The sequence below is a fragment of the Capricornis sumatraensis genome, chromosome 3 (assembly GCF_032405125.1).
Source record: "Capricornis sumatraensis isolate serow.1 chromosome 3, serow.2, whole genome shotgun sequence".
In the NCBI taxonomy this organism is placed as follows: domain Eukaryota; kingdom Metazoa; phylum Chordata; class Mammalia; order Artiodactyla; family Bovidae; genus Capricornis; species Capricornis sumatraensis.
This window is the reverse complement of record NC_091071.1, coordinates 143,715,279-144,868,711: the sequence shown is the minus strand read 5'-3', so window position 1 is coordinate 144,868,711 and position 1,153,433 is coordinate 143,715,279. Positions and strand designations below refer to the sequence as shown.

The window sequence follows — 1,153,433 nt, the reverse complement described above, 5'->3', positions numbered from 1 at the left end:
TAACCATCCAGCCACTGAGCTGGTCATCACTGGCTCTCATATAAAACCATTTTACAACACACGTCGCAGTCCAATTGAGAAATAGTTCTTTTTTGTTGCATACAATAAGAAAAGATGACACTTCAAGATAGTGTCAACAACAGTTCAAGACAATTTTTTTGATTATCAGTCGGTGCATGAGGCATCCACTTATCAAGCTTTTTCACCCTTTCAAATTGTTTCACATGTTGCACAACCATAATATGGTAGACACTAAATTCTTCAGCAACTTCTCATGTAGTTATAAGAGGATCAGTTTTGATAATCCTCTCAATTAGTCTTTGTCAACTTTTGATGGCTGGCCACTGTACACCGCATCTTTTTTTTTTAATTTTTATTTTTACTTTATTTTACTTTACAATACTGTATTGGTTTTGCCATACATTGACATGAATCCACCACAGGTGTATGTACACCTCATCTTTAAGGCTCTTGTCTCCTTTGCAGAACTTCTTGAACCAGTACTGCACTGTTCATTCCTTAGCAGTTCCTGGGCCAAATGTGTTGTTGATGTTGTGAGTTGCCTTTGCTCCTTTAAACCCATTTTGAATTGAAATTTAAAAAAATGCTCAGATTTGCTTTTTGTCTAATGTCATTTCTATAGTCTAAAATAAATATAAAATGAACAAGTAATAAATCAGTAGCCAAAAAAAAGCAGGAACTATGCATTAAAATGATGTATATTATTTAAGTATGTATTACAGTATCAAATGGCAAAGTTGAACAATGCAAAACTGCAATTACTTTTGCACCAAAATAATAACTATGATTTGGGAGAATATGTAACTGCTAGTAGTACATCAGTCAGTCAGGCAGTTCAGTAAGTTCAATCACTCACTCGTGTCTGACTCTTTGCGACCCCATGAACCACAGAACGTCAGGCCTCCCTATCCATCACCAACTACCGGAGTCTACCCAAACCCATGTCCTTGAGTCAGTGATGCCATCCAACCATCTCATCCTCTGTTATCCCCTTCTCCTCCTGCCCTCAGTCTTTCTCAGCATCAGGGTCTTTTCAAATAAATCAGCTCTTCGCATCAAGTAGCCAAAGTGTTAGAGTTTCATCTTCAACATCAGTCCTTCCAATGAACACCCAGGACTGCTGTCCTTTAGGATGGACTGGTTGGATCTCCTTGCAGTCCAAGGGACTCTCAAGAGTCTTCTCCAACACCACAGTTCAAAAGCATCAATTCTTCGGCACTCAGCTTTCTTCACAGTCCAACTCTCACATCCATACATAATCACTGGAAAAACCATAGCTGCCTTGATCTGACGGACCTTTGTTGACAAAGTAGTGTCTCTGCTTTTTAATATGCTCTCTAGGTTGGTCATAACTTTCCTTCCAAGGAGCAAGAGTCTTTCAATTTCATGGCTGCAATCATCATCTGCAGTGATTTTGGAGCTCAGAAAAATAAAGTCAGCCACTGTTTCCACTGTTTCCACTGTTTCCCCTCTTTCCCCATCTATTTCCCATGAAGTGATGGGACTAGATGCCATGATCTTAGTTTTCTGAATGTTGAGCTTTAAGCCAACTTTTGCAGTCTCCTCTTTCACTTTCATCAAGAGACTCTTCAGTTCCTCTTCACTTTCTGCCATAAGGATGGTGTCATCTGCATGTCTGAGGTTATTGATATTTCTCCTGGCAATCTTGATCCCAGCTTGTGCTTATTCCAGCCCAGCATTTCTCATGATGTACTCTGTGTGTAAGTTAAATAAGGAGGGTGACAATATACAGCCTTGACGTATTCCTTTACCTGTTTGGAACCAGTCTGTTGTCCCATGTCCAGTTCTAACTCTTGCTTCCTGACCTGCATATCAGTTTCTAAAGAGGCAGGTCAGGTGGTCTGGTATCCCCATCTCTTTCAGAATTTTCCACAGTTTTTTGTGATCCACACAGTCAAAGACTCTGGCATAGTCAATAAAGCAGAAATAGATGTTTTTCTGGAACTTTCTTGCTTTTTTGATGATCCAGCAGATGTTAGCAATTTGATCTCTGGTTCCTCTGCCTTCTCTTTAACAGCTTAAACATCTGGAAGTTCACGGTTCATGTATTGCTGAAGCCTGGCTTGGAGAATTTTGAGCATTACTTTACTAGTGTATGAGATGAGTGCAATTGTGCGGTAGTTTGAGCATTCTTTCGCATTGGCATTCTTTGGGATTGGAATGAAAACTGACCTTTTCCAGTCCTGTGGCCACTGCTGAGTTTTCCAAATTTGCTGACATATTGAGTGCAGCACTTTCACAGCATCATCTTTCAGGATTTGAAATAGCTCAACTGTAATTCCATCACCTCCACTAGCTTTGTTTATCGTGATGCTTTCTAAGGCCCACTTGACTTCACATTCCAGGATGTCTGGCTCTAGGTGAGTGATCACACCATCGTGATTATCTGGGTCATGAAGATCTTTTTTGTACAGTTCTTCTGTGTATTCTTGCCACCTCTTCTTAATATCTTCTGCTTTGTCATGTCCATACCATTTCTGTCCTTTATTGTGCCCATCTTTACATGAAATGTTCCCTTGGTCTCTCTAATTTTCTTGAAGCGATCTCTAGTCTTTCCCATTCTATTGTTTTCCTCTGTTTCTTTGCATTGATCACTGAGGAAGACTTTCTTATCTCTCCTTGCTATTCTTTGGAACTCTGCATTCAAATGGGTATTTCTTTTTTTTTTAAATATAAATTTGGGATGGTACAGGGAGGGAGGTGGGAGGAGGGTTTAGGATGGGGAACACGTGTACACCCATGGCAGATTCATGTTGATGTATGGCAAAAGCAATACAATATTGTAAAGTAATTAACCTCCAATTGAAATAAACAAATTTATATCAAATGGGTATTTCTTTCCTTTTCTCCCTTGCTTTTTACTTCTCTTCTTTTCACAGCTATTTGTAAGGCGTCCTCAGACAGCCATTTTGCTTTTTTGCGTTTCTTTTTCTTGGGTATGGTCTTGATCCTGTTATACTAAATTTCACTTTTATTTTTTGGCTTATATATGTACCACTTTTATTATTAAAAAAAAAAAGGCAGAATTCTTACCTTACATTACTCTTAGCCTTGGGGCTTCCCAGATGGCTGAGATGGTAAACGATCTGCCTGCAATGTAGGAGATCCAGTTTTGATTCCTGGGTTGGGAATATCTGCTGGAGAAGGAATGGCTGCCTACTCTAGTATTTTTGCCTGGAGAATTCCATGGACAGAGAGGCTGGGCAGGCTACAGTCCATGAGGTTTCAAAGAGTCAGACACCACTGAGTGACTAACACACATGCTCACGCGGATTCTTAGACTTAGGTGAAAAAAAAAATGAGAGGATGATATTATTTATGAGACCACACATGCAATTTGTGTTGTAGATAGATCTTTACATAGTTTAAAACAAAGATTAAATGCATTTCAGGATTTTCCAGCATAAAACAAATGAGAAAATAAAAATAGAATTTTCTGAGAAGAAATCCATATGTGGATTCCATATTTTCTTAATTTAAGTTTACCTTCTCAATGATAGTTTCTTAAAAAAATAAAACTTTTCCCCCATTTGCAATATTTCTCAAACACTATGAAATTTCATGTATATTGTGCACTAGAGTGTATTTATTATTATCCTTGAATTTCTAACCGTGACCCCCACTTTAACCAATGAATCAATAAATATATTACAGTTTTCACAGTTGCAGTGATTCTTATCATATATTTCTTAATAAAAATCATTTGTAATGTAATCTTTTAGTAATTGTATTATATGGCTGTGTAAAATGTCTTGCTTCTTTTATAATAATTATACAAACCTATTCAAGAGTCGCAAAGAGTCAGACATGACTTAGTGACTTTCACTGCACTTCATTCAATAGTTGAGGCTTCCCTGTTGGCTCAGACGGTAAAGACTCTGCCTGCAATGTGGGAGACCTGGGTTTGAAACCCTGGGTTGGGCAGATCCCCTGGAGGAGGACATGGCAACCCACTCCAGTATTCTTGCTGGAGAATCCCCAGGGACAAAGGAGCCTGACAGGCTACAGTCCATGGGGTCACAAAGTGTCAGTCATGACTGAGTGACTAAGCACAGCGCAGTACAGCATTTAATGGTTGAAAATCCAGAAAATCAAATAGAACACGGTCATTTCTTTCAGATTTTATAATTCGCTAGTCCAGGAGGTTTCTTTAGTATCTAACAAACTATTTCATATTTGTTGTTTTGTGTAGATGAATACAGGATTTATTTCAGTGTTTATGTCAATAACTAGAACACATGAATTTAGACTTCAGAGTGCTCCGATGCTGAGTCTGAATAATCATTCCACTATGGAATTTGTGTCTGGCATGATGTCTTGTGAGAGCACAGACTTAGCTGTACATTTGTTACTGAGCCATAATGATCAACATTTTTGTTGTATCATTCAGTGATTTATCATCATGTTGGAGACTGATGAATGTGCCTCATGGTGTCAGCGCAGTGGATCCAGCAACTTGTTCCACAAATTTAATAGCAAAAATACATAATGAATTCTCCACATGAGTGTGTGATAAGCAAAACTCTTTGGTCATCATACTTTCCAGACTAGTCATCACTGTTTTACCTTGGATGTATTTTTACATTGTACCTGAAGTAGAGAGCTGCCAGTTCTTACACTAACACAATCAATTTCTGAAATAGACATACTTATTTAAATACACAATTATACCTAAATGTAAAATTTCATTAGGATAGGCTAAATTATACCACGGTAAGAAATAACCAGCAAATCTTGAGGACTTTGACACATCAGATTTATTTCTCATATTAAAAGTACAGTGAGAAATAACCGGGTACTCTGCTTCATGTTATCATTGTCCTTACCTGTGACCTAGGCAGATAGAGCAGTCACTGTCTAGAGCTTTGTCAGTTGTTATGCCAGAAGGAAAAGAGCACATGTTGAAGTTCTGCTGGGTCTTGAAACTTCTGCTTTAGGAGAGGCACATGATACTGACAGATTTTTCGTCAAAAGTGATTCTATTGTGCATAAAATTTGAAATCATGAGAAAATACTGAATTACAGAAAACTTTTCAGAATATAATATACTATTATTGAAAAAATTAGGTTAATATATGTATAAGCATATATTTTTGTTCTTCTAAATAAAACACATATTCAGATAATTGTCATAAGCAAATTATTTTGCAAACCTTATATTGTAGACCTTATGCATAAATTTTAAATTTTGCCAAGTTTTATGGTAGTGATATAATTGTCATTCATCATGATGATAAATATATCTTAACACACAGCTTAATACATAAAATCTATAATATATTGATGGAAAAGAAGACAAATTCTAGGATATCAGATGGCCTTTTATAAAAACTTCTAATTCACTGATGTAACTTAGTTTTGCTGTTTAGAGTTTATTATTAAAAGTCAGTAGTGTTTTATGTATACGCATGAGTAAATATATGTAGTATATATTGAGAAATATGCCTATTTATTAATTTACTTGAAAACATATACACATATTCAAGAAGTATCTATAGGTTAGTTGTGAAGAGCATGAACTTTGAAATCAGAGTGCTTGGGTTCAAATCCTGTCTTTGTCACTTAGGTTTGTAATTTTTGACAAGTTATATAAATTCAACTGTGCCCTCAGTTTCCTGACCATAGAAGAATACTTTACAATTATTAAACATTCAATACTTGGTAGTTTCTGTTATTTTTGTTTGATATTCACATACTCAACTCAGGATTTTTGTTTTTTTTTTTAAAACATGAATAAGACACTTTCCTCGGAAGTTTTAGTCCAGTGCTTTTTCGTAATGCAATGTGATAAGCTCAGCAGTAATAGAATTTAGAAGAGGAAGAAGTGCTATTAATAATTCAGGAGGCATGTTCCTTGGGATTCAGGAAGGCTTCCAAATGAAGATGACTATTTTAGAGGAATTTGCACTGGTAGGAGGTAAAGGAGAGCAAGTTGTGCAAAAAAAAGGAATACATTGTAAAGAAAGTAGAGTAGGTGTTGAAAGCATGGCATGTTTGGGAAACTGCAGAGAACTGTGAATGGGAGGGTCTGGAATGTGTGGAGAGGGAGAGAAGACCCAGACCACAAAGACCTTTATGTCTCATTCTAAGGAGTTTGGACTTTTTCTTGGTGGTAATGGAGAATCACCGAAGGACTCATAATGCTAGTATTGGTATCTTTAGAACCAATAATCAATGCACTCAGAAGTACATTATCCAAAATGACAAACCAGAGTTAGTTCTTAGTCTATGATGAGTCTCTGAAAGGTTTTTAACAGTGAGCAACAAAAAGTAAATTTTTCATTAATGTATCTGTCCTGTACTCTTTATTCAGTTTAGCTTTCCTGTAATCTTAAATCATTTAGTCCTTATAATGAAAACTAGATAAGTATAATACATGTAATTGTCTTTTATCTGCAATTTGTAACAGCACATAAGTAGTAGTAATTTTGTCCCTAATATGGCCTCAGCCATATATGCTATTCTCATTTTGCACCAAGAAATTGGCCATTTCATCCTCCCAGACTGAGTCAGTCATGCTAGTTCGGTGTCTGCTGTTCTATTTTAAGTCCAAAGTGAAACCTGATTTTGTATAGGTTCCTTTTGACTCTCAGGGAGTTCTTTTTTTTTACAGTGATTTACTAAGACATGAAGTATTATGCTGACAGGTGTTTGATGGCAAAAACAACTTAAACTTAGTCTGTCGCTGCAGGTATAAGTTATCTAGCTCTATGTGAAACTGCTCAAACTCCTATCAGTGATATGTTAATCATACTGTGGGATACTTAAATAAGCTTAAGACGTGGAACAAGATCAGAAGTAGGATAGATAGAAACTGATCAAGCGTATTCACTTAGGGCTTCATCCTTTTTGTGTTGTGAAGATATAGATTTAGAGGATTCATCAGTTCATACTGTGAGTGGCCTGTGACTTGTCCCACAACTTTCTTAGGATTTAGATTTCTTCATCTGACCTCTGAATTGGAAATATTATACCCCTATGATGTAACATTTGGAAAATCATACCCCTGTTAAATTCAATAGTTTAACAAGGAGAGTGTAGGAAGTTTTAGGTATGCTGCCGATTTAAGTCAGCATTATATTCAACCTCAATAATATTCTGAAATAAAGAACCAAGTGTAGTTGAAAGACAACTGATCTTTATGATACCTGAGATTTTTCTTTCTGTGGATGCTTGCTAAGTTCTTTCTACATAGAAATTCCTGTTCTAGATGCTGGCATACTAAAATGATTAAGTACAGTCCTTAACCCTGAAGATCTTAGCCTATAGAGGGAAATAAATTTGTGCAATTAATTTTGAGAACATATCCTCACCTCCTTCAGATCTTTAGTTAAATATTATTCTTCCTACTGAGGCCTTTCCAGACTGTCCTATATAAAACTGCACACACCATCTTCAAATGCATACTTTCTATCTCCCTTCGCTTCCAATTTTCTTCTACTTTTATTTACCTAACATACTGTAAGTAACATATCATACTTAAACTATTTTTTCTTTTTTGCTTGCTTTCTGTTTTTGTTCTATTTTTTATTCTTTATTTTTGTTAGTTTAGTCCTTACTGATTGTTTTTATTTTTGACTTTTTTTTTTTTTAACTTTTCTTTCTGCTTGATTGTTTCTGTTTGGCCTTATTTTTATCATTTGTCGTGGATTTAGTTTGTCTTATTTCTTACATTTTTTTTTAGGTGTATTGTTGCTATTTGTCTCTTTTTGTTTTACTAGTTGTCTTATATTTTGTCTGTTCCCCGGCCCCCAACCCCACTTTTTTTCTTTTTCTCTGGCCATGCTGTGTGACTTGTGAGCTCTTCATTCCCCAGCCAGGAGTCAGGGTAGGGCCTCTGGGGTTGGAGTACTGAGTCCAGGATGCTGGACCAGCAGATAATAACTTGGCCCAAGGAATATTAATCTGAGGTTGTTCTTCTGGAGGTATCCACCTTAAAACCCAGCTCTACACAACTGCCTGAAGGCTCCAGTGCCAGACACCTCATGTGACCCTGCGCATCAGGTCCACCTACGAGAGCACAGGCAGGTGTATCTCCCACAAGAAAGCCTATTTAAGCCCCTGGACCAACCTCACTCACCAGGGGGCAGACAACAGAATCGAGAGGAACTATGACCCGCAGCTTGCAGAAAGGAGACCATAACCTTAGTAAGTCAGACAAAATGAGATAATAGAGAAATATGTTGCAGATAAAGAAGCAAGGTAAAAACACAAAAGACCAAATAAATGAAGAGGAAATAGGCAATCTACCTGAAACAGAGTTCAGAGTTGTGCTAGTAAAGATGATCCAAGATTTTGGAAACAGAATGGAGGCATGGACTGAAAAATAAGAAATGTTTAACAAAGACCTAGAGGAACTGAAGAACAAACTATCAATGATGAACAACACAATAACTGAAATGAAAAATACACTGGAAGGAATCAATAGCAGGAAAGCTGCAGTAGAAGAACAGATAAGTGAGCTGGAAACTGGAATGACTGGAATAACTGCCATGGAGCAGAGTAAAGATAAAAAAATGAAAATAATTGAGAACCATCTGAGACATAAATGCTAATAGCCATAAAAGGGGAAATCACAGTAACACAATAATAGTGAGGGACTTTAACACTCCTATTATGAATAGTTCATTCCAGACAGAAAATTAATAAGGAAATACAAGCCTTAAATTATACATTAGACCATGTAGACTCAATTGATAGTATAGGACATTCCATCTGAAAACAGCAGAATACACTTTCTTCTCAAGTGCACAGAAACCATTCTCCAGGATAAATCACATCTTGGGTCACAGTAAAGCCTCAGTAAATTTAAGAAAATTGACATCATATCAAGCATCTTTTTTGACCACAAAGCTACGAAATTGGAACTCAGGAAAATAAAAGAAAATTGTGAAAGGCAACTCAATATAAAAAAACAACCTAATTGAAAAAATAGGGGGAAGACATAATTAGACATTTCTGCAAAGAAGACATACAGATGGCCAGCAAACACATGAAAAGATGCTCAACTAATTATTAGAGTGTCACAGATCAAAACTACAATGAGGTATCACCTCACACTAGGTAGAATCAGTTTAGTTCAGTTGCTCAGGCTTGCCTGACTCTTTACAACCCCATGGACTATAGCACACCAAGCCTCCCTGTCCATCACCAACTCCCAGGGGTTTACTCAAACTCATGTCCATTGAGTTAGTGATGCCATCCAGCCATCTCATCCTCTATCGTCCCCTTTTCTTCCTGCCCTCAATCTTTCCCAGCATCGGGGTCTTTTCAAATGAGTCAGCTCTTCGCATCAGGTGGCCAAAGTATTGGAGTTTCAGCTTCAACATCAGTCATTCCAATGAATATCCAGGACTGATGTCCTTTAGGATGGACTGGTTGGATCTCCTTGCAGTCCAAGGGGCTCTCAAGAGTCTTCTCCAACACCACAGTTCAAAAGCATTAATTCTTTAGTGCTCAGCTTTCTTTATAGTCCAACTCTCACATCCATACGTGACTGCTGGAAAAACCATAGCTTTGACTAGATGGACCTTTGTTGGCAAAGTAATGTCCCTGCTTTTGAATATGCTCTCTAGGTTGGTCATAACTTTTCTTCCAAAGAGCAAGCATCTTTTAATTTCATGGCTGCAGTCACCATCTGCAGTGATTTTGGAGCCCCAGAATAATCTGTCACTGTTTCCACTGTTTCCCCATCTATTTGCCATGAAGTGATGGGACCAGTTAGAATGATCACCACCAAAAAAATCCGTGAGCAATAAATGCTGAAGTGGGTGTGGAGAAAAGGGAGCCCTGTTCACTGTTGATGGGAATGTAAATTAACATGGCCACAATGGAAGTTCCTTTAAAACTAAACAGGATGAAAGTTCCTTAAAAAACTAAAAATAGAGCTTCCATATAACTGAACAGTCCTGCTCCTGGGCATATACCCAGGGAAAACTATAATTCAAAAAGATACATGCACCCCTCATTGCAGCACTATTTATAATGGCCAGGACATGGAAGCAACCTAAGCATCCATCAACAGAGGAGTAGATAAAGCAGATGTGGTATGTATATACAGTGAAACAGGATTCAGCTGTGAAAGGAACAAAACTGGGTCACTTGAGGAGATGTGGTGGATTTATAGACTATCATACAGAGTGATGTAAGTCAGAAAAAAAAATATATATTAATGGTTATGTGTGGAATCTGGAAAAAATGGTATAAATGATCTTATTTGCAAGAAAAAATAGAGACACAGATGTAGAGAATGAATATATGGATACCAAAGGAGAAAGTCCTGGGAGTGATGGGATGAATTGGGAGATTGGGATTGACATATATACATTTGATACTGTCTATAAAATAGATAACTAATGAGAAACTACTGTATTAACCTAGGGAACTGTACTTTGTGTTCTGTGGTGAACTCAACGAGAAGGAAATCCAAAAAAAGAGCTGGTATATTTACAGCTGATTCACATATACTGTCTTGATTGATCCTCACAATGACTCTCTGAGGAAAACTTGATATTTTATAAATAAAGAACTTTATGACTAAATTACTGGTTAGTCTTGTCTAAGATTGCACAGCTAATAATGATAGAGTTGTGACTGGGATCCATGTCTAATCCTGAGGTGCTCTGTCTACTGAGAGCAAAAATGAGTCCAAAGACAATGGGTAAAGAATGATATTCATGATTAATTTTTAAGATAAATGCTTAACAGATGGACGCTCTTATAACTAGTTTCAATAACGCTGAAGAAGCTGAATGGTTGTATGAAGACCTACAAGACCTTTTAGAACTAACACCCCCAAAAGATATTATTTTCATTATAGGGGACTGGAATGCAAAAGTAGGAAGTCAAGAAACACCTGGAGTAGCAGGCAAATTTGGCCTTGGAATAGGGAATGAAGCAGGGCAAAGGCTAATAGAGTTTTGCCAAGAGAAAGCACTGGTAACAGCAAACATCCTCTTCCAACAACACAAGAGAAGACTCTACACATGGACATGGTCGACACCAAAATCAGATTGATTAAATTCTTGGCAGCCAAAGATGGAGAAGCTCTATACAGTCAGCAAAAACAAGTCCGGGAGCTGACTGTGGCTCAGATCATGAACTCCTTATTGCCGAATTCAGACTTAAATTGATGAAAGTGGGGAAAACCATTAAACCATTCAGGTATGACCTAAATCAAATCCCTTATGACTATACAGTGGAAGTGAGAAAGAGATTTAAGGGACTAGATCTGATAGGTAGAGTGCCTGATGAACTATGGACAAAGGTCTGTGACATTGTACAGGAGACAGGGATCAAGACCATCCCCAAGAAAAAGAAATGCAAAAAAGCAAAATGGCTGTCTAAGGAGGCCTTACAAGCAGCTGTGAAAAGAATAGAAGTGAAAAGCAAAGGAGAAAAGGAAAGATATACCCATTTGAATGCAGAGTTCCAAAGAATAGCAAGGAGAGATAAAGCCTTCCTCAGTGATCAGTGCAAAAAAAAAAAAAAAAGAGGAAAACATTAGAATGGGAAAGACTAGAGATCTCTACAAGAAAATTAGACAGACCAAGGGAACATTTCATGCAAAGGTGGGCTCAGTAAAGGACAGAAATGGTATGAATATGACAGAAGCAGAAGATACTAAGAAGAGGTGGCAAGAATACACAGAATGTACAAAAAAGATCTTCATGACCCAGTTAATCAGGCTGGTGTGATCACTCACCTAGAGCCAGACATCCTGGAATGTGAAGTCAAGTGGGCCTTAGGAAGCATCACGATAAACAAAGCTAGTGGAGGTGATGGAATCCCCGTTGAGCTATTTCATATCCTAAAAGATGATGCTGTGAAAGTGCTGCACTCAATATGTCAGCAAATTTGGAAAACTCAGCAGTGGCCACAGGACTGGAAAAGGTCAGTTTTCATTCCAATCCCAAAGAAAGGCAATGCCAAAGAATGCTCAAACTACCGCACAATTGCACTCATCTCACACGCTAGTAAAGTAATGCTCAAAATTCTCCAAACCAGGCTTCAGTAATATGTGGACTGTGAACTTCCAGATGTTCAAGCTGGTTTCAGAAAAGGCAGAGGAACCAGAGATCAGATTGCCAACATCTGCTGGATCATCAAAAAAGCAAGAGAGTTCCAGGAAGACATCTATTTCTGCTTTATTGACTATGCCAGAGTCTTTGACTGTGTGGATCACAATAAACTGTGGAAAATTCTGAAACAGATGAGAATACCAGGCCACCTGACCTGCCTTTTGAGAAACCTGTATGCAGGTCAGGAAGCAAGAGTTAGAACTGGACATGGAACAACAGACTGGTTCCAAATAGGAAAAGGAGTAAGTCAAGGCTGTATATTGTCACCCTGCTTATCTAACTTATATGCAGAGTATGTCACGAGAAACGCTGGACTGGAAGAAGCACAAGCTGGAATCAAGATTGCCAGGAGAAATATCAATAATCTCAGATACACAGATGACACCAACCTTATGGCAGAAAGTGAAGAAGAACTAAAGTACCTCTGATGAAAATGAAAGAGGGGAGTGCAAAAGTTGGCTTAAAGCTCAACATTCAGAAAACTAAGATCATGGCATCTGGTCCCATCACTTCATGGCAAATAGATGGGGAAACAGTGGCTGACTTTATTTTTCTGGGCTCCAAAATCACTGTAGATGGTGATTGCAGCCATGAAATTAAAAGATGCTTACTCCTTGGACAGAAAGTTATGACCAGCCTAGACAGCATATTCAAAAGCAGACATTACTTTGCCAAAAAAGGTCCATCTAGTCAAGGCCAGGGTTTTTCCAGTAGTCATATATGCATATGAGAGTTGGACTATAAAGAAATTGAGTGCCAAAGTATTGATGCTTTTAACTGTGGTGTTGGAGAAGCCTCTTGAGAGTCCCTTGGACTGCAAGGAGATCCAACCAGTCCATCCTGAAGGAGATCAGACCTGGGTGTTCATTGGAAGGACTGATGTTGAAACTGATAGTCCAGTACTTTGCCACCTGATGCAAAGAGCTGACTCATTTGAAAAGACCCTGATATTGGGAAAGATTGAGGACAGGAGGAGAAGCGGACAACAGAGGATGAGATAGTTGGATGGCATCACTGACTCAATGGATATGAGTTTGGGAAGGTTCCGTGAGTTGGTGATGGACAGCGAGGCCTGTCATGCTGTAGTTCATGGGGTTGCAAAGAGTCGGACACAACTGAGCAACTGAACTGAACTGAACTGATCTCTAGAATCAAAAACATAATTTTCTCTAGTTACTCAGTGACTTAAAATTCAGTTAACTTTTTGAACTTTTAGGTTGTAGTGTGTATGTGCATAGTGCTAAATCACTTCAGTCAAGTCCAACTCTTTGCGACTCTATGGACTGTGGCCTTCCAGGCTCCCCTCTCCGTGGGATTCTCCAGGCAGGAACAGGAATGGGGTGCCATTTCCTTTCTAGAGGATCCTTTTCCAGGGATTGAACCTGTGTTTCTTCTATCTCATGCACTGTCAGGTGGGTTCTTTCCCACTAATGCCACTTGGCATATCCAAGTGTTAATTCATTTTGCAAAGATTCTGCTAATAATTCTAACAAAAAAATGTTACCTCTACACATAAGTTGGTTAATAGCCAGTTTATCTTTTAAAAGTTGTTTCTTTTTGTGAAAGCTTGAAGATTAAGGAGTGGATTAATAATTATTGTTCAAATAAAATGTAAGGTAAAAATATTTTGACACAATCAGGTAAAAATTGGTTCATAAAATTTCATTTTTATTTGTCAGTGTTTTTGCTGTTTAGCTTGAGCTCCAGCAATGCAGTCCACTATTTTTTTAATAACATAATTTGAACTTAGGTATAGCCTTTAAAAATTAAATTTTATTTTTAAAATTAACATATCTAAGGAAAGGGAACAATACACCATGCCTTAATTTAAGGTACCTTTCCCGTTATATAACCTATTACTGGATGAAACATATACTGAAATACTTAATAAGAAAAATCTGTTCAGTGATTTAAACTGTTTTTCCTTACTAAAAAGACATAAAAAATTTAGTCAAGAGAATACTTTTAAGGAATTAGGTTATCTTTAGTGACCACCAATTTGAAGTATCTATAATTTAAAGATTTGGGGCCCCAAATCTGCAGTCTGTTATTCTTGAATTTTCTTTGGATTTTATTCTCACATTCAGTCAATCACCAAATTCCACTGATATTTCTTTCTAAATGTCTCTCAAGTTCAGCCTCTTATCTGAGTACTTTCCCATCACGCAGTCTAGAACACCATGAACCTGCCTTAGTCTCCTGGCCAATTCTCATCCACATGCTCTGAGCGCCAGAGTGATTTGAAATGTAATCATGTCTCCTCCCCACTTAAAACCTTTACAGTTTCATATTGCTCTTAGGAGAAAGATGAAACCCACGCACAGACTAAAAGGGTTTTGCCCTCTTTCTAACAGCACATAACCTCAGCCATAAATGACTTTTTCATGGTCTTCCCATGGACCCTTAACCCTGCCTGGTCGCAGTCCTTAGAGCCATTTACTTATTTGAAAGTGCTTCTTGCCTGCTAGACTGTAGGCTTTTAAAGCACCTTGAACTCCTTTTTATCAAAATGTACACCACATTTTCTGCAAAGTTATGCTGTGTTAACTTCAGTTTCTGTGCCTGCCTCACTGTCTTGCAAGGTCCTCTGGCAGGCACCAGCTCTGTTTAGGGTTGTAGTTGTTGCTTCTGGCATAATGACTAAAGTGTTATCATTTCCCGGTAAATATCTATTAAATTAGTAAATGAAGAAATAACAATGACATAGCTTTTTATATTTTTCTATTGTAAATCAGAAAAGACATGACTTAGCAGCCCTTAGATTGGAGGTGAGTACATTGACAAAATTCCCACTGACAAAATTGTATAAGATCATATTCCATTGTAAACAAGTATTAAAATATGTAGTGTAACCTCTTAATACTCCCATGTCTATATGAGCTTGACTGCAGGACAGTTATAATTAAGCAATTGAATATTCATCTCATATCTTTTCATAGTTAATATTCATAAATAAAACCAGTCCTCATATAGAAAATTTGAAATATAAAGATGAATAATCTCAGATGTAGCTTGAAATAGAAGATGCTTTCAGGAAAGGTTTATATTTATATACTAATATCTTAACGTTTAATCTATTTTGGTCCTGTAAACCTTGACAAGTTTTGAATTAGAATCAATGAATCAGTGTAACTACTTTATTTTTCATGAGTTTCCTCATTAAATGCTTCACTTACGGCATTGTCATACTGTGACCAAATTGTGGAGACATGTAAAATTATTCCACTTTTAATGCACTATCTTTTAAAAGTACTATTTTTTAATGACAAAAACATGTAAGTGCGATTATAGTAATTAGCTCTGTCTATAAGCAAATCTTGCAATAAAACTTTCGCTCCACATTAAATCAAATCTTGCTCTGCAGTCTTGCCATTGTTATTGTCATAATAAAATTTAATTAACATCACAGTGATCATGTTGTCATTTTGGATGAGTATGTTTTTTTAGGATGAAGTGTTTATCTTGTATAGATGTAAAGCTGTATTACATTTACAGCGAGGTACATCCTGAAGTGGCATCAATTTTTCTTATATTGGATGTTTGGCTTGATTGGTCACTGATAAAGATTGGCTTTACTAATAGGTTTATAAAAATTTTTTTTAAAACCACATGTTTGTTCCAGAGAGGAGAATAAAGAGAATGACAAAAATCATTCATAACTCCTTCACCAAGAGATAATAGGAGGCAATATTTTTGTATATATCCTTACCATCTTAAATCTACTTTCTGTTTTTCAGCTTTGAGGTCATAATATGTATTTAATTTTATTTTTTGATTATTCATTTCACATATTATTAATGTGAATGATTTTCATGTCATGTTGCATTCTTTAGGAGTGTTTTGGATGTAATGGCTGTATTAAGTAACATTATAATGATTTTTCATATTCCTGATTTCAGTAGGTGTGACTACTTTACCTCATTTTACTATGAATACAATTGATAACAATAAAATAAAAAGAATTGGTTGGAAAAATGAACTGAAACATTTGACCAGTGGCTAATATCCCTAACCAATTAAAAACTGTCCACAATTAATATGGAAAATAGATGCCCTGATAGAGAAATGAGGAAAATATGGATATACTATTGATATATAACAACTGGGAATATGAAAAACATGTTCAGTCATATATATCCAAATGGGGGCAGCACTTTGCTACAATCTTTGGTAGAATAAGATTGCCAGAATTTAAAAAGACTTTCTGTGTTGTCAGGGTATAGGAAAGAGGACAGTCCCTAGCCTAGCAAAATTCAAACCATTCAGAAAATAATTTAGAAATTTTAAAAAATTAAGGCATTCCAGTTTTTAGAACTTTATTCCTGGAAAATATTCTGATATCTGTTTATAAAAATGGGCAATTATCTTGTCTTGTTTTCAAATAATAGAACAAAACTTGAGAGTAAATAAATTTTTAATATAAATTATGGCATTTGTGAGTTAAGTAATACTGTAATAACATAATTGATTAATACGCAGTCAATAAAGTAGAATAATATACACTTATCTATTTAAAATTTATTACAAGAGTATAATTTTTACTTTTGTTTTTCATTTTTTTATATAAACACATTTTTAGTTGAAATTTACAAGGAGGTTATTATGATAAGAACTTAGAACATACAGCTTTCTCTCTGGATTGAGTCAGTCAAAAATAAGGCATGGTTAAAAAAACTTCTTTTAAGAAGTCATTTTCTTTAAAAAAATTGATGTCCTTAAGCAAAAAATAGAATACTTATTGAAGTCATTTGTTTAAGTCATAGCTTAAGTAGATATTGTGAACCTGGTACATCTAAATATCTGCCACATTGAAAAAAAAATTGAAGCTGCCTTTTCTGGAAGCTCTTCATAGGCCTTGAAGCTTCTATAAAGGTCATTAAGTTGTGTTAGTCACTCAGTCATGTCCAGCTGTTTGTCCCAATGGACTGTGCTCCTCTGCCCATGGAATTCTCTGGGTAAGGATACTGGAGGGCATTGCCATTCCCTTCTCTAGGACCCAGGGATCAAACCAGGGTCTCCCACACTACAGAGATTCTTTACTATCTAAGCCACCAGGGAAGCCCTATAAAGATCATATCTAACATTTAATGATTCTTATGTGTGAGGTGTTGATCCTATTTTAAGAATTTTATGTATTTTAACTTTTAACAATATCCCTATAAAATAGATATCTTGATTATCCACATTTTGTAGAGGAAGAAACGATGCTGACAGAGTGTTGGTGGATGCTTGCTAAGTTGCTTTAGTCGTGTCTGACTCTTTGCGACCCTGTGGACTGTAGCCTCCCAGGCTCCTCTGTCCATGGGATTCTCCAGGCAAGAATAATGGAGTGGGTAGCCATTTCCTTCTCTATAGAGTGTTGGTATCTTGCTCCAATCAGGCTTACTGAGTGGTTGACCTTAGATTTGAATACAGGCAGTCAGCTTTTGGGTCACTGAATTATACTGCTTCTTAAATTAGGAATTAAAAACTTGGAGAAGTTTTAAGTAGCGCTACAGGCTCTTCTCTGGATTCTTTCTGAATTTTAGATTGAGATGAGCTTTATATACTCTCCAGCAAAATTCAAATTTGCCCCAGATCTTTTAGGACCCTTTGGAGTTCATCACAACATTTTAAAGGACTATACTGCTAAATGATTCCATTCTTTCCAGTATCCTTTAGAAAATATATTTCCCCATTCTTTCTCTTTAAGGACCCTTTTAAATAGTAGAAATTTTACACCATATTTTAAAGGTAGCAAAAGATCCCCAAATACATGAAACGAGTCAGCTAAAATTAATGCAGTCACCACTACTGTGTAAAACTATCTGCAAACACCTATCAAAGCTTCACTGATAACCCACGGGGTTGGCCTTCATACTGGGGAGAAGAGGATAACTGTCTGCTAGTATTCTACCTTGGGACTCTCATGGAACACTCCTAAACCAGAGGAACCCTGGGAAAAGTATTTACCTTTTCTTTGTCATTATATGTATATGGCATAGAGATAAAAACATTCACACATATACTCTCACATGGATGACTGTGAATGGAAGGAAATAATGCATATAAAGGGCCAAGTACAGTAGGCCTGACTGATTGTGTGTAGTCCAAAATGCTAAATTTTGATATCATTGTTAAGTAATGATGTATTGTATACATACATCATAATAAGTACATTAGCCTTTTCATTCACCTGGCACCTCTCCTCTTAGTATCTACTCATGCAAGAAGATTTGCCTTATGAACTGAAGCATAGCCTTTAGAAAATCTCCCTTTAAGAAAGTGAATGTGGGAAAGCTCCTAAAGGTGATTTCCTACTCTCAGTTGAAAAGGGCATTAAAATACTGGTTTGAAGCTGGGAAACTTGGAAAACAGAGCCTTCAGAAAATGGAATCCAAAGGTACATTTGTTTGTAGGTGATAAAAGTCTGCCATGGAAATAGTATGAGAAGGTCCAAGAAGATTCTGGTTTGGAAAGAGTGGAGAGGCATATATAACAGTGGAAAAGAAGGATTAAAAAGGATTTGAGCCATATCAATTTTGCCCAGGACTTACCCTAGTGGCTAGTACAGCTTCTTATATTATCTTAATGTTTTTTTTTTTTTTTTGTCAGTCCCGGCAAACTTTAAAACCTGGGGCTGGAAAATGAGGGTGATTGCTGTGGAGAAAGAGTGCCACAAAATGGCAAAGATAAGGGAGCAGCCACCTAATAGAAAAATGCCATCCTAAATCATGATTTATTGTATAAGCTGATGATTTGGAAGAGTTATATTTCTGAAAACTAACAAAATGAATATATTTTTCTAATTCACTACAGTTAGAATAAAGTAAATGAGGCTACTTAAGCTAGGGATGATTAAAAATGTCTGTGAACAGTGAAAAAATTTACTAACAGTCTTATGTATTATTGTTCAAAGATAGTAGGAAATAATGGTTTATTCTCTTACTCTCTTGGGAAACAGACTTTTTGGAAGTACCAAGTGAAGGTTGCTCAGTTGTGTCCAACTCTTTGTGATCCCATGGACTATACAGTCCATGGAATTCTCCAGGCCAGAATACTGGAGTGGGTGGCCTTTCCCTTCTCCAGGGGATCTTCCCAACCCAGGAATCCAACCCAGGTCTCCCGCATTGCAGGGGGATTCTTTATCAGCTGAGCCACAAGTGACGCCTGAAAGTACCAAAGTCATTCACAAAAAGTAAAGGATGCAATATGCAGTGAAAGGACAGTATACGTTTTCATGTTACTACTTGTCAAGTATTTTATCTGATGGGAAATAGATGGGGAAACAGTGTCAGACTTTATTTTGGGGGGCTCCAAAATCACTGCAGATGGTGATTGCAGCCATGAAATTAAAAGATGCTTACTCCTTGGAAGAAAAGTTATGAGCAACCTAGATAGCATATTCAAAAGCAGAGATATTACTTTGCCAACAAAGGTCCATCTAGTCAAGACTACGGTTTTTCCTGTGGTCATGTATGGATGTGAGTGTTGGACTGTGAAGAAAGCTCAGTGCCAAAGAATTGATGCTTTTGAACTGTGGTGTTGGAGAAGACTCCTGAGAGTCCCTTGGACTGCAAGGAGATCCAACCAGTCCATCCTAAAGGAGATCAGTCCTGGGTGTTCTTTGGAAGGAATGATGCTAAAGCTGAAACTCCAGTACTTCGGCCACCTCATGCGAAGAGTTGACTCATTGGAAAAGACTCTGATGCTGGGAGGGATTGGGGGCAGGAGGAGAAGGGGACGACAGAGGATGAGATGGCTGGATGGCATCACCAATTCAATGGACGTGAGTTTGAGGGAGCTCTGGGAGTTGGTGATGGACAGGGAGGCCTGGCGTGCTGCAGTTCATGGGGTCGCAAAGAGTTGGACACGACTGAGCGACTGAACTGAACTGAATTGATGGTATATTGCCACTGTAGCTAGTCTGCTATGATAAGTATAGAGTTTATATGCTGTCTGCTTTTATTTCATTGACTGTTCTACTCTTAACTCTGGATCCTTTTAAAATGAGACTCACAATGTTACAGATTTCTCAGTGGAACTTAGTAAGTTGTTCAAAGATTTTGAGTCCATTAGAGAACCTAGACAGAGGAAAGAACCAGTCATAAATTTTTAAGATTCCTTTTGTTGAGTTTTGTTTATATTAAAAGTAAAGTAGAACTTAAGTCACCAAATGTTAAATTCTTCAAAATCCATGATGCAGGGCTAGTTAGATTTACTTTTTTATTTTTTGGAGAGAATATGAAAAGTTCATTTATTATGGTTGAGTTCTAGCATTTGATTTGATTGTGCACAATATTCTTTGAAGAAGATGTAGGTTCTTGCCTAAAGTCAGCTTGAGTTTGAACATTAGTAAATGATATCAAACTTCCCAGTGGACTTAGAAGCAGTATAATTAATTAAAAGGCAATAGGTTAGAAAATATATCACTAAATTGGGTTAATATAGTGTGACACATAAAAGATGTTAGTACAGAAAGGAAGCAAAGTTATTTCAGAAAAATTTCCAACAGAAAAGTAGAATTTCCTATAAAGATTCAAAAAATGAGAGAATTAAACTTTTGGATGGAAACTTTATCATTAATTGTTCTATTTTGATCATTTTGCTACTTAATTCTTGCATTCTCATAGGAGAAACAAAAATTTTTCATCAAAACATAGTCCTGTTTGAAAAACAATTGGACCATCCTTACATGTATTAATTTAAAAATTGAAAACATTATGTAAATAAATAGGTGTTTATTATGCATGTATGGATATTAGTGGCCTTCCCCGGTGGCTCAGTGGTAAAGAATCTGCCTGCCAATGCAGGAGCCTCAGGAGACATGGATTCAGTCCCTGGGTTGGAAAGATTCACTGGAGGAGGGCATGGCAACCCACTCCTGTATTCTTGCCTGGGAAGTCCCATGGACAGATGAGCCTGATGGCCTAGAGTTCACAGGGTCACAAAGAGTCAGCCACAACTGAGCACACAAACATACACATGAATATTAGTCTCAGACAATTAAATAACACATACCCCTCAATTTTTTATATATTTATCATCATACCTTTTAATTGTAATTGTAAGTCTGCTCTCTCTCTCTTTTTTTTTTTTTTTTTGTTCCACTAGGAAGAATCTAAATGCCTTAAATATGAGGAGTTGTTTCCCACTCTAGGGGTTATTTTTTGCAGAAGTCAATTCTAGAAATTAAGAACTTGGTTTTAGAAATGAATTAAGCTACTGCCTGATTCTATAATTGAATGCAGAAATCCCTTCAACATCCAAGTTTAATCTGAACAATTTTAGTAATTAAGCTTACTTCTTTATATAGTAGCCCATTATTAGATATCTTGATAATAATTATGAGAAGACTCTTACCTGATTTGAGTTACAGACCAAATTTTGGCCTTATGATCCTCTTAAGCTATAATTTTCCTTCCTTTAACAATACTTTGTAAACATGTGAAGACAACAGATTCTTTCTCTATAAGCTGCTTTTGGATTAGCTACTCATAGTTTTTTCCTGCCTTTTTTTTTTTTCCTTAAAATTATGTCCTAAAAAACTTACATTTCCTGTCTAGATTATATCTCAATATGGTGATGAATGTCCTTGCATAAACTTGTTTGTAATATCATATACCAAATATTCTGTAGTGTCTAATTACCTGATTAGGTTTAACAACTGATATATTTATGTGAAGTAAGATTGTTGTAACATTCTGAAAATCAGTACAGTGATTCATACTGGGAGGACATAAAACTATCAATTACTGCTTACTGAGTGAAAAGAAATGTAGTGTCTATTCTCAGGTATGAATTCAAGATTTGCTTTCACTTGACAACTCCTTCTTAGACTTTTCTAGTTTCAGCACTCCTGATTCTCCAACTTATGTCTTTCTCCAACTTATGTCTTTGTAACTAACATAAAGGAGATTGTTCCCTCTGCCAACATCTAACACTTTTCATTTGGGCCTTTTGAAGTATCTGGTTCACCAATGTTTCTTTTCTCCCTTTCTGATAGACTACATCTCTTATACAATTTGTGACCCAAATGTCATTCAAAGAGAAACTGTTTGCAAGTCAGACCAAACAAAACATATACACTTCCATATTCTAGATTATCTACCTTCAGGATTTTTGCATTAACTGATAAGTTACTCATACTTCTCTTTTTTTTTCTTCTTTGATGATGGGATTCATCCTCCAAATCCCATCAACACAAAGCTAAGCTTACCTCTCAGTCAAGTCTTTACCTATAAAGAAAAAGAGTAAGTAGCCCTCTTATGAAGAATTTTTAACAATAAACAATAATTGATCATGTTGCCAAACTTGTAAGGATCTAGGGAAATAAAGGTAATACAATTTCTACTATCAAGAATCTCACAGTCTATTTACATAATTATGTTGACCAGTATTGCAATATGAATCAGTTCAGTTCAGTTCAGTCGCTCAGTCATGTCCGACTCTTTGCGACCCCATGAATCGCAGTACACCAGCCCTCCCTGTCCATCACCAACTCCTGGAGTTCACTCAAACTCACATCCATCAAGTCGGTGATGCCATCCAGCCATCTCATCCTCTGTCGTCCCCTTTTCCTCCTGCCCCCAATCCCTCCCAGCATCAGAGTCTTTTCCAATGAGTCAACTCTTCGCATGAGGGATAAAAACATAAATAGAGGTGATATGTGACTGTTGCTCAAAAAAATTGACAAAAAGGAAGGAGTGTCTTATAAAGAAAATATTTGAGCGGGCGTTAAAGAGTAACCGAGAACTCATTCTCTGTGCTGCTTTAGACTTGGTTCATATTATATAGTATTTTTATGTGTTTGTTCACATTAGGTATCTCTTTTGCCCTGATAATACATCTATCTCTGTGCCATGACTTCTATGTTTTTGGTATTTAATGGGATTTATTATCTAACAAGTGCAAGCACAGAATTCAATAATGTTTGAGGAGTGAGTTAAGACGAAAAATTTCTAATCTACTTCAAAAGTTATCTCTTCCTTTCTTCTAAGCTTTGTCCTTCCTTAAATTTTAAGTTCAGGGATCAGCTTACACTCTTTTAAATACTGTATTACCTCTTGCTACTTTCCAGAATCATTTTTATTTTTACTATTTAATTTCATTTTATGGAAACCAAAACAAATAATTTTCAGATTTCTGTTCATATCAATGAGATATGACTCAGTAATTGAAATAGATGAGACATCTATGAAAGAACTAAAGACGTTTGTCTGGGTAACGAAAAACTCCAATAGTCTTATGAATCAACAGGACAGGGAGACCTCTTATCTTACTGTGCTTATTTATTTTATATGCAATTAAAAAACCCTTATTTTTATTTTTTTCTGATGGTTATGTGCCTGTAGAAACCAATAAAATATGCCAATAAAACCTGTAAGTTTGGTGAATGTTTCTACTCAGTCATTAACTAATGTAACTTACATTGTATAACTACTGTGATACTTTTCATTTAAAACTAATTTCCTTACTTTTTAAATTTGGTTGATTGTTAAGTTCTCTCTTCTTTATGAAATGGAACAAAGGTAATCAATTAAAATGCTTTGTATTTATATGTTTTATATAAATTTGCATACTATCCTGTGAGTGTTAGTTGCCCAGTCATGTTTGATTCTTTGCAACTGCATGGACAGTAGTCTGCCAGGCTCCTCTGTCCACGGAATTCTCCAAGTAAGAATTCTGAAGTTGGTAGTCATTGCCTTCTCCAGGGAATTCCCCATCCAGGGATGGAACTCTGGTCTCCTGCATTACGGGCGGATTATTTCCTATCTGAGCTACCACAGAAGCTCCATAATATCGTATATAAAACTATATATCAGCAACATATTTTAGTAGCAAAATTCTAAGGGAAAATTAGATGAATCCATAATTTTGCAGACAGTGCTGTTGGTGACATATATATGAGGACATACAATGCAGAAATTATAAATAAGTTGGGGGTTAAAATGCAATCTTGGAACTGATGATGTTTTTTTTTCAATAATTATTAAAAAATTATTTTAATTAAAATTATTTTAATTAAGATTTACCCATCCAGCAAACACTTACTATATACAGCTGTGATTAAAGTGTTCTACCAAGCATTGCCAATACAAAGATGACCAAAATAGGCCATGCTCTCAAAGACACTGTTAACTACTGATAACTATCACTTTACTATTGATGTAGTTTATGTTTCTGTTAATCATCTAGCCAGTCAGTAAATTTCATAATTTTTTTTACTGATGCAAATGTTGTACATTAAGTTTTGCTGGAGTTATAAGTATATAGCCAGAAAAATAATTATATAGATGCATTTTAGGACATCTGTTTTTTTAGTGAACCATATGACCTTCATGACTTTGAAACTGGATGATGATCATTCATTAAGATGTAAAGATAGGAATAAAGGAGAATTTATAAGTTACATATGATATCTTAGTTTCACATATTTTAAGAATCTTTGCAGAGATCTAAATGTGCATTTGAATCAAACATTTTTTTGTTATAAACTATTAAAATAACATTTTAAGTAACTGATTCTATGCAGAATACTCATATCACAACTGTCTTACCTATAATTTAAGAACTGCAGACCAAAAAAAAGCAATTAAGGTACTCTTTCTCTTGAGCCTGAGCCTTCCTTGTATCCAAAAGTTATTAAGTTTAATGACAAAGGAGAAAAAGAAGGGAGACTTGTGGAAAATATCTAGTACCAGTAAAGAAATTAAGGAAATGTAATGTCTTTTGAGTAGTGTCCTAGAGAAAGTGCTCATAAATCCATTTGAAGAAAAATGCATATGTATTAGATATTATAATCTCCCATTTCAGTGAATTACATCCTGTAATCCTTCATTATATTTTGAAGGACATAGCATAGCTTTTCTTTCTGGCATTAGGTGAGCAGTGGTATTTGAGCAATATAAATGTAGCAAAAGAAAAAAGTAGATTTCCTAGACATATTATTTTAGCAGAGTTCTCAGTTTAGAAATACTTTATACATTAATTTATTTTTTTCTCATTCTGTATACAAATTCTCTGAGATATGACAGGTGAGGAATTATTTCTATTTTTTAAACAACAATAAAAACAAAAATAAAAGTTGATATTTAGAAAACTTCTTAAAGTGCTTAAATTGATTTATACAATCTTGCGTAATACTTAAAATATTAATAGTTGAACTCTTTGCCCTGAACAACTATAATATAAGAATCCTTAAGAAACTCAATGACAGTGAGAAATTCTTTTGCAATGTGACTACATTTTAAATATTTAAATGAAAATTCTTGAGGTATTATGTTATAATTTAAAGATAGATTAGAAATTTAAGATTTTGCATTAACAACTTTTCCTGATTTAAAGTCAGTTCAGTTCAGTTGCTCAGTCGTGTCTGACTCTTTGCGACCCCATGAATCGCAGCATGCCAAGCCTCCCTGTCCATCACCATCTCCCGGAGTTCACCTAGACTCACATCCATCGAGTCCGTGATGCCATCCAGCCATCTCATCCTTTGTCGTCCCCTTCTCCTCCTGTCCCAATCCCTCCCAGCATCAGAGTTTTATCCAATGAGTCAACTCTTCTCATGAGGTGGCCAAAGTACTGGAGCTTCAGCTTTAGCATCATTCCTTCCAAAGAAATCCCAGGGCTGATCTCCTTCAGAATGGACTGATTGGATCTCCTTGTAGTCCAAGGGACTCTCAAGAGTCTTCTCCAACACCACAGTTCAAAAGCATCAATTCTTCGGTGCTCAGCCTTCTTCACAGCCCAATTCTCACATCCATACATGACCACAGGAAAAACCATAGCCTTGACTAGACAAACCTTAGTTGGCAAAGTAATGTTTCTGCTTTTGAATATACTATCTAGGTTGGTCATAACTTTTCTTCCAAGGAGTAAGCGTCTTTTAATTCCATAGCTGCAGTCACCATCTGCAGTGATTTTGGAGCCCCCCAAAATAAAGTCTGACACTGTTTCCACTGTTTCCCCATCTATTTCCCAAGAAGTGATGGGACCGGATGCCATGATCTTCGTTTTCTGAATGTTGATCTTTAGGCCAACTTTTTTACTCTCCTCTTTCACGTTCATCAAGAGGCTTTTTAGCTCCTGTTCACTTTCTGCCATGAGGGTGATGTCATCTGCATATCTGAGGTTATTGATATTTCTCCCGGCAATCTTGATTCCAGCTTGTGTTTCTTCCAGTCCAGCATTTCTCATGATGTAGTCTGCATAGAAGTTAAATAAGCAGGGTGATAACATACAGCCTTGACGCACTCCTTTTCCTATTTGGAACCAGTCTGTTGTTCCATGTCCAGTTCTAACTGTTGCTTCCTGACCTGCATACAGATTTCTCAAGAGGCAGGTCAGGTGTTCTGGTTTTCCATCTCTTTCAGAATATTCCACAGTTTATTGTGATCCACACAGTCAAAGGCTTTGGCATAGTCAATAAAGCAGAAATAGATGTTTTTCTGGAACTCCTCTGCTTTTTCCATGATCCAGCGGATGTTGGCAATATGATCTCTGGTTCCTCTGCCTTTTCTAAAACCAGCTTGAACATCAGGAAGTTCAGGGTTCACGTATTGCTGAAGTGTGGCTTGGAGAATTTTGAGCATTTCTTTACTAGCATGTGAGATTAGTGCAATTGTGTGGTAGTTTGAGCATTCTTTGGCATTTCCTTTCTTTGGAACTGGAATGAAAACTGACCTTTTCCAGTCCTGTGGCCACTGCTGAGTTTTCCAAATTTGCTGGCATATTGAGTGCAGCACTTTCATAGCATCATCTTTCAGGATTTGAAACAGCTCAATTGGAATTCCATCACCTCCACTAGCTTTGTTCGTAGGGATGCTTTCTAAAGCCCACTTGACTTCGCATTGCAAGATGTCTGGTTCTAGATTAGTGATCACATCATCATGATTATCTGGGTCGTGAAGATCTTTTTTGTACAGTTCTTCCGTGTATTCTTGCCACCTCTTCTTAATATCTTCTGCTTCTGTTAGGTCCATACCATTTCTGTCCTTTACTGAGCCCATCTTTCCATGAAATGTTCCCTTGCTATCTCTAATTTTCCTGAAGAGATCTCTAGTCTTTCCCAATCTGTTGTTTTCCTCTATTTCTTTGCATTGATTGCTGAAGAAGGCTTTCTTATCTCTTCTTGCTATTCTTTGGAACTCTGCATTCAGATGCTTATATCTTTCCTTTTCTCCTTTGCTTTTCGCCTCTCTTCTTTTCACAGCTATTTGTAAGGCCTCCCCAGACAGCCATTTTGCTTTTTTGCATTTCTTTTCCATGGGGATGGTCTTGATCCCTGTCTCCTGTACCATGTCACGAACCTCATTCCAGAGTTCATCAGGCACTCTATCTATCAGATCTAGGCCCTTAAATCTAGTTCTCACTTCCACTATATAATCATAAGGGATTTGATTTAGGTCATACCTGAATGATCTAGCGGTTTTCCCTACTTTCTTCAATTTGAGTCTGAATTTGGTAATAAGGAGTTCATGATCTGGGCCACAGTCAGCTCCTGGTGGTGTTTTTGTTGACTTTGTAGAGCTTCTCCATCTTTGGCTGCACAGAATATAATCAATCTGATTTCGGTGTTGACCATCTGGTGATGTCCATGTGTAGAGTCTTCTCTTGTGCTGTTGGCAGAGGGTGTTTGCTATGACCAGTGCATTTTCTTGGCAAAACTCTCTTAGTCTTTGCCCTGCTTCATTCCGCATTCCTAGGCCAAATTTGCCTGTTACTCCAGGTGTTTCTTGACTTCCTACTTTTGCATTCCGGTCCCCTATAATGAAAAGGACATCTTTTTTGGGTGTTAGTTCTACAAGGTCTTGTAGGTCTTCATAAAACTGTTCAACTTCAGCTTCTTCAGCATTACTGGTTGGGGCATAGACTTGGATAACTGTGATACTGAATGGTTTGCCTTGGAAACCAACAGAGATCATTCTGTCGTTTTTGAGATTGCATCCAAGTACTGCATTTCGGACTCTTTTGTTGACCATGGATGCTACTCCATTTCTTCTGAGGCGTTCCTGCCCGCAGTAGTAGATATAATGGTCATCTGAGTTAAATTCAGCAATTCCAGTCCATTTTAGTTCGGTGATTCCTAGAATGTCGACTTTCACCTTGCCATCTCTTGTTTGACCACTTCCAATTTGCCTTGATTCATGGAACTGACATTCCAGGTTCCTATGCAATATTGCTCTTTACAGCATCGGATCTTGCTTCTATCACCAGTCACATCCAGAACTGGGTATTGTTTTTGCTTTGGCTCCATCCCTTCGTTCTTTCTGTAGTTATTTCTGCTCTGATCTCCAGTAGCATATTGGGCACCTAATGACCTGGGGAGTTCCTCTTTTGGTATCCTATCATATTAAAAGTAACGCATTTCTTTTTCCAGATTCTTCTACTTGGATGTTTCATTACTAAGGAGGAAAATCGCTTAATCTCTCTGTACCTCTTTATTCTAATTGATATATTATATTATTTCTTTTCCTCTAGATATAGATAGCATAGCAGAGTCAAGACCATGGTTTTTAGGGTTAGATAGACCTGGGTTTGACTCACGGCTCTGTGCATGAGTTATTGGATCATTTTAACTATGTTTTCCTAATATCAGGTTTTTTTTGTTGTTGTCATTGTTGTTTTGTTTTTAATCTGTAGACTTAACATTTTTTTTTGAGGTATAGTTCGTTAGCAATGTTGCATTAGTTTCATGTATACCGCAAAGTGAACAGTTATATATATACCACATTTTTTCGATTCTTTTCATATATAGGCCATTACATAGTATTGAGTAGAGCTCCCTGTGGTATACAGTAGGTTCTTATTAGTAATCTATGTTATAAATAGTAGTTCAGTTCAGTTCAGTTCAGTCGCTCAATTGTGTCTGACTCTTTGCGACCCTATGAATCGCAGCACGCCAGGCCTCCCTGTCCATCACCAGCTCCTGGAGTTGACTCAGCCTTGCGTCCATCGAGTCAGTGATGCTACCCAGCCATCTCATCCTTTGTCGTCCCCTTCTTCTCCTGCCCCCAATCCCTCCCAGCATCAAAGCCTTTTCCAATGAGTCAACTCTTCGCATGAGGTGGCCAAAGTACTGGAGTTTCAGCTTTAGCATCATTCCTTCCAAAGAAATCCCAGGGCTGATCTCCTTCAGAATGGACTGATTGGATCTCCTTGCAGTCCAAGGGACTCTCAAGAGTCTTCTCCAACACCACAGTTCAAAAGCATCAATTCTTCGGTGCTCAGCCTTCTCCACAGCCCAATTCTCACATCCATACATGACCACAGGAAAAACCATAGCCTTGACTAGACGGACCTTAGTCTGCAAAGTAATGTCTCTGCTTTTGAATATGCTATCTAGGTTGGCCATAACTTTTCTTCCAAGGAGTAAGCGTCTTTTAATTTCATGGCTGCAGTCACCATCTGCAGTGATTTTGGAGTCCCCAAAAATAAAGTCTGACACTGTTTCCACTTTTCCCCATCTGTTTCCCACGAAGTGATGGGAATGGATGCCATGATCTTCGTTTTCTGAATGTTGAACTTTAAGCCAACTTTTTCACTCTCCTCTTTCACATTCATCAAGAGGCTTTTAGTTCCACTTGACTTTCTGCCATAAGGGTGGTGTCATCTGCATTTCTGAGGCTATTGATATTTCTCCTGGCAATCTTGATTCCAGCTTGTGTTTCTTCCAGTCCAGCGTTTCTCATGATGTAGTCTGCATAGAAGTTAAATAAGCAGGGTGACAATATACAGCCTTGACGTACTCCTTTTCCTATTTGGAACCAGTCTGTTGTTCCATGTCCAGTTCTAACTGTTGCTTCCTGACTTGCATACAGATTTCTCAAGAGGCAGGTCAGGTGGTCAGGTATTCCCATCTCTTTCAGAATATTCCAGAGTTTATTGTGATCCACACAGTCAAAGGCTTTGGCATAGTCAATAAAGCAGAAATAGATGTTTTTCTGGAACTCCTCTGCTTTTTCCATGATCCAGCGGATGTTGGCATTGTGTTCTCTGGTTCCTCTGCCTTTTCTAAAACCAGCTTGAACATCAGGAAGTTCACGGTTTACGTACTGCTGAAGCCTGGCTTGAAGAATTTTGAGCATTACTTTACTAGCATGTGAGATGAGTGCAATTGTGCGGTAGTTTGAGCGTTCTTTGGCATTGGCATTCTTTGGGATTGGAATGAAAACTGACCTTTTCCAGTCCTGTGTCCACTGCTGAGTTTTCCAAATTTGCTTGCATATTGAGTGCAGCACTTTCACAGTATCATCTTTCAGGATTTGAAACAGCTCAACTGGCATTTCATCACCTCCACTAGCTTTGTTCGTAGGGATGCTTTCTAAGGCTCACTTGACTTCACATTGTAGGATGTGTGGCTCTAGGTGAATGATACCACCATCGTGATTATCTGGGTTGTGAGGATCTGTTTTGTACAGTTTTTCTGTGTATTCTTGCCACCGCTTATTAATATCTTCTGCTTCTGTTAGGTCCATACCATTTCTGTCCTTTATCGAGCTCATCTTTGCATGAAATGTTCCCTTGGTATCTCTAATTTTCTTGAAGAGGTCTCTAGTCTTTCCCATTCTGTTGTTTTCCTCTATTTCTTTGCATTGATCGCTGAAGAAGGCTTTCTTATCTCTTCTTGCTATTCTTTGGAACTCTGCATTCAGATGCTTATATCTTTCCTTTTCTCCTTTGCTTTTCGCCTCTCTTCTTTTCACAGCTATTTGTAAGGCCTCCCCAGACAGCCATTTTGCTTTTTTGCATTTCTTTTCCATGGGGATGGTCTTAGTCCCTGTGTCCTGTACAATGTCACAAACCTCATTCCATAGTTCATCAGGCACTCTATCTATCAGATCTAGGCCCTTAAATCTATTTCTCACTTCCACTGTACAATCATAAGGGATTTGATTTAGGTCATACCTGAATGGTCTTGCGGTTTCCCCTGCTTTCTTCAATTTCAGTCTGAATTTGGTAATAAGGTGTTCATGATGTGAGCCACAGTCAGCTCCTGGTGGTGTTTTTGTTGACTTTATAGAGCTTCTCCATCTTTGGCTGCACAGAATATAATCAATCTGATTTCGGTGTTGACCATCTGGTGATGTCCATGTGTAGAGTCTTCTCTTGTGTTGTTGGCAGAGGGTGTTTGCTATGACCAGTGCATTTTCTTGGCAAAACTCTATTAGCTTTTGCCCTCCTTCATTCCGTATTCCAAGGCCAAATTTGCCTGTTGCCCCAGGTGTTTCTTGACTTCCTACTTTTGCATTCCAGTCCCCTATAATGAAAAGGACATCTTTTTTGGGTGTTAGTTCTAAAAGATCTTGTAGGTCTTCATAAAACTGTTCAACTTCAGCTTCTTCAGCATTACTGGTTGGGGCATAGACTTGGATAACTGTGATACTGAATGGTTTGCCTTGGAAACCAACAGAGATCATTCTGTCGTTTTTGAGATTGTATCCAAGTACTGCATTTCAGACTCTTTTGTTGACCATGATGGCTACTCCATTTCTTCTGAGGGATTCCTAAATATAAATTTGTTTTCTATATCTGAGACTCTGTTTCTGTTTTGTATTATAGAAAAGTTCATTTGTATCCTCCTTTAAGATTCCGCACATTAACTATATCGTATTTGGCTTTCTCTGATGGAGTTACTTGACACATTGTGACAGTTTCTAGGTCCATTCAGGTTGCTGCAGATGGCATTATTTTGTTCTTTTTATGGCTAAGTAATATTCCATTGTATATATACCAGTTGTTTATCCATTCTTTTGTTGATGGATGTTTAAGTTGTATGTTTTTAAAGTTAGCTTTCCCAGGTGGCTCAGTGGTAAAGTATCTGCCTGCCAATCAGGTGACTCATATTTGATCCTTAGGTTGGGATGATCCCCTGGAGAAGAAAATGCTACCCATTCCAGTATCCTTGCCTAGGAAATCCATGTACAAAGGAGCCTGATGGACTTATAGTCCACTGGTCCCAAAAGAGTCTGACATGACTTAGGGACTAAACAACATAAAAAATTTCATGAAGATCTGAATAGTGTTTAGAAGTATACACAAAGGAGGTAAATTTTGATACAATTCTGGGAACATAATAAATGTTCAATAAATAGGTACTATCATGATAATAACTATTATTATTATCAGTGCACGAGAACATAAGATCTATAGAGGATTGCCTGTTTGTTCACTGTTAGTCCCAAGTCCCTAGGAGTGTGCTTAGCCAATAAAAAATATTCTATATATTTGCTGAAAGATGAATAAATGAATGAGTGAATTATTTTTACTTCCTAAAGTGATGAGTGATCAGAGGGCTGAATTTTTGAGAAATGCTTATGATTGCCTTTTATATACCTAGGAAATAGGGAAAATTTTGTATGTAGTTTTGCTTTTGAAATTGAATCTCAAGCTTTAGAAGTACATCATTTGAACTGTAATTAAAATCTATAACCTTTGAACACATAAAAATAGGAAGCAATTTATGCCATATATATATATATATATATAGCATATATGTTTTATAGGTAGTATAATATTTGAGTAAATATGGATAATGCATATATTTATATTCTTTATCATGCTATATTATCTCTTTTATTTTATTGGGTAATGAGTTTATAACTTCATCACAGTACCAAAATGTAATAAATATTCATTAACATTATGCTTGGGCATCAGACAGGTCCTTGCTTGTGGCACTAACACCCAGAACTTTGACAATTTGACCCATGGTGGTCTGAACAACTTGCTTGACCTATGGTTCAGTTAACACTCATCCTGGACAGAATGGGGCTTCCCTGGTAGCCCAGCTGGTAAAGAATCCACCTCCAATGCAGGAGAGCCTGATTGGATTCCTGGGTTAGGAAGATCTGCTGAAGAAGGGATAGGCTACCCACTGCAGTATTCTCGGGCTTCATTGGTGGCTCAGCTGGTAAAGAATCTGCCTACACTTTGGGAGACTTGGGTTCTGTCCCTAGGTTAAGAAGATCCCCTGGAGACGGGAAAGGCCACCACCTTCAGAATTCTGGCCTGGAGAATTTCATGGACCATATTGTCCATGGGGTTGCAAAGAGTTGAACATGACTGAACAATTTTCACTCACTGGGCAGAATGAACAGAGGATATAAAGACAAAAAATCTTACTGTTTCATGAGGTCCTAGACATGAAACCAAAACTTCAACACTGTTAATTATATATATATCCTTGCTTTCTGCTTCTTCTGGCAACAATTAAAGAAAAAAAATATGTTGAGTATTAGGTCAATAATCTAGCAAAAGGCTAGGGGTTCATTTATTATTGGTTTTGTTTTCAGAAAATATAGATATTACCTTGTTCCATACACCAAACCAAGAAGATACATTTAATGATTTGTTCAAAATCTATTAAGACCCTGCAATAGCCAGGCACTATGCAAGATTGTTGCTGTTGTTCACTCACTAAGTTGTGTCTGACTCTTTGTGGCCCCATGGACTGAAGCATGAACATCTCCTCCGTTGTCCACTATCTCCCGGAATTTGCTCAAATTCTTGTCTATTGAGTTAGTGATGCTATCTAACCATTTCATCTTCTGCTGCTCCTTTCTTCTTTTGCCTTCAATCTTTCCCAGTATCAGGATCTTTTCCAGTGAGTCAGATGTTGCATCAGGTAGCTAAAGAATTGGAGCTTCAGCCTCAGTAACAGATGTTCCAATGAATATTCAGGGTTGATTTCATTTAGTATTGATTGGTTTGATCTCCTTGCAGTCCAAGGGATTCTCGAGAGCCTTCTTCAGCACTGCAATTCAAAAGCATCAGTTCTTTGGCACTCAGCCTACTTCATGCTCTGACTCTCACATCCACTCATGATTACTGGAAAAAGCATGGCTTTGACTATATGGACCTTTGTTGGCAAAGTGATGTCTCTGCTTCTTAATATGCTATCTAGGTTGGTCATAGCTTTTCTTCCAAGGAGCAAGTGTCTTTTATAATTTCATGGCTGTAGTCACTGTCCAAGGTGATTTTGGAGCCCAAGAAAACAAAATTTTTCACTGCTTGTATTTTTCCCTCTTCTGTTTAGTACGAAGTGATGGGACCAGATGCCATGATCTTAGTTTTTTTTAATGTTTAGTGTAAAGCCAAATTTTTCACACTCCTCTTTCACTCTCAACAAGAAGCTCTTTAGTTCCTCTTCACTTTGTGCCGTTGAAGTGGTATCATCTACATATCTGAGGTTGCTGATATTTCTACCACCAATCTTGATTCCATGCAATACTAAGGATACTGCTAAGTCACTTCAGTCATGTCCGACTCTGTGTGACCCCATAGATGGCAGCCACCAGGCTCCCCCATCCCTGGGATTCTCCAGGCAAGAACACTGGAGTGGGTTGCCATTTCCTTCTCCAATGCATGAAAGTAAAAGTGAAAGTGAAGTCGCTCAGTTGTGTCCGACTCTTAGCAACCCCATGGACTGCAGCCCACCAGGCTCCTCTATCCATGGGATTTTCCAGGCAAAGTACTGGAGTGGGGTGCCATTGCCTTCTCTGAAGGATTCTAAGGATAAACAAATAAACAAGACAAATATCACTGCTGTAAAGTAGTAGGGAGATAATCGGAGAAACACAGTCTGAAGACAATAACTCCTGTGTGCGCACACAACCACTCAGTCCGATCTGACTCTTTGCAACCCTGCCAGGCTCCTTTGTCCTTGAAATTTTCCAGGCAAAAATACTGGAGCAGGTTGCCAATACCTACTCCAGGGGATCTTCTTGACTCACGGGGATCAAACATGTATCTCCTGAATCTCCTGCATTGTCAGGCAGATTCTTTTTTATTGAATGAATGAATGAATGAAGTCGCTCAGTCGTGTCTGACTCTTTGCGACCCCAAGGACTGTAGCCTATCAGGCTCCTCCATCCATGGGATTTTCCAGGCAAGAGTGCTGGAGTGGATTGCCATTTCCTTCTCCAGTTTTTTTTTTTTTTTTCACCTGGGAAATGATTACTCCTATAGTCAAATATATTGTTAGTATTGTAGGAACAAACTAATAAAACATTTGATGAAAGGTGATCACTTCTAAAAGAACAAGGAGTGTAGTTATATATGTAATAACAATGAAAGTCAGAGTAAATGGTAGAAAACAAAGTATGGCTGGAGCCTGCTGCTGCTGCTGCTGCTGCGTCGCTTCAGTTTTGTCTGACTCTGTGCGACCCCATAGATGGAAGCCCACCAGGCTCCGCTGTCCCTGGGATTCTCCAGGCAAGAACACTGGAGTGGGTTGCCATTTCCTTCTCCAGTGCGTGAAAATGAAAGGTGAAAGTGAAGTCGCTCAGTCATGTCCGACTCTTCGCGACCCCATGGACTGCAGCCTACCAGGCTCCTCTGTCCGTGGGATTTTCCAGGCAAGAGTACTGGAGTGGGTTTCCATTGTCCTCAGAAATTTTCCTTCAGGGGAAAATGATAAAACTTTTTAATAAAATTTCAGATAGGAAAGTATATCTGATTTTATGAACGAGAATGCTCTTGGTAGTATGGGGAATGAGCAGAAGGCTTTCTGATTGCTATATAAGGAAAGAGGAATGAGTTCAGGGTTTATTTGGCAGAATTATTTGACAGGGCATGGTTACACACAGTGTCGGTACTAAGAAAATGGGTAGATAATTCTGCCATATCCCACCTCAAACCTGGAGATAGAAGGGAGTTAAGATTCTAGGATGTGCTCGACAAGTTAGTAGTTGATGTACCAATGAGACACCAAGGAGAGCCAGAATACAAATATTGGGTTGGCCAAAATCTTCGTTTGGGTTTTTCCATAACATATTTTCCATAAAACCCAAATGAACATTTTGGCCAACCCAATATATAATGGCACCTGAATGCTAAGAAAGAGATATGAACCAAATATAGAAGTTAGGAAATAAGTATTTACGTAAAACGGGAATCCACTGGAGTTGATGAAAACATTTAAGTAGAAGATACCAAGTGAGAAGAGACGAAACAGACAAAGAAACCTGAGGATTAGGGTGGGAGGCTATAGGGAGAGGAAGATACATGGAGAAAGTCGCCTCTCTTAACGTTTCAGCAAATACAGAAAATAAAGGCATTAAACAAACATTATTTTTTCGTGAAAAGAAATATAGATAACCTAGAGATTTTTTTTTTTTTAATGTGGAGAAGACAATTAAATAAGATTGTCAAATCTTGAATGTGGGATAATTTAAAAATCAGAGTTTTCAGTATATAAATTTTGTTTGGAAATTTCATATTTTTAATTGTATTTTCCTTGAATGTAGGTTGCTGAGATTTTCCTCCAGGTATTTTATACTTGAACTTATACTAATATTGTGAACTATTGGGGAAAAAAATTACAATTACCCTTTCTCTCATGACAGAGGGATTTACAACTTTTCTATGTATAGAAACTAGAAAGATTAAACTACCAACTAGAAATAATAGCAAGAATTCCAGTCCTTGAAGTTTTTCATAGGTACAATAATAGAAAGTAGGCTTCCTTATTTTATATCAAGAAGAGAGTTGCCTAATTTATACAGATAATTTTGATCATGCAGGGACGTGTTTTAAAGTTTGGATTTAGTGTTAACTCTTGTAGACAGAAAAGTAGGATTTCCGTAGTTTATTTAAAAAGGAAAACTTGGTTTGTCTATGAGTGAGACATGCACTTAGCATCTTCACCCACCTGTATTCTCCTGTGTATCCTTTGATCAAACCACTGTGCACTATACATTTGAATTTTTCTACAAACTCCCCACCCTAATTAGAATTGATTTTAAATATAGAATTAAGCCTAAGAGGTATGATGCATTTATTCAATATGCTGAAGTATATTTTACAAAAAAGCTTTTAAACTGTTATTTTATGTGTTTTTAAAATTTTAATTTGTCAGCCCTAGATCAATCACAGCTGAATTAGTTCATCTAAGTTGTTTATTTGCATAAAAGTGTAATCTTCCAGTTATTCTACAAACGCTGCTGAATTTTTCTGTCATAAACATGAAGATTGCAGCTACATAAACAATTCCCTCTCTTTTAAATATAATAACAACAACATATTATGGAACATCAAGTTTACTATATGTTTTTTTTTCTTCCTCCACAAACATGGTATTTAAGAACAAAAATTCTATTATTTCTTTACATTTACAATGTTTTCTTGACCTGAAATTCACTCCTGAAACTCAACTGCCAGATGTTTTCTTTGGAAAATCCATATTGGTTTCCATTACTTTTAGAAAACTGGCACTAGGTAGAAATGAAGAGTGAAAATGAATGCTGCAATGTGTCATTATGCCAGCAGGAATTACTGCTATATTTATGTTTAAATACATTTAATTTGTTCTTAAATATATAATGCTGTATTGAAATAGTTATAAAATTAAAATATACCTATTAAATGGTTTTGAACTGATAGAAGAAAAATCAAATGAACCTTTGAATCTGACCTTCCCATCAGTTTCTCTGCTAATGTAATGTCATAGTCATTTCAAGACTCTTGTCACTTTGGAAGCAGAAGAGTAGAGACAATATTATAGCTCTTTGCTTCCCAGTCCTAGACCATTAGGACCCTTTCCCTTATATGGTCACCCTCAGCCATAAGAAGGAGTGAGGGAAATGACTGAGGTTCACTGAAAAGAGTGCTCTAGGTAAGTTGCTGAAATGATCCCAGCAGTTATAGGCCAGTCACTTGTCTTAGTTCAGTTGCTCAGTCATGTCCGAGTCTTTGTGACCCCATGAATTGCAGCACAACAGCCCTCCCTGTCCATCACCAACTCCCGGAGTCCACTCAAACCCATGTCCACTGTGTCGGTGATGCTGTCCAACCATTTCATCCTCTGTCGTCCCCTTCTCCTCCTGCCCCCAATCCCTCCCAGCATCAGAGTCTTTTCCAGTGAGACAGCTCTTCGCAAAAGTTTGCCAAAGTATTGGAGTTTCATCTTCAACATCAGTCCTTCCAATGAACACCCAGGACTGATCTCCTTTAGGATGGACTGTTTGGATCTCCTTCCAGTCCAGGGGTCTCTCAAGAGTCTTCTCCAACACCACAGTTCAAAAGCATCAGTTCTTCTGTGCTCAGCCTTCTTTATAGTCCAACTCTCACATCCATACATGACCACTGGAAAAACCATAGCCTTGACTAGATGGACCTTTGTTGGCAATGTCTCTGCTTTTTAATATGCTGTCTAGGTTGGTCATAACTTTCCTTCTAGGGAGTAAGCGTCTTTTAATTTCATGGCTGCAATCACCATCTTCAGTGATTTTGGAGCCCAGAAAGATAAAGTCAGCCATTGTTTCCACTGTTTCCCCATCTATTTGCCATGAAGTGATGGGACCGGATGCCATGATCTTAGTTTTCTGAATGTTGAGCTTTAAGCGCTCTTTTCACTCTCCTCTTTTGCTTTCATCAAGAGGCTCTTTAGTTCTTCTTCACTTTCTGCCATAAGGGTGGTGTCATCTGCATATCTGAGGCTACCGATATTTCTCCTGGCAATCTTGATTCCAGCTTGTGCTTCATCCAGCCCAGAGTTTCTCATGATGTACTCTGCATATTAAATAAGCAGGGTAACAATATACAGTCTTGATGTACTCCTTTTCCTATTTGGAAACAGTCTGTTGTTCCATGTCCACTTCTAACTCTTGCTTCCTGACCTGCATATAGGTTTCTCAAGAGGCAGGTCAGGTGGTCTGGTATTCCCATCTCTTTCAGAATTTTCCACAGTTGATTGTGATCCACACAGTCAAAGGCATTGGCATAGTCAATAAAGCAGTAGATTTTTTCTGGAACTCTTGCTTTTTCAATAATACAGGGGATGTTGGCAATTTGATCTCTGCTTCCTCTGCCTTTTCTGTAACCTGCTTGAACATCAGGAAGTTTACGGTTTACATATTGCTGAAGCCTAGCTTGGAGAATTTTAAGCATTACTTTACTGGCGTGTGAGATGAGTGCAATTGTGTGGTAGTTGGAACATTCTTTGGCATTGCCTTTCTTTGGGATTGGAATGAACACTGACCTTTCCAGTCTTGTGGCCACTGCTGAGTTTTCCAAATTTGCTGGCATATTGAGTGACTTAAGTCACTGCTAAAAATCTGGACAAGAATTTTGATGGTTTACAGTTCAGTTCATTCACTCTCATATCCAACTCTTTGTGACCCCTGCAGCACGCTAGGCCTCCCTGTCCATCGCCAACTCCCAAAGTTTACTCAAACTCATGTCCATTGAGTTACTGATGCCATCCAACCATCTCATCCTCTGTTGTCCCCTTCTCCTTTTGCCTTCAATCTTTCCCAGCATCAGGGTCTTTTCCAATGAATCAGGTTTTTTGCATCAGGTGGCCAAAGTATTGGAGTTTCAGCTTCAGCATCAGTCTTTCCAATGGATATTGAGGACTGATCTCCTTTAGGGTGGACTGGTTGGATCTCCTTGCAGTCCAAAGGACTCTCGAGTCTTCTCCAACACCACAGTTTAAAAGTATCAATTCTTCTGCACTCAGCTTTCTTTATAGTCCAACTCTCACATCTGTACATGACTACTAGAAAAACCATAGCTTTGACTAGACGGACCTTAACACCGTAACTTGATCTGTCCACAAATCAGTCTCATAAACTTCCACAGATAGGGCCACAATTGCTATTACTTACTTTTATGATGTTTCTCTTGAGGGAAGAAAAAGTAACTTCCATATTCATTAAGAGTTATTAGACACTGGGGCTGGAAGATAGTGCCTTTATTCTAAAATACAATTTAAAGATACTGGTATAATGAAGAGAAGTCAAGATTAGGAAATATTTAAGAAAACTTGCACATAAAAATGAAAAGCAATTTGTCAAACCAGTTATCCATTAAGCAATGATAATAGACAAAGTAAGTAACTGTGCTCAGAGCTCTGTTAGGACATTGAAGATATGTAACTATGGTTCTTAATGGGCTTCCCTAGTGACTCAAAGGTTAAAGCGTCTGCCTGTAATGTGGGAGACCTGGGTTCGATCCCTGGGTCGGGAAGGTCCCCTGGAGAAGGAAATGGCAACCCATTCCGGTATTCTTGCCTGGAGAATCCTATGGATGGAGGAGCCTGGTGGGCTGCAGTCCATGGGGTCGCAAAAAGTCAGACACGACTGAGCATCAACCTGTGGTTAGTTGGAAAGCCATAATATGTACTTAAGTGATTATAGTAAAAGTAGAAAGAATTGTCATAGATAACACAGATAACTAAACAGGTGTTTTGTACTAGTTACTTCCACCTGGAATGAACTTCCCATTTACTATTAAACTCCAGTCTCAGTGCTGACATAAAGCTTCCTTCTGTTTTTCTTCCCAACACTCTTCTTTCTTTTCTTGAATCTCAGAAAGCTAGCAGAATTAACACCTAAAAGTTCTGTACGTTTTGTCTCCAGAGTTGAATTGTATCCACCATAATTCCCAGTAAAGTGGTGACCATATAATAACTGTTGAAAAAGATTTGATTGTTAATAGAATGTACTGAAAAACTAAGTTTATATATTTTACAAATTAGTGAAGAGTTCTACAACCAAATTTTCTTCCTTTTTTCCTTCCTGCCTCCTTCCTTCCTTTCTTTCACACAGAAACTTTGAATTAGTAGACGACCATTTGCCAGGAATATGGAGAAGAAAAAAATGTATTATCTGTATTCTTAGAGTTACTATCTATGCTTTAATAGTTATGAGCCTTTCGTCATAACATAGTTGTAGTGGTCAAACCAGTAAATGTTTAATTCGTAAGACAAAAAAAATGCTAAATTTAAACTCAAGGTGGTTGATTTGGTGTCATTTGAAGACATGCTGCAATTACTTGCAAGTTAAGTAACCCTCTTAGATTGAGAGAGGAAACATGGAAAATCAATGTCTTTCTCACATCACACATATACACGTGATAGTTTTACTTTGCTTATGGTTTACCAAGGAACACAGTACAGTTAACCACACAGGACTGTCTGGAAACTCATACAGTGAGAAGGATAGCGTTGACATTACGTTTTGTGCACTTCTCCAAGGAAGAGTGAAAATAACTCCCCAGAAGTGGTTCCTTAATTATTTAAGGCACAGCTACTTGTGAACTAAACTCTTTTGGCCTTTATCTAACCTTCTGAACTGACTCACCTTTTTTTTTTTTTTTTTTTTTAAATAAAACTCTGACTTGGTATTTTCATTATGTTTAGTAATTTGAGTTGCTTTTCCTGTGAAAGATAGATAATGCTTTAAGCTTGTCAGTATTTTAAACAGCATATAAATGCACAGTAATTAGTCTGAACTTTTCATTTGATATAGAAGTACATTTAACAGTTTTTCAGTTGGAATACTACTGAGATTGCTTTTAAGTCATGAAAAAGCAATCATTTTAAACAAAACAATGAGTGCAAAAAGGAAACCCTCTATCTCATACCCATAGTCTTTGCTTAGGAAAATCATATTGATTGAATTCTGACCAGTCAATATACGATTAAAATTTTTTTTTAAATTTGGGGATTATTGCTTTACAATATTGCGTTGGTTTCTTCCATACAACACACATAAATCAGCTGTAAGTATACACATATGCCTCCCCCTTGAATCTCCTTCCCACCTCTCTAGGTTGTCACAGAGCACCAGGTTGAACTCCCAGTGTTGTACGGCAACTTCCCCACTATCTGTTTTACTTATGGTAACGTGTATATTTAAGTGCTAATTTCTCAATTCAGTCTCACTCTCTACTTCCCCTACTATGTCTGAAGTCTGTCCTTTATCGCAATGTCTGAAGACTGTTCTGTGTGTCCCAGTCTCTATTCCTGCCCTGCAAATGGGTTCATCAGTATGTGTTAATACATGGTATATCCTGCCCTACAAATAGGCTCATCAGCGTGCATTTGTATATAATATTCGTTTTTCTCTTTCTGACTTACTTTACTCTCTAGTGTAAAGAATCCTCCTGCAAAGCAGGAGACCTCGATTCCATTCCTGGGTCAGGAAGACCTGCAGGAGAAGAGACAGACTACGCACTCCAGTTTTCTTGGGCTTCCCTTGTGACTCAGCGGATAAAGAATCCGCCTGCAATGCGGGAGACCTGGGTTCTATCCCTGGGTTGGGAAGATCCCTGGGGAAGGGAAAGGCTACCCACTCTAGTATTCTGGCCTAGAGAATTCCATGGACTGTATAGTCCATGGGGTCTCAAGGAGTCAGACACCACTGAGCGACTTTCACTTCCTCCTTCACTTTTTTCTGTACAACAGGTTCTAGGTTCATCCACCTCACTATGGCAAGTGAACATTTTCTTAACTTTGATAGTATTATATGTGTAGAATTTAAATAAATAAAAAGAAGCAAAGTATATTTAATTCAATCTCTAGTGTAACCAAGTGTCATCAATTGCTATAATATTCCAAATGTAATTTTGACAATTATTAAAAAAAAGGATGCCGTATAATAATTATAAAGGGTAAAGATTTCCAAAGTGCCTGAAATTCCTGAAAGAAAATTATTTAATAGTTTAATATATTTAAATAAAATATGTTTAGTATAAATACAATGTATTTAATAAAAATAATATTTAAGTATATATATATAATATATATAGTATATAAGTAAGTAGCCCACCAGGCTCCTCAGTCCATGGGATTCTCCAGGCAGGAATACTGGAGTGGGTTGCCATTTCCTTCTCCAGGGGATCTTCCTGACCCAGGGATCGAACCCAGGTCTCCTTCATTGCAGGCAGATGCTTTAACCTCTGAGCCACCAGGGAAGCCCATAATATAAGTGTATATATATATATACACATACATATATATATATAATATAATATATAAGTATAGTTTAAATATATACTTTCAAAATAGATTTTTGTTGAGTATACTATCTTAAAATAAGTGAGTTACATTTCTGATGTTCATTTCTTAAAACAACACATCAATCATGAGTCTGTTCCTACCACATAACATATGTGTATATATGTTTGTGTATGTCATATTTCCATAATCATGCAGCAGTGCAACAGAAACATGAGATTTAAGTCTTATTTAGATAGGAGTTCTAAAGTATGTGACTTCCCTGGTGGCTCAGATGGTAAAGAGTCCGCCTGCAATGCAGGAGACCCAGGTTCGATCCCTGGGTTGGGAAGATCCTCTGGAGAAGGAAATGGCAACCCACTCCAGTACTCTTGCCTGGAAAATCCAATGGATGGAGGAGTATGGTAGGCTACAGTCCATGGGGTCGCAAAGAGTCAGACACGACTGGGTGACTTCCCTTTCTAATGAGATTTTCTGTTCTTAGCATTACTACAAAAGTCATTCCTTTGTATTTTTTGCATCTATAACTGAATCAAATACCCAGTAGATACGACTTGGCAGTATATTCATTTTGTGTTTTATTTTAAATATTCAAAAATATATATAATTTTTTATCATATAGCTTTCAATGTCTCCCAATACAGTGTGGAAACATACATGTGCGTATACATCCACACACTCACTAAAGAGTTATATGAAAGAAAAATGTGATTGGAAAGTTGAATTTTATGTTTGAAAATATCAGGGATGAAGGATTAATTTAGATTCTTTCTTGTGTCATTTTTATCTTGTTATATCTTGTCCATTTGATGCTTTTTCATTTTCCTTTCTCCCTTTGCCAAAAATAGGTTATTAAAGATAAAGAGCTGTGGAAATGGCCTTCTTGGCAATAACATTGACACAGAGTTTTTAAAAAGATCTTTCTGGCTCAAGCTAATTCTATATTATCATTCCTGATCAGATGTTAATAAATGTGATCTATATAAACATTGAGTATTTTTTACATTGTTTCTTTGCAACGATAACTTTTCATCATAGTACATTTAGAATAGTACATAACACTCATTCCTTAATCCTTGGATGTTTGAATAAAGAAACGGTTTCGGAACTTCATATATCTGTCAGTTCAGTTCAGTTCAGTTGCTCAGTCGAGTCCGACTGTTTGTGACCCCATGAATCGCAGCACGCCAGGCCTCCCTGTCCATCACCATCTCCCGGAGTTCACCTAGACTCACGTCCATCGAGTCTGTGATGCCATCCAGCCATCTCATCCTCTGTCGTCCCCTTCTCCTCCTGCCCCCAATCCCTCCCAGCATCAGAGTCTTTTCCAATGAGTCAACTCTTCGCATGAGGTGCCCAGAGTACTGGAGCTTCAGCTTTAGCATCATTCCTTCCAAAGAAATCCCAGGGCTGATCTCCTTCAGAATGGACTGGTTGGATCTACTTGCAGTCTAAGGGACCCTCAAGAGTCTTCTCCAACACCACAGTTCAAAAGCATCAATTCTTTGGCGCTCAGCCTTCTTTACAACCAAATCTCACATCCATACATGACCACAGGAAAAACCATAGCCTTGACTAGACGGACCTTAGTCTGCAAAGTAATGTCTCTGGTTTTGAATATACTATCTAGGTTGGTCATAACTTTTCTTCCAAGGAGTAAGCGTCTTTTAATTTCATGGCTGCAGTCACCATCTGCAGTGATTTTGGAGCCCCAAAAAATAAAGTCTAACACTGTTTCCACTGTTTCTCCATCTATTTCCCATGAAGTGATGGGACCGGATGCCATGATCTTCGTTTTCTGAATGTTGAGCTTTAAGACAACTTTTTCGCTCTCCTCTTTCACTTTCATCAAGAGGCTTTTTAGCTCCTCTTCACTTTCTGCCATAAGGGTAGTGTCATCTGCATATCTGAGGTTATTAATATTTCTCCCGGCAATCTTGATTCCAGCTTGTGTTTCTTCCAGTCCAGCATTTCTCATGATGTACTCTGCATATAAGTTAAATAAGCAGGGTGACAATATACAGCCTTGACGTACTCCTTTTCCTGTTTGGAACCAGTCTGTTTTCCATGTCCACTTCTAACTCTTGCTTCCTGACCTGCATACAGATTTCTCAAGAGGCAGGTTAGGTAGTCTGGTATTCCCATCTCTTTCAGAATTTTCCACAGGTTATTGTGATCCACACAGTCAAAGGCTTTGGCATAGTCAATAAAGCAGAAATAGATGTTTTTCTGGAGCTCTCTTGCTTTTTCCATGATCCAGCAGATGTTGGCAATTTGATCTCTGGTTCCTGTGCCTTTTCTTAAACCAGCTTGAACATCAGGGAGTTCATGGTTCACGTATTGCTGAAGCCTGGCTTGAAGAATTTTGAGCATTACTTTACTAGCATGTGAGATGAGTGCAATTGTGCGGTAGTTTGAGCGTTCTTTGGCATTGCCTTTCTTTGGAACTGGCATGAAAACTGACCTTTTCCAGTCCTGTGTCCACTGCTGAGTTTTCCAAATTTGCTGGCATATTGAGTGCAGTACTTGCACAGCATCATCTTTCAGGATTTAAAACAGCTCAACTGGAATTCCATCACCTCCACTAGCTTTGTTCATCGTGATGCTTCCTAAGGCCCACTTGACTTCATATTTTAGGATGTCTGGCTCTAGATTAGTGATGACATCATCATGATTATCTGGGTCATGAAGATCTTTTTTGTACAGTTCTTCTGTGTATTCTTGCCACCTCTTCTTAATATCTTCTGCTTCTGTTAGGTCCATACCATTTCTGTCCTTTATTGAGCCCATCTTTGCATGAAATGTTCCCTTGGCATCTCTAATTTTCTTGAAGAGATCTCTATTCTTTCCCATTCTGTTCTTTTCCTCTATTTCTTTGCATTGATCGCTGAAGAAGGCTTTCTTATCTCTTCTTGCTATTCTTTAGAACTCTGCATTCAGATGCTTATATCTTTCCTTTTTTCCTTTGCTTTTTGCTTCTCTTCTTTTCACAGCTATTTGTAAGGCCTCCCCAGACAGCCATTTTGCTTTTTTGCATTTTTTTTCCATGGGATGGTCTTGGTCCCTGTGTCCTGTACAATGTCATGAACCTCATTCCATAGTTCATCAGGCACTCTATCTATCAGATCTAGGCCCTTAAATCTAGTTCTCCACTGTATAATCATATGGTCTTGTGGTCTTCCCTGCTTTCTTCAATTTCAGTCTGAATTTGGTAATAAGGAGTTCATGATCTGAGCCACATAAGCTCCTGGTCTTGTGTTTGTTGACTGTATAGAGCTTCTCCATCTTTGGCTGCACAGAATATAATCAATCTGATTTCGGTGTTGACCATCTGGTGATGTCCATGTGTAGAGTCTTCTCTTGTGTTGTTGGCAGAGGGTGTTTGCTATGACCTGTGCATTTTTTGGCAAAACTCTATTAGCTTTTGCCCTGCTTCATTCCGTATTCCAAGGCCAAATTTGCGTGTTACTCCAGGTGTTTCTTGACTTCCTACTTTTGCATTCCAGTCCCCTATAATGAAAAGGACATCTTTTTTTGGTGTTAGTTCTAGAAGGTCTTGTAGGTCTTCATAAAACCATTCAACTTCAGCTTCTTCAGCATTACTGGTTGGGGCATAGACTTGGTTAACTGTGATATTGAATGGTTTGCCTTGCAGATGAACAGAGATCATTCTGTCGTTTTTGAGATTGTATCCAAGTACTGCATTTTGGTCTCTTTTGTTGACCATGATGGCTACTCCATTTCTTCTGAGGGATTCCTGCCGGCAGTAGTAGATATAATGGTCATCTGAGGGGAGGAGCCACCCCGCCGTCCAGGTCAGTGGCGGCGGGGAGGAGACACCTCGTGCCTGATGCCAGGGGCAGTTACCCTGAGGAGCCATCCGAGCCCGAGGCCAGGGTCAGTTGCCAGGAGAAGCAAGCCGAGGAGTGGTGGCTGAGGAGGCACAGCAGGGCCTAGAGGAGCTATGCCACTTTGAAGGTCAGGAAAGGCGGAGGTAAGGGGATACCCCTCCTCCAAGTTAAGGAGCAGCGGCTGTGCTTTGCTGGAGCAGCCGTGAAGAGATACCCCACGCCAAGGTAAGAGAAACCCAAGTAAGATGCCAGGTGTTGCAAGAGGGCATCAGAGGGCAGACACACTGAAATCATACTCACAGAAAACTAGTCAATCTAATCACAGTAGGACCACAGCCTTGTCTAACTCAATGAAACCAAGCCATGCCTGCGGGGCAACCCAAAATGGATGAGTCTTGGTGGAGAGGTCTGACAGAATGCGATCCACTGGAGAAGGGAATGACAAGCCACTTCAGTATTCTTGCCTTGAGAACCCCATGAACAGTATGAAACGGGAAAATGATAGGATACCAAAAAAGGAACTCCCCAGGTCATTAGGTGCCCAATATGCTACTGGAGATCAGTGGAGAAATAACTCCAGAAAGAATGAAGGGATGGAGCCAAAGCAAAAACAATACCCAGTTGTGGATGTGACTGATGATAGAAGTAAGATCTGATGCTGTAAAGAGCAATATTGCATAGGAACCTGGAATGTCAGGTCCATGAATCAAGGCAAATTGGAAGTGGTCAAACAAGAGATGGCAAGGGTGAACGTCGACATTCTAGGAATCATACAGCTGTATTTCTTATCATTATGTGGTTACTGGCATATTGACAGCTACTTTGTTGTGTGGAAACAGAAAATATTTTTAAAACATGAACAAATGAGCATGGTGGTGTTGATTTAGTTGCTAAGTCATGTCCAACTCTTGTGACCCAGTGGTCGGTAGCCTGCCAGGCTCCTCTGTCTGCAATTCCCATCTCTAGGGCATCTTCCTGACCCAGGAATCAAACCCATGTCTACTGCATTAAGGCAGTCTCTTGCATTGCATATGGGTTCTTTACCACTGAACTACTAGGGAAGCCCAAACAAATGATCACCTGATAACTTAATAATGACTTTTAAGATAACTATTCAATGAAACTCTCTTATTTTTGCTAGTGCTTTATTTAGTATTTGTCCCAGTTCTTTTGATAATTAAATGAAATATTTTGCTCGAAAGTATCAACTATGGATTGAAGGGTTTAACTGTGAATTCACAAAATTGAAACTTTCACTACTGATGCTGAGTGGTAAATGAATGTGGACTTTGATTTTACTCACTATAAATGCAGGGACAGTATAAAATTCTCAGGATTGTAAAAGAAAAAAACAATCAGGGGTTGTAATAATTAATATGTTATAGTATTTAAGAACATCTAGTTTCTTTTTTAAGTGAAATTAAAATCTTTATTCTAAATACTTTAGTGTCAAAATTATTTCATAAAAGGAAATAGATATTACTGCATTTCTGTGTAGAACTTTACAATAGCTAATATACTGGTGGTGCATAGTATATAATATAATGATAATATAATGTTAGGATATAATATAATATAGACAATGTATTAGTCTATAAGTGTGCAGGGCAGCTTTGTAGTATTTTCAGTTAATATTGTCAGACTTTGATGAAGTACTAAACATGGAGCCACAGAGACAATCAAAGATATAAATAAGACTAAGAAAAAATGTTCAAAGTTGAGAAAATGTGACCAAGGAAATAAGAAAAAATAACTGTTTGAATGACAATATTCAAATGGATGAAGACAACTCTATCAAGACTGATTTCAGAGAGCCTGTCAAACATGAAGTATCTCTTGCACTTAATATATTGCTAAATATCTTAATGTTTTTTGATAATACCTCCATCTTTGAATTAAGATTCACAGTAATTTTAATGCTCAGTGTAGATCTTTTTCCTTATTTATTTGAACAATGAAAATTGATTTTACTGAAACTTTTGAAGTTCTGTGTTTTGATAGTATCCTTTTCAATATTTTTAATTGCCAGAGACACTTAAGTGCTTCCTAAACTTTAGTCATTCCAGTACCACCTTTATATTTTCACACAAGGCTTTTATATTTTATTGATATATAAAATAAAATGCATTATGTATATAAATAAAATTTTCATTCTCTTGAAGCCATATGCAGTAGTAATAGTAATTCCATCATTTCATGGCAAATAGATGGGGAAACAATGGAAACAGTGAGAGACTTTATTTTTTTAGCCTCCAAAATCACTGCAGATGGTGACTTGCAGCCATGAAATTAAAAGATGCTTGCTCCTTGGAAGAAATGCTATGACCAACCTAGACAGCATGTTAAAAAGCAGAGACAGTACTTAACCAACAAAAGTCCATCTATTCAAAGCTGTGGTTTTTCCAGTAGTCACATATGGATGTGAGAATTGGAGTATAAAGAAAGCTGAGCACCGAAGAATTGATGCTTTGAACTGTGGCGTTGGAGAAGACCATTGAGAGTCCCTTGAACTGCAAGGAGATCTAATCAGTCCATCCTAAAGGAGATCAGTCCTGGGTGTTCATTGGAAGGACTGATGCTGGAGCTGAAACTCCAATAGTTTGGCCACCTGATGTGAAGAACTGACTCATTGGAAAAGACCTAGGATTCTGGGAAAGATTGAAGGTGGAAGGAGAATGGGACAATGGAGGATGAGATGGTTAGATAGCATCACCGACTTGATGGACATGAATTTAAGTAAGCTCCTGGACTTGGTGATGTACAGGGAAGCCTAGTGTGCTGGAGTCTATGGGCTCACAAAGAGCCAGACATGACTGAGCTGAATTGAATTCTAAAGTCATAGATTTGATATTCTCATTTAAATTATCTTTCTATTGTGCATAAAATCTATACAAAGCTATTAAAATAAAAAAAATCATCTATATGCATTGTGCAATGCTGGTAACAAAGGGGAAACCAAATGAGAGCAAAGCCTAAGTCTAGGAAAATGAAATTTAAAGTACAAATATGTAACAGAACTATTTATATAAGATTAAAATAAAAAAATAAAAACATTTTCCTAGGCACTTATTATCTAACACTTTTAATATCTATTCATAGAGCTCCTATACACATTAAATATTATTCTTGCATTATTTAAATACTTGGAAAATAATGTTATCATTTGTACCTTCAAATTATTGTCTTAGGACGGACTTAAGCCATACATCAAAGACAGTGTCAACAAAATGGTATCCACAGAAGATGAGGCAGGGGAGAGAATTTAGTTCAGGTTCTTCCATATCTCCTCCAACTATGCTCTACCTCAGTCCATAAGCTAGGTAACAGTTAGATGGAAAGATGTTGGGTTCTTCTCCTAACAGTTTATGTGCCTCTTGTATATTCTTTGAACATATAAAAGACCAAAAAAAAAAAAAAAAAAAAGTGAGCTGCTTTGCTGTAGGAACATTACTATCAAGAATCCAGCTATAATCCATATTTGTTCTCTCAGAGACAGAGTTGCCCAGCAATTTGCTATTGACAAAACTGCAAACACAAACGCTATATACAGTGAATGAATTTAGTGAGAAAAAGTTGTACAAGTGGTAGAATTTTTATGTTAGTTCTATTTGTTGTTGAAAGTTCATACAAGATTCAGTGTCGAATGGTTCTTTACCAGATAAACTTCACATTTATTTAGTTGTACATTTAACTTTTTAAGCTTGGGCCAATTGTTTATAATATCGTTATTCAGTCGCTAAATCATGTCTGACTCTTTGTGACCCCATGGATTGCTGCATGTCAGGCTCTTCTGTCCTCTATTAACCTGAGTTTATTCAAATTTATGTCCATTGCATTGGTGATGCTATCCAACCATCTCCTCTTCTGCTGCCCCCTCTCCTTTTGCCGTCAGTCTTTCCCTGGCAATCTTGATTCCAGCTTGTGATACATCCAGCCCAGCATTTTGCATGATGTACTCTGCATATAAGTTAAATAAGCAGGGTGAACTAGTTTCCCAGTTTTGAACCAGTCAGTTGTTCCATGTCCAGTTCTAACTGTTGCTTGACCTGCATACGGGTTTTTCAGAAGACAGGTAAGGTGGTCTGGTACTCCCATCTCTTTAAGAATTATTGTGATTCACACAGTCAGAGGCTTTAGTGTAGTCAATGTAACAGAAATAGACGTTTTTCTGGAATTCCCTTGCTTCCCATTGAATGTTGGCCATTTGATCTCTGGTTTCTCTGCCTTTATACATCTGAAAGTTCTCAGTTCATATACTGCTGAAGCCTAGCTTGAAAGATTTTGAGCGTAACCTTGCTAACGTGAAATGAGCACAAGTGTACAGCAGTCTGAATATTCTTTGGCATTGCCCTTCTTTGGGACTGAGGTGAAAGCTGACCTTTTCCCATCCTGTGACCACTACTGAGTTTTCCAAGTTTGCTGACACATGGAATGCAGCACTTTAACAGTGTCATCTTTTAGGATTTTAAATAACTCAGCTGGAATTCCATTACCTCTGCTAGCTTTGTTCATAGTAATGCTTCCTAAGGCCCACAATTATTTTTAATAAAACAGCTTAATATTCATTGCCACAATAGCCAATAAATATTATTACTGTAATGCTACATTGGCTAACTTTTGGGGAGATTATTTTCCAAACTCAAAGTGATAATTTTTGTAAGTTTTGTCATAAACCCTCTATTCATCTGGCTTGAATATAAGATATGTGCTTTATTGAAATAAGTTAATAATTTTTCCATAAAAGGATATCTTACCTCTACTTAGTTTTATGTTACACATCAATGTGCTTTTCTAACTAGATATATTAAATAATCTTTACCAAATATCTCTTATTTGTATATTAATTAGGTCTGAGAGAACTTCCCTTTCTCTCATATTTATCTCTAAAGATCTCAGTAAATATCTAAATTAACAGTCTTTCACACTTTCCTCTGTGAATTATGGTACTCTCTGCTATGGTTACGTCACAAAGTCCTCAGTTACCAAAGAAAATTACGTGGCCGATACCATATACAATTTATTTTATTTGTTGGTTTCTAAAAGCTGAGTACGTGATGAATTAATGGGTATCTTCTTGGAAGTCAACAACAGAATGTACCTCATCCTTGTCATTTAATCTCGTTTATCTTCTAATGTACCAGTTCTTCCTCTTTTCAAATATGTGACTGTGTTTTTATATTCACAGCCCTTCAGTTAGTTACTTATGAATTAAGACTTTTAAAACCTTGGATGAGATATGAATAATGATAACTTTGAAAGACTTGAATGGTAAACACACACAGACAACACCATTTACATTTATGCAAGTTCAAACCTGTAAGGACTTCACCAAGGCATAACAGGAAGTGATGCATACACACGCTTTATTGTCGGTTTTTTTGTGTTATTTTGTTTTGTTGCACCATGTTGGATGTACCCTTAATCTTTTGTTGTTGATCATTTCTATATTTTGTTTAGAGATTATTATCACTATCATTAACTTCCTCCACAGGCAGTTGAGGGTCTGTTAAGATTTTAGAAATGTTTTAGCCAAAGATGTTATGTAATTACAGCATTATCTTTTGGTTTCTGAAAATTCATCTCTAAAATAGTATATCTACTTCATTTTTGCATAAATATGTTTGTAGTAATTGCATATATTTAAATCAGATCATAGTTATTTTATATACCACATCCATTGATTTTATCTGCTTTCAATCATCTCATATTAAAAAAAGAACAATGTCAGTTCCTCTTATTTTGTAACCTTTTAGCATTTAAAATTATTTAAACTGATGCAGAATTATTCTTAGTACTTTCATTCTTGACTACTTTGCTTAATTAGCTGTAATAGAAGTTGTAAAAATCCTGGAATCATCATGAAGTAAATAAAACAGCATATAATACTGATTAAAATCTATTATTATTATTGTAAATTTATTCCCAGTTTCATTGACTGCAAAAAAATTAAGATGTTTCCTAAGAAAAGTCAATAGTGTAATTTGATTAATAATTTAACTAAAGACATTATAGAAGTATGTTATTTTGAATGATGCTCTTTTCATACTATAGAATCAAATCAGTTTAACTGAATTCAGATCGGACTCTATTACATTATCTAGTTGTATAATGTTTGACAAGTTCCTTACACTTGCTACTCTTGTTCCCCATTCTCTATATGGATAATATTATATCTATCTCACTGGGTTCATATTTGGTATTAATAATGCATGTAAGGCTTTCAGTAAGGAGCCTTGGATATACTGACCACTTAATAAATTTTATTTAGTAATTTGATCAGTTATCATGAATATCATTGATATCATTTTAATTCTCAAGTGTGTAAAGTATTGTGTCAATAGAATTAACTTTGGGGATTTCTTCTGCTCCTTTTTTTTTTTTTTTGGCTGTGCTGGGTCTTCATTATAGTACCCAGGTTTTCGCTAGTTGCAGCATGTGGCCTTAGTTGCCTGGCAGCATGGGGGATCTTAGTTCCACAACAAGGGATGGAACCCAGGTCCCCTGCATTGGAAGGTGAGGTCTCAACCACTGGAGCACCAGGGAGGTCTCTCTTCTGCTAGTTTAAATATTAGTTACTGCTTTTTGTTTTTATTTTACTGTCTAGTACAATGTTAAACTCACCTTGAGAGATGATTGGGTGAAAAGTCTATTCTGGTCAAGGGGTGAGTATGTACAATAGCCTGGGGGTAGAAAATAAGATGCAGTGTACTGAGAATTGCAGGTAGCTGTGCATAGCTATAGTGATGGTCAGAGATGTAATCAGTCATTTTATCATGTCAGACCTTACAAGCTAGGCAAAGAAACTGATCAGTATAACATTCCAACTCAACATGGAATTCTTTGTTCAGTGTCAATAGAGGTCCTACACCTTGAATCAAATCAGTTGGGCTGTAGATTCATATTTTTCTTTATGAAGAATTCAAGCAATTTAATGGAAATCTGCCTATAAATTTAAATTTGTGTCCATGAGCCTGCAAGGGCCATAAGTAGCTATTGACAGAAAAGAGAGGACTTAACTATTCTTTATTTCAGGTTTGCCTGCTTTCAACCATCGGATAATACATATATTATACATTAGGTAAGGAAAAAGTGAATATGAGAGGCAGAACTGGTTGATGGAGGACTTGGTTATACTTGGTCCGCTGCCATCTGGGTTACGTGTTTCAGGTTCTCCAGCACTGTAAATGAAAGCCTAGGTCTTCTAGTCTATGCCAGCATTGCATTCTTTAAGATTTAAAGTGAAAAAATTCAATATAATTTAAAATATTTTATATACTATTCCCATCTTATTTTTCAAGTAGATAAACATTCATAATAGAACAACCTTGCTCCTAAACTTCAATTTTCCTGTTGTTCACACAAACCATTTTTTTTGGGAGGGTGGCTACCTAATGCTTTATCTCTTTAAATAATTTTTTTTTCTTTGAGTGGAGTGAAAAAAATGAGCATCTTAGCTCAAAGTAAGACTTTTCATGATGGAGAAGTCTCACTTGTATGGCCTGAGCAACCTGAAGTTCCATCCTGGAACATTTAACTTAGTAATCAACTGAATGTAATTGATGACCTTTTAAATGTTCAGCACAGTGTTGAGTACGAGAGGGATACAAAAAGTACATAATGTTCTTTGTCCTCCTACCACTTGGTATCTAATTAGGGACACTAAATAATAGTGACTCACAGAAATCAGTATAGATCTAATCCTAATTCCTATAGTTTAGACTAAGCTTTATGAGGGCTTTGAGCCTCAAGTTCATTATTTGTGGAACAGAAAGTATAAAATCCACAGAGGAGTTGAGAAGAAAACAGAAAGGATGTATGTAAATTGCCTAATGGGCCATGTGACAATAGTAAACACTTCAAAAAGGATAGCTATTGAGATTATCTGTAATGATGATTACAAATGAGTGAGTGCTAGTGTATTCAGGAAAAACTAACTGAATACAGTGGAATTTGTATTGGATACTAAAAGATGATACACAGTGGGTGATAAATTTATACTTGTTTAATTAAAAGTGATGTAGTTAGAAGGAAGCAGAATGTAGGCAATGGAAAATGAGTAAGAAAGGAAAACAGTTGTGAGCGTTTGTAAGTATTTGGGATAATAAAGAAACTGGGTTGCATAGAGCAGAGAATATATTTAGATAGCTAGGAAGAGTATAGTTGGATTTTTGAAGGCCTTAAAAGCTCCCAAATGAATTTAAATTCAGTTTATGATAAAGTAGTAAGGGGACTGTTCCCGATGCTTAAACATGAAAATGTTACCTAGTGAAATGCATTTATATGGTCTGAAAATGATAGATGAGAAGATTAGAAGAGGAAGGACCAAAAAATGGGAGAAAACCATCCGCACCTTTCTCACTGTGGTTGGACAGTGAAAATCTAGAGGGTGGCACACATAGGAAGCAGCCTTCCATTCAGTAACTCCTGGCACTTGTATAAGATGTTTTACTGCTCCCCTAGGTCCAATTTCTATTGTTTGTCACCATGTGATCTTTAAAATTATGGTGCTTGTTATATCAACAGTCAGCTAAGAAAAAAATTTGTTATGTGGGGAATATAAAATTAGGTATTAGATATATTTAGTTTGAAGGTGATTTTTCTTAGGTAGAAAGTTTTGGTATTTGATAAAAGGTATTTCAAATCCTAAAAGATGATGCTGTTAAAGTGCTGCACTCAATATGCCAGCAAATTTGAAAAATTCAGTAGTGGCCAAAGGAATATTTTAATGCAAATCCCCAGAAAAGGCAATGCCACAGAATATTCAAACTCCCACACAATTGTACTCATTTCACATGAAAGTAAGGTCATACTCAAAATCCTCCAAACTAGACTTCAACAGTATATGAACCAAGAACTTCCAGATGTACAAGCTGGATTTAGAAAAGGCTGAGGAACAAGAGACAAAATCGCCAGTATCTGTTGGATCATAGAATGAGCAAGAGAATTCCTGAAAAAACATGTGCTTCATTGACTACGCTAAAGACTTTGACTTTGTGGACCACAGTAAACTGCAGAAAATTATGAAAGACATGGGGGTATCAGAGCACCTTAACTGCCTCCTGAGAAATCTGTATTCAGGTCAAGAAGCAACAATTACAACTGGACATGGAACACCAGACTGGTTCCAAGTTGGGAAAGGAGTAGGCCAAGGCTGTATATTGTCATCCTGCTTATTTAACTTATATGCAGAGTACATCATGCAAAATGTGGGCCTTGATGAAGGTTAGAGGGAATCAAGATTACTGGGGAAATATCAGTAATCTCAGATACACAGATGACACCACCCTTATGGCAGAAAGTGAAGAGGAACTAAAGATCTTCTTGATGAAGGTGAAAGAGGAGAGTGAAAAAAGCTGGCTTAAAACTCAAAATTCAAAAAAAGGAGATCATGGCATCTGGTCCCATCACTTCATGGCAAATAGTTGGGGAAATAATGGAAACAGTGAAACAGTGTCAGATTTTATATTCTTGGTCTCCAAAATCACTGCAGATGGTGACTACAGCCATGAAATTAAAAGATACTTGCTCCTTAGAATAAAAGCTATGACCAACCTAAACTGTGTGTTAAAAAGCAGAAACATTTCTTTGCCGACAAAGATCCCTATAGTCAAAGGTATGGTTTTTCCAGTAGTCATGTATGGTTGTGAGAGTTGGACCATAAAGAAGGCTGAGTGTGGAAGAATTGATGCGTTTGAACTTTGGTGTTGGAGAAGACTCTTGAAAGTTTCTTGAACTGCAAGGGGATCAAACCAGTCAATCCTAAAGGAAATCAGTCCTGAATATTCACTGGACGGTTGATGCAGAAGCTCCAATACTTTGGCCATCTGATGCGAAGAACTGACTCATTTGAAAAGACCCTGATGCTGGGAAAGTTTGAAGGCAGGAGAAGGGGATGACAGAGGACGAGATGGCTGATGGCATCACTGACTCAATGCATATGAATTTGAGCAAGCTCCAGGAGTTGGTGATGGACAGGGAAGCCTGGCATGCTGCAGTCCATGGGGTCGCAAAGATTTGGAGACAACTGAACGACTGAACGGAACTGAGGACTTAGTAACAACAGAAACAATGAAAGAGTCAGAACTTGAATGAGTAGAACTAAATATTGATGACTTGTTGCTATCGACATTATGGTTGAATCTATGTGAATGCATTTCGGTATTTAAGGCAATTAGTGCCCAAGGGTTATGTTTTTAACAAAAATATAAATGGCTTCATAACTCTGAACATTAAAATATGAATAAGGCTTGGAGTTTGAGAGGGTGAAGGTAAAATTCCTAAAGTGGTAAGAAGTAAAAATTAAAATAGTATCACCAGTATGTTAAACATATTCTTAATTTCCATTAATTCCAATGAAATCAGGATCCTTGAAAGTTCAAGGCCCAAGGTACTTTACGTAGCTGAGAATATATCAATTTTCATAACTTCCACAAACTATCTTTGAGGCTATATGTCTTATGATTAATTCTCTTATAATTCCAAGTAGTTACCAAAGGCACTTAATATAACTAGATTTAGGAAAAGGAGTACGTCAAGGCTGTATATTGTCACCCTGCTTATTTAACTTACATGCAGAGTACATCATGAGAAACGCTGGGCTGGAAGAAGCACAAGCTGGAATCACGTTTGCCAGGAGAAATATCAATAACCTCAGATATGCAGATGACACCACCCTTATGGCAGAAAGTGAAGAGGAACTAAAAAGCCTCTTGATGAAAGTGAAAGAGGAGAGTGAAAAAGTGGGCTTAAAGCTCAGCATTCAGAAAATGAAGATAATGGCATCTGGTCCCATCACTTCATGGCAAATAGACGGGGAAACAGTGGAAACAGTGTCAGACTTTATTTTTGGGGGCTCCAAAATCAGTGCAGATGGTGACTACAGCCATGAAATTAAAAGACGCTTACTCCTTGGAAGAAAAGTTGTGACCAACCTAGATAGCATATTCAAAAGCAGAGACATAACTTTGCCAACTAAGTTCCGTCTAGTCAAGGCTATGGTTTTTCCAGTGGTCATGTATGGATGTGAGAGTTGGACTGTGAAGAAGGCTAGGTGCCGAAGAATTGATGCTTTTGAACTGTGGTGTTGGAGAAGACTCTTGAGAGTCCCTTGGACTGCAAGGAGATCCAACCAGTCCATTCTGAAGGAGATCAGCCCTGGGATTTGTTTGGAAGGAATGATGCTAAAGCTGAAACTCTAGTACTTTGGCCACCTCATGTGAAGAGTTGACTCATTGGAAAAGACTCTGATGCTGGGAGGGATTGGGGGCAGGAGGAGAAGGGGACGACAGAGGATGAGGTGGCTGGATGGCATCACAGACTCAATGGATGCGAATCTGAGTGAACTCTGGGAGTTGGTGATGGACAGGGAGGCCTGGCATGCTGCAATTCATGGAGTCGCAAAGAGTCGGACACGACTGAGCGACTGAATTGAACTGAACTGAACTGAGGCTAGTGCCTCATCTGAATTTAGTTTTTAGTCAGCTAATCATTATTTTATTAATTTGTTATTTGATGTGTTTACCAGGAGTAGTTTGTCTACTGTTGGTAAGGAAACAAAAACTGGTGGCATGCATGTCTTATATTTACTAATCCTTAGTTAGCCTAGGCTTATTTTATAAATGAAGAAACTGAAGTTAAGAAGAATTAAATGAGTTCCTCAACTTTGTATTTCTAAGTAGTTAAAGAGAAAAACTAGTGTTTATGGAGACTGAATTAGTCTGTGAGGGCTGCCATAAGAAAATATCATAGGCTTGGTGGCTGGGAGGACATAAATTTATCCCCTTGCATTTCTGCAGGCTAAAAAGCCAAAATCAAGTGCCAGCAAAGTGTTATTTGGAGGCTTCTCTCCTAAGCTTGTAAATGCTTGCCTTCCCACTGTGTCCACATGTGGCCATTTCCTTATGCGTGACATTCAGAGATCCCTTGTGTCTTTTCCTCTTCTTATAAGGACACAGGTCTTACTGGATTAGGGCCCACCCTATGAGCTCATTTGAATTTAATGACTTCCTTAAGGGCCCTGTCTCCAAATACAGTCACCTTGGGTATTAGGGATTGAACATAGGGATTTTTAGGGAACATGGTCCACTCTGTTACAGAGACCATTTACTGATATCTCATTAATTTATATAACTGTAATTAATCTTTGTTAATGAAAATAGTATACTACTGAATGGTTTTTTTAATAGATAAAATTATTCAGAGGGAATGGGTGAATTTATTTTAAATGAATATATACCCTTTTTAAAATTTCATTTATTTTTAATTGAAGTATAATTGCTCTACAATATTGTGTTGGTTTCTGCCAGACATCAATATGAGTCAATCATAGATATACATATGTTCCCCTCATGTGCCCTTTTTGCCCTTTTTTTTTTTTCATCTGATTTAATCTATAAAGCTTTGTTCACAGCAGGGAGAGTTTTAAAAGCAGTATTTGATAATGTACAACAAAAAGATACCAAGTGTTCTGAGTTATGTATACAGACATTTTACCAGTGATATTCTTTTGAGAAAGATATATATCATTAATGAGAAAATCACTTGGAAATGTTAACAGAAATCTGTTCTCATTCACTTTTTTTTTTGTAACAATTTCCATGAGCTCAACAGTGTGGCATGTGGTGGCTACAGACCTGTCTGATTGAATCCATCTACCACATGATCCCAAGTTCCCCTTTAAAGAAACTTTGTATCCTTAACATTGAAAGAGGTCATTTGTACCATAGAGCGGATCAAGGTCAATATTCTTTTTTCCCCCCATATTTCTGTATCCTCTTTGTTGTATAAGCAGTCCAATGAAGCTGGGGTAATAACCTAATTGTGGTTTTAATTCATTATTGTATTTTGGAGGAAACAATATTTGTAATCTTACCTTACCACAAAGTGAAAACTGTCAAGATTTTTAATATGGTCATAGTTTATATCTGATAAACCACCATGAGCATCAGAAAGAATATTCTAATACTGGTTTCAACTTTATTCTTATTCTGTGAATAGAACATAAATAATCTCAAAGCAGATTTTGCCAATCAAATATATCTCTTAGGAGGCTGGTACCCTGAGATACTCATCTTCTTTGCCTCACTGCCGCTGAAGGACATGAGATACATACTTAGGGCATTTCATTGGGTTAGAGGAGGCTTTGTCTGTCATGTGTTTAATTGCGTTGTTACTTTGGCTGATGTGATTGGGAATGTTTCTGCCCTCTAGACACACTTCCTGAAACTGAGTAAAGTAATTTTTGTCAATAGGAAGCTAGTATCCTCAAAATTTATGAATTTTTATAAATTTGAACATATTTTTGTTCTCTGTGTACTAGTTAGCTTGAAAACATTTTGATTTGTAGATGAAAAAATATAAAACATGTAGAAAATGAACCAAGGATATCATTAAATATGATAAATATGGAACAAACAAATTGTACTAATATATCCAAACTGTCTCCTATATGAGCTTGGTTTAATTTTTAACATCATAACATTTTTGTAGTATAGGAATTATTATTTTTTAATTAAGTTTAATTAAGTTTTAATTAAAATGTGAAGTTTTTTTCTTGTAGTTAATTTAGTTTGAGTCATAATGCTGGATTTGCAATAGATTGTCAATATTTCTAATGACATTTAGTTCATGGTCCTTAATATTGTTTCCTTTTCTATAATTTCATTTTAGAATTGTTATGATTTTCTTGGAATTATTACAATTTATTTGCTTCATGTTTTTCCCCTAACTCTTATGATTTATATATTTTTATTTCTGTTCTAAATTGGAATACATTTTCCAAAACAGCTTTTAAGAAACCTTATCAGCACAAAAAGAAGATTCATTTAATCAAGAAAATCAGAGTTCACAAGATAATTTGGACATTTTATTCTTATATAAACTTATATGGCTTTGAAAAGTTTGCTTTGGGTGATTTAATTATATGTCTTTGCAAACCTTATTTTGTGATCCTCAAAGAATGATGTTAGTTATATATCCTTGATGACAGAAAGGCAAATTCCTGGTTCAGAAATTAAAACAAGCACAAAATTTTTCTTTTTTTCTTCACTTGAAAAGATTTTGACTATTTAAAAAAGTATGTGATTTATTTAAATTTGAAGGAGAGACTGTAATCATTCATAGTTAACAGTCTGTTACACACACACACACACACACAAAACTAATCTGTTACAGCTTCCTAATTCAGAAGACTGCCCTCCCTGTCTCCCACTGAAATAAGTGATCCTGAATGGATAGTGTACTGGCATGCATAGAATGCAAGTCAGTCTTAATAGCCAGAATAGTGTATTTTGGGGATGGGGGAGAATGGAATTTATTTAGAGTCTGCTCACAGCTTAATCTGCCACAAATGTCAGTGGCCTTGGCTCTTATTCCCAGCTTCTTTTGATGAGCCACAAAACTTTTTTGCCCTCCCCTGAATAGCAAAGGTATAATTTGCCATAATAATCAAAACTTTGCATCATTATGGTCACAGTTGATTCAGCTTTTTTTATGCTACATTTTAAAGGGGGAGGAAATAACTATGAACCCATTGGGAGAGCTTACATTGTTTGTCAGCCTTTTTATTCCCTCTCTTTGGTGTTTTGTTTTGCTTGTAAAGGCTGCCCAGTTCCATTATCCCTGGCTTTCCTACTTTGCAAATTGCTGACTGAGAATTCTTTATTAGCAGGAGTAGGAGTCAAGGGGCTTTAGACAGAAATTCATTTTTTTTTGAAAGAAAAAAAATCAGATTCTAATTGGGCACAGGACAACTTGGAAAAGCATAGCATGCACAGTGTAAAATGTTTGGCAATACATGCTCTGAATCACTTCCCTGGTATTCTCCCATCTCCCTTTCCTCCCATCTCCCTAAACAATCAACTGGCTGTATGCTAAGTTGATTCAAAGGAATCGCTAATTGCAAAAGATATTAGAACTACTCAACAAAGCCAGAGTAGAAAGTTTATAGCTCAATATTGAGATAGGCAGTATTCTATGTTTGAAGGGAATTTTTTTCAGTATAGATTCTTCCGTAAACTGTCCACTCTAGTAAAGATGTGTGGAATTGTGCCATTCTACAGTGCCAACTAGATGGTTTTCATGGTTCCTCCTCTAACACTGAACAAATACTTCTCCCCTTGATTCTTGTACCATTACCTGTTTGTTATCTGTGAATCATTAAGTTCAAAGCTATAATGGAAATTATGGGCAAAAATGAATTGGTAGTTTTTGAAAGTTTCATAAATTTATATGTAAACCTGTATAGAGGCTTGTTTAGTTGTGATAATACTTCACAGTAGGTTGAAAAAATAAAATCTAACTATCAAGAACTGTGTTTTGTAACATCCTATGATTGAGGAATTAAATATTTATTTTTTAAAGTTTTGATAGTTGCACCTTTGTTTACTTGGTGCCAACATAACTGTTTAAACATGAAAGTATCAATTATTCTGCACAGCCAAATGGGATATATTATTCCACTAATATACTGATTTAGTCAAATAGACAAGCTTACATTTTTATACCCTTGCATTGTAAAATTGCAACAAAAGTATATTCTAGTATAAATTCATATATAAATTGAATTATCTAACATATTTTAAGTTATTGCTTTTCCAATAAATATGTAAGGTTATATGTTTTAAGAAAGCAACAAATGCAGTTGCCTTAGATGTATTTACTGTCAAATGTAAATTATCTTTTTCTTTTACATAGGTAGCTGGCTTTAATATTCTTATCTAAGTGTATTGTTGGATTTGGAATTGTTTCTGGGTAGATGTGAGTGTTACATTTTGAGATATTAACAGTTCAATAAAGTAATGCTCATTTTAGCATATTAATTTATTTTAGTATCATGTATATTTAACTATGTTTTGTCATCAATGATAATGATAATGAAGTGGAATAAATATCAATCAAGAGTCTTCTTATTTTCATATTCTAACTTTAGTGCTATAGAAATGATCTTTTCCTTACTGTCTTAATGAGATGAAGAAAATAAATCAAGTTTATAGTATACTTTTGAAAAAAGTCAGCATGTACTGTTTAATCACAGGATTATAAATGTGCGCTTTTAAAAACTATATTTTCACCAATATTTAAATTAAAAAATGTATAATATTACCTCATGTAAATATAATATTATACAGTGACTAAGCACAACATAGCACATGTATAAATACACACACACACACACACATATGTATGTGTATGTGTGCTCAGTTGTATCCAACTCTTTGTGACCCTATGTACAGTAGCCTGCCTGGCTTCTCTCTCCATGGGCGTCTCCAGGCAAGAATACTGGAGGGGGTTCCCATGCCCTCCTCCAGGGTATCTTCCCAACCCAAGGATTGAACCTGCATCTCCTTTGTCTCCTGAATTGGCCAGCAGGTTCTTTTACTGCTAGTGCCACCTGGGAAGCCCATGTGAAAATGTGCTGCTGCTGCTGCTAAGTCGCTTCAGTCGTGTCCGACTCTGTGCGACCCCATAGACGGCAGCCCATTAGGCTCCCCCGTCCTTGGGATTCTCCAGGCAAGAACACTGGAGTGGGTTGCCATTTCCTTCTCCAGTGCATGAAAGTGAAAAGTGAAAGTGAAGTTGCTCAGTTGTGTCCAACTCTTAGCGACCCCATGGACTGTAGCCTACCAGGCTCCTCTGTCCATGGGATTTTCCAGGCAAGAGTAGTGGAGTGGGGTGCCATTGCCTACTCCGATATAAAAGTATACATGGCTGCTATTTTAATAATGATAAAATCTATAACAAAATGTTAAATTTAATACCTGCTGTTGTCTTTTAGCCAGTATATATAGTATGCAGTCAGTGAGCAGAGAGATATTTTCATGTTTTAAAGGCATATAAATTACATCATGGCCTAAATGGAGGGAAAAGATATAGTGGATAAAAATTATATTTGGCAATTATACACTGTATTTAAATTTCCATTATTTTAGAAATAGACCTGTTACATTTTAACTGAGAATTTAAGTTGAATTATGACTGTTTTTAAAAACATGGCTTTGTTCATGATAGGAAAATTTAGGTGTACAGTTGTGTTTGTGTTTTAAGTTTTATTCTTGTTACTCTGAGATCAATATTGCAAATTTTATTCAACATTCCCTTTGAATTCTTTTCTTATTCATAAAGATTGTGTTGGCAAGGACTACATCTCTATTTTGGTAAAATAAAGTTTTCTATTTATGTAATTCATCAAAATCTGTGAGCATTTGACATCAATGTCAGGGTGAAAAAATACACATCAAATAAGAATAAGTGACAGTTGTATTTTTTTCTCTTTACTAATTAATCAGAGATTTTGTTAATCTTCTAACAACTCGAGTAAATTTTTAACATATCAAAGTAGACTTGTGATTGCTAAGGGAAAGTATATATCAGTATATGTCTAAATTTTCTTTTAAAAATGAATGATAGTTGACCTAAAAGCATATACTATAAGCCCTATTAGTTTTTTTTCTTAAATTTGCAGCTGATTTGGTTGCTTCTTTATCTTATTTCTACTTTAAGTTATTAAGCCTTTATTTTAGCATATTGTTAAAAGTTAAATATTTCAGTTAAATATTTCTAAGTCATGAATTCATCAAATTTTACTGGTACAGAAAACGCAAATGTATAGCTATTGAATTATAAAAGTTATTGTAAGAGTGTAGAAAAATATCCATAGATTGAAAGAAGACATTTATTGTAACTCTTTGAAATACTCAAAATAATTCTCAAATATCTTTATAGCCTAGAAATAAGACTTCCTACAGGAAACTATTTTAAAATATTATATATATCTAAATTATATGCTTATAAATATATGCTTATAGGGCTTCCCTAGTAGCTCAGATGGTAAAACATCTGCCTGCAATGCAGGAGACCCAGGTTCAATCCCTGGGTCGGAAAGATCCCCTGGAGAAGGAAATGGCAACCCACTCCAGTATTCTTGGCTGGAGACTCCCCATGGACAGAGGATCCTAGCTGGCTATATAGTCCATGGTGTCGCAAAGAGTTGGACACAACTAAGCGACTAATACACACACACACATATACAATTTATTGTACATACTTTATCAATCAAAATGTTTTTTGTTAAATGTTATATATCAAGCATTTAAAAATAGTTCATATTAAATGTAGTTTAATTAGTTTAAATTATATATAAACTATTATATAAATAGTTTATATAACACACATGGGGGTGTCAGAATATTAAAATACACAGAATATTGCTATACATAGATAATCAATTTGATGATCCAAAGGTATTACATAAATAAATAAATCTCACTAATACTATTGATGCCAACTTAATTTTGCATATTTTTTATTAGTATATCTAGAAAAAGAATGAAGTCCATGTCATTTTGCTGTGATCAATCCCTAGAGCAATATAATGTAAATGAGTTTGTCTCTTTGCTTCAGTATCTAGTGTTAGAAAGACTGGTAATCTTTTTCTACTCTTCTTTTCAAATGTATGGACAATCTCTCATACCTTGCTCTTTCATGTTAATCAAATGATAATGTAGTGACCGTATGCCAGACTGCCAGAAAGATATTATTATTTCTTTATTGTGGTTGAACAGATTGAGAATTGCCTTAGGCAATATAGGTAGCAGTGGCCAGAAATGGATTTCTGCAAAATTAGTTGCTCTCAAGCTGCAGAGTCTTTGCTCTAACCATTATTCCACACTGCCAAGGAAACACTTTTTTCTAACCATGCATTTTCATGTACTGTGGGATTTATTTTCTACTATAGAGAGCCTGGCCTAAATTGCTGATTACTTAATATGAGTGCCAACAAGAGAGTGAATTAATAATAACATTCTGCAGTGCAGTGTACTTTCAAAGGTCAAAATTGCAGTTATAATATCACTTGCTTTATATAGAATTCATATTGAAAACATTCCCTCATTTAGAATCCATGTCAAATTGGCCATAACTGAAGAGTACTAAAAGTTTCCTTTGAGAAACATCTGTTGATAAAATGAGACTGTATCAGATGTGACAATAGCCACATCTGAGCTTATAAATACCAAAATGAGACGTCTATGACTAATTCACAAGTCATTAGTTAAGTAAGCCTCAGTTTATTTAACACCAAATCTTTCATCAAAAATTATAAGTGGAGGATTCAGATGGTTTTAGACACATACCAAAAGGCTACCCTTACAGGTTAATAATCTTAGGTAGATTAATAAGATGTAAAGCCTTTAGTCTGATGCCTGCTGCATAGTAAGTACTCTACAAAAGTTAGTTCATTTTTTCTAAGAAACCTAGAAATATTGAAAGTGATTACACTTTCTATGGTAAAAAAGGATTGTCTTACCATCCTTAAAATCCCATGAAATAGAGACTTTCCTGGCAGTTCAGTGGTTAAATCTCTGTGCTTCCAATGCAAGGGCACAGATTTGATCCCTGGGTGAGGAACTGGGATCCCAAATGCTGTGCATTGTGGCCAAATAAATACACAGAAGGATCTTAACTGTCTGATTTACCACTGTATATATATATAATCCTATGAAATAACCACACAACAGTGCTTAATAAAAATATTTTCAACTAAGTTCATTTATTGAGAAACACTAATTATGACTCAGAAAGTGCCAAATATTAGAACAAACATCTTTATGATATGAAAGCTGCTAAAGAAATTCTGAGGAGAAAAGAGATGACTTCCAATTGCATGAGAGAAATAAGAACAGAGAGGTCATATGAAGGAATTCAGATATGAGACTTGGAGTTTCTAGGAAAAGTGAACCTGTAGAGATGGCAACTGGAGGACAGTCATCTGATCTGAAGAAATCCTGTGTGTTAGGGCCAGAGTGTGGGAAAGGCTGAGGAGGGTGAGACACTGCAAAGTTGCATTTTCCTTGCACTCAGTGGTAGAAGGCCTGAGAGAAAGCAAAAGTTAATTCTGGATATTTTAAAGGCTTTGAAACCTCTAAGATTCTCTGATTGCAGGACTGTGAGAGGTCTATTAAATTTAAAGAATAGGAAGTCATTGTAGATGCCTTCATTTTGAAAGGGTAGAAAGGGTTTTGTCAGGGACAGTGAGGTGTCAGTTTTCCACAAATAGATCCTGAGACAAACACTGTACTGATATGGAAGAACATTGGTTTACTTCAAGTGTTGTGATAAAAGAAGGTTATGTGATATTCTGTTTCTGATCAATGCATTTAGATACAAAGGTGAAAATTCTTCTTGAATCTTTGACTTCAGTGAAAATTTTCTATATCCCTGAAGGCATGTATAAAACACACACGCACACACACACAGACACAGACACAGACACGAATGCCATTCTCTCTTGAAAACAGAAAAAATAAATGAAAAGTAGAAGATGCTTTTTTTCTGCAGCAAATGTAGCTTTAATTTTTTTTTGTTATTGTTGTTAGCATTAGTTTTCTTACCTTTAAGAAAACAGAAAATATTCACAATAGAATATTGAGTTCTGTTCCTTTTGATGTAGTAATGCATATACAATATTGCACTAATGATTAACTGTCGTGCCCCTGAAGTTTCCCCAGACAAAACCGCCTTTCAGCAGATTCCTTATCTGCTATCAGGGGAGTGTTTACAGCAGCTAAAACTCTTAAGCGCCTTGTCTCTGAGACTGATGGGGATAATTAAGCCAGTGTTTGCTAGTCCTCTGCTCTTCTTTGTGAGATTGGAAACTAGGAAAAACAGGATGCATTAGCCAAAAACAAAACCTGGGAAATTCATGTTCAGCAATTTGGTATAGATTTTATTGGTTGACTCTCTTCTAAATCTTCCACTTTGTTGCTGGTACACACATACCCGAACCTTCAAGCAGAATAGGACACTGCTCTCTTAATATAGATCATCAAATCTTCCATGAAAGGGACAGGTGTGTGTGTGTGTGTGTGTGTGTGTGTATACACACACACATATATATATACACAATCTCTATTTTGTGCAAGTTTTCTTTTTTCCCATATATTGTAAACATCTTTCAATCCCAAGGATTCATAATTGAAGTTAGATTTTGAATCCAAAATCCAATGTTTACTGCTGGTGAGTTGTTGCTAAGACATTGTTAAAATATGAATATTTCTTTATTCCTGTACTTTAATCCCTTCTTAATAAGTTGATGATAATGGCAACATTTATCTTCAGTCCCTTTAAAGACTATGCAATGTACCATTTTTGGTAGCAAATTAATTATTTCATAGTTGAGGCAAAGTAGCTGTATGTGTATAGATAATTCTAGTAATGAAAAATATCTTAATGATCAAAAGATTCAAATTGAAAACCTAGATTATGGTTAGCTAAGATCTGCATAAATGATATAATGAAGGAATAAGAATTTTTTCTCTATTATGCTTTTTGAACAACACATTTTTCAAATAAATTGCTATTGTGCTATAAAAGTGTACTTGTCCATATTTTAGGAGATAAAGAAGAATATTGTCAAACAGGATCAAGCTAAGGAGTGACTGTATTAGTTAACAACAAATACTGTTTGCTAATGATCAGATGGAGAATATGTACGGAAATAAATAATATGACAAAGTACTTGAGCATATGAAGTAGTTAAAAATAACAAGATAACATGAATAGCACAGGTCACATAAAATTTTATAAATGCCTTTGTTGGAAAGATTAAAATAGTTCTTTGTTTTTTTTTTTAATATATTCATATGTGGGAAGATAGGACTCCACTCTTTGAGAAATGGAGATATAAATATGTTTGAATATGTTTTGTTATGTTTGTCAAGCATATTTGTTGCAGAAACTTGAAAATATCTGTAGGAAGCCATTTATAAATACTCTCAAAAGCAAGATTTGGCCTAGAAAATGTACTTTGACAAAAGGAATGGAATGAGTACACTTTCTTCAAGAGTAATCTAATGGGGATTCTGGATGAGGCCAGTGGAAATCAAATGAATCCATCACCATGAAATCCATCATTGTTCCTCCATTATCTAGACCCTCACAGCTCAGAAAGGATACTTTGTCATGCCCCCGGCTGTGTGTACCTACTATATTCTTGCAGTGTAATGTAGGAACCAAGGACCCTAGGTCTGAACAATTTCAAGTCTCCCACGTGGTGCAGGGCAGCACACTGTACTTTTGATAGAAAGCTAAATTTCTGCACTATTTAGTGTTAAGCAATTGTAAGGAGGCTGGTAAAAGGAGAATGTTGAAGGTGTTTATGAGGCCATTTTCAGTTTCTGGGCTTTACTGTAGGCAAGTGTACATTTCCATGAAATGAAAATAAGATAAAGAAAGGTGGAGTAGTTACAAGATTTTAGCTTGATGAAAAAAAAGCTCTAAAAGATTAACTGTAAATTTCTGTTAATATATCTTGTGTCTTATTTCCCACAGTTTATCTGTAATATGTTGTAGGTATATACTATAGCTAATATACTTTAATAACTTTTTGAATCTGCTTATACATGGTCTCTAATTATTTTTAACACCATATTCTCATAGCATTTCTGCTTCATGGACGGATAGTGGATATGCAGACTCCTTTGTTTGATAAATTGGTCTTACTAATTTATCTTAATAGTAGGAGGACACTATCAAGAGAAACTTTTATGATTTCTTACTAAAAAGAGGTAATCATATAATATTTAAAGGAAGTGAGTCCTTTTTTGTTTTAAAATCCTTTGTTTTGAATGAAATAATATTAGCAAGGATCTGTGTTGTAAACAAAGGGAAAATGGGAAGAAAAGCAAAAGAGATGAATTATCTTCTGGAATATCAAATTTCTCCACATAATTTTAGAAGGGTTAGACACTAATATAGTCCATTATGTATCAAATTTATGTAATATTTTATTTCCATATGTTAAAATTTAAATTCTCATGTTTAATTTTTCTTAGGCCACCAAAGTTTTTAAAAATTATCGAATTTAGAACAAGATATATTCATGTTTGACTTATAAGACTGAGAATGTAACATTTTACCTTAATCAATAAGGTGTTTCTACAAATAGAGTGGAGCTCCCCAGGTGACTCAGTGATAAAGAATCCTCCTGCCAATGCAAGATAAGCAAGAGACACAGGTTTGATCCTTGGGTCAGGAGGATCCCCTGGAGAAGCAAATGGAAACCCACTCCAGTGTTCTTGTCTCGGAAACCCTATGGACAGAGGAGCTTGGAAGGGATCACAAAGGGTTGGATACGACTGAGCTGCTGAGCACGCCCATGTGAACACAGTACAAAGACAAGATCAATTCATTTTCATATAGAAAATATTATGGAAGGTATTCAATGAGCTCTCATACTACTAAGATATAAGCTGGTAAGATCAGTTTATCAAAGGATGGTCCATACAGGGGTCTATATGTTCATCTGCAAAACAAAAGTGCTATGAGATTCTGGTTTGAAAATAGAAAACATATATAGGCAGTTGTAAAAAGAGGTTGTTAAAATGTACTAACATAGAGACAAGCATTGAAAATGGCGAAAGTAACACTTTTCTTTCAGAAACTTAAATATTATGTGATAAATTGTTAAGGGCATGTTTTTTAAATTCTGTTTTTGATGATTACTTTAAAAATAATTTTGCTATTAGGAGGGGAAGAAGTGGCTGCAGGAAATAAATTGTACCATCAGTTGCTGCTGCTAGGTCGCTTCAGTCGTGTCCAACTCTGTGACCCCATAAACGGCAGCCCACCAGGTTCCCCTGTCCATGGGATTCTCCAGGCAAGAACACTGGAGTGAGTGGGTTGCCATTTCCTTCTCCAATTGGTACAGCCTTAAGATTTTACAATACTTTATTCTCTGTAAACTAAATTGAATAAAAACAGAGTTTAGGGTGGGACATCTGGGATAGACCAACTGGCACTGCTCATGACTGATGTGTATAAATTGATTAATGAGGTCTTGCTTCTTTGTGAAATTATATGTGTATTTGTGTAGTTCTGTGAGGATCAAACAGCAGAATGGTTACAACGCCCCTTCCAATAAGCAGTTCTGAGTTACAAATATTATTTAAAGATATTAGACTTGTTAACAGAATCAGCTTTTTATAGAAAAGATCAAGTAGCTTCATGTTCAAAATTGGATATAGTTGTAAGGATAAACAGTAACTCTTTCACCTCTGGGAGTTTATTTGAAACATATTACTATAGACAAAGGGGAATTCATTTAATTTTATTTGGTACTTTTTCCTTAACCCCATTGGGACTGAACTGTACATCACAAACTTCCTTTTTATGGTTGACATGGTTAACTTTCTTACAAAAGGTGGGAACAGATGACATGTAAGTTGACAGTGTTTTCATCTGTTTATTAATATGAAATTGTGATTTCTTGCACTATTTCTAACCTTATAATAGTTAATGTAACATATACCCTTTAAAAGCTAGGATTTATTTAAATCCCATAATAAACTCCATCCTGACAAGGTGACTAGCTGGTTATGAGCATAGTCCAATGATAGACAAAATTTTTAAATGTCTTTTATTGAGAAGCTGCGAAAAATGGGCTCAGTTATGAGAATAATCAGCAGCATTGCTATGCCTTAAATCTGTAGTGTGGTGATTTCTTATCTTTCTTGGATTTTTCCATTGCGGTTAAGCTAAAGCTGAGCAAATGCTACTCAATATTCAATGACTATTTAAGGACTTCAACTGGTTTATAGATCAGAATGCCTTTTTTGTTTCCAGAGGGAGCAAACTTCATATTTTAGTACAGGCCATTTTTGTACTAGCCATGGAGAAGACCACTTTAAAGTTTATTTAATGTTGATAGCTTGCTTGTGATCCTATAATAAAGAATCTTAGGACACATAAAATAAGCTGTTATCCTTCAGAATTTTATTGAAGATACAGTCTTGTCCATAAAATTTGTAACAAGAACACCTGAGTGGACGTATAATAAAACGATACAGAGTCAAGTGCAATGTAATTTATGAAGTAAGGATACCACAAATCAGGAGTCCCAGCCTCCAGGATCTAATGCCTGATGATCTGAGATGGAGCCCATGCAGTAATAATAGAAATAAGAAAGTGAAAGTGAAGTCACTTAGTCGTGTCCAACTCTTTGCCACCCCATGGACTGTAACCTACCAGGTTCCTCTGTCCATGGGATTTTCCAGGAAGGAATACTGCAGTGGGTTGTCATTTCCTAATAAAGTACACAATAAATGTAATGCACTGAATCATCTTGAAACCATTCCTCCATACCTTGGTTCATGGAAAAACTGTCTTCCAGAAACTGGTTCCTCGTGCCAAAAAGTTTGGGGACTGCTGCATAAATGATTAGACTTGAAAATATAGCTTGAATTATTTAAATACTGACTGGTCCGAAATAATTTTAATAGAAATTGATCTTAAGATACAATTTAAATATATTCACAATCTTATTTTCCATCTTTGTTCGCTGAGAACAGGGATTTCTGCCTTATTTGACATTAGGACACTCTTAAGCCTATCACAAGTCATTGTATTCAGTATATGGTAAATAAGGACTTCCTGAAAACAAAATACAAAAGAAAATCAATAAATATACTTCTGTTCTCAAGCCCAGCTGCAGTTGTAAAAGCCACTTGGAAATATTAAGTGACTTAAACCTACTTCTTTTTTTCAGTTACCTTCCCGTGCTTCCTTTCTACAAATGAAAGTTTCTATGAAAGAGTTTCTTGACCCAAGAAACACCACCATAATAGTAGTGCTAGTTTTCAGGAACAATTGCCTATCTCACTAGTTATCTGTAAACAGATTTAGAAGGCAGATTTAAAGATAGAAAGTGTACTTTTGTGAAAATGCTGGTGTTAAAATGAAACTCCTAGGAATGCCCACATTGTTTACCAGTGTGAATATATATATATATATATATATATATATATGTTTTAATATTTGTGTGCGTATGTGTGTGTGTGTTATAGTGGCTTTTTGTGTACCTCTTTGTGTTGCATGTAAATATATTTCTGTACTAATTGGTGGAACACCTTGAATCTGATTTGGAAACTTCCATGTACTATATTCTTCTCTTCTGTGGCCTCGATATTCTCAGGCTCTGGTCTTCTTTGTGATGTGCTTAGTTGCTCAGTTGTGTCCAACTCTTTGCAACCCCATGGACTGTAGCCTGCCAAGCTCTTTTGTCCGTGGGGATTCTCCAGGCAAGAGTACTGGAGTGGGTAGTCATGCCCTCCTCCAGGGGATCTTCCCAACCAAGGAATCGAACCCAGGTCTCCCACACTGCAGGCAGATTCTTTACCGTCTGAGCCACCAGGGAAGCTCCTTTACTGAGGACTTATTCAAATTGCAAAGCACCTCCAGGAATCTCTTGGCTCTTCAACTACTCAACAATGTCACATGACCCAGATTTAAAATTGCGCTTAAATGTAGACACTTAACCTGTGTGAAACTGCTTACAGATATCTGCTTTAAAAGTCATTTATACAATAACTTTGTTTAGTCAACTGCATGTGAAATAAAGACTAATCACAAATATCTCTGTAGAATAAAAATAAATAAATAATGGGCCTTCATTGGTTAGATAAACCAGAAGTAGATGAATCCTGTAGTGATAGATACAAGAAAAACTTAACAAAGTGCAGGCTTATTTCTCTCTCATAGAAAGAGTCAGTATAGGTTGGTTATTCCTCCCTAAACTATGGCTACTATATCCCTGAAGGCCTCCCAAATTACCATTTAAGGAAAGAGAATAATGGTGGAGGTACTGTGTTATACACTGGTTCCGAATTGCAATGGCCCAGAAATTACAACACATATTTCAATTCATAGTAAGTTGGTCAGACTTGGTTACATGGTCCTGATATAATGGGGATTTACCTATCCCAGAGGCCTCATGATTTTTCTCTTACTTAACTCTTCAGCCTGATATTTCAAGTTTTCTGCCCCTCACCCTCATACATTTTATACACTGCTCTACTAAATATATTTAAGTGTGGATCTCTTTCCATCTTATAAAAATATCTATTCAAATTAGGTTTTAATAAGCATTTTCAAAGACACTACATGGATTTTTAGAGTAGAAATTTGTTAACGGTACAGAGGGAAATAATAACAAAATTTCTGGTATAGGTTGTATCTGTCTGGGAAATAATCTTTAATAATCTGTATCAATACTTTATTATTGTTTCTTTTTAGAGGCCACTGGGTCTAAAGTTTAGAGTCATGCATTCATTGGTAGAGAATTCAAAGCTGACAAAAACAGTCTTCTGCCAAGAATTTTGCATTTGGCACAGAACAGCACTAAATTAGATTTGGAAAGTAGAAATATAGGAGTTTCCAGTGTGTCAAGCAACTCACCACAGTGAAAGGATTTTTTTGAGAAGCATTTATCCTGCCAACTGCGCATCTCTTTGGATATTCCCTGGTGACACGGATGGCTCTGAGACTCAGCGTACAATGTAGAATCAGCCTACAATGAAGGAGACCCAGGTTCAATCCCTGGGTCAGGAAGCTCGAGAAGGTAATGGCAACCCCCTCCAGCATTCTTGCCTGGAGAATTCCATGAACAGAAGAACTCTGGTAGGCTACAGTTCATGGGATCCCAAAGCACTGGACATGACTGAGCGACTAACACTTTGACTTTCATCAATGAAGTATATCTTTGCTTACATTTTATGATTTAGACTTAGTGACTATAAACTACTATGATTTAGAGTGATTTTATTTGCTGCACAAAAACATATTGCTCTTCTACAAGTAAATTTCAATTTATTTTATTAAATTCGTTTTACTTTTAAGGTATTGCATATATATCTTTACATATTTAATTTTATGCATCAAATGAGTAATACATTTTTATTTAATAAGACATTTTTAACTTGGTATTTCAACCAACAATCTATCTTGATAAATATCTTATGATAAACTACTAGTCTTCTTTTTTCCCACAAAGAAAAATCTCTAGTCTATAGCTCAAGATTTTTACCTTGACTTCTGTTTTTGTACTTACTACACTCATTATTGTTATTTTGTAAAGTACCATGGTATATCTATACCTTGTAAAGATATACCATGCTAATTCATTTATGTGAGGGTCATTTGCAAGTATATGACTTGAGCAACATGATTATCTCTGTTAGTATAATCCATAGTAGCCAAGATGTTCATACGTGCTCTGATTGTTTGCTTAGCTATTGAACTTGAACATTTCCTTATGATAGCTGTTGTGGTTAGCATGGTTGAAGAACCAAATCTTAAATTTTATTTAATTTTAATTATGCTAAACTTAAAGACCCACATGTGGCTAGTGGCTAAATTTTAGTCAGCACAGCTGCAAAAATTTCCAGGAATTATTAACCAAAGTTTTGTATTATATAATTGAAAAAATAAAGCCCTCTCCCCTCTAACCACCGAAGTAGAACACATTATTTGAAATATCTGAGAAATTCACTCTATTTTCACTCATTCTCAGTGTATTACTTTGCTACGGCTGCCATAACAAAATATTACAGATTGAGTGGTTTAAACAACAAGACACTTTGCACATCTGTTCTGGAGGCTAGAAGTCCAGGATCAAGATGTGAGCATTGTGGTTTCCTCTGAGGCCTCTCTCCTTGGTTTGGGGATGACCACCTTCTCTTTTGTTCTTACATGGTCTTTTCCTCTGTGCACATGCATCCCTGGTGTCCCTTCATGTGATGACATTTCCTCTTCCCTTAAGAATACCAGTCTCTAGTAGATTATAACGCCACCCTAATGGCCTAGCTTGAACTTAATCACTTCATTAAAGACCTGTCTCCAAGTACAATTACCTCTGAGGTACTGGTAGATAAGGCTTCAATGGAGGAATTTTTTAAGGGACACAATTCAACCCACTAACTAATAATTCCTTCTCTTCCATTTAACATCTACTACCTCCCTAGAAATAAATATCCAAGGTATTTTCTATTTTTGATTTCATTGCTTTTATTTCAAATTAGAATAATATTTGCATTAATTAGGATATAATACATGCAGATTTTAAAATTCAGCCTTATTGCTAGTGGTGGAAACTGTCTTTTGGTAACTATTTATTATGAATTGTCTTTACATTTGTGGTTTGCTTAATATGCTTCATTATAATGTGCTTTGTCTTAAAAACTCTGTCTCAAAAAAACAAAACAAAACAAAACAAAACTCTGTCTCCCTGAGGATAGTCTAAAATGTTATAAAATCATGAAATAGATATTATTTGTGTTTTACTGAGAATAGAACTCACGTGACATATTTGAACCGTTTACTGAAAGCTGCTTCAAATTTTTCTAATATTACCATGGAAAATACATGATTTAAAGTGAATAGAGTTTTACTTTTATTTATTTTAGTGCTTTGTGAAATATTCAGTATCTCTTTTGACACATGTTTTTAAAATAAGTTTTCATGCAGAACACTACAATATCTATTGGTAATGCGTTTCCTCTTTAGGCTAAAAAGCAAGCTAGTTTCCTATTTACTTACAATTATCTCATGCAATACTTATTCCTTAGTAAATGTTGAGACTCTTAGCTTTATCTGTTTGAACAAAACTAATTTTGGCAAAAGTCTTAGCCCAAATGCTTAAAGAAATGGTCATGTTGACAGGTAGGGAAATTCATTTCTATATTAAATAGTACTATGTGAGGAATATATCACAAAAGGTTAACCACAAAAAATAAGAGCATATTCGAAGTACTAATCTCCTTTGATTAAATTTCAGCACTTTTGTTAAAATACATATACTAATAACTTTAAATATAACTTTAACTTTTCTGTATGGATTTAAAAAACTTCAAATAACTTTTTGTATGGATTTAAAAACTACTTCCTCACATGGCCATGGCAAAAAAAAAAAAAAAAATGAGGTTAACTTTTCAGTATTGGTTTTCCCTCTTTAAAACTTTCTTCTTCTCGTGCTCCATCTCTTCAGTCATGTCTGACTCCTTACGACCCCATGGACAGTAGCCTGCCAGGCTCCTCTTCCATGGGATTCTCTTGGCAAGAATACTGGAGTGGGTTGCCATGCCCTTCTCCAGGGGATCTTCCTGACCCAGCGATCAAACTTGTATCTCTTAGGCTCATGCATTGGGAGGTGGGTTCTTTATCACTAATGCCACTCATTTTTTCCTCTTCTGATTTGTTCTTAGGAATAGACCTTAAGAAATTCTACAATAAGCACTATAATAATCTTTTAAAATTTATTTCCCCCATTATTTTTCCTTGCTAATAGAACCCTGATTTTTCCAGGATTGTTCTCCCATCTGCTTGGAAAGAGTTCCTATCGTAGTAAAGGTGGCCATATGGCATAAATTTTGCCAAGGAGATATAAATGGAAGTCTCCAAGGGACTTCTAGGAAAGTGTTTGCCTGACTAAAGAATAGGTATAGGCTCTACTCCCATTTCTACACTTCTTACAATTTTGAATGTGGATGGATGTTGGATCTGCAGCAGCCATTTTGCATTCATGAGGTAAAAAAAGTGGGAAAAACAACCTACAAAGCCTATAAGGGTAGTGGAAGAGAAATACAGAAAGAGTCTGCTTTCTTTTTGTCGTCATTTCACACCCAAACTATGTTCACAAGTACCTACTGCTGCATTTTTTTCTATTGCAGAAAAACAAACTCCAGTTTTAATCTTTGTCAGTCAAGTTTTCTGTTGCTATTCACCATAGCGTTCCTGTTACAGGTTGCATACACTCTAGCTCTCTTTCAGCCATGTGGAAATGTTCCATATCTGGACTGTTTGATATGGTAACCTTAACTTATATGGGGCTATTAAACTACTAAAATGTGGCAAATATGATTGGGAAACTGAATTTTTAAATTTATTTCATTTTAGTGAGCACATTCAAATGTAAACAGTTACAGGTGATTATTGGCTATTAGATAGCACAGTGCGAAGACTTATGGGGAAATAATTAACCTAATTTTTCTATTATAAAAATTTAAATTAGTGTCCTCATCCTCTGAATACAGCTCATGATGTACACCTTATGATACTTATATCACTACCACTGAAACTCACTATGTCGTCTTTTAATAAATTCTGGGCAATTGTACATTGTTTGTGAAAGCATAAAGTTACACACAAATAGGACCGTCATACAACTGGCTTATGTATACTCTCTCCTGTTCTTCTAATGTGAATTTAGTGTGTTTTGGTTAAAAACTTTTTAAAATATTCAAGTTACGCTAACTCTTTGCCCGAATCATGAATTACCATTATGGATGCTTCATTGCCACCATTAGGGTTAGTATGAGCAGATTTTGAATCAGTTTTTGAAAGCAGACTTTGCTGTGGGGAGGCAAGAACTTAATATTGTGTGACCAACCTGGGAGACTGAGCCCTGAATAAAAACAGACTCGTACTATTCCCATGGGTGCATGCGGTGTAGGGCCCCAGGCTTTGAGCTACTGATATTTCCAAACAAACCTATCCACTGAGTTTTGGGTTGACTTTCTTCTGTTTTCACTTTTAGGGGCAATTTATGCACCTTCTGTGACAGATACCTTGTTAGATTGTGAGGATGTGTTAAAAATTTGTATTTTAAGCAATAATTGATCTTCTCTGGATACTCAGATGCAGTCTTTCTCATGGCTTAGAAGCTGACCCCTTTCTTTGTAGTCTTCTGTAAGTCAGTGTGTGTTTTTTTTACTTTATTCTTATTTTTCTGTGATGACTTAGAAGAACCCTTTTAACTCATGAAAAGTGGTAAGATTTGAAGTACTGTGGCCACACTTTCCAGCAGTGATATATAGACTATCTGGTTCTCTGTTCAGGTGCCTTACCAAAATAGGAGATTTTTTTTGAGCTTGTTTCTCAGTATCATTAAGATATAAATTTGGTGGTGAAACACCCAGGTGTTTGTCTTCAAGGTATGAGCTCAGTTTCAGTGCTAGGGGTTCACCATTTCTTTCTTTTCCTGTGACCTTTTCGAATGAGAGTTTTCTGATTGTGAAATCATTATTTCATTTCATTTGTCAGTTCTAAACTGTAACTTGGTGCTACATGTTGTACATTAATTGGTTTATAAGGGAACTGACAAAATTGCTTTCCTATCCAAAATATGTAGTAGGGAATTTTGAATGGGGGTTAGATACCATGATACCTAAAGCTAGATGAATGCATTGAAAGGCTCTTTATACTGCATTTTAAAATTATATTAGAAAATCTTGGTTATTCTAAAAATTTTTCCTCCAAATAATTTCTAAAACATTTGTTTTGTATTATGAATTACTTAATTTCAAAATTAATCAATTAACAGATCTTTATTCTGTTTATGAGTTCTTCAACTCTTAAAGGAGAGAGACAAAAAAAGAAAGATAATAATCATGTAAGAGAACACTGTGTCCATTTGTGAAGCTCTCTGATATTTGTCATTCCCTCAGAATTCATTTTGGGTGTACTGCTGTTTCCTGATGTCCAATTTTTTCAAGTCACAAAATTAGAAATACTTTGAAAGCATCAACTAAAGCCGTATTTATTTACCGGAAACAAAGAATCAGAGGACAACAATGGATGTCTTTGAAGACACTGACCCTTGAATAATTATCACTTATGTAGGTCATAATACTATATATATTAGTATTTTTTTATGAATTCAGTGCAAAGCACTAAGTACATTTTTTCCTTTGATATTTGTATATCACTTATATATCAGACTTGCAAAAAATGAAGTTTGTTATATTTCCATAAAGAGAGGCAGGAGTTTGGAGAGCTTGCCAAAGCATGTTTCCCAGTGTTGTGACTTAGTGTTAGCACTCAGACTTATCTGATATGACTCTTTTAGATAAGCCTGTGCCAGACAAGTTCATGTTCTGTCAACTCCAAAGCCAAGCTAATTCATGTATCAGAAACCACTTGATTATATTTTCATTAATGAGAAGTACATATCAAAATGAAGAATTGAGTTGTCACAAAGGTGCCTGGGAAAAGATTTGCTTTAATGTAAAGAAAAAATGAGTTTGGTAAACCTAAAACTAATAATTATGTTGTGGTCCATTATTTCTTTCCTTCTTCACTTGACTCTTCATTCGTTCCTAAATTTCTTGGCCTTGAGAATTTCAATTGATAGTGTCCTTCCTATGCTTTGAAGTTTAACATATACTGTGTGATAGATCCAGAAACCAATGTCACAGCTTAATGGCTCTGTAACAGAGGTACATACAAAGTGATAAGAAGTGAACTTCCAAAGAACATAACTTGATGAATTGTTTTCCATTTGATGTTTATTGGTGTTTTGTACTATCTTTTTCAGGAGGAATGTATGTAAATGTTCATTTCAGTGTATGTTTTAGTGCTTGTTGGGAAGCAAGATAGCAACATTTATTGTAAATTGAATTGGAAGTTTAATTATTTAGATTTTATTTTAAAAACACATAATCTGAAAATTATGTATTTGGTTTAAAAAAATATTTTTACTCCACATCCTATGTCACTTTGTGACTTTTTATAGGGAGAGTCATTGAGGAAATATAAAAATAGACATCAGATAATTAGGAAACGTTGATGCAGTAGGTCTGTTAAATGTTCTGCTGGTACAGGGTGACAACATAAATGTTGATAAGCACCTGACAAAAATAGTGCTCTGGTATTCTTGGCTGTGAGCTTATTTTATCTGCGGTGACAAAGAACTGACTATCTCTACCTCTGAGAGTGTGTTTCTAAAATGGAAGTTAAATTGTCTAGACAGCTAATGTTAGAGAAAAGTTCACTTATCAGTTTAAATAAACTACTACATGAACTTCTGAAAGAGCACATATTTTAAATGCAGTCTTTATTTTCTCATGGGTTAAACAGTGGACAGTATACACTGATATCTTTCAAGAAGAGTTAAAGTAAAATTTCTTTCCTTCTGCTTTAGAGTTATATTGCCCTCAGGACTGAGCAATTGTTTTTCTTAAATCCAAATTTACTAAGTTGATTGAGATACATTATCATCATCCAAATAATTACCTTAAGATTTACCTTTAAATTTACATATTAAAATGTATATCCCTTTAAAAAAATCAGGTTTTAACATGAAAACGCTTATTTTACCTAATTTCTTAATTCTCTTTATGCGATTGTTTTAGTTTATAGCTTCAGATTTAGCTGGTGGTATAGAATACTAAGTGAAATGCAATTATTTACTCAGAAATATATATTTATCCTGGAGTAAGAAATGGCAACTCACTCCAGTATTCTTACCTGGGAAGTCCCATGGACAGAGGAGCCTGGGGGGCTGCAGTTCATGGGGTGGCAGATTCTGGCATGACTGAGCAAATGAGCATGCACACACATACATATTTTATCTCATGCCATCTAGGAACTATCAAAAACTTATTTTCTAAGGGAAATGATAGTTATAACATATTAGGTAAAGTCTAGGCAGCTTATCTTATTTCTCTATGCTTTGCCCAAATTAAGCCACAATATCGGAGAGCTATGTATCTGAGCTATATTTTGTCAGCAACCCATAGCTTAGCTGTTCACTAAGTCCACTCTACTTAGTACATATTAAAATAAAATCTATGAAATATATCAATACGTCATTATGGATTATTGAAGATATAATTACATAAGTATTATTTTTACCTGGACTCTATTGGAACACATCTTTTGGATATTAGTATCAAAATTCATTATGTTTAATTCCGAGTAATTTTTGCTGAATACAATGTTTCCTAAACTATATTCTATAAATTACAAATATGTTAGAATATATCTGTGAAAAGATCTGAAAGATATATGCTTTGACCACAAATATATTTGGGAAAATGAGCTTAGCTACTTGCCTCTTGATCATTTACAGTGTTAATATAAATGATCAAGAGGCAATGTAAGGCATTTACAGAGCGTTAGCATGTTTAAATGCCCTGGGCAGTTCTTCAGTGGATTGACCTCTTTAGTTAAGAGAACATTTTGCAAATACAGCTGACTCCTGAACAACCAGGTACACTTACATGAAGATTTTTTCAATAGTAAATTTTATAATTCTATGCCATCTGAACTTAGTTGAATCTCCTGATTCCAAACCACAAATTCAGAGGAGTGGCATAGATGGAGCTGCTGCTGCTGCTAAGTCGCTTCAGTCGTGTCTGACTCTGTGCATCTCCATAGATGGCAGCCCACCAGGCTCCCCCGTCCCTGGGATTCTCCAGGCAAGAACATTGGAGTGGGTTGCCATTTCGTTCTCCAATGTATGAAAGTGAAAAGTGAAAGTAAAGTTGCTCAGTCATGTCCAACTCTTCGCTACCCCATGGACTGCAGCCTACTAGGCTCCTCTGTCCATGGGATTTTCCAGGCAAGATGTACTGGAGTGGGTTGCCATTGCCTTCTCCAGGCATAGTTGGAGGGCCAACTCTAAATTATGCTCAGATTTTCCGCTGAGGGGAGGGTGTGTGCTTCTAACTTCCTGCGTTGTTTGAGATGCAAATATACATTTTTCTATATTACTCTTTCTCCTAAAACATCTATTAATATTTTGAGGAGTCTCTTTTTTTTTTCAAGTAATAGTTTGGAGAATGCTGCTTCAAATAATTCTATGATTTATATAACTGATGGACTTTTTCCCCCATTGCAGTAGCTGTTAGAAAAACAGTTTGATGAAAATAAATATGCCACGACCAAATAATCTAGCTATTTCATTCTTATAAATAAGGGAAACTTTCACATAGTTCTTATCAGGAGCTATGTGTGATAATGTTAATTGAAGCATTATCTCTGGTAATGAGAGCTGGGGCAGCCAAGGTGAACATCACAGTAGCTTATATCACTCAGTTCAGTTCAGTCGCTCAATCATGTCCGACTCTTTGCCACCTCATGAATCTCAGCACGCCAGGCCTCCCTGTCTATCACCAACTCCAGGAGTTCACTCAGACTTGTGTCCATCGAGTTGGTGATGCCATCCAGCCATCTCATCCTCTGTTGTCCCCTTCTTCTCCTGCCCCTAATACCTCCCAGCATCAGAGTCTCTTCCAATGAGTCAACTCTTCACATGAGGTGGCCAAAGTACTGGAGCTTCAGCTTCAGCATCAGTCCTTCCAAGGAACACCCAGGCCTGATCTCTTTTAGGATGGACTGGTTGAGTCTTCTCCAACATCACAGTTTAAAAGCATCAATTCTTCGGTGCTCAGCTTTGTTCACAGTCCAACTCTCACATCCATACATGACCACAGGAAAAACCATAGCCTTGACTAGATGGACCTTTTTTGGCAAAGTAATGTCTTTGCTTTTGAATATGCTATCTAGGTTGGTAAGAACTTTCCTTCCAAGGAGTAAGCCTCTTTTAATTTCATGGCTTCAATCACCATCTGCAGTGATTTTGGAGCCCCAAAAATAAAGTCTGACACTGTTTCCACTGTTTCCCCATTTATTTCCCATGAAGTGATGGGACCAGATGCCATGATCTTAGTTTTCTGAATGTTGAGCTTTAAGCCAACTTTTTCACTCTCCTCTTTCACTTTCATCAAGAGGCTCTTTAGTTCTTCTTTACTTTCTGCCATAAGGGTGGTGTCATCTGCATATCTGAGGTTATTGATATTTCTCCCCACAATCTTGATTCCAGCTTGTGCTTCTTCTAGTCCAGCATTTCTCATGATATACTCTGCATATAAGTTAAATAAGCAGGGCCTTGACGTACTCCTTTTCCTATTTGAAACCAGTCTGTTGTTCCATGTCCAGTTCTAACTATTGCTTCCTGACCTGCATATAGGTTTCTCAAGAGGCAGGTCAGGTGGTCTGGTATTCCTATCTCTTTCAGAATTTTCCAGAGTTTATTGTGATCCCCACAGTCAAAAGCTTTGGCATAGTCAATAAAGCAGAAATATATGTTTTTCTGGAACTCTGTTGCTTTTTCGGTGATCCAGCGGATGTTGGCAATATGATCTCTGGTTCCTCTGCCTTTTCCAAAACCACCTTGAACATCTGGAAGTTCACAGTTCATGTATTGCTAAAGCCTGGCTTGGAGAATTTTGAGCATTACTTTACTAGCGTGTGAGATGAGTGCAATTGCACAGTAAGTTGAGCATTCTTTGGCATTGCCTTTCTTTGGAATTGAAATGAAAAGTGACCTTTTCCAGTCCTGTGGCCACTGCTGAGTTTCCCAAAGTTACTGGCATGTTGAGTGCATCACTTTCACAGCATCATCTTTCAGGATTTGAAATAGCTCAACTGGAATGCCATCACCTCCACTAGCTTTGTATGTAGTGATGCTTTCTAAGGCCACTTGACTTCACGCTGTTATGTGATATATGCACGATAGTTCTAAGTGGCACTTGTGGTAAAGAACCTGCCTGTCAGTGCAGAAGATGTAGGAGATGCGAGTTCGATCCCTGGGTTGGGAAGATCCCGTGGAGGAGGTCATGACAACCCACTTCAGTATTCTTGCCTAGACAATCCCATGGACAGAAGTGCCTGACCTAGAGCCCATGGGGGTCACAAAGAGTCAAATACAACTGAAGAAATTTAGCACAGCGTAGCAGTGTATCATGCAACAGTCAGGTGTAATAAGGGGGAGTTGCATAAAGCAAAATAAGCAGATCTTAAAAACATAATCAGAATGAGAGTGTACCATGAACTCTCCAAGAGTTCACGTAGAGTGTGTGCTACCCTAGCAAATAATGAAGACTTCTTCATTTGCAGGATAATATTAATACTATCCTCGTTCTTTCTGTCTCTTTACATCTACTTAGTTTGTTTTCCAACTGCATAAAATTGTGCTCCTACTTTAATGGCTTACTTTCTTAGTATAATTTATCAAGGTTTGTAGGCTTCCTTGATAAAGCTTAGATAGGAGTAAGCAAAATAATCTTTATTCTCAATTACTATTTGCTGTTAAGTACTGGTGACATTCAATTCTTTCCTTGTTCCTCTGTCCTTTTACCTGAGGGCAAGGGAGAGGGGAAGTAGGATATTTACATGTGTATGTGACAATTCTGAGCTTTGACAGCAGTCTTCTTGCCAAGATAATCTAGTTTTATTAGTATCTTTATGTGTTTCATCTGTTTATTCAGTATGGATGAGAATATAAGCAGAAAGAATTGAATTTTAAAAAAAGAACTATTTATTCTCTGGAAACTCTTCTTGTGAGGAGGACATTGATCATTAGATAGGTAGTGCTGTGCTTAGTCGTGTTGACTCTTGTGACCCCATGGATTGTAGCCTACCAGGCTTCTCTGTTCATGGAATTTTGCAGGCCAGAATACTGGAGTGGGTTGCCGTTTCCTACTCCAGGAAATCTTCCCAACCCAGGGATCAACCCCTAGTCTCTTGGATCTCCTGCATTAGCAGGCAGATAGTTTTTTGGCAGCGCCAGGGAAGCCCTGCATTGTTCATTATTTTGTAACAATAAAAATCAGGAATGTAACATTTGAGATCAGGGATAAAGATAGTATATAAAATCAACAATGGTTATAAACAGCTTTGAAAATTATATTCAGTGTTACAGGTCAACCTAAAATATAGCTGTCGTAATAGTTTTAAATCATACTTTAGTAACTTGGTTCCAGTCTCAAGCAAAATGTTTACTACTTGTCTACCATGCAGGTAGGACAGGTAAGAACTGTTAAACACAGGATTAGCTACCAAAAGTGAAGTGGAGGCAATGGCAAGGAGTCCTAAGCCTGGAAAGTCCTGCTGATTGTACAATACTACAGTTTATTTCCTTTTCTGCCAATGCACTGGGCAGTAGACAACCCCCCCACCCTTTGTTTGCAGTCTTTTAAAAAGCCCTACATTCATGCTATATAATAAGGCAGTTAAAGTTGGTGGCATCACTTAATTTACTGTTCCATGATCAGTTAGGAGCAGTAGAGTGGCTAGGAGCACTGGCTCTGGTATTAGAGAAATCTGGGAAAGAATCTGATCTTGAAATAACTGTGGGATTTGGCACATGTATTTAAGCTCTAAGACTACTTCTCATGTGTAGAATGGGATAACGGTAGAATCTCATAAAGGTGTCATAAGAATGAAATTAAAGAATACTTATGAAAGTAGTCAGTAGGCTGACTAGCATATAGTAAGGAATCATATTTAACTATGTGATGATTATTTCTATCCCTTAATGAGTTATATGTTGCTATATTATCTTTATCTCGTGTTTCTCAGCTGAGAGCTGTTATGCCCCTAGGGGTTATTTGACAAGGTTTGGAGACATTTTTGGTTGTCACTAGTTCGAGCATGTGAAGGGGAGTTGGGGAGGAGTGGGGAGGTGCTGCTGGCATCTCGTGGATAGAAGCCAGAAATGGTGCTAAATACTCTGTAGTGCACAGGACAGCTCCACTGACAAAGAATAAGCCAGCTCCAGCATGTCAGCAGTACAGAGGCTGAGAAAGTATTTATTTTAAGCCAGAGATACTAATTCCTTTGTATTTCTTTAGTATCTACTGGTATGTATTGCTTTCTTCTGCTACAATAAAATTGGTAGTCCATCTGTATAATCACAATTTCTTTCTAAAGTTTTTCCCAATATTGATACATTCTTTGTAAAGATTTTAAGAAGATTCTTCTTTTTTATTCCCTGTAAAGCAAAATGTGAAGGCTTTGGTTTTAGAATAAAGCTGTTATATAAATATGAAAAATAATTTTGATTAGAATGATTTTATTCCATATATGTTATTTATTATAAGAAATGAGTTGTCAAGGATGGCTATGCATGACATAACAGTAGTATAAATATTTGGTGAATATTTTGTAAACATAGGTAGAAACATAAAAGATGGTTTAGGCATGAAAAATTAATACATAAAATTAAATTTAAATAACCTAGTCTGACTTGTGAAATGTATGCATCTCTTTGCGGAATCAAGAATGGTACTTTTACAGTATTTATGTGACAAGAAATAGATCTAATTTATTAAAACTTTTAAAATAACTATGCATAATGCTAATGTTATAGGTTGTTTTTGCAATGAATTTTGTTGAACTGATGTGCTTAGAATGAGATGACAGGGATTGCTTTCTCTAGTCCTTTACTTTCAAAATCAGAAGTATATGCTTTCTTGGCCTTCTTCCATATTCAGTAAAACCCCATTATAAATTTCTGTTCTATTCAATGCATTTAGAATTTTATATGCTAGTACATAGTGATTTATAGCATTCGTCTACTATAACAAGGAAATCATGTGTTATTCCTATTACATTAGGATCAAAATGAACAAAGATAACAGTTTAATTTCATCTGGATACTCTGGACTGTGACAGGATGACAAGTATAGACAAAGCAATAGATAGTTTTTACTTCTTTAAGCATTGACTTTATTTCCGCATGACATATTCTTATGGGAAGTGTGTGGTAGAAATCATTTGAGACTTAGATTCACATGTAGAAACGTATAAAGTCCCAAGAGTACTATTAGTGGTTCAGTGTCAGCCTTGGTTTTAGCTGTAGGTCGAGGGAATTTTGAATGACTTTCCAAAGGCATATGAAATTATTAAAAATGTTTATGGGTGACCTAGCTGATGAAATAAAAAATATATAATCTATAAACTTATTAAGGTCATAATTTTATGTTGGTACTGTGGGGCTTATTGTTGATAATTTGAATTGAGAGTTGCTTGACAAGCAGAAAAAAATAGAAATTCATGGGTTAAAGATTAATGGAATAATTCCACTAGTTATAAATAAAAGAGAGCTCATAAATAGAAGATGTAAAAGCTTGGGCCTTCTTTATTCGGAGATTAGAAGCTAAATATGAATAGAAAGAGCAGTATTTTTAAAATATGTTTATAAAACTCCAGTGTTATATAATGGGGAATCATTCTTTAGGAACTACAATATAATCTATTCATAACTCATAAAAGAGATGGGAAGTTTAATGATCTTAAAAAAAATGGAGCATCCTGCTCATTACAATAATGTCTAGGACCATCAGGCAGGAGTCAGTACTGTTGGGGCATTAATTTCCTCTTCATAATTGAAAACCCAGAGATATGGCTTTGTTTTCATGAATGTGAGACTACAAATTCAAGACTTTCAGCATCTTTGTCTTGTTTTTTATTAAGTTAATATCACTCATGACTCATTACTAAAATGAGTAGTCAATTAAAAACATTTTCTAATAACTCTCATAGAATAATCAGGACAAAACCAATAGTTTTCAAATATTTGTTAGACACTGAGTCCTTTCTTGCGATTACTCCTGGATATTCAAAACACAAAACAGATAGAAAGGAAGCCACTGTGGTTGAAGAATGACAGGTGGCTTTCCCAAACTTCAGGCATCTCTTCAATTTGAAAATCTGTGCATTTTAAATACTCAAAATTTGTATTCTTTCTAATATTCAGAAAAGCATCCTGTTCTGGAAAGTAAACTGCCAACTGTTTGAATATTCCACAGATTGATAAGATGAAATGTTCATTTATATTATGCTATATGCAAATTGAATCATTATACACAGAGTTTAAAGAAGAAAACTTTCCAATTAAAAAATAATTAAAATGATCATATCAGCTAATGCTTGTTAATTTCCTAGTGCAATGCCTATGTCGCGGCCATGAAAATTTCCTTCTCTGGTCTCAAACCCTGGTCACTCCTAAATGCTAAAATGTTGAAGCTACACTTTCTATGACAGCCCCAGCAAGTGACTAAGCATGGCATGGCTGCTAATACAACAATCACTGAGAGATGTGAGACTCCTGTTTCATGCATCTTTGGCTTGAAAACATTGGCCTTGTGAGATTTTCTTAGAACTACACAGCAGAAGAGGAACTAAAAAGCCTCTTGATGAAAGTGAAAGAGGAGAGTGTAAACACTGGCTTGCTGCTGCTGCTGCTAAGTCGCTTCAGTTGTGTCCAACTCTGTGCGACACCATAGACGGCAGCCCACTAGGCTCCCCTGTTCCTGGGATTCTGCATGCAAGAATGCTGGAGTGGGTTGTCATTGCCTTCTCCAATGCATGAAAGTGAAAAGTGAAAGCAAAGTCACTCAGTCGTGTCTGACCCTCAGGCTTAAAGCTCAACATTCAGAAAACAAAGATCATGGCATCTGGTCCCATCCCTTCATGGAAAATAGGTGGGGAAACAGTGGAAACAGTGTCAGACTTTATTTTTTGGGGCTCCAAAATCACTGCAGATGGTGATTGAAGCCATGAAATTAAAAGACGCTTACTCCTTGGAAGGAAAGTTATGACCAACCTAGACAACATATTCAAAAGCAGAGACATTACTTTGCCAACAAAGGTCCATCTAGTCAAGGCTATGGTTTTTCCAGTGGTCATGTATGGATGTGAGAGTTGGACTGTGAAGAAAGCTGAGCACCGAAGAATTGATGTTTTTGAACTGTGGTGTTGAAGAAGGCTCTTGAGAGTCCCTTGGACTGCAAGGAGATCCAACCAGTCCATCCTAAAGGAGATCAGTCCTGGGTATTCATTGGAAGGACTTATGCTGAAGCTGAAGCTCTAATACTTGCAAAGAGTTGACTTATTGGAAAAGGGATTATGCTGGAAGGGATTGGGGGCAGGAGGAGAAGGGAACGACAGAGGATGAGATGGCTGAATGGTATCACCAACCCGATGAACATGAGTTTGGGTAAACTCCGGGAGTTGGTGACGGAAAGGGAGGCCTGGCGTGCTGCAATTCATGGGGTCGCAAAGAGTTGGACATGATTGAGTGACTGAACTGATCTGAACTGAACACAGCAGTCTAAGACTTACACACAATCAGCCTTCCTTCCTTTTCCTTAATAATTTTAGACCTGCAAAGTAACCCAACAAAACAGGTATTCCTATTATCTCAATTTTACATGAAAATGTATCTGTACTGATTTTTGCAGATCATCTTTCCACATGGAGCAAGTTTTACATCTGTGGAGCCACTTTTTAGTCATATCCTTTCTATGCTACTTTGATGTAGAACCTTTTCTTTTTCTTTCAGTTTTAGTCTGTAAATTTCAGAAAATTATGAATCTCTTTCTAATTTTCCAAAATTAATATTTCAAAGTTTGTATTATAATTTTATTTGTGTAGCTCTGGTTATCCTGGCTTTAATTTTAAGCAAATACATATCAATGCTGAATCATAAATATATCTGTTCTACTTTAATGTACCTTCTAAAACATGCCTGCAGCTGCTGCCAAGTTACCCAAGGAGTGGACTTTTTTGTGCACAGGTTCTGAGTTTTTGCAGTTGTCGTTCAGACAGTAAAGAATCTCCCTACAATGCGGGAGACCTGGCTTCAGTCCCTGGGGTGGGAAGATCCCCTGGAGAAGGGAATGGCAACCCACTCCAGTATTCTTGCCTGGAGAATTCCATGGACAGAGGAGCTTGGCGAGCTACAGTCCTTGGGGTTGTAAAGAGTTGGACACTACTGAGTGACTAGCATGTGCACACACGTGCGTGCACACACACACACACAAACACATGTTGGTGCTGTGTGGGACAGGAATGCATTATAGGCATCACTCTCAAATTTGACAAAAAGGAAAGAATTTCAGCTTAAACTCTGTATAGTCTCTGACAGAGTAGAAGTCATTTACCTTGTCAGATATTAATCTGCCCATTCCTGATTTCACAGTCTCTTCATAGTCTCCCGATATCTATATAGCAATCCCTCTGGGCAATAGAATTCTCTGGTTTTACTGATTAACTATCTCAGGACTGTTCAGTCAAGCTTCTTTAGTTTTCTGTGTATTCAGTGTATTATCTCTAAAATGTAAAGTCTTGATTATCATACTGTAATTCTGCAATTGCTTTTCATAGAAGATTCATAGCACTTTCTAGATTATCCATTTCCTACTAGTTTCCTTGCCAGCTAGTTCCCTGCTGGTTCTTTGAAACTCAAGGTCAAGTCACAGACCGAATTATTGAGAATGAGGATAGCCTTTGACAAGTTTGATTTCTGTATTTATTCATGCTCCACTGCAGTATAATTCAAGGTAACTAAAGACTAACTATGGTTTATTTTTGCTAAATTTATAGACCATATATTGGGTCTTCCTGGTATTACAAAAATATACTTCATAACACTTGTTAAAGACCGTGAAGAATACTTTATTCCAGAGGGAAGTACTACTGCAATGGGGGCTTTGCAGTAGGAGATAGAAACCAGTCTCAGTTTGAATACAACAAGGACAAATGGAGATTTATAAACAAAGAATAGAGTTGGGGGTCAGTGAATGGAAAATTACTAAGAGAAAGCATCAGGGCTGGGAGAATTCTCACTAGATATACTAAACAGGATTCTTGCTGAAGAAGTCCAGAGTGTTAAGATTTTGAAGTGGGAGTTGAAGAATTTGATCAGATATCCAGGGTATCACATACTGAGAGTGAGGGAATATTTGCTAAATTGAATCAATAGGATTCTTGATGAAACTTTAATAAGCTGGCCGAGGACAAATTGACCCTGCACCCCCCACCACCAAAGAAGGGGGTTCTGAGGAGCCTGACTCAAGTGAGGCCAAAAACGTTTCTTTGTCATTTAATCAAATCGAGGTAGTGTGTATCTATGTGGTATGAAGTACAACCAATAGCTGGGCTTCCTAGGTAGCTCAGTAGTAAAGAATCCATCTGCCAATGCAGGAGCAGCAGGAGATGCAGGTTCCAACCCTGGGTCAGAATTGTTGGTTTCTAACAACTTTAGATGGCTAAAAGAGCCTTGTTTAAAGGTAGTTTCACTTCTAAAGCAATACTTAGTATCAGGGACCAGTACTGATCTGTGCCCTGTAAGGAACCTGGCGGCACAGTAGAAGGTGAGAGAAAGGTAGGCAAGGGAGAACAAGACTTCATCTGTATTTATAGCCGCTCCCCATTGCTCACGTTACAGTCTGAGCTCCACCTCCTATCAGATCAGTGGTGGCATTAGATTCTCATAGGAGCCAGAACCATACTGCAGTTGAATCATCCCGAAACCATCCCTCCCTCTTCTCCTCAGTCCTTGGGAAAATTTCTTCCAGGAAACCGGTCCCTTGTGCCAAAAAAGGTTGGGGACCATTGCTTAGTATAGTCCCCTAGGACAACAAAGAAATGCCTGCTATAGTAATTTTCTATTTTTATATAATATTAAGTATTTTTGCATTCTCATTTCAAAGTTTCTTGGCAAATATCAGCTTTTACTTTATTTAAAATAAAGACCCCTAATGTTTCCGCTTTGTATTTCTCATGAATAGTTTGTTGTTCATGGGAAAAACAACTTTTAAAGATTCAAAATGAAATTAAATACTGTGTTAAGTAACACATCTGAAAACATAATAGTGAGGGGAGTGATTTGCCCCTAAATGAAGCAAAGAGATTTCTCTACATTTTTAAGATCTTGATAAATCCTAAGTTAAATCAACTGCAATTATCTAAGCATCTTAACTGAAATAGAATATATAAAATAAGTGTTCACATAGGAAAACTCTAGTAGCATCTAAGAGACCAAAAATATATACATATTACTGTAATTGGATTTTACTATAGAAGAAATAAACGACTGAACATATCTTGAGGTCAGAAGATATTAGAATACAAATTTGAGTGAGAAATGGAAAAGTGTTGATGCATCTTGATGATCTAAAAGCACCTTACTTGTCTCATTTCTCGTAGGACTTCATTTACCATATTTTGTATATTTGAGCACCATTTAAACTTTAAAAAAATTCATATCACCACTAAATTATGAAAATTATAGCTAATTTGGCATTAAAAATTTTCTCTTTTTCTGAGAATTGCAGAATGAGACTTTTTAGATTAGAATTATAGTACAGTATATGGCTTCTCAAAATCTAAAACAAGCAGATTTTAGTATGATTTCTTATTTTAAACAAACAGAAAAAGAATAAGCACAAAGCCTCTGAGTTTTTTGGAAGTTTGCAATTTCCTCAAATAAAAATAAATTAGAAAATCTTTCCCACAGTTTAGCTGCATTAAAAAAACCCGAATTCCTTCAGTGAAAGCAATAGAAGGAAAATCATCTGACCTTGCCAGGTACACAATTATTTTGCAAATGAAGTGGAGCAGTGTGTGACTTTTTTAATGAGATAAAATTTGCATCAAGTTTTAATCTGACTGCTGGTGTACACCACTTGAACCTGACCCTAAGGTTAAACCAGTTCTAGTTAATTTATAAAAACAACACATACCTGTAAGGTTAGCCTGGAGTATATGATTTACTAATACTATATTACATTTTAAAACTTTCAACTTAGTTTACTGCTTTCTTTTACCCTAATGCACTAGAACGGAGGGGCCAATGGCCTCCCACGCCAGTACTCTTGCCTGGAGAATCCCATGGACCGAGGAGCCTGGTGGGCTGCAGTCCATGGGGTCGCGAAGAGTCAGACACTACCGAGCGACTTCCCTTTCACTTTCCACTTTCATGCATTGGAGAAGGAAATGGCAACCCACTCCAGTGTTCTTGCCTGGAGAATCCCAGGGACGGGGGAGTCTGGTGGGCTGCCGTCTCTGGGGTCTCACAGAGTCGGACACGACTGAAGCGACTTAGCAGCAGCAGCAGCAGCAGCAATGCACTAGAAACATTTCTTGAAGATGATATTTCCATTTTAATTATCTTCCAAAATTCCACCTCAATATAATAGGCAGGAAGAAGAAGTCAGCTTTAGAATGTATGTCTGTTTTCTTTAATGCTTTATATCATTAATCACATATTATATTGTATGAGTTGTCCTCAGTTTCTCTGTATGAACAAAACATCTGTTTAAATGTACTTTGATCCTTTTAAAATTGAAAATAATTATTTTTCTGAATGTCCTTTTATGATTGACTTGATAAATCAATTCTTATAGGAGAGGGACATGAGTCAGTGTTGATATAGTAACTGAACAAAAGGCCAGTACTTGTCAAAGAGTTGTAAGTGTGTTGTGTATTTTATATTCAACCAATGCAACTTCACAGAATTGTAGATGGCACCCTGGTGGCTCAGTAGGTAAAGAACCCTCCTGTCAATGCAGGTGACACAAGAGACCGGAGTTCAGTCTCCGGGTCGGGGAGATCCCCTGGAGAAGGAAATGGCAACCCATTCCAGTATTCTTGCCTGGAAAATTCTATGGTAGAAAAGTATTACATATCCTAGTTCATCTCTCCTTCCTTTGACTTACATCAGTTATTTCACATTTGGTAACATTAAGAGAAAAATGGCAAAATACGTAAAGATTTTGTAGATTATTGTTAATATTTATTATTTTTCATCATAAGGCATTAAAGATGTCAATCTTTCAAGTATGGATGATAAATTAAAATAACCACCTTGATTGAAAACATATGTATGTAAATATAATCCTTCATGTCCCACTTAACTGCAGCCAATATGAAGATTTGGGAATAAACTTGCTGTCACAGTGGGGTTATGTCTAAGGAGACAGACTCATTCCTAGACACTATGAAAGTATCTCATCTGAAGGGTGTGACAGTGAAAGCTTTAAAGCAAAGTAGTGACTGCTAGAGGTCTATCAGGAAGTCAAACGAGTTTCCCATCAGAGAATAGTACTGGGATGGAGAATTCAGAGGTAGGTAATGATCTGCCATCAGTGTGAAGTGTGGTTAAAAAGTTCCCCATGTTGGGATTCAAGATCAATGTGATATAAAACCTGCTCTGGATGATTCCAGTTTATGCCAATTATCCCACCATAATTATCAGTTGTTCTCTCTATTTCTTTTGAAACTGTCTGGTTTGGAAGATAAACTATGGTCCCTAGAGAAGACATAGGAGTTGAGGTCCTTAGGTCCAAAAAGGAGTGGCGAAACCAAGTAGATAATCAAAACTGTGACAAAGGGAACAATTTTGTTGATCGAAAGTATATTTGAAAATACCATTTTAGGTATAGGGTAAAAGTTTCAGTGATGAACAATATCAGGTCTTGATGTTAGAACTTTGATCAACGTTCCTCCTAGGGCAGTATTCCTCAAACTTTTCAATTACACTAGAAATGCAAGTTCAATTCAATTCAGTTGCTTAGTCATGTCTTTGTGACCCCATGGACTACAGCATGCCAGGCTTCCCTGTCCATCACCAAATCCCAAAATGCAAAAGGTATTTGCTAAAATGTGGATTCTTAGGCCTCATTTCAGACCTTTAGAATGAGACTTTCCTGGGTTAGACATCAGATTAGTTAAGTTCAGTCGCTCAGTTGTTTCCAACTCTTTGTGATGCCATGGACTGCAGCACACCAGGCTTCCCTGTCTGGAATTAGGTGGCTCAGAGGTTAAAGCGTCTGCCTCCAATGCGGAGACCCGGGTTCGATCCCTGGGTTGGGAAGATCCCCTGGAGAAGGAAATGGCAATCCACTCCAGTGTTCTTGCCTGGAGAATCCCATGGATGGAGAAGCCTAGTAGGTTACAGTCCATGGGGTTGCAAAGAGTCGGACACAAGTGAGCGACTTCACCTTCACCTTCACATCACCTTCCTGGTGACTCCTAGTGGTGGTGGTTTAGTCTCTAAGTCTGTCTAACTCTTGCAACCCCGTGGTCTGTAGCCTGCCAAGCTCCTCTGACCATAGAATTTTCCAGGCAAGAATACTGGGATGGCTTGCCATTTCCTTCTCCAGGGGATCTACCCGACCCAGAGCTCGAACTCTGGTCTCGTGTCTCCTGCATTGACAGGAAGGTTCTTTGCCAACTGAGCCATCAGGGTGCCATCTACAGTACTGCAAAGTTGGATTGGTTGAATATAAAATACACAACACACTTACAAGAATCTGAAAGCTGTCCTCTTTACTCCTGGGTGCTTTAAACAACATTTGCATTTTATTTTATAAAATGGGTCATCATGTCCTGAGTATCATAGAAATGTTATAATAGATTAAGAGCAGCATTTACTAGTTTGCCATATCCTATTGTATAAGAGTTTTCCTTTGTAAATGATATAAAAGTAAGAGTGCCTTGGGGGAAAGTGGCAATCCAGCTGGAAAAATGAGTAACCTAAGCTATTTGTAGTTCTTCTAAGAGCATTGGACCAGGCCTGAGTCTTAAAATAGAAATCTTTATATAAATATATTTGGAGAAAAGATAATGAATAGTCTCACAATGTTTCAGTTATTACATGTCATATGTTAGGCAGTACATTTCACAGAAACTGGAGGAATTTGTTTCCAAGTCAACAGTGACACTTTATGGCTTTAAACTTGCTACTCAAAAGGTGGTCCACAGCCGGCAGTTTTGACTTATCAGAAACACAAAATAACAAACCCCACCTCAACCAACTTAATCAGAATCTATATTTTAATAAGATCCTCAATTCACTTATAGGTGTCTTAAAGTTTGAGAAGCACTGCTTTCCAAGCAGAAATACCTGGCTGGAAGAAATGGGGCTTCCCTAGTAGCTAAGTTGGTAAAGAATCTGCAGGCAGTTCAGGAGACCTGGGTTCGATCCCTGGGTCAGGAAGATACCCTGGAGAAGGGAGTGGCAACCCACTCCAGTATTCTTGCCAGGAGAATCCTATGGACAGAGGAGCCTGGCAGGCTACAGTCTGTGAAATCACAAAGAGTCGGCTACAGTCCATGGAATCCTGAAGAGTTGGACAGGATTTTGTGACTTTCACTTTCACTTTTCCAAGCAGAAATGTCTGACCTGAAGAAAATTTTGCTTATACTTGACAAGCCTAATCTCAGTGGAACATAGAGAGTTACTATACTTACTAAAATGTTATTATTCAAATAATAGTGTTTGATTACAGTCGTGCTATGATTCAGAAAACTGGCAAGGACATTTTTAACAAAATCAAAAACATCTCACTGGCAGTTAAGGTAGTTCAGAGCAACATAGTGCTCTCACAATAGCCTGAAATTTTGTCTGTGATTTTGGGCTATCAAAGTAAAGAAGAAATATATGTCTCTGTCATAAATGACTTTTTAAGGTAGTAAACAAAATTTCATCATTGCTATCAAGTGTCTAAAAACCAATATTGGTTGGCAGTACATTTTGTATCTATGAGTTCTCAAGAGATCATTGGCAGAATTTTGTTCTGGAATAAAAATACAAAACGCACAGAAGAAAAGGTGAAATAAAAAATCAAGGAGATAGATTCCCTTAACTCTGAAGGGAAATGGTGTATCATCTTCCATCTGTAATAGACACTTCATATCTTAATGAAAAGGCAGAAAGATTACATAAATATTGTAACTTAGAAATCTAGTCAAGTTCTCAATTAAAGGAAAACTGTTTGAAAAGAGGTCACAGATATGCCAAAATCACACTGAATGCTAAACAAAACATCAAAACATGGATTTCCTGTACACCTATTTTTTTTTTTTTTTCAAAATTATGTTCATTATTTCAGCAGTTTAGAACAGCATTTCCTGAAGAGTATACTATGGAACATAAGTGCCGTTTTTTGCTTTCACCAGCTTCCGAAATACCTGGCTATGAAGGGACTTTTCCAAGTATTGTGTTTGAAAAACACTGCATATGTCACTCACTGTTCATGGGATAAATGTTTATGGAATAAGTTAGAATTTTTTGTATGTTAGGCATTGCATGTTAAAAGCTATGAATAGACTTGAGTAAGGAGCTTCATTTTTTTCCCCATTGTATAGTTGCTTTAAAATGAAGTGTTAGTTTCTGCTGTACAGCAAAGTGTATCAACTATACATATGCATGCATTCCCCTCTTTGGATTTCCTTTCCATTTAGGTCACAACACAGCATTGAGTGGAGTTCCCTGTGCTATGTACTCAATTCTCATTAGTTATCTATTTTATACATAGTAGTATATATATGCCAATGCCAATCTCACAATCTATCCCACCTATCTACCCCTCTTGCTATCTGTACATTTATTCTCTCTAGAAAAATGAAATAGATGAACTTACTTGCACAACAGAAATATATATATATATAAATTTATATATATATATAAATATATATTTATATATTGGAGAAGGCAATGGCACCCCACTCCAGTACTCTTGCCTGGAAAATCCCATGGACGGAGGAGCCTGGTAGGCTGAAGTCTGTGGGGTCGCTCTGATTCGGACATGACTGAACGATTTCACTTTCACTTTTCACCTTCATACGATGGGAGAAGGAAATGGCAACCCACTCCAGTGTTCTTGCCTGGAGAATCCCAGGGACAGCAGAGCCTGGTGGGCTGCTGTCTATGGGGTCCCACAGAGTCGGACAAAACTGAAGTGACTTAGCAGCAGCAGCAGCAGCAGCATGTATATATATATATATATATATATATATATATATATATATATATATGTTTAATTTTGCTCAGTCTGGGAGTTTTCAAAACATTTGCTTTTCTTACCACCATTGGATCTCATGTTATTACCATTCTTCAGGTTGCAGTTCTCTAGGCCATAATACTGGAGTGGGTAGCCTTTCCATTTTCAGGGAATCTTCCCAACCCAGGGATCGAACCAGGTCTCCAGCATTGTAGGCAGATTCTTTACCAGCTGAGCCACAAGGGAAGCCCATAGTACCTAAAAATTACTAATAAATCCAAACAATAGGCATCTTTGAGTATGGATGTTTTTGTTGATTTGTAACAATTTTACTTTTTCTTTGTGTTGTTATAAATTATTTTTACACTGATGAATTAGAAAACTTCAAATCCATAACATATCAAGATGACTATTATGGATTAGGAAAGTATGTTTCACTGATGTACTTATGTCTCTATTTGTGCTTAACCCACAAACTATTTGCATATGTGAAATTAATAATTGTCATCAGTTCCAAAATGTACTACATTGACTCTTGAACAATGAGGGGGATGGGGTACCAGCGTCAAAAATCAGAGCATAGTTTACAGTTGGCCCTCCTTATTCACACTTCCTTTGTATCCAGGGTTCCACATTCACAGATTCAACCACTGTAGACGGTGCAGTACTGTAGCATTTACTATTAAAAAGAAATCTGTGTATAGATGGTCCGTTCAGTTCAAACCCGTGTTGTTTAGGGGTCAACTGTGTTTATAAAAATATATCAATTTTATATTATGAAAACAATCATATTTTGAGATTTAAATTATCCCATGTCTTATTTTAAATCCCTTCAAGTACATACTTTCTCTTTATCCAATTTTAGAACTTTTACAGTTTAGTCACAACCTGCTACCCCACTGATAGTAATTGATACTTTAAAAAGGATACAGAGGCAAAGCTATCACTACAGGCAATATTTAGATGTTATGTCTTACTGAATGACTCTCTTTCAGGATTCAGACATGTAATGGTAAAAATGGGAAGCAATAATTTAAATTGAAACAAAGTATATTCTTTAAGATAGTATTGCATAGAAAGTTTATCCAAATATAAACCTTGATAATCTATTTAGGACCTGTTGCTTGATTATGAAATATGAGCACTGAAATGAATGATGTTCCCCAGATTTATTTATGTTACCTCCTTGGCATTTATGTTTTCCCAGCCAATAGAGAATGTTGCCACGAACTGAAATAGGCACTTAAATTCCTGAGTCTAAATCATGCCTAAATAATGTAAATGTTTTGATATCATATTTGTAATAAATTAAATATGAATCTTGAGAAGTAACTTGTTCTGTTTATCCATTTATTCAAGTAACAGTCTTTGAATGTTTACTATATGATGTTTTGAGTGAGACTGAGACTTACATGAGGCATAGCTTGTGTCAGTCATAGAATCAAATGATTATAATGCAAAATGACAGGTACTAAAATACATGTATTTACTACTGGCCATTGTTAAATGGCTGTCAATAGAAACAGAAATGATGAGATTTATTTATTTATTGTTCATTCATTTATTTATTCACTTACTCAACAAACAGTTATTGAGCAACTACTTTGTGCCAGGCTCTGTCCTTGCTCTGAGATTATGTCAGTGAAAGAAATTGCAAATATGTCTTCTGCTCTGGGGATTACATTGTAGGGGTATGAAGAAAAATTTCTGGTAAGTAACTTGGGTATTGAAGTAGTCATTCAGTAGGCAGAGCAAAATATGAGTAAGAGAAAGAGAGAATCACGAATTGTAGATAATAAATAGTATTGGAATCTAGCTAACTCCATCATCAGTTTATTGAGAGAATTTGGAAAAGTTAAATCACCATGAATCTTCATACAATTCTGTAGCTATCCATATTTTGAAGTTTTTAAAACTTATGGATGTGTACACCCATGGCTGATTCATGTCAATGTATGGCAAAAACCACTACATTTTTGTAAAGTAATTAGCCTCCAATTAAAATAAATAAATTAATTTAAAAAACCTATGGATGGAAGAGGCTATCATTTTAAGTGACTATAATAGTAAGCTATTTAAGGAGAATAAACCAGTGCTTACCAGAGGGAAGGCGAGTAGGGGATGGGCAAAATAGGGGAAGAAAATTAAGAAGTACAAACTTCTAGTTATAAAACAAGTCATGGGAATGTAATATACATCATAGGAATGCAGTAAATAATACTGTACCTTTATAACTGTGTATGGTGACAGATGGTAACTAGACTTATTGTAGTGGTCATTTCTCAATGTATGGAAATATTGGATTAATATGTTGTATATCTGAAAATAATTTGATATGGTAAGTCAATTATAATTCAATAAATATACAAATAATTAAAAAAATAAAAAGGAAGCATCTCCTCTGAAATAAGCTTCCAATCTAGTATGCTTGTAATTTTAATAGGCATTTTAGTGCCACTATCTGAATAGGAATAGTTCCATTGGAGTAGTAGATGTAATGGGTTTATATAATATGTTCCTTAACTGAATTAATCTGGACTTCCCTTGTGGCTCAGATGGTTAAGCGTCTGTCTACAGTGTGGGAGACCCGGGTTTGATCCCTGGGTTGGGAAGATCCCCTGGACAAGGAAATGGCAATCCACTCCAGTACTATTGCCTGGAAAATCCCATGGACAGAGGAGCCTGGTAGGCTACAGCCCATGGGGTCGCAAAGAGTTGGACACGACTGAGCAACTTTACCTTTACCTAACTGAATTAATCAGGGTGGTTTTTTGTTAGGAATAAAGATCAATGGTTTCAAAAATCTGGTCCACAAACAAACTTCATTATAATGACTAAAGGGGTTAAAGGCAACAACAGCAAAAGCAGCTACTGATTCCCAATCCCATAAAACTGAGATTCTAATTCACTAGATGTATGGGTGGTTCTCCCTGGTGGCTCAGCAGTAAGAATCTGCCTGCAGTGCAGGAGACCTGGACTCGGTCCCTGGGTCGGGAAAATCCCCTGGAGAAGGGTATGACAATCCATTCCAGTATTCTTGCCTGGAGAATGGCTTGGACAGAGGAGCCTGGGAGGCTTCAGTCCATGAAGTCACCAAGAGTCGGACAAGACTCAGCAACTAACACTTTCACTTTCACTTTCATGGGTGGATCTCAGAAGCAATATGTTTTTCAAAGTTACTCAAACTGTGTTATTGTGTGGACAAATTTTGGAACAAAATTACTAAAGTTATGACTAACTAGATTCAGGAATTTCAGACTGAATAAGAAATGAATAGGATCATTTCAGTTCAGTTCAGTTCATTTCAGTTGCTCAGTCGTGTCTGACTCTTTGCGACCCCATAAATCGCAGCATGCCAGGCCTCCCTGTCCATCACCATATCCTGGAGTTCACCCAGCTCACGTCAATTGAGTCTGTGATGCCATCCAGCCATCTCATTCTCGGTCGTCCCCTTCTCCTCCTGCCCCCAATCCCTCCCAGCATCAGAGTCTTTTCCAATGAGTCAACTCTTCTCATGAGGTGTCCAAAGTACTGGAGCTTCAGCTTTAGCATCATTCCTTCCAAAGAAATCCCAGGGTTGATCTCCTTCAGAATGGACTGGTTGGAGCTCCTTGCAGTCCAAGGGACTCTCAAGAGTGTTTTCCTACACCACAGTTCAAAAGCATCAATTGTTTGGTGCTCAGCCTTCTTCACAGTCCAACTCTCACATCCATACATCACCACTGGAAAAGACTTGACTAGACGGACCTTAGTCTGCAAAGTAATGTCTCTGCTTTTGAATATACTATCTAGGTTGGTCACAACTTTTCTTCCAAGGAGTAAGTGTCTTTTAATTTCATGGCTGCAGTCACCATCTGCAGTGATTTTGGAGACCAGAAAAATAAAGTCTGACACTGTTTCCACTGTTTCCCCATCTATTTGCCATGAAGTGATAGGACCAGATGCCATGATCTTTGTTTTCTGAATGTTGAGCTTTAAGCCAACTTTTTCGCTCTCCTCTTTCACTTTCATCAAGAGGCTTTTTAGTTCCTCTTCACTTTCTGCCATAAGGGTGGTGTCATCTGCATATCTGAGGTTATTGATATTTCTCCTGGCAATCTTGATTCCAGCTTGTGTTTCTTCCAGCCCAGCATTTCTCATGATGTACTCTGCATATAAGTTAAATAAGCAGGGTGACAGTATATAGCCTTGACATACTCCTTTTCCTGTTTGGAACCAGTCTGTTGTTCCATGTCCAGTTCTAACTGTTGCTTCCTGACCTGCATACAGATTTCTCAAGAGGCAGGTTAGGTGTTCTGGTATTCCCATCTCTTTCAGAATTTTCCACAGTTTCTTATGATCCACACAGTCAAAGGCTTTGGCATAGTCACTAAAGCAGAAATAGATGCTTTTCTGGAACTCTCTTGCTTTTTCCATGATCCAGCGGATGTTGGCAATTTGATCTCTGGTTCCTCTGCCTTTTCTAAAACCAGCTTGAACATCACCTCCCTGTCCATCACCAACTCCCGGAGTTCACTCAGACTCGCGTCCTTTGAGTCAGTGATGCCATCCAGCCATCTCATCCTCTGTCGTCCCCTTCTCCTCCTGCCCCCAATCCCTCCCAGCATCAGAGTCTTTTCCAGTGAGTCAACTCTTCGCATGAGGTGGCCAAAGTGCTGGAGTTTCAGCTTTAGCATCATTCCTTCCAAAGAAATCCCAAGGCTGATCTCCTTCAGAATGGACTGGTTGGATGTCCTTGCAGTCCATGGGACTCTCAAGAGTCTTCTCCAACACCACAGTTCAAAAGCATCAATTCTTCAGCGCTCAGCCTTCTTCATTTACTGGTACTCTAAGATCTATCAATTAGAACACATTTTAATTGGAATTTTTCCTGGGTATAGCCTGGTATGAGGCTTCCCAGATGGCACTAGTGGTAAAGCATCTGCCTACCAGTGCCAGTCCGCCTCAGGAGACACAGGAGACATGGGTTCAGCCCTAGTCGGGAAGATCCCCTGGAGCAGGAAATGTCATCCTCTGCAGTATGCTTGCCTGGTAAATTCCATCCATAAAGGAGACTGGAGGATTGCAGTTTGTGGGGCTGCAAAGAGTCAGACACAACTGAGTGACGGACCACATAGCCTGGAAAATGTGTGTGTGTGTGCTCAGTCACTCAGTTGTGACCTCATGGACCCACCAGATTCCTCTGTCTGTGGGATTTTTTCAGGCAAAAAACTGGACCAGGTTGCCATTTTCTAATTCTACTTCAGGGGGTCTTTCAGACCCTGGGATTGAATCCACCTCTCCTGAGGCTCCTGTATTGGCAGGCATTAGCACCACCTGAGAAACCCTGATATATGCCAGGCACTGAATTATTTGTTGAATGAATGAGTTAACTCTGGGTATACTTTACTGTGATATACTAAATTTAACTGTATGTGTATGTATGCACATGTGCAGTTTGTATTTTAACCACTTACCAGGAATCATCCCTGGAGATTGTTAGCATTTCTTTATTTAGGGAAACTAGAGTCATGATCTCATGCTGATCAATATCCTATTCTATATCCATTTCTTTCTAGAATTTTGTTCTCCTCTTCTTTAGTTGTAGAATCCCTGAGAAGGAGGAAATAAATCAACACATGCCTTCTCGGGGTTTCCATACCTCCAGAGATTTCTGGCAGGGAGAATTCACATTTCCTTTGGACCTTACCACAAAGAAACCCAAATACACATTATTTTTCTTCACCCATTTTTTTTAACCTTTATATTATTCTCCAAAGTGTCAAGATCAAAAAAATACTGCTCCCCCGCCTCCCCCCCCCAGCCCCAGTCTTTGAAACTGAAGAGACCATTTGGATTCTGACCCAGAGAAAAACTGAACTATTTTCATCTTTTTCTGTGTGGATCATAGAAATGATGCTAGAAATCTAAGAAAGGGTCTATCTAAGAATAGTAAAATAATAATGAAGACATAATGATATTAACTAATTATAGGCTTAAAAATAGGAAAGATAAGATAAATTTAGAATAAGCTTTATTTGGTTTTGGAAAAGGAAAGGCAGAGTGGTGGCATGATTTTTGCCTTCAGGGTTACAGAGGCATATTTTCAGAACAATTTAAATAGTCTCTTCTAGAGAGACAAATTATGCTTACATTTATTAGTTAATTTGTCTTGACAATGCCACAGGTAGTTTAAAACTAATTTATATACAGGTGACCTGAGGCAATAGGATGCATGATTGGGTGGGATTTCTGGAACTGTTCTTTAACAGAATATAGAATCATTTGTGCTTAAATATTGCATTGATTTCCATCATTACTTTTAAGATTGTTATTAGTCAAATAAGACCTTCTTTAACATGACTTCCCACTTATAGACATGGAAAACCTACTTATATAATAAGAAATGTTTTCTTATTATGGGAAAAACATATACTTTGGAAAATATAAAAAAAAATCAAAAACACATGAAACATGAATTCCTGTCCTCAACAACTTTATAAGTAATAAAAGGGAAGCTGTATTTAAAATCTGTATTTCTCAGGAGGGTTAAGCGCTTACCAGTCATATTAAGTTTAATAACATTATCTCTAAATTAACCACAGTATACAATGGAAGGAAGCTCTAGATTGGAATCTGTTATTTACAAGATTATATATTTTTTCCGTCTCTCTGGGTGCTACTTTTGTAATCTAAAAGATAAAAGAGTAGAAATAGGTTTTCTTTAAGTTGCTTTTATACTTTAAAAGTTTCTGCTATAGCATGTTCATATTTGTATGTATATGGTCTTGGTTTATAAAATTTCCTTAACTGGAGGATGTCAGCACTGAGAAATTCTAGGTTAGGCCCACATATGAACCAGTTGTGTGACTGTGATTGAATCAGTGAAAAGTTGAACCAGGTGATATATAAGGTCATTTCCAGCTTTGAATAGTCTCATAAGTTAAAGACATGGGAAGTCTAGATTATCAAGAAGATACACATATAAGATCCTGAAATACTAAGAGTACAAAGATTCTTACCCTCTCTCTACTGGGTAGAGAAGAATACACACACCTCCATACACATTTCTGTGTGTATGTCTACCATATATAAGGTCATTTCCAGCTTTGAATAGTCTCATAAATTAAAGACATGGGAAGTCTAGATTATCAAAAAGAAGACACACATATGAGATCCTGAGATACTAAGAGTACAAAGATTCTTACCCTCTCTCTACTGGGTAGAGAAAAATACACACATCTCCACACACATTTCTGTGTGTATGTCTACCATAAGTTATGGCTATAGATAGCTCATGACCAAAGGCACTTTAAGTGATTAGGTATAAGTATGTACATTATTTCCTTCATGTATATTTTGTAATTATAGGTGTTTTCATCAAGTCAGGAGGAAAAAAGGAAGAGAGAGAGGGGCAAGATGGAAGCCTTAGGCCTAACTGCGTTTCTACTCGTCCTTTCTCCAGACACTCTCCACTCCATCGTTTCCAAAGCCCCAAACCACTTGTTCCTTAGAGCAACCTTTCACAGAGATGGGAAACCTACTGATATAATGGGAGGTACTTGAGTATTATGGAGAAAAAAGGAAAGCAAATACTTTGGCTTAAGCTCATTCTGCATTCAGATATTGTGTCTACCTCTTTCTAGCTGTTTATCCCATTCAAGTTGCTAAACCTTCCCAAGCTTATCCTTATGTGAAAAGAAGGAAATGAGTAATTATGTCTAAGACTACTGTGAGGTGGTAGGTAACTTTAATAGTTCATTAGGAAGTCTCTCAGTTGATAGCAGTTGTTTTTAATATATGTATAAAATTGCATATTCACATGGAAAATCATATTTATGAATATACATGTATATCCATGGTACTACCCATTAAGGTAATCCCATTTGTTACATAACAATTTACCCGTAGGTACTTTTCTAGTTTCTGAGAGTATCTGTTCTTCAAAGAGGACCCTATAGAGACCATCTAATCTAGTGGCTTTCAAATTTTTGGTTTTAGAGCTAAGATTCCATGATAATTATTATTATTTTTAAAATGTAGCTGGTATGGGGTGAAGGACAAAGGAACTAGGGGTTGGGGGGGAGTTGAGTGGGTGAATCTCCAAACGACCCCACCCATTTTCAACCAGAATAACTCCAGTCATGAGTGTTTAGTTTAATGTATTTTTTGGAATTGTTATTATTACTTAAGTCACATCTCCATCACCACCACCGTCACCACCACAAAAACAACAAAACATAGATTCAGTCGAGCCTCTCACTTGGCATGTGAAGACTGAACCCAACAAGTCTGGGGAAGGTCACACAATGGTTGTTAGGGGCCAAACTGAAAGTGTGAAAGTCGCTCAGTCTTGTCTGCCTCTTTGTGACCCCATGGACTATACAGTCCATGGAATTCTCCATGTAAGAATACTGGAATGGGTAGGCTTTCTCTTCTCTAGGCGATCTTCCCAACCCAGGGATCAAACCCAGTTCTCCTGCATTGCAGGCGGTTTCTTTACCAGCTGAGCTACAAGGAAGCCTGTTAGGGGCCAAACCAGTGATTAAAACCACCTTTTCTGTCTCTTATTTAATTATGTGATTTTAGTTTATTTTTCTCCTTCTTTTCTCTTAATTTCCTTCACCTAACACACTTTTCTGAAAAGTTTCTGGGTTGGAACTTCAGAAGGTGTTTAAAATTAAACCAGTTTTTAGTATGTTTCTGTCTTGCTCTAAAATGTTTACTAAAATAGGATAAAGGCAATGCATTTGTGACTGTAAATTAAAAATTGGTTATTTTGGGCAAAAGTCATCACATGTCATATTCAGACTAGGAAATGTATGAACAAAAATGACCATAATCAGCATTAAATATTTTATAAGGAGATAGTTTTTCAGCTGTATTCAGTGGCTATACTAGAATCTCAAACTAAAAAGAAATTAAACTAATTTTTCATGTAAATGAAATGTTTTGTAAAAGGAAGCAGAAGGGACATTATGTTTTATAAAAGGAAGCAAAAGGGACATTAAGTGTAAAACCATGCCTGAAATATAAGATTTTTCCAGGAAGCAAGTTTCTTGCATGAATTTCTTGCTAAGTTGCTTCAGCCTTGTCCAGCTCTTTGCAGCCCCATGGACTGTAGCCCTCCAGGCTTCTCTGTCCGTGGGATTCTCCAGGCTAGAATACTGGAGTGGGTTGCCATTTCCTTCTCCAGGGGATCTTTCTGACCCAAGGGTCAAACCCAGATCTCCTGCATTGAGGCAGATTCTTTACCATCTGAGAGCTACCAAGGACTCCCTTAAGGTACTTGAAATTATCTCCATGAAACCTCCCAATTTTTTTCGATTTTACCCATCATGTGTGTGATATCGTCAAAGTTTCAGACGTATGAAGTTTTGAAAATTAATAAACTCTTCTGAAACTTCAATTATAAGTGATTATTGTTGTAAACTATTATGGCGATGGATTATATTTTTAAGTGATGACCACAACAATATCCCCAGTCTTATATGTTATTCTATAATGTGACATTATTTGCCAGCAAGAAGTGAAGTCTAATTTCCTCCTTTTGAATCTAAGAGGGCTTTGCCTAATATACTTAATACAAGTAATAATATGACTTCCCAGTCTGGGTCGTATAACTGATGCAGCTTCCGCCATATGTACCAAGAGCTCTGAGCCACCATTTTAAAAGTTTGGCTACTTTGAAGCCATTATCTTGTGACAATGCTAAGCTGCATGGACAGGCTCTGACTTGGGGGCCTTATTTTTTGACACATCCAATCCTAGGTTCCAGCCATGTGTTTGAAACCATCTTTGACCCACCAGACCTTTCCATCTGCCAGAAAAGTTACCATTGAGTTTTTTCAATGACTAGAGAAGCAAAGGAAGTTCCCTAGTTGAGCCCTGCTCACATTTCTCACCTACGGAACTGTGAAATTAATAAAACCAAAAAAAGTTGTTTAAGCCAGTAGGTTTTAGGGTTATATGTTACACAGCAGTGAAAAATGATTATAGATTTAGTTAACAAATATCAATTCATTAGGGCCAACTTGGAGATTCAGGATTGACTAGAATGGAAACATAATATCTATGTTTTTGTTGGTTTGTTTATTTATTTAATTTTTGATAATAGCTCTCTTTAGGTATTACGTTTTGGGTTGGCCTAAAAGTTAATTCAAGTTTTACTGTAAGAGTGTGTGGAAAAACCCAAAGAAAAATTTTGTCCAACACAATATATACCATAAAATCCACCATTTTAAGTGTATTGTACAATGATTTTTATTAAATTTACTGAGTTGGATCGAATTAACATCATCTAAAGTTAACCTAATTTTAGAACATTCTCCCTCTCCCCGTGTAAAAAAAAGCCTTACAGGGAAATTTTAGGATACATTCCTGAACAGACTCTCCCTCTTCCTACCCCGAAAGCCACTTAAGTTTATCTTTTTTTCTTTTTTTCTGCCTTCTGTAGAACTGATGATGTGTCTTTGATCCAGTTTTGGACTCCCAGGGAGTTCATGTCCAGAAGGTTAAGCAAAATGTGTGAATCTGGAGCTTCCTTGAATGCTGGGTCTGAGTTATTCTCTTGTTACGCTCAGACTCTCAGTTGTTCTCAAGAGTCTCTGTAGTTTCTGAGTCCATAACTTAGTTTCTAAGTGCACGAACCTTGAATTCTCTCAGTTCAGATTCCGTTCTCAATACGTATTAGTTGTGTGTCATTGGACAAGTTACTTAAGTTTTTTAATTCATAATTTACTCATCTTTAAAAGGGGGATGCTATTATCTATCACATGAGGCTATTGTGAAGATCAAATTAAATAACATGCGTAAAGTACTTAGAATAGTGCCCAACATGGTAATAACGATAATAGTGACCGTTATTTAGTGAGTGCTTACCAGTTTAGCTGGCACTATACTTTACATGTATCAGTGTAAAACTCAGTTAATTTTTCTCCCCAACTCCATGAATCAGGCGGTGTTACTGTTCATAAATGAGAAACTGTGTATCCTTGGGCAAATTTCTTAATCTCTACTTTTCTACTAAAAAGTACCAAAGCTATTAATGCCTCAATGAATAGTTGTTTTATTTAGCATGGGACTTGGTGGTTTAGTTGATAAGTCAAGTCCAACTCTTGTGACTCCATGAACTGTAGCCTGCCAGGCTCCTCTGGCCACAGAATTTTCCAGGCAAGAATACTGGAGTGGGTTGTCACTTCCTTCTCCAAGGGATCTTCCCAAACCAGGGATGGAATCCTGGTGTCCTGCATTGCAGGCAGATTCTTTACTAACTGAGCTAGGAACTTAACTTGAGTTATAGATATTAGAATTCTCTGATTTCTCTCTTTAGGAGTTTTAAAACCTGTGAAATCTGTCTTCTCAACCAAACATATCCTAACACTGCATACACACACACACACACACACACACACACACACATGCACGTACACACAAATACACAAACACATACTACTTCTTTGGGATTGGAAATGCCAATTTTAAACATATTTGCTTTTTAATAAGCATTAACTAAAACAATGGATGAAAGAACAGATTCTTCTTTGTCTTGAGGAATTCTGCAGCCAACTTTGGGAGGGGGTGAAAATCAAAGATCAGATGGCCATAGAGGCTCTGAAGTGGGGTCTGAATGTTTTTGGTCAAGTAAGATATTATTCCTCCAGAAATCCCCAAATACAAAAGTCTTTGTAATATCAGACATTCTGTCTCCTTTAGTGATGGAAGGATTTTTAAGGAGTTTTTGTAACAGCCTATGGAAGTATTTTTTTTTAAGCTAAGGAGCCTAGTCACTTAATCATTATAAGCAATTCACCAAATATTTGACCAGGAGAAAGAAAAACTTATTTAAATTACTATATCCAATGATCATATTTTTGATGGGTATTATAAAACTTGTGTATGTTTGAAGACAAAGGACTTTAGAACCCACCTTTAACTTTAATGTGTTATATTTCAGAATGATTTGTCAAACAGTGATCTTAATGCCAAAGATAGATGATAAATATGATTTAACAGTAAGAATCATAGTAATATGTAAACTTTTGCTTTTTGACCAGGAAATTCTTATGGACTTTTTTTTTCATCAATATTTGTCATAAAATGCAACTTCTTTGGATACTGAGAGCATCCTAATTTGGAGTTCAAAGCCTCTGGATTATATTAACATTTAAAGATGCTTGAGCTTTCAGTTCTGTTCTCTTCAAAAGTCTATCGGAGACCCTTATTTATCACCTTAAGTAACATATACAGGCAGAACTGTAATCTAGTGTGTCATTATTACTAAATAATTAGGTTCATGAGATCTTGGACAGACAACTTTATTTGGAAAACAGTAGGCAAATATTTCTTATAAATGCTTGTCAGTAGCTATCTCCTACAGAAATGTGTGCTCTTAGTGATATTTTGTTTTACACCTTTATTTCTGTGCTACATTTTAACTCAGTTTTGATAACATGGCTTTTGCTTACAGCCTCTCCTAAGCAGCTAGTCATAAAACTTTAATACTCGGGAATGATAAATTATAAAAACACATTTGCTGCTAACTCTCTGATAAACTTAACAACAAAGAAGCAGCTGGTACATTATTGCCTACAACTTCCTGCATATTTCCCCAAAGTTCCAGCTAAACAAGAATACATTTATGTTTTATTTTATTCTAATTAAGTTGAGAAAAACAGAGTCAGGGACTGATGGGTTTCAGATTTAAAGCATTTCTGTTATAATTGTCAAACAATCAATTAACCAATTTCTGAAGATTGAATCTCTTTTTATTGTTATGCTTCTCATTTCCTTCAGTTTTATCATTCTAAATGGAAAGTTTTTTATTTTTTTATTTTTCTACTTTTCAGAGAGAGAATTCATCAACTATAGGAATGAGCAAGACAAATAGATCAGTGGCCAGTTTTAAATATAGTTCATATGAGATTGTTTTTCAAGTTTAAAATTAAAATGCATAAAATTTTTTAACATGGAATAACTGCTGCTGCTGCTGCTAAGTCGCTTCAGTCGTGTCCAGCTCTGTGCGACCCCATAGATGGCAGCCCACTAGGCTCCTCTGTCCCTGCGATTGTCCAGGCAAGAACACTGGAGGGGGTTGCCATGAACTATGCATAGATTATTCATTATTTACCTTCAGTAATTTTGGAACTACACTGATCTAAGGGCTACAAATGTTATTACTACATTATTCTAAAGGTTGGGGCCTAAGATGGGTTTGAGGGTACTAGTACAATTTTGCTTTGTAGGTTGGTAGTGGTCTGTTTGAGCCATCAGCAAAGCCTCTGGGAGTGGCCAGTCTGTGTTTATTCATTAAGCTGTGAAATTATTACTTGCATACTTTTCTGGATGAATGTTATACCAGAAGTCCACAGAGAAAAAGAATTTCTGAGCCATGACTGAATGTTAAATACTGGACACCTCTTTGATTTGTCAAAGGTCATCTACCAGAATTTTGTAAAAATGAATGCAGTATTCCTTATCCCTTCACATACACATAACCAATATTACTTCAGAAAACCTGATAGAAATGTTTTTGCTATTGTTCTTCTATGAGGAATTCTGTACTAACCTTCTTATAGGAAGGAAGTACAGTTAGTACCAAAATTCTAACCATAGGATTCAGAAAAATATAAGCTGGATCCACCTAATTTTTTTATCGATATTTAAAAAATTGTATTCTGGTGTTCATTAATTCAGCAAAAAAACCGTATAATTCCTGTTATGTGGCAGACACTGTTCTGTAAATGTGGTACTATAATGAATCAAAGAAATTGAAAAAAAAAAATACTCTGCCCTTAAGCTGTTCAAGATTTTGTTACAATACTGATGTTAATCACTATGATTGATTTAAATGATAAAACTATTTAAAGAGTGAGAGCCTGATGGGCTACTCCTGCTTGGTTTAGTCTGAGACATCATCACCAAGCACATAATTTCTGAACTGAGGATGTGTAAAGATGTGTCCAAAGATATGTAAAGAAAATTTATTATTTGATAGAACAGGAGGTTTAGATTACTGCAGGTTATTTTTCCCACAGGCCTAACAGTATTATCTGCCATTCACAGTGTTGGCTTCATCTTAGGTCTGGTTGTCCTTGTCCTCATGAGAGAGCTACCAAAATCAGCTATAGCAGCATACTTATTTTCTAGCGAGAGAGGAACGAATTACAACTCATAAATTTGTTAAGGGGTGTCATACACTTTTTGACTTGAGTCATTTTAGAGATACATATGGATTGATGGGTACTTGACCGTTTCAGGCTTTTGTGTTGAAGGTAGAAGTAACGTGTGGAGTATGTTAGCAGTTGGCTTCTGACTAGTTTCCTGAAATATATATATTGAAAGTTGCTCAGTTGTGTCCAGTCATGTCTGACTCTTTGAGACACCATGGACTGTATAGTCCATGGAATTCTCTAGGCCAGAATATTGGAGGGGTAGCCTTTCCCTTCTCCAGGGGATCTTCCCAACCCAGGAATCAAGCTAGGGTCTCCTGCATTGCAGGTGGATTCTTTACCAACTGAGTTATGAAGGAAGTCCTCATAGCTCAGTTGAAATATTTGTTAACATTTAAAAAATCTGTGCCTATATTCATTTTTCTGGGGAAAGGGAGAAAATTTTTCAGTATATATTTTCTGTGTGGTACATGACTATGAAAATAATCAATGTTCCAAAAAATTATGCTCAGAATAATCATGATAATCTCTTGCAGCACCTTTACCTTATAAATACTGCTTTATTTTGTGTTGATGATGTTTTTGGTAGGCTAGCATTACATTGTCATTATCATCATCATCATCACCATCATCTTCATCATGCTATAATTAGTACACTTTGAGGGGTGACATGACTTCTCTAAGTCCACACAATTGATGACTGCTGGGTTATTAGGAATTATCACTCATTATTGAATGATTTTTCTTTACTGCTTACCTTGGTGGAGAACAGAGAAATAACAAGAAACATAACAATCTCAGCCCATTTCCTGCACTGCGTTTCCTAGTTTGGGTGCTTTTTAAAAGACACGATAACAAAATTCTTAAAACAGTCTTTGCTTGAACTCTTAGCTACAAATCAGAATTAGAAAAATAATTTTAGTAAAAGCAAGGATGATACCTAATTTGGAGAAAATAAAAGTATGATTAAAATTATTAAATGAGTTAAATCACGGCACATGGATCTATACATAATCATTTAGTCAAAAGAGCCTTTTGATGGTGGAATGATTAAAATGCAATAATGAAAGTTTTTAAGTAGTGTTATAATATGGAAATATGTTGAAAGCAATTCCTACTTTGTGTTCATTGGATAAGTATTTTTAGGCTATAAAGATTACTCTATCTCAAGTAGAAAAATTAGAATTGTTTATTTTAAATGTGAGTTAACAATCCAATTTTTATTCAATCAAGCAATCAGCTCCCTATGTTTTTTTTAAAGAACTGATTTCAAGGTTGATATTATTTCTTTTTTCAGCTAGGCAGAACAACATTTAACAGCGATGTTAGCCAGCAGCTCATTCTGTTTACCATATGTGTATAAAGTGGCCCCCTATTCTAGTGCAGCATGTCCAAGTATTTGTACTGAATGCTTCCATAATGTCAATAATGATCCACTATTCAAAATTAGATGTAGCCCCAATTTCTCAAATGCTTGAGTGATCATTTTCTTTAGTAATTGAGTTTCTCATAGAATTCCACTGCTTGATTACTCACTCAGTAATCAAAGCATATTAATTTGAAAAGCTCCATAAGCGTGTGGCCAGGATAATGGCAGTGAAGTAATTGCAAGGAAATCTTTTACAACAGACTTATTTTCATCTAATAAACTCTTCCCTGATGGTTAACTGGCATGCAATGAATGTGATATGAGTTCTAAAATGTATGTGCATTAAAATATCTGTTGAGATAGTTGAAGATTAGATATTCTAGAAGGCACTCTTAAAAGACGTTTTTAAAATAGTATCTGTGTGTGTGTGTGTGTGTTTTGGTTTATTAGGTGATCTGGATTTTAAGAGGAAGATAAGGTCACTGAAATTATGCTAGATTACTTATATTGTTGCAGGTAATCTTCATATTAACACCATATAAGAATCTGTTATCCTCTGTTATGCATATAAAGAAAATGAAGCTAAGATTGCTGAGGCTATTTGCCCAAAATCACAAGTTTAGACCCCAAGTCAATTCTGCCTGATTCTAAACCAGTCCATTCTTCAGTTCTTGTCTCTTCACAAAAGGTTAGCTATAATTTTAGAGCTGCATTGTAGCACTTTACAATAAGTGTAAGGAAGTTTCAAAGTCCTGAGTTATATTAGATGATGCTTCCTAAATGGAAAGTAGGACCATAAATGTTAAATCTACTTTGTGGCAAATATAGATAAGCATTGTACAAAAATAGCATATTATAATGTTTATTTGTCTGTTGTATTTTTTAGATACCCTATATAAATGATATCATACAATACTTGTCTAACTCTGTCTGACTCATTTCAGTTAACATAATGCCCTCCTGTAGGGAGAAGGAAAAGGGGAAGGGTAATATAGGGGGAGGGATGCACACTATTGGGCTTCCCTGATAGCTCAGTTGGTAAAGAATCAACCTGCAATGCAGGAGACCCTGGTTCGATTCCTGGGTCAGGAAGATTCACTGAGAAGGGATAGGCTACCCACTCCAGCATTCTTGGTCTTCCCTTGTGGCTCAGCTGGTAAAGAATCTTCCTGCAATGTGGAAGACCTGAGTTCGATCCCTGGGTTGGGAAGTTCCCCTGGAGAATGGAAAGGCTACCCACTCCAATATTCTGGCCTGGAGATGGAGAATTTCATGGACTATATAGTCCATGGGGTCCCAAAGAGTTGGATATGACTGAGCGACCTTCACTTTTACTTTCATGCACACTATTAAGTATAAAAAGTATTGAGGTACACACTATTAGGTATAAAATCAGCTACAAGGATATATTGTACAACACAGGGAATATAGTCAATGTTTTATAGTAACAATAAAAAATTAAAAAATTGTGAATCACTATATCCTACATCTCCTGTAACTTATATAATATGGTACATCAACTATACTTCAATAAAAGTTTCCATTATTCTTTGTTAGTTCTTGTCAACCACAAGAAGATAGAATTCCATATTTATATCTATTTTTACAGCAAATACAAAGTCAACTGTCTATTAGAACTTGGAGAATTTATTAAGAATGGATTTCTTGGTTGGTATTCTATGAATGATTCCACCAAGAAATCTAATTCACTATGAATAATTCCAAAGGCCTGTCTAATGCCTTATTATGCTTGAAAGATTCTGAAATTTAAGCCAAGCTGTTAGCAAGAACACAGGTTTTGTTTTTAATTCTAAATTCTGTCCTATGAGCAGTTCAGTACCTGAAATTTCATTAGATTCTGATTAAGTGAAGTCTTTGTCAACTTCTGTAGAAACATTTATTTGGTAGGCATTTGCTTGACTTTATTACTTTAGTTAATCTGTAGTTCACCAGTTAATCTGTTAATTAACTTAGTTACTGTTTAACTACTTCAAACATAAGGCCTTAATATGTCAAATTAGACAATGGTAAAACAGAAAGCATTGTGATAAAACAGCACATGCATAGTATCAGTAAAAGAGCACACATTTGTAGTAGCCCACAGACTTCAGGAAACATGGATTACCATATCAATCTATATTATATTCTAATTAACTCATATTAAACTTCTATAATGGGAATTTTTAATACAATGTCTGACAACAGGGCCTATTGCTGCTTTTCATATCTGGGTTTTAAAAATACAAATACAAAAAGATAAGAACAAAATGAGATTTTCAATTTGTTTTGTCACTGAGCAAGATTTCAGAGATAATCATAATGATAGTAATGATTATTACAATAATGTATTGGCAATGCACTGTACAATTTTCACATCACTTTTTGGTAATAATTTTATTTGTTTCCCACAATAGCACAGGGATATTATATAGGGCAGATCACCAAGCTGCGATTAAAAAGAATAAAAAGAAACCTCTCCTCTCCCCACCGCCCCCCCACCGGGGCTCGCAAAAGATTGAAGAGAAAAAAAGAGTAAGTCTTAAGAAGAAGGATGACTTATTTCCTTGTTTGTAATCCTGGTTTTCTGTATCCCAGTAATTGTCTCCTTGGTAGAATTCTTAAATCTTTTCTCTTCTTCTCACTCCTACCCGCAAAGACTTGTACCCTTTTTTTCCCTTAAGATTGTGGGACTCAAGATAGAGTAGCCTAAATCTTTTCTCTGCCACGTAGATAATTTCTCCTTTACTCCTTCCATGTAAAAATCCTACTGTTAACAATTATTTTACTTTTCCTTTGCCTGTGCAACTTTAAGAACAAATATGGTGAGGGACTTAAGGATGGGGGTGCATTTTCTCTAACTGCTCTATTTCTTATTTGTTCGCTAATACCAAAGGTGGGAAAGACATTCTCAACTTCAAGTTGCATTTTATTCCCCTGAGACAGTAGGTAAGGAATTTGGTATAGGCTAATTCCTGACAACCACAGGAATAAAAAAGAAAGAAAGAAAAGAGAAGGAAAGTCATATGTAACTGGGAAATCCACCAGGCAGGTTTCCCCAGTCAGGCGATAATGGTCTTTCTTCATCCCACACAGCTGAATCCTACTCCCTAACTGCCTCCTTCACCTCAGTATACAGTGAAAGTGGCTCAGTCGTGTCTGTCTCTTTGCGACCCCATGTACTAATACTGCAGTGGGTAGCCTTTCCCTTCTCCAGGGTATCTTCCTAACCCAGGATCAAACCCAGGTCTCCCACATTTCAGGCAGATTCTTTACCAGTTGAGCCACAAGGGAAGCCCAAGAATACTGGAGTGGATATCATATCCCTTTTCCAGTGGATCGTTCTGACCCAGGAATCAGACCTGGGTCTCCTGCATTGCAGGTGGATTCTTTACCAACTGAGCTATGAGGAAAGCCCTCATAGTATATAATCCCATCACTTTTACTTGCTCAGACCAGCTCCTTCAGCTGATTTCTTAATATGCAGAAACAGTGGTTTTGTGGCTTCATCGGAGGAGAATTCCAGTGCACCCATCTAAAGGGGAAATTGAGGATGTTGGGATTACTAAACAAACCTTGAGAAGGTGAGCGTATTTGGTGTTCCTGGCCCCTAACTTTGCAATCCCAAATGAGTTCATCCTGGTCATTTAGTGCTTTATGGTCTTACAGACAAGGGTGTGTTAAATATTGTGGCCTGAGAAAAGGACTGCCATTGTTTACATAAAGAGACAAATTCGAACTTGCTGTTTATTGACTTGGAAATCAATCTTTGGAAGAAAACAGGAGGTGTATTACTTGAGCAATAACTTACAGGCATTTGAGCTTCATTCTTCTCAATAATAAACTGAAAGTATTGAATAAAATGTACTTATGTGCTTCACATTTAAAATTCACAGCTTCTTGTGACAAGTAATATACCACTTATGCTAAGTTGTTTCACCATTGGCCACATTACATTCAGTTATAGCTAGATTCAATATTTACATGGATTTAAGTGTTTGGCATTGTTACAGAGACATCATTGAGTAAGGCTGCATTTTAAACTTGCTTGGAAATTTTGAGAAAGCTGGGAAAGTACTTCGTTTAAAAGAAAGAAGCTGAACCATACAGGAAGAAGAACATAAAAATGACAATGACAATAACAAAAATCAAGCAAACCAGAACAAATGAAACCAAAGTATGGTGAATTGAAGGGCCTGTGAATGTTTAATGTGGAAGCATCTGAAGAGAAGGAAGACTCTTGCTTTGTTATTATTAATCACTTGAAGGCTTTGATGGATGCTAAATGAAATAGACTTATTGTGTTTGGCTAATTAGCAAAAGTGAAACTAACAGATAGAAATTATTATAATTAGCTATATTTTTTACCCTAAAAAAAGAGACTTTTCTAGCAATTAGGCTTGTCCCACAAAATACACTTCCTGGAGTGGTAATGAGTTTTAACACCTGAGGTGCTGCAGGTAACAGAGATCACAAGTGATGTTATAGTCAGAATCATGGCATTTGGACCAGTCTGTAATGTCTGTAATCCCATGAGCCTGATGGAAAGAGAACATGGAAGCATTACAGGGATTAATTTCCTTGGCATTGGTTAGCCTTGGCATGTGGCAAAATGTCATCAAAACTGGGAGGGTCTTTTATTTCAGCTTTCTCCTTCCCCATTCTGTATCATTGTCAATAAGAGGCCCAGAAGTTTCAGCTTCCAGAGGGAAATATTCTGACAAGACTTACATGGTAAAAAAAAAAAAAAAAAAGAAAGAAAGAAAGAAAAAGAAGTCTTGTAAGCAGAATCTTAGAAAACATGTTTCTGTTCAGTAAATGTACTTATTATAATATAATTAGCAGCCTATTTGGGTTTAAGGCAGCTCTTTTCAACTCCAGCTAAGTCAGTCAGTTTCAGTTTTCCCACAAACAAACAAACAAAAAACAACTATTCCCAGGTCTTATTCCCACCTGTCAAAATGTTCTAGGTAAAATCAAATTTACTAAAGAGATATCTTGTTACATATCTCATTTTTTAAAATTTTTGGTCTTTTTTCTATCTTTTTTTATAGAGACTAACTCAATTTATTTCTTACAACATTTATTTTGAGGAGAGATATAACTAATTCAAAATAAACCCATTGAGGAGCAAAAAAAAAATAATTACATTCATAAACAATAGACTGTGAAGTTCTTCCCTCATCACGCTATTTTGTGTTCCTAATTTTGCAAAACAAGCAAATGGAAGAAATGCCTGATTACAACAGAAATTATATCAGAGAAATTGAAATATCCTCAATTTTAAAATGTAGCCTAAACTGAGCAGATTGTTGATAGACTGTTGAATACTTTAAGCATAAAGACTTTTTTTTTTTCATATAAACTTGTATTTTAGTGCTGTCTGTACCATTTACTAGCTGTATGATTCTGGACAACTTATGTATTTCTTCTGAGCTCACTTTACTGAATTTTTAAACTGGGCATAATAAAAATACCTACTTCATAGGACTTTATGATAATGCATATAAAACACTTAACCTAGGGATACCTGGATGAAGTTTAAGTATTCAGTGAAAGTTGGTCATTATTTTAACTAACTTGAGGTCGGATAAAGCTCACAGTTTACTGATATCTCTTTTTTGAATAGCTCCTTGTAGGTGGACTTTGATAGACAGGAAGTGAACATTATTCTAAAATGATATTGTGGCAAGCTTTTTTTTTTTCCTGAGTTACCTAAGCACAGAACAGCACAGCACACCCTATTCAAGTATTTGTTGTTTTCCTTGTAGAGAAACAGAAGGAGACTAAAGACAAAAAAAATTGAAAAGGATGCTGGAGAAGACTATCAGCCTTTTAAATATTTTTGATTCCTGTTTTCTGGAGATTTTAAAGGAAAATAGAGCAGAGTATGGAAATGAATATAATCATCAGTAAATGGTAATGTTCAGTATAGAGTAAATAATTGGATTTTTGGAGTTAATAGAAGACTGAACCATCTGAGGAACAATATACATTTAAGAAAAAGTATGTTTTATTTAAAGTTATGATTCAGTCATGAATTCAATTCAAATTTTTTAAATCTTTTTTTAAGTAGGTTTGATGATGATCTGAAGATACAGAATTCCATGTAGCATATTCCTGTACTAGCAAAAATAGTGAATATACTAGAATTCTTTTTTAACACTAATCACTTTTTAAAAATATTGTTTAAGTTTAGACATAAGGAAAGAGAACATTGGTTCCAAGGTCAAGAATTGAGTAGAAATAAGAAAGAGTAAGTTCTAATCCTAGTCTTGCCACTTTATATTTGCATGCTTTGAGACATGACATTCACATTTTAGACCTTAGTTCCCTCATCTGTAAAACATGAGCCTGGACTGGATACTCTCTTAAAATTCTTTTCATTTAGAAATGTCTGCCATTCTAAGAATTCTTTAATTTTATTTTTAAGGCTGGATACATATTTTGGCTATATACTATGATACAAAAATGGCATTTCTCAAAATGTATTATAAGGACCACTTGAATTAAAATTACCCTGAGCTTATTGTTCAGTTCAGTTCAGTTCATTCACTCAGTTGTGTCGACCTTTGGCAACCCTATAGACTGCAGCACACCAGACTTCCCTATCCATCTCCAACTTCAGGAGCTTGCTCAAACTCATGTCCATTGGTGATGCCATCCAACCATCTCATCCTCTGTCATCCCATTCTCCTCCTGCCTTCAGTGATTCCCAGCAATTGGGTCTTTTCCAATGAATAAGTTTTTTGTATCAGGTGGCCAGTATTTGAGCTTCAGCTTCAGCATCAGTCCTTCCAATCAGTAGTCAGGACTGATTTCCTTTAGAATTGATTAGTTTCATCTCCTCGCAGTCCAAGGGACTCTTAAGAATCTCCTCCAACACCACAATTCAAAAGCATCAATTCTTCGGCACTCAGATTTCTTTATAGTCCAACTCTCTCATCCACACATGACTATTGGAAAAACCATACCTTTGACTAGACAGACCTTTGTTGGTAAAGTAATGCCTCTGCCTTTTAATATGCTGTCTCGGCTGGTCCTAGCTTTTCTTCCAAGCAGCAAGCACCTTTTAATTCCACGGCTGTAGTTACAACCTGCAGTGATTTTGGAGCCCAAGAAAATAAAGTCTGTCACTCTTTCCACTGGTTCTCCATCTAGTTGCCATGAAGTGATGTGACCGATGCCATGATCTTAATTTTTTGAATGTTGAGTTTTAAGCCAGCTTTTTCACTCTCGTCTCTCACTTTCATCAAGAAGCTCTTCAGTTCCTCTTTGCTTTCTGCCATAAAGGTGGTATCATCTGTATATCTGAGGTTATTGATATTTCTCCTGGCCATCTTGATTCCAGCTTGTGCTTCATCCAGTCTGGCATTTCACCTGATGTACTCTGCTTAGAAGTTAAATAAGCAGGGTGATGATATACAGCTTTGATATACTCCTTTCCTGATTTGGAACCAGTCTGTTGTTACATGTCCAGTTAAAACTGTTGCTTTTTGACCTGCATTCAGATTTCTCAGGAGGCAGGTAAGGTGGTCTGGTATTCCCATCTCTTGAAGAATTTTCCACAGTTTCTTGTGATCCACACAGTCAAAGGCTTTGGTGTAGTCAATAAAGCAGACGCCATGTTTTCCTGGAACTCATTTGCTTTTTCTGTGATCCAACAGATGCTGGCAATTTGATTTCTGGTTCCTCTGTCTTTTCTAAATCTAGCTTGAACATCTGAAAGTTCTTGGTTCACATACTGTTGAAGCCTGGCATGGATAATTTTCAGCATTACTTTGCTAGTGTGTAAGATGAGTGCAATTGTGCAGTAGTTTGAATAGTCTTTGGCATTGCCTCTCTTTTGGATTGGAATGAAAAGTAGCCTTTTCCAGTTATGTGGCCACTGCTGAGTTTTCCAATTTTCTGGTTTATTGAGTGCAGCACTTTAACAGCATCATCTTTCAGAACTTGAAATGGCTCAGCCTGAATTCAGTCACCTCCACTAGGCTTGCTTGTAGTGAGTATTCCTAAACCCCACTGAATTTGGACTCTGGGATGTCTGGCTCTAGGTGAGTGATCACACCATCGTGGTTATCTGGGTCATTAAGATTTTTTTGTATATAGTCTTCTGTGTATTCTTGCCACTTTGTCTTGATACCTTCTGCTTTTGTTAGGTCCATGCCATTTCTGTTCTTTATTGTGCCCATCTTTGCATGAAAATTTCCCTTGGTTTCTCTAATATTCTTAAAGAGATCTCTAGTCTTTCCTAGTCTATTGTTTTCCTCATTTTCTTTGCACTGATCACTATCTTATCTCTCCTTGCTATCTTTGGAACTCTGCATTCAAATGGGTATATATTTCCTTTTCCCTCTTTGCCTTAGCTCTCTTCTTTTCTCAGCTATTTGTAAGGCTCCTCAGACAACAATTTTGCTTTTTTGCATTTTTTTTTCTTGAGGATGGTCTTGATCCCTGCCTCCTGTACAATGTCATGAACCTCCATCCACAGTTCTTCAGGCACTCTATCAGATCTAATCCCTTGAATCTGTTTATCACTTCCACTGTATAATGATAAGGGATTTGATTTAGGTCATACCTGAATGGTCTAGTGGTTTTCCTTTCTTTCTTTAAGTCTGAATTTGACAATAAGGAGTTCATGATCTGAGCCACAGTCAGCTCCCGGTCTTGTTTTTGCTGACTGTATAGAGCTTCTCCATCTTTGGCTATAAAGAATATAATCAATATAATTTTGGTATTGACCATCTGGTGATGTCCATGTGTATAGTCGTCTCTTGTGCTGTTGGAAGAGACTTGTGTTGTTGGAAGAGATGATTGTTAGGCATGCTAATTTGGAAGTACTAGCCTCAGTCCCAAAGCATTATTCTTTACCATGGGGTCTACAACCTGTGTTTTTTTTTTTTATAAACAAACCATGTTTAATCATGCAACCCATGTTCCAGATGGCTGTTAAAATTTGAGAACAATTAGTTTAGAATTAAAGATCAAATATGGTTTTTGATCAGTATCATATCTTTAGGTAAGAGTTTTTAATTGATCACAAAGCTGTTTTACTTTGCTATTTGAAATGACGATTCTGAAAAGAAAATAATGAGAATAGGAAATTGCTCATAGTCATCTTAACCTATGTTTTTGACTGTGTTATCTATCAGAGGAAATTACTTAATGAAACAAATGTAAGTAAATGACTGAAATATTAATTATTCAAGTGCATTAAAACACATAAAAATGTGAATTGAAACATAGAAAAGCTTTCTCAGGCACTTAATAATTACTTTAAAAGCAGAAAATGCATTAACTCTATAATTTTGAAAGTACTGAATAAAAAGCATATAACAAATGGGTAAGGGAACACGAACAACAACAACAAACACCTCTGGGTTTTAATCTAATTGTTTTCAATATAGTTGCTCCCAAATAACTTCCTCAAACTTGTTGCTGAGCCAAATAGATCAATGATAAAAAATTAACTACTAAAATAAGCAAGTGATTTTTTAACATAGAAAAAATAGCTTTAATGAGATATAAATTCATAGCATGAATGCATCCACTGAAAGAAAGTGTTTTTTAACTACTTTAAAGTCTGTCTATTTTTAGAAATATGCTTGTTCAGCTACTAGTGTATCATCTGACACCATACATTCCAAACAAGCAGTTTTGTTGAGCATTTTATTGACAATCCACTTTTATCAGAATGCCAGGGGCTATCTGGATGCAATTCTGTCAAAGAGTGATTTTGAACTTAAACTAGATCGTTCGGGATTCCAGAGTAAATTCACCTGAAAACATATTTAGTGTGAATGAGAGTTGCCATGCGCTTGATAAATGCTTAATTTAAGATTGAGGATACTAAAGTGGGGGGTGGACTTCAGATGGACTTGCTGTCAGGGCATACTCATCAGATTTGATTAAGGACTAATTTGGGAGTTACATTTTCTTTGCTGCTAGATTATCAAGTGGTTCCTGCCTCTCCAAAAGGAAGTGTAAGTTTCCATAGAGTCCAAACAATCATGCTTATAATGTATGTGTGTGTTTCAGTATGAGATTCTTCCAGTGCATCTTCCTACACTAGGTAACAGAAAAAAGGTCAATACAGTTTCTCTTATTTATGAGGAAAGTTGATAAAAATAATAAAATATTCAAAGTAAAAAGATGATTTGTGATAGTTTCCTCAAAGAATAATTGCCATTTAAAAGCTACAGATTTGTTATAACATTGTTCTGGTCAGTAGCTCACATAATTTCTTGGAAATTGTTTTAAAATTTTGTACTAGTAGGAATCAATATTTGGCTTCTTACTTCCTCATCTAATTTATATTTGGAGATACATTTATTAAAATAAGATAGATTTCATGATGCAACTGCTCTGCTAAGTCTTTCTGAGTGACGGTAAGTTTATCTTTAGCTCTATATTGTCCATGTGTCTTATGTGAATTCAATTATTGCTTTTAGAAAGTAATTAGCTCATTGTAGTGTCAGGAAATTTGTTGTATAATATGTCTCCCTCCTTTGGCATCAAAGTTCAAAACTAAGAATCCATGAATGAACAAAATATCTGAAATCTGATCATTATATTTATACTGTACATTTGTACATTTATACTAAGGAAATCTTAAGTATCACCGTGTGTGAGATGGCAAAGTGGCACAGACCATTTGGAACCGCAGAACAACTGTGGTTTCTATGCAGACATAGGAAGATATTTGCATAACTCTGATAAAAGTTTCAGACACCGTATTATTAAAAGTACACCAGACTTTTTATAATTCTTACTGAGTTATTTCGTTAATTATTTTGTCAATGTAGAATCTACAACAAATCAAAGCTATGTGTTGCAATATGGCTGTTTTTAAAGTAATTTTAATAAAGTTAATAGAAGTGAGAAGCAATAATCGTATGATGTTTGTGGTCTGTGTGTGTGTGTGTGTGTGTGTGCACACCTGTGTGTACCTGTCCTAGAAACTTCCTTTGGGGCAGGCTGTCAGGTTCCTATTCTTGAATTGCTAATCTTTCTGAGATAAATCTAATTTAGAGAAACCAAATTTCTAACCCAGACACTCAGAATGATGTAAGACTTTCTCATTGTTATTTCTTGAGTTATTTTATCATCAAATGAATGTGCTAATTGAGAAGATCAGAGAGGTATAATGATATTTTCTTTTTTATTCTTGCAGTCTTATGTGCAATAACAGTAAAGTAGGACCAAATATTAAAAAGAACCAAAGGCTTGTAATTAATGAACATTTTCTGCAATCTTTGCCTACAATTCTAAGCATTTATTTATTTAGGTGTATAATATATAAATTGTACTGTGAAATGCTCTAAGTTCCTGTTTCTTCATGACTTGAATAATCTCATAGTACTAAGGTACCTCAAGTCATGGCCAGCCTTTTTTTTTTTTTTTTGAAGACAAAATAAATTAGCTTAAATTTTCCCACAAACTTGAGATTGTTAATTAATTCAGCCTCACTCCATTATACAATTAGAATTTAAACTCTTGCTCTCTACATCTGTTAACAATGGAAAGTAATGAAAGAAATAATGTTGATGATGATTTATAATGACTTGCCCATAGTAAAATAGTAAATGGAAGGGAAAGAATCTTTCTGGGTTAAAAGACCTGGAAGGAGATCACAATTAAGCAATTGGCTCAAGTATTTTTCTTTCTTAATTGAGACATTCTTTTAATTTCCTTCTTAATGACGTAAGTAGTGAATGAATCCACATGCGAGTTAGCTGTTTATACTAAATATCTTTCAGAAGTTTCAGAAATTGATCCTTCATGAAAGGAGGTCACCAAAATATTATTTTAATATTCTTTTTTTCATTCTACACTATAGGAATGTTATTGATACAAGGTAATTCACTGCATTTTCAAATGATTTAATTGAACTGTTTAAATTTTAAAAAAATATAATATCTCGAATGTCGATCTCAACCTCTTAGCATCCACATTGCAATGCTGAAATTCACCAAAAATGTTTGAAGATAGAGTCCTTGAAAATATACTCGGGGAAAAAAGTGTACTGGAAAAAATTTTTTTTAAATGAAATAAGAATAAACAAAGACAGCTTCAAAAATTTTTTATTCATGTGAACCTGAGTGCAATATTTGCAGGTCAGTACTTTCCCAAGCATTCTTGACAAAACTGAGCTCGGTTAATTTTGAAAATAATTTGATAACTCATTGTTTTAATAAATTCAGCATTTTAAGAAAAGATCCAATTTAGCCAACTGATCTTACAGTGTGAGTTTACTTTTATTTTTATTTTTACTTTATTTTACTTTGCAATACTGTATTGGTTTTGCCATACATTGACATGAATCCACCACGGGTGTACATGAGTTCCCAAATATGAACCCCCCTCCCACTTCCCACCCCATATCATCTCACTGGATCATCCCCGTGCACCAGCCCCAAGCATCCTGTATCCTGCATCGAACATAGACTGGTGACTCGTTTCTTACATGATAGTATACATATTTCAATGCCATTCTCCCAAATCATCCCACCTTCTCCCTCTCCCTCAGAGTCCAAAAGTCCACTCTACACATCTGGAGCCGATTATACAGAGTGAAGTAAGCCAGAAAGAAAAACACCAATACAGTATACTAACACATATATATGGAATTTAGAAAGATGGTAATGATGACCCTGTATGCGAGACAGCAAAAGAGACACAGATGTGTAGAGTGAGTTTACTTTTTAAAGAGAAAAGATTTCCTTGTCTTACAGCTGCTATAGCTCTATTCACTATTAAGCTAGTTATCTAGAAGTGGATTTGGAAGTCAAAGATAGTTTAACTTGGAGTGGGGGAGGTAATCACAAATGGAAAATGATTCAGGCTGAAAAAGTACCTCAAGAACTTTAAGACTGAATCCCATTTACCACTATGTGATTTAGTAGAAGAGAATAAACAGTAGTAGTTAATGCAATTTGCAAGTGGGTCCAAACTGATAGATGGTACCCAAGTTTATTGGGAAATCCCATGGACAGAGGAGCCTGGCAGGCTACCGTCCACAGGGTTGCAAAGAGTCAGACGTGACTGAAGCGACTGAGCATGTACCCGAGTTTATTAAGAGTGAAACAATTTTAAAAAATGCGAAATTAAGAAAGAGACTTAGAAAATCTTTTAGAGCGAAATGAAACTAAATTGTGATGTGTAAGAATGGTGGTAATTGTTGTTTAGTCTCTCAGTCGTGTCCAACTCTTTTACCACCCCATGGACCGCAGCCTGCCAGGCTCCTCTGTCAATGAGATTTCCCAGGCAAGAATAGTGGAGTGCACTGCCATTTCCTTCATTACGGGGTCCTCCCAATGCGGGGATCAAATCCACGTATCCTGCACTGGCAGGTGGATTTTTTTTTTACCACTGAACCACCAGGGGTGCCCGGAAATGGTGGTAAATATGCCACCATACAAGAATTCATGACATTCATAAAATGATAAATTAATTATATTTCTACAAAGAGGGGGGAGAAGAACATGACCTTGAACCAGATTCTGATTTATTATTTTAAACTGGGATATTTTAATACTAAATTATAAATGTTACATATCAGTTAACAATGAAAAAAAAGACAATGGGATTCAGTTCACTTCAGTTAAGTTGCTCAGTCATGTCTGACTCTGTGACCCCATGAATCACACCACATCAGGCCTCTCTGTCCATCACCAACTCATGGAGTTCACCCAAACTCATGTGCATCAAGTCGGTGATGCCATCTAGCCATCTCATCCTCTGTCATCCCCTTCTCCTCCTGCCCCAATCCCTCCCAGCATTAGGGACTTTTCCAGTGAGTCAACTCTTCACATGAGGTGGCCAAAGTATTGGTTCAGCCTCAGCATCAGTCCTTCCAATGAACACCCAGGACTGATCTCCTTTAGGATGGACTGATTGGATCTCCTTGCAGTCCAAGGGACTCTCAAGAGTCTTCTCCAACACCACAGTTCAAAAGCATCAATTCTTTAGTGCTCAGCCTTCTTCAAGGTCCAACACTCACATCCACACATGACCACTGGAAAAACCATACCACTGACTAGATGGACCTTTGTTGGAAAAGTAATGTCCCTGCTTTTGAATATGCTATCTAGGTTGGTCATAACTTTCCTTCCATGGAGTAAGCATCTTTGAATTTCATGGCTACAATCACCATCTGCAGTGATTTTGGAGACCAGAAAAATAAAGTCTGACACTGTTTCCACTATTTGCCCATCTATTTCCCATGAAGTGATGGGACCAGATGCTATGATCTTTGTTTTCTGAATGTTGAGCTTTAAGCCAACTTTTTCGCTCTCCTCTTTCACTTTCATCAAGAGGCTTTTTAATTCCTCTTCACTTTCTGCCATAAGGGTGGTGTCATCTGCATATCTGAGGTTATTGATATTTCTCCCAGCAATCTTGATTCCAGCTTGTGTTTCTTCCAGTCCAGCATTTTTCATGATGTACTCTGCATAGAAGTTAAATAAGCAGGGTGACAACATACAGCCTTGACTTACTCCTTTTCCTATTTAGAACCAGTCTGTTGTTCCATGTCCAGTTCTAACTGTTGCATCCTGACCTGCATATAGGTTTCTCAAGAAGCAAGTCAGGTGGTCTGGTATTCCCATCTCTCTCAGAATTTTCCCCAGTTTATTGTGATCCACACAGTCAAAGGCTTTGGCCTAGTCAATAAAGAAGAAATAGATGTTTTTTCTGGAACTCTTTTGCTTTTTCGATGATCCAGTGGATGTTGGTAATTTTATCTCTGGTTCCTCTGCCCTTTCTAAAACCAGCTTTTATCTCTGTTTCCTCTGCCCTTTCTAAAACCAGCTTGAATATCTGGAACTTCACGGTTCACATATTGCTGAAGCCTGGCTTGGAGAATTTTGAGCATTACTTTACTAGCATATGAGATGAGTGAAACTGTGCATTAGTTTGAGCAATCTTTGGCATTGCCTTTCTTTGGGATTGGAATGAAAACCGACTTTTTCCAGTCCTGTGGTCACTGCTGAGTTTTCCAAATTTGCTGGCATATTGAGTGCAGCACTTTCACAGCATCATCTTTCAGGATTTGAAATAATTCAACTATAATTCCATCACCTCCAATAGCTTTGTTCATAAGGCCCACTTGACTGCACATAAAAGGATGTCTGGCTCTAGGTGAGTGATCATGCCATCGTGATTATCTCAGTCATGAAGATCTTTTTTGTACAGTTCTTCTGTGTATTCTTGCCACCTCTTCTTAATATCTTCTGCTTCTGTTAGGTCCATACCATTTCTGTCCTTTATCGAGACCATCTTTGCATGAAATGTTCCCTTGGTATCTCTAATTTTCTTGAAGAGATCTCTAGTCATTCTCATTCTGTTGTTTTCTTCTATTTCTTTGACTGATCACTGAAGAAGGCTTTCTTATCTCTCCTTGCTTTATCTTTCCTTTTCTCCTTTGTTTTTCACTTCTGTTTTCACAGCTATTTGTAAGGCCCCCTCAGACAGCCATTTTGCTTTTTTGCATTTCTTTTTCATGGGGATGGTCTTGATCCCTGTCTCCTGTACAATGTCACGAACCTCAGTCCATAGTTCATCAGGCACTCTGTCTATCAGATCTAGTCCTTTAAATCTATTTCTCACTTCCACTGTATCAGCATAAGGGATTTGATTTAGGTCATACCTGAATGGTCTAGTGGTTTTCCCTACTTTCTTCAATTTAAGTCTAAATTTGGCAATATGGAGTTCATGATCTGAGCCACAGTCAGCTCCCAGTCTTGTTTTTGCTGACTGTATAGAGCTTCTCCATCTTTGGCTGTAAAGAATAGAATCAGTGTGATTTTGTGTTGGCCATCTGGTGATGACCATGTGTAGAGTCTTTTCTTGTGTTGTTGGAAGAGGGTTTTTACTATGACCAGTGCGTTCTCTTGGCAAAACTATATTAGCTTTGCCCTGCTTCATTCCGTACTCATAGGCCAAATTTGCCTGTTACTCCAGGTATTTCTTGACTTCCTACTTTCGCATTCCAGTCCCCTATAATGAAAAGGACATCTCTTTTAGGTGTGTGTTCTAAAAAATCTTGTAGGTCTTCATAGAACCATTCAACTTCAGCTTCTTCAGCATTACTGTTTGGGGCATTGGCTTGGATCACTGTGATATTGAATGTTTGCCTTGGAAACAAACAGATCAATCTGTTGTTTTTGAGATTGCATCCAAGTACTGCATTTCGGACTCTTTTGTTGACCATGATGGCTACTCCATTTCTTCTAAGGGATTCCTGCCCACAGTAGTAGATATAATGGTCATCTAAATTATTTTTTTTATTTTTTTATTTTTTTTAATTTTGTTCTTTTTTTTTAATTTTATTTTTTTAATTTTTTTTAAATTTTAAAATCTTTAATTCTTACATGTGTTCCCAAACATGAACCCCCCTCCCACCTCCCTCCCCATAACATCTCAGTGGGTCATCCCCATGCACCAACCCCAAGCATGCTGTATCCTGCGTCAGACATAGACTGGCGATTCAATTCTTACATGATAGTATACATGATAGAATGCCATTCTCCCAAATCATCCCACCCTCTCCCTCTCCCTCTGAGTCCAAAAGTCCGTTATACACCGCTGTGTCTTTTTTCCTGTCTTGCATACAGGGTCATCATTGCCATCTTTCTAAATTCCATATATATGTGTTAGTATACTGTATTGGTGTTTTTCTTTCTGGCTTACTTGACTCTGTATAATCGGCTCCCGTTTGATCCATCTCATCAGAACTGATTCAAATGAATTCTTTTTAATGGCTGAGTAATACTCCATTGTGGTCATCTAAATTAAATTCACCTATTCCAGTCCATTTTAATTCGCTAATTCCTAGAATGTCGACATTCACTCTTGCCATCTCTTGTTTGACCACTTCCAATTTGCCTTGATTCATGGACCTGACATTTCAGGTTCCTGTGCAATATTGCTCTTTACAGCATCGGATCTTGCTTCTATCACTAGTCACATCCACAGCTGGGTATTGTTTTTGCTTTGGCTCCAACACTTCATTCTTTCTGGAGTTATTTCTCCACTGATCTCCAGTAGCATATTGGGCACCTACTTACCTGGTGAGTTCCTTTCAGTATCCTATCATTTTGCTTTTCATGCTGTTCATGGGATTCTCAAGGCAAGAATACTGAAGTGGTTTGCCATTCCCTTCTCCAGTGGACCACATTCTGTCAGACCTCTCCACCATGACCCATCCGTCTTGGGTGGCCCCACACGGCACGGCTTAGTTTCATTGAGTTAGACAAGGCTGTGGTCTGTGTGATCAGACTGGCTAGTTTTCTGTGATTATGGTTCCAGTATGTCTTCCCTCTGATGCCCTCTTGCAACACCTACTGTCTTACTTGGGTTTCTCTTACCTTGGATGTGGGTATCTCTTCATGGCTACTTCAGCAAAGCACAGCTGCTGCTCCTTACCTTGGACGAGGTCACCCCTCCTGACCTTGAACGTGGAGTAGCTCCTCTCGGCCCTCTTGTGCCAGCACAGGATAATGGCATTAGAGTATATTTATTCACACAAATGGAACAGTTAGAGTATTCTGAGGTTTATAAAATATGATGACATACACATGGAAAAAACTGTCACAAAATAAATCCACAGGGGTAGAATAAATTTATTGATTTCTTAAAAGTTGTAACATTTCTAGTTGATATCATTTACTTGCCATATTTGATAGTGAAGAGATTACATTGCTATCATCTGAAATGTATATCAGTTCTTTTTAGTTTCTAAATTTATTTAAGCGTAAACTCAAAAAAAAGTATCATAAACTGTAAATTGAACACTTTGTTATATAAAATTGATCAATATAAATTGGTGTCCAATGGGGATATGCTTCCGTAACGTATTTTCATTAATTTCTTAATTGTCTGCCTTGTCCTTTATCTCTCCCATATGAAGAGACTTACCACATTTTTCTAGAATTCTTCACTGCACTTGGAATGTTGAATAACTTACAGATTTTTCATTGATGAATGCTTTCGTAATTTTTAGACACACTACTAGCCCATGATAACTTTTAGAACATATTCCTTGATCTTATAAACTTTCACAGTTGGGATGATTTTAGTAATTTTTTTTCCTTAAACACTTCATATTGCTCATTTTCTTATAAACTTAAATTGCTTCTTTGGCTTCCATTGTGTTACATTTCTTTTGATTATGGTGTGGGTTGAAAATGTGAAAGAAGTAGTGCATTTAATTTGTTTGTTGGAAAGGTCTATATCTATGCAGTTGTTAGAAAGATCTTTGCTTCTGCACTGAGGTTGGGATACCTAATAAGATATTAGTGTTATCATCTTCCTTGGAAACAACTTTTTGCCTAAGATTTAATTTAAAACGCAAATAGAAGTAAGAGGAAGAAAGTGGAAAGGAAGGAGGAAGAGGAAATGAATACCAAAGAAGGGAAATGGAAAGAGGGGAGAAGGAAATAGGAAGAGATGAAGAAAGCAGTTTGAGGTCCTTCACTTTATAGTGAATACAGTGAAGTCACTCAGTCGTGTCCGACTCTTTGCGACCCCGTGGACTGTAGCCTACCAGGCTCCTCTGTGCATGGGATTTTCCAGGTGGGGATCTTCCCAACCCAAGGGTCGAACCCGGGTCTCCCACATTGTAGACAGATGCCTTACTGTCTGCGCCACCTAGAGCTGTTCAATTTGACATAGTCACATATACTTCTGCTGTTTGCCATCTTAATCAAGCACATCAATAAAAAGAGATGAGAGTTACTTGTGTGTATATCTGAGTTATATCTTACTTTAAAAAAAGACTACATATAATACATACTTCAAATAATTTAGAATGAGCTTACTCTTTTAATGTTTTCCATTAGTTTTATATACTTTTGAAACAGTACCTGAGAAAATATCAGTGATTTTTTTCCAACAAATATTTATTGAGTACTGATCTAATGAATTTGTGGGTACCAGGCATTCTTATGTTCATAGAGTTTGAAATCCAGTTGGGAGACAGCTGTTAGATTGACAAAAACATATATAATTCTTAAATCAATGAGTTTTGGAAAATTTACCACCAGACTCCCTCTATATAAAATAATAATGTTATATGACAGAAAACAAGAGTTGCTTCACCTCATAATGGTTTATCGAGAAGACAGGGAAATTATGACACTGTCCCCCACCCCCCGGCCCCAGTTTCACAAAAGAAGCAGGGTCCTTTCCTGTCTAGGTTCCTGGAATGGTCCAAATAGTTCCTCATCTACTTGCTATCTCTATTTTCCCCCTCTCTACCAACCCAAAACAGAGCCTATGATGTGAAATATAAGACTCCGAGAAAGACTTAAAAACTCTATGCCTGTCAAAGGAGGATCTTCACTTTCTTTGGGGTTCAACTAGGTGGTGTTACCTCAAGGCAAAAGCTAATAAATGAACTGAAGACTTGAACTGTTTCCTGCATTGGTCTAACAGTCTCTAAATAGTGCTCAATAGCATGGAAAATTCTGAAAGAGATGGGAATACCAGAACACCTGACCTGCCTCTTGAGAAATCTGTATGCAGATCAGAAAGCAACAGTTAGAACTGAAAGTGGAACAGACTGGTTCCAGATAGGAAAAGGAGTATGTCAAGGCTGTATTGTCACCCTGCTTATTTAACTTCTATGCAGAGTACATCATGAGAACTGCTGGGCTGGAAGAAGCACAAGCTGGAATCAAGATTGCTGGGAGAAATACCAGCAAATAACTTCAGATATGCAGATGACACCACCTGCGAGGTGATATAACTAGCTTTTCTCCACCCTTTGGGATTTCTAAAGCAAGAGAGCGGCTCGCACCTGCTAGCTTTTAGCCTATTTACACTGGAATGTCACCTCCCAGAAAGTGTCACTTACAGCAGAAAGTGAAGAAGACCTAAAGAGCCTCTTGATGAAAGTGAAAAAGGAGAGTAAAAAAGTTGGGTTAAAACTCAACATTCAGAAAACTAAGATCATAGCATCCAGCCCCATCACTTCATGGCAAATGGATGCGGAAACAGTGGCTGAGTTTATTTGGGCTCCAAAATCACTGCAGATGGTGATTGCAGCCATGAAATTAAAAGATGCTTACTCCTTGGAAGGAAAGTTATGATCAACCTAGGCAACATATTTAAAAGCAGAGACATGACTTTGTCCACAAAGGTTCCTCTAGGCTATGGTTTTTCCAGTAGTCCTGTATGGATGTGAGAGTTGGACTGTGAAGAAGGCTGAGTGCCGAAGAATTGATGCTTTTGAACTGTGGTGTTGGAGAAGACTCTTGAGAGTCCCTTGGACTGCTAGGAGATCCACCCAGTTCACCTTAAGGAGATCAGTCCTGAGTGTTCATTGGAAGGACTGATGTTGAAGCTGAAACTGCAATACTTTGGCTACCTGATGTGAAGAACTGACTTATTTGAAAAGACCGTGATGCTGGGAAAGATAGAGGCAGGAGGAGAAGGGGACGACAGAAGATGAGATGGTTGGATGGCATCACCGGCTCAATGGACATGAGTTTGGGTAATCTCCAAGAGTTGATGATGGGCAGGGAGGCCTGGTGTGCTATGGTCCATGGGATCACAAAGAATCTGACACGACTGAGCAACTGAACTAAACAGAACTGTCCCAGGGAGTGCTTCGCCTTTCTCTACTTGTTTACCAGCGCTTTTCTGAGTCTGTAGATTGTGGTGTATCTGATGGGCTTCCCCAATTGCTCATCAAGTGAAAAATCTGCCTGCAATGCGGGAGACACAGGAGATGCTGGTTCCATCACTAGCTCGGGAAGAACCCTGGAGAAGGAAATGGCAACCCATTCCTGCCTGAAGAATCCCACAGACAGAGGAGTCTGATGGTTACAGTCTAAAGGGTGACAAAGAATTGGATACAGCTGAGAGACTTAAGCGCAGATTACGGTGTGGATGTTACTTTCTCTGCATTTGTCAGTGTGTCTCGTCGAATCTCCCCCCACTAAGGGATTCCTTACTACTTGTTTAACTGGTTGGATCCTTTTATTTGTCAAATTTGTTTTTTTTTTTTTTTTTTTTTTTTTATTAAATTTTAAAATCTTTAATTCTTACATGTGTTCCCAAACATGAAACCCCCTCCCACCTCCCTCCCCATAACATCTCTGTGGGTGATCCCCATGTACCAGCCCCAATCATGCTGTATCCTGCGTCAGACATAGACTGGCGATTCAATTCTTACATGATAGTATACATGATAGAATGATCAAATTTGTTATGAATACATTCTTTTTTTTTAATTGTTTCTTTTTTTTAATTTTTATTTTTACTTTATTTTACTTTACAATACTGTATTGGTTTTGCCATACATTGACATGAATCCACCACGGGTGTACATGCGTTCCCAAACATGAACCCCCCTCCCGCCTCCCTCCCCATAACATCTCTCTGGGTCATCACCGTGCACCAGCCCCAAGCATGCTGTATCCTGCATCGGACGTAGACTGGCGATTTGATTCTTACATGATAGTATACATGTTTCAATGGCATTCTCCCAAATCATCCCACCCTCTCCCTCTCCCTCTGAGTCCAAAAGTCCATTATACACATCTGTGTCTCTTTTGCTGTCTTGCATACAGGGTCGTCATTGCCATCTTTCTAAATTCCATATATATGTGTTAGTATACTATATTGGTGTTTTTCTTTCTGGCTTACTTCTCTCTGTATAATTGGCTCCAGTTTCATCCATCTCATCAGAACTGATTCAAATGTATTCTTTTAAAAACGGTCCTATATGTGGAGTTTAAAAGGTTTAGACTTCAAGGAAAGGTGGATGCATATGATCAATTCACTTAAATGATACAGTGTGGACCTTCTCCCCTTCTTTTTTATTAATTTTTATTGGAATATGGTTGCTTTACAGTATTGTGCTAGTTTCTACTGTATAGCAAAGTGAATCAAACATTCATATACATAGAACCCGTCCTTTGTGGACTTTCTTCCTATTCAGGTCACCACAGTATGTTAAGTAGAGTTCTGTGTGTGCTCTACAGTATCTTCTCATTAGTTACCTATTTCGTACATGGTATCAATAGTGTATATGTGTTAATCCCAGTCTCCCAACTCCTCCTCCCTCCCCTTTTCCCCCTGGAACCATCCATTTGTATTTGTAACTGTGCTTGCTACATTTAATTTTGGTGACTATAGTTTTCCTTAATTTGTTGTGAGGGAGATATTGCACTGCTCGTGTGAAGCAGATGAATTTAAACCACTCAGACTCTGAAATTGGTAATATGGATAAGACTGTAGTCCAGACATTGCTGGTTAAAGAAACAAATTCATTGTCTTTACAAGTAAAAATGACCAGTAGTAAATACAGTGAGATATTAAGATTTATAGTTGTAATGGACATTCAGTTATATGCTCTAAAATGTTAACAGTGTTAAAATAATTATTTAAGAATTGAAGTGCCATAAATAGTTGGTGGCATTTTGCTTTACCCTTCTACAACTACTTTTTTTTTTAATCTATCCTGTTCTATACCTTCTTTGTTTTGCTGTCTTTCTCTTTTATTACCTCATTTTTTACCCTGTTTTTTAATCTTCCCATGTATTTATTCTTTATTCTGCCAGTACTATCAAGATACATATTTTTAAGCCCATCTGATTGGAACCTAAGGAAAAAAAAATTGATGACTCCAACTCTAATCTAAATTATTACTTCGAAAAAATCGTTTAACAAATATTTTTGAATTTCTACTATATGTCCAGTAGTATCCTAGGCCCTACAGATAGAAAGGTACATGGAACTACTCTCAGGAAACCTACATTCTCTACATCTGTCCTGATACCATGGCTACTAGCCACATTCAGCTATCCGGCACTTGAAATGTGGCCAAAATGGATATGCTTTAAGTATAAAATGCATGAAAAATTTAAAGATAGTGCAAAGAAAAGAATATAAATCATCTCTTTATACTATTGTATAGTTTTCTATGATATTTTTTATATATTAGATATATTATTTAGATGACTTTTACCTGTTGCTTTTTACATATTAATTGTGGCTGCTAGAACATTTAAATTACATGTATGACTCACATTATATTTTTATTGGTCATTGAAGCTCTATAAATTGAAAAGCCAATGGATATTTTCTGATTTTCATGAAGAAAAGTGAACTATTTCATTTCTTTGTTGAAAATACATTTTTCATTTAATCTTTCTCTCAAATTTTGGTTTGATTTGCAAGAAACTTTAGACTGTATATTTGTTTATGAAGCTCAAATGCAGAGGCTTTAGATGATTTGTCTAAGATAACTTAAGGAATCGATGCAAGAAACAGTAAATAAATTGAAGTCTCATGGCTTTTTAACACATGTTAGGTGTAATAAGTTACAGGCAGTAATGAATATTATCTATATGAAAAACCAAAACAGATAGTCACTGAAGTGTTCAGAGAAATATCTTGGGTTAATTAGGTGAATGTCTTAGCCTCCCTCCCCTAACCCTTCCACTAAAGCAGGCTGAATATTACTTATGTCATTCTCTCTGCTGATGCCACCAGTAACTGGCATAAATGTGATGTCCTGAACAATAGAGTGTAATTAACAGTGTTCAACATGATGATATTTAAATAAATGAAAATGCAAATTAAAAGATATTAAAATTGTGTCAGTATTAATAATTGTGGTTGTAACAAGGAGAATGGTGAATTTTAATTTTGGATGTGATGAAATAATTAAAAATAAATATAGTATGAGACTTTAAGACAATAAGCTGACATTTAACAGAGAAGTTTATTATAGAACCAGTTTGCTGACACAGAAAAATGTATCTACCTCTGTGGAATCAGTTACATTATCCCTTAACATTTGGAAAGTTAGATCCTTAAGGTTTTACTTCACATATTGAACTCTAACTTTTAAAATACTGCTCAACATGTTGAGGTGCAATTTCAGTATTTTTGTTTTCTTCTTTTTATTATATAGGATGCTAAAATATTCTGAGATTAAATATGTCATACAAGTTCTTAAATTTCTCACTTTTATCATTCGTAACAATACAACTATCATATTTTTGGCTGTGCCATGCAGCATGTGGGATCTTAGTTACTTGACCAGGGATCAAACTATACCCCTTGCATTGAAAGTATGGAGTCTTAACTACTGGACTGTCAGGGAAGTCCCATGACTGTCATAATTTTACTCTGAAAAACAAAATATTAAAGGTCTCTGATTTCTTTAAAAAAATACTTGCAAGCTTATATGACATTGAAAGTTATGACACAAATTGCTACTTAATGAAAAAGATGAGTTGCAAATATACAAAGTAATTATCTGAAGTGCCTTTCATTGCTCTTTGTTTATTTTATTAATTAACTTATCTTAAAATTACTATTTAAGGAGTACTCATTTAGTTCCTGTATCAGTGAATGGTAACAAATATTTATTGCTATGCCCAATCACTGTACTAGATACCTTTTGTTATATAAACATCTCTTTCTAGTCTTCTAGTCTCATGATAATCTCACATTGTCATTGCCTTCATTTTAAAGTCAAAAAACAATAAAAACTGAAACTTTGATTTGTCTTTGCTAAAATTCATAACAAAATTTTATAAGTATTCAAGAAATATTTTTTGAATAAATATGCTTAGTACAGTGTACATCTCTTAAGGATTATATTTTCAATGTACTTACAGTCTTAAATGATTGGGAAATATGAACAGACGAAAATCACTTGATTGGTTATATCTTTCCTTGGATTGTATAAATAATAAAATTCTTATATCAGAGAGCATTAAGTTAGGTATCAGGAATTAAATTTTAAATGGTCATAGGCTTCCTTCTTTATATACTATTGCTATTTTTTCAAATTTGAGGCTTTATATTGATAGTTAAGTAAGCTTTCTGACCATTAAATTTTTGTGATGCTCATCTTAAATCTGTGGACCAGATTATTCTCCTTCAGACTGAATGATTTTTACCATTTTGTATATTTTAAACCAAAGAGAACCTCAGATGTATTACTTTTTTGTTTTATCTGCTGGGGTGATTTATACCCAATATGAGGTTATAGGCCCAAATCCTACAAAAATATTTCCTCTAAGTAACTCTTCTAATGTAGTTCCCCCAGCATGCCTATAAATTGCAATTTACTTCTACTACCAAAGTGATGGTCCTTTAAGTTAGGCCAAATTATAGAGCTAACATTTCACTGAATATTGCTTCAACACATTTAATCAACCTGGCCATCAAGGAAATACATGCCTGAGTTTCATGACTCAGTATCCTATATGGAGAACTGTCAGGAATTTGGCTCACAACTTTATTTCTACTCATCATTGCAACCTTTATTATCTTGAATTGAGGTGGGGAAAAGTTAAAGCTAAGATACTTTATCAATATATATTGATCACCCTTTGATGCCTTAGATACAAGATATCTAGGGGTCAAACTATAAAACTTCAAAATACCTTCTGGTCTTTTCATGCTCCTTCAGAGTCTTTTATAGAAATACCATGTGGAGAATGAATGTAGGTGGGGATGACATGTTTGGCAGAGAAAATGCCAACTCTAGATGTTATAAACAAAACTGTCTCCTGAGACTCATTATTTATAACTAGTGCCTAAAGGATGGTATGGTTTTAGATTTTCAGAATTCTTGCTGTTTTCTACAATAAATAGATGAATGAATGAAGGAAGGAAGGAAGGAGAAAAGAAATTTTTTCTGATATTCTTTGTAACTATTTCATTTATGAGAAAAAAATCTGGATATACTGTAATTTGACAAGTAACATTCACAACTAGGAGTTCCATATAAATTCAGATTCAGTTAACATTCAATGGCTATTATTGATATTTGCCAGAGATTTATGCTTATGCTTTCTCAATCATTGTCTTTTATGTCAGAATCAGCAACCAAGTATTCTTATTTAAGTAAATCTCATCTGAACCCATTCAGCTGCATATCAGTTATTCTATTGAAGTTGTAGGTGATTTTCTTCAGAGTGGTGGGTTGGATAAAGATATGAAAAACAGCAAATGCTTTCTCAAAAATTCTGAGCAAAGTTATCTCTTGATTATGTTTCATGGTTTGGGGACTTCAATCTATTATTTCTTTGAACATTTGAGAACAAATAAAGCAATTGTTCAAAAATCTTAACCAACCTTTGATTACTCTTTGAGAATACTGTAAGTCAGATTGTAGTTTGGGGCCTGTTTTGGAGCCAGGAGATGAATTAAGTCTTTTTATTTTCAAAGAAAATAATAACTTTGTCTCAAATCACCTGCTGTTTAAAGCTACTATGTGAGATTCCTCTATTTTAGACACTAGCTTGTAACTTAAATCATATACTTTGTGATATCAAAATATCCCAAAGAAATGCTATTTGTAAGAATAAGTCCCAGAAACTTACTAAGCACTTGTTTCCTTCAATTCTCAATGCTCTTCATTTAGATAAATTATCAGAAAGCTACAAACCTGGGCTATATTCCTTAAAATTCTTGATGAAAAGCCTTTTAGAATAGCAGCTTAACACTGTCTTGTTAGTGGACTTAAATACTACAAGATAACTATTCCTGCATATTTTAATAATTTGTATTGGGTAGACTTTATTATATAATTCAAATAATATTGTAATATATTTGCAAAGATGTAGCTTTTAAAATGTTTGTGTCTGCCAGTAATTAGCATTATTTGTTTTTCAGTGAAGTGTTTAACTTTTGCTGGAGGTTCTAGGATCTGATGTTTGTACTGGAGAGCTACTCTGCTCTCAGTTGAACTATATACTAGGCTCATCTTTTCTTCCTTTATCATTAGCATAACAGAAATTTTAGAACTAATGTGGACCTATGGGCCGTCTAATCTAATGCCTTGGTTAGTGAAAGGGAAAACTAAGGCTTTGAAAGATTAAGTGATCATGCCACAAACGTAGGTTATAAATGATATAGCTCAGATTGGAATGTAGGCCTTCTTGCTTTAAGTTTTATATGCATTTTATATGCATTTTATTGTCAAGTCCGTTCTCTTTTATGATTCAGTGATACTTAAATTTTTCATCTTAAAACATATCAAGTGGATTTGGAAGTATATCACAGATTAATAAGTTGTAGAAACCAAAATACATTTTGGTCAGTTGAAAATACCACCTTGAAATAAGTACAATTAAACCTTATAGTCACAAATGATGTAAAAAAAATTAATTGACTTTTGCTTCATTTAAATCACCCTCTTTCCCCCAAGTATCAAATCATAATTATTCAGTAAGTAAATTTGTAGGGAAATATAATAAATTCCCTCAAAGCAATATGAACAAATACATCTAAATTTTAACCATTATATTAGAAAATTATCAGAAAAAATAAAAGCTACTGAACTGACTACTAGAATATACATTAATTCAGAAACTGGACTGCTTTTACCAGCCAGGCAAGTTAAGACATGGAGTGTCCTAATAATAAATATTGAATAAAATAAGGAAAGAATGTGAATTTGATGAAGTTTGCTGGCAATTAGAGCAATTTATTTCACTATTAACATGACAAGTTCTAAATGGAAATCAGCTATGGATGAAAATGCAATTTTATTGCCTGGTATTCCCAGTGCCATGAAGTTAAATAAATAAATGGGGTGGAGGGCTCATGGCTGACTATTCTGGCAAAGCAACCATCCGTCATGGACGAACTTAATGCCATCACAGTGCTGAGATGGGGAGATGGAGTATGTTTGTGAATTTGTGTATACCAAGGGAGGCTTTTATTTATAAAGTTCTTTTTTCTGTTTGAAATATTGTATTTCAAATGGAAAACAATAGTCTTGTTGGATTAAAAATATGAAAAATTAAATTGTGCACTTTTTTGGGGGGAGGAAGCAGATATGAAAGCATTTTACTTATTTATATGAAAATAAAGAACACAGATATATTATAAATTATTATCTTTTTAAAGCATTGTATTGGGGGTATGTTGTATCTCCATGTGTGTACATGTGTGTGTGTGTGAATAAATAAATATATGCTCACAACTTAAGTAGCTGTTTATTTATAAGCAGCCAAGGTAAATATGGAAAAAGCAAGAGAGTTCCAGAAAAACATCTATTTCTGCTTTATTTACTATGCCAAAGCCTTTGACTGTGTGGATCACAAGAAACTGTGGAAAATTCTGAGAGGGATGGGAATACCAGACCACCTGACCTGCCTCTTGAGAAATCTGTATGCAAGTCAAGAAGCAACAGTTAGAACTGGACATGGAACAACAGACTGGTTCCAAATAGGAAAAGGAGTACGTCAAGGCTGTATTTTGTCACCCTGCTTATTTAACTTATATGCAGAGTACATCATGAGAAAACGCTGGACTGGAAGAAACACAAGCTGGAATGAAGATTGCCGGGAGAAATATCAGTAACCTAAGATATGCAGATGACACCACCCTTATGGCAGAAAGTGAAGAAGAACTAAAGAGCCTCCTGATGAAAGTGAAAGAGGAGAGTGCAAAAGTTGGCTTAAAGCTCAACATTCAGAAAACGAAGATCATGGCATCTGGTCCCATCACTTCATGGCAAATAGATGGGCAAACAGTGGAAACAGTGTCAGACTTTATTTTTTTGGGCTCCAAAATCACTGCAGATGGTGACTGCAGCCATGAAATTAAAAGACGCTTACTCCTTGGAAGGAAAGTTATGATTAACCTAGATAGCATATTCAAAAGCAGAGGCATTACTTTGCCGACTAAGGTCCATCTAGTCAAGGCTATGGTTTTTCTAGTAGTCATACATGGATGTGAGAGTTGGACTGTGAAGAAGGCTGAGTGCTGAAGAATTGATGCTTTTGAACTGTGGTGTTGGAAGACTTTTGAGAGTCCCTTGGACTGCAAGGAGATCCAACCAGTCCATTCTGAAGGAGATCAGCCCTGGGATTTGTTTGGAAGGAATGATGCTAAAGCTGAAGCTCCAGTACTTTGGCCACCTCATGCAAAGAGTTGACTCATTGGAAAAGACTCTGATGCTGGGAGGGATTGAGGGCAGGAGGAGAAGGGGATGACAGAGGATGAGATGGTTAGATGGCATCACTGACTCAATGGACATGAATTTGAGTAAACTCCAGAGGTTTGTGATGGATAGGGAAGCCTGGAGTACTGCAGTCCATGGGATTGCAAAGAGTCAGACGCAACAGTGACTGAACTGAACTGAAGTAAAATAATAACAGACTGTTAAATATATATATTTTAGAAAACCATTTTGATTTTTGAAAATCTCTTTCATATTCATTAAGTGTATGTCCTAGGTTAACAGATATATTTTTCTTGATGTTCAGAGATATAATTAGGAACATAATATATAATTATGTAAACACTTTAAGTTGTTTATATTTTGTTTATATTTAGATTCAAAATTTATTTTTGTCAGGTGTTGTTATATAATGTTGGTATATTTTAATGAATAAAAGCAAATTAAGTCATAATATTTTATATGTCAGCTTATCGTATTGTAAAACATATTGAAAATGTCTTCAGAATATTAAAAGGTCATTGTTTTCTGACTTAAGTTTGCCTCATTATAGCTTCCTTTGACAGGGAAGATGCGTAGTTATATTGTGAATGTGAAGAGTAATGGCAGTCATATGTTAGGTGATATAAAGGGAATGAAAAAACTCTGGAGTTTATTTATCTGTATAACTTTGGCCAATTAAATCTCATTGAGTGCTAGAAGAATATTGGTACAAAGTAGGTAAAAAGCATGAAAAGTATTAAATAAGATGATTTATAGAAAATATTTGACAATATATATTGCTCAGAGTAAGCATTCTCTAAATAACTTATGTCAATAGGGATTCTAGGAGACTAATTAGTTTTTCTTTATTATTTTTGGTAAAGGCTCTCCAAAGCCAGTAATACATTAGGAAGTAGTGTTTGTTCTACCAAGTGTATCAAAATGAAAAAGCCTTAGTTGACAGTTTATCTAATTTCAAAATAAATAAAGAATGGAGTAGCCATGATAAAATAATTAAACATGTTAATTTGACATTCATAAATTTGATTATGTATTTTAATTTTATATGAAGAAAATATTTTAAGTGCCTTATTAATGTTTTAATGTTAAATTTGTATTCTATTTATTTCCTCTCTATTTATCTATCTATACTTTATACATATATGCTTACATGCATACATTATATGCTTACATGCATATAGTATATGCTGACATATACACAACATAAAATAAAGTAATGTAATTTGAAACTTTTATAGATTATATTTCTCTGATTACATAAAACTCAGTGTTCATCATATTGCTTTTCACTGTAAGCTTTGATGATCTTAACATACAAACTATTGTGATTTCTTCTGTTCTAAAGATGTTCTGAAGAGCCTTAACTTCTTCAGTTGTTAGAAGAGCTCAGATTCTTAAGGAGTAAATCTGGAAATCTTATAATGTGTAAAATGTCCTTGTGAATTTTGCTTCACCCCTCTACTCCTGTGGCATCATTAGTTCAAGGGATGATTCTTTTCACTGTAAGCTTTAATGATCTTAGGCTGTGTTGGTTCTTAGATGTGGTGTGTGGGATCTTTCTTTGGAGTGTATGGGCTATCTGGTTAAAGCATTTGAGCTCTCTTCTTGAGGTGCATGGGCTCTCTAGTTGAGAATTGCGTAGGCTTAGTTGCCCCACTGCATGTGGGATTTAAGTTTCCTGTCCAGGGATCAAACCCAGGTCCCTAGCATTGGAAGGCAGATTCTTAACCACTGCACCACCAGGAAAGTTCTTAAAATGAGACCTGAAATGTCCATAAATTTAATGCAGGAAGAGCTTTTCCAGTATTAACAGTCCAGGTTATGAATGTTTGAAATACATGGCCATTTTGAGGAGATGAAAATAGTTTATTAATGCTGAGGAATGCAGGACACTGGACTTTGGCCTAGTTTCTAAAGAAAAATGAGGCCGACAATGAACCTTAGGGAGGAATATGCCCAATTCTTTAGCTACAGGCTGAGTGGATGAAGGTGCCATTTATGGAGTTAAGAAATACAGGAGGAGAAACAGGCTTGAGGAGAAAAAACAGTGATTCAATTTTGGACATTTAGTTCCAGTTATCTTTGGAACAAATGGTGAAGATACCGTATAATCATGTCTAGAGATTAGAGGAAGTGTTGAGGCTAAAAATACAGATTTTAGTATCATCACCTCATGGATTGATGGAACTCTGGGAATCAGCCAGAATATACTGGAAGAATGGAAAATAATTTCAAGGACAGAATTCTGAGACCAGGGTAGGCAGATTGTAAAATTGTCTGGAAGAAGGCCAAGAAAGAACAATTGGGGTTATAGGATTTTATAAAAAAATATTCAAGAGAGAGAGAGTGATTGTGAAGGAAAAGACTGAAGAATGCACATAATTGACTTTGGAGGCAGTTGATGTCCTTTGCAAGGTAAACTTCAGTGATGAGAGAGGGCGGGGGAGGGACAGCAGAGAGCACGGATATATTTTTCTATTAAGATTGCCTGTGGAAGAAGGAAATGGAAACTGAGTGTCCCCTTGACAGGGGTCCAGTATTGATCACTGATTGAGTATTGGTTTTGTTTTTGTTGTTTCTATTGAGGAAATATGGATATAAAGATGTAGAATGTATAACTAGAGAAGTTTTGAAAACTTTGGAGATAAGAGGATAAACTTACTGTGAAAGATATTTTTAATCCTGAAAGGGATGGAAGGGAATGGGTTAAAAACATGTCAGAGAAAGAATTGACTTTGAACTGGAAAAAAAGGTCCCTTTTCATTGTGACTTGGGAAAGAAAGGTGAGTACAGACGCTCAAAGTTAATGGAGTTATAACCTAGTGGCCTGTTCCTTCATTGAAGGAGACTGTCAAGGACGTATGTGAGAGAAAAGAATGACAGTGTTAAGGAAGTTTGTGGAACGAGAAGAAATGTAGAGACAGCTTTATGGAGATTGGGAAAGATGGCCTAGCAGACTGCCTATACTGTAAAAACCCCACTGAGCTAAATATTGCTGAGAAATAGAGCTGTGTGTGTCTAAATGGAAAGTTGCTGGTATGTATGTCACCGAAGGATGGTTTAGGGTTTAACAGAATAGATTTAGGGTTGGTTGTCTAGCATTTAAGTTGAGGATTGAAATTCTTAAAGATTAAAGTGAAAGTATTAGTTGCTCAGTCGTGTCTACTCTTTGTGACCCCATGGACTGTAGCCCACCATCCTCTTCTGTCCATGAAATTTTTCAGACAAGAATAATGGAGTGGGTTGCCATTCACTACTCCAGGAGATCTTCCCCACGCAGGAACTGAACCTGGGTCTCCTGCACTGTAGGCAGATTCTTTACCATCTGAGTCAGCAGGATGATGCTTTTATTTGTTAGCCATTCTCTCCTTCCTCAATCACAGACAATAATTTTAATAACTATCCTGTGGAAGTTCTCTTAAAGTGTAGTCTTCATGTTCTCTTGTCATTCCTCTCTCAAGACATTAACACCATATTGCATCAATGTCTACAGGTTTTAGGCACTACTTGGCCAGATTCTTTCATAAAGGAATTTCTATATGGTGCCTAAATGTGTATTTCCCATTTGCATGTTCTTGTTTTTATTCTATGATTTTAGTTAATGCCACATATGCAGATTCTACTAGCTATGTTAAATGAGTGTTACCTGCTATTAATGTTTAATTTACACAGACTTTTCATTCATTCTCTTTTGTTTTTTGAGAGCTTGTTTGGAGGTTTTTGCAGGGAAGCAGAGCTACTTGCTTACTCTTGACCAAAGACCGGTCCTCCTTTATCCGGGATGGTTGTCCTCTTCCATCAAGTGCACTGCTTCGAGAGGGACACACATGGAGTGGTGAGGGATGAAGGGAACACTTGCCTATACAGCCAGATCAGCCAAATCAACCCTGGAGATCTGGGGGGTGACAAGTGTCACAACCAGATTGCCTTCACATCTCTTTTATTCTTTGAACAAATTCTTTAAGGTTACCTGTTTCTGATGAGATTTTTATATTCTCAGGAATCTTTCATTCTTTTGCCATCTTCAAATTAGTTCTCTCTACTTGTACTTTCTGACACATTTTTCTGTTACTGAATATTTTCATAATGTTCATGAGAATCAAGCTGGAATCAAGATTGCTGGGAAAATATCAATAACCTCAGATATGAGATGAAACCACCCTTATGGCAGAAAGCAAAGACCTAAAAAGCCTCTTGTTGAAAGTGAAAGAGGAGAGTGAAAAAGTTGGCTTGAAACTCAACATTCAGAAAACTAAGATTATGGCATCCAGTCCCATCACTTCAGGACAGATAGATAGGGAAAGAATGGAAAAATGAGAGATTTTATTTTGGGGGCTCCAAAATTACTGCAGATGGTAACTTTAGCCATGAAATTAAAAGACGCTTGCTCCTTGGAAGAAAAGTTATGACCAACATGCTGATGCTGCTGGTAAGTCGCTTCAGTCATGTCCGACTCTGTGCGACCCCATAGATGGCAGCCCAGCAGGCTCCTCTATCCATGGGATTCTCCAGGCAAGCATACTGGAGTGGGTGCCATTTCTTTCTCCACTGCTTGAAAGTGAAAAGTGTAAGTGAAGTCACTCAGTTGTGTCTGACTCGTAGCGACCTCATGAACTGCAGCCCACCACGCTCCTCCATCCATGGGATTCTCCAGGCAAGAGTACTGGAGTAGGGTGCCATTGCCTTCTCCAACATAGACAGTATATTAAAAAGCAGAGACATTACTTTGCCAACAAAGGTCCATCTAGTCAAAGCTATGGCTTTTCCAGTAGTCATATATGGATGTGAGAGCTGGACTCTAAAGAAAGCTGAGTGCCAAAGAATTGATGCTTTTAAACTGTTGTGTTGGAGAAGACTCTTGAGAGTTCCTTGGACGGCAAGAAGATCCAACCTGTCAATCCTAAAAGAAATCAGTCCTGAATATTCATCGGAAGGACTGATGCTGAAGTTGAAACTTCAATACTTTGGTCACCTGAGGCAAAGAACTGACTCATTGGAAAAGACCCTGATGCCAAGCAAGATTGAAGGCAGGAGGAGAAGGGGATGGCAGAAGATGTGATGGTTGGATGGCATCACTGATTCAATGGCCATGAGTTTGAGGAAGCTTCAGGAGTTGGTGATGAACAGGAAAGCCTGGCATCCTGCAGTCCATGGGGTTGCAAAGAGTGGACACTACTGAGAAACTGAACTGAATATTTTGAGTTCTTACTAAATAGATGCTTCTTGAATTTCTTCCTTGAATTTTGATTCTGTTGGAAGTATCTTTAGCCAAATCATGTTCAGCAATACTGCTGGTACCTGTATGGTTTGAAATCTCCATTTCTGGCATTGCTTATCAACTTTCCAAAGAGACCAAAGTATAACTGTAAAAAGAGGAGAGGCTAACATAGTTGCTTTTATTTATGTTGGGAAATTAGGAAAGTTACCTATTTTAGAATCATTTTGTGTACTTGATTTCCTTCTATTTCAACAAATGTTTCTTCTTTTCTGCTCTTCTGTTTTAAATTAAGTATTTGTTAGGCTAGCTGTCTCAAGGAAAACATGGCTTCCTGAAACAAGAACATGGTTAGTAACAAAGACTGTCTCTGATTTTAAGCATTCAACCTTATATTAAAGCTAGTCAGTTTAATTTTCAGTTACTGATCATTAATAATGGCTTTGAATTCATTAAAACTAATGATACGTTGGGAAATGTTGTTGCAGATTAAAAATGGTGGGCAAACTATAAGGTCTACACAAATTTAAAGTGAAATTCTTAGATATATTAAAAATTCAGGGAAATCTCCACGAGACATTTCCTTTACAACCTCCAGGACTTAATTAATATTAAATATGTGCTAGGTAAATAGAACCTGTCCTCAGGATTTACAAAAATCAAGTCTCAGTTGGACAGAGTTTCTCCCAATTTGTGAACTGAAGCCTGGTTAGAAGGGGAAAAAACGATGTCTTTATAGCTGCAGATAAAGAAATACTACTATATTTACATGATCAAGCAGAGGGTACAATCAAACATAAATAAGTGGAGTGTTTTATCAAAGAGGAGAAATAGGGAGAAAATCTGCCCATGTCTCCTGTCTGAAGCCTAAATGTATACAATTGCTTTTGTACATGAATGGAGGTAATAGCTTCACAATGAAGGAAAGATGATTCATTTACATGGAAATAAAATAGCATTCACATACTTATGTCTGTTTTCTTAACAATAATAATAAGTGCCATCTTTTTAAAAATTCCACTAATTACCTTGGCAAAACTAAAATATTTATCCATGTCTTATAGGGGATCATAATGTTTTATCCCTTTGGAAATTCACAAGAGCCATTCATCTCTTTCTTCAGTTACACAAATTCTTTGACTTTTGAGATACAACTTATCTAATAAAAATAGAGATGATTGCTTAGAAAATCCAGAAACTCATATTTTGTAATCCTTTATTGAACTGCAATTATATAGGGTAATAAAGTAGAATCTAATTCACCTTTTTTTTTTTTTTGGCTCATAAATTCAAACACTTGGTAGTTATGGAATAAAAACTGTTGTGTTGCAAATTTGATTTGTTTGTACTGAACAGAGCTGAAATAAGGATTCTGAAATGGGAAGATTTTGTATCAATAGTTTACATCTACTTAAAGACTAATACATTATTAAATATTTCTGTTAAATATATTATCCTCTTGTCAGTATATATCTAGTCACTCCAGGGAAAGTTAAAAAGAGCTGTTAGCTCTTTAATTTCCTCTATGGCAGGTAATTTATATATTATATTTTTTGTAGTAAGTGGTGGTAAGTTTCTCCTATTACAAATGGGGAAATTGAGGTTCACAACATATGTGATTTTCCACAAGTCACATGTCTACCAGATGATGGAATCACCCTGTCCAAATTCAGGTGCTTCTTCAACTAATGGTGATAATGAGAGAATTATCAAAAACTACAAGGTACAGTTATGCCATGATGTGTCCATTTCCCTCTCTTATCCCTGGTGGCAGATGATAAAGAAATAGTATTCTTGCTGAGAATATTACATTTTCTTTAAGACATATTTTATTTTAAAGTTTAGTTGTGGATTTTTAATTTCATGTGTTTATATAAAACAAATAGGATATAATTTATTTGCCAAATTTCAAAATTATATTTGCCCTATATTTCAAATATCACCTGGCCCATGGTATCCATATTTGAGAAGCAAAGAATTAGGATGACTTGTAGTATTAGGGGTTTTGAGGGAAGTTATGCAGGGAGATTCATTAATATTATTGTCTGTGGAATTGGTAATGCTTGGAGTTGTGGGCACATAACCTCTGAATCCATATTTATCATCTATGAGTATGTAAGAATTTTTTTTAATAAACGTTACTAGCAGGAGTCCTAAATTTGTCATGATTACCAACGTATGTCCAATACCTAGCATGATGTCTGGTCAATATGAATGTTTTTTAATGTTAGTGTTATGAATGAACCGTTTCTGAAACACATAATATAGTACAGACTAAGAAGTTTGTGAGATATATTATATATTACATTTCTCACAAATTTCTGTAGAATAAGTTTTGAAATATTTCTGTATCATGTTTCTTTAGATGTTGTATATTGGTCTTTGGTCTTTAATCAGTTCATTTAATTCCATTTCAAGCTTTCAGATTATACATCATCGGGGATTGGGATGGCCTCTAATGATGTGTAACATTTAAGCTTACCTTTATTTAACATGGTAAAAAAAATCTAAGCACAAGAAAAACAAATAGGGATGGTAGTATAATATGTGAGGATTTTCAGATATCAGAGTATGATTGTGATAGAGGAAGCTATAGGAAGAACAGGGCAAGATATGGAATCAGGAAAGTAAAAGTTTACAGTACTTTTAAAATATTATAAAAGCTTATTGAAATATACCATCTGGTAGTGAGGATCCAGCCAGAGATTCTAAATCTTTTAGTATGATTGATGGAAATCATTTTTAATGGAATAATATTCCTAACTAAATAAAGAAAATCGGAGAGGAAATTCTTTTGTTTCTCCAGCCATCTTCTTACATCAAAGCAATTATGTTAGAAATTAAGAATCTTTGCTTTATAGATATCTGCATTAAGCACATGCAGAAGTGTTACTACATTTTTTCTAAAATTTATCTTTTTAATGCCTGAATAAAACAGACGGAAATAATGATACTTGCACATTGGAGAGATATATTTGTCTATGAGTCAAAAGCATTGCTAAGATTAGAAACCAGATTCTCCGAGTCGATTTATAATGTTTCATCTGAAAAAATATCAGTAATTGTATTTTCCTTATATTTTGTGAATCTCTAAAAATAACATAGTATGTATATTGTTTGACTCTGGCACCTAGTTTGGAATTATTTGAGTGGCTCCCTTCACACTCTGCCAACTCCTCTGTTCTTGTCTCAGTTTATATCTTAGCTTTTAGTCACTATTAAATATGGTTTTCTAGAGCAATGCTTCTGCATCTTTTTTGTGTGTGTATGTGGACTGAGATACTTTATAAATTTGAACAAAGCTATGGGCATTCTTGCAAGACAAATGCAGATGTATTTGTATCATTTTCAGCCAGTTTCATGAAGCTCCTGGTTAAAAAACAAAACAAAACAATATATAGCTGACGCTATATAACAACATAAATATTTTATGTAAGTGTCCTATGTATATTTATATTAGACTGCTTATATTGCTTTTATGTAATTAGTAAGTGAAATTGAGAGTATTTAAAGATGTTTAAACCCAGAGCATGTGAATATGGGTCACACACAAAAATTGAAACAAAGCGTAATATGCAAGTAGATATTCTCAGACCTGTTCAGCAGAAGGGCAGATTGTTAGATGTAATATGCTTATTGACAATCTCTTACAATTGTGCAATGAACCAGCAAACACCACAAAAGTAATGAATCCTTTCCTTTTTAAGTAATTATATTTGAACAGTTCAAATTAACCTGTGGTTTGAGGCTACTTCTTGGGTGAACTAATTTGCTGATGTAATGACTATTCCCATTTTTGCTCCAATGATCTAGGTAAGAAAGGAAGAAAAATGAGCATATAAGACTATAAGTTTATACCTTAGTGAAAAAAAAATGCTGTTTTCTCCAAGTCACATTTGGAGACTATTTCTGACTGATCTAATGTTGGACACGGTAGTTAAAATGTCAAACTAAAAACAAATGAAATTTCTGCCATGCTATGTGGCAGTAACTGTGAATAAAACAAACAGAATTGAAAGAGAAAGATAGTTTGTGAAAACTATTATAAAGATTCACCAATCTTTTCAAACAACAGACCACTGTTCTGTTGGCTATCACTGCTCATTAGTGCTTGAAATCTGAGTTTTCAGGACCCTGCTGCTTTTCCTGATGCCTAAGACGGTGATACCATGCTGACATTATTGAGCTATTATTTTTAAATAATGCTATATCATTACCTCTGTGTCCCTGCCATTATTATACATAGATGTTCAGTAATGAGACTCAAAGTAAAATCTCAGGGGAGGTTAGGCAAGATTTAATAGTACCTAGGACAATTCCTTGCACATGGTTAGGACTCAGTAAATATTAGTAGAGAGAATATGTGACTTAAGAATAGATAAAGTAGGTCTGCCGAATCTGCAGGTTTTGCATCTTCAGATTCAACTCTGATTAGCACTAGGTTGAATCTTTGGACTTGAAAACACAGATATGGGAAAAGTGACTGCTTTCACTGGACTAAACAATTTTATGTAAGGGAATTGAGCTTCTGCAGATGTTAGTATGCATCAGGGAGCTCCTGGAACCAATCAGTCCTCAGCGGATATCAATGGAAAACTGTCGTTATTATGTGTTTACTAAAACAATGAAGAATATATTGGGCACTATATTTTTATATTATATTTGTGTAAACAACTTAGACTTTTCTCATAAATTATGTATGCTAACTTTGAGAAGATATGCATTGTATTCTTCAAATACTGTCTAGCATTAATGTCAATCATTGTTTTTGTTCAATGGCTAAGTTATGTCCTACTCTTTGCGACCCTATGGAATGCAACATGCCAGACTTCCCTGTCTTTAACTATCTCCCTGAGTTTGTTCCAACTACTGTCCATTGATTCAGTGATGCTATCCAACCATCTCATCCTCTGTCGTCCCCTTCTCCTCCTGCCTACGATCTTTCCCAGCATCAGGGTCTTTTCCAGTGAATTGGCTCTTTGCATTTAGATGGCGAAAGGACTAGAGCTTCAGTTTCAACATAAGTCATTCCAGTGAATCAGTCAGTCAGTTCAGTCACTCAGTGGTATCCGACTCTTTGCGACCCCATGAATCGCAGCAGACCAGGCCTCCCTGTCCATCACCAACTCCCGGAGTTCACTCAGACTCACGTCCATCGAGTCGGTGATGCCATCCAGCCATCTCATCCTCGGTCGTCCCCTTCTCCTCCTGCCCCCAATCCCTCCCAGCATCAGAATCTTTTCCAATGAGTCAACTCTTCGCATGAGGTGGCCAAAGTACTGGAGTTTCAGCTTTAGCATCATTCCTTCCAAAGAAATCCCAGGGTTAATCTCCTTCAGAATGGACTGGTTGGATCTCCTTGCAGTCCAAGGGACTTTCAAGAGTCTTCTCCAACACCACAGTTCAAAATCATCAATTCTTTGGCACTCAGCCTTCTTCATAGTCCAACTCTCACATCCATACATGACTACTGGAAAAACCACAGCCTTGACTAGATGGACCTTAATCGGCAAAGTAATGTCTCTGCTTTTGAATATACTATCTAGCTTGGTCATAAGTTTTCTTCCAAGGAGTAAGCGTCTTTTAATTTCATGGTTGCAATCACCATCTACAGTGATTTTGGAGCCCAGAAAAATAAAGTCTGACACTGTTTTCACTGTTTGCCCATCTATTTCCCATGAGGTGATGGGACCGGATGCCATAATCTTTATTTTCTGAATGTTGAGCTTTAAGCCAACTTTTTCACTTTCCTCTTTCACTTTCATCAAGAGGCTTTTTAGTTCCTCTTCACTTTCTGCCATAAGGATGGTGTCATCTGCATATCTGAGGTGATTGATATTTCTCCCGGCAATCTTGATTCCAGCTTGTGTTTCTTCCAGTCCAGAGTTTTCTCATGATGTACTCTGCATAGAAGTTAAATAAGCAGGGTGACAATATACAGCCTTGACGTAATCCTTTTCCTATTTGGAACCAGTCTGTTGTTCCATGTCCAGTTCTAACTGTTGCTTCCTGACCTGCATACAGATTTCTCAAGAGGCAGGTCAGGTGGTCTGGTATTCCCATCTCTCTCAGAATTTTCCACAGTTTCTTGTGATCCACACAGTCAAAGGCTTTAGCATAGTCAATAAAGCAGAAATATAGTCAGGGTCAATTTCCTTTAGGATAGATAGGTTTAATCTCTTTACTGTCCAAGGGACTCTCAAGTGTTTTCTACAGCACCGCAATTCAAAAGCATCAATTCTTCGGTTCTCACCCTTCTTTATAGTGCAACTCTCACATCTGTACATGACTACTGAAAAAACCATAGCTGTGACTATATTTGCTTATTATTGGGTATGTATGACCTCAGAAGTGTTAATTTTGTGTTGCTTCCTAGATTTGTAAACTGGGGTCAATAATTGTAATAGCTACCTCACAGATTGTTATGACGATTAACTGATTTAATCTCTGTAAGCCTTTAACCCTGTGGTTTGCACTTGGAAAACTGAGCTCACAATAAATGTTACCTGTTGTTGAGATAATTATTATTATCATGTAGAGAGAAGCATTTCACGTTGAAAGAGGAAGTTGCTACAGAATGAATAAAGACCAATATATGTAATTTCTAGAATGAATAAATGGCATATACTCTTTAAAAGCAATGATTTAGGACCTGGCATTCCAGTTTCTGAGACTTCGATAAGCATTGGTTGATCTGACATTTCCTATATCCGTTAGATGCTCTTCATTCACCTAATTTCCATCTCAACAGAAACATCATTTTGCTATGTGTTTGACTTTGCTGTATGTTGTGTAGGCAACTGTGCAAAAGAGCATATTCTTTGATTCTTTTATTGAAGGTTTTAGTAACTTTCATATTGAAAGTTTTTGGTAAGAATCATAAGCAAGATTAAGGATGGTAGAGTCCTAGATACAGGAGGGAGCAAGTTCCCCAGTGTAAACAGGAAAGAAGAACTCTTATTTTACCTATACGGAGTTCTTTAAAGGACCTCTTAGACTTGGCAGGGGCTGAAGTACTAGATATGATGGTTTCTTAAAAGAAATGTACTCTCCAGTAAGGAAAACTACTCAAGTTTCTCTTCCCACACACACACACAAAAAAAACCAACTATTTTATCACAGATAATATAAAATTTGGGTTTCTAATTTCTGACAGGAAAGGTGAAGTATAGCAAATTTTTAATTTTTATCTTCTAAATTAGATACACAGAAAAATATGTGAAGTTGTGATTGTATGTATCCATGAAGTGAGAACTATGTAAGGTATTTTGCTCTATATAGAAACTGATCTCTCTTACCATGTAATGTGGAATATGATTGATTTTGAAGTGCAAAAGGAGTGAACATCAATAGAATTGACAGAGTCTTGACTAGAGAGGCCAAAAATTCCAAACTATATCTGGATTCAGGGAGCCGGACCAAATTGTCTTTTAATTACAGTCTTTATAAAATATTCAATTCCCAAAAGATACTCCTTTTAGAAATCTGTTAGTGAGAATGAATTGCAGTAAAATAATGATATATTTCCCCCAATCATTTACATTTCAAGTGAACATCTAATTAAAACCCCAGATTTCAGCACTGTTTCTGTCTTCATATAAGGATATATTTTTATTTACTTGCTATTTTGTTTTTGTGTGTGTGTATGAATGGTCTGAAACTATTTCAAAATCAAATATTTTCGCATTTAATTTACATTGCTATGTTTTTATATAGTATTTTAAGGATGTTTGGTCACAAATATCTTTAAAATAAACAATCATTGCTAATGACCATTATATGTAAATATATATTCTTATATATATTTACATTTAGTTTAAAATTATGCTTGAGTGCATATTATATATACCTTTTTATCATCATCTTTCAAGTTTTTTGGGAAACATTCCTCAGTTTATTTGAGATATTACAGTATTGAACACATTTATCAAAAAGCTGTGTAAGTAAATGGTTATTTATAAATACCTGGTGATAAATTGTCTCTTAATTGTTATATATTTCAAATCTATTTTACATCTATTGTATTCAGTTTTGCCTTTTACAAAATGAAGTTATCTGCTTTATATATGTCATTACTTAATAAAAGCATTTTAATTTTATAACATTTGTGACAAAATGAATTATAAATTTTTAGCTTCTAAGAAACAAGCAAAATAGTATCACACTTCAATAGAATTGATTTGTTTTGATCACAAAGGTTTCATTAATGTTTAAAAATGTCATTTAAGGTAGGGATGAAGAAGTGAGAAATCACATTCAACAACAGATTGATTTTTGTTTCAATAAAATGATTTTTGATCTCATATATATCATATAGATGTTAATTTTAAATGAAACCAAATACATTTATTCAGTAATGAAAAGTGGATTATATACTGCTGCCAATTAATTTTAAGGCCACTTCTTCTATATAAATAGTGACCTTAAAAATATTAGTTTATTCAAGAAATGATAGTAGTCCCAAGTTGTGAATACTCAAATGTGCATAACAACATACTTGTAGGCTAACTTTAAACTCTGAAATGACATTTTATCAGAGCCACTGCAGGAAAGAGAGTTTAACAACAGGTGTGAGCCAGCGAGAATACAATAAGGGATGACGAGATAAAGATTAGCAACATTAGAGTTATTATCACCTTTATGCTGACCAGTGCTGTGGGAGTCCAATGAGAGTTGGAATCACCACGAGACTGTATTTTGAGGGAGTTATACTTGTTGAGGGAGGCAGACTTGGTACAAAAATGGCATGACTAAATGTGGCTAGTACCTGAGAGTGAGTTCCTTCTTCAGTTACACACTTTGGGCTGCTTGCTTACCTCACCCTGGTCCCAGTCCTAGTGAATAGTGGGAAGTCTCTGTCCTCTTGCTCTTCAAACTCCTGAAGGTTTTCTCAGGTTGTTCACATACAGATGGAAGCCAGTTGGCAAATGAGATGCAGTCTCAGCCTTCTGAGGTACAGAGTAGGGTAGAAAATGGGTTGAAGGTAGATGGTGAGGGTATAGGCCACCTAGGACAGCAGAGAGAATAGAGGCTGAAGAAGATATACTAATTTAATTTCATTTCTTTGAATGCATTTATTTTGACATTTCTCTAAGTTCTACTATCTGATTTTAAATATTTATGCACATTACTGAAAAACTGTTATATATAGCATTTCAGGTTCAATAGAGCAATGCCTTTTTCTGAATTAGAAGCAGATGGGATTCTCTTATTGGAAAGCATCAGTTCTTTGTTTTACACTTGACTAGACTTTTTTGTTTCATTCTATAATTATCCTATTTTGTCTCAGGAATATATATTGATGAGTAGAAATTGATAGAAAGCTGAAAAGCTGGTCATATTTGTCCAGCCATCTCTGATCCTTCAACCTTGATCAAATATAACCATAGTTTCAGTTCTGATCATCAGGGTGATCCCTGTAGTTGCTAATATATCATTATAGATTAGCTCCTGGTGGCTCAGCTGGTAAAGAATCTGCCTGCAATGCGAGAGGCCTCGGTTCAATCCCTGGGTTGGGAAGATTCCCCTGGAGAACTGCATGGACTATATAGTCCATGGAGTCGCAAAGAGTTGGACACAACTGAACAACTTTCGCTCACTCACATTCACTCAAAGTACCTAATATAGAGCTGTTCACATATTGTTTGAGTTGTCTTGTCTGGTGATTATCCCAGAAGTTTTTATAGACTGGCAACAGAGCTTGATCAATCCTAGGGTCATCTGATTGAGACAACCTCAAAAAATAAAATAATAAAACCTTTAAGGAGAAGAGGGTGGCAGAGGATGAGATGGTTAGATAGCATCACCGCATCAGTGAACACGAACTTGAGTAAATGCCAGGAGTGGAGGACAGGGAAGCCTGGTGTGCAGCAGTCCATGGGGTTGCAAAGTGTTGGGCATGACTTAGCGACTGAACCACAACAAAATTGAGTTGACTGCGAGGAGTTTAGTGATGAATTTGTTGAATGCCTGGCAAAAATTTCAGGGCTAATTTTGAATTTTATGTTCTCTGTTTTTTTGACTATAATTCATACATTTACTCTGATTAAAAAGTAACAAAAATATTTAAATAGAGACTGTGCAAATGTATCCTTTCCCTACATCACATAATGCAGTTGTCATTTATTGGACAGCTACTATATCCTAGTTACTTTATATTATTGTTAACCCTTCCCATATCACTGCAGCCTCTCTATGATTCACAGACACTTTGCACAAAACTATGATCTTTTCACTAATTCATAAAGTTGTGTCAAACAGTAATTTGTGTATGTGTGTGTGTGTATGAATAAATGGGTGCTAATATAATGATTTTCTTCTCTTTTGAGACAGAGAAATGCATAAAGATAATACAGTCAGTGAAAATTATCGCAATTTAAGCTTTAAATTTAAAGTTAAAATATTATCATCTGGATACTCAGGAATGCTGCCACAGCTGTGATCAACGGATTTATCTTCTTGTTTTTATTTTTCTCTAAGTCACATTTCTTAATGTGCTGATTTGTTTCTTATGGGTGCTTTGAGTAATTTGTATTAGGTAAAGATTGATATTTAAAGGGATTTTATTATGTAAATAGTGATATTTAAAAAGCAAGAAGTCACCCATGCATTGAGGACATCAATATATCAGACTTTTAATTGACAACTTGCAAGACCTGCTTATGATTTATAGCTCGATTACAAACTCACTCTTTCCCCTCTGCCAATGGAATTGGCAATATTTTTTCAGCCCAGATGGTGCATTAGCCTTGGCCAGCTGGTTCTCCCCACGCTGCCTCATCACAAGACCATACAGCAAATATCGCCACGTATGACCCAGTCCAGTAGGAAACATGCGAAGGCTTCATGCCTGGCTTTGCCCTCGGGGTATATGGATATGAACCTGAATGAGATTTATGCATCCAAATGTTTACACTCTATCAAGCTCCCTACAGTCATTCATTTTCCTGACCTGACTTTTGAAGCTGTTTAGAGTAGGTAAATAGAACTGTATTATAGTTCTATTTATATACGGTTTAAAAATGTGGTTTATTCTACTATATTTAATTCTTACATTTCAACATTTTGCTAACTTGAAGACAGTTCTAAGGCTTCTAGACAATATGAGCTATTTTTGAATTTAAAGACATATATTTTTAAGAATTTAAAAAATATTATAAGTACAGTTTCAATATAACCCACATGTATAATTATAAAAGTAGATGTTTCTGAGAAATTTAAAAGTTACAGTTTTTGAGAAAGAGACTGGGTATAATACCAACAGATAACATGTATTATATGTTACAGGTTGAAAGAAATTTATACATATATATGTATATATGTATTTTTAGGTAATTAATAGCTATAATGGTAAGGCTTAACATTATGAATGATATGAGAGACTGATGGAGAGAATAAAACAGTTTACTGCTAAAAACATAATCCTCTGAATGTATTTTAGACTGGAGAAAAATGAGATATATTTTATACCCTTTAGTGTACTTTTAGTTTTCTGCCTAAAAATTGTGATCTCTTGTTAATATTAGCCCACAGACTAGATGCAAAGTATTATTCTCTGCCACTTTCCCTTTACTACAGTTGTTCTGAAGGAACCTGATAAAATATTTTTGAAAAGTAGTTAAATACCCTGAAAGTTTTTTTTTGATGTTATGAGGAGAATGCTTATTAGAAACTGGCTATACAGTCTGTAAAACCTGATTTCTCTATTTGACTAAGTATTTGATGTAAGTTATAGTTAAATATATTTTAAGTTAAAATATTCAGATTTGTTAATTCAGTCAGTTCAGTCGCTCAGTCATGTCTGAATCTTTGTGACCCCATGGACTGCAGCACACCAGGCTCCTCATCCATCACCAACTCCCAGAGTTTACCCAAACTCAGGTCCATTGAGTCGGTGGTGCCATCCATCTCAGGCTGTCCCCTACTCCTGCCTTCAGTCTTTCCCAGCATCAGGGTCTTTTCCATGAGTCAGCTCTTTGCATAAGGTGGCTGAAGTATTGGAGTTTCAGCTTCAGCATCAGTCCTTCCAATCAATATTCAGGACTAATTTCCTTTAGAATGTACTGGTTGAATCTCCTTGCAGTGCAAGGGACTCTCAAGAGTCTTCTTCAACATCGCATTCAAAAGCATCAGTTCTTCGATGCTCAGATTTCTTTATGGTCCAAATCTCACATCCATACATGACTACTGGAAAAACCATAGCTTTGACTAGACGGACCTTTGTTGGCAAAGTAATGTCTCTGCTTTTTAATAGGCTGTCTAGGTTGGTCATAGCTTTTCTTAAGGAGCAAGCATCTTTTAATTTCATGGCTGCAATCATCATCTGCAGTGATTTTGGAGCCCCCAAAATAAAATCTCTCACTGTTTCCACTGTTTCCCCATCTATTTGCCATGAAGTGATGGAACTAGATGCCATGATCTTAGTTTTCTGACTTTGTAACCCAGAGCAAAAACACACATATGTAATGTTGATCAAATGGTGATTTTTGACCATTTGCTTTGTGTCTGGGCATCAGTTAAGTTCAGTCACTCAGTTTTGTCTGACTTTTTGTGACCCCATGAACTGCAGCAAGCCAGGCCTCCCTGTCCATCACCAACTCCCGGAGTCTACCCAAACCCATGTCCATTGAGTTGGTGATGCCATCCAACCATCTCATCCTCTGTCATCCCCCTCTCCTCCTGCCCTCAATCTTTCCCAGCATCAGGGTCTTTTCAAATGAGTCAGCTCTTCACATCAGGTGGCTCTATTTCAGCTTCAGCATCAGTCCTTCCAATGAACAACCAGTACTAATCTCCTTTAGGATGGTTGGATCTCCTTGCAGTCCAAGGGACTCTGAAGAGTCAGAGTCTTCTCCAACACCACAGTTCAAAAGCATTAATTCTTTGGCACTCTGCTTTCTTTATAGTCCAACTCTCACATCCATACATGACTACTGGAAAAACCATAGCCTGGACTAGATGGACCTTTGTTGGCAAAGTAATGTCTCTGCTTTTTAATCTGTTGTCTAGGTTGGTCATAACTTTCCTTCCAAGGAGTAGGTGTCTTTTAATTTCATGGCTGCAGTCACCATCTGCAGTGATTTGGGAGCCTGGAAAAATAAAGTCAGCCACTGTTTCCCCATCTATTTGCCATGAAGTGATGGGACCAGATGCCATGACCTTCGTTTTCTGAATGCTTCTTATTATATCTAACTAATTATTTGAACACCACATAAAAGAATATAAGATATAGGTGTATGTATGTATGTGTTTATATGTATATACTTTTGTATACATATAGATGGTTGTGTTCAGTCGCTCAGTCATATCTCACCTTGCAATGCTATGGACTGCAGCACCAGGATTCCTTGTCTATCACCATCTCCTGGAGCTTGCTCAAACTCATGTCCATTGAATCGATAAATGCCATCCAACCATCTCATCCTCTGTCATCCCCTTATACTCCTGCCTTCAACATTTACCAGCATCAGGGTCTTTTCAAATGAGTCAGTTCTTCACATCAAGTGGCCAAAGTATTGGAGTTTCAGCTTCAGCCTCCGTCCTTCCAATGAAAATTCAGGACTGATTTCCTTTAGGATTGACTGATTGGATCTCCTTGCAGTTCAAGGGACTCTCAAGAGTTTTCTCCAACACCATAGTTCGAAAGCATCAATTCTTTGGAACTCAGATTTCTTTATGGTACAAATCTCACATCCATACATGGTTACTGGAAAAACCATAGCTTTGACTAGATGGACCTTTGTTGGTAAAGTAATGTCTCTGTTTTTAATACACTGTCTAGATTTGTCATAGCTTTTCTTCCAAGGAGCAAGCATCTTTTAATATTATGGCTACAATCACCACCTGCAATAATTTTGGAGCCCAAGAAAATAGTCTGTCACTGTTTCCATTGTTTCTACATCTATTTGCCATAAAGTAATGGAACCAGATATCATGATCTTTATTTTTTTGAATGTTCAGTTTTAAGTCAGCTTTCACTTTCATCAAGAAGCTCTTTAGTTCCTCTATGCTTTCAGCCATAAGAGTGGTGTCACCTGCATATCTGAGGTTATTGATATTTCTCCTGGCAGTCTTGATTCCAGCTTGTGCTTCATCCAGCCTAGCATTTTGCATGATGTACTCTGCATATAATTTAAATAAGCAGGGTGAGAAAGTCTGTTGTTCTATGTCCAGTTCTAATTGTTTCCTGACCTACATACAGATTTCTCAGGAGGCAGGTAAGGTGATCTGTTTTTCTCATCTCTTTAAGAATTTTTCATAGTTTGTTGTGATCTATGCAGTCAGAGTCTTTAGCATAGTCAATGAAGCAGAAGTAGATGTTTTTCTGGAATTCGCTTGTTTTTCTTTGATTCAGCGGAAGTTGGCAATTGGATCTCTGGTTCCTCTGCCTTTTCTAAGTCCTTGAACATCTGGGAGTTCTCAGTTCATGTATTGTTGAAGCCTGGCTTGGAGACTTTTGAGCTTACTTTGAAAGTGTGAAATGAGTGCAAGTGTGTGGTAGTTTAAACATTCTTTGGCATTGCCTTCCTTTGGGACTGGGATGAAAACTGACCTTTTAGGATCAGTTACCTAAAACTGACCTTTTAAGATCAGTTACCTATATACATATATATATATATATATATATATATATATATATGTATATATATATATATATATCCTGAGTTAATGTTTGAAAGAATAAGCTAAATGGCACCTGTGATTCAGTCACACATTTAAAGCACATTTTATCCTTTCATAAAAGGACCTGATTTACCACTATCGATGAAATTAACTTAATTTTAACACAGTTGTTCCCACTTTCCGTGAAAATAAAAATCAGTGTAAAGCCTTTTAAAAACACATGATAAGATTACACTAGAACTGATTAAAATATATACAGGACTATGAATTGTACTCAGAAATGTTCCTTAGAATCATCTGTACCTCTATGTTCTCTTTAATTAATTGTTACCATCTACAGGACATGTTGCCATGGGCTGTGTAAAAGTCATTTTAATCTTAAACATGCTTGGGCTGATAAGAGTATTGTGACTGCTACTCACATCTAAATGGCTGAAGCAGAGATTGCTTTCCCATAATAAATTTCCTGCTTTATTAGACAGTTCAAGTTGGTAGATGTAATATTTGGAAGAAGTAGTCATAGAGAACATCCAAAGGTGTGGAAACAGTTGCTTTTTCTCTGGGGTTTCTTATAACTTTCAACTTGAATAATCATTTTTACAAACTCAAACAAACACATTCATTTTGGTTGTGTTTTTTAGTCTTGTTCATATTTGTGCTTTATGTTTATACTATCTAGCATAATGCCTACTATGTGGTACATGTTGAATATTTGTCATACCAAAAGAATGTTACTGATACTTTCTCTTTGTCAGCTTTGTTAGCACATTAATAAGCTTCCATTCCTCATAAATAACATAAATACAGACATATAATACACACACACACAGAGAAAGACAGCACAGCACATGATATGTGATTGTTGACAACTGGCAACTTGTCATGAAGAAAGCATCTCATTGGAAGTAAGAAATCTTGCCTCATTGAAAGTCCTCTACTAATTAGTCATGTGTCCCAAGGAATCTCTCTTATATGGAGCACAAAATCCAGCAGTTCGGTTCCTTCACTAAGTCATGTCCATTTCTTTGTGAGCCATGAACTACAGTATGCCAGGCTTCACTGTCCTCACCAACTCCCGAAGCTTGCTCAGACTCAGTGTCCATTGAATCGGTGATGCCATCCAACCATCTCATCCTCTGTCGTCCCCTTATCCTCCTGCCTTCAATCTTTCCCAGCATCAGGGTCTTTTCCAATGACTCAGTTCCTCGTATCAGGTGGCCAAAGTATTGGAGTTTCAGCTTCAGCATCAGTCCTTAAAACGAATATTCAGGGCTGATTTTCTTTAGGATGGACTGGTTGGATCTCCTTGCAGTCCAAGGGACTCTCAAGGGTTTTCTACAACACCACAGTTCAAAAGAATCAATTTTTCAATGCTCAGCTTTCTCTATAGTCCAATTCTCGCTGGACTGGATGAAGCACAAGCTGGAATCAAGATTGCCGGGAGAAATATCAATAACCTCAGATATGCAGATGACACCACCCTTATGGCAGATAGTGAAGAAGAACTAAAGAGCCTCTTGATGATAGTGAAAGAGGAGACTGCAAAAGTTTGCTTAAAGCTCAACATTCAGAAAACGAAGATTATGGCATCCAGTCCCAACACTTCATGGCAAACAGATGGGGAAACAGTGGAAACAGTGGCTGACTTTATCTGTCTGAGCTCCAAAATCACTGCAGATGGTGATTGCAGCCCCATGAAATTAAAAGACACCTACTCCTTGGAAGGAAAGTTATGACCAACCTAGACAGCATATTAAAAAGAAGAGACATTACTTTGCCAACAAAGGTCCATCTAGTCCAGGCTATGGTTTTTCCAGCAGTCATGTATGGATGTGAGAGTTGGGCTATAAAGAAAGCTGAGCACTGAAGAATTGATGCTTTTGAACTGTGGTGTTTGAAGAAGACTCTTGAGAGTCCCTTGGACTGCAAGGAGATCCAACCAGTCCATCCTAAAGGAGATCAGTCCTGGGTGTTCACTGGAAGGACTGATGTTGAAGCTGAAACTCCAATATTTTGGCCACCTGATGCAAAGAGCTTACTCATTTGAAAAGACCCTGATATTGGGAAAGATTGAAGGCAGGAGGAAAAGGGGATGACAGAGGATGAGATGGTTAGATGGCATCACCAACTCAATAAATATGAGTTTGGGTAAACTCCAGGAGTTGGTGATAGACAGGGAGGCCTGGCATGCTGCAGTTCATGGGGTCCCAAAGAATCTGACACAACTGAGTGACTGAACTGAACTGAACTGAACTGAACTGAACTGAACTCTCACATCCATATGTAACTACTGGAAAAAACACAGCTTTGACTAGAAAGACCTTTGTTGGCAAAGTCATGTCTCTGCTTTTTAATATGCTGTGTAGGTTGGTCATAGCTTTTCTTCCAAGGAGCAAATGTGTTTTAATTTCATGGCTGCACTCACCATCTGCAGTAATTTTGGAGTCCCCAAAAATAAACTCTCTCACTGTTTCCATTGTTTCCATCTATTTGCCATAAAGTTATGAGACCAATGCCATGATCTTCGTTTTCTGAATGTTGTGTTTCAAGCCAACTTTTTCACTCTCCTCTTTCACTTCCATCAAGAGGCTCTTTAGTTCCTCTTTACTATCTGCCATAAGGGTGGTGTCATCTGCATATCTGAGGTTATTGACATTTCTTCTGGCAATCTTGATTCCAGCTTGTGCTTCATCCAGCCTGGCATTTTGCATAATATACTCTGCATATAAGTTAACTAAGCAAGGTGACAACATACAGCCTTGACAAACTCCTTTCCCAATTTGGAACCAGTCTTTTGTTCCATGTCTAGTTCTAATTGTTGCTTCTTAACCTGCATACAGATTTCTTAGGAGGTAGGTAAGGTGTTCTGGTATTCTCATCTCTTTAAGAATTTTCCACATTTTGTTGTGATCTACATAGTCAAAGGCTTTGGGGTAGTCTGTAAAGCAGAATTAGATGTTTTTGTGGCACTCTCTTGCTTTTTCTATGATCCAATGCATGGTGGTAATTTAATCTCTGGTTTCTCTCCCTTTTCTAAATCCAGATTGAACTTATGGAAGTTTTCAGTTCATGTACTGTTGAAGCCTAGCTTGGAGAATTTTGAGCATTACTGTGCAAGCATGTGAGATGAGTGCAATTGTGCGATCATTTGAGAATTCTTTGTCATTGCCTTTCTTTGGGATTGGAATAAAAACTGACCTTTTCCAGTCCTGTGGCCATTTTTGAGCTTTCTGAATTTGTTGGCCTATTGAGTGCATGGCTATTAGACAATAGAGGTGATTTCTATGATCTGTTCCCATTGAAGTATATGAATTAAAACATGTTTCACACTTAAAAATTTTTCATGATAAAGACTACCACACTCATATCAAACAGCACTTGTGTTATTATATACATGTGTATATACATGTATATATAAGGGTAGCATGGAAGGTACTAGTCAGACTTAGAGTGGTGACTTGAGGATGTTGGGGATGAAAGGGGAAGGGAACATGATTATGTGTGGCTGTCAGAATGAACTTTCTTTTTCCTCTGCCTCTAGAAAAATAATATATGTACAAACTTGTATTTATATAAGAATGCATATACATACATATGACTTGTGTCTTTAAAAATGCAAATAGAGTGATTAAAAATCTGAAACAGATGCCATTACCATGCAGTAAGAATAGGTGGCTGTCATTTTTTTCTAATCTAAAAATGACTGCTACTTTGTTTATCTGAATTATTTTCTTTTGAAGATATAGCTGACATTTAAATTAATTATTTTCATATGGGATTTTTATAGTTAAGGATTTGGATATATGCCAGATAGGGAGATATTTATCTCATATTTTTATACTGATTTTTGTTAAGGCTGACAGGTTAAATATTCTCCATTAACTCTTCTATAGAATCTGTTTGACAGAGAATCTGAGTGTTATTCAAGACTCAGTGATTGAAATTCTAAATTCAAGATGCCATAATTTAGAGTTAGTCTGTCCAATTCAGTCTTTTTGTTTTTTGCTTTATCAAAATAACTCTACTTAGGGAAAGTGAGAGAACAAGAAAGCCCCTATTATATTGTCACTTAGTTTCTTCTTTAAAACTTTGCTGTAGTAGTTAAATCCCTAGCTAGTAACTGCCCTTCCAGTAGACTAAATTCTGCCCTCACATACTCAGAACTCCCATTGGGCCCAATTCTGCTGCCCTCCTTCAGGCAAAAACTCCCTTTGATTTAAACAATCTCACTCAGGTACTATATTAATAGTCACCATAGATTCACAAGGAAAGACAGTAAGGGAAAGTCTGCTTGTGTAAGCATGGCTGAGTCAGGATCTTGAGATATGGCAATAAATAAACTGTAAAGAATATTGGTAATTATACATTCTCTCTCTGAAATCTACTAACTCAGAGCATTTCTCCTGAAACCTTTCTATTTTGCTGAGTGTAGCTTCTGTTAGTCAAAGTAACTTTCAGTCATCCAAAGATACTCCAATTATCAGATTTTAGGAATTCAAGAGTACTTAGAAAGAATACCATGTCTTTTAACTACACTGTCTTTTAACTACTTACTTAAAACAATCAGAATAAACAAGTGAAGGCAGATTTCAAAATTGCTATATTTATCCTTTTCAAAAACCAAGTCTTTCAAATTAATACCTGTGGAAAGCACTATTTCAAATCACCTAATTTCACTTAAAGGATATGATGAATTATGTAGCCAGGGCTAGCCTTAGGCAAAACTGGGGAATCCTAGTTTCAGTCTTAAGTTTCTTTCCTTTCCAGTGTTCTTATCAGGTATGTCATGAAACTCCTTTTTGCTACTCTATTCTTGGATTTCCTAAGGTCCTCAGCCTAGTGGCTTACCAAGGCTTCCCACTTATCTGCTTTCCCAAATCTAAGTATTTCTCTCTGCTACCTTTCTGTTTATATAACACCTGCATTTAGAAAAAAAAAAAAATCCTTCTATTTGATAGCCCAGTAGACTAAATAAAACACAGGTTTCAAATGAAAAGATAGTCTGGCAGAAGCCACTATCTTGATAGGGGTCTCATTCTTAGGGCCTCTAATCAAGACCTAGAAGCTATAAAAGTTATAGTTATGGTGACAGTAATAGTATTATTATGTTCATAGTTCCACAAATACACTGACATATTTTTTTATCTCATAGAGAATCTTCATGATATTTTCTCTGCTTGAAGCACTATGTTATCCTCATTTTACTCTGCCATTGTCCTCTGTACCTATAATTATAGCCTGTTTGGTTGTAGATGATTGAAACCTAATCTGAAGCTAGCTTAAACTAAGGGACTATGTTTGCTCACAAAAATGGGAAGTCCAGGAATGTTCAAGGTGTTAAACATACATAGATCTGGGGGGGGTGAGACCATGCCATTAGGACACCTTCTCACTGTCTTAGTATCTCAACTCTATTTTTCTCTTTCGGCTTCATTCTTAGCCAGACTTTCCCCTAATTTTGACAAAGTGTCCCAAAGCAATTCTGTTCTCATATTATCATCACGGCTGTGTTCTTAGTGCAATGAACATGCCTCATCTCAGATAGATTCCCATCACTGTGAACAAGGAACAAGGCCATCTCATTGACTAGGGATGGATTTTGTGATTGTTTACTTGTGCCATAGATAGGCAGAGGGATCAATTTATAATAATTCCTTGGGACAGATTGACTTTAAAAATACAAAATTCCATAAATAGAAGGGTGAAAGGAAACACATGTTGAAGATGCAAAGCTGTAGCCATCGGTGTCCAGGATAGAGCTTATCAAAAGTTGTAATTGTGTGGTTTTTGACCTTCTTCAGTATAGCTCTGTGATAAATAAGATTGTTCACTACTGTATACCTAGTATCTGTTATAGCTTGTTATTTGTATTAAGAAGTTTGCACATATTTGTTTATGGAATAGTCCTATTTAAATCTTAAAAATTTAGATTTTTTTCTACTTTTTAAAGAGGAACTGTGACTCAGAGATTTTGTAATCCATCAATAGTCATACAGATTATATGTTATGACTGGTATAATATACAGGTATTTATTTTTAAAAGTTACTAAAATTATTTTTATAAATGTTATAGTTAATACAGAGACCTATGTGGATCTAGAAAGCTTCCTGGGTTTGTTGTTGTTCAGTCGCTCAGTCGTGTCCGACTCTGCAATCCCATGGACTGCAGCACGCCAGGCTTATCTGTCCATCGCCACCTCCTAGAGCTTGCTCAAACTCATGTGCATTGAGTCACTTGATACCAGGCATCCATCTTGTTCTCTGTCATCCTCTTCTCCTCCTTCCTTCAGTCTTTCCCAGCATCAGGGTCTTTTCCAATCAGTTGGCTGTTCGCATCAGTTCAGTTCAGTCACTCAGTCGTGTCGGACTCTTTAGGACCACATGGACTGCAGCATGCGACTTCCCTGTCCATCATCAACTCACTTTGCATCAGGTGGCTGAAGTATTGGAGCTTCAGCTTCAGCATCTGTCCTTCCAATGAATACTCAGGACTGATTTCCTTTAGGATGGACTGGTTTGAACTCCTTGCAGTCCAAGGGATGTGCAGAGTCTTCTCCAACACCACAGTTCAAATGCATCAGTTCTTTGGCATTCTACCTTCTTTATGGTCCAACACTCACACGACTACTGGAAAAATCATAGCTTTGACTAGATTGACCTTTGTCGGCAAAATAATGTCTCTGCTTTTTAATATGCTGTCTAGGTTGGTCATAGCTTTTCTTCCAAGGAGCAAGTGTCTTTTAATTTCATGGCTGCAGTCACCATCTGCAATGATTTTGGAGCCCAATCTCTCACTGTTTCCATTGTTCCCCATCTATTTGCCATGAAGCGATGGGACCAAATGCCATAATCTTAGTTATCTGAACGTTGAGTTTTAAGCTAACTTTTCCACTCTCCTCTTTCACTTTGATCAACAGGCTCTTTAGTTCCTCTTCACTATCTGCCATAAGGGTGGTGTCATCTGCATATCTGAGGTTATTGATATTTCTCCCGGCAATCTTGATTTCAGCTTGTGCTTCATCCAGCCCAACATTTCTCATGATGTACACTGCATATAAGTTAAATAAGCAGGGTGAGAATATACAGATTTGATGTACTCCTTTTCCAATTTGTAACCAATCCATTGTTCCATGTCCGGTTCTAACTGTTGCTTCTTGACCTGATACGGATTTCTCAAGAGGCAAGTAAGGTGGTCTGGTATTCCCATCTCTTGAAGAATTTTCCAGTTTGTTGTCATCCATGTAAGTCAAAGACTTGACTGTAATCAATGAAGCAGAAATTTTTCTGGAATTCTCTTGATTTTTCTATGGTTAGTTCATATATTGTTGAAGCTTAGCTTGGAGAATTTTGAGCATTACTTTTCTAGCATGTGAAATGAGTACAATCGTGTGGTAGTTTGAACATTCTTTGGCATTGTCCTTCTTTGGGACTGGAATGAAAACTGACCTTTTCCAGTCCTGCGGCTACTACTGAGTTTTCCAAATTTGCTGTCATGTTGAGTGCAACACTTTCACAACATCATATTTTTTAAATCATGGGTTTAGTGACTTGCAACTTCCATTAATATACTTATTATATAATTCTTGATTTGTTTCTAGGCACAGCACTAAAAATTTCCTTTAGTAGTTGGTCATATTTTACAATATAATGTTAATATGTCAGAAAAAAAATAACTTTAGTGAACCACAAGAAGGAAATTAGTAGGTCAAGTGACTATTTTGGGAATAAGTAACACTAAACTAATGCATGCCTCTCCCTTGGAAATCCTAGCCTCAGTGAAGTTTGATGTGATCATAAGGGAACAACCAAGGGGACCAGAATGAAACTCATGGTAGCCATTATGCTTTATCTGATTCTATCAAATGTTGTAGTAATGCTGTCCTTAAAACTATGTAATGGATATAAAGAGAAGCAACCATGTCAGATTCATACACATAATATCTAATCAAGTCTTAACCCAAATGAAACATATGTAGAGAGATATAAGGAACCTATTATCTAAGAAAATTGCTTCTATAGTTTACTTCTTGGTATTTCTGGGCCTGAATATTCAAGAATTTAGATTTATATATTATTTACTGGAGAAGCTGTGTATTGTAAATATGAATGAGTATTGATGCAACTCTTACATTACAGATCCATTTCTGATTCTCAGTTGTTTTATAATTTTAGGCTCTTTTTAAGTTGATTTATAATATTATATTACTTTCATATGTGGAGCATAATGATTCAATATTTTTAAAGATTATACTCCATTTAAAGTTATTAGAAAGCAATGCCTGCATTCACCTGTGTTGTACAATGTATCCTTGTGGCTTATCTATGTTATACATAGTAGTGTGTATTTTGCCCATATCCCTTCCATTTATGCTCTTAAAACAACATAAACCATCCACTTTGCTTCACTAATCTTTTATGTTTCTTACAACAAGCTGAATGTCTGTTAATAATTATTCACTTTACAGTCCATATATTTGTCAAAACTGTATCCGTGTTTATATTCTTAATATAGGTTGACTCCATAACTAGCATTTGATACCATACATATTTTTATTTCTATACAGATAGCTGTGGCTGACCGCCTCACACATTGCTTATTCAGTCTTCTTGTAGATTTTGTCATCATGGCAAAAGAGCTGTGTGAAGTTATTAGCAATTTTGGCTGTAGTCTCTTTTGAAATGTTTGTTTTCCTTAGAGACTCACAGCAGTCAAAAAAAAAAAATCACATTCCCCTTCAGCAACCTGTGCTTCCCTGTAATATTGGCTTTGACAAGCCTGCAGGGGTGAGAAATAATTTTGTGCATGAGGGTTTGCACTTCATGGGTGTCTTTCTGAGTTTATTACCAGAAGGAAATGGGAAAAAAAGCCATTCTCACCCTTACTTGAAACCACGCAATGATGTGACCATAGAGCTGAATGATTCACTCAGCTTTGGGGAAAGTCTACACTGAGCCCTCACTTAGATAGAAACCAGTAGCTGACACTAATCTGCTTGTATATATTGGTATAAATATCACTAACTCTGATAATTGGCTACTGTCTCCTTCCAGAACTTTTAATGATCTCTGAACTCATCTTTCTCTTTTTTGGTGCTATCAAATTGCATTCTAATTAGGAGACGGAGCTGTCTCTGATGCCAGCATCTTCTTGCCTCTGGATGAGCTGCATCTTAAAATGCTATGTCTTACCCCTCTTCAGAAAACTTATCAGAAAACACTTTTTCTGCACAGTTGTTTAATATTTAAGAAGAGCCCTTTCCAGAGGCATCTGCAAGCCATCCTGATATTTGTAAACACCGTTGTATAGTGTTTTGAAAATAATATAGGTGTATTACCATGGGGAAAAATAAAATAACTAAAAGGGGAAGGATACATCTTTAACATATGTTTAGGTATAAGTAAATATATGTATTTTTCTAAAGCCAACAAGCAAGTGATGTTTATTATGTCATGCCATGGAATATAGGGTTTGAAAGATACTCAAATACTCTGTCAGATACTTTGAAAAACTGAGCTGCCTAAGCTTAAAACAGACAGAATATTTGAAGTCAACCACAAATTGAAATGTCCCAGAAATCTTTTATCAATTGGGCCTTATGTTCAGTCTTGTAATAAAGAGGCTTTTGGAGTTTATATGCCACAGTCTAATAGGTGACTGTTTAATGGGATTTACATTCACTCAAACAAAATTAGGCTGGTAAAAGACAATGCAACATGCTGTAATGTAAATGGGACTGACGGCAGAATTAAATGTTTGTGGAAACAGGGCAGCAGATCTATCAAGAGCTAATTAGACAGAGAGTTCAGAGGCAGGCTTGGAAGTAAACAGTATCAACAAAGAAGGAAGGAGAGCAAGAATGGAGGGGAAAGAAAGACCTTTTGTGCAGGGAAGAAAAAGAACTATACAAAAGTGATTTAATTAGAAACTCAGATGGAGTCTCTCTCTGAGAAAAACTTATGTGTTTCCTGAACCTGTTGATAATATTAAGTTGAATAATAACTGATAAATTATTGTGTGCCTAAGTAGTTCTTTGTTGTAATTGGTATTTGAATATTTGGCTTTCATAGTGTTCTCCTCACATGGTAACTTTCCTAGCTGTGCTCACTTTATCCAGAAAAAACAAATTTTTTTTGAAGTTTATCTTTGAAATTTTTCTAACAGAAAAAATATTACTGAGACAATGTTAGAAATTTGGGATCTCAGTAAGGAAGAATAAAGGATAAAATTGCTAGTGAATAAAAGCTCGAAAAATAACAACTTTGTTTTTGAATTTTAATTAACTTATAGAAAATATTTTAAAAAATTCAAATTATCATAAGCAAAATCTTTACTGTAGTGTTTCACTATAGTCACTATTCTTTAGGTGAGCCATTGAGTTGGGGAAAGGATTTAGCCTTCGGTAGAGGTAAGAAATGGAGAAGGCGATGGCACCCCACTCCAATACTCTTGCCTGGAAAATCCCATGGACGAAGGAGTCTGGTAGGCTGCAGTCCATGGGGTTGCGAAGAGTCGGACATGACTGAGAGACTTCACTTTCACTTTTCACTGTCATGCATTGGAGAAGGAAATGGCAACCTATTCCAATGTTCTTGCCTGGAGAATCCCAGGGACAGAGGAGCCTGGTGGGCTGCCTTCTATGGGGTTGCACAGAGTTGGACACGACTGAAGCAGTTGAAGCAACAGAGCTAAGAAACTGTTCTGATGAAATAAATCAGGATCCATATGCTTGACATTTAATGCAGTACAGCCTGATTACTTGATTCACTTTCTTTTTTAAACTCAAATTCAGCAGCTAAATCTGCATTGCATAAATTATTTTCCATTTAAGAAAAAGTATTTAATGAATATTTTAGAGTTGGAAATTGTTTTTCACAGAGTCTAAGTGGTGATGTATATCTTGTTTTTCATGAAACCAAAAGTAAATCAGAAACACCTCAGGGTATTTGCATTCTGCAAAGAATACATTTTAATTATAATAATCCTTTTGATTTGTTGAGAATTCCTATCCACTTCACAGCTTTATTGTAAAGATAAAGCATGCTAATATATGTGAAAGTGCTTTGAAAGCTGTTGAGTACTATTCATATTATGTGATATCATAACAGAATCTCTAAGCATCTATGAGAGACTGTTGCTATGCTGATGGGTGCACAAATTCTTAAATAACAAATATTAATTAAACTCTTTCAAATCAGACTTACTACATTTTTGCCTCCTGTTCTACACAAACGAAGAGTTGTTCTACAGACGTGTTCTAGAATGTTTCTGCTTTGGTTAATCCATGAAATCCATGGTCTGTGTTACTGTCAGCAGTTAATGCCCTGAGATTGCTTTATTCTTTAATGAAAAGATCAGTAAGATTAGAATTGTTTTGTCCCCGCCATGGAAATAGACCAAGTACGAATGCCCAGTTTCTCTTGGTGGAGTTCCAATCTGTCTCTGACCCAGAAATATAGGTGGTATTTGGCAGTCTGTCTACTCACTTGTGACAAAGACATCTATCATGCCTGTTTGTAAAGAGAGAAACCGGATTGGGTCAGCTTTGCAATGGGTGCATTTTGCTTTTCAACATCCTAAACTTCGAAGACAGTATCCTCTTAACTTTTAGTTGTACTACTACAGTCTCCAAAACTTGGCTAATCACCCAAATCACCTGGGGAGACACTTCAAATTAACAAATTCCCAGGCAGCTTCCCTGAAGATTATGATTCAATGGGTCTGAGGTGGAGCCAGAAAAATCTCAAGTGACTCTAATGGTTCCAGAAGTTAGATTGGGCAAAACAATGTTGAGTGGTGTAAAATAGATTCCATTGCTTTTGCCCATGTGAATAACAAACATATCATTTACTCTTACTTGCCTTGAAATGTTTCTGAGATAAATGTGATGGACAGTCTGGTTATGTACGTGACTTCAGAGTCTGTTTCCTTCTGTAATAAATTAGGGTGATGATACCATATCAGAGGATGTTATGATGGTAAAGACAGATACAGGGAGAACAAGTGATTTCAAGAGTTCAATGAGCTACTTTAGCTCGATCATTATTAACAACTGTGACTGGTATTTGGGAAAAAGGATAACCATGCATTTCTTAAAATTTTTGTTTGTATTAGTCAGGCTTACCCATTTCAATTTTATCACTTGCCCAAGCTCTCTGTGTTCAGCCGTCTGGGTAACTCTGGTTTCTTTCAATTCTTTGCCATCTTGTTCTCGCCTTACAAGGCAGTGCATTGTTTCTGGAAAATTTCTGCATTAAAAGCCCTAGAGTCTCTATGGCACATTATGTGGTTCATTAAATACCACAAAGCTTAAATTAGTATATCATTTTTCCATCATTTCCCAAACAGCATTGTTCTGTTCATTTGAATTCTGTGCCTATCTGTGTGACATAGTAGAATTTTTTGTTTATTTACCTTTCAAAATAGTAACCAGGGCAATTTGTGCAACTCTGCTTCAGTGTGTTGTAAAGCACTATATTAAAATCAGTTGTCTAAGTAAATAAATACATTGTCTAATCCAGGCTGCAAAATCTATGCCATTCATCACAGGACAAATTTATAAAATTGAAAGATATCTATCTGTCTATATATCTTGTGTGCCAGGATGTAAAACTATATTTTAAAATTATTTGATGTCATACCTAACATTGCACTAAATAATTTGATCATGTAGAAGTTATGTTTTAGAAAATGCCCCAGTTCTTAGATTATCAGAACGTTCTCTGATGTTCATTACGTAATCCTGAAATAAACTATTCTGCTATTTAGACAATGTCACACAATGTAACACTACCCATATAAAAAAGTAACCTGGCAGGAGTTCAGGGATAACTTTTTTCCAACTTCCTCATTTTATAAGTAAGGGAAATGAAGCCCAGACATCTAAAGTGATTATAAACTTGGTCATAAAGTGACTCAAGGAGAGCTGAGACTAAAACCTGTGGTAAGCCTGACTAATACAAATAACATTTTAAAGAGATTCATAGTTACAAAGGAAGTGGATGGTTTCCATTTCCCGAATATCTGTATTTGACTAGCTATGGCATTAATTCAGAAGAAAGTCTTTAGTTTGATAAGAGATTATGATTTCAGAGAACACTTTTCACCCACTGCAGGCCTTTTAAATGATACACTAATTCCTACAACATCTAACTATACTATTTTACAAATATAGTAGTTTGTGTCCTGTTTTGAATATTAGGGAAGGAAAAGGCAAATGTCATCCAGATCGTTTAAAGAAAACCAGCTAAATTATATTGATGAACCTAGTAAACTAATTAGAGTAAGAAGAAGAGAAATGTAGATCTGTGACTCTTTCAACTGACTTTTAAAATTTTAATTGTGCTGTTTAGAACAAGAAAAATAAGGACTATTGATACTACTGAAGGAGGTGGGAAGAACAATTTCAGTATGTAATACCTATAGAAATGTGATTTTTCTCGCCATTTTTTATCACCATTGTGTGTTGTGTTAGTTGCTCAGTTGTGCACGACTCTTTGCATGGATGGAACCCCACCAGGCTTCTCTCTGTCCATGAAATTCTTCAGGCAAAAATACTGCAGTGGGTAGCCATTCCCTCTTCAGGCAATCTTCTCGACCCAGGGACCAAACCTGGGTCTACTGCATTGCAGGAAGATGCTTTACCATCTAAGTCACCAGGGAAGCCCATTTAATTACAATTTCACCCCCTCAAATTTTTTTTTTTTTTTTTGGTCAAAAATGAAGACTGAAAGAGTATAGAACTAAGTGAGTCAAATAATCCACTGACCCAGTTCTGACTGTTTGGTCGTGTGTAAGTCATCTACCCTCTCTGACCCTCAGTTTCTGGTGTCTGCAATGGAAGATTTGAGTGAGTAGATTTTCAGGGCTCCATCTGGTCTCATAGTCTGTTTCCAAGTCTTCAGACCTTCTTTAAGTTTAATTCCATTTCTTATTCTTTCATTACAAATTCTACAGGTTTTTTTTTTTTTTTTTCTCCTTTCACTATGGCTTACTTCTTTCTAATAGCTAATTCTATTGCTCTAGAATCAACTTTGGGGTGAATAAGGTTATCTGACTGCAAAATGCCAAGTAAAAATTACTGTTCACTTCAGAAAAAAAAGTATGAAAGACATTTAAGACATGTCTGCGAGCAGCTATTTTTTATCAAGAAGTTTAAAAAGTGATTGATCAAACTTTAGCCTGATTTGTTATTAAAAAGTTAAAATATTGAATATTGATTTTTTCACACTTGTCATTGGGGAAACTATTAATCACTTCATTCTTCTTTAACCTTCTAGCATGTATTAAAGATTTTTTATTTCTTTCAAGTATTAAAAATGAATTAACCATTCTGACTCCAGGTGTCCTGATGTACCTGAGTTTGACAAAAAATTATTTTCATGTCACCTTAAAAATATGTTGGTTGCTATAGGAACAAGTTAATGAGCATGTGCTACTAGTAAAAAAATGCCTATATGCCTAACTATTGCTACATTTGTGAGATGGCTAGTGTTCACACTGGTAATGAACTGCTGCCCTCATTGTTGATTCATTGTGTGTTGGCATCACATGGTGATTTAGGATCTTGTTTTATTTTCAAGCAATCTATTTGACATCAGTTCTTTTTAACAAAATTGTTTTTTCCATTGTAATTCAGTTATAGAGACCAAAAATTATTCTATAGGTTGTTTGAGCTTTGTTCAAAATGAGTAAGCTGAAAATGAATGGATGAAGGGAGTCATAAGGTAAACCAACCAATCAGAATTTGATAAATGAATGAATATGCTGTCTAAACTGCTATCTGAATCATCTCATTAAAAAAATAAAAGAATACAGGAGTAACTTTTGTCACTCAAATATCATTGGGAAATATTACTTGGTGTTTTTTAACATAAAAATAAATAAATAATGAAACTGTCCAGTTGAGTGTTAGTGAGAAATGATTAAAATTTTGCATAAAGGTCTAGAAAGATTTTGCACTCAGATTGCCTTTATAAATGTCTTTATTCACATTGGGGCTTCCCTGGTGACTCAGACAGTAAAGAATCTCTGTGCAATGTGGGAAACCCAGGTTTGATCTAGACTGGGAGGCTACCCTGGAGAAGGGAATGGCTACCCACCCCAGTATTCTTACCTGCAAATTCCACGGGCAGAGAATCCTCGCAGGGTACAGTCCATGGAGTCGCAAAGAGTTGGACCCAGCAGAGTGACTAACACTCACTTTTTCCACTTTAAAGAAAAATCGCAAATCATAGATGATGTATCACGGATATGATTTAGTCAAGAAAGTGCAGATTTTGGCTTCTTATCATTTATACATCCATTCATTCAATAATGAATGTAGGGTCAATGTCTGTTGTTATGTGCCAGGCACTTTTCTGGGAAGTTGTAGAAATGAACAAAACTGACAAAATTGTGGATTCTCATGGTACATATTTAAGTGGGGTGATAGGGCAGACAGACAATTAAAAAAAAGGGTTCACAGTTCTGTTAGGAGAAATAATTGTCTTCTAAAACTTTAGAGTATAATCACATTTATATTTTACAATTAAGCATTTTTAGCCTATTTATGTGAGAACTTTCCTAGATTAAAGTACTGTCCTTAATTTAAGTACCCTCTCTAGAAACTAATGACCTGTGCATTCTTGAGATTCCAATTTAATTTTAAAGGGAAAAGTATGTATTCCAACACAAATAATGAAAATGATTAAATTTCACCAACTTTTGAAAGAATTGGCATATTTTTAAAGGAGGATGATCCCACTGGTCCTTTGACTAATTAGAAAAGCAAAAGTTATCTCATTAAATTAATATGAAGACAGAGAGAAGAATTGATAGGATTAGAAGGAACAGAAATAAGATATGATGGTCTATGAATTAGCCTTTGAATCATTATGAACACTTATTGCTTTGATGATAATAAGTATGCAGCTGATTTTCTTTAATAAAATAAGATCGTTAAATTACAAAATTATGAAATATAGACCATATCACCCCTTTCACCCTCTTTCAACATTCCCATTGCAAATAGAACTCTGCAACATTCTATGATTTGCAAGATGTTTAAATATTTTCCTTGTGGAATTTTAGTAATGCTAAGAAGTAGATTTAAATAAAGACTCGACATACTTGGAAAAGTTTAGCAACAAACGTTAAATATGATATTTTATAGATAGATCATTATATTATTGTCTGCAAAAATCCTAGAGAGCAAAAGAAATTTATTTCAAATGGAGACATTCAGTAGGTAATTCACTTACTCTCTTCCACTCTCACAACTTATTATTCTTTATACTTATTTAATAATTGATATTTTGCATTAAAATGCACAAATTCACATTAAATGGACAATGTTTAGTGACTCTGATATAATGAATTTTGAAATAATTTCTTACAAGTGAAAATTTAATAATCTGCATATGTACATGCAAAGAAAATAATCCAAACCTTTTATGATCCTTGAGGTATCCTTATAGCCTGTGCCACTGACATAGATCCAGAATGGAGCTCCAGAGTCCAAACAAACACTTTAAGTGATTAATTTTTTGTATGTGTATGCATGTTAATTGGATTTTTAAAGTGACTAACTATACTAGGAGCTGAGGCAAGTCAAGTTTTCTTGCAAGTATTGTTATGTTTGCTTAAATAATCTGGGGATTTTTTTAAAGATTGCTTTTCTAACTTTCATCATAAAATAACAGCTGTCAAATGTACCTAACTTTTAAAACTGTAGTTTTAAAGTATAGTAAAAATCTAGAAAGGTTGTTTTGTGTGATTTGCTGATTTTAGCTAGTTTGTGCTTTTGCATAGAAGAATTACCAAATAAGAAATGACAGAGAAGCAGAATTTAAGTGTGCAAAGAAAGCCATATTGGTACTGGAGTTGCCCCAAATCAATCAGATCTGCTTGACCCACTGTGGTTTTCTTATGTGAAACACTAAAGCTGTGCTGTTGTACCCATCATTGAAAAGACCATAAGGCTTTCATTGTATAAATACAGAATTTTATCCATCCATCTCTGTTTTATTAGAGTATAAACTCAATTATATTTGACACAGCTAAAAAGAAATCTTCAAATTGCCCATTACACAAAGTGAGGGACCCTTGTGCTGACTAATTGGCCCATGAACAGAAATAAAATGTCATATACATTATGGCAGTTTCTACAGATTACAGCTACCATGATTTTATGTGATACATTTTATATGGACATAGAATAAACAAAATTCCAACAGCAACAAAAGCACTTTGTGTCCTTCCATATTTCTTGTTGAAATATTTGAAGTATATACCTGGTTGTGGCTTAAGAAGGCTTGTCATATTTTGGCAACAGTAGTGTCCACTGTTGAAAAGGTCTGAGATTTTTAAAAATAAGTCAGAGTAGATTAATTTGATAATGACATTTATGACAATGAAGTTTTTAGTGAAGTGTAGCCATTATCAGGTATCGTCAATGTGTTCATACTGATAACACAATGATTTAAAATAAAAGTATATACCTACCAAAACACATTTTAAAGAATAATCATTATTTTTCCATTTTAAAATTCTACTATTTATTTAATAAGAAAACATTTCATTCATTTGACATATATTTATGAAGCAGTAACTATGTCCTTTTCTGGGCTTCCATAGCTCAGTTGGTAAAGAATCCACCTGCAGTGCAGGAGACCCGGGTTCAGTTCCTGGGTTGGGAACATCTGCTGGAGCAGGGACAGGCTACCCACTCCAGTATTCTCGGGCTTCCCTTGTGGCTCAGCTGGCAAAGAATCTGCCCACAGTGCGGGAGGCCTTGGTTTGATCCCTGGATTAGGAAGATGCCCTGGAGAAAGGAAAGGCTGGAGAATATACTGGGGAATACTCCACAGTTCTGGTCTAGGGAATTCCATGGACTCTATAGTCCATGGGGTTGCAAAGCCCTTTTCTAGATGTTAGATCGTATGTCCTTTTCTAGATTTTGGATCTATATTGGCACAAATGTAAATAGCAAAGAGAGGGGACCTTGAGTCCAAAGAGGAAAAGAAAGTAATAAATATATAGGTGACACCAAAGTTATTTCCATATAGTGGTAGGTTTTTGATGGGGTGATCTGGAAAGACCTTTCTGTAGAGGTGATATGTAAACTGAGACTTGAAGAACAGGTAGCAGCCAGCTATAGAAAGATCTGGTGGTTTGTTGGGATCCAAATATTTCAGGCTCTATAGTAGACAGTGGAAATACAATAATCGATAAAAGAACTCACAATCAGTATATTTTGCTTATTTATTTGGATGTGAACTCATTTGGAATCCATTGTGGTCACAAAGTCTCATGAGTTCGGTATAGAAATACTTAAAATTAAGTGAATGAACTGGCATGAGTTTAAAACTTGGGGTTTACTCTAACCTCTTCTCATATATATTGCTTATTAACATGATGTATGGTTTTAGGCTTTTCTTATCAAGGATGCTTAAAGTTCATAGTACTGGAAATACTTCTCTTGATCTTTTCTGTCAAAGTGTCTTGCAGCCCACTGCTCTTAAATCTCTCTGCCAACTTATTTCTAATATACCTCATTCTCCCTAGCTTGCTGACTATTCTCTCATGTGATAAATAACTCTGCCTTATCAAGGTCAGTTGGAAAGGCCCCTTTTACATATCTCATAAATTTTAGCCAGGTGCCAGTGATGTGAGATTAATGTAATGGCACCATGGCAAGCACTCAGGCTTGTCTTAATTATGCTAAGGTTGCCGGTTCACCGTTTCTCTTCATCTGTCTCCTGCTTTAGGGAACACTAAACACTATGTCATTAGATTGTCTGTTACACAACATTGGCTCTTTGCATTTACAAAGTCATCAGATGGCTTATGACATAGCTTTTCTAAGAAATTAAATTAAACAAATAATGAAAACAGAAATTAGGGGTAAAGTGGCTGAAAAAGAAAAAAGGTTGAAATTGTAATCAAAGAAGAAAAAAAAAAATCCTCCATGTTTCATGGTGATGTTCCTCTGACCAACAGGCTACTTAACCAATCACTGGGGACATTCTGGCCCTGCGTGATCTCAGGTATGGATAATTATGAGTTTTTTTAACTTTAAAGAACAAAGACCCTTCAGGTATACTGTTGGCCATGACCCACAGTCACATTCTCAGAAACCTTTCTTCCTAGCCTCCTTTCCCTTTGCGAATGACTCGTTTCCAAGGGCAGGCTATCTCTGAGCCATATGTCCCACACTGGTATTTAATTACCTCATCTATTTTTGCTTAAATTTCTCATCTCCTCTCCAAAAGGCATGCCAGCTTAGTATCTTGTTGAATTTGGGAACAAAACAGATCACTTCCCTGGGTTTTCAAATTTGTGAAGATTTTGCTTTGATTCTGCTCCCTAGATATGAATATGCTTTCTCATGAGGGAATAGATATCTAAAGTGGCATCTTCCCTTAATGTCTTAATTCAAGTCAAAATATTTTTTGAATGACTGCTGTGTACCAGGGCCTCTGCTCAACTGTGGAGACACATGTAAATAAAACACAGTCAAACTCATGGCCTGTGGGATAAAGACAACATTTTGTCTGTGATGAAATGATTTGAGAGAATAATGCTTTGATTAGGTATTAATATATGAACCCTGGAACCACATTTCTTACGTTTAAATTCTACCTCTACCACTTAGTTGTTTTGTGACCTCTGACAAGTTAGTTAACTTTTTTGTACTTTTTTTTCTCATCTTCCAAGTATGAGTAATACTGACCTGCTAGAGTTACTTTAACGACACAGGAAGAATATAAAAGTGTATGGATCCAAGAATATTAAAGTGTAAGTACTATAGGGTGTTGGCGTTACTATATGGATTCTTCTTAAAACCACTATTTCACAATGTACTTCTATGTGTTTACTTTCCAAGCATTTTGAATGTTATTCATTAGTCAGAATTTTTAAAAAAATCAATGCATTAAATAGGTATTGTTACAGATTTCCTAGTTATTTTATGAAAGAATGAGACCTAACTGTAAAAGATAAGGTGGGATTATGAGCACAACTACAAAATAAATATAGAATTTTAATATTTCAAGTGACAGCCTTGCAACTAAGTGAAAAACTAATGTTGGCCATTGGACAATGTGTCTGTATTGGCAAAATCATTTTTTTTCCTTTATCTTTCTAGAAATGGTGAGTGGATACTGTGAAAGAATACTGAGATGGCCAGGAAATCTACATCTTTATTTATTTATTTTTTTAATTTTAATTTTAATTTTATTTTACTTTACAATACTGTATTGGTTTTGCCATACATTGACATGAATCCACCACGGGTGTACATGCGTTCCCAAACATGAACCACCCTCCCACCTCCCTCCCCATAACATCTCTCTGGGTCATCACCGTGCACCAGCCCCAAGCATGCTGTATCCTGTGGAAAATCTACATCTTTAAAGTTGTAATAATGATCCTCACTATTCAGTGAACATATGTACATATATCAGTGAACAACATGCACGTTTATATAAATATTTTGTTCTTAACTTGACAAATAAGTCAAAGGTATAACTTTTATGATTGGGCCTTTATTTAATAATTTTAGAAGACTATATTTGGGGCCTTCCCTGGTAGTCAAACAAGTAAGACTTCGCCTTCCAATGCAAGGGGTGCATGTTCGATCCCTGGTCAGGAAGCTAAGATCCCACATACCTCATGGCCAAAAAGACCAAAACATAAAGCAGAATCAGTATTGTAACTAATTCAGTAACAACTTTAAAAATGGTCCAGTCAAAAATAAAAGACTATATCTTACAGCTGAGTTGTAAGTAAAATATTATTTTCAGTTCAGTTCAGTCACTCAGTCATGTCCAACTCTTTAGGACCCCAAGAACCTCAGCACCCAGTCCTCCCTGTCCATCACCAACTCTCGAAGTCCATCCAAACCCAAGTCCATTGAGTCGGTGATGCCATCCAACCATCTCATCCTCTGTCATCCCCTTCTCCTCCTGCCCTCAATCTTTCCCAGCATCAGGGTCTTTTCAGATGAGTCAGCTCTTTGCATGAGATGGCCAAAGTATTGGAGTTTCAGCTTCAACATCAGTCTTCCCAGTGAACACACAGGACTGATCTCCTTTAGGATGGACTGGTTGGATCTCCTTGCAGTCCAAGGGACTCTCAAGAGTCTTCTTCAAACACCACAGTTCAAAAGCATCAATTCTTCTGTGCTCAGCTTTCTTTATAGTCCAACTCTTATATCCATATGTGACTACTGGAAAAACCATAGCCTTGACTAGATGGACCTTTGCTGACTAAGTAATGTCTCTGCTTTTTAATATGCTGTCTAGGTTTGTCATAACTTTCCTTCCAAGGAGTAAGCGTCTTTTAATTTCATGGCTGCAGTCACCATCTGCAGTGATTTTGGAGCCCAGAAAAATAAAGTCTGACACTGTTTCCACTGTTTCCCCATCTATTTCCCATGAAGTGATGGGACCAGATGCCATGATCTTCGTTTTCTGAATGTTGAGCTCTAAGCCAACTTTTGCAGTCTCCTCTTTCTCTTTTATCCAGTGACTCTTTAGTTCCTCTTCACTTTCTCCCATAAGGGTGGTGTCATCTGCATATCTGAGGTTATGGATATTTCTCCTGGCAATCTTGATTCCAGCTTATGCTTCTTCCAGGCCAGCGTTTCTCATGATGTACTCTACATATAAGTTAAATAAGCAGGGTGACAATATACAGCCTTGACGTACTCCTTTACCTGTTTGGAACCAGTCTGTTGTTCCATGTCCAGTTCTAACTGTTGCTTCCTGACCTACATACAGATTTCTCAGGAGGTAGGTCAGGTGGTCTAGTATTCCCATCTCCTTTAGGATTTTCCACAGTTTCTTGTGATCTATGCAGTCAAAGGCTTTGGCATAGTCAATAGAGCAGAAACAGATGTTTTTCTGGAACTCTCTTGCTTTTTCGATGATCTAGCAGATGTTGGCAATTTGATCTCTGGTTCCTCTGCCTTTTCTAAAACCAGCTTGAACATCAGGAAGTTCATGGTTCACGTATTGCTGAAGCCTGGCTTGGAGAATTTTGAGCATTAGTTTACTAATACTCTTATTTAATATTATTTAAAAAATCATGAATTCTAAGTACAATGGATTTTTTTCTTAGCTTCATGTAGAGTAGTGAAACATTGTAATATATAGCTGTAAAAACTTAGAATCATTTCTACCCAGTATAAAAAGCATTTGATCTCATGTTATAGATTATAGAATCAAATATTGCAACTTAAATTACCAGTATTATTCTTGGTAATTACCACAAGCTGACATATCAGCAATTTATTATGATCCAAATATGTTAGCTCTATGTCAGAATTAAATGCATTAACATTTTGGCAAAATTTGTGTATGTTTTTATGTGGGGGTGTGTATATACACAGATATTATGTGTGTAAGTGAGTGTTTACTTGCAGAAAAATAATATACTTTTAGCCTATGATACCAATTGATATATTTATTTTTATATTCTATTGCAGTTCAATTAAATTAACAAAATTATAGCATAGATTTAAAGCCTCAACAAATTTTGCTCTATGTTTTACTAGAAATGAAAATTATTCAGTAAATTTAACTTTGATTATCTATATAACTTTACCATTATCAGCTTTCTCAAATACAATCTTTCTTGAAGAATCCTTTCTTGGATACCCCTTCTCACTTGTATTTGAAAAGTTTCCCAGAAAAGGTGGAGATGCTATTGTATTCATATCACTTAAACAAACAAACAAAGAAAGCTTCAGGGTCTCTTATTGTGTATATCTAGCTTCCCAGGTGGTTCAAAGGTAAAGAATCCATCTGCCGGTGCAGGAGACAAGAGATGTGGGTTTCATCCCTGGGTTGCAGGTTTGATTCCTGCTCCCTTCCCTTGCAGTAGAAAATGGCAACCCACTTCAGTATTCTTGCCTGGGAAACATCGTGGACAGAGGAGCCTGACAGGTTATAGTCCATGGGGTCGCAGTGAGTCGGACATGACTTTAGAGACTAAGCAGCAACGACAGATGGCATATCTCATTAATGCATACCACCTCGCTTAGTTCTATTTCTTACTCTTTTCATTTTCCCTCATTTCCTTTACTTTCTAGAAGAATATATTTGAATGAGGAGATATATTCCTCATGCGGAAGCCCATGTCTCATTATTTTAGATCCTTTTTGGGTGATTTAAACAAGCCTTATAGTCTATTAGAGAAAAAAATAAAAAAAACTGATAATAAGCCAATCCATTGTCTGGAGAAACATAACATGTGGCCAAACCACATGTTATGAGAAATCTTATCAAAGATTTGAATGAGAAATCTTATCAAATCCATCCACTTCATGCCAGCATCTTACTGAGTGTCTCTTACTGGATATTAGGTAATGTGTAGTGTGAAGCAGGAATGTAAAGAAAAAAGAAAGACCCTTTGCTTAAGGCACTTATACTCTTATGTGTGTGCTCAGTTGCGTTTGACTCTTTGTGACCCCACAGACTGTAGCCCCTCTGTCCGTGGAATTTTTCAAGCAAGAATACTGGAGTAGGTTGCCATGTCCTACTCTAGGGGACTTTCTCGACCCCGGGATTGAACCAAGTCTCTCATATCTCCTGCATTGGCAGGCAGGTTCTTTACCACTACCTCCACATGGGAAGCCCTAAGGCATTTATGATTTCATTACAAAACAGTGTACTTTCCAATTAACTATAATAAAGGCAGAGTCTTGATGAATATGACAGTAGAATAGATGAGATATAGCCTGAAGTTCTGAGAAGGAACAGAATACCTCTCATTGAGGTGATGAGACAAAGCTTCTTGGGAAAGGAAACAGATGGATGTCCATTGATAGGTGTTATTTAACATATGTAATATTTCTAAATGAATATCAGGATTAATGTCTGAAGGCATATAAGTATTTCACACATTTAAGAACTGTCACATATATACGTCATGCTTTTTGAATAATGGGTTATAGCAGCATGGTGATAGAAGATATGTGCCAGAATGTTTGATTGAGGAAAATCATGGAAACATTTCCTGAATGTCAAGGCAAGTTTTATAAATGGTACACTTTTAGAAATGGGTCACTGCTGTTTTCTTTTTTACCATAATCTCAGACTTCTTTTATGAACAGGTAGATAAATCAAGGATAACTGAGGTTGAATAGGATAAAATCTGTGTGAAGCTCTGCTTTTCACATTCCAAAGGTTTTTTGTACCCCAAGCATATCCAGTTCAGTACTGTTCAGTTGGTCAATCATGTCCCATTATTTGCAATCCCATGGACTGCAGCATGCCAGGTTTCCCTGTGCATCATCAGCACATAGAGATGGCTCAAACTCTTGTCCATTGAGTCTGTGATACCATCCAACCATCTCATCCTCTGTCATTCCCTTCTCCTCCTGCCTTCAATCTTTCCCAGCATCACGGTCTTTTCTGATGATCAGGTGACCAAAGTATTGGAGCTTCAACTTCAGCATCTGTCCTTCCAATGAATATTCAGGACTGATTTCCTTTAGGATTGACTTGTTTGATCTCCTTGCAGTCCAAGGGATTCTCAAGAGTCTTGTTCAACACCACAGTTCAAAAGCATCAATTCTTAGGTGCTCAGCTTTCTTTATGATCCAGCTCTCATATCCATACATAACTATGGAAAAATCATAGCTTTGATTGTATGGACCTTTACTGGCAAAGTAATGTCTCTGCTTTTTAATATGCTGTCTATGCTGGTCATAGCTTTTCATCCTAGGAGCAAGCATCTTTTAATTTTATGGCTGCAGTCACCGTCTGCAGTGATTTTGGAGCCCAAGAAAATAAAATCTATCACTGTTTCCATTGTTGAAGCGATGAAGAGATGGGACCACATGTCATGATCTTCTCTTTTTGAATATTGAGTTATAAGCCAACTTTTTCACTCTCCTCTTTCACCTTCACCAAGACATTATTTAGCTTCTGTTCGCTTTCTGTCATAAGGGTCGTGTTATCTCCATATCTGAGGTTATTGCTATTTCTCCTAACAGTCTTGATTCCAGTTTGTGCTTCATCCAGCCCAGTATTTATTATGATGTACTCTGCATAGAAGTTAAATAAGCAGGGTGACAATATACAGCCTTGATGTACTCCTTTCCCAATTTTGAACCAGTCCCTTGTTCTATATCTGGTTCTACCTATCGCTTCTTCACCTGCATACAGGTTTCTCAGGAGACAGGTAAGGCATTTTGGTATTCCTGTCCTTTTAAGAGTTTTCCACAGTTTGCTGTGATCCACAGTGTCAAAGGCTTTAGCGTAGTCAATGAAGCAGAAACAGATTTTTTCCCCCTGGAATTCTCTTTGCTTTTTCTGTGATCCAGTGGATATTGGCAATTTGATCTCTGGTTCTTCTGCATTTTCTAAATCCAGCTTGAACATCTGGAAGTTCTCAGGTCACATACTTTTGCAACCTAGCTTGGAGAATTTTGAGCATTACTTTGCTAGCATGTGAAATGAGTGCAGTTCTGTGGTAGTTTAAACTTTCTTTGGCATTGCCTTTCTTTGGGACTAGAATGAAAACTGACCTTTCCCAGTCCTGTGATCACTGCTGAGTTTTCCAAATTTTCTGATATTGGCTGATATTTCCTAATTTGCTCAGTTGTTTCCAGAGCACTGGTATCTGTTTATAGCAAATCCACATGCTGTTACTGGAGGTGGATCCTGCAAATCAGCAGCTTTTCCAACTTTTGAATAAATGTGAACACGCATGGCTAGACATATATCACAATTTTCTATGTCTTGAGGGTGTGAATTGAGCATAACTATCACAAAGTATGCTCATTGTTTTATTCTCCTGTCTCAACTTCTGATTTCTGCCTGACATTGTTTTCTGGAGATGTGGGTAAATGACATTAAGAAGAGTAAGGAGTAGGTGAAATTTCCAACTGTATGGCTGACTATAATAATATTAAAAGGGCAATAATCTTCTCTGAGCTGCAGAAATTCATGTGGTGAAAAGGTGACAGATCTCTATAGTTTTCTGGGCATTTGTTCTGTCCCTTTGAGTACTTCATTTGTGTTGACTTTCCAGTATTAATCATGTACCTTGTGGAACAGAAATGATTTTTCAAACACATTTTTTTTTTGCCCACACTTTAAATAATTTTATTATTACAAAAACAAAAGTGCTAACGGCTCTTTGAATGCATGTTTCAACTTTTGAATAAGACCTTCAAAAAACAGAAAGGTCAATATAAGTTAGATAAACTGAACTGATTTCTTCTTTGAATGAAAGATTAAGACAAAAAAATAGGCTTTCTAGAATTCATTCAGTTGACTGCTATTGTTTCATTCTAATATGATATTTCAATAAAAAGGGGTCAAAATGTGACAATTTGTATAATTTCTAGGGCTTTATAGAAAATTTTTTTCTACTCAATAATACTTCTAGCTATTGAAATAGAATAGGGATTGGCATGCTATGGCCCAAGGATTAAACCTACCTATCACATGGTTTTGTAAATAAAGATTTTTTAAATTGTCATTTACCTTTAAAAATTAATTTATTGACATATAATTGATATATAACATTATTAGTTTTAGGTGAACACATATTGCACCTAAAATTGCAAAAAGATAGCCACCATAAGTCTCGTTAACATCTGTCACTATACACAGTTACAGATTGTTTTTTTTCTTGTAATGAGAACTTTTAAGATTCATTCTCTTCAGTTCAGTTCAGTCACTCAGTCGTGTCCAACTCTTTGTGACCCCATGGATTGCAGCACACCAGGCCTACCTGTCCATCACCAACTCCCGGAGTTCACCCAGACTCATGTCCATTGAGTCAGTAATGCCATCCAGCCATCTCATCCTCTGTTGTCCCCTTTTCCTCCTGCCCCCAATCCCTCCCTGGTGGCTCAGTGGGTAAAGTGTTTGCCTACAATGCGGGAGACCCAGGTTCGATCCCTGGGTCGGGAAGATCCCCTGGAGAAGGAAATGGCAACCCACTCCAGTACTCTTGCCTGGAAAATCCCATGGACTGAGAAGCCTGATTGGCTACAGTCCATGGGGTCGCAAAGAGTCGGACACGACTGAGCGACTTTCCTTTTCTTTCCAATCCCTCCCAGCATCAGAGTCTTTTCCAATGAGTCAACTCTTCGCATGAGGTGGCCAAAGTACTGGAGTTTCAGCTTTAGCATCATTCCCTCCAAAGAAATCCCAGGGCTGATCTCCTTCAGAATGGACTGGTTGGATCTCCTTGCAGTCCAAAGGACTCTCAAGAGTCGTCTCCAACACCACAGTTCAAAAGCATCAATTCTTTGGCTCTCAGCTTTCTTCACAGTCCAACTCTCACATCCATGCATCACCACTGGAAAAACCATAGCCTTGACTAGACGGACCTTTGTTGGCAAAGTAATGTCTCTGCTTTTCAACATGCTATCTAGGTTGGTAATAACTTTTCTTCCAAGGAGTAAGCGTCTTTTAATTTCATGGCTGCACTCACCATCTGCAGTGATTTTGGAGCCCCCAAAAATAAAGTCTGACACTGTTTCCACTGTTTCCCCATCTATTTCCCATGAAGTGATGGGACCGGATGCCATGATCTTTGTTTTCTGAATGTTGAGCTTTAAGCCAACTTTTTTACTCTCCTCTTTCACTTTTATCAAGTGGCTCTTTAGTTCCTCTTCACTTTCTGCCATAAGGGTGGTGTCATCTGCATATCTTAGAAAGGTTTGAATATTTAACACAGCATCATTAACTGTGGTAATCACACAGTATGTTACATCACTTAGACTTATTTGTTTTATGACTGAAAGTTTGTGACTCTTGATTCACTTTGCCCATTTTGCTCACCCCCAACCTCCTGCTTCTTGTATCCACCAATCTGTTCTCTGTGTCTATGAACTGTTTGTTTTGTTAGGTTTGGTTTTGGTTTAGAGCCTATCTTATAAATGAGATGATACAGTATTTGTTTTCCTCTGTCTTATTTTACTTAGCATAATTCCCTTAAGATACAGCCATGTTGCAAGAAATGGCAAGATTTCATTCTGTTTATGGCTGAAAACTATTCCATTATGCATATACACCACATCTTCTTTATCCATTCATTTGTCCCTGGATGCTTAGGCTATTTCAGTATCTTGGCTTTTAAAAATAATACTTCAGTGAACATTTTCTCTGGCTAGTTACTCAACAGTGGAATTGCTAGTTCATGAGGTAGTTCTATTTTTATTTTTATATGTTTTTGTGGATTTTTTTAACTTGTTTTCCATAGTCACTGCTCTGATTTACATTTTTACCAATAATTCACAAAGGTTCCTTTTTCTCCACATCCCTACCAACACTTGTTATTTCTTGACTTTTTGATAATAGCCATTCTGACAAGTCTGAGGTGATATCTCATTGTGGTTTTGATTTGCATTTCCCTGATAATTAGTGATTTTGAGCATCTTTTCATGTTTCTGTTGGTCATCCATATGTCTTCTTTAGAAAATGTGTATTCAGATCCTCTGCCCATTTTGGATTTAAATTGTTTTTACTGTTGAGTTGTGGAAATTCCTTATATATTTTGGATATAACCCCTTACTGCATATATGATTTACAATTTTTTAAAGAAATGACTAGTTTACGGGCTAAAGCAGTACCCCTAAAACTTCAGTGAGCATCAGAATCACCTGGGGAGTTTGTTAATACCCTGTTTTCTGGTCCCCATTTGCAAATTCAGGTCTGACTTTATAGGTCTCAGGTTCAAATAATTTTTTTTCCCAGTAAATAGATTGCTTTTTCATTTTATCGATGATTTACTTCATTGTGCAGAAAAGTTATAGCTTGAAGTAGCCCAGCTTGTTAATTTTTGCTTTTGTTGCCTTTGCTTTTTGTATCAAATCCCCCAAAATATCATTGCTAAAACTTATATCAAGGAGCTTATGGCCTATTTTTTTTTCTAGGAGTTTTATAGTTTCATGTCTTACATTAAAGTCTTTAATTTATTTTGAGCTAATTTTTGTACATGGTATAAGTAGGGGTCCAGTTTCATTCTTTTTCATGTGGCTGTGCAGCTTTCCCAGCACCACCTGTTGAAGACACTGTCATCTATCCTTGATTCTTTTGTGATGAGTTAATTGACTATATATGTGTGGGTTTGTTTCTGGTCTCTGTTATGTTCCATTGACCTATTTGTCTTTTTTAATGTCAATACCATACTGTTTTGACTACTATAGCTTTGTAGTATAGTTCAGAATCAGGACATGTGATGCCTCCAGCTTTGGTCTTTCTGAAGATTGATCTCTGGTGATTCTATAAATACTTTTAAAAGTTTATTATATTTCTGTAAAAAATTTCATAGCAATTTTGATAGGGATTATATTGACTCTGTAGATCACTTCAGGTAGTATGGACATTTAAAAATATTACTTATTCCAGTTCATGAACATGAAATATCTTTATATTTATTTGTATCTCCTTACATTTCTTTCATCAATGTCCTGTAATTCTCAGAGTGCAGGTATTTCACCTCCTTGGTTAAATTCATTTCTAGGTATTTTAATTATTTTTGATGTCATCATAAAATGGTTTTCTTAATTCTTTCTGATTTTATTAGTTCTATCAAGAGTGTATGTGTGTGTGTGTGTGTGTGTGTGTGTGTGTGTGTGTGTGATCTTTAGGATTTTCTCTAATATCATGTCATCTGCAAACAGTAACAAATTTACTCCTTCCTTTCAGTTTGAATTCCTTTTCTTTCTTTTTCTTGTTTGATTGTTCTGGCTATAAAGAACTACAGGAGATACAAAGAGTTTGTCACTACTTTGTTCCCAAGGAGATCTTGATTTTTGTGATCTTAAATTGTATGCCAGTGTTTGGAAAATATGTCTTATATGTCTTATTAAATCAGAGGATATAAGTTGAAAGTATAATCAAAACAATTTATTTTCTTGAAAATTTTGGAGTCTTATACCAAGAATTACAGTGAAATTCCTTGGCTAGATGGGAGTCTTAGTTAAGCTTTTCTTCCCACCACCTAACTAGTTTTTGTGAGGTAACATTTTTGGTTATTATTTTCTAGATCTTGCTAACTAGCAATTGCATTGAACAGTTGATATGGTGGTGATGTTTAAGCCTTCTGTGTTGGAAAGATTTATGTTGGACATGACACCCTGTTGACATTCAAACAATTGTAAATAATAATTATTATGTATTGACATGATTATCCCAAAATACAGTCCTGAGATAGTAACAGTTTTCTAAGACGACAATTAAATTGCTATTGGGCTTTATAATTATTCCCTTGTGCCAGATATAATGGTGCCAGTAATAGAAATGAGACTTTTTTGGTATTTTGGGGAAAGAGTGGTACATTTTGTTGAAGTGTCTCAATGAAACATCTTTAAATCATGAGTTTCTTTACTAAAGCAGTTGCCTGACATGCATACATTGAAATAAGCTAAGAAAAACTGGCAGCCTAGACCTACTCAAATATGAGTTACTGGGATTTTTTTTTTTAACATATGTGCTTGGCTCTATTATCATGTATCAGTATGCAGCAATATTCCCTAAATTTGTACTTGAAATATGGTAAATGGGTAATTTTCATAGGGAATTGTTTTCTTTTTATTGATATCCTCTTTTCCCATGTTCTCATTTCACAAACATTATGGTTTATTGAAATGCATGTTCACAAAGCAGCTCTTCAGTTTAGCTTTTTCCATTTGATTAAAGCTTGTTGAGCAAGAGGCAACTGAATTTGGTTGTGTGTAATATTTTGTCATTTGTGTACTCTGTGTGTGCATAGTTGTAATTTAGCATAGCTCTGACTTGCATTTAATCATCTACACTGAATATTCAGGCATTTGTTTATACACTAAATCTAGATTTCAAAGCCCCCAAACTTTACATACGTATACTAGGTACAAAAATATATTTAGTTCTTTTTCTTAAGTTTGATAGAAATACATTAAAATTAAAAACATTATGGAAATAATATCTGATGCTATGTGAACAAAACTGAACATAATGACTTTTTTGGTTTGTTTTTGTGTGTGTTTAGTTGCTCAGTCATGTCTGACTCTTTGTGGCCCCATGGACTGTAGCCCATCAGGCTCCTCTACCTGTAGAATTTTTCTAGGCAGGAATACTGGAGTGGGTTGCCATGCCCTTCTCCAGGGGATCTTCCTAACCCAGAGATTGAAACCAGGTCACCTACATTGCAGGTGGATTCTTTACCATCAGATTCATCAGGGAAGCCCATTGGCAGGCAAATTCTTTACTACTAGTGCCACCTGGGAAGCCCTTTAAAAAAAAAAAACTAAAAGTATAATTTCTACATAGGTCTACTTTGGTTTTAAAGTGTGGTTATAATTTCAAGCTTAGGTGTCATGTATTCTGTTTATTTTTAAATATTTTATTAGCTCAAAGAAATATCCTGAGAATATTATACTCATGATAATACTGTCACCGATTTTACTCTTCAGTTGAAATCAGAGGCTTTTTCATTTCAGCACTTCATTCATCTGTAGGGTGATCTCCTGGTGAGGGAGGCCATGCAGTTCTGTTTGGAAACATTTTTCTCAGCAGCAGTAGTCAAAGATTAGTAGTTTCAGTAGGTTACTTCCTTAACATCTCACTTTAAAGAAATCAAAAGTCTCTTTAGAACCAAGTAAGACAGGCCCAAGAAAGAGCCAGAAAGTTACCCTGAAACTGCCGCCAGAGTTCTCTTTTGTAACAGTTTTTGTTTGATTTTCGATGAAGACTTTCCTTATAGAAAAGGGAAAGCTCTTCTGCCTCAGGACAGAAATCTGTGATGGAAAGTCATTCCCTTTGGATGATTATATCTTATTCTTATGGAAAAGGTAATTGAGAAAGAAATATTTTTTAATGTCTCATATAACAATATTCCTCCTCCTTGTATTAATTTTCAGAAAAGAATGAAAAGAATTTGATTTCTAGGCAAAAAGTTAAGAGCAAAGAAAGGGGGGAGGAGAGAGTGTGGGGTGGTGCGTGCAGTGGAAACAGAGCTTCTAAGTCACTTTAGCTATGATATGATTATTTTTGAAGCACTGGCATTCTATTAAAGGGTGTTGAAGTTCAAAATGAAAAGTGATTTTGTAGCAGAGTGCACCATCAGGTCTGTGGGGACGGATTAGCAGAGTGGCTCTCTTTGTCCTGTATACTATAAGCCGCTTCAGTGGTTACAGTAACACATAGGACATGGAGAAGTGAAAACTTTGATTCATAATAGAACCCCATGTGACTCTCTGCTGGCTTTGTATTTAAAATGTGTTCCATCATTTACCACCTACTTTTAAACTGATTCATAAAGACAAAGTAATTGATGGATTAGATACGGTCTGTTGGTTTGCACTTTCAGCAGAGGGGGGTTTCTTGCACCATGGAGAATATTTTGCAAATTCAGTTTCCAATTTCCCTTTCCTATCTTTTAAGTTATACTAATAAATTTGGGGATCTATTCATTGCAATTCTATTGCTGAATAGGACTCAGAGAATGGTGTTATCTTTCAGCAGTGAAAAGAGTAACTGAATAATATAATTACATTTTAAAGAACAATGCCCTGGACTGTAGCCCATCAGACTCCTCTGTCCTTGGGAGTAGGTTGCTATTTCCTTCACTAGGGGATCTTCCCCACGCAGGAATCAAACCTGCATCTCATGCGCTGGCAGGTGGATTCTTTACCACTGAGACACTAGGGAAGCCCCAAAGAAACATTTAACACCCTAAAGTCAATGAAATAGACCTTATTTCTCTCTTACTCTACCTGGAAAATAAGCTGCTTGGAATAGGACCCAGAAATGTAATTCTTAAGATGTGGATTCTCTATTTTACAATTATTAAATTAAAACTAGAAAAATTTGATAATTGACATCCTGATAGTTACTCAGATTACTTTCTTTAGAATGCCTAAGAGTTTTATTGACTAATTTATTCATGTATCATCTGTACTAGTCTTCCTAGTAAAGTGACTACTACTTAGGTTTGTATTCATGATTGATATGTAAAGGATTTTAAAGAGAAAAATTAACAAATGGATTGCTAAGTTGAAATAAAAGATAAAGCAAAATATATCGTAGTCATTTTTTAAAAATACAAAGCCAGAATGAGGTGAAATGATTCAATTGGCTAACTCTTGTGATGAGATCCTCTGCTTAGAATAACATCAAAGACATTTTCATTATATCAGAACATTGGATTGAGCTTTCAAATCATAGCTCTTTTGTTTAATACAGGTAGTGAGAAATCCAGTGCATAACTATCCAGGCTAGCTGAAGAGACGATAATGTTTGAATCCCTAGTCCAGTTTCTTCCCTAAATATGAACATATTACAATCACTCTTTATGTCTTGTTATATCCTGGTGGTTAATGGCAGAGCAAGGGAAAGCCATGTGTCTCTATATATATGTACCTTGAAATATAATGAGTTCAAAACTATACCTGCCAAAGTACACATGAATGTGTTACACTGTTCTATCACAGCATTATTCTAGTGGAATTTCCTTAAAAGGGATGTTACCAACAGGTTTGTGCCTGCTAATTTGCATATCATTATTGTAGAAAGGAACATTAAAAATATGAATTAGACATATATGAGACATCTGTATATATATACTAATTCATCTTCTTGATTACTGTTTCCTTGACTTTCAGACAGCAAGAATGACTGCCTGTTTCATTTGCTGATCTCTAGCATGCTCCCCTAGTGCCATGTGTATGCATGTATCATGGCGCTGGACCCCATAGAAAATATGTATATTGGATACTAGGTATTAACCCCTAGATTGTGAACTTCTCAAGGGCAGGGGGCCTAGTTCTATTGATCTTTGTTTTCCTGACCTAAATGTATTGCCCTGAGCACTAATTATGTGTTGACAGAATGAACAAGTGGTGGCATACATTAAGCTTCGTGCCTCTTCTGCAGTGTGTTAGAATCAACCTGAATGGGCCCCTCCCAGTAGCTGGTGCTCAGGAGAGGCACTGAGCTGCTGGGAATCAGCCAACAATAGGCCAGCTCTACTCCCGTCTCTAGGTGGAAGCATGATGAAAGGAACATTAGCCATTAGGAGCCACCCACAATTTGTTTATTTGAGACAAAGAGTTTATAATGAGCCTGTGGACACTTTCTTATTGTTCACTCACACAGCCATTTACTGAAGCTGTTTCCTAATGCCTATATATTTTTATTTAATCAGCTAAGATTTGAGTGTGAAAAGTTTCTATTAATATTCTGAGGTCTTTTCTTTCATTTCAGATGCCTATATAGAGTGTAACATGAGAGAACATTTTTATTTTATAGTATTTAAAGGTTTGATAATTTAAAGTTTTCTTTTGTTGAAATAACACTGTAAATATACTTATGATATTTAAAGCAGGATGAAAATGCTTAGTGGTAAACCAGTCTTGGTCATTTTGACCAGGGCCTCTGAAAATTGTCCATGGGAGAGTTGCTAAGGTACACCCACTCCTTGTCAATAGAGCACTCTATGTGATTCTCTTTCCAGAAATATACAGTGCATGCGCTTGGGACAGTTCCACTTGGCCCAATCCCATTTTCCAGGCCAGTGAGCATAATGGCAGGGTAGAAATGAGATGTGTCTGTGTGCCTTTGGTAATTACTGAGTATATGTTAATGAAATGCTTTTTCTTGGCCTTCCACCAGCGCAGTTAAATATGACCAACTAGAGCTTTTCCTTGATGAGAAGAAAGCCACCAGCACAACTAAAGAACCCTATATAAACAGATTGCATTTGGACTTAATTCTGATCTAATATGAATGCAAATATTCTCAAATGAATTGCTCTGTGGATCCTTACAGTTAAAGGGATTCTAAAACAGTGCCTTTCTGTGGAGATATCAACATTACTACTAGTGTAAAAAAAAAAAAATACCTCAAGTGAATAGCCAGCTGCCTTATAACTAAGAAATATTCAGATTTATGCCAGGCATTGTGACTACTACATTCTAGGACCTTGAGCATTTAGTGGGATCCTTTTTAGCCAATTAAAAAAGTCTAACAGGTACCGTGACAACTCCAAAGTGACTGTCAGGATACTGTTAAAAGTCTTGAAATGTGAAGTAAAAACAGAATATAAGAGACTTTAATTATTGGGGGGAAAAAGATGGAGAGGTGATTCTGGTAGCCAAATAGTATTTTTATTGGTTTCTCTCATCAAGAGTCAATTAATATGGTCCTTGGAACTTATTTGTTACATGCCATTAAAAATTTTGAAAATTAGAGAATAATTTCAAGTCAAGCATAACATTCTGTTGTAATGTTTTTATATTATTGCTCACGGAAAGGGAACTTGCTTCATAGAATTTTTATCTTTTCCCAGAAATAGTACATTAGTTATTTACCTTTAGATACTGAGTTGCTTAAGCATTTAATACACTCTTAGTTAGGGGAACTGTGGGAACACAATTTAGGGCATGACTGTGGTTGGTAAAAATGTTTTAGCTGTGTCCTGAGAGGAACCTCTTTATTCCATGGATCTTTAGCTGTGCATATAAACAACAGTTCCCAAATATACTGTCACTTTGGAGATATCCCTATGTAGAGATAATATGTTAGTTTCCCAGTGCTGCCATAACAATTTACCACAAATTAGGTGGCTTAAAGTGGGGCTTTCTTAGGTGGCTCAATGGTAAAGAATCTTCCTGCCAATGCAGGAGATACAGGAGAGCAGTTTCGATCCCTGGGTCAGGAAGATCTCCTGGAGAACGAAATGGCAACCTGCTCTAACATTATTGCCTGGAAAATCCCATGGACAGACGATCCTGGAGGGTATAGTCCATGGGGTGGCAAAGAGTCAGAGACTGAGCATGCATCCATGCGTGTGTGGCTTAAAACAACAGGAACTTATTTTCTTGGTTTTGGACCTGAAATCTAAAATCAAAGGTCAGCAGTGTTGGATCCTTTGGAAACTCCAGGGTAGATATTACCCTGTGTTTCTCTTCTAGGGTCTGATAGTTGCTGGTTGTTCTTGGTAATACTTGATACCAAGATGGAGGCACTCTAATATCTGTCTCTGTCTTCATACCACTTTTTTATTTATGTCTTTGTTTTCATTTTTCTTTTGGATAAGGGTATTCTCACTGGATTTAGGACCTAACCCAATCCATTATGGTCTTATCTTTACCATACTAAAAGCTGCCAAACCCCTTATTCCAATTAAGATCACATGAATTTAGAAAGAGCTCTGTTCAATCCACTATAGATCAGTTCAGTTCAGTACTCAGCTTTGTCTGACTCCTGGCAACCCCTTGGCTACAGCATGCCAGGTTTCCCTGCTCTTTACCAACACTCAGAACTTGCTCAAATTCATGTCCGTCAAGTCAGTGATGCCGTCCAACCATCTCATCCTCTATTGTCCCCTTCTCCACGTATTCAATATTTCCCAGCATCAGGGTCTTTTCCAATGAGTCAGTTTTTTACCTGAGTCACATCAGGTAGCTAAAGTATTGGAGCTTTAACTTCAGTATCACTCTATCAAATCAATATTCAGGACTGATTTCTTTTAGGATACACTGGTTTGATCACCTTGCTGTCCAAGAGTCTCTCAAGCGTCTTCTCCGACACCACAGTTCAAAAGCATCAGTTCTTCAGTGTTCAGCTTTCTTAATGGTCCAACTCTCACATCCATACATGACTACTGAAAAAACCATAGCTTTGGCTAGATGTACCTTTGTCAGCAAAGTAATGTCTCTGCTTTTTAATATGTTGTCTAGGTAGGTCATAACTTTTCTTCCAAGGAGCAAATGCCTTCTGATTCCATGGCTGCAGTCACCATCTGAAGTGCTTTTGTAGCCTAAGAAAATAAAATCTGTCACTGTTTTCATTGTTTCTCCATCTATTTGCCATGAAGTGATGGGACCAGATGCCATGATCTTAGTTTTCCGAATGTTGAGTTATAAGCCAACTTTTACACTCTCCTCTTTCACTTTCATCAAGAGGCTCTTTAGTTCTTCACTTTCTGCCATAAGGTAGTGTCACCTGCATATTGAGGTTATTGATGTTTCTCCTGGCAGTCTTGATTCCAGTTTGTGCTTCATCCAGCCGGGCATTTCTCATAATGTACTCTGCATAGAAGTTAAATAAGCAAGGTGACAATGTATAGCCTTGATGTACTCGATTCCCAATTTGGAACCAGTCCGTTGTTCTATGTCCTTTTCTAACTGTTGCTTCTTGATCTGTGCACCGATTTCTCAGGAGGCAGGTAAGGTGGTCTGCTATTCCCATTTCTTTAAGAATTTTCCACAGTTTGTTGTGATCTACACAGTCAAAGGCTGTAGTGTAGTCAATAAAGCAGAAGTAGATGTTTTTCTGGAACTCTCTTGCCTTTTCGATGATCCAGCAGATGTTGGCAATTTGATCTCTGCTTCCTCTGCCTTTTCTAAATCCAGCTTGAACATCTGGAAGTTCTCGACTCGTGTATTGTTGAAGCCTAGCTTGGAGAATTTTGAGCATTATTTTACCAGCATGTGAGATGAGTGCAATTGTGTGGTAGTTTGAACATTCTTTTGCATTGGCTTTCTTTGGGATTGGAATAAAAACTGACCTTTTTCAGTCCTGTGGCCACCGCTGAGTTTTCCCAATTTGCTGGCATATTGAGTGCAGGACTTTCACAGCATTTTCTTTTAGGATTTGAAGTAGCTCAGGTGAAATTTAATCACCTCCACTATCTTTGCTCATAGTGATGCTTCCTAAGGCCCACTTGACTTTACATCCAGGATGTCTGGCTCTACGTGAGTGATCACACCATTGTGGTTATCTGGGTCATTAATATCATTTTTTGTATAGTTCTTCTGTGTATTCTTGTCACCTCTTCTTAATATCTTCTGCTTCTGTTACCATACCATTTCTGTCCTTTATTGTGCCTGTCTTTGCATGAAATGTTCCCTTGGTATCTCTAATTTTCTTGAAGAGATCTTTAGTTTATCCCATTCGTTGTGTTATTCTATTTCTTTGCACTGATCACTGAGGAAGGCTTTCTTATCTCTCCTTGCTCTTCTTTGGACTGCATTCACATGTATATATCTTTCCTTTTCTTGTTTGCCTTTCACTTATCTTATTTTCTTAGCTATTTGTAAAGGCCTCCTCAGACAACCACTTTGTCTTTTGACATTTCTTCTTCTTGGGGGTGGTTTAGCTTACCGCCTGCTGTACAGTGTTAACAAACCTCTGTCCATAGTTCTTCAGGCACTCTATCAGAGCTAATCTCTTGAATGTATTTGTCACTTACACTGTATAATCATGGGAATTTGATTTAGGATTGATAGTAAGTGTTAGATGGCTGGATGGCATCACTGACTCGATAGACATGAGTTTGAGTAAGCTCTGAGAGTTGGTGATGGACAGGGAAGCCTGGCATGTTACAGTCCATGGGGTCTCAAAGAGTTGGACATGACTGAGCAACTGAACTGAACTGAACTGAGATAGTAAATGGAAATTACTTAACCAGGAGATTCCTGGAATATTAATTTATTTTTTATTTGCTGAGAATATACAGTTTCAGATATACTTTTATATAGATGTAATGATTAACAGATACACCTTTATGTTATCTGTGTTCCCTAAAGTTGCAGAGAGAAAATAGAATGTCAGTATATGGTCCTATAGATCAAATTCACACTGTACTTCACATTTACCCTCACATGGCTCTGAAATGTTCTTTACTCTTTGTATTCCTTGTGCTGCTCCACAATTAGTTAATACTGCTTTCAGTTTCCATTCTGATTTTTCCTCCTTAAAATTTGCCTTTATAATATAGAATTGTGGGGCCCAAATTGATAAGTGATTATTTGTATTATTGATGGTCCTGGCTATCTATGTATGTGGATTATGGAGAAAAACAAGTCTTGAAATGTGTGGAGTCAGAAGCCAGCCAGAATCATATAGCTCATAAAGAAAAGCCTTGATGGATATTTTCCCGAGTTTGCCAACAATTCTAAAATTTAACGTGGTCTTACCACTACTAGCAGGTTGTGAAGCTGAAGGAGACTTGTAAAAGTTATCTATATGAGAAAGGAAAATTTGAATTATCTGTGTATTTTTTGTCGAAAATGACTGTGCTAAGTCTCTGTATATAAAGTGGTTATCAGTGTACTTGGCATATTATATATATTAGGAGAAAGTTGTATCAGTCAGTAATAAAAGAAGTTATACTATTTTGTGGAATATGTTTGTGTTATTTGTCAGATTTATAAAAAATACATTATTTGTTATGATTTACACTCTCATTAAAAATAAGTGTTTACATTGGTACATCACTTTGTCAACTTATTTTCTTTTTCTTAAAGTCCCCCCCCCGCTTTTATAAGCTTCAAATCTCGCAATAACAGAGTCCATTTCTGCTTTTATTTTTTATTCTGTTATAGAACTAAACACATACACACACAAAATCCCACTAACAAGAACCAGATTTTTTTTTTTTTTTAACTTTGGCTCTTACAAAGTAAGATCACAACACAGAGTTCTTATGAAGCTGTCATTTTAAAACTACCCTTCTCAACTTCTCTAAGTTGTTAAAACATCTGAACAGTTTTTTTGTTTGTTTTTATCTCTGCAAATTCAGTCATCATATGTGAATTGTCTTTGCCTCTATCTTATTTCTCCTTTTCCTTGGATAGTCTTTAATGATATTATTGGATAGTAGTTTAGCTTTTTTTAGGGAAAGATCAGATCAGATCAGATCAGTTGCTCAGTCATGTCCGACTCTTTGCGACCCCATGAATCTCAGCACGCCATGCCTCCCTGTCCATCACCAACTCCCGGAGTTCACTCAGACTTACATCTCTCGAGTCGGTGATGCATCCAGCCATCTCATCCTCTGTCATCCCCTCTCCTTCTGCCCCCAATCCCTCCCAGCATCAGAGTATTTTCCAATGAGTTAACTCTTCGCATGAGGTGGCCAAAGTACTGGAGTTTCAGCTTTAGCATCATTCCTTCCAAAGAAATCCCAGGGCTGATCTCCTTCAGAATGGACTGGTTGGATCTCCTTGCAGTCCAAGGAACTCTCAAGGGTCTTCTGCAACACCACAGTTCAAAAGCATCAGTTCTTCGGTGCTCAGTTTCTTCACAGTCCAAGTCTCATATCCATACATGACCACAGGAAAAACCATAGCCTTGAATAGACGGACCTTTGTTGGCAAAGTGATGTCTCTGCTTTTTAATATGTTATCTAGGTTGGTCATAACTTTCCTTCCAAGGAGTAAGCGTCTTTTAATTTCATGGTTGCAGTCACCATCTACAATGATTTTGGAGCCCCAAAAAATGAAATTATGGAAAACATCAACATTAATTTGAATTCTATTTGGGGATTTCTGTTTATTAAAGTCAGTACCTACTTACTGCCTGCTGCTGCTGCTGTGTCACTTCAGTCATGTGTGACTCTGTGCGACCCCATGGATGGCAGCCCACCAGGCTCCTCTGTCCACGGGATTCTCTAGGCAAAAATACTGGAGTGGGTTGCCATTTTCTTCTTCAACTTACTGCTTGGATCATCATTTTTATAGATTGATTTTTTTAGATCACGTAGATGACACAGATGTTAACATTTTTTGCTCCTTTCTGTTTAAAGTTCCTTTACTCAATCCTACCTATGAGTAATCTTCATAAATTGTTTATTATCAGACAATGTCAAAATCAGAAGTCAACTTTTCTCATTCTGAATCCAAATTGAGTCTGCTTTAATTTTCATTACCTATACTTAGAGACTGGGCTTCCCTGGCAGTTCAGATGGTAAAGAATCTGCCTGCTGATTCAGGAGATGCAGGTTTTATCCCTGGGTTGGGAAGATCCCATAGATAAGCAAATGGCAACCCACTTCAGTATCCTTGCTTGGGAAATCGTGTGGACAGAGGAGCCTGAAAGTTATAGTCCATGGGGCCACAACAGAGTTGGACAGGACTTAGTGACTAAACAACAATACTTGGAGGTAATTTTAGATTTAGGCCTTACTTTATAACTTGCATTTCTTCCAAAATAATTTTCCATTTTCTCTATCATCCATCTCTTCAAATAACTACTCAAAACCATTATATAAACATTCAGAGATAAAAATGTACTTTCTTACTCTGCATCACTCTTAGCAAACAAACTGTTGATAGCATTATGAACGTGTTAAAGTAAGCTAGCATGACAGACTGAATTTTTATCCTCTATGAATTTTTAGAGAACTTTTATTTAAAATTTTATCAGAATTTTCCCAATTTTAATACTATAGAGTTCTTCAGATTAAAAAAACAAAACAAAACTCACTAATTTCAAATAGCAGGACCACACTAAGCCTAGCTTTTATTCTTTCTAATTCTCCGTTTCTTTTGTTTCTCTTTTCCTGCTCTTCAAATATCCTTTTGGTCTTCTAATTTTCTATTTTTTCCTCCAGCATACCATATTCTCAAACTCCACTTGTTAGATTCATTTAAAAATTAGTAAAATGTTTTTCTCTCATTTTTTTAACATGAACATTCTATAAGTTGCAGTTTTTTTCATATATCTGAGTAAGAAGTGGATTTCTTACTGTATTATTCTTCTCATTGATTTAAATCATAGTAAGGTGAAGTCGCTCAGTCGTGTCTGACTCTTTGTGACCCCATGGAGGCTCCTCCATCCATGGGATTCTCCAGGCAAGAATACTGGGAGTGGGTTGCCGTTTCGTTCTCCAGGGGATCTTTCCGACCCAGGGATCGAACCCAGGTCTCTCACATTAGAGGCAGACGCTTTAACCTCTGAGCCACCAGGGAAGCCCACTAAATCGTAGTACTTAACACTAAATACAACAGAGGAAAGTGATAGTTGCTCAGTGGTGTCTGACTCTTTGTGACGCCATGGACTATGATCCAACAGGCTTCTTTGTCCAAGGAATTCTCCAGAAAAGAATATTGGAGTGGGTAGCCATTCCGTTCTCCAGAGGATCTTCCAGACTCAGAGACAGAACCCATGTCTCCTGCATTGCAGGCAAGTTCTTTACTGTCTGAGCCTCTAGGGCTGCCTAACAACAGAGCAATAGTAGTATTAATTTTGTATGATTGAACAAAAGATACTTAAATTAAAAATCCTGGAATAGTGTCTTTCTGATTTTTTAAAATAATTTCTATAAGTTGGAGCTCAATATTTACAGTGATCAATACTTGTTAATCAATGAAAGTGTTTTAAATTAATTTTTGTTCAGTTATGGTATATATATATATTTATATATAGTTTGTATCCTTATTTATTCTTTCCAATAAATATATTCACATGCTTGATTCATTTTCAGCAGTAGGAACACAAGTCATTGTTTAAACAAGTGCTGCTTTCTAAGATACGGGTCAAAGCATTTAATATGCTGTATCTGGAATTTCTCAACCTCAAGTGTGTGTGTGTGTATGTCTGTGTGTCTGTGTGTGTGTCTGTGTATGTGTCTCTGTGTGTAGGATGCCCAGTGTCCCAATTTAGATTTTGAGTATAATTAATGAGGTAGAAAGAGAAAATGTTTGTTAATAGGCTTTTAAATCTTTTTTTTTTTTAACATATCTCATGTTCAAAGAAAGTGAAAACCACTAAAGGTATAGTATCTTAATTCCTATATGGCATAAAGTTTAATAACATGACAAATAGCATTAATTAGGTTCTATTTTCCAACATTTTGTTAAAATTCTCAAATACACAAGTTGAAAGATTTATAGTAAATATTCATATAGCCGCATCCTAAATTCCATAAGTGGCATTTCACTATCCACCTATAAGTTAATCTTTCTTTACTTTTTCAATGCATTTCATGACTGCTATTAGTAGATTTTGAGTCTTATTTTTGTTTCTTGAATTTTTGGAGACTTTTATGAGTTTCTTCTTGGATATTCATTGTTTGAAAATAGATAAGACATGTAATAAACGGAAGATATAAAAGCCGTTAGTATTCATTAAAATTATATATGCCAATTTATGAGTTTTAGATGCATTGAAAGAGAAATAGTCTAGAAATGCAAATTGTAACATTATTTGTGTGCCATCTACAGAATTTTCAGAAACACATTTCATCGCCTGATTTAGATTCTACTAGATATTCAGTTGGGCTTCCCTTGTAGCTCAGTCGGTAAAGAATTTGCCTGCAGTGCAGGAGACTTGGTTAGATCCCTGGGTTGGGAAGATCCCCTGGAGAAGGAAATGGCAACCCACTCCAGTATCCTTGCCTGGAAAATCTCATGGACAGAGGAACCTGGTGGATTGCAGTCCATGGGGTTGCAAAGAGTCAGGCACAAATGAGCGACTAACACACACAGAGATATTCAGTTGGGCTTCCCTGATAGCTCAGTTGGTAAAGAATGTGCCTGCAATGCGGGAGACCTGGGTTCAATCCCTGGATTGGGAAGATCCCCTGGAGAAGAGAAAGGTTACCCACTCCATATTCTGGCCCTGACAATTCCATGGACTGTATAGTCCATGGGCTCACGTAAGAGTCGGACACGACTAAGCAACTTCCACTTTCAGGTATTCAGAATGTGCTGTGCTAAGTTGCTTCAGTCGTCTCTGGCTCTTGGCAACCCTATGGATCATAGCCCACCAGGCTCCCCTGTCCATGTGATTCTCCAGGCAAGAATACTGGAGTGGGGTGCCATTTCCTACTCCAGGGGATCTTCCTGAGCCAGGGATGGAACCTGTGTCTCTATCTCCTGCATTGGCCAACAGGTTTTTGTTTTTTTTTTAAACCCCTGGCACCACCTGGGAAGCCCAGATATTCAGTATAGACAGTTTAAATTAGATAGATCCAATGTTCTATATTGAAATCTAATTTTGTTTGTAAGGAAAATGGCTTGTTGTAATGAATTTTTAAAGTTTATCTCTTATTATATAAATCTATCCATTTCATCATTTTGGGAAAAAGTGGTATGATTCAAGGGAAGAGGGAAAAAAATGAAAGATATTTAGGAAGTTGAGGACTATACTTTTTCAGTTATCAAATAATCTAGAGACACGTATAATATGAAGATCTTTAGAAATTATATCTCAGATGATAAATTAAGATTTATTTTTTACCTGTTTTAAATTTCAGCTATTTATCATTTGCCATCCCATTCTTTCTGAAATAGTGGACGTCAATTTTGTTATTGCTGTTGTTAAACCTATATGATACTGCTTTATTTAAGTAAACAACTTTTGAATTTTTAACAGATATTTATAGATTCAAATGGAGGCTTCCCTCTGTGACTGCGTGGAAAATTATCCGCAATGCAGGAGTCGCAGGAAACTTGGGTTTGATACCTGGGTTGGGAAGATCCCCAGAAGGAAGGCATGGGAATCCACTCCAGTATTCTTGCCTGGAGAATCCCATGTATCCATAGGAGCCTGGCGGGCTATGGTCCATAGCGTCACAAAATGCCAGATATGACTGAAGCAACTGAGCATGCAGCACAGAGATTCAAATTCTTTTCCTTGGCTTTTGCTAATGTATCTGAGGAGGAGTCTTTAATAACAAGGTTTAGAAAGGAGTGAAATAGAAAAATATTATTTTGCAAATAGTCTCTTGTTATCTAAGAATTATTATATTCAAAACCTTTAAAGTTTAAAATAAATCTGTTGTTTTTTTTTGCTAGGAATGGGGGAAAGAATCATAATTGTACACATAATGTTAATTGTGTTGATACTAACATCCCTGTGAACAATTTTGTATGCAACCAATAATTCATACACGAGAGGTTTGGAATATTTTCAAAAACATCCTAAATATCAGAATTCTTTGTTAAATATCTTAATAGGATGAATTGAGGGATTGTAAAATAGTGAGGATATTTTCCCATGGACAAATTCTTGAGTTAACGACACTTCAAAGACTATTTTTATTGCCTGAGAATCTTAGTCCCTTAACCAACAGACCATGCTTTCTTCACATTTCTTCCACACATTCATGCATTTAAAGAGATTCCATTTATTTCTCCTTAGAGTACCAGAGTGGGTAATATATACATTTTACAAAGAGCAAAGAAGTTTGTTTATTTGATTCATTAAGAGAGTTGAATTTTATGTTTGAAGCATGACATTACATTTAGTGTGAATTCCTAACAATATCTTGATTGTTTATGCAACTTTGAGGAAGGTGGTTAAACTTTCTTGGTCTTAGTGCTTATGGTACTAAAGTTTTAGTAAGTTTTATTTCTTGGATAAAAGCTCATTTTAGAAATATGAAAATATATTCTTTTCAGAACCTAAAAATGGGAGTTGAAATTTGGTTTCTGAAATTATAGAAACTAAGTACTAAATAGAAGTGCCATATAATAGAGGATCTGAGTGACTAATTGATGTTTGTTCATTAGAATTCTATCAACTGTGGGTAAATCTTCACCTCAACTGGAAAAAAGTGAACCCTAATTACTTCAGAACTATGAAACATTGTAAGCAAGGTGATCATGGAGTCCAAACTTATCTAAGATATATATAAAATTCACATTATTTAAGATATCATATAAAGGATAATGAAAATCAATCAGATCTTTAACTGGAAACAAAATTCTTCAGTTTTAGTCTTTGTGGAATCTACAAATTTTGGATTTATGTAGTTAGAATACTAGTTACTACAGATTCTCTTCACTCTACATATAAATATTATAATTTTTTTGGATTTATTTAGACTATGACAAGGCTTTATGTGGGAAATTTGCTAACTTTATTGGATCATTCATTTCATCATCATGTTGTGGAAAATGCTTAAGTTTTGAATGTGGATCAGGTTGTAGTCCTGGTTCTACCACTCACTAGCCCAGGATATGCTAGGCTGCTGATATACCCTCTTCAGGGAAGGAGCAAATTAGCCAAGATGACATGGTCAGGCTCTCTTGCACCGCAGCTTCTGGCTCTTGCCCTCGTTTTGGAAATAATGATCATGTAACAGCTGAGATCACAAAGCACCAGATGTGCACATCACACGGTACTTGCTTGATCCTGGACTACTGTGGGCAGCACACCTGCGTGAACGTCATCAGGGAAGACCTGGCTGCTGCTGCACCGGGGCTGCCCTGGAGCGCCACCGTGATTATGTCGTATGAGGTTATGTTATGACTCTGCTATGGCTGCGTTATGGTTATGTCGTGGCTGCTGCTGTGGCTGGTGCAACAGCCTGTACAGAGACTGTGTTATGGCTGCCGTGCCAACCAGAAGAGAAGAAACATATCTGCAGTTCTGACGGCTCGTCACATCTTCTTCCAGCCTCTTAGTCCGTGCCTTGCCTACCATGGGTTCAGCGAATAGTGCGCACAGTGAGATACAGCAAGACAGTTGGCGCTGTGATCAGGATCAGCAATATACCTTCTCTGTGTCTGTTTTCACCTACAATGTGAGGATACCAGTAGCTACCTTGGGGCATGATTAGGTAATTTGAGCAAAGCCTATAGTGTAGAGCTTAATATATATATAGGTTCTCAATAAATGTTTAATAATACCTTACTTCCCTTCCAACTCTGGAAGAGATTTCTAAAGGAATGCACGTACTTTTTCTCTCTTTCTTATTTCCATGTTGACACCCTCACATATAGCCCTTTGTTTCTGGCCAACTAACATATTTTCTCTTGACCTAACTCACCGCCATCCAATAAGAAGCAATTGATATCTTTCCTTACATAATAAAAATGATGTTGTTGATAAGGATGATGATGATTAGGAAAATTATTTGACTATGCAGAACAAAACCAATAATGCTTTATATAATAGAAATTGTTAGCTAATAAACCACACTTTTATTTATTATTTTATGGCGGTTGTGGGAATCAAATGAGATAGTATGTGGAAAAATACATTCTCACATTAAAAAGTAAAACTATATTAAATGGCATAAATATTCTCTATGTCCATATTCAATGATTTGAAAGTATTATTATGTTCTTAAGTACTTCTTGCACCAAGAACTGAAAGTATATCTTGGCTTAATAGGTTTATATATTTGCCCTAGGATTCTTATATATATATCATAGAAATAATTGTCAGATTAAGTAAACTGTGTCCTTTGTAGCATAGGATTATGGGGAAAAATTAGTATTAGGTAGAAAGTGAAAATTTGATGAATTAGCCACTTTTTGGTCCTTGTGCAAGATTTATTTCAGTTCATCTTAATGGTAATATTAGTGATACAATTATTTTCATGAGTTCACTATAATGTAAAACAATGAGAAGGATGTCATTGATATAAACTATTGTTATAAAATGTTGAACTCTATTTTACCTCATTTAATATGATAGAGAAATATACATATATGTATATATACAAATTATTGAATAAATGTGGGTTTATCTCTGTGTCTTTCTGTTAAGGTAGATTAAGATGCAGCCCTATAACCATTACATGATCTAAGGTAGAATGTATTACTCTTTGCTGAGCTCTTAAATAGCGCATGAATGTCCAAATAAAATCAGACCTTCTTCAGAGAGTAACTCACCTACTAATAAAACATAACAGCGTATTTACTGTACAATCTGTAATTTAAGTCTTAAACTGGGAGGATAATGGTTTACAGGAAGTAGCCCTTCAGAATGACAATTCTGAAATTTAGTATTTTCTGCATTCTTATAATCATTTAAGACAACACATAAACACTGTGAGCCCTGGATTTTTGCAGTATTTCAGAGAGAGCTCATTGCTTTATGAAAGCAGGGTGGAAACTTTTCTCATCAGTCACATTATATTTTTCCTATGTTGTGCTTTTAATATACATAAACAAAATTATAGTTCATGGGGAATTGTGTCAGGAGCTTTTCTGAGACAGCGATAGAGCCTGGATATTGCTGCCCTGAGGGGGTTTGTTCAGATGTTTGTGATCCCTCAGCAGACCAGACTGAGCCAGTCTAGCCTGGCAAATGGGAGCAGGTGTGGGAAAAACAGCACAGCGGAGTCATAGCAAAACGCTTATTGCCACTTACAGGATTGCATTTTAAATAATGCTATTTGTTTTGTTTGTTCTTTTTGCAGTGTGATCAGTGTGTCAGATTCAACATAGTTGTTTCCATTTTAACTTAACCTCTGTTCCTTTGATCTTATTATTTAATAAATGAGTGGATTGATGTGCAATTAGGCTTTGTGCTGTAGACAGTAATCTGGTAAATAAAATAAGGAGTAAATCATCTTGCATTGAGGAATTGTTATGAATTTTGTCTTAATGAGAGGTTTTAACATTTTAAGGAGCTTTAAAACTATATATATGTATATATATATATGGGGGCTTCCCTGTATGTATATATATATATATATATATATATATATATATATATATATATATATATTATATAGCTTCCCCATGGTTCAGTGGTACAGAAAGAATTTGCCTGCAGTGCAGGAGCCGTAGGAGATGCAGGTTCAATCCCTGGGTTGGGAAGATGCCCTGGAGAAAGGCATGGCAACCCACTCAAGTATTCTTGCCTGGAGAATCTCCATGGACAGAGGAGCGTCTAGGAGCCTCAACCATGGGGTTGTGAAGATTCAGACATGACTCAGCAACTAAGTACAGCACAACACACAGTAGGAGATATGGGTGTGATCCCTGGATCAAAAAGATCTCATGGAGGAGGGCATGACAACCCACTCCTGTATTCAGTCCCATGGACAGAGGAGCCTAGTGGGCTAGAGTCCATAAAGTTTCAAAGCTGGACACAACTGAGCAACTTAGCATGCACGAACATATATATATATATATATGTGTGTGTGTGCGTGTGTGTGCTGTTCTAGGGATATACATACTACATACTTATAATCTACTACAGTATTTTAAAATTCTACTTACGTCTGTTTTTTTAAAGAAACCCCAAATAATTAGGCATGAATAACTAACTTATTATCTCAACTTCTTTGCAAGTGCTAAAAGACACTTGTGGTTAGGACTTGCTCTGCCAATCACCACCATGGGGTATAACTTGGGACCTTGTTAAAAATGTGGAATTCTAAACATCACTTCAGACCCACTAAATCATAATCTGCATTTGCACAAGATGTCAGGTGATTCCTATCTGTGTACATGAATTTTTGGTTTTGATGGAGAAGAGCAGCAATGATGCTTATTCTAGATTTTTTAATGTATATAAATGAAAAAACTGATGAGATGAATGCCTAGAATTCACAGTTTTATCACAAACACTACCTGAGCCTAATTTGCAGATGATCATTCAATTTTTATTTATTTCAGCATTGCTCAATATTTAATTTTTCTTTGATGTTACAGCTCCTATCTTGTCTCACTTTGTTGTTGTTTTCTTGGATGTGGAACAAAAAAAAAGAAGATAGATTAGTAGAAAGTTTATGCCCAGTTTTAATTTAACATATTCCTAATGGGCCTTGGAACTGTTAGAGACTATGTAGTATCACTTTGGCAACTCCAATCACAAGGTGTTTATTCACATCAAATAGAGTAAATCTGTAGACATTTGGATTTTAAGAAAAGTAAGCTAATGAAGCATGTAATATATAACTGAAGACTTTTTCCAGTAAAAGGATAGGATGTAGATGTCAAACTGTCATGGTATTAGAAGAAATGCAAATGATATTATGCAAATTGTCTCACAAGACACTCACTCATATTAATGCACTTTTTGATTACATGTCTGAGTGATAATATTTAGAGGATGCCCTGAGGCAATGTGGCACTTCGCAGTTCTTCAGTTTTTGCAGTGCATATACCTGTATCAGAATATAAGATCTGACTGTCCCACCTACACAGTGTCACCTGTGCTTCTACGTGCTGTCTTCTAGTCCCTTATTGGTGAACTCTCTATGCTTTTGATTTAGGTCTACCCCTTTAAGAGTCTAATGCAACGTACTCACACTGTCTCAGACATTGTCCTAACCATTCTCTCTCTTCATTGTATCATCAGCACACAAGGATAGTTATTCCTTCTATCTTTAAAAAAAAACATAAGACCATCTTTCTTCAGATTCCACTTTTCCCTTCGATTATCACCCTGGTTTCTTTTTATGAGCAAAAAGAAAACAACATTTTTTAGGTATGACTAAATTTTAGATTTAAATGTTCTCCTTCATCTTTTCACAGAAACCACTCCAATTAGACATTTGACCTTGCTGTCTTATGAAAACAGCTCTTATTGGGGTCAAAAATTGGCTTCTATGTTGCATGCTCAAATGTTAGTTTCATCTTAATTTATCAGCAACATTTTACATACAGTCATTCTCTTCTTGAAATGCCTTGACTTGGCTTTCATGACACCACAGTTCTTCCTATTTTTCTACCTTCTCAATCTGTTTATTCTTCTGTCTTCCTGCCCTCTACCTCTAAATGTTAGAGTACCCCATAGGGCTGAGTTTAGGACACTTTTTTTCTACGAGCGTATCCATCCTCATGATTTAGTCACTGCTATACATTTGAAGTCAGGGCTTCCCTGGTGGCTCAGTGGTAAAGAATCCTTTTGCCCTTTCAGCAGATGGAGGTTCGATCCCTGTTTCAGGAAGATCCCCTAGAGATGGCAATGGCTACTTACGCCAGTAATCTTGCCTGGGAAATCCCACAGACAGAGCAGCCTGGTTGGCTACAGTCCATGGGGTCACAAAGAGATGGACATGACTTAGTGACTCAACAACAACAGTGTGTTGAAATCACCCACATTTATACCTTATCTCAGTGAATAGACACTAGATTCTCCCAGTTGCTCAAGCTAATATCTGGGTGTTATCCTTGACATCTTTCTGTCACAGCTCACATCCAAATTTCAAAATTTCTGAGATTCTGTCTTCAAAATGTGTGTAACCTAACCATGTGTTATCACCTCCACTCTTAATAAGACACTCCTCTTGTTAGAGATATTTTTCTCTCTCCTTTGGATTATGCAATGATCTTTTATCTGAAAGAGGGAAGTGTCTCCTTTATTCTACCCTTGCCTCACATTATTCTATTCTCAATACAAAAATCAGTCTTAAAATAAATCAGATCATGATACTCCTCTCCTCAAAACTTTGATGACTGCCTATATATCTTACACTGAAAGCCAAAACTGGGCCTACACAGAGCTACATGGGCTGATTTCCACCACTCTTCTACTCTAATCTTCGATCATTTCCTACTTGCTTGCTTCTATCCTGCAATGCTGACCTGAACGTACCGGGCGTGCTCCTCCCCCAGGACCTCTGTATTTGCTGTTACTTCCTCCTGCATAGATTGTTACCATGTGGCTCCTGCTCTCAATTTCTTCCTGTAGTTTCTGGAATACACTCCAAACAAGTCCTGATTTTGACTATCCAGTCAAAAACTGTAATCTCTCCTCTTTGCATTTTATTTTCCCCCTATTCCTTAGTATTAATACTGTCAAACATATTATATGCTTTACATACTTACTTTGTCTGTTTTTTCTTTCCACTAGGATATAAGATATTTGAGGGTTGGGATTTTTTTTTTTTTCTGTTTCCATTTCTTTTAAGTGTCTAGAATGCTGCCTAGTATACACAGTATATATTTATCAAATGAATAACTGAGTGAACAAAAGAATAGATAAATACTGAATGCTTTTATTAACAGCTTCATAGCCTATTACTAATCGCTTCATAGGCTAGTATGCTAGTCTTCAATAAACTACTGAAAACACTTTTAAAAATGAAAGAGCAAACTGTAAATATTAATATAATTCTTCCTTGAAAGAAACTGAGTTCCTTATTAGAATTCAAAAGGTAAAGAAATTGAAAATTGAGTTATACATATCCTCTACAGGATACTTAGAAAATTTGGTAGAATTTTCTACCTGCCAATTTGAAGCTGAGCTCTTGTTAGTCATAGACTGTATTTAATAATAATAATAATAAGTTCATGTTTGTAGGTCAGCATTTTAAAATTTCTTCACAGTCTTTAAAAGGTGTATTAATAATACTTAATTTTCAGATAAGAAAATAAGAAATCAAGGGGACATGGCTTTTCCTCTTTTACTTTATATCTTTATGAACTGACAGATTTTTTTTAACATCATAATCTTATTTCTATTTTGAATAAAAACTGACAAAAACAACAGGATTGCTTGTGTTTGCTTTGGCTGGAACATGAAGAGAAAAATATTGATTTCATTCATTCAGATATTGCTTGTCTAATAATGAAGAATAAATGAATGCATAAATTTAGACTCAATGTTATTTGAAAGTTACCATTTCAGATTGTATCATTTTACATTTGTTTAATATTTCCTGAAACTAATCATGGTGTCCCACATTCAATATATAATTTTACTACTCAATGGGCTAGTATTTAAATATCTGGCAATTTCATCCACCTAGAAGATAAGGAAATGGCTACCTATTCCAATATTCTTTCCTAGAGAATCCTGTGGACAGAGGAGCCTGGTGGGCTGCTGTCCATAGGGTCACACAGAGTCAGACACGACTGAAGCGACTTGGCATGCATGCATGCTTTGGAGAAGGAAATGGAAACCCACTCAAGTATGCTTACCTGGAGAATCCCAGGGAGGGAGGAGCCTGGTGGGCTGAGGTCGCACAGAGTCAGACACGACTGAAGCGACTTAGCAGCAGCAGGACTAGTAGATAATATAAATAAGTAAGCAGCTAAAGAGGTTTCTGAGTGGCTAAAATTGATATCAGAAAGTCACTGAGGAAACTTTCCAACATTATATAGTTCTAATAGTTCCCTTAGAGCTAATTTACACATTTTTTCACAACTATGTAAGGTTTAATACTCTATACACAGTTGAAAGTAAAAATTAGTAGTCATGTATAAAGATTATTTTTTGTAGGGAAGAAACACTGATAGCTGAGAAAAATTTCAACTGGCAACAAATGGTGGAACAGAATACCTATAACAAATATACTTGTAAGAACTGAAGAAAGCTATTTTAGACTTTGTGTTGGGTAAATGACTCCATATCCTCAGATGCTCAAAGGACATTATTGAATTACTATGAGATGTAATTATTTCTGGTCTTTATGATTGGCTGCAGTTATCAAGAAGTTAGGTTGTGTTTGGGCTTCCCTGATAGCCTAGCTGGTAAAGAATCTGCCTGCAATGCAGGAGATCCTAGTTCGATTCCTGGGTTGGGAAGAGTCAAATCTTTAGGGGCTTCCCTGTGGCTCAGATGGTAAAGGACCTGCCTGCAACGCTAGAGACCTGGGTTCGATCCCTGGGTCAGGAAGATCCCCTGGAGAATGGAATACCAACCCACTCCAGTATTCTTGCCTGGAAAATTCCATGGACAGAGGAGCCTGGCAGGTACAGTCCATGGGGTCACAAAGAGTCAGACATGACTGAGCAATTAACACTTCTTTAGGTTGCGTTCAATTCATCATGTTCAAGAAGGCAGTAATATGATGTACATGCTCAGTTGTGTCTGATTTTTTGAGGCCCTGTGAACTATGAACCACAAGGCTCCTCTGTCCATGGAATTTTCCAGGCAAGAATACTAGTATGGGTTGCCATGCCCCTCTCCAGGGATATTCCTGACCCAGGGGTCGAACTCACGTCTCTTGTGTCTCCTGCATTGGCAGGCAAATTCTTTACCACTGTGCCACTAGGAAGGCCTAAGAAGGCAGAAAGCAACTCAAATATTTTTTCTGAAGGAAAAAAAAAAATTATATGGTATTGAAAGAATTAAATCCCCTACCAACTAAATAGATTATTGTATATAATTATTGAAACAAAGTTAGATGCAGTGACTGAAAAGTACCCATATATATCTTAAACTAAATATATACCATATTAGATGAATATGTATAACATAGACCTTCAGGTTATGCAACTGATTTTGATTGCCTGTTAATTGCATGTAAATTCTTTGAAATTGTCAGATTTATGCATATATATTTGTATAAGTCAGAATTCAGTTTACTGTAAATTGAAAATATATCTTCAGCTTCTCTGGTGGCTCAAGATGGTAAAGAATCTGCCTACAATGCAAGGGACCCAGGAAATTGATTGATCCCTGCAAATTGATTTACTTTCATATGTAGTGGCCCTATACCTGATGACAAACACAATGAAACACTATCTTTAGTTTGCTGGTTAGCCCATAAATGGGTCCTGAGATTCTTGAGTTTTACAAATATGGAAAATGCTGTCAGTGGTGAAATTCTCATTTTTTGGTGCCCAGGTGGAGGTAGCAACTTTCAGTACCTCAATAACTTTTGATTAAAACATTCTTTTGCACCTAACCTTCTGTTGTGCTTTTAGTCAGGTTTTCTCCTTAACAAGGTCAACAGTTTTGTTTGTTGCCTTCCTGTTCTCAACTAAAAACAATAGGAAACTTTAAAAAAAGAAACAAAAGCTGCCCACTTTCCCTCTCTGGCTAAGTATTTGTAACAGCCTTTCTTCTCTGTCATGAATATTTCCCTTTTGATGGTCATAATATCTTCCAAAATATAAAAATTCAAATTTAAGGAGTTTTCCTAGTGCTTAAGTTCTTTCCAGCTTCCATGATTATATAAATACATACTGGGGAGGCCTTACAAATAGCTGTGAAAAGAAGAGAAGCAAAAAGAAAAGGAGAAAAGGAAAGATATAAGCGTCTGAATGCAGAGTTCCAAAGAATAGCGAGAAGCAATAAGAAAGCCTTCTTCAGCGATCAATGCAAAGAAATAGAGGAAAAGAACAGAATGGGAAAGACTAGAGATCTCTTCAAGAAAATTAGAGATACCAAGGAAACATTTCATGCAAAGATGGGCTCAATAAAGGACAGAAATGGGATGGACCTAACAGAAACAGAAGATATTAAGAAGAGGTGGCAAGAATACACAGAAGAACTGTACAAAAAAGATCTTCACGACCCGGATAATCATGATGGTGTGATCACTCACTTAGAGCCAGACATCCTGGAATGTGAAGGCAAGTGGGCCTTAGAAAGCATCACTATGAACAAAGCTAGTGGAGCTGATGGAATTCCAGTGGAGCTATTTCAGATCCTGAAAGATGATGCTGTGAAAGTGCTACACTCAATATGCCAGCAAATTTGGAAAACTCAGCAGTGGCCACAAGACTGGAAAAGGTCAGTTTTCATTCCAATCCCAAAGAAAGGCAATGCCAAAGAATGCTCAAACTACCTCACAATTGCACTCATCTCACATGCTAGTAAAGTAATGCTCAAAATTCTCCAAGCCAGGCTTCAGCAATATGTGAACTGTGAACTTCCTGATGTTCAAGCTGGTTTTAGAAAAAGCAGAGGAACCAGAGATCAAATTGCCAACATCCACTGGATCATCGAAAAAGCAAGAGGTCTCCAGAAAAACATCTATTTCTGCTTTATTGACTATGCCAAAGCCTTTGACTGTGTGGATCACAATAAACTGTGGAAAATTCTGAAAAAGATGGGAATACCAGACCACCTGACCTGCCTCTTGAGAAATCTGTATGCAGGTCAGGAAGCAACAGTTAGAACTGGACATGGAACAACAGACTGGTTCCAAATAGGAAAAAGAGTACATCAAGGCTGTATATTGTCACCCTGCTTATTTAACTTTTATGCACAGTACATCATGAGACACGCTGGACTGGAAGAAACACAAGCTGGAATCAAGATTGCCGGAAGAAATATCAATAATCTCAGATATGCAGATGACACCACCCTTATGGCAGAAAGTGAAGAGGAACTAAAAAGCCTCTTGATAAAAGTGAAAGTGGAGAGTAAAAAATTTGGCTTAATGCTCAACATTCAGAAAACAAAGATCATGGCATCCGGTCCCATCACTTCATGTTAAATAGATGGGGAAACAGTGGAAACAGTGTCAGACTTTATTTTTCTGGTCTCCAAAATCACTGCAGATGGTGACTGCAGCCATGAAATTAACAGACGCTTCCTCCTTGGAAGAAAAGTTATGATTAACCTAGATAGCATATTCAAAAGCAGAGGCATTACTTTGCTGACTAAGGTGTGTCTAGTCAAGGCTATGGTTTTCCCAGTAGTCATGTATGGATGTGAGAGTTGGACTGTGAAGAAGGCTGAGCGCCGAAGAATTGATGCTTTTGAACTGTGGTGTTGCAGAAGACTCTTGAGAGTCCCTTGGACTGCAAGGAGATCCAACCAGTCCATTCTGAAGGAGATCAGCCCTGGGATTTCTTTGGAAGGAATGATGCTAAAGCTGAAACTCCAATACTTTGGCCACCTCAAGTGAAGAGTTGACTCATTGGAAAAGACTCTGATGCTAGGAGGGACTGGGGCAGGAGGAGAAGGGGATAACAAAGGATGAGATGGCTGGATGGCATCACAGACTCGTTGGGCATGAGTCTGAGTGAACTCCAGGAATTGGTGATGGACAGGGAGGCCTGGCGTGCTGCGATTCATGGGGTTGCAAAGAGTCGGACACGACTGAGCGACTGAACTGAACTCAGGCATATATGTATATATAATTTTACATAATTATCATATTAATATGTGATAGATTCGTATTTCGGAGAAGGCAATGGCACCCCACTCCATACTCTTGCCTGGAAAATCCCATGGGCAGAGGAGCCTGGTAAGCTGCAGTCCATGGGGTCGCGAAGAGTTGGACATGACTGAGCGACTTCAGTTTCACCTTTCACTTTCATGCATTGGAGAAGGAAATGGCAACCCACTCCAGTGTTCTTGCCTGGAGAATCCCAGGGATGGGGGAGCCTGCTGGCCTGCCGTCTTTGGGGTCACACGGAATTGGACAAGACGGAAGCGATTTAGCAGCAGCAGCAGCAGATTCGTATTTAACTTTTCTAGGAATGAGATCAGAGTACACTGATATTCTTATAGTTATCAGGAAGGCAGTAAATTTACATAATTACTATTTTTGTTGTCGTGTTGCTAAATTGTATCCAACTCTTTTGCAACCCCATGGACAATATAGCCTGCCAGGCTTCTCAGTCCATGGGATATTCCAGGCAGGAATACTGGAGTGGGTTGCCACTTCCTTCTACAGGAATTTTCCAGACTCAGGGATCAAACTTGTGTCTCCTGAATTGACAAGAAGATTCTTTACCACTGAGCCACCTGGGAAGCCTCTTTAATAACTATGCTTCATTGTAAACAATAAATTATATCAATGAGTATTAACAGAGTGAATGAAGGTTATTTCTCTGCTTCAGTCTCTGTAAAAATAGCACTTCATGAAATTATTGTATAATCACACTGTAGAAATCAAATGTTAGACTGTGAAATAAAATGCCCAACCTCAAATTATATGTATAGTCCATGTAACTTCTAACAAAAAGATAATTATATGTAAAGGATTCTGGAGAAAATATAAAAGTAATTAATAGGTGGCAGCAGAGATCACAGCTCCTACAGATTGACTAGAAAGAACTCAGTTACCTAATGATGCTTTCTAAGGAGAAGTCAGAGTATCAAAACCTGGAATAGCTGATATTTTGAGAATTGTTAGTACCATTCCAACTAAGTTTAATAGCTGTGCTGAGTACCTCCACTCTTTCTATATCTTAAGTCAACAATTGAGTTTGCAGTTACCTGGGTAAATGGTAAAAAAAAAAATTAGACATTTGTAATGTAACCCCAATAGTAGTCTGCTGCTGCTGCTGCTGCTGCTGCTAAGTCGCTTCAGTCATGTCTGACTCTGTGCATCCCCATAGACGGCAGCCCACCAGGCTCCCCCGTCCCTGGGATTCTCCAGGCAAGAACACTGGAGTGGGCTGCCATTTCCTTCTCAAACGCATGAAAGTGAAAAGTGAAACTGAAGTCGCTCAGTCGTGTCCGACTCTCCGTGACCTCATGAACTGCAGCCTGCCAGGCTCCTCCGCCCATGGGATTTTCCAGGCAAGAGTACTGGAGTGGGGTGCCATTGCCTTCTAGACTTGGAGAAAGCTTCTAATGTTGAGGCAAAAGCAGAAAAGTTGTCTTTAATTGTATCACAGTCAGGGATTAGCTACCTTATAACCACTATAACAGTGTCTTGGATCAAATTTTATATTTGACAATATAAAATCTCTCTATTATAGCCTTGTTACAAACAAATTACGTACTCTTTGTAGAGGATGGAAATAGTTATGCTTGGTAAATTAACAAGTTCTATGGATGCTTATAAAGCTTTATTACAAGGGGCTTTCAGATGCTACATTATTCAAAAACTGGGCATTGATTCAAAGTTTATCCAGTGAACTCCTTAAATTTATCATAAAGTAGAAACTAAAATATTTTTACTGAATTCTTGGTTTACACTTTAAAGTGTTTTAATTAATTATTTTTAATCACAAAAATGAAAACAAAATTCAAGCCACACAAAAGGATAAAAATTTAAAAATTAGTGTCTTTAATATTAAAGTCTCAAACTCTAGTGATAACCACTGTAAAGAATTTTCTTTAATATACTCTTAATTTATAAAGTGCTATTATTAAATGTTAAATGAGATAACAAACTAATACATATGGCTTATTTTTAATTGCTTTCTGGACAAAGAGATCTTGAACATATATTCAAGGCCCCTGCAAGTAGGCACATCCAAAATTTTTGACCAATTCTAATAGTATAAAATAAATGAAATTACATTTGGCAAGTTTTCTATTTAAAGTCCTTACATTATATTTTCTTTAAGTGGAGAGCCCTATGTTATTTATAGCTTTCTTGAGTTACACTTTACATGTGATGAAATATATGCCTTAAAGTATACAGTAAATAAAATAGATTTTAGTTAACTTGTAGAGTTGCATGACCATCATCATAAATTTTTCTTGGAACATTTTGATCACTCTAAAATTTTGTTTATTCTCTATTGTAATCAGTCTACCCTACACTGAACCCCGGGAAACCACTGGTCTGCCTTCTGTCTCTATAAATTTATCCTTTCTGGAAATTTCACATAAATGGATTAATACAATAACCATGTTTGTTTTTTGGGTCTGGCTTTTCTTCTTCTTCTTTTTTTTTTACGTTTAGGATATTGCTTCTGACGTTTTTCCACGTAATGGTTTGCATATTACTAGATTGTTTTTTATTGCTGACCAGTTGGTGGATATTTGGATAATAAGGCTATTATAATTAAAACTACAAACATTCTTCCCAAATCTGGTCATTCCTGAGTTGTTCGCATCTCAGCAAATGTTACCACTCTTCACTTGGTACTCTGGATGAGAAAACTTAGGTTCTGATTTCATCTATCCTGCTGCTGCTAAGTCGCTTCAGTCGTGTCTGACTCTGTGCGACCTCACAGACGGCAGCCCACCAGACTCCCCTGTCCCTGGAATTCTCCAGGCAAGAACACTGGAGTGGGTTGCAATTTCATTCTCCAATGCATGAAAGTGAAAAGTGAAAGAGAAGTTGCTCAGACATGTGCGACTCTTAGCGACTCCATGGACTGTAGCCCACCAGGCTCCTCCATCCATGGGATTTTCCAGGCAAGAGTACTGGAGTGGGGTGCCATTGCCTTCTCCATATTTCATCTGTATCGGACTACTAATACTAGCTATACTCTCTGTCTGGGACACTTTTACTCCTGATCTTCCGAAGGCTGATCTTTGTTATTCTTTAGGTTTCAGCTTCAATGTCACTTCCTCAGTAGAAATTAATGCCCATTTGTCATTATCTGATATTGTTTTTCAATGCTATCTGTATTTGTTATGGGCTTTCAAGGTGGCACTAGTGGTAAAGAGCCTGCCTGCCAGCATGGGAGATGTAAGAGATGTGGGTCCGATCTCTCGATTGGGAAGATCCCCTTCATAGTAGGTGATCAGCAGTATGTCAGCTAATGAAACACTAATATTGTTCTTGGAGTTATATCTAGGGCTTTAAAAGATATTACATCTGTTAACTGACTTCATTTCTTGCAAATAAACACCATTAATATAGTTTTCTGTATATCTGCTTTCACTGTTTGCTTCATGGCATTTTTGAAACTCAGTTTGAGCTTCATCGATTTAAGGAAAATAAAAGGATATAATTTTACCACCTTAATTTCTATTTCTTTAAATAAAAGTGGAAACAATGCCCAGTTGTGGGTGTGTCTAGTGGTGAAAGTAAAGTCTGATGCTGTAAAGAACAGTATGGCATAGGAACCAGGAATGTTCTGTCCAGGAATCAGAGTAAATTGGAAGTGGTCAAACAGGAAATTACAATAGTGAACATTGACATTTTAGGAATCAGTGAACTAAAATGGACCAGAATGGGAAAATATAATTCAGATGACCATTATATTTACTAATAGGGCAAGAATCCCTTAGAAGAAATGGAGTAGCCCCCCTAGTCAACAAAAGATTCTGAAATGCAGTACTTGGGTGCAATCTCAAGAATGACAGAAGATGTCCTTTTTATCATAGAGGACTGGAATGCAAACGTAGGAAGTCAAGAGATACCTGGAGTAACAGGCAAGTTTGGCATTGGAGTACAAAATGAAGCAGGACAAAGGCTAACAGTTTTGCCATGAGAATGCACTGGTCAGAGCAAACACCCTCTTTCAGCAACACAAGAGACAACTCTACACAGGGACATCACCAGATGGTTAATACCTAAATCAGGTTGATTATATTCTTTGCAGCTGAAGATGGAAAAGCTCTATACGGTCAGCAAAAACAAGACTGGGAGCTGACTATGGCCCAGATCATGAACTCCTTATTGCAAAATTCAGACTTAAATTAAAGAAAGTAGATAAAACCACTAAGCCTTTAAGGTATGACCTAAGTCAGATCCCTTACAGTTATACAGTTGAAGTGACAAATAGATTCAAAAGATTAGATAGGATAGAGTAGTGGAAGAACTGGACAGAGGTTTGTGACATTATACAGGATGTGGTGATCAAAATCATCTCTAAGAAAAAGAAATGCAAAAAGGCAAAATGGCTGTCTGAGGAGGCCTTACAAACAATTGAGAAAAGAAGAGAAAGAAAAGGCAAAAGAGAAAAGGAAATATATACCCATCTGAATACAGTGATCCAAAGAATAACAAAGAGACATAAGAAAGCCTTTCTAAATGAACAATGCAAAGGAATAGAGGAAAGCAATAGACCAGGAAAGAATAGAGACCTCTTCAAGAAAATTAGAGATACCAAGGGAACGTTTCATGCAAAGATAGAACAGTGAAGGACAGAAAAGGTAAGGACCTAACAGAAGTGGAAGATATAAAGAAGAGGTGGTGAGAATACACAGAATTATACAAAAAAGATCTTCATGATCCAGATAACCAAGATGGTGTGGTCACTCACCTAGAGCCAGACATCTTGGAGTGCAAAGTCAAGTGGACCTTAGGAAGAATCACTACAAACAAAATTAGTAGAGGTGATGGAATTCTAGCTAAGCTATTTCAAATCCTAAAGATGATGCTCTTAATGTGCTGTACTCTATATGCCCGCAAATATGGAAAACTCAGTAGTGGCCACAGGACTGGAAAAGATTAGTTTTCATTCCAATCCCAAAGAAAGGCAATGCCAAGAAATGTTCAAACTACCCCACGTATGCACTTGATCGACATCTAGCACAGTAATGATGTTCAAAATTCTTCAAGCCAGGCTGCAACAGTCCGTGAACTGAGAAATTTCAGATGTTCAGGCTGAATTTAGAAAAGGTAGAGGAACCAGAGCTCAAATTGCCAATATCCATTGGATCATAGAAAAAGCACGAGAGTTCCAGAAAAACATCTGCTTCTACTTCATTGACTACACTAAAGCCTTTGACTGTGTGGATCACGAGAAACTGTGGAAAATTCTTAAAGATATGGGAATATCAGACCACCTTACCAGCCTCCTGCAAAACCTGTGAGCAGGTCAAGAAACAACGTTTAGAACCGGACATGGAACAGAGGACTGCCTCCAGATTGGGAAAGGAGTATGTCAAGGCCATATATTGTCACCTTGCATATTTGACTTATATACAGAGTACAAAGTGCAAAATGCTAGGCTGGATGAATCACAAGCTGGAATCAAGATTACCAGAAGTATCAGTAACCTCAGATACACAGATGACACCACACTTATGGCAGAAAGTGAAGAGGAACTAAAGAATATCTTGATGAAAGTGAAATAAGAGAGTGAAAAAGCTTGCTTAAACTCAGTATTCAGAAAATGAAGATCATGGCATCTGATCCTATCACTTCATGGCAAATAGAGGGAAACAATGGAAACAGTGACATACTTTATTTTCTTGGGCTCCAAAATCACTGCAGGTGGTGGCTGCAGCCATGAAATTAAAAGACACTAGCTCTTTGTAAATAAAGCTATGACCAACCTCGACAGCATATTAAAAAGCAGAGACATTACTTTACCTACAGAGTTCCATATAGTCAAAGCTGTGTTTTTCTAGTAGTCATGTACAGATGTGAGATTTGGACCATAAAGAAAACTGAATGCTGAAGAATTGATGCTTTTGAACTGTGGCTCTGGAGAAGACTCTTGAGTCCCTTGGACTGCAAGGAGATCAAACCAGTCAATCCTAAAGGAAATCAATCCTGAATATTCATTAGAAGGACTGATGCTGAAACTGAAGCTCCAGTACTCTGGCCATGTGATACCAAGAGGCAACTAACTCATCAGTAACAACCCTGATGCTGGGAAAGATTGCAGGGAGGAGTAGAAGGGGACGAGAGAGGATGAGATGATTGGATGATATCACTGACTCAATAGACATGAGTTTGAACAAATTCCAGGAAGTTGTTAAGACAGGAAAGCCTGGCCTGCTGCAGTCCAAGAGATCACAAAGATTTGGACACAACTGTATGATTGAACAGCAACAATGATTTCTATTTCTTTAAATAAAAGACAATATTCTAGAAAGATGACAACACTGGTTAGAAATCTTCAGCCATAAACCCCAGGATGGGAGAAAAACGCTAACTTTTTTTTTTTAGATGTTAACAGTTTGTTCATAACACAAATTTTTTTTTGGCAGAGGAAGCACAAAAAATATCCCATTAGAGTTAGCAACTATGGCATACAGGTGCACTTCCAAAGGCGTTGTAGCTCTTCATAATTTAAATGAACAGTAGTAGAACAAGAATTATCTCTTTCTTTTGTCTTTTCACATACTGTGCATCATTTAATTTCTAGGACTCTATTGATACCTAAAGTTATTTAAATAAGTAATTGCTAGCCAAGTTAAAGTGATTTAAAAGTCAATTTATATTGGGGTATGGTTGATTAATGATGTCCTGTTAGTTTCAGGTGTACGGCATTGTTATTCAGTTATAAATATACATGTAGTTATTGTTTTTCAAATTCTTTCCCCATTTAGGTTATTACAAAACATTGAGCAGAGTTCCTTGTGCTATACAATAGGTCCTTGTTGATTTGTTATTGTTGATTATAGATTTAAATACAGTAGTGTGTATATGTCATTCCCAAACTTCCAGTTTATCCATGCCCTCCCCACCTTGAGTTTTAAATGACAGATTTTCAAAGTTTTGAGCCAGAAGAAACTTTATAAATCACTTAATCCTATAGATTTCTTTTGGTTGAGGAAACTGAGGCTTAAGGAGTTTAGGTGGTAAATCTTGCAACAGTTTACTGAGCAACTACAGAAATCTAGTCCCATAGAAAGCAAAGAAACTGTGCTGCTTTGTAAGTTTATATTAAAGATTTCCTTGCCTTTCTTAATATTTTCTCTTCTTGAATTCTTTTCTTTCATCTTCACATTTCTAATTCCATTCAAGATCCTAGCTGAAGTATCACTTTCTTCAAAAGACCCTTTCTTATTCCAGAACTGTCAATTATTTCTCATCTTTTACACACCTATAACTTTCTAGCTACTTCCCTTATGACACCTCTATCTTATGAGAATATCTATATTCTCACATTAACTTGAAGCTACTTGAAGACAGTAATTCTATCATATCTCATTCATCTTTTCATCTCCTGTAAACTCAACTGTGTCTTTCATTTAATTGTGTTCAATACATATTTGTTGAATAAGTGAATGGAATGCAATGTTGATTCCTGTTACTAAAATATAGATAACATCCTCACTATTTCTTTCCTAAGGAGAAAGAGTACATTCAATGAATATTACTTCACCTCATACACATTTATTAGTCATCTAGTTACATGCAAGCTGCTTAAAATGAAATATTAATCCAATTAATTTGTGCTTTTAAAACAAAGCATTTCACACTTCTCTTCTTTGCTGATGATCTTATTAGCATAAATTAGTCCTCTTATGTTAAACTTCTTTGAGTGCTGTATTACAGATACATGTCAACTGTCATTTCCATATTCAGAGCATGGGATTCTGAGAAGGACCCAGAGAGGTCAGGTAATCTGCATTTATAGAGCTCTCAGAGAGAGTGTATATTCAAACCAGCTCAATGGATGGTCTTCTATCTCATTTTAAAGGTTCTCTTGAGATTTGCAAAGGAACACTGACAGATGCAAAACTGTTGACTCAGGATTCCTATTAGCCTATGAAAGTCACAGCCGAACAACATTTTGTTCAGCCATGGAAAACATTTAATATATTATTTGCCTTTGAATTTTTCTTATACTTCCATTTTGTAAATAGTCAGGAAGGAGGAAAAGTGTTTCAGACAATGCAAGAAGAGAAGGCTTTCTGAGCTGTTTCTTTTTTCTTGACCAGCTGGTATTATAAGGTTCAGATGAGGATAAGAGGTAAGGGCCTGACTATAAGATTCACATCCCCATACAGATTTATCTTTCCAGAGTAGCGGTTGTTTCCTTAAGTTCTTGGAAGCAGCAAGGCTTCATGGCTTCATGCTGTCCTAAGGATGTTTCTGCATAATAAGGACCTTTCTTGTGTTTTTACAATGTAATTTTTCCTTTTACAGTGGAATTAAATATAATGTAAAAATCACAAGTGAAGAACTGGAAATAATACTACCAGGTATGGTTACCTGGAAGAGATTTTTAAGGCTCAGGAATGATTTTTTTTAAATTGTTGCTGTTATCATATATAGTAAATTATAAGAAAATATGCCAGATATGGATTTATTATTATTGATATTGTCAGTGAACTATTCCAAAGCTTATTTCAGTAATACTGGGATTAAACTGTGGAGAAAAAAGACATGATTTGATTGTTTGCTTTTTATTATGATTGGATTATTACAATATTTTAATTTTTAAAATTAATATTTTTAACTATCACTAAAATTATTAAATGTTATAAAAGTATAAAATATTTTAATAATTATTAAATAGCATTAATTAATTAAATGTTTTATTATTAAATTGACTATTAAGATATTTTTCAGAACTACTGAAAAGCATAAAGGAAATATTAATGTTATGATAAGAGAAAATACAAGATACCAATTTATATTGTCAATGCAATCAACATTTTAAAGTTTTTGGCACATACATATTCACACAGAAACACACCCAAAAAATAATATACTGGTATAGTACTAGTGCAAGGGTTTATAAATTACATTTACTTTTAAAATCTTTTTCCAGACTTTTTCAAATTTTCTGCAATAAGCATATATCTGTTTAATAATAAGAAAATGTTCTTCTAAAACATGGTAAGGTAACTCTTTTTAAAACCACACTTTTACTGAAATAACATAGATTTCAGATGTTTTGCATATGTTGTGTGGCGGTGCTCAATGAGCACTGTAATGAGCATTCAATGAGCATTAAAAGCCATTATAATGCCTTTAATAATAGCACACACAGCTATGCATATACAGAATGCTTAATAATGTATATACTTTTTTTTAAAGTTTTATCTTCACATGACTCATCAGTCAGCAAGAAAGGGAAGTAAAATAAGAAGAAACTGAGTTTCAGAGAAATTAAGTCACTTTGACAAATTCTATAGCAACAGTAAATGATAGAAGCAACACAATTCAGTCTAATTACTGTCTTTACTGCACAGCAATGCTGTTTCTTGTACCAGGTTGCAAAACCTGAACTTAGTAGTTGCATAAGAATTTTACTTGACTCCTCAAAATCTAATGAATACTTTAAAATTCCTGATTACACCTAGTTTTAGATAATACTTTGATGTTTTCAAGAATTTATTCATTTTCTTTCAATTTCCTTTTGGCCCTTCTGTTTGGAGCTTAAGTATAGTGACTATTTGACTGAGGCTGTAAGTGCTGCTTTTAGCCACTCTAATAATTTCCATCTTTTTTTCCCTGTGTAAACTTTAGATTTATCAGTCTTATCACTTGTATCAGGTTTTCTATTTTGACAAAACAGGAAATGTGCTACTGTACTCAGTCATGTCCGGCTCCTTGCAGCCCCATGGTCTGTGTGGCCCGCCAGGCTTCTCTGCCCATGGAAATTTTCCAGGCAAGAATACTGGAGTGGGGTGCCATTTCCTGCTTCAGGGGCTCTTCCCAATCCAGGGGTCGAACGTGCGTCTCTTGTGCCTCCCGCATGGGCAGGCAGATTCTTTGCTACTCGTGCTATCTTGGAAGCCTAGAATAGGAAATGATAATCTTCAAATGATTGAATCATTACTATTGACGTCTAGAAAAATATTTCTTAACTCCCCAGACAGAATGGTGTACAGGCAGGCAGCAACTTCATATGAGAGTTCCCAAATGTTCATTTGCCAGCTAACCAAAGGAAGTATAATTTTGGAGTATTAACGTGGTAAGGGGTGTTTCCTGTCACAGGTACAAATGTACAAGTTGTATGAAAGTTGAGCATAATGAAGTCAAGAATTTCCTTTGTGCCACGTTATGAACATTCCCTAATAAAGAACAATGGAGTTTAAACCCTTTAATTATCAACTCTATGTGTCTGATAGAAAGAGAAAGCTATTCCAGTTTAAAAAACTCTAGTTTCTTGACAAAGATTTGGAACTGAATCCCAGAGAACATAACTGAGCTCCTAGATTGTACTGTTTAGGCCATGTTAAACATGCAAAAGATAGTATTTTTGGTGGGATTTTTTTTTGCAGTATAGTATGGAATTCATGATAGTTCTGGAGTCAAATGACTTGAGTTCAATTCCTGACTCTAGTGTTCAATACAAACATTGGGAAAGTCCTTTAATATCTATAAAAGTGGCATAATAAGTTGTTGCAAGGATTAAATGAGAAAAAAGTATGTAAACCACTTGTAAAAGTGAGTATATGATGTATATTTAGTAATTAATGTTAGGCCATATTAATTATGGTATTATAAGAAGAGAGAGCACAGATATTTGAAGTACTTGTGTAAGAAGGCAAGCTGGCAAATGATTAAGCATTACCAATAAACAGTGATATAGGCGTAGGAGACCAACTGGAGAGAGGTCATTGAGATCCTCAGAGAGGGTTTTTGGAATGGTTAAAATTTGAACCACATTGTAAAAGATAAAATTTGAAAAGATATTATCTGTGACTTTGACTCAAGGTGAGAAGAGTACTAAAGCCTGAAGGAAATGATACAATTTGAAAAAGGGAAATTACCAGGGTTAAATAAAAGAAATTAAGGTGAAATATAAGATTGTCAGGGGAACACCTTTTCTCCTAGTCTCTCCTTTTTCAGCACTTGGAAAAGAAAACAGGTTAGGATGACTGTGGTAACTGTGAGGCAGAAATTATGCAGAAATTATTTTCTCAAGGCCCTCTTCCCTACTTTTTATCTTTTAGTAAATTTTGATCTCAAATTCTGCCTTGTGGAGTTTTCAAAGGCAAGATCAGAGTTGTATGTCTTGTCAGAATGCTTCAGACTTGACCTCTGGATTTCATTCTGTGTCAGATTCTGGAGTAAAATCCACAGTCTTTTGTTGGAAACTTCTCTGTGTTGCCTTTGGAATTTGGTGACAAAAAATTGAAAAAAGTGTGGATTTGTGATGACAAAAAACAGGTATTTTGTGATTTAATTCTTTTCTTCCACATACCTCAGACTTCTAATGTATAATGCAATATTATCGATGTGCTGATTATTAATGAATTATATTCTACCATTCTCCTTTTCCCCACATACATTTCTTTTACGATTTTGTCTGAACCATACGTTTTTACATTGTTAGAGCTTCTTCTGAAGATTGAATACATAATCAAAATTAAGTAGATAGTACAAAATACTGACTTTAGAGTACTTACATTAAATTAACTTGAATTATGTGTTCCATTCTAGTGTTTTCAAAGTATACCTTTCATTATACATAGTTGGCTTTTGCTAACTGTAATGAGGTTGATAAAGAAGCTACTTGAAAGAAGCGGAAATCATTAAGCCCATTTTTATAATTGCTTATTGAATTCCAATTACTAATGAGTAGTCTGGGCCTTTTTTTCTTTTTCTTCTTCTTTTCCTTGCTTATATCTGGGGTGTCTAGTTCTCTAGCTATTATTTTATTCCATATGTAGTGGCATAATTTGATATCTGTAAGACTGTTGCCTTAGTTTCAGAGCCCAGGTAAATGATTTTAGTTTGGTTACTACTAACTCACCAGAACTAAAACTCATAGATTGACTGTTACAATAATCTCAGATTGCCTGAAAACTAAAATACTCTATAACAGAAAAGCAATAATATTAGAAATATGATAATTGTAGTGAGACTTCAAGAGACCTGAATACCTCTGCTTCATCCTGTGAATTGATTCTGGTGCATACAATTTAATCTATCTCAGACTTCAACTGGCAGTTAGACATCACTTAATGTTTCTTTTCATTTTTAAAAATAAAATTTGAAACATTGTACTTATTTATGAGTCTATGAGTATTTGTTACCAGTATCAAGATTTGTTACTTTACCATGCAAATCCTGTTTTGCAGCATATTCTCTTGAAAATAATTTCCTAGTTATAAAGTGTAACTGTAGTCAATTTGGTTCCTTTCATACATCTTTTTTTATAGATGTTGATGCCACTAAAATTAATATAAAGCTAAATATTCATATGATTTTTTTTCTTCCTTGCAGGCCATTAAAATAGACAAGAGTTTGCTATGACAAGAAATAAATACATTTTGTCTTATCTCATAGAATTATCCACAATTTTCTGCTAGAAATCATAATATCCATACATAGTTCTTAATCATAATCTTTTTTTTTTTTTAAATAAACACTTTCACCTTTACCTCAGTTGAATGCCTCCTAAGTGACCACAGTCTGCCAGCTATATGACTTGCCAATCTGGTCACTGCTCTTTAAAATTTCTTTTTGAATATTAAAAAATAAAAATAAAAAAAACTACATTAGCTTCTAAGGAAGAGCCCGTTCTGTGCCATTGATTAATTGGCATTGATAAATAAGCCACATTAGTATAACAAGAAAATGGCATAACAGATTGATGTCAACTGGAGCTCTCTAGGAATAAAGCTGAAGACAACTCAGCACACCATCTGGAAGAGACAATGAGAGGTGGCAAATTTTATGCAACAGGGGAAAGGGGAGGGTGCTTTTCAGATGCTACATATCTGAACTGACACTTTGATGTGCTCAAGTGCAATCTCCTCTGTCAAAATATTTCTTTCTTTAGCTGTACTCAGTCTAATGCAATCAGACCACAGTGTGGAAGACTGCCATATCCTCTTAGGTGAGATTTGTCTTGGAGTAACAAGCTGCAAAGCTTCCAGATTATAGTGCCACAATTTAAGTGATAAAAAGAAAAACAAAAACATGCAATACCAGCTTCTGTTAAAATGTACAACTTGCTATGCCACCTTTAATAAGAATTTGAAAGTTCAAGTATAAAACACTCACTTTAAAAAGAAACTATACTAACACTGTATAACTGACTTGGAAATTATCTATTATTTTAAATTTATAAAACTTTCAGGTAAATATATGTTTGTTTATTTTACACTACTTAAATGAATTTATCTTTCCCACTGGAAATTCCTACTAATTAATGAACATATTTATGGGGTAATTGTCTTGATTGCTTTATGGAGAAGCTATATTCTTAAGACAAATGAGAGATCATGTATTACTATTATTAGCATCTTTCTGGTGCCTCCAATGTTTCTTTTATAGGCAGTAAATGATTTTGTATTTATTTTAATAAATGATAGTATCCTTATTTTCATGTGCATATACTAAATAATAATTTATAAAAAGTTACTAAAATATGGATTTAAAATAACAAATGGAACCCATACTATTTGGTCAGATCAATAAAATATTATAGATGCCATATTTACTAATACTTTCTGTTCTTTAGCAAGACAAATGTTTTATTTAATACAGTTGGAAAAAATAGTCTACTTTAAACCTTATCCAAATAATATTTTTACAATTTTAATTTGGGGGCCAAAACATTAGTTATTCAACCAATTAATTGATCTTATCATTAAATTTGGATCATAGTTTGTTCACTTTAGATAGTTAAAGTTGATATAATGATAATTTAATTTTAATCTATACATATACAATTTATGGGCATGAAACTGCTTGTAGCTTGATAGTTATATTCAAACAACTTTTCTATCCATTCACAGAATTATGATTTCTGTTTCTAGTAGACTGATTTGTATTGATCAGATTTTTACTCTTTATTGCTTGCATGATATCTTTAATTATCTTCTTTTTACTAGTATGTTTAGTCTGTTCTCGCAAAGCACATGCAAACACATAAACATATTAAATTAAAACATGATAAAATGAATTTACCCCAGGGCCTATAATCATTTTCTTCTCTGGGTTTATAGGAAATAGAAATAATAGGTAGATTCACCAATGCAATGCAATTGCTTTACTGAACTATTTTACACAATATCTCTAAAACCTTAAAGGTATGGTTATAAATATAGAAAATACCCTAGTGAGAAAATTAACAAGGGGAAACATCCCATACCAAAGCAAATGGTGGGAAAACAATTGAATTTTCACTGAATTTGCCATATTTTTCTGTGAATAGAAAGTTTCTAAGATATCAGTTTCTAAGATAATAACTAATAAATAACCAGATAAAATTTGATAATGTGGCTATTACTTCTGTTAAGTGTTTCTAAACAAAGTGTAAATAAGTTAGTAAGATCTCAGAACTATTACTATACGATTTAAGATCATTTTTATGATGTTACTATCTGTTTAAATATTATTGAGTGAAAAGATACAGACAGGTATGAAACCTGCCTTATATTTGGTGGGCATACACAATGAAAGGCTGATATTTTACAAAGGTGTACTATGATGAAATTTTACCAGTGTGCTATAAAGATTTGAAAAATTTAGTTTTTCAAAAAGAGATCATTCAAGTCTGCTCTGGGTTGGTTAACACATTTTAAAAAATCACTTCATCAGTGTTTTGATATGATTGATGTACAAAAAAGATGTACATGTTTAATATATACAATTTGATGAGCTTTGAGATAAGCATGCACTTTTAGAGGTGACAGATATGCTTGTGGCATAGATTTTAATGATTTACATATCCATCATCCCCAAAATGTTCCTCAGTATTTGCTATTTTTCCTTTTATTATTTTGTTATAGAAACATTATACATTAAGATCTGTCCTCATCACATTTTTAAGTGTGAAATACAGTGTTGTTAACTAGGAGGCTATGCTGTACTGTAGATCTCTAGGATATTTTTATCTTGTATAACTGAAATTTTGTACCTTCTGCATAGTAACTTCTTGTGTTTCCCTCCCACTAGACTCTCTGCTTCTTGACTTTGAATATTTTAGATTCCTCATGTAAGTGATACTATGTAGTATCTGTCCTTCTGTGTCTGGCTTATTTCACTTAGAAAATTGTCCTCTGCATTCATCCATGTTGTCTAAATTAGCAAGATTGCCTTCTTCTTTAAAGCTGAATAATATTTTATGTATATGTAGCGTTTTCTTTATTCATTCATACACCAAGAGTGACTTAGCTTGCCTCCATGTCTGCAGTGAACATGGGGGTACAGATATCTCTGTGAGATCCTGATTTCAATGCCTTGGGTATATACCCAGAGTAGATCGTAATAGTAATTTTATTTTTATTTTACTGAGGCACCACCATACCCTTTTCCATAGTGCCTATACCAATTTGTATTTCTCCAGCAGTGTACAAGGGTTCCCTTTTCTTCACATTTTTGTGGAGAATGCTTTTTATGTTTTATTTTGATAACAGCGATTCTGGCAAGTGGGAGTGATATTTTATTGTGGATTTAGATTTGCATTTCCCTGATAATTAGTGATATTGAGTGTCTTTTCATACACCCGTTGATCATGTCTATTGTCCTATGTCTTTGTGGAAATGTCTGCTCAGCTCCTAGGCTCATTTTAAAATTATCTTTTGTTTTCTTTTGTTGTTGGCATTGTTGTTACGTTGTGCAAATTCCCTATAATTTTGGATATTAACCCATATCAGATATATGGTTTACAAATATTTTCTCTCACTTTGTATGTTGCCCTTGGTTTTTTCTTCGCTGTGAAGAATAGTTTAGTTTGATGTAGTCGAGGTTGTTGATTTTTGTCTTTGTTGAGTATCCTTTTCTTGTCATATCTAAGAAATCTCATTGCCAAGGCCAAAATTAAGATTTTTCTTTGATTTCTTCTAGGGATTTTACAGTTTTAGATCTTTTGTTCTTTTTTTAAAATATAAATTTATTTATTTTAATTGGAGGCTAATTACTTTACAATATTGTATTGATTTTGCCATACATCAACATGAATCTGCCACAGGTGTACATGTGTTCCCCATCCTGAACCCCCCTCCCACATCCCTCCCCGTACCATCCCTCTGAGTCATCCCAGTGCACCAGCCCCAAGCATCCTGTATCCTGCATTGGACCTGGACTGGTGATTAGTTTCACATATGGTATTATACATGTTTCAATGCCATTCTCCCAAATCATCCCACCCTCACCCTCTCCCACAGAGTCCAAAAGACTGTTCTATACATCTGTGTCTCTTTTGCTGTCTTGCTTACAGGGTTATTGTTACCATCTTTCTAAATTCCATATATATGCGTTACTATACTGTATTGGTGTTTTTCTTTCTGGCTTACTTCACTCTGTATAATAGGCTCCACTTTCATCCACCTCATTAGAACTGATTCAAATGTATTCTTTTTAATGGCTGAGTAATACTCTATTGTGTCTGTGTACCACAGCTTTCTTATCCATTCATCTGCTGATGGGCATCTAGGTTGCTTCCATGTCCTGGCTATTATAAACAGTGCTGCAATGAACACTGGGATACACGTGTCTCTTTCAATTCTGGTTTCCTCGGTGTGTATGCCCAGCAGTGGAATTGCTGGGTCATAAGGCAGTTCTATTTCCAGTGTTTTAAGGAATCTCCACACTGTTCTCCATAGTGGCTGTACTAGTTTGCATTCCCACCAATAGTGTAGGAGGGTTCCCTTTTCTCCACACCCTATCCAGCATTTATTGCTTGTAGACTTTTGGATCACAGCCATTCTGACTGGCGTGAAATGGTACGTCATTGAGATTTTGATTTGCATTTCTCTGATAATGAGTGATGTTGAGCATCTTTTCATGTGTTTGTTAGCAATCCGTATGTCTTCTTTGGAGAAATGTCTATTTAGTTCTTCGGCTCATTTTTTGATTGGGTCATTTATTTTTCTGGGATTGAGCTGCATGAGTTGCTTGTATATTTTTGAGATTAGTTGTTTGTCAGTTGCTTCATTTACTATTATTTTCTCCCATTCTGAAGGCTGTATTTCACCTTGCTTATAGTTTCCTTTGTGGTGCAGAAGCTTTTAAGTTTAATTAGGTCCCATTTGTTTATCTTTGCTTTCATTTCCAATATTCTGGAAGGTGGGTCATAGAGGATCCTGCTGTGATGTATGTCAGAGAGTGTTTTGCCTATGTTCTCCTCTAAGAGTTTTATAGTTTCTGGTCTTACATTTAGATCTTTAATCCATTTTGAGTTTATTTTTGTATATGGTGTTAGAAAGTGTTCTAGTTTCATTCTTTCACAAATGGTTGACCAGTTTTCCCAGCACCACTTGTTAAAGAGATTGTCTTTAATCCATTGTGTATTCTTGCCTCCTTTGTCAAAGATAAGGTGTCCACAGGTGTGTGGATTTATCTCTGGGCTTTCTATTTTGTTCCATTGATCTATATGTCTGTCTTTGTGCCAGGACCATACTGTCTTGATGACTGTGGCTTTGTAGTAGAGCCTGAAGTCAGGCAAGTTGATTCCTCCAGTTCCATTCTTCTTTCTCAAGATTGCTTTGGCTATTCGAGGTTTTTTTTTGTATTTCCATACCAGTTGTAAAATTATTTGTTCTAGCTCTGTGAAAAATACTGTGGGTTGCTTGATAGGGATTGCATTGACTCTATAAATTGCTTTGGGTAGTATACTCATTTTCACTATATTGATTCTTCTGATCCATGAACATGGTATATTTCTCCATCTATTAGTGTCCTCTTTGATTTCTTTCACCAGTGTTTTATAGTTTTATATATAGTTTAATACATATATACAGTTTTTGGAGAAACAGTGGAAACAGTGTCAGACTTTATTTTTGGGGGCTCCAAAATCACTGCAGATGGTGATTGCAGCCATGAAATTAAAAGACACTCCTTGGAAGAAAAGTTATGACCAACCTAGATAGCATATTCAAAAGCAGAGACATTACTTTGCTGACTAAGGTCCGTCTAGTCAAAGCTATGGTTTTTCCAGTAGTCATGTATGGATGTGAGAGTTGGACTGTGAAGAAGGCTGAGCACCAAAGTATTGATGCTTTTGACCTGTGGTGTTGGAGAAGACTCTTGAGAGTCCCTTGGACTGCAAGGAGATCCAACCAGTCCATTCTAAAGGAGATCAGCCCTGGGTGTTCTTTGGAGGGAATGATGCTAAAGCTGAAACTCCAGTACTTTGGCCACCTCATGCGAAGAGTTGACTCATTGGAAAAGACTTTGATGCTGGGAGGGATTGGGTGCAGGAGAAGAAGGGGACGACAGAGGATGAGATGGCTGGATGGCATCACTGACTCGATGGATGTGAGTATGAGTGAACTCCGGGAGTTGGTGATGGACAGGGAGGCTTGACGTGCTGCGATTCATGGGGTCGCAAAGAGTCGGACACAACTGAGTGACTGAACTGAACTGAACTGATATAGTTTTATATGTATATTTTAGGTAGATATATTCCTAAGTATTTTATTGTTTTCGTTGCAATGGTGAATGGAATTGTTTCCTTAATTTCTCTATTTTCTCATTATTAGTGTATAGGAATGCAAGGAGATTTCTGTGTATAGATCTTTTGTTCTTGACAATGTTCTAAAGAACTCTGGCTACTGTTTTCTAAGAGACATTTTGACACCTGTGTCAAAATTTGTTCAGGGAGAGTGTCTGAGATGGTTCAGGCTCCTATTATCAAGTCAAAAGAAGGATAATTTGTAAAAAGTGATATATTTGTCTTGTGAGAAAAAAGTTCAGGAAGAAGAAGATACCTTCAAATATATAAAGACTGTCATATGCAAGAGGGGAGGGAAAGTTCTTTAAAGATTTAAGCGACAGCCAGGTGGGAAGTTGCAAAGGAAAAAAAAAAAAGATTTTTGCTGGTAATAAGGACTTAATATTAATGACAGTTGACTGGAAACAATTTGGCCTCTCTTGGGTCTTTCCTGGCATTCTAGTGGTTGGGATTTCACTTTCCAGTACAGGAGTAGTGGGCTTGCTTCCTGGTCAGTGAGCTAAGATCCCATATGCCTTGTGTCCAAAAAACGAAAACATAAAGAAGAAACAATATTGTAATGAATTCAATAAAGACTTTAAAGAATGGTCCACATTAAAAAACAAAACAAATAAAGCTCCTAAAAAAAGAAAAGATGGCCTCCCTTGAGAAGTGGTAAATTCCTTGTCATTGAAGATGACTGTGCAAAGATGATCTCTTGTAAGGCAACTTGTAGGTTAGTTAGGTGATTTCCCCTGCGGAACCCAGAATCTTCTTTTCCAGAAATGTTATAGCAATCTGTGTATCTGTCAGAAACAGTGAAATGCAGATACACTTTTAGATTTTCTTCAAATACATTCTACTGGTTTGATAGCATTACAAAAATCTCAAAAATTTCTGTCCCCTAGTGTTTGAGTAAGTATATTAATTTTCTAGAAGTAAATTTAATTGCTAATAATTCTCTGAAATAAAATTACATTTGTATATATGATTTCAGGAAAGCATCCAAATCCCCTTTGTTAATTTTCTTAATGGTTAGTTTATAGTTTAAAGCAAACATTTGTGGCCTGTTCTTGTATATTCTTACCTCACCTTCATAGAAGATCAAATTAGACTTGTTTAATTTGCCAAAAGCATCAATTCATGATTTCATAAGTGACTTACAAATAGTGAAGTATCTGACAATGGCCAAAAAGCTAATGAGAGGGACATTTTAATTTAATACTTGGATTTTCGAACCTCTAGTTAAATGATCTTGCTGCTTCCCCATTTCACTTCTTTTTTATTCCTTTGCCTCTCAATGTTTAACAATATTTTCCTCCTCTGAAAAGCTTATTATTCAATCTCTTTAGGATTAGAGTTCTGGCAGATAAAAGCATTCCATCTTTCACTTGTTTTCTGTATTTATATATTAGCATAATTTTCAATCCCATACCTCTAAGTTTGAAGGAATGTGCCACATTATCATCATAAAAAGCTCCTGATAAAGTTGAATTCTGTTTGTAGGTGAAGAGAAAAACCTGAGGTTATGAATAAAAACAAGCTTGCCCAGTGAGGAAATACTTTAATGGAGTTTAAAATGCTCTGACAGATAACCTGAAAATAGTCAGTAGTAGAGGGACAGGGAGAAGCAGTTACGCTTTTTCTCGAGTTAAAGAGTTGGACATGACTTAGTGACTGATCAACAACAACAAAACAAAGTTGAAGATTATGAAAACCGCCTTCAGAAGTAGCCTCAGGACGCTGATTGAAATAACACTGCAATATTGATAACATTCTGGATGGTGATTTGTTTCATACAAAGCACTTTGATATATATTGTAGCATGTAGCTATCATATAACTTTGTCAGAAATGTAGGGCATTTGTGTAGTAACTCAATTTACATGTGAAGTAATGAAATTTCAACATGCAAATTAATTAAAAAGTTCTTGAACTGAAATCCAGACCCCAAATTTAGTCTTCTTTCCATTACTCTTCTTTTGGAACTTTTTAGGAGTGATTGTAGTTAGTACTCTTCACAAGACTGAAATATTATAGTTTGGTTCTTTAAGCCATTACATTTCACAGGGATTATGGGATAAAGGCTAGAAAACCAAATCAAATAACTACTCCCAAAGTAACAATCTTGGTCATAGATGTATGATTTACCAGTAAAATTCTTAAAGTTAGTCACTCAGTCATGTCCGATTCTTTGTGACTTCATGGACTGTAGTCCACCAGGCTCCTCTGTCCATGGAATTGTCCAGGCAAGAATTCTGGAGTGGGTTGCCATCCCCTTCTCTAGGGGATCTTTCTGACTCAGAGATCCAGCCCAGATCTCCCGAGTTGCAGGCAGATTCTTTGTCATTTGATCCCTGCTTAAAATTCTCTGAAAAAGGAAACTGAAGAATGAGCTAAATTTTTAAAGAAAATAAATAGAAAAAGAAAAGTTATTTTTTATCCTATTTAAATACAAGAATGTGTCCAAATAAATAAATAACAACATTACATTGTACTGGATTGTATCTGCATATTTTTTATCATGTTTCTGTGTGAACTGATATGTATGAAGTGTAAAGATATGTAAAGAAAATATACACACTGTGGAACATTTCCCATCTCTAGAATAAACCTTGGCAAGCCATATTATCCATGTAATTGCTGTTTCCTAATGAAAGCAGAGTTTCTTCGAAGGCATTTAACAAGAGCCAGATTTTTAATGCTGTTTCTGGCACTTATGTATGGTATCTAGGCACTTTGCCATTTCAATCTGAAATAATGAAAGATGGACAGAGAAGATCCTCCTCTTTTTAAATGCCTGGACTTTCAAGGTATAAGTGCATCAGGAGCCCAGACATATAATTTAAAATTGGTTAAAGAGCAAAGAGAAAATATTTTAAAACTTACTTTTTTTTTTCTTGTGGGATACCCTAAGATTTTGTCTGTTTTGAATGTCTGAATTTTTTTCTTGATTCTTATTGTTATTTTAATATTCAAGATGGAAGGAAAAAAGCAATGTTCTGGCACATCCTACTTTATTATTTCAAGAAAGGTAAAATGAAACTGAAATTCAAAGAGATTTGTACAGTGTATCGAGAAGGTGCTGTGACTGATCAAACATGTCAAAAAAGTGGTTTTTGAAGATTTGAGCAGGTAATTTCTCACTGGACAATGCTCCGCATTCAGGCAGACCCGTTGAAATTGGTAGCAGTCAAATCGAGGCATTCATTGAGAACAACTAACATTACACCGCGTGGAAGATACCTGACATACTCAAAATATCCAAATCAAGTGTTGAAAATCATTTGCACCATTTGGCTAAATTAATTGCTTTTATGTTTGGGCTCCACGTAAGTGAAAAAACCCTTCTTGAGTGTATTTCCACATGTGATTCTCTGCTGAAACATAACAAAAACATTGCATTTTTAAAACAAACTGTGGCGGGTGATGAAAAGTGGGTACTGTACAATAATGTGGAATGAAAAAAATCGTGGGGCAAGTGTAATGAACCACCACCAACCACTGCAAAGGCCGGTCTTCATCTAAAGAAGGTTATGGTATGTATATAGTGGGATTGGAAGGGAGTCCTCTATTATGAACTCTTTCTGAAACAACAAACGATTAATTCCAGTAAGTACTGCTCCCAGTTAGACCAACTGAAAGCAGCACTTGAAAAGCATACAGAATTAGTCAGCGGAAAACACATAATCTTCCATGAGGATACCATAAGATCACATGTTTTTCTGATGACCATGCAAAACCTGTTTCAGCTTAGCTGGGAAGTTCTGATGCATCTGCCATATTCACCAGACATTGTACCTTCAGACTTCCATTTATTTTAGTCTTTACAAAATTCTCTTAATGGAAAAAAAAATTTTAATTCCCTGGAAGACTGTACAAGGAACCTGGAACTGTTCTTTGCTCAAAAGGATAAAAGGTTTTGGGGAGATGGAATTATGAAGTCCCCTGAAAAATGGCAGAAGGTAGTGGAACAAAATGGTGCATATGTTTGTCAATAATGTTCCTGAAAATGAAAAATATGTCTCTTATTTTTACTTAAAAAATAAAGAAATTTTTGGCCAACCTAATGTCTCACATAGGTGATAGACTCTGGAAAATGAGGATTCTGTTTTCTGTTTCTTTCTCCCTCCAATGTTAAAATTCTGGTCAGCATCATGAATACAATAGCCCCATAAAAATGTTCTTGCTGAATGAATGCGTGAAATAAAGTATCCATTGAAGATCTTAAAGGCTCATTAGTCTATCGGAAATATGTGATTTTAATTATAAATTATCTGCTCACCCCTATTATATTGCACTCTAGCATTCATCATAACTAAATGTGCATATACAGATGAGTTTTCTAAGAAGGCCTCACCACTTTATAATGCTCAAATCATCTAAGTGCAGGCTTAGTGTTTGGAAATCCTCGGATTTCCAAATGTACACTATTTTGTTGTTCTCTTCCAAAATTGTAAGTTTTTAGATGATTGTCTATGCTTCCTCAGTTTTAAACAGTAAGTTTATCAGTGATTTCATCAGATAGAATAGGTTAAAATTAGTAAATTTTTCTAAAACTCTGCACTTACTTATTATTATAATTTTTTTTTTTGGCTAGAGAACAAAATTTCCTACAACTTGGGTAAAGTACTGGGACTGTTAGTTTTCTATTGCTGGATAACAAATTACCACCAACTTAATGGCTTGAAGCAGCATACATGTATTATGTAAGTTCCTGTGGGTTAGAGGCACAGGTACACACGGCTGGACTCTGCTCAGAGCCTCACTAGGGTGAAATCATGATATCGGCCAGTGCTGACTTCTTACTTAGAGATAGAAGTCCTTTTCCAAGTAAGGTTGTTGGAAAAATTTCAGGTCCTTGAAGCTTCAGAAAAAGGGCCCTCATTCACTTATAGCTGTCAGCTCAGGTATGTTCTCAGAACCTACAGGCCTTTGCCATGTGACACTCAGGTCTTTGCTGTGCAGCTTCTTCCATCTGTAGTTCACAGCATGTTCATTTGCTTTGTTCTGGGCCAGCAGAAGAGCATATTTGTTGCTCTAAATTACTCTGACTTTAAAGGGCTTGCCTAATTAGCTCTGTCCCTCCAAGAATAATCTCCTTTTCTGTGAACTCAAATTCAACTGACTACAAGAAGCAAAATAATATAACATAGTTATGAGAGAGAAAAAATATCATATTCAAGTGACTCATGCATTTCAAAGGATTACACCATGAAGCAGATTTCTTGGGAGCCATCTTAGATTCTGCGTACAATAGGACCACATAACTATGGGAATATTAGTTTGAGGATAAAAAGAAACATTAGAAGGCATTGAGAAACAGGAATAGAGAGAAAGTATCCTTTAAGCTGAATATAAAGTTCCCATTACTGAGAATTGGGTGCAAATTAATTAATAATTCAATATAGTCGCTCAGTTGTGTCCGACTCTGTGACCCCATGGACTGCAACACACCAGGCTTCCCTTGTCCATGATCAACTACCGGAGCTTACTCAAACTCATGTGCACTGAGTCTGCGATGCCATCCAACCATCTCATCCTCTGTCGTCCGTTTCTCCTCCTGCCTTCAATCTTTGTCAGCATCAGGGTCTTTTCCAGCGACTTGGCTCGTCACATCAGGTGGCCAAAATATTAGAGTTTCAGCTTCAGCATCAGTCCTTCCAGTGAATGTTGGGACTGATTTCCTTTAGGATGGACTGATTGGATCTCCTTGCAATCCAAGGGACTCTCAAGAGTCTTCTCCAACACCACAGTTCAAAAGCATCAATACTTTGGTGCTCAGTTTCTTTATAGTCCAACTTTCACATCCATGCATGACTACCAGAAAAAACATAGATTTGACTAGATGGACCTTTGTTGACAAAGTAATGTCTCTGTTTTTTAATAGGCTGTCTAGCATATTAAACTTTTCTTCCAAGGAGCGAGTGTCTTTTAATTTTTTGGCTGCAGTCACCATCTGCAGTGATTTTGGAGCCCCAAAAGATAAAGTTTATCACTGTTTCCACTGTTTCCCCATCTATTTGCCATGAAGTGCTGGGAATGGATGCCATGATCTTAGTTTTCTGAATGTTGCTTTTTAAGCCAACTTTTTCACTCTCCTTTTCACTTTCATCAAGAGGCTCTTTAGTTCTTCTTCACTTTCTGCCACAAGGGTGGTGTCATCTGCATATCGAGGTTATTGATATTTCCTTTGGCAATCTTGATTCCAGCTTTTGCTTCATCCAGCTCAGTGTTTCTCATGATGTATTCTACATTTAAGTTAAATAACCAGGGTAACAATATACAGTCTTGACGTACTTCTTTCCCTATTGGAATCAGTCTGTTGTTCCATGCCCAGTTCTAACTGTTGCTTCCTGACCTGCATACAGATTTCTCAAAAGGCAGGTCAGGTCCTCTGAATACCTGAGTTTATTGATATTTCTCCTGGAAATCTTGAACCAGCTTGTGCTTCATCCAGCTTGGCATTTCACATGATGTACTCTGCATATAAGTTAAATAAGCATGGTGACAGTATACAGCCTTGACTTCTTTCCCAATTTGGAACAAGTCTGTTGTTTCATGTCCAGTTCTAACTGTTGCTTCTTGACCTGCATACAGATTTCTCAGGAGGCAGGTCAGGTGGTCTGGTATTTCCATCTCTTTAAGAATTTTCCACAGTTTGTTATGATCCACACAGTCAAAGGCTTTGCAATAGTCAGTAAGGCAGAAGTAGATGTTTTTCTGGAACTCTCTCGCTGTTTCAATGATCTGACAGATGTTGGCAATTTGATCTCGGATTCCTCTTCCTTTTCTAAATCCAGCTTGAACATCTGAAAGTTTCTGGTTCATGTACTGTTGAAGCCTGGCTTCGAGAATTTTGAGCATTACATTTCTAGTGTGTGAGAGGTGTGCAATTGTGTGTTAATTTGAACATTCTTTGGCATTGCCTTCCTTTGGGATTGGAATGAAAACTGACCTTTTCTAGTCCTGTGGCCACTGCTGAGTTTTCCAAATTTGCTGGCATATTGAGTGCAGCACTTTTACAGCATCATCTTTTAGGAATTGAAATAGCTCAATGGAAATTCCATTACCTCCACTAGCTTTGTTCATATTGATGCTTCCTATGGCCCACTTGACTTTGCATTCCACTATATCTGGTTCTAGGTGCGTGATCATACCATCGTAGTTACCTGGGTCATGAAGATCTTTCTTGTATAGTTCTGTGTATTCTTGCTAACTCAATTAATTAATGCCTTACATAGAAATAAAAAAGCTTTACCAGAGCTATATATAAATACATTGTTTTATGTAAGTCCAGTTAATTGTATAAGAAGGTTTTTTCCATGCCATGTGATAAAATATTACTGTGACTTCTTGTCACAATGAGATTATTCAAACATACTTTTGGCTGACAATGCAATATCCCATATTTCATCAGATTGTGCATAGAGGTGATAGAATGAATCTTTTCAGGTTCTACCCAAATGATCTATTTTAATCTCATGTAAATATTAGAATGAGGAAACTACCTCTCCAAATGGTGATAGAGTATTTTTTTATTTTTTAAATTTATCATATACCTAGTTTTATAGATTCAAAGAGTTAAATTATCTAGTAGCAAAAATTATTTCTGTTATTTAAATTTGTCACTTGATATGTTAGTTGAAATTAGTATTTGAGCTTCCCAGGTGTCTCAGTGGTAAAGAATCTGCCTGCCAGTATAGGAGACATGAGTTTGATTCCTGGGTCAGGAAGATCCCCTGGAGAAGGAAATGGCAACCCACGCCAGTACTTTTGCCTGGGAAATCCCATGAACAGAGGAGCCTGGTACACTACAGTCTATGGGGTCGCAGAAGAGCTGGACACAACTTAGCAACTAAACAATAATACAATGCAACTATTACAATTTGTTCAAATATAAAAGCTGTACAAATTGGTTGAAGATGAAAGTATTTCCATAGTAAAATATGTTAAAATGCTATAAGGAGAAAGGGGACACAAAAAGTTTCGCATGACTTCTTAAAGAAACCTAAAATTTAAATGGAGTGGCATATAATAAATTTAGAATTTAATTTTATAAAAATGATTCAGAAAATTTTTGAATTTTGATTGACATTCAGTGGTGTGCTAGTTTAAATTCTTTTCAACATTACAAAGAAAAAGGCACAATAACTGAAATGCTAAAATTTAAAATGCAAATTCAACACATCATTTCAAGTATTGAAAGGCTCTTCCAGTAAACTTTCAGTTACATCATTTTTATTTTTTGCATCTTATTCAGATTTTCATTAAATTTGTATAGTAACCGTATACCATTACTGTTTCCTTTATACCTTTGTAAGCTACAAGTCTGCCTCCTGGGGGATGGGGAGGGTTAACTGTTTACTTAGAACTGCTGTAGGCTATTGATAGGACAGATATTTAATAGCCCCCAACATTTTTTCGTAGTAAATGGGTAAAGTGGCACAGTGGTAAATAATTCTCTTAACAACACAGGAGATGCAGGAGGTGCAGGTTTGATCCCTGGGTTGGGAAGATCCCCTGGAGGGGGCATGACAAACCGCTCCAGTATTCTTGCCTGGGAAATCCCATGGACAGAGGAGCTTGGTGTCTATAGTCTCTGGGGTCTCAAGAGTCAGATATGACTGAGTACACAAGCTAGCAGAAGAATAACATGTCTGTCCTTTTCTTTTCACATTTTTGCTGAGCTGGCAGCTGAGATTAATTAGGTTTCATATTTATTTATATAGCAAAGTTGTTTTTAGTATCTTCACCTCCCACTTGAATATCCTAGTTATGGTGATTCCACCCAAGTTACTTCTAGGTGTCAAACTCATGATCCACATGAAAATCCTGACTCTTTGGAACCCAGTGGACTGTAGCCTACCAGGCTCCTTCATCCATAAGATTTTCCAGGCAAGAATATTGGAGTGGGTTGTCATTTCCTTCTCCATATCTGATAAGTACAGGATAGCAAATATGAAATAGTATATAGTGATTTACTTGACTTGAAGCATCTAACTTCAGCTTTACACATCTTTAAACAATGTTTCATTGTTTATATATAACAGAGAAAATATCAAACAGACCCAAACTTGAGGTGATGATGGCATTACAAACAGAATTATCAGTTCAGTTTAGTTACTCAGGCATGTCTAGCTCTTTGCACACCAGGCTTCCCTGTTCATCACCAACTCCCAGAGCTTGCTCACACTATGTCCATTGAGTCAGTGATGCCATCCAACCATCTCATCCTCTTGTCGTCCCCTTCTCCTCCTGCCTTCAATCTTTCCCAGTATCAGGACTCTCAAGTGTCTTCTCCAACACCACAGTTCAAAAGCACCAATTCTTTAGTGCTCAGCTTTTTTATAGTCCAACTCTCACATCCATACATGATTACTGGAAAAACTATAGGGATATACTGGCTTCCAAGTTGTATTTTGGGTCATGTCTTCAATATCTTATGGAACTGATCACTGAAAAATACATGGCTAATTAGAGCCTATATATACTTTGAATCTGTGAATGGTTGAACAAAGTGGGGAGCAATAGATGTGTGGTTTAGCAGGACAAGAAGTGAGTATCTTTAAGGAATATGTATCTCGTTAGAAAGACAAATGCATATTAGGTAAATTTAATGTAAGGATATTGTTAAGGTAAAAGCTCATGAAGGGTGATTCTAGTGCTGTGAAATGGCACTTATTAAGAGCAAAAGCAATATCAAAATATTAACAAAAATATTATAGAAACTCAGACTGTTTAGTAACAGAGCAAACTTTCAGTATTTTTTTTCAAATATCATGCAGCTTACTAATAAATGGAATCAATTACATAGTTTTCAGACTTACCAAAGTATGTCTAGTTTAAATTTAGTTTTCAGATAAATAATATATGTATACATGTGTGTGTGTGTATATATATATATATATATATATATATATATTCAGGGTGTGTGTATATGTGCGTTTAGCATAACTGTGTCCTAATAATTACAGTCCCTGCTCTTTAAGAGTTATCTAAACTGAGGGACAAGTTTTAATCACTGGGAGCCGGAGGTGATAAGAAACATATCAGAGGACTATATAGCATCAAGAGTGCACCCTAAGGTAGAGTCTGTACTTTGGGTGATGATAATGTGTCAGTGTAGGTTCATCAGTTGTAACATGTACCACTGTGGTGGGGGATGGTGATAGTGGAGGAAGTTGTGCATGAACAGGAGTAGGAGGTGAATGGGGAATCCCTGTACTGTCTGCTCAGTTTTGCTGTGAACCTAACATTGTCTTTAAAAAAAAAAAAATGCCCTCCTAAAACACAGACATATTATCTCCTTTGATGAAGATTATAGTCTAGTGGGAGTGGGTTCAGTTCAGTTCAGTTCAGTCCTGTCCAACTCTTTGCGACCCCATGAACTGCAGCACGCCATGCCTCCCTGTCTGTCACCAACACTCAGAGTTCACCCAAACTCATGTGCATCGAGTCTGTGATGACATCCAGCATCTCATCCTCTGTCATCCCTTTCTCCTCCCGCCCCCAACCCCTCCCAGCATCAAAGTCTTTTCCAATGAGTCAAATCTTTGCATGGGGTGGCCAGAGTATTGGAGTTTCAGTTTTAGCATCAGTCCTCCAAAGAACACCCAGGACCGATCTCCTTTAGAATGGACCGGTTGGATCTCCTTGCAGTCCAAGGAACTCTCAGAGTCTTCTCCAACACCATGTTCAAAAACATCAATTCTTCGGCACTCAGCTTTCTTCACAGTCCAAATCTCACATCCATACATGACCACTGGAAAAACCATAGCCTTGACTAGACAGACCTTTGTTGGCAAAGTAATGTCTCTGCTTTTTAATATGCTGTCTAGGTTGGTCATAACTTTCCTTCCAAGGAGCAAGCATCTTTTAATTTCATGGCTGCAGTCACCATCTTAGAGGACATCAAACAAAACACTCAAGAAAATATGCTCTGTTAAAAAATATTAGTAATGATTTACTCAAAGGAAAAATGCAAATGAGATTAGGAGCATCAAGCAAGACAGAAAAGACATTTAACCTGCCACCTGAAGTGGGAAAAGTGGAAATATGAGAATAAGAAGAAATCCAAGAGAATATTTGGTGTCATGAAAGCCAGGAGACTATGAAGTATCAAGAAGTAGAGTGTTTTTGATAAATTCTGCTAAAAAATGTTAGGTATGATAAGTGTGGAAAAGTATCCACTAGATTCACAATAAGAAAATCATCGATGACTTGAGAAAGAGGAGTGGCACTGAAACCAGACAGAAATGAGTTGATTTTCTTTTTAAAATATATTTCATGTTAAGTAACTGATTTTAATTGATATATGCATACTGTGTATGTTTTTAAAATGTGAGTGAGAAATTTATAGAAATGGAATATATAGACAGTTTTATTAAGAAATGTGGAAAGTGTTACCTGGTGTTTTTGACCACTAACTCATACCTCCCATTCTTCATTTTAAATGTCTCTGAATATAAAGAACTAATGTTAGTAGCAACAAAATGTCATAGTACAGTCATTCATAACTACTGGAATATAAAAATAGTGAAACCACTGCACACAGGATAATCCCATAAAAAATCCACTTAAGCACTAAACATACATTTCCTTTATGTAGGAATTGCTTCTTTAAAATATAAACATATTTTAGAGGAATTAGAGGAAACACATCAAGCATGTGCATGTGTGTTGAACATTTCAGTCCTGCCTGACTCTTTGTGACCCCATCAACTCTAACCCACCAGTCTCCTCTGTCCATGGGATTCTCCAGGGCAGAATACTGGAGTGCATTTCCATGCCCTCCTGCAGGGGATCTTCTGGACCCAGGGATCAAACCTGCATCTCATGTGGGTCCTGCACTGCAGGCAGTTTCTTTACCGCTGAGCCCCTGGGAACACATCGAGCTTAGATGGGGTATAATAAAATGGTGATGCTGGAAGAGGGTCATGGATGTCAAACAATAGTAGCAGAAGTCTTATCTTGCACAAGAAGAAAACTAAGAAAGCAATGAATTTTATGATAAAACTAATAATAAGATTTTTCAAGTTAATTATTATTTTTACAGGAATATTTTAACAGGTTCTTTGTGTTCTGACAGCTAATAGATTGTTTTTCCCTCTTTGTTTAACAAATATTCATGAAAGGTGGGAAGGCGCCTTTAAATATGGATGTTAAATGATACTGTATCTGCGTCTGTGTATATGGCATAAATGAAGCTTTTGGAGGAAAATATTTGCATTTTTCTGAAGCTCATTGAGATATCTGTAACCAGAAAAATGACTGTGGCCACATTAAGTGACTAATTTCCTCTCTCTCTCTTTTTCTCAGTAAATTTTAACCAAAAATATACTTGCTACAAAAGGAATGCCTTGCATATCAACTGAAGTTATATGTTCTTTTAATGTTTAGTGATTACCTGAATCTCAGGAACTTATGTGCTTTTATATTGATTTCAGCACCTGACACATATGAATTGCTGTTAAAGGTCTATGACCCCTGACCTTATCATATCTAAGCAGTTTTATGCTCAACTGTGTATATTTGCAAACTAGAGACTGCCACTCAAATATGGCTCCTTTTTTATGATTCATGGTTCAGTCAGACTATGAAGTATGATTACTCCTTTAGCAGAGTCATAGTGTTGAAATATACTACAAACTGGTTCAGGTATGAGAAAGTCTGGAATTGAATCCTTCATATTTTTCAAAAGAATATATGAAATACTTTCTAGTATCAATCCTTTGCTAGAAACCAGAGACATGGAATTGGCAAAAATAAGTATGATTTTTATTTCCATGCAGTTTACAGCATAGTTGTTGTCGTTCAGTTGCTAAGTCATGTCTGACTCTTTGTGACCCCATGGACTGCAGCATGCCAGGCTTCCCTGTCCCTCACTGTCTCCCAGAGTTTGCCCAAGTTCATGTCCATTGAGTTGGTGATGGTATCTAACCATCCCATCCGCTACTGTCCGCTTCTGCTTTTACCTTCAACCTTTCCCAGCATCAGAGTCTTTCCTAATGAGTCAGCTCTTTGCATCAGGTGGCCAAAGTATTGGAGGTTCAACTTCAACATCAGTCCTTCTGGTGAATATTCAGGGTTGATTTCCTTTAGGATGGACTGGTTGGATCTCCTTGCAGTCCAAGGGACTCTCAAGAGTCTTCTCCAGCACCATAGTTTGAAAGCACCAATTCTTCAGCACCCAGTCTTCTTTCTGGTCCAACTCTCACATCTGTACATGACTACTAGAAAAACCATAGTCTTGACTATACAGACCTTTTAAGGCAGCGTCATTGGGGAATTGATCATAGCAATTGATCAAAAACATGATAGGATAAGTATGTAAGTACTTACAGTATTTTACTGGGGGATCTAATCTGATAAAGGGGGTCAGGAATGCTTCGCCCCAGAAGTTACTATTTGACTGAAAGCTAAAGAATAAGAAAATATTAGATTTAAAGAGGAAGGATGCACCTGTTAGTCAAAGGGAAAAATACATGCAAAGACCTATTAGCAAAAGGACTTGATGTCAACACATTCTTTATTGTCATCAACAAGACAGGAGGTAGAGATATCCTAGGAAACTCAGATGCCACTTAGTATGTATTATTTTAGAAACAAGGAGTCTAGGAAAGAATATATCCCTATTCGTTATCTTCTGTTAAAATATCTCTAAACTTTCAGGGCAATAGTGGAGACACAGACATAGAGAACAAACTTGTGGACACAGTGGGTGAAGGACAGGGTGGGATGAATTGAGAGAGCAGCATTGAAACATATACATTACCATATGTAAAACAGATAGCCAGGGGGAATTTGCTATATGACACAGGGAGCTCAAAACTGGTGCGCTGTGACAATCTAGAAGGGTAGATTGGGTAGGAAGTGGGAGGGAGGCTCAAGAGGGAGAGGGCATGTGTATATTTATGTTTGGTTCATATTGACATATGGCAGAAACTAACACAATATTGTAAAGCAGATACCCTCAAATTAAAAATAAATACAATTAAAAAAAATCTTTAACTCAGGCTAGGAAACAAAGGTAAATCTCTGGTTTTATAGGCAAATTAATGCTGTTATTCAGAATGGTGAATAGAAAGGTTTTTTCCTGTATGTATGTTTGTATCTACGAGATAGTTGTGTTTATGTGTTTAGATTTAATTTAGGTTTTTCAGTCTCCCATGACACTGAAAAACTTGTAGCAAATATGAAAAAGAGAAGGTGAAAGGGACTTGATATACATACATACATATATATGTGTATATATATATACTCAAGAATATTGATCCAGTTATAAAATGAGAAAAATATTTTACTGCAGTGCTCATTGCCTAAGGACTTTACATTTTGATGACTACGTTGTTTTGATAGGCAAGTTTCTTGATCTCAGAAATGCTGCAAAAGTGATTTATTGCTCCAAATTAAAACTATTTTCTTCATCCTTAAGGTACTGTGATAGTTGAAATAGATTTTCTGCTTCTTTCATCATGGAAGGTTCCTTTACCTCTGGCAATGATGATGAAAAATTATCATTTTGTCTTTTTGCAAGTAGATAAAAATATATATTTTTATTCCTGAATTAAATAGATTATAAAATGAAAAACCATTTTTGAAGTTAAAAATCTATCACTTTATAATAAAAAGGCTGTTTTTATTGACAAAACAGAAGGTTTTTTACAGACTTGTATTTTGTTCCTAAGAGTATGTCATATGGTTAGTTTGGCTACACATCACTCTTTAGAAGGTGAAAGAATGAAAAATGAATAATTTCATGGATGAACAATCAGAACAAAGGTGATATATTATGTGGTTCCATATTTGGTCTTTATAGCTTCTAGGGAGGGTCAGTAAGTGTTGGAAGAATGCTGCAGGCAAGGCTAGTGTTAATAATGCAATTCTTACTCTTTCCTTCAAGCAAAGCTATTCTGAATCAAAGTAACACAAATGGGGGAAAAAAAAAAACAAGTAATAAAAAAGTGGACTCTGGAATTGCAGAATATCTTGTCAATCTCAAACTGAGGGAACTGCTAAACATATAATCTTTAATTTACTGTAGCATATCTATTGAGGAATTATTAAGAATGTCTGAATTTAGATCTTTTTGACATGTTTCTGTTCTAAAGTGTTATATATGTTTGTTTGTATATTAGAATTATGATATAAAGGTGATTGTGTCACCATTTTACTCATTGCTATGGAAAGACTTCATGAAAGCCCTATCCTCCCATTTGTAGTTTATATGTTTATACTTTTTGAAAGTATAATGATGTGAGAGGACAAAATAAGAGTTGGTCTTAGCTGCACCATGGACTAATTGTTTAAAGTCATGAACTCTTTGGCGTAGTCAATAGGGCAGAAGTATATGTTTTTTGGGAACTCTCTTGCTTTTTTGATGATCCAATGGATGTTGGCAATTTGATCTCTGGTTCCTCTGCCTTTTCTAAATCCAGCTTGAACATCTGGAAGTTCTCAGTTCATGTACTGTTGAAGCCTGGCTTGGAGAATTTTGAGCATTTCTTTGCCAATGTATGAGATGAATACAATTGTGCGGTAGTTTGAGCATACTTTGGCATTGCCTTTCTTTGAAATTGGAATGAAAACTGACCTTTTCCAGTCCTGTGGCCACTGCTGAGTTTTCCAAATTTGCTGGCATATTGAGTGCAGCACTTTCACAGCATCATCTTTTAGGATTTGAAATTGATCAACTGGGATTCCATCGCCTCCACTAGCTTTGTTCATAGAAAAACATCTATTTTATTTTGACTTTATTGACTATGCCAAAGCCTTTGACTGTGTGGATCACAACAAACTGTGGAAAACTCTTAAAGAGATGGAGATAACAGCCCACCTTACTTGCTTCCTGAGAAATGTGTATGCAGGTCAAGAAGCAACAGTTAGAATAGGATATGGAACAACAGACTAGTTCCAAACTGGGAAAGGAGTAAGCAAGGCTGTATATGGTCATCCTGCTTATTTAACGTCTATGCAGAGTGAAAGTGAAAGTCACTCAGTCGTGTCCGACTCTTTGCATCCTCATGGACTATAGTCTATGGAATTCTACAGGCCAGAATACCAGAGGGCTATCCTTTCCCTTCTCCAGGGGATCATCCCAACCCATTGATCAAACCCAAGTCCTCCGCATTACAGGTGGATTCTTTACCAGCTGAGCCACAGGGAAAACCAAAAATATAGGAGTAGGTTGCCTATCCCTTCTCAAGCAGATCTTCCCATCCCAGGAATCGAACCTGGGTCTCCTGAATTGCAGGCAGATTCTTTGCCAACTGAACTATGAGGGAAGCCCTCTCATGCAAAATGCCAGGTTAGATGAAGCACAATTGGAATCAAGATTGCCAGGAGAAATATCAATAATCTCAGATACACAATGACACCACCCTTATGGCAGAAAGCAAAGAAGAACTAAAGAGCCTTTTGATGAAAGTGAAAGAGGAGAGTGCAAAAGCTGGCTTAAAACTCAGCATTCAAAAAACTAAGATCATGGCATCAAGTCCCATCACTTCATGACGAATATATGTGGAATCAATGGAAAATGAGACAGAGTTTATTATTTTGGACTCCAAAATCACTACAGATGGTGATTACAGCCATGAAATTAAAATATGCTTGCTCCTTGAAAGGAAAGCTATGAGAGATTAGCAGAGACATTACTTTGCCAAAAAGGTCTGTCTTGTCAAAGCTATGATTTTTCCAGTAGTCATGTATGGATGTGAGAATTGAACTATAAAGAAAGCTGAGTGCTGCAGAATTGATGCTTTTGCATTGTGGTGTTGGAGGAGACTCTTGAGAGTCCCCTGGACTGCAAGGCGTTCCAACCAGCCCATCCTAAAGAAAATCAGTCCTGAATATTCATTGGAAGGACTAATGCTGAAGCTGAAACTCCAATTCTTTGGCAATCTGATGGGAAGAACGGGCTCATTGGAAAAGACCCTGATGCTGGGAAAGACTGAAGGCAAGAGGAGAAAGGGATGACAGAGGATGGGATGGGTGGATGGCATCACTGACTCAGTGGACATAGTTTGAGTAAGCTTTGGGAGTTGGTGATAGACAGGGAAGCCTGGTGTGCTGTAGTCCATGGGGTTGCCAACAGCCAGACATGTCTGAGTCACTGAACTGAACTGATAAATTCTTTGAGTCTCATTTTGTTTGTTTTTAACATTAAGGGGTTGAGCTGAATAACCTCTAAACACTGACGCTTCATGATTTTGTGATTCTAAAAGTATCCCTTCTTTAACAACAAAAAATAATACTATTTTGTAATACTTTCTATATCACAAAGAGGAATAGATTCTAGTAAAAGTGGCACTGTGTGTTTCCTGCACTCCACGAGGAGTATATGAGTGTCTGTTTATTTTAGAAGATTACATTTGAGTGTTTAAAAAACTGGCATACAATATTGAAGAATGAAAATTCTAGGAAATATGATGAGCTTAAAAAAGTTTTGAGATTTGAAAATAGTGAACATTTCAGAAATTTGAACATCTCATTCTACACATTAAGTGTAAATTTGTGTAGATCTTTCATCTCTTTTAGGCACATGAGCCTAAATTATATAGGCATTTATGGCACAATATCAACATATGCCAACATGAGCCATTGGCAACAGTGGAAGAAGGCATTCAACCTTTAGTGAGTTATGGGTAGTACTATAGCAGCTCTCTTGCCAATGTGAAATTCCATATTTAACTGAAATAGAATGGCAGTATCTGGATTAATGATGAACACTGTTGAAGGCAATTAGCTGGTTGACTAGCTCCAGGTTCACACATTATTAATTCTAGATGTTCTTGTACAGGCTTAAATCTTATGAGAACATGGTCTGACTTTGCCCTCTATTTTCTTATTGGCTTACTATCTTGGTGTCCTTAAAAATGAACAGGCAAACAAACAGATAGACAAAGGGATGAATGCTATAGCCAGGATAACACTTTACTGTTTAAAGAATAAAGTTACGGTTTTGGGAAATAAGAAAAAAGGTTATCTTTATCATATACTATGGAAGGTATATCATATACTGGAGAAGGAAATGGCAACCCACTCCAGTATTCTTGCCTGGAGAATCCCAGGGATGGGGGAGCCTGGTGGGCTGCCATCTATGGGGTCGCACAGAGTCGGACACGACTCAAGTGACTCAGCAGCAGCAGTAGCAGTAGCATGGAAGGTTTAAATTACCTGTGATTTTCTGGATAAGCCTCCCCATGGCGGAGGGGAAATAATTTGTACTTCAAATGTTATTACTTAAAGCCACACAGAACTGAAATTCTTACCAAATGAAGCTCAAAGTAGGTCTTGTATTTATGTGCATTAAAAAAAAAAAAGTTTTATGCTGGTATTTCTAAAGAAGGTCTCCTCAGCAATACATTTCTTTGAGATTGCAGCAAACAACTATTTCATTCCTCATATTATTTTTTAAATAATCATGCTACATGATGTCATAGAGGAAAACTGACAGGCATTCAGTAAGTAGTTTAAAACAATTTTTTTAGTTCATTTACAAACAGACATCAGTCTTTTTTTTTTTTTGCTGAACACTGATTCAACATTCTGTTTTTGGGTGCAAGTGTATTAGATGAAATCTGTGCTTTATTGACCATTTATTATGTCCTGGAACCTAGATGCTTTGTATATATATTATTTTATTCCATCTTTACAAAAACCCTAGTAGTGTCATTTTGTAGATTGTTATGGAAGCTTAAGTATATTAAGACAAGTATCCTACCTCAGAAACTTGGCAAGTGCCTTCAGTTGAATCTGAACCTAGTTCTTTGTGATCTGGAAGCTTACATTAATGGTTCTGTTAAACTACCTGTAGAAGTCTGTGATGTGTTCTGGTGACACATGGCTGTTACTGTGGGAAATGGGATAGCTCCCTTTTTTTTCCTCTGGAAATTCATAGTCAGACATCTGTTGCCTGCTTAACCTTACCTTGACCACCCTCTATAGACATGTTTTACTGTGCTAACAAATTATTCCCATATCTGCTTCACTTTAGATTGTCTGTGCTTTTATTTTATTTTTAAAATTTTTATTTTTACTTTATTTTACTTTACAATACTGTATTGGTTTTGCCATACATTGACATGAATCCACCACGGGTGTACATGCATTCCCAAACATGAACCCCCCTCCCACCTCCCTTCCCATAACATCTCTCTGGGTCATCCCCGTGCACCAGCCCCAAGCATGCTGTATCCTGCGTCAGACATAGACTGGCGATTCGATTCTTACATGATAGTATACATGATAGAATGCCATTCTCCCAAATCATCCCACCCTCTCTCTCTCCCTCTGAGTCCAAAAGTCCATTATACACAGCTGTGTCTTTTTTCCTGTCTTGCATACAGGGTCGTCATTGCCATCTTTCTAAATTCCATATATATGTGTTAGTATACTGTATTGGTGTTTTTCTTTCTGGCTTACTTCACTCTGTATAATCGGCTCCAGTTTCATCCATCTCATCAGAACTGATTCAAATGTATTCCTTTTAAGGGCTGAGTAATACTCCATTGTGTATATGTACCACAGCTTTCTTATCCATTCATCTGCTGATGGACATCTAGGTTGTTTCCATGTCCTGGCTATTATAAACAGTGCTGCGATGAACATTGGGGTACATGTGTCTCTTTTAATTCTGGTTTCCTCGGTGTGTATGCCCAGCAGTGGGATTGCTGGGTCATAAGGTAGTTCTATTTGCAATTCTTTAAGGAATTTCCACACTGTTCTCCAAAGTGGCTGTACTAGTTTGCATTCCCACCAAGTGTAGGAGGGTTCCCTTTTCTCCACACCCTCTCCAGCATTTATTGCTTGCAGACTTTTGGATCGCAGCCATTCTGACTGGTGTGAAGTGGTACCTCATTGTGGTTTTGATTTGCATTTCTCTAATAATGAGTGATGTTGAGCATCTTTTCATGTGTTTGTTAGCCATCTGTGTGTCTTCTTTGGAGAAATGTCTATTTAGTTCTTTGGCCCGTTTTTTGATTGGGTCATTTATTTTTCTGGAATTGAGCTGCATGAGTTGCTTGTATATTTTTGAGATTAGTTGTTTGTCAGTTGCTTCATTTACTATTATTTTCTCCCATTCAGAAGGCTGTCTTTTCACCTTGCTTATATTTTCCTTTGTGGTGCAGAAGCTTTTAATTTTAATTAGATCCCATTTGTTTATTTTTGCTTTTATTTCCAGAATTCTGGGAGGTGGATCATAGAGGATCCTGCTGTGATTTATGTCGGAGAGTGTTTAGCCTATATTCTCCTCTAGGAGTTTTATAGTTTCTGGTCTTACATTTAGATCTTTAATCCATTTTGAGTTTATTTTTGTGTATGGTGTTAGAAAGTGATCTAGTTTCATTCTTTTACAAGTGGTTGACCAGTTTTCCCAGCACCACTTGTTAAAGAAATTGTCTTTACTCCATTGCATATTCTTGCCTCCTTTGTCAAAGATAAGGTGTCTATATGTGTGTGGATTTATCTCTGGGCTTTCTATTTTGTTCCATTGAACTATATTTCTGTCTTTGTGCCAGTACCATACTGTCTTGATGACTGTGGCTTTGTAGTAGAGCCTGAAGTCAGGCAAGTTGATTCCTCCAGTTCCATTCTTCTTTCTCAAGATTGCTTTGGCTATTTGAGGTTTTTTGTATTTCCATACAAATCTTGAAATTATTTGTTCTAGTTCTGTGAAAAATATGGCTGGTAGCTTGATAGGGATTGCATTGAATCTATAAATTGCTTTGGGTAGTATGCTCATTTTCACTATATTGATTCTTCCGATCCATGAACATGGTATATTTCTCCATTAGTGTCCTCTTTGATTTCTTTCATCAGTGTTTTATAGTTTTCTATATATAGGTCTTTAGTTTCTTTAGGTAGATATATTCCTAAGTATTTTATTCTTTTCATTGCAATGGTGAATGGAATTGTTTCCTTAATTTCTTTTTCTACTTTCTCATTATTAGTGTATAGGAATGCAAGGGATTTCTGTGTGTTGATTTTATATCCTGCAACTTTACTATATTCATTGATTAGCTCTAGTAATTTTCTGGTGGAGTCTTTAGAGTTTTCTATGTAGAGGATCATGTCATCTGCAAACAGTGAAAGTTTTACTTCTTTTCCAATTTGGATTCCTTTTATTTCTTTTTCTGCTCTGATTGCTGTGGCCAAAACTTCCAGAACTATGTTGAATAGTAGCGGTGAAAGTGGGCACCCTTGTCTTGTTCCTGACTTTAGGGGAAATGCTTTCAATTTTTCACCATTGAGGATAATGTTTGCTGTGGGTTTGTAACTGAAGGAGTTTTGTGTCTTATTTTTCCTTTATTTTCCTAATACCAGATGCCTAGCTCAATACATATTTATTGAATGAATGATTACATTTAAACTGACTTTTAAAGTTAAATAACATTTGAATTTGCAAAGATGTCAGGGGCTTTGATGTGTGGCGACAGAAAGATGTTGAAGATGTATATGTCTTCTGGATCTTGGTTCTGGTCAACTCCATAGAGGACTCCTTTATCTCTGCTGCTACTACTGCTAAGTTGCTTCAGTCGTGGCCGACTCTGTGCGACCCCATAGACGGCAGCCCACCAGGCTCCCCCGTCCCTGGGATTCTCCAGGCGAGAACACTGGAGTGGGTTGCCATTTCCTTCTCCAATGCATGGAAGTGAAAAGTAAAAGTGAAGTCGCCCATTCGTGTCCAACTCCTAGTGACCCCCATGGACTGCAGCCTACGAGGCTCTTCCATCCATGGAATTTTCCAGGCAAAAATACTGGAATGGGGCTTCATTGCCTCCTTTATCTCTAGATACATTAAAATATAGAGATTATCTTTTTTAGGCTGCTAGAGAATAGAGCAAGTAGTTATTGGAATCAAAATTCAATGAAATTTATATTCTATCGTTCAAGCTAATAACATTATCCTTTAATTTTCTTTAAGCCATTGATTACTAATTGTCTGATGCTACTTTTTCCTTTAGCATATGCTCAGTGTGTTATGGGCCATCTTCTTTGATCTACAGTCTTACCACATACATGTGAAAAATATTATATGACATGTTAAACCTAAAGCAGAAAAACTTGTTAACAATTTACTTTTTAAAATATAGAGTGGATATAAGTTGGTAATAGTGTGAACTTTTCTTCTCCTGAATTCTGATTGGTTTCCTTGTGCAAAAAGCTAAAGGTGAAGGATTACTAGTTGATAATGAGAATTTTATAAATGCTGTGGACCATAACTGAATGAACCCAGGGAATCAAATGGCATATGTAATTTGTTATGTGGAACTGGGGAAAAATGAGAACCATGATGTTAGATATAGTTTACAAGAAGAATGACAATAAAGAAGTTTAACATCCTTATTTCAGTTCATATACTATCATTTTTTTAACCTTTTTGCATACAACTAATTACTTAATTCTGGATGAAGATACTAATTCTCTGATGGAATATACCTTTCATAGAGTCTGTGATTCAAAATGTTAAAAGTTGATTGGATTAACTGATTTTTGAAACTAGTTTGGTGAGTGAATGATAAGATAAAAAAACAGTCCACTGTCTATATGGGACTGGCAATCCTATGTAAAGAAATAACATATGGCATTCTGTAGGAAAGTAGCACATTATTAGTAAAAAATACTTAAACTAGTCTCATGATAAAATGAATCTTTTAAACAGATTCACGATTTTTACACTTGATAAATGTTGATTTTTTACATCTTTCACACACACACCCACATCCTTACAAATATACACAAATCAAAGGCAATAGGAAATAAATGTTCACTTGTGTAATCATTAGATCTATGATAAGGATGAACTGAAAGATTTACATCAACAAAAGTATAAGGAAAATATATGACATATAAAGATTATCGTAAAATAATCTCCTCATTGCTATATCTAGTCAAAATCTATATATGATACAACTCTACTGGTTTTCCACAAATGAAGTGGGAACTTACAACACAAGCATTTTGCCCATAACACTAGAGCAAATCTTTTTTTATTAACTGAGTTGAACTTTAAAATTATGTTATGACCAAAAATCAATAAAGAGAAACTGATTTAAGTTCATCCAAGTGTGAAGGGGTTTATTACTAGTGCTACATCACTCTAATGATATTCTCTTAAAAATTTGTTTTTGTGATATATTGCATCTATTATTGCTAAAAGGATAAAACTGCAAAGCAACCTTGGGCATTAATAAATCAATTTAAGAAAAGTAGGCATATAGCCAAAAGAAAAGTAAAAATTAGTATAGAGGTTATAAATATTAGGTAATTATAATATATGCAAACTCTACCCATATCAAATTGCTAATGAGAATTTCTGTCAGAGGATTTTTTTTTTAACTGACAAAAATTTGTCCTTGTTCGTGACTTCACAGCATGAAGATAAGTAATATTTCAAAGGCTTATTTTCCCTTTCAACCTTCAAGGTATAATATGACTATAAAAACACAAAAACTTACACCTCATGAACTGAATTTCTAAAATTATTACTATTCATGTTATTGTTTCTAGTCCATACTAGTATATATCATACTTGTGTTAGAAATATTCAGTTCAGTTCAGTCGCTCAGTCATGTCCGACTCTTTGCAACCCCATGAATCACAGCACACCAGGCCTCCCTGTCCATCACCAACTCCTGGAGTTCACTCAAACTCATGTCCATCGAGTCAGTGATGCCATCCAGCCATCTCATCCTCTGTTGTCCCCTTTTCCTCCTGCCCCCAATCCCTCCTAGCATCAGTCTTTTCCAATGAGTCAACTCTTCACATGAGGTGGCCAAAGTACTGGAGTTTCAGCTTTAGCATCATTCCTTCCAAAGAACACCCGGGGCTGATCTCCTTCAGAATGGACTGGTTGGATCTCCTTGCAGTCCAAGGGACTCTCAAGAGTCTTCTCCAACACCACAGTTCAAAAGCATCAATTCTTCCATGCTCAGCCTTCTTCACAGTCCAACTCTCACATCCATACATGACCACAGGAAAAACCATAGCCTTGACTGGATGGACCTTAGTTGGCAAACTAATGTCTCTGCTTTTCCATATGCTCTCTAGGTTGGTCATAACTTTTCTTCCAAGGAGTAAGCATCTTTTAATTAGAAAAAGTTTAGATCTCAAATAACTGAGATACAGTTATGTGTTAAATAATAGAATTTTAAGGTAAATCATTATTTTCTGTCACATACAGAAATTGTTCAAATGTTAAGCATATATCTCTATGAATTTCCTTAATGAGGTGCACAATTTAACCATCTCCAAAATCAGATAACAAGACATGCAAACACTCCAAAAAGTCTCTCAGGCACTACTCCTTTCCTCCCTGGATTATTCCAACATGTCTAGTGTTTAAGACATCTTTTTAAAAATTGTGGTTATTAAGGTTTAATTTACATATAAAAGCATAAAACAAAGTGTAAATCTTGTGATTTGATGTTTATATATATTATAAAAAGATTTCTCCCATCTAGTTAACACATCCGTCACTTCACATATTTATTGTTCATGTATCTGTGTGTGTGTATAAGAACATTAAAGTTCTACTCTGTTGATATTTAGCAACTCTGTTACACATGCCATATCAACTGCACTCACTATCTTTTACATAAAGTGGTCCTCAGAATGTATTATATAAGGTGGCCCTCATAACTTATCCACCTCCCTATGGAAAGTTTGGACCCTTTTACCAACCTATTTCTCCTAACCCAACTCCCAATCCATGGACAATTACTCTTCTATTCTTTATTTCTAAGATTTTGACTTTAAAAAATTCCACACATAGCTGATAACATATTGTATTTGATTTTCTCTCTTTGCCTGATTTCACTGAAAAAGATGGGGATACCAGATCACTTGACCTGCTTCTTGAGAAATCTCTATGAAAGTCAGGAAACAACGGTTAGAACTGGACATGGAACAACAGACTGGTTCCAAATAGGAAAAGGAGTACATCAAGGCTGTATATTGTCACCCTGCTTATTTAACTTATATGCAGAGTATATCATGAGAAACGCTGGGCTGAATGAAGCACAAACTGACAGAGAAATATCCATAACCTCAGATATGCAAATGACACTACCCTTATGGCAGAAAGTGAAGAAGAACTAAAAAGAGCCTCTCGATGAAAGTGAAAGAGAGTGAAAAAGTTGGCTTAACGCTCAATGTTCAGAAAACAAAGATCATGGCATCTGATCCCATCACTTCATGGCAAATAGATGGAGAAACAGTGGAAACAGTGGCAGACTTTATTTTTGGTAGGGCTTCAAAATCGCTGTAGATGGTGACTGCAGGCATGAAATTAAAAGATGCTTACTCCTTGGTAGAAAAGTTATGACAAACCTAGACAGCATATTAAAAAGCAGAGACATCAATTTGCCAACAAAGATCTGTCTAGTCAAGGCTATGGTTTTTCCAGTAGTCCTGTATGGATGTGAGAGTTGGAATGTGAAGAAAGCTGAGTGCTGAAGAATTGATGCTTTTGAATCTTGGTGTTGAAGGCTCTTGAGAGTCCCTTGGACTGCAAGGAGATTCAACCAGTCTGTACTGAAGGAAATCAGTCCTGAAAGTTCACTGGAGGGACTGATATTGAAGCTGAAACTCCAATACTTTGGCCACCTGATGTGAAGAGCTGACTCATTTGAAAAGACCCTGATGCTGGGAAAGATTGAAGGCAAGAGGAGAAGGGGATGGCAGAGGATGAAATGATTTGATTGCGTCACTGACTCAATGGACATGAGTTTGAGTAAACTCTGGGAGTTGGTGATGTACAGGGAGGCCTGGCGTGCGACAGTCATAGGGTAGCAACAAGTCGGACACTGAGCGACTGAACTGAACTGAACTGAACTGAACTGTATATGATTTTCTCTGTCTGCCTGATTTCACTTAGCATTTTATCTTCCAGGTCCATATGTATGTATACATGTGTATGTCTATATGTATGTCGTATCCTCTTGATCCATTCAGCCATTGATGGACACATAGGTTGTTTTTGTAATTTGGGTATGGTGAATAATACTGTGGTGAACATCTAAGTGTGGATCATTTGTTTTCATTTTCTTTGGATATATAGCCAGAAGTGGCATTGCTGAATCATATGATAAATCTGTTTTTACTATTTTCAGGTATCTCGCTATTGTTTTACGGACAGGTCGAGCTAATTTACATTCTAACTTGCACTGCACAGAGATTCCCTTTTCTCACCTTCACCAACACTTATTACATGTTTCAGTGAGGTGATACTTTGTTGTGGTTTTAATCTGAATTCTCCTGGTGCTTAGTGATGTTGAGCACCTTTTCATGGAGCTGTTGGCCATTCATAAGTCTTTCTTGGAAAAATGCCTATTCAGATCACTTGCGTATTTTAAAACTGAAATGTATGTTTCTGTTTTTGTTTTGAATTGTGTCAGTTCTTTATATATTTTGGATATTAACCCCTTTATCAGACATATGATTTGCAAATATTCGATAGGCTGTTTTCAGTTTGTTGGTAGTTTTTTGTTTTTGTTATTTGCTATGCAGAAACTTTTAATATGATGTAGTTCAACTTGTTTTTGTTTTTGTTGTCTTTGCTTTTGAGGTCAAATCAAAACCTTATTGCTAAACTGATGTTAAGGCGCTTATACCCTGTTTCCTTCTAGGAATTTTATGGATTGAGGTCTTATATTCACATCTTTAATCCATTTTGAATTGATATTTGTGTATGGTGTTAAGATAAAAGTCTAGTTTCATTTTGCATGTGGCTATTTAGTTTTCTATACATATATTATATGTCATCTATAAATAGTTTTACATCTTTCTTTCTAATTTGAGTTTCTTCTGTTTCTTTTTCTTGCCTAATTGCTCTTAATCAGAATTCCAATACTATGTTGAATGAAAGTGATGGAAATATACATCTTTTTTTTTTTTCCACTTACCTTAGAGGAAAGACTTTCAGCTTTTCATCATTGAAGTTGATGTTAATTTCAGGATTATCATATAGCCTTTAGTATGTTGAAGTATTCCCTTTATTTCCAGTTTGCTATAGAGAGGTATTGGGCTTCCCTGGTGGTGCAGAGGTTAAAGCGTCTGCCTGCAATGTGGGAGACCTGGGTTCGATCCCTGGGTCAGGAAGTTCCCCTGGAGAAGGAAATGGCAACCCACTCCAGTATTCTTGCCTGGAGAATCCCATGGACGGAGGAGCTTGGTGGGCTACAGTCCACGGGTTGCAAAGAGTCGGACAGGAGTGAGTGACTTCACTTTATAGAGAGGTATGTTCTGTACTTTGCTGACAGTGTATAAATGTTTAAACAGAGTATAAAGTTCTCAGAACCAAGACTCAGAACTGACCCTTTGCTGCAATTCAAATTCAGAAGTTTCTATAAATCAACAGTTTGTGAATGAGGTTAGGCAGTTATGTGCTTCTCCTTGGTCAGCCAGGTCTGAAATAACCTCTTGTCTTCTTTTCTCACACAAAGTTGTCACTGCTACCTTGCTTTGTAGAGGCTAGATAAGTAGGGGGTGTCCTCAGCAGTCAAACCCATGTCAGAGACAAGCAAAACAATGCAAGTGTGCTCTCTATAAGCACAGACAGATGACTTATAATGTCACAGTGGTATACACCCCTGAAGGATTCTTAGTATTAGACCATGAGGGCGGTCTGACCTTCAAGGTAATAGTTGCCTGTGAATGAGAGTTCTGGCCATCTAGAAATTGCCAGTTATTCTTCATTAAACATGAGGCTTTTTACTTTCTTTCTTTTCATGCATTTGGTTCAGACCATGCCAAATCAGCTCTCTAGAATGGAGGCTGAGTCAGATGGTGTGCCTTAGTCCCTAGGTCCCTGTCTGTTTTTGTAAAGCAGCTTCTTCACCCACATACAGGGGAGCCACCGAGCAGAAGATGGAGTTTTACCACCTTCTAACGAGGGAGATCTCCAGGTTCAGCTTGTCCAAGAGAACTGCATTACGTCATCATACTTCCCATGGAGTTTTAGGAGAGCCCCGTCATCCTTCAGGGTCCACTGAAAATTCACAATATAGAGCATCAACCTCCAGCTAGGAGGCTTAGTCATGCACCAAAGGCAAGGATATATTTTTAGAATCTTTAAGCTGGAACCTAAACGCAGGATTATGTCTGCCTTGCTGCAGTTTTGGTGTCACCTCCCAGATTGCAGGCTGCCTCAATGCCTCCTTCTTCCCAAAATGAACAGTTTTGTTGCAAAGCTGGGTATCACACTAGTGGCATATCTGATGGAGGGCAGTGCCAAACAGGGTATATAGGAAATATACCTCAGAATAACATAAGAAGACATTTACTTCTTGACCATAATGTAGAAACTTTACATTAGTTTCTATCCACATCAATCCTTATTATTTTCACATTCTTATGGAAACAAAAGAGGAGGGGACATTTCCAAACTTAACATTTCCCTGATACCAGAATCAGACAAGGACATCACATGAAAATTACAGGCTAATATCCATGGTGAGTAGAGGCCAAAATCCTCAACAAAATATGACTAAACTAAATTCAACAATATGTTAAACTGATCATTCACCATGACCAAGTATAATTTATTCCAGGGATAAATGGTTCAACATCTATAAATCAATCAATACAATATGCCTCATTAATACAATAAAGGATAAAAAGTGTATGATCTTAATAGATGCAGGAAAAGCATTTGAAAGAATTAAACATTCAAAAACTCTCAAAAAACTGAATTCCTTGTTGATAGGTCACTTCCATGACCTTTGGCCTCAAGATCTTTTTTGAAGTTCAGAGGAATACAGATAATACTAAAATGGAAAGCAACTTATTAGCATATAGGTTTTACTAAATGTGGTTATGGAGATATAATTACAAACAAGTTGGAGCCTAGCAATTATCCTTATCATCCTGCTTTAGGAAGTCTTGCCATTTGGTCAGCCAAATTTTATTTACTTGAGAAATTGAATGGATGCATTTATATTTGTATTTTTCACACAATTACTTTAGGCTTTTCCTCATATCAGTTACTAGAAAAATATAAGCATTTTCAAATTATATAGGTCTTATGTCAGTGATTTGGGATAATAGCCACTATTTTAGTGTGTTTTAGCTGCTTCTGTTTTAAAACTGCTCTCAATTATAAGCAAACAACTAAGACAATACCTGTTGAACCTTTGCTCATTTCTGAGGCAACAGTTCACCACTAAGCCCTCTTGCATAGAAGACAGAACTGCTACCATTTGTACCCCTCCATTCTCCTCAAGTATGTTTTGTTAATTCATTTAATAAGTAAATCATGAATACTGTATTATAAGTATCAGTTATTTGCCTGGTTCTTAGCTCATCACTGAGGACAGAGTGACTGGGATGATATAGTCATGGTCTTTCAGAGAAGTCTGATGTTAATTTCAACTGCAAATGTTAAGTATTCTGCAACACAAAGTGCTAGGTAAGCAATTGTCAGGAGCATCTACCTTTGAATATGCACATGTATGTTATGTGTATTTGTGAGTGTGTGTGTGTGTGCGCGCACGCGCGTGCTATCATCTACAGGGAAATATTTTGCTGGAAATAGAACTTAAATGGATATTTGAGGGATGAATGGAAGTTAGGTAAATGTGGGAGAAAGAGATATTTGTGGAAGCTGTAGCAGTACAAGCAGTAGCTGATGGTGGCCTATTAACATAATGAAGGTGGAATAAAAGTGAATGAGGATTCACTTTTTCAAAGAGTGTCAGTTATGTCCTTATAAGTTATGTCCTTATTGAATTTTCTGAGCAAATTACTTTTCCATGGTTACCTTCCTTTCTGTTCTATCTCTGTACTCACAATCTGATGCTGGAGAACAGTTTGGGTCATTCAGGCAAGAGTCATGGCAAACAGACTGATTGGTTTGATCGGGAAGAAATGTCTACTCTTCCCTCAGGAGTACTGGATGAGAAATAATAAACGTATTGCCCCATCAAACTCCCTTACTGTCCTGTAGTATCACTGAAAAAATTACTGCACATAGTAGGGTAAACTATTATTATTTAAAAAATTATGTTGAAAACCAATTTAAAAAAATATTTATTTACTTTAATTGGAGGACAAGCACTTTCACAACATTGTGGTGGCCCCTGCCACACATCAACATAATAAGGGCTATATTGATTTTATTTAGAATTATATTCAATATATCATTATCCACTACAAAAGAAGATGTCCAATGCAGAATGGTAAATATATTGAGAATTGGCAATTATTTAAATTTTCATGATTCTGTAACTGCATTTAGTATTGGTGAAATTTATCACCTCTTATGATTATCATATACAAAATATAAAGTTATATTTTATATAAGGATTTTATGTGCATATATAAATAATATATATGCTTTGTTTTGGGCATACCTAAAATACTTTGGTAATGAACTTTACATGAGTAACAACTTTCAATATGTATTTTACATGTATATTTATAACATAATTGTAAACAAAATAATATTCATTGGGAATAATATGCTGTGCCAGATCTTGTAAATGTATTATTCCAAATAAACATCATAGTGACAAACAATATGTATGAACTAGTTGTGAAAACAGAAGTATAGGAATGTTACAGCAACTTGTTGAAAATTGTGCCACTTGGATTAGTCTACTTAGAGTGTCATAACAAAATAACACAGGCTTGGTGGCTTAAATAAGAGACATTTATTTTTGCATGGTTCTGGAAGCTAGAGGTCCAAGATCATTAGGAAGTATGGTTGTTTTCTGGTAAGAGTTATCTTCCTGGCCTCTTGCAGTCTTTTTCATTGTTAAGCCCTTAACATCTCAGGGCTTAACATCTCCTGCCAATGCAGGAGATGCAGATTCAATCTGTGGGTCAGGGAGATCCCCTGGAGAAGGAAACAGCACCTGCAACCCACTCCAGCATCTTGTCTGGGAAATCCCATGGGCAGAGGAGCGTGGTGGGCTGCAGTCCATGGGGTCTCAAAGAGTTTTGGAAACTACAGAGCATGCACATGTGCACAATAGTGGGGGGCCCCATCTCTGGGGTTACTTTTTATAAAAGTGCTATCTTAATTTAATTCTAAGGGATCAGGGCCCCACCCTAATGACCTCATTTAATTTGTTTCTTCCTTATACTCCTTAGGTCTGTCTCCAAATGCAATCGCATTGGGGGTTAGGGCTTCAACATCTGATTATTGGTGAGGAGGATACCCAATTTGGTCCGTAGCACCACTAATAAGTAAGAAAGTCAGAGTTTTAACTAGTGCTTGTAATACCAATTTGTACTCTCTAAACCACTAATTTATATTGCATCCCTCAAAGTAACTGCACAAAAACTATCTACTATAGAATGTTGGGGAAATATCTAAATTATTGTTTTCTCTAAGGTAGCAGAACAAATAAAAGTTGTAATAAATTTGGGGAAAGTATTTAGATTAGGCACTTTCTTAATGATTTTGTAACAGTTTCTTTTGATATCAAAGAAATAACATATACACACTGAGATTAAAAAATACTATACATTAAAATGATTATGATTAAAATCACAACATGTAATCTGTATTATTATTAAATAAGGGGAATTTTCATATGCTGAAAATAGAGAATTCATCTAAGTTTTACATTTACAGTGTCTGTGACAACAGTTTTATTTTCATAGAAAGGATTATGAATCTTTATACAAATAAATTATGGGGTCAGAAATTCTCTAATATAACACAGATACTATTAAGGTTGAGAAAATAGAAATATCTAGAATATTTATTGTATGTTCTGATACACATGTGGATTTAAATTTAACCCCCAAAATACACAGCTGTTGCATCAGTGGAATATTTTACTGAGTTAAAAATTATTTTGAAACTCTATTTCTATAGTTTCCTTAAAATATAAATGAAGTAAAGTGAATAAAGTTTCTCAAGATATATATTTAGTTGCTCTTGTTTCATATAATTGAGAAATTATGATAAAGAAAAATATATATCTATATACCCATGAAAGTGAAAGTGTCAATCTCTCTGTCATGTCAGACTCTTTGTAACCCCATGGACTGTAGCTCTCCAGACACCTTTGTCCATGGAGTTCTCCAAAAGTACTGGAGTACGTAGCTATTCCCTTACCCAGGGGTTCTTCCTGATCAAGGGAATACACCTAGGTCTCACACATTGCAGGCAGATTCTTCACCATCTGAGTCACCTCAGTATCTGGGAGTTTCTGTGTGGTGCTGGTGGTTAAGAATTCACCTGCAGTGCAGATGTGGAGACAACGGGTTCCATCCCTGCGTTGGAACCATCCCCTGGAGTAGGCCATGGCAACCCACTCCAGTATTCTTGCCTGAAAAATCCCATGGACAGAGGAGTCTTGTGGTCTAAAGTTCATGGGTCACAAATAGTCAGACTGACTGAGTGTACACACACACATCTGTATTGATTTTTCCCTTTCGGTAAGTAGTTAACTTAAAACTAAAAGTATTACAGTGTTCTTTCCAAGTGATGCAATTGTTACTGCATGTTTTGGCAGTTTCTCTTTTAAGATGTCTGTCTCCTTCCCTGATAAATTCAATAAGCAGTAAAGCTTATCTTAGCGTTTTGAATTCTCTTTTGCCTCCAACCACACAGTAACACTCTCAAGAGTTCCATAATAAACCCATGTTCCTCATGCTGCATTTCAGTACTAGTGAAGTTTCTTCCTCATCATTATTCTTCTCCTCTTGCTCTAAATCTCAATTGTATCCTATTATAGTATAAGTTCCTGTATTTAAAATCTTGTCTCTGCTTTTCCAGGTCTCTTTTCTTCTATGAAATCTCCCTCCAAGATAATTAAGCACATTATATGATATGTTACAGTAGAATGTACCAGGGGGAAAGATAAACAATGAGAAAGGTTATGGGTTGAAATTTTGAATAAAGTGATATGTGGAAAGCTTTACTGAAGAAGTGACTTTTGAGTAAAATTGTAAAGAAGGAAAAGGAATTAGTCTTAGAGGTGTGAGAGGGAAGCACAATCTAGGCAGAGGGAACAGCAGACAGGGATGCTAAGTCAGAAATATGCCTGGTTGTGTACAAGAGTCTGATCTTTAATCAGTTCTTTTTTTCATTTTCAAGCTTCGTAAATATTCTTTAAATAAGGAGGATATAGACAGTAAGAGAAGAAATCACATAGCATGAAAACAGCAAATATTTAAATCTTTGACCAAGTAGCTACTGTTGATACAATATTGTTTGCGGTAATATTTATTAACCTTGGAAACTCCATTGACAGTGTGTGATTTTAAATAGTACGATCTGATTTAATCTTTAACTTAATTGTTTAAATATCATAAAAAATAAAACTATTCATTTAGTCACAGACCTGTTAGAAAAGAATGACAGGATGAAAGAAAAGAACTTACTCTTCCTTATATGACACAAAGTTCAGTACAGTTCAGTTGCTCAGTTGTGTTTGTCTCTTCGCTACCCCCTGGACTCCAACACGCCAGGCCTCCCTGTCATCACCAACTCCTGGAGTTTACTCAGACTCGTGTCTATCGAGTTGGTGATGCCATCCAGCCATTTCATCCTCTTTTATCCCCTTCTGTTCCTGCCTTCAGTCTTTCCCACCATCAGGGTCTTTTCCAAGTTCTTTGCATCAGGTGGCCGAAGTATTGGAATTTCAGCTTCAGCATCAGTCATTACAATGAATATTCAGGACTGACTTACTTTAAGATGGGCTGGTTGGATCTCCTTGCAGTCCAAGGGGCTCTCAAGAACCTTCTCCAATGCCACAGTTCAAAAGCATCAATTCTTTGGCGCTCAGCTTTCTTTATAGTCCTACTCTCACATCCATACGTGACTACTGGAAGACAGAACTTTCTAGTAATGTTTCTGCTTTTAAATATGCTGTCTAGGTTGGTCATAACTTTTCTTCCAAGGGGCAAGCGTCTTTTAATTACTTGGCTGCAATCACCACCTGCAGTGATTTTGGAGTCCCCCCAAATAAAGTCTCTCACTGTTTGCAGTGTTTCCCCATCTATTTGCCATGAAGTGATGGGACCAGATGCCATGATCTTCGTTTTCTGAATGTTGAGTTTTAAGCTAACATTTTCACTTTCACCAAGAGGTTCATTAGTTCTCCACTTTCTGCCATAAAAGGGTGGTGTCATCTGCATATCTGAGGTTATTGATGTTTCTCCTGGCAATCTTGATCCCAGCTTGTGCTACTTCCAGCCCAGCGTTTCTCATGATGTAGTTTGCATATAAGTTAAATAAACAGGGTGACAATATACAGTCTTGACATATTCCTTTCTCTATTTGGAACCAGTCTGTTGTTCCAAGTCCAGTTCTAACTGTTGCTTCCTGACCTTCATAGAGATTTCTCAAGAGGCAGGTCAGGTGGTCTGGTATTCCCGTCTCTTTCAGAATTTTCCACAGTTTGTTGTGGTCCACACAGTAAAAGGCTTTGGCTTAGTCAATAAAGCAGAAGTAGATGTTTTTCTAGAACTCTCTTGCTTTTTTGATGCTCCAGTGAATGTTGGCAGTTTGATCTCTGGTTCCTCTCCCTTTTCTAAATCCAGCTTGAACATCTGGAAGTTCATGGTTCACGTATTGCTGAAGCCTGGCTTGGAGAATTTTGAGCATTACTTTGGTAGCCTATGAGATGAGTGTAATTGTACAGTAGTTTGAACATTCTTTGGCATTGCCTTTCTTTGGGATTGGGATGAAAACTGACTTTTTCCAGTCCTGTGGCTACTGCTGAGTTTTCTAAATTTGCTGGCATATTGAGTGCAGCATTTTCACAGCATCATCTTTTAGACACAAAGTTAGGTAGATTATCTCCTCTGTTAGATAAAATCCTGATACCTTTAAGCAGGTAAAATTCCAAGATCAGAAAAATAAGAACTTGAAATAATCAGTATGCCATATTACAAAGTATATGATTTTCATAACTATGTAATCTATTCATGACATTATATGTAAGCAATCTTATAATTATATGTAAGCAGTCCAAAGAATCCCTAAAAAATATTTCATGTCTTAGACTTGTTATGTTATATTTCATATAGCATTGAGTAATACTGACAAACTTAGATTTGATTTTACTCTAGTTGAAATAATGTTTCATGATCCTTTGAGTTCACAATTTGTTTTATAGTACATGGTTCAAGACAAATTCATTTCCCTTCTTTCATATATTATAATGGTATATCATAGGAATATTTACCAGAAAACAAACATAATTCCATTAACTGAATAAATATTTTAATGTAAATCATTATTTAGTATCATTGTTTAAATTGACTCCACTTTCTTTTATCTCTTTAATGTGACTGAACTGGCAACATTTATCTTATTCTAGCTCTTATCACAAGGAATTTTTCATGGCATTTCTTTTAGTCTTGACAAAATTTTTATTATACCATCACTGATTGGTTTAATGGGAACACAATGAAATAATTTGAGAGCTGACTTTTGCTAGCATATTTTTATACTTAATACCATTTTAGAAACTCCTGCTAAATAGGATTTATAAATATCACTGTACTTTTACTTATGTAAAGCTTATTACAGTTTTTTTTTTCAATACTTGTCAGGCAAAAAACAAAAACATGGTGAACTGCAAACCATAGTGTTCATGATGATGCTACTTATGCTTCCTTAAAACTATAATAAAATAATTTTTAAGAACAGGACAGTTCATAATGTATTAGGACCAAAATGTGTGTCATTGAACATAAGCCATCCTCAGCTATTTGTTTCCTTTTAAAAATTTAATGTATAACATTAAAAAGTCACTGCTACACTCATGTATTGCCTCATTTAATCCCATGTAATAATTACAAACACTAAACATTTATAAGTGTATCCAAGTAATGTGCTTAAGGTCACAATTTTAGAAGGTCAATCCTAGGACTCTAGAGATATCCCTCTCTTAAACGTTATTTGATTTCAGAAAGGTATTTCCTCTAAGTATCCCTCGCCTTGACTTGAGTCAGCCCCTCTGCTAGGTGCTGAGGTTGCACTTGTATTTAGGATAGCTGTGAGTAGCAGCTTGTTAGGTGCCTCCCTGGTGTCTCAGGTGGTAAAGAATCTTCCTGCAATGCATGCAACCTGGTTTTGATCCCTGGGTTGGGAAGATCCCCTGGAGAAGAAAATGGGCCTGTTATTGTTAAATATAGCTACAAGACCAGGGCTACATGGAAACTGAATGAATTTACAAATCATTGTTAGTTCAGTGCTGTAACCAACATTACAAGAAGTCAGAACCACTGATTTTAAAAGTATGAATAAATTTATCTTGGGTATAATAAGGATTCACAATGGAAAATTCTCTCCCATATACTAGGAGTCTTAAGGAAATGAGAGCAGTCTTTCCTCTTCAGCTTTAGGAGTAGTATTTATGAAACTCTTTAACAATGATATTCAACATCAGATTGAAATATTAAATAACCAAATCAGTTTCAGAAAAAATTCAAACCATATATTTTGATTTTAAAAATTGGTTATTGATGCCTCATGAATAAATGGATATTCCTTTTTTTTTTTTTTGCCTCATCAGAGGGCATGCAGGATCTTTAGTTCCCTGACCAGAGATCCAACTCGTGCCCCCTATATGGAAGCAGAGTCTTAACCACTGGCTCACCAGGGAAGTCCCTGACTATTCCTATTTTAACTTTCTGAATTCATGTTGCTGTCAAATTAGTTCTTTCAATAAGACCCTACCACATAGAGAAAACAGTGCCATTTGTTATAACTGATATGTAACATGACTTATGACAAAAAATATGGTATTTGGTAATTGAACGGAGTTAGTTTGCAAATGAAGTTAGTTTGCAGACATTGGTTTAAATGTCAAATTTGATACTTTTTTTTAACACAGAAGGTAATTGGCACAATTTTCACTATCAAGATAAAAATTATAATTTAAATTATAACTTGCTTAAAATAATTTATATTTGCATTAGAAAGCGATTTTCTGTTGTTGGCTGAAAAAGATAAAAATTTCAAAACCTATAGTTTTCTTCTCCTTTGGCTAGAAATAAAGATAGGAATATAAATATGGAGACTGTGAAACCTGATATATGTAAAATTCTACAAATGAATGATATACTAGGAAAGTCAGAAAGGTTTAGAATTGTGTTCCCATTGGTTGTTGATGTTATCTCTAGAAGTCATCATAGATACTCATATCGAGGGAGTTTTTGGTTCACATTTTTTTTTCCAAGCACAGACAAGCACAATGGGAGAATTATATTTGGTTTAGAAACAAAACAACACTTGGCCAAAAAAAAAAGAAAAGAAAGAAAAAATGATAAGAGTCTTTTGCTTCATTAAGAGGACAGTTTCTAATAATGTGAAAGATAATTTACTTTAGCAGTATTAGGATCCTTAGTAATTCAAGGGCAAAATACTCCAACAATGAGATATTGTTTATGTAATTGATTGCCATCTTATTTTGTAAAAATAGAGAAAAGATCTGAATAGATTTTATAGTTTGCTTACTTGATGAAATATTAAAAATGCTTTGATGTTTTATATTGATAATCATTATCATTTTAAAGATTTATGTTTGACTAACCTTTGATAAATTAGATAATGTTTAAATATCCCAAAGGATGAATAAAAGCAAATAATCTTCCAGTAATGTGACTTGCCTTGTAAATGTCACTGGTCATTTATTTAGAAAGAATTTCTTACTTTCTGCAAACTCACTTTGCCTTTTCCTGATAGTAGGCAGGATTGGAGATGAAGATAGTGATATCCTTCTGTGACCTCAGTGACATGTAAAGTTCAGATATACCCAGCTGTTTGACTGGTGATTTATTACCTTCTTCCAAACAGATATGAAGTGGACAGAGATTCGATTGACTTAATAAGATGTGTTTAGGTTCTGAGATTTCAGAAAGGGTTTTAATTACTAGTGTATTATTTTCATGGATGCCAAAGTGGTCTGTGATACCAAATACACAGTGTTTTCATATTTTCCAAAGTAACAGAGTGGTTCGTTAAAAATTGTTCAGATCATGTTATTGCTCTTTTCAACACTTTACCAGTGCTTTCCATTTCATACACAAAGTCAAATTCTTTGCAAAGGTCTCCAAGTTCCTATGACACCCAGTCACCATTATGTCTGAGTTCATCTCTTATTACCTCTCCTCTTCCTTCACTCAGCTCCATCTGTGACAGCCTCATCACTGGCTTTTGAATGAGCCAGCCTTGTTTCTGCCTGAAGGTCTTTGCTTGCTCTTCCTTTGGTGTGGATTGTGCTTCTGTCTCACACCACTAAGGTTAATTTGCCTCTTGCTTTAGATTTTTACACAAAAGCTACTTTCCCAGTGAGGTCTTTCGTATACCACCCTATTTAAAATTTCAACCCCATATTCCTCTTCTCTAATTTTTTTCTCCTTAATATATTAAACATATTATACTATACATCACTATCAGAGAAGGGAATGGCACCCCACTCCAGTACTCTTGCCTGGAAAATCCCATGGACGGAGGAGCCTGGTAGGGTGCAGTCCATGGGTTGCTAAGAGTTGGGCACGACTGAGCGACTTCACTCTCCCTTTTCACTTTGATGCATTGGAGAAGGCATGTTTTATAAATAATATTTTATGCCTTTTCCATTTATGCTGATAAGTCACTTCAGTCGTGTCCGACTCTGTGTGACCCCATAAACGGCAGCCCACCAGGCTCCTCTGTCCCTGGGATTCTCCAGTCAAGAACACTGGTGTGGGTTGCCATTTCCTTCTCCAAAGCATGAAAGTGAAAAGGAAAGTGAAGTCGCTCAGTCGTGCCCGACTCTTCGCGACCCCATGGACTACAGCCTACCAGGCTCCTCCGTCCATGGGATTTCCCAGGCAAGAGTACTGGAGTGGGTTGCCATTGCCTTCTCCTATATCATACTATATAATGTGTGTATATATATATCTCTATTTTTGTCTGTCTCCCAGAGGTAAGCTTCTTCTGGCAAGAACAGGGGACTTATTTGTTCACTTTTGTATATTCTCTGCCTGGCACATTGTAGAGATGCTCAGTTAATAACTTATATGAAATTATTTAGATAACTAATTTATACAGTGAAATAAAATAACTTTCTGTGAAATAATTTATATTCAATTGTAGTGTCATTAGTCTTCTGTTGTTATTAATATAATATCATTACTATGATTAGCTGATACATTAACAAAAAAGTTTACCAAGAATTCGTCTGTATAAAACCAATAATTTTAACTGATACTTAACTTGTTATCTTGTTTTAAAAAACGCTCATTTTTTGTTTCAGAATCAGATTTCTGATATAGATCTAGCCTACAGTGATATCAGCCTTATTAATATTATCTTATTACAGTTATTTGTATGATAGTGTTAAGATGAATTTAATACATTTATTTAAATATTTCAGTATAAAAACATATCCTCAGTGCACAGTATGTGTGTGGTATGTAGAAAGTCCTCTTTGTATTTATTGAATGAATGAATGAATATAGAAATAAGAAATTATTTTTGATAAACCAAAGAAAATTAATATCACTGATAAAAGCACTACCATTTTTTCAGTAAAATTAAATGCTCATTTAAATGAAGAGGGGTAGAGTTAAGTATTTATTTAGGTGAGTTTATCAAATTTCAAATTCAATTTATAGTACAATTCTAGCTTTGTGGCCAAATTAGTATTCATTTGACAAACATTTCTTGAATGCTTTTATCATGTCTAGAAAGTAGAATGAATAAGGTTGTCTTTCCCTTATGATCTTTCTCTTCTCAGTCTTCCACTTGCTTTTTCTCTGATTCACACACAGAAAGACACATATGCAAACATACTGACACATAAGTGCCAAGAAAACAAAAAGATGATAAGGATGCATGATCTTTCACATATGGTACATATGACAGTTTCACAAGAGAGCCAAACCCTCAGACCATTCCTTTCTGGACAACAAGCCAAAATATCAGGAGATCATGTAGGCTGGTCTGGCATAGTATTAGAGAGGATAAAGTGATTAATGTGTAATAAAAATCATTCCCTTTAGATGAATTTTAAAATAATAGAATGTACTTTGGACACTCTGATTTACATTTTTTATGAAGGAAATACTTTGGCATGGTTATCTTCTGAATGAAGCAATATTGCTGTAAAAATATTAGAAATAAAAAATCTAGTTTTAGCCAATTAAAAGTCCTACATGTTTTCTCATCATTCTGAAAATATTTATCAAGTAAATCAATAGTCAAAAAAATCCAACTTGGATACACCTTCTTATAATCCAGAATGCTTTGCAGAGAAGCACAGGCTCCACTTAACAGGTTCATTCACCCCAAGCTGTGTTAGAATTGGGGCTAAATAAACACTTCCCAAATATGTTAAAATATTCTAATATATTTAGAGCAGACTTCATGTGAAGAGGAAAACAGCATGCTCCACTGATTTTTTATGTGTTTTTAAAGGTAATTTAACATAGTTATGGTTGCATACTAATATGTTCATAGGAAAGAAGGAAAATAATCAACAAATATGGGGTAATTAAACATCAGGGGAAGCTATAAAAGAAGGAAAACTTGGATAATTAAATTTTAAATGAACTTCCTCAATATCCAATTGATGAATTCTGAGAAAAGAGAAATGAAATATGTTTGCATCTGAAATTTTGTTAGTTTTCCTTTTGGCTTGATTTCAAAGGAGTTGACATTTTTGCAAATTCTTCCTGGAAACTTTGACAAGTGCTACTTTCCAACTAAAAACAGATACTACCCTCTTGACCGATTGATTCCTTGGGCTATGTTTATAAAATCACTCTGGAACAGACCATATTTAACACTTTCTAATTATAGGTTTGTTGAATGCTAATTAATTAGTCGTTTGATACTAGTAGTTAGCACCCCTCAATTGCTCAAGTGAAAATATTTCTTTTTGGATCTTTCTACAGAGGAAATGCACTACTCCCTTTTTGGAAGAGCATTCCAAAATTAATTTTTAAAATTAATCAGTAATTCAAAATTAATTTTGAATACGAGTTGCTTCTAACTTCAACAAACTCCTTTTGACTGACAAGTATTGCAGAGTTGCTAGTCAGTGGTCTGATTAGCACTGTTATTATATATATTAGACAAAACACATTTAAACCAGACAGTGTTCCAAACTCTTAGGTCTAAACCTCACAGTAATTTTACAATGTATGTACTGCTACAAATTTTAATGCAACTTTCATATTAAGTAGCACTGAAACATTCATACTCTAAACAAAAATAACCAACAGTTTTAATAGTTTTTCCATTTAACTTTCTGAAAAAAATTTCACAGAAACTTTCATCTAAAAACTTTCAGATGGATAAGATTAAACATTTTTCTAAAGATATATTTAGAATAAAATACTAGGGGAGATTTTAGCAGTTTAAATATATGACTTTTCCTATTTTTCAACATATTCCTTTTCCCTTATGTCCATTAATGTGATTTATTAATCTGCCACTGAGTGTATATGTACAGGTGAATCTACCCAGTAAAATTAAATAGATCTTTTTGATTTTATGTAAAGTGGAAGCCTTTCTTCCACTTTGTTAAACTGAGACCATCACCAGTTCTGAGGTGAAATTAATGTTTTATCATCATTAGCTGCCATGGTCTTTTGAAGAATTTTAAAAAAGGAAAGTCCAGATAATTTAGGATATCCAGTAAATTCATTTTTTTGTTAAAAATTCTTTAGTTTCAGCCATCTACTATTTTAACATGATTGCACATAGTTTAACTACATGAATTTCTGTTTGAGTCTGTCCTAATGTCAATAATATCTTATTTCACAAAATGTGATATATCGATACAATGTACTATTATTCAGTCTTGAAAAGGAATCACATTCTGACATATGCTTCAAACAGATGAATCTTGAAGACATTATGCTAGGTGAAATAAGCCAGTCACAAAATGACAAATATTGTGTGATTCACTTATATGAGATACCTGGAAACAGTCAAATTCATAGAGACAGAAATATTGAATTGGCCAAAAAAAATGTTTGTTCGAGATTTTCCATATCTGATGGAAAACCCAAGTGAACTTTTTGGCTAACCCAATAGTATGGTAATTGCCAGAGACTGAGGCAGGGAACATGGAGAGTTGTTGTTTAATATACTGTATATATTGGTATATACAGTATATATGGTATATACTGTCAGTTTGGGGCTTCCCTGGTGGCTCAGATGGTAAAGAATCTGCCTGCAATACAGGAGATTCAGGTTCAATCTGTGGGTCAGGAAGATTCCCTGGAGAAAGGAATGACTACTCACTACAATGTTCTTGCCTGGAGAATTCCATGGACAGAAGAGCCTGGCAGGCTACAGTCCATGGATTTGGAGAGAGTCGGACAGGACTGAGCAACTAACAGGCAATGTCAGCTTAGGAAGGTGAAAATCTGGAGATGGATGGTGGTGATGATTTCAGAACAATGAAGATGTGCTTAATTCCCCTGAACTGTACACCAAAAAAAAAAAAAAGTTAAAATGATCAATTGTATGTTTTCCCATAGTAAAATATCTTAACTATTAAAAGAAGCAGACCATTTTCCAAAAGGTAATAGTTAACTACCTTCAATCAAGCTCAGTACTATAATGAGAATTTTTCCATTTAGTAAGGAATTTTTTCAATGAATTAAGCATTCTTATATGATCATTCCTTCTATAGATTATAATATATTACTATGATCTGGATCTATTTGCTCAACTATTCACAAGACTCCACTTATCAAATATCTTAACCATTAAGCAACTTTATACTTTGAATCCAGAAGGCACCTGTTGTAAATAGGTGAAAATAAAAATTAAATATCTTATCCATCAAATTTCTATTTTCTCACTTTTAAAATATGGTTTTTATGAGGGAGATATGGATAATGTTAAGTATGCATTTGTTTTTTTATTTTTATTTTATAAATAAATTTTCATGAAAATAATTAGGAGCTTATGGATTATACTTATATCATATAAAAACTATGCTTTAAAGAATTTCTGTTATCTACTATAACTGCTTCTGTTTTTTTGCTAAATTAGGAAGCCCAAAATTATTTGCATATTTAATGAGAACCACAAGTATCTCTTGAAAGCTCTGTGTGTTAATATTTAATTAATTTAATATTGATAATATCCTTAGTTAAATATTTGTAAAAAAAAAAAAGTAGAACTTTTTGACTATCTGACTTATTATATGGTTAAATATTAATGGGCTTCCCTGATAGCTCAGATGGTAAAGATTCTGACTGCAGTGCAGGAGACCTGGGTTCAATCCCTGGATCAGAATGATCCCTTGGAGAAGAGAGTGGCTACCAACTCCAGTATTCTTGCCTGGAGAATTCCATAGACAGAGGGTCCTGGTGGGCTATAGTCCATGGGATCTCAAAGAGTCAGATACAACTGTGTGACTAACACTATTAATATCAGGATAATAAGTAATATTTTTCAAGTCATTTTTTTCTGAATCTGAAGATATTTCTTTATTTGGTTTTCTTAGAATGTGACACCTTTGGAATTGTCAGCTGTCCAAGACAACTTACAAATGATAACTCTTGCTATTCAAAAATACTTTAAAACACTGGCAAGCTGATATTTTAAGGGAAGGTAAAAAACAAAGTTATACTACCAAATTTGTCATTTATTCTGGCAAGTGACCACTCTAGTAATACCTACAATGAAATAATATTTGTTATAGTTGATGGTGAATTTTATGCCATAATTTTTATATACTATATAAAGGCTTAAAATTTTTATTCAAATTTTACTGCAATGTAACATGCTGCATTATTTCAGCTTTGCAAAATAGTGTGTGGACAAATTCTCGATTTCCTATACTAAATTTTTAATACACTTTCATTTAGTACATCACAATAAATATGGTCCCTGTAGGTGAAATGCAAACAGTTTTTTAAATATTAATAATTGAGTCTTTATCCCCTGAAACCCTAAACATTTTCTTTTCCATATAGCTAAACAAATGAAAGTATACCATTTTGATATTCTTTTTGAGAAGCGTCACTTTTAAAATCTGACTATGAAGACTTAAAAGCCTTCAGATATGCCAGCAAGAATATAATTCAGATTATTGTTCTTTAATTATTATATTAATTTTGAAAAGAGCTGTCTCAGAAGATCATCATTTTAATTTCCCAGTTGCATGTAACAATTAGATCTGTACAATTATGACTTAAACAATGAACATTCTGAATAGGTTAATGTATTATTAAGCAACAGCTAACAGGTTGTATGATCCTAATGATCAAGCCTGGTTGTATTGTCAGCACATATTTAACACAAATGGTATAGTGTTACATTAGGGGAACAGTGATGTGTGACACAGTATTGTCTCTGGAACAGAGTAGCCTAGTTTAATGTCATTTAAAGGACAGAAAATGTTTTTTTTTTTTCTTTTATATTCATTAAAGATAAATCCTGTGATGCCTGTGGGCCAAAATAAAGCTGAATCTGTTTGAAAGGAAACAAAATGTGTATATATAAGTTATTTCTCTTCACCTCTCTCCTAAAATTATTTCTCCTTCCTAACACCTATGTTTCTCATTTTAACTTTGTTCTTTTCTGTTCATCTTGTAGATTTGTGTTGACAAATCTTCAACAATTTTTTTAGTTTTTGTTAATTTTCATGACTATAAAATGTTAATAACAGATTTATATTTTATTAGCATTTATGCTGCAAATGCAGAAGACATTTAAATTCTAATTTAATGCACCTTTAAAGTCCTTTTTATTAGCCTGTTAATTCCCAACCACACTGCTTTATTGAATTGTGCATTAGTGCCGTAGTCAAAACAATGGTATGAATCTTGAATTATAAGGAATAAACTATCTCTAGTAGTTGGATAAACTACACACTCAACACTCATGAAAGTCTACTATAAACATTATGGGTTCCTTAAAGTTTTAACAGTAATTGCATAGCTTTTATTTGGTATTATAGATCAAGAATTACTCATACATGTATACCTAGGTAAGATAGATAGTTAAAAGTAAGGCAGTTATTATTAATTAAAATTATTAAACTCTGTTTTAAATATGGATTTTATTTTATAGTTTCAGAAATATACCTGCCTAGAAATCTAGATTTATATTATGTAATAACACTACTTCCTTAAGAACTACAGTTGTGTTCTAAGAGTTCTGATATATTTCACATGAATGATAACTTTTGTATTTAGTCTAATGTAATAAGGAAATGTGTGTTTATTATACTCAAAGGACAACCTAATTTTAGTATTTCTCCAAAACAGAGCACATGAATCATTTTCTGCCTTTTTATTAGTATCCAGTGTATGAACTAGCAGATGTCAAGTTAGAGAAGATTGGGGAACCAGTCCACCTCTAATTAAATACTGAACGTCTCCCCCACCATTTTTATTTGCATTTCCCCAAATGGGAAAGCAGATGGCATTACTTGAGTCTATATAGTGACAACCACCTTTTAAAATTTCTGCTGAGATGGAAAAATGGGGACAATGCCAATTCAGTCATTACAGCTCATTCTCATAATGGACAAGATGGCAAATTAGTTGGGGGGGAGTTAAAGCACCCTGGAGGTATGAATATAAGCTGTCTTCATTGCCACTGCACCAGTCCAGCCATATCCAAACCCTGGGAGAAAAACATGTGGGTCTTGCTTTATTTTGTACATAGCAGGAGCTGGCAGTAAAGTTACACGTAAAATAGATTTCCAACATTTTCCCTGTCGTTAATTGTAATTTTCCAAGGTTTCCTCTGTGACAGAGTTTACAAAAGGGAGCTTTAGTAAAACTATCATTAGTTTCATGGATCAATATGATTTAGGGAATATAAAACAACTTTAGTTGTTTAAAAATAGAAAGTATCAGAGGGTGTCCCCCTGCTCCCCATGGATATCAAATAATGGTATTGATCGGTCTACAGTGTAACTGTGAAAAATGTTCAGATTCAGGTGGACTAGCTGGGAATACAAATAAAGCCACTCTACCAAGAATGGTACTGTATGGTTCCTGAGAGACCTCCTCAGCATCCCACTGTGAATCCTTCTCTAAAAGATGTGGCCTCTGTCTATCATAAGACGATGAAAGATAAGAAAAGGCTTAAAACCAGAGGTATTATTGTTCTGTTTTCCTATTTATTCTCTTTTCCTATATTTCTCACCATTTGTCCAATGACCTTTTTTTTAGGTAAGTCTGAAGAAAGGTAGTGTTAAAATGCAAAAATGTTATGTGGAAACCCATGTAAAATAAATACAGACTGAAATATAATCTCCACATAAATGTGATGATAGTGTGATTACAATATTTAGAGGAAACAGAATTGAAAAACTAAATAGTTGTGAAATCAAGGAATTTTTGCCCTCAATGCACAAATTGATACAAAGGATTAACAAAGTTCTGTGGCAATTCAGAATAATGCCTCACACAGCTAGACTATCTTGATTTGAAAGACTGAATATTAGACTTAGAATTATGATAAGAGGGAAATAAAAAAAGAATACAAATGCCTATAAAAAAGGTTGTAAAATTTTCTATTTCTTCGTGTGCTTTATATATATATATATATATATATATATATGTATTTTAAATAATATTTACAGAAACTCATTTGCAATGCAGAAGAATAAGATGATTCCTTAACCAGTGGATAAGCATCATCTAGGGAAATAGTTGAAAATACAAGTTATTGAGCTGACCTACAGAATCAGAAAATGGGGGATAAGATACAGCAATCTGTATTGTAATGTTTTCTACCTGATTTTTATGTATTCTAAAGTTTGAGAATCACTTCATTAGCCCTTTTTCCCCCCACTGAAGCTATATTCACAAGTGAAATTGTATACTTACTAGTAAATTGTTAGTTTTACAGGGATATATTTTAATTAAATTTTTAAAAAAATGTTCTTAGTCCTGTATGGATTGGTATTCTGATTCTTAAGGAAGGGCAGTGTAATTTAATGAAACTTGCGAAATAAACCTAATTCAGATGTGTTTCGATATTTTATACATTACTGAGCCTACATAAAATTTTTAATGTAATTCTGAAAATGTGTGTAGAATGAATGAAACCAGGTTTGGTTTCTTAATTTCTAAAACTTTGTTTTACTGTGAAATAAATTATATTTGATAAAAATATGATACACTTTAATTATCCAAAATATTTTTTATTGAAGATACAAGTTTGTACTGTTAGCATATGAAATTGGTTAAGTGAGTTTCTTTTCACAGCTTTCTGTGTCTAAGTTTTACTTGGTTAACATTGACGTTATGGGCTCCAATGTACACTGCAAAGGAACAGATGGTTGTATAAATAATCTTCAAAATCTAACTTGACTTAAACACCCTTAACCACAGGCTCCAGTTTTAAAAGATATGACCTATCCAAGTAAGTTACAACATTTAAATGAATATCCAGTGAAATTTGTGGGTCTGGATAATAATCACATATTTGAAATTTAAAAATCTTTCTAGTTCAATAAATAAGACTTTTTAGAATACATAGTTATCAATGGCTGAAAAAGAATAGCATACAAGAATTTCCACTTAGAAAGTAGTTATTCCTCCAAATATTTTGTTAGGTTGTTTTTGTATAGACTACCACCAAAAAAAGAATGCTTTCAAAGCTATATTCCAATATGATGACTATTATATCTAAAATAGTTTTACTAGCAATAAAAATGATCTGACAATATAGCTGGTTTACATCTTTTGGTTTTTATCAAGATGTTTTTAACTTGTCAATGTCAAATTTTAAAGTGTTAGCAGGTATAGTATGAGGGTTAAGAACTGCATTTGATTTAATCCTTTAAGGATACAATAAACAAATTGATTTTAACATTTGCATTTTAATAGAAAATACTTGCATATTCAGGGTAAAAGACTTAACAATGAGAGAAGAAACTTGTTTCTTCAAACTAAATTACAGTAGGAACACTTATTTTTTCTTAATATTTTGTAGTGTATATCATGTGCCTATAGTGTATTTAGTGTACTGTGCTAGGGACTTAATGGGATATAAACTTGTTTATAAATTGGGATATTGAAGATTCTTATTACTGAGTCTGATATGCCACTCTTGATAAATAAACTTGCAAGTATATATCAAGAATGGACAAAAATAATGATAATAACTTGAAATATGCAGGGGGTTTGGAGACTTTTACAGTTTTTATTTGCAATAATAAAAAAAGAGATTGACAGGGCTCTTGAAATAAAATGAGACTAGGGATAGTTAAGGGTGGGAAGAATAAGCAGAAGGCATGACGGGAGTAGAGATCTGGATATTGGGGAATAAAAGAGAACAATCATTTACGCAACTGATTCTAGGAATGGTGAATTTCGAAGTCACTAATAATTTCAAATAATAAAATAATCATATTAAAGGGGGGAGGGAAAATAAAATAATTAGAATAGCCCCACAGTATCATGAATTATATAACATATATGGAAAATAATCTGTTTATGTACCTTCAGCTCTCACTTAATACTTGACACGCATTTAATAGGCACCAACCCATATGCCAAGAATAGTGATAGGTGTTGAAACTCCTCATCTAGCTTATGTTTTAACAGCAAAGACAATGGATACTTTGCAAATATGAAAGTATGGAAAACTATAACAAATAACATTCACCTAGTTAGAGCAGCCAGGAAGGATGATTATCCAGAAGAACCATATTTGAGCTGAGATCTGAAGGATCTAAGAAAAACAAAACAGAACAAAACAAAACCCTTGTTCTAGGTGAAAAGAAACAGCTAGATATTTCATCTAGATGTAAACCTTTTCAACAAGGGAAAAAGTGGCATTAAACTAAAGAGGCGGGCACAAAGCAAATTGTCTTTGTAATAAAGGTCATGTTCACTAAACAATGAGAGGTATTTGGAGAAGTGTATGTAGGAGAGTGACAGCACTGGCTTTTCAAGTTACAGAAAGCATTTTGGCTGCAGAGAGATCAAACTGGAGGAAAAATGGTGTAGGGTGAAACATTCATGTAGATCATTTAGGAGTCCCTATAGTGCAAGCTAATGCAGTAGTTTACAGTTGAAATAGTGATGAGGAGGGGAGGAGAGGGAGAAAGAGAGACAGAGAGACAGAGACAGAGACAAAGAGAACACAGAGGTATTTGCAAGCAAGAATTGCCAGGATTGCGATTTGACATGGTGCATGGCTGTTCATCTCTGACCTGATAAACTGTGTTGCCTGTGGCTCTGTTCACTGAGATAGGAATTTCTAGTGCTGTGTGTGTGTGTGTGTGTGTGTGTGTGTGTGTGTGTGTGTGTGTGTGTATGTGTGTGGTGGGGGGTGCTGGGGGATCGTCAATTCAGACTTGAAGGTTTTTCTTTCTAGCATCTGTGAGATATCGCAAGGGTATATCACTAAAGAATATTATAAGATTGAAATTAGATGTCTTATTTCGCAAAGCTGTTGACTGTCAATATGCTAAAATTAGACTTTAATGAGTGGGAACATATTGCCATGTATCAGAAAATTAGGAGCTCTCAGTCACATTATTTGTATTTCATAATGTCACTTCTAATATTTCACCATGAAGATCACTCATGCCTCTGAGAATAATTTGTATCTGCCTTTGCATTATTATTTGTTCTACAATACTGGCTACAGCCCTGAAAGAAACTTACGATATTATCACAAGTTGGACTCACTTAAAAGCCTCTTCTCTGGAATTGCATGCTATTAATTCAACAAAACAGTAACAGATTGAGAATTACAATTGCAGATTGAGAACACAATTTTAAAATTGTGTGTGTGTTTTTTTTTTTAAATTAACAGCTTAAGACATATTCAGGTATTCAGATTTATTTTGGTATATTTGAACATGAGGTACTTCAATGATTCCATATTGTGGGATTATTTGTTAACAATACAAAAAAATAATATTTTTTTCTGGTTAAAATCTTTAATTTGAGAAACTGCCGTCCCCCTGCTGGTAATTGTATTTCATTAGTTTAAATAATGGTTTCTATATGATCAATAATGATCAAATGTTTTATACAGTTTTAAGGCTTAAGAATAGTCATGATTCTGCAATTTGGAGTTTGGGAATGCCTGGTCTAGATGGTGTAATTTTAAACGATGTTCCTCTGTTTCCCTTGTAAACATTTGGGTCAAGTGCACTCCAAGTATTTTATGATCTTAAGGGCTCAAGCTCTGAGTAATATCTAAAATTTGATCTTAGAAAGAATAATTCATCTGAAAATTACATGTTTAAAATTTTAAGGGAGAAATGTTATTTTTAAAAAGATAGACAAATCTAAAACTCTTTTTCATTGTTTTCACAAGATATGAAAAGGAACAAAGGCAAAGACAAGTCTGGAAAATTCTTATTTCTTAAAAGAACCACTAACATGTAAAGAAGTAGCAAACATTTTGACATGTGTTCTTTAGTTGCATATCGCTATCATTCAGTATTGTTCTTTTGAATATGTTGATTTAGAAAAAAATGCACCAAATGGCTCCTTGGATTTACTCCTACATTTTGTTGGCTTATTATTCTTTGACTTTTCAGTTTACTTTGCTGAAAGAAAGATCAGAGGAAAAGGAGACTTACTGAAGACCATTAGGGAAAGGAATATAGTTAGTCTCTTGCTTCAGGGTGAGAAGGTTGAGTAAAATTTGATTAAAATCAGGTCAGGAACTATTTAGTGAGCTTAAGGAAGAACCTGATTTATAGGCTGTCTCTTCATACCTGCACTTGTTTAAGTGTTTTAATTGTCTTTACCAGTGAAATAAATAAAAATAAATGAGCTAAGTCAGATAAATACATATGCAGTTTGACTGAAGGATATCTTACTGAGTTAGATGAAGTAGCTAACACCATTGACTAACTAAATCAGGCAGAATGGTTAAACCAGTTTGTAGGCATACACATCATTAATGAGAACAGCCAAGAACTAGGATTGCTTAACAAAGATGGCACAAGATAGTTAGCCATATGTTTGAAATGATAGAAGTGAAGATTGCCAGAAGCAGAAATGGACTAAATGACCTCTGGAGGCACTTTTCCAGTCCTATTTTTCTCATTTAATCTAATTTTAATTTTTAAATCTATATGAAGGATACGAACATATTTTATTTCAAAATGCCTTGGGTTTTGTTTAGGTGACAGACAATTAAAAGGAAAGAATTTCTTGCAAGCAAACACTTGAATTCAGTGCTAACATAGTTGTTTTGATCAACACCAATTACTTTAAGTTGTAGGGTAATTAAATTTACTGTTTAAAATATTCATTAGACAACTGCCTAAGAAAGTTTTATGTATTTATTTGCATTTTTAGAACAATGAAACATATTTATAAAATATTGAAATATGTACTTTATATGCACAAAGAGAAATAAAACTCTCCCAAAATATGCTTATAATTTGTAAGCTAAACTTCTTTCTTCTCCTCTCTGTCCTCAGTACCTACTCTCAGGCTGAGAAAAAAAGTTTACCTGATTTTCATTTTCACTTATATCCCCCTTTTAGCCAAATTTCTCTTTGGTTCTGTTACTGCTTGTTTTTCCTCCATCCACTCAGAAGTAAGATTAGTCCTGTTTCCCCAGAAATTTAAGCAGAATCCTATTTAAGGTCCCCCAAAGATTCCACCTTTATGACCATGACCGTTGTGAGTTGTTCTGAGCTGGTTGTTGCTTTGGGAGAGATCTGAAGTACTTATGTTTTAAAAGATTTAAAAAAATATCTTTGGAAGGTATTTATATTTTAAAGAAATGTAATTTCCAAATAGCCAAAAAATTGAAAACCTCAGTTAAAACTGTAGGCTTCAAGTGGGTGAGGCTCTTTTTTGTCTGAGTCCTGTGGAACACTTTCTCAGAGAACAAGTAGCTGAGATCTGATGCATGTGGGTATTCACATATGCACATGTATGTGTGTGAACAAAGACTGTACCATGGGTGAAGGTTGTACTGGATTGGTCCTTGTAAATCCTCACATGTGAATCCAGGAGACTAAATGGTAAAAAAAAATTTTGCTGTGAAATTAATCTAAGAAAGGCGAATGAAATTGATTAGGGAGCCTAATAGTGAGTGAAGCAGAATTAATTTGGAGACATTTACGAAAATGTTCTGGATTTTCAATATCACTTTTAAAATTACAATTCTACTTTCAAAACTATCTGAAATTGTAAGGTAAAATTCATTGCATGGGAAATTCCTAGAAGGACCAGTGGTTAGGGCTCATTAGTTTCACTGTGGGGGCCCTGGTTCATTCCCTGGTTGGGAACTAAGATCCCGCAAGCCATGTGGGATGGCCAGGGGAAAAAAAAAAAAAAGCTGCAGTGGGATTGGGTGATTGCTAAAACAGATAAAAACAAACAAACAAAAGCACCTGATTCATTTGTACTCGGTCTATTAAGCTGTTAGTGAGCATTTGCCAGGTGCTCCAAATTGTGATAGGATAGACATTGTTTGTGCTTGACAGTGACAGGGAGGTGTTCAGGAATAATGAATATAAAAAGATATATAAGGCATAACCCTTGCCTACTGGAATTCACACTTTGTTAGTGAAATGATACTAATATAACTAAACAAAATCTCATGAATTCAAAACCTAATATACATAACTATTATAATGTGTGATATAGTTCTGAGTGTCTGGAGTTAGAGATGCAAAAGTGGTAATTAATGATGGTTGAAATAGTCAAGAAAATAAGATCTTCAACTGGGCCTTTGAAAGTGGTGAAGTTAAAATATGATAGGGAAAAGAGGATCAGGTCATTTCAGGAAAGGATCAGAGTTAAACAAAGTTCTGGAAATGAGAGTTAGCCCCAGGCAATAGCAGAGTACACCAAGAACCATGTTCCGTGATTCAGTCCATTTCTTACTCCGTGACGCATAAAATGTTTTATTTCATTTTGAAACGTTCAGTCCACTAATGACCTAAGGCAGGAGAAAAGCAGTTATCAAAATTGCTAGTGATGTGTATGGTCACTTCATAAATATGATTTAATGATTTTGAAAACAGACAGAATAGAAACAGCATACTGAAAGCAATAATAAGGCACTTTTCAAACGTGTCAGGTTCTTAAATCATAAATCCAAAATGACATAGAGTGGACTTTTCTCTGATGGTTAATCTGTAAAAATATCTTTGGAAAAATACAGGAGTAGCTTATTTTCTGATTGTTCTTGACCAGTAATAGTAAAATTACACAGAAGTGAATTTTATGGTCACTTGGCTTTGGAGATTCTCCTGCTGAAATAATTTCAATTTCTTTGTCCTGAAAGAATGCTCTTTTATTCTTATATAATGAAAATTTAATATCTTGTGTAGTCTACTTTTATAAACTAACTAAAAATCTAGCAAAACTTGTTCTCCATTTTATAGTATTTCAATGTATTTGCATAGAAATTTAAGGGTATATTAAACATGATAGCAATCAAATTCCTTAAAAAACTCAAGATAATCTTGTAAAGTGAAGTTCAAATCCGGTATGTTTTCTGTTACCTAATTTAGTTATATCTCATCTTAAATTTGATAACCAAACTAGTTTTTGCTATATATATATATATATATATATATATATATATATGCACACATACATCTTCAATAATATTGTTGAGCCAATAACTGTGGTATTACCTACTAATTTAAAGTTACATAGCAAGTTATCCAGACTGTTAGTAATTCAGTCCACTCTTTCTAATATGCAATATTTGCATGAAGTCATAATCCTACTGCAGTTTAAAGTATATGACAATGAAATTATAACCCTTTACCTTTCATATCTTGCATATGTTATGTACTTACAGGAAGAAATAAAACAACAATGTTAAAAACCAAATATTTTGCTTATTTTTTTCTTATTACAACCTGAGGTGTCTATGCTATTGCAGAACTTTAGGGTTTCTTTACCATCTCCTATACTATCAGTCAGTTCAGTCACTCAGTCAAGCCTGACTCTTTGTGACCTCATGCAATGAAGCATGCCAGGATTCCCTGTCCATCACCAACTCCCAGAGCCTACTTGAACTCATCTCCATCACATCACATCAGATAGATGCCATCCAAGTATCTAATCCTCTGTCATCCCCTTCTCCTCTCTCCTTCAGTCTTGCCCAGCATCAGGGTCTTTTTCAGTGAGTCAGTTCTTCGCATCAAGTGGCTAAAGTATTGGAGTTTCAGCTTCGGTGTTAGTTGTTCCAACGAATATCAGGACTGATTTCCTTTTGGATGGATTGGTTGGATCTCCTTTCAGTCCAAGGGACTCTCAAGAGTCTTCTTCGATACCACAGTTCAGATGCATCAGTATTTCAGTGCTCAGCTTTCTTTATAGTCCAACTCTCACATCCATAATGACTACTGGAAAAAACGTACCTTTAACTAGACAGATCTTTGTTGGCAAAGTAATGTGTGTTTTTTAATACGCTGTCTAGATTGATCATAGCTTTTCTACTAAGGAGCAAGCGTATTTTAATTTCATAGCTGCAGTCATCATCTGTAGTGATTTTGGAGCCCAGAAAAATAGTCTCTCAGTTTCCATTGTTTCCCCAACTATTTGCCATGAAGTGATTGAGCTGGATGCCATGATCTTAATTTTCTGAATGTTGAGTTTGAAGCCAACTTTTTCACTTTACTCTTTCACGTCATCAAGAGGCTCTTCAGTTCTTTGCTTTCTGCCATAAGGGTAGTGTCATCTGCAGATCCGAGGTTATTGATATTTCTCCTGGCAATCTTGCTTCCAGCTTGTGCTTCATCCTGCGTGATGTACTCTGTATATAAGTTAAATAAGCACAGTGACCATATACAGCCTTGACGTATTCCTTTCCTGACTTGGAACCAGTCTGTTGTTCCGTGTCCTGTTCTAACTGTTGCTTCTTGACCGGCATACAGATTTCTCAGGAGGCAGGTCAGGTTGTCAGTATTCCCATCTCTTTAAGAATTTTCCACAGTTTGTTATGATCCACACAGTCAAAGGGATTGACTATACTATATTGTATCCTATACTATACTATATAACCTATACTATAGCATTTCTGAAAGGCATATATGTGCACAGGCTTTTATTATAAAACTTTAAATTTTTGTTATAAAACTTTAAAAAAACTTTAAATCAAACCTAAAATATCATCTTAACATATGTCTGATAAATTATTTGAACTCTAAGGGATGACAGAGGATGAAATGGTTGGATGGCATCACCAACTCGATGGTTATGAGTTTGAGTAATCTCTGGGAGTTGGTGCTGGACAGGGAAGCCTGGTGTACTGCAGTGCTCCAGTGAACTGAAGAAATTCAAATTGAAATTGTTTTTCACTTTGGATTTTGTCTATATCATTTTGAACAAATGTCTAAGTTGTGCGGTCAAGGTTTCAAATAATGATCACCAGTGTTAACAAAAGTTTTCCCCTCTTAATAATTTACTCGGTAGGAACATTTATTTTCAAAGTCAATAAGAAATAAGCAAACACAGCAGAACTTTTCTCTCAACAAAGATTATGTATAGTCTATTCAAAATAAGAACAAAAATGGCCATTTTACACTGAGGTATACACAGGGGTGGGCTTATAAGAGGTTCTCCAAAATCAAACCAAAGCCAACAAACCTGATTTCTATCACATACTGCTTTCCAACGTGTAAACACTTTTATCCAAGATCCATTTTAAGCTACCACTTTAATGTCATTTAAGGTGGAGTTAGGAAGAGAAACTCAAAAGCTGTGCAAATGGATTCTTGAGCATAAGAAATATGCTCAACCTCTCTAATACAAAATACAAATTAAAACAGCAGTAGAAAGAAGCATTTTTCACCTATAATCCTGATAAAGATGAGTGTACATGCTCTTTGTTGCAGCATTTAAAACTCTATGAGTTTTATCCAAAGGAAATAATAGGACAAATTCAAAAAGTGTGAACACTAGCATGCTCATTATAGCATTATTCATAATAGTGCAGAATTGGATATAAATTTTTATCAATTGCTGTTGTTGTGCAGTCGCTATGTCGTGTTTGACTCTTGGCAATCCCATGAACTGTAGCACACCAGATCCCTCTCTCCTCCATTATCTCCCAGAGTTTGCTCAAATTCATGTACATTGAGTCAATGATATTATCTAACCATCTCATCCTCTGCTGCCCCTTCTCTTTTTGCCTTCAATCTTTCCCAGCATCATTTTCCAATGAGTTAACTCTTTGCATCAGGTTGCCAAAATATGGGAGCTTTAGTTTCAGCTTTGACAACAATCCTTCCCAGTGAGTATTCAGGGTTGATTTCCTTTAAGATTGACTGGTTTGGTCTCCTTTAGATCAAGCCTTTATAAATAGAATGAATGAAAAAGCAGTCTATAAAAATGGTCAGAGATGAATGCTTTGGAGTGACATCACTTGTGTTTACAGCCCCAGTAATTAGTGTATGACTTTGTTCAAGTTATTTGACTTTTCTGTGCTTCCTTCCTCAGAATTAATATGGGAACAATTCTAGTGCTGATTTCATGGTGCTGTGGTATGAATTGAATGAGATAATAGGTGTTATGGATTTAAAATATTCCTATCATGTCATGAGTATTTGGGGATGTTAACCATTATTAATATTATGGTATATCCATTTAAGGTTTGTTTTCTTTGGCATAAGTCTCTAATTATAAGCCAGACATTAAAATATGGTGAGGATACAACATGAATAATTGCTGATCTTGTTCTGCTAGTGTTTTTCACAACATATTAGTTATCTCACAAAAATATTTCTAGCCTGTGTAGAGGGAACAGATGCATTAACCGTGATATTCTTTGAAAGTAAATTCCCTTTACAGAAAGAGGGAAATGTGAAGAACTGAATAGATCTCTCCTTACCCCTGAGGGGCCTGAAGCCTCATGAATGTTGATTCTAACTGGATATTGAGTCTCTTTCTTTTATAGGTCTTTTCATAAAACTTTCTCCTAGTTCATTAAATCATTAAATGAATCTACCAGGTATTAGTTTTGATTTTTATTAATTGTGACTTGTTTTTCATTATGAGATAATTGTCAGTCATGAAACATAAATGCTTCACACTGGAACAAAAGCATATTTCTGCTGAGTGAAGGTAGAACTGTGTAGTGTAAGTTGAAATTCTGGGTGATAACCTTATATATATTATTAGTAATAACAATATGTTATTTTTCAGAGTCAATATGATTTTAGTAAAATTATTTACAGGTTTTCAAGAGTAACTAATAAACAGGTTTGCATTTTGCATAATGCTATATGCTATTTAATTTTGTGTTTCATGTATTAACCTTTCAAAAATACATACATATGTTTATATGTATATATGGTATATGTCATATTTAATAACTATCACCAACCTGATGGAAAAGAATACATTTCTGGTAGCTATTTGATGTGGACAGAGCTGAACGTTTGAAAAGCAGAAAGGCAAGTCATAGAAAACCAAGTTTTAAGCTTTATCATAAATCATGTCATGTCATATGGGAGCAGTCTAGATATGTGGTCAAAAACACAGATGGTCTAGAGAAAGATTCCCTGTATTCCAGTTCTGACTCTGGTACCTACGTAACTTCAGGCAAGTTTGTTAACCACTCTAGTTCTCAATGTAATCATCTGTAAAATTGAGATAACTGTGCCTCTTTCATAGGGTTACTGTGAGAATTAAATTATTTATTTCATGTGAATCATCAGAGACAATCTATTATCATAAAATTAACACAAACAACTAAGCCTGGTGTGCTGCAGTCCATGGGGTCACAAAGAGCTGGACAAGACTGAGCAACTGACTGAACCAAATACATATTAGTAGTTTTTATAATGAAGTTGGGGCTTCCCACGTGGCATTAGTGGTACTAAATCTGCCTGCCAGTGCAGGAGACCTAAGAGGCTCAGGGTTCTATCTCTGGGTTGGGAAGATCCCCTGGAGGAGGGCATGGCAACCCTCTCCAGCTTTCTTGCCTGGAGAATCCCATGGACAGAGGAGCATGGCAGGCTACCTTCCATAGAGTTGCAAAGCGTTGGACATGACTGAAAGGATTTAGCATGCATGCATGATGAAGTTATTAGAAGGAGCTGAACAATAAAAAGGTGTGATTATTCTGATGATTATTAGAAAGCTCCTCAGCAAACATACAGTAAATGTTCCTAGGAGTATGTACAAAACATCTTGAAATGAAGCAGAAAATGTTGTAATTAAAAACATACATGTGCAAATAATAAATCTGCAGTGTGCCAACTGTGAGATAAAGAATTGGTGACATTAAAAATACGTTCTAGAGGATAGCTCATCCTGTGTTTTAAGAATTTCCCACTGGAAATATAAATGGCATAATATTTTGTTACTGGCTAATAAGGCTTTAGCAGAGAGTGGGAAATTTGTGATGGGATGATCTATGAATATAAAACTGTCATGCGGAATACAATGGTTTTATAAGCAAATGAGATGGGAGATTACATCTGGGCAGGAAAGGAGGGGAAACTATTGCCGATGCAAAGTCTTGAGAAGAATGTTCACAGTCTAAGTGGACTTGTTTCTGATATCACGTATCCACTATGGTTATAATTTTAAAGCCCTGAGATGATCCAGGTGTTTCACTCACCAGCCATCTGTCCAAGAAAAAATATGCTTATCTCGAATTGACAGGATATCACATGTATTTAGTGAAGTTTATCTTCATAGTTGGTCAAGAATAAATAAAACAGCAGTGTAGCCCCTGTGAGAATATATTGTGTGCCTCAATTATTGGTCCATTGTATCACAGGCAGATGTTACATTTTGGTACCTAACAGGAAACTTTTTGATCAGCAAAATCAATTCCTTCAGGGTGCACTGTCATCACCTCCATTCCCTCTCAAAGGGAGCTACATGGCTTTATGCTTCCATTTTACAGATATAAAATTTTATATTAATATACATATTAATTTAAAATGGGCTTCCCTGGTAGCTCAGTGATAAAGACTCTGCCAGCAGTGCAGGAGATGCGGGAGATTTGGCTTTGACCCCTGGGTTGGGAAGATCCCCTGGAGAAGGGCATGGAAACCCACTCTAGTATTCTTGCCTGGAAAATCCCATGGACAGAGGAACCTGGCAGGCTACAGTCCATAGGGTCGCAAAGAGTCAGACATGACTGAAGTGACTGAGCACAGATATACATAAAATAATTTTATCTCAGTGGTCTACTTTCCTAGGTGCCATTCACAAGATTTCTTATTACTTGTATTACATTTATATGTCACATTTATAACATTAGCATCAATCTGGAGAGTTTTCTCAGTCTTAAGAAAAATAAAATTTTGAGAAATATGTGTGGGTAATGGACACTATTCTCTGTAATGCAACTGGATCAACATAATGAAATATTTCATCAGAATGTTTGTTTATAATTTGTCCTTTTTCCATGGAGAGGAGCTTTCTAGCTCAAATATCTATCATCTTTGATTTATGGAAACTTGACTTGAAATAATTCACACTTACATCCATATTAGCACTTGTAAATGGCAACTCACAGATTAACGTAAGTCATCATTCACTTTTGAGGAAATGAATCTAGGCACAAATGAAGCCCCAGGGCCATCGACTTGACCTCTAATTCCCAATGCCATCAGTTCAGTTCAGTTCAGTTCAGTTCAGTCACTCAGTCATGTCCAAATCTTTGCGGCCCCATGAATCGCAGCATGCCAGGCCTCCCTGTCCATCACCAAATCCCGGAGTTCACCCAGACTCATATGCATGGAGTCGGTGATGCCATCCAGCCATCTCATCCTCTGTCGTCCCCTTCTCTTCCTGCCCCCAATCCTTCCCAACATCACAGTTTTTTCCAATGAGCCAACTCTTCGCATGAGGTGGCCAAAGTATTGGAGTTTCATCCTCAGCATCAGTCCTTCCAATGAACACCCAGGACTGGTCTCCTTCAGAATAGACTGGTTGGATTTCCTTGCAGTCCAAGGGACTCTCAAGAGTCTTCTCCAACACCACAGTTCAAAAGCATCAATTATTTGGTGCTCAGCTTTCTTCACAGTCCAACTCTCACATCCATACATGACCAGTGGAAAAACCATAGCCTTAACTAGATGGCCCTTTGTTGGCAAAGTAATGTCTCTGCTTTTGAATATGCTATCTCGGTTGGTCATAACTTTCCTTCCAAGGAGTAAGCGTCTTTTAATTTCAGCCCATGGTAAATCTTTTCCACTTTTATGTTATTTTTTTAATTAATTTTTTTTATTTAATTTTAAAATCTTTAATTCTTACATGTGTTCCCAAACATGAACCCCCCTCCCACCTCCCTCCCCATAACATCTCTGTGGGTCATCCCCATGCACCAGCCCCAAGCATGCTGTATCCTGCGTCAGACATAGACTGGCGATTCAATTCTTACATGATAGTATACATGATAGAATGCCATTCTCCCAAATCATCCCGCCCTCTCCCTCTCCCTCTGAGTCCAAAAGTCCGTTATACACCGCTGTGTCTTTTTTCCTGTCTTGCATACAGGGTCGTCATTGCTATCTTTCTAAATTCCATATATATGTGTTAGTATACTGTATTGGTGTTTTTCTTTCTGGCTTACTTCACTCTGTATAATCGGCTCCACTTATTATACCTCTTTGTTACACCTTTCTCCTAGAATTTGTCTACCCTGTCTTTTTAGACTGCTCTTAATGTGTTTGTTTATTTGTTTGTTTTTACATCTTTTTCTCTCTTACTAACTTTAGACTTCCCAGGTGGCTCAGGGGTAAAGAATCTGCTGGCCAAATGCAGGAGACATGGGTTTGATCACTAGTTGGGAAGATGCCCTCTGGAGGAGGAAATAGTAACTCCAGTATTCTTGCCTGGGAAATCCCATGGACAGAGGAGCCTGTTGGGCTACAGTCCATGGGGTCTCAGAGTCGGCCATGCTGGAGCACACGCAAACAAAATTTTTCAATATAATGTTCTTAAACGTAAGAACTATGCTGCTAAGTCACTTCAGTCGTGTCCGACTCTGTGCGACCCCATAGACGGCAGCCCACCAGGCTCTCCCGTCCCTGGGATTCTCCAGTCAAGAACACTGGAGTGGGTTGCCATTTCCTTCTCTAATGCATAAAAATGAAAGTGAAGTCAGGCCTACTGTTTATTCTTTTGCTTTGTTTTTTCGACCACCTTCAGTGCTTAGTTTTTCTTATGACACAAACATTCTTAGTGTGATCAATATATATCCATTCTTCTAGATTTTAAGTCTGAGATTATTTGATCTGCTTAGCACTCTCTATGCCTAGTACCTAGTGCAGTGCCTGGCACATTTGTGAATGGATGAAAGAGTGAATAAACAAGTGGCTGGTGTATTGTGAAGTCCAAATAATTGGTAAACCTCATAAACAGTTTTTAAAACTCAGAGTGAAAGTCTGACATCAGCTTATGTTAAGGGAAATGGGAGTAGAGAATGGCTGATATTTGTTAATATGATGCATTACCCAAATTTGACATTCAAATAGCATTGGGTAAATAAAAAGGAACCTGCCCTACACTATGAAAGCTCAGATTATTTCAAAATCATTATCATTGTATTAAATCTGCTGAGTGAATCTTGATTCAGCATTTTAAGTTTTGATTTAATTATTATAGTTTGACTCATAGTTCTTACTTAGCAGGGTTATGGTATAATATGCAGAAGACTGAGAAATTTTGAAGAAAGTTGGGAAAAAAGATTTCTTGAGAATAATGTAATTAATATTTTATCAGAGTTTCCTATTAAAAATTTTTAATTTTACCAAAAAAGCCTGTAGTTCTTACATGGTGGTTGCAAGTAGACTGAGAATACAAATATGAAAACGAGCATGTTATTATTTTTACAAAGAAAATATGTCGTATTAACCATAATACTTTTGACTATCTTCATTAAATTTGCAGTGTTGCATCTCACCAGTGGAATAAAATGAGCTTCATTCATTTGACATTTATTGCCTGTCTATTATCTGCCAGTCACTATCCTATCTGCTGGTGATAAGTTAACATAAACGTGAAAGAACATTGTTTTTAGGACTGAAAGTGAGAAAGTGAATAATTCTGTCTGTGACATTAGAGTAAGCTTCTATGCATGATATGGTGACATTTACACTAGATCTTGAAGAAATAGTAAGAATCATCCGGAGAAAAAGGGACTAGCATTCCTGGCAGACAAACAGCAAATGCAAAGCCATACAGGTAAAGAAAAAACAAAAAAAAAGAGAGAATTTGTTTTTTTAGAAGTTTTAGGTAAGTATGATTTAACTGCAATTTTGAATATTTGAATGGGATTTCAAGAGATGAACCTAGAGAAAGATATATTTGTGCCAAATTGTGAAGGGCTTTGCATTCTGTGCTAAGGATTCTATAATTTATCCTTAGTCAGCAGGAGCAATGTAAATATTTTTAAATAAGACAGGGTGAACATTTGGAGGTCCTGTTTATTCATTTTTCCCACCTGAATTTGGAACCCACTGAAATATGTACTCAGGATAAAGATAAAAATTATTACCAGGTTTAATGTGTGGACAAAATGACTTCCTAACACTTTACCCCAGAATTAGTCGTATTCCTCCACAAAAAATGATCAGGCCTCTTCTTTCAGAAAGAAATTTCAAATACTGCATGGAGAAATCCCCAATACTGAAGAAAGGCCCATTTGTGAAAGACAGAAGAAAAAGCTGAACTGAGTTTTCTGACTTTATTCCTTCCAAACTCCTCATCAATAAATTATTCCACCCTTGCTGGGAAGGGGACACTTTAACTTTTGCTGGGAGGTGTTCATGTGGAAACATAAGGCCAGAGAATTAGATGCCCTCTCCTAACAAATACAGGATGGATAATGGCGAAACCAATGCAATACATTAAAAAAAAAAAAAAAATCCTGAAGCAGCAAGCTGTCAGGACAGAGAGGAAGAGGGCATATAAAAGAACTTGGTGTAGTAGGATGAAAGTGCTTAGTGGCAGGTTGGAAGGCCGAGGGGAGAAATGTGAAAAGTGCATATTAATGTGGAAGAAGATAAAGATGATCCCTCAGTGTGTACATTGGCCCTCCAAAGAGATGTGTAGTTTGTTGACAAAGCTATAAAATATAGGCGAAAGAGCAGACTGAAGCAGAGAGGACAGAAAAATTGGGTTTCGGATAAGAACATATTCTTGAACTTAGACTTGAGGCCCAGGGCTGCAAATTTGAGAATCACTGGAATGCAGATTTTGACCTGGAATTTGATAAGTTCACGGATGGGGAGGAAAAGAAAAGATAATTTAGGACAAATCTGAAGAATAGTGACATTTAAGGGACAAGGGAAATCATTCAGGAAACAAGTTTGAGAGAGAGAAAAAAATAGAGAAGTATAATACAAATCAGGAGAGCATATTTCCTGTGGGAAAAAGTATATTTTCAGGGAGAAATTGGTGATCAACATTATTTTGTCACAAAAAGTGAAAAGAGACTGAATTCTGTAAAACATCTGGGATGTCAGTTAAGCTTATCCATGAGAATAACTTAAGTATTAAAGAAAAACAAAATGTACACACAGGTATTGATTTCTATCCAGGAAGATAAATAGGTAGATGATGATATAAGTTTATTGAGATAGCTTTTGCAGGTATCAAACAGTATGTTCCTATTCATAGGCTGAACTTCTTAGGACAGCAAAAATCTGTATTTGAAAAAAAAAAAATGGTATTTACCTAAAAGTGAGATGAAAAAGTTTATTCAAGTCATCCTTTTTTTTTTTTAAAGTGATTTTACTGTTATATTTTTGTCAATTTAGAATTAAAAGAAAATTATTGTAATCCTCTTGAAATAAGTTTTTTAACATATGCATATATTTGAGTTATATGAGCACATGTATTTTACATTATCGTATATAAATTTATATGTTCTTGAAAGAGAAAGAAAATGTTCTTTGTGGAAGAACTGTAGGTATATGAATGCTAAAAAGGTAAAGTATAAAATTAAAAAAATGATCTTACCAAGTAACTTTGATTTAAAGCTATTGAATAAGTAGCAACATTTAATTAAGCAGAAATTATATGTTTATAAATATTCTTACTCGTATGACACACAGAATCTTTCCCCTTTTTCTCCTGGGAATGTGATGCATAATCCCTGAGCAGTTCACACTTCCCAACTGTTGCTGCTGTGACCAAAAGTATATTCAGGAGAGTGTTTGGAAAGGACTGGGTGAAACTGTGGACTTCCCAGGTAGCTCACTGGGTAAAAAATCCACCTGCAATTCAAGAGACACAGGAGTTAGTTATGGGTTTGATCCCTGGATTGGTAAGATCCCCTAGAGGAGGAAATGGCAACCCACTCCAGTATTCTTGCCGGGAAATCCCATGGACAGAGAAGCCTGATGGGTACAGTCCATGGGGTTGCAGAGTCAGACATAACTGAAGCGACTGAGAACGCAGGCATGCATGCCCAAGGGAAACATGGCTTTAGGAGATAAAACAGTCCCTCTGCAAAGATCAACTAGCAGAAATGTGCCGCTGTTCAAACAGTAATGTGCCCACACATGTGGTCTTTGGATCCTGCATTCGTCGAGTAGAATGGCCAGCATAGATCTTCTAAGAGGAATCACATATAACAGATAAGAATTTGCTAAGTATCATGTTTATTACGCTTTCCAAAGTGTCATGCTTTTGTTTTTGTGACTGAAAGTAAATGCAAGTGAATGTTTATTGAGTGATGTTGTTTCATATACAGTTGGACCTTGGAAATTTGACCCTTTTTAAAAATAGTTCTATCTGTTGGTCTATCTATCTAAACTTGTATATATCAGTCCTCATGACTATTGTTTCTAAGAGCAATTTGAAGAAAGTTCTTAAAACACTGATCAGATATAAAAACTAGAGACTTTCCACAACAACAAACATCTTTCATAACTGACTACAGCCATGGCCACCACATTAAATAGCAAAATATTGGGTAGACATGAAAACCCCAAAATATCAAATTTTAAAGTAGTCAAGTCATAGAACGCCTCTTCCTCCTTTCCTCTGAAAAATTTCTCAAGAATGTTCTTAATATATATGTCTCCTTCAAATTTTTATCTGCACCTGCCGTTTTGTGTTAGTTAAGCTACAGCAGGAATCTGTCTAATGGTAGACCTTTAACTGAGACAGACAGTTAATGGGAACAGTAGCAGCCCTGAGGTGTGTTTACACAGTCAGACTCACTGCCTTTACTCCTGTGATATATGAACTACTTCGAGGAAGTTTCCCAGCTGTTTCAGTGGATAAATCATGGCAGTAGGAGCTCATATTTAACCTTCACTGTACTGGCTTGATACTTTGGAGTCCTTTTTTAAAAATCTCTGTGACTATCTGGAAGAGATTTCAGATAGGCATTATTTTCTCCCTCGACCCCCTTCCACTTCCTTTCTGCCAGATAGGAAAACTCTGAGACCCTTCTTATGATTTGCCTTCATGTCTGTCAGAAAAAAAAACAATCAACACTACTAGAGTTCAAGTGGTTTATAAGTTCATTCCGTGACTTTAAAGCAAGATAGTTTTGTGTAGGTGCATTCAATGGAAGTCTCTGTTACATAGTAGCCATTGTTACATAGCTGATATTTTCTATAGCTTTAGGCAATGGCAACCCACTCCAGTACTCTTGCCTGGAAAATCCCATGGACAGAGGAGCCTGGTAGGCTACAGTCCATGGGGTCGTGAAGAGTTGGACATGACCGAAAGATTTCACTTTCACTTTTCACCTTCTTGCATTGGAGAAGGAAATGACAACCCTATCCAGTGTTCTTGCCTGGAGAATCCTGGGGACGGTGGAGCCTGGTGGGCTGCCGTCTATGGCGTCGCACAGAGTCGGACACGACTGAAGTGACTTAGCAGCAGCAGCAGCAGCATATATTTTTGTAAACTATGGTCTGTGCTTCTCTACCATCTATACTTTGATTTACAGTCCCTTCATATTGACCTTCTCTTTATTCTTGGGTAGTGACTCAGAGACCTTGCCGCTGCTAACTGCTCAGTATGGGGGTCGTCGACCCAAAGATACTCTCATAGCTCCTGGTTTACTTCATTCTAGTCTCTGTTACATGTTACTTTTTCAGAATAACCCATCTGTATACCACACTTAAGATAGTACTCACTTTCTTCCTCTCTCAGTTTCTGTCATCATGACTGATACGAAATTGTGATTATCTGATTTATTTGCTTTCTTGTCTATAACAGAAATTGCACGAATGCAAGGATTGGTCTGTTTTGTTTCTGTAGTTTCTCTAGCATACAGGACCATGTCTGGCATATAATAAGAGCTTACATATTTTTTAAGGAAATGAATATATATACATGCATATATATACATGTATATACTTATATATTTAAGGATGAATTTTTTTTTTTTACAGTTTAGACAACTGGATCCATACTACACATAAAATTTGACAACTGGCCTTTTCTGTATAATAATATACTTTGACCTTGTGTATTACTAATTATAGAGCTATCTTTAAACTCTGTTTTGTGGATGTACCATAATTTATTAGTTGAATTCATTAGTTGATTTATCTGTTGATGAGTAGGCAAGATTTCCCTTCTTTTTGCTAAACACATCTTTATCAAAGTAAATAGTTTTGTGTATAACTTTATATACCCATGCCAGTATTTGTATGGAATAAATCCCCAAAATTTGAAATGCTGAGTAAAAGAATATATGTTTTAAAAAATCTTATAGATACTGATTAACTTCCCTTCAAAATAGGGGCAGTGAGTCACATATTCTCCAAGCATTAATAAGTAAGTCTGTTATCTCACATCTTTACCATCACTGAGTATTACAAAGTTGTATTACATATTGTATAATAGATGCAATTATAGATACAATTATACACACACACACACACACACACACAAACATGACTGAAATTGAGGTCTAAAACCTTTAGTTACTTCCATTTGACTAAAATACAAAATCTAGTTTGACATTTGGGTTTGTTTTTTATAGTTTTTGTTTTGTCGCTTGCATTTGAGTCACTTTACAATAATTCTAGCTTCAACTCTACCATTTTTACAAAGATTCTCTACCTTGCCTGTAGGCTTCATTAAAAGTACAGGTTCTTACTATCATTTTTTATGCTTTGCAATTTTCTTTTACTGGAAGGTAATATCTTTATTTTCTGTTTCTTGAAATTCTAGCCATCCTTTCAAACCTATTTCACATGTTTGTAGCACAAGCCATCTCTGACAAGCCCAGTAGAAGTTAGGTTTTCTGCTTCACTTCTGGTATTGAATTTATTGTCTCTCCATACAGTACATGCATCCTAATTTGCCCACACAGCTAATTTTTCCTACCATATTTTAAGACCATAAAGAATCTGAAATTATGAAATGCATTTCTGTCCCACAGTTCTTAGCATGGTGCCTTCTAATAGAAACTGTGTTTGAAAAATGCATGCATGCATGCATGCATGTCTAAACCTGCCCAGTTCATAGGTAAGAATCATCAAGGAAAAAGAGATGCAGAGCCAGTGCCACAATTCTAATTAAAACAAATTGATGTGCATTTCATGTAACATATTGAATATTAAACAGATGTAAATCTATTAAAAGGAAGAATGTTTTTCTTTTATTCTTGAAAGAGTAAAGCCTACGATGATTCCAGGGCATTCCTCAGGACTTTGAGAATGCAGAATTGAAGGATTTCATTTATAGAAAAGAAAACAGACTAAATGTCTCCTGCTTAGGGAGAAGTAATCTTAAAGATTTGTATTTTACCAAGTTGTCCCAACAGTGGATATTTCAAAGAAAAAAGACAATCTTTGTAGAAGTGTTTTACAAATGTGAAGTACCAAACAAATAGAAGATTATTGTATTCTTTTTACTAGCAGTCAACCAGCTACATTTCCAAATACATTAGTTTGATACACTCTCATATAGTTCTGTAGTGACAAGAAGAAGGTCCTTGAGAATTTCCAAAATGCTTAAATAAAATTCCTTATAACATAGCTTTGAGCTTAATGTCAAGGAGTGACTGATCTGATTTGATCTGTGAAGATGTTAGCCAGCAGTGACTGAGATGATATTCTTTAACATGGTTAATTTAGTGTCTAACAGGGTGGCTCAGTCAATATTTGTTGAACTGAATTAAACTGTGAGCTGGACTGAACAGAATTTGAAGCTAAGAAGGTAAGGTGATCCTATCAGAGAGAACTTCCCAAGATTTAAATAAGAACTATGTAGACAAGAACAGAAATAAAAGATTTATGTTAGAAAAAGCATATGGTTGTAAAATAATTCTGATTTTGCAAGCACAATTTACATTTAAAGTAGAGATGAAAGTGCTATCAAAAAAATTGGGTCAAAAAGATTAAGAATTTAGTTCACAATGGGTGTTAGTTGGAATTCAATTTAAGTTTCAGAAAACCTAGATACAGAGATTTAAACCAAGAGATGTTTATGATTTCACTAACAAGCAGTTTAAGTACAGGGTTGGTACTCATAGATAACTTGCTCATAGAAGTTGCTCATAGATAACTTTCAGAAATTTCCTTATGATATTTCTGTTCTTTTAAAAAAAGAAGGAATAAGATTTATTGGATTTAACTGGATTTCCTCCAAGAGAAGAAAAATTCTTATTTTCTAACAGGTAGGAAACAAGTCTCAAAATTACATATAAAATATTGATAAATGTGAATCAAGGTCAAGATTTTTGGTGCTTCAGGGAATCAAATTTCATTACATCTTCTTTCCCATTCTTCTTTTCTTCCTTGTATAGTATTTATTATTTCTTATTTTTATTTTTTTAATTTTTATCTTTATTTTACTTTATAATACTGTATTGGTTTTGCCATACACTGACATGAATCTGCCATGGGTGTACATGAGTTCCCAATCCTGAACCCCCCTCCCACCTCCCACCCCATATCATCTCTCTGGATCATCCCCGTGCACACCAGACCCAAGCATCCTGTATCCTGTATCAAAAATCAAGAAATTGTCCTGTCATGTTTAATCATAAAATTTCTGCCAAGTACACTTTCATGAGAAATGTTACAGTTACAAATAATTTAAAATTTTATAGTAACCATATTAAAAAAGATATAATGCAAAGGTGAAAATAATAATATTTATTTAATTGGGCTTCTCTTGTGGCTCAGCTAGTAAAGATTCTGCCTGCAATGCAGGAGACCTGGGTTGGGAAGATCCCAACCATCTCTTCCCTGGAGAAGGGAAAGGGTACTCACTCCAGTATTCTGGCCTGGAGAATTCCATGGACTGTAAAGTCCATGAAGTTGCAGAGTCAGACATGAATGAGTGACTTTCACTTATTTATTTAATTAAGTATTTCATTAAATAATATATTTTATTTAATCATATAGTATCACTTCAATATGGGTGTCCAAGGTGACTCAATGGTAAAGAATCCACCAGCAATTCAGGTGACACGGGTTCAAACCTTGGGTCAGGAAGATCCCCTGGAGAAGAAAATGGCAGCCCATTCCAGCATTCCTGGGACATCTTATGGACCAAGGAGGCTGGTGGGCTACAGTCCATGTGATTCCAAAAGAGGCAGACACAAATTAGCGGCTATACAAAAACAACAAATCACTTCAACATAAGATCAAAAAGTTTACATATTACGGCTTCAAAGTTCTGTGTATATATTATAATAAGCAACACATATCAATTCAGACAAGCCATGTGCTAAATACTAAGTAGTTACATGTGACTAGTGGCTACTCTGGAGAAAGCGATGGCACCCCACTCCAGTACTCTTGCCTGGAAAACCCCATGGATTGAGGAACCTCGTAGGCTCCTCACTCCATGGGGGTGTGAAGAGTCAGACATGACTGAGCGACTTCACTTTCACTTTTCACTTTTATGCACTGGAGAAGGAAATGGCAACCCACTCCAGTGTTCTTGCCTGGAGAATCCCAGGGACAGAGGAGCCTGGTGGGCTGCCATCTATGGGTCGCACAGAGTCGAACACGACTGAAGCAACTTAGCAGTAGCAGCAGCAGCAGCAGCAGCAGCAACATATACTGCTCTAATAGACTGTGCAGGTCTATGTGCATCCAGCTTTTACCCTTGGTGAATACCTAATGTTAATCTTTTTTGTATAAAAAGTGTTCAGTTTATCATACACAAAATTATAAAATTCAGCATTAATACTGAGCTGGAGAGCCATATGTTATATAAAAGCACCATTTACTTTTAATGACTGGCTTTTAATGGTAGAAATCCAGTGAAAAAATAGCCAAGATGTTGAATTTCTGAAGATTTTTTCTATAAACTATCTCAAATTATATTAGATTGTAATTCATATGAATCTCATAGAAAGATGGTAACGATAACCCTGTATGCAAGAGAGCAAAAGAGACACAGATGTATAGAACAGTCTTTTGGACTCTGTGGGAGAGGTCGAGGGTGGGATGATTTGGGAGAATGGCACTGAGACATGTATAATATCATATATGAAATGAGTCACCAGCACAGGTTCAATGCATGATGCTGGATGCTTGGGGCTGGTGCGCTGGGACGACCCAGAGGGATGGTACGGGGAGGGAGGAGGGAGGGGGGTCCAGGACAGGGAACACGTGTATACTTGTGGTGGATACATGTTGATGTATGGCAAAACCAATACAATATTATAAAGTAAATAACCTCCAATAAAAATAAATAAATTTATATTAAAAAAACCTGAATCATAGCCTATTTTGTAAATTGTTTACAGAAGAATGCTGATGTCAGTAAAAAGGTTTGCCATAACTGCCCTAAAATTTTATGGGAAAGAGAAACAGTTTGAGGAAACCAAGGGAGCTTCCATGGTGGCTCAGTTCAGTTCAGTTCAGTTCAGTCGCTCAGTCGTGTCCGACTCTTTGCGACCCCATGAGTCGCAGCACGCCAGGCCTCCCTGTCCATCACCAACTCCTGGAGTTCACTCAGACTCGCATCCATCGAGTCCGTGATGCCATCCAGCCATCTCATCCTCTGTCGTCCCCTTCTCCTCCTGCCCCCAATCCCTCCCAGCATCAGAGTCTTTTCCAATGAGTCAACTCTTCACTTGAGGTGGCCAAAGTACTGGAGCTTCAGCTTCAGCATCATTCCTTCCAAAGAAATCCCAGGGCTTATCTCCTTCAGAATGGACTGGTTGGATGTCCTTGCAGTCCAAGGGACTCTCAAGAGTCTTCTGCAACACCACAGTTCAAAAGCATCAATTCTTCGGTGCTCAGCCTTCTTCACAGTCCAACTCTCACATCCATACACGACCACAGGAAAAACCATAGCCTTGACTAGATGGACCTTAGTTGGCAAAGTAATGTCTCTGCTTTTGAATATACTATCTAGGTTGGTCATAACTTTTCTTCCAAGGAGTAAGCGTCTTTTAATTTAATGGCTGCAGTCACCATCTTCAGTGATTTTGGAGCCCCCCAAAATAAAGTCTGACGCTGTTTCCACTGTTTCTCCATCTATTTCCTGTGGAGTGATGTGACCGGATGCCATGATCTTAGTTTTCTGAATGTTGAGCTTTAAGCCAACTTTTTTACTCTCCTCTTTCACTTTCATCATGAGGCTTTTTAGTTCCTCTTCACTTTCTGCCATAAGGGTGGTGTCATCTGCGTATCTGAGGTTATTGATATTTCTGCCAGCATTCTTGATTCCAGCTTGTGTTTCTTCCAGTCCAGCGTTTCTCATGATGTACTCTGCATAAAAGTTAAATAAGCAGGGTGACAATATACAGCCTTGACATATTCCTTTTCCTATTTGCAACCAGTCTGTTGTTCCATGTCCAGTTCTAACTGTTGCTTCCTGGCCTGCATACAGATTTCTCAAGAGGCAGGTTAGGTAGTCTGGTATTCCCATCTCTTTCAGAATTTTCCACAGTTTATTGTGGCTCAGCGGTATAGAATCTGCCTATAATGCAGGAGTGTCACGTTTCATCTCTGGGTTGGGACAATCTCTGGAGAAGGGAATGGCTACCCACTCCTGTATTCTTGCCTGAGAAATCCCATGGACAGAGGCAATCCCACATGGACAGAGGAGCCTGGGAAATCCCATGGGTAGAGGAGCCTGAGAGGCTGGCTACACAGTCCATGGGGTCACAAAGAGTTGGACGTGACTCAGCGACTGAATAACAAAATACCTGCCCTCAAATGCTATGGAAAAGAAAAACATATTTTGAGAAAACCAAAGAAACTAGAAAAGAGAGTTATTGTATTATTCTCACCTTAAAAATGTTTTACCTGAAGTTTTAAAAAAGTATCAGTTTCTTAATGTGTTATATGATTAAAAGATAAATGGCACTTCAATTTCTTCTAACATTTTATTGTGAAAATTATCAAACAGAACAGCTTTCAAGTAATATGGCCACAACCTAGATTTTAGCATTAACATTTTAGTATGCTTCTGTTATCATTTTTATGTCCCTTGTATTGCATAATGATATGCAGAAATCAGTAACCCTCTATCTAAATACATTAGAATGTATACTTTAAGTAGAATTCAGTATTTATTTACCTTATTTTTAATTTTTATATAACATATGCAATGAGTTGTACAAATCTCAAGTATACATTTACTGGTTTATCAAATGCATGCATTTGTGAAATGCAAAATCCTTTCAAGATATGTACATTGCCATCACTTTAAAATGTTTCCTCATAGTTCTTTCCAGTGTATCCTACCCCCTATCTCCAAAGATAAACACTGTCCCTATTTCTTATCACTACAGATCAATTTTGTCTCTTCTAGAATTTTATTTGAAATCAAATAATACACTATATTGACTATAACACTATAAGGGTTATGTTCAGGAAAACGTTCGTTTTTAATAATTCATGTCACTGCATATATGAGTAAATTGATCTTTTTGTTGAGTAGTAAAAGACCCTGATGCTCGGAAGGATTGAGGGCAGGAGGAGAAGGGGACGACAGAGGACAAGATGGTTGGATGGCATCACTGACACAATGGACATGGGTTTGGGCGGACTCTGGGAGTTGGTGATGGACAGGGAGGCCTGGCGTGCTGTGGTTCATAGGGTCGCAAAGAGTCAGACACGACTGAGCGACTGAACTGAACTGATTGTGTGAATATACTGTATATCTCATTTATCAGTCTTTCCCTCTGAATATCTGTGTTATTATAAATAAACTGCTATAAATATACTTTGCAGTATTTTTAAAACATAGATTTTATTTTCTTGGTAAATGCCTCTGATTAGAATTGCTGAGTCATAGAGTAGATAAAATATTTGCATTTTATATGAAATTATTAGAGTTTTATTTTCTGAACTGATTATACCATATCACATTCCCAGAAACAAAACTGGAGCTCTGTATTTTTAGCAACAGCATTTAGTATTGTTATTTATGCAATGATGGAAAATAGAAGCATAAACTAATGAGAAAATAGTAAGTCATATATTAGTGGGCTTCCCCGATGTCTGAGAAGTAAAGAATCCATCTGTAATGCAGGAATCGCAGGAGATGCAGGTTTGATTTAAAAAAAAAAAAATGGGTGAATGAAATTCTAAAGATATATTTCAGTGTGATCTTGATTATATAGCAGATGATATTAAAAATGTTTTGAGTTATTTCTATTATGAATCAGGAAGATCTCATGGAGGAGGGCATGGCAACCCACTCCAGAATTCTTGCCTGGAGAATCCCATAGACAGAGGAGCCTGGTTGGCTATAGTCCATAGGGTCGCAAAGAGTTGGACACAACTGAAGTGACTTAACGTGCGTGCACACATATTATGTAAAATGAACTAGGTCTAATTCATAACAGAATACAGTTATCACTAAATGGCACTGCTTATTCATTGTTAAGTATTGGTAATGACTTTTTTCACCTATTTTGTATTTCTAAATAATCTATGGTCTGAAATTTTTGCACCTTGTTTTATGTTCTTGGATATGTTCCAGTGTCTCCTAGTTTACAGTCTATGGGAACTTAAACAGAATTTGTATCCTGCCATTGTATGAAAATTGTATAAATCTTAATTATGCTGAATTGATTCACAGTGCTTTTCAGGTCTACTATATCTTCTACTTCTCTGTATATTCATTTTATTAATTTTTAACTGTTTGATATTAAAATTCCACCTAAAAATCTTAGTTTATCTACGTAAATAATAATTGTCGTATATAGTGAAACTATTGGTAACTAAAAATCTTAGTTTTTAGTTATCTACTTAAATAATAATTGTAATATATAATGAAACTATATGTAACCTTGTTCTGTATTTTCCAAGTCTGCTGTAAGTCAATTATCATGCTTTCATAATTTAAAAAATATTCGTTCAGTTCAGTCCAGTGGCTCAGTCGTGTCCGACTCTTTGCGACCCCATGAATCACAGCACGCCAGGCCTCCCTGTCCATCACCAACTCCCGGAGTTCGCTCAGACTCACATCCATCGAGTCCGTGATGCCATCCAGCCATCTCATCCTCTGTTGTCCCCTTTTCCTCCTGCCCCCAATCCCTCCCAGCACCAGAGTCTTTTCCAATGAGTCAACTCTTCGCATGAGGTGGCCAAAGTACTGGAGCTTCAGCTTTAGCATCATTCCTTCCAAAGAAATCCCAGGGCTGATCTCCTTCAGAATGGACTGGTTGGATGTCCTTGCAGTCCAAGGGACTCTCAAGAGTCTTCTGCAACACCACAGTTCAAAAGCATCAATTCTTCGGTGCTCAGTTTCTTCACAGTCCAACTCTCACATCCATACATGACCACAGGAAAAACCATAGCCTTGACTAGACGGACCTTAGTCGGCAAAGTAATGTCTCTGCTTTTGAATATACTATCTAGGTTGGTCATAACTTTTCTTCCAAGGAGTAAGCGTCTTTTAATTTAATGGCTGCAGTCACCATCTGCAGTGATTTTGGAGCCCCCCAAAATAAAGTCTGACACTGTTTCCACTTTTTCCCCATCCATTTGCCATGAAGTGAAGGGGCCGGATGCCATGATCTTCGTTTTCTGAATGTTGAGCTTTAAGCCAAATTTTTCACTCTCTTCTTTCACTTTTATCAAGAGGCTTTTTAGTTCCTCTTCACTTTCTGCCATAAGGGTGGTGTCATCTGGGTATCTGAGGTTATTGATATTTCTCCCAGCAATCTTGATTCCAGCTGTGTTACTTCCAGCCCAGCGTTTCTCATGATGTACTCTGCATAGAAGTTAAATAAGCAGGGTGACAATATACAGCCTTGACGTACTCCTTTTCCTATTTGCAACCAGTCTGTTGTTCCATGTCCAGTTCTAACTGTTGCTTCCTGGCCTGCATACAAATTTCTCAAGAGGCAGGTCAGGTGGTCTGGTATTCCCATCTCTTTCAGAATTTTCCACAGTTTCTTGTGATCCACACAGTCAAAGGCTTTGGCATAGTCAATAAAGCAGAAATAGATATTTTTCTGGAAGTCTCTTGCTTTTTCCATGATCCAGCAGATGTTGGCAACTTGATCTCTGGTTCCTCTGCCTTTTCTAAAACCAGCTTGAACATCAGGGAGTTCACGGTTCACATATTGCTGAAGCCTGAATTTTGAGCATTTCTTTACTAGCATGTGAGATGAGTGCAATTGTGCAGTAGTTTGAGCATTCTTTGGCATTGCCTTTCTTTGGGATTGGAATGAAAACTGAACTTTACCAGTCCTGTGGCCACTGCTGAGTTTTCCAAATTTGCTGGCATATTGAGTGCAGCAATTTCACAGCATCATCTTTCAGGATTTGAAACAGCTCAACTGGAATTCCATCACCTCCACTAGCTTTGTTTGTAGTCCTGCTATGGTTATATAATTAAAAGGACTAGACTATGACTGGATTGAAAATAAACACTTACTTTGTCCTATCATTCAAAGTTTACTTTAAATATAGAAGATTTTTCTTCTTATTTAAAGATGTTCATCCCTTTATCAGTTGATAAAACAAAAAGACTAGGAAGGTGATCCTCTTTGAACTGTAGATTTTTACTAACATGATGCCAAACAAGTAGACATTTTCAATTATAGACCCAACTCCTTGTTAAAAAAGAGTTTAGAATTTGGCAGAACATTTTCCTAGTTTTAATTTATTATCATTATTTTTTTGTAACAAGCTCTAGGATTAAAGGATGCATTATGGATACAGAGGACTTATCTTGATAGTATTTCACAAAGTGGCTACTTCTGTGCAGAAGCAAAGATAATTTAAAATTCAGGCAGATGAATGTGGTGGTAGCTTCTAGTAAAGTTAGTTATTTTTATTTGAAGATTTTTTTTTTGAGAAATATTAACAAAATATCATCTAATAAATAAAGTTATTCTTTTATACTCACTGAATTATTTATTATCAATACAAAAAAATAAGTGAGTGAATGAAATTTTAAAGATGTATTTCAGTGTGATCTTAATTATATAGCAGACAATATTAAAAATGTTTTGAGTTTTTTCTATTATCTTAGTTCCTGTTTTAAGAAGTTTCCAGTCTTTTAATTCTAAAACTCTGTTGTTTCAGTCTTCTTGATGTGATATATATGTGAATGATTTTAGGATATTAAATCACTTTTTCTAATGCCTATTTTTCCTTTCTAATTCAATTGTACTCTTGACTTTGTAAGCATTTGCAATGTTTTTTTGGAACTTTGCTACCTGTCTTTTGAGTTTGTATTTTCAAATATACCATAGTAGTAATTGCTTTTGAAATCTCATGTTTCCCCCTCACCAACCTAATCCTAATTAGAGCTAAGTTTATGTTGATGTCTCATAAAGGTCAAGGTATCAATTAATAAGAGGTCATCAGTCTGTCAGAAAGTCTTAGGCCTCAGTAGGAAATAGCTGACTAACTCTTGATTAAGAAAATCATAAAAAGTCTCTCATTTTTCTCTGAAGAAAGAAAATTCCTTAAGGCTAGACCCATGAATTTCCAGTGGAATTTGGAATTTGGTGCTCATCTTTTTTCCCTTAGGGGAAAATATAAGATGCCAAAATATAACCACACCATGATTATAATGTAACAAAACTTTGGACTGTAAAAGGGCACAAAAAATTATTTTATCTGTCAGTTTTTTTGTTCACATTCATATAAGACTTTGTGTGTGTGATAAATATAGGTTTAAAAAATATTTCATTTGACTATAGGGGACTCATGTGGATGAAAAGTCTCACTTCTTTACTAGGGAATAAAGAGAGTGGGAAAGGGGCACAATTATGAGCCACTTGATTACAAATCAAATTTTTTATGATTAATTTTGAATAAAAGTTGGCCACCCCCATCATCCCCAGTGCTCTTTTCCCTCCTCCCTCTCCCCTCCCCTTGCCTCCACCCCCTACCCCACTCCCATCCCCCAGCTCTGGGCCTTGAAAGCATGGAGTGAGCCTGGAACTGGAGCTCCTAGCTCAGTGCTCATTATGCTTGGCATGACACTAACTGGTCCTTGTCTCATATGAACTGGTCTTTGTCTCATAGTATATAATCTAGAGTAGAGGTTCAGTTAGATAAAAGGATGATTAATGAAAAGAGGAGAAATGGAGAAGACAATGCATGTGGACCTACCATGGATTTGTTATTGGGAAGCCTGTGTGAAAGCAAAGAGTCTGAGTTAAAGCTATGGACATAGAGTAACCCTGAGATAGTGTCTTTCTTTTAATATTATTTTGTAAATTTTCAGTTTGCCAGTATGAGAAAATAATTAGGGAAATTATATTAGCTAAGCACTGCATTTTTAAAGATAAGTTTGGAAGGTGGCTCTGAGGATATTCCATATTGAATATGGATATTCTCAGCATTTCAGAGTAGTTTCAGCAATTACTGGATTGGAAAATAGTGCTGCTAGAATGATTTTAATTCCATCTACTTGTTTAAAATGGTTTGCCTTGCTTTCCGCAAACAGTATGATCTTGTCTTTAATCATATGGCCTTTCATTAATGCACTGGTGAAAATGATGGAAAACAATCCACTGATGTAATTGCAACTAGCCTGTCATACACAAATTGAGAAAGCAGCAAAACAGCATGGAGTCTCTGTTATGCACCTTGACTGGCATTCATATGAGTTCCTTTTCATTGAAAATATATTAACTAAGTTGGCTTCAAACTCAACATTCAGAAAACGAAGATCATGGCATCCGGTCCCATCACTTTTGGGGAAATAGATGGGGAAACAGTGTCAGACTTTATTTTGGAGGGTTCCAAAATCATTGCAGATGGTGACTGCAGCCATGAAATTAAAAGACGCTTACTCCTTGGAAGAAAAGTTATGACCAACCTAGATAGCATATTCAAAAGCAGAGACATTACTTTGCCGACTAAGGTCCGTCTAGTCAAGGCTATGGTTTTTCCTGTGGTCATGTATGGATGTGAGTTGGACTGTGAAGAAACTGAGCACCAAAGAATTGATGTTTTTGAACTGTGGTGTTGGAGACGACTCTTGAGAGTCCCTTGGACTGCAAGGAGATCCAACCAGTCCATTCTAAAGGAGATCAGCCCTGGGATTTCTTTGGAAGGAATGATGCTGAAGCTGAAACTCCAATACTCTGGCCACCTCATGCGAAGAGTTGACTCATTGGAAAAGACTCTGATGCTGGGAGGGATTGGGGGCAGGAGGAAAAGGGGACGACAGAGGATGAGATGGCTGATTGGCATCACGGACTCGATGGACGTGAGTCTGAGTGAACTCCGGGAGTTGGTGATGGACAGGGAGGCCTGGCGTGCTGTGATTCATGGGGTCGCAAAGAGTCGGACACGACTGAGCGACTGAACTGCACTGAACTAAATCCTTTTAAGAGTGTAATACATGTGTAAATCTACATTGTGCAACTGTAAATCTGTTTTCTAAACTCAGTAATTTTTGTTAAAAAGTAAATCTATAGTAGCAATTAGTTTGCTGTTTTAGACGTTGAAAAGAGTGTAGGGATCAAGAATAAGGAAGTACTTCAAAGATAATGATGTCATAGAATTACTTGATATATTGGATTCTGATCTGTGTTAGTTATCTGTTTCTGTGTAAAAAATTACCCCAAGATTTAGCACCTTAAGAAAGCAAACATGTATTATCTCACAGATTGAGAGTCAGATTAGGAGAGTGGCTTAACAGTCAGTCTAATAGTAGCTCTGTGGAGATGGCTGTCAAGCTCTTGGCTGAGGCTGTGGTCAATCAACTCCAAGCTTGACTCTGGCTGGGGAATTTACTTCCATGCTCAATCAGTAATTCACAGGAATCAGTTTCTTGTTGGCTGGAGACCTATTTTTCTCTCTATTTGGTCATCTCTATAGACTACCTGAGAAAAAAGAAAGAAACAGAGAGGGCGAGAGAACTCAAAATGGGGGCCTCGTGCCTCAAGCTTTTTGCATTGTAATCACAGCAGTAACATATTATCATGTCTACGATATTCTCTTCATTTGAAATGAGTCACTCAGTCCAGCCCACACGTACATGGAAGGGAATTGTGCTATCCCTTTTGAAGACAGAGTGTCAAATCATTTATGGACAGATTGTCAAACTACTACATAGACTTGGGATTTTAAAGGTAGGTATAAATTTTCTCCATGTGTTTTACCTATGAGAAACTCAAGGCCCAGTGAAAAGTGACTTGTACAAAGACACATAATTTGAGATAGAGCCAATGTCCCATGCCTACCTGATCTTTGAAAATATATATATCTCTATGTGCACAATGCTCTCATCAAGTATTCTCATCAGAGAATATTTAATTTTCTAGGTAACTGATGTTTCTTTAAATGACAAAATTGAGTCTAATCATATAAGACAGGTGTATTCTTCTTTCCTGCCTGTTCAAAAATATAATATCAATCACAATTCATCAAGATTCACTCATTATGTAACATCATCATTAGGAACATTGTTTATATCATATGAGTAAACAATGATATAGTCCTGGTGTGTTGTTTTCTCCTGTGTTGATGTTTCAAGAGTGTCAGTGAGGAGTATGAAGGCAAAAAATGTAGCCTGGGACCTGATAAATCATAAGAATTATGACATGTTCCCTGGGGTTAGTAGAATTTCATGGCTGTGTGTTTTTGCAGGGAAGTGACATCAAGAGTGTAGTTTAAAATTATTATTTTGATGAACATATAAAGTAAACTTTGGCAACAATAAGGGTTTGAGCCAAGGAGACCAGTTACAAGTCTGTTCTTGTATTGTAATTAAAATAATGATATTATTTCTGAACTAACCTAACTAGCAATGGGTCTAACAGAAGTGGATTATTTTTAGAGACAGTAGTGAGAAACAATTAACAGGACTTAGTGATCCATTTAGTTAAAGAGGGAAAGGATTTCTTCAGGTTCCTATCTTGAACAATTGATTGAAAGGAGGTATTATTCATTAAGCTAAGGAATTAGAAGAGAAGCATATTTTTAGATGAAAATATCCTACTACTGAAAAGTGATAAAATACAAAATACTTACTTGCTTACTTTACCAATGAGACAATGAAAAATAAACAAATGCTGTTTTCACAGTTAGATGAGCTGCACAATCAACATTGGTGTTTTCTTTGGTCTTATGTTGAAAATAATATTCTGTGGTTTGAAATATTTGAATACTGAATACAATTACAGGCTTGGTTGGATATGTGTGCATTCCCCCTCCTCGGGCTGGCAGTTTTTGATGTCTGTGCTGACTGAGACAATTTAGAGGGATGGACTGAATTATTTTCCTATCCACCACTTCTATTTATACAGAAATTACACTTGACTGTAGTGACACTAATCATGGCAGAACTGATCAAATTCAGCTCCCCTGCTGACGAAGTCAACCAGTAAGCCATTCATGACTGACAAGTGTTCGTGCTTTCCTTTGCTCCCCTCACCCCCCGCATTCTTAAACACATTGGAATTTTATGAGCCACCTTCCTTTATGCTCCCACATCTGTGTCCGTTCAGAGGAAATGCCGGGGAGAGTTTGTTTGAGCCAGAGAAACAGCTTACATTTAGCTCTTGCCACACTTTCCTTGTCCCTCTGCATAAATACAAGGCCCAGGAGAGCTAGGACCTGGGTTCTTAACTCTGTGTGTATTGTAGACACTTGAGCTAGTCTCATGAAGCCTTGGATCTCTGTTCAGAATATTAATTCTAAATACATCAAAGAAAATATGTAGGGTTACAAAGCAAACCAGTTATATTGAAACAGTTATCAAAATAAATTTTAAATATTCCTGATAATTTTATATATACAAACACACACACATATATATGTATATATACTTATTTCATATTTCATTAAGTTAAGAGCTGTAGCAGTGAGTCTCATAATTGATATAATTTGAGTAGCAATTAATGGCAGTGGTGCTTTGAGATATCTATAACAACTGTAATATACTAGGGCAATATCTCTAATTTTAATTGATGACAACTCACAGACACTTTAAGCCACTGTGATTTGTTGATTGCATTAGTAATTGAAGGGAATATTACAGTTCAATGAAAATTAAGGAGCATTTTTTTCTACCACAAGTTCATAGACCCCTGAATTCTGTGGCTACCAGTTTAAAATCTCTGGGGTAGGACAGTGCTTCTCAAGTTTTAATGTGTGTGACAGTTTTCTGGAGAACTTGTTAAAACACAGATTGAGGGCCCCTTCCCAGGAGATATTGACTTAGAATGTCTGGGGTGGGGACCAAGCATATATATTTTAAACATGTATTCAATGTGATTTTCATGTATCAGTTTCCAGAATTATCTTTTGAGAAATAAAAGCTAAAGATAAAATTTACAAAGGCATTGGGATGAGATATAACTATTGGTAGGTCATTATCCTGTGTCAACATTCCAGCTTTTGTATCTTTTCTATAATAATAATTATTATTTTCTATTATTATACAATTGTTATATAGATAAATTATATAAATGTTTAGGATATGTATAGAATATACATAAATTATTATATAGAAATAATTATAATTTGTTGCATCACAATTATCCCCTCAACCTTATGATTTTTTACAAGATGATCCTTAGGATATCTAACAAAATATCACTAAAGCATAGCGAGAGGTAATAATCATAAATGCAATGCAGTGTAGTCCTGTGACATTGAAATGATTTCAGTAATTTTACAGTACATTTGAATTGCAGCACCATTCATCCGCTGAGTTTCCATTAACTTTGCTTAAAATCTCTCTGTCCACAAAGAAGCACAAGTGTAAAGTTTCTCCTTCATGCTCAGAGAACTGGCTTGAATTACAATGCTGCAGAAGATAATTGTTATTAATTAAAACATTCCTATCAAGCTGTGTTTTGTTTTAATGCATATTGAACATGTTCATAACCTCTGTAGCCTCCATTATTGGAAAAGAAAAATAAGAGAGTATGTTCTTTGACTCTCTTCATCTCTCCTGGGGTTTCCCTAGTGTCATTGAACAGCCTTTTTGATTGGCTAATACCTTTAAAAAAAAGTAGGGGCACAATATTATAACACATTGCAGAACCAGGCTCATTATTGTCAAATTAGATTCACTGACCTTCACTGCCATTTACCAGGAAGAGACAGGCAGCATATCAAGGATAGTTTGCAGTGAGTAAATCTGCAATAAGTGCCACTCAACTGTAACTAGTACCCTTTTGCTATTTTTAACTTGTAGGCTTTTTAACTTATAGATTATTAATGCACAGGCTTACCTTAGAAGTATATACAAAAGTCTATGCATGTACATTTTTATATTTGAAGAAAATTTTATTTTAAGAGATATCTCTCCAACACTCCACCCACCAACCCAACTCCTGAACACACATACACAATCAATACTTCTAAGTTAAATTTACAGCTGCTTTAATTTGTATAAGAAATCAATGACTTCCATATACATTCAAAAAGGGCTGGCATTGTCAAAGATTGTGGTTCAGTTAAAGCAAAATCCTTTAAGCCTTGCAAATAAGTTTCCTCCCATTCTATTTTGAAGTTATTTCCTTTTAAGTCAGTTGTTATTACAGAAGATAATACCCCTGTTAGATTTGCCTTTATTGAAGGAATTTCTTCATTCATTCATTCACTTGTTGGATATTTTTCTGGAACTAATAAATATCAGACACTATTCTAGACATATGTTCTAGTAAGGTTCCTTTCTAGATATTGCATAGGGGAGAGGACAAATACTAGATATTATGCTAAACATTTAAAGGAACAGGTCATTAATGATTCTTGAATATTAAATTAGTGTCTTTACAAATGAATCATTCTCTATGTATGCTTAACTTCTTGAATTAAAGTTAATAGTTAACAGTTTTGTAATCTGCCTAATTTTGCCAAGACAACATAATTTATTCCACTTTTGCTTTCCTCTATTATATAATCTCTTTATTATGTCAACTTGGGGAAGAGATAATCTGTTACTCTCTTCTAGGCCATGAAGTATCTATTTTTTTTCTTTTCTCAGTTATTTTATGTTTATGGTGATTCTACAAGTTTTACTTTATGGCAGTATTTTTGTTACCCCAATGGTTCCATCCAGGAGAAGACTAAAGAAAGGTGTAGAAGCTTAGCCTCCTATATTTATTTTCTGTTATTATCCATCAGAGGGCAGACAGAATGAAAACCACAATCACAGAAAACTAACCAAACTGATCACATGTATCACAGCCTTGTCTAACTCAATGAAACTATAAGGCATGCCATGTATGGCCGCCCAAGACAGATGGGTCATGGTGGAGAATTCTGACAAAACATGGTCCACTGGAGAAGGGAATGGCAAACCACTTCAGTTTTCTTGCCTTGAGAACCTCATGAACTGGATAAAAAGACAAAAAGATATGACACTGAAAGATGAACTGCCCAGGTTGGTAGATGCCCAATATGCTACTGGAGAAGAGTAGAGAAATAGCTCCAGAAGGAATGAAGAGACTAAGCCAAAGCAAAAACAACGCCCACATTGTGGATGTGACTGGTGATGAAAATAAAGTCCAACGCTGTAAAGAAAGTATTACATAGGACCCCAGAATGTTAGGTCTATGAATCAAGGTAAATTGGAAGTAGTCAAATAGGAGATGGCAAGAGTGAACATCTTCATTTTAGGAATCAGTGAACTAAAATGGACCAGAATGGGTGAATTTAGTTAAAATGAACATTATATATACTACTGTGTGCAAAAATCCCTTAGAAGAAATGAAGTAGTGAACAAAAGAGTCAAAAATGCAGTACTTTGGTGTAATCTCAAAAATGACACAATGATCTCTGTTCATTTCCAAGGCAAACCATTCAGTGTCACAGTAATCCAGCTCTACGTCCCAACCACATATGCCCAAGAAACTGAAGCTGAATGGTTCTATGATTATCTACCAGACATTCTAGTACTAACACCAAAAAGAGATGTCCTTTTCATGTCCATTCCATCATTTGGAATGCCAAAGTAGGAAGTCAAGAGATACCTGGAGTAACAGGCAAATTTGGCCTTGGAGTACAAAATGAAGCAGAGCAAAGTCTAATAGAGTTCTGCCAAGAGAACACACTGGTCATAGCAAACACCCTCTTCCAAAAACACGAGACACAACTCTACACATGGACATTACCAGATGGTCAGTACCACACAGACTGATTATATTTTTTGCACCTGAAGATGGAGAAGCTCTATAAAGTGAACAAAAACAAGACCAGGAGCTGACTGTGGCTCAGATCACAAGCTCCTTATTGCAAAACTCAGACTTAAGTTGAAGAAAGTAGGGAAAACCATAAGATCATTCAGGTATGACATAAAGCCAGTCCCTTGTGATTATACAGTGGAAGTGACAAATAGATTCAAGGGATTATATCTGATAGAGTGCCTGAAGAACTATGGATGGAAGTTTGTGACATTGTACAGGAAATAGCGATCAAAACCATCCCTAAGAAAAAGAAACACAAAAAGGCAAAATGGTTGTCTGAGGAGGGCTTACAAATAGCTGCGAAAAGAAGAGAAGCAAAAGGCAAAAGCGAAAAGGAAAGACATACCCAACTGTATACAGAGTTTGAAAGAACAGCAAGGAGAAGTAAGAAAGCCTTCCTCAGTGATCAATGCAAAGAAATAGAGGAAAACAACAGAATGGGAAAGATAGAGATCTCTTCAAGAAAATTAGAGATACCAAGGGAATATTTCATACAAAGATGGGCACAAAAAGGCAGAAATGGTATGGACCTAAAAGAAGCAGAAAATGTTAAGAAGAGGTGGCAAGAATACATAGAAGAACTGTACGAAAAAGATCCTATGACCCAGATACCCATTATGGTATGATCACTCACCTAGAACCAGACATCCTGGAATGCGAAGTCAAGTGGGCCTTAGGAAGTATCACTATGAACAAAGCTAGTGGAGGTGATAGAATTCCAGTTAAGCTATTTCAGATCCTAAAAGTTGATGCTGTGAAAGTGCTACATTCAATATGCCAAGCAAATTTGGAAAACTCAGCAGTAGCCGTAGGACTGGAAAAGGTCAGTTTTCATTCCAATCCCAAAGAAAGGCAATGCCAACGAATGTTCAAACTACCGCACAATTGTACTTATACTAGCAAGGTAATGCTCAAAATTCTCAAAGCAAGATTTCAACAGTATGTGCTCCAGGAATTTCTAGATGCTCAATTTGGATTTCAAAAGGCTAAGGAACCAGAAATCTGCCAACATCTGTTGGATCATTAAAAAAGCAAGAGAGTTCAGAAAAACATCTACTTCTACTTAATTGACTATGCTAAAGCCTCTGACTATGTAGATGACAGCAAACTGTGGAAAATTCTTTAAGAGACAGGAATACCAGACCATCTGACTTGCTTTCTGAGAAATCTGTATGCAGATCAAGAAGCAACAGTTAGAAGCAGACATGAAACATCAGACTGGTTATAGATTGGGAAAGGAGTACATCAAGGCTGTGTATTGTCACCTTGCTTATTTAAATTATATGCAGAATACATCATGCAAAATGCTGGAGTGAATGAAGCACAAGCTGGAATCAAGATTGCTGGGAGAAATATCAATAACCTCAGATATGCAGATGATACCACCCTTATGGCAGAAAGTGAAGAACTCTTGATAAAAGTGAAAGAGAAGAGTCAAAAACCTAGCTTAAAACTCAACACTCAAAAAAAAAAAAAAAAAGATCATAGCATCTGGTTCCATTCAGTTCAGTTCAGTTCAGTTCAGTCACTCAGTCATGTCTGACTCTTTGCGACCCCATGAATTGCAGCATGCCAGGCCTCCCTGTCCATCACCAACTCCCGGAGTTCACTCAGACTCACGTCCATCGAGTCAGTGATGCCATCCAGCCATCTCATCCTCTGTCGTCCCCTTCTCCTCCTGCCCCCAATCCCTCCCAGCATCAGAACTTCATGGCAAATAGATGGGGCAACAATGGAAATTGTCAGACTATTTTTGAGCTCCAAAATCACTTCAGATGGTGACTGCAGCCATGAAATTAAAAGATGCTTGCTCCTTGAAAGAAAAGCTGTGACCAACCTAGACAGAATATTAAAAAGGAGACACATTACTTTGCTAACAAAGATTCATATAGTCAAAACTATAGTTTCTCCAGTATTAATGTATAAATGTGAATGCTGTACCATAAAGAAGACTGAGCCCCAAGGAATTGATGCTTTTGAACTATAGTGTTGGGGAAGACTCTTGAGAGTCCCTTGGACTGCAGGGAGGTCAAACCAGTCCATCCTAAAGGAAATCAGTCCTGAATATTCATTGGAAGGACTGATGCTGACGCTGAAACTCCAATTCTTTGGTCAACGGATGTGAAGAACTCACTCGTTGGGAAAGACCCTGATGCTGGGAATGATTGAAGGCAGGAGGAGAAGGGGATGACAGAGGATGAGATAGTTGGATGACATCACCGACTAGATGGACATGAGTTTGTACAAGCTCCAGGAGTTGGTGATATACCGAAGCCTGGTGTATTGCAGTCTCTGGGGTCACAAAGAGTCAGACAGGCCTGAGTGACTGAACTGATGTGATCCTGAAAGAACCCTCAAATCAAAACTTCCCAGTTTTAGAGATTTCTTTGATCAACTCTCTATACCTCTGTGTTGTGTAACTAGTATAATATTTCTCATATTCTTTTTTACATAATTTAAATAATGGGTTTATGAAAAAATATTAGATTGGCTTTATTTTTCTTAATTCTCAGCTCTATCAGGGATGTACATCTGAGAGTTACCGTGGTCTCAATTGACTGTCCATCCAAATGACTTAGAGGCTGCTAAACACATGAATCCCTCCATTTTTTTAAGATCTAGTGAATCACTGTCTTTTCAATACCCATTCTAAGTGACACTAGGGTACTGGTTTTGAGAACCACTTTGGAGGTTACACAAAATCCTCAATCTCCTTTACTTGTAGTACAATTTGTTTATAACGAGTTTGGCCTTCATATCTCACTACTTGTTATACTGTCAGGATATATTATTTATTGCATAAATGCATGTGAATTTATGAATGACACAAAATCTGCTTACAACACTCAGCAGTAATGTGATCTATACAAGTTATTTGAGCCCGTTACCACACCTGAAAAATGGGAATAATAATATTATGTGTCTACTTTGAGTTGTGTGATTAAGTGGAACATTTTCTGTAAAGTTCTCAGCAATAAGTTGGACAACTATAAGAATTCAATAGATATTACTTACTGTTATTACTTAAAAAGTCATTTTGACTTATTTTCTTTATCGGTAAAATGCATAGATTAATATCTATATATCTTACCTTGTAGGAAAATCGCGAAGTGAAATGAATCACAAAAAGTATGGTATTAGTAAAAAGGAGATGCAAACTCTATGTGATATAATTTATACACATATTCATGTGCATAAACTATAATATTTGAATTTAAAAGGAATAAAGAATGTGTTGTTGGCTCTAGCACATTGCATTTACCTTTTCACAGGATTTATGGTACTCTGAATCAGAAATTGTTTGTGTCCTACTTCTTCACAGATTCTGTGCCTTTCAAACAGCATGGCTTTTATTGAAGTTCAGTAAGTAGCCACTGAGGGATGTTTCTAGGAGTTCTGTTTGGCAAGCTTGTAGGAGGCCTTTGTCCTTCTGGGAGTGTCTGTGTCTGTTCTCTCTCATCTTTGGAAGCAGGCACCCTCAGTTTTGGAAAATGGAGTTGTGACACTGGGAATCTAATATGGCCTTCATGTACAAGGAACCCAAGAAAGTGGGGGTGGGGAATGGATATTGGACTTTTGCCAAGATTTATTTTTAAAAAAGAAACAAATAAGTTTTAAGAGTTTCAGTAGACCACTCAATTAGTTAAAGTTTTCTGCAGTAATGCTGCATAACAAACAATTTCAAACTTAATGGCTTGAAGTAAAGCTTTCATTCTCAATCATATGCCCCTGGATTAACTGATCTAGTCAGAGCTTCGTTTCAAGTTGCGGGTTTCCCACAAGTGTTATCCACACTGAGAGCTGTTCTTCCCATAAGGATGATAGAAGCAAAATATGAGGACCATGGAACATGCAGTGCCTCTCTCTTTTATATAATCTATTTTTTAATTGGAAGAAAATTGCTTTACAGTGTTGAGTTGGCTTCTACTGTACAACAACAAAAGTTAGACTCTTAATGCTTGGGCTTAGAATTCGCATATTCTTTTACTGTCGATGTGGTGTTTTTTCTCTTGGTCAGGTTCTGTCTGAGGCCAAACCCAGTCTCACTTGTGCCAAAAAGTGCACTCTACCTGTAGTGAGTTGTTATTGGTTAGTCACTAAGTCCTGTCCAACTCTTTTGTGACCCCATGGACTGTAGCTGCCAGGTTCCTTTGTCCTTGGGATTTCCCAGGCAAGAATATTAGAGTCAGTTGCCATTTCTTTCTCCAGGGGATCTTCCCAGCTAGGGAGTGAGTCCGGGTCTCCTGGACTGGCAGGCAGGTTTTTTTTTTACCACTGAACCACCAGGGAAGTCCCACCTATAGTGAGAGGCAGTGCAGTCACTTAACAAAGGGCGTGAGTCACTCTACCACCCACCTGAGGAAGGGGCAAGAGACAGCTGGTGGTCAGGAGGGAGGAATTGGGAACAAAAATGCAGTCCTCAATAGCCTAATTACCAGGACAAGAAGAGTCAGGAATTTGGGAGTGGGAAGTGTGGAATGAAGTTGTTTGAGCTGTGCTTTCTTCACTCTCCTCAAGAGCAGACACAGTGTGTGGCTTTAAAACCTGCGGAATTACCTGCAGGAAGGTTAGAGACTACAAATACTACATTTGTTTTAAGATTTGGGGAGGACCAAAAGCCTAAAGAAAAGAAGATGAGGTTCCTAACATTCCCGTTAGAATGTTAAAATCTCCCTTTTAAGGTTTGCTTTTTGCCAAGTGGACAGTCACATGAATTAAAAGAAAAATACACTTGGTAATAATATATATATTTATTATGACTAGTAGGAAATGATGGAGAAGGCAATGGCAACCCACCCCAGTACTATTGCCTGGAAAATCCCATGGACAGAGGAGACTGGTAGGCTACAGTCCGTGGGGTCGCAAAGAGTCGGACATGACTGAGCAACTTCACTTTCACTTTTCACTTTCATGCATTGGAGAAGGAAATGGCAACCCACTCCACTATTCTTACCAGAAGAATCTCAGGGACAAAGGAGCCTGGTGGGCTGCCATCTATGGGGTTGCACAGAGTCGGACATGACTGATGTGACTTAGCAGCAGCAGTAGGAAATGAAGTTGTCAAATACAGCACATTTATATAGTTAAGATATTCAGGGGTGAAAAAAAATAAAATTAGTCATGGTTTGGGATAAATGATAATTAAGAAGCTACCAGATGTGAGATGAAAACTTAACTTAATAAGTACATCTCCCTAACAAAATACTTACCTTTTGAAAAGATAGCTATTTTCTCTAGTTCTTACTTTTATGGAGACTAAAAAAAAGTTCATCGGCTGATGTCTATTTTCACAAAGTGGTGGAATGTATTGAAACATGTCATTGTGTATTTCCTTTCAAATCAATCTGTGCTTTTTTTTCACATAGTGTACTTTATTCTATAAACTCTAACTTGCCAGGTAACTCTGACTTTGCACATATATTTATATACACACATACACTTACATATATATTACCTGTGTAAGGTGGACAGTTCAGTTCAGTTACTCAGTCATGTCCAACTCTTTGCGACCCCATGGATTGCAGTATGCCAGGCTCCCTGTTCATCATCAGATCTCAGAACTCACTCAAACTCATGTCTATTGAATCAGTGATGCCATCCAACCATCTCATCCTCTATCATCCACTAGATAGTTTTTCTGGAACTATCTTGCTTTTTCAGTGATACAGCGGATGTTGGCAATTTGATCTCTGGTTGCTCTGCCTTTTCTAAATCCAGCTTGACATCTGGAATTTCACAGTTGACATACTGTTGAAGCCTAGCTTGGAGAATTTTGATCATTACTTTGCTAGTATGTGAGATGTGTACAATTGTGCGGTAGTTTGAGCATTCTTTGGCATTGCCCCTCTTTGGGACTGGAATGAAAACTGACCTTTTCCAGTCCTGTGGCCACTGCTGAGTTTTCCAAATTTGCTGGCATATTGAGCATAGCACTTTCACAGCATCATCTTTTAGGATTTGAAATAGCTCAACTGGAATTCCATCACCTCCACTAGCTTTGTTCATAGTGATGCTTTCTAAGGCCCACTTGACTTCACATTCCAGAATGTCTGGCTCTAGTTGAGTGATCATACAGTAGTGGCTATCTGAAAGTGAGAAATAGATTCAAGGGATTAGATCTGATAGACAGAGTGCCTGAAGAATTATGGACAGAGGTTTGTGCCATTGTATACGAGGCAGTGATCAAGACCATCCCCAAGAAAAATAAATGCAAAAAGGCAAAATGGTTGTCTGAGGAGGCCTTATAATTAGCTGAGAAAAGAAGAAAGGAAAAGGAGAAGCCGAAAAGGAAAATTATACCCATCTGAAAGCAGAGTTCCGAAGAAAAGCAGGTAGAGATAAGAAAGCTTCCCTCAGTGATCAATGCAAAGAAATAGAGGAAAACAATAGAATGGGAAAGACTGGAGATCTCTTCAAGAAAATTAAAGTTACCAACGGAACGTTTCTTTCAAAGATGGGCACAATAAAGGACAGAAATGGTATGGAGGAAGGTGGACAGTGGAGCTCATTTATTCCATTGAGTTTAAAATATATCAGTGTTCTTAAAACACATTTTTCAGTGCAACTAATCATAATGTGGCATTTAATGTGCTCAGTGGAAGTCAAGAACTGTAACAATGGATTTTACTTTTTAAAAATAATTTGACCATTATCTGAGACTTGAAGATTGGGTTAAAAGTTCGTTTAGTTAAGACAGGGTAGAAATAAAAGTGCCCCTGCAGTGGAGTGCCCACCTAATTAAGCTCGAGATAATTAAATGAGGTGGTATGCATGGAGTGTATTCCAAGCTTTTGTGCACCTGTTAGATGTTGAGTCCATTGACATTACTGATTCCATAGCACACTGCCATATTATGGACTTTAAAAATGCATAAAAGCATCTCAAGGAAATATTTGGAAGCAGAACATAGAGCAGTTACATATTGTCATATGCCAACAATACTTTAAAAAATTTTCAGAAAATTTAATCAAGACATTAGAATAAAATATATATGTTAAATAAATATGCTTTCTCCTCTGAACCCATGTATCTTGTCATTCTGGAAACAGATGCAAATTAGAAAGCTTAAAAATGTTGAATAAAATATTTCATTTTCTTTCATACTTGAGAGATGAAATATTGATATTATTTAATGTGGACTTGATTGTAGTAACCTTCCACAATGTGGGTACCAACTTATGGCCCCAATATTTATTTCAGGTGGAGAAGGTTAGGGTTATGGTCAATATTACTGTCATTACTTTTTAAGTGGCTGAGACAACCAGTCTTCTTGAACAACCTGCTATGAAGGCCAAGCATGCATGAATAAAGTTGAATGCCATAATCAAATAAAACTTACACTGAAGGTTATCTCACATGAATTTAATGATATGCATAATTATAATTCTACTGCATGATGATTAGGCATGAATGTAAGCAGCTCGTGTAAATGATGGTAATTTGTATGAGTTTAGCAGAGCCAAACCCAGCACAAGCAGAATGAGTCTAACAAAATAGAGAGTACTCTTGGAGAGGAATGGGGGGAATCTAACCATCAGTAGAGTCTTAAAATGAGCTCCTCTTAGAGGAAGGAAGGTAGACAAAGAAGGATTGAGGAAGAAAAAGTGAAAGTGTGGAAGAGGAGAAAATTGTTGTTACTGGTTGTTATGGGTGGAATTGTGCCCTGCTAGTAAGATATATGGAGAAGGCAATGGCACCCCACTCCAGTACTCTTGCCTGGAAAATCCCGTGGACGGAGGAGCCTGGTAGGCTGCAGTCCATGGGGTTACTAAGAGTCGGGCATGACTGAGCGAATTTCCTTTCACTTTTCACTTTCATGCATTGGAGAAGGAAATGGCAACTCACTCCAGTGTTCTTACCTGGAGAATCCCAGGGACGGGGGAGCCTGGTGGGCTGCCATCTATGGGGTCACACAGAGTCGGACACGACTGAAGCAACTTAGCAGCAGCAGCAGCAGCAGCAAGATATATATGTGTGCTCAGTCACTCAGTTGTGTCTGACTCTTTGCGACCCCATGGGCTGTAGCCCACCAGGCTCTTCTGTCCATGGAATTTTCCAAGCAAGGATACTGGAGTGGGTTGCCATTTCCTTCTCCAGGGGATCTTCTTGACCCAGGGTATGAACGTGTTTCTCTTGTATTGCCTGCATTGGCAGGCAATTTTTTTTTACCACTCGTGCCACCTGGGAAACCTATATACATAAGATATATTGAAGTCCTAATTCCTAGTACCTCTGAATGTGACCTTATTTGGAAATAAGCTATTATAAATGTATTTAGTTAAAATAAAGCCATACTGGACAAATTGACTCCTAATCCCACCTCAACAGTGTCCTTATAAGAAGACAATCAAGTAGAGACAGTGACAAGGGAAGAACGCCGTGTGAAGGTAGAGGTGGAAAGTAGAATTATGCTGCCACAGCCAAGGGATGCCTAGGGCAAAAGCGAGACTAGTCAAGGAAGGATCTTTTCATACTTCCTTAGGGTCTGGCCCTGCCAACACCTTGATTTTGAAATTCTAGCTTCCAGAACTGGGAAGATCAGTTTCTGTTTTTCTAAGCCACTCAGTTTGAGGTGCTTGATTACAATAGCACTCAGAAGCTAATTCACTAGTTTGGCAAGTTCCATCTCCAACTCTGATTCAGGGGCAAAGTTGAGTGTTTGATACAGGAACATGTATCAGTTGAGGGTTTTCTGCTAGTCTAGTACTTCTTTAACTAGTGAAGGAAACATTACTGAACAAGATAAACACAGTCTCTTTTCTGAAGGAGCTCACTGTCTATGACTTTGTTCCTGTTTCCATGGTTCTTCATACTGTACTGAAACTGTTGTCAAATTGTATTGGAACAATCTGTTGCCATGTCTGTCTCCCCAACAAAATAGTGAAATATTAAGGACAGGGGCATAATAAGTGATAAAAAATGAATTCTTAGGGAATGAAAAAAAGAGAGAATGAATGAATTTCTTTTGGGGATAAAAGAAAACAGACATTGTTTAAAGATGAAATGGATAATAGATAGGGGTGTGTGTGTGTGTTTTGTTATTTTTAATATAAAAACATGTTTTACTTATTTAAATATAAGAACATCTTGATATCTCTGAATATTAAAAATAGGACTTGTGAAACACCTTCAGAGGCATATACTATTGTGCTGCTGTTTCTGTCTTGCTATAAGTTACCAAAATATTTTCCCCCTTTGGTAATGTTGTAGATTTTGTTGTATTCAAATATTATTGTAATTTATAAGTTTATTTTCATGTAAATTTATAATACCTTTTAACTTTTTATGACCCATTTCATTTTATGATTCCTAAAAAAAAAAAAAAAAAAAAAAACAAATATTTTTAAAAGAAGAATAATTCATGTAATAAGCCTGATAGTTTAAAAGTTCTGTGTGAAGGTATGTAAAGATGATACTTCAGGTAGCTCATAAAGGCTTTACCAACAGGCTTTCCAGGTGGCTCAGCAGTAATGGATTCAATGCAGGAGACACAGGTTCTTCAGTTGAATATGGGTTCAATCCCTTGGTCAGGAAGATCCCCTGGAGGAGGAAATGCAACTCACTCCAGTATTCTTGCCTGGAGAATCCAATGGCAGATGAGCTTGGCAGGCTATTGTCCATAGGGTTGTAAAGAGTCAGACATGACTGAAGTGACTTAGTACAGGGCACACAACTTTTCTCTATCCTTAAGTCAAAAGAACTTTGGGAATTGTGCTGCCCCCTGGTGATGCACAAAGTAATAGAATAGAACCTTTAAATGAGTTTGAAGTGAAGTGAAGTGAAGTGAAGTCACTCAGTCGTGTCCGACTCTTTGCGACCCCATGGACTGTAGCCTACCAGGCTCCTCTGTCCCTGGGATTCTCCAGGCAGGAATAGTGGAGTGGGTTGCCATTTCCTTCTCCAGGAGATCTTCCCAACCCAGGGATCGAACCTGGGTCTCCTGCATTGCAGGCAGACGCTTTACCATCTGAGCCACCAGGGAAGTCTCTTTAAAAGAGTTTAGTACTATATATTTTTCATTAATAGAAGGAAATATCAATACCAAGTCTACAAAAAAAGATGTAACTGAATAAACAAGAAGAAGAAAGACAGACTGAGTAGATTTAAAATGCCATCTTCTAACTATTGCAAATGTGAAGGGACTTTATGCCACTGTACTTTAGGGAGTCAGTTTTTCCGATTTAGGGTTACTGGTGAGCTTCAAATAGATGAAAGCAAAACCAAACTTTACAACATTTTTCAAACTAATATAATTTTTAGTGGATGCAGTTTGTTTCTGAGAAGTTTTATACCCTGAAGGAGATTTTCAATACATAATCCAATATGTATTATTTCAGTCTGCTTGAGAAGATTCTTCTTTTGTTTCTTAGAAGTTAACAAAGAGATTTTTGGAGTTGTGCGCTATCATATTTAGAAACTAGTTTGTAGATTCTTCATTTTTTTAAAAAAAATCTCTCAACTTCATTCTTTGAGTTTTATCCATAGTGCTTTAGGAATAATAATTCTCATTTGATGCCCCATGGTTAAAGGCCTCTTAAAGGTTCCCTGGATGATTTTCAGTATAGAATTTTACAACTGGCAGTGACCTTAAAGATCATCTTATCTAACTTTTAAATGATGCCAGATTATCTAATTTCACATATTATATTATGGAAAAATCCAATTATTTCACAATTATACTAGTGTTTTAAAACTGTGCAAACAACCGCAGGGCATTTTTGTATCAACTAATTTTCTCCCCCAGATATACCCTCCCTTTTTGCTCTTCCCTTATCAGTTTCATTCTATTTTAAGCACTATCTACTGGATTAGAGATCCTTTGGTTTTGCGGAAGAATTGGGTTGGAGAAGGGAATTCCTGCAAGGTTCTGGGGCTGTATTTCTGAATCCGTTTGAGAATGGAAACCTGGGAGAAGAAAACAGACTTCACTGCAGGCACTGAATTGGTGTTTGTGGAATGTTAATTAAAAAACATTAAATAGAGTGAATGCTTGCAGTAGTTAGGGACCTCTCTGCAAAAAGCCCCCTAGCTGTTCAGAGGTAAATAATGCAGGGGATACTTGAGAAGTCGAAGTGTTGTTGGTGTTGCTATGTAATTTCACAGCTTCTGAGCCAACACAGCGCTTTATTCAAGTTAAAGTCCCCGGGCAACTCTTGGCTCTCAAGTGTGCTGACTTTTCAAAAGGAAGAAGTAATAGTACATATTTTCAAATGAAGAATAATTACTTAGCTAAGAATTAGTTTTTTTGTACTTAATACCATATGCTTCTTGAGTTCTCTTGTCAAACATTTTTGGCACTCATGTGTTGCTCTTTATTTAATTTGAGGTTGAAACAGGGTGTAACAGAAGGCAGGGAATCAAATAAAAAACAGCAAAGCATTTTCCAGGCCCTGACTGTTCAGGATAACAGACATGGGAAGTATTAATGTCATTAAGAAGCCCAGTCTAAAAATATAACTGGCATTAGAATGAATAATTATTTGTTTACCTCAGCTGAAATTTTAGGCTGGAAGCTGGAGATATCAACCAGAGCTAAGACAAGCAATAATATCAAGATGCCAGGATGACGTGAAGCAGAATGGAATTGCAGCTTTCCATCAGAATTCCTTTATGAGGACCTGACCCCCTAATGGGGACACAATAGGAAGCACATATGGGCTGTGCCCCTTTCTCCCTTGGGGACCCAGGGGCTATAGACTGAGAGCAAGTTCACTGGGCCTGAGCTAGGGTGGAGTCAGGTTCTTCCAGAGTTTCCAGAGCAGTGTGCAAAAGTGGAGCCAGACCACTACAGGGGGCAATTTCAAAGGATGAGAGAGACAGTAAGGTAATCAGAAGCCTGAGCTCTGAATCAGGCTGGCAAAGTGAAGCAATAAGAAAATATGAATTAGAAAGTACCAGAAAAAGAGTTTCAATGGCTTTTTCTTATTGTATGCTGGCTTCGTGGCTCAAGGCTAGCTGAACAGAGCCGTTTGTACACTGGCTCTTCAGTCTCAGGTCTCAGCTGAATTAGGTAGCAAGTTGAGAAAGAGTCAATTTATTGGGTGAGTCTAAAGTTAACTGGTCTGGAGCAAATTTTTTGTTTCATCACAGAAAGCCTTCATAGAAATGTGTAGAGAAACCTTAATTTACGAACAACAGTCATTTATAAACAAGTCTTTTCCCCTTATCTATAGCCCTTGTAAGAGTAAGGTAATTCTCAAATGGCATGTGAAATACTTTTGATACTGGAAGTAAGTTAATTTTATACTAGACAAACCTGAAATTTAAAACAACTGGTACCAAAATACCATTCATTGAGGAAAAGGATGGTATAATCATGAGGTTAAAAGAGACTTTAATAGTAGATGAATGAATAGTACTTAGGCAGTCATTTGTCTAGCTATGTCTGGAAAATAAAAATACCATTTAAACTTTGTGAGTCAGAGGACAGTGGCCTGAAAAAACCTTCTTGTAAAACTGTCTCTAGTGTCTGGTATTCAAAATAGACATTTTTTTCTTGCTAATATTACAACTTTTAAACTTACATGGATAATAGAAATATATATATGTATATACTCATATTTTTATAGAAGCACTCAAAGTTTTGACATATGCTTACAAAAACAAATATCTTTAAATTTATAGAAGGCTGCTGAATAAGCATGCAATTAAAATAGAGTATTTTTTAATTTCATAAAAGTAGTGTGTGAATGTGACATAGTAACTTAAACAATTCAAGATAAATACTTAGACTCAATCAAAAAATTTAGTATTTTGGATTTAAGACATATTAAGTCCAGTGTCTTTCTCTATATTATTTTGCATTATTATCGGCTCTGCATGGGTCACAATGTTAGTCTAGGTTTAAATCTACAAATCTTTGTAGAGTACTTACTCAATTCTTGTTGTGTGATGTACCCAACTTGTTGTGTGATTGCACTTGTTGTATAATCACAACAAGTGATTGTGTAATCACTTGTTGTGTAATCACAACTTGTGCAATCACACTTGTTGTATGATTACCCAATTTGGTCTCCCTAACTGAAAATAATAGAATATAGAATCTCAAGTCTGTATAAGCCAGCTCATCATCTAGAGAAGAATTAAGGTATACATGTTGGAAAATAAGATTAAAATAACCATATAAATAAAAATAGAATAAATCTTTGAATACAAATTTTAGGGGAATGTAAATTTAATGAATGACTCAGACCTTTTCTGAAAGAAAGACATTTTCTAGTTAAGTGTTGGAAATAGTGATGGATATGAATTTTGTCTGAGTCGGCAGGATCCACGATGAGGTGAAAGGAATGAATTAAAAAAAATAGAATTTAAAAAAAAGCGTGAGTTGAATGATGGATGGCAATCAAGAAACTTTTACCAACTATGGAAAATTATTTTAAAAAATAACTTTGGACTAGGTTGAATAGTTATTGTAATAGGATCTCAATTTGTGGAAAATTTTGAAAACTGAGCAGGTGACTAGCATTTGATTCAACAGGTAATAAAGAATTAGTAACATTTAACATAGCCTCCAAAGAAGAAAGTCACCTTTGTACAAATGGCAGTAAAGTATAATATTTGAAAATATACGTACAAAGTAAAAAACCCACAATTTAAAATTAAAAAAAAAAAATTAAAAAATTAATTGGCATGCATCCAACAAAATGTTCTAAGTGAGATCCTCAAATAAATCATAGTAGCAGTGGTTATCAAATCTGTTTTCTTCCCTTATCTATTTCTCGCTAATGTTTCTACATCTAATTAACTTCTATTTGAACAAAGTGCAGAGAAGAAAACAGGCTTATAAGAGAATCAGCTGAAGACCTTGTTTTTCACTACCAGTTTTTCCATGGGTATAGAAAACTTAATCAATTCGTACTTAACTCATTATCTTCCATTTTTTCTTTGTGAGTCATACATAATACCAAGTTTAATATACCTAGTATTTGGAAAAATTTGTCACTTCATTTATAATTCAAAAAATTTCTGCATGTCCCTCAGAAGTTCCCTTAGTCCAGGATGTTCAATACTTGAATTCCTGGCAATTGTTCTAATAATTATGGCTCTTATAACCATTTCTCAAAGAATTTAGGACTAAGAAAGTTGATATGAATAAAACTGACTTTTAATTTATACAATACTTTGTAAATGTTATTAACTATAATAATGACTTTAATAATAATTTAATATTTTAATTAACTGATATTAAACCATAATATAATTGTTAGATGCAACTGCAGATATACATATATTTAAGCAAACATCTTTGAAATTGGAATTTGCAAAACAGTTGAATTAAGAGATGATTGATTATATCCATTACAAAGATTATTTTTTTATAAAATGATCTTAAATGCTTCCTTTAAAAGATGTTTTAGTAGCACATTAAAATATGAAAAATATGTAATTCAATTAAAACATTTTAAAGATTATCATGTAATATTGGTTAGTTTCTGTAGAGATATGAGTGCTTTAGTTAAACAGATTCTTTTGAAAAAGCAAATTTTAAAAGATTTTCTTTTCAAGAAGCTACATTTAGCTTCATTTACCCAGAAATGGAAAAAAAAATTAAGATACTCCTCAGGATCTACTTTCCAGTTATAAAATCAGCTAGTGCTATTTGGCCCATGTTCTTAAGCACCAATGCCAAGTTTCATGCTTTAGTTTTTCTACTGGCCACAGAATATTAATCTTGGGAATCTTCTCCATAAAGCTGGACAGTTTCATGAAGCCTTCTGTGTAACATGAGACACTGTATCATTTACACATAGCCTGCAAATGGAGAGTCCTATTCCATTTCTGCTCCTGAATAGCTGTTTGATCTTTGTTCAGCACATTAACTTATCTGTCTCTGTTTTCTCATCTATATCTATAAATTGGACTTGACGATATCTAAAGATAACTGTGGTTCTAACATCCTGGTCATCAAAAATAATTTGTAGGCTATCTGTAAGATGGGAATTCTAGACAAATTCTAACACTTCCACAGTCACATATCCATTCGTCCAATCATTAAGTGTTGATTGGGTGCATACCATGGTTCAAATACTTGTAAATGCAATAAGTATAGCAGTGAACAAAATAAGAGTCCTTTCCCTCACAAAACTTACATTCTGAATAAAGATATTGCATGACGGATGATGATCAGTGATAAAAAGTATACTGATTTAGAACAGGGCTAGTCCAAGTGCAGTACACAGACCAATGCCGGTCTGTTGTTACACCACAAGCTAAATTAATAAATTGATAACGAGTATTTAGAATGTTTTATAGGAATGCTCAGAGACAAGTAAGAGAGCCATAATCAGATCTTAGTGGGAAAGTGAAACATTGTGAGAGATGATATCGAAAAAGTAGTAGGGGTTCAAATTGCATCAGAATAAGAACATTTCTTCAGACTGACATGAGGAACTATTGGAGGTATTTGAACACAGGAGACAAATGATCTGATTTAAGGGTTAGACATATAAAAATATTTTATATCTGATATACAATAGATTATGTAACCTAGTCTATTGTCCTTGATCCAAGGAGACAGGCAGGAGCATCACTCGGAAGCTTATTGCAGCGTTCAGATAGAGAACTGTGATGACTTGAAGGTAAAGGCAGTCAGGCCACTAGGATGATAAAATGTCACGTGGAGCCTGCAGACATTCTGCACGTAGAACTGAGAGTGTGTGTGTGTGTGTGTGTGTGTGTGTGTGTGTGTGTGACTTCGTTAGTGGTTTAAGACAAGAAAGAGGTCAGCTGACTAGATTTTTACCCCAGTAACTGGGTGAAAGGTGAACCATTTATTGAGCTAGGAAAACTGGGAGATGAAAGGGGTTGGAAGGTAGAGTTTGTGATGCCTTCTAAAACCCTCTTCTAGTTAAAAGAAAACAAAATATTTAATATTAAAAGTTAAAGTGTAAGATGAGACTTTCTGCATGTACTTACTTAAGGCCCATTTGTAAATCTAAAATCATTATTCTTAGAAATGTAGCTGTGTTTGAATCTATTGTTTTTGTCCAATATCCACTGTGAGATAGAAAAATGAAAAGGAACTGAATAACAAAGGGAGTGAAATTTATTCAGTTATAAAGCTGATTTATACTTGCTAAAATTATACTGCTCTAAAATTCCCTATGGTATAAAACGCTAGTGACTATTACCTATAGTGCCCACCATGGATTCTAATATAAAGTGTAACTGGTATGGAGCTTCTCAGGTCGTTCAATGGTAAGGAATCTACCTGCATGTAGGAGCCTCAGGAGTCACAGGTTTGATTCCTGAGTCAGGAAGATCCCCTGGAGAAGGAAATGGCAACCCACTCCAATATTCTTGCCTGGGGAATTGCATGGACAGAGACGTGGTGGGCAACAGTCCATGGGATAGCAAAGAATGAGACAAGACTGAGCCACTAACCACTAGTAATAATATAACTCTGTAGTTCTAAATTTATAGAAGATAATGTGTTCTCGGCATATAAACTTTTTGGTTTGTTTATGCACATTTTTGCTTGATTATAATATACTAATGCTAAATCCAGATGATTTGAAACAAATATTTGTAGACATCAACTAACTAGTAATGTGCTTTTGAATGATAATTACTTATGGGATTGAAACTGATTTTGATTCCTAGCTTTTCCACTAGTTAATTTTGTGGTTATATTATTTAAATTTCTGGGTTTTAGTTTCCTCTTCTGTGAAAATAGAGATGATGATGCAGTAGTGTTGATGATAATCGGCGCTTGTATGTAGAGTAAATGATAATGTGTATATAGAGCAATTAAAATAATTTCTGATACTTCTAATACGTGGATAGAGCTATTAATTGTAGTAATATAATATCACATTAATAATTTCATAGTAGTATAATTTTAAATAATACTAAAGGAGACAATATATCAAAAGTAATATTATACAATTATGTATAATATTAAATAATAAGAAAGCATATATAGAGATTAGAATATATATGCATATTAATACATATAATGTCTATGAATGCATATGTAGATAGAGCTATGTACACATACATCCATATGCACAATATTACACAGACACATACACAACATATGGTTGGTTTGCCACTGGACTTTATAGATTGCTAGGTAATTTTTATGTTTTACAACTTTTACTGGAGTATAGTTGATTTATAGGGCTTTCCTGATAGCTCAGTTGGTAAAGAATCCAATGTTGTGTTAGTTTCCACTGTATAGCAAAGTGGATCAGTTATACTTTACATATATCCACTCTTTTTTAAGATCTTATTCTCATATAGGTCATTGTAATGAGCAGAGTTCCTTGTGCTATATAATAAGTTCTTTTTATGTATCTATTTTGTATCTAGTAATATGTATATTGGAAAAGGCAATGGCAACCCACCCCAGTACTCTCGTCTGGGAAATCCCATGGACGGGGGAGCCTGGTAGGCTACAGTCCATGGGGTCGTGAAGAGTCAGACACGACTGAGCGACTTCACTTTCACTTTTCATTTTCAGGCACTGGAGAAGGAAATGGCAACCCACTCCAATATTCTTGCCTGGAGAATCCCAGGGACGGGAGCCTGTTGGGCTGCCGTCTGTGGGGTCGCACAGAGTCGGACACGACTGACGTGACTTAGCAGCAATGTGTATATATCAATCCCAATCTCCCAGTTTATTACTCCCCTACTTCCCTCCTTGGTAACCACAAGTTTTCTACATCTGTAACAGTATTTCTGCTTTGTAAATTGGTTCATTTGTACCATTTTTTAGATTCCATATATAAGTAATATCATATAATATTTGTCCTTCTCAGTCTGACTTCACTCAGTATGGCAATCTCTAGGTCCATGCATGTCATTGCAAATGGAATTATTTGTTCTTTATTTTATGGCTGAGTGATATTCCATTGCACATTTGTACCATGTCTTCTTTAGCCATTCCTCCATCAATAGATATTTAGGTTCCTTCCATATCCCAGCTGTTGTGAATGGTTCTGAATGAAAATTGAGGTAATTTATCTTTTTGAATTATGGTTTTCTCCAGATATACTCCTGGGAGTGGGATTGCTGAATCATACTGTAGCTCTACTTTTAGTTTTTAATGTGACTCTTATATTCTGTCTTTAGAATAATATATTTTTATACTTTTCTTTCAGATGATTTTAAAATACAATTTCTCAATAGTTTATACTAAAAACCAAAATGAGTGTAATCTTACAAAACATGCTAATGTTTTATAAGATTCCAAGATTATCAAATGTATTAATAGTAATTGGAATTAATATACACATTCCTATAAAAGAAATGGCAAAGTATAGAGTGAATGTCTTACCTTTTTTAAGATCATATATATTAAAATTATATATATATGTGTATATATATATACATATTCAGAATTCAGAAATTACAGGTAGACCAATAAGGAAAATGAATGTCATCTGGAAATCTTCCAATCAGAAAGAAAACATTTTCATCATATCATTTTATTTCCTTCTTATTGAATATTTTTACATACATAAACATACAGATGCACCCATCATTTCTTAAAAAGTATATTTGAAAAATAATTTTATTAAGAAATTTTGTTCTTTTTTTGAAATCACAATGGTGAAAATTGTACAATTATATGAGGCTTGTCCCTCAAAAATGTAATGTATTTTAAAATAAAATTCTGTAGTTATTATTTGATTTGCATTGTCTTCTTTACAAAGTCTAATCAGGTGGCAAATTAATTTGAGATCTGAATTTGCAAAGAATGTAACAAAGAGTTGATTGTGTTTTATCCTGTCAGAAAGTGTCAGTAGAAATCTGAACTCCATAATAAAAGATACTTGTTGTATAACTTATCCTAAAATACATATTATTTTTGTGTCAGCAACTGGTAATTATGTTCAGAAAAGGCATGCTTCAAATTTTAAAAATTGATCAAATTTGTGCTGTGCTGTTAAAGGATTAAAAATAGTAGTATTGTTCCAGTTCCACCTGTATCTCTAAGTAAACAGTAAGTAATTTAAATTTTTAAAATTTATCTCCTAGATGATATTTTATACGTATTAACTTTGCCAGAAACAAATATAGAAACAAAAGCAAGATATTTGTATCTGGCAAGGTTATTTTAGATACAAATATAAATGCTTTTGTTTTTATAATATGAAGAAATTGTGTTATTTGAAAGTGAAGAGTGAAAGTAAAAGTCTCTCAGTCCTGTCTGACTCTTTGGGACTCCATGACTATACAGTCTATGGAATTCGTTTTTTTTTTTTTTTAATAAATTTATTTATTTTAATTGGAGGTTAATTACTTTACATTATTGTATTGGTTTTGCCATACATCAACATGTATCCACCTCAGGTATACACGTGGAATTCTTTGTGTGTGTGTGTGTGTGTGTGTGTGTGCATTAATTTTTTTTTTAATTTTTATTTTTACTTTATTTTACTTTACAATACTGTATTGGTTTTGCCATACATTGACATGAATCCACCACGGGTGTACATACGTTCCCAAACATGAACCCCCCTCCCATCTCCCTCCCCACAAAATCCCTCTGGGTCATCCCCGTGCACCAGCCCCAAGCATGCTGTATCCTGCATCAGACATAAGACTGGCGATTCGATTCTTACATGATAGTATACATGTTTCAATGCCATTCTCCCAAATCATCCCACCCTCTCCCTCTCCCTCACAGTCCAAAAGTCCGCTATACACATCTGTGTCTTTTTTGCTGTCTTGCATACAAGGTCATCATTGCCATCTTTCTAAATTCCATATATATGTGTTAGTATACTGTATTGGTGTTTTTCTTTCTGGCTTACTTCACTCTGTATAATCGGCTCCAGTTTCATCCATCTCATCAGAACTGAACAGTGTGGAGATTCCTTAAAAAATTGCAAATAGAACTGCCATATGACCCAGCAATCCCACTGCTGGCATACACACCGAGGAAACCAGAATTGAAAGAGACACATGTACCCCAATGTTCATCGCAGCACTGTTTATAATAGCCAAGACATGGAAACAACCTAGATGCCCATCAGCAGATGAATGGATAAGAAAGCTGTGGTACATATACACAATACTCAGCCGTTAAAAAGAACACGTGGAATTCTTATAGGCCAGAATAGAGTGGGTAGCCTTTCCCTTCTCCGGTTTCCCTTGTGGCTCAGATGGTAAAGAGCCTGCCTGCAATGCAGGAGACCCGGGTTTGATCCTTGGGTGGGGAAGATCCCCTGGAGAAGAAAATGGCAACCCATTCCAGTTCTCCTTCCTGGAAAATCAAATGGGTGGAGGAGCTTGGCAGGCTACAGTCCATGGGGTCTCAAAGAGTCGGACACGACTGAGTGACTTTACTTTCACTTTCTCCAGGGGATCTTCCCAAGCCAGGGATGGAATCCAGGTCTCCCACATTGCAGGCAGATTCTTTAACAGCTGAGCCACAAGGGAAGCCCAAGAATACTGGAGTAGGTAGCTTTTCCTTTCTCCAGAAGATCTTCCTGACCTAGAAATCGAACCAGGGTGCCCTGCATTGCAGGTGGATTCTTTACCCATTGAGCTATCAGGAAAGCCCCTATGTTGTATTAATGGGCTCTCAAAGATTCATGCTAATCTAAAATGACAATGCAAGTATCTTATGATTTTAAACCTTTAATTAAAGTCTTTTTTCTTATCACTAGCATCATTTTATATTATCAAAGGAAATCATAGGTTATTCTTCACATTTAAAATTGAACCTGATGCTCTGGAACTCCTATGGTTTACTGTGGAATGTGTTGTTCTTAACACCTTGTATCACCTAATTGTCTTAGGTAAAGTAAACTAAGGAACATATAACACATTTTGGCATTTATCTATTTTTTAATCATTACCTAAACACTTTTGACAAAACCACAGCAAGGAAAAAAGTTTGAATATATATTACCATTATGTAGTGAATGCCATATCCTCATATATATTTTAAAATATTTTTCTTAAATGTAAAAGATATTTCTAAGGTCATGTTCAATAATAATAAAAAAGTTGTTAAGCATCAACTTGGTTTTTAGATGTTATATTGAATGATGCATATTCTATTAAAAAGTTGAACTTTTGCACTCAGTTTCTTATTTTAGGTTTTGTAAGTGCTGCTTTATTATAATAAAGCCTCCAAGTAAGATATCAGATCTTAAAAAATTTTTATTTTCCAACTTTATTGAAATTAGCATGTAATGTTGGATAAGTTTAAGGTGTACAACCTATGAATTTGATATACTTATATAATACAAAATGATTGCCATTATAGTGTTAACTAGCCCCAACATCACATCACATAATAATTTCTTTTTTTGTGGTGAGAACATTGAAGGTCTGCTCTCTTAGGAACTATCAAGTATGTAATATAGTATTGTTAACTATAATCATCATGCTGTACAATAGATCCCCAGAATTTATTTATTTTATAACTGGAGATTTGTGTCATGTTATCAACATCTCCCCATTTCTCTCATCTCTGAGACTGTGGTAACCAAGATTCTACTCTATGTTTCAGAATATAATATGGAAATATCTCAAAAAGTTAAAAATAGAACTACCATATGATCCAACAATCCCACTTTGGGATATATATCCAAAGGAAATGAGAACCGGATCTCAATTTGAATCAGTTCTGATGAGATGGATGAAACTGGAGCCGATTATACAGAGTGAAGTAAGCCAGAAAGAAAAACACCAATACAGTATACTAACACATATATATGGAATTTAGAAAGATGGCAATGACGACCCTGTATGCAAGACAGGAAAAAAGACACAGCTGTGTATAACGGACTTTTGGACTCAGAGAGAGAGGAAGAGGGCGGGATGATTTGGGAGAATGGCATTCTATCATGTATACTATCATGTAAGAATTGAATCGCCAGTCTATGTCTGACGCAGGATACAGCATGCTTGGGGCTGGTGCATGGGGATCACCCACAGAGATGTTATGGGGAGGGAGGTGGGAGGGGGTTTCATGTTTGGGAACACATGTAAGAATTAAAGATTTTAAAATTTAATAAAAAAAAAAATAAATCCAAAGATTAATGAAACTTTCACTTTTTCACATCTATGTAGTATTTGATGCCCTGTTAACTAACTTATGAGACCATGGAATGAGTAGGGAAGTTGCTAGTAATATTAGTAGTGCAATGTTTTGGTAATATCTCAAAACTATGGTAAAGAAAAAATCTGAAATAAATAAAATGAAGGAAAAAACTAAAAACACACATGTTCAGTCACGGGTAAGGACCTAGAGAGAGATAGGCAGAAACCTGCTGACTGAATAAAATATTTATAAGGTATGATGTTTCTTCAGATGTAGATGCTACTGAATATATTAGTAACATCATTTACTACTGTGACCAAGAAAGACTACCAAGAAAATTGAGCTCCCAACAAGTGAGGTCCACCTTTTATAATATATAATGGCAATTTTTTTTTTCTGCTTCATATTTCATTGTGGATAAGATGAATTTGTCTTTGTGAATTTTGATCATTGACATTGAATCAAAGTCAGTTGAAAATAAATAAATAAACTTTTAGCAGCTTGCATTTGCTTGCATTCTAAGAAAAACTATAGAGGATTTTTATTAGAATATATACTATTATAAATTTGAGGCATCAATCTTATTTATCTATTTTTCCTTTCACACTTAGTCTAAAGCCCCATATATTGTGGTTGTCCATTAGCATTTATTGAATAAAGGAAAGAACAAATGAGTGAATGACATATATTTCCCCAGTGATGGATATCTCCCTACCAAACAACTAGCTGTAATTAGCATATTATAAAAATAACACACATTGTTCATCTGAATCTCTTTTAGAAGGATCAAACTACTGCTATAGAATGCCATTTCTAGAATAACAGGCATTAGCTTATGAGAAAACAGTGTAAAATAAATTATGATATACTTTATTATATAGTCTAATCAATGGGAGAAGGCAATGGCGCCCCACTCCAGTACTCTTGCCTGGGGAATCCCATGGATGGAGGAGCCTGGTAGGCTGCAGTCCATGGGGTCGCTAAGAGTCGGACATGACTGAGCGACTTCACTTTCACTTTTCACTTTCATGCATTGGAGAAGGAAATGTCAGCCCACTCCATTGTTCTTGCCTGGAGAATCCCAGGGACAGGGGAGCCTGGTGGGCTGCCGTCTATGGGGTCGCACAGAGTCAGACACGACTGAAGCAACTTAGCAGCAGGAGCAGCAGTCTAATCAATATTGATAGCTTATGGTCAACAATGTCGGATTCATGATCTTCTAAGAAGATTTAGCTTAGAGATCGGGAACCAGGCTTGATCACTCAGAGCTTTTGTGTGGCAGAAGTTTTATTACAGTGAAAAAGGACACAGAAAGTTTGTGACATAGACATCAGAAGGGGGACAAAGAGTACCCCACTTGCTTGTTTTATCAAGGCCTTATATACTTTTACCAGACCCACTCCCACAACATACATCTTAAATCAACAAGATTAGAACTAAAAATAGAAACCTCTTACCAGACCTGCTCTCATAACATAAGCCTTAAGATAACAAAATAAGTCAGAAGCTAGCTTCTTGTTAAGGAGAAACATGTCCTTGAGCAAGATAAGTTGTTCTTAAATAATCATTAGTACAGAGCTTAAAGAAAAACTTACCCTTGAGCAAGATGAGTTGTTTTGTTTTGTAATCATTAGCTCTGGGCTCAAAGAAAGATGGGGCTTCCCTGGTGGCTCAGATGGTAAAAGAGTCCGCCTGCAATGCAGGAGACCTGGGTTTGATCCCTGGGTTGGGAAGATCTCCTGAAGAAGGGCATGGCGACCCTCTCCAGTATTCTTGCCTAGAAAATCCCCATGGACAGAGGAGCCTGGCAGGCTGGCAGCCCCTGGGGTTGCAAAGAGTTGGGCAGGACTGAGCAACTAGCATGTAAAGAAAATTAGTCTTAAAGACTTTTGTCCTAACAACTCAGAGTTTAAGAAAAAGCATCTTATGTGACTAAAACAACGAAATATAGAAAAAATGTTTGTCCCTTTCTCCTCCTTGAGAGCCCAGGACCCCTTTCTCCTACTTGAGGGCCCCGGACTCCTTATCAACCTACGTAAAAATTAACTCTCTCAGTATCAGATGGTGGCTTTTCTGTCATCCAGGAGAGTTACGGTACTAAGAAATGGTTTCCAAAACTTTCCAGCACTTTGTTAGAAGATGATTTCAGATTTGGCTTTGAGTGAAGTTAGTCTGAAGATATCTTAAAGGATCCTTAGCTATCTTCTCTGTCACTTCCTCTCATTCCAGAGCTAACATTGGCACACTTTTCTTTTGATTTGCAGGGATTGTTACTTTTTTAGGCACAATTTAATCTTGAATGAGCAAGTTTGGATGGATGACCAAGGAGAGTGGAGTTGACCAAGACTTCTGTTTACTGTTGTAGTAGGCTCAACCCTGAAAAGAGGCACAGGGAGCAGGGACAGATGGAAATAATAAGCAGCCAATATGCTGGTAGCCAAGCCATGTGCTCTGCCATGGAGTTTCTTCCACCCAGAAAAGGGGCATCTTAGTGCATTTGCCTGAAGTCACTAATTGCCCTAGAACAGCTTTAGGCTGAAGAATGCCTTAAGGGAAGAGTGCCCTTAAAAAGGAGCATGTGGATAACAGGGGTACCATGTTTTACTCTTGCTATTTCTCAGTTTTGCCGTTTCCTGATATTGGTTGACTGAATGTGATTAGAAAATACTTCTTACATGTCATCAGTCAAGTAAACATTTGCTGATGCAAAGAATAATAAAGAATGTTTCACTCTGCAACCTTTACAAATAGAAAGGGCAAAGTCCATTTATTAATGTACGTCTTTATCAGTGCTTAAAATATCAGCCTGATAGGTGACCAAAGCTTCATATTAGGAACATATAGTCTCATTCCTTTTTAAAGATACATCTAAGTGGGAAAAAAAAAAATATTCCACAGACTGCCACTTTAATTACAGTGAATGGCAAAGGTCTGACAGTTATAAGCCATTACGAACAGACTGGTTTTTATTACATACAAAGGGGTAGTTGAAAGCATGATAATCTAGGGAAGAAAGATGGTTGCTAATATTTACATACTTAGCTCCCACTGGCATTTTACCAGGTTGGAGGTTTGCACTGTCCCTCTTAATCTGAGTGAATGTATCTAGATTCACAGCAAGACCTCAAGGAGAACCAGATGAGGGGGCAGATGGCAGATGACTAATTTGGCAAGCCTTGATGAGTGGAAATTGTTTGCTTTAATTGCTTGTCAAGTCCAGTACCTACATTAAAGTTAAGGACTTAGCACTTATACAGAAAATGAAATACTACAAAATAAATAAGAAAGATTCTTTGGGTGGGGGACAGGAATGGGGTGTGAAAAATGAAAACAAGTGCAAGAGGGAATTAATAAGATAGTGGTAAGGGGAACATTATTTCATCTAAGAACAGATGACAGAATGTAATTAGTAAATCTGTAGTCTTTTTATTATGTTTTTAAGCTTTCAACATAGGAATTTTATAAGATATAATTTAAGAAATAAGATAACAAAATATGTAAAGGAAGGAAAACAATTAAGAACAGGAACTAAAATTTATATGCAAGCAGTTACAAGTCAGTTTTTGATGATCTATATAATGCATTTAAAGTAATTTTTAATAATTGTAATCTTACTAAGCTTATCTTTGAAATACTAAATAAAAACTACAATTATATCTTATTATATTGGAAGACTAGTTTGGTGTAGACCACTCACAAAACTTATCATTAATGAACAGGAGATAATCACGTGCAATATTTATATATATATTATTTTTTAGAGTCTTCGTTGATCAGTTTATTTCCCTTTGTAATATAATTTAGCTGTTTAAGCATCTTTGGGGGGCATTTAGAGACTATTGTAAGTAAATAATAGAAGTAAAATACAGATCAATTAAATTTAATTGGAGCAGCACATAGCAGTATATGTAGTCAGTGGACTTGCCTTTCATCAGCCTGTTATATAGAATGCCTATGTCTTCTCTAGTTACAACTCTATTAATGAAGGCCTGTGATGCCAAATTCCCTTTTCATTTGGCTCGAGAATCATTTTTGAAAGTGATTTAGTTAATTTCAGCAGATTTCCTGTTTTGTCACTTTGGAAGTCAATAACAGTGGCTGAAGGTAAAGAATCGACAACCACTATACGGTCCCTTATTTTTTTTTTTAACAGATACTGACTTCTAGATTGATAATATTTAATTTATAGTTTTATGTAATGTAAATTATAAAACAAGCATCCTATTTGATGATACTTTTTAATACTTTTACAATTAATTATATGGAGAACAAATTTTTCTGAAGTATAAACCCACTTCTATTATCACTTCGTGTGTGATGACATCTGGTACAAATATTTTTAAAGCATTGATTGTTTTTGTTGTTTAGCCACTAATTCATGTTTGAGTCTTTTGCGGCCCCATGGACTGTGGCCCACCAGTCTCCTCTGTCCATGGGAATTCTGAGGCAAAAATACTGAAGTGGGTTGCTATATACTTCTCCAGGGGATCTTCCCAACTCAGGGATTGAACCCACATCTTTTGCATTGACAAGCAGATTCTTTACCACTGAGCCACCAGGGATAGGTAATTTTTAATATTAAAATAGTGGTCCAAATTAAAGCAATGAATCTAGAACTGTAATAATGGAATAATGCATGATTCCTAAGAGTGGTTCATCCTGGGAATATAAGAATGGTTCAATATTTGGAACTAATTAATAATTTTTAAATTAATGCAAATGTAATTAACATTAATTAATAGAAAAAATATAGAAACATTCAACATTCAAATCTGAAATGAAAACCTTGTAAAGCCAGATGCTGGAATATGTAATGTAATAAAATATATATGGAACCAAGGAAAGCATTTCTGTAAAGATTAGAACAAAGATAAAAATGACTATTATGCCCATTAATTGAAAATAGATTATTCTTGTAGTTCTAGACAGTACCAACCAAGAAAACAAGATAAAATAACATTGAAGACCAAGTAAGTCAAGAACCTCAGTTAAGAAAACTAGAAATTACAAGGTGTTGCCAATTAGCTAAGTTTTGAGGGGAAAAAAAAAGTCAAAGTCATCAAGAGTTTTAAAAATATGTAGTAATAATAATAATAAACAACTCAAAAACATTACTAAAATTATTCTAAGAGACAAAAGCATAAAATGCCTAAGAACAAATATATTAAGAATGTTTTATAATTTACATAAAGGGGCATATTTAACTCTGTTAAACATAAAAGATAACTTGAGTGTGTGTGTGTGTTTTGTATACATACAATAAAATTGACTTATTTCAGTGTACTTATTGCTCTGCATTTTAGCTTATGTATAGATCTCTGTAATCATCACCATAGTCAGTATGCAGAAGAATTCTGCAACTCTTAAATTCCCTTCATGATCTTTCCATCAAACCCTCACTCTCAGATCCCCATCCTCTGGCAGCCATTGATTTGTTCTCTGTCCTTTGTAGTTTTGTCTTTTCTGAGAAAATTCATAACAATAGAATTGTATAGTATGTAGCCTTTTGAGCCTACATTTTCCAGTGAGCATAATGGCTTTGGAATTTTCCCATGTTAACATATTAATCATCAGTTCATTTTCATTATTGAATAGATATTCATGAAATTAATATACTGTTGTTCAGTCTTTAAGCCATGTCCAACTCTTTGTGACCCTGTATGTATGTATGTATGTGTGTGTATATATATATACCAGAGTTTGTTAGCATTCACCCATCAAAGGGTATTGGTTATTTCCCAATGTTGGCAAATTCAAATTTGAATAGAGTTCCTTTAAACTTTCATAAATAATACACATTTTTATGAGAGCGAATTTTCAATTGTCTAGGAAAGCCCCTAAAAATGGGATTGGTAGGTAATTTGGCAAATGTTAACTATATAATTTTATATGATATTGCCACAGTGTGACCTCCTCAAAGCATTCCATTACTTAGTGTAGAGTAAGTTTTATTTTATTTTTACTAGCAGTTTTTTAAAATTTTTATTTTATATTGGAGTATAGTTGATTAATGATGTTGTGTTAGTCTCAAGTGTAGAGCAAAGTGATTCAGTTATACATATTCATGTACTTATTCCTTTTGAATTCTTTTCCCATTTAGGTTATTAAAGAATATTGAGCTATATTCCCTGTGCTATACAGTATGTTCTTGATGGGTATCTGTTTTAAATACAGCAGTATGTACATGTCAATCTCAAATTCCCAGTCTATCCCTTTCTCCCACCATCACTTCTTGTTGTAGCCATCAGTTCAGTTCAGTTCAGTCCAGGAGCTCAGTCATGTCCAGCTCTTTGCAACCCCATGGACAGCAGCATGCCAGGCCTCCCTGTTCATCACCAACTCCTGGAGTTTACTCAAACTCATGTCCATTGAATCGGTGATGCCGTCCATTGAATCGGTGATGCCATCCAACCATCTTAACTCTGTCATCCTCTTATCATCCTGGCTTCAGTCTTTCCCAGCAACAGGGTATTGGAGTTTCAACTTCAGCATCAGTCCTTCCAATGAATATTCAGGACTGTTTCCCTTAGATGGACTGGTTGGATCTCCTTGCTGTCCAAGGGACTCTCAAGAGTCTTCTCCAACACCACAGTTCAAAAGCATCAATTCTTCGGCATTCAGCCTTCTTCAGAGTCGAACTCACACATCCATACATGATCACTGGAAAAACCATAGCCTTGACTAGACGGACCTTTATTGGCAAAGTAATGTCTCTGCTTTTTAATATGCTGTCTAGGTTGGTCATAACTTTCCTTCCAAGGAGTAAGTGTCTTTTAATTTCATGGCTGCAATCACCATCTGCAGTGATTCTGGAGCCCCCCAAAATAAAGTCTGCCACTGTTTGCCCATCTATTTCACATCAAGTGATGGCACCAGATGCCATGATCTTGGTTTTCTAAATGTTGAGCTTTAAGCCAACTTTTTTACTCTCCTCTTTCACTTTCATCAAGAGGCTCTTTAGTTCTTCACGTTCTGCCATAAGAGTCATGTTATCTGCATATCTGAGGTTACTGATATTTCTCTCAGCAATCTTGATTTCAGCTTGTGCTCCATTGAGCCCAGCGTTTCTCATGATGTTCTCTGCATATAATTTAAATAATCAGGGTGACAATATACAACCTTGATGTACTTCTTTCCCTATTTGGAACCAGTCTGTTGTTCCATGTCCAGTTCTAACTGTTGCTTCCTGACCTGCATACAGATTTCTCAAGAGTCAAGTTAGGTGGTCTGGTATTCCCATCTCTTTCAGGATTTTCCACAGTTTATTGTGATCCAAAAAGTCAAAGGTTTTGGCATAGTCAATAAAGCGAAGTGAAGTGAAGTGAAGTCACTCAGTCGTGTCCGACTCTTTGCGATCCCATGGACTGCAGCCTATCAGGCTTCTTCGTCCATGGGATTTTCCAGGCAAGTGTGCTGGAGTGGATTGCCATTTCCTCCTCAAGATGATTTTCGGGAACTCTCTTGCTTTTTCAATGATCCAGTAGATGTTGGCAATTTGATCTCTGGTTCCTTTGCCTTTTCTAAAACCAGCTTGAACATCTGGAAGTTCACAGTTCACATATTGTTGAAGCCTGTCTTCGAGAATTTTGAGCATTACTTTGCTAGTATGTGAGATGTATACCATTGTGTGGTAATTTGACCATTCTTTGGCATTGCCCCTCTTTGGGATTGGAATGAAAACTGACCTTTTCCAGTCCTGTGGCCACTGCAGAGTTTTCCAAATTTGCTGGCATATTGAGTGCAGCACCTTCACAGCATCATTTTTAAGGATTTGAAATAGCTCAACTGGAATTCTATCACCTCCACTAACTTTGTTCCTAGTGATGCATCCTAAGGCCCACTTGACTTCACATTCCAGGATGTCTGGCTCTAGGAAAGTGATGACACCATCGTGATTATCTTGGTCATGATGGTCTTTTTGTACAGTTTTTCTCTGTATTCTTGCCACCTTTTAATGTCTTCTGAGTCTGTTAAGTCCATACCGTTTCTGTCCTTTATCGAGCCCATCTTTGCATGAAATGTTCCCTTTGTATCTATAGTTTTCTTGAGGAGATCTCTAGTCTTTTCCATTCTATTGTTTTCCTCTATGTCATTGCACTGATCACTGAGGATGACTGTCTTATCTCTCCTTGTTATTCTTTGGAACTCTGCATTCAAATGGGTATATCTTTCCTTTTCTCCTTTGTCACTTCTCTCCTTTCCACATCTTTTTGTAAGGCCTCCTCAGACAGCCATTTTGCTTTTTTGCATTTCTTTTTCTTGGGGATGGTCCTGATCCCTGTCTCCTGTACAATGTCATGAACCTCCGTCCATAGTTCATCAGGCTCTCTGTCTATCAGATCTAGTCTCTTAAATCTATTTCTCACTTCTACTGTTTAATCGTAAGGGATTTGATTTAGGTCAAAGCTGAATGGTCTAGTGGTTTTATTTACCTTCTTCAATTTAAGTCTAAATTTGGCAATAAGGAGTTCATGATCTGAGCCACAGTCAGCTCCTGGTCTTGTTTTTGCTTATTGTATAGAGCTTCCCAATATTTGGATGCTGCTGCTACTAAGTCAGTTCAGTCGTGTCCCACTCTGTGTGACCCCACAGATGGCAGCCCACCAGGCTCCTCCGTCTCTGGGATTCTCCAGGCAAGAACACTGGAGTGGCTTGCCAGTTCATTCTCCAATGCAGGAAAGTGAAAAGTGAAAGTGAAGTTGCTCAGTCGTGTCCGACTCTTCGTGACCCCATGGACTACAGCCTACCAGGCTCCTCCATGAATGGGATTTTCCAGGCAGGAGTACTGGAGTGGGGTGCCATTGCCATCTCCCCATATTTGGCTACAAAGAATATAATCAATGATTTTGGTGTTGACCATCTGGAGATGTCCATGTGTAGAGTCTTTTCTTGTGTTGTTGTAGCCATAGTTTGTTCTTTTAAGTCTGTGAGTCTGTTCCTGTTTTGTAAATAAGTTCACTTGCATCATTTTTTTCTTTTTAGATTCTGCAGATAGGCAGTATCATGTACTTATCTTTCTCTGTCTGACTTACTTCACTTAATATGGTAATTTCCAGGTCCATCCATGTTGCTGCCAATGGCATTATTTCCTTCTTTTTAAATTATAAAGTAATATTCCATTGTATATGGGCTTCCCAGGTAGCACAATGGTTAAAGTATCCACCTGTCAGTGCAGGAGATGCAGGAGTTGTGAGTTCAACCCCTGGGTTGGGAAGATCCCTTCGAGCAGGTAGTGACAACCCATTCCAGTATTGTATATGTAGTTCACATCTTTTTTATCCATTCATCTGTCAATGGACATTTCAGTTGCTTCCATGTGTTGACTCTTGTAAATAGTGCTGCAGTGGGCATTGGGGTTTATCCCCTCCATTGTATACTTTTGGATCATGTTTTTCTCCAGATACATGCCCAGGAGTGGGATTGCAGGACTATGTGGTAGTTTTTTTTTTTTTTTAGTTTCTTAAAGAACCTCCATGCTGTTCTCCATAGTGGCTATACCAATTTACATTCCCACCAACAGTGTAGAACAGGTTTTAAATATGTATTTTAGAAATAAATTCAATCACAAAATTTTTGAACTTGAAGGAAACATAAAGAAAAGAGAAAATTGGAACCAAAAAGAAGGAAATAATTGTCCCATTTTACACAGATAAATAATGTTGGAGGAATGAGGTCCCAAACTTCATTGTCCTTGCCCAGTGATCATTTCTTTATATCAGACTGATTGCACATCACTGCAAGCCTTTTTTAAAATTTGATTTAATATATTCCATAATGTATACATATTATATACATACATTTGATTAAGTAACATTAGCTAATAATTATTACCTCTATCAGTAAGTCAAATATTGTGCAAAGCAAGTTAACGTGTATTCACTCATTTAAATTTATGAGATGGTGGTTGTTACTATGTTCATTTTACAGAGTAAGAAATAGAGTAACAGAGGGGTTAAGTTGCTTGCTCAAGGTTAATTGCAAGCCAGTAATTGAGCCCGACTTTAAAGCTGGACATCTGGCTTTAGGCTCTGTGTTATTCACCTCTGCTGCTGCTGCTGCTAAGTTGCTTCAGTCGTGTCCAACTCTGTGCGACCCCATAGACAGCAGCCCACCAGGCTCCTTATTCACCTCTAAATTGTGTTTATTGTCAGGAACACTCAGCATAGACATGGAGACTCTAAGTGACTAAGTGACTTGCTCAAGACATTCAGCTCTTAAAAGTGGAAGGACCAGCATTTGATCCTGTGCTAATTATTTCTCCAAAGTCCATTTTATTTATTCAATGAATATTGACTGATAGTCTGCTATGTGTCTTTAAGTGTTGAACAGAGAAAGGCCTCTAACAATGGAGCTTGCATTCTAATATAGAGATATTTAATAAGCAAAAAAATTAACAAGCATATAATTTCAGATAGCAGTAAAACAAAAATAAAGAAGGCAAGGAATACAGAGCATGATGAATGGGAATCTTCTATTTTAGATAAGATAGTCAGAAAAGGCTTTTCTGACAGAGTGACATTTGAGTAAAGATCCTCATATACATTCTACAAGTTATAGTATGAAGTTTGGATCTTATATAAGTACGATTAAAAACCAAGGATTGTTTTCAGTGAGAGTGCGTGAATGATATTTTTCAAAAAGATCATTCTGGCATCTAGACAAAGAATTAACTAGGGCAGGTAGGGAATTAAGTCAGTTAGGAGAATACTGTCAAAAGTCTTGGGTAGATATATCCTTGGATATAAATAACTAACTATAACTATATCCTATATAACTATAGGATAACTATATAATAACCATATAATGACTATATCCTTGGATATAAAATAACTTGGATATAAATAACATCCAAGTGTCTTGGATTAAATAACTTTAGTAGAAGTGGCTTTCTCAGTGGCTCAACAGTAAAGAATCTTCCTGCCAAGGCTGGAGACATAAGAGACCAGGATTTGATCCCTGGATTGGAAAGGTTCCCTGCAGAAGGGCATGGGGACTCACTCCAGTATTCTTGCCAGGAGAATACCATGAACAGAGGAGCCTGGCGGGCTACAGTCCAAAGGTTCGTGACACAGTCCTAAGGTTCAGCTGTGTGACACAACTGAAATGACTTAGCATGCACACAAAGAAGTAGTAACCAATTTGGCCCTGTTTCAATATATATTTTGAACATAGAACTGCAGGAATTGTTTGCGTAACTATAATAGTACTCAATAGTCTCTGAAAATGTGTGCTACTTCTGATATTTTCTTTATTTTATATTTTTAATGAAAATTTTAATACCCAAGAAGGTACATCAAGCTAAAGCATGTTTATTATGGTAACCTTTCTGAAAGAGAAAGTACTTAGTGTTAAATCAGATTTGCTTTTAAAAAGGAGAACTTTTGTCAAGTTACCAAATATTTCTTTATGCAGACAGTCCCTGAATGTTACACACACATTATATACATGGCTTATATGTACTGCTTACTGCTTTCCTTACTGTGTGCATGAATGACTTCATGAACCCTTATAACAAACCTTGGGCATTTTAATCAATGTATATTTTTCATGATACTAGGTCAACAGTAGATGCTAAATAAATACTTATTTCTCAATATCTCACATAGGCATTTGATTTGAAAGTCAGGCAAGAATATTGATTCAATTATTTTTTCCCCTCTTTTTGTCATCTTGAGTAAGCAAATGGAGTGCTGGTTTCCACAGTCATAATAAGCCTGGAGGTAATCATTGATTTTTTATTATTAATATGGATATTGTTAATGTTTCTTCTTTGTGCTTTTAATGTATTTGCCCCATGAATAAATGAATACTTTTGTTAACCAACCTTTGTAAATTGCTACAAATCCTAATTATAGTCTTATTTATTATTATTATTATTTTTTTACTGAATGAGAATCATGTAGTTCAGTCACTGTTGGATACAAATCTTAAGAAGTCTGAAAAGCCCATGTTTACAACTATAGCTACATTTGTAATGGAATCAATACTAAATAGAATAATTGGTGATTTTATTAAGGCTTCACATATAGCTTTATTCCTGGAGTTACAGTTGAAATGAAAACTCTAGGGAGCACATGTAACTTCAGGATTTTTGAAGCTTGATTATTGTGAACTTATAGTTTAAGGACTTTATAATAGTGTTGGCAAAGGGGGTTGAATTTTGTTAAACTTGTTTTGGCTGGTGAAAAAGATGTTTCAATTTCTGTTTGATAAACAGCTTTGTGAAATCAATGAAACTTGATGGTTTAAGCATTGTCTTGTATACATTGCCTGATTGTAAAATCGATTGACAAATGGAAGTTGTGAGGCATTCAGTGGAGCCTTCATGAAAAGAAATACAAATGATTTTTTATGCATCTATCCAAACTAGTTCTTTAAAAATCAAGTTTGTCAAGATGAAAGTTAGGAGGAATGTATTACTGAATTTAGATAGCCTGACTAGAAGATAAATATAAAGGAAAGCCTCACTGAAACAAAAATATTTTTTAACTGAAACTGTGTTAACCAGAAACTCCCAAAATCAGAATGTTTGAAAATATTCTGATTATTTAGAATATCTGTTTATCGAATTATATTTTGTGTTAATAAAATATAATTTTAAAAATACTTATTCTAGTTTTCTGTTTTCACATTTACTGCAAAATACAGCTGATCACTTTTGAACATAAGAACTTTTCAGACTTGCAGTTTATCTTCTGAATACAACTTATACTTATTTTATGGCAATTAAATTAATTATTAAATAATTTTCTGCAAAGCATCATGATATGTAGCTCAGCAGATAGACAATAATGATTAATATATTTCAGCTGTCTTCAAACAGCTTACAGCATTTGTGTCTTATATAAAGAGATTTTTGCAATAATAATTAATAATAATTTCATAGTCCATATTCTTTTTGTATATGCAGAATGAGAAAGACGCAAAAATACATAGGCACTACAATTATACTAATAAACTTTCTGCCAAAATTTGTTTAAAGCTTTTACAGGAAAGGTCAGAATGCACTTAATATTTTAGAAACCTTTTCATTTAGATGTTTACATATGATTTTTGTATACATTTTATTTTCAACCAAAGGAAACTTGTATAACATAAGCTACATATAAATTACAATGTGACATTTATACATTTTAGAAATGATGAGTAAGTTTATTAATTAATGCTTAATTACTCTCATCGATAGTTGCATTAACAATAAGCTTGTCCTCTTTGGAATTGAAAGTAATTGAAATCTACATTTCATAAGCCCACATAATAGTACTTTTTTCCAACAGATATTTTACAAGTTATAAAACTTATGGGAGCAGTAAAAATAAAGACTGTGGATTAAGAGTGTTTTTTAGTCTCTAGAATACATTAGGGCCTCCCTGATGGCTCAGCAGTAAGGAATCTGAATGCCAATGCAGGAGACAGGAGGCGTGGGTTTGACTCCTGGGTTGGGAAGAGCCCTTGGAGGAGGAAATGGCAACCCACTCCACTGTTCTTGTGTGGAAAATCCCGTGGGCAGAGGAGCTTGGTGGGCTATAGTCCATGGGGTCACAAAGAGTCAGACACGACTGAAGCAAATTAGCCCACTTATTCTGTTTGTAGTATATGTTTATAAATGTTTCAGTCTAAGATTTTTAATATTTATATTTTAAAAGGTAGCATTTTTGAGGGCTTAAAAGCCAAAGTTTTAATTCAGTAGAAAATTTACTAAGATCAGATTACTTTGCAACACAAAAATCTCATTTATAAATACAATTTTTACTTTTATCATCTTTTGATTTCTATTTATTTATATATATAGAAAGTAGAGTGAATTATAAGTCTGAAAGAAAATCTGATTTGAGTGAAATTAAATAAATATATTGGATTTATATATTTATGGTTTATATACTCACAGCAAATATGGTTATTTATCTCCTTGTTATATGTGGCTGTGAAACGCATGCCTTCTTAGTCTCTGTGGTTAGTATATACAATTTATGAGTGTGAATGCATTATGCCACTTATATGTGGAATCTAAAAAAGCCAAACTTAATAGAAACAGAGAGAAGAATGGTGGCTACCAGGGACTTGGGAATGAGGAAATGGGGAGATTTGGGTCAAAAAGTGCAAACTTCCAGTTTTAAGATGAATAAATTCTGTGGATCTAATGTGTACAATGGTGATTATAGTTAATAATACTGTATTACATTTTGAAAGTTGCTGGAAGAGAAAGTCTGAAATATTCTCATGACTCATAAACATGCATAACTATGATAGTTAAATGACATGATGGTGATGTTAGCTAATGCTATGTAGTAATAATTTTGCAATATATAAGTGTATCAAAACCACACATGTACACACCTTCAGTTCAGTTCAGTCATTCAGTCATGTCTGACTCTATGCGATCCCATGAATCGCAGCACGCCAGGCTTCCCTATCTATCACCAACTCCTGGATTTTACTCAAACTCGTGTCCATCGTGTCTGTGATGCCATCCAGCCATCTCATCCTCTGTCGTCCCCATCTTCTCCTGCCCCCAATCCCTCCCAGCTTCAGAGTCTTTTCCATTTAGTCAACTCTTTGCATGAAGAGGCCAAAGCATTGGAGTTTCAGCTTTAACATCCATCCTTCGAATGAACACCCAGGACTGATCTCCTTTAGAATAGAATGGTTGGATCTCCTTGCAGTCCAAGGGACTCTCAAGAGTCTTCTCCAACACCACAGTTCAAAAGCATCAATTCTTCGGCACTCAGCTTTCTTCACAATCCAACTCTCACATCCATACGTGACCACTGGAAAAACCATAGCCTTGACTAGACGGACCTTTGTTGGCAAAGTAATGTCTCTGATTTTCAATATGCTGTTTAGGTTGGTCATAACTTTCCTTCCAAGGAGCAAGTGTCTTTTAATTTCATGGCTGCAGTCACCATCTGCATTGTTTTTGGAGCCCCCCAAAATAAAGTCTAACACTGTTTCCACTGTTTCCCCATCTATTTCCCATGAAGTGATGGGAACAGGTGCCATGATCTTCGTTTTCTGAATGTTGAGCTTTAAGCCAACTTTTTCACTCTCCTCTTTCACTTTCATTAAGAGTCTTTTTAGTTCCTCTTCACTTTCTGCCATAAGGGTGGTGTCATCTACATATCTGAGGGTATTGATATTTCTCCTGGCAGTCTTGATTCCAGCTTGTGCTTCTTCCAGCCCAGCGTTTCTCATGATGTACTCTGCATATAAGTTAAATAAGCACGGTGACAATATACAGACTTGACTTACTCCTTTTCCTATTTGGAACTAGTCTGTAGTTCCATGTCCAATTCTAACTTTTGCTTCCTGACCTGCATATAAGTTTCCAAGGCAAACCATTCAATAAAACAGTAATTCAAGCCTATGCCCCAGCCAGTAACGCTGAAGAAGCTAAAGTTGAACGGTTCTATGAATACCTACAAGACCTTTTAGAACTAACAACCAAAAAAGATGTCCTTTTCATTATAGGGGACTGGAATGCAAAAGTAGGAAGTCAAAGAACACCTGGGGTAACAAGCAAATTTGGCCTTGAATTATGGAATGAAGCAGGGCAAAGGCTAATAGAGTTTTGCCAAGAGAACGCACTGGTCATAGCAAACACCCTCTTCCAACAACACAAGAGAAGACTCTACACATGGACATCACCAGATGGTCAACATCGAAATCAGATTGATTATATTCTTTGCAGCCAAAGATGCAGAAGCTCTATACAGTCAGCAAAAACAAGACAGGGAGCTGACTATGACTCAGATCATGAACTCATTGTCAAATTCAGACTTAAATTGAAGAAAGTAGGGAAAACTGCTAGGCCATTCAGGTATGACCTAAATCAAATCCCTTATGATTATAGAGTGGAAGTGAGAAATAGATTTAAGTGACTAGATCTGATAGATAGAGTGCCTGATGAACTATGGACGGAGGTTCATGACATTTTACAGGAGACAGGGATCAAGACCATCCCCATGGAAAAGATATGCAAAAAAGCAAAATGACTGGGGAGGACTTACAAGTAGCTGTAAAAAGAAGAGAAGTGAAAAAGCAATGGAGAAAAGGAAAGATATAAGCATCTGAATGAAGAGTCCCAAAGAATAGCAAGAAGCAATAAGAAAGCCTTCTTCAGTGATCAATGCAAAGAAATAGAGGAAAACAACAAAATAGGAAAGACTAGAGATCTCTTCAAGAACATTAGAGAAACCAAGGGAACATTTCATGCAAAGAAAGGCTCAATAAAGGACAGAAATGGGATGGACCTAACAGAAGCAGAAGATATTAAGAAGAGGTGGCAAGATTACACAGAAGAACTATACAAAAAAGATCTTCATGACCCAGATAATAACGATGGCGTGATCACTCACCTAGAGGCAGACATCCTGGAATGTGAAGTCAAGTGGGCCTTAGAAAGCATCACTATGAACAAAGCTAGTGGAGGTGATGGAATTCCAGTGAAGCTATTTCAAATCCTGAAAGATGATGCTGTGAAAGTGCTGCACTCAATATGCCAGCAAATTTGGAAAACTCAGCAGTGGCCACAGGACTGGAAAAGGTCAGTTTTCATTCCAATCCCAAAGAAAGGCAATGCCAAAGAATGCTCAAACTAGCGCACAATTGCACTCATCTCACACACTAGTAAAGAAATGCTCAAAATTCTCCAAGCCAGGCTTCAGCAGTACGTGATCCATGAATTTCCAGATGTTCAAGCTGGTTTTAGAAAAAGCAGAGGAACCTGAGATCAAATTCCCAACATCCACTGGATCATGGAAAAAGCAAGAGATTTCCAAAATAACATCTGCTTTATTTACTATGCCAGAGTCTTTGACTGTGTGAATCACAATAAACTGTACACATCTTAAGGTTATACAATGTTATGTCAATTATGATTCAGTAAAACTGTATAAAATGAAAGTGAACATATTTATCAGTGTGTGATTATGGATCTTAAAAGGATTCAAAATGTTTTAATTCAGGAAATTGGAGTAGATTGTTGTAGAGCAGAGTTGAGGGAAATATTATCATGATTCCTGTCATACAAAGTTTACATAACTTCCCATGTTTCTTCTTGTCTTGACAGTGTGTGCAGGCACAGAGAATAAGCTGAGCTCTCTCTCTGACCTGGAGCAGCAGTACCGGGCCTTGCGCAAATACTATGAGAACTGTGAGGTAGTCATGGGCAACCTGGAGATAACCAGCATCGAGCACAACCGGGACCTCTCCTTTCTGCGGGTAAAGCTGACTCTTTCTCTTCTTTTTGTGAATGGACAGTGGTGTCATAATGCATAAAGACAGACTAGCTTCTTGTATTTGATGGGTGTGCTCTCCTGCTCTGCCCAACAGAGACTATGACTATAGGCATGTAGGAGATAAGAGGTTCCAAGGCATACTCCGGGAAAGCTAGAGTGACATGCCATCATGATTGACACCCTGAATTTAGAACAAATCTTGTTGTCCTAAGACTGATGAAAGATGCTGTCAGAGTGTAGGCCATGACTTGCAGCAGGTGTGTCTTTTTCTGAATGTCAGTCAAGAGGAAAACTTTAGGTTGTGGACTAGGAGAGTCAGAGGACAAGTCAGATAAGAATTTGTAACTTTAGCTAGTAATTTCCTTTTCTGACCCTTTTTGTCACTTTGGAATTTTTAAACTATTTTATATTACCATAATGAGAGTAATACTGTTAATTTTAGAAGAAAAGTGACATGTTTTTGAAAAAAAAATTACTTAGACTATAGAAAGTCACACATAGATATATAAGTTGACATATGCATGCATGTAATTGAAGACACACGTATATGACATCACCCCGTGGTCAACAAGTCCTTTTCCAGACTTGTTTTGATTCTCATTTATCCTTACCTGTTATTCCTTGTATTAGTACTTAATGCCTGTAGTTTGTTAAGTTTTGCTTCAACTGGAAAAGTATAGGAAAATCTGAACTTCAAAGGGACTTTGACAAAGTGAGATGAGGATGTGGCATTTTGTATAACTAATAATTTATTCTTTATATAAGAATTAATAGGATATATTTTTAATAATAGCATTCCTAGAATATACTCAGTCTTATTTTCAATAATATTTACACACTTCTCAGGAGCACTGTCATTTAAATGAAAATATGAATAATGCTTTGAATTACTGATTCAATAAACTATTTAGTAGATGGTAAATTATCTACTATAAAATTAAATTATCTACTATTAATAGTAGATAAAATTATCTACTATTAAAATTACTGTGATAATTTTAATAATTCTATACTTAGACCAGAAGTAAAAAATAATGATTTTGAAATACTTTGAATGCAATAAACGTGTCTAGAAATGGTAACAACCTCAGAAAATTTATCACTTCAAAACTTAAGTAACACTATGAGACTTATGGTATCTGCTTTTAAAATGACTGTCATACTAGTATTGATATAGGGAATTTTTAAAAAATTTTATTTTATTATTTATTTATTTATTTATTTTTTTACTTTACAATATGATATAGGGAATTAAGGTGTTTCTATATTCTGTTGTTTGGTTGCTAGAACTCTAATTCTACAAGTTGTGTAGTTTGTATTAACTATGATATTTAATTACGACATCTTTGCTTATCAAGAGTAGATAGTAAAATATATCTAAATACTTGAGTGAGAAGACCTTAAAATAACAGTTTTTTTTTTTCTGGTTTGCAATATTGTTTCAAGAAATGAACAGGTACACCTATCCTAGAAAAACTTCTTTGAAGGAGTGCATATGAGTATTAGTTATTAAAATATCCTGCAGTGTTCTAATCTGTCTTGATTATTTTCAGATAAGCTGCATTCTTCAAAATCAAAATTAAAACTTGGTAGATATACTATAGATTTGTAGATTTAGTTAGAAATGCCAAGAAACTCAATGATATTATAGAAAAGGAAAACTAAGAGATGAATTCAAACACAGGGAAACTAGGTTAAAGGATCTTTTAGAACAGAATAATATAATAAAATTTTAAAAGGCAATCTGAGGTCTTAGGTTTTCTTCTTATATTTCCCTTGCTTTATATGGAACTAGATTTCACTGGCTTAACAAAAAATAGCATTAGTACTGTAAGTGAGATTCTTTAAATAATATAAAATTGTCTTGATTATTATATATTTTATAATTTTATCATTCTTAGGCTCTTTTAAGATTACAAGATAGAATAATTGAAAATTGACTTAATCTTAGAAATATGAAAGAAGCATATAAATCTTTGAGCATCATGGTCTATACTTCGATATTCTACATTTTTAGGAACTATTTTGAAGTTTAAAAAAAAGTTAGTAAAATGATCAGATTTGATAAAGAACAAAATAAGGAGGACTAAAGGTTTATACTTGGAACAAGAAATAAGTTGTCTGTTTAAAAAAGTAATTATTGGCTCCTAAGGAAGCACCTCTAAAAATTCATGTAAACTTTATACTATAAACTCATGAAAATGTCTTGGTTTTAATCTATTTAATAATAACTGTAATAGGTTTTCTTTTTGTTTTCGGCTTACTAGTGACATTGTCTTTTTTGTTTCACTTATCTTTTGTTCCTTTGGAAAATCATCATTTCTAATTGTGCTGTGTATCATTCGTTCAACAAATAGTCTTAGCCCAAAGATATAAAAGCAAGTTATCTATTGTCCTTGGCTTCAACGATACTGCAGTCTTATAGAGTGTTACAGATGTGTAATATATAGTTATTGTATGTATGAGTGTGTGTGTGTATATACATTTACATGCAAATACAAAATTTTGTAGCTGACAATACTAAAATAAGAAATCAGAGTCATAATGAAGGTTGGTCTTGTATTAATTGTACGTGCGGGTGCTGAACAAAGAAAGGAATGGGTAATTCTAAGGATTCAGGAAAGATTTCAGCTGAGATGTGTTTGAATTGAGTCATGAAAAAATGAATAGGGGCTCACAATGCAGGTGGGTGGGAGGATATTCCAGTCGGTTTGATATATAAGTTAAGGCTTAGAAAGAAGGCCCTAAGTCGGAGTCAAATGTGCACCTACTGTTACTGCTTTAGATTCTAGACATGTGCATTCAAATGAATCAAATAGTGCTCTTCCTCTCTTGGAGCTAACAGGGTAGTGTGGATAAAGATATACTGTGGGATGGAATAAAGTATTAAGTTGGAGAGATTGAGATCTTGGTAGTATAGATAAATACATAGCACCCAAATGACACCCAGCACCCAAATGGCAAACTAGCGTTTAGGGGTTAGATGAAAGCATGAAGGGAGACAGACCTCTATTAGCCCAAGAAGTGGTCCAAGGTCAAAATTCTTAAGATGTCCCATTCTCTGTTTTTTGGTGAGTTCAGTGTAAAATCATAACTGCTTATGTTCATGAGCTCTGAATCTAGGCTTGTCAGCTGAAATCTTCATACTACTGCATTGGATGAGCTATTGCTTCTAACTACACCTTAGAATATGAGAGCTTTCCATTTAACATAAAATGTAATTCATTTGTGTTCATAGTAGCTTGCTTCCTAGAAAATACATAATCTGTTCAATATTGATAACTTGCAAGAAGTAGAGTTCATGTAAAGAGAATCTATTAATAGTTATTTTATATTATGTTATCATTTCTTATAAAATTTGAATTGTATGAGTGAATTGGGAACTTTCATTAACTTATCCTATGGGTTATATAGCCCTCATATATGTTTACATATAACTGTAATGCATTGACCCACTTATAAAGGAATGCAGTTTCCCTTCTTTTAAGAATGGTGCATATCTACAATGCGTTTAGAAAAACATCATAGATAGGGATTTTGAATTCCATTTTGGAATTTATGTTGTCATTAAGAACTTAAGAAATTATCTTTGCTTTAAAAATATTCCCCATCATTATTTTCATCTCTAACTAGCGAGGTTATAGTGTTTTGTTTTTTTCCCTTGTTTTGTTTTGTATGAAACCACTCTAATGTCTGTGATTCATGAGAGCAGGTTAACCATCACTGTTTATCTCTTTTACTATCTGGATATTCAGTGTCTAGAACAGTGTCTCAAGTTTTGTAGCTTTTCAATATTTGTTGAATGGAAAAATCTGTTATCCTAAATACTTTAATAATTCTTAATTATAAATCATTATTTCATATGGAATATATTCTCTAGATGAGTTTGTGGGACTCTCCTCATGTTATTAATATTTCAGTGTGACAGCTCACAGGTCAGATGTTTGGGCATAAGACACAGGCTAGGTCAATCAGAATCAATTCCCAATGAAGATTTGGAATTGTGACAAAGAACATTGTTTTTTATCAGTTAGCTTCTTGACCACTTGGGTACCAGAACTCAGTTTTTGTCTTTGTTTTTTTGTATTTTGGTTTTTGAGTGTAAGAGCTGTGCAAACAACAGAATAGAGCCAACACACTGAATCTGACATAGAGACCAGGGAAAGAGACCACTCAGCCCAAATGAACAATGAGGGCAGCTGCCAGTCTGCTTCTGAAGATGGACTGCATCCCAGCCATTGAACCCATATGATGCCTTGGAACTTGTTAGTTACTTTGAAGTTATTTCCCCTTTTTTTCTTAAACTAGATAGGTTTGTTTTCTTTTACTGTTACTAAAATATCCTCTCTAGTATATCTCCCAAGATCTCAAGAACATCACAAAAGTGGGCCATTTAAATTGGATTGAAGATATGTCTATATATAAAACCCCCCAAAAAATAAAACTCTGTAGTGTTATGTACCTACTTGTTAATCTTTGTTAGATATATGTTATTAAAATACTTTAAAATGCATTCTTTCAAGATTATTTTATTGTATCAAACCCAATGCTTATCCCTAGATGCACCTTTTCACCTAGCTTTGTTGTAACCTTGAGCTTTTATATTTCTTTTTGGGAAAAAAAATGTAGTTGATAGTGTTTAACATTAGACCCTTGAGATACTGCATAGTTGGCTAGAAAAAGGCCCTAAAACTTATTTACTATGTATTTTATCACTGTCACAGGGTTAAGACTTATAATAGAAAACAGCAAGGCATAAAAATCACAGATTTTGCGCTATTGTCTTACACTTTGTGAACTCTCTACAACAAAACCAAGTATAGCAAGTAATGGGAATGAACTATTAGACCTTTTACCCTCATTAAAATTCTTGCCAATATCTCTCTTTTGTCATCCCATTGGTCTTCCTTGCTGCTGCCGGCATTCTGTAACTGAGAGCTTCTAACAAGATGCCTGACCTGCTAGCTTTTGTGCTTTAAATGTATTTTCTCTGTTTCATATATTGACTTTAAACAAATAAGTTTTAAGTGCCAAATAAGTGTAAAGCAATGTGATGAATGATGTAGAGTATATATAAGGACTGTTAATATCTATCTGCAACCATTGTTACAATAGGTGATTGCTTTTAATTTGTGGCTTGAATTCAGTTGTTTGTGAATTGCTTTGGAAAAGGTGTAGGTTTTTTAAATTAATTAATTTACTTTAATTGGAGAAATTACTTTACTATACTGTGGTGGATTTTGCCATACATTGACATGAATCAGCCACGGGTAGACGTGTGTCACCCCCATCCCAAACCCCGCTCCCACCTCCCACCCCATCCTGTCCCTCTGGGTTGTCCCAGTGCACCAGCTTTGAGTGCCCTATTTCATGCATTGAACTTGAACTGGTCATCTATTTCACATCTGGTAATATACATGTTTCAATGCTATTCTCTCAAATCATCCCACCCTCACTTTCTCCCACAGAGTTCAAAAGACTGTTCTTTATATATCTGTGTCTCTTTTTGCTGTCTCACATAAAGGATTGTCATTACCATCTTAACGACCAAATTGGTTTTTACCAATTTATGGTAAATGGCATTTACTATAAATTCCATATATATATATGTATTAATATAGTGTATTGGTGTTTTTCTTTCTGGCTTAATTCACTCTGTATAATAGACTCCAGCTTTATCCATCTCATTAGAACTGACTCAAATTTGTTCTTTTTAATAGCTGAGTAAAATTCCATTTTGTATATGTAATCCAAATTTCTTATCCATTCATCTGCTGATGGACACCTAGGTTGCTTCCATGTCCTGGCTATTGTAAACAGTGCTGCAGTGAACACTGGGGTACACGTGTCTCTTTCAATTCTGGCTTTCTCACTGTGTATGCCTAACAGTGGGATTCCTGGTTCATATGGCTGTTCTATTTCCAGTTTTTTTAAGGAATCTCCACACTGTTCTCCATAGCAGCTGTACTAATTTGCATACCTACCAACAGTGTAAGAGGGTTCCCTTTTCTGCACATCCTCTCCAGCATTTATTGTTTGTAGACTTTTTGATGGCAGCCATTCTGACCGGCATGAAATGGTACCTCATTGTAGTTTTGATTTGCATTTCTCTGATAATTAGTGATGTTGAGCATCTTTTCATGTGTTTGTGAACCATCTGTGTGTCTTCTTTGAAGAAATATCTGTTTAGTTATTTGGTCCATTTTTTAATTGGGTCAGGAAAACGTGTATTTTAAAAAGTGATGAAGAGATCAATTTATATAGCACTTGACCCATTGACCTGGCATATTACAATGTCCATAATTAATTAGACTTCTGTGTGCTGCTTAAATCATTTTTATTACTGAAAATGAAATAAACTAAATTGATAAGGCATCTTTTCAAAGAGCAGCATCAATATATTATTATTGGTAGCAAAAGGCAGTGACTTTGAAAAAAATATAGTTTTTAAAAAAAGATTTTAAAAGTATCTGTTCTCAGATAATGAATAACACATGTTGCAGTTGGAATGCAACAGCTTTTGGAAAAAAATCTTCTTTTATTGTATAGTTGACAGAGCTATAAAGAGTTTTATTTAATATATAAGAAATAGTGCCATCTAAAACTGTCTTTCTAAAATAAAACTCCAGGTTTATTTCTTTATAGAAATCATATAAATCATTTATTTTCCTTTACTAAAGAAAATGTCCTATTCTTAAATCCAAATATCATCTTTGTCTTTTAGTTAATCATTAATATTTTATAATGCTATGGAACTATGCTACTTTTTTATTATACACACACACACACACACACACACACACACACATATATACATTTTTCAGGTATAAGGCTGGACCTACATTACTTCATTCTGTACTTACACAGTTACTCTTCTGACTAAGGACAAATATTTGCAGAAAAGCAGATACATCTGTAGCTAACAGAATGCAAGATGGTGACTACTTCGCTGAAACCTAAGACCTTGGCTTCATTAGCATGGCTTTGATAGAATAAATCAGGGATGATGCTGAGCAATAATGAGTTTCAAGTTGCAACAAGCAATCCCGCTTTCATCTATTTCTTAGCTGTTTCCAGTAAGAGTGAACAACTAGTTGTGCTCAATATAAAATTCTGAAATATTTACATTTCGGCCTACTTCTAGCCTTAGGATGTATCTTTTATTCCCCTCTGGCAGTTCAAAGCAGATGACTAAAATTAAATCCAACTGTGTGTGGAGGGGCTTTATATTTGTTCTGTGTCGTTTCCATTCGTGTTCACTCACACTGAACTCTGCCTGGGCTAAGCTGTCGTCTGTGTAGTATGATTTAGCAAAACCCTACACTGAAAAGCTCATCCTTAAAATAGATAGTTTATAAAATACTTTATTTCTTTGAGTTAGAAAATGATTTGTTGGATAATTTTCTTAAATAGTAACTATTGGGAATTCCCTGGCAGTCCAGTGGTTAGGACTCCATGCTTTCATTGCCAAGAGCATGAGTTTGATCCCTGGGCAGGAAACTAAGATCCAGCAAGACACACATGCACAGTGAGGCTATTAAAATATATATATATATATATGTGTGTGTGTATGGAACTATTACTGCCTAATTGTGTTTGGCTTTAGATCATTAAATACCAGGTAGAATGACTTCTGTGAGATTTTGTTGAGGATATTGATTAGAAACAGAATGAGAAAAGTAGTGATATTCTAAAAGCATTAAAAGTTGGAGAGGAGAACACCATTTAATTAAATATCTGTGGCATAATAAAGGTGAGTCCACATGTATTCACATTTACCTAAAAGATAATATAAGGGTTAAGTAAAGTCGCTCACTCAGTCATGTCCGACTCTGCGACCCCATGGACTGTAGCCCACCAGGCTTCTCTGTCCATGGGATTCTCTGGGCAAGAATACTGGAGTGGGGTGCCATTTCCTTCTCCAGGGGATCTTCCCGACCCAGGGGTCAAGCCCAGGTCTCGCACATTGCAGGCAAACGCTTTAACCTCTGAGCCACCAGGGAAGCCCTAATGTAAGGGTAACAATTTCTAAATCAGCGTATCTATTTCAATTGTACACACATTTTAATTGGATTATATATTAGGGAAAACAAGCCCGAATTTAATTTTCCCTGAATAGTTTTACAAGATAAATGTGTTATATTTGTATCTCCATTAAATGGTGGACAAATAGGTGAGATTCCTATATCAAGTGTTAAAGTGAGATTCCTGTATCAAGTGTTTGTATCCTGTAATTTTTTACTCATTGAACAGAATAGTGTTTTTTTTTTTTTTTTTTCCCCTGTATCACTAGTTGGGACAGAGGGCAAGAAAAGACCATGAAGTACAACATTCAAAATATTTAGAATTAGCCCTCATTAGGTTCAAAGAAATTACACTTTCAAGAAATGCCTGTCATTTCAACAAGTATTAGAATAGGATATGATGTTCTAACTTTTTATTTAATTTCTCTTTTTGTTTGAATTTTGTGTAAAACTACATTTGTGGTAAAATAAAACATATTAGTTGTGTTTAGATGATGAAATTTTAGCTGGGAGAGATAGAGCATACTAAAAATAAAGTCTAGAAAATAGTATTTTAACATGTTTGTTGGGCCAAAGAAGACATTCTGGGTTAAATGGAATTTTTGAAGCTTTGATAGTTTCTGAAAGCTGTTTCTAAGACTGTTAAGCATACTACATATGCAATTTTGTACGTATGTATTTACAGCTGGCTTTTAAATTGAAACTTGATTTTGTACTAAATCTAATCATAGAACTTGTATTGCAATTGAAAAAGCTATATAATTTACACTTGGCCAGGAAATGTATATATATATATATTTTTATATTTCCTCAGAGGATAAATAGTGTTTAATCTGAGAATATACATTGATTCAAAATCCTGATGCTTTTTAGCAGCTCTACATGAAAAATCAAAAGATAAAATGTATTTATATTCTTACTTTGGCAGTTATATGAACATATTTTGGAAACTTTTTTCTTAATTATTTAAGTGAAACATTAAATGATATATATATATATATTCATATGTATTCGATAATTTTCTCTATGTCTTAAAAATATTAGAAATAAAATGCCATAGTATCTATAAAAAAGATATACATATTATAGAAACTGATATTTATATTTGAAGGATTTTTGGAAAATAGAAATATGAACTAGAACAGTATAGTTTATAATTCTGTTATATATGCAATTATATATTATAAATATAAATTAGTGACTATACATATATGCTAACATAAACATAAATGAGCCAGGATTTTCTAGAATAGAGTCAGATTAGTATAATATACTGGAGATGGGGGAGCCTGGTGGGCTGCCGTCTATGGGGTCGCACAGAGTCGGACACTACTAAAGTGACTTAGCAGCAGCAGCAGCAGCAGCAGCAGCATACCCTTACATAGGAGAAGGCAATGGCACCCCACTCCAGGACTCTTGCCTGGAAAATCCCATGGACGGAGGAGCCTGGTGGGCTGTAGTCCATGGGGTCACGAAGAGTCGGGCACGACTGAGCGACTTCACTTTCACTTTTCACTTTTATGCTTTGGAGAAGGAAATGGCACCCCACTCCAGTGTTCTTGCATGGAGAATCCCAGGGATAGGGGAGCCTGGTGGGCTGTCTATGGGGTCGCACAGAGTCGGAGACGACTGAAGCGACTTAGCAGCAGTAGCAGCAGTATAACATACTATCCCTATGTAATGTCTCTAAGATAATATTATTAAAAATAAATCTGTTTAATAGAAGTTTTTTAAGTCCCTAAATTGTAATACATTTTCGAGGAAAAAAATGCCCTTTTCGCAAATATACTTAAATTAAAAATGAATTTATTAAGATACTGAGCAGATGCAAAGTGTTTCTTTATATTTCGGGGGTTAAGGTATTTAAATTTGGCTTAAATGGTGAGTATAAAGAATTTATAAGCTTGTCTTAACCTTAATTAGAAAAAAATGCAAGTAACAAACCCATCTTAATCTATGATACTTAGATACTCTTTGCTCAGAAAAACTGAGTGTATAAAGGTTATTTCTTCACCTTTTTAGCAAAGACCTTGGTTCAAAGAGACAGAGCAAATGGTATTTATGTAAGTTTTAAAAACTAACTAGGGCTTCCCTGGTGGCTCAGACAGTGAAGAATTCACCTGCAATGCAGGAGTCACAGGAGACCTGGGTTTGATCCCTGGATTGAGAAGATTCCCTCGAGAAGGGAATGGCAACCCACTCTAGTATTCTTGCCTGGAGAATGTCATGGACAGAGGAGCCTGGCTGCTACAGTCCATGGGGTCGCAAAGAGTCAGACGCAACACTTCATTTCACTTCAGGGACCTTTGGCAATGGGCTACCTTTCAATTCTAAATTCCAAACAGTAGAATATAATCAAACAAGACTTTTTTAAGAAAATCATAATTATGAACATTTCATTAGCTTTATTTTTTTCTGATCCTTAAAATGTAACACTTTGTTTTCTTTCAAAAAAGACAGGTATAAACTTGAACAAATTTGTATAAGACCAAATCAATTTTAAAGATCTCTCTCTTCAGTCACATATAACAATCTAAAGTTCAAAAGTATAAAAATAAAATGTGAAAATGTTTCCATTTTAAACACTGTAGTTATTTCTTCTGATCCTTAATTTGAACCCATATGACTATATAAAATACTATGTTAAAATATATAATGAAAGTGATAAAAATTTAGGCATTTGTCTTAGTAAATTTAAGCCTCTTTGAAATCACTACTATTAAATTTCTACCTGAAATCAAAATATATAATCAAATGTTGAAGTAAATATTCTTAAACAATTTGGTGCCACATTTATTCCCCAAAAGAAAAGTGTCAATCAGGGTGCTTAGCACCCTTAGTAAGAGGTGGCTTTCGTAACTGTTGGATTTCTTCCTTCCTTCTTTGAGTCTCTGCTGCTGCTGCTACTGCTAAGTCGCTTCAGTCGTGTCCGAATCTGTGCGACCCTAGAGACGGCAGCCCACCAGGCTCCCCTGTCCCTGGGATTCTCCAGGCAAGAACACTGGAGTGGGTTGCCATTTCCTTCTCCAATGCATGAACGTGGAAAGTGAAAGTGAAGTCGCTCAGTTGTGTCCAACCCTTTGAGACCCCATGGACTGCAGCCTACCAGGCTCCTCCATCCATGGGATTTTCCAGGCAAGAGTACTGGAGAGGGGTGCCATCACCTTCTCCATCTTTGAGTCTCTAGGTGGTGACAATTAAGCTGTGCTCTGAAGATTTGACGATATATTTTTACAAAGCTTTTTTAAAGTTTCAGCTTTTGGGTGGTAGTGATTTTGTATTTTCAGAAAGGTGAAATTACAAGTCAAACGCTTTGTTGTTTTTTTAAGAGGAAATCAATAGCTAAAAATGTAAAAAGTCTGTACATAGTGAGTGAAAGTTGTTTCAACAATCAATATGGTATCTCATGGAAGCATTGGGAAGCATTCATTAAAAAAAAATTAATGAGGTATCATTGAAGCACTGGGAGGAGTTCATGAAAGAAATATAATGCGAAGTACAAGCAAATATGGACTATATGCTGAGTGGCTTTACTTTCTTTCTTAAAGCTTCCCCATCCTCTGAAGACAGTGGTAAAAATTATTTTATTCCTATATTTTCTGACCCCTGCCTATAAATCTTGTCTTCTGCTATCACTGATGGGGTAAAAAACCTATGTTCATCTTTTAATTATACCCAACTCCCTTTTTATATTCAAATCTAACACTACTGCCCTTTCATGCTCAGACTTTCTCCCCACCAGTACACATAGAAACATGTCTTTATTCCAGATCTCTTTTTAAAAATGGTTTCTTCAGGGAAGCTTTACTAACTCCCATGTCTTACTGAATTTCTCCCATTATTATATTCATAGCATCCATGCAATTTTGTGGAGAAGGCAATGGCACCCCACTCCAGTACTCTTGCCTGGAAAATCCCATGGATGGAGGAGCCTGGTGGGCTGCAGTCCATGGGGTCGCTAAGAATCAGACACGACTGAACGACTTCCCTTTCACTTTTCACGTTCATGCATTGGAGAAGGAAATGGCAACCTACTCCAGTGTTCTTGCCTGGAGAATCCCAGGGATTTAATTTCCAAGTATTTAATTTCCGTCTGTTCTCCTATATAATAAATAGCTTGAGGACAAGGGCCATATCTAGTTTGCTGAAGAATTTTAAACACTACCCAGTGTCTGTCATAGAGTGGCTGCTTAGCAAATATTTGTAAAATGAAGTGAATTCTTTTGTTCTTGATAACTTCTTTAATTAGGAAAATAAATCACCTTTTCTTTTTCTACATTATTTACTTTTCTAATTGAAGTCTCTTTCCCTAGTTTCTTTGTAGAATCTATAGTGTCTTTCATGTTATGTTCCAGGAAATGATTTGGCTAATAATAAATATACTTCCTATAGTAGAAACAGGAGAAATTTAATTTACATATGCACACTCATACACAAATACCTAATGGACAGGTAAGCAGTCCAGTTTGCTGCCTGTGCTGTGTGAAGAACAAAGCCATAGCCATCACAAGTTTAAGTATCTTCTTTATTGCCTGCCTTCAGTACCTGAGACAGTCTTCATTGACATGATACCTTATATGCAGATGCTCTTTATAAGTAAAGTCTCTATGCTTTTGTGTGCAGTTTCCTTCCTTTCTGGAATGCCTTTCCACCCTTCCCTTTGGGAAAATCACACATCTTCTAAGAATATATTATTCTTTTTTTTTTTTTTTTTTGGCCACATGGCATGAGGGAACCTAGTTCCCTGACCTGGGATCAAACCCCTGGATTGGGAGCGTGGAATCTTAGCCACTGGACCACCAGAGAAGTCCCTATTCTCATTTTGAAATGATAGAATGTAGTGACTTTTTCAGGAACATACAGCTAGCTCAACCAGCATTTTCACCCAGGTCTTTCAATTCAGACTTCAGACACTTGTCTAGCTTCTGTCTACTAGTTACCAAAGCTATTTCTTGGAGAGAAGAGGTTTTTAGAAAAATTGAAACAAAGGGAATAGATATTTATTTAAAAAAAAAAAGTAAAGCATGTTTTAAAATTCAGAACTAGGTTGATTGTGGCAGAAGATGTGCCTTGGAAGAGCCACTGTAGTTTTGACCATGAACGACCCAGGCTCAGTCAGTGCAGGTAGCTGATGAAATGAGGAAAGCCCTATAAAAAACTGTGAAGACAAATTTATCTACTTCATGATTTAGATGTTTTAATTAAAAAAAATAAGCATTCATTCAGCATATCTTTGAAAAATGAAAAGGAAGTGTTAGTCATTCAGTGTCTGACTCTATGTGACCTCATGGACTATAGCCTGCCAGACTCCTCTGTCCATGGAATTCTCCAGACAAGAATACTGGAGTGGGTAGCCATTCCCTTCTCTAGGGTATCTTCCTGACCCAGGAATCAAACCTGGGTCTCCTGCATTGCAGGCAGATTCTTTACCATCTGGGAAGCTGGTAGGGAAGCCCCAGAGCCTCCAGGGAGGCCCCAGCAGGTCTTTATGGACTGCTAATTCCTTGTAAGTTGGTGTGCTGTGTCTTACAAAGAGATATAGAGCTATAAGTTAACAGTCCCTAACCCAAACTTATTAATGCTAAAAGAGTACTTCAGGTAGTAAATGTCATAGACATTCCCAGAATCGTAATCCTGTCAAATCAAGGACTACATTTCATCCTTCTTTGTATTCCCAGTACTTAGCATACTGCTTGGCATATACACACACACCAAAGTATAAGATAAATAATGAATGACTGAATAGTATGTATTGAAATGTGTGTGGGCCAGGTGTCACAAAAATATTCATAGGAATGGTTTCCTGTTCCACATATGAGGAGTTTGGGGTTCACCATTCTGTCCCAACAACAAACAGAAAGCTTGAAGAAACTGAAAAATCAACCACTTTTCAGGGGCACCCAGTCATAGATTAGTCCCCACAATATGGTGGGTTTTACCTCCAGACCTTTAATTGAATTTCCACAGTAAATATGGGAGGGGAGGAGAAAAGGAACTATTTTAAAATGCACACCATTCTTCTTAACAAGGCTTACCCTCAGGGGAAATTAGTTAACCAGAGCCTACCCTGCTAGATGCATGCATGCATTCTAAGTGGCTTCAGCCTTGTCCAACTCTCTGTGACCCTATGGACTACAGCCTGCCAGGCTACTCTGTCCATGGGATTCTCCAGGCAAGAATAGTGAAGTGGGTAGTCATTTCCTTCTCCAGGGGATCTTCTCAATCCAGGGATCCTACTTGGGTCTTTTGTGTCTCCAGCACTGGCCAGCAGGTTCTTTACCACTGGCATCATCTGTGAAGCTAGATATTATCAGAGCCTAACTACCATGGGGAAGAGAAATACCCAACTCCACCTGACTCTAGCCATCCTGGACCTGGATTATCAAAAGGATGAGATACAAAACTGAGAAAATTTGTGAAGTTCGTAGTTCAGACCTCATCATAGGACTGATGAACACTTACTATCTCCTTACCGCATTCTAAAGAACTATTTACACCACCTCCTTTTACCTGTTACATCATGTCTAACAAGAAAAAGTTACTAGGCATACCAAAAGGCAAAAACACATACTGAAGAAGCAGACATGGCAGACATGGCATGGTTGGGCATTTTAAATAGCTATGATTGATATGCTAAGTGTTCTAGTAAATAAAGTAGACAATATACAAGAACAGATGGTCTAAGAAGAGAGATGGAAATCTTAAGAAAGAACCAAAAAGAAATGCTAGAGATAGAAAAAAAAAAAAGAAACGTGTAATGAAACTGAAGAATGTGTTTGATGGGCTTATTAGTGGATTGGACATGGATGAGGAAACAATTTCTGACCTAGAGGATACATCAGCAGAATTCTGAAAAACTGAAAAACAAGGAGAACAAAGACTGAAAAAATAGAACAGAATATGATTTCAACTGTATGACATTTTGGAAAAAGCAAAACTATGGAGACAATAAATAAACCAGTGCTTCTTGGGATGGGGGAGGGGTGCTAGGGAGAGTTAGGGAGAGATAAATAGGCAGATCATGGGGGATTTTTAGGACAGTCTAAACACTCTATATAATATTATAATGATTAGTATACTTTTGTATACTTTTTGTATGCTTTTGTATACTTTCATATACTTTAGTAATTATGTCATTATACTTTTGTCCAAATCCATGGAATATGAAGGAGCAACAGTGAATCCTAAGGTAAATTATTGACTGAGAGATTTTGATGTAATGATGTAGGTTCATCCCTTGGTTTTACAAAAAATTCTGTGAGTGATATTGGTAACAGAGGAAATTATGCATGTGTGGGTACAAGGGATATATGAGAAATCTCTCTTTCCCTCTCACTTTTGTTGTAAGCCTAAACCCCAAACAGAAAACAATAAAGTCTTTTTAAAAAGTTCATAGAGGAAATAAGACTCAAGTTAGCTCCTAAAAAATAATAAGAGTTATAAAATAATAGAGAAAATAGAGAAAGAATTCGAGGTCTACTTCCACTTGGAAAATCTCCTCCAAGTTTAATTCACTGCACAAAGGCAATGTCTAAAATAAACAAAAATAAGAACAAAATAATCGGTGACATAGAGGGAAACCTTGAGAAGTAACAGAAACCTGGAAGTGGTAGTATGTTTAGATACAAAAGGGAGATCAGGGCCCAATTGTAGTGAGCCTTTAAGACAAAGCCTGTTATGAGTGTGACAGTATTATGTGGGGAACTCAATCTTGCAGCCGTGTGGAGTTATTTCAATATCTGAAGTTTTGAGTATTAGGTTGATGAGACCCTGGACTCAATTGATGGCAGTGACAATTGAAAACATGAGCTATATTCAACAATCATTGTGAAAATAGATTTAATAGAACGTAGTGACTAACTGAATGTGGAGGTTGTGCATCAAGTAGACAAAAAGGCTCTTAAGATGTCAGCTCTGGTGCCCTATATGTGACAGATATAGAGGAAGGAGAGCCAGTTGTGGCTAAAGATATCTAGTGACAGATTTCTTGAATCTGTCAGTTTTTCAGAAGGACTTTCTTCCTGAATGGAAATGTGCCTTGCACCCCTCCTAAGGTCCACCGTCAGAACTCAGTCAAATGTCAGCTAGGTGAGTAGCCAGGGAATGGAAGTGTTAGTGAAGCATTTATCAGGATACCTTTAATTTGCAAAGACCAGGTGACTGTTGCATTGATTTCAAACTCTGTAGTTAGGTTCAGCAAATAAGAAGTTAAGCTCACCAAATGATTGGTTGTACTTAAGCCTTTGGGAACAATAACCTATTTGTCTTTCTAAGAGATGTAGCTTAGCTTAACCTTATATTTGCTGAATTTAATTATAATACATTTACAATTAATATGGGGAGCTGCATTTGCATTTCAGGAACTAATTTTCATAAAAGCATTTCTGGTGACAAAATTCACAGGGAACTCTGCTCTGGAAAGTCCCATTTTGGTTTTCCTTCTTGTCAGCTAAAGGACGATCAGATGTCAGTAGAGTGTGACTCAGTTGGGCATTTCTTGTTCTGTTTCAGTGAGGGAGTTGAAACAACATCTGTTTTCTTACTTCCCATGAAGTAGGATGTAAGGAAAGTGTGAGCACTCATGGGGTCAGTAATCCAGTGTCCTTCCTATGGAAGCAGAGGGGACAAGTTAACTAAAGGGTGCTGCAAATAAAGAGGAATATGGTAAAAGGAAAGTTGTGTTGTTTACAAAGAGATGGGCCATGTTCATAACTTGGAAGAAAAGAAGGGCAAGGAATAAATAAAATATTGGGACAAGGGGGATTTTGGTGACCTGAGAGGAAGTCAGAAGTGCAGAAATACACTAATAAGTAAAGTGAAAGTCACTCCGTCATGTTCAACTCTTTAGTCCATGGAATTCTCCAGGCCAGAATATTGGAGTGGGTTCAGTTCAGTTCAGTTCAGTCACTCAGTCGTGTCTGGCTCTTTGCAACCCCATGGACCATAGCACACTAGGCCTCCCTGTCCATCACCAACTCCTGGAGTTTACCCAAACTCATGTCCCTTGAGTTGGTGATGCCATCCAACCCATCTCATCCTCTGTTGTCCCCTTCTCCTCCTGCCTTCAAACTTGCCCAGCATCAAGGTCTTTTCAAATGAATCAGCTGCTGGAGTGGGTAGTCTTTCCCTTCTCCAGAGGATCTTCCTGACCCAGGAATCAAACCTGGGTCTCCTGCATTGCAGGTGGATTCTTTACCAACTGAGCTATCAGGGAAGCAAAGCATGTGTTAAATGGATGTCACTGTGCTTTTCACATTGCTTAGAATTTTAATCTTTTGAGTGGGAGAGCTTCACTTTAAAAAACGCTGACACCTCTGTTCAAGATTTATAAGGCACCTTTTGCCTCTGTATCTTTGTGTTTATGCACAATGTGTCTTTTTAATTGAGTGATTCTCACTGCCCCAGTGAAGTAAAGGGACACTTCTGTTTTACTGATGAGGGCACTGAGTCACAGAAAGGTTAACTGACTTGCTCAGGTCATGCATCAGTAGCTTGCAGAACTTAAGCTCAGAACATTCGAAAGACAAGAACTCATAACAAAGTGTAGCTTTATAGATAATTAAGCCCCATTAATGCCTTCTATATATTTTTTTATTATAGAAGTCATACTATATCTGTAGCTAACTGAAGAGGAAACTTTGAACCAAATTGTCACAAAATGTTCTCCAACAAAAACAGATCTAGTATTAATGATATTTAATTGTTTAACCATGCCATGTGTATAATCATGTCATGTGTATCGGCACCCTCCCTCAGGATGCATGTAAGAAAACAAAACAAACAAAAAACAATAAACATGTATCCTGCTGGCATAAATACTTCTAAAAAGATGGTCTAATGAATTGGTCAGTAAGCTGCTCAGCACTGATTAAACAACGTTTCTTAGACTACATTTGGACTGTTATGTTCAGATAAAGGCCCTAAATTTAAGGATATATTTGATTGGCTTAGACTGTGTCTAAAATAAGCAATTGGGAGAGTATGTTTCCAGAAAGCCATGTCTTAAAAGTAACAAGTGAAAGAAGTGGGTGTGTTGACCCTGGTGAGGAGAGGACTAAATGAAAACATGCTAATTGTTTTCAGATATTTGAAAGGCTCTCATAGAAAAAGGAGTGGCTTAGTTTTGAGTTGTTCCAGAAGACAAAATTAGACAGAAGTTAAAAGGAGAAAGATTTTGGCTAAAAATAAAAATTTTGTTAACAATTAGAACATTCTAACAATATAATGGGGTGCCTTGTTAGATGGGAAAAATAGACAGGAACTCTTAATTGAACACCTTGTATTCTCCAGGCACTGAGCCATTGGTACCACAAAGCAACAAGAAAGAAAAGATTAAAGAGCCTGACTTATTGTAGGCAACCAATGAATTTTAATTCTCTTATCTTCCCTAAATGTTTCTAACTTTATATTCATGATAATCCAATGACGTTGTCATTACTGTCAACATTTTGCAAAGGACATGCTTAGTCACTCGGTCATGTCCAACTCTTAGCAACACTTTGGGCTGTAGCCCACCAGGCTCCTCTGTCAATGGGATTTTTCAAGCAAGAATACTGGAGTGTGTTGCCGTTTCCCTTCTCCAGAGGATCTTCCTGAGCCAGAGATTGAACCCATGTCTTCTGTGTCTCCTGCATTGTAGGTGGATTCTTTACCTGCTGAACCATCAGGGGAGTCAAAGTTAAACAGCAAAAAGGCAGTGCGGGGGGTGGGGGTGAAGCTCAGACAGGAATCCAGATCTGTCTCCAAATCTCACATTCATTCAACTGTACAATGCTGTCTTCATCATAACATTCTGCTCTTTCCCTGGAGAATACTCGGTCAAGATTGATCAGGAAGAGAGGAACAGGATTTTGTGCATTTGGTAGAAAGTTGGTAGAAAAAAAACGCAGTCTTTTTCTTTTTGAATTTACTTGGAGATCAGTGCTGCTTTCCCTTGAAGATATTCTGTGCTGTTCAATTATACTTTGACTTCTCAATCCACAGATATTAACATTTCTAACGTGAATCTGAGTGAACTCTGGGAATAGGTGATGGACAGGGAGGCCTGGCGTGCTGCGATTCATGGGGTCGCAAAGAGTCGGGTACGACTGAGTGACTGAACTGAACTGAAATGAACCTTCCAATGATAGATTTAGCACAAGGTGTTTGGGTGTAGCTGATGTGATTCTGGAATCATAGCCTTATCCAAAATCTTCTTCTGATGTCCCTTTATAACTTTTACTTAGGTTCTATCCAATAGGGATTTGAAGAGTATTGTGGTATAGTGTAGGGAATACTATCATGACCTCTGAGCATACTACTTATCTTTCTTTAAAACTTTATTCCTTTGGTCTTAAATGCTTTTCACTTCTCAGAGTCTTTATTAAAATCCTAAGATGCTTAGGTGGTTTGTCTTGGGAGAGTTAAAACTTACTAACTACCATATCAGCTATTAGGTTTCATTTTGACTGGAGTTAGTTGACATTTCATGGATCTTTCTTGATAACAGAGTTGCTTGATGATTAATGTCTACATCTAGTCCCTAAATTGCTTTTAGGTACCCTCCAAATAAGTCAAATGCCACTCTTGTTGCTGTGCCTTTATTTTTCCCTGGTTAAAACATGTATTTGTGACTCATTTCTGCCGCAGTGCTTATTTCAAACAGTTAATGGAAAAACAGAAAACCTAGATTCTAAACTCTCTAATGGTGGGATCTAGTGCAAATTAAACTCTCTGAATTGCCTATTTCTCTTTTGTAAAATGAGTATTTTACAGCTTTGAAAGTGAAGTTGCTCAGTCGTGTCCGACTCTTTGTGACCCTGTGGACTATAGCCCACCAGGCTCCTCCATCCATGGGATTCTCCAGGCAAGAATACTGGAGTGGGTTGCCATTTCCTTCTCCAGGGGATCTTCCCGACCCAGGGATCGAACCCAGGCCTCCTGCATTGCAGGCAGACTCTTTAACCTCTGAGCCAATGTCTTCATATTTTTTGCCTTATCCACCTGAAATTGTACTCTTATTTTCTTATGAATTTTTATTTAATCTTTTTTCTACATAAATATATTTAAAAATAAAGTTAATATTACTACTGAAAATGAAATTCCATTATCTTCTGAAAAATATAAAATAATAAAACATTAATGCAAAGAAAAAAGAAAAAACACGACTGCCAAAGACTCAGAGCCTGAAGATTTCTTTTTCTCTCCTTTAGGAAAAGACAATAGCCAAGAGTTAGAGATTTGTTAACGATACAGAGATGCCATGCTGGGACTTTTTCATTGATGTGATCAGAGAGAAGAACTTTCACACAGTGTGATTCAGTGTTATTTAGTGTACTCTGTGCACCTGAAATTATCTTGTTTACCACCCTTTGGGAAGCATTGAACGCAAATGTAGATGGTCTCTAAACTTAGAGAGAGCATGATCTGACAAACTAATATGTAATGAGGCTCTAACAGGTGGAAGCTCAGTGGATTTTTTTATATTAGATTTTCCCCATGAACTTTTAAGTTTTAGGAGATTCTATTGACAGAGATATTTTGGGGCCAGTGACATTGCCAGAAGTCATCTAAATCTTATTTCTTAGGGAATTTTCTAATGGAATACTCTAGTCCCAAGTTATTTTGAGAAATGCTATATTTTTAAAAGACAAAGGATTTTGGTGTCTGATAAATTCTACTTTTTTGACCTTGAACAAATCTCTAAACCTTTTTTAGACTCAGTTTCCTCTTTGCGATAAGAATGTCATCATCCACAGAGAGAGACAAATGGGAAGTTAAAGAAGAGATAATCTATCATAGTGCCCTGTCTTTTAACAGAAGTTCAAAAATACAATTCCTTACCCAAATTTGGAGTCAAAATATTCTAGCAAAGTACTTGATTTCTGCTTTTTAAATATCATGCGTGAAAGTGAAAGTCACTCAGTTGTGTCCAACTCTTTGCCACCCCATGGGTACAGTCCGTGGAATTCTCCAAGCCAGGATACTGGGTAGCCTTTCCCTTCTCCAGGGGATCTTCCCAACCCAGGGATCAAACCCACGTCTCCCACATTGCAGGCAGATTCTTTACCAGCTGAGCCACAAGGGAGGCCCTTTTGAATATCATAGAGAATGTCAAACTGCTTTAGTGTGGCATTAGATAAGTGTTATAATGTTGTGGTTAAGTTCATGGACTCCATAGTCAATAGCATGGTTTGAGTCCACATTTATGGGCCTAGTGAACTTGGGCAAAATATTTAACTTCATCTGAAAAATGAAATTTAATAGTACCTACCTTTTGAATTGTAATGAGTTTTAAATGAATTACTACAAGCAAAGTATTAAGTACTTAATTGACCTATGTTGAACACTCCATAACTATTAAATGATTAAGAACTAACGATGTTTTAAGAAGTGAAATAATTTTTAGAGAAAAATTAAAATATCATATTAAAAAGCAAAGCAAAAAAAAAAAAAATCCTAAAGCAAACTCTTTACTGAGAGCATTACATATCAATCTTTGATACACAGGCATAGAATATAAAGAAAGTTAGTGTTCATATGTTTTCAATTGGTATTTTCACTAAGATTTAAAAAAAAAAAAAACATTGATTCACCATTCTCTTAAGCTCTATATAAGATAAGTCAGTTGCTTAATAAAACACATTTATCTTTTGGATTGTAGAAAATAGAATACTGATATGTTGAATATTTTGTTTACTTTTAGTTATATTTTTAACTAAAACTGTTGTTCTCTAAATGAAATTTATATTCAAAATGCCTCATGTATTCCTATTCTCTTTACATATTATATTATAAATGTTTATAAACTTCTAATAAGAAATTGGGTAAATTATTTGACAAATTCTTATTTATTATGCTATTTTGTAAAGAATTCCAGAATATGGATTATTGATGGGTAACTTTCAGCATACCCTAGGTTTATTTAATTTTTTTCTGAAACTTTGAAATCAAAATAGCCAAAAATAATAGTCAAAACTCAGTTTTATTTATAATTCAAGTCTCCAACTTTCCTGTTCAATAAGCACATTAAAAAAAAATTGTCATTAGAGAAAAGATGAAAGCACTGATAGAAAAAGTGAGAGGAGATAAAAGGGGGTGAAAAGGAAGAAGGAGGGGGAACTGAAAGAGAAAAAGAAGGATAAACACGGGACAGGATGTGGACAAGAGAGGCAGGCTGGTCCACAGAGGCCCCTACATGATCTTCAGTGGTGCCTTTTTGCCTAGTTTTTATTTGTACTAGAATGAAGAAGGAAATGGCAACCCACTCCAGTAGTCTTGCCTGGAGAATGGTCAGAGGAGCCTGGGTGGGCTGCAGTCCATTTTTGTCTACTTTATTTGTATTAAAGTTTTCTAAATAAGGTTTCCTTGAAAAGGGAGTCTCTGGAGTTAAAGTTTGCAAGCTTCTAAGGTCTTTATCAGCAATTCACAGTTATTTTCTTTGTTGCCTGAACATCTGGATAGTGGTGGGAAAACTCTTCACTAGCAATTCCCTACAGTATCCACCAGTGTCAAGGGAGATAGGTCTGCACAGGTCTCAGCTGTCCACCTTGGTGGACAATTAGAACTTGGGGACATTGTCAGCTTTGCTGGTCTTCAGCAACAAGTGTTGAAAACATTTGCAAACTCTGTTTCTTTGAAAACACCAATAGTTACAGAACAAATTGCCTACCCTTCGAAGTTACCTTGGGTCTTTTCTTTCTGGAGAACAACCTGATAAGGAGAGAAGAGATGAAAAGAGTAGGTGTCAGCATCTTAATTTTCCTTTAGCAAAGCAGGATTACATAAATATGTGGGTTGATGATCAGACAAACTCTAAGAATCAGTCTGTCCTTTTGATTAACATTAGTAGCTTAATATTTTATACTATTAAAATATGATACTGTGACTGTGTCTTACTTTCTGTTTCCCAGCCTTAACAGTATCACAGAATAACAAGGAATAAAGCATATATTCACTCCTTATTTAAACATATTTAATGAATTAAAATTGCCAAGGCTTGTGGCAGAGCATATGTTTCATCCATTATGATTCTGTCATCTTTTACAGATGAAAATGTAAATCAAAATTTGCATCAGACAAAAGCAATATCAATCAACAAAGTCAAGATTATTCTTTACTGTTTTCTCAGTTTATTAAAAGAAATATAAAATTTTCCTTTTTAACCTCATCTCAAACATAGATCATTATGGATCTACAGTGCTAAATAGTTATTTTCTACATATGTTTCTATCAGTTCAGTTCAGTCATTCAGTTGTGTCCAACTCTTTGTGACCCCGTGGACTGCAGCATACCAGGCCTCCTTGTCCATCACCAACACCCAGAGCTTACTCAAACTCATGTCCATTGAGTTGGTGATGCCATCCAACCATCTCATCCTCTGTCATCCCCTTTTCCTCCCGCCTTCAATCTTTCCCAGCATCAGGGTCTTTCCAAACGAGTCAGTTCTTCACATTAGGTGGCCAAAGTTTTGGAGTTTCAGCTTCAGTGTCAGTCCTTTCAACAAATATTCAAGACTGAATATTTCTAAATATTCCTTTAGGATTGACTGGTTGGATATCCCTGCAGTCCAAGGGACTCTCAAGAGTCTTCTCCAACACCATAGTTCAAAAGCATCAGTTCTTTGGTGCTTAGCTTTCTTTATAGTCCAACTCTCACATCCATACATGACTACTGGAAAAACCATAGCTTTGACTAGATGGACCTTTGTCAGCAAAGTAATGTCTCTGCTTTCTCATATGCTGTCTAGGTTGGCCATAACTTTTCTTTCAAGGAGCAAGTGTCTTTTAATTTCATGGCTGCAGTCACCATCTGCAGTGATCATGGAGCCCCCCAAAATAAAGTCTCTCATTGTTTCCATTGTTTCCCTGTCTATTTGCCATGAAGTGATGGGACCAGATGCCATGATCTTAGTTTTCTGAATGTTGAGTTGTAAGCCAACTTTTTCACTCTCCTCTTTCACTTTCATCAAAAGGCTGTTTAGTTCTTCTTTGCTATATTCATGTATTATATTTTTATAACAGAAATGGGGAAATTCAGGTGAATTGTGATGTACAATCATTTACTACTTGAACATGTATACAGCAGTGCTGGTAAATTGTGTTGCTTATTTTCAAGGTAAGTACAAAACATACCACGTGGACACATACTCCAAATTAGGTTGGCTTTAAATAATACATCTTGTTATGTGTCAGACCTTGTGTTAGGTGCTAGGAAGATCAAGATGAACAGGATAGGTTCTTTGAACTTGAGAACTCACAATACAAGGAAGAAAACAGAAATCAATCAACTTGTGATAATGTGATATGATACTAGCTATATAGAAGTATGAACAGAATACCTGGGAAGCATGAAATAGGGATAGGACAGATCCACAAATCTGAATGTGGTTAATAAAGGATGGTGTAGTCCTTTTATTGCATTTCTAGTTCAAAGGAAATCACATTTTAACTGTTTTTGAATGACTACTTCCTTACCAATTCTTAAGAACCACTCAGTACTACAAAATGAACCATGATTTGCCTTTACATATTATCCAGCTCTTTGTTGTGTTGTACAGAGAAAGCAACATGTACTCTTTCAAAATATAAAATTTATTCACAAATGAGACTGAATCTATAATAGTTCGTAAGTGTTTAGCTTTTGGAAATTTCCCCTTTAAATCATGTGATTATTATTTTCAAATGTAAATATCTTTCTAACTTAAGAAATAGAAGGGGTTCATTGTTAAAAAAAAAAAAGAACATCAGCTTGTGTAACATAGGAAAAGCAGTCTTCCTTCCTCTATGTAACAACCACTCTCTTATACAACTCAGAAATACCTTTCAAATTTGCTGTATATTCACTTAGAATTATTTTTATCTTTTTATTAGAGAAAAGCCTGTTGGTCAGAATCCAGATATAACAGAATTTTAAAATATGCACAGGATTTTGAAGACTTATTAAAAAAGAATATAGAATATATCATTAATAATTTTGTGTAATTTGCATATTTAAAAGACAATTTTGACATATTGTATTAAAAGTATATACATTATTAAAATTTAATTGTACCTATTTCTTTTTACTTATTTAAATGTAGATAGAAAATTTTAAATTACATATGCAGTTTGCAGTTTTGACTTATATTACATACATTGGACAATGTGGGTCTGGAAGGAGAAGAAATTTTTCTCAATATGAGTGCTTTTTCAGCTTATCTAAAAGTGAAGAATAGAGTAATGAACTTCTGAGGCAAAAGTAACAGAATGTGTAAAGCCTGAAGGCAGGAAGAAAGCTTGGCTATTTCAAATAACTAAAAGGAACTGAATTTTCAGTGTGGCTAAGTTTTCTGAAAGAAAAAGAAGACTGGCAAGTTCTATATATCACATTGAAATAAATGGGTGGATGGATGGATGAATAGGGTTGTGGATGGATGAACTGAGAGAGACAGAGGGACAGATATAATATTGCTGTGTGAAGTATAGAAATAGAGAGAAGCAAAAGTTGAAGTGCAGATACTGATTAATTGCAGAAGTCTAAAGAAGAGAAATAGTGGCTTGGATAATAGAAATTATTATCACTTAAAGGAGAGAACAGATTTGAATCATGGTTGGGATATAGAATTAGTAGTATTTGCTATTGAACGTTAATATTAAGGATGAAAAAAAAGAAGTTTTATTGACACTGAGCTGAAATTGATGGCAGAGATAGTTCAATTTAGGAAATGTTATATTATACCAGTGGAGCTTTCAAATTGAGATGTATGAAATTGGCTTTTTGTGGGCTTCCCTCGTGGCTCAGATGGTAAAGCATCTGTCTGCAATGCAGGAGACCTGGGTTCGATCCCTGGTTTGGGAAGATCCCCTGGAGAAGGAAATGGCAGCCCACTCCAGTATTCTTGCCTGGAAAATCCCATGGATGCGGAGCCTGGTGGGCTACTGTCCGTGAGGTCGCAAAGAGTCGGACAAGACTGAACGACTTCACTTTCACTTTCATTATTATTTATGATATTTAAATCTTGTCCATATAATACTTAATGGTATGCCCTTCTGCACATGGTTAGTAAATGTCCAGTTAAGCACATGATATTTTAGAATGAACATATATGACATAAGAGAAAGAAGAAAATCTTTTCCTGTGAAAAATAATCTTTTTTTTGTAGATCGAATAATCCTTGTAAATGAAAATGACCAAAGAAAGTATCAATATTGCTTTTAAGCAATCAACACCTTATAGTTACAGATATAAAATAGATAAAATGGCCAACTGTTAGTTCAGTTTAATGAACTCCAAAATGACTTAATTTTAGAAGCAAATTAATTGGATTATTAATCAGCACAAGTAACAAATTCAAAAATCATTAAAAAAATGAATTATCAGAAAGTAAAGCAGAGATAGATAAAATAAGAAATTAAGAAAATGACCAGTGGTAAAATAAAGGTGTATTTTGAGAGGAAGGTATAATTCATGGCACTAGATAATCTCACTTGATCTTTTTCTATTTTCAGAATCTACTCTGTTTTCTTTAAGAAGTCAAGAAATAAGGTTAAGTTCAGAGTGTGGATTTCTATGTATGTAACTATTTTGAGAAGGAAATTATCATAACCTGAAAAAATTACAGGGGCACTAATACTGTGAGAAAACAGAAATCTGTGACTGAGAAAAGGTATGGGGATGGGAACCATGTAAGTTGTGGAGGGGTAAAGGATACAAGATCACTGGGTAAGCTTCTAGGCGGAGAGGAAGCACTTCATCTGTCTTTTAGTGATTCTTGCAAATATATGTATGAAAACCTATCTAAGAATGATTTTCAAGGGAATGAGTGAGTAGAAAGATTTATGAGAAGTGATCAGTGTTTAAGGGGTCTGTAATGAGCTGATTCAGATTTAAAGAAACTTCATTTCCCAAATATTATTTTCAGTTCCAAATGACAAGAGTATTTTTAACTTTCTATTTTTTAATTTAAATTTGTATAGCTTTGGGATCATTACAGTGTTGTTTCCCTAGTTATAGATTGGTTATATGTTGTGGTATATGTATTTCATTGATTACTTCATACAGCCGAATATGTTGTTCCTCAACAAACTTGGAAATATTGAACCCAAAAACAAAAGAAGTAGAAGAAAAATACTTCATAGTAAAGAATGTTTTGTCTCTTTTATTTTAAAAACAATTTGAATATAAAATTATGGTTTTATCTTGATCCAAAAGCATAACACATTTCAGAATAGCATGTATAAGTTTATTCTTAAATTGACTGATTCAGTAATTGTATTTTGAGTGCCCACTATGTATCACACAGTGGAATGTACTTAAAATAAATATTTTGTACATTGCATACCTGTTTATTAATGTCATTAGTGCAAGCTCATAACTTAGCTTTCCATATTTAAGTTTCATATCTGAAAAATGCTGATTTCCTTTTCAGATTCACTGAACAAGACCTGGTCCCTTGGCTCTACCCAAATCTAGATAAACAAATAGTCATTAAAATTTGACTAATCCATACTTTCCATATATAACAACACTAAACTATCAGCAGTTTTTGAAATAAGATGATTAGCAATGCAAATTTATCTTCTTACCTGTAGCTCACAATAAGCAGAATAAACAGAAACATAAATCTCAGGAGAGTAGCAGGCCTCAGAATTTTGCTTTAATGATCCTAAGGACTCTGGACCTAGTTACTTAAATGCTTTAAGGGTCCTTTGCGTTTGATCAGGATTTTGTGTGTGTGTTTAAAACTTTCCCCATACCCACTCAAGCAGAAGGATCACTTTCTGTTTGCTTTCTCACTGGTCCCAGTATCCACTTTTTTTTTTCCTATTTATCATACTATATTGCATATGTGTATTTACTTGGCCATTCCCTTGAGGTTCAGCATGGTGATCTGTGACTTATATTTGTGTATCCTGCAACCTAAGGATCATTCCTGGTACGTAATGGGTGTTTATGCTTGGTAAAATTGCTTTATTCTAATTCTGTAAAACAAACAAACAAAACACTCCTATAAACACAGCTGTAAGAATGTAAACCATCAGTGAGAATGACAGAATTAAGACTGAATCATCACACCAATTTATAAAACCAATGACAGTAATATTTTGCCATATCAGATACAGTGATAAGGGAGAATAACTTGGCTTCAAAAGTTATAGCAGCATCGTGGGCTCAGTACTAAGGATGAAAAACATTTTAGTTCTTTCCCCTCATCCACTCTTAACTTTACCCTCCACTTTTAGGTGCTGTTTTCTTTTGCAAAAAATGCTGATATAATTGAGGCCAAGATAAGGTCCATTGATGTAACAAGCCATTAGCTAAAAACAGGCATCCTGCCATTGATCTTTTGCAGGCTTTCTTTTTATCCTGGGGCTCAAAAAAAAAAAAAAAGGAAGAAAGAGGAAAAACAGAGAAAGAAAAACAGAAACACCAACCACAGTATTCTAACACTTAATACTTAGTAATGACTGTACGACTATTGATATGATTCCCTTGCCAGCAGTTCACTTTAATATGGAATTGATCATCCATTCTCAACTGAACAGCTGTTTTAAAGCTACAGCATATCTAATATTCACCTTCTCACCTGAATGCCTACATTTGATAGAGGTGGTTATCTGTGTGATCAGTGTTATCTTCAAACTGGAATTAGCAGGCTTCAGATATCTCAATAACTATAGATAGCCCTTCTAATCCTCACTTAGCACCTAAACTGATAACTTTATGACAACACACACACACACGCACACACATGCACACATAAATAGAAGGAGGAGAAGATTTAAAGACTGTAATTACATAAGGTCATCTTGCAGGAAAAGAAATCCTAAATAAAGCTAAATAGAGTTGACTTCTGAAATGAACCAGTAGAACCGAATTAAAGCTCTCAAATAAGGTAGCACTTTAAGGTAAGAAAACAAGGCCAATGTGTTTTTATACCTCTGGAGAAATGATTATTTCCTATTCGTGCCATGTGGAGAAATATTTCTATTTGTTACATGTGGATTAGAGATGTGTAATTGTGTCCTGTTACCAGGGCCATCAAAGTGAAGCTGTAGCAAGGTTGTAGTTCAAAAGGCACATTGATCACTGCATTGTAGCCATTGCAAACAGAGGATAGTTGCTCTTTTACTATTGAAGAGGTCTTGGTGGATACTTTTTCTTTTAAGTGTTTTTTGTTTATTTATTTTATTTTTGTCTGTGTTGGATCCCCATTGCTGCATGGGCTTTTCTCTAATTGTGAAGAGGAAGGGCTGCTCTCTAGATGCAGAGCACAGGCTCTAGAGCGTGGGCTCAGCATCTGGGGCAGAGCACAGCTTTGTTGCTTGTGGGATCTTCATTGCTTGTGTCTCCTGAATTGACAGGAGGATTCTTTACCACTGAACTGTTTAAGAAGCCCGGTAGATACTTTTTTTATTTTTTACAAATTTTCTGTAACTAGAGAACACGTGTCACTATTTAAAGTACACATTGTATTCTTATATCTCAAGAGAAATTTCATGATTTAGAATTTCTTTGAGCAGTAGCCCCTTCACCTACATAGCCAAATGGTTTAAGTACGTGCAAGCAGTTACATAGGCGGTAGGTAGTTAAAAAATGCACATTTGAATCACTTACAGAATACCAGTTTTCTAAGACTGTACTTTATTTAAATTTAAAAACAATTTTTCATATAAAAGTGCTAACATCCAGCCTATTTTACTGAACATCCGTTAAATGTTTCTGCACATCACATTATAAAACAGCATTTTACAATATCCCCAAGAATCTGGAAAGGAAAATGAAATTTTATTTTTTCAAAGCACCCCCAAGGGGCTTTAAAAACCAATGCCCTACTTCCAATTACCTGGGAAAAAGTCCACTCTCATCAGTGTGGAGGTTTCCTTTCATCAATGTCTATCAAAGATTGAACTGCCAAAGTCTAAGCCTGAATTGCATATTTTTATATTCCAGTATATTGACAAACCCCACATAGACACTGAGCTTCCCATTGGTGTTTCTTAAAGAAACTAGAGCATAAATACATGTGTGTGCATGCTAAGTTGCTTAAATTGTGTACGACTCTGTAAGACCCTAAGGATTGTAGTCTGAGAGACTCCTTCGTCCATGGGGTAGTCCAAGCCAGATCCTCCAGGGGATCTTCTTGACCCATGCATCCAATCCTCAGCTCTTCTGTCTCCTACATTGACACGCAGGTTCTCTACCACTAGCTACACCTGGGAAACCTGGCCTCGCTGCCTTTCCCCATACAATTGTCCATATCCAAAGTCTTTCTTCTTTAACAAGCAGAAAAGTCAGTATGATGGATCCGACCTCAGTGATTCAATTTAAGGGTCACGTTCTCATAGAGATAGTGCATGCCTTGTTAAATTTAAGTGGCACTGTTTTCCTGTTCTCCTTGTGTAGCATTCTATGTGTACTCTTAAAACAATAATTAAATTATGACTATGGGTTATTTCTCCTTGTCTTTATATCCCAACCCCAGTCTCTAAATTTTCTTGGGGGGACGTTTGTCTTTCATCATTGTATTCCCCGTGCTTAGCACATGCCTTAATAGTAGGTATTAAATAAACATTCTAAATTATTACTTCAGCAAGCTGTGTCTAAATGGGATACAAAGATCAACCATAATAACTTCTTGTATATTGGTTTATATTTTCCCCTTAAACATTAACTTAATAGATAGAGGAGCAAGTAGATATGAGATATAATATTAATGGAGAATTGAGAATAGGATCAGTGTTGGAGAGAGGTAGGCAAAATGGCAGATTGTTTTGAATAGCAAAATATTCAAGAGTCTAGCTAAATATAATCCTGCAAATAGCCATTGTTTGACTCTCCAATTTACCTAAGCATCTTCATTCTACATTTTCTCATCATTCTTTGGCCTGTTAGTTGCCCTAGTTTTCCAAGGGCTAAGCAGATAATTCAAGCCAGAGATTTATTTTGCGTAATGCTGAAATTATGAGCAGGCAACGAAGCAATAATAAAATATTAAAGTGAAAAGGTCACTGTATTTTAGAGAACAAATGAAATGTGTACTAGGTATGTTTCAACGGCTTACTCATTGAAATAAACTGTAAATAATCTGAAACCTAACGTAATCAACCACTTTTGCTTTTCTTTGAAGAACAAAATAGTCCTTTAAGCTTTGTTTTCATCACTGAAATGAGAACAATAGATCTTCCTAATAAGTAGCAGAGAAAAATAGTTAACATTTTCACCAAATTCTCTGAGGATGTCCTGTAGTTACTAAGACATTTTCTTTCTTTCTTTTTTTTTTTCTTTCCTATTTCAACTTTGAATTTGTAACTTGCATAAAAACTTAGCTTACTAAAGTTTTAAAAGACTTTTCGTATCACCAGTGTTTCAGATTTTGTCTCTTCTATACTAATTTGATAACTGACCTCTTAAACCTCTTTTCTTGAATTTATATCTAAACCTGAGGTTCTCCTTCTGAGACACAATTCTTATTTTCCTTTTTAAATTTTATTTTCCCAAATCACAGCATCATTTGCAGTTGGAGTCATCTCTTTTCTTTCTCCTTGCATATTTCCAATTTTGTCAAAATATTAGAACATGTAGAAAACAGCACTGGGTTCTTGTGAAATTCTGCCCATTGTATGTCAAGCTTACTTCCTTTTGAGAAATTTAGTTATAAATTCTCTGCATTCTGGCACATTCATTCAAATTAAAACTGCATTAATAATTGAGTCACAAGCCTTTTTCTCTTTTCTTTGATTTGTATCACAAGACAATTAATATTCTATTGCTTTTTATATCTCTCTAGCACTTAATTCAAAAACATTTATATAACTTGGATATTTTCTCTAGGGTTTTATGCAAACTTTGGGGATTTTATTAGAATCTGAGAACTTTCTGAAACATACCCATCAAAAGTTTTCACCTCCATTATGAATTCTTTAGAAATGAATCCCAAGAGAAAGTTTGGCATATAGCAAATCAGCCAGGAACAAATTTAATAAAATCAATTTAATAAGTAAGGGAATAACACACAAGAGTTGTTTTGATAACTGCATGCCTCTGGTGCATAGAGTAACACAAAGCCAAATGCCAATTGCTTTCAGTGCCTTACAAAGAAAAAGTCTCAAATTAGAACTCAGGAAATGTCTCACAACTTTTTTTTTTTTCCCCAAGACCAGTTCTTACAATGCAGCATTTAAGGCAACATATGCAATGAGGTGTTTGGAGTCCTTCTGGGCAAAGTTAGTTTTTCTTCCCCAATAACATGACTTTTGATGTTTATGTGCAAAAGAAACAAGATGCTTTTCAGCATTTTAGAAATTCTGCTGGAGAATTTCACATATACCTTTAAGCCCTATTGTATGATTTGTTTAATGAAAGTAAAATACACATAATTCATAACCACTTAAATTTGAATATTAGTTTTATGATATATATGACTATAAACTCACTAATATAGAGAGTTTTATTTACAGACTATGGTGTCTTCTTTTTGAAATATTAATTTATAATTGGACCAGGTTAATCTCACTTTTAAGTAACAGGGCAGTAACTTACATAGTTTCTTTCTCTGGAGATGCATTTTACTACATTTTTTGCTGATTTGTCAGATAATTAAAATAATTAAAATATCTATTTTTTTCTCCAGTGATCAATTATAGCCACGCATTTCTTATATAATGTAATCAAATGGTATTATAATAAGAACCAATACTTACATCTTTTCTAAACCTATGCTAACTGATAAATATATGATACAGTTATATGAACTTTATATATATATTAATTCACATAATCACAACACTACCTGGTGAGAATTAGTACCTCCATTTTAAAGAGCAGAGACTGAAAAGGTTTTGTGACTTTAGTACAATTTCAGTTTATTAACGGAAGAGCCAAGATTCAAACTCAGGCAGAGTGGCTTCATTATATTTACTTTTAAATTTGTTGTTGTTATCCTGTCTAATATAAATACTTTGGGAGTTATGCTTTTCTTACACAACTGGGTTACAGATTCAAGATGCCCATGGATTTGGTTAGGCTATTCTGAGTTCTGTTTCTAGTTTCTTTTCCCCACACACATGATGAACACTTATTCTCTCAGCTTTCTCATATAAAATCAAAGATTAGTAATAATATTCATCTCATAAGGTTTTTGTGAAGTATCAGTGACTTACTATATACAAAAGTACTTAGTACAGTGTTAAGTACTTAATAGTTCAGTTCAGTTCAGTCACTCAGTCTTGCCTGACTCTTTGCGACCCCTTGAACCACAGAACGCCAGGCCTCCCTGGCCGCTGGAGTCTACCCAAACCCATGTCCATTGAGTCAGTGATGGCATCCAACCTTCTTATCCTCTGTTGTCCCCTTCTCCTCCTGCCCTCAATCTTTCCCAACATCAAGGTCTTTTCAAATGAGTGCATCAGATGGCCAAAGTATTGCAGTTTCAGCTTCAACATCAGTCCTTCCAATGAACACCCAGGACTGATCTGCTTTAGGATGGACTGTTTGGATCCCCTTGCAGTCCAAGGGACTCTCAAGAGTCTTCTCCAACACCCCAGTTCAGAAGCATCAATTTGTTGGCACTCAGCCTTCTTTATGGTCCAACATTCACATCTATACATGACAACTGGAAAAACCATAGCCTCGACTAGATGGACCTTTGTTGGCAAAGTAATATCTCTGTTTTTTAATATGCTGTCTAGGCTGGTCATCGGAGAAGACGATGGTACCCCACTCCAGTACTCTTGCCTGGAAAATCCCATGGACGGAGGAGCCTGGTGGGCTGCAGTCCACGGGGTTGCAAAAAGTCGGACACGATTGAGCGACTTCACTTTCACTTTTCACTTTCATGATTTGGGGAAGGAAATGGCAACCCACTCCAGTGTTCTTGCCTGGAGAATCCCAGGGATGGGGGAACCTGGTGGGCTGCCGTCTATGGGGTTGCACAGAGTCGGACACGACTGAAGCGACTTAGCAGCAGCAGCAGCAGCAGCAGCAGCAGGTTGATCATAACTTTCCTCCAAGGAGTAGGCATCTTTTACTTTCATGGCTGCAGTCACCATCTGCAGTGATTTGGGAACACACAAAAAATAAAGTCAGCTACTGTTTCTACATCTATTTGTCATGAAGTGATGGGGCCAGATCCCATGATCTTCATTTTCTGAATGTTGAGCTTTAAGCCAACTTTTTCACTCTCTTCTTTCACTTTCATCAAGAGGCTCTTTAGTTCTTCTTCACTTTCTGCCATAAGAGTGGTGTCATCTGCATATCTGAGGTTATTGCTGTTTCTCCTGGCAATCTTTATTCCAGCTCATTCTTCCTCCAGCCCAGCATTTCTCATAATGTACTCTGTATATAAGTTAAATAAGCAAGGTGACAATATAAAGCTTTTGCATACTCCTTTTTCTATTTGGAAGCAGTCTGTTGTTCCATGTCAAGTTCTAACTGTTTCTTCCTGACCTGTATACAGGTTTCTCAAGTACTTAATAAGTGAAAGCCAAAATGTTATGTCTTTATTTTGTATTACTGGAGACCTTTCTTGAACCTAGTTTTCTATTGGGTTGCACCCTCTTTTGAGAGTATCTGTTCTAAAGTTATGGTGCCTCCTTTCTGGAATGAAATGAGTATGGAGGGATTTTTCATATGAGAGAAGTTAAGAGAAAAACTACTTAACTCCATATTTCCTCAAACTGACCTGAACAAGCATGTTAATTAAGCTAGAATTTGTCTTAATAGAATTTACCTTTGTTTCTCAGATGACTAATTTTATTGTACACTAATATCCTAAAAATCATATCCACTGAAAAGAATACATCATTCAACAAATATAATCTAGTCAATTATTCAGTCAACGTGAATCTGAGTGAACTCTGGGAGATGGTGATGGACAAGGAGGCCTGGCGTGCTGCGATTCATGGGGTCGCAAAGAGTCGGACACGACTGAGCGACTGAACTTAACTGAACTGATGTGTAACTTTTAGTGCTGCTCGTGAAGGGATACAATAGTAAGCAAATCAGATTGGTATTAGCTAAAACTCTATATATTTAAATGTATTTTAAAATTATCTTCCTTTAAAAAATACAGTTTCTCTTAGCCTCACTGCCTCATGAATCATTACTTCCTGATCTATTAAGAGGCACGTAGGTGAGAAAAATTGGAATGGGTCTTACCTCTTCAATCCCTTGCCTCACCTGCTTTTGCTAATGTGAACTTGATTGTTAACACAGCAGTTATAAAAACTCATATAATTCCCGTCTTCAGGGGACAAAGTCTTACCTTTTTAAGTCTTTAAATTTTAATTTCTGAGTACTGAGCAAGAGCAGTTTTAAATTTATCAATGCAATAGCTAACATAAGTAAGACTTTAATTTCATGTGAAATGTCTCTCTGTCCCTATTCTACAACTCAAACAACTATGTAGAATTCTCGAACAGTGTTTAACATTGAAATTTAACATGTTTTTAACAAAATGTGTAAATATTATGTACATACAATGATCATAATCAGACATGTTTAGGGAAAGCAATTTGTTTCCCCTTAAATATCACTAATAGCTCTCTGTTTGTGATCTAGACTTGTAATCATTTTACCAAGGTTACAGAGGTTCCTTAAATGAAAGGAAACTGAAAAGAACATCACATGTGAGACCTTCATATAGTTCACTGGGAAGAATGAGCCTTTGCTTGCCAATGTGTTTTATTAAAAAGAGTAAGACCACTGTCCTGAGTGCTGAGTTAATCAGTTAGTAAGTTTTACTTCACTTCATTGACTCTTAAAAGATGCTTTAATTTTTTTCTTATTATAAAATAAATCATTTATTTTAAAAAATGAACAAAACGATAAAAATCATTTAAAAAACATATAATCTCCCAATATAAAATTAGCTGATGTTAACTTTTTTTCCTTTTTCTATGTATATACAAATAGACATGATAGTATTTTGCAATTTTAAACAATTTTTGGTGCAATATTTTTCTAAACTCCTTGCCCATTTCACCTTTCAGCCAGCCTAATGGTTCTCAAACTGGAAGAGTATCTCATCCTACTAAGGAGTGTGTAAAAATGTGTAGAAGCATTTAGTGGTGGTGATGGAAGGACAGTTATTACAACACTGAAGTAAATTGACTCCATATCAATTTCTGACAATTCCTTCAAGTTCCATAATATGAATCTCTAAGAAAAACTCAGTGAAGTGGGGATGTGAGTAATGGTCTAATCATCTGAGATTTTAGTGTTCTTTCTTATAGAATAAGGGCTCAAAATGAAACTTAACTTTAGGTTAAGATAGCTTCAGTTTGTTGCAAAAAAAAAAAAAAGAAAGAAATTATATGTCTTCCATATATGGATTTGGGAAGGGATTTGTACCTGTCATCAATCAACCTTAATCTCCCTCTCTACATTGTCACCTCTTTCCAGCTCTTCTGCTTCCTCCTCCCTCTCTCTCACCCTAAAAAGAAATGCAATTATACTTTGCATTTTGTTTTTCCTTCTTTCAGACACTCAATATTTTGGACACAAATGTCTTGTGTTAATTTTGGGGAAAGTGTTAGTTATGAACGCATACGGGGAACTGAGAGGCAGCTTTTCTTTTTTCCAGTTACAAACCATTCTTGGTGCCCACTCTTCTGAGCACTGAGCCTAGTGCTCTGTTCCTCTCTGCCCCAGCGTCCTGGGCACAGCAGGTCTGCCACACCTCTGGTGCCAGAAAGTCTGACATCTGCAGGGCAGCTGAGTAACTACTTTTAAAGTAGGCTTAAATAATCATATCAAAAAGGGTAGGTGTGACCAAGACTATATCAGATAGAATATAATTGATTGGGGGTTGTGGTCAGAGGAAAGAAGCATTGCATAGACAGTCATAGTAGTTTATATTAACAGCTGGAGAGAATCATCAAATACTGTGGAGGAAAGGAACAGAGGGAAAAAGCAAAATCTCAAGAGAGTGTGTTACCTTTAAGAAACCATTTTATTTTCAGTGATTTGAGATACTGGCAAAGGCATTGTGCCTTCATGGGAACATCTCTGTAAAACATGTGAGGTAGACAGATACCAAAAGATTTAAATCAGAATCTCTGGGGCAGAATGGCCTGTGCATCAATATTTTATTTTGTGGCTAAGCTCCAAATATGATTACAATGTATATTAAGATTCAGTTCAGTTCAGTTCAGTCGCTCAGTCGTGTCCAACTCTTTGGGACCCCATGAATCACAGCACGCCAGGCTTCCCTGTCCATCACCAACTCCCAGAGTTCACTCAGACTCACGTCCATCGAGTCAATGATGCCATCCAGCTATCTCATCCTCTGTCATCCCCTTCTCCTCCTGCCCTCAATCCCTCCCAGTATCAGTCTTTTCCAATAAGTCAACTCTTTGCATGAGGTGGCCAAAGTACTGGAGTTTCAGCTTTAGCATCATTCCTTCCAAAGAAATCCCAGGGCCGATCTCCTTCAGAATGGACTGGTTGGATCTCCTTGCAGTCCAAGGGACTCTCAACAGTCTTCTCCAGCACCACAGGTCAAAAGCATCAATTCTTTGGCGCTCAGCCTTCTTCACAGTCCAACTCTCACATCCATACATGACCACTGGAAAAACCATAGCTTTGACTAAGTAAGTAAGTAAAGTCACTCAGTCGTGTCCGACTCTTTGCAACTCCGTGGACTGTAGCCCACCAGGCTCCTCCGTCCATGGGATTCTTCATGCAAGAATACTGGAGTGGGTTGCCATTTCCTTCTCCAGGGGATCTTCCTGACCCAGGGATCGAACTCAGGTCTCCTGCATTGCAGGCAGACGCTTTAACCTCTGAGCCACCAGGGAAGCCCATAGACTTGACTAGACGGACCTTAGTCAGCAAAGTAATGTCTCTGCTTTTGAATATGTTATCTAGGTTGGTCATAACTTTTCTTCCGAGGAGTAAGTGTCTTTTAATTTCGTGGCTGCAGTCACCATCTGCAGTGATTTTGGGTACTTCTATATACTAGCCTAACTGAACTCACTGCCAAGAAAGCTCCAGGTTAACTACAGAGGCTGTTTGACATTTTGACATTGGAAACCTAGGAAACATTGGAGTAATGGAAGTTTCTAATTTAGGAGTAAGGAACAAATATATTATTAAAATTGTTGCAAATGAAAGAGATTTCCAGAAATATAGTATAAGTAAATAACTGATGTAATAGTAGGAATTTCAAATAATGGGTTTAATATTTTATGATAATCCTTTTAAATAACATATTATGTAAGTTTTTTAAGGGGTAGTGTCTTTAATACTCTTAGAGATTTCCAGAAATATAGTATAAGTGAATAACTGACATAATAATAGGAATTTCAAATAATAGGCTTAATATTTTATGATTATCCTTTTAAATAACATATTATATAAGTTTTTTAAAGGGTAGTATCTTTAATACTCTTAGAGAAGATTTCATGGTTTATTTTCAGAAGAGTAAATTAAGGTGCCACCACTTCTGGATTGAGCATGTTTTGACCAGCCATGTGTTCTAATAATGTCATTCATCTGATGTGGCTTTCCAAGATATAGACAGGTGCAAATAGAGCTAACACATCTTACCAGGAAAGGCAGCAACTCAGGGATCACACTTGTGTGGGGATAGTTAAAGCTTTATAGAAGTTTTAAACACAGAACTCCCACTGGGTTGCTCCAAGTGACTTGTTCTTCTCAAGGAAACAGATTTCAAAACAGTTAAAATACTCAGTAGACACAAACTACACAAGATTCATCTCTTACATAATGTGGGTGAAACAAACTAACAAAAAGCTAAAGATGATATTCCCCAAACTTTAAAATGTTTAATTCATCCAGGAAGACTAAAATATTTGTTGGAACTTCCCAAAAATGTAAAATGAATTCCCCAGACATATATTTCATTAGTATAGTTCAACTTCATAATTTCAAATTCATATAACTTACATTTTATGAGGTCACTCAGAAAAGTAGGGCTGTATTAATATATAAAATGTGAAATTAGGTTGACATTTCTATACCCCCTTTTTCACCTATGTTGTTGTTCAGTTGCTAAGTTGTGTCTGACTCTTTGTGACCCGATGGACTGCAGCACACCAAGCTTCCCTGTCCTTCACCATCTCCTGGAGTTTGGTCAAACTCATGTCCATTGAATTGGTGATACTCCCTAGTAATCTCATCCTCCACTGCCCCCTGCTCCTTTTGCCTTCAATCTTTTCCAGCATCAGGGTCTTTTCCAGTGAATTGTCTCTTATCATCAGGTAGCCAAAGTATTGCTTTGCTAAGTATTTATTGAGCCAAATTATTTCAGCTTTATTGAGATATGATTGACAAATCATTTGTATATTCTTCTATTAGTTTCTAATTTATTTTTCTATTCATTTTTCTTTTCTGACAGTTGGCAAAATTAATACTCATGTGGACTGGTAGTAGCAAATGGTGACCAGTATTATTATTATTATTTTATGCTTTCCATAAAAATCATTAACTTGGTATTATAAATCCTGTTGGCCTCTTGTTACTTAACATAATAATGAGTTATAGTAATAACTAACTATTTTCTTTCTATTTTAAACCAAGAGATGTACAACATATACAAAATAAATATGGCTTATTCATTTGTCTAAGCACCAGATCTTTATTAAGTTCTTCCCAGGTGTCTCAGCATAAAGTATCTGTCTGCCAATGCAGGAGACACAAGAGACATGGTTTCAATCCCTGGATTGGTAAGGTCCCTGGAGGAGGAAATGGCAACCCACTTCAATGAAAATTCCACGGACAGGAAAGCCTGTTGGGCTACATGCATGGGGTCATAGACAGTCAGACACGACTGAGCGACTGAACACACACACGCACACACACACACTTACTTTATATAAGGTATGAGGTATGCTGTTAGACACTGGGTTACAACAGTGACCACAGATGGGCTAAATCTCCATTCAAAGGAAGCTCAAATTCTAGAATATGGGGAAGGAAATCAGAAAATACAGAAACAGATATCGATATGTAAACAGGAAAAAGCTTATAGCCAGAATTTCTATGCAAATAATTAAAATGTAAGGGATAGGGGTTTAATGTGTCTAGCAAATTATATTGTGGGGTCAGGAAAGGACTCTGGGAGAAGGTGACATTTAAGATTCAACCTAAATAATTAGAAGAAGCCAGCTTTTTGAAGATCAGAAGAAATTTCACCCAGAGGGATGTTAACATAACAGCTCTTATGAAAGCCTTAAACCAGGTGAAGCTTGGCGTAGAGCTATAGAGGTGAACAAGGACAAAATTGATTTGTGTGTAGAATTTATAACACAAATGACAGAAACCTTAGGATATTGTAGCAGGAAAGAAAAATACCTGGAGTTTTGATGAAAAAAGATAATTCTGACTACTATGAGTGGACCAAAGAGGGACAGGATGGGGCCACAAAGACAATTGCAATAGTTGGGAGAGATGGTGGTGACTCAGATGCATGAAATTATAATTATGAAAGAAATCTGTTCAAACGTGTGAAACAACAGAAACACATTTGTAGCATGTTCTATGAAATCCTCCTCTACAAATTGGTTGACACTGACTGTATTTATTATTTTCTATCTTACATATCTAGAGCTTTGGGTCAGATGAACAACTTAATAAATATATATATATAGCCTTGAGAAAGCCTTGAGAAATTTAAGCATGTTTCAAAAAATAATCATTTCACTTTTATCATATGTAAAATGAGGGTCTTACATTATTGGATGACCTCCAAGATTATCTTCTAGTCTATATACTAACAACTGCAATAAAAGCTTAAAACAGGAAAGAGAAACATATATGCAACATGGAGAAATTGGAGAATACTTTCCAAAAGAGTGAGATTATTTGAACTTTGAAATGTAAAGACCAGAAATATTTTTGTTTATGAAATAACATATGGAAAGTAAGTCCTTCCATCCACCCTCCCGGTTACCCCTTTCCAACGAACTCCATCAGGAAATAAAGAAAAGTTCTATATCTTGACCTTCTTATGTGATGAATATTTTTTATTAGATTGCTTGTTAAAGTCATTTAAACTTGAGTTATTTATTTTATCTAGGGAAAGGAGAAGGCAATGGCACTCCACTCCAGTACTCTTGCCTGGAAAATCCCATGGACACAGGAGCCTGGTAGGCTGCAGTCCATGGGGTCACTAAGAGTCGGACACGACTGAGCAACTTTACTTTCACTTTTCACTTGTATGCATTGGAGAAAGAAATGGCAACCCACTCCAGTATTCTTGCTTGGAGAATCCCAGGGATGGCAGAGCCTGGTGGGCTGCCGTCTACGGGGTTGCACAGAGTCGGACATGACTAAAGCGACTTAGCAGCAGCAGCAGCAGCAGCAGAAAAAGGATGCACTTAATCTTAGGAAAATGAAAGCCTCATTTGAAATCAACGTACTGTATAATACAAGATTGCTACAATAGAGAAAAATCTTTTAAAACCAAATCCACATTCTGGTGAGGATGACAGCTAAGGAATCTAGTATTGAAGTGTAGAACTGTTTGCTCATTCAGAAATTTCTTAGAAGGTATTACTCAGCTGCACTAAAAAGTTATTTGGATACCAAACCCCAAATCTGCATCACCCCAAATCCATTAGAGAGCCCACTAAATACCATCTTCTTAAAAGATAATCTACAAAGGTCTAACAGCCAAATAATTTTACATTTGCATCATCAATTGCATTATTTTCAGACTTAGAATTCCAAAAATTCAAAGTTGTTTTTTTTTCTTTAGCACACCATATTTTCTAGGACGTAGACATTTTTGTTGGGTCTGCAATCACCAAACTAATTTCTCATCATTAGTTCTTAATCGATATGCACTAGCAATGACTGCCTTCCTTGCATTACTTTATTCAAAGTATACACTTCAGTGAAGCTTGTACTTTGGAGAAATTGAATATTTTGGTTCTGTACTGTGTTGAACTTAATAGCAAAGACATACCTGTTATTCTTTCAGTAATAAATTTAAACTGGAAATTTCATTTTAGTCTTTGTTCTTATATGGCAAATATCACACAAAATAGACATATTTGAATGATATTTGAAGTATGTAGTACAAATTCACTAATTTCAATGGGAAAATATTTAAAAATTATTTTTAGCAATTTCAAGAACTTTTTGTTTTAAAAATCATGTTTAAATATTCTTAGATAGATGTGTTTCCCTGAAAGGTGACTCCATAAGAAAGATAGGGGCTCTACAACAATTTTAGTTCTTTTCTAGAAGCTGTTCTATGACTATGAGAAATGAAAAGTCAGTATATTTTCAAACAAATATGCTTGGTTAAAAATAAAGGATTACATCAAGAAAGAAGTGATATATATATCACTTGTACATATATATATATATATATATATATGTATGTATACAGAAGATGAGATGGTTGGATGACATCATTGACTCAATAAACATGAGTCTAAGCAAACTCCAGGAGATAGTGAAGGACAGGAAAACCTGGAGTGCTGCAGTCCATGGGATTGCAAAGAGTCAGACATGACTGAGAGATTGAACAGCAATAATAGCATATATAATTATGACTGATTTGCATTATTGTACAGCAGAAACCTACACAATATTGTTAAGCAATCATCCTCCAGTTAAAACAAATTAAAGAACTTGAGAAATTTTATAATCAATCTGCTAATAATTCAGATATTGGAAGATATTTCTGCTAAGTATTTAGGTGATTCCTTTAAACTGTGTGTCTTTCATACTTTAGAAGTCAACGTTCCTGATCATAACCACCGTATGTTTTGCTTCCTTGCTGGCTGTTGTGTTTCCTGAAGTGGAACGGTGCTAGCCAGAGAGAAGCAGGTAATTGTACCCTGAGACTCCTAGCCATCCCTCAGGAAATTGCCAGCTAGAGTTTGCATTTCATTCCTGCCATTCACCTGTTCTGTGACATTTGCAAATTTGCTGCATATTTAAGTCCCAGTTCCTTCATGTGGTGATTTTGTGTGATTTTTGGCTTCCTTGGCAGCTTAGTGATAAAGAATTCACTTGCAATGCTAGAGACACAAGTTTGATCCCTGGATCAGGAAGATCTCTTGGAGAAGGGAATGGCAGCCCACTCCAGTATTCTTACCTGGGAAATACCATGGACAAAGGAACCTAATGGGTTACAGTCCATGGGGTCACAAAAGTATCAGACACGATTTAGCGACTAAACAACAAGAAGTCAGTATTCTTGTGATAGTATCTAGGATGGAATATAGATGAACATGATATATCCTTTGCACAATTTGATGCTCCTTCCATAATAGTTTGTTTGGTACTACTATTTAATCTTTAAAATCCATGCCTTTCTTTGATAAACATAATCACCCCAGACCTTTAATATAATTTAGAATTTAATTGTGTCCTACTGTATAATATGAGGATACCTATAATAGAAAGAATCTGCTTACTAAAGTGTTCAAAAACTGTCCAGTTCAATGACCCTTTGATGTTGTTTCTTTATTTGTCCTTTATACATTAAAGCTGCAAGATTTACTCTCCTTTTGGCCTTTCTCAATAGATTCTAACTGGATGAAAAAATATTCACTTGTTCCTGGCTCAGAGAAGAGAGAGCAGATATGTAGCAAAACAAGAACAAATATAAAGAATATTAGTAAGAACAAGAATCCCAAATAATAATCCCAAATAAATAATCCAAAATAATTTTTGAGCTGTAAGTGCCAAGCATTATACCCAGTGCTTTACATACATTATTTCATCTGACCCTCATAGCAGTTTTGTGAAGCAAGTGTTGTTTACTCCCTACTTAACAGAAGAAGAAACTGAATTTTAGAGGGGTTAAATAAATTGCCCAAGGTCACCAGCAAATGGTACAGCTAGGATTCTAAATCTTTTCTGCGTTAAAAATGCATCTATAGTATCTTCCTTCAAAAATGTAGACCTTTACTAGAATTTAGCTCTTAGAAATATTGAATGCACCTAGCGTGTTTTATAGATGAGGAAAGTTAATGCAAGTGTCTAGACAGATCTAAGACTAGCAACCTTGCCTCCTGGCCTCCTGTTTAGAACTGTTTTCAGTAGAGTGCAAATTTTCACCTTTTAAGCTGTTTGGACTTTGTAGAGTGCTGAGCTGCTGGAAGCAACACAGAAAAACCCAGCAGGGTGAGGATTGTTAATAGATTTTATTAATTTACCAAACATTCGTTAAGCACTTCCTATGTGCCAGGAACCATGATAGTGTGATATGGAAACAAAGACTGATGACAAAATTATAGCTATAAAATGTAGTTTAGAAATTGATGGCTTTAGAAATGTGATTACAAATTGCATTTGTTAGCTTGAGTAAATTTATATATACAGTCTACTCATGGTGGTAAATGTGTTTGTTTTTCTGGGTTTACTTGCTTTCTTTGTAGGGATATTCTTTAGTCTCTAGGCAATATAGGAAAATGTCTTGCAGACATTATTTCATGAAGTATATTTCAGTTGATTACTTTTAGAGGAGGTGTTTGTGTATACATTAAAACTATAAATAACCAGTATTCTTGCTCGTAGATATGTTTCCTGTGTAGAAAACTGTGGTCATAGCAATTGCCAGATGAGCTTTTAAAATACCATTGCTCAGTATCATTGATTGACATTTCCTGGTGAGACACGCCATCCCTGGAGGATATAAATTGATGCTATTAGTTGAGGCAGATATCAAGGTTTAGGGGTAGTGTCTCTGGTAGGTTATATTTGAGACTGTTGAAAGCTTTCCAGTAGCCTTATCTAGAATGTTGAGCAGTTTGTTTGACTCTTGGAGTCCAGGAGTCATATCTGTGGAAAAGTTATTATTCTATCCATGTATCAATACTTTGCCTAGGGTTTAAAAAATCTCTCCTCCTATAATCTCTATGTGTCATCTGGTCATAATATCTCTTCTCAACATTTTTAACTTTGGAAAAGAAGGGCAATTGATTGCTTTGACTTTTGAGCATTGCCCCCTCTTTCTCTGGGGCATCCCAGGTGGTGTAATGTTCAGGAATCCACCTTCCAATTCAGGAGCTGCAGAAAGACATGAGTTTGATCCCTGGGTCAGGAAGATACCCTGAAGTAGGAAATGACAACCCATTCCAATATTCATGCTGGAAAATTCTATGGACAGAGGACCCTGGAGGGCCATAGTCTTTTGGGGTCACAAAGAGTCAGACACGACTGAGGACACATGTACCTCTTTATTTTCCCACCTGTTTGAAGGCAATACAATAATGCTAAAAACATATCAATTGGTATCATATTATAACTCAGACATTATTATAACTATTTTACATGTATAAGCTCTTTTGGTTATCACAAGTTTATAAGGAAGGTACAACTATCATTTTTCACATAATAAGTGCTCAGTAAGTATTAGATAATGATTTTTTAAATTTAAAATCATTTTATTGCTATAGTTATAAAATATGCCTGTGGATATACATGCAAATCATAGATTGTACATATATTTGTCCAACTCTTTACAACCCTATGGACCATAGCCTGCCAGGCTCCTCTGTCCATGGTATTTTCCAGGCATGAATACTTGAGTGAGTTGCCATACCCTCCTCCAGGGGATCTTCCTGACCCAAGAATCGAACCCTGGTCTCTTATGTCTCCTGCATTGCCAGGCCAGTTCATTACCACTAGTGCCACCTGGGAAGCCAGTACATATATCAATATACACTTATTTCAATTATCTACTTATCTATTTGCAGAGAGAGAAAGGAACAAGAGTGGAACAAAAAAAGAACAAATTATTAATAGTGGCTATACGTTTTTTCTTTTTCATTTATTTTTTTCTTTATTTGCTAGATTTTGTGCAATAAATATGTATGATTTTATTACTAGGAAATGAAAAACCCTTGTACTGTTTAAATAGCCTTTTTGAACTATCTTAGTAACCATTGAAATGGCAAGGTACAAACTAAAAGATGTTAAAGATTCTTACACACAAACATATGGCCTTGCTTTATGACATAAGAGCCCTCCATGTGTCTCCACTGGGTTAAGTGCCACCTCCTCATGCTGCTGTAACCCCATAGGCCTCTCTGCCTCACTACACTGATCACATCATGTTGCAAGCACCTCTACATTTAAAAAAAAATATTTTTCTCTCTCACTAGATCAGGGTATTCTGAAGGGTGGGAATTGTGCTTTGGTTATCTTTGCATTTGATGTAATATCTAGAACATAGTATTGTTCAGGAGCTAAGTTGTGTCTGACTCTTTGCCACCTCATGAACTGCAACACTTCAGGCTTCCCTTTCCTTCACTCTCCTGGAGTTTGCTCAGATTCATGCCCATTAAGTCAGTGATGTTCTGCCACCCTCCTCACCTCCTGCCTTCAATCTTTCCCAGCATCAGGGTTTTTTCCAATGAGTTAGCTCTTTGCATCAGGTGGTCAAAATATTAGAGATTCAGCTTCAGCATTGGTCCTTCCAATGAATATTCAGAAATGATTTTCTTTGGGATGGCATGATTTGATCTCCTTGGAGTCCAAGGGACTCCCACGAGTCTTCGCCAACACCACAGTTTGAAGGTATCAGTTCTTCAGTGCTCAGCCTTCTTTATGGTCCAACTGTCACATCCATACAGGATGACTAGAAAAACCATAGCTTTGACTATATGGACTTTTACTGGCAAAGTGATGCCTTTGCTTTTTAATACTCTGTCTAGGTTTTCCATAGCTTTCATTGCAAGGAGCAAGTGTCTCTTAAGTTCACGGCTGCAGTCACCATCCACAGTGACTTGGTGCTGAATAATTGTTTTCAATTCAGAAATGTTCAAGAAATACAGAAGTCCCTCTTTTTCCTTCTGAAATTCCTAGTGGGTGGAAAACTCTTTGAAATTGATCCACTGTCACCCCGAAGAGACTTCCTTCCTTAGCATTCATTCAGTCCTTTCAATAATATGGCTTGCATACTCCTGTGATTGAAAACCACTGCTGTGAGACAGAATCCACTGTATGACTACCTACCTGTATTTATTGGAAACGTTGTCTCTCCAGAGAATTGAAATGTTTTCTAGTTAAGAGACAGAATAGTGAAGAAAAGATTGGGTTTCAGGGGAGGGAGAGAGATGTAGCCTCCTATTATGAAGGAAGAACTTGAGGAAGAAATGGTGAAGGCCTATAGTATTTTTAAAGGACATTAATAAAATAAATTCCCCGAGAAAAAGGACTCATCTCTTAAAGTTCCCACTTGATTTTAATATATTGATATTCTTAATAGTTTTTCCTCTGGGGATGACCTACAGCTGTCAAAAATAAACATGTTAAAAAAGATGACCTAAGCCCAGTTGTCTATTTCTCTGCTCTTCAGTCAGATGTCAGACTCTAGATACTCCTGCCAGCATGAAAGGGTCAGGAGTGAGCAGAAGGAGGTTGAGTAAATGTATGATTGTCATCTATTATCAAAAAGCTTTTATTTTATCACCCATTTATATTCAGTGCTGAATAGAATGAGCTGTATAAATAAAGCCTTTTATCTCTGTGATTTCATGAAACAAAGACAATGCACATGTCAGAATACTTAAGCTAAGAATATACAACCTCTCATTAATGTAATGTCCTGACCTTATGTAATTGCAAATGTATTATCTTATTTAATACTTTTTTTAAACTTCTAGAAGGTAGAAAAGATAACATAGGCAGGATGTACTCCTTACCTGAAATTTAGTTTGGCTGTTGAGAAAATGGTATCATATATGCACCGAGAGGTAGATTTTACTAAATAAAACAAATCAAACAGGTAGAAAAGTTAGATATTATAGGTACAAAAAGATAAAGATGTGGTCAAGGAAGATAAATGTTTATTGGGTATAGCTTACATGTTCATCCCTGTACCTTTTAACCTATGACTTGCACAGCACTTCTAGTTTTAAAAATGAGGAACATGAGACTCCAATTTTAAATAATTACCCAAATAATATCATTTATAGGTGGAGAGGCAATACTCACATTTAAGACTTCATATTGTGCTCTTTCTACCATCTTTCTTCCCAATTAGAGAGGATAATATTTTAAAAAAAACATTTATTCTTGTGATATAGAATATATAAACATTTTTGAATAATTTCAAAACCAAATGTGACTTCATTATTTATTATTTTTACATTTCTGTTCAAGCCTATTTTCTCATTTAACACGTTTGTGGATTGTTAGATGTATTATCTCCATTTCTCAAATGAGGATACTTGACCACATCTATATGTGTTTTGTCAGAGAAGGCAATGGCACCCCACTCCAGTACTCTTGCCTGGAAAATCCCATGGACGGAGGAACCTGGTGGGCTGCAGTACACGGGGGTCACTAAGAGTCGGACTCGACTGAGCGACTTCACTTTCATGCACTGGAGAAGGAAATGGCAACCCACTCCAGTGTTCTTGCCTGGAGAATCCCAGGGACGGGGGAGCCTGGTGGGCTGTTGTCTATGGGGTCACACAGAGTCGGACACGACTGAAGCGACTTAGCAGTAGCAGCATATATATTTTGTAACTAGTAGAGCCAAGATTTAAACCTCAGTATTATATATTTAATTTCAAAATCACAGTGATTTTCACTAACATCTAACTTTTAATATACTTGCTCATGGACAACATGAATTAATTCTTCATTTATGGAGAAGTATTTCTGCAGTAAAAATCTAAATCAAATTTGTTCACATAATATAGGCAATAGTGTTTTTTCTAGATCATAAGTTTCTTTATTTGAGAACCTTAATAAAAGGGAAGTTGCCCTATGTTATAAAAATATTTATTTTCCTCTTGCAGTTTTTCAGCCTTTAGCTAGGTGTTACCCATTGTAGCTTACTGTGGCTCTCAGATATACTCTGTGGGTTAGCTCATTTAATTCATTTGTATAAGTAGAAAACTTTACTGCCCTTATAATTTTTGTTTCAGTGCTCTGAGTCCCCTCTAATTTGTTGAGTTGTCTGATAGAAGGGGATAAAGTGGAGTAAAGTAATAATCTTCTCATGGAAGTCATTTGTCTTCCTATTTATCTTTTCTTATATGTGTGTACAATCGACTCTCAATTATTTGCACGAATGAAGAGGGAGCACCGTGCCATGGATAATCCAAAAGTCATTTACAGAAGATTTACCTTCATGATTATCTTTTGTGTAGGAGATATTCCCTATATACACTCCAACTGCACTCAAGAGGGAAATGAAGATCTATAAGTATGCTCAGGGTCAAAGGATAGTCAAGTTATTGTGATTATTTTCTTTCCTGCGAATGATCCATATAGAGAAAAATAGAGAATTCAATATATCAAGTCACTCTATAAAGATACATGTTATCCTGTTTGGAGTACCATTTTGAAAATCAGAATTTGGGTTAAACTGTAATCTCTTGACTCCTTTTTAAGTAAAGATCTGTCAATACCTGAGACTGAAAATCTGTATGTGCTTGTTTAAAGAAGTTTCTATAATACATTACTTATGGGATTGTGCTGATTTATTTTGTCAGTCTGTATTGCCAGTTTGTCTGGCTTTGTATGCTTGTAATAAATCCGTAATGCCTTTTAGTATGAGCAGTCTATTGTGTAGTCCCTTTTACATTCTAGCTTGTATCTTCTTGACTATTTTACTGTTTCTGTGTTTATGATGCCTTCCATTTTAGTGTCATTTTCAGATTTCATTTGTGTGCAGTTTATTCAGCTTTGCATGTCAGTAATGAAGATACCCAAAACCTAAAGTAATGAAAACTCAAAACCTAAATCAACCTTAGTGGCAGCTCAATCCTCCCCGTGTATCTGTCTGGGGCCATTTATCATGACCCCTTGTTTACAGCTCTTTAAATGGTTTTCAGACCATCTGAGAATAATCATCTCTAAGCCAATTTGAATTAATATTGCAAGTCAGGGCTTATGAAACACTGAATTAAATACTTTTTGAAAACCCAAATATATTACTTGTACTGTGTTCCCTTTACCCATTAATTTTATAATTCTATTAGAAAAAGCAATCAACTTTGTCTGTCATGATTTGTTCTCTATGTATCCAAACTGCTCATTTATTACTCATGGGCCTTCCCTTATCTTTTTCTGTGTATAGATGTTTTATCTTATTGGTTTCCATTAGTGAAAACAAATGATACTAGGTTACTTCTTGTATGATCAATCATGGAATTATTGGACCCATTCATTTGTCAGTAGGTGCTGAGCACATGTATGTTTTCCTAATATAAATCTTGATATGTCAAATGATGCTAAAGCTGATGGACAGATACTTAGTTGGTCAAAAAGAGAGAAGTCTTCTCCATTTTCTACTATCTGACACTACTTATGATGTGTATTTATAACCACATGCAATATGTATAATTTAATTTTATTTTTTCACTCTTCTGCTACATTATTACTTTTCTCTGGGACACTGCTTCATAGTTTCCTGAATCTTTGGAGACACCAGCATTCTTCAGTCTTCCAAAACACATTGTCAAGTTGTCCTTTTCCGGTTTTTAAGACTGAATACAGTATGAATAACTTTATGAAAAATAGTTATTCTCACAGAAAGTCAGAAATACTTTGAAAAACCGCAGCTATTTTCTTTCATGATTTCCTTAAAAAAAAAAAAAAACCTGCTCTAATACCCACATATGCCATTTTACTATGCCAAAATATGCAAGTGCTCTCATAAAGTATAATTTAATAGTCATTTTTATTTCTCAATTTCTTTTCTCAGAATCTATATTTATTACTTTAATTTTAACATCATTTGAACAATATTGCCACATTTAACAAGCAAATAAAAATCTCCTTGAATATTCTCCTTGTTTCTTAAAAATTAAACATGCAAGATATTTTAAGAGAAGTAGATATTTTATACAAATGTGAGAATGTAAATATTTAGCAATTTATAAATAAGTCAATTAACTGCTACATATACGAACTAAGTGTAAAGCCCAAGGTTGTAAACATCTGTTTCCTGTATAAATGTGAATATGGTCTTATCGCATGATAGAATTCTCTCTTTCAGGAGATTGTTAGATTTATGGAGGTTCATCAGTAGAATGTCACTTACTGAAAAATTATTTCATAAATAGAAAAATCACTTTTCTCTTCACCTTCTTTAATATTATAATTGTCCTTTTGAACTTTTGCGATACAGTTATACAGTCAATTCTTGGCTATAGTTTGTCTCATATGTCAATGACAAAATATCTTTTTACTCCTAATGAGGCCTGAAGTTTGCCAGGTGAACTGCTTCTTGATTCTCTGATGGTTGCTGCCTGTAGAAATCAATGTCACATATGGAAACTCAGAACTGACAGCCCCTTAAATACATATAGATATTCTTAATTTTTCACTGGTAATGTTGCATTCAGTGTCAAGTATACAAGGAATGTAAATGTGTATAGATTTCAGCTGCAGTCAATGGTCATTTGAAAAGAGTGATCAAAACTGCACATCCTGTTGCACGTTAGAAGCGCAAGAATCAGGAAAAGTGTGTGGCTTTTGGAAGAGCATCTCCATAAGGAATTGCATTATTTTAATCAGGAAATTTGTTCAGGCATTCACAAGGAGGAGCTCTCATTGACATGTTTACCCTGATGCCAGTTGAAGGTGAAAGGAGTACAGTGATTTTGTTGGACATACTATGATTCGTGCCCTTGAGATAGTGTGATATGTGTTATATGATCAGTCCCATAATTGTCATCCAGAAAAAGCTTTTAAAATTTTTAATTGTTTTTGTTTCATTTTAAAATTAATATCCAGCACTTTATACTCTCTTCTTTTTGTACAGCATGCAGAATGTTTCTAGAATATTCTAGAAAAGCATTACCTTTCAGGATGCTTAGTGGTATTCCATCTCCCATATCCAGCATGTTGAATGCAATTTGGTTGATCATTCAGACAAACAGACTCCACCTTCCTCACAACCCCCCTTTTTTATTTGCTTCAGCAATCAATTTATAGAAGATGTCTCTGCTTAATCAACATAACCTTCTGCAGTTCCGTGAAACCCTTGCTCTATGAGCCATGAATGTCGGAAACATTTTACAGTTTTGTATGAGGGCTTCTGTTCTATTCACAGAGAAAATGAAGTTAGAGTATACATATCATGTGCAAATGCAGGACTGCTGGTTAACGAAGTGAAGTGAAGTCGCTCAGTCGTGTCCGACTCTTTGCGACCCCATGGGCTGTAGCCTACCAGGCTCCTCTGTCCATGGGATTTTCCAGGCAATAGTCCTGGAGTGGATTGCCATTTCCTTCTCCAGGGTATCTTCCCAACCCAGGGATCGAACCCAGGTCTCCTGCATTGTATACAGATGCTTTACCGTCTGAGCCACCGGGGAAGTCCTAGGAAAGATAGACTGCTACTGCTGCTAAGTCACTTCAGTGGTGTCCGACTGTGCGACCCCATAGATGGCGGCCTACGAGGCTCCCCTGTCCCTGGGATTCTCCAGGCAAGAACACTGGAGTGGGTTGCCATTTCCTTCTCCAATGCATGCAAGTGAAAAGTGAAAGTGAAGTCGCTCAGTCGTGTCCGAATAGTAGCGACCCCATGGACTGCAGTCTACCAGGCTCCTCTGTCAATGGGATTTTCCAGGCAAGAGTACTGGAGTGGGGTGCTATTGCCTTCTCCGGGAAAGATAGACTACAAATCATATTTCAAGGACTATTTTTAGGAACACCTTTAGGTGACCTATCAAATGATAAGAGAACATTTAGAAATAATAACCAATTTAAGAAGATGCTTCAAAGCTTGTTGGATGAGATGTTTCCCAAACAGTGTATTTCATCATTTTGTCATTTTAAAGGTAATGTGAGGGAACCAGTGGAAAGGCTATGCATAATTGCACATATTAAATAGAAATGTTAAAATAAATCCTAAGAACTTGCAGTGTAAACCTTCAGATAACTTTTGAATGTCAAGAATGACTTTTTACTATTTACCGTATATCATAAGATGAGGTTAAATTCTACCAAGGACTCATTTGCTAAGTTTTGACATGTGGAGGGTTCCTAGAAGATCTTCAGTTGGGTGAACTCTGAAGCTGTGGTGCTTTTAAGAGGCAAAATATTTAACATAAAAATTATGACCTTCATTAGAAACACATTCATAATGTATGTAACACTTAACACTGAATAACCATCATTTGAAAAACAATTTTAGTATGGACTTTAAAGTATTTATTAAGCCACTTTCTCAAATGTTTTATTCTTCCTTGCCTATTTTCTTTAGAACATCAGCTCTCTGTTAAAGTCCCATTAGTTGAGGCGCTGTTACTCTGTATGATTGATGAGCTGAGTAGGTGATTATAGTTGTATAAGTCTACAACAGCTGAGCGACTTAGCACAGCACAGCACAGTACCCCACTGTATGTGTGTGTGTGTGTTTTTGTGTATCACATTCTTTATCCATTTGTCTGTAGATGGACACTTAGGTTGCTTCCATACCTTGGAAACTGTAGAGAAGGCTGCTATGAACATTGTGTATATTTTCAAATTAAGTGGTTTTTTAAAAAAATATATATCTAGTAGTGTAATTGCTGGTTAATATTGTAGTTCTATTTTTTGGTTTTTGAGAAACCTTTATACTCTTCCGCAGTGGCTGCACCTATTTACATTCCCACCAACCATATACACAATTTTTCTTTTCTCTACATTCTGGCCAATATTTGTTATTTGTATTCTTTTTGATGATAGCCATTCTGACTGGTGTGAGGTGATATCTCACTGTGCCTTTAATTTGCTTTTTCCTGATGATTAGCATTGTTGAACATCATTTCATGTGCCTGTTGACCACAATTTATTTGTCGTTTCTACTGTTGATAAACACTTGAGTTGTTTCCAGATTTTGTCTATTATGACTAAAACTACCATAGCTGTCTTTGTATAAGTCTTCCGATGCATACGTCTTATTAGATATGCATCTGATAGTTGAATTGCTGAGTCACATAGAGTATATGTGTTAAATTTTAGTAGATAATGACAGTTTTTTTCCCCAAACTGATTGTACTAATATGTATTTATCAACATGATCATTCCCAATTGGTCTATGTCTTTGCTAACTTAGTTTTGCAGGTCATTTCAATTTTAGACAGTATAATAGGTGTGTAGTGGTATCTCATTCTGGTTTTAATTTTCATTTCCCTGATTTTAATTAGGTGCACACATCTTCACATATTTAAGGGACATTTTTTATCTTATTTTTTTGACATGTTCATTTAGAGCTCTTTCCATTTTGGGGGGGAGGGGAATGGGTCCTCTTTCCATTATTGAACTGTAAAATTAATTTAAATACTTGGACTATAAGCCCTTCATAGGTTATATGTGGTGCAAGTATATTTTCTTTCTGTGGCTTGTATTTTCACTCTCTTAAAGAGTCTTCTGATAAACAAACATTTTGAAAATGTGCATGTTAGCCTTATTACTTAAAACTGAACAATTTTTGCACAAACCATTCTTTAATGAGCGATTTGACTTCTGTGACCTTTGCACATAGGGGTTTCTTTACCCAAAAGTAGCCTGGCTCTTGACCTCACTGTTCCCTTAAACTCTATCAACTTGTTAATTATCTTTCTAAAATTTTAGTTTTTCCTTCCATTCACTTCATTACTCAATTATATTCCAACCAGATTGCTTATATTCAAATAATTTGTTTATTTTTGTGCCTCACTAACTGAACCACAAAATAACTTGTGGGAAAGAAATAGCTCATTCAGCTTTTGATATCTAGCTTAGTTTAGTTATTAGATATTGCTTAAAAACAGACACTTAATGAACAGAGTTAAATCAAATTAAATAAAATTTATCTCCTTTATCATGTGGTAAATTCAAAGAGGGCAAGGCATGTGTATTACTTGTTTTTAATCTCTATTAAAATCTACCATTTTACATTTTACATGTAAGAGAGTTGTCAAATAATTAATAACTTATCTAAAATTTTGAAATAAAAGTCTGAAACAGAGCAGAATATTTTAAAATAATTAAATTTTTGTTAACTCCAAATGTAAACTATAATTTGAGTTAGATTAATATGGATTAATTAGATAAAACCATCAGAAATAGTTTTAAATGTTTTAGTAGATTATAGATTCATCATTAATAAACATATATATATGTAATTTCCATTCTTTCAGTATTTGTTTTCTTATTTGTTTAGTCATTCTAAATTATGATTTTTCCTAAATATATTAATAGATTAAGTTTAAAAAACTCTGTAGTTAAAATTATGAGTGCATTGACATGTGCCTAGCTACCAAATTCTAACTTGATATTATCATAAATATGACAACAGAAGAAATAAAAATGTCTGAAATTTTGGGGTTTTAGCCATAACAGACTTATTTGTGCTGTTTTCCGTTTTGAAGTAAAGTTTTAATCTGTAATCTCTGAATAATCTTTGTAATCTTTGAATAAACTTCAAAAACAGATAAGATCCCATTAAAAATGTTTTCTTTCTAAGCCCCATGATGGCCTCATTATTATTTTGGCCTTATTCAGTTAATTCTGATGAGCAATATATAAAACCAACCCAAATGGTGTATCTTTCTATATATAGAAACTTATGAATATAAAATTGCTTAAAGAATAGAGAACTCAATATCTTTTGTTATTTTTCTAATACCTAAAATTATGTAAAGATTATGTGTGATTTTTTCTGAATTTATTGTCTCTGAGATATACCATCCAAGTTGAGGTATACTACCTACAGAAATGAAGTCCAATATACAGTTCACTTCCAGTGACCCTGCCAGTTCTGAGAAATGCTTAAGACTATTTAATACAAATGCCTAACATAATTAATTCAGTGTTTGTTTAATTTTATTGTATTTTTCATCCAAGTTATACTGTGCCATTAGAATACACACATTCAATATTATATTCCAATGTCCCAAGATATCTTCTGTATAAAGTCCTTGAAAGTGAAAGTGAAGTCACTCAGTCATGTCCGACTCTTTGCGACCCTGTGGACTGTAGCCCACCAGGCTCCTCTGTCCATGGGATTCTCCAGGCAAGAATACTGGAGTGGGTTGCCATTTCCTTCTCCAGGGGATCTCCCCAACCCAGGGATCGAACCCAGGTCTCCTGCATTGCAGGCAGACGCTTTAACCTCTGAGCTACCAGGGAAGCCCTCATAAAGTCCTTAAGAGCCTATAACAATTAAAAGATTCTTACAAAATAAATATGTCTTGTTTTGTGAGTTAGAATTGGACTAACACAAGTCACTATTTAGTACTCTTTTTAAAAAATCCTTTCAGAGAATTTTCTAAAGCATAGACGTTAATATTTTAAGTGCCTTAATTTTAATCAAAAATCTTAAATTTTAATGTTCTTTTTAGTATACATAAAGAGAGTGATGAAAGTATTATGGTGAAAAGACCCACTTCAATTAAACTGAGGTTTGGATTTGAATCTTAGTTCTGCAGTTTAACCATGTACTTGAATAAGTTAGCATGGTCCTAAAGATGTGATGAGATACCTCTAGAAATTTGCCAGCAAATTAAAAAAAAAGAAGAAGAAGACGGCTTAGAAGTTTATGTAGTGAAAGAAAAGGAAGCTAAAGCATTAGGCAAATGGTCAGGCTAGGTCTAGAATCCCCAAATCTGATGATCCTTGGGAATCACCAATGAGCTGCTTAAAAAATACAAATTCCTCCATAGAACCACTAAATCGGTGTCTGTAAGAGAATATGAACTTGTAAAACAGTATACCAATGGATCCTAAAATATCCCTTCAAAATGCCCTTGGATTCCATGAATATTAAGTACCTTGTAAAATGGAGATTAGTTTTATCTCCACGGGTTGTTGCTATTTTGACAAAGTATCTGGTAGCTCATTAACCGGAGAAGGCAATGGCAACCCACTCCAGTACTCTTGCCTGGAAAATCCCATGGACGGAGGAGCCTGGTAGGCTGCGGTCCATGAGGTCGCTAAGAGTTGGACTTGACTGAGCGACTTCACTTTCTTTTTTCACTTTCATGCATTGGAGAAGGTAATGGCAACCCACTCCAGCGCTCTTGCCTGGAGAATCCCAGGGACGGCAGAGCCTGGTGGGCTGCCCTCTATAAGTTCGCACAGAGTCGGACACGACTGAAGCGACTTAGCAGCTCATTAACTGCTATGTAGGTATAGATATACACTTTTTTTTTTTTAGCACTAAGTCAACTTCTAAATATATACTCACTAACTTACTTATATGATTAAACTCTATATCCCCTAATAAACTCATGTTCCATGAGAATAAGAGCTTTCTTTTTCATCTTTGGACCCTGGAGATCTGGTGCCTAGCCCAAGATTGGAGAAGGCAATGGCAACCCACTCCAGTACTCTTGCCTGGAAAATCCTATGGACGGAGGAGCCAGGTAGGCTGCAGTCCATGGGGTCGCTAAGAGTCGGACAGAACTGAGTGACTTCACTTTCACTTTTCACTGTCATGCACTGGAGAAGGAAATGGCAACCCACTCTAGTGTTCTTGCCTGGAGAGTCCCAGGGACGGGGGACCTGGTGGGGTGCCATCTCTAGGGTCGCACAGAGTCGGACACTACTGAAGTGACTTAGCAGCAGAAGCAACAGCAGCCCAAAATTGGCCCTTAGTAAGCCCTTATTAAATATCTCTTCACTTTAGTGGCTGAATGACTAAATCAGGCAGGGCATCAAAAGCTAGGAATGGGACCTAAGACTAAATAGCAGTAGAAGTTTACGAAAAGCTCTGCAGTTTATTGTAATGACTTTTGACTAGCAGATCTAAAACAATTCTGCAATATTCTAATAATGTGAACTAATTCTTACTGCCAAGCCCTTTTGCTTGCTCTGGCAAGCATACATCCTTCTCTAGGGAACTCATTCCAGAAAAAAACTGTCCCTTCTATGCTCAGAGTTCTACTATTTGCCATAACAGATGGAGCTGTCAGCAAGAGAGTAGTACATTTTAGATTCAGAAATAATAAATTTTGAGAATTTGTAAATTTACACATTTGGATAGGAAGGATTATCATCATTCTAATAAGCAAATTTGGCTTGGTATCATGATATCTAGAGCAGGATGACTTGGACTATTCCAATATTAATGCAAAATTCACCTAAGACATATAGAAATAGCAATATCCTCTTAATCCCAGGTGAAGATGATGTTGTCCATCTAATTTAGGCCTAAGTACAACCATTTAGAAATTACTATGTATATTACTATGTCCATTACTATGGACAGAGCAAAATTTTAAGGCAGAACAAATTTGGGTCTAAATCTTAAATGCAGGTCAAGAAAAAACAGTAGAACTGGACATGAAACAATGAACTGGTTCCAAATTGGGAAAGGAGTACATCAAGGCTGTATATTGTCACCCTGGTTATTTACCATTTATGCAGAGTACAGCATGCAAAATGCCAGATTGGATGAAATAAAAACTGGAGTCAAGATTTCTGGAAGAAATATCAACTACCTCAGATATGCAGATAATATCGCTCTAACGGCAGAAAGTGAAGAGGAACTAAAGAGCTTCTTAATGAAAGTGAAAGAGGAGAGTGAAAAAGCTGGCTTTAAAACTCAACATTCAAGAAACTAAGGTCATGGCATCTGGTCCCATCACTTCATGGCAAATACATAGGGAAAAAGCAGAAACAGTAGATTTTATTTTTTTGGGCTACAAAATTACTGTGGAGGGAGAATGCAGCCTTGAAATTAAAAGGCTCCTTGCTCCTTCGAGGAAAAGCTATGAGAAAACTAGACAGTTTATTAAAAAGCAGAGACATCACTTTGTTGACAAAGATCTGTCTAGTCAAAGCTATGGTTTTTCCAGTAGTCATGTACAGATGTGAGAGTTAGACCATAAAGAAGGCTCAATGCCAACGAATTGATACTTTTGAACTGTGATGCTGGAGAAAATTCTTAAGAATCCCTGGACAGCAAGTAGGTCAACTGAGTCAATCCTAAAGAAAGTCAGTCCTGACTTCTTTGGAAGGACTAATGCTGAAGCTGAAGCTCTAATACTTTGACCTCCTGATGCAAAAAACAGACTCAGTAGAAAAATCCTAATGCTGGGAAATATTGAGGGCAGAAGGACAAGGAGGCGATGGAGGATGAGATCTTTGGATGGCATCATCAACTCAATGGACATGAGTTTGAGCAAACTTTGGGAGATGGTAAAGCACATGGATGCTTTTGAAATGCGGTGTTGGAGAAGACTCTTGAGAGTTCCTTGGACTGCAAGGAGATCCAACCAGTCCATTCTGAAGGAGATCAGCCCTGGGGTTTCTTTGGAGAGAATGATGCTGAAGCTGAAACTTCAGTACTTTAGCCACCTCATGCAAAGAGCTGACTCATTGGAAAAGACTCTGATGCTGGGAGGGATTGGGGGCAGGAGGAGAAGGGGACGACAGAGGATGAGATGACTGGATGGCATCACTGGCTCGATGGACATGAGTCTGAGTGAACTCTGGGAGTTGGTGATGGACAAGGAGGCCTGGCGTGCTGCGATTCATGGGGTCTCAAAGAGTCGGACACGACTGAGTGACTGAACTGAACTGAACTGAACTGAAAGTACATGAAAGCCTGGCATGCTGCAGTTCATGGGGTCACAAAGAGTCGGACAGAACTGAATAACTTATCAACAGTGACAGTATTCTGCTAGCTGTGTGACTAGGCCTGATATTTAATTTCTTTATATCTCAGTTCCATATTCTGTAAAATTGCAGTAACAGTACTGAGTGCATAATGTTTTGGGGAGAATTCGATATATAGTCAACAAAGAACAACTTTCATGGAGGGCACATAGTCAGCATCCAATATGTGCTTATTGTCTTCATCAACACACTTCAAGCAGGTGAAATGACTCACCCAGACTAGGAAAAATGTGACTTTCCATCTCTGAATCTTTTGGCAAATGGATAATTTAGCCAATGTCACAATTACTTCAACTGTTATTTGTTTCATCATAATAACCTTAGAACAACAGCAAATTGCTTTCATGATAAAAACCAAAAAGACAAATGATGTACTTTGTGCATCTATTGTTAAAGTATTCTCTCTTATGAATAAATATTTTGATTGAGCATTATCTAAAACTATACATTTTAATGGAGTAGTTTATAGCTTTTAATGAATTCAACAATGATGGAAGATTATTGTCTTTTGTACTCAAAAACTGCGTTCATGAAGCTGCTACCACCTGATTATGCAATGTTGCTGAAAAACTTGAGATTGCATTACATTGTAAATGTATTATCTTTTTGATTAGTGTCTATAGCCACTTCTTTTAGAATCTGCCTCTGTTTATTGCTCTTTGCATATAGTATCCCAGAAATCAATGAATATTGATTTAAACTGTTTCAGACTTTTTTTTTAATTTTTATTTTTTTGCTCTTCTGTTTGCTTTGATCTGAGCTGTTTCCCCTCCATGCAAAGGTCACTTGTATCTTAGAAACTTAAAGTGAATTTGCTCAGTCATGTCTGACTCTTTGCGACGCCATGGACTGTAGCCTGCCAGGCTCTTCATCCATGGAATTTTCCAGGCAAGAATTCTGGAGTGGGTTGCCATTTCCTTCTCCAGTGGATCATCCCAACTCAGGGATTGAACCTGGGTCTCCCACATTGTAGGCAGACTCTTTACCACCTGGCCACCGGGGAATCCCTAGAAACAAAGGTGTGGATTAATTCATAGAGATTGACATTGAACACGTATTTTCTATATCAAGTGCTTTTATATAGGCCAAAAAGTGATCAATATGATAGACAAAGTTACAGATTCCCAAGGAAACTATGTCTAGTTGGACTCTTGTTTCACATCTTTTCAGTGGTATATAGATAAGTTGAGGTAAGTGACATGCCCAAGATGCACAGTTCATGGATGTCAAAGTTAAATCATCATACTGAATTCTGGTCACTGTTACTTTGTCTATCATTATCAAAACCAGAAATAAATGTAATTTTGTGAGGATATTTAAAAAATAATAATGAAGATAATTTGAATATAGCGTAGTTCATATTAGGGAGAAATGGAAATTTTTAGTTATGCATATGTTATGAAAAATAAGTGTGAAAGAGCGATCTTTTATTTATTTGGGGGTGTTCTGGGTCTTCCTTGCTGCGCTTGGGCTTTATCTAGTTGTGTGCAGTTGCTTCTTATTGTGGTGGTTTCTCATGTTGCAGAGCATAGGCTTTAGGGCATGAGGGCTTCAGTAGTTGCAGCACATGGGCTCAGCAGTTGTGGCCCACAGGCTTTAGTTGCTCCATAGCATATTGGATCTTCCTGGATCAGAGATGGAACCCATGTCACTTGCATTAGCAAGCTGATTCTCATCAACTCTACAACCAGGGAAGTCCTGAAATGAGAATTATACTTCATTACAGAGTAAGAATACCAAATACAAGACAGTTGACATGATTGAATTAAGAAAACAAACGAAATCCTCAAATTCAGTTTAAAAACTAAGGATGTTTAAAGAAAGAAGCCACAGCCAAATCAAAGGTCATGAAGATTTACCCCTATGTTTTTTTTCTAAATGTTTTATAGCTTGAGTTCTTACATTATGTCTTTGATCCATTTTGAGTTACTTTTTCACTGTATATTGTGAGGTAGGGGTCTAGCTTCATTCTTTCAAATGTAGATATACAGTTATCCCTACGCTGTTTGTTAGAAAGACTGTTTTTGGCCCATTGAACTGTCTTGGCACCCTGGTCAAGAGTCAATTAACCATAAATATAATATATGGGTTTATTTTTGGACTCAGCTCTGTTTCATTAATGTATATGTCTATTGGGCTTCCCAGATGGCCCCAGTGGTAAAGAATTTGCCTGCCAAGCAAGAGATGTGGGTTTGTTCCCTGGATCAGGAAGCTTACCTGGAGAAGGAAACAGCAACTCACTGGTGGGCTACAGTCCATGGGGTCCCAAAAGACTCAGACATGACTTAGCAACTAAACAACAACAACATATGTCTATTATTTTATGCCAGTACCACACCTTAGCTTTTATCTCATTGTAAAACCTAGAAGCATGTCTTCCAACTTTGTTCTTTTTTTAAAGATTGCTGTGACTATTCTGGGTCCCTTGAATTTCTATATGAATTTTAACATCACCTTGTCAATTTCTGCAAGAGAGCCATTTGGGATTTTTATAGGGATTGAATAGAGTGTATACATCAATTTGAGAAATATTGTCATCTTAATAGTATAAAGTATTCCAATTCAAGAACACAAGATATTTTATTTACTTACATAGATCTTCAGATTTTTTCAACAATATATTATAGTTTAATTTTCAGTGCAGTTTTAAACTTCCTTTAAAAAAATGTACTCCTAAGTAATTCTTCTTGATGATATTGTAAATGGAATTGTCTTCTTAATTACATTTTTTGATTTTTCATTGCTTGTGAGAGAAATGAAGTTTATTTTGATATATTTTCCTATACTCTTCAATCTTGCTGAACTTTGTATGAGTTTCAGTAGTTTGGGGTGTGTGCACGTGGCATATTGCGTAGAATTCTCTGTATGCAAGATCATGTCATCTGCAAATAGAGATAGTTTTCTTCTTCATTTCCAGTCTGAATGTTTCTTTTAGAAAACCTGATTTGTCTGACTAGAACCTCTTGTGCAGTATTTAATAGAAATGGCAAGGTTGGACATATTTGACTTATTCCTAATTGTAAAGTGAAAACATTCAGGTTTTCATCAATAAGTATGCTGTTTGCTATGAGTTTTGCAGGTTGAGTTAGTTCCATTGTAATCCTAGTTTATTTAACATTTTTATCATAACAGGGTGTTGGATTTTCTCAGATAATTTTATGCATCAATTGAGTTGATCTTATGGTTTTTGTCCTGTTTTCTATTAAAATGATGTATTATATTAATTGGTTTTGGATGTTAAATCAACCTTGCATTTCTGGAATTGATCACACTTGGCTATGATTTATAATCCAATTTATAGATTGCTGGAATTGGCTTGATATTTTGTTAAGTATTTTTGTATCTATATTCAAGGGAGAGTTGGCTGTAGTTTTTTTTGTGTGTGTGATATCTCATTTGGTTAAATTAGCCTCAAAGGATATCTAGGAACTGTTCTCTCTTTGTTCATATTTTGGAAGTGTTTGTTGATAATTGTTATTTATTCTTCTGTAATAGTTGGTAAAATTTACCAATAAAATTATCTCGGTCTGGACATTTCTTTGTGGGAACTTTTTAAATTACTTAATCTTTTGTTACTGGTCTATTCAGACTTTTAGACCTCTTCCTAAGTCAGCTACAGGCAGTTCAGGCAGAGTACTGGAGTTTCAGTTTCAGCAGCATTCCCTTCAAAGAAACCCCAGGGCTGATCTCCTTCAGAATGGACTGGTTGTATCTCCTTGCAGTCCAAGGGACTCTCAAGAGTCTTCTCCAACACCACAGTTTAAAAGCGTCAATTCTTCAGCACTCAGCTTTCTTCACAGTCCAACTCTCACATCCATACATTACCGCTGGAAAAATCATAGCCTTGACTAGACGGACCTTTGTTGGCAAAGTAATGTCTCTGCTTTTCAATATGCTATCTAGATTGGTCATAACTTTTCTTCCAAGAAGTGAGCGTCTTTTAATTTCATGGCTGCAGTCACCATCTGCAGTGATTTTGGAGCCCCAGAAATTAAAGTCTGACACTGTTTCCACTGTTTCCCCATCTATTTCCCATGAAGTGATGGGACTGGATGCCATGATCTTCATTTTCTGAATGTTGAGCTTTAAGCCAACTTTTTCACTCTCCTCTTTCACTTTCATCAGGAGGCTTTTTAATTCTTCTTCACTTTCTGCCATAAGGGTGTTGTCATCTGCATATCTGAGGTTATTGATATTTCTCCCAGCAATGTTGATTCCAGCTTGTGCTTCTTCCAGCCCCGCGTTTCTCATGATGTACTCTGCATATACGTTAAATAAGTAGGGTGACAATATACAGCCTTGACATACTCCTTTTCCTGTTTGGAACCAGTCTGTTGTTCCATGTCCAGTTCTAACTGTTGCTTCCTGACCTGCATATAGGTTTCTCAAGAGGCAGGTCAGGTGGTCTGGTATTCCCATCTCTTTCAGAATCTTCCACGGTTTATTGTGATCCACACAGTCAAAGGCTTGGCATAGTCAATAAAGCAGAAATAGATATTTTTCTGGAACTCTCTTGCTTTTCCGATGACCCAACGGATGTTGGCAATTTGATCTCTGGTTCCTCTGCCTTTTCTAAAACCAGCTTGAACATCTGGAAGTTCACGGTTCACGTATTGTTGAAGTCTGTCTTGGAGAATTTTGAGCATTGCTTTACTAGAGTGTGAAATGAACACAATTGTGCGGTAGTTTGAGCATTCTTTGGCATTGCCTTTCTTTGGAATTGGAATGAAAACTGACCTTTTTGGGTCCCGTGGCCACTGCTGAGTTTTCAAAATTTGCTGGCATATTGAGTGCAGCACTTTCACAGCATCATCTTTCAGGATTTGAAATAGCTCAACTGGAATTCCATCACCTCCACTAGCTCATTTGCAGTAATGAGAGTTTTTCTAGGACTTTGTCATTTCCATCTAAGTTATATAACTGTGAGCATATAGTTAATTGCTGATTGAATTCCCTTATGTTTAGTTTTGTTTCTGTAAGATTGGTAATAATAGCCACTGTTTTCTTCTAAATTTTAATAATTTGAGTTTTCTCTCTGTGTATCTTGGTCAGTCTAGCTAAACATTTGTCAATTTTGTTGATCTTATAAAAGAGCAAGCTTTTGATTTTGTTGATTTTGTCTATTATTTTTATATTCTCTATTTAATTTGTTCCCATTATTTATTGTTTCCTTTCTTCTTCTTGGGGTGTGTTGAATTTGATTTTTCGAGTTTCTTAAGGTGGAAAGTTAGGTCCTTAGTTTGATATCTTTCTTTTTTCTGTCCACAGCTATAAATTTCTCTGAGCACTGCTTCAATTGGACCTCAAGTTTCAGTTTTTAGTGATTTTGTTTTTATTATTTCAACATATTTTCTAATTTTATTTTCAATTCCTTCTTCTCTGACCAACTGGTTATTTAAGTGTGTTGTTAATATATATATATATATATATATATATATATATATATATATACATATACATATACACACACATAGATGTGAATTTCCCAAATTTCCTTTTATTATTGATCTGGAATTTCATTCTACTGTGGTCAGAAAACATCCTTCTTGTGATTTCAACCCTATTAAATTTATTGCGGCTTGTGTGTGGTCTACCCTGTAAAATTGTTTAATTTGCACTTGAAAGGAAGCTGTATTCTGCTATTGTGTGGAATGTTTTGTAGATGTCTAAATTTAGTGGGATTTCCCCCTCCCCAATTTTATTGTTTTCTGTTTCCTTGTTGATCTTCTGCTAGTTGTTTTACCTATCATTGAAACTGGGGTATGAGTGTTTCCAACTATCATTTTTAAATTATATTTCTCTCTCTGACCTTAGGAGGGCTCTTCTTGGCTGTATTTTACCCTCTTTCAGTCTTCTAAACTTCTGGATGTTCTGCTGTTTCGCTTGTATCAGAGCTTCCAGCCTTCTTTTCGTTGCTCCCTACAAAGATTTCCATTGTTTTCAACAGTAGCCTTAGGCATGGAGTAAAGGACAGAGCTACAGAGCTCTTTCTCCTGCAAGGCTGCCTTTTCTCCAGAAGCCATGTGTACTGTACAGGTGCTGGGGGCAGGGATCCTCTTTTCCAGGAACCAACTCTGTCCTTTGAGTGGGCAATGAGGGTAGGCTGCCAGATCCTAGTCTCAACTTGCCCTTCCTAGCATGGAACCTCTGCCCTAGTGGTGAGGGTGGTCTGGACACCAGTACTCATGGCCTCATGCACCTAGGAAGAATTTGTACCCTATCACTGGGGCCTGGGTGGGTCATTTTGGTCATGGCTGCCTAAAGCAGAACCTCTGCAACTTGGGACAACGTAGGGTTGGAGGATGAGAATGCTAGCCCCTCCAAGGATACAAATATAGCCCCAGACTAGGAGGTGGGGAGAGGGACCTGAACATGCTTCCAACAGAATTTCCACAGCAAAGAGCTGGTATACAGGCAGCAAAGTCCTTTAAATTCTGTAGACCTTCTCTATTTTGGTAGAATTTGGGAAGATTTTCTTGAATGAATTTTTATCCATTTCCTCTATGCTCTTAGGACAGTATCCAGATGTTTTAAATATTGTGTTTGTGTATGTGTACGTTTTAATGATTTTCACCAGTTATATTGTTGTTTTGCTGGGGGAATCAGTTTGCAGAGTTTTTTTTCTCCATCATTCTTGAAGTCTCCCCACCCCCAGGGGATTCTAGAATAATTTTTTAGCATTTGTTTTTCACTCAAAAATTGGTTTTGTTTACTAATGCATACACTATTAAATGAAGAACATTTGTCTTAACATATAACTGCAACATAATTTACTAATTTTAGGGAAGAATTATATACTTATTGATAGTTTATAGTGGACAGATATTAAATATTAAGTATCTCAGAACTTTAAATCTTATTGTTAATATCTCAAGATTTGGAAAAGCTAGAAAATAATGTAATTAAGGAAACTTTAACTTTACTGTGATTACTCATCTTTTATTTTTTTTTCCCCACTTCGAATTATCCAGTATGATGCAATGGTGGTGGTTGTTGTTCAGTCACTAAGTTGTGTCCAACTCTTTGAGACCCCATAGACTGCAGCACACCAGGCCTCCCTGTCCCTCACGATGTCATGGAGTTTGCCCAAGTTTATGTCCATTGAATCAGTGATCATTCAACCATCTTATCCTCTGTTGGCGTCTTCTCCTTTTGCTTCCAATCTTTCCCACAATCAGGGTCTTTTCCAGTGAGTCAGCTGTCTATATCAGGTGGCCAAAGTGTTGGAGCTTCAGCTTCAGTCCTTCCAATGAATATTCAGGGTTGATTTCCTTTAAGATTGACTGGTTTGATCTCCTTGCTGTTCATGGGATTCTCAAGAGTTTTCTATAGCACCACAGTTCAGAAGCATCAATTATTTGATGCTCTGCCTTCTTTATGGTCGAACTCGCACATCCGTACATAACTACTAAGAAGACCGTAGTTTTGACTATATGGACCTTTGTGGGCAAAGTGATGTCTCTGCTTTTTAATACACTGTCTAGATTTGTTATAGCTTTCCTTCCAAGAAGCAAGCAATGGAGTAGTAAGAATACATGATTTGAATTAGAGGATATGAGATTGATCCCAGTTCTGCCTCTCATAAGCTTTTGACCTTGGGTCGTTTCTTTTTTTTTTTGCTAAAATTCAGTACCTCAAATAAATGATCCTGAATCTCCTTTGGTTCTGCATTGATTGTAAGAATACAGTTGTACTTTTTTTTTTTTTTTTTTACTTTCTGTATCCTTCAATTCATACAGTTGGACTTCATTCCTAGTTACCTTTTTACTGCTAATTTCTCCAATGTGAATTCACAGTGCAAAAAAGAAAAAAAAGATGGTTTCTTGGGCTTTATATTTCCTTGGCACTTTTGTAGCATGATATTACTGATATATCCTAATTCTTAAAACTGTGTCATAGAAAGTTTCAATGACTGTCTCAGTGATTACAGAAAAAAGTCACAGAAATGAAATTATGACATAAGTTTCTGAATACTAGACTTTTTCTATTGAAACAAAATACCTAAGGCAAATTGACATTGCTGTATTTCACCAGGGTGTCCTCTTGGAAATGAAGCTAAATATAGTGGAATCCAATAATGCCAGAACCTAGATCAAATGTTTCTCAAAAAAAATAAATTTTGATCCTTCTGTGTATTCACTTGTTCAGATTTTTGCTCAGTGTTCACTTAACCACAGAGAGGTTTTGTGATCAGAATCTGAAAATATTAAAGGTACTTTTTCTTCATTGGAATATCTTCCTTCCTGGATGACTCTTAAGGTACTAGTTTCTTCCTAGCTCATGTATTTAAATTGCCAGACTATATGTTAAGGGTATATCACATTCTGGGGCTATGATATTTTTAGCTGGAAACCTGAGGTCCATGTATGTGATATTCCAAATCCATACATTCATGCTTAATCTCCGAGAACATGACACATGGATACTCTTCCCCCTTATACACCAGTTGTTCTACTTATTAAGCCAAAACTGTTTTTGTTTTCCATAGATAAGTCTGTTGAGGCTGAAGTTTGTTGAGTGTCTATGAAAAGCCACTGAGTCACTCTATTTCCTAGAAAATCCTTGTTACCTATACATTCTTTTGGAGAAACTTAGGGCCCAAGTCAGAGTCTACTAAAGGTATTCAAATAAATTCTTTTTGTTCCACATCCAGAGTGAGAGTCTTTTAAAACCTAATCAGATGACTAATAGTGACTACTTTCATCTCAAATATATTTTTTCTGGCTTTTGCTAAAGTAGAGAGAAATCTGTTCAGCAGTCACCAAGTGACTAGTCATTAGAGTTCTTTTTCTGGCATAATGTTTAACTCAAATGGAGGGAAAATTGCCTAACATTCCTTGGAGACCAATTGCTTCCAACCAGACTGGTTATTAAATAATTCCAGTTCAGACCTATGATTGTTACATGTACCTTCATACTCAATTCACTGAGAACAAGCACATTTTTATTTCAACTAAGCATTAAATTGTCTAAATTAATCCTGGTTCTATAGGGTTGAGTAATAGTTTTTAGAAAGTGGCTACACTCTGCTCCCTGACTTTCACTGATGAGCAGTGAATGCTTTCACTCCTTTTGACCTTGACATCCCAGAGGGATCTTAATGATACCTAATGTGTTTAAGTCATTATATTCATTTTCACACAGTTTCCACTTTCTCACATCTTGCCAAATATTTCCAGTTGCCTTTTAAGCACAGATTTGACACTGAGTTACAGAACTATGTAGAAACTAAAACATTAATCTGTCTTTGAAAAGTAAAGTATTCTGGATGTTAATCTAGATGTTTACAAACCTGCTTGATTAATTTATGGAAGTATGCCATAACAAACATAGTAGATCAATATAAATAATACTGATTACACTATAAAGAAATAAAATCATTTTCATTTCTACTAGGTTTAACCAATGGAATTGCTCTTTTTATGGGCAGTTTTATAAGGTTCACTAATATAATCAAAGATTTAGACATACAAACTGAAATTCCTTAGATTACAATGGAAAATGTTGATGAAATTAACCATGAATGCTCAGACACTAGGTATTTAAAATATTAATTCACCAAATTTACATAATTTTCTATCTATTGTAGTCATTAGTGGCAGAGTACTTTTCAGAGAGGGTCTGTCTTAGCACATCTTTAAGTATATTCAGCAAATAAATACTTTTATCTGAAGTCTTGGTAAGGAACTAACTTCTAGTATTATTGTCTAAAAGGAGAGATTAGTAAAACCATCAAGGTGATTGAGTGAACTGTCTTCTCTCCTACCAAATTAAAAAAAAATAGAACAAATTAAAAGAAAATAATAGATAACTATGTAGGTAATCTATAGTTTTTTAAAAAAGACTTGATTAGACATATTAACACAATCAAAATGTTTATGTAACTTATTTGGATCTGGATTAAAACAAACTATTAATAGCAATCATAAAAGCAAAAAAGGATCAGGGAAATTTCAGTACTAACAGGTCATTTGTTATTAAGATGTTTTTTTCTTAAATCTCAACAACTTTGCTTATTCTATTACTTCTTTCTGGCCTTTATCTACCAAATCATCTGTGCCTAAATCCTAGCTATTTGTCAAGGCCTATTTCAAATGACAGCTTCTCTATAGATTGTTCTTTCATTTTCCACACTGTAGAAATACACACACACACACACACACACACACACACTCACACACACACACATTTTCTTACTTTTATACTGTCTTAGACTATAGTTACTTACTATATATGCTGCATTATACAAACAGAAGCTTAATGACATAGGCTGGGATGTAGGCATTATTCCTTTTTGAAACCCACAAAGAACTTAGACTCATGCATTATTTTAATCAACGTTTTAATACTGGTTATGTGGAAGTTTTTTGTTTGTTTGTTTCATTTTATTTAGTTTTGCTTGAAAAGTTGCTGGAGAATCTCATTTTAATTAGGGAGCTAGAAATGCATATATATTGGTACAGTCAATGTATAAAGAATAGAACCTACACAAAGTGCAAAGAGGAAAAGGAGGAGTCTCATTCTGCTCATGTAGAACCCAGGTCAGGTCAAATATTTCAGCAGGATTTTGAAGGAGAGGTAGGATTCTTTTATTAATCTTCCAAGTTATTAATCTTATCCATCCTTCAAGCATCTACCAAATTTCTTTTTTATGACACCAATCTCATGTTAGTCCCTTATTGTACAGTTAGTCCCTTATAGTATAGCTAATCTTCCATCAACGATAGGACAGGAATACAATTATTTAGCATGGCACACACATATTTAGCACATGGCCCATATTTTAAACTTCATTTAACACCACTAATACCCAATATACTTCAGTTATATCTAATGGTTTGTAATGTGCTAGACTTCCTTCTGTGTTGTGCCTTAGAGTATTGTATGTTTTCTGTTGTTTTGTTTACCCTCAAATCCCCTGTCCTTCAGGGGATTTATTATGCATCTTTCTATTTTTTTTTAACTTTTATTTATTTAGCTTCTGTCAAAAATAGCTCAGCACAGATGTGATAACCTCCCCCACCTCCTCAGTATTTAGGGACACTGTCTGCCATGGCCTCCTAATTCAAGATTTCTTTAACCTCTTGTTCTTCAGACATGAAAGTTGTTCTTTTTCTTTTTCTTCTGTTCTTACTGCATCTTGTACATATTTCTATTATAGTTAGTGATTTAACTTTTCCAAGTCTTAGCTATCTTGTCTATAAAATACAGAGAGTAAACCAAAATAGTCCCTAAAGTTACCTCCAGCTTTAATGTTCTTTAATAGCCACTGTTCCTGAGAAAGGCCATTCAAGTGATATTCAAGGAGTGTTACTCAGCAAATGGGATTCGCTGGCAAATCATAATCGAGCCACAATCGACAGTAATCTACGAATTAATCCTTAGCTCCTATGATTATGCAAGGGTAATGTATATAAATTCTCCAAGTTGGTTTCTACCTTTAACCTGTCTATGGTTTTGTTTCTTATTTTGTTGCTTGATCTTACTAGGTTTTGCTTAAATTTCGTTTGTTTTGCTATCTAAGAAATTTTAATTATGATATTCTCAATTCTACAATTTATCCCTCTGTGGTTACTGAGGTTAATATTGTGATTTTGGTGGTGATAAAATCTTAAGACTGTAAAAATATGAATTTTCATCTTTTTCTAGTATTGAAATGCTTTCTTTTTTAATATACTACATTGTAACTTCTGAAATATATTTATGTTCAACTAGTGAAGTAAGAATCATGACTTTTCCCCAAATGGCTAACCAGTTATCCCAAAGTCATTTATCAGATATCACATTTGTTCCTTAAATATTTAAAATAACATATTTTATGGGGCTATTTATTTTTATTGTTAGTAGTAATCCCTTTGAAATTTTACTGTTATTCTAGATCATGTTTTGATTCTGATGGAAAACAACATTCTTACAGTATTTTTTTTTTTCACTTTTTGCAAGTTAAATGGGAATAAATTACTATGCTTGATACCAAGCTTCCTATTTGGATGGAAAAAATAAAGAGAATTCCATTTTTGTCTAGAATTGTGTATCAAGGGCATATTATTCATCTTCTGCTATGGAATAGGTCTCCTGTGGGTGCATGTGGGTACTTCCATTGTATTAGACAATTTGCTAAGCAGTTTGTATACTTTTATCTCATTTAACATTCACAATAGTTCTGCAGGTGTGTACTAAATTTGTTTGTTTTACACACAAGGACACTGACACTTATGATAGTTAATTAATTTGACTATGCAGCTAGTAAACAGTGGAAACCACATCATACATAGGCCAGTTTGGTTCCAAAGCCAATGTCCAACTAAAACATTTCCATTATATCTTTTTTATCAACCTAAGCTCTGATGCTTGCAATTATACTGGACATTTGATTCTAGCTAAAAACATTGAAATTCCTTCCTTGAAGAATCGAAAAGAGCCATGGGAAGGAAGGGAAATCTAAAAGGAGACTATGGTCAGCAGAGTTGACTTCATTTACACTAGTCTCACTTTTGCATTTGTTAACATGTAAATACAGATTTGTAGAAAAGCAGTCATTTTTACATCCTATCCAATGAATTCAATGAATGCATATATAGGCTTTTTAGAGAAGACTTTATGCTTTTACACCATTCATGTAAGAACAGGATCAAAACGTGTAATATGCACACACTTCAAAAGGATTCTGATTATTTCTCATAATGAGCCTATCGAAAATGAAGAATACTAATTCATAACTTTGACAGATGGGTTCCTTTTAACAATACCAAGGGAACTTCATGTTTAGGGCCCATTTTTCAGGTTCACTCAATAGTTTCTACCCATACCTACTCCAGATGCTTATAAAATCACATCCGCAATGACTAATTTTATAAACTATTGTGATGGATATTGAAATGACCGTTGAAGTGTAATGAATATTGAAAAGCACTAATCATGGCCTAAGGATAAACACAATTTTTGTGTCCCACTGTCTGTTGAAAATTTATTTGGCAGCCTTGTCTCTTGGCCCTGGATGGGAACTTGGGCAGAGTGCCCATGACTTTCCTGTTCACTCTGAGATACTGAGCAATTCTACAGTCACCTCTAAGTGACTTTAAGTCTTTAAGACTTTAAGACTTTAAGTCTTACTTAAGAGTATCTATTTCAAGATGTTCATCAAGACTCTGATACTTATGCAAAAGTAAAGCTTCCCCTCCCACTGTTTGGAAGCTACTGTCTTCCAGAATGGGAACGTGGTGGCTTCTTTCTCTTTCTGCCCACTCTTCCTCCATGGCTTGCTTCCTATGGCGTTTGATCCTCCAGGACTGGTGCTTAAGAGGGAGGAAGGGAAGGTGGAAACGTGAAAGTTTCTTCCTTGGGGAAGCCCTGCTAGCAGATGCATCTCTATGCTGTGCTCTTCAATATTCTTAGCACTAGGTTCCCCTCCAGTAGGAACTCTTGATGCCAGCAATGCTTCTTAATTGCTGATCTATCTGGTCCTTCCATCATTTGGGTGGCCCACTCCATCCAGTCTCCTGCTCATGAAAATCCTTCTTCCTTCCAAGTTCTCCTCTGGAACAGGACTTGGAATAGCTTCAGACCTCTTCTTCCTGTCCTCTATGACCAGTGTCTCGTCCAGGGTAAGCATTTCCGTAGAAGCAGAAAGCAGAAAGCCCCTCTACCAGGGGCTGAGAGAGGGAGGAATGTGGAGACGTTAGTCAAGGGTTATAAGTTTCAGTTATGCCAGACAAACCTGTTCTGGAGATGTAATGTCCAACAACCTAACTATAGTTAACAGTGCTGTATTATGCACTTTAAATCATCTAGGAGAGTAGATCTTGAGTATTCTCAGCACAGCCCACCACCTCCCCACCCCCACCCCCACCACACACACACACACACACACACACACACAAGGAAACTGTATGAAGGGATGGATACATTAATTAGCTTGATTGTGGTGATTCCTTCACAAGGTATATTAGATCATCAAGTTGTAAACCTTAAATATATATATACGATTTCTAACTGTCAATTAGACTTCAGCAAAGCTGATAGTAAAAAGTGTGAACGGGATCTGGGATCTCTGTTTTCTTACAGTGGCATGTGAATCTGTATTATCTCAAAGAGAAGAGAAAGTGATAGTGAAAATCATTCAGTCGTTTCTGACTCTTTGCGACCCCCTAAGGAGATCCAACCAGTCCATTCTGAAGGAGATCAGCCCTGGGATTTCTTTGAAGGGAATGATGCTGAAGCTGAAATTCCAGTACTCTGGCCACCTCATGCGAAGACCTGACTCATTGGAAAAGACTCTGATGCTGGGAGGGATTGGGGGCAGGAGGAGAAGGGGACGACAGAGGATGAGATGGCTGGATGGCATCACTGACTCAATGGACCTGAGTCTGAGTGAACTCCGGGAGTTGGTGATGGACAGGGAGGCCTGGCATGCTGCAGTCCATGGGGTCGCAAGGAGTTGGACATGACTGAGTGACTGAACTGAACTGAACTGAACTGAACTGAACTGATATAGTCCATGGAATTTTCCAGGCCAGAATACTGGAGTGGGTAGCTTTTCCCTTCTCCAAGGGATCTTCCCAATCCAGGGATCGAACCCAGGTCTCCTGCATTGCAGGCAGATTCTTTACCACCTGAGCCACAAGGGAAACCCTGTCTCAAAGTAAGAAGTTAAAAAATAACATTGTTGAGTGAATGAGGGAAAGAACAACCTTGCATCCTTTGCTCACGCCAAAGGAAAGGCAGGGTATTCCTGTCACAAAAGTTATTAGCCTGTTTTATCCTCTAAATTTTGTAGGTAGGAGTTATACTATTTTCCCCCTTCCCTATATGCATAGGTTATGTAGTAAACTCTCTACATAGTACAGTGTAAGCCTCTTTTACTGGAGGTGAGAAAAGGAGGAGAGAGAGGTTACTAGCTTTCCCTATATATATCATATTTCAAAAATCCCCATTTTATCCCCCTCTCCTGGTCTCACCCAATTTCTCTCCCAATCACCCTGATTGTGAATGAATCACTTCTTAAAAGTAATTTCAGTAACTTTTGTTGAGAATGCAGAATCATTTAAACTAAAAGGCATTATAGAACTGTGTTTTCAAGAAGTAATATTTGGAAGCTGAATATGATTAAGATTGAGACAGACAGAGAAGAAGCAAGTCTTCCAGGCAGAGGAACAGACCTGAGAGATCATCTGGGAAGTCTGAGGAGCTAACTGTGAGACAAGAAAATGCAAGAAGGAAGGTGAAGGGGGAAGGAGGGTCAGCCCTAATGTGCCTGCAAGCCATTGTAAGGAGCTCTTATCCTATTCCACGAGCAAAGGGAAATCTATGAAATATTTAATGCTGGAAAGTGACATATTAACAAAGATATTTTGTAAGTTATTGTGACTTCAGAGTGGAGGATAAATATGAGAGAATCAAGACTAGAGGCAGTAAGACAAATTCAGAGGGGAGAGCAGTTGTGTGAAATAATTGTGACCTGGACTGGGGATGTGGCATTGGGAATGGGAAAGAGTGAAGCTTTTAAAACGTATCAAGAGTTTCCCTGTTGGCTCAGAGGGTTAAGAGTCTGTTTGCAATGCAGGAGACCTAGATTTGATCCTTCAGTTGGAATAATTCCCTGGAGAAGGGAATAGCAACCCACTCTGATATTCTTGCCTAGAGAATTCCATGGACAGAGGAGCCTGGTGGGCTACAGTCCACGGGGTCACAAAGAGTCAGACATGACTGAGTGACTAGCACTTTTCAACACTTTGAGGAGCAATATCACTAGACTTGGGTAACTGGATGTTTAACTGGGACTGATGAGAGGAATTAATCATGGCTTCTGGATTCTTAGTGGAAAAACTATCTAGATTATGTGGTCCAGATTTTAGGAAAGCTAAGTTTGAAGTAACTCTTAGATTTCACCACAATTCTTAGTTATTATCCTTATTTTACATATAAGAAAACTGAGGCCATAGATTTTGTGTTTAGATCAGCATCTTAACCTAAATCTGACTTTCTTAATAATATGATGTTATATGAAAATTAAAATTTATTATTATTATTATTAAAATAGTCTTAGTACTAAAGCATCATGATATTTGAGTAATTATTAAACATATACTACAAGAAGGGCATCATGATTATAATAATGGATAAAAATATTTAAAACACTAATAACATTTAAATCATTCTTAAACTTAACCTTGCATGTAAAAAAGAAATTGTGAGTGAAAGAAAATAAAAGTCTGTGGGAGAAGGAGTAGAGAAGATGTGGGGTGAGCTGACCACATTGGACTTTAAGAAAAGGTTGTGTTCAAATTTTCTCTGAGTATAATATCTTAAAAAATCCCTCTGCTTCCATGATTACTAAAGGAAAGAATTGTTGTTGCCATTGGAGGTCTCTGGTAGCTTTCTCATTTGAGCTCCTGTAAGAAATGGTATCATGTAGAAAGTAAAAGCAACATCAATCTTAAGTATTTTATAAAAATTGTTCAAAATATTATTTAAATGTACATTTAGGAGCCTTAAAAAATAAAAGCTTTAGTGAATACTATGTTACTTCATGCTGTTTAAATAAAGTCACTAGGTTGATAACAGTTTGCTCACATACCCCACTTTTAATCCTTACATCCAAAGCTATTTTGTACATTGAATACTTAGAACACTCAAAGAAATTCCTTAAAGAGCAATTTAAAGAAATTACCTTAAAATACTTAAAGAATTAATGATTTGTATGTCCATATCAAATCAGAATAAGAACAAAGAAAAAGAGTATTAGGCTCCGACATAACCCAAATATTGCCTTTCAAAGCTTAGAAGACCTCCCTTTTAATTCTATATAGGAGGTATAGGCATTCTTTCTAAACATGTCTGTGAATTTGGGGGCATGTTGGCAGAGAGCAAACACTTAGACTTCTTACAGCAGTGCCTTTGTTCTCTGGGAGACAGGTTGCTATTCCAGTTACACTATTGTTTTGCTATAGAAAGACTGCTTTTTACATTTCCTGGTTTTCTATTATGGAAGCTTTCAGATGTACCTTCTCTTGCTGTTATTAAGGCAAAAATACCCATTATTTGGAGGTGGATTGGTAATGGTAGTAGAGGTTATTTTTGCCTGAATTATTTAAGGTTCTCATGTTTAAAGCAACAGAGAACAATTATGCAGTTCTTAGGTATCAGACTGAAAAAAATAGGCCAAAAGTGAATGAGAAAGACACAGCATCACTAATCACCCTTATCATAATTGCAGCACATTTGTTTTCCATACTAGCTCAGATAATTAAGACAATCATACTTAATTTTATAGTGAAACTCAGTAAAATTAGTTCCCACTCAGTTGTTTACTCCAGAATATCAACAGAGCAATATTAATGCCTTTTTAAATATACTGTCTTTATTTCAAAGTGGCATTATATCAACTGCTGGGCCAAAAAGATCATATAAGTCCTAAAGAGGGGGAAAAAAGTCAAATCAGGAGGACTATTGTGTGTGGGCAGTGCTGTTAAAGCATTCCGTCACTTTTGTCACTGTGTGTGTGCAAACATCAGGGGAATGGTTTCTTTTCTTATTCACAAAGAAAGCTAAAATAATAAAGTGATTATATTAGACATGCATTAAGACATGTACATTAAGATTATATTAGACATATGCATTAAGACTACACATTGCAGATAGTGGTCATATACAGGGGCTTCCCTTCTAGCTCAGTTGGTAAAGAATCTGCCCGCTTATTCAGGAGACCTGGGTTCAATTCCTGGGTTGGGAAGATCCCCTGGAGAAGGAAATGGCAACCCACTCCAGTAATCTTGCCTGGAAAATCTCATGGATAGAGGAGCCTGGCGAACTGCAGACCATGGGGTCACAAAGAGTCGGGCACGACTGAGCGATTAACACTTACTTACTTATATTCAGTTCAGTTCAGTCCCTCAGTTGTGTCCAAATCTTTGTGACCCCATGGACTGCAGCATGCCAGTCCTCTCTGTCCATCACCAACTCTTGGAGCTTACTCAAACTCATGTCCATTGAGTCAGTGATGCCATCCAAGCATCTTATCCTCTGTCATTCCCTTCTCCTCCCACCTTCAATCTTTCCCAGCATTAGGGTCTTTTCAAATGAGTCAGTTTTTCTTTATCAGGTGGCCAAAGTGTTGGAGATTCAGCTACAGCATCAGTCCTTCCAATGAATATTCAGGACTGATTTCCTTTAGGATGGACTGGTTGTATATCCTTGCTGTCCAAGGAACTCTCAAGATTATTCTCCAACACCACAGTTCAAAAGCATCAATTCTTCAGTGCTCAGCTTTCTTTATAGTCCAACTCTCACATCCATACATGACTACTGGAAAAACCCCAAATGCCTTCAATATAAACTTTGTACCAGGAACTTTTGAAATGTGAGAGCTAGAGTTACTCAGATAAAGACACTTTTTATATTTACCTTGGTTCAGAAAGTAAATAGAGCACACGTTACAAAATGGAGGGAAAAGACAGCATATAAAAACACTAGATATACATTTTTAAGATTTCAATACTTGAAATTTGATAATTTACAGTCATCTATTTTCATAGCCTTCCTATTTTTCTCAAAAGGTGAAAAGTGAAAGTTAGTCACTCAGTTGTGTCTAACTCTTTGGGATTCCACTGACTGTAGCCTGCTAGGTTCCTCTGTCCATGGAATTCTGTAGGCAAGAGTGCTGGAGTGGATTGCCATTTCCTCCTCTAAGGGATCTTCCCAAAACAAGAATTGAACCTGGGTCTCTTGCATTGAAGGCAGATTCTTTACCGTTTTAGCCACAAACCCTAGCTTATTTCTCTTCCCTCTTTCCTTCTAGTATTATATTTTTCACTGTCCTTATCTATGTTTTCTAAACCTTTTACCTATGTTACCACCACTGGAAAAATAAAACATATATTCTCTATTAACGAGTCAGTAAGTCATATATCTAGATTCAGAAAGTAGTAGATAACATATCCTGCTGTTCTACTTTGGAAATTGATGGCGTAGTTCTGTATGAAACTCACACATTTCTCTGAGGAATTAGAGACACCTGAGAGCAAAACCATTTGAAAACAGATAATACCTTCCATCTGGCCACTTTGCCTTCTAAAGAGCTTCCAATGAGGATAACAGTTACAATATTTTTTAAGGTTATTTTGATAAGGACTTTTTTTTTTCAAAGTCTTTATTGAATTTGTTGCAACATTGCTTCCTTGTGTTTTGGTTTTTGACCGTGAGACAAGTGGGATCTTAGCTCCCCAACCAGGAATTAAACCCACATCTCCTGTATTGGAAGGCCTAGTCTTAAACACTAGACCTCTAGGAAAGTCCCACAAGTTTTAAAAAAATAAGCAAAAATATCAACAATCAGTTGGTATTTTCATAATATTACCTCATCATGTAAACATATATCATTTTCTTTCTGGTGACTTTAAATATGAAGAGGTAGACTGAAAAAATAATAATTTATTTTAAGTTCAGATGTTGTCATATCCTTGTTTAAAGCTTGGTTATTCTCACTGTAGAAACAATACAAACAAGCAATATCCTCTGGTCTTCCACCTTATGACAGACTACATTGGACTGCCAAAATCAGACATGCATACAAATAGTGACAATAACAACAAATAATAAGGGAAACAAATCTACAAAAAAAATCAATTAAAAAAATCAAAAGTAATTTGGTAGAGGCCCAATTATTTTTGTAGGAGTAAAAAGTTTAGAATACATCAATAGCTCTTAAATGCATTGCATATTGGGTATTTGATATTCCCAAAGTTGAATTTAATAGGGAGGCCACAATTATGGTTTGTAGCTTGTACTTAAGAAAAACTGGCAATGAATAAAAGTTTCTAACCCAAATTCAAAACCAGGGGTATTATTTTTAATTTAAAAAAATGTGGTTTTTAATTGTTCCATAACAAATTACCACAAATATAGCAACTAAAAACACATTTTTTAATCTTCTTCTTATTATTTTGGACATGAGTCTGGGTACAGGTTAGCTTGGTCTTCTGCTCAGGGTCTCAAGGTGTCTGCTTCAATTTCAGTCTCATTAAGCTCTGGGGTATCTTACAACCTCATTGACTATTGACAGAATTTAACTCCTTGTGGTTGTAGGACTGAAGTTCTCATTTTCTTGTATACTATTGCCCATGAACTGTTCTCAGTTCTTAAATGTCACCTGTAGACTCTTGTCATAGAGCCCCCTCCATGGGCAGTTCACAACATGGTCATTTTCTTCTCAAGGAATATAGAACATTTCTCTTTACTTTATATTTCTCTATCTTCCTTAAGGGCTCATCTGATTAGGTTGGGCCCATGCAGCATCGTGGCTGTTTTGATTAATTCAGAATCACCTGATTAGGGTCTTTACTTACATTTGCAAAATTTCTGCTGCTATATGGAGAAACGTAATTATAGAGTGATACCTTTATATTCAAGTCCTATTCATATTCAAGGATAGGAAGTTACACAGAGTGTGTGCAAAAAGAAGTGAAAATCTTGGATTCATCTTAGAATTTTCCTACCATACTAATTTTAGATCTTAAAAGAATAAGTTTCACATAGCAGCATTACTCACAATAACCAAAATGTGGCAACTAACTGTATAACCATTAACAGATGATTGGATGAACAAAATGTATATGAATTTAATGAAATACTGCTTAACCTTAAAAAGGAAGGAAATTCTGACTCATACGGAAGGAAATTCTGACTCATACAACAACATGGATAATCATGAATATATTATGCAAAAAGTATTAGGCAGAAAAAGACAAATATTGTATCATTCCATTTATGATATAACTACAAGAGTCCAATTCACAGAGACAGAAAGTACAGTGATGGTTTTAAGGGGATGAAGAGAAGGAGGGATGAGAAGTTATCATTTAATGAGTATAGAGTTCAAGTTTTATAAAATGATGAGTTTGCAGACTGTATAACAATGTGAAAGTACTTGACACTACTGACATGTATGCTTGCAAATGGTTAAGACGGTAAATTTGGTGTTATGTGTATTTTAGCACAATTGAAAAAAAAAGAAACAACAGCAGCTTCAGTGTCTAGAAAGTTCAGAGAGGCATAGCGGTTCTTTCTTTTTTGTTCTGCATTATCTGCCAAACACACACACATATACACAAAGCAATAAAAGAAGTGTATCATGGGCAATGGCATCAAGGAGGGCATTATAAAGACTGTGGTTCATGACTTAGTTCTTAAAATAGTTTGTGGATACTCAGAGAAAAGAAGAATGAGCACAACAAACTTGCTAAGAAATAGAGTTGTACAAGACAATTAGTTGCGGGCCACAGGAGTTATGCAAACAAAAAGTGGATGTTTTCAAATAAAGTTAAAGTGAGTATGTAAAAGCATTAAATTTAATAATTTTCCAATGCTAAATTGAACAAAATGTATTTTATAGTGTTTTGAAGAAATGTTGAAACTGATATAAGGTATCTTGTACTACTGTTGTCTAGGAGTCACTGCCTTATGCTGTAGGTTATATATTCATGGAGGAATTGGAATGTGACTGCAGAATGTATAGTTAATGAATTCATATTTATCATCTGTTTTCCTTATAAAAGGTTGTTTTACTATCACCTACAGCATGCATAACAATTATTTTTATTCAAGGAATCCATTGCACTAAAGAATCAATGATTGATATTTAAACACTGGTATGATTGAAACTAAAGCAAGGAACAAGTTTAATTTATCTTTGCATCTTTTTCTGTCTTGGCTTAGTGCCTTACACATAGTGATTGCTCAACAAAGTGTTACGCTTTTGAATGTAAATGTCCTCGCTTGAAACTTGTGTCTCTATTTTTTTTTTAATTTTTATTTTTACTTTATTTTACTTTACAATACTGTATTGGTTTTGCCATACATTGACATAAATCCACCACAGGTATACATGCGATCCCAAACATGAACCCCCCTCCCACCTCCCTCCCCACCACATCCCTCTGGGTCATCCCCATGTACCAGCCCCAAGCATGCTGTATCCTGCATCGGACATAGACTGGTGATTTGATTCTTACATGATAGTATACATGTTTCAATGCCATTCTCCCAAATCATCCCACCCTCTCTCTCTCCCTCTAAGTCCAAAAGTCTGCTGTACACATCTGTGTCTTTTTGCTGTCTTGCATACAGGGTCATCATTGCCATTTTTCTAAATTCCATATATATGTGTTAGTATACTGTATTGATGTTTTTCTTTCTGGCTTACTTCACTCTGTATAATCGGCTCCAGTTTCATCCATCTCAACAGAACTGATTCAAATGTATTCTTTTTAATTGCTGAGTAATACTCCATTGTGTATATGTACCACAGCTTTCTTATCCATTCATCTGCTGACGGACATCTAGGTTGTTTCCATGTCCTGGCTATTATAAACAGTGCTGCGATGAACATTGGGGTACATGTGTCTCTTTCAATTCTGGGTTCCTCGGTGTGTATGCCCAGCAGTGCGATTGCTGGGTCATATGGCAGTTCTATTTTGCAATCCCTATTAAGCTACCAGCAATATTTTTCACAGAACTAGAACAAATCATTTCAAGATTTGTATGGAAATATAAAACACCTCGAATAGCCAAAGCAATCTTGAGAAAGAAGAATGGAACTGGAGGAATCAACTTGCCTGACTTCAGGCTCTACTACAAAGCCACAGTCATCAAGACAGTATGGTACTGGCACAAAGACAGACATATAGATCAATGGAACAAAGTAGAAAGCCCAGAGATAAATCCACACACATATGGACACCTTATCTTTGACAAAGGAGGCAAGAATATACAATGGAGTAAAGACAATCTCTTTAACAAGTGGTGCTGGGAAAACTGGTCAACCACTTGTAAAAGAATGAAACTAGATCACTTTCTAACACCATACACAAAAATAAACTCAAAATGAATTAAAGATCTAAATGTAAGACCAGAAACTATAAAACTCCTAGAGGAGAACATAGGCAAAACACTCTCCAACATAAATCACAGCAGGATCCTCTATGATCCACCTCCCAGAATTCTGGAAATAAAAGCAAAAATAAACAAATGGGATCTAATTAAAATTAAAAGCTTCTGCACAACAAAGGAAAATATAAGCAAGGTGAAAAGACAGCCTTCTGAATGGGAGAAAATAATAGCAAATGAAACAACTGACAAACAACTAATCTCAAAAATATACAAGCAACTTATGCAACTCAATTCCAGAAAAATAAACGACCCAATCAAAAAATGGGCCAAAGAACTAAATAGACATTTCTCCAAAGAAGACATACGGATGGCTAACAAACACATGAAAAGTTGCTCAACATCACTCATTATTAGAGAAATGCAAATCAAAACCACAGTGAGGTACCACTTCACACCAGTCAGAATGTCTGTGATCCAAAAATCTGCAAGCAATAAATGCTGAAGAGGGTGTGGAGAAAAGGGAACCCTCCTACACTGTTGGTGGGAATGCAAACTAGTGCAACCACTATGGAAAACAGTGTGGAGATTCCTTAAAAAACTTGTGTCTCTAAACTTTGCATCTTTAATTCAGGTAAACTGCAAAAGATAGTGCTCAATGCCTGCTAGATAGCCAGTGTAACTTCTTACAGTTCTTTCTAAGAAATTCCTGCTGAAGTTCACATTCAATATAGAATACATTTAATGAAATTGAAATTTTATAAAATACAATTTTTATTAAAGGGGCATGCATATTATTTGGGAAAAGAAAACTTAAATCTCCAAGATTTTAGGAAGAATCTCCCAGGCATTTAAAGATACCATGACCCTTTGCACCATTTTTACTCATCTAATAAGAGTTAACTCAATTTTGAGTTGCTCAACAGTTCTCTTTTTAAATGCTATCCAGTAATTTTATGTTTGAGGCTCTAATCCTGGTCATATTTTGCCAGCTGACCTGGAAGTGTGTGCTCTATCTATTGAAACTTTAATACATATTATGTTTTCTAGTCTCTCTCTTGGTACACGTCAATTATATATTATTTCCCTAACACATGCTTATATCTTGAAAAGGTTAAGGCCATCATATAGCTTCATTAACCTAAACTATGACAACTAAGCTTAAATGCAAATATGTCAGTTCTTTCACCACTGGTTTCTAGAGAGAGATCTAGGCTTTGAGAGACTTGATCTTTTTACAATATGAGTGTGTATAGGGGATATTTAATTAATAAGAATATGAAATTATAACATAAAATTAGCCTTAGGGCTTCAACGGGTCTGTGCAAGTGAGGAGCCCTGAGGTTCCTCCTTTATTTTTGCTTTATGCTAAACCCACTTCTGCTTGTTTCTATGGGAAGATAGTGACTCGAAAGTTTGACTGTGGTGGAAGTGTCAGCTCTTTTCCGCTTCAGGATACACCTTGTTCTTGTCTAAATCCTCTTCTCAACTGGATTTTTTCTATTTCTGCCCCACTTACCTAGTGGTGATATTCAGTTTCATATCACACAAAATTGGAATAATTTACTTTCTTATTTGCTTTTGGTCTTCCCAGGTGGCACAGTGGTAAAGAACCTGCCTGCCAAAGCAGGAGACATCGGAGATGCAGGTTAGATCCCTGGACTGGGAAAATTCCCTGAAGGAGGGCATGGCAACCCACTCCATTATTTTTGCCTGGGAAATTCCATGGACAAAGGAGCCTAGCAGGCTACAGTCTGTGGGGTTGCAAAGAATGGGACATGACTGAGCACACATGCATTGCTTTTAATATGACTTTTTGGCAAATACATTGACAAACAAGTTGATTCATATCTGAGTTTTAAATAGGCTAATTGCCAAATAATTATTTTAAATTTGACACAAACTTTTGTATATTGGAATATACTCTATCCACATACATGTACAAAATGAGGAAATATGAGTGATAATCAAAATATCTAATAATTTACTTATTTCTTACATCATCTTTAAAAATCAGGATAAAGATGTCATAAATTCTTAGTCTACTATTTTCCTTATTTTATAAAGAATATACCATATAAACCATTCTGTGTGAGATCAATGAGGTCTTCTAAGGATGAAAATAATTTATATTTAATATAATGACATTTGCAATAAATTTATCCAAGGGTTCACAAGCTTGTCACTGTATACCAAGAAGGTAATATTTTTCTCCAATAATTTAAATTAATTTAATCCATTCCTCTATGAGAAGTTATAGTCTGAAATCTCTTGCTTCCTATGACACTCAACCCTTACCCACATTTTGGAAGCAAGTAAGATAAAAGCTTTTTTTTTTGATATTAAAATAAAAACATGATTATAGGCATGCACTTTTGTTTAAATTTACTTCATTTTTAAATTAATGAGGAAAGCAAGAATAATGTCATTTATTTGTAAATGTGTTGTGGCTAGGGTAGATTATGCCATGGCTGTGGTTTAGTTGCTAAATAGTGCTCAGCATATAGTGAACTGATGAACTCTGCTGAACAGCCATGCTCTGCTGTTCATGGGGTTTCCCAGGCAAGAATACTGGACTGAGTTATCACTTCCTCCTCAAGGGACTCTTCCCAACCCAGGGATCAAATCAGCATCTCCTACATCTCCTGGTTGGCAGGTGTATTCTTTACCACTGAGGTGCCTGGGAATCCCCAGGATAGATGATAGTGTTCCTTGAATATCAGCAAGGCCAACTTGGAGTCAGGGATCTTAGGATGTAGTGAAATTCCTCAAATATAGATTGCTTATAGAAGCTGTCTGTTCAGTAAATTCTGAAAATGATCTACCCAAACAACTCTGTGATAGTATGTTAATGTGTTTGATATGGAGTCTTGGGTCATCTTCATATTTTTCACAGTGGCTATATTCAATGTAAGTACTTTGAGTCATGGAGGCATTTTTCTAATATTTTATTTTCTATGTTTACATATATATATATTTTGCTTCATAAAAGGGCTATTCCCACTGATTGCCTCTACCTTTCATAACTCTGCACTTACTCTTCAACTCTGTAAACTCTAATTTCTACTTTTATCACATCGATAAAATGTCTTTTTTTCTTGTGACCATTTCCTTCCCTGTTGCAAAACTATTGGACACTGCTTTGGGCATTATCTTACTTGACCTCCCCTAATGAAATTCACATTGTTTTTTTGATTTTTGTTTTTAATTTTCTGCTTAGCCTTTTGTTTTTCTCAACATATAGGCTTGTTCAATCAAAATTCTGAAATACACAGAAATCAATAAACTTATAACATGTATTATGCAATTTTAATACCTAGAAAAATTAATTGTAGTTCTGCTTCACACACACACTTGAGTCAAAATATATATTCAAAGCAACTTACTGATATTCCAAATTAAGCTTTATTTTATAAACATTTTCCCACACCATTAAAAATTACTCAAGAAGAACATCTGCAATGGCTATATAATATTCTATTCTAGTCTATGGGTGTAGCCTCATTCAGCATTTTACTTTTTTTAGATTAAGAGTATTTCAAAATTCCACAATTATCAATCATGTTGAGAGAATGTCCTTAGTATGAAATTGTATCCATGCTTAGTATTTCCAAGGAGAGATTTGACAAAGTGTAATTATGAAAGCAAAAGACAGGAATTTTTTTTAAGTTCTTAAGACCTAAAGTTAATTTGTTTTCCAGGATGTTGCTGATATTTCTGCTAGAACTGTGGTAGTGTCTATTTTATTGGTCACTTTTTAATTTTTTTCCAGTATAAAAATCTGATACTGGTTTTATTTTGCATTTGTATAGGGTGTTTATTTGATATGAAATCTCCTTAATTATCTAAGAAATATATTTTAAAAAAATTATTGCCAAAGGATTCTTTTTATTTACTGCTTAGAATGTTCTTTATTTTTAATTAATTTTTATTGGAGTATTGTTGCTTTGCAATGTTTGGATTCTTTATTCCTTAATCGTTCATGATTATTTTTAACTTCTCTGGAATGGTGAAGTTCTCTCCTACATTATGTTAACTCCTGCAGGTCTTATCTTCATAGTCTAACTCCTTTACTCCATTTAATTAGTTAATTTTATCGTATTGTCTCATCATCTCACATGGGGTTTACTTAATCTGTATCTAGCAAAACATGTAGAAATATTCCATTAAAAGTACCAACACGAAAAATTATATATGCAGCACAACAATGGGAGACTGATATGATGTACAGTATGAGGTTTACATTTGTTTTTGCCTGACTTGGGAAAATGCAGGCCTGTTGAGAATCCTGTATTATTATGCTGTTTACATTTTAGAGTTTAGGAAGTTAAGAGGAATTTATCAATATATATTTTAACAAAGTTATCTAAGAGTTATGGTTAATAATATATTTTTCTTAAAACAATTTTAATTTTTCTTATCACACTTGAGTCTTAACAAGTTGAGGAAATAACACATATTTTATCATCAAAAATTTAATTGAATACAATATAACAATGATATAGTCTAACAAAAATATATTTAATTCACTGTAATTGGAAAAGGAAAGTTTTAAACTTTTCCAAATCTTAAAAGGTGAAACAAAATCTTTGGTGCTATAAGTGTTCACATTTAAATAATCAGAATGGAATACCTGACTAATTACTGTTGTTAACAGATTGACTGAAATTCTAGCTGATGGAAAAGCATAATTCTCTAGATAATTACTTTTCTGCTGGACTACGTGAAAGCTCCTCTGAATACACAATAAAAGTCTCTGACCCAACTGTACTAGGTAAACCTACAATGAAAAGACATTTTTTTTCATCCTTTAATACCTAGACAAGGGGTCCAAATAAAATAAAGGGCCTTCATCCCTTTAAGCACGTTGATGCATTTGGTGACACACAGGTGTGCATGGGACTGAATTTAAGTGCTGTTTAGAGAGCTGAATGAGAAATATAATTTTCAAGAAATGGAGAGATGAGGGTTGGGTGGAAAGGATAAACTAGAAAGAGATCGTGGGTATGGAGACAGAGGAACTGGGGAGAAGACTGGAGATTGACTCAGCACCAAGTGGGCAGGGAGAAATAATCCCTGGTGGAGAGGTTGGCAGACTGCCTCAAGGAACATGACAATTTCCTGTGAGTATCAAATGATGTGTCCTTTGTCTATAAGTGTTTTACATATATGTGGGTTTATTTTTCCCAGATTATTTTTATGTGAATACTTCCAATACATTTTTTACAAATATTCATTGAGCCCTTGTTACATGCATAAGTGTGTATATATATATATATATATATATATATATATATATATATAGATGTATTTAATTATGCATAGGATATGTGTATATTGCTTTCTCTATTTTTAACTCTATCATATAAAACATATATTTATAGGGAATTCCCTGGTAATCCAGTGGTTAGGACTCTGGCTTGCACTGTGAGGGCTCAGATTCAATCCCTGGTTGAGAAACTATGATCCTGCAAGCTGCCCAGTGAGACCAAAATCCCAGCCCCCCAAGACAAAAAAATAAAAATAAAAACACAACAGCAATAGCAGATAAAAATAAAAAACATATATTTTCAGCTAAATATGCTTACTAAATAGGGCTTCACAGGTGGCAGTGGCAAAGAGTCTGCCTGCCAGTGCAGGAAATGCAAGAGATACCAGTACGATCCCTGGGTCAGGAATATCCTCTGGAGAAGGAAATGGCAACCCACTCCAGTACTCTTTCCTGGAAAATTCCATGGACAGAGGACCCTGGCAGGCTACAGTCCATGGGGTCACAGAGTCAGACTGGACTGAGCAAATGAGCACATACATATACTGACTAAATAGTTTCAGTCTTCTTTATGGCCCCTTTCTCTTATTTTCTACATGTTGAAGTATTTTCTTGTTGTTCAGTCATTAAGTCATGTCCCACTCTGTGACCACATGGACTGCAGTATACCAGGCTCCTCTGTCCTCCGCTATCTCCTGGAGTTTGCTCAAATTCATGTCCATTGAGTTAGTGATGATATCTAACCATCTCATCCTTTGCCACTTCTTTCTCTTTTTGTCTTCAATCTTTCCCAGCATCAGGGTCTTTTCCAATGATTTGGCTCTCTACATCAGGTGGCCAAAGTATTAGAACTTAAGTTTTAGCATCAGCCCTTTCAATGAATATTCAGGGCTGATTTCCTTTAGGATTGGCTGGTTTGATCTCCTTGCTGTCCAAGAGACTCTTACGAGTCTTCTCCAGCACCACAATTTGAAAGCATCAGCTCTTCAATGCTCATCCTTCTTTATGGTCCAACTCTCATATCTGTACATGTCTACTTGTAAAACCGTAGCTTTGACTACAGGCCCCTTTTGTTGGCAAAGTGATGTCTCTGCTTTTTAAATGTGCTATCTAGGTTTGTCATAGCTTTCCTTCCAAAAAGCAAGCATCTTTCAATTTCATGGCTGCAGTCACCATCTGCAACGATTTTGGAGCCCAAGAAAATAACATCTGTCACTGGTCTCACTTTTTCCCTTATATTTGCCAGGAAGTGATGGGATTTGATGCCATGATCTTCATATCGAACTATTTTAGAGGCATTTTTTCCCCTATCAATACAAAATATCATCCTAAAAACTCTCTTCCAGTCCCAATGTTTTAAATACTATGTATATGTTATGATTCCCAAACACACTTCTGCTCTGTCCCCTGTCTGTAACTTCAGATCTAAACATGCAACTGCTTACGTCACATTTCATTTGGTATAGATTATAAATCTCATAATTTATATAATCAAAACAGAATCCTTAACACCTCTCTTGCCAGTGCCAAATAATTAGTTTTCAGTCTCCTTCACTTCAAATTATGGCACTAATGCCCGCTTAGGTAGTTATCTAAGCCAAATATCAAAGGAGTATCCTTTATTTCTGTCTTTTCCTTACCTGTCGCTCTACAAACTATCAGTCAGCGACACTGATTTTTCTCATGAAATATACCTCTAATTGCATGTGCTCTTATCCAGCTCTCTTATGAGCACCACAGTCCAAACAACAGGAGCTACCATCTTAGCTCCCTTACTGTTTCTAACCGCAGCCTTTACAGTCCTTACTTTATACAACCATCCATATGGTTTAAACAGTTGAAATAAGTTACATGATTCATCACTACATTACTTAATACTCCAATGTTCTCACTGACTTCAAGTAAAATCAGATTTGATACCCTTTGTAAAATAATTAAACCCTAAAGGATTTCATTTTGCTCATCTTTTCTGACACCATCTCTCTCACCGTCCTTAACCATGTTGTTCCAGCTATGTGGCACTCTTTCTATTCCTGCCCTAGGGACTTTGTAATAGCTATATAGTCTTTCTAAAATGTTTCTTCAATTTTACACGCATGGTTTCTCTAGTCAGTTTAGGGCTCACCTTAAGTATCATCTCTCAAAGAATCCTCATGAGCATCCAATCAAATGCAATTCTCTCCACACATCAGTCCCATCATATCACTTAGCTTTGATTCTCTGTAGAGAACCTGTCACAATTTGCTTTTTATTTCTTTATGTTTGTTTACTATCTGATCATTCTAAACTCTGTGAAAACAGGGAGAGTATCTATCTTAGAATCATTACATATCAAGCATTCTATCAATGTTTATTTAAAGAATTACTGTTATGGAAAATCTTTAAGCATGGGCAGATGGCAAGATGAGAAAATTTTTCCATTCTTGAAAAATCCTATTATTTTTATGAAAATATGTCCTGTACTTCAGTCCTGTCTAAATCCACTTTAGATAAGTCACTGTGGCTAAAGCGATAATTTGAAACTTTCCATTTGATTAACCAATTGATACTGATATATTATTCCAAGTAAATACATATTTGAGTTACTGCTGAGTAATTTGGAAAATATAGGTATATTTTGATTAGAGGTAGGGAATTAAAGACTCTTTTAAAATTTTATTTCAGGACATTGCTATAAAATATATAGTTACAATTCAATGTAAATTTTTTCTTAAAATCATGTTTTTTGGAGAAGAATTGCTGTTATATGAATCAGAGGAACAGAAAAAATATTTTGTATGATTTTTTTACACTCCATTTTTTGTGCTTATTTCTATAGTAGGCTTCCAAATTGGAAAGGTAAGTAATTTATAATTGATATATGCTAAATTGTATGAACTTCTGAGAATATACCATATTCTGTAAAGTTAGACAAAGCAACCTTATACATCCTTGGGACATTATTTTACCTTGAACTTTTGTGGGAAAAACGTTATTTTCCCATGAAAACAGGCAAATAGAAATGTTGTTATACATGACTCTTTTAAGATAAAATGTCACTCTTTGAAAATTTCTCCATTAACCTGACTGATTTGTGTTATGATCCACACCTCCCTGACTGTGGAATTCCCCTCCTTTGCAGTAGCAAATAGACAATTTGGTAGAAAAATACAGACATCATTGGCTTGTAATACAAAATTATTTTTATAGTAGAATTTCATATTAATTGAAGGATATGAAGGTAAATGAGAAATAAATTGGTATTATTGCCAGATATTACTAAGTGCATGAAAGGAAATTTATATAGGATTGGGAAGAATCAGATCTAGACCAACTTTCACCTTTTTTTAAACTTTTTTCAAAACTGCACACATTTAAACTATAAATAGCAAAATACTTCTTCACCAGTTTTGTTATGTGGAGGCTTTAGAGTCAGAAACTTAAACTTATAGTGTCCTCCTATTTACTAGGTAGCAAAACTGTACTAGGTAGCAAAACTGGTTAATGGGATTTACATCTCTGGGCCTCAGTTCCCTCATCTGTAAAGGAAAGGATTAGTTTGTATTCCTAAGTCTCCTTCAGAATTGATCTGCTGTGATTCTGTTTCCTTTTCTTTTTCATTATGTCTCGTTAAAAGTAGATCTCTTCATTTTTAGATTTTCTGTATCTCTATTCAAAACCACTCATTTCCGATTCTCTCTATTTCATGTCTGAAAAATGTTAATGTGGATTGATGGTCCTATCTTTATTCATGTATCCTGTCTTCTTCAGAGACAAACACTAGGTGATGAGAATTGTAATTGCTGGAATCAGAGAACCTCAGAATACCACTGAATCCACAATTACTCATTCCGTAGAGTATACTGATGAGCAGAATAGAAGAGCTTGGTATCTGTTTTTGTGGTTAGTAATGTAGCTGTAAACACTCCTCTCTTCCAGAGATACAGTGATCCTCATTTGTAAATGACGTCAGGGAATGTGAAGCTCCTTTTAGAAGCTAAGAACTGATTGTCACTCTTGGTTATTGCAGCAGACAACTTTGATTGTAAAAGCTATCCTTGGACACAGTAGTGGCTCATCTCTAAGAACTAGTGAAAGAAGCCTTTTTGTGTTTATCTGTCAGCACTAATTCTTACTGACCTTTCATGTTGACACTGTTAAGTCACATTTCCAGATACTAGCCATTCTTACATAAATCTGAGGATGATATTTCAGTCATAGCTTGGATCTTCTGAAGATCATTTATGGGGAATGGGATTTGAAACTAGATGAGAGTCATATTAGCATGTTATATTAAAATAAAGTATCAATTTCATTGGTATATATAGTATATTTAACCATCAAATAGAAAGCCAAGTCTCAGGGTTAAACTGAGAAAACATAATTAATTATAAATAATTTTATGTGAGGTTCATATAACAATTAATTAAAGAGACAGATTATAGTAAGAATAAGGCACTTTAGCTTTTGATGACTATTGCATATTTAGTCACTTTGGTCATGTGTGAATCTTTGCAACCCTATGGACTGTAAACTGCCAAGCTTCTCTGTCTGTGGGATTCTCCAGGCAAGAATACTGGAGTGGGTTGCCATGCCCTCCTCCATGGGGTCTTCCCGACCCAGGGGATCAAACCCACATCTCTTATGTCTCCTGCACTGGCAGGCAGGTTCTTTACCAGTAGCATCACCTAGGAAATCCTTTGAAAACTGTTATGTTACTATTATTAAATTATTGGAAGCAATCATTTAAGGAAATGGGGAAGGCTTATTATAAGATATTTGACTCCCATTGCTGCCAGATGCTGATCATTCTGAATTCCTATCTATTTTCGAGTGTCTTGTGAATCTTTGTAGCTTCCCACCAAAAGAACAGGTAACAGCTGGTGTTAAGAAGAAAGGGGAAAAAAAAAAAAGAAAAGTTTTTCCAGTTTCAGTTGGGGTTACCTATTTTTTTTTAATTCCTTTCTATTTTCAGGAGCTGGGGATATGGCTTCCTTTCAACCGCAAGGGTATCAATTAGGGGGTATGTGGGAATAAAATACTCCTAATGACATTAACAAACCACAAATATTACATTCCTTTGAGGTACTGAATACTATCCTCAAAAGTTACATGGTTAGAGGTTCAAAATTTATATAGTTTTCAAGAATATGTGAATGTCCAGAAGCCAGCTGATGTTAAAATTCATTGTGATATAGCAGCACTTCTAGAAGAAATGGAAGAACATTTTTCAGAAGCTATTATGTATAATAATTCATTAAGCAAGAAATATATTAATAGTGATTCTGGCATTATCTGTTTAAAAGAGAGAATGTTAAGTAGAAAAGAAAAAATTGATAATTCAACAGAAAAATCAGCATGAAATTAAGAATTGGATTTTTTTCTACATATTATATATAAAGAATAAAATGAATGTGTTGGTTTTATACCTTGAATAATGCCAAGAGTCAAAATGGACTATGTGTGATTATACAATTTATATTTTATTCTCATGTTGCAATTTGTGTATGTGGTTAAAATTTCATATATTTTAAAAGACTGTAGTCCAATTATGTATATTTTATAGATCTCTTAAATAAAAAAGATATAATGGAAAGACATACTGTTGGGGGTAGGCACTACCATGTAGTGCCAAATGGACTATGATTAAACTTATATCGCTAGAAAACACCTATTACCTAACTATAACAAAAAAAAAATTTAAAATCTTTTCCAAATCAAATATTGTGTGAGAAAATATAGCACCTGGAATATTACTTTTATATGAGATGTTTTCCAAACAGCAGAAAGAAAAATAACCTTTAAGCTGATAATAGGGAATAATGATACTATTTAATATTTATTGAATGATCACATTATGCCAAGCACTGTGCTAAGTGCTTTACATTAAATTCTCCCTTTATCCTTCCAGTAACCTTACAGGATAGGTACTGCTGTTATTTTATAGCTGTAAAATAGGCATAGGAAGATTAAATGAGTTGTTCAAGGGCACGTAGTAGTACGTGTTGGATCAGGGCTTGACTCAGGTTCAGTCACTTTACTCTGTACACCCTTTTGCTTTTAACATACATATTTGGAACCGTATTTACAAGTGCTGAAAATAGCAGACATTTTTACTGTATATAAATAATTAAAATCAATATAAGATTCTTATCTACAATGTATTAATAATTTGGAATGAGAGCCTCAAGTTATTCCAGCTTACATGCTATTTAAAATCCTGACATGTTAATCTTGATTGCATTTTGATACCTTTTGACCTTTAATATCTGTCCGTAGATTAAGTTTTATTTGATAAAAGTGCAGCCTACCTCTGTAATCTACATAGACGTTCTCATTCATTAATGGTTAAAATTATTGTTTTCAGAACTCAATTCAAAAACACATGGCAGTACTAACACAGTTTGCCAGGGCAGAGCGATTATCTTTGACCCAAGACAAAATAAACATTGTACCCCTGTGAAGCCATGCCTCTTTTTTCCATTTAAAAATATCAAACTATAGTTAAGGATTTTGAAAGTCATGGGACTATAGATTAAGGAATATCACTTAAGCAAGGACTTAATCATTTTCCTATCCATCTCAAGTCAGAGTTAACTTATTTGTCATTTCTTTCCAAGTGTATTTTAACTAATGATCCTAAATGGCTTTTGGAAGTTGTTGCTGGTTTGTTCTTTAGCCACTAAGTAGTGTCCAATTCTTTGCGACTCTGTGGACTGTGGCTTGCCAGGCTCCTCTGTCCATGGGATTTACCAGGCAAGAATATTGGAGTGGGTTGTTATTTCATTCTTCAGGGAACCTTCCCTGGAAGTTTTTGTTTGTTCGTGTTCTGGAAGTTGGCGGGGCCCATGGGGCTTTTCTAAAGTAGTGAGTCTCTGCATATGAGACCATCATCCTCAATAGTTTTCCTCTGCCCCACAGCAAAAGAAACTAAGCTGAGACAACAAAAGTCATTTGATTGAAATAGACTTTGTTTGTAAAATGAATTCCACTTTTCTTTCAAAGCTCTTAATGTTACTCCAAGGTAATTATATAAAATTAAGCTCACTTATAAAATATGGACTAAGCCACAGCGAGGCTAGTTTGCCACACAGATGAAGCCAGGGATTGTAGTGATAAACCTTGTGGGCACCTAGTGTTTCAGAGTCTTTAAAATTGTGTTCCAATTAGTTCTAAAGTTTTTTTGGGGTAAACTAAGTCTTTGCCCAAGGAGAGAAATCAATTTTCATACAGGAAACTTCTTAGGACAAGAGACTAAAATCTCAAAGAACAATAATGGTCACTTGAAGGAAAACATATTTTATGCTAGTTGGATAAATCAGAGAGGCCTCCCTGGTGGTTCAGTGATAAAGAATCTGCCTGCTGATGCAGGAGATGCAGGATCCATTCCTGGGTTGGGAAGATCCCCTAAAGAAGGATACACAAACACACACACACACACACATGCCTCCTTGGAGCTCCAGCCAGTAATGCTCATCACTTTGCCCCTGGAGAAGGAAACAGCCAACCCACTCCAGTATTTTACTTAGAGGCTCCAATGGACAGAGGAGCCTGGTGGGCTACAGCTCAAGAGGTCACAAAAGAGTTGGACACGACTTTCAACTAAGCAACAACCACAAATATGGACAAGTCAAAAGAACAGATTGCACACTGTCATAGTTATATAGTCAGTGCCTGGGTTTATTTTATGTTCACAATCCTCAAAGTTCAGAATTTCTGTGAAAGATTAGTTTGAAGTATTTGTAAAATAATGAGGGCTGTATTTCAAATAGAATCTAATGTAGTTTAAATGACTTTATTGTAAATTATGGAAAATTTTAATTTGTGAAACAAAAAAATTGCTAGAAAGAATGATCCTACAATGTTTTATTATGCTGCATAGATTTGCAGTTCTTTATCATAGAAAGAAAATGAAAATCATTTAAAACTTGTCTATAATGCCAATTTATTTCTTTGACCAACACCAACTTGAACACATATCCATTCTAAATTTGAAATCAAAATGCTTTGAATACAGCTTATGAGCCTCTTTGTTTTGAGGGGGAAAGAACCACTAAAGCAAACTGAAGAGAAAGGGGAGATAATAGAGGTTGGAAGTAACCTTTTGGCAAAGAGGAACAAGAGCAGTGGAATAATTTAATTGCTCATCAGCTAATTATACGGTATTATAATGTTAATGTGTCTTCATCATGACAATGTAATAGGTATAGATTGAAGCATATGAAAAAGAAAGTGTTGATGCAGTAATTATAAGTAAGAGTGGAGCTGTTAGAGTAATTATAATGCTTCATCGGGTAATTAACGTATTGTTCAACTTGAAATGAGAAACAGTGAAAAAGTTAAATATTGAAGGACATGCCTTTGACACTCCAGAGATGTCTTTGAGCCTTTGCAGAGAGGAGAGTATTCTATGTTGATACAGTATTTTCCTGATTTTCTTTCCCATGATTTATTATTTTTCAGTTATGTGTGCTGCTAAAGAACATAGTAATTTGAGTGTGAAATGTTACTGATGGTTAATTTTTTAATGTGATATGATTCATGTAGCTGTTATTTCTTTTTAACTTTCATCTCATTTTGTATTCTGCAGGTCATTAAATAAGTAAAAACTTTAAAAATCAAACTAGCTCAAAACAAAATACTGTATGTGAACAATTCTATAAACTAAAGAGGGTGATAATTATTCTTTAACAGACCTGAGCAGTTTCTTCTGAGAAGTTTGGGGATTTTCCTTGTATTTTAATATTAGTAGGTAACCTGAGTTTTTTATTTTATTTTTTTAACTCATCAGTTCAGAAATATCCATTTACTGTAAAGTCCCTTGATTGGATTATAAAGAATAAGAGCAACAAGTAAGCACTGACAACAAGTGTTGGGCAGCTACAATTTTGTGAGACGTCTGCTAATTTTCTTTGAATAAAAGCTCAATATCATCTATATGCAAAACACTGTTCTGAATATTATATATATATGTATTAATGCAATATCTACCTTATTTCTTTTTCATTCATACATTTTACAGAAGTGATAGCTACCAGAGCAGAGGTTAGCGAACTTGACTGAGATCATTTATCTCAGTGGTAGAACTGGGATTTGAATCCAAGTAGCTGGCATTGGGCTGTAGACCCTACACTACTCCCAGTTCTCAATTCAGGGGCTTGTTAGAAGACTCATGAAAAGCTTCTGTGTTCATATTAGAACAAGGGGGTTAGCCAAGATTTAAAGAGCTGAGGGTGAAGGATACATAGAATCTTTATAGGTAAAGGAGAAGGAAGCAATGAAATATGCAGTCGTTGAAGATGGCAAAGAGAAATCAATTTGGTTCCAGTGGAAGGTCATGAAGAGGAACCCTAGAAGAAGCAAACAGACAAACTTTAGACTTAGTTTAGAGCTTAATCATAAACAGCTCGAAGGCCAACCAGAGAAATTCCTTAACTTATCCTACTCAATGTATGTGGATTTCCTAAATGCTTACGATCAACACATTTACGTTACCATGCAAGGTATGGAGGTGGATAGTGGACTATTAGCAGAGAAATTTGAAATAATGATGCACTAATACTTTAAGTTTTCAAATTAATGAAAAAAGAGCTAAATTTCTGGGACCATAATTCCTGCTGAAACTTCATTTTGTTATTTTGAGATCTCAGGCTGCCAAGCCATCACTATTAATACTTTCAAAAATTTTCTATAAAGAGCTGTGATTTTTAATTTTGTTCTTATGAATGTTCACATCAGATTGTGTTAAGGGATAAATATATCACATGACTGAGGAAAATAGACAAGCAATTTCTTTTTAAAATCAGTAGAAGTGAGGAAAAAAAGAAAAAAATGCTGCTATAATGTTTCAATTTACCAAATTATGGTGTATTACTTTTCATCAATAAAAAATTAATGTAAACTATTAAAAATTAATTGGAAATAATGGAAACAGAGACAGACTTTATTTTCTTGGGCTCCAAAATCACTGCAAGTAGTGACTGGAGCCATGAAATTAAAAGACTCTTATTCCTTGGAAGAAAAGCTATGACCAACCTAGATAGCACATTAAAAAGCAGAGACATTACTTTGTCAACAAAGGTCCATCTAGACAAAGCTATGGTTTTTCCAGTAGTCATGCATAGATGTGTGAGTGAGACCAAAGCTGAGCACTGGAGAATTGATGCTTTTGAACTGTGATGTTGGAAAAGACTCTTGAGAGTCCCTTGGACTCAGAGAGATCCAGTCAGTCAATACTAAAGGAAATCTGTCCTGAATATTCATTGTAAGGACTGATACTGAAGCTGGAACTCCAATACTTTGGCACCTGATGTGAAGAACTGACTCATTGGAAAAGACCCTGATGCTGGGAAAGATTGAGGGCAAGAGGAGAAGGGATGACAGAGAATGAAATGGTTGGATGGCATCACCGACTCAATGGACAAGAGTTTGAGCAAGCTCCAGGAGTTGCTGATGGACAGAGAGGCCTGGCCTGCTGCAGTCCATGGGGTCACAAAGAGTTGGACACTACTGAGTGACTGAAGTGATTAAAAATCAATGCACATTTTTAAAATTGGAGTATAATACACATTTTAAAGCAAATAGAATTGGAGCAAAGTACTCATTATCTAGGACAGTTCTAACTTTAAAAAAATGATTTAAACATTGGACTCTCAGATTTAAAAAATGTATTGGGTTAGCCAAAATTTAAAAAAACTTGAAGGAACTTTTCCGCACCTAACATATATTGGAACTTGGGTTTCCCTGGTGGTTCAGTGGTAAAGAATCCACCTGCCAGTTCAGGAGCTGCAGGAGACATAGGTTCAATATCCTGGTCAGGAAGATATCCTGAAAGAGGAAATGGCAGCCCACTCCGGTATTCTTGCCTGGAGAACCCCATGAACAGAGGATCCTGGTTGGTTCAATCCAGGGTCACAAAGAGTAGGACATGATTGATCACACACAGTCAATATTTATATAACTGCATGCATTTTGAAGGTTGTCTGCTTTCTTATTTTAATGGTCTATTTACCTTCTTAAAATTTAGGGAAAAAAAGCTGGACAATGAGACAGATTGGTTCACTTAAATTTGGTATACTGTGTACTAACAGTTTTCACAGCATATCAGGATTGTAAGATTGGTGTAAGTGTAAGATGAGGTATGTTTTGTTGTTCAGCATGTAGCTGAAAACACAATCCCATCTGGAGGCTGTGCTTGGAATGATATGGATTCTTTCTTTTAGGGGTTTTGTGGATTGACACCTCTATAGTAAAAGAAGCACTGGTCTTAAAGTCAGTGATCCCAGGAACTGATTCAATTAGCCTCTCTGAATCTTACTTTCCATATTATGAGAGAGGTAATAATAATTTCTGTCTTGCAGGGTTGTTGAGAAATTAAAAATACATATAAAATGGTTATCACAGAAGCTGGCACATGTTCATTATTCAGTTAAAATTGGCTATGATTATTTCTATTCAGCTTAAGAGAGATACTGAACAATGCTTTGCACTATTTAATAAGAAGTTCTGAAAAGTTTAAAATAAATCCATGAAATTATGTTGTGACTTTCTTTTAAAATATTAATTATGATCGTTCTCAATCTGTAATGCAAGAAATACTAAGCGTTAAAACAGCAAAATGTAGTCATGGAAAGCATCCTCCGTTCCATACCCTTCATGAAGAGTGGAAAATTGCAATTGTCAGAGGTTATTTTAATTAAGAAGGAACTAATGCTAGTTGTAACTCTTTGAAACAGGTTTTATATGTAATAGTTCCAGTACAATGAGTATAAGTTAGCATCCTTCACAGCAAATTTACAGTACACATAAACACAAATATGACTTATAGAACACATTGCGTTGTGGCTACTCATTTATTAGCCCACACACATATACTGTAACACTTACTAATTTCCTATGCTAGGTGTTTCTTTGCTCAACTGTGAATATCATGCAAGCAGACATTATTTCTCTTACTTGGAACATACTAAGTATTTAATGCATATTTACTGAATAAGCAGATACATGAACTTTCACATTTTTGGAGATGAGTCAATGTTAGGAAAGATGTTGATCTTTTAAATTCACACAGTTTGCAAACTACCAGTTTGTCAGAAGCATTGTTTCTTTCTCTAAACAAAATTTATATCACAATGGTAACAATGAACATAGTCAAACACATATTTATATTGTACTTAATTTTGCTTTCCCCCACTTCCTCTGACCATTTCCTGGAAGAAATATACATAACCAGTGAAAGAAGGAAAAAAAAATTGAGAAAAGAACATTCAGTCAATTTTTTTCAAAAATAACTGAGAACACAACATATTTTTCTGTGCCTCTCATTTTTTTTATTTCAGTCTACACTTAGCTGGGCAGTATTATCCACAAATATAACAAAATTGACCTTTTCCTATATAAGTTTAACATTATGGTTTCTTGATAAGATGAAAGTAGCAGGAACCTTAACAATACAATTATTCCCTTATTTACAGAGGAAGAAAAATACCCAGAAGAATATTTCTTCTTTTCCTTATATAACCAAAAGTGGGATCTAGCTGTCACCCAATAAAGAGGCAAGGTTCCTGGAAAGGAAAGTTTATTTTGGATGCCAGACAAGGGTGGGGGGTTGGGGACGGCCCACACAGACTCCATACAGAAACAGTATAGTCAGTTCTGACAGTCGTTTTGAAAGTGGTCATCAGTGGTCTGACCAGCCTCATCTTGATTTGTTCTGTTGTTGTTCAGTCCCTAAGTCATGTCCAACTCTTTATGACCCCATGAACTGCAGCACCCCAGGCCTCCCTGTCTCTCACTGTCTCCTGGAGTTTGCCCAAGTTAATGTCCCTTGAGTCCTTGAAGCCATCCTACCATCTCATCCTCTGCTGCCCTGTTCTCCTTTTGCCTTCAATCTTTCCCGGTATCAAGGTCTTTGCCAATGAGTCGGCTCTTTGCATCTGGCGGTGAAAGTATTGGAACTTCAGGTTCAGCATCAGTCCTTCCAATGAGTATTTATGGTTGACTTCCTTTAGGATTGACCGGTTTGATCTCCTTGCAGTCCAAGGGACTCTCCAATGTCTTCTCCAGCACCATAGTTTGAAAGCATCAATTGTTTGGCACTCAGTCTTCTTTATGGTCCAACTCTTCTTTCCATATATGACTACTGGAAAGACCATAGCTTTAGCTATATGGACTTTTGTCAACAAAATGATGTCTTTGCTTTTTTGTTTTAAGTCTTTCTGTTTTATGTCTTTTCTTGATTAAATACAGTTAATCTTCTGTTCCACAGTCAACTTGTTTCCATTACTTGAGGCCAGTTCAGGAAATTGTGACAGCTTGTGTCACGGCTACAGTCTGGATCATGTAAACTTTTCCCCCTGCTAGGGGTTTTAGTATCTGTAAGACAGTCCACATGATATAGCTCAAAATATTGCCTATAACCCTTGAGAAGGAGCTAAAAGTCCTTGACTGTGCTTAATGTCAAAACTATTATTATTTAGTCTCCTTTGACTGTTTTCCTTTAATTTTGCCTGGTTTCATTTTTCAGCTTAAACTTATACTTTGGCTAAAATTTTTCCACAGACAAAAAGCAGGTAAAGGCTGTTTGGGGCAAAGACCATAGGGCCCTGCTTCGTTTCGCTTCTGGAGGAATTAAAAAAAAATATTGTGGGGGCTACATGAGGGGCTCATAATAGTCTTGAGAACTAGAAAACTCGAATGGGAAGAAAAATAAAAGTCTCTGGTAGAGGTATTTTAGACAGACATCTTTTTGACCCCTTATTCTCTTGGCTTTAGTCATGTTCTTTGCTGATAACTCTGGGGCCTAAACCCTGGGAGCCTGGTAAAGCTAGGGTTAATCTAGACATTTTAGTTGCTATGAAAAGCCTAGGAGAGGCCTAAATGCAGGGTCATATTTTACTAAATTCAAAGAATTGTTATTTTTTATCACTTACTTCAGTTAATCACTGAAAAACTGATCAATAAGATTTACTTGTAATTTTTATCTTATTATTTTATGAGGAACATAATTCCCACCAAACCAATAATTCAGGTGGAATAGATGATATTCTAGGATAATGAAGTGTATGTTTTGTTCATAAAAGGAAATATAAAATTTATCTCAACATTTTCAGAAAGCATCATGAATTTCTACATACATGAAAGAAAAGTTATCCCCCAATAGTATTTTTCATCGCTATTTTGAAAAACATTTATTGAATATGATGAATACTTTAAATATATGTGTGATTAAATAACATTACTTTTCTGTAAAATAATTAAATGCAAAGAAATACAATAGCTGAAGTTTTCCAAAATCTCTAATATTGTAAGAGTCCTCCTGTTGTGGTGACCTTTGAACTAGTATTTTAGAAAACATTTGATCTCATTTCCTGATGGCAATCTAAACTTTGTTGTTTGGGCTACATGTTTTTATCCAGATCGAATTTCAAGTGGTTATATCAGTTCTATGAGAATTATCATGTTCCATGGAAAGGTTTACAATTTCCATAGAATCATATAAGAAGTTTAGGTCAAAATATGAAGATCTTACTGTCATGAAGAGAATGCTGATTTTTATTCAGATATTAAACCTGTGACATTTTTCTGTATTATTTTGTCAAAGAAAAAACCCAATGTGTCCCTTTTAATTCTAGTGGGACATAAAGAGATATACAAACTCTTAATGTAATGAAGAGTGGAATTAGTTCATTGTTATTTTGCATAATTAAGTATCTTTGTATAGTTTGGAATAAATTTATAATAACTTTACATAAGTCATTTAAAAAAAAAAGGTTTTTTTGGTGTTTTTGATAGGCTATAATTACCTTTTCTTGCTAACTCTTATCTATTTGCTGCTCTCTTTAGGCCAGACCTCCTTTCCTATCTAATTTCCCACATAAATTCATTCCCTTCTCTCAGATATGTTCATTCCCTGACATGGTAGGACTCTATGTTGTTCATAGGACTTGGAAACTTGAAGACAGAAAAGGCCAGTTTTGGTGCCAACCTTTGCTTCTGCATTTGGCTAATCTTTCCCCAAATGAAACATAACCTTTTTAAAAAAACAACATAAAACTTTAAAAAGTAACAACAAAAAACAAACACTAAAGACATACAAGAAAAAATCTCAGTATCATTGATACTGATTGATGGCTGATTGACACAATTGTGAGTGAAAACAAAAAGGAAAAGCATGATAGCTGAGTAAATTTCTCTATTGTAGCCCCTCTTCTCTCTGCCTGGAAATAGCTCCCGGAGTTTTCTTGATCATTTCTACTATGTACCTATTAAATAGCTGTATCTCTCTTATCCCTAGTATTTATTCGTTTAATTCATTGTAGTTTAGATACACAATAGGAATTGCTTTCTCCCTTGAGTGTTAAATTGCTTCAGTTGTGTCCAACTCTTTGCGACCCCAGGGACCCACGAGGTACCTCTGTCCATGGGATTTCCCATGCAAGAATACTAGAGAAGGTTGCTATGCCCTCCACCAGGGGATCTCCCCAAACCAGGGATTGGACCTTGTTTCTTATGTCTCCTTCATTGACAGGCAAGTTCTTTCCACTAGTGCCACTGGGAAGTTCTTACCCCTAGACACTTAGAGAATTGTAACCTTCAATCAAGGCTCCAAAGGTGGATAAATAGTAAAGAATCCACCTGCCAAGCAGGAGTCTTGGATTCGATCCCTGGTTAGGAAAGATCCCTTGGAGAAGGAAATGGCAACCAATATCCAGTATCCTTGCCTGGTAAATCCCATGGACCGAGGAGCTTGGTGGGCTACAGTCCATGGGGTTGCAAAGAGTCAGACATGACTCAGTGACTAAAAAATGGAAACTTTCAATCAAGGTGTAATAGCTCATGTTTTTAAAGGGATATAAACATATATGTTACATAAGCATAACATAACAAAATATGTTTTTCCATGGTCTGTCTGTACTATTTCCCTGGTGTCTTATGGGGTCTAGTTTAATGCTGTATATATAAGGTTTGCTAAAATATAGTTACAAAATAAAGTAAAGTTAAAAGAAAAATAAAAGTGAAACCTCTTTCCTCACTAGGTAAAACTATAGCTTTAGAATTGTCAAGGGATTGAACTAGGATTTAGTAGTTTCTTTCCTTTTTTTTAAAAATCAAATTGTGCCTAGAAACATTCTCACAGTTTAGGAGAAGACTTTGAAAAGGAACTATTGGAAGCTGTAGGCTAACTTTCTTTCCAACATGTACTTGAAGTAGGTAGTGATGAGTTTAATATAGGGGACTCATCCTTTTAAAGTTTTGTCTGATTTGTGATTGATATGAAGATTTAGCATTTTAATTTATTGTTGATATAGAGAAATTTTAAGTAATAAATAAGTAATTGGGAATAAATCCATAAATTTTTTATTCATATGTGCCCAGTTAGGGTCCATATGTGCAATCATCAGGAAATCAAAAGCATAATAATCAAACATCATTTTAGATCATTTCCATTTGGCATATAATAAAAGCCTTGGGTCAGGTACTCTCCTAGGAGGGTTTCCCTAGTGTCTCAGCTGGTAAAGAATCCTCCTGCAATGTGGGAGACCTGGGCTTGATCCCTGGGTTGGGAAGATCCCCTGGAGAAGGGAATGGCTACCCACTCTAATATTCTGGCTTGAAGAATTCCATGGACTGTATATAGTCCATTGAGTAGTAAAGAGTCAGGCATGACTGAACAACTTTCACTTTCACTTTCCTAGGAAATAGAGATAAAATGAACTCATTCATTTACTTAGCCATTGAAGCACTTATTCTGTTAACTGAGTACATACTGATATGCTCAGTTCAGTTCAGTTTAGTTGCTTAGTTGTGTCCGACTCTTTGGGACCCCATGAATTGCAGCATGCCAGGCCCTCCCTGTCCATCATCAATGCCCGGAGTTCACTCAGACTCACATCCATTGGGTCGGTGATGCCATCTAGCCATCTCATCCTCTGTCGTCCCCTTCTCCTTTTGCCCCCAATCCCTCCCAGCATCAGAGTCTTTTCCAATGAATCAACTCTTCACATGAGGTGGCCAAAGTATTGGAGTTTTAGCTTTAGCATCAGTCCTTCCAGAGAAATCCCAGGGCTGATCTCCTTTAGAGTGGACTGATTGGATCTCCTTGCAGTCCAAGGGACTCTCAAGAGTCTTCTCCAACACCACAGTTCAAAAACATCAGTTCTTCGGTGCTCAGCTTTCTTCACAGTCCAACTCTCACATCCATACATGACCACTGGAAAAACCATATCCTTGACTAGATGGAACTTTGTTGGCAAAGTAATGTCTCTGCTTTTGAATATACTATCTAGGTTGGTCATAACTTTCCTTCCAAGGAGTAAGTGTCTTTTAATTTCATGACTGCAGTCACCATCTGCAGTGATTATGCTAGCTACTGTTATTTTCTAAAGAGATAGCTGTCAGCAAAACAATGTTTTTGCCCTCAAGTAACTTCCTAAGTGGTTTAGTGGTAAAGAATCCACCTGTCAATGTCGGAGATACGAATGACATGGGTTCAATCTCTGGGTCATGAACCTACACGACGCTAACCTACATTAAGTGAGGGGTTGAGTGTGGACAGTGGAATCAGATAAGAACCTTTACATAGGTAGAATCAACTTGTCCTAAAAGTATTGACTTTATTTTGTAGGAAAGGGAAGTCATTTATGGTTTAAAAGAAAAGATTAACATGGTCAGGTTGGAATTTTAGGAAGTCACCTTTTTAGCAGTGTACCTCTAAGACAAGAATTGATCTAATTTATATCCAATGTTATTAAACTAGTAGCATCTGAATTAACATTTAGATAAAGCCTTTATATAAACTGCCCTGCTGGCTCAGATGGTGTAAAGAATCTGCCTGCAATGCAGGAGACTTGGGTTCCATCCTTGAGTTGCGAAGATGCCCTGGAGAAAGGAATGGCAACCCACTCCAGTATTCTGGCCTAGAGAATCCAGGGACAGAGAAACCTCACAAGCTATAGTCCATGAGACCACAAGACTTGAACATGACTGAACAACTAACACCTTCACTTCCACTTTCTGTAATCTAGATATTTTTCTATTGCTTGTCAGTGGGAAGTTATTAAGTAGGAAAAATATAAAACAGCCTAATTTATAAGGTGTTATTTCCTAAAAAGTTAAGCACAAAACTGAGTTTTGAAAAGGTAGAAATTGACATTGTTCAAGTAAATTTGTTCTTTTGGCTGAGCATTCTTTTTTTCCGTTATTCATATCATTTCTTAGAGTCAAATGAGAGAAAAATCAGTGCCAAGCTATTAATATTCATATAAATTCAGACTTGATGGTGAAACAAGAGGAAAAATTCTCTAACATCTTGACTATGTTGATAAAAATAGTTAGCATTTGATAAACTAAAACATTTTTCTAAAATGTTTTCAATCATAATCTCAATACCTAATTTAACTTTATTTACATATATATACTCAGGTTATACACTTTTCTAAATAAACATTTGCCTACAACTTCTTTCTGAAGTAAGATACAAGTCAATTTCATTGTGCTGATCACTTTGGTCTAATTTCTCCATCAATCATCATCTCCATAAAAACAGCTTTCACTTAGTTAGCTAAGAATCTTAATCATTTACTCATTTCTTATCCCTTGTAGGATAAGAAAATAGAGAAGACTATCAAAATGTCAGTTAATGAAACCATATTTACTTACTAAATATCTTTTTTTTTCTGTAGTCGAAAGACTTCATTGTCTACCTTACTAGTGTGCCATCATCATAAAATAGAAAAAAAAAAGAATAAAAGCAAATATAGATAAAGGTATAGAAAATGCATAATTGATATTTCCTAGAGAAGTTTCTCTGGAGGAGTATATTCAAATGAGGTGAAAGGGAGTTTAGTAGCCTGACACAAATAGCTTCTTTAATATGTGGGTAATTATCTTTATTATGTATATAACCAGTGGGAAGCATACTGTCCTTAGAGTAGGGAAGTAACATGTTTGTTCATAGCAGCTACTGATTTTGAGACAATAAATAAGAGTTGTTTTTTTTTTTTTAACATTTCATTAGATCTAGAGTTGTTTAAAGGGCTTTATTATCTTCTGTGGTTAATGATGGTACGCAGTGATTCACTATTGATTATAAATTAATGAGAATTCTTTGTACAATTTTTGTAGCTTTGAATATTCTTCTAATGTTTTTTTATTATAGAATCTCTCATTTGTTATTATACTCTCATTTGTTATTAATATCCCCATTTTACACATGAGTAAACTCAAGCTCAGAGGTGTTAAATAATTTATCAAAGATCAAATAACTAATAAGTGGCAAAGATGATATTAAACCAAGCTAAAGTATCTATGACCTTAGAAACTTTATTTTTAACTATTACCTAATGTGGCTTTCTTGTCACTATTTTAGATTATTACACTTTTTAATACCCATATTGTAAATGTTATCTCTTTATGTGATCAATTGTTATCTTTTCCTAGACCAAAATTAATGATGCAATTTATAACTATATAAAAATAGTCAATTTATAAATTCTAAGAGCCATATAATGATGATCATATAATGTTCTTGTGTGTTTAAATATAAATCCTAGACAAAGTTTATGCTTTTAATATTTTAACACATAGGCTCTTTGAAAAATGAATAATGAGTTTTGCTTTAATTGTCATCAATTTTAATACTCTAATGTGATATTGTTTTGGTGCCTTGAGCAACATTACTAAATTTAATAAAATATTGTTTAATAATACAAACGATTGGCTACATACCCAGCTTTTCTGTGATCCCGAGGGTCCTCCAGTACCTTCATTACAGAAGTAATCTTGATATCACTAATTTATTTTTTTTTTAATTACCCATCTGAAAATGTACAAAGAAAAAATAAAAGATTTGGGAATAGAAACCAGGCTGCAAACATTATCATACAATTCCAAATGGACTAAAATGGAACATTTTATACTTCTATGAGCACCACTTCTCCCTACCATTTATTTGGAATTTAAACTTATAAATAGAGTCATCAGATGAACAAAATTCATCCATCAGTATCTTTTTCCAGTTTCTTATCATCTCTCAAATGGAAAAAATCATTCACTCTTTATCTGCAGGTTGTTGTTTTTATGTCAACTGTCCTTCCCCCATTTCTTCTTCATTCCCCCTTTATTTTTTTCAGATAAAGAAAATACACACTGAACTTTCCTCCTCTTCTATTATACTTTCTGTCCCATAAACATGTTTCTTCCTGGCATTCTAATTCCAGAAACTACAATCTACCATATTCACCCTTCCTTATTCTTAGAACCATTTTCTAGCACATGTACTTCTTTATCTCTAAAAACATCAAGAATCAGCTCCATATGGAAATCTGTGGGCAGATAGTTACAAAACCCCACCTACATCATATACTATTAAAGTACTTTATTCCCTAACCATTTTTCATTTTAAATGAAAAAATATGACTCTTTCCAAAGACTGTTTTCTGAAAATCATATCTACATCTAAAATATCCCATCTGGTAAAAAACAAACAAACAAACAAAAAAAAAAACAGAAAAAAACCCTGATATTTAAATACATCCTTATAAAAAGTGACAAAGACACTGTAATAAAGTGGTCTTTGTTCATGTTTATTTGAATATAAAGTTTTGAAGCCAAGCATTTTATAGTAACCAAAGCTGTTTTCAAACAAATGTTGGTCTATTTCAATTTTTATTAAACTATTTTTCTAAAATGTTCTCTTAAGTTATTCCTCTACTGAATTTACATAATTTTACTTCCAGTTTTTAAAATTTATCAAAATAAACATTCCCAGTGCTGAAGTTAGGAGAAAGAAAAATCAATGCCTTCCAATTTTCAGTAATGTTTTATTTCAAACTTTCAGTATATGTGGGATAAAATAATTTTTGTACATTAACAAATTGTTCAAAGAGTCTGGATTTCTATAATCATAATCAGCAGAATCCATATATGGCATTTCCATATTGCTTTCTAACATCTTGAGTTTATTAGTGGAAAATTTAATTTGTGCAAATCAGCCTGAGGCAAAAGGAGTATGAAATTAACTTGACACATATATTTGATGTTTTTTAGTATTTCTCAGTTTTGCGCTATAACCACAACATGGCAACCCAGCATAAACGTGGAGATCTATAGTGTCACTTCCAATTACCACATTACTGTAAACAGCTGTAACTTGCTGAAAACTCAGCCAGGATTCGTTATCTTCTGGGTTTTATCTGAGAAGGCATGCATCAACACTACATATGAAATGAAATGTTTGAAAATTCCAAACTTTCATTAATGGTCTGAATGTTGGTTTAGAATCTATTTTCTAAGATGATGTTTAGTAATATTAATATACTTAGCAGTGTTCTTGTTCAGGCTCAGAGGAAGCACTGAAAGACAGCCAAGTCCCTTTCCCTTCAGACTTTCTCTCAATTCCTACTCCACATTCACAACAGGAAGCAGGTTAGTGACTAGGGAAATTCCCATAATAATCTTCTTCACCACTTCTATTTCCTTCTTTGATTCTTCTCTGCCATATGATTTAAAATAAAGTGTCAGAGAATAACCTTTGTGATATGTGCATTCAGCCATTATCTTTGCTAAAGAACAGTGATTTCAAAATATGGTTCATAAATAGAGTGGCCATTTAACATTTTCCCCCAAATTGAGCTACTTCTGAAAGTCAAAGATGTCACTGTTAATAATTATACCATGACGACAGATTTATAATAGCTTTTATCATACCCAGAGATCTGGTCATCTTCCCAGATCTCTGCCCTACAAGAGAATCATTTGATGTGATTGTTCACAGACCTGTCTTCTTGGAGCTCAACAACTGAGTCTGAATTTCTGGGCTTATACCCTGGTACTCTTCATATTTAGGAATCTTTTCAGGTGGTTCTTAGGAACAAAAATAATAGTAGTGGCATATAATAATTACCATGTATCAGACACTTGTCTAATATTTCCCATATGCTGCTCCTTGAATCCTCACAAGCACTACCATAGAATTATAGAATGATGCATGAATCATTCAAGTATAAAAAGGCATATTCCTGAGAAATGTGGCTAATGGACTCATATGGATGATTGCTAAAGATTTACATATTACCTAGACTTTTGGCACCTTGAGAGATACAGCTATAATACAATAATCTGTGATTTTGGAAAGAAATTTAAAATGTGAGAGGAAAGGCTTTAATGGAAAAGCAACATTTTAGCTGGTTCTTAAAACTGGAGAGTGTGGTGGGCAAAGAATAAGCCTAAAAGAATGAGATGGACATGATCATGCCATCATTATATATATATATACACAAACACCTGAGAAAAGTGTGACGGTTCATGTGGCAGGAGCTGGTGTCTGGTTAGAGCACCATTAGTGAAGCAAAGTGGCTTTTGTTATTAAATGTGAAAGAATTCCCTGATGGCTCAGCAGTAAAAAAATCTACCTGCCATGTAGGAGACACAGGAAATGTGGGATCAGTCCCTGAGTCAGGAAGATACCGTGAAGGAGGAAATGGCAACTCATTCCAATATTCTGGCCTGGGAAATCCCATGGACAGACGAAGGAGCCTGACAGGGTACATCCCATAGGATTGCAAAGAGTTTGACGTGAATGAGCATACATGCATGTGAAAGGATTAAAAGATGCTGTTAGACATATGTCTTCCCATTTTTTCTCCCATATCTTCTCAGTACTTCAAAGTTTGTAGCTGCTGGCTAGATCTCACTGCTTCCCCCAGCAAATACAGTTGTGGCACTCAAAAATACAGGAGAACTAACATGGCTTTAGGAATAGTCCCCAACCAATGACCAAATTTGGTGGTAGATTAATATCCCAGTTCCCTTACCTACTGTGCTAAATAACTCATATTCTAAATATAATAATGATAACTCATAGCCCCCACCCTCATCCCAAAAGCCCCAGCAGGATTCAAAAAAGCAACATGATTGATAAATCACCCTTGGTTATTGCTTTCTCACCTCTCTTTTGTTTTCTCATTTCTCTACCCTTCTTTCCTGGAAACATTTACCAAAAATTTGTGCTCGAATCTTTGATTAAGAGTCAGTTTCTGGAAGAACCCAAACTAAAACAACATATTCTCATCGGGGGGTGGGGGGGGCAGGCAATAGAATGGGAAAGACTAGATATCACTTCAAGAAAATTAGAGATACCAAGGGAATGTTTCTTGCAAAGATGGGCTCAATAAAGGACAGAAATGGTAAGGATCTAACAGAAGCAGAAGATATTAAGAAGAGGTGGCAAGAATACACAGAAGAACTGGACAAAAAAGATCTTCACGACCCAGATAATTATGATGATGTGATCACTCACCTAGAGCCAGACATCCTGGAATATGAAGTCAAGTGGGCCTTAGGAAGGATCACTACAAACAAAGCTAGTGGAGGGGATGGAATTCCAGTGGAGCTATTTCAAATTCTAAAAGATGATGCTGTGAAGTGGCTGCACTCAATATGCCAACAAATTTGGAAAACTCAGCAGTGGCCACAGGACTGGAAAAGGTCAGTTTTCATTCCAATTCCAAAGAAAGTCAATGCCAAAGAATGCTCAAACTACCGCACAATAGCACTCATCTCACGCGCTAGTAAAATAATGCTCAAATTTCTGCAAGCCAGGCTTCAGCAATACATGAACCATGAACTTCAAGATGTTCAAGCTGGTTTTAGGAAAGGCAAAAGGACCAGAGATCAAATTGCCAACATCCGCCTGATCATTGAAAAGGCAGAAAGTTCCAGAAAAACACCTATGTCTGCTTTATTGACTACACCAAAGCATTTGTATTGACTACACCAAAGACTTTGACTGTGTGGATCACAGCAAAATGTGGAAAATTCTTAAAGAGTCAGGAATATCAGACCACCTGACCTGCCTCCTGAGAAATCTGTATGCAGGTCTAGAAGCAACAGTAAGAACCAGACATGGAACAACAGACTTGTTCCAAATTGGAAAAGGAGGACATCAAGGCTATATATTGTCACCCTGCTTATTTGACTTATTTGCAGATTACATCATGTGAAATGCTGGGCTGGAAGAAACACAAACTGGAACCAAGATTGCCAGGAGAAATATGAATAACCTCAGATATGCAGATAACACCACCCATATGGCAGAAAGCGAAGAACTAAAGAGCCTCTTGATGAAAGTGAAAGAGGAGAATGAAATGGTTGGCTTAATTAACATTCAGAAAACAAAGATCATGGCATCTGGTCCCATCACTTCATGGCGAATAGATGGTGAAGCAGTGTAAACAGTGAGAGACTTTATTTTTTGTGTTCCAAAATCACTGCAAATGGTGACTACAACCATGAAATTAAAAGACACTTGCTCCTTGGAGGAAAAGCTGTGATGAACCTAGACAGCATATCAAAAAACAGAGGCATTACTTTGCTGACAAAGGTATTTCTAGTCAAAGCTATGGTTTTTCCAGTAGTCATGTATGGATGTCAGAGTTGGACCATAAAGAAAGCTGAGCACCAAAGAATCAATGCTTTTGAACTGTGGTGTTGGAGAAGACTCTTGAGAGTCCCTTGGACTGCAAGGAGATCCAACCAGTCAATACTAAAGTAATCAGTCCTGAATATTCATTGGAAGGACTGATGCTGAAGCTGAAACTCCAATACTTTGGCCACCTGATGTGAAAAACTGATTCTTTGGAAAAGACCCTGATGCTGGGAAAGATTGAAGGCAGGAGGAGACGGGAATGACAGAGGATGAGATGGTTGGATGGCATCACCAACCTGATGGACATGAGTTTGAGCAAGCTCTGGTAGTTGTTGATGGGCTCCTGGAGTTTACTTGAACTCATGCCCATTGAGTCAGTGATGCCACCCAACCATCTCATCCTCTGTCATCCCCTTGTCCTCCCACCTTCAGTCTTTCCCAGCATCAGGGTCTTTTTAAATGAGTCAGCTCTTCACATCAGGTGGCCAAAGTATTGGAGTTTCAGCGTCAATATCAGTCCTTATAGTGAATATTCAGGACTGATTTCCTTTAGGATGGACTGGCTGGATCTCCTTGCAGTTCAAGGGACTCTCAAGAATCTTCTCCAACACCACAATTCAAAAGCATCAATTCTTTGGCATTCAGCTTTTTTTTACAGTCCAACTCTCACATGCATACATGACTACTGGAAAAACCATAGCCTTGACTAGATGGACCTTTGTTGGCAAAGTAATATAAGTAGGCAATATAAAAGGTAAAAGAATGCTTGCTGGAGGGAAAATTGTAGAATTTAATTTAAAATTTTTGTCACATTATTTCATTATCCTGAACATTAAATGCATATGTAAGTTTAAGAAAATGTTTAGACACACTGATGAAACCTCAGAAGTATGTATACAAATAAAATACAAGAGTAGAAGTAATCTTGTAAAAGACTCTATGAGAGATGAATGCATCTGAATCAAACCAGCATTGTTGTCTTTTAAAATCTATAACCTATATATGCAGATTGTAGAAAGAATGATACCATACATATTTAGAATTCTTGTCACTGTACATACTGATTGCCTTAGGAAGGTAAACCTCCAATATAATCTTGAATCATTTTAAAAATGTGATTCATAGAAAATCTTACACAGATACCAAGACCTTTGTAATTTAAGCAGTAAATGTCATGTATGTTTGGGTGTTATTCAAAACTGCTACCAAATGTGAATGTGGAAAGCTGCCAGTAAGATCTTACTCTAGAAAGTCCCTCTTCTACCTACTTAAATTTTGCAATACAAGTTCACATTTGGACATAAATTCCTTTTGGTTATGTGTGCTTGACATCTTATAAAAGTGAATCCTCTTAAAAGCAGTAACTTCCATAAATCAAGTATTGAAAAGAAAGTGTATAGAATTTGAATGTGTAATGATTTTTAAAAGGGGGAAAGGGCGCTAGGTGGGGAGACTGGTAAAATGAAAGGGAATCTGTTTCCCAGTTTTGCTGATGCCATCTCTGCATGCTGCCTTTTAACTTTATGACCCAACAGCTCTTAAAATAGTGTGACCACCCTGAAACCAGCCGAATTATACTGCCTCGACTGGAAAACAAAACAAAAATAGTCTCCATAATTTATTAAAATCAACTGAGTTGGCTTTCTGTCCAATTTCCACTGCATCATTTATGAGAAAGTTTGTTTTTCTGAAATTTAAAAGTCAAGATTCTTTTCACAAAATATAGAAGGATGAAATCATAAGTGTCTTTCTGCTTCTTCACCATTACCAAGCAGGGATATTTTCAAAAAGGTAAAGCTGAGTACGACCATTTCATTTCCATTAATGCAGCAACTTGGTTATGTTGTGGACGTATTTGTGAAGAATTTGGCCTAGCCACTTCCTTAGTTCAAGGGGTTTGGGGAGTTACAGAAATCAGAGGGACCAATTTGCCAGTCCCCTGGCGTGTCACAAGATTGTACTTTTCTTACTGATGAGACAAGACATCCCAGAACCCACAGAACTTGAAGCTGAAAAAGAAATCAGGGAGACTGCTGATTAGTTGAAGGAATTATTGGTATTCACAGACCAATTCGGGAGTTGCCGTCTGCTAGTTGCTAGAGAGCAAGTGGCAATTTCCCTCATTTCCTGTTGCTGAACATTCTGGAGCTCCATTCAATCACAAGTTTTGAAAAAAGGCAGAGCTTTCCTAGATTGTTATGGCTACAGGTTGTACACTGAGTCTCTGTGCCTGCCCTCCAAGTATAGTATTCAGGATGTTCCACAGTCGTGAAAGTTTCTGTTCAAGCCATATGAAACTCAGATGAAAGAAAATTTTAAAATGAAGTGTGTGAGAGAGAGAAAGGAAAAGCGAAAGACAGAGCTACAAAGTGATCTAAGTTCAAAAAGAAATGGAATCATTACAATTCTGAGGACAATTATGCAAATCTGAGATCTTTCTGGTAAAAAAGGGACCAAACTATAACTCCCACCGCAAAAATATGTTCTCTGAAAGGCAACTGTTTAAATGGAAAATGAGCAATCAAGAATGATGGAAACCAAAGCCCAAGAGTTAGAATGTCTATGTCAAACTCACTCCTTGTTCTCAGAATTTTTTCAGATAGCTAAGTATCCATAATCTCATTGATCTGCACAGTTGATCAGTGATGAGCCACGTGTTTATATCTTACCTTTTTCTAGATATATATATATATACATTTATCTGGTTTTTGGGTCTCTCTTTTATATATGAAAGTCTATAATTAATTAGATAAAGGCCACAACTCTCCAACCTCTAGCATATTAAAAGCAAAACGGAAACTGAATATGACTTCTGCATTTTTGAAGTTTTGATCATGTGGCACACCACTAAAAACCATGAAGACCATTATTATATCAGTGGGTATATGCATTAACATATAATAACACTCTTACCAACATTATACTTTCCATGGCTGAGTTTAATAAGTGTTTAAAATATGTGTATAAGCATCCATCTCAAAAGTTATACATAATTAACCCCAACTGACAGAAAAATAAATTGAGGCTTAGAATATTAACAAGTGCAGTATTATTTCCCATTTATTGATGAATACACTAGACATAATACCTGCACAACATACCTACTGTTGGTGTGACTTAAATGAGATATTGCTGTGTGGCACAACAATTTGTGAAAACAGATATTAGGGATTATAGTTAATATTAACTAATTTTGTTGCTATCAATTAAATATTACTAAACATTACTAAATATTACTAACATTACTAAACATATTTTTATGAAATGTAACTTTGTTTCATTTGTGATATATTCATTCAGATATGTTTTATGTTTATTCATTTACTCACATTCATTCATTGTTTAATTCAATAAACATTTATTGAGCATATACTATCTTAATATGCAAGACTCACCAAGAGGCACACTCACCAAGAGGCATAGTTTGACCTATCCCTTTTTTACTCCCCAAAGCAGTTAATGGCAAATAAATTTGATTATGCATATATACATAAAATATGTATTATATAAGTATATTTTAAAGATATCATATATAAATAGATATAGTATGTGGGCTTCCCAAACGGTGCTAGTGGTAAAGAACCTGCCTGCCAATTCAGGAGCCACAGGAGATGAGGGTTTGATTCCTGGATTGGGAAGATCCCCTGGAGGAGGGCATGGAAACCCACTCCAGTATTCTTGCCTGGAAAAACCCACAGACTGGGAAGCTGAACGGGCTACAGTCCACGGGGTCTTAAAGAGGCAGACATGACAGAAGTGACTTAGCAGCAGCTGCATGGCTATTTTTAAAGGCCTATTTTTTTTTTTTTGCATGTCCTTAATTTTTTATCATAACATTTTACCTTAAAACTATTGATTATCCTAGCTTACATATCCATTTAACATTAAGATTAATAATATTTGTATAGCGTTATATAGTTTTCAAAGCCTTTGTATATCCACTATTTATCTGGATTCCAGTTGAATTAGAATTAAGTTTCAGAGAAGTTCAAATATTTGCCTCAATTTACATGGAAAGTGGCAAGTTATTTACTAGGGTGACATTTCATAATAGTATATAGCTGTAATTTTGTTTTGACTAAAAGAAGAGTTTCTATCAGTTTTGGCTCATGGACTTACCTTAGGGATTCTTCTATATCTGACTCATGATCTGTCCTAAAATATATATAGGGAGATTAGTATAGCATTAGTTTTCAACTGGAATATTTTTTCTCATGTAAACTTTGATTGCCAAAATTGAGAATTCTTGATAAGCTAATACATTACATATGATGTAATTAGGATAGCAGAACTGAACTTGAATGATATTTGTATTGGTGATATAATGGACAAGGACATTATCTGCTTGTATCAGGCATGCTCTCTGGAGAAGGAAATGGCAACCCACTCCAGTGTTCTTGCCTGGAGAATCCTAGGGATGGGGGAGCCTGGTGGGCTGCCGTCTATGGGGTTGCACAGAGTCGGACACAACTGAAGTGACTTAGCAGCAGTGGCAGCAGCTCTCAGAGGATCAGCATTTTTAAAAACAGTTTATCTTTGGACAAGACTTTCTACCTCTGTTTTACAGACACACAAAACAGTGTCACTGAAGCATTTTCGGGTTTTATTTCTAGGCTGTTGAACAACAACAAAAGAATACTTTAAAATACATTTCGTTGATACTCAGGTAGTACCTTGTAAATTAAGTTAATATCTGAGCACCTTTCAGATGTCTTTTTGTAATTGGTGAATATTAAAAATAGATTATATAATTTCTTAAGTGCATCAATTGATCCAAATGTCCTCATTTCTCTCTATACATCCTATTCATTCTTCCAGGATTTATCATGCATTAGTTTGTGCCAGTATGTCTATTATGACATCTATAATACTGACTATATTAGATGTCATATATTAGATGCTGCTTATATCCTTATGTTATTGTTTTTACATGTTGGCCTTTGAATAACTGTTTAAAAGAGATGTCAGTAGCCCTTTATTGTAATGAAGACAGCTCAAGGAATCTTAATCATTAGTTTACTATATACAGCAATTTAAACCTACATTGCCCTGGATCTAATGTCTTTGGTTACTCTCACGCCTTGATCGCTCTGCACATTTCGGTGTTCATATTACACTGGACTCCAACTAGAATTTTGTTCTTTAGAGAGCAGATCTTACAGCTGGTGTTAGACCAGTAAATCCTTTTTGTCTGAATACTTGATTGTTTTCTCTTTAAATGTGGTTGAATGTGTCACTTGATGTATCCACAGATATGAAGGCCAACCCATAAAGTAAGTTAGAGGTGAGTAGGAAGTGATAGGTACTGTTGGACTGTCAGTAAAAGTAAAAGAAAAAAAATGATTTTGGAAACAGAAGCAGAACCTTTTTGATCTAGCTCCTTTTGAATGTCAGAATGACTTACAAGAAATTTGGCAAGAGATTCTAAGTACAGAGATCTAAGGAACAACTTGAGACCCTTTTCTGTCTTAGAACTTGTGTGTTAACATAAGTCATGGTTAAATACAGGATTATCTTTGTGTTCAATGGTTATTGTGATTGATTTTCTGGGAGTCTCATAAATAAGGGAAATGTTATTGGCAATAATGTTAAATATTAAGTTAGCAAACTTCTCTTTGCTTTTAGGATATTTTGTGAAAATTTATTTTGAAGAACCATGATCTGTTTTGTAAATGAAAATAGTTAAACCAGAAGGTGGGAAAGAGTGTAGAAGGAAAAAACCTCAGACTATTTTGTTTAGAATCTCTTTGCAGGTGTTTCATTTAGGCTAAAACAATATTTTCATGAAAAAAAATGTAATATTCTGTGTTCACCCATGCTTGATTATCCAGTTTGAAATACAGAGTTAAGCTGACTCACATTCAAAATATGTATATGTATATATATGAGAGACAGAGGAAGAAAAGAAGGGGAATAAAGAAGAGAGAAAACTAAATAGAATTTTAGGGAAAAAGGACAAATGAAAACTATTCATCCTTTACTGGGAGTCACTGTTTTATTTGATAAATCTCCAGAAATTATAATTGCTGTTCTTGACCTAAAAAAGCTAGATTTTGTGTGCTCTGGTCTGGTTGTATTTTTGCTCTAAAATTCATCACAAATACATCCCCATTCCCTTAGTAGTGTTAAGAAGCTATGCTTCCATTCTAATTTAGGTGTCACTGCTGTTCAGATACCTGTGGACTGATTTGAGTTAATCTACTGTCCTTAACAAAGCAACAGTTTTCTTTTTCTTTTTCTTCCTTTCTGAAAAAAAAAAAAAATTTGGAATTAGCAGACTTTTTATAATATCATGCATTTCAGGTAATTTTTGTGTGCTTGTTTATTTTATGTCTATATGTTTAATAAATGGAGAATGAAAGAGTAATTTCACTGATTTTTTTATAATTTTGCAGCCCTTTTATTGATTTACCTATTAAATTCTTGAATTAACTCTTTTAAACCCTTTTATTAAACTGTTCTCTAACAGACTGTTTTCTGTATTAATCATTCCCATCTGTCATTTAAAGGTTCTGGTTAGTGCACTTTTAAGAGATTAATGTCTGGAAATATTGTCTCATACATGTGCATGTAAGAAAGAGGAGAAAAAAATAACCCATCCAAAAAAACAATGAATCAAAAAATTTCAGAACTGGAAAAGATGGTAGTGATTAAATTTCAGAGTAAGATAAAATGGATAAAACAAGCAGTAAAATTTCTTTTGAGATTTAGAACTTAAGCTGAAATATGAATATAATTCATCAAGTGAGCATAAAAGCTTGAGTTGTATGGTGACCCATATCCAGGCTAGAAATAACAGAGTAAACAGTCTTTCCATAATTTTATACTTTTCTCTATTTTGCCTAGATACATATTCCATGAGAGAGATTCTTTTTGTGTGTGTGTGTGTGAAAAGTGATAAGCTCTAAGTTATGTGGGGGTCACAAAGAGTCAGACATCACTAAGCGAAAAACTGTATAACAACAACAAAATTATGTGTGAATGAAAACAAATAATAAATGAGTAAATATTAAAATAACATGTAAATTTTAAAAGGACTCAAGCTTCTACATCTCTGCATTGTTAACTCCTTCATCAAGTTGGGCCCACTGATATCCATACCAAGTGATTATTAACAACTCTCGTCTGTGTAAGTTTACAGTAACATGAGAATTGTTAATACAGGCAGAATTTGGCTTTCAAAGGGATGTGTTATTAATCTGGAGAAATGAATTATTTCTTAGGCAACCACTTTAGTCACATAATGAATTTTGAGTTAAGATAATACAAAAGAAACAAAACACACATTTGATCTTATATCAGATATTGCCAATTTTGAATGCCATTGAAATTATCTATTAAGGCCTAGACATCATTCAAGTAATTATACACATACCTGTGAAACAATATTTCAAAATGTTTATGTCCAATAAGTACACTAGCCAATAAACTTCAAATGATAAGTGGGGATGGCTCAAATACAGAAAGCAGTCTGTACAAGATCAGTTTGAAAGTGAAAATGAAGTCGCTCAGTCATGCCCGACTCTTTGCGACCCCATGAACAGTAGCCTGCACCAAGCTCCTGCGTCTATGGGATTTTCCAGACAAGAGTACTGGAGTGGGTTGCCATGAATGGAGGCTTTATAAGAAGAGTTCATTAAAAATGTAATAGTCAAGTCAATAAAATACTCAGATGATAAAAATCAATGACATTAATCTTTTGTTATCGTTTTGTTAATTACATACATTGGAGAAGGAAATTGCAAACCACTCCAGTATTCTTGCCTAGAGAATCCTGTGGACAGAGGAGCCTGGTGGGCTGCTTGCTGTTCATAGGGTCACACAGAGTTGGACATGACTGAAGTGACTTAGCATGCATGCATGCATTGGAGAAGGAAATGGCAACCCACTCCAGTATCCTTGCCTGGAGAATCACAGGGACAGAGGAACCTGGTGGGTTGCCATCTATGGGGTTGCACAGAGTTTGACATGACTGAAGAGACTTAGCACCAGCAACAGCAACAGCAATTAAATATATGCATAAAATGAAAAAAATATATATGCATAAAATGAACACATGCAAAAATTTACTGAGGATATCGATGTAAAGTTTCTGCTAATTACATTTCTTCCTCTTTACAGGATAAATAAAAAGTTTATTATTACTGTAAGTAGAGTCAGTAAGCTCAATTCACTATTAAGTAGGAACTACAAAGGTATGGTGATTTTTCCAAAGTTATTCTAGGGTAAGACTATTATAAAAAAGTGAGATGGGAAAAGAAATCACTTTTCAGGAATGAGAGATTTCCTACATTAATAAAAAATTTGAGAAAACATATAATTATGCATGCAACATAAGTCAGAGGTGGTGGGTTCCTTGCCACTAGCGTCACCTGCAAAGCCTCATATAAAAGGCAAAATGGCTGTCTGAGGAGGCCTTACAAGTAGCTGTGAAAAGAAGAGAAGTGAAAACCAAAGGAGAACAGGAAAAATATAAGCATCTGAATGCAGAGTTCCAAAGAATAGCAAGGAGAGATAAGAAAGTCTTCCTCAGTGATCAGTGCAAAGAAATAGAGGAAAACAATAACATGGGAAAGACTAGAGATCTCTTCAAGAAAATTAGAGATACCAAGAGAACATTTCACGCGAAGATGGGCTCAATAAAGGACAGAAATGGTATGGAACTAACAGAAGTAGAAGATATTAAGAAGAGGTGGCAAGAATACACAGAACTGTACAAAAAACATTTTCACGACCCAGATAATCATGATGATGTGATCACTCACCTAGAGCCAGACATCCAGAAATATGAAGTCAAGTGGGCCTTAGGAAGCATCACTACAAACAAAGCTAGTGGAGGGGGTGGAATTCTAGTTGAGTTATTTCAGATCCTGGAAGATGATGCTGTGAGACTGCTGCACTCAATATGCCAGCAAATTTGGAAAACTCAGCAGCATCCACAGGACTGGAAAAGGTCAGTTTTCATTCTAATCCTAGAGAAAGGCAATGCCAAAGAATGCTCAAACTACTGCACAATTGCACTCATATCACAGGCTAGTAAAGTAATGCTCAAAATTCTCCAAGCCAGGCTTCAACAGCAGGTGTATGAACAGTGAGCGTCCAGATGTTCAAGCTGGTTTTAGGAAAGGCAGAGGAACCAGAGATCAAATTGCCAACATCCGCTGGATCATGGAAAAAGCCAGAGAGTTCCAGAAAAACATCTATTTCTGCTTTATTGACTATGCCAAAGCCTTTGACACTGTGGATCACAAGAAACTGTGGAAAATTCTGAGAGAGATGGAAATACCAGACCACCTAACCTGCCTCTTGAGAAATCTGCAGGTCAGGAAGCAACAGTTAGAACTGGACATGGAACAACAGACTGGTTCCAAATAGGAAAAGGAATATGTCAAGGCTGTATATTGTCACCCTGCTTATTTAATTTATATGCAGAGTACATCATGAGAAACGCTGGGGTGGAAGAAGAAAAAGCTGGAATCAAGATTGCTGGGAGAAATATCAATAACCTCAGATATGCAGATGACACCACCCTTATGGCAGACAGTGAAGAACTAAAAAGCCTCTTGATGAAAGTGAAAGAGGAGAGTGAAAAAGTTGGCTTAAAGCTCCACATTTAGAAAACGAAGATCTTGGCATGGCAAATAGATGGGAAACAGTGGAAACAGTGGCTTACTTTATTTTTTTGTGCTCCAAAATCCTTGTAGATGGTGACTGCAGCCATGAAATTAAAAGATGCTTACTTCTTGGAAGGAAAGTTATGACCAACCTAGATAGCATATTCAAAAGCAGAGATATTACTTTTTCAACAAAGGTCCATCTAGTCAAGGGCTGTTGTTTTTCTAGTAGTCATGTATGGATGTGAGAGCTGGACTATAAAGAAAGCTGAGCACCGAAGAATTGATCCTTTTGAATTGTGGTGTTGGAGAAGACTCTTGAGAGTCCCTTGGACCGCAAGGAGATCCAACCAGTCCATCCTAAAGGAGATCAGTCCTGGGTGTTCATTGGAAGCACTGACGTTGAAGCTGAAACTCCAATACTTTGGCCACCTGATGCAAAGAACTGACTCATTTGAAGAGATCCTGATTCTGGGAAAGATCGAGGGCAGGAGGAGAAGGGGATGACAGAGGATGAGATGGTTGGATGGCATCACCGACTCAATGGACATGGGTTGGGGTGAACTCCGGGAGTCGGTGATGGCCAGGGAGGCCTGGCGTGCTGTGGTTCATGGGGTTGCAAAGAGTCAGACATGACTGAGTGACTGAACTGAACTGATACTAAAACTAGATCCATAGATTTGGAATAAATATATGTTGAATCTTTGTGATCCCAGGTACTTATAAATACATTATTATTTCAGGAGCTTGGTTGGTCCAGCAGTATAAAATGTAAATTGAAACACATATCTGAATTTCAATCATGCCGTAGAATAATTTTTGATTAGACAATAAAGTGGCACCAAAATGGTAAATTGAAAGACTTTGTTTCTGTGACACCAATTGAATGTTGAATTAATCTAAATAAATAACAAGTAGGAGACATCAGCAGAATGATTTAGGTAGAAAGTTTTGTCAAAAGAAATTGATCATTTAAAAATGTTTCTGTTAATTTTAGTTATTTGAACTAAAAGAAGCTATATGAATTATAAAACATTGAGGATTTGGGGGATGCTGATAGAGGCACCATTTGATAAAATCTTCTGTGTTTGATTTGCATGCATATTACTAATGTAGAGAGTATAGATATACACATAGAGATGTATAAATTAATCTTGTTTAATTATGAAAACTATAATCTTGAACAATCTATAATCTTGAACAATCTATAAAACTATAATCTTGAAAATCTTAAACAATAGAAAAATTTAATAGAGACATATTTTCCTCATAAAATGAGTTGAAAATTGCTAAGTCTGGAAATCCAAACAAGTAAGAAAGCTGGTAATTCCCAGGAGTCACTCTCTCAATTAATGAGAATTTATTTATAAACCTGTACTCCGTAAGTTGTAAGATAGTCTCAGTATATTGAAGTTCATCTTTTTTTAGAGGAAAAATACAGAGTAAATGTAGGATTATTGACTAGTTCAACCTTCTACTGAAATTTGAAGAAATATTACTCCTAGAACAAGTAGAGCTCCTTTGTATTAATAAAAGCAAAACCACTTCAAGCAACAAATATTCCTGTGGATAATCTTATACAATAAGGGTAGTGGAAGATGACAGTCATTTATTAGATGGCATAGACTTTTCTTCATGGGACACATGAATCACCTTTCTACTTTCAGAAATTATGTTTTCCTAGACGAAGAGATAGTACTTTATAAATTTACCTTATGAATTATACATGTGATTAAGTTACCTTTTTGCATTGGTTGGTGGTATGCTTAGGATTAAATGTGGATTCTATGTCTAGTTTATAGCTTATGGATAAGGGATTTATCTCTGACTCTTTGGCATCTTATACTCAGGAAGAGAGGTAAAAATAGAACTGAAGACTATGGACGCAGAAGGTTTGGAATTAACATTTCTAGTCATCCTCAAGATGTTCATGAACCCTCTGAAACTACATACAAATTTCACCAGTCACATGAATTTCTCTATATATGGTATATATGTGTATGTATAGCTTTCAATAGCTTTTCAAAGACCTCTATAGATCAAACAAAAATTAGGAATCTGTGAACTAAAATTTAAGGGCTAGGTCTCTAACATATACCTTAAGGACTTCATATACTAGGTTGCTATTAATATGTTAAGATAGAACATTTTTTTCAGTGTATAATCCTTATGTCAAATTTGGTGAGCAACCCAGTGTTTTGATGTCATTGTTGTTGTTCAGCCACTAAGTCATGTCTGACTCTTTGCCACCCCATGGACTGCAGCATGCCAGGTTCCCCTAGCCTTCACTATCTTTCGCAGTTTGCTCAGACTCATGTCCATTGAATTGGTGATGCCATCCAAACATCTCAACATCTGTCATCCCCTCTCCTCCTGTGCTCAATTCTTTCCCGTCTTCAGGATTTTTTTCCCAGTGAGTCAGCTCTTCACATCAGGTGGCCCAAGTATTGGAGCTTCAGCTTCAGCATCAGTCCTTTGAATGAATATTCAGGGTTGATTTCTTTAGGATTGACTGGTTTGATCTCCTTGCTGTCCAAGAGATGATCAAGAGTCTTCTCCAGCACCACAATTTGAAAGCATCAGTTCTTTTGCATTTAACCTTTTTTATGGTCCAGCTCTCACATCTGTACATGACTACTGGAAAAAACATAGGTTTGAGTCTCTGAACTTTGTCAGCAAAATGATGTCTCTGCTTTTTAATATGTTCTCTAGGTTTGTCACAACTTTTCTTCCAAGGATGTCATTAAGTTATCTCAGAGCCAAAGAATATTGGGAGATGGAGCAATCTAGAAGATCTTCAGTGGGAACAGGATAACTACTTATTATATTACACTATAATAACAATACAATACAATACAATATAATATAACTACTTATATTTTGGACTAGTGACTTTTGGTCTTTGGTCACAAGACTACTTAAGTATTTAATGAAACATCTCTTATATTACTTGTTTTCCCTGGATTGGTGGCAAATCCTTCACAGTAAGTTGTTGATTAGCCATGTTTCTTTTAACCATAAATCCTACTTCCAATCAAGATTCTGGACTCAAGCTGAAAACAATGTTAGTTAGTCTCTATATTATTGCCTTCTTTAATGAACTGTGCAGAAGAATGCCAATAACCTTTTCCTACATTGAAAGATCCTCTTCCTCAGTTTGAATGAAATGTCAAAAGTAGAAGTCTCTAATATTCATTAGAGACCAGTAGTGATATTTATTACTAAAACTCCAGGGGAAATATTTGTACTTGGACAAATTCTTGTGAGATAGATTCACTGTGGGCCAGAGTAGAGGCACCGTCATGCAGATTGTTATTTGAGAATTATCGTTTAATGTGTAGTAATCACTTCCAGGTGCTATAAGTCTTGGCCGATGTTTAAAACTTCATGAAGGTCTCCTTGAAAATACCTCAAACACAATAGACACAGGGTAAATATTAATTTACATATGTGGTAACATTGTTTGCTGGAAAGAGCATGACCTTTGTATTCAAAACTGAAAGAAAATGCATCTTACTTTGCAAAATATCTCTAAATAAGGTATTTAACTTCTCTAAGCCTTTTATCATTTATCAAATAGGCTAATACCTACCTTTGAGCATGTTTTATAGATTACTATAAACAGATATGGGCTTCCCTGGTGGCTCACTGGCTCAGTTTGGTCATTCATATCCCTATTATAAAGTTTGAGATGCATGGAAACATCAATGAAGAATGATAATCCTCTTAAATTTTTTGAATGTTGGTGATGGACAGGGAGGCCTGGCGTGCTGCAAATGGGTTCGCAAAGAGTCAGATGCGACTGAGTGACTGAACTGAACTGAACTGAAAGTCCCTATGTTTCCCAGGTTGCTCAGTGGTAAATAATCCACCTACCAATGCAGGAGATGCAGGAGCTGCAGGTTCGATCCCTGGGTCAGGAAGATCACCTGTGGTAGGACACAACAACCCACTCCAGTATTCTTGCCTAGAAAATTCCAGGGACAGAGAAGTCTGGTGGGCTGCAGTCCATGGATTCCCAAAAAGTTAGATGCAACTGAGCACACACACACAAAGTCCCTAAAATTATTAAATACCCATTGTATTTGAAATTTGTTTTTTTTTTGAAAAAATAAAGGACACACAAAAATTTTAAGGCATTTTTTCAATATTATATATGGAACATAACTTGTGTGGTCTTACAGGTACTATTCTGGTAATAAAATGTGTTTTCTTGGATTGTAATTAATTTCTAAGTAATTTCTTGGGAATATATTATTCTATTCTTAAAAAATAAACAGTATGGGACAAAATGGAAAAGGCATAAAATATTATTTATAAAACATAAAACTACCTATTTTGTGTGAGGTTCTTTGAGCCACACACAAAGAATAACTGCTATCCTTCTACTGGCCACCAAAGATGCTAGAATGAAAAAAAAAAAAAATCAGAACTACTGTGGAATAAAATACAATTAAACAAACTGCCCATGAGAAATAAGCCAAATGCTTATTTTTCTAGGAGTCTTTAATATACATATGAAAGACAGGCTCTCCTACTCTATCTCCAATGTTGGAATCAGACAAAAACTTGTACTTTTAAAAATATATTAAATCTGATTTAGAGAACCAAAGTTAAATCTCATTAGCTCGTATTTGATATTAGAGTTTTTTTTAACTGGCAAAATATGCCATTAGATTACTCTTCATAAATCTAACTAAAACAGAAGCACTGCTTGTAAATATGTTGCAGAATAATCGAATCTCGGGAATCTTTTATGTGAACTTACTTCTCTATAATTAGCAGTGATTATGTCTAACTGTTTCCCATTTCTTTCTATTTTATTCTTTTAAAATTTTGATAGTTTATTTACTTTGATTTGAGCCAGCTTTTCATTGGTTGTTATGGATTTGGGTCTGCTTCCTACTAGTTATTGAGCTTTTCCTATGCTAGACTTGTTTCTATCTGATTATCCGAGGGTTCCCCTGATGTGAACCTGATGAAAACCAAGTAGGGGGTCATACAAATTGAAAAAAAATGCTTAAACAATCTCGGTCATTGTTAAAAGAACTGTTTAGCAACCGCAAACATTTGCATTGTATTTTCTCTAATATATCATTCTTAGCAGCCGGTGTGTCTGCTAGTGATGCATTTATTTACTTTTTATTTCCTTACGGCTTTATTTATTTACTTATTTACTTACATACTTATTAGTTGAAAAACTAACTCATAGTTTCTAAGTCTTAAAAATCTAAATATAGATATTCATCTTTATTTAGAAAATGTCTTATTTTGGTTTAAAAAAATATTAAGAGGTAGTAGAGTGCTTAAAAATGGGCTGTGTTATCGTTAGATGTGTGGAATTCAGAAGGATTATCTCACAGGCCAGTGGCTGTTCACTCCAGAACTATTCAAGACCAGGGAAACTAAGGTCAAAGAGCCTTAAGTAATGGCACTTGAAAGGTTATCTTAAGAGGAGAGGAATCACCATCCTTTTGGAAATGTTAGTCATGGGAGTAGAGATAGGAAGAGAGCTGGAGCGAGTTTAAGACTGAGTGTTATGGGCACTAACCTCATTTGAGTTTGTTGCCTTGAGAGATATTCAGGGAGCTTCAAATTATGTAGGGAAGACAGACAAAGATAATTACAAAGAAATTTGGAGTGTTACATTTCCTCAGGTAATTTCTGTCACCTTTGAATTGTTCCGAACCACACACACCATTAATATTCATGCATGTCAGATTTTTGAGGGTGAGAGAACAGGAGTAATGGGTGGAGAAAAACTTCTAGTTCAAAGCTTCTAATTCAGTGAGAACAAATACTTTTCGGAAAACAGTGACCGGATTTAATCAATGTAATTATACTCTAAACAGAACATATGTCTAAATGTTTTCATTGACCCTCTGTTTAGAAGAACTTAAAATATACGTTTTCTTATAATTTTTTGTGACCTCTGTATGCAGATCTCTGCATTGCATCTTGGATAATATAGATTTAATTATCCAGATTCACTTTAAAGTCATTTTTACATAGCCTATGTCGATTTAAAGATGGGTATATACATGAATTCTTTGATTTAAAGGAAGTTGTTTTTGAACTGTGTTCCAGGATGGTAAGAATAGTTTCTTCAATGGATTTATACTTAAAACTTGAACAGCACTAGTGGGTGCCACTATAATAATAGTTTTATGATGTGTTACATGAAAACCCAAGCTTATTAAAATCTGTGTACCAGGACTGGCTGGGTACATATTCAGTGTTTTGCTGTAAGGAATCATTTTGATGGTTTTAAATATTTCCTTGACATTATAGTTTGCTTGTGGGAAATGATGAAAACCTAGTTTCACAAAAGGAGCTTTTACACTGGTGAAAACTTCAAAAATAATAATGTTTTATAGAAAAGCAAGTTTACTTATTCAGTTTCTAAGTGCCCTTTGCTATTATTGAATGCATTTGTTTCTGAAAAGATTTATTTCCCTTCCTCTTGATATTTCCTTGATATTACTCTCTTATGAAAACAAAATCACATTTACTATTTAAAAATATATAATACATACACAAATGTATTCTTAAAAATGAAACATATCTATACTTGCCTTGATTGAGGCAAAAAAGCTTCAGAATTAGAGCCATGAATTCTATTATAATATTTGCCCTTAAATAAGGATGAAAATTGGATATATATATATTTTTAGTTTCCTAGTGAATTCTCAGTAAAAAAATTCAGCAGTCTATTTGTTGAGAGAATCATTTCTCAGGATTGAATTATGTGGTTGATGACCCAATGTTGGTTAAGTTCCTTTGTCCATTTAGATTTCTATGTATAGGGAATAATGAGGCTACTGAAGTCCCAGTAGGCCTAGATCTAGGAATGAAGACCCAAATGAAATAATGAGCCTACTGAAGACTCAGATGAAATAATGCCTCCTCCATGAAGCCTCCCCTATTCCAATTTTTAAATGTTCACATTATTCCCAATGACTGTTCCTTTCTATTGGCTAGAACTACTTAGAGACCAACTCATTTCCTTGGAGAGAAATACGTCAGGATCTTTAGATTCAGTAGTTCTTATTCTCAGGCTCAGACTTTTTTCTTGTTATTCCCTAATTCATTTTCTTCATCTTCAGTCCTAGATCTAGGCCACATCCTCAATTATTTGTTGTATACAGCTGCCAACCTTAGTTTTCAGTGAGGTTTATACTGTTTTGAGAGATGCAAACATGGATAAAGTAGTTTTTCCAGATTTTCTGTTCATTTTTATTAGAGAGGTTCTGTATCAGAGACATAATAAATTAGTTCTCATACCCATAATTTTAAACAAAACCCATCTTGTGTTTTCACTTAGAATTTCAAAGGGACAGTAGGTGAGAAAAGGATTATAGATCTGTTAATACATATAATTTTTTTTGTTACAGGGAAATTTAGAATGATGAAAATATTTCAATTATAAATAAGAGGCAAATCAGTTCAGTTCAGTCGCTCAGTTGTCTCTGACTCTTTGCAATCCCGTGGACTGCAGCACGCCAGACTTCCCTGTCCATCACCAACTCTCCGAGCTTGCTCAGACTCATGTGCATCGAATCAGTGATGCCAGCCAACCGTCTCATCCTCTGTCGTCCCCTTCTCCTCCTACCTTCAATCTTGCCCAGCAAAACTGACATTTTAAGTGACCTCACTTTTCTATTTCCACACCTAAATTCCTGCTGTTATATTTTAAATGTACTGTAAAGAGTGAACTTTAAGTCCTAAGTATCTCACCCTTAACTTAGAGCAAAGACATAGCTACAGGTCTACACTTTCTACCTGTGACCTGCAGCCATTGGGCCTGCCATACCTCCTTGACCTGTCAATAATAAACCATGTTTTTTCAAAGTTCCCTGATGGTTACTCCTGAGATATGTCTTGCAATTATAATAAGAACCAGAAGGGCTGGTCCAGCCGCAGGGTTGACTCAGATCCAGTAAATACCTGTAGGGGCAGGCCCATCATGTGCAGTAGTGGCCCAGGTGAATCCCTCAAGTGTTCCTAGTATACAGTATCACTGTCAATAGGCTAAAACTGACACAAAATATTCCCCCAAAGGATATGTGCATAAATCTGTATCATCTATATCTATGGCTAATCACTGTGTGTGCCCACATGCAAATATCATCAGTTCAGTTCAGTTCAGTTTAGTCGTTCAGTCATGTCCAAATCTTTGCGACTCCATGGACTGCATAGCTTCCCTGTCCATCACCAATTCCCGGAGCTTGCTCAAACTCGTGTCCATTGAGTCAATGATGCCGTCCAACCATATCTTCCTCTGTCATCCCCTTATCCTCCTGCCTTCAATCTTTCCCAGCATCAGGGTCTTTTCCAATGAGTCAGCTCTTCGCATGAGGTGGCCAAAGTATTGGAGTTTCAGCTTCAGCATCCGTCCTTCCAATGAATATTTTAGGACTGATTTCCTTTAGGATGGACTGGTTTGATCTCTTTGCAGTCCAAAGGACTCTCAAGAGTCTTCTCCAACACCACAGTTCAAAAGCATCGATTCTTCTGCAAATAACATTACCTAAAATCTTTAACATTTTTGCCTTGATAAAATGAAATATTTTAAAATTTTCTCTACCTTCAGACCAACCTCTCACACATATCTCTATTGAGATGACTCAAGAAATCAGAAATCCAATGATGCCACATATATTTTACATTCTGCCTCTCTCTTTCATGAGCCCTAAGCCTTAATACTACCAAAATAATGTACTGTGCCATGGTTTCTCACATTTCTAAGTCATAGAAAATTTGTTAATTCTCTTGTCATGGAAAACCACATTAAATTTTCAGAAAGCAATTCACACATCACCTCCAAGAAGTTTTCCTCAGTAGTTACAAGCTGACTCTTCAATCTCCAGAGTATTTAGTATATACCTCTCATCAAATATGATTGGCATTGTTGCTTTCATGTCCCCCTCAGCAACTAGACAGTGAACCATCTGACAAAAGAGCATAAATGCTTTCTTTTTTTATTCCATAATTTCTTCCCTTTCCGCCATACATGTACTATGCAGTAGGTTCTCCCCAAATACTAATTGATTAATCAGTAGCATTCATATAAAATGAGATTTTTTTCTTTAAAAATACTTTCTTCCTTTTGCATTGACATCTACTTCTTGTTATCTTTAATCCTGTGAATGATGAAACCAATAATTCAACAAACATTTATTTAGTGTCAGCAATGTACCAAACCACATTTTTACTAGACTAAGAATATTATATAATGCTATTTCCATAGATGAACTCTTGGTTCTTACTGTGATTTGCTTAATTAGGACATACAGCTCTCCTCAAAAATCTTGTCTACTTAGTTTGGAAAGACCCCAGAGATGTGTCACACAGGCTATATATGTTAACAGTATTCTATAATCTTCCCCTCTGACCTTTCCTTGCTAATGTTGGCTGTTCTTAAAGCCACTTACAAGTGGCGTATCACATGGGCTATTTTGGCCAGCATTCCCAGAGACAGTTTTGAGTCTGAGTCAAAAGATTTTTCTACAGTGTTCCTAAAGGTGGAAATTCCGAAATCATTGGCATTAGGTACAAGTTGCCTTTTAAACATAAATATGGAAAATACTCCTGTCTGTGCTCAGTACTTTGTTTCATTATTGTATTCATTCCCTAGGGCAACTGCAACAAAGTACCGCAGAGTGGCTTAAAACAATATACATTTATTTTCTCATGACTCTGGAGGCCAGAAGTATGAAATCAAGGTGTCGGCAGGTCATAGCCCTTTCAAAGGCTCTAAGAAAGAATCCCTCCTAGCTTCTTCTGGCATCTGGTGTTGTGGGGATCCTTGGCATTCCTTGGCTGACAGGCATCACTCTGATAGTTGCAATCATCTTTACATGGTCTTCTCTGTGTGGCTGTGTCTCTGTGTCCGATTTTCCATCTTCTTATAAAGACGATAGCCATACTGAGACGAGAGCCTATTCTAATCCAGCATGACCTCGTTTTAACTTTGTCACATGCGGATCTGCAAAAATGCTATTACAAAATGTCACAGGCTCCTGCGGGCATAGATTTTGAGGGACACTATTCAACCCCCTGCACACTTACCCAGGCTCTAAAGTTACAACCAGCGTGCCTGTCCAAGCCTGAATTTTAGAGTGGCTTGTGATACATCTTTCTATTTCATTCCTCAAACTCTTTTCCAGTTCTATATGCCTGGGCCCTGACAAATTATCCCTTAGCCATTCTCAAAGATATATATTATTGTCCTGGATAGTTACAATGATAATAATTAATAGTAATGCTTTTCTTTTCCCACAAATGGACATACCTACTCAGTATTCCCAGAATGGGATCCTAATTAGATTTAAGTCGGCTACTATAGACTAATTTCTGAGAATTAAAAGGTAAATAATATGTAATCCCTGTCCTCAGTGGAGACATAGTCTAGTAGGGTAGGCAGAGTGTTATAAGTGTTACGTGATGAACGCTGTAATAGAGAAGTCTCAGAATGCTCCATGAGCCTACGGTGAGGTATGTAAGTCTGCCCAGTCTAATTCTGTGCTGGCTTGGTCAAAAAAGAGGCCAGAGAGATTATACAAGGACTGCACCTTGAAGATACAAGGCAGGTAAAATTTGCCATGTAGGCAAGGAAAATTTAGTAAGGATTTTGAAAAAGAAACAATGGAATTTTTTTTTTCTTTTTTAGTGTCTGAGAGACAAAGAAATACAATGTGAACATGGCCAGAGGAAGAGGGTGGATATTCAACAGACATAAAAGATGTTAGATATCTGTAGAAGTCTAGTAGGAGTAGAGGTAAATGAAGGATAAGGATTTCAAAAGTATTTAGGAGGCACAGAATGTCAAAAAAAAAAAAAAAATGAAGGTAAGGAAACATCTCAGTAAAACTCCCAGATTTCAGCTTCAGGCTCTTATTGCCATGATAAAACCATTTACTGGTACAGAAAATAAAGGCAGGAGCTAAACTGGACGGGATGATGAGTGTTTAGGTTTAATTCTAACCCCAAACACAACCCAGTAATCTCATTTAAGTGATACTCTAACAACTTTCAACTCTCTTAGGTCAATGAAAATAGATTGTTTTGAAAACGGTTTTGATATGGCAGCTCTATTAATTTCCCATGGCTGTTAAAACAAAGAGTCACAACTTGGTGGCTTAAAAACAAAAGATGTTCCATCATAGTTCTGGAGGCCTCAGGACCAAACTGAGGTGCCATAGCCTCTAGAGGAAAATCCTTTCTTGTGAAAGAATTCCACCATCCAGGACCCCATGTGTCCCCTGGCTTATGGCTACATAATTCCAATCTCTGCCCCTACCTTTGCATGACTCTTTCCTCTATGTGTTTCAAATACTTCCCTGATTTTCTCTTTAGTGAGATACTTGTCTTTGGATTTAGGACCTGCCTGGGTTATCCAGGATGACCTCAACTTGACATCCTTAATTTAATCACATCTGCAAATTTTCCCAACTAAAGTAATATTCACAGGTCCTGGATAGACATATTCTTTGGGAAAACCACCCTTACCACAGCACAGTAGCTATGATGAATATATATAAGTGTGTGTGTGCGTGTATTGTTTTTATTTTGACAAGCCTGTAACTACAATTTCTACTCAGGAAAACCTTTAAGTTTTTGTTTCATAGATACTCTCAAACAAATCTCTCAAGAGAACCATGGTCAGTATAGACCTACTCATGTGAGCTGGATCCCCAAGGGATAAGACAAATGCCATGTCAAGCATGGATCTTATTCCCTAAGAGAGTGGGAGCAGCTGCTGATTTACGTGACTGTGATTGATTGACTGAATAGATGCATTCTGGGGATCAATAACAGATCTTTGAAAGCTGTCAGTTTCCTAAATTTCTCTTGGGAAATTATTCACACTCTTGACAACTTTAAAGTAATGTTCACCCCTTATGAGAGTGCTAATATTATAGATGGCACTAAGTATACTCCTGTGATATCAATCCAATTTAGCCAGCAGAATCTATGAGCCTGTTAATCATGAATAGAGTACAGCGTCGTGAATTGTTAAAATTAATGAAGCCACTGCCTTTTCACTTTTGTCTCTTTGTAACTACAATGATTGCATGTGCAGGGCTTTCTAAATTTTCATATTCATGTATTTAGTCATCCAACAAACCTGAATTAAACACCTACCATGAGCTCCTCAAAAGATGAAAACTACGTTTTATCCATCTTCATAACCTCAGAGCCTGCTCTAGTGGAAATAAGAACACACTTGACCAATGAATATTGCTTCAGTGAAAAAATAAATCTTGCCTATGTAATGGGGGAAACCAAAATAAATGACAGTCAACTCAAGGTGCTCCTGTTAGCATAACTTTTAATGTATCACAATTTCCTTTTTGTAACTTTTCAAAGACTTTTCAGGAACTGGCAGAACAAAGCAATGCTAATTAAAGAATAAATTAATGCAATTAAATGTACTACTGTTTTCATTTATGCAGTTGTAAAAATGCAATTCAATAAGATAACTCAAATATCTTGCAAACATGAAAATATTAACTTGAGAAGTTTTTGAAGATAAGAGATGAATGTTTATGTTTGTTATCTATTTATTTATTCATCTATCTATTCATTAATCAAATATTTTCTGACTTTCCAATGTGTATAAGGCCCTTTGCTAGTAGTCCTGGTTATGACTGTTCTGTTTAATAATTTGTGTTTTTTGAAATAATGGCATTTTTCTTGATTAAGAAAAGCTTTTGACTTAGTTTAATAATAACATTTAAATTAAAAAGAAAACTTGGGAGTGTTGTCTAACTATTCTTAATATCAGATAACTGCAAAATTGGTCAAGAGGCTATTTTTAGCAACTATGTCCTTTATTGATATCTTTATCTGGGTGACTTCAAATTATCACAGATGTAAATATGAAATTGATTTGTTTACAATTGTGTAGTACTTAGGGATTAGGTAAGTATAAATTATGACTATGAAAAATAATGATTTTAACAAGGTTTCTATGCATTCCCGATAATGTATTAATTAACAAATTGGGGAAATATTTCTAGAAACAAGAAATATGGGATGATTAGAACTAAATATTTTTTCTAATGCAGGAGATTAATCTCTCTTTTGATTAAAAACAAGACTAAAATTGATATTGAAGTATTTCTTTGATATGCAATTATATCCAGTTATGAATTTTAAGAATGTCGGTTACCATAAGAGTTGAGAGTATACAGTCATTTTATAACATTGTAGTGAACAATAAGGTAAACATTAAAGAACACATAAATTAATATTATTTTGATGTTTTGGATAGTTTTAAGATAGGATAATATATAGTACAAATGTGTTTCTGATTGAATTTTAAAAGATTATTTTTTATTTTGTAGTCAGAAAAAAGGATCTGAATCCAGTAAAACTAATTTAATAGATTTATTGCCAGTTCAACCACATTTTATTAACCTCTTCTTATCAAGTCTTTAAGGATTGAATTATTTAATACAAATAGTATAATCAACAGGGTCTAGTACGTTAAGAGTAATCAGTAAATGTTAGTTGTTTACTGCTTATTACCATTAACATTATTAGTATTAGCAGTTGCAGTAGGATAACCATATTTCAGCAAATTTGAAACCGTTTATTTCAAGTTGAATTATTATTTTAGATAATGAAATATGTGCTCATTAAACAGTGATTCAGTGCTTTCTTATCATCAGTTTTAGTGTCAATCCCAATGTGTACAAATGAGCAGATTAGGATTGATTAAATACAGCTTTACTTCAATGCATAAATTTGTAATGGGATTCTACTTTTCTCTTCTAAACTGACAAGGTACACAGGCCTAAAGACTATTACAAGATAGTTTTTGCTTTGCCAGTCAATCCAGAGAAATAGGATACCCTGAGCACGATATGAAACTTGGCACGTTGATGTTTCTAAGCCACAAACTACATGTCAGGGGTCACCCAGTGCTCTAAAACTCCATTCATTTCACTCTCTTTAGTTGTTTTTTACTTTTAATTTTCTAGTTTAACTTGATATCTTTTAGCAGTGTCATATCAAAATTTTCAAAATAATGTATAAAGATACTGAATCTCCCTAATAATTTTGGGTAACTTGGATTGTTTTTCTAGGTATCTTTATAATAAGAACCATGCTATTTGAAATTAATATTGCTGCTAGATTGACTATAATTAGAAAGTAATTATTTACATGAACATCATTTCATATTTTAGAACTTTGAGGTGAAACTTAACTTTAGATTCATTAATTTAGAGTCTTTTTAAGAATTAAGCATTATATAAAGAAGAGGTGTTTTGTAAAGAGCTTTATTGGTATAATCAATTGATACAGATAAATCTTTTAAAATGTATTTATATTCAAAATGTTCAATTCTATATTTCTTGGGATAAGGTATAGTTAGAAAGATTCTGGGATTTACAATCTTCTAAATACCTCAAAGCACTATTGTATTGCAATGCATTCTGGTACTATTCTCCGTAGTGTCATTGATTAGGTGATAATTTTTGATCATTTATTTTAGAACTTGAATCTGTTTATAATGCTTTCACAGCACAGGTTTTTTTTTTTTTTTAATCCCAAAGCAGTTCATAGTTTTATAGAAACACTTTTCTATCTTAATGTTATTTTTTAGATTATCTTTAACATATGGCAACAAATAAAAAATACATAAAATAAAATTTAGCTCAATAATCTATAAAACTTTCATGCTTCTTTTATGAGGTATATAATTTATCCTTAAATTAATCATGTATTATTACTATCTAATGAGGAAATATTTGGAACTTTATATGGTATTCCTACTGTAATTTTCATCTGCAAGCTTATGTGTCTGCTGTTATCATGGTTTGGAACATTCTCCTCCAATTCATTGCCTGACTAATTTGTACTCAGCTTAGTTGTCACTACATCCAGGAAGCCTCCCGTGATTCACCAATGCAACTGTATGTATTTCCCCATGCTTTTCTGCTATTACAGATATAATATCGCATTCTAATTTCCTTTTACAGTCCGTGACTATACAGATTCTGTCTTTTAACTCATGCCTAGAGCTTTGAATGTCCAATAAATATGTTTTAAGTGTTGAAATTGTTTTAGTACCCAGTTCTCTATTATTGTGGTCTCAAATATGGTACTTTAGATGTTTCAGGTCTGCCCTCTGGAGGTTATGGTTACAAGGTCTCAAATCCTGCTTTATAACTAACTCCAGGTACCAGGATGAACTTGACTCAGATGTTCAAAAGAATTTCATCCCTTGCAATTTTTATTTTTAATTTTGAACTAAAAGAATGATACATGTTTTTGCCACGTGTGTGATTTATTTATGGAGTCAAAAGAAATAAATTCCTCTGTAGCTGATAGTTTAATATGTACCTATGGAGATTAATTCAATCATAGAGGCGATTTTGAGATAGAGAACATTAAAGAATCAACAATAAGGCAATATGCAAATAAAATATTAAATAAGAACCTATAAGAAATAGGGAACAGGATTATTAGTGAAAAGATATTCCATACTCCTACTTTACTGAAATAAGTAAATGTGAATTTGGGTTAAATGATTTAACCTTAAGAGAAAAAAAATTATATTTGTGTGTGTGTGTGGGTGTATATATATATATATATATATATATATATATATATATATATATATATATATATATATATATATATATATCAGTTCAGTTCAGTTCAGTCGCTCAGTCATGTCTGACTCTTTGCGACCCCATGAATTGCAGTATGCCAGGCCTCCCTGTCCTCACCATCTCCCGGAATTCACTCAGACTCACGTCCATCGAGTCAGTGATGCCATCCAGCCATCTCATCCTCAGTCGTCCAGTTCTCCTCCTGCCCCCAATCCCTCCCAGCATCAGAGTCTTTTCCAATGAGTCAACTCTTCGCATGAGGTGGCCAAAGTACTGGAGTTTCAGCTTTAGCATCATTCTATATATATATATATAAAATATCAATTGGATTCAGAAAAGAATGGTCTTAGAATAAAGTCAAATTTTAATACATATTTTTGGAGGTTTTAGTAGCATTAAATAAAATATTATATGATTCACAACTTTCTGGGGTGTGCTAAGTGAAAGGCCTTTCCTCAGCTATTTCCCCTATGGCTCATTTGGTTGGCTGCTAGGGCAGGTGTTAGAAATTTATCTCAAAAGTTTCATGTTGCTTTCTTTTTAATCAAATGCCAGATAATGGAAATCTCAAAGTCTTGGGATAAATCAGTCACGTTTTAAAAATTTAAAAAGAAATTGTAGAAGACTAACCTGGAAATAGTTCCATAGAACTGAGTTGGCAGGTTTATTGAAAACTGAGCTGGCAAACTGGCAGGAATAGGAAATTGTTTAAAGATGAGAGAGAATTTTATGGCTCAAGATTTAAAGAACTTAAAATGTCAATAGGAGTCCAAATACCTAGGATGTGTAGTGTGGTTCAAGCTGATGTATTTATTCCAGAGGAGGCAAAAATAAGATTTATTTCTAGAATTTTATGAGTATATTATTTTGTGGTGGTGGTTGTTTATTTTTTTTTTTTTTGGCTGCACCAGGTCTTAGTTACATCATGTAGAATCTCTGTTGCTGTGTGTGGAATCTTTAGTTGTGGCATGGGGGATCTTGTTCCCTGTCTAGAGAATCAAACCCAGGGCCCCTGCCTCGGGAGCATGGAGTCTCAGCCACTGGATCACCAGGGAACTCCCTAGGTGGTGTACTTTTACAAGTGTGACCACAACTTGAGGGACAAGGAATCAGTTTGGTAAACCCAGTACTGCCTGAAAGGTGAAGATTCAGTCTGCTGTCTATGAAAGTACAGTAAATGTGAATAGTTTCCCTTTAGTATCCTTTTTAAACTCTGCAAATGTCTCTTTGTTGTATACTTTCCATTTTCCAAAGTGTGTATTTACTGTAATAATAATACTACACAGTTCATTTGTATCTGGATTGTTAAGCAATATGATAAATAAAATTTACCACTGGTAGTCATAAGTTAACATTTATCAACCACTTTCAGAATACCTACAGAACATCGCTACCTGCTTTACACAGATCACCTCATTTAATTTTCACAGTACCCCTAAGATGTAGTTTATCATCATCATTTACACTGAGGGAAATGAGGCTCAGAGACTGTGTACAACCTACCAGTTACCTGGCCAGTGAGTAGTAGAAATGGAATAAGAATCCTAGTCTTTTTTGGCCCTGAAACCTGTATTTTGAACCCATCTGCCCTATTGTGAGGGCTCTGGGGCTGGGCTGTGCAAGAGGAAAATTAATCTTCTGATCTCTCACATTCAGTACTTTGAGTGTATAAGACTAATTGTTTATCTTTTTAACTTATGACTGTTCTTTCTATATTTGTGGTTATTTTGATGCTAATTTGACTTGATTTGACAAAAATTGACCTAGATGTAGCAAAAGATCCCTCTCTCTTTCCTGACTACATCTTCCTTTAGCTCCTCTGATAGAATTGTACACCTAGAAACGAAGTAAGAGGAATAAGAAAAAAGTATCATAAATCTGCTACACATTATGGTTCATTGATTCTAATGTTTTTATTCATCATGAGTTATGCCTGAATTAAAAATATAAAGACAATAAAATACTTACCAGTCACTGTTCACCAATGAACCAAGAATTTAAGTATCTGTTTGCTGAGATTTAAGCAATTTGATAGAAGCAAAATGTGGATTTAGTCATTACTGACTTTCATAGAATAATGGTAATTAAATAGGCATGCTTGGATTGAATTTTAAAGTGAAAAAATTACAATGTCAATGGTACCTTGAATTTTTCACCTTTAAGTTTTTGGATCATTTCAGCTAAATTTCATTGCATCCCCTGAACATTTTTATGTAACAAGATTTGGAATTCTTTGATACATGATTCTAATTAATCTCTTTTTATAGGATTACAGTTCTCCTAGCTCATCAACATAGAAATGATATCTATATTTATTCTTCCTTGCCTCTTCACTATCCCTTTAACCTATATTCAATTATTTACATTCAAAATTATGTTACCTTTTAGTGTCTTTCCCCCTCACATTCTTGTTCTTACTGCTTTTTTCATGCATCTTTATGCTTATGCCTGGATGCCTGTGGTGATTTGTAAACTGTCTCTTTTTTCCTGTACACATATCCTGAATGTCATGAATTCATTGTTCCTGAAATTATTGTTTTGGATGTCTATCCCCTCCTCCAGTCCCTGCACTGATTTGTCATAAATAGCATGATGGTAAAGCCCAGCTTTATTTAGGATGATATTTATCCAAAGTTCTCTGCAGTCCATCTCGGATCTACTTCCCCAGCTCTAGGATCTGATGATATTTTATGGTTGAATTCCATGACTTACATTTCTTTTTTTTTTTAGTTAAAAGTTTTCTAGGCTTGTTTTATTGCTTAACCACTGGTGGTGTGCCAGTCATGTGCTGATTATTTTTTAAATAACAATGACTTGTGAATGCACATGATAAAAAATTATCAATTTCATAAACCTACATTTTTATAAAAATATTTTATTCCATGGACAGAGGAGCATGGCAAGGGTTGGAAAGAGTCAGACACAACTGAGCACACGCACTGTGAAGAAACCTCTGAAGAAACCTCTTGTACTAATCTCTGTTCCTTATATCAACGGCTGCATGCTGTAGCAACCTTGAACCTATGCTTTCTCCTGTGTGCATTTTAGGTTCTGGCTCCTTTGGTCTCTTACTAGAGTTGATTCCATCTGCTTTCTAGTTTCTGGGAACTTTTGGTATTTTTGCTTTGCCAATATCAGTCTTATCTTAGATTTATGTATTTATCTCAGCATATATTTTTGGTCATGTAATGCGAGCTGTAAGTGGGACAAAGAAGACCATTGTGCTCTAACTCTCTTGATATAGCATTATTCATGATCACATTTATTTTCTTTCACTAGCAATAAGATAACAGTCAAATCTGTGTATTGTCTTAGAAATGATGTATAACTGATACCAAAATTATGTGTCAAATTTCAAGATATTATACTACCAAGTCAGAGGGGCTTCCCTGATGGCTTAGACAGTAAAGAATCTGCCTGCAATGCAGGAGACTTGTGTTCTGTCCCTGGACTGGGAAGATCCTCTGGAGAAGAAAATGGCAAACCATGCCAGTATTCTTGCCTGAAGAATTCCGTGGGAAGAGGAGCCTGATGGGCTACAGTCTGTGGGGTTGCATAGAGTTAGACACAGCTGAACGACTTACCCTTTCACAGGCATGCAATGTTTATTGGTCATATACTGCAAACATGAGGCTGAATTTCCCCTATTTACTTCTTTAATGGAACTTTTAAGTATGTTTCTTTCTGAGTCTGGATATTTAGAGAGTCTGTTGCCTCCTAACATATCTCTGATTCTTGAATGAAGCAATTTGTGCATATTAGTTTGAATGCTTCATAAAGTTTCTTTCATAACAACAACAAAAAGATGCTATTTAATCTTGTCATTTTTTTCTTGCCATCGCTTTGGAGTTTTATACTGCTGGGCTAAGATCTGTCAGTGAAGGATAAACAAATCACTTTTTTTTTTTTTTAATGTGGTTCTCATTTAAACCTCACTGTACATAACACATCTTCCTGTGGTAATGAGCTGTTAAGGATTGCACTAATAGCAGTTTAGTAGCTGCAGCTAAGGATTTCCCTACCACTAAATGCAGTTTTCTTGGCTATTGGGCAGAAATCCTTGCATAGCTTCTTGGCACAAGTGACACTGATTAATGGCCATGAAAAATAAATATTGTTCTCAGGGAATTAACATAACAACCTCTGAAACAATTCAACTCTAAGGCAAAAAATATAAGATTATGATATATCCGGGAGGATATAGTAATCTCAGGACATAAAGAAATAGTTGAACTTGAAGGAATTAGGGATGCATCCTATTTCTATGAAGTGAAGCAGTCTTCCTTTCCTTCAACAACTACTACCCAAATCTAAAATTTAAAATAATAGGCTAATAGCCTAAGCAACTGTTGCTTATAGAAATAAGTGAGTTACACTTTAAATCTAATAGATATAAATATTTAAATTTCTATTCAGAAAACTAAATTTTAAAAAGAATCCAATATTTTAGGGCACATTAAAACCAAAGTTATATGTTAAACATATGTAATGTTAAAAAATAATAAGCCATCTTTAAAGTTTATGCAATTTAAATAATGTTTCTTTTCTACCAAAACACAATATAAAAATGAGAGATACCGAAATATTCTCTCTGCCTTCAGTGTGAATTGCTGCTCCAGTGTTGGATACTGTTTTTCCCTTACATTTAGGACGCACATGCATTTTTTTCGTTTTTTGTTCAGCATTAACCCTGCTTGATACTTATCTCCTTGTAGTTTTACATAACTCAGTTTATAAGATACATATGCATATATAATTCTATCTATTTATAGATTTCAGTAGGTTTTTTTTTTTTTTTTTCTGATCTTGGCCGCATTGTCATGAATGTATAAACTATTCTTAATTTAGAATTTAAATAGATTTAAAATTTGGCTTTAGAAGTGTTCTTCATGTTCCTATCTTAATTGGTAATATTCATTCCTCTTGATCACAGACTCTTTATTTCGAAGGAATTTTGATTCTGACCATGTTATTTGCCATGATGTGTTTACTAAGGAAGGAAAATATAATTTCTCCTTCTTTCTTTCAATTCTCTACCTGGCCTTCATTGTTTTTACTACGAGACCCACTTCTTTGACTATCAGTAGCAGAAATCTGCTGAGGTAGTAGCTGATTAATATTGCAAAAATATCCCTGAGCCTTGAGAATATTCATCTGGCACAGAAAAAGTGTATGATTTTTAGCTCTTCAAATTTCTAAGAACAATAATTTGGAGATGGACATTTAGATTAATATCACTGTAATAATTCCTGGTTAATATGATATGAAGATCGATCTTAGAACTCAAATATTGTCAAAGAAAACATTAACTGATATCAAACAATGTCTGATAGTTTTCTTCTGAAATGAAAGTTAAATGATATTAATTTTATTTATTTTAAAGAGTGAAGTTATGAAATATTCTTTCTTTAGAAAAACAGTGTCTAAGATTAGAAACTGTAACAATATTTTTAAAGGAATTATTAAATCCCTCAAATGTTCTATTAATTGTTACTATAATATAACTAGAAGGGCTTCCCAGGTAGCGCTAGTCGTAAAGAACCTGCCTGCCAATACAGGAGACATCAGAGTTCAGTTCAGTTCAGTTGCTCAGTCGTGTCCGACTCTTTGCGACCCCATGGACTGCAGCACACCAGGCCTCCGAGGCCATCACAAGCTCCTGGAGTTTACTCAAACACATGTCCACTGAGTCCAGGATGCCATCCAGCCCTCTCATCCTGTGTTATCCCCTTCTCCTCCTGCCTTCCATCTTTCCCAGCATCAGGGGCTTTTCCAATGAGTCAGCTCTTCTCATCAGGTGGCCCAAGTATGGTCCAACTCTCACATCCATATATGACTACTGGAAAAGCCATAGCTTTGACTAGACGAACCTTTGTTGGCAAAGTAATGTCTCTGCTTTTTTAATATGCTGTCTAGTTGGTCATAACTTTTCTTCCAAGAAGCAAGCATCTTTTAATTTCATGACTGCAGTCACCATCTGCAGTGATTTTGGAGCCCAAAAGAAATAAATCTGTCACAGTTTCCACTGTTTGCCCACCTATTTTCCATGATGTGATGGCACCAGAGGCCATGATCTCAGTTTTCTGAAGGTTGAGTTTTAAGCCAACTTTTTCATGAATACCTTACAGCTATACAGTGGAAGTGACAAATAAATTCAAGGGATTAGGTCTGATAGAGTGCCTGAAGAACTATGGGCAGAGGTTCATGATATTGTATAGGAGGCAGTGATCAAGACAATCCCCCCAAAAAAGAAATGCAAGGACAAAATGGTTGACTGAGGAGGCGTTACAAACAGCTATGAAAAGAAGAGAAGTGAAAGGCAAAGGAGAAAAGGAAAGATATACCCATTTGAATGCAGAGTTCCAAAGAATAATTGAAAGATTTAGTTAGTTTAATTAAAATAAATATGCACTACAAAATAAAAAAAAAATTTAAAAGGGATATGACTAAACATTTCCCTCGTAAAAGAATTTTGTTAAATTCTTAAATATTAGGGCTTTTCTGGTGGCTCAGAGTGTAAAGACTCTGCCTGAGATACTAGAGACTCAGGCTCAACTCCTGGGTTAGGAAGATCCCCTGGAGAGGGCATGGCAACCCACTCCAGTATTCATGCTTGGAGAATCCCACAGAAGAAGGAGCCTGGAGGGCTACCATCCCTAGGGTTACAAAGAGTTGGGACTTAGCACGTATAGCATGCTTTCAATTTCTAATGGGATTACGCTGGTTAAATATGTTATGGTGATATCTACAGGATAACATATTTATGGGAAAGCCTGGCATGCTTCAGTCCATGCGGTCACGGTCACAAAGAGTCAGACGTGATGAGCAAATGTACAGTGACAAACCCTGTAGGCATAACCAGCAAAATTAAGTAACTTATTGTTACAAATAATCTGCTATCTTTCATTCTTAAATAAGGAGGAAGGATAATCTAAAATTTTTGTTAAATGTTCTGTGTTCCCCAATATAGTAACATATTCTGTTATCATTAGTTACTAGATCAAAAAAAAAGAACAAGCCAAATTTAAGTCTATAAAAAGATAATGGAATCTTATATAGGAAGGATAAAGCAGTAATATTCTCCCCAAAATAACCTATGTGGTAAGATTATTTAAAATTATTTTTAGAATGTTTTAATAAGAAATCATGACACTAATTAGTGTCTACTTTGACAATATCCTAAGTTAAAAATGAATGTTTTCTGTAGAGAAAACATATCTATTAGGACAACTAGGACTCTTGAGAGTCCCTTGGACTGCAAGGAGATCCAGCAAGTCCATTCTGAAGGAGATCAGCCCTGGGATTTCTTTGGAGGGAATGATGCTAAAGCTGAAACTCCAGTACTTTGGCCACCTCACGCGAAGAGTTGACTCATTGGAAAAGACTCTGATGCTGGGAGGGATTGGGGGCAGGAGGAGAAGGGGACGACAGAGGATGAGATGGCTGGATGGCATCACCGACTCGATGCACATGAGTTTGAGGTACTCCGGGAGATGATGATAGACAGGGAGGCCTGGTGTGCTGCGATTCATGGGGTCGCAAAGAATGGGACACGACTGAGCGACTGAACTGAACTGAACTGAACTGCCTCAGGCAAAGATCATATTGAGTCTGGTGTACATTGTATAAACAATAGACTCAAGTAAAAATTCCTTAAGGTACTATTTGGGACTTCCCTGGTGGCTCAGATCATAAAAAATCTGCCTGTAATAAAGCAGACCCAGGTTTGAACCCTTGGGCAGGAAGTTCCTCTGGAGAAGGAAATGGCAATCCACTCTAGTGTTCCTGTCTGGAGAAGTCCATGGACAGAGAGCTGGGTGATCTACAGTCAAAGGGGTCACAATGAGTCAGACATGACTGAGTGACTAACACTAAGGTCCTATTCTCCTAGGACCTGATAACTTAAGTTGACCACTCAGGTTATCAATGTCTTTTTATATTCCTTCATTACTAATTTATTCTACAATATTTACTGAATCCCTAGTGTATATATGCATCATCATGGGAGTATACAGTACAAAAGTGTTTCTCTTAACTCAGTCTTGGGAGGTGTGAAAGCTTGCTGGGTAAAATCACATTGCAACTGAGACATTAAAGGAATTGCATTTTATAAAGGGGCTGAAGGGGATGTGGAGAAATCGAGAGGATTAGCTATGATATCTGAGACACGAGCAGGGCCTGTGGTAAGTACAACATGTTTAGGTAATGTTCAGGGCCTGGGGTAAATACAACCCATTTAGTAACTATCAGAAAGTCAGTATTTCTGCATAATTATAAGGTGTAATTTTTTTCAGTTTATTATATTTGTTTATTTCAAATTGGGTAGTTGACAGAATAATAATGTCCAGTTATAATTATTGGAATCCAAGTAGTTTCATGACTCATCTTTGGTCATAAGAGTACTGTTCTTTGCAGTTATCTATAGCCTATTAAGAGAACAGAAAGGTATCCAGCCACTGACATCTATCTTTCAGAGGACTGAAAATGGAAATAGTAGATTTTTCTATTTACTTTTGGCACCATTTTCCTCTTAGCAGACACTATTTATCTACCTCCACAATAATTCACTCTATGCCATGCATATCAGTTTACCAGCCACTCCCATTAATCTCACATCACCCTTTAAAGATCATCATCTGTAGATAAGATTTAAGTCTTCTTTTTGGTTATCTCTGGTAAGATATTCTTCATGAACTACCTGGATATAAGGTTACTCAAATTCTCTCATTTTCACCTTTCTGCCAAATAAATATAATGCAAAAAAAAAAAAGAACAGACTTTTATATCTTTCCGAGACTTTAGACTTGAAATATTTCAGAGTGAATAACTCTTTTTACAAGAGGCATACCATTTTTAGAAATGAGGATATAAAGGCAAATGCATTAAAACCAATGTTGAGGAGCTTGGGTTTTAATTGTAAAGACAATTGGAAGCCACTGAGAGATTTTAGGCAAATTTGAACTTAAGTGTTACTGTAATCATCACAGTTCATTCAGATTTAGGTATATATTTAGAACTATCTCAGGTAGTTAACTCAGAATTCCCTGTAGTGAGCAGACAATTTGAATGAGAAATCAAACAATGGCACACAAAATTGTATTTTACAGACTTAAACATTATTAAATAAAGCTAATTGCAAAGATTTTTATTCTGGTCTGACAGTAAGTTCCTAGGAAATAGCAAGAAATTGATGAATTGCTTTAAGAGGGTGTCTAAGGGAGATGATTCTGAATATTCCTCTTGGTGTTTCTATTCTGTGGTCCATGTTACACTCTCTTGTCTGTTGGAATGACAGCTGTAGTCCATGAGAGCCTTTAATACTCACATCAGAGAATTGTCAGAAGGTCAAAGCCTTGATAGCTTGACATTCAGTAGTATTAGACTTTGCAGTTTTGGTTATCTGTGTTCATGCTTTTGTTCACAACTTTATGGAATGTTAAGAATTTAGTGTATTCTTTGCAAAATGACTCCCATCTGTTTCCTAGGAATACTTTCTCTGTTGATTATGCTGGTTTATTTTTTTGCTTGCTTTTTTTGCTGTTGCTCACTCTGGTTGAATTCTATTCCTCTGTTCAGTGTGATGTCTAAGACTTCCTTTGGATTGTAGTTCACGTTAAACAGTTTTGTAGAATAACTCTTATGTCTAAAAGATGATAGCTTCTAAGTGACAAATTATAGATACTTGTTCAGAATCATTGTTTGGGGAAAAATAGATATTATTTGGAGAAAGAATGTGAGAAAAAATGAATTGCAAAGATACTAGGAAGTTAAATATATAAATCAAATCCTATATATTCTATAAGAAAATATAGTTACACATTTAAGTGTTTTCAGATAGTAAGAAATTTTTAAATATGAAAAGTATGAAATATAATAAAATTGATATACATGACTATATAAAAATTTATAGTAATATACCTGAAACACAAATATTATAACAACAATTGGAAGACCATTATAGAAAACAAAGTTTTATATTTTTAGTAACACAGCACACTGAACTGAATGTTTTTCAAGGAAACACTGGTGTGCAAATAGATCTATTTCTCAGTGGGACCTCTTCTATTTTTTTTTTTTAATGATCTTTAACACCTTAATTAATCAAATCTGGCTGCCCCTGTGTATTGTATGGCCTTGAGGATAATGGAACTTATATATTATTTTGATAATCATAGTTTATATTTAATTTATTTATTAGGAAAAGACATCTTTTCTAAGAAAAATTACATAATGGTGATCTTAGGAAGTCTTGGTTGATGACTTTGTTTTCTTCCCTCTCTTTCTTCCATCCCTTCCTTCTTTTCCTTCTGTCCTTTCTTCTTTATAAATCAGATTATTGGATGTTTTGGGTTTCACCTAAAATTTGCTTTCTGGAGCTAGCTCATCAGCACTGATAACTATTACAGGTTCACCATATTTATTCACTGACATACAGTGGAATAGAGAAAGTATATTTAGTATTTGATTTTTATTGATCCTATTTTCCTTTGAACACCCACCAACTAGGTTTCAGATAAAAATTGTTGATTATTAGCTCAGTTTAAAATTTTTGATTGCCTTCTTTCTTGTCTGGTTTGGTTTATTAATTAAATTGGAATAAAGCAAACCATTCACATTTGGGACCTGTAATGTCTTCATCTCTTTGCTCCACCGCAGCTGGTGGTGTCTGATACATTGACTGAGGGTAATTTGCATGACTATAGAGTCAGAATGAAGGGTGTATGAAGGGCCCATAGGATCCTCCAGATCCTCAACTCTCCCACCTTATAAAGTAAGGAATAGGGTGTCTGAATCTGGTGGAATGTTGGACCAGATCTTGTCTTGAGCTGTTGAAGGATATTTTTCATTGATCTGTGCCTCTGATTGAAATTATGCATTTTTTTCATTCTATATATTTCATACATACATATATTAGTTCAGTTGCTCAGCCATGTCTGACTCTTTGCAACCCCATGGACTGCAGCACACCAGGCTTCCCTGTCTATCACCAGCTCCCCAAGCTTGCTCAAACTCATGTCCATCAAGTCAGTGATAATATCCAGCCATCTCGTCCACTGTCGTCCTCTTCTCCTCTTGCCTTCAATCTTTCCCTGCATCAGGGTCTTTTCTAATGAGTCAGTTCTTTGTATCAGGTGGCCAAAATATTGGAGCTTCAGCTTCAGCATCAGTCCTTCCAGTGAATATTCAGGACTGATTCCCTTTAGGATTGGCATATAAATATATATATATATATATGCATATATATATATATGTATATATATATATATTTTTTTTTCATGGTTGGAAATCCTAGGCCCCTTCTTTCTTGGCCTTTCATCTGTCACTGACTGACTGTGTACACCATTAGAATTTTGCCTTTCATCTGCCACTGACTGACCGTGTACACCATTAGAATTTTGCAGCGTCCTCTTTAGTTCTGTGGCTCAGATGATCCACTGAAAACCTTTAAAGGTGTGTGTGTATACAGAAGGAAGAAAGGGATGGTCACAATGTGGCTTTCTGAGTCTCTACTTTGTGATCAGTGTAGGAAAACAATGTCATGTAAACTGGACCCTCTTCATGTAGCTAGTCTGTCTATAATCCTTCTGTCCTCCTTACTTGCTAAGCTCCCGTGCGTTATCATGCTTCCTTATTCTCCCCATGCTGACAGAGAGGCTCCTTTTAGAGACTCAGCACAGCCTTTCCAGTTAATTCTCAGTTAAGTCAAGCCTGTCAATTTAATTTTCACTTTGCGATCCATTGTACTCCTCCCCAGCACAGATACTAACTCAGCTCAAGAACTAGAGAAGACATCTAGGCATCAGGCATGTGTGTTCACGCTTGTCTCGAGTGCCTCTGATTTTCCCCTTTATCATACTTACTTTCCATTCATTTTGCTCTGTTCTCTTTCCTGTTCAGACTATGGGATAAAGCTTAATGACTATTTAAATAATATTTTCTGTATCACGTGGAACAAAAATAATTAAAGTTTTATGCAGCTGCCTTTCTCATTCAAGTTTGTTTCTAAGTCTGCTATCTGGCAAAAAAGTATCAGTATATATCTCCCTTCTTGAAGCAGTATGAGTCTTCATTTAAGAAGCAAGATAACATTTAAGGAGGGTATTTAAACACAGTGCTGTAATACTTAAGGATATACTATTCCTATTACTTTGCAATCTGTATGCACATCTTTAATCTTGCTGAACAAAGAGATTTATTTTATCATTGTTTTGTTTTATTTGTATCTTAGGCCTCTTATCACATTTATGTTTTAGAGTGGCTATTGGTCAAATATAGTAAAAAAAAAAAGTGTTTTAAAAATCATCTAAATTGCTTATTTTTTATTCATTCATCATCATCTGCAGTTGTATATTTTAATTTTTGCTTATGGTATATAAGTTTATTCAGTGTTTATTCTGAAACATTTTCTGGAACAGCCACAACAGAAACATTCAATAGATATTGGTTGAGAAAATTTGGATATGACATCTAACATAGAAGTCCTGCTATGTCAGCTAAAGCCATCACTGGAACTGAATTTTAGTGACGTATTTTAAAATGGTACTGAGTGTTAACTATGTTTTGTTATATACTGACTTTTTAAACAATTAAAATTTCTGCATGCTAGAATTTGTATTTCAAATGAATTTTGTCTATTGAAGGTTTACTGAATAATCAAAATACTATTGCTATTTAAAGTATTTTTAGTATAAAGTTAAGAACAATTTTTCAATCACATAAACCTGGATTTACTAACTTCTGATCTAACATTCCTATTGAGTCACTACCTCATTCTCATTAGTTACTTATTTTTCTATCTTCTAAATTTTGCAACCTCTGTCAACTTCAAGAGGGGCTAGTCCAAGATACTTCAAGTTCAGGTTCAACTTTAAGTTCAGCCTGGTCCATTGCATGTATCAGGCTGAACTTTTTCCCTTAAGCACCCAAGAAACAGAATGAGTAGCACTGTTGTAAATATATCTGTAAGTGTCCCACCTGCTCCATTTTACCTGGGTGTAACTAGCTGCTGCTGCTGCTAAGTCACTTCAGTCATGTCCGACTCTGTGCGACCCCATAGATGGCAGCCCACCAGGCTCCCCTGTCCCTGGGATTCTCCAGGCAAGAACACTGGAGTGGGTTTCCATTTCCTTCTCCAATGCATGAAAGTGAAAAGTGAAAGGAAGTCGCTCAGTCGTGTACGACCCTTAGCATGGACTGCAGCCTACCAGGCTCCTCCGTCTATGGGATTTTCCAGGCAAGAGTACTGGAGTGGGGTGCCATTGCTTTCTCTGGTAACTAGCTGAGTATATTAAATTTAACAAATTGCTAGATGTTGAATTTTTATAAATTGGGAACTGCCTGGATATTTTTAAAAATATTAATATTATTGCTGTTCTTGTTGTTACTGTTTCACAATCTGGGATAATGCTGCATACATAGTAAGCACTCAGAAAAATCTTGTGGAATCTCATAGAAATTGCAGTTGTTTTCAAAATAGTCTGAATATTAAGATAACCTTCTAGGAATATTTAAAGTGCTGTGTTAGAAAAAATGCGGGATGAGTGCAGTATGCACGAACACACTGAAGTTGCAGGAACTCCCACAGCCCTCACTATGTTAATCCCACAGGCATTTTTATGGCTTTTTTATTATAATAATGCGATGTAATTCTAAAGTGTTATACAATTCACTGCCCACGCAAAAACCTACTTTCACATTTCCTGAGTGGACATTCATTCAAAAGGCTAAAAATTGTTTAGTGCCTGGCAGATTCATGGTTGGAAATGGTCTGATAAATCCTTTCTTTCATTCCATAAAGAATTTTTAGAGGGTTTAGTGAGCATTAATACTAATATGATATCTATTTTTCCCTAAATTAATTATGCTTATTTCCAGGGATTATTTTTACCTGTGGGTATTAACTTTATTGATGTCACTAATTTGTGTTATAAATATGGTACTAAACACAAACTAGGAGATGAATGATTCTGCTGTGCCCTAATTTCATACACCAAATTCTCACTAATAAAATGAATAGGAACTCTGTTTCTGAGGAAGATGTTCAAATAAAACATGGATGGAGTTAACAAAAGGAAATGTAATGTTCTTTTAATATCATTTTATTAACTATATTTACTGAAGACTCATATTCATGCATAAAATATAGATTATCATTAAACTACTGCTTTGTCAGAATAATCAATATATTTCACAGTATAGTGAATCACCTACTGGGTAATCCCAATTTTTGGTCGATACAAACAGTTGAAAGAGAATGCTTAGTAGAAGATGGTAGCCTTGGTAGAGGTTTTTCAATGCATGGCATAATTGAAGGAGGAGATAAGAAAAGCTGTTTTCTTTTTTTTCCCTTATTTTAAATTGAATAAAAAAGAAAAGCATACAAATATGAGAATATACATTTAGGAATGTAATGCAGAAACAAATAGAATTATTAGAACATTGAACAAATCTAAAGAAACAATGACACTGGGCAACAGTTGTCTAAAACCTTGATAGTTACAACATTCAAAAGAACAATGTATTGGATTTTAGGAAAAATTTTCAATCATAGAAAGTGGGTAAGATTTTAAAAAAGGAACAATTATTTTTATGGGAATATATTACATAGTGTTTGGTAAAATTGAGGACGTGTTAGTTCTTACAAAAAAATGTAATAAAGACTTACAGAGACTTTAACCATGTAAACTTCTTCCTGGAGACCCATTCTATTTAAAGTAGGTTATCTGGTAATAGATGCAAGGATTAGAACTTGTAAACAGTGTGCCTGAAGAGCTATGGATGGAGGTCTATAATATCGTATAGGAGGCAGTGAACAAAACCATCCCAAAGAACAAGAAAAGCAAGAAGGCAAAGTGGTTATCTGAGGAGGCCTTAAAAATTGATAAAGAAGGAAGAGAAGTGAAAATCAAGGGAGAAAGGGGAAGATATATCCAACTAAAGGCAGATTTCCAAAGAACAGCATGGAGAGACCTTCTTCAAGGGACAGTGTATAAACTAAAATAAAACAGCAGAAAGGGAAAGACTAGAAATCTTTTCAGGAAAACTGGAGTTATCAAGGGAACATTTTGCCCAAAGATGGGTACAATAAAGGACAGAAATTGAAGAAACCTAGTAGGCCTGAAGAGATCAAGAAGAGATGGAAAGAATGCATGGAAGAACTGTACAAAAAAGATTTTAATGAACTAGATTACTACAGTGGTGTGGTCAGCCACCCAGAATCAGACATCCTGGAGAGCAAAGTCAAGTAAGCCTTAGGTAGAACTGCGTTAATAAAGCTAGTGGATGGAATGAAATTTGAGTAGAGCTATTCAAAACCCTTAAGGATGATGCCGTCAAGGTGTTGCATTCAATATGTCAGCAAATCTGGAAGACCCAACAGTGGCCACAGGACTGGAAAAGGTCAATCCTCATCCCAGTTCCCAAGAAGGGTAGTACTAAAGAATGTGCTAACCACTGGATAATTGCACTCATTTCCCATGCTAGTAAGGGTCATGCTTAAAATCTTACATGCTAGGCTTCAGTATTATGTGAACCAAGGAGTTCCAGATGTCCAAGTGGGTTCAGAAAAGAAAGAGGAACCAGAGATCAAATTGCCAACATTTGCTGGATCACAGACAAAGCTAGAGAATTCCAGAAAAGCATCTACCTCTGTTTCATCCACTACACCAAAGCCTTTGACTGTGTGGATCATAGTAAATTGTGGAAAGCTCTTAAAGAGATAGGAATACCAGATCATCTTACCTGTCTCCTGAGATATGTATGCAAGTCAAGAAGCAACAGTTAGAACCCTGTATGGAACAACTGATTGGTTCAAGATTGAGAAAAGAGTGTGACAGAGCTGTCTGCTGTCACTTTGTTTGTTTAATCTATACGCTGAGCACATCATGAGAAATGCTGAGCTTACTGCATGGCAAATAGGAGAAAAGGTGGAAGTAGCAACATATTTCCTCTTCTTGGGCTCTGAAATCACTGCATATGGTGACTTCAGCCATGAAATCAGAAGATGTTTGCTTCTTGGAAGGAAAGCTATGACAAACCTAGACAGTGTGTTGAAAACAGAGATGTTACTTTGCCAACAAAGGTCCATACAGTCAAGGCTATGGTCTTCCTAGTGGTCACATAAGATTGTGAGGGTTGGACCATAAAGAAGGCAGAGCACTGATAATTGATGCCATCAAACGTGGAGCTGGAGAAGACTCCTGAGAGTCCATTGGACAGCACAGATCAAACCAGTCAATCTTAAGGGAAATCAACCCTGAATAGTCATTGGAAGGACTGATGCTGAAGTGGAAACTCCAATATTTTGGTCATCAGATGCGAACAACAGATTTCACTGGAAAAGTCCCTGCTGCTGGGAAAGATTGAGGACAAAAGGAAAAGAGGGCATCAGAGGATAAGATGGCTGGATGGCATCACTGAAGCAATCGACATGAACTTGGGCAAACTTCAGTAGATGGCGAGGGACAGGGAAGCCTGGCCTGCTGCTGTCCATTGGATTGCAAAGACGGGAATGACTGGGTGACAGAACAACAACAACAATAATCTGGTAACTATTTGTCTTGCCTTGTTGTGATTTTTATGGTTCAAAAAGCAGAAAAAGAACATTTAGATATGTTTATTGTGGACATAATTCTATTCAAAAAAGAATAAATACATGAAGCTATAATGTAAATATTAATATTGAAATATAACCTCACAGTTTCTATAAATGAGAGTACAATGGCAGAATTCATGCATGAATTTTTATCTTAGTAAAGTAGATATCAAACAGGGCAGATCAGTTTGGGTTTGAATGAGGCACTTGAGGTAGCTAGGATTTGCTTCCTATTTTATAGATGAGGAGAGTGAGGCTTAGACAGAAATTGATTTGCTCATGATGAGAAAATTAGTGAGTGGTGTGAATGAGAATTTATTATTGTTCAGTTGCTAAGTCAGGTCCAACTCTCTGAACCCTGTGAACTGCAAATTCAGGCTTCTCTGTCCTTCACTGTCTTCTGGAGTTTGCTCAGATTCATGTCCATTGAGTCAATGATATCTAACCATCTCATCCTCTACCACCCTCTTCCCCATTCACCCTCAATCTTTCCCAGCATCAGTCTTTTCCAGTGAGTCTGTTCTTCGCATCAGATGGCCAAAGTTTTAGAGCTTCAGCTTCAGCGTCAGTCCTTCCGATGAATATTTAGGGTTGATTTCCTTTAGGATTGACTGGTTTGATCTCCTTTCTGTCCAAGGGACTCTCAAGAATCTTCTCTAACACCACACTTTGAAGGCATCAATTTGTCAGTGCTCAGCCTTCTTTATGGTCCAACTCTCACATCTATACATGACTACAGGAAAAATCATAGCTTTGACTATATGGACCTTTGTCGGCAAAGTCATGTGTTTGCTTTTTAATATGCCATCTAGGTTTGTCATAGTTTTCCTTCCAAAGAGCAAGCATCTTTTAATTTCATGGCTGCAGTTACTGTCCACAATGATTTTTGGAGCCCCCCAAAATAAAATCTGTCTCTGCTTCCATTTTTCCCCCATCTATTTGTCATGAAATGATGGGACTGGATGCCATAATCTTCGTTTTTTGGATGTTGAGTTTTAAGCCAGCTCCTCCACTCTCTTTCACTTTCATCAAGAAGCTCTTTAGTCCTTCAATTTCTGCCATTGAAGTGGTATCATCTGTATATCTGAGGTTGTTAATATTTCTCCCAGCAATCTTCATTCTAGTCTGGGATTTATCCAGCCTGACATTTGGCATGATGTACTCTGCATAAAATTAAATAAGCAAGGTGACAGTATACGGCCTTGACACTCCTTTAGCAGTGTTGATAGAGTCCATTGTTCCATGTTATGTTCTAACTGTTGTTTCTTGATCTGCATACAGGTTTCTCAGGAGACAGGTAAGATGGTCTAATATTCCCATCTCTTTCAAAAATTTCCACAGTTTTTGTGACCCACACAAAGGCTTTAGCGTAGTTATTGAAGAAATGGATGTTTCTCTAAAACTCCCTTTCTTTTTCTATGATGCAACAAATGTTGGCAGTTTGATCCCTGGTTCCGCTGCCCTTTCTAAACTCAGCTTGCACACCTGGAAGCTCTCAGTTCACATACTGCTGAAGACTAGCTTGAAGGATTTTGAGGATAACCTTACTAACATTGGAAATGTGCACAATGGTATAGTAATTTGCATGTTTTCTGGCACTGCCCTTCTTTGGGACTGGAATGAAAACTGACCATTTCCAATTCTGTGGCCACTGCTGAATTTTCCAAATTTGTTGACATGTTGAGTGCAGCGCTTTAACAGTATTATCTTTTAAGATTTTAAGTAGCTCAACTGAAATTTTGTCACCTCTACCAGCCTTGTTTGTAGTAATGCATCCATGGCCCACTTGACTTCAGACTCCAAAATAGTTTTCTGAGGACGCTTTACAGGTATCTGAGGAAAGAAGAGAAGCAAAAAGCAAGAGAGAAAGGGAAAAATATACCCAACTGGAAGCAGAGGACCAGAGAATAACAAGGAGAAATCAGAAGCCCTTCTTTAAATAACAGTGCAAGGGAGAGGAAAATAACAGAATGAAAAAGACTAGAGATATCTTCAATAAAGTTTTAGATATCAAGAGAACACTTCATGCAATGATGGGCATGATAAAGATCAGAAATGGTAAGAATCTTAGTAGAAGTTGAAGAGATTAAAAAAGAGGTGTCAAGAATATACAGAACCACTATACGAAGAAGATCTTAATGATCCAGATAACCAGGATGGTGTGATCACTCACCGAGAGCCTGACATCCTAGATAATTTAAGTAGTGATAATTTGAACTCACACTTTAATGCTATCCCACTATTTATTTGGGTATCCCTGGTAGCTCAGTTGGTAAAGAATCTGCCTGCAATGCAGGAGACCTGGGTTTGATTCCTGGCTTGTGAAGATACCCTAGAGAAGGAATTGGCAACCCACTCCAGTATTCTTGCTTGGAGAATCCCTTATTTCTATTGAAGTATAATTGGCATATAATATTATATTCATTTCAGGTATAGAGTAGTGATTCAACATTTGTACATATTACAAATTGATCACCAAATTAAATGTAATAACCATTTGTCAAAAAAGTTATTCTAATATTATTGACTGTGCTAAGGAACTATGTATTTTACAACTGAAAGTTTGTGCCCCTTAATCTTTACCAGTTTTGCTCACCCTTCTTCCCTCTCTGTCTACCATCAGTTTGCTTTCTGTAGCAGTTTTGTTTGATTTGTTCATTTGTTTGGTTTTTCACATTTCACATCTAAAATTACACAGTATTTTCTCTCCATCTCTCTCTCTCTCTCTCTCTCTTTCTCTCTCTCTCTCTCTATATATAGGCTATAAATATAGGATATATATATATATATATATATATATATATATATATATAGTCGGGCACGGTTAGTCGGTTAGGGTTAGACTATATATATATATTCAGGCACGACTGAGCAACTTCACTCACTCATATATATATATATATATATATATATATATATATATATATATATATATGCATGTATATATCTATGAAAGTGTTAATTGTTCAATCTTGTCCAACTCTTTATGACCCCATGGACTGTAGCCTTCCAGGCTTCTCTGTCCGTGGGACTTTCCAGGAAGAATACTGGAGTGGGTTGCCATTTCCTTCTCCAGGAGATCTTTCCAACCCAGGGAGTAAACTCAGGACTCCTGCACTGGTATGCAAATTCTTTATTGCTGAGCTGCCACTGATCTATATGTCTGCTAAACCCTGTGCCTTTAATAACAACAGCTCTGAATATTAATTTATTGTAAGGTCATAGGTAACTGGTATTAACAGTAAAATGTTTGTACTCTAAAAACTCTTTTTATTCTTCCTCATGAATTCTTTTTCTTTAATCACGCCTGATGATATAAATTTCTAATTTAAATATGCAAAGAACATTAAAATAATTACATTGTTATTTTTCATATCAAGCAGATTTTTAATGTTATGAATGCTGGAAATGTGTAGTGTCACTAATAATACTCCATTGAAAAGATGAAGTCACAGAAAATATAGCCCTTAAAATTCTAAACTTAAGTGGATTCTAACCTGGTTAAATTATTTCAAGTAAAACCTCCCTTTTAAATGCCCCAAACATTAAGCACTTCCCTTGTTTTTATTACTTTCTCAAACTTTAATAAATAGTAAATTTACTAAAATATTGCTTGGTAGGTAATGACTTCTAATACTGATTCTAGCAATAATCAGCTATATGATCCTGAATGAATCATTTATCTTCTTCAGATCCAGTGTATTCATCTACACAGTAAAGCCCTTTAGTAATGTCTTAGTTTCCTGGGACTGCTGTAACAAAGTATCACAAATAGAGTGATTTTATGCAACAACCATTTATTCTCTCACAAATCTGGAAGCTGGAAGTCCAAAATCAGAGAATCAGTAGGGTTGGTTCCTTCTGGGTGCTCTGAAGAAACTGTTCCATGCCTCTCTCCCACCTTCTGGTGGTTGCTCATGTCCTTGGCATTTCTTGACTGGTAGACTCAATCCCATGGATGGAGGAGCCTGGTAGGCTGCAGTCCATGGGGTCGCTAAGAGTCGGACACGACTGAGTGACTTCACTTTCACTTTTCACTTTCATGCATTGGAGAAGGAAATGGCAACCCACTCCAGTGTTCTTGCCTGGAGAATCCTAGGGATGGGGGAGCCTGGTGGGCTTCCATCTAGGGGTCACACAGAGTTGGACATGACTGAAGTGACTTAGCAGCAGCAGCAGCAGCAGCAGACTCTCCTCTCTTACCTGCCTCAGTCTTCATGTGGAGTTCTCCCAGTATGTCTGTCTCTGTCTCTTTGGCTCTCTCGCTCATTTTTTTTTTTTTTTTCGTTATGACTCAAGTCATTGAATCATTGAATTAGGAACTCTTCTGACCTAATTGCATCTGCAAAACCCTATTTCTAAAGAAGTTCGTATCCTGAGTTTCTGGAGGACATAACTTTTGAGGATGATTCTATTCAATCTGGGCTTCCCAGGTGGCACTAGTGGTAAAGAATCTGCTGCCAATGCAGGAGATGCAAGAGATGTGAATTCGATCCCAGGGTCAGGAAGATTCCCTGGAGTAGAAAATGACTCCCCACTTGAATATTCTTGCCTGGAAAGTTCCATGGACAGAGGAGCCTGGTAGGCTACAGTCCATGAGGTCACAAAGAGTTGGACCCAACTGAGCACACACACTACTCAACCCAGTACAGACAAGATGATTTCTAAGATCTCTTGGCTACAACATTTTAAGATATGATAGTTTTAGAGGTTGGTCAGTAAGACTGGCCTTAAGATTTAGGATTATTTTATTATTTTTTAGGAAATTTTAGTTTATATTTGGATATCTTGGGAAAAAAGTGATAACTTCTTAAGCAGATATTTACTGCTACTTGAGATGTTTAAACTTCAAATATGATATTTTCTAAAAGATAATGATATAATAAATTGTTATTATTTAACTATATTTTCCCCTTTTCTCTTTCTAATACATTAGAGGCATTAATTTCATAGGACTAGAACAGTTATATTACTGACAGTCTTTAGACAATTTTAGTACTTGACACGGAGAAGGCAATGGCACCCTGCTCCAGTACTCTTGCCTGGAAAATCCCATGGATGGAGGCGCCTGGTAGGCTGCAGTCCATGGGGTCGCTAAGAGTCAGACATGACTGAGCGACTTCACTTTCATTTTTCACTTTCATGCATTGGCAAAGGAAATGGCAACCCACTCCAGCGTTCTTGCCTGGAGAATCCCAGGGACGGGGGAGCCTGGTGGGCTGCTATCTATGGGGTCGCACAGAGTCAGACACAACTGAAGTGACTTAGCAGCAGCAGTAGCAGTACTTGACAATTTTTCCCATTCACATAACTGTGAACACTTTTTGTCACCTATGAACCACTGTTACTGCTGGCTGATTTGTTCAGTGAAGTAATCTGTGAAGTTGTTCTGCTGGAGCTATTCTAAAAAGTAATTTTAGACATATTCCTATGTTTATGCTTGAATTCACTGTACTCACCAGGCAGTATTACAAATACAAAAAATGTAGTGATTCAACAGTGAAATAAGAGTAGAGAAATAAAGCATTTTGCAATGAATTTATTTTATTTCCTTCCTCCCCCTCCTCCTCCCTTCCTTCCATTCTTCCTCCCTTCTTTCTGTGTTTCCCTCTTCATTGCTCTATCACATTCAGACAACTACCAATGTCATTGTCAGTACACAAATCCAGGATTTTTTTTTAATACATATTTTTGATTAACATTATAAACTGTTTACTCACAATTGCTGAGTCTCTTTTTCTTTTGCTAAAACTAAAATATTAGCAGTAAGTATGTGGGTTTGCTTGGATCATGATACAATTTTTCTAAGTTTTCTGAAATGCAGTTATGTTATTTTTATAATTAATACCACCTTAAGGATTATATGATAAATTTTGAAGATGGCTTGAGGTTGATTAATGACTAACACAGAAACACACAGGCAATAAGGAATGCTGAAATGATTCTTTTAATAGATACAAAACTTTATTCTATAATAAAATGGCAATGCTTGAAATCATCATTTTTATAGGAGAGGAATCAATAATATCTTTATTGGGCAAAATTATTTGTATGTCTATGGACAGGAATCATTTGCACTTAAATCAGCTCTCCAGATGTTAACTTGTGAAAGTGAAAGTGTTAGTCACTCAGGCATGTCCAATTCTTTGTGGCCCCATGGACTATAGCCCACCAGGCTCCTCTGTCCATGGGACTCTCCAGGTAAGAATACTGGAGTGGGTGGTCATTTCCTTCTCCGGGGGATCCTCCTGACCCAGGGAACGAATAGGTCTACTGCATAAGTCTACTGCATTGCAGGCAAATTCTTTACCATCTGAGCCACCAGAGAAGCTCAGGGAAGTTAACTTGGGTCTCTACGAAGTGGAAAAACAGCCCAGCCAAACATAAAGGCACAGAACCCTATAGAATCAGGTAACCTAGAAGGCTCCTCTAGGAATCCCCTGCTTTTGGTTGAAGGACCTCTCAGTGGGCTGTTTGTTCAAAGTCATTCACAATTTTTACTAGCAATCATTGCAAGGCTCTGTCCTGGCCCCATGTCTCCATCTTCCCTATTGGGTAGGTCCTTTTTCCTGTATTCCAGATGTCCTACCTTGAGTTTGATTCCCAAATGGTTCTTGCTCCCCTTGATCTCAGGATCTCAAATTCAGTTTCCCTTTTTCTTGGCACTTCCTTTCCTTTACTACTACTACTTATTTTTATATAACCTTTTCCTGTATATCTGTTTAAAAGACCACTTCCTCATGGAAATCTATGAACCTGTGGTTCACTTAGGTCTTTTTTTATATTCTTATGATAGCCAAGACACCCCCTTATTAACACTAATTGCTACTAACTTATATAACACCCATTAGTCTGAAAATTATGGATGAACAAGGACTGTCTCTTTTTATCCTGAATCTATATCTAGGCATATAGATGCCACTCAATATGCATTTATTTCATGAACTTGTACAAGAAAGATTTATGTATAATCTTTTCATCTTTAAAGATTTGTATTTCTTCATTATTTCCCCAGCATTGTTTTAGCATTTTCAAAATTAATAATGATAAAGAATGATCTTTTGTCCGCCTGATTGTATCATCAATAGTGACCATGTATTGTGGTTTATTCTGAGGAAATGGCAGCCCACTCCATTACGCTTTGCCATGGGGTTGCAAAGAGTAAGATACGACTGAGCAACTTTCAGTTTTCACTTATGCATTCGTTTATTGCTATGTGCAATATAAAGCTAACTAGCTTAATTTATAACATTTGAAAGAAAGAATGATTAATTCTGCACCAGTGTGTCACAAAAGTGTCATGTAAGTGACATGAATGTTTCAAGCACAAGAGCATGTATGGCAGACCATGCCACATGAAGGGAGAGCAAGGACAGGAACAAACCTTGGAGGTACAAAGTGTTGGGGAAGATGGAAGAAACAGTTTAGTGGCATTGCAGCATAATGTGTGTTTAAGGTAGAGGCCAATAGAAGGTAGAAATCCAGTCTGTTAAATGTAGGATAGCAAGTTCCAACTTTTTCCTTGCAAGGTCACCTATTGGAATCTGGTTTTTTACATACCTTTTCATCTAATAAAATGTAAAAGAAAAGAAAGAAAAAAAGACAAAGTAAGCTTTCCTAATATATGGGTTTGACACTGGTGTGCTTCCTTAGTCTGTATGCTGGTCAAACATCCAATACAAGGCACTTAACACCAGGAGCTCTGAGAAGAGTGGGGGTTCCATGGCACAGAGGGGTGGGCAATGGTGCTTTCAATGTATGGCTGAGGATAGAGTTCCTGATGAAGTGGTTTTATAATTATTATTACTGAGTTTTAACTAAACTAGCACTTCACAAATGAATAAAGTTCTTTCAAGAGGTTTAGGCTGAAGCAAAATGATACCTAAGTACAAATGGGGTTAAAAAAAAAGAGCCACGCCGACATGCTTATACTCTTAGGTGTTGTGCTCTTCAGCTGCACTACAAGGTTAAAAACACAGATGAGCTAATCAGATCTGACAAGAAAGCAGAAAGCTATTGATATGATAAAGAAGACTATATGAAATATGGATTTCCACATACTGTCTTTAATGATGAACCTTACCCTGCTTAAAATGAATCTTGAGACACAAGCTAATAATAGTATGTGGCCTTCAACATTTGCATGGCAATTTTAAACAAAACATTTGTAATATGACAAAACATTTATTTTCTGAAAATATTTAAAGTTTTGTAATATTGAACTTACTGTTTCACAAATTGTACTACTTAATAGTATTTACATTTTTTTCGAGGTTTCTTATTAGTAAAGTAGCAGTGAATGTTTCAAATGTTTAAATAACAACATACACATATATTAGGAAACAATGCTCAAAAATGTCTTTGCTATAATAGATAAGTATGATTTTTAGAGAGTCAAGCATTGTTTGGTAAATGGAACAACAGGAGGCATAAAAAGGGGAGGAAACTCATTGGGGTATTTTTCCTTAAGTGCTTGAAAGCACTTTCTATCTTTTGGCCTATTTATGTAGCAGTATATCTGGCTAAGAAATTCATAAAAAAAGTCTTTTTTCACTGAAAATAAACTTAATAAACAGATGAAATAGAAAAAATATGAACTGCATATTTTATATGCAGGCTTTTATTTATTGGGGGCAAATTGATTTAGTCACATGTAGTAGGGAGTTGAATATTTGCTGCTGTTTTCTCAGGCTATTTCAGTGACTCAGGTTTTCACTGCTGATATATCCATCTTAGAGGAATGTATATAGCCTTTCCAAGTTTAAAAAGTCTACTTTTTTTTTTTTTCAAAGTTGCTCAGTCACATCCAACTCTTTGCGACCCCATCGACTATGCAGTCCATGGAATTCTCCAGGCCAGAATACTGGAGTGGGTAGCCTTTCCCTTCTCCAGGGGATCTTCCCAACCCAGGGATTGAACCCATGTCTCCCACATTGCAGGCAGATTATTTACCAGCTGAGCCACAAGGGAAGCCTAAGTATACTATAGTCAGTAGCCCATCCCTTCTCCAGCTGATATTCCTGACCCAGGAAGCACACCGGGGTCTCCTGTATTGCAGGCAGATTCTTTACCAACTGAGCTATGAGGGAAGCCAAGAAAGTCTACTAGCACAAAAGAAGTCTACTAGTACATGGGAAAATATGAATTTAAAATGTATTGGAAGATACACTCAGTTGTGCTGGACTATTTGAGACCCCATAGACTGCCGCCCACAAGGCTCCTCTGTCCATGGGATTTTCCAGTCAAGAATACTGGAGTGGGTAGTCATTTCCTTCTCCAGAGGATCTTCCTGACCCAGGACTAGAACTTGGGTCTCCTGCACTGCAGGCAGATTCTTTACTGACTAAGTTATGAGGGAAGCTCTTTGGAAGAGATAGTCCTATTTAAGTTAACATTTGCTAATAGAAGAATGAATTAGCTCCTAAAAAAAGGGTATCATTCATCTAAATACTATCAAGATGAGACAAATTCTGAATTAGAGAAGATACAATTTATGATGTAAAAACTAAAGATTATCATCGGCTTTTTTTTTAGCCAGTTTAATATTGCATTTCTTCACAGCCTTCATTCATACCACTCTCAGTCCAATTTAACTGGAAAAAAAAGTCTTTCTTCAGATTTCAACAAACCTGGCCACATTGCATTTATTGTATCTGTTACTGTGCATATTTTATCTCATTCACAAGAAAGTAAGTATGCTTGAGAGTAAGGGTCACATATGCTGTCTTATTTTTAGCTTCCAGGTAGGCTAAGATTTTATACCATAAGTACTCAAGGTACTTTGAATTAGAAATAGAGTGGCTTATTACTAAAATGTTCATATCTCTACAGTAGAAATCAAGTTTCAAAAGTATTATGAGCTATTTAAACTATTATTTATATTTATGCTACTGTGAACTCTATACACATTTGTTTAAGAGAACCTGAAACGTAATTCATCTTTATACTCATTTCTAAGTATAAAGTATACGTTTCTAAGCACATATATATACATATATAGAAAATATGTACACTTCATGGGCTTCCTTGCTGGCTTAGACAGTAAAGAATCTGTCTGCAATGCATGATATCTATGTTCAGTCCCTAGGTCAGGAAGATTCCATGGAGAAGGGAGTGCTACCCTCTCCAGTATTCTTGCCTGGAGAATTCCATGGACAGAGTGGACAGAGAATTCCATGGACAGTCCATGGAGTCACAAAGAATCAGCCACAACTGAATAGCTAAACACACACATACGTATTTTATATATATATATAACATATGCATATATACACATATGTACACATACACACACGTATACACACACACACACACACACACACTTCTACATGTCTCCAAAGGACAAGAATTGGAATTCTTGTTCACCACATTCACCACTATAGGAGAGTGATCAAACTATTAAATCAAACAGTGTGACAGCATATATACTTTCAAAAGACTTTGCATAGTGTTCTTCCATTGAGGGTAGACAAAGTTAATTTGAAAAAACAATTGAAAAGGAAAAAGTATATTGAAGTAGCTAGATATTCTGGATATTGAAAACTCATGCTGAGATATAGTCATGTCAATGAAATAAGTAATTGCAAGAGTACATTTTTTGACTTAGCATAAATTCTATTTACCCATACCTCTGAATGAATTGTTTGATATTTATTATAGAAAAGCCATTTCATTTTGTTGGTATGGATACTCAAAATGCAGGTGTTTAAACTAGCAGCTTCTTTTTGAATTGGAAAGAAAATGTGGAATATAGTATTTCTTCTTTATGGAATGCTGTTACCCTATTCTATCTCTGTCAATAAAATTCAGAAAGAGAACAATAATTTCTGCTTGGAACACAAAGAATTTTCAATTTACATGCTGTTCTAATTTAAATGATTTGTTATTTGTGTAAATGAATTGGTTAAGTAGAAAGATTTGTGATGGCCGTACTTTATTTTCCCACCTGGGAAACAGTTTCTTGTATAATTAATTATTTAGAACATATATGCAAACAAACAAAAAGCCTCTAAAACAGAAGTTAGTATCTTCCCTGGGTCTTTAAGTAAATCCATTTATTAATAGAAGTGGTGCTGATTAATTGACATGCTTTGAGAAGAAAAGGATTAATCAGAGCATGAAGTACAGAAAAATTTCAACCACTTACATTTATCATCACTTCAGTCAACTCCACTATTTCTATTGATGCACTGGAAGTTAGGCTTTGGAGAGCCTCTCAATAGTTCTTAATAATTTTCTAGAATATTAACTCTAAATTTGACAGACAGTTCTATTGTACGAATTTATATTAACACAATATATTCCACTAATTCTTTTGATTAGCATACAAGTAAATGATGCATTAATTTTCCCCTAAGAGCAAGTTTCAACTCTTTTTTTTCTAGGGATAAAGTACTTGTCCAGACCTGTAAGAGGTCTAATGACCTATAAGACTTCATTTAAATTTTAAGACAATCACTATATTGCTTAATGTCCAGGAATCTTCTAAACAAATTTGCCATTGTCAAGTTGCAGAATCTTCACTGCCAGCATATTGTGGGGTTTGCAGTTTTTCCTTATTGGAAATACTATCAAAACATATTAAAGGACACTAATACAGAACTGATTTGAGAGTTGTGATTGGGAAAGAAACTGGAGGACCTGTAATTACCTGGTGAATGTACTGTACACAAAAATGTCTAAATCATTTGATATTCTAGTTAATAAATATTGAGACAGACATATTTGTAGGTATTAAGGATTGGGGTGAACAGGTAAATCAAGTCTATTCTTTCATGGAGCATGTGTTCTTGTGAGGGGAGACATCAATTTAAAAGTAAATAAATAGTTGTGCATTTCCTTGAATATAATGTGGATTTTAGAAGGGAAACTGGACTTTTATCAGATAATTAACTTCTACTTTTCCCCTCTTGGCTACCTAAACCTGATGAAGTGACCTAAAAGAAAGAAGATGTGAAAATATGTTTTAAAATAAATAATGTCTTTAAAGTTAACATAATCTTAAATAACTTTAAGAATTGCCAGAAGCATAATTTTGTCAAAAGTAGGAGAACTAAAGTCTAGACTAGTCCAGGAAAGAAAACTGAAAAATCATGCTTTTTTTAGTGCAGTTATAAAATCTTTTGAACTTACATTACACATCCAGTAACAATGTGGGTACAAATAGATGAAACTGCATAAACTTGATATGCAGATTGTTTAGAGGCAATTTGTTTATTTTAGTCAGAGCAAATTTGATAAATTCTTCCCATTTTTTCAGATAATCATCTTGTATCTCCATTTCCATTTTCTAAAGTCTATCTTGAATGCATAGCTAATAATTTCAAAAATCCCACTATTTATAGACATAACTTCTGGTTTTGTGCCTTGGAAATACTCATATACTACAGAGAGAGGTTGTTTGTGTGTTTGCTTGTTTGTTCATTTTGTTCTATTGTGCCTCTGTGGTTCTGGTTAGGAAACAGGGAGTTGTTGGTATGAATATTTACATTGTTATTGTTATGCAAAACCTTAAAATTCTGAAACACTCATGTTTACCAAGACCTAGAAACCCCACTCCAGTACTCTTGCCTGGAAAATCCCATGGACAGAGGAGCCTGGTGGGCTGCAGTCCACGGGGTCGCTAAGAGTCGGACACGACTGAGCGACTTCACTTTGACTTTTCACTTTCATGCATTGGAGAAGGAAATGGCAACCCACTCCAGTATTCTTGCCTGGAGAATCCCAGGAACGGAGGAGCCTGGTGGGGTGCCATCTATGGGGTCGCACAGAGTCGGACACGACTGAAGCGACTTAGCAGCAGCAGTAGCAGCAGCAGAAATCAAACCTGGTTTTAAAACTTTGTTTCTCTTTCTATTTTTCTTTTTCCTATATCCAGTAAAATTCTAGGAGTGATATTAGATGATTTTCTGATGTTAGAAGTTTAAGTAGAGAAAAAATACTATTCAAAGGGTAAATTGATAAGGAAAATGCTGTAAAACTCACTCATTCACTTTAATCCAGGTCTGCACAGGATGATGCCTCTTTCGTGAAGTTATAAAACACCTTGATGTTCAAAGGTATAGTTGGGTGAGATAGACGTTACTTAGGACAAACAATATGAAGTGCGCTAGCAGATCAACATGGAAATTTCCGTGATTTAGCACATGCTTGCATGCTTACTCACTTAGTTATATCTGAATCTTTGTGACCCCATGGACTGTAGCCCACCAGGCTCCTCTGTCCCTGTGGTTTTTCAGGCAAGAATACTGGAGTGGGTTGTTATTTCCTCCTCAAGGGATCTCCCAACCCTGGGATTCAACCATGTCTTCTGTGTCTCTGTCACTGCAGGAGAATTCTTTACCCGCTCAGCCAATAGGGAAGCCCAAGTCAAGTCTAAAGCAATTATTTCTGATTAGAAGACGCTTCTTTAAAGACTCAATTACCTTCCACTTTCTAGCTCCACTTTCCTTAAGGACCTTGGAGTCTTCTGTGTCTGTCTATGCCCAGGGACATTGCACAAGGATTCCAAGAACAAAAGTGGCACAGATCACTTTCATTCGTCCATTCAGTTGCCGTACATCACCCTTCTGCAAGGAAGGCTGGGAAATGCCCTGGAAATGAATCCAAAATCTTTATCATAGTGAAGGAAACTATGTATTCCAGTGCCCAGGAGCCATAAAAACTAAATCCTGTTGTCTAAATACCTGCTAAATTTGGTAATGTAGAACTATTGAGTAAAATGTATGAAAATAATTATTACACAACCTGGAAGACAGCTATGTGCATTTATAACTGTTTTTAGAAATATATATATAGTGGAGGGGCTTCCCTGATAGCTCATCTGGTAAAGAATCCACCTGCAATGCAGGACACTCCGGTTTGATTCTTGGTTTGGGAAGATCCTCTGGAAACGCTACTCACTCCTGTATTCTTGGGCTTCCCGGGTGGCGCAGTAGGTAAGGAATCTGCCTGCAATGCAGAGGCCTGGGTTTTACATCCCTGGGCTGGGAAGATCCCCTGGAGGAGGACATGGCAACCCACTCCAGTAGTCTTGCCTAGAGAATCCCCATGGACAGAGGAGCCTGGCAGACTATAGTCCATGGGGTCGCAAAGAGTTGGACATTACTGAGTGACTAAGCATAGCACAGCACATATTGTGAAAATAAAGGATGGATAAACTGTTTGGAATAGCTTGAATTAGTTAAATATGTCTTTATTATTTTGTCTTTACTCTTGCCAACCTCTAACAGAATGCTCTTTCTAAGTTACTTTTTTAAAGGCAATACCCTAATAAAGTGAAGTGTAGGAGGTAAAGTTCCAAGAGGTAAAGAAGACATTCTGAGAAGTTAGGCCAGAGAATAGGGTCCAAAGAATAAGTTATCAAATAAACAAACAGTAAATTTGTTTTAGCAACTGGCTTGCCTAATACCTGTATGTACAAGATTACTTCACATTCATCTTTCTGTTATTTTATCATTCTCTTTTACAGGAGAAAAATAGACTTACTTTGTTCTCATGACTAGAAACTTAAGGGAAAAAAAAGGCCTATTTGTTCATCCTGGGGACACAGATAGTGTTATAAAGGCTCAATTTCTCTATCCATCTCAGAAACACCATTTCCCTGTTGGCAGGGTGGCTAGTAGCAGTTACCACTAACCTGAGGGGAAGTTCCATCATTTCTACCTCAGCTGAATGCTGTAGAAGAACATACATTTGAGAACCTTCCACATACTCTCACTCTACTGTGTCATTTTTATAAGAACATGAGTCACATCTGTATTTTGTTAGGTGCTAGGAGTCCTCGAATCAGTCCTTGGTAAATACCTGGTTTTCGAAGAGACCACTGTACTCTTTCCTGAATTTCCTTCTCTTTTTTATCCATTATACCCTCAGAATCATAATGTTACCCTAGGTTAACTTTACATAAAGACATCATTAAAATTTCTAATGGCATTAATTTAAACTTTAGTCACCCTAGAGTATATAGGGATATTTAAAAATCTTTGTCACAGTGAGATTGAGTAACTTGCCCAAGATCACACAGGAAGAAATTGGTGTGTGTGCGTGTGTGTGTGTGTGTGTGTGTGTGTGTGTGTGTGTTTCCTATGTCAGTCTGTTTTCTTTTTGATATATACAAGTCACAGATACATAACAGTTGATTTTGAGACAGTTAATTGTTGGCTACAAACTGTTTTTGTTTTGGATTTTATTTTTTACAATTTGGTTTTAATATGTAAATGATATTTGATATAATCTACCAGATGGATACCAAATAGGCATAATTTTAAAATTCAGAAAAGAGCAAATGCAGGGTATAATCATGGATATCATTGAAGTAGATTTAATTGAATTCTTTCTAATAAAATTTCTACTGTGAAGCTGTGAATGAATCACTCAGCTCTGGATAACTGCTGTAGATCTGGATTCACCTTCCATCCCCTGCGGTAGTCTGTTTCTATGACATCCTGCAGCTAAAAAACAAACAACTGAATAAATAATTAATAAATAAATGATGGCTTTTTACCTAAGATAATGGAAGTAAAATATTTTCAAGTCTATGAATGTATGAGGAATGAAGCTAATTAATTAAAACTGTCGGGAATTCTTTTGACGAAGTCTGTGATTAAACACACACCTTTATGGTCGAACAATTAAGTAAATTTGGCCTCAGGTATCTTTGCTCATTCTCTAGGGAATAAGTGATGAAATTCTAGTGTAGAGTTATACTTTATTAGAGATTTATCTATTTTAATTGATTCAGCTTTGGTTGTAAAACTCCAGTGGAATAGCTGATGCAAATGACATGTTAATATATAAACCTCCCATGAGTTATCTTCAATTTCAACAAAAATGGAAACATAAACCGTCTGACTGCTTTGTACAAGTGAATGTAAAATAGTAAAAGTGAAGTGAAGTATCATAGCTTATATTATCAAGAACAGTTACTTATGCTTGATGAATATTAAATAAAATATTCTTAAGCATCCATAGGCAGACACAGAAAAAATTTTCAGAGTAAAATTTACATGTAACAATATTAGTAAAGAATAATTGTGCAGTTAGAAGGACACTTCTTTTCTTAATGCATCTTCCTTTTTGAGAGAATGTTTTCATAGAAGTAAAGTATTTTAGCATGCATAAATCCCAAACACTTAACTGTTTTGGAGAATAACTTGATCATTGATAATAAATGCATTGGCATTTACAAGATAATTCTTCCTATGAATTCTGTTACTAATGACATGTTGAAAAATTGTGTACAAGAAGTAAGTGAAACGGAAGTACATGAGGCACATTTGAGTAAGGCATCCTAATATTGATAAATAGTCAAAGACTATCTGGTTTACTAGCAAATTAGTTTATCTTTCAAAAAATGGAATTTTGAAGCAAATAATATGTACTTGACAAACTGAGTGCAAATGAGTAGTTTATAGGTTTTTGTTTGTGATAGAGTTGGTATCAACTCTTCCTTGTCACGACTTTTTCAAATGTGGTTGTTCTCTGTAAAGAGCAAAGTGCAACTACAAATTCAGACCATGGGGCAGTGAGTATTCAAAGTGTGGCTGAGTCTCTGTTTCAACCTTTTACACAGATTACTTAGTATTGTATTCTCTACAACTAAATATAGCAACTTAGAATCAGTGATTTCAGGGTTGATTGGAACAATTGAAAGAGGTTTAAATGGTGTCACAATTCTGCCTTGCTGTCAGTTATTTTAGAGTGGCGGTGGTTTAGTTGCTAAGTCATGTCCAATTCTTACGACCCTATGGGCTATAGTCTGCCCCTCCCTGTCCATGGGATTTCCCTGGCAAGAATACTGGAATATGTTGCCATTTCCTTCTCCAAGAGGATCTTCCTGACACAGAGATTGAACCCATGTCTCTTGCATTGGCAGCCACCAGGGAAGTCCATTTAAGAGTGGGGGTTATTATATTTCTTGATTTGAGTTTTATGAGCATTGTAAAGAATATGTGAGGATTTTAAATAATTGATTATACTACTTATGGAGGTCCCATGAATGTATACATTTCAACATAGTGATTGAATATTTGTATTCTTCATGATAAAAATCTTTAGATGAATAAAGATTAAATCATCAAAGTTATTTTTTATTATAAGAAAATATTCTTAGAGTTAAAGCTGGAAGGAATCTTGGCGACTCTATAGTGGACTTCCTTCAAATTAGAGATTAAAGAAGAAAGTTTAGGTAATTTACCCAGTATCTAAATGGCATGATTTGGCCCACAGCCAAGAGTTCCTGACTTATGGCTATTTCACCGTGTTTTTTTCTTTAATTATTTTACCCTACTCCACTTCATCTGCTTCTTTTCCTTCCTTCTTTCTTCATTTTCATGGAATTTTTTTCAATGAGCTTTCTTGAGCATTGCTGTTACAACTATAAAGATATTGGTCTGATTGTAGCCACTGACAATGAAAGTGCAAGTGTTATTTGGAACTCATTTAGACAGTAGTTTAGTTAAACATTGCTCTGTAAGAGCATTTCTTACAGCCACTCTGGGCAACAAGTTAAGAATTGCCCAACTAGTCAATTCAGATCTCAGTGATCAACCACACAGAGATGGCTTCCATAACTCTTAACCGAATAAACACAGGAAAGCATAAGTTTTATTGAGAAAGACCTAATACATATTTAGAAGAAAACAGTATATAATATTCAGTATATAATTAGCATAAATATTCTTACATACAAAAAACTGCAAGTGATATGTAGTAATTACAGGGTCTTCACATTAAATAACTTACATGTTTATTTTTGTTAAAAGGATATTATTTGTCTAACATAAGTAGATTTCTATTTTTCAAGCATATTGCTCAAGCTCCTGTGAGCAAACATCTCTGCATGTGATGGAATATTTTTTTAAATTGGATTTACTAGTATCATTAGCAGTTGTCTTAGTTTCTGTCAGTCTCTTGATAAAGAAGTAATGCTTTAACAAACTTTTGAAATGTTTGATATTTATTTTACTTCCTATCTGCAATATAGGTAGACAATGCGAAGCTTCTCTGCACCTCCGTCTTGATTCAAGGATTTTGTCAGGCAGGGCTGGAAAAAGAAAAGGAAGTTTGTGTCCTGCATCTGTTTCAACGTTGCTTTTCCACTGATCTTATCTGTTCTACAGTGACTTAAAAAAATTAAAAAAAAAGAAGAACCTTCAAACTCTTTTGTTTTTCAGAAAATGTATATTACAACTTTGAATTTGACTTCAATTACTTGTTTCCTTTTTATTGTTTTTTAATCGTCATTAAAGTATAGTTGATTTACAGTATTATGTTAAAGGTGTATAGCAAAATGACCCAGCCACATACTTTTTCAGATGATTCTCCGTTTAAAATTATTATAGGTAGTTCACTGTGCTATAGAGTAACCCTTCTTGCTTATCTATTTTATATGTTATTATTTGGTCACTATATTGTATCTAACTCTTTTGTGACCTATTGGACTGTAGCTGGCCAGGCTCCTCTGTCCATGGTATTTCCCAGGCAAGAATACTGGAGTGGGTTACTGTTTTCTTCTTGAGGGTGTGTGATACCTCATTATAGTTTTGATTTGCATTTCTCAGACAATTAGTGATACTGAGCATCTTTTCATGTATTTGTTGGGCATCTGTATGTCTTCTTTGATGATCTATCTATGTAAGTCTTCACCCATTTTGTGATTGAGTTTGCATATTTTTGAAATCAAGTACTTGTTCATATCATTTGCAAATATTTTCTCTCAGTCAGTAGGCTGTCTTTTTCTTGTTATTTATGATTTCCTGATTTGGTTTCAATTTGGTTTTCAATTTCCCCCACTGGGTAGAAATGGCATTTCTATGAGAGGTGGAAAATGGAAAGAAAATAGTGACTGAGTCACTGGGCAACTACTTATGTGATAGTTAAGTGTAATCCCTTGCCCCTCCAAAATTAAAAAAAAAAAAAAAAGAAATCTTGAAAAAAAAAGAGTAAAAGCATAACTTAAGAATTGACTGGTTTTACTTACTGTCATTGATATTGTGATCTGAAAAATTAGAAATCCCCTGTGACTTCATTACTTTGTCCAATCCAGTAGTTATTTTCAGTTTATTATTTGAAAATATTCAACAACATGGATAGTTGACAGCAGTATAGATAAAAATATATCTGCAACATTTTGATTAAAAAACAGTTTAATTAAAACAAAAAACTGGTAGGGTGAAGTATTCTGAGACAGTCTTTATTCTGTGTATTTCATATTCCACTCTAAATTCATAAAGAAAAATGTTCTCATCTTACTCATGGCTTTTTGGCCCCGACTAAAATCTGCATTAAAGTTTATGTTCTTGATATTTCTTTTTGTAAAAGTTTGAAAAACCAGCAAAGTGATTCTTGAAATGATGCTCCATTTGCTTCACTTTCAAGCACTAGAAAAGCTATTTTCATGAACCATGCCCCCAAACCATTCACGGTAAACATTTCAGGGTGTTTTCATTGAAGCTTGTTCTGTACATCTGAAAAACCAATGATGCCTAAAGGAGTTTGAAATCACAACTTTGTGAGACGGGGAAAAAATGAAAGAATATTCAGTTTGAAGGAAAAAGGACAAGAAAATTACTCTTTTAAAACCAGTGTGAGTGAGAACAAGATGGCAGAGGAGTAGGTGGACATGGAGTACATCTCTCTCCGCGGATATATCAGGAATACACCTTCAGACACAGAAGTGCATGCAGAACACCAGCTGAGAGCAGACAGGAGTACCTAGCCAGCAGAAAAGAATATACAGAACCACGCAAAACTCTCTCGGTAGGACAAAGGAACTAGGGGGAAAATCAGGAGTGTTAGTAGGACTGGACCTGCCCTCAGCAGGTGGGGAAACTGAAGCAGAGATCTGATCCCCACATTGGGGCAATTGTCTGAATCAGAGGAGAAACATTTAAGGCTGGGAGTGAAACAGCTTATCTGTGGCAGCCTGAATAGAATGAGAATCAGACAGTCCCTGCTGTAGCCATACATACCCAGGACAGGGATGCAGGTCCCCTGGAAGGTGCAGCGGCTGGGAGCTGGAATTTTGGGATTATGGAGCAATCCCAGGGTGAGGGCTGCTGTTGACCACAGAGAGACAGATCCAGGGGATGTGAGGGAGGAGATTGTGGTGGGAAATGCCTGTGGAGGAAAGCTGGACAGCCATGGAAGCAAGGAGGTAATGCTGAGTCACATGTAGGGGTTGGAGCCATCACCATAACCTCTCTCTCCCCACACACCAGCATTGGCAGCTGAATAATAGCGAGGCTGCCCCATCAAATGCCTGGCACACTGAACTACAGAGTAGGACCCCCACCCATTGTGCTCCTTTAAGTGACTGATGGGTACATCTACAGAGCAGGACCCCTGCCAGGGTGTCCCCTATGTGCCTAAGGCACCAAACAACAGAGAAGGACCCCAGGCAAGGGAGCCCTCTAAGTGCCTGAATGGGTGGAGCTAAGGAGAAAGACTGGCCAAAGAGGCTTCCTGATCACCTACTACAAGAGTCTCAGAAAGAGACTCTGACAGGGCCATAACTTGTGGGGCAGAAGCAGTCTGTGTCCGTGCATACTTTGTGCTGCCAGGGTCCCTGCAAGCCAAGCAGCTGTGCCACCTTCATACTCACTTGCACTGGGGCAGAGCTGCCACTGGCAAAAAAAAATGTTGCATCTATGCGCACAGGGTCGCTTAGGTCATGTCCATCTCTTTGTGACCTTGTAGATTGTGGCCTCCTAGGCTTCTCTGTCGGGGGTGCTGTTCTCCAGGCAAGGGTACTGTAGTGTATTGGCCAATACTGGTTGCCAGACCCTTCTAGAGCACTGTATTTCCTGCTGCCCTAGCCGCCAACTCCCCTGAGTACCTGATGCTGCCATATCCCCTGCGACCCAAGCAGCTGCACCACCTCCCCATCTGGCCTTCACAGGGGCAAACCCAAGTCCTCCAAGGCAGACACAGGAGCAAACCCCAGTGGATGACCCACATGCAGAGGTGGAAATAAAACCACAGTTGAAACTCAGGGGCAGTGTGGCTTAGGAAGAAGACCCCAAACCCTCCCACCAGCTGTACAAGCTGCAGATTAAACCCACACGATCAACTAGGCAGACTCTGTGTCTATGGAATATATATAAAAGGACATTGAGAGCTCCCACAAAAGAAAACACACTAGTTCTGACATCTGTGGACATTGGAGACAAGACACACAGGAGTACGACCAGATTAGAATCTGAGCTGCCCCCATAACAGGTCCAGAGGCCACCACAGTGTTGGAGGGCATCCTAGGGAGGTGAGGTGGACTATGACTCCCAGAGAGGGAAATGACTCTGACAGCAGTGACTCAAGATAAACACTTATTATTCTTATGTTTTGACTTGTTATGTGGATTCTTTGGGATTTTTTTTTTCTTTTTTTTTCCTTTTTTTTTTTGTATCTGCCAATTGTCTGGGGTTCATCTTTGATTTCTCCATTTTGGGTATTTGTTTTAATTTTACTTAATGCCATAGCAAACCACTAGTGGAATCTTTGTTCCTGACTGGAGAGCAAGCCCTGAGCCTATGGAGTGGGAGCAGACTCAAGACCTTAGACTACCAGAGAACTAACCCTTCAGTTCAGTTCAGTTCATTTCAGTTGCTCTTCATGTCTGACTCTGCAACCCCATGAATCACAGCACGCCAGGTCTCCCTGTCCATCACCAACACCCTGAGTTTACCCAAACTCATGTCCATCGATTCAGCAATCCCATCCAGCCATCTCATCCTCTGTCGTCCCCTTCTCCTCCTGCCCCTAATCCCTCCCAGCATCAGGGTCTTTTCCAATGAGTCAACACTTCACATGAGGTGGCCAAAGTATTGGAATTTCACCTTCAGCATCAGTCCTTCCAAACAACATGCAGGACTGATCTCCTTTAGGATGGACTGGCTGGATGTCCTTGCAGTCCGAGGGACTCTCAAGAGTCCTCTCCAACACCACAATTCAAAAGCATCAATTTTTTGGTGCTCAGCTTTCTTCACAGTCCAACTCTCACACCCATACCTGACCACTGGAAAAACCATAGCCTTGACTGAACGGACCTTTGTTAGCAAAGTAATGTCTCTGGTTTTTAATATGCTGTCTAGGTTGGTCAAAACTTTCCTTCCAAGGAGTAAGGGTCTTTTATTTTCATGGCTGCAATCACCATCTGCAGTGATTTTGGAGCCCCCAAAAATAAAGTTTGACACTGTTTCCACTGTTTCCCCATCTATTTGTCATGAAGTGATGGGACCACATGCCATGATCTTAGTTTTCTGAATGTTGAGCTTAAAGCCAACTTTTTCACTCTCCTCTTTCACTTTCATCAAGAGGCTTTTACTTCCTCCTCACTTTCATCAAGAGGCTTTTTAGCTCCTCTTCACTTTTTGCCATAAGGGTGGTATCATCTGAATATCTGAGCTTATTGATATTTCTCCCGGCAATCTTGATTCAAGCTTGTGCTTCATCCAGCGCAGCATTTCTCATGATATACTCTGCATATAAGTTAAATAAGCAGGGTGACAATATACAGCTTTGATGTACTCCTTTTCCTGTTTGGAACCAGTCTGTTGTTCCATGTCTGTTTCTAACTGTTGCTACCTGACCTGCATATAGGTTTCTCAAGAGGCAGGTCAGGTGGTCTGGTATTCCCATCTCTTTCAGAATTTTCCACAGTTTATTGTGATCCACACAGTCAAAGGCTTTGGCATAGTCAAATAGATGTTTTTCTGGAACTCTCTTGCTTTTTTGATGACCCAGCAGATGTTGGCAATTTGATCTCTGGTTCCTCTTCCTTTTCTAAAACCAGCTTGAACATCTCAAAGCTCATGGTTCATGTATTGCTGAAGCCAGGTGTGGAGGATTTTGAGCATTACTTTGCTTGTGTGTGAGATGAGTGCAATTTTGTGGTAATTTGAGCATTCTTTGGCATTGCCTTTCTTTGGGATTGGAATGAAAACTGACCTTTTCCAGTCCTGTGGCCACTGCTGAGTTTTCCAAATTTGCTGGCATATTGAGTGTAGCACTTTCACAGCATCATCTATCAGGATTTGAAATAGCTCAACTGGAATTCCATCACCTCCACTAGCTTTGTTCGTAGTGATGCTTCCTAAGGCCCACTTGACTTCACATTCCAGGATGTCTGGCTCTAGGTGAGTGATCACACCATCATGATTATCTGGGTTATGAAGCTCTTTTTTTAGAGTTCTCCTGTGTATTCTTGCCACTTCTTCTTAATATCTTCTGCTTCTGTTAGGTCCATACCATTTCTGTCATTTATCGAGCCCGTCTTTGCATGAAATGTTCTCTTGGTATCTCTAATTTTCTTGAAGAGATCTCTAGTCTTTCCCATTAGTCCATAGTTCATCAGGCACTCTATTTATCAGACGTAGTCCCTTAAATCTATTTCTCATTTCCACTGTATAATCATAAGGGATTTGATTTAGGTCATTCCTGAATGGTCTAGCGGTTTTCCCTACTTTCTTCAATTTAAGTCTGAATTTGTCAATAAGGAGTTCATGATCTGAGCCACAGTCAGCTCCCGGTCTTGTTTTTTGCTGACTGTATAGAGAGCTTCTCCATCCAGTACTTTGGCCACTTCATGAGAAGAGTTGACTCATTGGAAAAGACTCTGATGCTGGGAGGGATTGGGGGCAGGAGGAGGAGGGGATGACAGAGGATGAGATGGCTGGATGGCATCACTGACTCGATGGACGTGAGTCTGAGTGAACTCCAGGAGATGGTGATGGATAGGGAGGCCTGGCGTGCTGCGATTCATGGGGTTGCAAAGAGTCAGACATGACTGAGTGGCTGATCTGATCTGATCTTTGGCTGCAAAGAATATAATCAATCTGGTTTTGGTGTTGACCATCTGGTGATGTCCTAGTGTAGAGTCTTCTCTTGTGTTGTTGGAAGAGGGTGTTTGCTATGACCAGTGCGTTCTCTTGACAAAACTCTATTAGCCTTTGCCCTGTTTCATTCCATATTCCAAGGCCAAATTTGCCTGTTACCCCAGGTGTTTCTTGACTTCCTACTTTTGCATTCCAGTCCCCTATAATGAAAAGGACATCGTTTTTGGTTGTTTGTTCTAACTAACCATATGGAGTATCAAATAGTGAGAACTCACAGAAAGGATACCACTTGAATAGAAGATCGTGCATCACCCAACCACCAGTGCACACTGTGCAGGGTCATCTAAACAACAAACCAAAGAAAAGTACAAACCAGTCATCAGCATTCAGGATTACCACCTCTCTCATCCTTGCCCATCAGAGGAAAAACAAACAAACAAAAAACTCACCCTTTATGAAGCTTACACAAACCACTGGATCAGTCTTAGGAGGGCAGAAACCAAAAGGGAGAAAGAATTCAACCTTGAAGCCTGGGAAAAGGATATCTCAAACACAATAAGTTAAAAAAAAAAAAATGAAAAGGCAGAGAAATACTACACAAATGAAGAAAGAAATTAGAAACACAGAAGTCCAAATAAATGAAAAGGAAATAGCCAAACTACCTGAAAAAGAATTCAGAGTAATGATAGTAAAGATGATAAAAAGTCTTGAAAACAAAATGGAAAAAAATGCAAGAATCAATTAACAATAGAATAATTAAAGAATAAACATACAGAGACAAACACCACAGTTACTGAAAGTAAAAATAGTGTGGAAGGAATCAATAGCAGAATATCTGAAGCAGAACAAATCTGTGAGCTGGAAGGTAAAATGGTGGAAATAACTTCTGAAGAGCATAGTAAATTAAAAAGAGTGAAAAGAAATGAGGATAGTCTCAGAGACATCTGGAGCGATATCAAACACACCAACATTTGAATTTTAGGCATCCCAGAAGAAGAAGAGTAAAAGAAAGGATATGAGAAAGTTTTTGAAGAGATTATAGTTGAAGATTTCCCCAACATGGAAATGGAAATAGTCAATCAAATCCAAGAGGCACAAAGAGTCCCATACAGGATAAACCCAAGGAGAAACACACCAAGACACCTACTAATCAAACTAACAAAAACTAAACACAGAGAAAGAATATTAAAAGCAGCAAGAGAAAAGCAGCAAGTAACATACAAAGGAAACCCCATATGTTTAACAGATGATCTTTCAGCAGAAACCCTGTAGGCCAGAAGGGAATGGCAGGATATATTTAAAGTACTGAAAGGGAAAAATCTACAACCAAGATTACTGTACCTGGCAAGGATCTAATTCAAAATTGATGGAGAAATAAAAAGCTTTTCAAGCAAGCAAAAATTAAGAGAATTCAGTACCACCAAACCAGCTTTTCAACAAATGTTAAAGGAGGGACTTATGTAATCAAGAAATACAAAAGAAAAAGACCTACAAGATCAACCCCAAACAATTAAGAAAATGGCACTAGGAACATATATATCAATAATTACTTTAAATGTAAATAGATTAAATGCTGCAAGCAAAAGACACAGACGTTAAATGGACACAAAAACAAGACCCATATATATGCTGCCTACAGGAAACCCACTTCAGACCTAAAGATGCACATAGACTGGAAGTGAGAGGATGGAAAAATATATTCCATGCAAATGGGAAGCTGTAGTAGCGATCCTCATATCAGACAAAATAGACCTTAAAGACCTTAAATAGACCTTAAAATAAAGATGATTACAAGAGATCAGGAAGGACACTACATAATGATCAAGGGATCAATCCAAGAGGAAGACATAACAATTGTAAATATCTATGCACCCAACATAGGAGCACCTCAGTACATAGACACTAGTAGGCATAAAAGGAGAAACTGACAGTAGCACAATAATAGTAGGAGACTTTAACACCCCACTCACACCAATGGATAGATCATCAAAACAGAAAATTAATAAGGAAACACAAGTCTTAGATGACACATTAGATGAGATGGATCTCATTGATATCTTCAGGACATTCCATCCAAGTGCAGAAGAATACACCTTCTTCTCAAGTGCAAATATTGGACTTCCCTGGTGGCTCAGATGGTAAAGCATCTGTCTACAGTGCGGGAGTCCTGGGTTCGATCCCTGGGTCAGGAAGATCCCCTGGAGAAGTAAATGGCAATCCACTCCAGTACCATTGCCTGGAAAATCCCATGGACAGAGGAGGCTGGTAGGCTACAGTCCATGGGGTCGCAAAGAGTCGGACACGACTGAGTGACTTCAATTCACTTCACTTCACTTCTCAAGTGCAAATATAATATTCTCCAGGATAGACCACATCTTGGGTCACAGATCAAACTTTAGTAAATTTTAAGAAATTGAAATCATATCAATCATCTTCTCCAACTACAACACTATGATACAATTACATATATCAATTACAGGAAAAAAAAAAACTGTAAGAAACACAAACACATGGAGATTAAACAATATGTTTCTAAATAAATAACAGGTCACTGAAGAAATCAAAAGGGAAATAAAAAATTTCTAGAAACAAATGACAATGAAAACATGACAATTCAAAACCTATGGGATGCAGCAAAAACAGTCATTAAAAGGGAACTTTATAGCAATACAATCCTACCTCAAGAAACAAGAAAAACATTGAATAGACAACCTAACTTTACACCTAAAACAACTGGAAAAAAAGAATTAAAAACCCCAAAATTAGTAGAAGGAAAGAAATCATAAAGATCTGAGCAGAAATAAATGAAAAAGAAATGAAAGAAACAATAGTAAAGATTAATAAAACTAAAAGCTAGTTCTTTGCAAAGATAAACAAAACTGATAAACCTTTGGCCAGACTCATCAAGAAAAAAAGAGAGAAGAATCAAATCAACAAAATTAGAAATGAAAAAGGAGGGATTACAAGGCAATGCAGAAATACAAAGGATTATGAGACTGTTATGAAAAACTACATGGCAATAAAATGGATAGCCTGGAAGAAATGTACAGATTCTTAGACAAGTTCAATCTTCCAAGACTGAACCAGAAAGAAATAGAAATTATGAACAACCCAATTACAAGCTGAAATTGAGGCTGTGTTCAAAATCTCCCCAAAATCAAAAGCCCAGGACCAGATGGCTTCACAGGAGAATTCTATCAAACATTTAGAAAAGAGCTAATGCCTATCCTTCTAAAAATCTTTCAAAAAAGTGCAGAAGAAGGAACACTTCTGAATTCATTCTACAAGGCCACCATCACCCTGATACCAAAACCAGATAAAGATAACACAAGAACAGAAAACTACAGATTCATCACTGATGAACATTGATGCAAAAATCATCAACAAAGTTTTAACAAGTAGAATTCAGCAATACATCAAAAATCTTATACACCATGATCAAGTTGTTTTTTTTCCCAGGAATGGAAAGATTCTTCAATATATGCAAATCAATCAATGTGATACACCATATTAACAAATTGAAAGATAAAAACCATATGATCATCTCAATAGATGCAGAAAAAGCTTTTGACAAAATTCAGGACCCATTTATGATTAAAACTCTTCAAAAGATGGGCATAGAAGGAACCTACCTCAACAGAATAAATTCCATATATGATAAGCCTACAGCAAACATTATTCTCAATAGTGATAAAGTGAAAGCATTCGCCCTAAGATCAGGAACAAGACAAGGGTGTCCAATTTCCCCACTATTATTCAGCATAGTTCTGGACATCATAGCCATAGCAGTCAGAAAAGAAAAAGAAATAAAAGGAATCCAGATCAGAAAAGAAGAAGAAAAGCTGTCACTATTTGCAGATGACATGATACTGTACATACTAAACCCTAAAGATAGTATCAGAAAATTACTGGAGCTAATCAGTGAATTTTAAAAAGTTGCAGGAGACAAAATCAATACACGGAAATCACTTGCATTTCTATATGCTAACAATGAAAAATCAGAAAGAGAAATTAAAGAATCAATCTCATTCACCATTGCAACAAAAAGAATTAAATATCTATGAGTATGGACTTGGAACAACAGACTGGTTTCAAATAGGAAAAGGAGTGCGTCAAGGCTGTATATTGTCACCCTGCTTATTTAACTTATATGCAGAGTACATCATGAGAAACGCTGGACTGGAGGAATCACAGGCTGGAATCAAGATTGCCAGGAGAAATATCAATAACTTTAGATATGCACCCTTATGGCAGAAAGTGAAGAGGAATTAGCCTCTTGATGAAAGTGAAAGAGGAGAGTGAAAAAGTTGGCTTAAAGCTCAACATTCAGAAGACGAAAATCATGGCATCTAGTCTCATCACTTCATGGGAAATAGATGGAGAAACAGTGGAAACAGTGTCAGACTTTATTTTTTTAGGCTCCAAAATCATTGCAGATGGTGACTGCAGCCATGAAATTAAAAGACGCTTACTCCTTGAAAGAAAAGTTATGACCAACCTAGATAGCATATTCAAAAGCAGAGACATTACTTTTCCAACTAAGGTCCGTCTAGTCAAGGCTATGGTTTTTCCTGTCGTCATGTATGGATATGAGAGTTGGACTGTGAAGAAGGCTGAGTGCCGAAGAATTAATGCTTTTGAACTGTGGTGTTGGAGAAGACTCTTGAGAGTCCCTTGGACTGCAAGGAGATCCAACCAGTCCATTCTGAAGGAGATCAGTCCTGGGATTTCTTTGGAAGGAATGATGCTAAAGCTGAAACTGCAGTACTTTGGCCACCTCATGCGAAGAGTTGACTCATTGGAAAAGACTCTGATGCTGGGAGGGATTGGGGACAGGAGGAGAAGGGGACGACCGAGGATGAGATGGCTGGATGGCATCACTGACTCGATGGATGTTGAGTCTGAGTGAACTCTGGGAGTTGGTGATGGACAAGGAGGCCTGGCGCGCTGCAATTCATGGGGTCGCAAAGATTCGGACACTACTGAGCGACTGAACTGAACTGAACTGAAAACTTATCTAAGGAGACAAAATAACTGTACACAGACAATTATAAGACACTAGTGAAAGAAATCAAAGATGACATAAGCAGATGGAGAGATATTCCATGTTCCTGGGTAGGAAGAATCAATATTGTGAAAATGACTACACTACCAAATGCAATCTACAGATTCAATGTGATCCCTATCAAATTACCAATGACATTTTTCATAGAACTAGAACAAAAAATTTCACAGTTCATTTGGAAACACAAAAGAACCAAAATAAGCAAAGCAGTCTTGAGAAAGAAGAATAACCCTGGAGGAATCTACTTTCCTGACTTCAGTTAATGCTACAGTCATCAAGACAGTATGGTACTGGCACAAAAACAGAAATATAGACCAATGGAACAAGATAGAAAGCCCAGAAATAAACCCATGCACCTATGGGTGCCTTATTTTTGACAAAGGAGGCAAGAACATATAATGGGGCAAAGACAGCCTCTTCAATAAATTCTGCTGGGAAAACTGGACAGCTACATGTAAAAGAATGAAATTATAACACTTCCTAACACCATACACAAAGATAAACTCAAAACGGATTAAATATCTCAATGTAAGATCAGAAACTATAAAACTCTTAGACGGAAATATAGGCAGAACACTCGATGATGTAAATCAAAGCAAGATCCTCTATGACCCACCTCCTAGAGTAATGGAAATAAAAACAAAAGTAACCAAGTGGGACCTGATTAACTTTAAAAGCTTTTGCACAGCAAAGGAACCTATAAGCAAGGTGAAAATACAACCCTCAGAATGGGTGAAAATAATAGCAAATGAAACAATGGACAGAGGATTAATTTCCAAAATGTACAAGCAGCTCATACAACTCAATAATAGAAAAGCAAACAACCCAACAAAAAAGTGGGAAAAAGACCTAAACTGACATTTCTCCAAAGAATACATACACATGGCTAACAAACACATGAAACGATGCTTCGCATCACTCATTATTAGACAATCACAAATCAGAACTACAATGAGGTATCACCTCACACCTGTCAGAATGGCCATCATCAAAAAGTCTACAATCAATGCTGGAGAGGGTGTGGAGAAAAGGGAACACTCTCGCATTGTTGGTGGGAATATAAATTGATATAACCACTATGGAAGACAGTATGAAGATTCCTTAAAAAACTAGGAATAAAACCACCATATGACCCAGCAATCCCACTCCTGGGCATATACCCTGAGGAAACCAAAATTGAAAAAGACACATGTATCCCATTGTTTATTGCAGCACTGTTTACAATAGGTAGAACATGGAAGTAGCCTAGATGTCCATCAACAGATGAATGGGAAAAGAAGTTGTACATATACACAATGGAATATTACTCAGCCATAAAAAGGAACATCTTTGAGTCAGTTCTAATGAGGTGGATGAACCTAGAACCTATTATACAGAGTGAAGTAAGTCAGAAGAGAAAGATAAATATCCTATTCTAACACATGTATATGGAATCTGGGGGCTGAGAGATTAAAGCATCTGCCTGCAATGTGGGAGACCTGGGTTCAATCCCTGGATCGGGAAGATCCCCTGGAGAAAGAAATGGCAACACACTCCAGTATTCTTGCCTGGAGAATTCCATGGACGGAGGAGCCTGGTAGGCTACAGTCCACGGGGTCGCAAAGAGTCGGACACGACTGAGCAACTTCACTTTCACTTTCACTTTCACTTTCATAGGGAATCCAGAAAAACGGCCCTGAAGAATTACAGGGCAGCAATGGAGAAACAGACATCAATAGACTTGTGGACATGCGGAGAGGAGAAGAGAGGGTGAGATGTATGGAGAGAGTAACATGGAAACTTACATTAGCATACGTAAAGTTGATAGCCAACAGGAATTTGCTGTATGGCTAAGGAAACTCAAACAGGGACTCGGTATCAACCTAGAGGGGTGGGGTGGGGAGGGAGATGGGAGGGAAGTTCAAAAAGGAGGGGATATATGTATACCTATGGCTGAGTCATTTTGAGATTTGACAGAAAATAACAAAATTCTATAAGGCAATCGTCCTTCAGTGAAATAAATTAAGTAAAAAATAAATAAATAGCCAATAAGGCAAAGAAGGAAATGGCAACCCACTCCACTGTTCTTGCCTGGAGAATCCCAGGGACGGGGGAGCCCACCTGGGCTGCTGTCTATGTGGTCGCACAGAGCTGGACACAACTGAAGTGATTTAGCAGCAGCAGTAGCAGCAAGGCAAACATTAATGATTACTAGAAGTAAAAAAAAAAAGAAATTAAAATGTGACTTTTATATTAGATTATTTTAGTATGTAAGTATATATGCATATTCCTTATAGATTGTAAGAATTTTAAAATGTGTAAATACAGTAGTTTAATGTCATAGTTAATTAGCCTAAATGCAGTTACAATACAATTTGTTTGATGGGTTATCAAACTCTAATTTTTTTTATGTAGTTAGGGTCACTGCAGAAAAAAAGTGTTTTTTAAAGGAAAAAATGTATTAATAGTCTAAATAATTAAGTAACCTTAGCATATCATTGAGTCGAGGATATAAAATTCTAAATTCTATCTGCAAAATTTTAACTAATGAGTAAATTACCAAGATAAAGATATTCTAATTCCATGTGAAAGAAAAATATAACTGAATTTTAGATAATGCTAGTTTGGATTCCTTTTGACTCTTTGCTTCATTGCATTGTCTGGTTGTTTTCTTCAGAATATATTCCCTTTATTTCTTTTTATCAATGAAATCTACTTTTGATCCTTTATAAGGTTTTTCTCTGTTGGTTTAGTAGTAAAACTAATTAGGCCATCATCCCATCGTTTGTAGGGCCATGCTCATACATTTTTAAGATTTTGCTATTTCTTTGGTACTTTTCCATTTTATCTGTCATGTGGTTTTTGTTGTTGTTGCTTGTTTGTTTTTTTTTGTTTTGTTATTGTTGTTGTTTTTGTTCAATGACTAAGTCATGTCTCTTTTTGACCCCATGGACAGAAGCATGCCAGGCTTCCATGTCCTTCACTATCTCAAGGAGTTTGCTCAAACTCATGTCCATTGAGTCGATGATGCTATCCAACCATCTCATCCTCTGTTGCCCCTTCTCATCCTGCCCTTAATTTTTCCCAGCATCAGGGTCTTTTCCAATGTGTCAGTTATTTGCATTAAGTGGCCACAGTGTTGGAGCTTCATTTTTAGCATCAGTTCTTCCAGTGAACATTCAGGGTTATAAGTGATAATTAAAAGACTGGACAATGGGAGTAATACTTTTTACTCTTAATTATATCATAGTTTGCTAATATATGTCACCTTAAAATTCTTAGAATTTGTTACCGCTTTCTATCACTATCACTATAACACTTTCTACCTTAAGAGCAGCTACTTATATACTCATTGCAATTCCCTGATGCATGCCAAATTTTAAAGAAAAGATTTTTGGTTTGGCTCATATAGATAATCCCAAACAAAGCCTAGACCTGGCCTTTGGCAAGTATTCTTTATATACTTACTGAATGAAGGAATAAGGAATGAATAAATGAGTGGTTTATTTTGAACAAATTCAACAAAGTTAAGATTTTGAACAATGGTCTTTCTATAAGTTTAGAATGTATTCAAAGGAGCCATTCAGCCATTTTTGAAACCCCAAGTTTCAGAATTTGAGGGTTATAATTGAAACAAGCCCATTAAACTCAGTGAAATAAATATTGAATAATTACCATATTACGTATAAAGTATACTGCTAAGTACTGTACAGGAGATTGCTGTTAAAAAAATAAAAATAAATAACATGCTCATGACCTGGTTTGAGAGCCAAATAAAATTTTATAAAAATTAAATACTAATGACCCTAAAATTCACTTTATCTCCATGAGCACTCATTTTCTCTTTTTCTATAATGATGTGATAAAATTCAGATGAAGTTGAGCAAAATGTGTTCTGAAGCCTATAATGCTCTTAGAAAGAAATAGAGGATATTGGTTTTATAAGAAGAATTTTCAAAATTTTAATATAAAACATAAATGAATAGACTTAAAAATAAATACACATTGGTATTTAACACCTTATGTAAAATATATTTTCTAATATTTTAAGAAGCACATTTCTTATATATTGTATAATGTTTTATCTTTCAATTTAGTGTTTAAAAATAAATATTGAAAGATTTTTATTGAAATAATTTATAAAATGTGATGAGAAATATATTTTGCCCTTTTTTCCTTTAACATGACTTTATGCTTTTTGTACATGAGTAAAAGTAAATGCATTTATATAACTTTTAAGTTTGTAGAAATATTTATGAAAAAAATGACTTTTAAAATTATATCATACTCTGTGAGGAGGATTTTTCTTTCAAATTTCAGTGTTTCCTCAATTATTTGGAACTTCAAATTCTGTTTTATTATTTTTAATTTTCTCTGAAATGAGTATCTTCTTTGGTTCTCTGCTTTGATTTACTTTGTCACTTATAAAAATTTGTATGTATAGCAATTTGGTTGATTTTAGCTAATAGAAAATTTGAGCTGTTACTTTGGGAAATGCCTTTTAACACCAGAGCACTTATTCAAATGTGATTATTTCAGACAAATATTTTTTTGAACATAACATGTTCATATAATTATGATAAGTAGCAATGCAGATTATATTGATCATTTATGTATGAGTCATTAAAATTATTATAAATGTAAACTATTATTCTGTTTCTTTTTTCAAATAAGATATTTACTTTAATATTTACTTTTTAGAACTGATATAATTTTGTAGAAATAATAAAATCTTTAGCAGATTTTTTGGTAAAATATTGAGAATATTGGTCTAGGGTCAGAATACAAAACAATGTTTGCAGTAGGGCCTGTGATGCAAAAAAATGGTTTCATACACTGTCCCGATTGTTTTCTCACTTTTTATGGCATGTCAGTGTCAATAAATTATTTTGTGGTAATGCAGGAACAATTATTTATGAAAATTAGGTAATCAGCACTGGCCTTGTGTTGGTTTGGTATTGCTGACAGACTATGTGGAGGAATTTTGGTATAATTAAACAAATCAAACTAGACATGCCTTTTAAAAAGGTAAGTTGGGGATAATAATAATTAAATCTTCTAGCACAATGCCAAAGATGCTCATAAAAGTAATCAATTGTTAAGAGTGGTGGTAATGGTAATCATAGTAGTATTGTGAAATATAGCAGCAGAAGTCATTTTGAACAATAGGAAAATGTCCTTCTACAGAAACTTAATCCCCATGATCTAATTTGCTTTATCTCCTTTTCATACACTGCCACTTTCTACAAGGGATTTGAGGTAACTGTGTCAGGAAAACAGATCTTAGCATGAATATTTTATGAGTTTTATATCCATGTGTCAGCTAGTAGAGATTTCATCAGATATTTAGGATTGAGGCCTGCTTAGGAAATTAGTGTAGGATTAAAAGAACAAGTTTTAGGGTAAGGAGGTGAAATATTTTCCAGTGTTGTCATTTAAGAAGGTTAAATGTCACCTATGATGTAATTGTATTAATATCAGTTCCTTTCTAAGATTCCTGTAGTTCATGAACTTAAATACTTAGCACATTTTGGAGTTTAATGTAATTATAATAAAATCTTTTGAAACTTAGTTAATTGTTTCACAAGTTGCCAATTGAAGGCTCAATGTGATATTTATGTTGTAATGTGATATAAGTTGTAATGTGCATAAGAAGCATTAGTGCTGTGATAATGTAGGTAGAGACAATGAAGAAAGTGATACAAATGAGGAGTGAGTACTCTTCTTCATCCTCTAGGAGATGAGAAAGATAGCAACATCTCTGGCATTGATAAGCATATCATATCCCTAGTTGCCAAGCATAGTTATTGAGTTACTGAGCAACTGAAGTTACTAAGTATAGCTTGGAGACCAAGCTAAAAAATATAATTTTTTAGCCAAAAAATACCTTCTCGGAAAGAAAGGGAAATTTTATCTATTAAGAAAATACCTGACTTTATTTATAAATTTGTTTCTAAATATAATATCTTGGCCTTAATGTCCTTCAGTTGCATTAGGCAAGCTATTTAAACAGTGAGTGGAAAAAAAAATCAATACAAAAAGTTCTGCTACTGCAAAATTAGGTTATGAAGTGGGAAAAGAAGAAAGAAAAATGCTTGTTTTTGTATAATTTACCTATATGAATAGATATTTATTTATTTGTCCATCCATTATCCATGCAGCCTTCTCTGTCAATCTATATTGCTATTTTATATCTATTTTTTCTACATGCTTATTTTTATGGATATGTATAATGATAACTTTAGGTTAAGAAAATAGACATTATAGTAATATCCATGTAAATCCTCTTCATAGTGTATATATGTTTTATGGATTGTTAACATTACATCAGTGGATGCTATTAATTTTCACTACTTCTAGAAAACTCATAAGCAATAAAATTAAACAATTGCCTCTCAATAAATCTATAGGAGGGTTTTTCAATCTTGGCACTGTTGAGTTTGGATCTGAAGATTCTCTGTTGGGGGTGAACAAGGGCTGTCATGTGCATGTATGCTGTTTATTGGCATCCCAGATCTTTACCCACGAGATGCCAGCCTACACCAGGTGAGGCAACTATAGATGTCTCCATTCCTGTTCCTGTTGTTTAGTTGTTCAGTTGTGTCCAACTCTTTTGTGACCCCATGAACTGTAGCCCACCAGGCTTCTCTGTCCATGGGATTTTCCAGGCAAGAATACTGGAATAGATTCCCATTTCCTTCTCCAGGAGATTTTCCCAGTGCAGGGATCAAACTCACATCTCTTGCATTGGCAGGCAGATTATTTACCACTGAGTTACCTGGGAGGCTCAGACATTGCCAGATGTCCCAAGGAGAATGAAACACGTCTGACTGAGAACTACTGCTTGATATCTATGTTCTGGGCTGTTTAAACTTATACCATAAATATATATTAAGTCACAGCTGCTAACAATTAGTTTTAAGTTAAAAATAAAAACACAGAAGCATATATCAGATTTAACAGATATGCAGATGATAATATCATTTGAAATAATCTCAAATAAGAATATGTTAATTTAGCTTCAGAAAAGCAAATGTTCATATAATATTTGGGGAAAGTCACTTAACAAACTTGTTCTTTACCCTAGTTAACAATAGCACCATCTGTCAAATCACTCAAGCTAAACAAACTGCCAATGATTTCCTGTTTTTTTTTTTTTTCTTTAATTCCCATATCCAGTAGGTCACTAAAATACTTGTTTTCCCACCTCAGAAAAATGGCTGGAATCTCATCCCAGTTTACTTTCTATTCACTGCTACCATCATCTTTTGCTTGGCAAGAATGTTCATACTTTTCTTTCTCCACCAGTCTTTCATCAGCCTGCTCTACTTTTACATTGCAGCCAGGCTGATAATTCTACAAAACAAATCAGAACTTAATTTCCCTGTATACAGTGCCATTAAATCCCCATTGCTTGAAAGATAAAAATTTTGAATTTCTACATTACTTTCTTTTCCAATTGGATCTCCTGTCTTCCTGGCCTCATTTTCAGTTTGGGACTTTGAGACTTGTGAACACACCAGATTCTCTCAAGGCACTTTGCCATAAGACATACTATTTTTCTTCCTAGATTGTACAAACATACCTTACTAACATATTCGGTTCTTGAGTCTGAAGATAGAGGATTTGATAACAAGAGATATCATGCAATTTGAAATTGATTCCCAAATTTCAGGTATCAAGTAGATAAAATATGGAGATATAGAGAAACTTTTATTTGCTCCCTTGTGTTTCCCAAGTAATCACTTATTTTTATAACCTTTATGCTACAAATGCAACACAAATACTGAAAATGCCACAAAGCAAAAACTAAGGAGTTTATAAAGGCATACACTCTCATAAATATTAGTCTACATCAAGAAACAGTATTTTGCTAACCATCCCCAGAAACTCAACCATGTGCCTCATCCTAGTCTCAAACCCATTTCTCTACAAAAGTAACCACCAGCCTTACTTATATAAAGTTACTTTCTGGTGATGTATGCATCGCAAGACAGTATTTTGGATTTTATAAAGTTGTTTTTTTTTCAAGATTTATAATAATGGAAGACTTTTTTTGTTGAGTTTTCCAGAATCACCGTTTTTGTTTGTTGTTTGGTTGGTTGCTTGTTTTTTCATGGTAGAGTTCAGCATGTTCTTCTGCCCTCTCTGAGTCCTCCAAATTGGCAGCTGGATTCTGAGACTTCATCATATTCATATTTAATTCCTTTGGCAAAACCATAGGTGGTGATGTGTTCAGCCAGAGGTGCATAATGACTGTTGGTGAGAACTCTCAAAGTTTCAAGGTTTTTGCCTGCTTGCAAACTAACAGGTTAGCCTGGCACTTGTATTGGTGGAGGAGTTGAGACTCCATAGCAGGGCAGTCAGCATCACTTCATGATGACATTGTTTCCCCTCTCTCCTGGGGCAGTTCCCATGAGGGTGACAGGGAAGTGAACACAAAATGGATTTGTGTCACAATGCAACTCTGAGCTCAGGAAATGTCACTGTTTGAAAGAGGACTGCTAGCAAATTTGCCCTCTGCCCTGGAGGGGAAAACTATTCCAATCCTGTTTGCTACACACATCCTTGAAAAGTTAATCTGGAACAAAAGCTGATACAAGGCATGCAGAAGAACCATGGAGAATCACCCCCTACTAATTTCCTCCATCACTGTGATAACATTTGCAATGACCAATATCTAGACCAATGACCAGTCTAGGTGCTATATACCTAGAACCATTAAATATAAAAAGTTCAGATGGACACTTCTCTAATTTTTAAAATAAATTTTATTTTTAGGAGTTTTAGGTTTATAAAAAAGTTGTAAAGAAAGACTCGAGTTTCCATGTAGATCATACTCAGTTTCGTCTATCATTAACATCTTACATAAGTATGCTGTATTTCTTACAGTTAATAAACCAATATTAATACTCATTTAAACTTTCTTCTTCTTTATTAGTTGGAATAGTTTACAAATGTGTGCCTTTGGTCTAGTATTCAGTTACTCAGTGTTATAACTCATATAGAAAAAGCAATGAATGCTTGATTATTTGCTTTTATGTACCATTATTTTAAGAAAATTACTTAGTTCTATATTACTTTCCAAAGGTAACTAATTCATTTTATTCAATATTATTTTGATTTCATAAATTTAAATGTATTCATTGAACTCAATCATTTGTTATTATTAATCATTTTTGAAATTCAGATTTCCCAATGAGTAGCTGAGTAGGGTCTCTTCCAATTGCTTCTTGAACCATTTTGACATGGCAATAGTGATTTGTGCTAATATCCTTTCTATCTGGTATAATTAGATGTTTCAAGTTATTTTATAAACTTTTTGCTTCACGTTCAGAATATGAAATTTCTCGAAGAAATTTGAAAAGAATGTGTATTTCAAAGAGATTTTCAGGAAAATGTATTTGAAAACCCAAAACTAGATCCTAGGTTCCTGTGTACTTAACCTCCAAACACAGCATAGCTTCTAATAAACTATAAATACACTGTTTTGAGTGAATGAAGCCAAAATAGACAAAACCTGTGGTAGCTAAAAAATACTTTGAAATCAATCTACTTTGTACCTTGTAAGTAATATATGTGCTATCTTAGAGGACACTAGTTATTTCTTCACTGTAAAATTTCAGTAAAGGGGAAAAAAAAGGTAGGGAATATTTAAGAGTGAAGTTGTTTATTTGAGGCTGCTGAAAACACACATACACAGACATATAAAAAAGCATATCTCTTGATTAGAAATTGTGTCAAAAGAAAAATGTAAATTCTTTCTCAGAAATGGAAGGGAGAAATTTGTGACAAAATATGAAATAACCTTATATAAAATAAAGAGATGTTCAATGAATGAGGTTCTAAAATACCAATTTATGCATAAAGAAACACATATATAAGAGTAAGCTTTCAAGTCATTATATATCTTTCTTGGTTAAGCTTTTCTTTTTTTTTCCCCTAAATGCCAGTCTAGTCATTAGACTAATATTGGAAGAGATGGAGGAAGTAACCACCATGAAAGTTAGACCATTTCTGTTCTGAGTACCACTGTGTCTCCAGCACCTAGAACAGTACTTCTTACATATTAGGTACATAATAGACAGCTGTTTAATGAGTAGTTGGACGGATGGTTGGATAGATGAATGGACAGATGGATGGATGCATCAATGCATGTATGGTTGAGGCTAAAATCAGAGACTTAAGAACTTTTTTGAGAAAAGAAAGTCAAGTGCATATTTATTAAATGTCTGCTATGTGTCAAATCATTAGGTATAAATTTGTTTATTTATAAATTAAATAAACATAATGGACTTTAATGTTTTTTCTCAAAAAGTTGATTAAGAACACATATTTAGCCATGTATTATGATGTGGGCAATATAGCTAAGAAGTAACTCTCCAAATAACTTGCTTTTTCCGTCTGGTAATGACACTGAGCCCTTTTACTAGCACTGTTTTGTTATATTTATATTGTGTATTAATATATAGAGTCTCATTTGATTGTGCATATCCATTTGAAAAGAGCTCAAGTTTCTTGGCACCTTTGAAAATACTCTTTTTAAAAAAATATATATACATTTATTTATTTTAATAATTGGAGGCTAAATACTCCTTAAAATTTTTAAGTTTATTTTTGTACATCTTAATATATTTTGAATCTAGAAATACCAGGATCTTGTTGTAGTTTCTTTTGAAATGTGTTCTGGCTTACTTTTTTTCATAAAGAAAACTTAGAGTATGGTATTTCTAAGTCAAAATTTAGCCCATATTGCAATGGTTGTTACTTTTCAAGGAGTAATTGACACCAATTTTCCAAAGTTATATCTGAAATGATTGGAATTTTAGAGCTCTGAAATAAGACAAATCTTTGTTTTTTATTTCTTCATTCACTTTTTTGTCTATGTTACTTTGGGTATATTAGTTAACTTAAGTTTCTTCATCTCTGAAATAGAGATAATAGCACTTAATGAGTTGATGTGACTAGGACATGATATAAGACCTATAAAAATTTCACACACAGAAAACCCTAAATAAATATGAGTTAATATAGTTATTAGAAATAGTTAATATCCACTTAGAAAGTTTTGACTTGGATAAGATGCTAAATATGAAGAGCATTTTAGTGCCTATTTTCAAGACCCTGATCTCAATTCATATCATGTCTGTGTAGGTACAGTCCTAACTGTACCTACAGATGGCTATAGGTACATAGTATGCTGTGTTTGTTTGAAGTGAACATTAAGAACATTGTAAGTAACATAAGACCTTGTTGTCACCAGCAAAGATGACTCAAGAAAGTATTTATTCTTTATGAATTAATTAAGCCTTTTGTTTTCCATTTTTACAGGCAAATATTTACAAAGATATTAAAGTGTATCTTGGCAGGCTTGTCAAATTCAAGCTTGGTACTTTGGCTGTACTATTTCTGTAACTCTCACCCTTTTCATTTAAAAATAACAACAGACCAGTCACAAAAGCAGTCACCTCTAACTTCTGAATCCTCAAAGGCCATTTCCCAGATGCTTTGTAGGAGGGGCAGCTGTTATTATAGTCATTTCATGAGGACACATATTCTTCCTTTACATTTTGAGAGTGGAAAATTCTTATTTATAAAAGACCTCAAATGTGAAACTATATTGTAACTCAATTGTAGATTGAAATGGTGTCAAGTAATTCTCTCATCTGAACTTTGGTAATACATAGTTATTCCTTTATAAATAGAGAAATTCCTCCCTTCTCCAGGGAATCTTCCCAATCCAGGGATCAAACCTGAGTCTCTCATATTGCAGGCAAATTTTTTGCAATTTGAGTCACCAGGGAGCTGTCAGTCATTTTATTATGGCCTCCCTAATGACCTCATTTTAATTTGATTAACTTTTTAGAGACCAAACTTCAAATACAGTCACATTCTAATATACGGGGAGTTAAGATTTCAACATACAGGCTAAAGGAGCCATCATTCAGACCATAACAGGCAATCTGACAAAAGTCTACAACTTTATGTACTGTGCAGCACCACTTTTAAATTATCAACTATAATATCAGATGTGTATTTCCTTGAGTGTTATTTGCTTGCATTCCTAAACTACACAAAATATTTATAACTTTTTTATAACAACTAAAAGTAATATGTTGAAAACATTGATCATCTTTTGAAGATCTTCAGCTTTTAAGCATTTAGCAGAAATTTGTCCTGTATGTCAGAAGAGAAATTAAGACTAGATAGGTTGTGCAAGGTCAATAACTAATGGAGACAAGAGTCAAATTAAACTGCAGCACTTAAATTAAAACACTGGGCTGTATTGTCCTAACCAATTTGTTCTCTATGGAGAATAATATACATCACATGTAAATAAAAATAAATACTGCAATGCTTTGATTCATGTGTAGTCTCAGATGTATAAAAGTACTGACAATCAGTATTTTTAATTGAATTATATTTGATTTAATAATATTATATTAGTTTCAGGCTTGTGACATAATGGCAATATTTTTAGTACATTATGCTCCATTTGAATTTGCTATAAAATGTGGGCTATATACTTGGTGCTGTATTCTTGTAACATTTATTTATACATAGTAGTTTGTGACTCTCAAACTCCTATTCCTATCTTTGCCCTCTTACTTCCCCACTCCCCTCTAGTTTATTTTCTAAGTCTGTGAGTCTGTTTCTGTTATCATATGTTAGTGTGTTTGTTTTATGTTTTAGATTCCATATATAAATTGTAATATATAGTATTTGTTTTATCTAACTTATTTTGCTTAGCATAACACCTTCTAGGTCCATCCATGTCTTTGCAAATACCAAATTTCATTCTTTTTTATGGCTGAGTAATATTCCTTTGTGTATATGTATGTATGTGTGTATATGTGTATGTATGTGCAGATGTATATAAGTACACATATGTATACATACATGTGTGTACATATACCACACATTATCCATTTATCTGTTGATGGACACGAGACACTCTTCCATGTTTTGGTGACTATAACTCATACTTTCATAGACATTGGGGTGCATATATCTTTTCAAAATAGTGTTTGTGTTTTCTTCAGATATATACCCAGGAGTGGAAATCCTTGATCATATGGTAGTTATATTTTTACTTTTTGAGGATCCTCCTTAGTGTTTTCCATAGTGGTTCCTCAAATTGACACACCTTTCAGCAATGTACATGAGTTCCTTTTTCTCCACATCTTCACCAACATGTGTTATTGGTAGACTTTTTGATGATAGTCATTCTGACAAGTGTGAAATAATCTCTCATTGTGGTTTTGATTTGCATTTCTCTGTTGATTAGCAATGTTGAGCATCTCTTTATGTGCCTATTGGCCATCTTTATACCTTCTTTGGAAAAATGCCTATTCAGGTTTTCTACTGTATTTTTTAAATTGAGTTGTTTATTAGTTATTGAGCTATATGAGCTCTTTAATATTATGAATATTAAATTCTTATCAGTCATATAATTTGCAAATATTTTCTTCAATTAAGTAGGTTGTCTTTTTATTTAAGTTTTATTTTTATTTTCAAAGTCTTTTAAGTGTAGTTAGGTCCCATTTGTTCATTTTTGCTTTGGTTCACTTTGCCTTAGGTGACATACCCAAACAAATTATTGCTATGATTTATGTCAAAGATTTATATTTGCCTATAATTTCCTATAGGAACTTTATGGTTTTGGGTCCTATATTTGCCACCACCAGTTACTGAAGAAATTATCTTTTCTCCATTGTATGGGCTTGTCTCCTTTTGTGTAGTATGGAAATTCAGAATTCTTCCAGTACATGAGGACTTCCTCAGTGGCTCAGCTATAAGGAATTCATCTGTAATTCAGGAGATGCAGGAGATGTGAGTTTAATCCTTGGATTTGGAAGATCCCTTGAGGAAAAAATGTTTTTTCTGCTATTTTAGGGTGGAATGTTCTCTATATATCTATTAACTTTTTATGATAGAGTGTGTCATTAAGTCCAATGTTCCCTTATTGCTTTTTGGTCTGGATAATCTATCCATTGATGTAGGTCAGCCCTACTATTATTTTATTATAAATACTATAAAATCTCTATTCATGCCTTTATATTTTCTTTATTTAGGTTCTGTGTTGGGTGTATAAATATTTACAAGTGTTACACTTCTTGTTAGATTAAACCCTTATCATTATGTAATGTCCCTATTTGTCTCTTGTTAGAGTCTTGGTTTTAAATTGTATTTTGTCTAATATAAATATTGTTATTCTAGCTCTCTTTTTGATTCCTTTTGCATGAGATATCTTTTATCTATATTTTCACTTTTACTCTGTGTGTATATATATATATTTAGATCTGAAATGAGTTTTGTATAAGCTGCTCATATATGAGCACTTCCTTTGTGGGGGTGGAATTGTTGGTTAGTCTATTTTCTTTTTTTCTTTTTTCCCTCCATTCAGCCACCTTATGTCTTTTGACTGGGGGCATTTAGTCTGTTCACATTTAACATAATTTTTGACAGGTATGCTTTTTGCCATTTGGTTGTTTTCTGATTGATTTTATACTTCTTCTCTGTTCCTTTATCCTTCTCTTATCCTATTCCCTTGCAGTTTGATGATTTTCTTTAGTGGTATATTTGCATTTTTAAAAAATTTATGTTTTGTGTATGTAGTGTAGGATTTTGGTTTTAGTTTGCTATGATGTTCATGTGCAGTCCCTTCAAGAATTGAATCTTGGTTCCCCATAGTCCTCCTGCTCTTCCAGATGTAAGCTCTGCTGATTTTTAAAGTCAGTGTTGTGGAGTTTTATCTTCCCAGTGCAAGCCCAGCCTAGAAAGCTTTATGTGGGGATCAGATCCCTTGCTTTTCAGGGGCAACCTTCATGGTTGTGATATATCACTACTTATGCATGGCCACTGGAGAAGGAAATGGCAGCCCACTCCAATATTCTTGCCGGGAGAATCCTGTGAATGGAGGAGCCTGGTGGGCTGCTGTCCATAGGGTCGCACAGAGTTGGATGTGACTGAGGCGACTTAGCATGCGTGCATGCATGCATGGCCACACCAAGAGTGAGAGTTCTGATCAGACCACATCTGCCCAATCTACCTATCTCAATGTGTCCTTTTCTCTATATCCTTAGTTGTGGAAGACCTCTTCTGCTAGCCTTCAGGTAGTTTTGAGAGATAATTGTTGTGTATATAGTTGTAGTTTCAGTGGGTCCACAAAAGGGAGCAAACTCAGGATCTTCTCAGTCCACACCTTGGTCCAGAAACAATAAATTTCAATAGTTTTGCATATTTTAAATAATTATAAAAGAATATTAAAATGTCGGTTTGTAATAATTGTGTATGATATCTAATTAAATGTGAGTACATTAGAGACACTAGAGTAGAAGTTAAGAATTCAGAACTATTTTGGCTTGCTACAGAAAGTCTTAACAAAAAAAGTGTATTTCAAAGATGCTTATATTAAAGAAAAGTAACAAGAATTTGGTATATAATTTAAGTAGAAAAAAAATCTAGAAAACAACATTTTATGCATTTAGCCAAGAATGTATTATTATTTTTAATGTGTGCAAAATTGTCCCTAACCCCTGATTAAATATTCAGAAATTGTGAGGTACTGCAATCACCTGAATTTTAAGGTAAATGAAAATGTAAGGAACTATTCACTATTCTCACTAAGTACAAAATTAGAGAAAATCAACTACAATTAAAGAATAAGGGGATGGTTTCAAATAAAAAAAGGAACAGTGGTTATAGGAAATGTGAAATACAACAGAGATTTAGAAACAATAAAGATTGATTTTTCTGGAATCATCTGAAGGTAAATGGAAAGCCCAGTGAATCAGTACAATCTCTTCTAATTTTTGGTTGAATGGCAACCAAATCCTGGAAAGTGTATAACTGCAGTTTTCACATTTTTTTCTTTAAGTATTATGTAAGAGAAAATGGTTATAAATTTATGTCCTTCAGAACAAACCATACATTTTTCCCTCTAGGTTTACTGCTAATATGGGATGAGAAGTTGGTCAAATTTCTTTCATTTTTCCATTTATTTTTATTTCCATCATCCAGTGGCATGGACATCAAATTGTTCCTTGGATTAGATGTGTTTTGAAGCATTTAAGGATTTAATGATTGTCAGTAGTATTCACACGAACAAAGTCTCTGTGGAAGCATACACTGACAATGAAAATTAGTTTTAGAGCAGCTAACACCACAAGGAGAGGGATATCTGTGGGTGAATATTGGTAGGCATTCAGTCTTCAGTTGACAAAATAGGCAGTTTCCTAAGGCTAAACATAACTGAACCAGAACCAGAGCCTGAGTTTCCTCTTCTCTGATGCATTCTAATGATTTCTATTTACAGTTGTGGTCCTTGGACACAGTCATGATTGTGTTGTTCAAATAATGTGTTTTTTTAATTATCAGAAAATTAATTGAATCATTTTCAGTGAAAAATAATACCTAAAAAAACTTTAAGCATTGAATTTTACTTTTTAATTCAACAGCTATCTGTTCAGTGTCAGGGTCTATACTAATGGCTATAACATACACAGAAACAATATTCTGTAATTTAGGAATAAATCAGAAGTTGAAGAGGTAAGATATATATGTACATATATAAGATGTATATATATATATATGTGTGTGTGTGTGTTCAGTTCAGTTCAGTCGCTCAGTCGTGTCCAACTCTTTGCAGCCCCATGAACCGTAGCACACCAGGCCTCCCTGTCCATCACCAACTCCCAGAGGTCACTCAGACTCACGTCCATTGAGTCAGTGATGCCATCCAGCCATCTCATCCTCTGTCGTCCCCTTCTCCTCCTGCCCCCAATCCCTCCCAGCATCAGATCTTTTCCAATGAGTCAACTCTTCACATGAGGTGGCCAAAGTACTGGAGTTTCAGCTTTAGCATCATTCCTTCCAAAGAAATCCCAGGGTTGATCTCCTTTAGAATGGACTGGTTGGACCACCTTGCAGTCCAAGGGACACTCAAGAGTCTTCTCAAACACCACAGTTCAAAAGCATCAATTCTTCGTTGCTCAGCTTTCTTCACAGTCCAACTCTTGCATCCATACATGACCACTGGAAAAACCATAGGCTTGACTAGACGGACCTTTGTTGGCAAAGTAATGCCTCTGCTTTTCAACATGCTATCTAGGTTGGTCATAACTTTTCTTCCAAGGAGTAAGCATCTTTTAATTTCATGGCTGCAATCACCATCTGCAATGGTGTGTACATATATACACACACACACACACACACATATATAAATACTGGGGAAGTTGTTAGATAAGCCCATCTGTTTCAGAATAGTCTTTATTATTTAAATAGTTTTCAGAAAGTAAAAGGCCCATGCTGTTCACATTCTAGTGGCTGAAAGGAGAGGAACAATGGATAACTAACATGATTATTTGACCTTATCAGACATTGTGAGCTTAAATGGCACTTAGATATCTCTTGACTTTTTACCCACATTGCCTAGTGACTTGCCAATATTAACTTAAAACTATGTTACTGGCTGTTTTTCAGCATTAAGCAACCTTGCCATTACTAAGTCTCTTCTTATAATTTTATTTGGAATCAATATGCCTTATAGCTCATGTCATCAGCAGTGGAGTTTCCTACTGAGATGTTTTAAGATATTTGTTCATGGCAGGGTATTAAGAGTACCTACAAGAATGTGACTATAAATTCCAGAACACAAACAGAAACAAAACAAAACAAACAAAAAGAAGCTAGGACAAATTCAAGCCATATTTGTGGCTTTTAAATATAACATTTTATATTCATCTCCTATAATTCTTTAAAAATTACTTGGTTCCATGAGACCCTCTGGATATAAAAGACTAGAGCAATAAATTTTTGACTGAGGGATTTTCTATAATCTTTCTTCTAATATTTACATAATTAGCTGGCTAGGGAGAAGGGATGTTTGGGATGAGCTGAATAGGATCTCTACCATCATTATTATCATAAAATTTGTCATGAATAAATTAGATATCACCTAGTCATGGGTGGCTTTGTTCAAAATGGTTTGAACATATGGTCTCTCAACATGAACATACCATGATACCCCAGTATTCCCATAGCAGAATAATTATTTGTTAAGCTAATGTTTAACTTACATGTGTTATTTTGCAAGACCAGAGTGTAATAAATAAGCAGCATGGATAATGAAAGAGATTCATTTTAGACACAAAAATCTCAATTAAATCAGTAAATCCCTCCAGTCCCAGAATCTGGTCAAAGGAGTAACTATTGTTTTTAACCTGACTTTTCATGAAGATAATAAAAATGTTTCTAAGAATAATTTAATGCACCCTCTGGAATAAGAAATACATACATTTTACAGTGTAGTTAATTCAAAGATATACACATGCATACATACATTAAGTAATATGTGAATGCAAAGATGTTCTTAGTTATATCTTACTTTCTCATGTGGCTAAAGGCACTTGGAGCAAGCTCTTCTATGATTAGTTGATCTTTATATGTTCACTGTTGTTCTTTGCTCATATCTATAACACTTTTAATACTAGAGCCTTCATTATTTGTAGGTTATTTGTAGCCTCTGCTAATGTGTGGCCAAAAAGCCCATGCCAAGTGGTACATCTTTCTCAGTTAATAGCTACAAAGGGTTTATCCCTCTAATAAACACTGCAGAATTTCTGCTGACATTGTGTCTTTGCTCATAAACCTCTTCTTTTTCCTGAATGTGCCTCACCTGTGTTTTCTCTAGTAATCCTTTCCCTGTGACCTTCTATCTTATGATAAGCCAAAAGATTTTTATAGTTTTTATTAAAAAAGATGCACTTCCTAGGTGAAGTTAGAACTAATCATGAGTTTGTTAGGAAGAATGATGGATATTATAACACGTTTTAGCCAAAGAATGAATAATATTGATTATACCCTATATTCCAACTTTTACCATAGTGCCATCGTCATTGTAACCCAGAGTACTTGATAATTATTATATACAAGCTAAAAATAAATTGTTTTTATAATGAATGAAATAATTTTACTTTTGGATAAAATGATGTTAAAAAGAGTTTGTGATCTCTCTTTTAAGAATGCAAACAAATATTAGCTCAATCATTGTTGACAGTGGTTGGAGGAAAACTCAAAGGGCTCTACAGCTATTCTATGTCAGACAGGTATAGTTTTAAAGCACACTGTAGCACGCAAATGATGCATGCCACTGCTGATCTTTCACCCCTCTTTTCCATTCATCTCTTCAATCCTAAGTGCTCAGTGTCTCAGGAATTCCTATTGTGGCTCAGAGTGCCCGATTTGATGCCAGACATGAGTAGTTTCACGTGTCTCTTGCCACTTTGTTACCACCTTCGCTCTGTTAGCATTATACTTGTCATGGTGATCGGTGGTAGTGTGTTTATCCTTTGGGCCTGGAATAAGAATATAAATGAAGACTTATATATTGTGTGGCTTATTATTTACTTATAAATCAAGCAACTATTATTCAATAAAATAAGTTCTATCTCCCACTTTGACAGATATATCTTTATAACAACCTGGAAAGCCAAGTGAAATGTTAGAATTTTGGGGACTCCTCAGGATTATGGTCGTATATAGAGAGATGGCCTTCAGCTCGTAGCCCTTACATCACCTAGTTCTATCCATATTCTGAGAGGCCTTGCGCAGAAGTGAATGGACACTCTGGCCCACACGTCCAGGATCTATACACTCCCCCTTAAAGATCTGGCCCGGGACCACCCCATCCTTCCTTGGTGTACTCACATTGGTGGCAAAGTCTGTTGTCTGGTGGACAGAACACAACTGGGAAAGATGATATCACTGACCCTAAATAAATATTTGGTGTGGCGTGGGGTTTTGAGGAATGAAATTCTGGGTTCACAGAGGTTTGCAGCATGATCTATCTAGAAGAGAGGATTGCAGGCTACAGATAGGTATCTTCTGACTCCTCAGACTACCTAGTGGTGAAGGTATGGCCAGTGAAAAGACACAGTGTTTTAAAAACATTTGTTGGTCTCTTACTGAATAATAGTACTGATCTTGTTACATGGGGCACAGGAGTGAGCAAATTAAATGGTTGTACTTGTAGTGCTTATATTCTGGAAAAAGGTGAGAAAGACTATAAATATTAAATGTGGTATATATATATATAAAGTATACAGTATGTTAGAGAGTGAAAAGGATTGTAGAAACAATAAAGATGAAAGTGAGTAAAAGTGGGAGGGTCACCATATTCAATAGGTCAATCAGAGGTGATCTCAGCTGAGAAAGTGAAACTTGCGCAGAAACCTGACAGCAGTGAGAAAATCAGCAAAGAAGATATCAAGGAGAGAAACTCAGGCTCTTAAAATTGCTCTGATCACCTTGAGGTAGGACCATGCTCAGCATACTGAAAGAACAAAAGAGACCAACAAAACTGGAAAGAGTGAGCAAGGTGTTAGAGTTAAAAAGAGAAGTCAGAAAAAGAATGATGAATAGACCATATAATACAGAGTTGTCCATTAGAAATGCAATGAGAGCCATAAAAATGTAATTTTTAATTTCCTTGTAGCCACAATATAAAGGTACAAAGAAACAGGTAAATTCAGCTTTAATAATGCAGCTAATATAAATCAATTTATCTAAAATGTTTTCATTTCAACATGTAATCTTTGAAATTCATAATATGTTTTACACTGATAGCATATCTCATTTCATACTAACCATATTTCAGTTGTTCAGTGGACATCTATGACTAGTGGTTTCTCTACTGGACAACACATATATAGGTTTTGACTCATTATTTACAGAATTTTATTACTCTGAGTGACTTGGGAGACATTTCAGTTTTAAGAAGTGTCATGACTCGATTTATGTGTTTAAAATATCAGGGCTAGGCTTTACTGAGAATATACCAGAAGGCACCAAGGGCAGAAACTATTATAGTGATCTTGATAAAGAATGATGATGGCTCAGAGGATACCAGAAGATGTCATACATGCTTGGATCCTTAATCCTTTTAAAGATAAATGGGGATGGAAATTCAAGAGTGTTCGCAAGACTTTGGCCTGAATAATAGGAAGGATGAATCGACATCAGCTAAGGTGACAAAGGCTGTTGGTAGGATGTGGAAGGTAGACAGGCGTTAAGCTTTGTGTATGTGTATCTGAGAAGTCTGTGAGGCATCCAGGTGAAGATGCAGGGTAGACCATTGGCTATGAATCTGGAGTTTAGGAGTTTGGAGGTAATAATATTTTGGAGATCATCAACCTTAAAATTGGTTAAGACAAGGGGGGTAAGAGTAGACAGAGAAAAACAGAGGACCAAAGACTGAGCATGGGACATCTGACATAAAGAGATCTAAAAATAGTCTGAAATTGGCATTAAATAATATCAAATTTGTTCACACTTTTGCATTATATATTTTTTAAAAATTTAAGACCTATATTTATTATTGTTCTTATATGCATTTGAGGCTTCCCTTGTGTCTCAGTGGGTAAATAATCTGCCTGCAATGTGAGACGTGGGTTTGATCTCTGGGTTGTGAAGATCTCCTGGAGAAGAGAATGGCTACCTACTCCAGTATTCTGGCCTGGAGAATTCCATGGACTGTATAGTCCATGAGGTTGCAAAGAGTTGGACATGACTTATTTATATGCATTTTATCAAAAACTATAGCTTTAGATGAAGCCTAAAGTCTTTTTGTGATTTTTTTTTTACTTTAAAATATCTCAAAAACCTTCAAATAATTAACTTACAGACAACTACATTTAAAGAGCATACAGTCAAAGTAAAAATTGTGTTAATAATTAAATTAGAAACCATAATCAGTATCTAATGCAAATTATGTGCATCTAAGGCATATACACACAATATGAATTATATATATAGTCAGAAATATATTGATATAAGGCAATTGTTCTTTGATTTCTATAAAAATTAAACAATAATATAGCAGTTTGAAATCTGTCCCACAGTCTACAAATTAATGCAACTTTATTTTGTGATAACTTTTACCAGTTTATTTTTTAAATATAAAGATTGATAGTTACGTTTTCTTACCTAATTTTGGTCTGTCAGAGAATGAGATCTTTATTCTTTTAATTATATTCAGATCTCAGACATGAAGAGTGCTTCATACAATAAAATTCAGGAAATTATTACAGTAATAAAATACAGTAAATTATTTTTACTGTAAGCACATTCTTGACTTTAAAATACAACCCACTCTTCAAATGAGATTCTAACCCTTGTGATCTTGTGTGTCAAGGCAACTATTTATAATGTGGTATGGAAATTAGTATATTCAATTAAAAGCTGAAAATTAGAATTAAATAACTCAATTTTATCTAAATGACTACGTAAACATACTGACAGTTTTAAATTGTTTGACACAGGCCATCCTTTGTGTCTTTTCAGTCTATACGAGAAGTCACAGGCTACGTGTTGGTGGCTCTTAATCAGTTTCGCTACCTGCCTCTGGAGAACTTACGCATTATCCGTGGGACAAAGCTTTATGAGGATCGATATGCCTTGGCAATATTTTTAAACTACAGAAAAGATGGAAACTTTGGACTTCAAGAACTTGGACTGAAGAACTTGACTGGTAAGGAAAATATACAAAACAGGAAATATACTTGTATTATCAATATAATGTGATAGACACACACAAATGTGCACATGGTTTCTGCAGCATGTATTACATTGAGGAACTTTATAAAGCATTGAAATACATATTAATACTACTTATTCATTTTGTGAGAAATGATGCCCTACATTGCCCCAGTTTTATGTACAGATATTGTAAATGGAATCTGAAGGATAGCATGTGACTATATCTCATCTGAACAGAAGTACACGCTAAGGAAATGCTCAGTGACTGAAAACAGATATGAAGCAGGTTTAAGAATGCTCTGTTCAGTAGTCTCAGGTGAATAGTGGACCAAATCGTCAAATCTCTGCAATAACATCCTAACTCTGACTTTCGTTAAAGCTTAGTAAATACACAAACCATTATATCTTGTTCCATTAATCTAGCTTTTTGTACAATCTCTTATTTTTGGAAAACATATCTAATGTATTAATACAGCTTTGATTTCTCTTACTGAGCAACTCACTAAGTGCTATAAGTAATTCTTCCTCAGAAAGCTTTCATCATCAGTGATTTTTCCCCCCTAAGATTGGAATTAGGTATCATCTTGCTACAAATAATTTTGTACAGGACTCTGTGTTATAAGCTTGCTTTTGCAATTCCATTGATGTCTTTTCAGTTCATGTAGTTCAGAGTTCATAAAGGCTATGGTGGAGGCTATTGGTACAAGAATTTTAATCATGAATTTTACTATATGTGCCTGCAACCAAAAATGTGCTAATTAGTAATTACATTAGAGTGGGAGAAAGGAGTTTGAACTATTAATTTAACCTGAATTAATAGATTGCAAAATTAATATATTTTTTGTGTGTCTTTGAGTCCACACAGTGGCCATGTTTCTTGATAGTGGAATTTGAAATATTTTAGAAGTATTGTCTTAAAATATTAAGAAACAAATAAGATTAATATTGTCAGGTTATTAAAATTATATATTTACAGAGGACATAAAATATATAATTTTAAGTTAGAAGTAGCTTCATAGTTATCCAGACGTGAACTAAAATTGGAATATCTTGGATGAAGAAAAGAGGGATGATTATGTTATTTATTTTGGACATGATTGCTATAGACTTCATGACATAATGGTAAATGGAAGTTGTTCAGAATTTATATCCTTCATCAACATTTTTACCTTTTTTGTTTGTTTGTTTAAAAATACTTTCCTTACTGAAGAGCAGGGTATTTGACTAAATTGCTACTTGCATGGAAATAATGATAGGAGGAAGAATTTTGGAAATAGAGAAAAATTGAACAATTGAAATTAGGCATCCAAAAATAACATGATCCAATTAAAACTTGCCAAAAAAGCATTGTGTCTTCTTCTTGCTTTTCCTCTGATTATATTAAAGAAAAAATTGAATAAATTTATTTTCAAAATCTTATAACATATGACTATGTTATTATTCCACATATATGCTATTTGAAGAATCTTCTCACAAAGAAAATTAGTCTTTAAAGAGTTATTCATTTCCACATCTAATTAACCTCAATACTATTAAAATATAAAAAAGGAATTATTTAGTCACAATTTTGCAACATTTGAGTATATCTTTTCTGTTAGTGAGCTTCCACCATGTCTTGTTATTTTGACAGTTGTCTTACTTATGATTGACTAGTTTCATATCCAAATATAGCATTATTATCTTAAAAATATTATTCCCTAAATTGCCAGAAAACCTTATATTTTCCTGTGTAGCACTAAAGATGGAAAATTAATAAATGAGTGAGATAATTATTTGAATGTTTAGAAAAGATAAGTATTTATTCAGCAGTTATTATTAATTTCTTATTTGAATATGGATTAATGAAAATTGCAGTAAAATAAATGGTGGAAAATTTAGATATTTTGGAAATTTTCCAGATATTTATATATATATATATATAATATGAATGATGACTACATTCCAACACTATTCCGTGAGACAGTCTAGAATTATTGATCATATTTTAGGTAATAAGATCAATAGTGTTACTCTTATTTTGAAAATCAGAAGTTTTACAGTAAGTACCACCATGTTTGTGTATAAGAATATACGAGGAAGGACAGGAGACTTGTAACTGTTTAACTCTTCATCAGAAAGGAATTGGGATAAAATTTGCTCTACAGTAATATCTTAGAGAATTTAGTCTTCTAAGTAACTTGATCCAAGTAGTAAGCAAACATTGCAGTTCACTTTAGGTAAGATTGTTTTGTGTTTTGGAAAGAGCTTTCTTTTCTTGTTGATATGTTATACAAAAAAATAAAGATATATAATGTTATATTAAGGGTGGAACTACTGGGGCTAGCCCTTATTTTAGACTCAGGGTTCACATAATGTGAAGGGAAACAGAAAACCTGCTAAGCAGTCCCATACCTCATTGCCTAACTGCAGTAGTGAGTTAAACTTTTAACCCAGTTCTTAAGGGGCCTGCAGTATCAGCATCACCTGGGTACTTGTTCTATAAATTCAGATTCTTGGGCTTCACCTGAGACCTAATGGATGGTAAATTCTGGGGCTGGAGCTCCCGAATTTGTATACATATTAAGACCAATATGTATATTAAGGACCCCTCCAATATTTCGGGCTTCCCTGGTGGCTCAGACGGTAAAGCGTCTGCCTGCAATGCAGGAGACCCGGGTTCGATTCCTGGGTCGGGAAGATACCCTGGAGAAGGAAATGGCAATCCATTCCAGCATTCTTGCCTGGAAAATCCTATGGACGGAGGAGCCTGATAGGCTACAGTCCATGGGGTTGCAAAGAGTCGGACATAACTGTGCGACTTCACTTTCACTTCCAATATTTCTGATAACTATTAAAGTTTGAGAAACAATGTTCTAATTAATTAAAGATACTAAGAAATGGTAGCAAAATATCTGGTTAGCCTCTTCACCCTTACTGGATTCAAATACTTTTCATTCATTTATTATCTCCTGGAGAGAACAGAAGGAAAAGTACAGATATGTTTATGATTGAATGACAAGAAATATACTCTCAATTGATATAGGAATGAAAAGAACAGATTAGGAGCCTGGATGGAAGTCAGACTCAGTCGTGTCTGACTCTTTACGACCCCATAGACTATACAGTCCATGGCCAGAATACTGGAGTGGGTAGGCTTTCCCTTCTCCAAGAGATCTTCCCAACCCAGGGGTCAAACCAAAGTCTCCCGCATTGCAGGCAGATTCTTTAGCAGCTGAGCCACAAAGAAAGCCTTGGATGGAAACGTTTGTATAAAAGATTGCAGGGACAAGCAAGATGCTGGGAATAAACTTTCTTCCATATTACCATTTTGTCTAATATCAATTTTATATAATGGTAAACCATTACAAGGACAATAATACTTTATCATGAATTTTCCTTTTAAGCAAGATTTTCTTTTTGAGCACTTTCAACAAAATAAATAACAAGTACTATTGTTATAGCAAATCATTTTGAGATTGAGATTTCAAGGCTTTTTGATATATTCATATTTTGTGTTTCTCCTGAAATCTTTTTTGCTGTATTTACTTTAGAATAATATTTAGAATGATATGCCTTTATAATAGTATGTATGCACGTGCAAACTCTATCTTTGTGTAAAAAGGATATTTGGTTAACATGAGGACTGTCATATGTTAGAGTTAATAGTTGGATACCACTTACACATACATAAATTAACTCCTCACCTTATGCATTTTTATTAATTTAGCTTTATGCTCACCAGAAGCTATCCCTTGGATGATAAACATTACTACAGATCTCACTTAGCTACTTTTGTTGTGGTTGTGACCAAAGACAAGATCCTTACTGAAACATGTTTTCTGGCTAAGCAGAAAGACTCATCTTCCTCCTGCCACTCACATTTCCCTGGTCCATTATGAATGAGGTGGGGAGGTGCGAAGGGTCAGGCCCCTAGACTAAGCATACGACACCCAATCCAAAATGGAGGAAGGAACTTGTCTTGGCAAGCTCTCAGTGCCCTGTTACACTGATCGTCCTTTTCTGGTCAAGAGAGAGCACGCACTGCCATCAGTGTTTCCCATCAGACATATATGCACCTCCAGGTCACGGGGAATGACATGGCTGCGTTACAGGACAGATACAATGACATGGCTGTGATACAGGGAGAATGTTTTATTACTTCCTCAGTTAAGGTCACTTGCATGTGGCTGTGGTTCTTCTTAATCATTCTCAGTGATGATATTCTGATGAGTTTATCAGCTCCTCCTTAAACAAACATTCATACTTGAAATTCAAATTAATGATTAATATATTTAAAACCTTAAGTTGATGAGCTCCTACTTATTTAGTCACCTGTCTGGCCAAAATATAAAAGTTATTTTATTATATGGGACATAAAAACCACTCTTATTTTGCTCTTTTATAATTTACAAAATTACCTTGTCTGTTAGTAATGGTGGAAAATATGATACAATTTAATCTATATTTTATATTGTAGATATGAAGGAATCTTTGAGAAATACCTAAGGGTATTTCTGTTCTAGTATCTATACCCTTTTTTATAATAATGATAACCTAGGTACAAATTTAAGATGTGCATTTGTTTTTTTACACCAAATTTCAAATTGAATATTCAAATTTTCACTTTATGAATCAGAGAATATATGTTTCGAGTAGGTGAAAGTGGGATGATAAAAATACAAAATTTCTGTTTTCCAAGTGTTACCCAAATATGCTACATATTTTTAGACTTATCAGTTCAGTTCAGTTCAGTTGCTCAGTCGTGTCCAACTCTTTGCAACCCCTTGGACTGCAACACGCCAGGCCTCCCTGTCCATCACCAACTCCTGGAGTTTACTCAAACTCATGTCCATTGAATCAGTGATGCCATCCAACCATCTCATCCTCTGTTGTCCCCTTCTCCTCTCGCCTTCAATCTTTCCCAGCATTAGGGTCTTATCAAAGGAGTCAGTTCTTCTCATCAGGTGGCCAAAGTATTGGAGTTTCAGCTTCTGCATCCATCCTTCCAATGACTATTCAGGACTGATCTCCTTTAGGATGGACTGGTTGGACCTCCTTGCAGTCCAAGGGACCCTCAAGCGTCTTCTCGAACACCAGGGTTCAAAAGCATTGATTCTTCGGTGCTCAGCTTAGACTTAAAGATTCATATATTACTGCCTGTAATATATATGTCTGTTTATGTTGTTTAACTGTGTACTGAGTCATCTTAACTATTTGAGATGTGGATAAAAAAAAAATGCTTGTTATTTTGAGGCACCCACAATAATAATGTAAAAGATATATTAAATTTACTGAATTCTCCTAGACTAAAAATAAAATAAAATGGTTAGTCTAGGAAATACAACGTCTGAATTGATGAAATGTCTGAGAAGTACATCTGAATGTCTGCCTTCGAGTATGTAATGGCTACGAATTAAAGTAGTACATGAAAGAACTGCAGCACCTTCTAACGTTTAAATTTCCTAACCCAGTTTGGCGTTATTCAGTAATTCTCAAATAAATAATTTTGAGATGGACAGGCCACCTGTAATTGACTCAGTGTATATCAGAAAGCATAGATGTGGAACCAGAAAAATCGGTTTAAATGTCATATCATCACTTACTGTGTCTCACTGAGACTCAGAATCTTCATCTTTAAACCCAAGGAAAATTCTACCTCACAGCGCTAGTTATAGGCATTAGTGAAATAATAAAGCAGGGAACTTGTCAACCACAGCACCTTCCATGTAGAGAGTACTTAGGAAACCTCAGTGCTCTTTCTCTGTATTGTTTTGTTTTTAGCTGTCTTTTGTGTCAACACACGGACAAAACAATTGTACCTGTTTCTGCATATTCAGATAGATGCCTATTGCTTCACTGCGGCTTTGAGAAGTGATTTGTTTAGACAAAAGGATGCTCCAAATTTCAGCCTCTCTACCTGATTCTGCTTTGAAACTACTTTAAGTATAAGATCTCTTTCTCGGCAGTGAGAGGCCTGAGGCTTTTCTTTGACTACTTTCAGTCTGATTACTGCTTTGGGTACTTCACAGCTCTTCTTTCCTGTCTTTCAGTGTCTCATGCCAAGCACCTGTTGCCCTAGCCCTTCATTTCAAATTCCCATCATCATGTTTCACTCTTCATTGCCCCTGACATTTGTCTTGACCTAGACAAGAGACATATTCATTCTAAGTTCTTTTACTGACAGTAGAGTCACTAAGCATTCTTCAGCAGCTCTGTGAAAGGTCTTAGTAATGTTTGAGTGGGTTCAACCAGCCTATTTCAGGGATTGCTGTTAAATACGGTGTTTGACAAAAGTACTACCAATATTTACATAAGAAGCAGCACTCAGCATATTGTGATATCTACAGGAACAAAATGATCCCAAGAATATTCCTAGCTTAAGGTAAATTACTTGGAAAATGATCTGATCAAAACTAACCTACAGTGAAAATCCTGTGAGTCAGATGGAATCAGTGAAGAGTGGCATATTCTTATGAAGGTGTCAATTTTTAGATCAGGTCCACAATTTCTAAAATTGATACTCTAGCCAATGTTTTCTAAAGAAGATTGTTTGCTTGTCATGTCAAACAGTGTGCGTTAACTAGAAAAATGAGAACTACAACAATGCATTTATGTGTATAAGTAAGACAGAAGCACAGTTGAAAGGAAATGTTATAATTATGGGATCAGGTAGAGTGACTGGCTCAGCAAATTTCTAGGACTCAGCTTTAGAGAACTGATAAGCAAATTTATGGAACCATATGAAGGTAAAAAGGGAATTTCTTCTGCTGTATCACTGATCAGAAGAGATCATTACTGGAAAAATGAAACATGGGAAGGGAAACATTCTCCAGGGAATAAGGTCATTTTCTTTTGTTTTCTTCACTAGCCATCATGTTTTCTGTCACAAGTACTAAGATAATCTACTCAGTCCATAAGAAGCAACACCCTTGGTTTATTTCCCATTCAGGGTTCCTGAAAATTCCCATTCTATGAACTGCATTCTTTTCCATCTCTATAGCATCCTTAGGAAAAACTGAGGAAATTTAGCCTAATGGGACTCTTTCAGGAAAATTCCCTACTTGAGACTTTAAACCTGTCATTATTCTTTCTTGTCCCTAACATATACCAAGATCTGTATGTTCCCTTCCCTAAGAGAAAGTATATATATATTCTAAGAACATATGTAAGGTCAACAAACTCCCATATTAAAGCCCATTTATGAAGAAAGCATGCTTGTTTGCTTATGACATTTAGAAAATGGAGGAAATTCTTTGCTCCTCAGGGTCTGAAATGCAGTGAGAGAAATTGATTTGTTATCACCATAAGTCCATGATTTGACTCTGAGGAAAGAAGTAAGAATATCAGAGTATCTACCTCCTCTTCTTCGCATTTACTTTGCTGGGCCTGCAAATTGTTGCTATTGTTTTTAGTCACTAAGTCGTGTCCAATTTTTTGTGACTGTAGCCTGCCAGGCTTCTCTGTCCAAGGGATTTCCCAGGCAAGAATACTGGAGTGGGTTGCCATGCCCTCCTCCAGGGGATCTTCCTGACTCATGGATGCAACCTGTGTCTCCTGCATTGGCAGGTGAATTCTTTACCATTGAGCTGCCTGGGAAGCCCAGCCCTGCAGATACTCAACTGAAAAGAGCTGGTAAATTCTCTGCATCATTCCCAGTTACCAAACAAGTTGGGGCCAGAATCATTAGATTATGGCACATTCTGATTTGCTGGAATCAAATTGGAACTCATGAAACAGTGTGAGTAATATTTGGGGAGAACCTAAAACTGTATTTAACGAGAATAAAGACTATGTGAGATATTTGACAAGTTTACTTAGAATAGGCAGCCCCATTCTTGTCAGATGCTAAGACTCTGGGTCAGAGGTAAGAAAAGAGGCTCCATGTTGTTGCCTTTCCATGTTTACCATAGGCATGATAATTTTAATATCCCACATTGTCATGGAGTTTCAAACTTTACAAAATGCTTTCAAGCTTCTCTTTCTTTGTTTCACAAACAGCTTGTTAGTGTTGACCTGGAAAGAGTCTTTATTGTCACTTTACATCTAAGGAAATGAAGCTTGAAGTTTTGTAGTTAATAGTTTTCAGTCCCTCAGTTGTGTCTGACTCTTTGCGACGCCATGGATTGTAGCATGCTAGACTTCCATGTCCTTCACCATCTCCCAGAGCTTGCTTACATTCATCTCCATTGAGTCGGTGATGCCCTCCAACCACCTCATTTTCTGCCATCCTCTTCTTCTGTCTTCAAACTTTCTCAGCATCAGGGTGTTTTCTAATGAGTCAGCTCTTTGCATCAGGTGGCCAAAGTACTGGAACTTTAGCATCAGTCTTTCTAATGAATATTCAGGATTGATTTCCTTTAGGATTGACTGATTTGATCTCATTTAGGATTCACTGGTTTGTGGTTAATAAGGGCACCTTATTCTAGAATCTAGATTTGTTTTTCATTTCTTCATATTATGCCATTCCTAAGAGATAGGACAATTTCTCCAGGTGAGGCCACAGTCAGCAAGATATTAAAATGGCTATAAACAAGAAAAATTCAAACTTTAAACAGAAGACATTAAGGTTGTATTTTAGTAAGACCTTCTTGATTTTAATTGTTACATAATACTTAAATACATCAGGAATGTATGAATGGGAAATGGTGAGTTCACAATAAAATACAAGCAAACACATAAAATGACAATCTTATAAACACTGAGTTTAATTTAAAAGTATCATTATTAATTAATAAGTATCATGATGATACACAAAGTATCATAATAATAACTATTAAAAGTTTATTTATTAATTAATTTTATAGCTATTGCTATTGACTGCAGCTTTTTAAAAATAGGAGTCACTATTCTCTTAACCATGATTCAGATGTTTATTAATAGACCCCATTTTACCAGTGAAAGTTCAGGATTCTTTTGGAAAGTGATGTCAGTTCAAATATTTATTAGCTTTGTTTTCTTCCACTTGTATATTCAAGACATTGTGCTGAGATATGAGCTCATCCAAATTATCTCTACATCCCTGTCTTCTCTCAGTAAATATTATAGTTCTGACAAATATTTACCCACCAACTGCAATGTGAAAACATTGGGAATGTATTTTCCCCAGTTATTTATATATTAATTTTTGGTCAAGCATCTATGGGATCAAGTGCCCTCATTTTAATCTGTTTTACCTTCTAAAGAAGAGCTGTCCAATAGAACTTCCTATGATGATAGAAACATTCCGTCTCTGCTCCATAAATTGAGTGGTCAGTAGCCAAATGTGGCTACTGAGAACCTGAAAGGTGGCTAGTGTGATGAAGGGAATTGATTTTCAATTGTATTTAATATAATTTATTTGAATTTAAATAGCCACATGTGGGTAGTGGCAATCAGGCAGTAAAGTCTTAAAAGGACGGCATATTTTCTGAACCCAAGCAGGAGGCAGTGAAATTTACAAGCACGGAGAAGGAATTAGAGCACAGGCTCTAAATCCGGATGCCCTCCATTCAAATCCTTTTTAGATGAAAGTTATTCAATGTTTTAAGCCTTAATTTCATCTTCAAATGACTGTGATGAGCATGTAGTTTGAAAGACAGTTGTGAAAGTTGAATTGTAATTTACATATAGCATTAAGTGGGCTTCCCAGGTGGCACAGTGGCAAAAAATCCATCTGCCAATGCAGAAGAGGCAAGACATACTCATTTGATCCCTGGGTTTGGAGAATTCCCTGGAGTAGGAAATGGCAACCCACTCCAATATCCTTGCCTGGAAAATTCCATGGACTGAGGAACCTGGCAGGCAACAGCCCATGGGATCCAAAGAATCAGACACAACTGAACTCATACACACATATATGGCATTAAGTGCAGTTCCTGAAATAAATATTACTCATTATTATAATATTTGAGAGGAATAATGCTTTTGGTAAGAATAATAGAAACAGCCGACTTTTACAGTCATTGAAAGCATGTTTGACTTACGTGATCAAATTGTATAGTATAAAAGCTCTCATTTATGATTTAGCACATGACCATATTATATTTGAGCAAGCTGAGTTCTGGATGCCATGCTTTACTTTTTAATATGCTTTCAGCTGCTAGGTATTAGGACTTACGATTTCTATTTGTCAGAAATCTGACTTTTTAAAAATGAGATTTTTACTCTGCCCCTCACAGCGGAGACTAAAATCACTTAGTTATAAGTAGGTCCCTAAGTCTCTGTCTTAAATAACTTAATTGAAAAAGCTAAGGACTAGGAGATTATAATGGTTTTTATAGTACAGAAATTATATTGAAAAGTCTGATGAGAATTATTTATGGCATAGACAATAACTTATGTTTAGAATTGTCCAGTTTATGTTGAAAGTTTTTCATTACATAATATTTATTTAATAGCAAATTAATAACAAAAGAAACTCTACTATAGGATGTTTTGTCAAATAGGTAACTACCATATTTCACCAAACCTTCAGTTCAGTTCAGTTCAGTTCCTTCGCTCAGTCATGTCCGACTCTTTGCAACCCCATGAATCGCAGCACGCCAGGCCTCCCTGTCTATCACCAACTCCCAGAGTTCATTCAGACTCACGTTCATCGAGTCAGTGATGCCATCCAGCTGTCTCATCGTCTGTCGTCCCCTTCTCCTCCTGCCCCCAATCCCTCCCAACATCAGAGTCTTTTCCAATGAGTCAACTCTTCGCATGAGGTGGCCAAAGTACTAGAGCTTCAGCTTTAGCATCATTCCTTCCAAAGAAATTCCAGGGCTGATCTCCTTCAGAATGGACTGGTTGGATCTCCTTGCAGTCCAAGGGACTCTCAAGAGTCTTCTCCAACACCATAGTTCAAAAGCATCAATTCTTCAGTGCTCAGCCTTCTTCACAGTCCAACTCTCACATCCATACATGACCACTGGGAAAACCATAGCCTCAAATCTTAGTCATCATCAATTGTAAAAACAAGTTTTTGATCACTATTTGCAGGCCACACTGAAAAAAAAAAAAAAAAAAGAAAGTATAAGTGTAAAAGATGGTATGGAAAATCAAGTCTTAACAATATTAAATATGAAATATGTATGCATTTTATTCAACAGAATAAAATGATAAACTAATTATATGAAAACAAAATAGAGATGCAATAAACATTATTTTCATGAATCATAGCAAAATTGCTGCTCTTATAATTATTAAACTGTATAATGTGGAAGCATCTGAAACAAGTTGCAATAGAAATAGCCAATATTTCATAAAAATGTGAGTGGTATTTTCCATTTATTTATATCTATCAGAAGATAGAGAAATGTGAATTTGCATTGCTCAACACCTTTTGATGTAATAAACAATACCTTTGAAAAAGGTAAAAAAAAAAAAGAAAACATTTTTCTAGGAATTTTCCTTAAACTTTCCTCTTTTGGCAATATATATAAAGTTATTATAGGATATCAGAGAAAAAAATAAAAAAGAATGTTTTCACTTGTATCTTTTTTTCCAGCCTACCTGGAGGTTCAGTACAATGCTTTTACCTGTTATTCTAGATCTCATAGTATGTTACCCTCCTCCCACCCTTAGTACTTTATGACCCTTCTGTAAAATATACTTTATACTTTCTAGCTGTAATTCTGTGGTAAGCTAAGTAAAATTGTGTTAGTTATTAAATCATAATAACCACAACAATTTTAAGGAATACCTGCAGGGAAAAAATGAAGAAAAAATGATAATCCATAAACTTTTTCCTCCTTTGAGGACTATTCAATTCACTCAATTTCAATAGCACTGTGACGCAAATTAGAGGTTTGATTTTTGGTATCAGTAATGTGGGAAAAAGCTGGTATTGAAAAGAACATTTTGTATTTTCAATCTACTATGAAAGGGACTTCAAATTTGATATTTAAATGACATTTAATGAGTATATTGTGATAACTATTGACTAAGTAAAGCATGATTTCAATTTTAATATTTTGCAAATTATCTAAACACTCTGCTTTAATATTTGGTGAGGTGGTTCTATATTATGTAGAATTAAACATCTGTTGATGTCTCATCAAGTACTTACTATTATGAATTTTCTAGCTTTAAAACTGTAAAGCTTTAAATTCTTTTTTAAAACTGTAAAAAAGAATTTTACTAAAATTCTTTTAGTCTTTATATCTTTGTTGCTGCTCTTTTTAGCATAATAAGTCTAGGAAACAAAATATCTATATAGTATAACAGAACCCAGGATATATATACTACTATTATTATTAAAAATTATAATAACATTCATAAATAATATGTATTGCTGTGTGTAAGTTACTGGTTTATAAACATTGTCTCTCTTCATCCTTATAACAACCCCAATTAGTAGGTTACTGTGATTATTTCCACTTTGAAGATGAAGAAACTGCAGTTTTCAAATTAAGCAATAAGACATAAAGGCCTGTTGCTTAATCTATGAGGTTCAGATTTGAAGCCAGTCATTATAATTCCAGATTTTCCTTTATCATCATGCTACAGAGCTTCTGAGAAGGAAGGAGGTCACATGACACTGAACTGTTATCATCTTCTGCTATGTGTGAATGAATTGAGAATCTGTGAAATTACTCATATGAGGAGGTCATGTTCCTTAATTCAGTCTTTCTTTTTTATTTCCTAATGAAGCTTTAGTTAATGTAGATTCTTTACTGAGAAGTTAAATTATTCTAAAAAAGATGAAGATTACATAAATGAATTGAATTATTTCTTGTGATATTAAAAAATAATTTTACAGGCTATTTAGGTTTATTCCTTCAGATATTAGGAACTAAACTGATAGAGTATATTAACAGAATTTAAAAAGTGCTCTAATTGGGAACTTACCTCATGACCTTTTAAAAATTAACACTAGAATTTAAAAAAAACCACATATTAAATAATTATATTTGGTGTGTGTTTTATTTTGTTTTGATTTAGCTCCAAAAGTTGTACATTTGGTCAAGATAAGATTTTTGATCCTTGCCTTAGTCTAGTGTTCTCTTTACTGTATTATTTGAAAAATGATTTTATTCAAGGTTCTAGAGAGAGGGAGGAAAAATTTTAAAGATATTTTGTTATTAGCCATCTGTATGTCTTCTTTGGAGAAATGTCTATTTAATTCTTCGGCCCAGCAATCCCACTGCTGGGCATACACACCGAGGAAACCAGAATTGAAATAGACACATGTACCCCAATGTTCATCGCAGCACTGTTTATAATAGCCAGGACATGGAAACAACCTAGATGTCCATCAGCAGATGAATGGATAAGAAAGTTGTGGTACATATACACAATGGAGTATTACTCAGCCATTAAAAAGAATACATTTGAATCAGTTCTGATGAGATGGGTGAAACTGGAGCCGATTATACAGAGTGAAGTAAGCCAGAAAGAAAAACACCAATACAGTATACTAACACATATATATGGAATTTAGAAAGATGGCAATGACCACCCTGTATGCAAGACAGCAAAAGAGACACAGATGTGTAGAGCGGAGTTTTGGACTCTGAGGGAGAGGGAGAGGGTTGAATGATTTGGGAGAATGGCATTGAAACATGTATACTATCATATAAGAAATGAATTGCCAGTCTATGTCCGATGCAGGATACAGGTTGCTTGGGGCTGGTGCACGGGGATGGCCCAAAGATATGTTATGGGAAGGGAGGTGGGAGGGGGGTTCATGTTTGGGAACGCATGTACACCCGTGGTGGATTCATGTCAATGCATGGCAAAACCAATACAGTATTGTAAAGTAAAATAAAGTAAAAATAAAAATTTAATTAAAAAAAAAAGATATTTTGTTATTCTGATTTTTTCAAACATTTATTTTTAATTAGAGGAAAATTGCTTTACAATATTGTGTTGGTATCTGCTATACATCACCATGAGTCACCCGTAGAAAATTCATGTGTCCCCCTTTTTTTAACCTCCCTCCCACTTCTCACCCCTTCCCACCCTTCTAGGTTGTTATAAAGATTTTTTAAAATATATATTAATCTACATATGGTTGGGTTTGAATCCTCATTTACCAAAGGGAAGAAAATGAAACAAAATCAGTTCTAGAGTTCATGTCTGACTCAGTAGTAATCCAGATTCACCACCTATCTACCAAATACTATGAAATTTGATATGTGCTTCGTAGGGTAATTCAAATAATATTATTTAGTATGTTTTGCAAGGAAAATATGGTAGAGATAATCAAGTAGTTAGTACATGGCCTACCTATAGATATGTCTTTTAGGACAATGAAGTGGAGCAAAGCAGCTGCCTATGTCATTGCTGTCACTTTTCGCATAGTCAATGTGTGGCTGAATTTCACACCTATGCATTACATTGTCATTTCGTGTAGTTAGAAATTACATGTCATAATGATAAATCTTTGCAATTAAAATTGTATCATGCTTCAAATGCAGCCCTGTGGTGCTCAGGGAAAGGGGTGGATCAAGAATTAGTGTCTTGGCTCAAGTGCCTCTTAAAATTAAGAAAATCTAACTATCATTTGTGTAAAATAAATACATCAGAGGTTGCAAAATAAGTTATCAACTCCTTTTCATTGAAGATTATCTGCATAATTTAAGTAGCTATCCAAATATTTTATGTATTTAATATGTATTACTGTGACAGTGACTTCTTATATTACATTTGGTTATTATTAAATATGAAATATTAAAAACTCTTTAAAACTGAATAGAATTTGTTGAGCTATACCATGTCAGTTTTGATGTCTGATTTAAATTTAAATCAGAGAGAGATTTAGTGTATATTTTCAGTTCATTTACATTTAATCTATTAAAATATGACTTAGTAAGTTTTTCAGTCCAGAGAAGACTTTGAAATAGTTTCCTTCTGAATCACAAAAATCTTAGAATTTTAAAGAGACAATGAGACATATATAATTGTCTGACTAATAAGGATTAAAAGTTCAAAAATAGTGTTTTTAAATTTCTCTTATGTACATAAACTTAAAGTTATGGCCCGCAAAATGGTTTTTGAAAATATTTGTAATTAAAATAGTAAATGACTGTATCAACTACTTTGTAAAGTTGAAAAAGTCCTGTGAACAAGATGCAATAAAATCAGTTAGATAAAAAGGGCATATGAAGGTGAAAATTGATAAATATCTATGCATATCTGTGATATTTTTATAAGTAAGAACCAGCTCTGGTTGTTACCATTTAATGTACTCTGGTTAGGACTTCACCGATGAAGAAATGAAAAACAATCGCAGCAAAATTAAGTAGATTTTGTTGTATCTAAAATATACTCTGAATGTGGCCATAAAGTAGGAAATAGTTTTGGAGAGGGCAAAGTAACAAAGAATAGAGGTCAGAAGTAAAATGATTGAAAGATTCTTCATCTAGAAATAAAATGTTTTCCCTGATAATGTTGATTTATGATCAAAAGTAAAACCTATCATATGCCTTTTAGTTGAGAAGTTATGTTTCTAAGATTATGAAAATAATATTTCCTATATGCTCTGTTCCAGTATCAGCAGGATGAAATAGTATAACAAACCTGATTTTTAAAACTTAATAGATTTGAAATTTCATACTAGCACTACAACTAACACAGGAAATGTCAAGAACATCCAAGTCCTGTGCGTCAGTTTCCTCGTCTGAAAATGAGAACTGAATGACAAAATTAATTCAAACTACTTAGCATAGTGATTAGCACAAAATATATGGTAGTTCTCTTCCTGTTTCTTCCTTCTTTACATGGTCCTCAGTGGTGTGGGAGTATTTAAGAGTACTGATTTCTTCTCCCTACCACATCTATGTGCTTATGTTCTGTTGTTGTTGTGTTAGTCGCTCAGTAGTGCGTGATTCTTTGCAACCCTGTGGACTGCAGCCCACCAGGCTGCTCTGTCCATGGGATTTTCTAGGCAAGGATCCTGGAGTAGGTTGCCATTTCCTACTCCAGGGATCTTCCCAACCCAGGGATTGAACCCGGGTCTCCTGCACTGAGGGCAGGTTCTTAACCAACTGAGCTACCAGGGAAGCCCATGCTCTTTATTGACAGATATATTCAATTTTAGTAAACCCTAATCTCACTAGCAAATAGAAGACTCATATTTTCTTCCCACTTGTACATTGGCCATATCACTTAATATCTCTTGTACTGAATTTTTAATTCTGCAATGAAAGGTTTTTTTTTTTTCATTTTTTGGTCTGTTTTTATGTTTGTTTTTAATTTTATTTTCTTGATGATATCTACCTGCTATCTATCATCCTGGAAAGGTTCTGAGGCAAAGTGTGAATCATATTTTCTTAGTGCTCAGTTTCCTTTCTTAGAACAAATGAGAGCATGGCATTATCCCTTCCAAATCAGCAGAGGATATTATATTTTTGTTTTCTGAACACTTAGGAACTGATGTTCAAGCTTGCTATTAAAAATGAAACTCCATGTGCGTATCTAGGGACTTTATTTGGGTTTGATTGTTCATTGTCTATTTATTTCCTAGCATAATTATGACACTGTGTCATGGCAATAGTATCCACATGCATTTACGTCTAGCTATGTGTTATTAAAGGTAGACCAACCATTCTTATTTTGGGAGGGGTGAAGTAGAAAAGGATAGATTTATTACTTTGCCAAGTAGATGGGGCCACAGTGCACTAATGCTCTCAAAGCCATGTGTCCCAACTTGGAGAAGACAGTGAGAAGTTTTATAGTGATTGTTCTAAGAGGGGATGATCAGCTCATGGACATGCTTCTGATGAGTTGATGGTGAAGTTAGTAGGAGTCAACCTTCAGATCCAACAAGTCTGGGGACCACATGCTTATGGGCAGCATACCATCCTTAATTATTAACTTCTTTCACCTGGAGGGAGTTTCAGGTTCTCAGACAACTGGGCTGTGGCTGGACTCAGGAGTGAATACTTAGTCTCATGGGATGGGGTCACCTGCTTTGTCCCTGTGTAGCCCCCTCTGTCCCCTCTGTAGATGAACTCATAGGAAACGTACTCAGCAGCCCAGAGGAAGAGCACAGGGCCGGCCAGATTCTTAGTGTCCATGGTGATCACTTGATGTGGCCCTCCTCACATCCACCTTTGAGCTGATGGGGTTCAGGACACGACACCCTCAGTTGTGGCACCTTGACTATTGTAAACTGAAGGAGTTGGAGAAAACAGAAATAGAGAGGTCACTCTTGCTGCCAAACTCTGAGCTCTCTGTCCACTGATGCTGAACAGAAATACAAAGACAGAGTTATGGAGGAGAGGGAATGAGTGGCTTTATTTATTTGCCAGGTAAAGAGGGAACGCAGTAGGCTAGAGCCTCAAGAACTGTGCCCCTGACCCTCTGTCACTTTAATAAATTATTTTACTGTCCTCTGCTAAGTCTGTAAAGCCTCAGGAAAACAATGACAACAACAACAACATGAATGACTTTTTGAGATGAAAAGAACATAAGCTGAGCAATACAACCAATTTAGTTAGTTTTTGAATGTTGAATTTAAGCCAAGGTTTCCCGTTGGTGCCAAGCAAATCCTATTCATTTTTGTACACTTCTTAATTTCTTAGTTCCTCTCAAAGTATTCAAATGCCTCTGCTGGGTAGAGCTGCCAATTCAGCTAAGAATTTGTCTCCCCATAGACTACTTTTATACTGTATCTGAAACTCATTAATCATTGTATCCTTTTAAATCCCCATTACACAAGCAAGAATGGGATTTAAATGCCTAGGTATCTCATGCTTAGTTCTAAATAAGCAGGGACAATACAAGGCGCATTGTTCACTTCTCACTTACTGAACTTGCCATTAGAATATTTTGATGACTTATTTTAAATAGCTGACTGATTTTAAAATATATTTTCTGGATTAAAAAATAATTAAAACATCTACTTGTTTGTTTGAGAACTTGAACGTCTAAAGAAACAGCAGGCTGGTGCTGATAATGTTTTGGGAAGTCAATTGCTGTAGCACGATTGGGGCTCGCTGTCAGTGTGTGATCGCTGTCAGTGTGTGAAACAGAAATGAACCACTGGTTGTCAAAACAGTAGAGATGTGCCAAAACTGCAGACAGGCGGCTTGGTTTCTAGAGTGAGGTTCCACATGAAACTCAGGGGTTGCATTCTAAAATTAGGATCCTTACTCCAAAGATAAAGGCTTGGGAAAGCCTTCTTATGGCTTTTCACATATGTTTGTAGACTTGTTTCATATGTTTGTAGAATGTTTTACCCCGTAAGTAAGGCAGAGTGATCAACAGCTTAGACCAGTGATTGCATAGAACCAACATAAAGTCCCAAAATAGCTTTGTTGTTGTTGTTGTTCTGTATACAAGACCAAAGGTTTGTAATGAAAAGCTGCAAAGCAAACGATGGCCATGACTCTTGTTTGCATGGGGTGAATGCATATTTAGCAATTATTTCTATATCTTTTCTTCAATTCTTTGAATTCTAGGACTTAAAAGTTAAAAAGTTGTGGTATATAAAACATTACTTGTTACATTAGATCATAGAATCAGCTTTCTATAAAACAATTGTAGTAATAAATTCAAGCAAGTGAACAAATTACATCTATTTCAAAATCTTAAAAAGAAAAATAAACACAGACACACACCAGAAATAAGCAGCAGATATTAGAAGAGCAAAGAAAAGCATAGAAAAATAGGCTTATAAATATTTAATAGACAATAGAAAAAGGATATCTATATATCCCTCTCCATATATACATAGATATGAATATAGATCCATATATATCTCTCTACAAATAAATGTAAAATATATAAGTGTATAGATGCACATGCATTAATATGCACACATACACAGATACATATATTTATGTGTTTGTATATGTATAGTTTATAACTTTGATACATAACCATGTATACTGTGATGTTTGACACATATCCTAGGAATATATAATCAAAGAGTTATAATCCTACTTTTCTAATCATGGTCTGGGATAATGTTTGTCTTCCAAGAACTCATTTTCATATGAAATAAATTTTATAGAAAGCAGTGTGGAACTCAGTAGACCGAGTGGCAAATGAGTAATTTATATATATTTATATCTATCAACATGGCACTGAAACCTTTTGTATGTCATGGGAAATGTGCCCACAGGCTGAAATGAATGTACAAAGGCATCACATGGGGAAAACATGCTGGAGGGGTTTTATTTGATGTTTTCAAACTGCTCTAGGGTCTGTCTTACAAGAACCCTTTTGGTTTTCTTTTCTTTTTCTTTTTTATGTTTTAAAACACATGGCTTTCTTTTGAAATGTCCTGCGAAAAGAAAAAGTAAGAGTAAATTACAAATGAACTATGCAATCATATTTTCCTCTCTTTTTCTCTTCTCTCCCTCCTTCTCTCACCTACCTCTCTCGCTTACACACACCACACACACACACACACACACACACACACACATACACACATACACACACACACACACATACTCTGAAGATTAACATTCCACTTCTGTGTGTGTATCTACAGAGATAACTACCACAGTCAACAGTCAGGATTTGTGAAGTCATATACCCGAATTTGAGATCACAAATTGTATTAACTGAGGGCAAATGAAAGGGAGATGGCGTGGAACTGTGTACCTGTTACATGCACCTAAGTTTTCTTTTTGTCCATTTGTTGGTTTGTGTGTTTATTTATTTAAAGCTATTAGAAGATTGACACTTTTCTTCCACTAAAGGAGAAGATTAAAAGTGCTTTATCCTTTTTTCTCTTAATTAAAGATTGAAAATAGGCTCCATGTCACCCTAAATTTATACCTCAGACATTGTTTTACAGTCTATGGAATAGGAAGAAGTGTCCTGCTGAATGGTTTGTCAATATACCTTATAAAGCTATTTTTTTATTTTAAAAAGTCAACAAAAAGTCTAAATGGGGTGATTCAAGTCATTACTTCCTTGCAAGGATACTAAACATGTTTGTTTTCTTACTAATATCACTTTCTTATCATGAACCCTTCATTCTTAAACTAAAGCTCAGTAATCATGGGAAGCTTCTTATAACTCTGTTCATAATACTGAGCTTGCAAAGGATAAATACATCTTGAAGGCTCCATGGCAAGAGGCATGCTCTTTTTCCTCCCAGGAAGAAAGCATGCTGCTAAACTTCTGTTTGCACACAAAAGTTTTTTTTTTTTTTTAGAAGAGTTTATGTTGCTGTGTGGTTTAGAAGTCAGAACTCTCTTACCAGGGGTAGCCCCCAGGCTGGCATTTGATAACAGTAAAAAAAACAGGTGCAGTGTTCTGGTCTTCACATTGCTGGCTTCTCCGGGTGACAATGATAGTTGTGTTCCCTGGGGTGGGTGGCGGAGGGGTTGGCTCTGCTGAGAACAAATCCACTCTTTGTAAAAGGTTACAATTATTGTTCTCAGGGAAAATTCAAAAATATAATTCTACATACAGATGAGATTCAGAGCATGAAATTTAGAAAGATTGTTTTCACTCCTGCGGCAAAGGTCTCAGTGAAACTTAACAAATCATCAGTGCCCTGCCTCTGTCTTTAGTGAATTATTCCTGCTGCTATTGGGATTGTGTGAATATTCTAGCTGCGTGACCCATGTTAAATGCTGCTGTTTCTGAATTTCAGGAGGATAGAAAAGACTTCAGTTGTTGCTACTTCTTTATCTGAGTGCCTTTTGAATTATATGATAGACAAGTATCACTGATGTACCACCATATGCTTTATAAAACTAGTTTAAATTACTTTTTAATAGTGGAGATTACATACTAAATGCTAGAAATAGTAAATATTATGAGAGAATATATAGTAATATATTTACTATGAATATGAATATATAGTAAATATTACATATTTTAGTATACATGTAAATACTCAAGATTACAGAAGAAAATACTACTGTATTTTTCCAACAGTTAATGCTGATTAAGTAGTATTTGCATTCTTTATATGTATAATATTCTACAGGTAACAGGGGACCAACACCCTTAATTTACAGATACGTAAAACCAATCAGCTAACTCTGAACTGCAACCAAGAGAGGAAAAATGACTTTTCAAAGAGCAGAGGGTTAGAGCCACATGTAGATTCTATTTTGAACTTTGCTTAGCCGTTTTATTTTCTTCACTCTACACTGGTGATTCCCAGAATCTGAAGCTAATGTGGTTGTCATGTTTTTTTTTGTTTTGTTTTGTTTTGTTTTGCTTGAAGGCATTCTGTTGATGTGCAGTCAGATAATCATCTCTGTTTACTTTAGAATCTCATTATTTACATAAATAGGTCAGTAGATAAACCATTCTCATTATTTCAGAAGTAAAAGCAAATGTTCTATCTATTGGTTTGGTGGTTGTATTATACCTTTATGTTCTGAAAAATAGTAGTGCCTATTTCTTCTAAGTAGTGAAATGAGCCCATATATATATATATATATATATATATATATATATTAAAAGAGACAGAACATATCACATTATATTTAAATTGTCGTGGTTGTTGCTCATTCACTCAGTTGTGTCTGACTCTTTGCAGCCCCATGATCTGCAGCACGCCAGGCTACCCTGTCCTTCATTATCTCCCGGAGTTTGCTCAAATTCATGTCCAAGGAGTTGATGATGCCATTAAAATTTTCACAGTAAGAAGTCATTTGTTTTAGCTTATTAAAAGCATTGTATCTGTGGTTAAGGATTTATTTTCAAAACTAAGCACAATGTGCTTTAACCAATAAGTTGCTGTTTCTACCCTGACCTCCACCTTTCTGTCTTCGAGAACCTAACCTATCAATAACTGTAGCTGTTATGTTAACAGATAGAATTTAGTCTAGTACTATTTGTGGTCATTGACAGTCACATAATGAAACCAAAAATTACCACCATAAAAATGGTGTATCCCATTTAGCTTGAAGTCCATGTTCTTGTAAAGAAAATAGTTTGACTTTCTCAAGTGTAGTTTATGAAATTTTGCTCCATTATATTAGAGAAACAGCCAATGTTTTTGGTCTCATATATTAGCATACAATGTTCAAGATTAAAATCATGTCAAGTCATTATAATTTAGAATAGAACAGCTCTTATATTATGTGTAAAATTCAAAAACAGTGACTACAGGAGTGGGTTAGGTAGTATCTGGGACTTTGATCAAGGAGGGCATAGCCAGGGGTTGATGATCTAAGGCACACCCATGAAACAAAATAAGGGCATCAGTAACCTTGGCGTGAATCTGGATTGAATTTAGATAACATGTGCTGATGAATAGTATAGATAGGAATGATATAGAACTTCCCAGGTGGTGCTAGTGGCTAAGAACCTGCCTGACAATACAGGAGACATGAGACTCAGGCTTGATCCCTGGGTCAGGAAGAGCCCCTGGAGGAAGGCCTGGCAACTCACTGCAGTATTCTTGCCTGGAAACCCCATGGGCAGAAGATTCTGGCAGGCTAGAGTCCATAGGGTCACAAAGAGTCAGATATGACTGAAGTGACTTAGCATGCATGCACAGAGGGATGATATAAACACGAAAGCCATCCCCCCCCCCCCAGTTCTTAGTTTTAGAGGCTGGATAAATTGAGTGGCATGTGAAAAACTTGAAGTAGCAGTTGTGTAATCATAGTTTTCTGTTTATCAAGTCTTTAGGCAGTATCCATGAACCATTGGAAAATGATTTTTATGAAAGAACAAGGGATTAAATAAGTTACTGAGATGAAAGGTGTTAATGTCTGTAAAATACTGTTCATGGTACCTGGAATTAAACTGCCTCAATTCCAGATGAGTATGTGAAATAGAATCCGCTATTTGCTATCAGAAATCTTTGCCTACCAGTCAGGAATATCCCTTACAGACCCATGACATAAGTAGTTTGTAAGCATTTAGATTTACATGAGCCACAAAATTTCTAACTCTATATATTTGGCCCATTATATATTTGGAGTCTTCTTATGACGTCAATTACATCAATTATGACAGCTAATGCTACTCTAATTCTGAGGCTATATAAGAAAGAAAAGAGCTTATATACTGAAAATTCTGACACTAGAGCAGTGCTGTACCAAGGATGAACTTGAGAGAATGCTCCATCTTGGCTACAAGCATAAGCAGTACATTGTTGAAAATGTGAAACAATAAAGTCAATATTTTAAATTATTACTATAGACCATGAATTTTAAACTGTTGCTTAAAACATATACCTTAGAAAATATATATTATATAAATATCAGTTCAGTTCAGTTCAGTCGCTCAGTCGTGTCCGACTCTTTGCGACCCCATGAATCACAGCACGCCAGGCCTCCCTGTCCATCACAATCTCCCGGAGTTCACTCAGAATCACGTCCGTTGAGTCCGTGATGCCATCCAGCCATCTCATCCTCGGTCGTCCCCTTCTTCTCCTGCCCCCAATCCCTCCCAGCATCAGAGTCTTTTCCTGTGAGTCAGCTCTTCTCATGAGGTGGCCAAAGTACTGGAGCTTCAGCTTCACCACCATTGCTTCCAAAGAAATCCCAGGGCTGATCTCCTTCAGAATGGACTGGTTGGATCTCCTTGCAGTCCAAGGGACTCTCAAGAGTCTTCTTCAACACCACAGTTCAAAAGCATCAATTCTTCGGCCCTCAGCCTTCTTCACAGTCCAACTCTCACATCTATACATGACCACAGGAAAAACCATAGCCTTGACTAGATGGACCTTAGTCGGCAAAGTAACGTCTCTGCTTTTGAATATACTATCTAGGTTGGTCATAACTTTTCTTCCAAGGAGTAAGTGTCTTTTAATTTCATGGCTGCAATCACCATCTGCAGTGATTTTGGAGCCCAAAAAAATAAAGTCTGACATTGTTTCTACTGTTTCCCCATCTATTTCCCATGAAGTGATGGGACTGGATGTCTTGATCTTCATTTTCTGAATGTTGAGCTTTAAGCCAACTTTTTTGCTCTCCTCCTTCACTTTCATCAAGAGGCTTTTTAGTTCCTCTTCACTTTCTGCCTGACACCAGAGTGGTGTCATCTGCATATCTGAGCTTATTGATATTTCTCCTGGCAATCTTGATTCTGAATATAATTAAATATAAATATATATATTTATCAATCTAAATTCTAAAAAAAATGCTGTGATTACCCTTGAGTTTTAAAATATATGTGTAAACTTCAAATCAGCACATTTTAATTCTGTATCCTTTAATAAATATTGGTTTACATAGAAGTTAATTTGAAAAAGTTCTGATTCTACATTTGACTCTGTTCATACAGGACTCAGCTATACACTATAGTTTGGAGAATCAGTTTGTTCAAAATATTTAAAAATTGTTCTGTACAGTTCATGTGACCAAGCCATCTGTCATTACATATCCCTGTGTTTAATCCCTATACATATGTGTAATTACTTATACCTGTGGTTTCAAAATTAACAACAGTAGCAATAGTACATGATTATAAAGGTGAAGCAATAGAACTTGAGTTATTTCAAGTCTATTATTATATGTGACTGGAGGAGGAAATACTAACCCACTCCAGTATCCCTGCCTGGGAAATCCCATGGACAGAGGAGCCTGGTGAGCTATAGTCCATGGGGTTACAAAAGAATCAGAATGACTTAGTGATTACACACACACAGACACACAGACACACAGACACAGATACACAGACACACACAGACACACACACACACACATACACATTATATGTGACTGATGCAGGTGCTTCATGTTAAATTTTTAAATAGTAAAATACTGCATAAGTAAAACTCATGGGCATGAGTTTGAGTAAACGGCAGGAGCTGCTAATGGGGAGGCCTGGCATGGTGCAGTCCATGGGGTCGCAAGGAGTCAGACACAACTGAGCCACTGAACTGAACTGAAAACATTGCAAACTACAAGATTAGTATTTTTGTGTGTGTATATGTGTGTGTGTGCATATGTGCTCAGTCATGTGTAACTCTGCATGAATTCCATGGACAGTAGCCCACCAGGGTCCTCTGTCCATGGGATTTTGCAGGCAAGAATATTAAAGTGGGTTGCCATTTCCTACTCCAGGGGATCTTCACCAGCCAGAGACTGAACCTGCTTCTCTTGCATTGGCAGGTGGATTCTTTATCACTGTGCCACCTGGGAAGTCTGATATTTTGTTGAGTAACTAGCAAAATTTAGTTCACACATGAAATAATTCTTCCTGATGTTGAATACCTTACAAGTTAAATTTTATTTTTAAACATATATTATTTTAAACCAAATAAAAAAGAACATAATTATTACCATATAATTATTAATAAAAATAATTTTGTCATAATAAGAAGACAATTGCTTAAGGTATGGGATACATAAGCCACTCCAATACAGTATAATTTTCTCTCTTGATGCATTCTTTAAGTTGCACTACAAAATAAATAATGAAAATAAGTACTATAGCTAAAACCTAATGTTATTACAATAGCTTACATACTAGTAATATTATATATTTGTGTCATTCATTTCTGTGGGGGACTGGATGAGAAAGTATACGTGTAGCTTTATAACTACTGTTGGGAAAGTATATTCAAAAGCATGTTTACTTGAACATTGTCCACTATTATAATATTAATATGTAAGAGTAGTAATAAATATTTAGTTAAACTATCATGGCTCAATTTCCACCTTGGCTTTAATTTCAGTGTCATCAGATTCTAGAGCCTGACTTTCCACAATATCCATGTTTATAGATAAGGTAGTTTTAGTTCATAGTTAAAAAAATTTTGCTGAGTCACTTAGCTTGCTCTCAGAATAAGTGAAATTGGAATTCGAGATTTTCTGCCTCCAAAGAGCATGACTAGCATTGCATGACTCACACTAAAGTCTCAAAAATGCACCTTTAAAGCACAGTTTACATGTTCTTTCCACACCACCACAGGGAATCTGGGCCATTTGGCAGATCGCTTGCAATGAAATAGGTGCCTAGTAAATGTTTGTTGAGTTTATAAATTGTGACTGAAAAGTGCTAGATAAATTGGCCTGTGTATTGCTCATTTGCCATCTAGCTGCTGCTGCTAAGTCGCTTCAGTCGTGTCTGACTCTGTGCAACCCCATAGACAGCAGCCCACTAGGCTCCTCTGTCCCTGGGATTCTCCTACTGGAGTGGGTTGCCATTTCCTTCTCCAATTCATGAAAGTAAAAAGTGAAAGGGAAGTCGCTCAGTCCTGCCTGACTCTTAGCGACCCCATGGACTGCTCCTAACAGGCTCCTCCATCCATGGGATTTTCCAGGCAAGAGTACTGGAGTGGGTTGCCATTGCCTTCTCCGAAAAGAGTATGATTCATTTCTATTGATTCTTCACTTAGAACATTCCACAGAGTTATTTGCCTTGACATGCTCAGTCACTCAGTCATGTCTGGTTCTCTGCAACTCCGTGAACTGTAGACCACCAGGCACCTCTGTCCAAGGAAGTTTTCCAGGCAAGCACACTGAAGTGGGTTGCCATTTGCTTCTCCAGGGTAAGTTCCCTACCCAGGGATCAAACCGTTGCTTCCTGCATTGGCTCGCAAATAGAATCTTATGAATGCGCCACCAGGGAAGCCCTGTTTGCCTTTGGAGAGACCATATTTGGAAACAGAACTAGATATTTTACATGCCCAATAATCTATTACCATATGTGTTAATACTTTTTTTTTTTTCAGCTTAGGCTGTTTCCCTAATACTTTGTGAAGTTCCTAACATGATAAAGGAGAATAAGACTATAAGCCAGGAGCAACCTAATTACATATGTTTCATCAGCTTTGGTAACCAAACTAAGTGTTTTTGTCCACAATCTCAACTCTGCATCACTTTTCTTTCTTTTATTTTCTTTTTACCTTTTGGCCTCACCCAGGACATGGGAGATCTTACTGTCCCACTAGGGATCCAACCCAGGCCCCCTGCACTGGAAATGCAGAGTTTTGACCACTGGACTGCCAGGGAAGTCCCTGCATTCTTTTAAAATAATGTATTTTAGTTTGTTGTGGTTAGGGAAAAAAAGAAAAAGGAGTAAAGGAGTCCAAGATGGTGGAACCATGATAAGGGGAGGAAAAAAAAAAAAAAAAGCCCACAAAAGGGGAAGTCCATGACCTGAGTGAGAACCTCTTGTCCTAGCATAACCACTCACCACAAATGCTGGTACCATCCACTGTTTGCATAGGGCATAACCTGGAGCTTCCCAGGTGGTTCAGTGGTAAAGAATTCACTGGCAATACTGGAGAGGCAGAAGACTTGGGTTTCATCCCTGGGTCGGGAATATCCCTTGGAGAAGGAAATAACAAACCACTCCAATATGCTTGCCTGCAGAATCCCATGGATAGAGGAGCACTGTGGGCTACAGTCCATGGGGTCCCAAAAAGCTGGATGTGACTGAAGCAGCTCAGCATGGCACACAACCTGGGAAAACACACCCCTTCCATGATTGGTCCTGGGTGTGACCAATCAGGTGAATGCTCGTACCATCCCCTATTTTCCATGGAGTGTAACCAATCAGGCTCCAGGGGCAGGACATAGAAACTATATAAACGGAAGCCAAGTGGAAAGAAAAGAACCAAAGGAGAAGCATATAGGAGAGGGGTAATTGAAAGCATGCTCCAGGGACTCATCTTTGAAAGAAAAAAAAAAAGCAGTGGCAAAATAATTGGTAGTCAATGTATTAAGTTAATAATTTCATGATGTATATTTGAGTTGGTGGGATTGTTTAATATCATTCATGGAAGAGGAACAAGAACTTAGTGTATGCAAAATAATTTGATGTTCCTTGAAGCTAAAATTATTTCCTTATCTATATTCTAGTGATTCTAAACTCAAACTATGGTATTTTTCCTTGTTAATATTTGTGTGCTATGCCTGAACATGATCCTATTTTAGAAGTACTTAATAAAAATCACTGCAGATGGTGACTGTAGCCATAAAATTAAAAGACGCTTACTCCTTGGAAGAAAAGTTATGACCAACCTAGATAGCATATTCAAAAGCAGAGACATTACTTTGCCAACAAAGGTCCGTCTAGTCAAGGCTATGGTTTTTCCAGTGGTCATGTATGGATGTGAGTTGGACTGTGAAGAAAACTGAGCACTGAAGAATCGATGCTTTTGAACTGTGGTGTTGCAGAAGACTCTTGAGAGTTCCTTGGACTGCAAGGAGATCCAACCAGTCGATTCTGAAGGAGATCAGCCCTGGGATTTCTTTGGAAGGAATGATGCTGAAGCTGAAGCTCCAGTACTTTGGCCACCTCATGCGAAGAGCTGACTCATTGGAAAAGACTCTGATGCTGGGAGGGTTTTGAGGCAGGAGGAGAAGGGGGCGACAGAGGATGAGATGGCTGGATGGCGTCACTGACTCGATGGTCTTGAGTCTGAGTGAACTCCGGGAGTTGGTGGCGGACAGGGAGGCCTGATATACTGTGATTCATGGGGTCGCAGAGTCGGACACGAGTGATTGACTGAACTGAAACTGAACTGAATAATGACCGACACATGCTCTCTAGTTATGTTTAGCAGCTTAAAGTGAAATTGAAAGTCGCTCAGTCCTGTCTGACTCTTTGCAGTCCAAGACTATACAGTCCATGGATCTCCAGGCCAGAATACTGGAGTGGGCAGCCATACCCTTCTCTAGGGGATCTTCCCAACCCAGAGAGGGAACCCAGGCCTCGCACATTGCAGGCAGTTTCTTTGCCTTCTGAGCCACTGGGGAAGCTTGTCTAGCAGCTTATGGCCATACTTAGTGAGGAATTGGAAAAAAAAATGCATATATATAAAATACATAAGGATGTGGAGAAAGGAAAAAAAAAATGTACGTATGTGTTTGTGTATTTGTGTGTGTCCGTGTCCTGCTGACTACACAGCAGTGATAGTGGCCTTGTCAAGTCTGGCACTGGTGTGGCTTACAGACATTCTCACGTGGCCAACTGAGCTAACCCCTTCCCTTCAGCAATTCGTTGTCTTTCTCTCCAGATGGATAGATAACAGTTTTATTGGGCCTTTGTGTCTTCTGCTGCTACAGCACTTGAAATTCCTTAGTACTGCATTTCAATTTTATGTCTTCCTACTTAAATGAGGAAAGGAGTAGAGTTTAAGGTTAAATGCAGAATATTATAAGATCAGCCCCTCCAATTAAAAATAAATTTGTTACAGTCTACACTTGAAACAGTATAAGAGGTAAAGAGAAAAAAATATATGACATGGAAATGTCTTCCTACTTTACCCTTCTGTATTTTCGTTAAAGGTTATATGTATCACTAAGATAAACCAAAGTATTATAATCTTGATTAATAACTATTGTCATGTTTTTATTTGTGTTATCTCAAAAAGAAGCCTCCTTTTGACTTCAAAATACTTTATTACTTTCTTAAAAATAATAGGAACAGAGATAAATTGCTAGTGTTTGCATCTCTGACATTGTAAGTGACAAAATTTTTTTTTAAATGTTACTCGTTTTAGGGTTTATCTGTTGGGAAAATCTCACTAATAATAGTACCATTTTATCAAGGAAATTTCTACAAGTAAGGAGTATTTTTCTACCAATTGCTGGCTGTTACTAGTTAGTATTTTCTCCCTGTGTATATCACAAATTATCTCCAATTACACTTGAATTTCAAAGCTTTATTATTGTCTTTGACTGTAGATACATTGATTATGTGATCAAAGGAAGCTTTTCACAATAATTATGTTTATGTCATAGAGTGGATATTATTCATCAATTTTCTTTAACCACTCTCTCAAGTTCTTCTATTGCCAGGAAAAAAAAAGAGTATATACATGCAAAATTTTGGATATAATTGTATTGTGGAAAGGGAAATGTATGGAGAGGGATGGAGATATGTCTCTCGTCTTGATTCTTTTTCTGTCTTTGTTAAAATCACTTTTGCTTTGCTATACTTAAAATTTTTCAATTGATTGCTACATAAGGTTATATTAGTTTCACATGTAAGGCAAAATTATTTGATATTTGTGTATATTGCAAAATGATAATAATAATGTCTAGGTGGCATCTGTCACCATATGGTTCTTGTGATTAAAACATTAAGATTTACTCTCAACAGCTTCCAGATATACACTGTTGTTAACTGCAGTCCCATGATGTTATCTCATATAGCCATAACATTGATTTTATAACTGCAGGTTTGAATTTTTTAACTCTCTTCACCTGTTTCAATTCCATTACATTAAAAGGGATATTTATTAGTTATTTCATTTTTTACTGTGCATGTGTTACTCTCAGCCATATAGTTTTGAACAAAGAGAGATCACCAGCTTATGTCCTCCCTCACTCTTGTCCACAGTGTTGTTTTGTTTTTTCTTTTCCTCCCTGTGTACCATGAGGTGTGTTATCTTTGTTTCACTTATCTTAACATAATCTGTAAGCAATCACTATAATCATTTATTGATTTTATATGTTTCTAGCACTCTTGGTATACTATTCAATAGAATATGCAGAAGATAGTTCTTCAATTTTTCTATTTCTCTCTCTTTTAATATCTGACTTTTACTGGTTAACAAATGAATGTAATGTAACCATTTCTAGTAAAAATTCATAGCCTTCCCTATTGTCTATAATGGTAGCTCCTGGGAAACTATCTGGTTTTATTTCATCTTTTCAAAAGCATCATTCTTCAAGTTTGATATACATTATAACCCTGCTACCAACAGCCTCAAGATGCCCGTGGTCCCCACTGGATTGTAGAGAATTAATATGAGCAAATCTTTCCAAAATATTTTAATAGGAGTATGGGCACAGGAATCTAGTGTGGGGGTTCCACAGAGATGGAAAACTTACTATAACCTCTGCTAAAGAAAAATACTCACTTAAAACCTCAGTTCTGCTCAAGAAGCTCAGGAGAGGGTATAACTCTGCATATCACATATTATTTTCCCTTGAACCTTTTCATTTTCTGCTACTTAGCAAGCCAGTATAAGGCATGTTTTCCCATCTTACTCCCATTAAAACCCATTGTTCTAGGTCTTGCCCAGTGTTTACAATTTATGCTACCTTGCTTTGAATTTTCCTGTGGCTATTCACTCTTACAACCAAACTTTTTCCGAGTTATCATTTTGTTACTGTTTTCTCACATTTATTCAAATTTCATTTCATACCATTCAACCAAAGTTAAAAAAAAAATGCCAGTGACCTTCATGTTGCCAAATGCAATGGACAATGTCATATCCCATCATCTGTCACCAAATTATCTGTTCTTTTGGGGTATTGCAATGAAACATCTCAGGATAATTTATTTTCAGTGTGTTTTACAGGCTCTCCCTACTCTACTAGAACTACAAATGTCATGGTGACTTGTGTATATGTAAAACATTTCTGGTACTGTATCAGAGGTTTCGTCTGAACTCCAGACTGATAAATACAAATGTGTACATATAGAATTTACATAGGATGGCTAACATATAGTCCAGCTTAACATCTTCAAAGGTAAAGTCTTGAAACTTCGTTCTTTTCTTCCAACCATTTTATCCACCAGTCTTACCATTTCAGGTATTGGTGTTGTCATACATTTGAACACTTACATTAGAAACCTCAAAGGCATTCTTGTTTTTCCTCAACCTTCATCGAATCCATCAGTAAGTCCTGTGATGTCTATACTGTATCTGGAATGCATTTCTCTCTATCCGCACTACTACTGTCTTGTGCGGTGCTCACTTGCTTCAGTCGTGTTCGATTCTTTGCAACACTATGGACTGTAGCCCACCAAGTTTCTCTGTCCTTGGGAGTCTCCAAGCAAGAATACCGGAGTGAGTTGCCATGCCCTCCTCCTGGGGGCTTCCCCAGTGCCTCGGCGGTAAAGAATCTGCCTGCAGTGCAGGAGATCTGGGTTCAGTCCCTGGATCAGGAAAATCCACTACCACTATCCTGGTCTAAACCACTTAGTTCTCACTTGTACTATTGTGGTTTTCCACTACTGGCTCTTGAGGTTTGCATTGCCCACCTGAAATCCAGTTTCTTCAAGGCATTCATAATGATCTTTTACAAACATACTTCTGTTGATTTTACTGCCTGTTAATATCTTCCATTTGCACATAAAGTAAAATACAAATCTCTTAATACTGCTTATAATGCCCTGCACGTTCTCTCTGCCATGCAGATCACTTAGCCCCAACCTTGCCATGCCAATTCTGCCTTCTTTTCTTCACTATTCACAGTCTGCAAGATGTTTCCATTCCTAGAATACATCAAACACTTTCTATACACGCTTTCCTTTCCTTGAAATGCTTTCCTACTATGCTTTCCTACTATGCTTTATTATGACTGACTCTTCCTTCAAGTCTTGGTTTTAGAGTTGCATCATCTCACAAGCTTTCTCTGATAATCCATGCTTCCTCATAATCTGAGTTGTTGTGAGGATTTGTAATAAGGAAGATTTCACCAATCCATTCCATTCCACTAGACACACCTGTGTACACTGGGCATGATTATTTTTATTGGTGTCTTTGTACTAATTATCATAACTTGTAATTACCAATTTATTTAATTTGCAGTTGTATTATTTCTCTTCCACACTAGGTTGAAAATCCTGAAAATGTCAGAATTGTATCTGCCTAGTTCACCAAACATAGCAGAGTTTAGTAAAAAGCAATGACATCAGTATTTAAGACATCACCAATTTTAAGATGAATGGTTATTTTATGTATCATTACGTAGAGAAAAAATTGATGATTAAACTAAATACAATTATTTTGTAACACTTAGCACTATTGTACCATATTCAAAGATCTTTTTTATAATAAATATGTGGTTTTTTATTGTAAGATAATTGCTTTACAATATTGTGTTGGTTTCTGCCATACATCAACATGAGTCAGCCACAGGTATATGTATCCCCTCCTTCTCAAAGAGCCTTTTTAATATTAGAATTTTTAGAGAGGAGATGTCACCCTTGTGCATATATAAAAAGATTTTAAAAAGAGGAAAATAAGTTGGTTAAGTTATTCCTAGACTTTCCATTGATGGAGTAACCCATAGATAGCACTTTTCAACTATTCATTTTCATTTTCTGGGCCATCAAAAGCACTGGCAATTGAATAGTCCAATCTGGTTCCTGGGATATTCTTCCAAACCATTGCCAATCGTTCTTAAAGGTTAATGTTGGTGAATTTTTAATCTTACCAACCAGATGATGTTACTATAAATATTTTATACAAATTTCTATTAACTCCTATTTCTTTCTCAAGTGGTTCTTATTGTTTTTTTGCTTGTGAAGTTGTGCCATCATGACATCAGTAATAGCAAGTGAGTTACCAGGTCATAACTGTCATATGGCTAGTGGCAATTTTAACACCCCAATTTCAATAATGCTAATATAAGAAAAATGTATACTTTAGAAGAGACATGATATAAGAAAGCAGATAGGCAATGTCTGGTTTTCCTTCCCATAATTCTTTTGCTAGCTGGTTCCTTCTCATTCAATTTTCAGTTCAAAAGTAGTGACATCAGAGGGGGCTTGACAATTCTATCTAAAGCTACTCAGCACCCTATTCCCTGTCCTGCACCAGTCATGCTCTGAAAAGTTATGTTTGATTTCATTCATAGCCCTTATCTTTACTGATCTTTTTTTTTATTTACTTGATTGATTTGATTGATATTTGTTTAAACAGAGCAGAGACATTTTTCTCTCTCTATGGAGATGTGAAGAAAATTTGTTAAGTAGATAGATGGATGGATAGATGGGTACTTTTTCCAACTTGATCTTTGTACTGTCATAGTTGGGCGGTCTGCTTGGTTATGTTTTCAGTTTTGATCTTTTGTCTTTATCTTGTATTTCAAGAACAAGTCTTATCCTAACTCTACATTCAGCTCATATTCTTCAAATACTGGATCCAGATCAGGTCTTTCACCCCAAGCTGTTACTTCCAGGGGATGAGGGGATCATAGTAGTTAGTAAGAGATGTTATTTTCCCAGGTATAGTATGATGGTTAATGACAAGAAAGAGACCAAAAAAGAAAAGCTCTCAGCAAAAGCAATTTGTGATACAACTGAATTTGCCTGTTATGATGGAAGGAAAGCAATTTTGGAAATGTGTATGAGAAGTGACAGTATTAGGGAATTGACTATGAGAAAATATATATCAATAATATATATTAATATGATTTTTTAAAAGTTTGGCACCAAGTCATACTTATTTCTTGTATAGGCAAAAAAAAAAAATGTTAAGAGCATATTTGTACTTGAGTGTCTTATTCATTTGTCCTTAAAAATATACATTTGTATTAATTGTAGTGTGTCGCAGAAATACATTTCAATATTAGAAAGCACAATTCAAAATATATATTTTCAGTAACTTTATCCTCTTCACTGTATCATACTCTGTTGTTCAAAAGGATCTGTACATGAGGTGATAAACAAGACTCTCTAATTGTAATACATATCACACAGCAAGTGATAATGAAAACAGACTTGCAGACATATAGATGATCATAGGCTTGAGTCAGTTCAAAATTATAGCCAGAACACTGTAGAAGAAGTCACGGCTTCCAAATAAATGTCAACAGCTTGCTAATAGCAGCTACTGGCTTTTTGTTTTCCAAGTGATTTAAAAGGGCTTGCCATGTACAGACGAAGAGTTTTGTGTAGTTTATTGGCAAACTTGCAGTGTTCTGGTCAAGGTTGAAATGTGCCATGCTCATGTATTTGTGTTGGAGTTAGAGGTTTTTAAATTCTTTGATTATAAAAAATAATTGACTGTATATTGGGGGTAATAAACAGCTCAGAGAGAATTGTACACCTTTCAGCATTTCACTGCATGACTAGATAGTCTTGTTAAAAACTCATGAGATATATCTTGTAGCATAGGCAGAAGGATGATACACATTGGTTCAACTTTGCAAATGAAAATGAAAATATTCAGTAAAGATAAGCTTGACTTGCACATCTATTAAAGGTGAAAGCTATAGTATAATGTAAGAGTTTAGTAACAAACCCATTATGTTTCCTTACGTGCAATAAACCTAATGGGCTGTTTTGGAACTGGATATATTTAAGTGCATTCTTTATTATGTAAATGCCTATAAGTTAAATTAAGTGACATTTTCATGTCAATGCTCGTCAATTGCATTTTTTAAAACAATAGTAATTTTTACCAGATTTGTGCCTATAACCACACTAGATTCATTTAGAACTGAGCTTATAAAAAAGTTATAATTTATTACACAACCATACCCACATGGAGAAAGATCCTTAAGTAAGATGAAATAGTGCTGCACAGTTCAAAAGATAGTGGCTATTTATAATGTTTTTATTTTATAGGGAGATCTTGCAGAATGGATGTCATTTTCTCGGATTGTGATCAATGGATTTGGCAGAGGTCACAGAATTTTTCTTTGCAGTATATGAAAGTATATCTACGTATTGAATAACCTGCCCTGGTCCTATTTTAGCTATTCTCTGAGATCTGTTTATCACAGGCCATGCATGGAAATAGAACCATAAACAAGTTCTCACTTCTGAGGAGTTAGAACACTAATCACTTTTATAGTATGCCTGCAAAAAAAATTGAACACCAGATGTTATGGATTAAAAAGTCCTAACCTTTATTGTGGTCAGTGACAATTCTAAACCATTCCATTTTGTGAGCCCTAAAGGACAAACATCCTGAAAACTGATGGGATCAAATAAGAACTCTGCATGTTCCTGCACATTTACCAGCGTTATTTTCTGTTTCTTCCACTCACTCTTTTATTGTATTTAACTTTTATGTAAGTGACTACTGTGGCTTCCAAAAACATAAACATCCATTTTCCTGGCTTTGTTTTCAATTTCTCCTTCTGTAATATCATGTAACTCTATAACTTGGGTTGATGGGTTGATACTATTCGCGTGGAATATTATGTGAGGTTTATGAAGCCTTATAAAATAATGTCTCTACTTAAAGCACAAATGGTTTTAAAGTCTGTTTTTAAAACTTATTTAGAAAATAACCTTATTTTCTAAATAGTCAAGAATATTACAGGTTTTATTTCATTTAAAATTGGTAAAAACATTAGCACATTTCAGGAAGTCACATTTTACAGATGAGGGCATTGAGATGTGCAGATAATAGGTTATATGCCCAGTGCTGCCGCAAGTGGTTGATTCAGATTTCAAACCCATGCAGTCTGGCTTCAGAAGGAGTAACCATTTAACTTCCTATTTAAGAGAATCTGAATAATACAATTGAAAGTAATTAGATTTTTGTCTTTATAGTCCATGTCTTGGAGTTATGCAATGCAAGAGTGGGAATGGAAGATAAATTACCCAGGCAAGTGGAAATGGGAGGGTTTTTTACACTTCCTCTCTTCCTTCACAGAGGGAGGTGCTTTTAGGTAGAAAGTCAGCTAGATATCTCAGTGTAGGTAATCGCATTAGCCACTTGCTCTCACATTCAACCTTTTTCTTCAGTGAGAAGGAACTTGGGAATCTTGAGGGAGGATTTATTGTCCTCTACTGTTGACAAACTATGAAACATATTAATTACTTTGGAAACTAGTATATGAAAAACTGAATCTTAAATGCAGTAATTCACAGAACCAGCTGAAGCTCTTCATATTTGTTGATTCATGATTGGAAAAGGAATAGCTTTGGGAAGAATTGAATAAGATGGCCTTCCATGGGAAGGGGAAAAGAAAAATAACTACATTCAGATAAATATCTTGGGGTCAGGAAGATCCCCTGGAGAAGGGAATGGGGACACACTCCACTATTCTTGCCTGGAGGATTCCATGGACAGAGGAGCCTGGTGGAGTATAGTCCATTGGGTCGCAAACAGTCAGACACACCTGAGTGACTAACATTTGCACTTTTCTCAGTGCAAATCTAAGTAAGTGAAATCTAAGTGAAATCTAAGAATAATCTAAGGAGATGGACTGCTTATAAGCACCAAATCCTCTGAGGAAGTTTCAGGTCAATTTTATTGTTCTTATATCCTGATCTGTCCCCAATGGGAGGTTTGCAATGGGTTTTGCTTTAGGATGCTCACACAGTCCTCAGCAACCCCTCACCCAATCCTGCCCCCATCCCTCTTAGTGGTAATCTCTGGTATCAGTTTGGTAGGTTTCTTTCTGTAAGTTCTACTTTTTCATTTCCATGAAAAGATCTTGGCAATCTTTAAATGTGACCCCATATAGATCTACCTGGTTCCTTTTAGAAGTCTATATATTGTGGTATTTATATGTTGGATTGGAGGCTCAGATGGTAAAGAATTTCTGCAATGAAGGAGACGCGGGTTCTGTCCCTAGGTTGGGAAGATCCCCTGGAGAAGGGAATGGTAACCCACCCCAGTATTCTTGCCTGGGGAATTCCATGGACAGAGGAGTCTTTTGGGCTACAATCCATGGAGTCACAAAAAGTTGGACACAACTGAGCGACTAACACGTTACATTACATATTCCATGGTATGAGTGCATCATTAATATTCTCATCAACAGAGTATTATATCTGAAGTCTTTCCATAAACATTCTTAAACATGTTCCTTATACACAGGTATAGCTACTTCCCCAGAACAGCTAACAGATCAGTTTATTGGCATTTTAAATTATAGTAGCTATCTTCAAACTGTCATACAAAATGGTTAAACAAATTCACATTTATACAGTGAATAGATGAGATAACGTATTTCCACATTGACATATTTTTTCATTCCAAAGCCTTTTGTATTATTCATTTATCAACTTTTGTTAATATTTAACTTAGAACATATCCTAACATTTTAAACCATTTTGTTGGATTAAAAATGACATCTTGTTTTTGTTTTTATTTTTAAGGTCCTAATTATAATTTTATATAGCAGATTGTAATACTTTTGACATTTATTTTTCTTCTTCTTATATGAAATCCATAGATTAATATGAAGTATTCACATGAACCTCATTATTTAAAAATAATTTTATTCCAGTGGGTAAATCTAATTTAAAGACTGTTTATTTTCACTATTGAAATGCTAGCACCCTAGCTAGTTTAATTTAATGTAGATTATGTAAAATAATACTTTAATTATATTTGAGTAGCCGAAATTATTGAAGCAACTACAGTATACATTTAGCTTACTATTAAATGTCTTGTTTATAATTTGTTTAGTTTCTTTTTTTAAAAGCCCTGAAAGCATTCAATAATTTATAAGTTAATAATCATAAACTAATATAGATTCTGGAATTAACAAATTTCAAAGATGTAGCTATAGATTTGATTCATTTTTAATGTTACTCTTTACTGTTACTATTATTCTCATGATTATTACTTGATAGGTATATGGGAATCATTGTTCAGTTTATGTTATTTTAGATGTATATTATGCAGATAAATTATAAATTTCAGTGGTATGAATATAATGGAAAAAAGCTGTTCTAAAAATAGATTTGGATTTGAATATATACTTTGGGTTCTGTCAGTTTGGTTGCTTTGTGTTATTTGAAAGCAAAGTATCTAAAAATGTCGTAATGTCTCTAAGAAAATATTAGTTGGATTAATTTTTTAAAATTAAAAATAAAATATTTAATGCAGGGTAAAATATTGACGTGACATTGTAAGAAAGATCATTATTGAAGGAAGTACACAATTGCTGTGAGAAAATGGTGTAACGTGAATTGGAAAAAATATATATTAGCCACCAAAAAATACAAAGGAAAATATATATGTATGTATCTATAAATACATATATATGTATATTAATATACATATATAAAATACACATATAAAATATATGTTATAGTTTATTTACTAATTTATACTGAGATGTAGAAATGATCACATCCAATTTCCTCATATGCAAATAAGAAAAAAAGGCCCATTTGTGACAGACAGTATAGCAAAAACTAGTTGGAATGGGAAATGAGTAGTTCTGTTCTGGTTGGACTTTTGTTATGCCATACAATATCTTTTTTGTTTTTAAATATTTTTTGAAGCATGTAGTGATTGTCTCCAAAAGGTCACATTCTATATTTTACTTATATGTAGATTTCCTTATGTATTTCTCACTACAGCTTCTTCAGATCACTTTGTATCTGTTTTTTGGATACCAAACTCAGAGAGCTAGAAAATGAAACAATATTTCAAAGTCTTTTTCCGATTTTCATTGTTTTTATTTTAACCATTTAGGTCCATTTTCTCTTCCACATTAGTGCTTTTATTTTGATTTTATATTGGATTCCGAAAGTCGTTACACAGATATTGATATTAAAATATTTAATAAAATGCTGGAATGTTAGATTGTGAGGACTGGCCAATAATGACATTCATCCTTTCATCAGAGAAATTAAATTAACTTAAAATAATGCCTATGGAGTTTTTCAAATTGACATTCATTTTCAGCTTATATACCCTGTAGAATATTTCTGAAATACAGGTAGCAAGCTACACATATTCCTTACTTACATAAATTATAGAGTCATTTTCTAGTGAAAATAGATAGTTGGGAATTGGTAACAAAAATAAATGTGTTTCATTCTCATAAACATTGATGCTGCAGGCCATGATGTTCCCAAACAGGGATAATGGTTATTACCAAGAAATAGTTCAATTTGGTGGCACTACTCTGTTCTGTCAAGTATAAATAAAATAAGAATATAGTCACATTATTTTGAGTAAAAGAGTATTCCTTGAGAAAGATAAGAGATGTGATGATATAGCCCTATGTCCCCTTATGAAGTATTAACAAAACAAAACATTTTAGTTACATGGGCCCAATGCTGTTACCATCTGAATAGTAGGAAATGAGTTTAAACAGAATAATTACAATCCCAGTATAACATTTTGTGGCATAGCAAGAAGGATACAACTGTTATAACTTTGTAAAAACGTAAGGTCAAACTGCAAGCCAATCATTTACAAGATATGACCATTTAAATCTGTTAAGGTTAATGTATGCTGAAGGACTGTCCAGAATTTGGAAAGTGTCATGCATGCATGCATGCTCAGTCACTTCAGTTCCCTCCAACTCTCTGTGACCCCATGGACTGTAAACTGCCAGGCTGCTCTGTCCATGGGATTCTCCAGGCAAGAATACTGGAATGGGTTGCCATCTCCTCCTGCAGGTGATCTTCCTGACCCAGGAATTGAACCCATGTCTACTGGGTCTCCTGCATCACAGGTTGATTCTTTATCCACTGAGTCTTAATTGATTAAATTAAAATATTCTTGTTAGTTAAACTCCGTTATTTTGTTCTTTACAGCTAGTATTTAAATGGAAAAGGAATGCACACACATAGACCCCTACACAGATATATATGGGTATAAATGTAATCATGACCTTATGACAATCATGGAAAAACAAAAATGTTAAAAGAATTGAACACATAAATCAAATCTACACTGTTGCATTTCCTCACTGCCAGGAGATATTTGTCAAAAAGAGAAGTGGAAAATGTATGATTTGCAAATAGCTTGTGGATATTTATTGCAGGGAGTTTTCCTCCACTATAAATACACTGAATACTGTCACAACAAAAATGAGCATATGTGAGTGTCAATATTTAGGTATTGCTTGTGTACTTACAGTATTCTAATAGTTTATCTGGGGTATAAACCTACATTTTAGCTAATATTTTACATATTTACTTAGTTTTTAAGTTATAGATTAAGTAGTGAAAACAATTTAAAAATAAACATGAATTTATAAATGTGTTTTAATCTAGATTGTAAAATATATGAATTTTTTATTTGTTATGTGATTATGTCAAGTTGGGCTAAATAAAGAGCCCAAGTCTATTTTGTTCACATACTTTTGGACACTCTAACCGCACAAAAAACGGGATGCACCTCTTCATGCACCTCTACAGACTGCAATTGCCTCTGTATTTTTATCACTTATTGGTGAGAACAATTTGCTACAAAGCAATAATGAAATGTAATCAAATGTCACTATGGTCTGTTATACTGAAGTAATGTCAGGTAAGAATAATAGGTTTCATAAAATGCTGAGTGAATCTGGGAACAACCCGATTCAGATGGTATTCAGATTCATGGCTCAATAAAATTACTCATATACACTTGGTATACATATATTGATATACAGTAAGCTATGTCTGTGATTATATTTAATTCTATAGATTTTTTTTCCACAGTGGATTATTGAAGGACTTTATTATGTAAGATTTTTGTGAGTCAAAATTCTTCAATAGATTTGAAATCACAAGTAAAATAATATTAAGGAGAAACTCTTAATTTAACGGTTTTTAATTCCAGGTTCCCTTACTAGGGGAGAAAAAGTGACCAAGGCTGTGCTCTGTTTGTAGATCCAAGATACAAGGTTTTCAAAAGATGCATTAATGCCAGGGTGTGTGCATCAGTGCTCTGTCATGTCAGACTCTTTGTGATCCCATGGACTCTAGCCCACCAGACTCCTCTGTCCACGGAATTTTTCCAGCAAGAATATTGGAGTGGGTTGCCATTTCCTCCTATAGGGAGTCTCGCCAACCCAGAGACTGAACCTGATTTCCTGTGGCTCCTGCGTTAGCAGGCTGATTCTTTACTGCTGAGTCACCTGGGAAACCCTAATGTCAGGTAAGCTGAGCTAATTATATAACATAAATTCAAAGACAAAACTGTCAGTATGACTGTTATGTCCTGAAATGCTACAGTCCTCCACACCCAAACCACCTCTAAACTTTCATAGTCCATTGAGATTACTGAAATCAAGTCCTGGCTTCCAGTCTGGTGAAACTTTGTTCCCTTCCATCTCTTGTAGTGTCTGTAGAAAGAAATGTGTCATGAATGTGAAGGAGATACGTAGTGATGTTTTCTCCAAGGACTCTGATGAAAGATGTATGGATTTAGGCTGTTAAGATTCATTGTGAAGTTTCAGTGGCTGAAGTACTCAAGACGAAATATACTGTGTAATTTTTGCATAAAGGTTCAGTTCTGCCAAGAAAAATGATTTTTAGCTTGAACTCTGAAATTTCAATACCCATCAGTACCAATTCAGTCGTATGCATGTGTGGATGAGCAGCGCCAGGGAGCACTGTGGGGTTTGATGGTTTCCAGAAAGATAAAACTTTATCTAAACTACTCAAATTTTATTAAATATAGATACTCTCTGGTGAAACAGGACATCTCTGCCTTTTGAATACTTCAGCATGTGTCCTCTGGTAGAGAGAAGACCCTAGTAGTTAGCATTAAGACAATAATCATAAATATCCATGTAGAAAGTGAAAAAGAACCTCACCTCTGTATAGTAAAATGTGCATGTGTTATTAGTTACTTAGTCATGTCTGACTTTTTGCAACCCCATGGAGGGTTGCCTGCCAGGCTCCTCTGTCTATGGGATTTTCCAGGCAAAAATACTGGAGTGGGTTGCCATATCCCTGGGAATCTTCCTGACCCAGGGATCAAACTGGAGTCTCCTGTGTCTCCTGCATTGGTAGGCAGATTTTACCACTGTGCCACCTGGGAAGCCTGAGTAGTAAAGTAATGAATAGTGAACTAAGATAACTTCTTCTTTTAAGGCCAAAGATCATTTTCCTTCTCTGGGCCTGATGGATACATGTGTCTTCTGTTATAGTATTACAAGTCTGTGGAATGGCAATCAAGGGAAAAAAAATGAAGGCAAAGCCATCCTAATTCAGTGCCCATTTCATCATAGTGGAGTAGACTCCCGAGTGTGGAAAAAAAATTGATTTTTTTTTTCTGAAGAAAATCTGGGATGTCAGCAGTTTTTCCTGACCCCTGGCTTCAAATACCATCTAGATGCTAAAGACTCCACCTTGCCTTTCACTAGCCTTGAACTCTCCCTTCAACACAGACTCCTGTACAATGATTGGCTGCCTAGTCAATATCTTTGCTTAGATATATATTTAATTAAGCACTATCTAAACCACTATAGAAAAGAATAAGTCACAGAGCCATGTCAAGTTTAAAGAGGGTCTAAAAATTATGCCCAGCTAAAATTTAGACCTCTTAATAAACAATAGAGAATGAATAGTGTTAGGTAACCAGTAGCATCTGACAGCTGCCATCTGCCATCTATGGGGTCGCACAGAGTCGGACACGACTGAAGTGACTTAGCAGCAGTAGCAGCAGCAGCATCTGACAGCAGGTATGTCGTAGGTGTCTATAAACATATAATGTGTGCAAAAATGGAGCTCTCGAGTTTTCCTTTCAAACACGCTTCCCCTAAAGTTTGTCCTGTTTGAGCTAGTTGCTCAGGATAAAAATCTTGGTGGTGTCTTGGGTTCCCCACCACTGCCTGTTTTTCTTTCTGACTTCACATTTGTCCCACCAATAACTTGTTACCCCTTCCTTTGCAAAAGCCTGAAATCTTACATGTTTCTTTACCTTCTCTGCTTACACTACAGTCTGAGCAACTGCTATTTCTCACCTGGGTAATTGTTATAACCCCCAAAGTCATCATCCTGCCTCCCACTTTGGCTTACAATAGTTTTTTCTATTGTAAAAACAACATCAACCATCATGCTGTTTATCTAATCATGAGTCTCCTCTGCTGGAGCATGTCTCACTTCTAGTTAAGTAAGTGACAAATCTCTGTGCATTCTACCCTTTCTTCCTTCATACTTAAGCCCCTACCCATTTCCCCTGTCTCACTCCATTCCAGCCTGACTGTCGTTTCCTCTTAGTTATTGCTCAAACACGTTGAACACTTTTTTTTTTTTTCCTTTTCAGGAGCTTTGAAGCTACTGTTCTCTCTGCTTGACATTGTTTCTTTAATTTTTGTTTTCAATTTTTCACTTGCTTCAAGTCACTTTTCAAATGCCACCTCTTCAGAGAGGTCTTCAAGATCAGGTTTGAGTCTTAAAGTTTTATAAAAAAATAACATATATGTCAGCCAATCTCTTTTCCTTTCCTACTTTGCTGCTCTTCAGAAAGATATGTGTGTGTGTCTGTATATATACACACAGACACACAATTTTTAAGCATGTGTGTATATATTTAAAACATATTCAAATATTAATGTGTACTGAACATAGAAGTACCTCCAAAATAGTTGAAAAGTGGCTGATAGAGTAATGACCCCTCAAAGATGTTCACATGCTGATCACTGGAGCCTGTGATAACTTTTACCATTAAGGGAAATTAAAGTTGCAGATGGAATTGTTTGCTAATCATTCAGTCTTAAAATAGGGACAATATTCTGGATTATCCCAATGGCCCCAGTGTAATCACAAAGATTCTTAGAATTGTAAGAGGGAGACAAGAGGGAGATATTGTAAGAGGGAGACATTACTCTCCTTCTGAGTAATGGCAGAATGAGAAAAACTCGGTTCATTGTGTTGGCTTTAAAGATGGATGAAGGGGCCATGGGTCTCAGAAAGCAGAAAATCTTTAGACTGGAAAAGGCAAGTAACTAGATTCTCCTTCAAGACTTTCAGAAGGAATATTGCCTAGTGAGACTCATTTCAGACATCAGTTCAGTTCAGTCACTCAGTCATGTCCAACTCTTTTGAGACCCCATGGACTGCAGCACACCAGGCCTCCCTGTCCATCACCAACTCCTGGAGTTTACTAAAATTTATGTCCATTGAGTCGAAGGACATGGAAGAGAAGAGGAGAAAGGGACGATAGAGAATGAGATGGTTGGATGGTGTTTCAGACATGTAACCTGCAAAATTATAAAATAATAAAATCGTGGTAAATTGTCACAGCAGCAATAGGAAGGGCTTCCCTTGTGGCTCAGTGATAAAGAATCCGTCTACCAATGCAGGAGATGCAGGCAATGTGAATTCAATCCCTGGGTGGGGACGACCCCCTGGAGAAGGACATGGCTACCTACTCCAGTATTCTTGCCTGGAGAATTCCAAGGACAGAGGATCCTGGTGGGCTACTGTCCATGAAGTCACAAGAGTCAGATACAACTTCATGATTAAACCACCACCATAGCAACCTGGTTCCAACACGTCTTGACAAATAGATGGGGAAACAATGGAAACAGTGAGAAACTTTATTTTGGGGAGGCTCTAAAATCACTGCAGATGGTGACTGCAGCCATGAAATTAAAAGACACTTACTCCTTGGAAGAAATGCTGTGACCAACCTAGCTGCTGCTGCTAGGTCGCTTCAGTTGTATCTGATTCTGTGCAACCCCATAGATGGCAGCCCACCAGGCTCTTCTGTCCCTGGGATTCTCCAGGCAAGCATACTGGAGTGGGTTGCCATTTCCTTCTTCAATGTATGCTGCTACTGCTGCTGCTGCTGCTGCTAAGTTGCTTCAGTCGTGTCCGACTCTGTGTGACCCCATAGACAGCAGCCCACCAGGCTCCTCTGTCCCTGGGATTCTCCAGGCAAGAACACTGAAGTGGGTTGCCATTTCCTTCTCCAATGCATGAAAGTGAAAAGTGAAAGTGAAGTTGCTCACTTGTGTCCTACTGTTAGCGACCCCATGGACTGCGGCCTACCAGGCTCCTCCGCCCATGTGATTTTCCAGGCAAGAGTACTGGAGTGGGGTGCCATTGCCTTCTCCGTCTCCAATGCATACTAAGTCGCTTCAGTCATCTCCAACTCTGTGAGACCCCATGGACAGCAACCCACCAGCCTCCTCTGTCCACGGGATTCACCAGGCAAGAATATTGGAGTGGGTTGCCATTTCCTTTGCCCATGACCAACTTAGATAACATATTAAAAAGCAGAGACATTACTTGGCTGACAAAGCTCCATCTAGTCAAAGCTGTGGTTTTTCCAGTAGTCATGTATGGATGTGAGAGTTGGACTATAAAGAAAGTTGAGTGCCGAAGAATTGATGCTTTTCAGCTGTGATGTTAGAGAACACTTGAGAGTCCCTTGGACTGCAAGGAGATCCAACCAGTCAATCCTAAAGGAAGTCATTCTTAAAAATATTTATTGGAAGGACTGATGCTGAAGTTGAAACTCCAATACTTGGCCACCTGATGCGAAGAACTGACTCATTGGAAAAGACCCTGTAGCTGGAAAAGATCAAAGGCAGGAGGAGAAGGGGATGACAGAGGACGAGCTGGTTGGATGGCATCACCAACTTGATGGAGTTTGACACTGAGGAAGCTCCAGGAGTTGGTGATGGACAGGGAAGCCTGGCATGCTGCAGTCCACGGGGTCACACAGAGTCGGACACGACTGAAGTGACTGAACTGAACCACAGCAATAGGAAACAAATTCAAAGAAAAATATATTTAAAGTATAATTTGGATATTGTGCTAGCAAAGGTACTTGCCTGAGTTGGTGTTTCTTACATCTGTTAGGATCCTTTTGTATACAAACTTGCCTTACTTCATTCCTGTCTAACCTGAAATAGTACCTGTCTTTGTGTAAATGCTAATTTTGTAGTTGTATAGGACTGTGTTTATTTTTGATTGGTCAGAATAGCTTCAGGAAGTATTCTTCTTCTATTGATTCTATAACTACTCTGTTTAGAGTTATTTAAAACTCTAATAAAATATTATTCACTGGAAAGTAAGTGAAAAAGTATGCTCGTATTAATTCAAGTAAAATTTCTGATAATCAAATAAATCATAATTTTGTTATTTTTAGTTTTTCACCCAAACTATTAACAGTGGAGTAATAATAATAAAATAATAATTAAAATTTATTTGACACTACGTGTCAAGCATTTTTTATATGCATACCAGTGACTAGATATACTCTGAGTAACATATGTTTGTGACACATTCAACTGTTGTAACATTTTATAGAATGAAAATACTGAGGCAAGGAAAAATTAGATACATTGCTCAAAGTCCAACAACTAGAAAATATCTCAGAGAATGAATTTTCTTCTAGAATTCCAGACTAAGTATGTGTCCATGGTATGATTTAAATTCTTGGGCTGTTATGAGTTAAACAATCACAAGGAGACAGACAGCTAGTGCTCAGGCATTTATATGAGCTCATTACATTTTGAGGTTTCTGTTTACAGTGATCTGTTCTCTACATTTCAAGAAAGCTAGCTTATATCATGCTCTGGGTACTTGTCTATGTGTGAATGTCTGTGTATGTGTGTTTTGTTTGCAGCTGCTAACATGCACCTACATCAGCCTGAATCCAGCTACAGCCCACTATTAGTGCATATTAACTGGAATACTTGAAACTGTCTTTGCTTGCCTTTGACATTAATGGTTGACCCTACTGTTCCTTTATCTTTATACAGCCTATCTTCTTCTCAGAATATTCTTCTTTTAGCACTATATTTAGCTAATAATTTGATGTTTTTTCATTTTGTTCTCCAACTAGTTTTAAGTTTCAGCAATTCAAAATGCATTTGATATAATTGAGCACAACTCTAGGATATACTAGCAGTTATGTTTCTCTTCTTTTATTTTTAAACATGGTCATTCATACAACCAAGAAAATAAGCTTTAAGGTAATATGAGCTTCCCTGGTGGCTCAGCTGTAAAGAATCCACCTGCAATTCAGGAGTTGCAGGAGACACAGTTTCCATCCCTGGGTTGGAAAGATCTCCTAGAGAAGGGCATGGCAACTCACTTCAGTGTTCTTGCCTGGAGAATCCCATGGACTGAGGGTCCTATGGGTCACACAGAGTTAGACACAAATGAAGTGACTTAGCATGCATGCATGCAAAGGTGGTATTTTGTTTTTACTTTTTTTCATTTTGCAAAATCAATGTTATAGAGCAAACCGTAGTCATTTAACACATTTTTAAAAATCCTAATCAGTGTATTGTTTAGGAGAAAATTAAATTAGTGCCACAAAGGGATTAAATATCACAGTTCCTTTTGGCTTTCTTCTCTTGAAAAATAATCAGTCACCTGCATAGTTATTGAGTACCATTTCAGTAGAAATTGCATATGAATTTAAATTGTGTATTTGAGTACTTGACTTATATTGAGAAAACTGACCAAATTTCCTCACATGAATGGAAGATACATGTATCTGACTAATTAAATAGCTTTTTTCTTAAAGTGAGGGCTTCCCGGGTGGCTCAGATGGTAAAGAAACTGCCAGCAATGCAGGAGACCAGGGTTCAGTTCTTTGGTTGGGAAGATCCCCTGGAGAAAGAAATGGCAACCCACTCCAGCATTCGTGCCTTGTGAATTCCATGAACAGAGGAACCTAGAGGGCCAAGTCCATGGAACAGCAAAGAGTCAGACAGGACTGAGCAACTGTCACTTTTATTAAAGTGAGGTATCTTGTTGTTGTTGTTTGTTTGTTTGGATATTTACATAGTGTTTAAATTTTTCTGTTTTGCCTTTTTTACCTCCAAGATCACTTTCTAGGGATTAAGTCAGGCTGATCAAATTTGGTCAACTGATTACATAATAATTAAGTACAGACAGTCTGTTCAAATAACTGCTTTTAAATTCTTGCATTCAAGAATCTTATAGATTAGAATCAAAATAAGGAAAATTGTGGGGATTTTGGAAGAAAAGAGACTTGTAAGTTATTGTGATAAACAGTAAAAGAGGAGAGAAGGAAATAAAAGTAAAAATAAAAGAGAATAGGGTTACATATAACACATTCTGTTAAAAAGTACAGCAGAATTAATTTTTAATATTTTTCAGTGAAGCATGGTGCAAGGATTGAGGTTTTAGAGGTAATTAGTTTTTTTGTTTTGTTTTTATTTTTATTTTTGTTGATCCAAATTATTTTATTTTTTATTATAATTTTATTTTAATTAGAGGCTAATTACTTTACAATATTGTATTGGTTTTGCCATTTATCAAAATGAATCTGCCACGGGTATACATGTGTTCCCCATCCTGAACCCCCCTTCCACCTCCCTCCCTGTACCATCCCTCTGGGTCATCCCAGTGCACCAGCCCCAAGCATCCTGTATCATGCATCGAACCTGGACTGGTGATTTGTCTCATATAGATAATTAGGTTTTTGAAGTCTTTTAGTTTTCTAAAAACCAATAGCTAGGGTATATATTAAGTAATAAAAAATAATTGGTTTTAGAGTTTAAAACTAATTAAATGCTCTGATTGGTTTTAAATAAAGCTGTTTCTCTTTGTTCTTTTTTCCAGCTGTTTTATTATTATTGATTAAAATATCTAACTGTAACCTATGGTTTTTAATAGTTCATAATAGTCTGATAATATATAGTAGGAAAATTGCTCAATTCTGAGATTTTATTAGTATATCTGTTTTTCAGAAATTGATTTGCAGTAAATATTTTAAAAATATGCAGAAGGAGAGAAGAAATCAAACTCTAGGTAATTGATTTTATCAATAGCTTTTTTTTCACTATGAATATACAGAACTGATAATGTATTTGAAATAGCTTTATATTTCAGTTACTTTTCTAATCAGCTTATTATATTTCAGCTCTTCAGTTCAGTTCAGTCGCTCAGTCGTGTCCAACTCTTTGTGACCCCATGAATCACAGCACTCCAGGTCTCCCTGTCCATCACCAACTCCTGGAGTTCAATCAAACTCATGTCCATTGAGTCAGTGATGCCATCCAGCTATCTCAACCTCTGTCGCCCCTTCTCCTCCTGCCCCCAATACCTCCCAGCATCAGGGTCATTTCCAATGAGTCAGCTCTTCGCATGAGGTGGCCAAAGTACTGGAGTTTCAGCCTCAGCATCAGTCCTTCCAATGAACACCCAGGACTGATCTCCTTTAGGATGGACTGGCTGGATGTCCTTGAAGTCCAAGGGACTCTCAAGAGTCTTCTCCAACACCACAGCTCAAATGTATCCATTCTTCAGTGCTTAGCTTTCTTCACAGTCCAACTCTCACATCCATACATGACCACTGGATAAACCATAGATATCAATAAAAAACACTTTGTGCAATATTATCTTGTGTGAAATAGGGACAGAAATCTCCCATTATTACACATTACTAAAAATAGAAATGTTTGTTGTGTGTTTTTTGTTTAAGTGGTTCGTATTAGGTTAAAAATAAAACTCCTCTTAAGAGGTCATTAGATCTTTTCATTTAAAATAATTTATACTTATTTTTAATTTAATAAGAATTTGATTATCAGCTTTCTGCAAGATAAGGGATAAATCACTGTGGAGTATATTGATGAACACATTGCAATCTCTGCTGTCAAAGAAGCATTCACTTCAGTTCAGTTGCTCAGTCGTGTCAGACTCTGCAACCCCGTGGACTGCAGCACACCAGGCCTCCCTGTCCATCACCAGCTCCCAGCGCCTGCTCAAACTCATGTCCATTGAGTTGGTTATGCCATCCAACCATCCCATCCTTTGCTGTCCTCTTCTCCTTTTGCCTTCAATCTTTCCCAGCATCAGGGTCTTTTCCAGTGAGTCAGTTCTTCACATCAGGTGACCAAAGTATCAGAGCTTCAGCTTCAGCATCCATCCATCAAAGAAATGTATATTGTCCAGTGAAGAGATCAGATATTTAACTAGTCCTACCAATGAGCAAAACAATACTGGAGAGGAGTGAAGGAGTTACTTGTATATAAATTTAAAAATTTTTTGTAAATCCCCAAACTTAGCAAAAATCATAACAAAATTCAAACAAAATGTGGGACATAATTTCTAACAGAGCCGCACAATCTTCTGTACCTCTACGTCTGCGTCCAGAGAGTTGCATTTCTGCAAAGAGCAAAAATGTTATAAATTAAGTGCTATCACTATCATGTTTATGTAAAGCAGAATTTCCCATTTTCTTTGCTTTTACGAATGATGCCCATGGCTATGGCATCCTTTATTTAACTTTAAAAGTGCTAACTTCAACGGCAGTTTTTCTGTCAAAGACAGTAAAATATAGAAAGAAGTTATTAGGCTATAGGAACTGTCAGTTTCTTTGACAATTCCAAAAATGCCAGATGTACTCATAATAAATAATCTAGTTATGCGTGATTCCTTCAGCCTCTGAGATAACGATGTTGAAAAACACCACAGATGGCATCTTGAAATGGGATAAACATCGTGCAAGTGGTGAGAAGGCCAGGGTGAAAAGTAGTTATCCCTCCCCAGTCGTTGAGTGAGAAATTTCCCCAGGTGGGTAACGCTGGCAGAAGCACATTTGGAGCGCTCCTTCAGGTTACTTCCGTGGGCTCAGACAGCAGGTCACTCTATTTCCTGGCAGGATCACTGCCTACACGCAGTGTAACGCCATGGAACCTGTCACGCGCTCAGATGGGATTTGATGTATCTACTTACCAGGCGATCTTTTTCTCTATCACAAAAAAATGCCTGTTTACTGAATGTAATCTCTATAAAAGGAAAGTGCACAAATCATTAGAGGTGAAGGAAATGCATATCAGAGTCACTAAGGGACTTACCTAAGGTCATAGGGGCAGCTGAGAGAAGAGCTGAAGCATCGCCTTTGGGTTTTTGGCATCAAGAACATGATTCCCCCACTCTGTTTGAGCAGCCTATTGTATTGTTTACTATCATCACCCATTTGCTTCCCCAGATGAAAGAAAAAAAATAGAAAAGAAATCCAAACATATTTCAAAAAAAAAAGTTGTAGTATATAATATGCATACGACCAAACAGCTATTTAAATTTATTTTTCATTGCCAAGTTTTTTTTTTTTTCCTCATCCCATTCACAGTGAAGGGGCTAAATATGACTGCGTTAAAAATAAAGACTTGAATGTTAATTGTTTAGCCATTCCAATTCAGATTTTAAATATTGGCCCTGAAGATATTTTTGAATCACTGTACAATCAATCCCTCTGTATCTATAGGGGATTGTTTCCTAGACAACCAAAGATACCAAAATCCTTAGATGCTCAAGTCCCTTGTATAAAATGGCATAATATTTGCATTTAACCTAAATAAGCACATCCTCCCATATACTTAGATCATCTCTAGATTATTTATAATACTTAACACAATATAAATACTATGAAAATAGTTTTAGATGCTACATAAATAGTTGATACAATGGCAAATTTAAGTTTTGCTTTTTGGAAAAAAATTTTCAGAATATTATCAATTTGGATCAGTCTGGTGATGCAGAGCACCAGGATATGATGGGGTAATTTTATATAACTGACATGGAGAAAACTTTAGATCTGTAAATATCGCTTAGGAAAATAGAAAAAAGGCACTATTTTTAGGGCAATCTGACTGGTTAAACTTCAGTAATTGGTGTTTATAATGCTAGGAGGAGATATTGACAGTATCTAGTAAATAAACTAGGTTACTTATAAACAATGGACATGTGACAAATCTTGGAAAGACAATTATTCTAAGTGCCCCAAGAGTTCATGTCCTGTATAGAGACTCAGTAAGTTGCTAAATATAACATCAGGATTACAAAAAGAAATTTTCCCTCATCATTAATAATCTAAAAGGGTACCAACTCTTTTTACTAAAGAGCAGTCACTTTAAAATAGAGTCATTTTAAAGGACTGATGTTTTAATAAAAATTTTGAATTTGACTAGTTGACATATTCATATAAATTCCTAAAAATACTTTTTTTCTGTAATTTCCTATTTTTAAAGATCAGTGAGTTTGCTTTATTTCTATCTATGTTCTGTGTAATAATGAGAGATGAAAAATGGAGATTGTGTGTGTGTTTAGATATAAAATAGTAATTAGACACTGACTGGGCAGCAGAAAGGTTAAACGTTCAATGTGTGCTATTTTAAGATGTGGGAACAACTGCTTTCTCTGTGTCAATGTACTCTGAAATCCCAGCTAGTATGAGGAGAATTTCCAACTGAACATGCGAGAGCCACAAACAATTTGAAGCTCTCCTTCTTAAACGGACCTTGTGTTTAGGAATCAGCTTACAGTTTCAGGACACTCCTGTGTATTTATATTTGGAATACTGCCTGTTACAGAAAGCTGTCCTCCCATTAGTGTGTGCAGAGCAGCCCCTTCTGTAAGAATAGGCGTAGAACACCCTTTATGTTGATGAGAGTGATGTTCAAGTACACTCTTTTTGTAAAATGAGGGCCCAAGAGTTTTACTTGAGATTGACAGTGTAAGTTTGTAAGTTGGCTAAGTCCACATATCTGTTTACCTAATTCTAAAGAGTACTTTTTCACCAACATTAGAACATTTTATTGGTTGAGTCAGACATGACTTAGCGACTGAATGACAACAATCAAGTCAAATATATTAGACTTGTCAACAACCACTTTCATTATCTTATATTGCTATTTTTAGGAATATAGCAATCTATAATTAGCAAAAAATGATTTGAGGTAAAATCAAATTATCAGAAATATTGCCTTTTTCAGTAAGAAATCTGGTAGGTAAACTGCTATTCTCTTCTTGACCCCTTCTTAGGAATGTACTCTACAAAATGAAAATTATAACAGCTCACATCAGTGGAGATACAGACGATTGTTAATTCAAATTTAAATACTATAGAACAGTGTTCTGTGTAATTTTACAGGCCTTTTTGGCAAAGATGCATCATTCAAACATTCCATAAACTGCTTTGTGGTTGGTTTCATAATTTCTACTTAAGGGTCACAGTCTGTGACCTTGTCCAAGCAAAATATAATAAATGCCATATAAAACGTAATGAGGAATGAATTGTCTATTTAAATATAATTTTAGAACTGAAATAAATACTACCTTAAAAGGGGAGGTAGATCACTAATACCGTCAAAGAAATAGGTGGATGAAATGAAAGCATCTTCTAAAACATCAGTAATTCTAACAAGGACAGCAGGTCAGATGTGAACCTAATTAATTGCTTGTGTGCTTACACATTGTCCTGTGAGGAAGATAAAACTTCAAATTGTAATTGCTGTTCACTATGACTTCCGTGATTCTCATGATTTTTTAATGAAAATCTTGACTATAAAAAATTTTGCCTTACTTCTCATCATTTTGTCAAATGCCCAAATGGATTCACACATTAATTTAGTAAATATTTATTGTTACAGTGTGTAAGATACTGGGCCAGGCATGGTTATAATTTATAAGAAGTAAAAATATAAATGGAGCATATGAAAGGAAAATTTGAGCATAAAAGTTTGGATGGTTAAACACGAAGATTCTATTTCACTTGTATTAATTCCTTTCTATAAACACAACTGTGAGAATTTGTAATTGAAGGTCAGAAGGCCCTATACCTTGAACGATAAGCCTGTGATTCAGATTCAATTGACTGACTACAGGATGTTTCACCAGCAAAAGTAATTACTAATTCTATTCCCATTAGAAGAGAAATATAAATTAGTTAATGATTTTCTTTCCTTATCATTTTTAATTTAATGATCCCAAAAATGTTAGATAGCTGTTTGCTCTTAGAATTACACAAAAGTCAAGGAGTGCATTTTTTCAAAAACTTTAATGGATTTTTAAGTCACTGTGTCATGAAAGGTTAGCAAATCTCTATGGTCATTCTAGTTTAAGTGCAGAAAATGCATTTTGAATAGATGTCAGATAAATAGTTTTAGAAATACTCTTTTACAAATTACTTTTGTCAGATACATAGTAACTTAAATGTATAATACATAGACACATGAAGAAAATTTATTATGCCTATGTTATATCACTTGTGGCAGTGAACTCCAGGTAATTTTCCTAATTCTTCTGGGCTAAAAGCAAATATTAAATATAAAAGAAATGCTGGTGGAATAGGATGTTTAACCCAGTCTTTAGGCATTCTCTTTATGTTTTTATCAAAATGATTAAACTACCTTGGCTAAAACCTTTCTTCTAGGAGGCTTCAGGCACATGATGAATGACAATATCATTTGAGACAGATAATGACATAATTTAGTTTAAAAGAAAACAGAAATAAAATTTATAATGTTATTTTTTTAGCCTTTAAATGACTATATATTAAAATGTGTTAACATGACCTCTCCATTTTAAAGTTCATTATACTTATTAGGAGAAAATCATAGATAAAATGTATTTTTAAAGAAAGGGATGGGTTAGACAAGTAAAAGATGACTCTCCCCACTATTGACCTTCAAATTGAGGCAAGCACAAGGATAGAAGTTACTCTGGGTCTAACTAGAGAGAACAAAAGCAGAAAAAATGGATATGAGCCAAATTTTGCAGATCTGCTTTCATATTCTTGCTTTGGATTTTTCAGTTTGTGAGAAATAGTTTAGTTTTAGATTTTGAAAAAAATTGTTATCTTATAGCAAGATGAAAATCATCCTTAATCTGCTTTATTATAAATATAGAATGGTATTGCCTAATTTATTTATATCCCTTCTAAGCAAAATATCTATGAACATCTAGCAGCATCTAGGAATCATTCATTTCTGGAATGATTTAACATAAGATGAATGTGGGCATGCTTTCATTAAATGAAGTCCGTTCTTGGTTACATAATCATGGATGGGTGTCTAAGACTGGTAAAATAAAACATACTGTTTATAGTGTATTGCTCATATAATTTTTTCTTATTGTTTTGCTTCCATGTAGTAATGCAGTCTTATATTTGTATAGTATCATGTATATTTTGGATGTGATATTATTATGTTATGAATATTATAATATATAATTATGGGGTATTAATATATATTGTTGAAGAATGATCATTATTTAAATTATTGCTGAATCCTCAAGGTAAGTATTTTAGTTGCTTGATATATTTGGCTAAGCAAGTTACTTCAGTATGTTTTGCTAACAAGACTGAATGAATAAAATTGTAAATTATGATGAAATTGTAACTTCAAAGAATGAACACCACTGGCATGTTGATTCATGTTAAAACATAGTTTTTTTACACTATTCTAAAAAATTACTCAGTCCATAGTATTTTGACCTAATGTGAGACCAACTTAGATAACATATTAAAAAGCAGAGACATTACTTTGCCAACAAAGGTCCGTCTAGTCAAGGCTATGGTTTTTCCAATGGTCATGTATGGATGTGAGAGTTCGACTGTGAAGAAGGCTGAGCCCTGAAGAATTGATGCATTTGAAATGTGGTGTTGGAGAAGACTCTTGAGAGTCCCTTGGACTGCAAGGTGGTCCAACCAGCCCATCCTAAAGGAGATCAGTCCTGGGTGTTCATTGGAAGGACTGATGCTAAAGCAGAAACTCCAATACTTTGGCCACCTCATGTGAAGAGTTGACTCATTGGAAAAGACTCTGATGCTGGGAGGGATTGAGGGCAGGAGGAGAAGGGGACAACAGAGGATGAAATGGCTGGATGGCATCACTGACTCCATGGACATGAGTTTGATTGAACTCCAGGAGTTGGTGATAGACAGGGAGGCCTGGCGTGCTGCGATTCATGGGGTTGCAAAGAGTCGGACATGGCTGAGCGACTGAACTGAACTGAACTGAACATGTTAAACAGTCTTTTTACATATTCAAAAGTTGACTGAATGACATTTATATAAAGTTTGGAAAAGTGATATGATCCGATTGTCATTTTGAAAAGATCATTCTGTACATCATTATTATACTAATTTTTTGAAAACTCTAATTTCTTAAATGTAACACCCAAATTTGTATGTGGATGACAGAGTTTGTGTTAAAAAAAAAAAAAAAACAAAGTATAAGTAAGAAAACCAGTTAGAAACTTAGTTTAACAATAAGAGAGAATGGCATTGAATCGCCAGTCTATGTCTGACGCAGGATACAGCATGCTTGGGGCTGGTGCATGGGGATGACCCACAGAGATGTTATGGGGAGGGAGGTGGGAGGGGGGTTCATGTTTGGGAACGCATGTAAGAATTAAAGATTTTAAAATTAAAAAAAACAAACAAACAAAAAAAACAATAAGAGATGAGAGATGAGGACAACTTAGACCAGGATGATAATAGTGGAGGTATTAGTGAAAGTTGTTTGTTTAGTGCTATATTTTTTGAAGGGAAGGAATTTGATGAGGAATAAGTGTGGAGTATGGAAAATAACAGTCAAGGCTGAGATCAATAACCTCAGATATGCAATGACACCACCCTTATGGCAGAAAGTGAAGAGTAACTAAAAAGCCTCTTGATGAAAGTGAGAGGAGAGTGAAAAAGTTGGCTTAAAGCTCAACATTCAGAAAACGAAGATCATGGCATCCGGTCCCATCACTTGATGCCAGATAGATGGGGAAACAGTGGAAATAGTGGCTAACTGTTTTTAGGGGCTCCAAAATCACTGCAGATGGTGATTGCAGCCGTGAAATTAAAAGATGCTTGCTCCTTGGACTTTGTTTCTATCACCAGTCACATCCACAGCTGGGTTTTGTTTTTTCTTTGGCTCCATCCCTTCTTTCTTTCTGGAGTTATTTCTCCACTGATTTCCAGTAGCATATTGGACACCTACTGACCTGGGGAGTTCCTCATTCAGTATCCTATTATTTTGCCTTTTCATACTGTTCTGGTGATAGAAACAAAGCCCGATGCTGTAAAGAGCAATATTACTTAGGAACCTGGAATGTCAGGTTGATGAATCAAGGCAAATTGGAAGTGGTCAAACAAGAGATCGTAAGGATGAAAGTCGACATTCTAGGAATCAGCGAACTGAAATGGACTGGAATGGGTGAATTTAACTCAGATGACCATTATGTCTACTATTGTGGGCAGGAATCCCTCAGAAGGAATGGAGTAGCCATCATGGTCAGCAAAAGAGTCCGAAATGCAGTACTTGGATGCAATCTCAAAAACGACAGAATGATCTCTGTTCGTTTCCAAGGCAAACCATTCAATATCACAGTAATCCAAGTCTATGCCCCAACCAGTAATGCCGAAGAAGCTGAACTTAAATGGTTCTATGAAGACCTACAAGACCTTGTAGAACTAACACCCAGAAAAGATGTCCTTTTCATTATAGGGGACTGGAATGCAAAAGTAGGAAGTCAAGAAACACCTGGAGTAACAGGCAAATTTGGCCTTGGAATGCGGAATGAAGCAGGGCAAAACATAATAGAGTTTTGCCAAGAAAATGCACTGGTAATAGCAAACATCCTCTTCCAACAACACGAGAGAAGACTCTACACATGGATATCACCAGATGGTCAACACTGAAATCAGATTGATTATATTCTTTGCAGCCAAAGCTGGAGAAGCTCTATACAGTCAGCAAAAACAAGACCAGGAGCTGACTGTGGCTCAGATCATGAACTCCTTATTACCAAATTCAGACTCAAATTGAAGAAAGTAGGGAAAACCGCTAGACCATTTAGGTATGACCTAAATCAAATCCCTTATGATTATACAGTGGAAGTGAGAAATAGATTTAAGGGCCTAGATCTGATAGATAGAGTGCCTGAGGAACTATGGAATGAGGTTCATGACATTGTACAGGAGACAGGGATCAAGACCATACCCATGGAAAAGAAATGCAAAAATGCAAAATGGCTGTCTGGAGAGGCCTTACAAGAAAGGAGAGAAAGCGGAAAGAAGAGAAGTAAAAAGCAAAGGAGAAAGGGAAAGACATAAGCATCTGAATGCAGAGTTCCAAAGAATAGCAAGAAGAGATAAGAAAGCCTTCTTCAGTGATCAATGCAAAGAAACAGAGGAAAACAACAGATGGGAAAGACTAGAGATCTCTTCAAGAAAATTAGAGATACCAAAGGAACAGTTCATGCAAAGATGGGCTTGATAAAGGACAGAAATGGTATGGACCTAACAGAAGCAGAAGATATTAAGAAGAGGTGGCAAGAATACACAGAAGAACTGTACAAAAAAGATCTTCACGACCCAGATAATCACGATGATGTGATCACTCACCTAGAGCCAGACATCCTGGAATGTGAAGTCAAGTGGGCCTTAGAAAACATCACTAAGAACAAAGCTAGTGGAGGTGATGGAATTCCAGTTGAGCTATTTCAAATCCTGAAAGATGATGCTGCGAAAGTGCTGCACTCAATATGCCAGCAAATTTGGAAAACTCAGCAGTGGACACAGGTCTGGGAAAAGGTCAGTTTTCATTCCAATCCCAAAGAAAGGCAATGCCAAAGAATGCTCAAACTACCAAACAATTGCACTCATCTCACATGCTAGTAAAGTAATGCTCAAAATTCTCCAAGCCAGGCTTCAGCAATACGTGAACCGTGAACTTCCAGATGTTCAAGCTGGTTTTAGAAAAGGCAGAGGAACCAGAAATCAAATTGCAAACATCCACTGGATCATCAAAAAAGCAAGAGAGTTCCAGAAAAACATCCTTTTCTGCTTTATTGACTATGCCAAAGCCTTTGACTGTGTGAATCACAATAAACTGTGTCAAGTTCTGAGAGATATGTGAATACCAGACCACCTGACCTGCCTCTTGAAAAATCTGTATGCAGGTCAGGCAGCAATAGTTAGAACTGGACATGGAACAACAGACTGGTTCCAAATAGGAAAAGGAGTGCATCAAGGCTATATAATGTCACCCTGCTTATTTATCTTATATGCAGAGTACATCATGAGAAACGCTGGACTGGAAGAAACAAAAGCTTGAATCAAGATTGCCGGGAGAAATATCAATAATCTCAGATATGCAGATGACACCACCCTTATGGCAGAAAGTAAAGAGAAACTAAAAAGCCTCTTGATGAAAGTGAAAGAGGAGAGCAAAAACGTTGGCTTAAAGTTCAGCATTCAGAAAATGAAGATCATGGCATCCGGTCCCGTCACTTCATGGGAAATAGATGGGGAAACAGTAGAAACAGTGTCAGACTTTATTTTTTTGGGCTCCAAAATCACTGCAGATGGTGACTGCAGCCATGAAATTACAAGACGCTTACTCCTTGGAAGAAAAGTTATGACCAACCTAGATAGCATATTCAAAAGCAGAGACATTACTTTGCCAACTAAGTTCCGTCTAGTAAAGGCTATGGTTTTTCCTGTGGTCATGTATGGATGTGAGAGTTGGACTGTGAGAAAGGCTGAGCACCGAAGAATTGATGCTTTTGAACTGTGGTGTTGGAGAAGACTCTTGAGAGTCCCTTGGACTGCAAGGAGATCCAACCAGTCCATTCTGAAGGAGATCAGTCCTGGGATTTCTTTGGAAGGAATGATGCTAAAGCTGAAACTCCAGTACTTTGGCCACCTCATGTGAAGAGTTGACTCATTGGAAAAGACTCTGATGCTAGGAGGGATTGGGGGCAGGAGGCAAAGGGGATGACAGAGGATGAGATGGCTGGATGGCATCATTGACTCGATGAACGTGAGTCTGAGTGAACTCCGGGAGTTGGTGATGGACAGGATGGCATGGCGTGCTGCAATTCACGGGGTCGCAAACAGTCAGACACGACTGAGTGACTGAAATGAACTGAACTGAACTGAACTGAACTGCTTCTTGGAAGGAAAGTTACGATCAACCTAGGCAGCATGTTAAAAAGCAGAGACATTTCTTTGCCAACAAAGGTCTGTCTAGTCCAGGCTATGGTTTTTCCAGTGGTCATGTATGGATGTGAGAGTTGGACTGTGAAGACAGCTGAGCGCTGAAGAATTGATGCTTCTGATCTGTGGTGTTGGAGAAGACTCTCGAGAGTCCCTTGGACTGCGAGGAGATCCATCCAGTCCATCCTAAAGGAGATCAGCCCTGGGTGTTCATTGGAAGGACTAATGCTAAAGCTGAAATTCCAATACTTTGGCCACCTCATGCAAAGAGTTGTCTCATTGGAAAAGACCCTGATGCTGAGAGGAATTGGGGGCAGGAAGAGAAGGCCACAACAGAGGATGAGATGGTTGGATGGCATCACTGACTCAATGGACATGAGTTTGAATAAACTCTGGAATTTGGTGATGGACAGGGAGGCTTGGCGTGCTGCCGTTCATGGGGTTGCAGAGAGTCGGACAAACTGAGTGACTGAACTGAACTGGAATACATTTATCAGTTACCAAATTGAGAAGACTGATGAGGCTGAAAGGAACAGGAAGAGTTCAATTTTGGCATCAAGCCTGAAATCCTATTAGATAAAATTTCTCAGGTAGCAGTTCGGATGAATAGGTCTATTTTTGAAGTGAAAGGTGTGAGATGGACATTTATTTGCCAATTGTCTCTGTGTAGTTGATTTTAAGGCATGAAACTTGGTGAGAACATATTAGTGAGGGCATGCAAAGTAGGAGTCTGGTAACTGACCTAAGAGATGGAAGTAGTAAGGAGGGGAGATGAAATCACAAAAGCAAACAACATGGGTGACTAGTGATATGGGGAGACAAAACGGCAGTGCTTTTTTTTTTCTTCCGGTTGTATTGAGATATTATTTACATATAGCCCTATACAGGGTTCCCTTTGGTGCAGATGGTAAACAGTCTGCCTGCAGTGCTGGAGACCTGGGTTCGATCCCTGGGATGGGTTGATCCCCTGGAGGAGGGCATGGCAACCCACTCCAGGATTCTTGCCTGGAGAATCCCATGGACAGAGGAGTCTGGTGGGTTACACACCATGGGATTGCAAAGAGTCAGACGTGACTGAGTGACTTAGCACAGCATAGAGCACTATATATGTTTATAATATATGGCATATGATATCACTTAAATATTCAAAATAAGTTTAATGAGCATCTACCATATATCTACAGAATTAAGGGAATGGGGGGGTGGGGAAGATAGTAGTGTTTTTAAAGCCAAAATAAGACTGAACAAATGTGTCAGTTACTTTTGAGAAATCAAATGGGTTCAGAATGGAGGAAACAAACAAAACAATAGGTTTAGCCATGTGAAAGTAAATTTTGACCCTGGCAAGAGTTGTTTTATGGCAAGGGTAAAAATCTTGATTAGAATACATTCAAGAAACAGAATATCACATGGGGAAACAGAGAGTACATGTTTATAGAGGTACAGTTGTCCAGGGGACTCCCAGGTGGTGCAGCAGTAAAAAATCTGCCTGCCAGTGCAGGAGATGGAACAGACTTGGGTTTGATCCCTAGATTGGGAAGATCCCCTAGAGGAGGAAATGGCAACCCACTCCAGTATTCTTGCCTGAAGAATCTTATGGACAAAGGAGCCTGGTGGGCTACAGCCCGTGGAGGTGCAAAGAGTTGGACATGACCGAGCAAATAAGCACAGCACATAGCACTATATAAGTTTATAATATATGGCATATGATATCACTTAAATATTCAAAACAAGTTTAGTGAACATCCACAAACTCACATATCTACAGAATTACAGGAATAGAAAAAGAAAGATAATAGTGTTTTTAAAGCCAAAATAAGACTGAACAAACATGTCAGTTACTTTTGAGAAATCAAATAGAGTGAGATTGGAGGAAAAAACAAACAAAACAATAGGTTTAGCCATGTGAAGGTCATTTTTGTCCCTGGCAAGAGTTGTTTTATGGCAAGGGTAAAAACCTTGATTATAATATATTCAGCAGACAGAATGTCACATGGGGAAACAGAGAGTACCTATTTATAGAGGTACAGTCCTCCAAGGGCTCCAAGGTGGCACAGTAGTAAAAAATCTGAGAGTGCCTTGGACTGCAAGATCAAACCAGTCAATCCTAAAGGGAATCAGTCCTGAATAAGCATTGGAAAGACTGATACTGTAGCTGAAACTGCAATACTTTGCCCACCTGATGCGAAGGACTGGCTCACTGGAAAAGACCCTGATGCTGGGAAAGATTGAAGGCAGGACGAGAAGGGGACAACAGAGGATGAGATGGTTGGATGGCATCACCAACTGGATGGACATGAATTTGAACAAGCTCCGGGAAGTTGGTGATGGAGGGGGAGGCCTGGTGTGTTGCAGTCCATGGGGTCACAAAGAGTTGAACATGACTAGACACACAGCTGTGTTTCACAGAAGAGGAGTCAATATGAAAGCACTGTGTATCACTTTTGGTTCAGTCGGCTGCCAGAACTTAGTCACATAGGTCCACTTGACTGCAAGGGAAACTGAGAAATATAGTTGGCTGTGTATCCAGTAGAGGAAAAAAACAGGGATAATGAGCACACCATGCTATCTCAGTCACAGGAATAAGTGGAACCTTTATTTCCTTATGTCTTTCAAAATTAGATTACATATTCCTGACTTACTAGCTTAGCAACTAGGCAACCGAGGTTAGTTTGATTTGATTAATTTTTACAGAAATTCTGTTGGACCCTAGTGATTACTACTTCTTTTTCCCCCTGTATTCACAAATGGTTCCTTAAAGTATCCATCTTAGAGTATTATCCAATGATGTAGCTTATGAACTATGACATCTCCCCATTCTTTTCGAAAATTGAAGTAATGTTTACTCACTTTTAGCATTACAAGATCAGTCCAATTGTCTATGACTGCTGCAGAATCACCAACAGCAGTTCAGTTTTATTGAATAATGCTATCACCTCTCTGGGCTACAAATTCTGTCATGCCAAATAATTTAAACAGTTTAAAAGATTTGTTTACTTCAAATCGTGCATCACAGCTTATTAGTGGTTTATGAAATTAATTTGGGACTTCCCTGGTAGCTCAGATGGTAAGGAATCTGCGTACAGTGCAGGAGGCCCAGTTTCAATCCCAGGAGGCCCAGAAATGAATTATACCTACATAAATGAGCTTCCCAGGTGGCTCAGTGTTAAGGAATCTGCCTGCCAATGCGGGAGACGCAACAGACACAAGTTTGATCCCTGGGGCAGGAAGACTCCCTGGAGAAGAAAATGGCAACCCACTCCAGTATTCTTGCCTGGAAAATCCCAAGGACAGAGGACCCTGACGGGCTACAGTCCATCAGGTCACAAGAGTCAGACACAACTTAGTGACTAAACCACCACCACCTCCACCGTGTTTTACTAATACTGAGCTCCCATTATTTCATCTGGAAGCTTATTAACCTGTGCTCTGTGCTTAGAGATATATTAAAAGGTGTGTGTTCTTCAGTAGCATAACCAAGGTAAAAGTGTTCTGGTTGTGGAGTGACAGGAGGAGACATTGGAAAAATAGATTTGTATAAGATCATAAAACAACATTTCTTAGAAATGATTTGATTTCTAGGAGAAGAATGAGCAGATCAAATTTTTGTTTTAGAACACATTTTTAAGAAGAGGATTCATTAACTTGGAAAAATATTAGGAATGAAATTTAGTTAGAAAACTATTATAGTGGTATAAGAAAATGTTAATGACAGCCTAATTTAAAGCCAACACTTTGAGAATGGAGAGGAAACAATTGACTCATGGCTATTATGAAAATATAAAATATTTGGAAATTATTCACCAATATTGTTTCAGTGCTTATAACATATTAGTAAAGAAGACAGATTCAAGTCTGTCTCCTCTTGAATATTATATTCTAGCAGAGGCAGATGGACAGTAAATAATAAAGACAGTAAAATATATTAATATCATGAGAAAACCAGCTTTGCTGGATCAACAAATTTGTGTAATAACTAATAGATGATAAACAGAAAAACATCAGATGTATATTATAAAGTTTTTGAATACCAGGTTATGAACCATTTGGGCAGAAAAGTGTAAGGCATTGAAGAGATTTTCTTAAGGTCAGTTTGTTTAGAAAGTAGTATTAGGAAAAATAATTGAGGATGGAATTGAAATTATATCCAAGAGGACTATGAATGATACCTATTTTTTATTTTTTGAGGTAATTAGGATTCTATTGAATTTTTTGATAGATGAATTAAATGATCATTAAGGCATTTGAGAGAGATAATTAAGTGCTGAGCAGCATGGAGTAGGTTAACTCAATAAAACCTTGCTTCCAACACGTGAACAATACCATCATTTGGTGCAGTTATCTAGGATTAAAATAAGTTATTCAATAAACACTACTTGCTTTTCTTCCCATTGTTTCACTCAACTATCTTTTGTGTGTGTATATGTGATTACCTCCCCTCCCCTGCTGTCTTTATCTTTCATCTCTAATGCTCACTAATTCTAAACTAGGATTCTGTACACTCTCTTGATTGCAGTAGATTTCCAAGGAGCTTGACTTAGGGAAGTGGCCTTAATACACAGCAGAAGAAAATGATGCAAGCCAGGGTATGTATGTCAGAGTATTTTAAGGAATATTTACGTTTTAAAACCAAGAAAACATGTCCAAAAATTAAATTGAAGATTCAAAACAAATAATTCAAGATAATTATTTAATTAATTACTTATTTAATTATTATTAAAGATAATATATTATCTTTAATAATAATTAAAGATGCATAAAGATGGTAATAGAAATAGTGTGCAACAAGTTAAAAAGATCTAGAGTAATTTTGTAGAATACGCATAGTGAATCTCCATTTCAAGTATATCAGATAGAAATGAGTGACAAGTTCAACTGCCTTCTGTGCACAGAGATTAGGTCGGTTTAAGCTTAAGACACTGGCAGCGTGTTGAGCCCGTAAAAGTCATGGGACAGTCTTACTGAGTATATGATATGGGATTAAAATAAAAATATGGGTTAAGACTCTGTAATATAATATTGTAGTCCTTCTTTTATTGGTTTGCATAATATGACAAAATTATTTATGCATGCCATATTAAACTTGTAAGATACTTACTAACATTTTATTTCTATTGGTATGACATCTATTTTTATTCTGGTGCCTTTTGTATCTCGTGTTAAAATCAATAAGTACATGTTTCTTTTTTCTTCTGAACTTCTTGAATTTCTAGCTAGAAATTTTAGGCTTCACATATGACTATTTCCTAGGGTTCCATCCTCGTCAGTTTTTGTTTCAACAAATGCCTATTGAGTGTCTTCCATGTGGTACATATTATTATTGTTGTTGGGATTATAGCAATAAATAAAAGTTAAAAAAAAAAAAAGCCTGTTCTTGTGGAGTGTTTTAATGGGAGCAAACAAAAATGTAAGAAAAGGATAGGAACTGGTTAGGTGGGGTTTTACAAAGGAGAAAAAGGAAAGAAAAATTAAAAGGGTATATTTGAATTGACTTGAAAAAACAAGTGGTAGAACATAAAGATACTTGCAAAGGAGAGGTTTCAGACTGAGGGAACATAAAGAATGAATGCCAAAAGTAAGACATAATCTAAAAAGAATGTGTGGCCCTTTGCAGCAAAATTAGAGCAATGTTTGTCTTCTATGTTTTATTTAATTTGAAATGATTAAAAAATATTCAATTTACAGAAAAATTATATATATTCTTTAATTCTCCCCATCATTAGCTTATTTTCACTGACACATCATTTGCTCTCTGTAGTTTAGCTTTCTTCATTTTTCTTCCAGTTTTATTGAAATATGACATACAACAATTAGTAAATTATAATTGACACTGTATAAGTTTAAGGTGTGTCTCATAATGATTTGACTTATGCATGTCATGAAATGATATCATAATAAGTTTAGTGATATTAAGAAGAGGTGGCAGGAATACAAAAAAATTTTATACAAACAAGATCTTCATGACCCAGAAAACCATGATGGTGTGATCACTCACTTAGAGCAAGATCCTAGACTGAAAAGTCAAGTGGGCCTTAGGAAGCATCACTATGAACAAAGCTAGTGGAGGAGATGGAATTCCATTTGAGCTATTAAAATCTTAAAGATGATGCTGTGAAAGTGCTGCACTCAATATGCCAGCAAATCCAGAAAAATCAGCAGTGGCCACAGGACTGGAAAAGGTTAGTTTTCTTTCAATCCTAAAGAAGGTAAATGCTGAAGAATGTTCAAAATACTTCACAATTGCACTCATCTCACATGCTAGTGAAGTAATGCTCAAAATTCTTCAAGTCAGGCTTCAACAGTATGTGAACTGTGAACTTCCAGATGTTCAGGCTGGATTTTGAAAAGGCAGAGGAACCAGAGATCAAATTACCAGCACCCATTGGATCATGAAAAAAGCAAGAGTTCCATAAGAACATCTACTTCTGCTTTATTGATTATGCCAAAGCCTTTGACTGTGTAGATCACAACAAACTGGAAAATTCTTCAAGAGATGGGAATACCTGACCACTTGACCTGCCTCCTGAGAAATCTGTATGCAGTTCAAGAAGCAACAGTTAGAACTGGACATGGAACAACAGAGTGGTTCCAAATCGGGAAAATAGTACGTCAAGGCTGTATATTCTCACCCTGTTTATTTAACTTATATGCAGAGTACATCATGCGAAATGCAGGGCTGGATGAAGCACAAGCTGGAATCAAGATTGCTGGGAGAAATATGAATAACCTCAGATATGCAGATGACACCATCGTTATGGCAGAAAGTGAAGAGGAACTGAAGAGCCTCTTGATGAAAGTGAAAGAGAAGAGTAAGAAGCTGGCTTAAAACTCATCATTCAAAAAACTAAGATCATGGCATCTGGTCCCATCACTTCATGGCAAATAGATGGGGAAACAGTGGAAACAGTGACAACTTTATTTTCTTGGGCACCAAAATCATTGCAGCCATGACGTTAAAACATGCTTTATCTTTAGAAGACAAGCTATGACCAACCTAGGCAGCATATTAAAAAGCAGAGACATTACTTTGTCAACCAAGGTCCATCTTGACAAATCTGTGGTTTTTCCAGTAGTTGTGTGGATGTGAGTCGGACTATAAAGAAAATTGAACACCGAAGAATTGATGCTTTTGAATTGTGATGTTGGAGAAGACTCTTTAGAGTCCCTTGGACTGCAGGAAGATCAAACCAGTCAGTGCCAAAGGAAATCAGTCCTGAATATTCATTGGAAGGACTGATGCTGAAGCTGAAACTCCAATAATTTGGCCACCTGATGCAAAGAACTGACTCACTGTAAAAGACCCTGATGCTGGGCAAGATTGAAGGGAGGAGGAGAAGGGGATGAGAGAGGATGAGATGGTTGGATGGTATCATCGACTAGATGGACATGAGTTTGAGCCAGCCTTGGGAGTTGGTGATGGACAGGGAAGACTGACATGCTGCAGTCCATGGGGTCTCAAAGAGCTGGACACAACTGAGTGACTGAATTGAGCTGAAATTTAGTGAACGAGGATGCGTGCTAAGTTGCTTCAGTCATGTCCGACTCTTTGGACCTGTGACCCTGTGGACTGTAGCCCACCAGGCTTTTCTGTCCATGGGATTCCTCAGGCAAGAATAGTTGAATGTGTGTCCATGTCCTCCTTCAGGGGATCTTCCTGACCCAGGGATTGAACTTGTGTCTCTTATGTCTCCTGGATTTGCAGGTGTCTTCTTGACCAGTAATGCCACTTTCCATATATATCACATGTTCTTTATCATCTGTTGATGAACACTTACATTGTTTCTGTATCTTGGCCATTGTAAATAATGCTACAACAAACATAAGGGTTCATATATCTTTCCTAATTACTTTTTGTTTTCTTCAAATAAATACCCAGGAGTGGTTTTGATGGATCATATGATAGTTCTATTTTTCGTTTCTGAGGAATCTCCGTACTGTTTTCCACAGTGGCTGTATCAATTTATATTCCCATCAAGAGTGGATAAGTTTCTTTTTCTCCACATCCTTGCCAGCATTTATTATTTGTTGTCTTTTTGATAATTATCATCCTTACAGATGTACAATGATATGTCATTGTGATTTTGTTTTGTACTTACCCTGATGATTAGTGATGTTGAGCACCTTTTCATAGGTACATTGGGCATCTGTGTATCTTCTTTGGGAAAAGGTCTATTCAGATCCTCTGCCCCCCCCCCCACCTTTTTTTTTTTAAAGTCAAGATTATTTTTTGTTGAGTTGTGTGAGTTCTTTGCATATTTTAAATATTAAGTCCTGTTTAGATATATTATTTGGAAATATCTTCTCCCTTTCTGTAGGCAACCTTTTAGTTTTGCTCATAGTTTCCTTCTCTGTGCAAAATCTTTTTAGTTTCCTATAGTCCCATTTGTTAACACTTGCTTTTATTTTCCTTGCCTGAGGAGACCTATCCCCAAAATTATTACTAAGACTGACATCAAAGAGCTTACATCTATGTTTTCTTCTAGAACTTTTATGGGTTCAAAACTTATGTTTACGTGTTTAATTCATTTTGACTTTATTTTTACGCATAATGTGAGAGAGTAGTCCAGTATGATTGTTTTGCATATGTCTGGTTTTATGTGTTTTTTATATAAAATTTTATATATAATAGTATAATAGTAATAGTAATAGTATTTATTTCTCCTCATTGTTAAACTATTTTAAGTGGCAATAGTTTGTTCTTTATGATTAATTAAAATACCAACATGAATCTTAAAGACTTTTTGCATCAAGAACCATTGTTGAACTAATGTTGCTTCCTGTGTAAGGCTTACTGAAGCCTCAAAAAAGAAAAATCATAGCGTTTGCTTCTTTATTTTCTCTACAGATCTTACATCACTCTTTGTTCTATCTGTTTTCTTTAATAGGTACAATTTCAGAATAGATTTTCTTCACTATCACTAAAGATCCAGCTTCTCTGGTGAAAGCTTCAAACATTTTTCTATTGACTTTCTTTCAGGCCTGGGAGAGGAAATGTTAACCTTTTGGCCTCTCTCTGGTATAATACATGAGTTTCATTTTTCTTTTATTTGTTATAACAAATTATAATATGTGGTCAGATATACCTCCAAGATTACAATCCAGATTGAAACTGAAGAAGTGTTTAAGGCCTCATTACCTTTGAAGGAGTTTTACTTTTAAATATATTTTAAATAAAGAAGTTATACAGGCAATAATCACTTTTTTAAAAGATTAACTAAGAATAGAATATATGAAAACATATATTCAACCCATTGCCTAAACTGATATTGATTAAGTAGAGTTTAATCCATTCACTTTATTCATTTTGTTTTTAGAAATTAAATGTACTTTTTATTCTTTAGGAAAAGGGAAATAGAGGAGAACTATTATTGTTATTGTAACTTTATTATAATATTGTTTATTTTTTTCTCAGAATCTGTTCTCCATAGAAGAGAAAGAAGTAAGATATAGTGTTTTGCTTATTTTTTTTTCAGCTAATATAATTGGAAAAGTATAGTCTTCACTATAACGTGTCGATATTACTTACTGGTTGCAAGACTGTGTTCATAAACTTGGACAGATCAATTATGGAGGCTGTTATGTTAATAAAATATATATACGGCATGGTAAAACTCCATGTTCTGGAAAAGCAGGTGTCATAAGCAGAATCCTAATGAAGTCCTAAAAATATTCTGCATGTTGAAGATGGACACATTTAGAAAATTTTGGTTAGACAGACATTATAAATAGCTGGAGTTTCCTCTCAGGCAAGATGGCTGTTTTGGAGAAGGTTTACAATCTTGATTTAAGAGTTCAGAAACTTAGGTTGGACAAAATAAGGAAAAGGAGGAAATTCAAAGTATGATGACTGAGTAAAAGTAAGCAATAGACTCTCAGGGCACACTTTCAAAGTCAGAGTTTCAGGAAAGATTAGACAAGAATGCTAACTGTTGAACAAACAACTGGACATGTCAGAGTATGAATAGATATTACAATATTAAAAATAGAAAAGGAAGAGAATTGATAAATTAAGGCATTTAAGGCTGGCCTTGGGTTTTGGGAATAAGCTAAAACAGGAAGAATGTGAGAGCAGAAGGGATGAATGGGAAGGTTACAGGGGTCAGTTATCCAAAGGATGCTGCTATTGGATGTAAGTGCTTAATAATAAATAATAGAGTGAAAAGGAACTGGGAAACTTGGAATAAACTAGGCTCCAAAACTGAAAAACAATTATGTTTATTTTTTGCTGTTCCAGAAAGCAGAATTTAGGGTCAATAGGCAGAGATTTTGACTTCCCTGGTGGCTCAGACGGTAAAGCCTCTGTCTCCAATGCGGGAGACCCGGGTTCGATCCCGGGGTCAGGAAGATCCACTGGAGAAGGAAATGGCAATCCACTCCAGTACAATTGCCTGGAAAGTCCCATGGACAGAGGAGCCTGGTAGGCTACAGTCCAAGGTGTCACAAAGAGTCGGACACAACTGAGCGACTTCACTCACTCAGGCAGAGATTTTAAGGAAGTATATTCTAGATCTAATTTTCAACTAACTTCTTCTATTTAATGTTATATAAAATTTGAATTACACTTTACCAGAGAGTCCCTCATCAGTAGAATTATGTAAATAGGTTGAATTTCTCTTAAGTGATAGCATATTGAGAGTTTCTATAATATGTAGAAGGCATAAGAAAATTATATCTCAAACTTTCAACTTTTTAAAGAATAGTGGGCTTTGGGGTGGGGTGAGGGCAAGGATTGGGAAGGGAGTAATCATCAGGTATTAGAACTCAACACAGAGATATTAATAAGATTGTGGGTAATAAATGTGATTTAATGAAATGAACATAAATCACATATGAATTCAATTGATTCAGCATTTTCTCTCAGCCTCTTCAACTATTGGAATTGGTACCTGGGTATAGCAGTTTTAAGCCCTGACCTGGAGTCAGGTGGCTGCATCTGAATAGTTTTAAGAACTTCAGATTCTCAACCTTGTTAACTTGACAAGAATTTTAGTATTCATACACTTTTAATAAAGATAATTACACTTCTACATTAACACTGAATCCATTTCTCTATGGCATCATTTATCTTACAATTGTTTAAATATTAAGAGCACTACTGTTTTATGTGAATACTTTTAATATCCATTTTCTCAAAGAAATGAGAATAAACCACTGTAGATAAATCACTTGTTACAGTAATTGACAAAACAATCACATTTATTAGCACTTCACTTGGGTTATCAATCCAGCTATCTCTGTAGTTAAGTAAGCAACTCAGTGGACATTTTAAGGTTCACTATATGGGCTTCCCTGGTGGCTCAGAGGTTAAAGCGTCTGCCTGCAATGCAGGAGACCTGGGTTCGATCCCTGGGTCGGGAAGATCCCCTGGAGAAGGAAATGGCAACCCACTCCAGTATTCTTGCCTGGAGAATCCCATGGACGGAGGAGCCTGGTGGGCTACAGTCCACGGGGTAGCAAAGAGTCAGACACGACTGAGCGACTTCACTTCACTTCACTTCATATACATACTTGAGGACTAGATATAGTCAAAGGATAAAGGGGTATAGAAAAACACTGCCAGTGTGAAACCCAGAGGTTCTTAGAGAAGACAGACATATACACAGATTATATGCATATTATATTGTGGTAAGTTATCGAATATATCTTTTTTTCTTTTGAATGGAACTCAGAAGAGAAAAAGTAAGAATGTTCCATGATGTAAGTAGCATTTTGAGAATTACCTACCACTAAGGAATTTTTGATTCTCCTTTCTTTGGTATGAATGAGGTCTTAATCTTGGAATTTGAGAGTTCTGGTGGACCTCTGTAAGAATCAGATTTAGTTACTGAGTGTAATGAATGGCAGGAAGAAGATAGAAAAAGTATTGTGGACTACAAGTATTTTTAGTTGTTTTCTGAAGATGAAACTATTTTTACTGTGTTTCTATAATGTATGTAAGTGATTATGCTTATGTGAAAGAAAATAATATAGTGATCCATAAGTAGAAATGTAAATTTCCTCTAAAATCTTTCTTCTTACCCTCATCCCCATTCCTTTCATCTTATCACACTCTGAGCCAGTCAATGATAATACTTTTCTACAAAGTCCTCCTGACCTTAAAAAATAAACACATAAACATGTATATTTACACAAATAGAATCATTCAATCTACACAGTACTGTGTAACAATTTTTTTCTGTTAATTAGTATGCTGTGAAAATTTCACATATTAATATTTATGTCTGTAATGTTCTCCTTTTTGTAACTGCATGACATTCCATTGTATAAATGTACTGTAATTTGATGAACCAATCCCTAATAGAGGTGTATCTGACTAGTTTCCAATTTTTCACTACTACAAATATGACTACCCCAAAGTCCAGTTGTAAATTACATTTTTTAATTAGGCTAAATTCTTAAAAGGGAAGTCAGCATAAAGGAGTTACGCACACTTTAAACTTGGGTATATATTGTCTCCAGTATTCTTTTTTAAATTATTTTTTAATATAAATTTATGTATTATAATTGGAGACTAATTACTTTACAATATTGTATTGGTTTTGCCATACATCAACATGAATCCACCATGGGTGTACACGTGTTCCCCATCCTGAACCCCCCTCCCACGTCCCTCTCCGTACCATCCCTCCTGGGTCATCCCAGTGCACCAGCCCCAAGCATCCTGTATCCTGCATCTAACCTGGACTGGCAATTCATTTCTTATATGATATTATATATGTTTCAATGCCATTCTCCCAAATTATCCCACCCTCTCCCTCTCCCACAGAGTCCAAAAGACTGTTCCATACATCTGTGTCTCTTTTGCTGTCTCACATACAGGGTTATCGTCACCATCTTTCTAAAATTCCATATATATGCGTTAGTATACTGTATTGGTGTTTTTCTTTCTGGCTTACTTCACTCTGTATCATAGGCTCCAGTTTCATCCACCTCATTAGAACTGATTCAAATGTATTCTTTTTAATGGCTGAGTAATACTCCATTGTGTATATGTACCATAGCTTTCTTATCCATTCATCTGCTGATGGACATCTAGGTTGTTTCCATGTCCTGGCTATTATAAACAGTGCTACGATGAACATCCCAGGGACGGAGGAGCCTGGTGGGCTGCAGTCTATGGGGTCACACAGAGTCAGACACAACTGCAGCAACTTAGCATGCATGCATACATGCATATATTGTCTATTACATTTCAAAAAGTTTTGTAAATGTGCCCAACACAATGCATTTGTTGCCACACCCTGGCCAGAATTGCAATAACAGCCATTTGAGCACTTAGTAACATAGAACATAAAAAATAGCATATCTTAAATTTGTAAATAATCATCACAAATTCCTGCTAAGTCGCTTCAGTCATGTCCAACTCTGTGCAACCCCGTAGACAGCAGCCCACCAGGCTCCTGCATCCCTGGGATTTTCACGTAAGAACACTGGAGTAGGTTGCCATTTCCTTCTCTAATGCATGAAAGTGAAAAGTGAAAGTGAAGTTGCTCAGTCGTGTGCGACTCTTAGCGACCCCATGGACTGCAGCCCACCAGGCTGCTCCATCCATGGGATTTTCCAGGCAAGAGTACTGGAATGGAGTGCCATTGCCTTCTTGGAGATTGCTTTCACTGAAAACTTCTTTTTTTATGTCTTTGTCTTTTTGATATTTATTGTTCTGTAAAGTACTTTTTATTCATTTTAAAACACCTTAAGATTATTAATCCCCTAATAAATTGTATCATAATTTGCAAATATTTTGCTTGCTTTGAATATAGCTTCATTTTGCTGTTTTTTATTCACACAGAAATTTCTGATATTAAGTAGTAATTTTTGTGAGTCATTTTGCATCTGGCTACAGATGCTTAAAAATGGAGATAAGAGTGCAGAATTTTGAGCCAGAAAGCTTGAATTAACATATTAGCCCCACTATGACTTAATATCTCTGTGCCTTAAGTCTGTACCTCTCAGTAATAGTTTCTTTCTCCTAGAGGATTAGTGTGCACACATAAATCAACAGAAGTAAAAGTATTTAAGAGGGTGTCTGTCATAATTAAGTACTCAAATAATGTTAGTTTTTATTATTATTTATATAAATATATATGTCCCCTTAATTTATTATTTAAAGCATTCAGAACAATGGGAAATGCTTAAAATGAGAGTGGTGATTATTTTTTGTTACTGTCACTAATAGAAATGGTCTTTAAATTCTAAAAGCTTTGAATATGTTGAAACGATGGATGATTTTAATTTTGCTTTTGAAAAAGTCATTTGTTTTAGTTACTACAGTAAAGCCTATGCTCTTCATAAATTTAGTAAATTAAGAAAATTATAACACAAAATAAATATCATAAGCCCCAAATAATGAAAATTTACATTTTCGTGGGTATCTTCAGGTCTTCATTTCCTACACAAATTGGTATTTTACATACAAAATACAAAATCAGATTTTGCATTCTCTTTTATAACTCATTATTTAATAATACCAATATTATTATGCCTGGGACCATAGCAATATTTCTGAATGAGAACAAGAAATTTCAGTGGAAGAGGGATCATGATCAGAAATGTTCTTAGGAAAATGTCAACGATATGTTTGAATGATGGATTATAATGAGAAAGATTTGATAGGAAAAAAGCTTATACAGCAAGTTTATCAATTTACATTAGGCTTTTACTAGTCATCAAAAAAAGTCCATAAATTAACTGTGGTTTAACTACAATAAATATATATTTCTCCTTCAAGTAAAAGAAATCTGGAGGTAATTATTTTAGAGCTGAGATGGCTTTCTGAACTTTATGATCCCACAATTCTATCTTGTTCCTATTTCATCCTGAGCATATGAATATATGAATATATGAATTTGCCATAGTCCAATATGGCTGCTTGAGTTCCAGCTATTGTGTCATGGTTCTAGCCAACAGGAGAGAGGCACAAGAACAAAGAATAAAAAGAGCATATACCCTTCTTTATATGTACTCTTCCTAAAAGTTGTACACCTACATCCACCTATATCCTATCGTCCAGAGTTATTTGTCATGACCACATTTAGCTAAAGGGAGTTAAATGTGAAAAATGGGGATTCCGTAATTAATGAAGAAAGAATAAATTCTGAATTTTGGTCTCAGTAGGCTTTTCAGTAGTTAAGATTTAGAATAAATGAAACTTGAACTGGAACAGTAAAAGCAGAAAGAGGGAAATGGATACACATGCCTATCAAAATATATTTTTTTCTTAAACTTCAATATTTGCTCTTGGCACCATAGAAAAACATTTTAAAAACTGAGTTAATTTATGCACAGGCAAGTGCATTGGTGTTACCTCTAAAGCTAGAAAAGTGAAAGTGGGAGTGTAGTCCTTCACTCACATGCCACTCTGCGACCCCTGGATGGTAGCCCACCAGACTCTGTCCTGTTAATTGTCTAGGCAAGAAGACTGGAGTGGGTAGCCATTCCCTTCTTCAGGGGATTTCTTCAGCCCAGAGATAAAATCCGAGTCTCCTGCATTTCAAGCAGATTTTTTACTGTCTGACCCACCAGGAAAACCTATCTAAAGATTAATGCTGTTTATAAATGTATAAATGTGTATATGCGAAGTATTTCCATCACTTACAGAAGGTCCACTCATGTCTCTTCCCATTCAATAACTACTTCCATAGAATCTACTATGTAGTTTATGTTAATATAGATATATATTGCCTGTTCTTAAGCTTTATATAAACACTATTCACAATATGCACACTTTTGTGATGGGTTTCTTTCTCTGAGCACACTGACTCAGAAATTTACCCAAAAAAGTAACATATTGATGAGGGAAAATAGCTGTTAACTGAAAAGAATAAACTTTACATATTTTATGTAATCATAGATTTTGAAGTGAACAGGTCTCCAACATACATGTACATATGAAAAAAAAAATGGTGAAAGTATGCTTCGTTTTTCTCTTTTACCTCAGTTCAGTTCCGTTGCTCAGTCATGTCCGACTATTTGCAACCTCATGAACTGCAGAATGCAGTCCTTGCAATGAACATCCAGGACTGATTTCCTTTAGGATTGACTGTCTTGATCTCTTTGCAGTCCAAGGGATTCTGAAGAGTTTTCTCCAACACCATAATTCAAAAACATGAATACTTCTTCGTTGCTCAATTTTCTTTATAGTCCAACTCTCATACCCACACATGACTACTGGAAAAACTGTAGCTTAGACAGACCTTTGTCGGCAAAGTAGTATCTCTGCTTTTTAATATGCTTTCTAGGTTGGTTATAACTTTTCTTCTAAGGAGAAAGTGTGTATTAAATTCATGGTTGCAGTCACCATCTGCAGTGATTTTGGAACCCAAGAAAATAAAGTCTGTCCCTGTTTCCATTGTTTCCCCATCTATTTGCCATGCAGTAATGGGCTTTTGAACTGTGGTGTTGGAGAAGACTCTTGAGAGTCCCTTGGACTGCAGGGAGATCCAACCAGTCCATTCTGAAGGAGATCAACCCTGGGATTTCTTCGGAAGGAATGATGCTAAAGCTGAAGCTCCAGTACTTTGGGCACCTCATGCGAAGAGTTGACTCATTGGAAAAGACTCTGATGCTGGGAGGGATTGGGGGCAGGAGGAGGAGGGGACGACTGAGGATGAGATGGCTGGATGGCATCATGGACTCAATGGACGTGAGTCTGAGTGAACTCCTGGAGATGGTGATGGACAGGGAGGCCTGGCATGCTGCGATTCATGGGGTTGCAAAGAGTCGGACATGACTGAGCGACTGAACTGAACTGAATGGGACTGGATGCCATGATGTTAGTTTTTTAAATGTTGAGTTTTAAACCAACTTTTTCACCCTCCTCTTTTTCTTTTTTTCCACTCTCTTCTTTCACTTTCATCAAGAACCTCTTTAGTTCTTCTTCGCTTTCTGCCATAACAGTGGTGTCATCTGCATATCTGAGGTTATTGATATTTCTCCTAGTAGTCTCGAGTGCAGCTTGTGCTTCCTCCAGCCTGGCATTTTGGATGATGTAATCTAAAATGACAATATACATCCTTAACACACTCTTTTCCCAATTTGGAACCAGTCCATTGTTAAATGTCCTCTACCCCATCATTCTTTAAATAAATGTGATCTGATCAAATGCATGACCATATATGAGATAGGATTAGAGTAAAATTAAGAATTGCTTTAATACCTAAATCCAAATTGTGTACTCATGTATGCAAAAAATTACTCAAAATCAGGAAAACTTGTATTCTTAGAGTAGGTAGGAGATTGGGGAGTCTGAAAAATTGAGTATTTGGGCCAGAATTTAATGCTACAAATTTGTTGACTATATTCCTTGGTCAAAAATCTTATATAGTTCAGGAAACTGAGGAGAAAAGATTGATATTGTGAATGTAAAGTGCTTATGTCTTTGTCCATTTGTGGCTCAGTGGTAAAGAATCCACCTGCAATGCAGGAGACTCAAGAGATGGGGATTTTATCCATGAGTCCAGAGGATCCCCTGGCGAAAGAAACAGCAGCCCACTCCAGTATTCTGGCCTGGAGAATCCCAGGAACAGAGGAGCCTCCATGGGGCCGCAAAAGAGTCAGACATGACTTAGCGACCAACAACAACAAATTTATTTTAGACGTACTTAAGTACTAATTTTGTATGTATGGATGTGAGAGTTGGACTATAAAGAAAGCTGAGCATCGAAGAATTGATGCTTTTGAACTGTGGTTTTGGAGAAGACTCTTGAGAGTCTCTGGGACTGCAAGAAGATCCAACCAGTCCATCCTAAATGAAATCAGAGCTGAATATTCATTGGAAGGACTGATGTTGAAGCTGAAACTCCAATACTTTGGCCACCTGATGTGAAGAGCTGACTCATTTGAAAAGACCCTGATGCTGGGAAAGATTGAAGGCAGGAAGAGAAAGGGCTGACAGAGGATGAGATGGTTGGATGGCATCACTGACTCAATGAACATGAGTTTTAATAAACTCCAGGAGCTGGTGATGGACAGGGAGGCCTGGAATGCTGCAGTTCATGGGGTCACAAAGAGTCGGACACAGCTGAGTGACTGAACTGAACTGAACTGAAGTACTAATTCATTTTTCCTCAAAATTTCTCATTATCATTCTAAAAGGGCAAACAAAGGAAAATATCTAAGTGGGAAATGTATGAGAAATAATTAAAATTACCAAGAAAACAGATAAAGCTAAAGACCCTTTCTAATCATCAAAGCATCAGATTGTTCAGTTCTTTAAATCAAAGCAAATACTCAGCACTCTTAAAATTTCTAGGTAATTAAATGGGTTCTGTAATTTGGCTACTTTGACTATAATCTTGCTGATACGGACAGTATTTTATTAATGATATCTCAAGGGGGATTTGCGGTAGCTTGAAAATTAATGAAATATTAATAACCAACAACTGAAGAAATGCAGATATGTCTGCTGTGGAAAAAAAACGTGACCTGCATGCTCCTTACCTTAAAAGTATTTTATTTATTTTTTTATTTGTGTTTGCATTTTAAGCATAATAATGTATGCTGTAACTTGAAGAGTGGGCATTTCACTAGAAATATAGTGTACATAATATGTGATCTTTGGCAAACCTTTCTGCAGAATAACATTTGGTAATTTGACTTGTTTGGGGGTGAAAAGGGACTTCCTGGGTGGCTCAGATGGTAAAGCATCTGCCTACAATGCAGGAGACCCGGGTTCGATCCCTGGGTCAGGAAGATCCTCTGGGGAAGGAAATGGCAACCCACTCCAATACTCTTGCCTGGGAAATCTCATGAACGGAGAAGCATGGTAGGTCACAGTCCATGGGGTCGCAAAGATTTGGACACAACTGAGCAGCTTCACTTGGGGGTTAAAATTAATTTTTTGCAATAAAAGAGTTGTTTATATTTTCATATAATGTAATATGTGACATAATCCTCTGACAGGAAACAGCTGAACTTCTTTGACTTCACATGAAAAATAAATACCTCACCTACAGAAGGAGAATGGCTAACCTTCTTAAGATGATTCTCTGTGATACTATACGGTAGGGCATAAAATTACTGAGTAGTAAGGAGTCAAATATTCACTCATAAAAAGGGAAGAATTCTGCCTACCCTAATGCATCATTCTAGTATGGGAAGGATCACTGGTCTCTGACGGAATTATACAGATATATGTGTTGAGAGTGGTGATACAGTCAAATGCTAAATTTCACCTAGTTTGTGGGAAAAAAAATATCAGTTTCACCAAATCATTTAAAACTTATTTGAGGGCACAGTGAAATTTGTTTCAGTTCAGTTCAGTCGCTCAGTCGTGTCCGACTCTGCGACCCCATGAATCGCAGCACGCCAGGCCTCCCTGTCCATCACCAACTCCCAGAGTTCACTCAGACTCACGTCCATTGAGTCCATGATGCCATTCAGCCATCTCATCCTCAGTCGTCCCTTTCTCCTGCCCCCAATCCCTCCCAGCATCAGAATCTTTTCCAATGAGTCAACTCTTCGCATGAGGTGGCCAAAGTACTGGAGTTTCAGCTTTAGCATCATTCCTTCCAAAGAAATCCCAGGGCTGATCTCCTTCAGAATGGACTGGTTGGATCTCCTTGCAGTCCAAGGGACTCTCAAGAGTCTTCTCCAACACCATAGTTCAAAAGCATCAATTCTTCAGTGCGGTCATGTCCAACTCTTTGCAAAGCCATGGACTATAATTCTCCAGGCCAGAGTACTGGAGTGGGTAGCCTTTCCCTTCTCCAGGGGATCTTCCCAACTCAGGGATCAAACCCAGGTCTCCCACATTGCAGGTGGATTCTTTACCAGCTGAGCCACAAGGAAAGCCCAAGAATATTGGAATGGGTAGCCTATCCCTTCTCCAGTGGATCTTTCCAACCCAGGAGTCAAATCAGGGTCTCCTGCATTGCAGGCAGATTATTTACCAACTGAGCTATGAGGGAGGGCATAGTTTTAAGCCATTACGTAAGCATTCAAATTGGGTAGAACTGAATAGACATTTTACTAGTGAGGAGATGCAGATGGCCAAAAAGCACATGAAAAGATGTTCAACGTCACTAATCATCAAGGAAATGCATATCAAAACCACAATGAAATATCATCTCACACCTGTCAGAATGACTGCCATCAAAAAGAACACAAAAATGGGGCTTCCTTGTCGGTCAAGTAGTTAAGAGTCCAGCTTCCAGTGCAGGGGATGTGATTCATTCCCTGGTCAGGGAACTAAGATCTCACATGCTGCAGAGCAACTAAGTCTGTGTGTGACAACTACTGAACCCACACACTCTAGAGCCCATGCTCAACAACAAGTCTGCCTGCCTCAACAAAGACTTAGCACAGCCAAAATTTAAGAAAAAGAACACTAATGACCAATGTTCTTGAGGAAAACCCTTATTCACTGTTGGTGAGAATGTAAATCAGCACAGTCACTGTGGAAAACAGTATGGAGGTTTCTCAAAAAAAAACTAAAAATAGAAGTGTCATATGACCCAGCAATTACATAATCCCACTCCAGGGAGTATATCATAAAAAGAAAAAAGCCAAAAGCACTCACTCAAAAAAAATACATGCACTCCAATGTTCATAGCAGCATTACTTACAATTGCCAAGAAAGGGGAGCAACCTAAATGTCCAGCAAAGACATTTGATAAAGAAGATATTGTAATGAATATGCAGTGTAGTACTATTCAACCAGGAAAAAGAACAAAATTTTACCATTTGCATCAGCATAGATGGACTTGGAGGGCATTATGCTAAGTTAGATAAGTCAGAAAAAGACAAATACCCTATGATATCACTTATATGTGAAATCTAAAATATATAACAAACTGGTGAATATTACAGAAAAGAATCAGACTTACAGATACAAAAAAGAAACTGGGAGTTACTAGTGGCGGGAAAGTGGCATTATAGAGGTAGGAAGGTGGGAGTACAAACTATTGGATGTAAGACAGGTTCAGGATGTATTGTGAAGCACAGGGAATATAAAGTAACCTTTAATACTGTTTAAGAATTAAAAAATAGGGAAACTGTAGAAAATAAATGAATTATTTCCAACTTATTTGGGGTAATTTGTGTGTATGTGTTGGGGGGCAGAGTTACCATATAGAATTAACCTTTTATATTGACCTGCTATTTAACATACATGACTTAGCATGAATCTGAATTTATTTGTCACTAAGAATTGAGGAAAATAACTTTTATGTTTGTTTGAGAATATATTTTTTCTACTAGCAGTTGAGAATTTTTATACTTCTGTCTCAGAGTATTTTAACACAGACCCCAATTTTTAGAACAATTATTGTTACCAAGAAAGATTGAAGAGAAAATCCCTTGAATAAAAGACAACAAGAACAGCAAAAAAAAAAAAAAAAAAAACGATATTTGCATAGACCTATGCAGAGCCATACATTGGTACACATATTATTCTATTATTAGTCTCACTGCAAAATAATTCATTTTCTGTGTGTACATTATATCCATCTGTGACCTTGAATGCTGTAATTTGTGATGTGGAAGTGTCCTAACCAAACATGCATTAGTTATAGCAAGATCAAATACAAAGACTTTACAGAAGCACTAATGATGAGAGAAGTTTTATCCTTTTCATATATAATTTTTCTTTCATTTGAGGAAATGTTATTTAGCAAGCATGGAATGATATTTTTAGTCTAGAGAGTTAATTAATAATTCATTCATGAATAATCATTAAAAGCAATTATTAAAATGTATGTCTAACTTCACAAAACACAACATTAAAATGCGTGCTTATTTCAACTGGCGATTTTTATTCACAGGCCTGCTTCTTGTACTCTCTGCATCTTTTAGTACCTTCCTTACTTAGTACCCTCATTAGTACCTGATTTGTACCTTGTTAGTACCCTTTGGACATTTCTTCTCTCCTTCTCTCCCTTTCTTTCTGTCCATATATTTGTATTAGAGTGAACACATACAGCCTTATGAATCTGTGTTTACTAAGTTAGTGCTGCCTGTAAGATGCATAAGTAATAGCCATAGCTGTTACTTAAATTTCTAGTAACCGTAATATAATTTATCTAGATAAATTTTAAAAGTTATCTGTAACAGAAAAGTATAACCTTTGCTTATGAATGAAAACACATTAGAAATCTTTTTGCTTAATTTACATTTCCTTTATCCATTGTTGAAATAAGATTCGAAGTGCTCTCCTATACTTAAGCTTGAAATGCCATTTGATACAGACTTAGTACCTGAGAATAGGTATGGCACTCTGCTCTAAAAATTGCACACAGTAGACTCTGAATGACCTATTGCTGAAGTTTTTCCTTTTTGTCAAGGTATTGCTTTTGGAAAAAGCCCTTGGTAAAGGAGCATTGTCAAATTGATTAATCTATTGGCACTGATCAAATTATTTGATTAGCTACCAGAAATGATGGGCCCAGTGAATAGGAGTTAACTGAAATATTTTTTGATAGCTTAAAAACGTTCTGAACTGACACCTTCTACCTCCTATATTGTGCTTTTCTTCTCTATCCCAATTCTGTGCTCCTTGGTAGTCTGCCTTTCCATAATTTTTCCAGCAGAACTTATTTGCTTCTACCTGATGCTCTTAAATATGCAACTGTGATGATAGCACTAATCACACTATGATGTGATATTTAGAATTATGTTCCCACACAAAGCTGTAAACTCTTTAAAAAATAGTTCACATCTTAAATTTATGTCAGGGGCTAGCACCATGTTTTCTAAATGACAGAAACTAATGATTGCTTGCTGTCGAATGAACGAATAATTGAACTATCTTCTAAAGTCCCCAGACACTGAGAAATCAACCTAGAGCAGGCATTCTTGATCAAAACCCAGTGTTCTTTATTTCACAAGTCATAAACTTGGTTCTCATTGATATCTCTGAAATTAATTCACAGAAGTAGGCATTGAAAATATTTTTATTTTGTTTTGTTTTGGTAAAGCAGCACTTATAATAAAATATTACCTATAAGTTTTAAGGTGCCCCTTTGCATCTTGTATGTTCTGGCTTGGAATTCTATATTTTAATTCTATTTTTTTGTGCTTCATATCTATTTTAATATTTTATATATGTGATTATTATAACACTACAAAAGTGCTAGTGATTTTGAATTGATCTATTAGTAATATCCCTACTGACATTAGATTATTAATTTCATAGTAATTTATTTTCTAAGTCTTTAGAAATATTTCCTTAAATTCAGCAGTAAATCATATAATCTTACTTTCAAAATATAAATATCTCAGTAAAGGGCTTAATTGCAATATAATAGGCCATATCAGTAGTAAAATATCATTTAAGGAGAATGTGAAGAGTTGGGACAAAGAATTTCAATGCCAAAATCGCATTAAAAACAATGTTAAAAAAAACTTGAAGGCATTTTGTAAACTTAATGTAACTTTAGTGAAAAATTGTAATTTTTATCTCACTAGTGCTTGAGAAGTAAAAAGAAAAAAATGTATATATGTATGTAGTTAATTGATAGTCAAAATGAAATATATTAAGACAGTCTATACTGAGTTTTACTCCCTAATCTATGGAATGCCAAATGGAAAACAATTTTAATTAAAATCTTGGAAATCTTATTAAAATTGTATCAGTTCAGTTCAGTTCAGTCACTTAGTCATGTCCAACTCTTTGCGACCCCATTAACTGCAGCACGCCAGGCCTCCTTGCCCATCACCAATGCCCAGAGTTTACCCAAACCCGTGTCCATTGAGTCTGTGATGCCATCCAACCATCTTATCCTCTGTTGTCCCCTTCTCCTCCTGCCTTCAATCCTTCCCAACATCAGAGACTTTTCAAATGAGTCAGTTCTTCAATCAGGTGGCCAAAGTATTGGAGTTTCAGCTTCAACATAAGACCTTCCAATGAACACCCAGGACTAATCTCCTTTAGGGTGGACTAGATGGATCTCCTTGCAGTCCAAGGGACTCTCAAGAGTCTTCTCCAACACTACAGTTCAAAAACATCAATTCTTCTGCACTCAGCTTTCTTTATAGTCCAACTCTCACATCCACATGTGACCACTGGAAAAACCATAGCCTTGACTAGATGGACCTTTGTTGGCAAAGTAATGTCTCTGCTTTTCAATATGCTGTCTAGGTTGGTCATAACTTTCCTTCCAAGGAGTAAGTGTCTTTTAATTTCATGGCTTCAATCACCATCTGCAGTGATCTTGAGGCCCCCCAAAATAAAGTTAGCCACTGTTTCCACTGTTTACCATATATTTGCCATGAAGTGATGGGACCGGATGCCATAATTTTCATTTTCTGAATGTTGAGCTTGAAACCAACTTTTTCACTCTCCTCTTTCACTTTCATCAAGAGGCTCTTTAGTTCCTGTTCACTTTCTGCCATAAGGTGGTGCCATCTGCATATCTGAGGTTATTGATATTTCTCTCGCCAATCTTGATTCAAGCATGTGCTTCATCCAGCCCAGTGTTTCTCATGATGTTCTCTGCCTATAAGTTAAATAAGCAGGGTGACAATATACAGCCTTGATGTACTCCTTTTCCTATTTGGAACCAGTCTGTTGTTCCATGTCCAGTTCTAACTGTTGCTTCCTGACCTGCATACCGGTTTCTCAAGAGGCAGGTCAGGTGGTCTGGTATTCCCATCTCTTTCAGAGTTTTCCAGTTTATTGTGATCCACACAGTCAAAGACTTTGGCATAGTCAATAAAGCAGACATAGATGTTTTTCTGGAACTCTCTTGCTTTTTTGATGATCCAGTGAATGTTGGCAATTTGATCTCTGGTTCCTCTGTCTTCGTAAAACCAGCTTGAAGATCTGGAAGTTCATGGTTCACATATTCCTGAAGCCTAGCTTGGAGAATTTTGAGCATTATTTTACCAGCATGTGAGATGAGTACAATTGTACGGTAGTTTGAGCATTCTTTGGCATTGCCTTTCTTTGGGATTGGAATGAAAACTGACCTTTTCCAGTCCTGTGGCCACTGCTGAGTTTTCCAAATTTGCTGGCATATTGAGTGCAGCACTTACACAGTATCATTTTTTAGGATTTGAAATAGCTCAACTGGAATTCTATCCCCTCCACTAGCTTTGTTTGTAGTGATACTTCCAAAGGCCCACTTGACATCATATTCCAGGATGTCTGGCTCTAGGTGAGTGATCACACCATTGTGAATATCTGGGTCGTGAAGATCTTTTTTGTATACTTCTTCTGTGTATTCTTGCCACCTCTTCTTAATATCTTCTGCTTTTGTTAGGTCCATACCATTTCTGTCCTTTATCAAGCCCATCTTTGCATGAAATGTTCTCTTGATATCTCTAATTTTCTTGAAGAGATCTCTAGTCTTTCCTATTCCATTATTTTCCTCTATTTATTTGCATTGATCACTGAGGAAGGCTTTTCTATCTCTCCTTGTTATTCTTTGGAAATCTGCATTCAAATGGGTATATATTCCCTTTTCTCCTTTGCTTTTCACTTCTCTTCTTTTCACATTACCTACACTGTATTATTCTTTTTCCATATCGGACAAAATTAACAAGTGTCTAAAGAAATGTTTGTATAAACATGTGGCCATTTCATGCAATGTATATTCTGTGGCAGTTCAGAATACTTGTATTATTCAAATCACTTTGGAGTTTCAGAACATTTGAGCAAAAAATAAAAACCATAGATAATGTTGTTGTTGTTCAGTCACTAAATCATGTCTGACTCTTTGCAACTTCATGGACTGCAGGATGGCAGGCTTCCCTGTCCTTCACTATCTCCCAGAGTTTGCTCAAACTCATGTCCATGGAGTCAGTGATGTTGTCTAATCATCTCATCCTCTGCCACCCTTTCTCCTTAGTGTCCCCTGAGAAGCCCCTGATCAGAGTAAACTCCACATTATCAAGGAATTTTACCATGATCGTCCTACTCTAACAATCTCTCAGAAAGCTTGTGCTTATACTTTGACAGTAATATAATATTGTACAGCTCTGACCAAATAATTTAGGAATCTTCACGCATGATTTCTTGGCTTTCTGATACCATATTCAAAGATGTTGTTGAAGCAGGCATTATCTATATGTCAATAGACTGGGATAAGTTAATTATGTTCATGAAACAGAAAGAAGTCTAATGGAGAATAGTAAATAATAGGAATGTTAGGAGACAGGTCAGAGAGGAGTCCAGGGAGACATCATAAGTACCTTTCATGCGTCACAGTAAAAGTTTGCATTCAATTCTAATTACAAGTGGAATCAATAGCAGGGTTTTAAGTGAGCATACCATTACTGCACATTTTCAAGACTTAGGAGTCTCTTACTTTATTTCAAGAGAACATGATGGAGATGGGAAATAACGCAGCCATTTCATAGTCTATTTTGGAGATAGAATTGGTACAAACTTGTAGTTGGATTGGGTTATAAATAGAAATGACTTTTTGTTCTTTGGTCTGCATACATGGGTGCATGATAGTGCCATAAACTCATAAAATATTAACTTACATGGGAAAGACTGATGGAAAGGTATACTGGGAATGAATGGTAGTTAGTTGTGCCTAATAGACATCCAAATAGTCAAGAAATAGAGTGGTCTTTGTTCTTTGAGATACCCTTTAAACTCAATCACAAAATCTAATTTTGTGGTTGGTCTAGCATAATGCTTTCTGGTTCCAATATTGCACTTCAGTTATGACTTATCAAAAAAATTTATGTTTGCTTATAAAGTAGAAAAAGTTATTACCAACCTATTTTACCTTTGCAAAGGATCATCGTATGAGTATTTTAAATAGAATACATCCTTTCTTGTCAAGGTACTTCATAAAATATGTTGAGCAATAAGTAAGGAGAAGCCAATCCAAGACAAATTAGTTAAACCCCCCAAAATATACATTCTTTATAGTTATTTAATCCTATGATTAATCCTGAGCAATAATAGAGAAATATTTTTGATGTTTATATTTTTCTTAGGTTTATTTGCAAAAATATTGAAAAGTCTTAAGACATTTTAGTAGACACCAAGAAATGGATTTCCCTGGCGGTTCAGATGGTGAAGAATATGCCTGCAATGGAGGAGTCTTGGGTTTGATCCCTGGGTAGGAAGATCCCCTGGAGAAGGGAATGGAAACCCACTCCAGTATTCTTGCTTGGAGAAATCCATGGACAAAGGAGCCTGGCAGGCTACAGTCCATAGTATCACAAAGGTTCTCAGACACAAATGAGTGACTTTAAAGAAATGGTGGTAAGACATTGGTAAGACATTCTCTGGTAGGCACCATAGAAGGAAGTAAAATGGTGTGCCCATAATAGAGCTTTCAAATGCCTTCTACAATGGATTGTCACTAGTATAATTCCGATACATTTTTTATCACTTTATATCAAAGCAGAGATACAAAAGGATTTGCCAAATGTGCATTTTTCCCTTCTATGACTCTTTATAAATGTATTGATGCAACATTTAGAATGGCGGTTCTGTATTCAAAATATAACTTCCCACTGACTGCTTATGAGAAGCTAATCCAACTAAATATAACATGTGCTCAAGTTAGTATTTAGGTGCGCAATCATCACCCCCAATAGAACAACCCAAACAAATATCAGGTTTTTAAAATCAGAAATAAGATTATTTTTCTGTCTTGCACTTTCTCTTAATGTTACCACATTTTCTGTTCAGAATCAAATTATGAGTAAAAGTAGTGTCCTTTCAATTTTCTTATCTGTCATATTTGGTAGCTTTCCACATTTATCCTTTTCTGTCGGGTTGTATTTATTATAGATTAAGCCATTGAAGTATAATATAAATGCAGGAGTACTGCTTTTGTTTTCTAATTGTTTACTTTGATTCTAGTATTGCTCCTCTTTAATTTAAAAGGAACCTTTCACAAATTCCCCAACTTCACTGTATCTGTCTCTTAGCACCTCTTTCTCTATCTCTTTACCTCTCTTCCTCCTCTCTTCTCTCTCTCTTCTCTTTGTCTTTTAACTTCTCCCTCTTCCAATCTATAAATTGGATATTTTTAAGTTTTCTAGTTTAGGTATTTAGTCAATTGTGGCTTAACACTATGATGTAGTGTTAAGAGTGAAGAAGAAACATTGAAAGTATAAGACAAAGTATGGGAAAGAAAATTATAGGGTAGAGAGAGATTTAAAATATCATCAGTGTGTTTAAAGTGAATTTGTTAGATAAATGGTATTATCTAATAGTGAAGAGAGAAAAAAATTAATTATCCAGTCCAGGATGGATTCTCTGTGACACTGATATAAAGGTTTTGCTTTGTGATCCTTATCTTAATGTTCTAGTTTGATGTAATAATGTTTAAACACTTCAGTTTAAATATTTTAAATGTGGATCTTTCATTAGCTGTTGCCCCAAAATCTGAAATTAAAATTCCTTCAAACTAAAACTTTTCATAACAAAATAAATTGCATTAGAAGTATAAATGTAACATAGGAAATATTTTTAGAGTTCCCACTTATGTTATCACCCATAAAATTCTAAGGAAAGACATGCTAAATGTGTATGTGTCTGGTACTGAGGGGCTGGGAGGTTGCATGAAAAATAATTTTGATTAAATCAACATATCTAAGTATTATTTAGTGATTTACACATGTGTAGCATTCTGCATCGTTTGGAGGTAATCAAAAGACTACTGTACAAAAAAGATCTTCACGACCCAGATATTCACAATGGTGTGATCACTCACCTAGAGCCAGACATCCTGGAATATGTCAAGTGGGCCTTAGGAAGTATCACTACAAACAAAGCTAGTGGAGGGGATAGAATTCCAGGTGAGCTATTTCAAATCCTAAAAGATGATGCTGTGAAACTCCTGCACTCAATATGCCAGCAAATTTGGAAAACTCCGCAGTGGACACAGGACTGGAAAAGGACACTTTTCATTCTAATCCCAAAGAAAGGCAATGCCAAAGAATGCTCAACCTACCACACAATTGCACTCATCTCACATGCTCGTAAAGTAATGCTCAAAATTCTCCAAGCTAGGCTTCAGGAATATGTGAACTGTGAACTTCCAGATGTTCAAGCTGGCTTTAAGAAAGGCAAGGGAACCAGAGATCAAATTGCCAACATTCACTGGATCATCAAAAAAGCAAGAGATTTCCAGAAATGCATCTATGTCTGCTTTATTGACTATGCCAAAGTCTTTGACTGTGTGGATCACAATAAACTGGAAAACTCTGAAAGAGATGGGAATACCAGACCACCTGACCTGCCTCTTGAGAAACCGGTATACAGGTCAGGAAGCAACAGTTAGAACTGGACATGGAACAGCAGACTTGTTCCAAATAGGAAAAGGAGTACATCAAGGCTGTATATTGTCACCCTGCTTATTTAACTTATAGGCAGAGAACATCATGAGAAGCACTGGGCTGGATGAAGCACAAGCTTGAATCAAGATTGCCAGGAGAAATATCAATAACCTCAGATATGTAGATGACACCACCCATATGGCAGAAAGTGAAGAAAAATTAAAGAGACTCTGGATGAAAGTGAAAGAGGAGAGTGAAAAAGCTGGCTTAAAGCTCAACATTCAGAAAACAAAGATCATGGCATCCGGTCCCATCACTTCATGGCAAATAGATGAGAAACAGTGGCCCCAAGATCATTGCAGATGGTGATTGCTGCCATGAAATTAAAAGATGCTTACTCCTTGGGAGGAAAGTTATGACCAACCTAGACAGCATATTGAAAAGCAGAGACATTACTTTGTCAACAAAGGTCCATCTAGTCAAGGCTATGGTTTTTCCAGTGGTCATGTATGGATGTGAGAGTTGGACTATAAAGAAAGCTGAGTGCAGAAGAATTGATGTTTTTGAACTGTGGTGTTGGAGAAGACTCTTGAGAGTCCCTTGGACTGCAAGGAGATCCATCCAGTCCATCCTAAAGGAGATTAGCCCTGGGTGTTCATTGGAATGACTGATGTTGAAGCTGAAACTCCAATACTTTGGCCACCTGATGTGAAGAGCTGACTCATTTGAAAAGATCCTGATGCTGGGAATGATTGAGGGCAGGAGAAGAAGGGGATGATGGAGGATGAGATGGCTGGATGGCATCACCAACTCAATGGACATGAGTTTGAGTAAACTCTGGGAGTTGGTGATGGACAGGGAGGCCTGGCGTGCTGCGGTTCATGGGGTCGCAAAGAGTCAGACACGACTGATTGACTGACCTGAACCGTACTGACTGACTTAAATTATTGAAATTGTTGAATTTAAAAGATCAAGTGGCAACCGAGAACCTCTGCCATGGGCCACAGGAGCAAAGCTTGGCCAAGGGAGGAAGGCCACTTTCCGGGAGTCCTTGTACCCCTGTTGCAGTTCAGCTTTAAGTGTCTGTGGAGTCATAGGCAGCTGGGATGAGGCGGGCAGGGCCAAGTGGGGTCTCTCTCCCCTGTTGGCTCTATGGGAGCTGATCCAGTGTAACCCTCTGCCCATGATCAGTGTCAAGCTAACCCACCTGGACTTGGTGGGCTGCCTGGGCTTTGGCCACAGGTCCAGCAGTCAGTCTTGTGCTCAACACTGTGGGTACCCAGCATAAGTCCCAGGTAAATAGGCCACTGGTAACACAGTCAGAGCTTGCCATCATAGATGGCTTCTGTGCCAGACTGGAGAAGACTCCATTTGGGAAGATACCAGAGAGCCTCCTGCAGCTCCAGACCACTGAGTGGCTGCCAGCCCTGTGAACTATGGCCAAATCTGCAAACTGTCCCTGTCCTTTGGATAAGGAAATTTATGTGAGGACAGGGCTTTCTGGACGTGAACCAACAGCTTCTGGGCAAAGATATGGCCTGTAGAAGCATGGACGTCATGTTCTGGGAAGAGAAGCAGTTCCTGGGTAGTGCTGGGGGAGCCCCAGGAGAAAAGATGGATCTTTGGATATGAATTCAGGGTAGGTTTGTGAATCCCAAGAGTATGGTGACACCTGGCTGCTCGGGACAGTGGCGAGAGTTAATCGTGGGGATGAGTCTGAGGATCAAGGCCTTGATGTCAAGGACCAAGGACACAGTAGCAGTGGAGAAGGAAGAATGACAAGGAAAAAGAGCCTCGGTTGGTGCATTAACAGAGGAACCAAGTAACAGCCAAGATACTGAATGTGCAGACATATATCTTTGAGGCTGAGGAAATCTAGAGATGACAGGGGGACTGTGGGACCATAGACATTTGTGGCGATCTTGCTCCATTGCAAAAGCAAACTCTCTTCTGGTTTGCTCCTAATTCTAATGCAGTCTCACTCTGAGACCTGCCCGGGAGACTTCACAGTGAAGTGAGGAATCAAGGAGGAGGACTAATAATGAATTCAAATGCTTCATTCTGTCCATCTCTGCTACTTGTCTTTCTTAATGGCTCAGCAGTTAAGATATGCTTGCCAATTCAGGAGACTCAGGTTCAATCCTTGAGTTAGAAAGATCGCCTGGAGAAGGAAATGGCAATGGACTCCAGTATTCTTGCCTGGAGAATCCCATGGACAGAGGAACTTGGTGGGCTACAGTCCATGGGGTCGCAAAAGAGTCAGACATGACTTAACAAGTAAACAACAATCCAGATCTCCAATGAATGTACAGAAACCTATGATCATAAGACTGCCACTTCATATATTGAGTCAGAAAGTCACTTTCATTTTTGATCATGCACAGTTCCTAATTATTTCACAATTTATAGGTTGGGCCATATGAAATTGCCTTTTCTCTAAGTGAAATAATGATAAGATATCTGTAGTTTTAAACAGTTCAACTTAATCTTTTGAATAATTTGAGGAAAGTGTCTGTGTTATACACGTTTACTTGACCCATTCAAAAAGTTCCTGTTTTTTTCCTGTATGACACAAAAATAGCCAAGGAAGCAGTATTAATCTATGATTAAAAAGATTAGAGTTTCAACTACACGGTGTTCTATGACTTCAAAACAAGATGCTGTCATTCTTTAAAGAAAGATGTTAAGGATAAAGTTATATTTTCAACTGAATTAAAAACATAGTGTAAAAACACTTAAATTTTATGCAGATAAGGAATAGAAATTATAATATTAATCTGGCTTTTTAAAAATTGTGATTTTTGTCATCATTTGATTATTATAAAGTTATATAATTTTATAATTTTTATAATTTACAGTTTTATAAAATTATCCCTTTAGCAAATAAATGTAAGATATATTTAAAGTTGACATGGAAAAATTTGAAGTTCTCTCTTGAGATAAACATTTTCTAGACCTAATGATTGTTCTGCTTGCCATGCAATCAGAATCTTGCAAGAGGCTTTGGAGAGAGATAAAGCTCTTCCTTTTACTAGTGACTTTGAATATTTCAGTAATATCAAGGTCAATTAAAATTTTATTTTATGGTTATATGTCATATGATTTAGATAAACTTAAGTAATTTGCAACATTCAAGGTAGAAATGGAATTGCCTTTTTTAATCACATGACATTATGTATTTCTGCTTTAAATTGAAAAAAAGTATATGTTGGCTATAAGACTAGTCAAAAATTTAATATGATCATTTTATTACTTCTTTAGTCAGCATTATAGATCCTCTGTTCTGGTTTATTGGTTTTCTTACAGTTTATTAATTACATACATCTATTTCTCCATTTTTATAACAATTTTAATTCTTAAAGACAACCTAAGACCTTTTTTTTCTATTCTCTTCAGTTTATTTTGAAAACTCATTTCAAAACTCATTAGAGACGCAGTGAAATAACAATGAGACCTACTAGCTACACCACATTGTTACACTGCTATCAGTTAGCAGAGTGATTCCTACATATAACAAGTTGACAGATAATTTATATATTATACAGAACCTGGCATAAAGCTAAACATCTAACTTCTCTGTAAGTGTTTGAATTTGATTTAAATACCTTAATATGTCTAAAGATGCTTCATTCCAATTCTAAATATATATTTTGATTATATGTAGCTAGTGTCCCTAGTATTCAAAATATAAAATAGAGCGTTATTCATACATAGGCTGCTGCTGCTGCTAAGTCATTTCAGTTGTGTCCAACTCTGTGCTATCCCATAGGTGGCAGCCCACCAGGTTTCCCCGTCCTTGGGATTCTCCAGGCAAGAATACTGGAGTGGGTTGCCATTTCCTTCTCCAATGCATGAAAGTGAAAAGTGAAAGTGAAGTCGCTCAGCTGTGTCCGACTCTTAGCAACCCCATGGATTGTAGCCCACCAGGCTCCTCTGTCCATGGGATTTTCCAGGCAAGAGTACTGGAATGAGGTGCCACTGCCTTCTCCGATTCATACATATGAGACTATGTATATATGTGTGTATATAGTGTACAGATATCACCCATGATAAATGAGAAAATTGTGAAAACAGCTTATTAATTTTACCTTTTTTTTTTAGCATATGGTGTTGTCAGTGGTGATATTCAAATGGTTTTTGCATTGTATCTATATTACCTTTATATTTTTCCTAATTATTTTTATAATGTATCTCCTTTTATTTAAAAAAGAAATAGATATAGAAATAATTTATTTTATATCAAATTGGTTCAGTATTATTTATTATAATGCATAACCCCATGATAGTTTTAATGTAGTCATGAATAATGCTATTTTTAATATTTAAATAATACATAAGTTGAGATTCCTAAAATTTGGAAAGTCTTTATCAGTTATTTAACACCAAGTATGTATACAGAAAAAATAGAAATCTACAATATTTACTGTCAATAAACTTTAATTGTGCCAGCAAAGGGACAGAAATGCAGAAAATTATAGACTTTTATATGTGTGAATTGCTTGCAAGTTAGAAGGCCTAGGTAATTATTTATCTTAGATGGATAGTGCACAATAAAACCCAGGGACAATGATAATTGAGGTGAGTTCATCTTGCTTCAACTCTGTTATCACATAAAAGGAGCAATCTCCTTTTAATCTAAAATTTGACATGAATAAACTTGCTTTATGAGTTTTTTGGTGCTTGCTAAGACAAAGAAAGCAGCAGTTTAAGAGAGTTAGGTTTATAGCAATCTTTTGAAGACCCCGTAGCTAGAAACTAATCAGAATAATGTTCAACTATTAGAAAATAATTGGAGTAATTAAAAAGCACAAATTGAGTCAAACTACAAACAGTGAAAGGCAATATCCTTTTTTCTTTCTTCTATCATACAACCATGCTAAACTTCCCATATTATTCATGAAAACTCTCTTTAGAATTTATGACTTACAATAGCAATTGGCTTGTGACTTTTCCCACATAGCCTTCCAGAATCAAATTGACTTTTGACAAATATTTAGGATGAATGCCAAGAGACTTTTTGGCATAAAATAGCAACCATTTCTGTTTTTACACAATTATTGCAGCTTGTGAAAGAAGTTTAATGATTACAACAAAAACTTTGTTTGCCATAAGTTTGAAATGAGTTAATTTGTGACTTATCTACCACAAATAGTAAAAGAGGTTAACAGAAATGCTTTACATTTCTTATGCTTTAGAGTTAACCATTTCTACTTATTGCACGTTGTGGAGATGAGTCTTATAGAACTGATTACTTCTCAGTATAAAACCTATAAACAGCATGTTTCATGTTCATCATTCTTGTTTTCAGCTTTCACATCCAGTGTGAGGTCATGAGCAATTCAATACACAAACTGAGTCATCACCCACAACGTATTTTTATGATAAAACAAGGAAATATTTCCCTAGGAAATCAGGGTGAATTGTGTATGTGTGTGTGTTTTGCTGTTTTAGTTTCATTTTGATTTTTCTTTTATCTTTTCCCCAGGAAGACATAGCTCTATAACTTTAAAATTCACTTTGGGAGTTTTAGTATTAAAATTAATCATAAAACAGCATGACTTTTTAAAATAGACATTCACTTGAATAATTTTATCATGTTAGCTTATAAAATAAATATGTGTATGAGACTGTTCATGAAATGAACCCTACAAATGTGAATACAAATGTATTTGTAACTTGACAAAGCTTAGATAATACATTTGAATCAGACAAAGAAATGATGGTTGAGTTACAGCTTATAAATTATGGTCACTTTATATTTGTGAACTGCACCTATCAAAAGACCTTGTCTAGAGCAAGAGAGTACAAGGGAGTGCATGAGGAAACTGGGTAACAACAGTGTCTGTTCATTTAGATCTCATTGCTTTTTGAATAACTCTATTTACAGCTTTGATGATTAAAATTGAACTAATTTTAACAATACATCTGTGAGGGAAATGGAGGGTAGGATTATCGTATTTAGTTGAAAAATACATTGTCTATTTGGAATGTGAAAATCGCAGAACATACCAGATTGTAATAGAAAGTATATTTTTATATACTATCTAATATCTATCTCAGAGTTTTATTTCCTACATACAACTGACTTTCTGCCAATAGCTGAGAGAGAAAATGCTGGCTAAGATTCTTACGGCTGGTAGGAAAAAACGGCCCTTTAGGAAGCATAATTTTGTTAACCCTCATCCCTTGTTTTGGTTGCATTCCTTGTTTAACTTGATGGAGGAGCTTGGTAAGCTAGCACAAAATGATCCAAATCAAGTTCTATCACGGGCTTTATTTTGATTGAAGTCAAGTTGCTCAGTCGTGTCCAGCTCTTTGCAACCCCATGGACTGTAGCCTACCAGGCTCCTCAGTCCATGGAATTTTCCTGGCAAGAATACTGGAGTGGGCTGCCATTTCCTTCTCCAGGGGATCTTCCTGACTCAGGGATCGAACCTGGGTCTTCCGCATTGCAGGCAGACGCTTTACCATCTGAGCCACCAGCCAAGCCTTATTTTGATTAGTCCCTAAATATTTGTTTTAACCTTTAATTTCATAAGTTCTGAGTTTCACATTTAGGAGAGTAGATTTGCTGAGTAAATTGGCAGACACTAACATTTCTGAAGAATGAAAAGAGCTAACCTTGGTCGTGTAGTAGGTCATGGCACTGAAGGGTGAGCGGCAATACCCAATCCTCAGAACGGATTCACTGCTTCTTCTCACTGTGTATGTCAGCCTGCTCATAGTCATAGCTCATTCCTCTATGTGTTGGTCCCGGTACTACTGTGAATTCTGTCTCCTTTTCTCTCCCTTCGCCTCTTCTCCACTCCCTTTAGCCCCTTTCAGTCTGATTCCCCCAATAACAATACATATACACGTAAACATAACTTCAGTTATGTCTATCAGTGGGTGTATGTGTGTGTTACCTTGAGAAACAGAAGTATTTATTTCTTCAAACTAGAGAAATGGCAGTGCACCTATATTGATGATACCTTCCCTAACTGCATCCTCTCAGATCTTGGAGGCACTCACCATTTTCCTCAGGCAAGTGACAGGGGATTTATTGTCACTAGATGCTTACCTGTGTACTTTAATCCTGAAGTAATAAATGCATGCATTTTCCCCAGAGTGGAGAGTAGAGCAACTTTGAAAATCTCTCTTTCCAGATAATCATTTTGCCTCTTAAGCTACTTACTATAATGTTTTAAAACATTAACCTTTATTCTCATATTTACCTTTGTAATAGATGTTAATGAAAAGTTTCAGATTAATTGTATTAAAATTCGGCAAGTAACTTATTTGAAAAGATACTTTTATTCCTCAGAATATGCTGAGGCATATAAAATGACAATTTTATAAATTGCCATTTGTTTTTATTCCAAGTTGAATTTTCCATTATTCCTTTTATTCTCTTTTTAAAATTTGTATGTTTTGATTAAAATTCAAAAACCAAAGAAAAACTAGAGGAGATAAGGAAAAAGGTAAGTTTCAAGTTATTCCAGGAAGATGCTATCCATATAAAATGTATTATAGTATAGCTATTACTCTACTCTGCTATAAGGATATTTTAGGATAAAAAGATTTTTAGAAGCAGAAATTCAGAGTATATACACAGATTAAAATGGTTCTTTATAACAATACTTCCCAGACTTTTAGATTTTAGGAATTAGCTTTTCTTTTTTTTTTTTTTTTCTTCATTAGATTGGAAGAACTGGTGTATGGTTGCCAACTCTCTTTTACCCAAGAAGAATGTTGAAACTATCAGTTAGTAATTACTATTAGAGAAGGGATATTTCAAAAACACACACAGTGAGAAGAACATAAACTCAGAATAAAATATGTGGGCCTTTACTAGTAATGATACCTGGCAACTATATGGTAATATGTTTTTAATATAGATATTTAAAAAATCTGAATAGTGACATGTTATAACATAAAATTGTTGTTCAGTCACAAAGTCACATCTGACTCTTTGTGATCTAATGGACAGCAGCACACCAGGCTTCCTTGTTCTTCTTTATCTCCCGGAGTTTGCTCAAACTGATGTCCATTGTATCAGTGATGCCAATCAAGTATCTCATCTTCTGTCATCCCCTTTTCCTCCTGCCCTCAATATTTCACAGACTCAGGGCCTTTTCTGTGAGTCAACTCTTCGCATCAGGTGGCCAGAGGTTTGGAGCTTCAGCTTCACCATCAATTCTTCCATTGAATATTCAGGGTTGATTTCCTTTAGGTTTGACTGATTTGAACTCCTTGCAATCCAAAAGACTCTCAAGAGTCTTCTTCAGCACCACAATTTTAAAGCATCCTTCTTCAGCACTCAGCCTTCTTTATAGTCCAAATCTCACAACCTTATATGACTACTAGAAAAACCATAGATTTGACTATATCTACCTTTGTCGGCAGAGTGATGTCTCTGCTCTCAATATACTGTCTAGGTTTGTCATAGCATTTCTTCCAAGGAGTAAGCGTCTTTTAATTTTGAGGCTGCAGTCAACATTGGCATGATTTTCAAGCCCGGAAAAAAAAATATTGTCACTATTTCCATTTTTTTCCCAACTATTTGCCATGAAGTGATGGGACTAGATGCCATGATCTTCGTTTTTTTAATGTTGAGTTTTAAGCCATATTTTTCACTCTCGTCTTTCACCTTCATTTAGAGGCTTTTTTCCAATAGAGTGATAATAATCTGCATATCTGAGGTTGTTGATATTTCTCCCAACAGTCCCGATTCCAGCTTGTGAGTCATCCAGCCCAGCATTTTGCATGATGTACTCTGCATATAATTTAAATAAGCGGGGTAACAATAATACACAGGCATGTCACACTCCTTTCCCTATTTTGAACCAGTCCATTGTTACATGTCTGATTCTAACTGTTCCTTCCTGACCTGGATACAGATTTCTCAGGAGGCAGTAAGGTGGTCTGGTATTCCTATCACTTAAAAAATTTTCCACAGTTTGCTGTGATCCACACGGTCAAAGGGTTTCAAGTAGTCAATGAAGCAAAAGTAGATAGCTTTCTGGAATCTTTCTCTATGATCTTATGATCTCTATGATCTATGGATATTGGTAATTTGATTTCTGGTTCCTCTGCCTTTTCTAATTCCAGCTTGTACATCTGGAATTCCTCATATCACATACTGTTGAAGCCTAGCTTGAAGGATTTGAAACCTTACTTTATTAGTGTGTGAAATGAATGCAGTTGTACAGTAGTTATGTAGTTTGAACAGTCTTTGGCATTGCCTTTCTTTGGGATTGGACTGAAAACTGACCTTTTCCGGTCCTGTGGCCACTGCTGAGTTTTCCAAATTTGCAAAAGACGAATATTATATGATATCATTTCTATGGGCTTCCCTGATAGCTCAACTGGTAAAGAATCCACCTGCAATGCATGAGACCCAGTTTGATTCCTGGGAGGGGAAGATCCGCTGGAGAAGGGATAGGCTACCCACTCCTGTATTCATGGGCTTCCCTTGTGGCTCAGCTGGTGAGGAATCTGCCTGCAATGCAGGAGACCTGTGTTCAGTCCCTGGTTTGGAAAGATCCCTTGGAGAAGGGAAAGGCTACCCACTCCAGTATTCAGGCCTAGAGAATTCCATGGACAGTCATGGGGTCGCAAAGAGTCGAACTCAACTGAGCGACTTACACGTCCACTCTCATATGTGGAATCTAAAAGAAAAAAAAAAATATGTTCAAGTGAACTTATTTACAAAGCAGAAATAGACCAAAAGACATAGAAAATAAACTTATGTTTACCAAAGGAGAAAGAAGAAGAAGAGGTAGGAATTAATATATAAACACTACTAGATAGGATCACAAAGAGTCAGACATGATTGAGCACCCACACCCACACACACACTGTGTGTATTAACTAACAGGACCTAATATATAACACAGGATACTATGCTCAATGTTTTGTGATAGGCTATAAGGGAAAAGAATCTATATATAACTGAACCACTTTGCTATACACCTGAAACTTGTAAATCAATTATACTTCAACAAAATTTTTAAATGAATTTTTATTGCAGTGTTACTTAGTCCCAACCTATGCTTCAGTCCATACCGATGAACTTATTTGCAGGGCAAGAATAGAGATGCACGTGTCTCTTTCAGTTCTGGTTTCCTCGGTGTGTATGCCCAGCAGTGGGATTGCTGGGTCATAAGGCATTTCTATTTCCAGTTTTTTAAGGAATCTCCACACTGTTCTCATAGTGGCTGTACTAGTTTGCATTTTCACCAACAAAGGAAACTCTAAGCAAGGTGAAAAGACAGCCTTCAGAATGGGAGAAAATAATAGCAAATGCAGCAACTGACAGACAACTAATCTCAAAAATATACAAGCAACTCCTGCAGCTCAATTCCAGAAAAATAAATTACCCAATCAAAAAGTGTGCCAAAGAACTAAATAGACGTTTCTCCAAAGAAGACATACAGATGGCTACAAACACATGAAAAAATGCTCAACATCACTCATTATCAGAGAAATGCAAATCAAGACCACAATGAGGTACCATTTCACACCAGTCAGAATGGCTGCAATCCAAAAGTCTACAAGCAATAAATGCTGGAGAAGGTGTGGAGAAAAGGGAAGCCACACTGTTTATAATAGCCAGGACATGGAAGCAACCTAGATGTCCATCAGCAGATGAATGGATAAGAAAGCTATGGTACATATACATAATAGAGTATTGCTCAGCCATTAAAAAGAATACATTTGAATCAGTTCTAATGAGGTGGATGAAACTGGAGCCTATGATACAGAGTGAAGTAAGCCAGAAAGAAAAACACCAATACAGTATACTAATGCATATATATGGAATTTAGAAAGATGGTAACGATAACCCTGTATGCGAGACAGCAAAAGAGACACAGATGTATAGAACAGTCTTTTGGACTCTGTGGGAGAGGGCAAGGGTGGGATGATTTGGGAGAATGGCATTGAAACATGTATAATATCATATAAGAAATGAATCGCCAGTCCAGGTTAGATGCAGGATACAGGATGCTTGGGGCTGGTGCACTGGGATGACCCAGAGGGATAGTATGGGGGTCGGGGAGGTGGGAGGGGTCTCAGGATGGGGGACACGTGTACACCCGTGGCTGATTCATGTTGACGTATGGCAAAACCAATACAATATTGTAAAGTCATTAGCCTCCAGTTAAATAAATTAAAATTTACAAAAAAAAGAATAGAGATGCAGAAGTAGAAAAAGGACTTGTGGACATAACATGGGAAGGAGAGGGTTGGACAAATTGAGAGATAACATTGGAATATATATGTTACTATGTGTAAAATAGATAGCTATTGGGAAATTTCTGTTTAACACAGGAAGCTCAGCCTTTGCTCTGTTATGACCTAAAGGGGTGGGATGGGGTGGGAAGGGAAGTTCAAGAGGGTGAGGATATGTGTGTATATATACTCATATTGTTTTACAGCAAAACCCATCACAACATTGTAAAGCAATTATCCTTCAATTAAATAAATAATTGAATCGCCAGTCTATGTCTGACGCAGGATACAGCATGCTTGGGGCTGGTGCATGGGGATGACCCACAGAGATGTTATGGGGAGGGAGGTGGGAGGGGGGTTCATGTTTGGGAACACATGTAAGAATTAAAGATTTTAAAATTAAAAAAATAAAAAAATAAAATAAATAAAAACAAATAAATAAATGGATAAAAGTACAGAGTAATTTCTCCACACCCTCTCCAGCATTTATTGCTTGAAGGTTTTTGGATCACAGACATTCTGACTGGTGTGAAATGGTACCTCATTGTGGGGAGGGAGGTGGGAGGGGGGGGTTCATGTTTGGGATCACATGTACACCCATGGTGGATTCATGTCAATGTATGGCAAAACCAATACAGTATTGTATAGTAAAATAAAGTAAAAATAAAAATTAAAAAAAATAAAAAAAAACAATTAAAAAAAGGTAACTAAAAAAAATTACAGAGTAATTAATTTTGTTATAGGTACACAGTGAAATATAGCAAAATAAACAAATCACTCTTTTCAATATTACATCCTTGAGTTGCACAAAGGTAATGTAGAATGAAAGACAAGAAACACATGTTTAAAATCTCTGTCAGCCATATATATCTTTTTATTTATACACAGGTAAAACTAATCTGCATTTCTAGAAGTCAGGTTGCCATTTTGAAAGGTGAGAGTGTAATGACTGGGAAGAAACACAAAGGGAACTCATATGCATTGACTGTGTATTGTCACTTAGCTGGTGACTGCACAAGAGATTTACCTTGTGAAAATTTATTTGTGTATATTTATTTATTTGCTCACCCTTCTGTATATATTTTAAAAATATATTTATTTAAAAATTAAATATCCAAAATACACAAAATATAGCATTAAAATTAGATAAAGTGTTCTTTTATTTTCTGCCCAACAAATTGGAACTTCTAACTGAGGATTCCTTGATTTTCTTAGATAATAAAACTCCTCTGATTATATCTCTGTATTTTCTCACTGAGAACACATTAGTAGTTTCATAAAATCTAGTTCTAGATTTGTTGTTGTTGATAATTTATATTCTCAAGCTACAACTGGAGAAAATTCAGAATACCATAACATAATTTATATACTCAAGCTACAACTGGAGAAAATTCAGAATACCATTATTCCTTTGGTTAATAAGACCTACCTTTTCCCCTAGGGTTATATTTTGAATTATGTGTTGTTAAGAATAAGAATATACTGTTAAACAATAAATTAAAGCTTTTTTCCCAAATACACACAACCAAACTCATAATGGAAGCTGACAATGACTCCTTTTTGAGCCATTGTCACTAAAAATCATTTATTATTGAGTCTTTGTCATATATATATACACAAATTGTGGTAACAGTAACAAGATTATTATCTCTTGTTAAGCAATTACAGTAAAAAGTCTTAAGCAGAGCGAATATAAAACCCTTTCCTGACACTTAAAAGAGAGGGTTTTTTTGGTGTCTATGCTTGAGAATGAGGTAAGAATGAATCAGGAATATCTGCTTCTGTTTGGGAGTCAATGACTATTTTTACATAAAGGCAGCAGTTCAGGATGTTGCCTCCATGTAACTGGGGAGTCTGTACTCCCTTTTCACTAAGAAAGCAGATAATGGCCTCCAGTCCAAGGTCATCAAGAAGTAATGAGATTTGCCTAATAGAGTAGTGGTCTGGATCTGCCAGGAGTCACCAGTAGCTTATAAACAGCCATAAGAGCTGTCATTTTTAATGTAAGTCATACAAGTAGACCTAAGTGGTTTTACAGAGTCATATGAGTGAAGTTATCTCCTTAGAATAAAGGCCTTGACCTAGAATGGATAAAGAATAGAAAAATAGAAAAAGTACTATAAACTGCTCACTCTTAACCTATCAATACATTGATAGAATACAAGTAAGTGAAGGAAAGAAAGAACAAGTTTTGTGGTTGATTGAGTCTCATATAAGGATCTGGTCTGCATTTCTAGCTGAAAGCTATATATGCATTAAGAAGCTCCATGGAGTCTCAGAGGCTGGTCTACTCAATGCTCTTCTTCCCTTCACTCTCAGAAACAAGACCTGTGTCCCTTCATGCAGAAAAAGGATAATAATGGAAGAGAAGCATAGACTGGCAGTATTAGACCCAATAATAAGCTGTGGTGATAAGTTTATTAGGCCAACCACAATTCCCTTAAATTTTTGAAAGTGAAGATAGAATGCCAGTGGTGGTATCTTGATTTTTTTTTTAAATTTAATTGTAGGGAGCTGATATCTAAGTTCTAGCCACCAGTAAGAACACCAGAGGAAGGATCATGCAACTCACTCACTTTCTTTTCAGATCATATTCAGATAAGAAAAGCATAATCTCTTGGAGTGAACAGTAGGATTCCAAAGGAGAAAGAGTGGAATATCTTATCTTCTTTTTCATTTATTTAGACAAACTACTACTGTAATAAACTAATTTAGCATCCCCCAGATAAAATGTGCAAGCCTTTTTGTAGAGTAGTGTTTTCTAGTTTAAGGTGTGTTGGTATAGACTTAGCATAATATCTATAATCTTCTCCATGTAGATCTTTTTCAACTTATAATAGGGTTACATATCCATCATGAGTTGAAAGTATCTTAAGTTGAAATACATTCAGTACACCTAACCAACTGAACATCTTTAAGCCTAACTCAAATGTGCTAAGTACTTCAGCCTCCAGTTAGAAGGTCAGTTGTGTATGTCTCTTTGCAACCCCATGGACTGTAGAGTGCCAGGCTCCTCTGTCCATGGAATTCTCCAGGCAAAAATACTGGAGAGGATAGCCATTCCCTTCTCAAGGGGATCTTCCCTACCCAGTGATCGAACGCAGGTCTCCTGTCTTGCAGGCAGATTCTTTACCATCTGAGCCACCAGAGAAGCCCATCTAATAACTCAAACCTAGTTTATAATGAAGTATTGACTATCTCATGTAATTTATTGAATACTGTACTATGAAAGTGTAAAACAGAATTGTTGAATGAGTACAGAATGATAGTAAGTGTATCAGATGTTAAACCCTCCATGAACAGAGTGGCTGGCTGTACACTGCAGCTTGCTTCTGCTGCCCAGTATTAGAAGAGGGTATTTTGTACCACATGTGCTAGCCTAGGAAAAGATCCAAACTTCATTTTTATTGAGTGCATATTGCTTTTGCATCATAAAGTGGGAAAAAAAATTGACCCACTGTAAGTCAAGGACTGCCTGTATTAAAATATGCAACACTGGCCCTGAGTCGTTAAAAGAAAATTTAAGTAAATCCCTCACTTACTGTTTTTTTACTGAATGTCAGAGGGCTTTTCCTACAATGTGGGGGACCCGTGTTCGATCCCTGGGTCGGGAAGATCCTCTGGAGAAGAAAATGGCAACCCATTCCAGTACTCTTGCCTGGAAAATCCCATGGACAGAGGAACTGGTAGGCTACAGTCTATGGGGTCGCAAAGAGTCGGACACGACTGAGCAACTTCACTTCACTTCACTAGAGGGCTTTTCCATAGCTTGAGCTTGGAGTGATACATGGAAAATTCTGGTTTTGAATGATTCATCTGCTAATAATAGATGGATTAAAATTTGAAGATATTTGAAAGCATTCAAGACTCAAAAGACACTGACACTGAATTAAATGATTAGGACTTAGATTAGAGTGGAAGCAATGGAGACTGAATGAAAGTTATAAATGACAGCAATAGTGCAATGCATGTTGAGGCTTATTTGTTGTTTGTTGTTTAGTCACTAAATGTCCAGCTCTTTTGTGACCCCATGGACTGTAGCCTTCCAACCTCCTCTGTCCATGGGATTTTCCAGGAAAGAATACTGGAGTAGGCTGCCAGTTCCTCCTACAGGGGATCTTCCTGACCCAGGGATCAAACCCACGTCTCCTGTATTGGCAGGCAAATTCTTTACCGCTGAGCCACAGGGAAGCCCACTGAAGCTTATTAATACTTTTAATTGTTTTATATGGCTATTTCACCAAATGCCATATATTCACCATATAGCAGAGGATAACAATACAGACCTTATCAAGATTGATAAAAGCACCTAACATAGTGGATATTCTTCCAAGTGCTTCATAAAAGTAAAATGCAGAATGCTTAGCCTCTAGTCATATCTCTTCTGCTTTTAATAATTAAAAAAAATTCTTAAGAAACTATTCTCAACAAATGGGTCTTGAAATTGCTGTATTCTAAGCACTCAACCATGTATCTCTTGTTTGCTTTTTCACTTACCCTCTCATCACAATAAGACAAAAACATCTTGAAGACAAGGACCATTTTATAGCCTCTGTAGTTCCTAAGTATAATTGAAAATGTCAGCTTTTTCCTTCCTATGTTGAGGGAAAAAAGAAAAAGGGTTTTTTGCTTCTACTATTTTTCTCTCCCCTCTGAGTCTTCTTGGTGTGAATATCACACAAAACACTTACATTTCTGCTTCTACTCACCAAATGCATGGAGGCCCCCCAAAAAACATCAAGTAATTCTCTGTTATTCCAGCTGGGTGTCCTACAATTTAATTCAGTTCTAGCATTATCTCCTTGAATATAGAATCAGATTTCCCAGATTACAGATCAGTCCCATAAGTCTGGCTCACTGGCCATTTCAGATGCCAGGTGCAAACCTAAATTATCACCTATGCTTCTGACAAACCTGCTATACACCTAAGGTTCCAAAGACCCTTCTCCTTGGTTTCCATCAGTTTGCTAGAACAGCTCAGAGAACTCAGGAAAACACCTATGCTTGTTAGTTTATTAAAGGGTCTAATTAAGGATACAGATGAACATCCAGGTGAAAAAGATGTGTAAGGCAAGGTACGTGTGGAGGGGTGTGGAGCTCCTATGCCCTCTCTGCTCCCACTTTCCCAGAACCTCCACATGTTCACCAACCCGGAAGCTCTCTGAATGACCTTTACTGGGATTCTATACAGGCTTCCTCTTTGGGCATGATCAATTATTAACTACGCTTTCAGCCCCTTTCCCCTCTCTGGAGCATGAGGCTGAAAATACCCAGCTTCTAATCATGGCTTAATCTTTCAGTGACTAGTTGTGATCTAGGTGCCATCCGAGGAGTCCACCCAAAGTTACCTCATTTTAACAAAGGGAGCTTCTAGTCTCTTATCACTTAGGAATTTACAAGGGTTTTAGGAGCCCTGTTCAGGAACTAGGGGAAGATATATAAGCGTGTGACTTCAGTTATATCCTACTCTTTGCAACCCCATGGACTATAGCCCTCAGGCTCCTCTGTCCAAGAATACTTGAGTGAGGGTACCGTTTCCTTCTCTCTCTCTCTCTCTCTCTCTCTATATATATATATATATATATATATATACACACACACACACACACACACACACATATATATAGTCTCAATCAGAAATATACTGTGTGATTCTGATAAATATAGCCAATTGGAGATCACGCATAAGGTTGAGTTTTACCGTAACCATGTTATTCAGCTCACATGTATTTATTTATTATATTTTAGAACTTTAGGCAAATCTTTTTTTAATATAAATACAAAAAAGAAGTAAGGGCTTCTAGTTTAGCAAAGGAGAAAACTATAATGAATTAAAAATAATTGAATCCATTAGATGCTTTGCTTCTGCTATTTTGCCCTAGTTCAGATTTTAAAGGTATTTTCTGGGTTGAACAGTATTAAGGCAGTTTAATCTCTGACCATGTTTTTATGGACATAATTTTCCACTCTGCCTTTTTTCCATGCCAAATCAATTTTCAGGATACATAATTTTCCTTGTAGATTTTAAAAGAATGATTTGCTGCATTAATACACATTATCTGATATATATTCTTCTTTGTGGATTTTGTTTAGAAAGCTTTTATATGTGTATTTTTTCTTTTTTTTTAACTTAGTCCCACATTTTCAGGTCAAATTTTGTCATCCTCTGTCAATTTTTTATTCAAAACAAAATTGTGTGTATGCCATTTTATCTGTTCTTAGTTTTATTGCAGGCCGATTAGTTTTAAAAGTATAATTATTTCAAACATGAGTCTCTGAAACAATTTATATCAGCTGCAGTTCTATAATTGTATTGCCTATCAGGCAGAGGGGGTCAAAACAACCTTTGAATCAGAGGGCAAGGTCCCAGTGTCCTACCTTAAACTTAATACATATAATTGTGAACACATCAGAATCTAAACTCCTCAGAATGTGAAGATAATTACTATTATTACTTAGTTTTAGGTGTCTTGCAGTGGTGAGAAAACAAAAAAATCTAACTAGCGCTGTCTTATCTGTGGTACTGAACTCTTGATTAATGAAACATGATCTAGTCCATCTATTAATTAGTGTGAATTAATATGAAAATTAATTCATATTTTCCAGACATATGAATTACTATCATTCTTCAAACACTATATTCTTTCTACTCGTCATCCATGACAACTCCACCATCTAAAATGACCTTTTCCACCATCTCTTCCAGTTGTTAGCTCACTGATAAGTCTAATCTGATGACCCTAACCAAGAAATCTTTCTGTTTTCTGAGTACATGTAGAACTCTGTTATTTCATATACTATTTAATATCTGAGGTTATCTCTAATTGTTTTTGTCCTCTGCTGAATTATAATGTTTATTGAGAATAAGAATAAAACTTATTAATAATAGTGTTTTCTATAATCCTTGGTGTAATCCCTCACCTTTATTAAATAAATAAATACATATGTCAGGTGACTAATTCTTGATTGCCACTTAGATAGAGGATAAATGAACAGGAACTTGCAGTGGAGGGACTCAAAACCCAGCTTTAGCATGTAACACGATTTCTGCCAGATTTAGACAAAACATTCACAGAATTCCCAGATGATAATTGCTAATATAACAAGCTGCTGCTTACCACTGTACCTGAAATAGGCAGGAGGGGTAATTAAAAATTAGCAGCTCTCAGCAAACAAATGCACAGTTCTATGAAAACTGAATAGAAACTTAGAAACAAGTGGAAACTAAAAGTGTGAGTAGCATGAATGTCTCCGTTTCAGGCAAGGTCTTGGACTGTTTGGTCAACTCCGGATATATTAATGGACCAAATAGCAAGAAGTTAATGATTAACCTGAGATCCCATAGAGAAACGCTTATTAGAATATTCTATTGTTTCCCCCGAAGTTATTATTAAAGCTGACACATGCTACTTGAACATAGAATATGGTGCTATTTTACCTTGTACTTTGCTATGTCATAAGATATTTTATATTTTTTGGCTAGACGCTTTGCAGTGCCAGTGTAGAAAGAGGGTCTTAACAAAAATATCATTCGGAGACTCCGTATGCTTTTATCTCTATAACTAAGTTTTCAGTAACTTTGAATATTGTGAAAGAAAAAATAAAATAAAATCTTGTTTTTTTTAAAGGACATAAAAATAGTTAAGTTGTTGCATACTTTTAAAACAGTAATGAATGACTTTAAATATGTCTATAAAGGGATATGTAGAAGATCTAAGAGCTAGTACCATATGTCTATTTTAAAAAAATGTCTTGAGTAGTCAAGATATATATCAATTTTGAAAATTAAACATTGGAAAGGAAAAATATTTTGTGTTATTACTAGAATAATTCAGTACTTTCATTGTTTCATTGAAATTCCTTGAAACCCCTTTAATGAGTAGAAAATATATTTCAAACTTTGAATTATATACAAAAATAGTACAAATTCTGTATTACTTTATAAACATGATGATCAGATGTCCCAGTTAGCCCAAAGTATTCCCATCTGTTTTCCCAATCTTAATTATGATCATGTACTTTCACTATCACAATTGCCCTGGATTAAGTAATAAATAATATGTATTACTATTTATAAAACAGGAATATCTGGTCCTAGAATTTTTCATTCTGTTATTATGGGGGGAATATATGTTTTCCATATTCATACAAAGAAAAAAAATGTTTATATAGCACAATGCTGGTGTTTCTTAGTCTAAACATTACCAGGGATATATAAAAATGGATAAATGTAAGATTTATTAGGTTATACACAATATTTGAGCTATTGTCTGCTAAGAGAAATTTTGTATGTGGTTTGCTCATACCAGTCATTGGAGGGATATTTATGTACCAATAATCTAAAGCGTGACAAATGCCAGACTTAGCTGAGCATCTGCTAGTAGCTTTCCAGCTGATAAATTACTGATTTACTTTGATACATTTCAATTTTTGCATATGTGTTACTCTCGACAGTTCCTCATATTTGGAATCTCTAGAATTCAGGGGATAGATATGCTACATTCTATGGAGTAACTTCAGTGCCTAACTCCTGATCCACTGGATTCTCCCAGGCAAATTTTATGTACCAGGATTGACCACAAAGACCAGTGCATATTCATAGTATTGCAGGACTGACAACTTTGACCAGGTTTACGGCTGCTCTCCCTTCAGTTTACCTCCGAACCAACTTAGAATCAGAGTAGTGATATTCATGCATAAAAATGAATAGATGTCACTCTCTATATGCTTTCTAGTTCCCAAAGAGACACTTCCTAAGTCAGGTAGTCATTGCAGCCTGCAGAGACTTGAGAAATCTACAAGGTCAGAAGGCACTGGATTTGTAGCATCTTAATCCATTGATTCAAGGTTCAATTTCGGTTTCCATTCAAGGGAGAATTCTTGTAATATTCTACTAATTGCAAACATATTTGTTCTATTTTTTTTTTTTTTAATTCCTGTATTATCCAGGCCACACCAGGTGTGGTCATGGCTTATCCTATATATGACACAACAGGATACATCCTATACACACACACAAATGGATCCACTGAGCCAGGGTCAAGGTTTCTAGATATTTTACTTCTTGAATCTAATATCAGAAAGATAAGAGTTTAAGCTCTATGTTTCAAAATATCTTGTGACAAATAGGTCCAGATAGAGAATTAGTTTCAGGGCATAGGGGATGTTGGAAGACAGCATTAGTCTAGAAAATAAGAGCATGTTCTCAAGTCAGACAGTCTGGCTTTGATTCAGAGCCTAACTCTGTCTCTTCCTTTCTGTGTGACCTTGATCAAGGTATATAACCTTTCTAGTTATTAGTCTTCTCATCTGTAACATGAGTAATTGTAATAACCATGTATGTGAATGTTAGACGAAGCGGACTAGGTGGTAAGTTTATAATACACACCAAACAACATTAAGAAGCTATTACAAAAACTTAATAAGATGATGCATATTGAGCCTGGCACATAGAAAGCCCTCAAAAATTGAGAGCTCTCATGCCAGTTACGGTAGTCATTGTAGTGTAGTATCGTTGCCTGTGGCAGTTTCCTAGTCTTCAGAGAATGTACGGCCACTTGTGCATCGAGTCACTGGAAACCTTTAATTTCCTTGCTGGGCCTTGTAGTGTTGCCATGTGGACTCAGTTGGGAGTAGCATAAGGGGCAACTGAATTATTTATACATAACAGATTGTAACATTATTGTAATAATCACTTGATAACTGATTAAAGGATTACAATAATGTACTGATCAATTGTACCTAACCTGGAAAAATTGGAATTAAGCTATTTTTTTTTTTTTAATTTACAAAAGGTCACTTTGGGAAGAAAGACAAATTGGATTAATGCATAATTGGGCCACTTACAAATTTTATGAACAGTTCATTAAATATTAAGCAAAGCTTAGGTCTAAGTGCATCTGCATCTTTGAGTAAGTTTTCTTTACTCTACGTTTGTCAGGGGAAATCTCTGAACTCCTTCGCCTGCCTCACTTAACTTGCATATGTCTTACAAAACTCCAGCCACCATGTTACAGCTGGGGTGTAGACTTGGAAGAAGCGCCCAGCTGTTTCAAATCATGCTGTGCTGGACAGCTCTTTATTTCAAAGCCATTGTTACAGTTGAATGCTATTAGATGTGGAATAGAGAATTGGAGAAATATGAACAAGATGGATTTTTGTTTCTTTACGTATGAGGTTACTCAGCTTGCATGAAGAAGCCAACATTCCTTTAAACCTTGCAAATGCTGATTTTTGAACAATAGACTATTATATTCAAATTTAAATTGTGGACACTTTTTACTCAATCAAGAGGTTGTGTAGAGGATGTATACTTGACATTTAAAGTAGGATAACAACCCTGCAGCTACTGTTTGAAAGTATAACTTCCAGGTGGTCAAATTATCTGGTCATTTATAAGACAAGATTTCAGAAAAAGTCAGATTTGAACTTTTTTCATTGAAATAAGTGGGATATTTTTACAGCTCGTTTTTCATAGCGTTCTCTCTTTTTTAATATTTAGCGGAGAGGACATTAGCCTAGGGATCAGATGGTTTACAGAGTGGAAAAATATTGCTTTATAATAAAAGGAGGATATTGAATAAAGCCCAGATTTAATACCCAGCCTAACAGAACACCCTGATGAATGTAATTGCATTTTAAGCATTCTGATTAAATTTTTTGATCCATATTGCATTTGTTTTGCTTGTGAATCTTTTATGAAAAAAAAAGTGTCTGGAGATTAAAGGATTAGTGAGTTCTTAAGAAGCTGGGCAGCTGCTAAAGCATCTGAATATTCTTGCTTAAAGATGGTTGAAAAGCTGCATTAATCTCAGCTGTTACAGTGAGTGATATGGCTGAAACTAGAACAGCTAGAGGGAAATACCCTAAGGAAAATGTCTTTCTATAGTGGACGACATGAATGATATTCACTGTAAATGCAAAAAAAAAAAAAAAAAAAAATCTAAACAACAGTGCAGTTAAAAAGAAATTTATCAGCTATGCTGACTTGTTAAGGAATAATACTTTTCCTCCCTTCTCATTTCTTAGGCTAATTGAGAATTCAGGGAATATATAAAGATTAAGAAATAATTTGCATGCTCTCAAATCCTAAGTGCCAGTCATGTCTCTTGATAACCAGACAATAAAAGGGCTAACGGATTAGCATAGCTATTTTACCTTGGAAGAGAAGTTTTTGTCAGTGACAGAATAACAGGTAATTGAGCAATTTTCAATATATCAGTTTGTTTTGTACAATATTCAACTTTCTAAACAAGCGGCCCGACATAAAATATAGGGAGTCCTTTGGGACATTGTTCTATATATTTATTTATTTATTGGCCGCACTAGGCCTTTGTTGCTGTGCAAGGGCTTTTCTAGTTGCAGCAAACAGCGGTTACCTTCTAGTTGCAATTGTACAGGCTTCTCACTGCCGGGGCTTCTCTTCTGGAGCACAGGCTCTAGGGCAGGCAGGCTTCCGTAGTTGCAGTACGCAGGCTCAGTAGTCATGGCACATGGGCTGCAGTTGCTTTGTGGCATGTGGAATCTTCCCGAACAGGACTCGAACCCAAATCCCTGCATTGGAAGGTGGATTCTTATTCACTGTACCACCAGGGAAGTCCAGGAGTTCCCTTTTGTATTCAGAAAATTGTTTCTAAATTCTTACAAAGTTAAATGTGCTAAAGTCAAATTAAGGTTCCCACATATGTGTGTATATATATATATTTTTTTTTTTCATGGTCCCATACGTGTGTGTGTATGTATGTATAAAATCATGGTTCACACAGGTCTACAACCTAGGATCAGGGCAATCTGGTGAACCAGTGAGAGCTTTATAGATCCCTTGAGATGGATGTGGCCTTGGTAGCTGTGTTAGCTGGATGCTGGTACCCAAAAAAAGTCATGAAGAAAGAAAAACTTATAAATTCCTGTTTGGGAATGATACTCAGCCAGTTCTCTGTATGTGTTAATGACCTCTCATGGGCTTTTACCCATCTAAGGTGGCTTTACTGAACAGAGAAGCTCTATGCTAATGGCTCTTAACCTTGGCTGTCAAAAATCTAAGGAAGATTTGAACAAATTCTAGTGAAGGGCTTTTATTGGGGGAAGGGAATAGGGGAAAAGGAAGAGGGGCGTTTGGAATATGATTTTATATGTCTGAGACTTGGTTTCTTTGAGAATGAATATTCTAGCTTCCTGAGGAGCTGGAGTGCAGCAGAAGCTTTGGAAAGTATTTCCATTTGATACTCACAAGGAGAGGATGGGCTGGAAATGAAGAGAGAGCCCATTCTCGGTGAGGAATGTGCATGTGTGTGCTTAGTCACTCAGTCGTGTCCAACCCTTCACAACCCCGTGGATGGTAGCCCACCAGGCTTCTCTGTCCATGGGGTTCCCCAGACAAGAGTACTGGAGTGTATTTTCATTTCCTTCTCCAGGGAATCTTCCCAACCCAGGGACTGAACCTATGTCTCCTCTGTCTCCTGAACTGCAGCAGGATTCTTTACCCATGAGCCATCTGAGAAGCCCAGTGAGAAGGGTACTAATGGTGTTTCTTTCAGTTCAGGCAGAGCACCTACCAGTGCTAACCATAAGAATTTCCTAAGAACATCATCACCACCTCTGTAGAGTGGTGCAATGTCCTTTACCTGTCCCCACCATGCCTAAAATGGCATTGCTGGAGGATCCTCAGACTAAACTCACTCTATGAAAGGTAATGTGTAGTGTCCATTATTGAGAAATGCCAGGCATTGAATATCCAAGGTCCATCATTGCTCAATTTAGTTTCAAGATTTCAGTAACTTGTACATAAAATCCAATGTCTATCTAGAATACTGAAGAAGTACCATCCATTACAGTGAATGAGCCAAACTGATCAAACAGCAACAATTGAAAATGTGTTAAACTGTCATATTTTTTTGTCTTTGAAAACTCTTTGTTGAAGTATAGTTGATTTATATCGTTATGTTTATTTCTGCTGAACAGAAAATTGATCCAGTTATATATATGCATGTGTTATTTTGGGAGCTTCACAGGTTGCTCAGGGGAAAAGAATTCACTTGCCAATGCAGGAGACACAGGAGACTTGAGTTAGATCCTTGGGTCAGGAATATCTCCTGGAGGAGGCAACCCACTCTAGAACTCCTGCTGGGATAATCCCATGGACAGAGGAGCCTGGCGGGCCACAGTCTCTGGGGTGACAAAGAGTCTGACATGACAGAGCAAACACATGCACATGCATTCTTTTCAATATTCCTTTCCATTTTGATTTATCAAGAGTCAACTGTGGTTCTTTGAGTTTTGAATTGTGCAATTATAAAGTTTATTGAGCTTATGGAAGGCTATGAGGCCAGTGGACTGCCAGTACACACAGAATTATGCACAGAGTTACAGAATCTTTAGACTCCTGGGTTCAGTTCAGTTCAGTCACTCAGTCATGTCCAACTCTTTGCTACCCCATGGACTGCAGCACACCAGGCCTCCCTGTCTATCGCCAACTCCCAGAGTTTACTCAAACTAATGTCCATTGAATTGGTGATGCCATCCAACCATCTCATCTTCTGTTGTCCCCTTCTCCTGCCTTCGATCTTTCTCAGCATCAGGGTCTTTTTAAATGAGTCAGTTCTTCGAATCAGGTGGCCAAAGTATTGGAGTTTCAGCTTCAGCATCAGTCCTTCCAATGAATATTCAGAGTTGATTTCCTCTAGGATTGACTGGTTGGATCTCCTTGCAGTCCAAGGGATTCTCAAGAGTCTTCTCCAACACCACAGAGAAGATTCCTGGGTTGCTGCTGCTGCTGAGTCACTTCAGTCATGTCTGACTCTGTGCGACCCCATAGATGGCAGCCCACCAAGCTCCCCCGTCCCTGGGATTCTCCAGGCAAGAACACTGGAGTGGGTTGCCATTTCCTTCTCCAATGCATGAGAGTGAAAAGTGAAAGTGAAGTCGCTCAGTCATGTCCGACTCTGTGCAACCCCACAGACGGCAGCCCACCAGGCTCCGCCATCCCTGGGATTCTCCAGGCAAGAACACTGAAGTGGGTTGCCATTTCCTTCTCCAGTGCATGGAAGTGAAAAGTGAAAGTGAAGTCATTCAGTCGTATCCGGCTCTTAGCGACCCCATGGACTGGAGCCTACCAGGCTCCTCCATCCATAGGATTTTCCAGGCAAGAGTACTGGAGTGGGGTGCCATTGCCTTCTCCTACTAATTCAATGGGGAAGAAATAAAAAGCTCTTGATCAAGAGATAAGCTCTTAAGACTTATTAGATTTGGGATATTTAGCAAATAGGTTAGTTATCTTTAGAATTAATATATTCATTTATTGTTTTAAAATGAGAAGTATATTTAAATGTTTATTAAAATAAATGAGAAAATATGTAGTGCTATGTAAATACTGTGCAGATAGAAGGTAGTGTCTCTTATAGTTTAAGTGATCAAAATGTTCACTCACTTTTCAGAAGCACCACTTACTTTTAAAAACTTCTTTGCCCTTAGTATGATTTTTAAAACACAATTGTGATTAATAAATATTATTTTACATATGTCATTCATCTAGTAATCAAAACATTAGTGTTTTCATGTCACACTATCATGAGATTTTAATAGCCAGAGCTATTTCCAGAGTTTTATTTGACAAAATGTATTACTATGTGTAAGGCATTGTAGTTAAACAAAATATCAGCATTGGTGATACACTGGATTCAAATGCCGCTTAGACTCTTGCTTTCTGGGGAAAGTTGGCAATTCATTGAGACTTTTTGAATCTCATTTTCTTCATTTATGAAAGTATCATCAGTAATTTGAATATTATTATAATGCATTTAATTTAAATAATAACTTAAATGTATTTGTTTCCTTAGATATGCAATCAGTCCTGCTTAGATTTTATAGTACCACATATATCAAATACCAGTGAATACACATTCAAATTACAGAGTGGTCTGTTCTTTTGGGTTTCATGGGTGAGACAGTGGTAAAGAATTTGTCTGCCAGTGCAGGAGTTGCAGGATCCCTGGGTCAGGAAAATCCCCTGGAGAGAGAAATGGCAACCCACTTGAGTATTGTTGCCTGGTATATTCCATGGATGGGGAGCCTGATGGGCTACAGTCCACTGGGCTGCAAAGAGTGGGACACAACTGAGCACTCACATCCACTGTTCATTTGCAATATTTATATGTAACAAATGGCCTTTTCTTAAGTGTAAAAAGTTTAAAATCACACTGAGAATAATTATTATTCTAGTCAAGACTTCACACATCAATGAAAGTGAAAGTAGAGCAAAATAAACTAGCATAAACATAAAACTGGCCCAGAAATGTCTAAAAACATTAACAAAATGCTTTACTATCATTGAATAACTTATTTAGAAACATGACATATTTTAATATTTTTCTTAAAAGTTATATAATCATTTAAAAATTTAAATACTATTTTTTTTTTCATTTGGTGGTGTATGATTACTCTTGGAGCTCTTATGCAAAACTCTCTTGCAGATTTTTCAGAACATCATTTTTCTCAGCCCCATAAAATTGAAATTTTTAATGGATTTAGGAATAAATCTAAAAATTCTAAGAGAAGAAAAAGTGAAATTCAGAATGAAAATTTTAAAACAGAGCCATGTCATTAAAAGAAGAAACATTCAAGTCAGCATCATAGATAAGAGTAATGTTACCTATTCCATGTTCCTTACATTCTGCATAGTTCTTTCACATATATGAATTCTTGTTAACAACTCCAAAATATTCCACTGAAAGCTTTTAACCATTTTATATGGTACGTGGACCAATAAAAGTATGAGTTGTCGAAGATTATATAATTGTTGTAGTTGCTCAGTCACAAAATCATGTCCAACTCTTTGTGACCCAATGGGCTGCAGCACACTAGGCTTCCCTGTCCTTCTCTATCTCCTGGAGTTTGCTCAAACTCATGTCCATTGAGTCTGTGATGCCATCTAACCATCTCATCCTCGATTGCTCCCTTCTCCTGCTCTCAGCCTTTCCCAGCATCATAGTCTTTTCCAGTGAGTCAACTCTTTGCATCAGGTGACTCAAATATTGGAGCTTCAGCTTCAGCATCAGACCTTCCAATGAATATTCAGGGTCAGTTTCCTAATATTATATAAACCTCATTACCTCTTGCCAGAAATTATCACAAGAAAATATTAATGATCTTATTCCCTTTTGTTATATGTACCTTATGTCAAAAATTTATTTGTTCAGCAAACAATATTTGAAAGAACTCAAAACACCTGGTTTAAATGATTTATCTTAAGAGCAATTGGTAAGCAGGAACCTAATTCTGGAACCGAAGTGCTATTTTCTGCTACTATTTCTTTAACAGAGGTATGTTTAGGAATTTGGGGCAGAGTTTTAAATAATACATTTTTCCTTGAGGATGATCATTATGAGACATATTTGAAATAATCATTGAAATATAAATTGTCAGTTAAAATGATCACACATAATTTTAACAGCTGAGTTAGCCATGACTAGCTTTTTAATATTTGTACAGATACACTAGACTGAATTCCTACTGTTCAACTGATGAATACCTAGCAGGTGAAAAGAAATTTTCACGCTAATGAAGCCAAACACAATTGGTAATTCTGCTTTAAAAATCACAGGTAAATATATTATTGTTATTTGAGAAGTAAACAAAACTCATATTCCATTCAAGGAAAACATTTTTAAAGATCTCATATAATTAAATATTTTTTAATAATTTTCTAATAGCATAACTGAAATAAAAGAAAAATGAAATTAGTTAATTAAATTTTGTATCAAATATATGAGAATAAATGAAAATAACATATTTTCAAAATACCTTAATATATAGCTATTGGGATATACTTGACCTTAATGACATGTTTGATGTTCTCAGCCTTAACTTTAATATTTCAAATGATATATCTAACCACACAGTGTGTTATAGCCTAATCTTTTTCTTCTTAAAATAATTTTATGACAGTTAATCTAAGTAATACATTGTCAGGCATAAGTTTTTAGAATCATGATCAGAACCATCATGTGAAGAAATTTGGTTGACATCATTACATAATTGTAAAAGTAATTTTTGATTAATAATAACCATTAATGTTGAAATAGCCAGATAGTCATGAAAATCACTTAAAGCAGAGTTTCCTCTTCTATAAATGATGTTGAGGTACACTGGGGGAAACTAGTAAAGTGGCATTTGTCTAAACATAGGAGCAACTCATTTACGATTACCAGCTCTGAAAGTATTTATTGATTCAATTTTAATTTTTACTTATTATTTTATTGCTTTCAATGAATTATCTGAAATTTTCCACATAAAGTAATGTGTTGTATTATTTCAAATCCTCAGTGCTCAAATTTGTATAAACTGGCCATACATCTTTGAATTACATTATTCATTATAAAGCAATAAACCAATAAGCAAATACTGAAATATGCCATTAGTTGAGGCAATGTAGGAAAAATAAATTATATCACTTAACACTGTTAAAATGTCTAATTTAGTATAAATAAGTTCAGTTGCTCACTGAAGCAATAATTTTAAACTTTAAACTGAATTCTCCATTGTTAAAATATATATATATATATATATGTATATCAGTGCAAATTGCATTGAAGTGCAGTTCTATTATTAGCTAAATTTTCAAGCACAAAACCTTGCTGAGGCAGGGTTTGTCATTAATGATAGTGGACATAAATCCATATTTCATCGTTTACTTGATATTGTTATGTATTTTTTGCCAACTTCATGTCAGATTTGATTAGATCATCATGGTTTCTACTGCATAATAAGGGTGAAGAACTGTTACTAAGGGACTTACTGGCTCAGCCATTCTCCTGCTGTTTTCTTTGCTTGCCTAGTAGGATTTTCCTCAATAGTTTTGAAGAATCTTTTCATAGTGCTTTTCAAAAGTGTTAGTTTCAATAAAACTAGGTAATGTTGTGCATATGAACTCCTTTAACCAGATTCATCTTTATAAACTGGGCTACCAAAGTGGCTCAAATGGTAAAGAATCTGCCTGAAATGCAGAAGATTCAAGATCTATCCCTGGGTCAGGAAAATATCCTGGACAAGGAAATGGTGACTCATTCCAGTATTCTTTCCTGGAGAATTCCATGGATAGAGAAGCCTGGCGGGCTACAGTCCATGGGTTCACAAACAGTTGGACACAGCAGAGAGACTAATGCTTTCCCTTTCTTCACCCTTATAAAATGCAGCAAGTCAGAAAGTGCTGAAAGCAAACACGTCAGGTGAGCAAGATAGAACTTCATTGTCGGCCTCTACTCTCTGTTTCTTCAACGTTTCCCTTGAGATACCGCCGTCCTCTGTAGAAACGGAACTTTGTCATTCTCAATGAGTAAGGGCCCAACACAGCAACATAGATGGACCCAGAGATAGTTATTGTTGTCCAGTCGCTAAGTCCTGTCCGACTCTTTGCAGCCCCGTAGACTGCAACACGACAGGATTCCATGTCTTTCACTATCTCTCAGAGTTTGCTCGAACTCATGTCCATTGAGTCAATGATGCCATCCAACCATCTTATCCTCTGTTGTCCCTTTCTCCTCCCGCCCTCAATCTTTCCCAGCATCAGGGTCTTATGCGATGAGTTGGCTCTTCACATCAGGTGGTCAAAGTTTTGGGGCTTCAGTTCTTGGAATGAATATTCAGGATTGATTTCCTTTATGATTGATTGGTTTGATCCTGCAGTCCAAGGGACTATTAAGAGTATTCTTCAGAACCACAGTTCAAAGGCATTGATTCTTTGGTGCTCAGTCTTTTCATGGTCCAACTCTCACTACTGGAAAAACCACAGCTTTAATTATATGGATCTTCATCGGCAAAGTAATGTATCTCCTTTTTAATATGCTATCTAGGTTTGTCATAGCTTTTCTTCCAAGGAGCAACCATCTTTGGATTTCATGGCTACAGTCACCATCTGCAGTGATTTTGGAGCCTCCAAAATAAAGTTTGTCACTGTTGCCATTGTTTCCCCATCTATTTGCCATGAACCAATGGGACTAGATACCATGATCTTAGTTTTTTGAATGTTGAGTTTTAAGCCAGCATTTTCACTCTCATCTTTCACCCTCATCAAGAGGCTCTTTAGTGCCTCTTCACTTTCTGTTATTAGAGTGGTATCATCTGCATGTCTGAGATTGTTGATATTTCTCCCAGAAACCTTGATTCCAGCTTATGGTTCACCCAGCCCAACATTTCAGACAAAGACAAATATCATATAATATCACTTATATGTGGAATCACTTTTTTAATGATACAAATGAACTTATTTACAAAACAGATACAGACTCACATATTTAGAGAATGAATTTGTGGTTACCAGGGAGAAGTGGATGGGAGATAGATTGGGAGTTTGGGATTGATATGTATAAACTGGGCTATGTTTAAAATAGGAAGCCCACAAAAATCTATTGTACAGCTCAGGGAACTCATCCCAATATTCTGTAATAACCTAAATGGGAAAAGAATCTGAAAAAGAATAGCTGCAAGTACATGTATAACTGAATCACTTTGTTGTATGACTGAAACTAATATAACATTTAATCAACTATGTTTCCATAATATAATATAAAACTTAATACAAAATATTTTTTTTAAAAAGCTGAAATTTATTTCTTCTTATTATTTACTTAAGCAGTGACTAGAAGGAGAAGTTGTAACATCTTATTTCTTTAACCCAGTGAATCCTTCTGTGCACATTTAGGAATGCATCACCCCATTTTGGGTGGACCTTTGCTCTAGAGATAGAGGAGGAATGTAAAACATTAGTGTTTAGTAGCATTTAAATCAAGGTATGTTTTTAATTTACACTAGTGTTTTAAGCATTTCATCTTTTTGTACCAAGGCACAGAAATGTCTCGCTGCCTTTAGAGAGAGACTTAGACTGTTCCTGGTGGCTCAGGGGGTAAAGAGCCTGCCTGCAATGTGGGAGACCCAGGTTCGAACCCTGGATTAGGAAGATGACCTGGAGAAGGAAATGGCAACCCACTCCAGTATTCTTGCCTGGAGAATTCCAAGGACAGAGGAGCCTGGTGGGCTATGGTCCATGGCATTGCAAAAAGTCAAACATGACTGAGTGACTAACACTTGCTTACTTGCTTTGGACTGTAGATATTTTATTCCAGTGATTTTGGTGCAAGAAAAAAAAAAATCAAATACATGCAGGTATTATTTTTACTGTTATCCTGATAATGATGATGAATGGTGACCCTTGGCAATTATTTTGTGACTTGGATGCACTAAACTATGGAAAATATAAGCATCTAGAAAAAAACTAGTCAAGAGTTGTTTGGGGACCAAGCCAGAATATACTTTAAATCTCTTAGCTTAATGCTTACCATGTTTGTATCTTTATTCATCACATAAGTGCTATGTATCTGCTAACGGTCAACTTTTATTTCTTATTGTAATTTGTATATCTGTTCTTTACAAAAAGCTGCTTTTTAAGTGCACCACAGCTCAAGGCACAGAAAAGATAACATGAGAGTAAAAAGTGACAATTAGGTTTTCCTTCCATTTTCCTTTGCATATTTTGCTTTTGTTTGTGGGGATGCATTATGTAAAAAGCCATCTTTTACCCCAGTCCAAAAGGTGATCCATTGTTGTATTAAGCATTAAGAATGCACATATAGTAAAATTGCCTTGGTTTATTCAGTTGGTAAATCATTTTTGCTTTTCTTTTTCCTTGCTATAGGCAGATTTCACAGTAGAGTGCTTAGAAAATACCTTTTACCTGAGTGAAAAATCAGAGTTCACTAGCTTTGGTTCTATTCAACTTATTTGAAGGTAATCCAGTTTAAACTATACCTTAAACAGGGACTATAACCACCAACTCAGTGATAGTCCAAATCACAGGCTCATTGATGTGTTTATGAGACTACTTGTTCACTTCAGTTATATTTTCAAACAATAAAAATGTATCATTAAGAAAAATGTAATAATATTATTTGATATTATGTATACATGATGAAATGTTAATTGTATGATTACACTTTTAGATATGCCTAAGTGAAAAAGTTGGCTTAAAGCTCAACATTCAGAAAACTAAGATCATGGCATATAGTCCCATCACTTCATGGGAAATAGATGGGGAAACGGTGGAAACAGTGGCTGACTTTATTTTTGGGGGCTCCAAAATCACTGCAGATGGTGACTGCAGCCATGAAATTAAAAGATGCTTACTCCTTGGAAGGAAAGTTATGACCAACCTAGACAGCATATTCAAAAGCAGAGACATTACTTTGCCAACAAAGGTCGGTCTAGTCAAGGCTATGGTTTTTCCAGTGGTCATGTATGGATGTAAGAGTTGAACTGTGAAGAAAGCTGAGTGCTGAAGAATTGATGCTTTGGAACTGTAGTGTTGGAGAAGACTCTTGAGAGTCCCTTGGACTGCAAGGAGATCCAACCAGTCCATCCTAAAGGAGATCAGTCCTGGGTGTACACTGGTAGGACTGATACTGAAGCTGAAACTCCAATACGTTGGCCACCTCATGTGAATAGTTGACTCATTGGAAAAGACTCTGATGCTGGGAGGGATTGGGGGCAGGAGGAGAGGGGGACGGCAGAGGATGAGATGGCTGCATGGCATCACCGACTCGATGGACATGAGTTTGAATGATCTCTGGGAGCTGGTGATGGACAGGAAGGCCTGGTGTGCTGTGATTCATGGGGTCGCAAAGAGTCAGACATGACTGAGTGACTGAACTGAAGTGAACTGAACAGTAACTCTAGTACTTTTAACCTTTCCCTTTAGATCTTATGTCTGAATTTTATAAGCATTTTGAGAGCACTTTTGTGAAAATTCTTCTTCTTTTTCTTAGCTGCAAATTGAGTAGACTCAATGCCAAATATAATGGTTTAATACTAACTTATCAACAGTTTAGCATGTGCAATATATGATATGGAATCATATAATTTTTAATGTATTTTATAGATTATCTTACAATATTTGAGATTTAATCACCAACACTTATCATCTAGCTGTATTTTATAATTAAATGCTTTTGGAACCATAGGAATCTCAAAGTTGTTTAATGGTATTTTCCTATATTGCCTATAGTTAGTTTCCTTTTTAGTGAGGGGATGTTTTATCTCTTTTTCTTATCTCTTTTATCTCTTACTTATGTTTGACTATGTATTTTGTGCCTTTTTTTTGGTTACACATTACTCCTTACTAAAAATCAAACTTTCTTGTAATTTAGTGATATCATTTTACATAGCCTTTATTAATTTATGTTATTACTATTTATTAATCACTTACTATTTTTAGTATTTAATAATTTATGTTATACAATAATAGGAAGCATAGTATTTTACAACTGCTATCATACAAGAAAAGAGTTATCATAACAGACCTGAAAATTAGAAAATCCTGCTTGCTAGGTTGGTCCTTAACTTCTATCTGGAAACTTGTATTTCTGGAGTATTGCCACAGTTTTCCAACTGAGAAGAATAGTCTTCCATACCTACATTGTTTGTGCAAACACTGTGGCTTATGCTGCATATCTGCTTTCCTTCTGTGAGTCTGAAATTTTAGAAGTACTAGGCAGAAGATTAAAAGACGCTTACTCCTTGGAAGAAAAATTATGACCAACCTAGATAGCATATTCAAAAGCAAAGACATTACTTTGCCAACTAAAGTCCATCTAGTCAAGGCTATGGTTTTTCCTGTGGTCATGTATGGATGTGAGAGTTGGACTGTGAAGAAAGCTGAGTGCCGAAGAATTGATGCTTTTGAACTGTGGTGTTTGAGAAGACTCTTGAGAGTCCCTTGGACTGCAAGGAGATCCAACCAGTCCATTCTGAAGGAGATCAGCCCTGGGATTTCTTTGGAAGGAATGATGCTAAAGCTGAAACTCCAGTACTTTGACCACCTCATGTGGAGTTGACTCATTGAAAAAGACTCTGATGCTGGGAGGGATTGGGGGCAGGATAAGAAGGGGACGACCGAGGATGAGATGGCTAGATGGCATCACTGACTCGATGGGGATGAGTCTGAGTGAACTCTGGGAGTTGGTGATGGACAGGGAGGCTTGGCGTGCTGCGATTCATGGGGTCGCAAAGAGTCGGACACGACTGAGTGACTGAACTGAACTGAGGCAGAAGATGTGTGCTATATGGCCAGCTTCATATAAAAACTCTGAGTAGCAGAGTCAAATGGGCTTCCCTTGATGAAACAGATGTCATTGCATGTTTGTTGCGGCTATCTGTGTCCGCCCTCATAGAAAGGAGAAAGCGTAAGGAAGTCTCACATGGGTTCTTCTATGATCTGCTTGTGTCCTTTTTACCTTGTGATCTGGTGAGGTCTCCTTACTATGCTTGCTATAACCAATTTTAGCCACGCATGCAACTATATACTGAGTTCCATGAACTCGTCCAAGGACTCTTCAAGTGTGAGATTCTCCCAACACAGCCATTATTTACAAAATATTGGGTTGCCCAAGAAGTTCATTCAGGTTTTCCTTTTGTTTTTTTTTCTTCACATCATGAACTCACATAATCCTTCCAGTTACTTCATAAAACTTCATGAAGAAAGTGGAGTATATATTATACAACCTTCATTTTAAATAAAGAAGCAGGCGTAAAATCATCCAGAATTTCGTTGACCTTATTCTATTTGTGATTAACATTTCCTCATACTTCTAAGCAGGGCTTGACATGCACAATATTGTCAGTTCTCTCTCATTGGTCTTCTGTGTTCTTCTCAATTCCAGCTCAAGTACCTCCTTCACCAAACTTGCCAACTCCAAGGTACTTAATGCTGTTCGTCAGATATACACTCCCACCTTCCTTGCAGCTCTAGCTTCCAATGGCTATTATACCTGTATTGTTCTCTCAGTTAGTATTAATATTTGCTTTTGTTTTCTTTTGACATATCACAATCCACTTGATAGTACTGAATATTCCTTAAAATGCATCTTAGCCAAGATATCCATAGACGATTTATCAGAATACACCTAAAAACACAAGTCCAAAGTCATACCTAAGAGGTGGGAATTTGAAGTGAACAGGTGTGTAGGAATGATGATTTAAATGTTTTGGGATCTGCCTCAAATTAGGGATGACTCCATTCACTGAATGTGAGTTTGCTTTGACCTTAAGATGGAATTTTAGGATCACCCAAAATAGAAGTTTATTTGAAGGTTTTAAAACGTTCTCTTTCTCCTAATTGTCTAAAATTCTAAACTACTATTTAAATATTGCATACCTAACTTTTTAGCCCTTTTCCTAAACACTGAAACAAATACCAGAGCTTTTCAGTGAGTGATTTATGCTAGGGGCAGAAAATTGGCATAGCAGAAGCTTGCAGAATCACATTGGAGTCCAGTGTTTCTAGAAGTTCATTTGGATGATTTATTCCATTAATTGCAAAAAAAAAATATTTTATGTAAGTCTCATAGCTTTTTGAAGAGCTGAGTTATTGGAGGATGAGTTAAAGCAGTTAATAAAGTAGGATCATCTTGGGCATTGATTAAATCCACTAAGATCCCCCCCCATTCCCACCACCATGATACAGAATTCCATTAGTCTTATTTTGAAAGTTAAAGGGACTTAAAGATCTTTCTCTAAAAAGATTAAAGAAACATATTCCATATGAATAGATTATATGATCTCTCAGTAAAGATTTAGAGTTGGCAGGTTTATATATTGTTTTGTGGTGATCAGTCATTCAGTCTTGTCCAACACTTTTCGACTCCATCAGGTTTCCCTTTCCTTCACTATCTCCAAGAGTTTGCTTAATTTCACATCCATTGAGTCGGTGATGCTATCTAACAATCTCATCCTCTGTCATACCTGCCACTGAAGTCTGAATTGTGGAGCAGTAATTTGCCATCTGCCTTTCTACAGGAGCAGAATTCTCCTGCACTGCCTCCTGTATTGCTTCAGGATAAACTTACAATGATTTTGTTTTGGTATGTTTTGGTTTTGATTTTACATTTTCCTTAAAACTAGCCTATTTCAATTTTGTTATATGATCATTCATCTGATATCTTTGTATCATCCCTTTGTTGTATTGTAAATATATTCAGCCCAGCAAAGATGTCATGGAATAAACTGATGTGTTTGCAAACTGCTGCAGAATGACATATGGACAGTTTAATAGAGAAAATTTGAAAGGCTAGACAAACTCTAAAGATCTACTATACTGGTGTTCATAATAAATGTTCTCAACAGGTGGCTCACAGTGGCATATAGTGAGCTGGAGCACAAGGATATGCCATGCTTCATTTCAAAGGAAGATCTATCTTATCTCTTACATACACTGAGATGGGGCTTCCCCCGTAGCTCAGCAACAAAGAGTCTGCCTGCAATTCAGGAGCCACAGGAAATGCAGTTTTGATCCTTGGGTGGGGAAGATCCCCTGGAGGAGGACACAGCAACCCACCCCAGCACTCTTGCCTGGAGAATCTCATGGACAGAGGAGCCTGACGAGCTACAGTCCATAGAGTCACAAAGATTCTGACACCTCTGAAAAGACTTAGCACCCATGCATGCATACACTGAGATTCCGCTAAAAAATTTTATTTCAAAAAGGGGTTCTTTAATACATGGTAAAAGCTACTATGTCTAGTCTAATCCATTTATTTAGTTTGATACTAAAATGTCTCATGGTGGAAATCTGAGCACTGTTAGCCAAGAATTCTTCTTCTACTTGACTATCTGTTCTAAGCATAAAACAACTAAATGGAAAAAAAAAAAATGTATTTCAAGAACCCAGTATAAGTATAGACAATTGGTTGCCCAACAAAACTCCATTACCTTTTCTTTCTACTTAACTATATAGAGATTTTTCTTTCCTTTTTTTTTTTCCTATCCACACCTCAGGGAAGATGATCCTATCTGAGGCTCAGAGCTCAGTCTACCACAAGAGTCTATTCTCTTTGTTAGATTTTGAATACAGCATGAAGATACACATAGAGATTGCTTTGTAACTGTCTGCTGCTGCTGCTAAGTTGCTTCAGTCATGTCCAACTCTGTGTGACCCCATAGACGGCAGCCCACCAGGCTCCCCCATCCTTGGAATTCTCCAGGCAAGAACACTGGAGTGGGTTGCCATTTCCTTCTCCAATGCATGAAAGTGAAAAGGGAAAATGAAGTCACTCAGTCATGTCGGAATCTTAGTGACCCCATGGACTGTAGCCTACTAGGCCATGGGATTTTCCAGGCAAGAGTACTGGAGTGGGTTGCCATTGCCTTCTCCATGTAATTGTCTAAAAGTTGTGAAAATGGAGTTCTGCTGAGGGACTTCAAGGAAATTTTTTTTTTTCTACTGTAAGATGAGACCAAATGTTAAGGGTTCTGCTTTTTTCAATTGGCCACTGAGTGTTAGAGCAGAAAAATGAAGAAAACCTAAGAACTAAGACATCTTTAAGCCACTAAAAAAACCAATCATGTAGCTGGTTCATTTCTGGAGTACTCAGTATATGAACTAATCCATTTCTTTTTTAGAAGCCATTGAGACTTTTTTATTGCATGTGACCCAAAGTCATTCTAACTTAAGACTGAAATTGCTGGGGTAGAGGAAACAGATTCTAAGACGTACAGAATATCTACTGTTTGTCAGACATTATACTAGGCACTTTTAATATGTATTTTTTTATTCTATTTTCCATCTTTTGTGAGAGAAGAGTTGCAGTCCTTACTCTATAAGCCAAGTGTCTGAGCCTCAAAAAATATTTGATACATTTCTAGATATTCATGGCTGGATTCCACATATGTGTTAATATACGGTATTTGCTTTTCTCTTTCTAACTTGCTTCACTCTGTGTGACAGTCTGTAGATCCATTCATGTCTCTGTAGATAGGACAATTTTGTTCCTTTTTATGGTTGTGTAATATTCCATTATATATATATATATATATGAATATATATATCACATCTTCTTTATCCATTCCTCTGACAATGAACATTTAGGTTACTTTCATATGCTGGCAATTGTAAATAATGCTGCAATAAACAGTTGAGCACATGTATATTTGCAAAGTGGAAATGGACCCAAACATAAAGAACAGATATATGGACACCAAGGGAGGAAAAGAGGGTGGGATGAATTGAGAGATTGGGATAGACATATATACACTCCTATGTATAAAATAGATAACTAGTAAGAACCTACTGTATGGAAGAGGGAACTCTACTCAGTACTCTGCACTGACTACTGCTGCTGCAGCTGCTAAGTCACTTCAGTCGTGTCCGACTCCGTGCGACCCCATAGACGGCAGCCCATCAGGCTCCCCCGTCCCTGGGATTCTCCAGGCAAGCACACTGGAGTAGGTTGCCATTTCCTTCTCCAATGAAGTGAAAAGTGAAAGTGAAGTCGTTCAGCCATGTGCGACTTTTAGCAACCCTATGGACTGCAGCCTACCAGGCTTCTCCATCCATGGGATTTTCCAGGCAAGAGCACTGGAGTGGGGTGCCATTGCCTTCTCTGCTTTGTGACCCTAAGGACTGTATAATCCGTGAAATTCTCTAGGCCAATAAACTGGAGTGTGTAGCCTTTCCCTTCTCCAGGGGATCTTCCCAACCCAGGGATGGAACCCAGGTCTCCTGCATTGCAGATGGATTCTTTACCAGCTCAGCCACAAGGGAAATACTACCACCTTATTTTTATTGATGATTATGAACATAGTGTTTCTAACATGTTTATCATATTACATAATTCTTACTTCTTTTTTTGTGATAAGAACAATTAAGATCTAGTCTTTTAGCAACTTTTAAATTTATAATAGTGTTATTGACTGTAATCACTAACTTGCACTGTGAATTAGATCTCCAGAACTTATGTGTCTACTGGTTGAAAGATTGTAGCCTTAAAATATGTCCCTGACTCCCCCATTCCCAGAGCCTGGTAACTACCATTCTACTCAATATTTCTATTAATTTGGCTTTTCTTAGATTCCACATATAAATGATCTCATAAAATTTTTATCCTTTCCTGTCTGGATGAGGGCATGTCAACTCACTCCAGTATTCTTGCCTGGAGAATCCCATGGACAGAGGAGCCTGGTAAGATTGGAAACAGTGGAACACAACTAAAGTGACTTGGCATGCATCTGTTTAGACTTATTTAGCATAATGCCCTCAAGGTCACACATGCTCTTGTAAATGTCAGAATTTCCTTCTTTATTATGACTGAATAATATTATATTGTGTTTGTATATATATATATCATTTTTATTCATCTGTCAATAGACATTGTTTCTATATCTTGCTATTGTGAATAACGCTGTAATGAAATATGAGTGAAGATGTATTTTTAATATTCCATTTTCATTTTCCTTAGACATATACCCAGAACTGGGCTTGCTAAATCATATGGTAATTCTGATTTATAATATTTTTAATTTTTTGAGAAATTCCCATGTTATTTTTTTAGTGGCTGCTCCAATTTACATCCCCACCAATAGCGCACAGGGTTTACCTTTTCTTCACATCCTTGCCAATACTTGTCATTTCTTATCTTTTTTATAGTAGCCATTCTAAAACGTATAAGGTGATATTAATATCTGCTTGTGGTTTTATTTTTCATTTCTCTAATGATTAGAGATGATGAGCATATTCTCATGTACCTGTTGGCCATTTGGGTATCTTCTTTGGAAAAAAGTGTCTGTTTAGTTTCTCTGCTCATTTTTTAATTGAATCTTCTTGGTTTTGTTATTGAGTAGTATAGGTTCTTTTTATGTTTTGGATATTAACTCCTTAACAGATATGTGTTACATGTTAGTCTCTCAATAGTGCCTGACTCATTGCAATCCCATGGACTGTAGCCCTCCCAGGTCCTCTGTCCATGGAATTCTCCAGGCAAGAATACTGGAGTGGGTAGCCATTCCCTTTTCCAGGGGAATCTTCCCAACCCAGAATCAAACCTGGGTCTCCTACATTGCAGGCAGATTTTTTACCATCTGAGCCACCTGGGAAGCCCCAGACAGATACACGGTGTGCACATATTTTCTCCTATTTTGCAGGTTGCCTTCTCATTTTTTATTGTTTGCTTTGCTGTGTGGCAGAATTTTAGTTTTGATGTAGCCCCACTTACTATTTTTCCTTTTGTTGCTTGTGTTTTTGTGTTACATCTGAAAAATCATTGCTAAGACCAATGACAAGGCTTGCTTCTACAATTTTTACAGTATCAGGTCTTACTTTTAAGTCTTTAATCCATTCTGAGCTAATTTTTGTGGGTAGTGTAAGATAGGGGTCCAGTTTTATTTTCTGCCTGTGGCTATCCAGTTTTCTTAGTACCATTTGTTGAAGAGGTTGTCCTTTCCCATTGAGTATTATTGGCTCCCTTATCATATTAACTGACTGTATATGTGGGGTCTTTTTAGACTCTCTATCCAGTACCATTGGTCTATGTGTCTAAAACTCTTTTAATATTGTTAAATAACATTTATTAAAAAACACATTTAGACAAATTTAGACATCTGTTCTTCAGCTCTTTTCAGATCTCACCATTCCCTCTTTTATCTGGGATGATACAAACATTTACTTTATATGCCCAACACCATTCTGAAATTGCAGTCACTTGGTTCTAGCCCTGTCTAATACACAAGGATGAAGGCTATTTTAAAAATTATTATTGTTTTTAAGAAAAGAGTTCATATAAGTATCTGATAAGAAGGGTTTTTGCTTTAAGAAATACCTTAAAAGCTAAATTTGATTATTAGAGACTAAATAGCTATTGTGGAAGGAGAATCATATTATATTTGTGACATTTCTAAAAGAGAAAAATCTCTTTTTATGGTTTTAATAATGTGTTTTTGGGAAGAGTGCTATGTTGCAAATATTTCTTATTAATTTGTAAGATATAAAAGACTGTTCTCAGTAATGAAAGAATACCCAGGCTTATGCATCACTTAGAGTAATCAACTCTCCTTTCAGATCTGTGACTTATATTTCCAATCTGTGGAAATGCTATCAGTAGGCTGAGACATAATAGTTAATACTTACTGAGAACTAATTTGAATGCTGTGACATGATAGCATAAAAGCTACAGTGGCCATATGAATTTTTATATTAATGTAGTTATTTATTTACCTTTTGTCATTTTCAAGTACAGACAACTGAAGATGTTCTTGGGAAGAACAAAAATGAGCATGTCACCTTGGCTTGATGCCACATTTGTCCTGTGATTGCAGAATTTCTGGTGTAGTTTCTTGTTAAAAAGAAATACATATGGGTGATTTAAATAAGTACAGTGAAGGCATTTCTATTATTTTAAGTAGTTGTCATATACTGTTAAATTCTTACATTAGGATAAATGAAATTCTAATTTCTCTTAACCTTATTTTTTTTTTAAGATACCAGTCCTATTGTAGAGACAATTAAGAAAAGCTAGTTGCTAGGATATTTGATTATTACACTACTTATCAAGGAAAAGCCTGTTTTATGGTACTTAAATTATTGGTGTTAAGATGGGGCAATACCAGGTTAAACATTTTAATGAGAATATGAAAACCTCTATCATAGCCCAATCAATATAGAGGCACAGTGAATAAGACACATAATGTGAATCTTATGAGTAAAACAATCTCTTTCAATACTAGACTGCAGTTCTTTGATATGGACAAGAAGAATCCCTTTCTTTACGCAGTATATTCATTTTCGTCACTGTACTGTTATATACCAAGTAACCACTTAAGTCTGAAATCTTGAAAAGCCTGGAAAACAGAGTTGAAGCTAAAATGAGTTTCTTGATGATATTAAGAACTGAAACATTAGAATACATCTAATTAGGGGAGGTATTTTTTTTTTAATTAACCTTCACATTTAGAAAATTTTAATTAGCGAGTGATATTTGGTGAATCTCAGTATGCTCCTGCTTATGCTGTTTTGTATGCTGTTCTGTGTTTTGTTAATTTATTTTCTAGCATGTGTTTTAATATCTTCCACTTAAATTTATTTTCTGTGCATGTTGGTTCATAAAATAGATGACCATCAATATTAGATTTTCACATCTTATATGGCTGTATTAAAGTACTCAAATGTAGACCTTCTGAAATATGCTATCTCATATCCCTATCAATTAGTGGTGTAAGGTGAATAAAATGTAATTAAAAGATCATATTGGTTAACTGAAATCTCACTTCATTGTTATGAAGATTTCTGATATTTAGGTCATACTGTTTTTCTCATTTGACATAGCAAACAATAAGATATCTTTGTGCAGTGATTCAAATGTAAACAGTACATATATTCCTAGCCAACTAGTTTTACTTAGGAATTATGTTCATTATTTTTCAAGTATTCAGTGTTAACTCATGTTAATATTTAGCAGCCACTATACAATTAACTGAAAATATACTGTAAGTAGTTGGAATTTAAAGGATCAAAAATGAAGAAAGAAGAAGTAAATTAAAGGCTTGCAATTAAATCAATCAGTAAATCAAAGATATAAAATAAAAGAGGTGAGAAGAGGGGCTGTGATAAAGAAAGGATGTCGTAAGAAAAACTAGTTATCTCACCACATAGAGTAGGCTCTTTAAACCTAGCACCTTGTTTGAATCCCTCATTTCTAAATTGGGTTGTTAATACACGGGTCAAGAAAGCAGATATTGTTTGTGTCTACAAGTTAATCAAATCTGAGTTGGCTTACTATAACTGACAACTGGAATTAGACATCTGAAGGATATTTGGTGAATGTGACATCAGAGGAAAGACAATTAGTCATTCATTCAACAAAAGAGGCATAGTCCTAAAGACAGATAGTTTATGGCTTAGTCATGGGTTGTGTTGGAGGATAAGTAAACTAACAAATTCAGAAAGTGAAAGTGTTAGTCACTCAGTCGTGTCCCACTCTTTCTGACCCTATGAACTGGAGCCTGCTGGGCTCCTCTGTTCATGGAATTCTCCAGGTAAGAATATTGGAGTGGGTTGTCATTTCTTTCTCCAGGGGATCTTCCTGACCCAGGGAATAAGTCTGTATCTCCTGCATTGCAGGCAGATTCTTTATCTTCTCAGCCACCAGGGAAGCCGCTAACAAATTCAGAGCCACATGCTAAATGTTAGAACATGAATATATACAGGTGATATGGATATTCATTTGGAGAGCTTTCCTGAGGGCAGGGAAAGTTGAGCTAAGCCTCAATGGATGAAAAAAAAAATTACCCAATGGCATGGTATAGTGTCAGGTATTTTATATATTTTATCTCATTTAATTTTTATATAACACTTCCATAGTACCTATTATTCATTTTAAATTTGTAAATGCAGATGAGTAAAAAGAAGCATCCAAGTTAGGCTGCTTAAACTCACAAAACCATTGAGCTGCAGAGCTGTGGCAGAGCAAGCGGGAAGGGCGAGAGATACAAACAGCATCACTTATCAGAGAAATTGCAGAGTTCAGTTTATCTGCAGTGTATAATTCATTAATTTATACATGTGTTAAGTGAATAATTGGGGATATTGTGGGTAAGGCAGGCAACATTTGTTCCTACAAACCTTATGTTCTAACAGTGAGAAACAAACAGTGGACAAATAAAAAACAATGATAAGTTCAGATACTAGTGTGTCCTATGAAGAAAAGAAAACAAGGTGGTGAGATGGCAAGTAAATGAAAGATGAGTAAACCATACAATGGGACACTCAATAGTAGCCAAAAGAAATGAACTAGAATAGAGTTTGAGTATATAGATGAATCTCTATAATCTAATATTAAATAAAAGCAGTAAATCCTAAAAGATTGTGTGCAGTCTGACATCTACTTTAAAAAGTTAAAAATAACTAAAATGGCGTATATGTATGTGTATGTATGTTGTGTGTATGTTTGTAGATATACATATATATACACACAAGTATTTATATATTATTTTTATAAATACATAAAGACACAATGAAAAGACATAAAATGAAAGCAAAGGAGTGATAAACACAGATTTCAGGTTGGGCGGCAAAGGTGTGGTGGAAGTCATATATTGTGGACTGTTGTCAAGGTCTTAGTTTCTGTTTCATGTGGTAGGTTGACAGGTAATTAGTACATTATTTAAAATAACTAAGGTGGCTCAGTGGTAAAGAGTCTGCCTGCCAATGCAGGGGACACAGGTTCCATCCCTGGGTCAGGAAAATCCCCAGAGAAGGAAATGGCTACCCACTCTAGTATTCTTGCGTGGAGAATCCCATGGAAAGCAAAGCCTAGTGGGCAGCAGTCTACAGGCTCCCAAAATAGTTGGATACAACTTAGTTACTAAACAACAACAACAAAATGAAAATAAAAAGGTAACACCAAGATGAGACTATTTCAGGACCTAAAGATTAATCCAGTTCTGTAAAGCTGAGTTTCTCTTAATAAAAAGACAGAGAGTGGTTGGTAGAAACAAATTTCCTGTGGAAGAGTCCTGATGCTGAAACCTCAATGAGCTGCCATATCCAGGCTCTGAGCAACAGCACTCCCAGAGGGAATGGCAGATGGTTCTGGAGCACACTTGGCAGGTGTGAACAGAGAAGATCTGGGAGGAGTGAGTGTGACAAGCATGGAAAGAAATGAGTTGCATTCTAGATGTAGATCATGTTATACACTCTGAATCTAACTTCCTTTTCAATCTTCAAAATAGTGAAACCAAATAAGACATTTTTGTGAAAGCCACCACTTTATCTAGAAAAGCTTTCTTTGATGTATTAGTTTCTGTGTGAATTTGTGTTTGAAGAAGAGTCTAATTCTTAAGCGGGGTGGGGAATGTCTGTCCTGGATGTGTGCTAAGTATCTTGTCATCCATTTGATTAATTTAATTCTGATCTGAGTCTATCTCTGAAAGATCACAATGATCCCCTAGAGGAACTCTAGAGCCCAGATGCACATCATACTGCAGGTTCTAACCTTCCTGGCAACTGCTTCCCTGCAGAAGCACTTCCTCCCAGAGAGTGTACTCTGATTGCAGAGGCATATGCCTGGATCCTAGAAGAAAATTTGATAGTAGTGGAAGAGCCTATGTACCTTCTTTATTTGAGAAAATGATAACTACAAAATCAACCTAGTTAACACTTAACTACAAAATTCATAAGAAATATTAATAATAGAGTGTTTCACAAATTCTGTGAAAATAGTCTGCCATGAATATAATGTTGAGGAAATGGCAATGTTCTAGATCAATTGCACATCTAAAGGTCAGCCCATTTTATATAACATTACCAGGATTCAATTTCAGTATCATTGGTTTCATTCACATAACAACAATTTTTTCTAATTGTATTTATTTTCTTTTCTTTTCCAATCTTATTTATATAATTTATTTTCCTACAGAGTGCAGTTGATATAGAATCCTGGAATGAACAGAATATATTAATAGACCAAATGTCAAAAGCTGTGAATTCTACCTTAGTACTACAAGACACGTTTTGCTTCTTCTTTGCCCCTCCTCCCTCAACTGTAGAAGGAGGGGGCTGGCTTAGAATGATCATGAAGATATCTTACAGCTGTATGTGTGCATGCGCGCATGCTCAGTTGTATCTGACTCTTTGCAACCCCATTAACTGTAGCCCACTAGACTCCTTTGTCTATGTTATTACCCAGTGAAGAATACTGAAGTGGGTTGCCATTTCCTCCTCCAGGGGATACTTCCAACCCAGGGTGTGAACCCATGTCTCTGGCGTCTCCTGTATTGGCAGGCAGATTCTTTAGCAGTGAGTCACTTGAGAAGCCCATCTTATAGCTATTCATGTATAATTCTATGAAGAGACTTATAAAGAATAAAAGTGTTTCATTTTCATTCAAAGTTTTTAATTATCATTGCAAAGTAATAAAGTTGTCACATCTAGATTTATTCTTGAGCAAATACAGATAGATTGAAGGTATTTTTAAATGACCCAACTAAATTGAGCAAATTCAGCATATAACGTCATTTCGTTCACCAAACATAACTTTTTTAAGTTAAAAATTGCATATCAGCAAATAAATAAAGCTATTTTTCATACTGGACCAATGTTTAAAAGTAAAACCCCAGCAAGTATAATTTTAGTTCTAATAAACTATAAACAAAGAGCTTTAATTGCCCCAGAACATATAAAATTAAATATGTAAAAATATTCACAAATTAAGGTATGGATTACCAATAAAAATGAATAACAATAAAAACAAACAAAAAGCCTTTCAGAAAAGAATAATTATGATGATAACAGTTGGGTCACAGATTTAATATGTTCCTTAAACTATCAGGATTGCCTTAAGTAAAATATGGTATTACTCTTTTTTTTCCTGAATGAAGAAACCCTTGTGTAGCCTAAGCATGTGTTCTGGTATAGAATTAATCAACTTATTTTATTTTCTATTGGCTTATTCTTTTATGGCCCTCAGAGTAATGCAGCTTCTTGCTAAAATTCAGTTTCCAGTTCTCATATCATGCAAAGTCAGGTGTGTATCTTAATTCAACAAATATTTATTGAGTGGCATTGTTTCTAGGTACATGGGAGGCACTGTGGAATAAAGCAGATGGAGAGCCATGTCTTTGTGAAGCTGATATATTTATGTGGGCAAGGGAAGCCAATCAGCAATAAACATAGTAAATGATATAGTACATGATATCTTGATAAGGGCAATGGATTAAAAAAGAGACAAAAAGGATTGGTGAAACAAGATTTTCTTTTTCCATTGTTGTTGTTGTTATTCACTCACTAAATTGTGTCCGACTCTTTGTGACCCCATGAGCTGCAGCATGTCTGGCTTACTTGTCCTTCACTATCTCCCCGGGTTTGCTCAAACTCATGTCCATTGAGTCAGTGATGCCATCCAACTATCTCATCCTCTGTCACCCCCTTCTCCTCTTGTCCTCAATCTTTCTCAGTATCAGGGTCTTTTCCAATGAATTGATCTTTGTATAAAGTGTCCAAAGTATTGGAGCTTCAGTATCAGACCTTCCAAAGAATATTCAGAGTATATTTCCTCTAGGATTGGGTGGTTTGCTCTCCTTGCTATGCAGGGAACTCTCAAAAGTCTTCTCCACAGTGCAAAGGTATCAATTCTTCAGCACTCAGCATTGTTTGTAGTCCAACAGTCACATCCATCCATGACTAATGGAAAAGCCATAGCTTTGGCTATATGGAACTTTGCTGGCAAACTGGTGCCTCTGCTTTTTAATATGCTGTCTAGGTTTGTCATAGATTTCCTTCCAGTATTCTTAGGCTTCCCTCGAGGCGAAGCTGGTAAAGAATCTGCCTGTAATGTGGGAGACCTGAGTTTGATCCCTGGGTTGGGAAGATCCTCTGGAGAAGGGAAAGGCTACCTGCTCCAGTATTCTGGCCTGAAGAATTCCATGAACTGTATAGTCCATAGGGTTGCAAACAGTCGGACATGACTGATCAACTTTCACTTTCACTTTCCTTCCAAGGAGAAAGCATCTTTAATTTCATGGCTGCAGTCACTGTCTGCAGTGACTTTGGAGCCCAAGAAAATAAAATCTGTCACCATTTCAGGTTTTTCCCAATCTATTTTCCATGAAGTGATGGGACCAGATACCACAATCTTCGTTTCTTGAATGTTGAGTTTTAAGCCAGCTTTCTCACTCTCCTCTTTCACTCTCATCTACAGGCTCTTTAGTTCCTTTTTGTTTTCTACCATTAGAGTGGTTTCATTTGCATATCTGATGTGTTGATATTTCTCCTGGCAATCTTGATTCTAGTTTGTGCTTCATGCAGCCTGGCATTTCGTACAATGTACTCTGCATAGAAATTAAATAAGCAAGGTGACAATATACAGCCTTGACATACTCCTTCCCCAATTTTTAATCATTCTGTTTTTCCATTTCTGATTCTAACTGTTGCTTCTTGACCTGCATACAGGTTTCTCAGGAGACAGATAAGGTGGTCTGGTATTCCCATAACCTTAAGAATTTTCCACAGTTTGTGGTGATCCACACAGTCAAAGGCTTTCTTGTATTCAATGAAGAAGAAGTATATATATATATATATATATATATATATATAGAGAGAGAGAGAGAGAGAGAGATTTTTTTTTTTTTAATTTGCTTGCTTTTTCTATGATCCAGTGGATGATAGTAATTTGACCTCTGGTTCCTCTGCTTTTTCCAAATCCAGCTTGTGGATTTACCATAACTAATTTTTAAATAAAACTGTTGAATATCTACTACTGGAATGAAGTCAGGGATAATATATACGTTTGCTTATGATTAGCCTTATGATTTGCTTATGATTAGCCCCAATCCATATCACAGTTCTTGAACTACAATAGATATCCATTGTATGTGTTAGGTACAAAACCAAAGAAATGAGGGAATATTATGCACTTTATTATTCTTGATCATAATATTGTTTTGTGTGATTCTTTTATCAAATTAGTTCATTTAAAATATCTTGGAAATATGTTTAAATATTAAAGTTCAGAGTTTATGTTGAATATCAGTTCAGTTCAGTCGCTCAGTCGTGTCCGATTCTTTGCGACCCCATGAATCACAGCACGCCAGGCCTCCCTGTCTATCACCAACTCCCGGAGTTCACTCAGGCTCACGTCCATCGAGTCAGTGATGCCATCCAGCCATCTCATCCTCTGTCATTCCCTTCTCCTCCTGCCCCCAATCCCTCCTAGCATCAGTCTTTTCCAATGAGTCAACTCTTTGCATGAGGGGACCAAAGTACTGGAGTTTCAGCTTTAGCATCATTCCTTCCAAAGAAATCCCAGGGCTGATCTTCAGAATAGATTGGTTGAATATAGTTTATTCCATTTCCTTAGATCTCTATGGAAGCCCAAAAGCTCATCATAAGTTGATTATGGTTTCTTTTTGATATATTGGTTCTAGGAAAGTTATATGTTGATAGTTAATATCTACAATATTAGTCTACATTGAGATTTCTGGCCTAAGAAAGATTTAAGCAGTCTTTCCTTAAGTCAAAGTTCCCAAATTAACAGGATTATTTTGTATATATTAAACATATTTATGGGGCATATATATAAATATATTATAGTTCTATCTGAATGGCTTTACATAATGTATTGAATTCAGCTTTGTTTTATAGAGATATTTTAAAAATCTACATTCCTGACCAGATTATAAACTAACTCCTGGAAGTCAGGGACTGTCATTAATCTCTGCATCTTCAGAGATTATAGCACACAGCAGGTATTTAATAAAGTTGCATGACTTGCTAAATGCTCAGAATAATTAGATCATCAGCTAGGGACTAGAAACCATTTTGTTAAATAGAAAAATCTCATAATAGTGTTACAGAGAATCAAGACATAATATTTAATTTGTTGTTGCTAAATTATAGAAGCCAGGAGAGACAAAAAAATGAAAGATTGGATTCATTTTGCTATTTATACAATGTCATCTTTTGCTCTTTTCTTTGAGCCTGTTCAGAGTTGCTCCATTAAGGAAATAATAAGGTCTCATAAGTATGTGCTCTCAATTGTGCAATCTCATAAAAGCTTCAGAAATAAGTATAAGTATGTTCATTACAGTTAACTACTTACTATCATTATTATGATGATAATAAATCTATAGTGTTAATTTTATTCAAACTGTTGAATGAACTTAACATTTGAAAACATACTTTATTGTTCTACTAAAGTAAAACAATGATTTGTGATATGAAAAGGTCCATTGCGGAAAAAAACAACTGCATCTACTCTGTCATGCTGCAATAGTTTTGTTCCTCTCTTCTGAGTTATTAACTTTATTTAAACAGTCACAATGCAATTGTTGTAAGCCCTAAAACAACATTAACACATGGAAAATAAGATGAAGAAGTTTAACTGTACACAAATGTAAAATATAGAGAAGTTAACAAAGATGAAGCCAGTTACACAGTCATATAAAGAAATTTCAGACAACTTTGGATGTAGGAAAAATAATATATAATCATAAATTGGGATGATATGTACTCCATTTTCCCTCTTTCTTTAGGTCTCACTTATTTTACACATCAAATAATCATTGTAAAATTTTTGTTTCCTTTCCACTATAAACATGTATTTTAAAGTGAGACCTCTCTGGTATAATAAATTTAAAGAGGTTCTATATTTTATTTAGGAGAAACCTTGTGAAAAAATCTTTGAGTGATTCTTTGGAATACTATTTTATCTTTTCAAAGAAAACAAATTAATGTTATGGGTTGAATTTAACTTAAAAAAAGTAATTTGCTCCTAGGGCAGATCATGTATAAATGAGATAGACAGCTGTCTACATGGTACAGTTTGAAGCATACTACTAAACTCGTCTTGCCCAAATTATTTCCTACCTTGGCTTTCCACGCTGCCAGAGATCCCTAACAGCTGACTTTTATTCATTAGCAATGCAGCATATGCAGGTTGTTGTTCCTGTTCAGTCACTCAGTTGTGTCCAACTCTTTGCAAAACCATGGATGATAGCCCAGCAGGCTCTTCTGTCCCTGGGATTCTCCAGGCAAGAATACTGGAGTGGGTAGCCATTCTCTTCTCTAGGGTATCTTCCTGACGCAGGGATCAAACCCACATCTCAAGTGGCTCCTGGATTTCAGATGGATTCTTTACCACTGAGCCACCATTTCCTACCTTGGCCTTCCATGCTGCCAGTTACCCAACAGCAGACTTTTATTCATTAGTAATGTAGCATATGTAGGTAGTCTTTGCCAAATAAGTATTCTTGGGCCAGGCATCACATGAACTAGTCTAGTTCCTGAAGGGGACTTGATTTACTGGATGCTGTTCTTCTACAGGAAGTAGCTGAAGAGGAGTGAGAATCAGAGCAGCTTAAAGTTTAAAAGGAAAGCTTAAAGAAACCTATGAAGTAGAGAATATATTTTAGCAGTAATTTTAAAATGCTTAAGTGGAGGCTTCTTGGCAGCTAGAGGGCAACATGAAAACACTGGCTATCTGAAGTAAAGTACCCAGAGTGGGTGGGAGTGCTCCAAACAGGAGCTTGGAGTATCAGCGGAGCTTAAATCACCGCTCTGTCATAATAGCTCTCATGCATGTTACTCATGATGCTGCAGACATTTTGTTTTATAACCAGTTTTACATTTGTTTATCCCACCTTCCCTTTCTACTTTTCTATGAATGTAAATAATAAGTAACAATGACTCTTCCCTCAAATCGGGCCCTCAAAAAGTAAGTGAAAAACATGGTGGAAGGGGTAGCATTAACCAGTCATAACAAAATTATAAAGTTATTAGAGGACAAAAATTTCATATACTAATAGATGCCCTATCTTTGATCACTGACATGTTACATTGTAAACTTGGAGTTAACATATTCCAAAAACCTTAGAAATATAGACTTAAATTGTCATTGAGTCCACTGCAATAGCATTAATATATAGGTAAGATGTTTGGAAGGAATGATGCTAAAGCTGAAACTCCAGTACTTTGGCCACCTCATGCGAAGAGTTGACTCATTGGAAAAGACTCTGATGTTGGGAGGGATTGAGGGCAGGAGGAAAAGGGGACGACAGAGGATGAGATGGCTGGATGGCATCACTGACTCGACAGACATGAGTTTGAGTGAACTCCGGGAGTTGGTGTTGGAGAGGGAGGCCTGGCATGCTGCAATTCATGGGGTCGCAAAGAGGTGGATACGACTGAGCAATTGAACTGAACTGAAGATATTTTAAGTTACATAAGATTAAGTTTCCATAGACTCTTCATTTTAGACAGAATAATAATGATAATTCTGCTAGGAATTATTTTGTGTACTATAGAAACAATCTATGACAGATTATATATATCATCTTTATTTTTAGATGTTGATGCTCATAAAATAAATGTCTGATTTCTTTCATTTGAAAACTTATCTTTCAAGGTGTTTTGGTTGCAGGTCAATTACATTAAAATATTTGATTAGACTTTCTATAAATCTGACATCTCATAATCCCTAAACCTAAAAGGATCAACAATTTTGCTATTTCTGGTTATTTCCTTTCTATCATTCTGTGTATGAATATCTTCTCATAGTTGTTATATTAGTTAACTATTGCCTCCAAAATGATTCATCAAAAGCCACCATAATAAAAGTCAGTAACTTAAAATCATCATTGATTCTTATGAATCCACGGTGAGCTAAAGATCTGGTCTGGTGATTTATACAAGGTTTGAGTGAGGTGCTCTGCTTTAAGTGTCAGGTCAGGCCCAGCTGGGATGGCTTGGGGCAGTTTTGCTTCATGCAATTTATTCTAGGATCCAGGAGAAGGGATCACAGCTGTAATAGTATTGGAAGCTCTTAGCATGGCTATGGTACAACCCATGAGGGCAAGCAAAAACCTCCTGGTGCCTATTAAGCCCTAGGCTTAGAAATGGCACTTTGTCACTTCTGCCATCTCACTGGCTTAAAGCAAGTCATATGGCCAAACCTAAAGGCAAGTGGTAGGGAAATGCAATTTTCCTTCAGAGAGGCCACAGCAGAAGTACAAAGGAATGTACAAAGGGATAAATAATTTGGGCTAACAATTCAATTGACTACAACCGTAGTTATATATTATTATACTGTAGCTATAAAAATAATCATGAGATAGTTTCTATAGCTCTTCTAACTAAACATTGATGTACACTTTGGTTTGTTGTATTACATGCAGAATATATCAATGAACATTATTTTGCACATAGTTTTCTTTCTATATTTTTCACTAGGATAGCTCCTCAGAAAATACATTGTTCAATTAAAGTGTATAGTTAATTATATAACTCCTGAAAGTCATTTCAACACTACCAGTTGTAGTAACATGCACTCTTCCATTCCACTTGTACCGGCATGAGAAATCTTTTTATTCCTAGTTGTCACTGCTGCTGTTAAGTATGAATAAACTAGCACCTATTTTTCTTTGTTGTTTCATTGATTATTAAAAAGTTGAACACTTTTTCAAATGTATTTGTGACTTGTAAATATCTGCTTTTGAATTCCCTGTTTATATCCCCTACTCAACTAATTATAAGAATGATGCTAAATGAATCAATTGTGGAATATTTCCCACAAGCACCCCAAACTAGTCAACTCAGCCTTTCTCTTCTTAAACTGGTTGGGCTCATCTGGCCCAGTGTTCAGTTTTTATTCATTTATTAAAGTGAGGAATAGGAGTTTATTACTGTCTCCTTTATCACCCACATCTAAAACCAATAAAAACATTTTCCATTTCCATTTCATATCTACTCACTGTTCCTACAACACTAGCCTAGTTCAAACATTGTCCCATCCCGGGCTACTGCAATACTTTATTGTCCTTTTGGCTTCTAGTTTTTCCCAATGTATTCTCAGTATTGCTTCCAAAATTTTTTACTCAGAATTATTTGATCTACATTATACCTACCTAAACTATCCATCATACCTATGAAAACAATTGAGAATTTTGTGAAAGTCCTCCTGCCAGTCTGCTCCATCCTCCACCCATCTGCCCTTGCCTCATCCGTGCTATATGTACTCTAGAGACACAGAACTACTTTTAGTGGTTACTAGTCATTTCCACTTTTCACACCTCCATTCCCTGCAAATGCTGGGCACCTTCCCAGAACACTCGTTCCCTAGCACTCCCTGTGCCAAATGGCTGTTTATTCTGCAAGCTTCACACCAAAGCTTTCCCTAATTCCCCTTGGCAGATGTCAGTCTTTTTCTCTATGCACTTTGTCCATTTCCATTATAGAATGTGTCTTTGTGGTAACATATTTTTATCTTTTTCTTTACTTAAGGAAGGTTTGCCTTGTGCTGAGACTGTGTCATTTCATTTTTATATCTCTAGCTCTTTGGACAAGGTGCTTCACACCGTAGGCAATCATTAAATGTTTCCTCAGTTGCTAATAAATAATAATTGAGTACATTTAAAAATGATTTTATAAAAATAATCACAATTTTATTCTGGGCCACAGGTAAATAATAACAAGGGAAGATTTAAGTAAGATTTAAATCTCATTTGCTGTTATTCAGTCGCTATATCATGTTTGACTCTGCGAGCCCATGAACTGCAGCATGCCACTCTTCCCTGTCCTTCACTGTCTCCCTGAGGTTGCTAAAACTCACGTCCTTTCGAGTCAGTGATGCCATCCAACCATCTCATCCTCTGTTGCCCTTTTCTCTTGCCCTCAGTCTTTCCCAGCATCAGGGTATTTCAGATGCTAGCAAGGTAATGCTCAAAATCCTTCAAGCTAGACATCAACAGTACATGAACCAAGAACTTCCAGATATAAAACCTGGATTCAGAAAAGGCAGAGAAACCAAAGATAAAATTGCCAACATCTGTTGGATCTGGCTGGTTTATGTTGAGGTTTGACAGAACACAGCAGAATTCTGTAAAGCAATTATCCTTCAATAAAAAATTAATTAATTAATTTAAAAAAGCAAAGGAATTCCAAAAAATATCTGCTTCTGCTTCATTGACTATGCTAAAGCCTTTGACTGTATGGATCACAACAAACTGTGGAAAATGCTTAAACAGACGGAAATACTAGATTACCTAACCTGTCTCCTGAGAAACCTGCATGCAGGTCAAGAAGCAACAGTTAGAATTGGACATGGAACAATGGACTGGTTAAAATTGGAAAAGGAGTACATCAAGGCTGTATATTGTCAATCTGCTTATTTAACTTATAAGCAGAGTACATCATCTGAAATGCTAGGATGGAAGAATCCCAAACAGGAATCAAGATTTCAGGAGAAATAGCTACAACCTCTGATATGCAGATGATACCACTCTAATGACACAAAGTGAAGAGAATGAAAGAGACTCTTGATGAAGGTGAAAGAGGAGAGTGAAAAGCTGGCTTGAAACTCAGCATTCAAAAAACTAAGATCATGGCATCTAGTTCCATCACTTCATGGCTAACAGAAGGAAAATAAATGGAAGCAGTGACAAGTTTTATTTTCTTGTTCTTCAAAATCACTGCGGACAATGACTGCAGCCATGAAATTAAAAGACACTTGCTTCCTGGAAGGAAAGCTATGACAAACCTCGACGGCATATTAAAAAGCAGAGACATCACTTTGCCCTCACAGGTCCTTATAGTCAAAGCTATGGCTTTTCTAGTAGTCCTGTATGGATGTGAGTGTTCAGCCATAAAGAAGGCTGAATGCCAAAGAATCGATGCTTTCACACTGTGGTGCTGGAGAAGACTCTTGAGAGTCCCTTGGACTGCAAGGAGATCAAACCTGTCAACCTTAAAGGAAATCAGTCCTGAATATTCATTGGAAGGGCTCATGTTGAAGATGAAGCTCCAGAAGTTTGGCCACCTGATGCAAAGAGCCAACTCACTGGGAAAGACCCCAATGCTAGGAAAGATTGAGAGTAGGAGGAGAAGCAGGTGACAGAGGATGGTTGGATGGCATCACTGACTCAACAGATATGAGATTGAGCAAACTCCAAGAGATAGTGAAGGATAGGGAAGACATGCTGCAGTCCTTGGGGTTGCAGAGTCAGACAATAGCATCTGGATGTAATACTGTAAATTGGACTTTTAAAAGCTAATATTATTCTTCACATTCAAGCTTGATTAAAAAGAGAGAAAATAATAAAGTTTAAATAGTACTTTTAAAAGGTTGAAGCTGTATCACTAATTTTTGAGCAGACATTTTATAAGCACACATGGAGAAATGTTCAGCTAGAGATGGGAATTATATTCTTTACTTGTTGTTCTCTTCATGGCCCTATTCCCCTCCCACCTACAGGAGAACTGAACACATCACCTCTCGCACGACTTGTCTCCATTATGTTCCCACGGAATGCATTAAGTAACACATTCAGTGTTAATTTTCATAAATTGTTAGTTATTCAAGTTAATATAAAATATAGTTTAGCTTTAGAATATTCAATCTAAAATCTGATATCTGAATTCTCAATTTTTTTTCAAAAGTTTCATATATTATCCTGAATTAAAAGAAAGATTGTCTTTATTTCATCCTTATTTCAGAGTAGTTCAAAAAACAAAAAATTGGCTTTTAATCATTGAGCAACTATTTTTAATGAGTATTTTCTTTTACTGGAATATGCTTTGCCCCAACTCCCGCATTCCTCTAGTAACAAGTACCAGTAATTCACAACTCAGTTGAGACGTCTCCTGGTGTTTGAACACTGCCAGACTACAGATGGCCCTCCTCTGTGTTCTCAAACTGCTCTGTTTTAGCTCTTACCACAGTGTATCTGACTTTCCCATTAGACAGATGGTAGAGACTGTGTTTACCATATCTGTATGTGTTACAGCGTCTTTGCTGATAGGCTACAGTTATGTTTTGTCCTGCACAGTGTCTCCTAATCGTCTACAATTTTTCCTAATAATTAGATGTAGGAATTTCCAGTTTCTCTGGAATAAAAACAGTTCTGAGGCTTTAGTCAAACTTGTGTCTACATTCCAGTAAACGTCGCTGGAACTATGAAACAATTTCCACTTTGAGATGAGGCATGTGGTCTCCAACTTGTCACAGTCCCCATGCACACATTTTTCTCATTTGCCTTACCTGCCTCCCCACTGTTATCATATGGATTTAGGGCTCCTATAGGTAGACTGTGTGAGGCTGTGCTTCACATCTGTCATTTAAGAGTGCCTGGTCTTGGTCAAACTTATCTCTTTACTTATTCATCCATGAAATGGGGGTAATAAGAGCATCCAGCTAATGGAACAGTTGTGTGAATTAAATGAATGAATGTAAATATGATACTGAAACAGAGTACTAGGCATATCCTTCATACAGATTTAGCCTAAGATATATTTATCCTATATTTATCCTAAGATACTGATTTTTGTTTCAGTATGCTAAGAATTTTGAAAAATGAGGAAGCTAGCTATTAGGGAATATTCTTTAATGGAAAAGATAGGAAGAGATATATAATGTGTAATGTTCTTTTATTAAGATACACACTCAACTAAGAGACAACGAACCATATTAACAAAGTAGCTGAAACAAAATAAAACTTTTTAACTCTCACCTAAAGTGAGGAAAGACATTCATCCTACAAGAGTTTACAGCTGATACGCTGTTTCTACAATGTCGGTGACCCGGATACTTTCCAACTCGTGCCGCTACCATCCCATCGGGTGTTGTTCTTATATATACAGTTGAGAATGACTGTTAATCATGCACCCTCAAGGAAGAATGAAACAGGAAATATATAGGCTCTCACCTTAACTTAAAAACAGACTCTAGAAGTGGTACACTTCTGACCACTTGGTCCGAACTTCGTCACATGGCCACATTGAGCTGCAAGGAACACTGGAAAATACAGTCTTTAATTTGGTAAATATATGGCTAACAAATCTCCTTTACCATGGGAAAAAGAGCAGGGGAATTCCCTGGCTGTCCAATGGTTAAGACTCCTTGCTTCCAATGCAGGGGGTATGGGTTAGATCCCTGCAGGGAGCTAAGACCCCACATGCTGAGTGGCACAAAACTAAGTAAATAAATAATCAAAAATTTTAAAAAATGGAAAAAGAGAGGGAAAGAATTAGGGGAGACAGCAATCGCTGCTACAGCCTCAGAAGGTGAAAGTATAAATTTACAATACTTGTTCAAAATTTTGTCCTGGAAAATAAAAACTATTTTTGTATGCTTAGTATATATGTATATATTTACTGTTTGCTATTGAGTAATTATCAGATATATTACAACTATGCCTAAGAGAGGTTCACTAAAAGTATTAGAACTGCTCCCCTATAACAAGATCCCCTACCATTCACAAGGAGGTACTATTCACAAGGAGGTACTCTTGAGGCTCCGAATTAGAGAGGTTCCCGACATCTTCCCTGTGGTCCTGCCTATAAATATATATATATATATATATATATATATATATATATATATATATAATTCAGTATCAGTGTAGTTCCAGGACTCTAGTTATTTAAAGTCTTGAGATAGATGCTAGGCAGACCCTGGGTCTTCATGTATGTTTAAAATAAATGATTGGGCATAAGAATTTCCCCTATAACTTTGTGAGACTTTTCAAAGAAAGACCTAAACACTATAATCCAACAAGGAAACTGCATTCTCACATTAAAACAATGTACAATTATCCAAGCAGGCTGAGTGTAATTAGTTAGTTGGAATCAAGCCAGGACATTCAGGCTAACACTGCTACTTTCCCTGAAAGGTGCCTTGGGATTTTTAATGGCCACTTATGGTCAAGCCTGGAGTTTTGCATATCATCTAGAAAATAGTCCTCCTGGGAACTTAGCATTTGCGGCTCCATTACTTGCTAACTATTGACAATGTTTCCACAAATAGGGGAAGTAAATGTTAAATACTGATCGCAGTTGTTTTCTTTTCTGTGAAATCACAACTTGATTATATTTTTCAGGAGAGTTCTGTGTGTTTTATGAGTGGCGGTGCATGTTGTTGGTGATGATCAATTAGATTTATATTATTATGTTATTCAAAACTAGTTGAGATGTATAAATTTAGTTTCCAATATCACAGACATGTTTGATAAATTTTAAAAAGTATATAATTTTTTAAATTTTAGAAACATTTATTAATGTTTCTTTATAAATAATATATATTAAGATATCTTTACATCATAACAGTATTTTATGAAGACTGAAATAGAATTTTTATATTTTTTGCAGCTTTATACACCCTAAACAAAAATACAGAAATTTAGTTGTTTGCAGTGAATTAAACATTTTCCAGTAGAACTTGTCACAATAATGGAATCTTTTGAAAATGGAATATTAAAAGAGTTGCAATTCCAGACAGGAAAAATTCTCTTTATATTTCTTAACAGTTTTGACAATCTCTAGAAATTTGATTGATTGCTTTTTTATTTCACTTTCCTGAGAAGAAGCAAATTGCTGAATTTTTTTGGCAAAACATTTTATTATGTTTTTGGCAAACCTCACATCTGAGGAAAGTCAAATGAGCTTTTCTTAATGTAGTAAAGTTATTTTTGTGAAAAACATATTTAGTATTATAAAAATATTTTTATAATTAAAGTTTTTTTTATTGTTTTTCTTTACCAGAAACTTGCATTTTTGAAATTTAAAAAGTAATTAAGCTTTGATTTTAACCTTACCATTTGTGAAGACAGTTCAGTTCAGCTCAGTCATGTCTGACTCTTTGCGACCCCATGAACCACAGCACGCCAGCCCAACCCTGTCCATCACTAACTTCCAGAGTCCACCCAAACCCATGTCCATTGAGTCGGTGATGCCTTTCAACCATCTCATCCTCTGTCATCCCCTTCTCCTCCTGCCCTCAATCTTTCCCAGCATCAGGGTCTTTTCAGTCAGCTCTCCTGATCAGGTGGCCAAAGTATTCGAGTTTTAGCTTCAACATCAGTCCCTCCGATGAACTCCCAGGACTGATCTCCTTTAGAATGGACGGGTTGGATCTCCTTGCAGGCCAAGGGACTCTCAAGATTTTTCTGCCACACCATGGTTCAAAAGCGTCAATTCTTCAGCACTCAGCTTTCTTTATAGTCCAACTCTCACGTTCATACATGATGTGAAAAACCGTAATGTTGACTAGACAGACCTTTGTTGACAAAGTAATGTCTCTGCTTTTTAATATGCTGTCTAGGTTGGTCATAACTTTCCTTCCAAGGAGCAAGCATATTTTAATTTCATGGTTGCAGTCACCATCTGCAGTGATTTTGTAGCCCCCCAAAATAAAGTCTGACACTGTTTCCGCATCTGTTTCCCATGAAGTGATGGGACCGAATGCCATGATCTTAGTTTCTTTCCACTCTCCTCTTTCACTTTCATCAGGAGGCTCTTTCGTTCTTCTTCAGTTAGACAATCCATGTAGAAAATATCGCATCCCTTTTAAAATAAGATCACCATACAGGCTATTGTGAGGGTTAAAAAGAGGCCCTCCCTATAATTATTCTGGAACAAACAGATATTAACTGACTGTGGATATCGGATGCATAGTCATACTACCTGTGTTATGTTTAACCACAATTTATATATTCATGAGTGTGCATATATAATTGATGAAAGTCCTGTGGTTTAATGTCTGTGTGCACAGGCTCTAGAAATTACCATCACTAAACTCTGATACTTATAATACTGGAACATTATTCAGAAACTTTCAAATTGATTTAATTATTTGTTAAATCAGATAATACAAACATCCAACTCACAAACCAGGATTCATCAGATGAGTGATTTTCTGTTTTGAGGTTTTCATGTTAATACTGCCTTATTATTCTACTTATTTTCTATGTAATTACCTATAATTTTAAAGATTTAACCGTAATGTCTTCTGTATTTTGTATACATTACATATGATGTAATTATAAGCTATATATTATCATGCTTGCAGTAGTTTTATGCAGGCACATCCCTTATTGTTTAGCAGTAATTATGATATATTCATATCTATCATCTCATTTATCCTTGTATAATGCTATAACGTAGTAGTATACATTTTTCCTGATGAATAAAGTGAAGCTTTGTTTTACTAATATCACAAGTAGAATATTTTGTTTCAGTATTACATGTATGGTCTTCCCTGGCGGCTCAAATGGTAAAGAATATTCAGAAGATCCGGGTTCGATCCCTGGGTTGGGAAGATCCTCTGGAGAAGGGGATGGCTACTCACTCCAGTATTCTTGCCTGGAGAATTCCATGGACAGAGGAACCTGGGGGGCTAACAGTCCATGGGGTTGCAAAGAGTCAGATACAACTGAGCAACTAACTTACTCTTTCACTCATTACATGAATGCATTATGAATATATATGCCTACAGCATATTTTAATTGCACTGAAGCTATATTTAAATATCCTTACTTTTTATTAGTGAAATCATTCTCATATTTTAAAACTATTTTAATACATATTTACAATAGCTGTATACTACTTAACATATATATTACACTGTAGTTTATTAGTCCAGCAGTACTAAAAATTTCTAAAATCTCTAATATTTTGCATTAATATATAATACTCTCACAAACATTTGTTTATTATACTTTTGACATTCTCTAATTAAACAAGAATTACTAATTTAAGATTCTGATGCTTATTCATGAATTAATTTTGAGAATAATTATAGCATTTTATTATTAAGTATGTCAGATTTATAAAAATAGGAGACTCAAGTGGCAATGTTACTCAAAGGAATTGAGACATAGTTCACTGTCCTTTCATGAGGCACTAAATTAATTAACTTCCACGTGCCTTGAATTTCACAGTTTTAGGATAGGAACAGCAACATAGAGCCAAAGCAAAAATGTCCCAGAAAAAAATGTATTTAAATATTGATGGTATTAAAAATCTCCACTCATGTCGTTTAGTCGCTAAGTCGAGTGCAACTCTTTGGGACACCATGGACTGCAGTGTCCTTCCCTGAATCTTCACTGAACTGTAAAAGTAAATGGGATAGTACAGGGAAGCACACAGAATTCCTTTGAAGAAAGGCAATATATGAAACAGGAAGAATGTTAAATATTTCCTGTAACAAACAATGATGTAAACGCAGAACGTGCCACGGAACTGATCCCTGTTGGATTTCTTTCTTTTTATTTTTTATCTTTCAAGATCCAGTATCTCAGAGGTTTCAAAGCAACACAGAATTATTAATACAACTCAAGAGCCACCTGCCACTGTGATCTTGATAGTATGTTATCCTGGCCTCAGGGATCTCCATTATATAGGACTATTATTGAATTGTTTCAACTTTCTTTTTTCTCTGTGTATGTGTCTAAAAAGTAATACATTAACATTGCTAAAACCAATAAGCCCTGCCTTGCCTACTCTAGCTTCTCTCTTCTGATGCTTATCAATATATGTTTGAATATGTCTTGAATGTGATTAGTACTTGTTTTGTCAGTTTTAGACATCATCTATTGTTTTATTTCCCCTAGGTATTGCATTAGATGAATCTTCATTCTTCTCCAACTTTTCTAAATAGAGTTAAAAAAAAAAAAACACCAAATAAACAAGTATGGGTTTTAGGATCACAAACCAGCTTCCAGCCTATGGCAAACAGAGGCTGCATAGAACCCCGTTGAAATGTCTCTAATGTCTGCTTTGAAGTGGTAACAACAGTCTCAACTAGGGATGAAGATTTGATGCAGAAGGCCTCACTATAACCACAGCCCTCCAAAATGGACAAGAGAGGGAAACTACAGCACTTCAAAACAAATAAATAAATAAAAATAACCTGAGATATGGCTCTCTCTCTTGGAAAGAGCCCATCTCAAGATTTGTGCATCCTAATTATAGAGAAGAGATCAAATTTTGGTTCACAATTTGATCCCCAGACTATTACCTGACTTTTTTTAGAGCAGGAGAAAAAACAGTGGACAAATAAAATTTCATCTATACTCCGCCCCTGGCTGAAAATATCCCACTTGTCTAATGTTAATGTCATTTATTGGGATTTCTTTTTTTTGAAAGTTTGACTAACAGAATGACTTCTTAGGAATTTTTTTGACCTGTTGATTTCAGTACTAGTGGGACCTGAAAGTCACTTAATTCCTTTCTTTCCAAAGAAGAAATTCTGTTTGTTGCATAGAAGTCAGGGTTTTTTGGTTTTTTTTTCATAGCAAAAGCCATTCAGAATTATTAATATACAGATTAAACTTTTCTTTCTCCTTTGCTGCCTCTAGTCTCCAAGGATCAGATGTATATTACCACTGGGCTGATTGATTTAGAACCAATAAAGTCTGGGGGTATAATTCCTGACTGTAACTTTTTTTTTTCTACTTTTGTCCCCTTTATCTAAATCACAATTTAACCTTCCATTGTCCTTTAGTTTTCTTTGTGCTACTAAGTTACTCCTGTAAACAGGACCGCAGTAATATACAGCCAGTTACTACATTTCATCTTTCCGGTTAGCTTTCACCTGTATAAAATACACATAACTTCTGTGGTCAGCATATGGTGTACCTTGGTAATATTTCAGCAGCACACATTCCAAACTTCATTCTATAGCCAGAGGTTTATTTCACCTCCATTACAACAAATGGGATCACAAAATGAATGAAGAGGAGGTGTAGAATCCATTGCTATCTCAATTCCATTCTTCACGAAACCCTGGGGCTTTTTTACTTCTTTCTGCGTGCAGGCTCAGTCATTCAGTTGTGTCCAACTCCTTGTGACGCCACAGACAGTAGCCTGCCAGGCTTCTCTGTCCATGGGATTTTCTAGGCAAGAATACTGAAGTGGGTTGCCATTTCTTCCTGTAGAGGAACTTCCCAACCCAGGAATCAAACCCACATCTCCTGCATTGGCAGACAGATTCTTTACCACTGTGCCATCTGGGAAACCCCCTTTACTTCTTTGCTTTTCTGTAAATCATAAAACTGCCTCACCTTCCCTTTCCATTCTCTGTCACTAGGTAGAAGAGCTAATAAGAAGACTTGATAAGTGAGATACAATATCAATATGTTTATTGATATAAAGCCTGAATAATTATAGAGGAACTCCAGATTTATATAAAACATTACTTATCTAAAAATTTTTTTTTTCAATTTCAATCTAGGAGTTCCTCAATAAACTAGATGTGGTAAACTGCCAGCCAAAGGACGTAACTGGACCACAGGTGTGCTTGGCTTTGTATAGCAAATGTTTAAATGTGGGATATTTACCAATGAATTCTGAATTCCTGATGCCATGAATAAAACTGAACTCTGGCAACCCTAAGCTCACACTGCCTCTGGGTAACACTTTTGGATCTGGGTGGCCACTGCTCCCTGTAGTTGTAGGAGTGTCTGCATTTGTCACAGTTCCACCCACTCCTATTTTTCAGCCTTCCTCACCTTGCCCATTGAAGGCCAAGCCCAAGAAGACATTAGAGTTTAAGACAGAATTCTGTTTTGCTCATTAGAGTATTTAAAAGAGGAGGTGTTGTAGAATGCTTATCATTTAGACCTTTTACCAAAAACGTAATAATGTAATGAAAGTTGCTCAGTCGTGTCCCAGCTTTTTGTGACCCCATGGACTGTAGCCGGACAGGCTCCTCTGCCATGGGATTTTTTTCAGGCAAGAATACTGGAGTTCGTTGCCATTCCCTTCTCCGGGGGATCATCCTGACCCAGGGATTGAACCTGGGTCTCCTGCGTTATTGGCAGATTCTTTACTGTCTGAGCCACCAGAGAAGCCCAACAAAAAGTTAATGTAGGCTATTTAGATAAATCTATAGGAAATTTATGGTTTTGGTTTTTATCATCTTTTGTTCTTTCATTTTCTTAAAATATAGTCATTTTTTAATTTATCAAATGAGTCACAATGCACTACTTTTTGGATTGACTTCTCTTTAAGTACTTCTGAAAAGAAATGTTGGTTGGGATTAAAAAAAAATTAACTTGATACATTTTCCTATTATAAACATGCATTTACCACATGTTAGCCAAATATATTCAAAACTGCTGATTAGCAAAGTTGAGTGAATTAGTGGATAAAATGTATAAGTAAATAAACTTCTACACTTTAGCATGTCTACATTGTGTGGAAGGATTTTCCTTGAAAATGTGCCAAGGAACATTTTTTTATTTTTTTCAACTTTTGGATCACATCTTATTATCCTAGCTGTAATTAGAAATCTTGTGAAATTAAGAACCATTAAATTCAATGAGTTTTCAGCATCGGAAATTTGCCCAGAGGCACCCAGCCGATTGGTCTGCCCAGGATTGGGTTTTCACAGGCTTCTCCCTCCTCTCCTCCTATTCACTCTAAAAGGGAGCGTCTCTTCCACTTAGCTAATTAATTACACCTGCCAACAAGCAGATGGTTCTGTAGGCTTTGAAGCACGGAAATAGCTAGGTGCACTCAGAGATGAAGCTCCCTTCAGTTTCACTTTAGATTATAACTCTTGGAGCTTCAGAGAAAAGAGAATATTAAATGATTACAAAAGGAACATTTAAAATTTTTTTTTAATTTTGAAAATGTATTTTAACGCATGAAGATGTTGGTTTTTTTTATTTCTGATCTCAACACAAATACACTTTTAAAATAGTTATGTTTAGCATCTAGTTAGGAGCAATACTTGCCAGATGTTGCCTTCTAATTGTTCTGAGCCTTAACGTAAAATGAGAATAGATGACCCCTTAGAAAATTACTGAGAACAATTCTCAAAATATGATAATTTTTGAGTCAATAATATTTTTATGTTGTTGTTTAATTATAAGGAAAGATGTATATGTAACAATGGTAAAGTAGAACTGAAGCCACGAGTGGTTCTCCTGCTGACATCTCCACTGGGAGTCCAGATTTTTGTACTGATCTAGGTAGTCTCCTTTTTTTTTTTTCTTCCCCTTTTTACCCTCTTCCTCTTGTATTTGGAAGCTTGGTAGTTTAAAATAGAGATTATCACAGGAGATTAATTTTCTATGTAGTTCTACTTTACATGTGAGAAAATTTTAGTGAAGGACTTCATATTTGGAAGATAATGAAGTCTTTGAAATTTAATGCATCCTTTTGTTAGAGGTAGAATAAAATTCATCTATGTATAGTATATACTTATCTGGTTTCTCAATATGTTTATGAACTTAATGTAAATAAAATTTTCCCAACTTCCAATTAAAATCACCTACCTCTTTTTCCACTATGAAAATAAAATAAGTTATCTTATACACATATCTATAACTGAATATATTGTTATAATAAAGAAGGGAGGAAGGTATACATTTTTTTAAATGTATACCCCAAGAAAATATTTCAGTCATCTTACAATATTGACTTGTATACAATTCAAGTCAATACTATTACCTACAAAGAAGATACCTTGATAAATCTACATTTTACCATGTTTTAATTTTTGAATTCCTTTTCCTTCATGTGAGCCATTAAAATGATTAGAATTTAAACTTAAATCCTCACTGATTTCATTTTACTAATTTGAATGCTTTGCTCTTTTGTACTCTTTGTATTAACTGCTTAACAGCACTTAAGGAAAAAATAATATACAGAGAATGCAGACTTGGTTAGGAGAACCAGATGCCCTATACATCTAAATTACCCATTTTCATATCTTTAAAAATCCAATTGCAAAGAACATAGAGAGAGATTCTATTCTTGCTATGATTTGGATAAGATAATTAAAAATCATTTTACTCTATTAAAATGTAGCTCCCCAAAACTAAGCATATATAGTTTCCAGAGTACTTGAACCTAATAACATTGCCTTTCTTTTCTTTAATTCAGTGTTTTTACTTATGTAGGCTGAAATCTTGAAATTTTATTGTGCTGCCTTTTCCTATGTGTCTACTTTCAACAGAGGCAAAAGGAAGGCACCTCCAATGATGAGATTGGGATGTCGTCCAACCATCTAACAGAGCCAGGATGTTTTTAAAATACACAGTTTTTCATGCAGAAAAGATACCTTCAAAGCATAATTTTACCTTTCAACTCAATAAAGTATTTTCAAAAAGACTTCAGGGAAATTACTTTGACTTCTTAATTATACTTAGATTACGCAAGCTAAAGTTGTGCTTTATCTCTGCTTAAACTCACCGCCTCCCCACCCCCCCGCCCTTTAAATTTCTCAGTCTTTTCTTCCTGTTATGGAAGGAGGATAGAATAAAGTTTAAAAGCAGGACCCCAACTCAGCAGGCAGAATGAGCTGGAATCATAGTTCTCTAGAATACTGAACTCTCTAAACTTTTCTTATCTATAAAATTAGATTAATATTAACTAACTCATAGGACTTCTGTAAGACTTGAGAGAAATACTGGATTAGAAATAAATTCAAACAGTGGCAGCATTACCAAGAGCTGCTAGAGTGAGGTGATTAACAATGGGCTTTGGAACCTGGTGGGCCTTTGGATCCTAGTTTGATCCCTGTCTCTGTATGAGGCAGTTGGCACCTTGATTTATCATTCTGTGTTTCATTTGTTATGTTTTGAGGTTACAGGAATCATAACCAAAAAGAAAATTCTGGATTTAGCATCTTAATTAATTTGATGAGTTTCCAGAACCTATACTATGCTCCCGCATCTGAAACTCAAGTTGAAAGCAATTGTTGAAAATGAGCAAACGCTACCCACATATAACTTGGTCTAAGAACCCTGCCTCAAAGTACATTTATGAAAGGGAGCAGAGATAATGATCAAGCAAGACAGAAGCAATCAGCTTACCAGAGAACTTTTCTTATCTTCCCCTTCATAGTAATAACAATAATGCATTGACTGAATGTCACCTAACAGACACTGTGATGAGCATTTACATGTATTAACTCATTTTCTCCTTATAATTTCCCTGTGAGGGAGGCATCGTTAATATCCATATCCTCATTTTCTGGATAAGGGAACCAAGACTTGGGGAGGATAGCTAACATAACCAAAGTCTCACAGGTCATCTATGGGGGGGAGTCATGGTTACCCACAGGAATGAAGCCTATGCACCATTTTATATTCCAGTAGTGTTCCCTTCTTGAATGTCAGCTCTCTAGTTGACTGAACCATCTGACATATCATGCATTTTGGCACTTGGGTCATTTCTTCATGTTCAGTCTCTGAGAGCAGCCAAATAACCACAATACATTTTAAACCATTATTTATTAACCCTGGAAGCATTTTATGGTGGAAGCATTTTAAGATAAAAGTATATCTTAATTCTCTGGCACCCCACTCCAGTACTTTTGCCTAGAACATCCAATGGACAGAGGAGCCTGGTGGGCTGCAGTCCATGGGGTCACTAAGAGTCGGACACGACTGAGCGACTTCACTGTCACTTTTCACTTTCATGCATCGGAGAAAGAAATGGCAACCCACTCCAGTGTTCTTGCCTGGAGAATCCCAGGGATGGGGGAGCCTGGTGGGCTGCTGTCTATGGGTTCACACATAGTTGGACATGACTGAAGTGACTTAGCAGCATATCTTAATTTAGAAGATCTGACAATACAAGTTACAGAGCTATAGGATTGTATAGTGGAGCTGTCTTTTATGACATCAGAAATCACAATATGAAAATTATCAGCAGTGTTACTAGGATCCATAGGATATAGTTATTCATTAAATATACTCAAAGAAATTTTATGAGCTTTTTCTTCACATATTTTAAGTATGTAACTTTAGCTTTTAAAAAGTCTGTGCAAATATGGAGGGATAAATTGGGAGATTGGGATCAACATATACACACTATTATATATAAAATAGCTAACTAAATAACCTACTGTATAGCACAGTAAGTTCAATATTCTATACTGGTCTATATGAGAAAAGAATATAGAAAAAGAATAGATATATGTATATGTATAACTGATTCACTTTGCTGTATACCTAAAACTAACACAACATTGTAAATCAACGATAGTCCAATAAAATTTTAAGAAAATGAATAAAATAAAATTGGCCCTGAGTGACAGAGCTTATAAATGACAGGGAAAAATATTTTAAGTAAAAGGCAAGGGAAAATAATACATACTGTGATGCTCCATTTATACTGGCAAAGAGCTTCCCTGGTGACTCAGATGGTAAAGAATCTGCCTGCAATGTGGGAGACCTGGTTTTGATCCCTGGGTCAGGAGAATCCTCTGGAGAAGGGAATGGCATATCCAGTATTCTTGCCTAGAGAATTCCATGGATATAGGAGTCTGGTAAGCTAAAGTCCATGGCGGGTCACAAAGAGTCAGACACGACTGAGTGACTAAAACACACACACACACACACACACACACACACAAACACACACACGTCACATACGGGCAAAACCAATATGTGGTGACAGACAGAACAGTGGATTTGGGAATGCTTGATTGAGAAGGAGCCAGCATGCATGACTTTCTGGAGGAATAGAAATATTCTTTATTTTTGTCTGGGTGGTGACTGCATGGAGACAGATACAGAAACACCAAACACACGTATATTTTAAAAACATTGAACTTAAGATTTGTGCATTTGACCATGATTTAGTGACTCAAACAAAAAAAAAATGTATAATAATTTAAAACTTTATGCAAACCAATCTTACTTCATAACTATTCCTCTCTCCATTTTTCCATGATACCTGTTATTTCAGGTTTTGAAACCTGTGCTTTACAAAATGATAACTAGCCCTATTCAATTATTCTTTTATAATTGTCTTTGGATTAAAACTGTACTTAAAGGAAATAGTCATTGTAGACTGATCTGTGGCTTTTGTAAGTCTTCTAGAATCTGATTCTTTGCACTCATATTTTATGATTTCTTTATTTTGTAATTTTTTATTTATTATTTTTGGCATCAATTTAATGTTATAGACATTTTAGCAGAGACACTCAGGCCCCCAGTCCATGCATTTGTTATTTTTTTACTAGCCTTATATAGCCTCTTAAAATGGTGATGCTTGTGATTGTATTATAATCATTCTACAAGATTAAATCATTCTGCTTTCTCTTGCTTGATTTTTTATTGCAAGTCTTAGCTTGCCAGCAACAAACATATATAGCAATATTATTTTTTATTATCATCAAGAAAAAGCATACTTTTCTGAAAAACTCTAAAGAAATAGTGAAGAAATCACACATTGTGAGAAGTTATTAAAACTATATAAACTAATACTGTAGGTGAGATATTTGAAAGTGACCTTGTAGTATATCCCAGGCTTATGGTATTAAAGCCTGTAAATAAGAGGGACAAATTATTTCCAGACACTAATATGACTATCCCCCTTATTGGTAATGAAAGCAATGAACTCTACTGATTTGTTTCGCTGAAGCAGTTACATTTTCTGGAAACTTGGAACAGTTACTTAAGATCATTGTCTGTAATGAAGGCTTTCCAGTGGATAGGGGAATAAAAATGTTTGATATTTATGCAATGGGGTATTCTGTTTTAATAAGAAGAAGATAGCAAATTTTTCATTCTTTCTCTTTATATACCTTTGATTATGTTCATCTCTCTTTTATTAGGTAGATATGATGGCTCAGCTGGTAAAGAATCTGCCTGCAATGCAAGAGACCTGGGTTTGATCCCTGAGTTGGGAATATCCCCTGGAGAAGGGAATGGCTCTTGGGTCCAGTATTCTGGCCTGGAGAATTCCATGGACAGAGGAGCCTGATGGGCTACAGTCCATGGGGTCACAAAGAGTTGAACATGATAGCGACTTTCACTTTCACTGTTCATTCATTAATATGAATTTTTTCATTCAACTTCTCAAAGCCGTACTTTTCTGTTTATTGTTATAATTTTGGTATAGTTTTAATGCATTTTTCTAAAATATTATGAAATGCCATTTCCAAAACATTGAGTCAGACCCCCCTACAGGAAATTAAAAAGTTAGGAGGGTAACATCTGGTACATTAATCACTCAGTTGTTTACTAATAACCTCAAAAAGAAATCAGTTTTACCACAGTGATTTGTAAATGTTTCACACATAGGAATATCTATTTTCAGGTAAATGGAAATAAACCTCTTGCCTTAAAAATTACACTTCAAAAATAGTATGCTAGAGACTAAACTTTATTAATCATTGGGGAGGTACATATTAAAATGATACCACATTCCACTAACCAGAATGGCTACAAAAAATTTTAAAAAACACAGGTTGACAAGGTTAAAAAGCAAGTAGATCTCTCATGCTCTACCAATGGGAATATAAATTGGCAAAAACACTTTGGAAAATTGTCACTGAGGCCCAGGAATTTCACTTCTATATATGTCTACAACATAAATGTGTACATATTGTCACGAAAAGGCATATCCTAGGATGTTCTAGTAGCACCAGAAGTAATAGTTCAAATGTGGAAAATACACGACCCAGATGTCCATGTAGAATTAGATAAACAAAACATGCAACAACATAGAGCAATGCAAATGAACAGTATGGGTGAATTTCACAAGCATGATGTTGAGCAAAAGGGAGCCAGACAAGAAGAATGCATGTAATATTATTCCACTTATGTATAAAGTACAAAAATACATGAAAATGATCTTGCTCAAAGTTAGGATAGAGGTTTCAATAGGGAGTAAAAGCATGAGGAAGGCTTCTGTTGTGCTGGAATGTTCTGGTTTTTGATCTGAGTACTGGGTACATGTGTGTTCAGTTTGAAAAAATATTTTGCATATGAAAGATGCACATCTTTGTATGTATGTGTGTGTGATTGTTAAGCCATTCAGCTGTGTCCAACTCTGCGAAGCTGTGGACTGTGGCCTGCCAGGCTCCCCTATCTATGGGATTTTCTAGGCATGAATACTGGAGTGGGTTTCCATGCCCTCCTCCAGAGGATCTTCCTGACCCAGGGACCGAAGCCACGTCTCTTATGTCTCCTGCATTGGCAGGTGTGTTCTTTACCACTAGCGCAACCTGGGAAGCCCTTCTGTATGTATATTGTACTTCAATAGAAATTCGGGGAAAAAATTCTGCACTGTTCAAGTCACAAGATTTAGGTTTTGTACGTATGTACAAAATGCCAAAAGATTTCTTCTGAGTCAGTGGCAGACACTGCTTATTGTGTCCCAAGTCCATCATAACTGTCTAACTGTTAAACAGTATTTAGCTTTAGCTAGTAATATGACTGTTCAGTATAAAACCTGTAGTTCCTTACGTTTCATGGCCAGCTGTGGCTCCATGACTGAATTCAAACCAACAAGACAAAAATATAACTGTCTTGTGGCAGTCTGCAAAGATCCTCACTAAGAGACAATATAATCAATAAACAGCGGTTTGAATAATTACTAAATATAAACTGTAATGTAATCCATAATTGTGTGGCAGAGCCTATGAGTACAATATTCCCATTATAGTGTTGAACAAACTGAGTCTCACAAATGTATACAAGGTCAAATATCTAGTAAACAGAGAACCAGATTTTGAAGTTAGTTTTATCCAGCTCACTAGATTGAGTATTATTGTTTTATACTCAAAGCCCTAATCGAGAAATATTAATCTATCTCTGTACCTACCTATTTACCTACCTATATTTATCATCTTTTTACCTTTCCATCTACCTATAATATTCAATATATTATAACTGTGACATATAAGATGAATTCGTGGAGAGGTTGGACTCGGAGCAAAATGTTGAATCTTCTATGAGATGATAGAGTCAAAGTTAAGAAGTAGCAGGGAATATAAAAGTAATAGGATAAATTAAAATAAACATTATGAGGATTTTATTTAGAGTGTCATGACATTAAATATTGAGGTGAAAAATTAATTATAAATCTCAAGTTTTGAGTTTTACAGCATGTTACTTTGATTATAATGGAAATATGGAAATACAGGGGAAGTATAAGTTTGGGAGAAATCATTACAAAAAATATTAAACATGTTGACACATACATAGAATTATAGAATAAAATGAGAGAACGATTTGAGAAGGAGATTCTATGTTTGTAATACAAGGCCAATTATAATACAAATTTATTTTAAATTTTTCCAGAGGCTAGGAATGTCTAAGTGGATTACTACCTCCTTAATGAATAGAAATAATTGATATATTAAGATCAAACAAATTTTATTTAATATTGTATATAGATAGTGAAAATATCATCTAGTGCATAAGGAGAAGATATCACTACTGTGTTATTATTTAAGCAACTAACAACTTCTTACAAATGTTAGTCATGTTCTGAAGATATCAGTATTATTATAATCTTCAAAAGTATTTGAATTTCTAGTATGTGCTTGACACTTTGGTACCAGGGTCCCAGAAAGATGTATGTTGTGGTTCTTATCCTCCAGAGAGCTATATTATGCTAAAGAAAAGTACACAAAAGAACAAAGAAGGTGAAGTAGCATTTGCTTTGTTAGATGAGTTATCCAGATAATCAGTGTCATAAGAGTTAGAGGCACTTCTTCTCTAAAAACTAAATGGTCACGGTAGACTTCTCAGCAGGGCTAGGACTCAAGCTAAAAAATATTGATTGGATTTAAGCTAAAACATTGGATCCTGAAATGTGTATTAATACGCTGGAACATTGTAGGGAGAATTACTGAGCTCTGTTCAATTGAAATAAAGATTATTTTTGCTCTGATTTTTTATCTTAGGCCGACTTATAGTGAATGTTCTAATCATTTCTTCTTGAAATCGCCTTGCTCTGTTCAAAAAAACTGCCCACTGTTTCTTCCTAACGTTTGGTATCTGCATCATGAGCTTTTGACTCTGATCATCGAGCTGAAATATAGAAGGTTACATCACTCATTTACATTATCACCCTCTCCCCACTCCCAATACAAATGTGACATTTCAATTTTGTACACTTCAACTCTCCTTAAATCATCTGTATAAAAACTTCAAAGCTTGATTGATGATGAATGAGCCATTGTCTCCTCAAGCACCCGGTTCTCATTAGCCTTTAGAGTCTCAGCTTATTAATAATGAACCTTGAGGGCTGACCCAGTGGGGTAGCAGCAATTCATTGTGCTCCTAGCTGAAAGGTCTGGGTTTGGGAAAGATACAGAAATCTCTGGACCAAGTCCATTCCAGAGATGATGTATTAAGTATCACAGGTGGATGATGTGAGCTATATTACTTTTGTATCATTATCTGCCAACAGACTTTCATGGCTTAAGGTGATGACAGTGAAAAAGATACATTGCTTTATGTCTGAGGAAATCCAGTAACTGCTTCCTGTAGCTTCATCTTGAAGATGGACTTTTTCCACTTTGGGTTTTGACTTCTTCATTATGAACTTTGGCTTGGATAGGCAATGAAAGTCTGATATATGCATTATTCAGAGGTTCTCAATTAGACAAGTGCAATCTTTATTTTTATTATCATTTTAATTCTAAGATTGACCTGTAAATGCACCCATGCAAAAAAAGACATTTAGATATACAATCAAGGATTGAGGTTTAGTATTTCATCCTTGCTTGTGTTTGATAGCTTTGTGAGTAAAAGGAAATGTTTACTGTTGATACCAATCATATAGACCAAAGTGGAATATGGCTAACTGCACTTAAAGTTACAATCTTTACTTTCTAAAAAGAGAAAGACATTCAATCTTGTTTATGAATTGTGGCTGATGAGGTCAAAGCAATTTTGTCAACTTCTTAAACTGAGGAAGGTCATATTAATCTGTATTTTCAGCAGGGATGCTACATCACAATTAGGCTGTTTCATACAGGGCAGGAGAACAAATGCCAGGATTCAGTATTTTATCACATTTTCTTTTGAGAGAATATATTTGCAAAATGTCAATGATTCTGCTAATGGTCACTCATCCCCCAAGTTCAGTATAATAACTAGCATTTGAAAAGAAATGAAAAGTACAAAAGAACTTATTTAAATAACACAAACATTCCCTTCTTCATTAGACTCACGCAAATGAGAATTGAGGGAACTAAATGGTCAAATGTACAATCTTTATGGAATGGAATGCTGAGACAAAAGTATTTTATGCCTTCTCTAGGATGTCATATTGTCACTTTACACCTTTATAAAAAGTGATTGATGTAACAGTGTGAGGTAAATTTATGCTGCTGCTGCTAAGTCGTTTCAGTCATGTCCAATTCTGACTCCATAGATAGCAACCCACCAGGCTCCTCTGTCCCTGGGATTCCCCAGGCAAGAATACTGGAGTGGGTTGCCATTTCCTTCTGCAATACATGAAAGTGAAAACTGAAAGTGAAGTCGCTCAGTCGTGTCCGACCCTCAGCGACCCCATGGACTGCAGCCCACCAGGCTCCTCTGTCTATGGAAGTTTTCAGGCAAGAGTATTGGAGTGGGTTGCCATTTCCTTTAGGATGAATTGTTTGAATCTTCTTGCAGTCCAAGGGACTCTCACGAGTCAGAGTCTAACACCACAGTTCAAAAGCATCAAATCTTTGGTGCTTAGCTTTCTTTATAGTCCAACTCTCACATCCATACATGACCACTGGAAAAACCATAGCCTTGACTAGATGGACTTCTGTTGGCAAAGTAAGGTATCTGCTTTTTAATATGCTGTCTAGGTTGGTCAAAACTTTCCTTCCAAAGAGTAAGTGTCTTTTAATTTCATGGCTGCAGTCACCATCTGCACTGATTTTAGAGCCCCCCAAAATAAAATCTGACACTGTTTCCACTGTTTGCCCATCTATTTCCCATGAAGTGATGGGACCGGATGCCATGATCTTAGTTTCCTGAATGTTGAGCTTTAAGCCAACTTTTTCACTCTCCTCTTTCACTTTCATCAAGAGGTTCTTTAGTTCCTCTCCGCTTTCTGCCATAAGGGTGTTGTCAACTGCATATCTGAGGTTATTGATATTTCTCCTGGCAATCTTGATTCCAGCTTGTGTTTCTTCCAGTCCAGCGTTTCTCATGATGTACTCTGCATAGAAGTTAAATAAGCAGGGTGACAATATACAGCCCTGATGTACTCCTTTTCCTATTTGTGCCAGTCTGCTGTTCCATGTCCAGTTCTAACTGTTGTTTCCTGAGCTGCATACAGATTTCTTAAGAGGCAGGTCAGGTGGTCTGGTATTCCCATCTCTATCAGAATTTTCCACAGTTTGTTGTGATACACACAGTCAAAGGCTTTGGCATAGTCAATAAAGCAGAAATAGATGTTTTTCTGGAACTCTCTTGCTTTTTCAATGATCCATCAGATGTTGGCAATTTGGTCTCTGGTTCCTCTGCCTTTCCTAAAATCAGCTTGAACATCTGGAAGTTCACAGTTCAGGTATTGTTGATGCCTGGCTTGGAGAATTTTGAGCATTACACTGCTAGCATGTGAGATGAATGCAATTGTGCAGTAGTTTGAGCATTCTTTGGCATTGCCTTTCTTTGGGACTGGAATGAAAACTGAGCTTTTCTAGTCCTGTGGCCACTGCTGAAGTGAAGTGAAGTCACTCAGTTGTGTCTGACTCTTTGTGACCCCGTGGACTGTTGCCCACCACGCTCCTCTGTCCATGGGATTTTCCAGGCAAGAGTACTGGAGTGGGTTGCCATTTCCTTCTCAGTTTTCCAAATTTGCTGGCATATTGAGTGCAGCACTTTCACAGCATCATCTTTCAGTATTTGAAATAGCTCAACTAGAATTCCATCACCTCTACTAGCTTTATTCATACGGATGCTTCCTAAGGCCCACTTAACTTCACATTCCAGGCTGTCTGGCTCTAGGAGAGTTATCAAACCATTGTGATTATCTGGGTCATGAAGATTTTTTTTGTATAGTTCTGTATTCTTGCCACCTCTTCTTAATATCTTCTGCTTCTGTTAAGTCCATATCATTTCTGTCTTTTATTATGCCCATCTTTGCATGAAATGTTCCCTTGGTATCTCTAATTTTCTTGAAGAGATCTCTAGTCTTTCCCATTCTTGTTTTCCTCTATATCATTGCACTGATCACTGAGGAAGGCTTTCTTATCTCTCCTTGCTATTCTTTGGAACTCTGCATTCAAATGGGTATAACTTTTCTGTTCTCCTAAAGAGTGCTTATTGAAAAAAGATAACCTCCATTCTTACTTTGATTTGGTCAGAATATAATTTAAAATTATGAACTATACCAGAAATAAACTGCTCAATGTCGGTAACAAATGTCAGGGTAATTTTTTTCAGTTCAATTTAACAAATGTTCATTGATTAACTGTTGTTTCAAATTTGACGTAATAGGTACAGCACTGAAAAATATCCCCTGCCTTCATGGAGTTTAGTCTCAATACTTCATGTGCTATGTATGTTAAATTTAGCACATTGGAGAGGAGTGCAGTTTACAATTTACTTAGTACCCAAAAAAACTATTTTTTTACTTGACTTGCACATATTAAATCTAGTAGGAAGTGTTTGAGACACAAACATATTTAAGTGTTTAGTGGAGTTGTTTAAATAATGAAACTATACTTTTTTCATAGAAATTTGTATTTAATATATCTTATTGTATTTCAGTTCAGTTCAGTCGCTCAGTCGTGTCTGACTCTTTATGACCCCATGAACTACAGCACGCCAGGCCTCCCTGTCTATCACCAACTCCCTGAGCCTAGCCAAATTTGTGTCCATTGAGTTGGTGATGCCACACAACCATCTAATCCTCTGTCATCCCCTTCTCCTTCTGCCCTCAGTTTTTCCCAGCCTCAGGGTCTTTTCAAATGAGTCAACTCTTCGCATCAGGTGGCCACAGTATTGGAGTTTCAGCTTCAACATCAGTCTTTTCAATGAATACCCAGGACTGATTTCCTTTAGGATGGACTGGTTGGATCTCCAAGGGACTCTCAAGAGTCTTCTCCAACACCACAGTTCGAAAGCATCAATGGCATTTTTATACAAGACAGTTTTGTTCTGTGAACTTGCTGGAAATATTTTTATATAATATGATAAGACAATAGATAGCAGATTTTTTTCCTACTAATTGTTTCAGTGACCAAGAATCTATTTGTGTCTGTCTTTATTTACTCTGATGTATTTCCTGCAAGGAAAGTGACGTTAAATGGAATGAGATTAGTGTACCTTGAACTCATTTAGTTATTCAATATTTTTTGAATCCTTCTATACTTTCAGACATCTTTGCTTGAATTTCATCTAAATCTGTGCCTCATTTGCCTAGATCCTTTGAAATTGTCTTGTTACATGATTTTAACATATAATTATTAATCACAATTTCATGCTGCTAGTTGAATAGAAACTCTTGGTATAACAAAGTTGACATAAGCTGTTAGCAAAGGTATAGTCAGACATTTTTCTGGTATCATCCTAGATAAATATCTTAACAAGATTTTCTCTTTTTCTAATCTTTGTCCCTTTTTCTAATCTAAACAGATAATTTTAGAAAAGCCTTTATGTCAATAACTTTATGGCCTTTCCTAGTGGCTCAGACAGTAAAGTGTCTGCCTGCAATGCAGGAGACCCAGGTTCAATCCATAGGTGGGGAAGATCTCCTGGAGAAGGAAATGTCAACCCACTCCAGTATTCTTGCCTGGAAAATCCCATGGACATAGGAGCCTGGTAGGCTACAGTTATTGGGTCACAAACAGTCAGACAGGACTGAGCGACTTCACTTTCACTTTCTTTCATGGTCAATGAAGGTAGAGACATTAGCTATCCCTTTTGTCAGGTTAATAGTCTGTGTCTCTTAGCAACTTTCTTGCAGGTTACTACCTTTCCTAGAATTTTCTTAGTCCAGCAATAAATCTAACTGAATATATCCACACAGAACATATTAATTAATTTTCTAACACTAACACTGTATAAAGTTATGAAATAAATATAAATGATATAAATGAGTAAATGCAATTTGACATTATTTCCTGATTCATATTTAGGTAATCAAGTTTATCAAAAGAAAATATAAGATGAAAGGTACACAAAAACTCTTCTATAAATTTCAATAAAATATACACTTTTTGATTGTGAAATTATGGCATTCAAAGGCAGATTATGGTCTAAGCCAAACATAAAGGGAAAAAAAAAAAGACTATTTTCAGGGAAAATATACACATGCATGAATAAACTATCTATTTAAGTACTAAAATATTATAAATCCTGCTGACCAGAATTGCTAGCAGATGCTGAGTTTTTAATTCAGAATGATAAAAATATCATCCAGATTGACCATGATTATAGTCTCAATTTAAAATTTAAACATGTAAGATTATACTTGAATTTTTATTGCCTCTTTTTAAAATCCTTTTCCATGTATAAGTCAAGCTCTTGAACAGAGTATTTCTAAGAAATAAATGTCGACATTGGTAGGAGATTAATTTTGTTGAAGAAAGGGATTTGATGCGATTATTATTCAGCATAATATAATCTGATTCTTTTGAATATTTTTAGATAGGAAACTGTAGATGGATGCTGTGTTCCTTCAGTATGAACTATTTAAATTAAAATGTGACTCCTGAAAAATATACTCTTTCTACAATGTTTGAGCTATTACATTTTCTATTCACATTTTTTTAAAGCAGAACTTTTCCAAATCTAGACTGAAAAATAACCTTCGTTTCCTGGATAGCAGTCAAAATCTCCTTTCTTTGTCACCTAATGAAGAATTATTCCTAGTGCAGAAGAGCATCACCTAATGTCTCATGAGAAAGCTATTAGTATGAAATCCTCACATTTCTTAGATAGAAACTTAATGCCAAACATTAATGCAGAAATCCATTTTCACAATCTTTCTTGCCTCTTACATCTCCCTTCTTGCTTTGATGAAGATTGTACGGTTAGGTCATGAAAAATAATGAACTGGCTTGTAGAAGTAGAAAGATGATCTAATTTCTGTTTCTTTTTTTTTTCCCCCTCCCATTTGAGAAAATGGATCCAATAGTCAGTGATAGAATTAATAATGGAAATGGGATTGATTTTAAATGTGGAAAGTCCTACAATGTCAAAATTAATCTGGAGGATTCTATACATGCTATATAGTAATGCACTTTATATGTGACCTCCAATCTTACTTCCACAAGTACTTTTTTTTTAATGATGTTACATGTTCCTTTCATTCTTTTATGCTCCTTTTTCGTTTAAGGGGACTCTTGGCTTCCCTCATAGCTCAGTTGGTAAAGAATCCACCTGCAGTGCAGGAGACCCCAGTTCAATTCCTGGGTCAGGAAGATCCCCTGGAGAAAGGATAGGCTACCCTCTTCAGTATTCTTGGGCTTCCCTGTGGCTCAGCTGCTAAAAAATCCACCTGCAATGTGAGAGACCTGGGTTGGGAAAATCCCCTGGAGAAGGGAAAGGCTACCTACTCCAGTATTCTGCCCTGGAGAAATCCATGGACTGTATAGTCCATGGTGTCTCAAAGAGTAGGACACGACTAAATGACTTTCATTTCACTCAGACAGTCTTCACTTCCTTTAAAGGTTTTGCTTGGAATACTGCACAGGAGAGGGCTTCCCTGATGGCTCAGGAGATAAATTATCCTCCTTCAGTACAGGAGACACAAGAGACAAGGGTTCGATCCCTAGGTCAGGAAGCTCCCCTGGAGAAGGAAGCGGCAACCCACACCAGTATTCTTGCTTGAAAAATCCCATAGACAGAGGACCCTGGTCACTGGGTCACAAAGGGTCCAACACAACTGAGAGACTAAGCACTCACTGCATAGGAGACATGATTTTCTTAAGGCCAGTAGAGGAGACAGAGTTGGTTGATGTCCTGATATCCCATCCCTCACCTTCCTTGCTAACACCCCTGCACATTTTAGGTTTTGTTTGCATAACAATATGTCCACCTTAAGAATTTCTCGCTCAGCCTAGGATATTGTTCTGGCCAATAAAATGCAGATTAATCCTTGGGTAAACATCCCATTTCAAATGAAAAGCCACCTGTTCATTCTTTTGTCTTCATCTTGCCTTGAATTCAAACGTCTTTAGACGCAGCAGTCATTTTATGCCTGGAATGAACAAAGCCAACATACATAGTAGGTGGTGGGTACTGCAGAATAGCTAAACTAATATCCACAACTGCCTCTGCTAAGTTTCTTATCATATGAAAGAAAATAATCACTTATCTATATAAATCACTGTTAATTGAATTTTTTTTTTGTATCTGACTGCTTTATGGACTGTTATATGATTTCTCTTGTTTTTGTATTAGACAAGAAGAAAAAAATGTAGTATATATTGAGTAGGAAGATGCTATATGTATTTCTAATCAATTTCTCAAAATGATAAGAATAGTATTTTCTACCTTTTTGTCTGGATAATGTAAAGCTATCTGTACAAGAATCTATGTATATAATCAGCCACTGTTCAGAGAGAACAAGTTAGCTGATTAAGGCCAGTGTCATAAAATAAGAATCAAGTAAACATTGGTTTTGGTGCATTGTATCACAGTTATGCCCTGTTGCAATGAACCAGAGAATATCTATGATATCTTGCTTTGTGTTGTTCTTAAAGAATAATTGGCAGTTCTATTGACTGAATTTGAGATGAATAAAGAATACTTTTGTGATTGAAGCATTAAATTTACCTTCCATTTTGTGTTGATTACTTACCTAACTGACTCCAGTCAATGTCACATTGACTGAAACAATATTTTTAAGGGAAATTTGGCAATTTGCAGAAAGCCTTAAAAATATTCACAATCGGTGAATGTTATTTATAGGGAAAAATAATTTAAAGAGCTAATCAGAGATAACAAGTTAAATTACCAACAAGGGGTGACTGGTTAAATAAATATTGTTTAAGTTACACCCTGGAGTGTCATATTCTCCTTAGAAATAACACAGAATAATATTTAATTGCCTTTGACTATTAACCATTTAGTATTAACAAAATTATCAGGTTATGAAATATATACACAATATTATTCCAATTTGAGAGGAAATAAAACAGAAAAGAGACTGATAGAATCTGTTCCAAACAGTGAAGAGTGTTTCTCTCTGAGTGTTTGAATTATGAGTTTTTATTTTTCTTTGTATTGTTCAATGTTTTCAAATTTCTGCAATCTATATGACTCAGTAAAAAGGTATTTTATAAGAAATCTTGACTATTAACAAAGTAACTAATTTAACCCTGAAGATAGCTTAAGAGTAAATTAGTTTGATTGACTACCTTTCATCATCAAAAAAGTTGACAGCAAATCTATGTTTGTTTGTTTTAATACAGAAATCCTAAATGGCGGCGTCTATGTAGACCAGAACAAATTTCTCTGTTATACAGACACTATTCATTGGCAAGATATTGTTCGGAATCCATGGCCTTCCAACCTGACCCTGGTTTCAACAAATGGTAGCTCGGGATGTGAGTAGCATTATCCTTTTTAATGTCTCAAAAGATTCTTCTACCTATTGTTTTCCCAAAAATGGCTTATGTGTATCATGTCATAACTCATATTTGAATTTTGACTGCATCCCATTCTATATAACAGAACAAGCTTAAGAGCAATATTGCATAGGAACCTAAAATGTCAGGTTCATGAATCAAGGCAAATTGGAAGTGGTCAAACAGGAGATGGCAAGAGTGAACATCGACATTCTAGGTAGGAATCAGCAAACTAACATGGACTGGAATGGGTGAATTTAACTCAGATGACCATTATATCTACTACTTGAGGACAGGAATCCCTTAGAAGAAATGGAGTAGCCATCATGGTCAACAAAAGAGTCTGAATTGCACTACTTGGATGCAGTCTCAAAAATGACAGAATGATCTCTGTTCGTTTCTAAGGCAAACCATTCAATATCACAGTAATCCAAGTCTATGCCCCAACCAGTAACGCTGAAGAAGCTGAAGTTAAATGGTTCTATTAAGATCTACAAGACCTTTTAGAACTAACACCCCAAAAAGATGTCCTTTTCTTTACAGGGGACTGGAATGCAAAAGTAGGAAGTCAAGAAACACCGGGAGTAACAGGCAAATTTGGCCTTGGAATACGGAATGAAACAGGGCAAATACTAATAGAGTTTGCCAAGAAAATGTACTGGTCTTAGCAAATACCCTCTTCCAACAATACAAGAGGACTCTACACATGGACATCACCAGATGGTCAACACCAAAATCAGATCAATTATATTTTTTACAGCCAAAGATGGAGAAGCTCTACACAGTCAACAAAAACAAGACCAGGAGCTGACTGTGGCTCAGATCATAAACTCCTTATTACCAAATTCAGACTTAAATTGAAAAAAGTAGGGAAAACCCCTAGACCATTCAGGTATGACCTAAATCAAATCCCTTATGATTATAGAGTGGAAGTGAGAAATAGACTTAAGGGCCTAGATCTGATAGATAAAGTGCCTGATGAACTATGGACGGAGGTTCGTGACATTGTACAGGAGACAGGAATCAAGACCATGCCCATGGAAAGGAAATGCAAAAAGCAAAATGGCTGTCTGGGGAGGCCTTACAAATAGCTGTGAAAAGAAGAGAAGCAAAAAACAAAGGAGAAAAGGAAAGATATAAGCATCTGAATGCAGAGTTCCAAAGAATAGCAAGAAAAGATAAGAAAGCCTTCCTCAGTGATCAATGCAAAGAAATAGAGGAAAAGAACAGAATGGGAAAGACTAGAAATCTCTTCAAGAAAATTATGGATACCAAGGGAACAGTTCATGCAAAGATGGGCTCGATAAAGGACAGAAATGATATGGACCTAAAAGAAGCAGAAGATATTAAGAAGAGGTGGCAAGAATACAGAACTGTACAGAAGAACTGTACAAAAAAAGATGTTGAAGACCAAGATAATCACAATGACGTGATCACTCACCTAGAGCCAGACATCCTGGATTGTGAAGTCAAGTGGGCCTTAGAAAGCATCACTGCGAACAAAGCTAGTGGAGGTGATGGAATTCCAGTTGAGCTATTTCAAATCCTAAAAGATGATGCTATGAAACTGCTGCACTCAATATGCCAGCAAATTTGGAAAACTCAGCAGTGGCCACAGGACTGGAAAAGGTCAGTTTTCATTCCAATCCCAAAGAAAGGCAATGCCAAAGAATGCTCAAACTACCGCACAATTGTACTCATCTCACACGCTAGTAAAGTAATGCTCAAAATTCTCCAAGCCAGGCTTAAGCAATACGTGAACCGAGAAATTCCAGATGTTCAAGCTGGTTTTAGACAAGGCAGAGGAACCAGAGATCAAATTGCCAACATCCACTGGATCATCAAAAAAAACAAGAGAATTCCAGAAAAACATCTATTTCTGCTTTATTGACTGTGCCAAAGCCTTTGACTGTGTGGATCACAGTAAACTGTGGAAAACTCTGAAAGAGATGGGAATACCAGACCACCTGACCTGCATCTTGAGAAATCTGTATGCAGGTCAGGCAGCAGCAGTTAGAACTGGACATGGAACAGCAGACTGGTTCCAAATAGGAAAAGGGGTACATCAAGGCTGTATATTGTCATCCTGCTTATTTAACTTATATGCGGAGTACATCATGAGAAATGCTGGGGTGGAAGAAGCGCAAGCTGGAATCAAGATTGGCGGGAGAAATATCAATAACCTCAGATATGCAAATGACACCACCCTTATGGCAGAAAGTGAAGAGGAACTAAAAAGCCTATTGATGAAAGTGAAAAAAGAGGAGAGTGAAAAAGTTGGCCTAAAGCTCAACATTCAGAAAACGAAGATCATGGCATCCAGTCCCATCACTTGATGGGAAATAGTTGGGGAAACAGTGGAAACAGTGTCAGACTTTATTTTTGGGGGCTCCAAAATCAGTGCAGATGGTGATTGCAGCCATGAGATTAAAAGACACTCCTTGGAAGAAAAGTTATGACCAACCTAGATAGCATATTCAAAAGCAGAGACATTACTTTGCCAACAAATGTCTGTCTGGTCAAGGCTATGGTTTTTGCAGTGGTCATGTATGGAAGTGAGAGTTGGACTGTGAAGAAAGCTGAGCGCCAAAGGACTGATGCTTTTGAACTGAGATGTTAGAGAAGCCTCTTGAGAGTCCCTTGGACTGCAAGGAGATCCAACCAGTCCATTCTAAAGATAAGCCCTGGGATTTCTTTGGAAGGAATGATGCTAAAGCTGAAACTCCAGTACTTTGGCCACTTCATGTGAAGAGTTGACTCATTGGAAAAGACTCTGATGCCTGGAGGGATTGGGGGCAGGAGGAAAAGGGGACGACAGAGGATGAGATGGCTGGATGGCATCACTGACTCGATGGATATTGAGTCTGAGTGAACTCTGGGAGTTGGTGATGGACAGGGAGGCCTGGCATGCTCCATTCATGGGATCGCAAAGAGTTGGACATGACTGAACGATTGAACTGAACTGAACTGAAGCTCTTTTTAGACTCATACTCCTCCTTTACAAATTCTCATTTTCTTCACCGAATCCCTTTTGCTCAATCTCAATCATGTTACCATATTTCTAAGGGCTAAGCCTGTAGCCTTTTGTCTATAAACTTACGGCTGGTGTAGAACTGCTGCTTCAACTCTTTGTGACTGTTACATCACTGAGAAAATGGTAATAGGACAAAAATGTACTTTCCTAGTTAGTGTAATTTTTAGTTAAAAAATAGAAACCCACGAACATTTTAGAATCCCTAAGCCCTCGTTTACCCACAAAACCTGCATGGTAATACCTTATGACAATTCTAAACACTATAAAAAGAGTGGAGAAATATAGATTTCATGCAGAAGAATTTCATTACATTCTGATTTTAGTCATTAGCCTAATAAACCAAATGATTTCCCATTCTTAAAGTGTTTAGTGTGTCTATCACAGATAATTTATTAGGTTCAGAGTATTTAATATGATTAAATGACAAGCAAGTAATATTTGAGCTATTATTAAAACCTTTGGAAATTATTCTGCCAGGATTCTGTTTCACTTTCCTAAAGCAGACTATATTGTCCCCACATTTATTATTACTAGCAGTTGTATGAGAGCAGAATCTTTATCAAGTGTTAACTTGAATTTTGTATCTCTCATCTATTATTATATGTATGTCATATGAAATCATAAGTATTTTCACACAGTTCAATAATATTTGCAATAGTACTAATTGTGTTATAACAATTTTGTAGGAAATCAAACTGGAAGGGACAATTAAATTTCTTGAAGATCCTAATAATATAACAGGGAAATATGAGTATATTTGATCTAAACTGACAGCTGTGTTTCTAATAAATGGCTAAATTTTTCAGAAAAAAACTAAAATAACATAATTTGCTTGTCACTTTTGAGCAGAAATTTATATATTATCTTTGTTCAATAGTGTTCAAGTTGCATACCTTGTAAAGTTACATGTGAATGAAAAATTAAATCTGTTTATACTAACAAAGCAAGTGATGTGCTTCAGAAATGGCTTCGGTTTTCAGTCTGCCCATATTATAGTATGATTTATATGAAAGGGAAAAATCATAATGTTTGGATAAGAGGAAAGGCCTACTGAATTTCAGCTTATTAGGTACTGGCCTCTAATGCATGAGTAAGATCAAACAAGGATGAAGCCCAAGACAGAAGGAAAAGGTATTGTCATCACCAGCCTTACAGGATGTAGAGCAGTGAGGTCTGAGGGATTTTCAGCACTTTCATAGACAGCATCTCTTTTTGTTATTCTTTTGAGGGAAATTTTGGATATTGGTGCCTATAACCAAGCAACATTAGCTGTGTTTGCTTTTGAGTGCAAATAATTGCTGGTACAAAACTGTAAATACAGAGTAGATTCACAACAATGATTCTTTACAGATTAACCACAAATTGCTTAATGACATCGGAGAAGGCAATGGCACCCCACTCCAGTACTCTTGCCTGGAAAATCCCATGGATGGAGGAGCCAGGTGGGCTGCAGTCCGTGGGGTCCCTAAGAGTTGGACACGACTAAGCAACTTCACTTTCACTTTTCACTTTCATGCACTGGAGAAGGAAATGGCAACCCACTCCAACGTTCTTGCCTGGAGAATCCCAGGGATCAAAAAGCCTAGTGGGCTGCCATCTATGCAGTCACACAGAGTCATACACGACTGGAGTGACTTAGTAGCAGCAGCAGCAGCAGCTTTATGACATTGTTTTTTTACATAATGTTCTATTTTCTAACACAGTATACATAGTATATGACACCATAGCTGATAGTAATCAATAGCTGGTCTATGTCAAGTGGGCCTATGGAAGGATCACTACGAACAAAGCTAGTGGAGGTGATGGAATTCCAGTTGAGCTGTTTCAAATCCTAAAAGATGATGCTGTGAAATGCTGCACTCAGTATGGCCATCAAATTTGGAAAACTCAGCAGTGGCCACAGGACTGGAAAAGGTCAGTTTTCATTCCAATCCCAAAGAAAGGCAATGCCAAAGAATGTTCAAACTACCACACACCTGTGCACATCTCACATGCTAGCGAAGTAATGCTCAAAATTCTCCAAGCCAGACTTCAACTATACATGAACTGTGAACTTCCAGATGTTCAAGCTGTATATAGAAAAGGCAGAGGAACCAGAGATCAAATTACCAAAATCTGTTGGATCATTGAAAAGGAAGAGAGTTCCAGAAAAACATCTATTTCTGCTTTATTGACTATACCAAAGCCTTTGACGCTGTGTATCACAACAAACTGTGGAAAATTGTTTAAGAGATTGGAATACTAGACCACCTGACCTGCCTTCTGAGAAATTTATATGCAGATCAAGAAGCAACAGTTAGAACTGGACATGGAACAACAGACTGGTTCCAAATGGGGAAAGGAGTATGTCAAGGCTGTATGTTGTCACCATGTTTATTTAACTTTTATGCAGAGTATATCATGTGACACGCTGGGCTGGAAGAAGCACAAGCAGGAATCAAGACTGCTGGGGGAAATATCAAAAACCTCAAATAAGCAGATGACACCACTTTTATGACTGAAAGTGAAAAAGGACTAAAGAGTCTTAAAGTTAAGAAGAACTAAAGAGCCTTAAAGTTAGGAAGAACTAAAGAGCCTCCTGATGAAAGTGAAAGAGGAGAGTGAAAATTTTGGCTTAAAACTCAACATTCACAAAACTACAATTATGGCATCTGGTCCCATCACTCAATGACAAATAGATGGGGAAACAATGGAAGTAGTGACAGACCTTATTTTTTTAGGCTCCAAAATCACTGCAGATGGTGACTGCAGCCATGGAATTAAAAGACATTTTCACCTTGGAAGAAAAGCTATGACTAACCTAGACAACTGGAGAAGGCGATGGCACCCCACTCCAGTACTCTTGCCTTGAAAATCCAATGGGTGGAGGAGCCCAGTAGGCTGCAATCCACTGGGTCGTGAAGAGTCGGACACGACTGAGCAACTTCACTTTCACTTTTCACTTTCATGCATTGGAGAAGGACATGGCAACTCACTCCAGTGTTCTTGCCTGGAGAATCCCAGGGACGGGGAGCCTGGTGTGCTGCTGTCTATGGGGTCGCACAGAGTCTGACACGACTGAAGCGACTCAGCAGCAGCAGCAGCAACCCAGACAACATATTAAAAAGCAGAGACATTACCTAACCAAAAAAGGTCTGTCTAGTCAAAGCTATGGTTTTTCCAGTAGTCATATATAGATGTAAGAGTTGGACTATAAAGAAAGTTGAGCACCAAAGAACTGATGCTTTTGAACTGTGGTATTGGAGAAGACTCTCGAGAGTCCCTTGGACTGCAAGGAAATCCAACCAGTCAATCCTGGAGAAAATCAATCCTGAGTATTCATTGGAAGGACTGATGCTGAAGCCAAAGCCCCAATACTTGGGCCACCTGATGTGAAGAACTGACTCATTGGAAAAGACCCTGATGCTGCAAAAGAGTCAAGGTGGGAGGAGAAGGGGACAACATAGGATGAGATAGTTGGAAGGCATCACCGATGTGATGGACATGAGTTTGAGTGAACTCCTGGAGTTGGTGATGGACAAGGAAGCCTGGCATGCTGCAGTATATGCGGTCGCAAAGAGTCGGACACGCTGAGAGACTGAACTGAACTGAACTTACTATGGCTTTATCCTGAGTCAGTCGCTTCATTTATCTTCTTGCCATGGTTGATTATTGGCAGTTCTTGTGGTGTTAAATTTAACTTCTACATTGAGTCCCAGAACTACACACCACCAACCAATCAAATCACCCAAGTTCAGAATTTAGTTGATTTCACCTTATCTTTGTTTCTTGGCATTTTTTAAATCACTAAATGATACTGAATTTGCCTGTTCCTTTATTATACATACTTTTAAGTTACCATTGCTCTAGTTCAGGATTTCATCTATTGCCTGAGTTAATGAACAATCTCCAAATTCTTAATATTTTTTTGAGTCCATGACCTTGTAGCAGTCTGATGAAATCTATAGTCACTTTCTGATAATATTTAAATGAATAGGCACAAAATAAATATTTTATAATGTACATCAGTATGCATATTAATAAATTTATAAAGTATTACAATGAAAAAAATTATGTTGAGACACACCAGTCAGCATACTTAAATCTATGATATAGTAATATGCTTTTTAATTATATTACATAAAGTATTCGAACAGTGGAATTAATATTCAGTGTGGTTTGAAGTGGTGATTGGCATAAATATTATTTTAAAAAGGAAAGTCTCTTCAGCAAATGTGTTGACAAAACCAGATAGCCACAAGCACAAAATTGAAGTTAAATTTTTATCTTACACTATATATCAACATGAAATAAAGATCTAAATGTAAGACCCCGAACTAATGTAACACTTCTCCCATCAAGTTTGAAAACTTCCTAAATTCTATCCACAGAGCTTTTAGGGGGTCCAAGGATCCTTGGTAAAGTGCCCCCGTATTTAGGTACTCTGCTTGCCTTTAGTCCTGACAACTCCACCGGACAAAATGCCCGCAAGGGCTCAGTTTAATGGAAATCTAATCATGACCTTGTCTAAAAACCATCACTGCAAGTGTTAGGTAGGGTCAAATCTGAACAAATTCAAAGGCTTGGACTTTTCAGCAGATTCCTACTTATTTTCCGCCTTTGGAATGAGTTCTTTCAATTCTTTTGTCTGTATTGCTCTTCCATTTCTGTTTCCCAGACAAAATTTTGTTCATACATTCAGGCACTTGTCAGTTGTTTTCTCTTCTAAGAAGTATTCTCTTCTACTGTCTAGATTAGGTAATGTTTTCTGTGTAACCCTATAACGACCAGTGCTGAATGCTGGCATGCTGCCTCACTCTAAAATAAAAAGTCCTTGTATAGAATGCCCACTTCATCATTTTTTCCTCTGTTCTAGCATATGATAGATGGATAACAGATATGTACTGAATAAATAAATGAGTGAAATAGATCAGGTCATAAACAGGAAAATCAGATGGATTCAAATTATATTTTCTTCCATCCATCATTTATATTAAAGAGAATAGATCTGAAAAATAAATCATAGTCAACAGACAGGTGGCTTATACATTTCAGGTATTTTTCAGGTAAGTATGCCAATATGCATCTATATGCTTAATTTAATTTATATTTATATAATTATAAGTTACACTATTTCTATTAATTATATTTATGTTCTATTTCTATGTGTTATTATATTTATAACAATTGTAAGATAAAATATCTGTGTATGTTTCCTTTAGTGTTTAGAGACACTGATTTGTGTAATAATTATGAATATGTACAAATCACATTTTTGACAAAGAATTTAATAATATTTGATTACTAAATTATATTTTGCCAGATATTTCTTAATTATGCTTTTGGGTATGAGTACAATACTAATTCTTAAGGCAGAAAAGTACAATGTTTTCAGGAGCAACCGGGCCATTTATTGACATAATGTTTTGTCTATAACTGAAACATTGAGGAAAAGGTTTGAAGTGTATGAAGTTTAATATTATTTAAAAATATGTTATTTCAGAATAATTATAACCAAATGGTATTTTTCAAAATACTTGAGAAATCTCAATCTAAACTTTAGCAGAATAAAGCAGAAGTGAGTCTTCTTTCTCATACAGATCCCTAGCAAGACTGATAATATTCTAACATTATTGAATAGCTATATCAATAGGGCATATTAAATAAACTACCCTTTTCAGTGAAAAAACCATATAGTGAATGATGTTTCACTTATTTGGAACTCTGTAATGACACTCAATAATGTCAAAATGCTGGAAATTAGTCACTCACTAAAAATTAAGCAAATGCCAGTAAATCAGGACCTAAATATGAAAAAATAGATGACAGTATGTTCTAAGAAGATGTATAGTTAAGAGAATGGATTTATTAGCCCAACAGGTTTGTTTGAAATCTAAGTAGTTAGTTTGAAACCTAACTTGCCTCTTAATATTAATAGTTATGTGACCTTGGGCAAGTCACTTGTGCTTTTACCATCTCAATTTCCACAGCTATAAAAGGAGAGTGTCAAGAACTGAGCTGAGCTGCAAGACTTAATGGTGGTCAGTTAAAATAAAGAACCAATAAGAAGATAATACTCACGCTTCTAATCGCTTATGGCAATAGTATAAGCAAGAAGCTACACTGGAGGAAACGTGCAGTCCATTGTGTCATTTTTCACCAGGAAACAGAATGGAGAAAAAGTGTCTTAAAGTACCCCCACCCCTCTAAAGACATTTCATCAAAGGCATCCAAGGAAGGTATTTGATGTGGAGGCCTCCAGATGCACTATCAGTATGCTAATGGCTGGTCAGGGAGCTGTGAGTTCTCCTTGACTGCACTCCCTGTAGAGACTTCATCACATTGATGTGCACCATCTTTGCTGTGAGGAGGGCTGCTCTCCTCTGTGAGGTCAGCCAGGTAAAGATTTTGTAGCTATTTGTGGCCATGCTTGAAATATCACACATAGGTTCTTGGCTAGGAGCTTATATTATCAATTTCCTAGGGTTATTATGGGTTATTGTGAGGAAGGGTTTATTATGAGGAAGAAATGAATTAATACATGTCAAAATTTGAGTGATTTCTTATGTTAAATACAGGGTGCTCGGGGCTGGTGCACTGGAATGACCCAGAGGGAGTTGGGGGGGGGGGGGTCAGGATGGGGAACATGTGTATACCTGCAGTGGGTTCATGTTGATGTATGGCAAAACCAATATAATATTGTAAAGTAAAAAATAAATAAATAAATAAATAAATTATAAATGGTTAAAAATAAATTATATAAGCAATATAAGAATTAAAACTTAAAAAAAGAAAGAAAGAAAAAAGAGAAATAAAGTGTTAGTTGCTCGATCATATCTGACTCTTTGCTACCCTGCCAGGTACTCTACTTTGCTACTCTAGCCTGCCAGGGTCCTCTGCCCATGGAATTCTCCAGCCAGGAATGCTGGAGTGGGTTGCGATCCCCTTCTAGAAGGGATCTTCCTGACCCAGCGATCGAACCCAGGTCTCCCACATTGCAAGCAGATACTTTATTGTCTGAGCCAACAGCGAGGTAAAGCATCTTCTGATTTTGATTTGTGTTTTTCATATGACTTGGCCATTGGACAGAATTATATTCTATAATATGGAACAGTGATAGTTTCATATGTTTTAGCCAACAAGATAATATTTCATAGCTTTATCTCACAGAGATGCTGAAAGGAACAACGCTCACATGCTGCAGATCTTAGTCTTTTTTTCTTTTTAGCTTACACCAGATGCACCTCTCATTCTCAATTGCCTTCTAAAACCAAATACTAGCTAATGACAGAAGTGGGAGTGTGAGGGAATTGGCAACTTCATAAAAGACAGTAAATTCACAAACATAATCTGAGAATGAATCATTTGTTTAAACCAGATGTTCTGCCTACATTAAAATCATTAGTAAAACTTCAAACTATATTTATCTTTTAACGACTATTGCATATCTTAATAATTGCCTGCTCCTAACTATTGCATAGTGTCCTACACAGATAACTTTGATGAACTAGAAAATAATCAAATATCAAAATGTAGTCAAACCTGATTTCCTTAGTATATCAACTGTTGTTACTCCTTCAATATTAAAATAGTTACATAAAATGCATGAACTTTTCAAAGTTTAGAATTTCATAGTAAAGGAAAAGACAAAATTTATCCAGGATAAATTTCAGTGCAGCTTAACTTTTTGTGTATTATATACACATATAACCACTTTTACATAAATATATATATAGAATCAACTTATGTAAGCTTTTTTGAGTTTTAAGATAAAAGTTTTAATTAGAAACATATGAAAAAAAAACATTAGAAAGCATAAATTAACCTGCATGAACTGAAAAGACAGTTCTCTGAAAAGGCGTATAAAATAATTTTTTCATGAATCTCATCTGATGAAACAAAAGAACTAAAGGTCACATTAAATTCAGATGCAATTTTTCTAAACAAAATTTTAGCAAACAACATAATCTTGGAATGTATTTTTTAAAAAATAAGATCAAGTGGAAGTTATGCCATCTTTTAATGCTTTTATTGAGAGAATAAGGACTTGAACCTGACCCTTATCTGAGAAGGTCTTTATAAGAAGAGGTTTTCCAGGTTGACTGAAATTCACTCTAGCATAAACCCTTTTGTAAGAACATTACAAGGTACAGCATAGCATCCTCGCTAGCTTGGTTTTCTGGGATAAGAGGACATGGCTTCACTTTTTGAGTAAAATTTTGGTGACAGATTTTTATTTTCATCATGTGCAACACTTTTCTTTCAATTAAGTTTTTATCAAATTATATATGTATATAAAACTAATGAAATATGATCTTTGCTTTCTAGAAAATAATAAAGTATTCCTCAGGGGTACTACACCCCAGATGGCAGAACAGAAAAATTTCTCCCACAATAGAACTTTCTTAGCTCAGTTCAGTCCTCATATTTATCATGCATTTCCATGTGATATTTTATTCTATTGTGAATCATATATATATATGTATGTATATATATGCACATTTATATATAATATATATGAGGCTTCTCAAGTGGCTCAGTGCTAAAGAATCTGCCTGCAATGCAGGAGACCCAGGTTCAATCTCTGGGTCGGGAAGATCACCTGGAGAAGGAAAGGGCAACCCACTCCAGTATTCTTGCCTGGGAAATCCCATGGAGAGAGTAGCCTGGTGGGCTATAGTCCATGGGTCTCAAAAGGGTCATGACAGAGATTAAAGAATGACAAAAATATATGTATAAAGGAAAGAAATGTGTGTATAAACATATACACTTACACAAACATATACACACATTTGGTCACAATATTTTATGATTATATATTAGTTTTCACTTTCCTTTTACATGTAAATCACCTAAAATCTGGAATAAATTCCATAGTCTTTCCATTCTGGCCATATTCTCTTACTGCCAACCCCATCCTCTGCTACAGATGACTCCAGTAAACCTCATGGCCGTGCTTGAGCACTCCCTCAACTGCTCTTAAGTGGGGGTACCCACTGCACTCCAAATTTCCTCAAAGAATAAATGAGATTAGTGATGAACATGATTTTTCTAATAATAATAGTGCTTACTGAGGGGCAGAAAGACCCACATTTGGCTTTTGTGTTCCCTCTCTTGAGTTATAGGTAAGGATGCCCCTGATTTTCTGGGACCCTCTAACCATTTCCAGACCTTTAGGGTGGATACCTTTATTGTCTCCTGATTTGTTGCCCCTTCTCTCCAGGAAAATGGACATTTCAGTTTCTATATTTGTAGAAATATTAATTCATTGCATAAGAAAATACCCACTCTATGCATTTAATGTATATAACTGGCTTCCCTAGAAAATAATGTATTGTAATATCCTTAGAAAATTTTAAATAATACATTTCCCAAAGCATCATTTGTTCAGTCTAAAATTATACCATGTCAGAAATGTTCTAGTAAATGTTTAACAACCTCTCTTCACAAAATGAGGAGGAAAACATGCCACTGATTTGTAGAGTTCGTGATTTTCATGGTGTAAATATTCCTAATGTTATCCCTTTTTAGCAATGAATGTAGATTTTGGAAAAGATGCCCACTTAACATGCATTTAGGGAGTATTACCAGCATACAGATTCAATAGACATGAACTAATCAGGAAATAATAAATTTTAAGTATATATTGCCTTTGTTTTATAAAATTTAATTGTACATTTATTTCATTTTATGTTTAGTAATGGCTGTGCTTAACAACCAACTCTCACAATTCTAGAAAATTTTATTGTAAGCCAAGTACACTACTACCATGTGTGAACATCAGTAGCTGTGGAGGTAATGCGAGGCTAAACCCAGTACAGCACTTATCATTTCTCTCTGTAAAGATGCAAAGAGAAAATTAAGCCCACACATCATACATGGTATGAGCTAATCATGGCCCTTAGCCTCCTCTGGGGCAAATAGTGAATAAACACACATATACACCTCAAGAAAGAATAACCTCTTCAGAGACAGAGCATTTTAACTCAAAACTTATGGAGGAAAATATCTTCAGGGTCATATTCTGCCAACATTTTTCATTTAAATTATTAAACAGTATACTTAGCTTCTACATTCATGTTAGCTTCTTACACCCAAGATTTTCTCAAGAATAACAGATAGAAGTTACCTCTATTTTGCTAAAAGTCTTGCTTACAGAGTGAGCCTTGTTTACCCTTTCAGAGTAAACTGAGTTTCTGCCTTAAAGATTAACTCCTCTGCACCCCACAAACATATTGCTCTAGCTGTTAAAATGTTCAATTTTCTACCCTCAAATAGATCTTCATGACCATAGGTTGTCAGAAGGAAATAGCAGAGATGTCGTGTATCATGGTCTACCACTGCAAAAGGCAAGGTTTTCTTATCTCCATTGATAAGTAGATTAATGGTTTCCAAACTTAGACATTTGTCAGAATCTATGCCCAGGGATTCTTACTGAGTAAGTTTGGTTTAAGGATGAGAAGCTACCTATTTTCAAAGTACTCTAATTGATAACAAGGTAAGGGGTAAGTAACACTGATCTACTGTAGGATTTCAATGCTAGTAAAATGATTAGTAAAGCTTATTATAAAGATCTTGTTTCATACTGTATGCTGATTCAAAATTGACATACAATGCATAGACTTTCTGCAAGTGAGTGGCTACCAAATATTTCATGAGCCTCCTCTTAGCAAATATGTAAGTGTCATCATGTAAAACTTCTATCACTAATTTAATTAATAACTATAGCAATGCTTTAAGGGCCTGTGACCTTTTGGGCCTGGTATATCACATACAATTAGAGAACTGTATTTCTAATTCTTATAGAAAGCCTGTAAGGTAGATATTAAGAGCTCCATTTGGGGTTGCTGAGAGTGATTTTAGCAGTAAGTGCTCACTGTCTTCCAGTGAATGGTTGAAGAGATCAAAATTTTATAAAATGGCAGGTCTCTGGGGTTCAAATTGTCCTGTTGAGGGCAGCTATCAAGATTTTACTGTTTGAAATTATTTTAAATTTTAAGAAAATTTTTCGCTATGGAAATTTTTATTGAAAAAATCATTACTTAACTAAAAGATACTATGAAAAAGGTTTTCACACTGTTCAGACAGAATGGAGAGAGGCCATGCAATCAGACTAATCAGCTTTTCTTTGAAGTAGTATCTCCTAGCATTTTTTGAAATGGAGAACTTTTGGAATCAGAAATCCTTAGCAATGAATGATATCTTTTTTATTGGGGGGAAAAAAGTAATAAGAGCTACAGGCTTTGTTTGACTGGGTAAGAATCACAAAACTCCAATCAAAGTGATACAATAAAAAATAAATTTTTCCTAATTGTCTTATAGATGGATAAGTCAATAAGCAAAAAAGAGGTATATACATACATATAGATAGGCAGGAAATTCTGACATACACTACAAGCTGGATGAACTTTGAGGAATTTATGCTAAGTGAAATATGCCAGTCATAAGAAAACATACCATAAGATCTTATTATATGCAATACTTAGGGTAGTTAAAAATCATAAAGACAGAAAATATAGTGGTGGTTGCAGGAGCTAGGAGTGCAAGAGGATAAGAATGATTTTCTAATTTCAGAGTTATAAGATGATTTATACATAAGGGATAGATTGTGATGATTGTTGTACAACAATATGAATGTATTTAATTCCCCCAACCTGTACACTTAAAAGGAGTTAAGATGGTAATTTTATGTTATGCATATTTTTCTCTAGTAAAAATGTTTAAAATATAATTTGGAAACATTCATGTAAAGTGACTATCAGTAAGAGAACTCTGGTGATCTTCCACATTTTTTATTCCATTTTTTCCATAATTTCAAAAAATATCCTCCTATGTAAAGCTTTGATTCATCCTGCTTTTTGAGGATTTGCAAATAATTCTAAGTCTGGAAGACTTAGGTGTAGGGATTGAAATGCCAGTTGGATAAAAATTGACTTAAATTTTCACAAATTTTAAGAGACTTATCTGGATCACATAAGATAATGTGTGGACTCAAGTACTTGGTTAGTGTGAAAAAGATTACAGAGCATTCCATAGCTGAGTTAAAAACAGAAATAAATAAACCCTGTTTAGATACTGGTGTTTGAAACAACTAGGTAGAACTGAATAAAAATTGTACTGAATCCATTCAGTATTACTCTCTACTATTTTTCTCTATGGGCTTCCCTTGTGGCTCAACTAGTAAAGAATCTGCCTGCAATGTGGGAGACCTGGGTTCGATCCCTGGAGTAGGAAGATTCCCCTGGAGAACGTGTAAGTGAAGTCGCTCAGTCGTGTCCAACTCTTTACGACGCCATGGACTGTAAGCTACCATGCTCCTCCGTCCATGGGATTTTCCAGGCAAGAGTACTGGAGTGGGTTGCCATTTCCTTCTCCAGAGGATCTTGCCAACCCAGGGTTCGAACCCAGGTCTCCTGCATTGTAGGCAGATGCTTTACCATCTGAGCCACCAGGACTAGGGAAAGGCTATCCACTCCAATATTCTGACCTGGAGAATTTCAAGGACTGTATAGTCTCAGTTCAGTTCACTACAGTCTCTCAGTTGTGTCCGACTCTTTGCGACCCCATGAACCGCCCAACACCAGGCCTCCCTGTCCATCACCAACTCCCGGAGTTTATTCAAACTCATGCCCATTAAGTCAGTGATGCCATCCAACCATATCATCCTCTGTTGTCCCCTTCTCCTCCTGCCTTCAGCCTTCAATCTTTCCCAGCATCGGGGTCTTTCCAAATGAATCAGCTGTTTGCATTAGATGGCCAAAGTATTGGAGTTTCAGCTTCAGCATCAGCCCTTCCAATGAATATTCAGGACTACGGGGTCGCAAAGAGCTGGACACGACTGAGCGACTTTCACTTTCACTATTTTTCTTCAATTTGTTTACGCTATAATGGGTTAAGAGTGATTATGTATGTGTCTGTATTCTGTTGTACAGCCATAATTTATAGATTTCCTTACCATTCACATGTTTATTCCTGTTTACTAATGAATTGATTATTGTTTTCATGAAACTCAATTGCAAACTTGAGTGAAATTTAAAGAACTTACACTTTCCTTTCTTGTCTAATTTCTCATCACTTAGAGAAAGCTAGGAAATTAAAGGAAGATGTTTATAAGTAACTGAAAATGATGTATTCAAGTTTCCCCTTTCATACCATTAAAAAAAAAAAAAAGAAGTTTTAGACATGTCTTCCCTCTCCTGTTGGTTCCCCTCACTATGCCACTTTTATTTTAAAGTTGAGAGCAGAGGTAGGAGAGAGTCTGCTAGTTACACTGAAGGGTTGGGGCAGGGGAGCTGACATCCCTACAGTGAACTGGGGAAAGATGAATAAGGAGATCAAGCTGCTAACCCACTTAGCAATCTTTCAAGCCTAGATTGTTGCAGGCAGCCCTATGCAACTTTTACTTAATTCTTTGCTGCCTGGCAAGAACAAATTATGTTCTATTTAGAGGCGATTCTTTTGGCAATTGTAGGTGCTCTTTCTAAGCAGGGAAGAGAAAATGGAAAGGAAATTACGCAGTGACATTTCTCTTAAACTTCTCCTTTAAGTATAAGCAAGAGAAATACATAAAAGGAATAATAAAAAAAAAAAACCTTGATTAAAAAATGTACAAAAGAAAGTCATCTCAAAATTAGATGTCCTGGTCATCCTCTTTCATTCTCCTAGCTCCTCACACTTTATTAAACTAAGATTTTTGTCTAGGTAGCTTTAAAAAATATATTCTCTGTGCAATCAGTTCAAATTTTATACCCAGGAGTAGAACACAGCATTATAAGAGCTACCTATATGTCCAAGTTACTAGTTACTTTACTAATAATTATTACTAGTTATAATTTGCCAAAGTGTATTTTCCAGAATGGAGACATTTGCTTTACCAGAAAAAAATACAATGATAAAATTAAAGGCTTTTAAAAGCAATAAAATGTTGGATAACCAACACTTCATTTCTAAATTTGAGTTACATAGTTGTAAATATCAAATATTTTATTGAAAAAAAATGTGCTGTGTATTTTAATGGAATAAATACACATCTGTGGTTCCTTATGGTTATATGATTGACAGAGATCTTCCTCTTTGAATCGGTAGAAGTGAAGTGAAGTGAAGTCACTCAGTTGTGTCCGACTATTTGCTACCCCGTGGACTGTAGCCCACCAGGCTCCTCCATCCATGGGGTTCTCCAGGCAAGAATACTGGAATGGATTGCCATTTCCTTCTCCATTGAATCGATAGAGAAAAATAAATTAATATCATGCAGGTTTGTAGCATTCTTATGAAATGATAAATTATTCCAATTAATTCACACAGCAGATTCAGACATTTTACCTGAGGGAGAAAAAAATATTATCTCATTAATAGTAACAATTTAGAATAAGAGTATAATGCGTACATGCATGCTAAGTCATTTCAGCTGTGTCCAACTCTGAAACACCATGGACTGTAACCTACCCAGGCTCTTCTGTCCATGGGATTCTCCAGGCAAGAATACTGGAGTGAGTTGCAATGCCCCCCTTCACAGGATCTTCTCCACCCAGGGATCAAACCCATGTCTCTGATGTCTCCTGCACTGGCAGGCATAATCTTTACCACTAGCAGTATTTTTATATTATTATCCTAAATCTGGGGACTATGATCAGCCTTCTTTTAGCTTCCCATTGCCATTTATAGGTAAATATGCCTACAATTCTGTGGGGTTAGAAAGCAGAATGGGGAAGGGCACCATTTTTAAGTTAATTTTTATTGGAGTATAGTCGCTTTCTTGAGAAGCAAATTGCAACCCACTCTAATATTCTTGCCTGGAGAATCCATAGACAGAGGAGCCTGGTGGGCTATAGTCCTTAGGGTCGCAGAAAGGTGGACACGACTGAGCAACTAACACACACATACACACACAGTTGCTTTACAGTGTTAGTTTATGTTGTACAACAAAGTAGATCAGCTATATGTATAAATACACTGACTCTTTTTTGGATTTCCTTCCCATTTAGGTCACCACAGAGCACTGAGTAGAGTTCCCTGAACTATGTAGTAGTTTCACATTTGTTGTTCTTGTTCAGTTGCTAAGTCATGTCTGACTTTTTGTGAGCCCATGGAATTCAACATGCCTGACTCCTCTGTCCTCCACTATTTCCTGAAGTTTGTTCAAATTCCTTCAAGCTGGTGTTGCTATCTAACCATCTCATCCTTTGCTACTCCTTTTTCCTTTGGCCTCCAATCTCTCCCAACATCAGAGTTTTTTCTGATGAGTCAGCTCTTTGCATCAGGTGGCCTAAGTATCAGGTTCTCATTATCTGTTTCATACATACGGTCAATAGTTGATATATATGTCAATCCTAGTCTCCCAATTCATCCCACCCTTCTCTTCCCCACTTCATGTCCATACATTCTCTATACCTGTATCTCTATTTCTGTTTGGAAAATAAGATCATTTATGCCATTTTTCTAGATGCCACATGTATGCACTAATACACGATATTTGTTTTTCTCTTTCTGACTTACATCACTCTATATGATAGACTCTAGGTAATTCTACAAGGACACGTTTTTAATGCTCTTGACATCCACCAGTAGGACCCTTCACCTTACTCATTGAATGGTGGTGGTGGTGGTTTAGTCACTAAGTCATGTCCGGCTCTTGTGACCCCATGGGCTGTGGCCTGCCAAGCTCCTCTGTCCATGGGATTCTCCAAGAAATAATACTAGAGTGGGTTGCCATTTCCTTCTCCAGGGGATCTTCCTAATCCAGGAATCAAACCCAGGTCTCCTGCATTACAGGCAGACTCTTTACCAACTGAGCAATGCTATCTGTTCATTTCTCAGGTACATCAAAGGTTTTAGCTGTGTGCTGTGTGTTTAGTCGCTCAGTGGCGTCCAACTCCTTGCAACCCCATAGACTGTATGTAGTCTTCCAGGCTCCTCTATCCATGAGGATTCTCTGGGAAAGAATACTGGAGTGGGTTGCCATGCTGTCCTCCAGGGGGTCTTCCCAACCCAGGGACCCAGGTCCCTGGCGTAACATTCTATGCAAATTCTTTACCATCTGAGCTACGAGGGAAATCCAAAGATTTTAGCAAGTGACTCCAAATCATCTCTTAACTCCATGCAAGTCATTCCCTAACTGACTTTGAATAAATATTTGTTAATGATCTCATTAAACACCCTTGCATACTAATATCTTGACCTCCTCAAATCTGTGGAACTTCCTCAGTGTTTGCTCTAATCCTAACAAAACCAGGTCTTATTGTGACAAAGTTTGTATTCCTAGGTATGTTTCATCTATTTTGTGTGTTCTGTCCTCCGTTGTCCTACATGATTATTCTGTTCTTGCATCTGTTAATATAAATTAATTACTTGATTATATCAGTTAAGAGTGTGTAATATGGAACCTATATTTATGGGCTCCAATCTCAGGCCTGTCTAAGGCCTATTGCTGCTGCTGCTGCTGCTAAGTCGCTTCAGTCATGTCCGACTCTGTGCGACCCCATAGATGGCAGCCCACCAGGCTCCCCTATCCCTGGGATTCTCTAGGCAAGAATACTGGAGTGGGTTGCCATTTCCTTCTCCAATGCATGAAAATGAAAAGTCAAAGTGAAGTCACTCAGTCTTGTCCGACTCTTAGCGACCCCACGGACTGCAGCCTACCAGGCTCCTCCGTCCATGGGATTTTCCAGGCAAGAGTACTGGAGTGGGGTGCCATTGCTTTCTCCACTAAGGCCTATTACTTACTGTATAATGTTTGGGAAGTTAATAATCTTCTCAGGCCTCAGCTTCCTCATCTGTAGTATTTTCCTTCTAAGGTTGTCATGAAAAATAAATAGCTTAGAACAATGTCTGCTACATGATTAAAATGGTGCTATATCTAAACCATGACTAACTCTTTAACATGCTAGCTGATAAGGACTTCACAAATGAAAACAATAGCTATATATGCAATAGTTTACAGATCATTAATTTTTTTCTATAAATAATAACTCAGTTTCCAGATCTATCTAGTAGTTCATCAACAAGAAACTCCACTGAAATATCTCATTGATGGAGTCCTATTTAAAAAGCATATTATAAATCCATTAATCTTGAGAGGTAGTTTGTGTGTGTGAACTTCAAAGGCAAATTAAAGAGAACATTTTACACCGAGACATTTTAGGCTTATTACTTACTGTAAAGCTTTTGGGGTCACTTTCTTATAACAATCATCAATTTTAAAATCACATTTTCATTCCTTAGGCTTACAGTGGCATTTTAGAAATGTGCCTATTTGTTAACGTGGTTGTTTCGATTTTAAGTATGAGGGCTTGGGGGAGAAAAAAAAAAAATATATATATATATATATATATAAATAGCTAAATCCTTTTGGCAGGTGAAAAAAATGGTAGAAACATAAGATGAGACTTCTGGCTGTTATGCCTAAAAGAGTCTGTTTAATGTAGTGCCGTGGATCTACCTAATCTTTTCCAATATGTTACCCATTTTTCTTTGTTATCTGTCTCCGTGATGTCTCATCTCTCCAACTGACTGCTACAGGCTAGCAATCTGTAACAAACACTCATTCTCAATCTTTAGATATAATAAAAAAGGGAGACTACAAGATTAATGGCCCAAGCCATAATTATAAAGTCTCAAACCACAGATATTATAAGACCTTTCAAATTTTACTCAGGGTGGAAGAAGCTGGGTTATCACTATAATGTGAAGATAATGGTCTGTTAGTGAAGAAAATGTTGAGTTATTTGATCTGGGAAGCTGGCTGTGTTTTGAGTACTGTTAGGAACTGTGGAGAGGAAATTATTTCTTCCCTTAAGGAGCTTGTAATAATTTCATCCATTTCAGTTGTCTCATGATAATACCTATTTCTTATTAATTCATAGGGGAGATAGATCTGCATTGGAGTTGTCAAGTAGAAGGCAGATGAAAACAGGATGCTCGTGGAGACCATGCCATACATAGATATTGGCAATTTCATACTGTTCATCATGAAATAGAACCTGTGTATCACTTCTTAAGTAATGAGTACTCTGACAGGATATAAACAACAAATGTGGGAATATTTGAGGTCTTCTTTTCCCACCTGCTCAAACATTATGTGTCTGCCAGCCTCTTTCCAGTACATTGGACCAAACTGTCGCTCATACCTACACATACACACACACACACACACACACACACACACACACACACACACAGAGTCTCCCTAGAATGTTGTATTGTACACTTAGGATATAAGTGCATTAAAAAAAAAAATGGGCAGAGAATCATTTCACCAGAGATCTGGATGGAATAAAATCAATTTAGGGAGAATGTCAAAGTCAGTCAATGCCATAATAATAACACAATGAGAAACGAGTAGATTATTGAAAGCTTTGTGATGGGAGAAGGCATGAAGAGAGAGAGAGAGAGAGAACTTGGAGAATAGGGTTGTAGTGAATGAAAGACTTAAGAGAGTGAGAGCTAATATTAAGAATTGTGGCCATGGGCAAAACTTTGGATCCCATTTAAAATACCCTTTGGGAGGAGGAAAGTTCTTTCATGTGAATTTTGGCTGTTGAGCCATGCTTCTCAAATGTGAGACTACTCATAGACTGAACATGTACCAGGTTATGATTCCTTGGGGATCCCTTAGCACCTCTGACTAGCAGTCTCAAGAATGAGCATTATGGGATGGGCAGAGACCCCACCATCATGAAAAGTAATTGTCTGCAGTAATTCAAAGAATTGTGCCTCTGTGTGTTTCTCTTTTTGTCACATACTTTGAAATATTCTCTGCCCCCTCTCCCTCCTTTCATGTAACTGAGCTGAAATATTCAAGAGTGTGGTATTCCAATAGTAGAGGGACATTTAACTGCTTTTGTATTATTAGTAACATTCCTGTTGATACTATGGCTTCTCAATGCTTGCAGAGACCTCTGAAACCCACTGTTCCTATCTACGAAGCCTGTCAAAGTTCCTAAGATGTCACAGGTTCCCTATTTCCATAGCTTGATTTTGATACCTCACTGATCATTTCGGCTGTCTGCATTAACTTGTCTGTCTCCAGATCACTTCCTCTGTCTTCTGTATTACCTCTGCTGACCGTCTCCATCTCTGTCTCTCTTTGTTTTTCTTTATAGTTTTAAATACAATATTGTGAGGGAGAGAGAAAGGTAGTAATATGGATTGATGCTTATTGCATGCCAGATACTTTAGACACATCATTCAACTTAATCACCTCTAACGTATATAGGAAGCAAGTATCATCATCTATATTTTATAAATGAGGAAAGTCAACTCAGGTAAAGTTTGTTGCCTAAGGTCCCATCAACTGTAAATAGTGAATACTGAACATGGGATTGACATGTCCACACTGCTATATTTAAAATGAATAACCAATAAAGACCTACCATATGGCACAAAGGAATTCTATTCAATATTAAATAATAACTTGATTTAGTCTTTTTTGGGAAAAGCCTTGGAGAAAGAGAACAGAGGAGCCTCATGGGCTACAGTCCATAGGATAGCAGAGTCAGACAAGACTGAAGCAACTTAGCACAAGCACAATACATATATCTATATATATCTATATATTCAATGTTTAAAGAGAGGTCAATTTAGTAGAAAATATGATTGATTTAGTTGTTATTATCTATTAAGTTTCTACTGCCCATATGCTATAGAGGTTATGATAACCAACTAGCAGTTAGATATGTAAATACAAAGGTCAAAAGTAAATCTGGCCTGGAGAGCAAGTCTGATTTATGGGAGACAGATTTTTGTTTTTGCTTGCTTCCAAGTTTATACCTATGTTTTGAATATTGATGCTGTCAAAGATACTACCTTTTAATATTAATAGATCATATATTTGTAACTTACCTTACACTTACTGATTTATTAGGTAACAATATTAATGATCACTAGTATTGTAATTTCTAACTCTTGTTAGAAATACATGTTTTCTATGTTCTGTTTGCTAATGGTTCTCAATGTAATCATTAGTAATACTTTATAATGTTTAATTTGCTTAATTGAACTCCATGGTCAGAGGAGCCTGGTGGACTAAGTCCATGGGTGGCAAAGAGTTGGAGACGACTGAGTGATTAAAATTTTTGCACTTGTATTCTAGAAACTGATATTTGATATTTTAAAAAATGAACAAATCATTTGTACTTATTAAAAAAAACTGAATGCAAATAAAAATGACTTCAGTTTAGTTCAGTCGCTCAGCCGTGTCGGACTCTGCGACCCCATGAACCACAACACCGTAGGCCTCCTTGTCCATCACCAACTCTCAGAGTTTACCCAAACTCATGTCCATTGAGTCGGTGATGCCATCCAACCATCTCGTCCTCTGTTGTCCCCTTCTCCTCTAGTGCTCAATCTTTCCAAGCATCAGGGTCTTTTCAAATGAGTCAGCTCTTCACATCAGGTGGCCAAAGAATTAGAGTTTCACCTTCAACATCAGTCCTTCCAATGAACACCCAGGGCTGATCTCCTTTAGGATGGACTGGTTGGATCTCCTTGCAGTCCAAGGGACTCTCAAGAGTCTTCTCCAACACCACAGTTGAAAAGCATCAATTTTTCGGTGCTTAGCTTTCTTTATAGTCCAACTCTCACATCCATACATGACTACTGGAAAAGCCATAGCCTCGACTAGATGAGATGGACCTTTGTTGGCAAAGTAATGTCTCTGCTTTTTAATATGCTATCTAGGTTGGTCATAACTTTCCTTCAAAGGAGTAAGCATTTTTTAATTTCATGGCTGCAGTCACCATCTGCAGTGATTTTGGAGCCCAAACAAATAAATCAGCCACTGTTTCCCCATCTATTTGCCATGAAGTGATGGGACTGGATGCCATGATCTTCGTTTTCTGAATGTTGAGCTTTAAGCCAACTTTTTCACTCTCCTCTATCACTTGCATCAAGAGGCTTTTTAGTTCTTCTTCACTTTCTGCCATAAGGGTTGTGTCATCTGCATATAAGAGTTTATTGACATTTCTCCCAGCAATCTTGATTCCAGCTTGTGCTTCTTCCAGCCCAGCATTTCTCATGATGTACCTTGCGTATAAGTTAAATAAGCAGGCTGACAATATACAGCCTTGACGTACTCCTTTTCCTATTTGTACCCCAAAGAAAATGACATCAGAGCTTATGTTTTCTGCAATTTAGCAGGAGTTATAGGAACAGAGTGCAGTAAATGACAATATTGTAAATGGTTATATGCACAATAGTACTTTTGAATAATAGATTTTTCAGTATTCTATCTTCTCTAAACTGTGGGCTATAATTTTCTGTTACAAAAAATGCTGTCATAATAATTGCTAAAATATATTTATATTTAACTGACAATCATTTTATTGCCATTTACAGTTGAATCAATAAATAAACAGTAGAATCAAAGTAAATGTCAATTAGGAATTTTAAAATGGACAGGAACAAAAGATTTTGACACAAACACACTAAGTGACATGCTATCAAGGAATTAATCTCTTCTTCCATTTAAAGGGTGTTTTCTGTTTTCTTATGGATAAAATGGAACAAATAATAGTACTTATGATGCTATTGTATAAATTAAATGAAATACTATGTGTAAAGCTCTCCGTCTACTAGTTAGAATGTAGAAAGTGCTTACTAAATTGTAGATGATGTGGTGAGGTTGATGATGATATCTAGATTGAATTATACAACACAGTGTAAGCCTTAATGTGTGAAATAAACACTTAAGTACAAAAAGCAAAAAAAAAAAAAAAAAGAACATATAGAGAAGTTAACTAACCTAACTAAGGAACTAAGGAATGACACAGCCAGTAAGAGAGAGAAAAATGAAATTCTTACCCGTCCCATGCCAGATAGACTCTGTGCATGTGTGTATCTATCTGTTGATATTCACATGAAATACTGATTTAGAACCACACATGGCAGGAATTTATATTGATCCTGTTAAATGTCTTATTGTTACTTTTGGCTCATTTTACCTTCCAAGTGCTCTTAAAATCTTAACTTTTATCCTCTGTGTGAACAACCACTGCTTTGTCCAGAGTTGTGTCATTTTCAAAACCAGCAAGCATATTCCATTGTTTTATCCAACTCTATGATGAAAAGGTCAAATATGATAGGTATGTACAGAGGCCTTTGACACACTGCTAGAACCAGCACATAAATCTAGGCCCACCAGGACCATCAGTCCTTTTATCAGGTGTTCTGATACATACACCAGGCATCTAGAGATCCACACATCAGTGTCAGATTCCATCAGTGTTTTCCAGAAGCATATCAAAAAGGACATAGTTAAGTTCTTTCTGATATCCAGATCATCCCTCCATAAGCTATAAATCTTTAAAATAAGACAGGAAATTAGTGATATCCTTTTAATGTGTATTTTTTAAAATACATGTACTGATCTCCTACATACCCTAAGTGTTCCATAAAGCCAAAAGGTTAATTGAATTATAGTATGTCTATATGATGGGAGATAAATACAGCCAAAAAAAGAAAAAATCACACTTGTTTAATGTCACTTCAAAATGTACAATATAAAATATGAAATATATCTGCTATGAAAATAGCAGATTACAAAACTATGTCGAGTATTTTATTAATTTATAAACTATGCATATGTGTATATATATAATTCAAAAAATGAAAAACATCAAATGCAAAGTTTATGGATGATATTTATCTTCTTATTTTATATTTTCTTAATTTTAAATAGTTTGAATTTGAACATGTGTTAGAAGTAAAATCTACCAAATCCATCTGAAATATTCAATATAAATAATGTAGGTAAGAGAAGACCTCATTGAGAGGTGGTATCTAGGAGAACCAAGAGAGCAAGTGAACAATTTGACTACAAGCTGTCAGAGAAAGAGAGGTCCAGGGAAGAAAAGCATAACAATTCTAAGTGAGTCATGCATTTTGTTTATCTTCTGGAAACAGCAGGAGTGAGAGTGAGAAGAGTGAACCAGGAAGGGAATAACAGGAGATAAGGTTATGGAGGCCTGGAAGAGAGGACCAAATATTCTCAGATCTCAACGACCATCAAAAAGGAACTTGGGGTTTTACTTTGAGAAAAATGGAAGTTATTGGGATTTGACCTGGTCTAAGAACATCATGTGACTCAGTGTTAGGAATCCACCTGTGTTGCAGGAGATGCAGGTTTGAACCCTGGGTCAGGAAGCTCCCCTGGAAAAGGAAATGGCAACCCACTCCAGTATTCTTGCCTGGGAAATCCTATAGACAGAGGAGTTTGGCAGGGTACAGTCCATGGGGTCACAAAAGAGTTGGACACAATTTAGGAAATAAACAGCACCACACCAGCTAATATATTGAGAAGAGATGGTAAAGAAGCCAGAGCAGAAACTAGGACACTAGTTTGGAGGTTATTGCATTAATCCAAGCAAGAAGTAATAGTGCTTTAGTGATGTGGGTGATAGAAAATGATTGGACACTTATATGTACTTTAAAGTTAGAATCAACTGCATATACTAGTGAATTTGGATCTGGGATGTGACAGAAAAAGAGTTGCTGAAAATTACTTCAAAATCTAATCAATCTCTGAAAAGGTTGTGCTGCTATTATCTGAGATGAAGAAGGCTTTATAGGGATAAATTTTTGGTGGGGGTGGGAAGATCAGGGATAAATTTTTTTCATTTTATTTTTTAATATAAATTTATTTATTTTAATTGGAGTTTAATTACTTTACAATGTTGTATTGGTTTTGCCATCAGTTCAGTTCAGTTCAGTCACTCAGTCATGTCTGACTCTTTGCGACCCCATGAATTGCAGCACACCAGGCCTCCCTGTCCATCACCAACTCCCGGAGTTCTCTCAGACTCACATCCATCGAGTCAGTGATGCCATCAAGCCATCTCATCCTCTGTCATCCCCTTCTCCTCCTGCCCCCAATCCCTCCCAGCATCAGAGTCTTTTCCAATGAGTCAACTCTTCGCATGAGGTGGCCAAAGTACTGGAGTTTCAGCTTTAGCCTCATTCCCTCCAAAGAAATCCCAGGGCTGACCTCCTTCAGAATGGACTGGTTGGATCTCCTTGCCGTCCAAGGGACTCCAACACCACAGTTCAAAAGCATCAATTCTTCAGTGCTCAGCCTTCTTCACAGTTCAACTCTCACATCTATACATGACCACAGGAAAAAACATAGCCTTGACTAGAAGGACCTTAGTCGGCAAAGTAATGTCTCTGCTTTTGCATATGCTATCTAGGTTGATCATAACTTTTCTTCCAAGGAGTAAGCATCTTTTAATTTCATGGCTGCAGTCACCATCTGCAGTGATTTTGGAGCCCCCCAAAATAAAGTCTGACACTGTTTCCACTGTTTCCCCACCTATTTCCCATGAAGTGATGGGACCGGATGCCATGATCTTTGTTTTCTGAATATTGAGCTTTAAGCCAACTTTCTCACTCTCCTCTTTCAGTTTCATCCATACATCAACATAAATCTGCCACAGGTATACACGTGTTCCCCATCCTGAACCCCCCTCCCTTCTCCCTCCCTGTACCATCCCTCTGGATCGTCCCAGTGCACTAGCCCCAAGCATCCAGTATCATGCATCGAACCTGGACTGGCGATTCATTTCATATATGATATTATACATGTTTCAGTTCCATTCTCCCAAATCATCCTACCCTCTCCCAGTCCCACAGAGTTCAAAAGACTGTTCTATACATCTGTGTCTCTTTTGTCTTGCATACAGGGTTGGACATGTAAATATTCAAACTTTTGCTAATCATACAGGTATAGACATTTTACAAAGAGTTATAAGCATAAAACTGTTCCTACGTGGTCTAGATATGTAAATTTTAGAGAATTTAACCTACTAGGATTATATGAGGATTGACTGTGTTAATATACATAAAATATTTAGAGGATTCCTAAAAATTTCAACCACATAAGGCTGATCAAGCTGGATACTGCAGACCTCCAAGGGAATATCTAAATAGACTACACTCTATCTAGGATGAAGGATGCTCTGGGAATGTTCCTGGTAGCCCTGGCTGGTTCATTATAAGTGCTCATAAATCTACTGATTATCACTATTATTGATTGTAAACAGCAGACATATCTAAATATATTCTTTTAAGTCTGCTAGTAAGGTCCTTAATTCAGACTCCATCTTATTATATGTTTAGTATGACATTTGACATTGATTGGAACTAATTCTGTTCCTCAGTAGGGGGAATTATATTCTATGTTCACAGCTATGAACAAATATGAATTGATGCTTTATAATTGCTTAATTTGGTAGAAATCTTTGCCATTACCAAATATGAAAGCTTCCAGTTTTTCAGGAAATTAAAAAAATGTATATAATGTGAATCATTTTTGTTATTGATAGTATGACTTTTCCAAAAATCATAGGGAAAAAAAAAAACAACAAGGGAACATGTTGGCTTCTTTGCTATGGTTCTCTTTAAAGTTTGTCTCTGTTCGTATGCTGGGAAAATATAAAATATACAGAATAGCAGTATCATAGATAGCATTGTATCAGACCTTTCCATTCAATGAGAAATTAAATTCCGTTAGTAAGAATTCCTTTAGTCTATTCATTTGACATAATATGTATTAGATTACTTCTGTCAGTCACTCTTAAGATCACATGAGGCTATGGATGTAAATAAGTAACAATCTTATGTTCTAAATAGGTTATCATCAAATTTCTCTTTGACACTGAAATTTGTGTAGATCAGTCCATTCTCTTAGATTCTGTAGATAGAAACATTTGAACTCAACATGCTAACAGAGTACCTGGTTTTCATTATTATGTATGATTTAAAGAGGTTTTGAAAAATGATGCGCTTATCAGTTTTCCCACCTCACTTTCCCCAGGCTTCTAATTGTACCTGGGGTTTCTGCTATTATCATGCCTATGCTAGACCTACCTGTGTGTTTACAGAAGACCTCAGAAGAAGCCAAAATTTGCTAAGTAGGCTCAGTATTTTGAAACCTTTGCAATTCTGTGTGCCACACTAACTGGTCAGTCTATCAGCTTTTCTCTGTAATCCTCTCTGAGATGGTAATGGACTTGGAGATAACTGTGTGCTTTGGTGGTCATAGATTTGTCCTCAGTTGTTGAACTTACGGGGAAAGGGTGGATAGAAGTGTTGAAGAATGAACTTGATATATTTCACCCTTCTGTCAAAAATTACTCTTGATCACATGAATAGATATGTTACTCTCAATCCTTTCACTTAGGTTGCATGAAATGAATAACATGATGCTACTTATAAAAATGTTAATGAGGTTGACATGACTTATTTCTTTTTCAATACAGTAATTAGTAAAACAATTTAAACATCAAGTTTTGTTTTAATTTGCTGCTAGGTGAAGTGAAGTGAAGTGAAGTGTTAGTCACTCAGTTGTGTCCAATTCTTTGTGACCCCATGGACTGTACCCCACCAGGCTCCTCTGTCCATGGGATTTTCCAGGCAAGAATGCTGGGATGGGTTGCCATTGCCTTCTTCAAGGAATCTTCTCAACCCAGGGATCGAACCCAGGTCTCCTGCATTGCAGGCAGGTTCTTTACTGTCTGAGCCACCAGGGAAGGTGAAGAATTCCATATACATATATATATATATATAATTTTTATCTTTGTCTTTCTAGTCAGTGAAAATACCTGTTCAATTTTTTTCTGAAGAGCAAAATCTATAATAATAAAGTTTCCATTCAATAATTAGCTTTCAATTCATAAAGATAGGAAGATTGAATTAAGACTATATGAAAATGTGAAGTAAGTCTATAGAAGAAATTGTGAGGATAAGTAAACACATGACAGTGAGAACTGTCAGATAGGAATAAGGGAAATATTAACATCTGACAAAAAGAGCAATCTCACATTACATTAATATCGTTAAAACCTACTAATACATCATTTGTTGGAATCATCTTGTGACTTTACTATCATAAGGGTGATTTATAATTATTTAAATTTGAAAATAAAGGCTATGTATTTTCTAGAACTCTGGAGGGAAACAAAAATGCAAATTAATGGAAATATATTCACAAATCAGAGTAAACACTGAAAATGAGAGATTACTAGATTTTCACATTGTTTAATTCTGTATATTTAGTTACCAAGAAGCTGATCAGATCTGTCACAAAATATGGCCATGATGTTAGCAGAGTTTGGAATTATATGCCAAAGTATTATACTTTTATCTATATACTTTGTTGTTGTAGATACATTATCCTTGGAATCCCTGGAATCGCTTTTTAAAAACGGATTTCTATAACTCATCACAGACTATAATACCAGCATTTTGCACAAGCTACTCACATGTCAGCACTAACTTTTAGGAGTCATACCCTGACACCTTCTTCTACCTTGCAAGTCAAATCACCTCTTTTCAAAGCTCAAAAACCTTGACCAACACCATAACACCTGTGCAGAATAAACATCAGCGGACTTTCAAGATGCTTTATAAGCTCATACTTCAACAACAATTTCTATTCAAATTGCTCAAGGGACCATAAAGTATTCATTATGGCCCCAAAGAGTTGTGCACATCCATGTCTCTGTGGCATTGTTTAGGTTAACCATTCAGCCTGGAGCTGTTCTCCCTCCTCCTGGGACAAACAAGACAGCCAAGCCCAATTGAAATCCCTGCCTCCTATGAAGATACTTTTTTAAATTCGTTTTTTCTATACATTATGCATACCCATGTTTTTGATTATCATATTTATTTGCCTATATTCCTGCCTATTTCCTGGTCCTTGAAAGCTCCTTGAGGGCAGAACACTGACTCATTCGTCTTTTTATGGTCTGGTTAGGAAAAGGAACTGGTTTAGTGTAGACTTTCAAAAATGTTTCACTTTACTCTTTTGAAATATATGGTCATAAAAAAGATACTGTTCTCTCACTCTTTCTCCAGTAAATGTAGTGGTAAGAAGTCAAGAATGCCAGTTTTTAAAAGAACTGAAAGAAGAATCTAGGGATGTAACAGCATCACCTTTTAGCTAGGGGCAGTTTGGGGATATAATCTTTTATGGTTGCCAGTGGCTTTAACTCAACTGTCCCAGCATATTACTTGCATAAGGCAGTACAAAGGTGCATATTAAATCCTGTCCCTGCTGTCAGGCAGTTTCACAAACAAGCAAAGCTTCCAACATGAATTTATGTCTCTTAAAATTATCCATGGACATGAGTTTGAGTAAACTCCAGGAGTTGGTGATGGACAAGGAGGCCTGGAGTCCTGCAGTCCATGGGGTCACAAACAACTGGACATAACTGAGTGACTGAACTGAACTGAACTGAAAATTATCAAAGTGGGTTAGGGACTCTAGCTGCTAAAAAAGAATACAAAATCTGCTGGACAAGCATAAAAGATTAAATTTAGTCCTATTTGTTAACTTCTCAGTTGCTTCAGTTGTGTCCGACTCTTTGTGACCCCATGGACTGTAGCCCACTAGGCTCATCTGTCCTTAGGATTTCCCAGACAAGAATACTGGAGTGGGCTGCCATTTCCTCCTCCAGGGTGTGAGCATGAGATTGATGCATAATGGATTGACAAACAGAGGTGATTGCCTGTGAATTGAAATAACACTTATATGCAATAATCAGCACTTATTTTTAAATTATTTGTTAAAGTGACAGAAATTTTTTTTTAAATTTTTGTTTTGTAAACATCTTCAACTGAGTCAGAATGACAGGAAATAGAAATATTAATTTAAATAACTATGCTATCACTAAAGTGAATAGAAACATCAGGTTCTTATTTTTAAGTAGTAGATTTTCCCAAATAGTTTTAAAAGTATTATCACAATAAATAATGAAAAAAATGATGTAGTTGATTGAAACATGGAGATAGGCAGATTTTGATAGCGTTGGCAAAGGCTCAGTGCACCTAAATGTTTCACCCATTTACATAAGCTAGTGTCTAGTTTCTCTTTTTTCCTATTCTCCTTTTAAAAACAAACTACTGGAGAAGTTGACTGTGTGGATCACAATAAACTGTGGAAAATTCTGAAAGAGATGGGAATACCAGACCACCTGACCTGCCTCTTGAGAATCTATATGCAGGTCAGGAAGCAACAGAACCGGACGTGGAACAACAGACTGCTTCCAAATAGGAAAAGGAGTACGTCAAGGCTGTATATTGTCACCCTGCTTATTTAACTTATATGCAGAGTACATCATGAGAAATGCTTGGCTGGAGGAAGCACAAGCTGGAATCAAGATTGCCGGGAGAAATATCAATAACCTCAGATATGCAGATGACACCACCCTTATGGCAGAAAGTGAAGAGGAACTAAAAAGCCTCTTGATGAAAGTGAAAGAGGAGAGGGAAAAAGCTGGTTTAAAGCTCAACATTCAGAAAATGATCATGGCATCTGGTCCCATCACTTCATGGGAAATAGATGGGGAAACAGTGGAAACAGTGTCAGACTTTATTTTGGGGGCTTCTAAATTTCATAGCAGCCGTGAAATTAAAAGACGCTTACTCCTTGGAAGGAAATTTATGACCAACCTAGACAGCATATTGAAAAGCAGAGACATTACTTTGCCAACAAAGGTCCGTCTAGTCAAGGCTATGGTTTTTCCAGTGGCCATGTGTGGATGTGAGAATTGGACTGTGAAGAAAGCTGAGTGCCAAAAAATTGATGCTTTTGAACTGAGATATTGGAGAAGACTCTTGAGAGTCCCTTGGACTGCAAGGAAATCCAACCAGTCCATTCTAAAGGATATCAGCCCTGGTTGTTCATTGGAAGGACTGATGCTAAAGCTGAAACTCCAGTACTTTGGCCACCTCATGCGAAGAGTTGACTCATTGGAAAAGACTCTGATGCTGGGAGGGATTGGGGGCAGGAGGAGAAGGGGACGACAGAGGATGAGATGGCTGGATGGCATCACTGATTTGATGAACGTGAGTCTGAGTGAACTCTGGGAGTTGGTGATGGACAGGAAGGCCTGGCGTGCTGTGATTCATGGGGTCGCAAAGAGTCGGACATGACTGAGCGACTGAATTGAACTGGAGACGTAGTTTATAAAACGAAGTGACACTAAAATATTATTGACATATACAGTTTCTTTTCCCAAGGAATCAGGCATCCTGTGTTACTGCTCATTTGAGAATAGATGACAGAAAGAAGGTTTTGAGTAAGACAATAAGCCATAGTTAAAGTATTAACATTTCTGTTGGGACACAAACAATAAGAGGTCACATTTATTCTCTCCACTGGAATGCTCTGGGCAGATCTCTTTTTAGGTGTTATGTAGATAAATCATATATGAGGAATATAGTGGACTTCGGAGCTACCAGGCTTTACATTTGGAATGATCCACCACAACCGGGCTTTGTCTAACTCTTTCTTCTTGAGCTGAGGAGTGGGGAGTGGCTATTGAAAAAATCAGATATATTGACTTCTTTCTTTAAACACATAGAGGGTGAACATCAGATATAACATAACCAAAACCTCTCCCTTCATAATAATGCTGAATTAAGCCTGAATTTTCTTAGAATAGTAACCATGTCTGTTTTAGCTTAATTTCAATATTTCTCATAGTTCCTGATACACAGATACAGACGGTATTCAAGAAATCATTACAAATAGATGGATGAGAGGAAAATAGGGGGAAAAAAGTTAGCATAATTTTTTTCCCCCAGTTCTGGATGAATAATTACTAAGGAGACACTTCTGGGCAGCAAAAATGTTAGAAAAAAAGCTAAAAACAGATTTTTTAAAAAAATTAGACATAATATTCCCTAAAACTACCTGCATCATGTTGCTAACTTGTGGTCGACTCTTTGCAACACCATGGACTGTATACCCTACCAGGCCTCTCTGTCCGTGGGATTTTCCAGGGAAGCACATTGAAGTGGGTTGCCATTTCCTTTTTCAGGGGATCTTCCTGACCCAGAGCTCAAACCTGCGTCTCCTGCCTTGGCAGGAGGATCCTTTACCACTGAGCCACCTGGGACGCTCCCTAAAACTACATTACTCAGTTGTCTGCAAGAATCAAACCAAGTTAGCCCAAGTGCTCAATATCACACAGTTTTGAAAACCGAAAGCTGAACTGCTGAGTGCCTGAATGGATACCAAAAGGCTCAGAGATCTAGAAACAGTGAAATGAAGGACAGGACAGAAGGAGCAGCCATTGATTCAGGAGCAGATTCAGGAGCAGCAGATTCAATTCACGGTCATCCAGCACACTTGTCATTATAGAACTTGAAAGGTGTGGGCCAAGTGATCACCTTCAATTGGTTTCCAAAAGGGACGGAGGGATTCTAAGTCTGAGTAAAACCTTGGAAAAGAAGCATTGTTAGGTTCCTCTTTTAGGAGTGATTAATATTTTTGTTTTAATATGAGTGAAAAATGGAAACTACCAAATAAAATGTCTTAACAGCTCATAGACATCATAGATAAATTATTAATATTTAAAACTTCTGTGTGTGTGCAGGCACAATATCACCTATGCCCAACTAAATGTGTCTTGCCATCACATTTTGATAAGAATCATAAAAAAATTTCTAGTAATACTACTTTTATATTAAATATGAGAGTAGGCCTTGAAATTGTAAATTGAAACTGCGAGAATAAGATTAAAAAATATGTAATCCAATTAAAGGGGATCCATTGAATATTTTAACATGTCTAATGTTACTCAGCATATTTTAACAGCTACAGATAGTTGTTCATTCACAATAAATAAAGCTAAATATTTTATTAAAACCAAACACTATTAGAGAAGTCATAGATTAAAGGATAGATCATCCTCTGCTTCAGACAATTAACAGACTACTTAATGGGTCAATTTAAAGGATTTTAACATATCTAAAGAAAGACATTAACATTTTAAACCACTTTCTCAAAAAAGTTTGTACTCAGAAAAAGTTTGCAGTGCTTTCCATTTTGTCTCACAGTCCTTTCTAATTTCCGCTGGTATAAATCAATTTAGATTTATTAGCTTTATACAAAAGAACTCCAGTCAGTTTTTAATAATAATTATCATTATCACTGATTAAAGTTATATTGTTCAGGCCAGATGGAGTTCTTTTCCTGTCAGCTAGAATGAGCTTGCATTATGTAGTTATAATGTGTTTGGATTTAAATAAACAGATGGCAGAGTGATAGGATATTATATGCTGGTGATGTCAGTAACAGTGCTTCACAAACAGAATTGCTTTAAATAAACTCCACTGGGGCCAGGATCTTGATACTTTTAAGAGTGTGGCTGGGATTGAGTTTACGTATTACATTAATTTGAAAATAGTGCTATTCACTTGTGGAAGGGTAGACCAGTAGGATGGTCTGAGGTTCAGCCTTTGAAAGGTATCTGCTGAATCTGTCCCTTAGCCGTGGAAGCCTTTAACATGCTAGGTCCATACAGTCTCATAAAGAGAAACAAGAACAAACAAATAAAAATGCCCCAGTTGTAAGAACTTCCACATCGAAAAAGAAATAAAAATTAAAGGAAGAGTTAAAAACTGTGGGTCAAGGAAAGATGGAAACCTTTGATATAACCTTATTCCATACTTTTTTACAATGTAGTTAGCTATGTTAAAATGAACATCTTGATAGGCATGTAGCCATTCACAATTTTTATTAGAAAATTAACAATAAAGTTTTCATAGACAGTGTGTTATAGAAACGCTTTTATCTTTGATACATTTTCATGTCCACTTTTCCCTAAAGATAAGCCCATTCCATCTCCTTGTACTCACAAAAGTTTGGAATGAACCTATGAAATTCAACAGCAAACTTCAAGGGGAGTCATTATACATGATTTCTTCTAGCTAATATTCTTTTGTTGTGATTGTAGGGAATTTCTCTGTGGGACAGCTTTTTTCACTGAGTCCAGTACCCATAGTAGCATCATTAAAAGGAAAATGAGGCCACAGGAAATAAAGGCTGATATTTGAGAAAGAAAGTAGTATCAATAAAAGTTTTAGAAGAGGATATTAGAAAAATAATTGAAATTAAACTTTCAAAAATAAAATAATTCTTTTCAATACTTGAAATATTTATATAAAGGTGTTGGTTTGCAAATTGGCACCTGTACACAAAGGGCAAGGAGAGATGGAAGAAAGAGGCAGCCCACACCAGATTTGTAGGTGACAAGTTTCATAAGCTAGGTGACTTATGTATGAGACTTGTCTTGGGCAGCAGCAAGGCAAGTAGATTTCAGCATCCGCCTGTCAGAGTCTTAAAAGTTTGCATCAAGGTCTTAACTAAATTTGGTCACTTACTTAGTCCAGATGGTCTCAACAACACCTTTCTCTCTCAAGGCTATGTCCTTGAAACAGCTGCTAGCATGAGAATAGTCAGAGGGACATACATTTCAAGGACAGGGAAGCAGGTGAGAAGCCTCTGATCGCCCAGGTTCAGCTTACAGGTCGACTCAGACACAATCTCTGAATGTCCTCCTCCATAAGGATATAACTAATATTGTTTCATAACTATAAACGGAAAATAACCTTTAAAAATTGTGAATCATTGTGACATACACCTGAGACTTATTAATACTGTACATTAATTATACCTCAAGAAAAAGTTTTAAAAAGACAGAGTGCAAACTGATGGTTACCAAAGCGGAAGGGGGAGGGATAAATTAGGAGTTTGGTATTAAAATATGCACTGCTGCTGCTGCTGCTGCTAAGTCACTTCAGTAGTGTCTGACTGTGTGACCCCATAGACGGCGGCCCACCAGGCTCCCCCGTCCCTGGGATTCTCCAGGCAAGAACACTGGAGTGGGAAAACGTACACACTACTATATAAAAGACAAATAACAAGCCAGGACTTTCTGTGTAGCGTAAAAGTGATACTCAATATCTTGTAAAAACCTGTGATGAAAGAGAATGTAAATATATATATACATACACACATATTTGTACAACTGAATCTCTTTGCTGTACACCTGAAACTAATACAACATTGTAAATCATCTGTATTTCAATAATTTTTAAAGATATAAAAGACCTTTGACAAAAAGAGATAATCTAAATTATGGAAACAACCTTTTTTTCTGAAGATTTATCCTATGTTTGTAATATATTTTTGTTTTCATAGACTCCACCTTCTTTTAAACTATTGATTTAATCCTTAATGTCTGTTGATATTAGTGGGCTGTGAACTTTTGAATTTATATCAAGTAGAAAAATCAGTAGAAAAAAAATATTCAGTAGTCGAAGTAAGGCTTATTTCATGTAAATATTTACTTCTGACTATCCAGGAACATTCACAAAGTCATGTATTTCCTTTTCTTGTAAAATGGTGAGAGGATTTTGAATATCAAGAGATTGTATTTCTCTGCTTCATGTGTATTTGACATTCAAATTTTGCTACTTAAGTGGGCATTTTATGAGCTATGTTTCAACTCTAGTATGACATAAAAATCCTCATAAAAAAGTAGGAATATTTCCTTTGCGATGTTAGCTCCTAGTCAGAGTGAAAGATTAAAGATTATAATACACACATGCTTTTTCCTATTCTACAGGTGGCCGTTGCCATAAGTCCTGTACTGGCCGATGCTGGGGACCCACAGAGAATCATTGCCAGACTTGTAAGTGTTCAACACTGAGAAAACATAGGCTTGAAATGGTCAAGTAATTTTAATAATTGAAGCTTTTCACACTTCTGGTTATCAGAAACCTGAAAATGAGCTTTGCTTCTGTGTGATAGACTAGTTTCTATGTAAGTAAACTGCCTAATTTCATTGCTTTCAAGTGAAACATGTAATCATTTCTTATATTTCTTTGCGGTTTCTAGATTAATGATACAGTACAGATGTGGTGATATTAACAATGACCTCAGAGTCTGTACATCAGAGGAAGTAGGAAATCCAGATGTATACAAAATGATAATTAACTGAATTTCAGGTTAACTGACTATTTCAGTGCTTTTCCCAAATAGTAACCTGGAGAAGGCGATGGCACCTTACTCCAGTACTCTTGCCTGGAAAATCCCATGGATGGAGGAGCCTGGTGGGCTATAGTCCATGGGGTCACTAAGAGTTGGACACGACTGAGCGACTTCACTTTCACTTTTCACCTTTCACTTTCATGCATTGGAGAAGGAAATGGCAACCCACTCCAGTGTTCTTGCCTGGAGAATCCCAGGGACAGAGGAGCCTGGTGGGTTGCCGTCTATGGGGTTGCATAGAGTCATACACAACTGATGCGACTTAGCAGCCCCAGCAGCAGCAACCTGACTATCCATTCACTGGAGAAAGAAAAAAGGAAAAGGATACTGTGTACCCACTCTGTTCTTGGCACAGAGATAAAAACTGTGTGAATTATAAATATAGATTCCCTATTAAACACAATGTATCTTAGCGTATATTATTTTTTGTATTAGTTATTAAGATAAATATGAGGAGAATATCACTGCTAAGATATTTAAAAACAAAGCATACTGAACATAAAGACAAATATGTAATGTTTAAACATTCTTAAAGTTGTGATGCTTAAATCAGCACTGAACTTTTGCTAATCTTAAGGATAAATGTTTTCTTTTAAAAGAAAACACAAAATGCTCCATATAAATGGTAAAAAATTTTCTTCCTGCTATAATAACAACAGCTGAAATAATAAATGGAAAAGAGTGTAGAAGCTATTTGAAATGTATTTCTTTTTTAGCATAGAAAACACGGAAAATATTATTTTAAAATTTGAACATACAAGTATTAGATATTGTGGAAATTTCTTATACTGTTGGATGAAAGTATAGACTTAAGTTATTTAAGAAAAGCAATGTTTTATGGCAGCAATGTTTTGGCAAGAATTTTAAGCAGGATTCTAAAGTAATATTGGATTACTATGTGAAATGCATTCACTGTGATAGTGGAAAAAATGTTTTAATGGCATCCTACAAATACAGGAAAGCCTCACTCTACATGTTCCAAGCAAAGAATAATTATTCAGCAAACAATGTTAATAATACCAAAGGTTAAGAAGTCCTATAATAGGTAATTAATCCAGGCTGAGCCAATCAGATTCTCTTTCTAGAGAATTTGAACTTGGGATCAACAGGTGCTGGTTACACCACGTCAGAATCTGAAAGAGAGATTATACTTAGTTGAGATGTCTATTTTGGAGCCATGTCTATTAATGAGGAGGAGAAATAACCAGTCCTTAGTGACACCGAAAAATAAATCAGCCCTGAGGAGGCAAAGGATAATTGGAGAGAGAAAGATTTTGACCATTTTTGCTTCCTTGTTCTCTGGTCTTCCTGATGTCCAAATGTACTTCTTTCTTTGAGGACCTTAATAAATGCAATAGTCTAATACATTTGAACTAGTTTTGTTACTTGCCACCAAGTTGGCGTGGTAGAGAGTCTTGAGTAAGACAGTTATCAAGCCATAGCTCATGTTATCAAATCATCAGCCACACAGTCATTTAATTCACCTAATTTTCCAGCGTGGAAATTAAGCTCACTATAATAACGTAAAATTGGCTTAATGGTCACTGTGCCTACTCCACAGAGTCTATCAAATTTAAATTCCACAAACATTTACTTATATCTGATACATGCAGACTCAAATTTTAGAATAATATTCATTTGCATGGATTTTATAGTTTATAAAATATTTCCATTTTAAAATTTATTTTCACAATATTTCTATTATTTAAAGAAGTCAGTTATCATTAACTCATTCCACAATCGGGGAAATGTAAACAGAGGAAATATTTAAGAGAGTCATTAAATTTACACAGGTAGTACCTGAGATTTCGACCTAAATGTTCTGAACCTAAGAATAATACTGTTTCCTGTATACCATATTGCATAGCAGTTTAGGGGACAAGGACACTGGATTTATAGTCAGCCAGATGAAAAAATCTCAGTTATTTCCACTTGATAGCATGAAAAAGTGATTTAATTTTTCTAAACCTCAGTTACCATATCTATAAAATGGAGATATTACACTTACCTCAGAGGGCTACTTCTTTGGAATCAAATTCAATACAATAATAATCTGGTTGATATGTTTAAATATTTTTGCTATATACTAAGGACCTAGTAAATAATAGGTAATATTATAAAAAACTAAAAGAGATACTGTTATAAAACTTAATCCAACTTAAATCTGAGTGAATGCATGTCGCAGCAAAACTGCAGACCACTTCCACCTTGTGAATGATACTGACATAGATGACTGGGGAATAAATAGCCAAAACACTGGAGTGAAGAGAAGGCCGCTTGCCCTTATCACTCACTTCTGTTCTCTGTTTCCTCCTTTGAGTCACTTGAAAGATAAATTACATATCCATATTTATAGAGCCCAGCATCCTGAGGCAAAATGTATTTTGGAAGTCAAAGATGTACTTATTATAAGACCTGAAGTTTAGAAGTACAATCAGAAATTTTGAGAATAGACCTTATGAGAGATTCTATAGAGATATTAGACATCTAGAGAGCTCATGGTGAAGTAACATCCCTGATGAACTTTTTTTCAAAAGAAATGTAAAATTTCCCTAGCTTCCTTTAGATTGCTGATAGCCCTTCTGTTAAAATATATTACTTACCCTTACACCTACTTCAGATGTACTTATCTCTGAGCCCTGATTAAACTTCCTAAATATCAGAAAACAGGCAGGGCAAATTTTTGAAAATATCCTGCTTTTATTGACTGAGCATACAAAAATGAATTTTAGGATCTTTCAGACATCATCATTATCATTTACAAATGATTTCTTTCCTTATGACTGAAACAAATTCACTTCAGTAAGGTTTCTCTGGAGGTATTCAGTTTCATATTGGTCAAATATTTCCTTACTTTTATGAATAATTAACTTTGAGATTCTGCATATATTAGGGAAGACAGGTAAAATATTTAAAAGCTCCACACCTTAGCCAAGGACACTGACCTCAAGAATACATATTATTCGCCCCATTATATCAATGCTGACATCCTCCCACAGGGTTTCTTCTTAAAACAGCAAATATGCCAGGAATGATCCTCTGTAAGAGGTCACAGTAAAGACAAGTAATTCAGGTCCTAAGAAAACAAGTCCATGATAATGAATGACTTGTTAGGATGAATGAAGCAAAGAGCGGTGATCAGAGTGAAAACGTCTCTGAACAGAGATATGGAAAAGCGAAAATGGTGATGACATCGGTGATAAGTTTGAGGGAAGGTGTGTAGGATTCAGAAGTTTTAAAAAGAAATGAGGAAGAGGTTTGAGGTTCTGTTTTTAATAGATTTTGTGAAGTGGGACAAGAGTGTTAATAAACGGACAGCTTAGTATTGTAGGGAAGCAAAACTTGCCACCCTAAAATGTGTCTCTTTGGTATGAGGATTAATTTAGGCTGACTATTTTTAAGGCTTGGAAAACCTGGAAAACTTTGATCTTTCCCCTAACTTCCTAGAAAAGTGCAGATAAAGAAGCTATCCCATGAAGGGAACTGCACACGGACAGCTATAGCATGCACTAGGTGTGTTTGATGAGGAGGCACTTCGCAGTCAGTTAAAATTCCTCTGAATCCCACTGTCCCTGTGTTCCAAACATTTGCTTTTCTATCTCTGTCTCAATTGGCTTCATCCCCTTTCAAGTCCCAAATCACTTTTCCCAACATCCTGCTTTGTCTTTAGCTGAAAACTGTTTTTGAAGTGAGGATTTTGGTCATTTTGGCAAGACTCAGTTTTATTGGATTTCTCCCATGCATACATGTTATTAATCTTTTATTTGACTTTCTCCTGTTAAGCTGCCTCCTATCAATATAATTTGTAAACCAGCTAGAAGGGTAGAGGAAAATTTTTCTTCCCAGCACTTTGGACAACAGTTCACCAGGCATACCTATAAAATTTTTAAATTTTTAGTAAAATTTAGTAACATGTTGCAACCTTTTTTATATCCTTGCTTTGGTTGTTGCAGTTAGCTTTGACTGCGTATCGAATAATCAAATGTGCCATTTTCCTCTATGACATTTGATAACCTTCATACTGTAAACTCTGAAGCCAGCAACTGTTTTAAAAATGTTTTTTGCTAAAATATTTTAAAAATTAAAATATTTTCTAAACAAATTCCTTAAAAAAATTTAGAAAATCTAAAGAATTTTATAAGTATTAAAGCAAGTAAATTTTTCTTATAGAATCTAGCCAGGTATTCCATCCTATTTTACTCAGGAGTCTGATTTTCTAAAATAGCTTAAATTCATTATTTTAAGATCCTTTTTTGATGTTAGAGTATCATGACTAACAGAAATATTTCTCACATAGTTGTAAAAGGTCAAAATAGAACTTATGAAGGGTACTGTGGGCCTGCATTGTACATGGAGCCATGACTCAAAAGTTGAAAGTGCTTTTAAGCTCAGTTAAATCGTGGCCGCATTGCTCCACAGCACAGCTTAAGTAAATTGATTCAGTGGATTAATGTACTCATGTCAGGGGAGACAAACTTATCTGCTGTGTGAAGTCTGAAGCTTATAGTAGTATTATTTAGTAGGCTTACTGGTAAGAATGACAACTCTCTCTGTTCGTTAAGAACTGAGTCCTAAGGTTTGCGCTGGAAGGTTTAGGTGTGAAAGAGACTAAGCTTTAAGTAATAAATAATAATGATTAAAGGAACAAAGTTATCTCTGTCCCTGCAAGATATATGAATCACACTTATCTCATTTAAAATAGATACTGCATGTCCTTTTTTATCTTTAAGCGCAGTATCAGGCCAGCTTTCTCCAGCCTCCTATTATCAGCCTGGGTGGTTCTTTCATTTTATGCATTTCTTTTGTCGTCTCAGTTAGGAACTGTGCTTGGGAGGATGAGGCGGGCATGGATCAAAATATTACAGTTTGATTCTCCCAACCTTACACATTTTGCATTAAAGCAGTTATAATTGTCTTTAACTGCAGGTTGTATAAGTCAGATTTTCTCAGCTGATTACCACTCAATATATTCTTCAGTTTCTAGTTGCTTTATAAGGGAAACTTCTTGCTTAGAAAGTAATTGAAAAATGTAAATGCACTTGACAATATGTTAAAACATTGTTGCCTCTTAAACCAAAATGTCACACCAAGAAAAAAAAAAAAAAAAAGAGGAAATGAATGCTTCAACTTGTTCATTAAATTAATTAATGAAAAGCAATATTTTAGCCAAAGGAAAACTTCTAGGGGAATTCACCTTTTACTTCTACAGTATTCATCCTAGCTAGGTTATCTCAAAATCTTTTTTTAAATTAAAATAAAATAGCACTGAAATTAAAACAAACAGTATCTTTGTTCTAGTGTAGATAATTGTGAATGGAGCCTATTATGATATTGGCAAAATAAAAGCTTGTGCCAACCAACACTTTATGTTATTTATTGTTTCTGTACAAACTTTATAGAACATGCTAGGAAAAATTAGAAATTATTTAGCATTTTTCTCATTTATTATACTTGTGCACACAAAATTAGTTTCTGTAGTTGCAATATATTAAAACTTTAGTTTAATAATAGGAAGAAAACCTTGGCCTGGCTTATGGATTCTATTCAGTTCTATGGTGAAATTTAGAAAAAGCTAAACTTACTTGGGAGAGAAGTTATAACCAACCTAGATAGCATATTGAAAAGCAGAGACATTACTTTGCCAACAAAGGTCTGTCTAGTCAAGACTATGGTTTTTCCAGTGGTCATGTATGGATGTGAGAGTTGGAGTGTGAAGAAAGCTGAGCACCAAAGAATTGATGCTTTTGAACTGTGGTGTTGGAGAAGACTCTTAAGAGTCCCTTGGACTGCAAGGAGATCTAACCAGTCCATTCTAAAGGAGATCAGCCCTGGGTGTTCCTTGGAAGGAATGATGCTAAAGCTGAAACGCCAGTACTTTGGATACCTCATGCAAAGAGTTGACTCATTGGAAAAGACTTTGATGCTGGGAGGGATTGGGGGCAGGAGGAAAAGGGGATGACAGAGGATGAGATGGCTGGATGGCTTCACTGACTTGAGGGACGTGAGTCTGGGTGAACTCCAGGAAATGGTGACGGACAGGGAGGCCTGGCATGCTGCGATTCATGGGGTCGCAAAGAGTTGGACATGACTGAGCGACTGAATTGAACTGAACAGAACTGACTGAAACTTACTTTTATTCCTTTTAAAATATATGTGGAACTCATTTGAAATAAATATTAAAATCTAAGAAAAATATTATATATGTTTCTTCCTCAAAATTTAAGCAAAGAAATGTAGCAACTCGAAACTAAATTGCATTTTTTCCCGTGAAATTTCCAATTTTCCTGTGGATATTAAAAGCAAAATGGCAAGTTATGAAAATAATGTACTAATTATACTCACATACATGCATACAGTTTGTCTAAAGTGTAATTGTATTTACAATCTTTCTGAAACAAACCCTGTTTAAAAAGAAGGTGTAATGCAGTAAATAAATATCCAATTAGAGCAGAGAAAAGCAAGGGGGAGCCAATGAAGAGAAAAGAAGCTCTGAGCCAGCAGTCTCAATCAATCAGGATAACAGCGAGCCTTTGTTGAAAGTCAACATCTTTGATTAAAACCCTTGTATTTTACTAATAACTTTGCATGTCCATAACCCTTCCTATTGATTTCAATTATTTCCTTACTTTTGGATTAGTAGTTTCTGGAGATATTGTAAAATTAAGGGAAGCACTATTAATATGCTGTTTATTTTGCTGTACATTGATAATATTAGTTGTAATTGGATGATCTTTCTCAAAGATTTAAAGAAAGTGATGTTCATTTTAGTTATCTGAAATGCTCTTTATAATACAATTTAATGTCATTCAGGGAATATCATTTAAAGCCATGTTAAACGCTCAAGGGGTAAAAAGAAGTATACAAAATGTACCTCTTCTCTGGAAATGCTCTGGGTACAAAACAAAGCCAAGGAGTGTTTGAAAAGATCAAAAAGAACACCAAACTGGGGGCATCAGGAGATGAGAGATTTAGTCCTAGTTCTAAACTAACTGAGATTCAAGGAATTCAGTTTTCTCAAGTTCCCTTATTGACCAAATAAAAGTTTGAACAAAGATGATTTTTATACATGCTTTTCTGCACAGTTATGATGTTTGTCTATATAATCAACAAAAACAAGACTGGGAGAGAGCTGACTGAAGCTCAGATCATGAACTCCTTATTGCCAAATTCAGACTGAGATTGAAGAAAGTAGGGAAAACTACTAGACCATTCAGGTATGAACTAAATCAAATCCCATATGATTATACAGGGGAAGTGACAAATAGATTCAAGGGATTAGGTCTGATAGAGTGCCTGAAGAACTAGGGACGGGATTCATGATGTTGTATAGGAGGAAGTGATCAAGACCATCCCCAAGAAAAAGAAATGAAAAAAGAAAAATGGTTATCTTAGGAGGCCTTCCAAATAGCTGAGAAAAGAAGAAAAGCTAAAGGCAAGAGAAAAAGAAAGGTATATCCATTTGGACGCAGAGTTATAAAGAATAGCAAGGAGGGATAAGAAAGCCTTCCTCAGTGATCAGTGCAAAGAAATAGAGGAAAACAATAGAATGGGAAAGACTAGAGATCTCTTCAAAAAACTTAGAGATACTAAGGGAACATTTCATGCAAATATGGGTACAGAAATGATATGGACCTAACAGAAGCAGAAGATATTAAGAAGAGGTGGGAAGAATACACAGAAGAACTGCACAAAAAAGAACTTCACAACCCAGATAATCACAATGGTGTGATCACTCACCTAGAGCCAGTCATCCTAGAATGTGAAGTTAAGTGGGCCTTAGAAAGCATCACTACAAACAAAACTAGAGGAGGTGGTAGAATTCCAGTTAAGCTATTTCAAATCCTAAGAGATGATGTTATAAAAATGCTGCACTCAATATGCCAGCAAATTTGGAAAACTCAACAGTGGCCACAGGACTGGAAAAGGTCAGTTTTCATTCCAATCCCAAAGAAGTGCAATGCTAAACAATGTTCAAACTACCACACAATTGTACTCATCTCACATGCTAGCAATGTAATGCTCAAAATTCTCCAAGCCAGACTTCAATAGTACTCAAACCGTGAACTTCCAGATGTTCAAGCTGGATTTAGAAAAGGCAGAGGAACCAGAGATCGAATTGCCAATATCTTTGGATCATCAAAAAAGCAAGAGAGCGCCAGAAAAAAACATCTACTTCTGCTTTATTGACTATGCCAAAGCCTTTGACTGTGTGGATCACCATAAACTGTGGAAAACTCGGAAAGAGATGGGAATAACAGACCATGTTACTTGCCTCCTGTGATTCTGTATACAGGTCAAGAAGCAACAGTCAGAACTGAACATGGAACAAAAGAATGGTTCCAAATCCAGAAAGGAGTATGTCAAGGCTGTGTATCATCTCCCTGCTTACTTAACTTATATGCAAAGTATATCATGTGAAATGCCAGGCTAGATGAAGCACAAGCTGGAATCAAGATTGCTGGGAGAAATATCAATAACATCAGATATGCAGATGACACCACCCTTATGGCAGAAGGTGAAGAAGAACTAAAGAGCCTCTTGATGAAAGTAAAAGAGGAAAGTGAAAAAAGTTGGCTTAAAACTCAACATGCAGAAAACTAAGACTGTGGCATCTGGTCCCATCACTTCATGGCAAATAGATGGGAAAACAATGACAGACTTTATTTCTTTGGGTTCTAAAATCACTGCAGATGGTGACTGAGGCCATGAAATTAAAAGACTCTTGCTCCTTGGAAGAAAAGCTATGACCCACTTAGACAGCATATTAAAAAGCAGAGACATTACTTTGCTAACAAAGGTCTGTCTAGTTAAAGCTATGGTTTTTCCAGTTGTCATGTGTGAATTTTAGAGTTGGACTATAAAGAAAGCTGAGTGCCAAAGAACTGATGCTTTTGAAATTAAATGTTGAAGACTCTTAGAGTCTCTTGTACTGCAATGAGATTCAACCAGTCAATTCTGAAGAAGTCAGTCTTGAACATTCATTGGAAGGACTAATGCTAGAGCTGAAACTCTAATACTTTGGCCACCTGATGTGAAGAACTGACTCATTTGAAAAGATTCTGATGCTCAGAAAGACTGAAAGCAGTAGGAGAAGGGGACGACAGAGGATGAGACAGTTGGATGGTATCACTGACTCGATGGACATGAGTTTGAGTAAACTCTGGGAGTTGATGATGGACAGGAAAGCCTGGCATGCTGTAATCCATGGTGTCACAAAGTGTTGAACACAACTGAGCGACTGATTTCAACTAATGATATTTGCATGTTGGGACACACAGTGATTAGCCATAGATATAGATGATACAGATTTATGCTCAGATATTTATTTTATGGAAATATTTTATGTTAGTTTTAGCCTATAGAGAGTGATCCTGTATACTCAAAATGCTTGAGGCATTCACCTGGGCCACTGCTACATGTGATGAGTCCCTACAGGTATTTTCTGGATCTGAGTCAACCTTGTGGCTGGACCAGCCCTGGTAGTTCTTATTATAATTGCAAGACATACCTCGGCAGTAACCATCAAGGAACTTTGAAAAAGCATGGTTTATTATTCACAGGTCAAGGACATATGGCAGGCTCAATGGCTGCACTGTGAGTCACAGGTAGAGAGAAAGTATAGACCTGTAGCCCTGTCTTTGTTGGAGTACAGGTGAGTATTTAGGACTTTATAAGTTCACTCTTTACTGATCAATTTAAAATATAGCAGTAGGAATTTAGGTATGGAAGCAGAAAAGTGAGGTCACTTAAAATGTTAGTTATCTGGGTTACCCGAAGCTTTTTCCCCAAGAGGAGAACTTCATGAGCAGATGCAGTCTGGCTTCTTATCTAGGTGTTTACTAGCATCTGTGTCATATACCTGGAATATGTTTGTTTGACATGAATGTCTTTGAAGTGGATGTGTTAGCAATCAAGGGCTTCCTGGTGGCTGCAGTGCATGAGACCTGAGGTCAATACATGGGCAGAAAGATCCCCTGGAGAAGGGCATGGTAACCCACTCCATTATTATTGCCTGGAGAATTCCATGGACAGAGGAACCTGTAGGACTACAGTCCACAGGGTCACAAAGAGTCAAACACAACTGAGCAACTAACACCTAGCAATCAAAAGCTTGTATGCCTGCTAAGTTGCTTCAACCGTGTCTGACTCTGCGATCCCATGGACTGTAGCCCACCAGGCTCCTCTGACCATGGGATTCTCCAGGCAATAATACTGGAGTGGGTTGCCATGCCCTTCTCCAGGGGATCTTCCCAACTCAGAGACTGAACCCACTTCTCCTCTGTCTCCTGAATTGGCAGGCAGGTTCTTTACCACTAGCGCCACCTGGGAAACCACCATCAAAAGTTTAATGTCAGGCATTTACACTACAGGAATGCAAACTGTGGATTGGGTAGAAGCAGGTAACCTAACAGTGAGATCAGAGAGAGTACGACACATTTGAAGGATTATTGAAAGGGCATTGAGAAGAAAAGTCAGAAATATCTAAAAATGTTAAGATTAGAAGCATTTTGTGGGTTTTCCCTGGCAGTTCAGTGGTTAAGAATCCCCCTTGCAATGAAGGGGACTTGGAAGCAATCTCTGGTCAGGGAACTAAGATCCCATATGCTATGGAACAACAAAGCCCATGCGCTGATACTAATGAGCCCATTGGCCACAGCTAGAGAGTCTGTGCACCTCCATGAAAGTTCCCATGTGCCACAGCTAAGACCTGACACAGCCAAAAAAATAAATAAACATAATAATTTTATTACGGTAGTAATCACGATTTATGCTGAATGCTTTGTAGCAAGGCTTGACAGTCATTAGAATAACTATCTTTAACTATACAAGAGAAGATTTCAAAATGAGCTACATGTGACATGAGAGTGTCCTCTAATTAATAGAACACTCATTATAGTCACTGTTTGCTACTCTCATGATTAGGGAGTTGGGCAAGCCTGAAGAAAAATATCCTCCTTAGAGTTCTGCCTTGCATTAATATGAGATACATCGTCTATTTGTTGATTTAATTGGTTCAGCTGGAGGAAGAATTCAGTAAGTGGCACTGGGATGAGAAAGAAAAGTGGATACTGGATACTTGTCGATTGTGCTTATGTCAAGTAACATTTTTACTTGCTATATTAGAATAAATGTGAATTCTCAAAATATCAGATGTATTCCATTTCTCAAAGCAATAACTTTTTTTTGATAATTTGGCAATTTATAATAGTATCATAGATACTTCTTGCCATTAACATAGATATTTTCAAGAGAAATAGTGACTATACTAATTTATGGTGAAGTAATAAAAGATAGACCCAAGGTATCACTTTCACATATCACTGATGATATTTATTTTGCAGTTAGCCAAAGTCTTTTGCCTGTGAATGTTTTTCTTAATGGAGCAGTTACAGCAATATGACTATAAGAATAACTCAGGTTTTGCTCTGTTTTGAATATTTCTTGAACTCAGATAACTGTTACCCCAAAAGATTATTTTTCTTAACAATGAGGATGTTGCATGTATTGAAGATGTATTTAATTTCATTGACTAGGGAAAGGATGGAGATGAGAGACAGACTCTGACACAGGTAATTATGGATAATTTTTTTTTTAAATCAAACCACAATATTTTGCCAACAGAAAATATTTTACCAACTCTACCAACAGAAAATTTAAATAAATGGAGAGTTACCACATTCCAAGATGAAGGGACCCATAAAATGAGGGGACTCATAGGATGAAACAGAAAAGGCAATGGCACCCCACTCCAGTACTCTTGCCTGGAAAATCACATGGATGGAGGAGCCTGGTAAGCTGCAGTCCATGGGGTCGTGAAGAGTCAGACACGACTGAGCGGCTTCACTATCACTTTTCACTCATGCATTGGAGAAGGAAATGGCAACCCACTCCAGTGTTCTTGCCTGGAGAATCCCAGGGACGGGGGAGCCTGGTGGGCTGCCGTCTCTGGGGTTGCACAGAGTTGGACACGACTGAAGTGACACAGCAGCATAAGATGAAAAGGTCAGCTCTTCTAAAATTAAGCTTTAATTTTACCTTCGATCAATTCTCAATGTTTTGCTTTTAATTGAACAAAAATAGTCTAAAATATTCCTGTAAAATATATTTAATTAATTACCCCACACTTAAAAGGAAGAGCTATGTAGAAGAACTTTTTCCAAGTATTAAAATGTTATAAAGTAGTAAGTATGAAAAGAGTATCACATTAGTTCAGAATGGAATTAGCTTGATGGAATGTAATAGAAAGTCCAGGTGCAATATAATGTCTATACAGTAATTTGGTTTCTATATTAGCATTTTAATGGAAAATATAGAGATTATTCAATAAATGGTGTTGGATCAAATGGTTCATTTTATGGGGAAAAAAATTAATAATAGGGTGTTTCCCCAGTTGACTCAGTGGTAAAGAAACCATCTGCAATGCCAGAAACCCCGGTTCGATTCCTGGCATGGAAGATCCCCTGGGGACAGAAATGGCTACACACTCCAGGTTTCTGGCCTATAGAATTCCATGGACTATATAGTCCATTGGGTCGCAAAGAGTTGGACACGACTGAGTGACTTTCACTTTCATGGAAGAAAATGAAGTTAGATCCTCACCAGAAAACAAAACATGAGATTAATTGTTCATTAAAGTTTAAAGGCATCATACAGACAAGAGAGTATAGATGGATTATAGACTAAAAGTATCAAAAGCATGAAATAACTCAAAGTACTAGAAAAAATAGGTAAAAGTTATGATATGATGACTAGTTTTTAAACATTACATAAAAGTTAGAAATTTTAAAGAGGAAAGATTATTTTAAATATAGTGTATTTATTTTTAAAACAAAGTATTTTAATAAAATTTAAAAGATAAAAATTTATGCAAGAAATTTTTAAAAATGTTTTTCTTCACTTATCAATTACAAATTTTTTTTAAAACTAAGTGTTTTCACAATTAGATTGTCAAAGTTAAAAAAATGATAATTCCTTTATCAGTAAGGATTAAAGATATCAGTGAGAATTAAAAATATTATATGTAGACAGGCACAATCTCAATTACTGTCTTGAAAACTTTTGGTTGTGTATTTTGTGCTGTCTTAACTGTCCTACTACCATTGAGCTATAACAGGCTGGTTGACCTATAGACACCTCCAAAGTTGACATTGGTTATTGCTACAATAGCAATTGTACAGAGATCAAATGGCCAACATCCATTGGATCATCAAAAAAGCATGAGAGTTCCAGAAAAACATCTACTTTGCTTTATTGACTATGCCAAAGCCTTTGACTGTGTGGATCACAACAAACTATGGAAAATTCTGAAAGAGATGGGAATACCATACCACCTGACCTGCCTCTTGAGAAATCTATATGCAGGTCAAGAAGCAACAGTTAGAATTCGTTGGAACAACAGACTGTTTCCAAATCAGGAAAGGAGTACGTCAAGGCCGTATATTGTTACCCTGCTTATTTAACTTATATGCAGAGTGTATCATGTGAAATGCTGGGCTGGAAGAAGCACAAGCTGGAATTAAGATTGCTGGGAGATAATATGTGAAACAGATCGCCAGTCCAGGTTCGATGCACGAGAAAGGGTGCTCAGGGCTTGTGCACTGGGATGACCCAGAGAGATTGGATGGGGAGGGAGGTGGGAGGGGGGTTCAGGATGGGGAACACATGTACACCCATGGCTGATTCATGTCAATGTATGGCAAAACCACTACAATATTATAAACTAATTAGCCTCAAATTAAAATAAAAAATTAAAATACTGTGATTTAAAAAAATAACGATTGCTGGGAGAAATATCAATAACATCAGATATGCAGATGACACCTCCTTTATGGCAGAAGGCGAAGAACTAAAGAGCTACTTGATGAAAGTGAAAGAGGGGAGTGAAAATGTTGGCTTAAAACTCAACATGCAGAAAACTATGATCATGGCATCCGGTCCCATCACTTCATGGCAAATAGATGGGGAAACAATGGAAATAATTACAGGCTTTATTTTGGAGGGCTGAAAAATCACTGCAGATGGTGACTAAAGCCATGGAATTAAAAGACGCTTGCTCCTTGGAAGAAAAGCTATGACCAACCTAGATAACATATTATAAAGCAGGGACATTATTTTGCCAACAAAGGTCCATCTAGTCAAAGCTATGGTTTTTCCAGTTGTCATGTGTGGATGTGAGAGTAGGACTATAAAGAAAGCTGAGCACTGAAGAATTAATGCTTTTGGACTGTAGTGTTGGAGAAGACTTCTTGAGAGTCCCTTGGACTGCAACGAGATACAACCAGTCAATCCTAAAGGAAATCAGTCTTGATTATTCATTGGAAGGACTAATACTGTGTTGAAATTCCAATACTTTGGCCACCTGACGTGAAGAACTGACTCATTGGAAAAGACCCTCATGCTAGGAAAGATTGAAGGCAGGAGGTGAAGCGGATGAGACAAGATGAGATACTCTATGGACATGAGTTTGAGCACACTTTGGCAGTTGGTGGTGGAACGGGAAGCCTGGAGTGCTGTCGTTCATGGGATCTCAAAGAGTCCCACACGACTGAGCAACTGAACTGAACTGATTGCTACAGTAAGAAAATATTCTTTTTAATTTTGCATATTTATAGTAACATATTTCTCAAAAACATGTATTGCTTCTGTAGAAATTTAAAAAAGAAAAGAGCAACACTAATTGTATTCCTTTTATTATGATATTTTTTGTAATTTTTGAGGATGTGCAAATTTTTTCCATATCATAGAGATGAAAATTCTTAAAGATATATCAATAAAGCATCAGTTCAGTTCAGTTCAGTTCAGTCACTCAGTCACGTCCGACTCTTTGCGACCCCATGAATCACAGCACGCCAGGCCTCCCTGTCCATCACCAACTCCCGGAGTTCACTCAGACTCACGTCCATCGAGTCAGTGATGCCATCCAGCCATCTCATCCTCTGTCGTCCCCTTCTCCTCCTGCCCCCAATCCCTCCCAGCATCAAAGTCTTTTCCAATGAGTCAACTCTTCACATGAGGTGGCCACAGTACCGGAGTTTCAGCTTTAGCATCATCTCTCCCAAAGAAATCCCACGGCGGATCTCCTTCAGAATGGACTGGTTGGATCTCCTTGCAGTCCAAGGGACTCTCAAGAGTCTTTTCTAACACCACAGTTCAAAAGCATCAATTCTTCGGCCCTCAGTCTTCTTCACAGTCCAATCTCACACCCATACATGACCATTGGAAAAACCATAGCCTTGACTAGACGGACCTTAGTCGGCAAAGTAATGTCTCTGCTTTTGAATACTCTGTATAGGTTGGTCATAACTTTTCTTCCAAGGAGTAAGCGTCTTTTAATTTCATGACTGCAGCCACCATCTGCAGTGATTTTGGAGCCCCAAAAAATAAAGTCAGCCACTGTTTCCACTGTTTCCCCATCTATTTCCCATGAAGTGAGAGAAAGGCAATGCCAAAGAAGGCTCAAACTACCGCACAATTGCACTCATCTCACACGATAGTTAAGTAATGCTCAAAATTCTCCCAGACAGGCTTCAACAATATGTGAACTGTGAACTTCCTGATGTTTAACCTGGTTTTAGAAAAGGCAGAGGAACCAGAGATCAAATTGCCAACATCCTCTGGATCATCGAAAAAGCAAGAGAGTTCCAGAAAAAAACATCTATTTCTGCTTTATTGACTATGACAAAGCCTTTGACTGTGTGGATCACAATAAACTGTGGAAAATTCTGAGAGAGATGGGAATACCAGACCACCTAACCTGACTCTTGAGAAATCTGTATGTAGGTTAGGAAGCAACAGTTAGAACTGGACATGGAACAACAGACTGGTTCCAAATAGGAAAAGGAGTATGTCAAGGCTGTATATTGTCACCCTGCTTATTTAACTTATATGCAGAGTACATCATGAGAAATGCTGGACTGGAAGAAACACAAGCTGGAATCAAGATTGCCAGGAGAAATATCAATAACCTCAGCTATGCCGATGACACCACCCTTATGGCAGAAAGTGAAGAGGAACTAAAAAGCCTCTTGATGAAAGTGAAAGAGGAGAGTGAAAAAGTTGGTTTAAAGCTCAACATTCAGAAAACAAAGATCATGGCATCTGGTCCCATCACTTCATGGGAAATAGATGGGGAAACAGTGGAAACAGTGTCAGACTTTCTTTTGGGGGGCTCCAGAATCACTGCAGATGGTGATTGCAGCCATGAAATTAAAAGACGCTTACTCCTTGGAAGAAAAGTTATCACCAACCTAGATAGCATATTCAAAAGCAGAGACATTACTTTGCCGACGAAGGTCCCTCTAGTCAAGGCTATGGTTTTTCCAGTGGTCATGTATGGATGTGAGAGTTGGACTGTGAAGAAGGCTGAGCACCAAAGAATTGATGCTTTTGAACTGTGATGTTGGAGAAGACTCCTGAGACTCCCTTGGACTGCAAAGAGATCCAACCAGTCCATTCTGAGGAGATCAATCCTGGGATTTCTTTGGAAGGAATGATGCTAAAGCTGAAACTGCAGTACTTTGGCCACCTCATGCGAAGAGTTGACTCATTGGAAAAGACTTTGATGCTGGGAGGGATTGAGGGCAGGAGGAGAAGGGGACGACAGAGGATGAGATGGCTGGATGGCATCACTGACTCAATGGACGTGAGTCTGAGTGACCTCTGGGAGTTGGTGATGGACGGGGAGGCCTGGCATGCTGCGATTCATGGGGTCGCAAAGAGTCGGACATGACTAAGCGACTGAACTGAACTGAACTGAACTGATGAGACCAGATGCCATGATCTTAGTTTTCTGAATGTTGAGCTTTGAGCCAAGTTTTTCTCTCTCCTTTTTCACTTTCATCAAGAGGCTCTTTAGTTCCTCTTCACTTTCTGCCATAAGGGTGGTATCATCTGCATAACTGAGGTTATTGATATTTCTCCCGGCAATCTTGATTCCAGCTTGTGTTTCTTCCAGTCCAGCGTTTCTCATGATGTACTCTGCATATAAGTTAAATAAGCAGCAGGACAATATACAGCCTTGACATACTCCTTTTCCTATTTGGGACCAGTCATAACAGCTTTAAATAATATCTATAGATACATTTATTTATTATAAAATATACATTTTTTTATATAAAATCTTCACTTGAAGCGAATCTCATATATTGTTTTATACTGGCCCTCATCTGAAAACACCACCATGCAGGACAAATTCAGACTTAACTACCCTATATTTTCAATTAGGATGGTGGGAGTAAGTGACACAAACTATCACTTCTTGGCCTTTTGGCTAGGATAAAGTGAAGTAACATAAACTTCTGGGAATCACCAGTCTCAGTTGTGGAGTTAGAGTGCTGTGGCAGGCACTGTTGCACAATGGTTTTTCATAGCCTCTGGGATCATAAAACCTCAGAAGAAGAAAATTTCATCTCCAGTGACTTTACATTCCTGAATTCATTAGAAGACAAATTTGCTGCACACATATAAAAGAAGCAGTAAGATTAGTTTCCTAATTTTCTATTTTGACCTTTGTCTTTGCAATTCTATAATGCTCTCTGACAACTGGATGCAACTTGTTCAGTTCAGTTGCTCAGTCATATCTGACTCTTTGCAACCCCGTCAACCACAGCACACCAGGCCTCCCCCTCCATCACCAACTCCTGGAGTCCACCCAAACCCATGTCCATCGAGTCAGTGATGCCATCCAGCCATCTCATGCTCTGTCATCACCTTCTCCTCCTGCCCCCAATCTCTCCCAGCATCAGAGTCTTTTCCAATGATTCAGCTCTTCCCATCAGGTGGCCAAAGTATTGGAGTTGCAGCTTCAAAATCAGCCCAACCAATGAACAACCAGGACTGATCTCCTTTAGGATGGACTGGTTGGATCTCCTTGCAGTCAAAGGACTCTCAAGAGTCTTCTCCAACACCACAATGCAAAAGCATCAATTCTTTGGCGCTCAGCTTTGGAGTGTAAAGTCACATTCATGTACCCTGACCAACATTAATTTTTTATTGAATTAGATTAGATCAGAAGAAAATAAACCAGATTAGCATACAATAGACAGTATCAAAATGCTCTACCCATAATTAAGGTCAATATAATGCCTTAAAACTTTTCATCATGGATATGTGTACTGAGCCATGATGTAAAATGTTTGTATGGTAAATTATGATGAAAAAAGAAAAACACTGGAAAGAATATCATTTAACTTTTAAGCAAGCAAGATTATCCTTTAAAAAATAATCTCAAACATACCTTCCTTGAGAATAAAAGTAATATTTTGAAAACTTTTTTTTTATATGTTTGAAATGTGTTTCTGGTATAACTATTTTAGGTGGCTTTAAAAATCTATGTTTTTACTAAGACATGAACTCGAAGTTGGACCCTATTTGAGATTCAGTTTTCTCCTCTATAAGATCAGTAGTTAAAAGTCAGTCATATATAAAGGTTCCTAAAATGCTAAATGTAACCTTATTTCTATGGCTTTTGTCATAATTTTGAATACTATTTGAATAATATCTTAGTTTTCATTGCTCATCTTTTGCAGTCATGTTGTTACATAAAATGACTCTAGGAGAAATTATTTTTCTAGAGTTAAAGAAGGTATGTGTAGATCATTTTAGTTATTCACATTTTAAGTGCCAGATGTGAAGATAAAAGGTGAAAATAAACTGATTTGTGCCTCCAAAGTATTTTATTCACAGTATAGACAGTCACAGAAGTACCCAGTTGCAACATAATGGGGTTGGGCTGTAATAGAAATCTGTATGCCATGAAATAAGATCACCAAGAACAAAGTTTGTTGGGGATGCAAAGTAAGGGGTTCTGGGTAGGAGTCAATGAAAGATTAACAAAAGAGATTTCTATTGACTTGACCCTTGAAAATGTGTAAGCATTAGATAGGCAGAAAAGGAGTTTAAAATATAGAAAAAAAGATGAAAAGGAGGCACTTTAATAAATAGACACTTGAGTTCATAATGAGGCCTGGTAACCAGCTAATTTGGCTGTGAGAGAGAGAAGAGAAAAAATTTGAGATTGGATTCCAAGTTAGAGGTTGAATCAGTTAAATCAATGATGGCAGTAGTCACCGAGATCAAGAAGGTAGGCAGAGGTTAGTACTGCAGCTGGACTGAGGATGGAAATAAAAGCTTAGCTATGTCCTTTTTGAATCATAGAGATTTCTTATTCACCCAAGTAGAAATGCCTAATAAACAATCAGTTACTAATTAGAAACTAAGGTGAGATGTTTAGAGATATTGTGAAAAATGGCTGGAGATAGATATTTGAGGTACATCAGAAAAATGCTATAATCAACCCTTTGATAAATGCTTGGCTCTCTGAGGGTCATGAAGAGCATGAGGTACAAGGAGGATTATTCTTAAAATTTATTTTAAATATGAGAGTCTCAAATATTGGACATGAAAAACCTGCCAGTAAAAAATGAAGCTGATTATAGCTGAGAGAATAAAAATAATTTACAATGAAAAAGTAAATTTTAAAAGTAAAGTACAATGCAAAAGTAGTTCAGTAAAAGTAAATTACAATGCAAAAGTCGTTCAAATGGTAAAAAAAATCTGCTTGAAATGCAGGAGACCTGGGTTAAATTCCTGGATGGGGAAGATTCCCTGAAGAAGGGAATGCCACCCACTTCAGTATTCTTGCCTGGAGAATTCCATAGGTCGGAGGAGACTGGTGGGCTACAGTCCAAGAAGTCGCAAAGAGTCGGACATGACTGAATGACTAACATTCTTACTTTGGACTTCCCAGGTGGCACTAGTGGTAAAGAACTTGACTGCCAATGTAGGAAACTGTATGAGACACAGGTTTGATCCTTGGGTGGGAGAGATGCCCTGGAGGGTGGCATGGCAACCCCCTCCAGTATTCTTGCCTGGAGATTCCCATGGACAGAGGAGCCTGGTGGGCTACAGTCCATTGGGTCACAAAGAATCAGACATGACTAAAGTGACAGCACAGAACAGTGTGATTCAAAACTTTGAACTTGGTTATTAATGTACTGGATAACCTAGGGCTCATGCCTGATCAGCTGCTTCAGTTGTGTCTGACTCTTTGTAACCCTATGGACTGTAGCTCTACAGGCTTCTCTGTCCATGGGATTCTCCAGGCAAGGAGACTGGAGTGGGTTGCTATGCCCTCCTCCAGGGGATATTCCTGACCCCAGGGGATATTCAAACCCATGTCTTGGCAAGTAGGTTCTTTACCACTAGTGCCACCTGGGAAGCCCATTAAAACTGTCTAAAACAGGAAAAGAGCATCTTTTCGTCTGGGACAGAAACAACATGAATGGGTTTGGATTTGAATTAAAAAAAAAAAAAAACTAACATAAGAAAGGAATGCATTGATTTATCTGAAGATGGCTAATTTCCAGTTTTCTGGTACTATTAAATGTAGTATTTCACCTTGCATTTGAGCATCATTTGTTATTTTAATTTCCAAATTGAATATTAATAAGTTATTAGATATGGGCTCTGCTGTGATATTAAGAAAATAGATATTGTCTGAAAAACCCTGATGAGGCAGTGATGTCTCTTAGAGACATATGGACATATTTTGAACTTATCCATAAGCAAGTCAATTTATTTGGATTTCAATTTCCTGCTAAAATGAGAATTTTAGACTAATATAATTAATTAATTCAGCAAATATTTATTCATTGCTTTCTTTTTTGCCAATTTTGGAAGGAAACTCATTCACATATATACTGGTTGGGAGAGATTATCTTTATTCCTGTCTGTTGATATTTTGGATAAAGCAGTAGGATAAACAAAGAGGTTGTTTGTGTGTGTGTGTTGTGTGTATGTGTGTATGTTGATGAAGTCTGGATATAAAGATGTTTGGTCTGCTGTAATTCAAACTGATTTGGAAAAGCTGAATGTCAAGTTTTCCTTTTTTTTTTTTTAATTTGTAACATGTCTGTAATATGATCAATCCATTTTTTATCAGTTTATTTTCACTATGTCATTTAATTGTTTATTGTAAGGTGTAGCCATCAATTTTCTTTTTCTCTTCATTTTTTAATGTTTGTGGTTATAGCATCTTTCTTTTTAAAAAAGTAATTTATTTTTATAAAAATATATATATTTTAAGTGCTATTTATGTTTTCATTATGCTGACTCATACACTTCCCTTGTTATCTTGAAATACATACATTCTATGTGTATTTATAAATATATGTATTTTTTTTTCCTGGGAATACTATACAAAAACTCATACTCCCTCTCAATAATACTTTTTATAGTTCGTATAATAAGCAATATTGTTTTTCTATTTTTGAATCCTGACTCATAAACTTTGCTGATGTCAACAGCCTATTAATAAGGGAGAATTTCCCTAGTGGCTGAGAGTGTAGTTTGAAATCAACTTTAAGGTCCCTTAATGAATCACTTAAGCATGTATGTTAAAAATAGATTGAATAAAACTTCATTAAATAAATGAATAAAGTGGCTGGTGATGAAGAATGGATTAGACAAGATTCCCTTCCTATTTGACAATATTCCTAACTAACAGTATTATCTTGTCATAGCCCATGGGTCACCAGGGATATATTTGGGACAAGGGTCAAATTTGATTAGAAGCTGCCAAATCTAGGGATATTTTACTAACTGACTCTAAATGTCAGTAATGGGTTGGCAGGTATTGGCACATGAAGTGTAGCAGCTATAGCATATAGAATTAAACTATTACAATACCTGTAGGCATGTATACCTAATGGTAAGGTCAGTCAGTTCCTTTGAAAAGGTTAAAATCAGACTGCTGCTGCTGCTAAGTCGCTTCAGTTGTGTCCGACTCTGTGCGACCCCATAGACAGCAGTCCACCAGGCTCTGCCATCCCTGGGATTCTCCAGGCAAGAACACTGTAGTGGGTTGCCATTTCCTTCTCCAATGCATGAAAGTGAAAAGTGAAAGTGAAATCGCTCAGTGGTGTCCGACTCCCAGCGACCCCATGGACTGCAGCCTACCAGGCTCCTCCGTCCATGGGATTTTCCAGGCAAGAGTACTGGAGTGGGGTGCCATTGCCTTCTAATTAGGAATAAAATATGTTGCATTTTTTTTCTGATGTGCAAAATGGATATTATTGTGGCAGTTTAGAAAACCCATATATGTTTTTATAGTTCTACTTTGGTAGGTTCAATTATTTTTAAAAATTAGTCTTCTCCAAGAGCCTTTTTCAATGAATATAGGCTTATGCTCTTGGTTAAAATGAGTAACAAATTATTAAAATTCAAAATTCCTTCCCTGTTCAGGTTAGGATATAATCTTTATGTGTCCTGAGGCCTGACCCTATATGACAGCAATTATTTTCAATTATTCTGTGATCTAGTGTGAGATAGGAAGCAGCAGTCCAGTTTAAGACCTGTCTCCATCTCTGCCTTCCCGTACAAATAAATACTTTACCCTTCCTGGAAAGTAATAATAATAGTCAGAGGGTATTTTAAGAGTATTTCCAGAGGTTTGGAAATGTTGGTTTATGATAAAGGGAACTGCTGAAAACCTTGGGGCTCCCAATTAAAAAAAAAAAAAGAATTTCCTGGCCCCTTTCCTGCTGCTGCTGCTGCTGCTAAGTCACTTCAGTCGTGTCCAACTCTGTGCGACCCCAAGGACGGCAGCCCACCAGGCTCCCCCGTCCCTGGGATTCTCCAGGCAAGAACACTGGAGTGGGTTGCCATTTCCTTCTCCAGTTCATGAAAGTGAAAAGTGAAAGTGAAATCGCTCAGTCCTGTCTGACTCTTAGCAACCCCATGGACTGCAGCCCACCACGCTCCTCCGTCCATGGGATTTTCCAGGCAGGAGTGCTGGAGTAGGGTGCCACTGGCTTCTCTGGCCCCTTTCCTAAACTTATTGAATCAGAAAGTAGAAGAGGACCAGACATTTTTACTTTAAATGCCTTTATGTGATTCTTAGAGTCTACCCGGCATTGGTCACACTGATGTGTCTAATTATTCTCCCATGGGAAAATTAATAGTGGTCTTTAGTTTAGTGTTAGTTTCATTAAACTGGATTTTCTACACATTTCATCATGCTCTAGAAGTAATGTGTATTCTTGGATGGTCTTTGAGCTTTATTTGTTTCATTTAAAGTCTAATCTGATAATTGAAGCTTTTTACTTTGGCCACCTGATGCGAAGAACTGACTCATTTGAAAAGACCATGATGCTGGGAAAGATTGAAGGTGGGAGGATAAGGGGATGACAGAGGATAAGATGGTTGGATGGCATCACTGACTCAATGTACATGAGTTTGACTACACTCTGGGAGTTGTTGATGGACAGGGAGGCCTTGCGTGCTGCTGTCCACAGGGTTGCAGCTGAACTGAACTGAGAAGCATGTTACAGAACCCGAAGTGTTCATCTTGGTGGCAGGGGCACAATTTCACCATTCATAGAAATAAATATTGAATTACAATACAATATATATTGGATTACAATCCAACTAGAAAGTACCTCCAGAGAGCATTTCATCAAGTCTGCTGTATTTAATTAAGTGGAGGTCTGAAGCATTCAAAAGAGATTTCCCTTAAATACTGACAAAGACTCAGGAAGCCCATTCAGAGTCTCATTACAGTGTTTTTATCACTCTAATAGTCAATAAATTCTTCCTCACTTTCAACTCAAATCACCTCTGCATTAACCTGAGCATTTTTCTTATTCAAACCTCCAAGTTTGTAACCAAAAACAGCCTAGCACTAAAATTATTCAACATTTATTTAATGGACACAGTGTGTTTCATGAGCACAGTTTGTCGAAATTTGATCAATAAACAGAAATCATCTAGGCAGCATAGATTTGAAGATCTTTGATTGCTAGTTGGAATAAAGTGAAATAAAAATAAAATAAGCATACTTTAAAATGTGCTTAGCAATGTAATTGGGGGCTACCCAGGATACTTGTCATGTAGACAGCTGCTGGTTGGGAGAAAGGAAGAGTTTTCTGTCTCTTATTTATCTGAATATTTTGCCTTCAGAATTAGACACACAATATTTCTTTTCCCCATTTAGGTCTTTTTCTTCCCAAATCTTCCTGCCAGTTTGCACATCAATTATGTTTGCTTAATCTCCCAATTAGGGGTAGAGGGCTTAACAACACTGATAGGAGATCAAAGGGCAGGTCAGTGTGATTAAATTTCAGACAAAAAATAATCAGTCACTCAATCAGTCAAATGGTGGAAGTGACCTAGAGTTGTCCCATTTTCACTGGATAGAATAATGGTTTTCAGCTCTAGACTACATATTTTAAATCCCTTGGGAAGCTTATTAAAAGTATCAAATCCTAGAGCATAGGAGGAAATGTTGATTTAATTGGAATTAGGTGATTCTCAGGCATTTTTTAAAGTACTCTATATCCTGCTATTCCAATGAGGTCTGTGGATTATTAAACTGTGACATAACCTGAGATCTTATTAGAATGGACAGTCTTGGGCCCCACTGATTTTTGACTAGATGAAAATCTTCACTGATGCAAGAATCCCCATACTAAAGCTTGAAAGACCCTTTTCAGTGATCTTATATAAAGCCTTCTTCAGAGTCACTTAATAGAGGAAGTGAAGAGAAGCAGAAGGCAATCAAGGTGAGATGATGGAGGAGATGATGAAGGAGGAAAGGATAGAGAAGAAGGAGAAAAGGGAAAGATAAAAACTTGGGACAGAGATCATTTTACTTTGTTACTGTGACATCAGTGCTCTGATTGTACCACTTATGAATGCTCATTATCCTTTTAGTATCTCATAAGAAGTAAATATTTTATTAATAAATTGCCAAGTTTCTTCAAATAAGATTAATTTGTTCTAAGGGAATAACTTTAAGTATAGTTATTATTATATTTAAAGCAGTAATTAAGTCCTCATTTTTATTACTGAAACACTGATGTCATAAAGCTTCTTATAAACAGTTTGTTTATTTTTTTGAGATGATAGATATTCTCTCAGTAGTGTCCCCTTACTACTCCAAGATGCTTGGCTCTTAAACTTTACCCATTTGATTCTCATGGATATTTTGAATTGATCCCTATTCCCAGTTTCAATTTTACTGACCCTAATAAGCATTTTAATTTCACCTGTTTCATCTTTTATATTAAATAATCACAGATACTGATGTACCACGAAAGAATAAACTAGGTAAAATTCAACCCAAATATTGTAAAGCACCCACTGAAGCAACTTAGAAAAGATACTAAATACGGGGGGGGAAATTAATGAAATAATAGTCAAGCTAGGATGGAAATTAATATAACCAAAGCAATTATAAGTTAATGTTACCGTGGAGGCTAAGTGAATTATCTCATTGATTTCAGGATCTGTTTTTTGTTTTGTATTTCCATCACAATGAAATATGAGTATAGTTTGATGTGTTTAATTCATATTAAGTAATGCTTATTAATCAGCAAGTGCCATTAAATAGATTGTACAAAGGGAAAGTTTTCTTTCTGAAAGCAAAACTCATAACAAAGTGAAGAAATGTTTCTTAATAGTGTCTCAGCATTGTTATAGATTAAGCTTATTGCTGTCTTCTTTTGTTTATTATATCTGTCAAGCAAAGCTTTTTAAATACACTTCATGCTTACTGAACTCCAGGCATGTGAAAACTGACAGCAATTAATGCTTTTCTTTTTTAGTGTTAAATGCATCTTACCTTTAAAATATCAATTATAGACTGTTTCTAATCAAACCCCAGAATTAACTTCTAATATTTAAGTCAAATTTTTTAAAAAATAATGACTTAGAAGAACATTTCTTTGCATGTTCCTGAAGTGGAATGGCATCTCTAAGATCAAAATATCCTGAGAAAATATGAGATAGATGGCCACTCTATGGGAGAAATTGCTATTTTGAAAAATTTAAAGTTGACCACACATATGATTGACTAGTTTAAATGCATGTTTTAACAGTTCCACATTATAGTAATTATTACTGAACGTAAGGTTGTACAGCAGTGGCCACAGGACTGGAAAAGGTCAGTTTTCATTCCAATCCCAAAGAGACTCAATAACAAAGAATGTTCAAAGTACGGTACAATTGCACTCATCTCACCTGCTAGCAAGGTTACACTCAAAATCCTTCAAGCTAGGCTTTAGCAGTATGTGAACTGAGAACTTCTAAATGTGCAAGCTGGGTTTCAAAGAGGTGGAAGAACCAGAGGTCAAATTGCCAACATCCAGTGGATCATGGAGAAAGCAAGGTAGGTCCAGAAAAACACTTACTTCTGCTTCATTGACTACACTAGAGCCTTTGACTGGGTGGGTCACAGCAAACTGTGGAAAATTTTTAAAGAGATGGGAATACCAGACCACCTTATCTATCTCCTGAGGAACCTGTATGTAGGTCAAGAAACAACAGTTAGAACAAGACATGGCACAACAGACTGGCTCCAAATCGGGAAAGAAGTGTGTCAAGTCTGTATATTGTCACCCTGCTTATTTAACTTGTATGCAGAATACATCATGAGAAATGCCAGACTGGATGAAACACAAGCTGGTATCGAGATTGCCGGGAGAAATATCAATAACCTCAGACACACAGATGACACCACCCTCATGGCAGAAAGCAAGAGGAACTAAACAGCCTCTTGATGAAAGTGAAAGAGGAGAGTGGAAAAAGCTGGCTTGAAACTCAGTGTTAAAAAACTAAGATCATGGCATCTGTGCCATCACTTCATGGCAAACAGGAGGGGAAAAAGTAGGGGCAGTGACAGATTTTATCTTCTTGAGCTCCAGAATCACTGCAGATGGTGACTGCAGCCATGAAATTAAAAGACACTTGCTCTCTGGAAGGAAAGTTATGACAAATCTAGCCAGCATATTTAAGAGCAGAGACATCACTTTGCTGACAAAGGGCCATACATTCAAAGCTGTGGTTTTTGCAGTAGTTATGTATGGATATGAGAGTTCTACCATAAACAACGCTGAGCACCAAAGAATTGATTCTTTTGAGTTATGGTGCTAGAAAAGACTCTTGAGACTCCTGTGGACTGAAAGGACATCAAATCAGTCCATTCTAAAGTAAATCATCCCTAATATTCATTTGAAATACTGATGCTGAAGCTGAAGCTCTAGTACTTTTTTCACCTGATGTGAAGAGCCAACTCATTGGAAAAGACCCCACTTAAAGGAAAGACTGAAGGCAAAAGAGAAGAGGCTGCAGAGGATGAGATGATTACATAGTCACCCACTCACTCAATGAACATGAATTTGAGCAAATTCTGGGAGATAATGGAGGACAGAAGAGCCTGGCATGCTGTAATCTATGGGGTTCCAAACAGTCAGACATGACTTAGCTACTGAACAACAGCAACAATCAAGGTTGCACTGTGTTCATTCTTTTTCTAATGTATTATTTTTACATTTAAATAGTATAATGATGAGATAAATTATTCACATGAACATTTATTAAATAATGTATTAAAATACAATTATGGTTATTTGTTTAAATGTTATCTACATTAATTTCCTAATTTAGTAGGAAAGACCAAAGTATATAAATGAAGAGAAATGGAAACATTTTGTATAGTTAGCTTAAAGCACCATAGAGTAAAACATGGAAATTAACACCTAGACATATATGTCTAGTATTAAAGTACAGGATGATTTATAGAATATGATTGCTGTTTCACGTCATGTTATTTTCCAGCTAAGCAATGCCTGTCAACCAAAAGCAAATTAGTAGACTGTCCTGTGATAACACTGATTTCATGTCTAGTAATATGATCACTTAGCATGAGTCTACCATTTCAATTAGCAACTCTTAATACTTTGAAGTCCACGGGATGTGACTCAGATGGTAAAGAATCTTCCTCCAGTTCAGGAGAGCTGGGTTTGATCCCTAGGTTGGGAAGATCCCCTTGAGAAGGGAATGGCATCTCACTCCAGTATTACCTGGAGAATTTCATGGACAGGAGAGCCTGGCAGGCTGCAGTCCATGGGGTCACAAAGAGTTGGACACAACTGAGCGACTAACACAACAATACGTTGAAAGAGCCTTGTTGAATCTGAAAGAAAGAAATTGTATTTGAATCTGTTCTTTCCAAAAATGTCTATTAAACTATTTCCTTTATATGATATTAATTACTAATTAGGACATCTAAATAAATGTAACAATTGGTTAAAAATAAGATTAAGCACAATGTATGAATATTAGCATTAATGAGTAGATAAAATTAATTGACTATATTTCATATATATAATACATATGTAATATGTATGTAAACTCATAGTGTTCTGTTAGTTGCTCAGTCATGTCTGATTCTTTGTGACCCCAAGGACTGCAGCCCGCCAGGCTCCTCTATCCCCAGAATTATACAGGCAGGAATACTGCAGTGGGTTGCCATTCCCTTCTCTAGGCGATCTTCCCAAACTAGGGATTGAAACCAGGTCTCCAGCATTTCAGGCAGATTCTTTACCATCTGAGCCAAATCCCATGGACTGCAAGGAGATGAAACCAGTCAATCCTAAAGGAACCTGATTATTCATTGGAAGGATTGATGCTAAAACTGAAGCTCCAACACTTTGGCCACCTAATGCAAAGAGCCAACTCATTAGTAAAGATCCAGATGCTGGGAAAGGTTGAAGATAGGAGGAAGAGGGGACAATAGAGAATGAGATGGTTGAATGGCATCACCAGCTCAATGCACATGACTTTGAGCAAACCCCAGAAGATAGTGAAGGACAGGGAAGCCTGACATGCTGCAGTCTATGGGGTTGCAGAGTTGGACATGACTGAGTGAGTGAACAACAACATATGTATGTGTATGTATAATGTGTTTATAAATACAAATAAAATTTACATGGATCCAGGTACAGTTCTAACACTGGAATATACCATAAAACAAAGAAAGTGTAATAAATGAGTTGTAAAATATATGAGATGGTGATAGATGCTATAACAGAGATACAAGGGGGAAGAAGGGGAAGGAGGAAAGAGGACAAGAAGAGAGAGGAGGAAAGTCCGTAAGGCATCAGTGGTTTGGAAAGGATTTAGCTTATGTATTAAGTAAGGATAGACTTCATTGAGAAGGTAAGATTAGAGCAAAGACTTGAAGGTTTAGGGGCAGGTCAAATTGACTTATTTTGTAGTATTTTATACTAGAATATTTACAGAAGAAATTACTTCAAAATAATTACCTACATTGCAAATATCAAATATGCTCTCATATATGTGATCTGAAATTTTGTTCTGTTTCAAAACCTTTAAACTTACATGAAATATCATATGACAATTTTTACAGAATAAAAACAAGAGAGAGGATGAGTTCAAGTACTGTTTTAGTTTAAACTTTATTTGTTATTTGTTGACTACATAGGGAGGAATGTAATAATTTCAAATGGAAAAATATAAAAATTATATAGTTTATGAATATAATCATCATGTTCAATTGAAAAAGACCCTAGTGAATCTATGGAATCATGAAATAATCAATGGTAGAATATAAGGATCTAATAATAGACACAAATAATGATTGTAAGGTATTTTCACTTTGGTACGCTCTGTTTCTTAGTATTTTAATATTTGTCTGTTTACATTTTCAGTGCCCTACCCATTTAACTGTCAATATATTTCCTTTTCCTCTAATAAGTGTGTTATGGACTCAATAAACAGATATTTCTGAGTTGGCATTATGTGACTTTTGTTACTTGGAGGGAATACTTATTTAGTGTCTATTAACTGCCAAACAAAATACCAGGGATATAAATATGAATAACATGACATACTTCAGTAAAATGCTCTAATAGTTTACTGGGGGAGCAGACATGGAAAAAATAAATACAATATGTTACAGTAAGCACAATAATAATATCTAATGGTTGCTGAGCACTATTAATAGGAGCCATGTTAGGCACTATACCCATATCTCTATTTGTGTCTTCAAGTCCATTACACAGGAACTCATACTAATCCCATATTAAAAATGGTGAAGTGAAATACAGAGTGGCGAGATAACATGTCATATCACAAGAACAAAATCTGAATTTGAGTTTGAATGATCCTAGACCCTCAGAGCTCATAGATTCATGTATTAACTTTGCCTTCTTGGTTGTTCAGAAGCATGTACATCAGATTAACTCAGAATGGAGCTGTGTCTGAAAAAGTTTCAGAACAAAACCAGAACATTAAGTTGATCTTATGGATGAGTATTTGCTAGACAGAGAAGACAGTTTATTTTATTTTATTTTTTGTCATGAAGGAATATACTGTGACAAGGCAGTGAAAATCACAAATGCATACCATGAAAGGAACTGAGGATCACAAGTGGTGTTTCTGTGTGTCTGAATGTGAAGATCGATTGAGAGTAGTGAGAGATGGCAGTAGAAATAGAAATGGTGGTCAATTGATGGAGGACTTTTATCCCTTGCTATGGGTTTACAGCTCTATTGCAGAGTTGGAAAGTAAGATTCATACAGAGGAAGTACTGACACTGATTTATATGCAACAGCTTATATTTTCAAGTCATTACTTTTATTATGGCATACAGGGTTATTTGTGACCTGAGAGACCTTTTAGAAGGCTATGCAATATTTAGAGGTAAATCTCAGAAAGAAGTTGGCATAGAGAGCAGGGAAGAAAAGAAAACATCTATTGGTAGTACTTGGGAGTTTTATTAAGTGTGAAAACTGAGGGTAGAGGAAAAGGAGAACTAGAATACATGTCCAAAATTTTAGCTGAAGTGTTGGATGGATGAGTTTATCAGTAATTGAGGTAAGGGAACAAATAAGAGAGAGATACCCTTTGGTGGAGGTGGGGAAAGGATGCATTCCATTGTGTGCATATAAATAGGGAATTTTCCAGACAATGAGAAATGCATGTCGCATCTTGATAGAGATTTCAGAGCTGAATCTAATGTCATCTACCTAGAGATAGTATACAAAATAGAGAAGCTTTGAAGAACTCAAAGAGGTGGGAAGAAACAAGGCTGAAGAAATACAGAACCAAGAAATGATGGGTTACACATATGTTGTATAATTCGTTTCTCTATGTACTTTAAAAATATCTCTTTGGAATAAGTATGATAAGCAGAAATGTGTCCCTTAATGCTATGCTTTTGTTGTCCAGTGTATATAGCTTGATTTACTAAAGTAAACCTTGACAGCATGATGCTGTCAACTAAGACTGAAGAATGTTATAAGAAAAACTAATGGAAATTTTTATTGTGTTTACTATGAATATGTCTTCCTCCTTCCTTCCTATTTCTTTGAGGATATTTCTCTATTCCTTGTAAGTCCCTCTTTTTGAGAAATTTTGGTAGAAATTTCACTTAAATCTCAGGAATGGAAACGTTTGTGCTACTACAGAGGCGTTATCTACCTATCTTTGTCTATCTATGTTTATCTATCTACCTACCTATTTGTCTGTCACCTATCCATTTATCACCCATCATCTATCTATCTGATAGGAGTGATATAAAGTATAATGTGAAGGATGTAAGAGTTTATGTTTTCATTTTTTGCATTGGCTAGCAAAAATCAGGGACTCATTTCTGGGGACACGTTCTGCTGTAGGCCCTCACGGTGCACATTGTAAATAGACTTTGCTGCTGACTCCATTTTTAGCAACCTTGCCAGAATGCCTCTCATTCAATTTTTTCTAAATTTGATTCTTTCTTCCTAATTGTGTGATTTTTGTAAAGCACTGTGTTTGCTTGAAAAAGAATGGATCTAAAAACAAATTCATGTATTAATTTTGAAGGATTTTGTAGAGTAATTTTGATTAATTGCCAACTTCAGGCAGTAAATGTTTGCTGAGCTGAGTCAGTGATGGTTGAGCATATTGTTACTTACTCCAGGGCTCAGCTTTTCTCAGCTACTCCAAATCACCTTAAGTTTCTCTTGGCGGCTGACTTTGATGAGGCGCTCTCTCTGTCTTCTGCAGTGACAAGGACTGTGTGTGCGGAACAGTGTGATGGCAGATGCTATGGACCCTACGTGAGTGATTGCTGTCACCGAGAATGTGCTGGGGGCTGCTCGGGACCGAAGGACACCGACTGCTTTGTGAGTCTGGCAGCTCTCCCTTTCACTCTCTGATCCTCCCTTTCCTCCTAGTCTGACTCAGGTATATCAAATCTTTAACATCACTTGTGGTAAAGAACCCACTTGCCAATGCAGGAGGTGTGAGATGCAGGTTCAGTCCCTGGGTGGGTAAGATCCCTTGGAGGAGGGCATGGCAACTCTCTCCAGTATTCTTGCCTGGAGAATCCTCATGGACAGAGGAAACTGGAAGGCTACAATCACAAAGAGTCAGACATGACTGAAGTGACTTGGCATGCATGCAAGATAAGATCAGATGTTACTATTTTAGGGTTAAGAAAGATGCTGTGATTTCCTGAAAGTCATTCGCTTACTGGGTGGCTATCGATTAACTAGGATTGTTCTGCCCTAGAATAAATGTATTATGCCTTTCTGATATAGTTTATATTACAAGTGAGATTGAATTGGACAGTCTAAAGGAGAACATATGAATATCTTTAAAAAAGCTAACAGTATCCTTCCAAAATTTACCGTGATTACCTGCGTATGTTATTGCATCACTGAGTTGAGTCTTCTGAGTGGGGGCACTTGTATTTTCTCTCTCAAATATAAATTCAAGATTAAAGCAGATAAATTTATGAATTAAACTGTCTTATAGTTTATATTGTTTACAAGCTAATATTATTCAAAATTTATAAGATTTACAAATGCGTGCTTAAAGCAATTTATATGCTAATCTGTGTGATTTTATTTTAGAAGAGGACACTTTTACATCCTCAAAATTAACATTTATAGCTTGTCGGGGCCACTTTTTAATTACTTTTTGATATCCCTGATAAAGTTCTTTCTATTCCATTGAATATATACAGGCAATTCTGTGAGTTACAGTTAATGCAGTTTCATACACACAGAGCATTAGTTTCATTTTAAGCCAAAAATCATAAAATAATAAACAATTTTTGTTGCTAAAATGTACGCAGGAATATATTTTGTTCCTCCACATCAAATATCCATAGAAAAAACAGATGCATTTAGAACTGATGATTTTTTTTTTTCAAATTGGCACTTAATTCTGCTCAAGCAAACCATAGATTATACCTCTCATGATATAGAAACACAGTAATTTATTACTTCTCTTGATGTCACAAAAAACTTAATTTGTCTGTCCTAATTTTATAGTGAAACAAATGTGTAGGGAGAAAAGAAGGAAGGAGAGGGAAATATTAAAAATGTACACAAGATGCTCAGCAGACCCTTTCCCTTACCTCTCACCAGACATGAGATGTAAGCTTGATCTGAAAGATGCTGAACAGGGATTGTGTTAGCAATTCCAAAACAGTACTGACAATAAAAATGAACAATAGCTCTTAACTTTCACTTAGAAGTTTTTCACTGAATTTTTTTTCATGGTTCCCTTATCACGATAAGCAGAATGCCGAGTGAGCTTCAGAATTCTCATTTCACTACTTTTATGAAATGGTCCACTGATTCCACTTTGGCATTTGGTAGAGAATGTTCAAGAATGCCAGACCAAGGCCTTGGTGTAAGTTATTGTTTTGTATGCTGTCTGGAAGGTAAACTTGTTTGATCTCTCTGGCTTATGTCCCTTTTTTGCCAAGCAATCTGAGCGCAACACTGTATAAAATATATTAGTAAAGCAATTATGAGGACACATGAAGTTTTATAGCCATAAATGAAAGCTTACTGAGTTTTCTAGATTGGTTTTTATTAGATTCTTCCTGGAAAGTGTCATCTTAGAGAATAATATATCATCAGTGAGTCTTGTTCTGATTATGCATCTCATAGACCATCATCAGGGAATTGTCATGTTTGTGATAAAGTGCTTGCTAAAGCAACAATTGATTAAGAAAATGTTTTGAGGAAACAGAATAAATTAGTGCTTATTAATAACCATACATCTAATTTATGCTGATATGTAAAATATAGCTTGAGTTCACATTAGCTTGCTTTCCAAAGCCTAAAGTATTCTTATGCAGGTTTAAATTGTTTAATTAAGAGAATTAGTCCATCTCTTTTGCTAAACACATGTTTTATATACTTATATATGTACTTTTTATCTACTTTTTTATATCGAATACCTAACTTCTGGGTGGTACAATTGTTTTTAATTGTTTTCAAATGCATTTGAACATATTAACAAATAGAAGTCTCAGGAAAAATATATAAATCAGCAGAAACAAATTTATTTGAACTTGACTTTTAGGAAAAGGTACAACCATATAGGAAAAAGGTATCATATTATTCAATGATAGACTAAGTATAGCTACTTCTTTACGTTTTGGCATCGCATCCCACTACATTTACATTTGGCTAGTCACCTGACAGAGACTTTTCTTTTAAGTCCAGTTTGAATGACCATCACAAAGTTATCTCACTATACAGTGAGGATGAACAGATTCACAAGGTTACTTGAGTCACCAAATTCGTCAAATACCAGCTTTAAGGAAACTCTAGCCTATACAATTGAATATTTAGTTTCCACTGCCAGACTCTAAAACTCAGCATAAACCCTTTGAATAATAAATTTTCACTATAATCTAACTTTAATAATTTAAATCAATTTCCAGTTTAGAAATTAATGGAGAGACACCAAGAAATATGAACATTAGAAGGTATATTTGGTGAGCTGGAAAAAGTTTTTAAAATTAAGAAATACAAAATAAACATTAACTTAAAAAATAAATCCTGATTAATAAAAAATTGTCAAAGTTTCCAGTTTTTATGAAATTGATATATGCTAAGCAATTAATACACCTTTATCACACAACTGTTGTAACAGTGTCCCTTTAACAAATATTATGAAGGTTGTTTCAAAAATGAAATTAATTTTTGCTGTGTTGCAGGCATGCATGAATTTCAATGACAGTGGAGCATGTGTTACTCAGTGTCCACAAACTTTTGTCTACAATCCTACTACCTTTCAACTGGAGCATAACTTCAATGCAAAATACACCTATGGAGCATTTTGTGTCAAGAAGTGCCCACGTAAGTAACAAAATAAGAATAGCCAAGTTAATTAACTCATTGTTTTAAAGCAAAGTAATTTCATGGAAACTTATCATAATTTGAAACTTGTGACATATCATGAATTACTTTGGTATTGATATTATTATTGTTTCACATAAAAAGGAATTAAAATTCAAAAAAATTGAAGTGATTGGTTCATGATCTTAGCAAATGAGTGACATGTTTGAGGTTAGAGTACATTGTCATTCATTGACTTCTAAACTCATTATTTTCACTATATGTCAATATTTTTGCACATGACATTGTTCTTCAAAAAAATGATTAAGTAGCAGCAAACTATGTAATGATCAAGGTCTTCTTCTAATAACAATGAATTTTCACCTAAAGTGATCTTATTATTTATTTGTAATAGAATGTATAAAATAGTTTTGAGGGCATGCTAAGGAATCTTTACCAAATTGAAAACTCATCCTGGGGATTCAAAATGACCAGCTTAATTTTTATCAAGAATAGTATATATTTTGATATTTGTTCAAGTCCATTTTTTTGCTTGGAGAGACCACTGAGACATTTCTTTGATGTTTTACTTTTTTGATGGCTGAAAAAAAAAAACTCATTTGTCCATATACTAAATTAAGAGACTTTACATTCTACATCGCATAGACATTTATTTTTTTGATTTGTGCATAGGATGGAATAGGACGTGTAAGAGACATGAGATTAGAATGGCTTTGATTATAGCTCTGGCCAATTATTCACTGTGTGATTTTTAATGAACTACTTAATTTCCTAGGTTTCACTTGTAACTCAGTAAAGAAACTGCCTGCAATGAAGGAGACCCGGGTTTGGCCTCTGGGTCGGGAAGATGCTCTGGAGAAGGAAATGGCAACCCACTCCATTGTTCTTGCCTGGAATCCCATGGACAGAGAAGCCTGGCAGACTATGGGGTCCATGGCAATAGTCCATGAGGTCGCAAGAGTCGGACACATCTTGGCGACAAAACCACCACTACCACTTAATTTTCTCTTTTCTCCTTTTTAAAACACGAAAAATCAAATTTACCCTCTCTCTTTCCCAGAAATAATATAAAGATCAAAGTGATAGGGAATAAGTTTCATAGGAATAGTATATAAAATCAAGTCTTTGAAAGCAATGATGATTCCAGTCATTATTATTATTTTATATTGATTAGATGAATAAATATGCATATATGCATACACATATATATGCATTTGTATGTTAAATAATTTTATAACCAAACTCATGGTTTTGATCTGATAATTTATCATCTAAAAGTTACCCTATATTTACTATCTACTATCTTGCAAACTACAGGGCTTAAGAGTATCTTTCATAGAATGAGGCTAGATGACAAATTTTTTTCCTTTCTTAGACAAATGTCCTCCCCCTTCTTAAACTATATCCTTCATAGTGGCTCTGAAGTCTCTCAACTCCTAAACTACAAGAGGTCAAAATCTAAGGACTGTTTTTTGAAATGACATGCCCAGTTACCATAGTTAAAGTAACTCAAACGTTCTTTTATGGATTAGTTTAGATCTATCCAATTACACAATAATTTAAAGCACTTCATTATTTATCTATGTAAAATTCAAATCTTTGAGGGACCTTGACTATGCTAAACTGTAGCTATCTTGGGAAACCAAGATGTTTAGCTTCTAAATACTGGTCTACAATTCCTAATCCAGAATTTTGAAATTCAAAACCTAAATAATACATATTTTTTGAAACTTATTGACTTCAAAACTTAAACTTTTTATGAAGATACTTATAATCTTTTTTATTTATTTCACTTGACATAAGCTGCTACAAAAATGTGGATTTTTTAAATAAGAGGTATTCCTAAAGACCTTGCAGAAAGGATGGTTACATCTGTTACAGTTTGGGTTCCCATGCTACAGAGATTTTGGTTGTTAACAAATGTTCTTGGGATCAGGACCCATGAGAAAAGGAAAAGAAGTGAGCTCAGACTGTGATACAGTCTTAGCAAGGTGTCTCTTCTGTGACAGATGCTCTCTAGTGGATATTAACTTAGAATACAAAGATCATCACACTTTATACCCACTCCCATGGATTCAAATATATCCCTCCACCCTAGACTGCTTTCAATTCCAGTTCCAGATCTTCTAGCATTTCTTCTCTCAGAACAAGACACTGCTCATGTTGTTGCTGTTGTATTAGTTGCTCAGTTGTTTCTGACTCTTGCAACCCCATGGACTGTAGCCCACCTGGCTCCTCTGTCCATGGAATTCTCCAGGCAAGAATACTAGCTATTCCTTTCTTCTGGGGACTTCCGGACCCAGGAATCAGACCTGGGTCTCTTGCATTGCATTCAGGTTCTTTACCATTTGAGGTCATATTTACTCTAAACTCATATTTATTCCATACAAAGTAAAGGATCCTTTGTACTACCCAGAACTATGCCCATTGGTAGAATTTTTACTTGCCACTCTTCCAGTCCACTCCTGACTGAGGCTGCAAGGCAGGTACCATGCATTTTCAGTTGCCTGCACCTACATCCCAAGATTAGTTTTTGTACCCCTCTGACCTCTTGTCATACTTGCCCTCTCTTGGTTCCCCATGTAGCCATAGATATGAGCTTAGTAAAAGGTGCCAGCACAGTGGTCAGTGGATAATGTAGGGATTTGGAACACTTGCTTATGCAGTTTACTGTGTGAGTGCCCCAGCTCATATCAATTCCAAATTCACTGCTTCCATCTTACAATGGATTTCCGTTGGCCCTACTCAAAATTATGATGTCATGGTTTTTAACAAAACTTTGTTTGTGATGGGCAATTCGGACTACATGATCAATCAATTACCCATGGTTACGTAATCCATCTCTACCACAACCCAGAAGCATGTCAGGAGTTATTTATTAAATGGGGTATAATTCCTAGGGGTCTCTGATGTGATTTTCCAGTTGAAACTTGCCATAACTCCACATGGCATATTTTCCCACCATACATACTTCTAATATTATAGAATAAGTATATTAGAATATTCTATAATATTCTAATATTATAGAAGTATGTACGGGTTTTATGATCCAAATAACAGGATTGCTTGCAGTCCAGCCTAGACTTGCACTATTTGCCTTTCCTGCTCTGGATCCCTTGAAGGTCAGAAGCCTTCTAGGCTACCAAATACTGCCAGAATCAGTATTTCCAAACATGGAAGAATGCTGCCTTCAAAACCCAAAAGTAGCCTGGCAGGTATTGTGTTTTCCCTTTATTGTAGAAATGGATGCAATAATTTGTCCTTATTTTTGGAAGGGAATGTTTGGCATATCCCACCGGAATTCTAAACATTCTACCATGGCAAATAATTAGACGTTCGTGGTTTATTTAGTAACCATTCCTAAAATCTGCTGCTGCTGCTGGTAAGTCGCTTCAGTCGTGTCCGACTCTGTGCGACCCCATAGATGGCAGCCCACCAGGCTCCCCCGTCCCTGGGATTCTCCAGGCCAGAACACTGGAGTGGGTTGCCATTTCCTTCTCCAATGCATGAAAGTGAAAAGGGAAAGTGAAGTCGCTCAGTTGTGTCTGACCCTCAGCGACCCCATGGACCGCAGCCTGCCAGGCTCCTCCATCCATGGGATTTTCCAGGCAAGAGTACTGGAGTGGAGTGCCATTGCCTTCTCCGTTCCTAAAATTATGGGGTCGCAAAAAGCCGGACATGACTGAGCAACTAACGCTTTCACTTTCCTAAAGTACTGCCCTTCCAAATTTCATCTTTTTTTCTTTATATGAAGCTATGGGACAGTTTCTACAGCTCTCCATTGAAAGGTGAACATATTTTAAACATTTCCTCCTGTGATATAAAGTACACTCCCTTCATCCAAGGCAGTTTAACTTCAGCTTCATTTGTGCTTCATGTAACTTGAAGTATTTTTAGATTTCAAACTTGTATCATGGCATGAAATGAAGTGGAACTGTTGAAAAACACAAACTAAATGTCATGCAGTTTCCTAAGACTATAAAAGAAATTCACTAGTCCTGGGGGGCAATTCAGGATGTGGAGCAGTAGCCAAGCAAGTACCAAATGTTGTTAACACACGCTGCCCTTGGATTTGAATGTAGATATTCATAGATGCTATTTCAGGTTGATTGCTATTTCAGGTTGATATGTTTAGATAAGGAGTTGTTGTACGGAAAAAAACATACACACTATCATTTTCAAAGGGTAATAATGTTCAAACCCTAAAATATCTTGTTTTAAATTCTATCGCTGAACATCAACGTTATTGATAAATTTACCTTTTTCTTTTTTTTTTTTTATCAGATAACTTTGTAGTTGATTCCAGTTCCTGTGTGCGTGCTTGTCCTAGTTCCAAGATGGAAGTAGAAGAAAATGGGATTAAAATGTGTAAACCTTGCACTGACATTTGCCCAAAAGGTAGTGATTTTGTACTGTCATTCTATGATAAAAATACATTTTATTGACTAAAGGAAATTTTTCTCAACTCCCTGATCTTGTTTCTACAGCTTGTGATGGCATTGGCACAGGATCATTGATGTCAGCTCAGACTGTGGATTCTAGTAATATTGACAAATTCATAAACTGTACCAAAATCAATGGGAATTTGATCTTCCTTGTCACTGGTATTCATGGGTCAGTATTACATTTTTATTGAAAATGTTATTGTAAAATATAGACAGAGTTTAAGAGATTCTTTAGTTTTATCAGTCTGATTCATTTTGACACAGAGTTCCATTATATATTAATGGTTTTTCCCAGCAAAATCAATGTCAGATTTCACCAGTGGTAATTATAAACCAAATTTTGCAAGAATAATCCAGATTATAAATTTGTTGACTACCTGTATTTGAAAATAATGATTTATATATAAGCTAAGATGTATTTATGGGATATTCTCCTCAAATCCATAGATTTTAGTGAGTTTGACACATTTGTAGATACATTTAGGGAAACACTGTCAGTGGATAAAGTGCGAAATTTCATTCAAATTCCTAACCCAATTAGTTCAAGATGACATAAATTAATTTTTTTTAATGTATTACACAGAAAAGTCAGTAAGTTGTAATTCTGAGCATTCAGACATTTTCTTTGCCCTGTTGTATCTTTTTAGGTTTTAGAGTTGAGAATTCAGTACTATTGTGAGAAATCTATTAAATGATTTCATTTTAGCAATAAAAACTGTAACATTTTCTAGGCTTCTTCATTCTAGAACCGCCTGCTGGTTTTAATGGGAAAAATGACCAAATTTGTATTCTTTCAATTGCAATGCAAATGTCAATATTTTTATGTTATATTTTATCTATTTGTCTATATCACTACTTAATCCCTAAATATTAGTGCTACAGGCTACAGAAAAAGAATATCACTCACATATTTCAATTCAAGGCCTACTCTAAACATATAACAGTTCTAGAAGCAAAACAATTTAACACTTTATGAATAAATATGTCAAATAGGAACAGCAAGAGAAATAAAACAAATGCTTCTTTCTATTCAAATAAATTACTTTAGGTCTTAGTACATAAAGCATTTCTTTACTTTAAAATGTAACTTTTAGTATAGATCTATGCCAGAAATACCAAGAGGTGTTTCTTGTTGCTGTTGTTGTTGTTTGGTTTCTTTTTATTTTTTAAATAAGGTCCAGATTTTAAATCTCTTTAAAAAACATGCACATGATTACTCTATTCTTGTGTGGCAACAATCTGTTGGAGCTGGGTGGTACTAGTCATTTTGAGATGGGACACATTCAATTGAATTCACCATCATTCCCACTGGCCCTCTATATCCATTTACATTGTTATATTTGCCTTCTTGGCTCCACTGTGTAAGAGGCCTGGGACAATATTTAAGTTCATCTGTATAATTTAACATATGCATATCATTTAGTAAAACAAATATCTACATTTTAGGTATTTTGTGAAACCAAATATCACTGTACATGAAAGATCATATTATGTTAACAGTGTCTTCTGAGAAATAAGAAGACACAGGCCACCAATTCACATTGACTGCTTCCACATGGATATACTAATAATAAATGGATGGGCCTCAAGTCCATCTGCATGGGGAAAGATTTAAAAACATAGTCTCATGAATTGCTTTAGACAAGTGGTTTTCATTACAATCAGGCCCAACATCCATCATTTTTGAAATAAAATTTAATTCATTTTAAAATATTAATTTAAAATTTCAATTTAAATTCATTCTTAATTTTGAAATAAAAGCCATAGATTATGTACTCTACCTATAAACATAGTTTTATAAAGTCATTATAATTTTAGTTTAAAGAAGAAGTTTGAAAAGTAATATTTAATAAAATATGTATTGATAGGAAAATGATTAGCTACTTTTTGTCATACAAGTGTGGATTCATAGGAGGGAAGATTAGAAGTCACTCTGTGCATGAAGTATGGGAAAATAAAGTGCAAAGAAACAGATGAACACTGGAATGTTGTTGTATGAATAGAGGCAACATTACTACAGAGTTGTACACAAAATATAACACACTATGAAGTTTGTACACATGAGCTTCTAAACCAGGTGGAGCATTTTAAGGTGGTTCAAGACATAAAGCAATCCTTTGCTTTGAAAGGTATTTAACTTGTCTTGGGATTATTACTAAATCCTGTAGTGTCTCTCAAGCTCAATCATAACTGAAACCTCTTGACGGATGTCCCAAATGACCATACATTCACAAGTATGAGCAGAATTATTATAAAACATCAGACCAATCCAGACTTTCAAGGAGACACTAAGTGAAAAATGACAAAAATCAACTCACATGAATTAGAAATAGAAAGGTAAGCCAAGTTTCTCTTAAAAATAAGAGTCAAATGTTCTACTTGATTAACTTGATCCACACTAGACTGGAGTTTGGTTTGAGTCTCTACCATGGACAATCTGCATTGAGCTGTGTGGTTTCCATGCCAAACACTCAGTGTCCTCCCATATGGAGTTGAGAACTGGATTAAAAATAAATAACTACCTCCTCTGGGTGTAGTGGGGATTCAAAGCAAATATATGTATATATTTTTAAGCGTTTAGTCCAATACCTAGAATAGAGTAAATCTTAATAAATGGTATAAAAAAGAAAGAAAAAGGTGGGAAAAGGAGGAAAAGAGGAGAAAGACAATGAAAAGTAACACAAATAAAACTTAAAAAAAAAACACTAAAGCCCCCCACCCAGAATTAAAGAAAATTTAAAACAGTTAGAGAAAAAGGCAGTTCGAAAGCAAATCTCAGTGACTATATCTAGTATCTAGTTTTTAGCACAGCATATAGTGTAACAGATATTATTTCACAGACTATTGGAAACTGAATAAAGTCAAATTTATCTTTCTGCCAATACTTACTTTATGACAAATCATACTTCCTACCTCAGAATATTATGATTAGTCTTTAATTATAGCAAGTAAATGTAACATTATAATTAATATTATTGTGTCTTAAGCATAATATATGTTATTTCCAGAGCAAATATATATATGAAAGATGACATGTTCCTCCTTCCTAGTCTCTTGACAACATGAAACATATTCTGAAGCCTTTCTCTTTCATCTTAGGAAGGCGTTAACATAAAGTTAATTGAGTAGATCTCAGATAGTTATGGATAGGCACATGTGTATTCATGTATGTAATGTGTGTGTGTATAGACAGATTTTGAAGGTGAATAATATGAGATATTATAAACAGAAAGCTTTTAGTAAATTAACAAAATGGTTTATTCCACTTAATTCTCATTATCCTCAGTCTTCTACTAACTAGATTTTGATAGGTTGAATCATTTGATTAAAATAGCTAGAGTATTTCTTTAAACTAATGGAAAGGAAAAATCTGTAATTAAATGAGATTATACATTTCAAAATCAAATTTCTGCTAAAAACAAATTTACTGTGAAGTTGTCATTAAAAAGTTAATGCATGAAAGAGTTCAAGGAAATATTCACTTTATAGCACAATACCACCCTTGCTAGAAATAAAGTAGACACTATTATTTTCTTATTTAGACTGGAAACTGCAGGCAAAATTCAGTGTTCAGGGTTATCATAGGATCTCCTTTCATGTTTTGTCATGTCTAACAATGCTCATGTGTGTATGCTGAGAGCAATAAAATGCTCACCAAATAAGCATACCCATGCTGTGTCACAATCTAACACTAATAAGAAAGTGCTTAGATGATAGACTGTAATGATGATAGATAATGGGAAACAGATTATGAGTTTGGTGGAAAAAAAAATGTGATTTCAATGGAACTGTGAAAATATGCTTCTCTCCCTTTATTCTGAGCTTTATTGGGTCACCAAACACACTCACAAGGACATAGCATTCATTTTCATGACCCTACATTTAGCTAGGAAAGTTCTCAGTTTAAAAATATCATGGATTTCAAGTGACTTGATGGAACTCCTTAAGGTTACTTTGAAGTCGGTAAGTGGGATTCTGTCAACTTATTTTATGAGAGTCCTGAATCTCTAAATTAAGTATATAAAATTTCTGTGGTCCATTGGTTTTCATGTGAACAGTCTAGAATTTATTTCAATCCTGGCAACCTGTAGGTGTTCTCAGTAAAAGTTTGGACTCACCCCACTATTGCATGTTTGCCCTGAACTTTGAGTGTTTCTCAGTAAAGCGAGAATATTTGATTATATTACTAGAGCTGTTCTATGTATTGCTTTACAGCAAAAACAAATGTAGAAAGCTCATTCTACTACTGCAGAGCTGGCATTTCCCCTGCCTATGGAAATCTTTGCATATTAGAAAATTACAGCAACCAGAGTTTTCCCACAAATAATTTTGTGGCCCCATATTCACCAGAAGCATATATATTCATTCCATATATCTTCATTTTCAAATAGAGCAAATTTGCCAGAATATTTGAATTAGGCTTTAAGCTTTTAAAATGTATTCATGTCTCTTTAAGGAAACTCTCAATTGTTTATGTGTGAATTACAGAGTAACTCATTTATAGTGTTTCCAAGCCTTTTATAACATGCCATGTTAAACTAATAGTACAGTATATAGATTACACTTCTTGATTTTTTTCCTTGGAAGTAGTAATTTCATCAAGCAAAGTTTTTTGTTTTTGTTTTTGTTTTTACTTTTAAAAGATATGCGATTGTTCACAGTATAAATGAACATGTTTATGAACCAAGCTAAGAGAGTCAGTACAAGGCAGTTTTAGAGATCAAGGTTGCTGAACTAATACTGAATTTCCAAAGGCTCTAATGACTGGATAAATAAAAGCCAGTGGATTCAGACTCAGATTCTTGGAAGACAGGCCTGTCTATTTGTCAGAGGATTGCAGAACACCTTGACTGATAGCCTCCAATGGATCATGTATCCTAGGTTATATTCCTATATGAAAAAGAGGGTCCTCAGATACTGCTAAAACAACAGATATCCACAGCAAGGATAAAATTCAGCTGATTGCTAAAGATGGATACAAACTTCTAAAAAGCCTCGTTTGTTGATTTTAGAAGTTTGATCTTTCTTGAAGAAATGACCAATATATGGAATTTAATTTTTCTCTGAAGAGTATGTGTTAGTATGAGGTTTTTACTTGACCAGAATAGCAAAGAACACCTTTTAAAGTAATAAAGCCTAAAAAAATTTACTATATGTTACTTAAGAAAATTGAAGGTAGTGCTTGAATTACTGAGAAATGTTGAATGTTATGTTTATATTTGGCTTAATATTTAAGTATGCATGTCAACATGTTTAAATGAAAAAATATTTTCCTAAGATGAAAACTTCTAAAACAAAACCATCAACTATTTAATATTAAAGGTATTTTATATTTATTTTGGAAAGACAAGGCAATTATGTATCAATAACATTTATTTAAAAATATATGTATGTATTAAGAGATGGTATTTTTAAAACTCCACAAAATACACAACACTTTTTGAGTATTATTAAATTTATGGTAAATTTTGTTTTCAAATGTTACTATAATTCATATAGATGGAAGCTAATAGCTCCTGTCCTATGAAGGTAAACATAAATAAATCAGATAGGAGCAAGATTGCACTCATAATCAATGTGAAGATATAGAAAAAAATGTTTACATTCTGTATTTGTTTTTATCCTTCTTATGAAATTACAAATTCTGTTAGCAGTTTAGTATGCTTTGAGAAGCCCAAAAGTTAGTTATTCTCACTATAACATAATTTATTTGCAGAGTATATTTTCCCAGTTGAGAATAGACTTTTAAAGGCAAAATAAAATGGTTAATAAATGAAATTGCTATATGTGGAGATTTCTTCAGGAGAGTCAAATTTAACCATTCCTCTGGATCTAGAATAGCCTTCAATCAAAAATTTATATTGTGTCCTAAAAATGTCCTCAAAGTGCATTTTGATCCCCTTCCACATCTTGCATAGAAAAGTCTGGATAAAACATTGCTAAACTTCCTATTGGACTTTGCTGGTCGCTCAGTGGAATAGAATCCATCTGCCAATGCAGGAAAAGGGGGTTCAATCCCTGGGTCAAGAAGTTCCCCTGGAGAAAGAAATGGCAACCCACTCCAGTATTCTTGCCTGGGAAACCCCATGGACAGAAGAGGATGATTGGCTACAGTCCCTGGTGTCACAAAAGAGTTGGACACAGCTTCAGTTCAGTTCAGTTCAGTCACTCAGTCGTGTCCGACTCTTTGCGACCGCATGAATTGCAGCACGCCAGGCCTCCCTGTCCATCACCATCTCCCAGAGTTCACTCAGACTCACGTCCATCAAGTCAGTGATGCCATCCAGCCATCTCTTCCTCTGTCATCCCCTTCTCCTCCTGTCCCCAACCCCTCCCAGCATCAGAGTCTTTTCCAATGAGTCAACTCTTCGCATGAGGTGTCCAAAGTACTGGCGTTTCAGCTTAAGCACCATTCCTTCCAAAGAAATCCCAGGGTTGATCTCCTTCAGAATGGAGTGGTTGGATCTCCTTGCAGGACACAGCTTAGGGACTAAACAACAACAACCTTCTTATTGCTAATTAAAGTTCAATTTGAATGGAATAATTGCTGACACATTTCTCATATTTTTCACTCCTTTATCTATTTTTAAATTTGACTTCATTTTTTTCTTGATTTTCTAGGGACCCTTACAATGCAATTGAAGCCATAGACCCAGAGAAACTGAATGTCTTTCGGACAGTCCGAGAGATAACAGGTAATTTTTTGTGTGAGTTTGTTGTGCTATGAACTATGGGAATTTTAGTGTTTTGTTGAAATTATTACATAGTATTGGAATTTTTCAAAGCAAATTCTAGTTTTAAAAAAGCATTATTTAAAATGCTGAGTGTCTTAATTCCTTAGCATTTGTGTACGTTTTGAAAACTGTAGAACTAGAAAAATAAAATACCCTTGAAATTTTGGTGTTACTGTTTTTGAAAATGTCAGTGGGTCTTTGAACCCATGGTTGGTTTGTTTGTTTTTTTTTCCTATTTAGTTTTCACAAGTACTGTTGAAAGTACAGTTGAAAGTACAGTTGAAAGTACTGTTGAAAGTACAGGTAGGATTCATTTAGCACATGTTTTTTGAGCACCGGATGTTTTCAGCACTGTCAGAATGGATGATATGGGGACTATAGACATGAATTAGGAATGAGCTTGCTATCAAAGAATGTAAAATCAAATGAGGAGGGTTAGGTATAAACATAAATGTCAGGATGCAAGAGAGACAGCTGATGTTGTAAATGTACAGAGAAGATGGCAAAAGATTTTAGGAAAATTGAAGCAGTATTTTTCTATGTATCTAGTTAGACTAAATATCTTTGCTTTTAGAAGACTGAATCCAACTAAGAATCATTTAAATCTTTATACTATACAGTGATATGATTCTGTGTGTCTGAAAAACACTCATTCTTCATGTTCATTATTTTGACATTCATTATCTATTGAGGATTGCAGTCCAGAAACTTTGGGTAAGACACTGAATCTTGGAAGAAAAAACATGAGATAGAATGGTTCAAAAATGGGAATAATTTTGTCTTTTTCTTGCCTTCCATTTTCATCATATCTCCAGAATAATTAAAATTAAACACTGTTACTAAGACAATGACATTCTGAATTTTTATTATATCTATGTTTTGTAGGTTTCTTGAACATACAGTCATGGCCTCCAAACATGACTGACTTCAGTGTTTTTTCTAACTTGGTAACCATTGGTGGGAGAGTACTCTATAGGTAGGTGTATATGTAATATTAAAGTAATTTTAGTGTTTGGCAGGTATGGAGTACATGATGTGAAACATAAAACAGTAACTTCTTTTCAATCATATTTTATCATAATTAAAAGATAGAGTTGAGTAACTTGGTAATGGTGTCAGTGTATGGGATACAAATGCTATTTTACCAGGAAGTTCTCATTTGGTGTCTGAATCTATCATTTGGACAAAGCATCATAGCACTGATGTTTTAGAAATTGGTTCACCACCCTATATGCTGTACTGGTTAATAATGGACAGAAAATCAGGGCTCAGAAGTTTTTATTGTTCTAAAGTTCTAATGTCAGTATATTTATTCATATAATAAAAATGTTTTATTTATTAAGCCACTGCTTTTATTTTACTTTGGAATTTGTCTGCATGAAATCATTGTTTATGAACAGTTAAACGTTGATTTATATAAGGTGACTTAGACTTAATTTTTCTACTTAAATCTGAAAGATGTCAAAAATCAATACTGTCATCAAATATTCTATAATTATAGCTCACAGAAAGTCCATTGAATTAAATAGATATATCTATAAGAGGTTCTAAAATATAAATGTAATAGAAAAGGATAGTGCTATGTGGAACCAATTTTTACTATCCACTGAATAAAATATTATAAATCTCAGTCAAAGCATTGTTATGCTCATCGTGAACATAATTGTAATCAACAATTAGGGGTGGTCATGATGGGAAGAAAGAATTGAGAGGGTGAATTACATCCCAGTTTGGTACACACACACATTATATAAATGTGTATTATAGTTCATCTTGCATTTATATATATAAAATACATGCAAAAATTCTGAGTATATAAAAGTAAAGCAAGTTTAGATTTATAAGGAAGCAAAAGGGGACAGCTTTGATCTCTGAAATATAAAATAATATTCATAAGTTGATTGAGATTTGGGAAACAGTTATTCTTTAGAGAATGAAGAAACAATTAAATTATAAAGTTGACCATGTTGAAATGAAAACAGCATACTTGAGATGATAATTTGTTTCCACAGTGTAGTTGTTACTTAACTTTTAGAAATGCTTTCTCATTTATCCAAGTCTTCTGAGCATCTTTTTAAAGTTTTAGTTTAATTTTATTCTTCTCTTTAATTTTTGACATCTTCTCTCTGTATATATTTTTCAACTATTATAATTATATTTTGGTTTCTGAGGTATAAATGAAAGCTAAATATCTGTAGTCATTTCCTGTGATGTGTACCCTCTGAAAGTGTGTCTAAATTTATTTAATAGAGTAGAATTAATATCTTATTTTGGATATGTGAACAATCACCCTATCAACATGTATTTAATTATTTAGCCTTAATCCAGGATTTCATTCTTGATGAATTTAGATTGAGAAAGGCAGTGAGTAGATATGTCAGTGGTACATATGTAGACAGAAATAGAGATATCACTGATATTCATATTTCTAAAAGATGGGCTTTTTTGAGAGGTGGGTCAAATGATTACTTTTGAAAGTGTCAGTGTATAGCGTTGTAAAGAAATAATGTTCAGATTACAGGTTCATTTATTTAATCTTTTTTATGCTCTATTAACATTCTTTTGGGAGTAAGATATGACAACCATATTTTACTTGATAATAGATGTCATGGCCAGAAAACAATTACTATTGTTTCATTTTTTTCCCCTTCCCTTCCTTTAGTGGCCTTTCCTTGCTTATCCTCAAGCAACAGGGCATCACTTCTCTACAATTCCAGTCCTTGAAAGAAATCAGTGCGGGGAACATCTATATCACTGACAACAGCAATCTGTGCTATTATCATACCATTAACTGGACAACACTGTTCAGCACAGTCAACCAAAGGATAGTGATTCGGGACAATAGGAAAGCTGAAAACTGTAGTAAGTACATTACCCAGACAATAAAACCTAGAAACTTTAAACATTTTTTAAAATATTCTACATTGTGTAAAACAATTAAAAATGATAGGTCAGGATTGCCCTTTTTTCCTCAACACTTAAAAAAGGTTGGTATAAAACAATCAAATGGGTGACTTTTATAACATATTGCATGTTTTCATTATGTATTTCATGTTCTCAAATCATGCCTAATCTTAAGAACCTCCTGCAGAGATTTACATCCAACAGGTGTAAGTGGAACCTGGGAATCTAAATATTTAATAGGCGTCCCAGGTACTTCCTCAATTTCAATCAATTTGTGGAAATCCACTCTTAAATTTTCTGTTTACTTTTTGTTTCAATGAATTTGGTGACATAGAAAAGCAAAATATTTGCCATTTAGAGGTGGTAGGGATAAAAGGACATTTTCTTTTGAAGTGTGTAAAAATGCTCTTCTAAAAGTTTGTCATTCAAGAAATAAGTTCATTTCATAAATTTGTTTTTATAATCATGGAGTTTTCTTTTTTCATTTATTTTACTAAATATTATTTTTTCCATCATTTCTTTGTCACACAGAAGCAAATAGTGTTTTCATGAGTACATAATTAAGCCATTCCCATCTTATACTTTGATATTCTAATGATAATACTTAATTCTTCCCTGTTTTCCTTCTTAGTAATACTTTTTTCTACATCCTATAGGTGACATACTATGAATATAGTACTAATTTACTTATGATAAATATAAAATAAAAATACTTAGAATTCAAATGATCTGTTAACAAATGCATGTTCTTATTGAGGTCATGATAGATCAGTTCTTTTTAAAAGTTCCATTCCTTATTTTTCTGTTAGGAAGTCTTCTTGCTTCTTTGATCTCAACATCATAGCAATCACAAGGGTGTACATACATAATGATTAAGTTCACTAAGTATCCTAATGAATAGTACAGGACACATTAAGAAAATGTAAACTCTGAAGAAGTTAACATGACTTAAATTTACCAGGGTATGTGGTCAACTGATTATTTATCTCTATCCCACCTTGTTCCAGAAGGGGTTTAAGCCAGTTTAGATTAGCAATTTTTACAAAATATAACATAATTTGTGAGGAATTCACACTTTAGTTCTCTTGGATCCTTAAATATATTTTCCAGAGAAAATAGATCTACTTCAACATGATTTCAACATATAATTCTTGTTTTGAGTGAACTTAAGTTCTTATATATTCTTCTGTTCCTCATAGAATCAAGAAATATAAAATCATATTATATATCAAAATATGTATATCCACATTGAATGAGATTTATCCTTATATTGAGCCTAGATTGTTTCCTTAGTTTTATATATTTCTGATTCCTGACAGAATGCTTCTCTTTTTTTCTGTAATACCTAAGTTTTTTATCCCACATTACTATATGTGTTTTTGTACATGCCCCAGACAAGATAGATTATCCATGGAAGTAAGATAGAATATTTTTCAACACTAACATAAATATTTCTCTAAGTCAGAATTATAGTCTCATTTTCTCTCACTTTGAAATTCTTTGTACACTGTTTGAAATTTTTGCTTTTGAAAAAAATTTTAGTACACTGTTTGAAAATTTTGTTTTTGAAAAAACAAAACAAAATGAAAATAAAACAATAGTATTACTAGCTTTCAAAAGTAAGATTTAACCATGAAAAGAAAACCTGAAGAAAAAAATAAAAGAATCAGAGAAAAACATTATTCTTCTTTGACTCATTTAATCATTTTTCAAGTCCTTTCTTTTACATTTTGTAAACCTGAGTAAAAAACAAATGGGAAAAGAAAATGCAGAAAGAAACTAGCTATAAGAAAGCAAGATAGGAAAAATTTATGCAATTATTCCTTATTTCTTTAAGACTTCTAAAATTTTCAAACAACCAAAAGAAGATTAATAATAGTAACCTAAAATTTAACATGTTCTTCAGCTTTCAGCATTATATCTCTTGGACATTTAGCCACTTTTAAAACCGTGAACATATTTTATTGTTCTGTAGAGTTATAGTTGACTTAACAGTTTGAGGAAGAAATGAAACAGTTTGAAGAAAGCAGCTTTGTGGTGCTATAAATAAAATTAAGCATTTTATTTTTCATTTTTAACATCTTAGAGTGAAAAATGTTTGCATGAAATCCATTTATCAAAATTTGGGCTTCGGTCTCATAGTACATTGGATCCAGCGTTCTTAGAAATGTAATTATCCTATAAAATTGATCTCAGAGGTGTTGCTGATGTTTACACTGAGCCTGCAATGGCTGCCCACATGGGACTGAGACCATTTTATTACCCACAGTATTATCTGCAAGTTCGGTTAAATTCAGTTCAGTTCAGTCTATTAGTCGTATCTAACTCTTTGCAACCCCATGAATCGCAGCACGCCAGGCCTCCCTGTCCATCACCAACTCCCGGAGTTTACGTAAACTCTTGCCCATCGAGTCGGTGATGCCATCCAGCCATCTCATCCTCTGTCGTCCCCTTCTCCTCCTGCCCTCAATCCCTCCCAGCATCAGAGTCTTTTCCAATGAGTCAACTCTTCACATGAGGTGGCCGAAGTATTGGAGTTTCAGCTTCAACATCAGTCCTTCCAAAGAACACACAGGACTGATCTCCTTAAGGATGAACTGGTTGGATCTCCTTGCAGTCCAAGGGACTCTCAAGAGTCTTCTCCAACACAACAGTTTCAAAAACATCAATTCTTCAGCACTCAGCTTTCTTCACAGTCCAACTCTCACATCCATACATGACCACTGGAAAAACCATAGCCTTGACTAGACGGACTTCTGTTGGCAAAGTAAGGTCTCTGCTTTTTAATATGCTACCTAGGTTGGTCATGACTTTTCTTCCAAGCAGTAAGCATCTTTTCATTTCATGGCTGCAGTCACCATCTGCAGTGATTTTGAAGCCCCCCAAAATAAAGTCTGACACTGTTTCCACTGTTTCCCCATCTATTTGCCATGAAGTGATGGGACCAGATGCCATGATCTTAGTTTTCTGAATGTTGAGCTTTAAGTATCTGCAAGTGGGTAAACTTAAATATTGTTTCATTTTAAATTGTAGATACTGCATTATTAAACATTCTTTCTTAGTATACCACACACGAGATACATACAAGCACATATACATATTCATTACAAGATGGATACACAGACATGCAGCATAAGGTATGTATTTATACACTCACACAGCACATATACATACATGTACACCACCCTAGAACTCATACGCAGGCATGCACACAGATAAATGCACATACCTACCATCACCATAAAATATGCTCATCTAAATCTATATATCAGCTTGGTAGCTTAAAAGGAAAAAAATCAGTCTTGATTTTTAAGTTATTTTTTTAGTTCAACATGACTTAAAACAGTAATGACAATAAAAGAAAAACTTCACCTCATCTGTATAGTGTATAACTTGAGCAGTCTTAATCTTTAAAGTCAAAAATTTCAAAGTAGACTTTATGGTTTGACGAGATTGAGAGAAACACCAGGGTATGAAAAGCTGGAACATTTTTTTGCCTCCTTTATTTTTACGGTTTTGGGACAAAACAGTGCTAGTTGGAAGGAGATTTAGACTAAGTATATAATAATATTTGAGGTTTCTGTAAATAATTAAGCATAAAGATTTTAACACTAGAATATAAACAATGAAGCCATAAATATTAACTAAACTTTCATAATCTAGTTACATTTGAACTGATACATCTCCATTTTAAAATTATTTGCATGAACACACTGAAACCCAACATAGAGAAGCCATATTCAATAATTACTTTTAAAAATGAAAATAATTTAATTTTTCTAATTATAACAGTATTTTTATTATCATTAGAATATAAAACAATAGACATATATAAAATAATACATACTTTTTGTAAATAGATAAATAATGAAACATTTGTTTAGAAGCCATAATGATTAAAACTATGCTCCTGGCATGAAAACAGACATATAGATCAGTGGAACAGAATCAAGACTCCAGAAATAAAACCACATGTAAGTCTAACTAATATTTAATAAGGATGACAAGAATATTCAATAAGGAAAGGATAATTGATCAGTAAATTAAGATGGGAAAATAATGATAATCACGTGCAAAAGAAAGAAATTGCACCCCTATATTATACTACTCACAAAAATGCACTCAAAAAAGATTAAGGACTTAAACATAAGCCCCAAACCACAATATTCCTAGAAGAAACATCGAAGATTGTAGGTTCCTTGACACTGGTTTTGGTAATGACTTTATGGATATGACATTGAAAGCAGAATCAACAAAAGCAAAAATAAGTGGGACTACATCAAACTAAAAAGTTTATGCATAGCCAAAAGAACAACAAAAGCAATCAACAAAATGTAAAGCCAAACTGTCTAATTGGAGAAAATATTTGCAAGTCATGTATCTGATAAGGCCTTAATACAAGCATATATAAAAGTATATAAAGAACTAAAAAACTGAATAACAAACAATCTGGTGTGAAAATGTGCAGAGAATGTGAACAGATGTTTCTCTAAAGAAGACATGCAAATAGCAACAAGTCATGAAAAGGTGCTCAACACTCAATGTCACTAATCAGAGTGTGTAAGTCACTTCAGTTGTGTCTGACATTTTTCGACCCTATGGACTGTAATCCGCCAGGCTTCTCTGTCCATGGGATTCTCCAAACAAGAATACTAAAGTGGCTTGCCATTTCCTTCTCTAGGGGATATTCCTGACTCAGGGGTAGAACCCATGTTTCTTACTTATCCTGCATCGGCAGGCAGGTTCTTTACCACTAGCGCCACCTGGGGGTAGGGACATGTTAATGCAAATTGAAACCACAATGAGATACCAATTTCTGTTAGAATTACTACTATCAAAAAGCAAAGACATAACAAGTGCTGGTGAGGGTGTGGAGAAAAGGGACCTCTAGTACACTGTTGGAGTGAATGTAATTGAGGCAGTCATGATGGAAAATGGTACAGAAATTCCTCAAAAAATCAAAAATAAAATTACTATACCTAGCAATTTCACTTCTCTCCATCCTCATGTTCATTGCAGCACTATTCACAATAGCCAAGATATGGAAACAATGTGTCTGTCAACAGTTGACTGTATAAAGCATATGTTGCATGTATATAGATTGATATATACACACAGTGGCATATTCAGCCATAAAAAAGAAGAAAATCCTTCCATATGTGGCAACATAGGTAGACCTTCAGGACATCAATATTAAGTGGATTAAGTTAGACAGAGAATGACAAATATTGTATGACAGGAGTTTCATGCAGAATCTAAAACCATTAAACTCACAGAAACAGGGAGTAGAATGATGGTTGCCAGAATCTGAGGAGTAGGGGAAATAGTAAGGTACTGATCAAAGTGTACAAACTTTATAAGTTCTGGAGATCTAAATGGTTCAATTCAGGTGCTCAGTCATGTCCGACTCTTTTTGACCCCATGGATTGCAACATGCCAGGCTTCCCTATCCATCACCAAATCCTGGAGTTTGTGCTCAGCTTTCTTTATAGACCAACTCTTACATCCATACATGACTACTGGATCTAAGGTACAGCATAGCAACTATAGTTAACAAAACTCTATTTTATATTTGAAAGTTGCAGTGAGAGTAGAGATTTTATGTTTCCACCACCACAACAACAAAATAGTAATTATGTGAAGTGAAGGATATATTATATTAATTTATGGTGATCAACACTTACATGTGTATCAAATCACATTGTACACCTTAAATTTAAGCAATGTTAGAAGACTAAAAACTTTATCTCAGTAAATCTGTAAAAAATAAAACATGATCATAATTGTGCAAACTTTAAGTCTTTTGATATAATGAAAATAAACATAATTAAAAGAAAAGAAAACAGAGTTTATCAGCTCACAGAACTGGGAAGTGCAAGGGGGATCTTCCTTCAGGTACAGATGGCTCCAGGGGTTAAACATTACCATGACTCAATTCTTCAACATTGCCTGATTCTGCTTTCTCAATAGGTCAGCTCTCTTTCTTCATTAGTTGCATTGACTGCAGCCATGAAATTAAAAGACACTTACTCCCTGGAAGGAAAGTTATGACCAACCTAGACAGCGTATTAAAAAGCAGAGACACTACTTTGTCACCAAAGGTCTGTCTAGTCAAGGCTCTGGTTTTTCCAGTAGTCATGTATAGATGTGAGAGTTGGACTATAAAGAAAGCTGAGCTCTGAGGAACTAATGCTTTTGAACTGTGGTGTTGGAGAAGACTCTTCAGAGTCCCTTGGACTGCAAGGAGATCCAACCAGTCCATCCTAAAAGAGATCAGTCCTGGCTGTTCACTGGAAGGACTGATGTTGAAGCTGAAATTCCAATACTTTGTCCACCTGATGCAAAGAGGCGACTCATTTGAATAGACCCTGATGCTGGGAATGATTAGGGAAGGAGGAGAAGGGGATGACAGAGGATGAGATGGTTGGATGGCATCACCGACTCAATGGACATGGGTTTGGGTAAACTCCAGCAGTTGGTGATGGACAGGGAAGCTTGGCATGCTGCAGTTCATGGGGTCACAAAGAGTTGGACACGACTGAGCGACTGAACCGAACCATCTGTACAATGGATAGCTAGTGGGAAACTGCTGTATAACATAGGGAGCTCAGCTCAGTGCTCTGTGATGACCTAGAGAGTTGGGATGGGGCTTGGCTCAAGAAGGAGGAAGTGTGTGTATACTTTTAGCTGATTCACATTGTGTGTACAGCGGAAACTAACAGACATTGTAAATCTTCATCCTCCAATTAAAGAAGAAATATTTAGAAGTCACTAAAAATCTTTATCCCTGCCCAGAGTATTCTCCAGGATTATGAGTATGGGTAAAATAGCCCTATTTTCTCTCTCTCAACATTTGTGTTGTGGAAAGAACCCTGACTGACCCTGCTTGGGTCAAATATGCCTATCTCTGGACAGTTCAACTATTTTCTCTCTCCCACCAACTATTCGAATATGTTTTAAAGTCAGTCCCTTCAAAGCATTTGAAGTGAAATTTTATAGAAAGTGTTAGTTGCTCAATCATGTCCAACTCTTTGGGCCAAAGGACTGTATGTAGCCCTCCAGCTTCCTCTGTCCATGGAATGCTCCAGGCATGAATACTAAGAGGGTACCCATTCCTTTCTACATGGAATTTTTCTGACCCAGGGGTCAAACCCATATCTCCTACTTTGCAAGAAGATTCTTTACCATCTGTGCCACCAGGGAGGCCTCATAATTTCTCTGCTTAAATCCTTTCATTAATTTCCTACAGATCTTTTGCCAAAGCAGAAAAGCCTTTAAATGGCCAATAGTTCCTACATACTCTGGACATTGTTCACCTCAGTGGCTCATCAGATATTCCTTTTCCACTCAGTGTGCAAGTCCAGTCAGTTTTGTGAAAGCTTAATCTATTCCCTGCTCAGACTCTTAATGGCTAGATTTGTAAAACCCAATTTTCCCCAGACCTCTCTGCCTTAATAATTTTTATTTATCCTTCTCATCTCAGATTGTTGTCCCTCTTTCTGTGGGCTGACCTTATGACACCTACCCATTAGGTTAGGAAAATCATTATGTTCTCTCTCTAGACAGATAGATAGATAGAGATTGCTTATATATATATAGAATTATTTATCTAGTGCTGTCTTCCTAACTGGGCTGTAAGCACTACATAACACAATATGTATGCTATTTCATATGTCCTTCATACCCCCATTTCTTAGCAGTGTCCAGCCTAAACTAAGAAGTTTCTCAACAAATACTTTTAAAAGTAAACACGTGGGTATACTTGTATGTTTCCACATTTCTCTTAAGGACATTTAATGAGGGCATAGATAAATAAAAAACTGTGCATTATATAGTATAATATATAGTATATATTAATAATATGATGTCTAATCTTCATCATTACCCAGAGAGATAGATGTTATTATTTACTTACAGATAAGTAATATGTAAATAATTGCCCAAGGCTGCATGGCTAGTCATAGAGTAAGGATTTGATCTATGTTGATCCAATCAGAAAAAAAATGAACTATGACAACTAAATCATCTTTTTCAGCTTTCATAAAAACAATTAATGGTATCTGCCCAAAGACATTCCAAGTCAAACCCATGCCTCTACATATGGTAGGTAGTGTAAACAGCATATGTAGGTGGTCTTGTACAGTGAAAAAGAAGATATTAATTCTGCCTTTGTGCTTGCAGATAGGTACTTCATTTCAGTGTTTTGAGCTAATCCATTTACTTTCACACATAGCAAGATCCATTATTTAAGGTTGACTCTGTGTTAATGAAAGCAAGTTCAATATTCTCTGTAAAGGTCAAAATAATAAGCACATTATTATCTCTCCAATATTTTAATAGACAGATACAAATCAGATGTTATAATGAAAAAAAAAATTTTTGCAGCTTCCAAAAAAAAAGAAGTTAAAGGTTGCCTAATGGCTACATTGCTAAGCTGCATGCCACCGAAAAGGCCTTTTACGCCTTCCTTTGGGACTATCACCCTGGAGGGTCAGAGGGCTGTTGAATTCTTGGTACTGATTGAAAACTTCTTTTCTCTTAAGAATTTCAAAGTAGTTTCCTTGGTCTTTTGTTCTGTGCTTTGTGGAGATGTTTCCCAAGGTTTCACTCAGTAGAGTGACTTTTGGAAAGAGTCTGAGAAGAAAGTAATTATTATGATTTCCTACTTATTATTGCTTTGCTCCAATAAATACTGTTTCCCAGATTCACAACTGTTCTGAAATTGAGCAGCTGAATACAGACTAAGAAAAGTAGTAGGTAAAGAAAAGAAGGTAGGAGTCTGAGTGACGCTAATACTCTTCTTTAACTAATGTCAAAGGAGAGAACAGAAAATCGAAGGAGAAGGAACAAGAATGAGAGTAATTTTTTCAAGCCCCCCAAAATTAATGTGAATAGGTAAAATAAATAGATCAAGGAATTGATGGACTGTCATGAAATGGGCAGCACAAAGGTGTACTGATGGTTTTATCAACACCCTAAAGGAAGAAACTGAAAGCATATTTAAGGCTTGGACAGAAGTTGATATACGAAGAATGTGAGACATTGATTATATTTTCTACAAGGATAGGAAAGGGAGAGATTCATGATATTCTGCAGTATGATTTTGAATATAATCTGTTTATCTTTGCAAGTTGCTTTTATAATACAGCTATTGATTTTTTTTCCTTAAGGTTTCTTCTGATAATTATATTTATCCCATAAGCAAGTACATACAAAATTTGTATACAAATGTATGTATGTATGTATGTATGTGTCAGAATATGAAACACTCTATCAGTAACCTTAAAATGTCTCAATGCTTATAAAATGGGCATTCGATCATAATATTTTAGTATTTCTGCTCTTTTACTCCTTTCTAATCTTCATCTGTTGTATAAAATTTGATTTTACACATTTATATTCAGTCAGCTTGATTGAACTCTCTTTCTTATTCCTTATACCTTTATAAATTAATGGGAAGTTACTTGTACATCTAGGAATCAATGATATGAGACTTATGTTAAGATTTCCTTTCTACAGACATTTATTTTATACAGTGAAAGAGCCCTGTTTCTCTGCATTGTAAATGAATCAGAAGGAGAGACCTCTTGCTATTTGTTAAAATCAGTATAACAGCTAAACTGTCAGCCTTTCCTGAGTAAAATATCAAATCATTCAATTTTTGAATAATTTCCACAAAAGATGAGAAGAATAGTTACAACATATGCTATCTTAAGACATGGAATCAGTTAAGCGAAGTCCACAAACTTTATAAGTTAGCTAAAATAGTTAATATTATGAGAACAACATTCCTTTAAGTTTCAAGAAAACACTGTGTATAGTCACTGTTTCTTCAGATTATCTTTTAAAATTATTTTAATGTCTACTGCAAACACAAACTATATCATTAAAATAGCAAATTAAAAATTTATGTAGCTCAGAAGCCAAAAGCAAAAGAGATAAAATGAAAGAATAAAGAATTTGATTTTCCAAAATATGTCATGAAAAAGAGAAAAAACGGGAAGAGGATAGTTTGGATAAATAGTAAAATCGATGATTTTTAACTACAATGATCATAGTAAAGGTAATTTGCTACATACCCTAAGAGCTGGCTGATTGGGAAAGACTCTGATGCTGGGGAAGACTGAGGGCGAGAGGAGGAGAGGACAACAGAGGATGAAATTCCTGGATGGTATCACTGACTCAACAGACATAAGTATGAGTGGAATCCAGGAGATAATGAAGGACAGGGAAACCTGATGTGCTGCAGTTCATGGAGTTTCAAAGAGTTGGACACAACTTAGCAACTGAACAACAACAACTCTAATTAAAGGCAGAGGTTGTCAGATCAGATTAAAAAGGCAATACCCAACCGTATGCTGCCTACAGTACATAGACTTCAACCATAAAGACATATATATTAAAGGTGAGAAAATACACCCTGAGAGATAGATCAATAGACATAGATCAATAGATCAATAGAAAAGTCAAGAAATATGAATAGACCTGCAAGTATGAGGACAACTGATTTTACACAAATATGCAAAGATAATTTACTGGAAAAGGGATTGCATTTTCAACAAATGGTACTGGAAAAATTGAATATCTACATGCCAAAAAAAGAAAAAGATAGTGTCTGTGTTGGTGAATTTTATGTGTCAACTTGACTGAGTCATGGTTTCCCCAAGTATTTTGTTAAACATTATTTGTGGATGTGTTTGGAAGAGTGTTTCTGGATGAGATTAATATTTGAATTGGTGGACTGAGTGAAATGAAGTGGATAGGTATATTCTAATTCATTTAAGACTAAAAAGGACATACTTAGTCTCTCTGCCTGACTCCTGAAAGGTGCATTAGTCTTCTTCTGCCCTTAGACTGAGACTTAAAATATCTGTGCTTCTGGTTCTCAAGCTCAGACTAAAACTGTATTGTAGGCTTTTCAGGGTCTTCATAGCCTCTTGATAAGAGTGAAAGAGGAGAGTGAAAACACTGGCTTAAAAGTCAACATTCAAAAAACTAAGATCATGGTATGTGGTCCCATCACCTCATGGCAAAAAGATGGGGAAACAATGGAAACAGTGGCAGATTTTATTTTCTTGGGCTCCAAAATCACTGCAGATGGTGACTGCAGCCATGAAATTAAAAGACACATGCTCTTTGAAAGAAAAGCTATGACCAACCTAGAAAACAGAGGTCCATCTAGTCAAAGGTGTGGTTTTTCCAGTGGTCATGTATGGATGTGAGAGTTGGACCATAAGGAAAGCTGAGTGCTGAAGAATTGATGCTTTTGAACTGTAGTGTTGGAGAAGACTCTTGAGAGTCCCTTGGACTGCAGGGAGATCCAACCAGTCAATCTTAAAGGAAATCAGTCCTAAAGGACTGATGCTGAAGCTGAAACTCCAATGTTTTGGCTACCTGATACAAAGAACTGACTCATTGGGAAAGACCCTGATGCTGGGAAAGATTGAAGGCAGGAGGAAAAGGGGATGACAGAAGATGAGATGGTTCAATGGCATCACCAACTCGATGGACATGAGTTTGAGCAAGCTCTGGGAGTTGGTGATGGACAGGAAAGCCTGGCGTGCTGCAGTCCATGGGATCTCAAAGAGTCAGACATGACTGAGCGACTGAACTGAACTGACTGGGTCTTCAACTTGTAAACAGCAGACAGACTTCACAGCCTCTATAACTGTGTGAAACAATTTCTTATATCGAAGTATATAAAATATGTAGATACAGATATGAATATACCTATTTATTCTGTTTTTCTTCAGAATCCTTACTAATGCAGTATAATTTGCAAACTAACTATAAATGGGCTATATGGGCAAAAACCCATCAAACTTCTAAAAGGAAATATTAAAATTTTTGTTACTTTGGTTTAGACAAAAAATTTTAGATATAATGCCCAAAGTACAATTTATAAAAGATAAAATTGATAAGTTGCACTTCACCAATATTTTAAAATATGTACTTTTCAAAAGAGTGATAAGTAAATAAAAAGTTAAGACTAAGACAGGGAGAAAACATTTGCAGAATCTATAAAGAACTCTGGATGCTCAATAGTAAGAAAACAATCAATCCAATATAAACTGAGCAGAAAATTCAGTCCCACTTCATCAAAGAAGATAGCAAGTAAGCACATTAAAAGATGTTCAATATCTTTAATCATCTAGAAAATGTGAATCAAATCCATAACGAGATTACACTACATATTAGGAAGGCTAAAATTAAACAGGCTAGCTATACCAAGTATTGGTAAAGATGTGAGGAAACTTCAGTTCACAAGTTGAATTTGTTGGTATGGGGAATGTAAAATGCTACAATATTATGAAAAATTATCTGATAGTTTCTTTAAAAAAAAATTAACCCTCTGCCTACCATATTATCCACCCATTTCATTCCAAAAATGAATAAATAAATAAATAAAATGAAAGTGTATGTGCAAACAAATGTGTAAAATGAAAGTGTATGTGCAAACAGATGTGCACATGGATGTTCATAGTAGCTAAATTTTTAATAGCCACAAGTGGGAAATAATCTAAATGTCTAGCATTACGTGACTGGTTTAAAAATGTTCTATATGCATACAATGGGATATACTGAGTAATAAAAATGAATAAATATTGATACATGTAACAACATGGATAAATCTCGAAGTAATTATTCTGAGTTAAAGAAATTACCTAAAAAAGATACCATACTGCATATTTCTATTTACATAAAATTCTAGTTAATACAAACTAATGCAAAATTATTTATTTTTTCCACTTTTAATATTTGTTGTTTTATGATAATTATCACTTGTTCTATTTCTGCATGAATTCTTATATGAAATTGAAGCCAAAATGTTTGTTGTATTAGTGGAGCAAAGGGTTGGCTTTAGAAAGATATGTTCTGTTCCTTACCTTAACTGGAATGTTAATTTCTGTCACTCTCCCTCCCTAGAATTTTGATAGAGGTAAGAGGCATTTGTTCACCATTATGAAAGATGCAATGGTGCTCTCTACATACAGTGACTGGGGCTCTGCGCTAGGGAAATATGGAGCATAGAGTGAGCCATAGTGACTAGATAGGCAGACAGACGTCTGCCACAGATCTCTTTCACGACGACTCCTTTAGAAACAGCTTTACTTAGGAAGATTCATATTGACATGGTTAGATTGGACACAGGCTTCTGTTTTATTTCCCCTTGATTCTGGTGTTTTTCAGCTGCTGAAGGAATGGTGTGCAACCATCTCTGTTCAAATGATGGGTGTTGGGGACCTGGGCCAGACCAGTGCTTGTCATGCCGTCGCTTCAGCAGGGGAAGGACGTGCATAGAGTCTTGTAACCTCTATGACGGGTAAGGCATCTTATGTCATCTTTATCTCATGAGCTTTGAGGTATTGATTGGTTCAGATATTAAAATAATCAAAGAGTGGTAAAATTTCAGAATATGTGTGCTGGCCAAGACGTTTAAGGAGAGTTTGTGTGGCATAAAGAAAAAAACATAAAAAGGAATTGTTTTAAGAAGGAATAATTTTGAGTAAACAGATAGGTCAAAATGCATATTGACATATTGACTATTGTGTATATATTTTTTAAAGTATATAAATATGGATAATTCTTAATAGATTATAGAAATTTATACCTCTCCAAATTGAAAAATGTTTCTATTTTCTTTATGAAGGACATTATGATAAGTAATATTTCCTCTCATATGTGTCAACAATTTTTTTTCTCTTGTTTTCCTATTAATTTTCATCTGGAATGACTGCATAACTTTTGACTTTTTTTCCATGTAGATTGTGAAGCTATTTGATTGTGTATTAGGAACAACACACATTTCTATGTTTCAGACAAGCACAAAGCCCTATAGAGAAATTACCTTTGTATTTTCTAGTTGAAAAGGTTTTCTGAAAGTGCTTTGTCACTTTCTAAGGATAACCTAAGCTGTATTTTAAATCAGGTATTTTAAATTCCATCTACAATACTGCAACAATCAAATTGACAACAATAAAACCTAGTATATACCTCGTTGTGTGGCATTTCATATACTCATAAAATCACTTTAACCTAACATACCATTTCATGCATCACAGTTGTCCTTCATTAGTACTAAAATAAAAATTTTAGTACTGTCCCTGAGTCAAATTTCCGTATATTGCTCACTGAACAGGTTTTCAAGGGTTTGTAAAACCGTAGTTTTGAAGTTCTTTCTTCTGTCTTATAAATTGTCCCTATTTTAACAACCGTTTTCATAATCTCAGATAACATTGTATTTTTGCATTTTACATTAGAAGGATAAAAACCAAAGGATCTCAATAATAGTGATATGTCTCTTCTTTGAAAGATGACCAAGACCAATTCCCTCCACGAATTTAGGAAAAAAATACTAAAATTAAAAGTTTAAATGTATAATCACTTTAAAAAAGTTATTTAATAGTTTGAGATGGTGATGATGATTGTACAAGTCTGTGGATATATTAAAATAGCATTGGATTGTGCACTTTCAATAGAAGAACTGCATGATATATGCATTATATCTTAATAAAGACAGCATCCAAATAAAGGATTTAATAGTTTTATCAGGAAAATTCGACTTGAAACTTTGTAGAGCACGATCAACTCATAAAGTTGATAATGAATAGCAAATTATTTGCTACTTGCCTCATTGAATTGAATTCTATTAATGCTTGTTCATATTATTATGAAAGAAAGATATTTTCTGTACATAAAATACTTCAGATAATCATGCTTCTTTGTGTGTATAGCAATTGATGCCTTTAAAATGGAACTAATAGACTTTAATTTTATTAAGATACTGTTACAGTAAAAGTTTATTGAATATGTATGTGCATTTCTAAGGAGCGAATAGATTCTAGAAATCATTTTATCAAATAGTGAGAAGTAGTAGAATTAAATGTTGACCAATGTCAAAATGTAGTTGAAGTACCAAACCAACACTGGAAATCAGGACATCTGATTTTCATCCTGTTTCTTTCCAGAAGCCATTGTGTTTTCCTTAAATATTTCAGTTTTGAACTTGTCAGATATATGAAATTGATAATGTGGATGAATAGATTATCTATACTACTCTCTGTCTCATTTTTATGAGACAATGAAAGCTAAGCAAAGGAAAAATACTTGTTCCCTAAATACACAATAAACAGTATTGATTATCTGACTGTTTTGAAAGCTTTTGTGTGTGTTAGTCACTCAGCTGTGTCCAACTTTCGCAATTTCACGGACAGTACCCTGCCAGGCTCCTCTGTCCATGGAATTCTCCAGGCAGGAATACTGGAGTGGATTGCCATTTCCTTCTCCAGGGGATCTTCCTGACACAAGGATCAAACCAAGGTCTACTGCATTGGCAGGCAGATTCTTTACCATCTGAACCACCAGGGAAACCACATTTTCCAGATCATTAAATCAAATGTATTAATGTTTTTTGCCACAGGGATGGAGCCCTAGGAAATAATACACAAGGATTAGTTTAAAATATAATAAATGAAACCATGTTATAAATGTCTGATGTAATTCTTGCCTACACAATGATAGATTTTGCCACCTCCAACCTGTGATACTGGTAAATTTCTTCCAACTTTGCCTGGCAGACATGACAGCCTTTGATGAAAAATGAGCTTAAATCCTAACTTAATCACTTCCTATTTGAAATGTCCATCCTTGGATAATAACTAATTGTCCTAAATTCACTTTTTTTTTTAATATGGAAAATGGGACTAGTGTTGATATCATAAAATAGTTGTGATTATCAAAAGAGAAAAAAGTATAATAAAGTCTTGTTAGAATTCCTACCCCTAAAATAGTTATCTTTGTTTCCATTTAGTGTCTATAAATCTGAGCTGATTAAATGGTTAAGTAGAAGAGTCACTTTATACACTGCTGAAAATAAATACAAATATGAAATACAAAATCAGGGAACCTATTTACATATACAAATAGCTTGACTATCATAAAAGAAGAAATTCTAAAAGGAGGATTTTTTTTTAGGGGGAAACACTAAGTCAGGTAATCCTGGCTGTTAGCACTCAAATCCGTATCATACAAGTCATTCTATTTTGGCAATTTGTAACTCCAATATGGACTTCCCTGGTGACTCACTGGTAAAGCATCCACCTGCCAGTGCAGGAGATTTGGGTTCAACCCCTAGGAGGGGAAGATCCTCTGGAGAAGGAAATGGTAATCCATTCCAGTATTGTTGCCTAGGAAATCCATGGACAGAGGAGCCTGGTGGGCTTTGGAGTCTCAAGGAGTCAGACATGACAGGAGTCAGACACGACTTAGTGACTAAATAACAAGAACAACAAACTACAATACACAAGTATTCAAAATGAGCAAGAAAACTAATTGCCATGCAATCTTAAATGTGTTTTGTTAACTGGCAACATGGCTAAATGCTTCTGAAACATGGACAACAGAGAAACAACAGAAAGGGTATCAGTCTTAGCTCTTTGTAGTCATCTTTTACATTTCTCATTGAAACACTTTTTCCTTTTTAAGAGTAAACAGGATATTTAGGAAATAAAGTCTAAAGAAGTTAGGAGATCTAAGACAGAAATATTAATCTTGGTGCTGAGAACACCAACCAGTTCCAAAGCTTTTGCTCTTGATCACAGGATTGGTTAAAGTAGCACACACACAAAACTGTGAGAAATGTATAGAAGCAAAAACACAAAGTTCAGTAACCAATGCCCATGCTTCACGGAATGTGACTTGTTAGATCAGACTCATGTGAAAGAGGATCTCTGGCAAAGTTATAGCAGAATCCCTGGGAGACAGCAAAGAAAAAATGCAATGATGGAGACAGTGACAATAAAGAAACTGCAAGGAGAATCTGTTTTGAAAACAGAAAGAAAGAGAGCCAGAGGTTCTACAGGTGGAAGTCTAGTCTATAAAAGAAAAAGCCTCTAGATTATCTCTAGGACTCTTTTTATTCCTCATTTTATTCCTCAACTCTGTATATGGATAAGGGAGCTCCAGAGAAAAGACGAGGATGGCCTGTGTCTTAAAAACATAAAAATGATTGTCTTCATTTAGTATCCTAATTCTTTCATCACCCAAGAAGCTGTTTTCAGAAATGGTGCTTTGCTGATGATTGCAGACTTTGTTGTAACAATCATATAATCTCATTTACACATGATGTTTTTGATTCACTTTATAATTGAATTCCATTCCCCACCTCCACCAGCACCACATCATTTTAACCCTTATATTCTGAAGTTTTCCTCTGTTTAATATTTTATATCACTCATGTTGATGAAACATGCAAAATAAAAAAAATTATGTATTTGACAGTTTAAACTCTAGAAATTTTGTAAAATCTTAATCCATAACAAGCTAACACTTCAATTTAAGTGCAAAATCCATGTAAGTAAATATGTACATCCACACATAACTCATGCTATTTATTTTGAAAACCAAACCATTATTTTACCTTGAAGTAGAAGTAATCTTAATATAACCAACAGAAAATATAGCCCATGCTGTGGATTTCAATCATTGGTTAAGGCTTTATTATCACCAAATGAGATGTTTTGCTATGAAAAAAAGAATGGATACTAAGGAAAAATAAATTTGAATTTATTACCTGATTAATGCCCAATTGCCATATTTTCAGTGCTATCAGTTTGGAATGGTCACTCATGATACAAAGGCACAAAATAATAAAGTACCTGTAAATATTTAGTCAAATTTTGTTAATGATTCATAGCTGACATTCTAAATTGTTTATAGCCAACGCCTCATCCTCTCATACATTAGTGGAAATAACGTGGTTGTTTGCATATTATACAGTGTTGTGAGCTGTGCTAAGTCGCTTAAGTCATGTCCAACTTGTACGACCCAATGGACTGTAGCCCACCAGGCTCCTCTGTTCATAGAATTCTCCAGGCAAGAATACTAGAGTGGGTTGTCATTTCCTTCTTCAGGAATCTTTCTGGCCAAGGCACTGAACCTGCATCTCCTGTCTTCTGCATTGGCAGACAGGTTCTTTACCATAAGCACCACCTGAGAAGTCATACATAATGGATATGCAATTACTGAAATGAAAATTCTAGAGTAGATATTGATTAGAAAACTTATATATTGGTGACATTTAATATTCTAATAGCCACAAAATGTAAGGTTTGGGGAAGGGATGACCGTCATCCTAGATTTTAATTAAAAAGTTCCAGGATGTTATCCTTAAACTATTTTTTATTAATTTTATATCATATAGAATTACTTCAAAAAGAGTCTAAACTGAAAAGAATGTTGTGATATTAGATCAATAATCTAAGAAAATAAAATCTACCATGAAAAGATATTTTCTGTAATTCTCCAAGGCAGATATTTTGAAAGAAGAAAAGAAATCAAAGCATTTTTTGAAGTTTCACTAAAAATAAATTGAAGAGTCTTGGGATTTGAAGGACAAGATAGGGAACATTCATGTAACTTAGCAACAAGAAAAATACAATAGTTCTTTCAAAGTTTAAAAAATAAGGCTTCAGCCAAGAGTAAAATTTTATATAGAGACAAATAGGCACAGCCTTACTTAAAATAGCAGAAATGGTTCTGCTGTGTCATCAAAAGAGTAATACTTTCTTTTTTCTTTTCCTTTTTTCTTTCTTTCTTTTTTTTTTTTTTTTTTTTTTTTGAGATTGCTGGAGTATCTCTCACAAGAGAGAAGTTTCCTGAATGAGTCTGTCGTTGAACCCAATGGAGGGCAAGAGGAGCCATCTGGCTGCAGTTTATCTTTTCTCCTAATGGAGAACTTACTCGTTAATGTACAGGGAAATGATTCTGATGCTCCTGGCACATAGAGAAACAAACTCTAGAATTTACTCTGCCAATAGGACTCTTAGCAGATGTTACTTCATTTGTTAAGTTGACAGCTTGTTTGCTTACACTGCCTCATGCTGCTGGTGTTTTCACAGTGAATTTCGGGAGTTTGAGAATGGCTCCATCTGTGTCGAGTGTGACCCCCAGTGTGAGAAGATGGAAGATGGCATCCTCACGTGCCATGGACCGGTAAGCCTGAAGACATCTGCGGTTGTGTTGGCTTATTTGGTTTCATGTATGAATATCTGTTGAGTCATTGCTGTGGCGTTTATCCACCCATTAAATAGGTATTTTTAGAATGCTATGGGGAATCACATTCAATAATTTCCCCTCAGGAGGTTTACAGCTTAAAAGACTTAAAACTTCAGTTTCTTAAATATTTATTTCCAACATAATTATTAGAAATATATATATATGGTGTTGTCCTTAAAGATTGCATCGTGGTGAAAAGAGAGATACACAAATGACTAAGTGGAGGCAAAATAATTGATAAAACATAAATATGTATGAACTGTTTTAGGAACACATATGAGGGAGAAACTAAACCTTTGAGTTGAAAACTGGGGCACCAAAGAAAGCCAAAGAAAAGGTGTGTTTGAGCTATGCTTTTAAGAAGGATCTAGACTGAGGAATCATGTAAAGATTTGTAAATATGAAAGTTCATGTTTTATTTGAGGTAAACTGTAACATATTCATATCTATGTTTAGTCCTTTAACTTTGATAGCATTAGGAGGAAAAATTGAAAAAAGGGGGAAGGCAAGCTTTCGTAAATTAAAATCTAAGACTATGTAATAAAATACTGTGGCAGAGAGAAAAATTGAACCATGTTGATCAAAGGAGGGGCTGTAGGATTAGGAAAGTCCTCATGAACATGCTGACGTCTGTGTAGTTTGAAGTTAGTTTTATGGAGAAAAGTGATAATTATTTTTTAGACCTTCCTTTGGTTCCCATCATTCTTAAAATGAGACTTTTTCTTAATAATGAGGTCACTATGAGTTTGTCATTCCAAAGTGTCATATTCATCCTTCTTTAGACAAATTTTCAATTTATTTGTCTGTTGAATCATCTATCAGTAGAAAATTTGAGGACCAACATTTGAGTGTTGCCAAGAGGTCCATGCTGCTCTGTAAGAATTCATTTGAAATTTAAATAGCATTAATTTTTTTCTACCAGAGTGCTTATTCAGCACTTAATTAGCTTAGAAAAAAAATTATCATTGAGCCCTCCAAACTTCCATTAGGCCCCAGTGAGCTGTTGTAGAACTTCATCTAAAGAAGGATGTGGGATACTTGGACAGTTCAAAGGACTAACATGAGGATGATTAAGTTTGGAAAAACAAACCTCTGAGAAAAAGAAGTGATGTGATTTGGCCCAAAGAACCAAAGTCTAAAAGACAATTTAGTATGTAATGATCTCCAAGTAAGTATGCCAAGGGCATGTGTGGCTATTTTCTTTTTCTGCTAAGCGTAGTTAGTAATGGAAAATACAATTAATCTGCAGCATGAGAAATGTGGATTCTGTAAAGAATGTTCGGAAACAGGAAAGTAAAATTCCATTCTGGGTTGTTAAAGTAAGTTGACCTGTCTCTGTAAAATTTGTCTAAAAACTATCATATCTAGGAACCATATGTCTGAGAATGAAAAAAAAAAAAAAAAGGATCTTTCAGAGAAAGAGAGTTTGAAATCATACAGTAACAATAACCAAGAATTTGGCCATCTTCTCTGAACAAGGCAAACTGCAAAATCAGTCCTGTTCCTGTTCCACTCCTTATGCTGCCTCCTGTGGTATACAAGTATGCTAGGAAATAACTAGCTTATTGATGTCTTTGTTTTTACAGTCTGTTCCTCAAAGGAATTGAGATAGTTCTTAAAAATACACATTAAAAAGCCTTGAAAGTGAATATTCTTGCAATTTTTAAAATTATTTGATAATCAAGAAAGAATGAAAAAACAGATTTTTAATGAACATATTTTGATTCTGTAAGGATGGCATTGGTGGGTCAAATGCTTAAAATCACTATTCATTGCTAAAATTGTGAATGAATACTTCTAGAGATTAGAGAAGGCAAAAAGTCAAAAGTACAAAAAGCTCAGTAAAGTTGAATCACTCAGCTATAAAAGATCAGAGCATGAAATCAAGAACACTGGCTTGATCACTTGATCAGTAAGCCTTGAAATGCTAAACAAGAGCATAGTGTTTTTTCGGTTATTCTATCTGAAAAAACTGCCAGATTTGAGCTTAAGCAACATTATGTAAAGTGTATGCCTGTTTCTGGGTCTACATGTTGTTTATCAAAACTGGAGACAGTAGTGGTTTATGTGTCATGTAACTGGTATATATCACTTAGGATGTCCAAGAGGTTCAGGAAACTTCTTCATGAGACTGACATTATGATGACACAGAAGAAGTCATAAAGCTAATTGGAATTCCCGCACCTGGCCTTGTGATGTATTCTGTTGAAACCTCATTTTCTTGATCTGTCAGTGTTTCCCTGATGATAATAATAGATAAATATTTATATTTGTCAAACACTATTACACCTGAAACATACTATCATGTGCTCCATTTAAAATATAAAGAAATTGAACCCATTGTAATGCTAGAAAGTTATTGCCAAACTCAGCAAGTTAGTAAGATGTGGAGCTGGAATTCAACTATAGAAATTTTGACACCAAATTCCACACCCTTTTCATTTCACTTTTTTTTTTTTTCTCTAGACAACAATGTCTATAATGTAGTAAGAATAACGCTATCTGGGAATATACATCACCAATGGATGTAAAAGGGATGGCATTATCTTATTTAAATGTGACATGTTCAGGGTAATCTTGAGAGGGATAGATCTGAAATAAAAGCAAGCCTCTGGTTTTGTATCCTTGTCTGTCTGCCCTTGGTTTTATTTATTTTATTCTTTATTCTAGTTCTTCCTCTTTTGTAAAACAATTTCATCTTTTCTGACACACTTTCACTATTCCTGTATAGTCCTATCAAGAAAGATAAGACAGGGAATGCAAGAAGAAAAAGGACATCAGATAAAGTCAAAGGAGACCAAAATACAAGCCAGAGAGGCAGCAAGAGGGGAGAAAGCCTAGGAGATGGGACCCGACAAAAACTAAAGTAGCTATTAAAGTCAGGTTGATAAAGCTTATGTTGCCATCATAAGTGACCACCATATTGCAGTAGACTACAGAAAAATATTTAAATATATTTCATGGAAAGTGCCCTGAAAGTCTGGGAAGCTTTCTCGGACCCTCCCCCTCATCCCCACTCTGTAATGGTCTGGCATTCCAAGAAGCTTTGAATTTATGGCACCTCTGGTGGCTCAGACTGTAAGGAATCTGTCTGCAATGCAGGAGACTTGAGTTCAGTCCCTCAGGAATGTTCCCTCAGGGTCAGGAACATTCCCTAGAGAAGGCAATGGCTACTCACTACAGTATGACACCCCTCATGGCAGAAAGCAAAGAAGAACTGGAGAGCCTCTTGATGAAAGAGGAGAGTGAAGAAGTTGGCTTAAAACTCAGCATGCAGAAAACTAAGATCATGGCATCCAGTCCCATCATTTTATGGCAAATAGGTGGGAAAACAATGGAAACAGTGACAGACTTTATTTTGGGGGGCTCCAAAATCACTGCACATGGTGACTGCAGCCAGGACAGTAAAAGACACTTGCTCCTTGGAAGAAAAGCTATGACCAACCTAGACGGCACATTAAAAAATAGAGACATTACTTTACCAGCAAAGATCCATCTAGTCAAAGCTATGGTTTTTCCAGTAGTCATATATGAATGTGAGAATTGGACTATAAAAAATGCTGAGTGCTAAAGAATTGATGCTTCTGAACTGTGGTGTTGAAGAAGACTCTAGAGAGTTCCTCGGACTGCAAGGAGATCCATCCAGTCCATCCTAAAGGAGATCAGTCCTGGGTGTTCATTGGAAGGACTGATGCTGAAGCTGAAATTCCAATACTTTGGCCACCTGATGTGAAGAAGCGACTCATCTGAAAAGACTCTGATGCTGGGAAAGATTGAGAGCAGGAAGAGAAGGGGATAACAGAGAATGAGATGGTTGAATGGTATCACCGACACGATGGGCATGAGTTTGAGTAGGCTTCAGGAGTTGGTGATGGACAGGGAGGACTGTTGTGCTGCTGTCCATGGAGCCGCAAAGAGTCAAACATGACTGAGCAACTGAACTGAATGGACTCACTCCAGTATTCTTTCCTGGAGAATTCCATGGGCAGAGGAGCTTGGTGGGCTACAGTCCTGGTGTATCGGAGTCAGACACACTGAATGAATGACTAACACTTTCACTCTTCACATGTACATAAGATCCCCACATCGTGGCAGCAGGGAAAGAGAGGCCGGAAAGTTTAGCATCAGCAGTTTCTTAAATTGCTTCCGCTTAATTTCATTATCCATAGTAAGACACACCTCCCATCTAGTGGGAGGGAATTTCTATATTCTATGAAGCTGAAAGTTCAGAGAATTAGATACTGGTGAATCATGGCTTTGTCTTTTACAGTAACTACCAAAGAAAAATGTCAATTGTCACTGAGAAAAAAATGAAATGTTTCTGTCGGGATTTAGCCTATCCTTTAGTTTTCTGTCTAGATTACTGAGTTCAAGGATAGCTTAAAATCAGAGATAAGGAAGAATATTGCCTTCACCTTTGTTTGCTATTACTGCGTTTATGAGTTCATTCCCGGGGCCTAGAATCTTAAAAGTTTTTGGAAAATAATGATAGAAGTGTTTGCATTAGACACACATGTATTTCTTTACATCTTTTAATTAAGGAAATGAGATGAATCAGTACATTTCATTCCTCTTGAGATTTGTCAGACTATCTTTTTGTTGTGGCAGCTCTGGACATTTGATTTCATATCATGGTAATATAGTCAAATAGTTAAGAGATGCTCTAACTATAAGGAAGTTAAAATATATATCCTATTAAAGTATGCCTAAAGATTAAATGTGAATTTAATTTTAACTTTGTAAAACTTTTACATCTGTTGATTTTACCTAGACATTTTTTTACATTAGAAGAATTTTATAGAAAAAAAATTCCTAATTCTATGACTGCCTAATTTACTCCTAGTAAATTTTATTCCTGTGTTCTGAAGATGACATCAGCTTGTCTCTTGTCTTGTACAAAGTATGCCACTGAGCTTACTTGCACAGTAAATGATTTTGTATAATAGACAGCATTACGTGCCTAAGTACCTATGAGCAGGTGTTAAAATTGGAAGCATGTTAAGTATTCTTTTTTGGTAGGAACTAAGTTGCCAGTAGCAAACTCTTCAGGTTGAACAGCAATTCTATTTCATAGGAAAAAATATATATGTATATAAATATTGAATATATGTATATACATGTGTACATGCTTATATACATATAAAATACATATAGGAAATTAAGAAAAATGAGACATAAATATATCTATATCTGCTTATCTAGTTAGATCTTAGTTAGACAGATTGATAGATTCTCACTTCAAAATAGTCAAAAAGGTAATTGATTGAATCTCACCAGTCTAAGATTTCCATAAATTTCTTTCAGATTACCCTTTTTTTCTTTGCACTGCTATTCTTCATAAGCTGCATTTATCTTTAAATTTTAAATATTATATATTTTTTAAATTTTATTTTTGTATATGTTTTAAACATTTTATTTTGTATTGGTATATAACCAATTAATAAACGATGTTGTGACAGTTTCTGGTGGCAGCAAAGGGATTCAGTCAAACATATACATGTATCCATTCTCCCCCAACACCTCTCCCATCCAGGCTGCCACATAACATTGAACAGAGTTCCATGTGCTATACAGTAGGTCCTTGTTAGTTATCCATTTAACATAAAGCAATGCATACATGTCCATCCCAAACTCCCTAACTATCCCTTCCTCCCACCCTTCACCTCGGAAACATATTCAGTTCAGTTCAGTCGCTCAGTTGTGTCCGACTCTTTGCGACCCCATGAAGCGCAGCATGCCAGGCCTCCCTGTTCATCACCATCTCCCGGAGTTCACTCAGATTCACGTCCATCGAGTCCGTGATGCCATCCAGCCATCTCATACTCGGTCGTCCCTTTCTCCTCCTGCCCCCAATCCCTCCCAGCATCAAAGTCTTTTCCAATGAGTCAACTCTTCACATGAGGTGGCCAAAGTACTGGAGTTTCAGCTTTAGCATCCTTCCTTCCAAAGAAATCCCAGGGTTGATCTCCTTCAGAATGGACTGGTTGGATCTCCTTGCAGTCCAAGGGACTCTCAAGAGTCTTCTCCAACACCACAGTTCAAAAGCATCAATTCTTCGGCGCTCAGCCTTCTTCACAGTCCAACTCTCACATCCATACATGACCACAGGAAAATCCATAGGCTTGACTAGATGGACCTTAGTCGGCAAAGTAATGTCTCTGCTTTTGAATATATTATCTAGGGTGGTCATAACTTTTCTTCCAAGGAGTAAGTGTCTTTTAATTTCATGGCTGCAGTCACCATCTGCAGTGATTTTCGAGCCCCCAAAAATAAAGTCTGACACTGTTTCCACTGTTTCCCCATCTATTTCCCATGAAGTGATGGGGCAGGATGCCATGATCTTTGTTTTCTGAATGTTGAGCTTTAAGCCAAGTTTTTCACTCTCCTCTTTCACTTTCATCAAGAGGCTTTTTAGCTCCTCTTCACTTTCTGCCATAAGGGTGGTGTCATCTGCATATCTGAGGTGATTGATATTTCTCCCGGCAATCTTGATTCCAGCTGTGTTTCTTCCAGTCCAGCGTTTCTCATGATGTACTCTGCATAGAAGTTAAATAAGCAGGGTGACAATATACAGCCTTGACGTACTCCTTTTCCTATTTGGAACCCATCTGTTGTTCCGTCTCCAGTTCTAACTGTTGCTTGCTGACCTGCATACAGATTTCTCAAGAGGCAGGTTAGGTAGTCTGGTATTCCCATATCTTTCAGAATTTTCCACAGTTTATTGTGATCTACACAGTCAAAGGCTTTGGCATAGTCAATAAAACAGAAATAAATGTTTTTCTGGAACTCTTTTGTTTTTTCCATGATCCAGCGGATGTTGGCAATTTGATCTCTGGCTAGTCTGCCTTTTCTAAAACCAGCTTGAACATCAGGGAGTTCACGGTTCATGTATTGCTGAAGCCTGGCTTGGAGAATTTTGAGCATTACTTTACTAGCATGTGAGATGAGTGCAATGGTGCGGTAGTTTGAGCATTCTTTGGCATTGCCTTTCTTTGGAATTGGAATGAAAACTGACCTTTTCCAGTCCTGTGGCCACTGCTGAGTTTTCCAAATTTGCTGGCATATTAAGTGCAGCACTTTCACAGCATCATCTTTCAGGATTTGAAACAGCTCAACTGGAATTCCATCACCTCCACTAGCTTTGTTCATAGTGATGCTTTCTAAGGCCCACTTGACTTCACATTCCAGGACGTCCGGCTCTAGATTAGTGATCACATCATCATGATTATCTGGGTTGTGGAGATCTTTTTTGTACAGTTCTTCTGTGTATTCTTGCCACCTCTTCTTAATATCTTCTGCTTCTGTTAGGTCCATACCATTTTTGTCCTATTACTCAGCCATAAAAAAGAATCAAAGAATGCCATTTGCAGCAACACGGATGGACCTAGAGTGTCATACTGAGTGATGTAAGTCAGACAGAGAAGGAGAAATATTGTATGACATCACGTACACGTGGAGTCTAAAAAGAAATGATATAAATGAATTTACAAAACAGAAACAGACTCACAGACTTCAAGAACAGGATTAAAGTATTATGTTTCTTGATTTCCTGATGCCTTATATCACCACTTGTAATGTCTGGCTAGATGTAATACACTCCCATGAATAGACTGATCCCCAACTCCCTGCCTAATAAATAGACCTGTATTATGTCTCCTTGGTCTTGTCTGTCACATTCACATCTTTATAACTGTAAACCTAATAATATTAAACATCCTTCTCTATGCTAAGTATATCTTACTTATCTAAATTATGTTCTATGTGAACTGTCATAAATGTTGAGCCCTATGGTTATAAACAAACTTGTTAGGACAGGAGTTGAGATAAGAAGTTCCAAGGAACAAAAAGAAGAGGAATCCTGAGAAAATACGGTATTAAAAAGGAGACTAAAACAAATTTTGAATAGATAATATCATTTTTACTTATTATACAATTATTCAAAACAGTCAAATGTGTAAATATATGAGCATATTTTAAGACAATAGCATTTTTCACCACGATGTTCTCAATTTGATTTGAGAAAGCACTACTTATCATTTCTTGCATGCTTACTATCCCCAGCACCAAATCCATATCAGTTCCTTTGGAAAAATTTTTAGGTGTTTAATAGGAATTTAATATTTTTACTTTTATTATAACATTTAAATATGTTTTCCTGTTATTGCTTATTATAAGTGTATGTATTAGATATTATAAATTGTAAACATAAATATATAAAGTGACAGTGTAATATAGATTATGGTCATAGTTATATCATCTCTTTTTAGTTTCTCCATATAATATTCTTTTGTATCCAGTTTATTATTATGGAGTTTTTGACATTTGCTCATTAGATTGTACTTTTATTATCCTCAGTATTATACTGTGATTTTCTAAAATCTCTATTCATAGAGATGATATGATTTTAGCATTATAGGTTGATTTGAGATGGAGAGTAATTTAGAAATTAAATTTGATTTACCTAAAGTGCCTAATTCCTGATAATTCCACCACAAAAAATTTTAAATTCATCGTTCAGATACTCATGGTACTACCAAAGGAAAGTTTACATCTCACTTGTATATGAAATTCAGTGTTAAGCCTAATGCCTATCATTTCCTCATCTTCATTAACTCATGATCATATTGACATATTCCTCGTGACTGTGATTAAATATTTCTAGGAAAAATGTGTTGCTACCAAATACTGTTGCAGTATAATCTCACTGGGAATAAATGACAGAAAGAAAATATTGATGTCCTTCTAGAAAAATCACTGGACAGTTTTGCTGATTGAAAATCTATACTAGAAGCATCCCCTTTTGTACTTCTGAAAATGCTCTTCCTAGAGGACATTTGGCCATCCATTGAGGTCTCAGTAGCTAAACTAGATGAATACATTCCAGAAGAAAAGGCACCCATTTTTCTTTCTTCATTATTTTTTCTCACACTTTTTAGGGACCTGACAACTGTACAAAGTGCTCCCATTTCAAGGATGGGCCGAACTGTGTGGAAAAATGTCCAGATGGCTTACAAGGGGCAAACAGTTTCATTTTCAAGTATGCTGATCAAGACCGAGAGTGCCACCCGTGCCATCCAAACTGCACCCAAGGGTAAGCAACTTTACTGGCCAAAAACTCAATCAAGTGCATGTTGCTAATCAAAAGGTACACACATACATGTTTATCCCTGAGGCAATCTAGTAAATATATGATACTCTCATGGAAAACTCTGTTCATCTTTATATATGTTGATTTTAAGAGAAATCATTTCTGCAAGAATGCTTTATGGAATTGAATCTATACCCACTAAAATGTTTCTGTTTAACATTTTTTAATGACTTCTATCAACACCTTCATGAAGTTGGTATCACATATACATTGTGTGCGGTATAGAAATTCTTCCAAATTTTGCTGGAAATTAAAGGTATCTGAAAAAACAAGCAATTATACTTTTGAGATTCCGCTTGATAAAAGTCTTTAACAGAGACTTTATGTTTCTTTGTTGTTACAATCAACTTATGTGAGGATCTCTCTTTGATAAATGCTGCCTTGTATTACTCCTTCAACAAAATATAAGCAAAAGCAGTGATGATAAAAAAAAGGAATTTAGTGATATGCATATTAATAAAAATGGAAGTACATTTTGTGAAAGTAATTCTATCATAGGTTAGCATATTACCTAATGTAACCGATGTAGGACAATTCAAAGATGGGTACACATTTTTTTTAACTTTTCTAAAGGATGCATTGTAAAATGAATAATAATTAGAATACCTTTGATATTGATAACAGTTGAATAACAAAGACATTACATAAAGAAGAAAAGCACTGAACTATAAAAGAAATAGTGTCACTGCGTCCAGTGAATCTCAACAACTATTTAAAAGACAGCAAACCTATTTTAATAAGGACTTTTCTTTTTCTTTTTTTCCTTTAGAAGGTGAATAAATTTAGAATTGAGAGCAGGTTCACATGCGCTATCTTCCTTCTATCCAAAACTCCTCTTCACCATTGTGAGTGCCCACACACATGTGCACATACACGTACAAGCACATGCACACTTGTTGTGGAGAATCATCTTGGGTACTTTAGATTCGGCAGGAAAGTATGAGATTCCGTAAAGAGATTTTCTGCCAGATTAAGGGCTGTCTGATAGGGAATATTGAAGAAGTAAAGCAAACCACATCATTTTCTGCCAAGAAGACATCAATTTGCAGATGCTGCTGCAATTCCCTGCAGGTCAAGAAATCAGCTTAAGTCACTCTGTGAAGTGGCAGATTCTCAAAAGGTAAAGTAATATTCTGCCATTCAAATTCAAATTCAGCTTGGAAGAGCTAATGCCACCTCACTGATTTACACATAAACACATAGTTTGAGGATACTGAAATAGTCACATAGACACTTCGCTTCAAGGAAACTAGAAAAATAAGCTGCTCCCCTGGAGAGTTTTTGGCACTCTCAGGTTAAGGGTATTTCATGAAGAAACTGGTACTGTTGAAGCAGGAGAATCAGCAAGAGAGGGAAAACTTTGCCTGCTAAAGTAATCATCCACAAGAGGGTTTTATTGTTTTGCAGCTAAAATTAAACCAGTAAATTATTCAATATAATGTTGATGTCAACAGCTGTTGCCATTCAAAATGAGACCTTTTGCTGTTTTTGCAAATCTAATTACAACAAAGCCATTAGGGAAATGAAAGTGAGATCTCAGAGCCATACAGAGTCTGGATGTCTGGCTGGTATGTCTTTCTCCTAGTCCTTTTAAATCATGATTACACAATAAAGGAAAAGATATATAGTGGTGGGAAAGTAGGAGGGACAACGAAGAGATCAGTTTACCACTATTACAAACATTGGATGTCAACCAAAAGGGAGGATGAAGGTGGAATAGGAAAGAAATCTGACCAGATCATCTGAGAACTCTAGTAAAAAAGATGGCTTTAAATTCACTCCTGCAGAATGATGGGGAGATGGAATTTGAATAGTGTATTCCCTGATATCTTCTAAAGTAAATGAAATTCTATCACTGACTTAGTCCTGACAGATTCTTGTCTTTGTTTACATTTAGCTTCCTGCCATTCTTTTTCTAATACCCTCTGAATTGTCTGGGTTCATTCATTTGCATGAAAGTTCTATGGTCTCAGCCCCAGAATGGTCTAGGAATTTGGAATTTTTAAGTGCCCAAATCTTCCTCTGTTCACTACTGTGGTGCTCTGTACTTTGAGATCCTTTTAAAGAAGCAAAAAGGTGCACTGTGCACTCAGTCCCATTTTTTCAAATTGATCATGTAGAGATAGAAGCTTTTCTTAGAAAGATCACAGGGACAGTAGGGATGATGGGATGAGTGACTATTTTTATTCTAAACACACCTAATAACTAAGCCATCAGTAAGTGTGAACTTAACCAGGACAACTCTACTTTGGAAAAGAGCTTTTCTTTTATTAATATATGCCAAAATTATGTCAGCTAGAAAATGCAGGAACCAAGTTAATGGAAATAGTCTTTCAAATCACACTTTTCAGAAGGAAAGTTCTTATTCTGAATATTGTTTAATGATTGCCTAAAAATAAAATTATCTATGTAATACTTTAAAAGCACTTTTAGTACTCTAAAGGTATAATACATTAAGTGTATTGGCTCTAATAAGTTCTTTAGATATTTAAAAAATTTGTGATCCATTTAGCTAGTATCAGGGGAGTCTCACTAATATTCCTAGAGAAAAAGGTAATAACATTGTCTCTTCTTGCCTTGACTAGAGGACTTTTATTTTAGCAACTTTTCCCATTTCATTCATTCTTCAACTTTGCTATACTGAACACCTACTGTATATCAGATCCAGTTATAGTTAAGTTCAGAAATAAATAAGACACAGCTCCTGACCACTAGGAAGTCACAGTCCAGTGAATTTTTATTCTTGCAATTTGTATCTCTCCTCCATTAGTGATCCCTCTCTATATTTTGAAGCAACTAATAGGAATTTAAAACATAGAAATGATATTCATATGTAAAATTAGCAAGATAGAAATTTTAAAAGAGGACTTGTAACCTAAATTTAGTATTCAGGTGAGTGGTTATAGGGCAAAGATGATGGTTTCCTTACTATCACTTACCTTCATGACAAATGTCAATTTAATTTTATTTTGAGACGTGAACTAGGATATTTATTTTTATAGGGCATCTTTTAAAAATTTCATTCAAGGTTTTTAGTAATATTAGAGTCATGGTTTCATATATAATTTTCTATATGCATTAATATTTTTCTTATTCTTTTTATATTTTAAATGTATATAGTGAAAGAATTTTCATTAATGGAGATAACAAGTAGGGCTGCTTGTGGGATTATTGTCAATACTTTTGTAATAAAATTTTAAAATATCCTTTTATTTTAATATTAAAGTTTAGAAAAGATTTTGTCAAAATATCTCAACTATGTTTCTTCTATGGGTACATCAAGGTGTTTATAAATCAGTAAGTACAAGCATATGTCAAACACAGTTCAATATTTCAAATTCTAGTGTTTTTAATAACATATTATAGTTTCACTTTCTGAATGTTCTGAAAAGTATCTACTTTAGGATACTAATTATGTAGAGAATGGTATTATTCCACATTCTTATTCAGTCTCTTATTTGGATTTTTGACTTCAAAAGTTTGATGTTTCCATTATTTTCTTTTTATTTTCCTAAATCAATATGAATTGCTTATGCAAACTTGTTGCTTATATAGAGTTGACATAGAATCTATGTATTAAATACACAGTGACTTGTATTGAGTTAAAAAATATGGCCACTTCAGTCATACTGTTATCCTCTTCCATTTTTCTTTTATCCTCAACTTATATATACACCTTGAAATTTCAAATATCCTACAAAATTTCCTAGATGAACTTTCTTGACCTCACATCCTGCCCCCTCAAGAGCTCCTCCCTTTTCCTTTGCTTCTATTCTCATATTTCCAATTTGCTTCTCAAGTCATGACCACCTAAATTCTAGTGACCCTGCCAATGTCAGCTAACATACTCTTAGCAGTTCTCTTTCTAGACCTATCCTGCACTGACAATGATGGTCATCCAATTCCTGAAGTGTTTTCATGACTTGGACCACCCCGACACTGCAGTTAATTAATTTTACTCAATCATATTTTCCTGTTTCTGGCATGTGAGCTCATCTGATGTCATTTACTAATTATTGGAGTTCTTTGGGTTTCAGTCTCACTCTCTGTTCTCCTCACTTTAAAGATCCTTCTCCAGCCATCACATCCATTTACATGATTTTAACCTTCTTCTGTATGCTGTTTCAAAGCTGGATCATTGTACTTGTGCCTCCAGCTTCCCCTTCTCCTCCTAAACTCCTCCCCACTGCTCATCTCTCCAGCTGCTGAGGAACATTTCTACCTGGATGTAGGACAACCACACTAAACTCTAGGTAACCATGAACTGAAATTATCACCCCCTCCTGCATGAAAACACACACACAAAAGAAGATGTTGCCTTCTGTCCGGCATTCTCCCACTGATGGTACCACTATTCTCCAAGTTTGAAATATGAGTCATCTTTAACTCCTGGCCTCTTTCTACTTCCATCATCAAACCAGCCATCAACTACTTTTTTTAACCCCCCATACCTTTCTTAAATCTGTCCCTTTGTCTCTTATCCTAGTTACCATTCTCCACATTTAAGAATCCTCACCTCTCTTACCTAGACTAAAACAGCCTCAGGGTCCAAGAAATCTGTCTGAGGGCTCCTAGCTGACTAGTCTTTACAGGGCAAAGAGATCAATGTTATAACACATATCCAGCAAGTTCACAACTCCCTTAAAACCCTGCAGTGGTTTCCCACTAAGTTTATTTTTAAGCAGATGGTATTCAAGTTCTGGTTTCTATTAAATATGTAGCTTCTTTTTTTCCTTCTCCCTGTTGGAGAGACATATTTTGTTCTCTAACTGTTCAGAATTATTTTTATCTGTGCATACACATCCTACCTTTCCTCAGATCTATGTATTTGCTGTTGCTCTTTCTTACACCTTAGAAGTTATTGCCACTCCAAATTAGGGCTCAGGACCTGAACTTCAGCCTCTTAATTTCTCCATGAAGGTTACCATGATCTTCTGAAGCTGCCTGTCCCTCCTCCACATCTCCTAAGCCACTCTTTTATGTCCCTTATTACATTTATCATTTTATACAATACACATATGTTTATGCATCTGTCTCTTTCATTAAATTGTAAGATCATTAAGAATAGGAAAAATGTCCAATTCATCTTTTTCTCCCCCCAGCTCCTGGAATAGTAGGAACACTTAGAAGGCATGTGACAAAGGGTTTTGTTTTGTTTCATTCATTTAAATGAATGAAAATAATTCATTTCTCATACTTTCCCCTCAAGTTAAACGTTACTTTCACATATTTTTATCTTTCAAAGATGATTAGAAAGACACAGTTTGCAAACTAACCATAGCTTTCAAATGATCACTTGGTAATAAGACGCAGATGATTGATTTTACAAAAATGGCAATATTGTATTAAAAAAAAAAACATTTTGAAGGAGATATAATAGGAAACTAGAAAAAAGGACTCCCTTAGAATAAAAGAAAGCCATCTAATACAATTTGGAATCTTTTATAGCATTTAAATTTTTATTTTTAGAAATGGTTCTCATTATGGATTATGGAACCAATCCAATGCTCTGCTATGTGCTCTGTATTTTAATTTTAATTTATTTGGTTTTTTAAAAGATTTTTTCAGTGTATATTTTATTTGCTTTTGTTGAAACACATTTTTCTTGTATTTCTGTACATTAAAATTTTTCTGGGCCACTCAAAGCCAATTTTCAAAAGAAAAATAATTTTTTACCTGGTAAGAATATGGTAGCTGGTAATGATTAAGTAGGAAAATAGCGACTTAATTATTGTCATACAGAGTTATATTTGTTTACCACTGTTCTATAGTTTTCTATAGATATAATGGATATTCTGGCTTTCTACATGGGAACTTTATCAATTCATTATATAATGATCTTAATTTCAGCTTCTTTTTCAGTTTTAGAAGTGAGGATTTGGGAAAAAAAAATATTGCTAGCAGAATTAGTTCAATAAATCATAGCTGTACAAGAAACCTTGACAGTGTGCCAGAGCTGTATGTCTATAATGAGAGAAAAGGGAAAGAAATACAATTCAAATGCATTGGAAGATGGAAGGAATAATATTTCTATGATATTTCAAAATCAGAATTCTGTGTACTTACGTTATTTGACTTAAATATTAACCTCAGTGGATTCTGTAGTTACCTGAGTCTCAATTTATTCATTTCTTTGTGGTGTGTTTATTTGTTACTGTTTAATTATTATTGCAGTTTATGAAACCGTTTTTATTTGCCTGTAGTGGCACTGCTCTTTTAAAAACAAGTTCAAGATAAACTGCAGTATGGTGAAACAAGTTAATCTGCTTTTTAAATGAATTCATGTTTATAGATAAGTATGTTTTAAAGACAGTCACAACCAAGGGAGGGAGTAATGTGATTATGTAAATTAACCATGAGAATAGCATTAAAGGTTGTTAACTTATTTTCTGCTAAAATCGTTTTTAATGAGTATAAAGCATCAGGTTATTCTGTTACATTGAATAGCTCATGTTTCCTTTTTTATATATTTTGTTTTTCACTTAACCTTAGAACATTTTAGAAGAAACTGTATACATGAGACCAATTATAGCCACTGAGATATTAAGCTCTTCATCAAGAGATATAATCATGAATGATGCTAATGAATTTAAAGTATTAGAAATGAACAATATGTGTTTGGAAGTTATCCACAGAAACAGATTACACTTCTCTTTACATGGATTTGTTTCTCTGCATTCCTTCCATTTATGTGGTATTTGCAGTTCGTTTCTGGGCACCCATCAAGTAATCATCTCACCAGCTTTAAATTCATGATGTTCCAAAGTTGTCTAATAACTATAATTAGGGTTTGACACAGTTGGTATTGGTCTTCCTGATTCTTTTGAAAATGACTAATTTTTCTTTCCTTGTATTTTTAAAATTTGGACCTTCTACAGGTGCATAGGCTCAAGTATAGAAGACTGCATCGGCCTGATGGATAGGTACTTGGTGTGCTTGCTTCCCATGTTCCTCCTCCAAGGCTCCGTGTGTGAGCACTGGTGCATGTGTGTGCATGCCACTGTGAATGGAGAATGATGTTTTCTGTTCTGTAATTGCCTGCAGGTGTAGCGGTCCCACTAGTCATGACTGCATTTACTACCTTTGGACGGGCCATTCCACTTTACCACAACATGCTAGGTAACATCTGCCATGTTTCCATTTTGTCATTCAAATCTTTTCCCAATTATCATGGATAGGAAAAAAAGAAACAAACAAAAAAAAACTACTAACCAGTTGGGTAAAGTTTATAATATGTTACATCAGGGAGTAATGAGAGAGGTATATAACTCTTTACATTTCAAGCCATATTTCTTACCTCTTCTTCCTTTATTCATTAAGATTTTGGAATCCAAATTAGTAATATCATTGATTTCTTTAATTTTGTATAATTTAAACATGATTTTAAATATTAGCCTAGAACTTTAATAGAATCTTTATGTTCTTAATTATGTAGATGATTGCAGAAAGAAATATATTTAAGAGGGTAATTTGCAAAAGTTGATCTGTTTTCTGAGGTGTTTCTTACTTGATTTAATTTCTGACTTTATTTTGAACTGGTTGGTATATTCCTTAGGTATCAGAATTACTATAAATTAAAGACTGTATAGAAAATATTCAGTATAATACAAGTTAAAAAACAAAGTATTTCCCTTATGTTTATACAAAAACCTATATACAAATGCTTGTAATGGCTTTATTCAGAATCACCAGGACCTGGAAATTATTTAGATATCTTTTAATTGTGGTATATCCATACCTTGTAAAATCACTCAGTAATAGAAGAAACAAACTGCTGATATACACAAAACATGGATGGATCTCAAAAGCAGTATGCTAACTGAAAGAAGCTAGATTTTAAAGAGTACCTACTATAGGATTCCATTTATATGGCATTTTGGAAAAGGCAGAACGATGGCGAATGAAACTGATCAGAGTTGCCAGGAACTGGGGTGGGAGCAGAGGGAGATGAGATCTATTACAAAAAGTCGTGAGGCAATTTAAAGAGATGATGGAACTATTCTGTATCTTAATAGTGATGATGGTTGCATGAACGTATGGACTTGTCAAAAATGGCTATGCTTTACATTAAGAAGAATGAATTTTACTGTATATAAATTATACCTCAATAAATTTGACTTTAAAGCATGTAATGTTTAGGAAAATAGTAACTGTACAATGTGGTGTGGAAATACTTTATGAAATGTGGAATTTCTTTATGAAACAAATTAATTGTATCTTTTGGAAGAGAAAATTGTGCTAAATTACAATTAGTAAAGTAACCATTTTGGATAAAGCACTGCCTTTTAATGTAAACTTTGGATTGAAGTGTAACATATGTAGTATAAAAATATGCACAACATAAATGTAAAACTCAATAAATTTTTCCAAATGAAGCATTTGTGTAATCATCAGCCAGATCAAGAAACAGAATAGTATGAGAACCAGAAACACTTCTTGAGGCCCATTTCCCTTGAGCTAACAACTCAGGTCAATTTACCTGTTTTTGTACTTTATATACATTGAATCATGCACTACTCTTTACATCTGACTTCTTTTGCTAAATATTGTATAAACGAGATTCATCTATGTCATTTAATTTAGTGGTAGTTTTTTATTTATATGATATTTTGCCTTTAAATGTTTTTAAAACAGTCTAACATGATATTTCTTATTAGAAAATTGTTTTTTAATAAAGTAAGTAGAGAAATCAAATTCTAAAAAGAAAAATGTGTTAGTTAAGTGATTTATACAACAGTGGCACTTTGGCATTTGGGCACAGTCAAGGTCTATTAATACAAGTGTTTAAAGCAATGTCAAATTATGAAAAAAAATAATAAATGAGAGAGAAACACAGAGAGACAAGGAGGGAAAGAGAACCTAAGGCCCAAACTGCAGTTTTATAAACAAATGTCTGTTTACTCCTATATAGATATTTTTCCTCCTTGAGACTTGGTTGAGTCACTGTACTATCACTTTGAAGCATGTATACGCATTTGTTTTTGATGATTTTTTATTATCATTGCAACCAGTTAACAAGAGGCAATATAATATGATGGTTAAATGTGCTGTCTTTGGAATCAGATTTTCTACTATTATTTAGATGTGTGACTGTAGGTAAGTTCCTTAAATTATCTGAGCTTCGCTTTCTTCATTATACAATAGGACTATTAGTATCATTCTTAAGTTGGCTTGGAAGATTGAGTGAGTCAATAAGATAGTGCTTGGTTTAGCAAAATCACTCAGTACGTATTACTTATCATTTCTTTAGATAGAAAATATTTTAAATGGTAGGGATGGAGGAGCATACCCCTCCAAAGGGTAGCAGGTCTCTCAGAGTAACTCCGGGGGCTTTGATATGTCCCTCTGCCCCTTTGATAGGCCCTTTAAAGGAAGGGAGGACATTTCCTCTGTCTTGAAAATCGCTGTCTTAAGGAGGGCCACTGGTACCAATGGCAGTAGGTCAGAGGCATAGGCATATGCAGAGGCAGAGAAAGTGTTAAAACCATAGTGATAGACGACTTAGGTTTTCAGTGATAGTAATTGAGGTTTATCACTCAAAATCGTAGTGTGTCTTACAAAGTTAATATTTCCACATTTAAATATAAGTGGTTTGGAAATTTTCATTCCTGTTTACAGAGATTTCCAGGCCATTCCTTTTAGGCTTAGGTTAACAGGTCAAATTCATATTAGCTTTCCCATAAATAAGTTTGGGTTTTCCTGGTGGCTCAGATGGTAAAGAAACTGCCTGCAATGCGGGATACCTGGGTTCGATCCCTGGGTGGGAAGATCCCCTGGAGGAGGGCATGACACCCTGGAGAATCCCCATAGACAGAGGAGCCTGGCGGGCTACAGTGCATGAGATCACAAAGACTCAAACACGACTGAAGTGACTCAGCACTGCACATGACCGGTAGCAGCATATAGATTGTAGAGTTCAGCCCATCCTTCTGACGAAAATCACCTGTAGGCCTTGGTACAGGTGAAGAGCAGAGGTTCTTGAATGTGAAAACCTGGGGTCAAGTATTGACTCTACAATATTTTTTATCTGCAAAATGACGACAATAATGGCAATTTTTAAAGTGGGAATTCTTATGCCTCATAAAATTGGTGGGAAGATTAACTGAGATAATGAAAAGGAACCATTGTTTAGTATGTGTTCACTGATGGTAGTTATGAATCTAGTTGAAATATTGGTAAAATAATCTTTTTAAAAATTTCATGAGGTTGTGCTCTATTAGTATTTTATAGCAGGTCACCAATCCAGTAATTCAATGGCTATGGAATTAACACATCCAAATTTCTCAGGTTCTAAGGACCTAAATTTTGTATCACATTACTTAGTATAATGATTTCAAATAATTGATAGTAGATAACTAATTGTTCCTTTTAGATATCTCTAGATATCTTTAATTAATATCTTTTTAACATAAATTTAAGGCAGTTTAAGTTATTCTATTCTTACGTTGACTTTTACATTATGTTGACTCTGTTCTTCAATTGTATTCACTTATTGACTTGTCAGATGCTATTTATAAGGCATTTTGGAATTTGCCTAAAAGATTTAGCTTGGACATTTCAGAAAATATTTATGAGCATGGAGTGTTTTGACATGTGTTGGATGAGAAAGAACAAGTATCTCCTTTCAGGTCCTTAGTATTGCAGTAAATGCTTACTTCTCAGAAATGGGGTGGATATATATTTAATTGAAAGCAGGGAACTTGTTTAGTAATATATTTCAGGTCATTTCTCATTTTTAAATTCCATCACAGTTTAAGCTTCTATCTTAATTGATTAAAGTAAATTTTATATAATAGGAGGATAAAAACATGATAGAAACAATTGTTTTAAGTTTCATACATAATATTTTAATTATCCAAAACCTAGTTTTCTTTTAGTCACAGAAAATTACATTGAGCATGTCAATGTGGTCATTTCAAAATATTTAAAGTTCATACTCCCTACTGCCCCATTATCCTCTATTCTGTTTCCTAAACCAGAAGGAAAAGAGATTGAAGATTTAAATGAAAACAGGTGAAATGTTTCCAATCTTGATCGACTTTCATTTTCTAAGCAGTGCTATTCTTTCCCAACCCTGCAATTTACGAATTGGTTTTCCACACTCCATTTACCTTGTAGGCGGCTGCTGGAATTTCTTCCAGGAAGATTGGATAGGATAGAATAGAATTTATTATTTTATTTGTAGTCTCCAGAATATGCTACTTACAATGAAAATAATGCTTGATATTTTGAAACTTCTCCATACTTTCTTTATTTGAAATAAATTCTTTAAAAATAGCATTTAGCTTTGATGTTCTTTCTATTCCATCAAGAATCTTATGAAGAAATACATTTAGAAACGTTTTATTTTTAATATTCTTCTTGATGCTATTTATTTTAGCTTGTATATATGCTGTTTTTGTATAGATTCTGCTAGAACAATGTATCCTATTCTATTCTATTTTAGTTTCTTAGTCAAATATATATCCAGAGCTTTTTAAAAATCTTAGTTTCTTACTCTCCTAGAACCTAAATTTGTTCATCTCAACAAGGAAAGACTCTGTTAGCAAAGTTTTTTTTTGTTTTTTTTTTTTTAGTTAGCAATTCAAACGTCACTTATTTTTTATTGGATTTATAGCAACTGACAGAAATGTTAACAACTAATAGATGTATGTTCAAACATTTTTATCTGGCTATTTGTTTCAACTCAGTTATTCTAGATGCTTCACAATATGAAATAAGGTGATTGAACTTAGTTTAACTCCCTAAATCTCATATAAGCAGACATGTGAAATGTTTCATGCCTGTGTCACACTTTTACTTTACGATATAGTAGTTATTACCTGAGAGGTCACATGACAGTTTATCCTTTAGCGGTGTGACCCATGTGTGATAAATGAGAGGGCTGATGTGATGTTCTTGGCACTACTTGCACAAATGGCACAATCTTTTTTCTTTGCTTGTTTTGCCTCCAAGGAACTTAGTTCATAGCTTATGTCCAAATCAAACAGTCAAATTTGCTTGTAGACAGTTACGTTATTTGAGTGACAGTTGTGTTATGATCCATAAGTTCAATAAATAAAAGTACACAGGCTTTTTATTATAAGTTTATCCGCAGTCCACCATGTTTCATATATTAAATTTACTTTTGAATTAAAGAAACTCCAAAGAGGTAAAGGAGAGTGGGTGAATTTCTTTTTCTCCAGCTGATTTGGGTCCCATATTTTGAAGTACTCAAAAAATACCAAAATTATCAAAGAATCTTAAGTCAAGAGTAAAACATCTCAGATCAATTGTTGTTAATTCCTTCTCATACAGTTCAAGTGGTTATTTTATTTATTTATTTTTTAATATAAATATATTTATTTTAATTGGAGGTTGATTACTTTACAATATTGTATTGGTTTTGCCATACATCAACATGAATCCGCCACAGGTATACACGTGTTCCCCATCCTGAACCCCCTTCCCTCCTCCCTCCCTGTTCTATCCCTCTGGGTAGTCTCAGTACACCAGCCCCAAGCATCCAGTATCATGCATCAAACCTGGACTGGTGATTCGTTTCATATATAATATTTTAAACAAAAGTATTCAGTGACGCAGTTTGCATGAATGGCTTTTGTAATGATTTTAAAATGTCCATACATTGTTACAAAGCTTTTACACATCCTAGAAACGTTAATATTAAACTCAAACTTACTGACCATAAAAAATGTGAGCTAAAGTCATATTTTTGACTGAAAGTCAAAAGATATTTTAAGAGCATTGACTGTAGGACTATAATAGAAAATCCAAAGATAGAATTATTGAACTGGGAAGATGTTTATTATACCAGTTAAGGGTCAGAGCAAAAATTTAGTAGATCGAGGTAACCATTATGAATACCTTTTTACTCTTGTCCATCAGCATCCTTCTATGGTGCAGAAATTATGGTGTTTATAATTAGTAATTTCTGATCTGGAATGAAGTCAGGACTGCCTTCTGTCAATGATCTCAAAATATTTAAAGCTTCATTCAAATTCATTACTGAATGTCTTTTATTGAATGGAAGGAAAAAAAATAAGAGATATTCCTGAAGACTTAGCTCCTTTCTTTATACAGATATTTACAGTTTTAAATGTACTTTGCATGTCTTTTTCCCAAGATTTGACCTCTGGAGTATATATTCTTATAAAGTATAATTAAAAGGTATAAGTATGTCATCAGCATTACTAAGTATTTTTAATTGCAATTTTAGTAGATGAGAATATTATATATATAGAGAGAGAATATTATGTTCTATTTATAACTAATATCTTTCAGATTAAGAGCTGTCTATATTGCAACCAACTAAAAATATAAAACTATTGTAAACATTTCTGTAGTACATAGAGAGATGTATTGACAATGTAAAAAGGAAGTGAAAAAGTAGCAGATATGGCAAAATATCCAGTAATTCCTAATAAAGAGAATTGACTTCATGCTTTCAAGTGACTAACATGTAAATATGTTAAACAGTAAACTATATATATATATGTATAGTATGTATATACATAGGACTTGGAATTACTCTTGGAATTACTATGGTATAGAATGATTATAGGGTTAACACATATAGCATATATCCTTGGTTATTTGCCTACTTCATGTATTTAATCTTTAAAATCATGCTTAGTGTGTGTGTGAAGTCATTTGTGTTTATAGAAAAAATCAGAGTAATAGTATAACTGTGGATGTATTAAACATTTCCAATGTGAAGATATTAGTGAATTTAGCATCTACTGGTATCATAGTTTTCCCTCAAAACCTATTTTGCAATTCAAAATACCATAGATCTGGATTGTATACTGGATAACTAAATGGTAAAGTTTAAAAACAAATGGCTTTGTGATTAGGTAGGGTGAATGAATTGTTCAATTACTATATGCCTTCTATTACCATGTAAACAATTACCATAAACATAGAAGCTTAAAAATGGAAACAAAAATAACAGAACAGTTCTATAGGTAAAAGCACAGGCATGGCTAGGTTCTCTCCTTAGGATGTCACTAGGATGAAATCAAGGTGCTCTCTGGACTGTGCTTTCAACCAGAGCTGGGAGTCCTCTCCCAAGTTGAGTCAGGTGATTGACAGAAAGCGAGTATTTGCAGTTGTAGACTATGGCTGTCTTCCAGTGCTTGCTCTTTGCCATGGGCATGTAGCATGTCACGTAGCCTGTTCCATCTTTAAAGATGGTGACTGTGTGCCAGTTTTCTCATCATTGAATCTTTTAGTCCTTATCTCTGTGACCTCTAGACTCATATTCAAAGTCACCTGAGATGAGATCAGGCCTAACTGATTGCCTCCCTGTCTCAAGGTCAAGTAATTTAGAACCTTAATTGCACTGCAAAATTCTTTTGCAATACACCTAGAATAGTATTTGACTGAAAAACTGGGTAAATGTATGTTTATACACTAGAGGCTGAAATCCTGGGAGCCATCTTTGAATTCTGCCTACCTGGCCTACTATATTACTTTCAATGATTCTTTTCTTATTTCTTCCTGTCCTGTAAGGAATTTTGTTTCCTTCATTCCATGGAACTTTGCCATATAAGAACACCTTTAAATCCAAGAGAAATTGGTCTTACTACCTTCATATAATATATTCTTTGTTTGTCTGAAAAAGAGTGAAAAACAAGCACCTAAATTATTATCTTAGAACTAAATTCATGGTTCTTTTGTGCATTTATTTGCTATAAGGTAAGGGGTCAATAAGCACATTGGCTCTAGGAGTTCAGTACTCCATTTGTGAGCAGTAATTCACAGAATAATCAGGATCAAACTGCCCCAATGTTAACACCAAATTTATGGCATTTCTTTTTATTTGTCGGAGAAGTGAGTCTTCCCTAAGTGTGCTCTGCTGCTGCTACTGCTGCTAGGTTACTTCAGTTGTGTCCGACTCTGTGTGACCCCAGAGACGGCAGCCCACCAGGCTCCCCCATCCCTGGGATTCTCCAGGCAAGAACACTGGAGTGGTTGCCATTTCCTTCTCCAATGCATGAAAGTGAAAAGTGAAAGTGAAGTCACTCAGTCATGTCCGACTCTTAGTGACCCCATGGACTGCAGCCTACCAGGCTCCTCTGCCCAAGGGATTTTCCAGGCAAGAGTACTGGAGTGCGGTGCCATTGCCTTCTCCAAGAGTGCTCTAAACCTATTCTATTCAATATGGCAACCACAAGCCACGTGTGATCACTAACTTTGAACATCGTTAAAACAAATTGATATGTACTGTAACTGTAAAATGTACACTGGGTTTTAAAGACACCATATGTGGAAAGGAACATAAACTATCTCATTAAAATTTTGCCGTATTGATTCAAATGCTAGTAATTTTGGATATATCGGGTTAAATGGAATTTTATTATAATTAATTGCCTCTTTTAAAAATATGTCTATAAGAATATTATAAATAATCACTTGCTTGAATTAGATATCTCATGGACAGCACTGCTCTAGAGCTGTCATCATAAAACTTGGAATACTCTTATCAATGAAAAACTTTTATCACAAACTCATCTATGCAAGTATATAAATAGAGTTTATGATAGATATTTAAAAGAATGAAATAAAATTTAATATATAAAAACTGTAAAATTTTTCTTGCCTCCACACTTTGGAGTTCACAGATTTTTATTCTAAAATGTGATATCTAGATGGAGGGGTAGTAGGTCTTTTTCCTATGAATATTTTGCACAATAAGTGAAAGTCTTAGCCACTTAGTTGTGTCCAACTCTTTGCAACCCCATGGACTGTAGCCTGTGAGGCTCCTCTGTCCATGGGATTCTCCAGCCAAGAATATAAAAGTGGGTATCCTTTCCCATCTCCAGAGGATCTTCCCAACCCAGGGATCAAACCTGGGTCTCCTGCATTGCAGACAGAATCTTTACCATCTGAGCCACCAGGGAAGCCCCCATGAATAGTGGAAGGAATCCTTTTTCATGTTCACAAAAGGGTATTTATCATCTTCAGTAGTTTACAGATGGAATGAATCAGACAGAGCCAGGGAGAAGCATCTATTTGACTGAGCCCATTTCATACACCTGTATATTTATATGTGCCCACAGATCTTATAAACTTCCACAAGTGAAGACAAAAATATGATCATTTGGGTCTGCATTTAGAATTCCTTGTATTGTCCATTTTAAAACTGAAAATCACTCAAAGACATGGAATTATGTGGCAGTTCAGTTCAGTTCAGTTCAGTCGCTCAGTCGTGTCTGACTCTTTGCCACCCCATGAATCGCAGCATGCCAGGCCTCCCAGTCCATCACCAACTCCCGGAGTCCACTCAAACCCATGTCCATCGAGTCAGTGATGCCATCCAATCATCTTATCCTCTGTCATCCCCTTCTCTTCCTGCCCTCAATCTTTCCCAGCATCACGGTCTTTTCCAATGAGTCAGCTCTTCACATCAGGTGGCTAAAGTATTGGTGTTTCAGCTTCACCATTAGTCTTTCCAATGAACACCCAGGACTGATCTTCTTTAGAAGGGACTGGTTGGATCTCCTCGCAGTCCATGGGACTCTCAAGAGTTTTCTTCAACACCAAGTTCAAAAGCATCAATTCTTCAGTGCTCAGCTTTCTTCACAGTCCAGCTCTCACATCCATACATGACCACTGGAAAAACCATAGCCTTGACTAGATGGACATTTGTTGGCAAAGTAATGTCTCTGCTTTTTAATATGTTGTCTAGGTTGGTCATAACTTTCCTTCCAAGGAGTAAGCGTCCTGCAGTCACCATCTGCCCAGGAAAATAAAGTCAGCTACTGTTTCCATTGTTTCCCTGTCCATCTGCCATGAAGTGATGGGACCAGATGCCGTGATCTTAGTTTTCTGAAGTTGAGCTTTAAGCCAACTTTTTCACTCTCCTCTTTCACTTTCATCAAGATGCTCTTTAGTTCTTCTTCACTTTCTGCCATAAGGGTGGTGTCATCTGCATATCTGAGGTTATTGATATTTCTCCTGGCAATCTTGATTCCAGCTTGTGCTTCCTCCAGCCTAGCATTTCTCATGATGTACTTTGCATATAAGTTAAATAAGCATAGTGACAATATACAGCCTTGACATACTCCTTTTCCTATTTGGAACCAGTCTGTTGTTCCATGTCCAGTTCTAACTGCTGCTTCCTGACCTGCATACAGCTTTCTCAAGAGGCAGGTCAGGTGCTCTGGTATTCCCATCTCTCTCAGAATTTTCCACAGTTTATTGTGATCCACACAGTCAAAGGCTTTGGCATAGTCAATAAAGCAGAAATAGATGTTTTTCTGGAACTCTCTTGCTTTTTCCATGATCCAGCGGATGTTGGCAATTTGATCTCTGGTTCCTCTGCCTTTTCTAAAACCAGCTTGAATATCTGGAAGTTCCCGGTTCACGTATTGCTGAAGCCTGGCTGGGAGAATTTTGAGCATTACTTTACTAGTGTGTGAGATGAATGCAAAAGTGTGATAGTTTAAGGCTCTCTTAAAATTATATTTTGTAGCCAGCATTTCGTTAAAATATTTTTTCAATTTTTATATGTCATAAATGAATGATATTTAAGCAGAAACATTTCTTAAGTATAGGTCAAAGTCTCTATTTTTATGCCTTACACACACACTAAGATATAAATACATTCAGAAAAGAGTCCAAGTTATTCCCCCAGATAACAGACATACATTGGATTGAACCCCAAGAATCTTTTCCTTTTTTAATATTTCCTGCTTAACTAAAGGAATCTAATTAACTGGGACCCCCTTCTGTGATGTGGTTATATAAAATGATATGTGGATATTAGCTTAAATTGCTCTCTTCATGATTTTTTCTTATTACCTCAGCACATTCCCTAACTAATCATTCTTTCATAAACATACAATTATTTTTAAACTATGTGTGTAGGCAGGAGCTAATTAACAGAGAGCACTTTGATTTGCCAGTGAAATTCCTCACAGTTATTTCATTATTTGCTACATCCCCCCTCAAACTAAAAATGATATAATTTTGTTTTAGTAATTTCACAGTAACTCATAACCAATGAAAGAATAATCTGGAAAGGGAAACCCACCTCTAATAAACTCTGAATGCTTATAGCCATTGTAATTTTTATAGCATTCTGTTCCTCTGCCCAGAGTAAATGATTCCATATGTTTGAGTCATTTATGGAATAATTATAGTTACTTTTAGTAGAATTAAAAATAAAACAGCAATAACAAAACCTCTTACTATAAAAAGTTTATATATTGAAGGAGAAAAAAACCTCTTTCTTTTTTAAATGAAAAAAAAAAAAACAATTATTTCTAAAGTTGTTTCTTTCTTTAACGTCTGTATCACAAATTCTAGAATTCAAATCCCAAGTTCAAACTCCAGGGGAGATGCCACCATTGTACTGTGCATCAAAAAGAAAGAACCAATGGAAAAATCAAAATGCCACTTCATATTTTGTCTTAGAATAGTGTTGCTTTTTCCAAAATCTTCTCATATTTAAAGTTTGATTTTTGCCATTCTTAAGGGAAAAAAAAAAACTAATATATGTCTATCAGGTGCACCACATTGTCACATTTAACTTTCATGATATAAAATAGTTAGCATCATTATCATTTAACAAATGAGGAAACTGGTTCAGAGTAATTAAGCAATTTACAAAAAATCACTTAACTGATAAGTCAGAGAGCAAAGATTTGAGCTCAATTGTGTCTGATTGATTCTGAAGGCACATTTTCTTGTTTCTACTAGATTGGTTCCCAAGTGGAAGAACAGTTAAGAGTAATCCCTTTGGTGAGGATGATTTAATATTTTATAGCCTACTAAAACAATTTCACCCTCTATTTTTCCTTTAGTCCTTGCTTTTACCTATTTAGGTTTCTTCTGATGTATAGCATTTTATAATGCTTGTCCTCACACAGCATATTTTATTCTAATAATACACCTGGTATTGCTTAATCAGAATAGAGCAATATTTCCCATGTTCCAAACATATACTCTTGTAGAATGGTAACATTATAATATAAATATATTTTTACTTTCTATATGTTAATACATTAGTGATAAAACAAAGACATTTATGAATGAACATAGGTGATCTCTTAAATATTTTCTAAAGTGGCAGTTATTTATAAATTCTGGATGGATTTGGTAAAAGGACTGTAGTTCCATATGAGAACTGCTTCCATCAGACCAGACACTAATTCAAAATTAATGCTGCCACCCCCCAGGCTAACTTATCAAATGTGGAATTAAGAATCCAAGCTTTATGGACACTCAGAAATATAATATCAGACAATATACTGCTGGGTTTTGGCAGGTTTTTCCTTAGATTTTCCTCTCTGGTTTGTTTGTCCTGTAAGATTTGTGGGATATGCAAGATTGATTGAAAGTTGTAGTGAGAACAGAAGGTAGAGGATGAGTCCCTAGATTGTGAGTTACTTGATTTTGTTTCATAAGGTGAAAAGCAATTTCTGCTAAGAAAAAATCTTCCCACTGTTGATACAATCAAACATACCATATTTTGTTTGTTTTTTGAAATGCTAAAACAGGAAAAACTTCACTAATCTATGTATGCTGCTTAACAATAACCTGCCAGCAAATATTTGTTATATTTACTACATGTCACCACTGAGGAGAGAATGAACAAAAAATTCACACAATCCCTAATATAAAATTTACAGTGTAATAAAAAAGACGAAATATTTAATATCATTTTCTAATTATTTATTTTCATTTTTATTTACTGTGAGGAAAATCGTAAATGGATTGGATGGTGTTGTGATAGTAAAATAGAAAAATATTGCAGATGACATCTGGGTGTTTTATCTGACTTTTAACTTGGTGACAGATGAACTTAATTGTAAAAAAGAAATAGAGATACAGATATAGAGAACAAACTTATGGATACCAATTCGGGGAAGAGGGTGGTGGGATGGGATGAGTCGGGAGATTAGGATTAACATATATACACCACTATGTATAAAATCGGTAATTAATAAGAACTTACCATATTGCACGGGGAACTCTACTCACTACTCTGTGGTGACCTAAATAAGAAGGAAATCTAAAAAAGTATGAAAAAATATGAAGAAAATCTTAAAAAGTATGTATATATGTAAAAATGTAGCCGATTATTTGCTCTAAAGCAGATACTAACACAACATTGTAAAGCAACTATACTACAATAAAATTAAATATTTTAAAGTACAGAAGTGAAAAAAAGTGACATGAAGACTCAAAAAGAAATGGAAGAAATTTTATAAGGAAAATAAAAAATTTTGTTGGGGACATGATAGGCTTGATATCTGAGTGGAAATTTTGCATGGACAGATAGTTATAACACTTTGGAGCCAAGAGAGGGGTCTGAATTATCAGTTGTGTTTAAATCTGTAACGCTGGATGAAATTCAACAGGCAGAAAGTGCATATGGAAATGTAAACTTAGGAATGAGCTTTAGGATAGTCCATCACTTTCTAAGGACTGGTTTCGTGGAAGACAATACTTCACGGAGGGAGTGGGGTGGGGGATGAGTTGAGAATGATTCAAGCACCTATATTGTGCACTTTATTTCTGTTATTATTACATCAGCTTCGTCTCAGATCATCAGGCATTAGATCCTGAAGGTTGGGGACACCTGATTTAAGAGACAGCAGAGAGGGAAAGGATATAATATAGCAAAAGAGATTAAGACAGAGAAATTGAGGGTAGGAGAAAAAAACCGAAAAGAAAAATGAATTCTGGAGGCCAAGTGAAAAAGGTGAAATGGATTGACTAAGATTAATGCTGATAGAGAAGAATTGACCATCGTATCTGACAAGATCGAAAGTGAAAGTAAAAGTCTCTCAGTCATGTCTGACTCTTTGCAACCCCATGAACTGTAGCCTGCTTAGGCTCCTCTGCCCATGGAATTTTCCAGGCAAGAATACTGGAGTGGGTAGCCATTCCATTCTCCAGGAGATCTTCCCAACTCAGAAAGTGAACCAAGTTCTCCTGCATTACAGACAGTTTCTTTACCATTTGAGCCACCAGGGAGGCCTGGTTATGGTGAAACTTGAAAAAATAAGAGCAGTTTCCATTGGTATGGTAGCAACAAAATGGGTTAAGACTTGAAATGGGTTAAGAAAAAGATATGAGAAGACAGAAATAGAGACAACTTGTACAGAGAAACCTTTCCAAAAGTGTTTGCTGCAAACACATAATATGAATTCAAGAATAAAGTTTTTCTGTGTATTTATTTTTGTTAAATTAGGAAATATTATAACATTTATAAGCTGATGAGAATGATGCAAAAAAAAAATTTAAAGGAAAAATGTGTATTTCAGAAGGTACTGAACAACTACAGGCAAATTTTTCTTTAGTTTTTAACGTAGCATACTGCAGTTCATAGGGTCACAAATAGTCGGACTCATCAAGCGACTGAACAACAGAAGGAATTCAGCACGCAAGTAGAGAAGTTGGCCATAGAAATGAACAGAGACTATGCATACATTGTAACTGGAAGAAATTTAGAGCTTATAGGCACATATGCAGGTAGACAGTGGATTTGCTGTTAAGAAGATGGGGTAATCACAACCTATAATCTTTTTAAATAAAATATAAATGAGGTATCATTTTAAGTTGGAGTAGGGTAGAAAATACTGTTCATGGGGTTCTCAAGACAAGAATGCTAAACTGGTTTGCCATTCCCTTCTCCAGTGGACCACATTTTGTCAGAAACATGTCAATCCCAAAGGAACTAGTCAATCCTAAAGGAAATCAATCCTGAATATTCATTAGAAGGACTGATGCTGAAGCTGAAGCTCCAATACCTGATGTGAAAAGCTGACTCAATAGAAAAGGCCCTGAAGCTGGGAAAGATAGAAGGCAGGAGGAGAAAGGAACAACAGAGGATGAGATGGTTGGATGGCATCACCGACTCAATGGACATGAATTTGAACAACCTCCAGGAGATGGTGAAGGACAAGAAAGCCTGGAGTGCTGCAGTCCATTTGGTTGCAAAGAGTCAGACATGACTGAGTGACTGAACAACAATAGGGAAGATAATATTAGAATTTTTTAAAAAGGGAAGATTTGAGATCATCAAATGGAGAAGGAGATCATAAGATGTATAGTATAAATTAAAATGATCTCTTTGCCATGTTTTACTGAGCTGTGTTATGATTGTTTAGATAATGCAGGCATGGGTACTTAAAAATTTGTGTTTACCCAGGATTGGTGTTCATTGGTAGGACTGATTTTGAAGCTGACACTCCAATACTTTGGCCACCTGATGCAATGAGCTGACTCATTGGAAAAGACCCTGATGCTAGGAAAGATTGAAGGCAGGAGGACAAGGGAACCACAGAAGATGAAATGGTTGGCTGGAATCACCGACTCAGAGGACATGGGTTTGGGTGGACTCTGGGAGTTGGTGATGAACAGGGAGGCCTGGCATGCTGTGATTCATGGGGTCGCAAAGACTCCAACACAACTGAGCAAGAGAACTGAACTGAAATGAGGACTGGAGTTTTGCCAGGTATCTTTAAAGCCAGGAAGTAGAGACCAATGAATTAAGTCTATGTGAAAAATAAATGATAATAACAAAGGTCATAAAAATTGTTGAGTAATAAAAGAATTTGGCATATAAGTGGGGCTGAATGGACATTGAAAACACATTCAGGTTAATCGCCTGAACTTCCCAATATTGTCAAATATTTGAAGTAGAGATACTAGCCTAGGTGAACTAAAAAAGAAGCTGCTAGCCTAACATAGTGTACTTGAAAGAAAGATTCTGGTGGTGGAACCATAAGTACAGCTACCAATGGGAGTGGGTGATTGAGGCTTTGGGACACAAATAAGTAAGAAATTGGGAAACCAGGGAGTTGGAGGAAGATGGAGAGAAATGAGAATATTCAACAAATATTTAGAATTTAAAGTTGGTTACTGGGTTTTGTAATTAACTAAATATGAAGTGATCAGGGGGTCTTCCCTTGTGGGTCAGTAGTAAAGAATACACCTGCCAATGCAGGAGACACAGATTTGATTCCTGAGTTATGAAGACTCCATGGAGAAGGAAATGACAGTATTCTTGCCCTATGGAGAGAGGAGACTGGTGGGCTACTGTTCATGGGATTGCAATGAGTGAGACACAATTGAGCAACTACTGAGCATGCACACTTGAAGAATTAAATAATTAAGAGAAGAAACTCTTTATAATTATTGCTAGGATTCTGACTTGCAAAGTTGAATGGATATTGGTAACAATGACTTATATGTGGCATGGTGTGAGAGTAATAAACTCATGAATGTATTTTTGGATGCATTGAGTTTGGGATGATTTTGGTAGAACCAAGTGATGTTAAGTGGGAAAATTAATGTACACCTATGGAATTCTTTCCATTTTCAAGTGGAGTAAAAGTGAGTAGGAAATTTGAAATACAGAAAACTACTGTTGATGTATTTTGAGAGATTTACACATGAAGAAAAAGAGAGAAACAGTTGGAGAGGGAATAATATCAAGAGAAGGATATTTTGAAGATGGATGAAAATTCAGTCTGTTTGGGAGACTTTATAGAGTGACAGACTAGAGACACAGGATAGAGAGATGACCAATTATAGGATTTACTGAAAAATCTAGAAGAATTTAGGGGCAGAGGAAATGTGAAAGGATTAGACTTGGAGACAAAAAGACGCCTGATAACATCTTATCAGGAGAGAGAAACAGAGGCTACAGAAAGATGCAGATAGATGAATAAGTAAAGGCTGAGGAAGTTTCTGTTAAATGTTCTAAATTTCCTCTGAAGTTGTAGATGAAGCCATCTTACCAAGAGAGAGGAACAGTATGTTTTAATATATGTGGATTTGTGAAGAGGGTAATGAGGTCTGGAATTTTTAAACTCAAATATAAATTGTGCTAATTTTTGCTTTTAAAATATTCTGATGCTAATTCACAAATCATCAATAATTTGCAATGTGATACTCTGTGTGTATCCAAGTGAAGGTCATCTTTTTGTATTTTTGTATGAAAAATAACAGGTTGTGGTTTGCTGTCAATGACTCTGTACTCATTAAATTAGAAGACTGTTAAATATTTAATCAGAGTCTAACAGCGTCCTGTGTGTGTTCTAAGAAATTAACAGATTTCAATACCTGTAGTGATAATTGCAAAATGCTGATATATAACAGTACTTCAAATTATACCATTACCAAAAACATCAGCAATTTTTTGTGTGCATTTGTGCAGGCAGAGAGCATTTGTATATACAGAAACCAGGATTTTTTTTCTATTTAATTTTCCTTGAAATGATCTTATGTAAGTAATTATGTTGTGAGGAATAATCCCTTATAAATAAAATATATTTGAGCCTGATTGCATTGATGAAACTAAATTTATCCTCAAACCATGGTTCTATCTTGGGAATTTGTGTCATGTGCCTCTCTTAAATCTAAAGCCAGTAAAGGTAGATATCCAACATCCTGATGGTTAAAGTTCACTAACCATCTAGCTGAAATTTAGATATTTCTTTTTCTTTTCTTTTTCCTGTTTTTTTAAAGGTAAATTTTAATCTTCAAATATATTTTAACATTATATTTAAAATTATAAAAGTAAAACATCCTCAATATATTAAATATAGAGGTATGTGTGTACACATGGTCTTTATCCTTCTACACATTTCAGTTCAGTTCAGTTCAGTCACTCAGTCATGTCCGACTCTTTGTGACCCCATGAATTGCAGCACACCAGGCCTCCCTGCCCATCACCAACTCCTGGAGTTCACCCAAACTCATGTCCATAGAGTCGGTGATGCCATCCAGCCATCTCATCCTCTGTCGTCCCCTTCTCCTCCTGCCCCCAATCCCTCCCAGCATCAGAGTCTTTTTCAATGAGTCAACTCTTCTCATGAGGTGGCCAAAGTATTGGAGTTTCAGCTTTAGCATCATTGCTTCCAAAGAACACTCAGGACTGATCTCCTTCATAATGGATTGGTTGGATCTCCTTGCAGTCCAAGGGACTCTCAAGAGTCTTCTCCAACACCACAATTCAAAAGCATCAGTTCTTCGGTGCTCAGATTTCTTCACAGTCCAAATTTCACATCCCTACGTGACCACTGGAAAAACCATAGCCCAGACTAGATGGACCTCTGTTGGCAAAGTAATGTCTCTGCTTTTGAGTATGCCATCTAGGTCGGTCATAACTTTTCTTCCAAGGAGTAAGTGTCTTTTAATTTCATGGCTGCAATCACCATCTGCAGTGATTTTTGCCCATATACTAATCATATATATTAATACAATAATAAAATGTTTTGTTTACTTACAGATATGGGAACATTACACATTATTCAGCAACATACTTTATTCAGTAGTACATATGAACAGCCTTCCATATTTTAATTCTTTAAATTAAATTGTAAATTAAATTTTGGTTTGTTTGTTTTTGACTATTTTGCTAAAAAACTAATGTACTAATAATATATCAGTGGTCACAAAAGAGATGATGGTGTTTTCCAACTCACTGCCATGGAGTGAAGTTAAGGCCTATTAACTCCCATCTCTTGTTCTTCTATTTGCCTGAAGAAAAACTGAAACTTTGCATGAACTCAACTGGCAAGATGAGCCATAGGACCAGGTAATATCTCACATGGAAAAATAATGTTATGTAACCTGAAAAGTTAAAAGACTGAGAAGAAGAAATTTTGCATCAGTTGAGAAATTTAAAATAAAACATTAATAGGTCTACTTCATACTTCTTTTAGATTATTTCTTTAATAATCATTTATAACATGTTAAACTATCTTTCCTGGATGCCCAGACAGTGCATGCCCATATTAGAAATGTGTTCTAATTAGGAATTGGGCATTTATATAAGTTAAAAAAGTAGATATATTGTTAAACATTGTTATTATTCTCCAAATAGTGTGTAGTTGTGATTTTGGTCACAATAAACCTCCCCTTAGAACATTAAAAAAAAAAAAAAAAAAAAGCCTTTCTATGCTAAAAACATTGTTTAAAGTGTGGTGCAATGACCAAAAAATCTTTACAAGGAGGGTTTGTTTGTCTTTTCTCTGACTTTTCTGTAGAGTATTCTAAAAGAGATAGAAACAGCTTCACCCTATCATTTTTTATCTTTGGGTTACTTCCAAGATACTATGGGCCCAGGATTTAGAAAAAACTGAATATCTGTAGTTTTTCCAAGTTAAATGTTAATGAAGAAATCTGTTTTCTTCATGTTCTACTTATTGATCTTCTAGTACAGTATTTGAAGTTCATAAATTATGAAAACATTTTAGTACTTTTGAAGTTTGTCTATTTGAAAATGGATAGCAATGAACAATCTGTCCAGTACATCATACTTAAATCCCACAATTCAGAAACTACACTCTTGAAGTTTTGTAAGATTCTACTTCAGTTCAGTTCAGTTCAGTCGCTTAGTCATGTCCAACTCTTTGTGACCCCATGAAACACAGCACCCCAGGCCTCCCTGTCCATCACTATCTCCCGAGAGTTCACTCAAACTCAGGTCCATAGAGTCGGTGATGCCATTCATCCTCTTTCATCCATGCCTCTCATCCTCTCTCGTCCCCTTTTCCTCCTGCCCCCAATCCCTCCCAGCATCAGAGTCTTTTCCAGTGAATCAACTCTTCGCATGAGATGGCCAAAGTACTGGAGTTTCAGCTTTAGCCATCAGTCCTTCCAAAGAACGCCCAGGGCTGATCTCCTTTAGAATGGACTGGTTGGATCTCCTTGCAGTCCAAGGGGCTCTCAAGAGTCTTCTCCAACTTAGCGTCACTTGTAAATGTATAGCGCATCTCCCCACCCAACCCACAATAAAAGTACTCAGTCAAGGCTGATGCAGGTAAAGCCTGTTAAATGACCAAGAGACTGATACTTAAGCAGAGTGGCTCAGACTGTAAAGCGTCTGCCTACAATGCGGGAGACCCGGGTTCGACCCATGGGTCAGGAAGATCCCCTGGAGAAAGAAATGGCAACCCACTCCAATATTCTTGCCTGGAGAATCCCATGGATAGAGGAGCCTGTTGGGCTGCAGTTCATGGGGTCGCAAAGAATCAGACACGACTGAGTGACTTCACTTTCACTTTCAATAGAAACACCAGGGTTATTAACTGTTACCTGAAAAGGGAAGAGTTATCTGTGTTGTTTGTTTTTAAAAATGTGATTATCTGGAGATAAAGTATTTGATAGTTCAACACATGTAAGGAAGGAAAACTTGGGAAATCTGGACATCGTTCCTTTTACACTTAGGATTTTACTTGGGTGACAAGTGGAAGTTAAGCCTGATGTCAGCGGCTTCAACAAATAGGTTTATGTGTTAGTCTTTAAAATACAGAGAAGACTAGAAGTGTGGGGGCTACTATTGCCTTTGGTTCCATGGAGCAGTAACATCAGGGTCAGAATCCATGTCATTTTCTTATCTTTCTATTTTGGTAGCAAGATGGCTGCTGCAGCTCTAGCATTACATCTGAGGACAGAGGAGGAGGGATAGATTTCATCAGTTGTGCTTGTCCTTTTCCAGAATTCTTTTAGCCGACATTTGCTTTTCTCTCATTGGCCAGAATCTTTTTTTTTTTTTTTTTTTTTTTTAATTAACATCAGGATATAGAGAGACTGGGGAAATTGTTGAGCTTTTTAAAAATCCCTGAATTAGAAGCTATTAGGGAACAGGGGACTTTAGGAATGACAGTTGGGTTAGTCAATTTGACACAGTATGGTGGGAGTGAAGGGGCTTCCCAGGTGGTGCTAGTAGTAAAAAACCCAGCTGTCAATGCAGGAGACTTAAGAGATGTGGGTTTGATCCCTGGGTCAGGAAGCAGGAAGATACTCTGGAGAAAGAAATGACAATCTCCTCCAATATTCTTACCTGGAGAGTCCCTTGGACAGAGGAGCCTGATGGGCTATAGTCCATGGAGTTGCAAAAAGTCAGACATGAAGGAAGCGACTTAGTTCACAGGTATGTAGGCATGTGGTGAGGGTGAGAGATAAACCAAATTCCTACAAGGAAACAAAAATAACAACTGATCCAAGGATTCTTTTCACGGCTTTTAGGAGAAAATATTTTGCTTATTACCTTAAATTCAGTAATAAGCAAATATTAAACATGTATATTAGCTTCAGTTCAAGAAACACGAAATAAATAACTTTTCCCATTATCTTTTCACTAGAAGTATTTTAGAATTACACTTCTGTTAAGTTTAAAAATATATAGAAAATTCTAAAATTGTTGAAATATTTATGTGATTTTAAAGGTTGATTTAAGATGAAAAATATCTGTGTTTATAGAATTTTTCATTTAGTTATTTATTCATGTAATGTTCATTTAATTCTTGTTTGCATGAGACAAAATAGCCTCCCAAAAATATAAGGACACCTGTGACATAATTCCAGCACTTAAAGGATATATATCTGTACTTTTAAAAATAGAAACTTTGTTATTTTACCTTTAAGCTCTGAATATGTACACATCCCTAAAGTTATTTGAAATTTACACATTGCTCATGTGTAAACTTTAACATGGCACCTCTACTCTAAAACTCCTAGATGAGCTAAATTAAACTAGAATTCAGTAGATAATGGGATATATTAGAACTAAATGTTATAGATTAGAAATAAAAGAATATTTGCCCTCAAAGGGATAGATTATGCCTAAGTATAATTTTATTTAATTTGTCAATAAGGAAAATGTTGGTGACCTTGACAAGTACTGATTTAGTGGAAAACCTAAAATGTAATGGGAATTAGTTCAGTAATTAAGAGAGCACAAAATTAATTATAAACACCTAAATAAGTTTAATTTGAGAGTGTATAAAAGAGACACATAGTGCTAAGAGGAGATATTCTTATGATAGCAAAATGGAATGAATTGGGTCACAGAGATGGCGATAAAATTGAGGCCATTTATTAGCACTTAGTACTTTATATCTAAAAACATAAGGTTGTTCCACTGAAAATTACAAACTCATAAAATAAAAAAAAAATATGAAGTTGCATATTCCAGAATAATTATGTTTAGCTACCTTTTTCAATTACAAAACTTTCTTTAATACCAAACGTTCAACTCTCTAAAAAGGGGGTATCATTAGGACTCAGAATTAACAAAGATCTGTATAGACTTCCAAAGGTGCTTAGTTTCAGCTTGTCTTACCCAATGGGGAGAACAGCTCTGGTATAATAGTACAAATAACATTTTTAAATATATTAGCTATTTTAGATGTGTATTACATTAAAAATGAATGTTTTCAAATGATTACAACAAAAATAGATTGATAAGCAAACTTTACCAAACTTTGGAGAAACAAAGCTCCAAAATAAGTTTATCAGGGAAACAAAAGGAAAAGGAGGAGGAAAGAAAACAGAAATGAAAACAAAAGCCCGTTAGTTCAGTTGAGTTCAGTTCAGTCACTCAGTCGTGTCCGACTCCTTGCGACCCCATGGACTGCAGGATGCCAGGCTTCCCTGTCCATCACCAACTCCTGGAGTTCACCCAAACTCATGTCCATTGAGTCGGTGATGCCAAAAGCCCTTGAACCTTTTTCTTCCTTTTCTTTATTTTAGCATTCCCAGAGAAAAAATAAAGTATTGGAAATGCTTAAAGAAAATGGCATTATGTGGTTCTCTTTAATTAAAAAATGTGAAGCTATTAATAAAGTCAGCATAGGTATAAGTGTTGACATTAGAAGAGGAACAAGTAGACACAGAAATCTGAAGGCATATTGAAACAATAACAGTATACATTTATATTGTTCAGCACCTCAAATCCATAGAACCAAAGGAATCACCACTTCTCCATCCAAATGTTTTTTCTCTTTGTTTCTCACACCCATAATGGAAATCATCAACCTTCCACTCACCCAAGCACCAGAGTCTTGCCATCTTTGTCTCCTCCTTTGTCTCTCTTCACCATCAGGTTTATGCACTGGATGTATATTTCTGCTGTTGTAAATACTTCTCTACTTCATCTTCTCTACTTCCCTACTCTGTCCCTCACTGCCACCAATAAGAACTATTGAAATAGTTATTTAGTCTTCTTTTCCTGGCTTATCTATCTAGTGTATTAGAGGAATAATCTTTCTAATGTACTCTTATAATCATATTTTAATGAAAACAGGAAAGGTTTTAGAGTAAAACAAGACAAAATTCAAAATGACTAACCACTTAGAATGCTAAGTGGTTAAGACCTGCTGCAAGTTTTATAACCTCCCTCAGATTCATCAAACATAAATAATCAATATGTTAGAAGAATTAGTTGACATAACACATATAAAACACATCAGCAGGCAAATAATCCACCTCCATGCAGGAGACACTGGAGATGCAGGTTCCCCTGGAGGAAGAAATGACAACCTGCTCCAGTATTCTTGCCTGAAAAATTCCATGGAAGAGTAGCCTGGCAGGCTACAAACCAAAGAGTCACAAAGAGTCAGACATGATTGAGTTACTAAGCATAACACATATAAAACACATGCCAAATATAGCTTTGTTTTTCAATCCTGAAAAAATGTTCGGTGATCCCACATGGATGTTCAAAATCCTGGCATTTTCCCTGTAGCTGTAGCTGCTCTTAAAGTCTCCTCCCTTGTCATTTCATCTAGCTTCTCATTAATGTGTGCAAGTCCCCTCAGTGGGACAAAAGCTTGCCAGAAGGGCAAAATAAGTAGAAAATATGTCATCTAAATGAAAAGAGTGATTTGTTTTCAAGGACATTTTCTTACTCCCTTTGTGTATTTCATAAAAAAAAAAAATGTTTTTAGTCTAAGGCAAGTAAAGGGGTGCTTTATAAACATATTAAAAATCAAAGATGTTTTATATACATAATTGTATGTAAAATGAAAAAAAAGTTTTAGGTAAATTAACTTGTAAATTCTCTCAAAATGGGGTTGTTTAATCTGTATTATATGACTGCCCAATAAACTTGACACAAATACGTGATGTGTTGATAAAGATAAATGCAATTTTCTATAGTCTGTGATCTCTGTTAGTAGCGTGTATTGTGTTGTGCTTAGTTGCTCAGTCGTGTCCGACTCTTTGCAACCCCATGGACTGTAGCCCTCCAGGGTCCTGTGTCCATGGGAATTCTCCAGGAAAGAATATTGGAGTGAGTAGCCTATCCCTTCTCCAGGGGAATTTCGTGACCCTGGAATCCAACGGGGATTTCCTGAATTGCAGGTGGATTCTTTCCCAGCTGAGCTACAGGTAGCTATAGGTAGCTGAGCTACCTATGCCCATTAGTAGCATAGGTGTATGAAATTACAGTGATGAGAATGAATGGAGATTTTGAGGTGAAGAAAAATGTTAATAAGTGAGAATAAAGGATCGTGCCTATAATGATTTATTTCTTCCCTACTTTAGTTCCTGTGGAAGAATAGGTAATGGGATAGAGCCGTGTTTAGTGGATCTTGTATTTTGCAATTAAATATTTAAAAAATTATGTTCATTTCATTAAACATATGTATATATTCTATTCTACCTATACAGATGATGTTTAAAGTGTTTTACTAATATGAACATTCATTGTATTGCATAATAAGTATAAACCACACAATACATACACACAACTCTATAGACAGAAAATTTACCTGAGCTCTTACACAAATCTGCTAAAAGTTCTTTCTTATCTAATTCTCTTTCAGTATTTTACTTGTAACAATTCATAGATATTTGTCAATTATACTTCAGCAAAGCTGAAAACAATTCAAAGGTGTAAAATTCATAGGTCGGTTATTTGTACTCTTAGGATTGTGTATTTAATCATGAGAATAGTTGCCTCAAAAATCAAATGTGCAGGTTTGTATGCTTTCCTAAAATTGGAACAAACAAAAACTCAGAGAGAGGTATAAATATTACTTGTAAATTGAAGGAAGGAATCACTGAAAAACTATTAGAATTTTTTTCAGTTCTAATTCTAGACATAATCCAAGTGATATTTACATATTTGTTTAATGGTAAAATCTTTTCTGAAATACTTATAATGCTATGTTTTGAATAATATGTAATAGCATATTGAAAACTTACTGGGAAAAACATTTATTTAAACATGTGAAAAGTCAAAAAAACATTCATTTTCTTAGGGAGAGGGACAGTATATTTTGCCTCATCTGCTTTAGCACTTAAATTTCTGGTCACATTTAAGATATAATAGAGGAATCTCAAATCCTAATCAAAGGATACTGTAATACCCTAGGTAATATACTGTAATACTCTAGGTCTCATCAAATAAAAGCTATAACTATCAACTGATGAATGCCTCAGAGTATTATCCACATCGCTTTCATTTGCTCAAAAAACAAAAGATGTGTCATATTTATAGAGGAAGTAGAATTATGGGTCCGATAAGTAGAGTTTACAGGAAGGGAAAAAGAAAAAAACACACACACATTAATATGGCTCTCCTTGCCCTAGGCAGTAACCCTTAAACTGTCTTCTGGGGAATTTCAATATTTTCTAGTGTTTCAAGATCTCTTGTTTCAAATCTGAACCACTTTGGGGAAGACTGAACAGATGAACAGTGCAGTAAGGACTATCACCAGAGTGATAGATTCTGCTTGTCTTTGCTTTTCCTTTAGGAAATTCAAGTTTTTTAATCCCCTCAAAATCCTGTTAACTGTTCTTTCACTGAGAAAATAAAATGAAGCTAAGTGAAGAACTAAAGCACTTATAATTGTCAATAAGCACATAAATGACTTAATAGACATGAATCATAATGGACATAGCAATGCAAAGAAAGTGCCAGTGTGATGAGAATCATAACATTAAGATAATGTAAAATCAAATATATAATTAAATAAAAACTAAATATAAAATCAGAGTTTATTAGAACTCCTAAATAAATTTATGTGCATTTTATATTCTCTATTATCAAATATAAGTATTGAAGAAAAATCTGATTAATTCTATTTCTGTTCTCTAAAGTAATTCTAATGAAACATCTTTAGAAAGAAAGACAACTTAATATAGGTGAAAAACTGAGGAACTTGAGATTACAAGATGTAAAATGTTAGCATTACTATTTATGTTTGACCTTATCTAAGTATCTTACCTTTTTTGAGTCTATTTCTTATTTTTAATATGGGGGTTATAAGATCTATCTATATTGCATAGTTACTATTAAAGTATACAATATATGTAAGAAGAAAATTTTAATTAAAAATACACAAGTATTATTAGAATGAAAAGTCTTATGGTCAATCTATTTAAATTATTTGAACATAAGTGCAGTATTTAAGACCAAATAAATCCCTGGTATATCTCTATAAAAGGGGACAGTTCTATAACAAGATAGATAGAGTCTTTGATGTTTTCATTTATAGTAGATTATTTCCCTTTGAAAAAGAAAATAATTGTTAGTGACATTACAAGTGTCGTAAAACCAACGAGTACCTAATGGCAGTCAAATCTTGTGTTCCTCTTATTTGGACAGAACTTTTCCTGTGTTTGTACTTCCCTTGTGGCTCATCTGGTAAAGAATCTGCCTGCAATATGGGAGACCTGGATTCTATCCCTGGGTTGGGAAGATCCCTTGGAGGAGGGAAAGGCTATTCATTCCAGTATTCTGGCCTAGAGAGTTCCACGGACTATACAGTCCATGGGGTCGCAAAGAATCGGACATGACTGACCGACTTTCACTTTCCTGTGTTTAAACTAGTATAATATTGAAATGGTCCTATTTGTGAAATGGTATTATTTATCTCAGTTGGCAACTGATTCTAAGAATTTTCTTTCAGTAAAGAGTCAAGATGTTTTTGATCAACTACCTTTAAAAAGCAAATTAGGAAATGTAGTCTATTACCGTGGATACATTTGACCTCTGGCCCATGATAGATTCATGCTTTCTGTCTGATGGTTACTATAACATTTTTGGAGGAAAAATAAGATACAGGATGTTAACCAATGTCATATAATCATATTTTTAAAACAGAATAAAAGCTTACAGACAGCCATCACTTCTGACTCTAACGTACGAAACATCCCTTTGTGTTATATGTAGGTTTGTTGTTGTTGTTTGGTCACTTGTGTGTCTGGCTCTTTCCAACACCATAGACTCTTCTGTCCAACACCCGCCAGACTCTTCTGTCTATGGGATTCTCATGGTTTATTACAGGCAGTAACTAACTTACCTTCCCAGGAGGTGAAACTTGATAATATTTAGGTACTCTTGTATGAATGTGTATGTGTTCATTTATTTATACATATATATGTAAGAAGTTAAGGAACTTCCCTGGTGGCTCATACAGTAAAGCATCTGCCTACAATGCTGGAGACCCGGGTTCAATCCCTCGGTTGGGAGGATCTCCTGGAAAAGGAAATGGCAACCCACTCCAGTATTCTTGCATGGAAAAATGCCATGGATGGAGGAGCCTGGTTACAGTCTACAGTCCATGGGGTCACAAAGAGTTGGACATGACTGAGCAACTTCACTTTTTTATGTAAAGAGTTATCTGGAAGTGTCCTAGATTCTCTAAACGGTGGTAAGTATATATCAAAGGACAAACATTTAATTTATTGTTCACAAAAGTGTACTTTTGAGAGTGAATGGGGTTCTACTGGTACTTAACAGTGGTACAAACTGAGACTGTCTTGGCCTAAGTGAGACATATGTTTTGCCAGTGCTTAAGATGTTTGCTGGCACTAGTGGTAAAGAATCCACCTGCCAATGCAGGAGTCGTGGGTTTGATCTCTGGGTTGGGAAGATCCCCTGGAGTAGAAAATGGCACCCCCCTCCAATATTTTTGCCTAAAAAATCCCGTGGACAGAGGAACCTGAAGGGCTACAGTCCATGGGGTCACAAAGAGTCTGACACAACTGAGCACTGTTTCAAAAGTATTTGATTTCATAATAGTATTAAACAGGATCCCTGGTGGCTCAGACGGTAAAGTGTCTGTCTACAATGCAGGAGACCCAGGTTCGAGCCCTGGGTTGGGAAGATCCCCTGGAGAAGAAAATAGCAATCCACTCCAGTACTATAGCCAGGAAAATCCCATGGATAGAGGAGCCTGGTAAGGGTCTATGGGATCACAAAGAGTCAGACACAACTGAGCAACTTCACTTTCACTTTCAGAGGCAAATATGTCAGATGTCAGAAATCTGAGAAAGACTAGGTAGCTCCTGCTGTGTTTATTTCTCATTGTCTTTGGTGAAGAATGTATACTTATGCGTATTTAAACTGAGTTATTTGATGGTGGTACTGCTCTTCCAACTAGTGGAGGCAGACATATAATTATTAACTTGGTGAAAAAGTAATTGTGGTTTTGCATTGTTGAACTTTGCTGTTTGATATTGGAATACATTCTTAAATATTTAACATGTTGTTATGTTATACCATTTTAATGAGCATTTCTGACTTTATATTTTTTGTTAATGACTGATTACTAGCTGTTTATTTCGTATTTATTTTAGACCAGGGAAATGATGTTAGACAAAAAGCAAGATAGGATGATTTTCTTATTTGAGTTCAAAATGGGTTGTAAAACAGCAGGGACAACTTGCAACATCAACAACTCATTTGGCCCAGGAACTGCTAGTGAATGTACAGTGCAGTGGTGGTTCAACAAATTTTGTGGAGATGAGTGCTTTGAAGATGAGGAGCACAGTGGCTGGCCATTGGTATTTAACAACGACCGGTTGAGACAATCATGGAAGCTGATCCTCTTACATCTCAACAGGAGATGTTGCTAAAGAACTCAGTGTCAACCATTCTATGATAGTTCAGCATTTGAAGCAAATTGGAAAGGTGAAAAAGCACAATAAGTGAGTGCCTCATGAGCTGACCGCAAATCAAAAAAAACCATTTTGAAGTGTTATCTTCTTTTATGCTATGCAACAACAACAGACCATTTCTTGATCAGACTGTGACATGTGATGAAAAGTGGATTTTGTATGACAACCAGTGATGACCAGCTCAGTGGTTAGACCAAGAAGAAGCTCCAAAGACTTCCCAAAGCCAAACTTGCACCCAAAAAAAAAAAAAGGAGGTCTTGGTCACTATTTGGTGGTCCCCATCTTATCCACTACAGCTTTCTGAATCCCAGCAAAATCGTTATATCTGAGAGGTACACTCAGTAAATCAGTAAGTCAATGGGATACACTGAAACAGCAACACCTGTAGCTGGCGTTGGTCAACAGAAAGGGCACAATTATTCTCCACAACACCACCTGACTGCATGTCACACAACCAACATTTGAAAAGTTGAAAGAATTGGGCTCCAAAATTTTGCCTCATTCCCCATATTCATCTGACCTCTCACCAACCGACTACCACTTCTTCAAGCATCGCCATGGTGTTTTGCAGGGAAAACGCTTCGACAACCAGCAGGAGTCAGAAAATGCTTTCCAAGAGTTTGTCGAATCCTGAAGCACAGATTTTTTACACTACAGGAATAAACAAACTTATTTTTTATTGTCAAAAATGTGTTGATTGTAATAGTTCCCATTTTGATTAATAAGATGTGTTTGAGCCTAGTTATAATTTAAAATTCACAGCCTGAAACCATAATTACTTTTCACCAAGCTAATAAAACTCAAATTGGTCTGAGGTGAAAACATTTTTCCAGCATGATATAACACTATAAGGAAAAATTGTGAAGATTTGAAAGGTAAACATAAAGTAATAATGCTAGAGGCATTATTTTACACTTTCATTTAAACTTTTTTTATTCAAAAATGGTTAAAATGATCTAATTAGCCTGTTAGACTTGTTTGTTTATAATTCTGTGTAAATTAAAAAAAAATCAGTTTAACACCTTTAGTACCCATGGACAGAAAATAAAGCAGCCCTAAGCTTTAAATATATATATATATATATTTATTTATTTGGCTGTGCTGGGGCTGAGCTGTGGTATTTAGGGATCTTTAGTTTTGGCATGCAAGCTCTTCGCTGCAGCATGTGGAATCTAGTTCCCTGACCTGGGATTACCCAGGCCCGTTGTATTGGGAGTGTGGAATCTTAGCCACTAGAACACCAGGGAAGCCCTATGGCCCTAAGTCTGATCCAAAGGATTCTGAGGATCTGACTTCAAATTGTTTAATTTAGAGCTTCTAAGAGTGGAGTTCTCTGATATAAAGTCAATACCATGAGTTGTAAACTATATCATCAGCGTGTTATGTTAGTAGAACTTCTGATTGATTCCTTTATCTGTAATTGAAAATTATTCTATACTTAAGAAATAAAGAAAAATATGCCTATGTTATAAATTTAAAATCCTTTTATTTGGTGAAATTAACACAAAAGAATCTTATAGATTTAGCATTCTTTTCACTAGTGGGAAAGAAGCTGCCTGCCAAGGCAGGAGACTTAAGAGACACAGATTTGATTCCTGGGTTGGGAAGATCCTCTGGAGTAGGAAATGACAACCACTCCAGAGGACAGAGGAGCCTAGCAGGCTACAGTCCATAGGGACACCACTGAAGTGACATAGCACAGCACAGCACAGTGAGTATATTAAAGTACCAGTCTTACTAAGTTTACAGTTTTAAAGAAAATACCACTGCACATATTTTGTAGAATAGTCTGCCCTTGGCATTAAATGAAACAAAATTGGTGTAATCAAATAGTTTTAAAATCATATGAATTTTAATCATAAATTATATTCACTTTATTTTGTTTCTGATTTGTTATCTGAAAGGAAACAGATCAGTGAAAGAAAGTATTTGGATGTTTATAAAATCAAGTTCCATGATTCACTCACATTTTATATTCTCCAGTGAGGAATAGCATAGTTCAAATATACTAATGACTAATAAGAATACATCTTATTATATGAATAGCATAGTCTGGGGAGACCCTACTCTTCAATATACAATTTTTAAACAGATAATTGCATTCAAGATTATAGAGTAATTTATAGTGTTGTCTCTGAACTTCTAAAAGAAATTGTGAAATCCAAGTTATATGCTTTTAAATAAATTAGTCACGTTCATGTGTGATTCAGAATCCTTATTATATTAGTTTCTATGAGTAGATGGAAGATACCAGTTTCATTATACTATTTTAAAATCACAGAATAAGATAAAAAATATCATCTGAAAGCATCCCTTTAGTAAAAGCTCGCACTTGTCGCTTGACATGCCATATCTTGTATACTTCAGGGTATCCCAAAGGTTTTTAATGGACAGACAAAAGACAGAGAACAAACAATACTCCTGTTACAGATAAGGGATTACAGAGTATTCTAGATCTCTTGGTTTTGACCCTTATGATTTCATTAATGTCACATCTTAGCCTCTGAGAGGTTACTCTGACCCATATGTAAGAGGAACACACTCTACTTCAGGAATATAGCTGAGTGGGCAATAGTCAGCACTAGACCTAGGGGAGATACACAACAATTTAAAACTGCAACTTAAGTAACTATATCCCTTTTATCCAAAGGATTCTTATAAAGAGTGAAGCATTAACTTCCAGGGGGGAAAAAAGGGCATCGATCCTACACCTACAAATGTCTAGGAATCATCAAAATTGCGGGGGAGTAAGAAATGTGAAGTAGTATAACTTTTCAAATTAGATTGATCTTATAAAATATAATGTTAATTGTAAGAAACATAGTGGCAATTAAATGTCTCAGACACATTAAGCTATAATGAATAGAAAATACCTTCAGAAGTACTTAGATCATAAAAGTGGACAGGAGAAGCAAAATGAAATCTTAATTGAAAAAATGCAAAGTAAACATTCAAAAAGAAAAAAGAAAGAAAACAAGGCTATTATTGTAAAACTAAGCTTTTAGACAAAGATTTATTTTTTCTGTATTTGTCTTAAGTTTCATTAACCTATATTTCAAAGGGAAGACACAGTGGAGAATATTAGAAAAATGTTTAATAGTAAAAATAAAAAAAATAAGAATGCTAGAGTCATATAATTCAGAAACAACTATCATTTTAGTGTCTTATTGTACATTTTTCCAGATCTTTTTTTTTGCACACATATATGTATATGTGTGTAAGAATTTTTTTTCTGATTTAGTGACTACTGTGTTTTAACTCAGTCTTTTTGATTTCTGGTCTACATCTTTACATGCCAGTATGTTCTATTTCATCTACTATCAAATCCATATTCTAATTTCTCAAGTTACCGAAAAAATTTCTGTATAGCTGTCTTGTCAAAACTAGAGTCCAGGCCAGGGTTACATTTAACATCAGTTTTTAAATTAATATTAAGTCTTCTTAATCAAAATCAGTACCTTTTATCATATTCACTTATTAAAAATACAAGCAAGTTTTCTTATAGAACATTGTTGCTTTTCAACTTAATTGCCTCCTTGTGGTTAATTTTTTTTTTAATTTTTCAAGAGTAACTTCTGCTGAAATAAGAAGAATTAGGCCTCTTTAAACATCCAACGAGAATTTGTGTATGAATTTTAGGTGCAGAAACTCTAGTTCTTTGCTTCTTTGGATTGTTTGTAACACTCCCTTTCCTGCAAAGTGGTAAAAGAAGAAAACAACTAGAGGAATGCAAATCAACCAAGGAACTGCTGAAGGAAAATAACAAAAGTAAAAGCTAACTAGAAAATAATAGAAATTACTGTCTGTTGAGTTTTTAAATGTTTTATTTTCATTGCCAGGACTAAGTAGAAATGATATCCATTTGAATTAGATGAAAAAGTAGAGTCGGGAATCTTGTTCTGTTGGAAAAGATCCCTCTTAAAATGAAAGACAAACAAAAAAATAGAGAATTTTCTTTTAATTTATAGTGACATTGACAAATGTTTTCATAAATACATACCATTTATTCTTTTGCAAAATGGATAAGTAGAGGAAAATTAGAGTTTAGTTCAAATCTACAGCTAACAAAATGCTGGGGACTATTCTCAATCATGCATAAATCCTTTACAATAAAACATTGGGCTAAGGAAACAAAAGTGTAACTCTTTTTATAGTAGTGACTTTTCAGAGATGTATTAGGCACTTGAGCTGAAAAATATGCCTTGAATTGAAGACTTAAAATGTTTTCTGAAATGCATATTTAACTGGAATACCAAAAAATGTGATCTTACACATACCAAAAGGCATTACAATGATGAGTTTGTTTCCATACTGTAGTGTAATTTTCTCAGCATAGATTTTTATATCTTTAGAAAATTCCATTTAGGAAAATCTGGTTGAATTATAGCAACATTTCAATGTGCTGAAGGACTTTGAACTGCCAGGCAACAACCTTTAGGATGAACCACTTTTTAAGGTTTCTTTGCAGTTTTATATGACAATAAGATAACAGTTAAAATGTTTAAGATATATGACTTAATTTATAGAAGAAGTTAGACAGAATTTTTTTTCCAACAGCTCTTTAAAATTTAAATATTTTACTTTGGATCATCCACTTTCATTATTTCTGATCTTTGAGCAAAACTTTATCTTACAGGAACAAGAAATATTTTTTTTCTAAGAGTGTAGCTGTATAAAATAAGTTCTTCTGCAAATAGTAATATAAAACATAAAACACTTTACCATAGAAAACATGAGCATTCAGAGAAGTCTCTTTTAGTTTTGATATCTATCATGACTTCATAGTCAATATGTGCTTTACTCTGAACTGTTTCATATGGCATATGAAATTAATGTATTTCAAGACTGACCACAGGAAGAATACAGATACTAATCTATTCTAGGACAAGAAGTTAAGACCATAAACATTACTTTTCAAGTAAGCAGAAAACAAAAAGTGATCAGTTTTAAAAGCATGTCTTAGTAAGTAATATATTAGAGAAACATTTTAAGAATAAAAATCTCTGGTCAGTGTCTTCCTATTTTAATGCTGTTTATGTATTTTTATTTAATACTTAATGTATAGACTTCTTTCATGGGTATATGATGCTTAGTCATGCTTTTGATGATAATGCTTACTCCAGTCGTAACTCTGAAAACCTGTCTGACCCAATTCATCTTTCTTCTGCCCCTGTTCCCAACAGCATTGCCCTTGACAGAGTTTGAAATAACACTTTGTCAATGCATTTCTCTGTTGGTATCTTTGTATCTCAGAAGCGTGGGGTTCATATGTCCTCAAACGACTCATTCTTGGTTTAGAACAGTGGTTCTCAATTGGCGATCGTTTTGACACACATTTGGCAATGTCTGGAGACAACAGCATGACTGGGGAGAGGGTGAGTGTTGCTGGCATCTAGTGGATGGAGGATGAGGATGCTGCTAAATATCCTAAAATGCGTAAGACAGTCCCCAGAATGAACAGGTATCTAGCCCCGAATGTCAATAGTGCCACTGTTGAGAAAGCCTGCTTTAGAGAAAATGTTGAAAATAGTAGCATATGTCACAACAATACTATTTAAATGCATTTTTGTTCTTTATAGATAAAAGTAAAACAATTTAAAGTGATCCTATATCAAAAATTTGGCATTTGTTCTTCATTTTGTTATCAAATTTTACGTTTCATCAAATGGCATGTTGTGGCTGCTCGTCCCCAAAGATTAGTTGTCTGTGCATGGTTTACTATTAAAAAACAAAGCAAAAACAAACAAAAAAAAAGTGCAGTTTTTACCATGAGAAAAGGTAATACGTTTTTGTTTGTGTTTCTTCTAACTGATTAGACTTGTGATATGTGGGTACACAACCATCCTTCCCTCTTCTTCTGTCTTTTCTCTCTTACTTTTATTATTCTCTTTTCCATTCTGGTTGGCAGGACTCCTCTAATTGCAGCTGGAGTCATTGGTGGGCTCTTCATCCTGGTCATTGTGGGCCTAACATTTGCAGTTTATGCTCGAAGGAAGAGCATCAAAAAGAAAAGAGCCTTAAGAAGATTCCTGGAAACAGAGGTGAGATGTTCATTTCTTCTGTTCATGTATTTAGGGACTTTCATTAGAGTTAGAAAGTTTTTATGATATTCAGTTTTTAATCCAGGTGAAAATTCTATTTGGTTTTCTGCTGAGGATTTATATTTTTATAGTATGCTTTGGTAGCTCAGAGTGTAAAGAATCTGCCTGTAATGCAGGAGACCCGAGTTTAGTTCCTAGGTCTAGAAGATCCCCTGGAGAAGGGAATGGCAACCCATTCCAGTATTCTTGCCTAGAGAATTCCATGGACAGATGATGGGGTCACAAAGAGTCAGACACAACTGAACGACTAATATTTTCTACTTTCTATTATACAAAGTTGATGAAAAATCAGAGTATATAATAAATGTAGTCAAGGCAGCCTCATGACTTGAAGAGGGCAAATAGCAAGAGCCAAGGAACTTATCATATTGGGAAAAGATAGATCTGTTTCTCTGGGGGCCAGGGGTCCATTAATAAACTCTAGTATATCAAAGTAGGAGATACAGAAAATACCTGAGTAAGAATGTATCTTCGTAACAGAATCAGGAAAATGTTAGCAAGAGATAGGATTATTTTGGCTAAAATAAAGCCAGATCGGCAAACAATTTATGCTTTAATTAAGGGTCATTCAGTGGGTAGCCACCGATCTCATTATAGCATCAGTGAAAAGACGAGCTTCAGGATAAAGCTTAGACCTTCCCACACTATGCATTTAATATTGTGCATGTTAGTTATTGTGAATATGTAAATTATCCATGAATATTATAATTTCTTTTACATTGCCACACTGAGTTCTCTGGCATGCAAGATGATCATTTTCAGCATACAGGCTATCAGAGGGAAATCAATTGCAGGAGAATGTATGTTAAACCATAGCTTTCTCAACTTAAATCCTACCTCTGTCTCCCGATACACATACCCATGCCTGTCTGAACAATTAAGAGCAAAACTGTACTGAGACAGCCTTCTCTGCTATTGCTGTCAGTGTAGCAGTCTGACTTCCTCTTAACACTGACAGGAATGGGAATATTCGTTCATTCATGTTTCTCACACTGATAATGAATTAAATTTTAGCTCTTTCCCTCTAGAAGTTGATCTAGATAGAAGAAATATATGACAGTTTCAGAAAGCTACTATACAGCTGCATGTAAGGAAATACTTTCTAATGATGGAAGTTATCTGAGATTACAATGGGCTGTCTTATCAATAGACTTGTTCAAGCATTAAGTAGTCACTTATAGACACAGAGTGAACATAGTAACAATTTCTACTTACGCTGGATGATGCAGAAGACCCAACTTGATCACTTTTAGCTTTGTACATGTGAACATGAACAAAAGTTTGGCAGGCAGAATTCTCTCATATGGCCGGTTTGGAGCAGTCACTGAGAGAATCCTGAAAAGTGAAGTAAATAAACTAGCGGTGAAGAAGAATGGAAGGTTTGGTATAGCAGTGGATATTTAGGTTCTTGAATAAATAGAAGACCCTAAATAAATAGAAGATAGAATAAATTCTGTCTCTTAACCTTGTGTGTTTTCATAGCTCATTGCTATGAAAAGAGTTGTTTGTCTTGTTTTATTAATACAGGGCTTTCTAAGAATGCCCATCAAATTGGCATTTCATTACTAAATAAATGCACACTAATTGGTTTTGTAACTATATTCTATATTTTAAAAACATAGAAAGTTATCACTTAGGGCAAAATTAGATTATTTTGAATTCCCATATTTCTCTCAGTAAAAGTAAATAACTATGATTTTCTACCACCTAAACAGAAGAGGAATTCTTAAGAGAATCAACTTAAATTCTCAATTACTGAAGCAAGAAATCTTGCCTCAGAGGTGAAAGTCGTTAAAACCTGATGTGCAGTTGGAAGGTTTTTAAAATTGATACACTTTCCCCAAATCATTTTCCTCCACAGTGTCTATTTTTCTGTTGCATACATAAAAGTAAGAAATCTTTTTTTTTTTACCATACATTTATTGAGATGGAGATAAGCTTAATGTTTTTATAGATGCTGTAATTTAAAAATATATTAATGAAAGACAATCCTATCCCTTGAAGTGACAGATTTGTTGCCTATATTATGGCAGATAACGTTCCAAAATTTTTCATCTATGCTATATACCGTTTTATCCTGTAACAATTTTCTAAGGTAATTATTGCTACACCAGCTTTACAGATGTGAAATGAAGGGCCAGGAAGGGTAAATTGCATTCTAAGCTTATGAGTGGCAGCAATGGTATAAAACCCCACAGATTTAAACTCTATCATACTGCATCACAAAACAAAACTATGCTCCTTTTAATGATATATTAAATTCCTGGGGAAAAATGTATTTGTAAAAAAACAAATTGGATGATACTTAAGAAAATTGCAGAGGACTAAATGTCTCAAGTAGAATTGTGAATTGTGAAGTTTTCAAAATATGAAATTATTGCATAGTATAAGTCTATATATGCTATGTGATAAGTCACTTCAGTTGTGTCAGAATCTTTGCAACCCTATAGATTGAAGCCTGCCAGGCTTCTCTGTCCATGGGATTCTCTAGGCAAGAACACTGGAATGGGTTGCCATGCCCTCCTCCAGAAGATCTTCCCAACCCAAGGAATCAAACCCACATCTCTTACGTCTTCTGTAATGGCAGACAGGTTCTTTACCACTAGGGCAACCTGAAAGGCCCATGTCTATATAGAGAGTCCACACACACACACACACATGCACACATATGTATATATTTAGTGTATCTAACCCAAAGTGCAAAAAAAAATCCAGTTCCCAAATTTACATATGATTTTTGTATGACTTTTCCATGTGATTTAAGAAATAATTTATAAAAATTTCTTATTACACACATAGTATATATATCAAAATCTACCAAACAAATTCTGTACAGCAGGATTCAAATGAAGATAATCCTCTGTAGGAGATTTTGTTTTCAGGTTTAATAAAGACTTGTGTGATTCTTTCTGAGATTTATGTGACTTGAATGCAGTTATATGCATTATTACAATTTAAATTTGAAAATGAAATAGAAGTGTATTGTCAAACTGTTAAAAAAAAGCCTAATTTTATTGATATTTGTTATCATTTTTCCCAAATTCTTGCTAACCGTTACTTATATTCATGATCCTGTTCAGCTAATTAAGTAGACCGTGATGTTCACAGGAGCATTATAATAATAACCAAGTTGGAGGACCACACTGCAGTTAGCCTTGTAAACAGACATTTTGAAATAGTGTGGTGGTTTTCAAGACAATGTGAGTAGGAGTAGCCCTTAATTATTTCCTTATGCTGAGAAAGAACAAGTTATTTGTCTGTATTTAAAGTTTAATTCCTTTATTAACTTTAAAAAAAAAGAAAAAGCTCTTATTTGTCTCACTTGCTTTTTCCCTCAAGCATAGATAAATTTCTAAAATTTTAACATTCAGTATAGACTATTTGGTATCTGGAGACTCTCTTTTGTCTACATTTTTGTTATTGGTGGTGTTCTTCACATAAGAAATTGGCACACATTTACATTCATTTCTCCTGCTTACCCATTCTCTCTGGCAATGGCATCTAAACTATGACATCTAAAATTATCAGCCTAATTTTACCCCATAACCAGCCCACTTCCGGATCTGGCATCGCCCACCCTGATCTCATCCTTCAGACCTGTCCTTTTCTGTGTGTTAGTTTCTTACATACCTTCTTCCTTCTTCCTGAGGCTGTGTCTAAACTGTTCTTGGTGACAGTATCCTCCCCCATGTCCATCCATGTTTATTATCTCAAGACTAGTTTTAAAGTCTACCTCCTTTTAGGAAGCCAAAAGAGCAAACCTCATTCCCCCTTTGTTATTTTATTCCTCTTCATTCCATAGCACATTCATTTATGATCTAGAATCAATTCATAGAATTTAGAATTTTTAACCTGGAAGGTATTCTAGGGCCTTGTTGCTTAAAATGTGTTCAAGGACCAACATCATAAAGAAGCAGCTTCTATCGTTCTATAAAAATGAAGATTTCAGCCCCAAATCCAGGCCTACTAAACCAAAGTCTGCATTTTAACAAAACCCTCCAGTAATTTACACGTACGTGAAAAATTTAGAAACACCGTGTTTGTTTATTGACATTGTGCTAGCTTGTTTTTTCTTTTTTTATGTATTTGCCCTGACTTCCTTGGTAAAGATATTAAATGCTAAAAAAAAGGTAGCTTTTTTAATTTTAAAAAAATTATTTAATTTTTATATTAAATTTCCTGAAATTAAAAAAAAAAACTTTGATAGAGTACAGTTGAATAAGTAAAATCTCTGAACCTTAGCTGAAGTTGTCCAAAAGAAGGAACATGAAGTAGAATTAAAAGCCCCGTATAAGTCTCTGCTGCTGCTGCTAAGTCGCTTCAGTCGTGTCCGAATCTGTGCGACCCCATAGATGGAAGCCCACCAGGCTCCCCCGTCCCTGGGATTCTCCAGGCAAGAACACTGGAGTGGGTTGCCATTTCCTTCTCCAATGCATGAAAGTGAAAAGTGAAAGTGAAGTCACTCAGTCGTGTCTGACTCTTAAAGACCCCATGGACTGCAGCCTGCCAGGCTCCTCCGTCCATGGGATTTTTCAGGCAATTAGTCTCTAGATTTTTATAAAAAATAGGGAAAAAAACATCCCTTAGACTAAGGTACATACTTGTTACTTGTGTTCACTCAGGTGAAGAGCATCAATAGAGAAAGAGTAGGGTTAGAGGAATGCTGAGTGATACATTTTATATACATAGGGTTTGTCAATCTAAAATGGGTTTGGGTGTGTTTTTTATGTGTGAGAAAGCAAACCAGACAGAAAGAGAGAGGAACACTGATTACTGGACTGAAAGTTGTATAACCTGTATTTTTTGTTTTTCTTTTGTTTTGTAGCTGGTAGAACCCTTAACTCCCAGTGGCACAGCGCCCAATCAAGCTCAACTTCGTATTTTGAAAGAAACTGAGCTCAAAAGAGTGAAAGTCCTTGGCTCAGGTGCTTTTGGAACTGTTTATAAAGTAAGTAAAAAATAACACATACCATCAGTTAGTTTCACTTTTGTTTCATACTTGTTTTAAATAATAGCCAGAGTTATTGTTCTAGCCAACCTAATTTCCTTTTTAATATTCTACGAGAAGAATCTATAGTATTGAGAAGTTGCTGCACAAATGAATTCATTAATTTGTATTGACCAAGTTGGGTTTGATCAGTCATGAAAAAGCAGGAAACACACCTCTACGAGCATTCGATCACGTGCTGCTGATTTTCAGCATCCCCTGAAAGGAGTTTAGGGTGGAGAACAGAAATGAGGCAATCTGTGCTCAGGGAAAAACTGGCGGAACAGGTCTTCAGGTAGGTATTTTCAGGAGCCGAGTTTATGAACCCAATTCTTAACATCTCCTTATATGTAGAAAATGCTTCAGAGTGAGGAAAAGGCTTCATGAAACTAGCAGAAATGTTCTGGAAAGATACATGCTCAATTGCATGTACTCTCTCTCCACCAAAATCACATAAATACTGACCTTCCCCCTCTTTGGAGCAGTTTGTTAGAGCTATTTGAGGTGCTGTATCCTGGGCTTCAGTCCTCATTTTGCCCTAAATAAAACTTAATTGCACCTCTCATGTGCATTTTTTTAAGTCAACAATCCAAAGACCTATCCATCTGGACCCTACTAGCCCATCTCTTCAGAACACACAGAAATACACTTCTAAAGCACTTTTTGCCTACCTTATAACATTTATAATTTAACAGATAATTTCCAGTTTTAATGTCTTCACCATTATATGCAAACTAAAAAAGTGACTTTGTAAAGTTCAGGTTAGATAGAAGGAGAGGGTAACATCATGGGTTTTAAATAAGAGAGATATTTGTGGAAAGGGAGAGTTCAAATGAAGGCATTTGTATGTTTACTTATTTAACTTAATTACAAAACCAATCAAAGGCCAAGCCCAAGGTTAATTGTGGTGAAATTTATTTTTAATTGTAAATAACAAGAATAAGAAACTCTGTTGGATAATACTAAATCCTTTTTGTAATGTCCATTGCTTCAATTACCAAAATTTGCTTTGACAAATGTCTTAAAGCGATATGCAAGCTTACATTTTTAAGAATATATCAGCTAAAATAGGTCAGATCTTAGTAATTTTGCATCTTAAAATGTTTTTTTTATATTTAAAGCAGAATTATTTAATGGAAGTTATTAATGATTGGAATATAAACCTTAATTTTCTCTCCTGAGTTTACCAAAATAATCTCATCTCTTTAAAATAAAACTTTAATTCTATGGTCATTTGCAGATGTTTCTAAATCTCCTGTTCTGCATATTTTGTTCAGTTAAATTTAAAACTATTAGCTGACTTGGTACTTTCTGGTTTTCAAAATCTTTGTATGTTCAAAGACACAAACTATCTTATCTGTTTCTCTTAATTATATCACGTTAGAAAAATATGGGCTTCCATTTTAAAAGTAACTCAATCTTGAAATGTACCTGGCATATAATCACCCTTATGTTTTTAAAGATGAGATGGTCTGGAAATTGAATTTTATTGTAAATCATGAATACTGTATAACTCAAGACCAAATGTTGTTTAGTAACCTTGGCAGGGAAAAATATTATTTAGACATTTAATAATAAAGCCTTATTAATAATTTTATATTAGCAACACTTATTTGCCCATTGTCCAAGAGTGGTGTATACTTATTGAAATTACTTCTATTAAAAGCTTTTTGAAAGTTCCATAAGTATGTTTAAATTTTATGCCTACAGTGTTTACAGTTGACCCTAAGTTTTAATTAAAATTATTAGTTCTTATGAGGACATGCTATCTTAAACTATAAAGAATTATTTTTGACCACAGAAATGCAAATTTGCCTAGCCAATTACCAGTTAATTTTTCCATCTGCTTGGAGTAATGCTGTGCCTAAACATAAGATATTTGAACCAATATCATAGGTATCAATATAGTTGAATTTTGATCCCATAGGGCCTAGAAAATAATGACTATATGACTATACTTATTTTGAAAGCAGTGAAAATTAATTTACAGTGAATTTATTTTCTTATTTTGAATGTATACTTTAGAGATATTTTCACATTGATTCCGTATCTTTATAAGGTAACCGCTTCTCAGGTTACTTTATTAAGTAATGGTAAGCCTGTTCTCCACTTGAGTACCATGAACAAGAAATCAGGCCTTGGGCTTCTCCACCTCCATTTCTACATTAATCATTTTTTTAAAATTGTACCATAGGAAGCTTGGCCTATTATTTTGCATTTGACAGATGGATTTCCCTATTCACTATTAAATTCACTTCTAAAGGTTTAAGTCTTTTTTTCTTTAATATTTTGACTTTTTAATAATTCCTATGTTTCTATCCTCTATGTTATTACCACTTTGGGTAACATATATATATTTTAGCATAGAAGTACTATGTGAAAAAGTTTCAAAAATGTTTATAATTACAAGCAAATGGTATTAAGAAAAACAAGAAGTGGAGCTGCTCTCTTCCATTCATTTTAATGTTAAAACTGTCCTTAGAAGATGTTTCTAATGTCAAGGCTAAGAAATTAAAATTTGAGATTTTTTTACATGTAGACTCATATCTTCATCTGTGTGCCTTTGGAAGGATACACTTAAAAAAGTATTCTTGTATATTTCACGCATTCCTATATTATCAGGATCATTGTCCTCAGTTAAATGGTTGAATTGTTTACCCAGAAATGCTGTTATTTAACATAACATTATACTTTAATCAAACTCTACCTATTTTATACTTTCCCACAATACATAGATGTTGTTCATATTATATTTCTATAAGAAAAGAAAACTTGCAATGACTAATGTAAATATTTTATATTACTTTAGAAATGATAAAAATCCTTGGTACATACATAGTATTAAATAATGTAGACAAATTAATATGTGTTCAATACTCCTTAGTACTTGCCTTTTAAAACTAATTCTTAAAAAGTCACTTTAGAACATGAATTCTTAAATCAATCAGAATTTTGATACATGAGAATGTGCTTTTTTATCTTATTGTATTTTTATTTGCAGAATAATTAGATAATATTAAAGCTGAGAAGAACCACTAACATTATATAGCCCAGTCTTCTAAATTACAAATAAGACAATTGAAGTTCAAAAATCAGAACAGCCTTCTCAAAGTCATAAGAAATTGATGATATCATCCAAGTCAAATATTATTATTACATATATTTCAATGATTTTTTCTTTCTTTTTTTTTTTAACTATTTAAAGCCTTTTTTATGTATACAAATGAATTTTATAATAGTGTAAACACCTTGAAAGCAGAATATATATGTGACTCATTTTCTGGGAATGAAAGCACATGACTGGTTAAATCAAATTTTGTGTCTGATCTAAATGTTGTATCTGTGTTAATATAGATTTAATGTGAAAATTTTTTCCCCACAAAGGGTATTTGGGTCCCTGAAGGAGAAACAGTGAAGATTCCTGTGGCTATTAAGATCCTTAATGAAACAACTGGTCCCAAAGCCAATGTGGAATTTATGGATGTAAGTACAGACACCAGGCGATCACATTTTTATCCATTATTGACTACTTTTAAAACTAAAAAAAAAAACAAACTCCAACTTCAAAGTGTCTTCATTTGTAATGGCATAATCTTATAATTAAAGGCTTGGGCAAGGGTCAAAAAACTTTTGCTTAAAAGACCAGAGAATAAATTTTACAGCTTATTCCTGCAATGTGATCTTTGTGGCAACTACTCAGCTCTCTTCCTTTGGTAGATTATCAACCATAGACAATTAAAAACAGTGCAGGAATGAGTCTGACTGTGTTCCAGTAAAACTTTATTTACATGAGTAAGCTGAAGGCCAGGTTTGGCCTGCAGACAAAATCCTGCTCTCAAGGGCCATGTGTTTAAGCACTGTGCCAAACTGCATTTGAGAGTAGTGATGATTTGAAAAATTAACCAGACTGTTTTATTTTATTGTTGTTATGATCTGTTTAGTTGAAAACATCAATCAAGATTAGTTTCAATAGTTGCCATTAAATTTAAATAGTAACTCAGATAATTGCTCATTGAAACTTAGTTTTTTCAATTCAGACTGCAGAGAAGCCCTCATAGGTAAAATGCTCCAACTATAGAATAGCGTACTGTTAGCTCAGCTGGTAAAGAATAATCTGTCTGCAATGTGGGAGATCCTGGGTCCATTCCTGGGTCTGAAAGATCTGCTGGAGAAGGGATAGTCTACCCACTCTAGTACTCTTGGGCTTCCCTGGTGACTCAGACAGTGAAGAATCTACCTGTAATGCAAGTAGGCCTAGGATTCCTGGGTTGGGAAGATCCCCTGGAGAAGGGAACAGCTACCCACTCCAGTATTCTTTCCATGAGAATCCCCATGGAGAGAGGAGCCTGGCAGGCCCCAGTCTATGGGGTCCCTAAGAGTCAGACACAACTGAGTAACTTTCACTTTTTTCATAGAATAGTAAGAGAGTTCTGAAGAATAAGTGTACTTTATAAGGTCAATGGGAACTTTGATTTCCCCTAGCAAAAATTGTAGATTGAGCTGTTTAGCAAATCTCAGAAAGTACGACAGATGAGACTTGATATGTAGCATGCTGTTATTTTTTTACATTCAACACAAGGTATCTTGCCAGGGGAACTATCAAAGACCCATATGTATTCTTTCTCTAACTTTTGGCATAATGTCTTCAGTAATAAGAATGATTTTGATTTTCAAATGACCTTTATATGAAAGTATATGCACTCTGATTTTTAAAAAGATGCATTGCTGTGCATTTCTACCCTTTTCTCTTGTAAGCTCTTTTGTAAGTTTTACAGGAGCTCACATTGTGGTGCTGGATAATTTATTTGGGTATAATGCTATAACCATCTTATATAGGTCTACTTTTAATAACTTATTGGTTTTTGTATAATAGGGCTGATAATTTTAGTGAAACCAACCAGTTGCTCTGATTGATTGATGCTGATGCCAAAAGCTCTATTTATTATTGTTGATTGGTGAAAGCTCAAGTGTTATTGTCACTTAGTCCTTAAGTTGTGTCCAACTCTTTTATGACTCCATGGATTATAGCCCATCAGGCTTCTCTATCCACGGGGTTTCCCAGGTTAGATTACTGAAGTGGGTTGCTATTGCCTTCTCCAGGAGATATTCCAGACTCAGGGATTGAACCTGAGTCTCATGTATTAGCAGGTGGGTTCTTTTCCACTAGGATCACCTGAGAAAGCCCCTGCTTGCCTGTACCAGTGCAAAATCGAATCCCCAAGACAGAGCTTGGGTGAAGTAGAAAAGAATAGCTTATTGCTTTGCAAGGCAGAGGGGAACAAAGGAGGCTTTCACTCTTGAAATTGGTTGTCCCAACCCTTGATGGTTTAATGAGGAGTTTTATAGCACTGGTTTAAGGGTGGAGTTGCTGATAAAATTAGGGTGTATGCTGGGCCTGCATTTCTTTAATATAGCCTCAGTTGCTCTCTTGAAAGTTTTGAGTTTCTTTTATCTGGAATGAAGAATGCTACTCTTCCATTTGTTGGAGGTTTTAGTTCTTTTTTGAACTGTGGTGTTGGAGAAGACTGTTGAGAGTCCTTTGGACTGCAAAGAGATCCAACTAGTCCATTCTAAAGGAAGTCAGTCCTGAATATTCATTGGAAGCTGAAGCTCCAGTACTTTGGTCACCTGATGCAAAAAACTGACTCATTGGAAAAGTCCCTGATGTTGGGAAAGATTGAATGCAGGAGGAGGAGACAACAGAGGATGAGATGTTTGGGTGGCATCATCAACTCGATAAACATGAGTTTGAACAAGCTCTAGGAGTTGGTGATGGACAGAGAAGCATTGTGTGCTGCAGTCCATGGGGTTGCAAAGAATCAGACAGGACTGAGTGACTGAACTTAGTTCTGTAAAGAGCTCAAAGATATTGTTATGTGTATCTCTTGAGAGGAAACAGGGCCCTGCCCCAAAGCTACACTATTTTTTCTAGGCTGTTCCTCCCTTGTCTCTGCATCCCCTCCCTTCTCTGATTAGCAACTGTTTGAACCTCTCTTTTAGAACTCAGGCAAGGTTGTGGAGGCTGAGCAGAAAGGCTCCAGGCCCAGGAGCCCCACAGGGTCGTGCTTAGTTTCAGCGCTGTGTCTTACTGATTGTTAAATATTTAAAAAATGATCCTTGTTGCATATCTACCAACACCTATCTAAAGTCTATGGAATCCAGTAACTAAATATTCTTTCTTCTGCACTCTAAAAATTCTGACACACTCTGCAGTTGATTCATATATTAATATGTAAAACTGAAGGCTTTTTCAGCAATGTCACAATCAATTTGATCTTGATCATAAGTATAAATTCGTGAAGGGAACTTTCAAAGTAAAAATGACAATGTGTAGACACAGTGTAGGTTAATATGTAAAACTGGTATAGAAAGATCTTACTCAGTCTAGACTGTAGCCAAAGCTGAAATTCACAAGAATGCTAATAATCTCTGCTGGAGACTTAGACAGCCATTTTTGTCGTATTTCCATGGAAACAGACTGGCAAAAAGGGGTTAAGAGGCTACAGAATAATCACCTAGGAAAGAAGCTCTGAAAACCTCATCATGATTTTGAATGATTATTTGAAAGCTCCTAACCCCATCCATTTTTTTCTTTTCCCTCATCTGAAGTCTATTCCCATGGAAACAGAAGTAGGGATGGCAGCTTGAAGTCATAGATTTCTGCTGAAATTTAGATGAGGCTCTGATTGAGCCATGAAAGGAATCATTTTCCTAGATAGTTGATGGATCTGGTGACCAACAGACTCTCACAGTCTGATCTTATTAAAAGTGAAAAGAAAAAAAAAACATGAGGGAAAATATTTTGACTGCACTTTTCCTACCTGCTGAATAGTTGCTAGAAGATTAACAGATTGATGGACTTCTATTGGCAGTTTCAACAGATAGCAAGCATTTTCTCAACTTCTTTCATATCACTAGGAGAGCTTCACAATGATTAAAATATAGCTGAATTGGCAAAATTAATGGTGAATTAAGCATTTAAGTAGACTGGCATAACTTTAATTCAAACACATAGCTACTCTTTGTACCTAAGTTTTTAGCTCATCTGTTATGTGTGTAGAATGTTATAAGTACTTAAATAACATATCAATAAAAAGGTCTTTGTTAGTAAAATTGTTTGTAATTTGGACCTAAGAATTGAGCTGAAATTGCTCAATATTCCCACACTTATTAAGTTAAAAGTCATTTTTGGCATATGTATTAGTTTGAGTTGTTCCAGAAGCAGAAGCTGACCATGAGACAAGGATTTGAGTGAAAGTAGTTTATTTTGGAGGTGAGGGACTCATCAGTAAGAAGAAATGGAAATGAGAAAGGGGAATCAGTAAAACCAACTGCCGTCATGAATGACTGGAGGTTCTTTCCATTGGAGAGATTCTGGCAGCTCGTGAAGGACATACACCTCAGAGTTACTCTCCTTAAAGTACAAGGGAGGTGATGGAAGGACTCCAGCTGTCAGTCTTTGATTGAGGGATACTGGAAGAGAAACGCGTTTATTCTCCTGCATGCCCTACCTGCTGAATGTGGCAAAACAAGCTTCAATAGCAAGAGAAAGCCACTGGGCAAAGAAAGGCAGGAGAAAGTCAGTACAGCACTATGGAAGAACATTCCAAGGATAACTTTCAAACAAGAATAAATGCGTCCATGCTACATATCTCTTTTGAAAACTGGGTCTGTAGATATGTATTTGTATATGTGTGTGAGTGTGTGCATGTGTGCCTATGCTTTATATCATTTTATAGGAGGAAAATAAAGTCTCTTTTGTAAACAATCTGCATACATTTATGAATATGAAGTGTCAGGGGAGTTCGTAATTGGCTCAGTTCTGTCTCACCACAGCAAAAATTTGAAGCGAAGGATGAACCAGTGTTACATCTCGGTTTTATTAGGAAAAACAAAGGACAGTACACCCTTGAGGCGTGGGACAGGTGGACCCAAAAGTCAAGAGAAGAGAAGAGAGGTCTCAATTCTTCTAGTCTTCCCCTTTCATACATTTGTCTCCTCATCCCTGAGCCTGCCCTATGTAAACTGGGCTAGCCAAGAGGGCTGTTTGTTTCACCTGAGGTCCTCGGACCTTCCTTGGTTCTATTTTTGCAGGCTTTTCCTTTCTTTGTCTTTTAGCCTCTGCCATTCTGGACTCCTTTTTCCTTTTATAACTACCTAACCTGCTCCCCTTAAGAGATAGGAGGCCCAGTTCTTTGGGAATAAGGTTTCTCTGGCTACTTTCTGCTGAACTGGGATGGTGAGGGGCATGGGGCCTCCCCCTCTTGCTAGTCTCAAGCCTCAGAGTCCTTATAGCAGTGTCCATCTAAGGGTAGACACTGCTATAAGAACTGCTATTTTCCCTGGTTGGCTATAGTTTTATATATCCTTGTTGAACTGGAGCTGCATGTTGTAGCTTGTTGACCTGGGCAGAGACAAAATGGGTTAGACAGTTGATAATACATGGAGCAATCATAAGCAGCATCAATATGATGCTGTAACATCCTTGTGATAACAAGGATTAGTAGGTGCATTAGCCAACTCCAAATTTCCCCTCACCAGGAGAAGGATCCTCCAAAGAGACTGCAGCTACCCCAGGAACTCTCCAGCTTGTTCTTTGAGATCCTGTAGGGTCTGAATGTTTTTCTTGAGGACTGTGAGACTTCCTTTAACTTAGCTGGAGGTATTTACCCAGAAACAACACATTTCACTCAAGATGGCTCAAGTTCCTCCTTTTACAGGGATCAGGAGATCTATCTCCTGTGTCTTTTGGAGTACAACCCCTGCCAAGCTGTGTTGACTCTTTAGAGCTGAAAAATCTTATCCCCAGAAACTTAATTTTGGGGGTTCATTAGAATGGCACTCATTTGTAGTTCTGAATAGGTATCTGAGATCTCCCAGGGGCTCACAGGTGTATTGAGTGTCCTCTTCTGTTTTCTTCCATGGCTTGACTTGTGAGTTAGTGAATCCAGAAGTCGTGTCCTGGTATCTTGACTGCTGCGGGAGTAAAAAGTATTACAGGGTAGGGGCCCTTCCATATGGACTGGATTTGAGCCTTTGAGGACCCATCGTTCCAGACTTTAGGACGTGGGTCCCTGGAGCATATAGTGGTGACTCTTTAGAATCTTTTGGTCCTGGTTGACACCCCACAAGCATACATCCTGTTGGAATTGCCCAGTGGCCATGGTATAAGACCAGAGAGTCTGAGCCTCTGAGTCTAGGAAGAGGTTGTTTACATAAGTGAAAGGTCTCCCATATAGCATCTCATAAGGACTAAGACCAATCTGTTCCTTAGGGGCAATGCGGGTACAGAGGAGAGCTATTGGTAAAGCCTTCTTCCATCCCAGAGAGGTCTCCTGGGTTATCATTTTTATTGCTGATTTTAAGAATTGGTTGGCTCTTTCTAATTTTCCTGAAGACTGAGGCTTCCAGGCATGATGGAGATAATAAGTAATGCCCAATGCTTTAAAGACCCCTTAGGTGACCTTAGAAGTAAATGATGTCCCATTGTCACTTTCTAATGACCTGGGTAGACCAAATCTTGGGATGATTTCATGGAGCAGTTTTTGTACTACCTCCTCAGCCTTCTCACTCCATGTGGGAAAGCCTTCAGTCCATCCTGTGAGTGTATCAATAATGACGAATTGGTATTTATACCCTTGAGAAACTAGCATCTGGGTGAAGTCCACCTCCCAGTTTCTCCTGGGTAGGTCCCATGTCGTTGGATGGGCTGGGCCAGCTGGGGTCTTCAAGCTCTTTGTGGGGTGTTTAATTGGCAAGTGGGGCAGGAGGAGACCACTTGCATTATAGTCATTTGGAGGCCTGTTCCTCTGAAGGACTTTTCTAGTAATCTTTGGAGGGCCTTTTCCCCTAGATGAGTGGTGGCATGTAAGGAATTAACCAACATCCATTGGAGGTTCCCAATGGGAGAAAAAGGAGTCCCGCCTTTTGGAACCACCCCATATGATCCTGAAAGCCATCACGCTTAGTTTTAAGGGTCTCACCTTCAAGATGTGAAGGAGTTTCTGGCAAACTAGTCTATGGAACTAAGTTTCCTGTTAGGTCATTATTTTGTAATGCTGCTCTCTTAGCTGCCTGATCAGCTAGTTGGTTCCCTCATGCCACTTCTGTACTCCCTTTATGGTGTCCTTTATAGTGGGAAACTGGTACCTCAGTGGGCAGATGAACTGCCTCCAAGAGCCTAAGGATTTGATCACCATATTTGAATGGGTACCCTCAGGTGGTCAAGTGGCCTCTTTTTTTCCCAAATAGCAGCATGTGCATGTAGCACCAGAAAGGCATACTTGTAGTCTGTGTAAATGGCCACTCTTTTTCCTTTTCCCAGCTCTAAAGCTCGAGTCAGGGCTATGAGTTCAGCTAATTGGACTGAAGTATCTGGTGGCAAAGGTTTAGGACTCAAAATTGTAGACTGCTGCATATCCAGCTCTTCTTTTTCCATCCAAGACAAAGCTGCTTCCATCAGTGTACCAGATTTCCTCAGGATTGGTCAGAGGATCTTCTGACAATCTCTCACGCGATTTTGTCCAGTTGTCCAGGGTTTTTAGGCAAGAGTGAAAGTGGAGAGAGCCCTCAGGGGTAGGCAGGAGGGCAGCTGAATTAAGAACCTCACAAGGGGATATAGTCAGGCCTGGATTTTCCATCAGCACTACTTGATATCTGAGGACTTTTTGATCAGACACCCATAAATGGGCTCTCCCAGTTAGGAGTTGTTTCACTTGGTGGCTGGTAAAAATAGTTTGCCCCCAAAAGAGAGTTTTAAAGCATCTTCTATCAGGATTACAACAGTTGCAAGATTTAAAAGGCAGGGAGGCCAGTCTTGGGTGGTTGGGTCGAGTCTCTTGGATAAGTAAGCTACAGGCTGGGCTCAGGTCCCAGCCTTGGAGTTAACAATCCCAAGGCTATTCCTTCTTTTTCATGGACATAAAGTTGGAATGCTTTTTCTGGGTCTGGCAACCTCAAGGCAGGTGCTTGAGTTAAGGCTTGTTTTAGTGTAGTCTCTGCCTTCTTTTGAGGAGTTCCCCACATCAGTGGAATTGAATCATCCTGTCCCTTCAAGCTTTCATATAAGGGCTGGGCAATTAGACCATAGTTGGATATCCAGATTCTAATATACCCAGTTAGCCTCAGGAAAGCTCGCAAAACTGGAGGATTCCTTGTACTTGATCAGAGGACAGCCTCCTGGACCCATGTATAATCTGAACTCCCAGATAAGTGACTTTAGTCTTGACCATCTGTGCCTTAGCACGGGAGACTTTATATCCCCCCTCTGCCCAAAAGTTTAGAACCTGAATTGCATATTGTTGGGCATTTTTCTCATCTGGAGAGCAGATTTGTAGGTCATCTACATATTGTAATATTTTCCTATTAGGTCCCAGGTCCAGATCTAGGAGATCCTGGCTAACAGCCTACTTAAACAGGTTGGGGGTGTCTGAACCCCTGAGGTAATACTGTCCAAGTCATCTGTTGGTGTTTTTTTCCTGAAGCCGCCTATTCGAAGGCAGAAAGTTGTTGGGATTCTTTAGCCAATGGTATGCAAAAGAATCCATCTTTGAGATCCAAGACTGTAAACCACTTGGCACTGTGTGGGATTTCTCCCAAAATTACATAGAGATTGGATACTGTGGGATGGAGAAGGGCTACAGCTTCATTTATGATCTGGAAATCTTAAACCATTCACCAGGTCCCATGCTTTTTCTTTATAGGAAGGATTGGGGTGTTACACAGCAGGTTTGTGGGGACCATTAGCCCACAGGCATGGAATTTATTTATTAAAGGCTGTAGTCCTTCCTGAGCTTCTCTTCTGAGGGGATATCATTTCTGGTTTGGAAACCGAGTGGGATGTCGGAGGACAGTGATGACCTGTTGAGCATGGTGAGCTCATCCAGGAGTCCCCTGGGCCCACACTTGGGGGCTAATTTTGTCCTCCCATAGCTTTTGGTCCCTCCCTATTGGACAGGATGTAATGGGTTCCTAAGTAGTAACAGAAGCTGTAGAGCTCTAGGGGCTGAAAAAGCTTCCTATCACAAGGGTGGTCCCCTGTTTAGTGACTATATCTTTTCCCAATAAGGGAGTAGGACACTCAGGGACCACCATAAACTGGTGGGAAAATATTTGTCCATCCCAGCAACTAAGAAGTACTTGAGTGAATCTTTCAGTAATTGTTTTTCCTGTAGCACCCCAAATGGTACAGGTTTGGAAGGAGAAGACTCCGGAGGAGGAGGACAGGACAAAGTAGGTAGCCCCAAGTTGCACCCGTGGCTCCAGCCCTGTGATGGCTATCTGTGGCAGGCAGGCTGGCTGGAGTGGGCTGCTTCAGTCCTGTTGAACCATCCTGAGGGAATGCTTGGCACTTGACCTTGAAGCTCATGGGTCCTGAGGGCAGAGTGCCACCCAATGTCCCAATTGATGGTTATTGTAGCAAACCATTTTAGGAGACTTGTCAGGGTTTGGACACTCTTTGGCCCATTGCCCCACCTGTCTACAGATGAGTCATTTGCCCTGTGCCTTTTCCTTCAAATACTCAGAGTTTGCATAAGGCTTCCCTGGAGGGTGACCAACATCTGGGCATGCCTTATCTCTTTCCTTCTCTCCCTTTGCTGGGCCTTGGCCTCCCTCTCCTGTTCTGTTATAAAAGGTATTGGTGGCTGTCTGGACCATCTCATCTAAAGAGGCAGCAGAGTCCTGTTTCTGAAGCTGTAACTTTCTCCTGATGTCAGATGCACATTGGGACAGGAATCTGTCTTTTAAAATCACCTGACCCTCATAAGAGTCTAAGTCCAGATTGGTAAACTTTTGGAGGGCCTCTTTTAGACTTTCCAGAAAGGCAACAGGGTTCTCACTGGACTCCTGAGTTATTGCTGAGATTGGGCTTAGTCCCACGACTAATAGGCTTCTTTCTATTTCCATGGGTGGACTTCCTTAGGGGCGAGTCTTTCTGAAGCTTATCCTACCCAGTACTGTTGCAACCTGAGAGCCAGGTGTCCCCGGGTCAGGATGCAGATCCCCAGGCAAGCTGAGGCATGACAGCCTCCTGGAGATCGAGTCCCTGAGCAGGTCAAGGCATGTTGTCTCCCAAGAATTGGGTCCCTTGGCAGGTTGAGGTATGTCAGCCTCCTGGGACCCCTGGACTGGCAGATCCCTGAGCAAGCTGAGGCGTGACATCCAACCAAGAACCAGATCCCTGGACAGGTCAAGGCAGGTCGACTTCCTGGGACCCCTGGACTGGAGTTGGGTGTCCTCAAGGTCTCCAGCGTGACCAGTGCTGGGTAGGATTAAGGGGTTGTAATCTTAACTTATTGCTGATTTGTCCACCACGGATGGGAATAGATATGACTTAAAGCAATCCACGCCTGTCCCCTGAGACTGGGAACCTGGTGAACTGGGAACCTGTGAACCTAAGCCTTATCTTCTTACTGCTCTGAGGGCATGTAAGTCATTGATTTCCTCCCCTAGTCTTCCGTAAGAGCAGTTTAGGGTGTATCCAATGGTGAACATTTCATTGTCATAGATCTAATTTAGGTAATAGCAGAAGTAATGACAAAGCAGTGGGTTATCTGGTCCTGTAAGGGCCATTAAGGGTATTTTAATAATCAGTGGGCTGGAGCAATGTTGCCTACAAGGGGGCAGTATCCTGGGTGTAGGAGTTAATAAGTGGCTTCAGAACAAATTAAGAGACCAGATGTTCCATTAAAGTGGAGTGGAGATTTGATCCAGGGGTATGTTTGTAACTTTAGAGGGGTGGTAAGGGTTTAGGCCAAATGGCCTGCAGGGCTAACTCCCAAAGTGGCAAACATTATCCCTGGAAGCCCAGTTGCCCTTGAAGGGATGCCAAGCGATGGACTTCTAGCAGGCATTGTGTGCCTGTCACCTGCCTTAGTGGGTTCACTGAGAGATGCTGTTGTTGCACATGTTGTAGGAAACACAGGAGATGAAGGCCTGAATATCTAGAGAGATTGGATATTATACAGTATTTTCCTCCTAGGACAGCTAATTTCTAGTTGTTCCTCCAGAAGATTGTAGAGGCAACATTGTGGGCCCGGACAGGGCTCAGGAAAAGAACATGAAACTGGAGGGAAGGAGGCAGGGCTTAAAAGAATGACATAACCCAAGGGCATGACAGAAACCAATTACAATCAAATGGGTCCAAGATGACAAGTCAAATTCAATTAAACCCATTGATCCTCAATCTGCAAACTAAGTGACACATCAGAGGTGCTGGGACAGTTTCAAGGCACTGTCAAAATGAGGACAAACTGTCAAAACAATTGGGGATTATCCAATTGTTGGAATGATCCTCCCACTCATTAGCATATGAAATCACCCAGTTGTGGGGGTTGGGGGGGGAACTAACCACACCACATTCCATGGCCGCTTCACTCTCCTCTGTGATGGCCCACACCCTGTGGAGTATGCTTCTCTCTGACCCTAAACAAATGCACCTCTTAACTATCGCTGTGTCTCTCACTGAATTTTTGGAATGAGACATGCTTTATTAGGTCCTGAAGCCAGGCACCATGGGTTTTGGCTGGGCTCAAGTCCCAGGAGAAAACAGCTGAAGGATGGATGGGAGGTAAAAACAGTGGAAAAAACGTGCTGAGGAATCCCCTTCATAACCTGCCAGAAAATCTGCTAACTACCTGACCTGTGCTCACAGTTTTCATTGGTCTGATCTTTGGCATAAAGAAAATTAAGGACAGATGGAACCCCCCCACCCCCCCCGACTTGGGCAACAGCTACTGGGGCCTAGCGGATAGTGGAGCCTTTGGGACACACTGAGGCATAGCCCCTGCCAGAGTCCCTCAACCGCACTCACTGCCGCTTGCCTGTTCGCGGGGGGTTCGAGGAAGCAAGAAACAAGAGATTGTAAAGGAATTCAGATTTTCTTAGCCATATATTCTTCCAGCTATAGGATCAGAGACTTCCTACCCCAACTGGAGGTCTTCTGGAATCTGAGACTGAGCCACGTGAGCTTTCTGCTGAGTTTGTTTTTTTGCTGTCCCCATTTCCAGCATGCTGGGCTTCTTGTCACTTCCCCTGTGCTGAGTTTTCTTTGCATTCCGTTTCCACCGCTGGAGCTTTCACCGAGTTGGGCTTCTGCTGTGTTTAGCCTCCCAGACTCCTTTTCCCTATTCTACCTACCTAACATTAAGCATTAGACCTTTGTTCGGCTTCTCTGGTGGCTCAGTGGTCTAAAGAATCTGCCTGCCAATGTGGGTGACATGGCTTAGATCACTGGGTGGGGAAGATCACTTGGAGAAGGGAATAGAAACCCACTCTAGTATTCTTGCTTGGAAAATTCCATGGACAGAGGACCCTGGTGGTGGGCTACAGTCCATGGGGCTGCAGAGAGTCAGACACAACTTAGTAACTAAACAACCACCACAACAAGACGTTTGTGATGCCCTCCTTCCCCACTACTTTACACTTAGGGTAGACTATTCTAGATTCAATAATTACTGCTACTAGGTTTATCAGATATAGCTGTGCATTACTTGTTACATATGCGGCAACTTAACACTCAAAATTCATTGCAACTACTACTTCTGTTGATTTCCAAGGGCAAAGGAATGGCCTTTTATATTTCCTTAGAATTTTTACCATAGGCAAAAATAAGTAAGGAGCAATTTGCATTCTATTAAATAATACACTAAAAGCAAGAGGAGGATTTGGTCACAAGGTTGTTAGTCAGCTCACCTGAGTATGTCTAATGGATTCATAATGATGATAATAACACACTTCTAGTGAATGGCCAGTACATTCTTCATTCCCATAAAAGAAGATCATATTGAACATTAAGAAAATGACTCTAAAGGTCCACCTTCTTAAGAAGAATGCCTCCATTAATACACTCTCCTAGTTCTTATTTTAAACAGCACCAGTTCATTGGGAAAGCGCAGATATTTTTTGTTTTGTTTGTCTCTCTTTAAAAAAATGCATTAAATGATGCATAACATATACTTTTAAAATGATGCTAATGAGCAGAATCCCTGGAATTGAAGACCATGGTCTGGTCAGGTCAGACAGACTCTTGAGTTTATCTGAGCTTCCACCACTCTGTTCTTTTTGTTTATCTCCCCTGATATTTAAGCCCACTATCATTTGACATTATTTTATTTGTCTAGGAAGTGAATATGTTTTTAAATGTTTTGCTTAATTCATTTCTTTTCTTAGAAAAAACCAATCTTTGGATAAAAGAAATGCTGTAACTATCCTAAGTTTCAGTGACTGATCAATAATACTTCAGGTTAATGTTCACTAGAATCTTCTTGGCTTCAATTCCAGCTTCCCTACCAAATCACCCATATAATTCATGAAAAGGTACTGCAATGAGATATGTTTCAGAAGAGTCAACTTATTATGTAAATGGTTATTTTCTTGTTAAAAGGTAAATAATTAGTTTTCTTCTCCATATACAATAGGAGCTTTTATTTATCTTACACATCAGTCATTTTATTATTTTCTCAAGATGTGTCTGTGAGAATTGTGTTTCTGTGTTACTCTCCTTTGTATCATCTTTAGGATACTCAGTGTTAGTGGGAGTTGTTTCAACTCTTGTTTTCGTTCAATCACTAAGTTGTGTCCGACCCTTTGGGAGCCCATGGACTGCAGCATGCCAGGCTTCCCTGTCCTTCAACTCTCAGTTCAGTCACTCAGTCATGTCTGACTCTTTGCGACCCCATGGACTACAGCACTCCAGGCTTCCCTGTCCATTACCATCTCCCAGAGTTTATTCAAACTCCAAGACTGAGTCTGTGATGCCATCCAACCATCTCATCCTCTGTCATCCCCTTCTCCTCCCACCTTCATTCTTTCCTAGCATCAAGGTCTTTTCAAATGAGTCAGTTCTTTGCATCAGGTAGCCAAAGTATTGGAGTTCCAGCTTCAGCATCAGTCCTTCTAAGGGATTTTCCCAATCCAGGGATCAAACCCAGATCTCCCACATTGCAAGCAGATTCTTTACCAGATGAGCCACAAGAGAAGTCCATCCTTCATCTCTAGCTGATGTCATATTAGCGGGATGAGGAAATCTGCTCTGAAATCTCAGTAGTACCTCTAGTTCAACTAACTCAGATGGTGTCTTTTCATTTCCTTTTCTTCATCTCTTCTGTTTTTAATCTTACCCATTTAATAATAATAATCTTACCCATTTACTTTTTTGGATCCATAAGAAATTTGGAATTTACTTTTAAATGTCATAGCCCCTCAAACTACTACTACAAATTCAAGAACAATGCTTTGATTCTATTTCATAAACACATTTAGAGATCATCATCTTCTTTTTACATTCTATTGTGCTAAGTCGCTTCAGTTGTGTCCGACTCTTTGCAACCCTATGGACTGTAGCCCACCAGGCTCCTCTGTTCATAGGATTCTCCAGGTAAGAATACTGGAGTGGGTGGCTGTGCCCTCCTCCTCCTCCAACATTCTGTTGCCACCACCTTAATCTAAGTCATCAACTTCAGCTTGAATTATTCCAATTTGATTATCAAATTATTCCAATTTGATCTCCCTGCTCTTGAATGTAAAGTTTGAATCGTGTTACTCCTCTGCATAAAACCTTTCCGTGTTTTTGCTAAAGTAAAATAAAACACTAGACCCTTGGTTTCTAGAGCTCTTAACTATCCTCTGAGGCTTCTTTCTCTTCACTGAATTTCTTTCCACAACTCTTACAAACTAGTCAGTGCCTTTGCCTACAGTTGCCTGCTTCCAGTTACACCTAATGGACTTGTCGTTATCATTATTTTCTCAGCTTAAGTATACTTTTTCAAATCTACCTTTCTTGACTCCTTAATATAAATTGTAATCTACTAATAACACCCAGGGGCATCCCAAGTGGTATAGTGGTAAAAAATCCACCTGCCAATGCAGGAGATGTGGGTTTAATCACTAGGTCAGAAAGATCCCCTGGAAAAGGAAATAGCAACCCACTCTAGCATTCTTGCTTGGGAAATTCCATGGACAGAGGAACCTGGTGGGCTACAGTCCATGGGGTCAAAAAAGAGTTGACATGAATTAGGAACTAAACAACAATAGCAACATTGTGATTATTATATAAACATTTGTCCCAGTTATTATTGTAGATTGCCACTCTCCAGCACTGGATTGTAGGACCTTTGGTGACAGGGACTGTCTTTTGACACCATACCTGTATCTCTAGTGGCAAACACAATACAAGCACATAGAGAACAATAAATATTTGGTTAATCAATTAAATATTTTTTCTGTTGTTTTTAAAGACAGTTATTTTTCCTCCTTCTTCCTCCTCTCTTCTAGATTAACTGACTTCTGTAATATTTCCCTCCAACAGTCCTTTTCTGTGTTTGCCTTATTTTACTTGGATACTTTTTTTAGGTATTTATATTGTTTATCTCTGATTTATTTCTACAAAATCAGTTTATTAGATGTCTTGAATCAACCGCATCAACATATTACTTGAGTAATAGGGCCTTATACTGACTCTGTGAGTAGGACTGAATGTACCGTCTGAAAGCCCTTTGAGAAGGAAAATCTCTTGTAGACTTTCCTTGCATAGAGGAGGCCAGTAACCTCCCCTAGTGGGAACCTCAGGAACGCTTCCCTCTGGATGTCTCTACTATGTATAGGATGGTACTATTGGGTTTCATTTTTAACTTCTTCTCAGTCTTATAATGGGCTTCCCAGGTGGCACTACTGGTAAACAATCCATCTGCCAATGCAGGAAACATAAGAGACTTGGGTTCAAACCCTGGGTAGGGAAGTTCCCCTGGAGTAAGTAGGAAATGGCAACCCACTCCAGGTTTCATGCCTGAAAATCCCATGGGCAGAGGAGCCCAGCGGGCTACAGTGCCTGAGGGCACAGAGTCAGACACAACTGAGCGCATGCAAACACACACAATCTTATTTGGAAATCTTGAAGAGTGATTTTGAATAGAGTTTGCTTCATTAGATGCTATTAGAGTTCCCCCTTACCTCTTGACTGTATTTATTTATTCCAATAGAGGTAAAGATACAAGGATGGGGTCCTATATAGAAAGAAAAATGTTTGATTTTGTGATGGATTTTGGCAAAAATGAATAAGTAAAAGTAATTGACTGCGGTCATTATAAATCATGGCCAGTGACAGTTACCTGAATTTAGTAGATATCTTAAAACTTGAGTTTAAATGTCTTAGGAGAACTAAAAAGTTTGAAAATAAGCAAAGTACTGGATGAGTTTTATATTCTAACAGACTTAATTTCTCTCCTGAAGCACCTAAAAGAAACCACCTAAATCCAAAACAAGTTGTTCTTTGTAAGTCTCAGTGTGTAACTTAATAAGCTCCTGCCTGCTTCTGTTTCTTCAGAGGGTTTCTTGAATTTATGTGAATGAAAAGACATTTCTCAAGGGCACATGGTCTATTGTGCCAATATTTAAATTTGGTGAATGAAAATCAGTAGTCTGTCAAAGTTATTGCTTTTCATATTGCAGTATTTTCCAGCTCTCTAGACTGAAATTTGGGGAATTTTGTACATGATTAGAGGATGTATTGCTGTGTTACCAATAGAGCTGGGAGAGAATGACCCTGATCACGTGCAGTTTTTGACATCAATACAAGCCATGTTTGCTAATTATGATGGCTTAGGAAAAATCCCCACTCATTTTGACTGTCTCAGTCAGAAGAGCTATTTACAATGTGAAGATTGCTCATAAAATTCAGGTAGAAAGCTTTTGCCCACAAGGTATTCATAGACTAGGAAATAGAATTTCCAGAAAATCAGCAAATAATTCGAGATATATCAAACCTTGACATAGATAGTTTTGTTAATACTTAATGTTTGTACAATAGATTTAAAGTTACAAAATATGGTTTCTATAGGAGGAAAGGACAATCTATTTGAAGAAGATCCTGATGTATATTATGTGGCATAAAGCAATTTTATTTTTCTACTTTGTTGTGGTTCAGTCGCCCAGTCGTGTCTGACTGTTTGCTACCCCACGGACTGCAGGATTCCCTGTCCTTCACTGTCTCTCGCAGTTTGCTCAAACTGATGTTCATAGAATTGCCATCCAACCAGCTCATCCTCTGTTGTCCCCTTCTCCTCCTGCCTTCAATCTTTCCCAGCATTAGGATCTTTTCTAATGAGTCAGCTCTTTGCATCAAGTGGCCAAAGTATTTATTCATACAGCAGTGATTTGGTTCAAGAAATGAAAGCTTAATTCAGATTCATTTTATTGCCTAAACATTTTAATCTCATCATGATCACTTTGCATAAAATGATTACCATAGAATCAATACCCCTTGAACCTCGGTAAAACAATAGGTTGTACTGTATTTACTACATACATAGTTCACTTATTTTCCAGTAAGGGAAAAGATATCAATATATGTTCAATACATTGAACATTTCCAAATGCTGGCACAGCTCCTAAGAAGTCGTGTTTTTGATACTCATCGCATAGTTTGCATATAGCTTGGCACAGCGTGAATACAAGGAAGAATGACTACCTCTGAGGTGGTAAAATTATGAGGTCAGTTTGTCACAGAAAATAAGCAATCAGCAAGGGTTCTTCATCACACAAAGCTAAAAAACTTAGGGTTTTTACAGTGATCTTTGCCACTGCAGTTTTATCTAGGGTTTTGATCTTCTTAAAATTTTAATCTAACCTCTCTGAACTTAAATGTTTCATTATCTGTTAGAAAATAATTAGAAGCTGTAAGCAGAAGTCTGCATATGTGGAGTTCCTCAGAAATCCCTGAGCTCGTTGAAGGAAGGAGTTTGACAGATACTGGTCAGCTGATAATGGGCCAGCAGCTAATAATAGCAGGAAATGCTGCTTAGCTAGGTGAGAAAGTGAACTTGGGGAAAATAAAAATGAAACGTTGGGGATTTATGGTTGGAGATACATTTCCCTTTTTCATTTGTTTCGTGGTAAGAAAATTGCCAAGGGAGACAGTTATTTTTTTCTTTTTTGGGGGGGGTATAATTTATAATTAAGGTCCACTAAGGGTCCACTTGACCTCAACCTTATTCACTATAATTTCCTTGTATTCCCACAAAGAAATTTTAGTGAATTAGGAATGTGTTTTGGTTTAATGCATACAAATAATAGGTGAACCTGACCAGTAAATTAAATATTGTCAGCTCTAGCAAGCATGTGGTAAATTAACCATAGGCAACATGTGTAAGCTTTTTGGGAAGGTTGCAAATGCAAAGGCTTTCACTATAAAGTCAGAAAAGGTTTTTCCTCTTGTGAATAAAGTAATAAGCCAACTTGCTTTAAAATGAAAAATAAATAATTTCAAAATGGAATACTCATTCACTTAATGAGAATTTTACTATACTCCCACTAACAAAAAGGTATTTTATCTTTTTCAGTGAGAACTTCAAAATAAATTATTTTCTATTTTTCATATACCATTGATTATTATAAAAAAGAGTAATTTTAATCTACATTACTCTCTATTCTCTTATTTTCTATTAAGTTTATAATACATGTACTAAGGTTTAACACCTAAACCTTAGTAAGATTTGTCTAGTAGTACAGTAAATCAATAAAACAGAATGTTTCATCAGGTTAGAACAAAAAAAATTTATAGATGATTAGTAAAAGAAAATATTTTCAATAATAGTGTGTTCAGAGATCTTTTAAACTTTCACCAGTTCAGGAATATCAAAGTTATTTGGCATTACAATTTATTAGTTGCATTTGTCTAAAATGCATACATTTTCTGAAATAAGCTAACTTGTTTCAAATTATTTTCTCTGTTTGTATATAGTATATATTTATCTTGATATATTTATGCCATTTATATATATTACTTTTCTTTTAACCATCTTGAGTGTGTATGGTTTTTGTTTTTGTTTTAGGACTCTGCTTTAAGTAAGGAGGGGTAAATGAATAAACAAATATCTTCTTATAACATTTAAATACTAACTCCCTCACAGTATGATATTAAAGTTTAATATAGTTTTCAGATATATTTGCATGTTTTCTTATTCCCTGAAATTTCTTATTTCAAATATGTTTATTTTAAAAGTATTTATAAATATTAATTTTTATTTTACTTAAAAACAAGATTTTTTTTTTTTAGTTTCCTCCTTAATGGTGTTACTGCTTGTGGGGTTTAATTTATTAAGAATATTTGGCTGTAAATGTTTACCTAAAAGAATGCCATAAAATTTTATTTAGTTATATATATAAACATATTTTGAAGACTATTCTTTTTTTCTATTGTAGCACTGTAAACTCCCAAATAATTCTCATGACTACATTTTAAATTTATTTTTATGTTTTTGATGCATGCACACTCAGTTTCTCAGTTGTGTCTGACTCTTTGTGACTCCATGAACTGTGGCCCATCAGGGTCTTCTGTCCATGAGATTTTTCAAGCCAAGAGTATTGGTGTGGGGTGCCATTTCCTCTTCCAGGGGATCCTCTTAATGCAGGATTCACACCTGTGTCTCCTGTGTTCATAGGTGGATCCTTTACCACTGAGCCACATGGAGAGCCCTTATATTTTTGATAGCTATGAGTAATTTCGACAGGTTCATTAAAAACAAACCAACTCTTCTGCTTGATAATCTAATTGTTATTGAACATAACCACCTATAGAAAACAATACTATTGCTATTTCAAAACAATATTCTTTTTTCTCCTCAAGTTATATTCTCTATAATATCTACATATCTCTTTAGTAATCTTTTTTATTGTACAGTATATTTGTATTTATCTACATCTCCATACATTTGTAACTGTTCAAGAAATGACATTATGTTTTACAACTGGATATTAAGATGTTTATAAATAGTATGAATATAATTGTGCTGGTTCAAAACAAGATAAATATAATTGTGCTTCAAAAAACAAAGATCATGGCATCTGGTCCCATATGAGGGGAAATATATGAGGAAACAAAGGAAACAGTGAGAGACTTTACTGTTTTGGGTTCCAAAATCACTGTCAATGGTGACTGCAGCCATGAAATTAAAAGACGCTTGCTACTAGGAAGAAAAGCTATGACCAACCTAGACAGCACATTAAAAAGCAGAGACATTACTTTGCCAACAAAGGTCCATCTAGTCAAAGCTATGGTTTTGCCAGTAGTCATGCATGGATGTGAGAGTTGGACTATAAAGAGAGCTGAGCACCAAAGAATTGATGCCTAAAGGAGATCAGTCCTGAATATTCATTGGAAGGACTGAGCTGAAGCTGAAACTCCAATACTTTGGCCACCTGATGCAAAAAACTGACTCACTGGAAAATACTCTGATGCTGGGCAATATTGAGGGCAGGAGGAGAAGAGGATGACAGAGGATGAGATGGTTGGATGGCATCACCAACTCAATGGACATGAGTTTGAGCAGGCTCTAGGAAGTAGTGATGGACAGGGAGGGCTGGCGTGCTACAATCTATGGGGGTCACAAAGATTCGGACATGACTGAACGACTGAACTGAATTGTGCTGCAGAGTTTTCTCACTGAAAATGAGTAAACACTTTCCTAATAAAGCACAAAGTCTTTCCACTGCTCCTGCTAAGCAAACAGGATTGTTATTAACCAATTAGCATCCATTTATTTAATGTTTCATCTGTTGTCCAGAGGAAATTATCCACCACCATCTATATTTAAATATATGCAATTTAAATGGTTTTTCCAGTGGTCATGTATGGATGTGAGAGTTGGACTATAAAGAAAGCTGAGCACTGTAAAATTGATGCTTTTCAACTGTGGTGTTGGAGAAGACTCTTGAGAGTCCCTTGGACTGCAAGGAGATCCAACCAATCCATCCTAAAGGAGATCAGTCCTGGGTGTTCATTGGGAGGACTGATGTTGAGGCTGAAACTCCAATACTTTGGCCACCTGATGCGAAGAGCTGACTCATTGGAAAAGACCCTGATGCTGGGAAAGACTGAGGGCAGGAGGAGAAGGGGATGACAGAGGATGAGATGGTTGGATGGCATCATTGACTCGATGAACATGGGTTTGGGTGGACTCCAGGAGTTGGTGATGGACAGGGAGGCCTGGCGTGCTGTGGTTCATGGGGTCTCAAAGAGTCAGACATGACTGAGCGACTGAACTGAACTGAATTGAAACTTATAGATTAGAACTGCATGGCAGATATTGCAGTGAGCTGGGTAGTGAGTGAATATTCTGATATTTCAGAATTTCAAAGGGTCTATTTGAGATTGCTATTAAGTCATAGATTAACCACAATCTCAAGGTATCCTTCGAAAGTCATTTATCTGTAGGTACAACAGTATACCATGTTCTAGTATGAATAAAGATGAAGTGTTTACTGTCCCTCCAGTAAACTTCATATTTATTTTATTACAAGGCTTATGCAACATTGCCCATTTTTAATCAGTGCAATATTGTCTCCCTTTTAGGAGACTCTGATTAGCTTGAACTTCTTAAAACAATATCAGAGAAACAAAAAAGAAACCATCTATGTAAAATCTTTACAACATAGGACTTCATTTTCACCACCAGAGATATCCACAGCTGAACATTGTTTCTGCTTTGGCTCAGCCTCTTCATTCTTTCTGGAGCTATTCCTCCATTCTTCCTCAGTAGCATATTGGACACCTATCAACCTGGGGGGCTCATATTCTGGTGTCATCTTTTTGCCTTTTCACACTGTTCATGGTATTCTGGAGGCAAGAATACTGGAGTGGTTTGCCATCCCTCAAAGGACATGAGGCATCTCTTGTAGCTCAACTGGTAAAGAATCTGCCTGCAATGCAGGAGACACCAGCTCAATTTCTGGGTTGGGAAGATCCCCTGGAGACGGGAAAGGCTACCCACTACAGTATTCTGGCCTGGAGAATTCCATGGACTGTATATCCATGGGGTCACAAAGAGTCAGACACTGCTAAGTGAAGTTTGAGCAAATTCCAGGAGATAATGAAGGACAGGGAGGCCTGGAGTGCTGCAGTCTATGGGATCACAAAGAATCAGACATGACTTAGTGGCTGAACAAGAACAATGTAAAATCTGATAACTGTGATCCAGGTGTGTTGAATAAGTTATTTTTTCATTCATCATGGTAATAAAGCAACAAAGAGCATCAAACTTTAAAGTACACTTTAGCACAGAGATTTGCATAATTAATGCCAACTTTTCACAGTAAGAAAATGAAAGGCTGTATTTAAGGACTTCCTTTTATTTAAGGATTTTCTTAGCTTGTCTCTTTTTACCATTAGCAATTCAAATAGATACAGTAATATTTCAATTTCTGAAGTGTAATGTATATGCCACATTGCTATTACGTGGATAGTAAATGAAGGTTTTCAGGAGCCTGTTAGTAATAACAAGATGTTATTTTCATCACCTTAAATGAAATGCATTCCAAGCAAGTCACTGTTGGTTCAAGGTTAACAGTCAGCTAATCAAGACTTGATGAAAGACAGTTCTGATATTTTAGTGAACCATGCAGTCTGTTTAAAATATGTATTTGCCAACTAAGCCATTTTTGAAGCATGATCCTGTTTTATCTAACTGTCCTTTTGGTGATGAGATATTACATTACAAGGTCTCTCTGTGTCACAAGATTGATAAGGATGAATGTGAACACTGGCATACACCTAAACTATTTGACTTACAAATCAGCATTAGACCATAAAGTATTTGGGGACAAAGGCCTTGATGGATTGTGTGCAGGCTCAGTTGCTCGGTAATGTCCAACTCTTTGTGCCTGTGGACTGTACCCACCAGGCTCCCCCATGCATGGAATTTTCCAGGCAAGAATACTGGAGCAGGTTGCCATTTCCTACTCCAAGGGATCTTCCTGACCCAGGGATCAAACCCACACCTCCTGCATACCCTCTGTTGGCAGGTGGATTCTTTATCACTGAGCCACCTGGGAAGGCCCCTTGGTGGATTACTAACTGATGTTTATCATTTGGATTTCTCTTCTCAAGGGCTTAAACTTAAGAAATATTTGGTATTTGATAGGGGATAATGGCAAAATTTCAAGGTAAAATTTACCTGTTAGTAAGAACAAAATCTGTCTCATATGAAACAAAAAAGAAACATGAAACAAACAAAAATAGGCAGTAGCTCAATTGTTTTGAAGAAATACATGACCCACTATATTTATATAAGCTGACTCTCAAATCATATTTCTGTTTCTCAGGGTGTTGATTACTATATAACACTTTACATAGAGTAATAATATAATTCCATTTCATTCCAGATAACTGGCATTTTTAATTTGCCGTCACAACATCAAATGACCTATGTATTAGACCGTGAAGCTCAATCTACAGTTTGTCAAGGAGACATCATAAAAATGTTATTAATATAAACTAATGGATAGATAGTTAGAGAAAGTAGAAACTGTTTCTTTATAAGTATGATATTCTGTAATAGTTAAAGAAAGTGAAAGTTATAATTGCTTGGTCTTGTCTGACTCTTTGTGACCCCATGGACAGAGCTGACCAGGCTCCTATGTATATGGGATTCTCCAGGCAAGAATACTGGAGTGGGTAGCCATTCTCTTCTCAGTGGATCTTCCAACCCAGGGATCGAACCCAGGTTGCCTGAATTGCAGACAGATTCTTTTACTATCTGAGCTGCCAGGGAAGCCCCTTTGTAATAGTTCAATCCAAAAACTAAACTAAATAAGGCTATTTGAACAATAAAGGCAATCTGACGGAACACTAACAGTAGGAATATAGCTGTGCTGTTCTCAAAATTTTCAAGTGATGAACCTTGAGACTTTTATTTTTTTAATTCATTTTGCTGAGCTCTTGAAGGACCCTTTGAATCTAGAAACTTGTATCTGTCAGTTTGTCACTTTTCCCCATGGCATCTTTCATAATATTATCTTGATATCTTTATCCCCTCTTTCTTCTCGGATTCTTATTGGTCAATCAGCTGCTAGAGCTTCTGGATTAATTGTTTAATTTTCAAATCTTTCTCCTCAATTTTCCAAGTTTATATATATTTTTTTATTTTCTGAAGATTTTCTTGACTTTTCTTTCTAATTATTTGTTTTACTTTAAAGAATATCATATATTATACTTTTAATTTCCAAGAGATTTTTTATGATTGTTTGCTTTTTCCTATCATTTAAAAAAGGAAATAGGAACTGTTCTTTGTTGATGAATACAAAATATATTCTCATGTGTCAGGATATTAATTTTTAAATATTTTTCCTTTTCCCTTAATTGTCTCCTCCTGAGAGTTCTCTCTTTAGTTTCTTTGTTTTCTGGTATAACAGAATACCATAGACTATGAGTCTTATAAGAAACAGAATTTTTTCTCCCTCAGGCTGAAAAGTACAAGATCACGGCACAGAGAGATTTGGTATTTGATGAAAGCCTGCTTTCTGATTTATAAATAGTTATTCTCTTCTTGTGTCTTCATATGGCAGGAAGGATGAGGGAGCTCTCCAAGGTCTCTTTCACAAAGACACTAATCTCATTCATGAGAGCACTGCCCTCATGACATAATCACCTACCGAAAGCCCCACCTCCTAAGACCTTGCATTGGGGATTAGAGTTCAAGATAGGAATATTGAAGGACACAGACATTCACTCTGTAGCATCTGGTGATGTGAGCTATACTGTGAGTGGGGATATGACCGTTTGTTTGAATTACCCACTATGGGGCCATTTATCTTTGCAGAGAGAATCTATCAGTTGTTTCTGGCAAAATTATACACCTGGCTGTACATCCTTGGAGATGATTACATGTAGTTTTGTTCACTATGTAGATGTAAAACAAACATGCAAACAAGAGAAAAATAGACCTTTTGTTAGCAAGGCTCTGTCCTCCAGTTTCCACTGTGCCTGGTATACTTAAGGTAATGTGTTTTGGTTCAGTTTCTCCACTTAAAAACTTCTAGTTTCTTGCCAGAATGGTCTCCAAATAAGGAGAACCATTTATTTGTTCTGTATACAAATTTTAAATATTATTTCCGTGTTCCATTATTCACCTTCACTATCTGTAGAACTAAATATCTCAAGTTTTAATATCCTCCCTAATTTTTACTGGATGAATTGGCTGTTGTATTCTTGGCATCTCCCTTTGGAGGCACTTGCCATTTTGCTTTCTTAACTTTATTACCTCCATTTCCATGAAATTCTTAGATTTTTTTTTTTTTACCTTGTTATTCCTTCTCCCATTTCTTGGTCTTTTGATTTTTATCTTTTTAATGTTTTCACTCATAATTTTAGTGAAATCTTGGAATGGAGCAAAGAAAATGAATGTACGTAATGTGTCATAATAAATTGGAAGTTCTGTAAGGAATTTAGAAATCCTAGAAGAGCTCCCTGTAGCATTGTTTTTCATCAGTAGTTTTATTAAAGCAAAACCAAAAAATATGTACCCTTTAACTTAAGCACATTCTTTTGGAGAAATCTTCACTCATAAGGAACAACATTAGATGACTTTTGGAAATCAGTGATTGCTTATTGAGAATTGTATTTGTTTAGTAGTTCAGTCATGTCCAGCTCATTGCAATACTTAGTACTATAGCCAACCAGGCTCTTCTGTCCATGGGATTTTTCAAGCAAAAATACTGGAATGGGTTGCCATTTCCTCCTCCAGGGGATCTTCCTGACCCAGGGATCAAACCTGCAACTCTTGTATCTCAGGAGGATTCTTTACCCGCTGAGCCATAGCGGGCTTCTAGAGCTTATGACTTTGTCTTCTACACGTGGAAAGAAGAAGAGCCAGAAGCACCTATATTAAAAAATGGTAGTTTCTACCTTTCTATGACTTTCTTCGTAGTTTAAAATTTTTTAACATTGGAAATAGTTACCTCAGAGTTATTTTTTTGATTTAAGTATTGGAGAAGTTTTATGGAAAATAATACACCCAATATAAACTGTTTAAGGATGGAGGCCTGGCTGGCAGTGGTACTGCCAATGTTGGTGTTATGATCTCAAAAAGTATTTATTATGCCCATTGTTTTCATAGATTATAGATTTATAAGAATTAATAAAGTGGAAGAAGAGATTTTACAACTATATGACCCTTGGCAGAAGGAATCTACATATTAACACAACAAATTTACCTAATTTTGAAAAAAAGTGAAGAATAAGGAATTACATTTTTGTGTGCCTGGTTGCTCAAAGACTATTTCCTTAACACAGGGATGAACGTAACTGAAATTAGCATGGCTCATCATTTTTTAAAAAAATATTTTCTTTGTAGCCAGAAATAAAAAGTCTTCAGGAGTTCTTATCATTTTTTCAGTTCAGAGATTCCTTTGAAAAAACTGATGAAAGCTATAGACTCTTTGCTCAGAAAAAGTGCACATACATGTATATTCAATCATGATTTTTATTCAATATCTGGGGATTTGTAATCCCTCTGAAGTGCAGATTCATAGTCAAAAATCTCTGACTGAATGTCTTTTCTTAAATCCCAGTGTTATTTTACTAGTATTACAACCCTAAGGCAAATTTAAGTGGTTAATGTCTGTACTCAGACTGCCCAAGAGACTATTCTAAGGCAATGGTGTTTCAGCAATGACAGTGTATTACAAGTGCCAGAGTTGTGTGTATCTTACCTTGTTGAATCTAACAACAATCTGTAAAACAGGTTTTGGAATTCTCTTAATTTTTCTATGATCCAGTGGATGTTGGCAATTAGATCTCATTGCTCTAGTTCCTGGCATAAAGTAGGGGACCATAAATATTTTGTGAATAAACCAAATTTCTCAGCTACATTGGTGGGCACTCCAAATCTGATGTTTTAGCTATATCTGAAAAGTCTACAAGATTTTGCTGAAAGCAAATTATTGCTTAGTTTATCTTCAAATATTTTGTTACTGGATGGATTCCCAGGAAGGATACTTAGAGATGGAATTTAGTGTGCAACATGTTCTTAGGAAGTACTCTTGAGATTAATGACTATGGTCGAGTGGGGAGGAGAAAGCAGGATTGGACAGAGAGAGAAATGAAGCTCTGATTCAGGCTTGGTAACAGTCTTGTCTGGCCTCCTTTAATAGTGCTGGAGCTAAAATTAACCATCAAGGTTGCCCCAAGTGGGCATGCAGCAGTCAATAGAGGTGGGTAGCCCTGGGGAGGGGGGTAGATTTAGGTGAAATGGCTTTGTGCAGCTGAGAAAATCTTTGAAAGATGATTTGGCGGAAGGTAGTCTGCCAGCCGCACTCTCAGATGCCGGGACAATATATCCTTCCTTGAAGGGGATTCTGGGTAGTGGTCCTTTTACATCAGCTTCTGTCAATAAATGAGGCTGTTTCTGGGTAACAACTACATAACCAGGAGAGTTAACTGTCAAATTATCTTTTTATGACGTAAGACATGACTGATACAACATGCTTAACTAACTCTGTATGTGATGGGGGAAGTTTAGTATACTTTGGAAAATACAATATAGAATAATATAAAATGCTATATTTTGTGCTTCAGAGAACAAACTTAGTATATACTATTACTTTTGAGATTTGTGTAAAAGATAAGATTCAAACTCCTTCTTTTGAAATGGATTTGGTTTGGATAGGTTTAGGGGACAGTGGATTCATTACATTTTTCATGTCCTTTGGTAAAACAGGTTTGTCTTGTATCATCAACATGATGTAATACAAAAGCCTGGCATGTTTAAAGTTGCATCAAAAATCTGTCTAGAAACATAGTTAATTGAGTGAAGTGACAAGAGATAAAGCCAGAAAGATAAGCAAGGTACCTATGGCGGATTCCTGTTGATGTATGGCAAAACCAATAAATATTGTAAAGTAATTAACCTCCAATTAAAATAAATAAATTTATATTTTAAAAAAAGGAAAAAAATTAAAAGGAAGCTTATATGTTCAATGAATGTATTCTCCCTTCCCTATCCTACCCCAGCTCCCTTTGGCAGATAACTGGATGTTCACAATGTATACTTTGAAAATTTCAATAGTGATTTTTCATGTAATTCAATCAAAATCAAAGAACTTATTTGAATAATTAAATAATAATGCTCCACATACCCCAGGGGTTGCAATTATGTACAGGAAGAATCAGTATCAGTGTTTATCTACTGAATAACCTCTAGAAAATTCTGTAGTTGTAACATTTTGGTTGGTAATACCATAACAGACCCCATGAGTGATTTTTATAGGGAAAGTGTAGTCAATTACACTGTTTCAGTATTTTAAGATCATGTTTGGTGAAAATAATTAGATTATTTAAGATTATCATTACTGTAGAGAAAGTTCCAAGAAGTGCTTGAGTTGCTTGTCCTCCTTCCCCATGACAAGACAGCAAGTTTTCACTTTAAATGGGTAACCTCTCCTTATAGACATTTTTAGTGTAAATTACTTGGAAATATGTTTATCTTTAGCATAAGAATTCTTCCTCATTCTGAGTAAACTATTTTTCTACTGAAATTTCTATTCTAGAAACAGAATATATATGTGTATTCAAAAATGAATAGCATTATTATACCCCATAATTGTAACTCAATAATTTGAAATTATGTTTACTGGCCAATTTATTAGTTTTTACAATGATAATTCAGAAATGAATGCTAACCACTGTCATCACAAATTGATCAGATGTTCTGTCCTGATGATTGAACTTAGATAACTTTAATAGGGCTAAATTTAAAACAGATATTTGAAACATAACTATCCAATAGTAATCAGCTTTATGATGGGTATTTCACTTAGTGATCAATTTGGAATTTAGTTTGGACCATAGATTTTTAAAATTTTTGACTGACATAATTAAAAATCTACCTAGTCATTTTGATATGTTAATAGCTTCAAACCAAATTGATGGATTCTGTACTATTAATACCTAATTAGATTGCTGCTCCTCATGCTTAAAATTTGGATCTGAGGGAACATATTTTTGAGTAGAAGTAAGCAGTTCTTCTGGGTTTCCTTACCCTACTGCTCTCCACCTGGTGCCCTTTTCCAGTAAAATCTCTCGCTTTGTCAGCACGTGTCTCCTCGGACAATTCATTTCCGAGTGTTAGACAAGAGCCGAGTTTCGGGCCCTGGAAGGGGTCCGCCTTCCTGCAACAAATGGTAACTCTGGTGGGGACTCTTCTTCACGGAGACTGACATCCTGACCACTCGGGGTACTCAGGGGCCAGCTTGCTTGCCAATGGACCAGACCCAGCGGCCACAACTGGGACCCTTTTGTCCCGGGTTTCCTCCTGATGCGGACAACTGGCCAGAGTTCCCCGCCCAGTAAGGAACAAGAGATTTTATTGACCTCTCTCCCCTTCCCTCTCTCTTTCCTCTCCTTAACCCTTCCTACCGTTCCATTTTTCTAGTCCCCCGGTCCTGGATGCAGGAATCTGGTCGAAGGGCCCTCAGCCTGAGCTGAGGATTGCAGATTGATCACCTCCTCTTGGCAGAGAACTCGAATTCTGGTTCTGGTCTGGTCTGATTTCTGGTAGGGCTAAGTTCCAGTCCTCCCTTCTTTGGAGGCCCAGGGAAAAGTTCCATAACGCCTGGGTATCTGTCGGTGGCAGGAGACTCTGTAAAGCCACCCCTTTCACCCCCACTCTCCTGCCCCCTCCCTCTTTTTCTTTCAACCTGGCTTCCTTTCCTCCCTTGAAATCTTTGATGTTAGTACTTGGATCTGAAGTTCTGTCTCTATAGGAGGTTTTGCTTCCCTGGTGGTGCAGAGGTTAAAGCGTCTGCCTGCAATGTGGGAGACCTGGGTTCGATCCCTGGGTGGGAAAGATCCCCTGGAGAAGGAAATGGCAACCCATTCCAGTATTCTTGCCTGGAGAATCCCATGGACAGAGGAGCTTGGCGGGCTACAGTCCACTGGTCGCAGAGTCGGACACGACTTCACTTTCACTTTCACTTTCACTTTCAAGCAGTATGAATAGGAAAGAATATACAAATAGTTAAGTCATAAAAGGCACTCAGAAGGGCTACCTATTTTTTTCACATGAGATCCCAGTTGATTTAAGAAAATATGGGGCATTCACTTTTAAGTCCTAGAAATGTTAGCTAGATTTATGTTTTTAGACTTGCTGTCTTCCTTATACTTTTTTTCAAACTGAACCCAGAAAATTTTCTTCAGACTGACACATGTTTTGAATCTGGGTATTGCATTTTAATTAAAAAGTACACCTAAATAAATAAATCAAGAAGAGATCACTTCCACAGAACATATAGAACTTTCATTTTATTTGTAAAATTTTTAGATCATTATATTCTGAGACTGTACAACAGCTTATTTAGTTTTCCCTTATTGCTAGAGCGTGATTTCCAGACTTTTGCTTTTACAAACAATGAATGCCACAGTGAAGAACCTATGTTATGTCTGTAATGCATCTCTGCAGGATGAACCTCCAAGAGTACAATTCCCAGTTCAAAAGGTACATACATCTGTAATTTTGTAGTTGAAATCAAATCATCATCCATTCAGGATGTTCTATTTGGCATTACCACCGGCAATGCTTGCCAAGATTTCTTGGCCCCAGGGCTGTGTGTCCCATGGCCTATGTAATAGAGGACAGGGTTCTATCAAATCTTTGAATGTTTTTCCAAATTAAAAAATAGCAGATGATATTCCACTATGCTTTTTAGTTTGTATAAAGCAACAAAAGTTTATCTTCTCATAGTGTTTGGAGCTGGAAGTCCAAAAATCAAGGTGTTGGCAATCACCATAATCCCTTGGAAGTCTCTAGGGGGTGGCTCTTTCCTTCTCCCAGCCTCTACAGCCCCAGGCCTTCCTCAGCTTGTAGGTGGATCGCTCTAGTCCTTGTCTTCACATGGCTTTCTTCCTATGTTTCTGGTCTCCATATGACTCTCTTTGTACAAAGACACCAGTCATGTTGGGTTAGAGACCCACCCTACTCTATGACCTCATTTTAACTAATTATATCTGTAACAACTCTATTTTAAAAGATCACACTCTAAGAACTAAGTTTAGGACTTCGGTATATCTTTTGGGGGGGAGTTGAGGTAGGTGAGACTTAATTCACCTCCAGACAGCACCCTATAAGTATCATCTGAATAGATAAAAAGATGAATCTTGAACTGATGATTTTCATCAGTATAATGTGACTGACTATAGTATATTCCATGTGAGAGATGAAAAACTAAAGCCAGGAGAAATATCTGTACATCCTTAAGTTTTGCTATGATTTTGAATTAATAGAGATCCTTTGCTGCTCGTGTCCGACCTTGTGCAACCCCATAGACAGCAGCCCACCAGGCCTTTACTAGCAATTAAAAAGAAACTAAAATAGACTCAAACACAATTCTCTCAGTATTATGTACTATCTGAGGAATGTATATAGAAGTAGATCTCATATATGGATTCTCTAGGAACCACTATGAGCAGAAATTAAAAGGAATATTCTGGAGGGAGTAGTAAAGGACTTCTTACTGTGAAATATGGTGATAACCAGAAAAAAATGCTGTCTAGGACAGTATCTAATATTTTTTAATACTTTCAGTTTACTTCTAACCTGCATTTCTCTTATTGTGAATGAGACAGTGCAATTCTGTATTCCCTTTTCAATGTGTTATCTTTCTATAAATGATTTTTGCTTTTTCTTAAATTCATTTGGTTGCATTAGAAAGATTAGCTCCTGTGATAAGTGTTGCAAATATTTTTCTTCTTTTCTGTTTGGCTTTTAATATCTTTATGGTATAACCTACCCAGTTATTTTTAAATGCTAGTTTGTTAACATATCATTTTTGTCTACTGAATGCTGTGTGTTGGTTAGAAATGAATTCCCTACTTTAAATTTTTCATAGGTTTACTGCTTGTAAAAGTTTCAGTCATGAAATTTTATTTTATCACATTTAATGGGGTTAAGAGATATAAGAAGCAAGGAGGGAAAATTAGAAGCATATTTTGATGTAAATTTCCTGAACTTTGACTAATTTTGACAAAAATACTACAGAAAAGTATTTGATGCTTAAAATTATAGTCCCAACCCCAGTAAACTGAAAATCCACAACTTAAATTATTTCACCAAGGATAACTTCATTGACATAGAAGCTGAGAATTGACTTTAATAATTTTCTGTTTATTTTGGAATTATTTTGCTATAATATTTATAGACACAAATATTTATATTTGTTAAGCATTTAAGAATAGAATCTGAGCCTGAATAATGAGAGTTAGGCACTTGCTTTTGCTTTATTTGGTACTAACGTACCATACATTTTTAGAAAATATTTTCTTGAAAACATATTTCTTCAATGTTTTATTCCTCAGTTGCTCATGTTATTATATTATTGCTCATGTTATTATATTATTCAAGCTCTTTGTGAATAATTATAAATTGCATTAAAAAATCTTAAAAATCACATTGAAGTTAATTGATCAAGTTAATAAAATGATTAAATAATTAAACACATTAAATACTTAAATAGTCTGATTTTTTTTAAATTGTAAATACTCAGAGGCAATTTTCCTTGTTTTACTTCCAATTGTGAATAAAGTAATGTTGATTTAGTTTGTTAATAAATTAATTTTATTTAATTATGAAAGTTTTTACATATAGCCTTTAAAATAACACATTTTCATGAAATTGAATGTCTTTTCACACCTAAGGCAGCCCTTTTATCTTTTTTCTATTTCATAAGTAAGTTTATAGCCTTGACTTATTACAAAATCATTATAATATTTAGAGATACATTATAATAATGTGAAATATAATGGTGAAAGAATTTCATTTCATTTAGTAAAGAAAAGCTCTAAGTACCACAGACAATTATAGTACAGTCAAAATAGCAAAAAAACACAAATGGATCTATGTATATATGTTAGGAGAAAGAGAATAAGTGGATTTAATTTTATGTTATATCACACACATATATAAAATATACATACATGTTTTATATGTAATTTATCATTATATATATTAACATCAGGATGTATATATCTGCATTTTTCTTTAATAACACTTAACCATGAAATATACTTTTATATTTCTTATGCACATATATTATGTAATTTTAATCTTTATATTTCAAACTCCTGAGCGAAGTTTAAAATTCAGTAATACAGAAAAAATAGTCTAGTGCTCAAAATAAATTTTTATCTATAATTTTAATCAAAATATATCACACCCTTTCCAGGATCTAGAAGGAAATGCTGCATCAAAAGTACTCTGCAGAGACTTACACATTTAGATTGATAAATATTAAAAGGATTAGTCCTAGCATTTATAGTATAATTATTCTATTAACCATATTAGTACTCCACTCTAATGTCCTTGATGAACATTTTACCTTTAAATGTACAAATGATCATTTACCGAATGAATTGTTCATCTTTAGCATCAAATATTTTATAGATGTACCTAGGAATTACAAACAAAAAAGCACCAATGCTAATAGATGATATAAATATATTTGAAAATTACTGGCTTAAATGAAACCTGTTGTTGATTTAACAAAATCAAAGAGATATTTCCTTTTGGAGGTACACCTGAATAAACTATGCAAAGCTCTGTGTGTTGAAAACATATCAGTTTGTAATTGGATCTTCCTTGAGTCTGTTCAGACATGCACAATAGGCATGGCTTTTGTTCTTACAGTTACTTTAAAATTAATGAGGAAAGGAAAATATCTAGTGTAATATCTTTCTTTTCATAATACGTTTTTTTACTCTTCTCAAGAAAATGCATAGCCAAATGAAAAGTAGAAGTTCAAATTGCCTTTTAAATTATTTGATTTCCACTATTAAAGAAAACCTAAGGGAGAAAATAAAAAGAATAATTTCTTTCTTATTTCCAGTGAACATTTTTAGAATTCAGAAACAAATAGAAAATATTTTAATTAATATATTTGACAAAAAATTACCTTTGTGACCCTTCTCTTATCTCTCTGCCTATCAATTACATTGTTTATATTAACATATACCTACAGAAATATGTTTTCAGCTTTATTTCTCTTGCATTTTTTAACGTTAAAAGAGAATACACTTCTACAGATATTCATTTCTTATAATCACTATATTCTAACTTTTCATGATGGATACATTGTTGAATAGAGTTTATTTTTATTTTATTTTAGAAAATGTAACTATTAAGAAAGTGAAAGCCGATCAGTTGTGCCCAGCTCTTTGCAACGCCATGGACTGTAGCCTGCCAGGTTCTCCTGTCCATAGAATTCTGCAGGCAAGAATGCTGAAGTGGGTGGCCATTCCCTTCTCCAGGGCATATTCCCAACCTGGGGACTGAATCCAGATCTCTTGCATTGCAGGCAGATTCTTTACCATCTGAGTCACTGGGGAAGCCCTGTTAAAAATATAGAAACATTGTAAAGTAAAATAAAACAAATAAATAAATAAAAATTTAAAAAATAAAAATATAGAAACATAATTTCCCCAAAGTATAATTTACTATACTCTCCTCTCAAAATCTTGGGAATATAAACAATTCCTAAATTATATTTTAATAAACACTTATGATTTTTTTATGTGTTTGGCGCTGGCTTCTATTTAACAGAGTTGTTCTAAAATTTAAAAAAAAAGTATTGAAATTTGTTCCTCTCCATCATTCCAACATCCAATGGTACTATCTGAAAATAGAATGCTTGTCACAGTGTAAGTAAGGATTGATAACAATGTGGATTATTTTGTGTGTGTTTGTGTGTTTATTTTTATCTAAGTTAACACTGAAAACATGAAAATTTATGAAATGAAACTTTATGTAATTCATTCATATTTTTAGACTAACACTAGAATATATCGTAAGTGCTAAGTAAATCTTTGTTGATCAGATGTTTGTCATTAGTGACTCAGACAGTAAAGAATCTGCCTGCAATGCAGGAGACCCAAGTACTATCCCTGGGTCAGGAAGATCCCCTGGAGAAGGGAATGGCTACCCACTCCAGTATTCTTGCCTGGAGAATTCCATGGACAGAGGAGACCGGAGGGCTAGAGTCCATAGGGTCACAAAAAGTCAACACTGCTGAGCAACTAACACTTTCACTTTCTGAGAAGTACACTCTACTGTTAAATCTTATAGCTCATAACCAGAATATCTATTCATGTTCAAAACCATCTAAAGTTATCTGATAACTACTAAATGAAGCAATTAAATATTTCCATCACATTTTCAAAGAAAATATATTAGATGTGCAAAAAAAGCTTTAATGCTAAAAAGCGCCATAACTCTGTTACTGACATTGCAAAATATCTTCAAGTGTGAGGCATCTTTAGTCACACTTAGCATTTAATTGCATAGTTTACACTTAAAAATCACTGAAATTGGTTTAGAAGAACCTTATAAAACTTGATTTCTCTAAATTATGATTTTAAAAATTGAAATAAATATCAGGTTATGATGTTCCACTACAAGTTTTAACACATCTGTAAATTTTAATTTATATCAATTTCAATTAAAATACCTAAAAATGAAGAATTTATTTTGAATGGGTTTTGCATACCATTTGAAGATTTGATGAATAATTACTCTGAATATATGAATTCCTTTACTTTTAATCTGAGTAACCTATGTAAGTATTGTCATAAATAATAATTTTCTGGTTCCTCTGATGCAACAGGCTGAGGAAATTTCTTGACAGTTGAAGTGCCACAGAGAAATTTTTTAATATCCAAAATTTTCATAATCATGACTAGTGACTTTAAATTTTGATTTGTTAGCTCTCAAAAATCATATTTAGTCTTCTAGGACCATTCCATCTCAGTTCAGTGTGGTTCTTAGAAGAAGGACTAATGGTCATTAGAATTTTAAAAATTTAGATAATATTTACACAGGGCTTTCAGAAATTCTGAAATATATAATAATGAAAAGGATCAATAGAAGCAAAGATTAGTAGAATAGCCTCAGAGTTTGTTATATCCCTACATAGGGATTTGTAGTTTGTTCACTTCATGGGAAATAGATGGGGAAACAGTGGAAACAGTGTCAGACTATTTTTTAGGGCTGCAAAATCACTGCAGATGGTGACTGCAGCCATGAAATTAAAAGACGTTTACTCCTTGGAAGAAAAGTTATGACCAACTTCAATAGCATATTGAAAAGCAGAGACATTACTTGGCCAACAAACGTCCGTCTAGTCAAGGCTATGGTTTTTCCAGTGGTCATGTATGGATGTGAGAGTTGGACTGTGAAGAAGGCTGAGTGCCGAATAATTGATGCTTTTGAACTGTGGTGTTGGAGAAGACTTTTAAGAGTCCCTTGGACTGCGAGGAGGTCCAACAAGTGCATTCTGAAGGAGATCAGCCCTGGGATTTCTTTGGAAAGAATGATGCTAAAGCTGAAACTCCAGTACTTTGGCTACCTCATGGGAAGAGTTGACTCATTGGAAAAGACTTTGATGCTGGGAGGGATTGGGGGCAGGAGGAGAAGGGGACGACAGAGGATGAGATGGCTGGATGGCATCACTGACTCGATGGACGTGAGTTTGAGTGAACTCCAGGAGTTGGTGATGGATAGGGAGGCCTGGCGTGCTGTGATTCATGGGGTAGCAAAGAGTCCGACACGACTGAGTGACTGAACTGATACCATTTATATATATAATATGTGTGTGTGTGTGTGTGTGTGTATATATATATCTTCTATGTAGATATATAACAAACTCTGTGGCTATTCTACTAATCTTTTCTTCTATTGATCCTTTTCATTACTATGGATTCCACAGTTTCTGAAAGCCCTGTGCAAATATTATCTACGTTTTTCAGGTTCTGATGACCATAACATTAGTCCTTCTTCTAAGAACCAGATTCAACTGAAATGGAATGGTAGGGCTTACATGGTGGCTCAGATGGTAAAAAATCCGCCTGCAATGTGGGATACCTGGGTTCGATCCCTAAGTTGGGAAGATCCCTGGAGAAGGAAATGGCTACCCACTCCAGTATTCTGTCTTGGAGAATTCCTTGAACTGTATATATATATACATTATATATATCGCAAAGAGTCAGATGTGACTGAAAGACTTTCACTTCACTTCACTTACACAGAGGATAGGAAAACAACCTAGCAGCAATTAATAGAGACTACAAACAAAAGTCACTGCATCTCACCTCAAAAAGCTGTCCCCATATATATCTATAAAAAACCCAATATATTATTAGGTATTCCATGGACAACTGAATATTGTAAATTTTATTTGTCCTTTTCAAAGTTGTTTTGTAGAAAGTCAACGAGTAATTTTTATGCCTGTATTAGGCAGAGAAAATGTGTGACCGTGGCAATGTGCCAAACTGAACAATATTATCATGATATCTGGTGGGAAAAAAAGGTGCCATGGGATTAAGTAGATTATGAGGAAAATATGAGTTGGAGAAATGACAAGAAGAAAGAGAGCGGCTCAGAAGCAAAATTCTATTCATATTGGATGCAAATCATTTCCCACTTCAAGGAAGAAGAACTGAAAGTCTCTCTCTCCAGAAAGAAGGGGGAAAGGTTTTTTGGTTTTTTGTTCTTGTTTCTTTTATCTTGACTTGTGGTGGTGGTTTAGTCACTAAGTCATGTCTGACTCTTGTGACCCCATGGACTGTAGCTAGCCAGACTCCTCTGCCCATGGGATTCTCCAGGTAAGAATACTGGAGTGAGTTGCCATTTCCTTCTCCAAGATCAGGCTTTTATCATGCACACAGTACATTTCTCAATATTCTCTGTTACTTATGGAAAGTTTGGGATTTTTAAGCATGAAGTGGAAAATCCTAGCCTGAATCACAAAAGACAAAACCTGAAGACCCTTTTAAAAAAAGTGTTTGACGAACTAGGCATTTATTTTAGATTTTTTAGGATGCACTGTGCTAGAGTCTCATTACCTTATTTGTGGATAGCAGCTTCCTCATCTCTCGGCCTTTAAACGCTTACCCTGTGATTTATCCTGGGGATAGTGCTGCCATATTACATGAATTTCTTCATCAAGGATATTTGAGAGAATAAAATCCAAATGTCAGCTTGTCATTTAAGCAGGAGTTTACAAGCCCTAGTACCGGCCTCCCTTTCCAGTCTTATTCTTTTCTGTGTTTTGTCATGTGCCAGATGCTCCCTATAAGTTGATCTATTTGTATTCCCCATGCCTGTAACATTTTCCCACTTCCTTCATTCTAGGAAGAAAGCAATGTTATGTTGGCTAACTGATAGGTGCCAGACTCTGTGGTAGACCCTTTTCCATATATCATGTGAAACTGCTGTTATACAAGATGAGCATTATTTAATCCTCAGCTTTATACAGCCAAGGAACCTGAGGTTTTGACTTGCTTCTGATGACGTTGCTAAGAAAAGACAGAACAGACTCTGGAAAGAAGTTTTGCCTGAATCAGTGATTACCCCTCTTTTTTGTCACACCACCAACCCATGTTATTTATTCTTTTATAACAGGTTCTTCCCACATATTAATATCCACACTCAGGTTTTTCTTCTCAACAGAGCTTTAATTTTATTTTTTTCCTTCAATTCATTTAGAAGATAATCTCTATCTTCAATAGATTATTATAGGTGTTTTAGATCTTAAACGTTTATAATTGTTATTAATGTTCACAATGTATTTTTACTAAAATTTTAAGACTTCTACTAGGATACTCTCTATTTATAAGTTGAATATATGTCTCTGTAAATTTTGTATCCTAGTGAAGCATATATAATAACCTTTAGTCAATAATGAGCATAAGTTTTTGAATGAAAGAATGGCTAGCTGTTTCCTATGAATACTCCTAAAACTCTGTACAATTATTAATACAGTAATATTTAAACAAAATAACCATCATAGTGCTGTGCATTACTGTTTGAGTTTTCTGATGATGAATATAATGGCCATAAATTGACCTTTCCTAGGACAGTCATTACAGAGATCTCAGTTACCATTCTATTTCTAAAATATTGGTTAATTTTCAGTGACTGGTGTCAAATGCCAGGTCAGGATTGGATGCCTTCTTGCAGAGATTTTTTATGAGGTACTTTTTTTTCTACTGCCACTTTCTCACTCTTGCACAGTGTGTGTCTAACCACAAAATCACACATTCCTGTGACTCAGAGCCTCCTGAAGCAAAGACATTAGCAGTGGGGGTCTTTTATGACACCATATATATTCTTTCAGGGTTTATTTAACTCCTTTTGCATCAGTAGGTGGTAATATTATTTACTGCTAGTATATTAAAAACATAGAAGCATCAGTAACATTAATGCAGATTTTTACTAGTGATTGCCTCTAACTGAATGCCCTTGACATCAGGATTGGTGTAGAATATTAAAATAACACTGACATGAATATTTAATATAAGAACTAGCATATAAATCATGGTTTCAAAATTTAATATATCTGATGGTAATAATTAAGTTCATTATAAAAAGTAGAGAAGATAAGAAATGATAGGACAAATGATTTCTATATATGAATTATCTTATATGAATATGAGAGTTGTAACTGAAAAATGGAGATTTAATTAAAGTCACTCAGTATCTTGAATGAATCATAAAGAACACAATTCAGCCTGCTTTACCAGAGGTACATTTGAGATATTTCATTAGTTATTAAGGGAGGGTTTTCCTAATTTTATTCGATTGTTGTTACATGCCTTTAATATAATTGGCGTCAATTAAGATTATTCCTGCAAATTAGAAACACAAGAGATGTCATCCTTTATGAATGTGCAGTGTCTAGAAAAGCAATTAATTCCCCAGATTATACAAAATCATGATTCTAACGATTAAATAAGAGCCGTTACCAAAATTACTAGATTCTGATCTATTTTAAGTCAAATTTAACTTTAAAACTTTTAAATAGAACATCCTAGAATCGATTTCTGTGCAGAATTGAGAAGAAAGACATGAGTTAGTCCCTTCTGGAAAAAGTTATTCAGCATTTTATTATCGAAGGACTAATTTTAAGTGGTTGAGAGTAAATTGTTTTCAGTTTATAATAAAAAAAAATAGCACTTGTTAGAATGTCACTCCATAAAGATTCCATTAATAGGTTGATCTTATCAGTGATAGTTCCTGTTAGAATACTAATAATGACCAGAGAATCAGCTAAGTCTACCTGGATACCTAACTGATATTGACAACTCCTGAGGGGATATCATTGTAGAGAGAGTCTTGGCTGCAGATATAGTGGAAACTGGATTCAAATCCCAGCTTGACTACCTAGTAACTTTTGGAGATTGTCAAATTGCTTATCCTTTTCAAGCTACTCTCCTTATCAATTATAGAATAATTGAACAACCTGTTCGACAAGATTGTTCTGAGAACTAAATGTGTCCACATGGAAAATTAATAGCATTGTGCCAGGTGCAATTTGACATCAAGCAGCAGTTGCTGGTATGATCTGATGAAATTATTGAATAGGTTGACTTTAGATAGACTGTTTACTAAAAACTAGAAAGCTATATGGGAAATAAATACTGGACTTACCCAAAAGATAAGATCAAATAACCTTATAGAAATTAATTTTCATTTCTAGAGAGAAAAATAAAAGCAATAGACACTATTTGAAAGCTAATAATTATTCTTTCCTCCCTAGTTGTACCATCTATATCCTCGGATGATTTATTCTAGTCCTAGGAAGTTGATGTTTTCATTCTTTGTAGCAGATTACAGTGTCCTCTCAGAAGATACTTTTTGGACCTTACTCAGCTTGTTCTTCCATATCAGTCCTGAAATGTTAATTGCAGACATCTTTGTACTTCTCTTTCTGTAACTTTACTAAGATGAATCAATAAGCGATTAAGTGTCTCTGTTCTGACTGTAAAGTTCACCAGGACATCTTAGTCTTTATCATCTACTTTAACCCCAATTTCTATTTACTGTTATTACTGTAATGGTGGTCACTATTTGTTATAGAACAAATTTGTGTTGCCCTTGAAGTGTTCTTTCAACTCTATAACTACTTTTGGTTTTTTCCTAACACTTCATGATTACTTTATGTTGAAAGTAGGAAGAGATGTTTCTAGCTCTGCATGGGCTTAAGTGGGAAAACAATAGCTTCTAAAGTGTTGACAGAAAAAATATTTTTTTGGTCAATTTGTCTGCCTTTTATTCCAAATGCCCCATCAGACTTCAAAAAAATCAAAGTGACCACTCACGCTGGGGCTGCAGCATTTTTTCCAGACTCCTGGCCATGCCTTTATTACTCAATGATTTCACTCCCTTCAGACATAATTAGTTTAATACAAATGTAAAAATAACTAACATTTTAAGAGTCAACTAGGCACTGTGATAAGCCCTTTGCCTCTGGTATATCATTTGGCTATTACATGTATAAGTTAATTTCTAAATGAGTTAAACATATCTGCTTCATTTCGATCAGACTAATATAGTACATCCAAGCTAAAGAAGACTTAGCAGCAGAAATAATTGTAAAAATATGTATAAATTCAAGGCAACAATGTTTAAATCTCACATTTACCTTCCAATCAGTTAGTTTTTATTGCCAAAGCCTTGAATTGAGAAAGATTTTGAGTCCTTTTCCAGTCCTTACAGAAATACAGTAATTGTATTAGTTTCCTATGGCTGCTGTAACAAGCTACCACAGACTCGTTCTTGTTCAATCACTTGGTCATGTCTGTCTCTTTGCAACCCCATGGACTGCAGCACCCCAGGTTTCCCTGTCCTTCACCGTCTCCCAGAGCTTGCTCAAACTCATGTCCATTGAGTCAGGGATGCTATCCAACCATCTGATCTTCTGTCGTCCCCTTATCCTCTTGCCTTCTGTCCTTCCCAGCATCATGGTCTTTTCCAATGAGTTGGCTCGTCACATCAGGTTGCCAAAGTATCGGAGCTTCAGCTTCAGCATCAGTCCTTCCAATGAATATTCACGGTTGATTTCCTTTAGGATTGACTGGTTGGATCTCCTTGCAGTCTAAGGGACTCTCAAGAGTCTTCTCCAACACCGCAGTTCAAAAGCATCAGTTCTTCAACGCTCAGCCTTCTTTATGGTCCAACTCTCACATTCATACATGACTATTGGAAAAACCATAGCTTTGACTATAGGGACCTTTGTTGGCAAAGTAATGTCTCTGCTTTTTAATATACTGTCTAGGTTTGTCATAGCTTTTCTCCCAAGGGGTTGGCTTCACAGAAATATTGTATCGCATCTGGAAGCCAGACCTCTGAAATCAAGGTGTTGGTAGGGCGGCATACCTTTCAGAAGCTCTAAAGAAAAGCTGTTCCTTGTCTCCTCTAGCATCTGATGGCTGCATTTGTTCCTTGGCTCTCACCTCTGACTCTTCTGGTATCTGTAGCTAATCCTCTGCCTTTCTCTTTTAAGCATAGCTGTGATGGTATTTAGAGCCCACCTGGGTAACTCTAGATGATTGTCATCTCAAAATCTCTAATTTAATCATAATCTGTACAGACCTTTTTCCAAACAGGGTATATCAACAGGTTCCTAGGATTAAGATGTGGGCATATTTAGTAATTCATTATCAGCCTACCACAATGATTGGCTTAGCAGTCTCTGCCGTGAACAAGGGGAAGGAGGGTTGATGTAGCATGCATGCCATTTTTTTCCCAACAGTGACTTAATCTCATTTAACAAATAAGTTTTAGGTTAAGTGACTTGCCCAAATTTATCTCATCAGAACTTCAATAGGAGGCATGTGGTATGTTAAGTTGGAATAATGGAAGATAGTTTAGCAAAGGGGTTTTTTTATAAAGGAATGGGTAGGCTTGAGGAACGCTAGCATAGACTGTTGAAGCCTCTCAAGAATAGTAACAGAACTGTTAGGCATGAAGGAGCCAGAGAATTACCACTGTGACACTTAATAGAAGGCTCGGGGAAATGGCAGGTGAGGGATAAATACTAACCTCACTGGCTTCTTTCTTTAGCCCTCTGCTGCTTATTATTATTGACTGAATTCAAATTAAACCAATAGAGAGACAAGGTAGACTGTTGTCATTCATTTCGATCTATTTTGCTGGACACATGGCAAAGTGCAGAAGGATGGAGAATGAATCTGGAGGGGCAAAGAGAAATATGCAGGTTAATTCCACAGATCACTGGCATCATAGCTGGGAGAATAATGTAACTGTCTTTATTACAAAATGTAGTGCAATTTTCAACACGTCAAATTTAACTCAGATGTTTATTGAGTACATACAAGGTTAAAGCTATCTATGTAGCACTCTAAAAAAAAAGAATTGCTAAGGATTTTTTTTTTTTTGTAAGTTATAGCCAAAACAGACTGGAGTTAATGAAAAAATCAGCATTCCTTTTACACCAGCAGTGTGAGTCTGAACTTGACTAGAAGTCAGGTTAAAAATACATGGAAGGATATAGATTTGAGCTACATTGAAATAAACAGTAAATGGGACTTGGCACAATATTACTGATAGATATGGAAGGGAATGGAAGAACTCAGAAAAGATAATACCAAATAGGAATCCAAGGTTTAAAAACCAAATCAGAAAATATTTCTGAAACTTAGAAAATTTTTAAGTTGGTAAAAGTAGCAGACAAGCTTTTATGGAGAAATGTACTTTGTGTGTTATATTAGAGATCCAGTAGTTTTTCTATATCAGGATGACAGCAAGACACTTGAAATCCTGGGATGAGCTTGGGTAGGAGGGTGGCATATAATACAGATTCTATTTACTTATTAATAAAACCTCATTGCTACCTTAGTATGAGCCATATACTATATAAGACTTTGATAACTTTATCAGCTAATATTACTACTTTCAGGTAAATCATTAGAGATGATAGACCTGTAACAAATCTAATAAAAATGGAATATGTACCATAGGGGAGATACACATATATAAAGACCTACTAGCTTTTACTCAGAGATGACTGTTGAAATTACAGGAGTTGAAAAAATACCAGATTGGAATATGGGCACAGTATAATTCTCACGCTTGGATATTCTTGACAGATATTTTACACAGGTATTTTGTATTTGATCAAGATGAATTTTGCTTGCCCTCTCTTAGATAGTAATGTTGTTGCTATTTTTAGGTGCAAAGTATATCAAATCATGAGAAACCACACAACTGTGCAGTCTTCTCCATATGGTTTTGATAACTCTGTCATATTTCTTAAAGTTATAAGATATAAGGATGCAAGAGGTTACAGATGAAAGCATAGGATACTAGGGACAAAGCCACGATAGAATTTCCACATTTAAGATATAGGAGGGAAAAACAGGTTCCAATAACTGTAATAAAAATACTCAAAAATTCTACCTTGTATAAATTATTCATCAAGTTCTTAATAGTGCAGCACTAATAAGTGGTATCTAGATCTAAGATTCAGACACCAAATGGATGAATGATGGAGAACAGAGATGGAAAACTGCTGACTCCAAAAGTTAGAAGGATCTGAATATGATTGTTCATGTTCACAAAAATGATACCAGAGATTGGAAAAGAATGTCACTGAGCAATGTAGACCCACTTAAACTGATGGCATATTAATTCAGTCTAATTACTGCTCACCTACTTGCACTAGTAAATTATTATTTATTCTAGACATGAGTGAACAGATGCAGATTTCATTTATTTTATTATCTGGATACCATCTGCAGCAGAACTGATTTGTAAAACATTATTATGGACCAATAATTTTATCTCATTTTTCATCACTGCCATCGCTATTATCTTCTTTGTTCTCTACATCACCATCACCCCCTCTGTCTTTAGGAGAGGCATTTGTTTTAAACATTCAGAAATCTGCCGACTGTTACATTAAGCGCAATTTTATATGTCTCTGTTAATTGTTTATTATTTTTTTCTCTATCCCCCTTTTTTATCTTCCTTTTCCCTGATGCAGTGAAAATCTCCCCATTTTCAGCTGGAGGGTATTGAATTAATGGTCCATTGACATAATGAAACAGTGAAAATTTGGCTGAAGTAAACATTTTTCATAAACAGAATAGCTCATAAGTTTTCAATGACATTTTTTTTTCTTTTTGTGAAACTCCTAACCAACATTAGTGAGAAAATAAGTTTAAGTGCCAAGGTATAAACATCTGAAGGCTGAGCAAAATGATGCCTTAATGCGACAAATGGTATTGCTCACTTTCATTATTGCACCGAAATGTCTTTCCTTCAGAATGAAATAGAGATACAGATAGCGTAGGCTAGAGAATAATGGCACACATGCTTCAGAGCTTTTTATCCATTCTCTGGTCATCCCTTGATAGTTAAAAAAAAAATGTCCTTAATTCCAACCAGACTTCATTATAAAGAAAGATCTTCTTCCCTTAGAATTTTCAGTGTAGCACCTGTTACATCCTTCCTCTCTGTCCAACAAGAAAACTATTTAACTCACCTATAAGAAAAATTTTGTAAAACAAAACAGGAAACAGAGACAGAAAATAATTTCATTTCTGGAAAAATTGTTAATACATCTGTCAACTTGTATTTATTCCAGTGGCCTTCGGTGATATGTTCTAATGACAGCAGCAAAGATTCCAAAATTGCTTCCAAAGGCCCCACACAGAGATAGGTAGCAGAGGATATTTTTAATTTTAACAGAGTAATTTATTGAAACCCAACACTCCATTATTAAAATATTGGATTTCTTTCCCCTTTCCATCCCCCTCATCACTCTAAATGAATCCACATTCTTTTCTCTTTATTTCTTCCCCTTTCCCCCAAAAAAGCCATCTGCTATTTCCTTTATGAAAAAAATAAAACCTACAATTAGTGTCCTGTTCATCTTTTCTTTCTCAGAAAAAGAGGACTATTATGCAAATACTCTGCAATTTGGTTTCAAATACTCTTTGTAGTGTGATGAGCAATTTTCTTTAATACAACCCCAGCTTTTTTGCCAGGACTTACTAATAGATTTTTTTTTTAAACAGAACTTTCATGCAACATTTTTACACTCTTCTGTTGTAAACTTTTCACATGCATATTTAGAATGGAAATATTACTCCTTAAGTTGTAAAAGAAAAAAAAATGTTTATATATTTCATCCTGAACAAGGCCAAAATAACCTTAAAGTCTTTCTTGTATCTTAAATTTCACCATGTTCTGTATCTTAGGAAATGGCCTTATACCAAATAATACAGGAAATCTGAGAAATATATTTTCTTTGACTTTTTCTGAAAGCATATTGTAAGTGATGGCAATTTATCTATAAGTGCAAATTTTTGTCTGAGTTGCTCCTTAGAAATTGAAGTATAATTTGATCCAATTCATTCAGGTATGGCTAAAGTCAGGTGTTTGGCACTGCCTTCTTGTTAGTAAGATAAGCATGTACAGTCCAAAATGGTGATAGAACTGAAATGTTAAAATTGCAGTGTTTTTTACCATCCTAGGAAATAGCACTGTTCTAAGAATCAGAAAACCTGTCTTAACTCTGATCTTTCTACTTACTCATATGACCTAGGGCAGTAATTCTGCTCAGCTGTGGTTTCCTTATGTTACAGCAGAGAATGGCTGCCTCCTTTGACTCCTTCCTAGAGTTACAATAAGGATCAAACAATGGTGGTTGCATGTTACTTCCTTTGCAATGAATGGAGATGTTTCAGAGATTCTCAAAGTTCTATATTTCCTGTAGCAGCTTCACTACTTACAGGAGCTTGCTACAAATGTAGATTCCTGATTCATTTCTAGACCTGGCTATCTGGGATTGGGGCTAGGAAAACCACCCTTTAAATGATAAACCTAGGCCATTAGTAATGATAAATGCTAGGACATGAAAGATGAGTCACAGAAGAGAAACAGAATACAATTAGAATATGTTTAATTAAATCTGATATCTAATATTTAATATCTAATTAAATATCTAATTTGTTACTTGATTGAGTTAGACACTTAATTTAATTATGTTTTGCTTTTTTGTTGATGACTAAAGTAACTTAGCAGCAGCATGTGTATATTTATATATGTGCATATCATAATTCAGTGAAAGAACCTCTGGTTCACACTTTTAATATTAACATTAATTACTATTTAATTAATAAAATACTAGATTAAGTAATAGATAATATAACTTGGCTAACATTTCTATTTGTACTCTCCTTATAATTGCAAAAGTTTGCTTTATTTCAAATGCTTGCTTTATTTCAAATGTTGACTGAAATATACAGGAAGTAAAACCAAACTGTTTCCGCCTCATGGATCCAAATAGAACCATATTCGTAGCAATAACTCAAATTTCTGGCTTTGCTGATTGTTCAGAAATCCCAACTTCAGTGGAAGTCTTCCCAAATAGTTTGGGAAGAGTTGCATGTCTCATACTAGTCTGCCAGTTGCAGTCACCGAGTGGTATCTAAAGTGTCCTTTCTTACCAGCTCAGTCCCTATGTGGAGCTTCTCTTCTTTCTGAGACACCAAGAGGTCCTATCTCAGCATCATTGGCTGGTATCACCTGAGGACACCACTGACCTTGTGGGAGGTGGTGCGTTTCCCTGGTCCCTGGGCTGCCAGTTCTCAAGGTGTTATGTTGGTGGTGGGCTCAGCCAGAAAGCAGAGAAACCAGTGGTGCTCTCTCCTTTTACTTGTCTGGTTCCTTGTGGCTGCTGGGGAAGGAGGAATTGGAAGACCTCATCTGCTTGGAGGTCAGCTGAAAAACAATTTCAGCTTCTACTCCCAAAGGCTCAAAAATAAAGTCCTTTGAGTGACGCTGACGTCCCCTTACCAGCTTATTTCTTCTGTTTGGCCTCCTATCTCTCCTTTCTCCACACAAGTTCATAGTGCCCCACTCTTCCTTCTTCAAAAAATAAAACATTATAATTCACATAAGACCTTGGCTGGAACCAGTAAAATCCATATACTCCATCAGACTCACCCATGATTAGGAATAATCTTTAGACTCTGCTGAACTCAACCCCACTAAAGAGCAGTGGAGATTAAAAGTGAATAGCTTTTGAGACAATAATCCTCTCAAGCTATCTTCTTAAATAACTTTAAGGTAATATTAATGAAGGTCAAATGGTTCTACATGGTTGTGCTCCTGTTCGGTTGCTTCGGCCGTTCATCCACCTTCTTACATCTTTTCTAGAGTAAGATATCCTACTCCAGTCTAAACTGGCTACCGTATTGCGTGCCTGTAGAGCTTTCATTCTGGGGTATCCCTTTACTGTCATTTCCTTGTTTTCACAATTAGGTGCACTTTTAAAAATGCCATTCACTTTTTATTAAATGAGCACATTGAACAGATAAAGGAAACATATGAGATAATCTTTTTTAAGTACAGACATGTCCATATAGTCACTCACTTGGTTCAAATTTTGCTGGATATAGAATTTGAGGTTTAAACAAAACTTTCATAATTTTGAAGTCATAGCTCCATTTGGGAGAAGGAAATAGAGGGTGGCCTCAACTTTCACCATATACAAATTTATACAATTACCAGAGTACTTCCTTATTTTTACCAGAGTACTTCTCTTTCCATTACCTAATATTCACAGTTTACGATCCCTTTGATTAAACTTCTCCTAAGGATGAAGGGTTAGGAATATCTGCTGGAAAAGGGAATGGCTACCCACTCCAGTATTCTTGTCTGGAGAATTCCATGGACAGAGGAGGTTGGCAGGCTACGTCTTTGGGGTCACAAAGAGTCGGACACAACTGAGCGACTAACACAAACACACACAGGATGAAGGAGATCTGTAGTCTAAGTGCTTCCTAAATGGACTTTGAAACAATCCTGATGAAGTCAGTCCCTCCTACTCCATTTATGCACAGTGGTTTGTGGTGTAACACTACTGAGCCTGTGGTGTGTACACCCTTGGTGTAAATTGGATTTATTTTCAGTTTCTCACCTAAGTTAGGCTTCAGATTTTCTATGTTTGCTAGGTCAGTTACTACTAATAAGCCACTTTCTACTTTTAGTATTCCATCCCCATTGCCTCTTCTTGTGATTGTCGGTTTCTGGCTTTTTATTGATCCATTTATTATTAAAATGGTGGAATCAAGAGGAAAAAAAAGTAAATGCATGTATCAGTCTGCCATGCTGTCTTAAAGAGAAGCTCAGTATAGCTTTCTATCCTTGATTATTTGAAAAATTTTAAAGCTATGAAAAATGTTCGAAAAGAGTATGATTAACATTCATATACCTGCATATAGTTAAACTGATTGATAATAAATTGCCATGTATGTATCAACCACTCTGTGAGTGTGTGTATGTATAAGGTTGTATCAGTTTCAAATTGGAGTAAAGACCCTTAAAATAGCTTTAATTGAAAGCTAACTTTAGGATGAGCTAAATATCCATTATATGTCCACCCTTTATCTTCATTAAGCTACAATGCCTTTATGATTATGAAAAAGAAGTTAGAACTGTTTTCTCTCTTCATTAAATAGCAAAATTGGAGTAGACAAATTTTTACAATCTCACCTAGCTCTCAAATTTTATGGTTCTATTTATATCATTTATAATTTTGAAAATGAAATAAATTTGAGTAAAATCAAAGGTTATTGGAATCAAATGTCTTATTAAAATGTTTACTTTTCTGCATAAATTCATAGTAGGCATATTTTTAGATTGGGAGGCATCTTATTTGTAAATGTTTACATTGATATTTATAATTTACAAATTACCTTTATGATGTCTGAATTCATATAAATAATGAATGAGTTAATTTTGAATGGCTCTTTTTGTAACTCTGGGGGTTTCCCAAATGACTCAGTGGTACAAAATCTGTCTGCCAATACCTGCCAATGCAGAAGACTCAGATTCCATCCTTGGGTCAGGAAGATCCCCTGGAGAAGGAAATGACAACCCACTTCAACATTCTCGCATGGGAAATCCCATGGACAGCAGAGTTCCATGGGCTATGGTCCATGGGGTTGCAAAAGAGTCAGACATGACTTAACAACTAAACAACAATAATTCATAACTTTGATCTACCTTGTGCAAATAACTGTAGTGTATAGATAATTGAACTCTAGAACCAAAGATCAAAGGTTAAAATCCACAATATAATTTAGGATTCAACTTAATTTGGTAGTAAACACAATCTGATATTTTTCATATTACAGAAGAGAAAATACTACTGTTAAATTTGCATGCAGTTATTATATAATATTTGCCATTCTAATAAATATATAGTCTAACTTCCATTTATTTTCACTTGAACTAAATCACTTTAGAAATATAATGGCTACAATAATGTCTTTTCTCACTTTTAACTGATTCCATTTTATGAGAGTACCTTTTCAAAATCATTATCAACAGCATTAGTACAGTGCAAATAACTCTCATGGCAAAGAACTTTGAGTTGAAATAATGGTGTTATTTATTTTTTTCTTTTAGGAAGCCCTAATCATGGCAAGTATGGACCATCCACACTTAGTTCGATTATTGGGTGTGTGTCTGAGCCCAACCATTCAGCTGGTCACACAGCTTATGCCCCATGGCTGTCTGTTGGATTATGTCCATGAACACAAGGATAACATTGGATCACAGTTGTTGCTTAACTGGTGTGTCCAGATAGCTAAGGTAAGTGCCCATCATTTCTGCCTTTATATTTCCTAATCTACTACAGTTTGGGTATTTTCAATCTATTTAAATGAATTACATCTGCTATAGTAAAGGTAGGGAGATATTTGCATTCAAATTACAGATCAAACTCATAGTCTATTTATATAGTTTGGTGCTATTGTATGTACTGTTTGTGCAATATTGACAAGATGCCAGAACAAATAACTTCTTGGTCAGGAGGGAAAAAAACTGATACACTGGGTTTGGTGGACTTTTTTGTGTTTGGGTATTGTTTAGTAATGAATTCAAGGAAGAGAAATTGAAAGTTTGAATTGTTTCATTTGCAGATGATTAGGATAGCATGCATGTTCAATTCTCAGAATTACAAATGATCAAATTCTAAATATCTTCCTAGACATTTTCATAATTTGTAATTGGTCTTTAATAGTTGTTTTTTATTGTTGTTCTGGTGTTTTTTGTGTGGGTTTTGTTGTTGTTGCTTTTTTTTTTTTTTTTTTTGCTTTTTCTTTCCAGAACAAGGTCTCAGGAGTATATATATATATATATGGTGTGGTGTGGATCTCATAACTGGGAGTATGGAGGGAGATGGATGTTGGTGAACTAGAAAACATATACTCATATAGTCCCTATTTTGGACTATAGTTTTTCTTACCAGAGTTATCAGATCTTCAAAATATTTAGGAAGGGGCCAGAATTCTGGATTTTTCAATGTGATTTCTCTAAATTAAAATCCTGGCTCAAACTTCTAAAGCACTCTGGGAGTCAAACAAAGCTTTCATGTCCTGCAGTCCACCAGCATGTAACTTTGGTGTATATATTCATGTTCAAAGAAAGCATTTAAGATTATCTATACCAATAATATCTCTTGAAAATGTTCTTCAAGATAAATAGGTCTGAGATGAGTTTCAATTCACTATGTCAACTCTTGTTTACCTCAGAATATTACCTGATGTTCTATAAATTCTACAGATCTGATCATTTTAGCGTTTGTATAATATAAATGCCAAAATGTTAATCCAGTAGTTTTAGTCTATTTCTTTTTACAATCTAAGAATGAATAAAAATGCATCATCCAAAGCAGAAATTTAAGATAACTCTTAAAATGCAAATCACCCAAACCAAGGGAAAAGCCCACTTTGGTTTTCTGTACCATAAATCTCAATATAGTTTCCTTACGGACCATGTATTACAATTTTGTGAATATTATATGACAAACTCACAACTGAGAGGATTCTTTATGGTAATGAAGTTTGAAATATCACTCTTCAAAAACTGATTTACTTATCTAAGAACTTCTATAATTTATAAGGTGAGCTAAATATGCAATAGAAATTCTCAAGTCATCCTAGCAGTGTAAATGAAAACAAAACTAAGTTTTGAACTTCTTAACTCTTTTCTATATTTCCTGCAGTCTTCTTCATAATTTAGGTTTTGTCCTTAGGGATCCATGGCATTAATATATCATTTATGCAAGACTGTACTCTCTAATAATAGAAACTGCGTTGAGTTCCCTGAATAATCACACTGCTTTAAACCTTTCTGCCTTTGTAAATGACATTCCTTCTGCTTAGAAATCTTTTCTCAGAGAGCCTTGATTCACATAACATGATCTTTTACATCCATCAACACTGGTTGGGCTCCCTCCCCTTGTGAAGTCAACCTTATTTTCTCTCTAAACAGAACTTTTCTTCTCTGTTAGTTTGGTCATTGGTATATTGAACACATTTGTACCATTTAAATGGTATACCACATGTTTATATAACTCTGACTGTGTGACATATATATTTAGTCATTAATCTTTTAATAAATATGTGTGGACACCGACCATGGACCACGTATTATGCATACTGACATGTCTAGTAGTAGGACAGATGTTCAACACATAAAATAGCTAGGTATTGGATTAAACACTTTGATTTAGTTTTTAAAGAAAAATAATCACAGGAGAGACTTAAAGGCAAACCCCATTGAGTCCTGAGGGAGACTGGCAATTGGAATAAACTTAGGCAGAGGGAAAATTACAACAGAACCCTTTATATATATTTGGGGACCATGTAGTTTGTCATCCAAATGAACAATTTTAAGAGTGAAAGGAGACTCTATTACTAGTGATGCCAGGACAACAGGCACACAAATGTAAACAGAACAAGGTATGTAGTAATACTGAGTAGCATGAAAAATTTGGATTTTATTATAAATGCCATGAATATTGAAGTATTTTGCCCTGGAAATGATATAATCTAATTTTTTCTCTAAAGAGATCATGCCATTTTATGTATAGAGATTAGATTAAGGCAATGCAAGAACAGAAATGAAGATATCAGTTAGAAGTCTGGGAGTGGTGAAAATAAGAAGTGAATGGAATTAAGATTTTTTTTTTTGAGACAAATTAAGGTATTTTGATTACTGATTACTGGGTGGTGAGGGAGGGAAATATGGTAGTGCTGTTGCCTGAGGTAGAGAAAGCCAGTTCAGTTCCAGATGTGGCAAATTGAAAAGGTTTACTGAACAGAAAAATGGAGCTATCAAATAGGTAGTTGAATTTGGTCAAGTCTATGGATATAGATTTAAGAGTTATAAATTGCCAAAAAGTCGGACATAACTGAAATATAAGGTACACACCCACATTATAAGTATTCAAACATATGGGAGGATATGAGATTACCTAGTAGTTACTGACTTGATTCCTGTTTTTTCCCAGCACCTAAAATTGGGTTTTACATGTAGGTAGCTATTCAATATTTATTTTATAAATATTTTTAAGTCATAAAGAAAATGAAAAACAACAACAAATCCTACCTGTAAGAAGGGAGTCCTTCTTTTATCTTTTTATTCCTAATTTGAGGGCAGAATTGTATACTGGCAACAGCATTAGAGTCAAAATGCTTGCATTACATTACATTATTACATTACATTAGTATCCCAGTGCCCACTTTTTGGTTTTGTGAATTTGAATAAACTATTCAACCCTTTTGAATTTTCTGTGTATTAATGGAGTTAACAATTACTACTTTTTTCTTCATCTGCAAAATGAGCACAATACTGTCTCATATGCAGTAAGCTGAAAAACAATCCCCCGCCTTCAAGTATGTTATGTCCTATCCCCAGCTTCTGACGACATGTTAATTTAGATGTTAAAGGGTATTGTGCTGCTGTGATTAAATTAAAGTTCTTGAGATGAGGAGACTATCCTGGATCATCCAAGTGGGCTATCCACATAAGTGGGAGGCAGAAGGATCAGAGTAACAGAAAGAAGATATAAAAATGGAAGTAGAGTAGGAGTGATGTGCCTTGAAGAGAGAGGAAGGGGGCCACAAACTGAAGCTACCAGTCAGCCTCTAGAAGCTAGAAAAGACAGGGGAGTGAGTGAAAGTGAAGTTCACTCAGTCGTGTCCGACTCTTTGCAACCCCATGGACTATACAGTCCATGGAATTCTCCAGGCCAGAATACTGGAGTGGGTATCCTTTCCCTTCTCCAGGGGACCTTCTCAACCCAGGGATCAAACCCAGGTCTCCCTCACTGCAGGCAGATTGTTTACCAGCTGAGCCACAGGGGAAGCCCAAGATCTTCCCTGAGACCTCTGGAAGGAAAGCAGGTCTGCCAACACCTTGATTTTCCTCCAGTCTGGAAACTGACTTTTGACCTCTGAAGCCCCAAGCTATAAGAAAATATATTTGTATTGTTTTAAGCCACTACATTTGTGGTAGTTAGTTATAGCAATAGAAAGCTAATAAACTTCTATTGCTATAGTGATTTGCAGATATTAAATAAAATAGCTCATGTAAAGTCCCTGGCTCAGCTCCTGAAACGTGGAGTATTTAAAAACAATCTTCTTTTATTTGCTATAGGTTGAAAGCTTTGAAACAGAATTGTTTCAGAAATGTCTGTAAAATATGAGTAATTTGGTCTGAGTCAACACAAGCATTTTGCAGATGGCTATTTCAATAATTTAGAAGAGTCCATTTTTTCTTTCATTTCTCATCAAAAGAGAATTTATGAAAATGAGATATCATCCTAGTAATTACTCCAATACCCACTTTCATTTTGGCTGCATCCTTTTTTATTGACAGAGTTGGTAGGAGGGGAGGTATGATGCTGTAAAATAGCCAATTTATATCTATGTTATAGAATACCTGTGAAAACTCTAAGTGGAAGGAATAATAGTTATAATTAACATCAGACAGTTGCTCTGTATAAGCCACTATTCTATGTATTTTATTTATTAATTAATTTTTGAATCTCAAACCAGTGAGGGAAGTGTCATCAGTATGTCCACTTCACGATAAATAGTGAGTCACAGAGAATTTAAGTTACATGATTAAATTCATACAGAGCGTAAATAAATATTAGAATCACTAATCTGTGTTTTTTATGTATAAGAAGAAAGTATTTCTTAAAATTTCATCTACATTCCAAGTTTTCCTTGCATTCTTCCATCGGTACGTCATTCTATAGCAGTTTATGTAATAGAAACACGAATTTAAACGTCAGATTGCTTCTTATCAGCAGCCATTTTCACTGTGCATGTGCTGCCTTTAGAACCTGATTTAATTTGGTAAGCAGAGCAGAACATATTATTATTTAATGTTTGTATAATACCATATGCCTTCCTGGGGCTTTATGAATCTAGGATAGAAGATAATTGTGAGAATTCTTTCTTTCAGATTTGTTGCTAACAAGTTGGGCAAGTGGTTTTTAAAAGACCACTTGGCAGAATCTGAAAAGTGTATGAATTTAGAGTGAAGGAACTTCACGGTGAATAGCACTGGTAATGGTTAAATTCTTGTGGATAAAGCATGTTTTATGCAACAAGCATCTGCTGGGTGCTTTATATACTTTGTAGTATGTAATATTTTCTAAAACTCTAGCAGGTATGCCCCATTATTCTCCCAGTTTATAGATGAGGAAGATGGAACAACTTAAGTCCTAAAGGACACAGCAGTAGATTGAGATTCCTGGATTCTGTATCAGGTAACTCTGATGCCTGTCTGAGCCAGGTCTTTAAGCCACTCTGCACTCTTTCCTTTCCAAACACACGCATCACAGCAGGTTAAAGTCACTTGCCCTCCTCCAGAATTTGAGGACCGGTGCAACTGAGCATGCACACACAAGCTGAGAAGCATGACATTTTTCTGTAGTTGTGTCTCATCATCACACCCATAACAGAGAAGATTCCATCATGAATAACACTTTTTACTGTCTTCATGGAAATTTTTTTATTGCCGTATCATCAGGGTCTATGTCACATTTTTCAGAATCAAGTGGAAGGATTTTTTTTCCATCTGCTTTGGGAGGATTTTTTCAACTGATGGTTTATGTAGAAAATTATGATAAAGCAAGCTCAAAACTGCTCTGTGAGGTATCATACAGTATTGATACTGATCACAAATGATTCTATACATTAATGATTTAAAAGGTATGGTTTGGTGTTAGTTTGTGTTAAGCATACAGACTCTAGAACCAGGCTGAATGGATCCAAACTCCAGCTCCTCACTTATAGCCATGTGGCCCTTGACATGTTATTTACTTTCTCTCTGTGCCCCCTGAAAATTAGCATCATAACATTATTCTTTTCATAGAGCAATTATGAGAATAAGTTAATACTTATGCTAAAATTGCTACTTAGTGTAGAATAAGAGTATCTACCATGTGTTATAATTTTTGGATAATATCTGAGATGAAAGCAATAAGGAAACACACATAGCATCCCTGACTCAATGAACATGAGTTTGAGCAAACTCCAGGAGATAGTGAAGGACAGGAAAGCCTGGCATGCTGCAGCCCATGGGGTCACAAAGAGTCAGACACAACTTAGTGACAGAACGACAACAATAACGTCATTTCAAACATGCTCAATTTAAAATTTTCAGATATAAAAGATTTAACATTTGTTCTTACACTATACTGAGGATAGGAGAAGGTAACCTCATGTATAATATTTAATATTTGTAGGTTTCAGAATAAAACTTGGGTCTCCTATACTCATGCTTTCCTGCACAGGTTCCTAAGCTGCTTTTCTCCACGTGCTATCATCATGACCTCTAATTTTCATATCAGAAAATTGGATTGTTTGTAATGTTGAACATGTGAAACCAGCAGTGAATTGGCAAAGAGCTGACGTCATGATAATTCCTTACATTAGATAGTGTGAGCAGCCCAAAGTTCCTTTATGGAGGTAGTGAATCTCTAAAACAATTAACACCAGAACTAGTTGAAACTTTGGCACAGCAAGACACTCCAGATTATCTATTTCACTGATTTAAAATTTATAAAACATGAAATTGTTTTGTCCAGTGAAATTTTGCTTGAAAATCTAAGCAAATAAAACTGAGCCATATCTGTAGCAATAGGGGGTATTGAAGGGGCTTCATGGAGCCCTGAGGGATTCCTAGGTCCTCACAGGGGCCAGCTTGAAGACCATCTGATGTGCCTGTATTGAAGATGGGGAAAACAAGACGTAACAGGTGACAGAATTCATTTAAGGCCACAGGTCATAGTGACAGGAACACAGTCTGAATCCATTTATCACACAGTCACTCCTGCCTAGCCAACTGACAGCCTGCATCCGTTACTATGACCCCATAACATTTGTGGACTGCTCGATTATGTTGTTCAGTCAGGAAGTCCTGTCTGACTCTGTGACCGCATGGACTGCAGTACAATAGGCTTCCCTGTCCTTCAACCGTGTCCTGGAGTTTGCCTAACTCATGTCCACTGAGTCAGTGATGCCATCTAACCACCTCACCCTCTGTCACCCACTTCTCTTCCTGCCCTCAATCTTTCTCAGCATCAGGATCTTTTCCAATGAGTCAGCTCTTTGCATCAGGTGGCCAAAGTACTGGAACTTCAGCTTCAGCATCATTCCTTCCAATGAATATTCAGGGTTGAATGACTGATTTGATCTCATTTCACCTAGGGGACTCTTAGGATTTCTCTCTGGCACCACAGTTCGAAAGCATCAGTTCTTCGGTGCTCAGCCTTCTTTATGGTCCAACTCTCACATCTGTACGTGACAACTTGAAAACCCATAATTTAGGTGAAATAACTACTGTGGTATTAGAGAAATTGAGTCTAAAAGATCATATACCTCTTGTTATAATTTTTAAGTCATCTAACGAGCTTTTTTTCTTCCTAGAATATTAAATGAGAGACAGTTAGCTTATTTTTCCTTTCAAGTACTTTTGTTTTTCAGTTTTCCTCCAAGGGCTTTTTTTCTTTAAATCTCTCTTTTCTACCAATAGTTTTTCCTCTCCGTCTTTATATCAGGATGTCTAATAACATTGCAGCCTCCCAAATTGGTGATAAAGCACCTGGCTGGATTTGAATCATATTTCTCTCCTCCCTGAAACAACCTCCTGCTTTTTATTTATGTGCCAAATTCTCATTGCCTTAAAGGAGGATGATATAAAAGATGTGGTAAGGAATAAGAGAGCATCTCGATTGTACCAGATGAAAATGAAGTTTATGGAGGCAGTTTCTAGAGCACAGGTCCCAGAATTGCACTGAAGCCTTAATTGTTTCCTGGGGTTTGCATGAAATATGAAGATCTCTCCCTTAGAGAAGTCATTTAGGTTGTTTCTTGTCTAACCTATAAAATAGCAAGCTTCTCTTTTGCTTTGCTTTGCCTGCAGCTTTGTTTGGCATGCTGAGTGATTCTAATTCAGCCAGGAAGATTCCCCATTCTATAAATGGCAACAGTTTTCATTTAGCTACCATGCACAACCACAAAGTAAAGAACTTAGTTTCTTTACTGTAAATGTATAACTAGTACTTTTAGTGTACTGTTTTTTGACATAAAAGTGAAAGCTTTGCAATCAGAATGGATTAAGTTGTACCTTATGTGTAAAGTGCTCACAATTATGTCAATTAGTCAAGATTATGTGAATAAAGTTGGGTAGTGTAACACATTTTAGGAGTACAGTGATTTTCCCAAATGCAGAATCAAAGTAGCAGGACCTGTTTGTCTAGTTTATGGCTTCCCCGTGGCTTTTGTTCCTAAAATATGGAGGTGAAGTGAAGTCGATCAGTCATGTCTGACTCTTTGTGACCCCCTACCAGGCTTCTCAGTCTGTGGGATTTTCCAGGCAAGAGTACTGGAGTGGGTTGGCCATTAGATGGGTGTTATAATATTGCTGTCAGGAAGTTATATGTTTGTGATGTTTCAGATGTATGCATGCAATGTCATTCTTCCTACAAATTTCAAGATGTTTACAATAATTCAGAGGGTTAGGACTTGCATTTTGCTGCACATAGGAGAAGCAAAGGATGAGGAGATCAAGCAATCTGACTGGAAACAGAAAAACCATATTGGACTGAAGACAAAACACAGATTTACTTCCTCTTGTTGTTGTTATTGTTCAGTTGCTTAGTCATGCCCAGCTCTTTAAGACCCCATGGACTGCAGCATGTCAGGCTTTCCTGTCTTTCACCATCTCCCAGAGCTTGCTTAAACTCATGTTCATTGAGTTGGAGATGCCATCCAACAATCTTGTCCTCTGTCGACCCCTTCTCCTTCTGCCTTCAACCTTTCCCAGCATCAGGGTCTTTTCTAGTGAGTCAGCTCTTCACATCAGGTGGCCAAAGTACTGGAGCTTCAGCTTCAGCATCAGTCCTTCCAATGAATATTCAGGACTGATTTCCTTTAGGATTGACTGGTTGGATCTCTTTGCAGTCCAAGGGACTCTCAAGAGTCTTCTCCAGCACCACAGTTCAAAAGCATCAATTCTTTGATGCTCAGCTTTCTTTATAGTCCAGCTCTAACATCCATACATGACTATTGGAAAAACCATAGCTTTGACTATACGAGCTTTTGTTGGCAAAGTAATGTCTCTGCTTTTTAATATGCTATCTGTGTTTGTCTTAGCTTTTCTTCCAAGGAGAAAAGGTGAGGTGAAGTTGCTCAGTCGTGTCCAACTTTTTGCGACCCCGTGGACTGTAACCTACTAGGCTTCTCCATCCATGGGATTCTCCAGGCAAGAATACTGGAGTGGATTGCCATTTCCTTCTCCAGGGGATCTTCCCAACCCAGGGATCAAACCTGGGTCTCCTGCATTGGAGGCAGACGTTTTAACTTCTGAGCCACCTGGGTCTTTTAATGTCATGGCTGCAGTCACCATTTGTAGTGATTTTGGAGCCCAAAAAATAAAGTCTCTCACTGTTTCCATTGTTTCTCTATTTGCCATGAAGTGATGGGACTGGATGCCATGATCTTCATTTTTTGAATGTTGAGATTTTAGCCAACTTTTTCACTTTCATCTTTAACTTTCATCAAGAGGCTCTTTAGTTCCTCCTTGCTTTCTGCCATAAGGGTGGTGTCATCTGCATATCTGAGGTTATTTGTATTTCTCCCAGCAATCTTGATAACAGTTGGATGTGCTTCATCCAGCCTGGCATTTCACACAATGAACTCTGCATATAAGTTAAATAAGCAGAGTGGCAATATATATCCTTGACATACTCATTTCCCAATTTGGAACCAGTCAGTTGTTCTATGTCCCATTCTTACTGTTGCTTCTTGACCTTCAGACAGGTTTCTCAGGAGGCAGGTCAGGTGGTCTGGTATTCCCATCTTTTGAAGAATTTTCCACAGTTTGTTGTGATCCACATAGTTCCTCTGCACCTGCTCAAATTCTTCTCCAGAAAGTTTTTAAATTTATTCTGAAATAATTTTAGATTCAGAGGAAGTTACAAAAAATTGAAAGAGTATTTCCATTTGTTCCTCACCAATTTCCCCACTGATAACATTTTGCATAATCATACTACAATATTGCAACCAGGAATTTGACACGGGTACAACCCATAGAGCTTATTCAGATTTCAACAGTTTTACAAAAAATTTTCATGTGTATCTGTGTGTATAGAAATGAAATGAAATTGTTAGTCACTCAGTCATGTCTGACTCTTCATGACCCCATAGACTCTAGTCTGCCAGGCACCTCTGTCTGTGGAATTCTCCAGTTAATAAATATGGAGTGGGTAGCCATTCCCTTTTCCAGGGGATCTTCCTGACCCAGGGATCAAAGCTAGGTCTCCTGAACTGCAGGCAGATTCTTTTCCTTCTGAGCCACCAGGAAAGCCCTCTATGTCTGTATAGTTCTATACAATTCTATCTCATGTGTTGATTTATATAACTACCACCACATCAAGGTATAGAAGTATTTCATGACCTCTTATCATCCCCTTAAAGCCACCTACTTCTTTGTTTTTAATTGTTCTTAAGTCTTGCCATGATCTATGTTTGTAATAATGACATTTTTATTGGAATATAATTGCTTTACAATGTTGTATTAGTTTCTGCTGTACAATTAAGTGAATCAGTCATATGGATACATATATTCCCTCCCTCTGGGACCTTCCTCCCACATGACTTATTTTTAAAACATTTTTTAAAATTTACTATGTTTTCCACATGATAGTAGCTATTAATACAGTGATATATTTTATTGTTGTCTAGTTGCTAAGTTATGTCCAACTTGTTTCCAACCCCATGGACTGTAGCCAGCCAAGCTTCTCTGTCCATGGAATTTCCCAGGTAAGAATACTGGAATGAACTGCCATTTCCTTCTCCAGAGGATCTTCTTGACCCAGGGTAGAAGCACATCTCCTGCACTGACAGGTGGATTCTTTACCATTGAGCCACTTGAGAAGCCATGGTGAGATAGATATATATACACACACATATATATGTATAAATATATAAAATACTGCTTCATTCTAGCATTAGTAATTTGGAAAAGTCATACTTCAAAAGGTATCCTCTATAGATTTGCACAAAAAATATTCTCAACAGTGACTATGAAGAAGAGAAACCAAGTTTCTCTCCAACTGCCTAACTGTGTAGTTATGTGACCTAAGAGGGATGCAGCAGTCAAAATGTAGTATTAGATCCTCTTACAGTTACTTAGTGGGAACATCTACACTCCTACTTCTGTGCCTTCTAATTACCATAGGAAAGTAGTTTAGCAGGTCACTGGCTGCAGAAGAGAGATAGCACAATCAAACCCAGAAGGGCATGCAGCCAGAAGGGAGGAAAATTAGGTTAATAATGAAGACAGACTGAAAGTGAGTGAGAAAAAGCAGTAAAAGCTTTATGCTCAATCTTCTACGTTCTGAAAATGTTCAAAAATTTAGAATAATTATATTTAGTACCATATGTGTTAAAGTGTACATAGCTTGTATGATATGTATGTATGCTTGTATGCTTACAAATATAAATATACACATATACATATATGCTTTCATCTATATCTTGAATATAAATATATTAGTAAGATGAATTTATGTAGCAAAAATTTCACACTATCCAATTAAATATGGGAAGGAGCACAAGGTGAGGAGAGTCATTTATCGTCATAATTAGAAATATTAGGTCAAACAGTATTTGCACAAATTTTTATTTTTCATTGTCTAAATTTGATTGATGAAAAGGAGCTTGTTGGAGATAGCTATTATTTTTCATCAGGCTAAGGTGAGAGTTGAACAGAATATATGTATAGCTGTGGAAAGAAAGGGGAGCTGAGTGGTTATGAGCACATTAAGAGTGGTGATGGGTCAAAGATTTAATCCTTCATTAAGAATCTGTTTCCTATATTCAGTATCTACACCATCACAAAATGAACAAAGGATGAGCTTAATGGCAGTCATCTATCAGCTAGCCACATTTTCAGCTTCAGGATTCTGCTATTCCCAATGCTCTATGCCTTGACAAGGCTGATTGTATAATTAAGATACTACATCACTCACTCCTGGTGCACTTTTCACTGGTGAGGACCACAACTAGGGACTTTGATGATCATCGCCCCAAGCCAGCACATTAGCATGAATACAGTTTACTAATGGGGCTACTCTAATAGAAACTGTAGTATAAGGTCTAAACCAAGGATTTTGTTATGAAGTCCTTTGTAGATTAAATGTCAGATTATAATGAGCTTTAAAATTTAAAATATTATATTTTAAGACAAAATGAATGATTGCCTTGAATTTTCATTTTCTCTCTGGTATGTACTAAGAATTACCAGTTATTCTGCTAAATTGATACAGAATTTATAAAACTTTCACAAGAATGCATAAGTGCTAAATAAAAGAATACCCTTAAGTTAATTTCTATACAAAATTGAAGAATTCCATAAAAATATAGCTAATATGGGTCCGAGTGTTTTTTATGAGATCAATACTGTTCTTAATCTGTGTGCTGGTAATTTGTGAAATATATATGTATTTTTTTTTTCAAACGAAGTTTCAGTCTAGTTGTTTATATTTTGCTTGAAGGTGTTTAGATGGCTATTTCTTTAAAGCTTTGGCACATCAAGTCAGAACACATACTGAAATGACTCAGTTTCTGCTACTGACTGGAAAACATGTCTGGCAGTCCCTAAACCAAGAGTGTACAGATGGTGTTTTATGGTGAGATTGAAAAAATTTCATAGCTTCTTCCCAGTCCCTGGTATACAATCACTCATGATTGGTACTGATCAGAGTTTTTGTGGAACACGTTGTCTTGTCCTGGTTTTGTTTCAAGTAGATCAACAATGCTAGGCACGGCAGAAACAATAATGGCATGTAGTGGTCCTTATGTCTCTTTAACCTAAGTGTTCATGAAGCAAGATGAATCCTGTAGCGAAATCAGCTAACACTTGCACTGAGCTATGGCTTGAAGCAAGATGAATCCTGTAGCAAAATCAGCTAACACTTGCACTGAGCTATGGCTTAATATTGGGCTAAGGACTTTACATGAAATATCTCTTTTTTAAAATTTATTTTATTGAAGTATGTGAAAGTGAAAGTCAGATGTCCAACTCTTTCCGACCCCATGGTAAGGAATTATCCAAGCCAGAATGCTTGAGTGGGTAACTCTTTCCCTTCTCCAGTGGATCTCCCCAATTCAGGGATCTAACCCAGGTCTCCCATATTGCAGGCAGATTCTTTACCAACTGAGCCACCAGGGAAGCTCTTATTGAAATATAGTTGATTTATAATATTGTGTTAATTTGTACTGTGCAACAAACTTATCCACTTACATATATCTACATTATTTTTCATATTGTTTTCCCTTACAGTTTATCACAGGATATTGAGTATACCATATGGTATATTGTGTTATACCATAGGACTTTGTTGTTTATCCAGCCTATAATTCTTACAATAAACTATGGGATAGATACAGTTGTATGTTTAAATGACTTAATATATATAAACTATCTTGCGCAGTATGTGGTACATCCTCATGCTCAATAACATTAGCTATCATCACTCACATTGTTATTACTCATATAATTCCCATTTTAAATGAAAACCTGGAGACTCACAGAAGTTATATATCTTATATTAGGTCACAAAACTAATATGCATGAACAGATGATACTGGTACAAGTATATTTAAGCATTTCCTCATGTGACCTCAGATCATATTATATGATCTTGGGACAGGACAAGACAGTGAACTCAAATTGATAGTACTCCTGCCTAACTAGTTCTGCATCTTAATTAGATAACTGAAGAAACTATTGGATTGGCCAAGAAGTTCATTTGGGCTTTTCCATAGCATCTTACAGAAAAACACTAAAGAACTTCTTGGCCAACTCAATATTTCTTATTTCCTGTCATAATCTGTAAAATTTAACATATAAAATTGTTTAATCCAGGTAACTTTTTACATAATTTTGTGGGAGAGAGAACATACTGTGTATATCCATATAATGACTTAATTTCTTCTAGGATCACAATGTTAGTCATAGCTACTCATGTTATTATGGTCCTGTAATATTTTTTAAAAATTAAACCTGATTAAGTAGAATGACAGTCCATTTCATTATTACCTTTATCTGAAAAGATACCAGTATAATGCATATGGCACTTACAAACTATCACTTTATCAAAATGTCTCTATGCAGTGAGACTTTAACAGGGGGCTTCTTATAGGACAATAATCTCTCCATGCTTTTGATCTTATTCATGGGTGCCCCAAGGTATCTGGCCACAGATTTCTCATATTTCCATCAATCATTGTGGTAGCAGAAAACTTTTTTTTCTTTAACTTTCATTCCCCAAAAGATTGGCTTGGAAAAACATTACTGAAAACTTCTTTTAAATCAGATTCAAGATATTACAGTAGCACTAGCTAGAGTCTGTCAACATTTCCATTGTAAACCCATATTTTCCAGGTTTATTACTTAGCTGTAAAATTTTCCTGGGGACTCTGATACAAAATACAGAATTTCAGCCCAAAGCAATTTTTATTATCACTCGAATATTGAGATTTTTCAATTCATGATTGTTTTTTAAAATGCCACAAAAGTCAAACATTTTAGGGCACACCCACTCATTTTAAGTCCTTTATAAAATGTAACACTAAAAGCAATTTATTTCTCATAAGAAACAAAAAAGTAGATAAGTAGGATCTCAAGGCCTGAGGGGAAAATTCTGTGAGCCTACACGGACTTATTTCCTTATGATTTGGGGGGCTAATTTACTATTTAGTTAGAAAAATTTAACATTACTACAATAAGCTTTCAAGAAATTGGCACCATATGGGTCTAAAAGAAATTGGATGGTAGGCAAGGGAGAATTACAATATAGACTGAACATGCAACCCACAGAAATAATATTCGCAGAGCTATGGATGTTGCTGCCATCTGAGATAGTGTCCTGTGTTTTTGTTTTGTTTTGTTCTCCCTACTGGTGAGTCTAAGAAAGGCTGATAAACAGTTTATAGACTGTTAAAATATCAGATGGACTACTAAAATCAAGAATTTTATCAGCAAAACAACCCCCACTGCAACTTAATTGAATTTCTTGTCAACAGAAATTACTACATTGGAAGTTCTAAATTTTTCTATCCCCAAAACACATATAACACAGACAGGAAAAATACAGATTTTTTATTCTCCCAGCTTACTCTTATACCTCTCTAAAAATAAGATGTGTTTAACAGGAAAATACTACCTGGACATACTCTTCCCTGTTAAGTCTGAATGAATTTTAAAACCTATCCTTTGGATCAGATAAGGTGGGTAAATTAGTTATACTTTATATCCTTTAAGAATTATTAATTCAGAACTTAGAGAAGTCACTCCTGAGGGAGTTCTAGTCATGGATAATTCTAAAGCACTTGCATTCTTGTATATATAAAGGGGAATCTGTATTTCAGTGTATTGGAGAGAAAACTAGACAGAAGAAATTTTACTACATTGGCCACACTTAATCAAAGCCATCAAACAATATTCCCAAGTCCCTAAAGTAGGTGGAATAAGGTTTAAGATACCAACTTTCAAGACAACCTCTGATTGGTTCCCATTTTCACTAATTTATACACATAACAGATAGTATTCTATTAAGGTTTATATGTATCTTTACTTGAACATGGCCTGGAGGATAGAGGAGAAGATGTGAAATGACAAGACTTCTTATACTGGTCATAATAAAGTAAATTCATATGTATATCACTGACAGGCCTAACAGCTGAATTTAAATACTTTATAAAGTAAAATTTCGAAAGCAGGTTAAAGATGTTAATCAAATATACACACGTGTTAGAAGGGAGTTCCCCAGGAGATACGGACACTTAAGATTTTTTACTGGTTTCTTTTTAGCTGGAAGCCCAAATTTTAAACATCTGAATACGATATACGGAGGCAGGAAGAACCCTTAGGAGGCTGTTTAACAGTTTGTATGACAGATAAATGATGTTCTCAACAAAAGCAATATCTATGGACATTAAAAGCAGGCGAACAAGAGGGCTCCTGTAATTACTGGATGATGGATGAATGATTATGTTTGGTAATATGCTTTGTAAATTACCATACCTAAAATAAATGGCAGATATAGTAGCTTATGTCTAATTTTCAGAGTTTAGCAGGCTTTTGAATTAGAAAACTAACAAAATTTATTTGGTCATCCTCTTTAGTAAAAATGCTTCTTTAGTTCTCTCTGTCTCTGTCTCTCTTCATTTGAGGCTTCTAATTCAGAGCTTATTTACTAGACAGTCTTCAACCTTGGCTCACATATCATACTGAATGTTTAGAAGTATGGTCACTCGAATAGCACAAAAGTTCTAGCTAACATTTGTTCCCAAAGACACAGAAGCACAGCAGTGCCATAGAAAAGAGTTTCCACAAGTCCTATGGATCACTGTTACAGGGGCTGCAGTCAGACTAACAAGGGAAGGAGAGGAGAATGGAAAGATGGGGGTGAAGTCAGGATTCTTCTCTTCCATTTTACAGTGTCAACAGCCAGAAGCCCCCAGGAAAAAGGTGGTTTTCCTGGACTGTTTTAGAGAAAGACTATTTAGGGGAAGCCACCAAAGACTGCTTTAATCTGATGCCCAAACAGTCCAGCACTGATGGAACTATTCTAGCAACCTGCAGGCCATGTGCTATGTTTATCTTCCTGCCTAAGGCACTTACCAATTATGTATGCTATAAATGTAACCTGATCTCCCTTCTGGGGTGAGAGTGAAGGACTTGAGGAATGCTTTCTATGCTCCAGTTTATTAAAGAGGATGAAAGTTCCTAGGTAGAAGGAAAGTAATAGATCCAAGAAGAAAAACTGAAAATCAAAAGCATCTAGGTAATAAGATCAGTATCAGTTTAACAAATATGGAAACCCCCTTCACCACGTATGACATCTTGGCTTAGGCTCAGTTAATCCTTCCAAGACTTAGACTCTTCATTTGTAAAATGGTAATAACAGAAGTGCTTACCTGGTAGAGTTGTGAGCCTTAATATAACTCACATTTTGGTTAACATATGTAAAGAATCTAGTTTAGTACAATACCCGCTGGATTGTTAAGAGTTTAATCATGCCTCATCCCAAGTGAGAACTTATCAAACTTCACAATGATGATAGTGATAAAATGAAAACAATCAGAAATAAACAAGTGTCAAGAAGAAAAAGAGGAAAACATATATCAATGAAAATTACAACAGCTATAAGCATCTGCACTTATCCCATTGGATAAAGGCCTGATGAAGAACATTCACACAACCAATTACAAAGACATCTTCCCTGAGATTGAACTTTGGTACTTAGTTAATCCTTGCTAAAGAAAAGGAAGACAGCTATATAATCTGACTGGAATATTCAGTGGCAGGCTCTTTGTCTGGGTATGTAAGACAAGACTAGACAAACCAACCTAATTTAACCACAAATCATGGTGAAATGAATACTACCATTATAATAGAGCTATATCTCCAAGATTTGGAGTTTGAAGTCTTGAATAAAAAACTAATGTATAGTCTGTGGAGAAACAAGGCACAGCTTGATTTCTTTTTATTATTTTGAAAAGAAAGAAGGACCTTGAAAGGAAACAATAAACTATATAGATGGAATCCAAGAGTGGAATTTTATTTCATTTTTAAAAATTCCATGGCTTATCAAAACCCTGAGCTGTTGGTAAAGAAATAGCATACATCTCCTGAGATCTAAGCAAAATATATTTGACTAGTGATTTCTATATTTGACTGAGAAGGCTTTAAAGAAATAGAGAAATATCACACTGCACCCACCATTCCCCTCAAAAGAGGGAAGGGCAAGTGTAACAGATATTTATACATAATCACAGGGCTTCCCTGGTGACTCAGACAGTAGAGAATCCACCTGCAATGCAGGAGACAGGAGATGTGGTTTTAATTCCTTGGTCAGGAAAATCCCCTGGAGAAGGGAATGGCAACCCACTCCAGTATTCTTGCCAGAGAAATCCCACCCCTGGTGGGCTACAGTCCATGGGGTTGCAAAAAGTCAGACATGGTTGAGGTAAGCATGTAAGCATATACATATTCACAAAAAAGGAGATAATTGACCTCTTCATCCAGAAACAAATAGTATGTGTTTGTGTGTGTGTGTTTGTGTAATCTACCATTTATGGGTTTAGAAGAATAACCATGAAAGAATTGCTTATCTTTTGGGAGGAAAAAACAATAATCATTCTCTGCTGACCTTGTTCAGGATTCAAAATGAACTATACTAACTCACCACATTATAACACTAGTAGCATTGTATGCTATAACACTAATTATATCCAATTTCTCAAAATGAGAAAACAAACACAAACAGACTTTAAGTCCTTTTTTAATTTATCTACCCAGGCAGTGAAACTGCTGTCTTAGAAATAATCAGTGACCAAGCCAAAGATAATTTTCCAGTTCTTGTCTTAACCTCTCTGAAACATTCATCAGTATGACATTTTGCAATTCCCTTTGCTTAATATCTTTTGTGGGGGAAAAAAAAAAGATCATTCTCTAGTGTCTCTATTCAGGTTTCAACTCAAATTCCATCTTCTCCTTAAACATGATCCAGTTTTTTCTCTGTTCCCATCAGTATTTGCTGCCTCTTGGATGCAGTTTTAGGACTTAAAAACATCTCCTTTTAAACTGGAGTATAATAGATTTGTGATGTTGTGCTATAATAGTTTCTGCTGTACAATGAAGTGAAGCAGCTATATAGGGACATGTATCTCCTCTCTCTCATACATTCCACCTATACTCCCCAGTCCCACCTATCATCAGAGAGCACCGAGCTGAGGTTCCTACTAGCTATCTATTTTACAAAGATTTATGTATATATGTCCATCCTAATCTCCCAATTTGTCACACTCTCCTCTTCCCCCACACCTCATGTCCACGTGGTCATTCTCTGCATATGTGTCTCTATCCCTGCCCTGGAAATAGGTTCATTTGTACCATTTTTCTAGATTCCACATATATACATTAATACATGATATTTGTTTTTCTCTTTCTAGCTTACTTTGTATGATAGACTCTAGGTCCATGCACATGTCTACAAATGTCCCAGTTTTGTTCCTTTTTATAGCTGAGTAGTAGTCCATTGTATATATTTACTATGTCTTCTTTAGCCATTCACCTGTTGTTGAGCATTTAGGCTGTTTCCATGTCCTGGCTATTATAAATATTGCTGCAGTGAACATTAGGGTATGTGTATCATTTTGAATTATGGTTTTCTCAGGCTATAAGCCCAGAAGTGGGATTGCTGGGTCATATGGTAGTTCTAGTTTTATTCTTTTAAATAACCTTCATAGTGTTCTCCACAGTGACTGTATCAATTTGCATTCCCATCAACAGTGTAAGAGGTTTCCCTTTTCTCCGCACCCTCTCCATAATTTATTATTTGTAGATTTTTTTGATGATGGCCTATATGAGGTGATACCTCATTATAGCTTTGATTTGCATTTCTCTAATAATTAGTGATGTTGAGCATCTTTACATGTGCCTATTAGCTATCTACATGTCTTATTTAGAGAAATGTCTATTTAGGTCTTTCACCCACTTTTTGATTGGATTGTTTGTTTCTTTTGGTATTGAGCTGCATGAGTTGTTGGCATATTTTGGAGATTAATCCTTTGTCCATTGCTTCATTTGCAAATATTTTCTTTCATTCTGAGGGTTGTCTTTTCATCACATTTATGGTTTCCTTTTCTGTTGTTTAGTTGGCAAGTCATGTCCAGCTCTTTTTGACCCCATGGACTGCACCATGCCAGGCTTCCCCGTCCCTCACCGTCTCCCAGAGTTTGCCCAAGTTCTTTACTGTACTAAAGCTTTAGGTTTAATTATGTTCCATTTGTTTAATATATGCCATTGAATTGTAATTATTTTACAAATTTCTCTCCTCTACTAGATTGTGATTCTTAAGGGGTAGATACTATGTATTCTTTGTGTTTGTGTTTCTACCAGTTAGTGCAATCTTTTACTGCAGAGTGAATGCTCAAAATAAGTATATGTTGAATATATGTTAAAAAACAAATATACATATATACATATTTTTTACATAAACAGACATATTATCAGGTGGGTGTGACCAAAGTTTATGAGTGAAGGTATCTTTATAATAATACTTCAGTTCAGTTCAGTTCAGTTCAGTTGCCCAGTCGTGTCCGACTCTTTGCGACCCCATGAATCGCAGCATGCCAGGCCTCCCTGTCCATCACCAACTTCCGGAATTCACTCAAACTCATGTCCGTCGAGTCGGTGATGCCACCCAGCCATCTCATCCTCTGTCATCCCCTTCTCCTCCTGCCCCCAATCCCTCCCAGCATCAGAGTCTTTTCCAATGAGTCAACTCTTCTCCTTAGGTGGCCAAAGTATTGGAGTTTCAGCTTTAGCATCATTCCTTCCAAAGAACACCCAGGACTGATCTCCTTTAGAATGGACTGGTTGGATCTCCTTGTAGTACAAGGGACTCTCAGTAATACTTAGAGAATGAATAATAAGCAAAACAAGCTTGAATTATTATCACAAGGCAATAAATTTGGTATCAGCAATATTACCAAGAACCACTAGACTGAGATTTAACAGGCATTTGCATGTCTTATATATATCAAGGGTGTACACAAGAAAACAGCATATAAAATCAAGGACAGGTGAAGAAGTCTGGCAGAAACTTGAAAATAACATTATCACAAAGGCTATGGTACAGAATGGGTTAAGGCTATGTAAAGTGCAACTAGCAATGGAATGAATTTCAAAAATTTAAGTTTTCAACATAAGAAAGAATTGTTCCACTGCTTGGGAACTTTAAGTCATGATAAAGAAAACATCAAACCAAACCAGAAAAAAGAAAACAAGCACATTTTTTTAAAAAAAACACTCATTTCCACCTCCTGTCTTAGTAAGAATCTTCTTGACACTGGCAAGGTTGGAGGAGGCATATTAATATGGTACTAAAGTATCAGATGAGTTTTCCCTGGTGGCTCAGTGGTAAAGAATCTGCCTGCCAATTCAGGAGACACAGATTCAGTCCCTGATCTGGGAAGATCCCCTGCAGAAGGAAATGGCAACCCACTCCAGTATTTTCGCCTAGAAAATCCTATGGTCAGAGGAGCCTGACGGACTACAGTCCACGGGGTCGCAAAGAGTCGGATATGACTTAGTGACTGCAAAACAGCAACAACAGCAAGACATCAGACAGAAGAAAAGATAAATTGACTCACTAAGTCCTTTAAATGACTTCAAATGAATTATATTCCAAGCACGTGTAGTTTGTTCCTGGGAATTTAACTAGAATTCCTGAAGCATTTTGGAAAGCAGGAAGGGGACCAGAAAATACAGTATATATATATATATATTTTATTTGTTTGTTTGCTTGTTTATTTCAAAATGTAGACTATAAAAAACTGTATCTGAATCACTAGGTATAAAGAAATCATTTTGAATTCTTAGAAAAGGAAGGATTTCACAGAGACACAGGTGTACTCATTTAAAACAAATCAAATTCATAAGTTTATTAGATGGATGGACTAGACAAGATATGTACATTTTGGCAAGGCATTTGTAAATTTTTCATAATGATGAGACCTTAAAACATTAAGGGAAAATTAAAATTGTTCAGTGCTGGTTTGGTAGAAATAATCTTACCAAACAGCTTGGGTTAATATACCAATACCAACCTGGGTGATTCTAGTAGTATTTTAAAGAGTATTTTTGGGCCTGTTAGGTCATATGTTTTATTGATTCCATGGATGCAGATGTGTTATTCTTTAACTTAGATAAAGCTGTCAGGAATTAATACCTTCTTTAAAATGACAAAATCAAATGTTCCATGTATCTGGAGTTAACACTGTGATAAATATGTGTAAAATTCAAATTCTAATACTGCTTTGTTTTATGCAGTCAGTACATGGGGAAAACTGTTTAAATGGTAATGCATATTAAAGAGACTGTGGTTCTGAAATGTACAGAAGTCATGAACTCATTAAATAATCCAATGGAAGTTATATACTTTCTGCCCTACAGCATACACATATTTATATAAATACAGGGGGATCACAGATTCCCTAGATATCACATCCATGCATGCCATAAGTTCTAAGAACCCAGGCAAAGAATCTTTTGATAGGAATTCCTTGTTGTGGTACTCTAACACACTATTTTACACTTGACCTTCCTTAACAAATACGAAGTGTCTAGAATAAGGTGTATTGATCCTGTACAGATTGTATGAAGAATATTATACTTCTTTCTGGGGCACTTTTATATATAGTGAAATTGATAGAAGAGAAACTAGACGAGTGAATGGTCAGACAATCACTGTATGAGAAACATCTGGAGAATTTTATGTCTAGGAAAGAGTCCCCAGTAAGAGATCCAATAATTGTCTTTAAAATCTCAGAGGTTATAACTTGGATAAAGTTATAATTACTGTCACCAAATAGTTTGGTTGAAAAAAGACCAAGTGTAGAAATTGCAAGAAGGCAGATTTGAGTCTTTACCATATAAGGAAGATACATTCAACATCTGTATTTATATAAAAATAGAATGGTATGCTTCTTAAAGTTATTATCTCTCCATTAATAGAACTATGCAGATAAAGTCTAGGTTTACTCCTGCCTGAGGTGTTGTGAAAGAAATGCCTATAATGGGAGAAAGGGAGTAGTAGTTATGCTCAAGACTTCAAGATTCTATTATCTGACTATGTTTTTTCAAAGAATACAGAACGTTTGCAGTTATTTATTTTGGTATCTTTTTGCCTTTTATACTGTTCATGGGGTTGAGATGATTGGATAGCATCACCGACTCAATGGACATGAACTTGGGCAAACCATGAGAGATAATGAGGGACAGGGAGGCTTGATGTGCTGCAGTCCATGAGATCGCAAGAAGTTAAACACAACTTAGTAACTGAACTACAACACTTTTGGTATCATGAACAATAGGGAAGAAACCAATATGGGCACCTGTTATTGGATATTTCTCTGTCTGCTCAAATTTATATCTGTTATACAGTCTTTTTTCATTTAAATTTCTCAAATTGTATTTTGAAAGGTGATAATAATTTTGTAATATAAATGCACTTGTAAAATCCCACATTGTAAAGAAGATTAACAAAAAAAAGTCTTTCACAATGATGGCAGAAAAACATTACGGGAAATTTATACAGAAGTTGCCTTTGAATAACTTCACACAGTAAAATGCTAAATTAACTTCAACTTTTTCATCTGTTTCATTATTTTTATTAAGGCCTGTAGCTCAAATTCAGCCTATATTTATGTGGTACAGATATGAATTTTAAATTTACTAAAGTATTTTTAATGTTGAGTTGGACTTTAGTGTTATATTTGGAAGCTACATTTATCTTACTGTCCAAGAAAGTACTTTAAGGAAGCATACTTTCTTTAACCATTTTCTCTTTTTTTCTGAATAGAAGTTGTGATAACATGAAAACACTTGTAAATCTAAAGCCTTCCTATTGAATGAGAATGTTTTTAAAAATGAGGTGCCTGATTTACTAAAGTTGACAATATAAAATTTTGTACTTCTGAGAAATGCTTTCCAAATCATCTTGTGTGTCTACCTATCACACTGCAAACTTACATGCTTTTAAAATACCCTTCCTCTTAATTTTTTTTAAATAAAATCTTTTTTAGTCTGTGAGAAATTTCAACTCATTAAAGATATTTCCCAAAACAAATTGAGCTTGATATTTTAAAGAAATAATGTATTATTTGTTCTGCTTATAATCATCATCATAAACCACTGTGGTAGATGGAAAATATACAGTGCCTTTACCATTGGACTAATTGAGAAAATGGTAGAATCCTTGAGAATGTCAGGCTCACCTACAGAGGTGATAGAAAACCATTAGGAAAATTTGTGTATCTTTAGCTTTAATTTTTACACTAATTTTCAGTATACTTTTAAAAAGTTAAAGAAATAGTTTCACTCTTATTTGTGTATGCTGCTGCTGCTAAGTCACTTCAGTCATGTCCAACTCTGTGCGACCCCATAGACAGCAGCCCACCAGGCTCCCCTGTCCCTGGGATTCTCCAGGTAAGAACACTGGAGTGGGTTGCCATATTTTACAGTAATTTATCTTAATAATTTCATGAAATTAGTATTGGGACAATCAAAGAATAAAGAAAAATGTTATCTTTAATATTAAAACAAGACATCTTTCTGCTCTACCTTATTTGGTTGGGATAATGTGGAAAGACAGATGTGCGTGTGTGCTCAGGCACTTCAGTCATTTATGACTCTTTGCAACCCCATGGACCATAGCCCACCAGGCTCCTTTTTCCATGGGATTCTCCAGGCAAGAATAGTAGAATGGGTTGCCATTTCCTCCTCCAGGGGGATCTTCCCAACCCAGGAATCAAACCTGCATCTCCTGCATTGGCAGGTAGATTCTTTACCTGCTGAGCCATTGAGGACGCCAGAGGAGGTGAGTGGAATTATGTTGCAATGTAAGCCTAATTAGAGTAGGCTGACTTTCCAGGGACCTATCGAGTCCTAAGAATTCAGAGTGAGGTGCAGGCCAAAGTCATATTATGAGGACATGTCAGCAATTTAGTTCTTTATTTCTACCATTCTTTGATGGCTTCTCTGTGATTTCCTTTTCTCCTGCTTCTTCCTTAATTTTATGAATTCCGTGACTATCTTCACAGATCACGTTTTTCTCCCTTTTCTTCTAGACTCTCAGTCTAGCTGCTCCTGCTACTTACTCTCTTCCCATACTATCCAAGCATTCTTTCTTGTATCTCTGAACTCTAGGGCCTCGGGACTGAGACTTTTCCAAGGCTGGAATTTTGTTATGTCTGAGGATCTGCCTCTTTTCCAACTGCTGCTGCTGCTGCTGCTGCTAAGTCGCTTCAGTCATGTCTGACTCTGTGAGACCCCATAGATGGCAGCCCACCAGGCTCCTCCATCCACAGATTCTCTAGGCAAGAACACTGGAGTGGGTTGCCATTTCCTTCTCCACTTCCAGGTGCTAGCATGTGAAGTGTACACTGCCTGATTCCAAGGGACCTCAGCTTTCAGAATCTAGGGTTGTTCCATACCCAGTTGTTTCTATCCATCACTTTTAGCTAAATACATTGTAATAAAGTTAGAGTCCATTTTAGATTCAGACATGAGAAATGATGGAGGGATATGAAAGAAGGAGTAATTTCATTATCAAGTTGAGCAAATTGATTCCTAAAAAATTTTGTTTCAGCTTGAAATTTTTAAAGTTCTAGAATGTGGCTCATCTTCCCTTGTATTCATTTTATTTTCTTGCCCAAGATACTTGGACCAGAAGAGAGTAGGAGAGGAGAATCACTTTTCAAATGGCAATAGTAATGATTATTTAACATTGTATAGTTTAGAAATATGAAATATGGCCTAGACCTCAGTCTGTATTACCAGTTCACGCTTCCAAAATGATCTTTGTTGTTTTTGTTCAGTTACTAAGTCATGTCCGACTCAATGGAACCCCATGGACACACCAGGTTTTCCCATCCTTCACTATCTCCCAGAGTCTGTTCAAACTCATGCCCATTGAATCAGTGATGCTATCTATCTATCTCATCCTCTGATGCCCCTTCTCCTCTTGCCCTCAATCTTTCCCAGCATCAGGGTCTTTTCCAATGAGTCAGCTTTGCTCATCAGGTGGCCAAAGTATTGAAGCTTCAGCTTCAGCATCAGTCTATCCAGTGATATTCAGGGTTTATTTCCTATAGGATGGATTGGTTTGATCTACTCAGTCCAAGGGACTCTAGAGTTTCTTCAACGCCACAATTCAAAAGCATCAATTCTGTGCTCAGCCTTCTTTATGGGCCAACTCTCACATCCATACATGACTATTGGAAAAGCCGGAGCTTTGACTATATGGACCTCTATCAGCAAAGTGTTGTCTCTGCTTTTTAAATTCTGTGTATGTTTCTAAAAGTTTCCTTCCCATGAGCAAGCGCCTTTAAATTTCATGGTTGAAGTCCCTGTCCCCAGTTATTTTGGAGCCCATGAAAAAGAAATCTGTCACTGTTTCCCCTTCTATTTGCCATGAAATGATGGGACCAGATGCCATGATCTTAGTGTTTTGAATGTTGAGTTTGAATCTTACTGTTACTTAATGTTTGAATGTTTGTTTTAATCATACTGTCCCTTAAAGACAAAAAATGAGGGATAATGTTCTTCAAGGATATATATAGATTTTTAAAGATCCATGAATTCTGCTTATAAATACATGTAATAATTACTATCAATATCCTAAGGTTCTTGGCTAATGTATTGACATTTTAAAGCATTTTTACTAATTTTTAATTGGCCTGTAACTTTTCAACTTTCACTGGAAGTAAATTCTAATCAGGTAAGCTTAGTAATCTAGATATTATACTATCTATACCCACACATGTTTTTTCTCATTACGGTTTTCATAGCAACACTAGAGAGAATATATTATTCCCTTTTTAAGATATAGGACAATTTAAACTAAAAACTAAGTTAGTTTTTTTTTTTTTTTTTCTTCACTTAGCTCAGTTCAGTTCAGTCGCTCAGTCGTGTCCGACTCTCTGCGACCCCATGAATCGCAGCACGCCCGGCCTCCCTGTTCATCACCATCTCCCGGAGTTCACTCAGACTCATCTCCATCGAGTCCATGATGCCATCCAGCCATCTCATCCTCGGTCATTCCCTTCTCCTCCTGCCCCCAATCCCTCCCAGCATCAGAGTTTTTTTCAATGAGTCAACTCTTCGCATGAGGTGGCCAAAGTACTGGAGTTTCAGCTTTAGCATCATTCCTTCCAAAGAAATCCCAGGGCTGATCTTCAGAATGGACTGGTTGGATCTCCTTGCAGTTCAAGGGACTCTCAAGAGTCTTCTCCAACACCACAGTTCAAAAGCCTCAATTCTTCAGTGCTCAGCCTTCTTCACAGTCCTACTCTCACATCCATACATGAACACAGGAAAAACCATAGCATTGACTAGACGGACCTTAGTCGGCAAAGTAATGTCTCTGCTTTTGAATATGCTATCTAGGTTGGTCATAACTTTTCTTCCAAGGAGTAAGCATCTTTTAATTTCATGGCTGCAGTCACCATCTGCAGTGATTTTGGAGCCCCCCAAAATAAAGTCTGACCTAGTTTCTACTGTTTCCCCATCCATTTCCCATGAAGTGATGGGACCAGATGCCATGATCTTCGTTTTCTGAATGTTGAGCTTTAAGCCAACATTTTCACTCTCCTCTTTCACTTTCATCAAGAGGCTTTTTAGTTCCTCTTCACTTTCTGCCGTAAGGGTGGTGTCATCTGCATATCTGAGGTGATTGATATTTCTCCTGGCAATCTTGATTCCAGCTTGTGCTTCTTCCAGCCCAGCGTTTCTCATAATGTACTCTGCATATAAGTTAAATAAGCAGGGTGACAATATACAGCCTTGACGTACTCCTTTTCCTATTTGGAACCAGTCTGTTGTTCCATGTCCAGTTCTAATTGTTGCTTCCTTACCTGCATACAGATTTCTCAAGAGGCAGGTTAGGTGGTCTGGTATTCCCATCTCTTTCAGAATTTTCCACAGTTTATTGTGATCCACACAGTCAAAGGCTTTGGCATAGTCAATAAAGTAGAAATAAATGTTTTTTCTGGAACTCTCTTGCTTTTTCCGTGATCCAGCGGATGTTGGCAATTTGATCTCTGGCTAGTCTGCCTTTTCTAAAACCAGCTTGAACGTCAGGGAGTTCACAGTTCATGTATTGCTGAAGCCTGGCTTGGAGAATTTTGAGCATTACTTTACTAGCATGTGAGATTAGTGCAATTGTGCAGTAGTTTGAACATTCTTTTGCATTGCCTTTCTTTCGAATTGGAATGAAAACTGACCTTTTTCAGTCCTGTGGCCACTGCTGAGTTTTCTAAATTTGCTGGCATATTGAGTGCAGCACTTTCACAGCATCATCTTTCAGGATTTGAAACAGCTCAATTGGAATTCCATCACCTCCACTAGCTTTGTTCGTAGTGATGCTTTCTAAGGCCCACTTGACTTCACATTCCAAGATGTCTGGCTCTAGATTAGTGATCACCTCATCATGACTATCTAGGTCATGAAGATCTTTTTTGTACAGTTCTTCTGTGTATTCTTGCCACCTCTTCTTAATATCTTCTGCTTCTGTCCTTTATCGAGCCCATCTTTGCATGAAATGTTAAGCAAAGGGGAAAAGGAAAGATATAGGCATCTAAATGCAGAGTTCACTTAGCTAGTTTGTAGTAATAGCAAATAGGGGTACCTAACATTCTTGATTCCAAGCCCAGGTTGTATTTCAATATACATCCATGAGCATTAATTTCGTAGTTGAAAGAGATTAAAAGTTAAAAGTAAGAGAATGAGAGACAGGTAGGAGCCCATTATATATAGTGTTAGGAACTCCTCACTTGTCAGAATCAAAGATACTTTCCCATGAGCAAAATATTTAATAGTATAGTAATGTTCTTAGAATAAATAATTTCTTCTTTTTCTCTATAGGTCTTATTAAGCACAAATGGTGCCACATACTATAGGTTTACAAAAGCGTTTCTTAAAAGAACAAACATATCAAATTTTCCCTGTTGGAAACAAAAGCTGCCAACAATAAACTCTTTAACAGTTCGGTAGCGCATAGCTTCTAAAAGAAGAGAGCCCAGTTAGCATGTGTATTTCCTGGATCATGATTCGATACTGTATAAATTTCCCTAGCGATGGTAACAATAGAAAGACCAAGGTTAGCCTGTTAAATGAAATGTGAGTGAGAACTGGGCAGTTCCAAGTGGCTGCTGGCACGGCTTTAGGTGTCCTGCCAGCATTCAAACCCACAGGGTCATTTGGCAGTCAGGTGTCATTAGTCAACTCTCTCCCTCTCTCCCTCTTCCCATCTGTTTTTGTCTAGCTGATTTGTGTAAATTACCTCTCAGTATGCAGCAGGACTCAAACTAGTCATGTATTTTCCTCTTACTCCTTTGTCCTTTTCATCCCTGACTGCTCATTTAGACTTATACCAATCATTTGACCCAAAATTTTGCATGAGAGGCAAGATAACGGTCACAATTAATATAACCGCTGTTACAAAGCAGCGTCCCTTATGACTATGGTAAAAAGACCACTAAAGATAGTATAATAAATGTCAAAGACATAGTTGCCACTAGCCATTTCAAATTATGATGATTATCATCAGAGGGCAAAATGTAATGATGCCCTGTAAGAGGATGGAGAGCTTATATTATTTTGTGTGGACAATTTCCAAAGTTAATATCCATAGGAAATTTGTAGAGAGTACTGTTCCTACTAAAGGAATAGTGAGTCCTTTTAAGACAGGATGGAACAGTAAAATCTGCTGTCTTCTGAGTTTACCCTGCTATTCACTAGCATGCTCAATACCCAGTTCTCTATTGTTCCAAGTCATAAGACTACCTTCGAGCTATGTCACAGTGATAGGAGGAAATGTAGGAGGTTCAGCCTGCATTACTCAGCCAGTATATTTATTGCACAAAAAGAATTCAGGGTAAATAATTGTTTATTTGATAGCAAGGAACTCATACTTTAAGAATACAAAACTGAAAGAATAATTTGCTCAAGGGCAGGTGGGAATAAATCATAGCAAACATTTCTGCATCTGCATTTTCGACAATGATGAATAATTAGTCATGTTGGAGCAATAGCTATGAATGTGCACTATTGGTATCTAATTCTGGTTTACATGAAATCATGGAAAAGTTGATCTTTTGGGAAATTGTCAGACTTTACTAATTATGAGCACAAAGATAGTAGGCGGATTTACTAAATTTGTCAATTTAAGTACTGTCGATTACATACTTGACCAATGCTTTTAGCCCACTTTTTAAGGCTTGGCTTTATCTTATCGTATATTAGTAAATTTAAATAAAATGCCAATAGGCATGTACTGTATATAATTAACCTTAATTTTGTTTTTAAGTATCTCGGGATTAGGATATAGACTTACCAGTCACTGAATGGTTTACTCTCCTCTGAAATGACTCTGTCATAGGTTGTCCAGTCCATATTTCAGTTCAGTTCTGTCACTCAGTTATGTCCGATTCCTTGCGACCCCATGGACTGCAGCACGCCAGGCTTCCCTGTCCATCACCAACTCCTGGAGCTTACTCAAACTCATGTCCATCAAGTCGGTGATGCCATCCAACCATCTCATCCTTTGTCATCCCCTTCTCCTCCCACCTTCAATCTTTCCCAGCATCAGATTCTTTTCCAATGAGTTAGTTCTTCACATCAGGTGGCCAAAGTATTGGAGTTTGAGCTTAACCATCAGTCCTTCCAATGAATATTCAGGACTGATTTCCTTGAAGATTGACTGGTTTGATCTCCTTGCAGTCCAAGTGACTCTCAAGAGTCTTCTCCAACACCACAGTTCAAAAGCATCAATTCTTCGATGCTTAGCTTCCTTATCATCCAACTCTCACATCCATACATGACTACTGGAAAAATCATAGCTATGACTAGACAGACCTTTGTTGGCAAAGTAACATCTCTGTTTTTTGATATGCTGTCTAGATTGGTTATAGCTTTTCTTCCAAGAAGCAAGCATCTTTTAATGTCACGGCTGCAGTCACCATCTGAAGTGACTTTCAGTTCAGTTCAGTTCAGTCGCTCAGTTGTGTCTGACTCTTTGTGACCTCATGAACCATAGCATGCCAGGCCTCCCTGTCCATCACCAACTCCCAGAGTCCACCCACACCCATGTCCATTGAGTCGGTGATGCCATCCAACCATCCCATCCTCTGTCATCCTCTTCTCCTCCTGTCCTCAATCTTTCCCAGCATCGGGGTCTTTTCGAAAGAGTCAGCTCTTCCCGTCAGGTAGCCAAAGTATTGGAGTTTCAGCTTCAGCATCAGTCCTTCCAATGAATATTCAGGAAAAACTATAGCCTTGACTAGACGGACTTTTGTTGACAAAGTAACGTCTCTGCTTTTCAATATGCTATCTAGGTTGCTCATAACTTTCCTTCCAAGGAGTAAGTGTCTTTTAATTTCATGGCTGCAGTCACCATCTGCAGTGATTTTGGAGCCCAGAAAAATAAAGTCAGCCACTGTTTCCAATATTTCCCCATCTATTTGCCATGAAGTGATGGGACTGAATGCCATGATCTTAGTTTTCTGAATGTTGAGCTTTAAGTCAACTTTTTCACTCTCCTCTTTCACTTTCATCAAGAGGCTCTTTAGTTCTTCTTCACTTTCTGCCATAAGGGTGGTGTCATCTGCATATCTGAGGTTATCGATATTTCTCCTGGCAATCTTGATTCCAGCTTGTGCTTCTTCCAGCCCAGCGTTTCTCATGATGTACTCTGCATATAAGTTACAAAAGCAGGGTGACAATATACAGCCTTGATGTACTCCTTTTCCTATTTGGAACCAATCTGTTGTTCCATGTCCAGTTCTAACTGCTGCTTCCTGACCTGCATACAGATTTCTCAAGAGGCAGGTCAGGTGGTCTGGTATTCCCATCTCTTTCAGAATTTTCTGCAGTTTATTGTGATCCACACAGTCAAAGGCTTTGGCATAGTCAATAAAGCAGAAATAGATGTTTTTTCTGGAACTCTCTTGCTTTTTTGATTGTCCATCTCATATTGGCGGTTTGATCTCTAGTTCCTCTGCCTTTTCTAAATCCATCTTGAACATCTGGAAGTTCACAGTTCTAATTGCAAGGAGCTTACCATTTTCTAAAGCAAAAGATTGCATATTTGGATAATTCTGGATCTTTACCTATCAATACTGTTAACTATATTCATATATTTTACTTAGTATTTGGCAAATGGTTCTTTCTTTCCCAAATCCAAATTTATAAAAATATAAATATTATAGTTATCCAATTATTTAAAGACTAAAAGCTCTTTTAGGAAAAGTACCTAAAAATAATAATAAAATATTTATGCAAACAGGAATTTGAAAGTGACAACTGAACTGGAGGTAAACTGAGAGGAAGTGAAAAAGGTACAGAAGACATGGGCAAAATACTTTTAGTAGTACATTATTCATAGTATCAAAATAGAAAACTATTCATATATACAAAAAAGAGTGATTATCTTAAAGTGAGGAAATTAATTATGCTACATACCCAGAGAATTTAGGGAAGCAATTATAAATAATGAAGTAATTTTTCATGATAGTAACATGGAAATATCTGTAAGACCTCAGAATCATTTAACACACACAATTTTAAAAAGAAGGTACTGAAAAATCCATATGATATATTTCCATTTGTGTAAAATAAGCAAATAACCACCAATGTTATATGGTATTTGCATTAATAAATAAATGTGTAGGAAAATATGTTGAAGGTTATATAACCTAAAAGCTTTTAGCAGTGCTACTTCTAAAGAGTGGCATATATTTGGAAAGGATCTCTTTGGTACAGTTTCTTGTGTGTATTTTTTTTTTTAATTTTAAAATGTAAGATTAAATACTCTAAAGGTATTTGAATAACAGAAATGGCAGTCATTGAAACTTTTGAAAATTAGATATCTTTTCTCTTCCTGTATTTTAAAAATGCTATTTCCTGATCTTTATGTTGAGTTTGGAACACAAAACTGTCTCACTTGCAATCTGTGGAAATCACCATTTGATTATGTTTATTGCATTCTGTCTGTGAATATCAGCATTATTATAATCTAGTAATGATGGTGGAATGTTTAACATGACTCCCTTTTTCTGCTAGGTTATCTCTAAATGCTATATTCGTTACAATTTCCTTTGAACCAAAACCATGAATGATAATGTTCAGTGTTTTTATTATTCTTACACAATTTCTCACTCTGCTATACTAAGATAATTAATACATCTTACCACCAATATCCAAGTTATCAGAGACTCCTTATCACTGTATCCTTTTAGACCAAGATATGGCAAACTTTTGGTAAAGAGCTAGGTATTTAAATATCTTAGAATCTCTGGTCCATATAAGGTCTGTAGTCTCATCTTCCTTTTTTAAACATCTCCTTAAAAATATTACATATGTGTGTGTATGATATTAAAATATGATGTACATATATATATATATGTATTACATACACACACACATGCTTAGTCACTCGGTCATGTCCGACTCTTTGCAACCCCATGGACTGTAGCCCACCAGGCTTCTGTGTGTGCTTCGTCACTCAGTCATGTCTGACTCTTGCAACCCCGTAGACTGTTGCTTACCAGCCTCCTCTATCCATGGGGATTCTCCAGACAAGAATACTGGAATGCAATAACTGTTACCTTGTAGATGGTATGAAAACAGACCACAGGCTAAGTTTGACCTAAGAATCATATTTTGCCAACACATATACTAGGTAATCTTTTCTTTATTTAGTATCCCTTCTTCTACAGTTGGCTTAAAGCTCAACATTCAGAAAACTAAGATCATGGCATCTGGCCCCATCACTTCATGGGAAATAGATGGGGAAACAGTGGCTGACTTTATTTTTCTGGACTCCAAAATCACTGCAGCTGGTGATTGCAGCCATGAAATTAAAAGACGCTTCCTCCTTGGAAGGAAAGTTATGACCCACCTAGACATAATATTGAAAAGCAGAGATGTTACTTTGTCAACAAACGTCCATCTGGTCAAGGCTATGGTTTTTCCAGTGGTCATGTATGGATGTGAGAGTTGGACTATAAAGAAAGCCGAGTGCTGAGGAATTGATGCTTTTGAACTGTGGTGTTGGAGAAGACTCTTGAGAGTCCTTTGGGCTATAAGGACATCCAACCAGTCCATCCTAAAGGAAATCAGTCCTGAATATTCATTGGAAGGACTGATAATGATGCTGAAACTCCAATACTTTGGCCACCTGATGCGAAGAGCTGACTCCTTTGAAAAGACCCTGATACTGGGAAAGATTGAGGGCAGGCGGAGAAGGGGATGACAGAGGATGAGATGGTGGGATGGCATCACTGACTCAATGGGCATGGATTTGGGTGAACTCCAGGAGTTGGTGATGGACAGGGAGGCCTGGCATGTTGTGGTTCATGGGCTCGCAAAGAGTCGGACATGATTGAGTGACTGAACTGAACTGAACTTCAATAGTACTGGCATCAGGATGCATAGGCTCCAAAATGGAAACTCTTTGGTACACATGGGAATGAATGATACAGGGGAGGGTTTTAATTATGTCTGCCATACAGCTATGTCAATTTGACCTACAACTTTACATAGAAAAGAGAAATCCAAAGCCAATTGTTTGTATAAACTGGATGTAGCCAATCAACTGGCTCAACTATCTGATACTCTGAATTTTGAGTGTGGATAGCAGAGTAGTTAGAAGCAGATAGGGTGTGTTGAGGAAAAGAGAGGTGGGTTTTCATTTGATAATATTCCATCTTTGATCCCATCTTTTACCTATGCCTGTCTGATTTTTCACACGGATATCCTTCTTTGTTTAATGTTTTATTTTACAAAGATTTCCTTATGTATTGAGATTTCTATAACTTACCTTAAATAAGGCTTTATTTCTCCTAAGCTGAATTTTTACGATAAGCAGGGATAGAGTTTCAAATGAGACAAACTGAAATTGACCCTTTCTCAATTCAAAATATCTTTTCCTGTTGCCCATCTTGGATGTGGTAATATTCAGGAAGACAAAAGCTTGTGTGGCAGTTTTGAATAGAAGCCATGTCAGCCTATTTATTTTACTCTTTGTTTGAAAGATGAAAATAATTGTTTTAAATGGAAATAATGCCTTGTTTCAAATCAAAGTTTGCTTTTTGAGAAATAGTATTGTCTATTAGGTCTCGTTTCTGGCCAAATTTTCAATCTCTCACATTGTACATAAGGCCACATTACATTCACTTTTGTGCTTTCTATGTTCAATGTGTGAAAAGTGAAAGTGAAAGTCACTCAGTCGTGTCCAACTCTTTGTAACCCCATGGACTATACAGTCCATGGAATTCTCCAGGCCAGAATACTGGAGTGGGTAGCCTTTCCCTTCTCCAGGGGATCTTCCCAACCCAGGGATGGAAACCAGGCCTCCCATATTGCAGGCGGATTCTTTACCAGCTGAGCCACCGTGGAAACTCAAGAATACTGGCGTGGGTAGCCTATCCCTTCTCCAGAGGATCTTTCCGACCCAGGAATCGAACCAGGGTCCCCTGCATTGCAGATGGATTCTTTATCAGCTGAGCTACTAGGGAAGCTGGCTTCTAAATTCCTTTTTTAGATTGTTGACTGATAAAGAATTCTCATTTATCTTGATTGCAGGGGTCATATTTGACTTGTGTCTTTCATTTTATGTTCTGTATGAGATACCCTCCTTATTTTGAAAGAGTATTGTAATGCATCCAAACCTGATAAAAAAGGAAGATTAGAAACCTGCTTGTTTTAATATTAATTAAATTAGTGCACACTAAATAACTCATATAACGTAAGCCATACAACTAAAAAGGGAGATGATTTTTATGATGAAAATAGGCTTACATTTCCAAACCAATGTATTAGAATCACATAAAATTATGCAGAATATATGTGCAATAAGCATAGATTGTGAGTATATTAAGACTTTCTAAATCTGCACTTTGATAATTGGCATACTGGTGAGCTACAGTCCATGGGGTCACAAAGTGTCGGACTTGACTGAGTGGCTAACACGCACACCCCCACAAGGTCTAGAGTGTACAGTATTCTTCCACAGTACTCGGCATTGTTCATCACCAGCATTTTACACAGGGCCCCTAAGGGATAACTTCACTAATTCAAGCTAGTTCAACTCTGCTCAGTGCAGACAGTGTAGGGAAGTGAGAAAATACGGAGATCTTTATCCTACTGATATCATCAGGACTAGAAGTCAGATGGGAGAAAAGCACAACCTTCTCTTGAACTGGAGGAAAGGAGAGCTTGCTAATACTGACTGTTTAGGGATAATGGGAGTTTCCCGAGGGTAAATTAACAAACTAAGCAACCAATTTAACTAATATTTAGTTAACTGATGATAAACACTCTGCTTGTGTTAAAAATTGCCTGACAAAATTTTTTTTAATTGCTTCCATTATTTTGTCCCTTTTATATCTTTCAGAGTTGATGTTTTATCAGTGACCTCAAACAGGGCTTATCAGGTGGTGCTGGTGGTAAAAATTTGCCACCAATCCAGGATACACAGGAGACATGGGTTCGATCCCTAGGTTGAGAAGACCCCCTAGAGTAGGAATAGCAACTCATTCCAGTATTCTTGCCTGGAAAATTCCATGGACAGCGGAGCCTGATGCGCTACAGTCTATTGGGGTCACAAACAATGAAATATGACTGAGCACAAAATACCTATGACCTCAAACAAAGAATTCACTTGGAAACCCTCCATGACCTGATGTAAATAGGCAAGTTAGCCGGTAAACTAAACCTCTTTACACAGAGTCACAATAACTCTTCCCTAAATTCCTTGACCTAGTGGTATTTTCAAGGGGACAGACATTTAATTGAAACCTTAATGTACCCCTCTTATATCTATTATAGAATAATCACTAGCTAACACTTATTGCACTCTTATTGAGTACAAGACTTTCTGTGAACAAATTTATAGTAATTCTACCATTTTGCAGGTAGAGATTTTATGACTTTTTATAGGTGGAGAAAACCAAGATACCTAGAAATTATGTAATTTTATTCCAGACCATATGGCATTAACCCATACTAAATTACTATGCAATGAGAAGTAATAAGAGAAATGCATGATTTCCAGAATTACAGAGAATATAAGTAGAAATCATTCATGGTATAATTATTCAGTTCAGTTCAGTTCAGTTGCTCAGTCGTGTCCCACTCTTTGCGATCCCCGGGGACTGCAGCACGCCAGGCCTCCCTGTCCATCACCAACTACGAGTTTATTCAAACTCATGTCCATTGAGTCGATGATGCCATCCAAACATCTCATCCTCTGTCGTCCCCTTCTCCTCCTGCGCTCAATCTTTCCCAGCATCAGGGTCTTTTCCAATGAGTCAGCTCTTCGCATCAGGTGGCGAAAGCATTGGAGTTTCAGCTTCAGCATCAGTCCTTCCAATGAATATTCAGGACTGATTTCTTTAGGATGGACTGGTTGGATCTCCTTGCAGTCCAAGGGACTCTCAAGAGTCTTCTCCAACACCACAGCTCAAAAGCATCAATTCTTCAGTGCTCAGCTTTTTTATAGTCCAACTCCTCACATCCATACATGACTACTGGAAAAACCATAGCCTTCACTAGATGGATCTTTGTTGGCAAAATAATGTCTCTGCTTTTTAATAAGCTGTCTAGGTTGGTCATAACTTGCAGTGTAGTTATTATTGAAGGCAAATAATTGGACTACAACTAGACCAGACAAAAACGTATGAAAGAGTGGTGGCAAAAATCATGAGTATATAAAGGAAAAGTAGTAAGAGAAGATAGGATTTGAGAGGTTGTTTGAATATAAAAGAAACTGTCATCTTACATTTCTCCCTAATTATCAACAGAGGAAATATCAAAAATAAAATCCACCTCCTCTGTTTTGTATTATTTACCTCTGTGGGAATGGCAATTAGATTTCAGAAGTACCAACAGCTTGCAAATATCTCTATAATGCATCTTTGGTTTTTTTTTTTACATAATTTATGTAAGCATAGTGATTTGCTTTCTTGTAAGTTACTCAATTTGTAATTTACACAGTTGAGCTGTTTCAAATCCTAAAAGATGATGCTGTAAGTGCTGCACTCAATATGTCAGCAAATTTGGAAAATGCAGCAGTGGCCACAGGACTGGAAAAGGTCAGTTTTCATTCCAATCCCAAATAAAAGCAATGCCAAAAAATGTTAAAACTACCGCACAATTGCACTCATTTCACACACTAGCAAAGTAATGTTCAAAATTCTTCAAGCCAGGCTTCAATAGTACATGAACCGCGAGCTTCCAGATGTTCAAACTGGATTTAGAAAAGGCAGAAGGACTAGAGATCAAATTGTCAACATCCACTGGATCATCAAAAAAGCAAGCGAGTTCCAGAAAAACATCTACTTCTGCTTTATTGACTCTGCCAAAGCCTTTGACTGTGTGGATCACGACAAACTGTAGAAAATTCTTAAAGAAATAGGAATATGAGACCACCTTACCTGCATCATGAGAAATATGTTACCCTGCTTATTTAACTTATATGCAGAGTACATCATGTAAAATGCTGGGCTGGATTAAGCACAAGCTGGAATCAAGATTGCCAGAAGAAGATATGCAGATGACACCATGCTTATGACAGAAATCAAAGAACTATAGGGCTTCTTCATGAAAGTGAAAAAAGAGAATGAAATAGTTGGCTTAAAACTCAACATTCAGAAAATGAATATTATGGCATCCAGCCCCATCACTTCATGGCAAACAGATGGGGAAACAGTGACATTCTAAATATCTGACAGTCTCCACGCTTATATTCAGTGTGTCTAAACCAAGCTCCTTGTCTTCTCTTTATAATCTTTTAATCTCATTATTAATATCCAATCTAATCTAATTCATATGTTCTTCTTAACAGATAGACCTTCATCCACCCAATAGGCAAATCAGAAATCCTTGGATTTGTTATAAACTTCCCCTTCATCCTGTGTTTGAGATGTTTTAGTGTCCTATAGCATCTTTAGCACTTCTAAACCACCAGCCTCTCACTAGAACTCATGATTGGGTCCTAATTGGTTTGCCAACATTTCAGGCTCTTATCATCTAATAAAAGTCCAAACTCCCTAAGCATGGTGGGCAAAGACCCTCACAATCTTCCTGTCTCTTAGTTTAGCTTTGTGACCCAGCTTCTGCCAAGTCCTCCAATTTATAGTTCTTGTGAAATGTCAAGGTGTTTCTTTTATCTGTTGATGTTAAATATTGCTTTTTTTTTTTTTTGCCTTAAATGCTTGCAGAATTTTGTCCCCATGGTAAAGCAGCCTTTCTAATTTATTAGGAATCAGTAAAGGCTCACTTGTTATAGGAAACCTTTCCTGCTCCTGACAAGTCAGTTATCATTCCTTTCTTCATTTCCCTGCTAGTTCTTGTGCATATTTCTGTCACAGCCTAAATCACCTCTAAACATTTCTTGTCATAATTCCTTATGCTTGTCTTTTCTCACTGGGCTGTAAGATCACTGGAGTTAAGAATGTTCTAGGTCTCTTAGAGTGTAGAACATATGAGATGTGTAATAAATATTTGCTGAATGATTTGGTATTGTTCAATATAGAGCCTCCAAGTAATAGATTTCTATATGTTACTGATTTATTTGAGAATGGAGAGGGAAGTGGCAACCCACTCCAGTATTCTTGCCTGGAAAATCCCATAGGGGTCGCAAAGAGTCAGACATGAATGAGCGACTTCACTTTAGCAACTTTCAGAAACTTTTATGTTTCTGAATATACTCAGAATGTTTTTATATTATATGCTTATTATAGGAAAGTTAGAAAATGCTGAAAAATGTAAAACACTAATCATTCATTAAACCATGGCTTTAGGCAGAATTATAGAGGTGAGTCACTCTGCTCAGCTGACCACAGTTTCTTGTGAAGAGTCATGACCTGTTTCAGGTACTCCAAGAAACTGAGATAGGTTTTGTATTTAGATATAACACTCAAACTAAACGCACCTCTTAGCCTCATCACCTGTTTTAGTGGTCTAGAGCCCTGAGCCTATATTATACTATTTAACTCCTGTTAGGGGCTAGTGAGGCAAATATGAGAACTGAAGGAGCTGCTAAAGACCTATTGCTCTACCAACTGAAAATGCTGCCAAATTTCTTTTCCTGCAATTTGAAATGGGGAGTTTTGATTTTTTAAAAAATCCCATTTTCTTCCCCTTCTCCAAGCAACATGCTATTAGATGTTGTTTGAAAGAATTCTTCTCAGGCAATCTTAAGAGACCTGAATCATAGTGACCAGCATCTCCTAAATAAATAGGAATTTAATAACCAGAAGGGGGGAAAGTCCCTTAACAAAATATCTGGGGATGGAATTTACACATAGTTCCCATGAAAAAGGTATAGTTAACCTGTAGTTGGGGCTTCCCTGGTGCTCAGACAGTAAAGAATCTGCCTGCAGTGCAGGAGACCCAGGTTCAGTCCCTGGGTCTGGTAGATCCCCTGGAGAAAGAAATGGCAACTTATTCCAGTATTCTTCTCTGGAGAATCCCATGGACAGAGGAGCCTGGCAGGTCCATGGGGTTGCAAAGAGTCAGACATGACTGAGCAACTAACACTTTCACTTTCACCTATAGTTAATCTCTTTTAGGAACAGTTTAATGACATTAGTAGTCTTTAATTTCATGAACAAAATATAGGTTTCCAGGGAATCAAAATGCCCAAGAGGACATTTCTAAGAAACTTTATAAAACCCATACCCTGTCTTCATATAAAGAGTAGTCTTAGATAGGCATTGTTACTTCACAAAATATTTTACGTAAGCATATATGTGTATTGTGTGTGTATGTATGTATACAATGTATGCGTATATGTATACCTGTACATGTATGAGTATATGTAAAATATGCGTATGTAAAATAGTTGAGCTATTTCAAACCCTAAAAGATGATGCTGTGAAAGTGCTGGACTTAATATGCCAGCAAATTTGGAAAACTCAGCAGTGGCCACAGGACTAGAAAAGGTCAGTTTTCATTCCAATCTCAAAGAAAGGCAATGCCAAAGAATCCTCAAACTGCTGCACAATTGCACTCATCTCATAGGCTAGTACGGTAATGCTCAAAATTCTCCAAGCCAGGCTTTAACAGTATGTGAGCTATGAGCTTCAAGATGTTCAAGCTGGTTTTAGAAAAGGCAAAGGAACCAAAGTTCAAATTGCCAATATCATTTGGATCATGGAAAAATTAAGAGAGTTCCAGAACAATGTATACTTCTGCTTTATTGACTGCCAAAGCCTTTGAATGTGGATCACAAGAAACTGTGGAAAATTCTAAAAGAGATGGGGATACCAGAGAAATCTTACCTACCTCATGAGAAATCTGTATGCAGATCAAGAAGTAACAGAACAGGACATAGGAAAACAGACTGGTTCCAAATCGGGAAAGGACTATGTCAAGGCTGTATGTTGTCACCCTGTTTCTTTAACCCTGGTTGGCTGGATGAAACACAAGCTAGAATCAAGATTGCTGGGAGAAATATCAATAACCTCAAATGTGCAGATGACACCAGCTTTATGGCAGAAAGTGAAGAACTAAAAAGTTTCTTGATGAAAGTGAAAGAGGAGTGTCAAAAAGTTGGCTTAAAATTCAACATTCAGAAAACCAAGATCATGGCATCTGGTCCCATCACTTCATGGAAAATAGATGGGGAAACAGTGGAAACAGTGACAGACTTTATTTTGGGGGGATCCAAAATCACTGCAGATGGTGTCTGCAGCCATAAAATTAAAAGACGCTTAGTCCTTGGAAGAAAAGTTATGACCAACCTAGACAGCATATTAAAAAGCAAAGACATTACTTTGCCTAGCAAGTTCCATCTAATCAAAGCTATGGTTTTTCTAGTAGCCATGTATGGATGAGAAAGTTGGACTATAAAGAAAGCTGAGCACCAAAGAATTGATGTTTTGAACTATGGTGTTGGGGAAGACTCCTGAGAGTCCCTTGGACTTCAAGGAGATCCAACCAGTTCATCCTAAAGGAAATCAGTCCTGAATATTCATTGGAAGGATTGATACTGTAACTGACACTCCAGTACTTTGGCCACCTAATTGAAGAACTGACTCATTGGAAAAGACCCTGATGCTGGGAGGGATTAGGGGCAGGAGGAGAAGAGGATGACAGAGGATGAGATGTTTGGATGGCATCACTGTCTGGATGGACATGAGTTTGAGCAAGCTTCGGGAGTTGGTGATGGGATAGGGAAGCCTGGCATACTGCAGTTCATGGGGCCACAAAGAGTCGGACACAACTGAGCAACTGAACTGAACTGATATGTGTATGTATATGTGTGTATATAAATATATATATATATATAAATAAAACATATTCATGCTTTTTTACTAGATATAATCTCAGTTTAAGTTGTTTCACATAATTTTACCATTATGCATGTGGATATGGAATAACTTACTTATCTAAAAAAAACCTAATTTTTTTTCTATCATGAATAATACTAGGACAAGCAGTTTTATACATACTTCTATATACAAATTTCTGGTTATTTCCTTGGGAAATATTCTTCTCAATTGGATTATTGCATCAGGAGGTTTTAATATTTGAAAGTTTTCATAATATACCACAACATTGCTTAACAGAAAGCTGCCTCATGTTTCATTCCTGCATTTTTGGGTTCCCAGGCTTGCTTGAGAAGGCCTAACTCTGCACGTTCTATTGGGCCAAGACTTTATTTATTCATTCCTTTCACAATACATATAACTAAAGCTAGTCCTGCTGTCGGTTATCTTCTGAGATTTCCTTCTCACATGATAGTTCTTAATTTTGCTCTCTCAAGTCTTGATTTTTCCTTAATATTAAATTTCATAGTTTGAACCCCTCTCATCTCCAAATAAATATTCCAGAGTCCTGCATTTATCAGTTGCCTTTGTGAGGGATCGTCCACCACAGACTTAAGGCCAGTCCTCTGTTCCCATGAGACCAGTCACTGATCTGATGTTTTTATTACACTCTCTCTGCAGACTCCTTGGCAGGGTTGACCATTCTAAAGGGAATGGTTGAAAGTTTTTTTGGTTTTGTTTTTTTAACAGGGCTTGAGAGAATAAATGCATAAAGCAACTGTTCCTGCACACTCAAGTATGCCAGTGTTTTGTGTGAGACCCTGAGCCAGATCTCCAACCAGAGGCAATCAGTTCTGCTTAAGTCAGAATACTGTCTAATTTTTCAGTCTGACCCAGAAACAAAAGCCTGACCTCATCATGAAAACTTATTTTCCAGTCAATGATTAATTTCTACCCCAATGCTTTTGACTTTCTTTATTTAAGCATATTTGCAGGAACTTGATAGGTAACTATGGCAATGGACACCTAGAAGGGAGAAAGATCTTTGTTATTAATTTCTACATGCAGAGATGTGTCAGGTGTTTAGTTGTGTTATTATGCAAATCTCCAAACATGGCAGTGGGCAACCTGCTGGGAATGTTCTTGCCCAGAACAAAATGACTTTTAAAGAGTTGTACTTTGAGGTTAAGTGTTTTTGTTAAAACTTAAAGGCATTGCATTCCTTGGAAATAAGCAGCAAATGTGTTTTACCTACTGTTAAGAAAATGACAATTTTTTACTGATTAGAAAGGAAACATTAATGTATGTTCAGAGGTTGTTTTAAAAGTAGGAACTACCTTTTAAAACTTTGTTTTGTTTTTCACTTCTCAGAGGGGTAGTGATTTCTAAAATACTCATAATTTCTGTGAATGTTGTTATCAAATTTACTTCTTCTGTAGAAAAATGTTATCAAGGAACAAGTTTTTGGATGACTAAACCAAGAGAACCCTTCAATTCTGAACTTAGTGCTCTGTTGAAAGGACCAAACCTTTGAAATTTATTCTGATTGCAACAGATCTCCAAGAATGATGGAATAGGATTTAAGATGATGTGAATGGTGGAACAAAGAACCATAAGTTTAGGACTTACAAATGGGACAGATGACATTGAGTCTATACTCAAGACAATTCCCTAACTTATATTTTAAAATAGAAGAGAAATGAGCACATTCTTGTACCTGGGCTTGTAGACCACAAGACCCAGTCAGCATTCCAAATGGGAGATTTCAATTTTTTCCCAAAGAATATCTTTGAATTTTATATTTCAAGTCAATAGTATGTTTTATCATAAAATAATAGCAGCTTTCTATAGTAATTTTAAAATTAAACCAATGCTTTATGAAGCTTCTTCTTGTCTACTCAATAGTTCTGAATCCCCTCTAGCATGCTGTTTCTATAATTTATTTTCAGAAACTTAGAGAAAAGATCTTACTGTTCCATGTAAGTCTCAGTCTGCCTTTCAAATGACACTATTTTAAAGTATTATGGTTCCAAGAGCTAGTAATCAACTAACCAGTTCCCCACAAAACAATGGTATAGAGGGAAAAAGATTTCTCTGAACCTTTTAGTTTCAAAGTTACCATGGTAACAAGATACATTTGCTTTATTAACATAATCTTTTCATTTTTTTCATGCTCTTGCTCTCTAGAAAGGATTCTTCTCTGATATGATCACAATTAAACAATGCATTCTGAAATCGAACTGGCTTTTTAGAAGTTGGTAACAATGTAAAACAATTTTGCTTATCTGAAAAGCATATGGCTTTAAAGAAATTTTATAGATAGCTTTTCAAGCTTTGTCATTTCTTATTATGGTCAATATGGTTCAAGTTTCGCTTTCTCAGAGTATAACATCACAGAAATTTTCCATCAAATTGTTCTCTTTCAGTAATACTCATGGTCCATTTTCATTTTCATATAACTTCTTAGAATACCTGCATTGCTTTTGTGCAATATTTCTATTTGTATTTATTCAAGAACATGTACATAATCATGCTACAGAACACAACAATAATAACTAAAAACTTTGACATTGCCTAGATCATGTCACCTACAATTAGCTTAATATATTTTTAAAGCTTTTACCAAGTGGAAAATACAATACTAGACAATGTTGAGGATATAAAAAGGATAACATACATGCCCAGTACTTAAAGAGGTTTTTAAATGTCTCATTTAAATTTTAATGTATTCTATTTTGGCATGTCCTCAACTAGGCAGTTTTAATCTAATAATACATTGATTTGAAAATTAGCTTCAGTTCACTTCAGTTCAGTCGCTCAGTCGTGTCTGACTCTTTGCGTCCCCATGAATCGCAGCACACCAGGCCTCCCTGTCCATCACCAACTTCCAGAGTTCACTCAGACTCACGTCCATCAAATCGGTGATGCCATCCAGCCATCTCATCCTCTGTCATCCCCTTCTCCTCCTGCCCCTAATCCCTCCCAGCATCAGAGTCTTTTCTAAGGAGGCAACTCTTCGCATGAGGTGGCCAAAGTACTGGAGTTTCAGCTTTAGCATCATTCCTTCCAAGGAGCACCCAGGGCTGATCTCCTTTAGAATGGACTGGTTGGATCTCCTTGCAGTCCAAGGGACTCTCAAGAGTATTCTACAACACCACAGTTCAAAAGCATCAATTCTTCGGCACTCAGCTTTCTTCAGAGTCCAACTCTCACATCCATACATGACCACAGGAAAAACCTTAGCCTTGACTAGACAGACCTTTGTTGGCAAAGTAATGTCTCTGCTTTTGAATATGCTATCTAGGTTGGTCATAACTTTCCTTCCAAGGAGTAAGTGTCTTTTAATTTCATGGCTGCAGTCACCATCTACAGTGATTTTGGAGCCCCCAGAAACAAAGTCTGACACTGTTTCCACTGCTTGCCCATCTCTTTCCTGTGAAGCGATGGGACCAGATTCCATGATCTTAGTTTTCTGAATGTTGAGCTCTCAGCCAACTTTTTCACTCTCCTCTTTCACTTTCATCAAGAGGCTTTTTAGTTCCTCTTCACTTTCTGCCATAACGGTGGTGTCTTCTCCTGGCAATCTTGATTCCAGCTTGTGTTTCCTCCAGCCCAGCATTTCTCATTATGTACTCTGCATATAAGTTAAATAAGCAGAGTGACAATATACAGCCTTGACGTACTCCTTTTCCTATTTGGAACCAGTCTGTTGTTCCATGTCCAGTTCTAACTGTTACTTCCTGACCTGCATATAGGTTTCTCAAGAGGCAGGTCAGGTGGTCTGGTATTCCCATCTCTTTCAGAATTTTCCACAGTTTATTGTGATCCACAGAGTCAAAGGCTTTGGCATAGTCAATGAAGCAGAAGTAGATGTTTTTCTGGAACTCTCTTGCTTTTTCGATGATCCACCACATGTTGGCAATTTGATCTCTGGTTCCTCTGCCTTTTCTAAAACCAGCTTGGAGTTTATTCAATTGGTGGTAACTAGTCCAATAAGCATTTTGATCCTTTGGTTTGTTTTGTGTTTTTCCTAATGCCATGGTGCTTTAACATCAAGGTTTAAAATTTAAAGCGTTAATTTTTAAAGTAGTTTACAGTGAATTACCTTAAGATAATTCTTGAATATTTGGTTCAAGATGTAAATGTAATATACCAATATAAATACTATATCAGGAAAAAAAGGTAAATAAGCTAAGCTATCATTTTCTTTTAAAAATGAGAAAATGTTATTAGTATTTCTGATCTGGAAATTTCTCAAAGAAAATAATAAGCCACTGAAACAGTGGACTTTTACTGAAGCAATACCACAATATTGAAATAATGAAATGAGTAGAAAACTATGAATGACTTTTATTAGCCACAGAGATTGGCAGACATAACTGAAAATATTTGCCAGTTTTAAGATAATGTGTCATATGAAAGAAATCCATGAATTCTAGATATTTTTAATAATTTAAAGAGCAGTAAATGTTGGAGAAGACTCTTGAGAGTCCTTTGGACTGCAAGGAGATCCAACCAGTCCATTCTGAAGGAGATCAGCCCTGGAATTTCTTTGGAGGGAATGATGCTAAAGCTGAAACTCCAGTACTTTGGCCACTTCATGCGAAGAGTTGACTCATTGGCAAAGACTCTGATGCTGGGAGGGATTCGGGGCAGCAGGAGAAGGGGCCGACAGAGGATGAGATGGGTGGATGGCATCACTGACTTGATGGACGTGAATCTGAGTGAACTCCGGGAGTTGGTGATGGACAGGGAGGCCAGGCATGCTGTGATTCATGGGGTCACAAAGAGCTGGACACGATTAAGCAACTGAACTGAACTGAAATATAGAGTCAGAGTTCATTCTAATGTAGCATTTTAATATAAACTGTCGAAGGAGTTGATGGACAATGGAACTATAGATATAGCTATACAAGTCTAATGTAGTAAAGATTTCAGAAAAATGCCTGGGAAAATCCAAGAAGTTCTAGGTACAACATCTATAAAGCTAAAGATTCTGTAGATTTAGCTCCTTCCGTGAACCAAGATTGCTCCCATCAATATCACAGTATCCTGTTCTACCCTTTCAAGCTTCCGTGAAGATCTAATTGTGTGTTCTAGTTATTAATTCTATCAGAAAATGCAGTAGAACTCTGTTTTACAATATTTCTGTAGATGTCTACTTTCCATGTTATAGTGATGATAAGAGTCCCACTCCAGTTTCTTGCCTGAAAAATCCCATGGACAGAGGAGCTTGATGGGCTACAGTCCACAGGGTCACAAAAAGTCAGACACAAAAGAAGCAACTGAGCATGAGGAGCTCTACAGTGTACCCAGGCCTGTGAGGGTCTAGCTTGGTTCCATTGGAATGCATCCTTCTGAGTTGCCTTTTGTTCTGTCCCTTTGGTAAGTACAGATAATTCAGTTGACAGAATTAAGCCATATACAAGTGATTTACACTTCCAATTCCTAAAAACATTTCTGGGGATAAATTAAGTTGTGGGGCAAACCCTTATTTTGAAAAAACTGAATTATCTTGTATATGTGTGTATATATGTGTATATAGGTGTGGCCAAATATTTTATTCGGGTCCGTTCATAAGATTTTATGGAAAATCCACACCAACTTTTTGGCCAATACAATATATGCGTGGGGCTTCTCTGGTGGCTTAGTGGTATGGAATCTGCCTGCAATGCAGGAGACTGCCTACAGTGCAGGAGATGCAGGTTCAATCCCTGGGTTGGGAAAATCCCCTGGAGAAGGAAATGGCAACCCATTCCAGTATTCTTGCCTGGAAGTCTCATGAACAGAGGAGCCTGGCAGGCTACAGCCCATGAGGTAACAAGAGTAGGATATACCTTAGTCACTGAACCATCACAACTACCACTATATACATATTATTTGAGAGAAATAAAGTGTGCATTTATTAGACTTATAAAACTATTTTTTCATCTTTCTTTTCTATATAAATAGAATATTATCCATAGTCTCACTGTTACAAGCAGGAGCCAATTCACCTGCCCTATGATCCAGCCCAGTTCTGACAAATGCATGTGTGTCAATGGCTGGAAACCAGAAAATCCTGAAGAAATGAGGGTTTAAATGGACAAGTCCTTTAACATATTTCTATTCTGCACAGTTTCTATTCCTTGAACAAAAGTTGTCTTTTGAGAGAAAATGTAATACTCTATATTCTTATGATAAGTTTATTCAGTCTTATGTAAGAGGCAAGTTACTTGTTTCCTCAATAAAGAAAATTTTAAAATAAATGCCTTTATTTCAATAAAATAATTCTATATGTTCTATGTATTATGATTTCAACTAATTTTACAATGTAGCATTGTATTTGTTAAACTGAGTGAAAATATGTTTTTTAAATAATTACTTTTAGCCATTATGTGATACAGCTGTCTGCCAGGAATACTGTCAACAGTTCATTTTCTGTTATATGTAAGACACATTTGAAGGCTTATCTATAATTCACCTTTTTATCTACCCTAGTTTCAGTTATGATACCTCCAATGAATTGAAGTTTAATAAATATTTGTTGATTGAGTGAATGAATAATGTAACTATAGAACAAAGATCTATATAATTAAAGGTGAGCCTAAGGTATCGATCCATTGATATAACTCTACACTGAGTCTGTGTCCATCGTCTCAAAACAGGGACAGCCAGATATAGACAAGATTCTGCTTCAGGATAGATGCCAGAGGCTGCTCTTTGGCTTGATCCAGGCTTCTATTAAATGAAGATAAAATCGTATAAACATTATTTTCTATTTCACTTGAATATCAGTGTCTTGTTCTAAACTCAGAAATTAAAATCTCAGCAGCAGCAAGGGAAAAGTCTGTCCCAGAGCTCATGTGTGTTATTTCAAGGGCTGACCAATCTAGACATTTGCATAGAAAATAATGTAGAAAGGTAGTTGTACGGAAAAAGTATAACTTCAGGTAAGGGAAAATTATGGAAGAACAATAACTGAAGCAAATAAGTAATGAATGCTCTAAGACGTCTAATGTGGCCAATCTTCTGCCTATAAAGGCACTGCTTTATTATAGCTGTAGAGGAGCTACTGTCTATAAAAATGGACCTGAAATAGCAACATACAATGTTAAGTCGTGTATTGTGTAGCCTATTTAACAATAAAAGACGTAGAATACATTTTGGAGAAATTTTAGTAGCATGACTGAAATAAAACCAAGTGAAATTATTGTTTTTAAGAAAACTAGAGTTATATGAATTGTATTATGGCTTGATATCATTTGATAAATGTAGTATTGCTATATATGTACATATGTAGTTAAGCATCTTTTGTATATGCACAGAAGTAGAAGTAGAAATAGAATTATAAAACAATATCTTATGTTTTCTAAAAAGCAAAACAAGTCAAGAGTCTTAAGCTGTTTATTTAATAAATCTTTCAGGAAAGTTTTTTTTTTTTTAATATACTCATTTTCACATGAGATTTAAGTGTTTCCTTATCTTCTTGGTTCTATTGAAGACTTATGTTTTATTTATTTTATATAGATAACCTCCTATAAATTAACTAGGTAATGTTCTTAATGTAATTGCACATTAAGAACAGATAATAGCCTATCAGTGAAATATTGATGTCAAATCTTTGCTAAAGTAACGAGAGAAAATAAAATTGGAGATAGAAGATAAATGTTTATTTTTTAATGTTAAACCATTATAGTTATTCAGTCACAACCTTTAATTTCATTAATGCCAAAACTATTATGCTGAAGGAGTCACTCTTTAAAAATGAAATAATTAGAATGACCTGGCAAACATGTTCACAGTGGGAGATATGTACAAACAAAGTTCCCCAAAATTTAGCTTTCAAAAAACTGGAAAAAATGCTAACCCACGTGAAGCTAATTTAGAAATGTTAACCATAATATTTTTAAAGAATAGTAAAACAGAAAGATCCTTATCTTTTATTATTCCCACAAATGTGACTCTTGGATATTTAGTTCCATTTCTTTAGAGTGACTTGAGAAAACATGGATTCAATAATTCAGTGATAAACCAATAATAGTGAAGAAATAGTTTAGTCATTTGGCTAGAATGAAAAGTAGTTTGAGGTTATATTTTTAATGAACTGTTTTTTTAATGAAATGAATCAACATTTTTATAGTACCATGCCTATTAATAAATGAAAATTTAAATGAATTATTTTTACTGTGGTAATTAAGCCAGTTTTCAATGAACTGATCTCTTTTTAAAATTTCTTTTGTGGGTTTTAAGTATAGCAAATGGCTTGATTCACATATATCATAAAGCAATTACCACGATAGCTAACATCTATCTCATATAGACACAATAAAAAGAGAAAAAATTAAATAAACATAAAAAAATTATCCTTGTGATGAGAACTCTTAGGATTTATACTCTTAACAACATTCTTATACATCATAGAGCAGTATTAACTGTGGTCATCATGTTGTACTTGACATCTCAATGATCTATTTAAAAAAATATTTTTTGGGGGGAGGTGTGTAAATAATCTCCAGACTGTTATCTTGAATTCTGATAATTGCTATTCTAGGTATAAAGCAGTGAGAGTTTTAAAAATATCTGTTGCAATTTATATATCAGAGGAAATATTGTGTCAAATATTTGAATAAGAAATGTGGCTTAAATTATACCCTTTTAAATGTCTATAAATGAGAAAGATACTATGAATAAAAGTATGATTCAGTCATTATAGAACTTTTAAAAGGCCAGGGAAGACAGTACCAGAAGCAGATACAGAAAATGAACCCTAAATAACTTCAGAGACTCAATTCAGTTCCATCAGTTTCACTTTACACTTTCTTATGCTCCGTTGTTCCATGGAGTAAACATTTCTGTCTAAAGAAGCTCAAGTTTAGCACCACTTACTTGAAAGTTATATCATTATGCATTATTTTAGTGTTCTTTTGTCTTCCAAGCACCTACATTTCAGAAATATCACCTATTCCTACAACATTCCTTGAGATGAGACTTTGAAGTTGTAACCAAAAAAGTTTTTCTCAAAACCAAATTTCTGATTGACTTGGTAATTTGGGAACATATATACCAAGTCTCAGAACTAGAACTTATTTTTAATTTATTTACATACAAAGAGCAGAGAAAAATACCCTGAAATAATTAGGGAGGTACTGATATTTATAGGTGGGTTTCCTCCCATATTTACACATTTTGGTCAACCCAGAACCCTCATACATCCTTTCCATTCATGAAATAACCAGCTCACGCAGTTCTGCTGTTTAGTAGGTACACACATTATTTAAGTTCTCTGAGTCACAATTTCCTCATCTCTATAATGGGTACAGCATCCATGGAAAGAGCAGTTGAAGTATATAAGTGTAGAACCTGATACATTATAGGAGCTTAGTGTATGTGAGGTATGATAAGGAGTCCAAGGGGACTATTCATTTGTAAATTTAGCAAACATTGATTGCATGCTCACTCACTGCAGCCTCTGTGCTGGTGCTGGAGCTAACAAAGAAGAATGTAACAGATGAAGCAGCAACTGTCCTCATGTCTCCATATGGCAGACCTGCATTATAGCCCATTGTTGGTCAAGTCCTTCTATGTTTCTTCGTCTATGTTCCTTTGGAGTCATCAGCAGCTGTGCTGTGTCACTAGCTGCATTCTTGCTTACTATTTTGCCACTAATGATGTTCTCTGCTTATATTTCTAATGGAGATGGAAACTTTGCCCTTCTAAAAGAACTTTCTAACTTGTAAACATCTCTGGACTAGTTTCTTTCAAAACTGCCCTATACATAAAGCCTTCTTCTCAAGTGTGATTTGTTTTTTTAATATGACTAAATGAAAAGTGTTGCTGGAAAGACTACTTTTTCAGTTTCCTGTTGAGAAATTTGGAGAATATGATAAAGCATTTGAAATTTCTACTATGGTGTCAACCTGATATTCTTTATGATGCTAAAATAAAAAAGCCAGTCCATTAGGAACACATTTATGAGAACCCTATAAACAGTATGTAACATAATGCACATTTAAGAATAGAATGTAATTTTATTGAATATGAAATATGTACAATATGCTGGCAATGATGATATTTAGAAATGATTACAAGCAAATTGTTTTGATAATAATGCTTATTATATTTACACATTAATATTAATCACATATATATTAATATTAATGTATAAAACTCAAATGAAATAACAATTAGTCTCATGATAGAGACATAAATAAGCAATTCTTTGTGTGATGTCTCTAATCCCATATTGGGGTAGTTGATTACCAAAGATGAGTTACAATTTCTAGGTGATGAAAAGGCATGCTGAAGGCTTAACAACCAATCAGAGCACAAGAAGCTATGGGAATTTCTGGATTGCCAAAGCCAACCACTGTATTGTGAGGGGCTTCCCTGGTGGCTCAGATGGTAAAGAATCTGCCTGTAATGTGGGAGACCTGGGTTCAGTCCGTGAGTTGGGAAGATCCCCTGGAACAGAAACTGGCAACCTACTCCTGTATCATTGCCTGGAGAATCCCATGGACGGAGAGCCAGGTGGGCTACAGTCCATAGTCATAGACTCAAGTCGTTAAGTTGTGCCTGACTCTTTGTGATTCTGTGGACTGTAGATCACCAGGCTCCTCTGTCCATAGGATTCTCCAGGAGGCAGGAATTGTGGAGTAGGTTTCCATGCCCTCCTCCAGTGTATCCTCCCAACCCAGGGATCAAACCCACATCTCTTGCATCTCCTTCTTTGGCAGGCAGTTTCTTTACCACTAGTGCCACCTGGGAAGGTCTCAAGGAGTTGGACATGACTGAGAAACTAACATTCACAACTGTAGCTTTGGGAAACTATGGAAACCAGTGCAGCACACAGACATTTCTGACTGAGGGAATGAGAAGGGCTTCATATGTTGTTCTGCCCCGGGTACCAATGTTGTCTTTTGTTAAAGTATGCAGGTGTCTCAGTGGTACACAGTATATCCACCCATGGGTGAACCACTGACAGAACGCTTGCCCACACTATTCCTTTCATTGTGTATGTTTCATCCTGCTGCTGAACATCTTGAACATACTGGCTTTTGAAGTTTCTTCCTGCTTCCCTTTTGTGGGTAGGCAAAAATAGATGTCAGGTGAAAAATTGAGCAACTTTATACTGTTTGGCTTTCAGACCCAGACATTTGTATACCATAGGTAGCATGGCATATTTTATTTGCTTTTCAAATATAGGAACTTTCAATAAATAAATAATATCTCTCATAACAGCCTCATCCCTTCTTTAAATAGACTATTTCTTTCTCATCCCTTTATTACTTATGTTGTATTCAATCACTCATAGCAAGTTCTATCTTTCCTTAAACTAAATGTATGATCCTCCTTCCTTGGTATGGTGTTTGAAAACTGTTCCACAATGTGCTTCACTCCTCTGTGAGTCCCTATTGAAACAGGTGATACCATCACTTATCACATACCTTGTTTTCTAGTCAGTGATTTTTTATGGGTTTCCAGAATGAATATATGTACATATGTATGTGTGTGTGTAATTCAGGGATTTCCAGGTAGCTCAAATGGTAAATAATCTGCCTGTAATGCAGGAAACCTGGGTTCAATCCTTGGGTTGGAAAGATCCCCTGGAAAAGGGAATGGCTACCCACTCCATTTTTCTTTCCTGGAGAATCCCATGGACAGAGGAGCTTGGCGGGCTACTGTCCATGGTGTTGCAAAGAGTTGGACATGAATAAGCGACTAACACTTTCACTTTCATATGTAATTCAACAAATATTACATATCTATCATGTCAGAGGAGAAGGCAATGGCACCCCACTCCAGTACTCTTGCCTGGGAAATCCCATGAACGCAGGAGCCTGGTGGGCTGCAGTCCATGGGGTCACTAAGAGTCAGACACGACTGAACGACTTCACTTTCACTTTTCACTTTCATGCATTGGAGAAGGAAATGGCAACCCACTCCAGTGTTCTTGCCTGGAGAATCCCAGGGATGGCGGAGCCTGGTGGGCTGCCGTCTATGGGGTCACACAGTCGGACACGACTGAAGCGACTTAGCAGCAGCAGCAGCAGCATTGTGTCAGGAAGTGTCTGACTGATGCCCTGAGGCTATAGCATTCATTCTGCTCTCTTGAAAGTACATAGAAATATAAAGGACGAGAATGTAAAAGCAAACACAAGCAAAATATTGCACTTCACCATTTTAAGCTCAACTTCAATATTTTAAAGATAGGATTTCATCTTTCTTTTTTCTGAAACTTTTATGCATCCCTTAAGATTTATTGAAATATAAAGTTAAGTTTGTAGCATATTGCATACCAATAAAAATCAATGCCAGTAAATAAGTCAATATATAACTTTGATTTTTTGTTAGTTTTAAAAACATTATGTTGTTGTTCAGTCACCCAGTTGTGTCCGACTCTTTGCGACCCCATGGACTGCAGCATATCAGGCATCCCTATTCCTCACCATCTGCTTAAGTCTGCCCGAGTTCATTTCATGTTTATTATGTAAACAATGCTAATTCAGCTCATTTATGCATTCAATAAGTAGTTGTTAAGTACCTGTTGTACATCAGGAAGATTCTAGGTGCTAGGAACACATTAGGGTACACAATAGCCAAATAAATACTGCCTTTATGGAGTTTATGTTCCAGGGAGTGGGGTAAACCATAAACAACTAAATAGGAAAATAGAACATGAAATGTCAGAGATGTGTGTGTATGTGTGTGATTTTAGATGGATTAGACTCTTATGGCATCACTGAGAAGAACATTGGAGAAGAGATGTGAAGGAAATAAGGGAGTTAGACAAGTAAATTTTTAGAGGATAACCCAGGCAAAGGGAATAAGTACAAACAAAGACCCTGAGGCAGAAATGTTCCTGGCAGATGGGAGGCATACCGCAGTGTCCTGTGTGATACGTACAGAGTGACGAGGAGCAGAATAGCAAGAGGTGAAATCAGAAGAGTAATGAAAGTTTATTTATCTAAGGCTTTCTAGGTATTAGCGAGGGCTTTGAACTTCACTCTGAGTTAGAGGACCAGTCATTGCATTGTTATATACAGAGAAATTAAATGAGATGGCTGCCATCTTAATAGGATTTCTCTGGCTTCTGTTTGGACAGACTACAGAGGAAAAGAAAGCAGGGAGACCAGCAGTCAAAGAATCTAGGTGAGAGATGACATGATCGCTTGGATCAGGGTAGTAGTAATAGAGGGGTTAGGAAGTAGTCATCTCTTGGATTACTTTTTGAAGGTGAATTCAGCAAGTAAAATGTCATGTAGGGAGTTGGAATGGGGATGTGTCCTGAATCCTAGGAGTGGTCCTCAAGGAGGGGCTACCTGTTTGGGAATCATCAATTTTGGGTGATGTTTAAAACCATGAGACAGTATAAATCAACCTAGAGAATGAATGTAAGTAAAGAAGAAGAAAGTCCAAATTCTCTACACCAAGGAACTCCATAGACAACTGAAGAGAGAAAGAAGAACCAGCAAAAGCGACTAAGCAGGAGCTGTCCGAAAGGTAAAAGGAAAACTGGCCTAGTTAAAATTTTCAGAGGGAGAGAAGGATCACTTTATCAGTACTGCTTATGAGACAAGTGAGATGAGAACTAAGAAGCAAACTAAGTTTTATATGGAGATTATTTTGGACATGGGAATGGACGATGACAAGCATCTATCTTTAGCATGATATATAGATTTCCCTTTAAGATATAAATGATGTATGTGAATATAATTTTGTAAACTGTAAGATGCTATACAAATTTAGTATTATTATTATCATTATAGTATATTCGTCTGTTCAGACTTAGATTACTTGCAAGCTAGTTCATTTTTCTATGATTATTTTTAGAACTATTTAACTGACTTTAACCAAAATGATTTCAAATGATATCAATCCCCACCTAATACTTTATTTTCATTGGCTCTTGAAATGGAGTCTCCTGTGTTTAACTGAAAGGACAATGTACTTTGTTTCTAGTATATACTGTAAAGATTCAAATGTCAGACAGTGTAATAGTGAAATTTGGAGGTTAGCTCAGTAGGTAAAGAATCTGCCTGCAGTGTAGGAGACCCGGGTTCGATCCCTGGGTTAGGAAGATCCCCTGGAGAAGGAAGTGGCAGCCCACTCCAGTATCCTTGACTGGAAAATCTCAGGGACAGAGGAGCCTGATGGGCTACAGTCCATGGGGTCACAAAGAGTCAGGCATGACTGAGCAACTAACACTTACTTACTTATGGGAAGGTTAATGCTGTTAGGCAGATGGAGCTTTGGAAATTCAACTTGTTGTCACAATAATGAATATGTGAAGAAATTTTGGTGAGGCAAATAGGAGAAAAATGAAATAGAGTTCTCTTTTACATATCTACCCACAAATTGGTTATTAACAACTCTGTCAAAGTAGAAGTAGTTATTCTTCATGAAAGACTGATTTTCATATTCTCCTTCATCAGTCATTACAAGGAACAATATTTTAGATTATATTCAGTGTATCTTTAACAATTATTTTGATATATTTTTCCAAGCATCAATGGCTTAAGCACTGAATCTAAAGAAAAATTATTGTATTAAGTAAAATTTCCAATTTATGGTTATATATACATCCTTCTGTCTTTTAGATTCTATAGTGCTTATTAATCCTACTCCAATAAATGTAGTTTCTGTCAAGAAATTAAATTTAAGTCATATTCTCTTTGATTACTATTTTCCCTCCCATTTTTGCTGATATGTTTCATGCCTGTCTCTCAAATCAAGTACTAGGATATTCTAACTTGTCTTGAAGATGTCATTCTAATCAATTTTATTATTCAGTTTCTTAAAGAAATATGATATTTAAAATTTCTTTAAAACCAGATATGACCCAATATTTGAGATTTTTTTTCTCCTGTTTTAAAGCTTGCCATAAATGTTGGCCATCCACCAACAAACAAGGTTTGTTTTCTAAAGCAGTTTCCAATGATATGCACAGTGAATTCTGGTGTATAGGAGATGACTGTCAGATGAACAGCTGCCCTCTGAAAGCAGCCAATTAAGTAACACATGGGTTTGGAGCTGTTACTTGAAAGTATTGTTTGCTTATCTAAACTAGTAAATGATTGAAGATTTATAACAAACACTTTTCAAATGGGAGTCATGCAAGCTTCTTTCAAGATTTCAGAAAATCAATAGGTGGCAAGTAGATAATTATTCAGAAAAAATCTTCTTCTTGATGTAGATTCCTCAGAACACATTTCTAAGAGAAGGGTAGCTGCCTAGGGAACTGAGTTATGGGCTGGGAATGCACTATCAAAACAGAGTCAAGTCAAAGGGAAATAATGATGCTGTAGTTTTTAATCTTGCAGATTAACAAAATAGAGAAATTTTATTTAGTAGGCTTGTTCACTACTCCAACATTTCTAGTCTTAGAGCTTCAATCTGACTTGTTTCAAAGCCAAGCGAACACTTTCTAGTGATTTTGTTAGCAGCATTTCTAGTAATAATCAAAACAGAGAGGTTACAAATACACTGATATTTATTATTATTTTCCTACTTTCCTAATAGCATGTGTATATATGTCTACATACACACAAGTACCTTCTTATATATAATATACAGATATGCATGCATTTATATGTGCATTGTATCAGTTCAGTTCAGTTCAGTCACTCAGTCGTGTCCGACTCTGCGACCCCATGAATCGCAGCACGCCAGGCCTCCCTGTCCATCACCAACTCCCAGAGTTCACTCAGACTCACATCCATCGAGTCAGTGATGCATCCAGCCATCTCATCCTCTGTCGTCCCCTTCTCCTCCTGCCCCCAATCCCTCCCAGCATCAGAGTCTTTTCTAATGAGTCAACTCTTCGCATGAGGTGGCCAAAGTACTGGAGTTTCAGCTTTAGCATCATTCCTTCCAAAGAAATCCCAGGGCTGATCTCCTTCAGAATGGACTGGTTGGATCTCCTTGCAGTTCAAGGGACTCTCAAGAGTCTTCTCCAACACCATAGTTCAACAGCATCAATTCTTCAGCGCTCAGCCTTCTTCACAGTCCAACTCTCACATCCATACATGACCACTGGAAAAACTATAGCCTTAACTAGACGGACCTTGGCAAAGTAATGTCTCTGCTTTTGAATATACTATCTAGGTTGGTCATAACTTTTCTTCCAAAGAGTAAGCGTACATACATATAAAAAAGTACTCAAACACACATACATACAAAAATTACCTTTATTGTTACTCAGTAATAAAATCATTAAATATTATGAATTCCATAAATTATTTTATTGATATTGACATATCTAAAAAATTTTATCCAGCTAGGCACATGTATAAAGAAATTTGATTGCAAATTGAATTAATTCATTTATATTTTATAAATTTGTGAATTTTCTTTAACAGAAATTGACCTTTTAATATTCCAAAGAGTGTATGTATAATACATTTCGATCTAAAATGGTCTAAAAATATGCATAGTGAGATTATGTTAATTCTAAATACATGCATTCTTGAAATTGGACTGAAAATATTCCCAAATAGCTTTAGAATATATTAAAACAATTATGTGAGATGTAAAGCAGGATAACTGTGGCTTTGTGCTTAGTATATTACCTATTATAATACACAATCTAAAGCATTTTCTTTTATCAATTTTTGCATGATTAAGATTTTGCTAAACTAACCATAATGTTGAACAAGGATTTGTTGAGCCCCATTATATGCTGGGCACATGTATAGTTTCAGGGAAAATGGGACAGTTAGGGAACAAAGCAGTGGTGGGAAATAACATTAACCAAGTTTTTGCACAAATAACTAATTACCTCTGGGAAAGTGCTGCTTTGGAAGTGTAGAGGACACTGTAGGCTGCCTAGGGAACTCTACTTGTCTGGGACAACTACGGGCTTCATTGTAGAAAGTGTGAGTCACTAAGCTGTGTCTGACTCTTTGCAACCTCATGGACAGCAGCCTCCATCCTTCTCCAGGGAAGGATACTGGAGTGAGTAGCCATTCCCTTCTCCAGGGGATCTTCCCGACCTAGGGATTGAACCCCGGTCTCCCACATTGCAGGCAGATTTTTTACTGTTTGAGCAACCAAGAAATGACAGCTGATTGGTAAGAAGTAAAGGAAGCTCTTCTTCATGTCAGGGCTTCCTACAGACAACTGCTTCCCTTCTGCTGGACACCATCTGCTGCCCCATCTTCTGTTCCATCCTAACAACCATCCTCCATCCCCACATACATTTTTCATAGGCGCTTAATAGCTGGATCATGATGAGCAACTTCATAAAAATTGCTTTTTAGTTGGAAGACAAGTTAGAAAACTTTTCAGTGTTTCTGGTAAAACATTATGGTGGCTTGGATGAAAGTGGTTATGGGGGAAGAGAGAAGTGGATAGGTTCAGGTAATATTTAGAAACAAAGCTGAGATGACAAAATTGAGCCTTAGAAGAGATACTCAACTTGTCCAAGTCACACATTAGGAAACTTCTGTAGGCTTAACTTTTTGTATACTGAATGACTTAACAGTGAAGGAAGGGGCATATAAAGGGTGAGATATGGGTTCTAACACAAGCAACAAGATGAATGATGGTTCGGTTCAGTTCTGTTGAGTCACTCAGTCCTGTCAGACTCTTTGAAACCTCATGGACTGCAGCATGCCAAGCTTCCCTGTCTATCACCTACTCCCAGAGGTTACTCAAACTCATGTCCATCAAGTCAGTGATGCCATCCAACCATCTCATCCTCTGTCATCCCCTTCTCCTCCCACGTTCAATCTTTCCCAGCATCAGGGTCTTTTCTAATGAGTCAGTTCTTTGCATCAGGTGGCCAAAGTATTGGAGTTTCAGCTTCAGCACCAGTCCTTCCAATGAATATTCAGGGTTGATTTCCTTTAGGATTGACTGGTTTGGTCTCCATGCAGTCCAAGGGACTCCCGAGAATCTTCTTTAGCACACAGGTTCAAAAGCATCAATTCTTTGGCACTCAGCTTTCTATATAGCCCAACTCTCACATCCATACATGATGACTGGAGAAACCATAGCTTTAGCAAGATGGACTTTTGTCTCTGCAGACCTAGACATAGCTTTGACTAGACGGGCCTTTGTCTAATCAGACCTTGTGAATGATACTGCCACTTACCAATACAACGCTAGAGTAGCAGTATGTTTACAAGAGATCACAGGGGGCTCCCTGTTTGACATGTGACATTTGAGGTGTCAGTGGGACATGCAAGTGGAGGAGGATATATCTATCTCGGCTAGAAATTAAAAGTTGTAGGTCTTTGGTATACAGATGAAAAATAAAGTTCTATGAGTAAACAAGATCATCTGGAGAGTGAATGTTGAAAAAAAAAATAGTGAAAATGGATTAGGGCAGTAATTCTCAAACATTAGCATGCATTGTAATTAGCAGGAGGGCCTATTAAAGCACTGATTTATGGGTTTCGTATCATCTCCAGTGTTTCTAATTCAGTAGATCTGTTCAATTGTCCTGCAGCCAGCTTTTATGAGCTTGCAAACTGACTATGCATCCCTTCCCCACACCGTGTTGGAGGAAGTATCATTGGTAGCTTGAAATGGATCATGTTGGGAGTGTTTACATTGTGGAATCAACAAATGTTAAAGTTACTGTTAGTCACTCAGTTGTGTCTGACTCTTTGCAACCCTATGAACTGTAGCCTATGACTCCTCTGTCCATGAAATTTTCCAGGCAAGAATACTGAAGTAGGTAGCCATTCCTTTCTCCAGGGTATCTTTCTGACCCTGGAAATGGACTTGCATCTCTTGTATTACAGGTGAATTCTTTCCCATCAGAGCCACGGGGAAGCCACAAATGCTCTAAATTAGACATTTACTTTCAGAAAGCTAGTTTTTCAGCACAACACAGGTCAGGGTGAGGCCTGAGAATTAGCATTTCTAGAAAATTCCCCAAAATACTGATGCCATTAGGAGACCACAGTCCGAAAACTGCCAAATTAGGATAACATTTTGCCTAGCTTTACACTCTTCTAATTTTTTAAACTAGTTGACAATCTTAATTGTCTGAACAGTAGAGCTTTTCCAAAATGTGATTGTATCTTAAGGCTTAATTGTAATGGTGGGAAATATATACAATATATATCTCATAGCACTATCACTGAGAGAAGATTGACTTTTCATGATTATATAGTTTAAATTTAATAAGATGATATAATCATAAACCACTATTAAAAGTTAATTTTTTAATTTGAGTTTCATTTTGCTTTAGTTGCTCAGAATTAAAAAATACTTTTTTTTTTCATTCTATGCTATAGGAAAATTATTTCTTAAGAAATGTTTAATAAGATTTTTCTCCGGATATATGAATAGTAAATTTAGCCAGGCCAAATGTTAATTATAACATTTCAAGTTTAAGCAAAGGAATGGGGTGGTGGAAATAATATATTTTATTTTGTCTGTTCAATATATTAAACTGGGCATTATTTGCCCTCAATTAGCTTTCTATCTAAAAAAGAAAATAAGCATTTTCTTTAAAGATATTGAAAGTATAAAGATATGAAAAATATGTTTTAAATAACTGATGGGAGAATTTAGATTACTGTAGAAATTTGGAGAAAAGTGTTCAAAGTGAACACTAAGGAGAGCAGGATGATAAACTGTCAAATGACCTTGTGATTTGGCTTTCATTATTCAGAATCTTTGGCATTGCCTTTCTTTGGGATTGGAATGAAAACTGACCTTTTCTAGTCCTGTGGCCACTGCTGAGTTTTCCAAATTTGATAGCATATTGAGTGTAGCACTTTCACAGCATCATCTTTCAGGATTTGAAATAGCTCAACTGGAATTCCATCACCTCCACTAGCTTTGTTCGTAGTGATGCTTTCTAAGGCCCACTTGACTTCACATTCCAGGATGTCTGGCTCTAGGTGAGTGATCACACCATCAAGATTATCTGGGTCATGAAGATCTTTTTTGTACAGTTTTTCTGTGTATTCTTGCCACCTCTTCTTAACGTCTTCTGCTTCTGTTAGGTCCATACCATTTCTGTCCTTTATCGAGCCCATCTGCATGAAATGTTCCCTTGGTATCTCTAATTTTCTTGAAAAGATCTCTGGTCCTTCCCATTCTGTTGTTTTCCTCTATTTCTTTGCATTAATCTCTGAGGAAGGCTTCCTTATCTCTTCTTGCTATTCTTTGGAACTATGCATTCAGATGCCTATGTCTTTCCTTTTCTCCTTTGCTTTTTGCTTCTCTTCTTTTCACAGCTATTTGTAAGGCCTCCCCAGGCAGCCATTTTGCTTTTTTGCATTTCTTTTCCATAGGGATGGTCTTGCTCCCTGTCTCCTGTACAATGTCACGAACCTCATTCCATAGTTCATCAGGCACTCTATCTATCAGATCTAGCCCCTTAAATCTATTTCTCACTTCCACTGTATAATCATAAGGGATTTTATTTAGGTCATACCTAAATGGTCTAGCAGTTTTCCCTACTTTCTTCAATTTAAGTCTGAATTTGGCAATAAGGAGTTCATGATCTGAGCCACAGTCAGCTCCTGGTCTTGTTTTTGTTGATTGTATAGAGCTTCTCCATCTTTTGCTACAGAGAATATAATCAATCTGTTGACCATCTAGTGATGTCCATGTGTAGAGTCTTCTTTTGTGTTGTTGGAAGAGGGTGTTTGCTATGACCAGTGCATTTTCTTGGCAAAACTCTACTAGTCTTTGCCCTGCCTCATTCTGTATTCCAAGGCCAAATTTGCCTGTTACTCCAGGTGTTACTTGACTTCCTACTTCTGCATTCCAGTCCCCTATAATGAAAAGGACATTTTTTTTGGGTGTCAGTTCTAAAAGGTCTCATAGGTCTTCATAGTACTGTTCAACTTCAGCTTCTTCAGCGTTACTGGTTGGGGCATAGACTTGGATTACTGTGATATTGAATGGTTTGCCTTGGAGACGAACAGAGATCATTCTGTTGTTTTTGAGATTGCATCCAAGTACTGCATTTCAGACTCTTTGTTGACCATGGTGGCTACTAAATTTCTTCTAAGAGATTCCTGCCCATAGTAGTAGATATAATGGTTTTAGAAAAGGCAGAGGAACCAGAGATCAAATAGCCAACATCCACTGGATCATCATAAAAGCAAGAGAGTTCCAGGAAAACATCTATTTCTGCTTTATTGACTCTGCCAAAACCTTCGACTGTGTGGACCACAATCAACTGTGGAAAATTCTGAGAGATATGGGAATACCAGACCACCTGACCTGCCTCTTGAGAAACCTATATGCAGGTCAGGAAGCAACAGTTAGAACTGGACATGGAACAACCGACTGGTTCCAAATAGGAAAAGGAGTACGTCAAGGCTGTATATTGTCACCCTGCTTATTTAACTTCTATGCAGAGTACTTAATGAGAAACGCTGGGCTGGATGAAGCACAAGCTGGAATCAAGACTGCCAGGAGAAATATCAATAACCTCAGATATGCAGATGACACCACCCATATGGCAGAAAGTGAAGAGGCTCTAAAAGGCCTCTTGATGAAAGTGAAAGAGGAGAGTGAAAAAGTTGTCTCTAAGCTCAACATTCAGAAATCAAAGATCATGGCATCTGGTCCCATCACTTCATGGGAAATAGATGGGGAAACAGTGGAAACAGTGTCAGACTTTATTTTGGGGGCTTCAAAATCACTGCAGATGGTGACTGCACCCATGAAATTAAAAAACACTTACTCCTTGGAAGGAAAGTTATGACCAACCTAGGTAGCATATTGTAAAGGAGAGACATTACTTTGCCGACTAAGGTCCGTCTAGTCAAGGCTATGGTTTTTCCAGTGGTCGTGTATGGATGTGAGAGTTGGACTGTGAAGAAGGCTGAGCGCCGAAGAATTGATGCTTTTGAACTGTGGTGTTGGAGAAGACTCTTGAGAGTCCCTTGGACTGCAAGGAGATCCAACCAGTCCATTCTGAAGGAGATCAGCCCTGGGATTTCTTTGGAAGGAATAATGCTAAAGCTGAATCTCCAGTACTTTGGCCACCTCATGCAGAGAGTTGACTCATTGGAAAAGACTCTGACGCTGGGAGGGATTGGGGGCAGGAGGAGAAGGGGACGACAAAGGATGAGATGGCTGGATGGCATCACTGGCTCAATGGACATGAGTCTGAGTGAACTCTGGGAGTTGGTGATGGACAGGGAGGCCTGGCGTGCTGCGATTCATGGGGTCGCAAAGAGTCGGACATGCCTGGGCAACTGAACTGAACTGAATCAGAATCTAACCTGTGACTCCACCTCTCTAGGAAAACTTAAATTAACCAAAAGCATTAATGATATATAAAGCCTGAGTAAATTATTAATTTACAAAACCTCACAGCAGGCAGCTTGTAGCACTAGTGTCTGAATGATTAATGATTCTCTTGCCATAGACAGATTATTTGGAAAGTCAGATTTTAGTCCTAAGTCATTTTTATCACCAAGGATCAGATCCAAAGGAACCAGTTGGATGTACTGAATAAGTAGGGATTAGAACAGCTTGCTTTTCTTTTTATTTGTATCATCATGATTATTATTAGTTACTCATTATTAAATATAGTCCATATATCAGTTACTGTGACTTAATAAGTGGGTAGTAGTATGAACAGAGATTAAGAGAGTGGGCTCTGGTTTTGAGTGTGAGTATCTGTTTGTGTCCTGCTACTTCAGGGTGCAAAGTTATTGGACATAATTTTTTTAAATCTACTGTAGTATTAATGGAATCCACCTCATAGGGTTTTTAGAGTTATTAAATGACAGTACACATGTAAAGTGCTTAGGATAGAGCCAGGAACATAACAAATCCTTAGTGGAAGGTAGATTATTTTTATATTATCTCACTTAATCCTCACAACAAACTTTTTTAATACTCTAGCCATAATAGGGCTTTCCGGATTGCTCAGATGATAAAGAATCTGCCTTCTGTGAAGGAGACCCAGGTTCAGTCCCTGTATTGGGAAGATCTCCTGGAGAAGGAAATGGCTACCCACTCTAGAACTCATGCCTGGAAAATCCCATGGCCAGAGGAGCCAGGCATTCTGTCCATGCGTCACTGAGTCAGATACAACTGAGCGAGTAAGCATGAGCACAAGCACATACTCATTATTAGCTCAGTTTTACAGAAAAGAGGATGAACCTCATAAATGCAACGTTATTCAAGGTTTTAGTGGAAGTGGTTGAGCCAAGTTTTGAATTTTGCTCAACATAAACCTAAAGTCTGAGCATAGAGTCAAAATAACTGAATTCATTAATTAAGACTTCTTGCCTCAAAAGTGCTTAGTTGGATATCATCAACATTTTCATTGGAATTCTACTTTTTCTAGGCTCCAAAGCTGATCCACCTTTTGAATGACACTCTAAGTATTATATGATATTTACCTACAAACAAGTCTTGCTTGTTTGTCTTTTTTTTTTTCTTAAGATGAATTTTCACATCTTTGCTATAATGTATTATGCTCTGAATTAGCCACTGAATGGCAATCTTCTTCATGTTCTTGATGAAATACACTTTGGAGTATCCTAAGTACCAACACAATGATAACAATGTATTAGTACAAATAATCTGCAATTCTCCCTGCCTCAAGAACTGAATCCTCAGGATTTTTAATATTATCATTATCATTAAATATTTATCAAGTTCCTACTGCGTACATGATCCAAATGAAGCATTACAAAAAGAGTTAGAAATGATGCAGAGGAGTGAAAACAAAGCAAAAAAAAAAAAAAAAAAAGACGTTTCTGTAACCAATTAACATTTTAAATGTTTTCATTGATCTCAATTATGATTTTTTTAAAAATCCAATTTGAAAGTCTATTTTACTTTCAGAAGACTTTATTTTTAATTTACAATATAATCACCATTCCTATGACCTATATAATTTATTATTTATAATGTGATATAATTACTAAACCTTGCATAATGTCTTTAGCATAGTAGGTGTTCAATAAATATTTAATGACGTAGATTTTTACAGTGAGAGTGGGGATCTAAAACATAATAAATGATGGTCTACATATATTTTAAGTACATTAACCTCTCATGAGTGGTTTTATTGAAATGAATTGTGGTGATGTCTTTTTTGGCATCCTGTAACAATTGAATAATCCTCAATTTCTGGCAGGAACTATTGATTCCCATCCTGATTCTGCCAGTTTGTCTCTCCAGACATCCTTTATTCATATATAAAATAATCAAATTTAATCCTCTTCAAGATTTGGTCTAGTTCTAAACTTTGGTTTTACTTTAAAAGATTTGAGAGAAAAAATTCTCCAGTGCAAATTGCCACTAACCCATTAAGATCACTTCTGCAGAATCAGTCTTTGATAAATCTTTCCTTCATGTGAGCACTTTATGTCCTAGAAGTATAAACATTATTACCTGATGATTTAAGAGACTTCACACATTCCGCAGGAGATCCTAAAATAGACAGCATCACGTTAGAATACCAGCAGGGTCCATGGTGAAGATGGGTTTAGCAATGTGGAGCCTCATCTTTCCAGTTTCACACATTAAATGAACAATTCCTGAAATATTGTACACTTTTTTGTTCTTAAATCTATGCACAACTGTGGCAAAAAATAATACATTCTCACATGTGATTATGTAATTGCTTTTTGGAAAACAAACAACTAACATAATTTTTTTTTTTTTTCCTGCCCTCTGCCTTATAGATCTGAGCATCAGTTAGAGGTAAAACTGGAAGGGAGTGGGGATACATGAAAATGCAGATTGCCTTTAGCACACTTTTCTGTCATCTTTCATTTCTATATAGTGTCACCTCACAAACCATAGTCACCAAGACTTATTCACTTCCTTTTGTTGGTGTACATCCTCCAACCTGGGCCCATCTCTTTATCCGTTCATACCTCCTGAAGCTCTTTCTCTAGGCTGCCTGTGATTTATAAGAACTCAGATAAATGAATTACCAATTTCCTTTTAAACATTCATTCATTCACTAAGCATTCATTGTTGCTGCTAAGTCACTTCAGTTGTGTCCGACTCTGTGTGACCCCATAGATGGCAGCCCACCAGGCTCCCCCATCCCTGGGATTCTCCAGACAAGAACACTGGAATGGGTTGCTGTTTCCTTCTCCAATGTGTGAAAGTGAAGTCACTCAGTCGTGTCCAACTTTACGCGACCCCATAGACTGCAGCCTGCCAGGCTTCTCCATCCATGGGATTTTCCAGGCCAGAGTACTGGAGTGGGTTGCCATTGCCTTCTGCAATTCATTGTTGAGTTACTACTAAAAGTGAAATATCTTAAAGGTATGGGGTGTCAACAAGAAACAACCAATCTTCTCTTCATAGAATTCATAGTCTGTTTGGGGGTGGGAAGCTGGAGGTAAACTATCAAGGAATAAATGGATAAGCACATAATTGTTGTTTATGCTAAATGCTGTGAAGGAAGAAATGATGTTTCAGGAGAGATTCATAAAGAAGGCCCTCTATAATCATTCAGAAGACTTTCTCTGATGGATGGATCTTAAGGATAAGTAGCCCTAAGCTAAAATGTGAGGAGAATATCAACTCCAAGAATGGGCACATTTAAGGAAGAAATGAAAACACAGTGTGAGTGAAACTTAGCAGTTAAAAAGTAGGCAGGAGGCAAGGAAGAAGGAGACAGATCATTTTATGAATTGTAGGACCAAACTTACATGTGGTTGGAAGGATTTTAAATATAGACTTGTGAAAATAAAACTCACTTTTTAAGAAAGTGGTTACTCTAATAACCACTCCATCAGAGGGCAGACAGACTGAAAACCACAGTCACAGGAAAGCAGTAAAGTATACTGGCCAACTACCAGGAAACTAAATAACCACTAAAATGTATATCAGAGAAAGTAAAGAGAGAGCCTGATTCAGTTTAAAATAAATTCATTAAGTAACAGAAAAAAGATAACAAATATTAAAGTGAGGAGAGAAAATACGATAGATATGCTGCTACTGCTGCTGCTAAGTCACTTCAGTCGTGTCTGACTCTGTGTGACCCCATAGACGGCAGCCCACCAGGCCCCCCCGTCCCTGGGATTCTCCATGCAAGAGCACTGGAGTGGGTTACCATTTCCTTCCTCAATGCATGAAAGTGAAAAGTGAAAGTGAAGTTGCTCAGTCATGTCTGACTCTTTAGCGACCCCATGGACTGCAGCCCACCAGGCTCCTCCATCCATGGGATTTTTTAGGCAAGAGTACTGGAGTGGGGTGCCATTGCCTTATCTGATGATAGATATGGTAGACACCAAAACAAGTAAAAAAAAAAAAAAAAGAGAGAGAGAACTAACCAATCTGAGCACATGGACCACAGCTTTGTCTAATTCAGTGAAACAATGAGTCATGGCATGTAGGGCCACCCAAGATGGACAGATCATGGCAAGAGTTCTGACAAAATGTGGTCCACTGGAGAAGGGAATGGCAAACCATGTCAATATTCTAGCCTTGAGAGCCCCATGAACAGTATGAAAAGGCAAAAAGATAAGACACTTAAAGATGAACTCCCCAGGTCAGTAGGTGCCCAATATGCTACTGGAGATCAGCGGAGAAATAATTCCAGAAAGAATGGAGAGTCGGAGCCAAAGCAAAAAACCACACCTAGTTGTGGATGTGACTGGTGATAGAAGTAAATTCTGATGCTGTAAAGAGCAACATTGCATAGGAATCTGGAATGTTAAGGCCATAAATCAAGGCAAATTGGAAGTGGTCAAACAAGAGATGGCAAGAGTGAACGTTAGCATTTTAGGAATCAGCAAACTAAAATGGACTAGAATGGGTGAATTTAACTCAGATGATCATTATATCTACTACTGTGGGCAGGAATCCCTTAGAAGAAATGGAGTAGCCATCAAAGTCAACAAAAGAGTCTGAAATGCAGTACTTGGATGCAATCTCAAAAACGACAGAATGATCTCTGTTCGTCTCCAAGGCAAACCATTCAATTTTATGGTAATCCAAGTCTATTCCCTGACCAGTAATGCTGAAGAAGCTGAAGTTGAACAGTTCTATGAAGACCTACAAGACCTTCGGGAACTAAACCTAAAAAAAAGATGTCCTTTTCATTATAGGGGACTGGAACGCAAAAGTAGGAAGTCAAGAAACACCTGGAGTAACAGGCAAATTTGTCTTTGGAGTACAGAATGAAGCAGGAAAAAGGCTAATAGACTTTTGCCAAGAAAACATACTGGTCACAGGAAACACCCTCTTCCAACAACACAAGAGAAGACTCTACACATGGACATCACCAGATGGTCAACACCGAAATCAGATTGATTATACTCTTTGCAGCCAAAGATGGAGAAGCTATATACAGTCAAGAAAAACAAGGCCAGGGGCCGACTATGGCTCAGATCATGAACTCCTTATTGCCAAATTCAGACTTAAATTGACGAAAGTATGGAAAACCACTAAACCATTCAGGTGTGACCTAAATCAAATCCCTTACAATTATAGAGTGGAAGTGAGAAATACATTCATGGGATTAGATCTGATAGAATGCCTGATAAACTATGGACAGAGGTTCATTACATTGTACAAGAGACAGGGATCAAGACCATCCCCCCAAAAAAGAAATGCAAAAAAGCAAAATGGCTGTCTAAGCAGGCCTTACAAATAGCTGTGAAAAGAAGAGAAGTGAAAAGCAAAGGAGAAAAGGAAATATATACCCATTTGAATGCAGAGATCCAAAGACTAGCGAGGAGAGAGGAGAAAGCCTGCCTCAGTGATTAGTGCAAAGAAATGGAGGAAAACAACAGAATGGGAAAGACTAGAGATCTTTCAAGAAAGTTAGAGATACCAGGGGAACATTTCATGCAAAGATGGGCTCAATAAAGGACAGAAATGGTATGGACCTAACAGAGGCAGAAGATATTAAGAGGTGGCAAGAATATACAGAAGAACTATACAAAAAAGATCTTCATGACCCAGATAATCATGATGGTGTGATCGCTCGCCTAAAGCCAGACATCATACAATGTAGTCAAGTGGGCCTTTGGAAGCATCACTATGAAGAAAGCTAGCAGAGGTGATGGAATTCCAGTTGAGCTATTTCACATCCTAAAAGATGATACTGTGAAAGTGCTTCACTCAATATGCCATCAAATTTGGAAAACTCAGCAGTGGCCACAGGACTAGAAAAGGTCAGTTTTCAATCCAATCCCAAAGAAAGACAATGCCAAAGAATGCTCAAACTACCACACAATTGCACTCATCTCACACACTAGTAAAGTAATGCTCAAAATTGTCCAAGCCAGGCTTCAGCAATATGTGAACCGTGAACTTCCAGATGTTCAAGCTAGTTTTAGAAAAGGCAGAGGAACCAGAGATGAAATTGCCAACATCTGCTGGGTCATGGAAAAAGGAAGAGAGTTCCAAGAAAACATCTATTTCTGCTTTATTGACTATGCCAAAGCCTTTGACAATATGGATCACAATAAACTGTGAAAAATTCTGAAAGAGATGGGAATACCAGACCACCTGACCTGACTCTTGAGAAACCTACATGCAGGTTAGGAAGCAACAGTTAGAACTGGACATAGAACAACAGACTGGTTCCAAATAGGAAAAGGAGTATGTCAAGGCTACATATTGTCAACCTGCTAATTTAATTTATATGCAGAGTAAATTATGAGAAACACTAGGCTGGATGAAGCACAACATTATGAGAAACACTAGGCTGGATGAAGCTGGAATCAAATTTGCTGGGAGAAATATCAATAACCTCAGATATGCAGATGACACCACCCTTAAGGCAGAAAGTGAAGAAGAACTAAAGAGCCTCTTGATGGAAGTGAAAGAGGAGAGTGAAAAAGTTGGCTTAAAGCTCAACATTCAGAAAAGAAATGTCATGACTTCTGGTCCCATCACTTCTTGGCAGATAGATGGGGAAACAGTGGAAACAGTGACAGTTTATTTTGGGGGGCTCCAAAAATCACTGCAGATGGTGACTGCAGCCATGAAATTAAAAGACGCTTACTCCTTGGAAGAAAAGTTATGAGCAACCTAGACAGCATGTTAAAAAGCAGAGACATTACCTTGCCAACAAAGGTCCATCTAGATAAGGCTATGGTTTTTCCAGTAGTCATTTCTGGATGTGAGAGTTGTGGTGTTGGAGAAGCCTCTTGAGAGTCCCTTGGCCTGCAAGGAGATCAAACCAGTCCATCCTAAAGGAAATCAGTCCTGAATGTTTATTGAAGGGACTGATGTTGAAGCTGAAACTCCAATACTTTGGCCACCTGATGTGGAGAACTGACTCATTTGAAAAGACCCTGATGCTGGGAAAGATTGAACGTGGTGGAGAAGGGGAAGACGAGGATGAGATGTTTGGATGGCATCATCAACTCAATGGACATGAGTTTCAGTAAGTTCCAGGAGTTGGTGATAGACAGGGAGGCCTGGCGTGCTTTAGTCCATGGGGTCCCAAAGAGTCAGACACGACTGAACAACTGAATTGTGCTACTCTAATAACTACAGAGAATGGGTTAAAAGGAGTAAGAACTATATAAAAGAGAGGAGAGTAGCTTAGACCGAATTGGTGGCAAGGGGAGCCATATTGGGGTAAGGGGATTCAGGATATAGAAATAAGTCATTTAGTTAAAATTGAGAAATTAAATATAAGAAATAACGGAAAAGGAAGAATCAAGGATAAATAGCCACTTTATGAAATGACACAAAAGGTATCATATTGCTGAATGATTGGATAGAGTTGTCATTTATTAAAATGGGGGTAGCAAAGCTAGGAATTAAATGGATTTAGGGATTTGAAGAGATAGAGATGAGTTTTTGACATGTTAAATTCAAGATGACTGAGAAACATCCATGTAGAGATGTGAAGCTGCCTGTTAGACCTATATCTCCCTCTCACAGCTCTAGTTTAATCTCCTTGCAGACTAAGTCGCATCAGTCAAGTCAGACCTTTTGCAATCCTAAGGAATGTAGCTTGCCAGGCTCCTCTGTTCTTGGGATTTTCCAGGCAAGAATACTGGAGGTGGGTTGCCATGCCCTTCTCCAGGGGATCTTCCCAACCCAGGGATCAGACCTGCATCTTCTGCACTGCAGGCAGAATCTTCACCATTGAGCCACTTGGGAGGACCTTAAGACCCAGATGTGTGCATCTGAGAGTCATTGCCATAGATATGGCATAGTCTGTGGGACTAGATAAGTTCATTCAGAGATAGAATAGGAAGCAGATCAGAACTGATCTACAATCACTCTACTGTTAAGAAATAAGGGACAGGAGCTAAAGTCCACAAAAGAAACTGAAAGAAGACTCCAAAAGAAAGTTAGCAGAGCATAAGAAAGTGTTCAAAGAATGTCAATATCATGTCAGTGGTATGATATGATGTTGACATTTCAAGGAAAAGAAAACATTTCTTTGAAGAATAGAAATCTTGCCTATATTAAAATACAAGAAAATTTTTAAGTGATGTGAAGAATATCAAATGAGCTTAACCTGGTGGCTCAATGCCTGGTTCTCAAAGATCCCCTAGAGAAGGAAATGGCAATGCACTCCAGCATTTTTGCCTGGAAAACTTCCTAGGCAGAGGAGCCTGGCAGGATACAGTCCACAGGGTTACAAAGAGTCAGCCATGACTTAGTGACCAAATAACAACAACAAAGAATATCAAATACCACTAAGTAATCGATGAATGTTATTTTTCATTTAGATGTGTGTCTTGGCACTCACTAGGTAATATGGTAGGCAGAAGGCAACTTCACTTTTAGTCAAAAGTATATTGAAAGTAATATACTTAACAAGAAAACGCTAGAGGAAATTCCTAGGAATGAGAATATTTAGAGCAAAAAAAAAAAAATCACAAAAATAGTCTTTCTATGATCCAAGTTACTTATAATGATACTGATAATACCAATACTTTTCACTATGATAACTAAATAGCAACTATCTTCCCTGGGTTTGACGCCGTCTTAAGTGATCAAATGACTCCAAGTTTTGTTTTGCTTTGTTTTTTCAGAGATCTGACAATTTCTAAGGATTTAAAAACTGTTAGTTTATCAGCTCTACAGATTGTGTAATTAAAGAAAATATTTGTACATAAAAGAAATGATAATGGTTTTCCAGAATTTAAATCAGAAAGAATGTGAAAGACCAGTCAAATTTGATTTCTTTAAGGTGTGGGAAGAAAGTATGCCAGATAATTATGTTCTCAATGGTACTTATTACATGGTCTTACCATTCACAGTTCTTTCAAGTCCAAACTTAAATATATTGTCAGTATTTGTCTATCCTGGATGTGACATATAGCTAATATTTAAAATATATTTGCTGAACAAGGGAATGAATGGATGAGTAAATTAGCACTGTATAGCTTTGTTTCATATGCTATTTGTCACAGTGTGTGTGTGTATATGGGAGAAGGAAATGGCAACCCACTCCAGTGTTCTTGCCTGGAGAATCCCAGGGACAGGGAAGCCTGGTGCGCTGCCGTCTATGGGGTCGCACAGAGTCGGCCACAACTGAAGCGACTTAGCAGCAGCAGCATGTGGGTATATATTTTTAAATTGTTGTTGCCTAACCAGTATGTTCCATGAACTCTGGGCTGCTTCTGTTTTGTTTTCCAGTGTACCTTCAATGACAAGAACAGCTCCTGATGTTATGAATACATGTATTGAAATACAAATCAATAATTATTCATATGGGCTTCCCTGGTAAAGAATGCCAGTGCAGGAGACTCAGGTTTGATCCCTGGGTGGTCCTTTGGAGGAGGAAATGGCAACCCGCTCCAGTATTCCTGCCTGAGAAATCCCATGGACAAAGGAGCCTGGCAGGCTACAGTTCATGGGGTCGCAAAAGAGTCAAACACAACTATGCAACTGAACAACAACAATAATTCATATTAATGTTTCCCTTCAATTTAGAAGTAATGAGGATTTCGCAAAATAACATCAGTAATAGTCAGCACTGAGTATTGTTCAAGGTGTTTTACATGTTTAATCAATATAATCTTCTTGGCTGTGCTTCGCATTGTATTACTATTATCCTAAATTTGTAGTTGAGGGAGCTGAGTCACAAAAAGTTTAAATCAACAGCTCAAAGTCATATAGCTATTAAATAACACAACTAGGATTCAAATCCAGAAACTCTGGCTGCCCAAATTCAGCTTATTACCACCACTCTTTTATGGTAGACATAATGAGATGTTGCAGTTGGAAAACATTTTTATTATCTATTTATCCTTATAATAGAATTAATGAAACAATAAGCAGTCAGCTGTGATGGAAAGAATCGTATTCAGAAATCATTATTAATTCTGGGTTCAACTAAAGCTCTCTCAGATTAACAAAATATCTTATTCATTCTTGGGGCTCAACTGGTTTCTCATCTGAACCCAGAATATGTTGTAGCTAGAAAATGCAAAACATTTTAGCTTTTGTTTCTTTCCAACCGTAAAGTCTACTGCTTTGGGAAGACAAATATTTACCCCTAAAGCAATCTGATTAAAAAGCAAATTGGAGAATCAAAGCTACAATTAGCCATATAGACACAACTACTTAATTCAAAGAGCAGAGTAAATAAGATGGAATGGAATAGAAGAGGGTTTGATTTGATTAGCCTCATTAGTGTGGGATTGGTGCTCTCACCTTTCACTCTGCACTATCTGTGCTTTCATTTCCCTAATAATCTACTTCTCTAAGAAAAATTGCTGACATTTTACCATTTTCAAGATGAAGACAGACATTTTTATAGAAATTTTGAATCATTTACATAAATTTCCTTCTTTTTATAACTTTCAAGTAAGTTTTACCCTTAAAGTCAGTTGACTAAAAAAGATAAAAGCAAAAAAAATTAAATTTTTTTGTAGTCTTCAGTTTGTTGCTTAGCCTGACAATTTTTATTTTTACATAAAACTGGCTGCTTATCACTGAAAATTTGATCCCTTAAAGCACATGTGATTCTTTGTATTATACTCTTCCTAGGCAAAATGTTATTCTTCAGTTAATTTAAGAAATATTTATTCATCATTTGTTACTACCTTGTACCCTTTCAGTCACTGGCAATGACTCACAGAGCTTAAAATCTAATGATGTGATACGTACATGAATATTCAAATAAATAAGATAATTTCCAAAAGTGGTAAGTGTCATGACAAAAATAAAATAGGATAACCTGGGGCCTCGAGGGAAATGACAGACTTTGGATACAGTGCTCAGAATAGTTTCTATCTAGCTCAGGCTTCTCTGGTGACCTAGGTTAAAAAATTCACCTGCAAAGCAGGAGCCACAGAAGACTCGGGTTCAGTCTCTGGGTTGGGAAGATACCCCTGGAGGAGGGCATGGCAGCCCACTCCAGTATTCTTGCCTGGAGAATCCCATGGACAGAAGAGGCTGGTGGGCCACAATCTATAGCGTCTCAAAGAGTCGAACACAACTGAAGCAACAGCACAGCACAGCTCAGGTACTGGCCAGTCATATCTTGAGTGCAGGAGGTGGGCATACAGGAGGAGGAGGCAGTTACATTGTTGGATTTGTTTAGTTAAGCATATCTCACTATTTTGAATTGCATGGAGTACAGAGTCCGCTCTGTTAATATCTTAGAACAACAATAAGAAGAAAACACTTTCTTTCTTCCAGAAAAACACTGTGTGGTGTGAGCATAGATTTTTTTTCCAGAGAAGCGCTGACATTTCTTAATTATTCTTCTCATGAGTAGTCCTGTATAGTGATTACTGAAGGCTCAGCAGAGCATTGTTCTTCTAAAACCCTGGAGAACAATAATGCTGACAAGACAAAATTTCAACTTCCAATACACTTCTCCTCTGTCTTCATTTCCCCAGCTAATTACTCTGGCCAGTGGTTATTGTGTATCTCCTTACCCTTTCTATAACCCCCATAGCCTTCCACTGTCAGTGTAATTTACTGTAATAGCATACTATTCTCTTGCTGCCATGCTTTTCTTCTAGTTATTTAAAGGTACAGCTACCTTTTATCATAATCAGTGTCTGAAGTATTTCACTAATGGATGATATTCAAGCTCTAGATTTATGGAAACATTTAAATGACACTTGTTCTGGAAAAAAGAAAGGAGGAACATGGGTTTTCCCAGGAATTTTGACCTGAATAATGAAATATAAATTGATTTTTAATGTGAAATTCCTATGATGAAGGAGATATTTTGAACATGTATTTACATAATGCAAAAGTATTTTGTCAATTTAGTTTAAAAAGAAAATTAGCCAAAACAGTTTGTCATCATAGAAGTAAAGCAATGATATAGTGATTAAATTTGTTGTTATTTAGAAATTTTATTTTCAATTAACACAATATATAAGCCATCTCAAAATCAGATAACATAAACTGTACCTTTTTAAGATAGAAATAAATAATTTATTTAATATACTTTAAATAAAAATAATATATTTTGAGAATACATTCTTTGATGAAGCCATTATATTCTATAAAAGACTGAACTAAATCTACTCATTAGTCAATAAAAAAACTGCTACTTTTTCTTATAGAAGTATTAATCTAAAGATAATTAAGCAATGCCATGTAGTGGGCATGTTACTTTAACTTATTTAAAAACTTCATCTGTGATTTGGGTGCTAGCATCATCCTTACTTTTCATAGGAGGAAAACTGAAGTTCAGAGATATTGTGTGATTCACATAGGGTCACAAAGGATTACAGTAAATGAAAGAGATGAGATTTGACCCCCTATGTGGTAAAAATCAAAGCTGGAGTTTCTAACCTACACACATCTCCTGTTACATATTAGAAGTGATGTAGCTTTCAGATGGTTAGACTCATTCCTACATTTTTAAAACTAAACTTACCTATCTTAGACATTTTGGAACTATCATTTCTGTTCTGTTTGAAATTACCTCTGAGCTGAGATTGCTCTAGAACTCAGGGTATTGACAATCACTTCTTAAATTTTAAATGTGTTAAACGGTCCATTTACAATGAGGTTACTGAAAAGAATGGCATAGGGAAAGTCCTCTAGGCTACTGAGGACAAAAAGTGGTAAAATTAATACTTAATATTGCTTCTCATTTATTAATAGAATTTATTTATTAACTGTCTCTTGCATCAGGGAATGAAAAGGCATCAAGCTGCCTTAAGTAAGGGGGAAAACAGGCAAGGTATTCTTTTTCTTGGAATATATGGTTATCAACAGAACAAAGTTTCAAGGAAAATGAAGTAAATTTTGTCAATAGTTATAAAATTTTAATAATTAGTGTGCCTAGGTATGACATCTTGTTACAGATAAAACCATAAAGCCAAGCTTCTTATGTATGAATATGTTTACATCAGTTCAGTTTAGTTGCTCAGTCGTGTCTTTGGTTCATGACCCCATGGACCAAAGCACACCAGGACTCCCTTTCCATCACCAACTCCTGGAGTTTGCTCAAATTCATGTCCATGGAGTCGGTGATGCCATCCAACCATCTCATCCTCTGTTGTCCCCTTCTCCTCCTGCCTTCAATCTTTCCCAGCATCAGGGTCTTTTCAAATGAGTCAGCTCTTCACATCATTTTGCCAAAGTATTAGAGCTTCAGCTTCAGCATCAGTCCTTCCAATGTACACTCAGGACTGATTTCCTTTAGGATTGACTGGTTGGATCTCCTTGCAGTCCAAGGGACTCTCAAGAGTCTTTTCCAACACCACAGTTCAAAAGCATCAATTCTTTGGTGCTCAGCTTTCTTTATAATCTAACTCTCACATCCATACATGACTACTGACTAGCCTTGACTAGCCTTGACTAGCCTTGACATGACTACCATACATAGCCTTGACTAGATGTACCTTTGTTGGCAAAATAATGTCTCTGCTTTTTAATATGCTGTCTAGGTTTGGTCATAACTTTCCTTCCAAGGAGTAAGTGTTTCTTAATTTCATGGCTGCAATCACTATCTGCAGTGATTTTTGAGCCCCCCAAAATAAAATCTGTCACTGTTTCCACTGTTTTCCCATTTATTTGCCATGAAGTGATGGGACCAGATGCCATGATCTCAGTTTTCTGAATGTTGAGCTTTAAGCCAACTTTTTCACTCTCCTCTTTCACTTTCATCAAGAGGCTTTTTAGTTCTTCTTCACTTTCTGCCATATGGGTGGTGTCATCTGCATATCTGAGGTTATTGATATTTCTCCCTGCAATCTTGATTCCAGCTTGTGCTTCATCCAGCCCAGTGTTTCTCATGATGTACTCTGCATAGAAGTTAAATAAGCAGGGTGACAATATACAGCCTTGATGTACTCCTTTTCCTATTTGGAACTGTCTGTTGTTCCATGTCCAGTTCTCACTGTTTTTTCCTGACTTGCATACAGAATTCTCAAGAGGCAGATCAGGTGGTCTGGTATTCCCATCTCTTTCAGAATTTTCCAGAGTTTGTGGTGATCCACACAGTCAAAGGCTTTGGCATAGTCAATAAAGCCGAAATAGATGTTTTTTCTGGAATTTTCTTGCTTTTTGATGATCCAGCGGATGTTGGCAATTTGATCTCTGGTTCCTCTGCCTTTTCTAAAACGAGTTTGTACATCTGGAAGTTCATGGTTCATGTATTGCTGAAGCCTGGCTTGGACAACTTTGAGCATTACTTTACTAGTGTGTGAGAAGAGTGCAATTGTGCAGTAGTTTGAGCATTCTTTGGCATTGCCTTTCTTTGGGATTGGATTGAACACTGATCTTTTCCAGTCCTGTGGCCACTGCTGAGTTTTCCAAATTTGCTGGCATACTGAACGAAACACTTTCACAGCATCATCTTTTAGGGTTTGAAATAGCTCAACTGGAATTCCATCACCTCCACTAGCTTTGTTTATAGTGATGCTTTCTAAGGCCCACTTGACTTTACATTCCAGGATGTCTGGCTCTATGTGAGTGATCACACCATCATGGTTATCTGAGTTGTGAAGATCTTTTTTGTACAGTTCTTCTATGTATTCTTGCCGCCTGTTCTTAATATCTTCTGCTTCTGTTAGGTCCATACCATTTCTGTCCTTTATTGAACCCATCTTTGCATGAAATGTTCCCTTGATATCTCTAATTTTCTTCAAGAGATCTCTAGTCTTTCCCATTCGCTTATTTTCCTCTATTTCTTTGCACTGATCACTGAGGAATACTTTCTCTCTCCTTGCTATTCTTTGGAACTCTGTATTCAAATGCGTATATCTTTCCTTTTCTCCTTTGCTTTTAGCTTCTCTTCTTCTCCAGAAAAATACTAATGCAAGAATGAATTGAGTCACAATTGATTTAGAAAGCAGTTTGAAATCCGAGACTAAGTTGATCCTCATCTCCCTAAACCAAAAACCCACAAATCTCTAATGACTTATTATCATTAAAGACTCATTATGCAGTATCTTTTATTTGCAGGGCTTTTCTGAGCTTGAGGAGTGGGGGGACAGTGTTTCAGGATATTTTAAACAAAGTCCAATCACCTAGTAGAGTTTATAACCTAAATTAGGGGACAAGTCATCCATGTAAGATGTTACATAACTAAAGGGGGAAATTGGTTATCAAAATTGTGGTAAAAACAATATGGCTTGTAGAACTTAAGAAAAGAAAATTATCCCTGAGAGTTGGTTTCATCTGGGAAGTCATTTTTTTAAGGGATAGAATTTTAAACAGTCCAGAAATATGAAATAGAAAAAACCTAAGATATTTATTCCAAGTAAGGTGACTTATGAGAGCAATATTATCTGCTTATCTGTAATTTTCATATGGAGGAAGGGTGAGTGGGCAAGAACAATGATAGTTAAGCAAGACAGGATCTTGGCAGCCAGAACTATAAATTTTGACTTTATGTTTGCATTGTGTATATCTTTCCATGTTGCTCTGTGATCTTGAAATTGAAATGGGTTCTGGAATATTTCACAAAGTCAGCTGAGAGTTGAAAAACTAAGACACAAAAAGAAGAGAAATACAGGTATATCAGAAAGAGAATCAGCAGCTAGAGTATTAAGAACATCATTTCAGTCTCTCATCTCTCCTTATCATTTTTCATAATGCTTCCCCCGCCAATATTCTGATCTATGGCAAAAAGATGAGTGCTGACTGCTCCAGGGTTTTACATTTTAGCTCAGTCTCTCTTGAAGAGAGACTTTCTCTTTTCTCAGTAATGGCTTCAAAATACTTGAAAACTCTCTGATTATGTAATTTTGAACAATACATGTATGGTACCCACTATTGGACTCATTGACTTGTCCAGATGGTGAGGATATATGCACTAACAATTAGGCTCTTCCTACTTATTAAGTCAAGTTGATTGATAATATTTACCTTCTAATTCCTATTGATATTCTTTTTACTTGTTCTATCAGTTATTGAGACATGTGCTTTGAAATCCCCCAACTATATTTGTAGGGCTTGCCTAGTGGCTCAGTGGTAAAGAATCCTCCTGCCAATGCAAGAGATGCAGGTTGATCCCTGGGTGAGGAAGATCTTCTGGAGAAGGAAATGGCAATCCTCTCCAACATTCTTGCCTGGAGAATCATGGACAGAGGAGCCTCCATGGGGCCACAAAGACTTGAACTAACACTTTCACTTTCACTTTACTTAATCTTCATTAGTTTCCTCACATCCATGTGTTGATCAATAAAATGCCAATGAATTTTCAAAGAGGAGCACTCTGCTGTTCTCAGAAGTTATCTGTATGCATCTCTATCTCTCTGTTTACACTGACTTGGGAACTCTTGCTCCCTTGTAATCTGAGGGCTCCTATCTTCATCTTCTCAACCCATGGAGACTACTAGTGTCTACCTGGGTTTTCTCTCCCTTCACCATGGCCTGGAAACTTACTCTAAACAGAAGGCTGGAAGAATCTCAGCTCACTTCATTTGTTACTCATCTCTTAGGGATCATTTTCCTTTATTGCTTGCTAATCAATATCCTGAGTACCATTGTTTGATACATTCCATTGAATTTATTAATGTTAGTTGTTTCAAGTGAGAGGATACATCTTGTCACCATTCCTCCATCTTGACCATACATTTTGAAGTGAGGTGAATTTTAATAATTATAGTATCCAAGTTTTAGAAATTGTTAGAAGGCCATCAACAATGATGTGACAGTTTTTCAGAATAAATAAAATCCTAATGTAAAGAATTTGGGGAAAGTAAAATTTCGCTAGCTATATTGTGAAATGTACTATAGTAAAGATTGTAGGAGACACAGTTACTTAATGAACATCTCTCCTCATGGAATATATAGCCATGATTATATATCTCCTTGGCTTACAAGCATCCCAACACTTTCAGAGAGTAGTTGTTGGTTTGCAAGGGAAAGGATGATTTCCAAGCCCTGTTCTGTCACTTTATAAATGACTTTAAACAGGTTCTTCAGCATTTCTGAACTCCATTTTCCTCATCTAGAAATATTGGAAGCACTAGTGTTGTATTAATTCTATCCTGCCTACAGAATGCTATAAAAAATTAGAAAATAAATGCAACAGAGTGGGGAAATACACAGAAGTTTCAATCATAAGTTAAAACTAATAGAATAGCCATTGATCTTTTATCATCCTTAAATATAAGTTCATGATGTATCTCTTCTTCATCTTGTAAGTTTAATCATTTCCTATCAATTTTCTCTTTATTATTTTAGCATTATGTTTTAAATATGCTATTGAGCTTTGTTGTAAGTTCAAAATAGTGTTCAATCACTTTTCACCCATGTTCGTATGACCTCTTAATGGAATACTAACAACAAAAGTAATGAAAAGTAATGCTATTTAGAATGAAAGCGGCATAGCTTCTGTAGGTGGGAAATTGGTGAACCAGTTGACTGGCAGGGGTGTTGTGAGTCCCACTTAACTGCATTGAGTAGTTATGTCATGCTGATAGATGGAGTTGATTGAATAATGGAAATGGCAGTTTACAAACTAAAATATTAAGTCATAATGTACATAATGAGCATGCCATTCTCCACTGAAAAACTAGTTTTCAAAGGTTTCATTAAACCTTTCAGGTCAATGATATGTTACCTTATACATGTACCATGTACAAGTACCAGTACCATGTACCAGTACGATGCAGGTTACTTCTCTCATGAGAAAAGGACTAGATTTATGAAGTTACAGAAACAAATGGAACATACCCTTCCCTGTCATTTGATGGATAAGGACTGCAAAGTTTCAGGAGATAAAATATTTCAGCTATACAGGGGCATTAGCAAAACTAGAACACAGGACTCCTCATTCCCCAAGCAGTCTTCTGGGATGACATGCCATCTCCCTAAAGAGAGCAAAAGGAAAAACATGAAGATAAATGCCTTACAGAGTGGTTGATTGTGACTCAAAAAAAGTAGAAGAAAAAGAAAGGATTAAGCCAGCTCCACTGATGGCAGATGGATCAGCTGCCTGTTCAGGTGTTCTTTGGCAGTCAGTTATGCCACACTTCAGCATACCCAGCACCTGCCACCTTGTTCTACACTCCCCCTGAGACCAAGCATCTTCTCATTCAAGATCACTTTGCTATGAAATTTCCCCTTCCTCTGAAGAAACAGAGAAAGCACAGTGAAATATGTGATATATGAGCAGCAAATGCTGCCTTCTTTTATGTCATCAGATGATAAAATTCTTTAATTGGAGTGCTTAAATATTTTGCCCCAATATTTTGTCCCAAAATGTTGTGATTGGTTCCAACAGATGGGAACACAGCAGGAGTCCCAGAATTCATTGGCAAGGTGTGTGTGTGTGTGTGTGTGTGTGTGTGTGTGTGTGTGTGTTAGTTGCTCAGTCATGTCCAACTCTTTGTGACCCCGTGGACTGTAGCCCACCAGTGTATAGACACATGCAACGTGAAAACCGAGCTTTGCACCAAAATGTGGTTTTATATTACCTTTGGAGTTTATCTGCCAGTGGATATCTGTAGTAGCATCATTATATCCTCTTTCAGATTCATTTACTAATGAGAAAATATTTTCTGTCTCATAAAGACATCATTCTTTGCACTGTGAAACTGCGATTTAAAAATTATAAACATGAGTACTGCCTCAGAGAGTATATAGTCTATCAGTTCAGTTCAGTTGCTCAGTCTTGGCCGAGTCTATAAGAAATATTAAACTCTAGCACCAGACTATATGAAAAATGGGCTGTGTTAAGTGTTATAAGAAACAGAAATTTGATAGTTTAAACATTTAGAGCAAAGGCAAGTGTCCTCATGTCTTTGGACTGGGGATATTTGTCTAGAGATAGAAGGAAATGATGACAGTAAAGAATCCACTTGCAATGTGGGAGATATGGGTTTGATCCCTGGTCAGGAAGATTCCCTGGAGGAGAGCATGGCAACCCACTGCAGTATTCTTACCTGGAGAATCCCATGTACAGAGGAGCCTTGTGGGCTACAGCCTATGGGGTCACGAAGAGTTGGACACAACTGAGAGACTAAGCACAGCACAGAAGGAAATGATAATGAATGAAGACTTAAATGATAGATTTATTGCAGAAATAAAGGTAAACATATTTAGTTCAGTGATTTTCAAAATGCAATCCACAAACCAGCAGCGTCAGTACCTCCTAGAAAGTTGTTAGAGAAATGAAGTTTTAGACCCCACTCCAGGGCATGTATTGTATGATGGTGTGTTTGTGTGTGTGTGTGCTCAATCATGTCCAACTCTTTGCAACCCCTGGACTATAACCCACCAGCCTCCTCTGTCCATGAAATTTTCCAGACAAGAATACTGAAATGAGTTGCCATTTCCTACTCAAGGGATCAAACCCACTTCTCTTGTATGTCTTGCACTGGCAGGTGAATTCTTTACTGCTGTGCCACCTGGGTAGCCCCTCCACTCCTGATCTACTGAATCAGAAACTCTGAGATTTGCACTTATCAATGCATATTTTAATAGGTCCCCCAACATGATTCTGATGCATGCTCAAGTTTGAGAAGCACTGAGTTAGAGGAGGCAATATAGAAAAAGGGGACAAGATGATATAATACAATATATACAGAGGAGGAATCCCAAAGGACTGATCGAATAATAGGGAAAGGAGATTAGACAAACAAAAACTGATATATAGGTGAGAAAGTATGAAGGAGATTTGAATTACAGACTTGAAGAGTTTTAACATAATGTTGTGGGTGATGCATGTATAAAGATGTTTTCCCTTGGTTTTAGTTTTCTTTGCAAAGGAGTGAGACACTATCATTAGTACATATGAGAAAAGTAAATATAATGATATTTTATACATAAAGAAAATAAAATAGTATTGGGAAGAGTTGCTCCACACAAGAAGTATATGAGCTTGAACTAGGAGATTGAAAGCAAGAGCAAAAAACAGCGAATAGATTTAAGTGGTGTTTTATTCACTTAAGTTAAAAGATGCAAATGGTGTTTCAAGAGTCCAGAATCAAATTATTGGACCACTGATTGGAGACAAATAGTGAAGAGGAAGAAAGATGACCTGTTTCTGACATGGAGATGTTACAACGAATAGAGACGTGGATGTTTGGAAGAGACACCGTTTTTGAGCAGGAATATGATATTCCTTTGAACATATGTACATCAGGTGTTTATGACACATTCAAGCAGATATAGCCAGTGCATATCTGGGAATTCAGTTTTGTCTTTTAATATTGGAGCATTAAGCTGTGTACTCATTCTTTCCTTGATACCACCAACCCCCGCTCCAGCTACTCATATATTAATTTAAGAATCCTTAGGGTTCAGTAAATTATTTTCCTTACCTATAAGCTATTGTCCAATGCTGGTATAGACAATGGTTCTAGTATAGGTAATATCATTTCCCAAAGATCACCCTTTAGCTTTTATAAACTATTTTTCAGTGATCCTATGATTGTGGTTGGCATCTTTTTATTTGGCTAAGTGTACACCTGCAGAAACTGGACAGCTGATCTGGCTTCCTGTTGGCTTTAGGTGCCAAGAGTTCACTAGCCAAGGGTGTTGTAGCTTAGACTGCTCAAGAGACCATGGCTTAGTAGATTTACTGCTTCTAACCCTACCAATGATGAGCTGCTTTCTCATCTCCAAACAGTCTTTTGAACTTATTTAGTGACAACTATTTAGTTGTTACAATAACATTCTTTTATTCCAATAGGTCACTTAAATAAGAAGTCAGTTGTTCCACAGAGGCTAAGGGAAATGTTATACAGTAAATGTTGCTTTTGAACTTTAATACTTCAAACCCTCAGTGAATTTATGGTTTCCAAGGCAATTATTCTCTGATTTGAGTTAGCTTCTTCTCTAGTCTCTTTTCCTTTTTATTATAAAATCTAAAACAAATATAGAAAAAACTACCCAAAAATATGCACAGCCCAATACATTTTCACAGGATAAATACCCTTGTTATCATCACCCAGGTCAAGAAATAAAATTTTGTCAGACACTCTGAAAGCCCCTTTCAGTTGCCCCATCTCAAACACAGGTGTCCTTCTCACTTCATATGTAACCAGTCATTTGATGTTTATGATAATCACTTTGCTTCCTTTACAGTTTTTCAGCACAAGTTAGCATCCCTAAACACTACAATTTATGTCTGTCCTTTTTCTCCTCTAATATATACTTCAAATATTTATAGAAAACCAACAGCAAATCTCTCTGTCTCCCTGTATCTCTCTCGGTCTCTTGCTTTCTCTCTGTCTGCCTCTGTCTCTCTCTCTATTTACATGTGTGTGTGTGTGTGTGTGTATGTGTATGATATTTGCATCATTTAAATGAGGAGAGTGAGTTTCAGAGAAGACAAATACCTTTCCAAAATTTCTAATGATCCTGACTGGCAAGCAGAAATTTGAACACAGGTGTCTTTTAGTTGTACAAATTGTTTCTCTAATTAGAACTTCCTTTTTCCTCTACATCACAAACAAGAGTTATATTAAGAAGAAGAGAAGTCGCTCAGTCGTGTCCCACTTTTTGCGACCCCATGGACTGTAGCCCACCAGGCTTCTCTGTCCATGGGATTTTCCAGCCAAGAATACTGGAGTGGGTTCATTTCTGAAGGTTCATTTCTCCTTCTCCAGGGGATCTTCCTGACCCAGGGATCGAACCCAGGTCTCCCTCATTGTAGGCAGATGCTTTACCATCCAAGCTACCAGGGAAGCCCAGAGCTATATTACCAGGTCAAATTATTTTAAATAATATATTAGAAAGACATAAAATTTATTTTGCTATTTATTATATGTGTTTTTGTCAGTAATAATAAAATAATAAAGTAATAATAAAAGGGTCTTTGAAAAATACTTCAAGAAGCATATAATGTAATGCATCTCAGTTGTGACTCTTTCCAGTCATCTGTCCTGTCTCAAATCTGCTCACCACACCATTTTGCCTTTCCATATTCATGACCCAGCTTCCTGTTTCTGTCTTCCCTATTTATCTATGATTTTCTTCTCCTCGAATGTTTCCTTTGAATTCCTTGGTACTGTTTCTTTTGTCATTTAACCATCTCTGGCTCCTTCACATCAACTATTTTTGCATCCATGCGTTACATGGTCCATCCTTAGTTTCCCTTCCATCTTCTGGCACTTGCCAGCATTTTTTGGCTTATGGTTTAATTGCTTCAATTCTCTGCCTGCATCTTCACATCATCTTTTCTTGTAGGGCTGTGTGTGTGTGTGTGTGTGTGTGTGTGTGTGTTTGTGTGTGTGTGTGTGTGTGTGTGTATAAAACATCCTCTTGTTTCCCTCTTATAACCATACGGGCTTCCCCGGTGACTCAACAGTAAAGAATCTGCCTGCAATGCAGGAGATGTGGGTTCAATCCCTGGGTCATGAAGATCACCTGGAGAAGGAAATGTCAACCCACTCCAGTTTTCCTGCCTGAGAAATCCCATGGACAGAGGAGCCTCATGGGCTATAGTCCACAGGGTCACAAAAGAGTGGGACATGATTTAGCAACTAAACAACAGCAGCAACAACACATGAGGATATGTGTGACTGTATTTAGAACCCACTCAGATAATCTAGGAGAATCTAACCATGTCAAGATCTTTTACGTAATCACGTGGGTAAATACCCTTTTTATCTATACAAGGTAATATTCATAGGTTTTATGGATTAGAACATGTATATTTTTATCTGCTCAGGGGGAAATTTTTAGCCTACCAAATTATACTATAGGAAATAATAAATGTTCCTATTATTATTATTGTTGTGAGTATCATGACACTTGTTATTGTCATCAAAATATCTTTACAACCAATGTTATCTTCTTTGTACCATTTCTTATTTTCAAATAAAATTGTATTTTGCCTATAACACTCCAAACTTGTCTCGCATCTCTAGAAGTAAACTTCTTTCATATATTCTCATCAAGGCTAGTAATGTTTTAAAACATGTTTGATTAGATATTCTTTGTCATCTTAAAAGGGTGCAATGCACAGCACAAAGCCTTCCACTCCAGAATTATCTTCTGTTACTTCCACTCTCCTCGCCTACTTACTCATCAGTGTGCCATTCTTCCATATTTTTCAACTGTAGTACCTGTTGCCCTTCTTATCTGATTCCTCTCCTACTCCAAATTTCACCTGTCTGACTTCCCCCTCAAGATCCAGTTTAGGTATCTTCTCATTTAGGAAGGTTCTCATAAAGTATCATTCTCAGCTGGTTTCTATGCTTATATGCTTTCTCTGGAATTAACCACATTTGGCTTCATATCCAAATCCCATCTCTTGTTAACTGAGCTCACAGACAAGTGGTTGAAATTCTCTAATCCTCTATACCTCATCTGAACAATGCAGTTAATTATAGTTATACCTCATAAGATGCTTTAAGGGTAAAAGGAGATAGTGTATATAAAACATTTGGCAGAATATTTAACATAATAATATAATACATGATCCTATCTATCTATTATCTATCCTATCCTATCATCTATTATAAAATTTCTCAACTCTTTTAGCTTTATAAAAACAGAAACTCTTCCTTTCATTTCTACAGACCTGTGGGCTGCTTATTTAGTATCTGGTGCATAGTAGGAATTCATTCAGTATTTGTTAAATGAATAACTAGCTTTGTTCATAGTGATGCTTCCTGAGGCCCACTTGACTTCACGTTCCAGGATGTCTGGGTCTAGGTGAGTGATCACACCATCATGATTATCTGGGTTGTGAAGATCTTTTTTGTACAGTTCTTCCATGTATTCTTGCCACCTGTTCTTAATACCTTCTGCTTCTGTCAGGTCCATACCATTTCTGTCCTTTATTGAGCCCATCTTTGCATGAAATGTTCCCTTGGTATCTCTAACTTCTTGAAGAGATCTCTAGTCTTTCCCATTCGATTGTTTTTCTCTATTCCTTTACATTGGTCACTGAGGAATACTTTCTTATCTCTTCTTGCTATTCTTTGGAACTCTGTATTCAGATGGGTATATCTTTCCTTTTCTCCTTTGCTTTTTGCTTATCTTTTCACAGCTATTTGAAAGGCATCCTCAGACAGCCATTTTGCTTTTTTACATTTCTTTTTCTTGGGGATGATTTGATCCCTGTCTCCTGTACAATGTCACGAACCTCGGGCCATAGTTCATCATGTACTCTCTATCAGATCTAGTCCCCTAAATCTATTTCTCACTTCCACTGTATAATCATAAGGAATTTTATTTCAGTCATAACTGAATGGTTTAGTGGTTTTCCCAACTTTCTTCAATTAAGTCTGAATTTGTCAATAAGGAGTTCATGATCTGAGCCACAGTCAGCTCCCGGTCTTTTTTTGCTGACTGTATAGAGCTTCTCCATCTTTGGCTGCAAAGAATATAACCAGTCTGATTTCGGTGTTGACCATCTGGTGATGTCCATGTGTAGAGTCTCCTCTGTGTTGTTGCAAGAGGGTGTTTGATATGACCAGTGCATTCTCTTGGCAAAACTCTATTAGCCTTTACCCTGCTTCATCCTGTACCCCAGGGCCAAATTTGCCTGTCACTCCAGGTATTTCTCGATGTAATATCTGTTTTTACTAGGAGCAGGAAAGAATATAGTTCATTCCAAGTTTTCTTTTGTAAATGTTTAGTTAGCATATTTATCGAATATAAATAGTTTTAAAATTATGTCCCTCATTTATAAGCCTGTTTAATATTTGCCTTTCTTAAAATTCTGATTTATCTATTACTGATGGATATACTGGTAGATATCCAGTTTATTGCACAATTTAGGTTCTTAAACAGCCATTTTATTTTGCTCAAAATTGTGCCTTAGGAATTCATGAAAGGTTCAGTCAGGTTTTCTGATCTATGTGGCATCAACTGGAGCTGAAATATCCACTGTGGTTCCTTCACTTACGTAACTGATGCCTCCATGCTCTTTGATCCATTTCTCTCTCAGTCTTTCTCTTTTTCCCTCTCTCCTTCTCCTCTTCTCTCCCTCTCCCTCTCCCTCTTTCTTCTTCTTCCATGGCTGTCTTACCTTCTCAAGTCTCCTAACGTTGGTTGAGTTTCTCACAGTATATCTTGACTTAAGGTATTCATACCCCTTCCTGGCACCTGGTTTCCAAAGCCTGTAAATTGAAGCTTCTGGGCCAGTTAAGGGCTATACCCACAAATGTCACAGCATTACTTCACTGAAGTCTGTTTGTCACAGGGTGCCCTCTGATTAAAGGAGACGGAGAAATATAGTGTACTTTACCTCCTGATGCGGTAATAGCACATTTACATAGCCATAGTACATATGGCACTAGAGAATTTTGTTGAACTCATTGTTGGAAATGACAATTGGGCAATGTGTTTTTTATAACTTTGTTACTCCAAGGGGGATGCATAGATCAGCATGACATTGGCATGACCTGGGAATACAGAATATTGGGTCTCATCTCACTCCTACTAAGTCAGATTCTGCCTTGTAACAATATTCACTGGTGATTCACATACACATCAACATTTGAGAAGCACTTTTCTAGGTGCTTAAATCTAGTTCTGCAGTGTTACAGAGATCATGCATAAATTTTAAATTCATTTCAAAGCTTCCCTGTCAGAAATAGTGATGCTCATTTTACTGATTAGGAAACTAAGGGATCAAAAAATTAAATAAGTAAATGAAAGTATCAATAGAAAAGCAACCTGTTGCTGATTCACTGTTTTTCTACCACAAGCCAACTTGTGAGACTAGTCATTTTCTTCCCATGATGAGATATCTGCTTTCAGATTTTATAAAAGAAGAACCATTCTATAATATTGTCCAATTTTCATCTCAGGGTCTGATGTGTAGGGAGTCAGAGCTGAAGAGGGGCCATGTGGGCGTAATCAAGATCCTAGAGAGCTGGTGCCACTGGCACTGTCTTCTTTTTCCCCTCAAGAATTTAGCAGGTCTCATACAAATGGCAATGTTGATTAAGAACTCAATTTTCAAATTCCATCTCTACTTCCATTTACGTTAGTGGAATAAGTACTTCTTTCTATTTGAATATGAATTTTTTGATTGCTGCAGCAAACCACAATGGTGATTTTTTTTTTTAAAGAAATCAGTAAGTGCCTTGAGGAGGGATTAATTGTTAATTATAAATGTTTTATGTTTTAAATAAAAGGAGGAAAAGTACTTGTGCTTTGTTCCTTGCCTTTTCAAGTATATGATTATAGCTAGAATTCCCCAGCTCCTCAGGTATCTCTCTTAATAAAATTATATGATTTAACACTTGAGCCTCCCTCCCAAGACTACTTAAACACACTTAGGGTTGACTGTTTCCCCCTGGGAAGCAGCCAGAGCAATGTCTTTGTTCTACTCAACCCTTTCCTGTTTTGTTTTTTTTTTTTTTAAAGGAGCAAGTATGCAATTATACTCCTTCCCAGAATGCAGAGCTGGGTACCCCAGTTATATTTGGATGAGAAAGATTTATATATGACTAAGATGTGATTTAGATATGACAGAGACTCCAATTAACACCTAGTTCATCAAACCCATTTTTATAACTTTTTAATTTAAAAAGACTTTCATGCCTAACCAATCTTATGTATAAGACCCAAACATTTTCCTGGAGATCTTCCTCAAGCTTTAAAGATAAAGAAACTAGTTTTAGGTGGACAGTAAAGGGACTTAGCCATACATATACATGTATCCAACATTGTTAATGGGCTTTGAAAGTGTTAGTTGCTCAGTTGTGTCTGACTTTGTAGCCCACCAGACTCCTTTGTGCATGGAATTCTCCAGGCAAGAATACTAGAGTGGGTTGCCATTCCCTTCTCCAGGGGCTCTTCCTGACCCAGAGATCAAACCCAGGTCTCCTGCATTGCAGGTGGATTCTTTACCCATCTGGGCCATCAGGGATATTCTAACACAAGATAAAAAGTTTAATAAAAAATAAATTTAAAAAAATTAACCATGTCCAAGAAAGAAAAGATAAACTAGTAAAGACAAATATTTTTAATTGTACCATTTGTTGTTTGCAGTGAAATGTTTGTGACAAGAGGTTTTAGCTGGCTTGAAATGTACCTGCCTGATGCGCATACACGTGGCGGTTGGTACATATACGTCTCCACTTCCCCCACCCAGCTGTGAAGGTTCTCTAGTGAAAAGTGTGTCTTGTTTATCCTTGCATCCCAAACACTTTGCACAGCACCGTGCACATGGCAAGCTTTTGATAAATGTTGAATAAATGGATAAATAAGTGAATATATTTACACTGTGACCTGCGTGGCTGCTGACCTAACTGTAAGACACTGCAGCCTTTTCAGTTCTCCCTGACAGTAGCAGAAAAGGAAGGCCACTGAAGAGGAAGGTAAAAGCATGACAGGCAGGCAGCTGGCGGCTTGATTCTTTGTCTGAGGGGGCTTGCAAGCCGAATTTCCCTCCCAGCTCTGTTTGGTCTCATTACATGCAGGATCAGGTCTCTGCCGTTCCAGACTTCTGCACACAGCCTCAGCTCAAGCCCTCCAGAGGGCTGTCAGCTTTCTCATCTCCGCCAGATGAGTTGACAGTGCGGTACATGAAACACTGGACTCACCATCTTTCAGGTTTTTTTTTCTTAACAGAAGAATATATACATAGATATTTTGTAAAAGGGTATGCTGGGTTTTTGTTGTGGTTTTGTTGTTTTTCTCACAAGGAGTCACATTACCCAGAGGCAGGTATTTTCCAAGGGTAATAATAAAAACACCACTATGCTATTCTTATTATTTGATATTTGGAGAGGGGAGGTAAAATATGAATCCCACTTTAATTTTTTCCTATTTATATTTGTTTCTTCTTAAATCTCAAACACTGCTGCTATTCTTTGTCACTCATTTTTACGCAAAGTCCAAAGAACAATAATCTCATTGGAGATGATGTGTGTAGGTTTGGGAGCATGCCTCCCATCCCTTTCTGTCACAAGAAGTCTACTTTTTCTAGAAATCAAACACGTCTGTCTCTGTAACTTCCAGGTTTTCTACATGTACAGTGCTGTTCTCTGTCAGACCGCCCCCATCCTTTGAACAGGTTCTTGTCTGTCTCACACACCACAGCTGAAAACCTCCACGTGGGCTCGCAGACTCAGCCACCTCACCATGCTGTCTCCCCCTCGTGAAGGCAAGCATTTCATCTAATCTTCTCTGAGCAGAACCTGTTCCCTGGCTGTGCTTTCGTTTCTTCTCCTTCCCTCTCTCCACAGAAGCCTTATGGTTTGTGTGGATTCACAGAGGTGTGTTAGCAATCCTCACCCATGTACAGCTTTTCATGACTGGACTGGACGGCTCTTTCTTTTTGTCTTTTTCTCTTTTCTCTTTATTATCCCAAAAATGGTTTACACAAAGACAAGATGACATTGCTGTAGGCATGTAAAAGTCTGCTTGCGTATGAATCCACATCTTTTCCTGGCTATGACCCAACCACTTGACACTGTATGCTTTACCCCATTCTCTTCTTCTGGGTTTTTGTCAGCAGCTGCTTAAAATTTGAGTGTAGAAGTGGCCTTACATCATTCCTTCAGGTTTCCCCTAGACGAAGTAATTCATGGCTTTCCCATACAAGCTAAGAGACAGATCAGTGCAGTGTTCACAGGTATTTGGTGAATCATTATACCTCCTGACTGGTGACAGAGGGTTAAGTACTTGTTTTATCTGGAGAGCATCTTTTAGTATCTTGAAGGTGAAAGAGGGGTAGGCTTACAGCTTCTCTCCCCCAGTATGGCCTCACCTTTCCTCTGCTGTTTTTAGTCATATGAGCCACAAGGATATTTAGTGTGATAATGAGGGTCCTTTCACGACCTCCAGGTACTCTATATTAGATATGAAATTCATTCTGGCTAGAATATATTCTTTTTGGTTTATATTTTCCAGGGAAGATGTTTCCATCATGTCCCCCCAAGGATAAGTTTCACTGTGTGGACAGGCAGAAGAATTGTGAGCATGTAGACAAGTGGGCATGGCTTAATATAGAAAACAAATTAGATTGACTCTTACTAAAAACACATCTAATAGGAAGCCTGTGCATTTGTATGTTATTTGGTGCTTCTGCAAATCGTGTTTGCAGACATCACCTAATTTAAGCCTCATAACAAACCTACTGAGGTAGATTGAATACATATCAACACTTTCACTTTTTAGATGAGGAAACTGGCGAGTGGAGGTGGGACAAGATGTAATGAGAACAAAAAACCATTCCCAATCCAGTGTTCATTCTGCTACAGAGAATTTTAGTCTTCTCAGAATTGTTTTCACTTACTTTGAAAGAGGTATGCTGCTATAAAATTAAACTAGGTCCTTCTAATCAATTTTTTTACATAGGCACATAGGAAATATTTGGGAGTTCTGTTATTCTAAAGGAAGCACTTTTAGGATGGTTACTAACATGGACGTTGGAATCCAGTCTGTTGCATATTTGTAGAACCCAGCCGTATATACTAGATCATCCATTATGAAAAAAAAAGCCACTATTTTTTAATTCAAGAAAGAAGTCCTGAGATACCTTATAATATTGCACTTTTACACAGTTAATAAAGGAAAACAATCTGTATTTATTTAAATGCTGTGAGAGATGATGAGAAAGAGGGGGAAAGTGACATATTGCCATTTATATTGTGGAAATTTTACTTCAGTACAACACCGTACTTTACTTTTGAGCATTATCATTTAGAGGTCCTTATAGACTCCTGATAATTGGTCTACTTTTGTTCAATGACTTAGTATAGAATGAGTTTTTAGGGGAGAAAAATAAGTTTTTTTTTTCCCTTCTGAGGGTCCCTAGCTAAGACCCCAGCAATAAAAGACAAATTAACAACAAAAATAACAGAGGTATAGCCACATGTATACATCATGCGTACATAGGAGATACCCAGCAAAAAAATGAATAATTGCCCAGTGAGGCTTAGCATTCAAGATTAAACATGATCTTGATAGGGGAAGGGAAGGGTCTATAGGCCTCCTTTGTTGTTGTTACTTGCTCAGTCACATCTGACTCTCTGTGATCCCATGGACTGTAGCCCACCAGGCTCATTATCTATGTATGGGATTTCCCAGGCAAGAATACTGGAGTGGTTTGCCATTTCCTTTTCCAGGGGATCTTCCTGACCCAGGGATCAAACCTGCATCTCCTGCATTGTAGATGGATTCTTTACCACTGAGCCACCAGGAAAGCCCTATAGGCCTTGTAGGGGAGAGGAAATAATTTTTAGGAAAGATGGTTGGGCCCTATGGGAGAGGAAATGGGAGTCATGATGGTTTGTGACAAAGTCTGTGTGTGGTGTTGATATCTAGTCTCCTCTCCTGTGACAACAGTTACTTTTCCCCAGTTGATGAAGCTCCTGGGGAAGGGCCTGATAACGATGGGTTTATTTGGGGAGAGTTATCTTCAGGTAGATAAGAGGAGTTCAGAGAAAGTGTTTTGCTGCATTTGCTATTTTCCAAGTGCTTTACAGCTCAAAATAGCCTAATGCCTAGGTGGCATATTTAGGGATGTCTCATTCTGCTACCCTTCAGTTGCCTCAAAAACCTTCGAACCCTAGTATTTCCCCTCACTTCTTTCTTCTACTTACAGAATTCACTGAGCTTCCATGAGAAATTTAAAAGCACTGGATAGTGACAGGTGTGTCTTTTTTTCCTCCTGAACCATGGAACATTTCAGAAACAGTGCATTCAGTTTTGTTATATTTTGAAATTTTGTTGGAGCTCAGATCTGTCACATATAAGCCAGTACCAAAGAAACTATTCTGGCAGGCTGTCCTAGATTCAACAAAAATTTACTCCTCTGAGTCTTGAATTCCTTGACAATAACAAGGATGTTAACCACAAATTTAGAAAAGGAAACTCATTCATATTTCACTCCATCATCAAATATGTTCCTTGGTTTAAAAAGAAAAAAACAGAAAATGAAAACATGTTACTTCCTTGTAGTAGGAAGACACCTTGTACCTCACATGGAAAGGCTTCTAAACCTTAGTACTTAGAAAGTGAAAGCTATTGTGCGAAACAACAATGCCAGCTCAGAGGATACAGATTTTAAGTAAAGGGTTAGCAATATCTCTTTTAAAAATATCAGAGCTCTTTTGAGTCAAGAGCATTTCTCACAGAATGACAATAAAAATGCCCTGTGACTTCCTGTACTTTCACTGAGACTTCACTACCTTGCTTCCACCCTTTTGCCAATTGCTAGACAAAGTGCTTCTAAATAGGACCCTACTAACACAAAGCAAAAGGGTCTGACCTTTGATTATCTGAACTTAGCTTTAGAACCAATTAAGACCCCAGTTGACATTCCATCAATGTGACATTCACCAAGGTGCAGATCCCCACTGGTAAATCTGGAAGTTGCTGGGGGATTTGCTCCCTTTGAGAAGTGCTAATCATTAACAATAGGCTCCTGCCAAGAGGTAATCACTCTAAGTTACAGAAGAAAAATTCAAAATTGTTCTGTAGTTGGTTGGCTACTCTCAGTTGGCAAGTCTTAGAAAAATCAGATAGGAAGTCTCTATGTACTCTGCTTTACTGTTGTTTGTTCAACAAGGATTCCAATTTATTGTGAATTACATAAATTACTCCATTTAGGGCTCTTTTCTCATAGGAATAAATAACAGCTTATGTGCTAGCTGTCATTTAGTCTTCAGAAGTGAAAGAGGTGAATGTCTGATTTGATTTTCAGGATTTTTCAAAGAACTTTCCATTCCTCTTCCCCAATTGCTTCATATAGTGTTAGAATTCCTGCCATGGAAATCAGTTTTGGGGCCATGATGTCATTTTCAAAAACCTCCAGGTTTCAATATTGTAATTCATCCCCAAACTTAATAGCTTAAAACAGCAGGTCATTATTTTTCTTGATTGACTGGACTCAGCTAGAAAGTGCCTCCACTTAACGTGGTGTGTCTGAGGCCCCTCATGCATTCAACTGGAGCTCAGCTGGGCCCAGAATATCTGAGAGCCTCTCACCTGCCAGTGTGTATTGTCCATACAAGTTTCTCCCATATGGTTTCTCCTGACTGGAGAGTCTAGATGCACCTTCTCTGTAGCATGATATCTGGCTTTCAAGAGTATAAGCTCCAGGGTCCAAGTGCTTAGCATGCTTGTGTCTGCATCGTGCGCCATGCTCACTCATATCCCATTGGCTAAAGCATGTCTCCTGGCCAAGCTGAGCCAATGTGAGACTACATGCTACAGTGAGTTCATGAAGAGCCCCCTACTGTGACAATCAGTCACATCAGGTTAAGATGTTAAATGTGAAAGACAAGTATAAACCCCTTTATACTTATGTAATACTTTATTGTATAAAAATGCTTTTCTCGTGTTAATTCTTATGATTCGGTAGGGTGGGAGGGTCATTTGCTATTTGTTGTCTTTTTACAGACGAAGAGAACATGCACCAGTGAGGTAATATATGAGATAATATACTAAATAAATGGAATCCTTAAATGATTTGACCAAAACAACACAGATATGAAAGCCAGAGCTGACTCAAATATAGCTTTTTTGACTTTAAGGATGGTTTCGGTGCTGCTGTTCTGCATTAACTGCAATATGTTTAGCTACCAGCACAAATTGGCAAAATATCAGCCTACCATACATATCAGGTCCTCCGAAATGCATATTGTCATTTGTATACTGTCTTTTGAGCTTTTATTAGTTACTTGAGATCGTAGAAATTTAAGAATTCTAGTTATACCTGTAAAGATCTTTTTCATACAAAAGAGCTTATGTGGATATTCCCCAGTTATTTGTAAGGCCACAGTATTGTATGACTCCATGCAGTGTTTCATCATTAATTCATATGCTCAATAAATATTTGGTGAGTGCCTGTTATATATGTTCCTGGCACTGGTTTGGGTGCTGGAGTTATAGATGTGAACAAAACAAACCAAAAATTTCCTGCTTTTGTGGAGCTTATCTTTTGTTAGAGAAATCAAAAATTAATACGGTAAGTGCTCAGGAGCAAAGAAAGGTGGAAGGAGCATAGAGGAGGGGGTACAATTTTAAGCTGGGTGGGCAGGATAGCTCTCACTGAGAAAATGACATGTGATAAGACTTAAAATAAAAAAGATAGACATGCAGATATTTGGGGAAAGAGCCCATAAGCAGAAAGAAGAGCAAATGCAAAGTCCATGTGTTGGGGGCATGTTTGGGGAATATCAAAGAGGCCCGGTGTGGCTGGAACAAAAAGAGTGATGGCGGATGATGGAGAATTAGGTCAGAGAGGCACTGAGGACTAGGTCAGATAGGGTCCTGGGTATCATTGGAGGACTTTTCACTTTTGCTTTGAATTAAAGGGAAACCACCTTTTATCAAAGGGCCCTCTAACCTATTCAACTTCCAGAAAAGACTGACAGAGGAGGTGGAAGGGTACTTTCTAAAATGCTGATTCTAACCCAGCTCTGGAGAGTGAGAATCATTGGGAGTGGTGTCATATAATCTGCATTTTCAATTGCTTCCAGCTGCATCCTAGGTCCACTAAACTTTGTGAAGTACTGCCTGACCCATTAGCACAATTCAGATTTCAAAGAGCTCAGATAATCAGCTCAATTTAACCATCTGGGTAATGCTAAATGAGGCCCACTTCCAGTTGGGTTAATGAAGCTATGAAGAGACTGTGCTTCTGCAAACTAAGGCTGATCTACCATCTTAGAAGCTCTCCATAAGACCCCAGGAAGAAATATTTGCAAAGTCTCTGAGGTGCATGTGTGGAATCCACACAGCAGTTTTAAATTAGCATTCTTAATCAAACGAATAACTTAGTAATTTGTACATGAACAACCTCTGCTGGAATATCAACCAGGAATCCTTAGCTCAGGAGAAAAAAAAAAACACAACACCTATATTCTGCTTTTTAAGATGAAGGAGAATTATCAAAGACACAGAAAAGCGCTGGGTTTTCTAGTTCCTTTTTCAGATCTGGAATCATCTTCAACCAAGGGTATCACAGCATGTAACTAAAGAGCAGATTCCATCTGAGCCCTTGACCCCAGAAACTCTTTATCCTAAGATAATTTTAAAATGGGTAAACTACTCCTAAAACAAGCCATGTTGTTGTTGTTGTTCAATTGCTAAGTCATGTCCAACTCTTTGCGACCCCATGAACTGCTGCACACCAGGCTTCCCTGTCCTTCTCTATCTCCCAGAGTTTGGTCAAACTCATTTCCATTGAGTTGATGATGCCATCCAATCATCTCTTTCTCTGTCACCCCCTTCTCCTGCCCTCCATCTTTCCCAGTATCAGGATCTTTTTCAATGAGTTGGCTCTTTGTATTAGGTGGCCTAAGTAATGGAGCTTCAGCTTCTGTCACAGACCCTCCAGTGAATATTCAGGACTGTTTTCCCTCAGGATTGACTGGTTTGATCTCTTTGTTGTCCAAGGGACTCTCAAGAGTCTTCTCCAGCACCACAATTCAAAAACATCAATTCTTCAAATACTTCTATGATAATTTATCCCCAAGGAGCAACAAATTGTTTTATGTCAAACTTAATTTTGGTGTGGTTATAGATCCATTATCTTCTTCTTCTTAAAAAGAAAAAGGAATCTAAAAAATATAGTTTGGGGTTGGATTGAAGAGAAACAAAAATCATATTTGGTTATTAAATTGTAATTTAGAGTCAAAAATCAAAGATACATATAGACTAAAATGAATGTAAATTTGATAAAATACTTTTCCCTCAAATTAATAGCTTATTACAAAATATTGTCTTTTAGAAGAGGATACTAAGGCAATTGCATACTTTGAGAATGCCAGTTTTTTGTTTGTTTGTTTGTTTTTTTTTCAAGAAAGCTGAGAATCCATTACAAAGTAAAAGCTAGAACAAGTTAGATTAAACAATATGCTATCTCTTTGGGGTCTTGATTCACCAATCATTTCCTTTGAAAAATTCTTTTCTTCTTCCATTTTCTGGACTCCGTGAAACATGCTTTCTGTGACCTACTATTTGCTGGGCTTTCCCGCTGATTGTCATAGATAACCCCACTCCCTTATTAAAACGTACCTTCAGTTGCTTTATATCCTCATTGTTTACTGTATTTCCATTGCCTAATGGTTGTCTCAGAGTACCTTAAAAACACGTTACCATTCCCCTTTTTCTCATCTTCAAAATTCTCCATTTAATTAGTCTTTCATTTAATAAATTATCCTTCTAAATAACCTCTGCTTAGTTGGTTTCTTTATTGTTGAGCCTATCTTCCCACAATTTTGTCCTGCATGTCTTTCTTTTATTTGAGGATTTAATGTCCATGGTTACTTTGTCTTGCCTCCTTTTGCCATTCCCATTCTTAACACATTTTCCTAAATCACATATGTATTTGATCAGTACCTGTGTCTTCATTCTCAATTCAAAGTAGTTAACAAAAAAATCCCGACCAGCCAGATACTGAAAAGATGAACTACTATGGAAAAGGAAAACAAAAAGAAAATTATCTTAATGAATTCCTCTGACGTTGCTCTCTGCATTCACCTCATTAGTATTGATGATACAAACACCCAGTAAAAGAAGCATTTCCTTACGTTTCTGACTTAGGGAAAAAAAAAAAAAAGTGACTTATTTGTTTTGTCTTAAAGTAATCTTTAAAACTACAATAATGAAATTTTAATCTCTTAAAAATATATAGACTGGTTGACTTAATCTCAAGCAGGGATGTCCTACAACCTCTAGAATTATTAGTACAAGGAGACAAAATGAGTACTAGCTCTCTAATATAAACCATATTATTGGATTAGAGCTTTCTTGTGCCTTTTTTTTTTCTTTTTTTACTTTCTCAGGTGGAGTAGAGTAGGAGTTAAGGAAAAGATAAGCAATACACCTGATCAAGGACTTCGGTAGAGATTTCAATAATATAAATTAAGATTCAACGTCCTTTTGATTATTTTAAAGAAAGTTTTACAGTCTCCAAATTGGGTTTAAAATGTGTTCTAGGTATAACATTTTATTTTATACTAAAAATTTGTAAGAATTCAAGTAACATGGAAATGAAAAAAATGCAAGAAAATTGTAAAAATAAAGACAGAATTACTCTCTTGAATGTGTAATTGTATCAGTTATATAGAAAGCCTGGCCCTCACAGTATTTTTCAACATGGCAACTTGAAATATAAGAAGTTGTTTACAACACATAATACAAGTGAATGGCTAGAACTTGCTTTATCAGATATTTGCCAAGACAAAGATTCTATTGACAAAATATGAATATTTGGAAACTGTATTACCTGGTTTTTAAAATAGCAATTATGTTTAAACTTGCATGGTCTATACCCAGTTGTTTTATAGAGATTATATTATGGAGATGTTCCATAATATGAATTAATAATGAACTAATTATTAATTTGATATTAATAATGATATTAAATTTGATTTAATAATGATATAACCAATTCTAAGAAATTAATGTTTTAGCAATGCAGAGGTTAAGATTAAACACAAACGCATTCATGTATCCAGGAAATATTTATTGATCTCTTTTACTCAAGGGACTGTGTGGAACACTTAAAATTTTATAAAGATAAATCTGTTAGTTCTTTCAAAGTAATTACAGTTCAGTAGAAATTAGAAGATCATTATCAGCAATAGAAAAAGTATTAATATTTGACTTAAAAGAAATATAGCCTCAGGAAGAAGATGGTGAGGCCTACACTATTCATTTTGATTGCTAATAATAAAAAGTAATTTAGAACTTTGAAAAGTAATTCTTTATAATAGTGGTGTTGGAAATTTAAAGCATTCCTAGAAATCTGATAGGAATTGGGTGAGAAGATATGACAAACATCGTTATTATGGAGATTTCAGAAACAAGGAACTTCTAGAAAAACTGGAGCTCTTTGTTTTATTTTTCAACTTCCACTAGATCTGCAGTTAAAATTTGTATTTCTTTTGCTCATCTCTCTCAACCTAAGTTACTTGACTTTGACTACTAACCATATGCCAAAAGTGTGTATGTGTGTGTATATTAAAGGGTATAATGTGGAGTGTAATAAATGGAAATTTAAAAGTTGGCTAATGCATAGTGGTTCAACTCAGTGTTCATTCTAAGATAGTAATAACCATGAGATAAGCTGAATATTATAAAGTTTCTTTTTCCCCACAGATAAATGTGCCTGAATTATTTATTTTGAATTTCTCCCATTTTCCTAGAAGGAGAGTAGTGGGATTACCATTCTTGATAGAAAATTAACGTGTGTGTGTGTGTGTGTGTGTGCATGCGCGCACACGCGTGCGCACATGCACACGTGTTAGTTGCTCAGTCTTATCTGACTCTTCGCGACCTCATGGACTGTAACTTGCCAAGCTCCTCTGTCTAAGGAATTGTCCAGGCAAGAACACTGGAGTGGGTTGACACTTTCTTCTTCAAGAAAAAATTAGCATAGTTAGTTAGTTCAGTGGCTCAGTCGTGTCTGACTCTTTGCGACCCCATGAATTGCAGCATGCCAGGCCTCCCTGTCCATCGCCAACTTCCGGAGTTCAACCAAACTCATGTCCATCGAGTCAAATTAGCATAGGCTACTCAAATAGAGAAAGTGCAAGGAGGAAGTTTGTTGACTGTGATTTTCCTACTTAGTTGTACTAGATACAACTTCAGTTCAGTACTGAATCTTGAAACAATTTGGGCTGTAAATTACTAAAGAAATAAATATTTTTTATTTCAACATTCTTTGAACACTGATACATGCTCATTTAGGACATACATGTTAATAATCAATTATTTGAGGTGATGTGAAGCTTCAGTAAAAGGCAGACCATTTTAGTAATTTTTCAATAAAACATGATTTAGGTGTTTTTTCCCCTAAATTACAGCTTGTTCTTATGAAATACACTTATAAATAAAATCAAATTCTCAAATTCCAAAGATTATCTTTTAATCATTTTATTATTGCATAAGGAAAAAAGAGAGAAAAAAATCTTCATATTTCAGGACATTTAGTTGAATCAATAACAACTCTTTATGCCTTTCTTAGAGTGGTAGAAAACCACTTTGCTCATTTCAGTGTTTGCAGGAGATTCTGCAAGTACTGGTGATGGTTGAGGGATTTCATTGTGTGTTTGGTTTGGATTTTCTATTTTGTTAGTACTGTGAATTTTAGCCTGGGTTTTTCTGAAAGCAAATTTTGAAGCCAAAGCTTATGTCCTTTTTGGGTGTACAATCTCAGGAAAGCTAAAGTCAGGGAAATCTTCTGTTGATCTCTGGAGTAATCTGAATGATTGTATCTCCAGAAAGACCTTCTGAAGGGGAAAAAGCTGAGAAGTTTATTCACAATATCCTGTCTCTCATTGGTCAAAGTCTCATAATCCAGTAGGCTACTCCCTTGTTCTTTTGGTTGTATTAGCTGGGTAACTGAGTGAGACTTACAGCCTGAGTGTCAACAGGGACTCCCCAGGATGAGGAGAGGTATACAGTGAGAGTTCCTTTGGACTGCAAGGAGTTCCAACCAGTCCATCCTAAAGGAAATCAGTCCTGAATATTCATCGGAAGGACTGATGTTAAAGCTGAAACTCCAATACTTTGGTCACCTGATGAGAAGAACTGACTCATTTGACAACACCCTGATGCTGGGAAAGATTGAAAGTGGGAGGAGAAGGGGACAACAGAGGATGAAATGGTTGGATGGCATCACCAACTCAATGGACATGAGTTTAAGTAACTCTGGGAGTTAGTGATAGAAAGGGAGGCCTGGAGTGCTGTAGTCTATGGGGTTACAAGAGTTGGACATGACTGAGTGACTGAACTGACATAGAGTAAGGATGAAAATAAAAACCCCTTTCTGGTTGTTTCACATGAAATTGACTGGAGTCCTCATGGAGCTAGTCACTTGGTGGGAGCCAAAATCAAGAACATCCTAAAGACCCAGAAGATAGGGAGGCAAAAGGATCTGAAGTACACATGAGTGAGGTGAGGTTTAGTAAATTAATGTAAGACCCACACTGAATCATTTCCTCCTCTACCTGGTGATTTTATCTCTAGCAGTCACAGACTCAATGGACATGAATCTAAGCGAACTCAAGGAGATAGTAGAGGACAGGGGAGCCTGGTGTGCTGCAGTCTTTGAGGTTGGAAAGGCTTAGCAACTGAAGAACAACAACAATGGCATAAAAGGCTATTATAGTAGTTGCTATAATCTTGATTTAAGAATGTTAGGAAAATGCACTCCAAAGTGCATAGCAGCACTGTTTGCAATACCCAAGACGTGGAAGCAACCCATATATGTAAATATATGGAACATTAGCCATATAAATAAAAAATTCTAGTTATAGTAGTATGGTAGATCAAGAGAATATTATGCTTAGTGAAATGTCAGATGTGAAAAGATAAATATATATGATATCACTTATATATGCAACCTAAAAAATAATACAAATGAATTGTCTATGCAGACCAGAAACAGACTTTGGAAAACAAACACAGTAAGCAAAGGAGAGAGGGAATGATGAAGGAAGAAATTAGGGGTTTGGAATTAACAAATATAAACTGCTATGTATAAAATAGATGAGCAACAATACATTGTATAGCACAGAGAATTATAGCTATTATCTTGTAATAATCTATATTGAAGTATAATATAAAAAAGTATTTAATCACTATGCTATATACCGGAAACAAATATGATATTATAACTCAACAATACTTCAATAAGGAAGACAAAAGATTAGGAGTAAAATACAAGTCATAAAAATTCAATCATCTTTGACTGTGTCTAATTCTTGAAATCTATAGATGAGAAATGTGAGCAAGGAAAAGCTATATTACATTCCTTGTGAGTTTAACCTTAAATTAATCTTGTGGGCTGCATCTGTGTGTTCTTCTTCCAGGACGTTAATCTCTCTGTGAAGAATTCAAGAGTAGTTGTTGACACAGTGATGGCCCTTGCCATTAACTCTTATTTAAGTTTCAGCTCTAACCTGGAAGGTTATATGTTACATATTCCTACCTCTGGCGAAGGAAATGGCAATCCACCCCAGTATTCTTGCCTGGAGAACCCCATGGACAGAGGACCCTGGTGGTCTACAGTCCATGGGGTCGCACAGATTGGGACACAACTGAAGCAACTTAGCATGCATTGGAGAAGGAAATGGCAACCCACTCCAGTATTCTTGCCTGGAGAATCCCAGGGACAGAGGAGCGAGCCTGCTGGGCTGTGGTCTATGAGGTCGCACAGAGTGGGACATGACTGAAGTGACTTAGCAGCAGCAGAAGCATTCCTACCTCTCTAGATTAAGTGGCATTTACAATGGCACCCCACTCCAGTACTCTTGCCTGGAAAATCCCGTGGACGGAGGAGCCTGGTAGGCTGCAGTCCATGGGGTCGCTAAGAGTCAGACACGACTGAGCGACTTCACTTTCACTTTTCACTTTCATGCATTGGAAAAGGAAATGGCAACCCACTCTAGTGTTCTTACGTGGAGAATCCCAGGGACACGGGAGCCTGGTGGGCTGCTGTCTTTGGAATCGCACAGAGTCGGACACGACTGAAGTGACCTAGCAGCAGCAGCAGAGTGATTGTATTGTTCCTCAGTGACAGTCTTAGTGAGAATGATAACAACTATGCTTGTCTCTACAATGATTAACATATACACTATTCAGTCAAATACAGAAAGCAAGACAGATAAATAGTCTGTGAAATGCGATTGTATCTATGACATCAAAGGGAAAACTAATAAAGACTTCTCTTTAAATGGACAATTTCAAACCATTTAATCTAAGTATATCATATAGGTTTAATGTACAGAACAGATTGCTTCTATAAGTTCTTTTCACTTGATGTAATATAAAGAGATGATGGTTTAGAACAATGCTTGGCTCTATTCAGTTCAGTTCTGTTCAGTCACTCAGTCATGTCTGACTCTGCGACCTCATGAATTGCAGCATGCCAGGCTGCCCTGTCTACCACCAACTCCCGGAGTTCACTCAGATTCACGTCCATCTAGTCAGTGATGTCGTCCAGCCATCTCATCCTCTGTCGTCCCCTTCTCCTCCTGCCTCAATCCCTCCCAGCATCAGAGTCTTTTCCAGTGAGGCAACTCTTCGCATGAGGTGGCCAAAGTACTGGAGTTTCAGCTTTAGCATCATTCCTTCCAAAGAAATCCCAGGGTTGATCTCCTTCAGAATGGACTGGTTGGATCTCCTTGCAGTCGAAGGGACTCTCAAGAGTCTTCTCCAACACCATTGGCTCTATTAAGCGTCTTAAATTCTCTAAGTCTCAGGTTCCTCAGTATTAAATATTTTAATTCAATAGTTGTTACAAAGATTAAATGAGAAAATACATATGTTTACAAAAGCTTCATAAATAATAAAGTATCATATGTAAATTTCACCTTTGTGAGATTATATGAATATTTTATATATATACTAAACCACTGGCAAACATTTATATAAATCTTGTATACATGCGTTTATTTTATCTGCCTTATATGCTAGAATATGAGTTCAGTCATGAGGACCTTACTGAATATTGAATGAATGGATGTATTTTTGGATTTATTTTAGCCAATTGACCTGCTTTATTTACACTGTAGACTCAATTTTGCATTTGTATATTCATTAAATGCCTAAAGTGTGTATGACACCATGCTAAGTGCTAGGAATACAAAATCATATATAGTATCCTTATTTTGTTTGACTAGATTACTGCATACTGAAAAGATAAGACTAAACTAGCAAAATGATAAGTTATTCTGATGACAGACTGTTTTATATAGTATACTTCATTCAGTTCTCATATCAAACCTTTGAGGTAGCTATTAGTATCACTCACTTAAATGAAAGAAAGATTAAAGAATCTTACATCAAATTTCTCAGTAATCATAGGTAGTTTCACAAATGCATGCTCTTTATGAACTTATCACAAATGTACATTTGAATTGCAGGTATATAAAGTAGCTCAGAGATAAAGATCTGCCTGCCAATGTGGGAGACACAAGAGACACAGGTTTGATCCCTGGGTTGGGAAGATCCCCTGAAAGAGGAAATGGCATCCTCTCCAGTATTCTTGTCTGGAAAATTTCATGGACAGAGGAGCCTGGGGCTACAGTCCAGGAATTGCAAGAGTCAGACAAGACTTAGCAACTGACAAGTATGTGGGGTGGGGTGGGGTGGTGTGTGTGTGTGTGTGTGTGTGTGTGTGTGTGTGATATGCTGAGTAAAACAAGCAAATCACCACTTATTTAAATATCTGGTATTTCAAGAAACTGAATTTTTTTCTAAGAGCTGGCTGACACTTTCAGCTACTCTTTAAAAATCAATCAAAGCCAGTTCATTACTACTACTGCTACTACTAAGTCACTTCAGTCATGTCCGACTCTGCGATGCCATAGACGGCAGCCCACCAGGCTCCCCGGTCCCTGGGATTCTCCAGGCAAGAACACGGGAGTGGGTTGCCATTTCCTTCTCCAATGCATGAAAGGGAAAAGTGAAAGGGAAGTCACTCAGTCGTGTCCGACTCTTAGCGACCCCATGGACTGCAGCCCACCAGGCTCCTCCACCCATGGGATTTTCCAGGCAAGAGTACTGGAGTGGGGTGCCATTGCCTTCTCTAGTAACTCAGAAAGAACTCTATCTTGAAACTGGCAACAACTAAATATATAGAAGCATTAGTTTCAGAGAAATTCACAGGTAGACATATTTCACTTTTTTCATATTTGACTTCAAACAAAAAAAAGATAAAACAGATCACAAATAAAAAAGCATGATAATATGAACTAGTTTTGTGATTTTGTTTCTTAGTTAATAATTTAACATGTACTGCCAAATCATTAGAAATTGATATGAGTTCTATATGTAGGTCCATGACCATTTGAAACTCTCTTCTTTTTTTTTTTTTTCCTGATGATAAAGAAATTGATTTTAACTTGCAAAAAACCCAAATTAAACCAAACCAAACCAAAGCCAAAAACAAGACAGTTGAACAGTGCTGCCATCTACTGCTCAGAGAGGGGCCAAGCACTCCTGTGTATGCATTGTCCCCCAAAATGCAAGAAATATGAATATTTAAGTGTTGATGGCATCCAAATAACAAGTCTATTAGATTATCTACAGAAATAGCTTCAGAAATTAGCTGGTTGGAAATTATTATTTTAAGTCCATCAGAGAATTGCAGCTTGCAGTCAATAGTGAATAGTAGCAGATTGGGCAATGCTGAATTTTGTTCCACACACTCAAAAAATGAGATCTGTGTAGGCAAGAGCATTTGCTATTGAAATAGATGACCATACTAAGCGAGTAATTTCTGTTCCATTGTGCTAATGAGGTTTATTGGAGACAAATAAAAAAGACACTGAAGGAGCATCATTGAGGAAAAAGCACATTCTTTGCTATAAGTAGCAAAGACTGATAACATTTCGCAGAAGAAAGGCTCATAGAATTGTGAAGAGGGTTTTATTTAGGCAATTGTTTCAAAACTCACCAGGAAATATTGACAGCACATCCTGTGTACTAGCTAGCGAGCCAGCAACTTGCACAAGTGAAGAGGCAGAACCATCCTGGCGGGGAGGTTCACTGACAAGCCAAATGAGAGTTGGCCACAGTCTTTGTTTGCTTAATAGGAAAAGTTATTACCTTTGCTTGTTATCCCAAGAAGGCTAATGGAGCTCTCATGGGTCTTTGTTTCCAGACACTAAAAAACATCAATTGCAATGATCCTAATTAAAACAGGGTGTAGGAGATGTGAAGTCCAAAATTAAACTAATAACCCCTTGACTGACATCCTTTGTAACTTTCTCTTGTCACATATAATCTTTAAAATTTGGGAGTCTTGCAATTACTAATTTCACCTTAAAAACATTTAAATTGAAAAAAAAAAGGATAGAAATGCATCTGCTCTAGTTTTTGTTAATCAATGTTTGAGATCTCCTAGCACCAGTGGAATTGGTTACCTGATTTTCTAAATACTATATCCAAGCTATGATCCAAGAGATGTGAAGTGTAAAGTGAACAAATACATGGATTTAGAATAACCTGAATTTTCAACTTTGAACTGTCTTAACTATAACTAAAATATTCTACTGTTTGATGCCTTGTAAGCTTTTAGCCACATGCTGTTAAGTACTAATAGGTCATCATTTATACTCACTACATAAATATTCTCAGGTCCCAAATATACTTAAAGAAAGATATTTTTATTTAATAAAAATACATCAGTTCCAAAAAATACATCAGTACAACAAGAAAAGGCTAGATTTATTCTAATACTAGACTATTTAGTATTAACCTCCCATTATAGTATTAACCCCATTTTTAAAAAGCTGATAGCATGTATTTTACTAGTTGAAAATTGTGAGAAATCTATACAGTATAATTAAAGATGTATGTCTAGAGATTTACTTGCAATCTTTTCAAAAAAGATACTCAGAGACATTTGTACTCTAAATAAAATTAGGATTTATATACTTGACTATTGGGCTTTTTTCACTTATGAAAATATGTGCAGTTTCTGTATTATTATTGTTCCTACAACTAATATTGAAGTTGAGTGGCTTACTATTTTTTTTCCTAGACAGTTCTCTGAAACAATGCTAGTGCATTTTGTGAAATGGGATGTACAGGTACATTAAAGCAGACAAACAACCCTGCAAAATAGCAAGTGAACAGATGGTTTAGTTGCCACAGACACATTTCCAGTGTTAGTTAGCCTGATGCAAAACAAAGTACAGCTACTGTCCTGGGATCCATGTCTGCTTCTCTTCTATTTCCTTGTGAATGAGATAATAGCATTGATTTATAACACATGTCTGTGAAGTTAAGATCCGAGACTCTCTATTGCCATGAAAAGCAGTTAGGAAAACCTTGGAGCTTTCCATTTGAAAATATGTCTAGTAGATGCAGTCAGAATTCATTGTTCACTATCAATTTTCACATGCTTTTCAATTTTCCTAGTTTTCTCCTCTCTCTTTTAAATGATAATTAATTAGTAAAGATATTGAAGAGTGCTAGAGTATAAGAAGAGGAACATCAGGGAAATTTGAAGAGGAGGTGCAAATATGGTGAAATTAAATAAACCAAACATTTTTATGTGAATAGCACTCTCTGGAATTGTGCTATGTAGTAGCCCCAAGTAATATCTACTATTTTGGTATGTTTAATATTCTTTTAAGATGAGCTCAGGACTTCGGAGACCTTATTCTTTAAAGAACTGAATATAATTATATTCCTACTAAATGACAGCTGTGCAATTTTTTTATTTAATCAAATATTAATTTGCCCCATTCTTAAAGTGTTACATTTCATTGTTGAAACCATTACCAAGCACCTTGAATTAAAGGGCATATATGATCATTAATAAAGAAATAGTAAATCATTGGGAAGCTAGGTTGCAAATTTTCTCATGCAATCTGGTGTTAGGGAAAAGAATTTGAAGATCATCTTCATGAATTTAACCTGTTAAAAGGGAAGGAGAAAGTCCTGTGAATTTAATTTTCAATGTCTTTTTCTAACTAAATTAAATCATTCTGTGAGACATATTTAATCTTTTATTTTTGAGATGAAATCATGCTTATTGTTCAGAACAACTTTGTCAATTCAATTATTTGTATTCACAAATTATTACTAGAAATATGAAATTTTTAACATGGCTACTCCTAACATCATTTTTTTATAAAACTCAATGAAGTTCTCTATCAGTATGATGTCTTTGAAATGTAATTAAAGTTTTATACTATGAAACATACAGTACATGAGGGAAATTTTCAAAAGAAGTATCTGGTAGTATTTACCTACCATAACTTAATTTGGCTAATATCATATTGTTGTTGTTCAGTCACTAAGTTGTGTCCAGCTCTTTACAACCCCATGAACTGCAGCACACTAGGCCTCTCTGTCCTTCACTATCTCCCTGTATTTGCTCAAACTCATGCCCATTAATCCATGATGCCATCCAACCATCTCATCCTCTGTTGCTCCTTTCTCTTCTTACCCTCAATCTTTCCCAGCGTCAGGGTCTTTTCCAGTGAGTCAGTTCTTCGCATCAGGTAGCCAAAGTATTGGAGCTTCAGCCTCAACATCAGTCCTTCCAATGAATGTTCAGGAATGATTTCCATTAGGATTGACTGCTTTGATTTCCTTGCACGCCAAAAGGACTCTCAAGAGTCTTCTCCAACACCACAGTTCAAAAGCATCAATTCTTCAGTGCTCAGCTTTCTTTATAGTCCAACTCTCACATCCACACATGACTACTGGAGAAACCATAGCTTTGACTAGACAGACCGTTGTAGGCAAAGTGATGTCTCTGCTTTTTAATACACTGTCTAGGTTCGTCATAGCTATTCTTCCAAGGAGCAAGCATCTTTTAATTTCATGGCTGCAGTCACCATCCGTTTTGATTTTGGAGCCCAAGAAAATAAAATCTGACAGTTTCCACATTTTCCCCATCTATTTGTCATGAAGTGATAGGACTGGATGCCATGATCTTCATTTTTTGATGTTAAGTTTTAAGCCAGCTTTTTCTCTCTCCTCTTTCACTTTCATCAAGATACTCTTTAGTTCCGCTTCACTTTCTGCAGTTAAAGTGGAATCATCTGCACATCTGAGGTTGTTGATGTTTCTCCTGGCAATCTTGATTCCAGCTTGTGATTCATCCAGCCCAGCATTTCACATGTTGAACTCTGCATAAAGTTAAATAAGCAAGGTGGTAGTATACAGCCTTTATGTACTCCTTTCCCAATTTTGAACCTGTTGTCTCATGCCCAGTTCTAACTATTGCTTCTTGTCCTTCATACAGGTTCCTCAGGAGGTAGGTAATATGCTCTGATATTCCCATCTCATTAAGAATATTCTACAGTTTGTTGTGATCCACACAGTCAAAGGCTTTAGCCTACTAAATGAAGCAGAGGTAGATGTTTTTTAGGCATTCCCTTTCTTTTTCTATGACCCAACATATGTTGGCAATTGGACCTCTGATTCCTCTGCTTTTTCAAATCCAGCTTGAACATCTGGAAGTTCTAGGTTTGCAAACTTGCTGTAGCCTTGCCTGAAGAATTTTGAGCATAATTTTCCTGGCATGTGAAATGAGTGCAATTGTGCAGTAATTTGACCATTCTTTGGCACTGACTTTCTTTGTGATTGGATTGAAAACTGAACTTTCCAATCCTGTGGTCACTGCTGAGTTTTCCAACTGAGTTTGCTGGCATAATGAGTGCAGCACTTTAACAGCATCATCTTATAAGATTTGAAATAGCTCAGCTGGAATTTCATCAGTTCCACTAGCTTTACTTATAGTAATGCTTCCTAAAGCCTACTTGAGTTCACACTGCATGATATCTGGCTCTAAGTGAGTGGCCGCATCATCATAGTTAACTAGGTCATTAAGTGCTTTTTTGTACAGTTCTTCTTCTTTTTCTCTCCATCCCTCCCTGGTGCCCTGTATCCACTCATTATTTCATAGCCATATCTCTTGAAAACATTAGTCTGAACTTACTGTCTCCTCGTTTTCAGCTCCAGTTGCAGTATGTCTTCTGTCCCTAGTTCTTAAGCAACACTTGTAACAATAGTATTACTACTGACATCCTAAATGCCAGTTGTATTAGTGTCTTTGGGCTCTCTTCCTATATTGTCATTCTGACTTTGGACATCATCAGTCATTCAGTTTTAAGTTATATATTCTCCTGGATTTTTCACTGAATTGCTCTTTGTTGGACTTTTTCCTGTCCTTCTAACTCTGTCACTTCAATTTTCTTTCCTTGCTTTTCTTATTTTTGCTTACATGTGTGTTCTCTCATTGGTCTCTGTGAAGGAATCTAATCCATATCCACAACTTCAACCATTCCACATCTTCTGGTGACTCTCATAATTACTCATTTATTCATTAAATAGGTATTGATTGCCTATCTCTGACATGCAAGGTGTGTTCTAGAGGGTAGAGAGTACAACATAATTGTGCATGTGAATGTGTGTGTGCGTGAGTGTTCAGTCATGTCCAGCTCTTTGTGACCCCATGGACTGTAGCCTGCCAGGCTCCTCTGTCCGTGGAATTTTTCAGGTAAGAATAGCAGAGTGGGTTGCCATTTTATCCTCCAGAAAATCTTCCTGACCCAGGGATCAAACGTGTCTATTGCATCTATTGTATTGGCAGGTGGATTCTTTACCACTGCTCCACCTGGGAAGCACACCACAGAAGTATGAGTGACGAATTGTCTGACTTAATGGTACTTTCATTGTAGTTGATGAAACAGACAACACAAGGAAATAAGCAATGTGCTTAATTCTGTCAGGCAGGCATAAGTGCTATGAAGAAAAGCAGAGTACTATAAGGATTTAGAGACTTACAGAGGGGAGAATGATATTTTAGTTCAAACATTTGGAGAAGACTTCTCTGAGGGGATGTTTAAGCAGAAACCAGAACAATGTAAAGCCAGACCTGCATATAGCATCATCCAGTAAGTAGCACTAACTAAAACTTTGAAGTTATCCTTGGACACTTCTCTGCCATGCTTCTAGTCTATCTGATATTAACGACTATTGATATTAGCTCTTAAAATCTTACAAGCCAATCTCCTCTTCATCTCTTCCACCTTACTACCACTACCCTAGTGAAGGCTGACATCGTCTCTCACTTGGGCTGTAAAGTAGCCCCTTAGCTCCAATTTTCACTTTTACCTTCCCTCTCTGATCAATCTTGCACACTGTAGCCAATAGAATTTTCTCAAAATATATTCCAATTATGTTACTTCCCAGCCTTCTCCCAGTGATTTTCACTGCTCTTTAGATAAAGTCAAAATCCTGAAAGTAGATCCAAAATCTGTGTGTTCACTCTTGTTTACCCTTCTTGCCTTATCTCACACTAAGTTGCCATCCCATTATTTTTGCCCAGGCACATTGACTTTCTTATAAACTTGTCAGATTCCACAGACCTAAAGTCAAATTGTCAACAACACTGTTATTCACTGTGTGTCATTAGGAAAATCACTTAATATTACCATACCTTATTTGCATCATCTGTAAAATGAAAATGATAAGCAAATATTACTGTTATTCATAGGGGTTGTTGTGTAAAGTGCTTATAACAGTGCTTATCACTTAGCCACTATTACCACTATATGAATCTTTTCTATCACAGTGCTTAGAATATAATTGATTCTCAGTAAACACTTTTTGAATGATAATTCATTCCTAGTCAGCCAATAGAGGCTTCTTCCTGTCTTCTTCTAAGCGTACTAACAACCAGTTCTCTGGCTTACATGGGAATCAAAGTATACTTCTTTAGCCGTAGACTATTGTAGACAACATTAGTAATATCCCTATAGGTAATTTCTCATTTCCATTAAATTGACTTTCTTTTATTAAACCCAATTTTATATTTTATAACTTGTCTTTAGTAATGAGATGGGCTAAAATACATGATACATATTAATTAGGGATGAGGGTATTTCTTCACAGATGGTGTGTGTGCTTTCTATTTCATTCTCAGATTTAATCTAAATTGCATATGAATTATGTCTATTCAGTTTTAAAAGTGGATATAAGCTTCTGTCCTCAACAGGAAAGAACAATTAACACATTCATGAGTTAGAGCTCAATTTATGGTTATATTATAATGGATAAGTATTTTCCAGTATAATAAACTCAATGTCTTAACTCAAATGTTAATAAATGAAAATAGTAGCTGAACTTTGACTATGTAATATAAAATATTATATTTTTTAAAAAAATATTTAAATCCTGGAGGAAATATCTTATTTTCATTTCAGTTTCAATATTCTGCTACCATTTGAAGCATTTCAGAACAATTTTATAATAATGTGACTTCCCTGGTGGCTCAGATGGTAAAAGCATCTGCTTGCAACTCAGGAGACCTGGGTTTGATCCCTCACTTGGGAAGATCCCCTGGAGAAGGAAATGGCAACCCACTTCAGTGCTCTTGCCTTGAAAATCCCATGGATGGAGGAACCTGGTAGGCTATAGTCCATGGGGTTGCAAAGAGTGGAACATGACTGAGAGACTTCACTTTCACTTTTACTTTATTATAATGTAAGAATACAATTTGTTTTTAAGTTAAATGCTGTCTACTTCTACCTAATAATTCTGACAGAAATTCATAAATGTTATCATCAACAATTTAATTTTTATCAAATTATATTATGAGATGAACTATTAAGTGCTAATTATATTAATGGCTAGATAGAAATAATTTTAGTTCATAAAGATGATTACATTTTATGCTAGAAATGAAAATAGAATAGTGGTTAATACATTTTTTTTTTTTTTTTTGGCTGGTCTTTTTATTTGGGAGAACGAAATACATTGCATATGTTTATTTAAATATTATAGTTTGCCCAAAGAGATTTTAAATATGTTTAAGAGTAGAAAAATGCCTTTAATTTTTTTTTAATTTTTAACCTAACAATTCTTAGTTCTGTACATTTTTTGTAAACTAACCTCTCTCATACTGGAAAGAAGATATGTGATACATGGCCTAAATGCTAAAAGAAATCTAACACAGATCTACATACATATTTTGAACATTTTTTTAAAGTGAATCCTTATTACAGAAAATATGTTACCTATTCTTGGGTTTAATCTTAAAAGGGTAATTAGGGACTTTTTATTTTAATAGCATAGAGCTTTGCTAAAATAATTCCAAACATCATTGGTCCTTTGAAGTATAACTCAAGTCTTATTTTTGTTAGTACTCATTGTTAATTTCTCCATTCAGAATTCATTTTTAACCCCTTTGTGAGCATAAGTCTTCATACCTCCATTATAGCATTTGTCACAGTCTGCATTGTATCTGTGTGTATATGTGTGTGTGTGTGTTGTTGAGTGGAAATGTATGTACACAATTGCCCAGTCACTTCTAGAAAACTGTGAGTAGTTACTAGAGTATTTTGCCCAAAGCTACTTATCTTCTTAATGTTTCAATTTAACTCACATTCTTTGAGTGGAAAATTCAGAAGAGTCTCCCTCAGTTATACATTTTGATTTAGGTTAAAAATAATAATGATAAAAATAAGGCTAAGCAAATATACACTGTGAGTTTTCTCCTCATTTTACAACCCTACCATGTTACTCATAGCATAAATTCTAAATGAAGCAGTCAGCTTTGTAAAGACTGATTTAACCATTTTAGTAATTGCTTTTCTCAAAAGTTGAATATTGTTTCTGTGTAAATCTTATGTAGCTCTTAATTTTAAATGAATTAAATCGCTTGATACTGACAATCATTTACATGTAATATAAAATATCTAGAAGAAGAAATGAAGTTTGGTTAGATAAGAGTTAAAAAAAAAAAAACAAACTGTCAGATCCTAGTGGATATAGAGTTACTTTTTAAAAACGTCGGTCTTGACTGCAGCCTTCGTGTTTCCAAATAGTCAAAATTAATATGTAATTTTAAGCAGCCTCTTTGTGACTGAATTCAAAGAAACACCATTATGTTTTAAGACTTTAATTTCTTGCCAAAAAATATGCTGTTTCTACCAGAATATCAATGTAGAAAAAAAAACTCCATTTGATTTTCATATCTTTGCATAAGGTTGTGTTTACAGTGCCAATATCCACAAAAGCCTTCCATAGAATTTTTTTTTTCTTATAATTAAAACAGTAGGAATTAATGACAGGCCCAGGAAGCTTGCTGTTTTTGTAATAATGAATTGGACTATTTGAATGGGTAAAAAATGTTAATACAGTGATTATTTCAGACTGAGCTAAGTCTTGTCATGAAAGATAAAAGTATTACGCATTAGATGTTTTCAAATGAAATTGAATACTGTGAACCCATATAAAGGTAGTCCAACTTTGCCAAACATCATTACAATTGTAAAGGAATATAGAAGTTATGATTCAAATTAATTTACTCTGACAGCAAAATAAACCCACTGATTTTGAACCCAAGGTCACTGGTCTCATTATATCCATATATTCACTTCTTGGCTTGTGTGTATTTCTTCATTGTACTGTAGTTTTTGGTCTTCATTGGTGTATAGTTTTCTTAATGGAGGCCCTTCTATTTAAATGTTGTATATTGTGACACATGAAAACCTTTCTTATTTAAAAATACATGATGATTAAAAATTAAATTCTGTGGGAGACACAGATCATTTGTAACTACAAATGTAGAGGGAATTATTAGAAGCCAAATTGTTCAAATAAGTCAGATAGTTAATATGATTAAAAAGTTACTCTTCTTGTTTCATCATCTTAGAATACACAGCTTTACCAGCTGCTATCCAACTATTGGGCTTCCCAGGTGTTAGAATGATAAAGAACCTGCATACCAATGCAAGAGATGTGAGAGATGTGGATTTGATTCTTGGTTCAAGAAGATCCCCTGGAGAATGAAATGGCAACCCACTCCAATATTCTTGCCTGGGAAATCCCATGGACAGAGGAGCCTGGTGGGCTCCAGTTCAAGGGGCTGCAGAGTCAAACAGAACTGAACACACACACATAAGATTGTAGTCTAATACTTTTAAGTTTTGATATTAAGTTTGATAATACAATTGGGGAAAGGGTGCTTTTATTTTTTAAATATTTAGATGGAAAGACATATTTGTGTCCTATGTGTGTGTAAGAAAGCCCTTGAAGAATAAACCAACTTCAAAATGCATGTTAATATCCACAGTCATTCTGAATTTCAAAGATTCATGTATTTCTTCTAACATTCATGTATTTTTACAATTTTTTTTTTCTTCTGATCTCTGTCTTCCTGTCTCACATAACTGCTAACACCTTTCACTGGATGAACCCAAATATCCAATTACTCTGCTTCTCTGCCTTTGAGGACAATAAAATACTCACATGACTTGATGCAATTGTAAGTTTATGATTTCTGTCTCACACTGTCCCTGAGTTTTCTTTGACTCTCTTTACTTATGAAAAGGCTCCTGTGAGCTTCCTTTCTCCTCTCCATGGACAGCTGTTTTGCTGGTGCACACAGTGAAATCTGAACAATGTCCCTCCTTTGAGCCGTTTCAAACCTCTTCTCTGTGTCTCATATTTTCTCTGATTCTCAGAATATGTTACTATTTCCTTATTTACCAACAACATTATGATAGACAGGCAGGAGCTTCAGCATTGTCGCTCTTTGCCAGCTCCGAAATGGCAACCCACTCCAGTATTCTTGCCTGAAGAATCCCAGGGATGGGGGAGCCTGGTGGGCTGCTGTCTATGGGGTCGCACAGAGTCAGATGACTGAAGCGACTTAGCAGCAGCAGCAGCAGCAGCTTTTCCTTCATTGCTGATTCAGAGAAAGAATTGTTTCTCTTCCTTTACGCAGACCACCTTTTTCCCTTCATTCTTGCTCTCATCCTAGCTGCAGCATTTCTCCATCATGTTGCCTTATTCCTGGATTATGAATCTCTCCTGACTCACTGGCTCCTCTCATACATCCTTTATATCAATTCTCTGGGGCTGGTGGATGAACAACTGCCTCCTCTTCTTTAAGTGACTGCCTGTTAATTTCCTTTTTTAAAAAGAGCATAACTTTCTGTTGACCATCCTTTCTCAAATGTTATCTGCGATCTAGTGGCTTTCAACAAGGTCACAATTTTTATGGACTGAAATGTACTACCTCCCCCTCTCAATTCATTTGTTGACCCCTAACTCCTGAGGGCATTTAGAGATGGAGGTACTTAGGTTTAGACAAGGTCATGAGTGTGGATTTAATGCCCAAATAAGAAGTGAAGAAACACGTGAGAAAGTAGCCATCTTCCAGCCAGGAAGAAACCCTCCCCATATAAATGAGTTGGCTGTCATCTTGTCTTGGACTTACTAGCCTCTAGAACTGGAGAATAAGTTGTGTTTAATCCACCCAGTGTATGGTATTTTGTTATGGTTACTTGAGATAACTAATGTAGACTTTGATACAAAGAATGGGGTGTTGCTATACCAAATATCTGCTTACGTGAAACTGCCTTTGGAACTGGGAAGTGGGTTGAGGCTGGAAGAGTTTTGAGGTGCATGCTGGAAATAGGAACATTAAGGGCGATTCTAGTGAGATCTCAGAGGGAAATGAGGAGCACATAATTGAAAACAGGAAGGAAGGCAATACTTGTTATAAAGTGGAAAAGAACTTGGCAGAACTATGTCTGTGTTCTAGTGTTTTGTGGAAGTTAGAACTTGTGAGCAGTAAAATTGGATATTTAACCCAGAAGATTTCTAAGCAACGTCTTAAAGAAGGGGCTTGGTTCCTCCTGACTGCTTATAATAAGATGCAAAACAAGAGAAATGAATTGAAGAGAAGTTGTTAAGTGAAAAGGAACCAAAACTTAAAGATTTGAAAAATTATCAGACTATCCATATTGCAAAAAATTATGAAGCATATTCTAAAGAGAACACCGCTGGCATATCAATCGATAACAAGTTTATGATATCATATAAGCAGAAATACCACCAGTTTGAACTGAAGGGAATCAAGACAGAAAAAAAATGAAAGAAGGTTGTTAAATTCCTTGAGTAGCTCCTCAAGAAAATTGGAGCTATTTGGCTGTGAATACCCACTATTCTTTAAGGGAAGGGGGAAATGTCTTTTAGTAAAAGGTAATTTAGAAAAGAATGGGGCCAGTGCCTTGGTTTACACAGGCTCGATGGCCTCCACCCAGAGCCATGAGCTAGGACTGCTCTCTGGAGCTATGGAGAATGGAATGGGACCCCTGCCCAGCTCTTCTACAGAGGCAGGACTACAGTCCCATTGGTCCTTGCTCTGAAGGCAGAGCATTGAACCAAAGATGACTATTCTTGGGCCTCAAGATCTGATGGAATTCATTCAACTATGTTTTGGATGTGCTTGAGACACATAACCCTTTCCATCTTTCCTGCTTCCTCCTTTTGGAATGGGAATATCTATCCTATGCCCACCTTCCATTGTATTTCGATAGCACCTAGCTTGTCTGGTTTCACAGGTTAGCAGACGGAGAGGAGCTGATTCACACCTCAAATTTAAATGGTGTTTAGATGAAACTTTAGACTTTAGAGTTGACGCTGGAACAAGTTAAGGGGGCTCTGCAAATGAAATATGCATATGTTACACAGTCAGAAGAACATGAACTTCAGGGATCATAGACAGGATGGTATTTTTGTGGCAGCCTGAGATGACTACTACACCAATATTCCTGTGTACAAACTCAAGAGTCACCATTCAGTTATCTTTTTTGATCTCTCTATTGCACCTAACACTGATTAATTTCACCCTCCTGAAATTCTCTCATTTCCTCTCCAGATCCACAGTACCACTCTGTCCTTGGTGGTTTCCTTTTCTGTTACCCACTCACTTAACAATAATATTTTCTGCAGAGTATTACCTGGAAAAATTTGCATTCTCTCACCCTTTCATAAGAGGGTTTACTATCACTGATGAGCTTCCATCTTCATCTGCTGCCCTTAACCAAGATTAATTTTCCAAGTTACTGCCTTAGTCAAATACTAAACCAAGGGGACTTCCGTGATGGTCCAGTAGTTAAGACTCTGTGCTTCTAATGCAGGGGGCACTGGTTTGATCCCTGGTCAGAGGACTAAGGTCCCATGTACTGTACAACAAAAAAGTTAGAAAAACAAAAACATTATCTGTGCTAGTATTATATTGGGTTCACCAAAAAGTTCATTCATTGGGGTTTTCCTGTAAAATGCTATGGAAAAATCCAAATGAACTTTTCGGCCAACCCAAACATCCTAATCAATCTTCTTGATCCTTTCTAATTTCTTTTGTCTTTGTCTATTCTTTACACAATTGCTAAATCTGATCATGTCAATTTGTTCATCAAATTTTCAGTGACCCCTTTCATGTCTTCAGTTCAGTTCAGTTCAGTCGCTCAGTCGTGTCCGACTCTTTGCCACCCCTTGAATTGCAGCACGCCAGGCCTCCCTGTCCATCACCAACTCCCGGAGTTCACTCAAACTCACGTCCGTCGAGTCGGTGATGTCATCCAGCCATCTCATCCTCGGTCATCCCTTTCTCCTCCTGCCCCTAAATCTCTCCCAGCATCAGGGTCTTTTCCAAAGAGTCAACTCTTCGCATGAGGTAGCCAAAGTACTGGAGTTTCAGCTTTAGCATCATTCCTTCCAAAGAACACCCAAGACTGATCTCCTTCAGAATGGACTGGGTGGATCTCCTTGCAGTCCAAGGGACTCTCAAGAGTCTTCTCCAACACCACAGTTCATGCCTTAGTAGGTAGTAATAAGTTAGACACTTATTTGTGACACTCCCTAGAGAAGGAAATGGCTACTCACTCCAGTATTCTTGCTTGGAGAATTCCACGGGCAGAGGAGCCTGGCAAGCTACAGTCCATGGGGTTGCAAAAGTAGGTCACAACTAAGCAACTAACAATTTTTGACACTTCTAGCCCTCATCAACTTATGTCCCATCCTCATAGAACTTCTTGGATTTTTTTCCAAACATTTGTTATCTATTAGGACTCTGTGGTTTGTGTGTGTGTGTGTGTGTGTGTTTTGTCATGCTTTTTACCCTATCTAGAATGCTCTTACTGTATTAAAGCCAACATTTTAAATATCTATGTTTCATTCAATCTTGGCCTTAAATTTCACCTTTTCTGAATCAACAAAAAAGTGTTATATTCTCCTTTTCTATACTTTCAAAGAACTTCCTTTACATTTTCTGTTGTGTCTTTCACATCAAGCACAAAACATAATTTTGCTGAAATTAAAACTGTTCTATGTGAGAACAGTATCAGAACATGTGGATGTGTAGTGATCGATGATATTTGGGATTCTAAGTATAAAAGTTTGCTTGAAAATGTCTGAAAACATTGCAAGTTGTTTGAAAGCTGAAATGTTGAAAAATAAGAATCATCTGTAATGTCAGGTGCTGGACAAAGAGGTCATTAACAATAACCAACAATGTTGAGTGTTTCCCATTGACCAGGTGTTTTTCTAGGAGTTTTGCAAGGACAAACATTTAATTCTCATAACAACTTTGTGAGAAGTACTATTAGTATCCCCATTCAGTGACGAAGAGACTGGCAAATTGAGAACCTCACTAATATGGTTAAGGTCACAGAGGTGCGTTTACTGAGTGATTGAGCTAATATTGAAGCCTGTAAAGTTTTGTGCTAGAGCTAACACTCGTCATTATATTTCACTCTCTAACTGTCAAAGATGAACAGGAATGCTTTGCAGATAATCCTTTAGAACATAGTTTGTGTGATATGTATGTTCAACTTTCTTCTATATGAAATATTAACTGCATAAATCTGTGAACTAGAAAAAAGCATGAATAAAGATAGAAACTTTCAAATTTCATTTTGACAATGGGCATGAGCAGCACTCTGATTTTCCTGCCATTGTAGAAGAGCAGATAGCATTTAGTGCAAAACCCCCAAGGTTCCTGGAAGTAAAGATATTACTAAGCAATTTGCAACACATGTAAGTAAGGTGGAATATCTACAGATAAGTTAACATCTAAAATTTTAAAAAGAAAGCAAAAAGCAATTATTCTATAATTAACAAATTAAAAAAAACAAAGGGACATTATAATAAAAATCATTATAAAAATAAAAATTTACTTCCAATAATTTTAAACATTTATTATCCTTTTTGTCCTTTTTTGTTTGTAATTGTGAAATGATATGTATGTGAGTATATTTATTATTGCTTTGAGTTCTTTCCCTCCCAATCTGGTGATTCAGTGCCAATAGAAGGAGTATGGATGAATAGATGGAGTAGAGAGAAAAGGCAATCAATCAGTCGACTACTATTTACTGACTGTCTAAAATGTGATGAAATTGGTAAATGGGAGGAGAGTCAAATTGAATTATGTCATCTCAGCAGGAGTACACCATTCACAGCTCCAAGAGTTCATAGTCCTTAAGGGTTTGCAGCAAAAGAATGAAAGGCAGTCAGATTAAATCTTTAGCTTTTAGATTTTGAACAAGCCAAAACAGTTTTTTATTTCCATTCCTCTCTTTGGTGCTTAATTATCTTAAAAAAATAGTTTTATAAACTAATCATGTCAGTAGATGAGTACTCATTTGGGAGTCATGTTTTTGAGGTTTTCTTCTACCTTTCACCTGAAATTGATAACATTGTGTAAGATGTTGTGTAAATGGCAACCCACTCCAATGTTCTTGCCTGGAGAATCCCAGGGACAGGGGAGCCTGGTGGGCTGCCATCTATGGGGTCGCAGAGTCAGACACGACTGAAGCAACAGCAGCAGAAGCAGCAGTATTTCTAAAGCTTAGCATAGAAGTTGCAGCCTAATAAAACATAAGTGGCATGTTCTTTCTGTTTTATAAAGGAACTTTGATTTAGCCATACAAAAGAAACTTGTTTTATCAAAATTGATTATCTCAGGGCTAAGTTTAAGATAAATGGATAATCAGAGACTACTATGGCAGTCTAGTGGTTAAGACTTTTTACTTCCACTTCAGGGGGTGTGGGTTTGATCTCTGGTTAGGAACTAAGATCCTACATGCTTCTAGGTGTGGCCACACACACACACACACACACACACACACTAAGATAAATAGGCAGATTGAGGTAGATACGGAAAATTGGACATTGTGAGGTCAGTTAATAGAGTGACACAACCTGGGAGTGAGGGAAGTCTTGTGAAATAAAAGATATCTAATTGGTGATCTGATTGTGTATTGTAATTTAACCAAGTTTGTGTGTGAAGCATAGATGGAGGAGTATAGCAGTATGTGGTGAAGGGGTGTTCAAGGTAAGTAAGTGCAAAGACAAAGGAGACAAGTGAATTTTCAGGTGGGTTTGGATCATAGAGTTCCAGGTGAGGAATTCTAAGAGAAGCGGGAGTGACAAGCTGAGTCAAGTTACTTGAGGACTTTGGGTGAGCGCCAAAGAATTGATGCTTTCGAACTGTGGTGCCAGAGAAGATTCTTAAGAGTCCCTTGGACAGCAGGGAGATCAAACCAGTCAATTCTAAGGAAATCAACCCTGAATATTCTTTGGAAGGACTGATGCCAAGCAGAAGCCCCAATACTTTGGCCACCTGATACAAAGAGCTGACTCACTGGAAAAGACCCTGATGCTGGGAAAGATTGAGGGAGGAGAAGGGGATGACACAGGATGAGATTGTTGGATGGCATCACCAACTCAATGGACATAAGTTTGAGCAAACTCTGTGAGACAGTGAAGAATAGGGAAGCCTGGCATGCTGCAGTCCATGGGGTCACAAAGAGAGAAAGAGGGATTATTCTGTCATGCACTTGACAGCTTGTGTTCATGTAGGCACAGGTGTTGAAGGGTAATGGAAGATGAAGAAATGATGAAAAATGCATAAGGTCAAAGAGAAGAGAGCTAAGCAAAGATGGAGGAATAGTCTTTCATGACTATCTCTTGGACTAGCTCTGAGTTTTTAAAGAGTAAGGAGCTGAGGCTACTGAAGAGGTTCTGAAGGAGTCTTTGAGACTAGAGTCTCAACAATAGCTGTTGATAGAACTGGGGGCCAAATATGACACAGAGTTCAGAAGCAGTTAGCACACTTTACCAAGGCTGTGTAGAAGACAGCTATGCTCTGATATGGTGAGAAGGAGAGGATAGAAGAGCATCACTCACTGTTTGGAATTATCATAAGATGTAGCTTTTGAAGCATCAAGAAGTCACAGCCTGCACAAAGATAACATTTCCACAGAAATTCCAGCTTAAGGTTTAATGACTGCAGGTATCATTGAAAAGCCCTGGGAAAAATAACCAAGAAAATATTTATGAACTTCTGGGAGTCTCCCTCGGGGAGCTCAGAAGTACCCGGAAAGGCTTCAAAGGGGCAAGTAGCAACAGGTGCTCTGCAAGCACATTGGGCCTAGAAACAGTGAAATTTGTGTCATTAATGTGATATCATGAGCTTCTGACTCTTTGTAACCCCATAGACAGTAGCTGACAGTCTCCTCTGTTCAAGGGATTTTTCAGGCAAGAATACTGGAGTGAGTTGTCATTTTCTCCTCCAGGGGATCTTCCCAACCCAGGGATCAAACCCATATTTCCTGTGTCTCATGCATTGTAAGTGGAGTCTTTACCCTCTGAACCACAGGGGAAGCCCCATTACCCATATGTAGCCTCAAATCTATGAAGATGGCAGAAACTCAGAAGATAACTACTTATCAGTTTAAATAGAACAAAACCATCCTCATGTTATAGTTTTGTGATGATATCTGCTCCTTCTAGAGTAATGTCAGGATAGAAAATGAGCCAAGGTATAAAGCAGTTGTTTCTTGCTCCTATGCCCTTACTCAGGGACTAGAGATAAAGTCCTAGCATTCTGGCAGAGAGAAAGTATAAAGGTTCAAACAAGGAAATATATCAAAATGGGCTTCCAAATCAAATGCAAGGGATTGAGATGAAAACTGGAAGCTATAGTTCAGATCCTTCTGAAGATTTCGAGGAGGAAGGACCCTAAGCAAGAGGAAAGCGGTCAGAGTAAGCATTGGGAAGTAGCTGGATGACTTGCGGAAGAGAGTGGTTTAGGACCACCATTTCAAATTTTAATTTCAAATTTCAATGTGCTGGGTAAGCATTTGCATAGATGGACCAGGTTCATTGGCATCCAAATAGAACAGAGGAAGAACTGGATTGAATGACACGTATTACATGTAGACACTAAATTTGCTTAAATCATATGAGGACTTTTAGCATCTAGGAATTTTACTTTTTTTTTTCATAGGAAGATGCTTATTTAAAAATATTCAGTAGTTATAAATCAACTGCCTAGACTCATATGTAAATAAATCACAAAGTAAAAGTTATAGTAAGTCTTTAGTTTTATATTGCAGCCAAAGTCTTTCTTTGTAATAGGGATAACTCATAAAAATGTATATACTTGTCTTAAGAGGAAAACTATAGCATACATATCCCCACACATTGAACTTGATGGTTTCCAACCAGTCGCATGTGACTCTGTGAAAGTAGGGAATATTAGGAATGATTTGTTTCTGTTCAATGATAACTAAGGCATCAGACATCCAGCCACCTCCCTATAGTGTTTGAGAGTATTTGCACAATATGTATGCTCAGAGAAAGGCTCAGTTTCTATCTGTTGATCTAGAGGTTGCTGTATTAATAGGCTGCACACTTCATTGATTTTTAATTAATTTCTAAAGAGACACAGAGGATAACTACTACAACCCACAGACATTTCCGTTCTCATTGCAATCCACAGCTTTATTGATCAGTTGCTTAAGGAGCAGAAGTAATCCATTTTAGGTTTACCTCTCTGAGAGAGTGTGGACACTACAAGATTCACTCCTCTCATTTGTAATCATCTTGACAAGAGGTCAATCAGAGGGAAGAACCGTAGCATGGTTAGTATTCTCTTGATCCAGACAGATGAGTTTTTTACTTGAAATTTATTTAGTAGGAAAGCATCGGCTTCTCACACATGCTTTTTAACATACTTCTTGTTTATTTGATTGTTTTCATTTCTTTGTTTCTTTAAGAGAAATTTTTTAGCCTCAAGGAGACTGTTCTGCAAATTCTTCCAATGGAGATTTTCAAAATCTTGGGAAAAGTGATGAATAAAATTTCTGAAGAAATATTTTAAGAAATTGTATGAAATGAAGGAAAAATGCTGTTACCCCTGCCAACCTCAGGAATCTTTAAATAGTGTCCTCATCCACTTTTCTTGGTGTTCAAATATTACTATCTGGAAGTGAAGTGAAGTGAAAGTCGCTAGTTGTGTTTGACTCTTTCCAACCCCATGGACTAAACAGTCCATGAAATTCTCTAGGTCAGACTACTGGAGTGGGTAGCCTTTCCCTTCTCCAGGGGATTGTCCCAACCCAGGGATCAAACCCAGATCTCCCACATTACAGACTGATTCTTTACCAGATGAGTCATAAGGGAAGTCCAAGAATACTGGAATGGGTAGCCTATCCCTTCTCCAGCGGATCTTCCCAACCCAGGGGGATTTGGCCTAATTGTTGCAGGGTTTGTTTTTGCCCCATGTTATCTTAAATGTCACAGATTTTTACATTTGTTCTACTTACATTGCAAAGAAAAAGCTACTTCCTGGACAGCCTTTCAAAATTTTGGTCTTATTGTTTATTTAATCCAACCACGAATATATATAGAATACCAGGTAAATGCCAAGAAATCTTCAAATTGTTGCAAGTACATAGTTGAATTCACAAACGGTTTATGAAGTGCCTACAGAGTACTCTCCTAGGAAATTCAGAAAAACTAAAGTTTGTTTACAAGTTTTAAATGAGTGTTATGTACAGAAATTTCTCTTTATTGAATTAGAGCACTTATTGTATACCTAACAACCATTCAGTTGTATATATTGTCTTTTGTTGGTTTTATGTACGGTTTTATATAGTTATTAACATACATGGTCATAGAGTGTGATGATTAAGATTGTTGCCTTTGGTGTGCTTGCAATCAAATTTTGGTTCTTCTAGGCTTTGCCATACACTCTTGGGAAAGTATTTTATTTCTTTGTGGATCAGCTTCCCTATCTTAAAATGGAAATAATAGTAACACAGGTCTCACTGAGTTCTTGTGAATTCCTGTACATACGCACCTAAAACAGTCCCCTGGCCTTGAGTGTGTATGTAAATGTTAACTATTTCATAGATACAAACATTTATAATGATAATATACCCACTTATATTTTGTCCTTCCCATATGATTTCAGTGTTCTCAATCAACAAGAAATCTTTCCATATTGTATCTTCCACAGTGACCATTATTGTTTGTCTAGATTCTTCTGCATTTAAACTAGTACTGAAGAGAAAATAATTTATGTTGTAAAGCAAATTTATAGCATTTTACAAATAGTATTAATGTTATTTGCAGTGTCAAGAATATGGAGGTAAGTTTGGTATCCAGGAATAGACAGTAACAATGCTATATATGTGTTTATGTTTGTGAGTTCATACGTATAATTTAGTGCAACTATGAGAACTAGATTATGTAGAGCAGCATGTTTGTATCTAAAGTAAAACATGATCCTATTTAATATATGATACTATTTATATATGAGAAATGACACAAAACACTTGTTAGAAAATACAAATAAGACAAAGTAAGCATAGACAGATTGAAAGGATATGTATTAAAAACATTATTGTGGGTATTTATGATGAATAAGAAATGGATTTGAGATAGAGGATAGAGGGAAACAATAACAATAGTGTGCATGAAGTATGGAGTTTGGTTAGCTTAAAATTCTGAGAACTTAAGATCATGAAGAACAGTCACACACATGGCCTACAATTCCATGTGTTAAATAAATAATCTCAACTCCATTCTTCTTATGAAAGATACAATTCAACCGCTGTAACAGAAAGAAAAGCCAGTTAAAATACCTGCTGGTTACTCAGCACTGCTGGGTATGGCAACTTCTGTTTTTCATTCTATGTGCCCCTGAATGTTCTTCTGCTCAGAGGAAGAAAAGCAGATTGACATGGTTGTCCCAGACTGGCTTGGCATTGATAGGTTGGCTCCTAGAAAACAGTCTCTGAGAAAAGTGTTCATGTAGGGAGTTTGCATAAGTATTCTCAAGAACAACATCTGCCAGACAGTGAGAAATCAACATGAGGTAGAAGGAAAAGTCCAACTATGGTAAGACTGCAACAAAGGGGAATAATTTGATCCCATAAAGTGTTCGGGAACTAGAATAGCACTTCATAGTTGTCAAGAGGAGGTATGTCCTTTGTAACTCAACATCAGCAAATTACTGGTTATGGTCTGCCTCCCATGAGAGGGTGAAACCCCTGGGAAAGCAGCATCCTGGTAGTTGGGTTGTGGAGTCACTGCCCCAAAACAAAGGCAGCTGAGATTAAAACCATCAGCAGCCAACACTCCCAGAGGCTGAGGTTATGAGAACTTGGGCATGAAGAGGTTTCTGGGTGTCACACTATAGCATCTACTACATGCATGTTTGTGTACACACACACATCCACAAACATATTATTGGAACCAAATTTGATAACTCTCTTTCAAATAGCAACGTTTTCATCACACACTATTAAAATGACAGAAATTCAGTTGTCCTCAGTATTTCAAAATCATCTTAAGAACTGCAACCTGACCAAGTCTTGTGAAGATCATAGGTACAGTTGGAAAACATGAAAATTAAACTTGAATATCAATGCCAAGCCAGTCTGGGACAACCATGTGAATCTGCTTTTCTTCCTCTGAGCAGAATAATAGGAAGAACATTCAGGGGCACATAGAATGGAAAACAGAAGTTGCCATACCCAACAGTGCTGAGTAACCAGCAGGTATTTTAAATGGCTGCCTTTTCTTTCTGTTACAGTGGTTAAATTGTGTCTTTCATAAGAAGGATGGATTTGAGATTATTTAACACATGGTATTGTAGGATATTGAATGTTCTAGATGTTTTACAAATATTAAGGCATTGGATCTTCAAGAGAATCCTCAGTTCAGGTCAGTTCAGTTCAGTCGCTCAGTCATGTCCGACTCTTTGCAACCCCATGAATCGCAGCACACCAGGCCACCCTGTCCATCACCAACTCCCAGAGTTCACTCAGACTCACGTCCATCGAATCAGTGATGCCATCCAGCCATCTCATCCTCTGTCGTCCCCTTCTCCTCCTGCCCCCAATCCCTCCCAGCATCAGAGTCTTTCCCAATGAGTCAACTCTTCGCATGAGGTGGCCGAAGTACTGGAGTTTCAGCTTTAGCATCATTCCTTCCAAAGAAATCCCAGGGCTGATCTCCTTCAGAATGGACTGGTTGGATCTCCTTGCAGTCCAAGTGACTCTCAACAGTCTTCTCCAACACCACAGTTCAAACACATCAGTTCTTCGGTGCTCAGCTTTCTTCACAGTCCAACTCTCACATCCATACATGACCACTGGAAAAACTCTATCCTCAGGGTAGATACTATTATTATCCCCATTTAGTGAAAAAAGAAAATGAAACACAAATAAATTGACCAAGGTCACACAGATAGTCAGTAGCCAGGGTTTAAACATTGGGTTGCACTAAACTGATTTTTACTAAAATCTATTCATGGTTCTCACTAAACATTTGAAGTGAAACAACTACTCTTCCTCTTTCCTTACTGTTCTCTGTGTCTATTATTGGCCACCATTTAATATTTTAGATGGATGTATTTTACAGTCCCATCTATCATGGAATAAAAATTTAAAGCTAGAAGACACCTCAGAGATCATTTAGGCCAATTTGTCACTTTTATAGAAGAGGTGAATTGAGTACCTGTGGCCATAAACCTTGTGAGCAGCCTGTCTGGGACTTCTTTCTTGCAACACTCAATTCTGTGTTCTTTCTACTGTGCCATGAACCAGGTTTGGCTGGTTGAAAAAGACTTAGTTGATTCAGTTACAGAGCCACCTTAGTTTCACTCCACGCGCTATGTGGATAAAGTCAGTCACTTCATCCAGAAAAGTATTTTTCTTCCCTTGAACATGCTCATATCCTTTGCCCTAACAGTAGAGAGCATTAGAGTTAGATTTTTCTTTTTTCTCTCAAGGATAGAATTGCTTTCAGAAGGAAAGGTGGAAAAGAGGAGCAGTTCTCATTTGAAGATAGCTTCCTTGAAGTTCCCTGTTATTAAGAAAGCTTCAGGTTATTAGAATGAAATCAGAAAAAATATGTACTCTTGCTAACTCCAGAGATTAATGCCTGTGAGAACTGACTACAGCTTAAAAATTTTAGCTCCACGCACGTGTTTGATGAAATTGTCACCTGGCCTATATGTGGGAAGCAAATATTTATTGTCAGAAATAGTCTGGTCTCTCTTGACTTCCGTTAGCTTCCTGCAGCTGGTAAGAATACATTTTAACATTGGATTAAAGCATAATAGTGATGCATTTTTGCTAGCCAGCTGTGAGTCAGACATCATAAGACTGAAAAGGTCATTGCCAATACTTCATCAACACCAATAGTTTTAAATTGTCAGTCACTGATTTTTTTTCCAATAGAGTAGTTTATATGAGTCAGTTCTAACCTGAGATTAAAACTTTAAATTCAATTATAATAAGATTATCCTTGGATTTTGTATTAAAGTGCATTCCTGAAAGTCAAGAGTAAAATTTGACTTTCCCCTGTGAGCTTGTGTTTATTGACACATATTTTAAGAGGTAGGAGCAAAATAGAAAATAAGTAAGCAGTCTTTGAAAACACATTACAGCATTCAGAGCACGTATGAAAATGGTGACGTTCTGAATGGTTTGAGTGGTAGTAAATTCTGAGTAGTTTGAGTAAAATCAGAACTGCAGCACTTGGATCAAGGAGTAGAAAAAAATGCCCCTAAAAGGTACGTGCTAAATTGCTTCAGTTATGTCTGACTCTATGGACTGTAGCCTGCCAGGCAGTTCTGTCCATGAGGATTCTGCAGGCAAGAATACTGGAATGGGTTGCCATTTCCTTCTTCAGGGGATCTTCCCAGGGATTGAACCAGTGTCTCTTATGTCTCTTGCATTGGCAGGTAGGTTATTTATCACTAGAGCCACCTGGGAAGCCCACCCCTAAAACACCTCTACCCAAAATATCCCTAAGTGCTGAGTGATAATAGGCAAATACTTTGGTACAGAAAAGTTACTATTTTATTCACTCAAGGAAAACATCCTGCAGCACTGAAAAGTTTTTGACCTATACTGTTTATAACTTTTATCTTCACTAAATTCCTGAATCTGTGATATATTTATGGAAAGCACCAGAGCTTTTATTAGATTCCTTAATGTTTCCTTCTCTTTATATGACAGCACCCTCAGGTGAACTGTTATTAAAATAATATCGTGAACAGTAATTATTCTGAAATTTTTAGCCACACATTATTTATGATGGGAAGCTATGGGTATATGTATCAGCATTTGCAAACATTTATTGAACACCCACTGTGATATATTAGTTGAAGCTCACAGATTTTCTAAAATGGGCAATTCAAGTTAATGAGGGTAAATGATTCTTAGGCACTGGAACTGTTGATAACTATCAGTGGAACGACATTGTTTGTTCTATACTTACTACGTATACTACTACTACTTAAGTAGTAACTTAACGACTTTACATGCTATTTGATCATCACAACAACCTTTATGATAGGTGCTACTGTGGCTGTTTTAGAGAGGAAGAAGGTGAGCGATAGGGAGGTTAATCAACTCATTAGACTCACGTAGTTAGAATATGGCAGAGCTCTGGATTTTAGACAAGCAATCAACTCCAGAATTTGTGCTAAAAGCCACTCCACCATCCTACATACCCTGTGACCATAGCGAGAATTAAGTTTCCAATTTACACAGTTTAACTTCTTGCTAAATTATAAGAAATTCTATAATTTAGCAGAGTTTTAAATATAAAAGCAAACACGTCAGTCACCTTCATTACGCACTGAAACTCACAGAAACATTTGATGATATGTTTTTTATGCAGAAGTACTAGGATCTTTTAAAACTATATGACATTACTATGTACATTCATTTCTGTATGCCCACACTACCCAGTCATCCATTAAGAGAGGAGGTGGGCTTAAATGTGCAGACTTTGAGTCCCACACCAAGGGACCAAATCCCAGTTCTACCACTCCTTAAATACATGACTTGGAGCAAGTAACTTGACCTCCCTTATCAGGGTTTTCTCATATTTAGAATAGGGTAAAAGTAGTATGTCTCATGTTGTTTAGGTGCTCAGTTGTGTCCGACTCTTTTGAGATGCCATAGACTATAGTCCACCAGGCTCCTCTGTTCAGGGGCTCTCCCAGGCAAGAATACTGGAGTGGATAGCCGTTTTTCTTCTTCAGGTGATCTTCCCAACCCAGGGATCAAACCTTCATCTCCTGCCTGTGTCTCCTGCACCGGAGGCAGATTCTTTACCACTGAGCCACTAGAGAAGTTAACCAATCTATGTAGACATGTTTAGTTTAATGCCTGCCATGTTCTAAGAACTCAATCAATATTAGCTGAGGCTGTTGTCAGTGTTAGTATTCCTATTATATAGTCCACCTGAGCTGGCAGGGCAAGGACATGGGAGTTCCTACAGAGCAGAGTAAGAGGTTCCTTTTCAACCAAAGCAATTCAGTTCAGTTCAGTCACTCAGTCATGTCCGACTCTTTGCGACCCCGTGGATGCACCACACCAGGCCTCCCTGTCCATCACCAGCTCCCAGGAGTCTACTCAAACTCATTTCCATTGAGTCGGTGATGCCATCCAACCATCTCATCCTCTGTCGTCCCCTTCTCCTCCCACCTTCAATCTTTCCCAGCGTCAGGGTCTTTTCAAATGAGTCAGCTCTTCGCATCAGGTGGCCAAAGTACTGGAGTTTCAGCTTCAACATCTGTCCTTCCAGTGAGTATTCGGGACTGATTTCCTTTAGAATGGACTGGTTGCATCTCCTTGCAGTCCAAAGCAATATCCCTCTATTATCTTCAGACTTCAAGAGACTTCAGTTTATTTTTGTTACTGATATTTCTAATAACTGTCTGCCCACTTAATTGCATCATGCTCTGGTTTAAGGAGTGATTTTATTTTGATGGAATCTAGAAGAGAATGTGATTCTAATGAGATCTGGTAAGAAAATCTTGTTCCAATGACTGTGATGTGAAGAAATCTATTGTGAAAAATCCACAGATTGCAACACTCGTATTCAGAACCTGAAATTAGAACTTAGGTGGCAGTCATGATTAATAAGTTGAAAGTGTTCATTTGTATGATGATGTTTCATAGTTACAAAGCAACAATTCAAACATTTTTTGATGATTTGATAATGAGACAGGTGCTTCTGTTTTTATCTCTTATAATCATGGTCAGATAGCTAAGAGAAACAGTAGAGATTACCATCTGGTTTCCTAAATTTAGTTCTCATTATTTTGAAGAAAATAATTTTTTTTTACAGACAAATTGTATTGAGGTTCAGGATAGTCTATCACCTGCTGAGGCTTTATGCATAGGATGTCAAAGATCTTTTGGAATTTTGAGGCTTTGCTTATACAGTCAATGTGTCATTAAAGTCTTAAGTTTCTTGTTGAATATATATATTTGAAATATATATATTTCTTACATATATTTACATTAGGATAATATCTAACTAAAGGGGTCATTATCCACCTAAATTACGAAAGCACAGGCTTATTCTCAATTTACTCTCTTGATCATTGTACAGTCATTTACCAAGGATGGTTATTTTATCATGTACCCTGAAATTGTCCTCTCCCTAGTTCCCTCTGGCCTAGTTTAGTTGAAGATTCAGACATTCATATAGGAGCTGGTGACTACCATAAACAAATAAAGACTGACTTCTTGAAAATGATAGTGAGTAGTAGGATCCTAGCAAACTGGGGACCAAATGCCCTTAAAGAGCATAGCCAGTAACCAACTAAAGAGGATATATGAAACTCATTCAGTGTCGGCATACAAAAATGGGATAGCTCATGGGTGGTCAGTTTACAACCTTTATTTTACACTCTCCTCACTTTTCTCCTGTAATGTGGCAGTGACTCCTGACTTTAGCTATAGTTGTGTGTAATCCAGCCTCTATACTGGCACCAGGTGGTATTTTTTAGGCTCCAGTGATAATTGTGTCACTCTCCTCTTAAAAAAAAAAAAGAGGGCATCGCCACATTGAATGCTGCATAAAATGCAAAGGTCAAATTCTCTATCATGATTTACTAAGGGTCTTTCTTGGATCTAGCCTCTTACTCTATTTTCAGTCTCATCACCCACCATATGCATAATACTTCAGAAATACAAAGTTACGTAACTTTGTCCAAGCATGCTAGGCTATCAATTCTCCTGTGCTTGTTCTTACTGCAATTTTCCCCCTACCTTGTCCAACTGGTGGACAGCCATCCTTAAAGCTTTACTTAGGCCATAGTACCTCTCTGAAGCCTCCCTGCTCATGCACACTTGCTAGACTATACAACAGATGGTCCTCAAAATACAGCTCTCCTTAGGTGCCTTCCACACGTCACCGATCTGGTCAAGTTTTTACTCCATATCTGCCCACTTTATTAATTAGCTTCTATCCTCTAATGCACAAACCTTCTCTGACTCTCTTTTGTCTTTCTGGTGTCTGGCAGAGTACTTGGCATATAGTATGTGTTCTGTCATTGTGTGTGGATCTGAATATCAACTTCTTGCCAACATGCTTTCCATATTCTGTTATGAAGATGGTAAGAAAAAGAATGATGAATGTTTTTGTGAACACTTCATACAGGGACAAAATTATCAAACAGACTTTATCTCCAAGGCAATGACTGTTTTTATTAATTCTTTAAAGCATTCAGAGGTTTTATGTTTTCATGTTCACTTTATTCTAGAAGGAAATGGAGAAGGAAATGGCAACCCACTCCAGTATTCTTGCCTGGAGAATCCCATGGATGGAGGAGCTTGGTGGGCTACAGTCCACGGGTTGCAAAGAGTCAGACACGACTGAGCGACTTCACTTCACTTTATTCTAGAAATATCCAAGTTGGCATGATCAAGGAGAAGGCACTGTTTAGGAAAGAGGACAAAGCTCCCATAAATCCCAGTTGTGGATTGATTTCAGAAAACACTAATACATATGATGTCACCCAACTGCTGACTGATTGGACCATATCAGGCAATATCTGCACTGGTTGTGTTTAATGGGCATTTATATAGCGCTCGGCTCATGATGCTGCTTGAAGCAATATTCTCTTTCCACTACACCGAGTATACGGAGTATACGGTTCATAATTTTTTGACCTCTCTGATTTATATGTCTGTTTACCACAGCTTTTGTTTGATATCAGAAACCATTAATCCTTTAAAGTCCTGCAGTTGTAATGTTAACTGCCAGCAGCATTGATTTGCAATTGGCATGAGAGTGTGCTTCAACCATTTTATAACACTTCTGATTTGTTCTTACCACTGAAATCCTCAAATATAGAATTTTCCCTTACTCTTCAACAAAAATATGCTCACTCAAACAAAAGATGAGCACTCTAATATAGACCTTTGAGTTCATTTCCTTAGTTTTGCTTCAACCTTTTAGTTAGGCTAGTGTTTCATGACTCTTGGTTTCCCTATTGATGAAATACAACGAACAATTATTGTTTCTGGATTATTTTTAACTTGTCCATAATCTAATATACATGCTATGTATACATATAACACATATGTATGCATATGTATGAGCTTCCATGGTGGCTCAGTGGTAAAGAACATGTCTGCCAATGCAGAAAATGTGGGTTCAATATGACTGAGTCAGGAAGATTCCTGAAGAAGGAAATGGCAACCTGTTCCAGTATTCTTGCCTGGGAAATCCCATGGACAGAGGAGGCTGGCAAGCTACACTCCATGGGGTCTCAAAACACTCAGACATGACTTAACAACTAAACAACAACAAACAGTACACATTTGTACATATACATATGTGTGTGTGTGTGTGTGTGTGTGTGTATTGGGGGAAAATCCAGTTATATCTCTTGTTGGCAATCAGCAACACACTTTATTTTTAATTACATATATGTTTTATGAAGAAAACATTAAAGGCTAATTTGAAGGTCTTTATAAATGATGTACTTTCACTTGTGAGTTCTCACAGTGACTGTTAATGTCATCAAAACCAATTTTTAAATTATAGGCTTTTAATTGGGGGCAGGAGGAGAAGGGGATGACAGAGGATGAGATGGCTGGATGGCATCACTGACTCGATGGACGTGAGTTTGAGTGAACTCCGGGAGTTGGTGATGGAAAGGGAGGCCTGGCGTGCTGCGATTCATGGGGTCTCAAAGAGTCGGACACGACTGAGCAACTGAACTGAACTGAATGCCCCTAGGGTATATTTCATTTTTTGCATAATTAATAAGAATAAGGGCTTCCCAAGTGTTACTAGTGGTAAAGAACCTACCTGCCAATGCAGGAGACACAAGAGATGTGGGATTGATGCCTGGGTCAGGAAGATTCCCCTGGAAAAGGGTATGGCAACTGATTCCAGTATTCTTGCCTGGAAAATCTCATGGACAGAGGAGCCTGGTGGGTTACAGAGCACAGGGTCATAGAGAGTTGGACATGACTGAAGCGACTTAGCATGCACACAATAAGAATAATATAATTCTCAGCCTTGATAGAATCTATAATGGTGATTTTGCCTCCATTAAACTTTTATATGAAATACTTTTGAAATGTATGGATAGCTGAACTTTTTGGAGTGGGTGTATGGGGGAAGATGACATGAAACAAGATATTGAGAAGAAAACAAAAATATGTGGGTCAGGCCAAATACATGTTCAGTTCAGTTCAGTTGCTCAGTCGTATCTGACACTTTGCAGCCCCATGAATCACAGCATGCCAGGCTTCCCTGTCCATCACCAACTCCCGGAGTTCACTCAACTCATGTCCATCGAGTCAGTGAGGCCATCCCACCATCTTATCCTGTGTCGTCCCCTTCTCCTCCTGACCCCAATCCCTCCCAGCATCAGGGTCTTTTCCAATGAGTCAACTCTTCGCATGAGGTGGCCAAAGTATTGGAGTTTCAGCTTTAGCATCAGTACTTCAAATGAACACCCAGGATTGGTCTCCTTTAGAATGGACTGGTTGGATCTCCTTGCAGTCCAAGGGACTCTCAAGAGTCTTCTCCAACACCACAGTTCAAAAGCATCAATTCTTCGTTGCTCAGCTTTCTTCACAGTCCAACTCTCACATCCATACATGACCACTGGAAAAACCATATCCTTGACTGGACAGACCTTTGTTGGCAAAGTAATATCTCTGCTTTTTAATATGCTGTCTAGGTTGGTCATAACTTTCCTTCCAAGAAGTAAGTGTCTTTTAATTTCATGGCTGCAATCACCATCTGCAGTGATTTTGGAGCCCAAAAATACAAATTCTGACACTGTTTCCACTGTTTCCCCATCTATTTGCCATGAAGTGATGGGACCAGATGCCATGATCTTTGTTTCTGAATGTTGAGCTTTAAGCCAACTTTTTCACTCTCCTCTTTCACTTTCATCAAGAGGCTTTTTAGTTCCTCTTCACTTTCTGCCATAAGGGTGGTGTCATCTGCATATCTGAGGTTATTGATATTTCTTTCAGCAATCCTGATTCCAGCTTGTGCTTCTTCCAGCCCAGCATTTCTCATGATGTACTCTGCATATAAGTTAAATAAGCAGGGTGACAATATACAGCCTTGACATACTCCTTTTCCCATTTGAAACCAGTCTGTTCCGTGTCCGGTTCTAACTGTTGCTTCCTGACTTGCATATAGGTTTCTCAAGAGGCAGGTCATGTGGTCTGGTAGTCCCATCTCTTTCCATTAGCCAGTCTATTAGGACGCTTTCATTAGTGAGAATGAAAGTGTTTGCAAAAGAATATAAAGTACCTGGGGGGAAAAAAATGATCTAACAATGAGCTCATGTGCAGGTAATCCATTCTGCTTTTATAAGGCTTTTGGGAATAAAAGCCAAAGCTATTTGTGGTTTGCTTTTTAACATCTGCCTTTTCCCTAATTTTGGAAATATTATCAAATTTTTACATCACTTAGAGAAATCAAGCACTAACTGAAAGCTAGGAAACTCCTTTTTTTGACAATGGAAAACCCTAGGCATTAACTGCTTCTTTGGGAAATTTGGTGTTTTTCAGGGAATGATGTACCTGGAAGAAAGACGGCTTGTTCATCGGGACTTGGCAGCCCGTAATGTCTTAGTGAAATCTCCAAACCATGTAAAAATCACGGATTTTGGACTAGCAAGACTCTTGGAAGGAGATGAAAAAGAGTATAATGCTGATGGAGGAAAGGTGAATATCTTTTTGAGAGCAATATTACTTGAAAATATACTGTAATATCCTTTTATCTCCTTATATGTTATAGAAAAAAGCCAACAAACCTGAGGTTTAAGAGATTATAAAATCTTAGTTCTACTATTTGCCTTCTCTCCTACCCACAGTAATATATATATATATATATATACATACATACACACACATACACACACATATATACACAACTATATATACATATAGTTGTATACATGTACATACACATACACACACATATATATTATAGAATATTTAAAATATATATATAGTATGTATTACCAACTTCCATTTCTCAAAAGTAGCTAAAATATGATGAGTGTCTGGATCCAAGTGGTCTTTATGTCAGTTCTAACTCCTGTTCTAACTCTGGCTCGGTTTTTTTGTTTGTTTGTTTTCATTGTAGCATATGATTTACCAGTTTATTTATTGGATTGACCAAAAAGTTCATTTTGCTTTAAATAAAAATTAAAGACACATTTTTCATTTTCACTAAGACTTTTATTGAACAAAGTATTCACTAATCAGGACTTCCCTGGTGGCTCAGTGTTAAAGAATCAGCCTGCAATGCACGAGACTCAGGTTTGATCTCTGGGTTGGGAAGATCCCTTGGAGAAGGAAATGGTAACCCACTTCAGTATTCTTACATGTGAAATTCCATGGACAGAGGAGCCTGGCGAGCTACAGTCCATGAGGTCCCAAGAGTTGGACATGACTTAGCAACTAAACAACAACAGTAACAAAAACTCACTAAGCAAAAGAACTTTTTGGTCAACCCAATATTCTCTGACTCCCTCCACTAGAATGTCAACCATTCTACCTGAAGGAACAGTGCCAGCGCCTCTTCTAACTTTTCTGACTCTCCACCCACAAGCCCTGCCTGGCAGCTGTCTTTCTGCCTCTCTCATTCACCATATGGGGTCTCAATCCATGCCTTAGTTCCAGTTCTTATCTTTCTTCATTAACCCACAGTTTAGCTTGTTATTTTTGGCTAACTATTGAGGATACCTCCTCTTCGTGTGGAGGCTCATCTAGCTTGGCCTGGATAAACTCACATCAGAAGAGACCAAATAAATTAAGCAGATTCAGCCTTAACCTATAAGTGCATGCTAACAAAGACAAGTAATTAATGTGTCAGGTAAATATGTTTATTATTTGCCTTTACTCATCATGGGTCATCCAGATGCATATTATAATTATTTTACAGTGACAGGCCTCCAAATGCTAAACATTGATTTTTATAATAAAACTATATATATTCAAGTCTTATCACAAACACAAAGCAAAACACAACATGTATATTTTTTAAATCTTCAGTTTTGTAGCTTTCTCTGGGTTTCCCTTGATTTTATTAGCCTATTTTGCCTATTTACTACAAATTGCAGCCATTTGAGACCACAGCTTTGAAATTCACTACAAGACTGCACAGAAGTAGAAGTCTATAAATCACATGACTTCACTTGTCTTGAGAACATACAGCTGTAAGATTTGTCTAAAGCAAGATTCATTAGAGCTTTAAATGCCTAGTAACCATTAAGTCTTTATCAAGCCACCTGTGATTTAAACTTACTTCTTTAACAGTGTCTGTAGCCCATAAAGTCGGCTAACTCCTTGCCCATAGGGAAATTACTTTCAATGTGTCTTCTGTTCCCTTTCACTGAATACCATGATTCTGTCACTGAGTTACCTTGGTGTCACCTTGGTGAGCAGCCAACCTCATGATTTCAAAGGCCTATTTAGTTTTAAGCTTTCAACTGTGAGGTAGAAGTGTTTATCTTTATTCCATAGAATCTAATTATATTCCCAGTTCTATAACACTGCCCTTCGTAGTTGAAACTTGTTCTGCTGACCCATCAGCGGCAGGGTATGTGAGCTGAGTCGCTTTTCTTACAGTGATGATGGATTTGTACTGATCCTCTCATATTCTTTTCTATAATTCCTATTTTGAAAATGGTACATATTTTCAATACTGGCTACCCAAGTCGAGGGAGATCATTTGTGGCTGGGGAACAAAGGAAGGCTAACTTTGGAATTCATTATTTTAGGTGTTTTAGTGACCAAATTATCTGAGAGGAGAGGGAGAGAACAGGTATAGAAAGAGTTCATTTTATCAGTGGCCTGAAATTTGAGGGTGGAAAGGGTTCCTGAAAATGTAGGGAATCTTATTTGGGGGAAAACAATACAGTATGATCACATTATTAGAAATATATGTATTAGATGTTTTAGAATTGATATTGTGAATCATAATATTAACTAGTAACTTGATCACTGAATAGTAAGCTTAGAAAGTGATACTTATTATTTCCCTTTTTACTGTTTATGAAGGTTTTAAAAATAAATATTTGTAATTAATTCTTTTTAAGATTAGATTTCATTTCCTCCCTGTTTTGAAAATAACACATTTCTATTTTTCTACGCATACAAGAGAGGCAAATCCAGAGACTCATATTGAGGAAATATAGAAATGACTTTTTATATGACTTACACTTCTTTTTTTTCTGTAGATGCCAATTAAATGGATGGCTCTGGAGTGTATACATTATAGGAAATTCACCCATCAGAGCGACGTTTGGAGCTATGGTAAATAATTCTTCTTCGTGTTATAAGGCTTTGAAAGCAAAAATAAACATTTTAGGTTTCTTGGTTCTCTAAAATGTAATATATTAATGTCTTGGTTGAGTTGTCTATCATAACCTTTGCTTTGGTAGCAACTTGTCTAATCATTTTGATGAACAAAACAAAAAGCAGCAGTTTTAGATTAGGGATGTTTTCATAGACTCCTATGGCCTTCATTTTCAACAGATCTTTGAAAACATAATTTCAAATGTTTTTTATAAATGTTTTTCAAATATTTTAATAAATGTTTTTTAAAAAGCATTTTCTTATTGAAATCTAGTTATATAGTAAGAAAATGGAGATTATTGTTAGAACAAATACCAATTATTGAAAGCAGTAGGATGAGAGCATTAAATGTGAGAGAATGATGAGAGATGATTTATAATTATACCTTTAATTATAATTTATGAACTACTTTTGGAGTAAACAGATATATAAGAAAATTAATAAATGAATGGGAACAGTGATTTTAAATTTTAGAACATTTATTTATTTGCATCTAACAGTTTTTGAGATGAGCTTCTTAGTGCCTGTCTGGCTATTTACAAACTTAAGTACACTAATACTAAGTATTAGTGAGAATAAATCAATACCTTTTCTAAGTTTACATAAACAGTATAAAACTAGCACTTCTAACAAGTAAAAAGCTCAGTGCTTCTTTAAATGAAAATGTGTTGGTGAGTCTTGAAATCATGAAGCAATTTATTTTACTCAAATTTAAGCTTAGGTTTTATTTTTTGAAAGAAGATTAAACAACCTGTATTTTTTATCTAAAAACAGTATAAAGCATCTTTAAAATATAAGATATTTCTATGGGGTAGTTTTTCTTTCCACACCTGTAAACCATATGAGGTGTTAAAATTTTCATGAAGACCTCATGTAGTCTACTAGCTTAGAAGCGAAGTGTTGTGTGTTTGAGATTAGGGAAGTACAAGGGAACCCTTGACAAAACTTAATTAAGCTGAAAGGACTAAATTAAAAACAGATATATATCATTACATATAAATCATATACACTTAAATATGATATAGAAGTATACATAATATGAGATTCATTAGCATGTACATATGCATTTATATATTATATGGTATAGATTAGCATATATATTACATGATAAAGTAGATTTGCATATAAGATAGATTTCAGTTCAGTTCAATTCAGTTGCTCAGTAGTGTCTGACTCTTTGCGACCCCATGAAGTGCAGCACGCCAGGCCTCCCTGTCCATCACCATCTCCCAGAGTTCACCCAAACTCATGTCCATCGAGTCGGTGATGCCATCCAGCCATCTCATCCTCTGTTGTCCCCTTCTCCTCCTGCCCCCAATCCCTCCCAGCATCAGAGTCTTTCCCAATGAGTCAAGTCTTCGCATGAGGTGGCCAAAGTACTGAAGTTTCAGCTTTAGCATCATTCCTTCCAAAGAACACCCAGGGCTGATCTCCTTTAGAATGGACTGGTTGGATCTCCTTGCAGTCCAAGGGACTCTCAAGAGTCTTCTCCAACACCACAGTTCAAAAGCATCAACTCTTCGGCACTCAGCTTTCTTCACAGTCCAATTCTCACATCCATACATGACCACAGGAAAAAACCATAGCCTTGACTAGACAGACCTTTGTAGGCAATGTAATGTCTCTGCTTTTCAATATGCTATCTAGGTTTGTCATAAATTTTCTTCCCAGGAGCAAGCGTCTTTTAATTTCATGGCTGCAGTCACCATCTGCAGTGATTTTATCAAATAGATTTTTTTCTTTTCTTTCCCTTTTTTGTTCCTATTTATGTTTCCCTGAAATAAATGTGACAATCTACAAATTTTAAATGATTTCTAGAATAAATAAATGCATATACACATTAAAGGAAATATTGACAGGGCAATCACATTTTTAATAATAAAATGTATCTTTTGAAGAAAATCCTGTTTTAAATTCATACTATTATTCTTCATGTTGAGTTGCAATATCTCAGAATCTGATGAATGGACAGATAGATGGATGGATAGATAGATAAAGTGAACTCTGTTTTGAAACATAGCCCAGGTCATCAACCCATATCTATAAGGCATTTTAAGATTTTTATTATATATCATAGTTGGTTGCAAAAGTCATAAAAGTCTAAGAAAGATTCATAGTCTTGTTTACAGTGAATCTACATGGAACATTGCCACTGGGTGCATCTTTACTTTTATAAAAATAAATATGCATTGAATATGTTTTCTCTCTGCAAATGATAGAATTGTAAGTTTTAAAGATGTTTCTGATTTAGGTTTCTTGCTCTTCTACATGCAGCCATCTCTGTTTAACCCTATCTTGTCATCAACTCTGCAAAGATATAATTGGAATATTATTGGTAGAAGTGGGGGTTTTGATTTTTCTACTTCAACTTTTATATTGATGTGTCTGTTTATTGTACTTTCTATTATTTTTATTTGTAGTTGCCTTGTATCTTACTCATAGAATTCCTGATAGAGATGTGAAAGTACCTATTCTTTTATAATTACAAATATAAGTTGATAAAATGTTGTCATTAAATAAATATTATATAAATATGACAATATGAATAGACAGTAATCTACTTCTTACTTTGTTTCAGCCTTCGTCATGAACACTGACCTTTAGTCATCAGTTCTATGAGTCATTTTCAGTATGCAAAATCAAGTAGTGTTTTATAAGGCTGAAACAGTTAAATTGCATAACTAATTTACATGTTTATACTATATTTAAGATCTATAAGATGTAAACATTAACCAAAAATCAGATAATCTTTAATGATACTGTTATGATGAATAATTTGAAGTTTACATATCTTTTTATATTTTAAGCTTTGCATTTTTATCAGTCAGTGATAACTGTTATAAGCTAAAAATGACTTCAGCTTGAATAAATAATTCATTACAAATGGCAGCAGGAAAAAATAACCATCATTAATGAATTTTATATTGAAAGATACTTGTATATGCATCAGTTAAAATTCACTTGCTAATACTATTGTATTAGCAGATACAATTTCTGAACTAATAACCTTTATCCTTAAGAAAACTATAACTATTAAATTAGCTAATTATTAGATTATAAAGAGGAGCTCTGTGTATGTTACTGTTCGTATCAGTATCATTATTCTTATCAAAGTTAACTACTTGCAAGCTAGTATTTAGAGTATTTGCTTTCATCAAGGAAAGCAATGTTCTAGTGATTCAAGATACTGTTATTATCTAAGAAATAGACTATTACTGATTTCTTTCAATTTGGAGATGATCACTTCACATGCATTTTGTTTTGCATATGGATCATTCTTCAATCAGTCTCTCATATGTGCTAAAGAAATGAATCTGTTTTATTCCACTTGTTCTCTTCACATTAGTTAAAAAGAAAGGCACAATTATTTATTGTAACCTAAACATTCTAGAACCCTAGCTTGACCTTTAAGACTTTTAATAGCAAAAATGTTAATCTCAAAATTAATCAATATCAGATTTTACCTAATCATATTTGTTTAGTATCAGTACACATGTATATAGTAAATAAATTGTTTTACAGGCTCTAATGTGATGAAACTTAAACTGGGGCAACAAACATTAGTATAATGTAGTAGAAATGGGGAACAGATTGTTTTCTGATATCCTCTTTGAACTGTCTCCACTACCCATTAAAATTTTCAGGACAATGCTAAAAAAACTAAATTACCCACAAAGATTTTAACATTGGGCTCCTCATATGGTCATAGGATTCTGAAGAGCCGTTCTTTACACTATTTCTAATTACCCTCTGAAAAGCAGTCTTTTGCCACGGACATGTTGCTGGTTTGCTCATAGTATATTGCTGATGTGCTTATGTGTGAATTTGATCTCTAATTTAGGAGTCACTATATGGGAACTGATGACCTTTGGAGGAAAACCTTATGATGGAATTCCAACCAGAGAAATTCCTGATTTATTAGAGAAAGGAGAACGTTTGCCTCAGCCTCCCATCTGCACTATTGACGTTTACATGGTCATGGTCAAATGTAAGATTGCTAATCAATCTTCACAATTTTTTCTGTGTATTGAAAAACATAAAATGTTAAAGATCATTGTGAAAGGAGAATATAAACACCTGTGTTTGTTGCAATTTTTTTTTAATGTGAAGCAGTATCATGCTTTCATACTATGAAGTCAACATTATATGATTCTTACACTTATTTATTTCACTTTGATTCTTATCACTTCTATACAATCAACTTGTTTCTCACAAAGGGATGTAATTAATCACAATAATGTTAATAATCTTTAAAGGAAAAAAAGCAGACTAAAGAAACCATCTACACATAAAGGAAAAGAAGCTTGAAGCTAATCATTTAAAAAGATGAATTAAATGGAAATGAGTTTACCAGTCTCAATCAACAGGAAATTAGCAAGGCAGAGTGGGAAATGGAAAGGCATGAATCTATATTGAATATTGTGAATATTTACTTTCTTTTCAATTAAATCATTTGTTTACACCTAACTCTCTTATTTTTCTTTCTCCCTTCTGTGTCTCAGACACATATGTGTTATAAATGTGTTTTGCAAGCCTAGGCTCTTAATTTAAATAGAATTAGGGAAGTCTCTGGAGTTTCTGAATTAATTTAAATGAGATTAGCATTCAGCAATCTTTCTTGTGTAATCTGGGGTTTTCCCCTTTTGATTTACACAGGGTTAGCAAAGAAACAAACTGGTGAAGGTGAATAAGCATCTTATTAATAAGAGACTTTGGACCCAGGTCTACTCAGATTTATATTCATGACATGTGTGATACATTCTGACAGTGAGGGAAGAAATAAAAAATGTGCTTTTCAGTTTGGGTCAGCATGCCCTTTTCTCTAGCGTAGTTCTATTTACTCAATATTTAGTTAGAAAGAAACTGATACCTCACTGAGAATTTAACCTTTTTTGTTCCCATAGAGTTCCAGAAACACTGATTTTTCTCATCAACATCTTGGTATCAAAAACATTTTTTTACTGGTTGCATATAAAATATAGAGCATTTGAGCTTAGTTGGGAGAGAAAAAAATCAAATAATATTAATGGCAGCTAAAGACTTCCTGTAACAAGAATAAAGATTGAATTACCAGAAACAGAGAAACAAGTTTTATAACTTTATTAGGTCAAACATTGATAGTCATCTATGGAAGAGAGTGTGCAAACACATGCATGACATACCTTAATCGCATAACTAGAGTGAGATGATTTAGATAGCTCATTTAGAAGCTCCAATAAAATAATGAAAACTCAGAAATACAATTTTGCCAAATAAGGACTTTTACCTTGCTTTTAGAAGTTTTAATATCTAAGAAAAGGGTCATTTGGCAGTAAAATCAAGGAAAGCTTGGTACTTTTATTCTTGTCATTTCACCAGTTAAATAGAGCCTGGGGAGATAAGACCAACTTTATCTAGACTCCCAGCAAAATAATAATACATATCTTGAAAACTGCTGATAGTGTTTTTATGCTGGAAAGGCTAATACTCAGATAAACGAACAGCTATTGCTCAACAAACATTGCCAATCACTTTGTATTAGTTGTTTTTCCCACCAGGAAAAAAAAAAAATAGCATAAGAAAGTTGCTTTTGATTCTTTTCTTCACTTTTATGCCAGTGTATCACATTGAAATCAAAGTTTTTAATCCATGTCACTCCTGATATAAACTGATAAATTATATTCCAATCTCACCTTCTATACACATCAAAGAAAAGTTTTTTTAAAAAATTCTCTTTACATATAATGAGAAAAGATCCAAGATTTCTTAAGTTCCTATGGTTAGCCTAGGAACCTAGGAATTTTTTCTATGATGAAAAAATTAATTTTAAATTATATCAACAAGATAAAAAGCTTATGTTATTCCTTGTTACATGTAGTTATGAATATCAGTAAACTGATAGTGAGACTCTCACCTATTGAGTTGTTTCTTTCATTAGTTTTCTTTGTTTTTCAGGTCATTTTTTTTAAAATAATATTTTTCAAACTTAACCTATATTTTTGTAAATTTTACATCCCACTTCTTCCTAATTATGGATATAGTGACTTTTATTGCTTGTGAATTTCTAGGTTGGATGATTGATGCTGACAGTAGACCTAAATTTAAGGAACTGGCTGCTGAATTTTCAAGGATGGCTCGAGACCCTCAAAGATATCTAGTTATTCAGGTTTGTACCTTTGACTTAGGTTTTTGAGAAGATCAGAATGGAAAGCTCACTACAAAATAGTAATAATATCTGAACTTTCGAACTGTGGATATCACCACTCACAAACTGATTAACTAAGCAGAACATAATGTGAAATGACTTTTGCTTGTCAGAACCACTTCTAAGCATTTTCCCTTAGCACTTAAGTGCCTCTGCTATTGATCTGTCAGATAATTATGATTATTCATGTGCATAAAAAGGCCTTTATCCTCAGACAAGCCTTGAAGTACTCTACTAGTTATATTCATTGTTATACACAATGGAAAAAAAAAGAAAATAAATTTTCATTTTCATTGTGTCCATATTTGAAGGCAGTGAATTAGAAGTTTAAATATATTGACATTTCATTTCCTAGAAAAATATTTTAAAATATTTTTATTTAAAAAATAATATCTCAGGTTATTATAACCACACAAGAACTCAGATTTAGATGAATATATATAGATAAAATAATAGACCAAAAGAACATTTTATATGTAGCACTACAAAAAATGGATTTGATCATTTAAATTTGCAGTAAATTTTGTTGTGAATATTTTGCCTAAACCAGAAACAAATGGTCTGGATAACACTGAGTTAAAATTTCTCAATAAAACAGAGTACTGTTTATCTTCATATCAATAGTCTGACGTGAAGATAAAAGTCACGTTTTAGCAGACAATGATTTCTATCTAACTTTTTCCCAAATTAACTCTGATTTTAAAAAATGTTTACAAAAATATCATATAACTTAAATTTTTAAATCCTACGTAAGAAATAGTTGAGGTAAGAGAGTAACAATTGTTTTGGTGTTTCTCCCATTTCCATTTATGTTCTTTTCCAAGCTTGCTGTGATTTTGAATGATATCACTTTCATAATGTTATGCTGTAGAACAAATCATGGATACTTTGTGTCCTGATAGCGTTGCACTGTCAACCAACCAAATATAATAAAGATTGATAAGTTCATTGCTCTTACTTTATTATTTACTCTTAAAGTCACAGTTCAAACACCATCTTGGCAATGAAACCTACGATTATTCTCAAATCTAAAATGGATTATGCCTCTCTAAAAATAGCCATAGCATTCTGCTTTATTCATCTTAAATGAGCATTTATCAGATTCTTTTTGTATTTATTTATCTTTCCCTGTCATATCTATATATGTTATAGGCTTCTATATGGCAGGTAATTGTGCTAAATCTTTTTTAATGAGTGCATGAATTTGCAATGATTTTGATATTATATAAATTTGCTGCAAACTTCACATATTTAACATGAAGGAAAGAATCATTTTTGTGTTTGTATCTGATGGGCAATTTTTTAGGGTGATGATCGTATGAAGCTTCCCAGTCCAAACGACAGCAAGTTCTTTCAGAATCTCTTGGATGAAGAAGATTTAGAAGATATGATGGATGCTGAGGAATACCTGGTACCTCAAGCTTTCAACATCCCTCCTCCCATCTATACTTCCAGATCAAGAATTGACTCAAATAGGGTAAGAAGTACTTACATACCACTTCTCATATTATTTCTGAGAAACAAAATCATGGAAATACTCTGCAAGCACTAAAACTACCAAATAAATAATATAGCTCAAATCAGTGTGATTCCTAAATTAAAAGCAAGTTTTCTCAACAAAAGATATGCCAAACTTGCCACATATAGTTAATTTTGGAAGGCAAGCATGGGCAATACAATGTGCACTCTAAAATATCTTCAAGATTTCAAAAGGAGAAATTTTTTTTTGGTCTTAAATTTAGTTAAAACAAATTTCAATTTTTGAAAATCTATCACCAATTCAAACTAATAAATCTGTATGTGTTTATAAATAAATGAAAATTCTTCCCAAGATAGACTCTCCCCTTTTTTCTTAATAAGATAACGTGACTTATTGGTCAAGAGACAATACAAGTACAGCTCTTTATTTAGCAGACATTAAATATTTTTTATGAGGTTGAAGTAGAAACGGAACACTGTGCAATCCTTTGGACGAAATCAATCATCTTGGTAGGGCTTCTGAACCATTTCTAAGATGCAGATTTGTTTTGAAAGAAGCGTCTGAATGGAATTTCCATTTCATGTTAAATATTAAGTCCACTCTATGTGAATAGCATTTTTTCTCTGAAAACTGTAAGTCCATGCATTCGTTCATTTATTTTTTGAAATTTGTTCATCACTCCTTCAATATTTATTGAATACCTCTGTATTACTAGACGATTGAAATTCAAAAAGTTACATAATTACTACTTTCAAGATGTACCAACTTTGACAAGAGTCATAAAGATATGGAGACAGAATGCAACATGATTGTGTTATGATCAAATGTTCACTGGCCGTTATGGAGCATAGAGAAGCTGTGATAAGTTTCTTCAGTTGAAAAGACACACACATGATGCTTACTTTTTTTCCAGAAAGCAATTCTTTTCTTTTGATCTCCTCCTCCCTCTAAGAATATTGTCATAGCTTGTGGAACGAGCAGCATCCCATTTGTCTTGACCATAAGCATAAACCCATTCCAGTATTCTTGCCTGGGAAATCCCATGGCCAGACGAGACTGGAGGGCCACAGTCCATGGGGATGCAAGAACTGGACACAACTTAGTGACCAAACCCTCACCACAGTAAGCATAAAAAACTTTCAACTTGCTGCTCATTCTCCAAAACAAAGTCATTTACTTTATTTCAAACTGATAGCAGTAATAAACCTCGTGCTTACTGTATGTCAACACATACATGTTTACTCTTAATCCTTACAACAATCCCATGAGGTTCTAATATCATTATCTCTGTCTTAAATATGAAGAAACTTGTCACAGATTTAAGGACTTGATGAGTGTCACCCAATCAGTAGAAGTTCAGGATCCTAATGTGTACAGTCTCTCTGTGCTATTCATACGATTGCTTCAAAGGGATTGGAACATGTTCTTTTCAATATACTTTCTCTTGGCATCAACCTCAACCTCTGAGTTACATATTGTTTGGAAAGCTCCCTGGGTATTTTCTTATAAAATCCATCTCCCAACCTGCCCAATACCTTTTCTCCCCTCCATCCTCATAAGATCTCTTATCAGTTCAGTTCAGTTCAGTTCAGTTCAGTCGCTCAGCCGTGTCCGACTCTTTGCCACCCCATGAATCGCATCACGCCAGGCCTCCCTGTCCATCACCAACTTCCGGAGTTCACCCAGACTCAAATCCATCGAGTCAGTGACGCCATCCAGCCATCTCATCTTCTGTCATCCCCTTCTCCTCCTGCCCCCTATCCCTCCATGCCACCAAATAGATAAAACATTTCTTTAAAAAAAGGAGCAACATCTTTAAGGTGTGTAAATGAAGCACTTTTTTTCCCACTGTACACTTAACGAAATGATCAGATCATAACTTTGACATTTATAATTTTACATAACAAATTCGTTACTTTTATTAAAACGGAAATTTCAAGAAAATAGTTTTCCTTCATTAACATGATATGTTTTAAAGGCCAAGGGCTTGAATCTTTCTTTTTATAATGATTATTGAATTCCAGCTTTCTGTTTATCTCAATTTACACTCAATGCAAGGAATTCATAATGAAGGTTTGAGTTAACTGAATGGAATTACTAAAACAAAGTGAAAACCACATGAGAAATTATTTGGCCTTTACTCACCATTTCTTATTCCACATTATTATTTAAACAATGTTATCTGTATATTTCTTTTTACTTTTTCATGTCTTTGTTAAAAGAATTGTTTTTAAGTATCATTTTACTTTTAGGCCTTAGAAAGCCTCATTATTCATCTATATTTTTCTGTTTTTTTTAGTAGTAATGTCAAATGTGTGAAAATACCGTTTCCCCCCTTCTTTCCTATAAAGCTAGCCTTATTTTATTGTTAAAAAGTAAATTCAATTTTAGGTTCTATGGCCACCTTCCATGGTAAGGGAACGTTTTAAAGTGAATTTTAATCAAAAGTTGTTTTGAGCATGTTCGTTGGACTTTGAAACCAAAAAGTAATCCAGTTGTTAAATATAGACTCCCTGCTCACTAGCTGAGAGGCTTAAAGTTCTGAATATCTTGACAACTTTGCTTCTTCAATTGTAAAATAAGCACGGTAGTATTTACATGATTGTTAGGCAGTTTAAAAAATTGCAGCAGATCTGAAGTGCTAGGCAAATACTTATTACCTTCTTTTAGAATCACACAAATCTTATTTTTAGCTGTTTCCTTGTCAATATAATAAACTATTACATTCTTTTATAAAATTCTCTACACATTATCTATGAAAAACCCATTGATACAATCACTGCTTGACAAGCAAATTATTTCAGATTATTTCAGGTTCTTATAGCAAATAAGTTGAAAGTTATTTTTATTATGCTTTTCATTATGTCAGATTTTATATATATTTTGATAAATTATAATCTTAAAATGATGCATCAGCTAAAAATACGGTGTTGATATTTGTCCAGCAAGGCGATAGATATAAAGGCAAATAATGCTAGAAAACATTCAGCTAATTTATATTTTTGTTACTGTTGTTAAATATTCTCTTAATATTATCTCAAAGACTTTAATCAAAATATACCCAAACACTTACTTTAGCATGAGGTCAATATGAAAACATGAGAAGCTATCTAAACTCCTGCAAATTTAAGTTCTCTGTATCTATAAAATGGGGACGAAAAAATTCCCACAGAATATTGTGAAGATTGACTTTTTAATATATCTAAGCATATTGTCCATTGATGGACTGCAGTAGGTGCTCAGTCGAGTTGAAGTAAATGAAAACCAACTATTTGTTCAGAGCTGACTATGTAGCAAGGGAGTCTGCCACTGTCATTTGTGTTTTGGGAGAGATATTGGTTTCTCAGGTGGAGCTAGTGGTAAAGAACCTGCCTCCCAATGCAGGAGACATAAGAGATGCAGGTTCTATCCCTGGGTCCAGAAGTTCCCTGAAGGAAGACATGGCAACCCACTCCAGTATTCTTGCCTGGAGAATCCCATGGACAGGGGAGCCTGGCAAGCTACATACAGCCCATAGTGTCTCAAAGAGTCGGACATGATTGAAGTGACTTAGCATGCACACAAAGACAGAATGGGAAACCTTTATCAGTTCAGTTCAGTTGCTCAGTCGTGTCCCACTCTTTGTGACCCAGTGGACTGAAGCATGCCCAGGTTTCCCTGTCCATCACCAGCTCCCAGAGTTTATTCAAACTCATGTCCATTGAGTTGCTGATGCCATCCAACCATCTCAACCTCTGTCATCCCCTTCTCCTCCTTTCTTCAATCTTTCCCAACATCAGGATCTTTTCCAATGAGTCAGTTCTTTGCATCAGGTGGCCAAAGTATTGGAGCTTCAGCTTCAGCATCAGTCCTTCCAATGAACACCCAGGACTGATTTCTTTTAGGATGGACTGGTTGAATATCCTTGCAGTCCAAGGGACTCTCAAGAGTCTTCCCCAACACCACAGTTCAAAAGCATCAATTCTTCCACACTCAGCTTTCTTTATAGTCCAACTCTCACATCCATACATGACTACTGGAAAAACCATAGCTTTGACTAGACAGACCTTTGTTTGTAAAGTAATGTCTCTGCTTTTTGATATGCTATCTAGATTTGTCATAGCTTTTCTTCCAAGGAAAACTTGGAAGAAAAGTTTGTCATAGCTTTTCTTCCAAAGGGGAAACTATAGTGGAGACAAAGGAAGGCTTCAGGTATGCCCTGATTGAAGGCTATTGGCTTGGGGAATCAATAAAAAGGCTAATGAAAAGCAGAGCATCCCGTGGAGTTGGGTGCATATTTGGCTTTATCTGGTTGGCTCTAAATTGAAAATGGGGACAAAAATTAGAGAAGCTGCTAGTTATTAATCAAATCCTGGTCACTTAGGGCCAATTGTTAAGAGAAGTTTTTACTTAGCTTCCTGGATTGTGACTAAAGATAACAATCAAACTTCCTAAAAAAGTCTGATTCATAGTTGACTGTCTTCCTGGGCTATTTATTCTAGCTATGGTTTCCTGGGCATGTTGCTGTAGGTATGAATTAGACTGCTGGGTTCATATATGATCCTGCCATTATCTGTTTATATATTCAATCTGTCAAGAGGTTGTAGGTTCCCTTATTCCTTTCTTTTCTCTTGATATACTTACTTAAATGCATATTGCCTTATATTTTAAATTCAATATTCAAAATGATTTTGGACTTTCTGCACAGCTTTTTTTCTGTTTACATGGATAAGTTTTGTCTCTTTCTTTTGAGTTACCTAGATTTATGTTTGTTTAGTATCATGAGTTGTACATTAAATGCAACAGCAGTGAAAAAGAGTGACTAGTAAATTGACAATGCTGCTAAAGATATTTTAGTTTTAGTGACACTAGTTCAATTTAATGTAAAAACTTCAGTGTATTTTTATAGAGAAGGATATATTTCAATTGTTGCAGGATCATTCAGTCACTTGTGGTGAATAGTTTTAAAAATTAAGTGCCCCATCTCTTTCAAAACACATCAATTAACACATCAAGTATCCAGGTCAGGGGAAGGTAGAGAAATTGTAGCTGCTCCACATTGGTACATCAGGTGATCCATATAGATCTAGCATTACAATTTAAAGTTTTCTCACTTCTTTCCAATCTGCTAAGAAATAACTTTATTAACAGATTTGCATTTTTCCTCCTTTGTTTGCCCTTTTTCTTCCAAGAAGGGTGTATAAATGAGCTGAAAAACTGGAAAAGTATAGGCAGGAAAAATGAAGGATGATGAAAGATAAAGGGGTTTGGTATTTCACAAATTTGATCAGCTTCATTGAATATGGACTGAATATTGACTGCTCAGAAAATATAATTCTATAAACTTTATTTTGTATCAGTTAAGATTTCATAACTTTGATGAAGATATTTTAGCAAGGTTTCCACATGCATTGTAATTATCTGTGAGATTTTAACTAATTCATCAGAAAAGAGAGAAAGAAAAGAAGGAAGGAAGAAAGATAATGAAATATAAGAAATCTCTGGCCTTCCCTGTAGGATTTTTGATACTGTGCTATGTATGCTTCCTAATGATGTATAAGCTAGTAGAAATTAAAGCAAGATGAGAATGTAGAAAAAGTAATGTCATTTAAATTACAAGAGTTTCAATTTAATTTTTCTTTACAATTTAGGAAATCAGAACTTTGACTTATTATTTTATGAAACAAAAATAGTAACATCAAACTGAAACTTATTGAGTTCTTACTATAACCCAATTACTATAGTACTAACTACACTTAGTAGTGTTTTAAATTAAATATTTCACAAAGCTCTATGAGGTAGGTAATTAAACTATGGAGCTAAGGAAATTAAAATATGGAGAGGTTAGATAATTTACCAATGATAAGAGACAAAGCTATAATTAATTAAGTTCAGCTTCTAATAGTCCCACTTAGGATCCATATTCCTAAAATAACAGAGGGGTTAGGGGAAGGAGGCTCCTCAATTCAGGTTGCTATTGAACTTCTTACAACTTATGGAACTAGCACTTTTCATTTCCTTAATGGTAATTGGGTAAAAGAAACTAAGTTGGATGTCAGGAATCTCACATTCTAGAACTCTTTGACATTTCAGCCTTGGTCATATTATTTAATCAGATTCAGTTTCTTTACTTCAGTGATGAGAAGATTGAACTGAATCACATATAAACACTTTCTAGTTTTAAAGCTATCTTTCCATTTGGTGGCTTTTCAAAATAATCATTTATTTTATGTAATTATGCTATATTTTCTTCTAGAAAATGTTTAATTGAAAAATGCCCCAAAACATTTTGGGTTACATCTATACACCACTTTTTTTTTTTTTTTTTTTCTTATGTGATTGATTATAGAAGAGAAAAACCTAAGGACACAAGTTAAGGAAGCATCTCATAGCTAAATAATGTAGTGGGAGAATTTTGTGATGATACAACAAGGTTACTCTGGTTGCAATTTACCAAGGATCAATATCAATTCTAACAACAGCTGCTACTTGATAAATGATTGTAGTCTCAGGATATTGCTTTTACATTTCTTCCAAAATTATGTCAAGGATTCCTGCACAGTATCTTTGATATGATATTTGTTTTTGTTTTTTTTTTTAAATTTTATCTATCAAGACAGGAGAAAAAGCTCTTCTTACTAGGATAATCCATATCACTAGGTATTTTTTGTCCCAAAGTGTTACCTAAGTAGTAATCTTTTAGCCTGTTAGGTTATTATGATGAAAGAGCAAATGGATTAATATAATGAATGTTTATCTTGGGCCAGACACTGTGTTGGGCAATGAGAGTACAGAGGTAAAAGCAACTTTATTCCCTCAAAAAGTTAATATTCTAGTTGAGGAAATAATGTACTGAGGGCAATATGCCAGGTATTGTAGGAAAAAGACCAAATCAGCTTCAGAGGCTATAGAAAGTCATTTGTGGCTGTATGATTATTGAATCTAGCTTGGAGTAGAAGTGGAGTTTTGTTAGGGTGGGACTGAAATGGATCAGAAGGAAAGCAAAAGTCAAAACTAAATAGAAACTCTGACATGAACAAAGATGTGATGATGTATTTTTAAGTATACTTAAAAAAAAATCCCCATTTTTGTAATAGTTCTATACAAATTCTTTGCCACCCCATGGATCGCAGCCCTCAGGCTCCTCTGTCCATGGGATTCTCCAGGCAAAAATACTGGAGTGGGTAGCTATTCCCTTCTCCAGGGTATCTTCCCTACCCCAGGGATCAAGCCTAGGTCTCCTGCATTGCAGGTGGATTTTTTACTGTCTGAGCCACCAGGAAAGCTCTTTTCCATACTGTACATGTTTGATAGCTCTTTTATGTTATCAGAGGAGATCTGATGGACCTTCTGCCAGTTTTCCTATTTTTTATCAATGTTATGAAGGCTTGAGACATGGTTGTGAAATTCTCTTGCTTTTCATTAAAACCATCCAATTCAAAACCAAATCCTTTCTGGTCTTCCTGAAAAACAGCTCTCAAATTCCTGCCATTATTCTAATTCAGGCTTTTATCACTTCATAAGAATTACTAAAAAATTATTCTAACTAATATCTACATTTTTTTAAATTTTTGCAGATGGGCTGTTTCTGTATATAGGGTTTAACGAATGAAAGACAATGTTGTGAATATGTCAAACACTGGATCATTTACTAGCATTAATTCCTTTCGCTTTATTTTGCCCTCATCTATTGAGAGTATGCCTTTTATTTTCAGCAATGGGATAAACTTGAATGATATATGTTATATTAGATTTCTCTTTATATGATATATAGTCCTATTGTCACTAACAGTAGAAGGAATTTTGAACATTCATCCTAGGAAATGCCTTGGCCATTCCAGTTGACCAGTCACTGCAATTTATTTTCCACTACTCTCTAGCTCACACATACAAAATTGCCCAGAGCTGCAAGCATTATCCCTGTCTTGATCTCTTTCAATATATAGATCATATTGCTGTTTTCTGTTTTAGTTTAGAAGTGTGGGTGGATAACTTTAACAAAGAACTATTTTCCCTTATGCATTATAGATTTGTTTATTTGCTTTTTCCCCCTAAATAAGAGCATACGATCAAATTACATTTGTTTAAACTTCTAAGTTCTTGGAAATTATATGGACATCAAAATTAATTCTGATCTCTCTGGTTTGCCACTAATTTGAGAGTATCTCTCAATCTCTCAAATGATTAATTTATCATCAAAATAACAATGTCTTTTTGTGCAATGTCTTGTCTACCAGTGACTTTCTTAAAGTCTGGCTATATTATTTCAGTTATACTACTGTTTGTAAGCTTTACTTTTCTTGAACAAACTATTTTTTTTCAGTAGTATTACTCTTTTATTTCTCCTTGATTCCCAAAGGATTTTCATAGAATTTAAGTCACAGCATCATGTTATGATGCTTTTTAATATCAGCTCTGCATTCTTCATATAACCCTATATTTATGAATTACACACAAAAGTTAATTACTCTTCAATTTCTTAAGTAAGAAAGAAAATTTTTAGACTTCTTTCTCAAATCTCCAGGTATCACAGATATCACTTCTAGCAGATTTGGACTTGAGGTACCACCTCCTTGTTATAGTATCTCATGATTTCCTCCATAGTTGTTTATTGTTTAGAGAATCTGCTTTTTCTGTTGGCAAATGAAAGATTTAAGACTAAATACTAATGCCTATGAATGCATGTTGGCAGATGTAATAGAGGTGGTATGTTTACTAGAGCATGGTAAGTCAGAGTAACCTCTGCTCCCCGACCCCAGATGAAATGACAAGAAGTTATATAGAGCTTCCCAGACTCAAAGCTGAGGGAGGAGAGGAGGTTGGCAGTAAATACAAAAAAATAAATAAATAAAAATAAAAAACAATATGTTATCCCTGTACATAAAACTCCATGGTTCCACTTACATAGAGACCCCTGATTATTCTTACCACACCAACAATATAATCTTCCCTCTCATTTTCCATTTTTCCTTCCTTCTTTCCCCTTGTATTTATGTCCTTCTCTAGTCACTTGTTTCAAGTAGATTTTCTCTGAATAAAAATATATCCAAATATGGTCCAAGTATATCAATCAACTCAGTAATTTGCATCACTGAGCTGCCCCATTGTAATATGAGGTGACATGTAAGTAATTATATATTCATAGAGTGCCAGAGATGGGATCTTAAAGGCCTTCTGGTACAAGCACTGTCATCTAAAGTGAAATCGCTCAGTCGTGTCTGACTCTTTGCTACCACATGGACTGTAGCCTACCAGGCTCTTCCATCCATGGGATTTTCCAGGCAAGAATACTGGAGTGGGTTGCTATTTCCTTCTCCAGGAGATCTTCCTGACCCAGGGATTGAACCTGGGTCTCCCTCATTGTGGGCAAATGTTTTACCATCTGAGCCACCAGGGAAGTCTACATGTGTAAACTGATACTAGAAAAGATAAAATCCAGACCTTTGTGTCCTTTGCTGTTAAAGGAAAGGTGAAAAACCATTCTCTGATCTCTCACGTCTAACATTTAATCCTTTATTGTTTCTATCTACTTTTTTTACTGGTCAAAATATGGATATCTTGATGTTGACTCCAAGTCTAATGAGATTTAGCATCAATTGGTTTAAAACTGTTCCTGCTGAGAGTGCAGTAAGAGGCCAGAGAGCCTGCTGCTGTTTGCCTCCTCTGTTTATTCTCCTGTGAGACTCCTTGTAATCAAGAGTTAATGGTTTAGGAGGATCAAATGGAACTGATAAAGCCAAAATCCAAAATCTTGGAGCACAAAGAGAGCACAGTGTCTGTGTTGGGACTCAGTAATTACCTGCTTGAAGATAAAATGATCCTTACAAGTTTCATAAAACTTTCAAAATTTTCAAACACTAATTTAAGTACAGTTACCACTTATTGATCACAGATTTGTGTGTTAGGTTCGGCTCTGAGCTTCTGAGCTTTTACGTTTGTTACCTTAATCTTCATAGCAAGACTAAGCAGAATTTACCATTTGAATTCTACAGAGGAGAAACAAACACAGAGACATAGAAGCCTCTTTTTACTGAGGCTTCTACCTTATATGGTAAAAAATAAGATTTGAACACAGAGGTGTGTCATCTACAGTCTAAGTGTTTAACGCTCACCTTTCATTTGTTAAAATAGCATGGAAAATCAATATATCATCTCCAAAAAGTAATAACATATAAATAAAAGCCTGTAACTATTCAAACTGCTAAAAACAGTACATATTTCTTTAATTTTTTAAATATTTAGGACAATCTTTATGAAACCTTTTTTTACCCTTGCCTACAAAGTCATATTTTGAAAAGTACTCACACCTTTTCTTGAACTCTTTGAGGATGCAAAGTCCACTACAAGCAATACTTTATAAAAACAGAGTCACTTTCATTCTTGGCATACTCACAAATTAAATGATAGCTTATAAAGTTTACAAAGGACTTTGATATAGGTGGGATTTTATTTTCACACCAGAATTCCAGAGACACAGTATTTGAAATCCCTGACTTGACAACTTGGTAAAGAACTTGCTAACTCAAGACCCAAACCAGTACCAGGCCAAACCAGTATCTAACTCCAAACTGAGTGACTCAACTATTAAATAATGGTTCATCTGAAAGCACTTATTGTTGGCATCATTGTTTGTTGCCTCTTCTCAGTACTGTATTTGGACACTGCCAAACAGACCCTTCTGTGACATGGAGACAAAGGACCATAGCAATATGGCTTGTTGAAGGCGAATCTAATGTTAAAGAACGTTTCCGTGATCTTTACAAAATTATTTTACACAAGCAATTATCAGATACCTTAAGAAGCCTTTTTAAATAAACAAAAGAGCTTCTTCCCTGCTTTGTTCAAAAGTGCTAAGGAAAAAACTCAGAACAAGAGAGGGAAACAAAGAGGAGGGAGGGGCCCCTTAGAGATTTAGATTTGGAATGTTAATGAATGTGTTATCTAAATCACTTAGATGGTTATTTTTTAGTATTATTGCCACAAGATTCCAAGCTCCACTTTACATTATAGGAAACATCTCATCAAGAAGTCTATTCTTTACTATAGGAGACCTGGAGAGCACAATTGTGAGTTTCTTTACCCTTTACACAATAGAATTGGGAGATTATCATCAACTTTCTATTCATATTTTGTGGAGGTTATCTAATTTATGTGTGTATATATTTATTTATTCTGACAAATTGGTCTTTGTCTGCCAAAGCTCCCTGTTCAAGCCAGATTGCTCTGATGATTTCTCCTGCAAAGGTTTGAGAGAGAAATGTTCTATTTCTTTGTCAATAAGGATCGATGGCATTTTGAGAGGTGCAGAATATCCTTTGATTGCTCCATGAAACAGACTGGAAAAGATGTTCATAGGTAGTGGGGGGTGGGCTCACTCATCAGCCTTCCTTTGTGCAATTGCTGCAGTTGCACACACCCTCATCACAAGCATCGTGTGTCAGTCCCTTTTCTCCTTCACCTGCCCAAATGAAATCTTCCACTGTAATTCTAACACAACAGTGTTCTCAGGAGAGGCTAATGTGTGCACTGTAGTTCTCACTCAAACATTGTAGGCAGATGGCTGTGAACCACCCTCTCAGTATACTTTAGCAAAGGCTGAATTGAAAGAGGGATTCCCCTGGAGAAGGGAATGGCAACCTATTCCAGTATTCTTGACTGGAGAATCTCATGAACAGAGGAGCAGGGCTGGCTACAGTCCATGGGATCACAAAGAGTTAGACACAGTTGAGCAACTAACACTTTCATTTTCAGACCACCATGGGAAAAATTCCAAATACTGTGACCTTATCCCTTGTAAAATGTTTTGACAAAAGAAGTACTGTAAATTTGAGAGGGAAAGAAAATAGAAGTTTAATTCACAACCAATTTGGTTTGCTTTGTCCAACAAGAATCATAGACATTATTTAGTAACTCCATACTTGTTTTTCCTCTCTGATAGAAAAGAATAATATTTAACATTCTTTGCATAATGGAGATGGTGAGATGTATACAATTAAAATTTGTTCGGAGTTTGGTGTAGTTTATTCTTATTTAGAGCTAGGTACTTTAGTTTTATGTTATATAGACGGAGATTTTGAATATCCTGAGTTTCAATGACTAAACTCATTCTTTAACTCCTCAGTTCAGTTGTTCAGTCATGTCTGACTCTTTGCAGCCCCATGGACTGCAGGACGCCAGGCTTCCCTGTACATCACTGACTCCTGGAGCTTGCTCAAACTCATGTCCATGGAGTTGGTGATGCCATCCAACCATCTCATCCTCTGTTGTCCCCTTCTCCTCCCACCTTCAACCTTTCCCAGCATCGGGGTCTTTTCCAGTGAGTCAATTTCCTCAGATGGACTAGTGTTACAGCGCCATGTCACAGCTCAGTTTTATTTAGAAAGCAAAGGAAAATATATCCTTGAGGCATGAGGGTGGGCTGACCCAAAAAACATGAAGAGAAGTTCCCTGGCCCAATTTTAGCTCTTTTTATATGTTTTTTTCTCCTCCCCCCTGAGCCTGCCCTATTTAAATTGGGCTAGCCAGGAGGGCTGTTTGGTTTACCTGAGGTTCTCACTCAGGTCCTCGGATCTTCCTTTGTTCTGTTCCACGGGCTTTTCCTTTCTTTGACTTTTAGCCACCATCATTCTGGACTCCTTTTTCCTATTCTAACTGCCTAACACAAAGTTTGACGTAAGTAAAGGTTTTGAGAAAATCAGCAGGATTTGGGTACCATTTGGATGTTGCAGAGTGAGATAAGGAATTTAAAGTGACACCAAATTTTCTCAATGAAAGGTTGAGAAAATGTCAATATTACTAGTAGTGTATGAGAATAGAGAATGTATAATAAGGAAATATATTCAATATTTTGGAATGTAAGTAGATACAGATGTTAGATACTTGGGAATGTATGTCTAGAACTCAAGTGAAGTTGAATCTTGGTTTGGATGATTCAACTTGAATATAGAACTAATGGAGAACAGAGTATGATTGAAAATTAAAGGCAGGCAGTGGTAATTCTTTAAATTTTTTTTTTAATTGTAAAGGGAAGAAATGGGATTAAATGTAAGCTCAGAGTGAAAGATTAGTCAGAGGATGCTTTTTAGGATAATAGGCATTCAAATATTCTTAAAGTAAAGTAAGGTAGTGAAATCATAGAGACAGAAAATAATAGGATATGGGCGGAGAAAAGTCTAGAAGTAGTTAGCAGAAGATAAGGTCAATACATTTGAAGAAAATTTATCTTAGGCAGAACAATGTAATCATTGGCACAAGGAAATTTAAGAGTAAGATTTTAACCCATCAGTCAGACGGGTTTCTCTGTCTCTTGAACACTAGTTAAACTTTTAATCAACCTAGAGTTTACAGATGGAAGATGTTCAAACTACCTCTCCTTTTTTTTCTTTTTTTTTCTTTTAATTCATTGGGAGAAAATGTGTTTTTTTAAGTAATTAGGAAAACTTGCAAAGTGTGCTAGCAGAACATGTACTTGGAGATCTCACTAACTGTGTTTAAATCTGGGCTTCAGTACTTATTATTAATAGTTTTGTAAACTTGAATGACTTCACCTCTTAGTTTCCTTTTCTCTAACTCCAGGTTCAAATAACACCTACTGTTGATCTTTTTAAAATGCACAACATGAGAGTTCCGTTAAGATTTTTTTGTGGCAGAATGAGGACTGCAGCTTGGGACACTTCCTTTCAGATAGCTCTGAGAAACAACTCCGAGGAGATAAAGGGGGAGCTAGGATATATAGAGTTTTGCAGCTAAGGGCAGGTGGTCAAGTAGTCAGAAACATCAAACGATTACTGTTAATTAAAGAAACTAGATTCGTCATGTTAAGGAATTTAGCTCTTTTCTTGTAAGGGCAGATGCAAGAGTATGGGCTCACTGATATCAATTGTTTGATATGCACCTCAGCTATCTGGGATCAGTTTCCTGTGTTTTCACATCCTGAGTTTTCTCAGGGTTTGCTATAGGGAGTGGCTGCAATCTGATAGCTGCTAGATGGCAGGTATTCTTTTCCTCCCTGATTGTCCTCAGGGTTCACAGTGGCGAGTGACTGCAGTCTGATGGCTGCTAGATGCCAGGTATTCTTTTCCTTCCTGAGTTTCTTCAGGGCTCACCATCTTACTTGTAGAACTGCAATCACTAATAATTGTGATATCCTTGTTACTGATAGGGCAGGAAATAGTCCATATCAGATATCACTGGGCAATGTGAGTGATTGTTGTTTAATTGCTAAGTCATGTCTGACTTTCTTGTGACATGATGGACTGTAGGCTGCCAGACTCTTCTGTTCATGGGGTTGTCCAGCCAAGAATACTGGAGCAGGTTGCCACTTCCTTCTCCAGGGGATCTTCCCAACCCAGAGATTAAACCTGGGTCTCCTGTATTGACAGGTAGATTCTTTACCACTGAGCCACCTTGGGAAGCCCATCTGAGTGATACCAGTTAAGTGTGTTCAGTTCAGTTCAGTTCAGTCACTCAGTCGTGTCTGAATCTTTGCTACCCCATGAATCACAGCACACCAGGCCTCCCTGTCCATCACCAACTCCCGGAGTTCACTCAGATTTGCTTCCATCGAGTCAGTGATGCCATCTTCCTCTGTCCACAGCCACCTCATCCTCTGTCATCCCCTTCTCCTGCTGCCCCCCATCCCTCCCAGCATCAGAGTCCTTTCCAATGAGTCAACTCTTCGCATGAGGTGGCCAAAGTACTGGAGTTTCAGCTTCAGCATCATTCCCTCCAAAGAAATCCCAGGGCTGATCTCCTTCAGAATGGACTGATTGGATCTCCTTGCAGTCCAAGGGACTCTCAAGAGTCTTCTCCAACACCACAGTTCAAAAGCATCCATTCTTCGGCACTCAGCTTTCTTCACAGTCCAACTCTCACATCCATACATGACCACTGGAAAAACCATAGCCTTGATTAGATGGACCTTAGTCGGCAAAGTAATGTCTCTGCTTTTGAATATGCTGTCTAGGTTGGTCATAACTTTTCTTCCAAGGAGTAAGCGTCTTTTAATTTCATGGCTGCAGGCACCATTTGCAGTGATTTTGGAGCCCAAAAAAATAAAGTCTGACACTGTTTCCACTGTTTCCCCATCTATTTCCCATGAAGTGATGGGACCAGATGCCACGATCTTCGTTTTCTGAATGTTGAGCTTTAAGAGGGGAGAATATGGGAATATCTAGGTATTATGGAGCCAGTCATATCATTGGGAGTAAGGGTTGAGCCTCTTTAAGAAAAATACTGCAAAATAAAAATCCTAAATAAAAAAAGAAAGGATATAAATAAACTTATTTACAAAACAGAAACAGACTCACAGAGAGCAAACTTATGGTTACCAGGGGAGAAGGGTGTCGGGAAGGGATAGTTACTGAATTTGAGATTGACATGTACACACTGCTGTTTTTAAAATGAATAACCAAGGACTTCCCTGGTTGTCCAATAGTTAGGGCACTGTTCTTCCCATGCAGGGGGCACAGGCCTGATCCCTTGTCAGGGAACTAAGTTCCCACATGCTGTGTGGCCAAAAAAAAAAAAAAAAGGCATAAAATGGATAACCAACAAGAACCTAGTGTAGAGCACAGGGAGTTCTACTCAATATTATATAACAACGTAAATGGGAAAAGAATTTGAAAAAGAATAGATACATGTATATGTATAATTGAATCACTTTGCTAAACACCTAACACTAGCATAGCATTGTTAATGAACAATAATATAAAATAAAAAGTTAAAAATACTAAAAATCCTACTTTTTAAAAGTTTACCAAATTTCCCAGGCCCTGGGAGAAGTGATGCAACTGAAGAGCCTGAAGCTTTAAACTTTACTGCTTCAAGGTAAATTCGCTCTGGGTAGAGAAGGTAAGGTTATATGCAGGAGTAAAGACTTCTGGGAATGTATGTGTTCCAAGTTACAAATAGCACTTTAGTGAAAACTTCCTCTGGGGCTCCCAGTATTTGGAAACTCAAGATGGATAGGGTGGGCCCCAGAAATTCAATATAATAACAAAGTTGTGCTTCCTTCCTCCCTTCTGGAGGTGGATGATCTAGCATTTTTAGAAATTGTATTTGCGGGCTGCTAAACATTTTATGAATGTTCACTTGACCAAATGCTTAGGATGAGCTGTTTTTGCTCTTCTCTTGACCAGAATTTCCAAGCAGGAAAATATGAAAGCATTTCAAAGCAAATAATTCACAACCTGGTCTTATGTCAAGCTCTCTTGGAAATATCTTCTCCTCCTGCATAACTGATATTCAATATGCTTTTGTATGGAAATAGGTTGGATTAAAATATCCTAAAAGTGCTGTCAGTGTGCTGATTTTATTTCTAACTGCTTTGGCTACCTTTCAATAAGAATTTAAGAAATCAGTCTTAAATGATCAAAACATTCTCTTCTCATTTATTGTTTTTGGCAAAATCCGAGCTACTAGGTATATTTTTAACATTTAGACAAGTAAATTTGGGAGAAATGAGAGAAGTGAGGAACTAATACAACTATTTGATTATGTATTTAAGGAGCTTGTGTTCTAAAAGATAATATTTATGAAAAATAAATAATTTATAAAATTCTTGGGTATATATTTACAAATAAAAACAGTAATGATTTTTATGAGCGCCTGGGAAGTCTAACATTTAAGACTTATGGCATGAAAGACAATCAGCCACACTCTCCTTTGTGATTATATTCATTAGATCAAGTATTAATATTTTATTTTGTCAGAACGTAGCTGCACCTTTGCATAACATTTTCTTTTAGATGTGATAAGTAATAATTGTGCTACTGTTAATACATAATAAAGGACCAAGTGGCCTGGAAAATAAACCAGGGGCTTTTCTTGTCTGTCTAGCACTTTTTTAGTTGTTTGTTTGGTAGACCTTGGGAGAAAGCCTGGGGTATACTATATGTGGAAAAATCTAATCTATTTTTCCCAACTCTAAGTCATTTATCAAATTATTTCAGATTGCAAATCTAAGCACTTTTCTATTATTTAGAAAGTTTCTTTCCAAGAGGTGTCATTCTTAAAAGTGTTTAACATACTTTTAAAATCTATAAAATGCTTCGTCTTAACTTATTAAAAAAGTACATAGGAATTCTCTCTCCACCAAATGGGGTAGGAAAATTCAAACATTTCTTACATTAGTGTGTGCTTCTCTTAATGTGCCAGTTTTCCCTGAAAACATCAATGATCTCAAGGAATAAAAAAAAAAATTAAGCACACATTCCAGATTGAGGACTTCTCCTTGCCCTGTTAACAGTGCCTTAGCATGAACTCTGAGACATATGAGGTGTCTGTCTGAATCAGTACAAATGATTCAAGAAGATCAAGGCCAACACGTGGTCAGCAGAGATGGGAGTTTCTAATGTTTACCTTTCATTGACTCTGACACCCTCATCATCAAAAGAAAACAAAAGTAATGAAGATTTTATTTCAATTTATTAAACCTCTACTATTAGGTCATTCAGTTAATTTTATTTTAGCTGCTTAAGGAATTAATTATTGAACATTTAATATGCACATTTCTGTATCTAAGTGCTGAAAGAGGATTGTGCTTTGATTTACTGCTGCGCTAAGAAAAGCATATCATTATTTTTTTTTATTTTCAAAGAAATGTTTTACAATGACTTTAAATGATGTGCTAACCTATATATATATATTCAAATGAAACATAAATCATTTTTTGTTTGTATCAATAACATCCCCTTTTGATAATGTTTTCAAATGACATTTATGTGTGTGCAAGTGCTCAGTCACTCAGTTGTGTCCAATTCTTTGTGATCCCATGGGATCAAGACCATCCCCATGGAAAAGAAATGCAAAAAAGCAAAATGGCTGTCTGGGGAGGCCTTACAAGTGAGAAAAGGAAAGATATAAGCATATAAATGCAGAATTCCAGAGAATAGCAAGAAGAGATAAGAAAGCCTTCTTCAGCAATCAATGCAAAGAAATAGAGGAAAACAACAGAATGGGAAAGACTAGAGATCTCTTCAAGAAAATTAGAGATACCAAGGGAACATTTCATGCAAAGATGGGCTCAATAAAGGACATAAATGGTCTGGACCTAACAGAAGCAGAAGATATTAAGAAGAGGTGGCAAGAATACACAGAAGAACTGCACAAAAAAAGATCTTCATGACCCAGATAATCACAATGGTGTGATCACTCATCTAGAGCCAGACATCCTGGAATGTGAGTCAAGTGGGCCTTAGAAAGCATCACTACGAACAAAGCTAGTGGAGGTGATGGAATTCCAGTTGAGCTGTTTCAAATCCTGAAAGATGATGCTATGAAAGTGGTGCACTCAATATGCCAGCAAATTTGGAAAACTCAGCAGTGGCCACAGGACTGGAAAAAGTCAGTTTTCATTCCAATCCCAAAGAAAGGCAATGCCAAAAAAATGCTCAAACTACCGCACAATTGCACTCATCTCACATGCTAGTAAAGTAATGCTCAAAATTCTCCAAGCCAGGCTTCAGCAATACATGAACCATGAACTTCCAGATGTACAAGCTGGTTTTAGAAAAGGCAGAGGAACCAGAGATCAAATTGCCAACATCTGCTGGATCATGGAAAAAGCAAGAGAGTTCCAAACAAACATCTATTTGTGCTTTATTGACTATGCCAAAGCCTTTGACTGTGTGGATCACAGTAAACTGTGGAAAATTCTGAAAGAGATGGGAATACCAGGCCACCTAACCTGCCTCTTGAGAAATCTGTATGCAGGTCAGGAAGCAAGAGTTAGAACTGGACATGGAACAATAGACTGGTTCCAAATAGGAAAAGGAGTACGTCAAGGCTGTATATTGTCACCCTGCTTATTTAACTTCTATGCAGAGTACATCATGAGAAACGCTGGACTGGAAGAAACACAAGCTGGAATCAAGATTGCCAGGAGAAATATCAATAACCTCAGATATGCAGATGACACCACCCTTATGGCAGAAAGTGAAGAGGAATTCAAAAGCCTATTGATGAAAGTGAAAGTGAAGATTGAAAAAGTTGACTTAAAGCTCAACATTCAGAAAACGAAGATCATGGGATCCGGTCCCATCACTTCATGGCAAATAGATGGGGAAACAGTAGAAACAGTGTCAGACTTTAAATTTTTGGGCTCCAAAATCACTGTAGATGGTGACTGGAGCCATGAAATTTAAAGATGCTTACTCCTTGGAAGAAAAGTTATGACCAACCTAGATAGCATATTCAAAAGCAGAGACGTTACTCTGCCAACTAAGGTCCGTCTAGTCAAGGCTACGGTTTTTCCAGTGGTCATGTATGGATGTGAGAGTTGGACTGTGAAGAAGGCTGAGTGCCGAAGAATGGATGCTTTTGAACTGTGGTGTTGGAGAAGACTCTTGAGAGTCCCTTGGACTGCAAGGAGATTCAACCAGTCCATTCTAAAGGAGATCAGCCCTGGGATTTCTTTGGAAGGAATGATGCTGAAGCTGAAACTCCAGTACTTTGGCCACCTCATGCGAAGAGTTGACTCATTGGAAAAAACTCTGATGCTGGAAGGGATTGGGGGGCAGCAGGAGAAGGGGATGACAGAGGATGAGGTGGCTGGATGGCATCACTGACTCGATGGAAGCGAATCTGAGTGAACTCCGGGAGTTGGAGATGGACAGGGAGGCCTGACGTGCTGTGATTCATGGGGTCGCAAAGAGTCGGACACGACTGCGCGACTGAATTGAAGTGCTCAGTCACTCTGTCGTGTCCAATTCTTTGTGACCTCATGGCCCACCAGGCTCCTCGGTCCATGGAATTTTCCAGGCAAGAACACTAGAGTGGGTTGCCATTTCCTACTCCAGGGGGTACTCCCAACTCACGGACCGAACTTGTGTTTCTTGTGTCTCCTACATTGACAGGCAGATTCTTTACCACTCAGCCTCCTGGGAAGCACTTCAAATGACATATATGATACTAAGGCTGCAAAATGAACTCTATCATCACACAGATACAAAATAGGTAACTGTATACTTTTATTCCAGTATACAAGAAACATATACTTGCTTGGTTTGCAGCATTTAGTATAGTTTTGTATGAGTAATACTTGGACAAGTCACCCTTCAGCTGGATTTTTTTTTTAACTACTAGTAAAAAACACCATATTGCACATTTATATAATACAGTTTTTTTCAAATACATTTACCTTGAACATGAACTTATAAAACTCAAAAAGCAGGCAGACAGACATTATTATTTCCATTTTACAGATGAAGGCATTAAGCTTTGAGTAAAATTTATCTACAGCAACAGAGCTGGTGGGTGGCAGTGCTCTTCCCTACTCAAGAGCTGTCCTTCTATAGCTTCTTTCCTTCCTAGAGACTTAGAATTTCATTTATTTATAACTTTAATTTTTCTATACTGTGTCAGTTGCTCAGTCATGTCCAACTCTACAATCCCTGGACTGTAGCCCACCAGGCTCCTCTGTTCATGGGATTATCCAGGGAATAATACTACAGTGGGTAGCCATTCCATTCTCCATGGGATTTTCCTGACCCAGGGATAGAACCCAGTCTCCTGCATTGCAGGTGGATTCTTTACCATCTGGGCCACCAGGAAACCCAGTCCAATACTGTTTAACCATAATTATTCTTTTTTAAAAAAAAGGTCTTCTGAAAAATTTTTAATAAATTTTAATTATTCTGACTCTTCCTGTCTGTTATGCACAGAAATGTAGGTGGATGGTATGTACAACTTAAAATGAATACTTGCAGAAATCTGTGTTTGAGCTTATGAGCCCAAACTACAATTTTCATCTGCCTACAGGCAATTTATCCTCAGCGTTTGTCTTTCCTATTGTTCTTACTTAATTTATATTCTTCAGGATAAAGCAGAAGCTGAGTTTCCTAGACCTCCAAAGCATTAGGAAATACACAGATGTCTCAAGGGAATGTTGTCATACTAGTGATAGAATCCTGATGTTTTATAACTAGATGCAAAATATCCATTGCATCTGGAACCACTCATTATTTGTAAAAACATATTTTTTGGCCATTACAAGTAAGACTTTAAACAATGCTTCCAGAAATAGTAGCTAATTGACAGGAAGAGTGAGTGTACTAGATAAGATATAATATTCAGATGATTGTATTGGGATTCAGCTTCAACTTAGGACTCACCCTGAGTATCTGTAGAGTAAAATATGTGCAATATATAATTTAAGGAATGTTAAAATTCTTTATTCTTTAAAACATATCCCACTGCCTGAGGTCTTGAAAGTGAAAAAAGTGAAAGTGTTAGTCGCTTAGGCCTGTCTTACTCTTTGCGACCCCATGGACTAGGACTATAGCCTGCCAGGCTCCTCTGTCCATGAAATTCTCCAGGCAAGAATATTGGAGTGGGTAATCATGCCCTTCTCCAGGGGATCTTCCCGATGCAGGGATCAAACCAGGAAGGCCCTTAGATTCTCATTAATAAAGTCAAACTTGAAGTTTAAATATCTTTTCCATCTATCCATCCTTTGATTCAATATCCTTTTACTAAATATTCATCACATCTATGTTCCTGAACTGTGCTAGGTGTGAAGGATATAATAGTAAATTTAAGGCTTCTTCTAAATAGCCTTGGGCTTTGGCTCAGATGGTAAAGAATCTGCCTGCAATGCAAGAGGTCTGAGTTAGATCCCTCGGTCAGGAAGATCCCCTGGAGAAGAGACTGGCCACCCATTCCAGTATTCTCGCTTGGAGAATTCCATAAACAGAGGAGGCTGGTGGTCTATACTCCATGGGGTCACAAAGAGTTGGACCCAACTGGGCAACTAACACTATCACTTTCTTCTAAATAGATTCACAATCTAAGAAAGACAGCAAGCTAATGAAGTAAATAAACGATTAGAATAAAATTGCTGAATTACTCATATGGGGTGCAGAATAGGTTCTTGATAGATATTTTTGAATCAATACTTACATGTAAACAGGGCAATGATAGCATTCCATAGAATTAATATGTAATCAAGATGAACCTACTAGAAAGAAATGTTTAGGAAACAATTGGAACCTGGGCAGGTAACTGGAGGTAATAGAAGTCATGGACCATCAGGAACTGCTGGTGCTTTTTTTGACTGGAGGCATATGATGAATAAGCAGAAAGACAAAGCTGGAAAAATTGGCAGGAGCCATAGCTATCAAAAGCCTTCATGCCCCAAGAAACTGAGATTTGTCTTAACCTGAAGCCAAAAGGGGTCTTGTAGGTTTTTAAGCAGGAAATGAAGTGTGAATATTAGATTGGAATGAGGAGATCAAGGAGACCAATTAGAAAAACATTATAGTAGTTTAGTCAAGAAATGTGGTCATCATTAAGTTCATTGCATGTGCTGTGCCTGTTTGCCCTAGAGTCCTGGTTTACTCCTATTACTTCTGACTTAACTATTTATAGCATTTTCTTTTATCCTCAAAATTTCCGAGTTGCAATGCTAAATGATTTCGTACCTTAACATCAGAACTAAAACAGTATCAATGAAGATGGAGAAAATGGTTGTATCCTTGAGGTATTAAAATGTTTCAATGGGTAGACGTTGGATGCTTATGAAGAATGAGATAGAGGTGAAGCCAAAGATGGCACTGAGATATTTAACTTACACAAGTAGATAAGTTGATACTATTCACCAAGCCAAGAAAGATAAGAGAATTCCATTTAATGTCAGGAGAGGTGATGTTCATTTCAGTTTTGGAAAAGTGACATTTGAAAAAGCATGGAACATTCCAGTGGAGATGTCAGGTCAGCAGTTAATTATGTGTGTACAGGTTGGTACTCAGTAGTTCAGTGTTCTGTGAGGTGGGACTATTTATGATCTACTAAGGCAATGGCACCCCACTCCAGTACTCTTGCCTGGAAAATCCCATGGACAGAGGAGTGTGGCAGGCTGCAGTCCATGGGGTCTCGAAGAGTCGGACACGAATGAGCGACTTCACTTTCACTTTTTACTTTCATGCATTGGAGAAGGAAATGGCAACCCACTCCAGTGTTCTTGACTGGAGAATCCCAGGGACGGGGGAGCCTGGTGGGCTGCCATCTATGGGGTCGCACAGAGTCAGACACGACTGAAGCGACTTAACAGCAGCAGCAGCAACCACCAAGTTGAGAAAATTCCCCCAAACTAATCAGACTAAATGGATGCCCTTAGCCTAGCTACAGCCAAATCCGTGAGAAGAGAATAACACTACAGATTAGAGAGGGGGTTTTGGAATATGAGTTACTGACTTAAAATGGTGCATCTTTTTTGAGATGATGCAATAGCCCCATTTCCTATAGAACCAGGACTAGAATCACTGGACTCTGGCCTCTGTTGCTGCTGCTAAGTCGCTTCAGTCATGTCTGACTCTGTGTGACCCCATAGATGACAGCCCATCAGGCTCCCCTGTCCCTGGGATTCTCCAGGCAAGAACACTGGAGTGGGTTGCCATTTCCTTCTCCAATGCATGAAAGTGAAAAGTGAAAGTGAAGTCACTCTGTCATTAGGGAGCAATAAAAAAAATATGGACTTGAAGTTGAAAAGGAAACGTGATAATCAGACTTCACTTCTTTAGAGTTTCACCTGCCTTGTCCCGATTCAGTTATGCAGACATAATCTAAGAAGGATAGCAAGCAGATTGTTTCTGTTTCATAGTAAACCATAAAAGTATTTTTCTAATTTGGCCTATTGATTTTTGTTGTTGGTAACTAGATGTGTGACCTTGAGCAAAGTCACCTGCCGTCTCTGTTACCATAGCTGAAAATAGGGAGAAGGAGATTGGGTGATCTCTGGCATCCATGTCAGATTTAAATTAGACACTCTAGTTTCTAGTGTTTCTAGTCTATTTTATTTTTTTGGCTTCATATTTTTTTTTTAATTTAAATTTATTTATTTTATTTGGAGGCCAATTACTTTACAATATTGTATTGGTTTTGCCATACATCAACATGAATCCTCCACGGGTGTACCCGTAGTGTTAGCTACTTTAGAAGTTGAAAGAAAATTATTATGACCATGGTTCTGGCTAATATAGGTAGCAAACAGTTTAAATAGCAAAGTAAAAATATTGGTCTTTTTTTTCACTTCAGAAAGTTCCAAAGTGGTTCACAAATAGATGCAGGAATTATTTGTATGTTTTTCTTCTTCCTTTTGACATGTGGCAAAATCACATTTGGGAGATTTTAAAAAATGGTATAAACGCCTTAGACTATGGGCAACCAGTTGCTGTGGGGGAAAGTGTTTTTCTCTTGGGGTACTGCCTTCAATCTGATATTCATTTTGGCTCAGATCAGTTGTAAATACCAGCCAGCTTCTGTGAAATGTAGCTGGTGTTTGCTCTGGGCTGATGGGACAGCCATGTACTGTTTGCTCTGTCAGTAGCTGTACTGGAGTATGCACAGTACATTATTCAGATCAGCTCGCACAAACCAGATGTCCTAATTCCAGGTGGGCTGTTAGAAATCTTTTTACTTATAGCAACTGCTGTACCACTTTGGAGCCTGAAGAGCAGTAGTTCGCCTAACCAACCACTGTTACAAATTCACTTTTCTCTGGTAAACAGTTGGCATAAACTAGCATAACTGAAGGTATTTCCAACCTGATCCACACTGAAATGATAGGAACATGGAAAGCGTTATCTGTATTATGTTAAATTGTTTGCCTGTTGCCAACACTTATCATTTAAGACACTGAATAAAATCTACATGCCAAAATTAGAGTTATAAAATTTGTAGTTGTATTTTCTATATTATTTGTTTCCATCTCCCAATACATGAACTATGCCCATCATATTTTTATATTCTTACACACAGATTGCTTTAAATACTGTCATAGTTATTTTGAATATATAGTAAAACTTTTCTGGTGTGGATTATTGCTAAAGAGGAGGTGGAAATATAAGGTGCTTCACTGTTGCCTTATTATTTGCAAGTAAATAGTATAACTCCAAAGAACCACAAAAGAAACATTTCCAAGTGGAACTCTTGTAAATGACGCTTTAATGAATATGATTTACTTCCTGATACATAATATCCACATGTGAAAAAGAGTAGAGACAAAGCAAAACTAAGCCCACAAATAAACTAACGACCTATAAAAGAAAATTTGTTAGTTTGAATGAATTAAATAAAACTTTATTATCTTGTTTTAAGCTATTAATTTTCTTCACGTATATATGAATATATATATATATATATATATATATACATGCATGCATATGTGTATAGATCAGTTCAGTTCAGTTTAGTCACTCAGTCGTGTCTGATTCTTTGCAACCCCATGGACTGCAGCACACCAGGCCTCCCTGTTCACCAACTCCCAGAGTCCACCCAAACTTATGTCCATTGAGTCAGTGATGCCATCCAACCATCTCATCCTCTGTTTTTCCCTTCTCCTCCTGCCCTCAATCTTTCCCAGCATCAGCGTCTTTTCCAATGAGTCAGTTCTTCACATCAGGTAGCCAAGGTATTGGAGTTCAACTTCAACATCAGTCCTTCCAATGAACACCTAGGACTGATTTCCTTTAGGATGGACTGGTTAGATCTCCTTGCAGTCCAAGGGACTCTCAAGACTCTTCTCCAGCACCACAGTTCAAAAGCATCAATTCTTCAATGCTCGGCTTTCTTTTTAGTCCAACTCTCACATCCATACATGACTACTGGAAAAACCATAGCCTTGACTAGAAGTACCTTTGTTGACAAAGTAATGTCTCTGCTTTTTCATACACTGTCCAGGTTGGTCATAACTTTCCTTCCAAGAAGTAAGCATCTTTTAATTTCATGGCTGCAATCACCATCTGCAGTGATTTTGGAGCCCCCCAAAAATAAAGTCAGCCACTGTTTCCACTGTTTTCCCATAATTGTGATTTAAGTAAATCTTTATCAATACTATAAAAGGAAACATATTATACCCAGACCAAGTCTTAGCATTTCAAATTCTAAAGTAATGGCATTCATGATATACAGAGTGCCCATAGGTTTTTTTTTTTTCATTTTGCCCTATAGACTACTTAATTTTTAAGCTATTTCTGTAATTTCCATACATTATCTAATTATATAAATAGAAGTGAGTACTATGAAAGTGAAAATATGTCAATTGACAATAAGCATGTGCATAATTGTTGTTTAGTCACTAAATCATGTCTGACTCTTTTGCAACCCCATGGACTGTAGCCCACCAAGCTCCTCTGTCCATGTCCATGGGATTTCCTAAGCAAGAATACTGGAGTGGGTTGCCATTTCCTTCTCCAATCAATCTTCCCAACCCAGGGACCCAACCCATGTCTCTGCATTGGCAGGTGGATTCTTTACTGCTGAGTCACCAGAAAAGTCACATCCAGATGTGCTCTTGCCTCCCCAGAGCACAGTCATTTATTGCATACAGACTAAGGTACTCCACAGATACTCCATTTAGAGAAAAGGGAAAAAAGAAAAAGAAATTCATATACTTTAAAAAAGTTTATGGGAGATAAGTTTGCAAGATGCTTTCACTTTAATGTTAATCACATTTTATAATATTTAGCAATCAATGATATGAACTTCAGGCAGAATATTCATTTTACATACATGTAATTTGATAGCTGGAATTGATCTTTCCCTTTACTTTTACTATAGCTCATTTTCCTTTTGAGAGCTAAATAAACTGAGGGTTCAAGAGATTAAGGTAATTGTTTAAAAATCTCATGGTTCAATGTCAAAAGTTCAAGAATACAACCCTAGAGACAGAAGGACCTCATGTGGTCAATTGCTTCATGTCGATGGTATTTTCATCTTCAAAAGTTACCTGACCTTGGGGACTTGCTGGCAATCCAGTAGTTTAGACTCTGCACTACCAATGCAGGGGGTGCAGGTTGGATCCCTGGTCAGGATCTAAGATCCCACCTGTCATACAATGTAGCCAGAAACAAACAAATAAAACCAACATCAGAGAAATAAAACAATCAAACAGTAATATTCTCTTGACTTCCCTGGTGGCTCAGACGGTAAAGCATCTGTCTACAATGTGGGAGAGCCAGGGTTGAGCCCTGGGTTGGGAAGATCCCCTGAAGAAGGAAATGGCAATCCACTCCAGTAAGTTGCCTGACATCAATGCATTTTTTTTTAATGTATTAAGAAATCTTCACTAAATAATCTTCATGATTTGGGATAAAAAACTCTCAAGCAAGGAGACAGACTACTTTTGGATGCACTTGGAAAATTAGTCAGATGACCTGAGAATTTGGACAAAGTAAAGGCTTAATGATTTCCTTTAGATTCAAACAGAGACACTGCAGTTGAACTATATGTTCTCAAAGATAAGTTTAAAAATTTGAGAAAATGACTGTACCTTCTCTAACTGAAAAGAACTGCTGGGAAATCCTTAAGGAAACCCCTAAAAATTCTCCTCTTTAGATTTCTAGATACATATGTCAACTAGTAGCTAAAGTGATAATTAGGAAAAGGTTCAAATATTACAATATGTTGGCAAAAAGAATGTAAACAAAAGAAAGATGCAAAAGAAAGTTGCCAGAACAAAGAATAAAGATATATTTATCATCTTCATCCCAGGATGAAGAGATAAATTTTACATGATTACTAATATCAAGAGAAGTGACAAAATTCTTATTGTTCATCTTAAAATCAAGCTAAGGAATGTTGGCCCTAGTGTAAAATCACATTTCTTTATAACCTTTCTTTTTTGACTATGCTAATAATGTTCTTCAACTTCATCACGTAACAAGAACATATGGAAAGGTATAAAGTGTGGAGTTTTCAGCTCCCATTTTATTGACTCATCTAACCATGAGTATTTAAACAGGGAATGTCCTCTTGTTCTACTAATATTTGGAAAGGCTACAGGAATTGCTGCCTGAGGAGACAATAGCTTACTTACCCTTAGTGGAGCAGGAAGAAGAATTTATTGACTAAGCTTGGCCTAGGAATAATAAGTCCATCAGCAAGAGTCCTGTCATGGAAAATCTTTCTGCTCTCCCATTATTCAGAACCATCTCCTCCTGCTTCAGGGTTAATTTTTGCTCTTGGTAAGGTAAGTAATCTACATAGACATATATATGAGTATCTGTTCTTCCTTAATAGTCCGTCTTGTTGATCTAAAATCATAGTTTATATATATATAAGCACACACATATATTCTCTATTAGCACTTAACATTCTACATCTAGTAGCTTTCCTGTTTACATCCTTTGAGTAAATTAAAATGCAAATAAGATGGGAGGACAACATTGTAAGCCATTATCAGTATTTTATAATTAAGTCTAGTTACTTTTTCAAATTTCTCCTTTAGGTTAGTTTTTCAGAAGAAAGATAAGCCATAATATCTTATTTGAGAGAAGAACTGAAACATTATACAGTGGCAGAGAGAGCAGAGAATAGAAATGCTTAAGTCAAAATCTGTATGTGGAATAATGAGAAGGTGTTAGATTCAAGGAGTCATACACCAGTGGCTGTGTTTATGCATGGGAAGAACTTTAAAATTCCCTGGTCCTGTTTCCTCACCTGCAAAATGGGAGTCATAATTTTTACTAATGATATTTATCTTGAAAGTTCATATGAATACATAAAACTTAAACTATTCTAGTCCGTGGCATATGGTAGGTTTACAATACATGTTATCTTGCTTGCTATTTCTCAGTTTTCCTAAGAGAAGTAATATATTCATCTGTGAAACAGAGGGGACTTTATAATTAAGTTCTAGGGTTAGTGAAAAGTGAAAAAAAGATGAAAGCCCAAGTTAATATGCATTCAACTGGCACACAGGGTCATTGTAATTAACTTATTTACTATAATATTATGTCATATTATCTATGATTATATCATCATTATTTTGTTTGTGTAGAGTGTGTGCATGCTAAGTTTCTTCAGTCATGTCCGACTCTGTGTGACCCTGTAGACTACAGCCAAAAGACTACAGGCTCCTCTGTCCATGTGATTCTCCAGGCAAAAATACTGGAGTGAGTTGCCATGCCCTCCTCCAGGGATCTTCCCAACCCAGGTACTGAACCTGCATCTCTTATGTCTCCTGGATTGGCAGGCAGGTTCTTTACCTTAGTGTTAACCTGGGAAACCCTGTCTGTGGAGAGTAAAATAGTTTTTTTTTAAAGTAGCATCGCATATAATCAAACTAAATAGATAAATGAGTGCATTAATAAACACATATAAACAGACAAAAAACATTTTGTGTAACATATATGTTCACACATATGCACGTGTATGTGAGACAACTGCCTAAATTCAATAGGCTTCTCCAGTTCTTCTTGGTTTGGGGAATGTGAATATATTTTGTTTGTTTTCTTCCAGTTGTCTTATGAAAAATGAAGATTCAAAATCCAAATGTCTCAAATGCTGGTGTGTTGAACTCAGTTGTAAAAAAGATAAAGAGTTACAGCCAAACATCAAAAATTGTTCATAATACAAAAAAAAAAAGGCATTTTCTCTGTCCACTACCTGACCTGTGAAATGGAAAAATGCCCATCAGTGTTAAGGATGCATGCCAAAGAGGATAAAAAATTGAGAACTCTTCATATTTAATATGTGCAAGTGTCCAGGCAATAAATCAGTGCTGATGGATTAGCACCATCATACAGACACATGCCATTTTAGTTAAAAGGATTTAGGGTGATTCTTGGTCCTAGAAACTTTAATCCTATGGCTAACATTGAGAATAACAATTATCTGAAGATTAAAAAACTCTCATTAAGCACATCTTTAATTTAAATAGAAAGTAGGCATTAAGCATGTCCCTTTGTTTGTTTCCTAAGAAGATAGATTTGTATAATATTTTTTGAAAATATGATGGTTAACGATTCATCTATTTAACAATTTAAAATTTCACTGAGTTAACAAGGTAAAATTTCATAGGAATAATATAATACTTTTAATTAAAACAATAAATATGAGAAATGCAGCACATGTAAGAAGACAAAGGTTCAAATTTTTATCGTTCAGTTGAAAAGTAAATTTTAGGACATGGTGTATGTAAATATCCATTTAATAGTGTATTTGATATATTTGCTGACATTTGCCTTCTCTATAACCCCTGGGATTTGAGTCCAAGTTAATCATACAATGTCCCAGTGATTACGGCCACAAATTAAACTTGACTCTCTTCATCACCCTTACATAGTTCCCCACCAGGAGCAAGCTCCGTATCACCTGCCAGTTTATAGCCCACCTCTTTCTATCTTTGTCCTGCTGACAATAAATCCCCTTGCCCGTTAATTGAACAGATGTACCCAGTGCTGCTTCCTGAAGATCCTCAAAGCCAGGCTTTGATAGACAGTTTAGAAAGTGGCACAATAAAATAACAAAAGCCTTTTAACTGAGAGCACTGCTTTGTTATGCTTAGAACATTAAGGTCACTCCAGCTCATTCTGATCGTGGGGATCTTAATTTTTACTCAACCAATTTACTTGCAGCTGTCATTCTTTCCAGTAGTAAAAGTTCAGCTCTTCAAGTGTGGGGAATTGGAGGGATGGTTGTGTGGGGAATGAGAAGAGCTTGTTACAAACTAAAAATGGCAAAAACAAGTAAAATCTGGCTTGGCTCTCAAGTACAAAAAGTTATTTTCAAAGCCTATAAATTATGACATAGTGATTAACATGTAATTTAAATATATTTAAACAACAATTATATCACATTTCCAGCCCAGCTAATTGGCCTCACAGATGTTCCCTTGTAGATGTATTGCCCTTCCAGGGAGATATGAATGAGGTGCTTTTTATCATGGAAAACAGAAAAAAAAAAGCAAATGGAAAAAATGGAAACAGAAACATAAAAAGCAGCCAGTAACCCTAAAAACAATGAACACTAAGGGGACTTTGCTTAGCATTTTTTCCCATTTTAATGGTGAAAACTAGGAAGAACATGAAGACACTCTTATTACTGTGATGGTATCTGGCACTGTGTCCAGAAGCAGAGTTGGCAGGTTGCTGATGGAAAGACTTATAAATGCAAGACAGCAGATGCATTCAAATAAAGCATGGCCACACTTCCTGTCTTGGAACACACTAACTGCAAGAGGTCTAGTTATTTTTAATATGATGCCTTTACAATTGAAGATGGCCTAGCCCAGATAATGAATATAGATAATAAAGTATTTCCTGATGAAAAATGACTTTTAAGTTATTCTTTTGATCATTTATCTCTCAAGTTTTATAAAATGCTAAACATGTAGCAGGCAGTGCTATTTTTTCAGCCACAATTCAAACATTACCCAGTATAACAACTCTTGCAAATAAGAGGTCAAAGGAACACTGGTGATTATGAATACTTTGAAATACTTTGCCTTTTAATATATAATCACAGAATTGAAATAAATTCACTCCAGCCTCACTTTACTCTTGCTTTTTTCTTTCAACAATCTCAGGAAATGTTTGATTGTACAATGTAAACTGGGAAAGGCCACTGGCCAAGCCTTTTCTAGTATATCATGATATCTCTAGCATTGAACATAATCCCTATGCTTTTATCATAGAAATTTTACAAATATTTACTAAATGCTTGCCAAATAATTCAAGTTTAATGAAAGGGTAAAGCCAAGATTTGTAATATGATCAAGTTCCAACAGGCGGGTATCATATTTTTGTACCAGCTCTCTATTTTAACATATCATTGGATTATATGGAAAATTTCCTTCTCAAATTTATGAACAAATGAATTAGATTTAGTAACTTTCTGAAAGATAGCAAAATATATTTCAGGTGATGTGGAAGACAGGTAAGCATTTAAAAATGCTTCTTTGATGAGAAGCCTTGGCAGTTTGATTGCTTGAATTTAAAAATCTGATTTAGCAGGTGTGAACATTTAAATTTTATATATCCTCTACATTTGTATAATAGTGCAGAGTTTACAAAGCTTATTCATATGTAAAATACTTTATTTCTCCATTAAGAATAGGTATCTTCATTAAGAATAAGGTAAAGAGGCCAAGGATGAAAATGAGATATTTCATGATTGACCATATCACTTATAATTGGGACTGGAGCTCAGTCCCAACAATACCATATAACAATCTATCTACTCTACAAAGCTCCTTCTATGCATTGCATAACAAATATATCCAAATTTCCACATTATATCCTTTAGTGTGTTGTTAGCTATGTTACTAGAGAAAAAAAGAGATTAAATATTTTCTATAACATCACGTAAGTGACTCAATTATGGGCAGAGTTAAAATCTAAACTCAGTGTAGGTGTTCAGAGTTTGTTCCCTTAAGTTCAGAAGACTCAGTTAAGGAAAATTCTATTATCTAGCTGCTATTAATTTGTATTGAACAGTTAATCTCTGTGGGACCATATTCTTAGGTTGTTCTGTCAATCTATAAATTATAAAAACATCGACCTGGAATAAGATTTAGCTCTGTTTTATAGATGTTTCAAGATGTTGTCTTTGAGGTTTATTTTAGTCATCTCTGTTCACTTAAAGCCAGAAGGTATAGAATGAAAGTTTCACAAAACCAACTGTTTTTACCTTCATTATTCATTATTTCAAGTGCCTTGAAAAGTGCCTTGTGCATACACAGATAGTGGTTTCTCAAGAAATGTGCTTAATAAATGATTGGTATTTTATATATTATACATACATATATATATATATATATATATATATATATATATATATAGGAGAAGGCAATGGCACCCCACTCCAGTACTCTTGCCTGGAAAATCCCATGGGCGGAAGAGCCTGGTGGGCTGCAGTCCATGGGATCGTGAAGAGTCGGACACGACTGAGCAACTTCACTTTTACTTTTCACTTTAATGCATTGGAGAAGGAAATGGCAACCCACTCCAGTGTTCTTGCCAGGAGAATCCCAGGGACGGGGAGCCTGGTGGGCTGCTGTCTATGGGGTCGCACAGAGTTGGACACGACTGAAGTAACTCAGCAGCATATATATATATATATATATATATATATATATATATGAAACCATTCATTCATTAGTCACTGAAGTGACTCAGCAGCATATATATATATATATTAGCATTCATATATCTCCTGTACTTAGCCTAAAGAAAGTTATCCTTAATATTTTATCATATTTTTATATTAACTTTTATTTAACCCATAGGTTAGAGTTGTAAGCCATAAGAATGTCTTTTTGGTTTTTTTTCTAATTGCAATCTAATTTCAACTGATTCTAAATACATAAAAGTAATGTATGTAAAGCATGTTTCCAGGAAAGAACCAGTTTTTCAAGATTTTCTGCTGTTTGTTCACTTAAAAAGAGACTAATGAGAAAATATTATTTACCCTTTCTATAAGAAAAGGTTGAGAAGCTGCCCCTTAGCTGAAGTGGTAAAGAATAAATGTAATTTGATAACAAAAATTATTCCAAGAAAATTGAAATCTACTTCTCTCTCTTTTTAGATAAGCTTCTTATAGGAGAAAAGTTAATGGGGGTGATATGTGATCATTCCAGTCACCTAAAGTATAACAAAGGAAAGCATTCCTTGTTTATAACTCTAGGTTATTATTTACTACTTTTCCCTTTCAGGGTTCATCAGAAGAATATTTATTGTCAACCTAATTTTTTAATGCATTTAAAATTTTTCTTTTAATTTTCCTTTACAGGGATTAAATTATACATAGTATTATCAAAATATATAAATAAACTTTCTTTGAGATCAGAGTGCATAAAATTTTACTGTTTAGCAAACATCACTGTTGTGCATGTGTTCCCTATTGGTTCATACGACTCATGTGGCTTTTCTTTTTCTTTTCTTTTCTTTTCCATTCATATCACCTCTTATTATATCCATCATCCCATTTTTCTTTCCTATTAGAGTGAAATTGGACACAGCCCTCCTCCTGCCTACACCCCTATGTCAGGAGTAAGTATTTCACAATCAACCTTCATCTTTTAGGATTTTGGTCTTTGCCTATCATGTTTCCTCTGTCTTGTCTCACCATAATTTCCTCATTTTGCCTTTGCCAACAGTGAGTTAAGAAGTTACTGTAGCTTGTGTAGCTGCCTATGTAGATATGTTTTATCTCAGTAGATAATCCAGAGCTGAGATATCATTCATCTACAGTAGCTTTTGATTTTCATCTGAAAAATTTACCTGGGCTCATACAATATGCTTCTGGGTGAGGAGGTTATCTTTATTTCCATGATTATAGGTCTTGCGCTAAAAAGTCAGAATTTTGGTGATGATTTTCCAGTTATGTACTATGGACTCAAAATTATAGTAACAACAGACTAGAAGGCATAAGGAACTATCACTATTCCAATCTCATCACTGTGCTTCTGTTTATAATGGCAACTGCCTATAGTTAATGACATTGCCATTTGTCTCGAAAATTCACTTTGAATTTTTACATTAAAAATAGGCAGTTGTGGGAAAGAATATGAAATACTTTTTATTAGACAATGTGTTAGGTGGTTAGTAAAACTTAAACACATATTTCCAAGTTGTTTTCCCACAATTGATTTACTTTATAGGGCAAAATTGGAATTTTAGGTGTTTCTAGTCTATAACAGACTCATTAACTATTGGGGGAAAAAAAAACAATAAACTCTGACTTTGCTCTGAAAGACAAACTTCTGTATTCTTTTGGTTATTAACATCGATGTTTTTGATTGCTATTCCTCCCAATAACTTTGGTCTCCAAATGTGTTTCTACTATTGACAGAACCAGTTTGTCTACCGAGACGGGGGCTTCGCTGCAGAACAAGGAGTGCCCATGCCCTACAGGGCCACCACCAGCACAATCCCAGAAGCCCCCATTGCTCAGGGGGCTACTGCAGAGATTTTTGATGACTCCTGCTGTAATGGCACCTTACGCAAGTCCGTGGCACCCCATGTCCAAGAGGACAGTAGCACCCAGAGATACAGCGCTGACCCCACAGTGTTTGCCCCAGAACGGAGCCCACGAGGAGAGCTGGATGAAGAAGGTTATATGACTCCTATGCGAGACAAACCCAAACAAGGTACAAGCAGAATGCTCAGAAATGATTGCCATTTGACACTTACTTTCATCAACATAAGCAAAGTCTAGAAGGGAAATTGCCAAACCATTTGCCTGTGTAACATTTGTGACCCACAAAAGGCCTAGACACTGCTACTCCTAGTAGGCTATCTGAGTTAACAGCATCCACATCATCTAGGGGCTTTCTTAGAAACTGGAATCTCAGACCCCACTTGATTAGGAATCTGCATTTGAACAAGATCCCCAGGAGACTTTTATGCACAATTAAGCTTGAGAAGCACTGATATAAACATAACATTATTAGAATATTTAAATGAGGCAACATATCACAAGATTTCAGAACCCTTGCTCCACTGGTAGTCATAAAAACTGGTATTATTGGTAAAAGTGTCCAAAGCTTTTGATGGCATCAATAAAAATTTGATTGATGCATTAAAATGGTGTCATTTAAATGACCCAGCTTATAATAGGAAATTATGACTTCTGATAGGGTACATTTCAAAAATTAAAGTTCTGGCCCTCCATATACTTATATGTATACCATTACATCTTGAAAATATTCATAGTTTATGGTTTTAGGAAGCACAGCAATAACATTACAAAGTTAGTAGTAGGAATGTTAAATATCCAAATAAATTTCAATTTTGAAAAAAATCTCTTTCCTGTTAACAGCATCAGAAAAAAGAGAAGATGGATGACTGTTATTAAAAACTGATGACTGTGTCCCAGAGTCTTAGTGTCACAGTAAATTATATTTTAAGACTCTGTATGAGGGTCCTTTATCTCCCTTAATATGTAGTTATATTCACTTTTGTAATATGTAGTTAAGGCATCACTAAGTACATATTATCAATAACCTATTAAAATATATCCACTTCCATATGTATGAAAGTATTACTGTAATGAAGAATTGGATGTTTGAGTAGCCTAGTAGTGACACAAATGTAGGTTTTGGGAAGATTTGGCAGATCCTTCAGAAAGTGGAATGTTCCCCGGGAAGATTCTCAACTCAACCATAAAACTATTCTTGTCTACAGAACCACATGGCTATACAAATTTGCATTAGGACAATAGAGGAGCAGATTGCATTCAGAAAAGGTACCTTGAACCTTCCAACAGAAAAGCAATTCAGTCTGTGTAGACTCACAGTAGGCAGACCATCCCCAGATTTTCTCTCTGTGTACTAAGAAACCCATGTTTCTGTAGAAGGTTATTCTATTCTAGCCCAGTTCTCAGAGAGCAGATAATTTTAGTATCAGTTCAGTTCAGTCGCTCAGTTGTGTCCGACTCTTTGCGACCCCATGAATCGCAGCACACCAGGCCTCCCTGTCCATCACCAACTCCCGGAGTTCACTCAGACTCACGTCCATCGAGTCAGTGATGCCATCCAGCCATCTCATCCTCGGTCGTCCCCTTCTCCTCCTGCCCCCAATCCCTCCCAGCATCAGAGTCTTTTCCAATGAGTCAACCCTTCGCATGAGGTGGCCAAAGTACTGATGGAGAAATTTCAGGAATCTGGTAAGAAAAATCCAATTCTGACTCCCTTAAAGTTTTTTTTTAATATATTTTTCTTAAAATGACAGTAGCTTTGAGACCCATTCAAATTAAAACTTCTGATGAAGTATAAAGTTCAACCTACTCCTTCCTATTAAGGGCAACAGTGAAAACCATGCCATAGAACAAGAAGATCCTTCAACATGAGTTAGGGAATTTGAATTCTACTTCAGTACTAATTGTATCTTTCATACATCATTTAATCTCAATTTTCCATCTACAAAGCTGGAAAAATACAGCCTTTTTCACAGGATTGTTGTGAGGATGAAGTGATAGTGCCTTGTAAAATACTGAACTGTAATCTGTGAATTTGATGGTAGGATATTCATTATCATTATTACTTTTTGCTCAGTATTCAGTCATGTCCAACTCTTTGTGACCCCATGGACTGTAGCCCACGAGGCTCCTCTGTCCATGGGATTTTTCATTACTGTCTCTTAACTTGCACATGATGCTAAATAGTTAACTATATCCAACGGCTCTATACCCAGGGAAAAATAACCCTGGATTGATAAGATTTTTCTCTCTATGTGTCAAGTTTAGTATGGGGGATAGGAAGTTTGTTTCAGAATGGTAGTATCTCAACAAACAGGCCCTTTTCCTACCCTGACACCAAAATAGGAATAGCTAAAGTGTCACTTCTGTGCATATATTTAAAAAGAGGATATGCTACATATATGTAGATATGTCTATATATAGTCTACACTATAAACAGAGGGGTAAAATTAAACTTGAGGGAAGCAGTATTAATTAGCATTTTTAAAAAAATTTCTAGGCCAATACCTATTTTAGATAAATTTATTATATTGAATTATACAAAATAGCTGCTCTAAGACTAGTTTCAACCTACAAAACAGCAATTTCATATGATTCAAACTATAGTTTGCTATCTTATGATTATGATTAGCTGTTGGAAATAAATGTTACAATTATATTTATTGTTGAGCTTGTATACTATCAAGCAAGTCAATTTAAAAGCATGTTAGCTATTTATCTGATTTCATTAGTTGAGTCTTTTCCTTAGATGTTTTCTTCCCTGTGTGTTTATCTTTCTGAGGGAACATCTATAATCAAATCCTTATTACTTATGCAGACATTCCCACAAATACATAGACTAAGAAACACTATTCTTTCGCTTCATTCATTTATTATGGTATAGAGTTAATCTTGATTTTCCAATACTATTTTTAAAATTCTCACTTCTCCACAGTTAAAGGCTATTTAATCCTGATAGGCTGTTTTATTTTCCAACAGAGATGACTAACTTCTAAAAAACAGGAGCATTTAAACAACCGGTCCCATGTGTAGGAGTGTGAGTGGCTCAGTCCTGTCTGACCATTTGCAACCCCATGGACTGTACCCCGACAAGCTCCTCTGTCCAGGGACTTCTCCTGGCAAAGATACTGGAGTGGGTTGCCATTTTCCTTCTCCAATATGTAGGAGAGACAAATATAATTAGAAGAAAAGAAGAACAGTCTAGGGGGCAGGAACTCTGACATTGCCCCTGTTGGTGCCTCGTTTTGTCACTAACATTTTTTTGCCCACTTACTCCTCTTTCCTATGACAGCTGTAATCAACAAAATAGTTTTGGGGAAAATTCATGAAACCCGTGGCTTTATTGTTCTGGAAAAGGAAACTAACCATCCTGTACAACCATGGCCGGAATTACGTTTTCCAGAAAGTAGATGTTAACTGATACTTTTGTATTCCATCAGAATACCTGAACCCTGTGGAGGAGAACCCTTTCGTTTCTCGGAGGAAAAATGGAGACCTTCAGGCTTTGGATAATCCCGAATATCACAGCGCTTCCAGTGGTGCACCCAAGGCAGAGGATGAGTATGTAAACGAGCCGCTGTACCTCAACACCTTTGCCAACGCCTTGGGGAACGCCGAGTACCTGAAGAACAGCGTACTGTCTGTGCCAGAGAAGGCCAAGAAAGCATTCGACAACCCCGACTACTGGAACCACAGCCTGCCACCTCGGAGCACCCTTCAGCACCCAGACTACCTGCAGGAGTACAGCACAAAATATTTTTATAAACAAAATGGACGGATCCGGCCTATCGTGGCAGAGAATCCCGAATACCTCTCTGAGTTCTCGCTGAAGCCAGGCACTGTGCTGCCTCCGCCGCCCTACAGACACCGGAATACTGTGGTGTGAGCTCCGCAGTGGTTTTCAGGTGGAGAGACACACCCACTCTAATTTCCCGCCGCCTCTCTTTCTCTTGTTTTCTTCCTTCTACTCCTAAGGCCAGTAGTTTTGACACTTCCCAGTGGAAGCTATAGCGATGCAATGCTAATTTTGTGCTTATCTAACTTGAACATTAGAAGGAAGGACGAAAGAGAAAGAGAGGAGGAACCACACTGTTTCTTCATTGCTCTGCATGGGTTGGCCAGGAGACTGGAACAGCTAGAAAAGGACACGCAAATAGGAGGCAAGACTGCCTGCCGTCAAACTAGTTCTCAACGTCCCCCACCCCACCATTTTTTTCTTTTTATTCCTTCCTTCCTTTCAAAGCAGATGCTTGAAAGATCTAAGCTATCTATTCCTATCTGCAGGAATTGATCCGTATATTTTCAGCATCCCTGGTAATCCTATGGACGTTTTCAGTAGAACAAAAGGATAACCTTTTCTATAATGTATGATAGTAATTTAAGATTGAAAATCCAAACTCTCCACCAGTGTCTGTCTTGACAAGCAAGAATGGCCAACTCAGCCTTCATAATTTTTGAATCTTCATCCAAGTTATAACCAGTAATTATGTTTGGGGAGCTTTTTTGTTTTATCACTTTGTTTTGCTTTGATCTTTCTCTTCATATTACTTTCTCCTATATCTTCAGCTTTAATTTGTAATTGCAAAGATTTTTACATCAAACCTTCTTAGGTGTTGCTATAAATTGAAAGAATTGTAAAAAGATATTTTAATATGGTGAAATGGCCACCATTTTAAATATACAGTCTTTAAAATTAGAAGGGGAGGCCAAGGTATTGGTCAAACATAACATTAAATCTAACTTTTGTGTTTTACAGTATTGAATATGGATTCCCCTCCCTCCATTCCTTTATATGCTTCATTTTCTTCCCCTCTATGAAAGACAGTACTTGATAGGTAGTAATAATGTTAAGAATAGAAGGGAAACTAAGAGACCGTTCTGCGTGATTTATAAAAACTACTGACACTTTCAGGGGTGGTCCAATGGGGAATCCTTTGAACTGGAAGAAACACACTGGATTGAGTATGTCTACCTGATAGATACTCAGAAATGTAGTTTGCACTTGAGCTGTAGTTTTATTTGTTCTCTTTCTGAACTTCATTTTGGATTTTGAATGAAGCAATATGGAAGCAACCAGCACAATAACACATTTGAGTACATTTTTTTAAAGAGCTAAGATAAAGAAAGACTGTGGAAATGCCAAACCAAGCAAGTTAGGATTTTGGAACAGTATCAGGGGATTATGGTGAAAGAGTCAGTACATGCTCCACATGTAATATCACATTTTCTACATGAGGAAAGTTGTCCAGTTTGTACACTCCATTTGAAGGAATGCAAGTAAGGATTGGCTTAAATTCCATGGAATTTTTAGTATAAGACTCATTCATATTAAGTGGAAGGTAACTTTGCACCTAAATTGGTATAACAAAAAGAAAGAAATAAACATTCACTGCTTTAGATAGATCCTTGGGTTAAGAGTTGTAAATAAATGTGAAAAAAGTTTCTCATGTAATTATTTTAATACACAACATACTACTCTTTTGATACCTTATATGATAACTCTTTTTCTTCAAACAGCATCCTAGTTCTAGAGCCATCTTTATTGTGTATCATTTTGAAGAATACCTATTGAGTTAAGATGAGCAATAGAAACAAAGGATAGGGTTGAGTTTTCAGAAAAATGGAGGCCTCAGGTCAGCAATTAGAAAAATTGGATATAAATCTGCCCCTTCTAGGAAAATCTGCCCCAATTTATTTGGAATTTTGTAAAATATATTTCTTTCCAGTGATAAAATATTGGGAATTTGAATGTATCACCTGGTGGTGGTGGTTTAGTCGCTAAGTCATGTCTGACTCTTGAGACCCCATGGACTGTATCCCGCCAGGCTCCCCCATCCATGGGATTCTCCAAGCAAGAATACTGGAGTGGGTTGCCATTTCCTTCTCCAGAATGAATCACCTAATCATAAACAGACTGAAAATCTCTATGGGAAATAGTAGGAAAAAAATGACAAGAAATCTAGGTTTTTGCCTATTTTGAAAAAGTAAGTCTCTCCACCCATTCATCTCCCTTATTTTTCAATTCATATTTATTTATAGTCTAATAAAAGCACTGTGTTATGTGGGGAACACCCAGATAAATGCAATACTATCCCTAACTTTAAAATTTTACAATTAAAATGTATTTGAAATGACATTTAATTTTTTTTTATAATTCAAAGAATACAGTTGCATGGACTCTTTTTTGAACAATTGTATAAAATCAGCTATTTGTTAAAAGATCTTCTGTGAACTCATCTGGGACATGAGTGAAACGTCCTACAAGTTACTGAAAGTAACGCGTAGGATAATTTCAGTGTTATCATCCAAATGCAAACTGGTCTAGAAGGGTATTGTATCACTGGCTAAGTGTCATTTCCGGATTCTAACTTAGCCATTAAATCAGCAGTAGATGTTGGTTTTTGCCCAAGAACATTGGAGACATTGGAATTGATTTCTTCTGAAGTTGTGAAAAGTGAGGGAAGCTAAAAGAATGAGGTCGAGTAAGAAGGGGTTTTATGAGAGCTCTTACAGTGAAGTTCAAACAGGAGTTTCCGAAGGGTGAAGACAGAATGATTCAGGGCCACAGCCTAAAAGCTCAGAGTTCTTCCACCCAGTCAGAGGAATCTCCAGGAAAAGCAGTCCTCACATCATCACCTATAGAAGTTTAGATAGAAACCTCTTTTTCTAGACAAATCTGTACCAACTTATTACTGACAGTATCCTTGTTGGATACTAGAGCTTGACTTTTTCTCCTGATTTATGATATTCAGATGGTTTTTTGGGGGAAATGACAAGCAGAATCACTTAGAGAAGGAAAGAAAATTATTTTACTGTTAAAGTAATAGAAATATATTCAGTAAAAGTAGTATCTCCTTCATCCTGGGAACATAACACTTTTACATAACAGGTACTAATAACTGGAGATAGATGCACGTATAATCCAAAATGACCTAAAATGCTTCACAAGAATCTAATTGTTCCTTTTGAATGATTTCTCTAGTACATACTTGATTTCAATTGTTTTAGTTTCTCTTTTGTGTTGTTTTTGTTTCCCCCAGGAAAACATATTTCAAAGTGTATGAGAGGGAGAAAAAAAAAGTTTATTTGTTCCAAAGAATAACTTACTCGACTCAATAGAGTGAAATTTTAAAATGCCAATTAAAGCCTTCGAAGTGCATTGGGATATCAGAGTATTGCAGGCTAGTTGTATTAATGCAAATATGCAGAACCAATTAAATAAATTTGAAGAAAATAGTCAAATTACACAGACTGTATTTTTTTTAAATCATCAAATCTTGTAGCTTAGACCTATCTTGGGAAATCTTATTTCCAAGTAAGGAAAACTATATAACTAATTGGTTGTTCAGGGCAGTAGTTCTTAGATAGGTAAGAAAAGATGTCTTCTAAAGCAAGGTAGACCCAAAACCACAAAGCAACCTGAACCACAAAGAGGTGCTTGAACTACTGAATAACAGTTGATTTTCCAAATTACTAGTGGCACAGTTGAGGAGCAGAGTTCTTTCTTGGGTAATATTCTTGACATGGAATAAAAAATCAATGCAAAACTCAAATAAGATTAAAATGTATAAAGTAAAAATTTGAGTTTGTTTTCTTAGTAGGTCAGGAAGAATGAATATTTGTAGTTGGAGAAGAGAAATAGTGCTATTTTAAGTGTATAATGTATATGTTAATACCTTGTAAATCAGGACTTGGCATGAAGATCATGTATATTTCCAATGCCTAGGACAAACCAGCAGAACTGTGAGGTTCTGCTTGTAGATGAAGTTGGAAGGGTTATCAACATGCTTTTTGAAGTGTCAAAAATTAAAAAAAAAAAAAAAAAAAGGAAATTGGTTAAGCCTGACAGGGAAGGATGTAAATACATGTTTTTCTAGAGCTATCTAAACTTTATTTCAAAACTTGAATTATTCATCCATCTATAAATGTTGATTAGTTAACTAGTATATGTAGTTCCTAAGGTGATAGAAAAGGTGACCACGAAAGCTTGTATATATCTGGGCAGAACCATGATAGTGCTGTAAGATGTAGATTTAGTTAGGTTAACAGATGTTAAATGATTTTAATACCATGAAATAAATCAAACTAGGAAACTAATCACAAAAATAATGTAGCACAATAAAATGCAGGCTATGAAGACGTAGGATGGATTTTGTGTAGTAAAAAAATGTTTGTCACTTAAATTTATTATTTGTTAGGTTTAGCTGAAAGTAGGCATATAAAAACTCAGTTTCACTAATGAAAACTTGCTTTAAAGCATTACAATTCTTTTCCCATTCTCTTATTCCTTGACTGCTTGTAAAATGTTTTCCATGTAAAGAGAAAATTTTCAGATTTGTTTTGCAAAACACCACCTTGTAGAGTTTAACAGGCAAATATGATACAAATGACTTTAAGTAAGAAGTTTCAAAATGAAGTGAAGGAAATGAAAATGTTCTATTACCTTATGCAGAGACAAAAGAATGAGTGGCACCACATAGCAAACAAACAAAATGCATTTAATTTTGTGACATATCCTTTCTTTTTTCCATGATACTGTCCCATTTCCAAAATGAACCCAAGGAATTTATTAACAATATTCTGAGAAATAAATACTAAAGCAAGCTGCTGTATTTCCATTATTTTGGACTCTAGTTAATAACCAGATAATTTTTAATAGGACCGATGAGAATTTCAGGTGGATAAGCTTCTAGTTGTTGAAAAGCCAGAAAAGTAAATCTGCTCTTTATGCTGAAGGCAGAGAATTCTGCTTGGCCTCTCAGTATATATGGCCTTGAAAGGACAGTCTTGGACCCATGCAGATACCTAAAGGCAGACTCATACCTCCTGCCATTTGCTTAAGAAGGAATAATATTACAGAGATATAGACTGGACATCATTTTAAAGTAACAGCATCAATGGAGACCTTGCTGTTGTTTATACCTCTGGGTAGAAGTAATACAATCTTTTCTAATCCCAGAGAAACTTTGCAAGAGTTGTTCTTTCCACAATTGCAAACATGAAGCTGTTGTGGCCACCATGTTGGGTGAGGAGCCCTTGTGTTTTTATATGGAAACGATTTTTCACACTATGGGCTGCTTTGTTCTTTTCATTAAAAAAGAAGTCTCTGTAAAAAATAAAAGACTAAATAAAATTTAAACCATTGATTCAAGTCCCCTGATTTTATAGAGTTGCAAAAATATAAGACTTGTCACTTTTGCAGACCCCTGCCTCACCTCTTCAGAGTCAGGTGATCTTTAGGGCACAGAAATGCTTCTCTAGTCATGAGCTGAAAAGACTCTAAGCCCTAATTTCATGGAGGTATTCACATGCTTGCTCTGGAAGATACTCTTTGGTAGTCAGCTCTACAAGTAAGTGATTATCTTGTTAGGAATCACAGAAAAATTCATTTTTCTCTGGACATTATAGGAAAATCCTGGCCTTACTTCTTTTCCTCTTGGCATGATTACTCTGTTTTCCTCACTTACTGCCACCTCAGTTCAAAGTGGCCCTCGTGATGCTGTGCCTATCTCAAGCCATAGTAGAACTCTGAGGTCCCACATGTTGCTTTGTGAAATACTGATTTAGCCTCTGCCCACAAACGTCTGACTTTTCTATAAAAAGTACTAACAATCTGGATATTGTTTAAATTATTTCTTAAATAAATGACTGCACAGAGTATGCTTTTGAAATTAAAATTATGCTTTTCCATGAAGATTGAGTCTCTTACTTTGTCCTTTGTAAGAATTTGAGACGAGTCAGCCTGTGATGAATCTTGAAACACATATGTGCACATACACTTGATAGGTTTTAGACTTAATCATTTCATAAAAACTTTACATTCTAATAAGTTATTGTGCCAGCAAATTAGCTTATTGACTTTATTTATCTTACTTTGCTCCTGATTGCGAATATTTTACAGCTGCTGTATGTTTGTTTGTTTGTTTTTCTCATAACAAAGAGTCTTACAATGGTAAAGGCTGTTCAGCTCCGAGAACCACCTGTAACTCTTTACTGGATCGTTATCCATCTGACAAATATATAATGAATGCAGTTTCACGGAAATGAAAATCCATGTTGTCTAATAAATCGCCATTTTTTCCTCTACTTTTGCTCTTTCAGGATGTTTTTCTTTCAATGCTCTAAGAATTTTACATGTATCACCACGACACGTGGTTATATTTGCTCAAATATACAAATACAAGAAAACAAAATTTCATACCTGTAGGCAATAGCCTAACTTGTCCAAACCACTTTGCCTTTACTGCTATTTTTATCCCTGATGTGTAGCTGTTTTTTCCCCAGGCCTGTAGCTGTCTTGAAGGAAAGCAAATCATACCTCCTAAGTAATGACATCACCTGATTCTTGAGTATCATTTCTAGATTTTTCAGTTAATTAGGGGGGTGGGTGGGGGTTGTACCTTTTCCCTAATGTGAGAGTCATTTTCCTGTATATTTCTGGATCTCTCAGGGGCTGGGTGGGGGGAGCGAGGGGGTTACACCATAGCACTCCAAGAATCCTTTGGGATTACTTCAGTAATCAACTGCGGAAGTTATTTTCTAAGTGTAGATATGTAAGCTGTTCTTTTAAAGTAAGGTACTTTGGAATATGTAGCATAAGTTGGTACTGCTGTTAAATGGGTCGATTATTAAACTGAGCAGCTGTGCGAGGGCAGCTAACTTTGAATGCACATCTCACTGGCTGGTGTGCCTACATCTCTTGTTGTGAGCACCAGGAACTTGAGTTCCTGCAGGTCAAACCTGCATTTTCACACGACCTGACTACTTGTTCATCTTTCTTGAGCACCATTACAGTAAGGTCAAATGAAAATGAAATTGATCTGCTAGATAATTCAGAGCACAAAAATAAATAAATAATAATAATTTACATGAAATCCTCTCTCAAGCATTCATCTCATACATGCATCAAAGTAGTTGACTAAGATCAGTTCATGTGATAAAGGGAGACACTTTACCAAAAAGGCAGAGGCTTAAGGTATTATATACATTTGTATTCATTTCCTTATGTTCTTAACTTGTAAACAGAAAACAAGCCCTCTCTCTTCTGAAGTATCTTCAAAGGACAGGGGTGCAAGAGTACCTAGCTGGTAAGCCATTGATGTTTCATTTAAATCCCAGTGTTCAAAGTTAGCTGCCTTTTTGAAATAAACAAACAAAAAATACTACTGTATGTTTGAAAATGTGAATAGTATTTTTATAGCTTGTTAAAGACATGGCTAGTTGCATTTGTAAATAGGGATACTGTTGCTTTGATTTTCCTCTGTGGACATCTTTATTTGGAACATAATTGTCTTTAGGGTTGATTTGTATATAAGTAATTGGCTTGTGATTGTTTCTTTTGGGTTGGAAGTTATCATTCTGACATTACTTGTGATTCTGTGTTCAGCACTATGGTGACGTGTTCAACCTCTGCACTCGCTTACACAATAGGATATGCCAATTGTGTGTGGTGTAATGTTACTTTGATTTTTTTTTCTATTTTATCTATGAAGGATTATGCACTTAACACATACTAACTTTTTTAATGTTAGGTATATTTTTAGTATAATTTCCCTTGTTCTTTCCTCCCCTCCAACCCTTCACCCCACCCTCCTTCCCTTCTCCATTTTCTGTTGTTATTTGAGAATGAGGGACAAACAGTATTTTAAATTTCTGTAATTAGGCTTTTCTGTTAGTTCTCAAGGATCCTCTCTTGGCTCTTGGGAAAGAATTGTACCTGTACAGGCAATTATAGAATGCGACCTGCTTTGCCTCATTCCATAATGATCATCCCAGCTGAACAATTTGAAAACTGTTCTGCCTTTTTGTTACATGAATCTGTCAGAAATATATTTTTAATTTAATATAAATGAAATTCAATAAAATATGAAACAAATGTTCTCTTCTGTGTCAGAAATATGTTATAAGAAAAGCCAATTGAAGAAGAAGAAGATTTGTTCTAGATTTAATAATCGGAAGATGTGAAAATGGGCTTATTTTTGTCCATATTTATGAACCTTATTAATTATTCTTCAGAGCACTTTGGTTGTTTGGAATGTAACACATTCCATATGTTTTTACCATCTAGCACAAAAGCCTATTGACGTGTGCAGACTCATTCATCTGTGCAGACTTAATTCACCGTGGTTGGTTTATTGCTTTGGGAATTTAAAAAATTATGAAATATTTGGTAAGTTGTATCCAAATAACATTAATATTTTTATGATTTTTTTTCTTTCTGCCCTTATTTTAGTTTATAAAAATGGTGCCAGAAAATCTTTTGTTGAATATCAAATGCTAGTACCATGCTTGAAGTTAGGGAGAGAAAAAGGGACTACAAACAGTCAACCAACTGAGATGATTTAGGACAAGCCCATGGAAAGATGGGAGAATGATTTCAGAGACATTAATGATGTGAATAAGATCCTCTCCCAACACCTTTTTTTTATTCTAACTTTTCTATTTTAATGATTGTTTCTTAATCCTTTATATTCCAATAATTTCTCATTCAACACAATTACTCTTTCAAACTATTTTGGTCATTTGAATACAAATGATGTCAACTGAAAGGGTGAACAAAAAATATATTTTTTCAATATATTGAAATAAGTTCTCTTAAACTTGCTCAGTTATAGATCTTTAAATATCCTGTTGATTAGACCTCTGCTATTTGCGTGGACATGAACACATTCTCTCCCTTTAATATTTTGACCTGTTCTTTTGAGATCATTGTCATTTCACTGTGGTCACAGTAAGATACATCAATTTTTACCCAACGATAGCCTGAGGAAGAGGGAGAAACAACTTGCATTTATTATTGCTTTAATACCTTAAAAAGTAGAATTGACACTTCAGTGGCATCATGTGAGTTCATTCACAGTAGTTGTAATACCTACCAATTGTACAGTGCTTGACCATGCCTTATTCTGCATAGGTAGGTTTTTGGCTCACCATGCCATTTTGAGATATTACTAAAATAACAGTTATCTAGATAAGAAAATAAGACTTAAATAACAAATCTAGAGTCAAGTGACCATCTCTAAGTGGTAGTCCTCACCCTCAAAGCTGCATCTTCTGATTGAAGTATCTTTATTTCCTCCACTTAGTTAAACACTTCTCTTTCTCCTGCTATTGCAGAGAAATCTCATTTTGATTGGAGAATAATTTATGCTGACAAATTGACTCAATTCAAGGACCCCAGAGGTCTTCATTAGCCTTTGATGACTTCCCTGAAAACTTCACTCAAACTACCCTGGAGCAAGTCATCTATGCTGAAGAAACGGGTTCCTTTCACTCAAGAAAGATAAATGCAACATAATCACAAGTAAAAAGATTTTTTTTAATGACCATGTGGGGAGCGTACTAGTAGAGTCCCCTTTTTCAGGGTCTTATAAATCTGCTCAATAAAAGCACCACTATCCCCCCCTCATATATCAGAGAATATGACATATAACTATCCCTAGCTCTAGCAATGTTATTACACATAGTAATGTTTAAAGAGAAACTTCACATCAAACACCTAATTCATAAGTAAGATAATAAATTTTCTAGGGTTTACTAAATGGCCACTGGAAACAACTTCTGAAATACAGCATACAATCTGATCCTGAACCAATGGCCAAACTTCAATTAAGAAATTCCCTGGTGGTCCAGTGGTTAGGATTTGGTGCTTTAGTGCTTCCACTGCTGAGGCCCCAGGTTTGATACTAGGTTGGGGAACTAAGAACCTGCAAGCCACACAGTGCTGGAGGGAAAAAAAAAAAAAAAAAGCTTCGAGAGACTTCCTTCCTGGTCCAGTGGCTAGATCTCTGCACCCCCAATGCAGGGGGCCAGGGTATGATCCCTGGTCAGGGAACCACATCCCACATGCCACAAACAAGACGTGACACTGCCAAATAAATTTTCAAAAAAGAAACATTAAAAAGATGATGGTAAGAAGAAGAATACTATGGAGAAGCTGTGAGGTATTTAAGGAGTAAAAGGTTAAAAGTAAAATAAATGTCAAAATTCAGGCTTTAGCTATTTTCTACTGCTTTATGCTCTGAGACTCCTGAATTTACAATTGTTTAGCTTTATAAGCCTAGCAGGTAGATATCTACCTGTATTTATGTATTTATTGATCTCTCTCTTTCTCTCTCTCTATATATACATATATGTTTGTATACATATAGAAAAGGAATATGGAGAAAACATATTAAACAAAATATTTAATGGTATATTTATATATTGCAAAGTTTCATACAGAATTTCTGTTTTCAAGCAATTTCATCACAAGCCCCAAGATGTATATCATAGAACAAGTTACACTCATAAAACTGTAAACTGAGCAGGTGCATAGTTAGCTAATTGTATTTCCCTCCACAGTATTATCAGGCTGTACAATGAACTATAGGGAGCAAACCCACTAGATGACCATTTTAAGATTAGAAACAGAAGACTGTCACCCAGATAGCAATTTTAAAGCTATAAACAGAACGATTCAGCACAAGATAGCAATCAGGAGACTAAACCAAATGGTACACGTGGGAAAGTGAATATTGAAATACCTGTTATTGCAAGTTACCCATAGATGCTTAAAAGAAAAATACGCATCTTGCAAACCTGTTTCTATTTTTGTATTTTGAAGATAAGTATTGTGTGTTCTACAAAATGATACATGTCCAATCTTTCTGTCTCTTTTAGAAACAAAGGAAAACCAAGATTCCAAGCTTTAAGGACATATTCTATTAGTTTCCCATGGATCCCTAGGGCAAGAGGCACATACATATCATAAGATATCCTGAGAATAAAACCTTAATATCTCATCCTAGTTACCTTAAATATCTTATATCATCTTCTTACATGTATTATTTGGATGTACTCAGTCATCTTGCCTTTACTGTGTAAAGGCATTATATTTATATGGACTTCAAGCCCATACAACATTAAAATAGTAATAGACTTTGATTGAAGGCTTCCCATATACCTGGCCCTCTGTTAAGAACGTTGTACTCATTGTCTCATTTAATGTTCACTACACTCTTACAAGTTATTATTATTTTCCTTTTTTCATAAATGAGGAAAGTAAAATTTTAATAAGGTTAAAAAGCTTTTCCAGGCTGCAGAAAAAGTGGCCATTCTTAGGACATAAATCCACTTGACATCAGAATAACTTATCCTGCATACTAAACTATATTTCTCTTATAATATTTATAATGAAGTAGAAAGTATTATTTTTCTTCAAATATTTAAACTCAGATGTGTGATAAACACATTTTTTTTTCTATTTAAAAACTTAATTCCCTTCCCAAATCTCCAGTTTATTTAGAGGCAGAAAAAATAAACTGACCACTTAAATTTTTTCAAAATTAATCTGAAAGATAGTTGACCAGTTTAAGATTCTTCCCCATTACTTGGTCTCATATGTGACATCTAAATTGCCAGACGTATATTAGTAATAATTTTCAAGATTCTGTAACCATGATAAACAACACTGAAATATCACTGACTTACCACATAAAGGCTTATTTCTTCTCTGTGTCTGACAGATTTCTTTTTTTCTTTTCTTTTTTGGCTTGTAGTATTTTATTTTCCCAAGCAGAGACTGAACCTGTGCCCTTGTCAGTGAGAGCTCAGAGTCCTAACTACTGGACAGCCAGGGAATTCCCCTGATGGCTTGCTTCTAAATGATGCCTTAGAAGGCCAGCCAGGCTTTATTTTGCGGATCATCTATCTCTGCATGTGACCTCCACGATCTCCGTAATAGAAAAAAGACTGCTGGATAGTCAAAAAATTTGATCCTGCCACAACTTAGTGGTGACATATCTCAGTCCATTGCTTAAAACTAGTCACTTGGTCCTACCCAAGTTCAAAAGAGCTGTGGGAATACAAAGAGATTGAGTGAACATAAATTTTTCTGCTGCATGATTGATGTAGCTTTATGACAATGGAGGGAAATGTCTAGCCCTTGACCAATATCTCATAATAGCATCTGTTAGAATATACAGTATAGCTCTGATTGTTGGTAATGATCATTCTTTTAATCTGTCTTCCACTGTGATATCTACATTCCCATCTGGTATCTGGCCATTTGGTCCAATGCAGTCCACAGTCATATGCCTTTAATGTGACCATGGTGCTTATATTCCCTTACAAATCCCTGGACCTTTTTAGAGGAAATAGTGCCATTTGTACTATTTGGCTTCTAAAGTGGCTCAGTGGTAAAGAATCTGCGTTTCAATGCAGGAGACACAGAGACCCGAAGTCCTGGGTTGGGAAGATCCCCTGAACAAAGAAATAGATACCCACTCCAGCATTCTTGCCTGGAAAATTCCAAGGACAGAGGAGCGTGGAGGGCTATAGTCCATGGGGTTGCAAAGAGTCAGACACAACTGAGCTCACATGTGCACACACACACTACTTGGAAGCTCTGAAAAGTTGGTTCTGCTATCTGAGTCTCCCCAGACTGACACATCTGCTGACGCATACTGGTTTACTTCTAAACGAAGGACAAGTGAAATTCTGTGAGACTCCTTTCTCATGCTTCCTGAAAAAGGGTGTCATCATTTGTATTTCCAAAACTGACCTAAGGGAAGGTACCAAACCAAATCGTATTTCTATGAATAGAATCAGATTATATTGATGAACATTAGCCAGAATCTATTATTTTTTTCTTCATTTCAAGTCTTCCTTTCCAGGTCAGAAATGTTTTTAGATTTAAAAATGGAATAAAGAGGAAATTTAAAATCCAAGATTTTTTCTGAATCTGCTTTTTATGGTAACATGGAGGTCTCCTGTCTTGCAGACTAAAGAACAATTCCACATTAGTTCAAAAAAATTGTGGAAGAAAGGGGAGAAAAACAAACTATGTACTAGGTAGTGTGCTAAGCAAATCATTTGAATTATCATTTTATAAATTATAAAAGGCACTATTTTTAAAATATTTATTTTATTTGGCTGTGTTGGGTCTTAGTTGTATCATGAAGGATTGTCCATTGTGGTGCCTGGACACTCTACTTAAGGCATGTGAGCTCAGTAATTGCAGTCATGTGGGCTCTCTAGTTGTGGTATACAGGCTCTGGAGTGCACAAGCTTAGTACTAGGAGCTCGCAGGCTTAGTTGCTCCTTGGCTGTGGGATCTTAGTTCCCCAACCAGGGATTGAACCCTCGTCCTCTGCATTCCAAAGTGGATTCTTAACTACTGGACCACCAGGGAAGTCTCAAGAACTGTATTTTAAAATTTGCTGCATTCTGGTGATGATGACTGAGTGACTTAACTAACTGACTGACTGATGATGGTTCAGTTCAGTCTCTCAGTCGTGTCTGACTCTGCCACCCCATGAACTGCAGAATGCTAGGCTTCCCTGTTCATCACCAACTCCTGGAGCTTACTCAAACTCATGTCTTTTGGGTCAGTAATGCCATCCAACCATCTCAACCTCTGTTGTCCCCTTCTCCTCCCACCTTCAATCTTTCCCAGCATTAGGGTCTTTTCCAATGAGTCAGTTCTTTACATCAAGTGGCCAAAATATTGGAACTTCAGTTTTAGCATCAGTCCTTCCAATGAATATTCAGGACTGATTTCCTTTAGGATTGACTGGTGGTGGTGGGACATAATAAATGAGCTCTAGATAGATGAACGGCAAAAAGCATTATTACTTCCAGAAGACTGTCAACACAGGGCATCATTAGAGACTGCAACTGGAGAAAGGATAACAGCAAACTGTAGCAGGCAGCTTATATAAGGCAAACCAGGTGTAGCTAGCTAGGTTTCATGGGCTTCTTACAGATTATTCTGAATAATTCTGCAGACTAAGGAAGAAGAGTCTGTCCTGGATATTCGGGATCTGGGGCCTCTGGTAGTTGGCTGTGTGAGCTATAACCCAGAGTGTTAGAGCCCGAAAGGGAAGTGGTTAGAGTGTAGGCTTGGCAAACATCCTTCAATGGGATGAGCGTTTTTAGCCATGATCTTAAAACTGTGTCAAGACAGCACTTATGAAATATAAACCATCACAGTTCTTCCTTTGCAGTTTAAGTAACTAAAATGTAGAAGTGTTCAGTTATTTAACCAAAGTCCCATAATTAGGAAATCATGAGGCTAGGATTCCAATCAAGGTCCACCTAGATCCTAGTTATTATTGCTGTTGTTCAGTCATGTCCAACTCTTTGCAACCCTGTGGACTATAGGTCACCAGGCTTCTCTGTCCATGGCATTTTCCAGGCAAGACTATAGAGAGGATTTGCCATTTCCTTCTCCAAGGGATCTTCCTGACCCAGTGATTGAATCTTCTGCATTAGCAGGTTGATTCTTTACCACTGAGCCAAACAACTTGGGAAATGGATCATGGCTATACTGCCTCCCTAAATGAACCTGTTGTCTGGTATACTTTCTCTAGTAGAGCTTTACTATGTTTTATTTTCACTCTTCCACTTAGCCCTTTTCTCTCTTCTGTCTTGCACATTGTATAATGTGCGTGACTGCTAGGAGCGATCATGTGTTGAATTTCTGTGCATTCCCCTCCCCAGACCCGCATCTACTTTATCTTGGCTCATTCTGCTTTTCAAACTTTCAGTGCTTGGTATCCACCTGTTTCCTGGAGTTTCAAGAGTGAGGAAGAAGAAAAATTGGGGAAGAAGGAGAAAAACTGTACTTATATTATTTTAAAAACAAATTTGAAACAATAAAAGCTCTTTATATTAATAATAATAGTGTGTTTGACACTGCAATTTTGGCAAAAAGAGCATTTCAGTATCCAATGAGTTAGATATACTATGCTACCCTGTAGGGGAATTTTGAAAACATTTTACTGTTAACAATAGGAATATAATAGCTTAACATTCTACAAAAAAATAAAAAAAGATTGGCCTTGCTCCTGTTATGTGCTGGATTCTTCATAACTCTCAGTGAATGACAGATCAAGCAGTGATTATCCTGAAGGCACACAATACTTCAGGAGCCAGATGGGTCAACTTTATTATTGTGTGACAAATATAAATTTGTGTTTCAATGTTATCTAATTATATGCGTTAGGTCAAAGGTTGTATAGGTTGAAGAATTATGTAATGAAAAATATTGACATTTTCCTTTCAGAATAGAAAGGACATTGCAGAAAAGATTTTAACAGTGATCTGCATTGAACTAGAATTCTCACTAAATTTAGTAAAAGTCCTGCCATTGTTGTTGAAGAACAGATAACAAAGTACTAAACACGTGCTCTGCTGTTTCCTGCCTATTCAAATACTCAGCTTGACTTTTAAGATGAAGGGAGAAGAGAAAATATTGGACAATAGGTCTGGTAGTATCAACCAGAGGAATAAAATGTAGACAGTTTAAGTTTTCTTGGATCAAGAATGATAAGACATCTGAAAATGTTGGAATAAATTAAAATAGTTCCAAATGAACCCATATGCTTGAAGATAGTCTTTTTCATGCATATGCTTTTTTTTTTTTAATGCTCTTCTCCTGAAGAGATATTAAATTTATTTAAGAATGATTATTAATCAAAGTAAGCATTTGTGTATATGTATATGCTCTTGCCCATTACTGCAATCTGATTCATAGATTTAAACTCCGAGCATCTAAAAAGCAAAACTACCATGGTTCAGTCACCCACCCCCATTATCCCGTTTCAGGAAACTCCCAGAAATCTAAATACTTGGGGAAATGTATCTATTCTCTCAACTGTAGATATGTTACTAGTTAGGTCACATGGGACTGGCCTTTAGGCAAAAGAAACACAGA

At 36.2% G+C, this 1,153,433-nt stretch overlaps 1 protein-coding gene and 2 non-coding genes across 3 annotated transcripts; 2 read left to right on the top strand and 1 right to left on the bottom strand.

Moving 5' to 3' along the window:
* Positions 1–331,014: 331,014 nt before the first annotated feature.
* TRNAC-GCA (transfer RNA cysteine (anticodon GCA)) lies at positions 331,015–331,086 on the bottom strand. Its single transcript has one exon. It is a non-coding gene; the product is annotated as a tRNA-Cys (tRNA).
* Positions 331,087–360,041: 28,955 nt separating this feature from the next.
* On the top strand, positions 360,042–1,137,620 carry ERBB4 (erb-b2 receptor tyrosine kinase 4). Its single transcript, XM_068968480.1, has 28 exons — positions 360,042–360,096; positions 360,182–360,333; positions 565,488–565,674; positions 736,158–736,292; positions 773,739–773,804; positions 806,012–806,130; positions 808,971–809,112; positions 813,397–813,510; positions 813,600–813,726; positions 820,179–820,252; positions 821,177–821,267; positions 822,954–823,153; positions 836,387–836,519; positions 842,095–842,188; positions 851,188–851,342; positions 858,278–858,322; positions 892,969–893,101; positions 897,987–898,109; positions 901,533–901,631; positions 951,185–951,370; positions 1,088,598–1,088,753; positions 1,091,276–1,091,351; positions 1,095,235–1,095,381; positions 1,097,441–1,097,538; positions 1,098,884–1,099,054; positions 1,132,759–1,132,806; positions 1,133,609–1,133,906; positions 1,137,175–1,137,620. The coding sequence occupies exons 1-28, from the start codon at positions 360,042–360,044 to the stop codon at positions 1,137,618–1,137,620; spliced, it is 3,870 nt and encodes a 1,289-aa protein (XP_068824581.1).
* Positions 644,173–644,244, top strand: TRNAC-ACA (transfer RNA cysteine (anticodon ACA)). The gene has a single exon. It is a non-coding gene; the product is annotated as a tRNA-Cys (tRNA).
* Positions 1,137,621–1,153,433: the final 15,813 nt, after the last annotated feature.

Excerpts from the sequence above, each read along its gene's own strand:
- ERBB4 (XM_068968480.1), top strand. The coding sequence starts at position 360,042 with ATGGATCTTAAAAGGATTCAAAATGTTTTAATTCAGGAAATTGGAGTA. Across the intron at positions 360,097-360,181 it reads GGAAATTGGAGTAGATTGTT|TGTGTGCAGGCACAGAGAAT; the intron begins GTAGAGCAGAGT and ends TTGTCTTGACAG. Across the intron at positions 820,253-821,176 it reads GACAGTCCGAGAGATAACAG|GTTTCTTGAACATACAGTCA; the intron begins GTAATTTTTTGT and ends TATGTTTTGTAG.